Source organism: Ambystoma mexicanum, chromosome 9 (genome assembly GCF_040938575.1).
Source record: "Ambystoma mexicanum isolate Mex_15411 chromosome 9, UKY_AmexF1_1, whole genome shotgun sequence".
NCBI classification, from domain to species: Eukaryota; Metazoa; Chordata; class Amphibia; order Caudata; family Ambystomatidae; genus Ambystoma; species Ambystoma mexicanum.
In genome coordinates, this window is record NC_090931.1 from 659,229,354 (window position 1) to 660,266,349 (window position 1,036,996).

The following is a 1,036,996-nucleotide window of genomic DNA, read 5'->3' on the forward strand; positions in this document are numbered from 1 at the left end:
GTGTGTGAATGGGGTAGAGAGAGTGAACGTGTGGTGAGTGGGGGTACAGAGGCTGGGTGGAGTTAGGGTTAGAGAGAGTGGGGGTAGGGTTGGGGGCTGGGGTAGAAAGAGCGGTGGTAGTGTGGATGGGGATAGAGAGAGTGGAGGCAGGATGGGGGATAGAGGGAGTGGAGGTAGGGTGGGTGGGAGATAAAGTGGGTACAGGGTGGATGGGGATAGAGAGAGTGGAGGCAGGACGGGGGATATAGGGAGTGGAGGTAGGGTGGGTGATAAAGTGGGGGTGTGGTGGAAGGGGATAGAGGGATTGGAGGTACGATGGGGATAGAGAGAGAAGAGGTAGAGTGGGTGGGAGATAGAGTGTGGTTATGGTGTGGTGGTAGTTGTAGAGAGAGTGCAGTGCAGTGGGTTTGGTGCATGAATGAGTGGGGCTAGAGAGGGTGGGCTGGGTGGGTGGTGGTAGCCGGTTGGGGGTAGAAAACAAGAACAAAGCCTCTGGAGGACTCATCAAAAGTAGACCAAAAAAAGCCCAAACAAAACCGAACCAGCAAATGTAATGGGATGGGGATAGATGGCAATCTTGAAAGGCTAAAAAACAGTATGCACTCGAAAGTAGCCCAAGAATAGCTCCATTGTATGCGAAATGGAAAGCCTGGCAGCAGACTTGCTTTTGACCCTATCATATTGGAAAAGATGGCTTGCTGTGCCAACCATGTATTCTCCGTTTAGAACCCACTTCCCTTTCTCAATGTGTTAACAAGGGTTTCCGCATTTTTTTGGCGCAACGCCAATAAATGCTCACTTTATACTGCGCGGGTGCTCGAGAGGCCGTGCTGCTTTTATAGCGCCGCAAAGCCTGGCGCAAAGTGACCCTCTCGCCCCCACTTGTGATGACCAGGCCTGCCTGCACCAACCCCAAATTCACGTCGTTTGAATGATCCCCGGCACCACCTCTTAAATGCAGTCGCCATCGCGCACCGACGGATTCCACAGATGCGCACCCGGGCAGAATCTTCCTTCTGCGTGTTATGGCGTCGTCTTGAGAGTTTTACTAATTGCTGTCTTACTGTGCACCTGCATTAATAGGCCAATTACCTGACACTTAATGCGGCTTTACCTCCTGATCACCTCACGACGCCACAAACCCGCCTTTCTTGGAAAAACAGGCGTGAGTTGTATAGCATTACCACGCAGTTTGCATTTTCATAGGACTCATGAAAGCTTATACACGGGTATGAAAGTACTCGAGTCGTAAACACCGCTTTATTCGCAAGAAGTCCTGTCAGTCCGTCCATCCGACCGGTTTTGTCCGAAATTAAGCTGTTCTGGAACGAGCCCCAAAACGAATGGCTGCTGCGGATTTTTCCAAGAGCAACCCCCACCCCGTTGAGCAGGTCCGTCTATTATTTGGTTGGGGTGCCAAGGTAACCTGTCAGTCACAGGTGTGGGGCACGCGGGCGGCGGTGGGAAGTGCCTGCGCCTGCAGGTCGAGCAGGTTCCCGCTGCCAGAGGCGGGCAGAGGGAGGGGCGTCCGGGCTGCTTGGCATCCTCTGGACCGCAGAGAGGCAGCTGCACTTGCGCCCGAGAAGCACCATGTCGTCGGCAGGGGCTACATCCGAGCTCGTTTTCTTTGTAAATGGGAAAAAGGTAAGTGAAGGCGCCGGGATCGCCCCAAACCTCCGTCATGAAATAGCGGCGCTTCTTCCCCAAATTTTAAATCCGAACTATCCGCACGCAGAAGTAATGGGTCTTTTCCCTTCTTTTATTTTAAAGGGAAACTCCCGACACTTGCCGCCAGGAATGCAATACTTTTAATGTGTGAGTACCTGCACTTCCCAGCAAAGATGCAATACTTGCAATGTGAGAGTACCTGCACTACCCAGCAAAGATGCAACACTTACAATGTGAGAGTACCTGCACTTCAGAGCAAAGACGCAATACTTTCAATGGGAGAGTACCAGCAGTTCCAATCAAAGATGCAATACTTGCAATGTGAGAGTACCTGCACTTCCCAGCAAACATGAAATATTTGCAATGTGAGAGTACCTGCACTTCCCAGAAAACATGCAATATTTGCAATGTGAGAGTACCTGCAATTCCCAGCAAAGATGCAACACTTTCAATGTGAGAGTACCTGCACTTCAGAGCAAAGACGCAATACTTTCAATGGGAGAGTACCAGCACTTCCAAGCAAAGATGCAATACTTGCAATGGGAGAGTACCTGCACTTCCCAGCAAAGATGCAATACATGCAATGGGAGAGTACCTGCACTTCCTAGGAAAGATGCAATACTTGCAATGAGAGAGTACCTGCACTTCCCAGAAAACATGCAATATTTTCAATGTGAGAGTACCTGCACTTCCCAGCAAAGATGCAACACTTTCAATGTGAGAGTACCTGCACTTCAGAGCAAAGACGCAATACTTTCAACGGAAGAGTACCAGCACTTCCAAGCAAAGATGCAATACTTGCAATGTGAGAGTACCTGCACTTCCCAGCAAACATGCAATATTTGCAATGTGAGAGTACCTGCACTTCCCAGCAAAGATGCAATACTTGCAATGTGAGAGTACCTGCACTTCCCAGAAAACATGCAATATTTGTAATGTGAGAGTACCTGCACTTCCCAGCAAAGATGCAACACTTTTAATGTGAGAGTACCTACACTTCAGAGCAAAGACGCAATACTTTCAATGGGAGAGTACCAGCACTTCCAAGCAAAGATGCAATACTTGCAATGGGAGAGTACCTGCACTTCCCAGCAAACATGCAATATATGCAATGTGAGAGTACCTGCACTTCCCATCAAAGATGCAATACATGCAATGGGAGAGTACCTGCACTTCCCAGCAAAGATGCTATACTTGCAATATGAGAGTACCTGCACTTCCCAGAAAACATGCAATATTTGCAATGTGAGAGTACCTGCACTTCCCAGCAAAGATGCAACACTTTCAATGTGAGAGTACCTGCACTTCAGAGCAAAGACGCAATACTTTCAATGGGAGAGTATCTGCCTTTCCAAGCAAAGATGCAATACTTTCAATGGGAGATTACCTGCACTTCCGAGCAAAGACGCAATACTTTCAATGTGAGAGTAACTGCACTTCTGAGCAAAGACGCAATACTTTCAATGGGAGAGTACCAGCACTTCCAAGCAAAGATGCAATACTTGCAATGGGAGAGTACCTGCACTTCCCAGCAAACATGCAATATTTGCAATGTGAGAGTACCTGCACTTCCCATCAAAGATGCAATACATGCAATGGGAGAGTACCTGCACTTCCCAGCAAAGATGCTATACTTGCAATATGAGAGTACCTGCACTTCCCAGAAAACATGCAATATTTGCAATGTGAGAGTACCTGCACTTCCCAGCAAAGATGCAACACTTTCAATGTGAGAGTACCTGCACTTCAGAGCAAAGACGCAATACTTTCAATGGGAGAGTATCTGCCTTTCCAAGCAAAGATGCAATACTTTCAATGGGAGAGTACCTGCACTTCCCAGCAAACATGCAATATTTGCAATGTGAGAGTACCTGCACTTCCCATCAAAGATGCAATACATGCAATGGGAGAGTACCTGCACTTCCCAGCAAAGATGCTATACTTGCAATATGAGAGTACCTGCACTTCCCAGAAAACATGCAATATTTGCAATGTGAGAGTACCTGCACTTCCCAGCAAAGATGCAACACTTTTAATGTGAGAGTACCTACACTTCAGAGCAAAGACGCAATACTTTCAATGGGAGAGTACCAGCACTTCCAAGCAAAGATGCAATACTTGCAATGGGAGAGTACCTGCACTTCCCAGCAAACATGCAATATTTGCAATGTGAGAGTACCTGCACTTCCCATCAAAGATGCAATACATGCAATGGGAGAGTACCTGCACTTCCCAGCAAAGATGCTATACTTGCAATATGAGAGTACCTGCACTTCCCAGAAAACATGCAATATTTGCAATGTGAGAGTACCTGCACTTCCCAGCAAAGATGCAACACTTTCAATGTGAGAGTACCTGCACTTCAGAGCAAAGACGCAATACTTTCAATGGGAGAGTATCTGCCTTTCCAAGCAAAGATGCAATACTTTCAATGGGAGATTACCTGCACTTCCGAGCAAAGACGCAATACTTTCAATGTGAGAGTAACTGCACTTCTGAGCAAAGACGCAATACTTTCAATGGGAGAGTACCAGCACTTCCAAGCAAAGATGCAATACTTGCAATGGGAGAGTACCTGCACTTCCCAGCAAACATGCAATATTTGCAATGTGAGAGTACCTGCACTTCCCATCAAAGATGCAATACATGCAATGGGAGAGTACCTGCACTTCCCAGCAAAGATGCTATACTTGCAATATGAGAGTACCTGCACTTCCCAGAAAACATGCAATATTTGCAATGTGAGAGTACCTGCACTTCCCAGCAAAGATGCAACACTTTCAATGTGAGAGTACCTGCACTTCAGAGCAAAGACGCAATACTTTCAATGGGAGAGTATCTGCCTTTCCAAGCAAAGATGCAATACTTTCAATGGGAGATTACCTGCACTTCCGAGCAAAGACGCAATACTTTCAATGTGAGAGTAACTGCACTTCTGAGCAAAGACGCAATAGTTTCAATTGGAGACTACCTGCACTTCCGAGCAAAGACGCAATACTTTCAATGGGAGAGTACCTGCATTTTCAAGCAAAGGTGCAATACTTTCAATGGGAGAGTACCTGCACTTCCGAGCAAAGACGCAATACTTTCAATGTGAGAGTACCTGCACTTCAGAGCAAAGAGGCAATAATTTCAATGGGAGAGTACCTGCACTTCCGAGCAAAAACACAATACTTTCAATGGGAGAGTACCTGCACTTCCGAGCAAAGATGCAATACATGCAATGGGAGAGTACCTGAACTTCTGAGCAAAGACGCAATACTTTCAATGTGACAGTAGCTGCACTTCCCACCAAAGATGCAATACTTTCAATGTGAGAGTAACTGCACTTCTGAGCAAAGATGCAATAGTTTCAATTGGAGACTACCTGCACTTCCGAGCAAAGACGCAATACTTTCAATGGGAGAGTACCTGCATTTCCAAGCAAAGATGCAATACTTTCAATGGGAGAGTACCTGCACTTCCGAGCAAAGACGCAATACTTTCAATGGGAGAGTACCTGCACTTCCCAGCAAAGACGCAATACTTTCAATGGGAGAGTACCTGCACTTCCCAGCAAAGATGCAATACATGCAATGGGAGAGTACCTGCACTTCTGAGCAAAGACGCAATACTTTCAATAGGAGAGTACCTTTACTTCCCAGCAAAGATGCAATACTTTCAATGAGAGAGTACCTGCACTTCCGAGCAAAGACGCAATACTTTCAATGTGAGAGTACCTGCCCTTCAGAGCAAAGACGCAATACTTTCAATGGGAGAGTACTTGGAATGCTAAGGTCCTGTGGGAATGCAACCCTTCCAACGGGCGAGTACTTGGAATGCTAAGCTCCTGTGAGAATGCAACCCTTCCAACGGGCGAGTACTTGGAATGCTAAGCTCCTGTAAGAATGCAACCCTTCCAACGGGCGAGTACTTGGAATGCTAAGCAGGTGTGCAGTGCGTGTAAACGCTCAGTAGTGACACTTCTCTGCAGCGATGCAATACTTTCCGTGCAAGTGTAGCGGCGGTATTCTTCGCAGGGTTGCACTACTTTCCATGGGGGCAGAGGGGAGTGGGGGCGAGGGGCAGTGGCACTTCTCAGCAGAGATGCAATGCTTCCTGTGGCATTATTGCGGCTCCTCGCCCTTGGCATGCAATACTCGACATTACGGCTCCTTCTCTGCAGTTATGCAATAATTAATGCTGGCACTTCTCTGCAGGAAGTCAATCCTTTCAATGGAAAAACACTGGCGGCATTGTGTGTCTTTTTAGTATGTAAGCAGGATCATATTTTGGTGTGTGTTAGTATGAAATAAGGACATGGTTTTGAGATGTGTATGTGTTGTTTGTATTATACTTTATACTATTTTGGCCGGTTTTTGTGAAATGCTTAATGCGTTATTTTGTTTCTCCTTTTTGATTCTTTATACTGTAATGTATTACAACCCAATACATACAGTTTAAATAAAATAAAAAATAAAAGAACACCCAGTGGAAAGCTGGTATTCTGGGATGGCGACTACCTGCACTGTAGTCTCGCGCTGTTAAGCACTTGGCGCACAGGATATACACACCCGTCTCTGCAAGGCTTTTGCCAAGTGATGAGGTGAGACATGCAGAGACAGCGAGGCTTAGCCCTTTTTTGTTTTTAGTTTTGCACCATAGAGGTGGTGATAGCCACCAGCATAAGAACAAAACCATTTGTTATAGAAAGGGGCTTGGCACCTTCTCTTCCGTACGGGGAGCCATACATCTATGCCACTACCATTATCTCCTGGTCTGTTATCTAAATTCTTATTACATTTTGAAGATTTAAAACAGTCCTTTCTGCATGCAAAAACAGCTATATGGAAGGTGGTGGGTTGACTGCAGCTATCAGCCGTCCCCTGTCCAGTTCTCGCCAGATGTTGGTGATTTGTGTCCTGCAGTAGCATCTGCCTGAAAGGTAATGGGTTAATTGCACTTATCAAACAACCCCTGGCATAATAAAAACGTCTTAACCAAGTGTGCCTCCAGACATTTCACTTTGAAGCAATTCAGCTTCCCAGCGCACAGGCAAAGGACTTAGCTTGTCTCTTTTCTTTTTTAATAAAAGATGTAAAGATGGATCGTAACATGTTTTTATTGTTTTGATTTGTGAATTAAGGGTAAGGATCAATGGTCTAATTGTATTCATTTTATTGGGATCAATTGCAATACATTGCACTATATAAAAGCTGAAATGTTTTAAAAATATATGAACATGGAATATGCCTGCCTATAGAAAAGCCAATATTGTTGGTTTTGCCTTTGTTTTAAAAACAAGCATTGGCAAAGCCAACAGTTTCGGCTTTTGTGTAGGCATGGAAAAGGCACTTGACAGGCAAAGCCTAGTGGTATTAAATACCCATTGTTGGGAGAAGGTGCAAAATGGTGCAAATACCTGGGCATCTAATAGCAGTACCTGGCAAAAGCTTAAAACATATGCACAAGCCAAAAATGTTGGCTTTGGCAATGCTTGTTTTAAACAGGATCCATTAGGTTGGAATATCTCAGGAACGGTACCCTCCCACAAGGGCTCATGGTCAGGAACAATCCCATGCTCTTTATGGACAATACACACTTTATTGTCTAGTGGAGTTACATTGCTAACAAATGTGGGAGGGACTGGGTTATCCTCATAATAGAAACCGCAAAAGAGATGACCACAAATAGCTATAGACCTCCTAGCATTAGAGGAAGAAATAAAGAAAATAGTCCCTTTGGATGTCTACAAAAAGTGTTTAGAAGAACTGACAATGGAGATGAACGAATTCAAAGAAGTGCTGACCAAAGAAAGGGTGAGGAGGATGAAAAGGGATCTTCAAAACTTTAGCCACTAAAAGGCTTTTCGATATACACGAGAAAATTATAACCCTGGAGAGCAGTAGGAATATCCCCAAACTAACCATCAAGGAGGTCAAAAGAAAAGAGTAAAATTCATGGAAACCTCATTCAGCTAAAGGGAAGGTAGTCCCAACGATGAAGCCGGCCTGAGTAATTAAGGCCATGGTTCAGATAGACCCTTGAGAAGAAGTAATTTCCATGGGATAAGGGGTTTCAATAGACGAGGCAAAAATAACGACCGTATTTCAGAGAGAGACAACCAGGGATGAGATCCGGAGCCCAGAATCACATGCGGTATGCAAGCCTTGTGGTAAACCTATCTAAAAAATTACCTCCTTCCAGCTGAATTGTGAGGTCTGGAAAGGAGGCTAGGGTTTGTGACAACTAATCTACACAATGGGCCTCATTACAAGTTTGCCGGTTCGGTAACTATGGTGCCGGAAAGCTTGCCGGTACCGTAGTTACCGGACCGGCAAACTACAAGTTTTTCTTGCAGGTGCATTTTCACCCACCAGGTCGAACCTGGCAGGCGTACCGGCACCCGCGAGCAGAGCATGTCGGTTGCACCGCCACTATTCTGAATGGTGCCAGTGCATCTGGCCTCCCCATTCTCATTGAGCCCTATGGGGCGCAAATGGGAATGGGGAGTACAAGTTTCCGGCCCCTGGCAATGGGGAAATACAGGGTCTGCCAGGGTTGTAATGGCCCTGTATTTTCCCATTGCCAGGGGCCGGAAAATTTCACAAGTTTGGCGGCAGCTTGCCGGTTTTTCTGGCAAGGCAACGCCAAACTTGTAATGAGGCCCAATGAGTTTAGCTTTCACCAAGAATTATTTGAATTCATGAGGAAAATACACCTTAAACCATTTTTTTCTGATAAGGAATCTGACAAGCCACACATAGATACAGGACTTTGCAATAAGTCAACCTTCTGCCCACCTACCCAATCGCAAAGTGCCGAAGAAAACGTTTTTGAAGACAGGGTGCTGAGGGACCTCAAATTATTGGCACAGAAAATTCCGCAAACACAAACTCATTTTAATGAGTAAACAAGATAGATCTACACTTGTAACTCTATCCAAGAACAAGGATCTAGTCATTCGTACAGCTGACAAAGGAGGAGCCATTGAAGTGTTCAATAGAGATGACTACATACAGGAGTGTGAGGGTGTGAGTTAAATGGTGAAATCTGCTACTGTAAACTAGATGCAGACCCAACATTGAGGTTACCACAAACGAGAACCGTAAAAGTAGAGGAGGCTAAACAAAGGGGCTGGATCTCGAAGAAAGAAGCAGATTTTTTATGGTATGTTATATTAAGTGTATTTAATAAAGACGTAAGGGTATCTTGGCGCTACTGATCCAGTATCTACCATTAAGGCCTCCATAGGCTGACGGGAGCAGAACCACTCGTGCATACTAAACAAATAATACAAATCTAAGTTTTTTCCTGAAGGACTGGAGAGCTGGAATAGCCCTCAGGGAAAGGGCAAGGGAGTTCCAAAGAACTGCAGCCGCCACTGAAATTGTGCTGGTAATGACACGAGGAACGCAGAGGAGCAAAAGAACTGCTGAACGGAGGTTGCGAGAAGCAACATACTCAACAACCTTCTCTTGCAGATACACAGCTCCGGCACCATAAAAAGCCCTGTGCACAATGCAGGGCGATCTCAATTTCACTCCAGCTTCCACAGGGAGCCAGTGAAGATTTCGTAACACCTGGGAGGTATGGGCAAATGTAGGCAGGCCCACAGCCAGGCGCGTTGCAGCATTTTGCAAAACCTGCAGGCGTTGAGTCAAGAATTTGGGCTGAGAAAGAAACAAAGCATTACAATAATCCAGAGTACTAGATATTGTAGCAGAAACCACCTGGCTTCTCAGACTCTCTGGAATGTAAGGCGTGATTTTGCTCAGTGTTGCAAGCTTAAACTGAGTTTTGCCTTGAAAAGGACCATGTTGGTCGAAACACGTGTAGGCAACACGTTCTGAATTTGACATTAAAAATCAAGATTCTTACTACTGACTAATTGAGGTTTTGTTGGTACAATATATCAAAAAATGATTACGGTGGGCAAACAGCACTAAGGATTTTGTGTTTTGGGTTTAGAACACTTAGGGACATCTTTAGAGGAGCGCATTAGATGATGGCACACTGCGTTCGCCTTATCATAAGCCTACTGACCGGAATGCTTTATTGCATTACTCTAGCTTCCACCCGAGACATACCAGAGACAATGGGCCTCATCACGAGTTGGGCGGTAACGCTGGCGCTATTAGCGCCGGTGCTAATAGTCCTACCACCAAACCCCCCGGTGCTATTAGCACCGGATCACGGGTTTGGCGGAAGGGTTATTGCCCATTCCCCATTGCGCCCATTCGGGAATTCCTCATTCCCCATTGGGCCCAATGGGGAACATTTGCGCTATTACCGCCGGCGGATTTCCCGCCGGCGGTAATCACGCCGAAAATCGGCAATTTTGCCACAGGTTTCCCCCCAGCTAAGAGCTGGGGGGAAATCCGCCAAAGCTATGATCTGGCGGACCCTTAAATGCGGCGGCAATAGTGCTACCGCCACATTTAAGGGTTACCGCCAGACTTGTGATGAGGCCCAATGTGTCTTTGGGTCAATTTCTTAGATTAAAGCGAAATACTTCCAATCGCCGAGATTTTGCAGAACTTGAGAGAAAACTACATGCCAGAGGCTATCCGAAAAGCCTGACTGCTAGAGCAATGAAAAGGACCAATAATAATAATAATCGAGAATCACTTCTAGAATATAAGGAAACAAGAAAGAGCAACACCACAGAAAGGCTAGTGTGTGTTAACACACACAGTACCCCGTTCAATAGAATCAGGAAAATAATTATGAAAAATTGGAAATTTCTTGGAAAATGTAAATACCCATTACAGAGACCCTTAATAACTTTTAAAAGGAGTAAAAACCTTAAAGATCAGGTTACACGCAATGACATCCGTTTGGCACATGAAAAACAAACCAAGCTTACAGAGACATGGGGTCTTGCACCAGTAAAAGGATACACGCCATGTGGGAAGTGCACTCGTTTCACACAAAGGAAGAGAAACACAGAAGTTGACATAGGGTCCCAGAGACCATGGACCCAACAAAACTTTACTAATTCTCCTAAGGATAGCTCAGGGGCAACGTGCTTGTCTGGAAGCAAGATGACATGGGGCAACACAGGTTCGAATCCCGGGTCCGCGCTTAGAAACCTCTGGGTATTAAGCACGTTATAAATAACCAATTGTAATTCCAAGACGGTAGTTTATGGAATTTGGTGTCCATGTGGAAAACTGTAAGTTTAAGAAAACCTTCTAAAATTAGAAAAGTGGCAGTCGATTAAGAAATGCTTGCATTGTCACTGGAGCACATGTTTCCCCCACAACTGGAGATTTCAGCAGCTTTTCTAACAAGTGGGGCCTGAATCCAATGTAGTTGTGCCCACCGCAGTGACATTAAAGTCTGTAAAGGCCCACACAGTGCTGCTAAATGGACATGTACAGATGTTGGATGGGCACTGCCCGCTCAGGCCCTACCGTGTCTATGCCTCTGTCCATCTACCCAACCCAGAATGTTGGTATAGAAGCTGGAGGGGTGAATGTCGGCTTTCCACAGCACTTTTCTACCAAGCTCAGAACCGGCCGAGATTTGGTATTTAGCACTGCCGTCAGAATGGGGCCCTCAATCAGACGTAGCAGAACAAGTACGTACACAGATGGTGTCTTTTTGAAACTGAATGAGGCAGAGACTACTCAATCATAATTCTGATACTAAATCAAATTCTGTCTGAAACCAACAAACATTTCGGACTATTGAACTATTCTCTGAATTCTCAAGACACTTCTAATTAAAACCACTTTTTTTTTAACACTCTCCAACTTTGTACGAGCTTCATTTATAATACCTACGGTTGCCGCCATTTGAATGACCCGAAGCAGAAACTCAAGTAGGCAAAGTGGCCTTGGCTAAGAAGATGAAGGTGATCCTCGTAGCATGAGGCCAGGTAGCAACTGTGTGTTACTATTAGCCCTCTCAATGGTCCTCATTGTATAATCCTCAAAATGATGAAAGGTTGAATCACACTGTTTCCTGCAACAGGTCAATGAATGATATATATATATATACATATATGATATGATTGGTTACTTATAACGCGGACACAGGGATCGGACCTGTGTTGCTCCGTGTCGTCTTGCTTCCAAGGTGAGCACGTTGCCCATGAGCTATCCTCCCGAGACAGGGTATCTTAAGGGCTTTCCTCTTTTTATCTGCTAAGGGCACAGAAACCCAGAACCATTTCTTGAAGAACTAAATAGAATGAAGTACTGATTTATTCAAGGGGATAGTTAGCTAACATGCGACACGCTTGACAGTGATATATTATACTTATTTATTTGAGCTTTTTTCCTACAGGGCCAAAACATATCGCCTTGCAGCTACTTCAGAGCACTTTGCGATGAGTCGCAAAATGGCTGCCAAAATAAAGGTGCTTAGGCAAGCTGGGAAGCGTGACTAGACGAACAAGGATGTTTTCTACCAATCACGCGGTCACGTGATAGATAGATATAGCGTGGCAACGACGCTGCAATAACAGGCAGGACAGAGCCGCAGGAGGCTGGGTTCGGAATGGGAATGGGAACAGGGGCAGGAAGTTCAGAGGCAACGCGTCAGACAAAAAGGCTGTAAATCCGTAATATCCTAACAGAAGATACAGCCCACAGAAGACGAAATATGTGGCAGCAAAAAGAAACGTGAGGACATAAATCACAGCAGCACGCAGGCTTGGAAACCTAATCCAAAAGTTTAGAAAAAAGGAGAGCGCCAGGCCAGCTGAAGAAAAGATTTAGCTCTGTGCGTAAATAAAACGATGCACATTCGTGACAAAGCGAAGCACGACAAAGGGCGAGGGAGTGCGTGAGCAGGTGGGTGGCTGAGTGACCAGAGAGGTGAACGAAGGAGTGATGAGTACGGATGGGTGATTGAGCGGCCATGTGAGAGAGCAGCTGAGTGAGCTTTTCAGAACGCATGAACGACCTGGTATGTGGGTGAGTAGCTAATGGGATGACTTTATAGCGCAAAATTGCCTTTTTTATATTCAGAGACGGAAAGGCATGATTTTATTAAGGGCAGTGAGTCCATAACCCGTTCATCTGTCCATTTGGACCCTTACTACTGTACCTGCTCATCCTTCCGTTCCCCAAGTAAATTGCAGAATGAGCCTGGTCTTGTTTTTGGCATAAAAAGGCTGCAGATTTATTTTCACATCATAAAACCACACTGCACACATTAGTGAAAATAGATCTGAAGATGCGAAGTCCACAGTAGGCCCAACTCTCCCAACCCTTCGTGTCTAAGCCTGGCCTGCCCTTGCAGGTGTTCCTGGGCGGGGAGAGCGCCGTTTCTTTGGGGGAAGCTGAGCCCTTATTGTTACCACCAGACGCCCCTGCCGCTTAGGCTCCCAAGAGGTGCTGGTCTGAGAAGAGCGAAGACCCTTCCGGCTTCCTCCTGGCTCATTCAGAGTCTGTCTCTTGTGCTTGGTCGCCCAAACACTGCGACACCACCTTGCCGCCCTGCGATGTCAACGACCAGGCCCCGTCCAAACTCTGCCCTGCTTGTAGGGTGGGTGGATGGAAAACCCTTGTACCTTGGGCGGGCGTCCAGCTGCAGGGGCTGGATTCTTCCTGCACCAAGGAGCCCGCCCGTTATAAAGGGGCGTCCCCTCCCCTTTCCTATGTTGGTTCTTCGCTGGCTTTTTTCCTACTTCCTACGCTTCGGCTGTCCCCCCCATTACCCCTGGGGGAAGGAGGAGGAGGACACCGCACAAGTTATCGGGATGCCTCCTCCATTTCTTGTTGTCTTCCGTCAGCACTGGAATAACCCGTGCATCTGTCCATTTGGACCCTTACTACTGTACCTGCTCATCCTTCCGTTCCCCAAGTAAATAGCATAATGAGCCTGGTCTTGTTTTTGGCCTAAAAAGGCCGTAGATTTATTTTCACATCATAAAACCACACTGCACACATTAGTGAAAATATATCTGAAGATGCGGCGACTGCTCCGTGTCCAACAACCTGCTTCCCTCTTTCTTTCCACAAAGTCCACAGTAGGCCCAACTCTCCTAACCCTTCGTGTCTAAGCCTGGCCTGCCCTTGCAGGTGTTCCTGGGCGGGGAGAGCGCCGTTTCTTTGGGGGATGCTGAGCCCTTATTGTTACCACCAGACGCCCCCGCCACTTAGGCTCCCAAGAGGCACTGGTCTGAGAAGAGCGAAGACCCTTCCGGCTTCCTCCTGGCTCATTCAGAGTCTGTCTCTTGTGCTTGGTCGCCCGAACAAAGCCGGTGGGTTCCCGTCAACCGCGGCTCCCCCTTTTCTTATGTTATATTTCCAGGAGTTTTGTACAGATATTGCAATAAAAGAGATCCATCCCCATTGCCGACAAATGTACGCCATCCTTCAGATAATATTTCGGGGATTTTAGGTTAATCAGGCCATGTCTGATCTGTGGAAAACCTCTGCCCCTGCAAAATTTTGACATTGCACAATTCAATTTCCTTCTAGATTTTTCCACCACTGAGTGTCTCTCTGCGCCCCTCCACTCCTATCTCGGAATGATTTCTGACCAGATGATTTCCGTCTCTCCCAATTGTGCCGCCAGCTCCTGTAAATAGAACATCATTATCAACGCCCCCCTCCCCAGGCTCGTCAAATCATTACCCCCCAGATGTACCACCAAGACATGTGGTTTTTGCTGCTTACCCAGCAACGTGTGAACATGCCCCTGCAACTGGGCACATTTCATCCCTGGCACCCGTGCCACTGTATCCTGAATTCACTAGCCATCAACTCCTCCTGTGCTGCCGTCCAGCTCCCCCCTGCCCTTGACACAAAGGAGTGTCCTGTTACGCAGATGGACCTCCTTCTCCTCCGTGCCGCCACTAGTGGGATGAGAAGGCAGCATGTTAACTCTATAGTTTCTCAGGCCTGATGTATCTTTTAAAACACCCTGATCACCACCTTCCAATCTGCTTGATGTCCTCTGCAGTCTCCATGTTGGCCTTCCCCAAAAGAGCCCTCCTCCCGGCTGCCCTCACCATTTCCACCGCATCATCAAAAGAGGAATAATGCACCCGACACAACTCTTCGGTTATGCCATCATTCACTGAGTCACCTTCTGGGAAGGAGAGGTGGTGGATCAAGCGATATTGCCCCTGCTCCTTCTTAGGGACCAACCCCAATGGTGGCACCACAAAATTCTCCATTGGTGGGCAAGAAAAAGGGCCAGCTACTATACCCAGATTGATTTCTTTGTCCACTTTAAGTGCCACCACCTCTGGCATCCCCAATGCCGACCATAAAAGGAGTGCCTCCCTACCCATCTTAATCCCTGTGCAGGGAATTTTTAAACCCCACCTGAAACCTTCCCATAGCAGCTTCGCATCCATACTGTTATGGTATGTATTTAAAAAGGGAGTCAATGTTTGGAGGTTAACCGATGTGGGTAAACAAGTTTTAATTACAATCTGAGACACCCGTGGATAGGTACACCATAACATGAGAGCTTTTCCTTCATTCCCTCTTTCCTTTCTCTTTTGTTTTGGGGCTACTCCTTTGCTTCCCTTCCCCGGCAGAGGAGCTATGGTCTCCTGCACCCTTGCCCCGCACATTCCTGAAGCGACATGCTTTATCAAAGGGGCAGACCCCTTCGGCATTAAACCTCCAGCATTCTGCTTGCTCCCCCTGGTGGCTGGCATGGCTGTTCCAGGAGAAGTGCCCGCAAAAGGACGCCCTACTCTGTTGAGAATACCCCCCTCTGCCCCCTCCAGACCTGAGGTTTCTCCCCTTGGGCCTTTTCCTCCCCTTCACTTGCGGGCACCATTTTATCTATGAACCCCTCAATGTCCATCTCATCCCAAGACATGGCGGGCCAGACTTGCATTTTTAACCGAAAGCCTCAGTCATACTGTAACCAACCTTCACCCCTATGTTTCAAGTACAGGTTGTGGATATATTGTTCATAAGCAATCATCGACAATGCATCCTGTGGGTACTTCTCTAGCATAATTGACATATACATTTTGAATGCTTTCAGCCAGTTGTGGATGGTTGGCTCCACCTTGGGTTTTTCCCTTTCCTTCTTTTCCTTCTCTTTTTCTGACAAATCCTCAAATCCTTTAAACCTTCCCCTGAGGGTTCCATTCCTACCAAGTCTAGGATTTCAATAAATTCTTTTCTCCACAACTTCTCCTTGGTAGCCCACGGGATGCGCCACACCAAGGAACTCACTAACACCCGGACAGGAGCGAAGCCTGGCATTGGTCTACCATATTGGGTAACATTGCCCCACATTCCCCCTTGCATGTCATTGGCTCCCATGGCAGTCTGCGCCCCTTGATTCTCCCCACTAACGGTGTTCACTCCGGGCCCCGGCAACCCTTGCCCCCACCAGGTCGCCCCCTGTTGTGCCCCTGCCAGTGCTGCCCCTACCTGAGGCAATGTATTAACCCCCCCTAAGGAGCTCGAGTTAGCTAAGGTCATAGCATGATACCCCCCTGCTGCAGTCAACCCCACCTGAGGCAACTGGACCACCCCACCTGGGAAACCTGCATTGTGTGTAGTTACTGCCTGATAGCCCCTTGGCCCAAGCCCCGCTGGCCCCAGATTCACCCCACGCTGTTGTACTCTGCTGCATTACTTGCCAATTGATTAAAAGCATTAACATTCCCACTCAAAACTTGACCATTGTCCCAATTTCCCCATGCTTGCATATATTGCATGACGATACCTTTCACTGCCTCCAAGGATGTGGGCCCCTCCCAACAACCACCGGTCTGGTTACAGGAGCGCTGGGTGAACCAGGGTTCCCTAGAGCCTCAGCAAGAGCAGGTGCCAGTACGGCTACAACCTTCTGCACTCTTCCTTTCACTCTCACCCCAGTGGCTCTGGGATTTTTGCTGGTCCTGGCTTGTTCCTTGCTTGCTTTAGTCCTCTGTGTCATGGTTCTCTTTCTTTTTGTGGCAGGCTCCTCATCCTCCTCTCCGTGATCCTCCGCCTCCTCTTCACCCTCCAGTCCTTGAAAATTTCTCAAGGCCTCCTCGCGGTCGCTGTTGGGGAACATTAGAGGGGAATCTGCCCTCTTGCTGGGGCCAGCCTGTTCCTCCACCGGGTGCGGGACCATTCCTTCCATCCAATTGGGCCTGTGTTTTGCAGCAGCCATCCTGGCCATTGCGGTGAATGCTTCCAGATCCATTCTTCTATTATCCAAACAGTTATTAATAAATGGCCTCTGAGACCACGATTGAAAAGTAAGGCTATGCAGGTTTCACTCTACCCACAAGCTTTCTGTCCCTCTACTTGCAAGGCAGCTGCTCATGCAGTTTATCGACCAAAACAGCGTAACCCGCGTGCTTTACTTTGTTTATGTGGCTCCGTACGAACTTGCCGGCTTAATTTGCAGCTGGGTGAAAGTGGTGAAAGTGAAACTGCCCCGCTGTCCTTAGTTCAAAATCAGCTGTGCCCCCACAATGTTTCACCCAGGCGGGCCCGGACCTCTTTCCTCACCCTTAGGCCAGTCGGTTTCTGTGCTTAGGCAGGCACTACGTCTCCTTCCTCCAGCGGCTTCCTTACCTGAAGCTGCGCTCCTCTCCTCGCTTGTTCCTGTTCCACCACGTAGCTCTCCCTCTTCCAGCTCTGTCTCACGTCCCCCGACGCCTCTCACCGTTGATTTGCATTGCTGCGGACGGAGGCGCCTGCTCGCGTTAGTCCCGAGCTGCTTCGGGGCTGACTCTCTGCTCTGCCTGCTCCGCGATGCTCCTCCGCTTCTTGGCAGCTCCTTCTGCCCGACGGGGCGCACCAGGCAGCACCAGCACTGCGGCCTCACAGCTGGTCTACGTCCCGCCTCGTCTTCTCTTGCGGCTGTCCTTCCTTATACCTCGGGCAGGCGTCCTTCTGCAGGGGCTGAATGCTTCCTGCAAGGAGCCCGCCCGTTATAATGGGGCGTCCCCGCCCCTTTCCTTTTTTGGCCCTTCACGGGCTTTTTTCCTACTTTGCCGCGCTTTGACTGGCCCCTCCTCCTTATCCCCCCAGGGGAGGGAGGAGGACACTGCACGAGTTATAGGGGTGCCTCCTCCATTTCTTGTTGTCTTCCGTCGTCACTGGCAGTATTATGCATTACACATCTTATTTCTGAGAGCAGCAAAACAATTTAAACAATTTCATAAACGTGTCGTACACAACCACAGAGACTACGCCATGACGCCTCCTCTTTGTTTGTAAACAGGAAGAGAAAGTCTCAGCGGAAGTCCATGGGGCTCGTCGCTCAGGAATATAAGGGGGCGCAGGACACCACCACAATACGAGGCTAGAGCGCCGGTATAAGGAAATGAAGGAGGGTGCAAAAGACATGTATTAACACTATCCGTCTTGCCCTTAACAAAAACAATCTTGGCTTTCCCTTTGCACACTAGCAAAATCGTCATTTTATGACAGGGTACATTTCAACCATTGACAAAACAACGGTGGAGGCATGGTCCATCGGTTTGCGTTAAAAAGCGCTATACGCAGTTTCTATGGGTCAGTCAGCTGCTCCAGGGAGATCTGCTAATTGGCTGCTAGCCCAAAATGCCCGAGGCAGCCATGGCCCCTCCAGCAGCGTTTGGGCCAAACTTAAGGAACCCAAATTCATATGCTTGAACCATATGGCCCCACGAACCCGCCTAGAAAGAGTGGGCGAGGAGACGGGTCTACGAACTTTCCTGCAGGAAATAAACATTTGCGAACAAGCCCCCCTCAGGTCTCGTGTTCCGGTTCCGTAAACACTTGAGACAACGAACCACACATCATTTGGGGAAATCAGGAAAAGATACTGACCTGCAGCCGGTCTCAGTCCTTTGTGAAATGGAAAAGGTTACCTCACCTGGTGAGAAGGAGTGGTCTTTGAGGTCTAAAGCCCTGATACTTGAGACCCCTTTAAAGCAAATTAAGCAAAGGAGGGTGACCAACTCAGCTGACTACCCTGTGAGAAAACCCCATACTAGGGCCCCACTCCAAGAAAAGAGAATTAACCACATTCACATCCTAAAGAGCCAAATTCCTGGGTGCGGACAGAGCCTACACCATTTGCCCCGCAGCAGCCTGCATACTAGGGGTTGCTTGGCCACGGGGCATGCCCTGTATCGCATCATACAGAGCCGAAATGGGAGATTTATAAACATTGACAGTCCTATAGGAATGTGGATAGGCCACGTCACTGAGTAACCTTCACCTCAGGTGCTGAAAAGGCCTCCAAATGTTGTGATAAACACCAGCCACCCAGGAGCGCCACACACAAACACATGGTTTTCTGGGTGCCAGGGATCCACGACTCCCCTAGGAAGTCTGCAGCCACCAGCTAAATGCCCTCGGTGGATCAGAAGTACCCGAAATCTTCCATGCCAAGGGGGTCTGGGAAGCTTTCCACAATATTGGCTGCAAGAGCCCCCTTGGGAGTGGACAACAGATGAAGGATAAAAGGGATAAGGATCGGCGGATCCATACTCCTCTCTGGGACATGAGGATACAAAGCCCAAAACTGCCAAAACAGGATTTTCAGGATCCAGGAAGCCTGCTAGATGCCTGCTGGGAGCCGCACCTTCGCAATCTGAGAAGAAGCAGATAGGGTGTGATCCGCGGTTCTTCCTCAAGTTTCAAGACGGAGGGCCTCATTACGAGTTTGGAGGCAGCCATGCCCTTAATGAGGGCATGGCTGCCTCCAAACTCTGGTCCGGGTCTGGGTTCCCTGAATGGGGAAATACCGGGCCAATCCAACCTTGGACGGCCCGGTATTTGCCCATTCAGGGAACCCGGACACGGACCATCCCCATTTGAGCCCAATAGGGCTCAATGGGAATGGGGAGGATGCTAACAATGGGCCCGTTAATGACAGGTTTGTTGTTAGCATGCTGGGCCGCTCGCGGGACCCGCTAAGGACGTTTGGTAAAACCAGATGTCCAGAGCGGGTCCCGCAGGCGGACCGTGTAATAGGGCAGTTTTGGTGCCATTGGGGCCCGATGAACATCGACCTTGTTGCACCTGGGCTGTACCCCCAATTGGAGACGAGACTGAAACTCTCTGGGCCTCATTACGAGGTGGGCGGTAAGGGGTTAACGGCGCCGGTAAAGGTGCCGGAGCTGTCAACCTCTTACTGCCACATTACGAGTTCTGCTCGCGGGACCGCTAGCAGGTCCCGCGAGCAGACCAGGGTGCTAACAACGGGCCGTTATCAACGGGCCCGTTGTTAGCACCCTCCCCATTCCCATTGAGCCCCCCCCAGCTCGAATGGGGATGGGTTCCTTGAATGAGGAATTACCAGGCCCTCCAAGGTCGGAATGGCCCGGTAATTCCTCATTCAAGGAACCCGGACCCGGTATCCGGTATGGGGGTAGCCATGCCGCTAACAGCGGCATGGTTACCTCCATACTCGGAATGACCCCCATTGTGTTGATCCTGAAGCCTAGAAAGGCCATCTGATTTGCGTCTATTGTAGCCCCCGGCCCAATTTGGGCCTGGCTATGTAGGGCTATATTCTTTTTTTTTTCCTTGAAAGAAATAAAAACCACAAGACACCAGGGAACAGAGACAAATATTGTATTCAATGTGTGTCTCTGTGCAAGTTCGTTCAACAGCAAAATTCTTGGCTGTTCAACTAATTTTGTTCCTCCTAAGCCTCTTCCATCTTACTACTGCATCTACCCACCCTCTCTCCTTTCTTCTCTTTTCACCTTAATGTAACTTTTAACTTTGTACCTTAATGTAACTAGCGCCTAGATACCTGAGGGTTGTGTGCTGTTACAAAAGCAAACATAAATAAATAACTAAATGGACTTAGCTGGAGCATACCATCCAGCCCACCATGTGGCTGGGTGTAATGCTTAGAAGAAGGGGAAAACAAGAACAATGCCTCCTCTGCCCAGGAGTGGACTGGGAAGGGGAAGAAATGTGAAGAAGAAGAAAACGAAGGGAGGGATGGTTAGGAGAAAGGAGGTACCTGACAGCTCAACTCTGGTGGGGTGAGGGGGCTGTGGTGACGAGCAGCCCCCCACAGCCTTTTTTAAACAACACCTCGTATGCCAGGTGTGACCCGGCATCTACCGTGCACCTGACGGCATGCCCGGAGAAGGGGCATGTGGACTTTCGTCCCACCTGAGGGCCGTACCGAGTGGGCCCATCATCAAAGCCCCAGACCTTGCGTGATGGGCATTAGGGTGAAGTGTCTAGTCACCCAGCCGGGCCTGGAAACACTTGTGTGTAGGCACCATACAAATGTCCAATTAAATAAATACGTGAGGTGAACTGTCCGTGCTCCTATGACGTTCCGCACCTGGCACAGACTGGCCTAACCCAGAAGGTCAGCCCACCCGCCCGCGTCTGCCAGAGCAGCCTGAGCCACTTTGAATACAGTTTTTAAGAGGTCATTTTTTTACCATCCCTGTGCACTGCTTCGCCCTTCCTCGCCCTGACCATACATCTCAGACAACACTATCTGGGCACAACTATTTCCCTTACTAATCACCACTGCTCTTTGCCCTCACTACTCTCCCCTTTCTTTCTTCTACCCCCTCCCTCCACCACTCCGCACCGTCCCTCATTGCCTCTCTCCACACAGAGCCACTTTACAGTACCTATACAAAAGCTAAAACTATAGGCTTTGCCAATGCTTGTTTTTTAAGCGCCTCTTAAGTTGGTCACTTTTATGCACTGCCAATTTTGACACTAGAGGGACTGAGACACCGAAAGATAATGTGTCCAGGATCACAACATCTTAGCATTGGGGGTATCCAGCTCTCTAGGTTAATAATTATACACCTGGTCTATAACAGTTTGACAGAAATATTAGTTGTCACATCAAGAACACGTAGCAAGCCCCTCACCCCAATATTTATTGTGCATAGGGTGGAAGTGATGGTCATAAATTTGATGCAACACGCCTTTTCGAGGCCCCATGTCCCAGGGAATATCCGTACCCACAAAACACTGCGATATTTGGTGGGATTTTCAGTGAAAGAACCATGGCTTCCTGGCAAAGGTAAGAGGTTCTCATTGTCCCGGGAGGATAGCTCAGCGGCAACGTGCTCGCCTTGGAAACAAGAGATCTCTGGGTCCGTGCTTAGAAACATCTGGGTATGTAACGCGCCTATACACAGGTGTTTCAAGGCGCAACGAGGCGGGGGGGACAAGGGGATACAGACAACGATCCTACTAGGCCAGGTGTCATTCAGATCGCGCAAGTGCAAGGGTAGAGGGGAAGGGAAAAGTGCAAGGGGAAAGGGAGAGGGGAAAGTGCATTACAGGGTTAGTAGAATACAAGATAAATAATAAGGGCCAGCTGGTGGCAAGTGCAAGGTAAGTGCATGGAGGAGGGGCTGTAGGGACACAGAGACAGTCCCACAGTGCAGGGGTTGCCAGTGAGGCAGTGCAGGGAAGAGTGGCTGGGCCAAGGACCGAGATCGGTGAGTGGCCCAGTAGCAGATTCAGTGATTTTAGCGGGGGAGAGGGGGGGAGAGAAAGCGGAGGCAAAGAGGAAGGTTTTGAGGTGCTTCTGGAACCGGAGATGGTTCTCCTCAAGTTTCAGGGAGGCAAGGAGGCTGTTCCAGAGGGCGGCCCATGTGTAAGCGTTTTAAAAATGCAAAATAAATAAAGAAACATGTTAGCAGGCAAAACTCGCATAGTTCTCTTTTAGAGGAGGAATAACCACAATAAGGAATGCAGATCTTCAAAAGCTAATGCAGTAAAACAGGGGTATTAAAACATCAGAAACGCATCTGTGCTGTTCTGCAAAGTGGAATGCCAAATACAAGGCAGGACAGATGCTGTGAAATAAGACCCGAAAAGATGACAGTCTCAATAAAAGAAAACATGCTTCTAGATTTCAATAAAGGGCGATTTGAATAGACAGGGAGAGCACTCGAGCACACGTCTACTCGGAGGTTATAAGGCCCCAGGAAGCTGTTGAAACGTGTAGCTTCATTCCATGTAGTTGTTCCCGCCAGTCCGATGCTCACGAGGTTAGACTGGCCCGGCAAGAGGCAGGGCCCCGCATAAACACACGGAAGGGAGGCCGCGCCTTCTGAAGAGCTGCATGTGGATCCCTCACAAGAGGGGGCGCTCAAGCTTTGGGTGAATAAAGGACCCTTGCTTTACTCCTCACAGCAGGGCGTGTGGCTCGGGGAAAAGAAATGCACTACACGTGTCAAGCAAGTACAGTTGCAGTCAATACTGAAGGAGAACTGATCGTCGCCCCAGTTATGTTTCCAAGCGAATGTGCGGATTTGGGGATGCATATAAAAGGGCACCCGCAAACAAGGTGTCAACACCTTGGGGTGCAGTGCAAAGCTGGGAGAGGGACGCCCTAGTGTTCAAGTTTACAAGGAGCACAAGGATAACTGGCAGAGGTGGCACCCACTGTTCACGGGAGTAACCTGCAGCGCACGGGGAAGAAACGCAGGTGCTTGGGTGGTTTCCAAAAAGAGGGCGCGGGGCCATGGTTTAGTCACCAGAAATGTCCCGGCATGCATCCTCCCTCGGGGCTGCACGTCCCAGCGGGGAATCCAGCGCGTCTCCGGACGTGGCCACGCCTCGACCGCAAAGAAGTCGGCCTACACACGCTGCACCCTCCTTGCCACTCCCCGGAGCCCGTAGGGGAGACATTACGCAAGCACTGCACTTGCCAGGGTGCGCAGCAGACAGACACAGAGGGCCCAATTTAGAGCCGTGTGCACAATTTAAAAAGTGTTCCGCGAAGAATGTGGCGTACTGATGTAAAGGCCTCTGGTCTTGCCGGATCCGGAAGTACATCCTGACAACTGCCTCAGTGACCGCCATAAACGCGGCACCCCTGCGAGGCCATTCTCCTGGCAGAGTCCCCCAAATTTTATATTTAAAAAAGAGTATATTTCAGCACCTGGGTGGCGTCTTTACCATATACAGCATACAGTAGGTTTGTGTGCACGTTAGGCATGTCCGGGATGACAGCAACACTTCCGATGTAACAACACCTTCTTAAGTCAGAAAAGTGGCAGACTTTTTAGAAATGCTTGGATTGTTATGAGGTGTTGCAGCTGGGAAGCACAACAGCTCCCATCCAATCCGTCCACCCACCAGTGGTGGAAATGGAAAACCACTGCCCTGCCCCCACAAGGGCTGGGTCAGGGCAGTGGTGGGGGGTGGAGTGCTGAGGAGGCGGAGTTCAGAGGGGGAGGAGCTGGCAGTTGAAATCCACTCAAAGGAAATGTTCAAAATAATAGTTTAAAATGGTGCAGTTTCTTTCATGCTCCTTCTTTTCCAAACTCCACACTGTACATCAATTCCACTTTAAATCACTTCCATGGCAGTGGTGCACTCAAAAATATGTTGTCATTGCCACTTTAAAATCGCTTTGGGGTCTCAACATCTGATGAGGTGCAGTCTCCAGCATTACAAGAACTCTTGCCACATGACATCCTGGGCAAATATTCACGACTCACTTGCACCCATCTCTCCTCCTCGCTCCCCTGTTTGGCTTTCAACAATGCTCTGCTTTATAAAAGATGGCTTGAAAAGTACACAAACCATGGTAAGGTATGCACATTTGTGTGCATACCTTAGTATGGTTTGTGAGCTAGGTGGCCGTTGCTGGGCTGTGTTCCATGCAAACTCTTCCTGTATCCAATGGAGTTTAAAGTGAACATCATCTTTTGGTTAGAAGGAAAAGTGTTCAGTACCGCGCGTGTCTCGCTCATTTTCATCTCTGACTACCATCTGATGAGCAAGTAATGTAAAGTGGTCTTATGTGGTGCTGTTCTAACATTTTCGTTGGCCTCCCTGAACATGGCTCTGTAAGAAACGTGTGGGGGTGTCAGTGGGATCGCAGGAGAGGCAGATGCAAAACTTTTGGTGTTGATGGGTGCAAGTCAGAAGCACATGGGTCCGGAGAATTGATCTGCTTTCTATCTGATTGGCCGATACTCTTGGAAATATGTCATTCAAAGAGGAGAGTACAGGGGCTGATGGATTACAGCTCTCTGCTGGATAGCTATTGATCTGGCGATTGTGAAAGGGCAGAAGAGGACAGGTTAGCCATGCCTCAATTAATGTTGATGTGCTAACGGCAAGGCTTGTGGCAGCCTTTTGTGGGAATTTTGTGGGGAATGTGGAGATTTTACTGTAGCATATTTGGTCCAAGGAGAATTTGTTGAAGTTCTTGGGATGAATTTCATTGCAAATATATGTGGGGGATGGGTTTGGGTGATTAAAATGGTGGGGGAAGAAGGAGTTACCACTGGCAGACGCTCTCTCTTTTAAATCGATAGATTCTACCCAATCTGCTACAAATATCTATGAATCTGCAGATGAGGGAAGGGGGCAGAGTAGAGAAGTATTAACTCATTACCATGAGTTACATCCTACAGGTTATAGGAGGCAAGAACCTTTGGTTCTCAGGAAGGGCTGCTTGAAATAGGAGGACCTTACTCACTCACTTCACGTGCTTAGTGGCCAGATGGGACTTCTGCTCGCCAGGGCAATACTCTTGGCTCAGAGAACAGTCTCGTCAGGAGTTTGTCAGGGGATCAAGGCAGGGGCCAGAATTCCTGGGGCGGGTGCTACAATCCCTTGTAGCTTCTCCTAGCGGTCTAGCCCAGATTCTCATACAGGTGTCAAACTCCTTTTGTACAGTACACAGAGCCAGTGGCCAAAACGGGATGAAATTGCCCCCAAACAGATCATCCACCACGCACCATAGCTCTATTTTTACGAATGATTCTGAAACCTTGCCAGGGGGTTCTTTGCAATTACATGAGGGGCAGGAAAGATAAACTGTGTAATGTGGATTCCTCACAGTGCCTCACAGAGCTTGATGCACCCTCCCCTTGGCCTAAATGAGGGTTTCAGGAGGGTGAATAGTAGCATGTTGACAGTGACATAAAGGGAGTTTGGGCGGGTGGATAGGTTGATAGGTTGATCAGTACCATAACATTCCAGTCTCAAATTTACAGTATTTCTGGGCTCTTGTGAGGTAGTGCTCTCTGCCCAAACTCATCGGAAAGCTTTGTGTAGCAGATATAAAATGAAACCGCAGCAAAGCTGGCATGCAGTATTCATCTCCCTTTAAGGGCTGACTTCCAGGGGTGGGTTTCATGGATTACAATATGCACAACGCGTAATCTGCCTCCAAATGGGAACTCCTGGAGCCAGGAATTCACTGACTCGCCCATTAGTAGGTGTTTTGCACTACAACACGGAGAGTAATGGGGAAAGCAGCAGTCTTTCTGGAGGAAGATGAATGTTACTGATTTGTGCCCTCATTATTTCACGTTCAAATTATTTGTTATGATTGGTGGGATAGGCATCAGAAATGTGTGTTTGCACAGTTTTGAAGCTAGATCCAAAAGCACAAAATGGTTGATGAAGGGAGAAAGGCTGGAAAAGTGAGGGAATTTAGGGGGAGCAGAGGGGTAACTGGAGGGAATAAGGCCAGCGGGGCTGGCGATTGAAGGGGAGCAAAGGGGAGCCTGGGAGAGGATTGGGGCTGGGTTGCGAGGAGGAGGGAAGGCTGCAAGGGCTGGGGATGCAAGAGGAGCAGGGGGCATGTGGGAAAGGGCTAGGATCATGTCAGTGGTGGGGAAAAGGCTGGAGCAGCTGGGGGCACTAGCGTAAGGAGGGGGGCTGGGAGAGGAATGGGACCAGGTCACGTGGAGGGAAACGGGCTGGAGGGGCTAGGGTGGCAATGGGAGGGAAGGGGAGAATAGGAAGGGGTTGAGGCCTGGAGGAGTGGAGGGAAAAAGGCCGCCAGTGCCGGGGCTGCTAGGGCACTAATTTACTAAGGCAAGCAGAAAGGCATCACTGTGGCTCCTTACCTCTACTAGTTTTATAGACTGTTTTTATCATCTTAAAACTAACCCCCCACGCAGTTCCAATGGCTTGAGAAGGTATGGAACTTTATCGCACTAGAATGGATGACAAGCAAACTACAGGGCTCCCAAAATGACTTTCAGGAGATCTGGGGGTATATTTTGCAGTATCTCCAAAGTGACTGCATGCTCCAATGGTGTCCATACAAGATCAGAATCTTGAACATTCTCTGAAACATTATTACCATGACATTATAAATGCCAGTTTCCCAATTGCCACTAAAGGGGAAAGGGGAGGGGGAAGGAAAGGGGGAAAGTTATGAGTTGATCTGTGTTGTATTCGAAGAATAATAAAAAAAATATTTTGAAAAAAAAAAACGTACCTTTTTAAACATTAGCTGCATCTCAAAACAATAACCCCATGGAAGCACGAGTTGGCTGCTCAATGTTTTCTCTAAGCAAAGACCTTGAATACCTTTAATAAGCATTTCACATCTGCCTATCCATTTCCACGATGGCTGTTTGACACATAAAGCACGTATTTGCTCTGTTGAGCTGCACATTTAATCGCATCATGTGCGCCTGTGCCAGCAGGTGACTAAAAGCAGGCGACTAGGCCAATGGCTCTTTTGTAGTGTCTCTTTAAAGTATTAAAAGTAGTAGGAACGTTTTCAGAAATCTCAAGTTGTCTTCCTTCTCAAATATTTACTGGATCTATGTGAATACAACATTTTTTTACTGCGAATCTAAAAACATCGAGTTTTTTTCTTCGTTTTTTTTTGCCCAATTCATCGAAAATAAATGCGGGGGAGGGCCCTCTGCTACCCCTCCAAGATCCCCCCACCATTATCAATACCCCCAACTCCCTCATCTATGTATGCAATGAAATGTGCCCAAATAAAAAAATGTGTTGTTTCCTGATTCGCAGTAATGGTCTGCGATGTTTTGTAGTTATACCTATTTACTATTCGGTGAATTCTAGCTCTAAAGTCCACATCACTTTGCAAAGTAGCACCTCAAGGAACTCAGGTACATTATAGTCATTCAAGCTAAAATCCACGACGTGCAGCGCATCCTTGTGGGGTTCACGTAAGTTTTTTTTTAAAACAAAAGTGAATTATCAAGGAGTGCCATTAGGGGAGAGAAAAAATAGCATTAGTTTGTCAACTTTTACTAGGTTTGTTGGACTTCAGCTTCTCTCCCCCAGCAATTACTTTGCATGCTAATTACTCCTGCGCAGCAGAAGAGAAAACTGCTCTACTATGAATCACCCAAGTACAGCCTTATGTGAGCAAAGGCACGCACGGGCACTGCCTTCCTGTGAATTCACGTCCTCTGTCACTTCCTGTCATCCTGCGTGTTCCGCGTGCAATAAATGCCACTTATATTTTGGGTCTTGAGCCCCGTGAGGGGCATGGGGGAAGACGTGTTGCAACTAACCCCCTCAGGCGGGACCAGTGCAGTGATCACGCTCTGTTTAAAATCCACCAATCCTCTCATTCAATAGAAGCCTTTACAGATGTGCTCGTAAAAACAATGATCTTTTACACACTTATAATTTACTGGCCTTCTCAGCACTTTATCGTAAGGATTTACATGTTCACTGTTGAGATCTCGCGTGATGGACGGATGGGCGGAACCCGGAAGAGCCGTGTGACGAGAGCGCGAAGCCGCGTATGAAGGAGCAGAGAACACGGAGCAGGTCGCGCTCCCGGCGCTCCTCTCCTGAGAGCGAGCAAACCCATTAGACATAGCTCTCAACTCACACGCTTTTGGCGGGTGTCACCCGCCTTTTAAAGGGCTGACTCACCCGCCAAGCCTCCTGCACGCCCATGCATTCCAATGGGCGTCTCACCCGCCAAAAACAAAATCGGGTGGTTTCACCCGCCTTTGCAACACAAATGGTTGAGAGCTATGCATTAGAGAAACTTTATAGACTGCAGCAACCAGCACAGTTGAGGGCCAGTTGCCCATGGACTTAATGCCGTGCATGATTGTAGGCCCTGCACTGCTGCTACCAGTTCAACAATAAAGAGTGAAGCTTGTTACACAGGAGCTTCTCGGCCAGTATTTCACTACCACGTTTTGGAGCATGTGCACGTCTCAGGGCATCCAAGGTTCATTCAAACCTGTTTGGTCAGGAACTGAGCCCTGAGGTAACCAACGTGAGCGATGAAGGTAATTGAGAACGGGCCCAACAGGTTGTAGTGGCACAGACATTTTGGAACCAACGAGCAGCCGTCGTAGATGCAACTATATCTCTCTGTGATTTGGAGTACTGTGCGTCTGCCCTGCGCTATGAGGAGCTGTCCAACTCGCCGAGAAGAGCTGAATAGTACGAATTGCCAAACTCATAATTAACTAGAGTATGTACATTTGGCCACCCGAAAAAGATAAAGACCTTGTGGAAGCTTCATGGGAAATGTTTTGGTCAGGTAACAAAGCACACCTGCGTGGAGTTGCTTGTTACATCCACTTGACTTGGTTTCACCATATTGAGACAGTACCACCGAAACCCTTAGTACGTACCACAGGTCTCTGAACATTGAATCTGCCACCTGCTGGCCTTTCGGGGGAAGCACAGATTTGTGGATTTAAAGCGATGCCATTAGCGGTCTATTGAACTGCATTCTGGGGCTGGCTTGTGTTGAAGAGGCTGTGTCTTTCAGAGGCCCGGCTTTTACAAATATGGTGTGGTGATAAGCCAGTAGATTGGTGCTACTACTAGGCAGGGCTCAAGTTGAGTGCCCACGCGGGTAGACGGAGTCCACACACTTATTTCAGAGGCACATTGATATGCTAATTTCTGGTGATGCCACAATCAATTGGTATGTTAATGAGTCCCCCCTCTTTATTTAGGACTTGACCCCTGGAGTCAGCACAATATTTTATACTGCCAAGCCCAAAGCAAGAAGGCACTTCCTTCTGCTTACATTTAACCAGCTTGATTCATTGACACAAGTGAATGAATTTTCATGTGGAATTGCATGTTGTATGATTCAAGTGGGGGCCGCTTGCTCCAATCATTCTTGGCCGATCTGGGGGATTTTCCCCCATGAATGGTTTCAGTAGATACAATTGATTATATGTGTATACCCGGTTATATGTGAAATTACTTTTTTACAGCATTTTGTAAAATCACATCTCCGTTTTAGAACACAAAGAAATAAAAGCAAACCACATTTTGGGGAGCTATAACGTCTGTGAAATGAGCGCAATATTATATGTTTGTTACTGCTGTCTCTTGGCTCCAGGCTAGGGTGGTGGAAGTGGCAGCTCTGGTGTTTCGTATTTTAGTTTCATGTATAGTGTGTTTCGATTCTCTTACCGCGCAGTTCAAACGAGTGATCCGTATCGATGCAATGTGATTGGCATATTGATTGATTGATTTGTTATTTATTATGCGCCTATACACAAGTGTTCCAAGGCTCAACAAGGCAAGAGAGGGGGAACAGAGGAAGGACAAGACAACGATCTTACTAGGCCTTGTGTCATTGAGATTGTGCAAGTGCGCAGACAAGACGAACAGGGGAGAGGGTACTGGGAGAAGTGCACCCAGAGCAGCCGAGCCCTGAGTTAAGTCCTAGGAGGCTAGGACTACAAGGGGCAATCCCAACCCGGTAGTGCAAGGTTATCCAGAGGCAGAGCAAGTAAGGGCAGGTGGCAAGTGCAAGGGGACTGGTCATGTGGCGGGCACCTGGTGTCCTGTAAGACTCAGAGGACAGCCAGGCAGCCAGACATCAGACGGAGCAGGAGCAAGGGAAGGTTAGCAGGGTAGAGGGAGGGAGAGAGAAATAAGAGGAGAACAAGTAGGTCTTGAGTAGTTTCCCGAACTTAAGGCAGTCCGGCTCAAGGTGGAGAGAGACAGGGAGGCCATTCCAGAGGGAGGCACCTTCAGAGGAGAGAGTTCTGCCCCCTAATCTCTGCTTGGAGAAGCAACTCACCTGCAGAATGTTAGAGGTAGACAAGAGAAGGGCTCTATGAGGAAGGTACTTAAGAAGAGAGAGTTGAAGGTAGTAAGGGCCACTGCTCCAAAAAGCCTTGTGGACGATGCAGAGGGTCTTAAACTTGATCCTTGCAGCCACTGGGAACCAGTGGAGGGATTTCAGGGCCAGAGAGATGCAGTCCCTGGGCTTGAGGCCAAGGATAAGTCCTGCGCTCCTGTTCTGGATGAGTTGAAGAGGGCGAAGAGTAGAGGTAGGCAGATTGAGAAAGAGGCTGTCGCAGTAGTCCAGCCTAGAGAGAACCATAGCTCTGGAGAGGCTATGGCAAGCCTCAGAGCTTCCTGGGCCTTTCCTGTCCACGGGTGATGCAGCTGTTCAGGTTCTATTTGTTTTTGCGTTTTTTACAGCGAGATTGCCCCGCATCCCCTTCACCCTTCATAGCCTCACCACCCAAACCTCTGCCTCCCCCCATCTCGCCTCGCTGTATGGAGACATGAAAGGGAAGGTTACAGCAGCATTTTAACTGAGGCGCCCGGAGAAATCAACGAGAAGTAAAAAAGGAATTGAAGGTTGATTCTACGACAAAGAGATGTTTGTTTAAAAAATATATATTTTATTTGCTGAGAACCCTGCTTTGCAATATACAACATGAGAAGCTTCCATAGTATTTTTCTCAGGGGCATTCCATGAATGTTTGCCTAACCAAAGTGGAAAGAACATGGATTTCACCTCCATTGTGGGGGGCGGACATGGCTTTCAAAAGCTCACCAGCCCAAGCATCAGAGTGGGCTGTGGGCCATTAAAGGCCATATCCGCCCCAACAGCGTGGTTGAAAGCCTCTCAGGAGATTGGTGGCGCTTGCGCAGCCAATCTCCCGATGGGGACATTTTGAAGTCCATTTTCCATTTCTATGGCGGCCAGGAGACGGGAGGAGCGTCGGGACCAGAGCACAAAGCTCTTGTCACAGCAGGTAAGTGGGGAGCGAGGGATGGTTTGGGAAAGGGATAAGGATTGTTTTTGGGGGAAGTGGGGCAAGGAGGCAACAGGGAGAGAATTCCTGTTGCCTCCCCACATGAAAAAGAAACTAATAAAATGGCACCCCCCGGGGAAGGACCTCGTGTGGCTGGAAACAGCAGGCGCAGAATGTGTGTTCCAGCCACCTGATCGGCTAAGTACCCTTCCCTGGGTGCGAATATGGATTTCACACCTTCTGTGGGGGCGGACATGGCCTTTAACAGCCCGCTAGCCCGAGACTAGATAGGCTGAGCAAGTGATGGTTAAGTCACACTAAATCTCTTCCGGCATGTGTGAAAAAGAGCACCCGTATAGACTTCTTGAGACACAAAAGCATGTACATCCTCTGGACCTTCCCCCACAGGTAGGACTGGAGTAGCTCTTGTATTGTGTCATAATATGTGCTTGGGCCTGATTATGGGCTATGTGCTTGTTGTGATGTCACTGCGGAGCGTGGGAGATGCCTGGGGATTCTAGGAATGGCAGTTGGTCCTGCTGCTCTGGATGGGAAAGGATGTCCCAGTATTTTCTCCACATGTTATCTTGAGTGAAGCAATAAACTCACGTTCATATAATTTACCTGGCTCAGGTACTTTGGTTACATCACTTGCGACGAGGATGGGATACTGCTGGGAAGGGGCAGCTTCTGAGGAATACCGCCTCCCAGAGGTGACATCAGTTCCATTTTCCCAGATCCTGCCTGACTGAGGAGGCTGGCCAGTGGACTCTGCAAGCCGGGCGGTTGCAGGGGCAGTAGGGGTTGGAGGTTGGTGAGCTCCAGTCAGGTGCTGCACGGTTGCGATGGCCGTGCCCAGTAGGCGGTCGTTGGAGGCTCCATTGTGCTTCTGGTGCGGGCTGCATTCTTTTGAAATCGGATGCCTATTGTGGACGTGTCGACCTCTGGGTGTCAGCCGAGGGGGCTGTGATGGTTGTCGAGGAGCAGCGGTCAGGAGGTTCTGGGCTGCGGGAGCCAGTACCGGGGAGCAGAGGTGTTTACTGTTCGGAGCCGGCAGTGGGAATGATGATGTCGGCTGGCAGTGAGCATGCGTTCCAGCAAAGGCATTTGGAGCGCGATGTTGGATCTCATGGCAGCGTTCAGTTGGAACACACCGCGGGTGCCATGTGCACTGACCCGCAAGCTTTTCAAGCGTCTCCAGTGAAGTGGGGGCCAGATTCCGGCGCGGTGAGGCCTGTTGCAGGAGCAGCTGTTTTGGAGTACTGCGTCCGGGTGTTCGAGGTGAAGCGGAAGGTCATGGCAGAGGAGCACATGACAGAAACTGATGGTTCAGAGCAGGGTTGAATGCAGCAAATATTGTTTGATCCTGCGAAAGGCATGGAGGACGGCTCCAGAGAATTTGTGGTGGTGGGCAAGTACTTTATGTGTGCCAAGGGGTGGAGCTGGCAAAGGGAGTTCTGTGTCCAGTGCCGTGGCGTTGCAGAGAACTTAAGAGAACTGGATCCCGATCCGATCTCTGGGGTCTATACATGAGGATGAAGGCACTCAGGAAGGCGGAGGACTAATCGGGGTAGGCGCTGGTTGAGGCCTGCTTTCTTTTGCTGTTTGTGTATATGTTGTGGCCTCTGGGGTTAGTACGTGTATTGGGTTGGTCCTGGGTTATGTTAGTTGTCTAAGGCCAGTAATGATGTATAGTGGTCTGTTGTTTTTATGTGGTGGCCTGTTTGTGTTAAGGACACTGATTTGGGTTTCGGTGAGGACTTGTGGGTGCAGGGTTTTGGATTTGTATTGTGTATATGTGATTTTCTTCTTTTGCAGGGGGGTCGGTTTGGACATTTCTCTGTGGGGTTGACTAATTGTTTTGTTTTTCCTCTTTTCCTGCATCGTGGACTTGAGGGAGCAGGGTGCAGCGCTGGACTTTAACGCAATTGACCTTTGGTTAGGAGTATACCTATATGCATCTCATTCTGGGATTTAATGCCTATTTTATTATTCGTGTGTCATGTTGTTTGTGTCTTTTTGTAGGGGAATGTCCCCTGGTAATTTCTGAAGTGGCCAGGTGGGCTCTGGTGGGTGTGGGCTGTTCGGTGGCAGTGAGGTGTTGTTTGGGGCAGTGGGGTGATGTTTATTTTTGCGGTTAAGGGGCAGTTGTGCTGTCGATTTGTTGGTTAAGGGGCAGTGAGGTGTTGTCAAGGGGCAATGGGGTGCTGTCTAGGTTAAGAGGGGCAGTTGGGTGCTGTCTAGGTTAAGGGGCTGTCTAGTTAAAGGGCAGTTGGGTGCTGTCTAGGTTAAGGGGCAGTGAGGTGCTGTCTAGGTAAAGGGGCAGTTGGGTGTTGTTTATTATGGGGTGAAGGGGCAGTTGGGTACTGTCTATTATGTGTTTAAGGGGCAGTGAGGTGCTGTCAGTTTGTTGGTTAAGGGGCAGTTGGTTGCTGTCTATTATGTGGTCAAGGGGCAGTTATGGGTGTTTGTGGGCCCATGGTTTTGAGGTTTTGTGTTTGTGAGTTGGGTACGTTGGACATGGATATGGTGGCCACATGTCTGTGTGGGGTTTACGAGTTGAGTGGGTTAGTTTAGCGATTGTGGTGTGCGGAGTCTCCACCGGGGAAGGATCTGTTTATATTCTTTCTTCCATTTTCTAGCTGTTGTGGGCGTTCAGGCTTTGGGGATGGTCTGTGGTTTTGTTCTAGTTGGTTATCTTTATCTTGTGATTTCCGTTTAAGATCTTTGTGAGATTTTGTGGCGTGGCATGTTTGTTTCAGTGGTAGTTTATCCCTGAGATAATGTTAGCAGCAAATTTCCAGTGGTCAAATTTTTCTCTCTCGGTTAGTGTGAGTTGCAGGTTTCTGCTAGCGGGTGATGTTGTTAGCGGGTGTAAGGAGGGAGATGTGTCATATGGCATTTTGTTTCAGTGGTAGTTATCTCTGAGCTAGTGTGAGCTGCGGGTAACCTTTTTTAGAAGATGTGTGTGTTCTTCTACCTTTGTGTGTTGGTGCTCAGTATTGCAATCAGGGTGTTGTGCTAGCTGGGGTAAGGTGGGAGATGTGTCATAATCTTGCTTGCATTTTGATTATTGAGGCTTAGTGTGCTGAGAGGATTGCTTGTGGCTTGTTTATGGAGTCCTGGAATACTCAATAGTTGGGACAGTGGTAAGGAGAGAGATGTGTCATAATCTGTGCTTGGGCCTGATTATGGGCTATGTGCTTGTTGTGAGGGTTCTGATGTCACTGCGGAACCTGGGAGATGCCTGGGGATTCTAGGAATGGCAGTTGGTCCTGCTGCTCTGGATGGGAAAGGATGTCCCAGTATTTTCTCCACATGTTATCTTGAGTGAAGCAATAAACTCGCGTTCATATAACTTACCTGGCTCAGGTACTTCAGTTACATCATACTGCTCTGTCTGAGAAAGCTGTTAAATACAGTGGAAGATGGTGAATCTTCAAAGTGCTGGGGCTTCAATTCTTCGCCAGAAATGGTGTGAACAAGCAAAGCAATGGATGCCTCCCCAGCACCACGAATGGTCTTCACAGTGGGATTTTACCCAAGACAGGTCTTTTTAAATGATGCGTTGAAATTGTGCATTTTACAGCACACATTTTGGCATTTAATCGTTATAGTGTAGGATTCACAGGCATTTCTGCATGGGAACATGCTTATAATGTCAATATTCTAGGTGCCAGATCACCAACAGTACACAAGAGCACTGAAGCAGCGGATACTAAAACAGTGGGTGGCTACCACTTTGGAAAAAAGGTCACTCATAGATCTGATGCCAGTAGAAACCACACCAGTTTTAAATATGTTGTCGGGCGATTTAATGCACATCATTGTGTCAGTGCAATTTAAAAGAATACAAAAAGAATTTGCCTACACGTGTGCTGCCACCACATACAAGGTTCCAGAGTATATTAAGCATTGCTCAAATAATTCAGGACACACGCTAGCAGTAACTTCAGATTGTTGCTTAAACATTCCAAGGTGCTGCTAACAATAAGGTGTGGCAACATGCCACATTTCACAGAGCAACATTGTTTTACACTACCCCAGCCATTCACATACGAGTTTGGCACAAAGGGGTTACCGGCACTGGTAAGTACACCGGTGCCGGTAATCCCTTTGCGCCCTATTCCGAGTTCCCTTAGCGGGTCCCTTCCTTAACGCCGGGTCTGACCAGGTGTTAAGGACAGGACCCGTTAAGGGACCTTAGAGCTAATAACGGTACCGCAAATTGTGGTACCGTTATTACCTACTTCCCCATTCCCATTGAGCCCTATGGGGGCTGAAATGGGAATGGGGAATGGTTTTTTCAATGGGGACTTACGGGTCCCTCCAAGGTCGGAATGGACCGGTAAGTCCCCATTGAACCAGGTCGGACCCGGTATCGGTATGGGAGGTAGTCATGGCGCATATAGCGCCATGATTACCTCCATACTCGGAATGAGGCCCATATCATGCTAGATTGATCCGTGTCCTGCCAGTGGCTCCCAAGTTTATCATTATGAATTGAAATGCTGGTTTCTACATTTGGCGCAGACCTTAGGGAGGCCGGTTCAAGAATGTCATTCCAGTGTTGCCTTAGAAGTGCACACAATCATACTGGTGTCTACATTGCCCCCAGAACATTGTGACACCATTTTCAACAACTTTATGCCAGTGTTTGTTCAGTTAAGAATGGTGTCATGTTAGTTAAAACAATGGCCTGAGAAAAGCCACGCCCTTTTCACCCTGACCCAGGAAAAGACCACAGTGCCTCTTCACATTGCCCCATGCGACTTTCACTTTGTCTTCAGAAACATTCCCTATGCCCATTCCCCTTGGCTAGGACAGTCCCCCTTGCGCCCTTCAGATTGCCCCGAGAAAAGTGCAGATGCTTCTTCAAACTGCCCCAACACACCGATGTTCCTTATGCCATGCCCCATGGAAGTTACCTTTTGGCACCATTGTGTTCCTCCAGGCGATGGCACATAGCCTTTGCACATTGCCCCCAGAATGTTTCGCTGTATACAGCCTTGCAGCCAAAGACTGACCCAGAAAGTTGCCCCCTTTCCCTATCACTTTGACCTAGATTACCCATAACAATGATCTCATTCCAGAAAGATGCCTTTCACACTTAATCCAGAAATGTACTTTGCACCACTATTGCATTATTCCAGAAGGTGCACCTGCCCCCTTGCCACTTTCACATTGCCCCATAAATGTACCACATGCTCTGTCACTTAACCCACTGAAGATGACCCATGCCCTTTTCACATTACCTTAGGTCCTCTCACATTGACCCAAACAATACCCTATTCACCTTGACCCGGTGCCTCATCTCCACACACACACACACACACACACACACACACACAAACACAAACACACACACAAACATACACACACACACACCCCTCTCTCCCTCTTCTGTTCTGCTTCCTGGGTGTACGAGGGACAGCACTAGGCCAAATCTGCTTCACTGCTGGTCCAAGTGCACATTTTGAAAATGCACCTTTAATGCCTTCTGTAGCTCGTCCGGGACACACAATCCTGCATTGTAATATTTTTTAATAAAAAAATTGTAAATAAATATAAAAGTGTGGCTGGGAGCGTTTGCACCCCATCACTGATGAGCAAACGAGTCTGCACGGCATGTGTCTAGTCATAGAAACAGTTGGCAAAGTTGCTCAGCATGTGTGCCAATCACTCACTCTAAGAGGTTCTTTTTTTTTTTGACTGTTTTTCTTAGGAGTTATCCTAAGAAAATTTATCAAATTGGTCGATTTCCGTGTTTTCAAACTTCTTCTTTCTGTTGTACCAATTCATAAGTTTCCTTGGTACAGAGTCGCCTCTTAAGACCACAGTCGTTTGTTTGTTTCCAGATGTCATTTAGGTAGACGGATTTGTCGAAATATTAAGAGGTTCATGTAGTGCCACAGAGCAAGCTGCTGAGCCTGAAGGCAGTATTGCTGTTGGAGGAGGCGGAAAACCTGCTTTGCATCCATTTTTTTACATAGTGGTTGAGGGGGCACTAACCCACTACCTGCAATCATCATGCCTATAGTTATACATAGGAACTGGCCATTACACGTGATAGCGCTTTACACATCTTACGTGGCTTGGTGGGCCTTTTTGCACAACTGTAACACACTGTCCGGAAATAATATTGGCTCCAGAGCCCTTTAGCTTTAGATGAAGGTTGTATTGAATGAATGACTCAGAATAAGTGGTTAAGCAGTATATTTTAATGTATGTGTGGCTCTCCCCAGGCATATGCAGGAGTCATGAGGATAGCCACAAAATGGTTAGGTCATAACATAAGCCTAGCCAAAATGTTAATAAGAAAATCACAACATTATAATCATTGTGGTTATACACAGGTTTGTCGTTTAAATGAAAACAATTTCAAGCAATTATATATCCATTGCCCTACACGCTACACGCTCAGTCTCGGTGTAATCTAACAAGAGCCATTCTACTCACTTCAAGGAGAAATGTGCAGCTAACCACTCCCCTCTTTGTGGCAAAGGGTTGCACACTCTTCTCATCCCCTCGCTCTGGCCTTCACACTGCAGGACCAACACCTTCTGAAAGGAGAAGAAAATACTACCTCTCTCCTTCCCTCGACCTGGCATATATATAATGAATCTTAATACAGCCAGATAGACTGATGGAAGGGCCATTATCATTGGATAATGACCGGCAACAAACGAAAAGCCAGAAGCAAAGCAGAGTGCATACGTTGGAGAAGGGTTACTATTCCAAGTCAAAATGACCCCTCCCAATGTCTGCAAGGCTATTAGCACCTAATGGTAGTAGCAATACATATTTTGGCATTTTTGTGGTGAAGTAAAAAGTGTTATTAAATGTATTGTGGTTTTATTTTGTAGTATTGAAATAAAATGCTTGACCACATAAGTTGAGCATTTTAATTGAAAACTGGGTTGAACTGAAAAAGGTTTAACATGAGCATGTATTGGTGTCATGTAAAAGTAAGTGGTTTTGCTATAAGAAAGTGAAAGCCTTTTCTCATGTTTAAGTTTCTCTTTAATGTGTTAAATAGGATGTTGCAGCAAAAACAGTCCTCTCAGAGAGGAACTGTCTAGTTGAAAGAAAGCTTACCTGGAAATTGCATTGTTGTTTTCCTGTTTGCTTTTGAAGACAGAATGTTCCAACCACAGTCAATATCAGCAGTTATTGACTGCATTCTAAATATTCAACTTGGCTGAGAGGAGGTCAATGACGATCTCCATGTGCTAATGCAAAATAACGACTTGCAACATTGAGAAATCCAAACTTGTTTCTAATCCCCTTAGCACAACCTTTGGCCTAGTAGAGGAGAATATCCAATGTTACGAATTAATATCTTAGCCGATTGACCTTACCTTGTGTGGTTTCGGTTAAGTCAGCTAGAAAAGTCGGGATTAGCCTTTCGTTCGGAGAGCAATTTGAGCTCCGAGCAAGTGGTCCTCAAGTGGTCCTATTTGCTGTGGCTGAATTGGCATGCTGCTTCAACCACTTTCTTTTTGCTGTGACATTGCTGTGCAATTGGCCCCGCCCCCCTGATTTGTGACGTTTACATAAGGGTCAGAACGTGCGCTCCTGCGTGCACGCTCCGAGCAAGTGGTCCTGTTGGCTGTGGCTGAATCGGCGTGCTGCTTCAACCACCTTCTATTTGCTGTGACATTGCTGTGCAATTGGTATATTTTTCACTCAAAAAGGCTTGTAATCACTTATAATACAATTACTGCTGTGTAAAAACATGTATAGTCCTTTAAAACACACTTATTTGTATTTTTTTTATTAGGCCCGCCCCCCTGATTTGTGACATTTACATAAGGGTCGGCACGCGCGCTCCTGTGCGGGAGCTCCGAACAAGTGGTCCTCAAGTGGTCCTGTTGGCTGTTCGCTGCTCGCAGCACAGCTGGAGCAGCCGGGGACCTTACAAAGAGTTCGTATTGAGCCCCTTTGTATAAACTCATAACTCGAACAGATTATGCTGTCCGCGTGCCTTCCAGCATAACGATCCATTGGTTTCTCGGCTAACGTAGGTCCTAAATACACGTGATTTGTTATCGGCAACTGTTACAAGTATCTGATTGTTGCCGCATATCATTATTGCTGCAACCTCAAACTCACGTTGCATTTTGAAGAAGAGGTGAGGAGAGAAAAAAAAAGATACAAAATAAAATACATAACACACATACACATATATTTCAAATCAGAGCGGACTTGTTTGAAATATAAACTTTGTTGTACGCGATCCCTGCCACGTAGGGTGTTCTCATGTTTCCTCGATAATCGTAGTCTCCCTTCCCTTCCAAGCACGCTGGTCTACCTTCCTTAATAACAATTGTACCCTGAAATAAAATCGCATATCCGTGCTTTTGAGGTGGTACTTTAGTGGGATCAGCCCGTTCTGGGTTTTTAAATTTATTTTTTATTTTTTCACTAGAACCTCACGCATATTTTAGAGCTTCTGCTGACCCTTTAACATCCCGCCTTTGTGCCCTCTGTCACTTTCTTGTTGTCAGCACTTCAGTCTGCCCTTGTATATCTAGTGGGTTGCTTTCTGGGGCTAAGAATTACATCTGCTCTTGTGTATCCCGCCTTTGTGCCCTCCGTTGCTTTCTTTTTGTCAGCACTTCAGCTTGCCCTTCATTCCTAGTGGGTTGCATTTGGGTGCTAAGAATTATAACTGCTTCCCCGTTGGGCTTCTCCAAAGATATGGCCGGCCCTCTTAGAAGTGGCAAAGTGAGATCCATACTAATGAACAACAAAGATGAAACCACTAACATTCACGAAGATGTCTGTACTGAAGGCAATCAAGGCAGTTTTCTGGACAATAGTTGAGAATCAGAGCATGACATGTCCATCCTCCGAAGCTCCCAAAAATCCACTGACCAAATTCCATTGAGTCACGACCACAGAGACTCTGCTAACGAGAATACACTGCCAAATGTATTTCCTCTCAAGGCCGTTCTTGACCCTGAACTTTCTATTCAACAAAGTTTCCTAAGCATAAAAGATTGTCCTCAACTCCCCAGTTGGTTTCCCTCAAAGGGAAATTATCCATCCAATCCCCACTTTGACACATCTGTGATGGGATCTGTGGTGAGCACTGAGCTGAATAAACGCATCCGCCTATCTCTTGGTCCATCTACCCCTATACAGCCTCGGGTGTGGGTGGGGCATTGATGAGGTTCATTTTCATAAACTTCTTTCTGAAACTCCATTAAATCCTGAGGCCGAATTTTCTCAGCCCCGTAGATCAGATTTTCCATCTGAAAAACCCCCAGCTCCCTTCCCAAAGAGCAGTATTTGCATACAATATGATGCAGAGGAACCGAATTTTAGGAAAAAGATGCGATCATGCTCAAGTCCTTGCCCGTCCCCTTCCCCGAGAAACTTCAGTTTTTCTCCCGGCACTGCCCCTCCTCTAGATTCTTCTTTCATCCAAGAACATCAGGAAGCAGAAGTCTCTTTTCCAGTTTTCACACAGATCCTAAATCTTCTTGATAAAGGGCACAAATGCACACATCAAGACATAAAGAATGTAAATAACAGACTAATAGATGTACTTACAATAGTAATCAAACTTGAAGCCCTCAATTTCTCTAAGGATCTTCTGAATATTAACAAAATAGATCCAATTTCTGACTGTTGCCCTTTATTTAAACCCTCAAAAGGCTCTCAAACCCTCCAAAGCTTCTCACACGATATTTCAACTCAAACCGAGCCTCTCTTAGATTCAGTGATCAAAGTCCCTGAATTAGAGGCCTTGCATTCTACCTTTAATTGACCCATTAAAACCCCTGTAGATTTTTCCTTGATTGAAAAATTGGCCAACCAAAATTTTGCTCAATCGGAAATACTGGAAGCGATTTATATTCATTTAGAAACCCTATCTACACACTCTATTTCTATTGAACTTCTACTAAAGAATGGACCAGGAAGTCTAGGAACACCTGATAGTCCATCTACACTGACAGACATAATAGAAGAAGATGCTCGAGAACTTGTCCGAAAAGATGACATGTACCCAGAAGCACAGGACACTATTGGGGACAGTAATCCACAATATTTTGTTTCATGAAAAGAGAAAAGGCTTTATATGAAGGCCCTAAAACGCAAATCAAAAAAAGGTTGTCCACTAGAAAAAGACACTATTTTGGCACCCAAGAATAAGAAAAAAGCTAAACTCGTGCAAGTTTCGGCAGAAGCCGACCCCCGAGAAGAGGGAACTTTTGATTTATCCCAACTAAATGAGGCAAGCAAGAAAGCTTTAGGGATGGCCAATAACACTGTCAAACTTATCTCACCCCAAGCCACTTTTGACAATATGCCAAAGGAAGAACCAGAGGGCGCAGCTGTTTGCCCCAGGGAAGGTGGTCATTTGGCTAGGGTCACTCTTTCCTCTGCCATGAAGTCTAAGACCTATGTTAAAAACTCGACGGGAAAACAAAAATCCTTACAGGCTGAACAGTTATCTGACATTTCTCAAAAAAATCTACTCGATTTATTTCTGAAAAAAGTAGAAAGTAACCCTAATACAAAGGCACAATCCGATTATCACATTTCCATAAGTGACGTAGTTGTAGTGGACAGGGAATTGGCTTGTCCACTTATGGCCCAGCCCTTAGTCAGCTCTCCGACATTCAATCTCACCTCTATACCATCAAAAACGTCAAAATTAGAAAGTCTAATAAGGACTTCTCCACATCTGGAGGACAACAGAGCGCATCAGATTATTCTTGGCAATCTTCCAATTGCTTTGACATCTAATCTCCATTCTTGCCCCTTACTTGACACTCAAAATGAGCAGACTCCACTCCTAGAAGGTTTTGAAGAAGGGAAAAACAATTCGAAGCTCCCTCATATTATAACTGTTGGACTAAAAAACTGTTCGAAATCGGAACCTCTTGGCATTTCACCAACTGAAATGGCAATGAATGGATCAGGTTTGTCAAGAACTCTTGAAGATCCAGCCGAGAAAGATACAAAATCTATGATAAAAAATATTCTTGAATCTTTACTTCGTGAACAAGAGATAGTAAGACACAATAAGTAAGTGTCGGTTGACGAGTCAGGGCTAGTAAGACACGAGTCCTTAGCTAAACTAGGCGCAGAGTATTCTGATCAACCGAGACCCCCAAAAGAACTGACCAAAAGAGAAACTGAAATCATGTTAACAACAACTGTGCAGTTGTTACTTCAAAAATCATGAGAAATTAATAATATTAAAGAAGGGCCCTCTCACTTGATGAGTGCTTTAAGACATGGCCTTCCTGACAAAGTAGGAGTGAATATCCCAAGTAAGTCTTCGAACATTTTTCAATTAACTAATAATCCATTGGGGAAAGAAGGGCTACACATGGCCATCCCTGTAAATTGGCCTCCTTCACAAGCCACTTGGCGTAAAACAGAGAGTGTGTCTTCCCACAATGCTCAATTAGTCAACAATCTATCCAAATTCAACATGGATAAAAACCCTCTTACCCCGAATATCCAAGTGTAATTTTATATTACTTATTTGAGCATGATGGACCACCCTTCCTAACAAGGAACAGAGTTCTTTCACTCTGTAATGAGATTGAACCACTAAGAACGATCTCCTCGGCTGACATCAAACTGGTGGACTTCAAACATCCAGCATGACTCGATTGCGATCGTTTGGTTCTTTACACCAGAACCATGTATGATTATTTTGTGGCTGCCACCGACTAATTCAATTTCAACCAAGTGTCATGCCACCCCTACCTGGTCAAACGCAACCCAATCCTCTACAATATACTATGGAGGTCATTACAACCCCGGCGTTAAGGGTTAACGACGGCGTTAACCCTTAACGCCGGATTCCCACTTTAACGCCTGCTTTTGGCAGGCGTTAAAGTCCATGGCGCTAACCCGCCATGGTGCTAATTACGCCGCCGTAATTTACGGCGGCGTAATTAGCGCCTTCCCCACTCTCATTATGCCCTATGGGGCAAAAATGGGAATGGGGAAGGGAAAATGGGAAATGGGGATTTACCGCCCCACTCACCTTGGAATGGGGCGGTAAATCCGCCATCCACCATGGTGTAAACATAGTTTACACCATGGTGGTAATGTTGGCGCAATTAGCGCCTGGGTCGTAATGACCCCCTATATATTTATTTTGCAATATCTATTGGATTCGGTCATACATTTTGAGATAATTAACTCCAAATACAGTGATCACAGCATGCTTGGGTTATCTATACTATTGAAGGGACCAGCTATGAAAGAGCAAATAATTTTTGCTAACTTTGAAGTTAATCAGTCAAGAAATAGAATTAAATGGCATGAGGCAAATATCAAGCTAGCCAATAGGCTTTTTCTAAAAATCTTGGATAACACCACAATTGAAGAAAAACAGTCACTTTTAGACCATAATAACTTTCAGACCCTTGTAGGCTCCACCTTAGTGACAATCTTCCCTAAACAGTCAAAAAGAACTCCAAATACGACTCGCAAGCATTGTCACATCTATGACGAGGATGTTAAACAAAAAAAAGCTAGCCTTCAAAAAAATTAGGTTACTTAATAGATTTTCCCCTGATGTAAAATTCTGTAAAGTAAAAATAAAAAAACTGAAACTGAAATACAAAAATTGGTTAAAAGGTCATAAATACTCTCTTTACCAAACTGACAATGAAGGGATGATTTCTGCCTTAAAAGATAACTCCTCACGAGAGTTTTGGCTAGTCATCAACAACATGGAACTGTCACAATACCTAGTGTAAACAAGTCATATCTCTGAACAGGACTGGAAGGGCCATTTTAGCCTGATCTATAACAAAGTCGACTCAAATAACAATTGGCCCAATTACCATATACTCCATGGCAAGTGTGCTTCGGTGTCACAGACATCGAGCTGCAAATAAAATTATCAAGTTCTCCTAGAGCCGCAGGGCCTAATGGCCTTTCAAATGCGGTCTTCAAATCCAATTCGACTCTTTGGGCAAAGGCCCTCTATTTTCTATTTAAAGATGTCTATGTCTATGTGTTTATAACGCGCCGACAGCCCGCGGGCATCAGGGCGCGGAGAACACCTGAGAAAAGAGGCTTGTTGAAAACAGTAGGAACTGAAAACAGTTCAGGAAAGGGCTGGTAATCATATGTATACCAGTGGGAGATCCTGAAAAGTCCAGAGGCTATTGGAAAAGGTGGGTTTTCAGTAATTTCCTGAAATTACCATAGTTTCCTTCTAATCTTAGATTCCCTGGGAGGTTGTTCCAAAATTTGGCTGCTTTGAATGGAAAGGCTCTGCCCCCCCCCCTGCTGCTCGTTTCACCCTGGGGATAGCCAAGGGGCCTGTGTCGGCTGATCTCAGGTTTCTCCTAGGTGTGTAGAGTGCAAATTTCTCTTTGAAATATCCTGGCGCCGTGCCATATAGGCATCTGTGAACGATCGTCATGGCCTTAAAGTAGACTCTTTCTTCAATTCTGAGCCAGTGAAGATCTTTCCTTGCAGCCGATATGTGGTTTCCAAATTTAATTTTCTTAACAATGCGAACTGCCTCATTTTGCATGACCTGGCAACGATGCAGCTCTTTCTTGGTGGCCCCCACCAATAGTGCGTTGCCATAGTTGAGACGGGATAGTATGATCGCTCTTGCGATATTTGCCGCGTTTGCTTCACTTATGTAAGGTCTAATGGCTCTCAACAAGCGCAAGTAATATGTGTTGTTTTTGTGTAGATAGTTTACTTGTGCTTCGGCCCCCACTGAGGCTTCTACCAACATCCCAAGTGTTTTGACTTGGGGTAAAACTGGGATTTTGGCATCTTTTATTCTGAAATCCTTATATTGATCTCCTAATTTGGTTCTTGCATGCTGAGCTCCAAAGATCATGAGCTCAGTCTTGCTATTGTTGAGGCACATCCAATGCTTCTGCATCCAGATATCAATGATTTTATAGACTTCTTCTACTTTCGCACTATCTAGTGTATAGTCTCCCGTCATTTCAAAAACCAGCTGAGTATCATCGGCATAGTTAGTGAAAAACACACCGATGCTTTCCAATAATTCTCACAAGCTACGCATGTAGACGTTGAAAAGCAGAGGGGACAGACTGGCTCCCTGCGGTACTCCAAATAGGATGAGAGCTGCTTCTGAGAAAGTGTCTCCCCAGTGAATGCGTGCCCTCCTATCACTTAAGAAGGATGTTATCCAGGCCAGTGCTGTTGGAGAGCAACCTATAGTTTTATCTAGAGCCTCTTGTAGTAGTTGATGGTCCACTAGGTCGAACGCTGCACTAAGATCCAGCAGCATGAGCATCCCCGACTTGCCCTGTTCTATCAGCTCTAACATGTGGGATTGTAGGTCGAGCATAGCTGACTCTGTACTGTGGGCTGTTCTAAAGCCCGATTGCTGTGTGTGTAGCATCTCCTGTGCTTCCACGTGTTGTTGTAGCTGATTTGTGGCAATTTTGTCCAGAATCTTCAATACAAAATTGGAGTTTGTTATTGGCCGTAAATTGCTAGGATCTTTTGGATCTAAGCCCGGCTTTTTGATCAGAGGGGTTATGGTAACTTTTTTGATGATGTCGGGAATTTTCCCTTCGGAAAATGAGGTGTTAATTATTTTAGTGAGAGTTGGTGCAAAGAGCTCTTTATTATCCAGAATAATTTTTGTGGGCAGGATGTTCTCTGCACAGGATGTTGGTTTCATTTTAGATAGTACCTGGCAGAAATCTTCCTCTGTTATGGCTTTGAACTGAAAACTGTCCCTATTTCCTGGTCTGGGCTCTACTGTGGTGCAAGTTTCGATACTGGGGGATTCCCTTGCCTGAATTATATTAGTTCTGGCTTTTAAAATTTTGGCTGCAAAAGCTTCTTGTACTTTCTCGCAATCTTCTTTAGATGGGTTATGTGGTAATGAGAGTGCCTTTGGCTTTTCAATTAACTTGAGGATTTCGAAGAGTTTACTCGTTGTGTTAGCGGCTGACTCTATTTCTCTGTTGTAGTAGTTGAGTTTGGCTTCTTTGACTGCCTTTCTATACTCTAGGTCCTTGCGTTTCCAGTCATTTCTATTCTCTAGTGATTGGTTCCGAAGCCATGTTCTTTCTTTGGCACGTTTCTCTTGTTTCAATTCGTTTATTTCATCATTGTACCATTTGCAATGATTGTTATTTTTCCTATCTAACTTATTTTTTAGTGGGGCATGCTTGTCCACTAATTTTTGCAGACCAGAGGTGTATTTCTTCAGCATGGTCTCACAGCTATCATTTTCTGCAAAAGATTTCAGGACTTGCTGTAGGCAAGGTGTCAGAACATCTGGCCCTAGATTCTTGAAATTTCTACTCTGAATTCCTATATGTGGGTTTTCTTGTCTTTTGGGGGGGGTCTAACTTTAATTCCAGGGTAACCAGACTGTGATCGGACCAGATGCATGGCTCAGTGGAGACATGTTCTGATTGTACATTGTTGGTGCACACCCAGTCCAGCTGGTTCCCTTGGGGTGTAGTAGGGTCATTGTTAATAACATAGAAACCTGTATTATTCAGGGATTTTTCTAATGCCAATGCCTCTTTGTCCGCCGGGTCCCCCCTCCACCTGTTCATATCGCCTACTAGTATGGTGGCGGAGTTTGCCGAGGTTAGTTTATTGATTTGACTGACTACCTCATTTTGAAAGTCTGAGGTTAGCGCTGGGGGCCTATAAACCACAATAATATTCAGACAATTATTGAATTGACTCACAGCCCGTACATTCGAAACTGGCTTTGAATAGGTGTAAGGCTTCTTTTGCTATGACAGCCACTCCACCGCTCTGTCCCTTATCTCTATTTTTGTTGTATATAATGTATCCCTCTGGGACTGCGGTAGAAACCACTGGCCCAATTGGCTCCTTCAGCCAGGTTTCTGTTAGGCAGATTAAGTCCAGGTCCCTCTCTTTAATAAGGTCGTGGACATTTTGGGCATGTTTGTTTAGAGAGCGCGTGTTTAAAAGACCTATTTTCAGTCTGGTGTTGTCTGGTGTACAGTCCGTACTCTGCTTAGCCTTTTTAAACGGCTGTTTTGAGGGAGGCTTTATACTCTCTGTAGCGTTTTGTTGGGATGATGTGTGGACGGGTTGCTGACAGGTAGTGCTGTCCGGCATGCTTCTCGGCATAGAGGGAAATTTCACCCCGAGTCTCTTTCTTGGATATCATTGCAACAAGAATTATCCCAACAACTTGGCATTTATCGCATATTGTCCCGATTTTTTAAAAAAGGGGACAGGAATTTGCCGACAAATTATCGCCCAATTGCTATTCTCGATGCGGACTCGAAGATTTTTGCGGGATTAGTTCTATCAGAAATAACACAATGGATGAATACTAATTCAATCTTAAATCCTTTCCAAAATGACTTTAGAAAAGGAATTGGGACAGAAGCTGGCAGCATTATCCTAACAACTCTCCAGCTCCGAAGCCAGAAAAAACACACCTCTCCGGTATATTTAGCAGCCATGGACCTAAGTATGGCATTGGATAGTGTTGATAGAAATATCGTATGGGGAAAATTAGTTTCTCTGAACATACCCAAAAATCTTTTATCGATTGTAATCCATCTCCATCTTCAGTCTCGAGTCCAAATAAGACTAAACATGGCCGATCTCCTTTTCGAGTCCCATCGAAATTAAGAATGGCTTAAGACAGGGCTGTCTCTTCGCTTCAACTTTATTTAATCTTTATGTTTCGGACGTGGGGAACACTTTGGACATCAATGCTTTTATTCCCCCTAAAATTGGCCATTCGAAAGTAGCATGGATAGCCTATGCTGATGACTTCCTTCTCTTAGACCAGTCTCCCAAAGGACTACAGCGTTTGATAACATCTTTTCACGCTTATACATCTGCCAACAAACTGACTAGTAATGGTGCTAAAACCATTATTATGACTTTATCGAACAAAAAAGGAACTCAAATGGGGAAAAAACACTCCTGGTTTTTGGATAATGAAAAGTTGCGCGTACATTCAGGAATGATTTATCTGGGTTTCCCCATTTTTGATAAACACACCCAACTATTGTATCGAGAACATCTTTCGAGGAAAGCAGCACCTGTCATAGCTCACTTAAAAAAAGCACATAACAAATTTGGCAAATTTTCAACTCTTCCCTTGCTGCGATACTTCAAATTAAAAGTGACTCCCAAATTGGTCTATGGGACAGACATTTTTTCGGAGCAACGGAGAAAGAATTGACAAAAGTTGAATCAAAAATATGAAAAGGAAGTATGTATTGGCTTCCAAAATTAGCTCCGGTAGAAGTCATACACCATGAGTTAGGCCTACGGACTTGATCTTTTTGGGTATCATGGCGCAAACTATCTTTACACAGAAGTTTAATTTGCAAGTCAGGTAATAACCTTTACAGAATTGTAGGTGATTGCCTCAACAGTGGCCACACGGGCTTAGAACACTTATTAAACCTGGAAGTACTGTGTGAGAAGCTCCTACAAAAACTAGGAGTGGATAAGGAGACCTTGTTAACAAATCCGATGCATGTAAAGAAACTGTTAGAAAACGCTGATTGGGCCAACACCCTAGCAAAGGTAACTGGTTTTAAACTTTTTGCTCATTTAGCAACACAACAGAAAGCACATGATCATTTGGAACCATACCTCATGAAGTACCCCACTCGTACTTTACGCAATGAGATAATGCGTTTCCGCTTTAATGTCTGTCCCACTGGAGAAATCTTAGAAATTCGTTTTGGTAGATCCCTAAAAGATATAGGCAAGGCTGACTTCTCCTGGAGGTTCTGTCACCACTCAAAAAACAAAGAAACATTATGTCACCTACTCTTAGATTGTGAGTCTCTAATGACAGAAAGAATCAAATACTTCTCTAAGTTTGTGAACTCTACAGAGTCAGTGATTTCGGATATGCTATGGTGGGAGATGCTCCAGGGATCTGGGACTTCGCTTAAGATAGCGGTCATCTGTTTTCTAAAAAATGTTTGTAATATCTCATAATTCAATCATTTGTGCCTGAACATTTTGTATCGAATGATGTGATCATCTTTTTATCAATCTGAAAGAAATGAATTTTATCTCAATGTTTAATGTAATGTTGAATTTATATTTGCCATTCTTTTTTTACCCTTAAATGTTGCTTTTTATCTTTCTTAAACTTTTGTAAAGGTTTTTTTAGAAGCCAAAACAATAAAAAAAAATAAAAAAATTGTAACAGGAATCTGACCTCGGCTACTTCCTCAATTCTCGCTCGAGCAAACATTACAGAAACCGATGCCGCAAATACCGGGTGCTAACGCTTGTGTCATGCTGTTTCCTTTCTGCTCAACAATAGATTTTAGAAACCCTGTGATCGTGGATGTCCTGCACATTACAATGCATTTGCTCACCTTACAGAAATCAGCTCAATGTGAGTGGTTTTGTAACAAGGTATGCACGTTGTAATGTGTTTTGCCGATAGCAGTTTTAAAAACATACATTGAAGTGGGCCATGACGTCATTGTGTGTGATGCCACTGCTGTGTCTGAGGTCATGGTGCTGGCATCCCATGACACCACCGGTTAAATAATAGCATCTCTCAGACATACTCTTGTGCACGCAATTATTCCATCCTTCATCCAGCCGGTCAGATTGTGCAGTGAGTGAGCTAAGTGCTTGCCTCTGATATTGGTGTCCAGCCTGCTGTGGCAGGTTTGAATCCCGGCAGAGTCAATTCAGCCTTTCATCCTTCTGAGTTTGATAAATTGAGTACCGCTCTGTGGGATAAAAATGTCTTCTCTTATTTCAGTGCTCTGAGACCTATGGCTGTGTAGTGCTATATAAGAAATACATTATTATTATAATCATGAATCACGACTTGATTATTGTACGTTTCATTGCAAAAGTGCAAATAATTGTTTTAGCTTCTTAAAGAAAGGGTTGCAATTGAAATGGAAGATACAGTTTAACAATAACACCCTAATTTTCTCACAGGTGCAAAATAGGTTGGAAGAAGCGGGTTGGGAACCACTATACACTTCACCACTCCTTCCAAAGGATTGTTGCCATTTACCATATGATGCGGTGTAAGGCATGGAAACTTGGATCTGCCCTCATTTTCTGTGCCTTCCAATGCATCATCAGCTGGATGCACAGGAATCACTTCTCTAGGAGTTTGTGCACATAGCTGTGATCTGTAACAGTGTTTGCATACATAAATGACAGCCATTATTACAAGCAATCTGACTGCTCTCGTCAATGCAATAGAGAAAGTGGAATCTGTAGGGAACTCAACCTCTCTGCCTGCCTCAAAATGTGGTGTAGGTGAAGATGCTAGTGGATTCCATGCACAGATCAGAGCACCCATTCCGTGCTTGGTCCTGTCCAGGGGATCTGAATCAAAGTGGCTTTGATGCATAAGAACACACAGTGAGTTTGCCCCTGTGCGTTTTGCAGTAACCTGTTGTTAAATAGACTTTCTTTTGAAAGTCTGCAATTTGGTTGACCCCTTTTGTTTGATTTGACCAAATACAAATGCATGTATATGTGGGGGTACGGAGTTGGGGGCATGACGTATGGGGGAAGCATCTGGGCGACCCCCATGACAAGAAATAACAAGTTACTTACCCCCGATAACATTCTTTCGACTGGATGTTCCTCCCACATATTCCTCATCTTTGATATTCAATATCCAGCTTCAGCTGCTTTGGAACACATTTTTCGGCAGAGGGCGCTGTGCGTCGATGTAGTCGACTCAATGTCCCTCGAGGGCTTCCGTCTTGAGGATTATGTCATCGAAGGTACATATAGTATGCGCAGCGCCCCTTGGCTTCAGTTCTGTTTTTTCCTTCAGTAGAACTACCAGCATAATCACGTGTTTGAACGTACTAAGCTTTGAAGGAGCGAAAGCTATAATAGCATCAGAAATTCTACTGTGGGGTAGGTTGGGAGGGCAATGAGGAATGTGTGGGAGGAACATCCAGTCGAAAGAACTTTATCAGGGGTAAGTCACTTGTTCTTCAAATGGATTGTGTCCTCCCAAGTATTCCTCATCTTTGATAGACTGCCAAAGCAGTGTTTCTTTTGGTGGAGGGAGTAAGAATTTATAAATGGTTTCCATGAACTGAATGGAGGACAGCTTTACCAAAGCTTCCATCCTGACTCAGGGAAGAATCAAGGCAGTAATGTTTCATGAACTTGTGTATTGTAGACCACGAAGCTGCACCACAAATGTTTTTGATAGGAACACTGCTTTGCAGATCTGAAAAGGTAGCCATTCCCCTTGTGGAATGGGCCCTCAAGCCTTCTGGAGGATCTTTGCCTGCCAGTCTGTAGCATTCTGAAATTGCTAGGGAACATTGTTGAGTCCCTTTAGAAATTGTGTCACCAGTGGGATCTTAAAGTATGAATATTCTTCTGACGAGCGCTTAAAGATGGCTAGCACCACCAAATCGCCTTTAATTGTTCCAACCTGCAGCCCCAGATTGGCTAGGTTCAGAGGGTCCATATTCTTGTCCCTCCACCAGCTGCAGAATTTGTTCCAACGGCAGCGATACAAGGACTTCGTTGCTGCACTTCTGGCTGAAAGCGAAATCTCCATTACATCATCCGGGAGGTCCCAATGCTTGTATCTCAGCCTCTCAGAGACCATGCGTGAAGGCTGAGAGTCTTGACCTCTGGATGGAGAACCCGACCTTCCTCTCACGAGAGAAGGTCCCCTATTTGTGGAAGACGTATTGGAGGACAGATGGACATGTCCAGAAGATCTGGGTACCACGGCCTCCTGGCCCCATCCGGGGTAATTAGGATCATGAGTTTCCCGAACATTCTCAACCCCCTGATCATGTGAGGAATGACTGGGACTGGAGGAACCGCATACAGAAGTGGAAACCACTCACGCAGCTCCAAAAGCTACTGCTGGAGGAAATTCACTGGAGCAATATAGTTCGCACGTCCGGTTGACACTGGTCGCAAACAAATCCACTTGAGGGATTCCCCCAAGAGGTGAAGATCTCCTGAAGGACTTCCTGAGCTAGTTCCCACTCGTGGGAGACTGTGCCCTGTCTGCTCAGAGCATCCTCCACCGTGATCGCCCATCCGGCTAGATGAACTGCAGATAGGGAGATTCCCTCTTGAATTGCCCAGTACCAGAGCTGCATTGCCTCTCTGCACAGTGGTAGTGACCCTACACCGCCTCTCTTGTTGAGGTAGTACATGGCCACTGTGTTGTCTGTCATAATCAGGACTTTCTTTCCCTGTACAGAGGGTAGAAAGGCCTTCAGCGCAAGTCTGAGTGCACTCAGCTCCAAAAGATTGATGTGTAGTTTGGACTCTGATGGAGACCAACGACCGCTGATTGTCAGATCGTTGGCATAGGCTCCCCACCCCATGAGTGAGGCGTCCGTCACTACTGTTATCTCCGGCCATGGTTGCCAAAAAATGTCTCCCTTCAGAATGTTGTCCTCGCAGGCCCTCCACAGGAGATCCTGTGCGAACCTGCTTGGAACCTGAAGTAGGTCTTACATGTTGCACAAGAATTGAGACCATTGTGTTCTGAGAGCTCATTGAAGGGATTTCATTCTCAGGCAAGCCTGGGCACCAGAAAAATGCAGGATGCCATGAGGCCGAGCAACCTCATAAAGTCGAAGGACGGGAGACGCTGTGCATTCTGAAACTTGGGGACCATCTGCTGACTGTCTTGAGCCCTCACCTCGGGTGTGGAGCTCTTTTAGAAGGTGTCATAAGGAACTTCTTTCAATTGAGGGGGAAGCCTAGTCTGTGAAGATAGTGGCAGGTGACGTTGAGATGATCCAGGACTTGTTCAGGAGAATGCGCCCTGATTAGCCAATCGTCCAGTTAGGGGGAGATGTGAATCTCCCTCTCCTGAGACTCGCTGCCACCACTGCCATCAGTTTGATGAAAACCCTTGGGTCGTAGGTCAGCCTAAATGGTAGAACTCAAAACTGATAATGAGAACCGCCAATGGCGAACCTCAGATACTTTCTGGGCTTCAGATGGATTGGCACATGAAAATAAGCATCCTGAAGTTCCGATGAAACCATCCAATCCTGGAGTTTGAGGGCCTGAAGGATCTGTGAAAGTGTGATCATCTTGAACTTGTCTTTCCTGAGGAACTTGTTCAAGTATCTCAAGTCCAAGATGGGTGTCAGTCCTGCCTCCTTCTTGGGGATTAGGAAATATGGAGAATACCATCCTTTGTTCCGCACCACTGCAGGTACCGGCTCTATAGTAACTTTATCTAGCAGGGTCAACATTTCCTGCACAAGGAACGGATATGAAACCTTCAAAGAATGGCTCCCCGGTGAATGGTTCTGAGGTCTCTGAATGAAGGGAAGGCAGCAACCTTGGGCTATGGTTTCTAATTCCTGAGCATCCGAAGTAATGTCTCGCCATTCTTTCAGATGCCGAGACAGTCTGCCTCCGACTGGGGCTTTGAGTGGCTGAAGCAGTGGCTGTTGGTAAAGATGCCCCTGCTTGAGCGGCCTTTGCACCTCTCCCTCGTCCACCATGAGGGATTCTTCTTTGGTCTCTTTGACTAACCATTCCTTTCGCTCTTCCAACTGAGGAGTAATAGTGAAAAGATCTACCCCTCCAAGGCTGTTCGCTTGGGTAAAAGGGCTGAGGTTGCCTATTAACAGCATCTAAAGATTTGACTGCTGCCTTCGAGGTCTGCAGCTTCTCAAGGCTTTAGTCAGCCTTGCTGCCAAAAGGTGAGACCCATCAAAAGGCATCTTAAGGAGTCTAGATTACACATGTGGTGCAAATCCAGACTTCCTCAACCACCCAAATCTGCGAATTATGATGCTTGCAGCCATGGCCCTGCTCATGCTGTCAGCATAATCCAGAACCGACTGAAGAGACTTGCACAAGGCTTCTTTGCAGTCTCTAACAATAGCCAAGAAACCATCTCTTTCCTCCTCTTCGGGATATGCTCAGCTGCCATAGAAATACAGTCCCATAGAGTGAATGAAAACTTTGCTAAGGCACCTGTGGAGTTCGCCAATTTAAGAGCCATGCTCCTCACAGGAAATATTTTCCTTTCCCATCCATCTACCCTTTTGTCATCCCTATCCAGTGGGATGATTGGATAAGCTGCCTGTTTTGAGGTTGCAGTAGCTGCCTGAACCACCAGAGTTTCTGGGGTGGGGTGTTTTGATAAGTAGTTGGGATCACTACTGGATGGCCGGTATTTTCTTGTCAGGTTCTTGTTTACTGCCGGACTTGACTCCAGCGTCTCCCAATTGGCAGACACACTTTTTTTGAAATGCAATGTGGAACAGTAAAATGGAATCCTTTTATGGACCCTTATCAAGGATGTCTGTAGGCCTACTACATCCCAAGTAATCTACAACCTTAGACATCAACTGCCTATATGATGCATCTGCATGTTCATCAGATTCAGGTTTACCAAATTCGAACTCTGGTGAAGTGTTCACTCCACTGGCTGTTTGCAAGTTTTCATAAAGATCTTTTAGCCTTGACTCCATGATATAAAGCTATCAGGGACATTTGGTGTACCATACTGGAACCCAAATGACGCATTGTTATCCGATGGCACATTGTCCTCATTAATCGATAGGGGTGTACCGAATAGTGAAATTACTATTCGGCCGAATACCAGTTAGTCCAGCTATTTGGCCGGAAACAGAATAGTGAGCCGAATAGTTGTGTTTTTAAACAAATATGTTTTAGAACATAATAAACAACATTTAATTAAATAAAATCATGAGACATTCTATTGCATGAGTATTCATGTTTATTAAATGGGCATATAGATCACACTAAGTTTATTAAAAGTTTGTTAAAAGATCAAAAGAAAGAAAACAAAAATGGGGAAACGCTCATGCAAAGCATGAGCATTTCTATTTTGACTAGGTCAGTGTTGCCAGGTGTCTTTTCAGACCTGTAGCAGCGTTGAGCTTTCCCTGAGGCTGCCAACTTGCTGGCAATGACATGGCAGCTTGATGTACAAAAGGAAAACAGAAATGGGGAAATGCTCATGCAAAGCATGAGCATTTCTATTTTGACTAGGTCAGTGCTGCCAGGTGTCCTTTCAGACCTGTAGCAGCATTGAGCTTTCCCTCAGGCTGCCAACTTGCTGGCACTGACATGGCAGCTTGATGTATAAAAAGAAAGCAGAAATGGGGAAATGCTCATGCAAAGCATGAGCATTTCTATTTTGACTAGGTCAGTGCTGCCAGGTGTCCTTTCAGACCTGTAGCAGCATTGAGCTTTCCCTCAGGCTGCCAACTTGCTGGCACTGACATGGCAGCTTGATGTAGAAAAAGAAAACAGAAATGGGGAAAGCATGAGCATTCTATTTTGACTAGGTCAGTGCTGCCAGGTGCCTTTTCAGACCTGTAGCAGCATGTGAAAATGGGCCAGTATTTTAGCGAGAGTGGGCCACTTTGATTAGTTGGTTCAGTATGCGACTAGTAGTTTAGAAGAGTGGTACTGAACACATCTTTTAAAAAGTGGAATTTGCAACACGTTTTACCAAAAACCGCACCCTTAGGTATATTTATCAAGTGCCATAATATAAACAACCAAGAAATCATAAAAACAAGCATTTGAAAACCTTTCCCTTACTGATTCGCCCATCATAGGCATCACATTGTAAGCAGCCCCACTGCTTGTTTTGTGTTTGATAATAGTGTTCTGATGCCCGTGGCGTTACGCTGAATAGGTTAACTACTGCCACTGGCCCTCGGGTCGTTGACCTTCATTAGCCTTTCTTTAAAGCCCTCCATGCCCTTCACACCCCAGGAAGGTGAGCCGCCCACATTGTCATGCAGTTTGGGAAAGCACCCGGTGTCCCTGCCTCTGGTGCCCTGGTGTGAAGGTAGCCCGGTGGTAGCCCCCGCCTCGGACACCCCTTCATCCTCCTCCCGCGGTGTGCAGCTGCTGCAGTAGCCCTGGGTTGCCGACGCCGTGCAGACAATGTTTCTGGAATGCTCCGGCCCACCTGACTGCCTGCTGTTGCTTGATTCCGGGGGAGGGGCTGCGGGACTGGCAGTGAGCTCACTGCCAGCAGCTCATCTTTCCTTGGGCTTGAGCAGACCGCTTCCAGTGAGAGGGACCCGGGGAGTCTCACACTATCGGGGAGCAGCAGAGCCAAGACCTGCACAATAGCCCATCTGCTCCTTGCAGGATTACATGCATGCAGACAAAGTGTAAACTATTCGGCTTCGAGTAATAATTAATTAATTATTTGGCCAAATGCCGAATAGCTTATTTCAGCCGGAATTCGGCTGAATAATTACTCGAAGCTGAATTTCAGTACACCCCTATTAATCGAGGTTAGTGACTTCAAATAATCCTTTCTAGCTAAAGGAGTATGTTGTATCTGGCAAGGCTGACGAAGATTTCAAAAATGTCGAGCCTGACGCTCGAGGAGTCATCGACATTTTCAATGAAGTCGTTTTCCACTTTGATGGCATGGATGGTGTCGAAGGTGCCATTGGTGTCGATGGTGCGGCTGGCGTTGATGGTGCGGCTGGCGCAGCTGGCGTCGATGGTGTTGACGACCTCGACTTATTCTTTGACCTGCTGCCCAAAGGATCCTTTGATGATTCATCATCACATCGAGGCCTGGACGGCTCTCGATGTGGATCTGGCCTTCGCCCGGGCACGAGGGCGTGAAGGATTTGGCTAAAGTCCTTTCTTTACTAGCTTTAGAGGGCGCAGTAGGAGCATGGCTTGTCAAGGGTTTTTGTTTTTCAAAAATGTTCAACATTTCTAACCTGAATGCTTCCCATTCAGCAGGAGTGGAGGCCTTTGTGGGACAAGATATAGCTCTCTCAGGAGAGGAGTCAGATGAAGAAGTCAAAGTGGGCAACTTATGGTGCCCTTTCTTCGACTTCCTCGACAACGACGACGAGTGGTGGGAGCCACTTCTTGACCTGGACCTTTTCACCTTCTTCCTTCCAGGAGAGTCTCCTCTCGCATTGTCCGAAGGTTTCTTCGATGGGGTAGTCGATGGGGATTTCTTGGGGTTTCTACCTACCGCCAATTTCCCCTTTCACTCCTTCAGAGCTTTTCCGGTCATCGACTTGCATTTCGAGCACGCCGAGGTCTTGTTCTCCACACCAAGACACCACAAGCATACTCAGTGCTGCTACGGATCAGTTATCGACATCTTGGAATTGCAGTCTTGGCACTTTTTTTCAACCCGGTCTTCGGGAGTAGTCAGTGTCATAGATGAAGACATTTTCGATTTTCGCAAACTAAACTATTGAAACGCGCCGTAGTTCTCGAAGCGTAAGCTTACTCAGAAAAATGGAACTGAAGCCAACAGGCACTGCGTGTGCAATATATACCTTCGATGACATCATCCTCGAGACGGAGGCCCTCAAGGGACATTGAGTCGACTACATTGATGCACAGTGACGTCGTCCAAAATAAAAGTCTGAAGCAGATGAAGCTGGGTATTGAATATCAAAGATGAGGAATACGTCAGAGGACACAATCCATTTCAAAGGTTGAATTCAGGTCAACAAAAGTGGCCGACCAAACTGCAGACTTCCAAATGAAAATCGTTGAAACAATGTAAAACTGCGTTTTATCGCCTCTGGGCCATTTTGCAAGATTATCAAAATGGGTCCAGAGGTCTATTGTTCACAGAGATATTCAAGTCACAATAGCAACCTAATTTCAGTCTAGCATGAAGATATATACACCCACAAGATACTCAATATGGTTTATGGGCAGGAAGGCCGAGCGCAACATGCTCACCTTGGGAACTGGAAGATGCTGTGCGACATGGGTTCAGACCCAATTGGGCTGGCTCAGCCCATCATCCTCCTGAGGGTGATACATTGAGTACAATGAAAGTGTAATAATGGTGACACTAATTTCTGCAGCACTTAGAAAGTGGGAGAATCATTTTAAAAACATTTTTTTTTTTGTTGAATATAGCTGAAAAATTCAACTTTTTCAATAATTATACAAAATTCATTTAAACATGAACACAATAAATACATCAAAAAATTGAATTCAAAAATAAAGTCAAAAGGAGTAAAAAGGAAGAACAGAGAACAATGCATGTATAACAGAGGTATGAAAAAAATAATATTAATAATATAAAAAAGACAACCACACTTCCTTCAGAAGAAACCTAACACCTCTATATTCAGCCAAGATTTTGCTAAGTGTTCTTCTGAACATGAAGAAACCATTCGCAGATGTTGCTGCAACACCCACACACTGAAACTGTCTTTGGAAAGTATGCTTCTGCGCCAACAATAACATCGTTTATCTACCATAACAAATTAGTACCCGGCACGCGAGGCGCAAAGGAAATACTGTGTGGTGATTGGCTCATTTGCGAGCCATACCACACGGTATTCCCAGTTACGCCGTGCGTGCCGGCTACTCTGTACCCGGCGAGGGGCGTGGCAGCCCCTCAACCAATGAGGAGGCTCGAAACGGGGCCATCCCTGCTCCGAGCCTCCCCGCGGCTGAAAGGCTGCCTTCGCCCCCTGCAGGGGAGTCGGGTAAGTCTTTTTTTTCTTATTCCCTTCCCTCCCACCGCCCTCCCCCACAACTTAACTTCTTGTTCCCCCGCCGGGGACGCAGGTACGTTTTTTTTTTTTTTTTTTTTTTCCTCTCCCGCCCTCCCAACCCCACTTACTTTTTTTTAATTCCTTTTTTCAGGAGCGGATGCGCTGGGAACACTTGTGTTCCCAGCGCGTCCGCTCCCGATGGCCGCCATGGAAAGGGAAAACGGACTCTGTTTACCCTTTCCATGGCGGCGGCCATTTTCTTGGTCATTTTTTGTAATTTTGTTTTCTGTTACGAAACGTTTCGGAACAGAAAAAAAAAAGCAATTAGTACCCCGGTTTAACGGGCCGGGGTACTAATGGCAATAAGACCCTCGGCGGCGCGCCAGTACCGCCCACGGTAATGCCCGGGGCTTCGTTAAGGCGGGGCGGTATTGGCCCGCCCCCTCGGGTCTTATTACCACAATATTGCATCCTTAAAGTGATGGCGGGTGGGAGGGTTGTCTAAATATAATAGAAAAATATGATGCTGACTTCAGGTTATGTGCTGATAGTGTACTCACATATTTAAAAAAAATATATACATTTGTTGATTGATTGACTGTTTGATAAGTCCATTGACTGAATGATTGATTTACGATTGATCGCTTGAGTTGCTCGTGCATTCAGTCACTAATTGGTTGATATATTGATGCAGAGGCTACTTGATTCATTCTTTGAGTGATTGTTTTATTTCGTCAAGGATTTCTTTTGATGGATTCACTAATGTGGATGTTTCTGTCCTCCCACTGCACAGGTCGTTGAGAAGAATGCCGATCCCGAGGAAATGCTGCTTCCCTACCTGAGGAAGACCCGTATCCTTTTCCTGCTAGCTGACTAGATTTACTCTCCAGGTTATCGTGCCTCAGGGGGACCTGTTACCTTTGCACTTCTGTGCAAAATGGTCTCCTCCTCACAATTTGCAGGTGTAAAATGTTGGTGAAGAGCCTTTACGCCTCCCGTGTGCACTGTGCAGTGAAAATTGACTAAATGCTACCTCACATTCACGCAGGCACATGAGGGCTTTCCTCTCTTCCCCGAGCTGCCTTTGTGCCTGAAAATTAGGTGAGCTCACAGGGCCACCAGCAAGAGCATGAGCATCACACTCATCGCACCTCCAACGCAACCACTGCGGCAACCCGCTCTGACTTTCGGTATCAAAAGGAATAGCACAGAGCCGCGTTGATTCGTTGGGTGCCATGTTGAATTAGTGCCTGACTTCAACCCACCATAACTCTGTTTGCCAACCAGCTTCTGCCAAATGCCCTAGCCCTGTACCCTCAGGAAAAATGTTGGTAGGTCGGATGGGACGTGAAAAGAGAGTATAGTGCATAGAGGCATTCACGAAATACACAGTGTCCGCTCAGTCTCTGTAATTGCTCATTTATAACGCGCTTAATACCCAGAGGTCTCTAAGCGCGGACCAGGGGATCGAACCTGTGTTGCTTTGCGTCGTCTTGTTTCCAAGACAATGGGATGTCCCTGAGCTATCCTCCCGACTTAGTCTGCAGCCTATTTTCCTTCAGTCGCAGCAGCAGCCAAGTCCAGGCTATGTGGGGGCAGTCTTCAGTACTAGCCACCAGGCTAGCAACACTGGAAGCGTCAAGACCATCTGTTCTGGCTGTCCACAGGCCTGGCCACCTCATGCTCAAAGCTTGAAGCAACAGCTCCTTGTGGAGAGGTTATTCTCTTGCGTCTTCAGCCCATTTAAGAGGTGGTGCCAGGGAGCAAGTGCACATTTTGTCAAGCCATGACCCCTGTAATTTTCATTGCATACTTATAACCATGCCCTTTTGAACACTTTTGCATTTCAAAATTAATGAAAAATTATATTACAAAGGTCAGTATAGTGCTAACCTTTTAAAGGCAGGCACTTTTATAGACATTCAACAATCACAGACAAATTTCACCCTGCTTTGGTTACTTCTCCTTATGCATGAGGCATTTGATACGTTGTAATGCTAATTAAACTCGGGGTAATTAATAGCAAACACATTAATTTATTGGGAAACTAAAGAGGTGTCTAAAAAACCCACCTGTGCCACACAGTGAAAGAAATCCTCTGCCCGTGAGCATTGATCCACAGCACACCCAACCCCAGGAGGCCTCACCTAGGAGTTTTCACCCTGAAGCCAAGGCATAGGCCAGCTTGCGTATTTTCAGAGAGCAAGGCACATCCGTTTGCTTCGATTAATTCCAAGAAACCTCAATGTTATATTCTTACTGCGATTTGGGGCCGATACACATCTTTGGCAGGAAGATAGACGGCCTCATTACGAGTTTGGAGGTCATTCCTCAGGAACTGCTGGCAAAGTCGAGTACCATTACCACCTTTTGTAATCGGGCAACATCCATCTGATTGCAAGTGGCAGGAAGGCTGGCTGCATGTGAATTTTGGAGGAATTATCACAGGTGGTAGTGCCGCTGCACTAATTGCGTCACACGCATTTCTCCAGCTTTGCTTTTTGAAATGATGACGAGGAAAGACCTCCAGATGTATTTCCTCTGCATTACCTTCAAACTTGTAGTATGGTGGTGTGGTAAAAGTGGCAGTCATTTCGCCCAGTTACCTTAAGAACTGGTGGGGTGATAGGACAAAGGAACAAGGCTGACATCAGCAGGTGCACCTGATGTCTGACATATACTTGGAAGGCAGGGAAACTACAAAGAAGCCACTTGTGCAGATCAGCAAATGCTGTTAGCTAGTGAGAATGGAACACATGAAAGGAATGTGAATTGCTATGGCAAAGTACCACAAGCTCCTCCGCTCTGCTCTGAGGTGGGAGATGCGTGACTAGAGTGAGACAGGAAAGTTCATTACCGCATTGTCAGTGGCCTGTGAAGATTGGGTAAATATGTGATGGGTCTTTTTATATCTAATGAGGCTCTATGAAGAGTTCAAGGGCAGCGCCATTTTAGAACTCTTTGGGACGCGGAGCATGAGACTGCGCAGTGTCCTTCTGGTCTCGCCAGCCCCGGCGTCTTTCAAGGGCTACTGTTGCACGGCCTTCCCAGTTATCGTGACCAGTCCTGTAGCAGATTAGTGGTATTGTTGTGTATAAGCATCATTGAGGCAACTGAAGTGTTACAGCATCCTCTGTGCAGCAGCAGAATCCCACCTCGTCCGCCCTCTTGAGGGCACATTGGGCAACGGCAGGAGCAACCCCATCCTTTGCGACAGGTTATCCCCACATGTTAGGATGAGGCGTTCTGCAAACTCATCGTGAAGCATGTATATATATATATATATTTTAAGCCAAACCTATATTACCATGCCAACAGCCAAATATTAAAACTAATATAATGTGCTCCAAACACAATATTCCTTATTGACTACACAATTCATCCTAGTAATTAAAAAGTCTTACGTCCTCATTACAAGTTTGCCGGTAGCTCACCAGTAATTCCAGCAGTGTACCATCAAACGGACCGTTGCCAACTAATATCCCAGAATTACTAGAATCTTACAGGTGGCGGAAAGCGCAGTACATCCCCATGATATGGTGCCGCTGCTGGAAGGAACCGCTGTTTTTTGCTGGTGGGGAGCTGATTTACCTCCAGCTCTTGATTGGAGGTAAATCAGAGAACCCCCACTGGCAAACTTGTAGTTTGCCTGTCAGAGAAAAGTGCTGGTCACAGTATTACCACCACGTTTACCGACATTTTTCCCAGACCGGCAAACTTGTAATGAGGACCTTAGTCTTTGATATATGTGACAGGGTCAGGGACCTGTTGCTGTCAACAGTGGTTGGGGAGCCCTCTCAGCCTGTGGTGGAAGGCCTACCAGAGTTTTCACTAGAGTCAGTCCTGTCCCAGGTATGGGGGGGTTCCAGCACTGTCCTTTCTACTTATGCCTGCTTGCATTACACAAATACCACATTACCTTGCCCCATACCTGTACTGCACAATATTGGGCAGTCTATTTTCCATCCCATAGGTCATCAACATACAGCCTGACCATCGGTGGATAAATGAGTGAGGAACCTGCCCGTTAAAGAGACGGAGAGCTGCCGTTTCTCAGAGCAACCCGCTGAGCAGCCCAGCAGAGCAAACAGTCGGCGACATGGGCCAGCACAAGAAATAAGACTCCAGCATTAGCGCGTATGTGGAGCAAACCACATAGCATTCTTAAATCTCAACACGCTCAGCAAAACCCACAAACGTGGCCACAGAGCGGTCCTCCACTCAGACCGGTATTTCAAACACACAGGACAAACCTCACATGAACTGGGACATTGCCTGTGATTACAGCGGACCACCATTATGCAGAGTCGCCGGACTGGTGTATGAAAAAGGGGCAAGGCTTAAGATCCCTTTTTTGTGTTCGCTAAACCATAACACCTGTCTGGGGGAAAGAGAAAACAACAGCTGGCCTGGGGCACCAGCTGAGGCAGAGAGCCAATGTAGGAAGGAGGAGGATGAAAAGGGCCACAGGAAGGTGTAAGTTATTTGGTTGAGGCAAAGGGAGGAGAAGGAGGACCAAGAGACCAAGCGGAGGATGGATGGTGCAGAGGTGCATGAGGTGGATTGCTTAAAGAGTGTGCAACATGAAGTATTGGCTGGCAAGAAAAAGTGGAACTTGAGTTTGAGCGTGAGTGTCAGATGTGTGAGTGAGACTAATAGAGGGAGAGTAGGAAGTGAATGTGAAGGTGGCGGAAAGGCTGAAAGGCGAGTAAGTGAGGAAGAAGGTGTGGATGTAGTGCACTGGAGTAGTGTAGAGAGGGAAGGGTAGTAGTAGTGTGGAGAGGGGAGAGTAGAAGGGTGGAGAGAAGAACAGAGAGGAGTAGAAAGAGAACATCAGAGGGAGAGATGGAAAGAGTGATATCAAGGAAGGGATAAAGGAGAGTGGGAGGGAGAAGGGAAGGAGAGAACAAAGGGAAAGGAAGGATAGAACATCAGGGAGAGACGTACAAGGGCATGGAAGCAAAGGGCCAAGTTGGACCTGAGTGTCTGAAAGGCGCCAATACTTGTACAAACCTCAATTGAACAACCTAAGTTAGGGACGACCTACAATGTTCCCTAAAGGAGATAGTGATGGCTTATGGGCAAACAACTTTTCTGAATTCTAGATAGTAGGAGTTACCGGACTCTAGAGGACATTCTGCGGCTGAGGGAAGCCTGGGAATGACACGCTTCAGACAAGAGGGGGAAGGGGGGCAGCCCTTAGCAAGCCCCTTTATGATTCTTCAAATAAAAACCCTTGAACTATTTTGAAGAGTTGGTGTGTTCTTGAGGTCACCTGTGACACATGGTATCAGAAGTGTTATTCATTAAGCCCTGACAAAGAGGCAGCCCACGATAGAAATAAAAGCAGATGAGAAATCTGAGAGTGGAGACTACGGGCCAACTGCAAGCAGAGAGCGATTGGTGAGATCGAGATCTAATTGGAATATCTGAGCCTTTATCATTTCAGTGAAGAGACTGAAGATGCCTAAGAGTTCCTTGGATCAAATAGCGTCCAGACAAATCCACCACCTTAGCTGAAGAGCCAAAAAGAGTCAGTCAGATATTTAGATAGTATGAGTTACCAATCACTTGAGACTATCCAGGGGTTGAGGTTAGCCTGGGCTACGGAGAGAGCAGCCTGCTCTAACAAGCCCCATTACAACTCTTCCAATAGAAACTCTTGAACTATCTTCGAGAGTTGAAGTGTTCTTGCGGCCATCTGTGACATATCCCAGATAAAAAACAACTTTGCTGATAAGAGGGCCTTCCTGTAAATCTACATCTACCGCTCACATTCCTGTTTCCAGGTATATCATATCACTAGGCTTCACTTTGGAGGTGATAATTATGTTCTACAAAAATGTAATCGCCAAGAGATTCAGTGTGTCATATGGTTCATGGCCCCAAATACAAAATCCCAACTTAATTATGCCTGTAGACTTTGCTTTATATGTATCAATACCAATCATGCCGATATAGTCTTTTATGCAATGTGGATTGCCAGGAAATCCATTCAACATTGAGTAACTATGAACAGTGTTTTCATAACATGGGCTTACTATTCACACAACAGACACAACACCCACACACTGTTAACTACATCCTTCATATTTCCCGAATAAGGTGTCTGATGATGTTTAGTTTATGCACACATTGCAGCCTTTATTGTATCCATAGAACTCACTACACGATCTTCTGGTTAGTATTTTACACAGAGCAGTAAGCTCCAACTTTCATTGTTTGATGCTGCAAGAAAAAAACAGAAGTGGGTGTGTGGCAAATAACATGAATCTAGAGCCTATTATGGAAAGCTTAACAAAAGAGAAAAGCCTGGTGCTTTCCATTGGTTGTCTAGGAGAAGGTGCTTTAACTGGATATGTGATAATCGTATCATACAAATTGGATTATCCTGAGTAAAGAGACGTAAGCCAAGGTAGATTATACAGTCCGGTGATGTAAAGAGGCACAGTGTTGGAATGTTAAGAGGATTATAAACTGCAAACAGGGCAGTGCGTATTTTATTTATATATCGGCACACCCATATGTTGACAGGGTATTACTTCACAGCAATTATATTGAGAATTGTGGATTCATGAAATTAACCATCACCAACGACAAAGTAAGAATACTACTGAAGAAAAGAATTGAAAAAACAGAGCCGCTAAAATGTACATAACGAATAAAAGGGTGTTGAGAGTGCCATGATGTACAATGTACATGAGTGAATTAGTTAAAGAGTGCATCACTGGAGTAGTGGTTCCTCAATTCACGCTGTACAGTGTGGGAAGCGCTGAAATCTTTTGCAAGAAGGCACACACCCTATTCCATGCTAATGAATACACAACATGAGCAGCACTCTATTATGTAAGGGGTTTAAGGCTTAATCAAATCTTAACATCAGGAAAAGGGACAAAAGGAGAGGCAAGTACCAAAGGTAAACAATGTACATTCAGGAGATAGAAGTGGAAAGAAGAAACAGCCCAGGGACAATATTGTAAGTACACAATATGGTACAAATATATAAAACTGGCTTGGCTTTTGGTCAGGCAAATGTGATAAGGGAGTGCCAGACGATTCTGGCAGTTGACACTAGAGAACAAATATGAAAGGGTTTCAGAGATATTATTCTTCTAAATTGTTATAATCAGGACGGAGCGGGTAAAGATTGAAATTATATTTGAAAAGTAAAGTAGGTTGCACATATGTCACCAGATGATAAATCACTCGGCATGACTTTAGATCAGATACTTACAATGATTTTAGAGTAGAACTAGAATCCTTGATGGCCTTCACTTTCACTGGGTTTACACTCCGGCAGTAGTTGCCAGATTCTTGCTGCACATGAAAAGGGGCATTTATTTGATCGGAATCTTAAGGGACTGCACCATGAGAAAGAAAAACAAAAATGTTACAGAATGATGTTGTCCCACTTTGTTAACATCTAAAATCTCATAGACCTAATTATATTAAACCAAGTGTTGCCAATGGGGGCAAATAGGATGTGTAGCTCTAGGAATTCTTTTTGGGAATCTTCCATTGGACATCCTGCCGAAAATGGGCTAATACAAACAAGGAAACAGTTGGCCTGCTTATAAAAATGTAAATGGAGAGTTACATTCATGGATAAAATCCAACATCTTTTTAATATTATATACTGCGAGAAGCAGCAATTTAAACAATGTAAATATGCCACCACAGATATTTAAATAATCATATGCAATTTAAGTCGGAGAAATAGAGGTGGTTATAACGGGTGTCTGTGAAAAGTAAAGATTTGCAGGGCATGAAAGAAATATAAAATGTAATAATCCTTGTATAATGTACATGAGAACTTTTGGTTCATTTGGTTAAGATACGTCTGACAAAAACTGTTAAAAGTTAAGGACTTCAGAGTCAGATAGTCTCTGATTACAAGGCACAGAAGCCTTTTTGCTCATGTTAGTATCTGCCTCGGAATTCTGTTTCTGGGTGCTGGATGGGACAGGTTTGTATAGAAGTTTTAAGGCCTTGTTGTAAAAGAGACACTGAAACAGTCTGTTTTTTTAAGCGCAGCCTAAGACAAAGTAGACCGGCTCTGATGTATATTCTAATGGTGACAGACTATCTTGCTTTCAGCTGGTCACCTTTATTTCTGCTGCATGGAAACACAGAGAATACTTCTTAAAATGCAATCCCTAGATCTGCGCTTTAATTTTTATCTACTTTGTCATATTGTATTTATGTTTTATACATTTGAAGAATGTGGTTTTATCGATTTGATTATTTTTCTGGGTTTTTTAGTACTTAATTTGTGATCTTGTACTTTAATGGGATTTAGTAATCCAAATACATTTATTGAACTGAATTCCGTACACAGAAAACATGATAGATAGTTATTCTGCCATATGTGAAAAGGCTCAAATGAAGAATGTTGGAAATGATGAAGATGATAGGGAACGGTTAGAATATTGGGTAAATTGGGATACTTTGCTTTTCATATTCATAGGATGAAGATCCACAATCAAATCAGTTTATGGTAATAAATGGAATGGTGATATATGTAGGTGTTAAGACAGAGCCAGAACTGGAAAGCATAAAAAGCACATATTAAAAATATGCAAGCATTAAATGAGAATGTATCCAACGAATTTAAAAATGATTGGTAGAATAAGTGTAATCAGCGTGATGATTGACACAAAACACATGATCGAATAAGATGTTGCATTTTATTAACTGCTAATACATGAAGAGCATTCATTGGTGACCAAGAAAGCAAACCAATGCTGAGAAGAAACATGTGTATAGAGAAGATAATGTACACAGCAAACTAGAATAAGTGGAAGCATAAAGGATTTACATGAAGGTGACAGCAATATTAATAACTCGATCACATTCCAATAAGATGGAAAATTGCATCTGCAAATCTATGATATGCAACATCCTCACACAGGCCTTGTCAGAGGCCAAATGCAGTGTGAGTACATTTCATCTTTTAAAATGAATCAATGGCTGGAACCGATGAGAAATTGTTGAAACACAGAGACAAAAGGATATGCACACTTATGACTGGGATTGCACTGTTGCAGGGACATAAAGTGAGTCAAAATGATGCCATACAATGCAACCAACCTGGTCCATCAAAGTCCCATAAAACAATTCAGTGTTTTTGTGATTTGTAGGCACATCAGGTTACAACGCTCAGTGTTAATGCAAAATTGACTTGTGTGAGACAAAATATGTAAGGGAGAGTTTTTCTTAAGATATAATTGATGCAGTTGAAATAATGTTATGCATTGTAAATTAATTTTAAGTGTATAGAATCATGAATTTCAAATGAATTTGCAAGGAACTACATTTCTTTTTAATATGATGTAATGTGGGGTTACAATAGGAAGAATGTATAATGTCCTTATGCCGTAAAAAAGTTAGCATGAAGGAATAAAAATTAGACCACTGGTAAAAATGATTGCTGTTAGAGAAGCCAAAGGTCAATGAAGAAAAGATTGCTTATATAAATCACTCAAACATTCAAATGTGATCTTCCAAAATGAGGAGGCCTCAGGCACCCATATATGTCTGATGCTAGTAGTAGGAGACCCCAGTCCCAAGGGGCTCACCCCATCCTTTAGTAAGAAGTATGGCCATTCAGCTGCAGTCCCTGTAGTTTTCTTTTAGCTACAAGTACAGCAAATTGTTATTTCAAGAAGTGTAAGGACAACCGTAGCAGAGCGGGTGTTGTACTGTCTGGTGTTAGACAATATTACTAGGAAAGCTATTACTAGGCTGCTTGACCCAAACGTAGAGAAAACATGTTTGCAAATAATGGCACTGCTAGTGTGGCAGTGCTATTATTTGCAAACATGTTTTCTCCACGTATGAAGACTGTTGTATCATAATGTAAGCACCAAAAACAAAGTTTCAAACATCAATACATACGTTCTTTTGACTTACAGTGGAAGATATCTAGGGGAATAAGAGGAATTGGTCATGCGAACATGATAGTGGATAAATGAAAGATTGGGAAGTTCACTAAAGGCATAGTAGACTGAGAAATGGGGGGCTGGAGTTGAATAACCTAAGACAGTTGGTCAGAGTTGAGGGAATTTATCCCTCTGAGACTTACATTCCTCGTTCGATATACAGAAGCTCCTGTTGGTCAAACATTTAAAAGCGATGATTTTCATGATATAATAGAAAGTGATGTATTAGAGAAATAATCTATCCATGTATTTATATTACATTTATTTATATGTATTGGAGATACATATTTGTATATAGCAGGCAGCTAAATGTGCACTTACCACTTTCCATTGGAGAGATATAATTGACTGTTGACCACTCAGAAAGAGTATGCTGTGTGCGTGTGGAGAATTTTGGGAATGGGTGACTTGGATGCCTACCTTGTAGCTTTCAATCTTGCGTATAGGGTATATTGGAAGGTTGTATAGGACATGACTACTGGTCTCTAGGAGTAGAACTTCAAAAGCTGAAAAGGGGCTTTCCAATCGGCTGCACCCGAACTTTGGAATCAGCTGCCGACTACACTTAGATTCCAAAGTTCTTTGGCTGTCTTCAGGAAAGATCTAAAAACGTACTTGTTTGAATAAGCTAGCAGCTCCCCGCTACCCCCGCAAGCTGGTTCTGGAGTTTCTACTCCCTGTTCGATATTTGTTCAGTCTTATCTATCTCTGTTTGATATGTCCTCGCCTTTATGCCTCAGGGTCCACAGTGCGCAATAAAAATAATGTAATAATAATAATAATAATAATGTATACAACTGGGTTAATTGTGATCAGGTATCACAAGCATAACATCCTCGCAAACTAAATGAAATTGAGTGAAAAGGATACATATGTTGCAGATTTTAAGGTATGTGCACTGAATAATGCAATATTGCCTTATAGGCTGAGGGAGGTGTTGTTACCATGGGGTAACGACCCACCACCAAGTTATGGCCCGAGGTGAAGCCGAGGGTCATAATTTTGGGAAGGGTCATTATATCCCAAGTGATAATGACCCCTCTTGAGGTCTATAATGCTATTAGCACATGGTGGTAGAAGCAATACATGTTTTGGAATATTTGTGGCGAAGCTAAAAAAGATGATTTAAGAGTGAGTAAAGTAAATGGACAAAATGAGTTGGTAAATTAAATATTGTTTTATTTTGGAAGTATTTAAAAAACAAGGCTGTCATCGTGAGTGAAGCATTTTAATTGCAACTTGGATAAACAGGAAGAGGTTCAAAATGGGCATGCATTAGGTGTCATGTAAAAGTGACCCGTTTCTCTAAAAGAAAGTGAAATCATTTTCCAATGTTTTATCTTTCGCTTTTGTTTGTTAAATAGCACGTGTCAGCAAAAAATAAGGTTCCCCAGAGAGGTATTGTCGTGTTGAAAACAAATCGTGCCTGGAAATTGTATTGTTGTTTACCGGTCTACTTCTGAAGACAGAATATTCAGAATGCATTCAATACCAGTAGTTACTGACTGCACTGTAAACATCCTGACTGGCTGAGAGGTGGCCCGTAACGATTTCCATGTGCTAATTGTAAATACAAAATATAAACAAATGTTGGCATTAAATGGATTGCACATGTGTTACTTGATGAACCTTCGAACATTTCCCTTAACTGCTCTGCTTTAGTTCGACTGACAGGAACAAAATATGGCTGCGGAGTCGGAGGGTGTGGAGCCTGCACAGTAATGATATCCATATTCGATCCCGCTACCAAGAAGATCCGGTATATTTAAAGAAATCAATAAGTGATATTGCATTCCAGTTGCTACTCTGTTGGGAGAAGCGAGATGGTATTCACAGAAAAAAAGGAACCTTGGATTAGTTGATGTATTTATGTGAAAAGAAACCAGGTCTGAAAGCGAGTCACTAAAGCAGATCGGAGCAAAAGGGCACATTACATAGCTAGACTCGATTGCTCCTCCCGGCCGTCACACAGTACCAGGGTGTTTTTTTAAAAGACCCTATCGGGGACATCATGGCACTCTAACCCTGGGGCTCATAAGCCCGCTACCCAGAAGAGGCCTCACTCGCCTTCCATTTTGTAAGCGAGCAGCATGCCCAACATCTATACTGCACATATAACTTCAGCAAGAGCAGCAATCGGGTGAGCGCCAGGCTCTCTGACAGCCAAGAAATAGAGCATGCAAACACAATTCAAACGCACCAACTCTGGCAGAACTAGTCCATTCCTTGTGGTCTGCTGAAAGGGTCCCCGAGAAATACAACCATCCAAACTGAGAGTGTAGGCAGGCAAACAGTTATACTCAGTCCTGAGGAGCATCACATCTCAGAGCTGTACCGACACGTACCTCCTTCAAAATCACACTGATTAGCATCCCCTGACCTCCCCATAGAAGACTCTATCCAACTGGTCTGATGAAGGTGAGAAGTAAATTCTGCTTTGCTCCATAGAGAGGCTGGCTTTGAGACATGGCCTAATCACAGGGGAATGGGAAGCCATCACCCACAAGAAAAGCCAGGGATGAGGACCGTGCCAAAAGAATTCCATCACTTTCTGCAGATTCGGTTATTGAAGAGAAGACGCCCTTACTAAGAGTGATGTATGCCCATATGAAGAAAATGGGGAAGAGTGTCTCCACTATCAAAATTGCCTCCCACCAGTTTGTTCCCCCACAAACAACTAGCAATTCTGGTGAACCGCCTGGAAGACTGCAAACCAATGGAACGTGAAATAGAGATTTGGGGGGTGGGGGGAGGGGTTATAAAGGGCGTTGAAGGGAATTCCAAACTCATCATCTATGTACTATCGGAAGCCTTCAATATGGACATTGGGGATCCCAATGAAATACACCAAACCCACAGATCCGTCAGGTCCCACTTGGAACCCTCAGTGTCCTATTACCATCAGCTTGGTCAGTGAAGGATAGGATTCTCCTGTTCTCCAGCTGGAGAAGTTCAATACAGTGGAACAATCCAGAAAGAGGTTTCTATCAAGATGCAGCTAGTCCATAATGGAGACAAGACACCCCTTTTTAGAACCAAATAAAAAAAAAAAAAAAAAAACACTCACCAAAATATCAGATATGTCTGTAGCTTTGCACCTGTATCTCTTGGCTTCAGATGGGGTAAGGAACTATGTAGCATCCCCCTCCCCCTCCACACCTCCAGAGTGGAGGCCACAGTCATCCTGAAAACGGTCAAATCGGTATCTAGTCTTTGCATTGAATGCCAAAGCATTGACTGCCTTACCATAGAAAAAAAGCATCGAACAAACAAAGCATTGAATGCATTTTGTTCAATGTTAAAGGGTTTATTTTAATTATAATGGGGTTTTGAGGTAAAAAAAAAAAAAGGGGCGCAAGGGGGACCCCCCATTAAAATGTTTTTTTTTTTTTAAATACATTCAATGTTTTCTTTTCTATGGTAAGGCATTCGATGCTTTGGCATTCGATTCAATGACTAGGAACCGTAAAATCTGAAGTAGGTCACACTTTGGAGGAAGAGAACCCTCCACCTCAGGCACACCATGAAGAATTACAGACATTTACAGAAAATCAAAGCAGGCAAATGAGCCTAAACAGCTTGGCACCTAAACATGCACTGACACAATGTATGGACTTATGCCTGTATACAATGAACACATGGTTGAGAAAATCAACGACCAAATAAAGAGAATGAAAATGATCATGGATTTGCACAAGAAGATAAACGTAGCATTTCTGCAGCAAACTCGCCTAAACACAAAGAAATGCACAAAACTGGAAATTCAGTAGAAGCATAGCATAAATACTTCTTTAGACCAGCTGTAGGGAAAAGTAGGACAAAGCAATCCTGAACAACAGGAATGTTCCCTTTCAATACACCTATTCATGGTGTGTTGACAAAACAGTCCAACATGAACTGGGCTTTAAAGTCGTTCTACGCGAGTTGTATTCCTCTGAATTACCTGAAGACACCACACACTATGTCCAATTCTTTTAGGCATCTCCTTGTCCAGGTTGCCCTCTACAAACCCCTCTGACATGGTTCTACTTGTCACAGAGGAGGGGGCAAACTCAATCAAGAATAGTAAATCTCCTGGGCCAGATGGCTGTACAGTTGAATTCTGCTAGCATTTCTAAAAGATGGTGACAAAACAACTCATGAAACTATACATTGGGCCTCATTCCAAGTCCGTCGGTAACCCACTGGTGCTACCGGTGGGTTGCCACCGGACTTTACCACTGTTTTTGCCGCCTGCGATCCCAGTGTCAGTAGGGCATTACAAGTCCTGGTTGCCCGGAATAGCAGGCGGCAGATATTGTTAGTTCCCGTTAGTAACAGTGCCAATGCTTCCGTGACAACTGTGCTACCGGGGCCGATGCGCCCAGCAGGTTAGACCTGCTGGGCGCATCTGGCCCCGCAGGCAGAGATGTAGTCCCCTGGTTACCGGACCAGCAGACTCTTAATGAGGCCCATTGTCGTGCTTGCTCAAGGAAAGATACTAAAGACAATGAAACAAGTAGCTGTAATAGTCATACCTAAAGTAGGCAAGGACCCATGAGCCTGTTAGCTACTGGCCAACCTCTCTGCTGATCATTGACATGAATATCCTGAAGGAAATCACTGCAGATCAAATGCAGAGATGCATATGATGAGTGGTCGATCAAGATCAAGTAGGATTTACTTGCACATTTCATCAACTGCCTACATTCTATGAGTAGCCCACATTATCATCACTGCTCCTAAGTTGCTGTGATGCCTGTCTCGTCACTATCGATACAAAGAAAGCGTTTGATAGGGTTTGGTAGCCCTACCTGCATTCCCTGGCATAGTTCTTTTTCAACTGGGAATTCCTGCAATTGGTATGGCCTTCATGCACAGTGCCCACAGCAAGAATCTCTACTGGCCCTGCTCTATATGTACAATTCACCCACCCTTGAACTCATCAAATCTGAACGATCCCAGCAGTCAATTGTTTTCTTTGACATTTTGCTTACCTGCAGAACAACTGGACAGCTCTACACTCCTGAAGACTCTGTCTCCCAGCAATCCACGGTGGTGACTGTTGGGCCTAGTTGGGCCTTTTGAACCGACCCCCCACCCTCATATCTTGACTAGAAGAGCACTGAAGGGGCACTTTGCTTTGCTTTGGCATTCTGTTTACCTGCAAACTGCTCTACACCCCCAAAGACTCAGTCTCCCAGCAATACACAGCAGTGACCTTTGGGCTATTGTGCCCTTTGAACCGCCTCTTTGAACCACCCCCATGTGCATATCTTCACTGGTGGAGCGCTGAAGCAGCACTTTGCTTTGTTTGGCATTCTGCTTACATGCGGCATGACTGGACTGCTCTACACTCCCAAATACTCCCTCTCCCAGCAATCCACGGTGGTGACTGTTAGGCCCTCTACCCTTTGAACCACCCCCACCTACATATCTTTACTGGTGGAGCGCTGAGGCAGCGCTTTGCTTTTCTTTGGCATTCTGCTTCAAGGCATAAATGAGTTTTCAAAAATTGATTGGCAGATTTTGCTAATTAACCTTTTTTTGATTAGCAAATGAACTAATTTGATTAGCAATTTTGTACTAATATTGAATGTCACCAGAATTAGTTGTACCCCAAGATATAGAATTAGCAAGAATGCAGAAATTATTTCTATGTACCTCTGAAGTATAACATCCGTGCAATGTTTGTAAAATGTAAAGGTTTGCTGCAAGATATTTTTAGAATAAAATGTTGGGCTAGGCTTACCTCTCAGGGCCGTTCTTATCAAGTGGGAAGGTCCTCTCTGCCTAATCTTCCTGTACACTGTAGACCAATTCCTACAAAATAGGCAAAAAGCAACTCATTTACCAGCTACCCACAAAAATGCACACTCATTCTGAAGGGGGGAGCTCGAGAATCGACAGCCGAACAAATGCCAGCGCAGCCACTTGCCAACACCTAGCCCAGCAATCGGGGACAGCGTTGGGGCCTTTCGCCTTTACAAACAAGTCAGGCCTTGAGCCTCTTTGGGGGGAGGAGGTCCAGCAACTGCCCCCTTGGTTCCAGTCCGCAAACTGGCCAGTGTAAAGCTTCCTACTGGCTCTGGCTGCTTGCCTCGTGATAAATAAGGCAGCTAACCTCCATGCACCACTGCAGGCTGCTCGGACTGGCCTGTATAGGGCAATAGGCCCATGGCTTAACCAAGAACGCAAAATGCTTGTGTGGGCCCATATTTATTGGGTCAAAGTGAGTCACCTTTTTGGCCAATGTGGGCCAGTTTGATGTGTTACTGGAGTCCAGTAACTCATCAAACTGGCCCAATAGTTTTGACCAGTGTTGCTGAATTAAAATGTACAATTTGCCTCACCTCCCCCTTGGGTTATTCAAACAATGTCACAAAAGGAGTTCATTCACTGTGGAGCACTTTTTCGGTTGGTGTCCGAGACAATTGTATGCCCCAGTCCGACCCTGGCCCACTGTTTCCACCATCAGCAGTGGGGAGGCCGGTGGGCACACATCAGAGTCCCCTCCACGGTTCTATATCTGGTCCTGCAACCTGGCGTCTATTATGTGCCCTTATTTAATTACCTTCATTGTATGACCAGTGACGTAGCTAGGAGGGGGGCAGTGTCTCTTGTGCCCCCCTACCTAACCTGATCAAAAACAACTAAGGTGAATTGTCCAATTTCGGTACTGCAAAATTCAGGGAAAACTTTGTATTGGTTCTTGGAGTTTACATGCGAATGCCTTTTGTCCAATGCAATTTGGGTGGTTGTGAAAAGGCAATTTAATGAAATATGCATATTTCAAATTGAACCGCAAATTTCTGACATCACATCACATTACAACACAGAGTTTACCTTTTTGACATGTGGGCAGAGTGAGGTTTTGTGTGACTCACAGTGGGCAGGGCATAAATCTCAGGAATTTTTGATGTCAAACGTAGGCAGGTATGGGTGCTGGGTGTTAGAGAGCGCCTCCTCTGTGACACCCTGCACCCGCCGTAATAATGCAGCCTTGTGCTCGTAGAAGAGGCCTCCTACGAGAACAAGGCTGCGTTATTACGGCGGGTGCTGGGTGTTACAGAGCAGGCGCTCTCTAACACCCAGCACCCGCCGTAATAGCTGCCTAATGCTCGTAGAATAACATCGGGTGCTGGGTGTTAGAGAGCGCCTCCTCTGTGACACCCAGCACCCACTGTAATAATGCAGCCTTGTGCTCGTAGAAGAGGCCTTCTACGAGCACAAGGCTGCGTTATTACGGTGGGTGCTGTGTGTTAGAGATGCTTTCTAGCATCCAGCATCCGCCGTAATAACGCACCCTGCTGTTCGTTGAAGGCCTCTTCAGGCTGCGTTATTATGGCGGCAAGTGTCTGATGATAATATTTCTCCCGCCCGTTCGGGCAGGAGAAATATTATTCTCAGCCACTTTCTAACACCAGCACCTTCAGTAATAACACAGCCTGCTGCTCGTAGAAGGCCTCTTCTACGAGCAGCAGGCTGCGTTATTATGGCGGGTGCTGGGTGTTAGAGGTGCTCTCTAACATCCAGCACCCGCCGTAATAACGCAGCCTGCTGCTCGTAGAAGGCCTCTTCTACAAGCAGCAGGCTGCGTTATTACGGCGGGTGCTGGGTGTTAGAGGTGCTCTCTAACATCCAGCACCTGCCGAAATAACACACCCTGCTGCTCGTAGAAGGCCTCTTCTATGAGCAGCAGGCTGCGTTATTACGGCGGGTGCTGGGTGTTGTGCTCTCTAACATCCAGCACCCGCCGTAATAACGCACCCTGCTGCTCGATGAAGGCCTCTTCAGGCTGCGTTATTATGGCGGCAAGTGTCTGATGATAATATTTCTCCCGCCCGTTCGGGCAGGAGAAATATTATTCTCAGCCACTTTCTAACACCAGCACCTTCAGTAATAACACAGCCTGCTGCTCGTAGAAGGCCTCTTCTACGAGCAGCAGGCTGCGTTATTATGGCGGGTGCTGGGTGTTAGAGGTGCTCTCTAACATCCAGCACCCGCCGTAATAACGCAGCCTGCTGCTCGTAGAAGGCCTCTTCTACAAGCAGCAGGCTGCGTTATTACGGCGGGTGCTGGGTGTTAGAGGTGCTCTCTAACATCCAGCACCTGCCGAAATAACACACCCTGCTGCTCGTAGAAGGCCTCTTCTATGAGCAGCAGGCTGCGTTATTACGGCGGGTGCTGGGTGTTGTGCTCTCTAACATCCAGCACCCGCCGTAATAACGCACCCTGCTGCTCGATGAAGGCCTCTTCAGGCTGCGTTATTATGGCGGCAAGTGTCTGATGATAATATTTCTCCCGCCCGTTCGGGCAGGAGAAATATTATTCTCAGCCACTTTCTAACACCAGCACCTTCAGTAATAACACAGCCTGCTGCTCGTAGAAGGCCTCTCGAAGGGGCAGGAGAAATATTATCATCAGACACTTACACCCAGCACCAACACCATTATGAAAAGGGCCAGGCTCCCCCACCCAAACCTCCCCTAACACTGCTTTAGACTCCTTACCTGAGGACGTTCAGCCGGACTGTGAGACGGGGGCACCCTCCTCTCACCACGTGATGACACCGCATCCGGGCTGGGCTGACAAAACATTGATACAATGTACAGAGGCACAACTTTTAAAGGCACACAATCTTTTTTTTTTCTTCTTTTTTGCCATGGAAATCATATCGCAGTTGGTGCGACATGATAGTTAAAATAAACAGAAAAACATAATTATTATATCGCGATTTGCAATGCGATACCGCTTATTTTATGCTTTGTGCTTACTTGCAGCACCACTGGACTGCTCTTCACCCCCCAAAGACTCAGTCCCCAGGCAATACACAGCAGTGATTGTTGGGCCCGACTGCGCCCTTTGAACCGCTCCCACTCACATACCAGCACTTGTGGAGCGATGAAGTGGTGCTTTGCTTTTCTTTGGCATTCTGTTTTCTTGCGGCACGACTGAACTGCTCCACACTTCCGAAGACTGTGTCTCCCAGCAATCCATAGCGGTGACTTTTGGGCCTGCTGTGCCCGTTGAAGAGCCCCCACCCACATATCTTCACTGGTGGAGTGCTGAAGCAGTGCTTCAGCACCGTGACTGTGCTGCACGCTTCACGGCCACGCCGTCGCTCGACAGTCCAGCGATCCCAGAGCTAAACATGACGTCTGCCTCAATACCAGCTGATTACCAACAGGCTGGGCCGAACAGACGCTGAGAATATCTCATCTCCATCTGACGTGTTAAGCGAACCTAGATTAACTGTGCCAGTAAAATATGATCTGAGGAAAGCAAGGCATAACTCGATACCTCCAATGACGGCGAGTAAAATACCTCCCTCGCCTAAAGAAACAGCCAATAAAATTACCAGCTTTTATAAACCAATTCCATAATCTTTGCCTATGATGTCTCTGCAGGATGGTTTATGTCTGTCCCTAGCGTGTTTAGACTCAAAATGAATCGATAAAGTAACCAACACCATCATAGTTGGGGCCACGACCAATGATAACATTGTTGATTCCTCTAAGACACTCTGCATGCAGTGCTCCAGATAAGATTTTGAAGTGGGAGTATTTTACTCTCTATTTTTTAAGTTTGAGTAAAATTAATTTTTAAGGAGTAAACATGTAAGTCCAATTAACAATGAGAGTATGTTATAAGCAAGTAAAACATTTTAAACTGGTACACTGAAATATTTTTGTAATCATTATTTCTTTGTACCTATTTATTCATGCACAATAAAAGATACATGTTTACTTCTTCCGATCAGGCAATAATAATAGCAATTTCTTCCTGTGGTATTACATGCACTACCAGTCCAAACATATCCATGGAGCTGTGTGAGTGAAAGCAAGGGTACAAGGTCATATGTGTCTGTTTCTCATTTTTGTTGGGAGTATTTTTACTCACTTTTTTATTTTTGGGGAGAATTTGCCCATTTTTAGGGAGTAAAAGTAGCTGATACACCCCTTATCTCTAGGGCTGACTTCATGAGCTTGTCCTCTTACTTGAGCCACCCCCTTACAATTTATGCTCTTGGATTGACATGCAGCAATTCTGTTGAAAGAACAATAAAAGAAGTTACCTTCACTCCAAATACTATAAAAAACTGGAATAATTTATGCACACTTGAGTGAGGTAGCGACATCGGATAAGAGCTTGATTTGCTCACCACAGATGCCACTGATGAATTCGACCAAATTAGAGGGCTCTTATTGTGAACTATCGACCGACAATATTAAGAGAAACCTCCCATGTGAAAACACCCCCAAAACATTTAACCTTGAAGGCAAGATATCTACTAAACTGTCGACTGAACAAATTGACTAATGACACTGTTATCAAAGGTTCAGATAACTCCTCGATTAACTCACTAGATTGCAAGCCTTTGACTTTCTTTTGATGTCTTTAGTCAAATTGTGTGAAGATATTCATAAAACAACGACATACCACACTTTGAGATTAAACTGCATTGTGGAACACCTAGGAATCAAACCCAAATTCAGTAACATGGTCTGTCAAAACTTACCTGATATAGAACTTTAATCTACACACCACCAAGAGCTCTTCATAATGGCCGTAGTATCACCAACTCGGAACCAAAAGCACCAGACATTATTACATGGGATAGGGAGATTACATTGTGGCTGAATTCGTCAAATTATTTTAGACTTTTTTGGCCGCATATATATGTGTGGATGGGCGGTAATGATAATAAAGAAAGGAGGAGGTTGGGGCAGCTGTGGGGAGTCCCCCCTGTATATATATATGTGTAGCTAAGTGTAAAGTTCAGTCCATACATCTAAAAATAAATAAACGGAATAGCAAGAAATCGCACAAGAAAATAAATAGAGCAGCTTAGTTTAATGATATTGGGCTCTTGCGAAGCAAGGACTTAAATGATGTCCATACAAATGTTTTTAAAAGTGCTAAGGCACAGAGTAAACAGCATATAAATCTAAGCCTATCAGAAGAGACACCAACCACCTGCAATGAGGGAGAACATATCATCATTGACTCCCCGAAGCAAAAAAGTAAGCAAGTTGGAAAAAAACAAACAAAAAAAATAAAGTCTCTTTACTTCCAATGGCAATGAACAGCAAAGATAAACCAGAAGCCAACGCAACTATAAATCCCCCAGTACTGAATAATAGTTGCACGTCTGGTCTAGAAGAATCTTTGGATTTAGAAGGACTGGACCTGATATTCAACTGTGAGAATAATGACAAGACATTGTTTAGCTCTACATCTGGTGTGGCTGATAGGATCACCAAAAAATATAAACAGAACACTCTTTCCCTTTGTAACAATGTCCCAAGATTTGTATCAACTCTGTATAAACCTATTAACAAGATCCATATAATTACGGGAACTGTTACACTTAATAATCCTAAACATGAGCCTTGCCAGCATAAGGTCATTTGTATACAAAGCCTTTTTTGCACCAGACAGCAATGTGCACTTAATTGTTTGACGGTGCTGAAATTATTCAAACATATTAACATTTATGATATTTGGGTTATGGAACAATCGGAAGATTCAGAGCTTGCCACCTCCTTTATCCACTTCATGAATAATACTACACTTGACTTTGTGATATCCTTTGGCCCTGAATTTGGGCTATGACTGCGCTCAGATCGATTAAAATAAAATGGTCATAAAAATCGTACTTCTCAGAGCGATGCTTGGAGCTCCACTATAGGCAAACCTAATGAAAGACTAAACATTAATTTGCGAGGAGATGGACAGCGCACTACTTTCATAGAAACAGTATCAGTGACAAACTATGCTTCTGATACAGATAGAAATGACTGCAAATGGCTCCCAATGCAACAAAAAATACGAACATTTTCAGCAATATCATGTAATCACACACGATTATTACCTTCCAGAAAAACTGGGGCTATGACATTATTACGCTCAATGGTGGCAATACGATACAAAAACCAACTACCGAAGCACAAGGGGAAGTTCTAGAGGTAGTTTGTTATTAAATGTGAAAAACCATTGTGATATGGAAGAAATTGACTGTCCTCAGTATTTGCTTGTTGGGCTGATTAAGAGTGATTGCTTTGGCGATCACAAGAGTATCCTGTGCATTAATATTTATGTTCCCCCAGGGTTTACAAAACATCATGAAATGAAACTCTTAGTTCTGGATCTGATACATCAATTTCAAGTTCATAAACATACAGCATTAGTACGTTTGGGGGATTTTAATGTCAAGATTCCAACCTATGAGCTCATGTTACATAACCCAGATAAGCTAAAACACTATAACACTGAGAATGCCTAATTGCTCAAGAAAGTGAGTAATGATAAAGGAATGAGATGGTACACAGCATTAATGACATCAGCTATATATGCATGCTGAATGGCCGCTTTCATGGGGATATTCTTGGGCAATACACCAGAGTCATGCCTCAGCCAGCTTCCACTGTAGATTACAGATGGGTCTCCTACCTCCTTCTGCCAGCTATCACCCACCTTACGATGATCGAGCCAAGAGAGGAGAACGACCACTATCCCCAACTCATCTCCTTCTCTTTCAAATAACCCAGTACTGCCCTATTTTCCTTAGGCATACTGGAAGTAAACACTGCCCTAAACTGCCTACATTGGAATACAGCGATAATGAAAATCACTAATAAGGAAATCGATGTTGACATTAACGCTCTTGCAAACACCAAGATCTATCAAGCTGCCCTCTCTAGGAGCAACTGAACATTCTGATGTGAACTCCCATATTATAGTCTCTAGCTCTCAACGGGGAGAAAATCTTTACTCAGAACTCTATAATGAGATTACTAAAATAGCTGGGAAAGCAATTGCCATGAATATAAAAAACAGTTTGAGAAATACCATACAAAACAAACCCCACACGAAACATACGTCGGCATTTGACCAGATGTTGCTGCAGCTAAAACAGCATTGAGGAGTAAACAAAAAATTATTAACACCTATTGCCTCACTACCACACAGATACGCAGTCAAACTCGTAAGGTGAAAGCCAAATATCAAAAATGACTCAGAGGGCATCGTAAAGCGAAGCGAGTTGTTAACTGGCAACTACTGGTAGATGTATGCAACTATAACAATACACAACTGTTCTGGAAATTATTGAAAGGAGAAAGTGCCTATTATAATAATAGTATTGGTGCCTCTAAGGCTCAGGAGTGGACTGGGAACCAAAAGTGGCCCTGGAAATAATTTTCAAACTGGCATCCTATTATAGATTATCAGCAAGCCCAACTCTTTTCCTATGAGAAAATGTGGAAATAAAATAGGTTACCACACAAAAAAGGCCCAGGTGCAGAGGCGTATCGGGAAATCTCCACAGTTCCCTATATGCCAGTCCAACCCTGCTATGGCTAAATAGGAAAACCATTTTAGTAACTCATTGGAAAGATTGCTGTGAAAAGGAATTATGAAACAATTGAGATACACAAATGGAACTTCCAAGATGGTATTGAAAATATCATTAACATCATAAACAGAGTTAATACCTCCAGGGCCCCAGGTCCAGATGGCACATGTAATGCCCTGCTTAAAAATAAGTACATTATTGCATGGCCTTTTCAGGAATATCAGTGAGACTGAAAACCTACCACAAAGTTGGTCAGAGAGTATTGTGGTACCGATACACAAGCATGGCCCTAAGAATGATCTCGACAACTATCACAGTCTAGCTATGCTAGATGCCCCGGCATAAAAATTTGCCAGGTGTGAAAGCATCACGAAGTAAGATACAGACAACAGATTTAAAGTTCAAACAAAAGAAATGTATTAACTTGTCCTGTACTAAGGTGGAATTTCCCTACCTGAACAAAAACTAAGGAAAGTCAAAGAGTTCAACTTACAAGTCTGTCTGTGTCCAAAACCTATCTTAGCCCTCACAACTTCAGCTAACCAATGTGTAGGGATATCAAAGTCAAAGTAAATAGCGCTCAACTCAAAGTTCTAAGTTCTCTCCAGCTCACAGCTTTCTTTCAGCTCCCTCTTCCCCAAACACAAGAAAGTTCCATGAAAAAGTCTCACGATTACCTTTCTCCAATTCAGGGATTTACAGTTCAAAATCATTCCTTGAGCTTCCCTTCCACAAGTTTCAAGCAACACAGTTCAGAACAAAAGGGGTCTTTAGACTCTGTTCTCAAGACAACAAGTGTGGTCCCTTTAAGTCTCAGGTGTCCCTTCCCCAAGACTTCAACTTTGCCACTTAAACTGGTTTTAATCTTTTCCAAAAAAAGTCTTAACCTGACCCTCCTTCTGGTTTGCCTCACCAGTTCATTTGCAGTGGTTTCATTGGGCTGTTTCACAGTGCACTTATTTGTCACCATTCAGGGCTCACTGGTCTGAGCGCAGTTGTTAGACTGCACGGTCCACCCATGACAAGTCACGCAACCGGGATCTCTGGACTCCTCAGCCCACACAGGTTCCTTGGCACTTTCTCCTGTGCACCAAGTCACCTTCACTTAGTTCCTTTTGGCAGCCTCTTGGTTTTATGTGTAGTCTTGCACTCTGTTGGCTTCTCTTTGTTAGCCTTGTGGCTCTGCCACCACGTGTCACACACCTCTTGCCAATCTGTGGCCTTGTCGCACTGCAGTCACTCATCAAAGTTCACTGTTTGTCTCCCTTTGCCTTTGATGTACTTAACTTCAGGGTTTAAGTTAAATTGTTGTGCAACATACATTTAATATTGTTTACGTTCAGCTCAGTGTTCAATTATGTTGCATAATTGTGGGATCTCACTAATTCCGGTATTTAATATGCACTTATTTGTTTCAGAGTTAGGTTTCCATTTAGTTTGGTATTCAATTTGCATGTATTGGCTTCAAAGCTAAGTTTCCATTTAGTTCGGTATGCAATATGCATTTCTGGCTTATATGTATGGACCAATGGTCACTTGGGATCCCACAGCAGCACCCTGGTGCTTGCACGCCCTGCCGAGACTTTTGTTGATCTTCCCGGTGGTTCTTGTGACTTCCTCTTGACTTCTGAAGTCAGGAAACCCACCGGCGTGAGCCACGCTAGCCTGCCGTGTGTTTCTTTCTACACGCCAGCTTCAAGGCTGCAACCGGAACATGGGCGGACTCCTCTCTGCACCAACCTTCTCCTCAGCAGCTTCTGCTGCTCACACTTGGAGATGGAGGCTCCCAGACCTGGGGAAAACACACAGCCCACTCGTTTCGGATCTCACAAGTCCTCTGGGATGATTACCGGCATCCTGGCTCTGTCTCCAGTCCTACCACGGCTTCCTCCTCACAAGAGTCGCCTGCTGCTCTCTCTGTTGCTCTCTCACTCTCCCTTTATACACCTGCATCCTCTTGACAGGCTGCAGGTGTGGATGCTCAATCTGCCCCACCTGACCATGACCACAGGGACATGCCTGACCCTCACAGCTCTTGACAGGCATCTTCCTCGTCCCAGTACTGAAGTGGTAAAAGGGTATAGTCTTTATTGCTCTCAGTCTCCTCTTCCTCGTCTCAGTGCTGTCAAGTGTAACATGTGAAAACATGAGGGGATATATAAATAGAAATAGCCCATAAAGGTTGGATGGGGTTAGGTTGGTTGTCAAAAGGGAAAGGGGTGGTTACCATGTCTCACCTAAGGGCACCCTACTCCCAATCCTCAAGGACCCTGCACCCATGTGATCCTCCCTTGCTTCTCCGCCCCCAGGTTCAGGATCCAAGAGCATTGTCCTTTCCCTGGCTACCTGCGCAGAGAATCCAGGGGGAGTAGGAGTGAAAATAGCCCCAGGTTTCTCACACAGGGTTCTTCTAGAAGAACTGAACATATGGATACAGACCAACATTTTACCCATAAATCAAACAGGGTTTAGACAGGTCACTCTACCATGACTTATATTCTAACACTCACAAGTATAATACAGAGAGCTTGGTCCAGGCGAGAACAGTTGCTGTATGTCTGCTATATAGATTTCAGTTCGGCATTCAACACAATCAGTCGAGATTGTGTTTGGAGGAAGCTGAACAATTTGAAAATACCATCTGGTCTAGTAACTATGATTATGGTGTTAGACACCAAAACATAGGTCAGAGTTAGATATAGTTAAACAGGAGAACTACCAAAGTCCATCCCTACATACAAAGGACTTAAACAGTGATGTATTGTTACATCCACATTATTTAATCTCAATCTATCAGATTTAACAGAAGTACTTAATAGTGAAACCGTACATCCGCCCATTGTAGCTAGGAAACAAGTACAATCAATAGGATATTCGGCTGAAATAGTTCTCTTAGATCTCACACTGCAAGGACTATAATTCCAGCTTAACCGTCTCTGTAAATACTGTCAGGAAAATTAACTAGTCATTAACAATAAAAAAAAAACAAGGCCATAATGGGGCCATAACATCCTTTTCCCACAGCAATTGTGGATACAGTCTTCCAGCCCTAATCACGATCTACAAAGTCAAAATAATCCCGCTAATGTTGTATGGAGTGGACATTTGTGGGAAAAGCTGTATTCCAGAACTGACCGAGCTTGAAAGTGTCTGTCTGAAAACCGTGACAAGCATGCCTGCATCTCTACCAGTCAACTATTTGCGAGTTGAATTTGGAATTTGTTGCGTACAGTCTCTCACAAAAAACACATTAATATGTTTTGGTAAATGATTCAAGTGGAACTTGACTTATTATTGGATCAGACACACACAGATCATGAGAAATTTGGTAGATCTAGTTCCACACATACCAATAATAAGATACTCAAAGGGTACCATTGGTCTCCGGGTGAGGGCATGTTCCCCTTGGTGCTGCCTTTCCCCGCATTTAAGTTTAGGGTAAAAAATATAATTTCGAGTGTGGGCAGAGAACAACATATTGTAGATATTGCCACCAAAACACATAGCAGAGACTAAATCCCATAAGCACCAGAAGCATATTGCATCATGAGCTACTTAAAAGCCTTCCCCAATCATTACTAAAGACGTGAATATTTTAAATGTAAATTTAGCATCGCAGAAACCAGAGAAATCATGGGGGCATGAACTAGGATTTTTTTTTTTTTAAATATATTTTTATTTTATATATAAACCACACGACATTACAACTTGAACATAAATAACACATTTGACAACAAACAGCACTGCAAGCCCCATCCCTCCCCCCTATGAGCCTGTATGGTGTTCGCCATTGGCATCCGCTGTGAACGGGGGGGCGTCATCGCTCTCAGATTCAATTGGAGCCGACCCCAAACAGTTCAGCTATCAACAATTTCCATGCCGCGAGGGAGCACATTTCCTCCTCCTCCCCCCCTGCAATACTGGTATCCCGCCACACAGCCGTCTCGGCCTCCGCCCATTTTTGGAGATCCCTCCACCAGACCTCCGTTCGTGGCTTATGTCACTCCTTCCATCCCATGGCAATCCTACGTTTAGCAAGCACATAAGCCAAATCTTTCAATTTCTCGACATGTCTAAGTTTACGCGCTCTGGGATATCCCCCCAGTAAGCAGGCCCAGGCTGAATCCACTTTGAGCGTGACACCCTTTCCTGCCAGCTTCTGCGCCACTTCACCCCAATAGCCTGCAATTACTGGGCACGCCCAGAACATGTGTATCATGTCTGCATTCTCCTCGTCACACTTGGGGCACGCCTGGCGTCCAACATCCCGAAATTTGGATATTCTCAAGGGGGTCATGTATGCCCTGTGCGTTATATAAAGCTGTATTTGCTTAAACCTGGCGTTTCTCGATACTTTTTTATGATACCCCAGGGCTCGCTCCCACAACCCATCTGCCATCGGGGCCCCCATCTCCGTTTCCCATTCCAGTCTCAAGTGAACTAAGTCGCTCCCAACCTTCGTCATCAACATCTCGTACAACCTAGAGACCTCATGTCCGCCCTCCAATGTGTCATATAGTATCTCCACCGTGGCGTCCGGTTCATCGGCCAGGGTAGTTTCGGGCCACCTATTCCGGATCTCCTGCACTATCCTGTGATATGTCATATATTGACCCCTGTGCAATCCCGACCCTGCCTCTAATTCTTCGAACTCCAAGATGGTCCCATCCTGCCAAATATCTCCCATGGTGACCAACCCCACTGACTCCCAGTATATCCGGATGGTTGCTCTGAGCTGCCCATCTCCCTTCGCCAGTGCGACCAATGGGAACTGCAACACACACGGCAAAGGGTTACCCATCATCCGGCAGGCCCGTTTCCACATGTTCCGTCCCAGAGCTAGCATTCTAGGCCGCTCCCTCATGCATGCATTAGCCACCCAGATCACCTCTCGCAGATAAAAAGGGGAGCAATCCCTCCCAAACAGCCTGTGTTCAGGGGTCCCGTCATCAGAGAGCCACCTGGACACATATTGTAGCTGCGCTGCCACATAATATGCCTCAAAGTTCGGCAGTTTGACTCCGCCCTTCTCGTAGAAGTTCTGCAGCTTCCACAGTGCGACTCTGTTGCGCGTGCCGTGCCACAGGAATTCTCTGCAAACACTATGTAGCCTCACGAAAAACTTCTTAGGAATCATGTAGGGGATGTTGTTAAAATAATGCAGAAGCCTGGGCAGTACCACCATTTTAAGCATAGCTCCCCGGCCCATCATCGCTAGTGGCAATCTTTCCCAGAACCTCATGCATTTCTCGATCTTCCCCACAGCAAGTTCAGTGTTATGCTTGTGCTCTTCCACAGTCGTGTGATACACGTCAATTCCCAAGTATCTAAAGGATCTCGTCGCCCACGGGATCTGCAACACTGGCAACCTCTCTACCGGAGTCCCCACATAGCCCCCTAGCGGAAATAGAGTGGATTTCTGGGGGTTTACCGCTATACCGGACAACCAGGCATACCTCCCCATCACCTCTAAGACATACTGCAAATTTTCTTCTGGGTATCTTAGGTATAGCAGCATATCATCTGCATACAGGGATATAAGGTGACACTCTCCTCTCACATCGATGCCGACCGGGTCATATTGCTGCCGGAGGTAAATCGCTAAGGGTTCTAGGGCCAGGATGTACAACATTGGGGACCAGGGAACCCCTGCCTAGTGCCTCTGCCCAACTGCCATCTCTCTGACACCACTGCACCCGTGCGGACCCTGGCTAGTGGTGCACTGTATAACATCTCGGCCCACCTAACATAACCTGGTCCCATCCCGTACCATCTCAGAGCCGCCAGCAGCCAAGGCCACCGAACAGAGTCGAACGCTTTAACCGCGTCCAATGCCACTATCGCCATTTCGCCGTCATCACTACAACCCCACTCGACCACCCTGTGGAGGCGCCTGTGGTTGTGAGTAATGTTCCTATTAGGGACATAGCCCGTCTGGTCAGGGTGGATCAACTTGCCAATCACTCTACGCATTCTAGTAGCCAGGACAGCTGTCAGGATCTTGCTATCTTGGTTCAGCATCGACAGGGGCCTGTAGGAGCCACAATCATGTCCCGGTTTATTTAGCTTGGGGAGCGGAATTATAATCGCCTCCCTAAGTGACTCCGGCAACCGTCCCATCTCGTACGCTTCGTTGAGCATTTCCAGCATGGGCGGGAGCACTTCCTCCGCATAAACTTTATAAAATTCACTGGGGAACCCATCTGCCCCTGGGGCCTTGCTAGTGGGCAACTGTCTCACAATCTCCTTCAGCTCTTCCAGGGTGATCGGAGCATCCAGCTCCTCTCGCTCCTCATCGCTGACCTTGGGCAAGCCTACATCTTCCAGCACTTCGTCTATCTCCTCCTGGTTGCCCCCCTCGCGATCTTCGTATAAGACCTTATAGTATTCCACGAATGCCCTGTTCACGCCTTCTTGGGTGTCTACCTCCTCCCCCTTTTCATTGGTTACCAATCTGATCGGGGATCGTGGGGTCTCGCTCTTGTACAGCCAAGCTAAGAGTCGGCCCGTTTTATCTCCCCCCGCATGCAGTCTCTCAATATACTTTCTATAGTTCAAATTACAGAGCCTGTCCCAATGTTCTGCACACTCCTGTTGCAATTTGGAGACCGCCTCCACATCTGTCCCACCACCTTCCAACTCCTCCTCCAGCTCAGTCTCAGCTCTATGCAAATCCGCCAGGACTCCCCCCATCAATCCCTTAGACTTCGCAATGGCGATCCCCCGCATTACGACCTTAAAGGCCTCCCATAAGGTGCCAGCCGACTTAACGCTCCCTTTATTCACCTCAAAATAAGCAGTTATCTCTTCCCTAATATCCTCTCTGAAGGCAGGGTCTTTGAGCGCCTCCGCCCTAAGGCGCCATGTTGGTATACGCGCTCGTGGGGAATACAGTTGCCATCGCATGACCAGGGGCGAGTGGTCAGAGATGACTCTCGCCCTGTAGTCTATATGGTCGCACTCCACGACTATGTCTGGCGTAGTGAAAAAGTAATCAAGTCTCGTGTGCAGTAGATGCAGAGCCGAATAGTGCGAGTATTGCCTCACGCCCGGGTGTTTCGCTCTCCACACATCTACTAGGCCAAAATCCGCCAGCAGCGTCTGCAATACCTTAGCCGCCGGACTGGGCTTAGCCATCTTGTCATCCGACCTATCCTCCCTGGGATTCAACACGCAATTAAAGTCGCCACCCCATATCACCGTTCCCCCCATCCCAACACTGAGCTTGGTGCACAGCGACCTAAAATATGTCGCCGTTTCCTGGTTAGGCACGTATGTGTTTACAATGAACACTACTTTGTTCTCTACCAGCCCCCTCACCATAACCAACCTCCCATCCTCCTCCACAACCTCCTCAATTAGCTTGAATGGGACGTGTGGCGCCACCCACACCAGCACTCCTCTGGCATAGGCGGAGTACGTTGATCCTACCACTGTTCCCTTCCACTTCCTCCATACCAGCTCCAGTTTCTCTCGCTTTAGATGTGTCTCCTGTAGCAGAGCTACGTCTATCTTCTGCCTCTTTAAGATACAACATGACTTTATTTCGCTTAAGATAACTGTTAAGCCCCCTAACGTTCCACGTTAATATCCTGAGGTCTCCCATGGCCTATCAGTAGTTTCCTCCCCCCATCCGAGGCAATCCCTCCCCACTTTGCGAACACCCGCTCCCGGTTTCACCCCCAGGCTCATACAAAAACTAAAACTCCCCCCCAAACCCCTACCCCCAACAACTGCCCAGCTCCATCCCTGGATCTCAGGCATCCCTGTGTTCGGTCCTCCTTGGAAAACCCAAATAGAGAACCCGACAGGGTGTCACCCCACTAACAGTGACTAAACTAAACACAAAAAGGGGTGTAAAGGGCGGCTTCTGGCGGCTCCTCTACTTCGCAACCATGTCCGTGCACGGACCACGTTTCATAACCCCTGACGCGCGCATGTTCTCAAGCGAGTTCAATGACTATATTCTAGTCCCAATGTTCATAACCCGACCGGGCCTACAGCGTTACTTATCTCGCCCTTTATTTTCCACCGGCCGTCTGAACATCTGACTCCTGAGGGCAGTTTTGTGCATCCAACCACTCCATAGCATCCTCCGGGGTGACAAAGAACAGCAGCTTGCCCTGAAAGAAAACCTTCAGTTTGGCCGGATAGAGCAACATGTATTTAAGCCCCGCTTCCCGCAATCTCCTCTTCACCGATCCGAAGTTCATACGACTGCGCTGTACCTGCAGGGTGTAATCGGGATAGGCCGTTATATTCGCCGCTCCTCGTTGTATTGTGCCTCCCTTGCGGAAGTGTTCAAGGATCCTTTCTCGGTCCCAGTAATAAAGGATCTTGGCTATCACTGGCCTGGGCGGGTTTCCCGGTGGTGGCTTTCTAGTTAAGGCCCTGTGCGCTCTCTCAACCGCAAAACCCTGCGACAGGGTGCCTCCCGTGATCTCCTGCAGTAGCATGTTTTCGATAAATTCCGTTGGATTGTGGCCCTCAGTTCCCTCCGGCAGGCCCACGATACGGATGTTGTTCCTCCGGGCGCGTCCTTCTGCCTCCTCCGCCCTACTCTCCAAATTGCCCACACGTTGCACCAGGGGATGGAGTTCACGCTTATGCACAGCGCAGTCCGCCGCGGTAGGGCCCAATTCTTTCTCCAAAGTCTCCGTGCGCTCTGCCAGAGTACGCACGTCCTGCCTTAGGAGGTTCACGTCCTCCTGCACTGCCCCAACCTGGAGTTCCATTGCGGTCTTCAGTTCAGCCACAGCGAGCTGGAGCTTGGTCTCCCAGGTCGCTTTCAGGTCTGCGATCGCAGCGAGGACCTCGTGGTTCGCACCCCCGGCGGCTGTTTCCTTGGCTTGCGTTTTGTCTTTGCTTTTGGCTCCGTCTGGGCCGGGAGGCGTTTTAGCGTATTCGTCGAGCGTGTGCTGTTTGGTTTTCGCTCTCAGGGGCTTGTTAGACATGTCTCCCGTCCTTCTATCCCCGCTCGGATCTAGGGCAGGGTGTTACAGTGCGCTCTTCGGGGTGCCCCATCGTTATCGCCACATCTCTGACACAAAGTTCCTTTGTCCTCCGGCTCCCCCGGCCATCTTGTCTATTACCTAGCTAAGCCAGGTCGCGTCTCAACCTTTGAGGCGCACTTTAGGCCATAAAGGGCCCGGGGCACAGTTCCCGGTCACACCGCACGCTCCGGTTACAAAGTATCTTCGGCCAGGCCCTGCTCCCTTCCCAGGTCCACGCCGTCGGCCTCGCAGGACTAGGTGTCCTTAATGAGCTTGATGCACCCGCGTCATGCACCTACACCACCACCACGCTCCAGTGCGACCGTCAGGTGCCCAGATCAAGCACCCCTTTGTTCCTTCGTTAGGCGGTGGCGGCCATTTTCTCGTTCATCGCACTCTCGCCTCCAGGTCTTCTTTTAGCTTCTTGTTGCACTCTCACGGTGCAGGCCCGTATCGAAACGTGTCCACACGTTCACCTGAGATTCATGTACGCAGTCATATCAGTCTCAGCCAAATTACATCGGTCCTTGCACGGTTTTCAGTCGGATAATGTACGGATCTTCGGGAGCCCCCGTACAGACACGTCCTTTCACATGGCTTCCTAGCCACCTGAACTAGGATTAATATAAATCTATACAGCTGCAGATTATGCGACTCTTTTCATCTTCAAAACTGCAAGTATCTCATCACCAGCTGAAATGCTGTATCTTCTCTACGCACTAGATATTGGCTTGCCTATGGGATAGATAAGCTAATGCTCATTGATTCTGAGCAACTATGGTCAAGGTTAATGGAGAGAAATGATGTTATGCTCATGTATACCTTCTGGCTAGCGATGTAAACAATCCTAAAGGGCATGTGCCTTAACCCAGGGAATTTTACAACTGTGAATACTAATGGAAATACAGTATAATGGGTATGACTTCTAGCACTATAGTAGCCTTTTCATATTCTTCATTTTTCCCCTATGGTTTAGAAAGGTATTTGCAATTACCTGTATAAGGAAATTGTCATTTTATTGGAAACATCTCACTGCATATATGCATTGCTTGCTGTTTACATATCGCTTGATTGAATTGGCATTTGTTAAAAGTCTGTTAATTGACTAAATCGCACTTTAAATAAAAATGGTTTTATTTTTTGTTAAAGTGAATGTGGTTGGCCTGTGAAACTCTATTTAGAGAGACAAAGTATTCTGGAAAAGACTACTGAGTTCTCCTATGGGAAGAATTCTGTGTTTTAAAATAGTGTCTCTTCCCCACTTATTAAACCACGTCCACGTCCTATCCCTATCAGCCCAGTTTCAGTACTTCCAGTAAAGTACACAGCTGTTATTGCAACTTCTCTTGTAAGGACAATAAGAGAAGATTAAACTGGAGACATTACATAATCTTAACTCTCGAGGAGGGTTGAGGCTATTGAACTCCAAATAATAGCTCTGGGCGGTCAGACTGGTAGGTTGTCTGTCCTAGAACAATATTTTGGTGAATGTGAAAAGAAGATTATGTCCATACCTAAAGAGTCTCTTCTCAAACCCTTCTCACATTGCATGTTATCAGTCAGAGCAATTCATTGTCCATACCCAGTGCAGCACTGATTGACTTCAGAGAAGTGTGGACAGCAATACATAGCAGATAGAAAATCCCACCGGGGCTTACTTCTGGAGCACTGACTGGTATAAAAATAGCTTTGGGATGGAACAGAGAGCCTTTTACTGGCCACCATGGCACGTCAGAGGTTTCAGAAAGCACACCCAATGTTTCCTAAAAATCCATATGGGATCTTTTGCCAACTTTAGATCCAACTTTGAGTTGGCAAAAGAAGACTTCTGCAAGTAATGAAAGCTACTCAACGGTAATGTTAGTGGCTCTGGGGGAAACAGATGATAATGGTGCCAGGGACTTTCCAGGCAAAATAAATACTTGCTGTAATTTGGGTCCAAATGACTGGCAATATCTAGGACCTGTGCACTTGTCCAAATTTACTGTGGCCATCCTTTCTCGAGCCTCAAAAAGCATTTTAGCCTTACTCATGAAGAACAAAATAAACATGGGAGAGACTTTCTGGGGGCCTGGTCAGTGCCTTAGACATGGGCATGTAGCAGAACCACTACTCTCAACATCTTGGAGTGTGTGTGAGTTCCCGCATGAATATGGTACAGGAACGTCCCCTGATGAAAAAGCAATGGAGCAGTGCTGAATCTCATGGAAACAGTTCTGGGTCCGACACTGGGCGAATCTCCAAGACTGGCAAATCGATTATGGGAGAATCTGTAATCTGGGAAATGGCAGATGGTATATGGACCACCATAATTCTTTTACCTTCTTCACTCCACACTGGGCCACAAATGTAATGGGGGGAGGAACTGATCTTCGAGGTAGCCCCCAATACTGATATGAGGGGAAGTCCCTAGTTTGACGTCTGATCATTGTCCAGGGTCAAGTTCTATAAAGAACCGTAAGATGTGTAAAAGGTTAATTAAAGGATATCCTGAACAAATAAAATAGCAGTAAGATAGCTTGCAAAGCACCAAAATGAGGATGCTCTCATGATTTTAATTAAAACAAAAAGGTTTATTCTTAAAAGCTTTATACTACATTTGTCACAAAAGTCTACATAAATACGTGTTTTAATACATATTTACTTTAACAAACAATTCATGTGTAACAATATTACTTTCAAATGGAATTTGTTTCTTCACCTGTGATCTTTCTTACGAAATCAACTCCACTGCAACAAAAAAAAAGAATTATACCAATTAAATCAAAGCATATAAACTATAAGAAACCCCGCTTTATATATCAAACGTGCCATAGAAGAAAAAACATCTCGGGAGAGTCAGTTACTGTGCAAACTGTTTCAGCACAATCCAGAGTTCTTATACCATCATTATTTCAACCCTTCTTTAAATTTCTAACAGTTGCTAGAGGCAATATGCAAAAGAGTGGTAGGTAATTCATCTCGTCCCAATAGCCTACATATCTTAACCTCGGTTTGAACCGCAGTTTAAGAAGGCAGATTCCATATCTCAAGCTTTATTGACGTTAACAGAGTCAGCATCTTCCCAAATTATGATTATAATTGCAGGCAAGAACACTGATATGTAGCTTAATATTTCATGTGCTTAGACCATGGTAAAGATCTTTCTCCTGGCTAATTTAAACCATCTAAACGTTTGTCCTTCAATTGAGCTCGGCCTGCTACAGTCCAAAGGTGGATCCAGAATTCACAAGGTTTTCTGCAGCTGTTGTGCTCTCGGAGTAATAAAGTAAGTTCTGAAATTTTGAATAAAGCTATTAGGAGCACATTTTGGCAGACCTAATATTTTTTTCAAAAAGACATTTTCGGGGGCAACCAAGTTTTTCAGCCCATCTAAATCCCAAAATGTTCACACCATCGAGGGCTGCCGTTCTCGCGTGTGTTATACACCTCTAGGGCAGATTTGATCACCCTGTTCCCTATTATATAGGCAAACCTTAAGTTCGCTGTGCTGGACCGAACCAATCCGAGGTTACTCTTGTCTAGCAGTGACACCAATAATCATTGCTACTAATCCAAAGGCCAATGTAGATTATAAACTAGTCAGAGGCTCAAGGCTCAACTGCCAAAGCCATTACATTTGAACGCATCATCTACTCCCTTAAGTAATCAAATTAATATTCCCGACCTATCACTCCGTCAGCCAATTGGAATTTACGATTACACCCCCCCCCAGCCCTCCGCAGCACAAACCAGCATCCCTGACTGATGCCATTCTCTACAAGGAACATTTTCGTGTTCTCTCCAGCTGGTCCTCACATGACCAAGGGCAAGTTAATACAATAATAGGAGGTCCATCATTGTCTTAAGAAGAGGTGAGGGAACACCATGCTCCACTCAACACCCTCGAAGCGCGTTTCTTGTGGCTCCATAATTTTAAATAGCAAAATATGAACTAGCTAGCGCTTGCAGCTTACACGTACTGCCATGCAGATTTTCCCTGATCACTCATTGCAGTATTTACTTCTGAGGTACCAACCTCCATGACAGGAACCCATTTCAATTTTTTCTTTCTTTTCTTGCTGCCCCTTTCTCTCTGGAGGTATAAAACTCCCAGTATGCGACAATCCCACAGCTCTGATTAACAAAGCCAGTCATGGGCCTGTCCAACCCTGTTCATGGAACGGTGAAACAGTTAAGTACTGTGACAAGGAAGATAGGTTTCAGTGGATAGCTTAGGGGCAGCATGCTCGCCTTGGAAGCAAGAAAACACAGAGTAGATTGTTGATCCCCGGGTCCAGGGGAGTTGCTAGGTCTGGAAAAGACCCGGGGCTAAGCTGATGTCAGAACTGTCAGGAGTGGGGGCTAACTAGTCTTTTGGCTGTAGCTCCTGAGATTCTATCCAGGGCTACAACCAAAAGACCAGGGGCTATAGCCCCCTTAGCCCCCCTCTAGCAACGCCTCTGCCCGGGTCCACGCTTAGAAACCTCTGGGTATTAAGCACGTTATAAATAACCATTCATATCATATCATATATCATATCAAGACTAGTCCTAGGAGTAATTAAGATTACCAGTAAGGATTCAGCATTACCTCAACGCCCCTCTTGCTTGTCTCACTACTTACTTCTGCAGAATACCAAAAACATTGGTGGGTGGGCCTAGGATAAGACTACAGACCGAAAAGCCGGATGCTAGCACACCCGATTGCCTTACATGGCAGCCACAATGTGGTTATGAATCCGAATGAATACATGCAAGAGCATACATGCATCAAAGATATCCTTCTAATCGCAACCACAAAGGAGATAGTTTGATATGATATGATAGGTTATTTATAACGCTTAATACCCAGAGGTTTCTAAGCGCAGACCCAGGGATCGAACCTGTACCCTGACCAGCAACGTGACTGCCTAATTCTTTGCCCCACACACATCTCAATAGGACCTATCCTGTGCTCCTGCCCAATACATTGCTAGGCCCATCACAAGGACTTGCTTTTCACTGCCCTTCTGCTTAGGGAGGCAGAACACTTTCTGGAGCAAGTCACATAGGGTGTCATTTTACAATGTGCCAGAGTGTCAAAGTAAATACTTTTACCCTCCAGCAAATGTTTCGGTCGTTCCAAGGCATAGCAGCAAAGCATACACCATCTCCTCTTTGCTTTCCTCCTCCGTCGTCGAGGAGGAGCACTTGGTTTTACACCTGCATGGCATTTCATGGAGACACAGAAGGAATGGGTTCCGATGGAATACGCCTCTCATTAGCACTTGCTAATGAGCAGGTGGATTCCACCATGAAACGCGACCTGCAATGCGTATTTGCAGGCGGCATCATTTCTCTCAAAAGCGGAGAGTTAATGGGTTGAGTAAAGGGGATTTTGCCTTGCTTTACTCTTTACATTCACACTCCGCTTTGGGAGTGTTTTAAATTGCATGCAAGGGACCAGCAACATGCAAGTGTAATCATTGGTGGTCCCCTTCATGCAATTACCATTTACAAAGAAAAAAAAACTACCCCCATAGATGTAATGGATCCAGCGGCTGAAATACATAAACCTTTTCAGTGTTTCAAAGGCTGATAGACCCAAAATTGATATCCCAATTCTAGGGCCATTAATATTGCCCATGAATGTCAGACTCACTCTACTCCCATCAAGAGTGTGGGCCTCATTACAAGTCAGGCGTTAGGGGGTTAACGGCGCTGGTAAAGGTGCCGGCGCCATCAACCCCATACCGCCTGATTACGAGGTCCCCTCGCGGGACCCGGTCTGCACGTCTGGTTTCACCAGACGTGCAGACCGGGTCCCGCGAGGGGAAGAGGGAGCAAACAACGGGCCGCTCGTAATCGGCCCGTTGTTTGCTCCCTCTCCCATTCCCATTCAGCCCTATGGGGGCTTTAATGGGAATGGGGAAGGCCCGGGTCCGGGTTCCCAGAGGGAGGAATTACCGGGCCCTCTGAACTCGGAATGGCCCGGTAATTCCTCATTCTGGGAATCCGGACCCGATTTTGGCAGCAGCCATGCCGCCAATAGTGGCATGGCTACCGCCAAAATCGTAATGAGGCCCTGTATTTCCTCTGAAGAATGTCTCCCAACAAATAGAAAGAAATGATGGCCTCAGCACATAAACTGTGGAGTAATGTAAGGGACACACAGATGCTGGGCTAAATCTTGACCAACACGGCATTACATACGATACCCTCTGTCTTAAGAGATAGCATAATGGCTTAACTAAGTTATATCCATCAAAAATTGTATCCCTGATGAATTCCACATGAACAACCAAAGGCCATTGAGAGAAGATGGGAAGTAATTGGGGGTCATTACGACCCGGGCGCAAAGGGATACCGGGCACCGGTAATGACACCGGTGCCGGTAATCCCTTTGCGCCCTATTCTGAGGTCCCTTTGCAGGTCCTTCCTTAACGCCTGGTTTTAGCAGGCATTATGGACGGGACCCGCAAAGGGATACCGGGGTCAATAACGGTACCGCACTTTGCGGTACCGTTATTGCCGCCTTCCCATTGAGCCCTATGGAGACTCAAATGCGAATGGGGAATGACATTTCAAATGGGGACTTACCGGTACCGCAAAGGGCGGAATGGACCGGTAAGTCCCCATACCACCACGTTGGTGGTGGTACCGGTATTGGTGCTAGTCATGGCGCCAATAGCGCCATGACTAGCACCAAACTCAGAATGAGGGCCATTGTCTTTTCCAAAGAACTTGACAATGGGCCTCATCACGAGTTGGGCAGTATACCCGCAGTAATACCGCCCAACTGTAATAGCGTTAGCGCCAGCCAGTCCGGCGTTATTATCGCCAGATCCCGGGTTGGACGTTAACTGTAAACCCCCGTTCCCAAATGGGGAATCTTCGGCATAAATATTGTGTGCTAATACAGCCAGCGGTAATTACGCCGAAAACAGGGCGCTAAATGGGATTGTCACCTCCACAAAAAAGCTGGAGGTAAAACAGCCCATTTAGTGACTCATGACCGGGCAAGCCCTTAAATGCTGTGGTACTACCATTACAGCTGCATTTAAGGGCTACAACCCAACTCGTGATGAGGCCCAGGCACGGCTGGCGCTGTTATTAATTTTTTTACGGCGCCCACAAAAGGGCAATTAACGGGTCATTACGACCTTGCCGGACCCGGTAATTGCCCTTTTCTGGGCGCCGGAAAAATGTCCTCCCCATTCCCGTTGAGCCCCATAGGGCTCAACGGGAATGGGGACGGTTGTAGTACCGTCATCTTCTGCTCGAGGGTGCCGGTATGGCCACCAGGTCTGACCTGGTGGCTGCAAAGGCACCCGCGAGCAGAACTCGTAGTTCGCTGGTACGGTAACAAAGGTACCGGCAAGCTTACCAGTACCATTGTTACTGTACCGGCAAACTCGTAATGAGGCCCAGTAGTGTGAATTTGTATTATAAAATCCTGACCCATTTTATACATGTCGGGATTCTAGAGCCGCAAACTGGAGCAGATCCCAAAGAGGAGAAGACGAGCTACTGGCAACCCGGCCTCAACCACCACTTCCGACCTGCCCCTGTGTGTAGAGCTTAAAGACCTACACTTTGCACTTACACAGCAGGGAGTCGCTCCCTTACACAAAATGCAGTGCCACCAAGTAAAAATCATAGACGTTCACCTGAATGCGACCATGCTCTTACTGCTCGTCGGAACGCCAGCGACAACCTCCAAATTGTACTCATCGATCACCTGAACGGATTTGATTTCGACAGTCTCACCAGAATCAATAATGCCTTGAAACCAAATAACATTAACATCAAGACTCCGAAATCCTCATCCAGCGATTAAAGAAAGTGTGGGTATATGTGTGCGCATTAGAAAGCCCCCTTTGCCATCGAACAAAGCCCAGTTCTGCTACTGCAGCTCAATGACGATCCCTTATAATTCCTTATAGACACAGGCACCAAATGTCATGGGTGAAGCAGCATACAAATCCTTATCTGACAGTACAAGACTGAAGCGTGCCTCCATAGGCAAATATCTCTATGGTACCCCTGCGCTCCCATGCAAGGGGGGTTTTCTCGGCAACCTGTATCTACAAAGAAAAAACGCACAATGGGATGTCTATGTCATTAAAGTCGAGGTACCATGAGGAGGCATCTCATTTTTAAATCTGCAGTACAAATGGGATTAGTTCATATGCTATATCACCTCATGATGGCTTCCATCTCGAGTGCAAAAGACATGAGGCTTCATTACAAGTCCGGCAGTAGCCGTGCCGGTAAAATCGGCAGGCTGCTGCCGGACTCGTGAATTTTTCCGGCGCCTGACATGCCGGTAACAGCAGAGGATTCTAACCCCGCCGGTCGGGAAGTCAGGCACCGGAATAATGGTATTCCCCATTCCCGTTTGAGTCCAGTAGGACTCAATGGGAATGGGGAACACGGAGGCACCGGCACCGTAAATAACGGTGCTGGTGCCTCCGTGAAAGTCTGCGAGCGGTTGCCGTTCCGCCCACCTGGTCAGACCTGGCTGGCGGGACGGCAGCCGCATGCAGACTCAGAGTGTGCCGTTCTGGTAACAACGGTGCCGGTAGGCTTACCAGCACCGTAGTTACCGGACCGGCATGCTCGTAATGAGGCCCAAGGTGATAAAATCATGTCTCTTCATATTTCAAGGTCATGGAAAATTGAAGAACCTGCAAATCAAGCTTCATATTGACAACACTGTAAAGCCAGTAGCTCAACACTATTGGGCTTTTCCACTAAATACAAAACAATAGCATTGAACCTATTCAAGGCCTCAGACCGTGGGTATAACTGATTGTACCTGTGCCCAAGAAAGAACCATGAGGACACATTCAGCTGTGTGTAGACATGCACACTCGAACCCAAGCCATACAAAGAGAAATGTCTCTGTAATTCCCCTGCACAATCTGTTAGTTAACCTCAGTGAGATGTTTCAGAACTATGCAGCTGACATCCAGATCACATTCAAATGCAAGGGTCATTTTGAGGACAGCATGGAGTTCATCCAGTCTGTATCAAAATGGATATTATCAAAATGGTTGGGTGTTACAGCCAAAATAGTTCTGTTCCCACCATCACATACACTTTGGAAAGAGCTACCGTCCTCTGGATCTTTCTCCATCGATTCAGATACAAGACCAAGTGAAGTCAATCGGAGTAATATCACAGTCTGCACGGTGTCCCGTCAAAATTTCGACTCAAAAGGGTCGAATGACAAAAGGGTCGAATGACAAAAGGGTCGAGTCAATTCAACCGAAAACATAAGGATCGAATATTTTTTTTTAATGTATTTTCTTTTTTGCTTTGGTATAGGTAAAAGAAGGTAAAAAAAAAAAGAAAATTCGACCCTTTTTTTTGGTCGAATTGACTCGACTCTTTTGTCATTCGACCCTTTTGGGTCGAAACTTTGACCTATAACCAGTCTGCACTATCCATGTCACCACACACCTGCAGTCTGACCAGCTCCACTCATTATCACCTCATGATTGTTAGACAGCTATGACCTCTCCTATCAGACTTCACCTGCGCGATTATAGCAAGGGCTGTAACTGGGTCTAGACTGAACTATGGTAATAGAGGGGCAAAATCTAATTGTGTGGCAGATACGGAGAATTTGTCCCCAATAGATACTTTGACAACTTAGGGAAAGGACATGGACAGGGAGGCAGCAAATAAATCTAGAAGCAAAGCGCTGTCGAGACAGCAGGTACAGTGAGATCCACTGGAGATCTTTGAGGTGGGTAAAAACAGTGGCCAGGGGGGGGAGGAACTTTCTCATTCTGACTACCTCAGTGGGACTCAATGGGACGAATGGCTCTCTGCCTGCAATATTATCAAAATGTATGACCAGACTGTGAGCAGCAGGGGTACGCCATCTTCTTTGCCTGAATATCTGTGCTGTAGCCCCAAGGATGGAGCTACTGAATCGGCTACTCCCTCCATAACCCCACCAAACAATCTCCTTAGTAAGGTAGACACAGATGAGGACGTACTGATAGTGCGGGACATCACTCTGACTGATTCTCAGTTCTGGACGACATTTGTACTAGAAAGTTTGTAAGCGGGGGGAGGATTATTGCACAGTTTAGCCAGTGGCTGTGATTCTGTAGCTACCCAAATCAGCCATTGTGAGGGCAGTACAATCTTCAGTCTATTCCCCGAGATAAGAGCAGGGAACCGGAATCAGCTTCAAACGTCTGTATCTGCCACACGGGCAATAGATATCAGGTAGTTCTGACAGAGCTGAGGAAGTTGCAGGTGGTTGTAAATATGCTAGTCCTAAGAATGGACCTATTGGAGGGTAATGTATTAGCTAGTTGTAAGGAAAAGCCTACGTCCTTCAATCTGACACATAGAGAGAGGTTGGGGGAACAAAGTATTTATACTGCTCCACCAAACTTGCCCCCTAACCTAGGTAAACCTATATATAATATACAAAGGGTTTGGTGGACAGTGGAGTAACAGAGATAGAGGGCATCCGCCTCGCACTGGATCAATGATGGAGATGCAGGGTTATAATGACCCCAAAGTAAACATTTGACCAGCCAGGTTACCACTGCACTAAACACACTATGCAAAATTCCAAAGCATATATTTTATTTAATTAATTAACAGTAATTAAAAATAAACACCTTCAAAAGGCTGTTAATACTCAGCAGCACAATACAATACACATTGCAAAAAGTAGACAGGGAAAAGCTCAAGAACAAAATACACAGGGGAAGCAGGAGTGAAAGAACTGCCTTAATTCCGGTTCCACAATCAAAATAAGTGAACGATCACTGTTTTAGGATCACACAGAAAAAAATCAGGTTAGCCTACATCAAACTAAACTGTACTAAATTACACATTCAAACTCGCACTTCATCACACCCAATCAGCCCAACATGTTTCATTGCTCATACATTCACACCAAACACAGTAAAGGGAAATTCATCAGGGGCGTGCACTAAGATAAAAACAACAATTCACATTTAAAAATTGTTTGTGCAATTTTGAAGGCTATAAAAGAAACGGCTGGAACCGTTTTCTAAATGCAGGGTTTCCCAGTCAAGGCCGGATTCAACCCAGCCACACACTATTAATGTAATGTGGGGGCTAAACACTGGACAGGTAAGAGCAGCTAGTTCTTGCTCCGGCCGTCAACTTGGCTTCTAATCCAGCGGGAGGTAGATTCAGCACACCTTACTAATGAGTCTCAAGTAAGGTCTCTGAGGATTCTGCACATAGACAGACACCTTCAGTCTGCAGTCTGTACAACCGCGCCAATCCAGTTTAGAATTACGCTGTACATGCAGCCTAATCGGACATGCATCCAATAGCCCCACTCAGCACGCAAAGTCTAGTCCCAAAGCTACGTCTTCATCGGTTATAACTACCGGAAATCGGCTGATCCGTACAGCATCAGTTCGGCGTGTCGAAAATACAGCTGGCAAAGGCATAGAACTGAGGGGTTGTAGTACCTCCTCGGGACAGGCTGGGCTCCGCGAAAGTCTGTGGGATAATCTTAAAAACCGGCAGGGAAAATTCAGCCTTGCTCTCTGTTGTTAGCCTACGTCCTTACCAGTTTTACCAATAGGATCAATCCAAACCCCTCCCCAATCTGCTGCACTAACTCAACTATGAGTAGAATACCCCAGTTAATGACATCAGTGAGAGGTTGTGTAAAATCTAGGCCAGACATGACTTAAAGCAAGAGGACCTATGGGATCGAGAGAAAACCACATACAACTCGAATAACAGAGACAAACAGGCACTCGTCATTCCGCCCAGGAGACATTACTGTCAACAACCAGCTAGGTAGATCCCAGCCCTATTTCGTCATGAGGCTGAGGGACCACTACACAATAGTTGCAGATATTAAGGGGATTATTTTTGTGTGTTTATGTACAATGTGCACAAACTAGCACCCGATGGATATGAAAATCAGGATCAACAAATGTATCCACTGGATCCGACATGTTAGGAGATGCCGTTCTGTGATTAGGGATGACATTGTACATTGTGAACGAGGGAGGATGCACCAAGGAATGATGATAACATTAAAATAAAATTGGCAAATAGGTTTTTGGTTGAGGGTCCTCTGGGGATTGAATTAAGAACCTGACCCCCACCCCCCAATGGCTCAGGGATTACTCTGAGCCAAATGATTCACTGACCCCGGACCAACTGCACGAAACAGGCCATGATATACATGGGAGGAGAGAGGCACATCAAACAAATGCTGATGGGCTGAAGGGTGTCGATTGACTGAAAAATGACTCAACCTCAACCATCGATCATGCTGTACGTAAAGTACTATCATGGAACATTGCGGGGGCTAAGAAGTATATGATAGAGCCTGAGTGGAGTTTGTTTATCCAGGGATTTTCTTTAATTTGCTTTCAAGAGGTATAAGGCCTACAACGTTCTAGCTAAAAAAGGGCCCCAGTGGGAGGCCTAGTGGGGGGTTGCTTATTTGGGTTGAAGCTATCATGGGATATCGAAATAAGTGAGACAGGTTCCCTCGACCTCCAGCACATAGTGGTAAAACTAAACATGGACAGTGCCTGCTCCTACTTGATGTATATAATCAGCCATATAGTAGCTCCCCACTGGGCACTTTACCTCTCCTGGAGGACCTAATTACGAAGTGGGATCACTTCAACCCTAGCACCCTGCATGTCCTGATGCTAGGTGGTTTAAACCTGCATTTTGAGCCCCTTGATCCCTTAAGGGGATTAGAGGAGCTATGGGATGAGCAAGGTCTGGCATGGGATATTCCGACAATAGTGGAAGATTATCCTGCTAAAACTCATAAGCAGGCCATGGACACAGGTCAGATCCTTTCCGGGCTCAACATAAGGGCGTGCAATGGGCGCTCTGTATATGACCAACTTGCCAAGAACACTTGCAGCGGCCATGGCAGCACGACACGCTTTGACTATTTAATAGTCCTGGCGTGAGAGTGGGAGTCTGTAGTTAGCTTTGAAGTGTTAGATCGCCATGATAGCGACAACCATTAGCTACGGCTCTCCAATTTATGGGTCAATTAGACATCAGTATGGACCCTACATCAAAGACTTTGCATATTGCAGTGGTTGGCTATTCCTGACGTAATATCAAATGGGCCAGGATCATTGCCACCGTAAGCAAGACCAAAATATATAATACAATGTAGCGTGTCCAAAAAGGAAGTCATGCTCAGTCTAGCCGACCACCAACAGTTGGATAACCCCCACCGATGAGCACTTAGAGCTCATTAGAAATTAGTAGTTAAAACTAAGAAAGAAGCATTCAATAAAGCTAAGTCGGCTGGATTCTTAGAGGCAATAGTGAGGGGTGATTCTTCTGCATTGTGTAAATCTGTATCTGACAAAGAGGTGTGCAGTAACAAGCCCTTGCAATGCAGCATTGGCCCTGATCAGTGGCAGGCTCATTTTGGAGACTTGTATGGACCCTCCGTAGGCCTAGTAATTGGTGATGAAGCGATGGGTGAAATGTTGGTGGATACATTGGGGGAATGGGGGCAGAGAGTTAGCCTTTTGCAAGCCAAGGTAGAAGAAGATATAAACAAATCAAAGGGTGGGGGAGGGAGCTCCTGGCCCCGACAAAATACCAATTGACCTGTTCAAGGATGAGCCCTATGTGGGTAAACCTGTATTGTGGCGACTATATAACGCTGTGATTAACACAAATAGAGTCCCAGATTCGTGGAGGTAGGCTGAGCTGGTCCCAATGTACGAAATAGGTGGCAGGGAGAACCCTGGCAACTAGCATCCCATCTCATTGTTGAATGCGACATGGAAGATTTTTGCGATGGGGATCCTAGAACACCTCCAAAGGTGAGTATTTTCAAGAGGACTCATCAACCACCGTCAGGCAGTGTCAAGTCCAGGGATGAGCACACTCAATCAGTGTTTTTGCTTGTTTCTGATTATACAGAATACACCGTTCTTAACAACGTAAAGGTCTATGCGGTCTTTGTAGACCTAAAGACAGCATTTGATGGTGTGCCCAGGAACTGAGTCTGGCAGGTTTTTTTGAAGCAGGTTATCCAGAGACACCTTATAACGGTTATTTGACAGTTGTATACCGGTAAAAGGGTAATTGTTTGGAGGGGCCTGGGGGTAAGGTCACGGCACCTCCTGATCTTGAAAGAGGAGTGGGGAAGGGATGTGTCCTTGCTGCACTACTATTTTGTATCTACGTCAATGCGGTGATAATCGAGCTAGTTGCAACCTGTCTCAGGAACCTCTTTGAGCCTCCTAGAATAGGGTGCGATTTGTTTCCAGCCTTATTCTTTGCGGATGATGCTGTATAGTTAGCCACAACCCCGATGGGACTGAGACGCTCCCTAAACTGTTTGGTTAATAAATGCAAACAGATGTGACTTGAACTTAATAAGAGTAAAACCAAGGTGATGGTGTTTCGACCCAAACCCTCTAAAAGCCAGAATTTGAAGGCTGAGGTAGATGGCCACAGGCTGGAACAGGTCCCATACTACGATTATTTGGGAATTAGGTTTACCGAAAAGGGTTCCTGGTCAGCCCAAACAATAAAATGCTCCCTTTATACTTTATATTGAGTTTCGCCTAAACACATTGAAAGTTGCCAGGTTCACGAGGCATTGGAAAGGGTACACTGCTGCGGCTTTTCCAGTGTGTGGATCCAGTGATGAGTCAATTACATATTTCCTGTTATTTTGTGACTTTTATGAAGAACTGAGGGCCTTGTATTTGTTACTGTTGTTTGAAATTGCATATATTCGTCAGGTGGGTGATGCTATGGTTTCTTTCCAAAATTAATACTGGTCATAATGTCATTCATCGTGTAGCCAAATGCATCTACCGTGCCTGGATTAAAAGAACTCGACAAATTCAATGGTTAGCCACAAATACTAGTGACACTATGATGTTATAGCAGCTAAAGATGCTTTTATTGATCATCTGCTTTTTAAATTGTTTGTTTTGTAAGCATACTGCTAGTGATTTTATTGTATTAACAGAGGTTTTAGGATTCTTAGTACACTTTGTATAATTGCGCTGTTTTGTTTGTAAACAGAAGACCAATGTCGAATAAAGCTCATGTGAATGAATGGTAATAGTCTTTATGTTGGTTCTACCAAAGATATCATCCATTACCTGCAGATTCTTCAAAACATGGCCACACGCATTGTCACTAAAAGTAAAAGGCGAGACCGCATGCCTCCAGTAGTAAAGAAGCTCCATTGGCTGCCCATTCATCGTAGGATTAAATTCATGCTTCTTGCCATAAATCACAAGTCCCTATGTGTCATCCTAGCCGATCCCTCAGATCCGCGTCGTGCTACCTCCTGCCCATTCCAAGATGTCACAAATCAAGAACATTTGGCAATTCTTGTACGGCCATTGGCAGTAAGCTGTGGAACAGTCTTCCATAATTTTAGGAAAACACCCAACCATCTGCAGATCAGAACAAAATTGAAAACCTTCTTGTCTAGTTACTGCTGGTAGGACTATCAGGATGGGCTCTTTATTTGCCCCCTGCTTCTAGTTTGGCCGCTGTCTCGAGCGCTGAGAAGCCATTTGTTGGTAGTAGTGCCTGCCACCATGGAAACTGAAATTGAGAGTCTTTTGGCACCAAGGATGACTGACATGATGTGTTTACTTTCACCACACCCAATCTAAACGAAGGATATCACTAACTGGAACTGCATCCATCATCGAGGTACATCAAGACTTTTACGGCCCATCTAGGCTTATACAGATCAAAAAAGCCTTAGCTCTGGTGTTTTCTCAGCTGCACAGATATTTCAGGAGGATGCCCACAAAGTAATTATACGCACCCTGCAATCTCTAAATTACAGTCACAATATTTTGGTATTTGGCACCACTTAAGAAGCACTCAATGCCACCTTGCAAAGAGTCTGCATGGCGCTGTAAGCAGCTCATTTAGCTCTCAATGCTGACAAGTGTGAATTCAGCAAATCTACCCTGAACTTCTTTTAGCATAACTTCTTTGACAAGGGACTTCAGCCTGACCCAGACAAAGTGCAGGTATTGGTGGCCATGCCAAGCCCGAGCCAAACGTGTCTGCAGTGAGGTCATTCTTAGGCATGGCACGCTAATGGGCCAGCTGCATCAAGGCCTTTGCCTCCATAAGCACGCCCCTGCATCTACTTACGAAAAGGGACAGTGAGTTCCGATGATCCCTAGACTGTGAACAAGTGACCGCATAATGAAGACTTTTGGACAAGAATACCTCACATTCCTCAAATAGGCCTGAACGAAGACCAGCTACTAGATATTCAAGAAAGGGATGCAAGCAAAAAGCCAAAAATGAAAATGTATACAGAAAAGAGAAGGCGCAAAACCGCCAGCTCTTAATGAAGGGTTTGCATCCTAGTGCGACATCCTCAGTAGAATAAGACAGTGGCTGCATGCAACCCAGTGCTTTTAATTATAACAGACCCTCAAGGATCGAGGGTTTCGACTGAACGAACGTGGAATAGAGGGTTTGGGTCTATTTGACCTACAACATTTGACCTAATCACATTTGATCTAATTTATTTGACATTTTCTTTGGTCTAAAAAGGAATGGGGAGACCCCCAAACCTCCCCCCCACCCCACTTCCCCTCAACCTAATCTATGCCCTTACCCACCCCCATATATATATAATTAATTACATTTGACCAAGAAAAGGTCAACAAATTCGATCAAACGTTTTAGGTCAAATATTTTAGGTCAATTATCCTAATAGCGTAATAGAGCACTTTCTTATTTGTGCCTCACCTACTATTTCACTTTTTAAGACAATGCTGAGGGATGTACTCCAGGGGGGAGGGGGGTGCAAAGAGGGCCACTGCTCCATTTGATCTTTAGCAATGGGGGCAGGAAGCACGCCCCACCTGCATAGAGATGCACACAGTGCTTAGCCCCCCCAATGCACACCCCAAATGTGACTGTGCAGTGTGTGTCGATGTGAATGTGCTGTCGAGGATAAACTAAAGACTTGTAAACCACGTGTACGGACTGCATATTGATAAGGCAGTGATTCTGAGCTGTAATCTGGGATCCACAATCGATACGAAATTCCAGTAAATCGAGAGAGTCTCCTAAAACAGAAGCAGTAAAGATAGTCTGGCAGGTTGAGCTACTGTCTCCGAGATGTCCTATATTCTGCGCTGCCGAATATCACGCCGTTTTATTTTCCTGAGGAAAGTGGGATAATAGCTACTGTTCAGACCAGTGGAGCTGTCAGACTTTCTTGACCCCCGCCCCCCTGTTCAGAGCCTGTGGGGAAGCCCCCATTGTTGTACTGGCATCTTGCAGCACAACCCATTTGAGCTCCACGCCTGTTACTCCGAAGCGGCCAGCAGGTTGGTCATATGGCCTTTGATTATTCAGCCCCGGATCTCCGGAATAAACCACCTCTGGATTTACGATGCACGAAACCACTGGAACAGTTCAAGCTTTTGCTGGAAACGCATCTCTTTTCATAGTGCGGCGCCCTTGGTTTCGGTTGCATCTCTATGCCTATTGACAGCCTGAGCGTGTAACAAATAAATAAAAAGATTGGATCCGTTCACAGTCCATACGTCTCTTTTAGTTGCTCCAAAATATGCTGCCTGACGGAGCGGAGCATCATTACAGATTAGATTCTTTTCAAGACCCAGAAGCGGGGCAGTTCTCCCTTCTGGGCCCGTGCTTATCCCGCCATCCCAGAGCCATTTGGGACAATGAGGCTGGGGGTCCATTCCTTTCTCCTTCACCGGAACCCCTCGTTCCGCAGAGGTTCTGGGAGGATTATATTCCAACTGGAGCGGAACGCTGCGGCCTACATTGTAATTCCACCCCACTGGTGCGCAGGCGCGGAGCAACTCTATCCCGGGCATGGAGTGGAAGAATCCAGGCAGCACCTCACAGTCTAACAAGGCGATTTTAACCCTTGCTCAGCAGGGACCCCGGGAGTGTCTCCCACCTTAGCGGCTCACCCGGGGCGCCCTACATTGAATGTCTGGGGAAGGGAGTTACCTACTTTTACCACTGTAAATGCTGCAGAGAGAGGTCAGCAGTTGCAGCATGTAGCGTTTGTAAGGCAGGGAAAAAGTGGGATTATGGAACACTTGAGGGGGGAGGCGTGGGTTTATAACCCGTGCATCCGTCCATTTTGGACCCATTACATAGCAATAACTCATTCCTCTTTTTCCCCCAGAAAAGTGTACCACAAGTCTTGCTTTGTTTTTTGGCATAAAAAGGCCACAGATTTATTTTCCACAATATCATAAAAACACAGTGCGCACATTAGTGGAAATAATTCAGAAGATGCGGCGACTGCTCCGTGTCCAAAAACCTGCTTCCCCCCTTTCCTTCCAAAAGTCCATCATAGGCCCAACTCTCCCAATCCTTTGCGCCTGAGCCTCGCCTGCCCATGCAGGTGTTTGTGGGCGGGGAGAGTGCCGTTTCCTTGGGGGAAGCTGAGTCCTTGTTGTTCCCCCAGACGCCCCTGCCGTTTAGGCCCCCAAGGGGCGCTGGTCCGGGAAGAGCGAAGACCCTTCCAGCTTTCTCCTGGCTCATCCGGAGTCTGTCTCTTGTGTTTGGTTGCCCAAACACCGCCACACCGCCTGTCGTCCTGCGACGTCGACGATCAGGCCTCCTTGCTTGTCCTGTTTGTAGGGTGGGTGGGTGGAAAAACGAAGTCCTCAGTTGGCAGGACCCTGCCTCAAAACGAGATTTCGGAGGCAGGCCCCGACCCACTTAAAGCCCAGCTGCCACCAATAATACAAGGGAGAGTAATGACTTCTAAGCACTAGTTTCCCCTGTGTTTACCAATCAAAGTTGGATCAGGCACCCAAATGAATTGTATACCTCCTTCACCTCTTAAGGAAGCCTAGGTCGAGGGCGGGCTATATCCTCAGGAAACGGCAATAGCACAGTGGTACCAAAACAAAAGGAGTCGGCACCCATGGTTCTTATAGTAAACACTCAGAGCAAGGCAAACTTAAATATGTCCTGGTGACCGGGTATAAATGACAGAAGGGATGAAAAAACGGACATAAGTGCAAAAATAGTAAAAGTGTACGCAACTATGGTTACTTAAGAATGTCTTTTAACAAAGGGAATGGCGTCTTAAATGTCTCTAGATCACGATGTATAAAGGTCAGCAAGTCAGAAGCTAGAAAAGCCTTTTTAAGGCGACGGTCGTCCATTCAAAACTTTGCTAGTGTGTAGTAGGTCAGCAGCGTGTAACCCGTTTTCGTAGTGCTTTAATCAGTGGCACAAGCTCAACTCGGAATGAGGGCCTGTGTCTTGATGGATGCATACTATTAGGTGGTTGAACTGTGAGTCTTATCTCCTCTCATTAAAGGTATGCTGTAACTTAGTTGGGTGCAGAGCATGTATATCAACAAACTACATACCTACATCAAACAATGACCAAGGGCAGGTGACTATCACATGTGGATAACCCAGCTGGAAGATTAAAGACATCTCATTTTAGTCCATGCCAGATGTGAGATGCTAAACCAGTCCTGATCTTTACACTGCATTCTGCTACTTAAAATCCTAACTCTATAGTCTGAAATTAAAATACAAATATGGTACAATATAATGTTTGTTTTAAGTGTTGCTAAAGCCAGTACTTGACCATCTCAGTCCTTACAGGGGACTACCCGAGAGTTAGGTGTCTACATATTATTAAATATAGTTTAAATAAGCAGGTGCAAGTTAGTCCTTTTCCCCAGACTCTTTTCTCGATACTGTTGAGATGTTTATGTGTTACTACAAACAATGTGCAATATTGTGAGCGCAAATAAAAACTGAGATAAAACCTTTAAAGAGAAGTCTCTGGATGGAAGGGCATGCCCAACAAAAGATGGGGATCAATACAGCACTTGATGGCTTACAGCGGTATCCCCATCCGACCCGAAGGAATGAGTTAGGGTAGTGCAGCATGGGTGCTTGGGCAGCAGAAATGCAAGTGCCAGACTTACAAAATAGGTACAAATGTAGCACGCTACACCTACACCTTCCTCCTCACACTCGCATTCTTCCCCTCTCCCTGAAGACCCTACTCCCCTCTTTTGCAATTTCAATGCTGGGCAAAGATAATTCCACGCAGCTAGATACATTCAAAGATTTGCCGCCTAGAGATTTATGCCTGGATGATGCTGGACTGATTTTTCATTCCAAGGTGGATCTCAGATTCTGAGGCAGTTTGTGGTTTCCATAGGTATGTGGGGCCCTGAGCCGGGTTTTGCTGCAAGTTAGTCCAGATGACCCTTCGATCTATTGGGAGCCAGTATAGGCTTTGCAGAGCAGGAGTAGCGCAATCAGATGTGTGTACAAACCAAGGAGGAGTCGGGCTGCATGGTCTCTGACTCATTAAGCGCACCTCTCTGGCATCTAAGTCCGACCTGCAGTCACACACCTGGTAGGGCCATCTCTGACCTTCGTCTTTCAGAGGTTGATACATTGAGTACATTCAGTGCCCCTCAATTTCCCATCAACCAAGAAATTAAACTCAAAGCCCAGGTGACCCCATACAGAGGAATATCACAGTGTCTTCTGAAACTCCTTTCAAACCTGACTGTTCACCAGACTGCAAAATACAAATTAGCAGAGCACCCTCGAAAAGGACAGACTAACAAAACCTCTGTCCTCTAAAACCCCCTAATGGGACCACGACCCACCAGAACCACTCAAATGAATCAGCATGGTCACGAAACTCCCAAGGGATGGACCACTTGGATTTGAACAACATAATAGCAATCATAAACGTGCACCCAAAGACAGATCCGAGCACCAATCTCACAGCCCAGGACGAAATAGCGATGGGACCCATTCGCGTCAGCCTCACTGCTGAAATCGGACCAGGTCGGGTCAGTCCCCTCAACTTTATCTCACCATCAAACATAGGACACTGACACCACCCCAAAATCAGTACAAAATTGAACAATGCCTCATCTCAATGAATAACAATACAACTTGAACTCTACCGCTTCAGTCCAGCCCTAACATTCCCATACCAGGCCTCTTCTCAAGAGCTGCAAACAAACCTGCCCCTTCCACAACGAACCAACTTACCATTCAATCTACTTGCACCCTTACACCTCAGATACAGACCACACCAACGCACAGCATCTTTATACCAACTAGCCCCACCATAACCACAGGAACCTTAGCAGAGATGATCGGAGCTTACTGCATGCCGTCTACATCTTTAGCTCTACAACATGCCACACCCCACACCCCACCAGTGGCATCCAGCGCTGTCCTCTCATAGAACTTGTGTTTTCAATTCTATATAAAACATTTACTCAAATGTCAATAGCACAAACTACATAGAACCATACTAGCACCCAAGACTCTGGTACTTCTGGCCTGCACTCAACACCACCAGTTGTTCCTTTGTGTCTTCCTCAAATCTTCCTCAAACCCCCTTCGCATCCCAGTCTTTTTTTGGCAGACCCATGTGCCACAGATGACAACAAATGTCAGTAGTGCACTATACAAAACAACTTTACATTACCATTACATTGTATATTAACAACCCTTATTACAGTACTTAGAAGTGGAAGATATCCACTGTGAAGCTAAAGCAATGACACTGGAGCCAGACTGAGGTACTGCGAGTATCATTTATTCATGTGTTTCCAGGTGCAAGTAAAGCGTCCCACCACTAACTTCAACCACTGCCTAATCCTCTTCTGCCAATCTAGAATCCCTCTTGACATGCAGTCCAGAACATGTGCACATGCCACACCTCTCCCTTCCTCACTGGTCTGTGCGTCATAATAGTTCTGCTGTGCTGGATGATATGTGAGGGAATATGCAAAAAGCAGGATACCAAATAGGAACAGCAGAGTAGAGAGGGGCAGGCATTGGCCACGTGTGCAGGAGGTGTGACAAACAATAAGTGGGCTAGGAAATGGTTTTGTACAAGTGGAGAAATGGCCATAGGGAGGGAGAACAGTGGGGTTGGAGAGAGAAACAAAATAAAAAATGGAGTCGCCTTGTATGGCCCTTGCACATCCTAATCTACATAGTACCTTCATTATGTGGGTCTACTGCATGTCTTCTTGTGTCTTCTAACCTCTACTCCAACTTCCTTTTCACGCACTAATACTCTTTGGTGTTTACTCAAACCATCACCTTTCTTTGGACAAGAATTGCACACCGTTTGGTGTGCCCCGTATTTCCTTCTGATGCCATTTGTTACTCTTGGTGGAAAGATCTTATTCACTTCAATAACTTGTCTAATGCCGATGTGGCGAACCAGAAGAAGGAGTCGGATAAAGTGGTGGCATATTCAAGGATTTTTTAAAAATAACAATGAAAACACCTGACTAGCCCAATCGCTATGAGGGAAGTTCCCTGCCTATCAAACTAAAAATAAGGGTGCTCATCAAAGTCCAATAGGAATTCGTCCTTAGTCCAAATCCTATTAGTTAACTGGCCCTGCTACCTAGGAAAAAAAATAATGAAACAAAGGTTGCCGGAGCAATAGCAGCTGTCCTTGGCTTCTGTCTGGCCCAATAACCCGGATCCCTTTTCCAAGAGGTTTTAAAAGTGAGTACATTTCTCGCAATACAGTTCATAACCTCCCTGTATGTTCTGTATACCAAATCTTAATTACATACGCTTCCCTCTTTCCAGGAAGAACTTTTTTTTTTATACAATTCCTCCATTTCCGACTTGGTACTTGAAAATATTCTTGTTTTGTACATAAAGGCTGAAAGACTGGAACCCTTCAGGTTATCTCTCTCTCCATTTCTGCTTGTTAGGTTTCATGTCTTCTAAGTTCCCCAAAATCCTCTGACCCTTTAACCGGCTTACTTTATCAGGGCCTCTGTGGGCCCATTCGGGTTTTCTTGGCTCCCATAAGCATTGTGGCTTCCCCTGCCTCGAATATTAAAGTCTCTTGGGCTCTCAGGGCTCTCCAAAGCCATTTGGTCCTCTGACAGGCTTGTTTTACCTAGGTATAGGTAGGGTATCTGCTCACTCAGGTTATCAGGCTCCCATAAACCTTGTGGATTTCTCAGCCTCGATTATCACTGTTCTCCCTTCTCAATGGTGTTACCTCTTTGGGAGCATTCACTTCCTTTCCGCTGCTCGGCAACAAATGCACTTCTTATGCAGAGCTCAGGGATTCCGTCTCTCTGCTGCGGTTTGGTCTCGGCATCAGTCAATGGGCCCCAGGCCCACCAAACCTTCTGTGTGGTTGCATCACCAGGTGAGACGGTAGCTTTACCATCTCCGCCTCTATTTCGTCCTTGGCTCTGGTCAGGATGCCAGCCTTGCAACGTCTTACTAGCAATTTGCTTGCTCTCCACGCTACCGATGGCTCCACCCCTCCAGAACATCTTCCCATCAGAGGATCGCCTCTGCGTAGGATTCTCTCTCCTCCATTCAAGGTTCCTCGTCTTTTAATGTACGTCATCACAACCGAAAGGGATGTGTCGTTCCTCTTTGACTGTGGAGTTCAAGCGGGATCCAGCATTACCTGAAGCCAAAGAGATTTATTAAATGTCACTATTTGGAGAGTCTAAAACAGAAGTAACAGTCTTTCTGATTCCGATGTAGGCGGATAATGTGTTCTGGACAGGGAGTTACTTGCAGGAATGGGAGTCCTTGTCCCCAAAAGGGGAATCACTCCCCGTGAGGATCACACTTGCCTAAACCCCTAGAGAGGGTCTTGCTAAGCGGGCTCACCTCCCTAGCCTCAAAAGGGTTAGCTCTCCTCTGGGGCGAAGGGAAGAATGGTCCAGATTCGTCACACCTGTCTCATCCACAATTGCAACAGTTGGTTTAACCCATTTATACACTCCATTTGTGTTCCAGATGCTCCCGTCTGCAGTTCTGACTGCACCATGGAGTAGTTTAATGACTTTGAACTGACACAACAATCTTTGCGTTTGTCCCTTCCATGTATTGGCAATTTCAGTCACCCACTTTGTAATTCTGTGTGATAGCAGTCTTGCGCCTGCCATACAATATATTGTTACCCACTTGTCTGTCCATAATTCTGTTCCTCACTGCACTCCATTCAAACTTTGTTCTACCAGCCTGCCCTATCCATGCTGGTAATACCTTGGTATTGGGCTTTCTGCCTCTAAGCAAATCAAAGGGGGGTATTGAAGGACTACTCACACATAGGCAAGAAAAGCTACCCCCTGGTCATTTTACACAGGTAGGGGGGATTTCTACTTTAGGCGGGAGCCACTTGTATTCGGCACCCCCTTTCACAGGATCAGGTAAGCTGTCTCTGGAGGTGCAGGGATGACAAGGCAGCACAATGAATCAAACTAAGAGACCCTATTCCCAGCCTTTTCCAACTTTCCCTATGAACTTGCTTGAGGAGCCAAGAGTCTTTCTTGAACCACCCAATCCTAATGATCCATGTTCCTTCACACCCAACTTAAATGAGAGGAAATACGGGAAACACAACAGATCCCAAAAAAGGTAACGTGTGTGAGGTCCCCCAGGCTTACCCTTGGATACTCAATCAGAGTATGTGGGATTTACATAGAGATGTTCTGGGAATAGAATACTATTCCCTAAAGTTCAAGAATAGTTATTTTAACAAGTAACAAGAACGCTAAATACATAGAAATCTCCCTCGGAGCCGAGATTGTGTGATGCCGGGAAAACGCTGGCTGAATACATTTATGCCGGTTGTCATGTGTGTGATGGCGGCGTATTACGGCTCTGATGTTTCCGTCCGGCATCATGGAATGGGTATGCCTATCCAACTCTGGCGGCCATCTTGGAATGGGAGTTAGTCCCATCTACTATGCGGACCTCTGATCAGGGTGTCGAATGTATCATGTTGTCCACCTGGGCTACCAGTGTCTGCCAGGTAAGAGGGGGGCATAGGGCTAAGACACTTTAGTGATCCTAACAGATATACCTGTGGTTGAATGTGGTGTGAATCAATGTGCTACAACAGTCATTGATTGCTTCCAACTTTCACCCACTGAAATGGCACCTTTTATGCTATCCTTTATTACATGGTTAAATTGCTCAACTATTCCGTGGGTTTCAGGGTGATGCACTGAACTAGTACTGTGTTCAATACCATTGTCTTCATCTCACATGATACCACGTGAATCCCATTGTCTGTAATGATGACAATGGGTATCCTTCTATCATGAATACTTTATCAAGGAAATTGATAACATCCTTAATGCAGATGTTCTGGACGGATCTACGTGAACAAAAAAAAAATGAAAAGAAATAACAAGGCTCCAATTTCAATGTCCTTTTAAACAGTTCAAGTGGACATCCCTCGATCAGGTTCACCTTTGTCAACACACTGCTTCTTGGGACTTCAGACTTTGTGCCCTTCTCGTCAGCCTCCCTCTTCTGGGTTCACTCTTGCCAACTTCACATTAATTTTGCTTTCAATGATTTGCGGGATTCACTTCCCTTGCTTTCTCACAAGGCGGGATTCACTTCCCTTACTTTCTCTACAGTTCTTAGTTCAAAGGCTTTGGCCTGTACGGGGATTTTACCTGACCTCCTGTATGACCACTTTGAACTAAGTTGACTGCTCTTCTATGGCCTTTTGGTATCTGTAGTTTTGCTCAGACAGGGATCGACCAGAGTCTCTCGAGTTAGCACCCACATGGTGCCGTTTCTTTCTGCAGCTGATCTCCCCTTAACACTTTTTACAGTTCCTTGAACTTAGTTTAACTTGCCAATTTTCTTTCATTCATCACAGCCAGGCTCTTATCGGGTCTCCCTTCGACTAACCAGCTGTGATGAACTGCTTGACTTTCCTCGTAACTGGAGTCAAGGCCGGTACCACGGTAGCAGGAGTCTCCCTCTCTGCCACTTATCAGCATCGACAGGCTCCGTGTACCTTTGACATCTACCGCTGCACACTTGGGCTATTGTCCTCGGTCTTACGATTCGCTTTGTGGAGGTTTTGCGGGTCTGCGTCTAAAAGGGCAAGGTTGTGTCTCTCCTTGTCAGCCTCTCGATATTTGCTGCCTTTCTCCTCCTCTTGAACTTCCGGGCCTGGGTAGCTGTCTCGTCGTGCGGTCTACCTTACTCATACTTTGCTCTCTTACTCCACATTTTATCCCTGTGGGGAAGGGAAAGGGCCGTCAGGTGTGTGTAATTCTGCCCAATTGGCCGACTTTGCCTGACACTTGCATTGGGACATGTCAGGTAAATGGCTCTGGTGTTAGTCCGTTCTCTGGTGTGTCGTGCTAAAGGGTTTGTGTCAGAAAAGGGGAAGGGGGCAGTGGTTTTGAATGTCCTTCATGGTAAGACTTGAAAAAGATGTCAAAAGAAGGGGGATACTGCGTCTCGCCCGTTGGTGTCCCACTCCCCGAGGACCCCACATCCAGGTGATCCTCCCTCAATGGTCCACCCCTAGGAACTGGATTCAATATGATGGCCGTGTCCTGGCCACCTGGATGACAGATGCCTGGGGCTTAGCCAAGAAGACACCTTCAGGTTTCTCACATAATTAAGAGACAAGACTTGTGTATCTGTTGCAAAACGTTTTACCTAGGTAAAACAATTATATACACAACATGTGTTTATGGAATGTACTTTATTACTATTTTCAGTGAAGTGACTGAGTTTATTAAATGTAAGCAAATCACCGGAATGGGAGACAACAAGGGCGCACGGAGCTGAATGATTTCACAGAATTATTATTCTCACTAGCATTGGATTGGGGATGAGAGGAAGCAACAAAATCTCAGTCACTTTGTCATCTGTTTTCTGTTTTCCGGTCCAGGACTTGGTAACTTTCTGAATCACTTTAATGCGATCCTGGGATAAGTGCCTTTTCCCCTGGAAATCTCATGGACCAAGTATCGAACACGGGCTAAACACAGTTAAAACTTGTCTTTGGACGCCTTGTGGCTCTTTTCAGCAAGAGCTTTCAACAGCACAAACGTATCTTGCTCACAGGCTGTCAAAGAGGGCGAAGCCAGTAGCAGATCGTCCAGATACTGTACCAGGATTGACTCTCCTGGGAACTCTAGTGAGTCTAGATCCCTTTTCAGAATTTGGGGAAACAAGTTGGGGCTCTCTGCATCCCAGTAGGAAGTTGTGCAAACTTGTACTGGGCGGATTTAGAGGATTTATAGGTAAAGGAAAACAGATACTGACTTTCAGGGTGGATAGGTATGGAAAATACTGAGCACAAATCAACAACAGTAAAATGAGTGACTGGTGCTGGGATGCAAGATAAGATGGTAGCTGCGTTGGGGACCACAGGGAAGTCTGGCAGGACAGCAGCATTAACTGCATGCAGGTCTTGGATAAAACGATAGACCTCTTTACCGAGTTCCTTGGTAGACAGAATCAGGGTATTACATGAACTGTGCGTGGGCATGATAATACCTTTGCTCAAGCAGGGACTCTATAACTGGGTGCATACCTTCCTCTGCCTGTCTAGAAATGGGGTACTGAGGCACACATGGCAGAGGTTTAGCTAGGTTCAGAGTTATTTTGACTTGCTCAGCATGAGCATATATCCTGCATCATTTGAATGACTGGACCATAATTTGGCAGGAACTTGGTCCAAAAATCCCTGTTGAAAGGAGGGGGTGGTGGTCAAATCTCCTGGGATCGAATTGGGATCCTCCTGTAACACAGCCAAAACCTTGAGTTCCCTGTGGGCTGGGATGTCAAGAAAAATACCACCTGGGGAACAATAGATGGAGCAGCTCATTTTACACAACAGATCTAATCCAAACAGATTAACACGGGAGCATGGACTCAACAAGAAGGCTTGGTTGTCAGAGATAGGACCCAATATAACAGTAAGCGGTGAGGACACAGGAAGAGGTATGTTCTGACACTCAGCTTTTCAGTGCCCAAATTCCTTGCAGTAGTTGCATTGTTCATTATATGCATTCATGTTATGTCACTTGTTGCCATTTCCCTGTTCACTCTGATGAAAAGCACTTCTTCATCTTCCCCGTCCCCCGTCCTCATGTCGGTTCTCCTGACATTGATCAGAAACTTCCTCTGCCCTGGGACAGCTGCAACTGCTCAATTTGTAGCACCATAAGCTTAGCTTTGGTACTTTCCTTTTGTCTCTCGACCTTCTCATAAAAGTGTTGTGTAGCTAACAAAACCTCTGTCAAATTCTTTCCTTCCCAGAAAACCAAGATTATGTTGATACCTTCAGCCACCTTCGACTGTAAACCGATAACTAACTGTGACACTACCGCCTGGGGAGCCACAACAGTTGAATCAGTGATTGCAGAAAATTGATCTTAAAATCGCTTCAAACGCTTGAGATATTCCGCCAGAGTTTCACCTTTAGCCTGCTTGCAGGTGTTAATCTTGGCCGAGTTAGTCTTTCAGAGGCAGATCTCAATGATCGTCTCGACTAATCTCGACTAATCTGTCAGTAAATGCCTTTAACCCTTCAGTTGGGGTTCTTCCTCTGGCCAGTTACAACGCTGCTTAAGTAATACAAAGGTGTCGGTAGGGAGAGCAGCTCTCAGCAGTTGGTTTAGATTGGGAGCGGTGTAAAAGGAAATACACTGGAATTGCTGTGCGTAGGGGAACGTGGAAACCCTTTCAAGGTGTGAAAGGTGTTTGAATATGGAAAATCTAAAGAGGGTAGAGACCTAGGCTTGAAGTGTGCTTCAGACTGAGGGCTATTGAGCCGGACTGACTGGTGAGCGGATTGGGGTGGACTGATCATAGGAAGGTGGCTTGTGCAGGGTGGCATCATGGCTAGCTATCTGACCGGGAATACTCTGTAGATGGGCATCATTGGGGTTCAGTTAAGCTAGGTTGTGGGCAACAAGAAAATCCTTAGGGGATTTATCAGTGGGGGGCGCCCCTTGGATGATTGGGTATAAACGGTTATAACCAATTTTAATCTTGGGCATCTGCAGGTTGGTGTACTCGATTTTTAGCGTCTTGACTTGCTCTTGTAGTTTCTCCTGTGTATCTTTCTGGGCTCTGGTTTTTAATTCTGAATGTCTTTGTTGCCACGGAGAACCAGTCCAAATAGCTATGCCATTGTTGCTGGTGCATGTGCACTCCTTTCTTTTCTAGTGCTTTCCATAATGCTGTAATCTTATTTAGAGGGAAGTGTCTAGGTCGTTCTGAGTATAATCATGCCATTTATCCAGAAACGTACAAGCTTTGGAAGAGTAGTGTGTACACATAAAGTGATCCGGACTTTCTTTAGGAGGAAGTGGCATCTCTCTAGACCGACCTGAACCCATTCTTACAGGGGCTAAACAAGGTATGGCTTATTGCAGAACCAGGTTCGTACCTCACTCATTCGGCGCCAAGCACTATTGTGCTCAGAGGCTGGCGAGTTGGTCTAGCTCATAGCTGACCGCTTCATAGCATCTATTCAGAGGTTTGAGTGTACACACGAGCTCTGCTGCTCTCCTGTTACAGAAATTTCAGAAACACTTGCCAGTGTTGGCCAAATCTATATTCAGATGACTGTGTTACGTCACAGCCCATGTCCCCTGTCACGCCACCGAGAATACAGAGAGATGCAGCTTTCCAGAGACAGGATTGGGGAAGTGTTGCAGATAAGACACATATATGGAAGAAACAAAGCCTGTTACAGCTCCCATACGAAACGAAAGCTGGAGTTGCAACCGAGTTGCACATGTAGGTTTCAGATTTAGGTTATGGACCAGACAGGACAATTACAGACTCTTATCCAATAATAATTTCTTCACACGCACACAAGATACATGCAGACCAGATCCTGGTCTATACAGTTCCATGTGATTTCATCGCCTGCAGTTTCATCGCAGGGTTTTTTACCGCAGATTTTTTTCGAAAAAATCATTGCATGTTTATTTTATGGGGGGTTACCCACTAAACCCCCGTCCCCTTTAATTATTTTTATATCCCCATACACCCACACCCAATGTATATAATTTTTTACCCCCCCCAAAAAATTTGATGATTTTTTTTCCAAAAAGAATCCGCAGCAAAAAACCCAGCGAAAAAACTGCAGGCGATGAAATTACGTTGTACCGCCTATGCTACATTACCCTGACCGGCAATGCATTCTCTGTATTATGTCTTGTTAAGTCAGTACAATGCAGTGTTGCACTGCTTTCACATTCACTATTACTTCGATGGCCAGATGCTTTTCTTTTCTCTCTGATCAGACCAGTACAAACGTAGGCAGGGTACCTTTCCTCCTATTATAACCAGACATTTTCCAGATTCCAGTCAGCAGAGACAGACTTTACCACAACCTTTTTCCAACAACAGTGAACAAGACATGGCAAATAGCAATGCAATTAACTGTGCCCCCAACCCACGGTTTTCGGTCAGCTCCTTTTCCGCATTTGGTCTACTTCCCCTGAATCCCTGGTCGCACCTGCCGGCGGTCCTCATTTTACAGACAAAGTCGTCTGACCTGGGCCCTATGGGATCACTGGGAGCCGCGTCAGGTGACCCCTGGGTTTTTATCACTGGCCAGCAGGAATCTGACATTGCAGGCACCAATCTTGCTGTGGAAAAACAAGCACAGACTCTTCAGGTGGATTGGTGAATGCCTTTCATAGCAGTCAGCAAAGCCAGCATGCACAGGACAAACAGCAACACGACGACAGAACAAGACGAGGTGGCACACCCCCGCATCCCCTCGGAGCACTGTGCTTTTATACAGAAAAGTACATATGCATTTCAATGGAAGGGATCAATCAGGCATTGCATGAGATAGACAAGCAGCAATGTTTCAGGTGGCTGTTCACGGTTTCTCAGCGTTCAAGTCATAATCAGACACTGGGTTCTCACGGCTGGGAGAGCACAATTTAGATACTAGCGACAGACATTGGCCCTCATTACAAGTCAGGCGTTAAGGGTTTAACGGCGCCGTCTGCTTTTTGCAGGCGTTAAAGTCCAAGGCGCTAAGCGACTTTGGTGCTAATTACGGCACCGTAATTTACGGTGCCGTAATTAGCGCCTTCCCCATCCCCATTATGCCCTATGGGGCAAAAATGGAAATGGGGAAGGGCAAATGGTGAATGGGGAATTACCGCCCCACTCACCTTGGAATGGGGCGGTAATTCCGCCATCCACCATGGTCCACCGCCTGACTTGTAATGAGGGCCATTCTAAGTTACATTAACAATTCCTGCTGTGCATGCTAGTTTCACGGTTCTCACACGGTTTAGAGTGAGATGTCTCGCTTACTGATGCTACTTCCGCCTGCTGAAGCCACCTTGCCTGGTAAGGCGGTTATCAAAAGCATGCTTCGATATGCCAAACGGGAAATACATCAGAAGCGAGGACTATAGAAGCGAGCATCTTTAGGCAATGTAAGGTGAAGCACCTTTATGGTTAAGACCCGCGCACCATAATATAGGACAAATGCTGTTATGGTAATAAGGCACTGTTAAACATGGCACTGTGTGAGTACATATCATAACTAGAACAGTAACTGGGGTATCTAAGGAGTTTGATATTGTTAACTTTTCCCATTTTCCCCAATCACATCCTATGAGACCTTCACTCCAGTCTCTTCAATCACATATTTGGAAGAACAAACATAATTGTTTGGCAAATCGGTGGTATTCAAATGCAGTATTCGAGTTGTTCGAGAAGCCATCTCACACTGTGCATGTGCGTGATAATAGAGGTATTACCCAAATTGTTCGAACACAATTGTTCGAATGACCGAATTGACCGAAAGTCAAGGGTCCGAATTGACCTTTGCACAATTGATCGCATATATATATATATATTGGTTTGGTTTTAATGTGAGCTATCAAGGTTGCCAAAATGTTTGTTACCCAGGACCAGATGGTCCATATGGATTCGGGGCTGTCATGGCGAGTGCTTACAGGCTATACATGGCAGTAGATGATTACTCATAACTAGAAGAGTAACCAGGCTATCTTGGTGGATGTTTTAGTGGATGTTTTCTCAGCAAAGATTAGTCGTAGGTTCCACAAGTCAAGGCAAAGCATTCGCCTTGTGTCAATCTTAGATCAGTCTTGGGCTTTTATGTTCTGTTATTAATGTGCTCTATTAATATGCTTTTCTGCTATGCCAGTTCACCACTGCAGTAAAATCAGAGCGCCTAGGCTTGTCCTTGGAGTGGCGCACTGTCTGCTGGAGGTATGAAAATGAGCGAGAGGAAGATAAGAGGATAGGAAGCCAGCAAAGAGATGCAAACGCAGGGAACAGTGGATGGAGGGATGCAGCTGGGGGCTGGGGGGTGGGGGGAGTGATACCATGGGAGCATCAGTCCTGTTAGGTGGACCATAGTTCTGCAAAAGACAGAATGAGGTGAATATTGATAAACATCCAGGGAAAGAAAGAAAGAAAGAAAGAAAGAAAGAAAGAAAGAAAGAAAGAAAGAAAGAAAGAAAGAAAGAAAGAAAGAAAGAAAGAAAGAAAGAAAGAGAAATGAGGCAGACATCTGGGCTAATGGACTCAGCCTCTGATGTTTCTGAGGGCAATATTGGTGGTACACTTGAGCTGTGTAATCGCAAAATTGGTTAGCACAGCTGCAAGTTTGATGATTTGCTTCCAAGTATAAGATCAGTTCCTACAAATGGTATCATTGCAATAAAATCACCAGAGTTTCCAACCGACCCACTTGCCATGTGTGGGTGAGCTCCCCAAGGCAGCCAGATATTTCCAATGGTTACGTTAAAATGGAGACAGCGTGTGCTATGTACATACATGAAATAAAAGCTCCAAAGCGTCAAGGTACTCCTCTGTAGCCAGGAACTTTATTTCTCTGCAGTTATGTTAAACTGCACTCAATCGTTGTTTCCTATGTATTTTTACTTTGCAAGTGTTTTTGAATTTCAAATATACAATTTGAATGGTGGTTTAGTGCCACTGCACGGTGGGTTGGGGGAGCTGCAATATGGGCCACTATGTTGTACTGCCCCTGTAACTCCCCACGCCTCCCTCTTCCCACGGCCAAAGTTTTCAGTCCCCCGTCCCCTGGTTATTTGTACACCCAAAGGTTGCGTTAAAGCACTGACTGGGCACTTTAAGGAAGACCGCTGCACTGTCCCTTTGCAGTTGTACTGTATTAAGTGTTGTTGGGTTGCATGGGAGCTGAGGGCTGAAGCCTGAAGGTTCCTGATGAAGGCGATGAGTATGCATAACTCTCAAGCTTTGTCCGGTGTCACCCACCAGGAAAAGTGCTCACTCACCCGCCCGCCAAGCTTCTTATCTGTCTCCATTCCATTCAATGGACTCTCATCCGCCCAAAACGAAAGTGGATGTTTCCACCCGCCCTTTGGACTCGAAAGGTTGAGACCCATGAGTGGGACATGAGACCCCTGACACAATGGGCCTCATTACGACTGTTGCGGCCCAGAAATAAGGGTGCTAGTAAGCTTACCAGTAACCCCATTTTCGAGCCGCCACACTACAAGTCTGCCTGCAAGGGCCGTCGTGCCAGGCAGGTCTGGCCGTGCCGGGCGCTACGGCCCTGGTAGTCAGAGTTGTCACAGAAGCACTGGCACCATTAGCACCAGTGCCTGTGCTTCCGAGTCCCCATTCCCATGGAGTCCTATGGGACTGCACAGGAATGGGGACTTACCAAATGTGACGCCTGACTTCCCGCCCCGCCGGGACAAGTTCTGGCGGCATCGGGAAGTCAGATGCTGGAAACAGTGTTTTGAGATCGGCAGCAACCTGTCGGCGGCAACCCGCCGGTGGCACCGGAGTAATGAGGCCCAATGTATTTAATGTGCTGAAGGTCTAAACCGAATTATGAAATTATGAATGTATTTAATATATTTTTTCATTCATTGATTTAAAGCTACAGCAACAATCGACGGCAAATTGTTTAGTTAAAAACGCACACTAAAACACTTGTTAAACCAAATGCATTTGCACGTTTTTTAGGGCTGTTTGTAATTAGTGAACATAGGTTACTTTGTACGGATGTTTATTAACTTGATTCACAAGTTTTATTTCCTTAAAACTACTTTGAACTTGCATAACGGCGTCTCTTTAAGAAATACAATCAGCTTGTTAAAATATATGCTTTCTTAAGCTAATGTAGGCTATTGGCAATTATGTGTACATCTTTTGAAGCACAGCGCATACATTGACCAATGACCTCACAGCAGTCCTAGGCTGGACTACTGCAACAGCCTCTTTCTAAATCTGCCTGCCTCTACTCTCCGCCCTTTGCAGCTCTTCCAGAACAGGACTGCGAGACTTGTCCTAGGCCTCAAGCTCAGGGATCCTATTTCTCCAGCTCTGAAATGTCTGCAGTGGCTCCCAGTGGCTGCAAGCATTAATTTCAAGACCCTTTGCATTGTCCACAAGGCCTTCTGGGGGCTGGGGCCGCAATACCTTCAACTTTCCATTCGAAAATGTCTTCCCACTCTACGCTCCTCCACCTCCAACTCCCTCAGAGTCGGCCACTTCTCCAAGCAACGAGTTGGGGGTAGATCTCTTTCTTCGGCTGGGGCCTCCCTGCCTTGCTGAAATTTGAGGAGAACCATCTTCGGTTCCGGAAACTCCTCAAGACCTTCCTCTTTACCTCTGCCTTTGTTATTTCTCTCCCCTGCTGATCTCCCTCTGCCCCAGAACTCAGCACCTGGCTATCCACTGATTTCATGGCCAGATCCCTGCCTACCCTGCCGCACACTTGCACTGCCTCCTGGGATCCCTTGCACTTGGGTCTGTATCTGCAACCCTACAGTCCCCTTCTTGCACTTATTTGACACCCGTTGTCCACATCTTATTCTTGCACTTAACACTTGTTGGCTGCACTATTTGTTGTTGTTTGTTGTTTTTATCACATGTTCAGCGCTTTCCACTCCTCCCCTGCACTTGCACTTTCCCCTTCCCTTCTCCCGTGCACTTGCGCGTTCTCAATGTCACTGGGCCGTCTCAATGTCACTGGGCCTAGTAAGATCGTTGTTTTGTTCTCCCCTGTTCCCCTCCCTTGCCTTGTCGCGCTCCGAAACACTTGTGTATGGGCGCGATATAAATAAAATATCATATCATATCACTTCGAAACCACAAACCTGAAGTAGTAGAAACTCTATATTTACTGTAATTACTCCGAATGCTATATGCAGTGGCTCACCAAGTTCGCTGCTTTTGCGTTTTACAAGTATGCGTCACAAGTTATCACACTCGTAAAAGCACTGTATAGCAAAAGTAGTCACACTATGGGGATCTTTACCGACTCACATTATTCTATTTAAATTGATGTTCGAAAAACAAGACAGATTAAACATTGAGTTCCAAATGGCGCACGCAACAGGCGCCATCTTATCTAACTAGCTGCTTTGTGCATGAAGTCACGCTTGCACTTGCCTGACTCTTTCTCTTTCCCGCTCCTGAAGGCACTTCTCGGCCACGGCTTGCCTGATGCCTATTTGCTGCCTCCACGGTACGGCCGTCACTACAGTGGAAGGGATTGGAAGCACCAAGACTAGGCTTCATCCAGTTCAGGTAAGAGCGCGATACGGAGTGACGTCACTGCGTATGGCCTTCTATACAAGATCAAACTTGCTGTGGAACTTCATCCAGGGGGGAATTTACATACATCAAGCCTAGGTATATGGTCACAGTGTGCGGCACAGGCGCCCCACGCCTCTTACACATTTGAAATAATATATTCGTGTTCGCCTTCACCAGAGTGTCGTATATTTCTGCTGTTCAGAGGTCTCGCAGACTGAAAGGCTAATTAGATATTTTCTGGTAGGCTGGCGTCGCTGAAAGACTGTTGCACATTGGGCAGTCTCCGCCACTTGCCATCCGAAAATAATATGGGACGGACTCCACCCCCAGCCACACCTTCCCGTCAGTAATTGATCAGATTCACAGAATGTGTTGCGGACGTAGCATATTTGCATTTGATATTTATTAGCGTATTGGTATTAGAATCATGTTGGCAGTTGAATTGCAAACAATGCAAAGATCGAAGGCAATACTGGCAGTGCTATAATAAAGACACCTAGCAGCACTTGTGACGTCATAGTTGTTCCAGAACACTGAAAGGAAATGGAGCAGCTGCTTGGTGACAGCCTCGGTTGACATCTGCAGTAAGGTGAGGTAACACACGGACGTCCTTGCTCTGTCGTTTGCTTATAATGATTTTCTCCTGGGCCCAAAGTTATTAGGCTTGGATGTTCTAATTTTGAAATTCTCACATGGCGGCTTACTTTGTGTTGAGTTATGGCCACTTCACGAGTTCCGGACATCCCAGTACGTTTCTTCCTGTACAGGGGAAGCCCGTGTTTCTTCTGCCAAGGCATTTATGCAGCGTTTTCCCCCCTTATTTTTTTTATTTTTTTTTTTATTGATTTGGTTGAATTTAATCAACCTTTCAAACAGAAGAAAAGAAAAAATAATTGAAAAATACAGCATTTAACATAATTTTAACATTCATCATATACATCTTAAAATGAACAACTTCTTATTTACATTATTTGCTACTTAAAAGGTTAGAAAAAGTGTCAAGTGCAACATTTAATTGGATTCTAGCTTTAATTAATTGTCTAATTTGAGACTGATGAGAAAATTAACAGCTGCTATTTGAATTGCAATATTGTTTGAACCCAACAGAACCGACCAGCATTCAACCTGTGAGATGTTACCCAAATATTGACAATGTCTAGCAAAGGCAACTTGTCTATTGGCGCTGAGTGGTACACATTCTGTAAATAAGTGGGCCAATGTCTCACCTCTAGGAGCGTCTTGACAGAATCTACAGATATTTTGTTCTGGACTAACTAATTTACGTTTAGCCCTGACTTCCATAGTGGCCCAAAGGTTAAAACGAAAACGCATTATTCCTGCTCTATATTTTAGGGCGGGTGAGCGTACTAAGTATGCTGGTAATGTTTTAAGTTTTTTTGGAGGGAAGCGTGCAGTATCACTGTCACGATACATGGTGCTTGATTCACATGTATTGATCCAGTCTGTTTGATGAATTTTAAATTTGGCTTTTTCGCGGTTCAACAACAACAGGTCAAGTGAAACTTCTGCTTTTACCATTATTTGATATACTCGTGTTAACCAGTCCGTAATATATCTAGATTTCTTTACTGCAAATACGTAACAAGAAAGCGTATTTAATAATACGTTTTCATTAGATGACAACAAGCATTTACCAAAAAGTGAACATATTCACCAGTTATAATGGGCTTCAAGAGAGGTTAGACCCAGCTCATATCTCATCCATGATGTGGGGACGCATTGCGGTAGATGAAGAATTGCACGCCAGTATTTTGCTTCCCACTGTTCGAATTTGAATGCAGAATCTACGGGAAGAGTCTCCAGGCCATATAATAGTATAGGGACAACTTTCTTAGTCCAATAATGCCATGCTGGAAGGATGGAGAATTTACCATATCTGTGCATGATAACACGAGCTTGGGAAATGGATGAAAGAAGCTTGGACTCAAACCTCTCAATCTGCCCATGAGGTTTTAACTGTCCTTCGAAGATCATACCTAAATAGCAGTAGCTTGGGACTAGACTGAGTGGGGTGCTACCTATGGACCACACAAATGAAGCTGGGCCTGTACGCTTGGGAGAGTATTGAATGATATGAGTTTTGGTCGTGTTAACAGATAATTCGTTGGATAAGACATATTGATGGAACATATCAAGAAGTCGTTGTAGCCCCACCTGGGTTCTGGATATAAGTACTAAGTCATCTGCGTACATGAGTGATTGAACTTCCCGATTAAACAGTCTGGGAGAATCGGAAATAACAGCAGAAAAAGCAAATTTAACATCATGGATAAAATAATTGAACACTGCTGAAGCTAAAGAACAACCTTGTTTTAAACCACGAAAGGTCGATATACTATTTGTTAATAGACCATCTAATGTAATACGTACTCGTATTGACGTGTCATGGTGCAGTAAATGTATAATATCGTATAGGGTCGCTGGGCAATTATCTCTAGTGAGCTTATTTAATAATAAAGGACGACTCACAGAGTCAAAAGCTGCATTCAGATCGATAAAGGCCAGAAACACCTGTTGTTTTGTTTCTTGGCACTGGGCTTTGATCGCATTCAAGGTCATGAGATTGATGTTGGTCCCCATTCCTGCCATGAAGCCAGTTTGATTAGAGTCCCTAAGTTTATTATTGCCTGTCCAGGTATTAAATTCAGCTAGTACCAATTTTGTGAAGATTTTCCCTGGGGCATCTAATAGTGCAATCGGTCGATAGTTAGCAGGTATTGACCGGTCGCCTTTTTTGAAGATTGGTATTATGATTGAGGACTTCCATGATATTGGAATCATGCGATTGCGTATAATGTCGCAGAAAATCCTAAACAAGATCTTAGACCATATGTCTGGATGGCTTTTGAACATATGGTTTGACAACCCATCTGGACCTTCAGCTCTTGATGAGCTCAATTTTTTAATTATATCATGAATGGCCTCAACCGAGATTTTTAAATTCCAGCTGGATGTTGGTGCCGGCACATAGTTAACGTGGTTATAACATTGGTCGTCATATAATGTTGAAAAATGCTTAATCCACATGTGTTCAGAAACCCCATTCAATTGAGCATCTGCTTGATGGTGACATGATTGGTTATTCAAGAGTGACCACATGCCAGCTGAGTTTTTATTCCTCATGGCACTGCCCATAGCTTCGCTATCTTGTTGATATAACAGGGACTTGCGACCACTGAGCCAGTTTTTATATTGGCTTTTTGCAGATTTCAGTGCCTGCCATTTGTCGGCTTTAGTTGAAAGTAAAAGTTTCCTTTTGAGCATCCTGTATTCTGTCCTTCTTTTACAGACTACCGGGTCAAATGTGTGAGAGTGTTTGATCCTATTTAAATGTGGTATATTTATAGTCTGAACAAATGCACATAGTAAGTTGGTATATTCATTGCTGCTGCAATGATGAGCCCTGGTCATTACAAGATGTTCGAACTGGTTCAGAGAGTTGGCAGTCCATTTGAGACGTGTGCGGGAGTTATTCACTCCCACAGAGCCATGATATTGTATATGTCTGATTGGAATTGTGGATTGCAGCATGCACTGTAAAGACAGGAGGCAATGATCACTTTTGGGATGATCTATGATGTCAAAGCAGTCTACTTGTTGGAAGAGCTTGATGTCAACATAAATATAATCTATGATGCTATTTGAAAGCCCTCTGTGCCAGGTGTAGTGAGGGGGGACATCATTGTGGATTGAGCCATTCACCATATGGTAATTGCGTTCAGCCATGATCTGCTCCCATTTACGAACACCTTGGGTTTGTTCACCCACCTTCAAACAATTGAGGTTCAGATCACCAAGTATGATGGTGTATGTGATTGTTTTGTCCAGATGGATTAGGTCAAGCATATCATTTAAGCCTTCAAAAAATATCTCATCAGGCATGCTGAGAGGATTGCGATATATATTTAATAAGGCAAAGTTTATGTCTTTGTTGCAAATTCTCACAAGCTGAATGTGTGCGCCAACAGATGCCCATGCAGTGATTGAAAAACCGAATTTTATGTTGACAGCCACGAGTAGACCAGAAGATGGTCTACCTGCAGTCAACACTGCGGGAATCAAGGCCATTTCATAGCTATCCCATAACGGAGATTTGGTAAGCCATACCTCTTGTAGAGCGACGAGATGATATAGTAATGACATCTCTCCAAAAGAGGCATGGAGATGTTTGTGCCCTCTTGTATTCCAACTGGCCACAAGAAATGCGTTTCGAGTGTCTTCTTTTGGTGGTTAATACCGAGAATTTTCAGATGTCCATGATTCTCTGGATTCGCCACGGGAACCCTGGTATATCCTGGGGGCCATAACTGGAATATTTGGGGGCAAGTAAGCGGAATCTGGTTCCTCTGCCAGCAAGAAACCCATGTTAAATAGAACCATTTTGTTTCGCCATATTAATTGATGCACTATACCAGATGGAATCCAGAGTCTAACTATTGATAAGGAAACTTCGGAGATAAATTCAACCCTATCAATATCATGCGAAGAAATGTTGCATAATTCCTCAGTATCACCAAAAATATTCAGGACACTTTGCCGGTTTAGATCATATTTTTGATTGTTACCCTCTCGACATTTAAGAATTAGGGTGTGGCATTGAGAATGTCCTGAATTCGGTTGCCCATATGACCAGCGCTTGTTGTTATTGCGCGGGGACCCTTTAGCATTGGGGGGCCTGCTTTGTTCAGGATTTCTTGCCACATCAGAAGCTGCATTTACAGGTGATTGATTCGCATTGTTTGGGTGGTTTACTGGTCTTATGGGATCACCCTGGTTTTTTGCGAACACAGAGACCACCTTAGCAGCAAGATATTCGTCAACTTTCTTTTTTAGTTCATCTGTCAAGGACTGAATGTTATTTTCATTGAGTTTGCGTGTATCACTTGGCATGGGTGCAAACGTAACCGTCTTGGGGTGATTTGCAAGATCAGAAGGAACTTGTACAGGAATAGGGAGTTGCTGAGGAGAGAAGTTTGCAGGGAACAAACCAGCACCGCTTTTGATTGATGATTTGAGTGGTGCCTGTGGCTGCACTGTATGCGAAATAGTAGGGTTTTGGACAGAGATGCTTTTATCTGGAATCAATGAAGTTATGGGAATTTTCTGTAGCACACCCAAAACTTGTACCAGTTGTGATAAAGGAGACAAGGGCACAGGCAGAGTGTCCACGGTCGTATCAACAGGGGAGAGGGCTAGAGAAGTCCCTACTACTTCTGTCCCTCTAGAATGCATGGAAGCGGCAGTTTCTATTTCACCCAACTCACAGGTTACTGGAGTTGTTTTCTTTTTACTAAGAGCTTTGAAAAAGGTCGACAAGGTGTTTTTTTGATGTTTAAATCCAATCATATTTTTCGTTTTTTTTATTGGATGAGTGCTTTGTTTTTTGTTATTTTTCTTTATTTTCTTTGCTTTCTCCACTAATAAAGGTTGTACATCACTCAAACTCTGTGTATCCATTGGAATATCACAGGTTGGAATAGTTGGGCCTGTTGGTAGGCCACCATTTGTTTTTGGAGTCAGCTCATTGCTATGGTCATGCATTTCGGGCACTACGACCCGACCAATTATGCCTTGAATTAAGGGCAAAGGGCAGGGTGTCAGTAAGTGGGAAGATGCTTCTTTCTCTAGATTATTGGGCAATATAACAAGTGACTGATCAAACTTGTCATTATTGGTCTCCAATTTTGTGAGTTGTTGCATCGAGAGCCACTGTATCAAGTCTTCAAAGTGAGCAGATTGTCGGGTTACTTTGGTGTCTAATGATTCATAAAGTTTACACAGACTGTAGACAGCTGTGTTGATAGCAATTAATGTGGGTTGAATCATAGAAAGGGTTAGAGCGGCATTGTCAAGCAATTGAGGGTGCTGAGTGCGCGGAGTTGGGAGGGCAAATGATTTAAGATAAGGAAGTGCAGGGTCTGGGGACAGAGCACTAATGTCATCAGGGACACTACTGATGTTTTCGGAATCATTGTTAGCATGGCTTGACTCAGATATACTTCCATGAATAGATATGATTTGGGGATCAGATAATAATAATGAGAAAACAGGTGGGGGTATAGACATATTCGCATTATGCGTTATATGGCAAGACTTAGTGGATTCAAGCATTGTGCGATCGGAAATTGGGCGGGAAATGGAGCGCCTCAAAGGGGTATACTGTGGGGTGCTAATTTTACCAACTGTTATAGGGGAGGGTGTAGAAATCATGCTTGAAGAGATGTTAACAGAGGACTCTGGTTGGGCCATGTTTGTCTTGCCATTTGATTTGTCAAATGGAAAGCGAGTTTCTTTGTACAAATTTGCAGGAGTAACATTCTTAGCTGTAAAAAAAGCTTGAAGTGCCGCTCCAGAATTCGCTGACTTGGGCGATGAAGATTGGGGCTGTGACATCATCGCCAAAGGAGCAATGGTTGGCATGTTTGAGGTGAGCTTGTATGCTGTGTAAGAGGTCATGATAGAAATAAATACGCTTAGATACACTGAGACCCCACTGGATGCCCACGGTGTTAAAGTGGAACACGCCGCCCAACAAAGTATCAGAGGTGTATGAACACTAGGCACTAGACACTAAACGAATTACAGTGAATGCCTTCGTATTTAATGCTGTGTAAAAACAGTACGTAGAGTGCTTGTGCCGTTACGCAATTTCTTTGAAAAAGGCTTACGCTATATATCATCAGGATCTACTAACCATTAGCATGAATACCTCGCCACCATTCGCGCAACAGCCGCACAACAGCACAGTTGGAGGCCTTGTCACCGCCGGGCTTAACGCCGCAAGGGTGAATGCGGGCGCGTTTTAAAGGCACTTCTGGTCAGGTGATAAGTCACGTGTCCACCAGTTGGCTCCGCCCCCTCCAGGGAACGAAAATTACACAGCAAGAGTCTGTGCTGGCTCGCAGTGCTGTGGTTCAAACCACGCTTTCAAACGATCGGTAGGGTCCAATGACAGCTGCTTTTGCAACAAACGCACCGCTCGACTGAATGCGGGCGCGTTTTAAAGGCACTTCTGGTCAGGTGATAAGTCACGTGTCCACCAGTTGGCTCCGCCCCCTCCAGGGAACGAAAATTACACAGCAAGAGTCTGTGCTGGCTCGCAGTGCTGTGGTTCAAACCACGCTTTCAAACGATCGGTAGGGTCCAATGACAGCTGCTTTTGCAACAAACGCACCGCTCGACTGAATGCGGGCGCGTTTTAAAGGCACTTCTGGTCAGGTGATAAGTCACGTGTCCACCAGTTGGCTCCGCCCCCTCCAGGGAACGAAAATTACACAGCAAGAGTCTGTGCTGGCTCGCAGTGCTGTGGTTCAAACCACGCTTTCAAACGATCGGTAGGGTCCAATGACAGCTGCTTTTGCAACAAACGCACCGCTCGACTGAATGTGGGCGCGTTTTAAAGGCACTTCTGGTCAGGTGATAAATCACGTGTCCACCAGTTGGCTCCGCCCCCTCCAGGGAACGAAAATTACACAGCAAGAGTCTGTGCTGGCTCGCAGTGCTGTGGTTCAAACCACGCTTTCAAACGATCGGTAGGGTCCAATGACAGCTGCTTTTGCAACAAACGTTTTCCCCCCTTATGTTCATGGTTAGTGGTGGTAGGGGGGGGCGCTTGTTCACTCCATGGTCGCCTGGCGCAGAGTCCTGAATAATGACACGGTTGGGGGGAATTGGAGGGGTGCTTCCAGGGAAAACAGCCTGAGGCAGCTGGGGGTGCACACATTACAATGGCGACAAACATAATACACCCGGGCCCACCTGGATGGGAGGCCCGGGGCCATAAGCTGGGAGGTGGGGGGTTTGTGCTAACTCCGGTGGGGCAGTGCCTTTTGGCGCTGCCCCACTTAGCATGCACATGGTGGGGTCGGGCTGCTGGGTCCCTTAACAATGGGAACCCAGACAGCGCGTCGCCAAGACAGGAGGGTGAGGTGAGAGGGGCAGGTGACAACCGGCAGTCGCTGCCCCCTGTCACCTTGCCCTCCATACTTCAAAGGCCCCCCTTCCCATCCTGCGGATGCTGAGCGGGGACCTTTTGAAGTTCAAAGAAAGGGCCGCCTTGCCCCCAGGCCGAATTTTGCCTTTATCTGTCGGGGGCAAGGTGGCCCTTCTCATGCTTCCTCCCCGTCAGCCACGAACAGCAGCAGGACGGCTGCAGGTCAAGGAGCACCGTTTGCTGGGTCCAGCTGACAATTTTTTCCTGGCTGCGCAGAAAAAGCGGACATTGACATATTTCCAGCAGTGAAGACCCGTCGGTGAGTGAGCCTCCCCAGCCCCGCAGGCTTCAACAAGACAGAGAGGCACACTGCTGCTGTGCTTTCTTAGGAGAGAAGGCTGCAAGCTCCCCAGCCCCTCCTGCACCTCCCATCGAAGTGGAATTTTGTAAAGAAACCAACGCTGCGCTACACTGTGCTTCAAGGGAAGAGCCCAGCTACAGCCAGGTGATTGTTTCAACTGGGGGGGCTGCTGCCAGTGTTTTGCGAGGAATCAACGCTGCTCATAAATAGGACAAGGTACAGCTGGACAATTGCTGTATGAGACCTGTCCTAATCTGACATCGTCACGACGGCTGGGGGATACAGCGGGGGCTGTGGGCTGACACTGACAGACAACAGCATTCCAAACCTGACCGAGTCAAAGGTCACAAGCAATGTGCAGCTAAGGAGCAGAGCAGAATTTGCCGGCAGTGTTTTTCTGTGTCTTCAGCCTGGGAAGCAGGACTACACAGAGCACCGGCTTTAACAGCTGGACAGGGGACAGCCGGAATTCCCAGGCACACATTTCGGCAGACCTGCACTGGAAGGAGGCAGACACAGAGCCCCAGCATTTTACTTTACCTGGGAACTACAAGAGGTGGGGGGGGAAGAGGACCCTGACCCACACAGCAAGTTGGGAAACTCGAAGACAACCGATTACGAACCAGCGCACAGAGACCCAAACAGGCAAGAGATGGCCAACGCCTTATCCCTGAAAGAAACATTACTCCTGGAATGGGCCAAAGCAGCGGAAGCCGTCCATGGCATGGACGTGGTGCAAGAAAGAATGGCAGAGCTCGCATCCACCGGCCTCAACGAGGATGACGCAGGCGCACTGGAAGAGGAGGTCGACGGCGATGAGGAGCCAGCAGAAAGGGAGCAACCAGCTAGGAAGAAGCAGCGCCTTGACGTCCGCAGCATGCCCGCCTCTTCAGATACCCACCCAGGCACCAAAAGAAAAGCAAAATCAGTTCCCCACTTTCAAGGCACTAAACCCACAGGCAGAAGCCAGGAGGACAGCAGTTCCAGAAGAGGTTTGGGCCATCATGGACACACCCAAGGCAGCCCCCACCAGCCAGCCGGTCACAGCTCTTACCTGAGATGCCCGCGCCCAGCTCTACCCTCCCCCCCGGGCCCGGACAAAAGGGGTTGCCTTTCCCGGCACCACACTCCTACAGGCTACCCCCCGTCCCAGACGGCGTGGATCGTGGGCCATTCTTTCATTACCAGAGCCAGCAGATGGCTGGAGGAAACCCAGGACAGCATGCATTTCCAGGACACCATCACCTACTGGTGGGGCAAGCCGGGCATGCGCTGGGGAGACCTACACGACAAATTGGCTGGCCTACTGGGGGCCTGCTCACCTCCCCCCGATTTTCTCATCATACACCTCGGGGGCAATGACTTGCCTCAGCTGGGCAGGAAGCTTCTCCTGGCTGAAATCTGCACCTCCCTCAGATCCCTGGCACACATGCTAAGACTTCGAACAGAAGTGATGATGTCAGAAATCATCCCTCGCCAACATTGGCATGGGGCAGAGTGCAACAAAGCCATGGAGATTTCTAGGCGCAAACTGAACAAAGCTGTGGCCAATTTCTGCCTTTTCTCAGGCCTCAAATTTATTAAACATGGGATCTCGGTACACAACCAGGCCATGTTCTGCAGTGACGGGGTTCACCTGTCCATTGAAGGTATGGACACCTTCACCAGGAATATTTTCTGGACCCTAGCAGCCAGAGGCTGTACTTAATTCACAATCTCTTATTTTGGGGGGACCTGGGAGACGCCAGTCAGCATCCCCTCAGGGTGGCGGCGGGGATCAGCCTCGAGCGGGCCCCTAATTGGGATTAGGGCCCCCCGCTCACCTGTTCCCTCTGTCCCCAAAATATAGTATTGTTATCCTTATGTGATGTTATGGCTGGTTTTTCTTTTGCACCATGGCTGGTACTAAAATAAAGCTTGTGGCCAAAGTTTTTTTCCACCTAACATCCTGGTCGTCAGTCTCCTCATTCCTGCAACTGTCATTCTGTATTGCCTGTCTTGTAACACTTGTCATCCATCCGTGTCACCCGCATGCCACTCCCCAGCACAAAAACACTTCCAGGCTTATACACCCGGGCCCACCCGGATGGGAGGCCCGGGGCCGTAAGCTGGGAGGTGGGGGATTTGTGCGAAGTCCGGTGGGGCAGTGCCTTTTGGCGCTGCCCCACTTAGCATGCACATGGTGGGGTTGGGCTGCTGGGTCCCTTAACAATGGGAACCCAGACAGCGCGTCGCCAAGACAGGAGGGTGAGGTGAGAGGGGCAGTCGCTGCCCCCTGTCACCTTGCCCTCCATACTTCAAAGGCCCCCCTTCCCATCCTGCGGATGCTGAGCGGGGGCCTTTTGAAGTTCAAAGAAAGGGCCGCCTTGCCCCCAGGCCGAATTTTGCCTTTATCTGTCGGGGGCAAGGTGGCCCTTCTCATGCTTCCTCCCCGTCAGCCACGAACAGCAGCAGGACGGCTGCAGGTCTAAAAAACCATCCCTCCCACCCTGCAAATAACTGTAAGGTAAAGCTATAGCGAGGGCCAGGTAGAAGATGGAACACAATCATATAATTAGGGGAGGCTAAAACGCCTCACTTCAAAAAATAAACATAAAAATTCAACTCCAAGAAGGGCCTTCTTAAAATACCGGGGGGTCTTTTTGTCTATTGGTTAATATTCCAGGAAAATACAGTTATAGAAGACCCAGGCGCTCAGAATCCACCAGAGAACATCAATACAGGTGGGAGCCCTAGGGGTATAACAAAAGTGAAAAGGAGAGAGGAACTTGAGCAGAAACATGTACTAGTAAGCCTCAAGTATCCACCTCCATGCATGCAGAAGGGGGGGTCTCACAACAAGTGGATCAGGAGCAGGGTAAGTTCCTAGTAAGGCTCTGGAACCCACCCCCTCACAATTTTGTTTATGCAAGATAAGCGCACTGGGGTACGCAAGTGGATCGTGGGCGGGGGAAGTTCCCAGCTAAGCCCTTAGAACCCACCCCAGCAGCGAAATAGTACAACACAAGCACTGAAGGGGTCTCACAACACAAGTGGTTCGGGAGCAAGGAACATTCTAGTAAGGCTCTCCTTTTGAACCCATTCCAGCTGTAAAAACAGGCAGCCTTAAGCGCTGAGGGGGTTTCACAACGCAAGTGGATCAGGAGCAGGGTAAAAACCTAGTAAGGCTCTTTGAACCCACCCCGGCTGTAAAAACAAGCAGCTGCAAGCGCTGAGGGGGTTTCATAATGCAAGTGGATCGGGAGCTGGGTAAAAACCCAGTAAAGCTCTTTGAACCCACCCCTGCTGTAAAAACAAGCAGCGCTAAGCGCTGAGGGGGTCTCACAAGGCAAGTGGATCGGGAGCAGGGTAAAAACCCAGTAAGGCTCTTTGAACCCACCCCGGCTGTAAAAACAAGCAGCTTTAAGCGCTGAGGGGTCTCACAATGCAAGTGGAGCGGGAGCAGGGAAAAAACCCAGTAAGGCTCGTTGAACACATCCCGGCAGTAAAAACAAGCAGCGCTAAGTGCTGAGGGGGTCTCACAATGCAAGTGGATTGGGAGCAGGGAAAAAAAAAAAAAAAACCCAGTAAGGCTCTTTGAACCCACCCCGGCTGTAAAACAAGCAGCCTAATGCGCAGAAGGGGTCTCGTAGCACAAGTGGATCTGGAGCAGGGAAAACCCTAGTAAGGCTCCTAGAACCCACCCCTGAGGAAACAACTAGCCCGCAAACGGAGCGTGGGGGCTTCAAAAACTCAAGTGGATCATGTGTGGAGAAAGTGCCAAATTCATCTCCAAAGAGTGGACCAAGAGGCTAAAACGCCTCCATCCGTGGAAAAGTACAAAACACATGACCAAAAAATCAAAATGGCTCCAAGAACACATCCCGCGGAGGATCAAGTGAAAGGCTTCACAACGCGGGGTTTTGTTCTATCAAGAAATACGGATCAAGAGCCATAACTTCAGCGAAAATCACCCTGTGAGCAAGAGAGGGCGCAAGTGCTAAACCTGGTCAGGTTGGACATCAGTAAAAGGCACACAAGCGCACACCTCCCCACCTCACTTGGAAAGGACAAGAGAAAGCAGGATGAACCTGCTCCAAAGACAAGCAATTATGAACATGTCACAGCTCACACGCTGTGGCCAAACAATTGTCACAAGCTTTCATATGAATGGCGGCGGGGATCAGCCTCGAGCGGGCCCCTAATTGGGATTAGGGCCCCCCGCTCACCTGTTCCCTCTGTCCCCAAAATATAGTATTGTTATCCTTATGTGATGTTATGGCTGGTTTTTCTTTTGCACCATGGCTGGTACTAAAATAAAGCTTGTGGCCAAAGTTTTTTCCACCTAACATCCTGGTCGTCAGTCTCCTCATTCCTGCAACTGTCATTCTGTATTGCCTGTCTTGTAACACTTGTCATCCATCCGTGTCACCCGCATGCCACTCCCCAGCACAAAAACACTTCCAGGCTTAGGTTAATAGCCGCCAATTATCACGAGACGGCCAGCAGGCAGGGAGCGTTAGCACCCACTGTCCACTGAAGAGCACTAAACGCTTCTTTGTCAGCAAGGGACTGATGTGGAGGAACCAGCGGCATCCCGTGGGAAGAGAAAACGCAGTTTGTACTGCGAGCACTGCTGCACCGAGCGCCAGAACGAAAATAGAGAAATTAATATATTGCCGGGTTACAAGACTGCTGACTGGCAACATTTGGGGGGCCTTGCTGGGGGTCACCTGAGGAAGGAGGCCCCTTTCATTGCATGTGTAGCACCACTTTCCTGGATGGATGGTTGCAGCAAGAGATTGATTTGTAATGAATGGGGCTTACAAAGGGGTGCCAGAGATGTATTTTCAACTGGAAGTAATGGCATTGACTGCTAGACAATGATTATGGTGTGTTTTCTCATGAATACAACATTTAAATGAACACTGGTAGCATTTCTAAACGACAATGAGCCTTCGTGTGGGTGCGGATCCCCTGTGAGTGTATCCCCAAATGTTGTTGTTTCCCTGCCTCCTGCTTGTTGAATCTTGTTGGTTCTGGAACAATGACTGATTTGGATATAGGAATATGTTGCCGATTCTGGGAGTGTGAAGGTGTGCATTCTTCAAAAGTGAGGGCGGGGGGGAGGGGGGGGTAACCTTCCTTGAAAAGTTGCCCCCTCCTTTCCAACCCTCCCTCCCACCATCGCTGAAATCTGGCCATTTGCAACCACAGGGGAAATAATGGATTATCCAGCACTGTGCTGAACGTGTAGAGGAAGGACGAGATGGGACATTTCCTTATCATGCAGTCCTACTATGATAATGTCACTTTCGTGCTGGAGAGCAAGTCAGAGCTATATTTGTGGGTCGTTGTTTAGAGCACGGGGGAGCATATGCTGCTCTGCCTCCACCTACCATTTGGCATTTGGTTGGTAGCTCCATTCTAGTACTTCTGCCAGGTGGCCTGCTAGAAGATAACCTTCTATATAACCCAAGACAGTCATCTCAGGCAGCAGAGCTCTCGACTGCTGCGCTGCGCTACGAGTCAATAAAGGGACTCCAACTGCCCCTAGGAAACAAAATCTGCATTGGATCCGAAACAACTACAACACCCCTTAAAATGGCTGCTGCCAGAGCGACGAAGAACAGCCTCCCAGAGGAGCCACACACCAGCATGGCAAACCCTGATTTGGTCGCAGTGACTTCCTGTAACCCTGCCCATGGTCGGCGAGATGGTGAAGCCGACATCCCAAGGCAGTCATCTAAGGCAGCAGAAGCTGTCTAATGCTGTCTGCTGCTTGCCGTCATTGCCCACTGCCTAGTCGCAGTGTTCCACTCTCCCTTTCCTCAAGGCTGAAGGTAAGCCCGAAGTACTTCACTGTACTGCCAGCACTCAGATGGAATTCAATAAGGTACTGTTCCCCGACTTCTGCAAGCGTCACTCGCAATACCCATGCCCGACCCCCTTCCATCCACCCGCTGAAGAATTCGCCTCACACAAAACTCCTCCTTGCTTACATGCCACCGGTAGCTCAGGTCCCAGAGCACCCATCTAGCCACCGCGTTCTTGCCCTACTACCACAACCCCTCATGTGCCCACTCACAACGCTGCTAATCCCAGAGAACGAGCGCGCTGCCTGCAACCACTGCTATCGACCCACCCTGGACATCTAACACACCACTCCCAGATTAATATCCCCTCCCCTCCCACTATAGGGAACGTGGGTTTACAAGCACTCTCCTCCTCGGCGGCACCGACTCCTGACTGATCCCTCAATGCACATCCATGGCGGTTTTCGTTAAATCTGCAGCACATCCTCTCCTCCAGCCCATCACGCCAGGACCCGCCACATAGTCTCATCTGCAGCCCATCCAGCAATCTACCAAAGAACGTAGATACCTCCCCCCTCGAGCACATCACAGTCGCGCTGACAAGCCACAGCTCTATCATCGCCTCCAATTGCCGCCTCCTGTCAAACAACCCAAGTTCACTCTCTGTCCCCGCTCTGCCCCATCCCCACGACCCATCCTCAGAACTAGCGCCAGTCCCACATACGCCCTATCAACGGATGCAGCAAACACCCATGTCACACAGCCCTACCAAATCCCCACCGCCTCCGTGCCCCAGGATACCTACAACCACCCCACAAAGACTCTCCCATGCCTCAAATCTTCTCATCGCTGCGCACCACCCAAAGGGAAATGAATCCCATTAGTGAGATACCCCCACTCGTACCTATCATTACAGTAAGTGTGCATGCTGACAGCAAACCCCAGCACTCTGAGACACCCCGCAGGCAAACTTCCTTTCCAGTACCCCAACATTCTCCCCTCCTCCAGGGAGCCCTCATCAACGCAAGGTCTATCCATGCTCACTCAATGGACTTCAATGACCTGATCACCACCCGTAAACTAGATCTGCTAGCCATAACAGAAACCTGGCTCCACCAGGCAGCGGGCCCTTCACTATCTCTACCCCCTGCCGTGGGTTACACCATCCATAGGTGTGACAGATTGGACATCCGAGATTTAGGCATTGCTCTTATCTACAGGGATGCCCTACAATACAGACCCTACGGTATGTCCTCAAAGGGTCACCGTCGAACACCTCTCTAATAAATTGGAAACTGCCCCCACCGACCTCATAACCCTACATATCCTCTACCGTCAGCCAGGACCCATTGTCACCTTCGAGGAAAACCTCGTCCATGCCATAGGCGATAATATCAAGCCCTCCTCGAGAATCATTCTTCTGGGGGATGTCAATTTAGGCCTTCATGACCCATCCGATAAGGCAGCCACGTCCTTAGCAAATACCCTCTCGGACATGGGCTTCAAGCACTGTGTCTCCTCCTCCACCCACAATAAAGGCAGAACCCTTGACTGGATAGCCGACCTGAACACCCAGATCTCGATCACCTCTGACACACCCTGCCCCTGGTCAGACCATCACATCGTCTGCTCCTCATTCCCCCTCCAGAAACAACCCCCAACGTCTCTTTGCATGCTACCACCCACCTTAGCCCGAAGCTCCCAGAAAATCACCAAAGATTCCATCCCACCCCTCAGCACAGAATCCCTGGCCAGAAGCAACCCCCAAGTCCTAGCAGACATATATGCAAATACTCTTAATTAAAGCAGCAAACAAGGTGGCCCCTCTTCCTCCCCAGAAAAGCCAAACCAACATGCCACCTGGACCCTTGGTTCACCACAGACCTCCAAGCCCCGCACTCTAAGAAAAGACAGGTGGTAGCCATTTGAAGAAAAGACCCCACGGCCCTCCCCAAAACAGCCGTTAATAAAATTGCTAAGGAATATAAACAGACCATCACCTTAGCTAAAGCCAACATATACAACTCCTGAATTGAGAAAGCCAACTCCAATTAGCAGGAATTGTTCATGTCACAGCCCCTAGCACCATTGCCAAAGACGAAACATGGTGCATGGATATCCAGAGGGCCATGAGGGATAAAATATATCTCCTACAAACAAAATAGTGACCAAACTTGCCAAATCCACCCCCATTAACCCGCCACCTTCCTCCAGAGCACACCCTGCACCTGCCTTCCACTTCAGAGAAATCTCAGACTCAGAAACAGCCATCATCCTCAAAAACCTTAAACCATTCAATTGTAAAGGAGACATCTGCCCAGTGCCCATCATCAAAGATTGCTCCGAAGCCCTCGTCCCCTTCTTCACTAAATTCATTAACACCTCCTTCTCATCCAACACAGTCCCAGCTAGCCTCAAGGAATTGTGGGTCTGCCCCCTTTTAAATGCACCTTCACTCGACCCAGCAGCACTAAACAACTAGCGCCCCATCATTACAGTGCCCTTCCTGCTAAAGATCCTGGATAGAGCAGCCTACAATCAGATCCAATCATACTTGGAATCTAACCACATCCTAGGGATGCGTCCATCTGACTTCCTACCAGACCTCGGCACCAAATCAGCACTATTCGATTTAAAAATCCAACTTGACTCACCCAGAGACGTGGGCACACTAGCCATCCTACTCCTCTTAGACCTATCGGCTGCCTTCGACTTAGATGGTGGCACAGGGTGTTGTGGTCTACTAACAGCCTCAGCTAACTTCTCTGACAAAGCCACCTCTTCAATGGCCTCCTTCTTAGAAGGGAGATCTATGAGAGTCTTCTCAGACACAGCCAGCGCTCCTCCAATCCCCATTCCTGGCAGCATCCCCCAAGGCTCCTGCGACTCCCCTTCCTTCTACAATATATTCACTAAACCCCTATTTGACATTTTGGATGACATTGGCATCTCTTATACCACCCAAATCCGGCTTCCCCTGTCTGGTTCCTACAAAGAAGACTCCAACAACAACAACAAAATGTACTCCACAGTCCAAACCTGGATGGTCACAAACTATCTGTGTCTTAACGATGACAAAACCAAGCTCCTGCTGGTAGGCTCACCCTCCATGCTGCAGAAACTCAGCCCACAATACACCCCCTTCATAATAGATGGATTCCAGATCCCTGTCTCCACTGCCGTAAAAACACGGGGCGTCCATCTTCATTATTCTTTTTCTCTCACCAAGCAAGTGAGTGTGGTGGCCTCGTCGGCAGCTTACACTGCCAAATTCATCAATGCAGCAAGACAATTCCTGACTCCAGAGAGCTGCCTTGCCATTGCCAAAGCCACCACTGAGGCTAAATTGCATTATTGTAATGTTCGCTTTGCCGGGACATCCAAACAGAATGTAAACAAACTACAGATAATTAAAAACAATGCCCTCTGAGCGGCGCTAAACATCCCCAAGACAGACCATATGTCAGGTGCCAGAAAAAAGGCGCACTGGCTACCTAGCTGCGAAAGGATTATCTTCAATACTTTATCCATTACCCATAAATGCTTGAGCAACACTGCCCCTCAATACCTGTCCCAGAAAATCGAAAGAACCACGCCCACCAGACTGGGCAGATCGTGATATGCCCATTGACTCATCCTACCAACAGTCGGAAGTGCCAAAGAAGGCGGAGTGAGCTTGCCATCTGTAGCAACCAACCAATGGAACGCCCTCCCTCTTAATCTGAGAACTGAAGACTCCTACTGGGCCTTCCTTGAGGGCCTGAAAACCTGGCAATTTGCCTAATGGACCCCTTCTCAAAGTGGTATGATATCCTTTCATCGCGGGATGTTTTTTTGTGATTTTTTTTTTTACATCGAATTTTTTTAATGAAAAAACCCTTCAAATTTTTTAGGGGATTTAGACAATTATATATATATGGGGTGTGGGTGTTTGTGAATACATAAACCATTACATGTAATGGGGGGGATGGTTGAGGGGCCCAAAAAGAATAAAAAAATAATTTGATGGGTTTTTTAGTTAAAAAATCGCACAAAAAAAAAACAGCGAAAAAAAATCCCACTATGAAATGACATGGAACCCTCTCACTATGCATACAAAGTAAGCTATTGCTGCTTGCCCACTTGTACTTTTTCTTTTTCCGCTATGAATGTTCTTGGCTTGTTCACATAGTGCCAGGAGAAGCTTATGTATCATGTAACTGGTTTTGCAACAGAGTCCCGGTGCCTCAGGGTTTGGGCGCGTTACAAATGAAAAAATCCCAGACTCCGAGTCCTCCATTTAGCCTGGACGAGAGCATTGTTTTACACATATAATCATTGGCTAGCCCAGATGCACTGGAATATCTTTGATTGCAAGTTCGATGTGACTATTGTTGGAAATATTATTGTATAGTATTCTTGATATAGGGATTGATAGGGGTTGTATAGATATATTCCCCGGTATTTTAACTTGTCTGTAGACCACATGAAATCATTTCTCGACTTCAAGGCAGCCACCATCGGGTCCGGCTCAGATATGATTAAGGCATGCGACTTAGCATAGTTAATTTTGAAGCCTGGTATTCCACAGAAGTCTTTTAGACGTGATACAATAGCGAGCAACGTTGAAATTGAGATTTGCATAAAAACAGGAGATTGTCTGCATAAAGCACAATTTTGTGCAGCAAGTCTCTGGTATCAATGCCTTGATCCTCACCATTACCCCAGACCTGCTGGGCCAGAGCCTCCCTAAACTGGATACGGGACATCTCTGAAGTGCCCCCCTTCCCAAGGGTATAGGCTCTGATGCCTCCCATTCATTTTTATGCATGCGGATGGGTAAACATAGTTGGCTGAGATGAATTTCATACATTTGGGACCAAATTCAAAATGGGTCAGAATTAAAAAAAAATATTTCCAGTCTTCTCGATTGAATGCCTTCTCGCCATCAATAGATAATAAAGATAACATTTTCTACTGGTGGGCTGCATGGTCTACAATATTGATTGCCCTCTGTATGTTGTCAAAAGTTTGGAGTCCCGTCATAAATCCAGTTTGGTCAGCTTGGACCAAGTCAGGATTGCTAGTATTTTTGAGTAGATTCTCGCCTCATAGTTTAACACAGCTATAGGTCTGAATGATTTGCACCAGGTGTCGTCTTTCCCTTGTTTTTCCAGCAGAGTAAATGTTGACTCTCTCATGGATGGGGTCATTCCCCTCGAAACCAGGAAGCTATTGTATATCTCTACTAGCTGCAGAACCAGCTATGCACGCAATTGTTTATAAAATAGGGCTAATCGCCGATGTGTTAGTGGGCAGATTGCGTATCACCTGCAGACCCCCCTGCGGGATAATATCGGCTTCTAATTTCATTTGGTCTTGGGCTGATATTTGTGGAATATTGGATCGAGTAAGGATATCCTCTTGCTTTCATTCAATCACCTGGTCTGGGGTGAATGCATTGGTATAGTATGTTATGTCGTACTTTTGAATTGATAGGATATGTGAGATGTCTGATTTCACTGCTGGGGCAGATCCCTCATCGGGGGGAGGGAATCCATGGGTGGGAATGGCTGGGGTTGCGAGCCTGAGGCAGCACCTCTGGAAGATTGGAGTAGATCTTTGATGGAGGAGGGTGTTTTTACCTCCTTGGGTTTAGGATGAACCATGATGCGTCAACAGGAGTGGTGTGAACCTTAGGAGTGTGCAGGACGTTGGGTGCTAGTTAGGCTGCTAAGGTGCTCCAACGAAGTGCCAGGCCATGCAGGGAGCTGCACATCCCCTGTGTTCCTGCTGTCCTCCAGTAGAGTGTGGGACTCTGTTCTCCCGGGCGTATATCAGCACGAAAGAGGCTGGGTGAGGGCATGGGAGGGAGTGGCTTCGGGGGGCACTCTGGGGTCAGTAGTCCCCCCACTCTCTGGTTGTGGACGCTAAAACCATATAGGCTATTATGGCGGCCGAAATGATTACATGACTCACCGCCTTCCCCTCTCCTCACCTCCTGGTCCTCGGCCAGATCTTCACTGTAGGCTGTTTCTATTTCCTTCCCCGGTTGTCTGTTGGGGACGGGGGAGCTCGGTTGTCACAGCCCCAATCTTCTCCACAGTGGGTTGAGAGACGCCCAGACCGCTCTGCTTCGGCTCCAGGATTCACGCTGGGGGGAGGGGTTGATGTCACCCCTCTGCCTTTCTCCGCGATCGGTCATAGGCTTTCCCTGGATCTGACCTGGGAGAGGAAGAGTGCCTACCATGTCAATGCACATACTCTTAACCCGCAGGGCTCCCGGGCTGACTGGAATCTCACCACGTCTCGTATCACCCTTACGTTGTTTCTATTCTACTCTGGGCACCATATCGTCTCTGCGAGGGCTTGCAGATGCCAGATGTTTTCACTCCTAAATCCAACAAGATTTTTAATTGAGGCTTAGTCGTGGCTTCCCTGGGTGTTTCTGCTACTGATTTTTTGTTGGTCCCGGTCCCGCTGCCCGAAACAATCTACCCAAGCTTTTTTTTAGTTAAGCCACCTGGCTGCCGGAGCGCGAGACTTTTCATGTCTCCATCTTTCCGCGCCCTGGCCTTGCCCCCTTATTGGCCTCATCTTAATAAAATCATGATTTCCCAAAGTAATATATGTGAAAATCTATGTTTACATGTAGGCCACTCCACCACTGCCTAGGATCCTATCGGCGCCTTTCTCTACAAACTCACATCCCAGCCTTGTATTAAGGACTGACTGCTGCAGAACTCGATTAAGGGAATATAGCAGGGAATATTACCTGGACAAGAGGGTTGGGGGGAGAACCCACATATCTGTAGTAGTGTGTGTTTTTTCTAAACCATGCAGTTAATGTTGTAACGTACAGTACAAAAACGCCCAGCTAGTTCCATTACCTGTCCCTTACTGTCAAGCATCCCTTTCTCACAGCATGATCTTTAGCATGTCTTGCTCCCATGTAGTCCTGGCAGCCAAAAACAGCCACAAGGCAATCCAGGACTCTTTCTTGCAAACTACATATCTTTGCAACTACCACCCTTGAATAACTGTACCGCTCTTTTTTTGTCCCCGCAGGAAAGAATCGCAAAATCTCACGGATCTCAGTGTGGTTTCTGCACCCCCGGTATGGTGATGTCCATGTACACCTTGCTGCGCAACCATCCCGATCCTTCCTTGGAGCATATCTATGAAGCCCTGGGGGGTATGTTAACCTCACCCTTTTAACCATTAGCCAGTAAAGACATTTGTGACGAGCAGATAAGTAATGCCGAAATCAAGGTTTTTACCGTACAATTAATCTCCGGAGAGGGATTGACAACCCAGAAGACAAGCCCCTGCACTGATGACTTCCAGAAGCTTTTAACTAGACAATTCTACACAATCTCAGTTCTTTTAGATCTTAAGTTTGCCTGGGCAAAATCCCAATGATTACCTTTGAGCGGTACCAAATACCATTATGCTGGCAGGGACCAATCTGTAACATACATCTGTAAGTGGTACTAAAGCTCGAATAACCCTTGGAATGCAGGACTAATGTCCCCAGCAAGCTGCAGAATGTACCTTAACAACCCATATGGGCTAAGACATGTGCGGCACTATTTTTGTCTGAAACATTTGTGATTTTCCTGAACTGCTTCTGAGGGGAAACAATAGCTCCCGGGGAGTTTGATTACTTGGGGAAGGATTTGGTGATGTGTCTCTCCAGGAGAGTCTTGACCAAATGTGTAGTCATGGAGAAGCAAGGACTCAGTCTGTGGGAACGCTCTGCTAATAAAGGTGAAGTCTGAGGCTGAAAGGAGAGAGCGCTTAGTTTCAGAGGTCTAAAGCCACAGAGGAAGCTGTATTAATATTTACCATTTATTATTTGCTTAGGGTTATTTGTAGTGTGTCCATGTGATCTGATCGAATTATAGCATCGTGGTGCAAGAGTTGGAGTACAGGAGCCATGAGAAGTAGGAGACGGGGAGCATGAGGTTGATGCTGGAAGAGTGAGGATCCTAGAATGCAAGAGCACACAGGACAGACTTGAGAGCTTATCGCAAGTGACAGAGGAGAGTGAGTTGTGAGTTCCAGGGATAGGAGCGTGATCAGCAAAACAGCCTTCTCGAAGGTGGTTCTTGGAGAACCTTGCCACGGTTAGGACAGCCGAGTCTGAAGATCTGAGTGGTTGTCCAGGCTGGTACACCATGATCTGTTTCTTGAAGTATGCAGGGCCTTGATCGTAGCCCACTTTGGGAGCCAGGCAGGGAAGCTTGATTTGATTCGGAAGGCAACGGGAGCTATTCAAGGTGGCAGAGGGCAGGGGAGATGTCATCATAGGGCTTTAGGTTTCAGATGAGACCTGCAACATTATTCTGGTAGCTTTGGAGTTGTCAGAGGGACGATTGTGGAAGGCATGAGTACAGAGATTTGGTGTGGACGATGCAGAAAACGATTTGAGCTTTAACAAGAGAAGCCCTGCGGGCAGTATGAATGGCGGGATGTGGCACGTTGGCTTTAGCTGAAAGTTGTATGATTTTCTCAGCTGGTTCACCTGGTTCCATAATGTGAGTCTGTCATTCACATGAAAGCCCATTTTACAAACTGTTTTTTTGAAGGGAAAAGCAAAGGACCTCATTTAGACGGCCAATTGAGGGAAAGAGATGCATTACTAATGGAATTGCAACTGGTGCTGGAGTCCTAGGTACCAATGAAATTGGGGAGTCTAAATTCAACGTAGATGGCAGAGAGACAGTCTGGGAATGAGTTGGTGATACCCACCATGGAGAGATAGGGCAAAATATCATGGTGGAACAGCACAGTGATATTCACAATACAGCCTGGTGAACATTTAGCCGATAACTAATGGCAACTGTTTTGCGACCTTTGGGTCCTTCTCACTCAGTGCTGACTTTCCCTAACTTTGTGATGAATTTCCTACCTTTCAGCAAACAAACAGTGCCCATAACATTGGTGCTGGAGCAGACCAGCTAAATGTATGTTTTAGCACTTAAACTGTGTTTTCTTCTCACTCCAAGCAAGGGGTTGTCAGTAACTAAATGTAACGTAGGCAAAACAATGACCCTAGTTCAGAATGATGAAATTGGTATGTTCAATGATTTGCCAAGTAACGGACAGCTTTGACATACTCCTTTTAGTAGTGTTGGGCTGGCAGACATTCAGTTTTACTTTACAAAATGTTTTCCCCTATTGTTTGTCAAAGTGACGAATTGCCAATCTTGGTGCTATCCTTTCAGACAAGTATTTCTTTTGACACTGGTCTGACATTTAGAGGCCCTGGCCTGTCTTTCAGACAGCTTTGCAAAGCAAACAAACCCACAACTGCAGTCCTGGTGTTTACCCCAAAAGAACATCAAATAACTTAAGCAAAAATCAATGGTGGATTTTATAGAATGACAAAGAGAGAAAACTGTACTTGTATTATCACATCGGGATGCTATGTATTAATCAAAGAGAATACTTTGAATCCAGTAGATTCTTAATGGATCCAGATCAACCTGATTGGAAGCCACCAGTTAGTAGACTTCCTGTCCCATCCCTCTAATGCCCAGAGAACTTGCCCTAACTGGACCAGATCTGGAGATTAGAAGGAGTAAGTAATTACTGCAAATTTGCAACAAAACTCCAGCCTTCCAAAAAATTGCAAACAGTAAAGGACTGCGGCAAGGCTGTTTCCAGGAGAGAGTCCCCCTTAAGGCTCAGCATGCCGCATAGAAGTGAGCTTCAGAGACTTTGCACATTGGCATGGCAATGTCCTATAACTACTGTCTGATCTGAGTCCTGCACTGAATGTACGATCAGTTACCTAAGAGTACCTGCAGCATTCCTAACACCTTTAGAAATAACCCTGGCCCCCTTAGCTGCCCAACTGCCCAGTAGACAGCATCCTGCAACGATGAATAGCCCCGCCCAATTTGAGGATCAGTAAACAACCCCCACAAGAGAGAATATTGAGCCATAATTCTGACATGTCTGACCAATCGCCACTGGAAGGGTCGACAATGTGAACCTATTATGAACAGCACCCTAAAATGTTTGAGGAGAACCTTAATGTGACTGACAGCACAGTGCAATACACGAGGAACCATTAAACATATATCACTGAGCATGCTGGCATTTGATTGCATCATCGTGCCATTTAATGGCATCAATTGTCAGGGTAGTTAATTTTCTGTCAAAGAAGTGTTGATGGACTGTTGTCTGGCACAGGTTCAGTAATGGGTTTTATGTCCTAGCACATTACTTAACGAGCATTGGCAGTGCCAACAGTGTGGGCTTTTGTGAGCATGTACTAGCAGTGCCTGCGAAATGCCTAATACTTTATACACATGGTCAATCAATGTGTGGGCAAATAAGCAAACGCCTGCAAGCTTTGTGCCGTCTCCAACATACGGTACTCGCACAATCCGAAGAGATGCAACAAAATGCACCAAAACGCAAGCGCCCGCAACATCAAGTAATCAATTCTGGGCTCTGCTTGGCTGCAAGATAAGATAGCAACCAAAAGAGTGGTTGTCGCTGCACATGCAAGAAAAAAATAGGTTTCAGCTCTGCGCTACTAAAAAGAAAACAATATCCCGAAACATGATTGTCCTAATTGTGGTGAATCATAGATGGATGAAATCCTGAATCCACCTAAATGTTATTCAAACATGTGACCTATTGATTGCATTCTGTGCTCAGTCAGCAGCATTCGCTCAACCAAGCAATCTATCCTGGCTACCAAAGCAAAAATGTTTCCCTCGCCTCTAACATGCCTCTGCCCCTCACTTCCTCTGCCTCCACTCTAGCACTTCACCCATCGTGGTCACAACCTAAGCGCAGCAGGCTGTACTGCCTGCCTATACTTAAAAATGTCCAATGTTGGTTGTCCTTAATCTATGTATGTCCACTTATCGGGGTGCAGCCTTGGAGCAGCAACGAAGGTGCAGACATAATGTGGGGCATTCCTGTCCTGGTGTTTACAGGATCACATCTACTGCGCCGAGTCCAATGCCCCGGGCCAAATTTGATATTTTTGACCCCCTTTTCTCAGCATGTACATGTGGGGGATGGAGTACAGTAAATAATGAATGTGTGGGAGAGTAAGAGGGTAGCAGTGTGTCTCCCCCCGCATATATATTCTGGCGGTCAAGTAAAAATAAGTTCTGCTTTTTCGGGAACTGCAGCACAAGCAAGTCAATAAGATTGGGTGTGGGGGGAGTGCGGGCTCTGGGAGTCACGCAAGTCTCACAACAGTTTGTTAGTGCAGGTAACTGGCATAAAAACTAGCTTCATCACAGAATGGCCAAGTAACCACCTTTGGTTGACTCGGAAATACTTTCTGGGAGCTGAGCCAGCACACTTACTGGCATTCTGTTCTACTGTCCCATGGAGGGTATTGGAGGAGAGTTCAAGTCTCCTGTGTTTTCAGGTGAAGACACAATAAGAGTTCAACCTCATGTCTTTGTCTGGTTCTCAGAGTCACCTGGGTGGAGGAGGGGGCACACCTTGCTCGCCGGGTGGAGAGTGGAAGATGAGCATTTACGCCCTATTATGTTTCAATCAAGGAGGTGGCTAATCAATGATACATGAAATCAAGCGTAACTTGCAAACGTGTCCTGGGGGCTGCCCTGTCCTACCTGCAATACTCACCAGCCACACCTTGCATCTCTGTTATGTGGTCTTTGTGCTTCAGAACAGTTGAATAGCCGCTCTAGCTGACGGACTCGCTGGCTGAGAAAAGGAGAGCCACCAAGCAAGGTCAAAATTGCAATAAACCTACAGAAATGCTTGCTTACCATTTCTCAAGCAGGCAGAATGTTTAAATGAGAGTTCCCAAGCGGTAAAAAGGCACTTCTACAAGCAGTGAACATTAAATAATACAAATGAGCAGGGTCACAGAACCCAATACATACACTCCTGTTGTAGATTACCACATTGCTAAAATGGTTGCTTTTTGTTAGTGAAATTTAATATACAATATCAACTTGTATCCAACTTAGAACATATTGCAAGAAACTCAATAATTTACAGACAGTGGGGGTCATTACGACCCGGGCGCAAAGGGATACCGGGCACCGGTAATGACACCGGTGCCGGTAATCCCTTTGCGCCCTATTTCGAAGTCCCATTGCGGGTCCTTCCCTTAATGCCTGCTTTTAGCAGGCGTTAAGGACGGGACCCGCAAAGGGATACCGGGGTCAATAACGGTACCGCAATTTGCGGTACTGTTATTGCTGCCTTCCCCCTTCCGATTGAGCCCTCTGGGGGCTCAAATGGGAATGGGGAATGGCTTTTAAAATGGGGACTTACCGGTCCCGCAAAGCTCGGAATGGACCGGTAAATCCCCATACCGCCACGCCGGTGGCGGTACCGGTATTGGTGCTAGTCATGGCGGTAATAGCGCCATGACTAGTACCAACCTCGGAATGAGGGTCAGTATCTACATATGATACATTTAATGTGCTCCCCCAGACTACTATCCTGGATTTTGATACAAAACATATACATACCCTTCAATCCTTGAAGGATTACATGGAAAACAAATGTAAGACAACAATACAAAGTGCTCAAGTGCATGTTCTAAAAAGTGTATGAGTTACACTGGGACCGAGTCAGAATGTCAACACAACTGTGTTTCGGTCGTATAGAGCTGTGTTATGTAGCTGCTGTTGTATTGGCTTCATCAGGACGGAGCAAGTTGGGATGGGAGGTTCCTATGGAATCTGTTGGGGAATGGACAGAGATGCGTGTCAGGAGTATTTGTCGAGTTCTTAACAAAATTATTACTTGTTAGCAACGAATGCTTTTTTACATTGTTGAGGTCTCCTTATAGAGGCTGATCCAACATTCTTACCGTGTTCAGTTGCTGGAATCACAGCGTTGAGACTGTCAAGTAGTCCAGAGTGGTGGATTGACAATCATGTGTGATCCAATCTGGCAATGAGGACCAGATGTTCAGTATAAATTCGGGCAGGTAGCGAGTGGGTATTACTCAATAAAACAGACTCAAACAAAAAAGGAGCTATAAGGTAATCTTACCTTTTTTTTCTTTCCAGACCCGAATGGATCGGTGTAGAACATGTTTTTGCAGGCGTGATCCCTCTGTGACCATGCGCCACGTCACCATAGGAGGCACCAACATCTAGGTGCTGTTCTACACTGATCCATTCAGGGTCTGGAAAGAAAAAAAGGGTAAGATTACCAAACAAAACTCAGGTTACATTTGCCTCCCTCCAGGGGTGGGGCACTCACATGGATCAACTACACGTCAAGGGCGTATGGACACCACGGGAGACATCCCTACATATAAATGTACTCAAACTCAGAGCGGTTCGGTGGGCACTCAAATCATTCCTCCCAATAGTGAAGAACCAAACGGTCAAAGTCCTCACAGATAACACCACCACAATCGTGGTGGTGTTATCTACTAAAGCAAGGAGGAACGAGATCCAGAACATTGTCCAATGTAGCTCAACTGACATGGCGCTGGGCCATTGCCCACGGGATCAGCATTCAGGCATTCCACCTTCCGGGGATACAAAATCAGACAGCGGACAGCCTCTGCAGGCAAATGTACCAAAACCATGAATGGGAGCTCGACTCCTGTACACTACATTCACTGTTCCATAGCTGGGATCAGCCAACAGTGGACCTATTTGCCACAATCCACAACAAGAAGTGTGCCAGGTATGCCAGCAAGACTCCCCAAAAGGGCTCAATGGGAAACACGTTTGCTTTTCCGTGGGACGGCCACTTCGCATACATGTTCCCGCCATTCCCAATACGGCGCAGAACAATACAGACAATCAAGTGGCACTCCTGCAAAGTCATCCTCATTGTGCCAAACTGGTCTTGCCAGACCTGGTATTCTGATGTGGTCCAGCTCTCTAGGGACAAACCCATCCAACTCAGCAATCGGCCAGACATCATAACGTAAGGCAAAGGGAAAATTCTAAACCACAACCTCAAATCACTTCACCTGACGGCGTGGCTTCTGACTTTGCAGAGTTCGGAAGCATAAACGTATCACAAGAATGTAGACAGGTCCTAGCGGCAATGAGAGCTCCTGCTACCAACAAATCATACCACCTGAAGTGGAAAAGATTTTGCAAGTGGTGCAAAACCCAATGCCAACAACACCAGAAAGGGCTGAACTCGTTCTGACGAGAGAGGATGTACTGCCATACCTGCTAGGCTTGGCCAAAACAGGGCCTTGCCCACAACTAGATTAAAACGCACTTGCCGGCCATCTCTAGGTACACCAGCTGGGAGCAAGCTCATAAAGCATTTCCTTAAAGGCCTTTTCAGATGTTTCCCAGCAGTAAGACGAATAGCGCCAGAATGGAGCCTCAACACTGTGCTCTCAGGGCTCATGAAGACAGGACAGGGCGGAAAGAGAGAGGCATTTGTGTGTGAGGGTGAGGATTTTGAGTGTGATATTCTCTTTGACTGGGAGCCATTGGGCTGAGTGTCTGGCCTGGGAGATATGCTCTCTTCTTGGGATGCTAAGAGCGGCCCAGAGAGCATTGTTCTTTGTGACTTGTAGTCTGTTTAGGTTTTTTGCTGATATGCCTGCTAGGAGGGCATTGCAATAGTCCAGTTTGGCTCCAATGGTTGCTCTGGCTATTGAAAGGCAGTTAGGTTTTAAGAGTTATGGCTTGATGGCATTTATAAGTTTGGTGGTATGCGCGGGTGAGGAAGTGATTGCGCTGACTTGTCTGGTCATTGATAGTGAGGAGTCTAGGTAAACTCCCAGTGTCTTGACAGCTGTGGATACGGAGATGATGGAGTTGTCAATGGAGAAGTTGGCATACAGTTTGTCTAGGGTGCTCTGTTGACCCAGTATCATGATTTCAGTCTTGTCTCCATTAAGGCAGAGGCCATTAACTGCCATCCAAGCCTGGATGATGGAGTAGATCGTGTGGAGTGCCTTGGCGTCTTCGTGGTATGATCCTGAGAGAGGTAGAAGTACTTGTGTGTCGTCTGCGTAGTTCGTGTACGTGATACCATGTGAGTCGAGTTTGTCAAAGGGAGGCTTAGTGAACAAGTTGTAAAGTGTGGGTGCAGTGCAGGATCTTTGAGGGACCCCGCAATGGATTGTAGTGGGTGTGGCGTTAGCAGTGTCCGAGAAGACTTTCATGGCTCTTCCCTCGAGGAAGGAGGTGATCCAGAGGGCTGATTCTTTAGAGAGATTGGCTGAGTGTGTGAGGTGTGAGGTGAGGGTCTTGTGATCAACCAGATCAAATGTGGCTGAGAGATCTAGGAGGAGCAGTAGGGCTGGCTTGCCCTTATCCATGAATTGGGTGATCTGACTCTTCAGATCCACCAGGGCTGTTTCGGTGCCGTGTCCTTTCCGGAACCCTGATTGCCTGGTCCCTAGGATGCAGTGGATTTCCAGAAAGTGTTGGATTTGGCAGTGTGCGGCTTTGTCCAGTAATTTCAAGAGGAATGGCACTGTAGTTATCGGTCTATAGTTGTTGGGTTGTAGGGGGTCGAAGGTAGTGTTTTTTAGTAGGGGGCGGACCCAGGCCTCTTTGAGGCTAGGTGGGATAATGCATGATTTAAAGGACGCATTGATGATGGCCGTAAAGAGCGGCGCAAAGCAGTCAGCGCAGTCTTTGATGAGCTTTGGCGGGCATATATCGCTTTTACAAGGGGAGGGTTTGAGATTTTTTAGTAAGTTGATAACTACTGGTTCAGTGACATCCCTGAAGGAGAAGTCAGGTATGGTGGGCTTAGACGAGGCGGGTGTGGAGTTGGTAGGCTTGGTTCCTGTCTGTTGAGGTAATGCTTTGCAATGGTCTTTGATTTTCTTTTGGAGAAGGTCAATTTTGTGTATCATGGCAGCTTGGATACTAGCACACCAGGCTTCATCTTTGATTATTTCATCAGGTGTATTGGGGGGGAGATGAGCTCTTTAAAAATGGCGAAGATTTCTTTAGAGTGCGATTTGGCATTAGAGATTCGTGTGTTGAAGGCGTTGGCTTTGGCAGCGGTGATAGCTGTTTTGTATTGGTGGGAGATTAAGTTGAATTTGTTTTTGGCACTGCTGCAGGGGTTGGTTTGCCTGTTTTTTAGTGCTTCTCTTTTGCGGGAGCGCATTGAGTGCAGTTCTTCAGTGAACCAAGAGTTGGTGTGTCGTGATTTCTTTTCTTTTTTCGATTCGAGTGGTTCTATTTCATTAATAGCTTTAGTGATGACATCTTTGTAGATGTCTGCTAGGATATTGGGGTCATTAGCTAAAGGGGGTGCTAGTTCGGTGTGTTGAGGTAAGGGCGCAGGTTATCCTCTTTAAGCTTTTTAGAGCTTCTGACTTGTGCAGCGATAGTAGGGGTCAGAGTTGTGTGGTTTTTAGTGATGGGAACAGAGAATTCGATACAGTTGTGGTCGGTCCAGGGCAGTGAGGTGAGGTGATAGTAGCGAGGCAATTTTGGTCCGCGTTCCAATCAACATTGAAAAACAACAAGTGCGGCCAGCAGGTGGCAGTGCAAGGGTTAAGTGCTGAAAGACAGGTGATAGAAGAGTGCAAGTATGGGGGGTTGTAGGGTTGCAGATACATCCCCAAGTGCAAGGTTGCCAGGGGGGCAGTGAATGTGTGCAACTGGGAGGGCAGGAACCTGGGCCCATGGTTCAGAGGGTAGCCAGGTAACCAGTGCAGTATCAGACAGGCGATCAGCAAGGTAGCGGAAGAGAGAAGGCAGAAGCAAAGAGGAAAGTCTTGAACTGCTTCTGGAACCAGAGATGGTTCTCCTCAAGTTTCAGAGAGGCAGGGAGGCTGTTCCAGAGGGAGGTGCCAGCCGAAGAGAGAGATCTGCCCCCAACTTGTTGCTTGGAACATCGTCTGACCCTCAAGGAGTTGGAGGTGGAGGAGCAAAGTGCTTGAATAGGAAGATACTTCAGAAGAGAGAGCTGGAGATATTTTGGTCCCAGGCCGCAGTAGGCCTTGTGGACAACGCAAATGGTCTTGAACTTGATCCTTGCAGCCACTGGGAGCCAATGGAGAGATTTCAGTGCTCGAGAGATACGGTCCGTTGGCTTGAGGCCAAGGACAAGTTTTGCAGTCCTATTCTGGATGGGTTGCGGATAGTAGAGGCAGGCAGGATGAGGAAGAGGACGGAGAGTAGAGACAGGCAGATTTAAAAGGAATCTGTTACAGTCGTCAAGCCTAGAGAGAACCAGAGCTCCAGATACATTGAGCTTCTGGGGGAAGGAGAGGAAAGGAAGAATACCTCTGAGGAGGTGCAGTTGGTAGTTCGACTTCTTAGAGATGTCGGAAATAGGAGGAGAGAAGGAGAGAGAGGAGGCAAAGATAACCCTGAGGCTCTTAGCCCCGGTGGTTGGAGCATGAGGAGGGCTGAGAGAGGCTGGTGAGAGAGTAGCGGGAAAGAGGGGTGCGGGTATGCCGATAAGGAGGATCTCCGTCTTACTTGCATTCAGATAGAGATCATTGGTGGCGCACCACTCCAGGCTAGCGAGAGAGTAGCAGGAAAGAGGGGTGCGGGTATGCTGATAAGGAGGATCTCTGTCTTACTTGCATTCAGGTAGAGATCATTGGTGGCGCACCACTCCTGGATTGCAGTCAGACAATCCAGGATGAGGGGAGCCTGAATGTGAACTTGGTCTCATCCGCCTAGCACTGGAAATTGGGGCAGAGCGTGGCAATGCGGTGGGCGAGAGGTGCCAGGTATTGACTGAAGAACCAGGGAGAAAGGTTAGACCGCTGGAGAGAGAGAGAGATAGAGGAGAGGAAGGACTCAAGTTGGTTCTGGGAGGGTAGGTCGGAGAGGAAAGAGGTAAGCCAGGCCAGTGCCTGATCAGTGATACCCATGTTTTCATGAGCTGGTTGAGCAGCATGCATGGTTGACCGTGTCAAAGGCAGAAGAGAGGTCAAGTAGGATGAGGACAGAGGGGAGATTGATTAGAATCAAGGTTAGAGAGCAGGTCTTCACAGATGTTCAGGAGAGCAGTTTCCGTGCTTCTGGCTGCTCTAAAACCAAACTGATGGTCATGGAGACAACCAACAGATTCAGTGTGAAGATTAAGATGGGAGATGGCCAGCTTTTCCACGAGTTTGCCCAGTAAAGGAGTGATAGAGATCAGGCAATAGTTAGCCGCAAGGTAGGGCTCGGCTGAGGGTTTCTTGAGAAGAGGGTGCACAAGGGAGTGCTTCATTGGGGGAGGGGAAGGTCCCAGAAAGGCAAAAGAGTGGTTGCAGAAGACAACCAGGGCTGGGGTGAGGGTATAAATGTGGTCCTTGATGGTTTTGGAAGAACAGGGAAGAACCTGTTTAGAAGAGGTTTTCATAGATCAGACTTGTCTTGATACCTCGTCAGGGGAGAAGAGAGGAAAGGCAGAGAAGGGAGGGGTGGGGTGGCCAGAGGGGGGCCAGAGAAAGAGGAGAGAATGAGGGGAGAGGCAGGAGAAGCCGAGAGGGTGGACAAGATGACCTGGGTTTTAGAGATGAAGTGAGAAGCCAGGGCCGTACAGAGGGCCTGGTAAGGGACAGGAGAGGTAGAGACTGCAGCAGGATTGGCCAACTCCTTGCAGAGTTTGGTCGAATTGTTACATGCCGCAGAAATGCGGTCTTGGGTGTGAGCTCTCTTCTTAGTGAGGACAGAGAGTCGATATTGCCTTTGGAGCAGGCGGCAGCCCAGTTCATCAGAGGATACACAAGAAGACAACTATTTCCTCTCAGCCCCCCTACACTTGCGTTTAAGGGTGACGAGGCCTGAGTCGTACCAGGAGTTGCACTTGATTTTAGGCTTCATGTGGATCCTCATGACAGGGGCAAGTACATCAATAGTATCAGAGATAGCAGAGTGGAGCATGGAAAGGGCTGTGTCAGGGTTTGAGTCAGCCAGATGTGCAGGAGGGGGAGAGAAGGATGCAGCGAAAGTCTCAACTGACACACGCTTCATGGGTCGAATGACTGAGAAGGTGGGTGGCAGTGTGGGGGTAGGGTTGGCCTGAGGGGTAGAGAGAGAGAACGATGAGAGGAAAGGAGAAAGTGGTCACTCCAGGAGAGAGCAGCGGTGAGAGGGTTGGTGAGGGGGAGATCTGAGGAGATCAGAACATCAAGAGTGTGCCCTGCTGAGTGAGTCGGGCCAGGGGCAAGAATAGATAGAGAGAGAGAGAGTCGCAAAGGTCACGAAAGAGTCGAGTGGCGGGACAGGAAGCATCCAGGTGGATGTTGACATCACCCAGGAGGTGGAGTTGAGTGGTCGAGGCCATGAGGGAGGAGGAGAGGCCCGCACATTCAGAGAGGAAGGTGGTGATCGGACCAGGTGGCCGGTAGATAGTAGCAACTGTGAGAGAGTGTCCAGGAGAGTGAGAAAGCCTACAGACTAGGCATTCAAAGGAGGAGTAGGCCTGCATAGGAATGATCGAGGCAGGAATCCACTCAGGGAAGATTAAGGCTACATCTGGCTAGATCTGGGCACGGAGGGGATCTTGTAGCCATCAAGAAGGAGAGTGTCAAAGCTCGTGACAGAGCTGGCCGTAAATCATGTCTCTGTGAGACCAAGGACATCAAGGTCATGTTCTTCCAGGAAACGGCAGATGTTAGAGGAGTGTTTGACAGCTGAGCGAGAGTTAAGCATGGCGAGGTGTAGAAGGTTGCCATCCTTGAAAGACTTCTGGGGGGGTACAAATCAGCGGTACTCCCTGCGGAGGTGTCCAAGGGAGAGCAGAGGCGCTAGGAAGAGAGGGTAAGGTAGCGGAGGAGGAGGAAGAGGGTACCAGAGAAGTGTCAGACGGTGGGTAGCAAGGAAGCCGAAGGAGGGAGAGAAGGGACAGCAAGAGAGGAAAGGAAATTGACAAGGTGTGGGAAACATTTAAAGAGGAGGAGGTTGGCCTGAGGCCCTTGGACCAGGATGGTGCCATTGAGGTAAACATTGATGATGATCTTAGAGGAGAGGAAGGAAGCCAGGAGGGCCTCCCACTGTGTGCCACCATTAATGGGAGAGTAAGAGTAAGGACAGAGCACAGAGACCATATGAGGAGTCCATAGGTCTGGTGAAGGAACGAAAAAGAGGATGTCAGTGAGGGTCTGTCTGGAGGAAGCACTGGTGTAGGTGTCAGCAATAGGGAGGCCTGGGTTGGAGACCAGGATGTCCTTTTTGAACTTCATCCTACCAGACTTAGTAAGAAGGATAGGAGATAGAGAAGCAGTTGGAGAAGATAGTATAAATGCAGAGAACCATGGAAGAGAAGAGTGGGTGGGTGTGTGAATGGAGGATGAGAGGACGGGAGGTGCAAAACGGATGAGACAGAGCAATGCAGGAACAGCAGGAAGGATGAAGCGCATTGCAGTCGCTGCGCAGAGTTAAATGCAGTATTAACACAGCATTTGGAAAACACAGTATAGCCCTAGGCAGGCAAACTGCAAAATGAACAGGGCAGTTGGAAAACACAGCGGAGCCCTAAGCAGGCACAATGCAAAATTAACAGGGCAGTTGGAAAACACAGTGTAGTCCTAGGCAGGAAAAATGCTAAATTAACAGGGCAGTTTGAACCGGTATGGGGAGTAGGCACGGCAAGAGTTGATGGGAGAGAGTGAAAGTCCAAGTGAGAAGGTAAGACGGTGGAAATCAGAAGAGAGAGAGTAATGTTAAAAATGGCACCAACCCACAACACGTGCAATGTCATGGACGTTCACAGGCGGGTTGAGAGAGTGCAGTGCCATATCGAGGCATGTGGCCATGTGCGAAGTTGGCCAGGGCCCACGGGCCCGGCCAGGCAGTGGACAGGGAGTAGACAGGACCTAAGATGCAGGCCTTTGATAGGCTGGCCCAGCTCCCGCCTCCCGGCCGATGGTATAGGCTGAAAATAGAGTCAAGCAGCCTATCGGTGTAGCCCAGAAGCATGGGCCAGGATGAGGGTCAGGCCAAGTGAGCGAGCAGCCATTTTAGAAGGGCCAGGGCAACACTGCACCGAAAGGAGTAACGTGAAACAAATTAAATTTGACAAATTTGGATATTGTACCCAGATGCGTCACAAGGTGGCCGATGGTCAGCTTCGCCCACAGAGAAGGTGCAATCTGATATGGTGCTCGGCGCCGCAGAAATACACAATAAAAGGCTTTAAAATAGCCTTTTCAAAATGCACACTCTCTATGGTGGCAGAGCGCTGAGGGATCTTCTGCCCTTATTCAGGAGTCTTACCTCCAATCCGATGTGCAGGGAGGATGTGCACTGCAAGGCAAAGTTGTATGAGTGTGCTCTGGCGATCAGCTGTTCAGGCACACGAAGATGGAACGGGACAGCCTGATGCGGGCCTTTGATAGGCTGGGCAGACTCCCGCCTCCCGGCCGATGGTATAGGTTGAAAATAGGGTCAGGCAGCCCTATCGTTGTAGCTCAGAAGCATGGGCCAGGATGAGGGTCGGGCCAAGTGAGCATAGCACGGTGGATCTCGTCAGCTATTGTCTTCTGCCACAAGTCAGCGGGGAGGCCCCTCCTGGCTCCCCCACATACATATTCAACGTGAGCTACAGCGGCTTCGGCGGCATGGTGGTCCGGGATCCCGATCGTGGACATCGGTCATGCGGCCATCTGGTCAGTGCCTCATACTTTCACAAGGCATTACTGCCTGGAGAAGTAACATGCCAAAGAAGTGCGGACAGGGACAACAGTTACAGTGCCTGTTCCGACAAGGTTTGATCCTGTGGATTGACATTAAGGTGTGCTGGTGTTTTTCTTACCTGTATCCACCTCCAGTGTCTGTATACTGCTACATAGTCTATTCACAGCATGTGAATCTATGAAAGATCCAATGCTGGAGAAGGAGAAGGTTTCTTACCTGTAACTCCTGTTCTCCAGCATTGATATCTTTCATAAATTCACGTGTCCTCCTTCTGCCCCTTCAGGTAAACCCACTGGCACCCAATGGACATCTACTACCACAGGGTCAGAATCTGAGGGGAAGAGGAAGAGGACGATCTAGTATAGAGCTACTCGAAGTCCCATTGGTTGGGACCAAAAACACCCGTAACGAGGGTTTTAGGCTACAAAATGTAGGTTCTTCTTGCCTAGGGCAAGGGGAATCAAAAAATGTTCAATGATTCCCAGCCTGACGACGGGGAATATTCACAGCACGTGAATCTGTGAAAGATACCAATGCCGGAGAACAGGAGTTACAGGTAAGAAACCTTCTTCTTTCTGCCAATAAGGTGACCAGAACACCTCAGTCACTGTGATTGGTTGGAATGCTAATCTTCTCAGCCAATACCGGATCAACTTGGCCCTTGCATCCTGCTGGAGGAGCAGCACATTGGGATGAGGTGACAGAATGTACCACTTCCGCCCACCAGGGAAAATCTTTCCCTCCTCTAAAAGTATCAGGGACTACCCTGAGCGATGTAGCCAAAGAGAAGACTTCCTTAGTCATTGCTTCCCTGCTGCAGAAATGCTTTTTACGCAGCCCTCTTAATTACTCCAACCAAAAATCATGATTGTATCACCCCCATACCAGAATACCAGAAAATGACGACAGTAATCTTTGGTAGTCGATATTCCGTTTAGGTCTAGCCTTCCAGACTGTTCATCTGGGTGCCCCTGTGTACCTGCCGCTGATGTTGGTTATTATGGGATGAACAATGTCCTTGTGTGTGTGGGGGAGGCAGGGGCATAATTATTCTTCCAGTGACTCGATCCTCTGAATCTAGGCTATGCAGAGCACTGCACTGTGTTGTGCACCCTTAGACGGCATAATATGTCGTCACATATCATAAGACTTCCTCTGCATTTGCTTAAAATTGATACCTTTCAAAATGTCAGTAGCATTCGCCTGCCGAATTCAGGAAAGTGATGCTATTAAAGGCTGGATTGATTGCCATTAGATAACATTTGGGATAGATTGTTCCACTGCTCCACTGAGGCGTTACATAAAACCCATAATTAAATAAATTATTTTAATGCATTTTGCTTCTTTTATTCTTATTTGTTATTTCTTTTGTATTTTATTTGTACCCAGCCACTCTGCATTTTGCTATAAAGAGGCACTTTAAATATATATTGAATTAGAATGTATATCCTGGATTGCTTTGAGTAAGTAGCCAGGGATTGATGCTGATTACGATTCCGGCATGCTGCTGTCTAATCATTGGGGATTGGCATCCTTACTTTCAAATTCAAACAGCAGGCTCTTCCCACATTAACCCCTCCAAACAATAATGCAAATCCACAACTCACTTGCTCCTAAATGTCACATGCAGTGATCAGAAACATGTGGACAACCTTTTTATAAATTATTTCCTATTCAGGAAATCTGTGTCGCTGCACAGGGTACAGGCCAATTATTGACGGATGCAAGACCTTCTCTTCCGTAAGTTGACCTTTTTTATATTGACAAGGTAAGTTGAGCCTTTTTTTGATTGACAAGATATTTAAGAAAGCTATAAATACACATTTGTTCAATTCTAATGACTAAGCCAACATTTGAGTTGTGCATGTGGATCTGCTGGTTCTTGACTTATTTTCTTCCTGCTGGCTTCCTGCTTTGGTGTTTGTTTTTGTCCTGTTTTATGTTCGCACTGAGGCCACAAGGCGTGAGGCGCGTTGCAAGAAATTAATAAATAAATACAATTCCATTCTTGTGAAGGGCCCCACTTCTTCATTCCCTTTTTTATTTGTTTGCCATTCCCTGCAGAAAGTTGCATTTTTACAAATATAACTCACAAGGTGATGTCCTGACTGAGGTCATTTGAGTTTTAACAAGGGCGCACATGGCCTCAAGGTATTCCTTCAAAGGGCTGATAATACGGGGACACAGTCAATAATATGTTCCTAAATGTCTCTCCTGTATTATAATATCTGGATTTGATTTCAGTGTCCCCAGTGAAAATGATGCTGAATCCAATAGGCTTCCTGGAGGATTAGAACCATAGGTCGGAAATTGGGACGGTACGACTTGTCCGTCTTCTCCAACCAAATACCACCCATGAACACACAACACACAAAGCCCAAACCCCATATTATACTCAACACTACCATCATCCACAGAGACTTTCTCTGTTTCTCTACTGGCGAGTCTGCACCTTGAGATTATGCTCCTTCCTTTATTTTTCTTTTATGGGACAACACTACTCTAGAGTACAAACCCACTCGGGATGGTGAGCAGGGTGTCATACTGGAATAGGGGATGGGGGTCTATGACTGGAGCTATGATGCGAAGAGTCTAACGCACTGAAAGCTTTCTTACTAAGGGGTTAAGCGTATGTGAGTCTGACCTAACCTTTTCAGTTAATTGAATGGGGAAAGGTTGACACTCGCATGCATTCCCAAACACGTTTCACCAATGTTGTGCGCTGCGCCTGCGAAGCGCAACAGCTGTCTGTAATGTATGACAATATGAGCTTACTCCTCTAGGGTTGCTGTGGGAAGGGCCAGTCCGGATGCTGTCTGGATCAATCAGGAGTTTCATGTCCCCCGTTGGATAAAGGTGACCATGTAAGTGTGTTGGTATACATATTTTTGTATTTATTTATAGATAGAGTTATTACCAATCAGTTTCTGCCTCCGCAGTGTACATCATGAAAGAGTACTTAAATAGCCCACAATGTGCTGATTTGAGCGGCCTGTAGGGTAAAGATCTCCATGACAATGCATGCTACATAATATTGTCTGTCCATGTGCTTCTGGCCTCTTGCATTGTATTAATATGATTTTCGACAGATTTCAATGTGGATCGTTGCTTAATAGGTGCACCTTTGTTGGGGTTCGTGGGGGTACAATTAACTCTCCATGCTGGTCTTGTGTGTTTTCTTCTAAATGTATATTTAAGACCTACCGTTGTATTTATCGAGGTAGTGGAGTCTCTCTTGTGGTCATTCGTGTATTTACCAGATACCAAATAAACTTGTAGCAGGAGATTTGGTTCAATGTGATTTCCCCGCAGGCCATTTTTGCCAATGAACTTGCTTTGGCATTGCAGGGATTTTCTTTCGGTGGTCTCGCGCCCCTCTAGTTTCTCTTCTTGGATTGGGGACACCACCACAACTTCCCCTGTAGGTCAAAGCCTGCACCATTCTCTTGAGCCGTAACACCCTTGCACACCCCTGACTCCCACAAGTGACCGCCCCTAGTCCTCCCATGCTATCACCCCTTACCCTGGTTCTCCTCCACTGGCATGCTAACCTAATGTCTTCACCCATCCCCGCCCACCCCCTGCCTTTCCCACTCCTTACGTTATTGGCCCTCGATTGCCAGTTCTGGGTCTCAGGGATGTAAGCGCAAATTCACACTTGCACTAATGCCACTGCCTGGGCAAGAAGGCTTGCTGGGAACCTTGTTCCTGGAACAGTGGACACTTCAGGAGATTTTAATATACAATCTTGACCTTTCAGTGCTTTTTTTTTTTTTTTTTTTTTTGGGATCAATCTCTTTTTTTTTTTGACAACTTTATTTAAAGATTTATCAAAAGAAATACATATCATTCCAAAACAACAATTATGATAACAAGAAAACGACAAATAAAACGAAAAAAGCATTATACAAGTTGATACAAATAGTACAGAATAAATAAGAAAAACCTATCAATTATCTCTACTAATCGCAACAAACCTAATTTGAAATGATAACTAGCCAAAAATCAGAGGAAAACAAGATAAAAAAAAAATAAAAAAAATAAAAATATAAAAAACACAAACACACAACCACACAAGACAAACACAATAAAAAGAACACAATAGTAAATTAACCACTCTGAAACAAAAACCATCGCCCATCAGCACTTAATTCACACATAGAGTTCATTAAAAGCCTCCCACTGTTCCTTATAAAATTCTTCTTTATGTAAAGCATAATACTTAATCCTCAAAAATCTTGAGAGCAACTGCACCTGCGATAACCATTCATCAATACTTGGTTTCTTTCTCGTCTTCCAGGGGCGTAAAATTTGACGAGTCGCCACCAAAAACACCTTATTAGCCCAACACAGAGTCGCATAGCTAAAGTGACGAGTGCCCACTGGTGATTTCAAAAGAACTGATGATGGTGTCCTTGGAAAAGAGATGTTCCCGACCAAATCAATTCTATCCAAAACCTCACTCCAAAAACCTTTAACCCTGGAACAATTCCATAACATGTGAAGCAAAGTGCTTTCCTCCGTAGAACAACTCCAACACATACTATCCTCCCTTAAGCGAAATCTGTGCATTTTAACTGGAGTCCAAAACAGACGCCCCAAAATCCTCTGTTGAATATATCGTAAATTTAGATCAATTTTCATCCTAACTGGAACCTTCCATAGAACCTCCCAATCCTGCATAGAAATATCTCCACCCAGTTCAGCACACCACATAAGTCGAAGAGCATTCCATGAAGATCTAAATTTCTCTTCTACCGGGAGCAACCTCAAATAACTAGACACTGCACGAGGCGCAACTACAATAAAACTACACCTTTCTGGTCTTTGTAACAAAGGGTCAGTAAGCATTAATACTCTCTCAGAAATCAAATCTCTCAACAATCTATATCTCCCCATTTCCCTATTATGTAGCATAAACTTTCGCTTCAGAGACTCAAAAGATATCATACCGTCATCATCCCATATGTCTCTAATAAGTAATATACCCTTGTTCATCCAACTCCTCCAGCATAGCATCTTATTATTGATCTGCAACCCCGGATTCTGCCAAATGGAGGCCTCCCCATAGAAATGAAGTCCCTGCCCTCCACTTACAATCAATGATGTGACTGCATCTTTGGAAGCATGGACAGCCTGCAATGTACTGACCGATTTAGGTAACTTTCCAAGAGAGTACAGTGATTCAATTCGGAAGGGTCTCATCTTAAACTCTTCTATCTGAGCCCAAACTGGAATGTCTGATTCATTCAACGAGAAATAGGATACACATTTTTTAATCAAAAAACTTTCAGTGCTTTTAAGAAAGTCTACAATGAGGAAGATGAGTCTTAGGTTATACTCCAACTACAATCAAAGGAGATCCCACACATTTATGCTAATGGTGCTATTCACCCCAACTCTCTGAATGATTTTGGCAAGAGGGCCTGCAATTGAAGGCTGTCTGGCGTTTGCCCTGCACGACCATCTTTTCGAAATGTAATGAGATATAGTCATATTGACTCAAAGTCCATTGACTAAATATATTAGAAACTTACAGGTTGGGCTTTGTTGACACCGTTTGAAGTAGGTGAGCCTGTAACAAGTGACCATGACCCTCTTATACAGTCAATGAGGTCACATGTTGTTTTAAGAAAGGCTCTATAGGTAAACAGTGGGCCTCATTCCGAGATTGGAGGTAGCCATGGTGCTATTTGCGCCATGGCTGCCTCCGATACCGGGACCGGCACTGGTCTTGTTCAATGGGCGCTTACCGGTGCAGTCCGACCCTGGCGGGACCGGTAAATCCCCATTGAACAAACCATTCCCCATTCCCATTTGAGCCCCTTTAGGGCTCAATGGGAATGGGGAGGGCGCTAATAACGGGCTTGCGACTTATTAGCGCTCTGGTCCCTTAGCGGGACCCGTAAGGGACGTGTGGTCAGACCACACGTTCCTTACGGTCCCCGCCAAGGGACCTTGGAATAGGGCGGTAAGGGATTACCGGCACCGGTCTCCTTACCGGTGCCCGGTATCCCTTACCTCCCAAGTCGTAATGAACCCCAGTGTCTTTAGAAGTGTCCTCTGGTGCCATTCTAGTGAGCATTTCAGTGAGCAAGTAGACGTCCCTCAATTATATGCTCAGCTGGTACCTCTTCTAGTGAAATGTTCTATTCTCCCAAGAGGTGATTCCAACCGGTTTGGGTTGTATAAGGATTTAATTTCCCTGTGTAAACCCTCGGTTATAAAAACATCAGCCCAAATAAGGGGAGAATAATCTGACCAGCTCTGGTTGTTTTTCTCAGGAATGCAGACCGGTGAAAAGCAAGCTCCAAACTGACCTAAAATACCAGAAAGAACCGGATGGTGCAGTTGTGAGTTACTTATGGAAGAGTTCAAAAGAGTTATTATTAGCCCAGAAAGAAGAATATTCTATAAAGAACAGTGAAGCGCCAAGAAAACATTTGCTGCCAAGATCCAGAGAATCATTTGGAAACCTTTTGCTAAGGGTTCCTTTGAAAATAACAGGCCTACTAACCATAGCATCATGGTGGACAGATGGCTTGGGCATTTCCATTCTTTATACATAAGGGAGATCTTGCCTATTTGGGCACCCACTTTTGGTGCTGTTTTGGACACTGTTTCCGGACCCTAAATGGACATTGAGTCCACCTCCTAATGTTTTTGTGTTCTGTTGCAAGGAGTTTAGGAAGGCTGTTGCCTGAGAAATTTGATAAGGCGTCAGAGATGGATTGTTCACTTGTTGATTTAGGCAAAAGCTGGCCATATGGGTCTCCATCCTGATTAAGATCTTCAATGTCTTCACGGTCGTCCCTCTTAGTTGACAACATTCTATAATAGTTGAATTTTCAAGAAGGGAGATTATTCACCATCCAATTATAAACCTACCTCCAGCTTAGATGCCCTCACTAACATCTATAATAAAAGTCTTTGCAAATAGACTGAATCATTGGACTGAGGAGAAAGGACTCATATGTCCTATACAGGCAGGGTTCAGTAAATGGCTATCTATAGTGGATCAGGTATTTAGATTGATAATGCAGAAATTCGTGATTTTTAAAAAATATATAATTTTACCTGCTCTTTTTGGATCTCCGAATCACTTTTGAAACCTTCCCGCTAATCCTGGTCTGGGAAACAATGGCAACAATGGGCATTCCACGTAAACTGCATTTGTTTATTCAAGGCTTTTCAAACAGGAACTTTGGTGTCATGCATTGGGGCGGAAGTTGACTGCACTAAAACATTCACAATTGAAAGTTAAGTAAGAGAAAGTTGTGTCTTTGCCCCATTGTTTTTTCTGCTATTCATAGTCTATGTAGTGACGAACTTGGCTGATTTTACCGGCTGATGTACCAAGTATTGGTAATAGGAGAATCTGGGCACGCTTCATTGCAGACGATGCTGTGTTGATATCCAATACCCATTCAGGTTTACAGTGCCTATTTAATCAATTTCAGGACCTATGCATTGAAAAGGGCCTCATTATCAACATTACTAAAATAAAAGCTATGGTTTGTCGTAGCTCAAAATGTAAACGTTTGATCTGCGCTTAACGCCGATAAAGTGGAGAGTGTTGATATTATTGATTATCCTGGAGTGTGTCCCCATAAACATGCCCACCACAAAGCTCAAGTAGAGAAAAGCACAATCATGCTTGACAGATATGGGGAAGTGGAAATAAGATTTTGCAGACATTTTGGTGGTAGGGCTATTTGCTTTGCAAAGGAGGTGTACAAGGCCCACACTCTACCAGCTGCTCTACAATGCACAGTAATCAGAGGTATAGCTAATACAAGGAATTTAGACCTGAAACGCAACACAATTCTTAAGAAGCTCATTGGTCTTGTCATTAGAGGTCTGAATATTACAGTTAGTTTTGAAGTCATTTTTTGTGTGATTTTCCACGTCATCAAAACCAGGAATCCACTATAGTGGATTAAGATTTGGGGGGACCAGAGCAAATTGTTTATCGAGAAGCACTGGGTGATTTACTTGTAACTCTGGGAGCATATACTTTGCCATGGGCAAAATGCATGAAAACATAATGGACTATGTTGTTCTGAACAGTCTATGGGACAACCAAAACAAATTACCTCTGTAGTCCAAGTTGGCCGGAGTGCGCGCACACCATTGGCGGTAACGGTAATTACATCCAGTGGATTTATCACTGAAAATGAGTCCCGGACGGCAATTCTGCCTGGAAATAGCATCATTACGGTTACCGCCGTACAATCAATGTTAATTCCGCCGGCAGAATTACCGTCAGTTGAAATAGCATCATTGTGGGAACGGTAAGCAAGGCGATGGCCATTTTGAAAAACTCAATCCACTCTGAATCCCCCATTTCCTGTAGCCATTGTGATGAATCAAGGGTATTCGTAACATTTCCCCAATGGGGAGCCACCACCTATGAGGGTAGGGAGGTGAGCACTGCACAAGACCGTCCCTTGCGGTCTGGGAAAGTGGGAACTCACTGGGAGTGACTCCACCTTAGAGGACAAGAACACTTGTTCACTCGAGGAACTCCCTAGACAAAACACCATCTCGGCTTACATTGGAATGCCTACAATGAACAATGATACGTCCTTTTCCTACTTTGCTGCAGACAATGCTGAATCAAACGTATCCTGCAAAGGAAAAGCAGATGTCTCTTTAAGGAGAGATGGGTATTTAACTGAGACAAGTGTATCACAGAGGAGGAGAGAGTATGTTATGCAGGGGATGCCCCCTGATGTGATTGCGCTTTGGCGAGGCTGAGCGAAGGCAAGCCATGTAGCCTGCAACTTTCAAAGAGGCAGAGAAACCCGACTTGAGACGCCAGAAGGCTGGGAAGACAAGCAGTGGAGAAACCGTTACCAGAGTGGGGACAGGTGACATGACTACGAACATCTTGTGGTGGGCGAGCAGCCTGGCAAACGGTGCCGAGACCATTGCAACCAGGAGCGTTATCAGCTCCCTGTCACCAGCGTCTGTAGACGGAAGCCATCTGCAGCAAAACTGAGAAATGAATGCTGGTGAAAGCAACTGCGGAGAAGCCAATGCCGGGAGTTGGCTCCCAAGCAAATGCAAGTCCCTCAATGTTTCCCTGCATACAAGAAGGTACCGTGGAGAACGGGAAAAGTGGGAGGCCGCCAAAAGAACAGTATATGAAGAGAGAAAATTGTCCCAGTCACAAGGATGTAAAACAAACAATGAAACAAGTTGAATGTAAAACAACAATGAAACAAGAAAGACCCATTAGAAACGTAACAAATAACCTTGGCTGGAAAAAGAAGAGACTGCAAACGAATACCCTGGGAGGAAGGGGAAAGGCCCCCACAAGCTCAGAGTGGGAGAGTAGAGAGAGCCCGGCATACAGATGAGTAAATATGGTTGTGAGTTAAGTGTCAAGTGAGCAGATAAAATGAGAGACAATCCATTAACAAGAAGTCAGAAGAGGGGGACGTTTTAAGTTGGATAAAGTCACACCAAACCTGGAGAAGGTTGAGTTTAAAGTCTGTGAGATATGTACAACCAAGGATACAACAGATAGAGTATCTCAAAGAAAACTATCCTAAACAGAGCCCTAAAGAGGGGACAAGAGACAAGAGTATTTCTGAAGAGCTACAGGAGCTCATGAAGGAAATGGCAAGAAGATATCAAAGAAGATTGTGTTAAGAAATATACATTCTTTGACTAAAGACATTTCGATAACTAAAGTACCACAAGACCAGGAGAAGCGAGATATTCTATTGGCCTAATTTTGAGTATTAGTGGTAGGGCTAGGTAGAACTAGATTTGGACAGATGACATTTATGTTTTGTGGACTTCCTGATGACAGATGAGCCCCTTTAGTTTCTCTAGATAGGGAAAGATAGGCCTTTTTCGTATAAATAAAATAATCCTTCAAATGTCCACCAAGTGTTCTGCTCCTTCTTCCGACCCGCCACATTGCAATCAGTACCAAGCCACAGTGACTACACTCGTGCCAGAGAAGTGAGATTATGTATACTGCAGGGGAAATGTGCATGTGAACCCATGGAACCATGAGAAGCACCCCTGCGTGCTCTGACAGTCCATGTTGCCAATTGAACCACCAGCTCACCCACAACATGCATGCGCTGTGGACACCCACAGCAGGCACTACACCCACCTAGCAGTAGCTGTACGTATTGGCCTGAAATCACTCATGGCCATCACCACATGTTGTATTAGTGTCCTGCTATCCCACTAACATGTATGCACGATGACTGCCAGCATGTCATTATCCACCCAACAGGTACACAGTCCACTGATGCCGAAGAGGCTGGGCCCACCACTGCCCAGCACACCTCCACTGTTGGCAGTGTGTCCACCTCCACACGAGCACAGGCCGGATGTGAGAGCTGCCAAAGGAAGACCAGGAGGGAGGCAGCAAGGCCACAGGAGTCCACCACTGTGCCACCTGTGCCAACCGTGGTCACACCCACCATCCCCACATCACTGCCCAGTGCCCCCCCCTGCCAACCATACAGGAGGCACAGCACCTGCTTGGGCAGGTGCTGGGACGCCAGTCAGGAGTGCACACAGAGAGCGATGGCTCGCCAGACGAGAAGGAGGCAGAAGACACAGGCTTCTGGTCACCCTGCTTCAGCCCCATCCCTCCCCAGAGCCCATCACCAGTGTCACAGCAAACACTGGCAGCGATATGGGCGAGGGTGCATGCAATGGAACACTGCCAGTTTCCTATGGAAAATCTTGCAGACCAGCAGGTCCGCTATCAGGAAATGATCAAGGACTTCCTCCAAGGATCCTCCAGGAAGATTTCCCGGTCCCTCTGCCAGACCACTGCTGCAATCACCACACCTTTTCTATTATGATAGCCCTTTTGATGTTCATGGGTCCTAATCATATTGGTCTGCACTATGGATCTAACTGCTGCAATATGTTCTTTCAGTCTCCGGGCAGTTTGAGATAGCGGTACAGTGGCTTTCTCTCGCTTCTCACAGGTCTCATGCAACATATCAAGAACATCTTGTGGTTCTCTCCCATATAAAAGTTCAAATGGGGAGAATCCTGTTGGGGAGTGTGTGATTTTTATAATGGCAAAAAGGGCCCATGCTGTCAGTACATCCAATTTTTTCCATCAGCTTTAACCAGTTTCTTTAAAATATGCTTTAAAGTCTTGTTGAACCGTTCTACTAAGCCATCAGTTTGAGAGTGAAATATAGAAGTACGCAAAGTTTTAATCTGGAGCATTTCCTGTACTTATGACATGAGTTTACTCATTAAGGTAGATCATTGGTCTGTTAAGATCTCCTTCGGAAACCCAACTCTGGAATAAAATGCAATTAAATGCTTTAGAATTTGTTGTGTGGTGTGTGATGGATCAGAGATGATTCACCCTGACCCTGGGGGTGGTGTTAGCCTGGACGATCACATGGCGGCGGGGGAGGGGCGGTAGGAGGAATGGGAAACCCCCTTAGGTAACTTTCCCCAAGATCCCAATCTCCTAATAGCTTATTCTAAATAAAAGCTATTAAAAGAACTGACTTTTGAAAGAAATGTCAAGAACTATCCTCAAGATGGAGGAATCGAGAACGATCCTCAAAATTAAGACAAGGACGGGGGAGGATGGTACCTCTCGACCCAAGATAATTTCTGTGTTCACTGACTTCTATACCTCCTTATACTTCTCAGACTCCCCAGACAAAGGTGCTGAGGAAGAGTATCTCTCCCACTGCCCCCTGCCAAAGGTCACACTGCAGGAAATGGAGGAACTTGATAAAGACATTTCGTTAGATGAAATAACGGCAGCAATTGTCGCCTTGCTGCTGGGGAAAACCCCGGCATAGGATGGCTTCCCAGCGATCTTTTATAAGACCTTTCAGGAGGCACTGATTCCACTACTGGTCCCGTCAATTCCTTTGGTAGAGCTGGGCGAATTACTCCATCAATGGAAGAAGCCAGGGTCGTATTCACCATAAACCTGGTAAGGATGCGACACTATGCAGCACATATCACCCTACAGCACTTATTAAACTCAATGAAAAATGTATACTAAGGTGCTCGCATCGCACCTGGATAAACGTCTCCCCAAACTGATCAATCGCTACCTGTCAGTTTTCATAAGGCAAAGACAGACCTTTGACAACATACGTCGGGTGTGCCATCTAATAGAAAAGATCAATAAATCCAAGACCCCAACGATGCTAGCATTAGACGCCGAGAAGGCATTCGACCGATGATGTGAACTGTGATGGTGAAGTTATGTTAGAGGCCATGTACTCCAAAAACACGGCTGAGATTTGGTCCTTGTTGAATGTAGCCATGCACTCGAGACAGTTGGCGGTCTAGATAAATGTGGTCTTACAGCATAAATGTATTGCCTATTATTCCAAGATATATGAATGTCCAGATGGTTGTTTGGAATGGACTTCAGACGCAAGCATCAGCTATAGGAGTTTGGAAATTTTGGAAGATGACATTCTCCTCTACATAATGAAATCTAGCAGTTCCAGGGCCCCGGACCCTAATGGCTTGAACAATTTGATGTTCAAGCAACTTCCCCAGTTATGGGCCAAGATCCATTATATTGTTTTTCATCAAATTCTGAAGACCAATATCATCCCTGATTCGTAGAGATGCTCAGGAATAGTGCCCATCTTCAAAGAGGGTGATCGGTCTTGTCCTACTAATTACAGACCGATCGCCCTCCTTGATTCTCCTGGAAACATTTTCTCGAGGTTTATACTAAGAGATTTCAATCTATGGGTGTTGCAAAACTCTCAACGAGATCTCTTTCAGACCGGGTTTATCGCAGGAATGGGAACTTCGATCAATCTGCTCACAATCAAATCTATCACTTCACATTATGCCCCTATGAAACAACCATTATATTTCGTCTTTGTCGACTGTGTGCAGCTTTCGATTCTGTATCGAGAGAGCTGCTTTTTGAGAAGTTGATACTTGTGGGTTGTCCCACTTATCTTGTTGGTCTGATTCAAGTTTTGCATACTAACACCAAAATACAAATCAGGGTGGATCTTGAGGGTACTTTGATGCCCTACATTAACACACAAAGAGGGCTGAGGCAGGGATGTATTCTTGCCTCGGCCCTCTTCAATTTCTTTATTTTGGATATCCAGAGAGCTTGTGTGGGAATAATATCTGATGCTCCCAAATTGGCCTCCAAGCTCGTCTCTGCATTATTGTATTCTGACGACTAAATCCTTATATGAAAAACACCTCAGGGCTTACAACGTTTGTTGAATGCGTTGGATACATATGTTCAGGATAATCTTCTCACCATCATTCTAGAGAAAACAAAAATCATAGTTGTAGCGGAAACAACAAGCTTGCAATAAGGAGATACAGGTGGTCACTCCAGGGTAAAGAACTAGAATGCATTCATCAGTACACATATTTGGGTGTGGCCATTGCAAACCATGATGATGACAAGGCGCATTTGACATGGCTGCAAGCTAAATTGAATATGTCTATTTCGCAAGCAATCCTAATCCAAAATAAATATGGGAAATTTTCGGTAACAACTGCCCTTATGTTTTATCTGCAAAAGGTGACCCCCATACGTTTATATGGTTCAGAAATGAAATAAATGATATCTGATCTAGTTTGGAATAGATTTGAGGCCAAATATTGGAAACGTCTGCAGAGGCTGCGTAGTTGTGTCCCCAGTGCATGGATCAGGAATGAATTGGGTTTAATAGCATTATATGCAAGATATCTGTGGCAATTGATGGCGCTATTTAGAAAATCTATCCTGGCCAGAGAATCAATATTGTTAATTGGTATTTTATCTAAGCATATGTTTGGATCTGAGGGTCTGTTTGTGCGTAAATGGAGAATGATAGTAATTCAGGCTTTAGCAAATGCAGATATTTCACTTGATGTTCTGATTCAGAATCCAACAAGGGCTAAAACCAAATTGTTCCAATTTGATTGGATCCAGATCAGCCATTTGGCCATAAAAATGTAGTGAGCCAGAACTGTATTTACAAAAATCTCCCTCTCCGCTACACAGATCCGACTTCTTGCGTCCGAGGTTTAATTTATGGTTTACTAAAGCAGTTCGGGGCAAATGAAAATTGATCCAGCGCCAAGAAAATGTTTGTCATTTCTGTAAGATCATAGGCAAGGATGAAACATTGCAACATCTGTTGGGTAATTGTGAAGCACTTATGGTAATGCACATTCAGTATTTAAAATCGACTGTTGAAGATTATAAAGAACTATCCCCAGATTTATTATGGCACCTTATATTCTTTGGGCAAATAACCTCACTGAAAGTTGGCACAATTAGATTTTAACATGCACTAAAATTGGAGGAAATTAACATGAACAGTTGATTTAACTGCAGTTTTCCTGTATTGCATTATGTAGTGGAGTGTGACTACGCACTGCTTAATCGTGAAGTAAACATGTGAACATCAGTTGTATTTTAAAATTTGAATATAGGTTTACAGGTTATTATAGGATGAATTTGCGCTAGAAAAAATTAATCACATCATTTCTTGTGAATGTAAAATGAAATCGGGGTGAATCTTGATTTAGATGATCTCATTCATATGTTATGAAAAATGACATTTTAAGAATTTATCTTATGTTGAAATTTTAATCTGTATATTTTAGGTTGTTTATGCTTTTGTATTAAAAGAAATTGTACAGTTGATTAAATCAGCGATAATGATAAAAAAAAGAAGGCATTCGACCGAGTCGGTTCTCTTCCAAACAATGTTTCACTAGTCAGAGCTAGCTAACAAACACCTTCCCTGCGTCTGGCGATTAACGGACATCTCTCCCTGGCGATACAGGTTTCAAGAGGTACGAAACAGTGGTGCCCGCTTTTTATACGCAATTCATTTGAAGCCACTCTTGGTGAGAATTAGGGCGACTCAGGACATCAGGGGCATCACCTTTGGAGGTGAAGTGCACAAAGTTACAACTTTGCCGATGATTTGCTCCTCCTGATCTCAGAGCCAGCCAGACTCAACACTCCTGGTGATCTCGAGGAAACTTAGGCTCTTTGGGTCAGTCACAGGGCTAAAAATGAATGGCCACAAGTCAGAACTGTTGAATTTGTTTAACCCTCCCACCAAAGTTCAGGAATCAACTACTTGGGGGTCCAGATCACTGGCTCGCTGGACTCCCTATACCGGGCTAGCTACATACCCCTGCTGGAGAAAGTGAAATGGTTGTTGACCGAATTGCGACCACTGTCCATATCATGGCTGGGGGGGGTCAACGCCCTTAAAATGGTGATCTTGGCCAAGATCTTATATTACTTCATGGCCCTAGCAGTGGCGGTTCCAAGTTTCTTTAGGACTCTCCAAAAACAGATGGGGACATTCATCTGGAACTATAAGAGACGCAGGGTCGCCAGGAAACTACTTGCTGCCCCCCCCCCCCAAAAGCAAGGCACAGTTTGGGGGTACCAGACATCTGCCTTTATTATCTAATGGCGCAAATCAGAGTGGTTCATAGGCAACCACACTACAATCTAGTGCCCGATGGAAAAGGCAGTGGTGGGAGCACCACTGGAGGAAGTACTTTGGCAACCTTAGGAGGATAGACCTGTGAATATGTATTTATGTCAGATAACCACTCTAGTGTTGGGATTCATGTTTTTCCTTGGTCCGGCAGGTGGACTTGGCTACCTTTCCCCTCCCCACTGACATCCTTGTTTGGGAACCCCCAGTTTACGCGGGTGGGTGTCATAAATTGCAGGACATGTTCAAAGGTCTTGAAATCAAATCCTTTGACCAATGTGAGCAGGATTTAGGGTTAGGTGAGGGCAAGAGATATCGATATTCACAATGGAGGCATTAGTTTTCCAACCAATCAATCAAAACCATGGCCACGAGGGAACGTACTTTGAGAAGTATGTCATGGCCGGCACAGGAGATAAACATTTGATAGGAGCACTGTATAGAATTGTTGCAGAGGGTCCGCAGTACCCAGACTGGCCTTACATGACTCAAAGGGAATCCGCAGTGGGGCACCCGCTAGAGGGAGGCAGTGGGGTCAGTTGTGGGCAGTTATACCTAAACGTACACTGCCATCCAGATTCAGGAGATGTGGGTTATGGTAATGGTTCAATGGCCTCTCGCCCCCAACAAATTGCAGAGGTACTACCCGGATACATCAGCGCTATGCTGGAGGGGATGTGGGGATCTTGGAAAAATATCTGGTGTGAATGCCCAATTATAAATCTCATCTAGGACATGGTCTGCGGAGCAATGAGCATGATCTTTGGCTTTCAGACCCCAGGCGATGATGGGGATGGGCATGGCCCTGGGGAACTTACCCTCAAAAGCGTAATGAAAGGCATATGTGATTTTGATTTGTTGGTACACAAACATGTAAGCAGAAAAGTGCCCCCTCTGAGCATCAATGGGTGGGTAAAGTTTGGAACTTTGTTGCTCTAGAGTGGGTAACCTACTCGATTCACGGGGACCACTAGAACATTTGATGGAGTGGGACATAGTCTTGAAGTTTCTTCGAAAGGACTCACAAGCTGCCTGGTGCCCTCAAAGTCTGCGGTTGTGAAGTTTGGTGTGATTAGTCATCCACGAATTAAGGAAGTGTCTTGTCAGATGTCCACAGGGGTCAATGTTGTTACGGTTTGGGGAGGGGGTTTGGAGAGAGAGGGGTGGAGGGGAGTCAGGAGCTGGGTGAGCGGCTCTTTCACAATGACTGCTGCGAGAACTTGTGCCCTCAGAAGCTTCAGATGTCGGATCCGGTTTGGGATGTTCAAGGGGTTGGGGTGGGGACAAGTTTTGATGAGGTTTATTAGTGGGATTGGGAGGGGGTTGGGGCGGAAAGGGTAGGGGGGAGTTTGTGTTGTATTTGATGAAAATGCCAATAACATTTGTGATAGGCACTTCAAATCTCAGAATTACCAGAGTATTGGGACGAAGCAGAGGGCTGCAGAGGCACAGGGTTGAAGAGAGCAGCCATTTGGGACTAATGACCCACACCCGAGGATGGCTGAGAGGCATAAAAGGCCCCTCAGGTGCAGGCCATTAGATCAAGGAGGAAGAGGTGACCGAGCAGCATCAACAGGCAGAGAGCAGTAATAGCAGTAGTGGGTGGAGCCGTTGTACAATCTCCATGAAGCAGCAGATGAAATCGTGGAAGAACCAGGACAACGCGACCAGAGTGGTGAGAACGGCTGATGCCGATCCTGAGTGAGGTTTGTGGTTTAGAGATCTCAGCTGCAGAGGTCACGCAGCGGAAAGCGCACCTGCTTGTGACTTTCCCCAACGTGCAGCGTTCAGTGGTGGCAGGCGAGCGCCAGAGCGCTGGGGAAGTCAAGAGGGGTCTGAGATGCGGGAGGCCGTGCAAGGGAATTTGCTGGGCCGTGCCAGAGAAGTGAACTAGACGAGCTGGGAGCCACGAGGTACACGGATGCTCACACCACCGGTGAGTTCACCGTCAAGGTGTGACCCCAGAGAACTATGTGGTTACTCATTGCATGAACCCAGACTTAATATCCAATACCAACCTAATATAAAACAGATTACTGATTATAACATATACCAAGCTGACATAAACAGGTGAAGTTGGCAGACAGAGGCTCCAAAGATCTCATCTGAAGTAAGGGATTGCCATAGTGGGTGATAAAAAAACAACCAACCACACAAAAAGTCAGTATATAAAGAAGGGAACCCAAACCATCATTGCCAAAGCCAAACGGGACATACACTAAGGCAAGTGACAAACAACCAGGGTTGCCTAAATCAAGAGAAGATAACTGAACCTAACAAAGTGTATGAGGAAGATTGCCCACAAAGTATGCCTCACGAGAATTCGGCAGTAGATCTAAATAAGTCTTGGTTTGGTTTAGTGAGCAATTCTATAGTTAAAAGATAATCATGTGGCTCCCCAGCTGTCGGCCATTGCAACAGTGAGGCTGGATTTAACGCTGAATATTAATGCTAGTCACATAGGCTGACTTGAGTAAAATTAATTCAGATTTAGTGTGTCTGAAAGTAAACCAATATGTTTTTGTTTTGAGCAAAAGTGCAGTTACTGTATGTGGCACTTGCATGATAAGGAATGATCTGAATACTATGTTCTCCTACCTGTGCACTGCTAGTGCACCGGTGGCCACTGACTGAAGACAAGGTGGAAACAGTGCTACTACAGCATCTAATGCCGTACTATGTTAAGCAATTGGTTGATGTTTATGGCTAATGTTTTGTGTCAATACTTCTGCCTACCCCACTTTCTCATGACAGTACAGAAAGAATGGATTTTGGTAATCAGGCATCCCAAGTGCAGGTGTACAGTTTTATTTCTGCAAAACCTTTGTCTGCCGGCTCTGAGCATTGTAATTGTCACTTGTATAGACTATTCTGGTATATACAAGTGGGTGATCTTTTGCAATGCATTCACTATTGTTGTGTTACCTTGTATCCACTTGTGGCAGTAGCCTGTTACTAAAAACATCTTTGCATCTGCCCATAGTAATTGGTTTGGACAGTTTTAAAATGTCATTGTTTTCTGGGTCTGTTATGTGCCTCATTCCTGCTGCTATGTCATAACTTAAAGTATTTTTTCCTTGCACAATTGTAACTTCTGTTTGGATGCTTTTTGCCGTTTTTCTGCTAATGTGGTAAATAGAATTTACGTGTCTTGCTTACACACTTCATCAGAAGGCAAAGTGACCAGTAGATCATCCATGTGTTGCACTAATACTGAACTTGCCAAGAGTGTATGTAATATAGATCCTTTTTTCAAAATTTGGGAGAAGCAGGGCAGCCTCCAGTGTACCCCTGTGGAAGGAGGCACAATGTTTGCTAGAGTCCAAAATAGTAAAAGGCAAACAAACATTGGCTTTCTAGATCAGAACATAAATGGATCACTGTGAACCATGTTGTGGGTGGATGCATACATGACAATATAGTAGCTGGATTTGGGACGATTGAGAATGTAGGGAAAACACTGCATTTACTGCATACATCTCCATATATGCCTTCCTAGGTTTATTTGTAGGAAAAATTGATATATTGGATGGATTGATTGTGAGGACCATTATTCCCTGCTTTAACAATTACTTAATCACCACAGAACTCCCTGCTTCTCTCTCAGGCCTCAGTGAATAGTGGAGTTTTCTTGATAAGAGCTTAGTTGTATCAACTTGAATGTGTACTGGCTCTTCAGTCAGTATACGCCCTACCACATATTGCATGTTTTGACCATAACTTTGCGGGCGCCTTTGTTAGCATTTCCTTTAGATCTGCCTGTCTCAATTCATATGCCCAACCCGTCTTTTCCTTCACAGGTTGTTTTTCCTGCAAAAATGCCATTACTTAATTTTCATGCTTATTTGGAATGCCTAAAAAACACTGGTAATTAATGGTGTGCCTCGATGTACACAGCAAATCTCCTCCTATTAAATTCACCCATGACCGATGGCTCAAATGAAATTCATGCTGAACTCAGCTTAGACCAACTGATACTGATAGAGGTTCTGTCAAAGGATGTGCCACTGAATTATTGGCAATTACTATATCATGCACAGTTTCAGATGACAATGCTACACTCGGAAAGTCTTTACTTTTGATCGCTGAACAATTTGCCCCTATGTCTATTAGACACGTTTATATTCCTCCCCTTTATCTCACATTTAACAAAAGCCCTTCTAGATTCTCAGCAGTGTTCTGCAACATTTGACTCTCCATATGTTTGGGACTGCAACTCCTATCGTCTTGCCAACAGAGTCAATAGTGAGGCGTCATGGGAGTTGTAGTCGGAAACAAGTGGAAAGCCAAAGAGTGCAGCCCCCTGATCTACAGGAATCAATGTGTATTGAGAGACATACTTTTCTCTGCATTCCTAACCATTGTTTTTCTGTTTCCCCTTTGGTTGACAATTCTTTGCATTCATATTTGGAAAGGGAGGGGCAGAGGGGGCAACAGCTCACACTGTTTGAAGCTGAGGCCAGTTTGGGCACTCAAACATCCAGTGCTCATCCTGTTTACAAAAGTGGCATACTGTGTTACTAGTCAATTACTTTGCGGGTCACCAGCACCACCTCCACAACCTCTACTGCCTTCCCTATGGTCATCCGGTTCCTCTCGCAGTTGTTGACCCCTCACTGCCCTCATTCACACACACAGTCTGCTACTTCCCCTGTTGCTGCTGCTGTAAAGATTGTAATTGAAGTGACATATGCTTCTATTCACTCAGTTCCTTTTTCTGCTCTTGACAAGAAACATAATGATTTGCTAAAGAGACAGTTCTGACTGGGGCTTTGTTTGCCACCCAACACATATACCGTTCATTTGAGTCTGAACCATAGGCAATAACCCCTGAGAAAAAGGATCTACTACTGCCATCTTTGCCATCTCAGCAGGCCTATTCATACAAGAAAGGTGTGTAAAACAGTCTATAAACAGCCAAGGTAGACTCACCTTTCCTTTGCCTGCAGTTGCTTATTTTTCCCTAATCTGTCTTTCTCTGGTACACTTTTGCATTTTTCTGTATCAATGCATCTCTTGCTTGTACCATTTTAACACAGTTTTTCATGTACTCAGCGGGCCAACCACTCTTGAGACAAACGTTGCTGCAGCTCAGTCAGTATAGTCACTCACATCATCTTGTTCATGTCTGCCCACTAAGGATACAACACTGGGTTATCATTCTCAACTCCTCAGTAAAAATAAATGTAGTTCTAACCTGACTTTCAGACACTGTTTAGACAAATTCCTCAACTCCCCAGGTTTCATTTGGGCATATACTGTTACCAGGCTACAGCATCAGCACCTACTCCCGGTAACTGTTTCAGTGGGCATGCAGCTACGTGTTTGCCTTAGATAGACTCACAGTGGCAGAGGCACTAGTCTTTTGACCGGCCAAGGCTTTAGCTAGGGTTTGATGTGACATGGTTTTGTTTTGCTGCTCTTGCATAGGGTCATGGTATTGTGCTTTACCTGTGGATGTGCGCCCAGCCCTGCATTTCTGTGTTTAGCTTGAGTCTCCTGGTGTTTCAATTACCTCTTTCTCTTCATTATTCTTCTGTTCCCTAACTTTATCATTTTTCGCTAACTGTAGACATAGCAATGTAATTGGACTACACGGAATGGGCAAGCTAGACCCTCGCTCTTCTCTCCTGTCCCTTTCTTTGTTTCTGTAGTTTGTCTATTCTAGTTCTTAGTTTTACATTTCTGTAGCCCAAACTGCCAAGTCGTCTAAGATCATTCAATTGGTAGTTTATTTTAAATACTATTTATCTTGGGAAGGTGGTCTAGTCCCATTCCAAAATGGAGAGATTCATCTAGGAGCTGATTGGTCTACAGCTCTCTAGTTAGGCAGTTGGAGTCTTGAAAAACATTCTAAACCGCCTTTCATCTGAAGCTTCTGATTCAGCAAGTCACAGACATTTGGGCTCAGAACATGGGCTTGTATTCATTTACCACCTGGGGAAAAGAGATGCCAGGAAAGTTCTGCTTTCCACAAGAAACTGAAAAAACTAATGTGTGATTCAATTTCTTTTTGTTAAGTAACTCCAAGTCAAATCTTCTGAAGGACTCCTCCATTAAAACCCTTGGCTTAGTATGTGCATTCTGGGCGTAGAGACCTATCTTAAAAGAGCCTGAAAGAGATAATTCAGAGGATGCTTTGAAAAGGTTAAGTGACGTCTCAAAACATGTGTAGAACTTGCTAGTGAGGGCCTAGTGCGTTCAGCTCAGTGTGCACTCGAGGCAAGTTCATTACCGTACTTGCCCAGCGCAAGTTCCTAACGTGCGTGCCTCATTAGAAAAAAAGGACCTGCAAGCATGTCTTTCATGCCAATCCATTCAGCACTCTTTACAAGGACACTGGAAGTAGTTTCAGAGCGTAGTAGCGATGCTGAAATTCTCAAGCTAGCCAGGAGTGTCTTTAGAAATTGCCACATTAGAAAGGTGCAATCCCTCAGTGTTGTTGAACCTAAGTGCCAGTCCTGCAAGTGAAGGAAGGTGCACAAGATGTTCCCATGTAAATGTGTGATTTCCAGGTTGCAGTTTATCAACTTCTGGTACATAGAAGTAGAGGAAGCGTGTAACAATTTAAAGACTCAGCACTAAATCTACAAACACAGAATTAGGATATTACTTGGGAAGCTTCAGAGAGAAAATCTGCAGGACCTTCCCAGAAATTGTAAAAATAGTGAATTAGGTAGAGGTAGGGATACAATAGTTAGTGAGTAATGGTTTTCTTATTTAGGAGTCATTTCAGAAAAGTAACCATTGACACTCAAAGGGTAAATTATTTCCAAGAGGTGATCTTCAAAGCAAAAAGAAATTATACTTCCCTGCATCTCCACTTTGAGCAGAGGCTACCAGGTGGCACAGGGCAAGTGGCAGTGCGCTGGGAGATTTGGGAAGTGAGTCAGGAAGAAGGCTCAACTAACCTGAATCTCTGTATTTGTCTTCCAGATATCCAGCGAGAGTTAAGAAGTGAGTGTTAGACGGATTTGGACTCTGGAGTTGATTGTACCCTCTTCCCCTTTCCGCCCTGGAGTGTTGGGAATGGAACTAAAGGAAAACATGGGGGTGCAAGTTGGTTACTCATTGCTGGGGTCTGCCGGGTTCAGCAACTTCTTTCAGATGCAATGCGCTGAGACTTGACACTAACCTCTAAATCTAAACTCTTCTGCTCTATGACACTTTCGCAAACCAACTTAAACAGACTTCACAGGCGAATGGCTTTATTTCCTTTTCCTTGTCCTCTAAGGTGTGTTGTAAATGAAAACCTTTAATCAGGTAAAATGCCTCATATGCTCGGTTAAGTCTGTTTAGTGCGCCATACAAATAAATCCAATGAAATCAAATCAAATGCTGGGAATTGACGTTGCTGTCCCTCTTCGTCATGGATCCACTGGCGTAACAGGGGCCCCCGCAGCCCCCGCAGTGCGTGGGGCCCCGCCAGCACATGTCCCCCACTTAAAAAAAAACTAAAAATGTTTTTTTCAACAAAAAAAGTTTCGTTTTGAATTCACTCTACATTAATAAAGATATTTCTGTAACAGAAATAATTTCTTTATGAAGGCAGAGTGGCTACAAAAATGAACTTTCTTTTTGAAGGCTTAGGGCTCCCCCCAAACCCGTGACATGGAAGACCCTAGGCTGGAGGGCTTCATGTCGGGGGGAGCCCTATGACTTCAAAAATAAATAGTTTATTTTTGAAGTAATTCTGCCTTCATAAAGAAAGTATTTCCGTTATGATTCGGTCCTTAACTGAATAATTTCTGGTAATCTTACCGGCACCGTTGTTTCCGGACCGGCATATTACAGGTCTACTTGCTGGGGCCGCTGTGCCCGACAGGTCTGACCCTGCCGGGGACAGAGGCCATGGTAGGCAGGCCCATCACGGAAGCACGGTGCTTCCATGTCCCCAATCCCATGGAGTACTATGGGAATAGGGATTACCGAAATTACCAGTGCTTGACTTCCCGGCTGCTGGACTTGGAAGAGCCCGGTGGCACCGGGAAGTCAGGCTCTGGTAATTTTATACGGTTCTTGCGGCAACCCGCCGGTAGCACCGGCACGGTTACCGCCAGACCCCTAATGAGCCCCAATTTCTTTTTGAAGTAATAGGGCTCCCCGCAACCTCATGACATGTGCATGTGAGTGTATGTTGAAAGGGTGCACACTTAAATGTATAGGTGCCTGCCTGTGTGAGTGTATGGTGAAAGGGTGCACACAAATGTATTGGTCGCTGGGTGTGCATGTGTGTGTGTACGGTGAAAGGGTGCACACTTAAATGTATGGGTGGCTGCCTTGGTGTGCCTGTATGGTGAAAGGGTGCACACTTAAATGTACGGGTGGCTGCCTGGGTGTGCCTGTATGGTGAAAGAGTGCATACTTAAATGTATGGATGGCTGGGTCTGTGTATATGGTGAATGGTGTGTGTGCTTGTGTACAGGGGCACAACAAAACATACATTTCGGGGGGGTAACCCTTCAAATGTTGGGGGGAGGCGCTAACTTCACAGGTGGTGGGGCGGGGAAAACGTATTTGTGTGGGGGCATCTAACTTCTTTACGCATTTTAATGAGACTATTTTAGTGCAGCTTCAATGTTACAGGCAGTTAACTCTCTCTTTTAAGTCTCCTATTCCCTCGTTACCCTTCCAATCACTCCCCTGGCATGGAAGTACTAGACCCACATTGCAATTTCAATTGCCTAAAAAATGTGGCATTTGAATGCAGGTACTAGCAGTGAAATGCTTTACGTTGGTAATTGCTGGGCCCTTATTAACCACAAAACCCAGGTGCTGTTTAACATCTGTGTCCTGTTCTGTCTGGCAACTGCTCTGAAGGTCAGCCAGGTCGAGTCAACATAGCTCAAAATGTCAGTGGGGGGGAGTGCTGAAGCCCAGTCAACTCAATGGTGTTGCGCCACTACTTGTGTTTTAATACCTTGATTACTCCTAGCCCTATTCTTCCTCGTCCCAGTACTTATGTATGAAGCAGTACTTGTGTACTCTCCCTCATACACAAGTACTGGAATGAGGTAGAGGTACATGGAGGTAATGCCTGACTTAGCTACCTGTAATCTTCATTACTCCTAGTCTCACACTTCCTCATTCCAGTACCTGCCTATGAGATCAAAACTGAACATTACAAACTTTAATATCAAGAGTCATTAATTATCTCATCACAAGTTGGGCGGCATGCCGGCACTAATTGCGCCAGGATACCGCCCGTTGCTATTTGCATTACTGCAACTCGGTCCGGCGCAATTTGCACCAGATCCTGAGTTGCAGGACGGGCAGTAAGTCCCCATTCCCTTTGGGTTTGGGGTGGGCTATTATCGCTGGCGCAATTGGTGCCGCACTAATTGCGCTGAAAAAGGCTCGAAAATTGTGTAATGCTGCAGATCAAACTCCCATTTTATGCCATACTCATGATTGGGCCTGCCCTTAAATATGGCGGTAATAGCGTTACTGCTGCATTTAAGGGCTACCGCCCAACTCATGATGGAGTCAGAGTTTGCTGTAACTTTTGAAGTCGTTTTAATTCAGCCTCTTCTTTTTGCTGTGATGTTCTGGCCATCTTCGACATGTTGAACCGTCATCGTTTATGGCATACATTTAAATAAATGGGTCTCTTAGAGGGTATCTTAGCTCCCCTGGTAGAATTGCATAACAGTACTTATTCGCAAGTACGTTTGAATAGTCAAGGATTACTTACGTCTCTAACACTGAAACTTTTAGAGGTCTATGTCCTGGTGCCGGCCCTATTTAACCTGTACATCTCAGATTTGGTTAAGTTATGGCTAAGGTGCATGCCTTTCCTCCCAAATTAGTTAGTAGTAAGGTTCAATCGTGCTTTTATGCCGACGATTTGGTGTTGTTCGATTATACTCTGATTGGTCTTCAGAGATCCCTTTCAACTGTCAATACATATATGGCACACACTGATTTGCTGACTGATAAAAACATGACCATCATAATGATCTTTTCGAGGTTCGCTAAATATAAACAGATTAAGTGGTATTTGGACAATGTAAGGTTAGAAAAAATACAAATATTGAAGTATTTAGTATTTATTCTCAGATCCAGACCTTCTAATGAGGAACTATATACTAGAACAAAGATAAAAGATAAAACTTTAGCAGGACAATTTATTAGATTAAATAAAAGATATGGTAGGATTTCACTTTTACTTGATATGACTATCTCCTGAAAGTTCTCCCATGTTTACTCTGCGGGGCAGGGATCTTGGTTTTAGAGATCTCATACTTTGAGACGGTATGGAAGGTTTAATCTGGAGGAAAGTACTAGGGTTACCGAAATGTGTTCCTATAGCAGTGATCAGATTTGAACTTGGTCTGACAGGGATTCGAGCCCTGATACAATGGAAATGTATACGTGTGTATACTGCGATCATGGCCCCGCCCGCAAATTCTGTTTTTGTTGAATTAAATAATGCAGCCTTGGACTGTTCCTCGATTGTTTTGAATGATTGGGTAAAAAAGTGCGAGTTGTTACTAAATAATGTTGATTTACTTTTGGAAACCTTGTTTAGTAAACCATTAGTGCTAAACAAAAGAATTTTGGAATGAATGCCAATTGGATTGCTACTAAAGCGGAAGTTGTTAAATTAAAATTGTACAGATATTTTCATGCCCATGAAAAGAGGCTGGGTCAGCTTCCATACTGTTTTCTAAACTTTCCTCATCCATTTGGAGGAAATTATTTATGAGGTTTCACCTGAACCTCTTTTATACCCTGGAAGTGATCGGTCCTCTACTGAAAATAGAGGTTAATAAGAGAAATTGCAGATTGCAAGGCTTAGACACTTTGGAAACATTAGAGCATTTGGTGATCTCCTGCCCAGCCCTCGAGGGGCACGATATGACTTTTTTGCTAAGTTCGGAAACCATCCTAATGTCATTATGCAGTCTAATTTTGGGGTTAGAATTTTGAATTATACACACCTATCTTTGACCTTAGCTGTACTGCGTTTTTTTTTACAATTTCTATTCCCTAACATGTTTATTTTACATATGTGTGCAATAAATAAATAAATAAATAAAGGTGTGAGTGTAAACCGTCAGATCTTTCACTGATGCGCCCATGACGGCACTGCTTGTAATAACCATCTAGGCAGTGACATGAAATCATATTTCAAGGCACAGATGGGCAGTCAGGCGATGTATCCCTTTATACTACACACCTGGAAATACTTAACACAAGAACAATGTTCAATTTCCAGGTCAAGCAGTCAGATCCAGCAAGAATCACCTTAGCAGCACTGGATCATTCGAGCGCTTGGGGTGTAATTTTACATTAAATGCTAATTGCATGCATGGAGTCACCAATGTTAGCCCTCACGTGCTGTTGGGTCCCTTGCATGCAATTTTTAACTTTTGCCAGGCAGAGTGCCAAAGTAAAGAGTAAAACCGGGTGACAGGGCCTTTCCTCTTCACTTTTTACGCGTGTACAAAAGTAAATGCCACCTGCAAATTACTCTTTGCAGTTGGCATTTACCGATGGATTCCTAAGGAATCTGCCTTCTTTTAGCAGGTGCTAAATGCAGGTGGATTGCCTGGGAATCCATTTGTTCTTTACCTGCATACAATTAATGTACTTGCAAGACAGAGGAGGAAAACACAGCAGAGATGTTAACTCCACTTTGCGCCCCTGCCCCACCTTGAGAGCGATTGAAAATTCGCCGGGGTGGTAAATGAAGGCGTGAAAGCATTACACCACGTTTTTACGCCTTCATTCACAGCGCTGTGCCACATAAAATGACCCCCAGAGTCAGTGACAAGAAAAACATCTTCGTGCTTGAAAACCTTTACAAATAGATTTCCCAGAATAAAAGCTCAGAGGGGCTGCAAAGCCCTCATTCATATACAGCAAGGACAGCCTTGCTGCCATTCCCACAATAACAAACATTCAGGGTCACTTTATAATAAATGTAAATTACATGCCGGGGACCACTTGCACTTACGTACTTACGTGCTGTTGCTTCCCCGTCATGCAATTGTAAACATTCACAAGGCGGAGGGGAAAAGGGAAGAGTAAAGCAAAGAGAACTCTCCTTTCCTCTCCTGTTTGTCTCGCCTCTTGTGAAGAAATACATTCTGCCTGCGAATTATGCTTTGGAGGCAGCATTTATCAATGGATTTCTGTGAAATCCGCTCGCTCTTCAGCAAGTGCAAAACCGAGGCGTTTTCCATAGGAATCCTTTTCATTTTACGCCTGGATGAACATTTCATGCAGGGGTAAAACGAAATGCTGGAGTATAGACAGAAGAGGCCAACACAGCAGCGACCTTATCTCCGCTCGGGGCCCCCTCCTCTGTCTTGCCAGGGCTGAAAAATGGCCCCTCGAAGTAAAACCAGGCGTAAAAGCCGTATGCCTCGGTTTTTCACCTTGTTTCATCAGCCCACTCAATTTGAAATGAAGGCGAAAGTCGGGAGAGGAGTGGGTTCAAGCGAAAACCGAACAGCGCTCATTAATAGGTACTGTACTGTGATATTGTGTCATCTGTCTCTCATGCCACCAACCTAAGCTTCCTCTTGCCCCAGGTAATGGGATAGTGAACCATGTTCCACACTGTTACTCCTGGCTGTTTGTGATTTCCTTGAGAATTTGTCATCGAATTTTGTTTTGCTGGACATTTTACCACAATTGTATGTGGGGGGAGAATTCCTGCAGCCCACCCCTAATCCCCTCTACCTTTTTTACTACCCTTACCCAACCCCCCCTCCCCGTATGCATGTGAAGTCTAATTCAGAGGAATTCAAGAGGATTTCTCCCTCAGTGGAAAAACCTGCCATGGAATCTACCTACCCCGTTGCTCCTTGCCAGATCCCCCACCGCCAGTAACATTGACGAACTCCCTTGCGACTGTGGTTCCTTGATTGGAGTCTGTGGTTCCTACTGACACGCCTGGCGATTTTTGGCATCGTCAACGCTTTGCACAATACCTTGGTATCTCAGATTGAAAGATTGAGCTCCACGGTGTCATTTCTGGTATAAAGTGCACGCAGGTCATGTGAAGACATTAACAATCAGGACTCCCCTTTCTGTTCCCAGGACATCAAAAAACTGCGAATCGAAGATGAAATCCTGCCTTTTGATCCCACCCAAGAACTGATCTTTCCCCCTGAACTGATGGTAAGATTGTATATTGGGGACTGGCTGGCAGCAGCACCGGGGAGAGAGGGGCCAGTAAGGGGGAGGTTACATCTAGTCATATTGCTTTGATATTATTTGAAAGGGCCTGTCTGTTGTTTAATGAACATGCGCTTCTTGCAAAATTATCTGTCTTCATTTGATCGATATGTGAACTGTGGAGCATTAAGTAGATTTGTTGAATAATTAAATATTGTACTTATTGTAATTGGTTATTTATAACGTGCTTGATACCTGGTGGTTTCTAAGCGCGGACCCGGGGATTAAACTTGTGTTGCTCTGCGTCGTCTGCTTCCATAGCTATCCTCCCAAGAATAGTTGCCTAATTTACTGGGCTACCTGAATACTAGCCATTCAGCAAGTCATGCTTGTAATACCTCAGAGGTGCGAGAGATCCAAATTCGACACTTGGTAGGTCTCTTCCATTGACCGTACTCGTATAACATGAGGTTGTTTGATGACCTGCATGCCTCGTATGACTGAGGTTGTTTGATGGCCGGCATACCTCATATGACTAAGGTTGTTTGATGGCCGGCATGCCTCGTATGCCTCGTGTGACTGAGGTTGTTTGATGGCTGGCATGCCTCGTATGACTGAGGTTGTTTGATGGCAGGCATGCCTCGTATGACTGAGGTAGTTTGATGGCCGGCATGCCTTGTATGACAGAGGTTGTTTGATGGCCGGCATGCCTCGTATGACTGAGGTTGCTTGATGGCAGGCATGCCTCGTATGACTGAGGTTGCTTGATGGCCGGCATGCCTCGTATGACAGAGGTTCTTTGATGGCCGGCATGCCTCGTATGACTGAGGTTGTTTGATGGCAGGCATGCCTCGTATGACTGAGGTTGTTTGATGGCCGGCATGCCTCGTATGACAGAGGTTGTTTGATGGCCGGCATGCCTCATATGATTGAGGTTGTTTGATGGCAGGCATGCCTCGTATGACTGAGGTTGTTTGATGGCCGGCATGCCTCATATGACAGAGGTTGTTTGATGGCCGGCATGCCTCATATGACTAAGGTTGTTTGATGGCCGGCATGCCTCGTATGCCTCGTATGACTGAGGTTTTTTGATGGCCGGCATGCCTCGTATGACTGAGGTTGTTTGATGGCAGGCATGCCTCGTATGACTGAGGTTGTTTGATGGCCGGCATGCCTCGTATGACTGAGATTGTTTGATGGTCAGCACTCCTCGTATGACTGAGGTTGTTTGATGGCTGGCATGCCTCATATGACTGAGGTTGTTTGATGGCTGGCATGCCTCGTATGACTGAGGTTGTTTGATGGCAGGCATGCCTCGTATGACTGAGGTTGTTTGGTGGCCGGCATGCCTCGTATGACTGAGGTTGTTTGATGGCTGGCATGCCTCGTATGACTGAGGTTGTTTGATGGCTGGCATGCCTCGTATGACTGAGGTTGTTTGATGGCCAGCATGCCTCGTATGACTCAGGTTGTTTGATGCCCGGCATGCCTTGTATGACTGAGGTTGTTTGATGGCCGGCATGCCTCATATGACTGAGGTTGTTGCATGGCCGGCAACACCTCATATGACTGAGGTTGTTTGATGGCGGGCATGCCTCTTATAACTGAGGTTGTTTGATGGTCAGCACTCCTCGTATGACTGAGGTTGTTTGATGTCTGGCATGCCTCATATGACTCAGGTTGTTTGATGGCTGGCATGCCTCGTATGACTGAGGTTGTTTGGTGGCCGGCATGCCTCGTATGACTGAGGTTGTTTGATGGCCGGCATGCCTCGTATGACTGAGGTTGTTCGATGGCTGGCATGCCTCGTATGACTGAGGTTGTTTGATGGCCAGCATGCCTCGTATGACTCAGGTTGTTTGATGGCCGGCATGCCTTGTATGACTGAGGTTGTTTGATGGCCGGCATGCCTCATATGACTGAGGTTGTTGCATGGCCGGCAACACCTCATATGACTGAGGTTGTTTGATGGCGGGCATGCCTCTAATAACTGAGGTTGTTTGATGACCCGCATACCTCGATAGTCCCTTCTTTCAAAGCACGTCAACAGCATCTCATTGTCCCGGCCCCAACAGAACAAAACTTGTCGCAGAGATGTGAGAAACTATCACCCATGGATGCTGCCATTTTGCTGCCATTTTGCTGCCATTTTGCTTGAAATGATTTAAGACAAAAATGTTCAGCTGTGGGAATTTGCACTAGCATGGCTTCTGTCTGTGCCTTGCTTCTGATATATTATTCTCTGGAATAAAGGCTTTTTTTTTTAGAGCTGTGTGGTATTGTGTGCCTGGGGAATGCATATTTTCTGCAGAACAGTATCTTTACAAACATGCCTAGAGTTGTTGGCTTTGGTCGCCATCACCTAAATGACTTGGAATTATTTCCGCCTCAATCGGCCTTAGCAATAGCGGCCCCTTTTTGGTTTTGGCTGTTAGATGGAGCAGTAAGTGCCTGTCAGCGCAAACTGTTGGCATGAGAAGTGAAGATAGATGAGAGAGGGGATGGGAGGATAGACACACAGCCTGTGGGTATTTGGCTTTTTGCCCACCCATTCACTGCAAGCGATCCTGCTAGTTTCTTTGGTTTATTCTCACCCAGTGCCTGCCCGTCCCCTCCCTAAACGCCCCTCGCCTGGGATCTCTTTGACCCATTTCTGTTCTTTTAAGGGGGTGGACATGATATTTCTAAGCAGTCTTAATTACAGCTAAGAACTATCTCCCAGTGCAATAATAATGCCTTAAAGAAATGTACTTTTAGCGACTTGATTCATGAGCAACATGTGTGTCCTTGCATCTGTTCCATGCACCGAATTCCTGTTAGAACACACATTGGCAAAGCCAACAGTTTTGGTTCTCTTGTAAGCATTCAACAGGCCTTTTCCAGGGACTGCCATCACATGCTCAAGTCCTATTCCCATTTGCTAGCTGTTGCCACCTTACGTCCTGGAATTGATAGTACAATTATGTTTCTGCCTGGAAAATGACTGATGCCTACACGAAAGGAAAAACGATTTGCTTTGCTGATGCATCTTTCTAATCTCGTTAACTAGAAGTCCTAGGGGTCATTTCCAAGTTGGTGCTCTTTGCAGGGACTGACAGGTCAGAAACTGGGACAATTGGCACCTATTCTAATCAGGTAATAGCCCCAACAAGACAGTGTGCACATGCTCTGAACAGCACTAAGCCAACTCAAGAAGGCTGAGTCTTAAAATAGGGATTTCTTTGCAGTAAAAACAAGGCATGGCTACAAAGGTAGGATGATGCGCACATCAGTGCTTTTCGCGGGATACACCTTTTGGTGTTAATACTGATTATCTTAACGGGTAGCTTTCAGCGTGCGTTATCTTCACATTGAGAACACAGATGGGTAATTATGGCTGGTTTACCGCCAGTTTATGCAGAATGTTACCAGCTGCATACCCGCACCGCCTCCTGGCAAAACCTGCACCTGGGTCTGTATCTGCAGCCCTACAGTCCCCTTAGCCGCACTTATTAGACACCCGTTGTCTGCGCTTAATTCTTGCACTTGCCACCTGCTGGCTGCACTACCTGTTGTTGTTTTGATCACGTGTTCAGCACTTTCCCCCGTCCCCCTCACCTGCACTTACGTGTTCTCAATGTCACTGGGCCTAGTAAGATCGTTGTTCTGTCCTCCCTGGTACCCCTCCCTGGCCTCGCCGCGCCTTGAGACACTTCTCTATGGGCGCGATATAAATAAAATATCATATCATATATATATCCTATACCTTCTTCCCGTTTCAGTTTCTCACGAATTTGGGTGCTTTCATTCGTTTACTGTCAAGATGGCTGACGTAGCCCTTTGTCTCCAACTCCACCTAAGCTCTACTTTTGTTCATTGGGGATGTGGCAATCGGCATGGTACTGCTATTCGCACCTATAACTTAGAGGCAAGAAACAAAGGAAGCTGAATCTTCAGGTCCAGAGTTACATCCGTTGGGTTACTTTGGGCAACCTTGTATGTAGGGCAATGCAAGTGTGTCAAGGACGAGTATGCTCGTCCTTTTTGCATACATTTGCATAATAGCCTGGCACTTATTGGTGCTTGGGAGCATTGTGATCGGTTTGAGGGGCAATTCTTTCCATTGGGGAATTGAATTAATATTCTGCAGGGACAATCTCTCTCTCTCTCTCGCTCTCTCTCTCTCTCTCTCTCTCTCCCCTGCCCCCCCTCCCCCCCTGTATTCCTGGGCGAGGAGAGCTGCGTGGCCATTGACAACCCACAGTTTCGACCTGGTCTCTGCAGCCAGGTTCACAAAAGAGGCAACTGCCTCAACAGTCAGCCCAGAGGATTCAGCAGTGGGCCTTAAGGGAGGAAAAGAAGAGGGTCTGAAGGAAATCAACGAAAATCTAAGCAGATGTAGACCTGGCGGGAACTAAGAGAGATGACACCGAGGCTCAAGTTCAACTGGTAATATTGCCGGGCACAGAAGAGAGCATGGACAGATGATCTATGGAGCTTTATCCTGTAACACCCAAAAACACTTAGCAATAATCCCTTTTGGTCAACTGGGCCATATTTGGAGAGCCAACCCTATTTCGTAGGGAATTTTCCATGGCCTTGCCCAATGATATTTGACAACACCATACTCCGAAGAGCTGAATCTAGACAACAGCCAAAGTCTCGCCGTTGGCATACCGAAGAACGTCTGTAAAGCGAGAGACAATCTGGAGCCGTAAGGATCTTGTGAGAGCTTCCTGGAGTTTGTGCAGTGGCCTGCTGACATGATACCCTGCTACTGGGAGAACAAGTCAAAAGAATCCCAACACAGACAGAGGGGCCAGCAAACACATCCACCGCTTAGGCACACAGAACATTTAGGAAACCCTCAAAGGACCAACTTTAAAGACCAGTAACTATAAAGGAAAGGATTGCTGATTGATCTTCACAGAAATAAATACCACCAGAAAAACTGGCTGGCATTATGGAAAACCTACTGTAGAAACTATGTAAATGGAATTCCAGTAGAGGGCCAGGCCTATTGGACGTTGCTCACTTATACTGTATTGCCTGAACCCCAACCCAATGAAGCAGCTAAAAACTTTAATTTTAGCCACAAACTCTCTAGTCAAATATAATCGTATTACACTCAAGTGGACTTTGCTGGTAGGCTTTAAGCTGATCTTGGCTAGGACTGGGCTATATAAATGTCCTCTTTGTTTGCCTACCACAAAACAGGATGCGTATGTGTGTGTGTGTGTGTGTGTCGTCTGTGTGAGAGAACATGGAGAGAAGGAGAGCGCTCCTTCACAAGCAGAAAAGGTTCAGTGAAGTTGGGCCGAAGATTAGATGAAAAGTGTCGTTTTCAGAAGTTTTCGGAAAGCCAAGAGGTTGCTTTCTTCTCTGAGTGCCTACGGTAGATTGTTCCATGCCTTGGATGCAAGCACTGGAAAAGAGCGTCTATTTCTACGAGCTCTCTTAGTCCTTGCCACCTGTAAAACACAGGTGGAAGTGGAGCAAAGATTTTTTGTGGGCTGGTATGTAGTGATGTTATCCCTTAGGTAGGTCGGGGCTGTCCCATAGATGCATTTATGACACAGGGTCAGCATTTTAAGGGAGATCCTGGCCGATATAGGTAACCAGTGTAGTTCCTTTCTGGCAAGAGAGGTGGGCTCATGCCTTTTCATGCCATAAATGATACGCACAGATGTATTCTGTATTTTCTGCAATCTGAGGACATCTTCTCTGCTAGCACCCCCCCCCAATAGGGCATTGCAGTAGTCCAGGCATGGCAAAATAACTGCCCTTACTAACTTGGCTCGGTTTTCTTTGGAGATTAATGGGGCAACTTGTCTCAATACTCGCAGATGGTATTGGGTATTCTTTTCAATAGCATCTACTTGAGCTCCTGCATCCAAGGAGGCCTCCAAATATGCACCCAGGGTTTTCACCTTATCGACTACTTCAATAGGGCTGTCCTCAACCAGGAAACTAGAAAAAGCAGGAACTAGTGCCTCTCTAGATTTTTTGGACCCATAAATCATAAGTTCCATTTTCCCGGCGTTTAGGCATAGCCAGTTTGTAGTCATCCAGTTCTTTATCACTTTATAGACTTCGTTTAGTTTATACTGATCTTCCTCCTGATCTCCTGATAGCTCCATAGACAGCTGGAAGTCGTCTGCATAATTAGTAAAGAAGAAGCCCAACTTTTCCAGAGAGGAACAATATAAATGTTAAAGAGCAGGGGTGACAAACATGCTCCCTGAGGGACGCCACACATGATGGTTTCTACCTTAGAGAATGCGTCTCCCCAATGTACCCTGGATCTTCTGCCCGCCAGAAAAGATCTAACCCAGTTTATAGTCTCAGTAGCCAGACCACCGTATCTAGCAGCCTATTTAATAGCATCTTATGATCCAAAAGATCGAAGGCTGCACTAAGATCTAACAATATTAGCAGGCCCGGTCTGCTCCTTTCCACTAAAGTTAACATGTGGGTTTGGAGGTCCACCAGGGCACTCTCTGTGCCTTGAAAACGATGGAAACCTGATTGTCTTTCGTGTAGACGACCTGTATTTTCGATATGAAGTTGAAGGTGGATTGTGGCTACCTTATTGACCAATTTCAAGAAGAATAATGTGTTTGTAATCGGCCGAAAATTGGTAGCATCTTTAGGGTCTAGGCCTGCCTTTTCCAAAAGGGGTGTAACTGCCACTGTTTTAATTGCCTGTGGGACCGTGCAGTGTCTGAAAGAGGCATTCACAAATCTGCATAGGAATGGAGCAAAAATGCCCAAATGGTCCAAATTATTTTTGAAGGTATGAGATCCCCTGGGCAACTGGTCGGGTTCATAGCTCTCATAATATCTTCAATCTCGGTGACTGAGATCTCTGGGAATTTAAATCCTATGTGAGTGGATTTCAGTTCCTCATTTGTCGGTGATGCATGAGCGGTCAAATGTTTTGTTTCTACATTCTCTAAGTTGAGGGAGTTTATACTTGGGGTTTGATTCTGTAATTCTCTCCTAATTTTATCTTGAGCACATAACAATTTATTTGCGAAAGCTTTCTGGGTTCTAACACAGTCCTCTTCAGTGGGTATGATGGTGTGATTAAGAACTTCTGGTTTCTCCCAAGACCTGAAGGGGCGAAAGAGTTCCTTGGTATCATTGTCTGCAAATTTTATTTGATCATTATAATAGGTCCGCTTGGCCTCCATGATTGTTTCTTTGTATGCTTTCTCATGTAGTTTCCAAGTGGCCTTATTATTTGAGTTTTGAACTTTGCGCCAGGTACGTTCTGCGCGTCTTTTGCTAGCCTTCAGTTTGATTAGCTCTGGTGTAAACCATTTTGTTGGCGCACGGATTTCCTAATAGTTTTGGATTTCATTGGAGCCACATCATCCAATACGTGTGTCATTTGTGTGTTATATTCTTCCACAAGTATGTCAGGGTGGTCTAATTCATTGGTTTTGTGCATAAGAGAGTTCATACATTCAGATAGGTTATCTGTAGTAAGTGCCTTATAATTTCTATGTATGGTTTTACGCAATGGCTCATGTTTAATCTTATTAGAGTTCGGAAGCAATATTTGGCTCGAAACAAGGAAATGGTCGGACCAAATGCATGGTGTGGTAGTGATCCCTGATAATGTAATATTATGGCTAGCCATCCAATCCAAAATATTCCCTTTGATATGCGTTGGGTCATTGTTATGAACCAGGATGTTGGTTTTTTTAACAACTTTTCCAATTCCTTAGTTTTTTTGTCTGTAGTATTTCCTTTCCATGGGTTCAAATCTCCTACTAGTATGATGGCGGAGTTCGTGGTCTGGATGGCATTAAGTACATTTGTGAGTTCCTCATTAAAATTATGTGAGGCTCCTGGTGGTCTATATACAGTTATCAGGTGTATGCTAAAGTTGGGATTAGGAATACATTTTGTGTGTAAAATATCACATCCCTCGCAATCAATTTGGGTCTCATACATTTTCAAATCCTCCTTACAGATAACTGCGACACCACCACCATGACCCTCTTTGCGATGTTTCCCAAAGAACGTATAGCCTGGTGGGGTAACCTGTTCTATAGTGGGTCCATGCGCCTCGGATATCCAGGTCTCAGTTACACACATAATATCAATGTTATTGTCACTGATATAATCCCAGACATCCAAAGTATGTTTAACAAAGGATCTAGTGTTTCGGAGTGTTAGATTCAACACTAAGGTATTCAGGGGAAGGGAAGGTACTTTAATTGACTGGGGGGAATGACAATTTACCATGTCCTGTGTGTCGTTTATCGTACAAGTTTGTATGGTATCATCTGCAATGTTGACATTTCCCTTATCCGTGTTATGCTTACCCTTTCCGTTAAATGAGGGTATGATCCACGTTATCATTTTGTGTAACCGGGGCTATTTCTGTAGTGGGGATGGTATTTATAAAAAGCTGGCTGTTCAGAAGCGATGATATATCACTGGTATACCTAGAATTTGTCATTACCTCCGTGGCTGGAGCTACTAGGGGCGATATTAACAACATTCTATTTTGTGTTTCTGCAGTTCGGGCTAGTGACCTACCTCTTGCTGCTTCGATGGCAGCAAGCACTTCCCGAAAACCCATCTCGTTGGGGAGGGGGTCGCCGCACCCGCACTACTCACAATGGACCGCCACAGACCGGCTAGTCATGTGCGCGCTGGTGCGTTCGCGCCTGGGGGCGGTATAAATCTGATGAAAGAACTACAGTCCCACTGGGGATTGTAGTTTTTAATACCGAAAGAAAAACAAGTGCGTTCGGAGAATACTATTGCACTGTCCACTTAAGAATACAAAATGAGGTTTCTAGTTCTTACGTTGGAGTGACTAAGAGTCACAGTTAGCAGCAAAATTAGCACATACAATTCTAAAACCAATTCCTTGAACAAGCTAAAATTCTAAAATTCTAAAATTAGATGTTATCTCTCATTCCACACAAAGCAAAGTCTATCTCTGGCAAATTACTTGTAATTGTTATTATACTATTCTTGCCCTATTTGTGTGGGTACCTATGATGCCTCATGCATCAAAATCCACAGAGTTTTTTTCTGCCAATTACGGTTGGAAGCAAAACGTGGTGTTCCCTTACTTAAACTTTGAATGCACTATGTTAAGTCGCCCAGTTTTCGAGACCGAAGACGAAGGTAATGGAGAACATGACAGAGGCTGCACCATTCGATAGCTTCACAAAGAGACATTCCACACCGGCAAGGCAAACAGTAGGGAGAATAGGGTAAGGACCTATAAGATTACACATACTTCTGCCCACTTATATAATGATGCTATACCCTCATAATTTACACAGTCCAAGCCCACCCGTGTCTTCATACTTCGAACACAAATGTACACGAACACTGCTCGAAGCCGAGCACTGCACACTAGGAAAAGGACACTCGTCTTAAGGCACCACGTAAGGAAAGTTCTGCCCCGAAAATTAAAACTTCAACACCAAAATCTTTAGTAAAATCACTTGTGTTAACATCCATTGGGGAGGAAGACACTTTCTTCTGGCATGAGTAAAAAGAGGATAAACAGCTCTTTCGATGAATCCGAAGGGGATTTCGAGGATGAATACACTCCTAGTAGGCCCACACCATCAGAGCCAGGTAACGCAAATGGTCTAAGGTAAGATTCGCCAAGGGGATGAATAAAATGGAGTCCTTTACAGACGAGTATGAGCACATACCATTTAAAAGGAAAAGTGATATAGCAGAAGAGGCTACATCCTTGAAAAAAGGAAAGAACATCTACAACAATCCCCTGCAGAGGATGAAGATTTGGATGAACCTTATACAGAGGAGATCATTACAGGGTACCATGCAAAGATCCATTTGACTATCCTATTCTATCCTCGGATATTGTTGAACCTTCCCTACTAACTTTCCCCTCAAAGGACCAGTGTCTTTACACTGACCTATTGAAAAAAGCAGCTAAGAAATGTAAGATTCAAACACATGAATCCGAAGAGGAAATGGATTTTGTAGAAGATATTTTACAGAAGAAAGAAATATCTTCTCACTGGACTCCTCTGTTTAAAGATTATTCAAAAGAGGGTAGTGCCTTTTCTTATTCATCGTGTGCAAACAAAACCAGCTAATCCCAGGATAGAAAAAAATATAAATCAGCAACCTAAGTGACATTTAAAATCTGGGGGTCACTAGTGCAAGGAAATATGGTGGTACACCAATGTCCACAAGGGAATACCCACCACACAAGGAAAGTTAAAAACAAAAATGTATACTTTCTGCAGGAAGATCGCCACTTTGCGGCTTATCACCTCTATATATCGAACTCCCCTGGTCTTATGGCGAGGTATAATAAAGCACAGCGGGATGAGTTAGTTGATCTTGCTATGGATGTACCTGAAACATTGGGAAAAATAATTACAGAGAGTAAAGATTCAGCTAATGCTGTTACTAAAAGTAGCCTGGACGAAGCAGACATAGCAGGTAGAATCCATTATAAAGAGACATGCAAGGTTTTGGGGATCCGGTTTGAAGCCGGAAATGCATGCAGGTTTTCTTGACAAACCACTTGAAGATTCCAGTTTGTTTGTAAAGGGTGTAGATGAGGCTTTAGCGAACGCTACAAAGGAGTGCAAGCTAATTAAGGGTCTAGGTCAAATTACAGGGAAATCGTTCCATCAAAGGGGTTTTCCATCTGGAAGGCGCTCCTTTTGTGGCCAAACTGTGCCCTATTCAGCTGTCCAACACAAGCACCTTTCAGGAATCTCATGGTTTGCAGGCTCTGGAAGTCAAACACCAGGGTACCCTGGATCCCAACACCATCAGCGTCGAGGCAGATCATAGGACAGAGATGAAGCCCCCAAAGACACATGCTACTGCTCCAAGGTAGCAGTCTCCCCCATGTTACCCCAGTAGGAGGGCCGACTAACATCATACACCCACGCATAGGAGGGGATTACATCAGACAAGTGGGTATTAAGTACAGTCAATCAGGGGTACTGTGTGGAGCTGGTGCCAAGACTGTGCAAACTGCCACCAAAAAACAGGAGCCTGCCACAGGAGCACCTCACGTTACTAGAAGAGGAGATTCAAGCTCTCGTCTTGAAAAGGGCATTCGAGCAAGTCCCTTCACAGCAGGTAAACACAGGAATGTACTCATTGCCCTTCCCAGTAGCCAAAAAGGAAAAAGCCAAGGAGCCCATTTTGAACCAAAGGCCAACAAAGAAACCCAACTATTCAGGATGACCACCCAAGAGGAGGTAATTCCTCTGTTAAAGGAGATTACATGACCACATTAGATCTGAAAGATGCATACTTTCATATTTCAATGTTCCCAGGTCATCGCAAATACTTCCACTTCACAGTAGATAAAGACATTTTCAGTTCAAGGTACACCCTTTTGGAATTTTATTGGCACTGCATGTATTCACCAAGGTGCTCACAGTCGTCACAGCACATCTATGCCGCATGGCTATTCCAGTGTACCTTTATCTAGATGACAGGTTGATAATGGGGGAGAGTGCAAAACAGTTTTTACAGCACACACAAGAAGAGTCAATTTTGCCCCCAGTCTGTGATTCTCATTCAACAAAAAGAAATTCAGCCTGGACCCAAGGCAAAACACAATCTTTCTTGGAGTGGTTTCAAACGCAAGGTAGCTGGGTGACTTGAGGATGACTGCCTTATAGATGATGCAGCAAGACTTGAAGGTGATCCATGCGTGCAGTGGGAGCCAATGAAGGTTGATGAGGGGCGGGGGACAGTCTAGTGGTAGTCTCACATGAAGTAGTAGAAAGCCTTCGGTTATGGTCAGTAGAAGATATGTTAAAATGGAGACCTTGTGTGACAGTCCCAGTACAAAAAGCAATCAGAACAGACTTGTTTCTTTCAGGTTGGGGGCACGTTTTCAACGCATTTCTGCAGAAGGGATGTGGTCCAAAAATCAAAAGAATCACCATATATACATTGGTTGGAATTGCTAGCAATCGAGAAGGCACTCAGTTCTTTCTAGAACATTCTGGCCCTGATTCACAGAAGCCTTTTATAATGGTGCAACCCCATTGGAAAACGCTCTGTGAATCAGGCCATCTGTGCGGAAAAGGCATCCTAATCAACACAGACAACACCACAGCCATGTTTTACGTCAACAAGCAGGGTGGAACTCGCCTACAGTCATCACTTTTTGCGCAAAAGGTTTGGTACTGGTGCAGTCAAAGCGTTCACATTCAAGCACAACATGTCCAACATGTGGTGACATGGACTCTGCTTAAGCTGTCCGCTAGACAACTGTGTTCCTGTGGAACATGTTATGCTCGAATGTGAACGCTTTGAATGCAACCATGGGAGCTCAACACGAGTGGGAGCACAACACCAGCACACGCAAACAGATCTTTGCAAAATGGGGCCACCCATCAGTGTACCAGTTTGCAACAGCAGAAAACCAAAAAATACTTCAACGTTGTATCTAGGTACCCAGAACAGGGATCCCCAGGAAATACACTATTGGGTTAATGGGTCAGGGATATTTGCGTATGCTTCCCCCACGTCCCCAACACAGTACATCACATCACTTGGAGCAACAAAAAAATGAGCAGCCCAATTCACAAAGGGGCATCAAAATGAGTGCATTCTAGATCCGCTCATTCAGGTGCGCCCCTCCACCGTTTGCGCATTTCAGCAAATAAGGGGGAATTTCAGGGCGCTTAAAAGCACATCCTGAATTCACAAATGGGATGCGCTTTTAAATGCCCTGCCTGACAGGCACCCGGCAATGCAGGAATTACCTTGTCCAGCAATGTCGGAATTGCCCGGTAATTCCTCATTGCTGGACGCTGGAAAAAATGCAACTCTGGCGACAGCCGGCTATCGCCGGGGTTATAATGAGGCCCAAGGTATCTTGGTGGAAGGTTCCCGTATTCAAAGCATTTATGGAATGAGTAAAATGCAGCATCTACCCTCCAGTGGCACACCCACCAGCTGGTTGTGATCTAAATATGGTTTTACACAAACTGATGGCGGCCTTCATATGAACCAATGCAAAAATCACTGTTAAATGAGCTTTCTAAAGGGTAGCTTGGCTAATTGCTACATCAATCAGAAGAATAAGGGAACTGCAAGCATCATCAGTGTCTGAGCCTTTTGTTGCAATTCAAAAGCACAAAGTGCTTTAAAGAACCCTTCCAAAGCACTCACCCAATGTATTTCCAAATTTCATGTAAACCAATCTATTGAGTTACCAGCTTTCTCCGACAATCCCCAAAACAGAGAAGAAAGAGCATTACATACTCTCGATGTTAGTCAAGCGCTCATGTATAACCTTCATAGAACGAAACTGTTAAGGAAAATAGATCAGTTCTTTGTAACATTGGCAGCAGGCAGGGAGGGAGACCCTGTCACCAAGGTAACGACTGCAAGATGTATCGTTAGGTGCATCCAGCTTTGGTATACCCTGGCAAACAAGATGCTAGAGTTCACCTCTAGAGCGCATTCAACGTTTGCCACAGCAGCAACATTGACTTTTATAGCTAATGTTCCTCTTGAATCCATGTGTAAAGCAGCAACATGGAGTTCCTTCCACATGTTCACACAGCACTTTCGTGCAGACACACAAGCAACAACACTCTCAGGAGGGCCAAGCGGTTCTAAAGCATTAATTTGCATCTGTCCCTTCTGCTCACGTTCCTCCGCCGGGCAAGAGGGTATTGCTTTCTAATCTATGCAAAGCATGTGAATCTAAGCATATTCACATGTCCCAGAAGGCGAAAGGCATTACTTACCAGTAATTGACTTTTTGTAGCTGGTATCTGCTTAGAATTATATGTGCCGACCCTGCCTCCCTGCTTGGGAGTGTAGAGGTATTTTTTAATTTATATGAGAGAAAGCAATCAATCTGTGGACGTTGATGCGTTAGGGATCATGGGTGTATGGACACGTGGGATAGGGATAGTGTAACGGGTACGCCTCTTTTTCAAATTCGAAAAACAAGGTGGTATACTCCACACTTACCACTAGATGGCAGCCTAGGCAAAACATGTGCTTCTGAGCAGATACAGGACACAGATAAACTGGTAAGTAATGCCATTTATATATGCATGGTTGTCCAGTGCACGGTTTCTCTGACCAGTATCATCGTGTTAAGTGCAGCAAGAGAAGGAGGCAATGATCAGAGACAGGTTAGGGTTGAAATAGCCATGGCCTAAACTACAATAGTTATCCTGGGGACTGAAAAGCTTAGAACTGCTATCTACAGTGTAGGGAAAAGAAAAAAAGGGTACCTTCTCTCATACAAAGGAAGGACCGACTCGGTATAGGGCCTAGTGTATATTACACACAACGTAATCTGAAACCTATACCTCAGTGGCAGCCAATGAAGGATTTTCTTTGCCAGTGTAAAATGCTCCAACTTCCTCAATTTCAACAAAGTTCTTGCCGCCATATTTTGGACTAGTTGAAAGTGGCTGAGATCAGTCTGTGGGAGATCCAAACAGACGCGGTTACAGCGATTAAGCCTATCTGAGACAATGGCCTGGACTACAGAAACCTAGTGTGTAAATGAAAGGGAGAGCATGTCTGAGGCATCTTAGTCGGAATAGTCTGAAGCTAGCACGCTCCGATGTTTCTAACCTGGTCTATTTGGCAGGAGCACTGTCCAAGGACGGGAAGCCAAAACAACGTGTCTCATTTAGCCAATCTGTTTCTAAATAAGATAACCTCTGATTTCTAGAGATTAAGATCAAGTCTGGGAGAGGCCATTAGGTTGGCCAGCCTTATGTTATGTTATGTTATGTTATATGGAAATTGTATAGCGCCTACTGCCATTGGTATGGCCTCAAAGCGCTGTGGGGTGAGAGCCCTTGGAGGACCGAGATGTGAAATTTGAAGGAGGATTCTGCAATGTGTGTGTGCATTTTTAGCCAGCGCAAAGTTGTTAGGGTGTGGCTACGTCCCTTATAGCGACTCATGGAGATCAGTACAGTGGATGGGTGCTGTGTTAGACTGTCAGGAGAGTAGGCAAGTCAAGGAGACTGATTATGTGCACATCTGGACACATCTGCATTCTATTGCCAGTGGTGATGTGTGTTGTGAAGTTGAGTAGTGACTATTGTAGATGTATGTGGGTGAGTGTCTGTGCCCCGGGAGGGATACAGCTATGTTACCTTGTGATGGAGTGCTATACCAGGGAATCAAGGCAAATATCTGGTACAATGAAGTTATGCAGATCGTAAGGTTTGACTGGAATCCTTTCTGTGCTGGATGGGTACCGCCGTGTTGTCTCGGGTGACTCAGCGGGTGTACCCCCTTCCTTTCTGGGGGTGAAAGTTCACTCGGGAGGTGTACTAAGTCAGTAAAGATGCGGAACAGAAGAGCCAGATCTTGAGAACCTTCGGGAAAGCGAGGTGATCCACTATGTGGTGAATGCTAAATGGAATTGTGTTCCAGATAGTGGGAGCTTGGACGAAGACGGAAGATCCACCTATTCTGGTCAATTTTGTGACTGGGATGACAAGGAGAAGAGCTGTGCCAGATCTCAGGTTTCTGGTGGGGGTCTAGGGTGTGGGTTTATGTTGCAGATATTCTGGCAACCAAAAAAGTGATGGGTGGAAGGTTTTGAATAAATCTGAATCACTGGCATTACTCTGGGCAACCTTCCACACAACCATGTTTTAGTCCGTCCGCGCCATTGCAAAAGGGGTCCAGCCAAATGCAAATCAGTCAGGTGCTGCCACCAATGGTAGCAGCCCAGCCCGATCTGCTAAGCAAGGTCCCCTTTGCACAGAAACACAAGCAACCCCAGACATGTTTCGACCTTGTTGGGCCTCTGCAGTGAGGTGCAGCTTGGTTCCCTATGGCACAGCGAGCAAGGGACTCACGTATGGGCATACCCTCTCTCACATAGGGAGACAAACTACAACCAAAAATGCAGTTCCAGTGTTGTGCAGTGCTCAGTGGGTGATGTAAATTGCCTTAAAGGTGGATCATCGCCCGATTGGCAGCCAATGAAGGACACGGAAGGTGGGTGTTATGTGTTCTCTCGGGCCTAGGGCAAGAAGGAACCTTTCTGTGATATTTTGTACACGTTGGAGTTTTGGTGCGGTAGTTGCTAGGTGTAGGCTATTCTATTCTGCAGCGACAGGTCTCCCGAGATCTCTGTTCCAAGATGTTGTTCTGGAATTTGAGATATGTGAGGGCTGAGGTGAACAATCTGGGGGAGAGGCCGGCTCTGTCTGTTAGATATGGGGCTGATTGGGGTGAGGGGGCTAAGAATTCTGAGAACCATCAGTCAAAGTGGTGGATGGGGAGCTGACCCGACTGGAGTGGTGGGGAGGATAGGGAGACAAGTGGGGAATCTTCCTGGTCTGGAGTTACTTTGAATTTCTTCCATAGAGGGGAGTGGGTGGGTGGCCAAGGGGCTGTCGGAGAGGATGGAGGGTCTACAGTCAAGGGCGAGTGAAAAAGATGGCTGCATGGTCCATCCAGACTAGTGGACGAGGCGGAAGAGGGGTGATGGGTTCAGGAGAGCTGAAGATTGCATCTTGGGTATGGCCTGTGGAGTGGGTAGGTCCTGATACTAATTGTGTTAGATGTAGGTTTTCCAGGTTGTCCATAAGGGGTTGTTTCATGGGATTATGTGGGACGTCGAACTAGATATTGAAGTCCCCTAGCGTTTTGAGGGAGGGGTCAGAGACCAAGATGGCTGCTAAAGAGTCGCTGAGATTTTCTGAAAAGCATCTGTTGTAGCCCAAGAGTGTATATATGAGCAGGAGGTTGTAACTGTGTGTGGGTGTGAGGAAACATTTTACTAGGAGGGATTCACGGTCTGAGTTGCTGGCTTTTTACTCTGTGTGCAAAATGGAGAAGTAGGATTTGTATAGGATAGCAATGCCACCTGCCCTGCTGGTTCTGTTATGCACGATAAGAGTGTAGCCTGGAGGGAAGGCTTGTGTGCAATGGGCTGGACGTCTTGAGAGTACCAGGTTTCGTTGATGAAGAGGATATCAGGGCCTTCAGAAGAAATTGGGTCATAAATGTGTTTTTGTGCAACTGATCTGGCATTGATCAGGATGCACATTAGTCAGTTGCTAGGGTGAGTGTTTGATGCGAAGGGATGAGGAATCTTGAGGGGGATTTGGGAGGGTGTAGTGGCATCTACCAGGTGGAGGGGGAATGGGTGGTATTGAAGTATGGGTGGGAGAAGGGGGGGCTGCTGGGGGAGGACACCTGGATGAATTGGTGTGCTATAGGGTCTGCGGCGCAAAAGGGTACCATGGCCGAGATTTGTTACAAGGTGAGAGGTTTCTTGGGTGGGGCGCCTAAGGTCTCCGTTCGAGGGAGTGGCGATGATAGCAGAATGTGGTGTGTGTGTGTGTGTGTGTGTGTGTGTGTGTGTGTGTGTGTGTGTGTGTGGAGTGCTTGCAAGGTTGGAGTTCTGTTTAATGACGGGTCTGGTGGTTAATACTTTTTGGAGTGTGGGGGGTGAGATGGTGAGATGTTGAGGCCCTGTTCTGAGTTGTGAAGGGGCGGTGGATACTGAGGTGAGAGGCAAGTTGTTTGAACTTGTTTTCCGTTGTGAGGGAGAGGTCAGGTGACTGTCTTCTAGGGACAGTGACAGTCTTGGAGCCGATGTCTAGAGGAGCATAGGGAGGGGTGTCTGGTGTGAGTGCCAGGTGGGTTATTTAGCAGGCTGAAGAGATAATACACTGGATGGGGCCATGAGGATATATGTGTGGGGCGATGTCATGGGTCTAGAAGAGAGACAGGGCGAGGTTTGTAGTCAGTGCTTTAAGTTGGCTGGGCCTGCTGGGGCCAGGCCCCGACAATCTCCAAAAAATGGGGCTGAGCCAGGGCCCTGCCAGGGCCACCCGGTCCCACCACAACATTGGTGGGTCACATTATACTGCCGCGGCCGCAGCCGCGACGGGAGATGCATCCACCATTAAGTCATGCAACCTGACAGAAGTGCTAGCCAGCCACAGCAACGCTAGCACTAGTGGCTGGCTAGCACTTCTGTCAGTCACCCTTGCGCGAGGAGTCAGCAGAGGAGGTTACTGTCCTTTTGTTTCCCCTCCCCAGTTCGCCGACGCGTCTTTAACTCTCAGCGAACCTGAGGACTCCTTGACATATTTCGAGGTTTATAAAAGATGGCTTGAAAAGTACACAATTCAATCCAACTTTTATAAAGCTTTGCCGACGGACAAAGACGCCTGTGGTTTTGTCTGTCGTCAAAACTTTATAAAAGATTAATTGAATTGTGTACTTTTCAAGCCATCTTTTCTAAACTTCGAAATGTTTAAAAAAAGATGTCTTGAAAAGTACGCACACCATAAAGTACGCACACAAATATATAAATGTAATATATTTGTGTGCATATAACTTACTATGGTTTGTGTACTTTTCAAGACATCTTTTATGAACATAGAAATATGTTGCATATTTCTATGTTTATAAAATATGGCTTGCATAGTACATATATCATAGTAAGGTATGCATACAAAAATACAAATGCTTTCATGCATTTCTATATTTGTTTGCGTACCTTACTATGGTTTGTGTACTTTTTAGGCCACGTCCACCCCACAAGCCACACACCAAGGGAGGCCAGGGCGAACAAGTGGACAGGTATGGAAGGTGCCCAAGGAAGAAGCCCTTTGCCTGAGTCCTTAGCCAGCTCCCTTGAAGAACATGTCCTGGTTCCAGGAGCCAGTTAGGGCTCTGGAGGGCTGTGAGGAGGGAGGTGCCAGGGGCTGGCAGGCTAAGGCGGGACCGGCGGGCGAGATGGAGCGTGGAGTGCGATTTGTAATGAAAAAACCAGTGGAGCGTTAAAGAGGGCAAAGAAAGGAGGGTCATAGGCCTTAGCTAGTCTGTGTGTGTCCTCGTCTGTCTTGGAACAGGAGAAGCCTTACCAGAAAGTTAGTTAACATCGATGCTGTGACAACCTTTTCTACCTCCATACAGAGGAGGATTTACTAGTCATTGACATATATGTAAAAGAGTAAACCCAAAGATTGACTTGAATATGCCAGTGGATGCATGTATAAATTAAAGAAGGATACAGAGCAGACCTCTGTTATAGCACACAGCTAATAGTATGTTACCTGCATTCAAAAGGTGGCAAAGCAACAGCCTGAGATCTGTCTTTCAAAAATCATGTGATCCATGTATGAGCAGATCATATGCTCTCGAGCTGAAGTTGAGACCAGGACATATTGGGTAATAATGTCCCTGTACATAATGTCCCCATTCATAATGTCGCTGGGAAAAGCTGTTGGCGACATTATATATCGTGACATTATGTATGGGGACGGGTTGCGGGGATGTTCCCTGCTCCCCTTGAAAAAAATAAAAAATGCGGGGGTTGTAAGGGTGTCCCCCAAATGTTCAATTTACTAATACCCCCGCAAAAAACAGCAACTTTTTTGTCAGAAGACATTTTTGCAGGGACATTATTACCAGGGCCCCAGATAAGAATTTTAGAGAAAAATACTTTACTCCCTATTCTGGGAAGTTAACAGTAAATGTTGCTTTAAAGACTAAAATGCAGTACTCATTCCTGGTTGGCATGTTTTTACCCAAATAAAAATATACTTTAATTTTTTGAAATGTAAGCATTTTTCTTGAGAACCAGAATGCCTTTTTAGCAAGCAATTCCCATAAATGAAAAGCTGCATTTTCATTCTATAGGCCATCTACACATCTGACGGCCCTATAGTAGTGGCCCTTAATGTGGAACATGTGCTGCTCATACCACTGGTCTGAGCACATCATCTGAGCTGTCATAAATTGAAAGACACATGAGTAGTTGTTACTTTCCATTTGTCTTTAGTTTTGCGTAGGCAGGTATAGAGCTTGTCTGGGGCCTTGGTGGTGACACAAGAGGGTCTTTTGATCAATGACGTCAACTGCAATCAGCAGATGAAGGCAAAGGAGGCCAATGACACAGCCTTTATCCACTGCACATCTAACATCGTCAACCACCACAATGGGCGCTCCATTCTTCTGCCAGGACCTAATCCTACCCGGAAATGGTCTAGTAAGCCATTTCTTTCTGCTAAGTGTTGGAGCTGTGCTCTCACCCCACATTCTGATATTTTACTGAGGGAAGGGGGCGGGAGAAATAGACTATTTGCTGGATAGCTTGTTTCAAGGAGAGCTTTTTGAGCAAGGGTAACTCTGTTGCTTGTAAAGATAGGTTTGTTCTGTCTTGCACAGGGCTGTGCAATGACAATGTGTTTGCCTTCTTGGATCCTAATAGGGGGAACATGCCTACCACCGAGACTGCCATGGTCCAGTAGCCAGTGCCACCATTCAGCAGATAGTACTGACCAACACAAGGTAAAATCGTAGAGAGGGAAGTGCCTTTTGTACAGTGCCTGATGCTAGAAAAGAGGGGGGGGCATTGGGGTAGCTGGACAGGTGCAGGACAACCATAAGTGTGAATGAAGCTGATGACTGGCAGAAATAGATAGTATTATTGCTGCACTAGTGCCCCCTAATAAAGGCCAAGTAAGAGATGAGGTGCATCAGTGCCTGGAATCTGGTGTGCAGCTAAAAGCAACACTAAGGAATGCAATGCAAGTACTTCTCTGGCAAGAGTGTCAGCAACAGCCCGCAAGGGTTCTACACACTTTGCCTAATTGGCAGTGAAGTGTGTTATGCTTTACGACACATTCATTTGCTTCCACTTCCTGTTTGAGTGACCTGCTGATGACCTAATCTAGAAGGGCATCCTGCGCACATGGAGCTCAGGAACAACTGAGGTGGCTACGCTGTCTTAATAGCAGCAAGTGGCACAAAATGCTTTGACGCTGCATCCTGGGTGAAGTGCTGTACCTTGGGTGTGTAGCTGGCAGTCGTCCACACAAGTTTATCATTTTCCAAAATACTCTTACATTTTCAACTATTTGGTTGATATAAATGGACCGGGACCTGGGCAGAGAAGGAGGGGCATGGGATAGGATATACTGTATATTAAAATTGAACCAACTGAGAAAGGTCATAATCTATGTGTGCTATGGCATATCATAGTGTTTTCTCATCTCTGCATTTCTTACAAGAACATGGTTATCCACTGAGGAGTTGACACACACGGATAAAGATCTTTCATCACTTTTTGTTGGGCATTAAGGACATCCCTCCACAAATTAAGAGTAGACAATATTGTAAAAATATTTAGGAAATGAGGGTAAACTTTATGTGAACACTTGACCGGAGTATTGATGGGAATGCTTTGAATATTTTCCATGAAGCTGTGAAGTGGATGGAGAGATGTTATGCGCAGTAAGCCTGTGTGGTAATGGACTGTTATCCTTTTTTATTCTGTTATAAAATGGGCATACATGTGTGATGTCATTGATTTATTTAGTAGTGATTTATAATTCACCACCCACCTTGAGGTTGGCTTCAGAGCACAGTAGTTTGTGGGGAGGGGTTGGTATAAGAAGGTAAGGAGGTAAGGAATAACAACAGAAGTGGTGTATTTGTGCAACAGTGTCCCTGGGACCAGAGACATTAAAAACAATTAGAACACAACATAATTGGTCATTAAAATGTCACCCATTATCAAAGATACTTTATCTCAGAGAGTATCCCCATAAAAGTGCACACAATAACATATACAATAAGAATGTAACATATTTAAAATAGGAAACAACAAACAAGCATCGATTCATCAATCATTACCCCCAATTAAAAGTGCAATTATTTTAATTTAATTAAGTTAATTTTATAGACTGAGAAGTGAGTGCCCAAGTTGAGGCAGAATAGTGCAAAGGTGTCCTCACAAGCTAAGGAAAATCCAGCCTGAAGATCCCTTTTAGAATTCTTGTTTAGGGGAGGCAATTTCATTGCCTTAGGCCTCTGATGGAGACATTGGGCCTCATTAGAAGTTGGCCAGTCTGGTATTAAAGTGCCAGTATTAGCAAATACCTGCTTTAACTCCAGCTAAGAGCTGGAGTTAGGGCAGGTGCCCTACTGGCAAAAATCGACGTTATCATTGGCACCGGTATTGCTGATGCCGGTAATGACTGCAAATCCCTTCATGGAGCCCTATGGGACTCCATGAATGGGGATTAACACAGTCAATCCGGCACTCGTAATCTGGGGTACTGCCGCCGGACTGAGTGCCGGAAACAGTAATAACATTTTCCGGTATCCTGGCGGATTTACCGGCAGGATACCGACAACCTTTTACTGAGGCGCATTGTCTTGCTTGATCTAGCTCACTTAGCATGCATGGGTTGTATCATAGATTCTGATTCAGCTCTGAGAGATACTGGGGGTTATGTCGACTGAGATGGTTGCGATTTATTGCAGTCTACTGTACCCGCATGTAGGCATGGTGCATCATTCATCAAGGCTTACATGTGATCCTGTGTTCGATGGGTAGAAAAAGGAGGGAGCCTTCAATGCTGATGCTATAGGGTCTGTTATCTGCAAAAAGAAGTTCAATTCCTAAAAGGTGCCAAAAACACACATGGGTATCCTATCTAGCAGGTAAGTAGCACTATGATACTTAAACAGTACAAATTTTATTAGTTATACAAAGTTCATTACTAAAAAAGTCATCATAAAAAATGATCATATCACATAAAACAATCAAGCAATTTTAAAATCACACAAGTGAATCAGCCTTAGTCGGTTCTAATCTTAAATTTGATCTTTGGTCCAACCCGTGTGGCCTAATCACACGGAGTCCCCTAGCCTAAGATGTTATTTTGGCTATTTCATATTTTAGTTTTTCAAATTCCCAACTTGTACAAGTTTCTGCCCCCTTATCACAACAATGTAGGACATTCTTCAGGGGTGTGTAGTATCTTGTGTCGATCTTATTAAAGATGAAACCATGTACTCAAAACTCAGTCTTCTTGTAAAGACGATGTACCCTGTTAATATAAAGGAGGCACTATATTACTCTCTACCGAATTTGAAAAACTAAAATATGAAATTGCCAAAATAACATCTTAGGCTAGGGGACTCGTGTGATTAGGCCACACGGGTTGGACCAAAGATCAAATTTAAGATTAGAACCGACTAAGGCTGATTTACTTGTGTGATTTTAAAATTGTTTGATTGTTTTATGTGATATGATCATTTTTTATGATGACTCTTTTAGTAATGAACTTTGTTTAACTAATAAAATGTGTACTGTTTGAGTATCATAGTGCTACTTACCTGCTAGATAGGATACCCATGTGTGTTTTTGGCACCTTTTAGGAATTGAACTTCTTTTTGCAGATAACAGACATTGCTCCACGGAGTAAGAAGTTTGTAAATCCCCACCTGTGGCTTTTTAGCCGTTTTGAGAATAGTGTGATGCTATAGGGTCTTCATATATGAGTCTGTGCTCTAGCACCTGTAGCATCTCTTTATGCTAAATGAAATTATCCATAAAGATCTTGGACCAAATAACCGGACAGACTCAAAGAACATGGCAAAGTACTACTTATTCTCAATTTAATAAAGCAGGGTCATCTGGCAGACATTGGCCTGATGCTTGCACACTCACACACAAACTTGATTATACAGAGGTCTTATACCCCAACATGCTTAATATATGACGTCATCCTACGTTGCAAACCATAAAATGTATAAGCGGGAGGGATTGTTTAGGGGAGCATGTCTACTTATAGAATGTATACAGCTTAGTACTTCATTGACTGTCTCTTCTCTGTACGACAACCCTCAAACTACCTCTAAATACGTATAATACTGATTGTAGCAAACAAAATGGCAGTGGATTGGTCTATGCAACATTGTATATCAGGCTGCCCCAGAGACCCACTGATTGGTTGGCATTCTCACCCAACCTTGGACCTTCGACTCCACTAGCAGCATGTAAGAAAACCGAAGCCCAGGTGCTTGGATAACGTCAGATTATGCCCTACTTTCCCAATTAGTCCATCATCTCTCATCAGTCCGGCCATGAACCAAAGTTTCTCATCTGCATTTGACCTTGTAGTCTGTTCTCTGTTCTAGGACATTTGAGGGAGTAATAGCACATCACTATCTTCATTAGAGGCTTCATGAATAGCCCTTGTTTTCAACTTCTGAGTCACATGTGAAGAGACCACAAATTTGTCAATTTCAACCTCTTATTTACTGCTATTTGATTTAATTATACTGAGTGTCATTTCTCCTCTTGGCCTCTAGAGACTTCCTCACTCTACCTTGCATAGACTTTATACACGTTTAATTGTCCAATACATGACTCTTGTAAATGTTTTCTTCTTCTTTAATCTAACAGAAATATGTCTCATCGATGGCTTATCCATCTACCTCCTTTCGTGCTTTGCAGCTATTCCTTAAAAATAGCCTCCTTGATCCCAAGCCAACATTGACTCCTCTTTGTTTTGCACACAAAGCTGTTCTTCCAGTGTCTCCTGACTCTGCAACCCTGGTCTGTTTCTGAGGTAGTTTAATTGAATATTTGCACAAGCCGGAATCCATTTTCCAATAATGGCCATCCTATCCACACTATATGTTCCTCTGTAGCAAGCTTCTCCATATCTTCTCTACCTTATGTTACTGCGTATTTACACTTGTCAGTCAGCAAGTTACTTTATTCTTCTTTTGCGTTCATGATTACTTTGTCGTTTTGTACTTGTTTCTCTTGTCACTTCAGTTACATCGTCAGTCTTCAGTATTTTCATATCATTTCAGTATGACTTTGTATATCTTCTTCAAGACATCACTCTGTCCACGTCAGGTTTCACTCAGTGCTCCATGATGTCCAATGGTGTTTGCTGACATCCTTCTATACTGCATCCTTCCATGCTTTCAGTGCAAGGGTACATTTGATACGGTTGTCTGAGTGCACATCGTCTCTCGTACATTCGATGCAGTATAGGAACAACGCATGGGGTCCCATACAGAGCCCTTCTCCTACTGTTCCAGTAAGACGGCAGTGAGGGGGTGGGAGTTAGGGATAATGCATCAAACTGCTCCTCTACATTCCTCCCTCTGGTCGAGTCCTCAACCATATTCCTCTCTTCATTCTCCTTTATCATCTCTTCATACAATTGTTTCTCTGTGATTAAAATATCTTTGTCACCCCCCTCAGGTGACCTGCATTCTTTATATGTTCATTTATACTCCAGGTATGTAGCAGCAATCTCCTGATGGTGGACAGTATATCCCCAGCCTACATATTTTATATGACCTTCGGGTAGTAGAACCTCATTCCTGGAGGTGCAAGAGTAGTTTTCCTTATATTCTCACAAGTTCTTTCTTCATTTTGCATCTGCTCACCAGTTCCAGCATCTATATCAATCACGATCTTCATCCTAACAGCTTTCTTGGCTGTCTTCTTGAATGATCCTTATGAGACAAAATCCTAGCAATACCAATGCTAGTACTGCTCCAAATAATTTGAAGGCGTTGACAACCAATTTGGAATCCACGAAAACAGAGACGAAACCCAGCCATCGTCCTCAACCTTGTCTACTTCATCCTCCATCTTCGTTTGCAGGGTTGACAACATTGTTATTGCTTCTGTCAAAGTCCCATTGTCTTCATGACCAGGTGTAATTGTATAGCAAAAAGGCCCAATCTTGGCACACACACCTCCTTCCATTGCTGTAATTAAGTCAAGGACACAAGGACATACCTGTTCTGGAGGGCCATAAGCCTGATTGCGCTCAACTCCTCTGTGATCGCATTACGTCATTTTATTGTCGTATTGATCGTTTGCAGCAGCTGCCATCTGGCAGGAATATAGCTGTAAATATCACTGCTGTTCGGCTGAACAACTTATGCTCATCGGGAATATCATCATAGGCTTCTATTAATTTTGCTGAGAATGAATTGTCTCTCCTCTGTCTGCTTCGCTAAAAAAATCTTTTCTTCCTACGGTGCGTGTCCATTTTTGGGAAGTCTACAAGCTGCAGGTCACTTTGTTGTACTACTAAGGCTGGTATGATTATTAGCACCAATAAACAAACTCATCCTCATTTTGGTGGCAAGTTTATCCACATGCCCAGTAATGGTACATCAGGACTGCTGTTCCTTCTTTCATGCCTGGTAGATCAACAACCCAGACACACTTACGGTTCTCTCCAACTTTTACTGTACCATTATTTCTGAAGCATAAAGACGCACCTTTCAGGGGTAATATTGCAATGTCCTCCCTCATCGTCGACCCATGTTAACAATCTTGCAATCTTAGGCCATTGGCTTTTGCATCCCTTTTCTGAATTTGCCACAACTACTTCCCATTGTCCGGTTAATACTGTTGCTTTGCACACAACAAATTCTTCAGCCCATACTTGAGGAGTAAGTACTGTTCCTTTAATTTGTAGTTGACCTCTTTCCCACAATTCTTGTATTTCCTTCCCATTCCAGGCTGTTCGTATTTTATTATTTGATGCATTTTTTCTGGCTTTTCTCTTTACTTCATCTCTTGTACATAATTATCTTCTCTTTGAGATTTTGCTTTATTCACCCACACTATGGATGCTGTTCTGCCTTGGAACTGTCTTCTGGTTAGGCAAATTGCAAGATGTGTCAGGCAATGTTCCTTTTTCACTGATACTTCTGTTGCTATGAATACTTTAGTGGTTCCCAAATCATAAGGTGTGAGGGAACACACTTAGCAGCTTTCATCCTACGTACACCTTCCCACCTTTTTAATGTGCTGATACCATAGGTTATTCTTTAAATGAGCCAAATTATCAAGATACCTATTTATACCTTCATGATTTTCCCCAACATCCCTTTTAAATCGAAATAAATGCCTAGTAAGATTATAAAAAATGCTGTTCGTGTTTTCATCAGGGGCAACAGTAAATGTTTCATTGTCACCCACTGTATCTGTATTGTTTCTCATAACTTGTCTAAATGTCATAATAATCAGGAGGAAATCACAAACCATAATGCAGAATGATTGATTTTCTTGATGGCAATGAGCCTCTTATATACTGAAACCTCCTAATTTTTTCTCAAACGTTTAATATGTAACTCTGTAAATCTATATGAATCACACCTTTATACCAAAAACTGCAAGATAATTGTAACAATTATTCTAAAAATAATATGATTGTTTTTAGGATTTCCAAGAAACGTTATGACATTGATGTATCATCTTATTAAGGCTCGATAAGACTGTGATATGTAGGTAAAAACAGCTTACAAGAATGTGTCTAATGTTTTTGCAATAGATAACATAAAGATGAAGTGTGCTTTTCTTCTTTCAGCTCCAGCACTTCAATGCATTGTCTCTTGAGCTTTTCTAAAAAAAAGTTCCAGGATAACTGCAAGTTTATGTACTCCTTGACAAATGTTAAAAGAAATTGGGCCTCATTAGGACCCTAGTGCTATGGGGTTAACAGCGCCGGTAGAGCTGCCAGCGCCGTTAACCCCATAACACCTCATTAGGAGGTCCACTCTTGGGACCCGCTCTGGACGCCTGGTTTCAACAGACGTCATTAGCGGGTCCCGCGAATGGCCTAGCATGCTAACAACGGGCCCGTCATTAATGGGCCTGTTGTTAGCATGATCCCCATTCCCATTGAGCCCTATGGGGGCTCGAATGGGAATGGGGATGTACCAGGTCTGGGTTCCCTGAATGGGGAAATACCGTGCCCTCCAAGGTCGGTAATGGGCCTGTTGTTAGCATGATCCCCATTCCCATTGAGCCCTATGGGGGCTCGAATGGGAATGGGGATATACCAGGTCTGGGTTCCCTGAATGGGGAAATACCGTGCCCTCCAAGGTCAGAATGGCCCGGTATTTCCCCATTCAGGGAACCCAGACCCAAGTTTGGAGGCAGCCATGCCCTTATTAATGGCATGGCTGCCTCCAAGCTCGTAATGAGGCCCATTGGCCTTTAGTTTAAGGTGCTGCTGTGTTCTTCACTTTCCTTGTCTTTACTCTTGATCATAGACTGAGTCTGCATGCGCAGAACTTCTTCTCTTGCTTCACTGTGGGTAGTTGCAGGAGGGGTCGGGGTTTCTCCTTTATATGGCTTAATGTCATGTAAATGAAGCCATGCTCTTTGTCCTTTTAACTTGGCTGCTGTGGGTGTGACTTTCTCCACCTCGTACAGACCTTCAATGCGAGGAGTACGCCAAGTGCGTAAAAATGTTCGTTTCAGCACCTGGTCTCCTGGGTATAAGCTTGGTTGTTTTAACAAATCCTCTGCTTCAATGGGTTGATCATCTTTGTCACTTCTTTTTGCCCCCTCCCTTCGATTCTTAACCTGTTGAGACATGAACAAAAATGCTTGCAGTCATTTTTGTTAAGTAATCATGCATCTCATCACCTAATGTTTTCGCTACACTATGTCCATCAGTTTTTAACCTAGGGATTTCATACGGCTCAAGTCACCAACTGCTGAGGAGTTAGATGGTGATCTGAGCCAGGCTGGATTTTTAGAGCGTATAAGGCTAGGGGTAGACAATGTACCCATCCCTTCTTCAAAGTTATCTTTATCTTTGCAATCCTTTCATTCAATAATCTGTTTATTTGCTCATAGATGCCATTTGCCTGTGGGTGATAAGTGGCGGAAAACATATGCTTAATACCCAATCGAAGAACTTTTTGCTCAAACAGCTCATTTTCAAAATGCGGTCCTCTGTCAGACCGCAAAACCTCTCACACACCCCATCTTGGGAACACTTCATGCACAAGGAACTTCAGTGCATGTGGCACCAGGATGTATGCATGGACCTGCCTCGAGCCATCTAGAAAAAGGACATTCCACGACCAGCATATATCTGTAACCGTTGCATGCCTGCAGCATTTCTACATAATCTATATGTAGGTGCTGAAATGGGCCATTGGATCTAGGAATTGCTCCTCTCACTGTTCGCAAAGTGTGCACTGTAGTTAATTTCTGGCACACAATGCAATTTACAATGAACTGTGCCACATGCTCTAACAGATTTGACGAGAACCACTCTTCTGCAATTGTTGCAGCTAGACTCTCTCGCGTCGTATGCTCGGAGTAGTGGAGTTGCTCCAATGCTACACTCAGTAATGCTAGCGGTATAACTGGCTTTCCATTGCTATCGTGTCTCCACATTGCCTCAGTGGGGGATAAAGAACACCCCTGCTTTTTCCATAGATCCTTCTCTTCTTGTTGTGCTCATCTTGTATCTTAATTAACTGGACAATCGACAGCATGTTAAAGCCCTCCTTTACCAACGTGCATCATCCTGTCATTTATTTAACACTTTCTTTTTCAGAATTAGAAATGGTTGGAAAATAGGCAGCCTTTTTGGTTTCTAAATCTGCAGCTTTGTTTCCGCAAGAAATTAAATCTGTCCGTTTAAAATGTGCTGAGCATTTTATGACTGCGAGCGCCAATGGTAGTGTTAGTGCTTCAATACATTTATCCAATAGGGCCGCTTGTTGCACTGGTGTGGCATCTGCACGGAGGAAGCCTCTCCTTTTCCAGCATTACCGACCTTCATGTATTCTTGACTTCACATAGGTGGAGTCAGAGTACACCGTCACTTCCTCATCTTCGAATTTCTGAAGTGCAGCAATACGAGCCCCTAATTTGGCAGCCTGTGCTGAGCAATGTGAAGGCAATCTCATGCTTGTCACTACTTCAAATTCGCCCTCTCGTTCAGCTTTACTACCGCTGATCCGGTATCCCTATCGCCAGTCGTTTGATCAATTTTTGAAGAACCATCAATAAAAGCAATTTCCCCCTCACAAGGGTATTTTCTCTAGCTTGTGGAATTTCATTCTAGTTCTCAGTATACAATGTGCAAGCATGTACATAATCATCCTATCCTACTGGTTCAGCTATAAACATTGCTGGGTTCACTGTCTTACATCTAACAATTTTACTTGCAGGATTCTAATATAATTACCTTGTACCCTGATGCTCTTTTTGTGGTCAATTTACTTTTCAGTTTCTCTAAAATCGCAAATAATGCATGCTCAACAAATAATGTCACTGAACACCCCATTGTTATACTTAAAGCTCTTTCAATCACGAATGCAGCAGCAGCTAAAGACTGCTCACAAGGATAATGCACTTTCATAACTGGATCTAAAATCCCACTATAAGAGGCTAATGGTTTGTGTTCATGTTCTAATGTCGTTCTTTGTGTAAGGACTGCTGTCATGACTTCCCCATTTGAATGAGAAAATAAATAAAATGTGTATTTTTTTTATGTCCAATGCGCCAGAAGCTAACCGGCATCGGGGCACTACATGCAGACACTGGGACAAACAAAAGAGATGGGACAGGGTCAGGAGAAAGACAGATACAGGCAATTATCGAAATGTTTTTAAGGCTTTTCTGAAGTTCCTGAAATTGTGCTCCAGAGTCACAGAGGCTTAGAAACAGGGGGATAAAATGTACTAAAACAAAATGGTCGATAGCAAAAAGAACTTCTACAACCTCCAAATAAAACAAGCAGCCAACAGTACCAGAAAACTCTTCAAAACTTTAAGACTTCTCGAGAAACCTAATGATCTCCAAATGCCGTTCCTACCCACAACTCAAGACACACTGACAGTGCAGGCCGCCTTGGAGGAAAAAATCATTAAGGCAAGAGCGAAGACAGAAGTACAAATGCAGGCTAGGAATAATGCATCTAAAAGCCTTTCGTATAGAGATCACAAAGTGTCAAGTCACCATTCATTCTCCCTTTTTGAGAAAAATACATGTGAGATGGAAGAAATCCTCACGTCCATGAAACCTACAGCATGCTTAGAAAATACTATTGGCCCTAAAATCCTTCTGGAACACCGGGTGCTCTTTGCCCCATTCTTTACCAGGTTTGTCAATGCCCCCTTTCGAGAAGGAAAGGTTCCCAAGTCTATCAAAACTATCACAGTCACCCCATAGCCAAAGAAATCCTTCCTTGACCCCAAAGACCCTAATAGTCTCAAACCTATTACCAACTGTAACTTCCTGCTTCCCTCATCTCTGACTGTCTCTCTGCTATCCAGGAATGGTGTGCCGCCAACAACCTCTGCCTTAATGCCAGTAAGACTGAGATTCTACTTATCGGCACACCCACTCCCTCCTTCGCTGCAGCTCTCTGGCCGGCCTCCCTTGGCCCTCTTCCTGCGCCTACCTGCAAGGCAAAAAACCTTGGGGTCATCTTCGACTCTACACTCTCTTTCTCTCCTCACATATCTGACATCTCTAAGAAGTCACACTACCAGCTACACCTCCTCAGAGGTATCCTTCCTTTCCTCTCCTTCCCCCAGAAGCTCACTGTCTCCAGAGCCCTGGTTCTCTCGAAGCTGGACTATTGTAACAGCCTCTATCTAAATCTTCCTGCCTCTACTCTCCGCCCTTTGCAACTCATCCAGAACAGGACTGCAAAACTTGTCCTTGGCCTCAAGCCCAGGGACTGTATCTCTCCAGGACTGAAATCACTACACTGGCTCCCAGTGGCTGCGAGGATTAAGTTCAAAACCCTCTGCATTGTCCACAAGGCCTTCTGGGGCCTTGGGCCAAAATACCTTCAACTCTCTCTTCCGAAATATCTTCCTTCTCGAGCTCTTCGCTCATCCACCTCCAACTACCTCAGGGTCTACCTCAGGGTCTACCTCAGGGTCAGCCGCTTCTCCAAGCAACGAGCTGGGGGTAGATCTCTCTCCGCAGCAGGGGCCTCCCTCTGGAACAGCCTTCCTGCCTTCCTGAAACTTGAGGAGAACCATCTCCGGTTCCAGAAGCACCTCAAAACCTTCCTCTTTGCCTCCGCTTTCTCTCCCTCTCTCCCTTGCTAAAATCACTGAACCTGCACTGAATCTGCTACTGGGCCACTCACCGATCTCAGTCCTTGGCCCAGCCACTCTTCCCTGCACTGCCTACCTGCACTACGGGACTGTCTCTGTATCCTACAGCCCCTTCTCCCGGCACTTGCCACCAGCTGGCCCTATTATTTATCTTGTATTCTACTAACCATGTACTGCACTTTCCTTGGCCTTGCCACCAGCTGGCCCTATTAATTATCTTGTATTCTACTAACCATGTACAGCACTTTTCCCCCTCTCCCCTTCCCCTTGCACTTTTCCCAGTCCCCTCTACCCTTGCACTTGCGCGATCTGAATGACACCTGGCCTAGTAGGATCGTTGTCTGTCTCCCCTTGTTCCCCCCCCTGCCTCGTCGCGCCTTGAAACACTTGTGTATAGGCGCGTTACAAATGCCATATCATATCATATCATAAGGTCCTGGATAAGGTGGCCTATACGCAGTTCCAGTCCTTTGTCGAAGCAAATCCTAGACAGTCAAGCTTTTAGCCCAACTACATCACTGAAATTGCTCTAGTGGACCTTCAAGCACACATGGTCGCATCACAGAAGAGGGCAAAGCAGGTACTGTGGCCTTGCTGGATTCGCTGCATTTGATCTGGTGGATCACGGCACACTCAAACAGACCTTGCGACACCTAGGTCAGTGTTCCGACAAAGCCGTTGATTGGTTCCTCTCGTTTTTGTCAGACTGCGATTCACATATTCAGTGGGGTCAGGCATGCTCTCCTACCACACCCATCTGCTGCAGATTACCGCAGGGGGCAAGTCTGTCTCCGCTCTTGTTCAACCTCTATATCCGGCACCTATGTTCTCTCTAAGACAATCTGGGCATGTTTTTTTAACAACTACGGAGATGACATAGGGGGACGTGGCTAACTAGCCATGGAATAGGACATGTCTCCTTGCGCCGCTCCTGCCGATCCAACAATGATTCTTGAAACTACGCTTCAAATTAACCCAGGTGTTCCAGAAATGAAGGATTGAGCATCGAAACTAACGCATTGCAATAACCTTTACAGGCAAGTGCATGGAGTCCGGCATCCAGGAGAAAATAGAAAGTAAAGCGGGCGGCCGTGTGGAAACATTGTCGCCAGGATGGCGGACAACAAAGGGATTGTGCCCGCAGCCTCGGAGGAGACCGAGGGAAGCTGAGCTGCAGGGCAGAGCAAGAGCGGTGAGCCGCTGCAGAACGCGCAACACTTTGCCTTTGCAGCTTGCTCCTGCTGCTTCCTTATGGCAACAATGTGGCGGCGCTCCGGAGCCTGAGCGTGTGAGCTGATCGGCATAGAGGCAACAGTTGCCGTGTCACGAAGGCGGGCGGCTGGTGCCTAAGCGGATCCCTGCCGCTCGCGAAGGATACTGCGAAAGACACAGACTGCAGGCGGCAGCGAGGTCTGTGTGTGAAATGCTAGCCGCGAGCGGCTTATGGATAATTGCAGCGGAGCCCCGGCTGACTACAGAACGTAGTAAAAGATAATGAAGCACCCGCGAGCGTAAAGCGAATGGGTGCTGGAAGTGAGCTGGGCACAAACAAAGGATGGTGGCGAACCGCATGGGATAAATAATAATAAACATCCTGGATGTGTAGTGAAGCACAAAACTCTGACCTATATGCAGCCCTATTGCAATGGTAGTTGGGAGCTGTGTCCCTATGGACAGTTGTGACACTTTAGCACCTGCAGGGTGCCGGAAGCATTCCCCTCATTGTGAGGGGGCCTAGGAACCATATTACCACAGTGGCAGTGAGAGCACCCAGAACTTGCATGAGGAGACTGGTAGTTCACCCAAGCACTGCCAGGTAAAACAGATATTCGGGTGTACTGCCATTTCGGTAGCAAGAGCAGCCCATGTGCTGGCTCCTCCTGGACATTTGCCAGATGCTATGATAAGTATGAGACAGGTGGCAGGTATTGAAGCGCACAGGTAGCATTGGACATATTTACTGGTAGCGCAGGAGGAGCACCCAGCGACCTAAGGAAATAAAAAAAAGGAGGGGCGGCTACAGCAATCAGAGAAGATACGTGGGAGGACACGGCCCACTCGAGGGTTTGGGAGACGTAGCCAAGCCTGTATGACACAGGAAGGACCGCAGCGGAAATAAGCAGTGCCGTGAAGAGCACAAGGAACCCAAGAGATGGGTGGTCATGCTGGTAGTAGGAAGTAGTCTCCAGGAAGCAGTAAGATAATTGGAAACGTGGGAGGACACAACCCACCCGAAGACACAGCTTAACAAACACAAACTTATACAGGGGCTCCTCAAGGACAACTGCCCTGGGCCTGGAGTGACACACTGGTGTTACATCACGACAGAGAAGCAGGATTGATACGCCATAGACCAAGTAACCCCAGACACATAACTGAGATTGCAAGATGGCGGGGCGAGGAACCGTGAGCAAGAGCAAAAACAAACAATCCACGATGGAAGCATATGCCAAGATGCAGCAGTCTCCTGCGTCGACAACGCAGTGTGGCGCTACGGCGCCTGCGGAGAGCACCTTAGCGGCTGAAAACCACCAGATACTAGTGGCTATAACAGAGCTGTGAGACTTGTGGGGGATAGTGATGGTGGACCTGCGAACTTCCTTGGAGGCCAAAATTGACGCAGTAGGCATAGAAGTCACCCTGCCGCGACAAGATGTTAGGACGCTGGCAGAGAGAACGAGCAGCCTGGAGAGTGCAGTGAAAACCAACACAGACACTAGCACCAGTAATACAAAGGAGGTTCACATACTGAAGCAACAGGTGGCTAACCTGGAGAACCGTGCGGAGGAAGCTGAAGGGAGGGCAAGAAGGAACAATATCCGCATGGTCGGACTAGCGGAGGGGGAGGAAAGCCAAGACCCTACAGACTATGTGGAGAACTTGATCCTGCAAGAAATTGGGGCCGACAAACTCTCGCAAGGATTCACAGTGGAGCGAGCACATAGAGCCCTCATGAGGAAACCAAAGCCGGGGGCCCCCCCTTGTGCGATAATCACAAAGATACTGAACTATAAAGATTGCAAGAAGATTTTGGAGTTCTTTCATAAAGGGGGAACGATCGAAAGGGCCTCGAACACCATGACGGCGTATCCTGACTACTCAATGTTGGTCCAGAGGCAACGGTACAGCTATGTGGCAATCAAGAGGAGGTTACGCATGGCTGGAATCAAATACATGCTCCTGTACCCCGCGAAACTGAAAGTGTTGCACAAAAGCAGAATGTTCTTTTTTAACACCCCAGAGGAAGCAGCGGCATGGCTGAATCTACAAGGTTGCCCGGAACGAGATGCGGAGAAGGCCCAGGAGGAGCACGATAAGTGATTGGGATATTGTATGCATATTGAAATGACGCAGAGCGGGTACCCCAGTAGAGACTATGATAGTGATAAGATAAAGGGGTGCGAATGAGTAAAGCTGATATTTGACAGGGATATCTGTGACTTTGTTGAACTTAAAGGACTTGAATATAGAAGATTGAGTACATAAGTAAATTGAGAAGCAATGCGTGATTGAATTAAACCGAACAGGAGCGGCAGGACGAAGGCATCCTACCCGCCCGAGTAGTAGTAGTAGTCATAGGATAGCCATTAGGGCGACCTCACCCTGCTGAGCTGCGAGTACAGGCTATTGCCAGAAAGAGCTAGATGCGGGGGTGCCTGAGATCCAGGGATGGAGCTGGGCAACAGTTGGGGGGGGTGATGTTGGGGATGGGGAGGGAGGTGAGAGGAGGGATTGGGGAGTTTGGTGTGTTTTTGGTTAAGGGGAGTTTAAAGTGGGGTATGAGCCTATATAGAATGAGATGGAACTTAGATTTGGACGGCATCGGTGGGGGGCGGAGAGGAACTCTAATAGGCCATGGGGGACCTTAAACTATTTACCTGGAATGTTAGGGGGCTCAATAGTTATTTAAAGAGGAAAAAAGTAATGCTGTACCTGCATAGGCAAAAGATAGATATTGCACTGCTGCAGGAGACTCACCTGACACGGGAGAAGATGGATATGATTGCTAAAAAATGGAAGGGAGTTGTGGTGGGCTCATCATATTCTGCTTACGCTAGGGGAGTGCTTATCTGGGTGGCGCCACATGTCCCATTTCAGCGGCTGCAGGAGATAGCTGAGGCGGATGGGAGGATGGTTATACTGAGGGGATTAGTGGAAAAAATGGAGATAAGCATTGTAAATACGTACGCCCCGAACCAGAACACAGCGGCGTACATCAGAACATTGTGTACTAATCTTAGCATGTGTATGGGGAGCGCGATGATTTGGGGAGGGGACTTTAACTGTGTACTTAACCCAAGGGTAGATAGATCGAATGGGAAGATAGATAGACCCGCCCCAGCTGCTAAAGCGCTGCAGACTTTGCTGGGTGACTTTGGTTTAGAAGATGCATGGAGGATGAGACACCCCCAGGAAAGGCAATATTCGCATTATTCTGCCCCGCAGCAGTTGCACACGAGGCTGGACTATGTCTTTACTACACCTGAGGTTATAACAGAGATTACACAAATAGAGTATAAAGCAAGGGTCCTTTCGGACCACTCGCCCCTGATCCTCGGATGGCAATACTGCCCCCCGAGAGCAAGGATTCCGACATGGCGCCTATGAGCGGAGGCACTAGGAGACCCCTTTTTTAGGGAAGATATGAGGGAGGAGATTATAAACTATTTTGAGACGAATACTGATAGTGTGGATTCGGCAGGAACACTGTAGGAAGCCTTTAAGGTGGTGATGAGAGGGGTAGCCATAGCAAAATCCAAAGGTCTGTAAGGTGGGATTCTGGCTGACCTACGGGAGACGGAACAGAAACTAGAAAAGGCATTGAGAGGTGGAAGTGGCACTATGGAGGAAATGGAATTGATACTCAGGCTGCAGCAGAAATGTGCGGAGTACTGGGATAGATTGTGTAACCTCAACTATAAAAAAATATGTAGAGAGACAGCATGTGGGAGGAGATAAACCAGGAAGGCTCTTGGTGTGGCTATATACGAGCGAAACCCCTAGATCCACGATTAGAACAATAACGAGGGAAGATGGCAGTGTAGCGGCCACTCAAGAGGGAGTCAACCAGGAGTTTGCAGACTATTATAGGTTATTATATGGAGACGATGGTAAGTGTAGTTGCGCGATTATAATTGAAACATTGGAGGATATAGGATTGCCAAAGATAAGTGCGAAGGAGAGAGAGGAGCTAGACGCACCGATTACCTTGGAGGAGCTAGGGGAGGTGGTGAGACAGTTGCCCACTAGTAATAACCCTGGGGCGGATGGATTCCCAAGTGAATTTTATAAAGTATATAAAGAAGAGGTGCTTCCCCCTCTGTTAGAAATGCTAAATGAAGCGTTTCAGCTGGGAAGATTGCCAGAGTCACATAGAGAAGCGATTATAATACCGCTTCCCAAATCTAACAAGCCTGGGCATAGCTGCTGCTCCTTTAGACCCTTGTCGATGTTGAATCAAGACAGCAAGATACTGATGGCTGTTTTGGCAAACAGACTGAAGAGGGTTATTAGTAAACTAATACACCCCGATCAGACGGGTTATGTCCCAAACAGGAATATATCTAACAATCGTAAACGACTCCAACGAGTTATTGAGTTTGGGAACGAAAACAAAGGTGAAATGGCAATTGTGTCCTTGGACGCAATAAAGGCCTTTGATTCAGTCAAGTGGCCATGGCTGCTGGCGGCCCTGGAGTGCTATGGGTTGGGGCCTGGATATATACAGTGGGCAAAAATACTATATAGTGAACCGCTGGCTAGAGTCAAAACGGGAACAGTGATATCGGAAAGATGGCAGCTTTGCAGTGGTACCAGACAAGGATGTCCGTGGTCTCCATTGCTCTATATATTGGCCCTGGAACCCCTAGCAATATACATGAGACAACAATATGATATTATAGGCATTGAGGTGAGAGGGGAACAACATCTTATCTCCCTATACGCAGATGATATGCTGCTGTACCCGGAAGAAAATCTCCAATATATTTTAGAAGTGATGGAGAGATATGCGCGGTTGTCTGCTATATCGGTGTACCCTCAGAAGTCCAGCATGTTCCCATTGGGTGGATACAAAGGGATTCTATTGGAGCAGTTACCGGTGTTACAGATACCATGGGCGGTTAGTACATTTCAGTATTTAGGGATAGATATATACCATACAGTTGAAGAGGAGCATAGGCGCAACACAGAGGTGGCCATTACAAAAATTGAAAACAGCATGCGATTCTGGGTGAAGTTGCCCTTAGCAATGATGGGACATGGGGCAATGCTGAAGATGGTGGTCCTACCTAGGCTCCTGCATTATTTTGGAAATATACCATACCTAATACCCAAGAAGTTCTTCACCAAAGTGAACAGTATGTGCAGGGATTTCCTGTGGCATGGCACGCGACACAGAGTGGCGCTATGGAAGCTACAGAATTTTTTCAAGAAAGGGGGGATAAAACTGCCTAACTATGAGGATTATTATGTAGCGAGCCAACTACAGTATGTTGCCAAATGGCTCTCTGACGAAGGGACCTCCAAATCCAGGCTGTTTGGACAAGATTGTGCTCCATTTTACTTGAAAGAGATGATGTGGTTATCCAAGGCGGAAATGAAAGGGCGTCCCAAGATGATGATACTGGGGTGGAAGATGTGGCGTAGGGCATGCCAGACGATGGAGAACCCGTCTCCATGCTCACCGCAGGTACCACTAGTTGCATTAACAGGAGGTGAAGAACAACTAAGGATGATAATTAGGAACCACTGAAAACCGGTTGGGTTGGCGACAATGGGAGATATCTGGCGAGAGGGATCTATAATAGACTTTGAGGGGCTGAGGGAGGAAACTGGGTTACACACGGGCCAGTATATTACGTATGGTGCAGAAAATTAAGAGAATGTGGCCCGAAGTTATATTGGAGGAAGAGCCAGATGCTACCATAGACATAATATACGACATAGCGGAGGGGGGGACATGAGATGTCTAGAATTTACGAGATGATGATGTATAATGTAGGGAAGGAGGTCACACAATTGAGACAAGATTGGGAAGCGGGAGTGGGAGCCCCGATGGAGGACGGGTTGTGGGAACGGGTTCAGGGGTACCATAAGAAGGTATTGAGGAATGCAAGATTAAAACAGATACAACTGTATATTACGCATAGGGCGTATATGACACCCCAGAGGATATCGAGGTTTGAAAATGCAGGACGGCAAGCATGCCCTAAATGTGATGAGGAGAAAGCGGGTCTGGTGCATATGTTTTGGTCATGCCCGGTCATTGAACGCTTCTGGAGTGAAGTGGCGCAGAAACTAGCGGAGAAGGGGGTCAAGATTGTAGTGGATACAGTGTGGGCCTGTTTGTTGGGGGGTTCCCAAGATCGCAGAAACTCAAGCATGTGAATAAACTGAGGGATATGGCATATGTGCTTGCAAAGAGAAGAATTGCTATGAGGTGGAAGACATGCCACAGACCACGAGTGGAGGTGTGGTGGAAAGATTTGCAGAAATGGGCGGATGCAGAAACCACGGTATGGCAAGAGGCGAGTAGCGCAGGGGGGGAGGAGGAGACAGAGACCCTGATGGCCTGGAAATCATTGATAGTGGAGTTGTTTGGGTCCATACGAGACCCGGCAGAACCCATGGAAGGGGAGACCCTACCGCAAGATGCAAGAATGGGATGTGAAAAGTAATAGGCTCAGAATGGGGGGTGGTATAGGGGAAGCAGTGTTTAGAAGTAAGCAATGTACAGTGGAACTGTTGATGTATGCACTGCCTGTTTGGTTTGTATTGTTTGTTTGAAATTAATAAAAAAAATTTAAACTACGGAGATGACACACAGCTGGTCATAGTGACAACAGGAGACTTTTCAACTGATTCTACAGCCCTTCCTTCTATATAACAAATCAAAGACTGGATGTCTTCCAGTTGGCTCTGCCTGAACTTCATCAAGACTGAATTGTTGATCTTTGGTTCAAAGACTGCACAAGCTAAACTAAGTACTGCCGACTCTAGTTTTCAAATAGGCACAAGTTGTATTACAGTACTAAGTAGGGTGAAAACTTTGGGGATCTATCTGGAGGTCTCCTTAAATTCAGATGCCCACGTCAATCTTCTAACAAAAAGCTGTAACCATTCTCTCCACCTACTCAAAAATATACATCTGTTTATTACTAGAGACAATACTGCGATGATCGTTTGAGGCACTGGGGGTCATTCCGAGTTGGGCAGTAAGGGTTTATGGGCACCGGTAAGGATGTCGGTGCCAGTAAACCCTTACCGCCCGATTCCGAGGTCTCTTAGCGGGAACTGCAAAGGACGTCTGGTCAGACCAGACATCCTTAGCGGGTCCCGCTAAGGGACCAGGGCACTAATAACAGGCCCGCTATTTGCGGGCCCGTAATTAGCACCTTCCCTATTCCCATTTGAGCCCTGTATGGGCTCAAATGGGAATGGGTAATAGTTTACTGAATGGGGACTTACCGGGTCTTCCAGGGTCAGAATGACCCGGTAAGTCCCCATTCAGTGAGACCGGACCCGGGTTTGGAGGCAGCCATGGCTAATAGCACCATGGCTACCTATAAACTTGGAATAACCCCCACTGTCTTGACAAGGTTAGACTACTGTAACTCATTACTGCTAGGAGTTTCTACCAATATAAGGAAATGTCAAGTGCTTCAAAATAATGCCAAGTGCATTGTTGATAAACTCAACAAGGTGGGGGCACATTTCAACCCACAGAAGGGAGCTACACTTGTTTTCTATTCAGGATCGCATTTACGTCAAAGCGGGTACTATCGTTCACAAATGTGGGTATGGAGCAGCCCCCTCCTACCTGAAAACTCTGGTCCTGCAGTACTGTCCTGCCAGAGAATTACGATCCACCAACAAAATGCTGTTCATAGGTTTCAAATATAAACGTGAGAATGGTCTGGGGAAAATCCTTCCAAGTCAAAGTGGCCAAACTCTGGAATTCCCTTCCCACTTCTGTGATGATCTGGAATTCCCAACACAGGAGCTGTACTGATCGCCTTTTTTAATTCTTCAAATTACTTCAGTCATTTCATCTGTCCAAATTATTTTACTCTTGCCTTCCTTTGCTTCTTTAAGCCCTTTTAAAAGTAGTTGAATATAGGTACTGTAATCGAAAACCCAGGCCCTTCTATAATTATATAGGCCTACAAATTGTTGCATTTCCATCACTGTTTTAGGTTCTGAGGTCTTCATAATTGCATCTGCTCTTTCAGGCCTTCACTTAGGACTATCACTGTTCTCCATCCTCTTCCCTCAACATCTGTCCAATGAAGAACCACCCTTTCCTCTCTAACCAGTGCTGCTTCTAACTTCAAGGGGATAATCTGCCCTTCTTCATCATCCATAGGAATTTCTGGTCTGACCAAAAACTCATCAGGTATGTGCAGAGTGCATGCAGATTCGCAAAAGAATCCAATGTAGAAAAAGGGATAACTGTCAGATTTAGAGGACCCCAAAGAAAGAACATCAGAGTCAACACCATACACTGAGCAACCACAAGCATGATCGTGCAGTGTACGGGATGTATTCCTGCCTTATTTAAGCAGTTTAAGGGCATTACCAGGATGAAGCAAAATGGGCAAGACTAGCCCTGCCTGGAAGACAAGAACTTTAAGCAGGTATGATTATGGACCAGGATTTTCACAATTTCCATTATTAGAGAAAAGGGGAGGACAACCACAATATATACAGTGGTCATAAATGTATAAAGATAATTTAAGATGTAAATAACCGAGTTTAACTTCCGTTGCGGGCAAATGGATTAATGAGCTAGAGAGAATGGCATCAGGAATGACGCTAGCCATAGGTGACGTAAAAGGCTTGCTAGCAGCGATTATAGGGGAGAGAGCAGATGACATTTGGAAACGAGCTGGATATGCAAGTGCGACTGCACAAAACACAACACACGATGGAACACCATTTAATAATTGCAAAGCAGATGTATGGCGGGTGCTCAGAGTACAATATCCCAATACATCAGACATGGGTGCGACTATGGCTAGGAAAATGGGGGAGTATGAAGACCCTGTTGCTTATATTCAAGATATTTAAGACAGATGGTGCCCTTGAGACGCGTGAATTGTGGGATAAAACAGTAGCATTATTTTACCACATTTTGTGTCAGGGACTGCCCGAGCCTGTGCACTGGCAACTGAAGAAACAGGTGGGAATGGAAGCGAAGCCATGACTAGAAATACAACTGACAATCGTGTATCACTGCCAATTAATGAAGGAGAAGAATAAGAAGAAAGTCGAGAATACAAACTAGGAAGAGGCGAAGTTAGTCCATAAGAAGTTGTCAAAAATAGCCATAGAGGGAGAAGTATTGACGATTAATGAAGGAGGGGTGACACAAGAGATGCAGTCAGGGCAGCAAAACAAAATAGGGTATCCCACAGATCAGAGTGGGTACAACTTTTGGTCAAGGGGAAGAGGAAATGGGCCTAGAGGAGTAGGAGGAGGTCTATTGCAAAGTCCTCAGGGAAGAGGAGGATTTAATGGTGGACAGCCGCAACAATGCTGGAATTGCAGAAGAATAGGACACATAGCTAGAACACGTAGAAGCAAAGGAGGTATGCAGCAAAATTGGCAAGCTCCAAGTGGGGGGGGGAGTGGACTATGTTCCGCAATATAATACAGAACCAAAATAATATTATGCCCAAGATCACAGTCGGATTCAGATATACGTGCTGCAACCACAGCAAATGCAGCAAGTGCCATTACATATGCAATGGCCACAGGGCAATCACAGCAAGTATCCATGCAAGCACATCAGGTACATACTCAGCAAGCACAGACACAGCAGGCTATGGTGCCACAGTGGAATATGACTACAGGAGTCCAGTAAGCACCTGCACCCAAATTGGGGAGTGTGACTGAGGTAGGAGGAAATCCTTTCACAGGTACAGGCATGAATTTATATCCACAATAGGGCAGTCCACTGAGGGACATGATGTGTTCAGAACTATCAGTGACACCAGAGGAGGGAAGACATTTTCATTTCTTGTGGACACTGGTGCAACTCGTTGCTGTGTCCGTGAGGGAAAATACCCAATGTCGGGTATTGCAATGAAAGCGCAGGGATTCTCTGGGGTGATGAATTAAGTTACTTTTACAGGTAACTTACCAATCTCTACAGGAGAACACGACATGTCTATGCCATTATTATATTCTAGGAAAACACCAGTTAACATATCAGGGTGTGACTTAATGATGAAACTTAACATGACAATATCTTTTACTGACAAGGAAATAGTGTGTTCCACTCCAGGGATACATTATATGAATGGGTGAGAGTTTATATTAGCTTTTACAGGACAGAAAGCATTACAAGGGGTACCTTTGGACCCAGAAGTATTTCTGTATGGAGTGGCTGTTTTATTATTGTGGTTGCCCAGATTGATGGGTAAACTATTTGGAGTATTGTTAGTGGGTGCCCTTCTGTCCCTTGGAACCAGGAATTTAGGTATCTACTTCTCTTCTTTATAATCCCCCAAAAACCTGTTACCTCTCATACACATATATATTATTTACAACACAGGCGCCCCCTTATTTTTGCCACTTTCAATGTTCTACTTAGATCCGTGGCTCAGCTCAATTCCCTCTGCATCGGCTCTCCCTCAACGACCAGTTCACCTTCCGTCCATGGGGCACCTGTGAGGATCGGAAAGGAATTTCGTCAAAGGGGAACCTGCCAACCGTGTCTTTTTTCATGTGATTCGTTGCGCGATGTTCTCCACAGGAAGCTGTGTGGTCTTCTGGCTAATCGTGGGAGCAGCCAGAAGTCTGAGAATCTGAATCTGGTCGTAGGTCGATTAGACCTGAACCATCCGCACCACTACCAACATAGCAAAGTACTGCTTTAGTCTCAGTTTAATAAAGCAGGGTCATCTGGCAGACATCGGACTGATGCTTGCACACTTCATTACACAGAGGTCTTATACCCCAACATGCTTAATCTATGACATCCTACGTTGCAAACCATAAAACCTATCAGCAGGAGGGATTGGTTAGGTGAACATGTCTACTTATAGAATGTATACGGGTTAGTACTTAATTGGCTGTTTCTTATCTGTAAAACAACCCTCGAACTACCTCTAAATACATATAATACTGATTATAGCAAACAAAATGGCAGCGCATCGGTCTATGCAACATTGTATAGCAGGTTGCCCCATAGGCCCACTGATTGGTTGGAAGAATTTCGGTCTTCACGCCTTTGGGATATTGGCAGGTTTTTTGATCATTTATTTACTGATGTGTTGATATTGTCAAGTTGTGGTAGCCATACAGCGTCTTTTTTAATTACAACATGAGGTTGTGCAACAAAGTCTGCAATTTGACTGTGTCAAAGGGGGTGGAGACACGCCTCTCAACCTGGATTTGGAAAGGCTCTGTTCTCTCAACCTGTGCCTGCATGCATCAATATACTAACATTTATCCTTGCCCCACACCTGTCACAGACAATGCTGTCCAGTCTTTCTCCAGGTAACTACATGTGCAAACATCCCTAGCAGTGGAAGTATGAGAGAGCAGCATGTGAGAGACTCAGAAGAGAAGCCGCAAAGCGACACAGTCCAGCAGATCAAAACGGGTGTCAGCACGTAGGCAGAAAGCTCTAATCCACTCCAAAGAGACATTTTGTGGACCAGGCATGCAATACACTGAACATGGGATCACTGCAGCAGGCCGCCATTAATAAACACATGCGGACCCGCAAGGAGACCCTCACTATGGAAAGGAAAGCCAGCGGTTGGCCCAAGGAACCAAGTGAGGACGAGGACCTATGGAGAGGGAAGGGGGAGCTGCAAGGTGTGGGTTGCTTGGTTGATTTCAGAGGAGGTGGACCAAGAGACCAGGCTGATGAAGGATGGTGCAGAGAAGTGTGGCAGTGGATTATTGAAGTGTGCAAGGTGAGGTATTGGTGGATGAGGGAACGTGTTACTTGTGTGTGAGTTAGACTGGGAAAGGAGAGTAGGGAGTGACTCAAAAGGTGACTGAGAAAATGAAAGGAGAGTGATGGGAAAAGGTTGCGGGTAGAGTATTGTAGCAGTAGTGTGGAGAGGGGAGGATAGTAGTACTACTGTGGAGAAGAGAGATTAGTAGTAGTGTGGAGAGGAGACAGTCATAGGGCCGCATTACACGGAAGGCGGTAAGGGTTAACGGTCACCGGTAATGGTACCGGTGACCGTTAACACTTACCGCCTTACTACGAGGTCCCTTTGCGGGTAGGTACTTTAACGCCTGCTGTTTAGCAGGCGTTAAAAACCAACCCGCAAAGGGACCAGGGTGCTAGTTACGGTACTGCAATTTGCGGCACCGTAATTAGCGCCTTCCCCATTCCCATAGACCCCTATGGGGCAAAAATGGGAATGGGGAAGGGCAATGGGGGAAGGGGGAATTACCGCCCCGCCAACCTTGGAATAGGGCGGTAATTCCCCTTTCCACCAAGGCGGTGCTGGTATTTTACCGGCATGGACCAAGGTGCTAACAGCACCTTGGTCCTCGGCCTACCGTGTAATGAGGCCCATAGTATTGTTGATAGGGTATTATTGAGTGAAGGCAGTAGCTGAGAGAGTGAGGACATCAGAGGGACAGAAGGGAGTAGTGAGGGATGGGGAGTGGGATGAAGAAAGGGAGGAGAGAAGTAGAGGGAGGGAGAAGAATAGAACATCAGGTTAAGGAAAACTATGGCATAGAAGGAAAGGATCAAGAGAGACTTGCGTGTCTAAAAGGCACCTTTCCTCACATCACATTATATTGAGGTGTCCATATTAGGTTACACCTAGAAACTCTTGGAAGGAGTCAGCTACATAAGGTGTTTGCCGTTAGGCGATCACGTTTAGCCAGTCAGCGATTAGACTGTAGGAGTTACTGATCTGTAGAGACCATTCCGGATTGAGAGGCACCTAGGCTAGGGAGGGAATGCCTGTCTCTAGGAGAGAGATGGCCTGTAGACAGCGCCTTTTTCAAACACAAATAGAAACCCTCAAACTATCTTCTGGAGTTGGTGAGCTCTTGAGTCTGTCTATGACTGATGATCAACATGGAAAGCTCGGCAGGTAGTGAGTTGTGGGGAGCCCAAGAGAAAAAGATGGAGCAGAATAATGCATTTTGGTTCTTTAAGGCACTTGTGAAAGATAGATATGATAAAAAATAAAGGTGTGAATGAGGTGGAGGTACAACCTGAGGAGGTTGTGTAAATAAAGTTGTTTGGATGGGTGAAGAAAGTTCAATGTAAGTTTTCCAAGCTCACGACAGTGGTTCTGTTCTTGTTGAGAATAGAAAGTGAATAAGATTGCCGGTCACAGGGTTACATGTCTTTATACCGAAGGATTTTATATAGAAAGAACATACATTGAATATTTTTTTAACAAAAACTCCCATTTCCGACCCCTAAAAACCCACCCAACCGTTTCCCAAAATTATTTAACACTTTAACCCAACCCTAAATGCATTCTCTCTAAAAAAAAAATTGATAAACAATATTCAAGATATGTTCAATTCTTTATAAGATATTCGATATAAAGACTGCATACCCGGTCACAGGTATTGGTCATTGATGACAGACTTACTGATAAGCCTGTTGACATTTACAGTGATGGGTAAAATGGTGTGCACGTTCTGACAGGTTATATGGAGATGAGAGAATATGTCAGAGGAGTTTGCAGTCATAGATTTGTCTCCACAAAGTAGATGTGCCTATGTAATTTCTTGTTAGGGTAGCTGTATATGGTGGGTGCCAATTACACAAGGGTGTATACGCAAAAGGAAGAAAAAAGAGAATGTCGCCATTGGGGTCTTGTTGGTGTGATAGGTCAAGTGCCCAAGAAGAAGACATTTCACGGGGTTTCTTTGCTGTCAGGGTGGAGATAGGGATACAAACCCATAGGTTTTAGGAGTTTATCTAAACAGGAAAAGTCAGATCCTGTCTCTAAACAATCTAAACAGAAGCCAGAAGCGGTGAATAAAAAAAGTCGGTCATTCAGGAGGCCTGGTTCAGCTTTTCCTCTCAAATGCCCATTCTTGGGAATATAGCACTGAGTTTGCTTCTTGGGTCTCATTATCAGACACAGGCAGAGTGACTATCTTTAGGTATATAGTGCCCTGCTCACTTCTGTGATGATATAGTGTCCAGTTGACTTCCATAGGTTTATAGTGCCCAGCTCACTTATTTAGCTATATATTGCCCAGCACATAGCTAGAGACATATAGTGCAACGTTTATCTGGCAGCAGTCTCCAGATGTTTCGCCTCTCGGCTCTCTCAGCTCCTCTTGTATTCTACTAACCATGTACAGCACTTTTCCCTCTCTCCCCTTCCCCTTGCACTTTTCCCAGTCCCCTCTACCCTTGCACTTGCGCGATCTGAATGACACCTGGCCTAGTAGGATCGTTGTCTCTCTCCCCTTGTTCCCCCCCCTGCCTTGTCGCGCCTTGAAACACTTGTGTATAGGCGTGTTACAAATGCCATATCATATCATATCATAAGGTCCTGGATAAAGTGGCCTATACGCAGTTCCAGTCCTTTGTCGAAGCAAATCCTAGACAGTCAAGCTTTTAGCCCAACTACATCACTGAAATTGCTCTAGTGGACCTTCAAGCACACATGGTCGCATCACAGAAGAGGGCAAAGCAGGTACTGTGGCCTTGCTGGATTCGCTGCATTTGATCTGGTGGATCACGGCACACTCAAACAGACCTTGCGACACCTAGGTCAGTGTTCCGACAAAGCCGTTGATTGGTTCCTCTCATTTTTGTCAGACTGCGATTCACATATTCAGTGGGGTCAGGCATGCTCTCCTACCACACCCATCTACTGCGGATTACTGCAGGGGGCAAGTCTGTCTCCGCTCTTGTTCAACCTCTATATCCGGCACCTATGTTCTCTCTAAGACAATCTGGGCATGTTTTTTTTAACAACTACGGAGATGACATAGGGGGACGTGGCTAACTAGCCATGGAATAGGACATGTCTCCTTGCGCCGCTCCTGCCGATCCAACAATGATTCTTGAAACTACGCTTCAAATTAACCCAGGTGTTCCAGAAATGAAGGATTGAGCATCGAAACTAACGCATTGCAATAACCTTTACAGGCAAGTGCATGGAGTCCGGCATCCAGGAGAAAATAGAAAGTAAAGCGGGCGGCCGTGTGGAAACATTGTCGCCAAGATGGCGGACAACAAAGGGATTGTGCCCGCAGCCTCGGAGGAGACCGAGGGAAGCTGAGCTGCAGGGCAGAGCAAGAGCAGTGAGCCGCTGCAGAACGCGCAACACTTCGCATTTGCAGCTTGCTCCTGCTGCTTCCATATGGCAACAATGTGGCGGCGCTCCGGAGCCTGAGCGTGTGAGCTGATCGGCATAGAGGCAACAGTTGCTGTGTCACGAAGGCGGGCGGCTGGTGCCTAAGCGGCTCCCTGCCGCTCGCGAAGGATACTGCGAAAGACACAGACTGCAGGCGGCAGCGAGGTCTGTGTGTGAAATGCTAGCCGCGAGCGGCTTATGGATAATTGCAGCGGAGCCCCGGCTGACTACAGAACGTGGTAAAAGATAATGAAGCACCCGCGAGCGTAAAGCGAATGGGTGCTGGAAGTGAGCTGGGCACAAACAAAGGATGGTGGCGAACCGCATGGGATAAATAATAATAAACATCCTGGATGTGTAGTGAAGCACAAAACTCTGACCTATATGCAGCCCTATTGCAATGGTAGTTGGGAGCTGTGTCCCTATGGACAGTTGTGACACTTTAGCACCTGCAGGGTGCCGGAAGCCTTCCCCTCATTGTGAGGGGGCCTAGGAACCATATTACCACAGTGGCAGTGAGAGCACCCAGAACTTGCATGAGGAGACTGGTAGTTCACCCAAGCACTGCCAGGTAAAACAGATATTCGGGTGTACTGCCATTTCGGTAGCAAGAGCAGCCCATGTGCTGGCTCCTCCTGGACATTTGCCACATGCTATGATAAGTATGAGACAGGTGGCAGGTATTGAAGCGCACAGGTAGCATTGGACATATTTACTGGTAGCGCAGGAGGAGCACCCAGCGACCTAAGGAAATAAGAAAAAGGAGGGGCGGCTACAGCAGTCAGAGAAGATACGTGGGAGGACACGGCCCACTCGAGGGTTTGGGAGACGTATCCAAGCCTGTATGACACAGGAAGGACCGCAGCGGAAATAAGCAGTGGCGTGAAGAGCACAAGGAACCCAAGAGATGGGTGGTCATGCTGGTAGTAGGAAGTAGTCTCCAGGAAGCAGTAAGATAATTGCAAACGTGGGAGGACACAACCCACCCGAAGACACAGCTTAACAAACACAAACCTATACAGGGGCTCCTCAAGGACAACTGCCCTGGGCCTGGAGTGACACACTGGTGTTACATCACGACAGAGAAGCAGGATTGATACGCCATAGACCAAGTAACCTCAGACACATAACTGAGATTGCAAGATGGCGGGGCGAGGAACCGTGAGCAAGAGCAAAAACAAACAATCCACGATGGAAGCATATGCCAAGATGCAGCAGTCTCCTGCGTCGACAACGCAGTGTGGCGCGACGGCGCCTGCGGAGAGCACCTTAGCGGCTGAAAACCACCAGATACTAGTGGCTATAACAGAGCTGTGAGACTTGTGGGGGATAGTGATGGTGGACCTGCGAACTTCCTTGGAGGCCAAAATTGACGCAGTAGGCATAGAAGTCACCCTGCCGCGACAAGATGTTAGGACGCTGGCAGAGAGAACGAGCAGCCTGGAGAGTGCAGTGAAAACCAACACAGACACTAGCACCAGTAATACAAAGGAGGTTCACATACTGAAGCAACAGGTGGCTAACCTGGAGAACCATGCGGAGGAAGCTGAAGGGAGGGCAAGAAGGAACAATATCCGCATGGTTGGACTACCGGAGGGGGAGGAAAGCCAAGACCCTACAGACTATGTGGAGAACTTGATCCTGCAAGAAATTGGGGCCGACAAACTCTCGCAAGGATTCACAGTGGAGCGAGCACATAGAGCCCTCATGAGGAAACCGAAGCCTGGGGCCCCCCCTCGTGCGATAATCACAAAGATACTGAACTATAAAGATCGCAAGAAGATTTTGGAGTTCTTTCATAAAGGGGGAACGATCGAAAGGGCCTCGAACACCATGACGGCGTATCGTGACTACACAATGTTGGTCCAGAGGCAACGGTACAGCTATGTGGCAATCAAGAGGAGGTTACGCATGGCTGGAATCAAATACATGCTCCTGTACCCCGCGAAACTGAAAGTGTTGCACAAAAGCAGAATGTTCTTTTTTAACACCCCAGAGGAAGCAGCGGCATGGCTGAATCTACAAGGTTGCCCGGAACGAGATGCGGAGAAGGCCCAGGAGGAGCACGTTAAGTGATTGGGATATTGTATGCATATTGAAATGACGCAGAGCGGGTACCCCAGTAGAGACTATGATAGTGATAAGATAAAGGGGTGCGAATGAGTAAAGCTGATATTTGGCAGGGATATCTGTGACTTTGTTGAACTTAAAGGACTTGAATATAGAAGATTGAGTACATAAGTAAATTGAGACGCAATGCGTGATTGAATTAAACCGAACAGGAGCGGCAGGACGAAGGCACCCTACCCGCCCGAGTAGTAGTAGTAGTCATAGGATAGCCATTAGGGCGACCTCACCCTGCTAAGCTGCGAGTACAGGCTATTGCCAGAAAGAGCTAGATGCGGGGGTGCCTGAGATCCAGGGATGGAGCTAGGCAACAGTTGGGGGGGGGGGTGATGTTGGGGATGGGGAGGGAGGTGAGAGGAGGGATTGGGGAGTTTGGTGTGTTTTTGGTTAAGGGGAGTTTAAAGTGGGGTATGAGCCTATATAGAATGAGATGGAACTTAGATTTGGACGGCATCGGTGGGGGGCGGAGAGGAACTCTAATAGGCCATGGGGGACCTTAAACTATTTACCTGGAATGTTAGGGGGCTCAATAGTTATTTAAAGAGGAAAAAAGTAATGCTGTACCTGCGTAGGCAAAAGATAGATATTGCACTGCTGCAGGAGACTCACCTGACACGGGAGAAGATGGATATGATTGCTAAAAAATGGAAGGGAGTTGTGGTGGACTCATCATATTCTGCTTACGCTAGGGGAGTGCTTATCTGGGTGGCGCCGCATGTCCCATTTCAGCGGCTGCAGGAGATAGCTGAGGCGGATGGGAGGATGGTTATACTGAGGGGATTAGTGGAAAAAAGGGAGATAAGCATTGTAAATACGTACGCCCCGAACCAGAACACAGCGGCGTACATCAGAACATTGTGTACTAATCTTAGCATGTGTGTGTGGAGCGCGATGATTTGGGGAGGGGACTTTAACTGTGTACTTAACCCAAGGGTAGATAGATCGGATGGGAAGATGGATAGACCCGCCCCAGCTGCTAAAGCGCTGCAGACTTTGCTGGGTGATTTTGGTTTAGAAGATGCATGGAGGATGAGACACCCCCAGGAAAGGCAATATTCGCATTATTCTGCCCCACAGCAGTTGCACACGAGGCTGGACTATGTCTTTACTACACCTGAGGTAATAACAGAGATTACACAAATAGAGTATAAAGCAAGGGTCCTTTCGGACCACTCGCCCCTGATCCTCGGATGGCAATACTGCCCCCCGAGAGCAAGGATTCCGACATGGCGCCTAGGAGCGGAGGCACTAGGAGACCCCTTTTTTAGGGAAGATATGAGGGAGGAGATTATAAACTATTTTGAGACGAATGCTGATAGTGTGGATTCGGCAGGAACACTGTGGGAAGCCTTTAAGGTGGTGATGAGAGGGGTAGCCATAGCAAAATCCAAAGGTCTGTAAGGTGGGATTCTGGCTGACCTACAGGAGACGGAACAGAAACTAGAAAAGGCATTGAGAGGTGGAAGTGGCACTATGGAGGAAATGGAATTGATACTCAGGCTGCAGCAGAAATGTGCGGAGTACTGGGATAGATTGTGTAACCTCAACTATAAAAAATATGCAGAGAGACAGCATGCGGGAGGAGATAAACCAGGAAGGCTCTTGGCGTGGCTATATAAGAGCGAAACCCCTAGATCCACGATTAGAACAATAACGAGGGAAGATGGCAGTGTAGCGGCCACTCAAGAGGGAGTCAACCAGGAGTTTGCAGACTATTATAGGTTATTATATGGAGACGATGGTAAGAGTAGTCGCGCGATGATAATTGAAACATTGGAGGATATAGGATTGCCAAAGATAAGTGCGAAGGAGAGAGAGGAGCTAGACGCACCGATTACCTTGGAGGAGCTAGGGGAGGTGGTGAGACAGTTGCCCACTAGTAATAACCCTGGGGCGGATGGATTCCCAAGTGAATTTTATAAAGTATATAAAGAAGAGGTGCTTCCCCCTCTGTTAGAAATGCTAAATGAAGCGTTTCAGCTGGGAAGATTGCCAGAGTCACATAGAGAAGCGATTATAATACCGCTTCCCAAATCTAACAAGCCTGGGCATAGCTGCTGCTCCTTTAGACCCTTGTCGATGTTGAATCAAGACAGCAAGATACTGATGGCTGTTTTGGCAAACAGACTGAAGAGGGTTATTAGTAAACTAATACACCCCGATCAGACAGGTTATGTCCCAAACAGGAATATATCTAACAATCGTAAACAACTCCAACAAGTTATTGAGTTTGGGAACGAAAACAAAGGTGAAATGGCAATTGTGTCCTTGGACGCAATGAAGGCCTTTGATTCAGTCAAGTGGCCATGGCTGCTGGCGGCCCTGGATTGCTATGGGTTGGGGCCTGGATATATACAGTGGGCAAAAATACTATATAGTGAACCGCTGGCTAGAGTCAAAACGGGAACAGTGATATCGGAAAGATGGCAGCTTTGCAGTGGTACCAGACAAGGATGTCCGTGGTCTCCATTGCTCTATATATTGGCCCTGGTACCCCTAGCAATATACCTGAGACAACAATATGATATTATAGGCATTGAGGTGAGAGGGGAACAACATCTGATCTCCCTATACGCAGATGATATGCTGCTGTACCTGGAAGAAAATCTCCAATATATTTTAGAAGTGATGGAGAGATATGCGCGGTTGTCTGCTATATCGGTGTACCCTCAGAAGTCCAGCATGTTCCCATTGGCCGCTAAGGGACCAGGGCACTAATAACAGGCCCGCTATTTGCAGGCCCGTAATTAGCACCTTCCCCATTCCCATTTGAGCCCTGTATGGGCTCAAATGGGAATGGGTAATAGTTTACTGAATGGGGACTTACCGGGTCTTCCAGGGTCAGAATGACCCGGTAAGTCCCCATTCAGTGAGACCGGACCCGGGTTTGGAGGCAGCCATGGCTAATAGCACCATGGCTACCTATAAACTTGGAATAACCCCCACTGTCTTGACAAGGTTAGACTACTGTAACTCATTACTGCTAGGAGTCTCTACCAATATAAGGAAATGTCAAGTGCTTCAAAACAATGCCGAGTGCATTGTTGATAAACTCAACAAGGTGGGGGCACATTTCAACCCACAGAAGGGAGCTACACTTGCTTTCTATTCAGGATCGCATTTACGTCAAAGCGGGTACTATCGTTCACAAATGTGGGTATGGAGCAGCCCCCTCCTACCTGAAAACTCTGGTCCTGCAGTACTGTCCTGCCAGAGAATTACGATCCACCAACAAAATGCTGTTCATAGGTTTCAAGTATAAACGTGAGAATGGTCTGGGGAAAATCCTTCCAAGTCAAAGTGGCCAAACTCTGGAATTCTCTTCCCACTTCTGTGATAATCTGGAATTCCCAACACAGGGGCTGTACTGATCGCCTTTTTTAATTCTTCAAATTACTTCAGTCATTTCATCTGTCCATATTATTTTACTCTTGCCTACCTTTGCTTCTTTAAGCCCTTTTAAAAGTGGTTGAATATAGGTACTGTAATCGAAAAACCCAGGCCCTTCTATAATTATATAGGCCTACAAATTGTTGCATTTCCATCACTGTTTTAGGTTCTGAGGTCTTCATAATTGCATCTGCTCTTTCAGGCCTTCACTGAGGGCTATCACTGTTCTCCATCCTCTTCCCTCAACATCTGTCCAATGAAGAACCACCCTTTCCTCTCTAACCAGTGCTGCTTCTAACTTCAAGGGGATAATCTGCCCTTCTTCATCATCCATAGGAATTTCTGGTCTGACCAAATACTCATCAGGTATGTGCAGAGTGCATGCAGATTTGCAAAAGAATCCAATGTAGAAAAAGGGGTAACTGTCAGATTTAGAGGACCCCAAAGAAAGAACATCAGAGTCAACACCATACACTGAGCAACCACAAGCATGATCGTGCAGTGTTCGGGATGTATTCCTGCCTTATTTAAGCAGTTTAAGGGCATTACCAGGATGAAACGAAATGGGCAAGACTAGCCCCGCCTGGAAGACGAGAACTTTAAGCAGGTATGATTATGGACCAGGATTTTCACAATTTCCATTATTAGAGAAAAGGGGAGGACAACCACAATATATACAGTGGCCATAAATGTATAAAGATAATTTAAGATGTAAACAACCAAGTTTAACTTCCGTTGCGGGCAAATGGATTAATGAGCTAGAGAGAATGGCATCAGGAATGACGCTAGCCATAGGTGACGTAAAAGGCTTGCTAGCAGCGATTATAGGGGAGAGAGCAGATGACATTTGGAAACAAGCTGGATATGCAAGTGCGACTGCACAAAACACAACACACGATGGAACACCATTTAATAATTGCAAAGCAGATGTATGGCGGGTGCTCAGAGTACAATATCCCAATACATCAGACATGGGTGCGACTATGGCTAGGAAAATGGGGGAGTATGAAGACCCTGTTGCTTATATTCAAGATATTTAAGACAGATGGTGCCCTTGAGACGCGTGAATTGTGGGATAAAACAGTAGCATTATTTTACCACATTTTGTGTCAGGGACTGCCCGAGCCTGTGCACTGGCAACTGAAGAAACAGGTGGGAATCGAAGCGAAGCCATGGCCAGAAATACAACTGACAATTGTGTATCACTGCCAATTAATGAAGGAGAAGAATAAGAAGAAAGTCCAGAATACAAACCAGGAAGAGGCGAAGTTAGTCCAGAAGAAGTTGTCAAAAATAGCCATAGAGGGAGAAGTATTGACGATTAATGAAGGAGGGGTGACACAAGAGATGCAGTCAGGGCAGCAAAACAAAATAGGGTATCCCACAGATCAGAGTGGGTACAAATTTTGGTCAAGGGGAAGAGGAAATGGGCCTAGAGGAGTAGGAGGAGGTCTATTGCAAAGTCCTCAGGGAAGAGGAGGATTTAATGGTGGACAGCCGCAACAATGCTGGAATTGCAGAAGAATAGGACACATAGCTAGAACACATAGAAGCAAAGGAGGTATGCAGCAAAATTGGCAAGCTCCAAGTGGGGGGGAGTGGACTATGTTCCGCAATATAATACAGAACCAAAAGAATATTATGCCCAAGATCACAGTCGGATTCAGATATACGTGCCGCAACCACAGCAAATGCAGCAAGTGCCATTACAAATGCAATGGCCACAGGGCAATCACAACAAGTATCCATGCAAGCACATCAGGTACATACTCAGCAAGCACAGACACAGCAGGCTATGGTGCCACAGTGGAATATGACTACAGGAGTCCAGTAAGCACCTGCACCCAAATTGGGGAGTGTGACTGAGGTAGGAGGAAATCCTTTCACAGGTACAGGCATGAATTTATATCCACAATAGGGCAGTCCACTGAGCGACATGATGTGTTCAGAACTATCAGTGACACCAGAGGAGGGAAGACATTTTCATTTCTTGTGGACACTGGTGCAACTCGTTGCTGTGTCCGTGAGGGAAAATACCCAATGTCGGGTATTGCAATGAAAGCGCAGGGATGCTCTGGGGTGATGAATTAAGTTACTTTTACAGGTAACTTACCAATCTCTACAGAAGAACACGACATGTCTATGCCATTATTATATTCTAGGAAAACACCAGTTAACATATCAGGGTGTGACTTAATGATGAAACTTAACATGACAATATCTTTTACTGACAAAGAAATAGTGTGTTCCACTCCAGGGATAAATTATATGAATGGGCGAGAGTTTAGATTAGCTTTTACAGGACAGAAAGCATTACGAGGGGTACCTTTGGACCCAGAAGTATTTCTGTATGGAGTGGCTGTTTTATTATTGTGGTTGCCCAGATTGATGGGTAAACTATTTGGAGTATTGTTAGTGGGTGCCCTTCTGTCCCCTTGGAACCAGGAATTTAGATATCTACTTCTCTTCTTTATAATCCCCCAAAAACCTGTTACTTTTCATACACATATATATTATTTACAACAAAGACGCCCCCTTATTTTTGCCACTTTCAATGTTCTACTTAGATCCGTAGCTCAGCTCAATTCCCTCTGCGTCGGCTCTCCCTCAACGACCAGTTCACCTTCCGTCCATGGGGCACCTGTGAGGATCGCAAAGGAATTTCGTCAAAGGGGAACCTGCCAACCGTGTCTTTTTTCATGTGATTCGTTGCGCGATGCTCTCCACAGGAAGCTGTGTGGTCTTCTGGCTAATCGTGGGAGCAGCCAGAAGTCTGAGAATCTGAATCTGGTCGTAGGTCGATAAGACCTGAACCATCCGCACCACTACCAACATGGCAAAGTACTGCTTTAGTCTCAGTTTAATAAAGCAGGGTCATCTGGCAGACATCGGACTGATGCTTGCACACTTCATTACACAGAGGTCTTATACCCCAACATGCTTAATCCATGACATCCTACGTTGCAAACCATAAAACCTATCAGCAGGAGGGATTGGTTAGGTGAACATGTCTACTTATAGAATGCATACAGGTTAGTACTTAATTGGCTGTTTCTTATCTGTAAAACAACCCTAGAACTACCTCTAAACACATATAATACTGATTATAGCAAACAAAATGGCAGCGCATTGGTCTATGCAACATTGTATAGCAGGTTGCCCCATAGGCCCACTGATTGGTTGGAAGAATTTCGGTCTTCACGCCTTTGGGATATTGGCAGGTTTTTTGATCATTCATTTACTGATGTGTTGATATTGTCAAGTTGTGGTAGCCATACAGCGTCTTTTTTAATTACAACATGAGGTTGTGCAACAAAGTCTGCAATTTGACTGTGTCAAAGGGGGTGGAGACACCCCTCTCAACCTGGATTTGGAAAGGCTCTGTTCTCTCAACCTGTGCCTGTATGCATCAATATACTAACATTTATCCTTGCCCCACACCTGTCACAGACAATGCTGTCCAGTCTTTCTCCAGGTAACTACATGTGCAAACATCCCTAGCAGTGGAAGTATGAGAGAGCAGCATGCGAGAGACTCAGAAGAGAAGCCGCAAAGCGACACAGTCCAGCAGATCAAAACGGGTGTCAGCACGTAGGCAGAAAGCTCTAATCCACTCCAAAGAGACATTTTGTGGACCAGGCATGCAATCCACCGAACATGGGATCACTGCAGCAGGCCGTCATTAATAAACACATGCGGACCCGCACAGGAGACCTCACTATGGAAAGGAAAGCCAGCGGTTGGCCCAAGGAACCCAGTGAGGACGAGGACCTATGGAGAGGGAAGGGGGAGCTGCAAGGTGTGGGTTGCTTGGTTAATTTCAGTGGAGGTGGACCAAGAGACCAGGCTGATGAAGGATGGTGCAGAGAAGTGTGGCAGTGGATTATTGAAGTTTGCAAGGTGAGGTATTGGTGGATGAGGGAACGTGTTACTTGTGTGCAAGTTAGACTGGGAAAGGAGAGTAGGGAGTGACTCAAAAGGTGACTGAGAAAATGAAAGGAGAGTGATGGGAAAATGTTGCGGGTAGAGTATTGTAGCAGTAGTGTGGAGAGGGGAGGATAGTAGTACTACTGTGGAGAAGAGAGATTAGTAGTAGTGTGGAGAGGAGACAGTCATAGGGCCTCATTACACGGAAGGCGGTAAGGGTTAACGGTCACCGGTAATGGTACTGGTGACCGTTAACCCTTACCGCCTTACTACGAGGTCCCTTTGCGGGTAGGTACTTTAACGCCTGCTCTTTAGCAGGCGTTAAAAACCAACCCGCAAAGGGACCAGGGTGCTAATTACGGTACTGCAATTTGCGGCACCGTAATTAGTGCCTTCCCCATTCCCATAGACCCCTAGGGGGCAAAAATGGGAATGGGGAAGGGCAATGGGGAAAGGGGGAATTACCGCCCCGCCAACCTTGGAATAGGGCGGTAATTCCCCTTTCCACCAAGGCGGTGCCGGTATTTTACCGGCATGGACCAAGGTGCTAATACCGTGTAATGAGGCCCATAGTATTGTTGATAGGGTATTATTGAGTGAAGGCAGTAGCTGAGAGAGTGAGGACATCAGAGGGACAGAAGGGAGTAGTGAGGGATGGGGAGTGGGATGAAGAAAGGGAGGAGAGAAGTAGAGGGAGGGAGAAGAATAGAACATCAGGTTAAGGAAAACTATGGCATAGAAGGAAAGGATCAAGAGAGACTTGCGTGTCTAAAAGGCACCTTTCCTCACATCACATTATATTGAGGTGTCCATATTAGGTTACACCTAGAAACTCTTGGAAGGAGTCAGCTACATAAGGTGTTTGCCGTTAGGCGATCACGTTTAGCCAGTCAGCGATTAGACTGTAGGAGTTACTGATCTGTAGAGACCATTCCGGATTGAGAGGCACCTAGGCTAGGGAGGGAATGCCTGTCTCTAGGAGAGAGATGGCCTGTAGACAGCGCCTTTTTCAAACACAAATAGAAACCCTCAAACTATCTTCTGGAGTCAGTGAGCTCTTGAGTCTGTCTATGACTGATGATCAACATGGAAAGCTCGGCAGGTAGTGAGTTGTGGGGAGCCCAAGAGAAAAAGATGGAGCAGAATAATGCATTTTGGTTCTTTAAGGCACTTGTGAAAGATAGATATGATAAAAAATAAAGGTGTGAATGAGGTGGAGGTACAACCTGAGGAGGTTGTGTAAATAAAGTTGTTTGGATGGGTGAAGAAAGTTCAATGTAAGTTTTCCAAGCTCACGACAGTGGTTCTGTTCTTGTTGAGAATAGAAAGTGAATAAGGTTGCCCTGAGTAGCAAGTGAGCTCTTGAGTCTGTCTATGACTGATGATCAACATGGAAAGCTCGGCAGGTAGTGAGTTGTGGGGAGCCCAAGAGAAAAAGATGGAGCAGAATAATGCATTTTGGTTCTTTAAGGCACTTGTGAAAGATAGATATGATAAAAAATAAAGGTGTGAATGAGGTGGAGGTACAACCTGAGGAGGTTGTGTAAATAAAGTTGTTTGGATGGGTGAAGAAAGTTCAATGTAAGTTTTCCAAGCTCACGACAGTGGTTCTGTTCTTGTTGAGAATAGAAAGTGAATAAGGTTGCCCTGAGTAGCAAATGTAAACTCAGATGCAATTGATGCTGCGCTTTCAGTGTGAGGATACTTATATAGGAATTTAGGAACAGTTTTTGGGGGCAACGATTGCCGGTCACAGGGTTACATGTCTTTATACCGAAGGATTTTATATAGAAAGAACATACATTGAATATTTTTTTAACAAAAACTCCCATTTCCGACCCCTAAAAACCCACCCAACCGTTTCCCAAAATTATTTAACACTTTAACCCAACCCTAAATGCATTCTCTCTAAAAAAAAAATTGATAAACAATATTCAAGATATGTTCAATTCTTTATAAGATATTCGATATAAAGACTGCATACCCGGTCACAGGTATTGGTCATTGATGACAGACTTACTGATAAGCCTGTTGACATTTACAGTGATGGGTAAAGTGGTGTGCACGTTCTGACAGGTTATATGGAGATGAGAGAATATGTCAGAGGAGTTTGCAGTCATAGATTTGTCTCCACAAAGTAGATGTGCCTATGTAATTTCTTGTTAGGGTAGCTGTATATGGTGGGTGCCAATTACACAAGGGTGTATACGCAAAAGGAAGAAAAAAGAGAATGTCGCCATTGGGGTCTTGTTGGTGTGATAGGTCAAGTGCCCAAGAAGAAGACATTTCACGGGGTTTCTTTGCTGTCAGGGTGGAGATAGGGATACAAACCCATAGGTTTTAGGAGTTTATCTAAACAGGAAAAGTCAGATCCTGTCTCTAAACAATCTAAACAGAAGCCAGAAGCGGTGAATAAAAAAAGTCGGTCATTCAGGAGGCCTGGTTCAGCTTTTCCTCTCAAATGCCCATTCTTGGGAATATAGCACTGAGTTTGCTTCTTGGTTCTCATTATCAGACACAGGCAGAGTGACTATCTTTAGGTATATAGTGCCCTGCTCACTTCTGTGATGATATAGTGTCCAGTTGACTTCCATAGGTTTATAGTGCCCAGCTCACTTATTACGCTATATATTGCCCAGCACATAGCTAGAGACATATAGTGCAACGTTTATCTGGCAGCAGTCTCCAGATGTTTCGCCTCTCGGCTCTCTCAGCTCCTCCTGCAGCCTTCAGTATCTCTACTAAGCAGGCCCAGCCGTGTGGTTCATTTAGGGTAGCTCCTTGCTCTGAGTGAACGTACTTAGCCATGTGACTGCTGTACTGCTCTCTCATCTCCTGTGGATGACTGATGCCCAGTGACAAACGTGTCTAGGACGTTTAATAGCTTTTAATGGCCTGTCCCTAAAAGTGCCTATCTTAAATGCCCTGGGATTGGGTGATCTGGCTTTTAGATTATGTTTGGCCTTCTGATATGCCCACATATGTTAGCCATTCACCCCCATCAATTCCTTGGCATTACTCTGAGGCTTCAAAATCTCTTGCTGCCATTTTAGGATCATGCAGAAGCCCCGGCTCTATTCCTGGGCTACTCACTGCTTTGCTCCTCCAGGGGCTTTCCATGCTCTGGCTGCACCATTGCCTCCATTGGGTTCCATTATGATGTAGAGGCTCCCATGTTGGGTTGGGGTCTGCCACTTTAGTCTCAGGCAGAACCTTGCCCTTCTCCGGTTCTCTTGTAAGTTTCCGCAAGTGTCCCATTTGGTATACAGTACCCTGCGGAGTGGTTTGGCATACCTTGTTTTCTCTTAGCAACATTGATAGACTTTGCTAGTTATAAATGAACATCTGTGAGGGCTCCTGTTGGCATACGGACCCCTCGTGTGTGCCATATGTGTCTTTCCTCAACATTATTCTTACGTCTTGGTGGGTATGACTTTCTTACCACGAATTCCTCTGCTGGTATTCAAGGCTTCACAGTGTGATATAAGTGGTGTTCTCTCTGGATATTATCCATATAATTTGGTGACCATTATAATTGGTGTTCTGCTTCCACTGCGATGGTGTTCCTACCACCGACCTCATATACAAGTGACTTTAGATGGATGGGGTCAGGACAACTACTATGGCCATGTTTGTCTGGTTCCACCACACCTGGTATTGAGGGATGGTATGGACTAGGAGGAGGGCTCTTGAACTACCGCCCGTGATTGCCTGCGGCTAGCACCTGGCTCTGGTTTCGTAGTTGTCAACATAGAGTAAGGTTTTGAAAAATTGGAAAGGCCATGTGTCACTAGATGGAAGAAGACCTCACTTCTGTTTTGTATCCGCATCCAGGTGTTGCCACTCTGTGCAGAACAATTGTATAGAATTCAGAATTGACAGGACCTTTCCAGCCAAAATCCTTTTGCTTGAAAATGTACTGCAACCATGAGGCTCAGAATTAGTCTGAAAGCGTTAGAAACATGTATCCAGATCCTGCCCCCTCCACTCTACCAGAAACCTTTAATATTTCAGGTTTGTACAATGTTCAAGCTGGATGATTTCCATCTGCTGTAGCCAAAATACTGAGTCTGGTAATCCTGTGTCAGATAAGGCTACCTGCGATCAGCCAAAATGCATGGCAGATGGGTAGGGGCTGTAAGTGTGCCTACCATTGCTCACTGAGCTCATTGTCTGCGCATTATGCCTGGCAGGGATAATTGCTAGTTCCCATATATGTGTGGTAATGGGCCGCATGCATGTTGTAACTCCCCATTCCTTTGCTGGAGCTGAAATGTACGGTGAGTAGCCCAATTGGCACAAATGCGGGATCCATATGGCAAGTTCCCATATGCATTTGCCATAACACAGGAGCCTGTTTGGGTGCAAATGTCACCTATAGCAATGCACTGTTTTTTTCTGTTTTAGCAACCTGATAACATCTCTTTTAAGCCTATCCTTCTTATCCACATCTCCCTCTGCAACAGATAATGTTGATGGACCAGAGAAAAGGGAAGCTTGTTTTCCAAGGTGAGAGGGTAACCTGGATTTCCCCTGCAACACTAGCCGACCTGCTGGAACTGAAAACCAAGTACCCCAAAGCGCCCCTCGTTGTGGGGAATACAAATGTTGGTAAGTACCAAGTCAGTCATCCAGAAGGAAGCAATCTACATGTCTTCATATTTCCACAGGAAGTCTGCGGATTGGCCTGTATCATTCTGTATCAGATTATAATAGGTTTCGTGCCTACTGTCATCTGAGTGATTGCGTAGATGGTGTTTTCTATGCTATGCTTATTCTATTTGTTTTGTTATTTATTTAAATGTATTGTACACATGACTAAACCTGTCACTGCATTAACAAGTGAAAATGCTTCAACAACAGGTCTACACATGCAATTTAAAAGGTTAGGGAGCACGAGTGGAGCAAAGAACATATATTCAGGAGTTCGGACCAGGGGTGCTATGGGCCGGGCCTCGAGTTCACTTAACTGTGTCAAAGGCTTCTGCAGGCAATCCTGTTTTCAGGTGTTCCCTAGAGAGGTCCTTTTGTTGTGTCGTTATGGTTTGTGGGTATTGTAGGTGTCTCTGAAATCCTAGGAACCAGCCTCTGATTTCTGGGTGTACACTTAGCCTAGCAGATTTCTAAGGTTAGACCTGAGATTCTTGTCAAATATCTGAGGGCTGAGGTTACCTTAGTATGACCAATCTGACAGAAAGACAATCAGTGTTTCCAAACACAGGCCTTCTCGACCAGCACTCCCTCTACTTGATCCAGTGGACACACTCAGATGTTAGGAAACATCAGATGTTGGGAAAGACTTTCTTTTTGCTGCTTTCTTCCCATAGATTTCTTTGGGACGCCATTTCTTTGTGCTTGCTTTGAACGCTGTCCTGACTTTTTGCAGGAAAATAAAGCCTTCTGCGTTACTCCCCTTCTCCTATTGCTGCTTGTTATGGGAAAACTGATCAGCTCATAAGATTGTCAGCAGTGAGAGACTACGGGCATCATTACACGTTTTACAGTGCAATAAATAAGTGGTGGTAATGCCGTACGCCACTTTTTTTGCCAGGAACAGAATTACCTCTGCGTTTACTGCACCGGAAACTACCAATTTGCCCTTGGAGTGGAGGGTTTACATCCAGTATGATGCTGGAGGTAAACACCCCACTTTAACACCAAAAAATCCCAATGGAGCCCTATAGACTCTGAAAATGGGGACTAACACCGCCATACAACCGCTCGGAATCCTGTGGTAAGTCCACAGGACCGAGTGGCAGTGACTTTAACCGATTGTGGCTTTAATTCGGCAGATTTACTGTCGAATTACTGCCAACATCGGAATGAGGCCCTATGTCTCTCTGTGCATTTCTTGTATTGTTACGATTGCACACATCTCCTTGAAGTGAAGTGCTGTTAGGATCTTTTGAATCCTTTTAACTTTTTCTATAATGGCTTTTTGGTTACTTTTACATTGTGCCTAGGGTGAGCTGGTGGCAGCAGTTATTTTTCTACTCTGTTTTGGTAATATTACCTGTACACTTGCATTTACCACTAATGGCTACTGAGAGTGGCTAGCACCCTAAAATGGCAGTGCCACAAGGGGTTTGCTTGTCCTTTGGCCAGATTGTTCTTTGGCCTTCTTCCTGCCTGCTCAGATCAGGAAATGTCATATTTGGAATGCCTTTTCCCAGGGAAAGCTGCTGCTTTCACGGGCAAAGGGGTGATTTATGTGTGAGCCCGGGAAAGGGGGCTGGGAGTGTCTGGCCATGGTACACATTCGGGTACCTGAATGTCTGTTGCTGGGAAGATTTTGTGGCCAGTGGCTGCCCGTGCTTGGATAGCCACTGCCTGTTTGAATGATGTAGATCACTACTATTGGCGCACTTGGGCATGCTCCCAGCCCAAATCTTAGATAAAAGGAGGGCTCCTGCAGCCAATTGACAGATCATTGAGGGAGCCAAGACCGCAATGAAGAAGTGCAGCCCACTGACACCCGCGGACGACCACTGAAACTGACCAGCATCAACTCCAGTGCTGTCCCACTGAAACCCTGTTCCTCTGTCCTAATATCAAGAAGACGCTCATTGGTGCTTTGATCCCTGGACCGGTGGGAACAACCATTCTCGGCTCTTGCTCGAGGATCCATTTCTTCAGAGGCTTTGGAAGTATCCATGGACAGATCGGTGAACTGATCACCTCTCTCCAGGGCTACCTCGCTGCAGCGCTCGCCGATCCAAGTCTATCCTTGCAACCTGGAGGATCTTCAACTTGTGTAACAAAAGAAGTGCTGCTGCATATTCAGCTTTGTTGTATGAACTGACGCTGTTCTGGGCCTGCTCCTTTGTTATGATATGGTATGATATGATATGGCATTTCTAACGTCCCTATAAACAAGTGTTTCAAAGTGCAACGAGGCAAGGGATGGTGAACGGAGGGTAGACAAAGACAGCGATCTTACTAGGCCAGGTGACATTGAGATTGCGCAAGAGCAGGGGAAGGGGAAAGGGAAAGTGCAGGGTAGGGGAAGGGGTCAGTGCAATACATAGGATCAACAGTAAAGAATAAATAAAATAATTAAAAACAATAGGTAAAAGTGTGTTCAGCTTTTGGCAAGTGCAGGGGTAAGTGAAGACATCAAGTGTCAACTGTGGGGACTGTAGGGATACAGAAACAGCCCCACAGTGCAGGAGATGCCCGGGACGAAATGCAGGTGTGCAGCTGGCAGGGGAGGGGACCTGGGCCCAAGATCAGAGGGTAGCCAGGTGACCAGTGCAGTCCAGTCAGGAGATCAGCAGGGGAGAGGAGGCGAGAAAGCAGAAGCAAAGAGGACGGTCTTGAGCTACTTCCGGAACCGAAGATGGTACTCCTGAAGTTTCAGGGAGGCGGTTCCAGAGGGAGGCCCCAGACGAAGAAAGAGATCTACCACCAATTAGTTGCTTGGAGAAGAAACTGACCCCGAGCGAGTTGGAGGCGGATGAGCGAAGAGCTCGAGAAGGAAGATGTTTAGGAAAAGAGAGTTGGAGGTATTGAGGCCCAAGGCCCCAGAAGGCCTTGTGGACAATGCAAAGGGTTTTGAACTTAATCCTCACAGCCGCTGTGAGCCTGTGCAGAGATTTCAGTCCGGGAGGGTTATAATCCTTGGTTTTGAGGCCAAGGACAAGTCTTGCAGTCCTGTTCTAGATGAGTTGCAGAGGGCGGAGAGTAGAAGCAGGCAGATTTAGAAAGAGGCTGTTGCAGTAGTCCAGCCTAGAGAGAACCAGAGCTCTGGAGACAGTGAGTTTCTGGGGGAAGGAGAGGAAGGAAGAATACCTCTAAGGAGGTGCAGCTGTTAGTGTGACTTCTTAGAGACGTCTGCAATGTAAGGAGAGAGTGGAGTCGAAGATGACCCCAAGGTTTTTAGCCTCACAGGTGGGAGAAGGAAGAGGGCCAAGATAGGCCGGCCAGATAGCGACAGGAAAGGAGGGAGCAGGTGTACTGATGAGGAGAATCTCAGTCTTACTGGCATTAAGGCACAGATCGTTGGCGGCACACCACTCCTGGATAGCGGACAGACAGAGATGAGAGAAGGAGAAGAAGTGGCGGAAGGGAGCCTGAAAATGAGCTGAGTGTCGTCCAATAGCACTGAACTTTATGGCAGAGAGCGGCAATGCAGTGGGCAAGAAGTACCAGGTATTGGTTCAACAGCCAGGGAGAGAGGTTAGACCCCTGGGGAACATTACAGGTAGAGATAGAGATAGAGGAGAGGAAGGACCCAAGTTGGATCTGGGAGGGTCGGTCGGAAAGGAAAGAGGTCCGCCAAGCCAGGGCCTGATCGGTGATACCCAGGATATCATGGAGACGGTTGAGCAGGATGGCATGGTTGACCTTGTCAAAGGCAGAAGAGAGATCAAGTAAGATGAGGACAAAGGGGGTATTGGAGTCAAGGTTGTAGAGCAGGTCTTCACGGATGTTCAGAAGAGCAGTTTCCGTGCTTCTGGCAGCTCTGAAGCCAGACTGATGGTCAAGGAGACAAACAACCAATTCAGTTTGGAGATTAAGCTGGGAGATGGGAAGCTTTTCCAGGAGTTTTCCCAGGAAAGGAGTGATGGAGATTGGGCTGTAGTTAGCAGGGCAGGAGGGGCCGGCTTATGGTTTCTTAAGAAGAGGGTGCACATCCATCGAAGATCGCTTGTCGCTGTCTGACCGTGGTTACTCCTGTTGCAGCTCTCCTTCATTCCCTGGAGGTGTCCTGAGGTGGTCTACCCCGCAGACGTCTTCATATTTCTTCATTTGGGTGTTCCACTGGAGGCTGTCTGGAACAGATTCCTAAGCACCTCGCCTGACCAAAACTCAATCCCGCCCCTGACAGTGACTCTCTAGCTGCTGCTCCTGGGCCCTCCTCGACACAACTAAGCACAGAACATTGTGTCCTCAACAGATTCCAAAACACCAGCATTGGTTTATGGAGAAATCTGAGTCAGGGGGGTAAGTTAATCTATCTGTTTTTGCCCTGCTGTCCTCCATAGGGTTGTATGGGTGTAAAGTGCTGTCCCTAAATCACTCTTTCCTGACATTGATTGGTGGAGGTCTGGTCAAGGATCCCTTTCTAAAACTAGGCCAAGGACTGGTATTGAGCGAGTTTATTTACCTGAACATTATCTTACTTTTTGAATCTTCAGAATTGTAACCACTGGCATCACCAATCTCTTAATAAAACTACTTGTGAAGTATCTACTTTGGAACTGTTGATTTTGGGGCACAAGGCCCCAAACCATCTTAGGGTGGGACTTTATAAGAGCTAGAGAAGCTGTTCTATGATTATGATTATGCTGGTGTTCTTTCTGTTTCTAATACATCTGAGTACTTACCTGTGTTAATTATATGTTATTTATATAGCAATTTAACCAAAGCGCTATATATGGAACATATTTACATACAAAATCCCCCAATCAAAGTCATTTATCGACCTCGGAAGGATGAAAAAGGCTGAGTTGGCCATGCCATGATTCGAGCCTGCAACCTGCAGATTACACACAGATCGCAGCAGCAAGTGTTCAACCCACTGAGCTATCTTTCATTGGTCATTTAATGAAATGCTATTCTATTTCTCCTAAGCCTGATTGTATATATCCGTTTCATAGCATTGGTGTGACAATATTTGACAAAAGGTTCTACTTTCTTAGTGTGTATTTTAAAGGCTGAATAAACTATTGTGGAGCTCATTTTCAATTGAGCTGAAACATGAGTGGAAAGCGTAAAAGCCTTGAGTAAGGCTGTAACGCCTTCCATTCACGACAAAGCTCATTGTCAAGCATTTGTGTGGCAGAGAGGAAGGGCGGAACACCACTTGCATTTCCACCCCTCCCTTCCTCTCCGCCATGCCAGTGCAAATGCTGGGGATCCCTATAGGGTCCGCATGCTTTATGCACTAGCATAAAGCAGGCGGACCTGATAGGGATCCATTGTACACACTCCCTGCCATGCAAGCATGGCAGGGAGTGTGTATGATTCATATGAAACCCTCCCTGGCATGCCCATGAGCACATGGTAAGCAGTGTTCTCAGTAGAAATTAAACCCTCCCCGATTTGCGAGCATATCGTGAAGGGTTGAATTTCATTTGTGAACACCACTTGCGATGTGAGCATGGCAAGCGGTGCTCACAAACAAAAGTAAGCGCTGTCTGACATGCTTGTACGCCGCCTTTTGCCCTTTACATTTGCACTGCACAGTGCAACTGACGAAAATCTGGCGCCAGGGAGCTGCTTATGTTACAGTGTAAGCATAACAGCTCCCCACCATAAAATTACGCTTTTATAGAAACTTAGCCCCTGTATTTTTTTTAACTTACCTCTCTAAATAACATTATTGGTGTTGCCCTGTGTGGACTTATTGTAGACATAGACCACTCTCACACCCTTCCTGAGAATAAGCCTTCTCTCTCTGCTACCTACCTCAATTGGGTTTGACCAAACTATTTGTCTTCCCAATTCACCATTATAGGATGGCCTCCTAACACGCCCCCGCCCCCTTTCATGCCCCACGGCTGTGATGAGAAATTCATCTTCACAAATTGGTGGCAGCGGTGACGTAAGGTCTTTAGCACTCAGTTTAGATTCACTGGAGTGATCCCGCAGTTTTTCTTAAAAGCTTTAGGCCTGTAAAAGGTACTTAACCTAAATTATAGTATGGATACATACACTAGTACTACTCTTGCAAGTCACAAAGTGCCATATCTAAAGAAAGTGTGTGCAGAGATGGGTTACCTACCAAAGGTGTTAAAGCTGATCAAGTGCAGAAACGAATAAATCACCAGCTAGGAAAATGCTTTACTTGTTGCTAGTAGTGTAGAAGATGCTGTGGCAGGGCCTTGCAGTGGTAATGTCCTGTTACTCTGCATACCACAGATGGGACAAGTTAAAAAGAAGAGAGATCTTAATCCTCTGTAACCATATCTGAAGCTGAAGTTATTTTTGATTGAAGAAAGGAGGAGCTGAGGCTCAAGGAAATGGAGTTCCAATAAAACATAGCAAAGATGGAGTCAAGTCAAATAAGGTTGAGATAGAGGGGGACAGAGCATTCCAGCTGGAGTTGGACAGACTAAATGGGTCACCATACTCCTCCAGAGGATCTAGGAATGGTTCTAGGTCCTCCTGTATTCCACAATTTCCTAAGGATCTGTTGAGTGTGGACGATGAAACAAATGACATTATTGATTGGTTGACTGCACTTGAGTGTGCTTGTGAGGTACAAGAGATGAATGAGTCTGACAATATTGCTTGGCTTCTCTGTAGCCTTCCCCCAGAATGGCTGCAGTAAGCGTGAGAGAAAGGATTTTGACAAATTAAAACAGGTTATACACTTAAAGCTTGGAAAGACTCCTGTCCTATTCTTAAAGAGGGTTAGAGACCACAAGAAAAAGGCAATAAATCAACGAGGCTTAGTAGCGCCAAATATCGGTGGTGAGGCAATACAGTGGGTGGCATATGCAGATTAATTTCTCTTGCTTGATTGTACCAAAATTGGGTTGCAGAGAATTATAATAGCTTTTGAGGAATTCATTGCTGAAAGAAAACTGGTAATTAACCCAAGTGAAATGACAATATTCTATGCAGGTAGTAAAAGAGTAAGGTCATCTTCCATGTCATGGGTTTGTTGTGGTGAGAGAATCAGAAATCAAACAACATTGCGTTACTTGGGATATGTCTTTCCCAGTGCGAATTCTTACATGGTCCAGAAAAATGTAATGATGATAAAAGCAAAAGAGTCATCAAATCAAATAAGAGCAATAGAAGGAAAATATGGTAAATTCTCTCTGGAACCCTGTATTCAATTCTATAGGTTAAAGGTCATACCCAGATTAACGTATTGTTTATTATTTTTGCCCATTGAGTTTGGCCCATATCTGAGTAAAACTGAATCATTGATATGGCAGAAAACATTGCATTTTTTTCCGAAATGTGTCCCTTTGGAATTAATAAGATATGAACTGGGACTACATTCTATTCTCAGCATAATGTATGCGAACAAATTAGCTTTGCTGACAAAATGTTTAATGGCCGAAAAGGACATTCTCTATCATCACTTAAATGTTGAGACAAAGGCGACTTTTGCGCAGGTATTGAAGAATAATTGTATGAATTCTTTCAGATATGGGCCTCCCATTGACAACTTTGATTAGCAACCCAATAAAGGTGAAAGAAACAACTAAAGGGTATGATTGGCTAGAAAACAACGTAGTTATTCTGAATTCTAACCTATACAGCCAAGCTATATCGGTTTGGAAATGGTTTCCAAGGCCTGAAGCATATTTGACAAAATATCCATCGAGATCATATAGAAACAAGACTATGCGCTTCAGGTTCAAAGTTTTAAACACAAATCATATCATGCGTATTCGTGATGGGGCTGATTAGGTATTAAAACATTGTCGTTTTTGCAAAGAAGAAGACACAACTGAATCTTTACTACACCTGATCTTGGTATGCCCACATCTCCTTCAACAATAGATTACTTTGCAAAATGTGTTAAAGATCAATCTGAAGTAGACAGAGAAAAGCTATGGGGAGAAATGCTTCACAGGACCTCAGTCTCGTTAAAAATAAGGGTCAATGAATATCTGACAAATGTATGTTCTGTTACTTGAGGGTGCTTACCTTTTAAATGTCTATTCTACTACCAGAGGGTGGTAATTGAAATTTACGATATTGAGAATGATGATGAGAGTATGTAGCGCATACATTTAGATGGTAAAGCGGCTGAAAACTGTTAGAAAATGCTAATGTTTTAAGGTGATTGATAGAAAAGGGTGAAAAAATGGAAGAATAGTAATTAAAAAAAATGTCACTAGATGTGTTAACCTAGTTGGTTGAATTTACAAGGATATTAATGCTATGATGGAGTTTTATTTAGGTATTTGTAATGTTTGTAATATTTGTAATGTAATGTATTCTGAATATTTTACTTTTGCTTGAGATAATTGTATTGTATTGAGTTGTGATTATATTGAAACTTTTGTACAGTTTTGTAAAGGTTTATATAAACCAAAACAATAATAAAAAAATAAAAAAGTATTGGGTAATGATAGATGGTGTAGACAACTATGCTATCAAGGACACTGGGGCCAGCACAACTGTGGTCGACTCCACACTGGTAAACTCAGAGCTCCTCTGCAACCCACTAAGTTGACTGATGCCCCCCTCTGTTAGCTTCCCAGTCATGCCCATCACTCTGGCTGTAGTTGGAGCAGTGTTTAGGATTCCTGTAAGTGTTCAGAGGCACGTTCCAGGTAGAGTTCTGCTGGGAAGTGATCTTGTGGTGTTAAGACTTGTGGTTGACATTAGGTAAGAATTGGTGCATTCACACTGTGTGAGACTACACAAGATGTATCTGCTTGGTATTAGGTAACCCGCCTTTTGATATAGGTCTGTACTACATAAGTTGGTAGTGTGACTGAGCAGCCAGGCCTATCTCAAGAGGGTTAAATGTGAGCTGTAGAGGTGTACAGATGAAATCCGTTCATTCAAGTAACCAAGTAACACACTCAATGTTTCAGTTATAAATATTTATTTATTTAACACCAGTTTTACAAAGGCAATTCTTTGTAATAGTTCAAGTAAATCTTTGAATAACTTTTTCAACAGTCAATAAAGTTGGTGAATACTCTTTGGAGATGCCAATACTTTTCTCCTACACCCTGAAGTGACTTCAATAACAAGGGTAGTATTGCATTAATAAATAACACCAATAACCTCTTTAGACTTTGAGTTCCAGAAAGGAAGGGTTAGGGAAAAATAGAAAAGTTCAAATATTTACTTATAATGTGAGGACAAGTGGAATCCTCCAATGAAGTCTAGGTAAGACTTTCCCAGCAGCAAAAGTGTTTAACAAATTTCAACCTATGAGGGACAAGTAATGCCAAAGTCAGTGGATTCAGAAAGGTGCCTTTAGGGAGCCAGGACAGCCAAAGTCATTTGGACAAAGTCAATCGTTCTGATGCACTTCTTGGATAAAAGTCTTTCACAAAAGGTAGATAGTTCAGAAAATCACGGTAGGCACACAAGCTGTTAAGCCTGTGCAAAAGGGAGTTGAAATCAACTCAGAAAGTTAAGCAAGTGCAAATCTCAAGTGAGATAGCATAACTTAAGACAAGAAGGTAAGTACTCCCAAGTCCAAACAGTACCTATGGTTAGAAGAAAAGTGGTCCAGCTGGATTCTGCCTTGCTACAGCTTTGCAGACTCTGGTTCCTTAGCCCGAGTCTTGGGGACAAGAGGGAGGACGTCTGGAGGGCTCCTGTGGCAGTACTCAGGAAAGTCGTTGGCGGCTACGATTCAGCGGCACTTCGCGGTTTCAGCGCTTCGCAAATAGCACTGATGCAGAATAAATCTCCGGTCAGACTTTCCTGCTCCCTCGGTCCTGAACTCTGATGGGGGGACTCCGGGTAGGGATCTACTGCTTCTGCGTGTCCTTAGGAGGCTCCTGGAGCTTTTGGCCGGATTTGTTACGCAGCAGACGTTGCACTCGACTATGGACACTTGGCCCATGGCATTGGGCTTCTGCAGCAATGGAGAGGCACAGCAAGTGGGATTGCGCCAAAGTGGAGTTCGTCTCTGGTTTAGTTGGTCCCACTAACCCAAGGGAAGAAGTCGTCCCTTCCCGAGCTTCTCTGTTGATTCGAAAAAGGTCGTCAGCACAGCAGCAGGGCTTCACCGGTACTTTGAGGTGCAGGAAGTAGCAGCAGGCTTCTCTTCACGATTTCTGCGTCAGATGTTTCTTCCAGTGGTTGACTCTGCCTCTAGTCCCAAAACCCTTGCCTTTTAAGCAAGTTTCCCAATCAGGGCTGGTTTCATTCAAGCATTCCTAGAGACAAAGGACAGGGGAGTTTCAGGACCCTCCGTCTCTTCCTGCCCTTACAGACACATTGGAGCCAGGGCCGGGCTTCAGGGCTGAAGCCTGCCAGAGGCAAAACACACAAAGGGCTGAAAAATGTCTCAACGCACAGAGTAAAAGCCAAGAAAGACCTCACAAACAGAAATTCGTGAAATAAGAAGATAGGGGCCATTTTGACAACATGTACACCCATGGGTGCTGTACTGCAGCTGAGGGTTCAGCCTGCGGTACAAAAACAGACTGGTAATAAAAATTAAACCACTGCCACCAGCCATTTAAAGTAGTGAGGGTAACAAAAAATGTTACATGAGAAAGTAGGATAAGGGGCTACTGAGTAAACTCCCCCCCCCCCCCAGCCCTTGACACAAGGTGGTGTGTGCTGGACCTATAAATAGAAAAGGTAAGTAAGATTAATTTCACTGTACTATTCTTGGGAACAGTAGTACACCCAAGAAAAGGTTTTTAAACCTTAAGAGAAATCCAAAGGATTTCTCAGTGACACTGCAATTAAGGTGCTGTGAATTACCATACAAAAAACAGATGCCTATGGAGTTTGTCAGACTCCAAAAACAGTGAAAACACATAACTCCAAATCAGGGGAAAACACATGAGAGAGTGAGAAAAAGGTCCCACTCACCCAGGAGTTAAAATAAGTCCTAACTCCAGCAAAGGAGCTGGGGGTCTCTAAGGTTGAAGGGAATTAGCACAGAAATGAAAATTCTCCCTAACAGGTGACACAGCAGAAGGACCACATACAAGGTCTCAAACAAGGAAGGTTACCTTAGGCAAGCCTAAGGGGAAGCCTACACCTAAGGGGAAACCCAAGGCTGAGGAGTCAAAGGTTCCTAAAAAGGTAAGAAGAGTTCCTCCCCTACCTTACCTACAACTTTAGTTGATGTAACTGACCAGACCCTTGAACCTGATGAGGAAAAAGGGAAATCTGAAGTATTCAATCCCCATGATCACCCAAAACGCCAAAGTTTACTTGCAGAAGGGGTGCCTTCTAGGAATGAATTTAGTCAGGGTCTGAGAGAATGTCCATCTCAAGAAGGCGTTGGGGGACAGGCTTGTTACCCGTTGGAGGGTGAATCTCATGGGAAACATAGGCTCTACTTCTACTAAGAATATGGGTTACTGTATAGGGAACCCATAGAATCCACAAGAGGTGATCCTAGGAGGTTGGTGGTCCCTCAGTATGTGGGACCCTTCCTCCTGTAGTTGGCATGTGAGGTCAAGTCACTTGATGTCAAGAGGAATGAACAGAAGTTATCTTTGCCTTTCCACTGCCCTAAAATGGGAGCCCACATAGGTCAATTAGGTCAATGCAGGAGTTGCACTGCTTGTCAGTTGTCTGGCAAAGGTTGGAACAAAGATTCAGGCTCCATTAGTACTATACTAGTGGGTATGCAATATGAGAAGGTAGGATTGGCATTGTTGGTATCTTGATACTTTTACATCCTCTGGCAGCAGATGTATCTTGGTGGTTGTTGATCATGCTACCAGATATCCTGAAGCCATCCCACTCAAAACAGTGACTGCCAAGTCAGTTGGTTGCTCGAACATTATTAGGCATCTTTACCAGAGTGTCTTCCCTAAATAAGTTGTGTCTAACAGAGGCAGCAATCATATTCCTAATTATATGCAGGCCATGTGGAAGGGGTGTGGGGTGTGACGTTCATCTGCCTTCCCTCCACAAACCAATGGTATAGTAGAGAGATTTAATACAGCTCTCAAAAGCATGATTGGAGCTCTTGAGTAGCCCCAGAGAAGGATGTGGAAACTTCTACTATCATGCTTACTTTTTACCCACAGAGAGGTACCTTAAGAAAGGGAAGGCTTTAGCTCATTTGAACTTCATTTTGGCCACCCTGTCAGTGGACACTTATCCATAGTGAAGGAAGGCTAGAAGCTGCCATTTCTCCAGTAACCACAAATGTGGTGGACTATGTGCCAGGAGTAATAAAGAGGATGGGCGTTCTGATGGCTCAGGTCAATGGGCCTCATTATAAGTTTGTCGGTCCGGTTGTAATGGTGCCGGTAAGCTACCAGCGGTGTTACTACCAAACCGGCAATCTACGAGGTCTGACCTGGCGTGCGTACCGCGAACTGTGAGCAGAGCACGTTGGATGCACCGGCACCAATCACGAATGGTGCCGGTGCATCCGGCTTCCCCATTCCCATTGAGCCCTATAGGGCTCAATGGGAATGGGGAAGAATATTTTCCTGCGCACGCGAATGGGCAATTACCAGGTCCGGCAAGGCCGGAATGACCCGATAAATGCACATTCGCGGGCGGCGGGAAAAAAAATGATACTGCCGGAAGCCGTGCCGGTCCTACCGGCACGGCTACTGCCAGTATCATAATGAGGCCCAATGACAAGTTGAAGGCTGCACAAGCGCTGGTGACATTGGTATGACCAGAAAGCCTCACTTATTCATTTTACTCCAGGCCACAAATCCTAATAATGAATCCTATAAGGCTTAGTGCTTTTTAGGATAAATGGACCAGTCCTTACAGGATTTATGAATAGGATTTCTTGACCTGAGGCATAACGAGCAAAGGAAGCTTTCTGATCATATTAGCACCCAAATAAAGCAGCAAATAAGGCTTTAGGACTAGACCCTGCATTGGCCTAAGACATAGAGGCGAGAGGCAATGGAGAGCTGGAGCTAACAAGTGAACTTTCAAAGAACTGTGGGCTGCCTCAAAGCCCTGGTCCTACCTTAACCACAACTAATGGATACTGATTGCACCTTCTGGAGAACTGAGACTGCACTGTTTGCCTCCAGACAGCCGCACTGCTTATCAGCACAAGCAGTTCATCCTTTCCCTGACCCAGCACCTGCACCTCTGTAGTGGCTCTTCCACAGACCAGTTTGCCTCGAGTTCATGTTAATGGAAATAATGCTGCAGCATCGGAAACTTGGAACCACCACTGGTGAATTACTAAATTGGGGGTAGTAGGGCCTGAATCATTGACTACAAGCAGCCGTAAACAACCAAAGATTTCCAACGGCAAGATTGTCTAATGTCAGACAGAAGGGTCAAGAGCCATTCGACCTCAGTTTTGTAGGCTAAAACTGTGTTTTATTTGAAAAGTAATTGTCATGTATACTGTAATTTATTTTGACCTAATTGTTTATTAAATTACTAATTAATAATTATAATTTGTTTAATACTTGAACGTGATTTTTTCAGGCCAGTAAAATCAAAGAGCGTGTGCAAGAGGATAGTTTGAGAGGTTTATCCTTTCTTCCTTCTTTGTCTATCAACGCTGATTATTCCTTCTCTTGCCAACAGGTCTCGAGATGAAAATGAATGGGGTTTTCCACCCAGTTCTCATCTCTCCCATTGCGATTCCTGATCTTACTTTAGTGAATTTCACAGACAAAGGTGAGTTGAGGTTATGATTTCCTTTGTTGACTTTCCTTCTCAAAAGGCTAGACCGTAAGATTGGGAAATGCCCAACCTAAAATAAGAATCAGAGTTACTGATACAGCTACTTATTTCCAACAAACATTAGGGTGCATTGTGATAAGGCCCATGTATGCTGCATCCTCCACCCTCCTTGTCTGCAACTGGTAAAACGCCAATCACAGGAGTGACCTATGAACCCAACATAACCCCATGTGGTTTTCCAAACCTTGATGGAGCCGTCCGACAGCTTACTTTTCCCCGAGACTGAGAAAGTCTCCCAGTAAGCCACAATCCCATGTAACGGGGAACACTACATATACATTTCCCTGAAATCATTCAATATTCTTTGAATGCCATTAATTTTTTATTGGATGGATGTTTCTCTTCCACAGATGATATCTGTGATCAAGAACATATGTAGCATAGACATATTAAATGTAGACCTTTGAGTGTTCTGCGCTATGTGCCCCCGCCCCATGTCCCAAGTATTTAAGAAGTAAATGTAGAAACCCTGTATTTGGGAGGGATTGCAAATGTTGGTTCAAGGGGTAATGGAAGACTAGATACCTGACTTCCAATTTCACAGCGATCTACTGATCCACTAGACCAAGTATGATCTTCTATGGAAAGCTTGATATTTTTCTTGTGAATTCTCCACTCCAGGACTAACTCTGGGAGCAAACTGTAACCTGACCCAGATGAAAGAGATCTTGACAAAGGCCATTGCAGACCACCCTGATTACAAGACTGAGACTTTCCAAGCATTGCAGAAACAACTGAAGACTCTTGGGGGAATGCAGATCCGGAATGTAGCGGTAGGTCTACATCTAAACCATGGACCCAGTTTGTATGTTATTTGTAAAACTGGTTTTGAGCAAAAGATCTAAAAACCTGCAATTTATATCACACGGTCCAGGCTTAGAAGGTAAAGTCAAATGTAAAGAGTGAGTGAAATATGGCTGAACCTTTTCACAGGAGTTAGCCTTTATAGGAAGCTCCAAAACTCTCCATGGGCCAGCCCACTTCTGCTAATGGTCCATGCCTTCCAGGGTCTCCATCAGTTGGGCGTTGATGGGTGACATGTGGGGTCGGAACTGGCAGAACATATGACATTTCTGGGCTTCAACATATTGAACAGGCTAGGCATGGACTGCTTGAGGATCTTGATAAATTATTTAAATGTGATGAGTGACTGGAAGCAATTGCCAGGACGTGGCAGCAGGCACTGCCGACTTGGGTCTAAGCAAAACAAGGGGTGTAGTTGATCTTGAAGGTAGCAGATAAAAATGGCTAATCGCAGATGCAGTGTGCAGTTGGAGACAAACGCGCAACAAGACCTCTGGTAGGACATGTAGGATTGTAGTTTGTTTACCAGTAGTGACAGTCTGAACTAGACGTTTTACATGATGGTAGCTTGGTTGGATGAATTCCTGTATGTGTGGGAAAGTTGTATGATTGGGATTTATAAAACGCAAACCTTGCATGTAAGTAACAGAGTTCTGTACATAGGGGGCACACCCAGGGGGGGTGGCACAGTATCATGGAATCTGCTATGATAGAAAGAGCAGGGGAGGGAGAAAGAGGTAGGTGCCTAACTTACCGGCAACAAGTTCAAATCCCTATAGGGTTGACTCAGGTTTCAGCTTTCCTTGGGCAATTAAATGAGTACAATTCTGCTGAGTGATAATCCTTCTTATGTAGTTTGTGTTTGTGAGTTAGCTCCTTTTGCTTGCTAATGATTCATCAAACCTTGATCGTTCTCCAGGGTTGATAGAACATCAAGCTTTTAGAAAAGTTCAACATAACAGATTCATAGGAAATCTGTGTGTCTGTGCTCTCAACTGGCCTGTGCATCAGTTGAGAGCCGCCCATAGGCTGGCATACTGTAACTGAGAAACTATGTTGTTTGCAAACCAATGACCAGAACATATCCCCTGCTTTCAGTCTCTAGGTGGGCACATTGTCAGCAGAGCTGAAACATCCGATTTGAACCCCATCCTGGCAGTGGGAAACTGTGTCCTCAATCTGTCATCGAAAGGTAAGCCAGAGATGCAAGAGAAATTCTGACTGGGATAAAAAGTACAAAAAGCCAGTGCTATTTCAGGAGTGGTGGGTGGAAAATGCTTGCATCCATACAATCACATAGAGTAATACTTCTGTATTTTTCATCGGTCTATCGGAACAAAAGTGAAATTGTATGTGGGTTGAATCTGTCAAGTTGCCCATCAAGCACAATTTGGCCAGGTGTCATGGGGAATACAATCACGTGCCCAGAAAGAATCATCCTGTGCCCGAAGTTCATCATTTAGCAGATTTACCATTTCTTTTCTTTTTAGAGCAATCCCCCTAACCCCAGAACCAGCCGTCTTTATTTTGTTGAGCCCCAAACCTGCTAGAAAGCAGCACATGCCCTCCTTCCTGCCATTGGACGAGTGTAAAAACTATCTCAGTCGGGGATGCAGGTCTTGCCCACTGGTGCAGAATTCCCATACTAAGAATTAGAGTATTATTTCTTTATTTTAACATTTTTTTATTAAAACCTTTACAAAACATAGATATAACAAGTAGAGCATCCCTGAATTTGGAATGAATACATATTAACAATATGTTAACTTACATTTAGTATTCATGTAGTTCAGGCATAGCTTTGAAGGGCAGCATAATCCTTGTTATGTGCATAGTGTGCACATAACAAGCGGCACACGAATATACAACATATTGCTTTAGACTAGAATCAGCAAAGGGCAGATTAAATGTCAGCACACACCCTTGTTTGTAAAGCTTTAAGAGGACATACTTCTGGTAAAACAATCATTCACATTCAGGGACAGGCAGGCTTCATGGTGTTCATCACAATGTAATGGAATGTCACTTGGTCTGGATTAGCTTGACATCTGTCATGGGGGCCAGCTCATGGAGCTAGGTGCTTTAAGAGAAAGGTGAGGGTTGGATTTTGTGGTAAGCAAGATGTGAAACCTGATTTGTGAGTGTGGGCAGATCAGAAGGACTTTTCATCTGGGTGCTAGCTAGATTCTAAGTGAGTGGAGCTAGGGCATGTCTAGTGTGTGTTGCCCCAGGCAAGACCCATTTGTTATTTTTCTTGGCTCCTCGCTAATGATTCCCCATGCGATCATTGATGGGACAATGTGGGGTGAGTATACTTACTTGTTGCAAGTTGATGGGTGACATCAGTGTTTGTATTGGAGACAGGGCTTTCAAGCAGAGGGGCCAACGAAGTGTGTGTGGGGACTGGGAGAACAGGTTATTGTGTTTTATCTAATGTGAAAAATTGAAGGTCGAGTGAGTTAGTGTGGAAAAGTTAGGATATGGGTGTGTGTAAATGGCTACTTAACAGTTTGCCATTGGGTCAGTATGTCAGTCCAGGAGCATGGTATGTTGCTGCGAGGACCTTGCCTGCACACATCTACCCCCCCTCTTTTTCCTCGCGTTACCTTTTTCGGGGGGAATAACACCTATTATTTTCCCCTTGTTGCTCCAATCCACCCCACATACACCCCTATCACTTTTTCCTGCCCCCCCTTTCATTTTCTTGTTAATGTTATGAATTACATTTGTGGGAACATGTGTCCTGCTAATGCAGTTTATCAACATGTACAGGTGAGAAAGAAACACAGCATCCTGTATATCACCTGCATGTTTCTTCTAATGGGAATCAGCATTTGTAGCTGTTAGTATTTGGAGTTTGGTTTTATATAGAATGCTGTACAATTTTGGTGAGGATAGCCTATGCGGTTAGAAGGACGGTGTCATAATATTTGGCACAGGATGTCTGTGTTAGCAGTGTGTTCATTATTGTGGCCTAGTGAACAGCCATGTATTTAGGGATTTCCATAGTTTTGTGGTCATTAGCATATAAAATTGCCTGGGTATAGAATTCGATAGATCAGTGCCCAGAATACATCATTGAAATGTGGCACCATCTCTAAGGTTGCTTTTGTGCGATTACAGCTTCTTGCTTATCACCTTGGGTCACTTCTTGGCCCATGCCATGGAGGTCACGGCGGGGAATGCAAAAGGTTTCAAACAAGGTTCTGTGGTTGATTGGAAGCCAGTAAAGTGTCCAGAGTGCCAAACTGCTATGCTCCATCTTTTCAGTCTTAGAAGTAGTCTGTGTTCTGTAATCTGTGAAGATAGTTGAAAAGGTAGTCGATATGATACATCACCATCTGAAACTGGTTCAGTGTATTCCTCTTGGAAGTCCTTTGTCAGCTGATGTGACCAGAAGCTCTGCAGCCACCTGAAAGACCAGCAACTAAGAGAGGGCAGGTAGAAGAACAACATGCAACAGCTGGTAGGAAGTTGTGTCGCATGGGGAGGAGCAAGCAAAAGTGGGACTGACAATCAAAGGGGGAACTTACCCCCTGTCCCCATTTGACCTGATGAGCTACTGTAGCAGAGCAGACATGTGAAGCAAAACCGCCACTTGTGGTTTCACGGTCTTACACTGAGCCAGCTGATACCAAGGCAGAAGAGGACAACAACACTGTCAAACAGCAAGATCCTGGGAACGTCCAGATGCAAAGAGTGCAGCAGAACCAAAAAGGGAGAGAGACATTGCACGTTCTCAGATGAAACTTAAGTAATGAAACCTCTTCTAACCAACAAAGCCACAAGAGGGATCTGTTCTCTGAAGTGCTATTCCCAGCGAAAATAAAGAAACTTGAAAAATAAAGTACCTACTATATAAAGGAGCCTCCTACTCCGTAAGTATTTGAAACAGAGCTATTTGTACCACAAACTCATGAAGACTCAACATCAAAGACAAGAGGCTACCCTGACAACCAACAAGTCTTGTAAAATTAAATATTGATTAAAATGTATTACTCAAGTCCGTGTTTTATGTTGTTGAGTCTGTTACTCTGTCATACATGGGAAGCCTATGTAGAGATCGTTGGCATAGTCCAAGCTTGAGAGTGCCATTGAAATGACAGGTAGGGTTTTGGGGGGCAATGCCGAGTAAGTTATTGTGAGGTGTCAGAAATGTGGGGCGCCCAACTGAGTAAAGGTTTTACACAAGATGCCATTTTATTAACTTAAAAGGGTTGGATAATCGCCTAACTAGGTTTCCCTGCCTATCAAAATAAACTAAAGGAAACACTCTAATAAAAGGAATCTGTCCCTCACACGTATCCACACATTCCACACATAAAGGAAATATATGGCAATTCAAATATAACAGAAATAATAGGTTCAATACAGACCAAATAACTGTATATCCTTGTAACCTGGGTCAAATCCCCCTTCACCAGATTCAAAGGAGGATTTCCAATCAAAATAGAAAAGTTCTGTTTTGTAACCAAATTCTGATGTATAAAGTTCTTCTTATTCCAAAAGACTCCCACTTGGCTTCTAACCAACAGTTCAACTAGATGGCAAGTCATTATCTCTTCACTTATAGCAAATAGTCCACAACTTCTTCTCCTTAGGAATCAAAATCCATCCACAATTCATCTGCATCCACAGCAATATTTTGTCAGGATGATTCCACACACTGTGTCAACAGCACACGTTTTGGCAGGATGATTTCACAACAGTTCACAAAACACTTTTAGTGGTCTTGCTACTTCTTCTTCTTTACAACCTTTAACCACAACACTGTACTTGAATGACTTCTTCCTGGTCCACTCACCTGCCAGGACCACTACTAAAAGGTCCCTATCCTGGTATACTCACCTGCCAGGACAAAAAGCACCTAACACTACTGTTAGGTCAATGCTTTCTCTTGACGTCCTCAGGAGCTGCTGAACCCCACAGTCGCTCCAAGGTGTTTCGCACGCAACCTAGTTTAAAAACAGCTAAGCCCAGAACACCCTCAAGGGAAATGGGAAGTGGATAAAATAAACTATTCAGAATCCCAGCTCTGGTTCCAGAAGATATCTGCATAGGGAAGAGAAAGAATTACATGTTAAATTATACAATTATTCCCAAATAAACAAATCCACTTTTGACATTCTTTAGGCTTTGCTCTCTTTACCTGAATTCCCTCTGCAACTGCCTAGAGGGACCTTTGCATTAAAGTCTCTTGATTTGTCAAAGTTCCTTACACAAGTCTTCTGAGAAAAATCACTTGAATTCACAGTATGAAGACTAGCACTTCTAATTGCCTGTTAAGTAGCTCCTTGCTCCTCTGCCCTAAAATCTGCTCTTGCTAAATCCGGGGGTTCAAGGCTACAAGTTTGTTTATTTAAATTGTCACTTGTTCAAACCTTCTGGTTTAACTGGTTTAGCATACCATTCCACCTGCGCAATGGTAACAGCTAACTTTGTCAAAGAAAGACAAAATAATTTCAATTGCACGCATGCGTAAATGAAGATTACCACTAGAGGGCCTCCAAACTCTATAGCTTCAGGGAAGCTTTGTCACCGCTTGTGTCTCCAAGGAACACTTGAAACAAAACTGTTTTCATCTTCAGTTTTGTCACCGCGCTAGCCAGGCAAAGTCTGCAGTGAGGTCCTAAAACGTACGTTCCTCCAGCTACCGATACTGTCGCCGCGCAAGGTGTGCCACTCTCTCTCACACGGAAGACAGAATGCTATGGAGCACACAAAACATAAGCTGCTCACAAGAGCATTGCGCACGCTCTCTGGAAGGTGCATCAGAGGCCAACGTTGCATCGGTAGTAACATGAGCCACCGACTTGAACTTGGGATAATATTAAATTAGCTCCTCTTTGACCTCTACCACAGTTTGTAGTTCTACAGACATCAATGTAATTTACAAATCTCACAAAACTGTCTTGAATTTAGCTGCCAGTTGTAGCTGCAGCTGCTCTCTCCTGCTCAAACTCTTCCTTCCTGACTTCTGCCCATCTGCCTGGGACTTCCAAGTTAAAGGGATTTTAGGTCCGAACTTATGGAGATAAACATAAACATGACCTGCCTCTAAGGCAAGACTAATGAAAGGCAAGTTTAGAATGTTGGATGAACAGCCTTTATCCTTACTGGAACCAATCACTGCACAGAGTCACTTCCTCCGTCCATCTTGGCTTGGGAAAGTTGCCCTACAAAAGTTAATGTTGTAAAACCTCTTCCTACAAAACACTCTAGGAAGAATAACATTCATGCCTCTGTCATGTACGTTGTTCAACTGTCCAATTGGTAATGGACTCGCCAAGACTTATCCCTTGGTTTTAGGGCCCCAACTTCTAATATAGGCCTGTACTACCCAGGGTTAACCAGGCTTATCCTAGGAGGAGGAATGTGAGCTGTAAATCAGTACAAAGAAATAAGAACCTACATAGACCCAAAGAAACACTTCCACGCTTGTATTTATATCAAACATAGTGCTTTATTTTATATATACACATATATATAAACTAAAGGAATGTCGTATCAACTAGCAACATCAATCATACATTTAGAATAGTAAGGAGGAATAAATCTGATAAGTAAATGGTTATATACTTTTCTTATCCACACGCAGAGTGACTTCAGTTCAGGTCAGTAAAAATACTTATTATAAATTAACTGCATTTTTCAGGTTTAGGTAGGTTCCACAATGTATAGAGCAACAATCACATGTAAGCAATACTAGTGGCAACACTTATAAAGTTTAGGCAGTCTTTTCCGTAACAAGAAAGGACGTCATCAGTTCAGGTTTTGGAGGGAAACAAGCAATGCTCAATCCAAGAGGTTCAGAGGATTTACTGTTAGGGAACCAACCATCCATGCCCAAGTCAATAGGAATGCAACAGTTCTGATGTAATTATTCTTAGCACAAGTGAATCATAAGTTAGTTTGTCTTTGTAAAAGTTCATGGATTTAGGAGAAGCCTTCCTGGAGGGGCACAGGCTTGTAGGCCTGGGCGAGTGAAAATGGGCGAACACCCATACAGTAGAAACAGTGCTCCAAGAGCAAAGAAGTGAAACAAACGGCTTCAGGTAAATTCACCAACAGCCCCACAGTACCTTGAGAGTGAAGCTCCTGCAGCAGTAGTTGAGAGAGGGGCTCGCCACCAAAGATTATTCATATTCCCATGTTAGTTCATGGTTTTGGGGCCTTTTTCGCAGCACCAGTAGTAAACGATCGCTACCTGTTGGAATCTTCTTTGTCAGTCCTGCACTGTGGTGAGAGGACTCTGAGGAGAGGATTCGTGCTTCTGGAGGTCCACATGAATGCCACCAAAGTTTCAGCAAGATTCAACAACAGCAAGTCAATGCACTTCAAAGTGGTTGTGATACCCTGGGTGTTGGGATTCTGCAGCCCATCAAGGTCACAGGGATCGGGGGATGACTCAAATTGAAGAGGTACTTTCAGTGGTGCTTCTGTGCTTACTGGGGGTGCTGCAGGTGTCTCTCGTCATCTTCTTCTTTGGAGCTTCAGTTCCAGAGGTCAATTTAGCCTTCTGTCCCAAAAGCCTTGCCTTTTATGCAGGAACCCATTCATTCAGTCCTATGGAACTGTCAATCACCTGGGGGTGGCTGTCCTTGCAGAACAGCCAGCTGCCCAGTTCAAACAGGTTCCAGCCTGGCATACCCTAAAACAAAGGCCAGGGACGTTTTGGGCTCCTGCGACACTTCCTGCCTCAACAAACACATTGGAGCCTTAACAGGCGTCACAAAGGGATCCCGCCAAAGGCACAAAAGCAAAACTCTAAGAGGACCCACCCCCACCTGGAATGGTAGAAGAAGAGCAAAGAAGGAACACACAAACAATAAATGATGATAAAAGAAGACTGGGGCCATTCTGGGAAAATTGTCACCCATGGGTGCTGTACTGCCGCTGTGGAAGAGCCTGCGAGTAACTAACACACAAATGTTTAAAAAAAGTTGTCCACTGCCACCAGCCATTTAGGTTTGTCTGTTACTGTAACTATAAATGTTACCGGAGCAGTGGGAATGGAGTTACAATGTAGCCCCTCGGCACCCCATATACGGTGGTGTGAGCTGATCCCACGAAAAGAATTATAAGTAAATTAAAAGTATCCTACAATCCTTGAACAGTAGTTCTAAGGAAAAGGTCATAAAGAATAGGAAGGGGAGCCCAAGGGACTCCCCAGCAAGACTGCACATAGGGTGATGTGTGCTGCAACAATTTATTACAGATGCCTGTAGTGAAATACATGGAGGAAAGCATGACTGCATTAGAAGTAAAAAGAATCATAGTAGCAGAATAATAGGATTCCCATCTCAGAGCAAGAATGAGTGAGTGGAAAGAAAGACCCACTTATTCAGGAGAGTAAAGCAGAAAATCCCAGAAGTCCAGAACATGTGCTGGGGGTCTCTCAGGAGGAGGGGAATTAGCACATCTTCTGTCTCTGAGACAGCAGGAGAGCTGGGAGAGGGTACACAGTGCGAATAGTGCCATCCCTGAGAGGAAGCGTCACTGCAGCAATGTGCCACCGGTCTGGACCGCTACCAGACAACGGTGAGCCTGCCCAGAGCAATTGGGAACCCCGGAGCGTAACAACAGGCTTGTGAGCAATGAAGAAACTGTTTTGAATACCGACCAAGTAAAATACAAAGACACAAATCCACAAAAACACAAATCGTCATGTATGAGATTTCAATATGGGGAAAGTTGGGGCAAGCATCATTACCAGCAAAAGAATATTGATGAAGAAGCTGAAAGACAAAACTTAAACAAGTCTCGATATATGAGATAGCAATGTGAGAAAAGTTGGAACAAGTAGTACCTCAAGCCAATGAAGTATAGACAAAAGGAAGGAATACAACTGTGTTGTACTGAAAGATTGAGAACTCAGAGATAAGTCCTGGTGAAAGGCGTACATCAGGCAGTGAACATTTGGGGGGAAGATACCTGTCAGAGAAGCATGCCAAGAGATCTGCAACAGCCCAAAAAGGGGATTCCTGGAAGGGGAGTACACCAGGCAATCAATTTAAATATAAGGAAGAATAAGACATTATAGCAAGATACCTGGCAGGAGAGTATACCAGAGGCTCTAGGAACCAGATGAAAGGCAGTCCTGGCAGCCAAAATACCAGGCAAACTGAAGTTACATTCCTGTCAGCTGAGTGTACCAGGAAGTCCATTAAAAGTCACAGAAAGAAGCATACTTACTTCTTTTGGCAAAGCTCATGGTAACATAAGTATACCAACAACTCTAAGAAAACAAGCATGTTGTGGAATGGAACAAAGACCCTTTTCACTGTTGAAATCAAAATACCTGGTGGAAGTATATGCAGAGACCTGAAGAGCCCACAGAAGGTTTGTGATTGAAAAGTACATCAGGTGTGCACTAAAAAATCAAAGAGGTTAAAGAGAGCCATACATGGAACATCTTATTATGATTAAGACCCATTTAGTTTGTGAACTCAGTGCAAAAAAACCTAGGAAGAGCTAAACAATATGGGATATATTGTTTGCACAGAAACGTCTTGAACCAGGTATAAGGTACGAGAAAGAGACACTTTTGCCATCCTTAAGGAACTGATGTTTGGAAAGGCACTTTTACCATTCTACCTGAATAATTCAGGGGAAGGGAGCCACCCTCTGGATCCAAGTATTTCTCCCTAGAAAGGACTATTTTTGTTGAATTTATCTACTTGCTTTGATTGTGAACACTTTTTGCTAAACCTAAGTCACAGCCATTTCTCTACACCCTTAGTTGCTCATTTCTAGGGTGAGGGTTAGATTAGTATGTTTTGGACACATGGACAGTTGATATAATTTTGATGACGAGACACAGACTGATCCTTAGTTTTAGTTTCTCAGGCATGGAGCTCTCTTTAAGATAGGGACAGAGAGGCCTTTATCCAACCCTTTTATTTTAATAAAGATATCTGACAGTGAAAACATTGCAACTTTGTGTCTGCCTCTCATTTCTGACTCCTCACACCTGTTGGAGAGAAATGATCATTCAGCATAATGCTATTAGCTCCAACCCAGCTTCAGTTGTCTTTTTATGTGAACTTTATTAGTTTATGTACTGCCGTAATCCTCTTTCACGTGTCCCCATCCTGCTGTATTGTGGAAGGCTTCTGGGAAGTGTTGCTGGAGTAGGCTTATGAGCCTCCTTTTGGGATTGTATGTCATCCTGGTTGAGGTGCTGGGGTGGATCGGTTCTTGGTTACCATAGATGTGTGGTGTGATTGCTGGTGATGAGGTGGATTGCAGATGGAGGGAGATCTAGTCTCATGTTATTGGGATTTGAGGTGTTGGGAAAATGATGTAGGCCTGTGATCAATTAATCTTTTATTACACGCTTAATAGCAGAGACCAGTCTCTAAGCGAGGAACCAGGATTTGAACCTGTGTTGCTCTGCATTGTTTTCTTTAAAAAAACAAGCTTGTTGCCCCAGAGATATTCTCCCGGCCCATGATTAGATTAAGAATTGATTGCTTGTTGGTTGTGTGGTTTCCTTCTCTTTCCTTATTTCCCTGCTTGTCCGCCTTCTGCAATGTGTTGGCTGGGGGTGGGCATGTTCTTATCTGATTGTCCCCAGTAGCTGGCAAGGTGGGCGATCTGTGTGGGGCAGTTGGCCTGGCTGAGCAGAACACAACCAACAAACAGGAAATGCAGTGGTATTGCAGAGGAGGCTGCCACCTCCAGGATAAGCAGCAAAGAGCTTAGTTGGAAAGGGTGCAGTCAATCGGCGAGACCTGATACAGTGCAATCAGGAACTAAAAAATAGACAGCAGTTGAGGTGCAGTCAGGACCAAGGCCTGATGAGGCAGAATGACAATAGCACTGCTTGTTAAGACAGCCGTCCGGGGCAGAGCTTAGTATGGTGCATTTGCAGGGAATACATAGAGCAGTACTTGTATTCCTTATTCCTTTTTTAAAGCTAAACCAATGTTTTTTCCTGAACACTAAGAAAACAATCAACAGACAATGGGGCATGTCTGATTTGCTCATACATTAGGAAGGGGGGATAGTGAATGAAGGATCGGTGGGTGATAGGGAAAATATTTTAGAAGTACAGGGGACAGAACAGTCATTCCAGACAATTGTCCAATGATTCACGCTATATTACAAACAATAGTTCAAGGGGACAAGCCATATACAGGTTGTGCAGCACCATGAGCATTATTTTATTTATTTTACTATTTCTATTTTATTTTGGGTATTTATTGAATGCTGGCCTAGCTTTGAGAAGTAGCGAAGTGCTGTGGCTGGGTTCAGATTGTTCAGAAAGAGGGGGTAATGTGAAAGTAGGAAGAGGGTGATCCTTTATGATTGGGAAGGTGGGGTTTAAGTGAAGATTTTAAAGTGTGAATAGTAGAAGCGTTTTGCCATGTGGGAAGGACGGAAGTTCCAGTGGTGCAGGCTGAGAAGGGAACAGGAGTGGAAGAGAGACAGGTGGTGCAGGGTGGACATGGGCGGAGGGAGTATGGAGTGAATTATGTTGGATAGTTTCAGGAGATGGTGTTAGCTAGGCTGGGGGGTGCTGTAAACAAACAGTAGGACTTTATCCATAGAAAGCCAACTGCCGTATAGGTGTAGTTTAGTGGTCAGAAAAGAGTCTGGAAGATTGTAGAGGATACACGTGGTGCAGTTTTGTACTCTGTCAAGAGAGAAGCAATAGATGGGGACATGCCACGGAGGAGGCTGGCACAGCAATCAAGGCCACCAAGTACTAAGGTTAGGCTGAGGGTTTTAGTCGGGTTGTAAGTGTGGAGGACTGTGTATTTTCCTGATAGTAAGCAGGTTAATCCTTGCCAAAGTCGGCTAGGAGTAATAAAGTGGTGAAGGTAAAGGTTGCTGTCAGAAAGCACTGCAAGGTTGCCTTCTTTGAGGAAGGCTGCAAGTAGTTCAGGGGGAAACAAGATGTGAGAGGGGAAGCAGGAAGGAAGAGTGCTTTGATCTTGGATAAGCAGAATATAAGACAAGTGCCTTCCAGTGGTGAATAGTGCAGATACAGCCGGATATGTGAGCAGCGAAGTCCGGAGTAAGCGTAGGGAGCAAAAAGAAGATTTGCAAGTCATCTGCACAGGGGTTTTAGATTAACCCAAAGGAGGAGCTCAGTTGACCAAGGAAGGAAATATAGAGAGTGATTAGTAGGAGGCCAAGCATAGAGTGTTGGCGATTGTCTTTATGGGAGGGGGCATGGGGTGGTTGAATCAGAGGTGGCAAGAGTGAAACAGAACCAATAAGAGAAGTGTGAGGCAACACATTCAAGAGCAAAGTCCTGAATACCATGGTTTGCAAGGGTCAGAAGTATACGTGAATGCTCCACAATGTCAAAGGCGGCTGGGAGGTCAAGTAGAATTAAGACAGAGGAAAGTAGGACAGAAGAATGTTTGGAGCTGCCAGCTGAGGTCAGAAAGTTTGAAATGTTAGAAGGGGGATTTAGAAAAATTACAGGTTCTAAATACAGATGGGTGATCATTAGGGAGGTCATTTGAGTCCAGGTCATAGAAGAATCTATTGAAAACGAAAAGTTTGTGTATTCCAGAATAGTGAGGGAGGAGAGAAAAAGTAAGAAAGATGGCAGGCTAGTTGGGAGTCGACCACTGACTTTTTTCGGATTGCTAGGGTAATTGCCACCTTGCACTCGGCTGGAACAACTTTGAGGGAAAGAGAGAGATTGAAGAGGGATGAGCGATAGGAGCAGGTAGTGAGTGCAAGGAGGTCAGCAGTGGCGGAAATATTGTCAGTCGTAGGGATGGATGACAATTCATAGGAAAAAGTGGGTGGGATTGAGCATGGAGAGGAGGTAGTATTGATGGGTGTAGGAGGGGAGACCAAAGAAGTTGGAGGGAAGGCTAGGATGGCAAAAGGGTCTCTTTCACCCCTTTCCAGGGTGTAGGATTTATTTTAACCGATTCTTAACCAGGTTGGGGAAGAGAAAGATGAGGATGACAGAGAAATTAAAAAATACCAGTTCTCTTAGTCCTTGCACTTTCCCCTTCACAACAGCCACCTTACCTTTCTTACTGGTATAGGCCTTGAACAAGGTAAATTGTTCTTCATATTGTTATCGGTTATCTGATTCATGTTTTGTTATTTAATGCTTATAATGTACACTCTGTTGCTCATGTAAAGCACCTTGGTTTAAAGCGCTATATAAAATGTAATAAATACAAATACAAGCCCAACATGGTATAGTGAGAAAAACGTGATTGTGGTCTGTAGACCGATGGGCTAATACCTAACATACAAAGAGCAGTGCATGTAGGTCGGCGCACAGTGCGTTGCGGTGTAGTGCTGTGGTCTGGACACGCGTTCAGAATGGAATGAGGGCCAAGAAAGGTAGGTGGAGTAAGCAGTGGAGCATGGGTGGAGGGGGGTGTGGGAAGCGGTACAGCAGGAAGAGAGGATCAGGTTGGACCCCCCTGAAAAGTAGGAGTAGGAGGTAACAAAGAGCGACCTTGCAGAGGGTGGTCCTTACCGAGTGGCCTTCTGCAATGTCGCTTTTATGGAAGTGGGGTTCGGACATAGATCTAAAAAACCTTACAGGCCAAAGACTGATCATTGGACACTATTTTTATGGGGGTCATGGTCTGCATGTGAGGGGAAGTGGCTCATTGATCCCAATTTAAAAGCTGTAAAGTGACACTATATCTTAAGTAAAGGCTTTTGGGCTTGAATGGTTGTGCAGGCATGTCCCAATTAGGTTATGAAGGAGCGAGAGGAAGGACTAAGAACCGGAATCACCATGACAGTAATTTTTCTTGATGACCATGTGTACAAGTCTCAGGTACTTAAAGGTATTTGTAAAAATGAAGACAGTTTAACCTTTACTTTTCTTTTGGGTTCTGAAGTGGAAACGCTGATTGCACTGCCTGTCCTCCTCTAATGTCTCTTCTTGTTTCAATGGTTCATGGAAAGGAGAGCTTACACAAAGGTTAAAAATAGCACAGATTGAAAGAATTTCTGCCTGTGAAATCTATGGAAGATAAAATATTAGTATCAATGGACAGCATTGTTATTTTTTAAAAACTTGTATGTTCACTTTAATACATTTCACATAATCTACCCCCGCCTTGTCATCCAATCTTGGCTTCCAGTAAAAGGCACTGCATTTGTGTCAGTCTTGTAAGCAGCATGACCAGCTACTTAATTTCTAGTTAGTTATTTTGTACCTGCAAGTATTTCAATGTAAAATGAGTGCCTTCTTTTCATTTTGATGTGATCTGTGCATCTCATGAAAACTATATTCTCCCCCACAGCTGGAAATCGTCACATTCCTTTAGATGAAGCATTTTTTACTATGCCATCACCCCTAAAGCCGGAAGAGGTCCTGGTTTCTGTTCTTATTCCTTTTTCTAAGAAGGTAAGTCCATAAAGGTATGCAAAAATAAGGGGAGAGCATAGTTAGTGTCCCAGCTGAGATGGCTGTCCCAAAGAGTAATTAGAAGATTTCCTAACAGGCCAGTGCCTCCAAAGGGTTTGCCTTACGTAAACTGAGGCTGGGTAAAATGACATGCAAGGGCCTGCCCCACCTTTGGCTGACTCTGTCCTAGGCCGACTGGCCTTTCAGATGTGAAGAATTCTCAGTCTCCCCATTGTCCAAGCCCCATCCCTGGCCTAAGGAATTGTATTCAGTCAATCCTGTGCCGCAGCTGGAGGGCTCCAAACCTGTGAACCTGAGGTAGATACTTTGATGATTGATGTTGCATGTTCTCTAATTGTGGCAAATAAGAGGGTTATGTTCTGTATCTTTCTTTTTGTGTTGTACTTAATACCACCCAGAGGCCACTTCAAAGTGGTGAATGGGAAGAGGAAAAATGGATCAGAGCTAGGTTAGGAACACTCCTTGCTTATCATGCTCCTGTCCTCCCAATCCTGCTCCTCATCCATACTATTGTTTCCTTCTTTTTCTCTTTACCATTGCCTTTACCTCTTTTTTCCCTCCATTCTCCCTGCTCCGTTCCCCCTCTCCCAAACCTTCACTCTCCTCCCAAATGCCACCCAGATCACTGCTCTACCTTCCATTCCACCCTCTTCAACCCTACACACTTTCCTTCATTTACTCCCACAACTAATTCTATTGACCTTCCCTTGGGTCTCTGGAATGCTGAATCCCTCTGTAAAAAATAAAACAAATTTCTCACAAATCATTTGAATTGCCATTACCCCAAACTCTAGGTGCTGGCTATTACTGAAACCTGGATTCCCACCCATGACACTGCCTACCTGGCAGCCTTCACACCACTTTGCATCTTTCTCCACGTCCCTAGTCTATCCAAAAAAGGGACGTTTTGGGTTTTAAGACACACCTTCAGCACCCCTTTCAAATCTCTGATTTCCCTTCCTGCTTTGTTAAGCATATCTTGGTTCAACTCCTTGCTCCCACCCTCATATTATCCTTCTCATCTCATCTCAGGCCCACCAGGCTCCCTCAACCTATTATTCTCAGATCTTGACCTCTTACTCAGAACGTTCCTAGCTGATATCCCTGTCATCATGCTGAGCGACCTGAACCTCTCCAATGTGACTAAATGTCGTGCACCTACTGGCGCGACACACACAATAGCCCTTCAAGCACCTTACCTGGCATTGGCACTTGTACCCTCAGCACTTTGGGTTGCGGGCACACAGTCCAGGCTGTGGTGGCCCAGTGGTGGGTCGATGGCGGTCGCCGGCAGTGACAAGCAGGGAAACAACATGGCATTACCAGGCGTAACAAGCACTGATGAGTCGGCCCGCAGGCAGCTTTCTGCGCATGTGCTGTGCATGACGCTTTAATGCTCCCCATAGCAGCGAGGAACGCAGTAAGTGATTCTCCTGTTTCTATCGCTGTGGGTATTTCTACCCAGCTTCTAGGGATGCCAGTTGTGTCTCAATGCTAAAGCAGGGCGTTACTTTCTGCTTCTCTATTGTCTTTGTTACTCTGATTCTTTCTTTGCTCTTGCCTTTCCCGTTCCTTCCCCCTGATCCTATCCTAATTCTGGAGCCTAGTCCTTGTTCATAAACCTGGTTCTTGGCCCCTTGGCTTCACGTCCACCATCTGAAGCCTGCTTGTCGGATCCCTGTTGACCTGTCATCGCCTTACAAGCCTTTAAGCATCTGGACACCTCCCTTCAGTGCTTGCACTGTCTCCATACCACATAGAGTGGGAGATGAGCCTGTGGTGTGGGTTCAATCCTGGGACCGGTGAGATGTTGGTTCTTCGTTCTTCCTTCCAGCGAACGAGATCCAGCTCACCCATTTTGGATTACCAGAATGACCATTGACAGCACAACTCGGGTACACAGCTTAAATGTGTTCATCTGCTTCACATTAGGGCCAATATCACTAGGTTGACTCCATTCTCTATGACAACTCAATAGTTGACATAAATATCCTTCCCACCCACTCCCAAAGCAACTCTCTCAATCTCATATTCCTAACTTCCACCTTGGTTTTCTCTGCTCCCACAATTGTTCCCTCCCCCTCTGACCACTTTCTCATTCACTTCACCTTCTCTATTCCTCTACCACTCTTTATCCCTCATTCATCACCACATGTAAATGTAAGCCCGACTTCATGGTCCCCTTCCTCGACCAAGTCAACATCTTGTTCTAAGCTCTTTCTCTTGCGCTTATTCCAATGACCTCGGCTTGCTCAGATTCATCTGTGTACTCTCTACACCCTTCAATAATAACTACCCTCTCTGCTCCTTCAATCCTACTCCCATGCATCCTCAGCCATGGCTCTTCCCAGCCCTCAAGTTGTTGATTACCATGGTGCAGTGCTGATTATGGTGCTCGTACAAATGCCAATCCCTCCTACTACATTAATCTTGTTTTCTCTCTCTGTTCGCCTCCCCTTGCACATTTTTGATGACTTTTTGGACATGCATTCCCCTCCCCAAAACCACCCTATATCCTCCCCTCTACGCCAATGACATTGCCATCTACTGCTCAGCAAAACTCCCCATATGGAGCACTGCTTGTCCGCCTTTCTATCTCTCCCATACTTTCCCTCATTCCCCGCACCTTCTATCTTCCCCACACTCTTCTCTCTATATCACCTCTGTAAAGGTGCAGAAGTATGAGTCTGAGACAGTGGTGGCATGTTTATTGGTAAAGACCTTTATCTATAAAAAGTGAAAGGAAAAAGAAAAGCCTATCTTGCCCTATTACTATGAGGGGTTGCCCTACCTCAACAAAAATACTAAGGACTCCTTCAGGATGTCAGTTAAATAAAATGTCCACTGTCCTGTGTCCACACATATTTACATCCCTTACAATCTAAACTAACTAAAGAAAACTCAGTGTTGTCTTAATCCAGAATTAAGCCCCTCTCATTCTTGATATAGACTCAAATGCTAAACTTTGTAAAAGAATCTTTTAACTTCAAAGTTCACTTTTGGAATGTTCATTCCAACATATACACAACAGAGTCCCCAGTCCTCTGGAGGGAACCTCTTCCTCTGTTCATGCTTCAGTTCACAAATGTTCTATCAGGTCTGGTTCACTAGCCTGCCAGACCTGGCCGTAGACTTTACTCTTTACAAAATTCAATTTTGAAAAAAATACCCCAAGGTCACCAATGTTGTATCAAGTCTTGTTCACTATCCTCCCAGACTTGATTACATATTTTAGATTCCAACATATATTTCTCTCTTGGGCAAAAGGGCATCTCGAGTGTCTCTTCTTCTTGACCTTGACCCCAGATCTCTCCGGACTGTTTCTGGGTCTCGCTGGTTTGTTCTGTCACTTGTTTCTCTATTCTCTGAGTGCCAGATATTTTTGTATACTTTCTCAGGGTCTCCCTGATTCACTCTGGGCTCCAGCCCACTGGTTATATTTGTCTTCATGCTGGTGTGGGCCCTTGACCCTTGTATAATTCCCTGACGGGCTTCACCCGTTTCCATATGGGTCCCAGACCCTGGTATGCAGTGGTGGGGCTTTGCTGCTTTCATGCTGGTCCCAGACCCTAATCTTCTGTTTCTGTGGTACTCCTGTCCCTGTTTCACCTGATGCCCACTTGCACAGACCTGGTGTAATCTCCTGCCAGGTACTGTTCAACATAGTCTTCTTCGCAAAGTTTGTATCAAATTGTATAATTCCTCTGTTATCCCCTTTTACTTCTCGGGATGCACATGTTTACATCTTTAATCAACTTAGCTCCCTTTGTGCCCCAATAGCCAGTCTGACCCTTTCTCAGGGTTCTATGAGGAGGGTACTCCAAGCAGGGGAAGGATGTACACAAGATTGGGGGTTGTTTTGCCTGTAGCAGTGTGTGAATGTGTTTATGTAAAAGAAAAAACTAAGTTCCTTAACCAAGATTGAATCAGAGGCTGGAGTCATCCCATTCCAAAATGGAAATAATTCCCCATGTCACTGATTGGTTGGAGGATGTGAAAGGCAGCTTGGAATTATCAGGAGAATTCTGAACTGCCTTTCATTCAAGACTAGGTCACAGTAATCTATAGCTCCAGTGAATTTGTAAATTAAGTTGTTGCAGAAGGCTTTCAAGAAGAAAAACACAGAAGATAGAACTGATCAGCTGTGCTACAACCAAGAACCATAAGTTAATTGACTCAGTTTAATAATTCCTCTACAATAAGTTCAGGGTTAGCACTTACTAGGATAACTTATATGTAAAAGGTTAGCCTATGAAGTAGGAGTTATTTTGTGCTTACTACTTGAATTGCGGGAGAGATTCTGTGGCTCCTGATAAGCAGAAGATCAGGGACACGGGAACAACAGTATCAGGCTTGCACACACTTTTAATGTTGGGCAGCTAGCGAACGCAGCGTGGCCTAAGTGGTTCAGGGAGGAGGTCGAAAACATTTGAGGAAAGGACCTCAAGGCGGGGGGAGAGTGCGATGACGTGGTGCTCCTCTTCATAGAAACAAACCGGTTCAGTCAGCAAATGCAGCGTTGTGAATGCAAGTTACCTCAAGCAGCAGGAGTGACCAGTAAGGCAGCAGACTGTATGCAGATGCAGCAGTGCCTAAAAGATTTCAATTAAAGCAAGTCCAGAGCAGGAAAATACAACACACGTTTATGAGGTAAAACTAGTCAAGAAAAGTACCTAATGCTCAGAAGCAGCCTTCATGTGAGACAAGGCTAAGGTACACAAGTAGACAGAGAGCCAACCAGAGGAATAGGTTGAGCAACAGGAGAGGCAGAAGTATTTAGAGGAAACTAGATGAGCCCAATATGAAGGATAAGAGAATCCAGGACTATAAGAAAATAAAAGGAAAAGTCAGCAATTTTAACAGAAGAGACAACAATTGAAAAACAGATGAAGACGGAATAAGATACTAGGGGAACTAGGTGCAATCAGTATATAGTTATGACACTCCCCTAATCCTTATTGCGGAAGATACCAGTGGGAACAGGAGCAGCAGATTACTGAGAAGTTTAGAGTAAGGAAACAGATTTGCCTTCTAGCTCATAGAGGAGGCCAACCAGTATAGAGGGACAGGATTAGAGAGAAGGCAAAAGAAAAGCTAATAATCTCTTGTATTTGAATCCAGGTCAGCGCACTCCGAGAACGTGCAAGGATGCCACTAGCAGTGCCCTGTAATTTATTATCTTATTCACTTCCCCTTTACCCCCAGGGTGGTCATCTCAGCAAAATGTATTTGAGACTTGTGGAGCGGACTACTTAGGAGGGGTTAGTGGGGTTCTTCTTCAGCCTATGCAGGATGAGAAGTTAGGACCTGAAACCCTTTCGTTCAGTCTCCGGTCTCTCCTGGTGGCAGAGTGGGGCTTCTGTTTCGCTGCCGCGCTCAGCGTTCTGGCTCCGGTGGCTCCGCAGTGTTAGACTCTCCTACACACCCTTGGCTGCGCACGCTTTTATTCTCGTTTGATTTTGCTGGTCAGGCGTCCCTTCTCTCTGCCACCGGCCAGATCCTTGTTGCTTGGACCTCTTGGAGAGTCGCTTCTCCTTGACAGCATCTCGGCTCCCAGCCTTCAGGTCCCTCACCACGGAACCAGCATTGCATTCCTCACTCCTCCAGGGCTGGCTTGATGCACTATTGTGTCCTTTGTCCCTTTTTATGATTGAGGATGCCTCTTGTAAGCTGCACCACGTGACTTGGTTATGTGGTGGGCTTTTGCCTCTTTGTTCCATCTTCCTCGTGCCAGTGGTGATTTGTATTTTAACTGTGTTAACCTCACTCTTCCTCGTCCCAGTATGCACATTGAAACCCTCTACTCTGCTGAAACACATAGCGGTATGGGGGACCAGAGGGGACTCAGTGGGATGTAAGGACAATGGGAACAATAATGGAGGGGTGAAAACCATGTTCTCCCAAGGCTACGACCCCCAGGGGGACTATCGGGTAGCGGCCTCGCCACCCTGGCCTCATGGGAAGGGGCTTCCCCCATGGAAGCATTGACAATACCCTGGGATTCGTCACACCACTCACCCACTGAATTTCTATCCATCTTTCACTCCACAAACCCACCCTGTGCTGCAATTGACCACTTGGAACCACAAATTGTAAAGGATCTTGCAACTGACACCTCTATTCACCCCCAGGCCTTAATCAACTTCTCTTTCTCAACTGGTATCTTCCCTGCCTGTTACAAACAAGTCACAGTCATACCTATCCAAAAGGAACTAAGTGCTGACCCCAACAATCCCTCATTCAATAAAATGTCTCTCTCGTTCCCGACCACTATAACATCTCTGACAGGATTATCTTCAACCTCATAGTCAAATATCTTGAGGTACACTCACTTGCTGATCCCCTCCATTGTGGATTCTAATCGAAAAACTCCACCAAGACTGCGTTCATGCATGTCATCAATTCTCTTTCCACTGCCCACCTCTCCTCCAATTTCAACCTTCTAGACTTTTCTGATGCCTTTGACACTGTGGATCACCCTTGCCTGCTTTAAACATTTTGCCTCTTTAGCTTCAAAATCACTGTACCCGAGTTGGTGTCCTCCTATCAATCTGACTTCTCCTTTTCCATCTTATGCGACTCCAGCACACCCTTGTCAACACTCCTTCCTATGTGTCCTCCTCAAGGATCAATCCTAGGCCCACTCCTCCTTAACCTATACATCGCCTCCATCAGCAAACTAATTTCCTCCTTTGGCTTGAACTATCACCTCTTTGCAGACGATACTCAGATATTCTTCTCCTTCTGTTTTTTTCCAAATTCTTATGTGGATTCTTGACCAGGAGCACCACTGGCAGGAGGATGGAGACCCAAATCATGCACGGATTGAGAGCGGAAGACTCAGCCCTTTTGAAGAGTGTCTTTAATTTCAGGCCAACGTGCAGTCCCTGGAAATATATAAACACGTATGTGCAGAAAAGACTGCTTGCTCACCACTGCCCCAGACTCCTGAGTATGAACTCGCCACATATCTTTGCACCCCGCGCCTCACCGTCAACGACACAGAGGAAGCAACCCTGAGCCTTTGGGAGCCATCTTGGTTGCAGTTGAGACAGAATTCCTATTGTTGGGGATCCTATTGGCACTTTTTAGAGCCCTTAACCGTTAGGCTTTTTCCGCCTTTATTTTTTGCATTACTGACTTATTTTAGTTGCGAGTTGCATTACTGACTTATTTTAAGTTGCAGAGTGACTTCTCCTAAAGTCCACCCCCCTTACCTTTACAACCCTTTTGGACTTAAGGTATATGGTATTGGGTCACCCGTGGGCACCCAGTCCCAGAGGTTCCACGTCAGACACCCTAGTTTTGCTATCGGGTGATTGTCATCCTACATTAGGCATTTCTGTTTTTTAGGGTTTCCTTTGTTCAGGGCAACCACACGGTTGCCTGAAACAGGCCTGTCTGACAACCTGGGTGTTGAGTCTGGTCTTCAAGATCCAACACAGGAGCTGCTGAGCCCCACAGTCCCACCAAGATGTAGCACACTCAACCACTAGGCAACAGCTGTGCCTGTGACACCCCAGGGGGAAAGGGGAAGTAGAGAAAACAAAAAACTCAGACACTGGAACTGGAACTCCAGCCTCCTTCAAGCATCTGCATGGAGAGAAAGTAATTACATGTTACTAAACACAAAAACTCACCACCCCCTTGTTCATATCCCCAAATCTAGTAATATGCTTGTTACCTGAAAACTTCTCTGCTTAAGCAAAGGGGAGAATGGATTCAAGTCCTAACTTATGATGACACTGAGACTATCCAAAACCTAATGCCTTATTTTGTGAAATTGAGTTCCACTTGAATAGTTTACTTCATAGTCTCTTCCAAGAAAAAACCCGAAATAACGAAGTTGAAAACTTGCTGTTCTAGTTACACCTGACTGGATTTGAACAGTTTAAGGATTTTAAATTTGTTTGAAATAGATTGTGTTCATGGAGGACTTGAGTATACAGATACTCCTTTACAATTGTGTTGTGCTTCCTTGAGTTTCCTTCTGGCACATTAAGAAAGTGTCCAAAAAGATCTACCAGTCTGATTTACTGCTCCAAAAGCACTAATGCTCCCTAATGGTGTTCATAGAATCATTGAATTACTGGAAGATTGCGTGCTCCTTATTGCCTTCTTTTATATCCTTTTGAATCACTTGTAGTCTTGCCTTTGAAACAGATATTGGTACCAACTCACTAACAATTAAATTCTTAAAATTGTGCACTGTGTCTTTAAAAATTCCAGATAGTTTGTAATGTCAGAAATATATATTTATGAACCAATGAATAGTCTGCTTCCATCGCCGTGCCCTCGTGCTGAAAGGAAACCAAACTAGCGAACATATAAATAAACTAACTGCATGCGCTTACCGAAATGAAAGGACTTTACGATCTGGAGATAACAAGAAAAAAGGTAATGCTACACTTACCGAACACTCCAACTGTAGGTACAGACGTTCGCTTCGATCTCACCTCAGGAGTCACGAAAAACCGTTTAGACTGATCCACGTCTCGATCTTTAGCGCCGCCTCCCTCATACAGCTGACCGCGACGTCCTGCAGATCTCACACGTGACCGCTACAGCGTCGGACAAAAGTAACAACGTTAGAAAAAATGCTACGCCCCACTCGCTCTTCTCTGAACGCACAAAATCACGCGCACAAAAAAGGCAAGTCAGTCAGATCTCACTTTAGCTAACAACTTTATCTAAAGTTCCAAAGATTACCTGGCACTGCACTTAAACAGATTGTTATTTTCTTGAACACCAAACAAGGTAAATTCTTATCTCAAATCAAAAACTTGAAAGATGAAGAAACAATCCTCCTTTTCTTCAGAAACAAATTTTTCAGACGAAAACTTGACCTTGAGTTATTTCCTAAAAGATTTAAAATTATATTTCCAAGGCTTGTGGGCCTAAATTATAGGAGCTTGAACAAACGTGACTGGCTTTCTTGAAATCTCTAATGAAAGGCAGTTTAGAATGTTTGGAACTGTCCATTGTCACACCTTCAACCAATCACTGCTCCTGCTCCCTTCCCTCCATCTTGGTTTGGGAAAACACCAACATCCTGAAAACGTAAGTTACAGTCAAGGCAACACCAAAGGTTTTAACCTAGAGACAACAATAGATGTACATAAATTGCTAAACTGTAATTTACCAAACTGAATCTATTTACCCAAGATTAATATGTACTAAACTTTGTCTATTTAACCAATGTCTAATTAACCAAGGACCTGACACTGGGCTCCTGGTGAGTGAGCCACATAGCCGCCTTCATAGTACTATCACATGGTTTTAACGCAAGCAATGACTTTGAAGTAATTTACTTCTAATTAGTACCTGGCGAGTGGGGGTGTGGCGGCTTCCCAGCCAATAGGGAGGCTCAGAATGTGGGTATTACACATCACTTGGTATTCTTGAATATTCTTCAGCCTTGAGAAAGACCCTCCGGGTCGAAACACGTGTCAGCTGACCAATCAAGCGCACAAATGCTAAAGTAGTGTTTTCAAAAACACTCACCATTGTATTGAGAAAAACCGCTCAGAATACCAACAATAAAAGCGAACTTGTATCGCATCAACTACTATGTTAGAAAGAATCATTTCAAGAATCTTAAGCAAGATAACCAGGAGTAAAACCCACGCAAGATAACCAGGAGTAAAACCCACTCTACCTACTTACCAAATTGGGGTCCAGGCTAAACCCCAACCCACTCCTGTGATCTTGCGACACCGGAACACTCATCCAACTCAGATAAAAGTGGAGCTCAGAACGGGCAGGTTCCAATTCTAGAGCCAATCCAGACCCCACTTACCACATGGTAATCCCGCTGCCCAGAGCCTCTTCATGGCCGGCAGCCGCCATCGCCCCTCGCCGGGGAATCAGGTAAGTCTCCTCTCATCCCCACCCACAGAATTCCCTTTCCCCTCCACCCCCACTTACCTTCTTTTTTGTCCATTTTGAGATTGGACGCGCCGGGAACACTTCAGTCCCCAGACTGTCCGCTCCCGATCTGCTACAGGCTGTCATGGAAAGGAAGAAGGGACTATGTGTAGTTCCTTCTCCCTTCCCATGACCCCCATTTCGTTTCTTTAGTTTTTTCCCATTTTTTTCAATGGCTCCCATGGAAAGGGAAAATGGACTTCATTATCCCTTTCCCGGCAGCCATTTTTTTTACCTTTGTTTTTTCTGTTCCCAAATGCCAGAGCGTTTCAGAAAAGAAAAAAAAATGCCTTTAGTACCCCGGTCTAACGGGCCGGGGGACTAATGGCAATAAGCCCCTCGACTGCGGGCCATTACCGCATACGGTAATGCCCCCGGGGCCTTTGTTAAGGCCCCCGCTACACTCGGCCTGTAACTGTAACATATGCAGTAATGGCTCGCAGTCTGAGGGCTTATTGCCTAAGTAATTACTTCAAATTTGCTTAGATTTAAATTGATAGTTCTGGGTTAAGGGTTTAAAAGGGGGTGGGGATCGGCCACCAGGGGGCGCACGGACGATGCCATCCTTCGTGTGAGCTCCTAACCTACGGGCCCCAAAAAGTGAATTGAGCCCCCACTTTGGCCCCCCCCGAACCCAACAACGACAGCCTTATTTGTAAGAAGCGCCCCCCCACCCCCTGAGCGAAAACCCGACCAAAATCGGACCCGGGATCCGCAAGAAAACCGCGGAAGAAATCGACCTCCCCCCGCCGGCGGAGACACAGACTCGGGAGAAGGCCGTGGCCCGCGACGTTGGACTCCGCCCCCCGGCCTTCATCGAGGAACGCCGGCGCGGAGACACCAGCGCGGAGCGCGGATTCCGGCAAGAGAGGGGACGGCCCGCCCCGGATCGTGTGGAGGGTGGCCCCCCCCCCGAGCTCTCGAAGAGCGGACTCCTCACGCGACTGATCCCAAGACACAAGGGATCGTCCCTGTGGAGGTAGGTGCCCGGCTCCACGCCACGTCGGCGGAAGCTTGCTCTGCCTCCTCGGCCAAGAAGAACTGCGCCGCCAGGACTCCACGAGACCTCCCAAGAACCTGCCCCCCCCACGGCGCCCCCCTCTAGCTGAAGCGCGCAATCACCCGAAGGCCCTGGCTTGGGGTACCACAGCCCCAACATCGCTCCCGCAAATTGTAACGCGGGGACCCACACACCACCAAGCAAGAAAGGAATCAACGGGTGATCTTGGTGCCCACACCAACCATCTACGGTTGCCCCCCAAGCACCCATTTCATCAAATAGACGAAAGAGGAGGCGGAAGGTTGGGCCCCCACTCTTGGGGCGTGTGCCCTCTTCCGAAAAGCCTACTGACAGAACAGAGACGGGACAAAGGGCCCTGCAATTGGGCAACGCTGCATTACACGGTAGCCCGCGGCTCCCCTCCAAGCGTCGGCGCCATAAATTCCTGCCTTAAGAACGGCGCCCACACACCTCCATCAGGGCCTGGCCACGGAACGGTATAAACGCCAAAGACCCTCCGAAAGGACGTCGAACCCGACAAAGAACATAACCAGAGTGGAGGGTAGAGCCCCTGGAGACAGGGCGAGTGCCTCCTCCTACCGCCGCCGAACGAGCACACACCACGAGGACAACCACCCGGGTATTCCCTGATACCCCCCACGAGCGCGTAAACGCACCGGTTCCGAGGGTAAGGCCCCCAACTCAGGGGCGTGTGCCTCCTCGTTGAACATCCATCCATGAACATATCGAACAAGCTTGCCAAATACGCCTACAAACCAGCAGCTCAGGCCACCGACCCCGGACCAACAATGTCGGTAGAAACCACCGAAACGAGTGCAGCCGCCACCAAGGGTGATATTGCCGCTCTTTTGGCCGAAATCCGTAACATGGGCGCCAACCTCGGTGGCAAAATGGATAAAATGACCCAAAGGATAGACAACATCGAGGAGAGACTGGAAGGGGTCGAGATGAACCAAACCTCCATAGACACTCTAGAGACCCAAATGGAGCTCAGAATACGAAACATAGAAAAGAAGGAGGATGAGATTCGCCTGAAGATAGACGATTTGGAAAACAGAGAAAGGAGAAATAACCTACGATTTTTTGGAATCCCGGAAAAAGAAGGGGAAACAGAGGAAGACCTCAAGCAAACTATACACGACATCATCAAAATCTTGACCACGGACGATGACATCGATGAACTCAGGACCGAGAGAATTCACAGAGCCGGTGGCCCCCCAGGAGGCCCGAGATCGGTCCTTGCCAGATTCCATAGGTACCAGGACAAAACGAAGATACTCGCCAAGGCCAGATCTGGAGGCACTCTTACCCTAGGAGGGGCCCAGATTACTATTTTTCAGGACCTCTCATCACTGACACTGGCATTGCGTCGCTTATGCGGCCCCCTCACGAGATGGTTAAAGGAACAGGGAACAAGATACAGATGGGGATACCCCTTCTCCCTCGCGTTTGAACATGGAACCAGAAAGTTCTTACTACGCTCTGAAGAGGAAATTAGAGAATGTATAGCCGACCTCCTCGAACAGACCCCGGAGGGCGACACCCAGGGGACACTAAAGCAGGACAGATCACGCTGGGAACTTCAGGGCCCGAGAAGAAAACGAGTGAAAGGCTCCAGAAAATACAGGAGACCCAATGACACACCTGAGCACAACCCATGACCACAGGTATCATACAATATGCTACCGCGAAGTGGGAATCCTTGGTGATTGACACACTGTTGTTTGATAAGTGATTTCAAGAGCAGGGGGGTGGGGGCTCAAAAAATGTTAGTTCGATAATATTAGTTAACGGGGTCGTACGGTTTCGACCCTCACTGGTGGTCCGACTGAGGACCGGTTGTTCCAGCCCGGTCCAACTCGGACGCCACTACGGACAGACACAAACCCTCATCGTAAAATTTAACATCGACGCGATAATTCAGAGGGTGACGGGTATGCACTCCGATACCCTATGGGGACGGGAGGGGGGAGGGAAACGGGGAATGGCACAGTCTCAGACAAAGCTTCTGTCGGATAGGGACACACACAAAGCTACTTCCTTCATAGCAGTCTCGTATAATGGGCTCCACGACAAGGTGAAGAAACTTCACAGACGCGCTGATGACACACAGACATGATAAACCCAATGACATGCAGGGTAAGCTCAAAATTGGCACGCTCAATGTTAAAGGCCTCAACTCTCCCACCAAAAGGTCACTGGCGCTGAGAGAATTCAGGAGGGCTGAACTGGACATCCTTTTCTTACAAGAAACTCGATATAGCAGAGGGGAGGAGAGGAAGATTCTCTATGCCAAGCTAGGATCGGAATATTGGGGTTCTGACCCACTAAAAAAAGCTGGAGTGGGCATACTGATCAACAGAAAGATCCAATTCGAACTCTTAAAGTCATGGACGGACGTCAGTGGTAGAGCAATAGCCCTAGTGGGCAACATACAGGGCACGGTAGTTACCCTTGCGGCAATATACGCCCCCAACACTGGTCAAGACCAATTCCTCCAGAGGATAATACCCAAAATCATGTGCGAAGCAGAAGGCGAAGTAATTATCGGAGGGGATCTGAACATGTGGATGGACCCAGAACAAGATAGGCAATCAGGTCGCCCCTCTACATCTTCACTCGTTGAGCTCAGACGCCCACTAGCGGCAGACATGATGACTGCATATAACCTCACCGACGCATGGAGGCATGCCAACCCCAACCGCACTGGCTTTACCTTTTTCTCGGCACCACACGCAACCTTTTCCAGAATTGACTATGTGTATCTAACCACAGACCTCATCACGGCGATGACCGAAGCTGTCATAAACCCAATCTCCTGGTCGGACCATGATATGGTCACGGTCACCCTTGACCAAATAGCCCTGCCCCGAAGAAGCTCTAAATGGCGCTGTAACGAAACCCTCTTTAAGGATCCCACTTTTCGTGAGGAATTGGAACAGGGCATTACCCGATACTTTGAGACCAACAACACAGGGGAAGTCTCTACGAACACAGTTTGGGAAGCAGGCAAGGCGACCTGGAGAGGGCTACTTATCCGAGAAGGAGCAGCCAAAAAAAGAGAAAGACAACTCATTGAGAACAGGATCCGGAATGAAATCACACAACTGGACCGCATGGCACAAACGGCTGAGCAGGAAAGATCACAAAAGATTAAAGAAGCCAACGACAAAAGGGAGGAACTAAGACAACTAGAGGCAGAAAGCGTAGCACGTAAGCTACAACACCTGAAGCAGAAGCATTACGAACACGGGGACAAAGCGGGCGCCCTCCTTGCAGCAAGGCTACGAGGCCAACGCCAAGAGAGATGGGTCCCCACGATTCAAACAGAAAGGACTTCTGACGAAGCAACTTCGCCCAGTGTGCCTGAGGCTTTTGCCGAATTTTATGAAAAATTATACTCAGCGCGCCCCCCCCTACATACAGGAGCCATAAATGAATACCTTGAGCAAGCGCACTTGCCCACCCTCCCAACGGATAGCGCACTCACATTAGAAGCCCCCATAACAGGAGAGGAAATTGAGGAAGCTATCAAAAGACTCCCAACAGGGAAAGCCCCCGGAAACGACGGATACACGGCAGGGTTTTATAAGACGTTTAAAAACGCCCTTCTTCCATTTATGGTTCTCCTATTTAACAACATCCTACACTCCGGAGAGGCACCCGACTCCTTCTCCGAGGCGCTGATAACAGTCATCCCCAAGGAGGGTAAAGATCCTAAGTTATGCGCTTCCTACCGCCCTATATCTTTATTGAACACCGACGCCAAAATCTATACGAGAATCCTGGCCGCAAGACTCGAGTCATATATGCCGGCTATAATCCACAATGACCAGGTCGGCTTCATTTTGGGCAGGCAGGGAGCAGACTCCACCCGGAAAACCCTACACCTAATCCATGAGGCCCAAACTTCACAGAATAATCCTACGCTACTCTCAATTGATGCTGAGAAGGCATTCGATAGAGTCGACTGGCAATTCCTCGAGGCCACACTACAAAAGATAGGCATAGGCCCTACACTCCGACGAGGAATCAAAGCAATCTATAAGTCTCCAAGAGCATCGGTCTCGGCAAACGCTCAATTCTCCCGATGGTTCCCCCTCAACAGAGGTACAAGACAGGGTTGCCCCCTATCGGCGATACTGTTCGCACTGTCCCTGGAACCTCTCGCCGTAATGCTACGAGCTGACCCCGCAGTGGAAGGAATCCAAGTGAGCGGTAAAGAATATAAGCTAGCCTTGTACGCGGATGACATTTTGCTTCACCTGTCGAACCCAATGTCGTCCGTTCCGAGAGCGATCCAGCTAATAGAAGAGTACGGCGCACTCTCGGGATTTAAAATCAACAAATCCAAATCTACTCTTTTCCCACTCCATGAACCATCATCGGAATACCTGGACACCCTTGCACAACTCGGGCTGATCGTTGGAGGCCCGACATTGAGATACCTGGGAATAAACCTGACGCGACATCTAGATGACCTCTACGAAGCCAATTTTCCCCACCTCCTTGAGGCTCTTAAGACGGACCTCAGGAAATGGAAGCCCCTTACGATATCCTGGATGGGACGCTTGAACGCGATCAAAATGGTGTCGCTGCCACGATTTCTCTATCCCTTTCAGGTCCTACCTATCACAATCCCGGAACACTTTTTCAAGCAAGTCAAAAAGGCCATCCTACACTTCTTGTGGAACGGGAAAAAACCCAGAATCGCCTACGAAGTTCTAATACTACCAAAAGAGCTAGGCGGGGTTGGCTTACCAGACATAGAACGCTACTACCAAGCGACACAGCTCAGGATCTTAATCCCACACCTCCGAGAAAGAAAAGACCTCCAATGGGTCCACCTTGATAACAACGTCTTATACAACGTGACTCTGGCGGAGTGGTTATGGGTCCCCAGGTCGAAACTATCGAGGAAGCTCCGCAACCATCCGATACTAAGCACGCTATGGAACATCTGGAGAAAGGGAAGAGCAATGTTAGGAGTTACCACATGGCCTTCGCCACTGAGCCATCTTTGGTCCCCGGGAATCAGAGAGGAAATCCCGGAACATGCCAGATACCAATCTTGGTTCGATGCCGGCCTTGAGAGGGTCGGACAGCTGTGGAGAAAGGGGAAATTCATCTCGATAACGGAACTCGAGGAGGCCCTTCAAATCCGCCCGATACCAGTCTTCCTGTATCTACGGCTGAAAGGCGTCATATCCAGAAAAGAATGGAAGGAAACCACGCAGAGAGAACTAACACCCTTTGAGACGATCCTCGACACAAATACCACCTTCAAAGGCCTCATAGCGAAAATGTACAGAGCCCTAATCACCAAAGACGATGCACCCAACCACCGTCTGAAAGCAAAATGGGAACGAGACTTTGCCAGAGAGTTCGATCAGCAAGCCTGGAACAAAATATGTGAAACACCAGCCAAAATATCGATTGCGGCCCAGTACAAATTGCATGCCATAAAATTACTACACAGATGGCAATACGATCCGCAAAGACTGTCCAAAATGTTCCAGACCTCCAGCCCGAGATGCTGGCGACGTTGTGGGATGATCGCCGATTACTGGCACATGTGGTGGAACTGCCCCAAGGTCCGCATCTACTGGCAAGAGGTACTGGGATGGATCAAACAGCTGGAAGGCATAAATAGAGAACTGTCACCCCTCCTAATCCTGTTTGGCCTCGCAGAAGAGGACGACGAAATAACAAGAGTGAAAGGTCTGATATCCCCCCTCTTGCTTGCGGCGAGAGCTGCCCTTGTGATAAAATGGAAAGCTCCTCGCTTACCTGATAAGAGGGACTGGATACAAATTGCCACAAATATTTACACCATGGAGAAAGTGACGGCAATATTACACGACAGAGCTGCGCGACAAGAAGAACTCTGGTCCGACTTCATAACCGAATACATCTCGCGCCCAACCAAGGCAGACTTGACGCAGCAGGAAAACAGCCCTCGGCCCGTGACACCGACCACTGAAAACTAAAAGCCCCCATTCGGACAACACTTGCATGTCATAGACTACACAGGAGAACTATGATCGTTGGAAGAGCCAAAATGTGCGTCACAGAGCCCTCTACGACTCACAAGGCCAAAGCCCCGAAGGAAGCGGATAAGAGACATGGGGAGAGGGAGGGGGGTGGGAAGGAGGGAGGGAAGGGGGGCTTTTTTTTTCTTCCTTTTTCTTCATTATTCTCGTTTTCAATCTTCTTTCTGCCTTCTCTTAGAATATGGAGTGTCAAAGTTGATAACAGTTGTTAAGGTGGACACGGAGTCTCTAATTCAGTAGCCCGATATGCACAATGTATAACCACCTGTATGTTCATATTCACTGTTAAAAGCAATAAAAATCAAATTAAAAAAAAAAAAAAAAAAAGGGGGTGGGGAACGGTTTGTGGGAGGGGTAATAGTGAAATGGAAGGAGGGGCATGGGGTACCCTCCAAATAAAAAGAAAAAATTGAAGTAAAAATGTGAAGTAATCACTTTGAAGTAAATTACATTGAAGTAATTTGCTTCAGCAAAATTACATGGAACCACCTCCATATTGATTTTAACTGGTTTAGACCAGTGTAGGTTGTAAGGAAGGCATGGTATCAAACAGTAAGACAGACACAAGTGATCACAGTTCAAAGGTGTTTATTGAACTTCAATTGGGTTTGAAAAACGCCTATCTAATCCTAAATCTAAAGATGGGAGCAAGCTACAACAATCAAATAATAATAACACAGTCCTAGTGGTGTCTTCTCAAAATAAGAGACTATACTTATACACATATTGCAAATTCTTTCTTCTAAATACAAATAGTGTGGGAAACAAGGTTTATGCAAAAGAAAAGTGTTCAAGAAATGATATGTCAGGATATTCAAGCCGTTGGCTTCCCTTCCCCACGTTTTCAGCACAGGACAAAGCGGCACACTCGAGTATCAGGGACTTCTGTGCCAAAGTCTCGTTGCCATTCAAAGTTTCTTACTTCAGAGGGCCCGATGAGACAAACAAACAGTTCCTTCCTTCTTAGGATTTCACATGTGCAAATTCTCGAGCGATTTTCTGTTCCCCTCTGCTGGGCTCAGACCCACCTTAACACAAGACCTTCGATTGGTCTGCTCTGCTGGGCTCAGACCAAATTCACGTACTTTTCCAAACTTTCTCTATTTCAAGACTTTTGACCGTGTGTGGGATTTTGCGTGACCCGTCGCAGGACCACTTCCATTCACATTTATTTCTTCTCTTTCAATTGGTCTCCCTCACTGGGCTCGGACCAATTTTATCTACTGTTATTACTTCTCAGCTCGATAGCTTACGTTTCCTTGTGTGCTTTGCCTCACTCAGTGTGCTCTCGTGCTCTGCTTTTTATCCGTGTGGGGGAGTGTAATGGAAGTCAGGTGTGATTGATTGTCAATAATTGCCTTACCTCGCCTGACCATAGTATTGGGACATGTCAGGTACACGGCTCGGGCGTTAGTCTGTTTTTTCTTATAGCGGGTTGTCCGTGAGAAAGTGTTTGTGTTTTAAAAGTGTGGGCGGGGTGGATTTCCTAAATATTGTACCAGGTAAGATGGGGTAAAGTTGTTACAGGGAAGGGGATACTGTGTCTCACCATCCGGTGTCCCACTCCCATTCCCCCAATCCCTCTCACCCAGGTGATCCTCCCGCACTGGTCCACCCCCAGGAACTGGATCCAAAAGCGTTGGCCATGTCCTTGCCATCTGGATGACAGATCATCTGGGACTAGAGGGTGAGACACCTTCGTGTTTCTCACAAGGTCCCTGGGCTCTCCCTCTCACTTCCTTTGGCATGTTCTAGGCTAAGAGGCAGTTCTACTAACCAACCCATATGGATCATCATCCGACCCTTTGCTGGAGCTCCATCTATAGATTGGTGGGCTGGCATTTGGCCAGCTCCTTCTTGCAGTGGTACTTCAGGCACTGCTTAGTAACTGCCTCTCTCCTGCTTCCGGGTTCTGACCTTTGGAAGAAGCAGGTCTGCCAATCTGTAGAAGGAGTTTTCCTGATGTTTCCCATTGTTTAGCCATACTAACTGAGTGCTGTAGTTTGGGAATATCCCTGTTTGGGTTTTCTGCTCCTGGAGGCCCAGTCTGGGCATCCAGAATCCTCCTGCTTACTCCCCTCCTCTGCTGGGTCGGAATTCCATGCTGGATCTATTTTCTGAGCCATTTACATCTGCTTCCCACAGTTTATCACCGGATCTTCCTCTTGGCTGTGGGTCGCTGCCATCTCCTAGAAGAATGCTGGGATAGCAACACCCCAACGCATCTGTTTCATGGGACATTGTGCATGCAGACGTCAGAAACAAATTGAATCTTTAGAATTTGGTAATGGATAAGCAGAAAGGATTTATTAGTCTGCTTGTAAGACAAAAAGCCATCATCCCTAAACATAACCCGTTCCCAAACTACTAACCCGCCCCGCCCTCCACATCTTCATTTTGATATTCTCCAGGGCAAATGGCCCTCAAAGTTTTGAGAAACACTTACCAGGCCTTCTGGTGTGCTATTTATGCCTCCTGTATAAAGCAATACCTCCCTTTGCCTCAAAACATGATTCCTGAGAACTCCATCCGGTCTCGTCCTACTTAGTTGAGGGGCATAGGACCTCCACCCTATGACGACTTTCATCACTGATGAAGCAGTCTGTTGTAATTGTGCCCCCTAACCATGCAGTTATTGCATCTAGATGTCACTTCCTTTAACCAATTTGTGAATGACCCTTGCTGGTGACGGCCTATATTGCCCTTTTGTTCTAAAGTTTGTCTTAGTGCTCCCAATGTGTCCAAATTAAATGTTCCTTCTGTGGGGAACGGAGTGTGCTTGTTAAGTTACATCAGATAATGTTAGGAGACTAAGTAGTTACAAATAGTACTGCTAACGTTTGTAAACCTAAAATGTGCCCTTTGGAAGGGCTTTGCGCCTGCGTTGACTGTCCTTTGCCCATGTAGTCCCTACTTTTTATTTGCAGGCGCCCCACTCTCACTCGCCTCTGTACCACTCACTCTTTGACTCCACCCCTTTGCAGTCCTGAAATTGGAGGGGGGTTTATCAGAGACTCTGCAGAGTGGTCCTGACAGAGTTATAGGGGCACTCAATTTGAAGATATCTGTCTTTCCACATCTGAGTTACCTTGCCACCATATCCTGTTAGTTTCTTTTCTCCTGTTTTATTAATTCCTGATCTAGAACAGATCTATAGATAACAGACAGGCCTTCTTTAAGCATCTGCGTCTAAACAGAATCTGAATGCATTGAGACCAATCCAGATAAACATATCTAAAATCTGCAGTTTATCACCAGACCAGTCTAACTAAATTACCATTGCAGGTATTTTGCCAGGTCTATTTCCAGTTAGAAGTAATAATGATGAAAACCACTGCAATAAAGCTGGCAAAAACAAGTATTAGAATGCCGTACCCGAACCCATAACTTACAACCCATATTTGCATATCCCCTAAACACATCTTCCTTTTGCTTAACCATTTTGGTAAAACCCTAGGCTAACCTGAGCAGGTATGCATGCACAGCATTTACAAACCTAGACATCCTCCTCCCGATAACCTTTTGGGGTTTTTATCTAGGACTCCTTAGGTCCATTAATCTGCATGACGGGTCTTTGACAGAAGTTCTCCCGCTGGTTCTGTGCCATAGCGGGCTGTGCAGAAGGTCTGAGTGGTGGCGCCAATCTGTAAACATCCGAAACAGACTTATCTGTAGAATTTGTTCATGGTTAAGCAAAAAAGGATTTTATAGTTTGCTTTCAAAATAAACAGACAGCACCCCTGATGTTAATCCATTCCCAACCTGTTAACCTGCCCCACACTCCAAATCTGTAATTTTTATATTTTCTGGGACACAAGACCCTCAAAGGTTTGAGAAGCACTTACCAGGCCTTCAGGAATGCTATTTCCACCTTCCGTCTAAAATAATACCTCCCATTGTCTCAAAACGTAGGCCATTGTTATGCCGAGCAACACTGCATGACGTTCCACTTCAGGGTAAAAATGGACACTCAACTCTGCTTTCAGTCTCGTTCACCTCAAATGATGGGCCTAGGTCCTCCTACCTGTGGCCACTTCCATCGCTGATTAAGCACTCATTGTTCCAAACGGCTTGAGCCAACATGATCCGTTGGCCTCAGTTCAACGGTCTTGCTCCAGTGCCCCCAAGCAGGCAAAACGTTCAGTCAGCAGGTTTGGCGCACAAGCACAGTCCAGTTCATAATGGACCAGCATTGTCTGAGGCCAATACGAGGCAGTGGGGCATTCTAACAAAAGCCAGCTAGGAGTAAAAAGAAAATAATCAAAACTAGAGAGAAGAATCGGGATGATGTCATGGTGAGATGGTGCCATTTTTTTGACCTGTGAAGAAAAATCCCTTAATCCCATTCCTCTGTTTTTGTATCGTCTAGTGCCCCTGGAAAGCATTTTGTTTAATCACTTTATTGACTCCGGTCTGTTTTCTTCCACATGGGTTAGGTCCTGCTGTTATGCCTGTGCTGGGATAATTTTATGCTGGGCTGCCGCACCTTGTTGTCCAAAGAGCCACTGGGAGCCATCTTCATGGGTTTCTTTGTCTCCCCAGAGTCCTCCACACAGGCGTTTTCATTCATGGCTTGAAGGTTGTCTTTGTTGGAAGAATGTTTGTTCATCTTGGCCATGGGCATCATCGTTGCCTCAGGGTTCAAGACCATGGGCACTGAATCCTGTAAACCGCACCTAGAAAAGAAGTCTGTATTTACCTGGGTTGTTTTGCTGTGCTGGAGCTATTTTTGATGGAACTGCCACTGGAAGTTCTTACCTATCGGTCCTGGGGTGAGCGATTATTCAAAATACTCACTCTCAGTGTTCCCTCTTGTCTGGGGACGAGATTTTTTAGAGGCGAGTTTCAACCGCATTTTTAATTGACTTACATTGGGTGTCCTACTGATTTGCTGCAACTTATCCTGTGGCATCTGGTTCTGCAATTGACCTCTGGATCTCTTGGTTGGAGTCTCTTCTGGTCCTCCCTGTTTTTTTTCTACCTGTATAGTAAAACAGACTTACCTCCATACACGTGGATGGCCATTGACTTTGTCCTATTAACTACTATGGAACTTCTTACCTCCCCCTGTAAGCCTCCTAAAGTGACTTTGGGGGTACTTCCCTCTCACTGAAATTTTTTTGTGTATGCACAAGAGGCTGTGGGAGTTATAGGCTAAGAACTGGATTTCTAGTAATTATTAGGGATTTTGTATGTATTTTGAAATCCTCACTTTTTCCCCTGTAAATTTGAATGATTGCTACACTCACCCTCTAGCCTGATAGTAATTATCATGTGTGCATTTGTATTTTTTCAATACTAAATCCTAGGGTGCCCGATTTAATGTGATGTATCAGTGTTGACCTTTGGGGCTTTAGAATTATTTTAATTGTCCACTAAAATGTGTTGTTCTCTTTTCTGCCCATTCCTGTCCATACCTGTTATGTTCTGACCCCTGAGGTAGGACCAACCATGCATAGCACCGGTGGGCTCTTTGTTAGGTTGTTTGGTTCATTGGTCTTCCTTCTGTTAATGTATGTTGGGTTCTTATCTGAGATAGTGGGCCATGTAAAGGCAGTGGGGTGAGGATGGTTCTGAAAGACACTACTGGTTTTATACTATATGTTTTGTAAACCTGTTTATTGTGTGCTATAAGTGCTGAGAACTCATTTGACCTGATGTGTCTGACATAATTACGGTATATACTTTTTGGTATATCAGTGGTATATTTTCTAGAGATCAGTCTACGGACTAATTGTACCTTTCTGTCAGCTTGCTATCCCTACCTAAGCAGTAAAGCCTGGTTTCTCTGTCCGTGTTAGCTACCTTTAAGAGACGTTTGGCTTTTCTTTCTTGTCAGGTGTATTAGCTCCCCATTAAGGTCAGTAGTTGTAGATCTCTCAACATAGGGAGATACAAAAACTGCCTTAACAGCCGCAGCAGCAGAAGAAGTAATAATTGCAAGAGTTCAGGAAAACTGTGCCCATAGGTGCCCTCCTGAAAGCCTGGTAGAGGCACTCAAGTGCACAAAGCCACTCTGATGTTTTCCACATGCTTCCACACTATCCTGCCCTTTACTTGATTTAGGTTTAAGAGATTTACAAATATTTAGTGCTGCCTGGATCTTCGCCCTACCCTATGCACTCTCAACTGCTTGGCTGAACTCCTCTAAACAAAGGCCCTTGGACTACGGCCCAAGCTCAAGTTCTCAACTACAGGAAAGTCTACACTTTTCACTGACTGGATCTCAAAAGGGCTCCTCAAGTCCCCAAATTACTGTGGCCAGCAGAATGCCCAGAAATAGGAGCTCAGGTCAAACAGTCCTGCTGTATTCAGGATCTCAGATGAAATGCAGTTATCGAATGTTCTCATAGGTGGTTCTATGCAGCCTGACTTGGAGACTATAGAACCAATCAGTATCACAATCTCTTCTCCATCTTGGAAAGGGATTAACAGCATCCTAATCTCTTCTCTAACTTGGAAAGGGATTGGTTAAGGCCTGTTTAAGTAAAATAAATAAATAACTGCTAAACTCACTCGCACACCAAAAACTGATCACCTCTGCACAGTCTGTTTTAGAACAGCCTCCCAACTCTTTTTGATGTAAAGCAACCCCCTTTCTGAAGGGTCACTATTGCTTGACCCCTCCTTGGCCTAGGAACCCCATCACTGTGCATATAAGGAAAGCGTTCCAAATCTGGCAGTTAGATCTGAATAGCAGGGTGGCTGCCAGGTTCTAAATGGTTTAGGGAGGATTATTAGGGAGTTAGGAAGTGGTAGGAATAGTTTGAGCTCTTTGTTTGAAATTGTATTTTGCTTGTTTCTTTAACTATTATTGTTCCAGGAAGTGAAGGGAGCCCAGGCTAAGATGGAGGTGGTGACAGAGGTAGTCGGTGAAATGAGGTCAGCAGTTTGGAACCTTGGATAGGGTTCTAAACTGCCTTTCATTAGATCTACAGGTAAAGTAACCTTCTATGATGAAGCTCCAGTTCCCAGGAAAAGAGGTATCAGGTCCTAGATGTAGCGTCTTGCAGGAGTTGCAGGCCCCACTAATTATTCTCAGAGTCTGAGCTGCAACTAAATCACACAACCAGTTGGCCACTGGACACAAAGAAGGGATAGGGGAATTGGATACAAGAAAAAAGAAAATCAGCTCCTGAGGTCATCTTTGTGTTTTATACAGTTTGCATCAGTTGACTCCAGTAGGAACCTAGAAAAACATAGACAGCATATTAACACACTTACCTAACACCTTTCCCAAAACTGTTTCTCATTCATTCTTGCTCCTCACCTCATACCTATTTTTCCATGAGGCTGGAAACATCTTAACATCACATTGCTATTGGAATACGTAGATCTATGTCTATCCCCCCACCCCCCACTTATTTGAGAAAAAGGGTGGAAGGAAATAAGGTGAGTGTTCTCTTTTTCGAGTTCTGCAGAAATTGACTCATTTCAATTTTAGTAAAAGGATGATTCTCTCAGAGCTTCTGCAAAACTAATCTCACATGTCTCTAATGTTGTTTGAAGATGGTTTAATAGATCAAAATGTCCTCATTATTTCCAATCAAAAATGAATCTATGAATTCTCAGAGAACTTAATTGGTGGAAAATTTAAAGGCTGCAACGCATAACCCAAATGGCATCACCAGATATTCAAAAAGACCAAATTTGGTTTGAAATGGAGTCTTCCATTAATCTCCCTCACATACCCTAATCAGATGGTAATCACATCTTAGATGTAATTTAGTGAAAATTTCAGCCCCCTGAATTTGATCTGACATTACAGATATTAACAGAAGTGGGTAACGATTTTTGATGGAGTTCTTGTTCAATACCCTATAATCTATACAGGTCCTCAAGGAACCATCTTTTTCAGGGACATAAAAGAGTGGAGACGCTGCGGTAGACTGAGAGTGACAAATAGACCCATTCAGACAATCTTCCACTATTAAAGATGCATGCACCGTAATGTGCAGAGTTGCCATTTGAAGTGTGTTCGCCACCTGCTGAGATCTGAAGGTTGAGGGCTTTAACTTATGGGAAATTCTTCGGCAGTCTTTCAAGAAATGTCCTTCCTTTCCACGATATAAACACAACCCTTCCTTAACCCTCTTTTATTTTTCCGCCTCAGAAATATGACCCTTAGGCTTCATTGCTGGTTCCCTTTCCACCAAGGTCCTACTGAACTCCCTAGTATACTGTCCTACCTTACGTCGGTCACCCTTATTTTCTATTTTCTATTTTCTGAAAAATTCCTTCTGTGTTCTGTTTTGCGGTCATTGATGCAAAAATCCACTTGCATTGCCAACAAATTAACTCTTCAGATAACATGGGTCGACTTTCAGAAACCAATAGAGCATCCCTTCTTCCTTTATGCCCCTATAAAATAAGGATTCTCTTTTCTCTTCAGGCCACACACTTTCTAAAACAGAGGGTGTAAAATGAGTAATGTAGCTCACCAAGTCTCTGCTTCCCTGCTTCAACTCCAATAACTCTGAATCGACCTCTTATGAAACCTAACGTTGGTCAAAATGTTTTCCAAATTCACTTTTGAATCTTACTAGATCATTAAGTACCATACTGCCTTGCCCAAGCAACAGAACCAACCAAGCCGCCACCTCACCAGTTAAATAGGATAAAATGAAAGCTATTTTTGAGACCTCTGGCGGAAAGGTATCGGGCCTGCAAAAGAAATGCAACTCACACTGTGTCATGAACACTGGCAATTCCTTAGGATCTCCCCCATAATGTGCAGAAGCTGCGAAGGGAGTTTGTGTTTGACATGCACCCTTGGCCAGCCTTCCTTTTATCCCCTGTGACTCCTTTGGTTCCCTACATGAGTCGCTTATATCTCCTTATCGGTTTAATTTTGGAGCTTCTGATTCAAAATTGGACTCAGGAGGTAACGTGGTACCTTGCGTTTGCAGCATATTCACTTTCTGACCTAACACCACCACTTGTTCAAGGAAATATTCTCATTTCTAATAGCTCTTAATTCCTGTCTAACCTCACATACAAACTCTCCCAAAGTACCTAACGAGATTTCAGTGGGGTCCATTGTAGCTCAGATGGATAAATAACCATGGGCCTTTCATACACTCAGGTCTGTATTCAAATATCTGTGGAAGCTGCTGAACCCCACTGTCCCACTCCTAGCGCTCTGCCCCCAGTTTATATTATCACCACTGGGCACAAGTCAGCCCGATGGGAAAGGGGAAGTGGACAATATAAAAAAGAGCACATGTTCATCCTCATATTCAGACTGAAAGACCTATTTTGAATGAAGTAAAAATACAGATTAGTTTTCACATTACTTGGTACTTAAATCTATCTTACTTCCCAACCCCAGTCTTTTCCCTGTAACACTTGTCACCGTCAGCAGAAGGATTAGAGTTCTATATGAAATGGGGCACATTCTCTTTCACGGTTCCTGTGGGCCTCTTGGTATATATATGCTTTTGTTCTCTTCAGGTTTTTCTATTGTTGGTAACTACCTACATGTCTCTTCTCATTTTTACAATTCGAGTCAGTAGATTCAACTAAGCATTTTTTCCTTCATGAAAAGTCTTCCGCTTATTCAGCTGCTTCTATTTTCAAAATTTCATGGCACAGTTTTATTGAAATAGTGTGCATCTGCGTATCGCTGGGCACAAGTATTCAATAGGCTTTCTAGCCTCTCCAACCGCTGATCTCGTGCTAGATCACGTTCCTTCATTAACTGTGCGTTACTTACTAGAAAGAGCCTAACCCCCCCGCTATGCACCACTCTAAGTCAGGCACCAGCTGACGAACCACAGCATTCGGAATCCGAGTGAATGTCTCCTCTTCTGCTTTCTGCACGCACAGAATGCCAGCCGCATAAATAATAGGAAATCTCCAACGCACAGATGACAAAATGTTCCACCTAAACCATTGTATACTTTTTAAGCTATCTGCTTAAGGATTCCAGTTTGTGGCGAACAGGCAAAAGCTTCTCAATAAATGTACAAATACATATGAAAAGCTGCTCTCCCACCGGTACAAGGATCATCATCAGTTGTCCTGAATTCCGTTATTTTTCTTTCTAGCTTTTTCTCCTTCCAATTGTTCCTGTTCAGCCCCTGCTGAAGAGTCCATGTAAAACAGACCCTGTTCATCCAGCAGTCTTGATGAAAGGCAGTTTAGATGCCCAAGAATTCCAATTACTTCTACAAAATTCTACCCAGACGTATGTTTGCCATCTTAGCTTGGGAAACCTTCCTGTGTCTGAATATCGCCTATTAAGGAATTAAAACAAGCATCATACAATACAACCTCCATACCAAACCAGCTTTACTTATGAAAACACCTCCCAAACATATGTATGTACCACTGCCAATCATCTATGAACCCTGATATGCAGTTCTCAACTCGCTATAGTTTCTAGCTGAGCAGACGTCTTTCAGCCATTATATACAAATCCTTTCAATCCTACGATGACTGCACATGCTGATGGAAGAAATGAAGATGCTTCAATTGGTCACGTATCAACAGACACATTTATCGTTGCACGCCAATAGGTTCTTTCCTTGAATCCGACACCTTGATGAAGACTGCTTGCATGCAAGTAGACCATACGTCTCGCATCAATCTGTCCTCTCCGCCTAACCTAGATGCAACAAAGTTAATAGTTCAACCGCCCGTTGCTGCTGTAATTCACATGGGCTGAAAACATGGGTCAGTTCATCACAACTCAATCTTTTCCCAATACACTCACACAGGCATGGAGTATACCCTCTCTGCCACACCATAGACATACTGTCTTGTATGCACGCCTTACTTCCCACAAATGTTTAAAATATTATATTTACTCTTTACAAACAACCAGGAGAAAGGGTTGTTTTCTGCTCAATCCATCACATGTACATTTACATTTTCTCACTGGTTTCTCAGCTCCTTGTCCCTCTGAGGTTTTCTGGTAGTTCTCTCTGTGCAATAATTTAGTTTCAATAGGCAAAAAGGAACCAGTTCCTCAGATGATGACCTGCTTGCTCAAAGTTCAGGATGAAAGAGAGTTTAGAATTCCACCAGGATTCCACTTAACCCCACTTGTGGATAGCTACTCCAATCAGTTTGCTAACCCTCTCTCCCCATCTTTGAAAGGGTTCAGACCAGTGTCCTAAGAATAAGTAGTTAAGGAAGAATTGGACGGCTGGGTAAATTCCCACATTTGCATTAAAACTAACCAGCACTCTCTCCATGTCCCAACCTTAACACCTCCTATAATTTTTCAGACCAACCATATGCACTACCACCCAACCAATACCATTCACATGGCAACAGGACCTCTCAGGCTCCCAAAGGCCCAGTTTGTGAGGGCTTCTGTGGTAGAAATCTAGCTATTAGACGAGAGGCATGCACATCCCTGTCTACTACCCATGATCTTTCCTCTGGACAATACCCCTTCCAATCTACCAGCTACTGCACATTTGTTATGTAAATTCTTGAATCCAAAAGTCTTTGTACCTCAAATTCCTCACCTGAGCCTTCCTTGAGTAGGGGAGGAGGGACCTCTTATGATCTAGTTTCCTTAGGGCAAGGTTTCACAAGTGTAAGATGAAAGGTTGGATGTGCCTTCAAGCTTAGTAGCAACCTTATTTGAACTGACACAGGACTCAAAATCCTCTCTACAACAAAAGACCCAATAAATGTATCACTGAACTTGTTTTTTCCTTTCAACCTGTTATATTTGATGGACAACCAGGTTAAATCCCTTTCCTGGTAACTTGAGGCCGGATGTCTATTACTCTCTGCAGATTTGTTGTATCTTTCTTTACTTATTTGCAAAATGTGTATGGCCTTTTGAAAACTGCCCCTCGTGATTTGAAGCCTCCTTTCAACATCTGGAACCAATGTATCTACCATCCCCACCTTCCATAAAACTGAGGATTGTAACCCAGGTTACAAAAGACGGGAGACGTAGATGTGCAATCTTTAGTCGAGTTGTTGTATCCAAATTCCACCAACCAAACCAAATCCACCAAACCCTTTCCTTGTTTTAAAAAACAGCGTCAGTACTTTTTCTAACTTTTGGTAAAAATGTTAACCCTGATTCCTATCCAACATAATAGATTAATGGAAGAGAATAGCGATTCTTGACCCAAATCTTGTTCAGTGCTCTTTAAATGATAAATGTACGTAAGGACCCATTATTTCCTGGGACAAAAAAACAATGGTGGTGATGCTGGCAATTGAGAGTGTCTAATAAAACCTTATGCCAGATTCTCTACCAGTTAATTTTTAAAATGTTAATTTTCTTTTTTCAGTTGGAGCATGAATTTAATTGCAAGGAATGGGTGCTCCTTTTTCAAGTACAATTTTATAATCATATGGTCCCTGCCTCCGCCTCATCAAAACCCTCCCATAATTCCTGTTAAGAATCAGGTAATTTTCCAAACACAACTCAAATGGAATGTTCTCTCTGAGTCCCTTCTGCCAAACAAACACTAGCTTTCTCTGGCAACTCTGTCCCTAAATCAGAATGTCTTCACCTGCAAACAGCTCGCCAAACACTACTCAGATTTCAACACTGTGGTGCGCCTTTCAAAATCTATACTTGGATTGTGTAAGGTAGACAAGGCATGCTCAAAACTATCTTCAATTGCGGGGCATCAGTAAACTCAGATACAATTTCTCTCAGTGGGTTCCCAAGATCAACATTCCTGCAGGAATGGTTTCATGAGTTATACGTTCTGAAGAGAACTGTGTGCCAAGTACTGTTCTCATATGTTCAGGCACAGATGTACGACCCATGGAAATACCCAAATTCCTTACCAATCCCCAATACAAAAAGTTAACACTAGCACCTGAATCCAACACACAAGGCCCCCATCTTACTCTACCATCCCAAAACAAGGATACATTTAATATAATGTGCGGTACTGCTGCTTGCAGCGTATTTGCAAGCTCTTGCGATTTTCCCAAGATTGTGGAAAGCCTCCCAGAAGTAAGTGGGCAATTTCCCAAATGTCCACTATCTCACTGCCTGTGCCTTGCTGGCATCCATTTCCAAACCTGTAGGGTCAATTTTAAACCCTAAGAATTCCACCCCTTACTTTTGAAACTGACACTTTTTGACGGTGGAAAAACAAATGATTATTGCAAAGTCTCTTCAATGTTGGGTTTCATTCTGAGAAAAAAATGTCATCTATGTAGACAACCACAAAAAACATCCAAGAACTCCCAGAGCACTTAATTGATAGAAAATCGGAAAGCCACTGGGGCATTTCAACCTACCAAAAATTATCGACCAATATCACTGATCAATGCGGATATCAAGATCTTCGCTAAGGTGTTGGCTTCAAGGCTGAAGAAAGTAATACCGAAGCTGATCCATGGAACAAAAGTGGGGTATGTCCCAGGTAGATCGGAGAGACATAACATCAGGTTACTGCTGCATACAATATGGCAGGAGAGAGAAGTGACGGAACCCAGTATAGTGCTCTCACTCGATGCTGAGAAAGCGTTTGAGGGGGTGGATTGGGGGTATCTGTTTAGAGTGCTTCGGGCTACGCCATGAGTTTATTGCACTGGTCCGATTACTATACAAATGGCCTAGCGCCAGAGTAAGGGGGAATGGTTCAGAATCAGAGGCCTTTGAAATTGGCAGGTGAATGAGGCAGGGGTGTCCGCTCTCCCCTCTGCTATCTATTTTGGCGCTGGAGCCATTATCCCTAGCCATTAGGAGGAACCTGAATATCAAGGGAATAGAAACACCAGTGGGGGAACAAAAGGCGCTAATATATGCAGACAGTATTGTTCTAACGCTGGGACATCGGTGCAAGAATTGATGAACACGATTAGGGACCTTTCATCCTTCTCCGGATATAAAATCAATTGGGAGAAGTGTGAGTCAATGCCCTTAAATAACTGCACCTATAAAGGGTGTGCGCAGGCAACCCCAATACAATGTGTGCAGGGTTGACTTAAATATCTAGGAATATACCTAAATAAGGGCTTGGAGAACATGATTAGTGAAATGTGCACAGGCGTGGGAGAAGACGCACATGTCGTTTGAAAGCTGGACAAGGCTCAATGTATTCATTTGGGGCAGACACAGGTAGTTAAAATGGTGACGGGCGCATGGTTGACTGACATATTTGGTATTGCTACCCCTGAAAGTGCTGGTGAGTCTAATGAAAAACATAATGCACGGCATCAAATGCTTTGTGTGGAGGAGCAGGAGACTGTGGCTGAAGGTGGACAAGCTATATGCACTGCTGGGAGCAGAGGGCCTTAGGTTACCTTGGATGGACGTGTGCTATATAGCCCTGCAGCTATCACAAGTGGCAGAATTCTTCAGAGCTGAGGCACACAAACCAGGTTGGGTGATATGGGAGCAGAGGCTTACAAGGAGGGAGGCTATGGGGGTTATCGTTAGGGTGTAGGTCGGAGATAGGGCACATCCGATAATCGTAACAAATGTTATGTCAAGTGAAAGAGCTCATTAACGGCTCCAGATGAATGGCTACTGACATCTGGAGGTACCTATTTGGCAGAATAGAACAATACAGATAGGAGGGGAGCAGGATCATTGGAATGATATGGCAAGTGAGGGTCGTTCTATCAGGGAAGGAGGGCAAGTCGTTTCAAGACCTGCAAGCCAAATGGGTGTTGGGTGCAGAGGAGGGTGGAGACATAGGCACTGTCTACAGAAGAACATCAGGGAGCGTGAGGGGGAAGTAGGCAGGTTGCCGCTTATGAGGATGTTGGAGAAATGGAGCTGGGGCACGGGAATGGTAGGTAGACTTTACACGAAATGAATAGCTTTATTGTACACAAGGGATGTCAGGAGGGGAGTGGTGGAGAAGTGGCAGAAGTTACTACTGAGGGAGCAATTCTCGGAGGAGACGATCTGCAGTATCTTTCACAGTTTTGAGTAAGGGGTGATGGAAGCAAGATTAAAATTGATGCACTTTAAGATCATACAGGGTTGGTGCTGGAACCCGGACAGGCTGGGTGCGGCATGACTTACACAAGACGGCAGGTACTGGAGATGCAGTAGAAATGGGGGAAATCTAGGACTCTTTTTGTGTTACTGCCCAGGGCTGTAGGGTTACTGGTCCAGAGTATGGGAGAAGGTGCATGCCATCATAGTTTGGAGAGCCCTAATAAATCTGAGGCCGTGTTCATTGCAGGACATGTCGTTGATACCAAACATAGCGAGGGAAGACGAGAAGTGGTTAAACCCAGCGCTGATGGTAGCAAAGCAAATAATATTACGGCTCTGGAGTTCAACTACAATTCCGGCGGTACATGCATGGCAACAAGCAATGACCATGATAGCCTTATATGAGCGCTTGATCTAGAGAGAGAGAAGCAGATTTTCAGTTAACCTGGGATATATTTCTGCAGGGTTGATAGGTAAGAAGGGTGCAATGAGGGGATGGGGAGCGAGATGATACTGTTGGTAGGCCGACAAGTCTGTTGGGACGGAGTAGGGAGGATGGGATGGGGGACCGTAATCGGAGTTTGGTCGCAAGACAGTCATACTGTGCCAAGCTATCTACTGTTTCTTTGTAGTTCTGGTTCGTTTTCTTTTTCTCTCCTCTTGGTAACAAGGAAGTCAGACGCACACTGCTGGGGCAATGCTGGGACAATGTTAGGGGGAAATCCCTCAGTACTTGGTCCAGGAGGTGGTGGCCTCATGCGGAGCAAAGGGCATAGCCTGATATGGAAGGGCGTTGTTCTCTTTACGAAGGGCTCGATCAACTGAGCGCCAGATCTGGCGGGGCATCTTTCGCTGTTTTAGGCGGGTTGGAGTCTAATGATCTGGGGGTATGGAATGAGGGGATGAATGCTAGTTCTTGGGAGGGCATGAATGCTGGGAGAGAAGGTTGGCAATGTTAATGTTACCAAGAGTGCTGTCACAAACCAATTGTAATGTATTCATACGGTACTGTTGAGTTTTTATTGTATAACAAATAAAAACTATAATGATAAAAAAAGAAAACCTAACAATACCATTCACTTGGCAGCAGGATCTAACAAGAAAAAACTCTGTAGAACTATGAGGACTTCTTTCAAGGACCAATTTTCAGATTGCTGGTTGGAACAAAATGATTAAGCTTAAACTGAGACATTAAAAATATAACTGTATAGACTGAATTACCGGTAAGGCCGGTGAACGTTGCAACCATCAAAAAGGTGTTAATTGCATGAACCAGAGAAAACTGGGAGCAGCTTCAGTTAAAGGACGAGTGTGTTGGAGTGCAGGATCAAGAGCATGCTTTACATGCATCTCATGGACTTCAGATATCATTTATGGACATGGACAGAGTTGCTGAAGGTCCACGCACTGTTCCTCGCACCCTGTGCTTGGAGTAAAAAAAAAAGAGGGAAGTGAAAGCATTTCAGTGCACGTCATATTCCTTGACGGTGCTGACATGAGCAATATATAGACACAGAGGCGTTGCTAGCGGGGTTAGGGGGCTATAGACCCGGGTCTTTTGGTTGTAGCCCCGGATAGAAGCTCAGGTGCTACACCCAAAATACTAGCTAGCCCCGAGTCCCGCCAGTCCCGACATTAGCTTAGCCCCTGAGCTTTTCCAGACCTAGCAACACCCCTGTATAGACAGAGCTTGAATGCATTAGTATTAAGAGTGTTAATGAAGATTACCCCTGCTAGCTGCGCAGGGAGTATTAATTCTATTAAAGACTAAGGAGGCGAGCATTATGCTTCATCTTCATTTATTTCTACTCTTCAGCAGTTCAACAAAACATATATAAAACCATGAAAAGTGTAGAACAGAACTTTTCTCTTTTCAAAACTACAATATCCATGAGTCTCTGTAGTCCATGCCCTTTCCACCAGTCACAACCCACTTCCTGTGCTTGGGCTCCTCCTCTGCTTTTACTCGCTCTGACAGTCACTCATGTTCTTTAACTGATCCTCGCCAACGGTGCAGAGGGTCTTCTGAACTTTAAACTCAACTGCCGGTGCTCTCCCGGACTCTTGATACCTTCAGCTACGACACTGCCTTCAGCTATTCTTCTGATCTTGCCCTATGAAAACATAATAAGAGATCTTAGGGTGTTGTGTATTTAATGTCCTCACTCATATAATGCATCAACATTTATATACATTACAGTACTCGGGTGGGAATTTAATGTTCGCCTCCTTAGTCTTTAATAGAATTAATACTCCCTGCGCAGCTAGCAGGGGTAATCTTCATTCTATGACAAGACTGGAGGCGAGCATAATGCTTGTTCAAAGCTTCCCCAGCACTGCACCAGCCAAACCCTCTGCTGGCTTAAAGTAAAACTCTTTAAAAGTACGATCGCTTGACCAGTCTGCTGCTAGCATTATTTCACTCAAAGGCACTCCCGCTCTTGCGGCTGACAATCCCATTGCTCCTCTCACTGAATGAGCTCCATACGTGTCCACATTCACACCTGCTGTCTGCATGAACTCTTTGACCCATCTAGCTATGGTAGCTGATGCCACTGCGTGGTAAGGCTTCCTGCGCAATATTAATAACTGAGTAGTATTTACTGATCTATTCTCTGCTGTTCCATTCTCGTATTCTTTAATACACCGTGCAACGCACCATTTCGAAATGTTCGGAAAATACGGATAATGCACTGTGGAGGTGCCTGTCTTGGTCCTCCTGGCTATGGAGAATGTGACTCCCTCCGGACCGAAGGACCGTCTGTTAATTTCTAGCGCTCTAACGTCTGACACTCGTTTGCATGAAATCAGACATAATAACATAGCTGGTTTACCTGATATGTAATGGTCCCCATCTCCTGTCCAGCTTCTGAAACACTGCTGGATCCAGCTTCCAATCGCTGGCGTCTGTCAGGTAACGAGAGTTCCAGTCCGCTAACACTTTCAAGCGAGCCTGGTAGGTACTCTGCAGTCACTGACGTTTCTGTCCGTAGGCAAAAGTGCCAGAAGTCCTTCGCTAGCTCTGCTAGCATCTTGGACCTTGTACCGCCTAGGTGGTTTATGTACCTTACTGCTGATATGTTGTCCATCTTCAGCAGTACACAAGATTTCACCCTTCCTCTTGTGAAGGCCTTGATCGCGAATGATCCTGCCAGGAGCTCCAGACAGTTTATGTGAAGACGGAGCTCCTCTTCGCTCCACTTGCCTCTGGTCTGTAGGGTCCCACATCTGGCTCCCCAGCCCTTCCAGCTGGCAACCAATTCTATTATCAGATCCGGCTTGTCTCCGAATATGGCTCGCCCATTCCAAGCTTCCATATTCTTTAATCACCACTCTAGTTCTGTAATGGAGTCCTGATCTAGAGGCACCTGTTGGTGATACTTCAGACCCTGTTGTAGATGTTTTATCTTCAACCTCTGTAAAGCCCGGTAGTGCAGGGGCCCTGGGAATATGGCCTGAATAGATGCTGCTAACAGCCCAACTATCCTCGCTAATGTCCTGAGGGATATTCGTTGTTTCTCTAAACATAACCTGATCTTCCTCTTTATATCTCAGAGTCGCTTTCTTTGTGTCTAGTACGAACCCCAGAAAGTCTAATCTCTGTGCTGGAATGGTATCTGACTTCTCTGTGTTCACCAGAAATCCTAGTGAGACTAGAAGTTCTTGTACCCATCTCGTTTGGTATACTAACACCTCTCGATCTTCTGCCAGGAGTAAGAGGTCGTCCAGATAGGTGATCAGTCTGACGCCCTTCTCTCTGATTGCCGCCGCTACTGGTTTCATCAGCTTCGTGAATGCCCAGGGTGCTGAAGCAAGCCTGAATGGCATTGTCTTGAATGGCCAGAATTGTCCTTGCCAGCAGAAAGCTAGGAATGGTCTGTAGTCTCTGAGGACCGGGACTGTGAGGTAGGCGTCCTTCAGATCTAAACGCGTTAGCCAGTCTCCTTCTCTTAGAGAGTCCCTGAGCTGATGAATGCCCTCCATTTTGAAGTGGCGGTATACTATCCATCCGTTCAGCTCTTTGAGATTTATGACTGGACGCACCTTTTCCTTCCTGTGCACTAGGAACATATTGGTCACAAATTTGGGGGCCGTCTCGCATCTCTCTATCGCCTGTTTGCGGGCAAGCTGCTCTATCTCGCTGTCTAAGCATGCTTGTTCCGCTTGCGCTAGCCTCTGACTCTGTGGTCTGCCCCGCTGAACTGGGCTCTCTATGAAATCTAACTGCAGCCCTCTGACGGTCTGCAATATCCAGGAATCGCTTCAAAGCTCGCGCCAACTCTCTAAAAACATGGGCGTCCTCAAACCTACAGGAGGATACTGAATCGCTCTCACCTGGCGTAAATCCTTGACCTCGTCCTGATCCCCTGGATCTGCGGCCTCTCGGGAATCTCCCTCTGGACAGAAAGAATGTATCCTGGCTCTTGTTCTCCCAGTATTGTGCTCTGGGGTTCTGAGGTCTTCTGCCTCCTTGACTGCGACCGGCTGCACGACCTCTGGAGCGGCCGGTCCCTCCAAAAACTCTACTTGGGAATATTTTCTGAATCGATGCCTGAGCCTTTTCGAGGGAAGCGTATGTCCCGACAAACCGGCCCGTCTCCTTCCCAAAGGTCTCTCCGAACAGGAGGCCCTGGGCTCCTTCTCCCGCTTCATATGAGGAGAGGTTGCTAAGTTTCAAATCTATCTTGAGCAAAAGGCCCTTCCTCCTCTCCGAAGCGATGGCGCAATTGGCGTTCCCAAGAAGACTTACTGCTCTCTGGGCCCATCCCGCGAGAGCTTCGGGGTCCACTTCTTCTCCTGTGTCCCTTGCTCTCTCTGCGAGGTCCATGATTTTCGCGAGAGGACCAGCCAAATCTAAAACCTTTTCCTGGCAACTTTTCCAGGACCTATCGATACCCTTACGGGGGTCTTTATTGGTTTTTGACACGAAGGTCAGCATCTTCGGATCGAGCTCTAGGGCTTCCGCTACTTTCCCCGGGAGATCTGGACGCAGCCATTCTGCTCACAGTCGTTGTCTCACCTCCTTGTCCAAAGGCTTGCGTAGTCTTGCTGTCATATACTGTGCCACTCGGGGGGATGGCTGCCATTCGGTGGACCTCGGATTCCGGATGCTCTCCAGGTCAAACATATCATCCTGAGGTTTCAGAAGGTGCTTCTCCTTCCGTGCTCTCTTGCCCCCACTGGGTTTCGCCCAGTCTTCTTCCTCGACCTCCTCGTCTTCCTGCGGAGTCTGATCGTCCGCCTGCTCATCTTCCAAGCCGGGGTCATCTCCTGTATTTTCATCCCCTGCAGAGGGGGTCATGAGGTTCGGCACCACCTGTCGTTGCAGATAAGCTTCCTTCAGCTTAGCAAACGCGTCAGGCACCTCTGGGGCCCTATTCGCTGCCCCTTCCAAAGCGCCCTGGGGGTCGTCCGAGGCTTTCCTCTTGAGGGCTGTTTTACTCCCCTTGAGTTCCCCTTAAGCGGTCTGTGGGCGTGCGCTTCCAGTCCTTGGTGCTACTACTAGGCTGTGAAAACATAACCTCCAGTGTCTCCAGCCTCTCATGTAGGGGCCTGACGCCCTCTGCCACTGCATCAACCAGAGAGCTCCCCAGCACTTGCTTAAAGCTGGCAGCGAGGTCCTGCGACTGCTCCTCCTCACTCCACTCGAACTCTGACATTTTCTGAAGTGCTGTGTGCCTAATATACCTGAGACAGGTCTCTTAGCATGCCCACCGCTCCTGATTGATAAATCAGAGTCAGTAAAAGTCCTTTTTACTTCTTAACTCTGTAGTAAGCCTTTGTCTCTAAGGCGCCAATCTTCTGTTGAGTAACAGTATAAGGGATCTGCAGTGTCTTAGCTCAGCAGCTCTCTCCAGGTGGACCTGCAGTCTCCTAATATGCTCTCCTGGAGCAACGGCGCTCACGATCGTATGATCGCTGATATCAGGGCTTTGATCAAGCCAATGTAAGCTATTCGCTCTTCCAAGCGCTCTGCTGCTGGTGTGTAAGGAAAACTCTCACGTCGCACAAATGCGGCGTCCTGATGCGCGAGTAACGCGCCTAACTCCTCCCACCCGCGGGTGGGGGCTAACGCTTCGGAGCATAGAGCCTACACACGACTCGCAGTAGCTCTGCCCACCCGCAGGCGCGGGGTGCCTGCTCGCGAGGTCTCCGGCTGTGCTCTGAGCCTTGCGGGCGCTGGCTCCGCCTCCCCAAGGGTGGGGGCCAGCTCGCGGAGGCCAGCGCGGCCGGCGCTGCGTGTCTTCGCGACTAAACCCCTGGAGTGCTGGTCTTACGACACAGGGCTGTCAGCCTCGCGAACGAAATCTCTGCCTCACGAAACCTTTGCGGAATCTACTCCGACGCGTAGCTACGATAAAACACTTAATCTCGCAAGAGCACGCATCCGTGTTACTAGACTACGCGCCTTTAACTCTCTGGATAAACTATTACAGAAATTATTATATTTTTTTTTATTTTTTTAATATACTACATAAACGAATCTTTTCTTTCACACACATACTGTGCTAGGCATAATCTTAATCTTCCACTCAAACCCAGTCATTCCAACCTTGACATGCGGAGAGGGAAGAAATGGTACTTATCTGCTTGAAGAGCAGTAAAAGAAGAGGAGGAGCCCAAGCACAGGAAGTGGGTTGTGACTGGTGGAAAGGGCATGTACTACAGAGACTCATGGATATTGTAGTTTTGAAAAGAGAAAAGTTCTGTTCTACACTTTTCATGGTTTTATATGTTTTGTTGAACTGCTGAAGAGTAGAAATAAATTAAGATGAAGCATAATGCTCGCCTCCAGTCTTGTCATAGAATTTCATGCAGGGAACCATAGACGTTTGGACTCGAAGGTCCTCTTTTTAAAGATGTGCAAGTTGGAGGGGAGAAAGAAAAGAGTAAAGGAGAGGCAAACTAGCTTTTACTCTTTCATTTTTCCTCCATCTTGCAAAAAAGTAAACACAGCCTCCAAATAAATACACCTTGCAGGCGGCAACTACTGATTGATTCCTATGGAATCCCCCTAATTTTGACCTGGTGCAAACGCAAGGCCGATTCCATACGAATCCTTTTGTTTCACACCTGGACGAAGAATTCATTCAGGCAGAATGCAAGGCAGAGAACGTATCTTTGCTCCATGTTCCTCCTCGGCCTCGTCACTTCATCAAAATCGAGCGGAGAGTTAAGTCAGGGCATAAAAGCATTATTGTAAAATACAACTTTTAGTTAAAGATTGGATGCTGGCATTGTAATTGTTATGAAAGCATCAAAAGTGATGTTCCATAAGACTTGCACACTTACAAAACGTTTTGGCTGGTTTTCAATTAATTGTATGTCTACATAAATAAAACGAGTCCATTTTTGGTCACTCTGTTGTTTTACCCCCCTCCTATCCTCCCTATCGTTGGTTATCTTATATGCACCTCATGACAAATAAAGTGAGCAGATAAGCAGATCATTTGGTTTTTGGTTTTGCTGCTTGCTGTTTGCTTTTGGCTTTTGTAATTTGTGTAATTTAAGTGACTGAAATGTTTTTAACATATTTGAAATGTCTTTTTAAATAAGGATTCATAAACTAGATGTTAAAAAGCAGTTAGAAGATGAAGCTCCAGAATCTGTCTGATATATATATATATATATATATAATCACTTATTTCTCAATTGCAATTCTCCAAATCACACATTTTGTGGTCAGAGAGGCAGACAAGACCATATCACATCATCACGCTTGATATCTTTCTTTTCCTATCCCACCATAGGGGGAGCATGTTTCAGCATTCAAGCAAGCCATGAGGGAAGAGAACTCTTCTGCCTTTGTCAATGCCGGGATGCGGGTGCTTTTTAAGGCGGGCACTGACAGCATTGCAGACTTCAATATATTCTATGGTGGAATGGGCTCTGCCACAGTGAGTGCAAGAAAGTCCTGCCAGAAGCTAATTGGGAGGTGAGTCCATTGCTTACTGCTCTAGCCCTGCAGCTTCCTAGTGTGGATAACAGTGATTACTATTGTACAACTCAGTGGACTTGGTAAGGTCAAAGGCTGAGTTAGCGCCTATGTTATTTTATTCATATCGTGCACTGCTGCTATTTTCATGGTCCCAAGGGATATCGGCAGGTCTGAAAAGGAAGCAAGGTTAGGGGAGGGCTAATTAGCGGGATGGAGAGTGCAAGAAGCTTTTGCTGTGCTGTTGGTAGATGCAGTTTGGAAAAAAAACAGTCACTGTGTGTTGGGCTTGTTTCTAGAGGTCATAGGTTTGGTGTTGTTTTTGGAGTGTGAGTCTCTATAGGATTGTTTAGTTTGTCTGTTTCGGTGTAGTGCTGGAGATTTAGTGGGCTGTGACTAGGTCAGATGTCGGAGAGGGCGTGCAGTTTGCTGTGTGATTTCAAGTTGGTGCTGTGGTAGAGGTATGTGTGTGTCGTATTTGGTGGCCGAGCGGTGTCTTTGTAGAAAAATGGAAAGTGTTTACATTGTTTGTTTGGCTGAGATTCCTTACATGGGTTGGCGATATTATGCTTTCTTTTGGTAGGGCCCGCCCAATTTGGTTGAGTCGGTTTTGGTGGTACCATAGTTTGAGGTGCCTCTCCTTGTATCGAGGTTGGGTATTTCTTTTCGATAGTACTTCCTATTTAGGTGGGTGAGTTAAAGAGTTAGGTTTTTAGTAGTTTTCAGAATTTTAGATGTTCTTCTGTCGGTAGTTCCTTGGGGTTGAGTTACAGAGTTTTGCTGAGTTGCACGAGAAGGCTAATTCACATTATTTCAGTTTCGAATCTTGCTTTTGGTCATGGCGACGGTCGTTGCTGGATCTTAGGGTTTGCTTCGGGTTGGCAGATGGCGATTATTTTCCTGCATGAATTACGCTTTTTGGCCATTGATTGCTTTGTGGGTTATGTAAAGTGTTTGGAATGGCAACTTATAAACTGTAGGTTGCAAAAAGCTGAACCACTGGCCGTTAGCATGAGGAGCTGGCTTACAGTACGGCAGAGGGAAGAAATGGCTAATTACAGTGGCTGCCACTTTAAGGCAGCACATACTTTGATGAATAGATAACATTATGTCTGTTTTTCATGTATGTACATTTTAACCTAGCTACCACATCATGACCTGTTTTCACTATGCATATTTACCACACCACTGATGGTTTTGATCAAATTCCCTTAGCACACCGTTAACAGTTTAGATTATGTCCAGTTAGCAAATTATCTTCTGCCCACTTAGAAAATCATTGACATTATGTTCACTTTGCACATTATTTCAGTTTCCATTTGGCCCAAAAGCTTTATGGGCGGTTTCATTTAACCCATCATTGCTCTGCCTTAACTGCCCTCTCTCCGCAGGGTTTACCTTCTGTTGCCAGTGCCAGAAATGAGTGAGGCCAATGCACCCCAGGATACATCTGCGGCTTCAATGGCCTAGTTCATGGTTCTGTGCTTCGATGGATCGGTTGTGGATAATGGACGGCTGGACACCCAAGACACACTGACCACTGGACCACCACTCTGGCAGTTACCTCAGAGGACTCCCAGGACATGATGCAGGTGGTGAACAGTGATGGCCACTTGAAGAAAATGGTGGAAGTCGACCCTAGTGGTTATCATAAAGAAACTTGTCCTTTTCATGGTGGAGAGCTGTAGTTTGAGGGAAATGCTTCTTGTTCCATACGCTGAGGATCTGGAGAGTCCCAAGGCTCAACTCATGACAGGGACTGTCGCAGCAAAGTAGTCCATGAGTATGTTTGGCTAGCCCACAAATTGATTCCAGGACTCTTCTGAGTGCTTCCACTGGCTGGATGGGACTGGTTGTTATATAGAAATTCTACCCACTCCAGGACCGGGAGAACATCAAACTTCAAGGCTAAAATCTCATGGAGGGCCCATTTTAGAGAATATGGTACCCTAAATAGCATTATGTGGTAAAATGCAAAGGTGCACAAGACCATACAAAAGAAAACTGTAAAAAAGTATTCACTGCCACTGGCCCACACTGGACACATCATGCAAGTAACCACAAAGTTACCAAAAACAGTTATAGATACCCAAAGTGTCTCTACTGCACTTCACAGAAGACAATGCAGGGAGCAATGAAAAAAGAATGTTACTATGGAGAATAGAGTTTTCCTGCACTGATAGTCATAGGGACATATTAGTGACCCCAAAATGGATGTGCTTAGCAAGGTAAATGAAGCAAAAAGGCTTTGCATACCTCTAAAAGTCAGGAAAGGTTCAAGACAATAGCAACAAATGGGGTATCCCATTGGTGGCTATGGATATAAAGCAGCAAAAAGAAAAATGCTGCCCTGGCTACCCTTCAAGCATGCACCATGTTCAAGACATATATTATCACCTACAAAGCAGTCATTGCCAAAACACTTCTCATGCTGGCCGAGAAACTCGCCTAAAGGCCAGCTCACCACCAGAAGCCACGACATCGCCAGACTAGCAACAAAGAACTGCCAGGGTGGAATAACCATGTAATTGCCTTTTCCAGTGATGCATCCTGTCTCTGGAACAGGTTACCAATGCAGATAAGACTAGCCACCACCATCCCATGGTTTAGGAGGGACCTGTAACCCCTTCTCTTCAAAGAACATCTCACCAATTGCTGCACTTCTCCCCATCAACAACACTTCTCCACCCCTGAAGGACTTACCCACCTCCATGCCACTTATCTATCCCAGTTCTCGTGCTGCCCCCACACCCTGTCTGCACAGCACTCCATTGCTTCCTAGCTAGGTTTGTACTTAATGAATTCCATGCATACAAATATGCATCCCAAGGCTATTGGCAGGTCCCGCTGGCTCCTAATGAAAAGAAGGCAACTCTTTCTACCCCTGAAGGGTTATTTCAGTTTGCTCTTGCCCTCTCTGGGTTGCATGCCACTCCTGACACTCTCCAGATACGTATTGGCACTAGCTTGGGCTCCCACCATAATTCTGCCAAAGCCTACATTGATGATATTATGATCTGTAGCATGACATCAGAAGAACACATTCAGCACCTGCGCTTGTTTGCCAGGCCCTACAGAAAGCTGGTCTAAGTGCAAACTGGTCTACTGGGAAGTACTTGGGGTTCAATGTCGGGAAAGGTTTGGAGCAACTCCGGTTGGGGATAGCTAAGACTATGAAACACGTTTCCCTTTTGACCACCAAGAAAACACTACGGGCAATCCTATTCTTGGGGGGATACTACTAACGTTTTATTCCCAACTTCTCCACTACTGTGGGATCCATCACGGACAGGTTCAAAATCAGTCAGCCAAACCAGTTCAAAAGGAAACAGGCAGATGAAGGTACTTGCTAAACTTTAAAAAACACATCATGCAGATCATTAGTCTTTATTTCGCCTGATTTCAAACAAATCTTCACACTTTAGACAGAGGCTTGAAATTTAGGGCTGGGGCTGTATTATTCCAAAAAACCACAAAGTCAACCAACCCATAGCCTGTATCAGTTACTAGCCTTCCCATGTAGAGGAGCAGCCGAATGCCTCTGCTGGAAGTCCCGCCCCCCTCCCACCTATATGCTGGAAGCTAGAAGTCACGCCATGCATGACACCAGTGATCTTGCCTATTTCGAGGAGAGTCTTTGAAAATAGGTATCCACTAAGAAACCCCTATCTGATGTATCCCCGTAGAGATGACAATCTCTTGGAAGAGATCCCTGAAGGAATATGAAGATGAAAGAAAGAGGAGTTGGTGACGTCACACAAGAGATGAGCGTGACACACTGGGAAGAGTGGCTGAAGAAGAGAATGTATAGACCTTATAGAATCTGATGATGAAGTAAAGAATCACCTACACTTTCATATGAAGAATAAAGATTGCACGTGTGAAGAACACTGCAGAAAATGCAAGCCGTTTAATAACTACAGATGCAGCAACGCAAGTAGACTAAGTAATCATAGAAGCTAGCTATACGCAGTGAATAGACTGCAGGCAATGCCGCCATTATATAGATTCTGGCCATCGACGTCACAACTTTAGTAAGCTTAAACCCACAGAGAAAGAAGTATTAAGAGAAAGCAGGTGGAAATCATGGAAAGACTGAGAAGGCTGTTTGGCCTGGTGTCAAAGGCTGGAGCAGCCAAGAACTGGTTATCTGTTCTTGAAGAACAGTGAACGTGAGAAGCCGAGTCGTCCCTTGTTAAGGTGCGAAGAAAGAACACCATGAGTGTCAAGTTTTATTTGTTTAATACAATTAAATGCAAGAAAAGGAGCTGCATTGCGGTCTCCTGTCACTTGGGCTATGGGTGGAAATAGAAATTGGGCATGCAGCTCTAGACTTGAGATAAGAGCGTGCTCACACTCCCATATATTCTCAGGAGCAAGGATATTTTGCAAGGCCAAGTTCAAAGACAATGGCCCTCATTACGAGGTATGCCGGTAAGGGAAAAAAAACGATGCCGGTCTGTAAATACCGGCATCATTTACCGTTCCGTAGCATTCCGACCTGGAACCCCGGTATTAGCGGCATACCAAACAACGGTGCCGCTAATAGCGGCATATGTGCGTACACGCACCTCTTCAGGTAGTAAATACCGGCATGCTGGTAATAAGGGGTAATTTCAACCCACGCAAACATGCAAATACCGGCATCGCGAACCCGGTAATAACGGGCCGCATGATGCCGGCAAAACAGACATCGCGGACCACCCGCAAACAGCAAGCAAGATACAAGGCAGCTGCCACAGGTGCACACAATCACCACAGGTGGAGTCAAAGGAGGCTGTGCCAGTATGAACTGAGCACACCCACACACCACAACCTCCCCCCTCCCCCGGTGTAGGCAATGCCGGTAGTGGCAAAACCGCCATGCCGGTAACGGGCCACCAACCCCCCTATACCGGCATTGCGGGTACCGCCCATTCCGTAACCATGTCATAACAATCACTAAACACTGGCACGGTATTACCGTGGTAGCAAAAAAGGACCCGGAAATTACATCATCGCGCAGGAACGGGAAATGAGCCAGCAGCCATCTTTAAAAACACAATCCATTGCCATCCTCCATAACCACCACTACACTCGTGTTGTTGTGTGCCACAACTGAAGCAGGATGTCGAAGGCCACCAATAAATCCTCCCAAAGGAAAAGGAAGCAGTGTTTTTCTGATGCTGAACTCACTATGCTTGCTAACTCCCTCGAACAGCATGCAGACACAATCAGGAGCACAGACCTCAAGCATGCGGCCCAAACCAAAAAAAAACAGGTCTGGCAGGAGGTCGCTCAGAGGGTGTCGGCAGTGGGGAGCACCCCAAAGAGTGTACGTGACTGCCGGAAGTGCTGGGACGACCTCCGCCTCCGGGTCAGGAAGATCCTGGCGGAGAACAGGAGGGCCGCAATGGCGACAGGTGGTGGCCCACACTCCCCTGTGAAGCTCACCGCATGGGAGGAGACCGCAAGTGCATTCATTGACCCGGAATCCATAGAGGGAATAGGAGACCAGGAGGTCGGTGCTGCAACTACCACAGAGGAAGGTGAGTGAACCATCACATCCACGTATACCAAAACATGATGCGGCACAAGTGATGTGGAAGTTAGACTAGGCAATGCATGTTCCAAGGCTACATCAACACATACATAGAATAATGAGTGCCACACCCTGCACCACACGCATGCTGAGTGAAAATCCCAATCCCAACAGAGGTGCAACATGACCCAACCATGCCCATGGGACCCACCACACAGACACCAAACCAATGCTATGCCACCAGCCATGCATTGATTGCCAACATGTCCCCTCAGTACACCAAATGCCACACACCAGAAATGAAATGATGCCTGAATGTATGAACATATCACACCGCAATACATCATAGCTGCCTTTTGACAACATCACTGATGACCTGCATCTCTTCTATCTCCCAGGCACCGATGAGGAAGGTGGAACACAGGACAGGGGTGCAAGTACATCCAGTGCACGCAAAGGGACCAGGGCCACCGCCACCCCCCCGTCCAAGAAAATGCCTGCAGCAACACCCAGTGTGCCATGCAAGGCATCAACCCTGCAGGGGGCACCTGCAGCGACAGAACAGCAGCAGGCACTCACAACAGTGGGAGCCGTTCCGCCAACCACCACGGACGTTGTGTCCACAGAGGTGGATGATGAGGCTGGAATCATGTCTGGAACACCCACCCCAAGCCCCATTGCCAGCCTCTACCCACCTGCAGAGTCTGAGAGCCTGGACGATCCGTGTCTCCATGACTCTGACCTTGGAGAATCAGATATTAGGATCTTCCAGGAGGACAGTGCCCAGGACGAGGACCCCACGCAGGTGCCTTCCATCACCCTGCCAGCTACCACCCTGCCAGCCACCACCCTGCCAGCCACCACCCTGCCAGCCACCAGTACACCTGTGGCCAACACCTCCTTCGAGGCTCGCCTGGCAAGGGTAGAGGCCCGCCAAGAGTCAATACTGCAAATCATGCGTCAACAGGTCAACGCTGGGAATGAGGCCATGAGGCCATAGCCACGGCCATTGCAGCCAATACAGCTGCTGTGGAGGCATCTACGGGTGCATTCAGGGAGTGCATGGGGTCACTGACACAGGCCCTTCTTGCAAACATCCAGCAAATGCAGCGGCCACACCTTGGCCCAGCCATGGGACTGACAATAGACACCTCCACTACAACAACCCCTTCCACCTCGGTGCAATCGAGCCCTGTGCGGTTAACGCGGAGGAGCGCACGGCGCTCGGCCATGGCACCCCCAGACCCAAAAGTCTCAAAGAAATAACAGTATGGGCAATGACAATGTGAAGAACTACATTGGTGAAGGGAACACTGTTTGTTGCACACATGGGGACATTTGGGATCTGTGGGGTGGGTGAGGGAGTTAGTTGTGGGATTTTCAGGGATTTGTGGGTTGGATGTGGCAGTTTGTTGGGGTATTTTCTGGGGTCTGTGGGGTGGGATGAGGGAGATTTTTGGGAGGGCCTAGGAGGAGGGAGTGGGCACATTTTTGCAGTTTTAAATGATACACAAGTTGTGAGAAGAAAAATCCATGGCTGGACATTGTTATTTTTCGTGTGCATCCATTTAATGTGTTACGGTGTTCAGTGCCCAACTCCCAACATTCCCTGTGTGCATGTTCACATTGGCCCAGTGTCTGACTGACACAAGTCTTTCATAGTCCCTGTGTTTCAGAAGTATACTTGAATTTGTGCTTGCCGTACAGCATGGCCATCCCGTGCATCACGTACTGGCAGTGGGGCTACTTCACCTCCGTCTCCGTCCTCATCATCCTCACCCGCCCCGTGCATGTCAATGTCAGGTGACAATGGTACATTTCTCCGGACGCACATGTCCTGCAGCATGACACTGTAACGCTCACCTGACTCCCACGGGGGCGCTGGCCTGGTTCGCGCTGCTGTGACCTCGTCTAAGGTGATGCGCAGGGTTCGGAAGACGGACTGGACCGGGCCCCAGATCTGGCTTGTCTGACTCGCAGAAGTATCCTTTTGTAGGTGAGAATATGGGGTTAACTGTCTGCGGGGTAATGCAATCGGCCTCCCACTTACCCCTCTCACCCTCCTCAAAACCCTTCTGTGCTTCCCCGTAGCGTCTCACCTTAGGGTCTGGAAGGACGAGCTCTCCATCCTGCTTTTGATGCAGGGGCGCGTTGGTATCCAGTTACGTCACTGGATTTTCGGATGGGTGAGAACCAAACTTGCTTGGCTTCCAGGTAAGTTTTTCTATAAGTGGTTCCCCTTGTGTCCATGCATTAATGTTCTAATGCTAGTGTCTTTTTCCCCATAGGGGCCGGGGTACGGAATGCCGGGGAACAGGCACCGACCCGAGGTGAGCGGTGAAATCCTTGTGGAAATCAGGTAAGTCTTTAATGAGTGTTTTGGTAATGTCTTTTCATTCACTCATTAACGCTGATGTCTTTTTCCCCTTAGGGGCCGGGGTCCGAAAATGCCTGGATGCGGCGCGGACCCGAAATGAAAAGGGAATGACCCAACAGGTAAGTCTTGACATGGAGTTTTAGCTTCCCTTTTCCCTTCTTTCTCTCACCTTTGTTCTTGTCTTTTTCTCCCTAGGCGCGGGGGCGCGACTGCGAATCCGGATGGTCGCTGCTGAACATGGAGGCGCCCTGTAAAGGTGAGTAGAATGCGGCGCTGCAGCGATCGATGCGATGTGCTTTTAAAAATAAATGTCTTCCTTTTCAGGATTGTCGGCGAAATGTCTCTGGGATGCAGATTTAGCAGGTGAGGCCTTTTCCTTCTTCTGTTCACTTGTTCCCTTCCTTTGCAGGTGATTCAGGATGCTGGCAGGTGTGGCAGAAGTCAAGATGCAGGAGCAAACACGGTGAGCGTCGAGCTGCTAGATGCAGAACAACGCGAAGCACGTGTGGCTGATCGGGTGTGGTTTAAATAGCCTTGGAAGAAGTTCCTAGAATGTGTCCTTCCTCCAATCAGGTATGTATCCTTCCCCGACCACGCCCGGGTGGTAAATGAGTCCCACAGGTAAAGTAGTTCCTTTCAGGCCTCAAGGAGGCCGGGGTTCTGCAGCATGGTCTGCATCAGGTAAGTGCACCCAAACACTTTCATAATGAGCATGGCGCCTATGGCGCCAGGACTGACTTTTTCTATGAGCCTGGCAGAGCCAAACACTCCTGACCTGAACCAGTGAAACGGTACATGACACTTCACTGGGCCACATATCACAAATAATGCATATCAATGAGAACAAGTAAGAGGCACAACGAGGCCACCATGGTGATGGCAAGCAATGCATGAATGAACAGGACGGCAAGTGTGGCTATGTGGGCAGTGTGACCATGCATAGTAAATAATGAACAGCATGAATTGGAGTCAAAACATTGTTGCACTACCACAGCATATCTGCCTCAGCATGCATAATTACGCCCTGCATCATCTATTGAATGCCAACCAGACTACCACACCTCATGACAGTACAGATTGCACCTAGATAACATTTTTTCATGCTTACAGGGACATGTGCATGGCCACACCAAATAGCTGGCGGCATGACTGTGCTCCCTGAATTACGGGAGTTCAGAGTGACACACACCTATTTGAATCTGCTTGCAGGTGATGGAGGATATCCCTTGAGGCCGTGGCTACACACCCCTGTGCCTAACCCGCAGAATGGCCATGAGGAGGAGTACAATCGTGTGCACACCGGTACCCGTGTTGTCATTGAGCAGACCTTTGGCCTGTCCAAGGAGCGGTTCCGCTGCCTCAGCAGGTCTGGTGGGGCACTCCTATATAGGCCTGAGAAGGTGGCAAAGATCACCATGGCCTGTGTCATGCTGCACGACATGTGCGTCCGGAGAAATGTACCATTGTCACCTGACATTGACATGCATGGGCCGGGTCAGGATGATGAGGACGGAGACAGAGGTGAAGTAGCCCCACTGCCAGTACGTGATGCACGGGATGGCCATGCTATACGGCAAGCACGAATTCAAGTATACTTCTGAAACACAGGGACTATGAAAGACTTGTGTCAGTCAGACACTGGGCCAATGTGAACATGCACACAGGGAATGTTGGGAGTTGGGCACTGAACACCGTAACACATTAAATGGATGCACACAAAAAATAACAATGTCCAGCCATGGATTTTTCTTCTCACAACTTGTGTATTATTTAAAACTGCAAAAATGTGCCCACTAACCCCCTCCCAGGTCCCCCCAACAAACTCCCTCACCCACCCCACAAACCCCAGAAAATACCCCAACAAACTCCCTCACCCACCCCACAGATCCCAAATGTCCCCATGTGTGCAACAGTGTTCCCTTCACCAATGTAGTTCTTCACATTGTCATTGCCCATACTGTTATTTCTTTGAGACTTTTGGGTCTGGGGGTTCCATGGCCGAGTGCCGTGCGCTCCTGCGTGTTAACCGCACAGGGCTCGATTGCACCGAGGTGGAAGGGGTTGTTGTAGTGGAGGTGTCTATTGTCAGTCCCATGGCTGGGCCAAGGTGTGGTCGCTGCATTTGCGGGATGTTTGCAAGAAGGGCCTGTGTCAGTGACCCCATGCACTTCCTGAATGCACACGTAGATGCCTCCACAGCAGCTGTATTGGCTGCAATGGCCGTGGATATGGCCTTCATGGCCTCAATCCCAGCGTTGACCTGTTGACGAATGATTTGCTGCATTCACTCTTGGCGGGCCTCTACCCTTGCCAGGCGAACCTCGAAGGAGGTGTCGGCCGCAGGTGTACTGGCGGCTGGCAGGGTGGTGGCTGCAGGGGGGTGGCTGGCAGGGTGGTGGAAGGCACCTGCGTGGGGTCCTCGTCCTGGGCACTGTCCTCCTGGAAGATCCCAATGTCTGATTCTCCAAGGTCAGAGTTATGGAGACACGGATCGTCCAGGCTCTCAGACTCCGCAGGTGGGTGGGGGCTAGCAATGGGGCTTGGGGTGGGTGTTCCAGACATGATTCCAGCCTCATCATCCACCTCTGTGGACACAACGTCCGTGGTGGTTGGCGGAACGGCTCCCACTGTTGTGGGTGCCTGCTACTGTTCTGTCGATGCAGGTGCCCCCTGCAGGGTTGATGCCTTGCGTGGCACACTGGGTGTTGCTGCAGGCGTTTTCTTGGACGGGGTGGTGGCGGTGGCCCTGGTCCCTTTGCGTGCACTGGATGTACTTGCACCCCTGTCCTGTGTTCCACCTTCCTCATCGGTGCCTGGGAGATAGAAGAGATGCAGGTCATCAGTGATGTTGTCAAATGGCAGCTATGATGTATTGCGGTGTGATATGTTCATACATTGAGGCATCATTTCATTTCTGGTGTGTGGCATTTGGTGTACTGAGGGGACATGTTGGCAATCAATGCATGGCTGGTGGCATAGCATTGGTTTGGTGTCTGTGTGGTGGGTCCCATGGGCATGGTTGGGTCATGTTGCACCTCTGTTGGGATTAGGATTTTCACTCAGCATGCGTGTGGTGCAGGGTGCGGCACTCATTATTCTATGGATGTGTTGATGTAGCCTTGGAACATGCATTGCCTTGCCTAGTCTAACTTCCAAATCACTTGTGCCACATCATGTTTTGGTATACGTGGATGTGATGGTTCACTCACCTTCCTCTGTGGTAGTTGCAGTGCCGACCTCCTGGTCTCCTATTCCCTCTATGGATTCCGGGTCAATGAATGCACTTGCGGTCTCCTCCCATGCGGTAAGCTTCACAGGGGAGTGTGGGCCACCGCCTGTCGCCATTGCGGCCCTCCTGTTCTCCGCCAGGATCTTCCTGACCCGGAGGCGGAGGTCGTCCCAGCGCTTCCGGCATTCACGTACACTCCTTGGGGTGCTCCCCACTGCCGACACCCTCTGAGCGACCTCCTGCCAGACCTGTTTTTTTTTTGCTTTGGGCCGCATGCTTGAGGTCTGTGCTCCTGATTGTGTCTGCATGCTGTTCGAGGGTGTTAGCAAGCATAGTGAGTTCAGCATCAGAAAAACGCTGCTTCCTCTTCCTTTGGGAGGATTTCCTGGTGGCCTTCAACATCCTGCTTCAGTTGTGGCACACAACAACACGAGTGTAGTGGTGGTTACGGAGGATAGCAATGGATTGTGTTTTTAAAGATGGCCGCCGGCTCATTTCCCGTTCCTGCGCGATGACGTAATTTCCGGGTCCTTTTTTTCGACCACGGTAATACCGTGCCGGTATTACCGTGCCGGTGTTTAGTGGTTGTTATGACGCGGTTACGGAATGGGCGGTACCCGCAATGCCGGTATGGGGGGTTGGTGGCCCGTTACCGGCATGGCGGTTTTGCCACTACCGGCATGGGGTAACGTGCGTTCTCGCGCACTCGTAATCACCCGCTGTTAGCGGGTTCATACGGGCATGGACTCGCACGTTCCGGCATGCCAGTGATGGACACGCTGTTACCGGGATACTCGTAATGAGGGCCAATCTATATGTCAGAAGGCCTGGGTGATGGATGTTGAGCTAGTTGGGTGGGGAGACTTGATCAAGTCCACCCACTGACACCTGGGGTGCGGGCTTACGTGCTGCTAGTGAGTCGAATGGTCCAGAAGGGCACGAGCATGCCATCCAATTGTAGAAGGCCATATAACATAGAGCCTTATAGTTTGATAGCCAATGATGAGCTGTGTGTAAATTAATTGTTGAAGATGACTTGCACTAGGGGTGGGCATAGTTTGTCCACCTGACTGTAGAGACCCAATCACAACCTGTTCCCGTATAGAAAGTATACTTGGATGTTCCCCTTAAACCAACCACAATCCTGCATGGGTTTTTCTTGTTTGCCACGTAGTATGACATCACGTATGACACATTTTTGCTATAAAAGTATTGTTTTTATGAAATGCTTTGAGTGATTAAGCGAGATTGAGTGCGTTTATGCTGTGCAGCATCCGTTGATGTCCGTTGTAACTCCCTGTTTTAGATAATTGATAATAAAACAGTTAAATGAACTTTGCCTTCTTCCTGAGTCAGTTTATTGGTGTAAGAGTTACTCTGCATCCCATCTATTACACAATATGCAACCTATTTATAGGCCATAAGCCGACACCCACAAGAGCAGAACTTCTCAGTCTCAGTCTTAGAGTTGGAATGCCTGGCCATACAATGGGCCATTGGAACCCTGAAATATTCTCTTACTGGTCGCTGTTACCGCCATGCAAGTGATCATGCCCCAATAACCTGGCTTGCAAAAAATAAGGACAGCAACCTCAGAGATATGAGGTGGTTTGTAAGCTGGCAGCCGTATGTCTTCATGATAGAACACCAGGACGGAAAACTCAGTCTAATGTGGACTTCCCCAGCTGACAATACTTGCTACCTGATGAAGATTCTAGGGGGAGGAAGGGCAGTTTGAAAGACGGAAGTTTGTGATGAAGTCCCATATCTCGAAACCAATAAGGGAGGATCCAAGGGCTCTGCCGGCCATAGCAATCGGTCATATGATCCCTGTTAGGGGTACCGAAAGGATACCCATGGTCCTGCCTGCCTGCCCGCCCATCCCATCTTTTTGTGCCAGGCATTGTCCCATGACCCATCTCCTCAGTACCGGGGAACATTACGGAAACTTGGAGAGCTACATTGAGCCAGACAGAGAGCCGCCCGCAGCACTAACGAGCAGCTCGCAAGCATGCTTGTGCAGGAGAAGAATCATTTGCTCGTATTGCAGGTTCACGGTAGCACTGGCCGAACCACAAGCAGCGCGCACACAGAGAAATGGCAAACAGTTTACCAGCCCAAAGGCGGAGCTGCATGGCCTCTTTGACAGTTCTGCCTGACTTTGAAATGTTGATGGCTTTCTTTAAAGCCCTAACTCAAGACCCCAGAGAAAATCAACTAATTAGGAGGAAATTGAGAGGGAGAAGCAAACCACATGGCAGTGATCCGGGACAAAAGGGCCCCAGGTCAATTACTAACCCTGTACAGAATAAGAGAAAACAGTCCATCCACTCCTGTTCATTCATAAAGTTTGGGTGACCCGAGGGATCATTGGATACCACCTCCATGCAGCGTCTCAGGTGGTGATTAGTTGTCCTCTTCATTGTTCTCCTAACCACAGACCACGGCCACAGACCACGGGCCACAGAGTAGAAAAGAAAGCTAGTAAAGCCCAAGGGTGAAGATGTGGGGCACGGGGGCACAGAGAGGTGCAGCGATAACGGAAAGAGAGAAGGTTCAAGCGGGAGCAGAGCTTACAAGATTCTCTAGCTCAGTACCTGAGAAGAGCCAAGCGCGCGGAGCATGCTGCAGCCAACTTGCTGTGGTGGCAGCCCAGACCCTAGACGGGGCCATAGATCATGAAGAAGGAGGGCAGTACCATCAGCTCACTGAAGGCTATAGCCCAGGAAATGGCAAGGTCCTATGATTGGCACACTGAAAGGCACAGGAAAACCCCACACACTGGACTGGGGTATTAGTGTAACACAATATACAGAAACAATTGTCCAGAGGTTGTTTTTTATTTTTAAAAATATCAAAAATTTATTTATTGAGATACAATATTTTCCAAAAATGAATTGATCATTAATTAATACACAGACATTAAAATACATTAACATTGCAGGGGAGCATAAGACACCAGATAATAAAAACCTAACATCACCATCATTCATCAACAGTCAAACCATAATTTGCAACTCAAATCAATCAACCTCATTCACTCACAGTAAAAAGTCTGGACTAAAACTTTTAGTGCAATCCATATGTGGTAGCATTTCATGAATTAGCCCCACATAGTCATAAATATTTAATTTTATCCACATAGAATGTGTATCAGCACAGCCATTAACCAAAAATGTGCTCTATTCCACGGTATTGGTATGTCCAACAGAAAATGATAAATCCCATCCCTGGATGTTCTTCTCTACCGGTTTCGACATTTTGAAAAATAATTGGAATAACGTCTTCGTCAGGAGAAACAATTGATACAATATTATCACTGTGAAAGACACAAGGATACAACAATTATATGCAGGAATCTACTGCCTGTACTGGCTGGCTCAAGCTACCAACATGCAATTGTTTATACCATTAGTTACATTTTTTAAAATACATAAGAGGCACCATGTAGTGGCAAATCCCAAGGTGTCCCTGTTGTTCCAGAGTATCTAAAAAGGGGCTTTGTGGAACCCTAAAACCAAAGCAGACCACTGTGTCTCAAGTGGAATTACACCACCACCGTATGAAGAACCAGAAGCACCAAATACCCAACACAGAGGTCAAGGGGCCAGACTGACCTGACTCACAATGTCATACGCTCTAATTGGTCAAACCCGTTAAGTGTGACTCAAAGAAATTCAACAGGATTTCAAAAATCTGAAATGACATGTTAAACATCATAAATTGAAGAGCCATGAGTTCAGTGCTGCCTGAGGGCATTGAAAAAAGCCAATGCACTTAAGTGTGAGTGACCCGCCACTCGCCTCGAAAAACAAAACTGGAATTATTCCAGTGGTCGGACAACTGTTGCTGATGTTGGTGTTGACTCAGCACAAGTGAATTGAATTTCAGTTGAATCTGTCCGGGAAAAAAACAAAAAAACAGGAGGGGGAGTTTGGTTAACTCAATGTCATGGGGTCATACTGTTGTTCATAAAGAGACCCTGTGTTCACTTAAAAATGCTAAAGTGGTTATAAATTGCACTTTTGGGTAATTATGTTCACATTTAGGTTAGTTTAGTTGGGCAAGTATAGGTATTTTGTCCCTTATACTGACAATCCCCACGATTCAGATTGTACCATTTAACGTTGGGAGCGTCCGTGTTTATGTTGGGAAAGGGGCATTCGTGTTTAGAATGGTTTACAAGTTCTATTTAGAAAATATATTGACCATTTGACTAAAAATGCCCGTGACCTAAATTGCACTGCTTATAAGAGTGAACACCCATGTTTGCAATGGAAAGCACATTTCACGTTAACGCGGAGTACATAACGTGAATACGGACTCACACGTTACAGCAGGGGGCGAGTGCTGCTAAGGTTGCTCGAATAAAGCCCAGAAAGCTTGCACTGTTAAACCTGATATTTACATCGCACGAATGCATGTACTTACAACTGAAGCCTGCTGAAGGTGGCCGTACGTGCTCCCGCAAGGATATTCCAATCTGAATCTGCCGTCATGTCGGCAGTCCCCTGCGGGAAACAGAACCGAGGTCTCATCAAGGAGTTTCCCAAGTCATAACGCAGTGGGCCAATTGCATTTAAACATTAAATGCATGACGTAAAAGGAGGCTCCCTCAGTAATCCTATGATTGCTGGGGAAGCCTGTCACGTGGTTCGGGACCATGCAAGTCTTAAAGGGGCTGTATAGATGTAACAATGCGTTTTGAGCAAGCGGCTTTTTTTGAGTTAACTGCATTTATGAAGACACGCTTCTATTTAGAACCCAAAACTATTAGCGGAACACAGGCTGTAATAATGTTTAAGAGGAGCACTATTGGTGTTAGAGTCACAATATACTAAGCCGCAGTTGCTGTATGTTGTTAAAGAACATACAAAACAGTTTTTTGTGATTATTAGTTATTGTTACTAAACCAATAGATTATTAATTATTGTTTCTATACCAATAGAGATCATAATTGGCTGGAACAAAATTGTTGTTGTAGTGCGTCCCAAAGGCCAAGCAGTTATAAGAGAGGCATAATATATATGATATATATGGCATGACAAGGAGGGGATGGTATCAACGTGAATTGAACTCCCAACGTTCCATCGTGTTAAGTCCTTTATCAAATGTTTTAAGATTGAAAATCCACAGTTGTTCTTTGTATGACAACTTGTTCTTGGTTAGAGACATTAATTTGAACCCAGTGGTGGGACACTATCCTTCTACTTCGTGTACAGCCTGTATATATTCAAGGAAAATGATCACATTTGTGGGAGAAGGAAAAACATGGGACTTAAGGGCTTTTACCACTTGTAAAAGCAAAAATGTGGTATATGCAGTCCAATGCCCTTGTAACAAATTCTATATAGGAAAAACCTCAAGAGAGGTACATGTTCGTATCAACGAACATCGTTCAAAAATTCGAACCCGCAACCTTAATGCCCCTATGGTTCTTCATTTTGTGGAGACAGGCCATAATGTAGAAGATCTTACGTGGTTCTGTGTCGAGAAAATTGTTACCAGTGGACTTATTCAGACCAAGAACAAGTTGTCATACACAGAACAACTGTGGATTTTCAATCTTAAAACATTAGATAAAGGACTTAACACGATGGAACGTTGGGAGTTCAATTCACGTTGATGCCATCCCCTCCTTGTCATGCCATATATATCATATATATTATGCCTCTCTTATAACTGCTTGGCCTTTGGGACGCACTACAACAACAATTTTGTTCCAGCCAATTATGATCTCTATTGGTATAGTAACAATAATTAATAATCTTTTGGTTTAGTAACAATAACTAATAATCACAAAAAACTGTTTTGTATGTTCTTTAACAACATACAGCAACTGCGGCTTTGTATATTGTGACTTTAACACCAATAGTGCTCCTCTTAAACATTATTACAGCCTGTGTTCCGCTAATAGTTTTGGGTTCTAAATAGAAGCGTGTCTTCATAAATGCAGTTAACTAAAAAAAAGCCGCTTTCTCAAACGCAGTGTTACATCTATACGGCCCCTTTAAGACTTGCATGGTCCCGAACCACGTGACAGGCTTCCCCAGCAATCATATGATTACTGAGGGAGCCTCCTTTCACGTCACGCATTTAATGTTTAAATGCAATAGGCCCACCGCGTTATGACTTGGGGAAACTCCTTGATGAGATCTCGGTTCCGATTCCCGCAGGTGACTGCCGACATAATGGCAAATTCAGATTGGAATATGCTTCCGGCAGCACGTATGGCCACCTTCAGCAGGCTTCAGTTGTAAGCACACCCATTTGTGCGATGTAAATATCATGTTTAACAGCGCAACCTTTCTGGGCTTTATTTGAGCAACCTTAGCAGTACTCGCCCCCTGCTGCAACGTGTGTGTCCGTATTCACGTTATGTACTCCGCGTTAACGTGAAATGTGCTTTCCATTGCAAACGTGGGTGTTCACTCTTATAAGCAGTGCAATTTAGGTCACGGGCATTTTTAGTCAAATGGTCAATATATTTTCTAAATAGAACTTGTACACCATTCTAAACACGAATGCCCCTTTCCCAACATAAACACGGACACTCCCAACGTTAAATGGTACAATCTGAATCGTGGGGATTGTCAGTATAAGGGACAAAATACCTATACTTGCCCAACTAAACTAACTTAAATGTGAACATAATTACCCAAAAGTGCAATTTATAACCACTTCAGCATTTTTAAGTGAACACAGGGTCTCTTTATGAACAACAGTATGACCCCATGACATTCAGTTAACCAACCTCCCCCTCCTGTTTTTTTGTTTTTTTCCCGGACAGATTCAACTGAAATTCAATTCACTTGTGCTGAGCCAACACCAACATCGGCAACAGTTGTCCGACCACTGGAATAATTCCAGTCTTGTTTTTCGAGGTGAGTAGCGGGTCACTCACACTTAAGTGCTTTGGCTTTTTTCAATGCCCTCAGGCAGCACTGAACTCATGGCTCTTCAACTTATGATGTTTAACATGTCATTTCAGATTTTTGAAATCCTGTTGAATTTCTTTGAGTCACACTTAACGGGTTTGACCAATTAGAGCGTATGACATTGTGAGTCCGGTCAGTCTGGCCCCTTGACCTCTGTGTTGGGTATTTGGTGCTTCTGGTTCTTCATACGGTGGTGGTGTAATTCCACTTGAGACACAGTGGTCTGCTTTGGTTTTAGGGTTCCACAAACCCCCTTTTTAGATACTCTGGAACAACAGGGACACCTTGGGATTTGCCACTACATGGTGCTTCTTATGTATTTAAAAAAATGTAACTAATGGTTTAAACAATTGCATGTTGGTAGCTTGAGCCAGCCAGTACATGCAGTAGATTCCTGCATATAATTGTTGTATCCTTGTGTCTTTCACAGTGATAATATTGTATCAATTGTTTCTCCTGACGAAGACGTTATTCCAATTATTTTTCAAAACGTCGAAACTGGTAGAGAAGAACATCCAGGGATGGGATTCATCATTTTCTGTTGAACATACCCACTCCGTGGAATAGAGCACATTTTTGGTTAATGGCTGTGCTCATACACATTCTATGTGGATAAAATTAAATATTTAAGACTATGTGGGGCTAATTTATGAAATGCTACCACATATGGATTGCACTAAAAGTTTTAGTCCAAACTTTTTACTGTGAGTGAATGAGGTTGATTGATTTGAGTTGCAAATGATGGTTTGACTGTTGATGAATGATGGTGATGTAAGTTTTTATTATCTGGTGTCTTATGCGCCCCTGCAATGTTAATGTAATTTAATGTCTGTGTATTAATTAATGATCAATTCATTTTTGTAAAATAATGTATCTCAATAAATACATTTTTGATATTTTTAAATATAAAAAACAACCTCTGGACCATTTTCTCTGTATATTGTAAGGTCCTATGATTGGCAGGAAGAGAAAGGAGTTGTTGATAACCAGTTTGGTGCTGATGCCAGAGAACCAAAGAATGTAAGGAGTGCAAGAGAGCCTGTTGTGGGCTCCAGGTCCTATTGCGACTAGTGGTTCGGGAGCCTGGGCTGGGTATTAGGCCTTCTGTGTTCAGTAACTTCTCTCCATGCTGACACCTTTTCCCCTGGTCATCCTCACTTGAATTTACCGGCACCTAATAGGCACACTTCTAACCCCTCTGACTGTACAATAATTTAAAACCTGAGTCTCGAATGTTCTGTGGATCCCACCCCATCCCAGTTCGACATTCCCAGCAACCGCCCATTTTGACACGGACACTAGACATGTGCATTGAGAAGCTATTCTATCTCCAATGGAGTGACTCTTACCCTTTCCCCCTGGGCATGCAGGACACAATACCCTTCTAACCAGAATACCTTTTTCCATTTGTTTAAACTCAAGGCACTGGAACGAGGAGATGCTGAACGAAGCCAGCAAGCACATCTTGGCGGAAGTCTCCCTCCCTGGCTCGGCACCCGGAGGAATGGTGGCGTACAGGAGGTCTCTCACCATCGGCTTTTTCTTCAAGTTCTATATGGAAGTGTTGTTGAAATTGAAACACATGGTAAAAACCTTTGCTACGCCCCTTACTGCTCAACCCCTCAGAAGTTACAGGCATCAGGCTTTGCTGACCAAATTATCAGTGTTGCGTCCATGCCTAGACCCGAGTGTTGCATTGAGAAACTCTTGAAAGCGGCAGCAGTAGAGTGGAGCACTCTTTTGTAGACTAGCAGCAGTGGACAGGCATGATTATACGGGTTATTTGTTCCATCTAGTTCTCAGTGCTAGTACTTTCTTTGAAACGAACATTAAAATAAGGGCCTAGGCGTAGTTCATTTTGGGCTGCTTGGAGCATTTTTACTTTTTGCCTCCCAGTGCTGTCTGTTTACTTATGAATGTTCTATCCTGTGAGGGATGTGCTTCCGTGTGAGGATAGGAAAAGATACATAATGGCGTAAGGGATAGGTGCTTTTTGTCTGGTACACAAACGCAAAAAGCAATGTTCAAGAATTATAAAATGTTGTCATCTTATATATAGGTCTAAGATATTGAACTGTATGTTTACCTTTGTTTCCCCCCCTCTGTGGGCTTCTTCATTCCAGAATGTGCCTTCCTCCCAAGAGGTCCCCGAAAATTACATGAGTGCCCTGGAGCCCTTAAGGAACAGTATGCCAAAGAGTGCGGAAGTCTACCAGGTCAGTGATGGCTGCATAACACTGAGCAATCTCCCAAATGCTATAGGTAGAAATCGGTCTGTGTGATTGATAATCACCAAAACAGCCCAACTATTAAAAATGCCAGATGCTAAAGGCATAGCGGAGCTCAATGCTCCGCGCATAACAACTACGTTGGTGAGGGTGCGCTGTATAAATACCTTTAACATTAACATAAATAAAGGAGCTAAAGACAGGCGTAAAGGTGTTACGCCTGTCTTAACACCTATATTCACACTCTGGGGAGTTTCTTTGGGAGTTGAAGGCGGAGGAGGGCATGGAACAGGTTTTCCGTTTACATCCCCCCCTCCACTTCCCCCACCGCCTCCAAAAACCACTTAGTTTTACGCCAGCATGGCATTTTCATGCTGGTGAAACACCAGTGGATTCCTATAGAATTCGCTGGCCTTTCACACCAACAAAAAGCTGGCGTTTACTCAATTTGCACTGTGGAGTGTAAACAGGAGGAGTAAAGGTGATTTCAACAGCAGTTTGCACCCCCGTGTTGCTGTTTGCAGTGCAAATGATGACAATTGCACAGAAGGGGCCGGTTTACACCTAAGTGCAAACGTAACATGTCCCCTCCAGCAATTTCCTCCTGGGAGCAACACGGGGTCCACTGCCTTTTAACAGACCAAGTATGTTTGTTTAAATCACAAAGTTTGCAAAGCACCCCACAGTGGCTGCAAGAAGCAACATGAGGTCTCAGTTTCTGCACTGCAATGATACACAAGTTCATACTCGTGGCATTTGATTTAGCCACTAGACCACACCTCTCCATGCCGGTCTTTTTAATGTCATATTGTGTAATGTACTAGTGTTTCTAAATGCGTCCATATGTAAGGTATAAGAGGAGAACATAGAGACAATAGCGTAATTTAAAAAAATCGTAAATTGCATGCCGGGACCACCCCTGGTAGCTCTTACTTGCTGTGGGGTCCCATGCATGCAATGTTAAATGTCCACGAGGCATAGTGGGCAAGGAAAGAACAAAAGCAAGACAAACTAGCTTTTAACCCTTCATTTTTCCTCTGCATCTCGTGGAATGCAAGGTAAATGTAGCATGCAAAAGTGCTCTGCAGGCGGTATTTACAATGGGTTCCCATGGGATTCCTAAGCCAGGTTTTGACCATTTTGACAGGTTTTGATAATTTGCGTGGTGGATCCGATAGGAATCCATTTGTTGTACGCCTGCATGATGTTCTCATGCAGGCGTACAATAAAGGTCACTCACGAGACAGAGGAGGGGAGCACTGGAGAGATCTTGTCTCCACTCAGTGCCCCTCCTCAGTCTCGTTATTGCTGCAGAAGAATGAGGCGGCACTTTGAATGGAGGTGTAAAAGCATGTTTACTCCATCATTTAAAGTGCCACCTCATTGAACATGAGACTGGAAGTGAATTGTCCAAGATCAAACAGTTTGGGGCAACCCTTTTTTGTTATTTCTTGTACTCTCACATTCAGTAGACAAGAAAACTGTAGTAATAAAGTGATGAGTACAAGATAACACAATTTTTGCCAGGCAGATAAACCAGGATTATAACTCAATGTTATGATTCCAAATTGACAATTTATCCAATAGACCACTTCCTTCCCTCACGTCCCTTTCCCATATTTGACTTCCACTCCATTTTCTTAACTTTCTCCTTTCCTACTTGTTCCCCTTTGCCTCCCTTAACCTCTATTCATCTATTTCACATCTCCTCCTGTGTGCCTGTGTTCAGTGGGAAAATGTGGAGGGAAGTTGTGTGTGTGCTTGTGGCTATATGGGTGTGTCTGTGCACATCGGGGGTGGATGGAGGGTGAGGTTTGCCCTTTGGGGTGTGGCTAGAGTGATGCTATTTATATGTTTTAAAAAAAATGTTATTAGTTTATAGTCCAATTAGTTAATTAAAACCGTATACACTATCTAAAATACAATATCAAAAATGTAACAATATGGGATACACAGAATTAAATTACACAAAATTACAATATTACAAAATGTCCAATTTACAACATTCTTCCAGTTTCAATTTCAATTGCTTTACATTATATTTCATTGATTTCCCTATCAACTAATCTTTCTTAGCACCTATTCATCAAATCATCCTCCTACGCATTACTGATATTGCTAATGTAAAATGCAAAGTAAGAGTCAAGATAAAATTCAAAGTTGTATTTTTAAAATACTATAAAAAGCCAATTTGCTAAAACCATTCTCCACTTCAATTCATTAAACCACTTGTTACACAATTCATTAAACTTCCCCATCTGGTGCAGTTTCTTTTCTCTCTCTCATGTGTATCCAGAATCTTCCCCTTCCCTTGTATTATTTTTGTTGTTCTCTTCACATGGGTTTATACATAATTACCTTCGTACTTCACAGCAGGGCGACTATATAACTGTTGGCCTTCTCCTCTCCTTTACTCCAGCTCTGTTTCACTTATAATTCTTTTCCATATATAATACGCTGCCCCTATGTAAACCAAAGTTTCAGCCATATAAATAGTTGATCGGAACTGGTTTGACGTAATCATCCTTATATCATGTACCAGAGCTGTGTATCCCCTGTAATACCATTCTATCAGTTTATCACAGGCAGTCAGTACATGTCTTATCGTCTTGATTGCTATATGGCAAAACCTACACAATCTTTTTTCTCTGGGTACCCCAGTCCATGCACCCATATATTCATTACAAGGTAGGATTTTGAATCTCAAAAGCATTATAAATCTAGAGAATTCCTTGTTTTTGATCTTCCACAAATAGCTGCGGGGCTGCGGGGCTGCGGGTCTGCGGGGCTTGGAAGAGAACATTCCTTGCAGGCTATATGTTACATATCGTCTCTTTTTGGCCAAAAATAGTATGGTTTTCAATTGTGTCCCATTGCATGGCTTTATTTTTCAGACATTTAAGCAGTTGTTTTACCTCGCCTGCTTTCTTCGGTAAATTCGAATTAATTTAATTTAAGAAGGTGAGAGTAGTATTTTTCAGGACCTTCATGAAATCATTCCTCTTCTCCCTCTTATCCATACTCCTCCAAACCAAATCCATCAAGCCATCTTCCATGTTGTCCTCTAACGTGATTTTAATATACAATATGCAGCATCTTATTTTCCATAGTGTGGCTAAGGAAGTGAGCCCGGGTTCGCATCATATTGCCTCCACAGGTGTGGATTTAGCCAGCTTCATGACTGGTCTCCACAGCTTCCCCTCTATTTTTCCCAGGTCCTCTGTATGTCTTGACACCACGGATTCCTATGAATACAGTGCGCTGGTACTATGCAACTCTTATAGACCTCCAAAAAGCCCTCCAGAGAGTGGCCCCCCTTTTGGGCCATGTGTGCTCTTATAACATTTCATTTTTTAACCACCCTATTTTATATCATATCATATCATGGTAGAAATTTCGGGGGAGATTATTCATAATTGACATGCCCACATATGCTTATGTATCTACCACCTCAATAATTTCAGTATCAATTTTCCATCTGAAATTATAACTTTCCTTCTTCCTTTTCGTTCCCCCAAATACCATAATCTTAGTTGTTTCCACATTAATACATAGGTTATTCTCTTTTGCATAAAAATGTATCTCATTTAACATCCTCTGTAGGCCTGTTGGAGTTTTATCTAATAAAACTGTATCGTCGGCATAAGTCATCCAACTAATAGCGAGCTCCCCAACCTTGGGTGGATGATTATTTGTACTTTCGAACCTTTCCCCCATATCTGCCACATACTGATTATACAGGACTGGAGATGTAACACAGCCCTGTTTTAAGCCCAGATTTGTTTTAATCGCCGGTGAGATGTTAGTTCCTTTATCTAGCCAGATTGTCACTGTGGTCTCCTGGTACATTTCTCTCAGAAAGTGTAGTATTGAGGGACAAATCTTCCAGTCTGCTAGTGTACTCCATTACTCACCTCTGTCGACACAGTCGAACGCTTTCGAATAATCGATGAAACATACATATAACTTAGTTGTCTTATTATTCATTGTATCAGCAACAATATGATTCAGCATGACCATGTTATCTAGGGTACTATACCCTTGCCTAAAGCCGGTTTGTTCTGGGGATAGCAGTTTATTCCGCTTACTCGATTGATTATTAGTTTGTAATAATAATGACCAGAATATTTTGCACCTGGTATCTGCCATGGCTAATAGGCGGTAATTTTTAGGGCAAGTTCTTATCCCTTTTTAAAATATGGGGATAAATCTGGCTTTTCGCCAGTTGTCTGGTATTTTACCCTTTTTCCATATCAAAGTATACAATTCCAGGAAATTAAATGCCCACTTTTCCGGGTTCCGTTCAACAACTATTTTAGCCAGCCTATCCGTCCCTGGGGCTCTGCAAGATTTTATCTTGTTTATTATTTTAGGATGCCAACTATACCAAAGGGAAATGTCATCTTATCACCATCCCAGCTCATTTTAATTATTCCAATTGACTTATTTTCCACATAATACAGCTGTGAAATATATTTTGTCCAGTCTTCTAATGTGATTATATTAACATCCGTGTTCTTGTCATCAATTAGGTACTGTCTGTAGAGGTACCAACATTTTTTCGAGTCGTGAGTTTTACATAGAGTGAAAATCATTTTCCAATTGGCATTATGGACATCCTGCTTATGGGCCTTAAGCCAATTTTATTATTTTGTTTGTATAGCGGCGTTTCTCTGTCTCTTCTCACTCTCATTTATTCTCTTATCTTTCTTCAGATTGTTTATTTCCACCTTAACCCCCTTTTTCCTATTGTTTATCTGACTATCATATAGGTTGTTATGCTTTTTCCCTGCTGATGGTAACTCTGCTATTAGTTTTCTGTATCATACCCAATAGGTCCCTTATCACCTCCAAACCATTAAGGGCTATATCTTTTTCATCTATGGGAAGTATGTTAAACATTTTATCAAATGTGTCTAATTTTCTTTCTGTCCAGAATATCCTGTTTCCTCCTGCTGTACATTGGATGTTCATGCTATCACCAATTCCACCTCTCTTTTGACGAGGCTTGGAGAGTGTACATTTTAATATTTTGCAGTCACTAAGGGGAGTCAATATATGTCAAAGCATTTCATTTGATTTAATGCACCCTTGTTTGCAAACATATAATCTAGTCTGTAACTCATATTTCCGTTTGACCAAGTAGGGTATCTTTCTCCCGGGACTCCTGGTTCTAAATATGTTAAACTCCAGCTCTGAAACATATTTACCCAGGTGATCTCATTTGTAATTTGTAAGGGGTGGTTCTTCTTGGCATCAAACTTGCCCAGATCTACTGGGGGGACTATCTCAAATTCCCCACACTAATCATTCAATTTTTCAATCTTTGTGGAGGCCTCATCACAATGAGCATTGAAGTACCCCACTACCAGGATGTCAGCTTTGGTGGAGTCAATTATCCATCCTTCGATTGTGTCAATTATGATCTTTCCCACAGCTTCTAAATTTACCCCACCAGGGCGAGAATAAACATTGCTTAAGAGTATTTCACCAGCGTAACCAAGCTTTCCAATGATGGTACTCATGATAAAGGGGGAATATCCAAATGTTTCATATTCTCTAATAGAGGACATTTAGCCCCGGTGCAAAGCCCCCCACTGGTTGTCCTTTACCCTCACAGATAGCGGGTTTTGTCAGGATTTTATAACCATCTAAAAGTATCGAACCATTGGCCCACGTCTCTTGTAGGACAAACACATCACAGCTTTTCAATAATTTAGTTCTATCTTTATCTAAGAAAGAACAAAACCCTCTGCTATTCCAAGAGATAATCATTATTTCTTGGTCAACCTTCTTATCTCAACATTCTTCCAGAATCCACCTCTCCATTTTGTTTTTACTTAAGTGGCCAAGTTCTATTTTTTCATTTTGCTTCAATTTGTTATTTCTTTTTGCAGTGGTGTTCCCAATGTTGTTACACACAATAATTTTGAAATCTTTCTTCCCTAGCCCACTGGAATATTCCCTTATTAGATCAACAATCACTGCTGTCCCAAACTGTATAATAATTGCCCAGTTATCCCAGCTACCAAATTCAGGGAGTATTACTCTCTCAATATCGGTAGTTTTTATAGATTGAAGTTGTGGGATCTTATGTAGACATTCTAGGAGCCAAATTCTATTTAGATATGATCTTTCTTCCTTAGGATGCCTCTCAATTATATTAATGCTCTTCCCCAGATTTATTACCAGCTCCTCTTGCCTGTTAAGCATTTATGGTCGTGTAGATGATGAAACCTCCGTCCCCAAGTACCACACGGGCAAGTATAGAATATAACTGCCTGTGCAATCTTTGGGGCCATAGGTGTGGAGTACCGTCAGCCTGGAACCAGGATTGCCGGAAGGAAACCCCCTGACCACTGTAAGGCAAGCACCGAGGTTAGGGAAATCAAGGCAAGGCATTGAATGGTTTAACAAGGACAAGCCACACTTATTCTTACCCCAATGTCAGTGGTCAGATACCCTGGGTGAAGTACTGGGCAGGGTTCTATAATGGTCAACGGCGGCAGGCAGCAGATGGTAATATGGTGGCACTCTTGATGGAAATTGACACCTGATTTTGCCAAGAACGTGAGCAAAGCACTGTGAAGGGAAATCCGTAATCAGTCCAAGATGAAGTCCGTAGTCGGAAACCAGCCAGTCACGACAGTAACAAGGGATGATCCAAATGCAAGTCCAAGTGAAAAACCGGGTTCGTAGTTTGATCCAGGAAAGATCGCCAAAGCAAAGGTACTGAGGAGAAGCAGAGAGGGTCTGTGAAACAGTCCGTGGTCAAGGATTCCAGGAAAAAGAAGCAAGGTAAGCGCTCTACAAACTTGCCGTAAGCAGCTGTTAAGCGAAGTACGAGCGTTCGCTCGAATCTTTTGAAAGACAGAAAGGTCATGTGAGTGTGTCACGTGTTACGCTCCGTGTCACATGAGCGTATCACGTGTTGCTTGAAGGGAGGTGCTTCCTGATCACGTGATGCGTGCTCCTCGTCTTGCGCAACCTATCGAGCATGTTACTTCCTGATCATGTGTCGCTTAACGCGACAGGGCCCCAAACCAAGTCGAAGACCATGAAGTGGCGTGGACAGCCTCCATGGTAACCGCCACTGGAGGTAAGGAGCTCAAGCCAGAAATGAGTTTCTCTTGAGTCGTTTGCTATGCTGCCATGAGCTGTAGACCAACCGCCATCGGGAATTACATGGGGACATGTGGGAAAATGGGAAAGGACTGTTGGTGGGGCGGTGTGTGACCGGGGACGTGACATTGCCCCATCCCTTACGCATTCTATCCTTCTTTTACAATTTTCTCCTCTATTTCTACTCATTGCTTATCTCTCCACTACACCCCTATACACCTCTTTTTCTTTGGGATTAAGTGATTCAATTTCCATATTAATAGGTACATCCAAATACTTCACCACCGATTCATTGATTTCCTTCTGCTCACTGCTATCATCGTTTTCATTCAGAGGAAGAACTCCTTCGGGGCCCACTGGCATGTTCTTCCCTTTTAGCCACTTTTCCATCCCATTCTCTTGTTTACTGTGGTTTTTACTACATACTCCCTTTTCTTTTGGATTCAGATTCAACTCAAATCTGTTTCCTATCTCTACACACTCCATATCCTTTAAGGATGTCTTTGCCAGGGCTATACTGTTTTTTTTGCTGTCATTCTTTTTTATTTTCCCCACTGTACCCTTACTTTTGACCCCTCTTTTGTTATTTCGTTTACGATGTATTCTTCGTTTTTTGCCTTGTGAGTGAGTATTTGCGTCAATAGTGGTATCTATACTTCTGATGCTCTCCACCCTAGCTTCATTTTCATGTGTTTCTAATATTTCAATGTCCATATCATTAATCTCACCACATACATCATTTACCATCATACACAACTTACTCAGATCTCCTGCAACCTCTTTCTTCCATTATGCCCTCTTTTCCCAAAGTGTGTTCATGTGGAGTTTCACTTCTTAATGGGGTCTTTAGAACCTTTTTTTCCCTTTCTGAGAATATAAATTAGCTATTGGGGGGGGCGATGTACTTTTGTTACCCTTTTTCCTTTTTGGGTTTTGGGATCTCAATTTTGGTCCCATCCCCACTCTTTTAATGTCTAACTCCCCCAATCACCCAGTTAGGGCGTACAGTCACACAGATGTTAGTGCTGTTATCCTACAAACCAAGTATCACACCTGCGTTCAGCACCTAATATCACCTAAACAAAGGTCTGTTCACAACCAACAACCACAATATAGCACCAGTTCAATATTTGCTTCCTGGTTTGAGCGGAAAATATCATGCAATGATATCTGCTTGTGCACCATATGGCTTCTCTCTACCAAGCCACTTTTAGAGATATCCACTCATACATTTACAACAGTGATAAATAAACTGTAATTTCTTAGGGTACAATCAAGCAATTTAGGTCATACTTTACTTAACGAGTACAAAAGGAGGATTACAAACATTTACTGTATGGAAAGGGTAGTACCACGCACCCCGAGACCCCGACCCCCCGAACAGCGGAACAGCAACTTTCAAAGCAATTTACGGAAAGTGCACAACTGCTGATTAAATAGGCCTTCTGGGAACGAGGGGGCGGGGCACCAGATGCTTGTTCCTAAAAAGTGGAGAGGAATACAAAAATTACACCATTAAAAAGGGGATTCCTTAAAAAATCCATCCACATATATAATTTACAGTCCATAAAGTCTATGAAGTAGCTGCCCCGTCAATTATAATGGTCCATACCGCGTTGAAATCCAGTAGTCTATAGGTTTTCCACAACGTTCCAAAGTTTTGACACACAGCGTTTCCCAGCAGAACAGCGATTTATGAAAAGCTCCCGTGCAAAGGCACGCGGCTGCTGATTAAATAGGCTTTCTGGGAAGGAGGGGGTGGGGCACCAGATGCTCGTTCTGCGTTGTAATCCAGTAGTCTTTAGGTTTTCCACAACGTTCTAAAGTTTTGAGACACAGCGTTTCTCAGTGGAACAGCGACTTTCAAAGCGACTTAAAAAAAGCTATGTATATGTAAGAATTGGGGTGGAGTAAGAGGGGGAAACTGCCTGTGGAGAAGTGTCTGGGACTTTGTGATGGGGATATATCTGTTGGTGTGAAAGAAGGGTTGTGTTGTGGAATGTTTCTGTGACAGAGGTTGGATGGATAGAGTGGGTAGATGTTCACATGAGGCTGTTGGTGGTGGTGCAGGGTGCGTCTACATGGGAAGGGTGTGGCTTTGTATAGGGTTCGAGTGAGCGGGAATGGGTTGGACACCTGAACAAAGAATGTCTGAGTGGTCCGATTTTTAATTACTGCGTAGGAAATGTAGGGTTAATATAGCCGGATGGTCGTTATTGGCAATAGTGTTTGCAGTCAATATTGCTAAAAGTTACTCTATAGAATACAGACTTATTTGCCAATGTACATAAGCAAGGAAGCTTCAATTAAAGGGTTTTGGCCACTGCTAAGAACCAAAGCACATCTCATCCTACACACCGGAGGGTGGTGTTGGTGAGAATGTAGTGAGTCACGGCTCGCAGGTCCCAAGTGGGAGTGGAGGTAGGGCAGACTTTTATTTTGTAGGCAGTGTACATGAAAATGAGTCTGTAAGTAAGAGACGTCATTATTTACAGTTCCTGAAAAGGAAGTCTATTTTACTGACTGCAATATTCTGGAAGTGTATACCCTAGGTCTCCATTTGTATACATTTGTTGGACATTATGAGTCTGTAGATTTCATTACTGCTGGTAAAACCATTTTTAGATTTGTCAGTGTGTTTTTGGCACAAAAATATAGCCGCTAAACCCAAACCGATGCTGTTGCGCAAATGCAAATATGACCATCTCAATAAATTGAAGCTATCTTCCACGGGCCACTTCAACCCTAATATTGTTCCTCTATGTGTGGCAAACACATAGCATAGACTTGTGCCTGGTTTGAATGATTATAGTAAGCAGTACCTCTTTGCAGCAACGAGGGTAAAAGACCATGGGCTACTGGCGGCTTTGTAGCAATTAGGGACTGGGGCAAAAATCTGCATGCTTTTTGCTATCTTTTGGCACACATTTTGAAAAAGGCGTTTTCTGCCCCCCTTCTTTTGTTCTCGAAACAATATATCGCAGGAATTACCCTCCAGTAAATCTGGAAAGAACATAATTCCAATTTCCGTTCCTGCGAAAAAAAATACTCTCACGGATAACATCATTGATTGGCACGAAAAGACGAAAACGACATCAAATTTAAAACTCATCCCACGCCACACTCAGACTTTAAATGTGCACAAATCCCCTTTTTTTAATCTCCCCCACATCCACCCTGAAGACAGTGCGACTTAACAGCAGGGGTGGACTCGGAACCAAAAGAGGCCCTGGAAATACAGCTCCATATTGCACATTTCCAGCAAGCCCAACCCTTTTCCTATGAGAAAATGTGGAAATAAAATAGGTTTACACAAAAAAGAGGCCCAGGGTGCAGAGGCCTTCCAGGAAATCTCCAGAGTTCCCTATAGGCCAGTCCACCCCTGCTAACCAGGGGCGCAGAGTACACGGGTGCTAAATTCGTCAAAGTCCCTTTCCTTACAATGGAATGTCCCCTCCAGCCCCCCACCCCAACGTCCCCTTGGAGCCCCCACCGGGAAAACCAAGGTCTATGCCCCTGCTGCTAACCTCCTTGCTAATATAATTTAAACAATGTTAAATCCCATGACATACATCAAAATCCAATAATAACGTCACGGTTTTTCACAAAACGACAGACAACACCACTTTTCTCTGAATAAAGGCAAACCCGAACAGACAGAAATAGTCTTTCCTAGTCCTTCCAAACTCGCCAACTGGTCCTGTTTAACCCACCCTTCCTCTACCCCTAACGAAGACATATCCTCGCTATTCTAATATCATGTTATGAACTCATTGTTTTCCATTCCTGTGGGAACTCCCGCGAGAAGTCCTTACATTGGGCCCAAAAAAAGGGCAGCGCTTCATTTCTGAAAAGTCCAACATGCTGCAATACATAAGGCATATATATTTATTTTTCACTGAAAAAACGTTGTTAGAGGGACGCTATGGTTACGTTGGCCCGATACAAATCCGTGAAATTCAGAGAAGACCACTTTGTTAAAGGGATGTTATGGTTAAGTTGCTCCAATAAAAATAATTTGGAATTCTATCAAAAATGTATGAAAAGTGACTTTAAGAGACACCAATAAAAACTTTATTAAAAAAAATTTGTGTTCAAGGCACTTTAGGCTATGTTAATTGACTTTTATACTGCGCAGATCACCATCGTAGTGGTCTGAAACCGCTGACACCTTGTCCGAATGAGTAAACTGTGACCGCATCCGGGATGTAACCCAGGCCGTGGTCTATGGATTGAACAAGAAGCAGGCAAAGAGGGGGAAAGTCAGAACAAAACAGATGGACAAAAGTCATCAAAATCGGGAAAGATAACATAGAGTTGAGTGTTGGTGGTTGCTGGGATGCATGTAGGATAGCATGGGTTTAGACCAAAACAAATCATAAAAAGAATTACTTTGAACAACATATGCTTGGGATTAAAATTATGTCTGAAGTGCATGGGGCATGACGTTCAGCCATGTCCCAGGCCCCACCAAAATACCCACAATATCCACTGGACCTAGCTTGCAACCACTACGCCATAATGGGACCGTGGGCCACTGTCCACGGCTTATGGCCATGGAACTTGGCCTCGCACCCTCGTGGTGGAATAGGGCTTTGCAATTGTTGCCAGCCCCACAAACCAAACTCCCCTGGTAGAGATTGGGCCTGGCCTGCAGCCTGGGTCATTGGTCAGTACGCCCCAATTTCGGGACCGTGGGACACTCAGTAACTTGTGGCCACGGCCACTGGCCTAACTCCCTGGGCCATGAGATTCAGCCATGTTGCCTGCCCCACGTATCAACCCAAAGTTAGCAATAACCATGGCATGTAGCCTGGCTCATTGGCCACTACACCCCCATAATGGGAACAGCGCCACTATTCATGGCTTGCGGCCATGGCCAGTGGCCACAATCCTTGATACATTGGCTTCAGCCATGTTGCAGGCCCACTAAGCATCTGGGAGTAGACACTGGACATTGCCACAGGCAAGGCCCTGTCCCCAGTTTAACCGCAGGTCCCTCGCCGGGCCCCAAAGTTATATCACTCATTTTTGCAAATACATTTTGACACTTTTGAAAAAATGAAACACTTGTCTGATCAACACCAAATTAGCAAAAGCATGCTTTCAAGACCTGGCTGAAGATCCTCTTACAAGTTTGGCCCGTCCAGCGGTTTGGGCTGCAGGTACGACAGACATTTCTTTCACATTCAAGTCAATCCATAGTTTAACATTTTGGTGACCCCTCCCATAACTTTGTGCCCTCTTAATGAAAATGCACCAAAATGTGCAAACAAATTTAAAGTTGGTTCTATATATTTTTTTGTAAAGTTTCAAGTAGGTTTGTTTAATGACGCCAAAGTTATAAGCCACCCAAAAAGTATTCTTCCTATGGAAAAGCCAACCTAACCATGACTACAGGGTCTCTACCGCAGACACTGTATCATACATATATTTGTACATATACATGAATGTCCGTTAACATTTCTCAAATTCGCGAACATCACAGCAATGTCCCCGAACATCTGAAATGTTTTCGGACTTCGGTAATGAAATAACACCAAATTATTTTCCCTTTTTTAGACATTCCACTCCATCCTCACCCCCTCAAATCTCCAGAGGTTGTTTCATTTTTAAGACAAGTGTAATGATGTGTTTTAAAATATTTTTTACTGCAATGTTAGCGGATTACAAGTACAGTTTGAGAATCCAACATGGCGGACATTACCGAGGTTTTGACGCACCTCAGGTTTCTTTATTGACCAATCAGAACCTTTGCGCGATGTCTGTGACCAGTCCGCTGCTCCCTGACTGGTCCACAGGCGCCCATGGAGCTGAATCAGGAAGTAAGTCTGCAGACCGAACCGAGATATCCCAGATTTCCTTTTACCTACTTTTTGGACTTTTTTAATAGAATCTGCTGGAAGGATTTACAACAAATTAGAAAAAGCATAGATTCAGGACAAAGCCTCCGTGCCCTGCAAGTGTAATGTAAATCTGTCCAGCGGTTCCGGCTGCAGCCGCAAGCAAGCATTTCTGTCCCATGCAAGGGTATCCAGATTTTGAAAAGTTTGGGATCCTTCCAACAACTTTGCGAAACTGCACACAAATTTGCAAAAGAATTCAGAGTTGGGTCTATATTTCTTTTTGCAAGTTCTGTCCAGATTCGTCGAACGGCGTCAGTTATAAGGCACCCAAAAACTGCTCTTCTTATCTGAATGCCTGCTTAACCATAACTACAGGGTCTCTACCTCAAACCCTGTTATATATGCCGTGGGCATCCTGTATTCTGCTATTTGAACAAATAAACTACTGGGCAGATTTGCACCAATCCGCCAAAAGGCACATCTGCACTACTTTGTGCCCAACTTGTTTTGGATTTGGAGCAAATCTGTCCAGCAGTTCAGGCTGTGCTCCGTTTCAATGGTGGCGCATTTTCGTCTAAGGAAAATCCAGCGCTGTCCTTGAAAGGTTGAGAAATATAAAAGCTGTTACTCTCCCCGGCTTCCTCATGACATTAACAAGTTGTAGCAAAATAGCAAGAGAATACAGTTGGTGCACACACCCCACATCCAGGGTGTAATGCCAAATGTTATCAATTGACTTGCTTTCTGAAATTCATTCAATAAATATTTCACTTTGTCTAATATGAGCAGAGATATTCTTTGCCAGTATCACAGACTTGATAAAGCTTTTGGAAGAATTAAACATTTGACCCATTTGTCTTACTGTCGTTCCATCTAAACATTCTAATATTACACACTGAATGTGGAGTGTGATTCCAGCTTGCATCACATTGTAATTTTGCCTGCATCCCAGAATCGTTGATAAATTAAGTCACTTAATGAAATGCATTGTGCATAAATGCATGCTAATATTGGGTAAATCTGCCACCTTGTTGCAGTGCATGTTTTGAGAAGAGGTGTATTTCGGGTTGCATTTTGATAGGTTTCCATGGACCAATTATAGGGGCTCATTATGAGTTTGCCGGTATACTGTACAAGTGCTGGTAATTCCGTTTACCAGCCCTTTTACCATTTCGTCCAAGTACGAGTTGGCAGAAACGCTGTTGCCAGTATTACTGGCACCGGTATCCCCAGTTCCGGAAAAACCAGCAATGGAATTTCCGACTGGACCTTAAACAAGCGCTGGTATTACCGGCATACCGGTATGACTGGCAAATTACGAGTTTGGATTCACCGGCAAAACCTAGGCGGAGATACCAACACCACGCAGCAGCTGCACACAGGTGATGGAAATGGGGCCACAGATGCACCCAATACACTCAGGTGGACCCAATGCACACTGAAGAGTACAAACGGGCCACACCATCTCCAAGAACACTTTCCCACAAAACCATGCTGCCACTCATCACAGTGCTACCTAGAGCTGCAGGGGCTGAAGGACCACCAGAGGGAACAGAGGGCATTTTCCTCACTGGTGCTGGGGTAAGGCGGTGAGAGGCTAGGTGCTGTGAAAACGCCGTAATTATTTGCGTTTTTATAGTATATTTTACCACGCCACAGAGCGTGTGTGTCCCCGCTCCCCCTCCCCTTGTGCTGTTCTACATTGTGTGGCCTGACTTCCTTCCTCCCTCCCCGCGCTCCCATTGGTTTTTGGGACCGCTGCCTGGAAACCTTGCAGCCCTGAGCACTATTTCCACACTGGTGCTGGGGTGAGGCAGTGAGAGGCTAGGTGCTGTGATAAACCAAACGGTGTCTCACTATCTAGACCCCGGGGATCTCTTGCTCGGGTGGCCAGGGGATGGCCATCGCCTTTGGATTCAGACCCTAGGGGTGGACAAGTGCGGGAGGATCACATGGGTGAGGGGTGCTCTGGGAGTGGGGGTGAGACATCCGATGGCAAGGCGCGGTATCCCCCTCTTCACTACACATACCCAACACTTCCTTCACCTTTATAGGTTGTTGTAAGTCTTGTGCCGTTTCCCCCTCCCCAATTCCAACAGTTACACACATCAAAGGGAGGTTTAGGAGAACAAACACAACACGTCTCACAACAACAACATCGTTCCCCTTCTGATGATATTTGTACCTCCTCTCAAAAAAACGACAACTCCCACAATTCCTACCTCCACTCTAGAATCGTATTTACCAAACCACTGGGACGAAGAAGAGGCGAGAAGGAGCTATGAAGATTACCCTTAGAAACCAATGCACATGGGATTCCTATGGGCAGTCGCCATTTTGTCCCGGAAATTTGGTCAGGCAAGGTCAGGCTTCCCTTTACAATCATTCCCACCTGAAACCTGTTAACTCTCCCAGGAAGTATAAAAGGTGGAACACAAAGACACACTTTGAGCAAGCTGGGTATTCTGCATGGTGCACAGAGGCTGAGAGGAGAGAATTTGAGCTGGTATTGTGCATTTTGGAGAAGCGGCGTGTGTTTTTTGAACTCTGCTAATTCCTCACCAGCATTGCGAGCAAGCGAGCGAGGAGGGCTCCTGCTCTTGCTGGAATCCGCTTCCTCCTGCTCTTGCTGGAATCCGCTTCCTGGAGGAGGCGGCTGCGAGGACTGACACGTGACTGATCACGTGATCCAACGCCGTATTTGAAGCAGACACAGCCACCCTTGCGGCGTTAAGCCCGTCGGGGACAAGACCACTGGCTGTTGTGCGGCTGTTAGGGGCTGGAGGTGCACGCTACAAAGGTATCCTTTTTACAGCATCAGCCTGATAAGAGCTTTATGATGAAATAGCACTGCATAAAACAAAGAAGCGTATTTGTATAGACACATTAATCCTGAGGCAGATAAGGCACGTTTGGCCCTACATCCACAGCTTCCTAAACGGCGCACACTTTCAAGGCTGGATTTTACTCGACCCAATCAGCCAAGTATTACATCTGTTTATCGGTGGAAGCTGTGGGCCCCCTGGCCTTTGATCCACCGTACTCCAAGAGGAACTTACATCAAGTGCGTGCTGGCACTGACCTAGACTGCTTACTCCTACGCCTGTAAACTGGTGGAGACTGCGGGCCCCCCGGGCTTTGATCCACCGTACTCCAAGAGGAACTTACATCAAGTGCGTGCTACCACTGACCTAGACTGCTTACTCCTACGCCTGCAAACTGGTGGAGACTGCGGGCCCCCGGACTTTGATCCACCGTACTCCAAGAGAAATTTACATCAAGTGCGTGCTAGCACTGACCTAGACTGATTACTCCTACGCCTGCAAACTGGTGGAGACTGCGGGCCCCCCGGCCTTTGATCCACCGTTGTTCAAATAGCAACCACAAGCAACACGTGAGCCAATACCTGTATATCTGAGCACCGAGTATACAGGTTTCTTGGCAGAGAGACTGCACCGCGTAAATAATTAGGAGCATCCAAAATAGCATCTCAACCAACGATAAATTCAGTAATGACTCCACCACAAACAAGACTTCAGACAAAGAATACAGTCACACCCAATATCAAGATCAAAGGACTAAAGAAGCCTTTAGGAAAGGATTCATTAAAGGAACACGATGATAATAGCGCACACTATAAGGTAGAGAAAGTCCTTCCTCTAGCAACAACGCCAGAAAAAAATGACAGCGCTCTAAATCATCCAGGACAAGGAATAAGAAGCAGTAAATACTGTGGAAAAAAGTGATGGAAAAGAGATGAGAGAGGAAATAGCGACAGAACACAAGAAAATTGGGAATAATATTATCCCCAGAACAAGTGATGAAAAAAATAAGCAAATGGAAAAAAGTAATGCAACTGAAATAGACTCAAAAAGAGACAGACAAACAAATGAAACAAATATCACACTAAACTAACTGAAGCATGAAAAAGAAATATGGAAATACCAGATAGCACACGAGGAAGAAGAAAAGGAATTAACCCAGCAGCAGAAAGCCAAAAAGGCAAGAAGAAAATGGCAATCACTCTACGAGAGTAGAAGACAATCTCAAGCGCCATCAATCAAAATGGACCAACAAGTAAACCCCAAGGAAGCACGTCTATCGCTTGATATAACCGAAATTGAAAATCTTATGAAAAACCACGAAAAAAGGAAAGAGGTATTTGGCAACAAACAACCTCACAATACAACGGACGTGGAAGACAGCAATGCCCAAGACATACAAGAACGTAGAAAATCAATCGAGAGAAAATACAAAGAAAGACAGCAAAGGACAAGCAAAGGTAACTCCGTTGTAGACGAACCAGCAAAAAAAAACTACAAACCATTTCACCCAGAAGACACATCAACACCAAACATATGTGGATGCGAGAAAGGATATAACCAGGAAATGGCATTAATACCAACATCGATGCTGGATCTCCAAAATAAGTTAATCACGACAACATCACAATCTCTCATCCCATATATGAAATTGCAAGAAGCCCTAATCGAAACAATAAAAGATCAAGCCACCTTATTAGCCTTAATACACTCAAAACAAACTTACCAAGATGCACATATGAAGAAACTGCAGGAACGTCTAGATACAGAAGCAACGGCCAGTCACTTATGGCAAACAAGACTGATTGATATTGCAAGAAGCGAACGTGCTGAAAAATCAGATCTAACGCACGCGCTGATCACAATGATGACTGAAAGAAATGACCAGAGAAACCAGCCCAAGACAGGTATGACAAAAGGAAAAATAAACAACCAGCTGAGCAACAAAGAGCAAAAAAGGATAGAGAACAATGCTGCTGATGAGATGGAACATGCTGCACAAAAACAATACACAACACCCCAGTGGATAATTTAATTGATCTAACTGAGCCTTTGAATCCACCGGTGATTCGGACAAAAAAAAAACTTAGAAAAACCAGAAAACTATGACATCTTTAGTAAAGGTCACAAAACGAAGGCTGAAGAGGAAAAACACAAAAATGGCATTAATGGGAAAAACAAAAGGAAAACTGGCTCACGAGCATTTCTGAGAAATTTAAGAATTCCGGAAAAAGAAAGTGCAGAAAAAACCAAAAACAAAGCAGAGAAGGTAAAAACATCCTTAAAGGATGAAAATAAGGAGAAAATAGAACCCCCAAGATGTGAAAGTGATTCAGAAGAAAGATTAATGGAAGAACTGATGGAGATGTCAGTACATGAAGAGGAAATTATTGATCTATCAGAAGAGGCATAAATCGAAATGAGCCAAGCCTCAATGATTACCTTAGATAACTATGAAGAAAACCATTTGCAGGATTCCACGGGATATGATTTTTCACTCGAAGATATATCAAATGAAGAAACACAGAATTCAACATACACTCAAGAAGATTCAGAAGATGAATACAGAACGGGAGAAAGGAATGAAAAGTCACATAGGAAAAGTAGATCCAAGGAAAATGAAATCTTGATCGAGAAAAAAAGAAACAAAAAGGAACAGCAAGAGCTGCCGGAATTAGAAGTGAAAACCAAACTACAATTGCCGGTATTCATTGACCCACTTGAAAAAGTAAAAAGACAGCAATACAAGATAAAACTGCAAAGAATAACGAAGAAAAATGATAAGTTGATATTGAATCGAACAAATGTTCTAAGACTGCTACATGCGATACCGGATTTGAAAGAAATAATGACTAAAGACATCAACACAATAGAATTCTTGGACGAAAGAACAACAGACCAAATCTTGATCGAATTCACCAACAAAGAAGCACTAACAAGGATGACTGAAAACATGATGATTCTAAAAGAACTGGGATTCAGCCTTGCGCCTACAGACCTGGAAGAAATAAGGAATAGAGAACAAAAACCGAATCCTGACACTCAAGAAATAACTCGACAGAAAGATAAAGGTCAGAATGAAAGAAACGAAATCCACAACAAACCCCAAGAGATAGCCCAGACATCAAAAGAGACAGAGGGGAAAAGACTAGAGAAAGAAGCACAGTGGCATGAACGACAGAGAAATAAATACAGAGAAAGTGGCAGGAATCGAGGAGCAAACAAGGAATATGGAGACAACTCGAAGACTCAGACATAAATGAACAGGACTAGTACACCAAACAAAGATAACAACTAAAGAATAAGAAGACAACATCACTCTCAATATGCTCCTGGAATACCCACGGCCACAGCCATCTTTTTAGAGAAACAGGACAAATGTTACATGGCGGAGACATTGTTTGTATACAAGAATCCTGGCTGACAGAACAACCCATATGTGATGGTTATAGTGTGCGGATGAATCCAGCGATAAAAAGGAAAAAGGGCCGGCCATCAGCAGGACTCATGACTATGATAAAGTGCACAGCAAACATAGAAATAATTGAGTGGGAAAACATCAACCCCTGGGTCCAAGCAACCATGCTTAAATTAAGGAATACACAAGCCAGGACCAATTCCAACAAAGACGCCGAGAAAAATCAGATATGGTGCATTCTCAACGTATACTGGAACCCCATAGCAATAAAAGAAGAAATTTTCATAGACGATGTATTCACAACAATTGATCAAGCCAAAATCAAACACCTAGACTCAGAATGTATAATCTGCGGCGATCTAAACATACATTTATGCAATAAGGAAGGCAATGAATTAAGCGATCTTGCACTAGAAAATCGGGCGAGAAAATGGAACAAAGAGACAGCTAATAGAAAACTACTCAGATCAGATTGCTGGGACACCACAGGAAATCGAATGATTGAAACCTGGGCAAACAGTAACAAAACTGCAATAATACACTATATCGATATGTCCAAAGGACCATACGAAGAGACAAAGTTTGCTACCAACCTTTAAAACTCCAACAGCGACCATTACATATTGAAAAGAGTTCTGAATACCGTGCCTAAGAAGAAACTTACCTGTTCTCTACCTGATATGGAGATAAACGAAGGAATGACCAGATTAAGGATCAGCCAGCACAAAGTGGGAAAGCTACCAAGCATAATGTCCAAAACAAACCTGGAGGACAAACAAACTGAACTATGCGTGGCTCCTACTTCCATACAGGAAAGAAATGAAAAGAACGAAAAAATCAATGAAGAGACACCAACATGCATATACAACCACAAGGTAGTACAAAAGAAGAAAGATCTGAGACACGCATTCAATGCATTAAAGAAAGAGAATTCAAGAGATTTAGTAAAAAAAGTGAAGTGGGCCATGCTGCAACACAGAAACTGGATGAAAAACAACAAAGCAATGATTCTGCAACATGATGCTGAGAGCATGCTTCATGCCACAAGAAACCAGAACACAAGGCAATTATGGTCACTGCTGAATGCAAAGCCACAGACACAAGATGCCATGATAGCAAACGTCCCGGAGGCTAGTTGGACAAAATATTTCATGGATCTGTATGGTGAAAAGACATGGAGGAAGGAGAACAAAAAGTGTGCAGAGACTCCCTCATGGCACCTTGTTTGGGATCTAGATGACATCACCGGCGCAATAAAGAGCCTGAACGCGTCAAGAGCACCAGGGCCTGATGGACTGACCAACATGATCATCAAACAAAACCCGGAGCCCTGGGGCCTAATATGTAACAGCATCTTTGACCTTATACAGAAAACGAAAAGCATGCCAGAAACGTGGCAGCAAGCCACCATAATCCCTATATATAAAAGTGGGAAAACTGAAGAACCAAGCAACTACCGCCCACTGGCCTTACTGGACCCGTTAGGGAAAGTTTTTGCAAAAATCCTACTGAGGAGTTTGATCAACTGGGCTACGAAGGAAAAAAAATATGCCAGAAGGCAAACGGGATTCATAAAAAACATAGGAACGAACATCAACCTTTTCATATTGAACTTGCTCAAACAGCAAGCGATACAATCAAAGACGCAAATCTATGCAGGATTTATAGATCTCAAACTTGCATTCGACTCAGTCAACAGAGACCTCCTATGGAACAAACTGAGAGATTGGGAATGTCCAAATAACATCCTGGAACCGATCATGTTATTGTACCAGAACACCACCATAAGAATAAGAATGTCCAAAGAAGGCACACTTACATATTTGATAAAAACAGCCAAAGGATTGAAACAGGGATGCCCCTTGGCTGCCACGCTATTTCACCTCTACACAGCCGATTTAGAAGAATGCATATACTCACCCCGGATCTACCCACCAAAACTGAATGGCACAATACTGACATTCATTTTGTATGCAGACGATATCGTCGTACTCGCAAAAACACTGCAGGGTTTACAAATAGCTCTAGAAAACATACACACATACATGGTCAAAAACCAACTGGAAATAAATGTAAAGAAAACCAAAATCATGACACTAACGAAGCAAAGACGCAAGAAGGGGCCCGCCAACAATTTCAGAATTGGAAAAGAAAAAATAGAGGAAGTAAACAGAGTCAGGTACCTTGGCATATGGCTGAACGAATCTGCAGTCGAGACTGGCACGACACAGCTCCTCAAAGAAAAAGCTCTGGCATTAGCACGGCAAGCAAAAGTGCTACATGCAAAATACGGAAAATTTTCTTTGATACCGGTCATAAATTTCTATAAGCAAAAAGTGATGGCAATACTCACATATGGCTCAGAAGCTCTACTAAACATAGAAAACAATATATGGCAACGGATTGAAGGACAGTTCTGGAGGAAAGTCTTAAACTTACCAACATCATTCCCAATGCCACGTTTACGTGCAGAACTAGCATTACAGTCACTGCAATCTCTCGTCACCTGGAAACAAATGGCCCTGTACAGAAAGATCTCGAGTGAAAACTATGCCCCCCCGTTAGAAATGTTTCAAAAAACAACAAACGAGATAAAAGCACAACCACTTGAAATCTGGAAAAAATGCATCGAAGCCAAATGTGAAGCTGAAGGCATATCTAGAGACAAGCTCATAAAAAGACCCCAGAGGGCAAAAAAGAGACTGAAAGAAAACGACTGGATAAAGACAAATGAGGTCAAGTCTACATATGTATTGGGCGTCCCGTGTATACGAGACATAAGACCAATCAACAAACTACCAGAATACCTTAAATGCTTCCCGTCAGCTAAAATCAGAGACACTTTTATGAGAATGAGATTGAATATCCTTCATACACGAGAAATCATGGCTGCCAGAAAAAAAAATACCTGCCCAAGAAAAATTCTGTAGATTCTGCGGAGATGAAGTGACAACAGAAACCTTACACCACATAAAAATGATATGCCCCTCTCTAAGCGAGAAAAGAAACTTAGCTGTAGGATGGTTTATACAAAACCACACATCGCTCTCGCAAGAAGACCGATGGGCTTCAATTCTAGCTGGGAAAGAAAATAAAATTGATATGCGGTTGTTTCATACTGGAATAACATCATGGAGCTTGCTCAAATGGTATAAGAAACACAAAAGAAAAGAAAAGACCCCGTAAAGGCAACAGGATTGGACACAATGTTCGAACTACAAAAAAAAAGTAACCGAATAAAGAGAGCGAACAACAAAAAAAAATATACAAAATGAAAGGTTTGAAAGACAAACCGAAACATTTTTAATAAAAAATAAATAAGCTGGAGAGACCCTGGAAGGCCTGGCGGAAGAAGGGCTGCCTAATTGCTTGGCGTGTGAGTACGGGGTGGCTGCAGTGTGGTGAGGGAGTTCTAGCTCCAGGGAGCCAAACCAGGGGCAGCTGTGGGCTTACCTGGCAGTGTCCACACCAGAGCTCCTCCCCTGGACAAAACAGGAAAGCCCAGGCCTTTGATGGGCAGGTGGCTAGATCCTGGCCTCAACAAGTTATCCCCTTTACTGGCTGCAGCTCCCAACACCCTGGAATGCTGTATAGGGGAGCTGACGAAGTGGGAGTGAAATAAGAAAAGTGCATTCTGAGACATGAAGTCCAAAGACTTTAAAACTTTGCAAATCAAGAGGAGTCCAAGCCAAACTGAGGAAGACCCGTGTAAGAAACCTTAGGGCGGGGTCCGAGCCCGGCTGAGGAAGACCCCTGAGATGAAAGAGCAAATGAGAACACCTCCAACATTGCATTTGAAAAGGTACCAGCAGCCGTCCCGGGTGAACGACATAGTTGAGGAGGCAAGGCCCAGGCTCTGGTATTGTCCTTGGCTCCCAAATCAAGGATATGAACAAAGAAACCAACACAGCTGGTGAGTTGAAACGGGCAAGTGACGAATAATAGCAATACGGTATAACAGAGTGATCCGGCATAGCAACAGTCCCAGTTGAAAGTCTCTGTTGAGCGAGTACGCATGTGAGCCTAAAGATTATGAGCTGTGTTTGGTTTCAAGACAAGAGAAGCCAAAGGAAAGTGAATCAGTTGAGTTGCAAAGTGAGAGGTTTGAGCCCGATTTAGGGAGACCTGTGATGAACTGTGAGTGATTGAGAGGTCTGAGCCCGGCAGAGGGAGACCTGTAGCAAACTTTGAAAAAGTCGAAGTGGTCCTATGGAGGTATATAGTAAAAGCCTTGCACATTCGAAGTCTTCGACATCAGTAAAAAGGTCTGAGCCCGACTGATGGAGACTGGAAGTGTGATAAGTTAGGGGAAGGGAACACCTAACTAATGTGAATTAAGCTTGGGGAAGGGAACCCCTGAAAGGGCTGTGAGTCAGAGGTCTGAGCCCGGCTGAGGGAGACCTATGTGAATGGTTAAAGCTTTGAGAGGTCTGGCCCGACGGAGGGAGACATACGTTAACTTTTTGTTGGACTGTGAAAACTTTTGGAACGCTAGAATAAGTGACTTTAATGTGAAAGGCCAGGCGGGCCTCTATCCATGTTTTGAACTGCCTTAGTTTTGAGAACCTGAGCCAGAGTGTGTCATCCTGTCTACGTGGGCCACCTTACTCCATGCTGTCCAACGTGGGGAGGAGAGCTGACTCGACCATCTTGATCCTTTATGTTATAACAATGATTTTTCCTTTACATACACGTTTTTCCATGTACCAATTTATTGTAATAGCTTAAGGGCAGGCCTTGGGTTTATTTAGTATAGGCCACTTTATTTTGACAAATATGACTAGGACTGTGTTATTTATTATTTGATGATAGAGCATGCTCCCATCTTTAAATATAGAGCCAGATAGGACTTTTTACAACCCTTGTTGTTCAATAAACACCCTTGAACCTTGCATCTCTTGTGTCTGTCTTCACTTGTGATACCATGCCTCCCTTACAGTGCTCTTAAAAGCACTGTAAGTGTTTACAGTTTTAAAGTAAATTAAAACGTGCCGCAGCACATGTGTGTCCCTGTTCCCCCTCCCCTTGTGCTGTTTTCCTCTTGGCCCCCTTCCACTCCTCCAAGACCATCATTAATGTCTATCTGAATGGCACTGTCTTGGTCCAGGGCCCTCAGCACAATCTCCTCCTTTTCGATAGGCGTTTCCCACGTCTTATCAACTTCCTTCCTTCTCCTGCTACTCCTACCTAAACCCCTCTGGCTCCTCTGGCACCTCCCTCTTCCGCCACCTCTCTGACACCCTCCTCATTTTCTCTGGCTACTCTGCCACCTTCTTCCTCCTCCACCTCTCTGGCACCCTCTCAATCCTCTCTATCTTGCTATCTCTTTCTTCCTCCTCTGCCCACTCTAAGGCCCCTCTACCACCTCCGCAGGGTGTACCTCTTGCCGCTCCATGTCGCTACTCTACTCTCGCTCTGCTGTCAAACACTCCTCCGACATCTGCCGACTCCTCAGAAAACTTGATCTGGATGTCCTTGGTCTCACCAAGACATGGTTCACGGGCAGTTCTGTCACAAGTTTTGACACTCTCCTCCCCGATGGTTACAAGATCCTCTCTGAACCCAGATCCAACCGTCCAGGAGGTGGAGTAGCTCTGATCTTTCCGGAGTGGATTCCTGCGTCTGTCATTCCTACGCAGGCCTACTCCTCCTTTGAATGCCTGGTCTGCAGGCTCTCTATCTCTCCTGGCCTCTCTCTTACTGTGGCCACCACTTACAGGCCACCTGGCCAGGTTTCCTTCTTTCTCTCTGAGTGGGCCGACCTCTCCTCCTCTCTCCTTGCCTCCACCTCACAACTTCTCCTTCTTTGAGACCTCAACATCCATCTGGATGCTTCTAACCCCTCCCAGGTGCTCTTTTGCAATCTGTGCAACTCTCTCTCTCTTTCTGTTCTACCCTCTGCGCGACACACTCCGCCGGGCACACTTTGGATGTTCTCATCTCCTCTGACATCCCCCTCTCAAACCCTTTCACCACTCCTGTCTCTTGGACTGACCACTTTCTTCTCTCTTCCCACCTGACACTCTCTGTCCCCCAGGTGAAGCCGACCCCAGCACTGCCACCCACCTGCTCGGCCATCCAGTGTCAGGTTTTCTCTATATTTCCCTTTTATTTTCTGTGGGGGTTAGAGGTTTTCTACTATAGTTGGTTTGCCTTGACTTTTCAATACAGATTCCTGGCTCTGTCCCAAGGCAAGATGGAGCTTTACAATAGAAGCTTTGATTGGCTAAGAGAGAACTGCAGGACAACAATGAACATTCTAAACTGTCACTCTCTGCCTTTCATCGTCGTAACCCCAGCTGAGAGGACTTGTTTGTAGCTGATCCAGCTTTAGTCGTGGGCCTAGTGGATTTGAATTTTCAAATCCTGGCAGTCGAGCGGCTTCTTATTCGGGGTTGTTTCAGGTGAGTATCGAGGTTCACAGGAGAGTTTTCGGAAGTTCTTCAGGAAATAACATTCTTAAGCTAAGTGACTTTATTTGGATATGTAAATCTGATGCTTAAATTAATTAGTAACGTTTGGAGAAAGTTAATGTAAATTCATAAGTAGAACTGTGATGTTAAACTGTTAATAGTTCAACGTTTAATTCTTAAACGCGCGCGAGCTACGGAGGACTGTTACGTTTGACCTACAGCGCGTGTGTTCATAGCGCGTGTATTCATTGCGCGTGTGCGTGAGCGCGAGAAAAGACTGCTACGTGATTTCTGCAGCATGTGTGTTCACAGCGCGGGTGTTTATAGCGCGTGTATTCCTAGCATGTGTACGCGAGCACGAGAAAAGACTGCTACCTGATTTCTACAGCGCGTGTCTTCACAGCGCGGGTGTTCATAGCGTGTGTATTCATAGAGCGTGTACGCGAGTGTGAGAAAAGACTGCTACTTGAATTCTACAGCGCGTGTGTTCGTAGCACGGGTGTTCATAGCGCGTGTACGCAAGTGTGAGAAAAGACTGCTTTGTGATTTCTACAGCGCGTGTGTTGATAGCGCGGGTGTTGATAGCGCGCAAGCGCAAGAAAAGACTGCTACGTGATATCTTCAGCGCGTGTTTTCATAGCGCGTGTGTTTTCTTCAGCGCATGTTCTGTGCGTGTAAACTTTGGTGCGTGTGCCCGAAAAGGTTTCTACGAACTTTGGACAAGTTTGCAAGTTCTTAAAGAAGCTATATACTTTATTTTCGTGTGTGTTGGTTTAAAATTCATTTTAAAAGAAAGAAGAACAGGATTCATTTAAGCCCATCATAACTGGAACAATATACAGTTTTTTAAAGGCGAGAGTCAAGGTTCTTAAGACTACTTAACTCAAAGGAGTTGCTGTTATTTTCAAGACCTTCAAAGCAAAAAAAAAGGTAGAAAGATTTTATCAGCAATTACTCCACTCTTCTCTAAGATCCTTAAAGAGAAGAACCAGGTATGATTCTTTACATTTTAGTTAAGGATATAGAGTTTTCAAAATCAAAAGTTTAGTTAAGTAATTTGAGGATTTTGTGTGTTTTTTATGTATTCACTGCAGGTTCTGCATCAGCTAGTCTAGACGTCGCCAGCCTGGTGTTTCTTATGTTATCCACTTCCCCCTTTCCCTTTGGGGTGTAGTTAACAGAGCCGAGTATAATCTGGTTCTGAGGATTACATTTCAGGGGGATTGTCGGGGGTTCAGCAGCTTCCGCGGACACAGGATTTCTCTCAGCCTGATATCCAGCCCATGAAGCTTGTGTCAGTGGAGGCTTTCACTGCTACCTGCTCGCCTCCTCCTACGCCTTTGGCTGACTCACACTGACGCAGCCCTCTCTAACCTGCATCTCTCTATCACTAACACTCTTGATGTACTTGCCCCTGTCATGAGGATCTGTTTGAAGCCCACCTCTAAGTGCAGTTCTTGGTTTGACTTTGACCTTGCCACCCTCAAAAGCAAGTGCCGGGTGGCAGAGAAGAAGTGCAGGGCATCAGACGCATCCTCTGACAAACTGGCCTGTCGCCTGCTCTAAAGGCAATACAGACTCTCTGTCCTTTCCAAGAAGAGACCCTACATCCAAGCCTACGTCTCTGCGGCCCCTAACAACACGGCAAAATTCTTCAAAATCTGCAAGGATCTGGCCAATCCGCTGCAGTCTCCACCTCTCCTGCTCCCTCCGAGGCCCCCTGCATGGCACTGCCTTCTCACTTCACCACTAAGACTCAGGACATCCAGTCCTCATCCTCTCGCTCTCTCAGCCCCACTCTGGGTGCCTCTCCCTCGTCCTCCTCCGTTCTCCTCTTTCCCTGTGCTCACTCCTGACGATGTTTCTAGACACGTCCGATCTATGAAAGTATCATCTAAGCAGGTGCTCCCCTGCTCCTCTAGGACCATCAAGGACCACATCGACATCCTTGCTCCAGCCTTGGCCGATTTCTGCAATCACTCTTTTGCCACTGGAACTTTCCCCTGCCCCTTAAAGCACTCTCTTGTGCACCCTCTACTGAAGAAGCCTTCTTCCAATCCTTCCTCTCTGGCAAACTACCGCCCAATCTCTATCCCTCCTTTCCTGGGCAAAGTCCTGGAAAATCTGTCTGTCTCCCAGCTTACTCTCCATACCAAATCTGTTGGTTGTCTCCATGACTATCATTCTGGCTTTAGAGCAGCCAGTAGCACGGAAACTGCTTTCCTGAACGCCCGTGAAGATCTGCTCTCAAATCTCGACTCTAGCCTTCCTTCTGTTCTCATCCTCCTTGGTCTTTCCTCTGCCGTCGACACAGTTTACAATGCCATCCTGATCAACCGACTCTGGGACAACCTCGGCATCACGGACCAGCCTAGGCTGGTTGACCTCCTTCCTTTCCGATTGACCCTCGCAGGTCCAACTGGGGTCCTTTCTATACACCATCTCTATCTCCACATGTGGTGTTCCCCAGGGCTCTAACATCTCACCCTGGCTCTTCAACCTTTACTTGGTACCTCTGGCCCATCTCATCTCTACATTCTAGCCTAACGTTCAGTGTTATGCAGATGACACTCAGCTCTCCTTCAGGCTCCCCTCAGCCTCCTCTCCTCTCTCGCTCATTCCCGATTGTCTATCAGCGATTCAGGAATGGCGTGCCTCTAATAGTCTCTGTCTGAGTGCCAGTAAGATTGAGATCCTTCTCATAGGGACCCCCGCTACCGCTTTCCCTCTTTCACTCTTGCCACCTTCTTTAGGCCCTCTACCTGCATCTTCCTGCGAGGCAAAAAACCTTAGTGCCACTACCAGCTACACCTCTTCAGAGGTATTCTTCCTTTTCTCACTTTCCCCTCAGAAGCTCACTGTCTCCAGAGTCCTGATTCTCTCTAGGCTGGACTACTTCAACGCCCTCTTTCTAAATCTGTTTGCCTCTACTCTTCGCCCTCGGGAACTAATACAGAACAGGACTGTGCAACTTGTCCTTGACCTCAAGCGTATGGATCATATTTCTCCAGCCCTGAAATCTCTCCATTGGCTCCCGGTGGCTGCAAGGATTAAGTTTAAGACCCGCTACATTGTCCACAAGAATTTCTGGGGCCGGGGACCACACTACATCCAACTGTCTCTTCCTAAGCACTTTCCTTCTTGAGCACTCCGCTCATCCACCTCCAACTCTGAGGATCTGGTGCTTTTCCAGGCAGAGAGTGGTGGGAAGACCCCCATCTTCGGCTTGTGCCTCCCTCTGGAACAGCCTCCCTGCCTCTCTCAAACTTAAACAGGACCACCTCAGGTTCTGGAAGCAACTCAAGACCTTCATTTTTGCTTCTGGTTTCTCTCCCACTATCTCTCCTGCTGATGTTCTTGTCTGCTACACTAACTGGTTACCTGGCCTCCCGCTGAACATTATGGGGACCAGGCTGCTTCACGACCAATAGCCCCATGTACTGCCTCTGGCCCTACCGCACACTAGGGACTGTATCTGCAACCCTACAGTGCCCTGCCTCCTTGCACTACTTGAACCAGCTACCACAGCAGCACTTACTTGAGCTTTGCTTATTGCACTTCTCCTCTCTCGTGCACTTGCACGATCGGAATGACATAAGGCCTAGTAAGATCGTTTTGTTTTGTTCCCCTTTGTCTTCCCCTTCCTCGTCTTTTCGCACCTAGAAACACTTGTTTACAGGTGCATTTTAAATGACTTATCATATCATCATATAATATCATATCACTGGAGAGGAGGAGAAGGATGCAGGTGATGAGGAGATGCCATGCAAGGCATGCAACCATACCCTGCAAAAGGGCCACACCATGGACCCTCACAGATACAGAAATGCTCACCATGTACCGCCTCAACAGCGAGACGATCACAAAACTCCTCACCCACATTCAGGAGGACATAAGGAGCCAGATCAGCATCAGGACGGCCATATAACCCTTGGTAAAGCTGGTGCCGGTCCTGCACTTCCAGGCCACTGAAACGTTCCAGCAGTCTGTGAGCCAGTTGCATGGCACCTCGCAGCCTCGAGGCACATGTGCGCCATGTGGGCCAGCACAGTGCCCTCCTCTCCACCCAGGCACAGCTGAAAGCCATCCAGGGCTGCTGCTACGCAATTGCAGGCATGCCCAACATGGTGGCAGCATTGTACTGCAGGCATATTGAGTTGGTGCTGCCACGCATCAGAGGATATCTACAGAAACCGGAAACAATGTACAGGTCACCTGTGATGCGGACCTCACCATCACCCACTACAGGGCACAGTTCCCAGGATCAACCCATGATGCCATGTTCCTCCTTAATAGCATGCTGCCAGCGTACATGGAGGGGCATAGAGGCCAATGGACCTGGGAGTATATGTTCCATCACACCAACCCTGCTGTACAAGTGGCATGCAATGGAGGGATTAACCAGACACAGAGATTGCATGCCCTGACATGGCCCCATACATTCAGTACCCACGCACACACCCAACAGTTGACAGGCTGCAACCCACCGGAGTAGGACATGACTCACGATGCAGCAGTGAATGGCCAAGAAATGCTTCCCCAACAAGCCAGCCACACACACTGGACTATCGGTACCAGAATTCAAAATCACACATCCCATTACATGCATGGTCTGTAAGGGTGGGAAGCTAGCCCATCTAGGGATGTCCAAAGTATGTCCAGGGAGGTGCCCCAAGAGCCATGGAAGAAGTGCAAAGATGACAGATGGCAACATATCCAATGACCAAGGATACCGTCCATGCAAAGTCGAACCACACATTACAGTTTAGACACAAGGAGAGTAGTTGCCACTACGGCACCCTGGAAGTTTGAACAGCCTGCCGAGCCCCAAACACCCTCGGCACAAGCTGATAGGTGGGAGCAACTCCCAGGGGTATGGCCCACCAACACCAATTGAGCCCATAGGGTGTCCATCATGTTGAGGCCTGAAGAACCCTCCCATACATGTAAATTCATCCTGATAAACTGCAACTAAAGGATATGCCACTGGTATTTGACATGGCATGTAACCAGGGCACCATGTATTTGAATCCTTTAACTGATCCACACAGCTGACCTGCTCGTATAACCCAGACCCTCATCAGGAACCATGCATGGCAGCAATGCACAGGCCCAAACCCCCCAACATGGCATGCTGACCTGACCTGCCAACCACCGACCATGGAAGCTACGAGTGTAGGCTGTGTGCAAGATGTGCCAGGACAGATCGAACACCCACCCTGAGTAGTTGACTCTGCATGTAAAGGCTGGAATGGGCAATAGTGTAGTGAGGTGACACATGGGACATGCATGCACAGACTGTCTATTGAGATGCTGCTGTGACAAGTAACACATCTACAGATCACCATGATTGACACCATGGTTGCTTTTGGTACTCTTGTTTAAAGGAGGTTTGCCTGGCATTTCCGTGCTGGACTGCCCTTGTGGGCGGGACAAAGACTGATATGCAAATGGTTATTCCTCCGATTGTGAAAAGTATAGTGAGCAAAAAGTAATGGCTGCAGACTCTAAAAGTGGGAATAAACCACAGAACAGGTTATCATGCCATTTTCTTTCCAGAGAGGAGCGCCTGCTACCTTTTTTGTATTTTTGCAAGGAACTTCAGGTTGGTCACCCCAGGTTACCTGGGGGAACCCAGACGCGGCCCCTTTGCTCGCTGTGCTCAGAGAGGGAAAGCTCACCCTCACTGATGAGGCCCAACAAGGCTGAAACACGTGTATGGGGTTACTGATGGTATTCTTGTTCAAAGGAGGTTTGCGTGGCATTTCGGTGCTGGACTGCCCTTGTGGACGGGACTAAGACTGATATGCAAATGGATATTCCTCCCTTGTGAAAAGTACAGTGAGCAAAAAGCAATGGCTGAGGACTCTCAAAGTGGGAATAAACCATACAACAGGTTATCATGCCATGTTCCTTCTAGAGAGCGGCTTCTGCTACCTTTTTTGCATGATTGACACCTATGTCTATTCACATTGTAGGTGACTCTGGATGCCCACAGCTTCCGTGGCTGGTGAATCCACTGGGGAATCCCGTGATGGCACAGGAGGTGGCATTCAACCGGGCCCATGTCCTGACAAGAGTGTCAATTGAGCACACATTTGGCCTGTGCAAGGCCCGCTTCCGAGGTTTACACTGTAAGGGGGATGTGCTCATGTGCAGGCCAGAGAACGTGGGCCAGATTGTGCTGGCATGTGCAATGTTTCATGACTTGTGCATCCAGCGCAACATACCCCTGCCCCCACATGTGGACATGCTGCCGCCTAAGGAGGATGACGCAATGGATGTGGGTGCCATGCATGCACGCATTAAGCATGTGGATTCCAGGCCCAGGCGACAGGCTTGCCAGGAACTTTTTGTAAACTTCTTCTGATAAAGCCGCCAAATTTAACTCGCCATGACCTTTGTAAATATGTATTTCCTTGCGCGCATTCAACACTTGCACAAAATAAGGAATGTTCTGCCGTTGCCTCAAGTGAACACAATGTTATCTTCCAACGTGTAACGACTTCCAACACAACACCAAAACATACCTCCCCAAAGACCCACCCTCAAAACACAACCTCCTCAAAGACCCCCCCTCAAACCACATCCTACCCAAACCCCTCCACCCCCAAAACAAACACCCAGGCAGTTTCTGACTGTCATTTCCTGCCCCTCTTGGATGCCTTCTCCTGCTCCTTGGAAGTGGGGTGGCGCTGTGAGCAGCAACTTGGGGTGCTGGGTAGGAAGCCCTCTGTGGGGATCACAGAGGTGGATGGCTCATGCCCCTGTGCCTGGATGTACTGTAGGGTCACCTGGATGGCCTGGTTGAGCAATTAAATAGAGGGCGAGGATGCCTCTGTGTGCTCGTGCACCCTCTATCCCAGTGTGACCATGGCTGCGGTGGCATGGCTGAGAGACCAGGCCATCCTGCGGCTGGAACCCTGCATGCGTGCACGCATCAGGCGTATTTCCTCAAACTGCTGACATGCAATGATGGACAGCTCTGATTGCTGCTCTTCAATGGCACTTAGGCATGCGTCCAATGAAATCAAACTAGGTTGAGGCAGAGATGGAGGGCTGTGTGGTGGGCTGGAGCTGTTGTATGCCAACGGGTAGGACATGTCATTGTCGTCCTCGTAAGTGGTGGTCACATGGGCCCTGCCATGATGCCATGGGAGGGACAGTACCACTGAGTCCCCAGACTGTGGCCTGGTCAGGCCTAACAAAGGTCGGTCGTGGGGCTTGGGTGTCTCCCCACTGGCCAGTAGTGGGGCCACAGACCACTGGTTGACCTGCCAAAGTGCCCTGTTGTGTGTGCAGTGGATCAACAATTCATGTCATGGGCTCCCTTGGCACACATGGGTGCTTATGTGTCGATGTCTGGGGCTGTACATTTTGGCTACAGTGTTTGTGCATGGCTACATCTACCTGCATCCCCTGGCATGTGTGTGTGATCTGGCCATTTGCTGTGACTGATGTGTTGGACCACTTCCCTTGCACATCAGGTGGTTTATGCTAGTAGACACATGTATTTGGACACATTTGCATTTACATGGGGTTTGATGTACTTAACACCATCACCTTGGGTCCCTGCTCCAGCCTCTGCTGTCCCAACTCCCTCATTGCCCTTCATGTGAATGGTGGTGCTACACGTCTCCTCCCAGTGCATGAGGCGGGGAGGCGATGCCACCGTCCATCCTACTGTGGCAGCGCCCTCCCTCTTGTGTTGCGAGATGAGGTTCCGAACCATCAGCCTCAGATCGTCCCACCATATCCGGCATTCTCTGATTGGCAGATTTCCTTTGTTGGCTGGTCTTTCTGTATCTGCCCCTGTCACAAGTCTAGGCAGAGAGCACAGGGCAGAGGCTATCTCTTACTGTATGCAAGTAGATTAAAGGAGATTCCGGAGACAATGCTAGCATATAACAAATTATAGGCACATACCAAGCTGTTAATTGAAACAGGTATTCACAGGAACTGCTGGAGCAGGCTATAAACAAGAGACAGAAACAAGAGACAGAGAAAAGGTAAAGACAAGCAAGTGCACTGGGCAACATGGATTGATCAGAAATAAGGGTGTACTGGAATATACTAAGGGTCTCCAGGGATTTAAGGAAAGCCCTTGGGATAGGTACCAGTAGATTACAGTAGATTACTTTTAACAACAGTCACACAGCAACGTCATGACTTAGGCGTGCCGAGGAAACTGTTGTACTCAGTGCAAGGGTAAAACTGAAAGACCATAAACTGAGACAGGTACGACTTCAACGGATTAGGTGATGGCAACAGAAGTCTTGCCTTATCTTATCCCATAGGGGAAGAGCAGAAGGCAGTGGAGTGCGGCAGAGCCGCCAGTTGGGAGCCTAAATGAGCAGGGCAGAAGGCAGCAGTGTGTGGCAGGGCTGTTAGGCAGGGAAGCCCAGAGGAGCAGGGCAGAAGGCTGCAGCAGACTGAAGAGGGAGCTGCAAGCAACAACAGCAACAGGAATAAAAGGCCAAAAAACGATTTCCAGGGAAGGTCAAAGAAAACTGGTAACAGGAGCACAAGCACGATCTCCCAGTGGAAGCAGTTGACTGACAACTGCTTCTGTTCAAAGTGAGCTTATAAAGGCCCTCCCAGCCAGCAGGCCAGCAGGGTGGAGCTGATTGCAGACTCTGGCAGCTGTGTTCAATAAAGCCCAGCCCTGTCTTCAGTAGTCTGCTGCTTCTGTTCAAAGATAGCTCATAAAGGTCCTCCCAGCCAGCAGGCCAGCAGGCTCGAGCTGATTGCAGACTCTGGAAGCTGTGTTCAATTAAGCCCAGCCCTGGCTCCAGTAGCCTGCAGCAGTAGCAGCAATGGTTTCTAATCAAATGCTCTCCAGCTCTCTGCAGCCTAGCCTGCAGTAGCTTGGAACAGGTGAATGCAATCAGGCCCTCTGCAGCTCTTAGTAGCTTCCTGCAAACAAATATATTTAGTAGGCCTCCTCCAGCCCTCTGCCTTTTGGACAGCATACATGTCCCAGAATGCATCTGCTGGTTTAACCAAAAAGTCGTAATGGAACATGCAATTAGATAAATCCAAAACTGCAGCGCTAAAACAAGGAAATAAAGGCAGAGGCGCGTATAGCGGTGCTGGGTGGCAGGCGAGTAGGATCGTGACAGCCCCCAAAGAGTGCCTCAGAGTGCTACACCGCTGCATCCACTAGTGCAGTCAATACTGCCTGTGAATTTTGGTTTTCTTAGCCAGAGGTCGGGAACCCGGGTCTTTTTGCTACCAGTCATGGCAATGACACCTTCTGTAGCAGTGCATGGCAGTAGGAAATTAGAGATTCGGGGTGTATTGAGTTTTAAAGATGGCTGCCAGTGAACTTCCCATTCCAGCGGTGCTGCCAATTCCAGCGCCAGTAATTCCGGCACCAGTAATTCCAACGTCGGTAATTCCGTCAGTTTCAGTGCCGGGATCGGTATTACCGGCACAAATCTGCTGGTAATACTGGCAGATGGCTGCTGATGCCCGTAATAATGTGCGTGCCCGGCAACTCGTGATACGCCAGTAATTCCGGTGATTGCCCTGCTGGTAATGGTAATACCGGCTCGCCAGTATTTCTGCCGTTTTACCAGCGAACTCGTAATCATCTTTCTTTTTTATTTACTACGCAACAGGTATGCATTACATAGTTTTTTATACAAAATTACACGTTTCAAAAAAAACCTCTACAAAACAAAATGTACAGAAAACTTAACATTCAATTATGATGTGTCTTCATTATAAACTTGTCAGCAATACATTGATCTCATTTCAGAAACATACAGTGAAATACATTTTATAAAAAATCATTACCCGTCATTCATTATCCTATTCCAAATGAAAAATGTTGCTTACTCATAATGTGAATTATAAGCAGTTTAATATATAATTCTCGAATCATTCGTTTCTGGGCAACATATTAGATGTTTCAGATTTTCAAATGTCTGAGCAAAAAACAGGTGACAACACCCATTTGCCATGGAGGTTTTATACCAGGCACCAATGATTTCTAACGTAAGTAAATTGTTCAACTTAAACCGTAAGTAGTCCTGTCTTATTTTTTTGGTTCGGCTATTCATAAACATAATTCAGTGTATTACTTAAAGATGGTATGAATGGAATATATACCGTGGCTAAAGTTAGGTCTAGGTCAACGGTATTTTGCTCATGAGCCGTCTGTTCTATGAGACTTTTTAGTTGGACTTTAATTGTTTTATCCATATTGCCCAGAACATCAGACTTAAGACACTTGGGCCACGATTTATAGAAAATGCGCATAGACACTGCAAAGTCCTCTGCGAGTAACACCACTTTGCGCGTACCTGCACGATAAAGCATGTTGCGAGATGCGTACTGCTCAAATGTGGTATATGTGGCTAGATCTGCTGTGCATGGGGGTGTGTCATGGGCGGCCCGGCCACTACTTGTGCCGAGGGTTACTTTGCGGTTCAAAGTCAATGAATACACAGATCACACATAGCATGCTTTTGCATGTAGGTATGCGCTAAGTGGTGTTACGTGCAGAGGACTTTGCTGGGTCTATGCGCATTTTCTGTAAATCGGGCCCTTATTTGTATTTGTATTTGTATTTATTTATTTATATTGCGCAGCTTGCCCACGGGCATCAGGGCACATGTTTGGAAAGGTTACAGTGAGAAGTTACAGAAGGCAGTTACATATTACATAATATAAATATACATAGAGCAAAGAAATATACATACATTTTCAAAGGTAGTTAGTCGTCTCAGTATATACAGAGGTAGTCGAGGTGGCACAGCATGCAGTAGGTGTTTACCAAAGGGTGGCTAAAGCTTCATCTTGCTCATAGAGCCATTGATTTGCTCTGTTTTTGAAGGATTGAAGGGAGGGGACATTCCTGAGATCATTGGGTAGTGAGTTCCAAAGCTTTGCTGCCAGGACTGGGAAGCTCGAGCCTCTGGCAGTCTGGAGCTTGAAGCTAGGAATGATGAGTGTGTGTGCTTGTGCAGATCTTAGAGGTCTGTAGGCTGTGTGTTGTGTGAAGCGCTCTGACATGTAGGCCGGTGCTGCGTTGTTCTGTGCTTTGTGGCTTAGAACAAGTGTTTTGAGAGCGATACGCCGTGAAATGGGGAGCCAGCGTAAATTGCGCCTAGTGGAAGAGATGTGGGCGCGCCTAGGTATGTTAAGAGCAGCCCGGATGGCGTTTTTCTGGGTTACCTGCAGTTTGTCAATGTCTCTTTGACTTGTTCCAAGGTAAAGGGCATTGCAGTAGTCAATTTTGGATAAGATGAGGGTTCTGGCAAGGATAAGACAATTGTCCATAGATAAGAAGGGACGGCAAGCAGTGATTAGTTTGCAGGTGTACGCGGATGCTGAAGAAGGATGCATCACTGTATTGGTTGCCTAGCATAGAGCAGAGAAATGCTTTGTCATTAACACAGACTTGATGAAGCTTTTATACAAGAAATGCATAGGCTTATATATCACAGCTGTTATGCCGTGCAAAATAATTCAACGTTTTAATTGCCAATTTGCAAGGCACATGACGTTTAATTAATGATCGGTTTGTAATGTGCACTAACTCCTGCCTAGTTTTCTTAGTTAGTTTCTAGAACGCAAACACTGTCTAAATGTAAGTCGCAGCATACCATCTTAGTTCATGTGCAAATACTGACACTCATAAAGTCAGCACAACTGCTGTTAAGGTATGGAAAGCGTGCATGTTCACCCGGAGATCTCTTTACCCCGGATCCAACTGACAGAGAGAGAGTGAGGAAAAGACTAGACGCAGAGGAGAGGAGGTTTTAGAGTGTTGCTGGAAAGGCAAATGATGAGAAAGAGAATGAAGGTGGAATGGAAGCTTGGGCATCAAGCAGGCACAGGAAAAGATTGTCAACCAGTTCAGGAGAGGTGGAATTTAGGCACTGGGACAATCAGAAGTTGAGAGCAGCAGAGGGACAGGATGGGGTGTTTTTTTAAATTGGATATCAAGAAATCTGGAAAGTTTGATAGAAGCATCTCTGAGCTATGCAAAGCGTCTGAAAAAGAATTCTCAAGTGGGTGGTGAGCCAGTGGAGGGAAGCAAGAATTGGTATCACAATCGGGCAGAGTCATTCTGGATTAGTTGTAGGGATTAATTGTAGGCGATAAACTTTGTAGAAGGGATAAAGAGAGTTGCAATAATCTAATTAAGATCCATGAGAGTGCTGTCAGCTGATCTTTGTGCAGGGGGTGTGAGGAAAGCAAGTATTTGCCCAAGCGCTTTTGAAAGCAAGGTTAAGCTGTGGTGCTGATTTAATAAGAAGAGTTGCCCAACAGGTTTGAATCCTAGGTTTCTTATAGCGGCAGAAGACACAGAGGCCACATCAGAAGTGGCCTACATAATTAGGGGGTGGGGGCTCCAAAGAGCATGTCCTCAATCATATCAGAAGTTAGTTCCAGAGAGTTTTGATTTCTCCAGGAAGAGATATCAGCCATAAGATTTTGAAAGCAGATGTGGGAGAGATATGAGTGTCATTGATGAGGAGAATAAGTAGCTGAGTGTCATCAGCATAGGTACCAAAGGAAAAGTTGTGAGATTTGATGAGTGATGCAAAGGTTTGGACTGAGAAGTTGAACAAGAGGGGAAAAAAAACAAGAGGCCTGTCTTACATCATAAGTGACCATTGTGGGATATATTGACCCACTCAACAGTATTTCCCTACATCACCAAGCTGCATTTGCGCAGAAACAGCAAAATAGCTGTGCTGGCGCCTGTGAGTACCATGTCCCCAAAACTGTGTTTTGCAGCAACAAAAAGATGGCTGCACCATTTTGCCAAGCACACATGGGGCAGGATGGAACAAGGGAACACACTAAGGGAGCGTGCCAGTGTGTTCTTACCTGTACAAAAGAAATGTAGTGAAAAGGCAGCACTGCTTTCCTGAAAGCCCAAAATCCCCATTGAAAACTAAACGTTTTCACCTTTTAAAAAAATGCTGCTTTGACGCTAATTTCATCTATTCTTTCTTAAACCACTGTGATCAAATAAGGCCCTGCCATGCCCAGGATATCGTATTGTGCTTCAGCAAAACCAGGCATGATTTCTGAATGACCTGTTAAACCAACTTTGTGAAAAATCAACAAGGAGCTTCACTCCCGCATACATCAGTACTTCAGACAAAACCCCTGCACTCAGGGAAATAACCATGGCTGCAAGGCAATATTGGGAAGTCCGAAGGCAAAATCGAATTTGAAAGGAAATGCTAGCAGTTTTCACCAGATGTGTAAAAATGGCCTTTGCAAAACTAAAGGAGAAAAATGCCAGTTTAAAAAGTAAACTGTTGAATGAAAGCCTGCCATTACCTAGCAATGTGAAGGGGTTTGTGGCTGGTGAAAATACATACATGGCCTATTTTATTCCACAGGCTTGTTGTAATTCAGGACCAAATATCAGAAAATAAAGGTTTAAACTGCCTTGGCTGGATTTGCAAGCTGTCAAAAACAGGTTATTCCAGTTGGCAGAGTTAAAGCTTCCCCCTAGGACATGAAAGTGATAATTGCTAGCTTGAAAAACTTTGACTGGACCAAGACAAAGAAAGTTTAATTAATTTTTTTATTGTAAAACTTCAGTTTAATACAAGATCAAACTTTTGTTACATTACAGTATCCTGAGATTCAACTGTTAGGTTCCCATTAAGAGTGCATGTTTGAGTCACACCTATAATATGGCATTAGAGCTCTTTGAGGTGTTCAAAAAGAAGAGGAAGAACAAAAGATTCCTTACACCTCAGATTAAGTACTTTGGTTACAGACAGATTTTCGGTCAGTGGGCAAGATCATGTCTAAGAAGTTGATTAAGCTACATGTGAGCATGGTATTTCTCCCAATCGAAACAGTGTCCCACCAGTCATCGGCATCATAAAAGAACGGTTTGTAAGCACCAAGGTGTAGTTCGCGAGCGGTCTTGAGCTGAGTACATTCAGTTATAAGATGTTTTAATGACTCAGTTTCTCCCGTCTTGCAGAACCTGCATTTATCGGAGTTGATTGTAGTATCTCGTCGTCGCCAGAGTGTTTCTCTTGTTGTAAGGGCGTTCAGTCTGAATTTCAGGAATTGAGTCCGATGGTGGCAAGAGGGGCAAGAAAATAAGTATTTGGGAGGGGAGTGTAATTTGATCATGCTCTTGGAACCTGGTAGAGTGGATTTAAGAGATGTGCGATGTTCGTAGGTGAGAATCCAGTCCCATAGCTCGAGTTTTTTTTTTGCATGTTGTGGGCGATCAATTAATTCTTCAATGCTGATATTGGCGGCTTCCATGATATTTGTCAGAGCGGAAAGCCATGATTGAAGTAGGCCTGAGTGTATACCAGCAGTGTTATTGACAAAGATTTCATATGCTGGAATTTGTTGACCAAGCTTCATTTTCCTCAGAGTGGATAAGGATTTCCAAATAATTGTCGTCTGAAGTGAGGTCAGAGCCAATTCGTATCTCAGAGCCACCATTGAGATGTCCTTTGAAAGCCCCAATGCCCGTTTCCAAAACCTTCCTTCGAGTTTTTGCCATAACCGATGATCGAGGTTCCATCCTGACTCTCCACCAAATGATATAGTGGGAATGAACTTCTGCAGATAGAATATTATTAGTGGTTCAATTGAAAATTTGCCATAGTCTTTATTAATTTTCGCACCTTGAATACCAAGTGTATTGGCTCTTGCCATGAGGTCGTTCGTCCAGGCTTATTCGCAAATGGAGGTGTTAACCATTATGCCTATAAGTATCGTATGGATGACACAATAGTAAGCGGAGTGTTCTCAATTGCCCATCGAAAATGTTTGTCCTTCCGTGAGACAATGTTCCCAATACACATGATCTTAGTTTTCCCTGTGTTCAGTTGCAGTTCGTTTATCTTTAGATATTCGTTCAACTTCAACAACAGGTTTTGCAAACCTATCTGAGTGCGGTCAATCAGCACAATGTCGTCAGCATACACAAGGCAGTTAACAGGTTTGGCGTTGATCTTTGGGGGAAAACAGTGTGTGGCTTCCGTCCATTTTGGTAGGTCAGAGATAAATATTTTAAACTGTCATGATCCCTGCTTCCAAGGGGTCAGGTCTTGCCTCACATCCTTGGAAGCAGGCCCATAACCTTGATCCTGGGTACCAGCCAGTCCCTATCGGGACCTTTTGGACCTTGTCCTGGCGCCAGTGGCACCAGGCTCATAAAGATGACCGGTCCCGGCGCTGGAAGCGCCGGGCTCATAATGCTTAAGAGTGCTTGGGTGGACCTACCTGCAGCAGACCATGCTGCTTACTTACCAGCTCGATGGTCTTCTGATCCTTCTCTGCCTGGAACTACTTTTCCTGTCTGGGTGGGGCAGGAGCCACTCCCTGGAATCAGAACACAGGAACTCTTTTCTTACCTGGGCGAGGCTGTGGAAGAAGACGCCTAAGCACTACAGAAGGCTATTTAAACCACACCCGATTGATGAAACGTGCTTCGCGTTATTCTGCATCTGCAGCAGGACGCTCACCGTGTCAGCTCCAGTCTTCCTGAGATTCTTCAGCTCCAGTTCCTGTGAAAACGAATTCCTTACCTGCTAGAGATCCGATCCTCAGCTGCACCTGCCAAGACAAAACAACAGGTTAGCAGAATTCAATTCGAGAGCAGCGCTCTTACTTACCAAATACGGCGGCATCTTCCAAAGCCTTCCGCCGCTTTCTTCGGCTCCCCATCGACATCTGCAAAGAAAAGGACTTGATTAAGCATTGCATTCTTGAATTGCTTACCTGCGCTCCGCACGTTCTGAACTTCAAGAAGCGCTGCATGCCGGCATCTGCAAAACAAAGGGAGACGTTTTAAGGCGCATTCTAAACCAACCATAAACTTTCTACTTACGCGCTCGCACGTTCGCCGGCATCCATCTAGCAACGCTCTCTGCATCCACGATCTGAAGGACAAAAGAGACATTAAGGCGTGCTTTTGAAACAAACAGCAGTCATTTTACTTACGTGCACCGCGCTTCATCTTCTTCGTACATACGCGCTTGTACGATCCTGGGCACTTATTCATCAGCGTCCATTGCACCTAAACCTGCAGGACAAAGAGAGACATTAGAAAGGGTGACAGCAACCGGTCATCTTCCCTACTCACCTGCTCGCCGCATCATTCCTCTACAATTTCAATCTTGACACCATGAGACTGAGCAAGGGACTAAATTAAGGGTGCTCCATAGAAACCGCTCGTGCGGTAAACGGCGGTATCTTCCAGCATCAACCTCTGCAATCAAGAGGATTGTCAGTGAACCAGTGAAGTAACTGGTACTTGCGCCCCTGCAAAGACGCAGGATGGAGAGCCCGGCCTTAATATATCTAAGGTGAGCAAACCACGCCCTTGGTTCGAATAAGAGGACTGAGGAAGGAGAAGTTCAGTCAATCCAGTTCCTAAATCCTTGTTCTTCCGTCTGCAGACACCTCACTCTACACGTCCGGTACATCGTGAGAAGGGGACCAGCCCTAGGAGAAGGCCGAGATCTACGAGTCACACTAGAAGACACGGCGACAGCTCAGTCCAGCCCAGCGCCTCCGTGGAAATCAGGTGAGCGTTACATAAACAGGTCAGCCGCCAGTGGGCATCCTTGCTTGACCCCTTTATACGTTGGAATTGGATCGGTCAAGTCGCCTTGGGAATTTACTCTTACTTGAACAGAAGTGTTGGAGTGAAGCGCTATTAGAGGATCAAGAATTTGGGATGGACAGTTCCACTCGCTTAGTTTGGCCCACAGTTTTTCGCGATGGACTGCGTCGAAGGCTTGTTTTAAGTCGACAAAAGCAAAAAAGATTTTTGTTTTAGCTTTCAGGGCTTCAAGTTTTAGGATGGTTAATATAGTTAAATTGGCATCAACGCCTATGTTTTTCGTGAAACCTGTTTGTCGACAATCTACTTGATTCGCCTTTGAAGCCCAAGCAGTCAACTTCGTTCGGAGAAATGAGCCAAATATTTTGCCCATGGTATCAAGCAGGGCAATTGGACGATAGTTTGATGGATCATCTCTGTTACCCTTCTTGTAAATTGGTACCACAATTCCCTTAGCCCAAGACTCAGGTGTTTTCCTCGAGGTTGAAATTTGTCGAAACAAAGATTCCATAAGTTTGGCCCAATGGTGCCTGTGTTTTTTTAGCATGATGTTAGTTATTTGGTCGGGTCCTGCTGCTCTTGAGTTTTTTAATTTTTGAATTGCTGATTCAAGGTCAGCAGATGATGGAGTTATATCCCATACTTTAGTGGAAGGAAGACGGTGAACTTGGGGGATTTGATAAGGTCGTTCGTAAATTTTGGTAAAGTAATCCACCCATGAAGAGCTTGAGATTGCATTCGAGATGAATGGATTGGTTCTTGTGTTTCCTTTATTTAGGATGGTCCAAATTTCTAGTGAGTTCTTTGTAATAATTATTTTTAACATAATTTCAGCTCTGATTTGCTCTATTATGACAGAATGGGATTTAAGCCAATTTCTATATTCCTGGTGTCGTGCCTTTGCGCTTCTTCGTATGTCATTTGGATCAGCATGTGTTTTCCTTAACATTCGAAGGTCTTTCCTCAACAGTTTTTTGGCCGCTGCTATTTCTGAGCTATATAGATTTTTCGATGTAGGACCGTGTGTGTTTGAGTTGGCGTGTTGTTGTGAACATGCAAACAGCAAAGGAACATAGTCCACGTTATTTGAGGCTTCGAGATGGAGGGTTAATTTCTCTATTGACGAGCCAGTGGTTTTTAGCCGATTTCCGGCCGCAGTTATTGTCAGTGGGAGTTTGTAGGTCTTCGGATGAGCAAAAGTATTGAAGTCCATACATAAACGAAGCAAATCGTGGTCACTTGCATATTTTTGAACTACTTCTAGTGAAACAATTCTTTCAAATAGGTTACAAGAGACCCAAATGTAGTCAAGAGTGTTTCTAAGTAGAAGTCGCTTCCAGGTTGTCTTGGAGGGTTGGTCACCTTTGGCGTTGCCATTAACCATCTTGCAGTTTCGTGACGAAAGTGCTTGTGTCCATAGTTTACCTCGTAATGTAACTTCGTCTTTAGGAATAGCATTGTTTTCCAACGTGTGATGGTTAAATCGATACCAGCTGCAGTTCAAGTCACCACATATTAACAGCGATAGATTGCAGTATTTAAGAAAAGCATCGTCAATGAGAGTTGTTATTGAGTCGATAAATTCTGTGGTGGAAATCATTGCCGGGTTCCAGTAGCAATTGATTATAAGGAGATACTTTGAAATTCCTGAGTTTTCCTTCCCAATTCGAATGATCGTACCCTGAACAAACGGGTTTGGGTTAACCGCGTCCTGGGGAGTCATCCAGTTTTGAATTTTCAGTAAGGTGATTAAGCCTGAATATGGACGACCCTTAGTATTTCTTTTGGCTGGATTCAGATGAGTGGTAAATCCGTCACGATTCGGAGCATCGCGCAGCCATGTTTCCTGAAGGCAAATTGCGAAGACCTCATCAAGCGGTTCTGTAAAATTATCAAACAGATGAGAGAATCCGCGAGTATTCCAGGAGAGTAACCTTAACTTCGTCCGTGTCGTTCATGGTTATTGAGGATTGTTGTGAATAGACTGAGTCTTCTGTCTGAATCCTCTGATGGTGGGTTTGTAATCCATATCATTTTGTAATCTGTGCCAGAGGGATAGTGACTTCCGTAGGGATGTGCGACAGATTGCTCTTTTGAAGTTTCCTGAATTTGGTAAATTAGTTGAAACTTCTTTTTGAGTTTTCAAGTCGGGTTCTAGGGTTATATCGAATCCATAAACTAGCAGTTCTTCGACTGCTTGCAGTAGGATGTTTTTTACTGCAGACGATTTGATGTGTAATAGTACTTGATCAGTTGTTTTTTCCGTTGCATATTCTACGATCTTGATGTCGTCTGTAGTTATTGATCTGAGTTGGGGAACACAGGAGAATAGTTTTAGGATGTTCGCTCTTTTCAGGTTTACTTCTTTTCCGTCAGAGTCGATATTCTGGAGACGAAGCTTCCATGAACTTGTTACAGGTTTGGCACTTAGTCTATCGGATACTCGCGAGTGTGAGTGTGAACCGTTTATTCTTTGGTTTATTGTTTGTTTCGGGTCTAGTTTTGAGCTAACAGGTAAAGACTGGATCTTTAAGGAAGTGGACCGAACCGTCCTTATAGAATCTCTAACGTGACGTCTAGACGCGTTTCTTTTCAAGAGGGATTTCTTCCTTGCCTGGTTTCCTTTGTCGATTGGTGCCGAAACTACAGGAGAAGAGTCAATATTAGTTTCGCTTCTAATGTAGTACATAGACAAATCGCATAGGTCGACAGAGCCGTTTTCGCCGGACATATTTGAGATATCAGAGTCTGTATTCAGGCGACGGCATTTGGTTGGTAATTTGGTCATGATTTTTTTTTGGTCAGTTGCATGTACTAGCTCATGAGATTGTGTAAGATCATTGTGAGGTTTTACATTGTCACGTACAAATAGACTAGTTTTTTTCGGGGTCGTCAAAGTTCTTATGAATTTTTTGACATTCGTTCGTTTGTTTTTTTGTAATGCTTCTTTTGGACCCGATTTAATTAGAGGTATCCCATCGGGTTTTGAGCCTTTCTTATGAGTTTTGGTTAAATCTAGAGTTTTGGCAGGGCCAGTAAAGATGTTAAATGAAGTGGGTTTAAAGATCAATGAACCAGAGGATACTTCTTGGTTCTCAGTTGTGTCTTTTGTATGACGAAGAGCATTTTTTAATTGTTCGTCACGACCACTAATACGTTCAGCTGAGCTAAGATGCTCCGCTGTAGGTTGCAAGAAGTGGGTGTGAGGTGAAGGGGGCTGGACCTCGTTCGAATTTAATGCAGCAGCATTAGAGTCCGGAGTTGTTGCGTTTGGTAATCCTACGTCCACATTTTGAGTTGCCGGAGAACTTGAAGCCGGGACTAGAGGGACTAGCGTTTGGGGATATTGGGTTGCATTTTTTCTCATCCATTTCAGTGCTTCTAGAAGACCTTCTGATAGAGAGTCGTTTTGACAATGGTGTCTAGCTGCCAGGTCACCTAACCGTTCTTGCCATCTTGTGGAAATATCAGCATTTTTTTCCATTTCTGTTTGAAGAAAATTCGTAAAGTGATCGATTTTTTTCTATTTTTTGCGTCAAGTTTTGAATAATCGCACCTTGATCACTTAATTGTCCATGTAGAGCTTCATATAATTTGGTGAACGGGGCTAAGGCTACCGCTGATGCTGCTAAAACATTATTGTGAATTTGTGATAAAGCTTCCATTGATATATTCACGGATTTGACTTTGCCTGCTAAAGGTAGTTCCTCGATTTAAGACGCATAAGAGCAATTCAGGTTGAACTTTGCCTTAATTGGTGAAAGAGTTTTTGTTAGATTTGGCAGGTGAGTATCGCCATCGACAGACTCAGTCGGCCGGTGAGGTGTACTTGCGTGACTAGCATGCAGGTCGTCAGGTTTTTGCGGAAAGTGCATTTTGGATTTTAACTCTGCAATTCTTTTTAGGCGACGCGCTCTTGCAAGAGAGCTTGGATCCAGGTCAGATGTTTTTGCTGTTGCTGTTTGGGGGGTCAAGTCAAAGGGGTGCTGGTGTGGACCGCTCGGAGACGCACTTAAAACCTCTGGCGCCTGACATGCATACCCACTATTATTGCCTAGTACAGGGGCCTCAGGTTTGTGGTTCGTTCCCGGATAAATCATCTTGGGCGTTACAGTCGATCGGGCCAGAGGATTGGAGGTTATGTGGGTTAGGTCAGAAGAAGATTCCTTTGGCACTATCGGCCGTTCATGGTGATTTGAGGACTCGGCGTCTTTTGAAAAAAATTTGACTGAGGCGGGTTCAACTGGCCGCAAGGAACAGAAGTAGAAGTGCAAGAGCCTAAGTTTGCCGATGTTACAGCCCTGGAAGACTTCGTCTGTAAAAGTGAAGATGTTGGGTTTGCAGAGTTAACATTTGCCGGAAGAAGGTGAGGAGGCATCGCGTTTGAGATGTTTAGTAGTTCATCATCACTCACCACAAAAGGCAACATTACATGATTGTTAGAGTCCATTAGTTCGGAGGGAAATAAAGTCGTTGCATTTTTGACCTGAACTATGTCATGGTCTACTAAATGTGCTCGTTGTTGCGAGACACGGGTCACGTCTGTACTCAGTTGTGTTGTAGTACGCAAGTTGGAATTTGAGTGAGTGGCAATTGAAGGTAATGGAAGCTTACCAAGTTGGGGAGCCGCATCTTCATCCGGAACGCTGGCCGGAGGTGCTGACATCAAGTTGGCGGGGTGACTATAAGAGAGTATTATGGGCACGGAATTTACAAGCTCTTTTTCAAGTCCATCACCTTTGTTTGCTTCTTGTTGAGCATGAATTGGCGTTATGGAAGAATTCATATGTTTCCCTTGATGGATCTGGTGTACAAGATCCCAAACTGCCGTGTCAGTGACAGATAAATTGTCAGTTGTTAGTTGGGATGTACATCTTTCAATGCAGGGAAGTAGTTCTTCAGTTGAACTTAAGGTGTTTTGTACATCTTGTATAGAGTTTGTTGTTTGTAGTCCTAAAGAACAGACTGATGTGCCATGTGAGAAAACTGCAGGGAGAATGGGTGAAGCAAGTAAGATACGGCTTGCAGTTTTGCTTACCTTTTTAGAGGCTGAGGCTTTCATCGCCGTCCACGGATTAAGCGTGCGCCGATGTTGGAGAGTTTTTTTCCGTGTCTGGGGGCCTGTGGATTCAGCATTCAGCGTCATCAATGAATCTTACTGCAGATGAACCACAGCGCAGATACAAGGACGCTTGGGGGCGATTTGGGATCAACTAGAATCGAATGTTGTACTCCGAACGCTGCAAGTATGCTCGAGAATGATTTATCGAGGAAGGGGGCGAGCAGTGTCTCGTCGTGCAGCTCCTCAAGTGATAACAAAAAAAAAAAAATCAAAAGACAGAAGACGGGCGAAACTCTGCTACTGGGCTCCTCAGGATGCCTGAACGTTTTGCGGGTCCAGCAGCCTCTGCTTCTTGCGCCGGGTATGGTACCTGCCACACGCCAAAGCCGCCAAACAGCTAAACAGGTGTAGCACAGCCCTTCTGCCACAGGGCTTACGCCGCAAGGGCGGATTAATTCGCAGATATAGCCCAACAATGGTCATGTCATTTGCACGTCACTGCAGGGAATCCTCGAGTTGTTTAAAGCAACGGCGTCCTTTTCACCGTTCGCTTTATGCTGCACTCGTGCTGAAATGAAAGTGGGAGAAAGTTCAGAGAAAGTTCAGCCTCTCATCCACGCCGATCAACAGGGAAGCAGAATAACTGTCAAGCCGCCACAGCTAAACAGGTGTAGCACAGCCCTTCTGCCACAGGGCTTACTAAGAAAGTTCACATGCTCGTCAGACATTCGCCTGTGCTCCAGGCTGGGACAATAGAAGTCCTGGGACACTAACCTGTGAAGTGGAGGGGGCCATAAAACCTTCAATCAAACTGGGAGCCCCCACCCCACACAGGGCTGAAGTGTCATTTGGTGGCAGCTGAAGAAAGAAAAAATTGGTCCACGGCAGGACAAAGGACTGCCATTTGCCTCCAAATACTATTTTATAAATAAACTTTAAAGACGTTTATCTCTGCAGCAAGACTTTGTAAAAATGTAAAAATCTCGCAGTTTAAAAGTGATTTTGTGTTTTATAATTTGAGACATTGTATAAGTCACTGACACCATGGGAATAGAAATGGCAAAGTATTGGGAATTATAAGAAAAGTATCAATTATGCCAATGCACATTTTTATACTTACATCCCTTATGATAAACCACACACATGTAACATGTTATGGAATTTTAGGCCGAATCTTTCATACTCAAAATTACCAAAATGTATCAGAGGGGTGAAACAATGTCTCACAGAGTTCAGAGTTGGAGTGGAATGGTCTGCATAATATATGTAACCTGCTCATGTCATTGGGTAATATGCCACAACTGTACAAATGTGTCAATTCTGTTATGACAGATTTTTTGGCCAAAAAAGGTCTGTGGGAAGTCTTTTCACCTCATAAAAGTACAACCCCTAAACTGAGTCACATCCTAGGAGAGGCAGCCAACATTGATTGCCCAATCCAGTTGGTAGAGGCATGTTTAGCAGACCCTGCCCAGCCATATACTTCGATGATGTCACTATGCATTATAAATAAGAGTCCCTGACAAGACTCTATACAGACACTCTTCCTGACGTTCCTGCGCTGCGTTCCTGTTCCATCCATCCAGATCCAAACTACAATGCCAAAGCATTGTTGACCCAACTCCAGGGCCCACTGCAAAACCCAAGCAGTGCTGATCCTATTCCCAGCAAGGCCTCAATTCTGAAAACCCACTAATCTCCCATTAAAAAGGGGAAAGCCTGGCTTGCTGCCCCCTAACTGCATGACCGCTGCAATCCTGCCATCCAGCTGATCTTTAGTATCCATTCACCAGAATTCCCAGTCCAGAAGTGCCAATTGGTGACCAGAACTGCCCAGCTGTTTGCCAGGCGTGCTGCCATGTGGTGACCAGAACCTGTTGACGGTCCAAAAATCCCAAAACTAAAAAGTGGACTGTAAGTATAATCGCCACCCCATAGAAACCCATCGCCTATCTTGTCTTTGTCCTTATCACACTCTCTAAGCCATCCTATCCTTATCCTGGTAACTTGTAAAACTGTCAGAATTATCTGTGCAAACCTGCCCTTGATTTCTAGTGCTAGCACCATCTCTTTAGTATTTTTGTCTTGTGTAATCCTAAGCCATTAGTCCTATTTCGAGTGATCAGACTGGTTTCCGCCAGGGTTGGGCGATGGGGTGACAGGGTTGAAATCGCAAATCAACCCTGGATCTTACTGTGTCCCTCTTTGGTGGGCTAGTCTGAATACTTTAGTTTAAAGAAAAACTGTTCTTGTCACAACTGATTTCCTTTCCTATTTCATGGCTTCATTTTACTCAAAGCACACCTTTTTATATCTAGTATAACTCCTCCAATTTACCAACTAGAGACCTAGTTTCACTTCTAGAATATCCCTGGGGTATACCTTTATACCCCAGCCAAAAACCTCCAAATCAGTGTTTCGAATGGATTGTGTCCTCCCACGTATTCCTCATCTTAGATATATCCTTACCTTCAGCTTTGCTGCTTCGGAAAATGTTTCTCTCTCTCCACCAGAGGGCGCTCCGCTCGAGGCCGCGGCGTAGATGTCCCTCGGCAGCATCCGTCGAGCACCAACGTCATCCGCTGTATAAATGCCTCAAGTGTGCCCGTTGGTCTTAGTTCCGTTTTTCCGTTAGCTTCGCTTCGGATCGTTACAAACGGTGCTTCAGTTTTTCGTGAGAAAATGTCGTCTTCATCAAACCCTTCCACACCGAAGAAGGGATTCAAGAAATGCCAGAAATGTGGAAAGAAAATGTCATTGACTGATCCACACAAAAATTGCCTCTGGTGCCTCGGTTCCGAACACCGTATTGATGACTGCGGTTCTTGTCAGTCGATGACCCATAAGGCCTTAAAAGAACATAGAGGTAAACTGGCGATCAGGGAGGGTTCATCGAAGTCTTCTTTGAAGTGAAGAAAAGACTCGGCCGAGTCTTTCGGTAAAACACCATAAAAAATATAGGTCGAGGAGCAGATCCGGGAAATATTCTTCTTCGTCCGCCAAAAAGACGAAAAAAAGACGCCACCAATCTCCCTCTTCTTCTTCTTCCTCAACGTCATCTGAGGAAGTGAGAACATGCCCTTCAAAGCATGACTCCCCGAGGAAATGGGAAGCATTTAGAGCTTCTATGTTAAAAAAAATTTGAGAACGTGGCCCAGACCCCCTCACAAAAGTCTAAAGAAGACCATGCCCCTGCTCACGAGAAACGTGACAGCGGAAGATCTAAAACAAGGAAATCTGACAAAAAATTGTCGAGAGTGTCATCTAGGGACTCTTCCCAGAGACCTCATGAAAAAACCTACCGGTGCATAAACCGGAGGTAGAAGGAAACAAAATTACATCAGGCTCTCATGCGTCATCGAGGTTGGCATCGAAAACGCCCTCAAAGTCTTCGAAGGTAATCGAGTACAAGGCGACTCAACCTAAAAAGGGCACGTTGAGTATACAGTCGACATCTTCGAAAGGCTCCTTCGACAGTGTCGATGGTCTCCACAATTCCCTCGATGATTCCTTCGAGGGCATCGAAAGCTACCTCGACAATATTGAAGGTTGTTGCTACAGCATCAACGCCATCAACGTTTTTGTCGACACCCATGCCTATACCAATGGAAAAACCTACACTACCTGAAAAGGTTTTTCATCCTGAAAGTAGACATGGTTTTTTTAGGACCATGTCATCCATATATGAGGGAGAGTCATCAGCAGATGAAGAGGTTACTTCTGCTGGTGTTAAGTTCGGCACAAGACCTGTCCCTGAAGAGTTAGTTGACTCTCAATCTAAGATACAAGATTTACATGAATACTTGCAATCAGCAAGTAGTCTGGATACCTCTCCAGAATACGAACTTGATAAACCCGACCCAGCAGAACATGCTGATGCGGGCTACAGAAAATTAATGAGTACAGTCACTGAATTTATGGGATGGGGTAGAAAATCACCTGTCTATCAAGATGATGACATGACCGATATCCTTTCAGGAGGACCTCAGCAAGACCCCATACTTCCCTTTCATATAGCCTTACAAAGGAGGGTTAATTCTGCATGGGAACATCCTGAAGCCATTCCAGCAGTTAATAAAAAGTTTGTGTCAAAATATAGACCCTGTATTTCTGACCCAGAGTACTTAAGCAAACACCCTTCTCCAGAAAGTCTGGTAGTTCAAGCAGCTACCTCTACTAGAAATGCTGCATACCCCACAATTCCCCCAGATAGGGATGATAAAAAAGTTGATGCCTGGTCCAGGAAGATTTTTACGTCAGGGAGCATGGCTTTAAAATACACTAATGTAACTTGCACCTTGGCAAGGTTTACATATACCCTGTGGGGCTGCATGTCAGCGGCAGCTGAACACATCCCAGAAGGTGAGGAAGATGATGGGTTTCTAGCCATAATAAGGGATGGAAAGGAGGCTTCGGGAGAATGCCTTCAATCAGGTTTGGACACAGCCGACAGTATCAGTAGGTCCACGGCATCTAGCACTGTGCTACGTAGATTTGCGTGGCTAAGAAAGTCGGGTTTTGCACCGGATGTGCAATCCAGGCTTCTTATTATGCCATTTGACGGCTCAAGGTTGTTTGGCAGCAAGGCAGATGAAAGTTTGGAGAAGCTGCAGACCTCCAAAGCGGCGGCAAAATCACTCAGTCCCACTTTAAGACAACCTCAACAACGCCCCTACTCAGGTTCATCTTCCTGGAGGGGTCGTCCCTTTCGATTGTATTCGGATGCTTACTTTCATGTGCCATCAATCTCAAGCACAGAAAGTACCTGAGGTTTACGATTGGCAATTCTCACTATCAGTTTTGAGTTCTGCCATTCGGGTTACTCACGGGGTGGGGAGCTCACACCAGCGAGTTGACAATCAGCGGTCGTTGGTCTCCATCGGAGTCCAAACTACACATCAACCTTTTGGAGCTAAGGGCGATCAGACTAGCGCTGAAGGCCTTCCTGCCCTCTGTACGGGGAAAGAATGTCCTGATAATGACGGACAACACGGTGACCATGTACTACCTCAACAAGAGAGGAGGAGAAGGGTCACTGCCACTGTGTAGAGAGGCAATGCAGCTCTGGTTCTGGGCAATACAAGAAGGGATCTCTCTATCGGCAGTTCATCTAGCCGGAGAGCAAAACACAGCGGTGGATGCTCTGAGCAGGCAGAGCACAGTCTCCCACGAGTGGGAGCTAGCTCAGGAAGTCATTCAAGAGATCTTCGCCCTTTGGGGAACCCCCAAGTGGATCTGTTCACAACCAGTACCAACCGGAAGTGCGAACTGTACTGCTCAAGGGAATTTCCCCCGAGAGGAGCTCTAGGGGACACGTTTGTGGTGGATTGCGAGTTTCCACTTCTGTATGTATTCCCTCCAGTCCCTGTGAGCCCTCAAGTAATAAGGAGGTTGAGAAAGTTCAGGAAAATCATGATCTTAATTGCCCCGGATTGGGCCAGGAGAACGTGGTACCCAGACCATCTGGAAATGTCCATCTGCCCTTCAACACGTCATCCAAAAAGAGAGGATCTTCTCTCGCGAGAGGAAGGTCATGTTCTCCATCCGGAGGTCAACACACTCAACCTTCACGCCTGGCTTCTGAGAGGTTGAGATATAAGGATTGGGACCTTCTGGATGACGTGATGGAGATTTTGCTTTCAGCCAGAAGGCCAGCAACCAAATCTCTGTATCGGTGTCGTTGGAACAAGTTCAGTAACTGGTGCAGGGAAAAGAATGTGCACCCGTTTCAGTTTATATTCCTACAATAATATCTTTTCTATTACACTTAGCTAATCTGGGGCTCCATGCTGGGACGATACAGGGACACTTAGCAGCGCTGTCCATTTTCAAGTGCTCCTCAGAGGAAGAATCTTATTTTAAGATACCTTTAATAATTCAATTCTTAAAAGGTCTAAACAATGTGTTTCCACCAATACCTTTTCAAGTTCTTGTGTGGGATTTAAACTTAGTTCTGAAATTCCTCACATGCATTCCATTTGAGCCTTTACACTCTTATCCACTAAGGCTCCTTACTTTGAAAACAATACTTCTTGTAGTATTGACATCAGCCTGCAGGGTAAGTGAGTTACAGGCGCTTTCCAGTATCCTCCTCACACCATCTTTTATAAAGACAAAGTAGTCCTTAGGGTAAAATCTTCTTTTTTGCCAAAAATTGTTTCAGATCTTCACCTGTCACAAAAAATAACATTGCCTACTTTCTAGCCTCCTCTTCAAGCAAGTAAGGAAGAGGAACCGCTACATAGACTAAATCCCAGAAGAGCTCTTAGCTTCTATATTTCAAGATTGGCAAAAATACGTCAGTGTGATCAACTTTTTGTGGGGTACACTGGCCGCAAATTACGACTTGCTGTAACTAAAGAAACATTATCTAGATGGATAATTTTGGCTATAACAGAATGTTATAGATTGGCTGGAAAGCGCCAGATAGGCTGAGGGCTCATTTGACCAGGGGCATGACAACTTCGACAGCAGTAAAAAGGGGTGTCCCTGTACAAGATATTTATGCAGCAGCCACATGGTCATCCATGCATACGTTTATAAAACATTATGCTCTAGATTCGACTTCTTCTCAAGGAGGTCTGTTTGCTAAATCTGTACTTCATTCACGAGTGGGAGCTAGCTCAGGAAGTCATTCAAGAGATCTTCGCCCTTTGGGGAACCCCCAAGTGGATCTGTTCACGACCAGTGCCAACCGGAAGTGCGAACTGTACTGCTCAAGGGAATTTCCCCCGAGAGGAGCTCTAAGGGACACGTTTGTGGTGGATTGGGAGTTTCCACTTCTGTACCTATTCCCTCCAGTCCCTGTGATCCCTCAAGTAATAAGGAGGTTGAGAAAGTTCAGGAAAATCATGATCCTAATTGCCTCAGATTGGGCCAGGAGAACGTGGTACCCAGACCTTCTGGAAATGTCCATCTGCCCTTCAACACGTCTTCCAAAAAGAGAGGATCTTCTCTCGCGAGAGGAAGGTCATGTTCTCCATCCGGAGGTCAACACACTCAACCTTCACGCCTGGCTTCTGAGAGGTTGAGATAGAAGGATTGGGACCTTCCGGATGGCGTGATGGAGACTTTGCTTTCAGCCAGAAGGCCAGCAACCAAATCTCTGTATCGGTGTCGTTGGAACAAGTTTAGTAACTGGTGCAGGGAAAAGAATGTGGACCCGTTTCAGTTTATATTCCCACAATATTATCTTTTCTATTACACTTAGCTAATCTGGGGCTCCAGGTTGGCATGATAAAGGGACACTTAGCAGCGCTGTCCATTTTCAAGTTCTCCTCAGAGGAAGAATCTTATTTTAAGATACCTTTAATAATTCAATTCTTAAAAGGTCTAAACAATGTGTTTCCACCAATACCTTTTCAAGTTCTTGTGTGGGTTTTAAACTTAGTTCTGAAATTCCTCACATGCATTCCATTTGAGCCTTTAGACTCTTGTCCACTAAGGCTCCTTACTTTGAAAACAATACTTCTTGTAGTATTGACATCAGCCTGTAGGGTAAGTGAGTTACAGGCGCTTTCCAGTATCCTCCTCACACCATCTTTTATAAAGACAAAGTAGTCCTTAGGGTAAAACCTTCTTTTTTGCCAAAAATTGTTTCAGATTTTCACCTGTCACAAAAAATAACATTGCCTACTTTCTAGCCTCCTCTTCACGCAAGTAAGGAAGAGGAACGGCTACATAGACTAGATCCCAGAAGAGCTCTTAGCTTCTATATTTCAAGATTGGCAAAAATACGTCAGTGTGATCAACTTTTTGTGGGGTACACTGGCCGCAAATTACGACTTGCTGTAACTAAAGAAACATTATCTAGATGGATAATTTTGGCTATAAAAGAATGTTATAGATTGGCTGGAAAGTGCCAGATAGGCTGAGGGCTCATTCGACCAGGGGCATGGCAACTTCGACAGCAGTAAAAAGGGGTGTCCCTGTACAAGATATTTATGCAGCAGCCACATGGTCATCCATGCATACGTTTATAAAACATTATGCTCTAGATTCGACTTCTTCTCAAGGAGGTCTGTTTGCTAAATCTGTACTTCATTCGGTACATGACTAGAACATTTCTGTACTCCCGCCTCCAATACAAAACTGCTTTGGGAGTCAATCTAAGATGAGGAATACGTGGGAGGACACAATCCCTTCGAAGAACAAGTTACTTGCCAACTCTAACGTTCATTCGATTGGTTGTTCCTCCCACGTATTCCTCATCGACCATCCCAGCCAATCCAACAGTACAGTTTACGTGATTTACGCTCTAAATTCTTTTAAGGCTTGGGTCAAAAGAGGCACGCCCTTTAACTATAATATAAGGACTATCATACACGCAAAAACAGAACTGAGGCCAACGGGCACGCTCGAGGCATTTATACAGCGGATGACGTCGGTGCTCGATGGATGCTGCCGAGGGACAAAGATGCCGCGGCCTCGAGTGGCGCACCCTCTGGTGGAGAGAGAGAAAAATGTTCAGAAGCGTCAAAGCTGAAGGTAGGGATATATCTAAGATGAGGAATACGTGGGAGGAACATCCAATCGAAAGAAAGTTACAGTTGGTAAGTAACTTGTTCATTTCACCCGTTTTTTATTAAAAACCGTTTGGCTAATTTCAGGCGGGAATTACATTTTTTTTGCTGCAATCTGTTTTAAACTTTCCACTCATTTTCAAACTGTATGCTTTTTATAATCCATTCTTTTTTATTGTTAGTGTCTTTGCATTGTTACTTTAGTGAGGAATTATATTTGCTTCAAGGTTTTTAACACCCATTCATTATTTATTTGTCCACTTCCGAGTGTCATTTCATAACATTGCAAGGGGTTTAAAATCTGTTTTTCTCTTATTTGGGGGTGGAAGGTCAGATTTGGATTCCGTTTATTGCCTCTTATTCCTGATTACCTGCTGTGTCTTTCTATCAATTCAGAATTCAATTATTTGTGGGTTGAGGGAACATTGCAGGGGGAAATCCTAACTTGGGTGCTATCTTTCCCAAATCAAAAAGTGCTCCTATTCCGCTGTGCTGTGTATATGTTACACTAGAAAGTTAAACCCAGTGCATTGCTCACATTCTCATTGTAATTATCACCCCATTGGTCATTGCTGCCCCATATTAAAAATTGTATGATTTCTTTTGAATTTTAAAATAAATAAATAAATAAATACATATTGCATTTTACCAACTAGCTTGGTTCATGGTCCATTGTGACCCAGGGTATTTGGAAAGGGGGTGTAATATGAGTGGTGTACCATCTCAATGTTCAATATATATAATATAAAGACATAGGCATTTCAGACCAAGGTGTGTGTCGCCTGATTGAAATCCTTAACACCATATGGACAAAGGAAAAAAAGTGAGGGAGCGAAATTGCCATAATGCAGTCAGAAAGAAAAGAATGAAACCAACAAAGGGCTGAGCTTCTGATGTCTGTGGAATGGAGAAAGTTAACTTGAATCTTATGATCTACCATGTCGAAGGATGAAGAAAGGTTTAAAAGTATTATACCCACAGATGTCCTATTATCAGTGGTTGTGCAGAAAAGGTTGACTGCTGCAACCAGCACTGACCTGGTGCCTTGTACTAAGTGAAGGCCTGCCTGAAGTGCGTGTGGAGGTTGGTACTCTTTGAGGAAGGCTTGAAGCTGGATTCTTGTATCTTGGAAGGAGCAGGCAGAAGAGAGATAGGACGAAAGTTAGATGGCACAGCTGGGTAGTGTGATGGCCTCTAGAGGAGGGGACGAAAACAGCTAATTTAAATCGATGGAGATAGATCGGGAGCTGTGAGATTTATTACGAAGCTTGAGAAGGGGTGATAGGGCAAGCATCACAGTTGAGCCACATTTGATCTGAGTGATCTGGTTAAGAAGAGAAGATAGGAGCGGAGTTGTGGCACAAGTGAGCAGGTGTGTCAGGAGGTGTGCTAGGATGGAGGGGATGATGTGAGCAGATGAGTGCCTGGATAGACTGTACTATATATGAGGAGCTAGTTCTATTTAAGGGGGGTTGTGAAGGAGCGAGAAAGAGAAAAAAGGGAGGCGGAAGATGGATCTCTGTGAAATGCAAAGGTTTCCTTTTGTTTATTACTGGAGTTTTCAATTCAATCAGAAACAAAGGTGCTTTTATCTTTGCATACAGAGTTTCATACAGCTTGTTTATAACTAGTGGACTGGGTTTTGTAGACAGATTTAGAACATTTTGCCGCTTTAGTCCATGCTTTTTCAATGGCAAAGGCTGGGGGGAACCTGAGACATTTTGGTTTTAGAAAAAAGACTTGAGGATTTCATGGCCATGATTAGTACAAGGGACGGGTACATATTTTGACATGTATACATATATATTTATGGGGCATGATACAGAGTAAAAGGAAGGCCAATTGAGATGTGGTTTTCATGGCAATCAGACCATCCTGCTGTAGGTAAATTTTTGTTGACCGCCGCAAGGTGAGATAAGGTCCAAAGTGAGACCTGAAGAATATGCAGGAAGAAAAACCATCTGGGTAAGACCCATGATTTCCAGGTTGCTGTTGAGAGCAGAAGCTGCCTGGTGGGGACATTGAGGTTACCAACCATCAGAGCATTAGTAGGGATAGGAACAAGTTGTTCTAGGGCATCAGCAAATAGGTCATTGAAAGAGGAAGTAGAGCTAGGAGATCATGAGTAAGGCTTTTGAGTCAGGAAAGGTGAGGTGAGGCACAAAGATCTTGCAGGAGTGAATGGGAGGAAAGGGCAAAGAAAAAAGGTGAAACAGTCTCTAGAAACCTTGATGTGATCATATCCGGGGGGGAAAGGGTGAATGATGTGTTGAAGAAGGAAGCCAAGGAGTTAGAGACTGAGTGGTTCAGCCACATCCTGGAGCCAAGTCTGAGTGAGGCATAACAGATCATGGTTGGTGTCAGAAAACACTTGAAAAGTATCTGTGATGTTTGGGTAAGGAGTGAACATAAAGTAGCGGAGTGTTAGGAGCTGGCTGAGTTGGGGCTAGAAAGGGTCTGTTTGAGCAAGGGGGAGAGTATGAGGCTGCTCTGCAGCTAATGTGATTGATGGGAGACAAGAGGATCAGGCAAGGTTGTAGTTGGTGTAGTTGGTGAGGGTTTGAGTGGTGCAAAGCTCCAAGTGAGATAGAGGGACACAAACAGATAGAGCATGGAGAGTTTTTTCAGAGTAATAAAGTCTAGTTTTGGGATAAGATGTGGACTGGGCCTCCTTGGCCCAGATATGTGTGGCAAACCTCTGGTGCATCAATGTTGCACCTGCTTTGCTTCTAGAGAGAGCACATTTTAAGAGGAAAAGAGATCTGAGCTGTGGACCTAGACCGGTCCAATCAAAAAAAAGGATTTGGTCAAAGGAGAATGGTGGCCATCTTTAAATGGTCTGTATAACAAGGCTAAAACTAGAACTGAAAGCCCATGTGGCAGTTGGTCACATTTATATTGTTTTACAAGAATGTATTTGTATCTTACATTGTGGTGTCTGCTAATCAAAAAGATGCAAGGGACAAAAGATCACAACAGTTAGATCTATAAGATAGAAGATTGTAAATCTAAAAAATAGTGAGTGAAGACAGGGATAGAAGAACAGTCAAGACCTCTATGGTGATGCAGTCTACTTCACAATCAAATAGATGGAAAACACATTGGGCCTCATTAGGACCCTGGCGGTGATGGTATGAATGGTGCCGGTAAAGCACCGGCACCGTTCATACCGTCCTGCCGCATTACGATTTCTGCTCGCGGGTTCCTGACAGCCACCTGGCGGGTTGTGCGGCACCCGCAAGCATAACTCGTAATGCCGCCGGCACTGTTATCGATGGTGCCGGCGCATCCAGCTCCCCACCCCCATTCTACCCTATGGGGCAGAATGGGGATTGGGGGCCCGGCAATACCCCCACCTGCGAATGGGCAATTACCGGCCCATTCATCACGTTATGGGCCGGTTATTGCCCAATCGCGGGAGGCGGTGCCGGCAGCAAACATGGCGGTAGCCATGCCTGCCATACAGGCACGGCTACCGCCATGCTCGTAATGAGGCCCTTTGTAAAAATGTGTGTGAGAACAGTAGATACATACCATCTTTTTTGTTAGATCTTTTGTAATCAGAGTTCATAGACTCCATTGTAAGACTCAAGGTTCTGTGACAGGCACTTCCGATCTAGACATGGAGTCAGTTCACATTGGTAGGCACATTGTAGGCACATTGTAATTGGCCCATTAGCTTCAAGGTTTTGATGTTCATGACAGTTCTTTATAACAGTCCTTCATCGTGTCTCAGAATTTAGCAATGTGTCTTTCATTTACAGGAGGTTCCACCTAGTCAGCCTGTCCAAGATCCTGTTGGACGCCCTATCCCACACTTGTCTGCTATTAAACAAGCCACAGGCGAGGCAATGTACGTTGATGACATTCCCCGAATGGACAGAGAGCTGTTCTTGGTCTTTGTGACCAGCACCAGAGCTCATGCCAAGATCCTGTAAGTAATAAAAGAAATGCAATGGAGTGTTTTACCATAGGAACCATTGTGCATAATGTTTTACATGAAACACATGGACATGATTTGGAACATTAAAGGCCGTAAGGGATTTATAGGCATGTTATAAATCTTCACAAAGTTGTTGCTCAATTGCATTCATTATCTTGTGACTTTTCTCAACACCCCTTCCTTCTTTTATGTTAGCCAACTTCTGCTCTATTTCCAACATAGTTGCATTGTTTTTTTAAAAATGTTTTCTATCAAATGTACTCAGTTTATTACAAACTTTAACCTAAAATGAAAACAGTATCGCTCAATTAATTGTTCAACAATTAGTTTAAAATTCATTTGTTTCTACATCTAATCAACACTGCACCTCACAATGTCATGAAAACGTATTCAATTTGCAATATTTCTGTTAAAAAATCAGTTACTGTAAAATTTTATTTAAAATCATGTCCTCCATGGCAGCGTACCCACCAAACATCTGCAGACAAGTGGTAATTTTCCATGAGTAATTCCCCCATATGTTTGGTTCTTTGCAATTTAAATTTGTGGCAGAATATAATTTGGCGCTTTAAGGATTCCTCATGATTTGTGCAGAATCTGCAACAAGCGTTGCTTGTTTCAGCGTCATGCCTTAAGAAGAGGCCATCTCCAGTTGGAAGGATGTTCAATCTGATTCTTAGGAACAGATTTCTATGGCATGCACTTGGGAAGTTTGTTAGGTACTTCGGCACAATGTTAGTTGCTATTATACCTTTTTGCTTTTTTTCCATTTCTTCCCAATCAAGACAACATATATTTTTTTTAACCCCTTCTGGGTTGTTCACAAGAGCCCATTCAGTTGCATCGATCTTGGTTAGTAGATCTTTACAACATGCTGTCCATGATTTCAAGGTCCAATCTGTAAACTGTCCCATATGTACTTTTAAGACGTTGAACTGTATTGGACTGTCGTTCATGATCATTTTCTGGAACAAGGCTAACGAATTCCACACTATTTGTGTGTACAAAGATAGTAAGCCTAGTTCATATCTTATCAGAGCTATGGGTAGATAGTTAGGGAGGCACAAGATCTTTTTTAGAAGGATCCCTCTAGGTATCACTGAGAATTTCCCATATTTTTATGGAGAAATTGACCTTGAGCTCTTACGTTATTTGTTTTCCACTTGAGCTCCATAATTCGGGAGCATCATCCATACTAGCGTTAACACACAGTCCTAGATATTTAGTTGTGCAAACTACTCGGACGGGCTCATTCCCCACGTTCCAGTTAAAGATCTGCTTTTTGGTATTTCTGCCACGCATGTTTCTTAGTATTAGAATTTCTAATTTTTCTACATTAATTGCTAGGCCATTTTGAATGACATTCTTGCAAGCATGTGAGACTTCGCTGTAGCCCTATTGGGGTGTGCTCTAAAAGTACTAAATCATCAGCATAGACCATCCTGCCAATAGGAGAATCGTTTAGTTTTGGGAGGCATGCTGATGATAAGGTTAGAGTGGTCTTTAAATCAGAGATAAAGAGGCTAAAAAGTGCTGATGCCAATGGAAAGAGCTGTTTAAGCCCTTTAGCTGTTTTAATCTCTTTTGTCAATGAGCCTGCTGAGTTTAATTTTATTTAAATAGATGTTCCTTCGTGCAGGGCCATGATTACTGCCAGTAAATCAGAAGGACAATGCCATTTGATCATTTAGGTCCATACTCGATTTCGGTCATCACTGTCAAAGGCTTGTTTCAAATCTATAAAAGCGAGGTATAGAGGTCTTTTGGTTCGTATGCACCTTTGTTTCAGTATATTTAGGAGAAAGAGGTTCATGTTGCACCCTACGCCTTTAACAAAACCAGTTTGACATGGGTCTGAAGTTCTGGTATTGGATGCCCGTTGGTTTAGTCGCTTTAGGATCATAGAGGCAAAGGTTTTTCCAAGCACGTCCAAGGGGGCAATTGGACAATAGTTTTTCGGATTCGTGTACTCCCCCCTTCTTGAATATAGGAGCCAATACTGAGCATTTTCACAAGGGTGGAACACTGGCATTTCTCATTATTTGAGAGAAAAGGATGTAACAAAATTCTGACCAGTTTTCTGGGTCCATTTTCAAGGTAAAGTTTGATAACCCATCTGGGCCCAGGGCTCTCGAGCTACTTGCATTGTTGATTGAGGTCTATATTTCTGACTTCTCAAATGGAATTGACCATGATGTTGCTTTGGTCTTGAACACGTTGGTGCCCTTTGGTGGGTGGGCAGCATATAGTTCATGGTAGTATTGAGTCCAGGTTTCTTCAGGAATCAGGTTTATCAGTAGTTTATCTTGTGTAGCATCCATGTTATGTATGATTTCCCAAAACTTTCTGGAGTTCTTCCCTAGGATAGTCTTGAGCATTAGTTCACCATCATTTTGGGGCATGATGCACTTGTAGGATAAAATCCAGGTCCTGTACTGTTGTTTTCGCCTCTTACACCTGTCAGCTCTTATTAACTTTGGTAAATCTCTGAACTCTCTTTCTGCATTCTACTTTTCTGATCTGCGATCTCTTGATCAAAATATGTTTTTGCTTGAAGCTGGTGTAAGGAAGGCATGGTATCAAGAATAGACAGACACAAGTGATCACAGTTCAAGGGTATTTATTAAACTGTACAGGTAGGCTGGCTAAACAACCTAAATCTAAGATGGGAGCAAGCTAGAACCATCAAATCAAAATAAGGCAGTACTATTGGCGTCTTGTCAAAGTAAAAGGGTCTATACTAAAATAATTGCCAATCCTTACAACTAAATACCAAAAAAAGTGTGTGATAGGATTCACAAGAAAGAAAGAAGTGTTCACAAATGATAAGTCAGGATGTGGTAGCTAGGGGTCTCCCTTGACCATGTTTTGAGCACAGGACAAGGTGGGACTCCTGAGCACAGCACACGCTTGAGCTTCTCCCAGCACAAGACTACAGTTCTGCTTTAGGTACCAGGGCCATCAGTGGTTAAGTCTCTTTTCTACAAAAAGTCTCTTGCCTCTAAGGACCTGATAGGCTCCAAAAATAACAAACAAAAAGTTCCTTTCAAATGTACTTTGGGTGATGCTTTCACCCATGGGTCCCCCTCTTCTGGACGCAGACCCTTCTCGACTGTTTGCCTCCCTGCGTCGGGTTCACTACGGCTTTTCACAAATCATTTTCTCTTTTGGCACTCACAAATCTTAATGGCTTTTAAACAGTTCACCGTGGACATCTCTCTGCAGGGTTCACTTTTGTCAACACACTGTTCCTTGAGACTTTAGACTTTGCCCCTCTCGATTTGTACCCCTCCGTCGGGATCACTCTTGCCACTTCACAATTCCTTTTGCTTTCTCTTGATGTGGGATTCACTTACCTTGTGTGCTCAATGGTTTATCGGTCAAAGTCTTTCGACTGTACATGGATTTTGCTAGACTCCTGTATGACCACTTTGACCTTTTCCTTGCGGCTCCCCTAGCGCCTTCTGGTATCAGTAGTTCCATTCAATGCAGGATTTACCAGAGTCTCTCGAGTGAGCACCCACGTGGTGCCGGACCCCTCTGCAGCTGCTCTTCCCTTAACAATTTTACAGTTCTTTGAACTTTTCTCAATATGCCACTTTGCGACTTTCATTCAACACAGTTCGGTTTCTTATTGGTTCTCCCCTCGACTCACAAGCTGTGATGAACTGCTTTGCTTTACTTGTATTTGGAGTCAAGGCCGGTACATTGATAGCATGCGTCTCCCTCTGTCCTGCTTATCAGCATGGCATGCTCCGTGTACCATTGACATCTCCTGCAACACACTTGGGGTATTGTTTGTGGTCATATTATTCCTTGTACGGAGATCTGGCGAGTCGAGGTCGGAAAGTGCAAGGTCGCTTCTCTCGTTGTCAGCCTTACGCTTTTCGCCACCTTTCTCCTCCTCTTGAACTGCTGTGCTTCGATAGCTGTCTCGTCGTGCAGTCTGCCTTGCTCATATTGTGCTCTCGTGCTACACCTTATATCCCTGTTGGGAAGGGAACGGGCCGTCAGGTGTGTGTATGATCCTGGTCAATTGACTGACTTTGCCTGGGACATAATAGGTAAACGGCTTTGATGTTTGTCCGTCATCTTTCGTGATGTGCAAAAGTGTTTGTGTCGGAAAAGGGGAGCGGGTAGAGTTTCTGAGCTTCCTATATAGCAGGATGGGGAAAAGGTATTAGAAGAAGGGGGATACCGCATCTCACCTGTCGGTGTCCCACTTCCACTCCCCAAGGACCCCCCATCCAGGTGATGCTCCATCACTGGTCCACCGCCAGGATATGGATCCAATAGTGATGGCTGTTTCCTACCACCTGGATGACAGATCCCCGGGGACCAGTCAGGGAAACACCTTCAGGTTTCTCACACTGGGCTTTCCTCCCATAGTTTTCTTTTCTCTATAATCGACAATAATTGGTCTGTAATCTATTACTGATTCATCACAATGGATCAGTATTCTCAACTTTCCTGTTAATTTTGGGACCTCTGTTAGTGCAACCCGTATTCTATTTCTTCACGAGGCTACTTTGATTGATGTTGACCAGCATTTTTGTCCATCTGTGAAAGATCTGGTCCATGTTAACTTTATCATTTCGTGATCACTGGTTTGTCTTGACCACTTCAAAAGATTTGATTTCATGGAGGATGTTGAAAGACACACAAGAATTGTCAAAGTACCACGATGCCAAGTGGGTGCGCCCGGAATGTCACCTGGTGTTTTGCCATTTAGCATATGTATGCTTCAGCATGCATGGTTTTTAACCAGGAAATAGCTCTGCTTTTTTGTTGTTTGTGCAATTTGGCCAGGCGGTTGGAGTCTTATCCTTGTACATAAGACAATTTGGCCCTCATTACGACCCTGGCGGAATTCGGAAAACGATGGCGGAAATGCAATACCGCCATCGAATAGCGCTCGGTGCGACTATGACCCGTCACCGCAAAGTACGAAGCCATTAGCGACACCGTAGTGAACGCCAACGCTAACTGCACCAAGCATGCGCGCGCGCGCCATGCCAAACCGTAAACACCACCATGGCGCAAGGGTACGCTAATTCCGACCCTAGCGGACATGTACCTAACGCCATCAAGCATGGCGGAATGAACCATTCCGCCATGGTGAGAAGTACGGCATCGCGAATCAACCGTAAACGGCCCCACTGAGTGCCTGTACACCGCTCCCTGCCCACAAAGTACAACTCCCCGTAGGTGCAATGAAGTCACAATGCAACCATTGAAATGTACAAGTCACCCATGCATGCCAACGAACAAATGAAACACAAGAGGGGCCAATGGGAGCTGCAGGGCACAGATGGCACGAATACAGAAGCCATCCCAATGGACATGACCACAGTCCCCCACCAAGAAACGCACGCAAACACAGGCACCTGTGACCAGCAATATTCCGAAAATCACATCATTCCACCAGTCCACCTGGCTGACCGGCATCTGTTACACAAAACCCAATCCCCCGCCCCTGAGCATGACAACATTCAAACAGTCATATTGGCAGCCCCCATCCCTGACCTCACGGGCTTCGTAGGCAAACGCGTCCAGTACAGTACCACGCAACTAAACTCCGAAGCTGGAACCCAATGCAGATCTCCTCACAATACATCGCTCCCCAAATAGGAATATGCCACATCACTTGCAAAGAAGAACGCTACACGGGCCAAATCAGAATAGAAATTTAATGCACAACAAAATCACCAAGCCCATACAGCCATCAGGCCATGAACTCCAAAACACATTTCACCATTGTGGGCTGCATCCGCAAGAAATGACCAGCCACTACTTGTGTGACGCCCTGTTCCATCATGGTACACAGAGCCACATTCACGTACGAAAAGGCAACATGGAAGCGCACACAACCGCAGGGCCGTCCCAATGGGGAGGCACTAGTCCAGCTGAAAGGCCGAAATGTTGCTCCGAGCCACCAGTACTGCGTAAGGGCATGTGGCCCATTGGCGATCGTCCCATAAGATCGTAAGGCTGCTCCACTGATTAACACGAAGCAGCAGGTGTCGGGAGTAAAACCCATCTGCAGGAGTGGCATACAGATGGCAGTGGCAAAAGGGGAGGAGATACCTGTCAACCAAAAGAAAAGAAAAAGAACAGAATGGCCATCAGAACTACATTCGAACAACTCACTTCAATGATCACACTAAATCCACAGCCATATGCATGCTAGCCCACTCCAAAGGTTCATCACCACCCAAAAACCACTTGCGACTCATAACTATCTATATCGAGGTGTAAACACCATCACAAACGAGTGTACCTGTGCATGCGTCTGTCAAAACAGAATCCATCAGATGGGATTGGTAACGTGCATGGACACAAGTGTCTGAGGGCGCGTCGAGACAGGGAGGGCTCAACAAGGCCAGATAGACGATTGTCCCACTATGGCAGCCCTGCATCACATAGCGTAGGGGAGGCGGATAGATTCCAAGAAGCCCTGTACATGGCAAACTCTGTATCAAATCACCTGCCCATGCATCCATTCATCATTCCCTCATCCCGGGATTAAAACGCCTGAATATTTACTCACATAACATTAGAAATATCCATTGAGTCTGTGCGTTATGCAGCCTGCAAAATCCACAGTGCCCCAGCCCGTAATGCCAGTGTTGTGAAGTAACATGTATTTGGGAACGTCCGGCCTCATCGCCCACGTTGCTATTGCGCATCCCAAACCATTCATATCAATCATTGCATCCTCGCCATGGCCCCTGTCCCAAGGACATTGAACAATAGTACGTTATATTTGCAGTCAGACCTGTGGGCATTTCCTCGCCGCTAGCTGAAAACCGAAAGCGCCGCCCTTCGAATTCCTCATTTGCAACATCACGTCGAAGAAGCATCTGTGGCCGTTTGAAATCACTAATTAATCCATCTAGTGCGGCTGTGTGTGAAAATGGCAACTGCCTTCACCCACAAATGGGACGCCCCGCCCGTCGTTGCAACTCGGTACAGTGATGCATGAGGGCCCACCGTTACTCGAGTACTACGTACCACTGACCCTTCACAAGTCTGTTCGCGACTGCACAGATAGTATGTGAAACAATGGGACCATAGCAGAATGAACATATCAACCAATGTTACACGGCCATCGGGTACAAATACATGATTGCAATAGCAAGATGCCATTCCCCGAATTGCAGCGTTGTGTGCGGGACGTGCTCGGCCAAAGGGGAGAGCAGTTTGCACAGGTGGAATGAATCACCACAGGTGGAGGCCCTACAGCCTGAAAACACATAAATTGCACAGCCAGTCTCCTCCCACAACCACACCGAAATGCTACCGGCAGGACTCGCGATGTTGGCCCTGGGGGACCTGATAGCACTGCAAGTACTCCAACTCCAGGAAGAAGACGAACACCAACTACAACCGGCCGCACGGAGGAGACGCAGGAGGAGGAGGAGGGCAAGGCAGGGCCAGCAAGGGCCGACAGCACAGCCACTACCACCACGCAGGCAGCCCGCAATCCCACGCCTCCGAGCACATCCGTTCAACCTCACTGATGAGCAGATCCACACCCTCTACCGTCTGGACCGGGACACCATAGCCGCCATTGTGGACATGACACAGGCTGACCTTGTCAGCATGATAGATAGCCCAACCGCCATCCCACCCCTACTGAAGGTGGTGTCTGTACTCCACTTCCTGGCCACAGGCACCTACCAGCACACAGTCGGACAGTTGCATGGCATTTCTCAGCCACTGTTCTCACGGACACTATTGCAAGTGCTCGATGCCCTCCTGCAGCACGCAGACGACTACATCTCCCTACCACGCTCGGAGCAGGAAATTACCAACACAAAAGTGGGATTCCATGCACTTGCCGGCATACCGGGTTGCATTGGTGCCATCGACTGCACCCATGTGGAATTGGTCGTCCCACATGCCATGGAGGCCCAGTACCGCAACCGAAAACAATTTCATTCTCTGAATGTACAAATGGTGTGTGACTCCAACACATTGTTGTGCCAGATTCCCTGGATCAACCCATGATTCTATGGTCTTGAGGAACTCTACAATACCACGCTACATGGAGCGACACGCAGGGAACAGATCCTGGCTACTCGGTGAGTCTCATTACATGCATGATAATGTGGGGTATGTGATTCGGCAATGACCTGGCAGGAAGGGGTGGGGGGGTGTGCGTACGTAGCAATGGCATTCCACATCATACGTTTCTCGTCCACATACAGGTGATGCTGGATATCCACTGAAGAGATGGCTCCTCACACCAGTCCGGAACCCACGGGACCAGCATGAGGAGGACTACAACCATGCCCACTCACGTACCCGTGTAGTCATTGAACAGGCATTCGGCCTACTGAAGGGTCGTTTCCGCTGCCTCAGCAGGTCTGGCGGGGCACTCCTGTACCGCCATGTGAAGGTTGCAAAGATGGTGATGGCATGTGTCATGCTCCACAACATGTGCGTACGTAGAAATGTGCCCATGCCCCCTGACGCAGAACTGCAACCACCTGATGATGGTCATGATGAGGGCGGGGATGTGGCAGCACCTCAAGGAGTCTGCGAGGCACCGGAGGGCCGTGACATTCGTCAGCATCTCATTGATGTATGCTTCTAGCACTCACGCCTGGTGGCTGATACATGGACACGGGACTCGTGGCACTGTGTGTGTCTGGGACATGCACAATATGGACTGTACGCCTATGATGGCCTAGTACACAAAGATCAATGTCCACACATCTCATTGGTTGATCGTGCACTGTTTATGGCATATGTGATATCATGTTGTACACCCTATCGACCCGCCACCCAAGTGAGCCCAACACACCCCCTCCACCCTCCTACCTCCCCCCCGAACACCAGTGTCCACAGATGCTCGTTGTCAGTGGGCAGTCGCTATTGCAAGCCCCCTCTGCGGGTATCAGGGGCACCCCTGCCTGTGGAGCGCAGGTTCCTCCCAGATCTACGTTGGGGGCTGCCCTGGACGGAACTTGCAACGGATGATGTCTCTGCCTGCTCACGTCCATGCATGTCCCTAAGGGTTTGCGAGAGCTCAGTGAGCACACGGCGCACTGCGGCAAGTTCGGCACATACGTCCTTGGACGTCGCATGCAGGTCCCCCCTCAGGCTCTCGGTGCTTCTCTCCATTTGGACTCCCAGGCTCTCGGTGCTACTCTCCATTTGTGCCCTTAGTGTCTCTGTACCTCTCTCCATTTCTGCCCTAAGTGTCTCAGTTGATGTTTCTATGTCTGCCTTAGTGCCCCCACATTCATCGGCATGGTCCTTGAGGAGCGTGGCCAGTTGCTGCTGTTGCACGATTAACTGGTCGAGGGACTGTTGCCTCTGCTGGGCCATGGCCATTTGCGGGGGTGTCACAGAGGGGCTGTTGACCTCATGTTGCCTTGCCACAGGGCTTGTGGGGGATGGCCAGTCGTCGTCTTGTGGGTGCCCCTGCGTGGTATCCTCATGTTGTACGGGATGGGACAGACAGGGGGATTGGGACAGGTCATGGATGGATCTGTCTTCGACATCCCCGTCTTCTGTGTCGGAGCATGCTGCCATCAATGGGGTGTCACCTATGGTGCTGCTGCCACCAGAGGCAGTGCCTTCTGTGGCATCCGTTGGGGGGACCTGTGGTGGTGGTGGTGTGGGCATGCTGGCTGCTGGGGTGCCTGTTGATGTTCCCTCCTCTGTGCTGCCACCTGATTTGTGCTGCTGCCGTGTCATGATGCGTGCAGCTGAGGTGGAGGGTCTTTGGCCGTTGGTCTTGGCCCTCTTTGCAGGTGTGCTGGTAGGGGTGTCCTGAAGCTCGTCGTTTGGATCGGACCCTGTGGTGGAGTAAAGGAGGGCGAGGGTTATTGATGGGTCTGTGGGAATTGGAATGGCATTGTATCACATGCATTGGGGTGGTACCTGAGGGTGATTTGGGTCGGGGCCTTGGAGGTGCTTTCATTTGTGTGTGGAGTGAGGGTGCAGTTGTTTGGCAGCCTGCAGTTAGGGTGTACCTGCTGCACGTGTAGTGCGTGTTTTAGGGGTTTTTAATTATTTATGTATTTATTGTGGGTTTTAACGTGCGCTATCAGGCCGATGTGTGTGGAAGTTCTCCTGGACATGTGTTTCTGTTGCACTATGTGGACACATGGTACTTCACATGGTTGGACTTTGTGGATTTGGCATTGTTTTATCTGGCCCACCTACCTGAATCTTCGGATGTCTGCACTCCTTTCTCCATCCCTCCGACTCCCTCTATGCTCTCCATTCCGATGGTGGAGGCACAGATTTCTTCCCAGGGGGTCAACTTGATGGGTGATTCAGGACCTCCCCCGGTGGCTGGGGCAATGTTGCGGTTGGCAGAGAGTATGCTGCGGACGCGTATCCGCAGGTCGTCCCATCGCTTTCGGCATTGCTGTGGGGTGCGGGGTGCGGTCCCCACCGCACTTACCCGCTGTGCCACCAGAGCCCATATGGCCTTCTTGTTTGCAAGTGCTGTCCTGGTCATTTGTGTGCAGAAGACGACGGCAGCATTTTCCTGGAGGGTCTCTGTTAGCACGGTGAGTTCCTCACGGGAGAAGTGGACCTGCCGCTTGCGGTCGCACGCTTTCTTCGCTACTTTTCCCATTTTTCTTGGTTTCGCTAGGGTGGATGACGGGTTGGGGTGTGTCTCAGGGTAGTGTTTTTAGTGGTTGTGTGGTTTTAGTGGTTTTATAGGTGTACGGCGGGATGTTTCCCGTTCCGGGCCCATGTTTTAACTTCCGTTTCCGTATATTTCCGGTCACCGTACTTTCCGGTAGGCGCACACTGCGGTGTCCGCTGTGATGGGTGGCGGTATTGCACCTAGGGCGCCGTACAGCGGCGGTGTGGGCCGTTTTGGGGTCTTTTCCGCCATCGCGGACTTTGCACTTCCGCCATGCCGTGGTGCTCGTGCCCGATGGGTCGGAATGGGCCGCACTTTGCTCCTTCGTGCAATGGCAGAAACGCTATTTACGCTGTGGCGGTCCGGTCAGTCACTTTCCGCCAGGGTCGTAATGAGGGCCTTTGTGTTTAGATCGCCACAAATGATGATCATGAGGTTCTTAGGTTTCACAATCCAGTTCTTAGGTTTCACAATCCGATAATGTTTATGACTTGTTCGGCAAAGTCTATTGTTCTACTGTCAACTGGATTCCCATATGAGTTGATCGGGGCTAACCATCGACTTTGTAAAATGTTATTGTACTTTACTTCTATTAGAAGTGATTGTATATGGAAATTAGGATTGTACACTTGTTTTACCGTGAATCCTATGCCTTCTGTTATGATTGTCAACAGTCCCAGCATCGGGCGGCCTTTCGCTCCCTTACTCGCAGGGTTTAAATATACTAAACAGCCATCAGGGTGTCTCTTAACCAGGTTTCTTGCAGGTATATGATTTCCCAATTACTTCCTGCCTATCTATGTTATTGAATAGGTGGTTGAATCCCTTTGTATTCCATTAGAGGATGATGGCTTTATCCTTAATTTGTTGTTAATTTCCTTGGTCAGAGGACAGGGCTATCGCGAGCCATCCCCAAGATTAATTGTTGTTTGCATTAGATCTTTCTGTTGGAGTTTTCTGTGTAGCTTTCCTTAACCCAATCCTGTGTTAAAGGAAATTTTTAGGGTTTGTAAATCACTGGTGTTTTTAATCTGCTGTTGGGCTTCTGTCTTTAACGTGTTTCCAGAGCACCTTAGATTCATCTTGATAGGCGTTTTTGATGACATTGTTCAGTCATTTGTACTTGCATTCTTTTGGTGTGTGACTTTTTTCTCCTTGGGTTGCATGATGCATGTTTTATTCTCTGTTACGTCAAAGCCCATAGTTCTTAAGGTTATAGATGATTGTAAACTAGAGCTGAGGGGACGTGAAGGCCTACACAGTCGGGTCTTTCCTCATCACAGAACCTTACAACTGTAATATCCAAAGATGTAACAGCAGCGAGTTCTGGAACATGGTTTAATAATGGAAGGATGTTCTTTCGATTAAGTGTTAGGCCATCTTCAGTGTTTAAGATACGTTCAATTATAAACCGGTTTGAATATAGTAGCACTTTTTGCCATTGGTTTCCAGTAGTGCCTCGTGGTTCTAATTGAAAGTTCAAGCGATTACGTTTTTTATTTTCCCTCTCTTTGGGAGGTTATTAGGCGCTGAATGTGAATTGTCTTTTGTGCTTTTCTTTATGTATCTGTCTTCTATTCATTTTTGTCCATGAACGTTATTTTTGTTTTTTCATATGCTTTGTTGAGTTTATCTTTTTTTTTCGGCCAATGTCAGGAACGGCGAGTTGTTTTGGTCTTTGGTCTTGGTCCCGACCCGGGCTTGTAAATACTTTCCTTACTGACTGAGGCGAGTGTCTAATGGAATCGTCATTTGATGAAAATGAAGTGTCATTACTTTTTTCAGAGTTTGTTGGAATGTCTTCGTCTTCATAGACAGAAAGGTCCAGTAAGTCTTTGTCAATGTCCCTATTTAGCACTGGTCCACTGCCAGTCCACACAGTTTAGTTCTGTGTAGTCTGATCTAAAGTGACACATATGGCCTTTGTATTTTGTGAGTGTATTTTGTGAGTGTTGTGAAGTCGAAGCTGTCACTTTGAATCTTAGATTTCTCATGAAGTTCCTTGAATTATTCGATTTAATTTTCTTCACCGTTTTTTTTCTTCAGTGTTTTTGTTGTCCAGAGACTGTTTTTTCCATTCTGTTGTGCTTTGATTTATAGTGTGCTTCTTCTTGCAATTCTTGTGCTTGTTCTTCCAGACTCACGTTAGAAAGATGTGGCTTGTCTCCTACCTCTGTTATGCCATCCGTTACAGGTGGATTTGACGCTTCGATTCTATTTGAGGTTGTCAGTGAGCTGCTGTTTGGTTGTAGCCCTTGTTGCTAAGTAAGTAGCATACTTGTGGAGGCAGAGGTTGAAGGCGCTAACTTGGTTAGTTCTAGGTCTTGATTACATGTTGCGACAAGAAAGTTAGATCTTAAGCAAGGGTCATCAGTGGTTACATCATGAGTTAGTTGTGTTTTTGTTGATTGATGACTCTCATTTAGGTGGTCTGTGACTTTCTCAAGTGTGGTTTCTGCGGCTGGGCTCATAACGTTTCCTTCATGTAGATGTGTGCTTGCTCTTAGTACATCTTTGAACAAGCCAAGCAGACGTTTTTTCTCTTCACTGACCTCTTTCAATAAGGTCATCAAATCATTCCTGATGGGAGTTTCAATCTCTTTGTCTGATGCCCAAGTTTCTTTAGGGTTGTCTATAAATGATTCAACTTAGATGAGTTTGGAGTTCATCATGGCCATTAAGGTTGCATGATCTTTCAGATTATCATTAATGGCTTTGTAGAGTTTTAGGAATGGGGCAAGAGAGATGGTGAGTGAGGACATAAAAAATGCTTGAGAGCTAGCAATGTCTTAATGGCTTTCGATTGGCTAAGATTGGGTGGCTCTTAGCTCTCTTCACTGGTGCTTATACATTTCTTTACTTTTTTTGCAATCTCTTTGTAGGGCTGGGGTTGCTCCAGGCAGAGGAAGAGTTATTGTAGAGTCTGGCATAGAAGATCGTATTGTGGCTGATTCATGTACTTGTGTTTTATTTGTTTTGTAAACATGATGACTGATAGGGTTTCTTTCTGCTTGATTTTTTGATGGTGTTTCATTCACACTTGAGTCGTTCATCCTCCTCTTTGATGGTTTAACTTCGTGGATTAAGGTATTTGATAGCGGGTTCTGAGCTCGAGTTGTTATAGGATTTAAAGTTTCGGGAGTTACGTCTTTCACAGCAATGATTGAACTGATCTGTTGTTCTTCACCCACAAAGACTCAGTCTGAGATTGTTACGGTTGAAACTGAATTTGGTTCGACTACTTTCGCTTTTTCTATTGGGGTTGTGCTTACAACAACAATGGTTGGTTCAGTGTCTAGTTGTACTTGCTCACAGGGCTTTGTGCAGGAGTCCCCCTGCATCTGACTCGAAGATGTGTTGTTGATTGATTCCACTCCTGGTGTACGTTCTGCGACACCAGTGGCGGCAGTCAAAAGCTCTAAATCAGACACCTCAATGTCAGTTTGTGAGGCCAAACCATTTTTTTGGTTTATTGCTAGTGTTTGCTTAAGACATCCCCAGGAACTTTGGAGAGATTTTGAGCTCATTGCAAAAAACCTTCTGCCGTCCATGAGGCAGCAGAAGGGAGGAGCTGATGACCCGCTAGGTGTTTTGGCAGAGGGAGCAATACGTTTATCTGAAAGTTTGCAGCGCACATTACTTTCAAATAGTGCACATTTGTTAGACACAGGCTGTTGGGTTTCAACTGGTGGATACTTGTGCGGGGCAGTGGCTCATTGAGTTGGGCAACCACAGCATTGAGCGTGGACAAGGCGGTGTGTGGGGTAGGACTAATGCATGTAGAGTGGATGGTTCTGTGTTGGAAGCCATATATTCATCGGTTGGTTATTGCATGGATTCCAAGACGTTGGAGGTGAGATGTCGATGTGCTTGGCTGCGTGTACATTGTAACACACTTGGAGGGACGCTGTGAATTGGCTCCAATTCCATGTTGTAAATGTACTTCACCGAGGCAAGACTGAGCCTTGGGCCACAGGGAACACGGGAAACACACTCCAAACACACTCTGCTATGCTTTGCGTAGCGGGCTGGTTATCAAAGATTCGCTCGCTCCTCCTCACGCATTGAAAGCAGAAAAAGACTGCAGCTTGCAAAAGGATCTCGGCAGTCACGGCAACACACTCCAGCCACACTCCGCTACGCTCCGTGTAGCAGACTGGTTATCAAAGGTTCGCTCGCTGCTCCTCACGCAATGAAAGCAGAAAAAAGACTGCAGCCTGCAAAAGGATCTCGGCATTCACGGAAACATACTCCAACCATAGTTGCATTGTTTTGGAGGAAATATAAGCACCTTATGTTTCCTGTACTTCCACAGGATTTACAGCTTTAAATATGGAATGTGGAATTTATAAAGCACAAACCTAGCTAGAAAGCAAAAGAACAATGTTCATAAGGGACGCACCAAGGGGATTAATTAACTGTTCCCAATTTAAAAAAATGAAATTATCATTGATTTATAATTCTGATCGGGTGTGGGTGAGTAAGAAAAATTAAACTTTTCAAAAAGCTACTTTCTACACATTTTCTTTACATGATTTTCATCATACCCTGCTTGGCACAGCCTAACCACCACCCCAGAGGCAATCACTGTGCCTTCCTCGAACTGTGGCAGGTTGTGTGAGTAGTGCTATTCCTGATGCAGAGCTTCAGAGAGAGTTGGATCTCTGTGCCTTATGAGGAAAGTGAACCCACTGCACTTGAACACCTGACAGTTTACTAATAGTTAGCAACATAGTTGCAGGTATACCATCGGAACACCTGGGAACCAATTCTCATCACGCTTACATGAATTAGCAACGTTAAAGCTCATCAACTGTTTTTACACAGTTTTATCACTGAATAAAGAAGATTTTACTCCTGCAATATAGTGCTTCTTTATGTTCATACAATATAACACAAAGGCATTTATATATATTTATTCCCCTTTAGTGATAGTAAATGAGTATTAAAAGTAGTTTAGTCAAACAATAAGTAATTCCAAATATAAGCAGTAATGTGCTTGATTATAACCCTAGCATCCAACTCTTTGCCTATTCAATTCTAGGAATCTAAATCTAAAGATATACATACATTAGTTTCAAAAAAAGGTACCGGGCGCTCCTCTCTAGAAAGAACATGGCATGATAACCTGTTCTGAGATGAGAGTTTGCAGCACACACTTTTTGCTCACTGTACCTTTCACAGATGGGAAATATCCATTTGCATATCAGTCTTTGTCCCGCCCACATGGGCCGTCCAGCACCGAAATGCTATGGCAATTCCTCTCTGAACAAGAGTACCAACAGCAATCCCACACACGTGTTTCAGCCTTGTTGGGCCTCATCAGTGAGGTGAAGCTGTGCCTCTCTGAGCACAGTGAGCAGGGAGTCCACTTCACCTCACATCGGTGCTGGACTGCCCATAAGCATATTAAATGGAAAGAGTAAGGCCCTTCCAAAAGCCCATTGATATTAAACGAATATCCTAATAGCAATCTAAAGCCATGGATAAATACACAGGTAACATAGTAGAGATGCATGTGGAGTTCCTCTATTCCATCCACCAATGTATGTATGGGGCAACATATTGTAGCCAGAAGAAGTAAAGGGGAGCACAGTTTTTGCAGTGCCCAAAATTGTACTACAACTTATTCCAGTGCATCCCAGACATCAGTGGATGGTCATGAGCAATCTGCCAAATCAACAACATGCCACTCTTAATCCAAGACCCCGTAAAAAGCAAAAACAAGCATTAAACCACTAATTCAAGCTCCCAAAAAATCTAGAAAAAGAATACAATTAAAATGGCACAAATGAACAGCCACTAGGGGGTGCAAGGATGGAGAACGCAAGATAGAGCTCCTCCGTGTCCCTGACCCCTCAAACTGGCAAAGGTGCCCCCATTTGCCCGTAGATTGAAGAAAATAAAGGACCCAACAAGACAACTATCCAGTGGAGCAGACAACGAGGGAAAATTCGGGCAAAATCGTTGAAGAAATCACAGATACACCGCCGAGTCCGAGGCCTGCGCCCAAAAGTGAAAGTACGAGACTGCTGAAATAAACAGTCGACAGAGCGGCCTACGAGTAAAGCCCCTGTGGTGCAAGTGGACCAGCATCACCCGTATTACAACAGCGACCCACTGCCAGTGGTGGCATCGACTTTGGGACCGGAGACTGCATTGCCCTGGGACGGCCGAGGTCATCCCCTACAACGCAGGCCCCTGTCGCTGCGGTCTGATACCTGATTGCAAAGCTCTGGTACACAAGAAGGTAGGCACAGAACTCCAACAGATGTTGAAGGGGCGATGCACAAAATAAACCCAGTAAAATCAGTCCTCCTCCCAATAGACAAAAGCAGAGACGGATATGTGGGACGATTCGCACCCTTGGGCATGAAAGTTAGTCTGGGGATGTTACGATACCTAGGCCCCAATGCCACCAGAGAACTTAAAGAGTTATATGAGGCAGATTCCCCCCTACACCAATGACAATGATAGAAAAAGACCTGACACGATGGAATCCACTCACGCTCTCCTGAATGGGGCGACTCAACGCCATCAAACTGGTGATATTACAGAAAATCCTGCTCTCCATACAGATACCTGAGGATTACTTTGTAAAAACAAAGGCCTACCTACTGGACTCTGGGTAAGAAACCCAGAGTCTCCTACCCACTGCTACACCTCAATAAGGATAGTGGGGGGATGGGACTCCCAGATATATGCCTTTACTATGAAGCCACCCAACTGCGAATCTTGGTTTCTCACACCAGACAGCGGAAAGACCTACAGTGGGTAGGCCTAGACAACCAACATATTCGCCCTGCAACTGTAGGAGAATGGCCATGGGTACCCAGACCAAAGTTACTTAGAAGAATACGGGAACACCCAATCCTAGGAACCTTGTGGAGCATTTGGCGACAGAGAACAGGGATGAAAGGTGTCACGACATGGCCATCCCCCTTGGGACATCTATGGGTGCCAGGAATTAGAGACGCCATCTCAGACCCGGAGAGGTTTCAAATGTGGTTTGCAGCCGGCCTTGAAAGGGAAGGGCAATTATGGAAAGGGGGTGACTGTGTTACGATACAGGAAATTGAGGAAGCACTTGGGCTTGGACCACTTCCAGTTTTTCCATACTTACAGCTGAAGCGTGTCATGACTAGGGAAATCTGGAAATACAACTTGCAGAGAGAACTCACTCCCTTCGAGAAGATACTGGATACTGGCACAGGCTCCAGTGGTTTGATAGGCGCATTATATAAGGCCATGGTGGACACAAAGAATTCCCCTTCCGACAAGCTAAAAAAATAATGTGAAGTCAACTTGGGGAGGGAGTTGGCCACACACACATGGCGTCAAATATACAGGATAACCTCACAAACATCCATTGGTGCCAATACAAGCTCCACGGTATTAAACTCCTCTACAGATGGCAATTCGACTCAATCAGGCTCGCTAAGATGTACCAAGGAGTGAGTCCCTTTTGCTGGCATGTATATGGGATGAAAGCTGATTTCTGGCAAATGTGGTGGGGGTGTACGGCAGTCCAGTCATACTGGGACATGGTCCTTGGGTGTATTAAAGATCTAGACGGGGAAACAAGGGAGAAAGCACCAATGTTGATACTATTTGGACTAGAAGAACGAGACGACGAGTTTATAAAACTACCAAAGATGGCTCCTGGCTTGCTTCTTGCGGCAAGGGCATGTCTTGCGATATTCTAGAAAAGGAAGACTCTCCCAAATAAAACTGAATGGATCAAAGTGGCACGAAACTTGTATCGAATGGACTGCCTAACCGCAGCCATTCACGGAGAACAGGGCTCCATCGAAATGGCGTGGGATGACTTCTGTGCAAAATATATTCCCTGAAGCAGCGGTCACAGACTCGTTCCAGTGACAGGAGTCATTTTTAAGTCTGCAGCAATTCCTTGAAAAGGTACATGTGCGAAATGATGTGTAACCAACCGATGTAATGCGAGGTCCCCCTAATGGTGTTAACTGAAATGATGTTATATGATTGAGCCGGTGGTGAAACGTGAAGGGGGGAGTAGGAGGGGTTTTAACAGGGAGAGGAGGGCATAAAAAAATGCACCACCGCAGTTCGTTCGCTCAATATAGTGATATGTTTTACTTTTATGTTATGTTGACCCGCATGACGACCCACCTGATGCTTGTATTTTATGTGATTCTTTAAACTCAATAAAATCAATTTTTTTTTTAAAATAGTTAAAATACTCCCATACTCCCAAAAGCTGTTGGCCCTCCCATTTCACAATCCAGCTCTGACCCTCCATGACATGCATTTACTCACCTAGAGTTCAGGATCTTTTCTGTGTCTTCGTCCCGTTTGAAGTTCTGTCTATATATCTGAAATAGACCTTATCTTACAAAACATGACTGAGCAGCCAGTCCCGACATTCTCCATTTGGAGTTTCATAACCTCCTTTCTAATCTCTTCCCTTTGGACTGCAGTTTGCTTGTCCCTATCCCTTATAATGGGCCCAATATGTAAACATTTAAACAAACATTTTTATATACAATGATCTCAGTTATTTTAATAGGAACATGTTAAACATGTAGCTTTCTCCTATTTATTAAAATAACTCAATGTCAAAGTATAAAGTAAAAATCAAGAAGTTCTCCATTATTCACATTTTGGTCCAGGATAGTCTTTTTCCAAGTATAAACATTTGATTAGGTCACCTGACTATGCTGCTTTTATTTTGTTTTAAAACATGTTTTATTGATCTTTCTCATCCAAAAAGAGGGGAAAATCCATATAGAACATTGAGCTCTTTTTCTAACCCCCTTCAAAAAACCCACCTTCCACCGTCCCAATCCTGTGTAGAACATGTCATGAAAAGGACAAGAAAAGTATCCTGTGCATGGCCATTCAGTGGTTTCAACATAAAATATGCCTGCTATGGCAAACCACTAATCATCTGGGGTCAAACGATCTCTTTGGAATATGAAAGGACCTTATTGTGAAAGGGCATGTAGTTCAGCAGAGGTTGCCATATTTTCAAAACGTTTCGTCTCTCTTGTTATATGCTGTATGTTTTTCCAGAGCTATACCTTAGTTTGGCCAACCACATATTTGAAGAAAGTGCATCACCGTCCCTCAGCAGTGAGCGGAATGAATGTGATTAATTGACTCACTCGGTACATATCATCTTCCGGTCAGCTCAAGAGGATCACACCCAGCATGCCTGATGAAGGTTTTCCCTATGGTGCCCCCCAAAACATGTGTCACATATCTCCAGCACAATTGTAGAGTTGGGAATGCCGACCACATATGTAGCAGTGACCCTCTTTGTGTTGTAAATTCACGATGAGGTCTTGGACCTAGTTCATTTCTGCTGAAGTCCACCCATGTGAGGAAGCACCGTAAACGCAAGTGTAGGGTGGCTGAAAGGAAGTGGAGGGCATAAGGCTCATCCTCCGACAAACTGGCCTGCCACCTGCTTAAAAAGCAATATAGACTCTCTGTCCTGTCCAAGAAGAGAACTTACATCCAACCCTGCATCTCTGCGGCTTCTAACAACTCGGCCAAACTTTTCAAAATCTTCAAGGAGCTTGCCAATCATGATGCAGTCTCCACTTCTCCTCCTGTTCCCTCCCAGGCCCTTTGCACGGCACTGACTTCTCACTTCACCACTAAAACTCAGGACATCCTGTCCACTCTCTCCTCTTCCTCGCCCTCTACCACTCCCGGCCCCTCTCCGGTCGTTTCTCCTCCTCCTTTCTCCTTCTTTGCCGTGTTCATTCCAGACGATGTTTCTAGACAAGTTTGATCTATGAAAGTCTCATCAAAGCAGATGCACCCCTGCTCCTCCAGAAGTATCAAGGATCACATTGACACCCTCACTCTAGACTTGGCAGTTTTCTGCAATCACTCTTTTGCCACTGGAACTTTCCTTCCCCCCCTAAAGCACTCCCTTGTGCAGCCCCTCCTCAAGAAGCCCTCTGGCGATCCTTCCTCTCTGGCAAACTACCGCCCAATATCTATCACTCCTTTCCTGGCCGAACTCCTGGAAAAGCTGGCCATCTCACAGTTTACTCTCCATACTGAATCTGTTGGTTGTCTCCATTACCACCATTCTGGCTTTAGAGCAGCTGGAAGCACAGAAACTGCTCTCCTGAACACCTGTGAAAACGTGCTCTCTAATCTCCACGCTAACCTTCCTTCTGTCCTCATTCTCCTTGATCTAGCTTTCAATACGTCAACCACACCATCCTGATCCATCGTCTCTGTGACAACCTGGGCATGACAGGTCAGGCCCTAGCCTGGTTGACCTCCTTTCTCTCCAATTGACCCTCCTAGGTGCAACTTGGGTCTTTTCTCTCTACCACCTCTCTCTCTACATGTGATCTTACCCAGGGTTCCAACCTCTCACCCTGGCTCTTCAACTATTACTTGGCACCTCTGGCCCACCTCATATTTACCTTCTGTTCTAACTTTCAGTGTTATGCAAATGGCACTCAGCTCTCCTTCGGGCTCCCCTCATCCTCTTTTGCTCTCTCGCTCATTCCTGGCTGTCTATCCGCGATTCAGTAATGGTGTGCCTCCAATGATGTCTGCCATAATGCCAGTAAGACAGAGATCCTTCTCATTGGGGCCCCTGCTCCAGCTTTCCCTCTTTCACTCTGGCCGCCCACCCTGGGCCCTCTACCTGCACCTTCCCGTGAGGCGAATAACCTTGGGGTCATCTTCGACTCACCCTCTCCTTCTCTCCTCAAGTCTCTGACATCTCTAAGATGTCACACTACCAGCTGCACCTCCTCAGAGATATTCTTCCTTTTCTCACTTTCCCCCAGACACTCACTGTATCCAGAGCCCTGGTTCTCTTTAGGCTGGACTACTGTAAGAGACTTTTTCTAAATCTGCCTGCCTCTACTCTTCGCCCTTTGCAACTAATCTAGAACAGGACTGCAAGACTTGTCCTTGGCCTCAAGCCCAGGGATCGTACATCTCTCAGCCCTGAAATCTCTCCACTGGTTGCAAGGATCAAGTTCAAGACCCTCTGCATTGTCCACAAGGCTTTCTGGGCCCAGGGACCACACTACATCCAACTCTCTCTTCCTAAGCATCTTCCTTCTCGAGCCCACTGCTCATCCACCTCCAACTCTCAGAGGGTCAGACACTTCTCCAGGTTGAGAGTGGGGGTAGATCTCTGTCCTCGACTGGGGCCTCCCTCTGGAACAGCCTCCCCGTCTCTCTCTAACTTGAGCAGGACCACCTAAGGTTCCAGAAGCAACTCAAGACCGTCGTCTCCACTTCGGTTTCTCTCTCTCTCTCTCCCCTGCCGATGCTCCTGTCTGCTGCGCTAACTGGTTACATGGCCACCCACTGAACCTCACGGGAACCAGGCTCCTGCAAGACAAGTAGCACCTTGCACTGCCTCTGGGCCTCCCACCCACTTAGGGATTTTATCTGCAACCCTACAGTCCCCTGCCTCCCTGCATGTACTTGAGCCACCACCCTGGCAGCACTTACTGCATTTTTGCCACTGCACTCTCCCCCACCCTACCCCCAGGCACTTCTCCTCTTCCCTCCCCCTCGCACTTACACGATCTGAATGACACAAGGCCTAGTAAGATTGTTTGTTTTTTCCTCCCTCTGTCTACCCTTCCTTGTCGTGCCTAGGAACACTTGTACAGGCATGTTATAAATGACTTACCATATCATATCAAGTATCCACATTGAATTTGTGATTTGGTGAGTTCCAGGGACCTGTCCTTCCTCCTACAACACGTTATCCCCTGAACACTCAGGCAGCCATCTCCTCGTGTCCCCACTCCTTCTCTGACCCTCCTTCCACCCCACCCTCTGTCCGCCTTCCAGGCCGTGATTGGAGTTCTGCATGAGTCAGGTGACCTAGCCTTCCTTCCTCATTAGCAGATCTCACAGGGCAGCCGGCGAAGCTCTGTGGCAAAGGGCAACTCCCTGGGCTCCTCCCATACCTGTTTGCCTGTTTGCCCTGGACGACTCAAGCCTTTGACCTCTGTCTGTAGCGACAATCTGGTAGGAGACAACGTCATTTTTTCCTCAGGGATACTGTTGTGGGTTTCCATTTTTGAATCTCGCTGCTGTTTTGTGCCACCTGCCTGCATTTTTCCTCAGTGATATTGTGGTTTGCATTTGTAATCTCTCTGCTGTTTTGTACCACCACTCTGCACTTTTCATCAGGGATATTGTTTTCGGTTTGCATTTTTTAATCTTGCTGCTGCTTTGTGCAACCATTCTGCATTTTTTCACTGCGATACTGTTGTGGGTTTTCATTTGGAATCTCACTGTTGTTCCGCTCTACCACTCTGATTTGCTTCCACAGGGATTTAGGTGCTGGTCTTGCATCCCATACTCCTGCCCCATTCCACCTCACTGCACTTGCCTATAAGAGATCTGCCTGCTCTCCCAGTCCTCCAGGTTCAGATCCACCCTTGACCGGATGTTGCTCTGCTCCCTCATGTTAGGGAGAATTCTCATTTCTGTGCTAATTCCCTTCAACCTTAGAGACCCCAGCTCTTTTGCTGGACTTTAGGACTTTTTTAAGTTTAACCCTGGAGTGAGCGAGCCCTTTTTCTCACTCTCATGTGTTTTTACCTGATTTGGATTATTTGTTTCCTTTGTTTTTGGAGTCTGGGAGTCTGGCAAGCTCCATAAGCATCTACTGTTTGTAGGGTGACGCACAGCACCAGAGAAATCCTTTCTTAAGGTTTAAATACCTTGTCTTGTGTGAATTACTGTTCCCAAGAATAGTAAAGTGAAATTTACTTTACTTAACTTTTCTCTTTGTAGGTCCAGCACACCACATTTTAAAGGGGGCAGGGGGTAATTAGTAGCCCCTTTTCCTACTTACTCATGTAACATTTTTCATGTTACCCTTGCTACTTTAAATGGCTGGTGGCAGTGTTTAATTTTCCTACCATTGTGCTTTTCTACCGCAGGCTGAATCCTCAGCTGCAGTATAGCACTCATGGGTGACCATTGTGTCAAAATGGCCCCAGTCTTCTTTTTTCGCCATTTTCTGTTCGTGAGGTCTTTCTTGGGTTTTACTCTGCGCGGCAAACCAGCCTCTGGCTCCAGTGTGTCTGCAAGGGCAGGAAGTGAGGGAGGTGCCCAAAACTCCCCTGTCCTTTGTCTCCAGGGAAACCTGAATGCACCCAGTCCTGATTGGCTGGCTCGCTGTCCTTGCAGGACAGCCACCCAGCTGTGTGAGTGGCAGCTAGGCTGTGCATGAAAGAGAGAAACCTGCTCAAAAGGTGAGGGTTTTGGGACTGTAGAAAGAGTCGACCACTGGGAAGAACAATCCGATGAAGAAACCGTGAATGAAGCTTACTGCATCCTACTAGACCGTTGAACTGCCCGGTGAAGCCCTGCTGCTGTGCTGAAACTCCTTTTTCTGATCAACAAGAGAAGCTCCAGAAAGGGACGACTTCTTCCCTTGGGTTAGTGGGACCAACTAACCTAGAGACGAACTTTGCTGGAAGACATTCCCCAACTGGCTGTACTTCTTTCCTGCTGTAGGAACCGAGTGCCAGTGGTTGAGAAATCTGTAGTCGAGTACAACATCTGTATACTGGACAAAAGCTCCAGGAGTCTCCCCAGGACCCTCCAGAAGCAGGACGACCAAAGCTTGAGTCACCTCACCAGAGTGCAGGACTCAAGGAGTGAAGGAGCCCAACCAGTGTCAAAGATCCGCGGTGATGCTGTTTACCGAGCAATGAAACCGCAAACGGGAGCTGAACCGAGAAGAACCTGTACCTTCCGCCGCCCTTCGAACTGCTGCCGCAGGAGTCCCCAGACATCCTCCCTCTTGACTTCACAACTGAGGCCCAGGAGCACAGGATCTGCATCGCTACAACCAGACAGAAGCCAGCTGGACCCTCTTCTTCTAACCAAAGGTACTGTTCTGACTTGGGATACTTACCTCAGTATCTGTAGCTTGCTCTTCTCAGTTGAGGCTTGCAGTAGCTGCTTTTCTAGAGTTCATCTCAGCTCTAACCTTCACAAGTGTAACAGCGTGTGACCCTACAGTGATTTGTCTTCAACAAACTCTCTAACTTTGTGCAAGACATTTACTATCTAAGAAGTGCCTCAGCTCCATAGACTTTACTCCAATTGACTTTGGCTGTCCTGGCTCCCTGCAGACTCTTCTATTCCATTTGACTTTGATTCTTACTGTCCCTTATAGGGGATGCATTGGTTTGAAACTAATATTGCTGGGAAAGATTTTTATCTAGACTTCATTGGAACATTTAAAGTGCTCACATGCTTTGAGAACCTGTTTAACGTTTTTCCTTCCTTTAACCAGTGGTCGAAGTGTTGAAAAGAAGTAGTGGAACTATGTTCCCTGCTGCCCTTCCCCCGCTCCCCACAAACCCCATCACCACACCCACTCCGACACACAATCCAAACCCCCAAACAAACACGCCTGCTCTTTATGGGAATGTTCTGTGCAGTGCACTGAAGTGCAAGCTTCAACTTCTTCCTATACTTTTATATTAAAACTAAACCATTCCAGAACGCTTTATTGTCAAAATAAAAGTATAGGAACAGTGAAACTTAAAAATAAAAAATATAGGAGCACCGCTCCCGACCGCTCCCACCCACATCGACCTCTGCCTTTAACCTTTCCTTTCTACCAACCTCAGAATTTACGAAGTGCACAAGTGATATATAAATGCCATTATTGTCCTAGTTAGTGAAGTCCCCTCAGGGTGTAGGAAGTGTGTATGAAGCATCTCTAAAGAATATCTACTTGCTTTGTGTTGATTCTGAGAAAGTATTTTAAAGTGTATTTTATTTCTACATATATTGCCCTTTTTAAAGAATGCTTATTTAAAAACTACTTTTAAATAAATAAATTATTATTTTAACTACAAACCTTAATTGTAAGCGTTATTTGGCTACTTGTATTGGTGGATTTCATTGTTACAGCTCTGCAGCTCACATATACCCCCCTTGAGATAAGTCTGGCTGCTCAGTCACACTACCAATTAGTGTAGTACAGACCTATACCAATAGGTGGGTTACCTAATACCAAGAGGACAAGTGTTGTCTAGTCTCCCCCAGGGTTATTACATCAATTCTTGCCTAACACCTCCCTAAACCCTCACAGACCCTAAACCATATCATCCCTTCCACCGTGCACCGCTGAACAATCTGCTGGACCTAGACCTACAGGTTCTGGAGCAGTCGATACACAGGAGTTTGACCATGCTCAGCTCATTTTCCATCGTTTGCAGAAGCCTCTTTATGCTTCTCTATAGAGTAAACGCGGATTGCCATGGGTGCATGGTGGCATTTACAATGATTTCCCATGGAAACCACCTGCTTTTTGCATGTGCAAAAGGCAGGCATTTACCATGGGAAATCATTGGTTTCTCGCCAGCATAAAAATCTCATGCCGGCGTGAAACTAAATATTTTTTGAAGGTGGTGGGCAAACAGGAGGCGAAAACCTAACTCCTATTACGCTCTTTTCTTCAAAAACAATGAAAATCCCCCAGAGCATGAATGGAGGTGTTAAGATGGGCATAACTGTGTTACGCCTGCCTATCCCCTCCATTTATACTCTGAGGGAGTCGAAAATGACCTCCTAACTCTTTTGTATTTACATTAGCGGTTTCTATGACTCAATAAAGATAGCCCCTTTGCGCCCTGCCGGGTATGCAGAACTCACCAGAACCCATCCCTCTCTCCTTTCACTGTCCTTCCTATTCATCACCACTCTTCCACTCTGCAGACTGGCCAGCCTAAAGACCATGGCCATTGTCAGCTCGTAAATCAGGCACATGCAAAAAAGGCAAGGTTTTCAGGACCCTGCACCATAGTCTTTCTTTGTTAGAGTACAGTGCTTTTAAGAAAAGTGTTCCTTCTACATGGAAGAACACTTTCCTATGTTTGCATGCACCTCTGAATCGAGCCTTGAGTGTACATATGGAAGATATTCTAACTGCTGGAGTCTGGGGATGTTGAGAAATGGCACAATGAACAGCACAAGTATAGTTTAACAGTATAGTTAAGACTGACAATATAAGCTTTTAAGTTGGGAAAACACCTATTAATACTAAGCAAGTATCCTAGCCAAAATAACAAACTACTTAATAAGGACGGGATAGCTCAGCACTTGCTCTCCAGGTGCCCTCTGCATTTCAGGGCATGCACTGCTTTGACATTACATTCTTAAGCCTATTCATATAAGTATGTGTCCCTCAATGGACACCCCATTCTGGCAAGCAAAGTCCAAAGGTGATGGCCAATAGAAAGTTTAATCCAATTCTTTATAAGTCTATTAGCCTCCATGCTAGCCATTAGTGGCGACAAAAGAGTTTAAGTTTGGCCGTAAAATTGTTTATAAACCTATCCTTCTAAAGTCCATCCCTGTTGTAGAAATCATACCTACATTCATCGGATGCCTTCTTGGCTGGCCCCCTACTCACGATTTTGCCATCTGCAAGCTCTAGTCAACACCTGTTCTGAATGCCTCGTTATGGCCCCTTGTTTTTCCGAACACATCCATCTTCTGAATTCTCCTTGGTCCTTTCTTCAATAAATCACAAACTCTTAAGGTAGCTCCTCTGGCTCACCTTTGTCAGAGCAAATGCTGCACAACTTCCAGTAAGTGATCTTTCTCCTTCCAGGTGGCAGTCTCCCTCGTATCCAGAGAGCGGATGAAAGCATGGCTGCTATTTCCCAGAATTCACTCCCCACTGATCTTTCCCGGATCCTTTTATAATGATGGGCTAGTTGCTGGGTCTCTAAGCCGGCCCAAGAGTGGTCCTTCAATGTAGGGGCTTGTTTAATGTTTCTTGATTCGTGTTGCCTTCTAGGATGTTTCATTTGAATCATAAAATCATTATTGTTTCTCTTTTGACATTGGTTGGGTCTTAATTGGATGAAGGTTTTTTTAACAGTTGGCTCCAAGCCTTTCGGCAGGGCCTGGGTAATCGGTGCCTTTTTGGAGCTGCAAAATGTGTGTGTACGCAGTGTTGCAGTATTTGTGGTGTTCGCAATTCTGGTGCTAAGCAGGGTCTGTTGCTTCACCCACCATTGAGGTGTCTGCTCCACGGTCTGAAGGTACAGTGTGCCCCTAGTGTTCTTGCGGATTAATTCATTTCTACACTCTGCAGTATTTGGGCTGCTGCGGTTTAATTTTCTTTTGATATCCCCCAGTGTTAAAGAGACGTGATTAGAATTCTCTTTACACTCAATGCTTTCTGTAGTCGAGACTCTTAATAGTCTGACACATGTTAGAAAGCATTTACATTTGCCATATTTGATGTTTCGGATTTGGCCATTCTGAGGTATGCTGGGATCTGTAGTTAGTCCTGGACTAACATATCCAAAGACAGAAACTTATGCCCTAAGGAAATATGCCATCTCTGAAGGGAGGGTAAGCCCAGGGAATCCTAGTCCATCCTCCCTTTCGGAGGCATATCGGGTAGCGGCCGGATCATCACATTCTCCTGCGGCTCCCCCCCCATATAAAGATTGGAGAGTTTCTTCAACAACTCACACAAGTCCTATACCAGGGGCACACAATCTTGATGCTTTGTTTGTGCGATAAAGGAAATTGTGCTAAAATAAAATAAGCATATGTGTTACCTACTACTAAGGAAGTTTTTGTACAATTCTCTGTAGAGGGCTGTACAACCAGTGAGTGAGTTTAGTGGAGACAAAAGTCACCTGACAAGAAAGGGAAGCAAAACTACTCTTAAAGGTAGGTGGCCAGACAGGGCAACAAGGCTTATCTCAGGTTCAGCTATAGCAGCCTGACACATAGATATACTCAAATCACACACTTCTATCTATAAAATGCACTACAACGATATACTAAAAATATAAACTTTTATTATGCTACAGATATAGATCTCTATCAGGTCAAATTATGTAACACATTATATATAGTATATTATAGAAACAGTAAATGTCTTGGAGGACTCTCCATACCCCAACGCCTTTATGTAGGCCCACTATCTCAGATAGACCCCCAACATATAATAACAGAGCGGGGAGAACAAGGGGCCACATTACTTAACAAAGCAGGTACAATTCCTGTAGGGCCTGCACAGTTAAGCACAGTGTCCTAAAGACACATCACATCCCGTTATATATGATAGGTCCTAGAACAGGTGGTCATCACCCAAAACATATAGGAAGGGGTAGCAAGAAAAGGGAACAATACATTTTAACCCACAAGGACAACAATCTAAAAATCCCTAAGGCTAACATCAGCACTCCACATTAATGCTGGTCTGCTTGGACGCTGTATGAATACTACTAAAAATGCCCACATTATAATTAAACATAGTGATGGAGGATGGAACACATCTCAGAACCGCAGCCAGAGGCTACCATGATTTTAGGCAACATTTTAGCAACACTTACCAATGCACTTCACTCCCACGAGAAACGTTGCACAGTTCACAAATATTAGTTATAGTGCACACAACTGTGCACTTTGACTGAAGAGAAGAGCAGAACTTCAAAAATACATTTAGAAATACAATTCCAGATCTTGATGTAGCGTTCACCTAAGCCGTTGTGGATACAGAACAAATATCCAGGGGCAGATCAGAACCCCCAGAGTCTTTTTAGGAGAGTTCTAGATCAGGTATAATATTTCATAGAAGTAAATGGGACAAAGTGAATGCGCTATCCGGTTGTATGGCGGTAAGTCTTCTTTACCCAACAGGTGCAGATTCTGTGGCAAACAACACTAAGGAGAGGACCAGAGTAGAAGACCACAATCAAGAGATCCAGAAATCTGTTAAGAAGAAATTGCAGCAGAGCAGGAGGACCCTACCCCCAATGTAAGTTAATAGGAAATGTGCTTTAGGCTTGCCTCCAAAGAATCTCGACCTCGGACCAGAGGCACACTTGGCGGTTAGTATCCTGAATAATCACCCACCCCAGGAACAATGGTTTTAGCAAAGATGGCTCCACCAGGGAAAAACAACTCTGGAAAGCTCAGGCTTCTTTCCTAGGTGAAGTTTACAGGATTCAGTGCCCAGAAGCTTGACCCATGAGCCAACCATGTTATGTTATGTTATGTTATGTTATGTTATGTTATGTTATGTTATGTTATGTTATGTTAGTGGTACTTGTATAGTGCACTGTCACCAACGGAATTGGTCCCCAGGCGCTCTGGCAGATCTGTAAAAAGGAAGGGTGGGTAGGATTAGTCGGGAGGAGAGGAGAAGGAGAGTGGGAGAAGTGGTGTGCTGTTGGCAGCTTCAGCTCGGTATACACCGAGTGCTGGGCTTTGGTGCTAGTATAGGATTGGATGAAGGCCTCAAGTGCTGTGGGTGAAGTTTATGTGTTGTTGATGCGGTGTGGTAAAGTGCGTGCGGATTGCTGGGGGAGAGATGGTTGTGTGGTTTTGTGTGGGTTTAAGTATGCAGAAGATTGAGGGTTGGGTTAGTGGGGTCTGTATCCTGGTTCAGGTTTTTATGATTCCATTAGAGTTGTAAAGCTGTGGGTTCAAATGTTGCCGGTTCTTTGTGGGCCGCCTTGTTTTGGTGGTGATGTGCTGATCCACCTGTATCCTATTGAGTATAGTTTGGATTGGTGTGTGCGTCTGAACCTAATCTTCAGATGTGGGACTGGGTGGGTAATATTTGTTCTCAGGTGATCTAGTGTGACCCTGGTCGGTTAAGGCTTTGAATGGTTCAGGGTCGGGGTCGTGTTGCAGTGTTGTCCTTCTGTCCTGACCGGTTCTTTGATTTTCGTGGGGTAAACATCCTTAGCACTATTGTTTAGTTGTAGTTTTGTGTGGTGTGGCATTGTGCTTCCTGCTTTGTATTGGTGGAAACATTCTGTTTCTCACCCATTGTAATGGGGCCCGTGATGCAGTGTTCCTTTCTCTCTCTATGTTTGTTCTTATGACTGTTGGGTAAGGTCAGAGTTAAGGTCATGGTCCTCTTGATGATTTGTTCTAGTCTTTCTGTCTTAGTATGCTATGTCAAACCATGACCCCCATAACAGAAAAGAAGAACAAACGGCCTTCCCACGATGATTACCTTTGAACCAGGAGTGAAGAATCCAGTGAGCACGACGTTGGGAAGATGAGGGAACCTGTGAAGATGGATTACAGCTTCTCAGTAGACAAGAAATGGTGGCAGCCAAGCAGCAAATGATCCCCGCATGGGGATAATGGCTGGGGGTACCCTAGGAAACAACAGAGATAAATTCAATAACATCAATGAACATATATCACCTAATTTGCAGCAGTTCACTCAAAAAGCCCTGCAACTCATATCTTAATATGCAAACATATATTTTTTAATTTTTTGAATATACATATTACCAGGAGGCAAGTCCTTTAAAAAAAAGTGGGGGCACTCATTAACATACCAATTAAATGTGGCATCACCTGACATTTTAACAGCAAGGTGCCCTCTGAAAAAAAGTGGGGAGGACTCTGTCCACCCGCGTGTACCCTATACTTGAGCACTGCTTACCACATCTGCATATCTGACAAAACAAAAGCATATACATGAATCTAGGATACATTGTTTAAGGGGGGACACAGTCACACCCACTGACTTTGCTTACCGCTGATTCAAATAACAGTGCCACATAATGTGACCCGACTTCATTGTTCCCAAAGGTACATTTGTTTTAACAAAAACCTAAACCATCCCAAACACATCATGACAACATCAGACAAAAAAACTCAATGTACTAATTTACACAAAGGTCGACTAGCTGAGGTCACAAATTCAACAGACCAGGCCAAAGATGACTTCCCTAAGCACCTTCAATGGGGCTAGTTTCGACGTGATGAAAACCACATTTCCGAATTAATCTGTCTTCCTCAGGACCAAGACAACGGTTAATCTGAAAGAAAAAACAACTACTGCTATAAGTGATCTAACAGTGCAATGTGTTTACAAAGCAAATTGAAAAATTATACATTCCTAATAAACTCGCCGGTAAGGGAATAATGAACCTCCTTTGCATAGTATAGCAGCAGCCTGCATCTGCTTGACATTAGCTCACCAATTCTTCCTTACATCAGATTTATGCATGCCTGCAAAATATAACAGTGTGATGTGTCAAGGTATATTCTTCCCTATACATTGCCACACTTGGCCACACGCCTCCAATAATATTACCTATATATGTGTCTTTCCAAAAGGACAACATATTGTTCCCTCTTTATTTTGAAACAGATGTATGCAGGGACGCCTCCTAACATCATCGATATTCACCGGCCAACTAACCTTCCTTACTCATCATCGGCTTAACATTCATCACTTGGAGGGCATCCACCTGTGGTGTAACAAAACACAAACAGGCCGTGTCACCAGAATGTTGTGAGTGATAAAAGACAAAGCCTCCATATCACACAGTCCTTGAATAACATGAACCTGTTCTTACCCAAAACAGATTTATACAGCGTCTTGTGCAAATGAGTGCTCTGCGGTTGCCCTCTGCAAATCGCTGCATCCTCGCAACCAATAGCCATGTTATATCACCGGATTCCTTAAATGGTAATACGCAATCACGCCCCGGGCACGTGATTTGCACCTCTTAAATATGATGTCAAAGCACTTGCTTCATAACCGCTTTTAATATTGCTAAGCTTTAAAGCTATATTAAATGCTCGAGGGCACCCCAAAGAGAAGATTAGGTGGGATGTTGGTGGTGAATGGCCCAGAAAGCTGTTCCAGCATGCAAAACTCGACCTGTTGCAAAAGATATGAGGTGGTGAGGGGAGTAGGAGTATTCAGGAAGCCCAGACTGGACGTCCAAGAACAGGAAACCCAAACTGTGATGTGCCGAAACTACTGCACTATGCCAGAACATGCCTGGAACCTCCTTTAGTAGTTCGACACACCTGCCTATTCCAAGGTACAGAGCAAAGCATTAAGAAGGAGTCGGGGATCAGGCAGAGCATGAAGTAGCATTACAAAAAGAGGATTTGTTACAGTGGTCTAATATGGTAACAGGTTTTCCACTCCAAACGTCTGGCCAAAATATTCTACTCAAAGATGTACAAGGGCAGTAAAAGTATTGGGCAGATGGGCCCCATTACAAGTGTGGCGGTCCGGAAATAAGGATGCCGGTAGCAACGTACCAGCACCCTTTCCGGACCGCCACACTACAAGTCTGCCTGCAGGGGCCGTTGCACCCGGCAGGTCTGACCTGCCAGGGGCAATGGACCCGGTAGGCAGACTTGTCACGGAAGCACCAGCACTGTTAGAAACGGTTCCGGTGCCTCTGTCTCCCCACTCCCATGATGTCCTATGTGACTCCACGGGAATGGGGAACAACATTTTCCGGCGCCTGACTTCCCGATCCGCCGGGACTTGTAATCTACCGGTGGCACTGAGATATCAGGCGCCGGAAAAGAGTCAGGCGGAAACCCGTCAGTATGACCGGCGGGTTACCGCCAGCCTTGTAATGAGGCCCATGGACTTGTGGATAAACTAAAAAAGCACGGTCTGTAAGGAATTTTCACATTCTCAGAAATTGGAGGTCCTACAGGAAAATAGTTATACACAAAGGCTTCTGGAAATGGTAAAGTTGGCAAAAATGGAAACGGTGACAGTGAAAAGAATAGAAAAGAACTACAGTTGTGGAGGAAATACATTAAAAGACCAAGTCTAAACATGTTTGTATGTTTCTTATAGAACATTTAAGAGGGAATCTAGGATAAATTGTTTAAGGGGGGACACATTCACATCCACTGACTTTGCTTACCTCCGATTCATTTGGATTGGATGTGACTGAAACCATGTTAAGACACATTTCCCATGTGACATTGAACTATTATCATTTTAATTAATTTAAATAATTTAATAGGACTACATGCTATCTGTTTTCCTAGTTACTTAATAGTGTAATATGAAATTAAACATAAAAAGACTGAAATTGCCACATCATATATGCAGACTTTTTGTGGAGAAAAGCCATTGCCGGGGGTGCATCTTGTGTCTATATTAACCCATGCTTACAGAATGGGAGAATGTGTGAATGAAAAGACACAGGTACATGGGTGAATGTTCAGACACAAGCTGCTCTCTTTGGTGTGGTGTGTCTGCCCACAAAATCTGCATACACTTTGGGACATTGCAGCACTGCTAGTATCTTTTTGAAGTAGACAAAATGAGTACCACTGAGTTGGGTAATGAGAAAACCAACTAATGAGCACCAAGAGACAATACAGTTTTGCACTGTGCCCCAGATGAATGGTAAATTTGGTATATCTCAAAATATCGCCCATGAGGTTGTGTGCTAAGCACATTTGAGGAAGCTGAGGTGGAAAGGCTTATTCTTTGTCAGCAAACAAAGAAATTGTTTTAATGTGAGATTCCAAAGCAACATGAGGTTCAAGGCAATGATTGCAATCTCCCCCAGAGTCTAGATTTCAAGGGGCTGCTGTATTTGAAAAGCGGCTCCTCTGCCCATTTCCAAGACACATGAGAATATTGGTACAAAGAAGGAAAGGAGTGCATTTTTGTAGAAGACATATAGAGAGCAGAGATGTATTTTGAAACTATAATCTGTTTCAATTCTCCTCACGTTCTTCCCCTTCAAGCAAAATTGATGATACAGAGGCCCGGAAAGTACCTGGAGTGGTCGATGTCATCACAGCAAAAGATGTCCCGGGTTCAAACCAACTGGCAGTTGGAGACGAATTGTTTGCATCTGATGAGGTATTTCACTATTTACTTGTGTGTATGTGGTCAGGGGTGGAGAGGTTAACTTATCTCTAAATCGGCTACATTTAGGCATATAAGGCAAGTGAGGCAAAAGTCGATTCTGGTTTACCCAGCTTCTCACGTTAGTGTCATGTGAGGAGGTTGTGATCAATACTCAGGTCTCCTGGTTCCACAGCCGGTGTTTAACCATTAGAGTTTAAGATAATTTGCCTTTGTATTAAATTCTTGGGTGCCTCCCACTAGCTGCAGTGCTATCATAATACTTTCTCTAGACACTAAAAGAAATCGTTGACCAGTGGATTGTCTGTAGTGCAACTGAAGTCCATGGAATGCTGGCACAGAATGATCAGGGATCAGTGGGAGTCCCACTCCTTTTAGGTGCCTTGGAAACTGGTTAAGTGAACATAGCACGCTCCAAACAAAGGCAAGTGAACAGGGGCTTAAGGATGCACCCCGTAAACTGCTAGTGATGTTCAAATGCACAGGAGTACCCGGGGGACTGTGTACCGATGCATATGGAATCCGCCAGCATTTACCTAGTGCTAAAAGCTGGCAGATTCTATAAGAATCTATATCATCTCTGCTTACATCAAACTCAGATGTGTCATTGTTTCTGGGACGAGTGGATGGGGGTGGCAGGATCATACATTTCCATCTGTGCCCTCACTGTACCTGAGAAATACATGGACATCGCCTGAGTGGTAATGTAGGAGTGAAACCATTTGTAAACTTCTTATGCCCGTTTTTGATGCACCCTTTTCCATTTTCAGGAGGGTTCAGGTCAGTGATCGCTAGGCAGGTACATATAGGACAGTTTTTGTTTTTGGAAGCAGAATATCTTATAAGGTCTCAAGTTGCTGTATTAGGGCAAGCCGCAAGCAGATTTGATGATCCTGCTGGCCTTTCTATTCTGGCACAGTGGAACTGCACATTCGGGGCAATACAGAACAATCTAAATATATGACATGTTTCCTTTTTGCTGTTGTTTCCAGGTCATCACTGTTGGTCAAGCAGTTGCTGCCGTGGTGGCAGATACACAGGATCATGCTAAGCGAGCAGCAGCGAAAGTGAACATCAGCTACCAGGATCTGCAGCCTGTCATCCTTACCATCGAGGTAACGCATTTTCCCACCAAGGCCCAGTCGGTTTATTTAAAGCTCATTGCGCCTGAAAAAGCGAGGAACTCATGGGTGTGCTTGGGTGAGCGAAGCCAAAGATTAGAAGCTTTGCCATGAGTGGTTGAGCTGCACGTGTGTGGATCTGTCTTCATTTAAATTGGAGACTATTTCTACGCATGCTTAACATGGGGAAAACTTGGTCATGCTTTATCAAAGACTGGCTTAAAGTGGGAAATACTTACCTCTGTTCAGCTGCACACAGAGTTAAAGTACAAAAGTCAAAAGGCAGTAAGATCAAAATAAGCCGCTTCGATTACCTCTGTAGATTCTAATAGGGGTGATCCCCTATTGAACTTCTAAAAACAAATAAGACATTGTCAGTCTACATTTTCTGCTCAGACAACTTTGACAGCAAATCTTAATCAAGCACATACTATAAATAAGGATATCTCCGTTTATTCTTTTGAAATTGAAGTTCTTAAGCTAAAGACAGCTTATATAAATCATGTAACTGAATGGGAAAATAAAAAATGCAAAAAGTAATACCAAAAACAAGTGAGCATTGCAGTAATAATGGGCATCATTACAAGTTTGCCGGTATTCCTGTGGTAAATCTGCCGGAAAACCAGCAAACGGATTTGCCATTAACAGCACTTGGTCTACTGGGATTACAGGCAGATCACAAGTGCCGGTAAAGGTGGTACATACCCATTCCATGGACTCCCATAGGACTGCATGGAGGGATTTTACTGCAATTACCGGACGTGCCGGTAATAAAGCCGTTTTTTGCTGCTAGGGGGCAGATTTACCTACAGCTTTTTGCTGGAGGTAAATTCTTAACCCCTACCAGCAAAGGTGTAGTTGGCCAGTATGGTAAAAGTGTTGGTAAACGTTATTACAGGCACTTTTACCGTGTACCAGCCAACTCGGAATGAGGCTCAATGTTCCCATTGTTGATCAGCTGATAGTATGAGTTAAATTTGGGTCAATTGATATGAGCAATGTTGTTTATATTAAACTCAACATGTTTTTAACTGTGACTAGATTTTGTAAAGCTTTCCTCAGAATTAAATTGATTGAGTTAAAATCTTTGTAGGGTAATATTTGATGTTAGATGATTATAGGCTCAGAAATCCTCTTCTCAGCCAGCAGACATCTCAACTACAAGAAATAAACATTGTGCACAGTTGGGTTAATCTCTTCATTGGAGTAAATATTTTAAAGATCAGGCCTAACACACGCTGGAAAAAAACAAGTCACTTAGCATTATTCTACAAAAAGGTTATCCTTTTACTACTCTCCTTTACTGTTTCACATAAATAGTGGTAAAGAGTATGTTGATGCTGCTAAAAATAGCTTTGCTGCTTCAATATTGCAAATACAAATGGGACTGCAATTGATCTTATAAAAGTATTTAATGGATTGGAAAGATAACGCATGCATGCACGCTTTGCTGGCTCGTCTGCCATCTGTTCCCTATCCTGAAATTGGCAAAGATAACTAGGAAGACCTTAGTTTGGTCTACAGCAAACTAGCCTGCATCTGTTTAGATATAGATAGATGCTATGCTCATCTTCAAAAGGAGTTTAAAAAGGGGTCAATGATTGGTTCGGTTTTAAAGAAGGAGAGTAAGCTTTCTCAGAACCTAAGATGTTAATGTTCTGATGTCTACATTTTGCGTTCTCCAATTGACTACAAGTGTTTTCCCACTATACATGTGGGCAACTTAGTGAAGGGGAGCCTTAACTCCTGATAAATGATTGATCATGACAGTTTTCACAATCACCAAGATGGATAGCGCTGGGAAAGGAAACCTCACTCTGGCGGCAAGTCATTACGTATTCTGGCATCACTGAAATCTCGTCCTCTGAGGGAGACAAATACAGCGTCTCTCCCAACGGAGTTCACCTGTTCCCTTGGGGCCCTTCTCCTCCCAGGTGATCCTTCCAGCTAACACCACCCCAAGGGTTAGGATCAGGTAGCGGCTATCTTCCCATGGCCACCTGGGAGGAGACTTTAAGTAGGGTCTTTGTGAGGGCTCTGCAGGAATTATCACAGGCCGCAAGTCATTTTCTAGTTTTCGGCATACACACCAGACTAGAACCACTCAAGGACTTTGTGAAGAGACTGATGTAGGCCAAGAGGGTGTTTTAGAAGCTTAGACAAAACCTGTCACCTTTAAAGATACCTTTCACTAAGATCTTCACTATTTACCTCAGTCAGTAGTAGGAGACAGAAATACACATTTAGGACTTTCAGGAGAGGGAACGTTCAATTACGTGCATTCAGTACCTTTGAAGCCATCCAGGCAACAGGTAAACAAGCATCTTCAGGCCTGGAGTCTGAAACATTAGGCTCTCCAGTATGTTTGTACTACATCTCCCATCACCGTTAACCAGCATATTCCGTGGTGAGGGATCATAGGAGTTGTAATACAAAACATCTGGAGAGCCATGTGTTGCAGAACTCTGCGGTAGGATTAGCTAAGGTTGGCTTAGTTAGTTAAGTGCGCAATAAGCAAAAGACAAATATAAGCCCTTTCATCAGAAGATTAACTAGTTACCCCCCTCCCCCCCCACCTTAACCTCTAGTTTTGAGAGAAGAAAAATAGGGTGGAGCATCAGAGCAAACTCTTATTATCTTAAACAGGCAAACCTACTGAGCGTGGTCAGAGTGGACAAAGAGGTCAAAGCTAACTCTGCTCGTACATATTCAATAGGAACAGATTTTGCCAACCCCAAGGGTGGTCTTCAAAGTAGACCCTCCAATTTCTTGAAATGCGTGTCTGGTGTTTTCAACCAAGTTTCTAAATAATGAGTTCCAGGTAGGAACATTTTCAGCTTCCTCAATGGTTTTAAAGTGTATTACGTATTGCTAATCAAAGCGTCTAAGGGCTTCCATAGCTGTAATGGCTTTAGCAAGTGCCTTTTGTTACTGTTTTGTGTCAAAAGACCCCTATTGAAATCTATCCCCCAATGGCAAAAGTGACCTCAACTTGTTTTGCCAACTTGTTCCAGACCACTCTTATGAAGTTTCTATATGATGGAAGTCACCTTTTTTTTTATAAGCACACAACCCTGAATGTATTACTTCCAGAGAATGAGGCTTGGCATAGATGTTCACTGTCCCTGGGCTTCTCTGCAGCCCAATAGGCGTGTTGTCGAAGAGTACTATGTCATCTGCGCAGGCTACACATAAGGCAGCTGAAATAAACTTAATTTAGGAGAAAGGTTAATACCCTGTAGAGCCTTAACTAGATAATATATATCAAGGATGAGAAGCAGGGAATGCAGCAACACACCCATGTTGTAAGTCCCTCTGCGTGTCAACAACTTTCAAATATAGGCCCTTTGTGTAAAACCTAATCCTTAGTTTGGTCCTAGAATGTAATAGAACAATTGGTTTTAGAGACCAGGGTCCACCCGCCAATGAGCATGTTTTTTTCCAAAGTAAATGCCTAGCCACTCGGTCAAAGGTACTGTGAAATATAAAAAAGCAATGTACAACATGGTTTCTGTGGTCTCAAAGCTTTCATGGTCAATACGGACGACAGTGGGTGTCACTAATATGATCCTTATAGGCTTCAGAGAAAATCCCATTTAGTTGGACCAGTGTTGATTATGTGTCTACATTATTTACCACTGCCCAAAATATACTGGAATCCTTCCTCCCTTATACCTGGAGCATTTCTGTCGACTGCCAGGATAGACCTTTGCATTTGTGGTTTTTCTACCAATTCTTACATTTTAATTTAAGTTTCTTTGATTTACAAATCCTAGGCATCACATCCAAACCTTGTGTCTCTTGACAAATATCTTAAGGTCTTCCTAAGGGGTCACTTTATAGAAACAGTTACCATGCCAAAATGACAGTGAAGTGACATCTTTTGGTGAACAAGATACACCTGATGATAATGTCCATTTACATTTACTTCATAATTCTGTTGACCAAGCAGCAAAACAGTGGGGATCAGTACTATTAAGGCAGTGTTTGTACCAACCTCTGTTGTGGGAACTATAAACACTGACATTAATGGGGGATAACACACCTGACAAGAAAGGGAAGCCAAACCTCTCTCTTAAAGTATAGGTCAAAGTGACAGAGCGACAATGCTTAACTCTCAAGTAGGGGAATGTGAGAAACCAGAAGATGTCTCACCCACTAGTCCCTGGAGATCTGTCAACCAGGTGGCCAGGACACGGCCATCGCTTTTGGATCCAGTTCCTGGGAGTGGACGACTGCAGTATGATCACCTGGGTGAGAGGTCTTCGGTGAGTGGGAGTGAGAGTGGGATGACGGATGGCGAGACACGGTACCTCCCTGCGCCCTGTAACACCTTTACCTTTTTCCCATCCTACCAGGTAGGATACGTAGGGACTTTACCCACCCCCCCCCTTCCCTACACAAATACTTTCACAAGGACAGCTCGCTCTGGGGGAAAACAGACTCACACCCGAGCAAGGTCTGACATGTCCTACTACTATGGTCAGGCAAGGTCAGGCAATTACTGGTAACAAATCACACCTGACTTCCATTAAGTTTTCCCACACTGATAAAAGGCGGATCACGAGAACACACTCTGAGTGAGGCAAAGCACACAAAGGTACACCAGTTTCGAGTTGGCAGCTGAATGAGGGTAGAAAGATGGCAAACCAAGAAGGGAACATAAGGAGGGAGATACCCTTGACATTTCCAGTGGAAAACCACTACTTTCCAGAGACCATCAGATTAGAGAGCATAAGGCCAGTAAACCAGGCTGAAGAACCCTGAAATGTGTGTCGGAGAAGCCATGGGCCCTCCCACGTGACTGACTGAGTCAGGGAGGTGCATCAGCCGCTGTGGTACCGTTCTTGTTTCCATGACCAAAGCAGTGCCAGAGAGATAAACACAGCTAGTGAGTTGAGGAGACCGATGCAAGACTCGTCTCTGTTGACGTCAAGGTCGCAAGCGGAAACATTGTATAACGAGTGCAAGAATGAACATTGTTAACACGTGTGATGAAAGAAGCAAGGAAAGTTAAATCATTGATGGATGTTTGAACTTTAAACAAAAAAGATACGATACCGTTAGCAGAGTGGTCCGTCACTGCAAGTGTGCTCAATCGAAGGTCTCTGTCAGGTATCCAGTCAAGAAGGGGCAGAAATGAAAGTTGAAAGAGAAAAATGATAAAAGTAGTAAATCGAAGTGGTCCTGCAACGGTTTAAGCAAAATCCATTGCAAAGTTGAAAGTCTTCGATTTTTGATATGAAGAGGAAAGTTTGGATAAGAGATTATCTGGTCTGCGCCCAATCGAGGGAGACCAATAGTAAATGTGAACATTGGGCCTCATGACAAGTTTGCCGGTCCGGTAACTACGGTACCAGTAAGCTTGCCAGTACCGTAGTTACTGGACCGGTAAACTACGAGTTCTGCTCGTGAGGCCAGGCGAAACGGCACCCGCGAGCAGAGACTGTCGGATCCACCGGTACCATTCTGAATGGTGCCGGTGCATCCGACCCCCCCATTCCCATTGAGCCCTATCGGCCCCTGACAATGGGGAAATACAGGGTCTACCAGGGTTGTAATGGCCCTGTATTTCCCCATTGCCTGGGGCCGGAAGAATTTGCAAGTTTGGCGGCAGCCTGCCTGTTTTACCGGCAAGGCTACCGCCAAACTTGTAATGAGGCATGGGTCTGAGCCCGACGGAGGGGGACCTGTGTTGAACAGTAAATCTAAGAAATGTGGTGAATGTGAAAATCCTGAGAAGAAAATAACTTTGATACTTATCTGTTACATCAGGCTCTGTGCAGAAAGAGACTTTTGAATGATAAAGAGACTCTGGTGCAGAAGGCCCTGCTACATATGTTTGAACTGCATCCTCGTGTCATAGAAGCAAGAGTGTGTTTGAAACTCAATTGTGCCGACTTGTCCCGTGCTGAAAACATGGGGAAGGGAAGACAACTGCTCAACTATCCTGACATACTATTTCTTGAACACTTTTCTTTTTCATAACATTGTTTCCCACAATATTTGTATTTAGAAGTAAGGATTGGCCATAGGTTTATTAGTATAGGCCCTTTTATTTTGACAAGACTCCACTAGGACTGTGTTATTATTATGTGATGGTCGTAGATTGCTACCATCTTTAGATTTAGGATTAGATAGTTGTTTATTCAACCTATTGAAGTTCAATAAACACTCTTGAACTGTGATCACTTGTGTCTGTCTTCACTGTTTGATACCATGCTTTCCTTACAGGAAGCAGGTAAACACAAAGGTACAATTAATCCACACACTAATAAGGCCACAAGAGACTCCTCTGGGAATACCAAACAAAATGAAATCCCCTCATCACAGCAACACAAGGCCAAAATCAGAGAATCCAACCACAGATTAACTCGGTGAGCAGGCGAACGAGAGTGTGTGACGTCTTCTCTGAACTCCCTAGCGCCGGAACAGTAAAGGGCGAAGACCAGCCGCTGACCAGCCTCTTTGCCTATTTTCCTCTTCATCTATGAGCCTTTCATTTTGCCTTCCTACCTGCTGCACCTGTGAGTACCCCTAGATTGCTAATTACTCTTCTGTCTCTCCACACTGTGGTACTCAGCTACAAACCATTTGCACCTGCTGCTCCTCATACTCACCTTTCCCTATGCTTTCTCCAATCATGCTATAACTTCCTCCTTGCATATCCTAATTATGAAATGTACGTCTCGAAACTCCCACAACACATCTCTCTTGCTCCTCCTACTTCCAACAAACAAAGCCAATGAGTAAACCACACCTACCCTAACTTCCTATCCACCTTGCCTCTCTTCCAATGAGACTCAACTTCTCTACTCTTCCTTACTGCATCACCTGAACATTGCACTCTGGAATGCTCAGTCTACATGCAACAAAACCTCCTTTATCACTGACTACTTTCATGCAAGCTCTCCCCTCCTCCCCCCACCTATATATTCTTGTTGTCACTGAAACCTGGATTTCTCCATCAGACTCCCTGGCGGCCCTCCACAACTCCAAATTATCCTTCATTCATTCTCCTTGTCTAACTGGCCAAGGTGGATGATCGTACACCTACTCTTTTCCTACCTCATTGCCTCACAAATCTCCAATGTCACATCATCTCCTTCACCTTTTGAATTCACCATCTCTAGTATTGCTCCCCTTCAATCAGTTCACATCATCTCCATCTATCCCCCTCCTGGTCCCACAGGACCATTCTTTGATGAACATGGGCATCTCCTTGATTCTCTTTCCACTAAACATCACATCATTATCTTAGGTGACTTTAACCTCCCCTCTCCAAATACATAGTGACCACACTCTCAACTCTATCCATAACCTACCAGTCTACACCGGGGGTCACTCTCTGGATCTCTTATTCATCTCCTCCTCTCTGACAGCCACTAATATTACTATCACACCATCACTATCTGATCACGCCATTGTTTCCACCACCATCTCATTTCCACCGTCTGACCACTTCTCAACACTTGCATCACCTGTTTCTAAAAGGAACTGTAAACCTTCTGCCATTCCTCCCTACAGTGTGCACTCTCCTCCTTTACATCTGAAGCCTCCTCCACTACAGCTGCCTTCTCCAACTGCCCATCCCTACTATATGACTCATTCAACGCTCCCTTCCCACTGCTAACTTTCACCCCTAAGTCTCAGCGTCCTCAGCCATGGGTCACCCCATTCATACGCTGTCTCTGCACACATGTGTTGGCTGCTGCACAAATGGAGGCGTACCCAATCACATAAGCACTCTCAACTCTAACCCCTATACCTCTCTGACCTGAACTCTCTCAAGTCCTCTCTTGAGAGCAAAAAGTAATTCTACCTCGCCCTCATCGACTCTCATCATTCTCGAAGGCTACAGGCACTCTAAACTCACTCCTCCTAAACCTATGACTATCAACTGCACTCTCACAACTAAGGACCTGGCTAAATTACTTCATTTTCATGCAGGCATAAAATGAGCGGGTTTGATTGGAATGGGGCCATGTTCAGCACCTGCTAAAAGCAAGCAGGTGCAATAGGAATGCATTGCGAAGACTCCAGAACATAATTTGCAGGCAACATTTACATTTTTTCCAAAATAGTCCAAAAGCGAAGAGCAAAGTAGATTTTTATTTGCCTGTTTTTGCTCTTTACTTTTGCACTCCATTTGTAAAGGTTGAAAATTGCATGCAGGGGGCCCAACAGTGTATAAGTGCTAACTCTGGTCGTCTGCCGGATGCAATTTGCACTCTTTACAAAATGGGGCCCGTGGGTACACAGACCATAAGCAAATAAAACATAAGGATTTCACTTCTGAACTTTAACATTTTGCCTAAAATGTCCTATTTTACTCCTTCTGAGTCCTTTCAGACAGAGTAGGGGGACACGAAATTGCAAAATGTGTATGGGTACATAGGCCAGTATTTAAGCAAATAGACCTGAGCTGAACCATAATAGGTAGCCTAAAATGCCCTCCTCCAAGCGCTTTTAGAAATAGTACAACTTATTGTCCCCACTAATTAAAGTAGAAGTCAGTTCAATTGATTTATCAAACATTGGGCCTCGCAATGCGTTTGGTGGTAATCGTAAAAACATGGTAATTTAAAGAGCTCTTATTTGTTTAAGTTGAGATTGTTTAGGATTCTTATTTATTTTATTTTATTGTTCATTTATAACGCACTTAATACCAGCAAGTGGTTTCTAAGCACAGGATTCGAACCCGTGTTGCGCCGCGTTGTTTTGCTTCCAAGACAAACGTGCTGCCCCTGAGCTATCCTTCCTTCTTAGCTCATGGGATACACAGAATGACTGCATGGGATAAGCAACCCATAGTTACCTCATGCAGCCCCGACACATAATTAAATGGTATTTTACAAAGATTGGGTATTTATTACAATTTCACATGCTTTTACCATTACCATCGTTCTCATAATGATGCCCATTCTGTTAAGTCTCCCCAAAATGTCCAATTTCATGCTAGCTGTTATTTATGTTCCTCGCAATGTATTACACAGAATGCCGTATATGGTTAATTGCTCTACCTTAAGGGAAGCACCTAAGCTCTGGGAAGGTGACAATGCAGTAAAGTCAGATGAACGTAGTCCTCTTGCTCCAATTTATGAGCAGCTCTGCTGATCCCCCATGTATTACTTTACAGTGGGATCTGGGCCGCAATACTACTTACAACACTGAATGTGCCATCAAGTGCCAGTTCTATGGCAAAGCAATACTAGGCAGCCGCTTGGAGTAGGACCAGCCGGTGCACCAGATTACTCCTGAAGGCAGCATAGGGGGCTCCATTACCATGGGGGATGGGAGGGGTCAGGGAGTGCACATGAAGTAAGGGGTGCAGGAAGCTGGAACTTTCCTAAAGGTAGACAAATAATAGCATTTGTCCTTCTGCATAGCGTACATCCTGGACTGCTAGAGAGCCGGAATTTAATGCAGGAAATATTCTCTTCCAGGACGCCATCAAACACAACTCCTACTTCCCTCCAGAGAAAAAGGTGCATTACGGAAACGTGGATGAGGCCTTCAAAACCTGTGATCAGATTCATGAAGGTATGTTGGGTCTTCGTTGGGTAGCTCATGATGGGAGCCTGCGCGGCAGCACAGGGCTTTGAGCACCTCCTGCAGAGATTGGCAGGTCACTGTCCAAATCCTGGCAGGGAAAGCTCTGCTCTTACAAAATTGATAACATGAGCACCATTTAATTTAGTAATAATAACATCTGTTTGTTGGCCTGTACTGTATAGCTGTTCAATATTATTGTAAGAAGTCTGCATGTATATGGTGCTTGCCTGCTGTCTGTCTACCTCATGACCGGTAGTTATTGAGAGTTGTTGCTCTGCTTGTCTTGGCTACAGGTGAACTCTACACTGGCGGGCAAGAACAATTCTACATGGAAACGAACAGCATCCTCGTTGTGCCCAAAAGAGAGGATAAAGAAATGGATGTTTATGTCTCCACGCAAAACCCGGCGAATGCACAGGTACAAATCACCTTTGCCCCCTATTGCAGGATAAGAAGTTACTACACACCGGGGTATTAGGAATACAGAAAGAGATCCAGGTGGGGGAGGGAGTGTGAAGAGGAGGGCTGAATGGTGCCCCCGCTGTCCGCCGGTGAAACACAGGTCACAGAAAGGGAATTGGGTGGCAAAGCTGTGGAGCTGCATGGTTGCAGACCATGTCGGCCAGTTCTCCCCATATTGGAGGGAGACTCTGATTTCTGGGGCCAACATTGTTGATATTTTTCAAACTGTTTTCTTTCTACATGCTAAGATATACCTCATTCCAATGCAACTCAATGGTCAAAAACAAATATCCCTTGCCTTCATGCAAAATCACCTGCTTAAGGGTTCCCAAACATTGGTCGCTATGCTAGAAATGTGTTTCTTTGCTAACCTCGAAGCAACCGCCTGCATGTCCTCAGTGATTTTACTATGGAGATCCAAGGAAGGTTAAGGGGCATTTTTTGGAGGTTGCACTTGATTGGATGTGTCTCAGTAAGAGAAATTAAACACAAACAAGGTGTATGCTAATAATAGTAGTACAGGTCTGCCTGCAAAGTCATCAAAGAGTTGATTAAGATTTGTAATGTTAGATTAAGAGGAAGCAAATTAGCCTGGCTTTCGTATAGACAGGTCAACTTGAGGGTCTTGAGCTTGATAAAGGAAACATCACAAGGTGGAAAGGGCCAAGATGATTCAGGAGCTCCAGGCAGACTGGGTCCGACAAGGACAGGATGGTGGATCCAGAAAAAAGGTAACTTCTAAGATTGTGGGGTTGGAGAGCTAGTCGACAGCTTGCTAGGGGAAGAGTGCGGTTTAGAATTGTTTTGCATTTGTTTACAGTTAAGGTAGGTCTGTTTGTGCAATTAACTGTAGAGAATACATTGTATTAATAATAATGTTATTGATATCGCTTTTATTATAGTGCCTTACTCCAAATTGCACCAGCTTCTGAGCTCAGCGATGTGTGTTATTATTACTGAATGTAATAGTACTTCAACTCAGCTCTTGCCAGAGAAGGACCTTCCCATTAAAGCTACCTTTTATTCAAAAGAGCAGCATCTGGGGTTGGGGATGCCCCCAATGCTACCTACCCCAATAAAGAACTGCACAGCCTACCCAGATAATGCCATTGGTGCTTTTTCTGCAGGCGAGGTGCCAATGCAGACTCCTGGATGTGCTTCTGATGGGAAACCACAGGGGCAACACAGAAGTCAGAGTTTACATTTTTAACTAAAGGCCCCTATCACAGATGAAAAAGAGCATGTTGCTGCAAACCTAAATTGTGGTTCAGGTGTAAGAGGGAATTGGGTTTTCTTACAATTCAGGGGGGGGGTTCACCCCCGATACCCCCTTTCCACCTTGCTCCCCCAATCCCCCACCACATACACACTGTCTGGGTCCGGCTTGACTGAATTCCACAGGAGCTGATGCTGGCCCCACAGACCCTCACCAAGAGTTCACCTCTCAACCCTAAAGTGAAAGCTGAGCTGAAAACCCCAGGAAAGGGAAAGGGGAATTTGGATAAAATAACAACGGAGACACTGCAGCCCTGCAACCTTCTGGTAGGCTCTGGTATCTGTAGTAACAAACACACTTGGTTACTTATACATCAGTGTAAACCTTTTTCTCTAAATTATTCTTTTAAAAACAACTCTAACTTCTTTACCTCTTATACCTCTGTTTAGAACTTAGAGGTTAACTGTCTGTAGAGAATATCTTGAAAACGTTTGTAATGTTTCGGTGTATATTGTCACTAGCCATTCCAGTTTCTTTAATATTCTGAAGAAGATGACTCTTGCAAACACCTTACAACCTTAGATATTCTTCTTTGACTTTAAGTTCACTTAACTCCATAAAATTTACATTTCCAAATACTCTTAAGAAATACAGTTTTTCTTGAAGTATTGAATTCTAGCTGCATTCATGTGATTAACACGCGAAATCACAAAACGTGAAAAAATTGTCCTAGTGCTAAAAATTACACGCGCACTTTAAAAAATACACGCGCACGTGAAACACGCATTTTTAACAATTCACATGTACGTGAAACACGCGCACTTTAATAAATTCACGCGCACGTGAAACACGTGCACTTAAACAATTCCACACATACAGGAAACACGCGCACGCTCTGAAAAAACTACGCACGCAATCGCCAACCGAAACACGCGCTAAAACTACTCGCGCTCAGTTAATATGGACTCGCGCTCTATCGCAATCCTACACGCGCTCTCTTACGTAACGTCGCGCACGTGAAAAATATACACGCCCTAAAAACTACTCGCGCTCAGTTAATATGGACTTGCGCTCTATCGCAATCCAACACGCGCTCTCTTACGTAATGTCGCTTACGTGAAAAATATACACGCGCCAAAAACCACCCGCGCTCAGTTGATATGGACTCGCGCTCTATCACAATCCAACACGCGCTCTCATACGCAAGCGCTCCCAACGACGTTGCTGAAGTCATGAAGACTTGCGCGCACGTTAAACAGTATTGAAACACTTTTCGCACAGTTTACAACTTTAAAACTTGCGCGCACAATCTTTTCAATTGTTTTCTCCTTATTGTAAATAAACTGTAAACGTTCTTTCTCTCAGTAAGCTTTAAACTTCTAAACTCTTTAAGTTTCTGATAAACAATGGAAGTTCACTGTGAAAATCTTTAAGCTTTTAAAAGGAACAATCCCACCTGATGTCTTCTTGATCTCTCTGGCTCAGCAAACGATTTTCTTACTTCTTTAGTAAATCTTCTGAACTCTGAAAGGCCTTACTTAAGGAGCTTAACTAAAATACAACCAGCCACTGAATTACTTTGGATGAAAGGCAGTTTAGAATCTTGCTCACCTCCCAAGAATCCTACCATTATCCTTTCCACCAATCAGACAAACCAAACATATCATTGTTCCTCAAACCAATCAGATTAAATTTCTTTCTCTCCATCTTGACTTGGGCAACCACAATGTTAATTCTATGTACATACTCTTCCTATTTACTACTCAGCCAGCCAGCCATCCCTGACACACACACAAACAAGCAACCCGTTTCTTTCCCCCCGGCCCTCCCCTTCACAAACATTGCTTTTCACACGCACACACACAGAGACAGTGACACACTCACCTTGCACTCCTGCGACTCCTCTGGGTCTCACCATGCCTGTCAGCCCTAACGCGCACTCATGTGCGTCACAGGGGCTGACAGACCGATTCACAAAGACCGCTCAGAGTAGTCTTTCTAAATCGGTAATTTTTTTCTTCGATTTTTAAAACTCTTTTTTTCACTTAGTACCTCGCTAAAAAGTTTCAAACACACACATAAGAATTGATTACGTAGACTTTCTAGCACTAGAGCAGGTGCTGGTCAGTGTGATCCAGGGGTTCCTACTATATGATCTAATGATCATGGGGTTTCTAGGACATTAGCACAGCAATGGTGATCCAGGGTTTCTGCTGCATTACTACAACAATTCTGCCTTCAGAATAGCATGATGTAAACCGCAATGATCCATAGACTCCTAGTGCGTTAGTACTTTCATGGCTTCTTCAACCCAGCACGGATTTGTCCAATGTTAAGATAGATTTTCAGAATCAACTCTGGGGTGGATTCTGAGATGCCAACCTATCATGGTGAAAAGGAAATACACTGACGTCTAGCCACACCCAAACTCAGAGCAGTAAGGCGTAGACTCAGGAGGGGCGTCAGAGTGGTCTAGTGCTGCAATGAGACATGCAAAGAACGCTCCAATAATTACAGTTAGACAGAAGAGTACAAAAATATACAATGATTTATTAGGCCTGTAAGATAAACGCTAAGCAATAAAATACATATGTTAAGTATTATCACACAACTTCGATCAAATACATATATACATTCACCATTGATTGTTCTAACAGAAAACTAGCATTTTACTTTTAGAAAGAGTTTTGCAATTGTTAGCTGATTTAGAAGCAACACTTAAAATAACTGAGTATCTGTGAGTATTATATTAAGTTAGAAACAGAGAAACAGTCAATTTCAGTGCCAGTAAACATGGGTAAGTAATTTAAGTAGAACACCTACGGATGAACCTAAGGCAAGGTCCCTAGCACCTAATCAGACCAGCCCTTATAGGGAATTGGGCCTATTGGCCAAAAGTCAACAGTTCCACCAGACACACTGTTCAGCTGTGTTTATTATTAGATTGCGACAACAGCTACCCCGAAGACCACAGGCTGCAGGTGAGTGTTCCAAAGGTAAATAAAGTTCAGAAGGATTTCTCTCCCAGTCTCACCACTCTGGGTGTTATGAACTGCAGCAGCATAGGTTCCTAGAAGGCAACAGACCTGCCTCCCCAATCCACCAATTATCAGCCTACAGAGAAGATGGAGTGGAAAGGCAGAGGGAGGCCTAAGAGAATCCCCTATACCTGTGGCAGAAATAACAAGCAATAGTATGAGTCACTGTTTATGAGGATGTCAGACCACTAGTTAGCCCTCCTAATGTATTCACTCTTACCTGATAAGATCAAGGGAAGCAGATTGGAGAAAGGGTGTCTGAATATATCCAAATAAGACACACACTATTCAGAGACCTGAAACCCTTTTCCCAGCCAAAGGGAAAAAACAAGAAGACAATAGCGCAAGTGGGCCTACCCAGGCAGCACCAGGATGAAATCGAATGGATGAGGGGAATATACATTGTGATCCAAATCCTCGATGGCCATCATTTCCCAACCAAAGAATCTAGTCTCTTTTAGTCCAGTGGGAAAATCACCCATGCAATTGAGGTCCGAGTTTACCAGTGCCAAGGGGTGGTATCCAAAAACAATCCAAAAGTCAGAAGCCAAGAGGTTGTCACCCAAAAACAAACATGTATCCAAAGTACCAATGCCGAAGAGGGAAGTCAAATAAACATATGCCAGAGAACACCAAAGCAGGGAGTTGATATAACCAGGAAACACCAGGGCATAACGCTGCTCGCAGACCGGCCAGTTGGATTGAGTTTTACCAACAGTGTGTGTACACGCTTTTTACTTCAGCATCTGGAGTGCTGCTGTCTGGCAACATGATGTCGTCGACATAGAGGTTGCAGGGACAGCACGCAGCAACTATCCACTAAAGGCCGGTACAGGGACTGCAGGTGGAGAGGTCACTTTCGGCATCTGGCTCGGGTCTCGCTAGTATGCAGTTCAAAACTCCAGTGATACGGTTATGATTACTGAGCAACTGGACAACCTTGGCACGCAAAGCTACAGACCTCCATGGTACAGGAAACCTTAGGAGACCTCGCCTTAGGGGACCCCAGGACACAAAGAAGACAGGATTGAGCTGGAGTCACCAAAATCAAGTGGCAACAGGTGATCTTCATAGGACGAACGAAGGAGCAGACCCTGCTCAGCTTCTCTTCTGTGTAGTAGGCTGAAACTGCAGGAGCACATGTTTTTTTGTACAAGTTGAAGATTCACGAAGTTCCAAGGATGCTTTTGGAACAGTGACTGCTGCAGAAAAGGGGCCATGAAGAGAGCTAGCCAGTACACCGGGTGGTTCGGTGACACAGAAGGCTCAGCAGACAGGGATCATTGAGCAGGGGTCTGGCAGGTTGTTCCCACTGATCAAGGTGGCAAAGCACAGATGAAGGCCTTCTTGAGATCAGGACAGATGAGCAGGGCGTCAAAGGGACTTGGCTGGAGGCAATTCTTGTCAGTTGCACCAGTTGTCCTCTGGTGGTCTTCAGCAGCTGCACATATTTGTAGGGGTCTTGGATCAGTCGATTGGCTAAGGGGGGTCCTCCTTTTATCCAGGATTTGGACTGGAGTCACCATCAGGTGCACCAAATGTAAGTGTCGAGATGGATTTCTAGAATCTGACCTGGTGGACAGATTTTAGGAGTGAACCCTAGTTAAAGTGAACAGTGTAACTCTTGAGAGGTTCACCAAAACCCAATCAGCGTAGCAGAGGGAAGTAGTCAAGGCTATTCTCAGGAGACTGGGTGGGGCCAGGGGTCCACAATGAGTCCACACAGTGAAGCGCACAATACTTCAATTTAGACAGGTAAGTACAAAAATACTGTATTTATTCTAGGCCCAAAACACACACTAGGAAATGAAACAAGCAGTCAATTATACATATAAACAGTCACCATAGGTTCTTGTGAATACATTGCATAATTTAATCAGCAAAAGAAGGTGAGTAATTTATGCAGTAGGATGGAACCAAGTCATAGGAAATGGAGCGGAGCTGCGAGCCTGAGGTACGAGCCAGTCTGCAGCAGTCCACATCGTTGTTCAGAAGGTGCAGGAAGTGCCTATTTTTACCTTATGACACCGCAGAGCAGTGAGCGGAGCTGCAAGCCTGAAGTACGAGCCAGTCTGCCGCAGTCCACATCGTTGTGCAGAAGGTGCAGGAAGTGCCTATTTTTACCTTGTGACACCGCGGAGCGGTGAGCGGAGCTGCGAGCCTGAGGTACGAGCCAGTCTGCAACAGTCCGCTGCAGACGCAAAGCCGTTGCAGAATGGAGCCAGAGGTACGTCCTCTGAAAGCGCAGAAAAGTGCAAAAACCCTCCCGAAGGATTTCCAGTCGACCAAAACATTAAAGCCGGGGGGGGGTAATGAGCCCGGGTAAAAGGAGGAGGAGGAAGTCTGACTCGGCACCAAGGCCGATTGCAACCCCCTCGATCTTTGAACTGTTATCGCCAACCCCTAAAACCCCGGATCCACCTCATGTGCAAGTCCAACTACACGGACCTGCGAGTAAGAACGGAGCAGGAAACATTGACCTACCCGAACCACGAGAGCAAGCGGGAGATTCCTCCCCGCTGACGCCGTCCCAGCCAATCCCTATGAGCGGTTCTTTTACAGAGGATCGATCAGACGAGCAGCTCCAGTTGACGGCCTGGGAGGTGCGAGGGCCAGTAAGGCCGAGCACGCCCCCGCTGAGTGCGCAGGGCCACAGATCAAGTCCGGTGCCACAAATCAGAACACGGCTGGGCGCGTTTGGTGAGCGGAGCCCACCTGTCTCTGACCGGCAGTTGGGCAGCGGGAACAGTGAAAACCCGGACCTGGCACGTAAAATGCACCGACTTGAACGCCTCTCCCCGCATAAACCAGAAACTGATACTGAAGTCCTGCGGAGCGATGCCAGAAATCCCACCCATGCCAACAGGGGTGCACGGGGGGTAAAGGCAATAGAAGAGGGAGATAAATCAAGGGAACTCGCCGAAACAATCGAAATATCCCCTCACCGAACATCGACTGAGGGGGAGAAGAAAAACCCGGCGTGGAAAGAGAAGTGGCGCCAAACCCGCTACTCCTGATAGAAAAGGCCGATTGTGTGCCAAAGGTGATCTGCATCCAAGCAATGCTCCATGACACAGTTCGCGACAGCGAGAAACCCACGCAAGGTGTGGGCAAATCATTGGCTAGGGACCCCAAGCCTTTAAGAGATCTCAATGAAAGAGTGATAGTAGCCGACCCCAATAAAGACACCGAATCAGACGAAGAGGGGCTGGAGAGCGACAACCAAATGGAAGGAGAGCTTGAGGATTCGAACAAGGAAACGGACAGTGAGCAATTGAAGACTGGATCTGGGGCTAAAAGGAAAAAGAGAAACAAAACCAATACTCCGGCTAAAGCAAGGAGTCAAGGATTAAAAAAGACGGCGAACATGAGATCGCTAAAGAATACCATACTGGGGGAACAAAAAGCAAGAAAAGGCATTAGAAAAGGCGGTCAAATGTCAAAAGGGCTGCCCAACCCCTTGCTATCATGCTCACTAAAGGCTTTTTTCACACAGCAACACAAAAGAAAACAGAGCATTGAGACGGAAATATCAGACGCTGAAATGCTGGAAATAGCGATTGAAACACAGCCCGCTCAAAAACAAAGGAGAACCGAGTCACCGTCAGCAGTAAATGAGAAAAAGAGGCTGTGCAACGTCACCTCACAGGAAAAAGCTGTGATACCTACAAAGGATCCATATAAGGATACCGAAAAACCTAAGGTGTTTGAGAGCCCAGCATCCGGACAATTGAAACCCAACGGCCATCTTAGGAATAGGTTCGAGAGTCCCCAGGCTCAAAGTGCCCCCAATGGGGTTCCTTTAACCATAGAGGAGATAGTTGTTTTGGAGGACGACCAAGAGGAAGAGGGGTCAAGGAGGTCCAATCTGATTGGGACCCTAATCGAATGGCGCAGGCACTGCAGCACAAAGAAGACCATCTGGCCTGGACAAAGCTCCATCTGCCCAGGGGGCAACCCATGGTTACGCCCCTGTCTAAAGGGGACCAATCAAAACTGTATAAGGAAAACCCATATTCGAAAGCTGAATCACTGAGAAGGGCCGTAAACATTGACAGAAATTCAAGATTCACGGGGGAATGCCCGGCACTGGATTCTTCAGATACATTGAGAAGATCGGACAAAACCCGAGCCTCACCGAAAAAGAGACGACTCAGTGAAATTGCGGTGGTGCTACAAAATGAATCGCCCAATAAGAAACCAGAAATTATCGCTATCATGTCAGCAATGACCATCGTGTTAGCACCTTTCTGTAAATTGTATGAAGCAATCAAAGAAAACGTACAAGACAATTCAGCAATTCTATCGAATATGATGGAGAAATTGGCCCAGATGGAGAGCCTTTTACCAGCAAATATTGAAAACGCGCCTATACAGAAAACACAGTGGGTAAGGAAAATCGAAGCTGTAGAGAAAAAGATTGCAAATATGGAAACCATGACCGGGACCCTATTGCAAGATCAATAGGGCCGGAGGGACCTCAGACCGCTTCTAATCAGAAAACCGACTGGGAAAGAAAAATCGAAGCGTTGGAAAAAAAGATCGAAACCTTGGAAATTCTGAACAGAAAGACTCTTACAAAGATATCAGTCCGCGAAGAGTCAAGGGATGAGCTCATAGAACGGACAAATGGAAAAAAGAAAACCCTGTTGATATTGCCGCAAGAAAAAACGGAAGGGGCGAAATCGGCTAGAGGAAAAAAGACGCAGCCACCCACAACTGACCTAAAGGAAAGGAATTCTAACCTCATGAAGATTACCTCATCACTGGCTAAATCTGACGTGAGGGGGTTCGGTCTGGGCGAACCTCAAGCCAATAATAATCGACAAAAGCCAAGGTCACAATCAGAGGAGACCGACCCCCCGAGATAACCGATAACAGTAGATGAATTCTTAGGATGCACAGACCTAATGAACATCTCCACATACTCAGAGAAGGGCTCGAAGGAGTCAAGTCCCCCTGGCATAGAAGGCGGGGCAAAAAAGCGTGGCCCAGAACGGGTTGTAAATCAAACAGCCAAGTCCAAGATGGACAAGGAGGGTCCAATCCAGATGGATAGTAATGTAACAAATCCGACGGCCGTACAGAGAGCCTCGGTTCAATCGACTGTGGATAATGAGAAGATCTACAGTCACGCACCCAGATTAAGAAGAAGCCCGTCTAAACCCTGATATGCTCAAGAAAAAGACGACAGTCGAAGAAGCCCGCGAAAGTACCGGGCAGAAAAAAGCAAATTGGAAAACAAAACAAAAAATGCAAACGAGGAGATACGAGTCTTCAAGCTTGAACAAAGGGAAGTAGTCAAAAACTTCCTCATTTTAAACAGACCGACAATACTTCAAATAACGAATAGAATGAAAACTCTGAAAAACATTAGAACGGAAGATCTTGTGCTGGTGGAACCCTATCATAGGGAAAAGAAGGCGAAAGTATTTCTCCATTTGAAATCAGCCGCCATCCGGCATATTGATGAGTCAGCCTATGAAGAATTTGACCAAATGGGTTTTCACTTGACGGAGCAAAAAAGGAAGTTGAGTAGACAAGAGCTGGGTGAGGATAAGCTGGATAACCCTAAAACCCATTATCATTACATATCCAAAACAGAGGACCAATACCACCAAAGCCAAGGGTACAAGCCCCGGGAGTGGCATGAAACGTCTAGACGATCACAGTATCAACGTAGGGGTGGCATAGGGACCACTGAACCGATGGAGAGAGGTGACCCAAATTCAACACCATATCGAGGCGCAAAGGACCAGTGTGGCAGGGCTCGCAACCCAAGGAGAAACAGAGAAGACCAGATACAATCTGTCTCCTGCAGCAATCCAGAGCGAAAACAGCCAGACGACAGAATTAAGAACCATGTAACTCATCAGGAAAAAATGGAAGATGAAAGACAACCTAAAGGGCATGGAAGTGGCTAATGTCAAGCTGGAATAAAAATAATGGTAAATAGCAAAGACCATGGTTTGCTTGCCGCGACGACAGCACCTGCGAAAAAAGTAGCGAGCAACCCATAAAGGAAACCTGCATTCTGGGCTCATGGGACACAAGAGGCCATTCGCACCTGACGATACCTGGAGATGTCAATCTCGGTCTATACGACATCTTATGCCTACAAGAAACCTGGCTTGTTAACCAACCAACACTGGACGGTTTCTCAGTGGTGATCTCTCCGGCAGTCAAAGGCTTGCTTGGCAGACCGTCGTCGGGTCTTTTGACTGCTATAAAAACAGGAACGGGTCTGAGCGAACCACGAAAGTGGAAACAGTCATATGAAATGCTGGTCACGCTGACCTCTCAAATCCAGGGCAAGACTAAGATGGAAAACGGTTTTCAGAATCAGGTGGCCATTCTGAATTGCTATTGGAATCCACAGCGAATGTCAATAAAATCCTTTTGCGACAACATGTCGGAAACAATTGACCAGCTATATGTGGAATTCGATAAAATCGAGCTCATCATCTGTGGCGACTTGAACGCAAAGTGTACGTAGGCCCAGGCAGGCCAACAACGCTCCAGCTCTCAACGGGGAGGTGTTGACTCCACCATAGAGAGAGGAAAGGCCTGGAATGTAGCAATAAGCTCAAGAAATATTCAGAATGTGGCCTCTTTGTTCCCCAATCAAATGAATATACCAACGTAACGGGTCGAAAGCCACGAGGCGTACATCTTTGTCTCTAATGGTCTCACTAAAGGTCTGACGGGCTTTAAGGTCCAAAAAACCATTCACAGTGACCACAACCTACTCTGCTGTACGTGGCATACCACAAGTCCGAATTCAAGAACTTATGATTGGGCGATTGAGACAAATGCACAACAGACTCGTCTACGGCTAACCGAACAAGATATTGGGAAAATAAAACGAACCTGGGAGAAGAGAGCCACCGATCATGCCCGGAAGGACAGGAAAGAAAGACCAAACTACCTGCCTTTATTACTATCCTTCCACGTAAAGGGCTCAAAGAAACCGAAGAAACCTGTCTACACGACCCATACATATGACAAGGAGTTGGTGGCAAAAAGAAAAGTGGGCCGCAGACTGCTAAGAATAGCAAAGAAATCAAATGCTGCAGAGGACTGGATAAACTGGCGCCTGGAAGCTAAAAGCTATAAAAACTGGCGTAAACAGCACAGAGCCATTCAATATCAAAATGACGCCGAAATCATGATGCAGAAATTACAAACAAAAAAATCGAGCTAATTCTGGAAGTTGATAAAAGAGTCCAACTCCACTCAGAGTGGCTCGCTGTCTAAGGCAGTGGCCGAAGAAAGGTGGATCCAATATTTCACTACAGAATTTGAGGGTACAACTACGGACACTCAAAGGACAAAGCAGATCTCGGTAACACCATGGGTCGATCTTTCTAAGGTAGAAGTCATCGAAGCATCCATACGGAAATTGAAAACATCAAGAGCCCGGGTCCTGACGGACTAACAAACATGGACTTAAAAATGTGTCCAGGTAAATGGGCGGAATTGATCAGTAAGATATTTTCCAAATGCGGCAGAACGAATATGGTTCCTGAAACCTGGCTGCAAGCGGTGATAGTCCCTATTTACAAAAAGGGTCCGAGACAAGAACCAGCGAGCTATAGACCGATCGCCCTGCTAGACATATTGGGCAAATTATACGCAACTCGCCTGCTGGAGCATTTCCGTGTATGGGCAAAAGACAGTCAGTCCAAAGACCATCTCCAAACGGGCTTTCAAAAAAATTGATCCACCTCTATCAATCTAATGGTACTGAACATCTTGAAAGCAAAAGTCAAAGAGGGCGCGCCAAAGGTGTACTTGGCCTTCGTGGACCTCTCAAAGGCGTTTGATGAGATAGACCGACCCAGTCTGTGGTCAGAGCTACAAGGGTGGAAGTGTCCAACCAAAATATTGGACCCTATAATAGCTCTCCATTCGCATACAAAAATTAGAGTCAAACTAAATCACCAGGGTGCTCTGTCAGAGGAGATAAGTGTGAACCGAGGAGTTAAGCAGGGCTGTCCCCTAGCGCCGGCTCTGTTTACAGCATTTCTTGGCGACTACAAACTCTCAGAATCCAAAATCCGCTCCTTTCCGCCAAAAATAGGGAAAACGGAGATTCCATGCCTACTGTTTGCAGATGATGTCATCTTGATCGACCAAACGAAAGTGGGCCTACAAAGAAAACTACGCAATCTGGAGTCCTATATTGTTGAAAATCACCTCGAACTGAACAAATCGAAGACAAAAATCATGGTGTTTGAAAAAGTTCCCAGCAAAACAACGACCAAAATAGAATTGTTCCTCGATAACACCAAAATTGAAAAAGTTAATAGCTTTCAGTACTTGGGGATTCAAATGGATAGTTCCAGAACAGAAAAGAGTCTCCAAACCCAACTATGGGAAAAAGCGAAATGCCTGACTGCCCAAATAAGAGCAGTCGATCGGAAGTTCGGTAAATTGTCTCTGGTACCGGCAATAACATTCTATAATCCCAAAGTTGTCCCGGCATTGACCTATGGCTTGGAGGCCTCGCTATACTTCCCGCGCAACATCTGGTGCAAACTTGAAGGTCACGTTTGGAAAACGGTACTAGGCCTACCGAAATCTACTGCTATGCCGGCTATCAGGAGAGAATTGGGGCTGGTGTCCTTAGCGTCAGTGGTAGATCAAAGTGCCATGTGTCTATACAGAAGAATCATCATGTCAGACACCTTGCCCATCTTCAACATCAATCGTGACGAAACAGAAACAGGCAAATGCGAGGCCCTCAAAAACTGGGTAAAAAACCAGAAAGGATGACCTGGCGAAAATCGAATGCAGTGACAAAGAGTTGAAAGAAAATCCCAATCGAATTAAAAGGAAAACAGAAGACTTGGACTGGATTCTGACAACAGAGAAAGCAGTAGGGAACAAACTTCTAAATCACCTGCCTCCAACATTTAACAAGGTGTAAAAACCACTGAAATACTGTGCCAAGTTTCCAGATAAGAAGCTGAGAAATTCGATCATGAGAGCAAGGTTAAACCTGCTGCCAACTGGAGAAATCATAACAATCAGAGGAGCTGGTGCCGAGAAGCGATGCCGATTATGTAAAAAGGAATTATCCATCGAGACTTTGAAGCACCTTGTGATAGAATGCCCGAACACGAATGAAAATAGAAACACATACCTCCCTTCGCTGGCCGAAAACCTGTGGATATTCCAAACAGACAAGTTATGGAATAGATTAATTTCCGGCGAGAACACTAGATGGACTCAAGCCTTGGCCAAACTGATCGATCTAGCGTTTGACCAGATAAACCAGCTACGGCCCGATGGTCGATCTGTACTAGATCAGGAAGCAGCCTAAAGAAATGTCTCACAGTGTTCCTTCAAGGAACTAGCCCTCTGGCTAGTTAGGTGGCTTGGCCAGTGCCTAGGGGAGGCGTTAGCCCGTCTCATTCTGAACTGCATCTGTAGATATGGAAGGTTTTTGACAAAACTTAGTTGTTACTGAGTAAAGTTCAAATAAATAAAAAAGAAAAAAAAAAAAGAAATGTACCCTAACTTCAGACGTTCTTAAGTAAGTTTCTTGTGTTGGTGAATGTTCCAGAGGAGATGAGCAGCAAAGTTACTGGTAGGTAAAATGATGTTTCTATATTTCAGGTACAGCTGCTTCTAGACACGATGATCTGAAAGCGATGGAATGGAATAACCAAAGTTTATTGTAAGGTTTTTTCTAAGTAGAACAGTGGGGGACACATGATATGCTTTTACTTACCCACCTGACTCTGATTTTCCCAGATGACTAGGTGGGTCGGCTGGAGGTCGCTCGAGGTAGGTTATTCCTCCATTGGTTCCAGTGAGAGGTGCCCAGGAACTGCAAGTGCAAAGATTCTTCCAGTCGGTTCCAGGAGCAAAGTACAACCTTTTGCGATGAAGAGATGCTGACGACTCTGATGTAGACCTCTTCGGGACACTTCACCAGACAAGGGAAGGCAAGTTCCAGTGATGGTCGCTGCACAAAGGCGACGGCAGGCGTCCTTCCAGTCACGGTTGAAGAAGACCTTCCACAGCAGGATCCCTTGAAGCTGAGAGGCTGAAGTTTAGCAGAAAAGTGACTTACACCACAATCTGGTGACTTCCAAAGTTCCAACGATGATCGTGGAATGATGATGGTTTTAATGAGGGAGCCCACTGGAGAGCTGGTCAATCAACCGGGTGGTCCAAGAACACTTCCGAAGGCTCAGACCGCTGGATCCTCGAAGTTGCTGAAAGAGAAATCTTTCGCTAACAGTAAGGATCTGCATCAATCAAACTGGCAGGGGCTGTCCAATCATGGAACGCCACTGACCCCACATTCTGCCCAGTAACAGACAAACGGTTGCTCGGATGTGGGCTGGGTCCAGACAGACCCAGCGCCAATATCCTGCCACGCGCATAGACCGCCACTTTGCCTGGGAAAGAAGGGGCTTGGCCCCCCACAAAGGGCTTTCCATATATAGCAATTATGGACCCGAGAGGGGCAAAGAATAGGCAAAATTCTTTCCGCATAGCCATTTAAAAGTATATGGTACTCCTTTTGGCATTATGCAGTAAAATGTAAACGAGCACAAGTAAAAAGTTTAAAACATGGTAGAAATAAATCTGCTCCAACCAGCCCATCCTGGTCACATTGTATTTGTAACCACAACGTTACAAAAGAACACGTTCTAAGGACACAAAGTATCCCAACGGTACTTCGCTTTAAGGTGGTGTGTGCAGTTTTAAAATAAGAAGAAATCCACTAAGGGAGACTGGGCCTCATTACAAGTTTGGCGGTCCAGTAATAAGGGTGCCAGGACATTGCTCCTTTCCGGACTGCCAAAGTATAATTCTGCCGGTAGGGGTACGGAACTCCTGGCAGGCCTGACCTGCCAGGAGTTCAGGCCCCTACCGGCATGGTTTTCACTGAAGCACCGGCACCGTTAACCGGTGCTGGTGCTTCGGGTTTCCCATTCCCATGGTGTCCTGTTTGACTCCATGGAAATGGGAAATAACCGTACTGCTGCTGCTTCTGATATCCCGGTAGCACCGGGATGTCAGGCGGCGGTAACGATATTACGGGGTCAGCAGTGCCCCGCCCGTCGACCTCGTAATGAGTGCCATAGTCTCCCAGTACTGATAGTCTTAAGGACTGATCACTTTCCCCATAGGAGTGAGCAAAAAGCAAGGGAAGTAAAGCTGAGGGCTTTACTAACCTCCATAAAGTCAGCCCAGGAATAAAATAAACAACAATAGCAAAAGGAAAGGGGGTCCCCTAGAATTCTATGGGAGGAAAGTAGCAAACAATTATACATATATACAGTCACCATAGGTTCTTGAGAATGAATTGAATAATTTAATCAGCAAAGGAAGGTGAGTAAGTTGTGCAGTAGGATGGAACCAAGTCATAGGAAAAGTGCCCTAACTTCAGAAGTTCAATCTCTATGAAGAGTGGGCCCTTGGGCCCAAAAGTCACAAAGCTTCTCCCCAGAGAGTGTCTTAGGTAGGTAAGGTTCTTGTGTTGGTGAATGTTCCAGAGAAGATAAGCAACAAAGTTACTGGTAGGTAAAATTATGTTTCTATCTTTCAGGTACAGCTGCTTCTAGACACGATGATCAGGAAGCCACGGAATGGAATAACCAAAGTTTATTCTGAGGTTTATTCTAAGGAGAAGAGTGGGGGGTCACATGATATACTAACCTCCAAAACGTCAGACCAGGAATAAAATAAACAACAATAGCAAAAAGAAAGGGTGTCCCCTAGAATTTTATGGGAGGAAAGTAGCAAAAAGAAAATATTACTTTACATCCACAATGATCCATGGGTTCCTAGTACATTGGTACAGCAATGGTTCCTTCATCTCAACTTGGGGTTGGCCACAGTGAACCTTGTGGTCCTAGCACATTAGCTTGGTGATTTTTTCATCACTGTAGAGATGTTGTGGTCTCGTGGCTCACTTGCTGACTTTGTAACCTTGGTAGATTGTACTGATCCTGGCTTCTGCACTTGACCAAGAAACCAGGTGATTATGGGTAAATCACTTGTGCAGATGTATAAGTTCTACGTAAAGTGGTCTGCTGATCCCTGGATCAAGGTTCCATGCTGAACCATATACCCAAAAGGGCACACTGTCATGACAGACTTAAAACCTCTCGCAGTGTGACACTTTGCATTGGTGCTGTAATTTTCGAAGCGAACAATCAGCCAGCCTTGAACCCCAATGTATGTGAAATCAGTAACGCAGGATTAATTCATCCAAGCAAACAGGGAGAATGTACTGTACTGAAGGGATGTCTTAGATCATAGTTTCCACCAATGTCCTAGGTCTTAGTAGCTGTGCAGAGTTTACGCTACCAATCAAGGCTTACCTGGCATGTGACTGATTTTCCCCTAGCTCTACCTGTTGAACTGGCTTGTCGGACATAGACAAACGTTAAGTGTCACTGACTGGTTGGTGTAAATAGGGGAGACTGAGTCACGTCAAAGCTTTGCCACTCTTCCAGTGCAGATCTAAATAGCTTGTGAAAAGTGTAAACGAATCCAGTCATTTGTGACAAAATTGCAAACCTTTCAACGATCATCAAAAATATGATTTTCTTTTTCCCTTAGCAACTTGTTTGCAAAGTTTTGGGAGTGCCTTCCAACCGAGTGTCATGCCACACAAAGCGTATTGGCGGGGGATTTGGAGGGAAGCTAACAAAGCCAGCTCCCTTGGCATGTGCCACCGCAGTGGCGGCCAACAAGTAAGTGTTTGCTCAAAATTAAATTGAAAGACCACCATGCCGTTTGCACTACATGAGCATGCATGATACTCGCCTAGAATTAGTGTTAAGCTCTGCTGAGTGGCCAAGATACAGCAGTAAAACACATGTACCCAATAATGTAAAAGCATCACTCGGCTTCCAGTAGGCTATTGGACTCCATTTAGTATTCAAAGAACTGCATGCCTTTGTAAAGTGTTGACCCCTTGACTCCCAGCAACTTATCACATGAAAGCAGCCTACTATCACTGAAGCTGAGTTAACACCACATGGGATCTCACATCACCCTGGCTACATTATTTAATCAATGCTAACTGCAGTTCAAGTGGAGTCAGGTGGAAAGGGCAGGATTTTGTGCTTGTGACGAAAGCCTATTATGGCCAGTAGAAGTATAAGGTGGTGCAAAGGCTTCTATGTGCCATGTCCAAACCTATAGAGCTATTCTAGCGAAATATATACTTATAAGCAGGTTGAGCAAAAGGCACTTGTACTGTGGGAAGTGAAATTTGGCTATTGACTTCAAATAGGAAAATACAGAAATAATCTTTAAAGTGACTTTGGAGAATGCAAACCTAACCATTCTCTAGGGCCCAAGATATCTCTAGGGGGGCAGAGTAGCGAGGATGCCTGGGAATGACATCCAACCTAAAGTTCTACCTTGGTCGCTTGTTGACTTGACATTGCCAAAGTGTTTTTTTTACCCTTCCAGTGGGCTACTGCTGTGGCTTCTAGTTGTCTCAGTGATACTCAGTTACCCACGGTGTGCATTGTCAAAAAGACAGCTCAATAGCTTGGCGTCATTTGGACACAACAACAGTATCTTAGAGTCTGAGAGGCTTGACGATCTTGACTGAAGCTCAGTTGTGGAAAGCTAAAGATTTGGTCCAAGTGTCTCAAGGTGGACGATGCGGCTTGATGTAGCTAAATCTCTGTGTGGATGACTACGAAGTGGCTAGGTTCATCTTGACTGCATTGGGCGGCGCAACAAGTGAAGCAAGGCTGGAAGACTCAGGCCGTGGTCTGTTGCATGAAGTCATCTCCATGTCTCAATGGCAGTGTACTTTGAGTAAAAGCAGGTGCTGGAGGTAATGCTCTGGATTTAGGATTGTTGGGTGTCTCCACCACAGAACCACACAGGGCTGGATCTCTGTCCTTCTTTATTTCCCGGCAGGTGAGATTTACTGAGGCACCTCCAGGTACATCTTCTCCCTCTGGGTACTTGGGTGTGCTGGGGTCTGTGCCCCAGATGCATGCAATCTCAAAGTTCATTCAGCTGATGTCCCTTCTGTTTCCAAATGAAGTTTGATGAAAGCTGTCAGGGATGTCATTTCACCAAGTGACATCACATGACCCTTGACCTCTGATGCCACAGGAATTGATGTCATTTGACCCCACCCCCAAGTGACATCGCGGGAAGTGATGGCACATGACCTTCAGATGCATCTAACACCTGTGTTTACACCCAGAACATTCAAACACACTCACATTCCTACTCATTCACCCACCAGTCACTCACTCATACACCTTCTCTTACATCCACTCTCACTGCATTCTTCACACAGGCACACACACAGCCAGAACATTCAAACTAACACACTATCACATTTCTTCTCATTCACCCATCACTCACTGACCCATAGCACATACATACATCTTACCTGTTTTTCAGCTTCGGTCCATCACTCCAGGCCACCCTCGGCTCCTCCATGCTGCTCACAAACAGGAACAAGGAAGCTGAGAGAGCTTCCTGGTTCCTGTATATGAGCCATGAGGAAGCCAGAGAAGAAGCGGTTGGAGCTGAATATGGCATGTGACACGTGCCACATGTCATGGACAGCTCACCCTACTTAGCACTTCCTTCTCGTGCTGCAAGCCCGGCCCAGCCTTCACCCTGATGGGTTAGCACTGGACTGCCTCCCCCTCCAGACTGTCTCCCCCCAGGCTTAGTGTGATGGGGCCCCTGCTACTCCAGTGCCCAGAAGCTTCCATTTAAAAATAAAAAGACCCCTTTGGTGGGTCACTGTATACTTCTGGGCCCCAGGTGTTCTCCCAGGATAAGGCAGACTTCTGCCCCCTGCATCAGGCCTGTTCTTGTTCGACCTCTGATGAAGTAATCCTGAGGCGGCTTCTGTTCTTGTTCTTTTTTTCGCTTTCTCTTATCGCACTGGTCTCTATTGGGTAAGGTTGTGCTTGGACTCCCTGCGTTCCAATCCCTGTCTTAGTGTTCAGTCGTTACACAAGTCTAATTCATCCTTGTGGCACTCTGCCCCTGGTCTTTTCCCAACCAGTGCACTTTCTCTTTCCATCTGGGTACTTTCGGTTTGGCCACGGCGATGATCTGATATGCATTGCTGGTCATCTAGGTGTGGATAAAGGGACACTCATGGGTCATGCACATCTTTGGTGGAAAAAAGGATTTTCAGCATCTTCTGGGTTAAGCAGTGGGGTTCCCCCACCTTAAAACTGAAGGTTTCCCAAGGCAATCCACCAGGTGTTGTTAGGACTTTGGTGCGTGTCTCTGACTCTATATGTGGGTGTACATTTGAGAGCCGACCTCTTGAACAAGCTGTGCCACATCTCACTTCCGACACCACCTGTAGTGAGGCCGCTCTATGGACTCGCCACTACGTCACTGTGCAAACAGAACTGAGACACAGACAAAAGGATATGATTTAAGTGTTGTATAGACGTACCCAACCAAACATAAGGCATCAGTAAGTTGGCAAAATGAATTACTGAAAGTGTCAGGATAATAAAGATGGTCAAAAGTAAACTGCTGAAGTTCTGCCCCAAGTGGTCATGTCTAAAATGGGGGGTCAATGCTCTAGGGCTTCAAAGGAATTGCGGATTCTCATCTTCTGCCAAAGAGAATCCTCTGTAAAGTGTTCAGTTTTAGAGTTCAATGCAAAACCGAAACATGAAAATTTGATTTTAATTTGATTGATCTGCCTTGATTGTATAAATTATTCTCCCTCCTATGTATATTGTAAGCATGATATAAGAATAACTATTGTATTTTGCACACATAATAGTCTGTGGCAATACAAGTGAAAATGGTGCTCTGTGTTCAAGAAAAGAGTCCATACAAGAGAGCATTGCCAGATTCCAGCATGCCTCCTTTTCCTAAGCATGAGTTTGTTGGATTTGCATGGGAATGGCTAGTGCGGTTAGGCGGGATCCTACGTTACCTCCTGCTGCTTGGACTGGCTGCTCTCCTATGTTTAAATTGTGACATCCCCTATGAGGGAACTACAGCCACTAAACCTTAATGGGCACTAACACACCCGACAAGAAAGGAAAGCCACAAGCCACTTAAAGGTAGGTAATGTGGATATAGCAACAAGGCTTTACTCTAAGGTAGGTAGGGGTAGCAGGTCAAACCTTTGGTGCAATCTGTCCACACACATATGGGGCTGATTTACTACAGTAAGTGTCTTAAATAAGACAAACTTTACTAAGCTAAACTAACAGTGTAGGTAGAAAAAGGCTCTTACTTAAGCTCCTTATTAAGCTTAGTAAATCAGCTGCCTGTATCTCGAGAAAATACACTACACTGAGATACTGATCAAATACATACTTTATCAAACACACAGAGAGAGCTATCAGGTCAAATAGTTACTTAAGGTATAATGCACAGTATTAAAAAGATACCCGGTATATAAAGAAAATAGCACTGATCGTAAAGGAATCTCCTTACCCCACTGTAGGCACCCAACATAAACATTTTAGGTCAGGGGGTGCTAATGGAACCACACAACCTAACAAGCAGGTAAAGGCACCTATGGGCCTGCACAATTATGTGCAGTGTCATAAAGACATAACCACCCCTGTTATATGTGGAAGGCCTTCTGCCTGGTGGTTAGCACCTAACACATTTAAGTTGGGGATGGAAGAAAGAGGCAAGTAGACATTATAGCCAACAGGAAAAATATTCTAAAATTCACTAAGTCCCACATCAACTATTCACATTAATATGGACCCGCTAGGGCAGGGGTCTCCAATCTTTATGTTAGTAAGAGCTACTTGCAGATAATGACCAATATGCAGGTGCTACTGGCGAGAGCTACTGGGCTGGTGATGTTCATGAATGAGAATTTGTGCCAAGATCTGTTTGGCCAGTTTATTTACTCTTTATATAGAAAATGAATAATATATTCTTTTTGTTTAAATGAGTAGCTGTCTCATAAAAATGGTCAGGCATATCAGAATGTATAAAACATCAGTGTGAAGGCTGACAATGCATGCTATCCACAGGTGCTCAGTAATTTGGTGAGTGGCTCGGAATAGCAACAGCACCGAGATGCTGTCAGATAGGTTCAAAGCTTTCGTTTAGGAAATTCATGTCTAAAAAGGCAGATTCACAGAGATAGTCAATCACATTGACTGACAGTGCAGATACCGTCCTTGTAATAGTGCTTGCACCTAACTGCACACCTGACATGGAAGACATACATTCAGGACAGTTTTTAAAATCTCTTGCAACAGACTGAGCCACGGGAGTCACTGCGCCCTTCACAATTACACCATCTGTAAAAGTACATTTATTTTTCGTCAAATAATTCACAACTTTGAAGGATGCCTCTGTTGCAGCATTTGCTCCCTTTGCTGGTTGGGTAAAAAAAGATTTTTGCACCTACAGTGCAGCGTTTAGTTTACCTACTTTTTCATATAACAGACCGCTTCCTTTGGGAAAATTCTTTTGAAGGATGGTCGCTATTGCGCACGTGCTAAGATGACTGCTTAGTGGTGTAGCTCCAGCAATCCGGCACTCTATGCACCTCCTACTGCTTCCTGTAACCGACTTGCCTGCAGATTCCAGTGCCAGATTACTTCTACTACCCTCCATGTCGGTTGCTGCCTGCCGGGACTGCTGTGGTGTTTGGGTTGCGAGGGCTGGAGCCCTGACGCCTTGCTAGAATGCATCATGGTGGCTAACATACACACTGCACTAAGGCCGTTATGACTTACCCCTGCGTAGCATCAGCAGGATCAGCGTCGGCTCTGTGGATCCCGGGTTGCTGCTGTGTGGACCTCCCCAACATTGTGGATCCAAGTTAGATTGCTGGCTACGGAGGTGTGTGCGGCCCTGTGTCAGAGCTGGTTTGCCGGTGAGTGCTGCAGGTGCAGCATTGCAATAAAGACGTCATGGCCTCGAGACGGAGAGCCCTGAGCCTGGGGCACTTCATTGGACTCTCAGCCTGAGCCATACTGGCCTCTGGCGGCTGGGTTGAGGACCCGCGACACCAGTCCTGCAAGTACGGCTCCACCATTAGGTGCATCCTGCGCCAGTAGCAGATAGGAGACTCCTATTCTGATCGGTGAGACCCCACTGCGAGAGGAGGTGGTCAGACTGTTGCAACATTGTAGCCTCTTGCTGCTGGTGTTGGGGTGCAACACATCATAAGTACCTGACCTTCCTTACATACCACATGGGATATACACCACCCTATAGGCACTGGCTGGTGGATTTGTGTGGTCCTGTTCAGAGCATAAGGGGCACCACTGCAGGGCGCAAAGACTGGAAGCCGGTGCCCCCAGTTCTGGGGGCCAAACTACCCTTGCGACTCCATTACAGGACCCCCACCTCTGACAGGGGCCTGGGACTTAAGCATGACAACTGAAAGCAGTATTGACTTCTGCCCCTGCATAGAGAGGTGGATGGAACGCCCCTGTGAACTGCTGGTGCGACTGTAGACTGCAGCATAAACTTCTGAAGGGCATCAAGATCTGTGCAGGCCCTGTATTTGAATGCTTGGAGCCCCCGTGTGTGGATGATCATCTCCCTGCCTCGGCTTCGCCTTTGCCTCCAGCGGGGACTGGTCGGCGGAGGGTCCGTAGACCATTGAACCCCAGAGGGTGATTTCAGCTATATCTGCTGGTCATGGCTGCTCGCGCTGTGCCCCCTCGCCCCATAGTTGCATCACTGTTTACTGGTTTCTCCTGGGTGTGGGCTAGAGCTGATGCCCGAAAGCAGGGGAGGGGTGGCAGGTCTGTGTGTCCTGTGATCAGCGATGAATCACATCGGTAGGAAGCGAAGCTCCATGAGCATGTTCACTAAGGATGCCGCGAGGGAGCCTGAGACTGTCAGTGGCACTGCAGCACCGGCTGCAACTACAGATGCAAGCAAGCCCACGGAGATACAGCATATGATGGCGTGCCTGCAAGAGGGGTTCTCAGCCATCCATACGAAGCTGGACGATATGAGTGATACCATCAGCTCTATCAAGTCTCACCTGGAGTAAACCGACATGCAACTGACGAGGCCGAGACCAGGGTGGGAAATTTGGAGGATGATATCTCCCTGCTGAAAGCCGATGTTGCTGCACTGACTAAGCAGGTACAGATGGTTACTAGGAAAAACAATGAACTTGAATCCAGGTCACCCCGCAACAGCATCCGGATAATCGGAGTCCCGGAGAACAACCTGGACGGCTCCATGGAAGACTTTGTGGAGCACACCATTCGCACCCTGCTTACGGTGACGCCCCAGTTTGTGGTGGAACGTGCCCAAACCCAGGACCGGAGCACCGGCCCGCCCTATAATCGCCAGATTGCTAAACTACTGAGATTGAGATGCTTTCCTACGGGTGGCCCGGAAAAAGGGGCAACTCTTTTGGGCTCCGGTAGGCTGCACATTTATCCAGACTTCTCTGTTGTGGTGCAGCAAGAGAGGAAATCGTTCCTTCCGTTCAAAAAGAGACTTTGAGATGAAGGCATGAAATATACTATGCTCGATCCTGCTAAACTATGTATTGAGAGTGGAGGCACAACATACTTTTTCACCTTGCCGGAAGAGGCCATGAAATTATTGGAGGAATGCTCCGCTGGTCCAGGATGTGGAAAAGGCTGATTTGTTGCGTGGTTACAAGGTGCCTGGGTCCCAATCTATTGCTGTCAGGGGACCGTACTGTGTTTTGATGATGTTGCTGATGTGTGGCGTAGGCACCATTGTCAGGCCTACAACATTTTGTGCATCCACTTTTTCTATCTTCTGCAAAAGCAGTTCAGGAGAGATATTATTGCTCAAGACCATGTTTTTTTCTGTAGGTTGTGCTAAGAGCCCGGCTGGCCTCCTGTGGACTGGCCTCCCCCATGCAATGTTGCAGTGCTGTTGGGGTTGAGGGTTTTGTGGGATACATTTTTCTGATTGGGAGGAGGGTGGAGATAAGATGTTGAGGGTTAAAAATGCACTTGGTATAGATAAGGAAGCGCAGTACGATCACATGTGATCGCTGCAGAGGGCCTCGGAATGGGGGCTTTGAAGTTGCTTCCCCAGCTGGAGACACTGTATGTTTGGCGCAATGGGTACGGGTGAAATCACATGTTTGAGTTGGAATGTGTGAGGGTTGGGGAACCCAGTTAAGATGCAGAAACATACTTTATATCGAGAAACATAAGGCCAAGCTTTTGTTCCTGCAAGAAACCCATGCCTTGGCTGCTGGCTGTGTGGGGTTTGCTAAGGGATGGGGGAAAATAGGTTCTACACAACATACCCTACACAATCTAAGGGGGGTGATGATCCTTCTTCACAACACAATACCCTTCATGCATAGGAAAGTTATCGCAGATCCACCAGGGCTTTATTTGCTGGTGTACGGGGTGTTGGTGGGGAGGGAATTGATTTTGTTGAACATTTACAGGCCCAACGTAGATGACCCGGCTTTCTATGAGGAACTTTCATATATGTAGGTTCTTTGCCCCCTCGTGCCCATTCTTTGGGGTGGTGATTTCAACAGCATCCTAGTTCTGAATCTGGATCGATCCGGCCATGCTACTAGGACACTCACGAGGGCTGCTTGGATGGTGCATGACAGAATGATTGAATTGTGCATGGTTGATGTGTGGAGCGCCCTTTACCCTGGGGACCGTACATACTCCTTCTACTCCTTCTACTCCTTGGTGCACAACACCTTCTCCCACATTGATTTATGGTTGATTTCTGATAGCTTGCACAGTGGCGTTGCCCGAGTGGATGCATTACCTAGGACATATTTCGACCATTCCACTGTCTTGTTTACTCTGCAGATGGACGAGCTCCCCAAACCCTGCTCTAATTGAAACATTTTGTCCCAGGCGCTGTTGGATGTCGCCTTCGAGATTAACCTTGGGGATCCTGTTGAGCTCTACTTTGAGGTCAATGTGGGGTCAGTAACTTCTAGCGGTTCACTCTGGGAGGCCTTCAAGGCCTATATGCGGGTCATTGCAATGGCCACAGAATATGGGGTCCTTAAAACTATATGTTTTCGAAAAGCAAAGACAGTCTCTGCTGTCTGGGGCAACGGCAGTTGGCTCATCCCCCCATGGCTTCGCTTTTGCAGGTCAAGGAGGCCCCAGATGAGTTTCAGTAGAATGCTGTGAGAGAACAGTGATTCCTGGATATCCCGATGGCAGCAAGACGCTATGGGGAGGGGGAGCAACGGGGTAGACTGCTCGCACGCATGGTGCGCCAGACGACTGGCAGCAACTGTATCCCTCTCATTTATGATGGTGCGGGCACTGTAAGGAACTCATGGTGGCAACAGTAAAGACCGACACAGGTGATCACAGTTCAGGGGTGTTTATCGAACTTTATAATGGGTGAGATAAACACCTAATCTAAGCCTAAATCTTAGATGGGAGCAAGCTATGACCATCAAATAAAAATAAGGCAGTCTTAGTGACATCTTGTCATATTAAAAAAAGGGCCTATACTAAAAAGAAACGATTGCCAATCCTTACTACTAAATTACAAAAAGAGTGTGGAATAATGTTCACCAGAAAAGAAAAAAGTATTCACAAAATTCAAAGTCATGATGGTATGGCTGGGTCTCCCTTCCCCACGTTTGAAGCACGGAACAAGCCAGGACTCTCAAGCACAGCACACTCCTTGGCCTCGTGAGCACAAGGTTTACTGTTCAGTTCAACGATATCAAAAACCTTCAGAGGCTAAGTCTCCTTCTTGCAAAAGTCTCTTGCCTTAGAAGGCTTGCTGATTCACGACGACAAACAAACAAAGTTCTCTCTGTGATCTTGCACCTTGGGTGATTGCTCTTCACCCCCAGGATCTCCCTCCGCTGGGCTCGGATCCTCCTTGCAGTTTGGGCCTCCCTACATCGGGTTCACTACAGCCTTTCTTTAACACAGTTTATGTTTTTCTAACACAGTTCATGTATTGCTCATTTTCATCAGAAAGCAGGGTTTTCCTTCTCATAGCTTTCTTTCGGGCCTCCCTCTGTCGGGTTCACACTTGCCTTATTCCACATTTCACAATCTTATTGAAAAGCAGGGTTTCCTTTCCCTAGCTTTCCTCTGGCAACGGGTCAGAGACTTTTGATTGTACAAGGGATTTGACGTGACCCTTGTAGGACCACTCTGACGCCTCTCATCACCCCTTTCTAGGGCCTTCTGGTTCTTGTAGTTTCAAAACCGGTCCCGGTCAGAGTCTTTTGAATGAGCGCACACATGGCGCCAGACCCCTCTGCACCCGGACCTCAACTGGGCTTTCTTTAAAGTTCAAACTTATATACAAGTTCTTTCTCTTTCGCATTTCTTGCATTCAAAATGTTGCCACTTGCAACCTTGGGCTCAACACAGTTCGGTTTGCTATCAGCTTCCTCTGACTCACCGGCTGTGCTGAACCCATTGACTTCTTTGTTCTCTGGAGACAAGGATAATACCACAGTAGCCAGCTTGCCTCTCTGCCTGCGTTATCAAAGCGGGAGGCCCCCGTGTACCATTGATGTCTGCTGCTTCTCACGCCGCTGTAGTTCCCGGTCTTATGAATTCCTTTCAGAAGCTTTGCGGGTCTGAGTTGAAAAGGGCGAGCGCATCTCCCCCTTCGTCATCCTTCCAGGTCTCACCGCCTTTCTTCTCCATTTGAACTGCTGTTTTTGTGTAGCTGTCTCCTCGTGCGTTTGGCCTTGCTCGAAGTGTGCTTTCCTGCTCTGTCCTTTTATCCCGGTTGAGAAGGTAAAGGTCCATCAGGTGTGCATGGTTATTGTCAATTGCCTGACTCTGCCTGACCCGTGTGTTGGGACATGTCAGGTAAACGGCTCTGGTGTTAGTCTGTTGTCTGTTACCATGTAGTGTAACAAAGTGTTTGTGTGGGAAAAGGGTGGGGGTTGGAGCTTCTAAATATCCTACAGGGTAGGATGGGGGAAAGGTATTACAGGGAAGGGAATACCGCGTCTCAACCCTCAGTGTCCCACTTCCACTTACCGAAGACCCCTCACCCAGGTGATCCTCCCCCACTGGTCCACCCCCAGGAACTGGATCCAATAGGGATGGCCGTGTCCTGGCCACCGGGAGAACAGATCTCCGGGGACTAGCGGGTGAGACACCTTCAGGTTTCTCACAACTGCCTGGTGCATACGCTGCCAGGCATTAGGAACCTTCTACTCTGACTTGTAGTCCAATAAGGACACTGGTTCCCATGCCGATATCAATGCCTTTCTAGAGGGTCTCTCCCTTCTGCAGCTATCAGCAGAGGCCAGAAAGCAGCTGGTTATCCCTATCTCGCTTGACGATATTACTCGGGCTATTGATGACCTGCTCACTGGTAAGGCCCCTGGCCCAGACGGCCTTATCACTGAATTGTAGAGACACTACAAGGCCTGCTTGGCTCCCTAATTTTATTAGTTGTGTGTTGAGTCCCTTGTGAAGCGTATGCTCCAACTTACACTGAGAGAAGCGGCTATTATGGTGTTGCTTAAACCAGAAAAATTGTCGAACACTGTGGATCTTACCGCCATCTTTTATTGATTTACCCAGATGGCCAAATCTTTGCCAAGATCCTTTCTGCCCGCTTGACACTGTGTATGCCACACATAATTCATCCTGACCAAGCAGGCCCTTATACCCGGGCGTTCCACTGCACTTATCTATGCTGACTTTTTGATATCATGGGCCTCATTACAAGTCTGCCGTTACAAAATACGATTTTCTGGCATGCCGGTGCCACCGTGTTTGGCAACCCATGAGGAATCTCCGGCTGATTCGGTGTTGGCGTGCACACGCATTCCGGCATGCTGGAAACTGCAGTACCGGCATGCCGGAAACACCATCAAACCCCCCCCCAAAATGACAACACCGTCGTTCTCAGTGCCGAGACTCTGAATCCGGCAACACAGTCCCGGAGCCACTGTGCTGCAAACAGCGTGACTGGAAATACAGTGATCGCCGGAACAGGAAATATTCCAGTGACCATTACTAAAGCACAATCCTTTGCAATCCTGAAAGCACAGGCAACTTCCACCACTCCTGACCACAGAAATTCCACCCTTATTATAGCATCAAGAGTCTGTGAGACCCGGAGGCGCAAGCCACGCTTCAGTGAGGCTGAGCTTAACATATTATCAGACACCATAGTCCAGCATGCTGCAGAGCTCTTTGCAAACAACCAGCGCAGGCAGGCCCAGCTGCGCAAGAAGCGCATCTGGGAAGAGGTTGCCCAGAAAGTCTCTGCAGTTGGCACAACCCCCTGCACAGTGCGAGACTGCCAAAAGAGGTGGGACGACTTGCGCTTGAGGGTGCGCAACCTCCTCTCAGCCCAGCACAGACAGGGCATGGCCACAGCTGGCGGGAGCACATCTTCAATGCGCCTGCTGCCCTGGGAGGAGGCGTGCATCAATGTGCTGCACCTCAAGGCCATCAAAGGGGTTGGTGCTGCGCAGGCCAGAGCCAGGACACCTGAAGAGGCTGGTGAGTACACGTAACCCCAATGTAAGGTCAACCTCCCTGTCCACCCTGCACCTACTACTGTATCAACATATGACATGAATGTCAAGTGCGTCGTTCACAACACCAATAAAGCCCTGCATGCCCTCCCCCAAGAGACCAGCAACCTCGGTGCACACACCGACATACACCCTCCCCAAAAACATCACTCATACCAGGAATACACCTAGAACACAGCAGAGGCACCCTGTACTGCCAACAGAACATGCTTCTGCTGCCACTCAGAAAATACATCCCCTGCAACAGCTTAATTTGCATGTGCCCACCATGCTTCCACTGGCACAAAGTCACATCATTGCTAAGCCCCTTTTCCACCCTCAAATGACTAGCATCACACACAAAGGAAACATGTGACTCCCTCGTGCCTGCCAGCACGATCCACAAGCAGAAATGGCCACCTATCCCTGTAAGTGCTACAGGCAGCACGCACATGCCGACCCCATCCATGGCACACCCCTCCCCAACCCAACATCACACAGCGTGAAGCCCTGACATCTAGCACTATATCCAGCAATTGTCAGTACACCACAACAGTATCACCGGCACACCACCCTACCATGTACAGACATCACACAGCCACCCAAACAGTACGCATGAAACAAGCATGTGTGCACCATGCCATGTCCCCCGACATGTACCGGACACAGCACAGGCACAAACAAGATAAAGCATGAATCTCTGCCTCATCAATCCACACACTGACAACCTGCCATTCTGACTCCCTCAGGCACATCATTTGACAATAAAGACGGCCATCCAAGCACCTCAAGGGGCACCAGCCGTCAACACTGCCAGACCCAACGGACCACCACCACCTGCACACAGGACTCCACAGCCTCAACAGGCACAACTGCCACTGCCACCCCAGCTGCACCCATCGAGCCACCACCGGTCCAACAAGCTCAACCCATTGAGCCACCACCGGTCCCACAAGCTCAACCCATTTTGCCACCTCCAGTCCCACAAGCTGCAGGCACCCAGGCAGCCCCAGCTGCAGCAGTACCACCACCGCCACTGCAGCCACATGCACATGCGTGCATTGTAGAGGACATAGCCGACGACGGTTGAGTGGACACGGGGGAGATCACCGACCACAGCACCAATGAGCCTTTGCTATTCAGCCCCATGGACCCAATTAGCCCATAATGCCCACCCTTCGCCAGTGTGAGGGAAATTTATGGCAGACTCAGCCTCAAGGAACAACGCCAGGATGCCTTGGCAGTCCTGGTGCAGCAGCACCTCCAGGATGCGCAGCTGATGTGTGAGAGCGTCCAGGCTAGTGGGCATCGTAATGCCTGTGCACTGGCCGTTGTACACGAGCAATAGTACAGATGTCCAGAAGGGTACGGGAGGAGAACAGTCTAATGTCATCTATAGCCGAGACAATGGCTATGTTCCTCCAGGCCTTCCTAGACCGACAGCCCACGGAACTCCACCACGCTCCATCCACCAGTACAACGCCTGCTAGTTCCGTGCAGAGCAGCCCAAGGCAGCATTCAATGCAGCTGCCCCGCTCGGCACACAGCCACACTCCTGACCCGAAAAGGGGATGTAAATAAGCCCAGGACACACATGTGCCCTGTCTGTGACTTGTGCAAGTCATCCTTGCAGAACATGACAGGAGTTGCGTAGAGACAGTTAGGGAGGGAGAGTGGGGAGGGATAGTTGGGGAGAGGGAGTGGGGAGGTATAGTTGGGGAGGGGGAGTGGGAAGAGATATTATAACCAGGTTTTCTTTCCACATTTGTAAATATTTTCATTCTATAAATTACAGTTACATAGAAATCATGACTAGACATTGCTTTTTCAGTGTAAATGTGTGATTTAATTACTGTGCAGTGTCCAGTGCGCTAGCTGGCCTGTGCCACGTGCGTGTGTGAAGTGATCAGAAATAGTGGTAAATCAGTTCCTCGCATGCAACACGGCCATTCATGCCATCACAGCGAAGTGCAAATGGCAGTTCATCATCACTCTCATCCTCCTCCGCCTCTGGTGTGTGCATGTCCATGTCGGGGGGCAGTGGGATGTTGAGCCTGCTACACATGTTGTGCAACATGGCACAGCCCAGGAATATCTTTCCCACCTTCACAGGGCTGTACATAAGTGCGCCCCCCGATCTGCTCAGGCAGCAGAACCTCGCCTTTAACAGGCCAAATGCCTGCTCTATTGTACGAGTACGGATATGGGCAATGTTGTATCCCTTCTCATGCTGGTTGTGTGGTTGCCTCATGGGGGTCATCAGCCATGGCATCAGGGGCTATCCAGCGTCACCTGCACCGGAGCAACATAAAGTGTAGAATGTCATACTTGTGCCCGTATCATGTTGGTACAGTCTGTATAGTGTTCACTAAATAATGCATAATTACTCATGCTAATTGCTGGTTACATAGCATATGTCATATTTTGGCTAGCTGAAATGCGCATTGTCAGTGTGAATGGATGTCCGTGCATTGTATGGACCATTTTGCGTAGGATCAGGGTGATCTTAGGGATATATGTCTACAGTCATCAATGTCAATGTAATGACAAGTGCTAAATCCAATTGTGGCTTGTCCATGTGTAAGTGTGCGGGGGCCTTCACCAGGTGGCAATGTTTACTGGCCGGTAAAATAGTCTTCGGTCTGACACAGCCGGTGTGCCCGACATGGCAGACACCGCCGGGAGGCTGCAGACCGCGGACCTAGTAGGCATGGCTGACACGGGTAAGGACGTTAATCTGCGTTGAGATGTGATTTTAATTTTTGTTTTAATCTGTAGATGCCTGAAGGCGTACTTGCATTCTGAGGTACATGACGTGCTGCATGGGAGTGGTTGAACAGCATCACTGATTATGCAAAAAAGGTTGGATGCAGACATATTCACAGAGAGATACCATACGAGGAATTGGATGGATGGAGAAGGCGATGACAGCCTAATGATTGCCATTAAGCGAATACACCTTGTTAATATGTGTGGTGGGTGTGTGCTGTGCAGTCGCTTTGACATGGCCCATTAACACCCACCATGACCTCTGACCCTTTCACTACAACACACATGAGACTGGTGTGTGTTCTTATTGTGTTCAAATTCAATATTACTTTGATGGGATGTCACACAATCATAGATTTGTGTGGGTTATAATTTGAACTTCAGGTCCCATCCATATGTGTATGTGCACTTCAAACAGGCAGGGGACCTGGCTACTGGTGTGCGGTACACTAGTGGTCGGACTGGGACAAGAAATAGGCTCGGACGCCTGAAAAAAGTGGCCCACCCCTCGCCTCAAAAAAGTGGCCCACCCCTCGCCTCAAAAAAAGTGGCCCACAAACCATAATCCGTGAATCGCATCAATTCACGACTTTACAGAAAATGCTATGCCAACAACTCACACATGGATAAATTGCCCTTTGCAATAGGGTGGCCAACTTTTCAAAATGGCTTTGCTGGACACTTGGTTTGTAGCGCGCGAGATTTTATAAAGCGCCTGGGCAGGTGGGCAACTGTTGTCTTGTGGTAGTCAACCTCATTCGTCCTCTAGTTTGGAGGGAAGCGCAACTGCCTTCGCAAAACACTTTGGACATGTCCCAGGGCACAATATTTCACATCAGAGTATTCACTGGTTTTAATATGGTATTAATATGCTACCGATGGATACGCTAATCATGTAGATCTTGTGGACTACTGATGTTGAGTCTGGGTGTGGGGAAAGGGTGGAGGAGGTGGCAGATATTGGGTTGTTAGATTAGGGGTAGCGATTAGAGGAATCTGCTGTTACTCAGTCAAACTCTGTATTGCTTTGGAACATTGAATGTCAATTATCTGTCTGCCTTGTGGTAATAAATAAAGCTGTTGAGGAAAAAAAAATAAAGGTGTGGGTGTAGATCCCTGCAACATCAACTCAATTTCTTTGGGAAAAAACTCCTGCCCCAGCCCGCCTGCTTCCCAACCACCTAAGATTCCAAGGAAACCTAAACACCTGCCAGTGCTCCTCGGGCTATTTAAATAAGGACATTGGAAATCTACAAGTGACACCTCCCTTCCTGAGGAGATCTTCTGCATTTAGTTTCCTGCACCCCTTTCCCTTTTCCCTTTCGTGCTCTGAAGCGGGAAATGATGGCGTGATAAAAACATGTTTTTAATAAAAACAAAATGCCTGCTATGCTCCTCTCTTCCACTGTGGATCCACTGACCTCGGTAATGGAATCACAGATCCCCTGGGCAAACATGGCAACTGCTTTTCAAAGCTGTTCCTCTTTGCGGATGGCCATCACAGACCACCTCTTTACTGTTAAATCCCTTGCCACCCTGATGCCAGGTTTATGCCCCGTGCAAGGTGGCTTGAGATTGTGGCATCTTTTAGTGGAAAAGAACCAACCCCCCCATTTTATGACCACAAGCATGTAGTCTTGCACGTGTTGTAATATTGTGTCATATTTGGTGAAATGTCATCTATTGGCCCAAACTGGCAGCCAATTGGCATGCATTTATTAACTTCCTGTTTCCTTTCAGCCTATTCAAACCAATCTGAAAGGCCTTTAAAATGTCCCAGAATGGTTTCTTGCCATACACTAATGACATTCTCTTCTCGTCTTCAATTTTTTTTTGTTGGACTAAACTGGGAACCAACTATGTGTTTCACACAGTGACTGACGATTACACTGTCTGTCATCAAATCCCCTTAAGTAACGCATACACCTGGGCCTCTCTTGCAGATTTAAAACAGGGAATCAATGGAGAACATTAAATCATTGGGTTTAACCTCACCCATACGGGGAGGGGGATCCCTCTGTCTTATGAGACACTAATTCCATCTGACCATGAAATACTGTGTCGGCTTTGCCATAAATCATCGCGACATCCCTCTGCAGTCAGGCAGGATTTCTCCGGAACTCATTCACGGCCATGATGTCATTCAAATCATGAATTATCGTGTGGTCACCGGTGCCGTCCCCAGGGATACTGGCGTCTGAATTTTATGCCTCCTTGGAAACTATGCCAACGACTTTGGCTGCGAACCTAACCATGCTAGGAAAAATGTGTTCCTCTGAAAATGTTCTAAGTGAAATGTTTTGCTGAAAGCATTGTAGAATTCTAGAAACTCTGTCGGGAAGATGTGAAATAGTGGGCAAGTCCGGGTTCTAATCCCGGCATCTGCACTAGTCTAGCACTAAACAATGTGTGATTCTGAGCATATCGCTATACCTCAAATTATAAATATGAATACTGGAAAAAGAGGTCCTGCATAGTTGGTCATCCAGTGCTATCCCTGCTGCATGCATTCCCCCATCCCTCGCAACACACACAAGCATTACGCCTTTTCTAAAATCACAAAATCCACAGTGGTTTATCCGTAAAGAAAATGCCTGAAGTGCTTGAGGGTGGCAGGGACAGGCACCCCAGGCGTCCTGTCCAAGGAAGGGACTTAAGCAAAGAATCTATATTGCAAACATCCTCATTTCTGTTCCCCGCAAGCTGCATTACACCGCTATCATCTCCCCGCCCATCCATGCATAACCCAGTATCATCCTGCTTCACACACAGCCTAGTGAAAAGGGCGATGCGTACATCTCTCAAGGAAGCAAGGAAACCTTTGGAAATGATGCTTATATTGGCCTGCCTGAAACGGAGTCACACAGCAGCGACACTAATGCAAGACGGTGACATTATTCAACACTTCGGCATTTATCATAAGAATAATCTGTTCTTTTCATAGCACTCTCACCGAGGCACTTTAAATAGAACACTTTTATATACAATCAATATTAGCCAACTGCAATTAGTGTGCATTTGGTGACCTCAGAAGGATGAAAGGCTGAGTGGATCGTGGCAGGATTGGAAGCGGCAGAGCACACCCATCTCAGCAGCGAGCACTGAAACCTGCTGTGCTGTCTTACCAGCCATTCTTCGAGCCGGCTGTTGGTAATGCCTTGATTCTGAGGGTTAGATTTCATGATAATGTAACGCCTATTATTACAGTGCTTAGGAGCAGGAAGGGTGTGTCATGGCCCACTTCTGATAAATGTGATAATATTAATGTTGTATTTTGCATTTGAAAAGCAGTTTAGGGCACAGAGGACAGGAGAGGCGGAAAGTTCACAATCATCGAAATGGTTACACACCCCAGTCATCTATGCAGATGGCTATCGAGGCACACAATCTCACAGACTGCGTGTGGACACTCACACAACCGAACACAAGGACACCTGGGGCAGCAATAGACCTCGCCCCCTGTCAGCGTACCTTCACTCCCTTAGTACCGAGTCAGGGCCTTCGCGTTCCCTTGCAATCTATGCAAAGCTTCCTGCATAGCGAGCCCCGCATGCGCACATTAAAGGACTTCACTCTTGACACCCTGATTGGAGAGTGCCACGTTCACGCAACTCTTCATGCAGACCCTACTCCCTGAACTCGCATAGCTGCCAAGTTGCCCACACACATGCCTGACTCCTCAAGTCAGTCCTGTTTCTGTTCCCCACTGCATGCTGGGACTTGTAGGCTAATCCTTACAATGGGAAAAACAAACTACAAGTTCCAGCATGCAATTGGAAATACAGATTAGGGCTAGGCAGGGGTGCATCTAGACTAACATTTCGTCGGGGGAGCTGGGGCTAACCGTTCAAACGTTGGGAGGGGCGCTAACATCACAGACTGTGGGGGGGGACACTTCCTTGTGTGGGAGATGCTAACTTCTTTACACATTCAAAAGAGACTATTCTAGTGCACTGACAACGTTACAAGCAATTAACTCTCCCCTTCATATCTGAAACCACACACACCTAATAACTGCCGTGAGAATGAGCGGTCTCCTGAACCCCCTAATCTTCCAATCCCTCCACTGACATGCAAGTACTAACTCCCCTCCCCATTCCCCCAACCCCACCAATCCCGATTTCAATTGTCTACAAATATATGTATAAGAACGCAAGTACTAACAGTGAAAGGTGTTACATTAGTAATTGCCGGGCTTGTGTTAATTGTGCAGCTGAGGGCACTATTTATTTTCTGTGTCCTGTCCTGCCATGACTCTGTGGGTCTGCCAGGCCACGCCAACATAGGCCATAAGAAATAGTCGGTCACAGACTCACATTTCGGAAATCCTCATGACGATTCCCTCTGATCATGAACGCGTAATGAAGAACTACTCTGTGCTCACCAGCGTTGCTTATTAACACTGCATGATTGTCGCACTGGAAATCACACCAGCTAGTAAAAAAAAAAAAAAATAATGTGTAACTTAGGTCCGGCGACTGCGAGCCCAGGGCCCCAGGCGTGGGCTTCAGCAACTGGCCCCAGTGTCACTGCCTCGCCCATGATTTCGGCCCGGCCATGGGCTGAATGGCCGTCGGGTGACGGTCAATCAGGCTGAGCCCTCTCAGCACCAGGAAATTCAGGAACTCACACGACCGGCCCAGCCCCAACAACCTGCCATTGCAAATGCAATGAATCGCAACAAAAGGAGCGGCTCCTGGTCTAGGAGCCGCTCCCCTTGCTGTGACCCACTGCATTTGCAACAACTGGCGCCACACTGTCGGCAGATCGGCCCTGGGCACCACCAGGCCAGTGCATTCACCAAAGAAAGGCAACACTCGCGTGTTACCTCTCTTTAATGAATGTACACGCTGTGCACCGTGCAAGCCAGCCAGCAAAACATTGCAACCTGGGCCCGGCACACCGGCCCACACACACAGCAAACTGGCCCCCAGGGCCTCGGAACGTATCGGCCACGGGCCGATTGGCCGACGGGCCAGTCCAGCCCTGGGTATGGAGGTCGGGTGTTCGGATGCATAAGTATTATCAGTCTGTGCATCAGGTGGTGTGGGTTGTGCTGATTGTGTTTGTGCTGGATTTTGGAACATTGGTGTGATGCATTCTGGTACATGCAATGCTTTCGATGTTGCTTTACAGATTTTATGTTGTTATGCATGCACATGATCAGTTTGGTCAATTGAGACACACCAGTGAAGGCCTTCTACCCAGGCATGCTATTACTGTGTTGCACATTGCATTGCACACATCCACTGCTGATAGGTTTTGTACATACCCCCATTGAACAGTGCACATGCTCTGGTAGATACACTCAACCAACAGCCAGGTACGCTATGATATTTTCTGCCCCCCCGCCCCCACTTTCTACAGTGCACATGCTCTGGCAGATATGCTCACCCAACAGCCAGGTACGCTATGGTGTTTTCTGCCTTTCCCCACTTTCAACAGTGCATATGCTCGGATAGATACACTCACCCAACCGCTAGGTACGCTCTCTGCTGTGACATGCCATGTACCCTGGCAGCGTGGAGTTCCGTAACACCATGGGGTCGTGGGCTGAACCGGAGAATCTGGCACAGCCGTGGGTGATGATGTGGCAGGCATCACACACCATCTGCACATTGAGTGAGTGGTAGAGTTTTCAATTCCGGTACACTTCCTGAACGGCATTCCTGGCCACCAGCTCCACATGTGAGCAGTCCAATACACCTATCACATTGGGCATGCCTGCGAGGGCATGAAAAGCGATTTTAGTGGCATTGACTTGGTCAGTTGTTCTGGGTAGGCCGATGTGATCTCCAACATGATGCAGCAGTGCATCGATGATCCTCAAACAGAACACGCGAGAAACAGGGTTGTGATAGCCCATGCAGTTCACCCACAGTGTGTTGATAGGTTCCGTGGCTAGGAAGTATAGCACAGACACTACCTTGAGCAAGGGGGAGGGCTGTACGGATCTGTCTGAGGCTGACCAGGTTATCATGGATCAGGTCCACTATGGATGTGATGGTTTCCCTGTCTAGCTGGTACAGTGTGTGGATCTGGCTTTGGCTCAGGTTGAAGGATGTGGCCCTTATGTGTGGTATAGGTGGCTGCCTACAGGCTCCAACCTGCTGGCCATTGTTGTTTTGCATGGCCATGATCGCCATCCTTCTCCTCAAGCACCTCCGTCTCATCCTCTGCCTCCCTGCCTCCTCAAGTAGGTAGGCCTGCATGCAGGGTCTCCAGCTCCAGTACTGCTACTGCTAGCATGGTAGTGGGGGAAGGGGTGTGGGAGGGGTCCTTTTGTGCTTTTGCAGTGCTCATTGGGGCCACCTGGGCTGATTCTGGGCACCTGGGCTGATTCTGGGCACCTGTGGGCTGTTTCTGCACACCTGACTCTAGTTAAGGCCGTGGCGGACACGCTGGATATTTCAGACACCTGGGCTGATTCTGGGCACCTGTGGGGTGTTTCTGCACACCTGACTCTAGTTAATGCCTGGTCCGCGATGCTGGTGTTTCCGGCGCGGAATTCACGCTGCTACCGGCATGTCCATGCTGGTGTTTCCTTGTGCATGGAGCTCAGGATGTGCATTCATGCCGGTGTCTCAGGCACGGCCGATGCGTCTTGCCACAGATTCCGGTCACAGTGTTGCCGGATACGGTAGGTTACTTGCAGTGATGGTGTTAGCGGCATCACAACTCAGAGTATGCCAGACCGGAAAAGGGTGCTGGTACAGTGCGACCGGCACTGCTTTTTCCGGACAGGCATACTTGTAATGAGGCCCCAGGGCTCAAGTGGATTCAGCGGCTCAGGCTGTGGCGGACACGCTGGATATGCAGAAGGCCTTTGACTCAGTCTCATGGCAGTTCTCGTATGCGATTTTGTGTAAATGTAACTTCGGCCCTGGTTTCATTTTGTGGGTGTGGCTACTTTATACCTCTGCCTCTGCCAGGGTCAGCTCAAACGCGATGCTCTCAACCCCCTTTCACATAGCGAGGGGCATGCACCCGGGCTGTCCCCTATGGCCCCTGTTGTTCAGCATAGTTATAGAACCATTAGCCGATCTGATTAGACAAGCACAGGCCCAAAATTATATCTATTTACGCTGATGATGCAATCCTGTACATAAGAGAACCACACATACACTTAGCTTCGATTATGCAGGATGTCCTCGCTTTCGGGGAGCTGTTGGGGCTCCAGTTCAGTTGTGCCAAATCTGACATCTTACCCCTTACGGACATGGTGACAAACCCTCCTGACCTTCTCGGCTTCTCCTGGTCCCCCACTGGGGATTACGGTGACCAGACAACTCACTTCCCTGTTTGACCGTAACTATGCAGAATACATGACGCACCTTGCGACTAGGCTCCGGTACTGGGTGTGATTGCCGTTGACTTTCGTGGGTAAAATAGCCCTCCTTAAGAGGGTGGTTCTCCCCAAACTCTTATATTACTTCTAAAACATCCCGCTATGGCCTGGGGCTGAGTTTTTCAGGAACTTGGACGTTAGTATTAATGCTTATATGTGGCATTCTGGGTCGGTGAATCTTAAATGGGATACATTAGCTATGTCTCAACCACATGGGGGGTTTGCTGCTCCTAATTTCGGGGTACATTAGATATCAGCGCAAGCACAATAGGCAGCTTTTGGATCGCAGAGGATGCTCCCACCCAGCATGTTAAACTGGAGAGGTACTCGGTGGGGGAACAAGATGTTCGATCGTAAATATTGCCCCTGCGGTTTGCGGTTTCCCCTGCCCCTTCGACCCTGTGAGCGTGCCTGCGTTGGCCTGGGGCAAAATGTAGGTACTATTGGGAGTGTCCCATTCCTTCCATGGAGGCTCCCCTTGTAGAACCCTAGGGTAGATGTCGCTGTGGAATGACAGTGGGTGCGAAATGGATTCGACACGTTGCAGAGTATGTATGTTGATGGGATCTTTATTGTGGCAGAGGATATACCCGGTCTGGCTCACCACAAATCTTCGCAGTGGCTTCATTATATTGGGTTAACTAGGGTGATTAGGCATTTATGGGCAGAGTTCCCAGTAATACCCCCCAATGATCCCATCCGAGAGTTTATTATGAGAGCACATGGCGCCAAGGGTGTGGTGTCGACTTTGTATAGCCTAATTCAGGATTGCACTCAGATGTCCCCCATTAATGCCTGTGCTAAATGGGCGTGCAACATGGGCCTCGATATCACTGGTGAGGTCTGGAGGGCGATGTGTGCGCAGACCCAAGAGGTCTCTTACAACTCCAGGTTTCGCCGATACAGCTTAAGGTGTTTTATAGATACCATTACATCCCCGCCAGATTGCAGCTTTTCTCCCAAACCAACACAGGCGTTTTCCCTAGATGCATGGTTGCCGACGCTGGGTACTTTCATATTGTGTGGGACTGCCCAAAACTTGGTGACTACTGGAGAGATGTTTGTCCTTCCCTCACTTATATGCTTGGATATGGCATAGTCGGACTTTGCAATGCCTCTTTCATATATTTGATGACCCAGGGGGCCATAGAGTGCTAGTCTTTGTTTGTTATTGGCAGTGTGCTGCATATTGTTACTGTGGCTCAAACCAACGGTACAGTGACTGAGGGTCAGTTCACTGGGCTAATGACACGGAAGATCAATGGGCACCTAAGCAGCCGCTGGGGAGCCGCCTGACCGATATTTGGCAACCCTTCAGAGGCGGCGTCCCCTGTCTAGTCTGGATTCTTGGCTGTCTCTCTCTGCGCGTAGAGTCTGTTCAGCACATGCACATGTCTAATGTATTCAATATCCTTTGTCTGTATCTGACTATGTGCTCCCATGCAATGTCATTTTTGCTGTCGTCTTGTTGATTTGATTTGCTGCTTTTTAGATATATATACCTGATTTCTGCAAAATGTGATACCAATTGCCTCAATAAGGAAGGTTTAAAAAAAATAAGATTTTCAAAATCTTGTGTGCATTGTTGCAAAATACCTCTTAATGTTACTCTTTTTTCCATTGTAACTTGGGCACTGGAGATTAAAGATGCACATTTTCATTTTACCCTGGAAGAAAATAAGCCCTGTTTCCCACCCTGGATTGAAATGGTACATCTTTGGCCTTTTTGTATATGGTGCGCCTTTGCCTGCATGCCCTTCAAGCCAAGATGCAGCCCCTTCTCTCGCCGTGCACACAGCTTTTGACGATTTGCTTTGCAGGGAGTGGAGTGGTTGTGGGCAGGGGAAGAGGCTCAGGGACTTCAGACACGAAAATAAACACAGGGAGGAGTACTCATTTTGCTGTCCGATGGAGCGAGTGACTGGGAAGCCTCAGGCGAGCTACCTTTTGCTCGCGATCGACAGTTTGGAGACCCTGGATCTAGGGCATACTATTACAAATAATACAAACGCCCACATGCTGATCAAACATATCCCTAGAGGGTTAAACATATCAGAACCATAACCACAGGCTTACAAGAATGAAGAATACATTTTAGCAACGAATACACTTCATAGAAGAAATATTTACACAGTCACCAAAAATGCGTTACTATGTTAAAATACTTTCACCATTGAGAAATGGACAGCATGACTTTAAAAATGCATTAAATATCAGAGATGAGTACTAACATTCTAGTTCTTGGCCCAGAGCTCACTGAACCTCTTGTGGTTACAAGAAAAATGTCCAGGGGCAGATAATTATCCTCAGATGCAATTTTGGAGAGTTCCAGGACAAGTAGAAAGTTACATAAAACTCTATAGGATTACAGTCAATGGGCAATCCATGTAATGGTCAGTTCTACCTCACAGGTGCGTATTCCGCAGCAACCCGCCCCAGGAAGACTGGAAGAGGACCCGAAGGACAGATCCAGAGGTCAATAAATGAACCAGACCCCCAGAGTAAGATGCAGCAGACCGGGAGGACCCCCACCCCATTATAGTTCTATGTCGTTTAACCGACAGTCGTTTTTTCGATTTGTTTTTTTTTTTGCTTTTTGGGGTTCCCCTTAGGCCCCCCATTTTCCTATGTTATTAACCCCACCAGAACCCCTCCCCATTCCTTTTTAACCCCTTACTAACTCCCCACCCAAATATATGTCAATGGGTTTTTTCAAAATATTTCGCTAAATATTCCAATGAAAAAAACTACTGTTTGCAAAAAGACTTTGTGCCCCCATTAGAAGTCTCTGGGAAATGTGGTTGAGACTCGCCTCCAAGGAATCTCGACCCTGGACCAGACGGACCTCTAAACATGGGTATCATAAATACTCACTCACCTCAGTACCCAATGATAAATAATCACTCACCTCAGTACCCAATGGTGTGTACTCACATTGCCACAAACTGCTCCACAACTGGCGAAGAAAGCCAGTAGGTTACAGGTGCTGTTTACAGGATCCAGTGCCCAGGGGTTTGCACCCTTAGCACCACGTGTCACGCTGCGGAGACCGTGGAAGTTATGGGCAAGATGGAGGCGCTATTAGGTCCTTACAGCCTGTCTGTGAGCGGTCTAGTCTTTTTGTTGCTGCTGCATTTAAGGAAGCCACGCCCCCTGCGAGTCGCGTTGCAACTCGCTATGCTGACTTTCGATTTGTGCCTACTACAGTTCCTGACATACCGAGCTCCTCTTTTGCTTTCTCGGTTAATCACCGCGGCCCATCGCCTTCTCGTTAGGCGACGGCCGTTCACTCTTGCCTTTCCTTTCCTTGCCCTTTATCTGGTCCTCGGTTCCTGCCTTGCTTCTCTCCCGTAGTACCCTCTACCTCGCTCGGCGGGTTCCTATCTTCCCCGTCGGCGAGGTTCCGGTTTTCCGGTTCCCTGTGGCTCGGGGTCTTTTCCGTCTTCCTTCGGTCTTGTCATTCCTCTCTTTCACCCCCTCTTTCATTCTCGCACGCTCGCATTCATTCACTCTCTCTCTCATTCTCGCACGCTCGCATTCATTCACTCTCTCTCTCATTCGCGCACTCCTGCATTCACTCGCTCTCTCTCATTCATACTCTCTCGCATTCACTCTCTCTTTCTCTCACGGACTCACTACTGCTCTCTATTACTCACACTCTCTCTCTCCCCATTCCTTTACCTAGCTACCAAAACAACTTACCTCCGTCTGCAGTCTTCTGTGCCTATGTTCGATCCTTCGGAAGCATAGAAATTCTCCTTTGTGGCTCCACACTCCATCGCCTCTCCCAGGGCTCTTTCATCCCTGCCAAGGAATCACAGTCCGGTAGCTGTCATCCATTGGAGTATCAACTGGACTTTCGCCTCAAGACTTCAAAAGCCTCTGGATCCGCAATTCCTCCATTCTATCCGTGCCTGCAGCCTCACAGGGTTTTTTCTGCCTTATTGGCTTTTTCCCTGTTTTGGGAGGGGCGGACTGCCCAGGGTTCACCTGACGGTTTATTCCAATAACGGTCAAGGTGGCCTCCGGAGGAGACCGTCCCTATCTCTTCGAACGCAAGAAGGGGAAAGGACTCCTTAAGAAGGATACTGAAGAGGAGAGAACCCCGAAAGACCGGAGGAGAAGACAGAAAGTCGCCAGTCACAGTGAAGATCAAGGTGAGGAGACTCCTGGGGAAGGCACTGTGGGAAGTGGCTGTGACAGTTTGCAATGCCAAACGAGAACGATGGCCTCCTTGGAACAATACCAGGAGATGGTAACAGCGATTCAGGGTCTCCAGGCAGAGGTTCAGAGCCTTCGAACAGAGAACATCAACTTACGTCAACAGGTGACGACTCGAGAGGATTTCCGAGGCGACCTGCCTCCCCTGACGTTCTCCTTCGGGAAGTATGATGGCAGTCCGCAACTCCTGAAAGGATTTTTGGATGCCTGTATGATTTACTTTACCTTTCGACCTAAGGCCTATGAACTCGATAGGGCCAAGGTTGGGTTTTTGGTCTCCAACCTAGTGGGCAATGCTTTGGCCTGGGCTACTCCACTGATAGCGCAAGCAAATCCTGCGGTTAATGACTACGCACAGTTCACTCAATTGTTGCGGAACAGATTTGAACGACCAGAGGTCCAATATTCTTCTTATGAAGCCCTCCTGGATCTCCGTCAGGGAAATCAAGGTGTACAGACATATGCCTCCGCGTTTATGTAGTTGGCTACAGAGGCGGGATGGCCAGATTCAGCCCAACAGACCCTCTTCCGAAGAGGATTACATGATGAACTCAAAGACGAACTAGCCCGGATGGCACGTCCTGCTTCCTTTCCAGAGTTGGTCACGATGTCTCTGCAGTTGGAGTTTAGATTGCAGGAGCGAAGATTAGAAAGGAGGAGGTTCAGACCACATCAGACTATCGGAATACCCGCCTCAAATCCTCCTACTCGATCGCAGACAGAGGAACCTATGCAAATAGGATCAACTAGGGGCCCGTTGACTCCCGAGGAACGAAAAAGACGCAGAGAACAGGGTCTTTGCATGTACTGCGGATCCTCTAAGCATCTGCTTCGGAGTTGCCCCGAGGTACCCCCGAGACGGTCGGGAAACGCGTCTCCCCGGTCTTGAGCAGGGAAAGGAACCGGGCGGAATTGATTAATCCCTGCAATTTCAGGCAGCAGGATAAGCCGAAAGAGGACCATAGACTCATGGTATTTACCGTTCATCTAACTTTCGGATCTCTTGCTTCACTAGAGACCTTGGCTATGCTGGATTGCGGTGCTGCTGGAAACTTTATTGATGTTCAGTGGGTTCAAGAACAAGCTATCCCCCTACTTCAGAAAGACTGTCCTTTACCGGTAGAGGGTGTAGACGGAGCTCCTCTCTCTTCGGGACCTATCATTAAAGAGACTTGTCCTGCCACTATGTCTTTGTTTCAACACCAGGAACAAATTACCTTTGATGTCATTAGAGCTGCCCATTTCCCAGTCATCCTGGGCATACCCTGGTTGCGCAAGCATAATCCCAGGATAGACTGGGCTACTAATACAGTAAGTTTTCTGTCTTCATATTGTTCCACTTCGTGTCTTCCCCAGACATCTCCTTCCAGGGGGAAGGGGGTGGCGGTTCCAACTTCCTCGGCAGTGGTTCAAACGATCCCTCTTTATTACCAGCAGTATGCCGAGATCTTTGAGGATATACTACCCCGAACTTTACCCCCACATCGAGCAGAGGATTGTGCCATCAATTTGAAACCTGAAGCATCGGTACCGTTTGGACGCATGTATCCGATGTCCCTACCAGAAAGAAGGGCATTGAAGGAGTATCTAGATGCTAATCTACAGAATGGCTTGATCCAGGAATCTCACTCTCCAGCAGGGGCTTCAATGTTCTTCATCCCAAAGAAGGGCTCTGCTGAACTCAGGCCGTGTATAGACTACCGAGGATTGAACAGCTTGACTATTCGGGACAGATATCCTATGCCTCTCATAAAGGAGGTACTGGAAGCAGTAGAAGGAGCCTCTATATTCACCAAATTAGACCTTCGGGGAGCCTACCATCTGCTGAGAATAAGGAAAGGGGATGAGTGGAAGACGGCCTTTCGAACTCCCCTGGGACATTTCGAATATCGAGTCATGCCCTTTGGCCTGGTGAACGCCCCGGCAGTCTTCCAGCGCTTTGTTGATAAGATTTTTTCTGACTTGCTGTATGCCTCAGTGGTGGTCTATTTAGACGATATTTTGGTCTTTTCCTCCTCTCTCTCGGAACACCGAAGGCATGTCTCCCTGGTCCTCCAAAGGTTAAGGGAAAATCAGCTCCTGGTCAAGCCAGAGAAGTGCATCTTCGAGGCTGCCTCAGTGTCATACTTAGGTTTTATCGTCTCAAAGGAGGGGGTACAGATGGATCCTGAGAAGGTCAGGGCAGTCCTTAGATGGCCTGTTCCGAAGAGTCCCAAGGACATACAGAGGTTTTTGGGTCTTTCCAACTTTTACAGACGATTCATCCCTAACTTCTCTGACATAGTCTTGCCCATCACTCGTCTTCTAAAAAAGGGCCAGAAGTTTGAATGGGATAAGGATGTCGACCAAGCCTTCCTGGTACTCAAGAAAGCCTTTACTACTGCCCCCATTCTGGTACAACCTAACCAATCTCTCCCCTTTGTGGTTGAAACGGATGCCTCTGGAGGGGCCATTGGAGCTGCCCTCCTACAAGTCGGCGAAGATGGAGTGGAACATCCGGTGGCTTATTATTCTAGAACACTTACACCTAGTGAAAGGAATTACTCGGTGTTGGAACGAGAGCTACTGGCTATCAGACAAGCCTGTATTGAATGGAGACATTTGTTACAGGGAGCTGCCCATCCCTTTCTGGTTCGTACTGACCACCGGAATCTGAAGATATTGCAGCAAATGGAGTGTCGCAATTCCAGACACGCTCGATGGGCCTATTTCTTTTCCCAATATGACTTTGAAATCTCATATCTTCCCGGAAAGGAGAACGCTTTAGCGGACGCTCTCTCTCGGAGACTGGAGTACCAAGAGGAAGAGAAACAGGGTCAGGAAGGGATACTTGCTGGCAAGAGGATCCTGGGAATGGTCGGCTCTTTCCTACAAGAAGTAGAGCTTGCCACTAAACATATCGATGTGTCTTTAGAGTATCAACCACTCCTAGTGAAGAGGGGTGGGTTGTACTTTCATCAAGGCGCCCTGTTTCTACCGTCTAAGGAGTTCCAAACGCAAGCCCTATATTGGTGTCACGACCTTCCGTCTGCGGGTCACAAGGGACAGAGGGCAACCCTACGCCTGGCTTCTAGATATTTCTGGTGGCCGACAATGGTAAAGGACACTAAGGCATACGTGATGAGTTGTCCAGTATGTGCGGCCAACAAGAATACCACTCACAGACCATTGGGCCTGCTCCAACAAGAGCCTCTACCATCTCAGCCTTGGGTACATGTATCTACCGATTTTATTGTAGATCTTCCTCCCTCGGGGGGATACACAGCAATTATGGTGACTATTGACTCCCTGAGCAAGATGGCACATTTCTCTCCCTTACATGGCTTGCCTTCCGCCCCCATGACGGCCGAAGTGTTCCTGAAAGACGTAGTGAGATTACATGGCTTGCCTCGGACCATAGTGTCGGATAGGGGAACCCAATTTACCTCCCGTTTTTGGTCAGCGTTATGTAGCTCTCTGGGGATTCAGAAAGCATTGTCTTCTGGTTACCATCCCCAGAGTAACGGCCAGACGAACGCTTAAATGCCACCATCGAACAATATCTACGTTGTTTCTGCAATCAGGAGCAGGATAAGTGGCAATCTTATCTAGCACTGGCAGAGTTTACCTACAATACCCAACATTCTGCTACAGGCATCAGTCCCTTCTTTTTTACCTACGGATATCATCCGAGACATATTCCTCTTTTTGGGATTCCTCCTACAACTGTACCCTCAGTGGATCAACATCTTCATGATCTCCGTACCATCCAAAAGGAAGCTGTACAGAAGTTGGAGGCAAGCCGGATAAATTACAAGAAGTATGCGGACAAGAAGCGATCCCCTAACCCTAACTGGGCTGTAGGAACCAAGGTGTGGTTATCTACCAAATATCTCCCTCGTTGGGTTCACCTAGGGAAGTTCTCGGCCCGCTTCATAGGTCCTTTCCCTATTTTGTCTCAGGTAAATCCAGTGGCCTTTCGGTTACAATTACCACCCAAGATGAAGAGGATTCACCCTGTTTTCCATACGTCTCTCCTAAAGGCTTATCTTCCCGATCCTACGAGTCATCGTAGACCCTCTTCTTTAAGGATCGAGGACCCGGACCCTGACGAGTATGAAGTAGAGAGGCTGGTGGATTCCCGTTACAGACATGGCACTGTACAATACCTGGTCCATTGGAAAGGGTACTCTGCAGCAGAACAATCTTGGGAGCCCAGACGTAACATCCATGCCCCACGCATTCTCAGATTGTTCCATCGCCTTCACCCAGGGAAGCCCGGGGGAAAGGGGATAAGGAGAGGGCATACTGTCACGCTGCGGAGACCGTGGAAGTTATGGGCAAGATGGAGGCGCTATTAGGTCCTTACAGCCTGTCTGTGAGCGGTCTAGTCTTTTTGTTGCTGCTGCATTTAAGGAAGCCACGCCCCCTGCGAGTCGCGTTGCAACTCGCTATGCTGACTTTCGATTTGTGCCTACTACAGTTCCTGACATACCGAGCTCCTCTTTTGCTTTCTCGGTTAATCACCGCGGCCCATCGCCTTCTCGTTAGGCGACGGCCGTTCACTCTTGCCTTTCCTTTCCTTGCCCTTTATCTGGTCCTCGGTTCCAGCCTTGCTTCTCTCCCGTAGTACCCTCTACCTCGCTCGGCGGGTTCCTATCTTCCCCGTCGGCGAGGTTCCGGTTTTCCGGTTCCCTGTGGCTCGGGGTCTTTTCCGTCTTCCTTCGGTCTTGTCATTCCTCTCTTTCACCCCCTCTTTCATTCTCGCACGCTCGCATTCATTCACTCTCTCTCTCATTCTCGCACGCTCGCATTCATTCACTCTCTCTCTCATTCGCGCACTCCTGCATTCACTCGCTCTCTCTCATTCATACTCTCTCGCATTCACTCTCTCTTTCTCTCACGGACTCACTACTGCTCTCTATTACTCACACTCTCTCTCTCCCCATTCCTTTACCTAGCTACCAAAACAACTTACCTCCGTCTGCAGTCTTCTGTGCCTATGTTCGATCCTTCGGAAGCATAGAAATTCTCCTTTGTGGCTCCACACTCCATCGCCTCTCCCAGGGCTCTTTCATCCCTGCCAAGGAATCACAGTCCGGTAGCTGTCATCCATTGGAGTATCAACTGGACTTTCGCCTCAAGACTTTAAAAGCCTCTGGATCCGCAATTCCTCCATTCTATCCGCGCCTGCAGCCTCACAGGGTTTTTTCTGCCTTATTGGCTTTTTCCCTGTTTTGGGAGGGGCGGACTCCCCAGGGTTCACCTGACGGTTTATTCCAATAACGGTCAAGGTGGCCTCCGGAGGAGACCGTCCCTATCTCTTCGAACGCAAGAAGGGGAAAGGACTCCTTAAGAAGGATACTGAAGAGGAGAGAACCCCGAAAGACCGGAGGAGAAGACAGAAAGTCGCCAGTCACAGTGAAGATCAAGGTGAGGAGACTCCTGGGGAAGGCACTGTGGGAAGTGGCTGTGACACCACGACCTAGAAAAAGATCAACAGACCTTCACACAACATCAACCTTCAAGCCTGAAGTGAAGATTTTGGGGAGTAATAATATGTTATTAATTTTGTTTTGTTTCATATAGAACTTTATTCTGAAGCACTTTACATAGGACATATTTACATACATTACTATTATTACCAAATCGAAATTGGTACTCATTTATCGACCTCGAAAGGATAAAAGGCTGAGTTGGCCAGGATTTGAACCTGTGACCTGCAGATCAAAGACAGATCACAACAACAAGTGTTTTAACCTGCTGAGCCAACTCAGGGGAAGCGGGGGAACCCGTGAAGATAGAAAGCAGGTGGCTCAGTAGAAAATGGTCCCAGGATGGGGACAATGGCTGGAAGTGCCTTCGGGCGTCTCAACCAAATGATCAGGTCGTCTGGTGAAGAACCAGGCAGTGAACAGCAGGATACAGCAGTAAAGTAAATGGCTGGGTGTGGTGGTAAACAACCTAGAAAACCGTTTCAGCATAGAAGGCTCGACCCAGCAGATGTGGGAAGGCAGCAGCAGTCTTCAGGAAATCCTGACTGGACCTCCAATATGGCAAGTGAGGGCTTTATACCGCAGACACAGTGGGAATCAGTGTGAAAAACACCTTAAGCAGGTACTTAGTTCTGCTTCTTCCAAGAAAGAACACAGGAAACCAAGAGAGGAAGGCAGAGACCAGGTCTTGAGGACTTAAGTCCACAGAAAAGATATCATTAGAGGGGGCTTGTGGCAAAGGGTCAGATGAGCAACCATACTGGTTGGTCAGTACTAGTACTGCCACTCAGCCTAGTCCATAGGAAGTGAGAGGGAGAGCCAATATGGAGGCTGCTGTTGTAGGCTCACAAAGAGCCCATGTGATTAGATCAGCCATTTTAAGGCCAACTCGTGGTTGCCCTAAACAAAGAGAGCACTATCATTACAAGATGAGCAAGAGCCGGATTAACAAAAATATGGTGGTGGCGCAATGCTACCCAAAAGGCACATTTCTTTAAAAATAAATGTTTTATTGGTTTAAAAAAAGAATACACATTTAAACCTTTAACATATAAATCCTCCATTATCACATTAATTCATTTTCCATTTTACATTCAATAAATGAAATTAAAACATTCCTCCAAAGGCTTCAAATCACGAATTCTTTAAAACGAATTTAAATCTAACCAAGGGGAGAGTAAGCCGAGGAGAAAAGAAACAAAGACAGAAAGGAAAGAAAGAAAAAAAACTCAACTATGCGGGAGCTTTCCTTTTCACTCTACTTTCAATCGCTCACCCTGGATTTCCACAGATTTTTTTAGCGTAAATTCCAGCATCTTCATCAGTGCAATGGCAAGGCTGGTTCTTTCACCATTCCCACCATTGTGAGGGCCCCAACAGCCAACAGCCACTCGTATGCCCTTCGAGGAATTTACTTCTCACTTCCCTTAATGGTTTACAAGCAGTTACTTGGTGGAGCAATGCTTCAACACCTCCTATCTCATTACAAAATCTCCATTAAGCATTCCTGATCCCCGGTTGTTTCCTTGCCCATTGAACCTCTCTTGTAGTCAGAATGTTCATTCAGCATCTAAAAAGCAGATCGCTATACACCGGTGATGCGAATTTTTGAAGATACACTGGCAGGCAATTTAAATCTTTTTGTTCCCGATCAAGTGGCTATCTCAATTTCTCCTGACTCAATTTTTCCACTGTTCCTATCCAATCTAAATCTTGGAGTTTTTTTTCTTCACTTTGGCCGGATCTGCCGCCAAGTCGCTTATTTCAATATCTTTTTTTCCTAGAACCATTTTCACCTTTCTTCTCCATTTGGTAAGATATCTATCCTGCCCTGCTTTGCCAGAGTCGAAGATAGCAACGGGAATAACTACAGGTTCATATGTGCATTTTCTATAGAGGGCTACTGTTTTCCATAGCGCCAGAGACACAAGGGATTGCAATCTCAATTCATGCCTAATCAAACTCATAGACAATGAGTTGGGGAGTCTTAGCACTCGCCGCCATAAGAAGCCTTCAAGCCTCTCCCAGATTTGCCAAGAAAAATGGAGAATGACCTCAGCCCCATAGGTGAGAATCTGAGAAACCTTCTGTTTGTAAAACCTAATGATCGCCACCATCGAAAACCTCCCATATCTATGATGGAGAGCCTTTCCCTGATTAGTTAGTGAGATCAACATAGACCATAGATGGATGTATTGACCTTTTTCGTCCAGGTTCCTATTTATGACCACCCCCAGGTATATCACGGATTCTACTATTTTGAGGGGTTTATCTCCTACTCTCCACGTGAAACCACCACCCTCTTCTTATGAGCAGACATCATAGTCAATACTTTGGACTTAGTCACAATGACCTTCATACCATTTTCAGTAAGACATTTTCCGAATATCTCTATTCTTCTCTGAAGGCCAATGGGCGTCCTGTCCAAAAAGACTAAATCGTCCACAAATAATATCCAGGGGACTTCAGTCAAATTGATTCTTGGAGGGAAGGCTACCACGTCCTTCTGGGACAACGCCAGATCAGCAATATAGAGGCAAAACAGCAGGGGGGCTAATGCACACCCCTGTTTTAATCCTTGATATGTAGGAATCTTCCTAGTTAGATATCCTCAGTCTGATAATCGGATCCGTACTGAGGTGTTGGAATATAAGGCCTCCATGGCCTCAACCAGGTCAACAGGGCAATGCCAGGCTTACACTTAAGTATAGGTACCATCAACCTACTCCCTGAAACCAATTTAGGGTGATATAATCACCCTAGGGTAAAATGGGCTAAGTAGAAGGCACCTCTGGGGCTGGGCAGCTTATGGGTTACCCAATAGCATATACCTTAAGGTAAAAAAGGATTGCAATGGTAGGGGAACTGAAGTTCCTCCGGCCTTCAAAAAGATGTCAATAATAAAAGTAAATAAAGAGGGAAAAAGCAAAACATTGAGGGGGCCTCAAATGTGGCAATAGGTTCCCCTAATATAGATAGGAATTCTGCCTTTGTAGGTATAAAAAAATATATGTTCTCTTACTGAAAACTGAACTGGGACCACCCCACCCTTGACTGCAGGTCCGGGTCCAACCAATTCAAGAACTCTTTACTGGGCGCTCTCCTTCAAACTTCAGACAAAATAGCCCATCATCCAATCAGATAATTGATGATAATGGCCAATCAACATGAAGCCTGATCTTCAATCAAGATACACTCTGCCTGGCAGCCAATCATTTTCAAGCAGCCACAAAAATACATCCAGCATTCTACAGAACCCCTAATTCCACAAAAACATTTGTCAGCATGAGTACAGTGCCCTCATATGAGAATCCAACATGTGTTTTTGGAATAACTTGAAACTCAATAGTATAATCATCCTCGTGGGAGATTGGAAATATTTGTTTCCATCAAGTTCCCAACACTAAATCCCCAAAGACCAATGTACGAGACAGTTCTTTTAAGGCTCTAGGGCCACCACCGTTTCACCCAGGATAAATTCTAGGAAACACGGTGGATGTTATTTCGTTTACAGTATTTGCTGGAATTGATTTTTTCCTATTTGTACCTGTGAGGCTATGGGCCTCTCTGGCACACTGCTGGTCTGCAATGGAGCTATGTACAAATACGTTTGGTCGAGCTACCAGAAAGTTAAAACATCAAATGAAAGTGGAGGACCAATCAACCATCAGGTTTGCGATACTGCTAGTGAATCTTTCAACTCTGGGCGTCAATACTAGTCTGGTGGTCGCAGGAAAAACATAAAGACCACCTATTTTCAAAATAGCATATGATTGGGATTGCATGGGATATCTACAGATGGGGTCTGGACAGAATACTGTGAATAACTCATTTTTACCCCATGCTGTACTTGATTTGTACCCCCTGTCAAAATATTTAAAACACAGAGGAAAATGCACCTAGATGTACCAGCTGCACCTTATCGGATCTTGGCTCCAAAAACAAATCTCCCATATGCTGGTCTTCTAAAGTACTGGGTAGAGATGCTAAATGTCATCTTAAATCAAGCCGATATTGACATAGGAACTGTATTGCATCGTCCACAAATTGCTAAGCAGAAACTGAAAAGATGGCTCTGGATACATAATGACGTTGAACATAATCTTCTCACTTCATCGCTCTATCTTGGGCCTGCACTGAAAGGAATTGACGAGCCGCCGAAGTATTTAATTCAATTTTCATTACGTTATCATCAGGATCAGTTCTTAAGGCTGTGACTGAACTTATACAAAACGAAAGAGATGCTATTATTAAAAAAAGACAAGGAGACAAAGGATAATCTTTGACGATATTGCACAACTGCAATTGAGTCATTAAAACAGCTTGTTATCGAATGTCGAGACGTAAAAATACCAAGGACTCGTTTTCTAAGCAAATTCGCCCCAATGAATGGAAATATGGAAAATTGGTGGTGTTTGATACTGACTGGAACGAACCAAAAATTAACTTGTGCAATAATTGACTATCTTGATTACATTCTAAAGGCCGAGCTGTGATTAATGCATCCGCTTAAGAGCAAAAGGCAGACAATAATGAAATGAAACGAAATGACTGTTTTTCTGTTCCTTTTCTTTTATTTCTTTTCTTTTCCTTGTACTGTTATGCTTAATGTTGGAACAAATGTGATAAAAGTTTGTAAAATCTAAATATTACAATACAATAAAAAATAAAATAAAAAATAAAACAGTTTGTACTATCAACGCCATACTCATAATGAGAACTTACATCTTTACCACCTGGTTTCTATTTTATAAGCTTTGTAAAATATGCGGGTGGTCTCATGGAGGATTTGGGGGCAAGGGCCCACTGACTTGCCTCCTCACACAAAAATCTCATAAAATATTCAGCACTAATTGGCTAAAAGGATAGCATCTAAAACCAGATCCTGGATTTAAGAAGCATAAGAGCTGAACTATCTTTTAGGTTGCACTGCAATCCCTGCAAGTAAAGGGTCAAGGGCGTGGTCACAAGTATGCACTTCTTTTCCCCAGACTGACCCTTAGATGGGGGCCTGTACATGTTTCAGAGTTTACCAGTTAGTGTTAAAACTTGCTTTGGAATGCCCTATGACACTTCTGATAAGGACTAAAGTATACGGGTAAAATATTGCATCACACATATTGTATGCAATAGGTTAGTCTCTAAATATTTGTCCTCTTACCTGGTGTGCATCAAAATAGAATGTGTTAATTCAAGTTTCAATCCAAGTAACTTTCACAGCATATCTTAATTTCCCTCATATAGTATTGTATTGGGTATGAATGCAGATTCCTTCATCTCTGCCTCTTCTGTCCCGGTAACAAAAATGATTTCCTTGTCATTCATTCTTTCTTCCTTTATCTTTGGTGAATGGTAAAGGAATGGACTCCCCAATGATCACACAGTAGGCGATGCTAGAGTGACCAAAATCCCAAAGCATAACCACATCTATTTTGAGCATGGAGAATTGAATCATACCCAAGGGTTAGAACCAGTGACAGCAAAACCAAAGGAAGAGAAGAGGACATCAAAAAGGAACCTGGTTAGGGAACCCGATGGACCATGCATCATCACAGGAGTGGTCAGCTTGTTAGTGGAGCTGTGGGAACAAAAGCAGGATCATTAGAAATGCTCTTTAGTGGTGCGACAACTGCTCCTCCCTTTCCTTGGGTTTTGGTGGAGAGCCACAGAACCAACTAAGTGGGGCGATTTCATTGGGCAGAACCACTAACGGGTGGTTGAACAGGATCCCAGACTGACACACTCTTCGGGGAAGGTTGAGGCAGGCAGGGACAGGGGAGAAAAAAAGAAAGAAGAGAAGGCCCTGAAGCAGAGGGAGGCTGAGAAAAGTTTAAGGTGACTAGTAGGCCAGAAAGGAAAGAGAAAGGCAACTAGAACCTCACTCATGCAGTGTCCCTTGTATTATGCACATAAAATCCACACTCAGACATGTACCTGATCATAAAGGGATGGGGGAGGAGGCTTCAGAGGTGTAGCGCATATGCCAGCAGGGGTCTGCCATGAATGGAGAGTTGGAGGCCGAGAAGAGGGTCTGCACCCAGAGGGCTGTGTATCGCAGAGGGGGCCACTGGTATCGGAGTGAAACGGAGACAGTCAGAGATAAGGAATACCAAGAGCAGTGGGCCTCCTGTGCCAGTAGAGGCTGCTGAGGTGAGATGCCAAACAGGGACAGGCGGGCAGAAGCTGAGCCCAGAGGGGTGGGCTGTGTATGCCAGGAGCACTGGCAAAAGGAACTAAGAGCAGCGGCTGCATAGGCCACGAGCGGCACCGGAGCAGACGAGGAAGGCGGGAAAGCAGCGGGCCCAGAAGCAGGGGCCACAGATGTCATTAATAGCTTTAGTGCTCCGAGTCAGGTTGGGGCAGGCGGAAATAGAGAAAATGCAGGCATAAGGAGTGGCGTAGAAGCACTAGGCCTTAGGAGTACCTGGTTTTTGCTAGGCCTGCATGCTTACTCCCCCAGCTCTTAAGTAGCCATAGGTTAGCGCCCCCTGGCTGTGCAGCCACCCTCAAACCCCTGTGCCAGAGGGGCCGGTCACTGTTTACCATTTTTTTTTAGTTTATTCCTAGCATACATATACAGTTTCTATCCCTTTTCACCTTTGTGAACCACAAGGGTCAATCATTATTTGCCTAATCAAAGCAGACTGTGGGTTCACATACCTTCCCATTCAGGAATTCATCAGGCACCAGTTCAGCATGGCCATCTTCAAAGACTCACTGCAGGAGACTCCTACTTTCTTTTTTAGAACTAGATTTTCTATAGGAAAGAGGACACTAACTACACTGTCCTCTGTCTGATATCTATGTTTGGTGAAACCCCCTCATTGGGGTAAAACCTTGTAGGCTTCAAAGACACTTTAATAGCCACCAGGCCCTCTGTGCTGTGCTGTGTTATAGTTTGTGAAATGCCACAGTAGACTCCTGCTCAGCGAATATGTGTTTCCAATGGGATGACATTTAAGAGACACCCAGCGTCACATAAGGGGAAGGGGACGCGTGCAGACAGGCTCCAGTTCACGCCAAGAAGGGAGATTAGGCAGATGTTGGTGGGACAGTGAACGCATGACCTGCAGTGGGCTTGTCTTCATGCAAAGAATAAATCACTTCTTCGCCAAATCCCGTCTTTATCATCCTTGAGTGTGCATAACCAGGCACTTGGATCGAGCAACTCTTGGCCTGTGCAACTAAACCTTAACCTTAACAAACAATTCCAGCACTCAAATGATCCCTCCAGACAGGGAAGAGAGATCTTAAATCTATTCCACAAGTAAAAGTGATCTTTCAGAAAATAGATCAACAATGGTGATTTGTTCCATCAAGGGCTGCCTGACATTCTCTGCCTGCGACATGGAGCTGGGAAAATCAGAATAACAGTGGGTGAGTGAAGAGTCTCAGTCGGTGTATAACTAATGACTCCATTAAAAAAGGAGACCTTTTCGTAAAATGCTAGTTGCTGCACAATGCAGAGTTACATACATGTTCAGTGTTGGTGAATATCCATCCAGTCCAGGATGTAAAAAGTTGAATGGATTTCTTCCCTTTGCTCATGTTGGAAACCCGGACGAGTAGCGGTGTTTAGTAACTGACGTAGAAGTCCTGGGACGATAGCTCAGCGGCAAAGTGCGCGCCTTGGAAGCAAAACAACACGAAGCAACACAGGTTCGAGCCCCGGGTCCGCGCTTAGAAACCTCTGGGTGTTTAAGCGCGTTATAAATACGCAACTAAGACACAAAAAACAATTACGCAACTGAAAAAAAAAAATTTCTTCAACAGCTTAGAATGTAAAATAAATTAAAAAAGAAACAACGCTGTCTAGTCGATGTAAAAGGTTACAAGAACCATTAAGTGGACCACATACGTGTCACAAAGATGTCATTAAAGTTCATGTATGCAGTGTATAGTGGATAACAAAATGCCTAGGAACTACTTACTGTGAACTGTGCTGTCCCCTGGGTTCTAGACCCAAGGGGTGGGTCACAGATACCTCATACATATGTGTGTATCCCCAAGATATGTGCAAAAATAGTAGTGAAGTACTACAGTGAAATGTGGAGATGCATGATTAGGGAGTATTTCACTGCCTCTTTGCTGGGGATTTGAGGCGAGGTAAAGAGAGACTGTTGCATTGACTAAACAGGAATGGGATTGTAAAGCAAGGCCACCTGGCAGCTGAAACATTTGTACAGGGAACTTGAGGTTCTAGGCCAGGGATTCCCTATAGATCTGTTTCAAAATGGAATGTGTCTCAGTTTGCTGGTGCCGGGTTCTCAGAAATTGAATTCCGCCAGAGTCGCTGGCTTCACTGAATCCCCTGAGCGTCCAATCTTAGCCCATTTGCTGCAATCTAGACCTCTCTGGGAGAAAAGAGGAATGGCCCAAAACAACAAACCCCAGTCTCTTCTCATCACACTGCCATCTACAGGGACGAAAATGAACAACTTTTAAATTATGCTCCTCTGAGAGTCCCTCCAGCCTCTCTAGCCAAGCTTTCAAGACATGTCAGTAAAATCTAATTTGTGCCACTAGATGGCAGTGCTGACCTTGCTACACGTGGATTGCTGTATTAAATTGAAAATAAAAAGCCAGGTGAATACTGCCATCTAGTACACCTTTTCAGATATGTTCACACCCGAATATGATCCAAACTAAATTAGGCCATATGATATGTTCCCTGTAATAATTATTTATTATATGGACCATGTATTTTAAAAATTCGCTATTTGGAGTCAATGATTGGATTCCAGGAGCTCCAGGGCTGTAAAATGTCCGTTAGACTCTTGTCAGAGAAGATAGACTACTTGATCAAATGGTGCCATGTATTCCAATGATCCTTCATGAAGCCCCAGTCCATTCGAATTCTACTGGGGAAATGGACCAAGGAAAGGTCAGCGCTATTTCCATAATGCTAATCTTTCAGCAAAATTTGATTGCACAGTTCACTGAAAATATAGAGATGTCAAGTCTGTGATTTGGAATCCCATATTCCCTTTGAATTACATATACATCTCTTTTGTTTAGGGTACCACAATCTACTTTACTATCCCTTTACTAAATATGCAAACTTTATATTTTTGTCAGTGAAATCTTTGTGATACGAAGTTCAGCTAAAAACCCTAGAAAGTCACTGTTAGGAAAGATTCCTCTTCACTGCACCTTTCCTTCCATTTCATGGACCCCCAAACGTTTTACTTACATTTTTTATAACAGACCTGTTTTTTTTACAGTGCAGTGCACTGGCTTTTGCTCCTCTTTTATGGGGAAACTGCCATGTCCTTGAGGCTGTCAGTACTGGGAAACATTGTTGCCCTTAGTCGTGTTACTTTGTTACTACTTTTAGTAATTTATCACTTGTAGTAACTTGTTATCATTGTACAGTGCAACCTACAATGCAGTACAACGTACTTTTTGTTTTGCCCTAGACTAACACTCAGAGGATGTTGGTTACTCTAGGTGTGCTAAATGCACAAGCTGTGACTTTTTTTTACAATGTTTTGATGCATTTTGTTTTAGCCTTACTGAGTTTGGCTAGTAGCTGTGGCTCGTGGTCAAACATGTCCATGACACAAGGTTTTTCACTTGTCCTTCGGCCATCTTGTCTTGTGAGGCCAGGATAATCCTTATATGGACTTCCAGTGCCCGGGAAAGCAGAGGCTTTTGGTGGGCTACTGGAGAGCTATATGTATGTTGCTGCCAGGGAGAGGACTGGGACTGTCTGGTCCCAATCCACATACTGGTACCAGTGTGTCTGGGTGGAATTAATGAGTTTTGCTGCCAGTGGCCCTGATTGGATCACTGCTGGGGTATGTGTGTCTGGGCAGATCTATAATGGGCTAGTGGGGGCAGCTGCTCATACCTGGCTTTTTCGATAAGAAGGGGACCCCTGCACCCACCGTAGACAGATCCTGGAAGAACCCAAAGGACCAAGACTCCTGTCCAGTTACAAGACTTGCAAGGAGAACATGGACCCATCATAAGAAGGCTTGGCAACCAACTTCTGCTGCTGCCCTGGTAGGGCACTGTCCTGTGGAAGATCTCCAGCAGTGCTACGAAGGAGCTGTGACCCTTGGGGTGGACGGAACCTCCATTCTCGCCATCAGCTGGGAGTCCTGCAAGCAGAGCCTTCGGAAGTGCCGTAAGACTGCCCTGTAGCAGAACAGCTCTGAGTTTGGGGTACCGTGCTGGAGATGTCACTGTTCCGAGTTGAGGCCTGGAACTTGGCGGATCTTCAGCTTGTGCAGTAATACTTACCTCTGCAAGATTTCGTGGCCCTAGCATCAATGGGACCCGAGACAAGAGGGAAAGTCTGACCATGGAGAATTAATCCCTCTGAGTAACTGTGCATCGGTGGCAGTCATCCGAAACTGCTTACCTGAGTCCATTCCTGTCCTGAGAGGGGCCCTGCATCAGGTTTTGCTGCATTTTCCACTGAGGGTCTTTGCACCAGCATCAGACACCGACCGGAGATCAGCTCCAACCTGCAACCCCTGGCAATCAACGACTGACGGCAGGAAAAGAGTCCTTGGACCTTCTTCAATCGGCCTGCCAAATCCTGCGAAGAATCGGACTACAGTGGTGAGTTGTAGCGATACCTACCTGCACCCCGAACTCCCCTCTAAAAGTTTGATAACTTTTATAAAATATTTCTAACGCTTTGGCTTTGCCATTGCTTGTTCACACAAGCACTCTGAAAGCTGGGAACATGTTTGAAAGCTAGTTTAACTCATCCCCTGACACTTGGAACTGTTCACTGGACCCCAGCGACCCTACCTTATTTAAGGGATGGACTTCTGAAGTTAGGATTGAATCTCAGTGGACTATTACTGCAAATACTAAACTGTACCTTTCTTTTCAGGGGTTTGATATGTATTTTGCCCTACACCAGTAATTGTATGATTGTAGCTCATTTTTAGTATTGGGTGATAATATTACCTGTTAGTAGTCATTTTTCACTGTGTTATTTGGCCATAAGTAAATAAGTATCTGTATACTTGTTTGTCTAAGTGTGTTCCTGACTATTTCACTGTGTGTGCTCATTGTGGACCCCTTACAAGATCACCACTTCTTGAGACTTAGCCTAGACCACTCGCCGTGCTACCTTCAACTGGTTTGACTACAGCTCCCAAAGTTGTCCCCATCACAATAATAGGTTGGCCTTCTAAACATCTGTCCACAAGGCCAGAGTATAGAAAAACAGTCCTAACAAACACCACCACATTGGAAAAGCAAACTCTAAAAAAAAAATATATATATAAGCCTGGCACCCTATGCTGAGCTGAGTGCCTGGAGGATACAAAAGGCACCACTAAAACTCTTTCATGGGAACACTGTAACCTGGGTCTAGCTCCAAAGTAAGAGTTCCCAAAGGCTAAGCAGTGTACACCAATTGACTGATTTACGGCCTCTATTTCTTCCAGGTGTTTGAAAAAGATTTATTCTCATACTATTAACTGTCATCTGAGGTATTGGTCTGCTTTTGTAGCAGAAACATTCGTTCAACTTCTGCTTGTTTTTTCTCGAAAAATATATCTACCCCTCTGGTATACTAAATACTTAAAAACCAATAAATATTGCCTCAGTGTCTTGCATTGTCATAGTATGTCTTTGAGACTCTGTCCCTTGTGGATTTCTTGAGGTTTCCACGCTCCTTTCAAAGGAAGTAGCTCTCTGCTCGTTCTTCCAAGAGGTACGCCCAGTGAGTGGCCACTTCCTTGTAGCCCTCCACCAGCGGAACTACGTTTGCATTAAGAGAAGAGGCTGGAGGGTTGACTTGTGCCCTCCACTGTTCTAGCGCTAACGGGGAAACAGCCTCTAGAGTTAAAAGATGTCTTGCCTGGCATGTCCGCTTTGAACCCTGTGAATGAATGTCTTTAAACAAGTAGATTGCTGGGTGTTGGGCACAGTCACAGAATATTGATAGTGCCGTGCCAGAAGACGCTGATGTTAGGCACTTTCTGAGAGAGTTGCTGTCTTTACGCTGCGCTCCCACCAGAGATGCTCGACCATGTCCCACGGTACGGTGCCTCAATCCTTAGCTTCTTTTGAGGAAGTGGGCAACAGATGGTCCGCTTGAACTGTAGATAACAGAAGGGACATGCTCCTTGGTCATCAGTGTGGCACTAAGCAGTTCTAGAACGTGGGCAAGTGTTCTATACTGTCTGGGGGGACATCAAAGGCTTCAGGCTTCCAAGCCTATCCCTCCAAGCATATCCCTCCGTCTTGAATTGATGAAGGCTTTGGTCTACTGCATTAAATACAGAATTATGGAAATGAAAGGTATTGCTGAACCAAACACCTAACCCAAATCACAGATTCCCATTCACAGGTTCTTCAACTCTATGCCCTCTGTGAGCGACACAGCCCCTCAAGCCCCACACTTTGTATCGATACTGGAATTTGGGATTTAGAAGCCCTAGTGCAACAGGACGTGAGGAACTCGACACCAACCTTTCCGCAAGGTCCTGTCCCTGTGCCTAGTTTAGAAGAATTTGCCTGGTGAACTCTAGCCACTAAACGAGGGGTGTGAACCTCTTTAGCTGCCTCCCACAACCTTTCTATGCGTTAATACCAGTCCTTGGGATTTAAAAGCCCTGCTGCAATAGGATGTGAGGAGCTGGCAGCCTGCCTGAGGAGACAAAAGGACCCTGCAGCTAGGAGATGTCTATTTTGGCTGCTCCTGGTTTTGTAGCGTGTGATGCTGCTTCCGGGAGAATTCCCTCTCCAGCAACCTGGTGCACTGGGCCTCTACCACAAGGTCCATCCAGCTTCCCTTCCAGTGTGCTTTCTGCAAAGACTATCAAGAGAAGAGAGGAATCAGACATGAGCCAGAAGAAGTCTGCCCGGAGATCCCACCAGTGCGGAACGTGAGAGGGATAGGAACTACAGGGAGCCGCTCCGCTGCGTACCTGCTGCATGTTGCAAAGAAGCGGGCCCTAAACGTGGAGAAGCTGTGGAAGACGAAAGGAAACATTAGGAGACTCCTGCATTGAATTGCCTCCCAGGCACTGCATGGAACTTCCTTTGGGGTCCAAAACCAGTGCAGTGCCCAAGAGGACACGTAGCGGAGGGGCTTTTGTCAGTGGTTCCAATGAGAAGCAGCTGAACACAATGAATCTTAAGGGAATTTTAGCATGCACACATTTATTTGTCCCGGCCGAACACTTCATACCGCAGTCTGTGGCTCTTTTTAGATCCCACGCAGTAAGTTACCCGGCCTTGCTCTGTAATTAGACTATAAAGAATAGCAGAAGTCTGAGTCTTGGGCTCCATAGATAAGACCATTAACAGAGGTCGATTGGCAGGATGGCTGTTTGTTAGGGCATCTGACCATCTGAGGAAAGGGGTGCCATATTTTTTGTGCACATAGGTATCTTGCTTTGTTTTGCGTAACCTAAGTCATTTACGTAAAGAAAAGAGGACCCATCCATTCATTATCCCCTGGTTTATATGTGTTCCAAGCCTTGTGCCTGCCGGTGTAGCAAGAGCTTTGTGGGATGCTCTCTTTACACCCAGCTAGAGGCACATTAGATAAAGGGAGTGGCAGCTGATCCGCAGTGTCACCGATGCTATACCCTGGAGGATACCCTGCCCCCTCCTGTCCCTTATAGGTGCTGCTTCTTCTTTGGTCCCCAAGCTGCATCAATAGAAAAGGGCCTACCTAGGGGAACCTCTTTTCTTTGCCAAACGTTCAAGGAAGAAAAAACACATCTCAGCGGCATGTGCAATCTGAGGTGCCATCAGAAGGCCCGCGCCAAAGTAAGCACCCCCTTGGAAGGGCTTAGATTAAGCAGGAGTTGGGTGCCTTTGGCATCATTTTAGAACTAGATGCCCTATTTAAGTTTCTTTTTTACATATTTCTTCTATGCAAAACCTTTACAAATCCACATAGTGTAGGGTGCCTCCACTACGGAATCTAAAAGCCGCTTTCTAGTCACCACTTTGCAATGTGTTGACCAACGCGTATCATAACAATATACACAAATTAAGTAATGCGTGAATGTTATGTTACCAGTTTTCGTACCAAAGTACAGCGCAACCAACACCAAAAGAGTCAACCTGGCGCTATGATTGAAACAAAGATAACACTATGTGATAGGCTAAAAGAGCAGAGATGTCAGAGCGTTCCTGTGAATGCGGTGCACCAATGGAAGATGGTAGATTTAAAGAAGCATAGCGGACAATTAACCCTGTAGTTATGCCGCATTTACCCAGAGGAAAAGGAAACCTAAAAAAAGGGGCGTATTCAAGTTGTATGGTGTCTACTGGCTAAAAAGGGCTTCATCCATTGGAGTGCAGGGTAGAGAAAAACCACTTGGCCAAACTATCTGAGCCGACTTGCAGGCTTGTCAATGTTGATGGCTGCATAGAATCACGTCTCTGACATCACCAGCATCCATTTCTCTCCACGCGTCATCTACGCCTCATTTTCCTTTCCGTAACTTGCCAAAAGCCTTGGTGTTGCCTGATGCTCAATGAAAGAACAGCACGTTTTCCTTGTTTCTCGTCGAACCGCCAGGTTGGAGGGAACAGGTGAACGTGACTGGTTTCGTCAAGTCTCCTTTTTATATCATCATTTATCTCATACTGTGCCGTGAATAGGGTTTATACATGAATTCATCCTGGCCGAAGGTGTTGTTCACACTATCAGCCAGGGTAAAAGAAAGACTGAGGAACCCCTGCTGCATGGCATTATGATTTGGGCCACTTTCATTGTGATACTTTTTATTGGGCCCTGCCATTTTGCCTCCATCCATGAAAGAACACATCCTTGCCCGATTAAAAAAACCCTGACGCTAGCCCACAGGTGCGTCCATGGGAAAGCCCCAGCATACCTCAAAAAGAAACTGGTTACATATGTACCGAGATGGGCTCTCAGGTCTGAAGCCCAGGGCAACCCGTAACCACCAGATTCAGGAAAACCAACGGACTCGGCAAAGCCTTTCACACCAAAGCTGCGACCTTATGAAATAACCTCCCACCACAAATAAGACTGGAGCTCTCATGCATTACCTTCCGAAAGAAACTCAAGGCCCACTTCTTTAGATAACTCCCTTAATCCAAGCTAAAACCAGCCTGAAAATCTGTAGATTCATGTTGTCCCGTGACTTGGTTGTATAATGTGACTCTGCGTGTACATGTGGCGCCCTGATGCCTGTGGGCTACGGCGCGGTAGAAATAAATAAATAAATAATTCTGCCATTTACAGCTGTCAGCTCAAATGCAAGTATAATGAATAGAAAATACGCCTGCTTGACTCATTTGTGCTGGAATTCCATGTCTCTTGTTTGTTGTCCATGAGGCAATACTTTCAAATACCCTCTATCGATCACCAGGCTCATCCATACCTTCAAATACATGTGTATTGTCCACAAGACACTACTGTACCTTCAAATGCCTTTGTTTTGTCCACATGGCGCTGCTGTACTTTCAAATACGTGTGCACCATACACAATGCTGTACTGTACCTTTAAAATACCCGTGTATTGTTGATAAAGTATTATCTTTAACCACTGTTGGTGTTACACAAAGTACCACTGCATCTTCAACTACCTTTGTATTATCCACAAAGTGCTACTGTATCTCAATGCCCCTCAAACTCTCCCCAATGTAAGAAGCTCACTGCTTCCAGTCAAGTCTGATTTCTTATCTATTGTACGCTCTTGTGTGATCAAACGAGCATTGTTGCTCCTGTATCTATGTATAAATATTTGCAATGGTCAGGAATTGCCTGTTGTACCACCGGCGGCCCTTAAAATCCTCTCACAGTAGATGTATGCTGTAACTTTAGAGCTGTCTGGGGGGCTCCATGGGACCAGACTCTCTGTTCACTGCCCCTGCCCCTTTAAATATGATGTCATCAACCGCAACTCCTCATACCGTCTACTTATGCCATCTGGCAGGCCCAGGAAAGCATCTCAGTTGAACACCTCTTTTTTTCCTGCATCATATCTTTGGTCACTTCTGAGGAGTATCTTTACTTTTCTTTTATATAGTAGGCCGTCAGTACTTCCTCCCATAGCCTCTCTTCAAGCATGCCATTTATAACCAATTTCAGGAAATGTGTCAGCTGCTGCAGGACCCTCTCCCCAGCTGCCCCACACTGAGCCTGTGTGCTGTGCCTTGTAAATATCCTGTGTGGGTTTGGCATTGAGGACCTGGAGGGAATGTCTCTAGCCCATGTCCAGGAAGACCCCCGTTCTTCATGATGCAGCCAATTTTGGCAACAGTTATAGAGCATTCGATGCAATTAGGTGGGATCGATACCAGGCAAACTGTTGAAGCTGGTTGTGCCTTGCTCGAGCCGGTGGAAAGATCATCTCACGCATTCCAGGGCTAACTTTAAGAACAGTCATCTGGGGCTCTCACGCAAGCGAGAACCTCCTGGTGACAAAGCTCGCAGTTGGAGCGCCGGAAGGACCAGACCATCTGCTCACCTTCAAGAAGATCACATCTTATCAGATCTTCACAGAGTATACAATCGAGCAAGCCTCAGCATGCTTCGGCAAACAAACAAATGGGGGTGGCTTTGCCCTCCTTCAGTACTAGGCCTGGTTCCAGAGCCTTCAACTTTGAATTCTCATAGTCAGTACAAAAAGAACAGAAATCGCAAGGGGAACCACAGGCTCAACATATTCCTCTGGTTTCAGCATCAAAAATAAAATTAAAATGTCTTTTACGGTACGGATTCCACAGGTAACCATGGATCAACTTATTCCGCTACCAAGAGGTGATACCATCACTTTATCTAAGTCAGAGGTTTTTGATGATTCAAAATACTTTACACTGCCTTTGGAGAGATGTTACATATGCCAGTGCAAGATTTAAGATCCCTCCAAGAACCCAGAATTTGACTGGCTGCACTGCTCAGATGCTGCCTTCCTCTCCTCACCTGCAAGATTGTCTGCATATTTTCTATACAAACTTGCAGGTACTAAAACCTCTGTTCTTTAACGTGTTTCAACAGTCGATTCCCATGAACTATCCAGTGAGATGGTGAGCTCAGATACATCCCTTATGGTGGCAGGCTTCCTTACACACAAGTCCAGTTTGTGGCTTGGTTGGTTGTGGTGGCAGGGTCACCATCAGTGTTATTGATAGTCTGTTATGGGGCTACATTTAGGACTCCTTTTGGACACCAACCTTCGGGTTCCTGAACGCAATCTTGCTTGCCCTTTGGCTGCTGAAGGGCTGCTTTATGAGAGCAACTGGTGCCACTGGATCCATGTACCTAGACTGTATCCATATCATGTTACTGCCTGAGGAACCTCCAGCTGAAGCTTGGTTTCCCCGCCTGTCATCTACACCAGACAAACCCATTTTGGAGATGGATGCCTCCTTGTCGGAACAGTCCTTGGCCATGGCCATCTGGAAGAGGCTTCACAAAGAATCTCGTATTTCAAAACCCTTGGATCTGAAACACAAGCTCCCCAAAGAGAAACAATTTGTAATGACTTGGCCTCTTCTTGCACAGTGGTAGCTCTTCATTAGTGTAAAGTGCCTGCATCTGTGATCTCCACAATACTAAGCAAAGAGGCTCAGCTTGGGAGAACCAGTGTATGAAAGCTCGCCAGCTCTCTATCCTCTCCTTAGGTCAACATAGACTCCCTTTTTTCATGCTAGGTCACATCCCTTCTGCACGAGACCACAATCATCCCCAAACATGTTTCATCCTTGTTGGGCCCCATCAGTGAGGAGTAGCTTGGGTCTCTATGCCCAGCAGGCACGGGACCCACGTCTGGGCATACCCGTCCCACTCAGGGTGACAAAGCAAAAACAAAGAGGTGACGGCTGGAAGGTTTAGAAAGAATCTTAACCACTTTCATTGCTCTGGGCAACCCCACAGACTGTCGTTCTTCGCCTGCTAAGCTATTACAGAATGGGGAAGACCAAATGCAAATCAGGCTTAGTCCCAGCCAAAAGGGGCAGCCCAGTCCAAACTGCTAGGTCACATCCCTTCTGCATGAAAGAAAAAACAGAAAGAAGTGGATAAAAAGGAAAGCAGCAAGAAGACAGAGATAGCTGTGCGCACCAAGTAAAGAAGGAACATTACAGGCAACAAGAAAGTTGCAGCGCGAAGGCTCTCCAGGAATGTTGATGACGTTGGATGTAACGTACATGTCTGCAGGATGCTGCCATCTTGGAGGAAGACCAGTCTGCTGCTTCCTATTCCATGCCAGCGTCCCGAGTAGACGACCTGCGGTGAGCGAAGGGAGCCAACGCCAGAGCTGCCACGCACTAGCAAGCTACCCTGGAAAGATGAATCTTTTGCAGCATTTCTTTGTCGGATGATCTACATGGCCTTCCACGCTTCAATCTTCATGCTTACTCCACCAGAGTGAAGACGGCATTGAGGATTCCTGAAGACTTATCCTATCTTGGTGATCTTTATGGCTGCCACATGGTCCACCAGTCAGGCTTTTTGCAAGAATGATTTATTACATGGTTTTTGGGGGGGAGGGGGGGTTAGGGGGCTATTGTCCCGGGTCTTTTGGTTGTAGCCCCGAATAGAATCTCAGGGGCTACAACCAAAAGGCTAGCTAGCCCCGAGCCCCGACAGTCCCGACATTATCATAGCCCTGGATCTTTTCCAGACCTAGCAACACCCCTGGTTTCTCTACAGAAGATGCATCATTTGGTCAGGAGGTTCTGTGCATTCCTTTTGCTTGAAACCCTTGACATATGCCATTGCACCCTCCCATGGCTTTTAGCTGTGCAGTCTGGTTCCCAAACAGTTGAGAAGGAGAGAGAGCAGAATGCCGGAAGAAGTTAACATGACCTTCATGTCGATTCTGGTGTTCTTAAGACTTACCCAAACCCCTTCACAACACCCACTCTCCCATCCCCAGGAACATATGCTGTACTCCAAACCTGCCATGTAGAGGAAAGCAATTCTATTACAGGGGCTGGGGGTTGATGATGTCCTATTTATAAGAGTGGGGTCATTATGCGAAAAGGGCAGCACCCCAGCACACATGTCCTATGAGATGCTTTTCAGGGCTTGCCTTGGAGCTAGCATAGGCAATTCCTAACCAGCAGGACGAGGAAGAACTAAGAGTACAAGAAGCAGCATGACGGTAATCTGTCCTATATTGTCCATGAGACATTACCTTTACAAATGCATATTTTTTCCTGACAGGATTGGTCGTCCAGTACGCTGCATTTTGGAACGCGACGTTGACATGTTGATGACCGCCGGCCGACACCCTTATCTCGGAAAGTATAAAGTGAGTTAACAATAAGGCACAAGTCCATGGGTCAAAATGTAACCATACAGGATTTTTTACTACCTGCATGTCACATCCGGGTCACATCAGTTCTCACCTTTATCCCAGCTTGACCTAACTGTATACGCTTTAGCCTGGTGGAAATGGCAACTTTCGAGACACAGATGGCTTCTTCTCGAACACATTTCTGACACGCAGGTTTTTTGTTCTTTTTTTTAATAGCTTAGGAAAATATCCAGTTCCAACACTAAAGTGTTTCTTCGCGTCATTAGGTGTCTCCTGCTATTTGATGAGTAGAATGTGCGTTTACTAGTTAAACGCTTAGCGGATATCTAACTGGCAGAGCCTTTAGTCACATGAGAGTCTCGGTAGCATAGCTCAGGAGCAACGTGCTCGCCTTGGAAGCAAGACGGCAGGCGCGACACAGGTTTGATCCCCGGATCCGCGCTTAGAAACCTCTGGGTATTAAGTGCGTTTTAAATAACCTATCATATCATATCATGCTCCTGGGTATCAGAATGTGTGCATGTCCGCAATTGCAGGCATCCGAAGATTTGAGGAGGCATTTGCTTGCACAGAAAGTGTGTGTGCCTTTTTTGGGACTGCACCGTTGTGAACTGCTACCAACCCACTTGTATTTTATTTTGCGCAGGTGATGAGATGCGGCCTCTTCTCTTGTGCCAAAAAACGTGGTGGAGAATTCACAAAGGGCAGCTGAATGTGTGCTTCTGCTCACTTTGTGCATATGTGCAAATAAGGGGCACGTTTATGCATATCTTAAAGCACATCCCAAATTCACAAGCAGGATGCACTTTGTATTGCACAGGAGCCGTACACGTTTCCTTGCGCATATCTGGAACAGGTGCAGTGGGTCACGCAATGCAGTAAAGGGTGCGTTCGGACCCTTCGATGCATTTTTAGGTTGTACAGCAGTGGTTCTCTACGCCGGGCCCCATTGCGTATTCTGACCGCCTGACAACATGGTGGTTCCATCTTGCCAACCCTGCTGAGTCACCTACTACCTGTTGGGGGTTGGGGAGACGTGTATGCCAGGCTACCAGCCCCTTGTTGATTAAACTCTGGATATTGGGCAGTTTTATTTCCAGCTGTTGGGTTACTCCTGGTCTGTGTGCTACCTGTTCATTTCCTGTCATGTAAATACGGCTTTAGGATGCTGGGCCTTTTCCCAGCCATGGATCCTTCTTAGGTTTGCATTCTTTCAATACTTTACTCCCACCAGGCTGGGAATCTTGACTGCAGTGCAATACAAATGCAGTGCTTAAACACTTCAAGAGTAAACAGGCATTTCATATATAAATACATTCATCAAAGTATTACAAACAGGTAAATCTATTAAATCTCAAAATGAGTTATAATTAACACATGCGTCATATTTAATTAATCATCGCATGGTTGAATAACATCTTAAAATTCTTGATAATTATCACCTGTCTCACATTTAATTCAGCATCTTACTACTGAAACACACGTGCTATTAAAACCTGTAGTGTCATTATTAGACGCGTGCCACGCCACGCCACACCGGTTTCCCTTCACGTCCGTTCTCTGCGTCTGAGTGCAATTGTTAAGGCCCACCCTCTCATTGGAGTCCCTGCCCGCCACATATAATAAAGCGCTGGTTTATATTGATCGCGTAGTCTAAAATTCGAAGTTCTTAATATCGGGGTTAAAAAGGGCTGACAGGGATTTGCAGAGGAAGGCAAAAAAAAGAGCGAAAGGTCTTCTTCCTCTGCTTTACAGATTGCGCGGCACGCTACCAGTCCACTTTGCAGTAGCCACATTTAAATGAATGACGCTAAAACGTGCTTGCGTAATCAATACTCCTACAGCTTTTCTGGCCAGGTCAAGTCATCAGGAAGATGACCGTCAAGCAGGATGACATGCAACCTGTTGGTAGGTTTCATGAGTTCGCGTGACTCTCCGCCCATAATGCGCCAAGCTAGTACATCACAATTCAATTTACTGGCCACCAATCTTGAAATGCTTGTCAGGTTGTTAAAATAACAAGCAACGTTGGCCACCAGTAAGGCTTGGTTTATGTAAGCCAGCCATGGAACCGTCCAAGCGTTTCTTCCTACAAAATATTAGTGAGAATTGGGCCAGTCTGAATTTCATTTTCATTGCCTGATCCATTGTAACACACTCTAAGCCAGGGTTGCCCAATTCCAGGCGTCGAGGGCCGGGATCCTGAATGGTTTTCAGGATATCCCTCATTAATATTCCTAAGGTAAAATGTGCATACATTCGGAATAATTCTATGCGAATTTATCTCATGAATATTCATGAGGGGTATCCAAAAAACCCAGCAATGATCCTGCCCTCGTGGCCTGGAGTTGGACAACCCTGCTCTAAGCCAAAGCTGAATCGAGCAACCTGATTAGCTAGGCGGCATCTGGCAGCTGCTAGTAACTGTTAGGTTTCAAGACGGTAACACTGAAGAAAATTCGAACGGATGAGGACAAAATAATACAGATTTTTTTATCCCACGTTTTTGGTACATTTATTTGTAGCAGTTTGGAAATCAAATGAAGTCCTTTCTTTAGATTTGCTTTTTGTTCTTTACAGAAGTGTTCGGAGTCTTACGAACCTGTTTTCTTGCTCTTTTTTGCAGGTGGGATTCATGAATGATGGAAGCATCGTGGCACTGGACATATTGCATTATGCCAATGCAGGCTGCACACCCGATGAGTCGATACTGGTAAGTGCCACGAGGATAAATGGGGTCAACTATAGGCTGACACACAGATGTATGCTTCAATTAGGGCGAATTTACAAAGTTGTGCCAAACAAAGGCTAAAAGGGGAAAATAAACATTTCTAATAGCAGCCGGGTGGCTTCTCCCGTTGTCAACTTGTAGGTTTCTCAGCAACTATGAGATAACTTGCCTCGTGTCTTTGGACTGCTAGCATCCAATAGTTTCCATAGGGGCATGTTCTCTATGTAATCAATGTAATACAGTTAAGTATAATTCTCACCCTTGGGAGCTTCTATTTGAGCTCACAGTCTATGCCTTTTTAAACTCCTAACTGGTTCTTTTTTCAGAAGGATCAGCAATGTTCCCATTCACTCAGAGTCCAGGTGATTTTAAGTTTCCCTGACACTTGTTTCTTATCTCTTGATTGTCTCCTGATTCTCAGAGATCCGGTAATCTGCTCCTCATCCTTGTTAGTGCAGAAGTTCTTTTCCAGGGTCCTTCAGGCCCATGTCCATCTACATGCTAGGCCACACCTTGGACCTGGTGCTCAGACTGGTCGACAAATGCCTTGAGGCACCAGTTGGGAAAGGTTAACCTGGCCTCCCCAGGGCACTGGCTCTGCTCAGGACACTAGCTTTGTTCCTCAAAACCCCAACTTCTTCTACCCCATCAATGGTGTCAATCCTACGGGGCCTCTCTGGTTATTTCTCAGCCTCCACTTTCTCTACACTGGTTGTTTCTCCAGCATGCCACCTTCAGATGTGTGTCCACTTACTGCCTTTAGTGTACTTCCTTCTAGAATCTGGGATCTAGCTTGGTTCCCCATATCCCCAACCTCACTTTCATCGTTGACGATCCATAGCAGTCTTATACCTAAGGGTACGTCTCGGTCCTCTTTCTTCTCCTTGTCACTCTTCTGACTTTCTTTCCACACCTCCAGACTTCTGTTTCTGACCTATTTGATGTATCTATGCTCTTTTTATCACACCTCCTCCACTGGACTTTTCTACTTTCCCTCCTGATTATCCTCTTCTCCTTTAACTGGATGTTCTCTCCTCTTTCCTCCTCCCAACTCCTTGTTATTCTCATTGCAACTCCCCTTCCGGTCTCCACCTCAATCTTCCTTGCACCACCAAAATGGTATGACATGATATGATAAGTAATTTATAACACGCCTGTACACAAGTGTTTCTAGGCGCGACAAGACAAGGGAGGGAAGACAGAGGGAGGACAAGACAAACTTACTAGGCCTTGTGTCATTCAGATTGTGCAAGTGCACCAATGCCGAGTGCAGGGGGAAGGCAGAATGGGAAGTGTCAGGGAGAGGAAAGGAGGAAGTGCAATGAGGGCAGCATTGCTCTGAGTAAGTGCAGCCAGTGCAGCGCGACTCTGGGTAATTGCAAGGAGGCAGGGGAATGTAGAGGTTTACAGTTACAGCCCCTGAGTGTGCGGTTGGCCCGGAGGCTGTACAGGGGAGACTGATCACGGAGCAGTCTGATATCCCCTGAGACTCTGAGGGTAACCAAGCAACTAGTCAGCGCCGCAGACAGGTGTTCAGCAGGGGAGGGAGAGAGACAAAGCAGAGGAGAAAAGGAAGGTCTTAAGCTTCTTCCAGAACTTCAGATGGTCCAGCTCATGTTTAGAGGGGCAGGGAGGCCATTCCAGAGGGCGGCACCTGCACAGGAGAGAGATCTCCCCCACCCCCGCACCCCCAACTCTCTGCTTGGAGAACCTTCTGATCCTCAGAGAGTTGGAGGTAGCTGAGCGAAGGGCTCGAGAAGGATGGTATTTTGGAAGAGAGAGTTGGATGTAGGTCGGGGCACAGCCCCAGAAAGCCTTGTGGACGATGGAGAGGGAATTGAACTTGATCCTTGCAGCCACTGGGAGCCAGTGTAGAGATTTCAGGGCTGAATATATATATGGTACCTGGGCTTGAAGCCAAGGATAAGTCTTGCAGTCCTGTTCTGCATTAGTTGCAGAGGGCGGAGAGTAGAGGAAGGAAGGTTGAGAAAGAGGCTGTTGCAGTATTCCAGCCTAGAGAGAACCAGGGCTCTAGAGACAGTGAGCTTCCGGGGGAACGTGAGAAAAGGAAAAATACCTCTGAGGAGATGCAGCTGGTAGTGGGCCTTCTTGGCAAGGTCTGTGACGTGCAGAGAGAAGGAGAGGGTGGAGTCGAAGATGACACCAAGCTTTTTACCTCACAGGAAGTCGAAGGAAGAGGGCCCAAGAAGGGTGCCCAGAGTGAAAGAGGGAAATCGGGTGCAGGGGTCCCAATGAGAGGGATCTCCGTCTCACTGGCATTAAGGCAGGGGTCGTTGGAGGCGCACCAATCCTGAATCATGGATAGACAGTCAGGAATGAGCGAAAGAGGAGAGGAGGCTGAGGGGAGCCGAAAGGAGAGCTGAGTGTCATCCGCATAACACTGAAAGTTAGAGGAAAAGGTAGAGATAAGGTGGGCCAAGAGGCCAAGTAGACATTGAAGAGGCAGGGGGAGAGGTTAGAGCCCTTGGGAACACCACATGTGGAGAGAGAGGTGGCGGAGAGAAAGGACCCAAGTTGGTCAACTTCCTTCTTGTCAAGGCTTCTGGTCACCTCCTCTCTTTGGACCAACTTCCTGCTTAATCATTCTGTCTGCCTCTTTTTCACTACTGTGACCAACCTCTGCCTTACCCCTAAAGCCAACCACCTCCTCACCCCTATGACCAACCTCCTCTTTGTTTCTTCTGCCCAACTCCTTTATGGTCCCTCCATCCTCCCTCAGAATGTGCTTTCGTACCTCTGAACCTCTTCCCTGGCTAATCCTGATATGCACCACCAGCATAAGCAACCGGCCACCTTTATAGAACCTCTGCTCCTCCTTTGCTATACTTTTCCTAATGGGATTCACCTGTTGACAGTTGAATGTGATGGGCTGACTAGTAAAGCTTCATGCTGTACACCTGTAAAAACCGCAGGCCATTGCGTTTAATGGACTGAGTCTTAATAATACTTGTCCGCGAACTGACATGCACAGTGCAAGTAACACTGGGCAGCCGATCCCTGCTCAGTGTCCAAAACCTGAGGACTGTGGCATCCATGCTGCACCTCAAGCACCACCAGTGAAATCATTTAACTCTGCGGTCAAAGTGAGTCTCGCACTTTATTTCTCTCCATTTAAATGTCCCTGACATATGATGTTAACAGATCTAGGACAACTCACAGCGCTCGCCATTTCACCACATTTCTGCAGCATCTGTTATGTGGAACCAAACCCCTATAACCACCTCCCACCACCCCTCAAACCCCAAGCCTCAAATTCCCTTGATACCGACATTTTATTCGTAAATAGGCCAATTATAAATAACCTATCATATCGTGAAGCAGGTCACTGTTACCCGTTGGCTTGTTGAACTTCCAAGTACAGTATATGTAGTGAGACAATTTTGCAACATGGCAGGGCAAATTCATACATCCAAATTGCGGCATTTCTCTCAAATGCCCTGGAACTGATTTGTTTTCTGAGTTTCAGGGTTACCACTCTACTCGCAAGTCGTGACATTTCCTCCAGCCAGTCATCAAGGTGTTCCTTGGCATATACCTAGTCTCTACTAGAAGCATCCCCATCTCATTGAAATTTCACTTGCAGGAGGAAATAATATTTTTAAAAAGTAGACATTTCATGACATCATCTGCCTTCTAAGCTTATTTCAAGGATCTAATCAAGGAAGTGCTTTTATGTGGTACCCCTCCTCTACAGCAAGCGCCCCATCCTTTGCAGAGTGGGCCACTACCTCATGTTCTGCCTCCTTCACTTCGGCAGTCGCCATTGCCACATGCTTCTCATCCTTAGCCACAACCACAAGCTCCTATTCCACCTCCATCACAGGTTTACCCTCATGAACCACTGGATTTAGTATTATTCAAGACCCTTATTCACCATTTTTAAAATGTCTTACTGGTGCTGATCACCCACTGATGGAGAGTGTTAAGATGGATTTTTGAAATGTGTCCTGGTGGGCAGAGGTTCTGAAGGCCAGCCTAGTTTCTTGGAAAAGGGTAACCTTCTGGACAAGCCAGACCAATCAAAGTAGGATTGGCGGTGGTCAAGACTAGGTCTCAGGAGGGGTGTGGGTCACTGAAAGACCTCAATGAGCACACAGAGTAAAGGACACTACAAATTACTCCCAGTCTGGTGTATGTATATTAAAAATACATTCACATTTATTCAAGGCCTTTGAACTCAAACACAAAACGGTTATCAACAGTAATACTTCAAACCAATACAACACTACTATAACACGTATATGCCAAGTGGCCTAAAGAGTTAAAGCAAAGAATGGGTCCACAACCCTACCACAGGAAAGGGAGCAAGCAGTGCAAATAGACTTTAGGCAGTTCTTCATCAATCAATTCCTAACTGAGAGGCAGTCCAGTCCCTACGAAGAGTGGAGCCTAGTGCTCAAATGTACTTTCAAATGCTGGTGCATGCGATAGTGCAGAAGGGTGAAAACGGGGTCTCTTGCAGGGGCTGTAGCAGCTCAAAAAAGTGGGTGAGGCGATGAAGAACAAGGTCCAACTATTCGTGGAGGGTCGCCCCAATAGGGAAGAACAGGCTCCAGAAGTTGGGAAAGGGACAGTAGCACAGGCTACCTGTGGAAAGGTGAGTGGCCCTCAGTGGACACTAGTGTGTAAAAGTGGATGGATGCGCTAGGGGCCACCGGTAAGGGTTGCAAGTACTCACCGACCCCCGGCGCACTCCGGACCAAACTTCGGTAGTCGAGTCCACTTCGGTTGTAGGTTCAAATGCAGCAGTTGTGCGGCTCTGCGTCTTTCAGCAGCAAAGATACAGCGATGATTCCCTGGCAGGACAGTGGGGATTTCTCCTCTCGTGGTGAAGGGATCAGGTCAGTTTCAGTGCAGCAGGCTTCAGGGCACAGGGGGGCACTGCAGCAAAGAACCTACGAAGTTCAGCATCACAGCTGAGCGACACAGTGACAGCGTATATTCCGGGTCAGGCGCTCTCTCTTTATTCCAGACCTGTGAATGCCAAGTGTACGAAATTTAGTGTGAGAGTGCCATGAACACAGAGCTTACGATCTACCAAGTGTCAACACGAAACAGCAGCGGTTTCAGAGCAAAGGTCCTGCTCAAGCTGGTCAGTTCACTGGTGGGCCCAGGAACACTTCCGAAGAGGCTTACTTGCAGGTTTAGATGAAGGGCCGTGAATAGTTTATCCCACTATTCAAATGGGTTGAAACGCCTTTGCAGACCTTCTGGTTCGATCAGGGGTCCAACGGGACGATGGCAGACTCAGGGTGTCAAACCTTCCAGCGGGTCACCAGCGGTCCCTCAACTTGACTTCTTAGTTTCAGGATGCTTGGATCCTATCCTAGGTTCAGTTAGAACTCAAGAGATCGACCTGGTATGGGTGTTTGGGGTATTGTACAAAAATGTCACCCTCATTTGTGTGCCCACACAGTCACTGCGACTTTGGAAGCGCACAAAATGAGGGTGACTTTTACCGCGCCCAAGCAGAGCAGGGATTGCGGGTGTGTCCCCCGCTCTACCTGGTTGCAGTAATGGGGGACAGGGGATGCGGGGGTGTCCCCAGCTTACCATTTCGGAAAGCAGGGGACACGTAAGAAGAAAAAAAAGAAGAAAAAAAAAGCACCCTGCAGGGTCAGCTCTAACCCACGTTAGTGGGAAGAGCTGACGCTGCAGGGATCGCAGGGGGCAGGTGCCACACTTCTGCGTGTGCTGCCCTAAAGGTGAGTGGAGTGGGGTGGGGGGGTTGGGAGGGGTAATGTAGGCCTGGGGAAGCAGGCACAGTGATCCATGTGATCACTGCGCCGTAACTGGTGTCGGCATTTTCGGCCGTCGCAGTTACGGGGGCGCAGTGATCACATAGATCCGTGTTTGGAGCCTTCTCTTATCCAGAATCTCCTTTGTGCCAAAACGAAGAGGACCCAATGGGAGATCTACTCACATACAGGCACCCCAGACGTGGACCAATTACGGAACACGGTGGTTCCAGTCATTCCCAGCACACCAGACACTCTGGCACCCAGGATGTGTATTGGAACTGGACAGTCCAGCCCACATCCTGGAGGCACACACACAAGGCATGCAGAAGTCTGCGAAAGCTTGGCGTTTCGCATGAGAATGCATGCCCAAATAAGGTTGGCTCGACCTGGGGAAGGTAAAGGGGCAGGATGGGCAAAGGACAGGGCAAAGGACAAGACAAAGAACCTCGTGGCATGGCCATTTTGAAGCCAAGACACCTTCCTGTGCGATCCGCGGTGATCACGGTTTGCATGGCAAGAAAGGGTTCAAAAATAAGCGAAAACATAAGCTGCCACCAGCCCTGTTCAAGGCACATCTGCACCTCTCCTAAAAAATCCTTTGAAGGAGTCTAGGGCCTTTTTAAACGAAAGGAAGACCCAAGTGCACTGTACTTTAAGGTACATTGTGCACTTGTAACATGTTCCAGAAATGTTACAACATTGGAAAGGACTAAGGGAAACAAAGTCTCCCAGTACTGACTGTCTTTAAGGGCATGTCAGTTTCCCCTAATAAAATGAGCGGAAGCCCAGTGGAGTGTAGCTGAAGGCTGTGCTTCACTAGCAAAAGTCAGACCATGGTCTTTAAACAGCAGCAAAATGTTGGGAAGTACACAACTGGAGGGAAAATTACACATAAATGGAAAACTTTCCTAACACTCGCATCGGTGGGATCTGAACCCACGCCTCCAATGTCAATCATGGGGCCTCATTACAAGTTTGCCAGTCCGGAAACAACAGTACCGGTAAGCTTGCCAGTACCGTTGTTTCCGGTCCGGCAAACTACGAGTTCTGCGAGTGGGGGCCTTTCAGCCCGCCAGGCACCCGCTCGCAGACCTGACGGATGCACCGTCACCATTCATTAATGGTGCCGGTGCATCCATCCTCCCCATTCCCATTGAGTCTAATGGGACTCAAATGGGAATGGGAAGTAATATTTTCTGATGCCTGGGAATGAGCAATTACTGGGTCTGCCGGGGATGTAATGCCCTGGTAATTGCCCATTTCCGGGCGCCAGAAGATTCATGACACCGCCAACCTCATAATGACCCCCATGGTCTTTGATGAACAGCATGGGGTTATGGAGTTTTTAGATTTAAAAGCCCCTGACCTAGAACTAGTGTATTTGTATTTATTAATGAACAATTTAGCCCTTCAAACAGAAATTCTGTTCATGAGACTGCTCAATAATGACTGGAGCAGTTCCTTTTTGGGATGTTATAAGTTAGGACTGAGTAACACATGAGCATGCCGTTGTCCATTTTGTGACGGTGTGGACAATAGTAGAAACATTGGCTGAAGGCATCTTGGACAGACAACATTAGTAATGTACTGTGCATACACAGATAGTCCTTTATTTCAAATTCTGCTGAAATACACAGTATTTACAAGAGGGCGATGAGAACATCAGTGGAATAAGATTATATATGCAGTAAGGGAAACAGGGATAGGTTCCCCTTCAAGGTAGGGGAAATTAAGTTTAAAGTCCAGTTTTAATGCATGGATAGTTTGCTTGTTTGTTTATTTATTTGTAATGTGCGCCAGTCCCGAGGTTATCAGGGTGCAGGTCCATGAAGATTTTCAGCTTTTGGTTACATAGTTGCAAGGTTACTCAATTATCATACAGTCAAGATTTGATTACAATAACAAGATTTATACATACAGTAATCAAGGTCAGGAGCCAATTACAATGATGAGATATATACAAACAACGACCGGATATATGCAGACAGTAATCCGGTCAGGAGAAATTGCATAGAGAGAGATGTTCAACATGATATAGTCTATTTATGGTCTATTTATAGTCTATTTATAGTGCAAAAGAGTGGGGATAGTAAGGCGGTAGCCGGCGTGTGTTTAAAGGTCATTTTCTTTGAACCAGTTGATGATGTTATGTCTGAAGTTGGAATATGTTTTGTCCACCCTCAAAAAGAGAAGTAAAGAATTCCAAAGCTGTGCCGCATTGACTGGGAAGCTGCTACATCCGGCTTTCATCAATTTGAACCTTGGGACCAGCAAACAGTTAGCATTAGCAGCTCTGCTAGGTCGGATAGAGGATTATAGTTCCAGTTTTAGGAAAAGGTAATTCTTGTGGATGGGAGCAAAGAATTAGCATTAGTTCGGTATGGGATGAGCCACATGATGTATAGAAGCAGAAGAAATTTGAAGAGATCAATGCTACTTAGACTTTTGATATATATCTAGAAAATGGGACCTAACACATAGGTCCATACACTGTCCACTCCCTACCTAACCTGATACTGGGTAATCTGAACCCCACTGTTTCCTCCCTTGTTTACTTGTAGATCCATTGCTGACTTTTGCCCACCCTCCCCTGTCGTTAGATTCCCACCCACTTCCTTGTTTCTCTGCTTCCTAACCTTTTTCTTCCCCCTATCATTGTAATGCGCTCCTTTGCTTCCTGAAGGTAGGTCTGCACCCTAATATTAACAATAGTAATAGATAGCCAGCCAGCATGGAGTCAGTGAGCAGCGTTGAGATATGAACAGGCGTGGTTGTACAGAGTACAAGTAGCAAAGTTATGTATTTTGTTGAGGAGGGGCAAAGGAGCAGGGAGGAAGGCTTTGAAGTAGCGTAGAGTAATAGTCAAGATCACAGAGTATAAGGGTTGAGCTAAGAGTTTGTCCAGTGTTAGGGTAGAAGGTGGCATAGTTTTCTTATGCTCGCAGTCGAGGCAATACATGGATGAAGTATTCGATTGGTATTGAAGCGGACCTCGAGGTTGTGCAGTTTGGGGGATGGTGTGAGAAGGTCAGGGGAAATGAAATAGGAGAGGGAATTAAGAAAGAGGCATGGTGGAAAAGCAGGTAGATGACTTGAGCCTTGTTGGAAATGAGCAACAGACAACAAAGTGAAATCCAGTGGTGGAATGCCTAGAGACAGATGGAGATACCATAGGAGAGGTTATGGCTAATGGTAGGAAAGGAGAAGATGAAGATGTCAAGGGCATGGGATCAGAGTTATCCAAGTTCCAAGATATGGAGAATTAATGGTCTGAGATGTAAGAGGCAATCCAGGCAAGTGCCTTGTCTTAGATGTCAAGGTAAGAAATGGTTTGAAAGAGTGAGGGGTAGTCAACAGTGTTGAAAGCTACTGAAAAGTCTAGAAGAACGTTGGTAGAGGAGCGTTTGGGGTGATTGGCAGTGGTTCATAAGTTAGAGACATTGATCATTGCCGTTTTCGTGAGGTGACGGCTATGGGAAGCTGTATTGGAGGGGGTTGCAGAGATTGTTAACTTCAAGGGAGTTGGTGATACTGTTAGAGAATACTTTGGGGTAGTGTCTAGCTAAAGGCGACGGGTCAATAATTGACACAGTAATTTGGGTCAGCAGAGGGCTTATTGAAGATCGGTAATACAATGGCTATTTTGAAGCAGGTGGGGAATATGCCTGTTTCACGAAAGGTGTTGTAGATTTGGTAAGGGTCACTAGTGCCTTTATTTTTTGAGGAACAAAACATCCAACTGTGGAACAAGGCACGTTGGCTTACAGAACATCGGGTGCTTGCTCGACAGATGAAGGAAGGGGAGAATCAGCCGGGCAAAGAAAGAATATGGATACGATGCGCAGCAGCATAGGAGGTGGGAGGAAGAGAACAGCAGGGGCGTTAGTGCGAGAGTGAGGTAATTAGCACATTCAGAGCTCATGGGACTGTTAGTCACATATCTAGCAGGTTCACTGAAAGTTCAGGCAGGCTCACACAGGCCTCCAATTAGGGTGAACTCGTCCAAGGCATAGTGAACCAGTTTTTCCATCAGTGGGGTTCTCCACTTCTGGATCTCCTTACAACACAGAGCGACAGGAAATGCCTCATGTATGCACCATGGAGGGGACTGACTATTTAAGAGGTGCATTCCTCCTTCCTTCGGAGGGCCACACTGTATGCATTCCCTCCCTCCTATCCATCTCATTGTTAAAGTCCTTCAAGTTGAATTGCAACCAGAAATGTCACATCATCCTGATACCATTGATGTGGCCCATCAGGTACTTGTATTCTGAAATTCTAGAACTTGCTTAAGAGCCACCAAAAATCCTTGCAGCACAGAGGAAAAATGTCATAACTGGGGGTGAAGGAGATAATCTTTATATTATCCCAATTGGTGTACTTGATGGCCTTATATTACTTTTGAGTGGCAACTTAGAAACTCTGACAAGAGCTAGATAGAGCTGAATGAGGAACCAGTTCACTAGGTAGTGGGCAAGGTTCTCAGGCGGTTGTCTGGACAGGGATATCAACCGACTAGAGAGGTTATTTTGATGTTTCTCAGCCTTTTATTTCCAATCTAGCTGAGACTGGTGTTAAACTAGATTCCTGCAGGACTTATATTACAGCTGTGAGTGCTTAGCGGTCAGTTGGGTCAGAGACTGTAAAATTGTCAAATCTATTGGTGAAGAGTTACTTCAACGGCTTAGATGGCAGAGAATCTGAGTTGACCTGGCTGGGCGGCAGGCACTGTTCCCTTAAGCTAGATTGTATGTATTTTTTTAGCGATTATTTATTGAATTAATTAGGTTTTTGCCATTTATTTCCTGTAATGGTTAAATGTGAGCCTTGAGAGCTTAATGTTCTCCTTGAATTTTAAATAAGACATTTTGGTGATATTGTACATTTGTGCTTAGTGAATTGATTTTCCAATAAAGCATTACTGAACTGAACACGGCAATGGCCTCAATGAGTGGTTGCTTTAGGTGCAACGCCCAAAACCCAACCTGGGACTAACAGATAAGAGATATGTCTCATAAGAGGCAGTCACATCCACCCATAGAATAAGTGGACTGCAGGAAGTGTTGGGAAGCTCACTTCTTGATCTTTCATGAGGACAACGTGAGTCTCCCTACTCACCCACATATTGTGCCAAGGGTGATTTGGGAATTTCATTTAAACAAACCTTCCTGTTTTCTGTGCAAACCCAGACTCTGAAGCTAGAAGTTCTCTCCATAATCTAGATGTTAGCAGAGCTCTGCCAGCAATCTACCATGAGTGAATGAAGGACCTCAGGGATTGAGATCACCTGTTTATGACCCATTATGCAAAAGCTGTAAAATCTGCAATTTCTTGTTGGGTAGTCAATTGAATTTTTGAAAGAAACTCTTTCAGAAAAAAATCCCTCTCCAAAGGGTTTACGTTCCCATCTCATAGCAAGAGCGAACACAGCATCTGTGGTATACCATAGGAGTGTTCCACTGGAAGACATCAGTAAAGCGCGACATGGGCTGTGCCATATACCTTTTGCAAACACTACTATGTGGACTCAAGTTCCAGAGCAGATGAAGAATGTTAAGTGAATGTTTCTTTTTTCTTTTTCCGAATAGTCAGTTGCTTTTAAGACATCCTCCTAGAAATAGGGTGCTTGTCAATCTCCAAGTGTCAAGGAAAAGGGATAGAATGTAGAATAAGAAAACGTTACCACTGTGACGGTTTCTCCTCGTCCATAAGCCACTTTCAACACACAGCATGCCCAAGATGCCCATGTATAAAGTACAGCCCATATGAACTGGCCGCAGGAGCGGGGTGCGCGTGCCCAGGAAAATCCTGTTAGGGCTGTGGTTGGTCATATGCACCGGCACTTCTCTTTTTGAATATCTAGACTGCTGCTCCGTCTGCACCACTTTCCAGAGACAACATCCCGCAAATATGGAGGAAAGTAGACCAAGGACTAGGAACATAGTGGTCATTACGGGGAGTAACCTGTTATTTCTATGTGCAGGGACAGTCCACGCTTGTCTCCAGGGGACCCTGGTCTTGTGCCATGTCAAGCAATTCACAAAGACATTAGGAAAAGCAATTAAACAGGGTCAGTGAGGTCCAAAACAAAGCCAGATACTGCTGAACTAAAACGGAAATCTAATGCTAGGAATCATGCTAAATATATAGAGGCAACACATATGGTCCTGCTGCTTATATTTCCAAAGTTAGTAGCCACAGTTAATAGTTCAAACATCAGTCAATTGTAAGAGCATTAAATGCGATAAATAAATGCCTTGAATGCTGATTCTTTAAAATGTAGAAGTTCATAATCAAAATGTGTTAAAAGTTGCGACAAATCAGTCCATGACAAAACAATAGATTGCAAAGTTCAAAAACAATGCCTAAACCCAGTTTACCCAGGTGGAAGGACTCTGAAATTACAAACGTAACAGAGTTAACCATCTAGGCTCCCTCATGCTATTTGACCCGTCCGCCGCCTATGACACAATGGCGCATTATACATTTCCCCTTGGCCATTAAAATGATACGCGGTTGGCAAAGTGGTTGTCAGATAGTTCGAATTGTTCCTTAAAACAGGTCTTGCCAAAGAAATCTGACAGTTATTTGAATAATATGGTCATTACTTTGTGGTGCGGCACAGGGTTCCTTGATTTCTTCCTGACTTTCCAATGGTGCCCTCTCATAGAGTCCTTCACCTTACCATTCCAAACTATGGGGATGACGTTCAAATTGTGATCTACCTTGGAGCAAACACCACGCAGGGAAGTGAGATTGCTTATTGGAGTGAACAAACATAGGATAGTGTCAGCCAGTAGCCTCAATCTCACGGGCAATCTGTGTGCCCAGATGTTGGACGAAACTTGCGTGTCTAGATTCCAATGCTGCACATCACTGATGACACCCAATGAGGGCGAAACATGTGTCATGTGAAAATGGTATGTGATCAAGCAGTTTGAGTTGGACTGCCCCTTTCCAATGGGTGCAAGCAACTTGCATATAGTTTATCGATTTCTGTAATGGTACAGTTGAAAAGCAAAGGTTTGGAGGGTTTCCCAAAAGAGTGACACTCGTTATGATTTATCTAAACCTTTCATCAATCACTGTTACGTGTTAAGTATTGCACATTTCAGTATAGAAGATTTCAATTCAGTTATTGATGGTGAACCTCTCATAGAAGAAAGGTACTAGACTATGCTACTGTTTAGTTCCATCCACCAAAATGTCCACCATGGACTGCAGTGAGTCGGAATTAAATTATAAGGCCTGCGAACTTCACAGGTGGAAGCAGAGCATGTAAAATGATTTCAATGGATTGCATTCTCCCACAAATTCCTCATTTTGAAAGATTATCCCCTGAGCACCTGCTGCTCAGAAAATTCTACAGTGGGCATAGTACAGGTCGGCATTGTCGCCTCGACCTCTGCATGCCTCGACCGTGCCACTCCTCGACTCCCGACGTGATGTCAGCAATCACATACATAGTGTCACTGCGCCCCTTTATCTCAGTTCCCCAACTTTTTCCTCCCTGTGCTCAGCAGCCGAGGGAATCAATTTCCATAAACGGAAAACAAAAATGAAAGAGGAACTTTTAAATTCTTTAAATCACTCGCCCACAGAAAGATAAAGGAAGCCTAGCCAGATGGAGTATGATAGGAAAACTTCCATAGAGGGGCAGGTAGGGAGGGTGATAAGGAATCTGTGGGAGAAGAATGCACAGAAAGCACATTACTGCTAAGCTTGGTAAGTAGTTTCTCCTTCAGTGGATTGCACAGATTCCTCATCTTGATTGACTCCTAAAGCAGTATTCATAGCAGGCAATAGGATGGAAGCTTAAACCAAGAAGCTCTGCAACACAGCCCTGCCAAAGCAGGCATCTGTGCCCCGGGCCAGTTCCAAACTATAGTGCTTAGAGTAAGTATGTAGCTAGGCTGTGGTTATGGCCTGACAGATTTCCCTAACTAGTACGCCCCTCTGTAAAGCAGATAATGCAGCTACACCCCCGGTAGAGTGAGCCCTTGTGCACAGCGGCACTTCCTTTCTTGCTTCCTCATAGCATTCTACGATGCAGAGAATGATCCAAGGTAGGATTGTTTGTTTTGTTAATGGCTGCCCTATCCTAGGCTGGGAGAATGCAACAAACAGTTGATCATCTCCACGAAAGGCAGCTGGCCTCGCTATCTATCCCTTTTGGGATCCAACCTATTGAGCCCCACCTCCTCTTTGGATGGGTGAGGTGGTGGGAAGAAAACCGGTAACTCCACATTCAGAAAAATATGATGTTCCCACACCACCTTCGGCAGGAATTTGAGTCGGTCTTTTAGAGAGACTTTCTCCTTGGAAACATCTTAGGAATGTGGACTTGCATGAAACCACCTTTAGTTCACTCACAGGTCTTGCTGACGTGATGGCCACCAAAAAGACTGTCTTCAGCGTCAACAGCTTGATAGATGTGGAATGCAATGGCTGAAAGAGAACTGCCATCAAAAATGTAAAGAGCATGTTCAAATCCCCAGATGGGACAACAAATGATGTTGGAGGGAAATGATTTACAAAGCCCTTCAAAAACTGGGCCACCACAGGAATAGAGAAAAAAGATCTTTGCTCCCGCAATCTCTTGAACAGAGGCATGGCGGTCAGGTAGCCCATGATCTTGCCTATTTGAAACACCAATTTAGCCAGGGATAGTAGAAATTCCATGACTATAGAAGTGAGGCACAACCGCACTGCGCCCATGTCGAATTGGTCCAAGCAGCTGGCGCTGAGGGGATGATCTATCAAGATGAGGAATTTGTGGGAGACGAATCCATAAGAAGAATATTACTGGTAGGTAATTTCTTCTTCTCAGAAGGTGAAGTGTACAATTCCTTAGCATTGTACTCGCACATGTGCGATATTGTCGGTCCTTCTTTAGCTCTAGGCAGGGCTCACTAGAAAGCTCCGCTCACATGAAAGAGACAGAGCCATGGCACAAGACTCTGCAAGAAATTGTTTTCACGCATGCATGCAAAGCAGCATTATAGCACTGCAGAGTCCCCCCCCCGCCCCGTCCCGCCCCAAGATTAAACTGTGAGTAGCCTTCAGTGTAGAAGGTTCACCAGACTGGCCTGGACACCTCAGAACACAGAATTCAGTGTCTGCTCTCTTCAGGTTGGCACAACAGAGGAACTACGACCTTCAAGAATATGTACCATTGGTCAGCCATGGCAATCCGGCTTCAGGTGATCTCCCCTTCTTCGGGACTTCCCTTCTTCAAGAAGAGTGAGCATCCAAATTCTCACTCCAACATCAGTGGGGCAGAATCCCCACAGGATGTCTTCCAAGAGAGTGCAACATACATGTTCACATAGACACAGTGCCCCCGATTTCTAAAGATCAGCACACCACATGGTGTATCCAGTGGTCGAAGTGGCTGGGAGCGGTCAGGGGCAGTGCTCCTCTTCTTCTTTTAATTAAGGTTTGCTGTCCCTATACTTTTATTTTAAAAAGAAACTGTTCTGGAATGATCTTGTTTTAAAATAAAAGTGTAGGAAGAAGTTGAAACTTGCACTGTCAGTGCAGTGCACTGGACGTTCCCTTAAACAGTAGGTGCATGTGTTTCAGGGTTTGTATTGTGCGTTGGGGGGGGGGTGGCGATGGCGTTTGTGGGGAGCAGTGCAGGCCAGTAGGGAACATAGTTCCACTACTTCTTTTCATACACTTTGACCACTGGGTGTATCGATCCACAACTCCTAGGACTGTTAGAGAACAGAGCTCCTGCTCTGGTGCCTTGAAAGGATTGGGTGGACTTTGCCAGTTACCATCTGGCAAAGAGCCCCCTGCTCTGCATACAAGGATACTGCAGATTCCAAGCCAAGGCATATCCATACCCTTAAAGGGCATTAAGGGGCTAGCTATAAAGATGGTAATGACCCAATTTCACCCACAAAACGTATTTCCAAAAGTATAGGTCATCTTTGTGGTGAGAATTTAAGACACATGTTAGAGTGAAGAGAAAGGGCGCTACCCGATCCAGAAAGCACATTTTTTATGTTTTCAGGGAGGCATACGTGAGGGCCTTTTGCGCTGAGTGTTAATGGTGTGCACAGCAGGCAGAGCCTGACAAATAGGGAAGCTTAGCATACTCATTAACACAGCTCCTCGTGACCAAATGCGTCTTTCTATTTGCTCAAGTTGTCGCAAACCCATGTTCTTTCTGCAAATGGAACAGAGAGACTAGCAGTGTTGTGTGCTAAGAAAAACTAGCACAAGACTGTCCTCTACCCAGTGCACCTCAGAGTCTTGTAAACTGCAGCCACTGCTGGCATAGCCTTGTCAATGTCAGGTCTCCCTTGCCAGATCTGCAGGAGCTGCTGAATCCCACAGACCATCTCCAAGCGTTCCCAACTCAACCCTTTAGAACCAGCCGAGTCAGTAACCCCAGGGAAGGGAAAGGGGTATTGGATAAAATAACAAATGACAGATTCACCACTCGTCTGGTTTCTTGAGATCTGTTTTACCTCCAGAGAAAGCTAGGAGGTGTGTGCTTGTAAAACGTGAAATATCTTCTTCTTACTAGTAACTATGGGCTCTATCACAGTCTTGGCGGTATCACAGTGGTAAATCCGCTGAGATACCACCAATGCAAATTGTGTTACCACAACTGGGTCCCAGGTCTATTAGCGCTGGATCCGGAGTTGCGGGAGGGGCGGTAAGTTCCCATTGGGTCCATTGGACACAATGGGACATTCTGGGTGCTATTAGTGCTGCGGCATTCTGCAAATGGGCAGAAAGTGCCGATTTGTACCTGCAGCAAAAAGCTGGATGTAAATCTCTCACTTTCTGACCAACTCGGGATTAGGTGGAACGGTAATGAGGCAGTAATATCATTACCACTGCATTTTTGCTACTCCGCCCAACCCATGATGACCCTCTATATCTTAGCAAAACCTATAGCTTTTTCCTAAAATTCAAAATATTAACTATCCCTAACTATCCCTAAACTAACTCTATGCTTTCAGTACTTTTTCAACTTCAGTGAAGAGTAAAAATGTTCATATAAGTCTTTTCTCTATCTTTTCTTCCTTGTTCCTTATTGTTTCTTCTCCAATTTTACTTGCTTTCCGTCCAAGTAACTCCTGACTTCAACTACTAGGACTAGGGTGATGCACACTTTCTATTCAATCAGCGATTCTTGATCTCCGTTCTTGACAACAAGCTGAACTGTGTTGCGACCGCTTCACTGTAACATGCTCCGGAGCTATGCTCGCAGCTTCCAATCACTCTGAAAGCACCCGCTCGCGCTCTGCCAACTCGCATGCAGCCTCAAATCTCTTTGCAGTGTTGCCACTGGCCCCGGTACGCTCTCTTCAGCGGACGCAATGGTGATGTCTATTAAAGCTTTATCCTATTTACACTTCACTGTCTTGACGCGCAAGTCATAAAATGAGTTCTGAAATAATGTTCTTTTCACATTAAACACAGGCTCTCTCTAGACAGCACCACTCGCACCGGAGATCTTCCTTGATAAATGAGATTGCTCGCTTGCTACGGTCTTATTCTTCTTCTTTAAGATCTTCTTCTGGATTCTATGGTGTTTGGGGCCTAAAATTGGGGAACTAAAAGAAACACAACCTACTTGGGACAAAATTCTGATCAAAGGCAGTTAAATAATTCTCAGTGCATTCCAAATGATTGTTAGCAGCCAATCAGTTTCAATCACTACTCCTCCATCTTGGCTTGGGATTCCTGATCAACTTTAATTAAGGAAAGTATCATGAACCATTTAAATATTCCCCACTCTATGTACAACTACTGGCCACCTGCTGTACCTGACAGTCAGAAACCTGGATGGAGGTTACTGTCTAAGCCGCAAAAGCTTCTGACAGCAACCTGCTCTCTGCACAGCCTGCTGTCTGAACACAAACAATCTTTCATTGCATGTAAAAATCATATGTGCACTATAATAGGACTTCAAGAGTTAGGAATGAAAACATTGTGAGTTGTATAAGGCAGAACTAAGGAATTGCCTCTACGCATTCATATGTTATACAAGATCATCATGATCCAAAAGATTCTGCACTACCTTGACACAGTAAATAAACATGGGTTCATTAGTTCGTGAACTAAGTGTGTTTAAAGACTACTGCCACCACCTTATTTCAAGGGTCCACTGGCAGAAACAGATTTCAGTTCTGTGATACCAATATGTCTCTTACTAAGCTCTTATACATATCCCATGTTCATGCTACAGCTCATGCTTACACCTGGTTGCTGTTGACCCATTTCTGCAGGAGCAATGGCCCATGCACACACATGTCATATTTAACTTACTGTGCCAGGGAATCCTTAGTTAATGACTCTCTGAATAAAGCCAAAGCATACATAGGCATCTGTACAACGGACGGTCTCCTAGAATGTAACTTGTGCAGCCAAAATAATGCAGCCAAACATGTAAAAATCAGTATAGGCAGGCTCTCACACATCATCCTCAAACAGTCGATCATGCGTGGAAACCTTTCAGCTTTCTAGGCTGCGGTCTAAGAGCCAATGAAAATGTACAATAAAGCAACTTTAATTTTTTTTGGATACTACGTGATACTTTACATAAGGCTTTTAAAAGTGAGACTATTGTGTTATTCTCATGACTGAATTTGAATAAAACCTCATATGGACAAAAATTGTAGTTGTACATTCTTTCAGCCCTATATTTACACCTCTTCTAAGTTGAATACTTACCACATGAATTTGTGGCAGAGCCTTCTACCACTATTTGAAGACTTTCACATTTGCCTTGGTATTTTGGCATGATTTTACAATCCAGATAAACAAATTGGTTCCCTCATTAATCCTTCTAGAAATTAGAATAGACTGAATGGCAAAGTTAGGACAGAAAATATCAGTGGGACAATCATCACTTTTATCATGTTTACTGGCCAAGAATTGAGAAGGAAATAGTAATCCATCATAATAAGTGGTGAATAACCTCCCAGAGAATACCACAATTTAGATGATCTGTCTGTGTTGTTTGGGCATATTTTAACTTATATGATCTGTCCATGTTCTTTGAAATGTGTATCTCTAAATACTGCTTGGACCCGTGTAAATACTGCTTGGTTCTGTGAGGCAGGTGAGTGATTTCTGAAATGAAGAAGGATTATATCGGACTTGATGGTGTTTATCGCATAACATGATATTTCACAATTCACCTGTGTTGCTGCTGTTGTCCTTTGTACACTACCAAATATGCCCCTGACCAATTGGATTACAACTTCTAGCAGCACTAGCAAAGGAAGTCAATTGAGAGGGATCATGGGAGTGGACGTTCAAAACATCTGGAGCGCTGCAGGTTGCATGCCCCTGATCTATGGCAAAGTGGTCTATGTAGAAAGGAAAGAGAAGGTGAGGCTGCAGGCTTTGTTGTCTAGTTGCTGCTTCAATTTTCACTTTTACCGCTATATTGACACTTTTAATCAGTTATGAGCAAATAATAATCACATTTTCAGTAGAGTTGGTGTCTACTATATGCAGCCACCTAGTGAACTGAAAATACATAGTCTCTAAGGTCTAACCAGAAGAAAACCACGATTGCTAAATCAAAAGCCTTCTCCATATCTAGAACTATTACTGCTGCTTAGATGTGTAATTATATGGTAGATCCAAATGCTTTTCATAGAAAATTAGTAAATGAGACAAAGGTCGACCCAGAATTAATCTTGATTGATCTTGAGTAATTACAGTTGGTATTTCCGAACAAATAAACCAGTCACATCTGGTAATCCCTGGGTAAATATATCATCAAAATCTTAAACCTGGAATTTTATAGTAGTTACTAGCTGTTCCTGACATAACATATGTCATTCTAGCATATCTTAAAGGTCAATATCAGTCAGTAACTCATAGACTCATTTCTCGCCCCCCTTCTTAAATATCGGAATTACCAGTAATCGCTTCCAGGAAGGGGGTGTAGGTCCCTGTGACTTATTAGTGGTAATTGAAAAGGCTAAATGTGTCAGATGGAATGAGAGGTATGCACGGTATAAGCACAGTATGTAAGTTCCATTGATCACACAGGCCTCCATGATGTGTCTTTGTGGATGTGTAATTGTCAACCTTGTTCCATTGCAGAGCCCCGTGGTGGCATGCGATTGCGTAGTAGCACAATTACAGCACCTACTTTCAGTTTCAGCTCGTGAGGAGGCATTCATCCTACAGTGTTTTGCTCATTAGAGACTGAAATGTTGAGCCTGTAATTAACTGTTTATTGACACTGGAACTGCTGTGCCCTGTGTGAAGAGAAGTGGGGGTGGAAAGAAGTAACTTCCAAATGTTTGTGATAGTGGAAGGTGAAGGTGACTCCCTCGAATCGTGCTAATTCTGTTTGTTGAAATGTTAGCTGTTGTTTAAGTGGGTGCACTTTGCCATTTGGACAGCAGAGGCCAACCTAACACTGATATATTGCATCAGCTCATTACGGAAACATACCTAAGCATTTTATATATATAGATTGGCCATGAAGACCTGCATTTTTTTGGGTTCTTTGTATGACTTAATAGTAGGTAACATTAATTTATGAAAGGATTCAGAATAGTTTTCACAAGCTAAAAACAAATTATAATATCTCTCCAACCCCGGGGGCTGGTGGTTCTTCCTGGCATGAGTTATATATGCATATAGTTAGTCGATCTTTAGAAGCACATTTTCACATAAAAGCATTTTTGGGCTTAATTGCCCTCTTGAGATGAATTCTATATCCAATTTGATCACTTTATTTTGATGAAAAAGTTCAGTTTTCTGGTCATTTCAAAAACAGTTTCTAAACGAATTGTCTAACTGTATTTGTGTCTACTCTGCATAAAGGTTTAGTATAAATTCAGAAATATTTCACCTGTCCCTTATCAGTAATTATATGGTTATAAGTGGATTTTTTCAAGAAAGCAGTTTAAGCATTTTGTTCCTTTCCTCAAATATTTTCCGTACATTAGTTCTGTAATCTGAAAACTCCTCTCAATGCCCAAAGACTTTTCATCTTTTGTGTAAGAATGTATATTCCATATGAGGTAACTCTAAGCTGCACCACAACTTCTTCTCCACAAGTTCCAATAATCCTACAGTATCTAATTACTGAAATGTCTGAATTTAAAATTGAGTGTGATATGCATCAAGTCCATGTCATAAGGAGTAATTTGACATGCGATAGATATGTTGATGCCAACAAAATAAAATCTTTACAAAACCAGATGTTATTCCTAGACCAAAACATTATGTTGCAAGTATATGTACAGCATGTAATGTGAATTCACATGTTTATTTCTACTTAGTCACGCTTTCAAAATGTTCAGGGCAGCAAGGATTACTGTTGCTTTTTCTAATTGCTGGAGCTTGACATACATGAAATTTGTGCAAAATGTAAGATCTTTCCTGATTGGTTATGAATAAGATGAATTGTTCAGTCGGTGACAGCCACTTTTGATATTATCAGTACAACATACTTTGTTTACTCACTCAGCTCATCGTCATCGCCCTGGTGAAAATGGATAATGCGTACAGGTTTCCCAACCTAAGAGTCAGTGCTCGGGCATGCAAGACTAATCTGCCTTCAAACACTGGTTTTCGAGGATTTGGTTTTCCCCAGAGTGGAGTCATCACAGAGACAATACTAGATGATGTGTCCCTCAAGTGTGGTCTTTCACCAGAAAAGGTGAGTGATTTAATGATCGACTTGTCGAATTGTGGGACAACATGAGTGATTGGACTGAGCACATGGACTGCATGTGGCAGTGAGTGGATGACTGAATGATTTTGTAAACCATGAAATGGCTCAAGAAATTCAAGTTGAGTACCATTGTAAAGAGACACTCAGATTTCAGACAGAGGCAGCCTGGGTTTACTCAATATACATACTATTTACCCCTCAAGGTGTGTGCAATCCTCGAGTAATTCCTGTGGGCTTTATTTATTTATTTATTTATTCGGATTTGTGATGCGCGCAACAGCTCGGGAGCATCGTGGCGCTGGTTACATAGGGGGTGAACAACTTAGTTGCATAGGTACCAGTAAAATGATGTCAGACTAAGTTACAAAGAATAGCAAAAAACAAAACTTCATTACATTGGTCTGGTTACATAGGGGGGTGAACACTTAGTTGCATAAGTAGCAGTAAAAAGAGGTCACCACTTAGTTAAAAACAGCAAAAAACAAAATGTATTTACATTGGTCAGAAGCAGCGTAGAGAACTCATGGAAGAACAGGCAGTTCGTAGCAAGACTTTTGGATGGATTTAATTAAAGAGAGCAGTTTTGAGCTTTTTGCGAAAAGCAAAGAGGGACATTTCTGCCCTAAGTTCAGAAGGAAGCGCATTCCATAACTTGGGGGCTAGGTATGGGAAGCCTATTCCTCCTGCTTTAGCTCTGTGGATGCGTGGGGTGGTAAATTGGTTTGTGTATTGAGTTCTAGTGGGCCTAGTTGAGGTGGGTCTAAATAGTGTGTCTGAGAGGTAGGATGGTGCAGTGAGGTTGATGCATTTGTGTGCATTGGTGAGAATTTTGAATGTGGTGCGGTCTTTGACTGGGAGCCAGTGTGCATCTTTTCTTGCTTGCGATATGTGATCTCTTTTTGGTAAGCTTTGGGATGCTCTTAGTGTGTTATTTTAAGTGGTTTGGAGCCTATTTAAGTTTTTTGTGGATGAGCCGGCGAGTAAGCGTTGCAGTAGTCAAGCTTGGTTCCTATGGTAGCTCTGGCTATAGAGAGACAGTTGACCTTGGTTAGGAAGGGTTTGATCGCATTGATGAGTGTGGTGCTGAAGGCGGAGGCAGAGACTATAGTGTTGACTTGCTTATTCATGGACAGCGTGGCATCTAGATGTACCCCTAATGTCTTAACAGATGTTGACACTGGAATGGTACAGTTGTCTATGTTGAAATTGGTGTAGAGATTGTCTAGGTTGGCTAGGGTGGATTTTTGGCCAAGGATGAGAATCTCGGTCTTATCCCCATTGAGGCAAAGGCCACTGGTGGCCATCCACGCTTGTATGGTGGCGTAGATTTGTTGAAGGGTGGTGGCATCTTGGGTGTATGAACCGGTTAGGGGAAGGAGCACTTGATTGTCGTCAGCATAGTTAGTGTATGCAATCCCAAGTGCATCCAGTCTGTCAAAGAGAGGCTTAGTGAAGAGATTGTACAGCGTGGGGGCAGTACATGATCGCTGCGGTACGCCACAGTGGATGATGGTGGGCGTAGCATGAGCAATGTTGGAGAAGACTTTCATCGCTCTACCCTCTAGGAAAGAGGTGATGCATGTAGCAGCATGCTCAGAGAAGTGAGCATCATGGTTGAGATGTGATGTGAGAGTTTTGTGGTCCACAAGATCAAACGCTACCGAAAGGTCAAGAAGGAGGAGGAGGGCAGGCTTGCCATTGTCTAGGATTTGCGTTATTTGATTTTTTAGATCTAACAGTGCGGTTTCCGTGCTGTGCCCCTTGCAGAAACCTGACTGCCTTTTACCTAGAATGGAGTTGGTTTCTATATGGAGTTGGATCTGTGTGTGAGCAGCTTTGTCTAGTAGTTTGAGTAGAAATGGAACGGTTGTTATAGGCCGGTAATTGTTAGGTTGGGAGGGGTCTAATGTAGGTTTTTTTAAGAGGGGGCGCACCCATGCCTCCTTGACGCTGTTAGGGCCAATGCATGATTTAAATGAGGCATTAATAAAAGAGGTAAGGAAGCGGGGCCAGTGGCTCGGCACAATCCTTGATAATATTGGGGGGGGCATATCGTCCTTGCATTGCGATGGTTTGAGATGTTTAAGAATGTCAATGACTTCTGGTTCCGTGATGTTTTTAAATGCGAATTTGGGAGGATTGGTATTTTTGCTGCTGTGTGGTGACAGAGCTGGCTGGCCTTTGTTCTGATTGAGAAGGGTTTGGTAATGTGATAGAATTTTGTTCTGTAGCATTTCAATTTTTTTTTAGCATAGCAGTTTGTATGCTGTTGCGCCAAGCTTCATCCTTAATGATTTCATTCGTAGAGATCGAAGGGTCTATGAGTTCTTTAAAGATAGTGAAGAGTTATTTAGAATCGGAGTTGGCTTGGGCTATTCGGTTATTGTAGACTTCTGATTTGGCGATAAAGATGGCTTCTTTGTACTTTTTTGCACTATTTTTGAAACTTTCTTTGGCTGTGTCACAAGGTTTTGCCTGGCAGTTTTTTAGGGCCTGGCGTTTGATGTTACATAGGTGTTTAAGCTCTTCCATGAACCAGGAGTTTGAGTGTAGAGATTTTTGTCCTTCTTCTCTTCTAGAGGGGCGACCAAGTTTACTGCTTGGGTGATAGTGTCCTTGAATATGTCAGCTAGGATATTTGGATCTTGCGAAAAGGGAGGTGCAAGGCAGGGGATGTCAAGATGTGGGCGGAGGTTGTCTGCAGTGAGCATTTTAGCACTTCTTGCTAGAGTGGCAGGGGCGGGAGTGATGATTTTGGTGTTTGGAGCTGTGGGTAAGGTGAATTCTATACAGGTGTGGTCTGTCTAGGCAAGGGCTGTGTTGGAAGTAATAGTAGAGCCACAGTTGTGGTCAACCACCCAGTCAAGGGTGCAGCCTTTGATGTGGGTGTGGGTAGTGATTTTCTGAGAGAAGCCGAGATCTATCAAGTCTTTAGCCACAGAGGTGGCAGATTTATCAAGAGGGTCACTGTATCCTAGGTTGAAGTCTCCTATGAGTAAGGTTTTTGTGAATTTCTTAATATTTTCACTGAGTAGGTGCATGATATGTCCTTGGAAATCGGCCATAGGGCATGGTGGTCTACAGATGACGTGCGTATTTATGGTACTTTTAGGTGTTAGGGATAGTTTGGCTGATAATATGTCAGCGTTACCCTCCCAATTGTGGGGTATGATCCTAAAGGCTAGTGCCTCTTTGAAAATCAATGCGACCCCCGCCTCCTATTTTGGTGAGTCTATCCTGTCTGAGGATAGTGTATCCCGGAGGTAGGATTAATGATATAGTTGGGCCAGAAGCCACGTGAAGCCAGGTTTCAGTAATGGCCAGTTTATCTAGATCCTGGCTTAGGATGAGGTCGTCAACTACAGTGGTGTGAGCAGTGAGAGAGCAGACATTAAGCAGGGCACATTTGAGATGTGTGGCATCGCTATTTTTGTTAAGTTGGGAGAGTTTTTTAGATTTAAGCTTAAGGTGTGTCCTGGTACTGCGCATGGTATTGTGTGCATTTGAATGGACAAGGTCTCATTTGCCATTGGTGCGAGATCCTAGTCTGAGATTCCTCCAAGATACGTGCATTGGCCAAGAGTTGATGTGCATGGATGGTGTTCAACAACACTGATTAGAAGGTAAACATACAATACTTTATGGTAACACTGATCAAAAATGGTTTTGCTACCATACTGATTCACTGTATAATATATAGTATAGTACGAAAACAAATTTGCTCTTCAATCAGTGATGGACAAATATTAGCTTTGCGCTAGTCTAAATAAAACAATGGGAGAGTTTAATTTTTATTCTCCTTGAAGAACCTGGCATGTTTCGGTTCTCCCTCTCAATTTAGAACCTTTTCAGCGGGATAACATTGTATTCCAATCTGGGGTGATTATCTAAAAACAATATTAAAAAAGAAGTGAGACGTGTGAGAAACCAGATGGTATTCTCCCACCCACTCCGTCAGGAACTTCCATTCAGGTGTCATGGGAAGGGCCATTGCTTTTGGATCCTGACCCTGGGGGTGGACAAGCGAGAGAGGATCACCTGAGTAGAGGGTCACAGGGGATTGGGAGGATACCCGAGGGCGAGACATGGTATTTTCCTAATCCTGAAAACACCTTACCCTACTGTCCCTCAGCCTTTGTGGGGTGTTTACACTCTCACCTCATCTCCCCCTCCCCATTTCCATTTCCAAGAAATACTGAGACTAGCAGACGGCCACTAGGATCAATGATGATTACCCATAGGAATAACATGGGGAAATGTAAGGGAAACCGACTTTAGAAAAAACTACTGTCCCACTAATAGTCAGGCAGAGTCAGGCATGGGTAGATAACCATTCACACCTGACTCCACTTGACTGTGTGTTCTGCTATAAAGAAAAAGTGTGGTCTGTCACAGAGACTGAAACAAGCTGGGGTTGCAGTCCAGACAAGTAAAGCCCAGAAGTGGAGAGAAGCAGGAGCTGCAGGCACGAAGAAGACAGCGCACGGAGACGCTGGCCTGGTGTGTGTGGGCTGCAGCATGGCAAGGGAGCCGTGCCTCCAGGGAGCCGGAGAAGCACTTCCTGTGTTCCGCAGGCTTGGTCCAGCAAAGTGCTTGGTCCCTTGGGGCTAGTGCCGACCCCAAGGGTGCATGAGAGGCAAGTGGTGAGACCCTGACCTCAATCCTGCATCACCTGGAGTAGCCACCTCTCAACGTGGCGCTACATGGTGAGTTTTATGAAGAATGTAAGACAAACTCGGGAGCGTGCATTTCAATGAGAATGTAGCGAGAGAAAGGCATAAACAGGAAAAGCAGTACGGATTGGAAAAGAAAAAAAAGTGAAAGCAAAGTAAAAAGGCTGAAAGCGCAGCAAGGAGACAGAAAGCAAAAGAATGGCAGTAAGAAAAGCAGATTGGGACGAAAGGCAAGGAAAGGCCTGATAGAAGCTGAGAGCGAGAGAAAGTGACAATAAAAGCAGCGAGTGGCCCGTAGTGAGGGAGGGGCATGGGAAAGGCAACGAAGAGTGCTTGGCGCACGCAAAGGAAGGTGCAAGTGTGCACAGAAAAAAGAGGGTGCTAGTGTGAATGGAAAGGACATCAGATCAGTAAAGTGCATGGAGCATGTAAAAGAGGATGCATTTGTGCACAGAAAGGAAAGCAGAGAGGGCAGGTGTGCACAGAAAGGAAAGCAGAAGGAAAGGAGATGCAGAAAGCATCCGAGGAAACAAAAAGGTAACAGAAGAACGTGAGAGTAAAGAGAAGGGCAAGAGGGGCAGAGTGGTCGTACCTACGGAAAGCAAAGAGCCTGGCATTTTCGAAAGCCTCTAATTCTACCCCTGAAGGAATAGTTTATGAATTCAAGACAGAAATGTAATAAATCATCTGTTGTGTTTGGAAGCTGAAAGAGGCCTATAGCTTGGAGAAGGAGACCATGAGAGGCCTGTTTCAGAAATCAAAGTACATGCCGATAAAGAACTGATTTTGTGTTTCAAATTTGAAAGAGGCCTGAGCTTGGGGAAGGGAACCCTAAGAGGCCTAACCAAGTTAGAGACTTGTTTATTTTTGTTGAACTGGTGAGAGGATTGAAGCTTGGGGAAGGGAACTCCGAGAAGCTTACAAAAGGAACTGTGTTAATATTTTCAATGGTGTTTTGAAACTTGATGAAGCTGAAGCTTGGGGAAGAAATCCTTGAGGGACTTAACGAACCGGAAGGTAGTTGGAATGACTACAAGGAACCTCTGAAGAAGGTCTTACGAATAGCTCTGTGGGTTGAACTAATTTGTGTGACATTGACCCAGCAGCACCTGGTGAGAAGACCACCTGAAACCAATCCTGGTTTCCATTTCTGTTGAACCACTATTTTTCTTCTTTTGAAAAGACTTCCCATTACATTTTTGTATAGAGTGACGGCAAGCATAAGTTTAGACACAGATTGACTTTTATTTTGGACTCTTAGGCAACGACTGCCATTAGAAACATCAGTTGAGAGAATTATCCCTTTAGAGCTAGGGCCAGTCAGGCATTACACCAACCCAGGAACCTTGGTAAATAAAGGTTTTCAAACGAACTCTCTTGAGTCTGTGTCTCTCTTGATACCATGCCTGCCTCACACATGTCACTAACACTGTCTAGCAAGTGTGCTTTCAACTTGTCACAAGACCTTACTGTTCTCTCGAGTACCTTACATAGGCCTACCCACTTCTTTCCTTGATGTAAAGAAAGATAATCTAATCATACATGGAACACCTGGTTCTTGGGGCTTACCTACGGAAGAGCAACGGGTGGTGAAGTGACAGCTTTACTTCATATATTGACTTTGCCTAGTCTTTAGAGAGTTGATTCTGAAGGGCCATGTACACTTCCTCGGCTTGAGTACTTGTCTTATTTCTTTCCCTTTCATTCAGTCCTCGTGTCACTTTTATAGTACAATGCTGTGTCTCATATTAAGGGTTCTGTAAATCAAATCCAAATTCTGCATGAAAATTGAACTCGCATCTTCATCGGAATGGATCATGAGATTGCTTGGGCGTTCCGTAGGTGGCATCCTGTAGGCTCGGTAGCCAGCATGAAAAGCCAATACTGGGCTTACCTTCTCGCACCAGTGCACACTAATTGCGTGCCATGAGAGTTGGGAAATACAGGGTTCTGCAGAGCTTTGTTGGATGCATGCACTGCGGCAATAGAAACCTCAGCTGAAGGCCATTCTCCCTTTGTATCTGGATGGTGTGTACATGGATGTTGCCCCTTTTCGCTTACTCCCTGGGTCGAATGGGAGGGCGGCCATCTTAGGCTGGTATTTAATACATATTCTTTATATAGATCAATCTTTAAAATAGGAATATGCTTGTCATTCATTCATGATACAATGTAAAAATGTGTACTGTGACTGTACAAAGAAGATCCACCTAGTTCTGGTTATTTGTCTGGCATTCAACACATTTCATCCATATGCTTCAATCCCTGAAAAAGGGGCTGTTTATGCATGTGATATGTTTGTGAAACTATGACAAAAGTGTGCTGTTGCAGCATAAGCTAGAGTCTATATAATTTGATATTTTGTGACTCTGAAAAGGATCTCATAATTTATGACCTGATCATTTATACTGAAAGAAAGCAGTCTCTGCAGCCAAAATGCGGATTTCTATGGAGCACATTGATGATTTCTTTGTAATCCATTTTTAACATAAATTGCATACGATACGCAAACAGTTAAAACCGCCAGGGTTGATTATCTAAAAAGAAAAGCTTTGTTGTCAGTTTGTAGGACATCATGACTGTAGGAGAAATACATCTCCTGTCATCCTCCCTTGTGCCCCTGAGAAGTGTCCTGCACGCGGCCACAGGCCACATCAATGGTCTATGCAGATACGACAACGTCACTGCAGCCCTCATCGACCTTCATTGGCTCCCACTACATGCACAAATTACCTTCAAGTCTTGCTGCATCATCTATAAGGCAGTCGCCCTCAAGTCACTCAGCTACCTCGCAGAGAAAATCAGCATCTCCAGCAGACAGCATACCACCAGAAGCCAGGACGCATGCAGAAGTGAAATCCGCTGCTGCAAAAAGGAGATGACCAGAAAACTAGCCTTCTTTACCTAATCCCCAAGACCACGGAACGTCCTACCCGTCAGTGTCAGACTCACTCCCACACTGCTACAATTAAAGAAAAGAACTCAAGACCCACCTCTTCAAGTAGTCTCTTCTTCTCTTCACCTAAGTCATCATGTCACCGCCCGCGCCACCTGACTCGCTATACGCCGACCGCCCGCCACCTTGTACAGTTGTACCCCTCTGTGCATCTGCATTGTTGTATACCTCTGTAAAGAGCTCTGTTGCTTCTAGAAGTTAGGCCTGCGCTCAATAAATACCATAATAATAACAATAATGATAATAATGAGATCCCAGCCACAGGTGCATCACCCTTTAAAAAACGGCACTGAAAATCTAAACATCAAGGGCCCATTCAATGTCATCATTAAGCCATACATATAATGTGACCTAGAAAAGTTGAGCCCCAGGCTCGGCCCTACCCATAAAATCTCTGGCTCACCAAGCTCTATGTAAAATGTCAAGAAAACGAAGAAATCTTACTTCTGCTTCATGCAGTTCCAAATGAGTCCACTAGAGGACTCTATTGTCCCGTTTGTTTCCAGAGGAACTCTGTCACCGAGCAAACCACAAAATTAAGTCTTCCTCATTTATTTTACACAGCTGCTTCTCTGCGCCTGTGTCCTGTCTCTGCGCCTACCGAGCTAAGAACAACTTTTTACAAATCAAAACAAATGCGAAAGAACTCCTGTACCTGGTTTAGAGCGCAGGTATTTAACTATAATCCACACACGATGCCACCTTCTCAGGTTTTCACACTGATCATTGCTTATTTATTTATTTATTTATTGCATTTGTTACACGCCCAGACCCCAGGGTATCAAGGCGTGGTTACAGACATCTTCGAAGATTAGTCATATATTTTATAACAGAACAGTGAATATTACCAATCATAATCATACAAAACAGAATTTATAGGTTAAACATAATAGGATACACTGGCAAAAGTTTAACAGTACTAGTATTGGTTGAACAACCATGTTTTCAGTTGCTTTTTGAATCTGGGAAAAGAGGTCTCTTTTTTAATACTGATAGGGAGGGAGTTCCAGTGTTTGGGAGCTAGGACGTGAAAGCTGCTGCCACCGGATCTGGTGTAGTTAAAATGGGGTGACACTAGACAGTGACTGTCGTTAGATCTCAGTGCTCTCATGTTTTCTTTTTGGGTTTAAACTTCAGACTCCTGATTCTCTCTCCGATTCTTCCTGACACTTAACTGCCCAAACGAGGTGGAGATGTACATGGGCCTAAAATTAGAGGGTTTCTAAAATAATAATGACCTGCTGCTGTGATTGTGACAAATGAAAGGCAGTTTAGAATGTTGGACAAGAACCCTTGTTGATGTTAACGTCAATCAATGCGCAGGGTCTCTTCCTCCATGTTGGCTAAGGATGCCTTCCCTACTCGTTAAGGGCCAAACCAAAGTGACAAAGGTAGAATAGAAAAAGAAACGCATTCCCCTCCAAGAAGCCCCGCAAACCCAAAGAAGGTCTATGGCCTTCTGACCCTGGACCTGACAGAATGAATCTTTGAACAAAAGAAGAAAGAGGATAATGCAGGACAGTCGGTGTGTGCACACATATAGTCCAGTGCATCTTTGTACATTAATAGAATTATGTTGACACACTGGCCTTTGTTCGAAAAAGGTCTTTATCACCCACAACCACTGATACATGTGTTAAAGAGGAGCCAGAGGCTACGCAACAATTTGGTCCATACCAAACCTAAGTGGGAATGAAAGACACCAGCAACATTGCCAGAAAGGTAGGGCTTCTAAATCTGAATTCCCATTACTCCCATGTGGAGTATACCAGAGTATACTCAATATGCAAATACAAAAGGTACACCGCAGACATCGAATGGTTCTCAAGAATGGGGTCTGGCATGGATTCACATGTGAATATTCACCGTTGTCAGGCTGGGAATCATCGGTAAAGAAATAAAATCTGTTTCAGTTTCATTTCTAAACTGTCTTTCTCCTAAAAATCAATCACTGAGCTCTGGGGTCATACTGCCCACAGCCAATGACTGCCCTCTACCTAAGCCCCTCCTCAGGCAGCCATCTTCAGATTTTTACCGCACATTCAAGTGTTGGGAGGCGGGGGCTGGAGGCCCATTCTGGATTTGCGACGACTAAACAAATATATAAAGTCCCAGAAGTTCTGAATGGTCACACTTCAAAATGTGCTCGGACAACTGGAGGAGGGAGACTTTCTCTCATCGTTGGATCTGCAGGATGCTTACTTCCACATCCCCATCCACAATGGACACCGCAAGTTTCTGCGCTTCGTCGTTCAGGGGAAGCATTACCAATTCAAGGCCCTTCCCTTCGTGCTGAAGTCGGCACCCAGAGTCTTCACCAAGTGTCAGGCGCTGGTAGCGGCCCATCTACGACTACAATGGATCCACGTCTACCCGTACTTGGACGACTGGCTCATCCGGGCCAGTTTAAGAAACATTGCCGTCGACCACACGGCGAAGACCGTCCGCCTACTGATGGATCTGGGGTTCTCAGTGAATTATGCAAAGTCCTGCTTGACTCCATCGCAGGACGCGCTGTTCCTGGGATCGCGGCTCAATATGGTGTTGTGCCTGGCGTCACCGTTGGAAGAGTGGGTAGCGACCATCATGGTGAAGGTGCAACAGCTGCTATCTCTGAAGATCGCCACGGTGAGGGCCATCAAGTCTCTGCTCGGCATGATGTCGGTTATGGATGCGCCCACTGCAGGAGTTCGTTGACGCCCGTTGAATTCAGATGTCCGGAAGCTTCCAGGACAGGATCGCGCTCGACGAGGGATTCCATCGGGCGATAAGGTGGTGGGGGGTGCACTCTCACCTGACCCGAGGCACGGATTTCCAGGCCCCACCGCACCAGGAGACAGTCATGATGGACGCTTCCCTGGATTGATGGGGATCCTACACCGGAAGTCTTCACGTCAGAGGCCTGTGGCTGCCAGAGAAGACGTTGCACATCAATGTTCTAGAGATACAGGTGGTGTTTTGGGCCCTCAAATCGTTCCTGCCGTCCCTCAAGGGCAAGGTGGTGTGGGTCTTCACAGACAATAGCACCACAATGTTTTACATCAGGTTTTACATCAGGTTTTACATCAGGAAACAGGCGAGTACCAGATCCCCAGAGGTCTCCAAAGAGGTGCTGGACGTATGGCACTGGGCAGTCGCCCAGGGGATGTTCCTCATTCCATTTCATCTGGCAGGAGTAAAGAACACAGTCGCCGACTCTATGAGCACGGAGCTTCGCTCTTGCCACAAGTGGTAACTTCAGCAGGACCTAGTGGAGAACCTTTTCCTCAAATGGGGCAATGCCCAGATCAACTTGTTTGTGATAGTGACAAACACCAAGTGCCGTTGGTTTGCCAGCAGGTTCTCCCAGCAGGGGGGTATCGGGGACACATTCTCATTTCCGTGGGAAGGCCTCTTTCTGTTTGCATTCCCTCCGTTGCCGTTGTTACTTCGAGTCATCAGTCAACTCAGACGGTGCCGATGCCAGATGATCCTCGTTGCACCAGCGTGGCCGAGGCAGATCTGGTACCCGGACCTTCTCAGCATGTCAGCGTCCCCACCAGTCAAGCTGCCAGTGATCACGGATCTTCTCGCCAGGGAAAGAGGTGCCATTCTTCACCACGATCCAGGGTCTCTGAACCTGAAGGCCTGGCTCCTGCAGCACTAGAATTCGGTGGCTACAATCTCCCAGCAAACTGCAAGGCTAGAGCATCGTCTACTTTGAAATGCTACAGACTCAAGTGGAAGAGATTTGCTATTTGGTGCCGTTCCCAGAAGATCGACCCTCTGAGGTCACGGCCCTTCAGGTACTTCCATATTTGTTGTCGTTGGCCAAATCAGGGCTGGCGCATGCCTCCATCAAGGTTCAGCTGGCGGCTATCTCCCGCTACACCAGATCCCCAGGGCGACTATCCTTGTGGTCACACCGGTTGGTCAAGGAATTCATCAAGGGACTGGGAGCTCAATGTGGTACTTACTAGGCTCATGGGACCCCCGTTCGAGCCTTTGCATTCCGTTCCACTCAAGTTTCTGTTGTGGAAAACAGCTTTTCTCGTTGCCATCACCTCTGCACGACGAGTGGGTGAGATCCAGGGCTTCTCTTATAAACCACCTTACTTGACTTTCCACGAGACGAGGGTGGTGCTGCGGATGCACCCCTCCTTCATGCCCAAGGTGCCATCGGATTTTCATCAAAACGAGCCCTTGGTTTTGCATGTGTTTTTTCCGACGCGTTCGTCGCCGGCTGAAAGGACTTTGCACTCGCTGGATGTGGCTAGAGCGCTGAAGTTTTATGTGGCCCGCACAAAGAGTTTCTGGAAAACTTCTCAGCTTTTTGTGAACTTTGGTCCTGTGAACCATGGGAATGCCCTGTCCAAGGCTTCAATTTCCAGGTGTTTCTCCGGCTGTATCACCCACTGTTGCCAGTTGGCAAACCCATTGCTGCCTGGCCGTCTGAGAGACCATTCCACCAGGGCAATCGCTGCTACAACGGTGTTCCTGTCTGGTGTTCCCCTGCTGGACAGCTGCAGGGCTGCTATGTGGAGGCCAACGCACACCTTCACGAAGTTCTGCGTCAACAGGGATTCCAGAGAGGAGTCCAGAGTTGGCCAAGCAGTGCTGCGCAACCTGTGCGCTTGAAGGTGAGCCTGGTGAGGAGGTAAGAGATGCTTATTTTGAGGCTTGCCAGTTCCCGTGGTTGTGCATGTGTGTACTGCTATGTATTCTTTATTCATGAGCATGTGAATCCATGCCAGACCCCATGCTGGAGAAGGAACAAGTTACTAACCTCTCTAACTGTTGTTTTCCAGCATGGGTCTGCCATGAAGTCACATGTGAACCCTCACGCCTACCCCTCTGCAGCTCTTCTCTTGGTCCTACTGTCACTTTACGTGCTACCAAATCTGAAGATGGCTGCCTGAGGAGGGGCTTAGGTAGAGGGCAGTCATTGGCTGGGGGCAGTATGACCCACAGCTCAGTGATTGGTTGTTAGGAGAAAGACAGCTCAGAAAGGAAACTGATTTTTTTCTTTACCGAGGATTCCCAGCCTGATGACGGGGAATATTCACGAACATGTGAATCCATGCCAGACCCATGCTGGAGAACAACAGTAACAGGTAAGTAACTTGTTCCTATATCACAGAGATGTCAGCAAACAACAATGACACAGGCATGGTGGTTTATTCAATCATTTGTCCCTGCAGCAGGTGATACATAATCCATACCTTGCTGATGGTCAAAACGTGTATAATACGGGGCAACGTGATGAATGCGCCCAGGGTATCAAACTACTGACCACGGCAACACCCAGAGTGATATCAACTGGAGTGTGCTTTGGCTCCTTAAGGGCCCGAGTGGCAGCAACATTATTCCCAGAAACGGTGTAGGGTGGAACAGAAGCTCACCTTTTCTACGCAAAGTTACCTGTACAAGCTTACAGATGAACCTGAAAAGGCCTTTGATGCATAGATTTTCAATGCCATGCAAAGCGTGTTGACCGCACCTGTTGCTGGAAAAGCAGCTTTCCGTCCAAAGATGACATATCATACAAACTAAGAACAACAAGGTAATTCCAAGATAAGCAGACCTGTTGGTATTTGGTTCCATATTGTATGTAATATGTGTTGAGACTGGATTACTAGGAAACCATTGATTTGATATGCACAGTGATCAACTTTATTTTAGCTAGAGACTTGTGTCTTTCATTATAATTGATCATGTCATACCAAAATATGTGATTCCATCACAGAGACGACCAATACAAATGGTATCGGAACACGTTGCTTTTTTACCAGCAATGATTTTTTTTATTTTCAATCTTCTAAAAAATGTACATGTTTTGTAACTGCTTTTTCAAAGAAGGAAGGCCATTCTTAGATGGCTGTCCCTTGCATGTCCCACCAATTCCATTATAACTAGGGAACAGCGCAAAAGTAGTAAAGGGCTACGTTTAGGCACGAGTGATGAGAATAAGAGGGGAGGACACTTTTGTTATTCCACCCGAATTCCTCACATGCTTAAATGAGCCTCTTTTTTAGAGGTTGAAACATAAAGAGGATATGTATTGAATTCCAGGCAAGCAACCGTGACTATTTGGATCCTGCTTATGCTCCCACAGCACATAGTTTTACCTTGTATCATAAAATATATTAAATGCGTAAAAAAGACTCTTGTTCAAAGATTGATGCATACAGAGGCTATAACTTGAATACCAGTCTCTTGCTGATCCCAAGAAGCGAGAAAGTGAAAAGGGACTACATCCAAGCGCAAACTGTATGGGTGCAAGTGGCCTTCGGGCCCTGATTGCTACTGCTGCAGTAAGTGTGCACACCAAAATGTGAGCGTGCACTGCATGTCCCAGTGCTTATGGCACGCTATCGGTGTACACCAGTTTGAGACAATAAGGCCAGTTTTGGCTTTCTATTCTGACTAGCAGGTCCCTCTGCCTGCGGGAGGGAGCGTATAGAATACCTCAGCAATAAAACATATGTAAATCAGTAAAAAACATAATGAATTTAAGCACATTAAAAAAAAAACAGTACACACAGGGCAGCAATAAAATACAAACATGAAAGGACTCCAGGCAGATGAGAGTGCAAAACACTTCAGAATCCACTCTCTGTAGATAAGCTGAAGTCAATATATGAAGTAAAGCTGTGACTTCACAGACTTCGCTCTTCTATAGGCCAACCCCAATAACAGGAGGATTGAGGAATATCTTTATTTACAATAAGGAAAGAAGTAGGCAGCCCTTTATAAGGTACGTTTGAGCACAGTCCCATACCTCAGAGCTTACGCTCCAGAAAGTGTTAGTGGCACCACAAATCTTTTTATATTGTTTTTAGGTAATCACCCCTAGTTGGCATATAATGTCTCCTCCAGAAGAAGGTTCTAGACTAAGCATGTCCACCAAAACAGGTCAGTCTTGGAGGAGAACACTTTTGAAAATCTCCCATTGCTTGTATTTAGATTAGGGCAAAGTTGATATTTTCCCAGTATTGCTTGAAGAGCAGGTTTTGCTCAGGTACTTGTTAAAGTACTATATGGTGAAGTAGCAGTGCAGTTGGTAGTTGGTGATGTCAAGGTTCTTGTAGTCTTGTAGGGCTTCCATAATGTTCCAGAATAGGTAGAGGACTGCACACAACAGGACTAAGGGTCAATGTAGAGACCTGGAAATACACTTCTCCAGCATGGGGTCTGGCATGGAATCCTTAGTAAAGAAAAAATCAGTTTCAGTTTAGTTTCTGAACTGTCTTTCTCCTAATAACCAATCACTGGTCTCTGGGTCATACTGCCGCCAGCCAATGACTGCCCTCTACCTAAGCCCTTCCTCTGGCAGCCATCTTCAGATTTTTCCCGCACGTTCAAGTGTTGGGAGTCCTCATGCTATAGCTCTCGAGCTTTTAATGCGTTTTGCGATTTTTTCAAAGAGTTTAATCTCATTTTTTCAGTTAATCGAGCCTCAAGCTCCACCGTTTCTACTTCCAATCAACGGGGACCCGTTTCTGAATTTTCTACGCCCCTCAAGGGCGAAGTTTTCGACAAGTTTCGCTTCTTGGAGGATTCCAGAAGATCTTTGAGGCCTACCCCGTGTGGACACGGCCCAGGACAAAGGAAACACGACGCCCGGATCCAAGCTGTTCAGGAACTGCCCTGGATGCGGGTTGCAGAATGTCTTCAAGGAGGATGAGCATTCCAGATGCCTCTACTGCCTTCAACGAAGACAAAACGCACATGGAGAAGGACTGTGCATTTTGCAAGAACATGTGGGAGTGGACTATGAAGGATCGGCGTGCCCGCCTCACCAACTGGCTGGAAGGGAAGAGCCCAGCAGCAGGTGAGAAGAAGAAGAAGTTTGAGTGGTCTTCTAAGACCTTTGAGGGTGCTCCAGTGACAGGGGCCCAACAAAAGACAAAGCACCATGAGTTCACAGGCACCGGGAGTGCCGAATGGTCGGGCTCCTCGGCTGCCAGACAGGGCGCACTTTCACTGACGCCATCAACCACGAGCCAACGCTCTGGCTCGGGGAAGAGGAAATCGGAGAACCCGGGTAAGCTTCGGGTGAAGCCCCGGTTGATCCTGATGGAAAAAGCCGAGGGGGAGCGAGGCAGTGACCCTCCCCCCCCAAGGTGGAGCCCTCTGACACGGCCAAGGTCGTCAAGGCCTTGATTCACCCGGCTAAGGCCTCTATCGAGGGAGTCGCTGCGGCTCTGGTGAAGCCTGTAGGGGCCACCCCAGTGGAGGCGACCTCGGGGCCTAGAGTTTCCCTGCCACCGCGGAGGGAATCCTCTTTTCAGGTAGAGGGCAGTCATTGGCTGGGGGCAGTATGACCCAGAGACCAGTGATTGGTTGTTAGGAGAAAGACAGTTCAGAAACGAAACTGAAACTGATTTTTTCTTTACCGAGGATTCCCAGCCTGACGACGGGGAATATTCATGAGCATGTGAATCCATACCAGACCCATGCTGGAAAACAACAGTTACAGGTAAGTAACTTGTTCCATATTGATCCTCAGAAGGGAGTGCGTACATTCCAAAAGGACCTAAGGTGATGGCATGTGCCTTGAGTAACTATGAGATGCACTGGATGTTTGAGCCATGTCGCGATTTCTCCTGGCTTCAGGTAGGAGGCAGCAGCTTAAATTTCCTAATTAAATAATGTGTCCAGAAATGGCCATGAGAATTGATTCCTTGCCAGAGTTCAAGTGTTGGAATAATCCAGGGGAATACATGCATATAGGATGGCATGGTGATGGCCTGACAGATGAGAATCTGTGTACAATCTTGCTCAAGCAAGGCTTAGTTGCTGCATAGCTTCACAGAGCCTTTCGGTTGAAAGCACTAAGAATAACTAGGGCTGTTGACCAAGGCTTTAATTTAAAGCTAAAGTTTGAATTCAAATACAGAGCTTAGCTTGCATTCTAAAAGTCAAAGGGTATCTACTGGGGAAAGATATTGCCATGTGTTCCATTTTTGGAATTGGGATCCTAGACATGTGATTGCAGTGATAAGAAAGACAGCAAGTACTACAGTAAGGCAGGGCTGCTAATTGTATGGGCCGCACTTTGTCAGAAAGCTAGAGAACAGTCCCAAGCATGCATCATGCATTGCAGTAGATCATTTTTGGATAAGGTACTAACTCATTAGGTTATATTTGTGTTCAGTATATTTTGTTCTTTTCTGAAAATTGTGCTATAGCGGTATGACTTTAATGACCATCCCAAAATGGCGGCTGGTTTATGAACTATGCCACAAAGATAATGGCCACTGGTGTAAGATCAAAGTGTGACTGCCAAATCAGCATCAAATCATAGCAAAGGAAACCATCATATGGGGTTAAGAGCCTAACAGCAGAGGCTACATTTATAATGGACAGGTTTTACCTGCTGCAAGGATATTCCTTCCTAGATTGGATGTTGTTTAATGCAGCACCAGACACCTAACACAGAGAATTTAGGGAAAAGGGGCAAATGAATATGCCACCTCTAGAAAACATTTTATTAGAACAGCAAATCCCAACAACACTCTAAATACACTCATTCAATACACTCTAAAGGGTGACTACGTACAAAAAAGTGCTACTGCCTTGTTGCGCCTTGCCTAGCAATACTTACTATACAGTGTACAATATTTACATACATAAAGTGCAGCTGCCATCATACGCTGGTAACTATTGCACTGCTTTTCCTCCTTTCTTAAGTGCTAGTGCAAATGTTGCAAAAACCACATGAGAATTCATTGTAAAGTACTAATACAACCCTGCTATTCCCTCCAATGGTAACAATATTAAGTTACATAAAAACTGCATCTTTTACTACAAATTCTACATTCATTCAATTCATTCATCTCCATACACACTGTAAAAACATTTTTATTTTACAAATCTGTATAGCATACACAAAACAGTTTATGATTGGTGCAACATTTGATTATCAGAAAAATATTCTTCTAGTCCCCATTTGTCAAAACCCAAAACGTGGTCCTGATCAATGCAACCATTATTATACACTAAACCCAACATGTTTCTTTACCATGTATGTAAACCACAATGGGGGAACTTCTTCAGGGGTCATGTGCTGTGAAACCAGCATGCAGTTAATTTTACATTTCATTTACCATACATCAATTAATTTGGCTCAAGTTGATCCAAAAGTACTTTTCTTCTCTTAATTTCATGTGCAGTACTTTGCATCAGTAGGCAATTTCTCCTATGGCTGACACATTGTCTCAATGGGTGTCGCTTTGCAGTCAGAATTAAACATATCTCACATCAAATTAGGAATCGCAATCCACCTGCGAAATATATTCCAAAAACAAACATTTCTCAATATCTAGCTGTTCACTAACCTAATTACTTGTAGAAGTACCTAGACATAATGCCAGTGTAGTTACATGACTTGACTGTTTATCGCGTAACTCTTTAACTGGGAACGTGTTCACAGAACAATTAATTGAAGAAAAAAATTCAGTGACTGACTCACAACTAACCTCAATCAGCAAGTGCTAAGTTTTATTTTTGGTATGCAAAAATACTCTCTTACTTTCATCATGGAAAGAGCTGCACATGGTAACTCCCTGTGATTTCGCTGCTGGTTGAATTATCAATGGCAGTACCGTCTTGGGACTCGCAGGGCACCAGGATACCGGATGCTCAAACTAACGCATTGCTCAGCATTGGGAGCAACGGCTCGGAACACCAAATGCTCTTGCCGTCGACAAGTCACATGATGGTTAAGTATGTTCTGAGCGTGCGTAGCAAGTATGAGTCCTTTCCTCTATGGTCTCTTACATTTCTTTACAGAGATACATACATAATTCTGGGACTTACAAATGTGTAACTAATCACAAACAACTCACTAGGCAATAACACTCTGCAATTCGTAAAGCTTATGCCACTCGATACACTCCACTTAGGCCGATATCATTACGTTTGGTTAGGAATATTAACTCCTCTTCTTTTTCCATATAGACATGCTTTATTTGATGCATCATCTTTGCTATTTTTAACTCGATAAAGCACAATCCATTTGAATTCTTCCATCTTACGCTGTTTAAGAAATGATTGACCAGGGGTGCCGTCAAAACACTATTTATAATACAGCTTCTATGCTCTGTAATCCTTACACGCACTTTTCTTTCAGTTTTGCCTATATAGAGTCTGTCACCCATCGTTCAGCCATATAAATAAAAATATCTCCGTCTATTTACTGTCATGCCCACTTTTTTTCAGGTCAGAGAGAAAAACATGTACAAGGACACGAATAGCGAGACATTCTACAAACAGAGGTTTGATCCCACAAACCTGACGCGATGTTGGTCAGAGTGCATGCAGAAGTCTTCGTACTTGAGCCGGAGGACAGCCATTCAAGAGTTCAACAAGCATAATTACTGGAAGAAGAAGGGCCTCGCCATCATACCCCTAAAGTTCTCAGTGGGGTTTGTCGAGGGATCCTTCCACCAGGTATGTTTTCAAGCCATGCTTTCAAATGAACAAAGTGGGCTAGCCAGGCCTCTGACTTGTGGTCTTGTATCAAAACCAGAACATATTAAAAGGGGTGTGCGGGGGGAGTGGGCTAGAAGAAGTCAAGTGCCTAATTGTATTACAAATAAGAAATGGCAATTTCATCTAGGAAAAATAGGTTTATTTTTGTTCTTTGCTTAGCAAACTGTCAAACAATTGATTACGGTTCACTGAGTGTGGAATTTCTACAACTTCCAATGAGATCTAGGATCAAAACAAATATATTGGTTGTTCAGAACAAGTTAAATGAGCATTATGGTAGCCACATAAGTGATGGCATTTTGTAAAGAGGATATATTAAACATTTACCAGATTTGGAGGAGGGTTGGCATGTAGATGGCTTTTGCAGCTCAATGGGAAAGGGAGGTCATTGAATGCAGTGATATTGCAAACTAGATGATGAGAGCATCTGGGGAGGACAGGGATTGTTGAAGGGTAAAGTTCCTGGTCAATTTGGTTGCCAGCAATTTGGAACATGGCAGCAAGAGCACACCGAGCTGGGTCGCTGGTCTAGTTCAATTGAGTCTGTAGGTTGCAGTTTTCCTACCCCATACTAATTTCATTTACTTGTTAACAGCAAACAAACATTGTGAAAACATCAGATGAAATCAAGTTAAAACACAACTAAGGGGTTCTCCTCACAGAAATACGCCTCTCCCGTGACCAAATATGTGGCGGTGATACTAGGATATGGCATTTCTATTTCTAATATCCCCACTGGAAAAAGTTAAATCCCATTTGGTAGACACAGGCATAGCTAGGTTTATGGTCATTGCACCTAAAACCATTGCATCTAATGCCATTCCATGGAAATGTTTCCATCTAAATGATTTCCATCGAATGCATTATTTTTCCTTTCTTTTGCTTGTTCTTTTTTTGGGGGGCGTCCCCCCAACCCCTGTTTTTTACCCTTTAAAATACACCTGAACAAAAATGAACCCTTTACCCCCCAAAAACACGCTTTAGATGTACATTTTTTAGATGGAAAACTTTTGATGGAATGGTATTAGATGGAATGGGTTTAGATGAATGGACTAGATACCGCATAAGCACATATGTTGGACCCTTTGAGGCACATGATAGCCAGCCAGCAGGGCCAAACAGACATGTCTCAGGCAAGCAGCAGACAGGTGTTATTTGCCACTGAAACATGTACCTGCCTCATTGTACTCAAGTCATGGTTTGTGTGAGGCCTGGATACCCCTGGCAGGGGCACAATATGCCACTTTCCTTTCAAGCGTTGCTGCTGTTAGACCACTATGGTGGTGAAAACCGCAGTATAAAAAAACACTTAACATAGCATCCCATAACAAGAGGACTTGGAAGTGGCTCTCTAATGTTTCCCCCAAAAGGCATTGATGGATATTTCCCTTGTGCTTCAAAGCCATGACAAAGCCAAGAAAGCAGTCTCTGGGTATTAAGCACATTATAAATAACCAATTACAATTACACTAAACCTTCTGTACTTATGAATGATGTTCAAGTGTATGGCAATCATAACCTTGCCCTGTTTCCTTTTTCCATCCACAAAAGTGCCGAGTATCCTATCACTGCATTTTATGTTTCATGTCGGAAGTGTGTTGCGTTATGCCACAAGTCCTCTTTAAATAGCTTTAATTATGTAACCTTGCTGTGAGCAATATTCATCTTTAAGCAAAGACAAAAAAAACACTGACTATAATAAAACCTCAAACCCTCACAACCTTTTCCATTCTTTAATCTGGTATTTTCATTTCAATACATTATCGAGCTTGAAAGCTGTTATGGCCAGTATTCAAATGCCATGTCTGTGACATCAGTGTGACTATTCTGTGATCTAGAGTATTTTGCAGCTGGCATTGGACAGGCAGATTCATGGAACAGTCGGATTTCGCTCCAACAAGATGCATGCCCCCTTTGAGCAAAAATTCAAATCCCTTTTGGGACAATCTATTTACTAGAACAACGCCCAACACACAGATGTAGGAGTAAACATTGCCCAAAACCAATCAGTGGGACGATTTGGCCTGAGGAACAAACACATCTAATCCAAAAGCCGCAATCTCACATGAGCTAGGCACTGCCCGCGTTATCTTCTATTTTGATTACATTGAAAAGTGATCCATATGGCCCATACAAGTGTGTTGTCTTTCCCTAGGCAGCAGCTCTTGTCCACATCTTCCTGGATGGATCGGTGCTGGTGACGCATGGAGGAGTGGAAATGGGCCAGGGACTTCACACCAAAGTGTCACAGGTATGGACAAATGGCTGAAGTGCGTCATCAAGGTGTTGAGAGCAAACCCACCACTGGACAACACATAAAAGCAAAGGCCAGGATATCACCAGGGTGTTCCATTCGTTTAAAATGAATGATCTGAATGCACAGAAAGAGGAGGGGATGAATGATGATGCCCTAAAATGTGCAGTGTTGGACGAATGAGGAGAGGGGCACAGAAGTGAGAGGAGGAATAAAGAGTGAGGACTGATGAGTGAGTAGGAAGGATAAGTGACGAGTAAGGGACGGGATAATTGTCCTAAAATGAAAGCTGCAGGAGAGACCAAACAATACATTTTAGCAGGCAGACAGAAACGGGTATGAATTGTTCTCTGTGATCCCATGTCCAGACATTGCTATTTTTGAGAATTTAAAGGGACCATTTACTGAAAAGAACATAATCCAATTCCTAACTGCTTCCTCATAAGAAATAAGCATTCCGGAATGATCTTTTAATGAGTTCCTGCTGTGAAATCATTCACAGGATGGATCTGTTAATCCTTTGAGTGCCCTTAGGATGTTTGTGTGTGTGTGTATATATATATATGTATATATATATATAATTAAATGGCCTGCAGTAGCGGCCATGTAGTTATGGTTAAGTTGCTCATCTCATAGGAAGAGCACTTTTTGGGCGGATTATAACTTTGCTCCCCCTAAACGAATCCTCACCAAACTTTGCAAAAAAGGTATATGGCCCACTCTGATTTTTTTTGCAAAGTTTGGTGAGGTTTGATCTGGGGGGGGGGAGCAAAGTTGTAGGGGGGGTCCCAAAACTTCTTTTTTTCCCATAGACATAATGGGAAAAAACTTTGATCACGCCTACAGCCCAAACCGCTGGATGGATTTCCACCAAATTTGTGGCAGGAGTGGTGGCTTGGTCCTGAAAGCGTGCTTTTGTTAATTTGGTGTAAATCTGTCCTGTAGTTTTTTTTTAAAGGACCAAAACATAAGGCAACAAAAATTTGTGATATCTATGTGTGCTCCGTGGACACATTTACCTGTTCGCTCTGCAGACAGGGCACCGATTGGCTAATAGACTTGCGTCGTGTCTGTGGACACACAACGTTTTCGCTGATTTGTTGGCATGAAGCGTGAGGTGCGTCAGATTTTTGGAAACGCCCGCCATCTTGGATTCGCGGACATCAGCCGGTGTTCACGGACATCGCGGTAAAAACAGATTAAAAAACACAACATTGCACTTGTCAAACTTATCAAATAATCTCTGGGGAGGTGAGGGGTGATGAGGATGGGATGGAATATGGCTGCAAGAAGCACGATAACGGTTTTTGCCACGAAAGTCCGCGAACAGTTCGGATGTTCGCAGACAGTCCTGAGAAGTTTGGGGATGTTTTTGGACATGTTTTGGATGGCATATAATTTTGGCACCACTCAATGAAACCGCATGAAATTTTGCAATTATATTCCCGTCCTGATTCTGAATGTGTTTGCACAGTTTGGTGGGATTCTGTCACGAGGAGGCAAAATTAGAGGGGGGGTCTCAAAATAATGTAAAGGCTTATAAATAAGGTGCCATTTGACGAATGTACACTTAATTTGGCAAACTGATAATAGAACTAGCTATTAATGTTTTTGCGAAGTTTGGTGGGATTTTTTCAAGGAGGGGGCAAAATTAGATGGCGGTCACAAAATATTGTAAAGGCTTATAAATGTGGTGCCATTTGACAAATCTACACAAAGGTAGATATAATGTTTTCGTAAAGTCTGAATGGATTTTGTTTTTTGACAAGTGTCATAATGCAGGTACAAAAAACTGTGATTTACCTTTGGTGACTGAGGTGAGGCCTGTGGCCATGGGCAGTGGCCAGATTGTCCGGGTCATGGAATAAGGTCATGATCCGGACAATCAGGCTACCTGCCATGACCACGAGGGACAACACATGGGCTCAAAGTGGCCATGTCCACCTGGGACTGGCTTTGTGGTAATGTTATTCGAAATTGGGATAGGTTTGAAAGGGAAGAAAAATGTGCTTGTGGTAATATGGTCATAGGGTTCTCTTTTTGTCTTCTGCAGGCTGCCATGGAAAGTGAAGAGGGGCCCTGTACGGAACCCCCGCCTTCCCTTTCCATGGTGGCCACCTTGGAAAAGGATTTTTCTTCCTACACCGGGACGCCTGTGGCGTCCCGGTGTAGGAAGAAAAATCCTTTTTTTAGCACCCCGGGTTCCCACTTTGGGAACCTCGCGTGCTAATGGCCTTCATCCCCCATTACGGGGGCTGGAATGGAAGGATAATGATCCGGAGACCTCATTATCCACCCTCGCTTTGCTTGGGCTGATAACTTGGGCTGCCAGGTCGGTATCCACCGTTCCATCCATGGAACGGGGGATAAACGCCACAATATCGCCATTAGCATAACACAAAATGCAAATGGAAATATTGGAAAATCTTATTGAGCCTATGTACTTTACGTAGAAAAATAAAGTAGTTGGAGTCTATAAGTTTTTTTTTTAGTTCTTTTTTTGTTACTGTGAAAGGTGGTTCCTAAAGGAACATTTCTTTTATTGTTTTTGGATGCATTTTTTTTTTTGGCAGGAGATCTTAGAACGAAAGGTGGGGAGGGAAATGAGGGAAGAGGTACCAAACACTAATATGGAGGGGCAGGTGGAAAGGGGAAAATGTTGCGCTGTGTTATTTCTAAGGTAGGGGGCAGTGTTTCTCGTGCTCCTTGATAACCGCAGTGGTGGTGTCTCTTGGGGGGGAGGGCTGGCATTAGCTGATTACATTTTAAGATAAACAGCTGTTTTGCTAAAAGTATGTACTGTGTACTAGATTGTTAATGGATGAGTATGGATAGGTGTTGGAGCTGTGCAGGGGACATTTTGAAGTTGAAAGTTCCTAGAACAGTACAAAAAAAATGCAGTTCCGAACTGTCTACGAAGCACGGATCTTATCGTGAAGCGTGGACGGGTTCTCGGACACATCATCATGCCGCGCACCAGCATATGGTCATGTGGCTCTGTCCGGAAGGTCCGCAATGAAGTCAGATGTTCGTAGATGCTATGGTTAAGTTGCACTAATAAAAACCTATGAAATTCAATGAAAAAACTTTGTTAAGGGGACGTTATGGTTAAGTTGCACTAATAAAAACCTATGAAATTCAATGAAAAAACTTTATTAAGGGGACGTTATGGTTAAGTTGCACTAATAAAAACCTATGAAATTCAATGAAAAACTTTGTTAAAGGGACGTTATGGTTAAGTTGCACTAATAAAAACCTACAAAAACCTATGAAATTCAGTAAAAAAAACGTTGTTAAAAGGACGTTATGGTTACAAGTAAAATCGAACAACCCCCGAAATTAGTCAGTTATGGTAAGCTAAGCAACCATAACTCGCGCCATCACTGTGCACTGCTAAGACTAACACCTAGGACATCAAAGATGACATCACAAATATCATTGATGACATCACTGATGACTTCATATGTCTAGCCCCTTCTTTTTTGTTCACTGCCATATCTAGGCCAGGTGGTTTTATTTACTGACAGAAACTTAACTTTCAAAAGGTATTACATTTATAGTTATCGCTATTCTCACATGTTCTTACACTACTTTCCTTAGAATTTAATCGCATCTTATGATGTACATATATAGGGGAAGAAGCAGGCCTGAAACAAAGCAATCATTTTTGTGCGTGAATACAATCATGTAGATTATACACAGTTGCTAATGATACTGCCTCTTGTTTGCTTACTTTACTCTCCATATATAAGCCCCACATTTGTATGCATTGTAGTCTATTTATGTTTTGTGTGTATTAGTAGAAATATTCAGTAAGTGATGCATTATTAGTTACTTAGTACATGTTTCACAGTACGGAAAAGTCTGATACAGAAGCATTCACCGTTTCATTATATAACTTTGGACAATTACAAATATTGCACCTCTGTGGTGTATGCTGCAGCCAATACCTACATTTCTGTATGAGTAGGTTCCTGTACTAGAAAGAACACTGCAATGGAATGTTCTTTAGAACACTACATTGCGTAATGAAGTATGTAGTTTATTACACATCTCCCGATAATCCCTGAAACTTTTTTGCCAACATTACATTCACAACCCCTTGTATGAAAAGTAAATGCATATGTGATGTCATCAGTGATGCCATCAATGATATTTGTGATGTCATCTTTGATGTCCTGGGTGTTAGTCTTAGTAGTGCACGGTGGTGGCGCGAGTTATGGTTGCTTAGCTTACCATAACTGGCGAATTTCAGGGGGTTTTCGATTTTACTTGTAACCATAAGATCCTTTTAACAACGTTTTTTACTGAATTTCATAGGTTTTCATAGGTTTTTAGTAGTGCAACTTAACCATAACATCCCTTTAACAAAGGTTTTTAATTAAATTTCATAGGTTTTTATGAGTCCAACTAAACCATAACGTCACTTTAACAAAGTTTTTTCATCGAATTTCATAGGTTTTTATTAGTGCAACTTAACCATAACGTCCTTTTAACAAAGTTTTTTCATTGAATTTATATATATATATATTATGCACTTTGATTTTATTGCTTTATTCAGCAATAAATGCACTTTAGCACTTAGCACTTTAGAGCACTTAGCACTTTATTATCCTGCCTATATTAAGTCAGGTGTAAACATCTATTATGAATTATGGCTTATCTGCCTGAACCTCAGGGAAATGCACTATGCACTTTATCCCTGTATTATACCCCGCCTGCCATTACTATGTAATTTCACATGACTCATCTGCTCACCCCTCAGGAATCAGCATTCTATTACTTAGGTCCGCCCCCAACAAATGGGTATAATCTACTTTTAATTCGTTTTTACTTGGGTTTACCTATAGTTTGTAGTGGATACTCTAGAGCGAAAATATTTTATATTGTGTACTTTGTGTTGAGCAGAATGCGTTATCTAAATTTTTGGAGATTTAAGAAAACAACTATTTTAATTTATTCAAATATGCGCATTACACACTGGGGTACGAGTTGCACTCCAAACATTTGAATCAATCTCCAATCCAAATTGGATTAATTTGCAGGAGGGACGTATTTTACAGCTTGCTGGCTATCACCAACTTCAAAGTAAAGGAACCATGAGGCTTACAAAATGGTGACCATATTATACTCTTTTACCTCAGCTATACACAGGGCCAAAATCAGAAAGGGATGAAGGACAACTCGGAATAACGAACCATAGAGACTGGTCGAGTGTTTGTATATACATATATACATGGGTGTTTGTGTTTTCTCACTTGTACGTGAACAAGCTGCGTGGTAGCAGCGAAACGCGTTGTACCGTGTCTTTTTGATCTTTTCGGCTGATGCCAACTAAAACTGGAAACGAAACGGATTTCATGCCTGTATTATTCGTGGTTTTTGAAGGAAGTACTTTTGTGGTGTTCTTTGCACTGCTGTGAGTGCTATCCTTACTGGGAGGATTGGAATCTCTTTCTCCCTTCACAAATATATATATATAATTTCAGACCATGGCTTAACTCAGCACGCTCCCTTTGATGTCCCCCATAATGCCATTTTGGATGTTATTGTGAATCCATTTTCTTATAATATATTGGTGCTTTTGAGCTTTGCAACAGGAACACGCCGAGTTAAGCCAGTCATGAGTTACCAAATGCGCAGAATTTCAAGGGTTTTGTTGCGATAAATCTGGTCAACTTAACTAAACCTTAACTAAAGTTTTTATAGTGAATTTCAAAGGTTTAGTTATATCATCATTTTTTTCCATGCCACTGGCCATGGCTTGGAAAATGCCATACATGGCATACATGTATGGCAAGTATGCCATATATGTCTTTCAGACCCACAGCTATTGAGCGCAGTATTCAGCCATGCCCACTCTATATTTTAAAACTGTATCATGCCACTAGCCACAGCCATCAGCCGTACCCACTGTCCATGTTCCCTCAATAGAAGGCAGTGGCCACTATATATTTATTTTGGGACCACTAGATAGGGCTTTTGGCCCTGGCCATTGAGCACGGCCTTTGGCAGAAGACTACGGCTACCGGGTTACTTGGAGGAACAGAATGGTGCAATACGGAAAGTGGATACGGCCAAAGGATGTGACCATTGACCATGGCCTAAGTGGGCCCCAGCAACACCTATTAGGCAACATGTCAAGGGACCACGCAAAAGGCTGTGGCTTGTGTCCATGGCTGGTCTGCCCAAGAGAAACCTAGTTGTGTGGCCACGATCGACGGCTGGGGGCCACCGGCCTTGCCAAAGGCTGTGGCTAGTGAGCCTGTTTAGCAAACCTATTGAAGCAATGCGTAGAGTGACCATGGTAGAAGGCCGTGGGCTGTGGCCATGGCCAAAGCCCATATCTAGTGGGACTGAAGAGAGCTAATTGGGCAATATGTAAAGAGGTCTCAGCCAGAGGCCGAGGCCTTTGGTCATGAGCGAAGGCCATGGCTAGTGAGCGGTAAAGAAAGGTAGTGCTTTAAAAGATACATTGGGCACGGCTCCCACTTAGTGGGTTCAAATGAAACATATTGGCCATGGCTAGTGGCCTGTGAAAAAACAATGGTATAACAAAACCCTTAAAATTGACTGGAAAAACCTTAGTTAAGGTGCAGTTAAGTTTTTCAGATCTAACGCAACAAAAGAGAAGGGATTCACAATGACATACAACATGGCATTATTGGGGACATTAATGGGAGCACGGCTAGTTAAGCTGGTCATGACTTCCCACATCCGCTGAATTTCAAGGGTTTTGTGTTATATCTGCACAACTGAACTGCACCTTAACTAAAGTTTTTTCAATCAATATATGCATATATAGATACATTTTGTGAGGCTTGTGGATCTATTTAGTTCACATGCTATGCATAGGCCGACATCTAGTGGTAGTTGTGGAGTATTACATTATTCTGGTTGCGAAACTCTAAAAGGGACGTCGACTGGGAGTGTTAGTAATACTATCCCTAGTGTGGCCTCTTCTGTATCCATTGTTCTTAACGTGTCAAGGTCCCTGAGATTGTTTTTTTCCACCATCGTAGTCGGTCGCAAGTTGCAGAGTTTTCCAGGCTAATGCCTTTAATATAATATAGTTTAACTTTATACTTTCTTATCTATTCCTTTCTACAACCGCCCATCTCCTGCCGCTTCCAAGAACATCTTGGGTGGCTCTCGACGGACAGACCCATCATTGACGACAAACCCTCCTCGATGGACAGTGACTGCGGCCTACACAGGCTTCCCTCCTTTACAGTAGGGAGAGTGGGGGAAGGTCAAACACTTCTTTACTTTTAGACAATGCATATTCTGACTCCTTCTATTCCCCTTTTCCGCTGTGTTGCCTTTTCCATCAAATATGGAAAATACACCCTTTAAATTCTTCCCATCTTGTAATCGGAAGTATCCCTGGAAGGACAGGCACCAGGTTTGCAACCACTGTCTCCCACAGGATCATGTTGAAAAGCACTGAAAATCCTGCAATCTTTTTTGACCCAAAACTTTAAAGGACCGTCGTACTAAGCATTGGGCTGCATACGCCATGCAGGGCAGAGGCTTCCATAGATGTGGCGGGTGAATCCAGCGATGGCAGCGCAGACCTTCTCAGAGACGTCAAAGGCGATCAGGAGAACCCCATGTGCGAGCCCCCGACTCCATTAAGCAGGGCAGCCATCCTGAAACAAGTGCGGAGTAGCGCTGTTTCAAACACTGCGCTCAAAAATGCTCTCCTTTAGCGCGCCGAAGGGCACACGTCGAAACCAAACCCTTCAACATCCTTTTCTACCACATCAAAATTGCAAGAATTGATTGAGAAACATGTCCCGAAAACATTGAAAACCTTCAAGATTTTGACGGATGCGCCATCTAAGCCCCCTCTTTCGCAGGATAGTGGCTATACTCCATCTGGGGACACTCTTAAGTCAGAAAAAGCAGCCCCCCCTTCAAGATACTCCTGCCCTTCCTGTCTTTCCAAAGTTCACTGAATGGACACTTGAAAGCTCTGACAGGGTGATGAGAAGGATATCTTGTTGCGTAGATTTCATTACCTGCCACCCAAAAGAGTTTGGAAGCCCACAGGGTTCTGCACAGGGTGATAGGGTGTCTGGTGGTGAACCACCTGCTAAAGTGCCACATTTGGACACTTCCCAACTCAGCCCTTCTATCCAAACCCCTGTCGTCTCACATTTTTAAGATCCCTCACATGATTTATACATTGTCGACCCTTCAGATTCTCAGGATACAGGTTCTCAGGGATATCAGTATAGTCAAGACCAGGACCACTCCTTTGACAATGACGACCCCGATATCTACGTCATTCAGTCCCCAGACAACCAGAACGAGCAGGTGGCTGACTCCCCCATAGATAGTCTGCTCCAGTATAATGAGCTGCTCATAAAAGCCGCCCAACACTTCAAAATAGGGACTTGAGAGGTCCATCAAGAAAGAGGGGGTCATTACGAGGTTGGAGGTAAGTAACCATCCTTTCCAGCATGGAGCAACTACCGTGTCCATGTAGTAAAGAGCCCACTAATAGAGGGCAACTACGAGTTCGCGTGCACAAGCTTAGCGGCATGCTGGTAACGACATTGCCGGCATGCCGCTAAAGCCCTAAAAATGCCCCTTAGCGGCATCAAGGAAAGCGCAGATAGCACAACCGCCAGCGTCCTCCTCTTAATAACGTGACCGGCATCAATGGATACAGCATTAGCGGGCACTGCTATTAGCAGTGACTGCTAATAGCGGTGCCCGTAAATAAGCGGAACCGGAAGTAGCGTCATCGCACAGGAACGGGAAAGAGCATGGCGGCCATCTTGAAAAACACAATCAATTGCCATCCTCACCACACATGACCTGGAGCCTTTTCCTGACTACGGATATCGACCTTCAACACCAGCATCATGCCCAAGGCAGTAAAAAAAGGCGCTTCCCGGCAGCACAAAGAGTGCTTCAATGAGGATGAACTAACTATGCTGGCAGAAACACTTGCAGACAATGCAGAGGTTGTTTTTGCAAACAGCCTCAAAAGGGAGGTACAGATAAAAAGAAAGATCTTGCAACTTGTTGCCCAGAAAGTCATTGCCATAGGCAACACCCCCTGCACCATCAAGGATGTCCGCAAGCGATTGGACGACCTGCGCCTGAGAGTGAGGAACATTCTGTCCGCAACCGGAGCCAGGCCATGGCTACTGGCGGTGGTCCTAGCTCACCCAAAAAGCTAAGCTGGTGGGAGGAGATCTGCACCAGCACGGTTGGCATAGAGGCCATAGAAGGTGCGGGCGAGATGGAGCGTGGCGCCACCTCATCGGCGGAAGGAGGTGAGTGTCCTAAGAAAACACTGTAATGCTAAGTATGATGATAGTCCACCAATTTGTCCGTCCAGAGAGGCAATGCATGGCCCAATACATACACAGTGACACATCCCTGCCTAGATGCCGTCCGCAGCACAGACACATGCACATGCATGCAGCATGGCAATGCCATACCTGACACACAGCACACAAATATGAAAATGGCATAAGTCCCACTGCACGCAGTCCACAACAGAAATGCATGTCACATAGCATATGCCAGCCCCAACATGAGTGACCCCGACGGATGCCTGCATGCTCCACCCATATGGCAAGCAAAGTTATCATCAAAACTCCACTGCCTAATCCCCACTAATGTGTAGAAGAGCAGTAATACAAATGTATGCAAGATGCTTGTCAAACCATCACTCATACCGTCCCTCTCTTGGTCCCCCACAGGCTCAGATCCTGACAGCGAGGCCCGGGACTCACCCCCACAGGCAACTACACCCCGGAAGAGGGACAGGGATGAAGACAACAGGCCTTCCACTTCGAAAGGCCCAGACAAGCCACGACAGGCACTGAAGTCAAAAACAGCACAGGATGCCACGGCACTGGTGCCGCTAAGGCCCATAACCACAGTCCCCACAACACCTGTGTCACCTGCACAGGAGACAGTGGGCGATGGGGCACAATCAGCAGAGAACAACTCTGTTGGGGAGGCGGCAGCTACGGCACCCCAGACAGACGATGATGTTCAGGGCAAGGTGTGTGTAACTGTCGAGGACGACTCCTCGGACCTTCCTGCAACACCCAGTCTCGCACCATCCCCCCAAGTCACACATGTCTACTCCTACCACGACACCACACCGGAGCAGTCTGGAGGGGAGGCCGTGCAAGGGAGCATGATTTGGGAATGTCACACATGCACCCTCCACCTCCAATGGTTTACAGGCGGGGGTGCAGCAGATAGGACACGCAGTGCAGTGCCAGGAGGAGCTCACAGCCCTAATGAGGCAGTTTGTCGCAGACAGTGCCCAGGCAAGGCAGGAGGGGCGCGACAACACTGCTTCCCTGAGGCAGGCCACAGAGGCAAGCACCACAAGACTATGCGAGGAGGTGTCTGCACTGAGGCAGGTCCTCTCCCGCATTGCGGATTCCATGGAGGCTGAGTGTCCGGCCCCCAGACTGGAGCAAGCGGCCACCCCTTCTTCATCCAGCTCCACCCAAACCAGCCCCCTACGCAGGTCAGTGCGCACCTTGCGCTGCTCGGACATGCCGCCACCAGGTGCAGGAAGTGGAAGGATGTAGACGGGGCAGCCTGATTAAGGCAATAGACGCAGACACATGAAGTATTTGCTTGGACACCATGTGTGGGGGAATTGGGGGGGAGGGGAAGAGGGTGTGTGGGGGAGTTGTAGGGGAGGGGGAGGGGAGACAAGGTGTGTGGGGGAGCTGTGGGGGAGGGGAGAGGGTGTCTAGGGGAGTTGTGGGGGGAGGTGGAGGGGGAGAGGGTGTGCGGGGGAGTTGTGGAGGGAGGGGGAGGGGGAGAGGGTGTGTGAGGTGGAGGGTTTGAGCACTTAAATCTTTTCGGACAGTTTAATACACCCGTTGTCTGAAAATAATTCTTGAGTGGACATTCCTTATTGCATATGTGTCATTTATTGATATACAGTGCATAGTGTACATGTACTCCCACACCCAGTGCCTTTTGTCCCACTTTCATGTCACCCTCTGCACCCATGTGTTTTAGAAATATTGTGCAATCACTGACTGACACACAGCACATCCCTCCTGTGCATCACACAGCACATCCCTCCTGTGCATCGGCACCACGATGATGTGCGCCCACATCTTCTTCATCCCCTTCATCATCACCAGGTGGTTGCAGTTCAATGTCAGGGGGCAGGGGCACGTTCCATCGGATACACATGTGGTGCAGCATGACACATGCCATGATGATCTTGTCCATCTTCTCATGCCTGTAGAGGAGTGCCCCACCCGACCGGCGAAGGCAGCGAAACCGTGCCTTCAACAGGCCAAAGGTCTGCTCGATGACCACACGGGTACGGGTATGGGAATGATTGCAGTCCTCCTTGTGCCTGTTCTGCGGGTTTCGGACAGGGGTGAGGAACCACGGCTTCAAGGGATAGCCACTATCACCTGCATGAGAGCCACTATCACCTGCATGAGAGGAAATTAAAGGTATATGTTAGTCGATTCATGATGGACAGCTGTACTTGTCACACATGCCTGCAGATAATTGATGGTCACATCCATGGATGTATGCACACATTTCTCATGCCCTCAATGTGTTCTGTGCCATGGACTTATGGTGTGTGTTGCATCTTCAAGATGATACACGGTGTACACTGCCTTGATGTTGGTCATGCATTGTGGACGCATACCGCTGTGTTTGTTTTGAATATGTGATGTGTAGTGTTCTGGTTGATTTTCTAACTGGCAGTGTTGCCAGTACTCTCTGCATTATTTGCCTTTCAGCGCTGATTATTAACATGGTGACATGCTGCACTTCTGTGGTGGTGGCGGCCCTGTGACATGCAGTGGATTCCCTTGGTGGTTTTGTTCAGTGCACTCCCATGGATGCTTGTCCTGTGTGGTGATTTGCTGCAGACAGCTACATAGTGAATATTCACAGCATGTTACTGGATTGTGTTACAGAGGGTGAGGTGCGAGGATGGGTGGTGCACGTGTTGTGGGATGTGGGGTGGTTTTAAGTTTGGCATGTTGCGATAGGTGTGCAGCTTACTTCATTGCTATAAGATTTGGTTCTCATGTTCAGTTTGGGATGGTTTTGGGAATAGTGTTTTGTGATGTGCACATCGTGCTGTCACAACAACAATGACACCATGGTGGTGTGTGCATCTATCCCCCCATTTCACTGCCATGTGCCTGTCATGCAACTTACCAATAAGTCAGGCATGTCGTCCTGCATGTCACTCCATGTAGCGTGGAGTTCCGCAGGACCACTGAGTCATGAGTTGATCCGGGATATCGGGCACAACAATGTGTGATGATCTTGCTGGCGTCACATACCATCTGCACATTGATGGAGTGGTATTGCTTGCGATTGCGGTACACCACCTCCATGGCATGCGGGACCACCAACTCCACGTGGGTGCAGTCGAGGGCACCTATACAATCTGGCATGCCTGCCAGTGCATGGAAGCCAACTTTTGTATCAAAAATCTCCTGGGGAGTCCGTGGTAGGGATATGTAGTCCCTTGTGTGCTTCAGGTGGGCATCCAGCACTTGGTTCAGCATGCGAGAAAATAAGGGTTGTGATATGCCATGCATGTGCCCCACTGTGTGCTGGTAGGTGCCTGTGGCAAGGAAGTGGAGCACCGACACTACCTTCAGTAGAGGGGATATGGGGGTGCGTATTTCAATGAGGCTGACAATGTCGTAGTGTATCATGTCCACAATGGTGGTGATGGTGTCCCGGTCCAGATGGTACAGGGTTGAATGGACTGGCTCTGATACGAGTGATTGGGGGCTGCCTACGTGGTACCACTGGCTGCACTGGTGGGGCATGCTGGGCCTGTCTCACCCTCCTTCTCCTCCTGCGTCTCCTCTGTGGGGCCTGCTGTTGTTGTTCCTGGTGTGGCAATGCAAGCATGTCCTCCAGCCCCAGTATTGCTACTACTAGTGGAATCATTTTGGTGTGGGAAGGGGTGTGGTGTGTGGGTGTGCTCCTTTTGTGCTGGACCAGACTCCATTGCCTCCACCTGTGCTGATTGTGTGCACCTGTGGTGTTAGGGAGAATTCTCTGTTTAGGCTGAATTTCCTAACCTAGTGAGTCCCCCAGCAGCTTTGCTGGATTTCTGGAGTTTGTTTTTTTTCTCCTGCCAAGAGTGAGTCTCTTTTCTTCACACTCTTGGACATGATTTGAGGGGTTCCTTTGACTGTTAATGTGTTTTATGGGCTATGGGGTCTTTTACTCCATAGGGTCTCATGTGTTTTTACTATGTGTGTTACACAGCACCCTCAGTGCAGTGACACAGGGGTGTCATAGTGACACCCCACCATAGACTCCATACCCTGGGACTGACTACTGTCTCCCAGGGCATGTAAAGTCACAATTGGCTTTACTAGTCCCAAATTATGAACAGAAACCAGTACAAACCATCATATTGTGGACGTACTGGTCGGGGCAATTCGATTGCCCTGGGGTCTGTTAGTCGAGGGGGCACTTCTCCGTCCCCCCTGATCGAGTTTTGGCTGGTGGCAGTGGATACTACTTTTTATATTCGACCGCGAATATATCTCTATGGGATTTTCCCATTGTTCGAGGCTACCAACTTTAATTATTTAATTCTCATAGCCTCGAACATACCGCCGGTTTATTTATTTAATATTAATTCGCCGGTTGGTATTTTTTGCCAGAACTCGATTCTAAAATGGCGTTTGTGTTCTCTTCTGTGACTCCAACCCAAGTCGAGCCCTTTGTTCCACTTTTTGGCGGGCTTCTCCACAGAAGCCTCCAAAAGTGGTGCCACTCTGTCTGGGTACCACAGGGGGTGAGGGGTGGGGGGGGGGTTTAGGCACCCTGGACTGAGTTGCCTTGGTAACTCAAGTCGCACTCTTGTGTGATTGGCCCAAATGGTGAGCCGGCCTGCTCACCACTTAGCATGTTTGATTGACAGCTAGGCTGAGTGAATGGGGGTGTGCTGCATAAAAGCAGGGCTTTTGGGACTGGAACTTCAGAAGTTGCCACAGGACGTGAGAATCCGACGAGGGAGAAGCTGAGCCGACCTGCTACGACGACACCACCGGTGGAGCCCTGCGGAACCGACTCACCACTTCCCGACGACAGAGAAGATCTCCCAGCTGGAGAGTCTTCTTCCCCTGACTGGTGGGCACAACCAGTTTACCTTCTTTTCCTCGCATCCCAGGATGTCTTGTGGTCGAATTGCCTGTGCCAAGCACCCCGGTAACCGGATAGCCACTTACCACTGGACCGCGAATAAAAGGACCGCTCCTTTTAACTGAGAACTCCGCGGCTGGTTTCTTCCCTGGCAGTGCAACGGACTCCTGTCTTCCTCCCCGACGAGATCCTCTCTTCCCCTGGACAAAGCATCCGCTGCCAGGAACAACTGCCCCCGCTGGAGTATTCTCACCACTTTAAGGTACCGTGTCCGCCAGGCCTCCCTTTCTAAAGATTGCTACAAGGTAATAATAATCCCTTAATCTTCTGGACTGGGCTGGCCACCTTGACCATCTAACTGGTCCCTTTCTTTTGGTCCAACTCTTTCTGAACTGATTTCGAGACTTTTGGGCACTTTGAACCGTGTGACCTTGGACACATTTCGACCAGAGCCTCTTACAGTGGGTAAGGCCTTGTTAACTTTGACTTTACGGTTTTAACCGGCCTTCTTCTCCTACTGTGTTCTTCTGAAAGTGTTGGGATCTGTTTCTATCTTTGCTCTGCCTTTCTCTCCCTTTTAAACCGATTGATTAGAGTGCCATCTTCGTTAAGCGCTCACCACTGCCTGAAAATAAGTGTTGCTTTACCTAAGACTTGTCTAACTAATTGTTGAAGGGAGTGTATATCTTTTAGTGACCGTGTTTTTGAACTGCTTAATATTAGTGCCTGTGTGTTTTATTAGATGTGGTTTCAAATAAATACTTATATCTCTTTTACACCAAGTTCTGGTCAGTGTTTGCTTGTTCTACTGTGTTCTTTTGACCTATTGTGAATACTCTGTATGCTGCCTAACTCTTCTTGAGGGAAGTCTGACTGCTCAGTCACAGGTACCAAGTGAATCTGTGTGGTACAGACTGCTACCAAGTGGGTTTACTGCCAAACACCTGTAGTCTTAAATCTTTTGCAGTCGTCCCAGAGGGATCTGCACAGGTTTCTACCTAACACTGGTGTACAGCGGTGGGATTTGTATTGCGTATACACTTTAGTGTGATTTTTGAATACTTTAGGACAACTAACCACAAAACTTAGCACTAAAAAGCTGATTTTCTAACTATGTCTGCTATGGAGAGTTATACCCTAGAATCATTGTCTGCCAAAACTGCTGATTGCTTAAAAGTATTGTGTAGACATAAGAATCTCTCTGAGAAGGGCAAGAAAATGGAACTTATAGAAAGATTGTTAGAAAACCAAAGTCTGGGTGGTACAGAGGAATCTACCCTCCAGCAAATGTAGAAAACAGTGATGGTATTGATCTGAATCGAAGCCTTGATAATGAGTCAGAAGAGGAAATGAATGCCCAGGCTGAGCAGAAGCAAGCTGAGTTAAGACTCAGAGAAATAGAGCTTAATCATGAACTAGAAATTAAGAAGTTGTCTGTGGAAAATGCTTCTCTGTCCTCTGGTTCCTCTAGGAGTTCCAGTCCCAAAAGACCCCGGATGCCTAAGGAATTAGTGGCTATGTATGAACCTAAGTTGGATGTGTTTAATTGGTTAAAAATGTTTGAGTATAATCATGGGCTCCAGGACATCACAGGGAATGAGTTACTTCCCTGGTTGTTCTCTAGGCTTCCCCCTGTTGCAACTGATGTGGTAATGGAGTTGGGGGAGGTGGATAAGAAGGATTATGAATGTGTGAAACTAGCTTTGATAGCTAGGTTTGGGAAGACCCCTTCCCAGTACCTTAAGAGGTTTAGGAAACTCAAAAAGCATGATGGTACCCCTTGGGCTACCTGGGTGAGTGAAAGTTTGAAAAGCTTAGAGGGATGGATTAAGGGTTACAGGGTTAACACTTATGAAGGAATGAAGAATCTTGTAATGTTGGAGTCAATTTATGATGCCTGCTCTCCTGAGCTCAGACAGCACTTGGCTGATTCAAAGGAATTGGATTCCAGGAAGTGTGCTAAGGCTGCTGACTTGTGGGTTGCCAACAGGGCCACTCACAAGGATTCTGGGGCTACTCAGAAAAAGGATGAGGGAAAACAGCCAAGAAAGGACTTCAAAGAGAATTCTAATAATTCCAATTTCAAAGAGGGCCCCAAACAAAACCAAAAGGGTAAGCCACAAGGGAAACCAAATCAGGCTAGTGTACCTTCTTGTGCCAAACCAGAAGGAGGTCAGAACAAACCAACATTCCAGAAAGCATTTGGTAAATGCTTTGTTTGTGGCTCTACTGACCATGTGAAAGGAGATCCCAGATGTAAGGGTAAACCTTCAGGGGTCCAGCTTGTCTCCTTAGCCTTCGCTCCAGAGGAGGAAGTACAAATGGCAAGTGGAAACTTTCTATTGCTGGCTGATGAACCCATTGGAGTCTCAGCCAGTGTTTCTTTAGTGTCTCTGGGTTTGTGGGAACAACAGAACTTAGATGTCTATAATTCTATCCCAGATAATACTAAAGAGTATTATAAGGACAGTGTCCAGGTGAATGGTCAGGAGACTCCTGCCATTAGGGACACTGGGGCCAGCATAACTGTGGTGGACAAATCGTTTCATTTTTTCAGGCTGAGGATGTTGCTAAGGCACCCAAATGCCTCACCAAGTTAGCTGGAGGGCCTGTGCAGATGCTTCCCCAATTACCAGTTCTCATCCAGTGTAATGACATGACTGTGAAGATACCTGTCAGCATACAAAGTGAGGTGCAAGGAAGGGTTATGTTGGGTAATGACTTGAAAACTCTGGAGTAGTGTCACATACACCCAGACCTCCTAGTAAAAGGTTACAGGAGCTCACCAGACCTGCAAGGGAGAGAACCACGAGAGGTGCTCCCAAGGAGATGATGAAGAAGGAGATCACTCCTGCTCCACTGGAGATGTCAGCTGCTGTCTCTACGAAACTAGAAGAAAAAGGGAAACCTAAAACTTCTCAAAAGAACCTCACAGCCAGCACTCCAGTGCAGCCAACAAGGACTTCCCCTAGGTTGTCCAAAGTTACACCAGTAGCTCCCCCTCCAGCTGAAGCTGAGAGGGAGGTACAACCCTGTATGGTTGAACTAGACTCTGAGGAAGAGCTAGTGGAAGGCCAGGAACACATTGGAGATCTGGATCCTGTTGACCATCCTGAGCTGCAGTCCTTACTGGCAGAAGGTGGACCCAACAGGGCAGACTTCAGTAAGGGACAGAGAGAATCTCCAACTCTGGAAGGTCTTCGCCACCAGGCAGATGCTCAGGCTGAAGGGCAAGAGCCTGGGAAATATAGGTTACACTGGGAAGATGGCCTCTTCTACAGTGAACCAACGGAGTCTGCACCTGGGGACAACAAACGACTTGTAGTACCCCAAGAGAACAGACCACAGTTCTTGCAGTTAGCCCATGAGATTCCCTTGGCTGGTCACTTGAGTTTCAAGAAGACTAAGGAAAGGCTTTTACTCTACTTTTATTGGCCAAAGATGGGGGCTGAAGTAGATAAGTACTGCAGGAGCTGCCACACCTGCCAGACTTCTGGTAAGGTTGGCTCCAAGAATGTGACACCTTTAGTGCCTCTCCCTGTAGTGGGAGTCTCATTTGAGAGAGTAGGGATTGACATTGTTGGTCCCCTTTATCCTCCAACCTCCTCAGGCAACAGGTTTATACTTGTTGTAGTAGACCATGCTACTAGGTACCCTGAGGCAATTCCTATGAGGACTGTTACAGCTCCGGCTGTGGCTAAGGCCCTCCTTGGTATTTTTACCAGGGTTGGGTTTCCTAAGGAAGTAATCTCTGACCCACTACATGAAAGCCATGTGGAAAACCTGCGGAGTTACTTACAAGTTCTCAACCGCATACCACCCTCAGACAAATGGGATCGTTGAAAGGTTCAACAGAACCATGAAGAGCATGATAGGTGCTTTAGAGGACCCCCTTAAAAGAAAGTGGGACCTTCTACTGCCATGCCTTCTCTTTGCTTATAGGGAATTACATCAGGAGGGAGTAGGTTATTCTCCCTTTGAACTTCTTTATGGTCATCCGGTCAGAGGTCCATTGGCCCTGATCAAGGAGGGGTTGGAGATTGCTTCTTCCCCCAAGCCAGTCAGAGTGACTAACTATGTGATAGGTCTCTGAAGGAGAATGTCACAAATGATGGCAGAAGCAAGTGATAACTTGAAAGCTGGACAAGCATTGGTCAAGCACTGGCATGGCCAAAAGGCTAACATGGTTGAGTTTACTCAGGACCAGCTAGTTCTCGTTATGATTCCAACAAGGCAGAGGGCCTTGCAAGACAAATGGATGGGACCCTTCAAGGTTGTGGGTAAACTTGGAGAGGTCAACGATCTGGTGGACTTGGGCAATCCCAAGGAGGCTCCAACAGTCTTCCACACCAACAGACTAAAAGCGTATGTCTCCAGACCTGATGTAGGAGCTTTGCTTCTAGCATCATCAGAGGAAGAAGAAGAGAGTGAAGCTCTTCCTGATCTCCTCAGAGGCTTACCTTTAGACGAAAAGATTGAAGGAGTAAATCTCTCTTCAAATCTGACACCTGAGCAACAGGAAGAGTGCAAATCTATGTTAAATCAGTTTGCCTCCCTGTTCTCACTTTCACCAGGCTTGACCCCTTGGGGACAGCATGACATACTCACTGGTGACTGTCTGCCAGTCAAAAGCAGAGGATATCGAATGTCAAAGAATGTAAGAACCCACATCAAAAGTGAGGTCAGCAAGATGCTTGATCTCGGGGTAATAGAGCCCTCTACTAGTCCATGGTCTAGCCCAGTTGTGTTAGTACCAAAGGCAGGATCTAAAGAACTTAGATTCTGTGTGGATTACAGAGCTCTTAATGCAGTCACTAAGACTAATGCCCACCCTTTGCCAAGGACAGATGAGTTGGTGGATAGACTTGGTGCAGCCATGTTCCTCAGCACATTTGACTTGACATCAGGCTATTGGCAAATAGCCCTGACAGACCATGCCAAGGAGAAAACTGCATTTTCTACCCCAGTTGGCTTATACCAGTTTAAGGTTATGCCTTTTGGATTGACAAATGCACCTGCTACATTTCAAAGGATGGTAAACCAGGTTCTGAATGGGATGAAGGACTTCTGCATGGCATACTTGGATGACATAGCAGTGTTCAGCAATTCCTGGGAAGAACATGTGGACCACCTGAGATATGTTTTGCAGGCTCTTGGAAAGGCCAATCTCACCATAAAGGCAAATAAATGCCAGTTTGGACAGGGTAAAGTGGTCTACCTTGGACGTGAGGTAGGAGGTGGAGAAATAAGGCCTTTGCCCAGTAAGATTGAAGCTGTGCAAAATTGGACAACACCTACTACTCAGACCCAGGTGAGAGTCTTCTTAGGCCTCACTGGATATTACAGGAATTTCATTGAGAACTATGGGTCCATAGCTTCTCCACTGAATGTCATCTCCTCTCCTAAATTCCCTAAAAAGGTTAGGTGGAATGAGGAATGCAATCAGGCCTTTGAAACCCTGAAAAAGGCTCTTTGCCAAGCCCCAGTACTCAGAGCTCCTGACTACCACCAAACTTTCGATGTGCAAACAGATGCTTCAAATGTAGGAATAGGTGCAGTCCTCAGTCAACTGGATGGGAAAGGTAGGGAGCACCCCATTTGCTTCATCAGTAGAAAACTGAAGGATCCTGAAACAAGGTGGGCAACCATTGAACGAGAGTGTTTTGCTATTGTGTGGGCTCTGAAGAAGTTTAGGCCATACTTGTATGGTTCTACTGTTGTCATTCAGACTGACCACCAACCCTTGAGATAGTTAATGCAAATGAAAGGGGAAAACCCAAAACTATTGAGATGGTCAATCTGCCTGGAAGGGTTTGATTTCACCATTGAGCACAGGTCAGGGTGTCACCACCAAAATGCTGATGGTCTCTCTAGGATGTATGTCATCGACTAGAGGTATGAGATTCATCCAGGAGTGGATTAAATCCTCCTGTCCCTTAGTCTCGGGGGGGCGAGTGTTAGGGAGAATTCTCTGTTTAGGCTGAATTTCCTAACCTAGTGAGTCCCCCAGCAGCTTTGCTGGATTTCTGGAGTTTGTTTTTTTTTCTCCTGCCAAGAGTGAGTCTCTTTTCTTCACACTCTTGGACATGATTTGAGGGGTTCCTTTGACTGTTAATGTGTTTTATGGGCTATGGGGTCTTTTACTCCATAGGGTCTCATGTGTTTTTACTATGTGTGTTACACAGCACCCTCAGTGCAGTGACACAGGGGTGTCATAGTGACACCCCACCATAGACTCCATACCCTGGGACTGACTACTGTCTCCCAGGGCATGTAAAGTCACCATTGGCTTTACTAGTCCCAAATTATGAACAGAAACCAGTACAAACCATCATATTGTGGACGTACTGGTCGGGGCAATTCGATTGCCCCGGGGTCTGTTAGTCGAGGGGGCACGTCTCCATCCCCCCTGATCGTGTTTTGGCTGGTGGCAGTGGATACTACTTTTTATATTCGACCGCAAATATATCTCTATGGGATTTTCCCATTGTTCGAGGCTACCAACTTTAATTATTTAATTCTCATAGCCTCGAACATACCGCCGGTTTATTTATTTAATATTAATTCGCCGGTTGGTATTTTTTGCCAGAACTCAATTCTAAAATGGCGTTTGTGTTCTCTTCTGTGACTCCAACCCAAGTCGAGCCCTTTGTTCCACTTTTTGGCGGACTTCTCCACAGAAGCCTCCAAAAGTGGTGCCACTCTGTCTGGGTACCACAGGGGGTGTGGGAGGGGGTTTAGGCACCCTGGACTGAGTTACCTTGGTAACTCAAGTCGCACTCTTGTGTGATTGGCCCAAATGGTGAGCCGACCGGCTCACCACTTAGCATGTTTGATTGACAGCTAGGCTGAGTGAATGGGGGTGTGCTGCATAAAAGCAGGGCTTTTGGGACTGGAACTTCAGAAGTCGCCACAGGACCTGAGAATCCGACGAGGGAGAAGCTGAGCCGACCTGCTACGACGACACCACCGGTGGAGCCCTGCGGAACTGACTCACCACTTCCCGACGACAGAGAAGATCTCCTGGCTGGAGAGTTTTCTTCCCCTGACTGGTGGGCACAACCAGTTTACCTTCTTTTCCTTGCATCCCAGGATGTCTTGTGGTCGAATTGCCCGTGCCAAGTACCCCGGCAACCGGATAGCCACTTACCACTGGACCGCGAATAAAAGGACCGCTCCTTTTAACTGAGAACTCCGCGGCTGGTTACTTCCCTGGCAGTGCAACGGACTCCTGTCTTCCCCCCCCGATGAGATCCTCTCTTCCCCCGGACGAAGCATCCGCTGCCAGGAACAACTGCCCCTGCTGGAGTATTCTCACCACTTTAAGGTACCGTGTCCGCCAGGCCTCCCTTTCTAAAGATTGCTACAAGGTAATAATAATCCCTTAACCTTCTGGATTGGGCTGGCCGCCTTGACCATCTAACTGGTCCCTTTCTTTTGGTCGGTCCAACTCTTTCTGAACTGATCTCGAGACTTTTGGGCACTTTGAACCGTGTGACCTTGGACACATTTTGACCGGAGCCTCTTACAGTGGGTCCGGCCTTGTTAACTTTGACTTTACAGTTTTAACCGGCCTTCTTCTCCTACTGTGTTCTTCTGAAAGTGTTGGGATCTGTTTCTATCTTTGCTCTGCCTTTCTCTCCCTTTTAAACCGATTGATTAGAGTGCCATCTTCGTTAAGCGCTCACCGCTGTCTGAAAATAAGTGTTGCTTTACTTAAGACTTGTCTAACTAATCGTTGAAGGGAGTGTATATCTTTTAGTGACCGTGTTTTTGAACTGCTTAATATTAGTGCCTGTGTGTTTTATTAGATGTGGTTTTAAATAAATACATATATCTCTTTTACACCAAGCTCTGGTCAGTGTTTGCTTGTTCTACTGTGTTCTTTTGACCTATTGTGAATACTCTGTATACTGCCTAACTCTTCTTGAGGGAAGTCTGACTGCTCAGCCACAGCTACCAAGTGAATCTGTGTGGTACAGACTGCTACCAAGTGGGTTTACTGCCAAACACCTGTAGTCTTAAATCTTTTGTAGTGGTCCCAGAGGGAACTGCACAGGTTTCTGCCTAACATGTGGCAGTTGGGAACACTGCAGATAGCAGTTTACGGGTGGTTCACGATGCCGGTATTGCCGGCATGACGGTATCCCGTATTAGCGCCTTCATGATGCCGGTATGTGCATGTCCTCCTGACTTGTGATGTCCTCCTGTTAGCAGCATCCTGGTATTGCCGGGCTGAGGGCCCGCGCCCATACCGCTATTAGCGGCAATGTTATTAGCGGCACCTCTAATACCGGGTTCTTGTGTCGGAATAGCCCGGAACGGTATGCAGTGTCGGTAATCCTTTACCGGCATCGTTTTTCCATTACCTCCAACCCCGTAATGACCCCCAAAGATTTTGTGGAGGAAATTCTGGGGGACAAGACGTCTGCAGCACAATTCATTCCCATTCTACCCCTGCATTGAAAAAGTGTTCAGGCCAGCACCAACTGACTCACTTTATATCAGAGGTCAGCTAAAGCCCGACTCCCTAGTCATCACCACAACTAGGAAGAGGACAGGCACACCCATAGCTTCCGCTGAGGCACCTCCTGACAAGGAAAATAAAAAGATTTACACTTTTGGCAGGAAAGTGGCATCCTAGGCTGCTTATCAAACCAGAATCCCCAATAATACCACCCTTCTGGCTAGTTATGGTTGCCATGTGTGGGACTCGTTAGAACAGCAGATTGAAGCCGTCCCCGAGCCACTTAAATCTCAGCTTACAAAAACGATTACAGAAGGCAAACAAATTGCTAATTGCATTCTGAAAAATAATTTGGATACAGCAGACAATGTAGGCCGTATTATAGCTGAGAGCACCTTAATCAAGCGCTATGCCTGATTAAGGAAGTCAGGTTTCAAATTGGAGACGCAGACCACACTCCCTAACATGCCCATCGATCATAACGCTTTGTTTGGCAAGGCAGTTGAGGATGCACTGAAAAGTGCCAATGAAGAATATGACACTTTAAAATCATTAGGACAACTTTCTAATAAACTCTTTGTCCAAAGAGGGGCTTTTAACACCAGAAGATATTTTTGTGGACAAGATCCACAACGCTCCTCAAACTATAATCAGGGAAGCCAGTCATCATTGTGGGGTAACTCGGGCATCTGGCGGTATTCAAAGAGGATACAAAAGATCCAGAAGTAGAGATAGGGCCTCCACTGCCAGAGGCTGCACTACCTCCAAACAATGCCGCCCCGATACAGATCACATCGGACAAGTGGGAGCTGTCCACCTTGGTAGGAGGGTAATGCATAGAACTTCTGCAGAAACTACTCAACCATCTGCCAAGACACAGAAAAATGACGCCAAAAGAAAAACTCATGCTACCAGGGACGTCATTTCACCAAAATGCCAGGGGTAGCGGAAGTGACATCACATGCCTCTTGACCTCTGATGACATCACAGCAAGGTATGTCATTTGACCCTACCCCGAAGTGACATCACGGTAAGCGATGGAACACAACCTTTTACCTCTTGACAAAACAGGAAGTGGCATCACATAGCATTGTTCCTAAGTTCACTATGAAAAATATGGTTACAATATCACTGTAACGTAATATACATTTCATACAAGAATGGCTCACCATATGTATCGGCAGGAAAAAAAACATGCTATAACTGCAACTTGCGAAAAGCAAAATTCTTAGTCGAAAAAATAGATGCTAATTATACTCTGATTTTGTCTGCATTGTGAATTTGAGGTGTTTAAGAACAGACTAAATCAGTGACTCACCCCCTGAAGTGTGCCTGAAATAAACCTTTAATGGGTCTAGCAATTATTGTATAGAATTCCAGAAAGACAAAGGATTTGTTATTCCTATCCGTTCTCATTTGGGGTCATTGCTCAAAATGGTACACTTGTGGAACCCCCTGGCTTTTTAAGAAGCCTGAACAAGAAAGCCAGCCACTATAGAAACAAAGAGCCACATGGCATTGGCCAAAGCCCAGGAGCATCCATTTTTTTAGGGTTAGCAAGGGAGACCCCAGGGGTCACAAGTGCGACCCCTGGTGACCCCTAAATGACGTCCCTGCATACTACTGGAAGAAGTAAAGACCCTGCTGGAGAAAGACACAATAGAAATAGTCCCAGCAAACCTGGTAAACTAGGGTATCTATTCAACGTACTTCCTTGTGCCAAAGAAAGACTTAACTATGCGACCTGTACTAGACTTGCGCCCAGCGAACACATATATCAAACCACAGAGGTTTAGCATGGCAACACTGCAGGAGGGGGATTTCATGAAAACATTCAATATGAAAGATGCATACTTTCAAATTTCAATGTCCCCAGCGCCCAGAAAGTACCTGCGCTTCCAGATAGCAGAAGAACACTATCAATTCAAGGTTCTACCCTTCGACATAGCGTCGGCTCCAAGAGTGATCACAAAGGTACTAGCACTGATGGCGGCGCACCTACAAAGAGAGTCAATCCCAATGTACCATTATATAGACGGCTGGCTGATAACAGGGGAGACTCTTCAAATATGCAAATACAACACCCAAAGAACAATCAATCAACTGTTCCAATTGGGATTCTCCATCAACAAGAAAAAGTCAAGTCTCGTCCCCAGTCAAGTAAAACAATTTCTGGGAGCTATCATAAAGACTCAAGAAGTGCTAGTCTACCCTCAAACGAAAGAGTACAAAACATGTTGTTTCAAGTACCTTATTATCTAGCCGGTCGCCAGATAACCGTATGCAAGGCAATGCGCCTGCTTGGGATGATGGGGTCATGCATCTACCTAGTTCCCCAGGTGCGGCTCCGCATGTGCCCGATGCAGGAACGATTAGCAAAACCATGGTCTCAGGCAAGCGGTCAGTGGGGCGATCTAGTGGTTGTTTCGCTAACCTTAGTACAAGCTCTTCGCTGGTGGTCTAAGGACAACTTGCTTAAAAGGAAACCCTTTCCCAATCCACTAGTACAAGCAATCCTAACAACAGACGCCTCACTCTCACGATATGGAGCCCATTACATTCATCACACAGCACATGGCATGTGGACACAAACTACAGTCCAAAACAACATACAACTTCTAGAACTCCTAGCAGTACTCAAGGCACTGCAAGCTGTTCAGCAACATCTAGTAGGTCAGACAGTGCAAGTCCTCACAGACAGCACCACTGCCATGTTTTATCTAAACAAGCAGGGAGGGACACACTCTCTATGTCTGTCCACGTTATCCCAACAGATCTGGAAGTGGGCACTAGAGCAGAACATGTTCCTAGTCTCTCAAAATGTTCCAGTGGACATCAATGCTCTTGCAGACACTCTAAGCAGAAGTCCCCTACCCGAGGAACATGAGTGGCAAATTCACAAGGATATTTTAAACGATATATGCACCCAGTGGAGGTATCCATCTCTAGATGTGTTTGCAACAAACCTAAGCACCCAATGCCCAGACTTTGCATCGAGGTTTCCCCAAACAGGCTCTAGGGGAAGCGCCCTGTGGATGAGTTGGTCAGGGAAATGTGCTTATGCTTTTCCACAAACACCACGCCTCAAAAAGATAGTGCACAAGATACACCAGGAACAAGTCACTGTAATCCTAATTGCTCCAATGTGGGCACGACAACCATGGTGTCCACACCTACTCAAACTAGCAATGTGCAAACCAATCAAATGTCTGTGCCCCTTCAACATGCTGTCCCAGCATGGGGAGACAATATTCCATCCATACCCTCAAAGTATTAACTTGGCAGCTTGGCTACTGAAGTCCTAGAGTCTGGGCGCTGTGAGAAACCTGAGGGTAGTCCCATTCCTAGACCCCATGTATTCTCTGCGCAGGTGGCCAGGGAAAGGCCATCGCTTTTGGATCCTGACCCTTGGGGTGGACAAGAGTGGGATGATCACCTTGGTGAAGGGTCCTTGGGGACTGGGAATGATATGCCCTTAGGAGAGACATGGTATCCCCCTTTCCCTACTAACGACCAACCCTTCCCCAGCCTTAATGGATTATTTTGAGTCAACTCCCCTGACATCCTCATATATGACCATTGACAGTACTGGGGCGAAGAAGAGGCAATCAGGAGGAATGAAGACTAGGTACTTTTACCACTCTGGTACTGGTACAGGGAAGATGTTGGTTAAAAACAGTCAGAGTCAGGCATGTCCCTTTGATTATGGTCAGGTAGGTTCAATTGGATATTTCGCACCTGCAGCATGTCAAGGGGATGAAGGTTTATAACGGGAGATCAAATCAAGAGGCAGAGAGAGAGGCGGTGGTGTTGAAACAGCAGGAGAGAGGCCCAGAGTAGCAGCAGGGAACCGTATGTGTGAAGCATGCCGATGGTTCATGGAAGTGTGGCTTGGAAGCTCGGTCTCTGTGGAATTGATTGAACGCTGGGAAGGGTGCCGTGCAGAGAGGCTGTCCTTTTTGTGGTGTTCACAGTGCTCATTCTCCTGTGGACAGAAGCCAACACAGAGTGCCTGAGGGGCAGGAGCTGGAATCCTGACACTGACAACCAAATGCCAAGCGATCTCCACTGCTGAAAAACCCTTGGACGCAACCAGTGAGTTTCAATCAAAGGAGAAACCCGGTATGCAAGTGTTTGAACTTTCAAAAAGGATTACTTTGTATTGGAGTGGTTACATGTTTGACGGAACGTGCGTATGAAGGTCTCTGATTTGAATACTTGTTAACTATTGAACTATTAAGAATACTTTGTAGCGGAGTGGTCGCATGTATAGTACAGCACTTTTCAAAAGTCTCTGAGTGCTGGGCACTTCATTAAAGGCAACCTACAAAGATATTAAACAACAGGCCGGACTGAATGAAAACCTTAACAAATACAGCCTCATGGTTATGGAATTCTGAACTGAAATGAAACTTAATAAATAAGTAAAGTGAATGGAACTTTAACAGTGAATAACAAAGTGGGAGAAAATTGTACATAATAAAAATATACTTTGAAATCTGAATGAACAGCAACTATAAAGTTTTACTCTCAGTCAACATATTTGTACAAAGACGAATCATACCAAGAGGGCACAAGTGTGGCGCAGAACTTTAAGAAAACTGAAAATACTATTGTGACATTGAAACTGAGTCTTGCGAAGGGAACCCTGAGGCTTAATCCATACATTGACTTGAGGACTGAGTCTTAAGACTCTTTTGTGTTTGGAACTGTGTTATTTGGAACTTGGGGAAGGGGACCCCGATTATTGGTTACAGCTATATCATCCTGAATTTAAGGAAGACAATTCTGAGACTTTTTGTTGGAACTGTGAGCTGGACGAAGCTCAGACCTTTGTGTTGGACACTGTTTCCTTTGGTTGCTGACATCCCTACACATTGTATGGAGTGAAGGTTTTGGACACAGACAGATTCCTAAGTTGAACTCTTTCACTCTGACTTTCCTTAGTTTTATTTCGGTTGGGAAATACCACCATAGTATAGGGCAAGTTAGGCCTTTTTCCATCATGACTTTTAAGTTAATAAAGTGTTTTATTTATAATTCAGAATCGGTTGTCTGTGTCTTAATCTGAGATACCTTCACAAATAGTGTCAGTAGTGGGATGCGGCTCAACCGATACAAGTTGGGGGACCCTACAATTTGAGAAACAAAGTGCCTGATTATCAGACCTCTCAGTAGATATTAAGGCTCTATTGGATTTGATATTTGTAGTAGCAGGGATGAGACAATACCTCCAGGTAAAAGAAGACTGATACCCACTGATTTAATATTGATTCCACCCCCTGATACCTACATCAGGCAAGCACCCAAGTCAGGGTTAGCCTGGAGATTGTGGATTGATGTTTTAGCAGGGGTGAAAGACCTAGACTTCCGAGGTGATATTAAGGTCTTATTACAGAACCCTGTAAAGGGCCCATTCCAGATCCATCAAGGAGATATAAATGTTCAAGGGGTGCTTGAAAAAGCAGTATTTCCTAGGCTTAAGGAAAGGTCCAATGAGGGAACCACCAACAAGGGGACTCAAGGCTTTGGGGAAGCTGACAAAAACACATGAAGACCCTCCCAAAACTGAAACTAGAAAACCTACAGAGGAAGAGCCCGAGACCCTTCCTGATTTAGCCTTTGACCCCTTATTAGCTAAAGCATTCTTGCAGGCAGGGCCGGACCCCGATGGTCGCGAAAAGGTGGACCATTCTTTTTCTTTTTAATATGGACTTGTTTATTGATGAGGTACCACTTTGGAGAGTCTAGTAAAAACACAGTTGGTGGTCCCTAAGAGTCATAATTGGGTGGTATTAGAGATAGCCCATTCCCATCTGACGTGAGTTCATCTGGGGCAGTTCAAGACTCAAGCACATTTTGCAAATAGGTTCTATTGGCCAGGGATTTATACTTCCATGAAAACCTTCATTCATGCATGTGCAGTATGACAGAAAACCAGTACACTTATACCACCACCAGCTCCCTTGAATCCATTACCAATAATCGAAGTCCCATTTTCCAGGATTGGTATGGATATTGTGGCACCCCTAGAGACTTCTAAATTGAGAAATATATATATCTTAGTCATTGTAGATTTTGCCACACATTATCCATAGGCCTTTCACCTGCGAGTCAACTCGACACACCAGATCCTGAAATCTTAATGGATCAGGGATCAACTTTCATGAGCAAGTTTATGGGCGATGTTAAAGAACTATTACAAATGTGTTACCCTTAGAACATCAGTGTATCATCCCCAGACAGATGGCATAGCGGAAAGATTTAACAAGACTCTTAAGACCATACTCCGAAGTTAGTTGAACAAGATGGAAAACATTGGGATCAAATGAAACCCTGTGCCTTGTTTGCAGTTCGGAAAACCCCTCAGGCCTCAACAGGATTTTCCCCGTTCAAACTTCCTTACAGACAAGAACCACAGGATGTCCTAGATATGTGGAGGGAAACTTGGGAAGAGGGATAGGCATCTCCAATTCCACTCTCCCAGACTGCGATTCGGTTGAAGGAGCATATGAGGGATGTACGTTTTTGATACAGGCTTGCATGGTTAAGGCACAAGAACAACTAAAGACCTCTTATGACAAAAAGGTTTCTCTCAGATCCTTTTTGATAGGTCAAAATGTGCTTGTCCTGCTGCCTACCTCAGAGCACAAGCTTGTATTCAAGTGGCATGGACCCTATCAGGTAATTGAACAAACTGGTCCATGTAATTATAAAATCTCACATCCTGACCATTGCCTTAAAACCCATATTTAGAATGGAGTAGAAGGAACATCCCAGTGTAATAATATTATCTTGTCTCTTGCCCAAAGACATTGAAGTAAGGCCCTAATTTCAAATGAGTTTAGGATTAATCAGAAACAAGATCTGGATGAGCTTATAAGGCAATATACTAATGAATTTCGGGAAGAACCTGGGAGAGTAAAGGGTATTTATCATCATATCGGCACTCCTTCGGTAATGTTGTAGATCTTAAAACATATCAACTACCTGAGACTAGTACGGAAACTATAATTCAAGAAGTTAAAACCATTTTAGAAGCTAACATGATTGAACCTTCTAATAACCCCTGGTCCTCCCCCATCGTGTTAGTGGCCAAACCTGATGGAAGCTGGAGATTCTGTATATATTTTCGTAAATTGAATGCCTTCTCTGCTTTTGATGCTTACCCGATGCCCCATATCGATGATCTGATAGATCGGCTGGGTAATGCTGTATATTTGTCAACACTTGATTTTACCAAGGGATATTGGCAAGTCCCTTTACATGGACCTGATAAAGAAAAGACTGCTTTCGCTACTCCCATAGGGTTGTTCCAATTTAAAGTTTTCCTTTTGGACTACATGGTGCTCCTGCAACATTTCAGAGACTTATGGATAAAATCTTACAACCATACTTGGAAGTTTGCAGAGCCTATAAAGATGACATTGTAATTCATAGCAAGACATGGGAAGATAATTTGTACCACCTATATACTATCCTGAGAGTATTAAGAAAAGCAGGGTTAACTGCTAATCCAAGAAAGTGCAGGCTGGCCCAATCAGCTGTAAAATATCTGGGGGTTTTCGTGGGTAAGAGCACCATCCAACCACAACAGGGGAAGGTGAAGGTCGTCCTGGAAACACTCCCTCCCAAAACAAAGAAAGATCTGAGAGCCTTTTGTGGATTAATAGAGTACTACTGCAAATTTATTCCAAAAATGTTCTAGTAAAACATCCACATTGACAGACAAATTGAAAAATGCTGAGTCCCAAAACATTAGATGGGAAGAAGAGGTTGAATTTGTTGTACAACCTCAAAACAGGCCTAATGCCAGAGCCCCATTTTAGGGGTAGCCAACTTCTCCAAAAAGGTCATTATGCAGACTGATACTTCCCTAACAGTACTAGGAGCTGTTTTGTCACAAAGTGATGGGTTTTAACATCCCATCTTGTACATCAGTAGAAAGTTCTTCCCCAGAGAGAAAAACGATTCAGTCATTGAGTTAGAGGCACTAGCGATCAAATGTGCCATACTTCACCTAAAGTATTACGTCTTAGGTTGCAGGTTTCGCTTAGTAACAGACCATTCTCCTCTAGTTTGGATTAGTCAGAGAAAGGAGTCCAATCCTCAGGTAATGCAGGGTTTATGGACCTTCAGCCATATTGCTTCACAGTGGAACACAAAGACAAAATGGTTCTTAGAACACACCCTAGGTTCTCACCTAAATTCATATCTAAGTTCCATGTTAACCAGTCCATTGAACTACCTACTTTTTTCCAAAAGCCATCAAACTCAGCTGAAAGAAGACTATATATCTTAGATGTGGGGAGTGTGGTCTTGTACTACATAAACAAAACAAAACCTCTAAGGAAAACAGACCAACTCTTTGTTTCCATAGCACCCTGTAGGGAAGTAGATCATATTTCATAGAACGCTATCTCCAAATGGATAGTCAAGTGCATACAGCTTTGCTACTTGCTATCAAAAAAGACTCTGCCTTTTACACCAAGTGCTCACTCTTCAAGAGGTACAGGAGCTACTTTAGCATTTATTGCAAATATGCCCTTAGACGCAATTTGCAAAGCAGCTACTTGGAGATCCATACATACTCAGCATTACTGCATTGACACACACTCTAAAGTAGATTCACAGGTGGGACAAGCAGTGCTAAAACATCTATTTGTGGCTGTACCTTCTCGCAACCCACCTCCTTCTCCAGGTACAGCTCGCTAATCTATGCATAGCATGTGAACTAAGCAGATCCACAAGCCTCAGAAGGCATACATTACACACTGTAATCATATTTCTGATGCTTGTATCTGCTTAGATTCACTTGCGCCCACCCTTCCTCCCCTCCTGGAGTCAAAGGTGCATAGATGCTTTGCTCCATCTACCTTTTTACTTTCTTATCTCTATTTAAGCTACACTTCATGCTACCTCATGTCAAAAACAAAACAATCTGAGGGACCTTGACGCATGAAGGACCATAGGTACAGTAGACGTCACACTAGGTGACTAGGCATAGTAAGCCTAACACGCCCAGTCAATGTCCCTTTTCGAGTTTTGGGAAATATCATGTAATACTCTGCAACTACCACTAGATGTCGGCCTATGCATAGCATGTGAATCTAAGCGGATACAAGCATCAGAAATACGATTACGGTAATCTGTGCTATATACAATCTATAAATGTGGATCTGATTGGCAATAGGGTATATATTTAAATGTCCTAATTGGGGTGAGGTTTGTCCTAATTGGGGTTAGGTTTGAGGGCAGCAAGCCTCTTGCCCCTCAAGTTCCCGAGATCCACAGGCAAACTTTTATTTTGGTCTGCCATTCTGGGTCCCCCAAAAATAACAAACTCATTTTGCCAATAGCCTAATTGAAGAATAGGTCATCACATAATTAATGTACAAAAGAAGATGTTTAAAAGCCAATCTACTCGTATATGTTTCATTAATGAAAATCCATATTCTTTAGCCTGGTGGCCCAGTTAAGCTACTTTGTTTTAAGCTCATGAATAGCACACAGCACCAAATGAATAACCGAGAGTTGGGATGTTTCTTTTTAACGCCTGTTGGCCTGCCCATCCTGCGCCATAAAGGGCTGTTCATGGAAAAAAATCATTGCTCTATTGTTTCTCATTGTTTTAACATAATGCATGTAGCCACATGGTTCCACAGATAAAAGTAACACCTAATTACAAAACACAATCTATTTGTCATCTTCCCCAAAATAGATCGCAAGCCGGGTTTTAAAGATTCCGCTGTCAAAGATATATGTTTGTGAAACTTCCACAACCACGGTTCCCAACTCATGCCCAACCGGAGGCTCCATTGCAACTGATGTTTATGGAATGGCAGTGAAGGTGAGAAATTGTTCCTTATACAAAAGTTGATGTTTTATTTGTGTGTATTCTTTAAGCTAAAAGGTACGTTAATGGCATCTGAAAAACTACATATTGGAATCCATGGGGGAAGCACCAACTGGTCAGGTGGCCAGAAAAACAGGCTGGATTGGTCAATAAAAGTTCTGGTTCCATTCCGGCCATCAATACCTCTGTCTCGAGTAGCCGCCTTTTTTTTGGCGTTGTAGCCTGGCCCTGAGAAATCACCATTAGCTCTCGCCCCAACCCTCACAATTGCTGCACCCCCCTCAGCCACCCTCACCACTCTCCCACACTACTTACCAACCCTCCTAGTTTCAACCAACATTCTGCCACTCGCCGGATGCCTGCAGCAAGGCAGTTGAAAAAGAAAGGGAATCACCACATGATCACTCTACTAGTTCCAGCTGCCATTTTAGTAGTTTTTTTGGTATTGCCCAATTGTTTGAATTCTTTTTTTCCCCTCTCTATTTAACTTTAAGGAACAATTAAATAACAACAAAGTTATATTTCAGGATAGCAAATCATTTCAATGCAACAAAAAGATGGATAAGCAATCAGCATGAAACTTATGATAAAATCAAAAACAGATTGCATAAACAATAAGAAGAATATCCACAGGATGTTTTAAATGTTAAACAGAACTTTGATACAATATTGTCAAAGATACCAATAATACACATACCAACACAAGACACACAACACTAACCCCTCCCCCCACAACACTCTTCCTCTTCACCCACTCTTAAGGAAATAAAACATAAACAACCAAACTCCAGCCAAATATTAAACATAAAATTCATTAAAAACACTCCATTGTTCATTATAAGCTTCATCTCTATGCAATTTGCCAATTTTGATCTTCTCAAAACGCGAAAGGTGCTGCATATGTACTAGCCATTCTTCAACGCATGGCTTTTTCCTTGTTTTCCATACATGCAAAATGTGTCTAGCGGCCACCAGAAGAAATTTGTTCGAATTTAATTGATTGTATGGTAGTTTGGGCCGAATTCGGCAAGTACCATTTGTTCCATTAAATTCGAACAAATTGGGTAATCGATATCAAACATGGGAAGTGGGGGGGTCGCAGGACTGTCCACGCTCCACATGTTTGGTAGTGATTGCCTTGGGGGGTGGCAGGGGACTGAAAACTGAACTGCTGAGGACTGGAGGCAGGGGACGGAAAAAATAAAAAGAGAAAGCGGTCCCTTTGGCGTCGGATCCAACCCGCGTAAGAGAGACAGAACTGACGCTGCAGGGTCAGAAGGAAGCAAAGAAGCAAAAGGTAAGTATGGGGGAGTGAGGGGATCTATTGTGGGCATGAGGGGGTCAAGGTGTTGCCGGTTTCGGCCACCGCAAAATTGTATTCACAGCAAAATTGACCACGGTCAATTCCGCCGCAAACAATTCTGCCACGGTCAAATCCCGTACATCCGTTTTTTTAAGGGAAATCAGCGCATGCAGTACATGCCAGGTCTATTCCCCTTAAAAAAAATCCATTAGCGCTCCCCATTTTTGTGTCTAGTGTGCTAATAGCACTAATGGAAGGGGGCGGGATTATCAGCGGTAATGGACCTAAGCCCTTCAGGAAGGCACCTTTGGCTAAAGGGCAATTACCGCCCTGGCAAGCCCACCCCGACCATGAACGCTCTATTAAGTGGTATCTAATTCTCTTACCATGATTCACCTCTCATACCAACACAGAGCAGACTTAAGGCCGGCCATTCTATTTTACAGCTTAGACTACTGCAAAGGGTTTATATTGGTCTAGTGAGAAAACTACTGAAATAGACAGACTATTCCTAGGGCTGAATTGTTAAGACCACATTACATCTGAGACTAGACTGATATGCAAATGGATATTTCCCATCTGTGAAAGGCACAGTGAGTAAAAGCAGTGGCTGCGAACTCTCAAGTGGTTAATAACCACTGAACAGGTTATCATGTCTGTTCTTGCGAGAGAGGGGCGCCCGCTACCTTTGTAAAACTATTTGTTAAGGAACCTGGGATTGGTAACCCTAGGTCTCCTGGGGGCAACCAGACGTGGTCTCCCTCTCACTGTGCTTAGAGAGGCATCAGCTTCACCTCACTGATGATCCCCAACAAGGGTGAAACACGTGTATGGGGTTGCTGGTGGTACTCTCGTTCAGATTGGAATTGCCATTGTATTTCGGTGCTGGACTGCCCCTGGGCAGGACAAAGACTGATATGCAAATGGATATTTCCCATCTGTGAAAGGCACAGTGAGTAAAAGCAGTGGCTGCGAACTCTCAAGTGGTTAATAACCACTGAACAGGTTATCATGTCTGTTCTTGCGAGAGAGGGGCGCCCGCTACCTTTGTAAAACTATTTGTTAAGGAACCTGGGATTGGTAACCCTAGGTCTCCTGGGGGCAACCAGACGTGGTCTCCCTCTCACTGTGCTTAGAGAGGCATCAGCTTCACCTCACTGATGATCCCCAACAAGGGTGAAACACGTGTATGGGGTTGCTGGTGGTACTCTCGTTCAGATTGGAATTGCCATTGTATTTCGGTGCTGGACTGCCCCTGGGCAGGACAAAGACTGATATGCAAATGGATATTTCCCATCTGTGAAAGGCACAGTGAGTAAAAGCAGTGGCTGCGAACTCTCAAGTGGTTAATAACCACTGAACAGGTTATCATGTCTGTTCTTGCGAGAGAGGGTCGCCCGCTACCTTTGTAAAACCACATTACATCTGCCTTAGCATCCTGACATTGGCCCCTACCAGAGCAGAGAACCAACTTTAAAATGCTGTGCCCATTACACAAGCATGTTGGTCTCAAATTCCAAACCATCCAAGTTGAAGTCCTACAAACTAACACTTGAATTTCTCCCAATACTGTCCCAGCTTACCTGGCTTGCGGAGATTGAAGATGTACCCACTGACCCCAGACTGAGGATTTAGAAATCTACTTCGGACTAGACATCTCTGAGGGCAAAGGGGAAAGGGACAACAACAACAAAAACATCTAGACTTCAGCTCTACCCACTGACTCTGCACTCTGTTCCCTGGGTGAATATCTCCTTGGGTCTGTTGAATCTGCAAGCACAAACACACAATTAGCCTTTGTCTGCAATCCCCTTTTACTTCTATCCTCGACTATTCCAAATCCTTTACCTGGCTGCCTTCGCTAATTGCTTGAAGACACGTTGATCTGGTGTCTACTGTGTCTCTTCTGAAAACGTCTTTCTTAGAAGAAACCAAACCGACTTGCTGCTTGTTTCCAAGTTAATCATGTTCCTGAGAATAGCCACTTACAAGTTCTGTACAGGTAGCACTCTACATGTGTTTCAACACTATGCAACAGTTTTCTTCACTCTTTATATACCACGTGCAACTGTGCAAAAAATGATGTACACTGGATGACCCTGTGCTTCCTGCGCTTTTGCCGGATCTTCTCTTGATGTCACCACACTCATTAGCACTCAAAGTTCTTGTCACTGCGATCCCTGCCCATCATTTAAACTAAATTCCCACTATGTGCTGTTACTAGGGACACTTGAGTAGCTCTGACTCAGAGAAGCAGCTTCCCTCTGATGACGTCACGCGCCTAGTAATGACACGGGGCTCTGTCTGCTAATGCTGTCTTCTAACAAATTGTTTCACTTCCAAAAACACTTAACTCTGGTCTTCTGCTGAAAAAGTTATCTGTTAGTCCTCTGAAAATCAAATCCCTAGAGCTGCTGAAGCTGAGACCTTCCTTGTTGGTTTGCAGGGGTGAAAGGCAGTTTAGAACCCTGGTGAAAGTCCCAAATCATCACAGGTTGTTCTTTAACCAATCACTGTTGAGTTGAATCTTCACCATCTTGGGATGGGGTGATCCCATAGTCCTAAGTAGCTAATGTTAAGCAATTTAACCCAAAGACCTTAATTCACCCATATCCAAAACATGCTCTCAAACAACCACATATCCTCAACACACTGTCTTTCTCCTTTTCTTTCCAAAGCACCCCACCCTGGGCACGGTTCTCCTATTAGTTCTCCTATTACTGGCCTAAAACCCGACACTCTCAGCTGAAGATTAAAAAAAGGTGAGCTAGCAGACTTAAAAACACATGATTTTGAGGCCAAGCCCTGGTAATTCAGCTACTAGTGGCGTGGAGGCTGAGCAGTTGAGCCAATAACATGACAGGAAAAAGCAATTTGAAATTCCAAAAAGAACTACTAAACACTACACACCTCTAAAGCCTTTGGATAACATAAATTCCAGGATTCCTGGTCCTGCATGCTCTAAAACCTCAACTTGTATGCAAAAACCTCTGCACATGTCAGGTCTGTCAATAGGCAAGGAGGGTACCTATGATTGGTGGGTGTGTTTGGGAAGTGTTTCATGAGAAAGCTATTTCCCTTAATCTGTATTGCAGGAGCAGGAGCCTCTCCCAAGCCAAGATGAAGGTGGAGCACATGAACATGGATTGGCTGAGGCAGCTTGTTGGATTCTCCTTCAACATTCTAAACTGTCTTTCATAAAAGACCTCAGGCAAGAAGGTCCAGGTTTCGTGTTTCTCTCATAAAGATTAATATGTTTGGCCTAAACAATTACCAGACACAAGAAGAATTAAACTTGGCGGACAGGAACAGGTTTGGTGGGATGGAATAATACATAAACGTTGGCACCAGACAGGTCCCATCCTCTGTTCTTCTGAAGAAGGGACCTGCACTTTCTCCAAAGCTCACGTGCTGTCACATTAGAAGTTATAATTCAGAGAATCCAGAGGCACGGAAACGGCTTGCCTGATTACTCGTGAAGACCTGCTCTCAAACCTTGATTCCAACTCTCCCTCTGTTCGTATCCTTCCTCTGCCTTTGACACGGTCAATCATGCCACCCTCTTAAATCGTCTCTGTGATACCCTTGGTATCATGGACCGGGCACTGGCCTGGCTGACCTCCTTCCTTTCTAACCGTCCTTCCCAAGTGCAACTGGGCCCTTTCCTCTCCTCCACCTCACTCTCTACCTGTGGTGTTCCTCTGGGCTCTATCCTTTCACCATGGCTTTTCAATACTCACCTTGCCCCTCAGGCCCACTTGATCTCCATCTTCCAGTGTTATGCTGATGACAGACAGCTCTTTTTTAAGCTTCCCTCTGATACTCCTCTTCTTCCTCTCTCATACCTGACTGTCTGACTGCTATTCATGCATGGTGCTCTGCAAATGATCTCTGCCTTAATACCAGTAAGACTGGGATCCTTCTGATTGGGACACCTGCTCCCTGTTTCCCGCCCACTCTCTGGCCGCCCTCCTTGGGCCCCCTTCCCTCACCCTTTTGTGAGGCAAAAAACCTTGGGGTCATCTTCAACTCCTCTCTCTCCTTCTTCCCTCACATCACGAACCTTGCCAAGAAGTCCAACTTTCTGCCCCACCTCCTCAGAGGCATTCTCCCTTTCCTCACCTTTCCCCAGAAGCTCAATGTCACCAGAGCTCTAGTTCTATCTAGGCTGGACTACTGCAACAGCCTCTTCCATAATCTGCCTCTTTTCTCCCTTCACTCCCAACAACTAACCCAGAATAGGGCTGCAAGACTTATCCTTAGCCTCAAGCCCAGGGACGGCATTACTCCAGCCCTATAATTTCACCACTGGCTCCCGGTTGCTGCAATGATTAAATTCAAGACCCTCTGCATCATCCACAAAGCTTTCTGAGGCCTGGGACCCCGCTACCAACTTTCTCTCGCCAAATACCTCCCTGCTAGAGTCCTTTGGTCCTCTAGCTCCAACTCTCTGCAGATCAGACACCTTTCTATGCAGAGATTGGGGGGTAGATATCTTTCTTCGGCAGAAGCCTCCCTCTGGAACAGCCTTCCAGCACCTCTCAGACTTAAACAGGATCTACTGAAGTTCTGGAAACTTCTCAAGACTTTCCTTTTCTCCTCCTCCTTCCCTCCCCCTCCCCCTTCCTTGCTAATGCCTCCTGCCACTGCGACTGGTTGCCTGGTCCCTTATGTGCCTTTCTGGGGCCAGGCCCTCCTCGTCCAGTCTACTCCAGCACCCTTACCAGCACTTGCCCTCAAGGACCCATCGCTGACTAGCCTGAATCTGGTCCACCCCCTCATACTAGCTGACCCTTACCACTGGTTTCCTTTGGCACTTGCCCTCCTGGGCTCCCCTCAGCACTTGGCCAGCCCTTGGGGCCCCTGCCTCCAGGGGTGGACTGGGAACTAAAATAGGCCCTGGAAATAATGTTCAAAGTGGCCCCATATGACACATTTTCAGCAAGCCCAATGCTTTTCCTATGAGACCATTTGGAACTAGCACACAAAAGAGGCCCAGGGTGCAGAGGCCCACCGGGAAATCTCCAGAGTTCCCTATAGGCCAGTCCACCCTTGCCTGCCTCCCTGCACTTCTCCCTCCCCTTTCTTCATCCCATCCCTTCCTCCCTGACCTGTCCCCTCCCCACTACCCTTGCACTTACTGTCACTTGCATAGTCCGAATGTCACATGCCTAGTAGGACCGTTTTACTGTTATTGTTTTTCTCCTATGTTATAGTGCTGGCGCCGGTCACGCAGCCGGCGTCACAGGTGCTGCGGGGGCACAGCACAGTGGTGGTGTGCTTGGGTCACCTGGACTTACTTGGGTTGCACAGCAGGACCCTGTGAAGCCAAGGGGGCACAGCCTGGGTGCCAGGAGCACTTTGGATGCCGGCAGCATTCTGGATGGTGGATGGTGGGTGCCTGGGCTGCAGGGCTGTGATCACACAGTGTGGGCTTGCAGGCCAGGGCTGCAGGACCGTGATCATACGGGCCCAAAGTGAGAGACGGAGACAACAGTACTTCCATTGTTGGAGTCTGCAGCCGTTCGATTGCACATGCCTGCAGGGGCTCCTTTTATTAGCTTAAGCCTTGACTTTGTCATGACCCATCTTAATAGGGCAATACGCTTGGGAGGGACACATGACATTAAAAGGGCAATACACTTGGGAGGGTCACACATAACACTCCCCCTTTTACATAATGAACCAAACAAACGTTCATATCAGCACACTCTAAACACATTCAGCGGGTGACAGTTGTGGTTGGCGATCCGCTGGTGGAATGTTGGCAGTTCTACCACATTTCACAAGACCCTTTATTAACCTTGGGTAAGTGGAACTTCAACCACTGAATTATGCCATTGCTAGCTGCTGGCACCATTTAGAGCATGCCTACAAACTGTGGGAGCACAGCTTCACATCCATTTAACTGGGACCACTTTAAGCATATAATCTACATGCAGGCGCACAGTATCTAAACACATGTTTCCTGAGTCTACTTCAAGGACTTGTAGGACTGCAGGAGACCAGTTCACTTTGCTTCAGTATCAGTTCAGGATAGTCACTACCACGGGCCAAGGTCCGTTGATAGCAAAGATCAAAGGCTGGCAAAGCCGCACCTGGGAGCACCAGGGGCCACACCGGCTTAGTCCCTTGATGTTGGAGCAGGCAGTGAGACGCAGGTAGCAGGATGTCTAGGCTGCGCCACATTCAGGTTCAGTCAGTCCCTTGATGTTGGGGCAGGCAACGAGACACAGGTAGCAAGGAGTCTAGGATGTGCCACATGATGTTGACAGGGCATCGGGTGACAGCATGTTACTCACTCCCTCTTCTTGGCCACACTCCCCCAGGCAGGAGTGTCTCTTTACTGTGGTGACACAGGAGGGTGCACAAGCACTTGTGCAGAGCTGCAAACCTCACTTGCTCGATACACTTTTTTCTGGTGGCGTGAGTCAAGGCCATGAGACGTTGGTTGACCGGAAACAGGTGACAGGGTGTTTGAGCCATTTCATCTGTTCCTCCAGGCAGGAGTCACACCTGTTTATTGGGCAGCAGTCCTGGCTAGTCCTCTCTTCCCTTCTGTCTGGCAGGATAATTGGGCAGTTGATGTCCCAGTTTGGGGCTGGCAGGAATTGCACCCAGTTTTAGGGCCACTTGTAGGGCAGGCAGGGTGACACTGGTGGCAGGGTGTTGGGGCCATATTGCCTATTCAGCTCCCCCAGGCAGGACTGTGGGCAGGATGCTGCCAGTAACGGAGGGCACACAAACACTCACACTGGGCTGCACCCTTTTTGTCTCTGCATTTGGCATGTGCCAGTTCAGTTCTTCCTTTCTGAACTTGCAAATCACTGCTGTGAATATCTGCTGTCTGATCTTGCAGCGTGCTGTGGTAAAACACACAGGATCTCACTGCTGTGAATATCTGCTGTCTGATCTTTCAGCGTGCTGTGGTGAAACACATAGGATCTCCTTTGTGCAGGGGGCCTCTTTTTCACGTCCCCAACAGCGCATTTGTTTTCTCCCGCTCCGACGTGGAGCACAATGCATTTCACAGCCACTTGTCCCAGGATCCTCCTAGTGCCATCTGCATGTGCCTCCCGTGGGGCCAGCACAAGCATTTTATTGCTTGCATTGCGCCGGCATGGAGCGCTTTTATTTGGCCTGCTCGGATGCCGAGGGCACAACTGCACCACTGCCAGGGCTCGGGATCTTTTTAATGAATTCTCTGACATGGAGTGCTCAGCCTTCACCATCGGGTGGCCCAGGATATCTTGTTGGATGCCTCCTCCTTTATGGTCCGACACCGAGCTCTTTTTTTTTGCTTTTCACCACCGGGCAGGGACTGGGCACCAGGCATGGCCATGCCAAACCTCCTATCCTCCCCCAGGCGGGCGCTGGAGCGCCGCCAACTGTGCCGTTCTCCTTGCGGGGGCCGGGCCGCTCATTCCAGCAGGAGCTGCTTCTCCGCTCCAAACAGGAGAATGTGGACAAACCGAGGTGCCGGTCTGTTGCTATGGTTCATCTACCACCGGGATTGTGCTGCCGGTTGCGAGCACTTCCGTTATCCGCTCCGGTCCAGGAAGTTATGAAACCTGATTCTGGCATGCGCGCAACAAAGACACTAAGAATTAACGATTAGTGTCTCAAAGATTCAGGACTGCATCGCAGTAGCAAATCCGCGTATTGAAGACATTTAGGAAAGAAAGGGTAGAGTCTCAGTTATGAATCAGTTATGAATCAGACACCATTGCGATAGGAAGAGAGCGCAGCAAAGACGCAGGGAAATTAAGTGTGCAGTGTCTCAGCTACGATTCTCGACAGCACAGCAATAATTACAAATCCAAAACGAAGCAGGGAACTCACATCAGCATCACAAAAGGGAAAGTTAGTAATAGTGTAGAGCTGTTCAGCTCAAGAACAAAGAGGCTAATGGAGATAAGGTACTCTCTTCTTTTGAACTGAACCAGCTTTCAAAGACAGTTACTCTATTTATGTTTTTTTAAAAACGTTCAGAATAAAAATAAACGCTTCCTCCACGCCTTGAGCAGAGGAAATACAGGTAATGGGAGGTGGGAGAAGACATGAGATTTATTGATATTTTAGTCTAGTTAATGGTCTCTCACCTTGATCTGCTTTTCTTGTTTTCTACAGATCTTCGTCTCAAAATATGAAGCAAAGAAGTCTGTTTGTCTTTTATCGACTTCCCTTTTCCCCCTGGGGTGTTTCGGGATCAACTGTAGAATAAGATATCAGTTGGTTACGGGACGCCCTGGTGGGTCTGTGGGGTTCAGCAGCTCCTGCGGAATCCTGGAGGTCAGAACATGTCAACATGCATGCTATGGTACCTGAGCTATGCTAGACCTGGTTAGAGCCTCCTCTGGAGTTCCTCTGTACCCTCCGCCTGCCTCTCACAAGCTTGCCTAAAGCAACGACTTGGCAGCATACGTTTCAACTAAACAACTAAAAGATCAAGAAATGGTGAGCCTACATCAGGGATGTCATTTGGGGGTCGCACCTGCAACCCCTGAGGTCTCCCTGCAACCCATGAGGTCTCCCTTGCTGCCCCTAAAAAAAAAGATTATTTTTTTAATGGAACTCCGAATCTGTAGCCAGCGCCATGTGGCTCTTTGTCTCTGGAGTGGCTGGTTTTCTTGTTCTGGCCTCTTAAAAAACAGGCGGTTCCACAAGTGTAAAACGTTGAGCAGGGACCCTAAATAAGAACGAATAGGAATAACAAATAATTTGTCTTTCTGGAATTCTATACAATAATTGCTAGACTCATTAAAGGTTTATTTCAGACACACTTCAGGGGGTGAGTCACTGTTTTAGACTGTTCTTAAACACCTCAAATTTACAATGCAGACAAACACTTCCAAAAAAGCATTTACAGTACAATAAGCATCCATTTTGGACTATGTATTTAGCTTTTTTCGCAAGTTGCAGTTATAGCATATTTTTTTCTGCCGTTGCCTCTGTTACGATCATCACAAGACATTCCATCTTGGTGTCCTCGGTCACTTGACAAAAATCCTTGTGCCTAAAAGCTTACAGTGTAGAAATGTTTGACCATAGCACATGAAGTGGCTCTTGATTTCATTGTGCTTTGTTGTAATAGTCTATCTTTCCTGTCTCCCTGGAATGCTGTTCAGGATGTCTGTTTGTATGAGGTAATGAGTGCCCAGAGTACAAGATGCTGTGTGAGTGCGCTGCTTTCCCTGCGCTACTCGAAATTCTTTAATACAGTTATGAACCCTCCTAATGGTATGTATTTTGCCAACCTCTGATGCCTGAAAAGTAGATAGATGCAGACTTGACATGTGGCCAACTTTGCACCAGACCTGCAGATGAACTGGCCTGCTGTTAAATCTCAGTTACCAGCTTAATGGTATCCGCCACAAAGTGTAATTTGCTTTCGACTTTGAGAACATTCAGACATGTAATTGCTCATTTTACTATAGCCGGTAAGATAGCTATAGCCAGTAAGAAAGCTCAGTGGGTTGAGGGCTTGCTGCTGCAATGTGTGTGTGATCTGCAGGTTGCAGGTTCGAATCCAGGCAAGGCCAACTCAGCCTTTCATCCTTCTGAGTTTGATAAATGAGTACCAACACAGGTATGTATATTTGTTCTATATAAAGCGCTTAAGCGTAAGTGCTATATAATAACCCACATTATCATTTGGCCTTGGACGTCTGCTTGCATTCACAGTAATTTGGCAATGTGGGCCTATACACACTGATATTAACGATACATATGGTGATCCATTCTTGTATGAAATGTATATCACATTACAGTGATATCGTAACCATATTTTTCGTAGTGTACTTAGGAACAATGCTACGTGATGCCACTTCCTGTGTTGTCAAGGGGTGAAAGGTAATGTTCCATTGCTTCCCGTGATATCACTTCGGGGTGGGGTCAGAGGATCGTGTGATGTCACTCCCGCTATCCATGGCATTTTGGTGAAAGGACGTCCCTGGTTAACATATCAGATCATACCTGCATATATGGAGCAACGCATCCCCTTTTGTGGGACAATTGAAAGACGTACAAAACTGTGACAGCACATGAGCTTCTGAGAAAGTGCAGGTCCTTTCTGCAGAAAAACAGGAGGGGACCTGTGTGGTACCAAAGCTTATGTATTATGCTGTCTTTGTACTTCTATTTTTAGTCACTAAAATTTACTGCTACCTGTAAGTCGCCGGGGCCCGACGGGTTCACGGCAGAATTTTATAAATGTTTTGCGGCCTCTCTGGCACCTCACCTGTTGGAGATGTATCGACACAGTTTGGAAACGGGAATCCTACCGGACTCTTTGCGGGAGGCAATGGTAGTGGTTCTGTTGAAACCTGATAAACCAGGTAGCGAATGCTCATCATATCACCCTATTTCGTTAATTAATATGGACAATAAGATTCTAGCGAAGATTTTGGCCTCAAGGTTGGCACCCTTTATGTCAGAGATGGTATTAGCGGATCAGGCGGGACTTGTCCCGGGCCGCTCTACCTCATATGGCCTCAGGAGAATGTTCGGGTTAATGGCAGCGGTGCCCCCTAGGGACTCGATAGTGGCGGCCCTATTAGATGCCACTAAGGCGTTTGATTCTGTTGAATGGCCGTTTATGTTCTCTGTCCTTCGTCGAATGGGAATGGGGGCCCACTATATAAACATGGTGAAATTATTGTACACACACCCGACAGCGAGAGTGCGAGTGAATGGTCAACTAGCGTCTCCCATCCCTCTAGAGAGGGGGACAAAACAGGGATGTCCCTTGTCGCCCCTACTTTTTGCTTTGGTGATCGAGGCATTGGCAGAAAGGATTAGGGGTGATCATCTGCATAGGGGGATTCAATTGTATAACCACAAATTAATAATTTCACTGTATGCCGATGACACGGTATTGTTCATTAAAGACCAGGGGGTGAATCTGGATCCGGTGATGAGGGAGGTTCAGAGATTTGGGGAGGTGTCTGGGCTGCAGGTGAATACATCCAAATCAGTTTTGTTCCCACTGACAAAAGCCACGTCCCACTTTCAGGACACATGGGGTTTTCAATGGTACATGTCCTCCACAAATTACCTGGGCATCTCTATCTCGAGGGATCCGCGAGTGGTGTACCATAATAACTCTCTGAAAACTTTGTTCAAGGCTAATGAACATTTGGGCAGATCAAAGAAGCTCTGACTGAATCTATATGGGCGGGTGTCCGTGGTAAAGATGACGCTTCTCCCGAGTTTCCTTTATGTCTTTCTGAATGCCCCAGTGGCGGTCCCAGGGGAGTACTTTTGTAACTTGAAAGCTGCAATAATTCAATTCCTATGGGCAGATAAACCGGCCAGAGTTGGGATAAGTTGGTGGCCCCGGTGTCAAAAGGTGGTCTGGCGCTCCCAGAGTTTGAGACGTACTACCAGGTAGCTCAAGCAGGGTTTTTGGTATATTGGCACAGGTTACAACATGATAGGCGCCATATAGAGGTGGAAAGTGCAGTAGCCGCGCCTAATCTGCTTAGGTCGGTCATCCTGCTAGCTCCGAGTCGGGTACAGTCTCCAAGGAACCTGGTGGAAGTAACGTGTAAGGCCTGGACTAAATTAGAAAGGAAGAGGGAAGGTGAGGTTCTATATTCGCCCCAGCTCCCGGTTATTTACACGCCAGGGATACCCCTGACTAGTGAAAAAAGGTTTGTTGATATGGCGAAAAAAACTAGGTATTACATGCTCTAGTGATCTGTTTCCTGGAGGAAAGTTTGTGTCCCTGGAGGAATTGAAGGGGAGGGGAACGCTCTCAGCCCTGGATCTATTCCTATTCTTTAGGCTTAAGGTGAGTCTCCGCTAGTGTTCAGTACCTTTCCGGACCAGCCGCCGATATCCCCCATTTTGGATAAGACGCTTGAGGGCCTGATGGGCAGGCGTTTAACCGCAGGGTTGTACTCGATGTTCATTCAGACCAGAGGCACAGGAGCATCGCACCCTTGGGGAAAATGGGTGAGGTCATTGGGCAGGGAGATCTCGGAGGATGCATGGAAGTACTGCTGCAAAGGAATTAGGAAGGGAGCCATCAATTCTGGGTACAAACTAATTCATTTCAAATATATCCACCAATTTCTTTATACACCTGCTAGGGTAAAGGAGCTTTTTCCGGGTGCTACGGGGAGATGTATTAGATGTCGCTGGGAGATGGCGGATTTCCTTCACGTTGTTTGGGGTTGTCCGAACATACAACAGTTCTGGGAGGGAGTATTTGAAACGATTGGTGGGATCATGGGCCAAAAAGTGTGCCCAGACCCGATGATGGGATTGTTGGGCTATACTAAAGAGGTTCCTAGAGGAACGCGGAAACTGGTGACCCTGCTCCTCATATTGGCTAAGCAGAGAGTAGCCATGCTGTGGGGGAAGGGGAGTGCCCCAAAACTTTCACAATGGAAGGATGACATCATGTAATGAGATGGAGAATGGATGGGGTCCGATGAATAGGCAACGGTGTTGTGATACGAACATGTGGGAGGCGTATACACATTATTTGCTCCAACAACTTGCAATTGATACTGTTAAAACCTGTGTGGGCGGCACTGGATAAAAGACTGAGGCGGGTAGGCCTGGGGTTAAGTGCCGGTTGCTGTTCCATGGTCGTGCGTTCATGGAGGACTGTGAAGTCTGATCAGAGGTATTAAGGACAATAATTACCCACGCAAACTATACCCACAGAATCAGCGGTCAATGTCAAGTTATGGTGTGTCAAGAAAGGGGGGGGAATCTGGGGGGTTGGTTAGTATAATGTGATGGTTATATGTTGTTCATTTAAGAAAATTAATAAAACTAAAGTTTAAAAAAAAAATGTACCGCTACCTGCGAAAAGAATAATTCTTTGATGGACCCCTGTGTCAACGACCTTTTTAGCTAGATGATGTTCTAAGAAGGAAAGACGACACTGAATCCTTGTTTGCTGCTGGGCTGTTAATGGGAGCAAGCAATATCTCTAGGTCCTCTACAAAATGCACCCCTCCTGTTAAGTGAAACCGTTAACTAATCAACAGCTTCTTCCCTGTTGCTGTTGGATCATGTTGTCATGCCATTATTGGTCCCATGGTTGTCATGTGATCTTAAAAGCATCCAAATGCATCAATGTGATGATTTAAAGACTACCCTTACCCATGAATATCCTATTCTTTTATGCCCCCGAGCAACATCTCTAGGTCCCCTGAAGAAAAAACACAACCTTCATATTAGGATAAACCTTCAAAAAATAACCAACGTCCTCCCCGGTGCTGTCTGGCCCATTCTCTTGCCATGATTGGTCCAAATGATGTCTTGTAATTGCACCACGTGACTGACTGAGAGCATGAACCTGCCTGTTAAAGCTGGCTTCCTGGCTCAGCCCTTGGGTGGATTTTGGGAGGCCACTCTATTATGGTGAACAGGGAGACACTGGGATTTTAGCCAAACCCAATCAAGCTAAGGTACCAGAGCAGCAAGGCTTAGTCTCAGGGTTGTGTTGGAGTGCTCTAGGGCTACAATGAAGTCACACAGAGCAACACCAGTAATTCTAGTAAGACGGGTAAGTAGAACAATATACAATGATGTGTTAGGCCTTTGAAATACACACCAAGCAAGTAAAAGCTTCTAGTCAAATATTGTCACACCAACACTAAAAAGCAGATATATACATGCACCCTTAGAAGATATAGGAAAACATTTGATTCAATAACCTGTGCAACACAGGTAGTACTCAGATGCGTAAGAATAAGAGAAGATCATTTGGAATAACCTTTCACAGCTTCCCTAGGTCTCATAAAGTCCAACCCTAAGAATGTAGTCATTAGTTCCAAAGTTGCACTTCAATGGGCGGTTTATTAAGTGATTGACAATGCCAGTAGTTATGATTAAGAGTCAAATAGTTAGATAAAGTTCAGGTAAGTAAATGAACTCAATCCCATACACTAGAATAGTTCCAGGAAGGTCCTTGACCAGGCCTCCACCGACCAAAGTAATTCAAGAGTGATTTAGGGACAGGAGTTAGTGCAAATTTAAGCCTTTGGAGAACAGGGGGTGGGGAGGACAAAAACAGGTATGCTAACTAACCCCCCTCCCTACCCCCTGATTTCTCCAGAGACCATTGCTGAGGTTCCGGTGGAGATAGTCTTCGGTGCATGATCCCAACAAGGGAGGCATGAGGTCGCAGATGCAGAGGTCACTTTTGGACTGGGTTTTAGTTTCACTCCGTCACAGTACTCGTTTCCAGAAACCGTCCAGCAGAACACCCAAATGAGGAAAAGATGAAGACCTTTCCGGAGCAGACCACCGCAGGACACCTCCAGAGAGCGATGAATACGAGTTGTGATGGGACTCACCATGGTCCAGCGGCGACAGGGGATCTTCAATCGACAAACAAAGGAGCAGGTCCTGCATGACATTTGTTAAACAAGAAGGCAGAAAATGCAGGAGCAGGCATCCTGGTACACAAGTAGAAGATCCTGAGAGTTCAAAGGATGCACTCGGAATGGTAATGGCTGCACCAAGGTAGCCCTGGAGGGAGTTGTTCCCACCAGTCCAGGATCAAAAGCACTGACAAGGGTCTTCTTAGACTGGACAGAGGTGCAAGGCTTCCCCAGGACTTCACTGGAGTTGGTGCTGGTCAGCTGCAGGGGTTTTCCTCGAATCATCAACTGGCTGTTTTATTCGTAGAGGACTTGGCTCCATAAATGCTGTTAAATGGCTGTAGGAGCCCTCCTTTTAGCCAAGATATGGGCTGGGAGCTTGCACAAGCTCACCAATGGTAAGGTTCTGCACCATTCAAACCGGTAGTGGCTATCCATTCATATGGAAATAACTGTCCACAATATCTGCCCAGCAACATACATTTGGGCTCCTGCGTGTGTACTGAGATCAGACAGTCCCAGCCCCACGTCCGAGCTCACACACAAACTGACCATTTGCCCATGAAAGCAGCAGCTTTCCCCGGAAAGGCGTTCCATGTATGACATTTCCTTACCTTAGAAGGCAGGAAGAAGGTCAAAGGACAATATGGCCAAAGGACAAGCGAAAACCTTGTGGCATAGGCGTTAATGCCAAAGTGCACGAGTAAAAGTACAAAAACACTGTAGAACAATATCTGCTGCCACCAGCTCTTCCAAGACACATTGTAAAGGTAACCAAAAAGCCATTACAGAAGAATATAAAGTATCCAAACCGAACTTCACTTTAAGATGATGTGTGCAATTGTAACAATACAAGAAATTCACACAGAGAGACATAGCTTTTAGTACTGATCGTCTTATGGATGGATCTGTTTCCCCATGCGAATGAGCAAAAAGAGAAGGGAAGTAAAGCAGAAGGAAAGGGTGTCCCATAGAAGTCTATGGGAGCTAAACAGCTAAATGAAAACCTTTCCTAACACTGTCAATTTTAAAAGGTTCTTTCCTTCCACCCCCATTATAAATATCAGCCCAAAAAATATATGCATCCCTACATAAACTAAGGCCTCCTTAGCAGAAAGGCCTTCCAAAAATTGCCAGATCCCGGCTCGTTGCTGTTTATATTAACTTGCAGTGGTTGGGCCAAAGGAGGTCTCGAGACTGCACGCCTTGGCATGCTCCCTCCCCTGTTCTACATGCCTCGCAAGGCATTGAATTGAGCCATATTGACTATAGTTTATGGCCAAACTTGGCTAAGGCCAACTTAAGTGTGTGACTAACCTTTTGGGTCTCTTTGGGCTGGAGACATGGCGGGGGCCACACCATCACCTTCTAAACGTACACAAGATAGGCCATCATGTAGAACGTTGTACACACCCGCACACTGTCACACCAAAACCATCACCAACCTCACCCCATAATTGCAGCCAAAAAATGCAACTGTACCATAGATGTGATAATTCACTCCACCTCCACACACTATGCTGCAACCATCTTCCTCACATACACATCAATGCCTTCTTAGCATACACCCTGCAGCTGACATAGTGGATCCGATCTATCAGCAACAACTCCTACCTGTGTGATTTTAACCTCTCAGGCTTCCTGTGGGGGTTGCTATGACTGAGTGGCAGTCGCTGTGACCAATCAATATGGTTGGTCATCTCAGCCTCTGTCCCTGGCCGCTTTCTGTGATTGACAGGCTAGCATTTGGACAATCTAAGGTATATTCAGGTTCTGCCCTGCCCCTAACTTTCTCTCATGCTGCTCTGTTTCTGGACCCTGGAGGCTGCAGGTCTGCTGACCTGCTGAAGGATCTTTCCTGCTGATTCCCACTATTTTGGCCACTCAACAATACTTCCTGAGTGCAGTGAGGTGCTGCAAGTTCATCATTGTGCTGGTTCTTCATTTTGGGACGCCCGAGGCTGCCACGAGCCATGGTCCCCATCCTGGGACCGTTTGCTGTTGTGCTGCTGCCTTTTGTTGCTCGTCCTGCTTCTCTGAGCTGTCTATTCGGTTTCTCCCTTCTCACTGGACTCTTCTTCATGGGATCTTTCACTCCTGTACTGAAGGTAGATGTCCTAAGAAGAGCTTCTGTTTATCCTCTGTGTTCCTGGGATCATTGGGGGTTCGGGTATCAAGCCACTCCCAATGAAGATTTTAACCAGATCCTGAAAATCACACCTGTGGAGAACAGTGGTTTACTTGCTAGGTTGTTTCGGGTCACTGGAGCCATTTCCGCTAAATCCACTGACATGGGCGCCTACCTTGGGGTCCTAGGAAGAGGGACTATTCGCGGTATTCACTCCTGGTTGTTCCCCAGGTCCATCGTAGTTATTCCTGGAAGGCAAGTCCTAACCGTGATTCCCCATTGGCTTTGATTGGGGGGGGGGGTCTGCCTGTCTTGCAACTTCTCCTCTGAGGTCCATCACCCTACCTCTGGTATCCTTTGGTGGCCTTCACTGGGTGGATTGTTTCAGCATCTGCCCCTGTGGGCTAGATCTGTACTTACTGTCTTCAGTGTGGATGGGCTTTGAACTTTTCCCATTATATCCTGTGGAACTTTAAAGTAACACTGGAGCTCTCCTTAAAGGGACTCTGTGGTATTTACCTACACCTGGACGTTTTTGCTGGATCAACCAGGGGTTCAGTGAGTGTGGGCATAGATTCACCATTTCTGTGCCTGCCTATGCTTTTGTACACCTTTTTACAGCCATTCCTTTCATGCCTGTCACTAAATGCAGTCACTGTGTCTCCAGTACATTTACCAGTGTAATTTGCATATTTCCATACGAAATGTAACTGGAAAATGTTGTAGCTTGGTTGGTCCTTGTGTCTTGTACGCATTGGCTAAGTTCTATTGTGGTTCCATCCTCTCTGTGGACTTAATGTACTGTTTTGAGCAACTGTTGACTAATACTTTTATAAGGCCCTAGGATGTCTAAATTGTGTTTTAGGCCTTAGAGGTTGTAATTCTGTTTTTCCTCAGGATAATATTGTATTTCCCTTTTTAATGCAATATCCTTCCATATGTGTTGCGAGCTGACCACCAAGTCTATGGCCTTCCACATGTAGTAGGGTTGGGATGTTCCTTTAAGATAGTCCACTTAATTGTGCAGACTACTAGGTACTTCCTTACTTGTTAGGTGATATAGTATCCTGTTCTTGCCACCTCCTGTTATTTTAGGTTGTGTGCTTGCCCTTGGCAAAGGACCCACATATAGACATCAGGGTTAGAAGAGCTCTTGTCCAGGCATTAATACTTTTAAAATATACTGGTGTCATTTGAATACTCTGCATTAATGTATAAACGATATATTTGAACTGATAGTATTATATGTGTGACTTTATTAACGGATATATTTTTCACTATATTGTTGTAGTGTAGATTTATGTGTGTGGACTAATTGTTTTGCTGATTTGCTTTTAATCTTGTGCACTTTACTCGTGCACGTATTGCCAAAATGCTTTAAAATTTTTATTTTTATAAATTTATAAAATATATGTGTTATGTTTGTGTATTGGGGTAGAGAGATGCAGTGTTTGGGGGTGGGAGGTGGTGGGGGTCTGGGCTTGCAGGAAACCTCTAACCCATTTAAAAAAAACAAGCATTTTGACAAAAAGTGCACAGATTAAGTGCACACGATTAAAAGCAAGCCGGCAAATTAAACTTCTTTGTTGACCTACTGCCCCTACCTGAGAGCCAAGTCTTATCGCTCTGACCACACTACCCATGTTTAGGAGAGGCTTGGCTTTCCTTTCTTGTCTGGTGTTTTAGCTTTCCCCCTAGGGTTACTTGTTGTAGCAACCTCAAAAGAGGGAGGTACAAAAACTGCCTTAACAATAGCCTCAACCAAAGGCAAAAGTAACTGCCAACTAACCTTCCAGCCTCCTTCCTTAAACGACACCACATCCCACCACACCACCAGAATACTGAAACACCCCCATGCCAAACACTGTTGACCATAACCTTATAGCACATAACATGCACGCATGATCCCGACTCGGTTACTATACAAACACACTTGAAACCAAACAAACCGACCACAGGGTATGCCCATCCCTAGGTCTCACCCGACACAGCACCTCCAAAAACAGCTCAAAGATTACTCGCACCCAAAGACCAGATCGTCTGATATGCATTCAGCAGCAGTGCTATTGGTTTCCTACTCCTACTAGCTTCTGTCATGGCCATGGAATCAACAGACAAATCAACACTCAGAAAATGTAGTTCAATGAGGTTTGTTTTACAACAACGGTATCCCAAAGCTCTAGAGTGGACTAAACCTAAGAATGGGGAATCTTCAAAGACACCAAAATTGAGTCATTCCAGCTTGCTTAGCATGTTCCTGACAGCAGAGACCTTTCAATGGATTTGCATATCAGAAACATCCTCCCCAAGAATCACCTATACACATACCAGCTCACAGGAGACTGGTGCTTCCGAACTGCCCTCATCAACAGTTCAGAATTTGCACTTAGCTACTCCCTGTACTAATACAAGCCTCCCCTTCTACCTTTCTTCCAAGCACCCAGAGGGCACCAAGTAGTTGTGCTATGCAAGAACACTTTACCTTAGTGCTGTGTCATATCTTATTAAATTAGGGAATATACTTTGTAAAAACAAGAGCACCTGGGAAAGGTGATCTGACCAATCAGAACCTGCCTTTCCCGGGCGCGATTCTGCATTCACCACCCCCAGCAGTTCAGGAAAAAAAACAAAAAAAGGCTGCTGCCATTTAAATAGAAATGGGAATAGGTCCCCTTTCGGATGACAGTGGCCATTTTGGAACAGGTTTTCCATGGCCATCGTCATCAGAAAAGGGACATAGTCCCTTTTCTATTTTTATGGCAGCAGACATTTTTTTGTCATTTTTTTGTCCATTCCGAGGGGAGATGGGCTCTTGCGGAACTCATCCCCTGTCGGAATTTGCACGCTAGAAAATCCTGGGGTGCAAATTGCTTTCACGCCCAAGGCTGGGGGGCAGACACAGGGTCTGGCGGGCCTTTAAACCCTGTGTACGCCCCCCCGCCGGGACATGAAAGCCATATTTGCATTCGGGAAAAGCGGTCTGACAAATCAGAATCTGCCTGTCCTGGGCACGATTCTGTCTTCACCGCCTGTGGCGGTTGAAGAAAAAAAATGTAAACAAAAATAGCCGCCTCCATTAAAATAGGAAAGGGACTAGGTCCCTTCTCGGATGACAGCGGCTATCTTTTTAATATTTTTCTTGGCCGCCGTCATCCGAAAAAGGGACCTAGTCCTTTTTCCATTTTATGGCGCGGCCCATTTTTTCTAACTTTTTTTTTTCATTCCAACAGGAGATGTGCTTGCGCTGAGCTCATATCCCGTGAAAATAAAAAAAAAGGAAAATTATACGCACCCAGAGAAATCCTGGCGTGCAAATAGCTTTCCACACTTTTGGATACCAAAGTGAAGTAAAAAAAATGGTCGCCAATATTAAAATAGAATAGGGACCTAGTCCCTTTTCTATTTTAATGGTGGGAGCCATTTTTAAAAAAAATGAAATCCTGGGGTGTGAATAACTTTCCCGCCCCGATGCCGGGGTGGACACTGCAGAGCTTAGAGGTGGCAGTAAGGCCCACGCTCCTCAGATGCAGAACTGTCAGGTGTTTGCTGTATGCCCCTCCTAATGTATCTCTATCATTCTCCTTCACCAGACTGCCTGTGAAACTCTTATGGAGCGTCTTAAACCTATCATCAGTGCAAAACCCGACGGCGCCTGGGAAGAGTGGGTAAGTGGTTGCAGTGGGTACATAGAAAGAGTGAGTAAGGGTTCTTGTACCTGGGGTTGAGCAGAAGTGCAGTTTACCATAACTTTTCCAATTTCCACACATGCAGACCTGGCAGTATTGGCTTTGATGGATTTGGTTGCAGCCGATGGTACCCGTTCATCCTACTGTCCACTGGGAGCGCTATTGAGACCCTTTAGAAGTTTAGACCATCTGCCATTCCTTGCGCTTGTGCTGTGCCTGACCATGGCACATCAGATATTTTAAGGTCCGCCTCATTTTAAAGGACATCCCTCAAAACAGCTGCTGGCACACTGGTTTTCTTATGTGACTAGTCATGTGTACATATTTGCAATATTAAAATCTTCATTGGGAGTGGTAATTATCTAATGAGAATCCCTTTATATTGCAGGTTGGTGGTGCTTTCGCATCAAAAATAAGTCTGTCTGCGACTGGCTTTTTCAGGTAAGGATTAACGCCTGCCTATTTTTTATTTTTTTACTTTACATGGCCAGACAGGGGGAATAGACCACATCTCCTGCTCCTTGGGGTAAGGGGGACGGAAGGATGTAGTGCCTTGCTGCACAATACATGTCACTCTTCCATTCACGTGTGATCAATTCTCCATTCTCTGCAGTCAGTGGCAGAAACAGTAGAGCAGAGTTTACAATCCTAACAGTGTTATATTAAGCAGGAAATAAACTCCATCCAGTTTACCCGAAGAAGTACTTCCCTACAACAGGCCTGTTCAGGGGTCTCCAGTCAGATAGTCATATGGGTTACTTACTGAATTCTCTCCAGACCTTGGATAATAGTTATTCTCACTCAGTGTAATGGTAACCATTCTACCAGTCTCAGAACAATAAAAAGCTACAGTTGCCCTCGCAAGATTTCAACAAATGCCCTGGATGTTCTATACAGCAGGCACTCAACCCACTGAATTATCTCACCAGCTGCCCGTGGTGATGAAAATGTCACGCAAAAGGATAAGTGCATCCAAAAGGGGGTTTCCAATCTGTGTTGCAGAAACGTATCCTGAAATTTCAAACTCTGGTGCGTGGATTGTCTTTCTCCATCAATGAACCATTGTTTCTTGCAGCATTGGTTTTGGTTGCCATAGTAACAGCATTTTTAGTTTTGGAAAGTTGATTGCAAATCAATATACAGAAATGGGGCCCTGGTTTCTTAGCCTTAGCTCTCCAGGGTATTATACCCCATATACACCAAATACGCCCTGGGCTGGAATATTTTACAAGAGGTCCACCCCTTCATATTACAAAGCCCAATATAATTAGAGTTTGTACGCATGAATAAATCAGTGAGGATGTGTGTATCAAAATATGCCGTGTAGTTATGGTTAAATTGCCTAACTCATAGGAAGAGCACTTTTTGGGCAGCTTATAACTTTGCTCCCCCTGAACGAATCTTTACCAAAACGAGTATATGGCCCGGTCTGAACCTGTTTGGCAAGTTCGATGAGGTTTCGTCAAGGTTGGGAAAAGTTATAGAGGGGTCCCAAAAACTATTTTTTTTCCATGGACGCAATGGAAAATAAATTTGCTCACGGCTACAGTACAAACCGCTGGAAGGATTTTCACCAGATTTGTGGCAAGAGCAGCGGTTTGGTCCTGAAAGCATGCTTTTGTAAATTTGGTGTAAATCCGTCCAGTAGTTTTCTTTAAAACGAGCTAAAAGCAGGTCCAACCAGATTTGTGATGTCTGGGTTCTGTCCGCGGACTCACTTCCCTGTTCGGTCCGCAGACGGGCATCTGATTTGCCCAGAGGGTGAGGTGATGTCCTCGGACATCGGACGCGCCCATTGATTGGATGGTGAAACGGGTGAAGTGCGTCAGATTTTTGGAAACGCCTACAATGTTTGATTTGAAGCCAGTGTCCGTGGACATGGCAGTAAAAACATTAAAAAAACACAACATTGCACTTGTCAAACTTATCAAACAATCTCTGGGGACATTTGTGATCGTCATCTTTGTCCTGGTTGTTAGTCTTAGCAGTGCACGGTGGTGGCGTGAGTTATGGTTGTTTAGCTTACCATAACTGGCGAATTTCTGAGGTTTTTTGGTTTTACTTGTAACGATAATGTCCCTTTAACCAAGTGTTTTCAGTGAATATGTATATATATACATATTCACTGAAAACACTTGGTTAAAGGGACATTATCGTTACAAGTAAAACCAAAAAACCTCAGAAATATATATATATATATATATATATATATATATATATATATATATATATATATATATATATTTTCTCATCATTAAAAAAGTCATATCTTAGTTTATCTACACATGGGGCAATTATATGCTTTAAAACATCAGAAAAAAATCACAGTTAATACCAGACAATGTGCCACCTTAACATATGCCAAACTCAGACAGTGGGCCTCCTTACGAGGAGGGCGGTAAGGGTTAACGGGCACCGGTAAGGAGACTGGTGGCGGTAAACCCTTACCGCCCTATTTCGAGGTCCCTTAGCGGGTCCCGCTATGGGTGCCTGGTTTTACCAGGCACCCTTAGCAGGAGCCGCTAAGGGACCAGGGAGCTAATAACGGGCCTGCTATTCGTGGGCCCGTTATTAGCTCCATCCCCATTCCCATTGACCCCTATTGGGGCTCGAATGGGAATGGGGAATGGTTCTTGGAATGGGGACTTACCAGGTCCTCCAAGGTTGGAATGACCCGGTAAGTCCCTATTTGGAGAACCCGGGCCCGGAATGCGGTAAGGGGGTAGCCATGGTGCTGGTAGCACCATGGCTACCTCCTACCTCGTAATGAGGCCCAGTGCATTTAACAGACACCTTTTTGTTTGATCTTTGGGAACAAGTACAACCACATGTAATGTTTTCAAAGATTTTGACACTATGTGTTTCGGCGACACACAAGTAGATTCCTTGACCTCTCGCTATTACAGTTGGCCTTCATCAGGACAAGATCACTTACAGAGACCAATAAAAGGATCCTACCATGTGACGAGTGTAACTCTTTTATGTCATTGCACAGTAATCTTAGTAAACATCTGGCTTCTCTTAGGACATATATTTATTAAAAGGTTCAGCGGTTCCACCATGTGGTATTTTATCCTTCCATGGAACTTAGGAACTGCAAACGTGCAACACGGAGTAAATCCAATGATCTCTCACTACTATTGCATGTGTGTGTGTTGTCTTTGAACTCCAGTGATGTTTACTAAGATTACCATGAAATGACATAAAAGAGTTACACTCGTCACATGGCAGGATCCTTTTATTGGTCTCTATTAGTAATCTTGTCCTAATGAAGGCCGTATGTAATAGCGAGAGGTCGTGGAATCTACTCTGGTGTGGCTGAAATACCTAGTGTCGACATTTTGTGAAAAAATTGTGTGTGGTTGTCTTTGTTCCCACCATTCAAACACAAAGGGGTCTGTTAAATGCACTGTCTGAGTTTGACATATGTTAAGGAGGCACGTTGTCTGGTATTAACTGTGAATTTGTTCTGATGTTTTAAAAGCATATAATAGCCACGTGTGTGTGTGTAAATGTATTTTTGGGTATAACTTTTTTAATATGATGAAAAAAATATATATATATATATATATATATATATTATATGGGATACATTACTCACCGTAATCGTATTTCTGATGCTTCAATCTGCTTAGATAGGCCGACATCTAGTGGAAGCTGCGGAGTATTACAGTTTGTTTTTCGAAACTCGAAAAAAGGCGTCGACACAGGGCGTGCCAGTAATACTATCCCCAGTGTGACATCCACTGTACCCATGATCCCTCACGCATCTAGGACCCTCAGATTGTATTTTTTCGGACATGAGGTAGCATGAGGAGTAGCGTGAGTACAGATAATCCAAGCAGATAGATAGAAAGGTAAGACTACAAGCATCCATGCGCCTTCTCTCAGAGGAGAGGAAGGGTGGGTCGCATGTGAATATAAGCAGATACAAGCATCAGAAATACGATTACGGTGAGTAATGTTTCCCGTCTGAGGCTTGTGGAATCTGCTTAGATCACATGCTGTGCATAGATTAGCGAGCGCAGTACCTGAAGAAGGAGGTGGGATGTGAGAAGGGTCATGAGCAAATAAATGTCTTAGAACCGCTTGTCCCACTTGTGTATCTGTCTTGGAATGAGTGTCAATGCAGTAGTGCTGAGTAAAAGTGTGAATAGAGCTCCAAGTAGCTGCTTTGCAAATGTTGTCAAGGGATACATTTGCAATGAAAGCCAGAGTGGCCCCAATGCCTCTTGTAGAGTGGGCCCTAGGCGTGAAAGGCAGAGTTTTTTCAGAAAGTGAGTAACACAGCTGGATACAGTTAATAATCCACTTAGAGATGGCACCTTTAGAGACGCGATCCCCCTCTCTGCCTGTAGCTACGGAGACAAACAGCTGATCTGTTTTCCTTAGCGGTCTGGTCTTGTTTACATAGTAGAGGACTGCCCTGCGCACATCTAGTGTGTGTAGTTTCACCTCAGCCAAGCTTTGTGGGTCTTGGAAGAAAGCCGGAAGCTCGATGGACTGGTTCACGTGGAATTTTGAAATAAACTTAGGTGAGAACCTAGGGTGTGTGCGTAATACCAGTTTATCTTTATGGACATTAAAGAAGGGATCTTGCACTGACAGAGCCTGAATTTCACTGACTCTTCTTATAGATGTAATTGCTACTAAGAAGGCCATTTTGTAAGACAGGTGTTTGAGACTGCTTTTGTGCATGGGCTCGAATGGGGGGCCCATGAACTTAGATAGCACCACGTTAAGGTCCCATCCTGGTGGTGGGTTTGAAATAGGAGGGTGAAGTCTCTTTACTCCTTCCATGAAGGCTTTAACTACTGGGACTTTCCACCACGGCACCTTGTTATGGGAAGTGGTGTAAGCTGACAGGGCTGCCAGGTGTACCTTCAGTGAGTTTAAAACCAGTCCTGCGTCCAGCAGGTGGAGCATGTATGTAACAATAGTGGAAGGAGTGCAATCAACTGGGTTGATTTGTTTATTCTGGCACCAGATAACAAATCTCTTCCATTTGTCAAAGTAGCAGTGCCTCGTGTTAGGTTTCCTAGATTGCTTTAGGATGTCCATACACCTCTGTGGTAAATTGAGATGTCTGAACTCTATGACCTCAGGAGCCATGCTGCCAGGTTCATTGAGTTGGGTTGAGGATGCACTGTTTGACCTTGGTGCTGAGACAGTAGGTTGCACCAGCCCGGATGTTTGATGGGTTCGCACACCGCCAATCTGCGTAAGTGTGGGAACCACGGTTGTCTTGCCCACATGGGAGCAACTAGGACGAGCGTCATCGATTCTCTGTTCATCTTGTTGACCACCTTCCTGAGTTGGTGGAAAAGCGTACGCAAACATCCCTGACCAGTTCATCCACAGGGCGTTCCCCATGGAGTCTGGTTGGTGGAACCTGGATGCAAATCCTGGGCATTGTCTGTTTTCGCTTGTGGCAAATAGGTCTATAGTGGGGAAACCCCACTGAGAGAAGATATCTTCTACGACTTCTCTGTGTAGACACCATTCGTGTTCCTCTGGGAGGGGGTCTCTGCTCAGAGCATCCGCTAGGGAATTGAGATCCCCTGGAACATGTTGGGATGACAGGAAGATGTTCCGTCTGAGTGCCCATATCCAGATTTTCTGGGCAAGCTTGGACAGATTTGGCGACCGAGTCCCTCCTTGCTTGTTCAGGTAGAACATGGATGTAGTGCTGTCCGTCCGGATTTGCACTGACAGATTTAACAGGTAGGGCTCGAATGCTTGAAGTGCTCTGAATACTGCCAGAAGCTCTAACAGGTTGATGTGATTCTTGGCCACTGAGTGCGACCAGAGACCCTGAGCTATGTGGTGGAGATGGTGAGCTCCCCACCCCATCAGGCATCCATCGGTTGTGACTACCGCCTGTATCTCGGGATCGTAAAAGGGTTTCTCCTTGGACAGATTCTCTCTTGTCCACCAGTGAAGGCTTGTACAAGTGTTGGCGAAACAACCACTAGATCGTCCCACTGACCACTTGCCTGAGACCACTGTTTCGCCAACCATTCTTGCATGGGACCCTTTTTTTGGCACAAGGAAGTTGAATAAATACCCTTGTTCACCTGGTGTCCCGGGACGAGTTCTATCGCGTCCTTTGCTAGCAGATTGACGATCTCCTCGAGGAGGATCTTCTGGTGGTCCAAAGAATGTATTCTTTGTCGTGGAGGATGGTTTCGGGGACGCTCTAACAGTTCTATGCAGCACCTAGCGGATACTGTGGACAGCACCCATCTGTCTGATGTGATCCCTTCCCAAGCTTGGGTGAAGTTGGAAATGCGTTCCCCTACTGGGGTTTTGTGAGAAGGGACCCTGAACTGAGCGTCACTGTTTTGGTGGAGGCGTGCCACCTCCTCTACTGGGGCTGCCTCTACCTTTCCCACATCCTCTTTTATTACCCCTGCCGTAACCCTGGGTAGACTGTTGGTTATTATTGCTCCAAGGTGTACCCTGCCCCTGGGAATAGTTAGATCCTCTCTGGGAATTTTGGCCGCGTGGGCGACGAAAATTGCCATTCCCTCTCTGATTAGGGGGTTTATTGGTTAGTTGGCCTAGGGATTTGAGTGTTTCATACTCGTCCTTGGCATTTTTCAGCGCGTCCTCGACCGCCTTACCAAACAGATCCGGCTCCACCGGTTTATCTAACAATGATGCTTGGGTTTCAGCTTTGAATCCAGACTGCCTTAACCAAGCGTGTCTCTTGATAACAGTTCCTTCTGCTATCAATCTGCCGGCGTTATCCGCGGCATCAAAGGTTGCCTTTAGAATGCAACCGGACACGGCTCTTCCCTATGCCGAAACTCGTGCCAACTGGCTCTTTAAGGGTTCTGGGGCGGAGTCTATGAGTGCCGCGACTTCTTCCCATTGATGGCAGTTGTAGCTGGCCAACAGGGTGGTGGAGTTGGCAATCCTTGCCTGGTAGGCGGAAGTGGAGGCTACTTTCCTGCCCAACCCATACAGTTTCTTGCTCTCCTTGTCGGGAGGAGCTTTGGACGATGAAAGGGTGTTCCAGCCCTCTTACGGGTGTTTGTAACAACTAGGGAGTCCGGCTTCAGATACCCCCTTATATACAGTGGGTCTGATTGGGCTGCCCTGAAAAGTTTCTCAATCCTGGGGTTCACTGCTCTGGTGAGGTTAGGATTTACGAGTGAAGGGTCTATTCTCCTCTGAATAGACTTCAGGATAGGGATGGCCTGAGCAACAGGCCTCCATTCTCCCACTAACTCTTCGGCGAAGTCCCTCTCCTCTTGAACACCCTGGGTGTCAATGTGGAAATGTTCAGCTGCTCGAGACAGAACTTCATTCAGGAGAGGTTGGTTGTCGACAGGGGAGTCGGTCACCGGAGGTTCCTTCTCTACTGGCGAATCTACTCTGTAGGTTTCCAGGTCGTCCTCATCCTCTTCTTGGTCCTCATCATCCCCATAGTAGCCCGTACCAGTTTGTTCTTCCAACATGCCCAAAACTGGATCCTCACAAAAGGATGTCTCTCCTTGATACTGAGAGTAGGGCTGTACATAGAAGGGGTCCGAAGACCGTGTTGGTGTTTCAAACCGGGACTTTTTACTTGGAGGTATAGGATCCTTAGAGCCTGAGGGTGCTGACCCGTCGGGAGTATAAGAGAGAAAGTGTTCAGGGTTTTTTGCATAAAAATCTGCCAATGATGACATCCTTGACATGACCCTGTCTATGTCATCACTAGACCATTCTCTAGAACTGGGGATGACTCTTTCTGGAAGTTTCTCTGACTTATCCTGACTAGACTTGGTGGTCTGAGTAGGGGTCTTTGTGATAGCAGAAGACTTGGACTGTTTCTGAGGAGTGGAGTGTCTTAAAGGTGTGGAAGTAGGCAGAGGCTACTTCCTTTGTTGTTTTTCCCCCTCCCCCTGAGTGGAAGAGTGTTTTCCCTGTTTTTTCGCCCCTACGGAGCCTTTCCACGCCTGGCGTCGAGGTTCGGGGGTAGTGTCCCTATCCTTCGAGTGTGGAGGTAGGGGTTCGGAAGCCGCCGTAACGCTGTCTGCGGGCGCCAACTCCTGGAGTGCGGTCTGGGGATGGAAGTCGGCTTCGTCCTCCGACGATCGAACTTCCGTTACCTTGGGGAGCGAGGCACTCTTGGCAACAGTGGATGATTGCCTGGAGTCATGCGGCGATCTTGATCGAGAACGCCCAGAGGAAGCCGATTCTGACCGTTCTCTATGTGCCTCTTTCAGAGAACTTGACGTGCACGTCGAGTCCCGGTTGGACTTCATGTGTTTTGTGGAAGTGCTGTGGGAAGCGCTTGTGTTGCTGGGGGTCTTCCCCATAGTCGCCCTGCCGGACGACCTTCCGAGGTCGGGGACTTGCGCTCGGCTGTCTTTCGACGTCATAATGCCCTCGCCGTCCGAAAGCACGGCGTTGCTGCCATCACTGAAGGCGCCCTCCGCTGCCATGGCCTCTTGACGCCTGGCGTGGTGGGCCCAACGCTTGATCGAACGGTCCTTAAGTGTTTTGGGTTTAAACCTACTACACGCTCTGCAGCTCGCCTCGAGGTGGTCCCTCGGCAAAGCAGAGATTGCACGTGGCGTGCCTGTCGACCCAAGGGTATTTGCGGTTGCACTTGGGGCAGAATTGGAAAGGGGTACCCTCCATACGCACCTTGTGGCAGCGGGCTTGTAAGTGTAGGAATATATAAGAATGTACCTAAATACCAAAAGAGTGTAGAGTATGTCCACCCCCCACTCTCCCTACTTGCAGGGCCGAGGCCAGCGGCCTTCCAAGGCCCGGGCCGAGGCCAGAGGCCTTCCTAGGCCCAAATCCGTCATGCAGCTGTCGACGGTCGAATTCTTCTCCGGGACGGCGTCGAGTGTGGAAGTTCGGTGACTCGATGTTGGGGTGGAGAAATGGTTAAATTTAACACTATTTAGCAAAAGTATGGCTAAGGCCAGGAAACTCCGCAAAATGCTTCCGACCAGAATGGCGGAAAAAAACAATCTGAGGATCAATAGACGCGTGAGGGATCATGGGTACAGTGGACTTCACACTAGGGATAGTATTACTGGCACGCCCTGTGTCGACGCCTTTTTTCGAGTTTCGAAAAACAAACTGTAATACTCTGCAGCTTCCACTAGATGTCGGCCTATGCACAGCGTGTGATCTAAGCAGATTCCACAAACTTCAGAAATATATATATATATATATTGATACACACATCCTCATTCATTTATTCATGCTTACAACCTCAAATTAAATTGTCTTTTGAAATGTGAAGGTGTCAGGCTCTTGTAAAAATATTCCAGCCCATGGCAAACTGGTTGTAGGTGAAGTTGATTGCACAGTCACCAATTGTCAACTGGTGTCTTGTACACAATAGATGCCTAAGGAGATCCACTGTGCCAAGTACTGCATGCAAAGTACTGCATGGCAATAGGATTCAGAGAGCTGTGAAGTGTATGCTCCCCGGACCAGGATGTATCCTTACAGCATATATTGGGGGAAGGGAGGTGTGGCTGGGGAGGCATTTCTCGTGAATCCATCCTAGCTTTACAATACCTGTCCAACAATGTGAGTACATGATGGTAACAGCTGCCACACAATGAATGCCTGGCAAATGCCTCTGCAATGCTTTTACGAAAGCCGAAACAATTTGCTTTGTCAATGCGTGTCTCTTTTGTAACCTAACAATGAGGCAACGTGTCTTTGGCTCTCTGCACTTTACGCTACAATTGGTATATTTGTGTTGTAAGACTATATGAAAAGGGAATGTAAGCACATTGAAGTGTGCAGAGTTGAAAGGACATAAATGGTACGAAAAGGATGGATTAGAATATTGTAGAACAGCATTGGACACAAAAGACTAGTGTAAAGTCAAATATATTTGAACAGAAAAGAATAAAAGGAAGCAATGTTGAGCAAAAAAGTATAGTGGATAACATGATATGAATAACATGTTATTGAATTGGTTCTCTCTCCTCCATTGGCTCTGCCTCCTTCCCGTCTTGCAGTAAATCGGGTCCCGTGTCATACATCTGTAGGCAATTTCTAAAAATGTGATGCTATCCCCTTAAGTGCAAAGGAAAAGTATGTTTCTTTTGAACTTTCAAAAGGTATCACTTTATAACCTCCGCCCCCACATATGAAAATATAAAGCAGCAAAACAAACTTGGGAATGTGGCTATCTCCATTTTGCTCCCGGGTACCACGCTCTTCTGTATAACGTGCCCAAGACGGAAGCTAGAAAAGAGTAAAGTGGGATATGAAAAATAAAGATTTCTACAGTAGAGAATAATTGACCGAAAAATAATACATCAGAGTCACCTGTAATACAGAAGAATAGAATACTGCAGAGTAATAAATGGAAGCAGGTTGAACACGCTAGAGTAAACTAACAAAGAGTGGAGCACTGTACATTTTTCTACATAGCATACACACGTCCTTCGGCTGTTTCCGGGTGCTTTCTGGAGGGTGTCAGGTGCTGTAATGGGTGGCGTCCCGAGGAAAGAAGCATTTGCCTGCAGGGGTGCTGGGCAGAGACTAAACCATACGTAGTCCTGGTAAAGGGCATCACAACCTAGGCACAGAACATGGTGAAGGTAAGGGGGTCAGTGTTCCTTTGATGGCATAAATGCCCAGGTTCCACACAGTGGTACATTCTCAATGTGCATTAATTGAAGTTGCATATTTCATGGCAGAACGTAAGACCCATTAATGGAAGATGCAACTACGACCAGGCCAGCAAGGCAGGCATTGATCTACCTTAGCGTTGTCTACTGTGATGGTGGGGACCCAATCTTTGGCCATGGCAAGACCATCTTAGTCCAGGCTGGGGAACAGTGCATTTTCTTTTATTTGTTGTTTAGTTTGAAGTCCTTTCTTGAGCAGTTTAGGCTGTTACACCCTTCTGCTCCCCGGGTGCTATAGGTGGCCAGGTGGGGATACCATGATCAATCATCTCTTCTCTTAAAAGCCCTTTACTTCTTCCAGCGGCTATGACTCTGGCATGAACTGGGAGACGGGGGAAGGCCACGTCAGCCCCTATTATGTTTTTGGAGCTGCATGTTCGGAGGTTGAAATTGACTGCCTGACTGGTGGTCACAAGGTAAGTCATGATTGCCCAAACGTGTAGGGTTGCTTTCAGATCAACCACAGTGAAACCAGGATAGGATTACATGTTTACCAAATCAGTCATTTATAGCCTTTGACATACCATGTGCTCTCTTCCTGGCATCTCGCGTTATCAACAACACCCCTCGCGATGTTACATTCGCAGAGGACACAGGCATTGTGTGACAGTGGATTCCAATTTGCATACTCCGCTGGTGCGCAGAGGTAGACATTTGATTGTCAGGATGATCTGTCATGCGTCACATCCATTTTCGCGCCTTGAAACACTTGTGTATAGGCCCGTTACAAATGCCATATCATATCATATTGCGTGTAGTAGTGCATGAGTCGGTGGCTCAAAGCTTAAAAGGAGCAAATAGTGCCCAACTTAATATTGATGCCTTTCATCTTACACAAGTCATTACTCTTTTTATATGGAAAATGGATGTAGGAATACAAACATAAAATCAAGTATTTCAATGAACAAATAAAGTTCTCACTACCAACCTTGCCCAATGCAACACACACTGTATTGATATTGTTCATGTTATTTGTGAATTGGCAAACATAGCACATCTATTGAGGTTTCAATGTAAAATGGCATCACTCTTAAGCTCTCCCGCCAGGCTCAGTTTGTTCACTTCCAAATGTGTAACCCTAGAACAGTGGTTTGCAACCTTTGGCCCTCCAGGTGTTTTGGACTACAACTCATGTGGTCCTAGCCAGCATAGTCAATGGTGTGGGTTCATAATAGTTGTTGTCCAAATCATCTGGCGATCTGCAGGTTATAGTCCCCCTTACTAGAAGTTCACAGAACCAGAGCTTAGGCTCTGGTTTGCTGCCAGAAACCTCGCGCCAGATAAAGGACCCATTCTCCGCTCAGTTCTGGATGATCCCAAAGGACCCATACAGACATCCTCTCTTCCCTTTGCTTTGTTAGATGGTCCGCAAGTTTGCAGGTCCATATCCTTTCTTCGGTTTAGTGACAGGTTCCTATATCAAGGGTCTCCAAATCCAGCCCCAGGAGCTAAATGCACAGCATTTTTCATTGTAACCGTTGAAAATACATTTGAGTACAGTGACTGTGAGGAGGAGTTATAACATAGTGTGCATTCATCTTGAATGCCTGGTGTGGACAGGGCTCTCGGGACTCTCAGACTTGGAGATCCATGCCATACATGTACCCAGGGTACGCTTTCTGTTCAGCTCACCGCCAGATGTCAACTGTGCACCAGACAAACATTCTGTCACTGTTTCACTATCAGATGCCCCCCGGGATCCTTAGGGATCACTTCCAGTCTTTAGAACAGTATAGTTTTTACCCAGGATTCAGCCCTGTTTTTGGTTCTCTGCCGGAAACTCCACAATGACCCAATTTAAGAGACCTTTAGTCTGTTCCCGACCAGATGCCATACAAACCAATGTTTAGTGGCCCAGCGTGTGGACCACTGGTGTCTATCAGGAAGAAAACAGCGGGGCTAGAATTAATGTGAAATAATGTGAACGAACATCATGATTTGCAGCTTTACAACCTTTCGCTTATTATACAACTAGCGGTACCACCCGGCATTGCACGGGTCTGTGGCTGACATGCACTTGTGGGGCGGGGCGGGGTCCCATAGCCTTGTGTAGTTTTATTGTGTCATAACTTCCTATTTTTGAATAAACACAACATAGTCAATCTCCCGAAATCGCCTGTACTGATAGCGCATGGCCGAAGCCCGCTGCACCCTTGTGCAGGGCAAATGGGTGGGGTTGGTCAGATTTCACCATCACCAGTACACCCCAGACTGGTATGCCGACCTCGGGCCAACATTTCACCCCACCAACTGTTATGGGGCTGCAGCCAACCTCAAACATAAAAACACTTTTGCAAATATATATATATATAGATTCTGCACACAGCAGAAGATTGTCTCTTATTCTAAAACCTGCCCCTGCTCCACTCCTCTTGCAAGAGTTATTCCTTTGTTGCATGATGGCCCGTGGTGTACAAGGGGTATAATAGGATCAGTGGATTATAGTTCAAAATGCTACATTTCAAGTGCTACATTTTAGAAATGTTTTCTCTTAAACAGGATTAATTTTCAAAAGGTCACAATTTAAACTGAAGAATTTAACAAAAAATCTCACTTTAGTATGTGAAATGTGCATGGCAAAAATATACAAGATGTTCCAAAATAGAAGAACACATTTGTTTCATAGCCTATTAATGCTGTTGGGGGATTCTGATGTAATGCTAAAAACCATGAGGCCAATGGCTAAGTATTTTTGACACCAGAACCCCCAGATAGCACTGCTTAAGAAATAAGCCCCGAGCAGGGGGCATTACCACTTCAGGTTATGCCCTGGGGCCCATAGTTACAGGCCCGAGCAAAGGATACTTTTCTGATTTCATTCCAAGTTGGAAGTAGGTGTGGAAAGGAGTGATTGGCTGTGAATCCGTATTTAGAGAATTCTAAACTGCCTTTAATCAGCAGCTTCAGGACAGAAGGGACCTATTGTATTGTAGTTGTAATCGTCATTTATTTAGCGCCATTTGCCCATTTGTATGGCCTCAATGTGCTTTGTGGTTGGAATGCCCTCAGCAACCTAAGTCCAGGTATGGGAAAATGTTCTAAGAGAAGATTTTAAGATGCGTGTGTGCATTCTGCCGGGATTAGGACTTAGAAGGGCTGGCTAGGCTCCAGTAAGCAACCGAAGAGTTCAGGTGCCTGGACGGATGCTGTCGGTGGTCCAGACCGAGAGCTAGTACAGGAGACTCGATGTGTGCCCAGCTAAACCGAACAAAATAAAGCACTTGACCTTAATAGTAGGTGCGCGCAGAAGTTCTCGTATTCGTCTTGGTGACATGCAGGGAAGCTAGACGAGGGGAAGAGTGCACATTCTCGAGTAAAGGACCTGCAAGTATTCAGCGTCACAAGAGTGTATGTTACGGTGCCTATAGGAAGTTGCCTAGGTTACTTCAGCCGCGTTTTTCCCTTTTGGATGCAAAGCGGATGATTATTTCGGCACTGCAGCATGGAGGAGAGAAGACATCAACGTTGTCTGGATTAAAAGACTGAAATCACATGTAGAACTGAAATAGTTAAACACTTCCCTTACACAATACACATCAGTTTCTATACTTAAAGTAAACAGAGGAAAAGAAAAGAAACAGTTCAAGCCTATACACATATAATTTCATATGTAGGAAACCTGTCCTCAGAAACAGTTGAGTTAGTAAAGGAAGTTCTAGTTCATTTTCCAGTGTTCTCTAAAAAGAAAGACATTCGTGATGAAGTTGAAAGAAGACATTTGCATGTATTTGTCTCCTGGCACTGTAGTGCAGACACTCAGGTAATGGGTAAAATTGGAGTTGAGAAATGTTAAGCAGGAAATGTTGGCGTCAAACTCGCAGAAGTGGTGTGCATGTCTTACAGGTTTCGAGAGTGAAGACAAATCCAGCAAGAGAAGATACCCCAACCTGACTTTTTAAAACATTTTTTATCAACTTTATTTTGTTTTCAAGGCATTACAGACATGAATATATCGATGGACAACTCATAGCAGCCCCTATGCGGGGATTCAACATAAGTGCACAAGACTGTGTTGCTCATATAAGAAAAAAGGTGAAATAGAATCAACAAAAGGAACAGACATACTTAATGAACAACCAGTTAACTCCCCCCCCTCCCAACATATCCCAACTTATGGGTTAGAAGGTTCAACATTCCGATTTGTAAATTCAACAGGTTGGATCACTTATGGTGTAAAGTTCAACTTCCGCAGATTGAAAATCGGGGTTTCAAATGGTAGATATTGCACGAAGCAGCCTTGGTTTAAAGAACATCTGTTCCTTGTCATTTGTCATCCATATATTTGTGAAGTGGCAACCAGGTATTTAAGTACTTGGAATAGGAGCGTTGGGCCTGTGCCGTCACTTTCTGCATGGCCATCACCCCCCATAATCTGACCCACCACATAGCTGTTATTGGGCCTTCCTTTGTCTTCCATGCTTGTGCAAGTGATATTCTGGCCACACTCAGCATGTGGGTTATAAGAGTGGCTGTAGACCCTGCATTCGCATAGCTCCCCTCCCCACTCATGGATCGTAGTGTAGTCCCACCCCGGTAAATCTTTGATGTGGCTTAGAATCTCCTTCCAGTAGGTCGCTGCCAGTGGGCAGGACCACCACATGTGAATGAGGTCCCCGGATTGTCCGCAATTCCTTCAACAGGCTGCAGGATATTCTGGATTAATTGCGTGCATGCGTGCAGGTGTCATGTACCACCGAAGGCAAAGTTTATACGCTGCCTCCTTTATGGAGGTGCATTTAGAACCTTTGGCTGTTCTATGCCAAATACGACTCCAGGTTTCCTCTGAAATTGGTTTCCCTAGGTCTATCACCCAATTTTGCATATATGTGAGGTTTTCTTCAGGGTTAGCCTCTCCCATAAGGCGATATAATCTGGATATGCCCTTATCTGGTTGGCCTTCCTGTATCATTAGTACTATGCCTGTTGGGTTTCTAGTTGCTTTTTCTTTTACTTTAGCGTTGGAGGCCCAGTGCCTAAGCTGAAAATGTGATACCATTCCTGCTCCGGTATGTGGAATTTAGCCTTATAATCTTCAAACGTTAGGGGTGACCCCTCTGCGTAAAGGTCTTTTAGAGTTATGTTGCCCTCTCTGCCCCCCCATTGTGTCCAGAAGCTGGCTTGCATTCCTGGGGTAAAGTCTGGGTTATAGGCGATAGGGGCAACGGACCCTCTCCTATTTTAATCTTCTTATTTCTCAACACTCTATCCCAATACCAAAAGGTAGTCTTTGTTGATTCCAGTAGCAAACCCCTTTTCTCCCTGTGACGTGTGGCAATAAAGCCAAGGTTCCCTAGGGGGGTTCTAGTTGCCATTCTTTCTATTGTTACCCATTGGTTGCGGTCTTCTCCAGCTGCCCATTGTAACATCCCAGGTAGGCCCATAGGTACCTGCGGAGCTCCGGAACCCCCAGCCCCCCGGATACTTGCGGTCTAAAGAGAACCTGTCTTGGTATTCTCGGCCTCTTCCTCCCCCCCCAAATAAAGGACATCACATCTCTCTGCAGTGTCTGAATAGCTGGACCAGGGAGTTTTATCAGAAGGGCTCCCACCACATATAGGAATTTTGGAAGCAGGGTCATCCTGACCGCCGTAATACGTGCCAGCCAAGACAATTTCTGCAATTCCCACCATTTTAGGTCACTAGTTAGGGCTTTGAGGAGGTCTGGGATGTTGGCTTCGTATAGTCTGTCGTAACAGGAGGTTAGTTGTACCACCAGGTATTTTACTGACTTACGTTCCCATTTCAGTGGGTATTGTCAGGGTCCGGCTTGACTGAATTCCACAGGAGCTGATGCTGGCCCCACAGACCCTCACCAGGAGTTCACCTCTCAACCCTTAAATATAAGCTGAGCTGAAAACCCCAAGAAAGGGAAAGGGGAATTTGGAGAAAATAACAACGGAGACACTACAGCCCTTCAACCGTCTGGTAGGCTCTGGTATCTGTGGTAAACAAATACAACTGGTTACTTATATGATAAGAAAACTTCTTTTCTAAAATTATTCTAAATAAACTCTAAACTCTTTACCTCTTAAACCTCAGTAAAAGACTTAGAGGTTAGTAATCTTTGTGGAATATCTTGTAAATATATCTTGTGTTGTGCATATAGTTCAAGCCAATCAAGTCTCTTTAGAATCCTAAAGTGATGGCCTTTGCAACATCTTTTCAGAACTAGATATTCTTCTTGCTTCAAAGTTCTTTTAACCTTATGTAGTTTTCAATGCTTTCATAAATTGCAGTCTTTCTCTGAAAGTATTGAATTCCATTTGCATAAATTACTTTAAATAATATTCTTTAACTTCCTGGAATACTGCTTTCTTTCTGCGTGTGAATTGTTTCCTTATTTACACAAAGAACGTATAGTTTCTTCCTTAATAAGCGTGTGCGATAAACACGTGAAATCAGAAGACGTGAAGAATTGTCCTCGCGTTTAAAATACACACGCGATTCTTTACAAAACCCGCGTGCGTGAAAAAATACGTAAACGCGATAAAAAATAACACGCGCTGGTTACAATGGACTCGCGCTCTATTCCAAACCAACACGCGCTTTCTCATGAGACGTCTTTCACGTAAAAAATGTACACGCGCTAAAATTCACTCGCGCAATTCTTTTGGGCACGCGCTCTATCGCAAAACCACACGCGCTTTCTCAGGAAACGTCTTTCACGTAAAAAATGTACATGCGCTAAAATTCACTCGCGCAATTCTTTTGGGCACGCGCTCTATCGCAAAACCACACGCGCTTTCTCAGGAAACGTCTTTCACGTTAAAAATGTACACGCGCGCTTTCAAAAACACGTAAACGACGACTTGCGAGCTCGCGCACACATTAAACAGTCTTGAAGAACATTACACGCAGTTAATAAACTTTAAACTCCTACGCACAATCTTCAAGCTTGTTTTCCTTATAATAACTTTAACTGTAAATGTCTCTTTTCTCAAATGAATTTGAAACTTGTTAACTCTTTAAGTTTTCTTATAAAAGAAAATGAAAGTTCACTGTGACAATCTTAAAATCTTTAAAAGAACGATCCCACCTGATGACTTCTTGTTCAAACTGGATCAGCAAACAATATTCTTCTTTGATAGATTTTCTGAGCTCTGAAAAGGCCTTACTTAAGGAGCTTAACTAATGTACAACCAGACACTGAATTTCTCTGGATGAAAGGCAGTTTAGAATCTTGCTCACCTCCCAAGAATCAAACCCATTGTCCTCTCCACCAATCAGGCAAACCAAACATATCATTGTTCCTTTAACCAATCAGATTAAGTTTCTTTTGCTCCATCTTGACTTGGGCAAGCACAATGTTAATTCTATGTACAAACTCTTCCTGTTACTAACCCAGCCAGTTCTGAAAGCCCAACTAACCCAACCAGCTCTGAAGGCACAATGTTAATCTTGTTACTGTTACTAACCCAGCCAATCCTGACAGTACCCCCCTCTTCAAAGCCCTGTCGCAGGGCCTGGTTTAGCAGGGAACCTTTTGTGAAACTGTTTTATCAATTGAGGGGCATGTACATCTACTTGATCCTCCCAAGATCTTTCCTCAGGACCGTATCCCATCCAGTCAATAAGATACTGCAAGGTACCTCTAACAATCCTGGAATCTAAGATTTTCTTAACTTCAAACTCTTCGTCATTTTCCTCTGAGTAAACTGCTGGTGGTGGTTTTCCCAATCTAGTTCCTGACACACAAGGTTTCACTAAGCTGACATGAAATGTAGGGTGACTTTTGATACTTGCGGGTAATTTCAGTTTGATTGCTACGGGATTTATTATTCTTTCTATTTCAAATGGACCAATAAATCTCGGACTAAATTTAGTTCTTACCTTTAAACGTAGGTATTTTGTGGACAGCCAAACTTTTTGAACCACCTGATAATGTGGTGCTTTACGAGGTTTCTTATCAGCAAATGTCTTAAATCTTAGCTTACTTTTTTCCAAAGATTCTTTAGCTTTCACTAAACCATCTCTAATACAAGTCAATTGCTGCTCAACCTCTGGATTGGAATACTCAGATGGCAATACTTCTTTCAAAAATCGTGGGTGGAAACCATAATTGCTAAAAAATGGAGAATACTTAGTAGAATCCTTGACAGAATTGTTATAACTAAACTCTGCTAGCCAAAGAAGATCTACCCAACTTCCTCTTTCTTGCCAAAAAGCTCTAATATATTTTTCCAACTCCTGATTTACTCGCTCTGTTTGGCCGTTGGTCTGTGGATGATAACCTGAAGAAAGCTTTACCTCAATTCCCAACTCTGTACAGAAAGCTCGCCAAAACTTAGAAATGAACTGAGACCCTCGATCTGATACAATTTGTGTTGGTAGACCATGTAATCGTACCACTTCTTGCAAAAAACATTTTGCCAGATTCCTTGCAGAAGCCTCTCCTTTCATGGGAATGAAATGCCCAGCTTTAGTTAGTAAATCCACAACTACTAATACTGTAGTGTAACGTTGATCTTTAGGAAGATCTACAATATAATCCATAGAGATTGTAAACCAAGAACTAGGGGGTACTGGTAACGGATTTAATAACCCAGATGGTTTTCCTCCTCCTGACTTTACTCAAGCACAAACTTCACATGTTTTCACATAGACTTCAATATCTTTTTTAATTTCTTTCCACCAAAACTTTCTTTCAACCAGTTCAATAGTCTTACGAATTCCAGGGTGACCCACCAACTTGGATTCATGACATTCTTGCATAATTTCCTTTTGCAGTTCCTTGCTTGGAAGGTAAATTTTAGAATGGACACATGGAAATCCTTCAATTAAATGTCTTCCAGAATCCTCCGCTAACAAAGATTGAATTTCATCTTCTGGTAATTCCTTTTGAATTTTTTTAAGAAGCTGATTCTCTTCCTTTGTAGTACTTAGAATAATTGTTTCTTCTGCAATCACTGGTTCTGGTAATAATTTATTTTCAACTTCTCCCGAAGATCCTTGTCGGGATAAAGCATCTGCTTTACCGTTTAACCGCCCAGGCTTGAATGTTATCACAAAATCGTATTCTGAAAAGAAAAGTGACCACCTAAGTTGTCGAGGTGATAGTGTTCGAGCAGATTTCAAAAACAGAAGATTTCTATGATCGGTTAAAACGGTTACTGTGAATCTTGCTCCTAACAGATAATGCCTCCATTCCTGAAATGCCCTCTTGATTGCCAGGAGTTCTCTGTCAGTAATTGTGTAGTTCACTTCTGCTGGAAGCAATTTCTTAGATAGATAGGCCACAGGATGCAACTGTCCAGTTTCAGGATGCCGTTGAGAAAGCACTGCTCCAATTGCAACATTAGAAGCATCTGCCTCCACAAAAAATGGTTGTGAAGGATCTGGGTGTAATAAGATCGGTCCAGATGTAAAACAGTTCTTCAATGTTTTGAAAGCTTGATCCGCTTCATCTTTCCACTCAAATTTCATTCCTTTCTTCAATAATTTGGTGATAGGAGCAACAGTTTTAGAGAAATTTTTAATGAATCTCCTGTAAAAGTTTGCAAAGCCCAGGAAGCTTTGGATATCTTTAACACAAGTTGGAGTTGGCCACTGTTCAACTGCCTTAATTTTCTTCATATCCATTTCCAAACCTTTGGGAGAAATCATAAAACCTAAAAATTCCACTTCCATGGTATGAAATTGGCTCTTTTCTAACTTAGCAAATAGTTTATTCTCCCTTAGTCGCTGTAACACTTTCTTTACATGTTCTTCATGTTGCAGTAGATCCTTAGAATAAATGAGAATGTCATCTATGTATACTACTACAAAGATGTCAATAAAATCTCTTAATACCTCATTTATAAAAAATTGAAAGGCCGCGGGAGCGTTACACAATCCGAATGGCATTACTTGATATTCGAAAAGACCAAATTTTGTTCTAAATGCCGTTTTCCATTCATCACCTTGACGTACTCGCACCAAATGATATGCACCATGAAGATCTAGTTTGGTAAATACTGAGGCCCCTTGAATCTGGTCTAACCTTACTGATATTAAGGGCAGAGGATATCTGTTTTTAATTGTTATCTTATTTAATGCCCTATAATCTATGCATGTTCGTAAAGTGCCTTCCTTTTTGGGAACAAAAAATAGTGGAGAAGCTGCTGGCGATTGAGAGTGCCTGATGAACCCCTTATTCAAATTTTCTTGGATGTAATCTTTCAAATGTTGATTCTCTTTTTCTGTTAAGGCATAGATGCGACTGCAAGGAATGTGGGCCCCTGGTTCTAAATCAATTTTACAGTCATACTCTCTATGAGGAGGTAATTCATTAGCTTCCTTTTCACTAAACACATCATTGAAATCATGGTAACACTTTGGTAATTCTCCCATTACAGCCCCTATAGAATGTACTATAGTTCCCAAATTCACCAAACCTTCCACTACTTCTGAACAATTACCACTAGAAACATTTTCCTGAACTACTTCTTTACAACAATTTGTAACACAAAAAGCAGAATCCAATTTCACCACTCTTCTTCCCCAATCAATCTGAGGGTTATGATACGTCAGCCAAGGCATTCCCAAAATTATTTTCAACTGTGGAGTGTCAATTAATTCAAACACAATTTCCTCCCAGTGTCCTCCAATTTCCATTTCCAATGGGATTGTTTCGTGTGTAATTAAACCTGATGTCAGTTGAGACCCATCCACCGCTCTCACATACTCTGGTATATTTTTTACAACGTAAGGCACATTCATATCTTTAACCACATTCCAATCCATGAAGTTACCAGTGGCTCCTGAATCTATTACTACTGGACCACTTCCCTTTAATTCCTCTTTAATATACAAGGATACATTCAATGTAATATGTGGTACTGCTGCTTGGATGGTATTTGCCACTTGCTGATTTCTGAAGCTGTTAGTAGATGCAGAAGTTGTTGGACACCAAGGGCAATTTCCAACAAAGTGTCCAGATTTCCCACAATATAAACATAAATTATTCTGTCTTCGCCTATCCTTCTCCTCCTTAGTTAAAGGACCTCTCACTTTATTTACTCTCTCTGCATTCCCAGTTCTCAATTCTTTATTTACGAATTCTAATCTTCCTTTATCAACTCTAGGGAAAACTCTGGGTTGCTCAACTCCTCCTCTTCTATGCTCAGCCTTACGTTCCCCTAATCTATAGTCAATTTGTATGACAAGATTAATTAAATCCTCACATGAAGTGGGTCTATTAACAATTGTAGATAAGGCATCTTTCAATTCCTCCTTCAAGCCTCTATAGAATAAAGAGGATTGCTTCTCTTCTGGCCAATTGCTCTCTAATACTAAAGATCTGAACTGTGTGATGTAAGACACTAAATCTTTGGTTCCCTGTTTTAACTCTAATAGTTCTCCATCTACTTCTTGAGATAATTGGTGTCTGTCAAACATCTTTTTAAATTCTAACTTGAAAGCTAACAAGTTATTTAGTATAGGATTCTCTTGACCAACCAATAATACTGACCAAGTTGCCGCCTCACCAGTAAGGTAAGACAGCATAAAAGCTATTTTAGAAGCATCTGTGTTAAAAGCTTCAGGTCTACAAAGGAAATGAAGTTCACACTGTGTAAGGAAAATCTGGCATTTCTTGGCATCTCCCCCAAAACGCTCTGGAGGTGCTAAGGGGACTGGACCTACAGGTATATTCAAACTTCCCCTACTTCTTCCCTGAGAACTCGTTCCTTCACCCAAATCCTCTCTAATTAACACTGGTAATTCGCTACTAGTATCCTCTGAATCTCTTGACTCCAAAGAAATTTCTTCACCCTTACGGGTAACCTTGGAGTTTAACTCTTCAAACTTGACTTGTAATTCCTGATTTTCTTTTCGCACAGCCCTCATATCCTCCCTTAACTCCGAAAACATGTCCCTTATGGAACTTGCTAGTGCCTCTGTGGGATCCATATCAGCTCAGGTGGAAAATATTATCGTGGGCCTTTCATCCTGTCAGGGTCCGGCTTGACTGAATTCCACAGGAGCTGATGCTGGCCCCACAGACCCTCACCAGGAGTTCACCTCTCAACCCTTAAATATAAGCTGAGCTGAAAACCCCAAGAAAGGGAAAGGGGAATTTGGAGAAAATAACAACGGAGACACTGCAGCCCTTCAACCGTCTGGTAGGCTCTGGTATCTGTGGTAAACAAATACACCTGGTTACTTATATGATAAGAAAACTTATTTTCTAAAATTATTCTAAATAAACTCTAAACTCTTTACCTCTTAAACCTCAGTAAAAGACTTAGAGGTTAGTAATCTTTGTGGAATATCTTGTAAATATATCTTGTGTTGTGCATATAGTTCAAGCCTTTAGAATCCTAAAGTGATGGCCTTTGCAACATCTTTTCAGAACTAGATATTCTTCTTGCTTGAAAGTTCTTTTAACCTTATGTAGTTTTCAATGCTTTCATAAATTGCAGTCTTTCTCTGAAAGTATTGAATTCCATTTGCATAAATTACTTTAAATAATATTCTTTAACTTCCTGGAATACTGCTTTCTTTCTGCGTGTGAATTGTTTCCTTATTTACACAAAGAACGTACAGTTTCTTCCTTAATAAGCGTGTGCGATAAACACGTGAAATCAGAAGACGTGAAGAATTGTCCTCGCGTTTAAAATACACACACGATTCTTTACAAAATGCGCGCGCGTGAAAAAATACGTAAATGCGATAAAAAATAACACGCGCTGGTTAAAATGGACTCGCGCTCTATCGCAAACCAACACGCGCTTTCTCATGAGACGTCTTTCACGTAAAAAATGTACACGCGCTAAAATTCACTCGCGCAATTCTTTTGGACACGCGCTCTATCGCAAAACCACACGCGCTTTCTCAGGAAACGGCTTTCACGTAAAAAATTTACACGCGCTAAAATTCACTCGCGCAATTCTTTTGGGCACGCGCTCTATCGCAAAACCACACGCGCTTTCTCAGGAAACGTCTTTCACGTTAAAAATGTACACGCGCGCTTTCAAAAACACGTAAACGACGACTTGCGAGCTTGCGCACACATTAAACAGTCTTGAGGAACATTACACGCAGTTAATAAACTTTAAACTCCTACGCACAATCTTCAAGCTTGTTTTCCTTATAATAACTTTAACTGTAAATGTCTCTTTTCTCAAATGAATTTGAAACTTGTTAACTCTTTAAGTTTTCTTATAAAAGAAAATGAAAGTTCACTGTGACAATCTTAAAATCTTTAAAAGAACGATCCCACCTGATGACTTCTTGTTCAAACTGGATCAGCAAACGATATTCTTACTTCTTTGGTAGATTTTCTGAGCTCTGAAAAGGCCTTACTTAAGGAGCTTAACTAATGTACAACCAGCCACTGAATTTCTCTGGATGAAAGGCAGTTTAGAATCTTGCTCACCTCCCAAGAATCAAACCTATTGTCCTCTCCACCAATCAGGCAAACCAAACATATCATTGTTCCTTTAACCAATCAGATTAAGTTTCTTTTGCTCCATCTTGACTTGGGCAAGCACAATGTTAATGCTATGTACAAACTCTTCCTGTTACTAACCCAGCCAGTTCTGAAAGCCCAACTAACCCAGCCAGCTCTGAAGGTACAATGTTAATCTTGTTACTGTTACTAACCCAGCCAATCCTGACAGGTATAAGCTTTCCCATTCCGGGATTCGGGTCATCTCTTCAGTAATATTAAGAGCTTTGGATTTTGGATAATTATTGTGAAAGCCTGAGACACGTGCAAACTCCTCCAGCAGTTGTATAGCTGCCAGTAAGGAGCTTTCAGTGTCCTTTAGGAACAGAAGAATATCGTCCACATAGAGGGCCACCTTTTGCGGTCCCATACTGCCCACCTCCACCCCTCGAATCCCTGAGTGACCCCGAACCCTACACGCAAATGGTTCCGTAGCCATGGCAAAGATCAGGGGTGACAATGGGCACCCCTGTCTTGTGCCTTTCTGGATGAGGATATCTTTTGTGAATTTACCATTGACCATAGGTTTAGTGGAGGGATGTGCAAAGTTCGCCATTATCATACGAGTGAAGATTGGCCCGCATCTGAATTTTTCTAGGGTTAATCGGAGAAATCCCCAATGTAAACTATCGAAGGCCCTAGAAGCATCCAGAGCCGCTATTGAAAATTGTTGACCCGTCCTCCACCCCAGTCAATCGTGTCTATAGCCCTACGGATATTGTCGTATGTATGACGCCCTTTCACAAATCCGGCCTGGTCTGAATGAATTATCTCTGGGAGTATCAATGCCAATCTTCTCGCTAGTATCATAGAATACATTTTCGCATCTCCGTTTAATAAAGAGATCGGGCGGTAGCTTGCACAATCGGTTGGGTCCCTGCCTGGTTTCAGCAGTAATATCTGGTTGCTGGGCTTATGCCCAGGGAAATGTGCCCGTTATCCCTAATGTAATTAAATAGTTGTGATAGGGGGCCTACCAGTATGTTCCTAAATGTTTTATAGTACGCGTTGCTGAACCCGTCCGGACCTGTTTTTTTTTTTTTACCTTTTAATGCCCTTATTGCTTCCCCTACCTCTTCCTCTGTTATGGGAGCTTCCAGCTGTTGTCTGTCTGCCTCATTGATTTGCGGTAGATCTAGCTGATTTAAAAAGGCTACTTGTGCTGCCTCTTCAAGGTTATCTCTCCCCATGTTAGTAGAATGGAATAAGTACAGTTCCTCCTCTATTTCTTTCTCTCCCCTGATTGTGTCTCCGTTCTCTTTATGAAGTTGGGTAATACGGTTCCGGAGTTTCTGGTGCCTCAGTTAGGCGGCAAGGAATCTATTGGCTTTACCCCCATGGATATAGTAAAAGTGTTTTGTTTGTACCAACAGACGTGCCGTGTCATCTGTTAAATGGGTTTCCAAAATTGCTCTGGCCTTTTTAAGTTTCTTTTGATATTCTGCCTCAGCAACGCGTATGTTGGCCTCCATGTTACATTGTGCCCTCGCCCGGGTCTTGGTGTAGTTTGATGATTGCGCTATAAACTCTCCCCGTACCACCGCCTTACTTGCATCCGAGATGGTTGCCCAATTAATCCCAGGAGTTATGTTTTCTTGGAAATAATTTCTTATGGTTTGTTCTATGCCTCCCCGGACAGTGAGGTCTTTCAGTATTATTTAGTTCAAGTGCCAAGGTTTGCGGGGTGGTTGTTGCGGGTAATTTAATTCTATTTTTAAGACAACTGGGGCGTGGTCTGAGATGCAACGTATTCCAATGTCGAGGCCTGTGACTTGTGGGACCAATGTTTCTGAGATGAGAATCATATCAATACGGGAATAACCTTTGTGTACAGCGGAGTAGTGAGTATAGGTTCTGTCTTGTGGATTAAAAAATCGCCATGTTTCCAACAGGTGTAAATCTCTTTAAAATGTAGCTAATGCTTGTCTAAATGAGTGTTCATGAGGGGGTAGCTGGAAGGGTTTTATCCATGGGTGCGTCCATCATTCCGTTAAAATCGCCCCCAATGAGGATCTTCCCTATACTCCATTGTGCTATTCTGGGAAGTAAACTCAGCAAGAAACAATGTTGTTTAACATTAGGAACGTAGACTGAGATCAGTGTGACCAATTGTCCCCACAGTTTCCCCCCAACATTAGGTATCGGCCTTCCGGGTCTTTTTTAACACAACGCTTTTCGAAATTGATACCTTTTGCCATTAAGATGCCCACACCCCTTTTTTTAGTCCCACTAGAGGCCAGGTATTGTATCGGGAAGGCTCTGTGCTTCGGCCTCCATTCATCATCGGGGAGCAGATATGTCTCTTGTAACCCTACCACCGAGGCCTGCATGTCCCTCAATCTGTTTAGTATGGATTTCCGCTTAACTGGAGAGTTCAGCCCTTGTGCATTCAGCGAGATGAGAGTTAAGTTCGCCATTGCCTCGCTTTCAACCATTTGTCCCCTTCATTGTGGTCCAACTCATGTCTGTTGTAAAAAGTTTGATTTGTATGTTGTGCCCTTCTACCTGAAACAATCAAAACAAAACTTCCCCCCTCCCCCTTAACTATTGGATTATAACTTCCAACTAGCATTACTAACAGAATACAAATGTGGTAAATCACCGGGTGTTCTATCCTCCCGGGAAATATGGGGTCCGGTTAACCCATTTCCCCCCTCTCTCCACCCTCCCCCTCTCTTACCCCATTTCGCCACATAATGGCTCGTGTGACAACAGTTTGTTTTTCATGCTGACTTGGGATTTCATTTCAGGCGTAAGTGGCTTTTTTCTTGTTTTCCTTCCCTTCTAGGGATGCCATTAAACATCTCCTGCAGTTAGAAGTTGCGTGACCTCTCAAGTATGTTCCACGGGTTGCACATCTTTGTTGCGCCTCCGTGGGCGAGGTCGCCCTGGTCTCCATTGGCTTCCCAGAAGTCTACCCTCCAACTTGTCATCTCGGAATGGAGAGCCTTCGCCATCTGTGAAGTTGTCTCCTTCGCCTTCTTGCATGAGGTACGCCATTTCTTCCTCCTTGGCAATCGAGAATCTCTGGCAGAGGCACGTTGGGTGGCCCTATCGTTATCACACCTTTCTAGTTCTTAGCCAGTCAGTAACCACCCTCAGTTTTTTCCTTCATGCAAGTGTAGCTTGGGCCGGTCTTGAAACAGTTGAAGTGGTGTGGAGCGGAAGATGATAGGTTCTGTTTTGCGAGCGGCTTGCATTATGTCATCTTTCAATTGGCATAGGTGGACCCGGGTCAGGACGGCTGGGGTCAGATTCTTGTTGATTTGATATGTGGAATAGGTTCTGTGCGTTCGGTCTAACATAATTTCTTTGTTCTCTTCCACATTCAGAATGTCGCAGAACAAGTCAACCACATATTGATTTAAGTCCGAGTCCACCATTTCCTTCGGGATTTCACGAATACGAATATTATTATGTCTGGATCTATTTTCAGCTTCCTCCTGTCTGTTTTGCATTTGTTCCATTTGCTGTTCCAGCTCCTGCACCCTATGCGCCAGGATGTCGTGTTCGTGGCTCTGCTCTGTTATTACCGTTTCAACCTCATCAATCCTTTTTTCTGCTGCCAGGATTCCCTTGTTAAGGTCTGAGATGGATTTAGCCAGGTCACTCGCACTCTCTCTGATATCTTTGTTGAGTTCCTGTAGCATTTCTAAGAGATCCGACTTCCTGATAGGGGGGTCTTCCAGCGTTTTAGTTTCCCTCCGTAGGAAGGTGATGTACCTTGGCTAACGCTTGTATCTGGTTGCGTTTTTGTGTGTCCGCTGTTTGTAGCAGGGTTTTAATATCGCCGGACCCTTGGCCTTTTCTTTCGTAGTTTGTTTGGACATCGTGGTAACTTCCCCGAAGGCGAGTCGCTGCAGAGTTTTCCAATTACAGCTGCTTCACCTGGTTTTTATGAGACTGGTTGAGGTCACTCAACCGCCAAGTATGGGTATCTTGAGTTGATTTAGAACAGTCTCTAGGGGGCCAACCGCCCCTTTACCTCCGTCTCTTCCTGATTAGGGTGTCGTGAGGTGCTGTTTTATGGAGGAGCGATCGTGCTTTTTGATATGTACTTGGTTGTCGCTTATATTAGTGCATGTCTGTTTTATCCTGGGGTTCGCTGTCTGCGGCTGATTATGACCATGATCGGTGCCTACGACCTGGCCTCATGTTCCTGGGCGCCTGGAACTTTCTCCAGCCAGCCACCTCTCCCCTAGTCAGGGGTACATCCCCAGGCCTGCCATGATCCTTCCAGTGCCAGAGCAGATGCATATGGTGCGGAGGAACCGGAATAGTCATCCCATATGGTCTCCTTCCCTTCGCTAGCTCTCTTCCATAGGTAGGTACCTTGCTATTAGCCTACAGGGAGGGTGCCGCAATTTCAGCTGTGACCCTGCCGGGTATCGGCGGTTTAGTGGGCACTTTGTTCCGCTGGGGCCCAGACTTCCCTTCTATGGGCCTCAACAACGCCGGGGGCTAGCACAAAGTCACCCGCCACGCCTCCTCCACCCCTTTCGTGGATTAGCTCCAGGGGGCAGTCGAGGAATCCGCGGCGGTCTGGTCGCGTGTTAATGTCCTGTAGCCTCCACCAACCCTGCAGGGCGCGCATGTAATCGTACGCCGGTCTGCCACGTCGTCCCATTCCTCCTCACCTTCATTGCTGGGCGTCCGCTCCCGACTACATGGTCCCTCTGTGAGCCTCGTCCGCCACACCACCATTACTCTCCGGCAGACCTCGAGGCAACGGGTGGGGGACGGGGAAAGGCTGTCACAACGTGGCTCCGCCAGCTCCGGTGTCTGCTCAAGTTGTGTCTTTTATGGAGCACGTTAGTGCTGTCAGCGTCTCGGCGCAGCTATCGGGTCCCTCGGCGTAATCCGTTCATCGTATTATTTCTCGATCGCCGGTTCATTGTGGGTCCCTTGGTGCTGGAGCTCAGGCACGTCCGCCATCTTGGTTGCGGGAAAACCCGCGCCGAAAAGTTTGAAGAACTCTGTAATCAGAGGCTCAAATGTTATTCGCTGAGGGTTATTTATTCTCCTCGGGTTCGACAGCCGTCGGTGGGGTTCGTTGGCCCGCATGTTCAGATTTAGGCAGTATTAGGGGTTCGAGAAGGGATTGGGAACCCGGAGCTCAACGAGGAGGCATCCTACGGCGTTCTCGGCTGGCCACGCCCCCCAACCTGACTTTTTTATTTTATCCACTTCCCCTTTCCCCTCCCAGAGGTCAAGACTGACACTGCGTATAGCGAGTTAGGCTGAATGTCAGGAGGAGGTCAGTGGGGTACTGGAAAATATGTGTAATGTTTATTATAATTTTTGTATAGGTAAAAACACAGTAAAATAAATACTGGTGATAAGTAAGCAAAAAAACACAGTGGGCCTCATTACGACCCTGGCGCTCCCGTAATGAAGGGTGCCGGTACGGGACCAGCACCCTTCATTACGGCATTACGGGAGCGCCTATTATGAGGTTCCTTTTGCAGGACCCGGAACAGACGTCTGGTAAAACTAGACGTCCTTTCCGGGGCCCGCAAGGGGAAGAGAGAGCTAATAATGGGCCATTTGTAATGTGCCCATTATTACCTCCCCCCCATTCCCATTGAGCCCCATGGGGGCTAAAATGGGAATGGGGATGGGTTCCTGCAAGGAGGAATTACCGGGTCCTCCAATTTCAGAATGACCCGGTAATTCCTCATTGCAGGAACCCGGGATTGGAGCCCGGAATGGAGGCAGCCATGGCACTAATAGCACCATGGCTACCTCCATACTCGTAATGAGGCCCAGTATGTATTAAATAAGGGTTCCAAAAATTCCAACTCTCTCCAAAACCAAGACAGTCCCTGGGCCTCATTACAAGTTAGCCGGTCCGGTAACAACGGTGCTGATAAGCTACCAGCACCATTGTTACCGGACCGGCAAACTACCAGTTGTGCTCGCGGGTGCCTTTCTGCCCGCCAGGTCTGACCTGGCAGGCAGACCGGCACCCGCAAGCACAACTCGATGGCTGCACCGGCACCATTAAGGAATTCCGGTGCCTGGCCATGGGGAAATACAGGGTCCGCCAAGGTTGTAATGGCTCTGTATTACCCCATTGCCAGACGCCGGAAAAATTTGCAAGTTCGGTGGCAGCTTGCCGGTTTTACCGGCAAGGCTACCGCCAAACTTGTAATGAGGCCCACTGACAGTGAAATACTAAACACTTTACAGGTTATCAAACGAGGGAGAAAAAAGGGATTAAAACTATTACACAGAGCATAATTGTTGCAAATCAGGGAAATCAATAGAGACGGTACTCTACAAGTTAACTAAACGACCTTGTTCACTCCCAAAACCTAGAAGTAAGAATGCTGATTAATCCTAGTAAAATTAAGCCATACAGTTTCGAATCTATTAATGGCACCAAGGCAAGTATTGGGGACTTCTCTTGCTTACTACAAACAGAAGCAACAACAAAAACTACGAGTCCCATAACCCTGTGTTTTTGCTCATCCCCTCTATGCTCCTCCACCAATCCAGTCCATAGTTTCCACATATAACATCCCTTGTGAGAGAGAGTCCTCATTCCAGTGCAAACAAGCAACCGCCTATCTCTTGAGACCAAGGCAACCAGTAAATTGAGAGGCATCAAAAACCAAGTATGCCTGTTAACGTCCCTTCAATAATATGAGCCTGATCCTCCCACGGCACTGAAAAGAGAAGAGCAGAGATCAGTAAGGGGAGGGGGAATGGCGAGATAACACTCATATTTGTTGCATGCCCAGAATTATTACGGTCAGTCGTAATTTTTCTTGGACTAATCTGCATTTTATGGATGGCACAAAGGCTCCATTGTGCATAGTTCAAAGCTGAAATATCACTACAGATGAAGCATCCATAACAGGTCTGCAATGACAAGTATAGAAAGCAGCAGTATTGCACCCATCAGCAGCCTTGAGGGTATATTAAAGTCGAGCCCACACCTGAAAGGCCTTGGATGCCAAGGCACCCCTGGAGGAATGGGCCCCAAATATGGAAACATACACCCCAGATTCTCTCAGAATCTATCTGACCAGAATAGGGGTAGAGACCTGATTATAGGGTTTAGGAAATGCTATGATGAATTTTGTAAAAGTCGAATGTCGGCTATATACAAATAAATTTAAAAAAAATAAAAAAGAAATGAACAAAACACCAGTACTACACCTCTTCAAGTCTGCTGTTACCAACTCATGTTGTTTCAAATATTGAAGCACACACGCTATTGTTGAAAAACACCCAGAAAAGTCGGGTAATCAACCCCGAAGGCATGCTTTGTACATTTGGAACAGTGAAAGGTTTGGAAATGCCAGAAGAGGTCAAATCTCTGCCTGTTAAATCCATTGCACATACATTGGAGACCCTCCAAAAAGCAACTATGCACATTTGTATGAGCAATAGGAGAATTTGGTGGTCCCAATGAAGACAAAGAATGTCTTTGCTCCTGCACAATTGGAACTGAAATATAGGGGATTTTGAGATCCAGTTGCGCTAACCAGTTGCTTGGCCTCAATACGTCTTTTAACAAGCTAATGGGCTCCATCTTGAAAATCCTGCATACAACAAACTGCTTCATAAACCTCAAGTTGCTGATCTGGATGTCCTTTTGCCCAGTTCTGTGGTCCTTTTGACCCCTAACTGATGACTGCCATTCTTTACCAACTGCCACTGAGTTAGCTACAACTCATAGGGTGGAGCCAACGTCTTTTGATATAGCCAACTGATAGGCTGTATTTGGAAACCCTGTACTGTGTCCAGCACCCAAAGATCACTTGAAACATGCAGCCAGTTTGCCCAGGAAAATGTTAAGCACCCACCCTTCCCCAAAGGAATGTGTATCTGGAGAACTGAAAAGATATTTGTGTCCTTCTTGGGGAGTCACAAAGCCGATCCAGGCACATGACCTCTCTGCAACAGCCGCCTCCTTGCAAAGACTTAAGTCTTAGGCCGAGATTTTGAAACCTGGGCCTGTTTTTCTGTCCATAAGGACCTGTCATTCCTCAATAATTTGACTGCTGGGCAGGGCGGCACCGACGACGCATGTAGCATCCAGGCCTGATAGAGACCTGTGTTGGAAAAATCTACCTTTAGGGAAGATGGGGCTTTGTCCAAAGCCAAAAAGGTGGGGAAAAAATATCTCCATCTCCCTGGCAGTGTTATACCCGAAATGCAGGTCAGAAAAGTTATCAAAAGTGTGGAAATCTGCCAGTCCAACCACCTTTGGATTTATTTTCATGAAGAATCCCTTTTTACGCCTCTGGTTAAGGGAGGCATTAGTGTCACCTATGAAGCACAAAGCCCTCTAAGCCCAACCAATAATTGCAGCTGGGTACAATAACTGTTCACTGGCCTTTGCTTCCTCAGCCAAATCAAGACTCTAGAGGTGAGGCCCTGTAGTGTTCAGGAGTCCATCTAGAAATGTAGCCCAGGCACGATCCATGCACTTGCCACACAGCCTTTCCACACCTGAAAAAGAAACCCCAAATGGGGCATACAGGACTGAAGCGACATGATGTTTACCCGACATAGACATTGCGGGTTTAGTCAGTAACTGATGAACCCATATGCATGCATTGTTGTAAGCCGAACCCCGACCCTCACCCGAAATGATTGGTCTCACATTTTGTAAAGTGTTGGCAATAAAAGGCCGTAGGATTTTATTGTACAGATATGGTTATGCAGATAAACAAATAATCAGATATCATAATAATATCATACTTTTGGGCACTGGGTCCTGAGGTTACCCCCTCTGGCCCGTGCCGCCTTCTCATGTCCCACGACTCGTTATGGACACTGTACAGTGCCCTGCACTTCTTTCCTTTGTTCTTCTCCCTTATTTGTAGGGTGGGAGGGTTTTGTGGTAAAGAAGCAAAGTGTGAAAGACGCTGAGTGAACAGCGAACCTCCTGTCAGTTTGGGTCCCCGTTCAGGGTCCACAAACAGATTGTGTTCTCTTAGAGCATGCTGCTCTTATTTATCAGACCCATGGAAGCCCTGGGTCTTTGATGTGCATAGTGGTGGGAGCTGTGCACCAGCCCCTGGCCCGATAGCCGACATGTTTGGTCCCCTGAGGAGGGGGCAGGTCTTTGAACCTGGGCCCTGCGTGCCTGTTGGTTTTCCGTAGGTACTTAGCACCTTGTTGTTTGGAGGAAGGGTGAGGCGTTTGTTCACACCTCACCCTTCTTCGGCTTTGTGTGACAGAGACTGCGTGTCTCTGCGCTTGTGGGGGAGAGGACCAGGTATGAGGGCGGGAGCTGCCCCACTCCTAGCCTGCCGGATGGTAACATCATTTACTCTGCCTCGCCTTGGGCGGCCCTGCGGCATTGCCCATAACTGATGAACCCATATGCATGCATCGTTGTAAGCCGAACCCCGACCCTCACCCGAAATGATTGGTCTCACAATATTTTGTAAAGTGTTGGCAATAAAAGGCTGTAGGATTTTATTGTACAGATATGGTTACGCAGATAAACAAATAATCACATATAATAATGTCATACTTTTGGGCACCGGGTCCTGAGGTTACCCCCTCTGGCCCGTGCCGCCACACACAGGCAGGTTACCGGCTGGCCATGTTCCCCTGAAAGTATCTCGTAATAACAGCCTCTAGATGGGAGAGTTGCCGAAATTTCCCGAAAGAAATGTTCCATGCCTTGGATTGATAAGTGGCTGTCGTCTTTGTGAAAAAGCTCCGGATCACCCAGTGTAATGGCCGGATGTTTTATGAAACCTAGCCCTCTTGCTGCACAGAATTTCTCTATTGCCCTGTTGAATTTTCTTCTAGCAATGTCTACGGATTTGTAACAGTGGGCCACCCGCCATTTCTTTCTGGGAAGGATGGCTGAAAAATATATTTGTTTCCCTCCAGTTGTGGGAAATGCCCGCTAGGGAGGAGCAGATTTCCTCAAATACGTTTCTCCTTCCTGAGTTCACCAGTTCACCAGGCCGTTACCCCCCAAGTGTATTATGAGAAATTCAGGCGGGTCTCTGTATGCGACCAGCTCTGCTAATGTTTCGTGGATGTCTGCCCACCGTAGGCGCCTGTAACCCCACCATGAAGCGATGGTATTTTTAAACGGCGGACCTTCTTTGGTTTCTTCCGCCCATCGGCCTGTCCTGAATACGAATGAGTGGCTGACAATCCATGCTGAGTTGAACGAGGTCTTCCCATCGCCTGTTGGTTCTGCAGGAGGGTGGGGGGGGAGGAAGAAAAAACGAAAACGCCCAGGTGGCGCCAACTATTCTGAAGGAGTGGGTCCCAAAGTCCTTTGGGTCCCATCCTGCGTTGCCGATCGCTTTCATCAGCACCCTTTTAAATTTTTTAGCGGCTTAGTGCCGAGGCGTCTTGGTGGATTAATAATGGTTGGTGATACATACTAGGCAGTTTGTTGCATCGTCGATGCAACAGATGTTAATGGTTCTTTTGCACCAAGTTTTTGTTTTTTGGATTTCTATGTTGACGCTGTCTTGTCTGACCCTGACTTCCATGACGTCCAAACCGTTTGAGGCCTTGGTGCTAGAGACGATGAGCTCTCCCACCTGGAAGGCCCCGAAGTAGGCCAGAAAAAATGCTGTTTTGAATAGTACGATCTCATATGGGTGCCAGCATATGGCTTCCAACTGGTCTGCTATTTGTACCAGTCTGTGGAAATCGAGGGAGCAGCGGGTGTCTATCTGGGGCCCTTCCACTCTGGCCCATCCTTTCATTGTGTTGGAAATGAGGGCGTTCTGGGTGGGATCTGAGTCACCATGCAATTTTGAGAAATATGATATTGCTACTAGGTGTCTTTTTTGCCCAGTCTCTCTTAACGCCCTGCTCATGCGCCCATTTCAAGAATATTTCTATGTCTTTAATCGTTATTAACTCGACATGGTTTAAACCTGTGGCTCTAAATACCGTTTGTAAGCACTTACTGTACTGAGTTGGGGTAGTGCTTGCCAGTGCTCTCTCTGCCATCTCCTTTAAGAAACCTGGGCCAGGATTCGAACTTTCTATGGGCAGGGAGTTGTTGGCACCTGTTTTAGAGGTGCTTGTATCATGTTGGTCATCCCGGCCTGGGCTCACTGGCACTGGCGTTGATGTCGGTATTTTGTTGGCACCCGTTTTTGAGGTGCCTATTTCTTTATGAGCATCCCGGCCATTGCTCTTTGGCGCTGATGCCGTAATTTTTGAGCCCCCATTTTTGAGGTACCTGCTTTATGTTGAGCACCCCGGCCATTGCTCTTTGGCGCCGGCGTTGATGCCCTTATTTTGTTGGCACCAGATTTTGAGGTGCCTGGTTCTTTTTGAGCACCCCCGCCATTGCTCTTTGGCACTGGCGTTGATGCCGTTATTTTTGGGTTCCCATTATTGCCCAGCATTCTGCTGATATTGGCATCATCTGTTCCTGGGCATGCGCCGCTAGCTCCCGGAATCCTGGCCACTGAAAGCGAGATAAAGCATCTGCAATATTATTGTCTGCTCCTGCAATGTGCTTTGCTTTGACCACAATGTTTTCTTGAAGTGTGACCGCTGTAATGGCTCGTAGGACTTTCAGCACTAAAGGGCATTTAGTGGATCTTCTGTTTATGGAGCCTACCACGGCCATGTTGTCGCACCAGACCAAGAGTTCCGTGTTCGCTAGCTGCCTGCCCCAGATGTGTAAAGTAAGCCAGATGGGAAATATTTCTAGGAGGGTGATGTTTCTTGTCCACCCTGCCGCTTGCCATGTTGTGAGCCAGTGTCCTGCCACCCATTCTGTGTCTAGTATGGCTCCAAACCCCTTGCTCCCGGCTGCATCAGTGAAAAGGACCCCTTTTGTTGTTCAATGGCGTACGCCAAAATGTTGTCCTGTTAAAATCTTTAAGGGAATTTCCCCAAATTTCCAGATCTTGTTTCACCTCTGCGCCTAGTCGGATGTGTGGGTGGGGTTTGGTGCAAGAATTGATTTTTAGTTCCAGACTTCTGGAGAAAACCCTCCCCTGAGGGATAATTCGGGCTGTGAAGTTGAGGCTTCCAGCTAGGGACTGGATTTCTTTCACCTTGTCTTTGTCTTTTGTTGTTAAGCTTTGTATTTTTTCCAGGAGTTCTGTTATTTTTGTTTCTGGAATTTTCCATAGGCCCTTTGCGGAGTCTATTTCAATGCCTAGAAAGATTATGTTGGTGGCTGGTTTGGTCGTTTTTTCGGCTGCCAGGGGGAAGCCCCATTGCGCGGCCATTTCTTCTAATGTCGCCAGGGCTCTGCTGCATTCTTCAGAGTTTGCTGGCCCCATTACCATGACATTGTCAAGGTAGTGTACTATCCTGGACCCTGGTCTCTGTCTTTGAAAAGCCCATTGAAAAAGGAACTGAATTGTTCAAATAATGCGCAAGATACTGCGCATCCAATGGGGAGGCACCTGTCTACATAAAATTTGTTTTTAAAAGTGAAACCTTGCCATCGCTGTGAGTCTGGATGAACTGGCAGTAATCTAAAAGCGGATTCGATGTCCAGTTTGGCCATCAGGTCGTTCGTGCCGCATTCCTGCATGAGTCTTACCGCTTCTTGAAAGTGTGTGTATGATACCGCGGATTCCGTGTGCGGAATACCGTTGTTTAGCGATTGGCCTTTGGGGTAAGATAGGTGATGAATTAGCCTCATTTTCCCAGGTTCTTTTTTGGGGACCAGACCGAGAGGCGATATTATGTACTCTTTGAGAGGCATGCAGTACCAGGGTCCTGCAATCCTGCCTAGTAGTAATTCCTTTTCAATTTGTCTTTCAACCATTTGTGGGTTATCCCTGGCTGACTTCAGGTTGTTTGGAACATTCAGGGACCCGATGCCCTTGAACGGGATGACAAACCCCTGGGTGAAACCTTGTCGGATTGTTTCACTGGTTTCTCTGTCTGGATAATTCATGAGGGCCTCTCTAAAATTGTCTGGATTGATGGGTGAGCAGCCCTGGGTTAGACATGGGGTATGCAGGATGCATCTGATGCTTTTCTTTTATATTTTTGGGTGGTTGTCTGGTGCGGTTACTTGCTGAGTGTTCACTGTTTCAGTTTGTGCATGTGTGTTTGTACCAGCATTCTTTCCCCCATGTGCATTGGTTTTTCCCAAAGTTTTTACAAAGGATGTTAGCTTTCAGAGAAGGGTTTTTGTTCTGCCTGTGGGTATTAGATTTAGCCCCCCATGGCTGGTTCTTCCAAAAGGGCTGCTCCCCTTTTTTGTGGTTTTCATTGTCGGAGGGTCTGGGGCCCTGTGAGTTTTTGCTATTTTTGGGGGTTATCTGCGCGGTCTCTTCTTCTGAAGGAGGCTCTGCGTTTAACATGTATAAGTCGTTCTGGACCTTGTCCCATTCTATGGCTGGCCTCTCTGACATGCTTCTCCTGAATCTAATATTGTATGCTAGCCATGTTTTTCCTTTCTGAGCAATTTTTACTTCTCTGATTTTGTCCACGTGTGCCCATAATTTTCTGCCATCGTGGGGGAATTTTTCTTCATAAATAGTTGCCAAGATGGCGAAAGCCTGTCGCCAGTTGTCCCAATTCTGTTCTACCTGGGCATTTCTGGCTATGGCTTTCTCTTCTATCTTTTTCAGATCTCTAAAAGCATCCTTTCCTTTGCGTTGGGCTTCTATCAGCGAAAAGATTTCAATGAACTCTTTTGCCCATATGGCTTCTTTGATTGTTACATCAATGTTCCATTCTAAACACCTTTGGTATCTGTTCAATATTTCTGTTTGAAAAGATTGACGTTTTTGGTCTAATTGGGCACTACTAATCATTACTGTTTCTAGAGGGTTGCTGTTGCTCACTCCTGACTGTCCTGGGGTATTCATATTGGGGACTGACCATGCTTTTAAAGTCCTTGTTGTGTCAGGAACTGCGGTTATTGGCGTAGTTACAGTTGTGATTGCTGATGTTGGTGTTGTTGGCACCTGTGTTATTGGTGTTGCTGGAACTGGTGCTGCTGTAGCTGTTGGTGCTGGGGGGGCGGTAACTGTGATGTCCGGTACTAATGGTAAGGTGGGGCCTGCCTGCCTGAACTCGGCTGTGGAAAGAGTTTGTTTGTCCCTAATTTCTAGCAATAGTTGCTGCATCTCACTCATGTTCTCGTACAATTTAGACAGTTTGTTGTTACCTTTTACCATGCCTTCTGCAGACTTCCTTCTCTTTGCCGGTGTCGTCTCATCCTCATGACTGGTTGGTATGGGGACCCCTTCGTTTGGTAAGCCGTACATAGTTTCTCTGACCCAGGCCGAATCGTAGTGTTCTGCTGCCTCCAGGGCTGCCAGCAAGTGGGGTGATTTCAGTTTCTGGGGCGGTACTGGAGGTTCCCGTGATTTTCGCTTGGGACCCATGTCTTTGCAGGTCTGTCAAGTCAAGCTGAAATAGACATGGGCACTTGCGTCTGGGCGCTTTGTTTGTTTTTCCTCCACGCTCGTTCGTGCCAGCCTTGGATTTTGCTTCTACCCGCGTTCTCCCCGGGGTGTCTTCTGTTTCAGCGCAGTTTCTCACCGCTCGCCTGTAGTTAGGTGTTTTTCTGAACAGTACAATGTTCAAAGGAGGGGAGAAAAGACGCTGCGTAAGCAGTGAACTTTTAAAAGATTGCTAAAGAAGCAAAGTGTGGAAGACGCTGACTGAACAGCGAACCTCCTGTCAGTTTGGGTCCCTGTTCAGGGTCCACAAACAGATTGTGTTCTCTTAGTGCATGCTGCTCTTATTTATCAGACCCAGGGAAGCCCTGGATCTTTAATATGTATAGTGGTGGGGGCTGTGCGCCAGCCCCTGGCCGGATAGCCGACATATCTGGTCCCCTGAGGAGGGGGCAGGTCTTTGAACCTGGGCCCTGCGTGCTTGTTGGTTTTCCGTAGGTGCTTAGCACCTTGTTGTTTGGAGGAAGGGTGAGGCGTTTGTTCGCAGCTCACCCTTCTTCGGCTTTGTGTGACAGAGACTGCGTGTCTCTGCGCTTGTGGGGGAGAGGAGCAGGCATGGGGGCGGGAGCTGCCCCTCTCCTAGCTTGCCGGATGGTAACATCATTTACTCTGCCTCGCCTTGGGTGGCACTGCGGCATTGCCCATAATATGCGCACCGGAAGTGCTGTGGAGTAGGCGGCTGCTGGCATCAGTCCCTTCTGTGTACCTCTTCATGGCCTGTGGTGTTCTACCCAACTCCTTACCACACCTGTGCAAGGCCTGAGACAAGACGACGAGCCTAGTAAATATACTCCCTATCAGCGCTCTCTGCTGACATACTTATGACATTGTAGAAAAACCTGCTCACTGTAAGATCGCAGCCCAAACATACGTCAATATATCCATTTGTAAGATTGGTATGAGTGTTTGGGAATACTTATCTGCAGGAGCTGGGGAGCAGCAAGAAAAGAGGACTTGGACGGATGTTATATGTGGACTTTCTGAACAGGTGGTTTGGGGGTAGAGCCAGCATGCGGTTCTGGGACTTGTAGTTTTGTTTTTCTTGCTGCTATTTGTAATAAAGAAAAAAGGGAAGTACCTAGTAGGAGCCTACGTGACGTGAATAGAATTAGATACAAAGATAACCAAATTAGCTAATAGTCAATATATTTGCAGTGAAAAGCTGTGATTAATTATTATACATTAATATACAATCACTACCACATTCTAAAATGTCCCTGATTGTCCTGAAAACTCACGTGCACCGTTGGGGAACCATAGAAAAATGTGAAAGAACAGGACAGTCCTAGGTCAAGTTATTTTAGCTAAGCTATCAGATGTCCTCAAAGTTCTCCTAACGAAATCATACAGACACAGCCCATTCGGTTTTTGGATAAAATGTAGGTAAAGAGTTATTACAGCCCCCAGGTGCAAGAAAACCAACAGTCACCAAATTATAGACTATTGAGGACCCCCATAGAAGGTAAGAGTTATAGAGTTACTACCCAAATGGCCACCATATATAAAGCATTTGTCTCCTAATGCAGTTAAAGGCTACATGCATGGTGCAGCCAAAAGTCAATTGCACAGCAATCACCAGTCTACTGCCTGCACACTTTCTGGGTGAATGAAATCACCAAGCGAAAAAATGGGGTTCTTAAAAAGCATCCCTGCCCTGGTAGCCAAATGGGCTCCTAGCGGTAGCACGTACAAAATTAGGTGTAGTGACAGGGGGCTTCAACAGAAGTCCCTCTGATCACAAAAACATAGCCAAATTTCCAAGAAATCCAGCAACATGTTTAGGGGGCTCAGAAAGTTAAAAAAGGGAAAACCAAAAATTTAATTTTGCCCCAACACTGTAAATGCAGTTTAATATATTCCACCACACTGTGGGAGGTGTCATTGTGAAAGATATATAGAAACGCTAATGCAAAGCATGACCATTTCATCTGACAAGATCCCCAGCAATTTTGTGTTTTCCCGTGGTCCTCGCCCGTGACAAGAGACAGGATGCAGGGGAATGAGCAAAGGGGCAGGAGATTTTGCAAGCGTATCCCTTTGTGAACCAAGAACGTTATGATGATACGATAGGTTATTTATAACGCACTATATAGCCATAGGTTGCCAAGCGCGCACCTGGGGCTCAAACCTGTGTTGCTCCGTATCGTTTTGCTTCCAAGGCAAGCACGTTGCCCCTGAGCTATCCTCCCCCTACCTGCTGTTTGCATGCACCGTGCTTCACAGGCGTGAATCTGCAGATGCACCTCCATGTGTGCATGCAAATTTACTTAATGAACCAATGTGCCCACACACTCCGCGAGTATTTTATAATTGAGTGCCCGGGGCTTCAGAAGGCACTTGGCGTAAAGTTCCTTTGATGGAATCAATGTGTGCAGCCGTGCCTTGGGTGCAGAGGGGAGGGGGATAAACATTGCAGCTTCAGATTTTGACAAGATGCTGGATATTGTGTCCTCTGTCATATGTTTGTGTTTGCAGCTGACAACCTTAGAAACCATTTTTCCTTCGTTCTACGTCTTGCCTGAAGAGCCGGTGACCAGGGAGGCTGCTCTTCTGAGCCTGCGGCCCCTCCTAACGATCCAATTCAAATGCACATATTCTGTTCCTCCAAATTGATTGGTTAGTGGTGAAATCAGTAAGACTTTGAAGGTGTTAGCTTAGCCCAACATGAGAAGTCTTCAGGTTCTGATATTTCCTTTTTTTTGTTAAATCAACCTAATTATGAATCTATTTTTGTTTCAATGGTAACAAATGTTTTGGATTGTGGAGCCTTTCCATGGAAAACCTTTCAGAGACTGCCTTTTCTGAAAGCATGGATAATAATTTCAGATATTTAAGGATGGCCTAGTAACGGTGCAGGGGAATCTTCCTGCAGAATCTTTAGTCACAGCTGCTCTGGGCAAAGGCAGCGCATCTGCATCTCAAATTGTTCATTTCGAGTAGAAGGGAATAAGTCATGGAACACTGCAGGGAAGAACGCGCTTTAGAATGTGGGCCTTGCTCTCTGTGGGTTATCTGGAGAAGTTTGATAAAAAATAAACGTTATTATGTAAGAAAGGTTAGATGCGCTTTCTTTTCTATTCAACCTGCAAAAAGAGACTGCTTTTCAGCAATGGTCCGGTGAACAGAGACATAAGAGTGCACACATTGTCTCGGGTTGTTTACCTGGGAAGCTGTGCCTTCTTTAAGTTGTTCAACAGAAAGTCTTGGGCCTCCCCTATGGTGGACAAACAAATGTGCCAAAAAGATTAGGTAACACATCAAAGAACAGCTGAGCTGCTTGCAGTGAAGTCTTTGACCACAATACTCTCTGCATCAAGTCCTTTGTCTTGGGCTTACCATTGATTGCAGGTCCACAAAGCACGCAAGGCCAGGCAGCCCATTAGATCAACGGCCAGCACAAATATTAAAAAGAGGTGATTTGATCCCAAAGTAAAACCTGCAGCTGCAGTTGGGCAGGCCTCCTCCATGAAAACTAGCTGACACGTTCGGGGTTTATGAATGCGAGCGTCCTATTATTTTAAGAAGCTATCACTCGCCGGAAGAAGGGAGGGCAAGCAAGTATTTACATCAACAGAGCAAGATTTCCAAAGGACAGCTGGCTCTTGGATACCACAAGAAAAGGGTAGTCTCTGAAGTTCCCTTAAATAGCACTTTATTGCATCTCTGCTATCGAAAGGTAACCTCAGAACATGCCACAGAGATTGGAAATGTTATGCCAGCTGCATCTGAGAAATGTAAAACAAATTAAGGGGTGCATGACTCATTATGGACCTGTCATTTCTATATCTGTTCTTCTTTTAGGAAACCTTTCAAGATTGTTTTAGATCTTTACAAAATTGCTGTAAAAAAAAAACTCGTCAGTGATATGTGGATTTGCCCAAACTGTCTGCTGACCCACAGAACAGTCCTAATTTGCCAATTGGGATTGCAGGCCCAGACAAAGTCCACAAATTGTAGTAAGGGGAAACCGGATTGTCTTGTTGAAAAACAGCCAATCTGATTGGTTAGTTGTTTGGTTTATTTGCAAAACAGACAACATTCTTGTTTGCAAACTTTCTGCTGGGTTTTGGGGACCGTCAGTTGCATAAAACGTGGAAAAATTGATATACTGCAGCCCTCTGGAGTCTCAGTGCCCTATTGCAAGTACGAAGGCCCGAGATGAATGAAATAGTGGAATGAGCAAAAGGCAGATTTTGCCTCTGGGGGTCCCTCTGTTTTAAGGTGGGGGCGAGGGGGCAGAGAGGGGTTGAATATAGCATCAAAACAGAAATGAATGGCTGTTTTGGACACTCTTCCTGTTGAATGGCTCACAGGTTACCACTAGCTTCAGGCACCAGGTATGTTGGCCACCAGCTGGGTCTCAGTCCTGGCTGCAGGCCTGCGGGCCGTCACTCATTGCAGGGCTACTTGTGGCCAGGGGGCCCGCAATGGGGATAAAAGTGGGCACTTCTTTATGGTGATCGGGTCCCAGGACATGGCCAGTCCCTCTATGGGTGCCTTTAGAGGGGACTCAGGGAATGTCTGAGGTTATGTGGCAGAGGAAGTGGCCACAGCCCAAGGACAGTGGCCATCATGGGTGTCTTGGGGTGCGTGAAGGCCATGCCCTGGGCATATTTACCATTTGCTATACGCAGTGTCCTCTTTGGATTGCTACTTGAGGAGCCTGGGGCATGACCCTAGGCTTTGACTCTGGCACTAGGGCCAATAGCCATGGTCATTGGCCATTTCAGGAACAATGGGGCCACTGACCATCACCAAAGACTCTGGCCACTGGTCACTGCGTGCCAGCTCGGAGCACAGGTAATGGCTGCAGCTGTGGCCACTGACCAATACAGGTGGGTTCAGGGGCCTGTGCTATGTATGGCTGCTGGCCATCCGAGCAAGACCATGGTCAGTGATCACCTAGGGCGAGTCTGGCCCCCCACCCCGAGGCCATTCAGGATACTTTGAAGGCTCAGAGGCTGGTTCCTTTCAGCTCTGTACAGATGATATTCAAGAAGATATTAAGACTGACAACCAGACAGAGGATAGCACTAGGGCTGCTTACAAGATAATGTCTGAGAACATTGGAAATGCAAACTTTAAGGCACAAGATATACATACACTAAGACCTCATTAACTATTTCCTAAATGTCAACCCTAGAATACCTATTTTTAGAATGGTATTGATGTAGCATACCCAATATTTAAAGTGAGTGGTGTGAAGGTGTTCTGTAGTGCATGGGCATTCAATTGTTTTCATAGGTATTTGCGTGTTCTGTGCGTGCCCAAATTGTGTGTTTTGGCGTGTTGTGAGCCCAGTTGGTAAATGGGTATTGACATGTGTGTTCCATTCTGTAAATGTCATTTTGTTTTCGGCCTGTTGTGTGCATGCCCAAAAACCTTTTGTATATTTTGATACCTCTAGTCTGTTTTCAGGGTGTTCTGCTCACGCCCAAAATATAGATATATTTGAAAGTGACTCCGAATTTCTTGATCATATGTTTTAAACCTTTGCTGTATGCACCAGATCGCCACAAGGTATATTTGCATGCCTAAAATCTCAAACATCGGAATAGTAAGTTTTGAGCTATTGGACCCGAAAGAGTGTGTTTTTGGGGTATCTGTTGGAGAAGCCGTTTTAGCAAATGTGTCATTTGAGAATTGTTTACACACATTGTAAACTCTGAATACATTCATGAAAATTCACCAAATTTGCCATTTATACTCTAATGTGCCATAACTTAAAGGTGACCAAAATTAAAATGCCATGTAACCTTAACTACCAGTTACAGCTGTAATCAATGGCGGCAGAACATTGAAAAATGACAGAAAATCTAAATATTTTAATTCTAAATAATTTGAAACAACTATTTAGATTTTGTTAAATCTAATTAGTGGCACTTTCTTCCTTCTCTGAAAATCTGTCTTTTTATACATTATTGTATTGCTCGGGATTCTTTTAAACCATGAGACCTTTTGGATTACCCAAATGGGTTGTCTTAACTCTATGCCCATTTGAGCCGGAACACGTCAATATTTACTGCACTCAAAGGAAAGTTTACATGCACCAGCAATTTTTGTAGTGCTATTTTCCAATTAGACAATATGTGCTGTAATTAATGTTTTCAAAAAGAGGCAATGAAATGATTGACATTCGGTTGCTAATGTCAGACTCCTTTTTGTTTTCAGATCACCAGATCGGACATCATGATGGATATTGGTGTTAGTATAAACCCCGGCGTAGACGTGGGGCAGGTATGTCGTATGTGCTTCCTGATCATTCCATTTCACTATGGATGCAAGGCTTACTTGCTCCACATGTTGTGCTGTATTCATGGAAGCTCTATCATTCTCAATTGTGAGTACATTATATACTGCCAAAAGGTAATTACATCAACAGCCAGGTTAACATTTCACAAAATCAGGATTTCTATCCAACAGCCATCGGGCCCTCATGGGGTGCGAGGACTGGAACACACCCATCTGTTTGCAGTGTTTGAACAGTTTGTCCTTTGGTGCTCGGACTGGAATGCACCTCTGTTTGCAGTGGTTATGTAGTATAGGATGGGTGCGCGGACTGGAATGCACCATATTTCTAGACCCCAGTATAGGGTTGCTGTTGGCAGTGTGCTGTGGTTTTTCTACATCAATCAGGATTTCTATCCAACAGCTGATTCGCTGTTTGAAAAGATAGTTGGTAACAAGGGCAGATTCTTACTTTTTTCTGATATGACCCAAAGGCCCTAACTAAAACTGCGAGTCCATTGCATGTATGCAATTCAGTGGTTCTAAATTGTTTCATCAGAGTGAATTACTTTGTGGTAATTCAATCTGATGCATTTACTTCTCATTTTATTTCATTTTTTACAATAGGGGCTCCCCCATCCCTTCCCTATACCCCTTATCCTTCCCACTCAACCCTTACACCCCTTATACCCTTCGCACCCCACCCTTATACATACCTGTTTCCCCTGAATGTACCTATTTAAATACCTTCCCCACAAAGTAAGTGCATCGAAGTGAATTGCCGCAAAGTAATTCAGGTTGATGAAACAACTGAACACTAATTTAGTACTATTACCATAATACACTTGTTTTGGTTACTTTAAAATTGGGGCCTCTGATTTGATTAACGTTGAAGTGCACAATACTTGCGGAAATATCAGTTTCATTGTCTTCGGCGTATTCTCTTAATTCGTCTGCAGGCTCCCTACCTATACCATCCCACTGTATAGAGTCTGAAAAAAATGAGTGCAGTCTACAGGTGGGGAGTCTGATACATGCGGAAACTATCATAAATAGTGTAAACACCTCAAGTCAAGTGCACCACCTGAAGCCAGGCACAAATCAAACAGTTCACCTCATTTGAGAGCCTAGCTATCAAATATTTGCCCAATGCAAGCGCATTGTTTGTGGCATTGACAAAGTATTGAACCCCAGGAAATGATTGAGCCTCCTTGGACGAATGGCTGGAACCTCTTAGTGACATCCCATATCTTAGTAAAAAGGTAATAATTTTAGGAGACATCGGTCTTTGGCTAGAATGTTCTAACAGTAATAATGCTCATTTTTCTCTCACCAACATGAATTCCCTAGATTTCAGCCAACGCGTACATAAGTCTACACACAAATATGTTCACTCCCTAGATGTCATGCTATTAAGCCCCCCAGATCTTCTAGGGGCAGGGTGAGATCTGGTTAGGCATTGGTTGTTCATTGGGTGGATGTTTCACACCAAGGGGTTAGTGAAGCTTTTAAGGAAAGCTATTCAGGAATGGTCTGCTTGCTGGTTGCTGGAGTGAGTGTAGGATGGAATAATGGGAGTTGCCATGTTCTTGTACTATTTCCTTGTCCCTTTCCCCGGGATGGAAGGGAAGAATCTAGAAGCTTTCCGTCAGAGTGTTGGTGCGGAACGTAGGGTGGCATTCTAAATTGGCTTTCATCCCTAGCCTCTGATTTAGCAGTCCTAGGTTTTTGGGGGTCTTCCAAAGGCCTCCTTCAGAGTGTATTAGAAGATAGCAAGCAGGAGAATTAAGTGTTACTCTAGTGTGATGGGTTCCAGAAGACATTGGTGGGACTTTCAATCTTTTTGTCAAACAATGTAAGTTGAGAGCACGATAAAGGTATATTTATGAGATCGACACAGCAAGTGTATTACATTGTTTAAACTGTAGTAGCTCCAGGGAGCTAAGTCTGTTCCTGAGATCCTCAATGAAGCCCGTCTGTGCTTGGAAGCCCTTAACAAGCAGTAGTTCCCAGGGCTTCGAAACATGAGTGAAAGGGAACAGAGTATGCGTGCAACATACTTCAGACTGGGCACTGCAAGATGTAGCCAGAGTGTCTCCAGATTTCACGCTGTGTGTCGATTACTTTAAAGCTAATTTTGCATTAGCATGTTTGGAATGCAAGGCGGTCATCAGAGGAGTTTGAAGAAAAGAGCATAACCGTGGAGTATACGCGCTGTTAGGAATTAGACTCCAGCCGCGTTTCAGTGCACGCTGTGTACGAGTCATTGAGCACGTCAAGTGAGGGAAAAAGAACATCATCAAGCATGAAGGGGAGGGCTACAGGAGTATAAGAATTGGAACTTGCGCACACCACTGTAATCCTTCAGGGATAACTCAATAGTGGAAGCCAAGGATTTGGGGCAGTAGACAAGCAAGTCTAAGAACGGCCTAGGAAACAATACTTCAGAGACAGGGGAACATACAGAGTAATACTCTGAGTTCAGACGTTTTGGTAGACGTTTGTAGAGATCACCTATAGAAATTACTTGTTGTACATAGTTATCAAAATTTCAAAATAGGAGAAGTCTGCTAAGGAGTTCATACCCTTTTTAGGGAGCTTAAGCAAAGGTCCAACTTTGACAGATTATTTGACTGCCTCTGTGGTTTCTGGAGAGTCAAACAGGTAAAGAAAAGGTGATGTAGGGGGGGAACGAGATTAGAGAAGGTGCAGCTTCTGACAAACTAACAAGCTCTGTGTAATTCTTACAGATTTCTGGTGAAGTATGGGTTGGTGATTGAAAGAGGAAAGAGAGCAAGAAGGCCTACATATGGATTTTATTTTGTTCCCTTCCCCTTCCCCCGTCAGTGTTGTGGGCGCAGCTGGGAAGGGAAATGGTTGCAAACAGGGCACTTGAAGAGGTCAGTGGGATCCAGCAACCTGTGAGGGATAAAGCTAACTGGGACCTGACAATGTTCTCCTGGAACATCAACATCAACAAACCGAAGTCATCAGGCAATTCTGCTCCAGCCACATGCTGATTAGAAGTAATATCAAATCCCCTCGGAGTCTGACAACCTCTCACAATAGAAACTCAGAAATCTCTTCTTGGATACCCCTGAGAAATAAGAATACACTATATTTCAAAACAACCTTCAACTACCATACATGTAACATCAAAATGTTAACCATGGAAAGGAACAATAAATCCCAGGCCACTTCTAAAAAGATCCAGATCACACCTGCGTTGTCAACATCCAAATTATCTTCCATTGACTACGTCAACCTATCTAATATTATCAAAAAAGTCAATAAGATGAAAGCACCCACAACCCTAATTTACGTGTACAATGATGTGGTAATCAAAACACAAAACACAAACCCTGTTACCGCCTCGGACTTGCGACACATCTACCTCTTAAACATGCTAGCTTTAAACCATTAGTCAAGAAAACAAACAATGACCAGACAGTTCTGAGTAAGTTTAAAGCCATCTCCAAACTCCTGTTTTTAGATAATATCCTAGAGAAACCAGCCACCGCACAACTCCATAAATATATAAAATACGCAGGACTCCTCATGACAGACAATCAGGATTCATACCTAATTAAAGTACGAAAACCACTTTGATATCCAATAGACTATTCAAAAGCAATTGGACAAAAATCAGTGAGCCTCGGTTATGCTTGACCCGTCAGAGGTTTCTGATACTGTTCACCAGGGCTTACTCCTTTATAAACTGAAAACCTCAACGGGTTTGGAAGGTCACACACTGTACTGGATCAAGTCCCTCATCACAGACAGGAACTCGCAGGTACAAGTAGGAATGTTCTCCTCCCAAGTGTCCCCAATGATGTGTTGTGTACCCCACGGCTCCTACTCATTCCCCTTGGCTTTTGAATTTCTAACTATGCACTCTTGCTACCATGATCAAATATTTCACAGTTTCATTTAAGATTTACTCTGATGGCATCCATTTAGTCTTTAAAATCAACAGCAGCACTACTGCAGTATGCCCCAGTTTAATACACAATTGGATGGCTACAAACATCCTCTTTTTAACACAGAAAAAATAATAAACATCAATCACCGCACAAATTCTATTGATAACATACCGTTCACTTGGCCAACTCATGTGGGTCTGCCCCCCTTCCAAAGAGGATAAAGTACAAAATGTGGCTGCTATTTCTGATTCCAAACTTTCCCTTGAACTACAAATCAGTTCTATAACCCTTCCCTTCTGCCCGTTCGCCATATATTTATTTCCCCATCAATGCAGATTTTTCTTAATGACTTTATTTTTAACCAAGCACGGCATATCACTCTACCTCCATCAATGCAGAATTTACATTCAGAGAATCCGCGTCTTTTGCTACTCCACGTCTGAAGATTGTGTCCAGGCAGCTGCATGCTGTAGTGGGTGGGCTATTTACTGACGATTCTGCTCCTACATCGGAATGAGCTTCAAAGTGGGCAGCGTCCCACCACCCCGCCTGTTTTACTTTACTGCAGCCCAAACCTTCCATCTCTTAATTCATTGCTACCCCGCAGCGGTTAGTATAAATAAGCGTAACGTATGGAATTACATGTACAGAATAATGTTGATGTTGAGGTCATACTTAGTCCACATAAAGTGCACATTACCAACTCCACAACTTAAAAGTCCCTCACCACCTGGAAACAATCAGCAAGGCACTCATCATATGCAAACTAAACTATTGCAGCGGTCTCCCTCATGGCCTCTCGCGCTACTTGATCAAAACGGATGGAGTTAGTTTAAAACAGAGTGGACAGACTTTCCTTTAGTCTTAAGAAACAAGACCATATTTCATCAAACCAAAATCTCTCAACCACCAGACAGATAATTCAAATGAAAACACTATGCATTGCACACCAAAGCTTTTGGGGGGAAAAGGCACCACCTTCCTCGCCCTACCAGCAGCCTTAAACCTTTAGATCAAGCGCAGCGAAAAATCACTTTTTAATAACTTGACACACAAATCAAAGATTGCTTCTCGACTCCTACCAGTACAAGGCTATACCCTCTGGAATGCTCTCTCCTAGCGGCTGCAAGATCAGCAACACTAATTAAGCTTCAAAAGAGAGCTGAAAAAAGAACTTCTTAGACTTTCTTTCTAACAAGACTTTTCAGAGACTTAAGGAAACTAGGTCTGCCTTTTGTACCTGCCAGTGTTCCAACTCCAGTAACAAAGACACTTGACCAGGAAAGCAAACTAAATGCGAATGAGTTGCAGTGAATGGTAAATTGTGATTTCCTGTAATGCCCTTATGTTGTTTTTTACCAAATCCCATTGTCTTACATTTCTGTTCTTTAGGTGCCCTGAAACTACATTATTTTCATATTTGGTGCATATGCAAATCACAATAAATAAATAAATAGTATTCCAGCAAAAGCTCAGCTGGCTCTTTCACAATTCCATCCATCAGGGTTCTAAACTCATCATTGGAGAATTGGATCTTCTGGTACTTTGCACTAATATCAAGGTTGGTACCTGATGGAGCGGGTCGGTGAAGGAGGGGAACAACAAGTCAGGCACTGAAGGGACCACAGGAGCTGGACGTTTTACCACTGGACACAGTTGGAGGAGGACATCATGGCAGTTTCCCAGCATCAGGAACATGATAGCTGTCGGCCTAGTGCAAGGAGAGTTGGTGCTAAGGGTGGAGCAGGAGGGTCTAAAGTGGTAGGCTTTTCTCAAGGGTCCTGGCAGAAGTTGAAGGGTCCCAATTGCCCAGCAGTAATGTATGGGTGGATTACACAGCTGTGTAATTCTCCTTAGCATCCACGCAGATGTGTCTGCACTTGAGAGTCTAAAGAGTGAGTTGTGCAGGAACAGCAGAATCCTTCGGAAATAGCCCAACCGTTATAGCATGCAGCTGCTTGAACTATTCCACCCAAATGGCTCCATTCATCTATGCGGACACATTAATTGTCCTCTTTGGGTGCCACTCTTCTTATTCAGTGGTGGAGGGGGAGTGCCAGCATTCATTTCATACGATCCCATCCTCAGAAAATGTATCATCAAACTACACAAGAACTCCCCCTGCTTAGGGAATCTTGTAGCTTAATTTTGGCCAAATTAGGTGTGATTCTCATGCCGCTCTTAGAGGCTTATGACACTTCTTGGAATACTTATTGTCCCTGAGGTGAGGCAACTGTGTCATTCAATTTCTGGTCTAGTGCCCAAGAGTTTGGCTTAGCGCCATTACAATCCTTGAGAGGAAAATATGCCCATCAGTGATGAAGCTGGATCACACACAAGCACAAATTGGCTTTTCTTGTCTTTGGACTCTCAAAAAGAAAATAAATATGTTCCCATTCACTGTTCATAATATTTTGTCATTTATTTCTTCTTTTGTTGGGCACTCACACTGGGTCTTGGAAGCCATACCGTACACAAAATATATCTTACAGAAACCCTTCAAACCAGCTCTAGCTGCCAGAAATAATTTTATATGGAGATATTTGAACAGTGTCATGGTCTCCTGCACTCATATCTTCCACAAGGAAGAGTCACCTTTCTGACAAAAGTAAATATTGCTTTCAATAAATGGCCTCATAAGTCTTTCAACCCAATGTGCTCTAGAAACATTTAACTCGCGAGATACAGCCTGGTGTTCAGGTTGTCTGAAATAATACATTAACTGCAGGCTCTCTAGACTTTAAAGCTTTGTACTGAAAGATAAGGTGTTATTTTATCAAATGGTGTTCCAGATTTTTACTTACATTGGGAGATTTGTCTCCCAACATTTTTCCTGAATACTTGAACTGAGTTTAAGAGGGCCCTTTGCAGTTTAGATATTCTCTCTCGCTAGCTCGAAATATCTAAAGAGTTTTATCTGTTCTCACAAAATCCAGGTTTTGAAACCTTTTGTTAGAATCACTGAAAATAAACCACATTTGGTTTAATGGAGATTTCATGGACAGCCATAATTGAATGTATGCTCACACAGCTAGCACCAAAGCAGCCTTGATAGATTATTGGAGATACGTCCTGATTGATGCCATCTACTAAATAGAAACCTGGGTTAATCTGCGCTCTTCCTGAAAGAGCTATGAATGGTTATTAATCCAGGGGTGATGCTTCCGCTAGGCTTTCCTCAATATGTTTTACCTGAAATATACCACAGACATCATGCTTCCACCTCCACATGCGCGGATTCTCCCAGATGTTGGATTTATGGTGCTGAGATGTTGGAATGGGGAGATGTTACACACTGTAGTAACTCCTGTATTCTTCCCTCAGCCCCTCCAGCCACACACCTAATGTCCCTCTGAACCACTGACCTAATATGTGGTTCTATACAAATTGTTCGAACTACAATTGACCTATGCACAATTGACCGAATTGTGAAGGTCAATTGTTACATATATGTGGGGGAAACCCCCCGCAACCCATATATATATATATATAGTCAATTGTGCAAAGGTCAGTTCGGACCCTTGACTTTCGATCAATTAGGTCATTCGAACAATTGTGTTTGAACAATTTCGGTAATACCTAATATGTAAGGTAAACCCTGAGGTGACATGGAGGTGTTGGGATCAAGTGTGGCTGAGTCTGTGAGTGGGCTTCTGTGCTTAGATTTCTAAGTTCTTAAAATGACAGGCCACCTGCTTTCTGGTACTCTCCTATACAAGGATCTACCATGTGTAGACCTTAGGATTTAAGGACCAAGAAAACAAGAGTTACTACTGTAAATACCTTTTAATTAAAATCATGTGTTTTACTTTTTATTAATGTATTTTTGTTTTCTGTAAAATTGAACGCTTTGTTTTTAATACTAATATTTGTAATACACCTTGTAGACATACTCTGACTGTATGTGTGTGTGGTAATAGTCTGATGACAGATGGCCACAGAATAGTTCAGCACGGCAAACATAGTTATACAACTGTAATGCAGCAATATGATTGTAATGACTAACTTCTGTGTCTGGTTAAACATTGGATTGCCATAACTTAACGCATCCTGCTGTGTCTCATCTTTCTGAAGATCGAGGGCGCTTTCATGCAAGGCGTGGGGCTCTACACCATGGAGGAGCTGAAATATTCCCCCGAGGGATCCCTATATACCCGGGGTCCGGATCAGTACAAGATCCCAACCATTGCCGACATCCCAGAGCAGTTCTTTGTTTACCTGCTCGCTTCCTCTGAAAACCCATACACCATCTACTCATCCAAGGTAAATAGTGGTTCCTCATAGCTAAAATCAGTGTGCAGCGAGTGATGGTAGTATCGGACACGGTCTGTCTGCGTGACCCAGCTGTCACTTTTTTGGTTTCTTTCTATGTTAATGTCGTTATATCTAATACATATACATATTTGAACACTTATGTATATGTCATGTGTGCAGCCTGCTCTTATGGCAGTATCTCTGAGAGCCTTTCATTTGCATTGTTAGAACTGTCCCCCATAATATTTAGATTTTTCCCCCAAAATGTGCCTCACCTTCTTACTGTAACCACACAATGCAGCTGAACTCCTAGAAAGGTTGAAGGGTGCCGGAGCGAGGGGAGCAGGGTGCAGCAGTGCCCGGGGTTCATGTGATGAAGATTCAGGTGCAGCATCGGAAGTAAACAGGGATGGCAGAATTATCTTTTGTGGGCATGGAATCTTTGTGAAGAAAGGATCATTTTGTGTTGTCTGGATGAGACAAGTGTGGGTGAATTGTAGGACAGCAGGTATGGAGCACAGGTTCATCCTAAACACGTTGGCACTGGTTCTGATGTCAGCAGTATAATAGCAGAAAAGAAATAGCATCGGTCTTCATGCATCATGGGGCGGGATCAGAATTATTTTATTTGTGCGGCACAAGGCATGAGAACTGAGTCTCCACCCAGGATTCTTTGCCTTTCTATTGCAAACATGCAGTGAATGTTCGGGGATATCCACTGTATAAACAAACGCATGGAGGAGAAGCGACTGCCATTTTCCACATTACTTTCCGCAGATTGTGCCAGGCTCTACTGGCAAAGTAGGACGTACGTCAATCCGTGGAAATTAACCCAGTTTGTGCCAGTCAGGATGGAACCCTAATGGGAACTGCACTGCAGGGTTCGCACGCAGACTTCGATGTTGCCAGAGATGGTAATGTGTGGATGCAACGGAAAGAAATGCCCAACTTTTTTCCTACATCTGCAACATTCAGAGGGAGTCTGAAAGAAGACTTGGATAGACAATAGCTCCATGGCCCCTTTTTCAATGTCCAAGCTATCGGGTGAAAATGGACTAACTACAAAAAATCAAAGCTCATCATTACTACTGCCTTTTATCTATAAAGGCATCTGCAACTTACCCTTGTAAATTTTGCTTGCAACACATGACTATACACCATCTCCAAACTACTCAAGAAGGGCTCTGCCCGGGTGAGGAGACAGACATTTGGCAGTCAGGATCATCACCAACTCTAGGTATCTAGAGAAAACCCTAGGCTACGAAAGAAGAGCTCTTATCTTACCTTGGGAAGGGGTGTAACACTCACTGTCTGATTTGGCAAAATCTGTTTGCATGTCACAGTATGGACGCGGTATCCAACTCTATCTTGGAATGTCGTATATTGACGTGATTTCGCAGTTGTTAAATCATTGAATCCTTGATGTTCAAAACTCATTTACTCTCTACTGTGAAAAGCTTCCCCCCAAATTCAAACTATGCACAAGGGCAAGAGGAAATATCTCTTCCTAACTGATCTCCTGAACAAACGCCTATTGACTTCTTGTAGACACCGAGCTCTCTTTTCAATCTCATAATGCGAAATGTCCCAAACTCTGAATCATCAACTCTCACTATTAATAAAAATCAAGCTGCTTATTTTATCTGATATGTGAAGGTCTGTTTTTCAGCCACGGTTATCATTGCTCACTGCTAGCAGGTCTCCCAAACTGCACGCCTTCTGCTGAAATGATGGTCCTATGATGTATTCTTGCAGGTTGGTTTTACCAAGGCCTGTTTCTTTCACACTGTGGACGGAAAGGCCTGTCAGACTCCTGCCTCCCATCCAGATCCTCCTTTTGCCTCTGGTGATTGTGGGGAACACACCCGCGACCCCCTTCCACCAGTGCGCCAGCACCCGTTACATTGCGTGGAACAACCCCTGCAACCGCCTTTCCACCGGCCCCCGGTTGAGTGCCCGGGAGACCCTTGCAACCTCTGGGGTGGCGGCCCACTCTCCGGCACCAAACCACATCATTCCTTAAACACCCCCACTCTCAACCCCCATTCCCTCCTTGCCTGTACCTTTCCTGCCACAGTCCTGCTGAAGCCACTTCCTGGCCCCTCGCTGCGTATGTGGTATACCCGACAGTCTGCTTTCAGCTAAAGCTGTCTGGGAACATTTTTCTGACAAAGCAAGCAAGGGCAAACTGAGATGATCACTGTATAAAGCTACATGATGGTTTTTGGGGGTTAATCAGTCTCACCAAAATCCCCATGTATTATTTCTTCTTACATTGACTCTCTCTGGAGATGGGGAAATCTTTATAAATGTCTTGCAAGAGCTGCTAGACTGTAATATTACATACCTACCTTGCTTAGCCAACACTTTTCCCCCGTCCCTTTGGTAGTGATCTTTGTTTGCTCCTCCAAGACACAACAATCCCTTCCATAGTTTCATTTTCTAGATGCCAGGATTCTTTATTAGGCGAGATTGGTTCTAATACATGGGAATTGATACATAACCTCAATCAGGTAAAACGTAAAGTTTACCTGTGGGATTGGGGGAGAACAACTGATTAAATGCAAACATATTCCCTATATACAGAAGATTCAGCTTTTCTACACAAGCGTGATGTTTTGCCAAGATATCTGGAGCCTGTTCCTTGTAGTGTGTCTAGGAATCAGTACATGAGATTAAAATTTTATTTTAAAATTAGAATGCGTGAGCCCAACGAGGGGTCTGGCCGCTAAGGAAAGAACCAGTAGGCTGTGTAATAATGTGAATGCAATTGAAACCCTGAAACACTTGGTCATATTCTGCCCACGATTGCGCAGACCTAGGGTTTCCCATTTCTGTAGGTTTATCAACCCCACGTTCGAGCACAGTGGTGATCGCCTTTGGGTGCCACTGATGCAGGGAACACATACTCAATTGATCTTAGCCTTGATAAGATTTTAAAAACTATTGGGCCTCATTAAGTTTTCCGGTCCCGAATGCAGTGATTCCGCGGCGAAGGTAATAAAGTTTCCGCGTCTGCAAGGTTGCGGAAAGAACGGCCGATTACGTGCCGTCTATTGCGCGCGCCATGCGGACGCAGAAACGATGTCACCGTCGCCACAGAACCACCCACGGAAATGGACATAGCGGCACCACAAGTAGTGTAAAAACCGTGTCCGCCGCCGTCGCCACGGACACGGAAGTGGAAATACCATGATCATGAAAACCGGAAACGGAGAGGCGGCCATCGTATAAAGCACAATCCATTGCCATCCAGAGTCAGCACAAGCAGAATCCACACAGTGAGAAGCCAAAAAGGACCACCAGCATGTCTGCCAGGATTCCAGCCCAGAGACAACGCAAACAGCGCTTCAGTGAGGCGGAGCTAACTGTTTTGGTCGACCATATAGTGCAGCATGCTGAGATACTGTTCAGTGCTGATCAACGGCGTGCTACACAGCAGCGCATGAAGGAAGTGTGGGCGGAAGCTGCACGCAAGTGCACCGCTGTGGGCGTGACTTCGAGGAGCATCAAGGACTGCCACAAGAGGTGGGACGACCTCAGGCTGAGGGTGCGGAACCTGATCTCTACACACCAGCAACGCAGCAGTGGGACAGGTGGAGAGCCCCCTTCCCCACTGAGACTGCAAACATGGGAGGAGCGCTGCAGCAGTGTCCTCCACCTTGAGGGCTTCCATGGGATCGGGGATGCTGAGGCAGGAGTGAGCCCACCTGCAGATGCTGGTAAGTGCGCAAATATTCTTCGATAACATCGACACCGAAGACCGACTTCAAAAAATGCAGAGACTGTGGGTCTAAATGTCTCTTACTGACCCGTACCGTGCTTGTGATGCCTCAGGCAGGACCACGACATGTCCAATTGTTCAAAGTGCCATTCAATGACGGGAAAGGCCTTGAGGGAGCGGAAGCTGAAACTCCAGTTAGGGAAAATACCGAAATCCCCTAAGCCCCAACGCTCTAGGCCTTCAGCCGACGAGTTCAGAGGAGACTCTCCTCGGAGGAAGAAGGCAAAGCGCTCAATGTCCAGGAGTGGCTTTCACCACTCTTCGTCATCTTCAAAGAAGTCTAAGAGAAGGCACCGGAGGTCGCCTTCGTTGACTTCTTAGTCCGACATCTCCCCGGAAAGGGTTGCCTGTCCCACAAAGAATCTATCCAAGCTGAATGAGAAGCTTTCCGAAAAGGAAATGTTGAAAATCTTCTAAAAGCAAGGTCATGCTCCTACCAAGTATGGATAGGTCGCAAAATCCTGCGAGCCCTCGAGCTCTGGAAAACAACCTGACAAACATCGGGAGCCCTCAAAAGCCTTCATCCGATGACAAGCACAAATAAAAGTCGAGGTCCTTGATGCTGTTGAGCCCTTCAATGCTGGCGGTGTCTTCAACGCCTGGCAGGCTTTCGACGACCGTGTCTTCGACGCCCGTCAAGCTCTCGACATCACGTTGAAGACCTTGAGACCAGTGGCGCCACATACACCGGCTGTCCCATCGAAGTGGAACGCCCATCCTCTGTCGGCACCAATAAAACCTTCAACTGCATCGAAGCCTGTACCTTCCATACCTGAAAAAATTGATACTCCTCCAGAAAGGAGTTTTTCAAATCACTCACTTCAATTTATGAGATAAGGAGCGATCTGATGAGGAAGGTGCTCACTTTGGGTTGCAATATGGGACACCCAATGTTCCAGAGTGTCTGCTGTCGGAGGAGTCCACAATTAAGAACTTCTATGATAATTTACAGTCTGCTAGTGGAGTAGATACTTCACCCGAACTGGAGTTTGGGAGACCTGAGCCTGGCGGACACGCTGACGCTTCATACAGACAACTCAAATCCAGAGTTGTTGTCAAGGCTGTCTGGTATCACTGCTTTGGAACCACTGTGTGATCCAAGTACCCCTTCCTCCTCACCTGATTCTTCTGTCGAAGACTTTTGGGGTCATTACGACCCAGGCGGTAAGTACACCAACTTTACCACCATGGTGTAAACTATGTTTACACCATGGTGGATGGCGGATTTACCGCCCCATTCCAAGGTGAGTGGGGCGGTAAATCCCCATTTCCCATTTACCCTTCCCCATTCCCATTTTTGTCCCATAGGGCATAATGGGAGTGGGGAAGGCGCTAATTACGGCACCCTAAATTACGGTGCCGTAATTAGCACCAAGGCGGTTTAGCGCCATGGATTTTAACGGCTGCTAAAAGCAGCCGTTAAAATTGGAATCAGGCGTTAAGGGTTAACGACAGCGTTAACCCTTAATGCCTGAGTTGTAATGAGGCCCTTTGGCTTCCTCTTTGCGAAGAGATATGGCCTTCCCCGGATCAAAGCCACAATGTTACCGTGAGAAACAATGGTAGACACAGGACCCCCACCCGGGAACGCCCGTGCAAGAGGAAAAAACTAGCAGCAGAAAAAAACCTCTTGTTGGGTAGATCGAGTGTAGAAATCCATCTTTAGAGTGTGTAGGTAAGGCCAGGAGTACCGCAGGAAAACGTGGAAGGGAGCCGCTATCCAAGGAGGAGGAAGACTGAAGAGGAGACCGGGCGTTTTCAGAAAACCCAGGCATCAGAGAGGGACGAGACCCAAGAACTGAGAAAGGTAGGTACCACTAAAGCACAAGTACGCTTCGGCAGGAACGCCGAACAAAAACAAACAGAAACGGCTGAGAGCCGTAAGACAGAGAAAGCGGAAAGGAAGGCAAGGAGAGAGAGTCAGTGGCAAGAAGGAACCGCAAGAGGGACACAGAGAAAAAGGACTCGGCCCAAGAGCCAAGCAGAAAAGTAAGAGGAAACTGCGCAATGCAGAAGCGCCGCCCGGGGTACAAGAAGGGCAGCTTAGGAAAGCAGCCGTGCGGCTGAAAAGCAGAAAAACTAGCATCTAGACCGAAAAGTGAAAGTAGCAAAGGGTTGCAATGCAAGGACCGAAGGAAAGGGGCAGGGTTAAGAGCCTGAGAGAAAGGAAGAGAAAGAAAGACTAGACAGACTAGGCAGGTCAGAAAGAAACGTGACAGAACACTCTAATGGCGGCGGAGCCGCCAGGCGTTCCAAAGGTGCCAGGTTGGGCGGCGGATGAAAGTATGCCCCCTTCCTAGGTGTAAACACCCTGGCTTTCCCAGATGGGATTGGTGAAAAGAACGTAATAACCTGGGTGCATGCACATGAGTAAAAGGTTCCCATGAGTCCTCAAGGTGAGAATATCCCTTCCAATGAACCAGGTACTCCAGCCGTCCCTTCCTGTATCTGGAGTCCATTATCTCAGAGACCTCATCTTCCTTCGGTGTCCTATCTGCGGGTAGCCTAAGGGAGGTTGTAGATTGCTGGAACGAATCCCCATGATATTTCCTGAGCAATGAAGTATGGAACACGGGATGTATGCGTTTCAGGCTCTGGGGCAGTCTCAACAAATAGGCTACAGGGTTGATTTGTTTGAGAACAGGGAAAGGACCCAGGAGGCGTGGAGACAATTTTGTGGGTCGAATCCACCGGGGTAAATATTTGGTAGCGAGCCAGACCAGCATACCTTTGGACCAGTTGGGTGACTGGGCGCGGTGAGTATTGACCCGAGCTCGGTTGCGGGTTTGACTGTCTTGTAGACCCTCATTAGCGATCTTATGAGCGTGTGATATGTTGGAAAGAACACCATCCACTGATGGTACAGAAGTGGCTTGTAGATCCTTGGCAGAATGTTGTTGGGGTGATATCCGTAGTTGCAGTAAAAAGGGCTTAGACCGGTGGCCGAATGTTTAGCGTTGTAGGAGAATTCGGCCGTGGGTAACAAAGTGACCCAATTGTTCTGTTGATGGTTGGTGAAACACCGTAGATACTGTTCCAGAGTAGCGTTAAGCTGCTCGGTTTGCCCATTAGTATGTTGATGGAACCCTGATGACAATGCTCTCTCAATACCCAACTTATCACATAAGATCTTCCAAAAACGGGAAGTGTACTGACTACCTCTGTCAGACACGATTTTGGATGGTACCCCATGAAGACGGAAGATGTCCTTAGCGAATACAGCTGCCATGGCAGCAGCAGTGGGTATGCCTGTCACAGGGGAAAAATGTGCCATTTTAGAAAAAGAGTCCACCGTGACCATTATACCTGTGCAACCTTCTGATGAAGGTAGGTCCACAATAAAGTCGGTGGTGAGTGAACTCCATGGCCGCATCGGAATCCGTTCTTGTTGAAGCAAACCGAGGGGTTTTTGGGTACAGTGTGTGCTCCTACAGCATGTGGGACAAGTGGAGACATAGCTCTTCACCTCTGAACAAATTTCTGGCCACCAGAACTGTCTTTTGAGAAATCCAACGTAGAAGCAAACCCTTTGTGACCAGAGAGGGCACAGTCATGACACCATTTTAAGGCCTTCCACCTGGAGGCTGTGTCGGGTAAGAAAAGCTGATTGTTAACAAACAGACCATCCCGTCTGCAGAGATTATCTTGGGTGATATCCGAGGTTTGGTGGTAGTCCTAACAGTGGCTTCTCGTACCGACTGAAGAAAAGAGGTAATTTGACACATGATTTTATTGTGTGGAAGTATGAATTTGTTCCTATGACAAGGCAAGGACCCTGGTAACAGAACACGAGAAAGAGAATCAGCCAAAATATTGCTGCTACCAGGCAGATAAGTGATTGTAAAGTCGTATTGGGCTAAGAAATGGGCCCATCTGGCCTGTCTGAAATTAACACATTCCATCTGCTGGAGTACCTTGAGGTTTTTATGATCGGTTCTCAGCAAACACTGTTGGATCGCTCCTTGCAACAAGTGCAGCGACTTTTCACACGCAATATTCATCACCAACAACTCTTTTTCTAGGACAGAGTAGTTCAGTTGACTCAGATTGAGAGTCCTAGAAAGATAAGCCACAGGATGCTCTTTTACCTCATGTTCTTGAAGTAAAACAGCCCCAACCGCAGCCGCCGAAGCATCGGTCTCAACAATGAAGGGGCGGTTCTGGTCGGGCTGACGGAGAATGGCCGCAGAACAGAATTTCTCCTTTAGCGAGATGAAAGCATCTTCCGCCCTTTCGGACCATGAGAACGGACCGGTGAACCTCTTAAGGAGTGTTGTGATGGGGAGAACCAGGTCTGAGAACTGTGGGCTAAATCTGCGGTAAAAATTAGCCAGCCCCAGGAAACGCTGTACATCCTTAACAGAGGTTGGTGATGGCCAGTCAAGTATGGCAGAAACCTTCATGGGGTCCATTTCCACACCCTGATCAGACAAGATAAATCCCAAATAGGGTACTGTGCGAACCTCGAAAACGCACTTTTCTGGGGTTACGCTCAATTTGTGCTCCTGGAGTCGTTCTAGGACTTGACAAAGATGTTATAGATGATCTTGCCGGGAAGAAGAGTACACCAAAATATCTTCGAGGTAGACGATCATACTGTGACACAGCAGGTCCGAGAAAATCTGGTCTACGTACCGCTGGAATATGGCAGAAGCGTTCATAAGGCCAAATGGCATCACACAGTATTCGAAGTTTCCGAACGGGGTGCAGAAGTCGGTCTTCCATTCATCCCCCACTCGGACACGGAACAAATGGTAGGCTCATCGCATATCATGCTTAGAAAAAACAGCACCTTGAACTGCCTCCAAAATTTCATGGATCAGTGGCATTGGGTATCGGTCCCTGATGGTTACCTGGTTAAGCCCACAGTAATCAATGCAGGGTCTTAACTCCTGCGTGTTATTTTTAGGGATGAAAAACAGGGATGCCCCTGCTGGTGAGCATGAGGGTCTGATTAATCCGTTGTGGAGGTTGGCATCCAGGTAGGTATGTAGAGTTTCCTTCTCCTTGAGAGAGAGAGAGAGAGAGAACATCCTTCCGAAGGGTATGAGAGCATCTGGAAGTAGTTCAATGGCGCAGTCCTCAGGACGGTGAGGGTAGAATCTGGGGCGTGTGGTCCACGAACACCTCCTCAAAACTGCCTAGATAGGTGGGCAACAGATGTACCTGCAGAGGATTCGACGAAGTGGAAGTTGAGTTAGCCAGGGCCTTGACAGTCTCATAGGAAGTACTACTCAGCCAGGACTTGCGACAAAATCCAGAGCTGAAGGTGATCTGGTTCCTAGCCCGATCTATAGTTGGGTTATGTTTCCTCAGCCAGGAAACCCCCAAGATGACCGGAGAATGTGCCGCCCGAATGAGATCAAACTGTATGCTCTCAGTGTGGTGGAGCACTGACATCTGCAGTACATTGGTGGAGTGGGTTATTAATCCCGAACAAAGTGTCGTACCATCCACACCTTTGACCTTCTGATCTTCTTCTTTTCTCTATCCTTTTGATCTCCATCTTGTTAGCCCACAAAATGTCCATGAAACTGCCGGCAGACCCGCAGTCTATAAGTGCCAGAGTATTGATGGTCTTAGTCCCAAACGACAATTCAATGGCGACCACCATCAAGCGGTTGTCTTCAGTGGAAACCACAGAGGATACTGTCATTGAAAGATAGGGACTTGATGCGACACCTCAGAGACACGTCCCTGTCAATTCCGAGGTCGCCCGTTTCCCAGACGACAAGAAGGCACCTCCGTACAGTCCCGTAGAAGATGGGAACTAGAACCACAGTACATACAAAGGTTGTTATCCTTCCTCCGTTTTCGTTCATCAGGGGACAACTGACCTCTTGTGGTCCCAATCTGCATCGGTTCTTCCTTGGGCTGTTGAGGCGAGGAAGAGGTAGGGGTAGTGGTTTCCATGGGGTATGAAGTAGGGCGTTCCTTTCTTCTTTCTGACCTTAGTTTAGATATGCAGAAATCGATTTGTAAAGTGGTAGCCAGTAGGTTGGAAAAGGTAGCAGGTCTGGGGGGGAGAGCCAGCTCATCCTTAAGATCCTCACGAAGACCATGTCTAAAAATGGTGTATTGGGCGATCTCCGGCCAACCAGTATCAGCTGCGATTCGTTTGAAGAGGGATATGTAGGTCAAAAGGTCAGAGGCTCCCTGTCTGATATCTAAGAGTTCTTTGCTGGCCACCAAAGCAGGGTCTTGTCTTTCAAATGCTTGTTTAAATTGAGCTGTAAAAGCCCCATAATCCTGAAGGACGGGGTCTTCCCTGGTCACCATCGGGGTGGCCCAGGCCAAGGCATTACCCATAAGATTGGATACTAGGAAACCTATTCGAGCCTTGTCGGAAGCATAAGTATAGGGGCGGAAAGTGAAATGAACAATGCATGCTTCCATAAATTCTTTAAACCTTCTGGGAGAACCATCATATTTGCCCAAAGCCAGCGGCATGGGTGGTAAATCGGAATGGGTCTGCTCCGAGTGGCTACTATCTTTCGAAGAGTAGTATTCTCTGCCTTAAGTGCCTGAACCTTCTGAGAAAGGCCTTGTACAGCATTGATAACTTCTTGAAGCTGCTCTGCTGTCACCATGTTGAGGTTCATTTTGTGGCGTTGCAAACTGTCAAGGCTGTCTGGTATCACTGCTTCGGACCACTGTGCGATCCAAGTAACCGTTCCTCCTCAACTGATTCTTCTCTCAAAGACGTTTGGCTTCTTTTCCTTTCTTTCTTTGTTCTGTCTTCTTCTTTGTGAAGAGATATGGCCTTCCCTGGATGAAAGCCACAATGATACTGTGAGAAACAACGGTAGGCATAGGGCTCTAGCCTGGGAACGCCCATGCAAGAGACAAAAGCTAGCAGCAGAAAAAAACACTTGTTGGGCGGATTGAGTGTAGAAGTCCGTCTGCAGGGTGTGTAGGTAAGGGCAGGAGTACCGCAGGAAAGCGTGGAAGGGAGCTGCTATCTGAGGAGGAGGAAGACTGAAGAGGAGAATGGGCTCTCTCTGAAAACCCAGGCACCAGAGAGAGATGAGACCCAAGAACTGAAAAAGGTAGGTACCACTAAAGCACAAGTATGCTACGGCAGGAACACCGAACAAAAACAAACAGAAATGGATGGGCGAGAACGTTTTTTTTTAGCAGGGAGCATGGCACTGAAATCTGCCGACTCCACTTGTGCCCTGGCAACATTTTCATACATTCTGTGGGATTGCATATCTATGGAAGCAGAGCATATTCCCAAGGGGTAAGAAAGGGGTGGCTTCTTAGCTATTGTTAGGGATGGCAAAGAAGCTAGTTGTGAATCCCTTCAGTTAGGGTTGGATACTGCGGATAGTGTCAGCAGATCCATGGCTACCAGCACCGTAGTGCGCAGATATGCGTGGTTGAGGAAGTCTGGTTTTGCGCCAGCTGTGCAGTCTAGGCTTCTCAACATGCCTTTTGACGGATCTCATCTTTTTGGCAGCAAGGCTGATGAGAGCCTTAAGAGGTTGCAGACTTCGAAAGCAGCAGCCAAGTCTTAGGCACCGCTGTTAGGCAACCTCAGCCTTTTCACACTAGTGGACAACCTTGGAGGGTTAGATCTTTTCGCTACTACTCCTCAGTTGGAAGGGCAAGAGGAAATGCCAGTCAAAGAGGCCAGAGAAAATGTCCTCGTGGTGGTAGAGGTGCCAAGCCAGCTCAAGCAGCAGCCTCCTTACCATCTCTGAGGACTTGAGTCACAGTTCACCAATGGGGGCAGACTGTCTCTGCATCTAGAAGAATGGCGAGACATTACTTTGGATGCTTGGGCTCTGGAAACCGTAGCCCAGTTATTACCTTCCTTTTATAAGAAGACGTCAGAACAATCCACCGGGGAACCGCTCTTTGATGGTTCCGGATCCGCTCCTTGTGCAGGAAGTGTTAACCCTGCTGGAGAAAGGTGCTATAGAGCCGGTACCTGTAGCGGAGAGGAAAAAGGGATGTTACACCCCATACTTGTTGATCCCAAAAAGGACGGGGGACTAAGTCCATTGGACTTGAGATACTTGCACAAGTTCCTCAGGAAGGACACATTTAAGATGGTCACACTTTCTGAGATCCTTCGGGCCCTCCCGCTCCAGGATTGGTTGGTGTCATTGGACCTTCAGGATGCTTATTTTCATGTGCCAATCCATCTCAAGCACAGAAAATAGGTTCGCAGTTGGCGGTTCTCACTATCCGTTTCAAGTCTGCCTTTTCGGGCTGACCTCCGCCTGAGGGTTTTCACCAAACTAATGGCGGTAGTGGCACCGAATCTCAGGAGAGGGGGGATTTGTCTACCCAAACCTGGACGATTGGCTGATCAGGTTGCGTTCTCCTGAGCAAGCCCTCCACCAATCATAAATACTGCTTTGGGAGTCTGTCAAAGATGAGGAATACGTTGGAGGACACAATCCATTCGAAGAAAAAGTTACTTACCTGTGGTAACATTCTTTCAACTGGATGTTCCTTCAACGAATTCCTCATCGCCCTCCCAACCTATCCCTCTGTAGAATTTCCCATGCTGTTACAGCTACCGCTCCACCAAGGTTGAGTACTGCCATGCCCATATTTATGGGCATCTCTGCTGCATGAGGAGGAGGGCAAAACAGAACTGAAGCCAGCGGGCGCTGCGCGTGCTAAATATGCTCTCTGACGACGTTACCCTCGACGGATGCCTTGGAGGGACATCGACTCGACGCCATTGATGCACAGCGGCCTCTGCTGAAAAAGTAGCTGAAGCTGGACATTGCATGTCAAAGATGAGGAATACGTTGGAGGGACATCCAGTCGAAAGAACGTTACCGAGGGTAAGTAACTTGTTCTTCTCTGCTATTCTCCCCCATCCTGTACATCAGTCGTTTCTGTGCTCTGCAGGCACCTCACACAGAAATCCAACAACAGAGTTGCTACACTTGGTTCACACACCACCATGTGGGAACTCCTCATGCCTGCACGTGGGAATTTTCACAGTGAGAGAAAAGGGTGTTTTTTATAGTGAAAATGCATCTCAAAAAGGGATACAGCAAAGTGAATGCAGAGGTACACTGCCTGCTGCCCCAAGGATCTTCACTCCTGTGAGACAGGAACGAAATGTCAAAGATGTAAGACTCAAAAATGATGGAAAGCAAAATAACCAACTCCACATTACACAGAAAATGCAAAGGCACATCTGACAAATTGAACATTTCTAGATTGTTTTTTAAAGCCTGTATTTTCGAATGTATTGTCTTCTGGGTGTTGCAGGTAGGGTGGCAGTGCCCGCTGCGTGTGACCAGAGTATTCCTATAATACATGTTTTGGCTTTCCTGCAGGGTGTGGGGGAGCCAGCACTGTTCCTTGGGTGCTCTGTCTTTTTCGCCATCAAGGACGCCATAGGAGCCGCCAGAAAAGAAAGACACCTCCTTGGCCCCTTTGTGACCAGGACCCCGCTGACCCCGGAGCGGATCCGGATGGCGTGCTCGGATCACATGACCGACATGGTAAGCTGTTTCTGGCAGCTGGGCAGATGCCAAGAGTATCTTGGAAGTAAACAGTGGTGGAGGCTCTAGCCTTAAAGAGACTATGCGATACTTTGTAGTTTCTGGAAGACATGTCATGTGCCGTATGCCGTTTTTTATCAGAGTAAATGACTCTGTTTGTTATTCACTTGGACAGAATTTCTTCGTGGGGAAGTAAATTATTTTTATTTTCTCCTCCAATGTTTTTTTTAATCTATTTTGTGTCATCAACATGGTCGTTTCAGAGTACACAGGTCAGCACAAAAAATAAATTATATATGTTTTTATGGGTCAGAGTGTATGGAGGGTGGGAGGTAGGAGTGCTGGGAGTAACAGGACTATGGCGGGGGGGAGTGGCATTTGAAGAAAACGCAGAAATACTCTTGCAGTAAATGACCACAGAGTAATTTACTTCAATAAAAGAATGTAGAACCATCTTGTGCTATATAGCTTTCGAATGTGACGGTTACATATAACCTTTGGAACGTTTTTTTCTGCCTTGAATATTTGGTGGCCCTGTACTACCCCATGGGTTTGCATTGCCTCCTTCATCAGAGCTGTCCCTACCCTCATGTGGCGTCACTTGGGCATTATGATGTCACGTGAGGGCAAAGACATCACCAGTCAGTGCGATGAGAAGGGGCACATTGCAGTGCATGTATTTTGGCATTGTCAGAGTGAGTCAGTATCAGTGGGAAGTTTCACTCCAGTAGCAAGCCCCTACCCCAGGGGAGGGAGTCAGGGGTGGACCATAGAGACACCTAATTTTTAGCTGCTATGGTCCCACAGTAAAAGTAACAATAATGTCAAAAATAAAAGTTAAAAAGAGCGTGTTCCTCAAGTGAAAATTCCAGACTAATGGTTTTCTGCTTGTACTTTGATTCTAGGGTGAAGTGTTATGGCTGTCGGGAACTTTGCAGAGCCCTTGTACGGGTGTGCCCACCTTTAAATGCTGTCCGATAACAAACCATATTTGCCCCACGCAGTACTTTCCAGGTCTGCCTGGGTGTCAGTATTGGATGGGATCACAGCTTATTCTTGGGTATAAATGTACAAACAAGTGGTATTTAAAATAGACCTGTTTACATTAGCACCATACTCACCATGCTGATAGCGAGGTTTCTTCGTAGAAAGATGCTGAGCAGTTGTCACCTGAGGTCCCTCCTCTTCCCCACTTGATTGGAACACAAAGTGAGGGCAATTTGTCAGTTTACGAGGCATGCTTCTGACTGGTTGACATTTTGTACTCTACTCCTGTCCTCCCTTTTGTGTGCTGGGTTAGCACCCATTGTGAGGTGTCTACTCTTGAATAGAAGACTTGCTGGAGATCTGGCTGGGATGGGGATAAACTGCACAGCTCTTCTCTGTTGCCAGTAGGAAAACACAGGACCTCCTTTTGCACAGGCCATCCCTTTCCGTTTCCTAGAGGTGGGCGAGGTGCATACCTATCAAATCTGCTGCCTATAACCTGTCCTGAGTAGCCTGGAGCAAACACACTTTGCATAGGACGGGGCACCTCCAACACTTTTTGAATGTGGCAACCAACAAGCTAAAATACCCCAGTGGCTGAGCAGACACACTAATTAGGTAATGCCTAGCAAAGCATCTGAGGGGTCTGTCTTATGGGGATTCATGCGATAAAACCTGTGGGGAGATGATGTATCTAGGGTGGCCCGTCCTCGACCTTTAGTGCAGGACTGAACCACAGTATAAAGACATGTATCATGTCCCAAGATAGCTAAAGAAAAATCTACAAGTAAATCCATTTTTCAAATCAAATGGATTGTGTCCTCCCACTTATTCCTCATCTTTGATATACTCTGATATCCTGCTTGCAGCTCAGAAACATTTCACAGCAGAGGATGATGTGTGTCCTCGTTGCTGACTTTGTGTCCGTCTGTCTCGAGTATGATGTCAACATCAGTATAAATGGCACGCACTGCGCCTGTTGCCTTGACTTGTAGTATAACAGTAAGTAAGAAACGCGTGTGCAGTATGATAGGGGATTAAGTATTTATTCTCTCGCGTTAACAAGTATTCACATCAGGCCCCACCGACTAGTGAATGCAGGCGTTGGACTTCGAAACCCGCATCTCCTTGTCCTCGCTCTCCCACGTTCCATCTCTCGTTCTTCTCTCTCTCGTGCCTCACCAGCCGATCGCCCACCAAGTTAACCTAACTAATGAACTACACGATGCTACACATCTCCCCTTCTTAACTTATATAATGCTACAAAATTAATGTTCAACAAAATTTATCAATACAGTTCAAAATATACATAGTCTTCCATTGGCTCAATGATCCCACACAAAGTCTGTCATTCCACGGGGATCATGAATGATTCTTCCTCTGCTTGACTTGCGTGGTATATCTGTTTTAGGCTTTGGCAAGGAAACACTTTGTATGCTCTTCTTATTCTCTACACTCCTATCACAATCTTTCACACCACTGGAACTATCATCATCACTGTCTCTCTCATCACTACCACGTTTCGTCACATTCGCTTTGGGTACATCCCATGTGCATACCCTCTCCATATTCCAGATTCTACCATCCTGAACTCTCACTGCATGCTTAAACACTTCGACTATGCCGACAGGTTTTGACCATTTGCACGGGCCATTCCACAAAACAGGAGGAAGCTTGATCCTCACCAAACCCCCCACCACCAATGGTGACTTTTTCACAAATTTTCCTACGGATCTATCATAATTGTTCTTATTCTTCAATTGCATATTTCTGATGTTCTCACACACATCTCCAAAATCTTTCTTTATAGCAGACATCCTTTTCATCCAGGATGGCGTCAACTTAGTGTTGGCCTTTCGACCTCTACTCATTTCAAATGGTGATAAACCTGTGGTGCAGTGTGTTGTGAAACGATGAGCATTAATTTTTTGTCTGACAGCTTCTTCCCATCTCACACCATTAGCCCACGCCCATCTTACTGCATCTTTTAATACCCTGTTAAAACGCTCAACTATTCCATTGGTCTGAGGGTGGTATATTGCACTTCTTTTGTGCACAATGGAATTCTCATCACAAAATTTTTTCATCTCTTTCGAACGGAACTGGACACCATTATCTGTTAGTATGCTCTTTGGTAAACCTTCCCTTCCACAGATCTCTGTTAAAAATTCAACAACCATTTTTGCAGTCATGCATTGTTTGATCATTACTTCTACCCATCTAGTCAATAAATCAATGACTACTAGGCAATATTGTTGTTTTCCCTCGCTGTAAATTGGACCTAATATGTCCATACCTAGATCAGCCCACACATTACTCGGAAGATCTGTAACTACCATGGGGTATTTCTCACTCACACACCCTCTATCACTCTCTTTGCAAAGGATACAATCACGTATATTCCTTTCGATTTGTAGATCATATCCTGGCCACCAGAATTCATCACATATTCTCCTTTTTGTCTTCACAATACCCTGGTGACCTTTGTGGCCCAGCGTAATGATCCTTTGGCGCAGACTTGCAGGTGGAATGATTCTGTCATTTCTCATAACTCTATTATTCTCCACCTTGAGTTCATTCGCTACCTTCCAAAACTCGAACAATCCACTTTCTTCATATTTGGTTTTGATCAACGAATTACCACTTAGTAATATTTCTCTCAATTTCTCAAATTTCATGTCTGATTTCTCCGCATCTTCCCATTCCTTCTCTGATATGGATAAATCTTCAATATTAAGTACAACTTCTGGGTTCACATCTTCATCATTATTTATCTCCGAAACATTGGTGAGTCTTGAAAGACAGTCAGCAGCACGATTATCCGTACCTGGCACATATTTCACTACACAGTTGTATTCTTGCAGGAGTATGACCCATCTTTTTATGCGGTTCGAAACATTTTCCAAGCCTTTATTCATTATGACATGAACCAGTGGTTTGTGGTCCGTGTGGAATTCCACTTCTGCACCCCAAATAAAATTTCGAAATCTTTCTGCAGCCCATTTGATAGCTAATGTTTCTTTCTCAATAGCTGCATATGTTTTTTCTGCACCTTTTAAAAGCCTAGATGCAAAAGCTATTAGTCTTTCTTTGCCATTGATCTCTTGTGTGACCACTGCACCAAGGCCTACATTGCTGGCATCCGTTGTGATGATTGTTTTCTCTCCACTCCTGAAATTTTTTAGTGATGGTGCCTTATTCAACTCATGTTTTATCCATTCGAACTCTTCTTCACATTCAGTGTCCCATACAAATGATTTCTTCTTCAAAAGTTCCCGGAGTGGAATTGTATGTATAGCGAAGTCGCGCATGAATTTTGAATAGTATTCGGCCATGCCAATGAAAGTACGCACTTCTTCCTTAGATTTGGGTCTTGGCATGTTCTCAATGGCATCTAATAGTTGTTTCTTCGGCCTCACTCCTTCAGCTGATATATTGTGACCTAAATATTCAATCTCACTACAATTAATTTTGCATTTCTCTTTGCTTAATGTCATACCAGCTTCATACAGTTTCTTGCACACATATTGCAATCTTTCATCGTGTGTTTTTTGATCAATAGCGTGTATTAGTATGTCATCCTGGAAACATATGACACCTTGGTTTTCTGCAAACAGGTTATGCATAATTTTCTGAAAGACAGATGCCGCCGATATAAGCCCAAATGGCAACCTCTTATATTGATAAAGACCATCTGGTGTGATAAATGCTGTCATGCACCTGGATTCTCTATGTAATTTTACTTGATGATACGCTGAGGTTAAATCAAGAGTGGAGAAATGTTTCGATGGTCCAATGGTGGAAACTATTTCATGAATGTTGGGAAGTGGGTGTCTGTCAGGAATTACACACTTATTTAGCTCCCGCATGTCTACACATATTCTCAATTTCCCTGACTTCTTCCTCAGGACAACCAATGGAGACACCCATTCACTGGCATCGATACTTTCTATGATACCTTGGTCCTCTAAACTCTTTATTTCTTTTTTCACTTCCTCCCTCATGGATAAAGGGATGTTGCGAAGTCTCTGAGCTACTGGAACACAGTTAGGTTTCATCTTGATCTTATGCGAGTAACCCTTCAAACATCCAATCTCATTCCTGAAAACACATTTAAATGCTTCTTCGTTAGTTTTTGTATCATTCATCTTTATGTGTTTTCCTAACTTCTCATTTTCAATGTTCATCACAGATTCATCTGCACTGGCATCTAACTTGACTTTGAGTTTACTTTGATGAGTCCAGCTTAGTAAAGGGATTCTGCCTGACCTTGTGATATAAATTTTTCCATTTGCCTTCCTGTCTTTAAACTGTAGTTCACCCCAAAACCATCCGATAACGTCAATTTTTATTCCGCCATAAGCTCTAGGTCTTATGTCTGACTCATGTAAGTATTCATGTCTTCTTTTATCCCACATACATTGCGGAATCAAGGTATATTTGGCACCAGAGTCAATCATCATGTGCATGTTTACTCCATCAACACGCACCGTAGCCTTGGGGCTTTCCAATTCCTCCTCATGCTCTTCATCCATTATGGTAAATACGCACTCGTCATCTTCTCCATTGCTGTCATTATCATCTCCGATCCAATTCATGGAGTTACTCTGTGCTCTGCAACACCTAGCATAATGGCCCTTGCCTTTGCATTTCCCACATATGATCTTAAGTGCTGGGCACTCAGGATTGTCTGCCCAGTGATCTGTGCTATCGCATCTAAAACATTTCCCGGTATTTTTCCTTCTTGGACTGTTCCTCTGCTTACGTGAAGGAGGACTTCTCCTTCTCGTGTGTATGTTGGATATTCCTTTACTCCTTTTGTTTTCATTCCATGAAGGTTTACGATTTTTGTCCCACTTGTTCTTCCCACCGGTTACTTCCATCACTTGGGCTAATGATTCATTATTCTTGTTAATGTTCATCCCATTATTACTCTTTGGCGTGTCATGTCTGACTTCAATAGATTGTACTCTGTTCTCCAGTTCTTGAACGCATTTCTCAGTGTGTTCAACTTCCTTGGCTATTCTTACAACCGTATCAAGGGGTGGGTCATCTTCAGCCCACAACTTTTCTCTCACCTTGCTGCTTCTGCATTCCAGCATAAACTGATCACGTATTCTCTCATCTAATTGAGCATTGAATTTGCACGTCCTGGCCAATTTTCTTAATATAGTTACGTATTGTTCAACACTTTCGCCTTCTTCTTGGACTCTTTTTCCAAACTTATAACGTTCAAGGATGGTGCTCAATTTTTTTTCATAATGTTTACTCATCTTCTTTACTGAGCACTCATATTCATTTAGGTCTGCACTATCTTCCGGTGATAATTCAGGCAAGTCTTCAAATTTTTCTTGTCCAGCTGGCCCCAAACAGTGCAATAGGAGTGACTTTCTTTTTTCTACGCTGCAATTCTGTCCACACACTACTCCTGCATAGTGTTCGAAAGCTTTAATCCACCTCTTCCATGGAATTGATGGTTCTCCTACTTCTGATAGGAAAAACATAGGGGGGGGAACACCACTGAATGCCATGGTGGATTGAGCGTGTGTAGGTTTATCGTTTGTGGAACATGCAGTTCAACTGTATTGGTATTCAATTGGAGAATGCACTGTAATGCTCCTTATGCCTGCTTTGTGCGTTTGAAAATTGCTAGATTCAGCTAAGATATTAAGTTTTCAATTTACATTTAGGTTGTGAGCTTGTATAACTCTCAGTTTCCCCTTGTATTACTCTCAGTCTCCCTGTCGTGCTTTAAAATATGTATCTGCCGATTTCACTGCTCATTTACTCTATGTAATACGGTAGTTTTTGTTGTCCGTAATGTTAGTAGAGATTGATTGGCCCTATGTATCCGGAAAGGGCGGAGACTTACTTGTTCTGGCCGCTGCAACGCCAGGAAAAGCGGAGCGGCCTCTATGGATCCAGTCGTTCCTCCCCGGCACTGTGGATTGATCAATGTGGCCGCTGCAACGCTCAGAGGGAAAAGCGGAGCGGCCACTGGGATACCGTATCCGTCGCGGAACCGCGGTTCTTCAGGGGGGGGGCGGTGGAGCCTGAATCCTCGTCGCCACTTGTAGTATAACAGTAAGTAAGAAACGCATGTGCAGTATGATAGGGGATTAAGTATTTATTCTCTCGCGTTAACAAGTATTCACATCAGGCCCCACCGACTAGTGAATGCAGGCGTTGGACTTCGAAACCCGCATCTCCTTGTCCTCGCTCTCCCACGTTCCATCTCTCGTTCTTCTCTCTCTCGTGCCTCACCAGCCGATCGCCCACCAAGTTAACCTAACTAATGAACTACACGATGCTACACCTTGGTTCAGTTTTTCCGCACAGCTTACTCAAACAGTTCACTCACCTCAGCGTTCATTCTTTCTACGTACTTCAAATTTTTAGAAAACATCCACATCCACCCCGAAAATGGGATTCAAAACATGTGCTGATTGCGGCTTCAAGGTGTCAATAACGGATCTGCCTCAGGTATGCCTTTGCTTGATAACGGGCCAGAAAGTCAATGACTGTGGCTTATGTCAATCCATCACGGTGAAGGCCTTAAAATAGAGGAAGGGGAACTCGTCCTGGGTAGGCCTTCCCCTAAATCCGCTGCACCCACTCCGTCAAAGGTTAAATCGTCCGAACACAAGAGTTTTGAGAGAAGTTTCTCCACACTGATCCAAGAAATGCAAAAAACATGCAAAGCGTTCCAGTTCGGGGTCTCGTCACTCTTCGTCATCCTCCTCGAAGAGGTCAAGAAAAAGGCGGTATTGTTCTCGATCAACCACTTCGGATTCCTGGCCCAAGGGAAAACGGTTAGGCTTCCGTGAAAAATGGCTTCTAAGGCCGAGTTTGAGGAATTTCTGACAATCAATGTTGGAGGTATTTGCAAAGGTGGCAACTCCTACCCCTTCGAAGAAGTTGAAAGACTTCTGACCCCATCGTGCCGCATCAGGTCGACAACAAAAAACACTGTTTGCGCGCCCAAGAGCCCAGACAGAAAGGCATTGAAGGCCCCTGAAGTGCCACTTGTGGTCTTGACCCCTTGAGTAAAGACTCTGTCTTCACTCCAGTCTCCCCTTCGAAGGAGTCGAAGTCGAAGCTGAAACCTTCAACATCCTCATACAGCTTGCGAAAGGTTTTTCAACCACAGACAAAAAAACATTTCAAGTCTATGAGCTCAATATATGAGGAGGGGGAAGTGGAGGAAAGCACTTTTTTTTTATTTGGCCTGGATTACGGCACTCCTGGTGTCCCATAAGAGCTCATCTCAGAAGAATCTAATATGAGGGACCTGGTTGACACACTTAGGGATGCTAGTGGGCTAGACACTTCCCTGAGGGATTTGGGAATGTGGATGCATCATACAGATCTTTGATGTCAAAATTCATAGATTAATAGGGCTGTGCTAGAGCTGCTGTGGAGTTTGAGCAGGAGGATTTAACTGATATCCTGGATAAGGGCCTTCCAAAGGATCCCATACTCTCATTCCATAGAGCAGTCAAGAATAGAGTCCTGGAAATTGGAGAAAACCAGACTCCACCCCTGCAATGAATAAAGATTTCACCCAAAAATATAGGCCTTCCTAATTGTCCCAGAGTTTCTCTCTAAACACCCAAGCCCTTAGAGCTTGTTGGTGCAGGTAGCCACCTTTACTTCCAAGGGGGCGGCGTACCCTACAATTCCACCAGACGTGAAATGATAAAAGAGTGGACACCGTGGGGAAGAGAGTCTTCTCAGCAGGGAGCATGGCTCTTAAGGCAGTCTACGCTACCTGTGCCTTGGCCAAGTTCACTAGTACTCTGTTGGAGGTGGCTGCTATGCCGGCAAACATTTCCCCGAGGGGAAGAGAGAGTGGGCTTCCTGAACATCATACAGGATGGGAAGGATGCCATGTGTCAGGCACTACAATCGGGTTTAGACACAGCAGACTGTGCAAGTCACTCCATGGCTGCCATTACTGTTCTCAGACAGTTTACTTGGCTGAGAAAGTCAGGTTTTGCACCTGATGCACAGTCCAGCTTTTGAACATGCCCTTTGAGGGCTCACAACTTTTTGGATCCAGGGCAGATGAAAGCCTAGAGAAGCTGCAGACCTCTAAGGCGGCCACTAAATCTCTCAGTGCTGCAATTCGGCAGCCACAACAGGGCCAATTTTCCTCTTCTTCCTTTCAGGGTTGGGGGGAATTGGTCATTTTGTTTTTATTTCTCTGTTGAACGAACAAGAGGCCAATTTGCTCAGAGGGAACAAAGGAGGCATGGAGGCCAAGGTGCTGCTACACCCTCCGCCTCTTATCCATCCACAATCTCTGCAGCTCTAAAACTGCTTTAAGACCGTAAGTCACAAGACTGTGGTAGGGGGCAGATTCACCCAACATCTGGAAGAGTGGCAAAGTATTACTTCTGAGGCCTGTTACGCTCACCTGGTTCCCACAGGGGCGTCGATCGGACCCAGACAGCTGCGGTCTCCAGCAACGTGATGCGTAGTGCCGAGATGACTGTCTGGACTGGCCCGCCTAATCTCGTCTGCTTGATCCGTAGAAGTATTCTCCTGCAGGTGGAGAAAGGGATTTAGCCACCCGTGGATTTTAGTGATGGCCCCCTCCCACTGTTCTCGTTCTCCCCTCTTGTCACCTCCGATATCCCCTTTTAGTAACCTCACCTTATGTTTTTAAATGATGAGCTCTTCATCCTGCATGGCATGCAGGGGCGCGTAGATACCAGTTACTTCACTGGTTTGAAGTTCCCTTGTTGAATTGCAACTGGTTCAAAAGAATATTGCTTGGAGGCAGCTGATGGCGTTCTGGTAAGATTCTCTATTACCCAACACTGTCCGGTAAAAGTTGCATGAGTTTAACTTGTTGTTTTCTCCCTTCATAGGTGCGGCAAATGAAGATGAGGCGTATTAAAGGGTAATGGCTCCGGTGGTAAATCAGGTAAGCCTATGGTGGTAAGAGATTGTATTTGTCGGCTCTCTTAGCTCACCTTGTTGTTTCTTTTGTTTTCCCCCAGGTGCTGGAGTTCGGCGAGGAAAATGATGGAGGCAGCGCCGGATCGAAAAATGCTGTGAGGACCGGTGAGTATGGCGCGACGCTGCAGCTGGCGATGCGACGCGTGCAGAAATAATGTCCTTTTCAAGTTCGAAGACGTGATGGATCCGGAATCAGGCAAAGATTGAAATAAGGTCGGTGTCCTAACCTTTCCTTCTTGTTTCCTATTTTGCTAGGAGCTCTGGATTCGAGACGGGCGTGGCTGAAGACTGGATGCTGACTGCAGGCACGGTGAGCGTTACGCTGCTGTATGCAGAATAACGCGAAGCATGTGTTGCTGATCGGGCGTGGTTTAAATAGCCTCCAAAGTAGTTCCAGGTAAGAAGTTCCCCAGAACCACACAAGAGTAAAAAAATAGTCCCTGTAACAAAATAGTCCCATCCAAGCCTCACGTTGGCTTGGATTCAGTTGCAGCATGGTCTGCATGAGGTAAGTAATGTTTATGAGCCTGGCGCCAATGGCGCCAGGACTGATTTCTATTATGAGCCTGGTGCCTAAGTTCCTAAAAAAACCTCTGAACTGCCCCCCAAGGGGCCAGTCCTTGAAACAACCAGACCTGCTCCTCTTACAGGAGGTTCTAACCCTGTTGGTAAAAGGTGCATTCGAACCGGCACCTGTAGCGGAAGGAATCAAGGCAAGTACTCTCCATACTTTCTGATCCTGAAAAAGGGTGGAGGATTGCGACCCATCTTGGACTTGAGATGCGGGAACAAGTTCATCAAGAAGGACAAGTTCAAGATGGTAATTCATTTGCAGATCCTGCTAACCCTTCAGCTCCAGGATTGGATGGTGTCATTGGATCTTCAGGATGCTTATCTCTATGTGCCAATAAATCACAAACAAAGGGAGTCCCTGAGGATGAGATGCCTTGAGTGGGCCCTCAAATCCCAATGGTCACAATTACCTGGCAGAATGACGAATCTGCTTCAGATTCTGAGCAAGGTTGTGCAGTATCTCCTGTGGTGGGCCTGCGAGGAGAACGTGTTGAAAGGAAAAACATTTTGGCAACCATGGCCAGATATTACGGTAGTTACGGACGCCTGCCTCACAAGTTGGGGGGTATACCAATGAACTGATGATCAGCAGATGCTGGTCTCCATCAGAGTCCAAACTGCATATAAACATTTTGGAGCTCAGGGCAATCAAACTAGCGCTGATGGCCTTTCTGCCTTCTGTACAGGGAAGAACATCCTGATAATGATGGACAACACAGTGGCCATGCATTACCTTAGCATGAGAGGAGGTGTAGGGTCACTACCATTGCGCAGAGAGGCAATGAAACGCTGGTTTTGAGCACTGCAAGAAGGAATCTCTCTCGCAGCAGTTCACCTAGCCTGAGAGGAAAATACAGTGGCAGACGCTCTGAGCAGGCAGAGCACAGTGGGAGTTAGCTCAAGAAGTCCTTCTGAAGATCTTTGCCCTTTGGAGAACCTTTCAAGTGGATCTGTTTGTGTCCACTGTCAACAGGAAATGCAACCTATTCTGCTCCAGGGGATTTCCTCAGAGAGTAGCTGTGGGGGACGCGTTCGTGGTTGATTGGGGATTTCCACCCCTGTACGCGTTTCCACTGGTCTCCGTCATTCCTCATGTTCTCAGGAGGATGAGAACGTTCGAGAAGTTCATGATCCTGATTGCCCAGGATTAAGCCACGAGGACGTGGTACACAGAACCTCTGGAAATGTCCATCTGCCCTCCAATTCATCTTCCCGACAGAGAGGATCTGCTCTCGTAAGAGGAGGGTCGAATTCTTCAACCAGAAATCAGGACGGTCAACCTTCACGCCTGGTTTCCGAGAGGTTAAGGTACAAAGATTGGGAACTTCCGGAAGACGTGGTGGAGGTGTTGCTTTCAGCCAGAAGGCCAGCAACGAAATCGCTATACCACTGCTGTTGAAACAGGTTTTGCAGCTGGTGTAGAGATAAGGGAATGACCCATTCACTTGTGACACATCATCTGTGTTGTCCTTCCTTTTATATCTAGCCCATCAGGGACTGCAAGTTTCTACGGCCAAGGACTATTTGGCAGTGCTGTCCATTTTCACGCGTGCGCCAGAACTGGTTTCCTACTTATAGCTCCCCATTGTCATTCCATTTTTGAAAGGATTGACTAATAACTTCCTGCCAATTCCCTTTATTGGTGCCGGTCTGGGAGCTTAACCTAACCTTGAACTTTGTGATGGCGCTCCTTTTGAGCCTTTGCATTCCTGTCTTTTTAGAATGCTTTCCTTAAAAACAATGTTTTTGACAACCATTACTTCTGCTCACAGGGTTAGCGAGATTCAAGCTGTGTCATCTAAGCGACCATTTACAATCTTTTGTAAAGTAGTTATGAGGGCCCGGCCCTTGTTTCTACCTAAGGTGGTGTCAGAATTCCATTTGGCACAGAAAATTGTTCTCCCTGCTTTCTACCCTCCTCCTCATCCATCTAAAGAGGAGAAAAGACTCCACAGATTGGACCCTAAGAGAGCATTACGATTTTATATTAATAGGCTCTCTAAATTGCGACAGGATGAGCAACGATTTGTTGGTTATTCCGGCCATAGGATGGGACAGGCGGTTACAAAACAAACACTGTCTCGCTGGATTATCCTGTGCATTTCCAAATGCTACAATCTAGCTGGAAAAGAAATTCACAAAGGCATAAGGGCTCATTCAACTACAGGAATAGCCACTTCGACTGCCCTTCAGAGGGGGGTGCCGGTGCAAGATATTTGCAATGCCGCCACTTGGACTTAGTTGCATACCTTCACAAAGAATCATTGCTTGGATTCCCGATCAGGCAAGGCCACCAGATTTGGAAGGGCAGAATTACACAGCGTGAATCTGAAATAAATTCTCCCTTTTCCACCTCCTATAAGGCACTGCTATGGGAGTCTTTCAAAAATGAGGAATATGTGGGAGGACAAAATCCATTCGTTGTTCTTTCAACTGAATGTTCCTCCACGTATTCCTCATCGCCCCTCCCAACCTACCCCTCTGTCAGGAGAGAATTTCTGTGATGTACACTTTCCTCTCTGTTAATGCTAATGCTTTTCATATCTTTGAGACTGCTATGCTGCTGAGAGGAGGAAAAACTTGAACTGAGGCAACGTACGCTGTGCATGCCATTTATACTGACGCTGACGTCATACTCCAGATAGACGGACGCCGTCGTGGGACACGAAGTCAGCGACGAGGATGCACAGCGCTTTCTGCTGTGAAAGGTTTCAGAGCTGGAAGCAGGATATCGGAGTATATTAACGATGAGGAATACGTGGGCAGAACATCCAGCCAAAAGAAGAAGTAATTTGTTAATCTCTGGCAAAATTAGCTATTCACAAGTGACACTTACTGAAGTAACTTCTAAAGGGATTAAACAGGGCTATTACTATGGGTAAAGACTTTTGGGGGAGACCTTTATGGCTACCTTCATTTTTCACAAAAAGCAAACAAGGGATCTTGAATGGATTTTACCCGAATTAGGCTAATGCATACTCAAGTGTTCTGGCTGTCAGAAAGACACAAGTCTCTCTTGGGCTGCTCTCATACAGCCAAAGCAGATTTTGCCTTTTTAAATACATGGAATCTGACATACACATTGCAAACGAATAGCATTTTACAGTGTGCAGAAATGAAGTGTCATTCACCAGTAACATTGAAGTAACAAGAGAAGGGGACGTGTGATTATCTTCTAAGAGCTGCTGTGCTAGGTTAGTGGGGAGAGAGGGGGCAATTAAAGATAGCTTTGCAGTTGTGTTGACGCATGCAGTTCAGAAGTACTCGGGAACTGTGTAGGGGTCGAATTCTAGGTGCTCTCTGTCGTGGGCAAACAGGCCTTTGTGACTAAATGGAAGCCTTGTTTACATGTGGTGCAGGTGTGTATTGCTGGGGCGGTGGTATGTAAGTGGGTTGTAGAGTTCTGTTGTTTGACGTCTATAAGGAGGAATCAGGGGGCATAGGTGCTCTATGCCCAGTGTGTTTGGGTGCAAACAAGAGAGGGTTACTGTTGGGGCAAAGAATGTATACGGTGGACAAGAACTTAGTCTAGGATAATAACAAGCAAAAAATATTGGGGCAACAATTAAACTCGATCAAACAATTCAACTACCATAAACTACTCACACTGTGCCAAGAAGCAAAATACAGTGGGTCAATATGAAGTAGGTCAATCCATGCATACAGTGAGGCAACAATTACTCTACGATGCTGCTTTTCTGAACAGGACTGTTACCTGAACAACATGTTGCGAGAAGCTCACATTTTCCTGGCATACACAGACTTGCACTCTAAACGTCAAGCCCCCCTTTTCTGTGCTTGTCAAACACAGATTTATTTTATGTGGGTGTCAATATTTTGGAACATTGTTTGATATCCATAATAGCGGAAAGATTGGAGTATCAATTTGGGGATAAAGCTTTAAATTCATTGTCCTAGTGTAATCCTATTTTTAGCGCATCGCAATGCTGCATCTTTTTGAGTTCAAATGTCCCTCTGTAGCTAATTGTTTTAAAATGTGCATGAAGAATTGTCACACGTAAGTGTTCCAAAGTATGCCTATGACAGGTAGGTTTGATTCTGACGTTTGTGGCTGTAGCTTATAGCCATCTCAATGTCCAGTGAGGAGTTGCAAAAAGAGGGGTTGTCCCTTTAAAAAGAAATTACACTCTGCCCCTTACAACTACTGAAAACTGGTCTTAAGGCATCATATTAAAACTTACAAAGCTTCCCTTCCCTCCTGTTTACACTTAGGGTCTAGAACCATTTCCATTTAGGTCACACTCATGTGGTTTACATGTTTATTTTTATTTTCAAACCCTTTCATTTTTATTTTGTATTACAGTAAATACAAAATAGGATTACAAACTTTGAAGCAGAAACTACACCCATGCCATGATTTCTTCAGGGTAATATTTATTCTCCAGCATGGGGTCTGACATGGATTCACATGCTCATGAATATTCCCTGTCGTCATGCAGGAATCCTCGGTAAAAGAAAAAACATTTTCACTTTCACTTACAAACTGTCTTTCTCCTATAAACCAATCACTGAGCTTAGGGTCATACTGCCCCCAGCCAATGACTGCCATCTCCCTAGGCCCCTCCTCTGGCAGCCATCTTCAGATTTTTACTGCACATTCAAGTGTTGGGAGTCCTTGTGTTTTGCTCGGAGAGCTTTTCTGCATTTTTGCGCTTTTTGTCAAATAGAGTCAGTGTGCTCTTTGTTCCGTTGCCTGGCAAGTGGGGATCCTTTTGTTGGGGTCTTTGATCGCCCCTCAAGGGCAACAATCATCGAGAGTTCATCGAAGATTCCAGAAGGCCATCAGGCCTACACTGCACAAGTCTGGATCATGTCAGAGGAGAAGAAGGAGGGAGGTTCAAGCTCTGCTCTAGCTGCAGATTCAGGAATCTGTCTGTGGAGGACAAACACTCTGAGTACCTTTACTGTCTCTATCCCGATAACAGGGAAGCGGATTGGGAAAATTGCCTGAGATTCACCAAACACACCATTATGGATCTGCACTGTAGATTGGCGGGGTGGCTCAATGCCAAGCCTCTACCCAGTGTGGCAAACAGGGGCAAGCCTCACCCAGCACCGGCCGGTACGAGGATCAAGCTCTAAGTCCTTTGAGGGCGCTCCATCCATGGGGGCCCCAAGACAAGGCCAAGCACCGCAGGTCCATTTCCGTTGCCGCACAAGCGGGTGCCGCGAAGGGCAGGGCACACTCATCTTCGCCATCTGCCTCCGTCTCAAGCCATCGCTCCAGCTCCTCTTTGAAGAGGAAATCTGCTAACCCTGAGAAGCTGTGGGAGAGGGCAGAGAAAACCAAGACACAGGATAAGGTGTCCGACCTACCCCTGAAGGCTCAGGTGGTCCAGGAGAAGTCGTCCTCATCAATCCAGCTGGTGGCGGCCGCCCTCTCGAAGGTGAAAGGGGCTGAACCGGTCCAGGCAACCCCTACGACGCCCAGAGTGGCCCTTCCTCCCAGGTCGGAGGTTTCACCCAAGCTGGTGGACAAGACACCGGAGAAAAGGATGCCAGCCTTGAGCCTGGCTCCAACCCCTCAGGATGCAGAAAAGGAGGGCAGTGGGGGGGGGGGCTCCACAGTGCTTCAAGGCACAGATATTTCTTCTTCAGAAGTATAGGACATGGTTTCTGTCCACACGGTCCCGGAAGACGTGGGAAACGACGACGGCGGAAACGCTGAGGAGGACGACGTAATCAGAGGGAGGGCGATGATGATGATGGCGGCGGGGCCAACAGCGATGACGATGTAGGTGCTGGGCCCAGCAAGCCTACTCCCCTTCCACCTCCCAGGGACATGTCGCTGGACATCCTGTCAACTCTTCCAAACGCTGGTGTCGGAGATCCTGAGGAGGATGCCAACAGCAACACTGGTGCCGGCCCAGTGGCAACGGGCCCCCGCCGGCCAAGAATAGTTAATGGTACCCCATGCCAACTCATCAGCCGCTGCACCTACCCTCCCTGCCAAGGGATATGGGGATGGGCACGGCGACTATGGACACAGTCGACGATGGCAGTGCTTCCTGCCACCGAGAGCATCCCCCCCCACAAAGTGGGATCATTTCTCTCCATGGTCACCCACGCATCAGAGCTTTTCCAGCTGATGCCAGAAGAGACCAAAAAGGAAGGGCTCCTTTACCAGCGGCAAGAGGCGAAGAGCAAGAACATTCTGGCAGTGCCGCTCCAGGACAACGTTTAGGATGAGGGCCTGGCACTGATGAAAAATCCCACCTCAGCCCTGGCTAAAAGAGACAGGCCGGAGAAAAAGTACCGGGTGCTGGAGTCCGAACCCAAGTGCCTGCTATCGCAGCCTTCCCTTGACTTGGTTGTCTCGGCGGCTGCGAGGAAAAAGTCCTGAAATCCATCATCTTCAGCCTCCGTTCCCCCAAACAGTGAGGGGAAGAACTTGGACGGTCTGGGTAGAAAGGTGATCTACTCAGCAGCAACGACAGTCAAGGCAGTGAACTCCTTGGTGATCCTGGCCAGATACGACAGGGAGCTATGGTACAATTTGGCCCTGCGGCTGGAATTCCTCCCCGACAACAAATGGGTCGAAGCGTTGGAGATCCTCCAAGAGGGCGAGGTGGCATTGGACCATGCCATCACTGTGGCCCTGGACATCGCGGACACAGCATTCCGACAGATGGGGAACGGCATCTGCCTCCGTCGTCGTGGCTGGTTGAGAGCCACCAACTTGCGCCAGGAAGTTCGGACGAGGGTCCTGGATATGCCGCTCCATAGGGACAATCTATTTGGGAAGGCGGTCAATGATTCGCTGCAGGCCATGAAGACCGACACTGAGACGGCCCAGGCCCTTGGCACGCTGCAGCAACACCGCCCTTCCTTTTGTGCCTCAGGAGGGAAATCCGGAAGATCGTCGAAGCGTTTTGGCAGGGATTCATCCTTGTACCACCAGCCCTCCTATTCCATTTCGCGACCCAGGAGGCCTACAGGTGTTGTTCCAAGGCTTTCGGAGGTGGCCGCTGTTGCCTTCGCGCCCAAGGCGGCATGCAGGATTGAATCGGCCAGGACATCGCCCCCACCCATGCACCCAAGTGGGCGGCCGGCTGGCGGGCTTCACCAGCGAGTAGAAAAAGACCTCCACTGACTGATGGGTCCTGGATGCTCTCGCCCATGGACACACTCTAGAATTCCAGCAGAAGTGCCCGCGAATACCACCAGTGGCCCGGCAGCAGCAGCACATCCCTCATCTCCTGCAGGAGGTACGGGCCATGCTAAGAAAGGGGGCGATCAAGCTGGTTCCAAAACGACTCTGGGGTGCCGGAGTCTACTACAGATACTTCCTAGTAAAAAAGAAGACCGGGGGCTGCAGGCCCATTCTCGACCTGCGGCGTTTAAACAAGTTAATAAAGTCCCAAAAATTCAGGATGCTCACGTTGCAGCACGTGCTCGACCAACTGGAGGAAGGGGACTTCCTATCATCGCTGGATCTCGGACGCTTACTTCCACGTCCCCATTCACGAGAAGCATCGGAAGTTCCAACGCTTCCTCGTACAGGGAAAGTACTACCAATTGAAGGCCCTTCCCTTCTGACTGAAGTCGGTGCCCAGGGTGTTCACGAAGTGCCTGCCACCAGTGGCGGCCCATCTATGTCTGCAAGGGATAAACGTGTACCCGTACCTCAACGACTGGCTCATCCAGGGCAAGCCAAGGGAGATTGTCATCGAACGTACGGACAGGACCGTCCGGCTGCTGACGGATCTGGGGTTCTCCGTGAACTAGCTTGATTCCATCGCACAGCGCGCTGTTCCTGGGGTCCACGCTCAGCACTGCCTCCTGCCTGGTGGCGCCCTCAGAGGAAAGAATTGCAGCCATTTTGGGCAAGGTGTAACGACTGTTGACGCTGAAGAGCGCCACGGTGCGGACCATCAAGTCGCTACTCGGCATGATGTTGTTGTGCATTTATCTGATCAAACTCTGCAGGTTGCGGATGTGACCCATTCGGGAGTTCCTGGATGCTCAGTGGGTGTAGGTGTCAAGGAGCTTCAAAGGCAGGATTGTTCTCGACAAAGAGTTCCGTTGAGCGTACGTACCAACATCGCTGTGGGCACAGATTTCCAGAGCCCCCCATTCCAGGAGATGGTCACCGCGGACGCTTCCCCGGAGGGCTGGGGAGCCCACACTGGACATCTCCACGCCAGAGACCTGTGGCTACCATAGGACAGGGATCTCCACATCAATGTCCTGGAACTGCGAGCAGTGTTTTGGGCCCTCAAGTCATTCCTTCCATCCCTCAGGGGCAAGGTGGTGAGGGTCTTCACGGACATTACCACCACAATGTTTTACATCAGGATGCAGGGGGGACCAGATTTCTGGCGCTCTCCAGAGAAGCACAGTATTTGTGGCACTGGACCATCACCCAGGGAATGTTCCTCATTCTTTTGCACCTGGCGGGAGTCAAGAACACCATTGCCGACTCCCTCAGCAGGGAGCAGCGAACTTGCCAGGAGTGGGAGCTTTGACAGGATCAAGTGGATAGCCTCTTCCTCAAATGGGGCAGACCCCAGATTGATCTGTTTGCAACAGCGGCAAATTCCAAATGCCAGAGATTCGCCAGCAGGTGTCATGATGCCTACCTCCAAGGAGCCAGGTCCGACCCAGCAACCCCAGAGGCAGGCATCATTCCCCCCACGGAAGTGCCAGCGGGCCCAAGCTGGGGCCCTTTGGACACAGTCCTGGCGCCTTAGGCGCCAGGCTCATGTTAGACCCCTGTCCTGGCGCCTTAGGCGCCAGGCTCATAAAGCTAGACATGTGTTCAAGTGTTTTAATGTGCACTTACCTGATGCAGACCATGCTGCTACATCCAGGCCCTCTTGAGGCCTGAATGGAACTACTTTCCCTGTGGGACTACTTTCCACCTGGGTGTGGTCGGGGAAGGATACATACCTGATCGGTGGAAGGATACATACCTGGAACTTCTTCCAAAGCTATTTAAACCACGCCCGATCAGCAACTCACGCTTCGCGTTATTCTGCTCCTCGCAGCTGGATGCTCACCGTGTCAGCTCCTGCATCTGGACTTCAGCCATGCCTGTCAGCATCCTGGGTCGCCTGCAAAGGGAGATAAGAGAGAATTGGAGAGAAAGAAGACCTTACCAGCTAAAGCTGCATCACGGAGACATCACACCGACGATCCTGAAAGGGAAGACATCATTTTAAAAGCATTTCGCTTCGATCGCTGCAGCGCTGCATTTCACTCACCTTTCCTGGGCGCCTCCATCTTCAGCAGCGATCATCCGGATCCGTAGCCACTTCTCAGAGCCTAGAGAGAAAAAGACAAGAAAACAAGGTGAGAAAAGGAAGGGAATAGGAAAGGCTCAGTTTCCTTCTAAGACTTACCTGTTGGGTTATTCCCATTTCATTTTGGGTCCTGCCGCTTCCTGGCATTCCAGACCCCGGCCCCTATGGGGAAAAAGACAAGGACATTGAATGAGCGAATGCAAAGACATTACCTGAACGCTCATCCAGAGCTTACCTGTCATTTACTGGAACTGCATGTTTCACTTCGGGTCGGCGCCATATCTCCGGCATTCCGAACCCCGGCCCCTAAGGGGAAAAAAGACATAAGCATTAGCGCTTGCTGCAATAAGACAATGAACATTATTATTAAGCTTGAACTTTTGAACTTGCAACAGAACTCTTACAGCGCCTCACCTGAATAGTCAAGCTTATTTTGAACTCCCATCAAACCTCAATCCAGTGAAGTAACTGGGTTTCAACGCGCCCCTGCATCAGAAGCAGGATGGAGAACTCATCCTTCCAGACCCTAAGGTGAGACTTCACGGGGAATCGTGGAAGGGTATCGTGGAGGGCTGGAAGGGAGTGGGAGGCTTGAGCATTATTCCATCAGTAGGTAATACTCCCTTTTCACGCAAAGCGGAATATTCCTGCGAGCCAGAAAAGACCAGAGTAGAGGGGCCCTTCCAGTCCATCTTCAGAGTCCTGCGCTTCACCACTGAAGAAGCATCAGCACTCGAAGCCAGACCTGCGCCTCCGTGGGAATCAGGTGAGCGTGACAGCAGGTTCCACCAGCCGAGGAGCATGGGGGATGCATTCTCCTTTGCGTGGGAAGGCCTTTTCCTGTACGCGTTCCTGCCGGTCCTACTGCAAGTCATCAATCATCTCAAACTGAGCTGATGCAGGATGACCCTCGTCGCCCTGGCGTGGCCAAGGCACATTTGGTACCCAGATCTTCTCAGCCTGTCATGCAGCCTTAGTATTTGGAGGATTCGAGCTGCCAGCGGACTGCAGGGAGGTCCTCGCTAGGGCCAGAGCGTCATCGACTCTCAAGTGCTACGGCACAAGTGGAAGCATTTCGCAATTTGGTGCCGGATGCAGAAGATCAACCCCCTGAGGCTCACGGCCCCTCAGGTCCTTCCGTACTTATTGTCTTTGGCCAAGGCGGGGTTAGCGCACGCCTCAATCTGGCGGCTATCTTCCGCTACACCAGGTCTCCGGGGCGGTCTTCTCTTTGGTCACTCCGTCTAGTCTACGAGTTCTACAAAGGTCTGTTTCGATCGTACCCGCCAGTGAAGGTGCCTGCCCCGGCATGGGAACTCAATGTTGTATTGACGAGGCTCATGGGGGCGCCCTTTGAGCCTATGCATCAAGCTCCTCTCTGGTTCCTTTCATGGAAAGCGGCTTTTCTCATGGCCATCACCTCTGCCAGGAGGGTAGGTGAGATCCAGGCTCTGCACTGCAAGCAGCCTTATCTGACTTTCCACGAAACAAGGGTGGTGCTGCGGATGCACCCCTCCTTCATGCCAAAGGTTCCGTTGGAATTCCACCTCAACGAACCTTTGGTGTTACATGTGTTTTTTCTGAAGCCTTTGTCGCCGGCTGAAAGGACTTTACAGTCACTGGATGTAGCTGCGTCGACAAGGATTCCAAACTGGAGTCCAGGATCTGCCAAGGAGTGCTACGCAACCTGTTCGCTTGAAGGTGAGCCTCTTCCGGAGGTAAGAGTCATTGCTTCTGTTGAGCCTTGCCACCTCCTGTGGTTGTGTAATGTTGTACTGCTATGTATTCTTTATTCATGAGCATGTGAATCCCTGTCAGACCCCATGCTGGAGAAGGAACAAGTTACTTACCTGTAACTGTTATTCTCCAGCATGGGTCTAGCATGGATTCACATGGAAACCCTCCCTCCTACCCCCTGCAACTCTTCTTGGTCATACTGCCACTTTATGTGCTACCAAATCTGAAGATGCCTGCCAGAGGAGAGGCTTAGGGAGAGGGCAGTCGTTGACTGGGGGCAGTATGACCCAGAGCTCAGTGATTGGTTTATAGGAGAAAGACAGTTTGTAAGTGAAAGTGAAACTGTTTCTTTTACCGACGATTCCCGGCCTGACGACGGGGAATATTCATGAGCATGTGAATCCATCCCAGACCCATGCTGGAGAACAACATTTACAGGTAAGTAACTTGTTCCTTATTTTTTTTAAATTGTAATTGGTTATTTATAACGCGCTCAATACCCATAGGTTTCTATCGAACCTGTGTTGCTCCGTGTCATCTTGCTTCCAAGACAAGCACGTTGCCCCTGAGCTATCACGAGACTAATACATATAAATGATTTTGCCTTTTTACATTCACCCGGAAACCAACATGGTGAATATTACATGTAATGAGTAACAACACTAGAGTGCATAGTGTCCCTGGGAAGTCTACGCTTCTTTCCTTCATTTTGTTTTTTTGCATGGCAGATAGGTTCATGAAGACGCGTATCCCCCAAGTGTATACTTTTCTCAGACATGCAGCCTTTGCCAGATATGTAGATAGATGCGTTTGGATTGTGTACATTGTCAATTTCAATTAGAAATTCACTTTATTTTTGACACGTTTATATTTTTTCTGTTTCAGATTCCGAAAGATGCTGCGGGATCCATCAAGCCTTGGGCAATCAATGTGTGACTCAAAGAACGTACACATTGGGATGCGTGCAGCTCAGTTTTTCACCAAGCATCAAAAACATAACTGAGCCCATTCATTATTATACTCCAACATCCAGTGGCGGCTAGTGGATTTTTTCACTGGAGGGGTATACATGTCTGACAGTAATGAGGTTTAGCAACCGAGTATAGCGAGGGAGCCGCAAGTAACAAAAGGGGGTCTGGGGACTTCCTCTCCTGAGAGTTTATTTTTAAATAGGGTCAAAAGGGTGTATTTTGCAAAACACTGCAAACAATTAGGTAAAATGCCATAGAATTTAGAATCTATTCTGTGCCGAAACAAAATAAAATCCAACAGATGCCAGGTCATATACAATACAGGATTATTTTTCAAAGCATTTTCATGATGCCTCTGCCCACGATATATACCAACACTGTAAAGCACATGTTCATGATGCCTGTGCCCACATTATATAGGACAGCACTGCCACTGTGAACACTGTATTGATGCATGTGCCCAACATATATGCCAGTATGGTGCTACTGTATGACAGCATTTTCTTTTTGGCTATGCCGATATATACAAGTATTGTCACTGTAAGAACACACTTTTGTTGCTTCTGCCCAATAATACCAGTACTGGCACAATAAGAAGACATTCATGCTGGCTGTGCCAATATATGCCAGCTTTGTCCTTTAACACATTGTCTTGCAGCCAACGTAAACATTTGTGATCCCTGCACTCTAACACATCTTACAGGCAGCAAGTGCCCAATATACCAAGCATTGGTATACTGCCGCACAGACTAGACATTACATTTGCCTTGTTTAAAACCCTAATGGCAGCACAACTGTTTCTTTTGGCAGGCAAAGCAGGTGGTTCCTTGGAACGCAAGTGCTTGAAAGATGCATGATCAGGTGTTCCAATATAGAGTGCTTGGAAAAAACCTCCAACTCTTTATTTAAATTTTCACAAAAAAACACATTTTTAAACATGGAAACAAACTTCCAATCTCAGGATAGAAGATTTCTACTCCTGTTTGTCTGGTCTATTCACTTAAACAATAATCCTGCATTCTGCAAGCTACAATGGCCAGTAACAGCTTGGGGCCAGGTTACAGGCCCAAGTGAAGCAAGAACTGTAACGGCGGGCCCCAGTGCCGTTACCAGGCTGGTGTAGCTGGCAGAACACGGAATATTACTATTGGCACCCCGAGGCAAACCCTCGAGGTGCTAATAAAAATAGAGAAAAAAAAAACGGCCGTGCAGCTTTGTTCACAGCAGCAGCCAGGAAGAGTCAGGATTGCCATAGAAATGGAAGGCAAGGCTCCGCTCTGAGCCCCTCTTCCATTTCCATGGCTTACCAGGAAGTAAGGCCGTGGAGAGGGGCAGGCTGAGCTGGGTGAAGGAGCCCATTCGAGATAAATTGGTTGGGGTTGAGGGGTGTTGAGGTGTTAGATTTGGTGGCGGCAGGCAGGGGATGGGGGAAAACAGTGGAGGATGGGTGCTGAGAGCACTCAGTTTTTCAGAAACTTGATTGGCTCCCTCACCCGCCAAGGGTTCTAATTTGCATTTCAGGCACAAAAAGAAACACGGCAGCACAGAGTCTGTCAAGTATATTTTAAGATGTTTCTTTATTTCAGGAGAGCGTTTATTTAGCAATTGGCAGTAGATGGTTGCAGACACAACAAAAGTGAGCAACTGGAAAATACTATTTTTAATGGGATATCCCTTAAGAACAGCAAATGTTTGGTGATTAGAAAAGGGTGGGATGCTAACAGGCTCCATGCTGTGCTATGCAATGTGTAGAAGCAGGTGACCTTTTGATATATTTTCTTTCACCGAGTCATTCAGTCTCCATACACAATTTCTAAAGCTCAGATGCTGTATGACACTTTCAATCTTCCATTCTGTATGAGGAAAATAAAGTCATGATCATACTTCATTTCCCAACATGTTTCTACAATGATTTATATTATTCGTCTGTCAGGTTTATGTGATTTGTGTACTTTCCAGGTCCTCTCTAAGAAGCAGAATATTATTTTAGCCCTTGGAAGCTAAACATGAACACATATCTGTACATGCCCTGATTAATAGATATAGAGGTGCTGTCCCGTGTAATAAATGAACATTTGACAAAACCTGAGGACAAACCTCCAATATGCCCAATAAATCAAATTGACACTGTGAATTCCTAATGTTCATTTATTAATCTGCAGCTGTCTCTAACTCGAATTTGGCCCATTTTCTGATTACTTACCTAAGCACATCCACTACCTGGTTTTGACCCCACCCAATTCTGTGCAAATACATTATAGAGTGCGCTAAAATTCTGTGAAAGTGTGATCCTAGGAGTCTCAGTAAATGAAACGTAATAGAAAAACTGTATTTTGTGTAATGGCTCAAGGGAGGCTTTTGGCTCTAGTTCTACATTTAAATGCGAGCAACAAGATAAGAAAAGTAGATTAGGCAGATGCAATAGATGCGAGCAACAAGATAAGAAAAGTAGATAAGCCAGAAGCAATAGATGCGAGCAACAAGATAAGAAAAGTAGATTAGGCAGAAGCAATAGATACAAGCAAGAAGATAAGAAAAGTATATTAGGCAGAAGCAATAGATACGAGCAAGAACATAAGAAAAGTAGATAAGCCAGAAGCAATAGATGCGAGCAACAAGCTAAGAAAAGTAGATTAGGCAGAAGCAATAGATGCAAGCAACAAGATAAGAAAAGTAGATTAGGCGGATGCAATAGATGCGAGCAACAAAATAAGAAAAGTAGATTAGGCAGATGCAATAGATGCGAGCAACAAGATAAGAAAAGTAGATTAGGCAGATGCAATAGATGCGAGCAACAAGATAAGAAAAGTAGATTAGGCAGATGCAATAGATGCGAGCAACAAGATAAGAAAAGTAGATTAGACGGATGCAATAGATGTGAGCAACAAGATAAGAAAAGTAGATTAGGCGGATGCAATAGATGCGAGCAACAAGATAAGAAAAGTAGATTAGGCAGATGCAATAGATGCGAGCAACAAGATAAGAAAAGTAGATAAGCCAGAAGCAATAGATGCGAGCAACAAGCTAAGAAAAGTAGATTAGGCAGAAGCAATAGATGCGAGCAACAAGATAAGAAAAGTAGATTAGGCGGATGCAATAGATGCGAGCGACAAAATAAGAAAAGTAGATTAGGCAGATGCAATAGATGCGAGCAACAAGATAAGAAAAGTAGATCAGGCAGATGCAATAGATGCGAGCAACAAGATAAGAAAAGTAGATTAGGCAGATGCAATAGATGCGAGCAACAAGATAAGAAAAGTAGATCAGGCGGATGCAATAGATGCGAGCAACAAGATAAGAAAAGTAGATTAGGCGGATGCAATAGATGCGAGCAACAAGATAAGAAAAGTAGATTAGGCGGATGCAATAGATGCGAGCAACAAGATAAGAAAAGTAGATTAGGCGGATGCAATAGATGCGAGCAACAAGATAAGAAAAGTAGATTAGGCGGATGCAATAGATGCGAGCAACAAGATAAGAAAAGTAGATTAGGCAGATGCAATAGATGCGAGCAACAAGATAAGAAAAGTAGTTTAAGCTGATGCAATAGATGCGAGCAACAAGATAAGAAAAGTAGATAAGCCAGAAGCAATAGATACAAGCAACAAGATAAGAAAAGTAGATTAGGCAGATGCAATAGATGTGAGCAACAAGATAAGTAAAGTAGATTAGGCAGATGCAATAGATGCAAGCAACAAGATAAGAAAAGTAGATTAGGCAGATGCAATAGATGCGAGCAACAAGATAAGAAAAGTAGTTTAAGCTGATGCAATATATGCGAGCAACAAAATAAGAAAAGTAGATTAGGCGGATGCAATAGATGTGAGCAACAAGATAAGAAAAGTAGATTAGGCAGATGCAATAGATGCGAGCAACAAGATAAGAAAAGTAGTTTAAGCTGATGCAATAGATGCGAGCAACAAGATAAGAAAAGTAGTTTAAGCAGATGCAATAGATGCGAGCAACAAGATAAGAAAAGTAGATTAGGCAGATGCAATAGATGCAAGCAACAAGATACGAAAAGTAGTTTAAGCTGATGCAATAGATGCGAGCAACAAGATAAGAAAGGTAGTTTAGGCAGAAGCAATAGATGCGTTTGCAGCAGCAAAATCAGGAAGATCGCTCTTTAGACATTTAACATATACATGAGATGGCGAAACCAAATTCTTCTTTTGCAATAATGTGGTGTTCTTTGCTCTGTCTACTTATTAATTGTATGTACTTTAATAAGAAGTAAAGAAAACTAGCATGTGTTTATACAACAATAATTGTGTAATGTTGGGGTGGGAGGCATAAGGATTTCCCCAGGCGTGTGTATTGTCTAGAAACGGCCCAAATGGCAAGCATACAATGGGTTGGAGATAGACTTTAAGACAATTCTGTACGTTAATAAAAAGGTGTTTGGCTTTTTAACTGAAATGAATTGTGTGGTCTGTATAGCATGATTCATATCCCTGTTCCAAATCCGGATTTTCCAAGGCCGTGACTCTTTCCCATCACCTCAGTGGTCTCACTCCACCCGCGAACAGCTGCAGTGGTAGCAGAATTAAATGAAGTACAGCACCTCTGGACATGATTGATGGATTTTGATTGCAGATTCGAGCAAGCAGCATCAGCAAATAATGAATTGTGCAAAAGTTGGACTCCCTTCCGACACGACTGAATGTGCAAGTGCTTGATGAGCGCATCCTTTAAAATCAAGCAAGTAAATGTATCTCTGTTTTTGTATTAAGTGTTTTCATGGTTTAGAAATAAAATCTTATACACATATATAATACATATAAGTAAAACATACTACCTACATCATGTATCACAAAAATGCCAACCCTTTCGAACATTTAAATACTTATGTCATGTGGTATTTGTATAGCGCCTACTGCCATTGATATAGCCTCGAAGCACTGTGAGGATGAATGCCCTTTGGAAGACCGAAGTCAGAGGATTGAGAAGTGATAAAAGGAGTGGTAAAATGCATGTGTGAATTTATAGCCATTGCGAAAGCAGGTAGTAAGGAGTGGTTAGGTCCCCAACAGCTGCCCGTAATTATCAGCATAGGGGACGGGTGCTATGAAAATTATCTTAAGAGCCATAAGAGTCAATACAAAATATAACATTTATAAAAATGTTCCTCCCCACCAAGCATCCTAATCACATATACATTCCAGTCGATTAATGTATTGCATATTAAGATTACGGATACATTGAGGTTATATACTGTACTTTTGGCCTCAATCATCGAAAAACCCATTTGCAGCTCTTTCCAAAACTGCGTTATTGCCGGGATTAGACACACTTGCGGGCCGGTCATGCATCTATTCCAAAAGGAGTCTAAGTTCAACATATGTTTATCATGTACAAATTTCCCTAGCCTCGACTGTAAGCAATTGATGGACTTTTCAGTATGACAACTTTTCAAATGTTTCGGGATTATTACACAATCATCCTTGGCCCAATTATTTCTAATATTTCCAATAGATTTAGCTCCATAGCATTACTGGAAGATGAAGAATTTCCTGGCCGTCAATACAGAAGAGGGCAAGGATGATCTGGCACTCGCCAAATATTCCATAGGTGTCAGTCTAAGCAGTGGGGACTCCTCAAGAGGCAGAGAAAAGTGTGATTAACTGGTTCATGTCATTTTACCGACACCCGTTTTTTACGATGGGTGTTTTGCCGCAGTGAGAGTTTTTCCCAAAAACGTCATTAATATTATTTTTAGGGGGTTCCGCCCCAGAGCTCCATCATTTAATTATATACTCCTCACCCCCCCTCCCCCCAACCATTTATTTGCCCTTTCCCACCAGCCCTGAAAATTCTTTGATGGAGTTTTTCGGAAAAACTCCAGCAAAACACCCATCGTAAAAAACGGGTGTCGGTAAAAGGACGCTATACTGATTAACTTGTGCACAGTAAGGAATGCAAGGCTGTGATGGCAATACTACAGTCATAATACTCTGTCCTTCTCTTGCTGGGTACAATGGATGGGTACAGCTTTAGGACACATGTAGACAGAAGTATTCTTTGGGAAAACATTACTATACAGGTAAATAATATGAACTCATTTTAACAGATATCCCCACTCTCAAAATGGCAGATGCTGATACTGTTCAACTCTCCCATTACTAATTTGTACATGGGACTTACAGGTTGCAGCCAATCGCAATAACTCACTGGGCTATTCTAGCTGCCATTGTAGGAAGTACAATTAAAGGGCTTCAGATGGTGTCATTTAAGAGATTTAAATAAAGCTACAGGTGTTTTGGTCGACCATGATTCAATCAAGTTATTTCATTCCTTTTAAAAAAAGAAACCTGAATTGGTAAACCGTGGACAGATTCGGGCAGCGGTACAAGTTAGCTGCTGACAAAGTCACTTTCAAGGCAGACAGATTATTTCTGCATTTGTGTAGATCAGAAAACCAATCCAAGTTAAGGCCCATTGACAACAAAATATGAAGTGATAAAGGGAGATGCACCCACATTGCACCCTTTCATCGCCCCACATCTGCAATTAACTTGTGTTAACTTTCAAGATGGACAATGTGAATTGTATATCCCTGCAGGTGGCTTATCCTTACCCCTGTGTGGTTTGTCAGCTCTTCTGTGGAACTATGCACAGTAAGCATGAGGGCAAAACTGCATCATTTATTTGCACCCTTTTGGAAATGGAAAATCCAACAAAGCATATAATGTAGTGTGTCGAAAGTATGCATGCAGTCTGCAGAGGATCCACTCCTGTGTTGGGTGCAGAGAACGGCAAGGAGAACGAGCGGAGTGGCGTCTGAGGCTCTGCCTCCGATCAATTAAATCTTGCCCTGGCGTCCGCAAAGCAGACCGCAGAGCGCGTCAGACAGTGTGGAGGCTTGGCAGAGGATCCGCTGTTGTTTTGAGGGCAGAGAACGGCAAGGAGAACGAGCGGAGTGGCATCTGAGCCTCCCATTAGTTAAATCTTGCAGCGTCTGTGAAGTGTGTCAGAAAGGGTGGAGGCAGTCTGCGGCGAGTGGCAGGCGCCATCCAGTGACTGCTTAGGGTTACGAACAATCCGACCACCAAAGCACCAATGGTCAGCATTTAAGTATATACCTGGAACACTGATAAGTAAACGTTAAATACATTTCAAATTCAAGTTCTAGTAGTGCCCTTTGAAAGATCCTTTTAAAGCTTGTCCTACTTCCCATGATTCACACCACAGAAGAGTGGATTAACCTTGGACTGTTACAAACGTGACAGCCTGAGCTGTTAATCTAAAGCAGTCTGGCTTAACAGACTTTACCGTATCTGGTCTAAAGTGATGGTGTTTGGACACAAGCAGCGACTGCTGGGCTAGTCCCGTTGAGCTGCTTGTGTCGAGCGGACCACCAGTGGAGCTCCAATGTGTGAGGCCCGAGGTTCCTTGGATCTAAATTGCCGGTACTCTGCGGCAGCGAGGTACGATACACTGTCCATATCACGGGGGCGTGTTCAAAATTTTAAACTTGTGACAGCTCTGAACGCTCATTTATTTATTTGTATTTGTAAAGCGCACAAACAGCCCGCAGGCATCGAGGCGCTGTTGCAGAGATTGTCTTATATGCACATATTTATCTTAGTTACGCAGATATAATTCGCTCTTGGTTACTTTGAGCTTGAAAAACAGTGTTGCCTTAGTTACAAGTGGAGATATTGGTACAGGAGACATGCAATAGCAGGTGGTTATAGAGAACATCAGTCAGGCAAGCACGAGGGCTCAGGTGAACAGCAGGGTTTTGATTAGTTTCCTGAATGCTAGGTGAGATACAGTGTTCCTAGCTTGTGGAGGGAGGGCATTCCAGTGTGTTGCTGCCAGAACTGGAAAGCTGGATCCTCCTGCTCACGCTCTCCTGGTTTTAGGAACGGATATTCTGTTAGCATAGGCTGTTCTGGTGGGTCTTGTGGTTTCTTGCTTAACAACCTTTTGCACCACGTATTGGGGTGCCCGGTTGTGGAAGCATTTGTGTTTTATGGCCAGGGCTTTTAAAGGCTGTCCTCTCTTTGATGGGGAGCCAATGAACTTGTTTTCTTGTGTCGGAGATGTGTTCCCTTTTGGAAATGCCTGTGGCTGCCCTAAGGGTATTATTCTGGACTGTCTGTAGTTTGGAGAGGTTTTTATTGGAAGTCCCTAGGAAGAGGGCTCAGTTACCTCTAAACTGTTGTTATCCTCTAGAATATGAGAGGTCAAAACAAAAGGTACAATTTAAGGAGTGCTGAGATTATGCCCTTAGACGAGGAGATGGAAAGACACTTAAATCTACACAGCAACAAAGCAGCTGGGAGTGCTCAAGGAAAGATTACAAAGTTTTTTCAGTAAGTGCAGCCGAAAACGTATAATAAAGCACTACAGTCAGACTACATGATATCATTCCCAAGCCGTGGCGGATAATAACGAAGATAGTGAAATTTCAGGATCGGTCCTTAGTGCAGTAGAAAAACAGGCAAGTGCTTCAATGGTAATCGTGCGTCTTAGCCTGGAAAAAGAAATACAAGCACTTTGTCATGTCCAATATTCAGAACATCGCATGAGCTGCTGTACCCCACAGACCCACCAAGATGTATCTAGTTAACCAGCTGAGTTTGTTACACCCCAGGGGGAAAGGGGAAGTGGCTAAAATAACAAACTCAGACAATGGCTCTTCCAAGTCGTCCTGGTATCTACATGGGTGAGAAATTAACACATTGGGCCACATCACGAGTTTGGCGGTAACCCTTAAATGCAGCGGTAACACTATCACGGCCTCATTTAAGGGTCCGCCAAATCACGGGCTTGGTGGATTTTCCCCCAGCTCTGAGCTGGGGGCAACTCTGCCGCAATTTTGCTGATTTTTGGCACTATTACCTCTGACAGTAATACCGCCAGCACTAATAGCGTCAAACATTCCCCATTGGGCCCAATGGGGAATGGGAAATTCCAGAATGGGGGCCCAATGAGGAATGGGGACTTACCATTCCGCCAAACCCGTGATCCGGCACTAATAGCACCAGGGGGTTTGGCGGTAGGGCTAATAGCGCCCAACTCGTGATGAGGCCTATTGTGTGGATTTACTCTTCGGCTTCCCTTTCTATTATATTTTTTACCACCAAAAGGATCAAATACCTGAAAATTCCTTTGCAACAGCTTAGAGGATTACAATGTTTTTTTGAACCAGATGCTTCTTTCGCCGAAGAACTATTAACTATTCTTAATTGCAATCTGTGAAAAAACTAGATTTCTTATAGGAATCATTTTTCCTTAAAAACTTGCTCCAAGGTTTTCCAGTCTATTCTTTTAATTTCTAACCTAGAAAATTAGAGCAACCTAAACTCCTAATTGCCTATTAGATTTGAAGTACTGCCTATATACTTCTGGAAGAGTTAGAATGCTGGTGTTGCCTTAATTAAAAATGAAAATCCATATTAGGTGCTGTGCTCAGTTAGTGTCCATGGGAAAGTTTCTTAGCAATTGAGTTTTAAAATGTGATTCCTCCGTTTATGTCCATGAGTAGTTCAACAGCAATACATTTTTACTAACTTGAATTCAGCCTGCAGTACCCCTAGTCGCCATGCACACCGCGCATTACAAATGAGGAAAGAAAAACAAATCAGTCAGAATAGTTTATAGTTCACCCCCAAGTCTCTGCGTTATCCGCGTAACAAAAACAAAGCAGGAAAGAGAAAACACGCCGCGCAAAAACAGGAACGGGCTCCGCAGACCTTAGATTGAAGACTGCAGGGATCCCTGACAGGACAGCCTATTTCTCACCTCATGGGTCGTGCCGCCGCAAATGCAAACACTGCCTGGATTCAGCAGCTCCAACTCCCTCAGACGATCGCAACGCTGCTTCAGTCCTCTTCCGGTCTCCGAGACACGGCGAATGCTGAAAGCCGTCAGAACAAGGTAACAGTAGAAACGTTACTGAACAGCCTATCAAGACCCTGTTAGCTCAAAGCATGAGCGCACCAAAAGTCAACCCAGCAAATCCCCTTTAATCACTAAACTCAATCCCTGTCTCATTCTAGTCCCCTAGAAAACATACTAATAACTGTTTAAGAGAAGTTTCACGTTAAACAGCAAAAATGCAACTTAGCTTTTCATGAAGATTTCCTTTTCTTTTATTTCTTTTAAAATGAAATCTTCATTTTCATAATAAGTTGTCTGTCTTCATTTAAAACTTGACTTCTTCCTGCTAAAATATTGTTTCTCTGGTAATCTTGGCCTAAAACTCAGGAACTAAATTAAACATGACCTGCTCCCAAAAATGAAAGGCAGTTTAGAATGTTCTGTTTTGTCCTTTGTTCTTCCATCCTCCAATCACGAATCCTGCTCCTTCCCTCCATCTTGGGTTGGGAGCCCACCAACACTCTGAATACCTAAATCAAGGCCCAAACCAACTCCTAGGAAACATACAGGAGGATTGTACCAAAGAATGCATTAGACTATTAGACTGTAAATAAGAAATAACCAATTACATATAAGGTACAGTAAGGAGAAAGTGATCTAATATGTATATAATCTAGTGCATGTCATCTTCAGGGAACCGGACTGTGATCTATAATGTGCCTGTAACCTTCCATGGGACCTGACACACTTGAGGCTCCCAGAGAAAGGCTGAGCATGTCCCCGGGATTGTTTGAGTCCCCGGAAGAAGTTGTTAACATGGGTCTGATGAATTCCACAGAACAGACAGAGAATAAACAGTTCAATCTGGGGGTTAGATCTTCCTTTCCTTTTCAAGGAGACAACACAATCAGTCGAGACACGTCAGATTTTGAAATGAGTACTCTGACAACACTTAACTTAGTATTACAATCGTTTATCCCACTGTACGACACAGTGGCACCAAAAGTAAGGGCCAGCACAAACACGTTAAACGAAATTAAGCATCATCTATCACAAAGAGACGTGGTTGTCTCCCGTGAGAATGACCGGACAGGTGTTAGAGACCTATCCTGCTCAGGAGAAGTCACAGAGGCAACTATATCACAGGAAATCACTTGTGACATATCAGAGGGTTGCCCCCTGAAGAACGGGCAATTAGAGATGCCGATTGAATGCGCCTTGGAGGACAGTAAGATTGCAAATAATTCTATGAAGAAAAAAACAAAGAATGTTAAAGGTAACATAAAATCAAAGAATAGAGGTTCCAGGAAGTTTCTTAGGAGAACCCTAAATATGACAAAGAACAGAGAACAATACGAAGCACATGTACCCATGATGCAAGGAATTGTAGTCACAATAAAAGATAGCCCGAAAAAAGACGAGACACAGGCAAGATCAATTACAGATCCAGATAGATCAAAACAAGTGAATTCTCTCAATTGCTATATCTACTAAATTGACCCCAACTAAAAATCATAAGAAAAAGATGAAAAGCCAGGCATACAAGAACGTAACTAAAAAGCCTGTTATAACTCGCTTCATAAGCAACACTGAACCAAGTATAATGATTGAGGTGGACAAATCATGTGCTAAGTTGGCAGAGGTAAACATTACAGACAAGGATACTACCTGTAGAAAACTCAATAAGGTCTCCTTACACAGATTCGATAACATTGGGCAAGATGTTCCAACAACAAATAAATGTGACTTTCAGGAATCAAAGATAAAGTCCTTATTTGAAACAGAAAGTGTAGGAAAGAGTTCAGCTCATAAAGACTTGAACTTTACTGAAATGAGACAACACTGTAAAATGTACCCAATTATATTTGAATCTGTTTTTGAGGAGGACTACAGAGTTACCCTCAATAGATTTTGAGTACTGTTAATCTTCTCTGCAATTCCTGAATTGTGCTCAATTTCCTCCTCTGACATGAAGTTTGTTCACATGTTTCACAAGGGTTATGTGGGTAAATGTGCAGTTCACTGCTACTCGAAGATAAATGAGAACATGGTGAGAGCCACTCAGGAGGACATTCTGCTCAAAGGTTTTGAAAGTTGCTACCCTCAGATGGCTCGAGACGAGGGTAAGCTAAATGGTAACAGAACTGTGGAGATTAGAACCATAAAATGTTTCTTCGGAGAAGAACAGCAGAGGAATGTTGTATGTGAAAATGAACTGTCAAGCTGGGCATGGCTTTCAGGTGCTCTCCCCACAACAACCAGAACCAGACCAGGATTTGGGGAAAAGTGATTTTAGTGTATTATGTTGGAATTCCCGTGGCCACAACTCATTCCTTAATGAAAAGATGAAGTCAACGTTTGATAGTTTTGAAATTATACTATTGCCGGAAACGTGGCTAAGGGAGTCCCCTGTTGTAAATGGCTTTATTATAGATGCTACGTTTGCTAAGAAGGGCAGGAGAGAGACCCTCAGAGGGGATTCTCACAACAATACAAATTAAAAACGGTCGGACTACCGAGCAGTTAAATCTATCTACAGACTCTGTGTTTGCCACGAAAGTTATTGACCATTATTAAGGAAAAGTGTATAGTTTACTTATAATCAACATTATTTTAACCCAATCTGTGCTGAAAATGATGGTGTTTTTAATGTAATGGAGACTATTTTGATCATGTGGTGGAGGGATAACCAGGGTTGTCCCGTAATTCTTGGTGGGGACTTGAACTGCAAATGTATGGTAATGAACGTGGCATTCGAAGAGCAGATGTTTATTACTTCCCCTGTAATTGACAAAAGTGGAACATCTGTGAGAGAAAGGGAAAGGAACGGGCAAGTATGGTCCAACTTCCTGGCTAAATGGGGGCTTGTTCAAACAAATCAGTTATTTAACGGAAGGGGAAGGTCCAAACCAACCTGGTTTGGATTTTCCTCATCTTCAGTTATCAACAAAATGTCTTTAGGTAATGTTGACAGAGGCGACATCAAGAAATTTGAGATAGAGAAAACGGGTGTGAGTGATTAAGCAATGTTGAGAGTAACCAATGTATTTTTTTCCTGACTGTACTCTTCATCCTTTCAGGTGTAAATGCAATGACAACTAAGCATCTGCTCTATGTAACCCCTGAGCTACTAACATGAACCAAGCTTTCTTTTTTGCTGTAAACAATACAATTTCATGTAACAGCGCCTCAATGCCTTTGGGCTGTAGTGCGCTAAACAAATACAAATAAATAAATAACTAACCTTTCAAAGACCAGACATAAGACATACTAGAACGGAGAGAAGGGTCTCGAACCAAGTGGTATGCTGTGCCACAGTTTAGTCGGAACTATGAAAAGGTTAATGCCCGTCTAGTGTCCTGGTGGAACAAACTAAGTGAACGGGACAAAGACGGGCACTGTTCTCTGTTGGAGCTTTCTAATGTACTGTCCATGCTGAAAGAGTCTTCACATATTACACATAATTGGTTTCAAAATGTCTTTATGCATAAAGTCATGCCAAACTATGATAGACAAATTCAGGTAAAAAAGACTGAACTTAGAAGAGCAATGAAGAGGTTGAATAAATCCAAACATATACATCGGAAAGGTAAACTGGCAGGAAAATAGGTCCTAAAACAAAGATATAAGAAACGGCTAAGGTACCACAGAATGCAAACCTATGTTGCCAAGAATCAAGACCTAATAGCAAAGATATCAAGGAAGGACACCAGTTCAATTTGGTAGACCTTAAATAACAAAAGTGCGGCCCAGGTCAAATTACAATGGTTCGGTGTACCTGAAGAAGCATGGATAACACATTTTATAGAAACATTTAAAAGTAATACTAGCTCTACGACCCCGGCCAACACTTCTTTATGCAACCACTTCACTAAATGGTCTTTTGAGTTTCACAGGCTTGATATAGAGATTATATTTAGAAAATTAAAAAACTCGAGAGCCAGTGGCCCTGATGGCCTGGTGAATGGTTTGCTGAAGAATAATCCGGAGATGTCGTAAGAAATTCTTTATAGACATTTTATACAAATGGCTTCAAGTGGACAATATCTACATTAGTGGAGACAAGTGATCTTGGTCCCCATATTTTAAAAGGGTGAGAGAGAAGACCCCTTGTGATATTGAGTGATTTCATTGATCGATACGTCATCTAAAATATTGGCAACCTTGATACTAAATGATCTTACCACTTGGGCCAAGAATAAACAAAGGTTCAACCAACTACAGAAAGGCTTCAGGAAAGGCATTAGAACTGTCCTGAGTGGTGTGATCTTGCCAGCATGTATTTCCTCTGTAGGAGGTAAATCTGAACATTCATTATATGTAGCAGCCTTAGACTTATGTCTGCATTATCAAAAGTGAAGGATTATAGCCCTATGGCAGCAATTGACACTGCGGGGGATTGATCCAGGGCTACTGTGCATGATACAGTTACTATACAGAGATAATATAGCGTTGCGTACTTGTGCCAACTCTGTTCAACTTGTACTTGGCGAACTTGTGGGATGTAAATGACTCATGGCAGGGATACCCTCCAAAATGTGCCGACGTAAAAATGAATTGTATCGCGTATGCGGACGACCTGATTCTATTGGTCTACACTCCAGCAGGTCTGCAACGAGCAATGAATGGGGTGGCTGCCTTCCTGGGTGGCAATACATTGGTAATTAACTCTGCAAAATCTTACATCATGACACTAACGCAAGAAAAAAGAGGAAATGCTATGCGTGGACGATTAACAATCAGAAAGTTGTAGAGGTTGAATTGTTTCACTACCTAGGTTTTGTGATTTCATCAAAAAAGGCCTTGAAAAGATACAAAATGTGCATGGAAGAGAAGGCTTCTTCTTGTATAACGTTGATGAAGTCCTTAAGAAATAAATGGTGTGCCTTCTCGTTAATACCTCTTATCGAATTCTATTGATTGAAAGTGTCAGCATTAATGTTATATGGCTGTGAATTGATTAACTTCAACAATAGGGATTATCTAGAATCACTTGAAGGGAAAATTCTGAAACAGGTATTGTGCTTATCAAGATCGGTTCCTATCAGTGTAATTTGTAGAATTAGGACTGCAATCTTGGTGGGCACAATACAACACAAGAAGCATTGTGCTTTTAAAGAGGAGGTTGCCAGTCAAAGGATCAAATCTAAAGGGTCGACAGGTCAAAGGATCGACACCAAAGGGTCGACAGGTCAAAGGATCGAATTTTTTTTTCCCTTTTTTGGGGGGGGGGGTCCCCCCAACCCCCTTTTTTTGCTAAAAACCACTTTTTTTCCCTAAACGAAAACCTAAAAAAATATATATAATGTAAAAAAATAATTCAATCCTTTGACCTGTTCACCCTTTGGTGTCGATCCTTTGACCTGTCGACCCTTTAGATTCGATTCTTTGACTAGACACCTAAAGAGGGTAGCTGATATGGACAAACCGAGTCTTGGTTCATTCATAAGCAACCTTCTAACTAAAGACTCAAATCCTTTAATGTGTAAGTTTAAAGCAAGGTGTAGAAATGTTATGGCTCTTACTGACACAGACGATTCGGACTTCTATTGGGGGCTGAAAAACAAAATCAAGCAGTGGGACAAGCTGATAGGTACACAAGATCTTTATAGATTGAAACTATATATAGCTAATTAAATTTTCCATCTTCCAGCGAGCGACATTAGATTGTACCTTCATAGGTATCCATCTAAATAATACCGCAAATGGTATTTTAAGTTTAGGTTAAATTGTCTCCCAGCACTGGAGGTCATTGGACCCAGAGTGAGCATACCAAAGGACCTTCGTAGATGCAGACTCTGCAACGCGGCCCCTCCGGAGTCACTATGTCATCCCGTGATTGACTGCCCAGAGCTTATGCATCATATCATTTTGAACTTGGGTCCATGTTTTAGAACTCTATCTCTCAGGTATTATCAACGGCCCTGTGGGACAGACTCATGTCGAGTTCCCAACTTGCCCTTACTCTAGCGCTGGTTACATTTCTGATAAAACATCTTTTCACAATTGAATAGGGTGACGGAAGAAGGAGAACAAGATGTATGTGGAATGACGTTTGATTAAGTAATCTGGTGCTAACAATTGTGCCCTAAATTTTGGATTAGGTGTATGCTTATACTGCATTGAGATGATTTTAGTAATTCGTACTATTAACTGTTGAATTTACTAGGAAATGTATGAGGATTAGGTGTACGTTTTGTACTGAATTGTTATTAGAACTTACATTCATTTAATTTGTGATCTAAAAGGCTTTGTTTTTAAGAAATATTGTCTATTCATTAATTGTGTGTTATGTATTCTGCTGTGTTTTACAATGTGTTTTTTATATGGACTGTAACATATATATATATATATATATATATATATATATATATATATATATATATATATATATATATATATATTAATGTGAATTGTGTAAGGTACCATGTGTACTGCAAACACAATAAAATCTAAATTAAAATAATGTGTATGGACTGCATATGCCCAGGTTTGGCCCTTTTGAAAGCTTCGCTGTCAGAGGAATGCAGCCTATGGTCACCAGCAGGTCGCCGTACGATTATAAATGGCACCAATGAACATTCCATAAATGGGCCCACGCATAGCACCTAAAAATTGTTAGGTTGCCAGTTGTGCAATTTTGCACATCAGTCACAGTATGCCACAAAAATGGGTAATGTGTGCAGTTAGTTAGATTTGCACAATGACCCCAAATTCGGAATTGTAAATCATTAACTTGAATATTACTGTATTGTACCATTAAAGAGAGGAAACCCCTGGCAAGGGCTGTGTTCCATGGTTTCAGCGCCAGGCAATGAAAGAAGCAGATATTTCCTTTTCCTCATTGTTACCTGCTACCTTAATATAGAACAAAACTGGGTTTGTTTGCGAACACATACACGCAGGCACACCTTCTCAACACACGCACACATGCAGTCACACACGCGCATGACTCCTCTTCCCTTCAGGTCACCTACCTGATTATCCTTTTAGGACCAGTGGGGATGGGCTGTAAGATTTCAGGGGCTAGGGATCTTCCTCTCCAGCTCCACGGTGTCTGCCAGAACAGTGAATGCAACGTCTGCTTCCCCCAAGCTTGTGGGACTTACCTCGTCTGCTTCTGCCTGAGACTTCTCTGCCACTCTGGTGTGGGCTGCTGGATTCAGTTGCCCTGGCACTGCCACAGGTCCAAGGTCAGCACATCTGCTAGAAGAGCGCAAAGACTCGGCTACCTGCACATGCGCCGAGTGCACAATGGAAAAATGAAATAACATTAGGTGTTACGTTATTTCCTCAAGAGAAAATAACTGGCGGCTTAACAACATCCCTTTGTTTACGGCACTAATGCAAGCTCCCAGACAATTGCAGTCACACGTTCTGGAGGGTCATTGCCCCATATGGACAAGCCGCTGCTGCTTATGTCCCATCCCGTTTCCTCCATACTTTGTTCTTCCCCAGTGCTGGTGCAATAGTATGCCAGAGAACGGGGGGAGGGGCGGTCCACATCAACAATATCACAAGTTAGGAGAGTATCTAGGGTCCATCCAAAACTTTCCGCCCAGCAATAACGGAGGACTCAGCCATGGGTCAAGTTGTACTGTCTTTTATTGTCCAATAGACATGGGTCATAGAGGAAACCACAAATCTCCGGCAACCTCAGCTTCTCAGCCTATGTCACCCAGTTTTGTATTGTGGTGATGTTGCAAACACCAACACCATCCCTAAAAACCTACAATAACCCTCTATTAGTTGGCTCAGGCCTAGTACCTATGGAACCCATATACATCTGGATTCCCACTGGTCTTCCCATGTCAGGTGGCTTCACCTGAGACTTCCCCACAAAGCTATCTATTTTTTGGTTGCAGGGTCGCACGAAGACCATTGGCCCGTGCAACATTCTACATCACCCCATGATCTGAGCATATGGATTGGCTGGAGCTGGTCCCCCCAGGCCTGGGACCCTGTTCCGTTCACAGCACTCAGTGTACCATTTCAAGGTAATGAGAAAGACTGTGGGCCTGATTCATGGAATGGGGGGCAGAAATGGTGCAACGTCCACGCACTGATAAGGACCCTGGGCGCGCCACATGTATTCATGGATTTAAAGACGCATTACTAGCTGTTGCACAAGCAAAAATAAGCTGCACGAAGAACGCCCACAGCACACCACCAAACACGGCGCAAGCCTCCGCGACAAACCTGGCCCACCATCCAGTACCCCTGTGAGAAGACGCGCCTCACCTCGCAAGCCCAGGCTGAACCCCAGCAAAATTGCGCGTCTCACCTCGCAAGCCCAGGCTGCACCCCAGGGAAAACACAGGCCCTTCCTCGCAAAGCCAGAATGCACCCCAGCGTAATTGTGCGCATTACCTCGCAAGCCCAGGCTGCAACTCAGCAAAAATGCAGCACCTCCCTCGCAAGCACAGGCTGCACCCCAGTGAAAACGCGGGTCCTCGGTTTCAAGCCCAGACTGCACTGCAGCGAAATCGCATGCTTCACCTCACAAACCCAGACTGCACCACAGCGAAAATGAGGGTCCTCCCTCGCAAGCCCAGGCTGCAACTCAGCAAAAATGCAGCACCTCCCTCGCAAGCACAGGCTGCACCCCAGTGAAAACGCGGGTCCTCGGTTGCAAGCCCAGACTGCACTGCAGCGAAATCGCATGCCTCACCTCACAAACCCAGACTGCACCACAGCGAAAATGAGGGTCCTCCCTCGCAAGCCCAGGCTGCAACTCAGCAAAAATGCAGCACCTCCCTTGCAAGCACAGGCTGCACCCCAGTGAAAACGCGGGTCCTCGCTTCCAAGCCCAGACTGCACTGCAGCGAAATCACATGCCTCACCTCACAAACCCAGACTGCACCACAGCGAAAATGAGGGTCCTCCCTCGCAAGTCCAGACTGCACCCCAGCGAAATCGCACGCCTCACCTCGCAAGCACAAGCTGCACCCCAGCGAAAAAACATGGGTCCTCCCTCGCAAGCCCAGACTGCCTCCAGCGAAATTTTGCACCTCACCTCGCAAGCCCAGGCTGCACCCCAGCAAAAACGCAGGTCTTCCCTCACAAGCCCAGATTGCAGCCCAGCGAAATTGTGCACCTCACTTCACAAGCCCAGGCTGCACTCCAGCAAAAATGGGTGCCTCATCTCGCAAGCAAAGGCTGCACCCTCCAGACTGGACACCACCCCTCAGTAAGGCCCCTACAGACTGGGCACCACCCCCCAGCTAAAACTTGACTTTCCCCACACTAGTGAGGGACTATCTACAAGGTATCATATCCATTCCAACATGGCTGCCGCTACAGCGCTACGCGCATGCGCAGACCGGCAGAATCGCCATGGAAGTGGAATACGCAAATAGACGGCCGCAGGGCCCCCGACCGGTGTTGCCGGTCTGCTGCTCTGCGGTCTGTCGAATGAAGACAACCTGGGTAAGTACCTGAAATTTACAAGCTCATGAGCACTTGAACATGTCATAAGTTAACCTGTTAAGGGGGAACACGTTCGATATGTGCAAAACGGCATTCCTAAACAAATGAAAGGCACTGGGCCAGTGCAGCTGCACAAGAGTTACTATGGCAACCGCTACGCGGCATTGCCTAGAAGGGAGGTTAAGCTCCAATAGGGAAGAGGGTTGAAGTCTCTTATACATGAGCAAGACAATTAAGATACAGGGTGGTGGTGCCACTTAAAGCCCAGGTGATCTTTGTCCATTACAGGATGTAAGCATGTGCAGTTCTTTTTTGAAACTTAGAAGGAAATCAGCCCATGAAGTCGAACCTGCATATGAATGAGCAGGGTAAGTGGGAATGACTGCTCAGGTCTATACAGTACAGTATGATGAGATGTGTAATTAGAGCTCCCTGGGATAGAATGCATCTTACTACAGGTCAGAACTTACCTTAGCGGAATTGACGCAAGGTCAGTTTGATGTAATTTACTCCTAGTTCTTTGAGTATATCACTCTTGATACACTAATGATACTTACAAATATATCACCCTTTGTAGGTCATAGAAGAGCACACTATATTCACATACAACATACAACAATGAAAGGACAGCTATAGCCCTGAAGATGGATAGCATGAAATATCCAAAACGCGTTGGCATTTCAATTTTGAATTTGATTGATTGTTTAATTTCATATTCTATATTCTCATCATGAAGCTTTACTGTTTACTAAAGTCCTTAGAGATTTATACATCAGCCTTGGACCTCAAAAGACTGTTTGTTATAAAATATTTTTAAAAACTAAGTATGGGAACTCAAATGTACCGATCTTTATATATTGTAAATTTTGCTTTGTGAAACCTTGATTAAACCCTTACATTGTTAGTAACATGTTTCAGTGAAGTATTCCCAGAAGGACTTAGGTCCAGAAGGAGTGCATGTGGGTTTACCCGTCGGGATCAACAGGTTTCTCTTTATGTATTTTTCACAGGTGTCCCCTCAGGCCTGGGGACAATACCCACATGCACCTGAAATATATGTAAGAAATGAGTGATTAAAGGTACTGAAAGCTTTAATATGCATATAGACTGAAACTCAGCTGTTGCTCCTCCACCTCATCTCTTGATACACGACTCCCCAGCACCCCTCACCTGTGACACCCCCCACAGGCAGCCCACTCCAGACTGGACACCACCCCACAGGCAGCCCTTGTCCAGACTGGGCACTGCCCCCGGACCCCTCCCCCTGCTCCTCCCCTGTGACACCCCCCCAGGCAGCCCACTTCAGACTGGACCCCCCCCCCCACAGGCATCCAGAACCCTTATACCCTGCACTCCTTTTTGATATAGATAGTGACAAAGTAAGGATAATATTTGTTTGGTGTTTAAAAAAAAAAAGTATTATTGTTTGAGGTGCAGAGGAGAAGACGTCAGCCCTGGCATATGGGTTGCACAAATGATACACGCGAAAATAAGTTAACTAATATGTGAAATCCCGTCCCCTGCACACTATCTTTGGCTCAATAGTAAGCCAAACCTTTTGGAAAAGGTATCCCAATCTAATGGGTGGTAGTTGTATTCTTAATATCAATTTATGACTTTACTTATTTTGAAAACAGTTTTATACAATATATTCCAGACCACAATTTGGTATCTAGTACAAAAGCGTTTTATTCTTATAGCCCAACGCGTTTCGAGATATTCATTCTCTTCCTCAGGGGTTTAATTCAAATCATTTCTACGAGAAAAAAAAAATCAGATAATATACATTTTAGTCATGTGTTCTAATGTACAGCAATATTCTCAGGTGTCAACACTCAGTGGTATCATTTACACATAGTTAACCGTAGCATCTGAATAACAGTTTGTGAACAAACAATCGTGTCCAAGAGGCCTAAAATGTCACTGAAATGATGGCATCTGGACATTTTGAAGTTCGATTATAAATACATTTCGAAATGAACAAAATACATTTTGTAAAGACGTTTTTTTTTAACTGAGTGCCAAGTCGGCTCATTCTCTCAAAACAAGGTTATCTATAAGATGTCAACATTATTTAACAAACAATAAGGGTCTGTACATGGATATATGTGTCCTCCATGGGACCTCCAATCACTTTCACTATTAGGGTACTACATCTCTTCCATAGTGCTAGTCTCGTGTAACCAAGGTGAGACTGTGTTTTTGCTAAATTGGCAATATGTCAAGATCAAACTGTTTTCAACAAAAATGACTTTCTATGTTACAGGCACTGTAGCAAAGATTGCTGACCTTAAGGAGGACCCAAAGACTCAATGATGTCTGTTTGCTGTCCAATCTCTAAATCCCAACGGATCCAAGTGTCTAGAGTAAAAAGTGATTGGTTCAAAAATTCCGATGGCTATTGCTTTGTCAGCCTATGAGAAAAGGTGAATCTAAAACATTATTTATGTATATTTAAGGTATATAAACTAACCAGTGGCCTTATGTCTCAAAGTACAGAGTGTGCCCATAAAAAATTCAGCAGTTGAATGAGAGAGATAGGACCATTGGCACAGATTTCTTCAGTCTCCTTGGTCGGTCTATGGTTTTGGTACCTTTTTTCTCAGCGCCAACAAAGGACAGTTTTCAGCCAGTTGATCGTCTTTGATTGTGAAGTCCTGCACTCTGGTGAGTAGACTTGGATGAGTGTGATCATGCCTCTGGAGGTCCAACTGGAGCTCAGCAAGTTCTGGACGGATTCGGCCTTGCAAAGACATTGCACTGCAAATGGGTCGAAGGTCTCCTGGTATTCACGGTCTGCAGCTCTGGAAAGGCACAGCACCTCAAGAGATGGCTCAATTTGTAGTTTGTCTCAGGGCTGGTTGGTCCCACCAGCAAAAGGGAAGGAGTCCTCTTTGGCGCTCCTCTGTTGAGTAGAAAACGGGGTCATGACAGCAGTGCTCTCTTCTCATTGGTTGGAAGGGTATGCAGGCATCTCTGGTCGTCTTCAGCTTCGGTTACTTCAGTTCCAGTGGTTCACCTCAGGAACCTCACCTTTTAGTCAGTTTTCCCCTACACTCCTCTGCAAACTGTCTCTGCATTTTACAGAAGGGGGCGGGTGGCTGCCCAGTCAGGACAGCCAGCCCCCTAGTGGCAACTGGTTCCATTCAGGCATTCTGGCAGACAAAGGGCAGGGGAGTGAATAACTCCTCCCCCACATCCTGCCTGCCCAGACACACTGGAGCCCAGACAGGGACACCCAAAGATTCCCGCCAGAGGTGTAGACAGCGTAAGGCATGAGCAGGCAAGACCCACGCAAAATCTGTAAATGCCCATTCTACAGCGCTGTGGGAATTTACAGATGTTAATGTCACTGTGGTGAGCCCAACTACATTAGCTTCAGGCCTCACTTGTTTGACAATCCTGGCTATGTCTCTGGTTCCCGCCAAAGTCTAAACACACACTTACCGCCCCCTCCCAGAATGATAGATGAAGGGCTAACAAAGAACAATCACAATAGAAATGGCAAAAAAGAAAGGTACCACCATGTTAGAACATAGGTGACCCTATTGTGCACAACAGAGACTGAATACAGTATTGTAAAAAAAATAGTAAAATAGTTGGTAGAACATATCCACTGCCAACGGCCATAACTACAGGGTTGTCCATGTGAGAGGAGCCGAGAGAAGGGGGATACTATGTATCCCCTTAGCACTCCATATAAAGTGGTGCGTGTGTGATGCTTGAGCTAAAACATGGCGCTGATGCACAGTGCATTCTGGGGGAACTCAGATCTATAATGGATATTTATTCCATGCCTCAGTGAAAACTGCACTTGCTTTGCTAAAAATCATGCTTTCAATGTTATTTGTTGCTGAGCCTGGTATGCAGGCCTCAATCAAGGACACTGTGCTGTGAAAGCTGCTGGGATCCACAGGTGCCGGCTGGCACCAGATATAAAAAAAAGGGTTTTGTTATGTCTTGCTCAGGATGAGTTATGAAATTGTTTTCGGTGGTGCTTTAGAAGAGGGAAGCTTTGCTCCTTGGGGTTACTGTCGGTTGACCCGGCCGGCAACCAACGGTCACTCAGCAATGCGCAAGCGCTAATGCCAGAAGGTTCGAGAAATTCCCACCCCTTTTTGAAGAGGGCATATATGCGGAGCTCTGGAAAGGTCAGGTGGAAAAAACACAAAGACCTCAGTCGGAGGGGGGACGCCTTGTTCCGACCTTCCTGTGGGCTGTTGTGCTCTCTACCTAGCTGTTACTTGGGTCTTCCAGCCGCTTCTGGCGAGATGAGGGATTCAGTTACGCCCATGGTGATGTATTATCTCTTGAATTCTCTATCCTTTCTGTGATTTATTTCTGTTTTATCACTTGTTGCTTCTGAGCTATGAATAAATAGCCGTATAAGTGCTCATTATTTTGCTAACTGCGTGTCTGGTTGTGAGTTACTGCTCTGTCTACCTGCGTTCAAAGTATTTGCTCTGCTCTGCAAATGTACTGGTAATAAATAACTGTCCGTGCACTCTTGGCAAGCAATACAGCGTGTTAATCTCTCAGCGTATAAAGTTTTAGGAAAGATACAAAGTATCCCTCTATCCTTAAGACCTGTAGTTACTTGAGGATAGTAAAAGGAATCTCAAAGAAGAACCCAAAGGGTTCCCAGCAACACCGGCAATAAGGTGCTGTGTGCGTCAAAGGTTAAGCACAGATGCCTTTAAAGATATATGGAGGAAAGCAGACTCCATAGTAAAGGTAAAACACAGAGAACAGAGTTCCAAAAGTCAGAGCAAATAAGAATGAATGAGAGGAAAAAGGCTCCCCTGATTCAGAATAGAAAAAAAAGGTGCAGAAGTCCAGCTAAAAAGGCTGGGGGTCTCACTAATAGGGGGGATGAAGCATAGCAATGATACATCTCCCTAACAGTAGCCCAACAGAAAAAGAAACACAATTCAAAGGAAACTAATGAATGCAAGTTTAAGCACCATTTTTGAGTTTGGAAATTACTTTTTTCTATGAAAGTGTAAGGTGAACATTTTGAAAACAATAGTGTGCCCAGCATTTAGTAAGCCTGCTTTTAACAGTGATGGCCCCCACCCCAGTGATAGTCATGGCCCATTGAGTCCTGTGATGTCCCTTTCCAGCCAGAAGAAAAAAAAAAGGCTAAGTAAATAGAACCTGCAAACGCAGGAATGACGGCTGGAGAAAGGAGCACAGCGCAGATTGGATCACTGAGCCCCCAGCTTCCCTCTGCGAAGCTAGGGGCTCAGTAAAGTCTTGTCAGGAATGAGGCAGGCCAGGACCGAAATCCAGGGAGACATCTGATGCAGGATCTTGAGCCCGGCAAGAGCCGGCCCATTGACCAGAGCTGCTCTTCCCTTTAACAATTGTATATGCAGAGGTGGACCGTATGCATGCAGAGTGAGTATGCCCTATTCTCCAGCATTGGCTCTTTCATAGATTCACATGCTGTGAATATTCCCTGTTGTTAGGCTGTCAATCCTATGTAACATAGAGCAGTTTAAACTTAAACTGAAAACATTCAGTCACTTATGTGCTCTATTACAGTAATTTTGGGTCATACTACGTACAGCAAATAGAAACACCTCCCTTAACTCCTCCACTGTTGGCCATCTTTAGATTTGTTACTCCACGTTAGTGTAAGGAGTCCTCAAAAATCATCTCTTCACTATTTCTCCAAATAATTTTGGATTTTAACATCTTTTCCAAGAAAGAGTTATATTTTTCGCCGTCTACTTGACAACCAGCGGTGGCGACGAGAGTGCTAGCTCCATAGACCGTTCCCGCCACTGGTAATGTTCGTTGAAGCTTTGTCTGTGCAGTTGGGCATACCTCATGGCGGAATCCATGAGGAAGAGCCTGTTCAAGGCCTGTGCCTGGTGTGCACTGAAGAATGTCTATGTAGAGGATCACCATGACGACTGCCTCTACTGCCTTCATCCTCACCAAGTCATCCAGCACTGCGAGTCATTCGCCAACAAGACGCTGAAGGATTGTCACGGTCATCATCGCTTGGCTCGAGGACACGGTATGGCCTCTGACTCTGCTTCAGTACAGAGTCATGCCTCGTTATGGCAAGGCAGAACACGGTGCAGCGAACCATTTCTAATAAGAGGTCTTGGTCGCATGAAGTCCAGGACACCAGGAAGAAGAAGCATAAAGACACCTCCAGCAATGATCCCAGATCCTCGCACAAGGACTGGTCTTCACCAAAGGTCAGTGCGCAAGGGGTGTTGGCAGGGTAGGAGAGCCAAGGCCCTTTCCCTCGCCCCAAGGAGGCAACGTCTTCTAAGTCCCTTTCAAAATCTGGTGGCCACTCTTCACCTTCAGCATCGAAAGCAGACTCATCGTCAAAATTGGTGACAAGGACATCATCGTCAACTACCAATCCTCCCTCCAGGTCATCTACCCCAAGGCCATCAACACCGTCAACAGCATCCCATCAACAAAGCTGTCAACGGCCATGACCACAACTACCGGGTCATCGATGAAACCATTATTGGCAATGACCACGACAACTGCATCATTGAGGATCACATTGATCTCTGTGATACCCTTGTCGACCACCAGTTGGGCAAAAATGGATAATCCCATAGGATTGTTACCACTGCCATTGTCACTGGTGTCTCCGACCCCCACACCAGCACAGTGTCTCTATGGACAGCGGCTCATCCACGGGCATCATTCCCTAACCTTGGGTTGGCCTTGCTGATGGTAGGTATTGTTGGTCAGAGTCAAGTCTTTCCCAATCGGAGGATGTTGAGGAAGCAGAGGAGGAGGCCATCACGTCACCACCGCCGTCATCGCCAGCACATAGGACATCGCTTCCCAGAAGTTCACCATGGGGTGAGGCAAACCTGATCAGACTACCACCTTTACCCCCTCTGCATTCAGCACAAGCCATCAGTCTTCCACCATAGTTGCCTCCACAAAGAGACATGTCACTGGACATTTTACTTACTTTAACCATTCTGGTGGCAACCTTGCAACAACGGCTGCCTGCACCAGCCCCAGTTATGGAACCTATTATGTGACCTTGCACAGAGGGCCCCGGGCCTTCCAGGGAAGTGGATGACATCCCTCGACCCCCCCCCCAGAAGGGGTAAACAGTGGTCAGTGCCGCAGAGGCTGTTAGATACTGGAACAGACACAGATCCCGACTAGTTGGACGAGGTGTTCTCCACACACTCGACCCACACTGACAAATTTGACGATTTCATCACAGGGGATGGGGAACCAAATGACATTCCACTCAGGGACTCACCCCTCGAAGTAAGAGCCTTCCACGTGCTCATGCCTAGGGTGGCCACAATGTTCAGCCTTGCGCCATGGGAGCAGTGAAAGCAGAGTGTGCTGTGCCAGCGCATAGAGCAGCTCAGGAAATCTGGCATGTCCATCCCGCTGTTGGAAGATGTCTGGGAGGATGGCCTGTTCCGCATCCCGCAACTGCCCCGGCTAAGAAAGACCGGTTCAACAAAAAGTACACCAAACACACAACAGACTCTGTTGTCTCTGCGGCTGCCAGAAAGAGGTTGGTTAACCCATCGTCATCCTGATCTGTCCCTCCAGACAAGGAAGGCAAACGCCTCGACACCTTTGGTAAAAAGATCATTACTACCACAGCCACAACTATCAGGTTGGCGAATGCAATGGCCATACGTGCACGTTATGATCGTGAGCTGTGGTACAAGTTGGGTCCCCTGCTAGAGTTCCTGCTGGATGACAAGAAGCAGGAGGCCATGGACATCTTCCATGAGGGCGAGTTGGCAACAGACAATGCCATTACGGTCTCTGTGGACATCGCTGATACTGGTTCTCGCCAGCTGGGGAATGGAGTGGTCCTACGCAGGCAGGGTTGGCTCAAGGCCACAGATTTTCGACCCGATGTCCAGCGCAGGGTTGTGGATATTCCCTTTGACGGATCTGCCCTTTTTGGGAAGAAGGTGGATGAGCCACGACAGATGCTTCACTGGAGGGCTGGGGCACCCACTGTCAAGACCAGCACACCAGAGGCCTTTGGTCAGAGGACGAGAAGAGCCAGCACATCAACCTTCTGGAGCTGGGGAAATATTTTGGGCCCTGAAGTCTTTTCTTCCCCTCCTATTGGGAAAGGTGGAATGGATTTATACCGACAACACAATGTCTATGTTTTATGCCCGCAAGCAAGGAGGAACAAGGTCCTCACCGCTTTCCAGGGAGGCCCAGGCCCTGTGGCATTGGGCTCTACAGCACACATATTTCTCATTCCCCCTCAGCAGCCCGGTGGGAGGACGACTGTCAAGGTTTGTCGAAGAAGAGACACACGTCACGACTGAAAAATTGGTGCTATCCCACCTCTGGCATGTTCACTCGCTGGAGTTTGTGGCCTATCCACCGGACATTCCTCCCACACACAAGCCAGAAAGGTTGTGACACCACTTTCTATAGGAAGTACAAGCTCTGCAGCAAAAGGGTGCAGTGGAGAAGGTTCACATGGACGAGCAGGGCACAGGAGTCTACTCCCACTAATTCCTGGTAAGGAAAAAGTCACTGCACAACAAGTCAGGGGATTGGAGGATCATATTAAATCTAAGGGTGCTCAAAAAGTTCCTAAAGGCACAAACGTTCTGCATGGTCACACTAGAGCGGGGGTTGGCCCAGCTACAACAAGGAGATTTCTTGGTGTCCCTCGACCTCGAGGATGCCTATTTTCACATCCCCATTCGCCTCTCACAGCAGTGCTACCTACCCTTCATGATGGCAGGAGTACATTATCAGTTCAAGGTCCTTCCATTCGGCCTGTGGTCTGCTCCACAGGGATGTACCAAATGCCTTGCGCCAGTGGTGGCTCACCTTCAGTGGAGGGGCGTTTATGTCTACCCGTTTCTAGATGACTGGTTGGTAATAGCCCCCTCCTAGCAGCTGGCAGAAACCAACACTGCCACCACCATCCAGTGTCTACAGCAACTGGGTTTCTACATCAACTTCCCAAAGTCATGCCTAGTTCCATCGCAACAGGCACTCTATCTCAGAGCAAGACTCGACACCAAATTCTGCACCGCCAGACACTCGGATGAAAGGGTGGCAGCTCTTGTAGAGAAGGTGCGATGTCTCAACGGTGCCCAGGTAACGCCAGCCCGCAACTACGAATCCCTGCTGGGGATGCTGCCAAATAAATTGGTACAAAAATGAGTACAAAAAATGATACACCATTATGTGCTGTTGCACATTAAATCTCAAGTCGCTGTGACCGGATTACTCATAGTGTTAGTAATCTAAACTCCTTTATCACATTATGTTTGTCGTTGCCCAACTTATATAAGTTTCTCTGTGGTTCGAATCTGCCGGACATTCATCAAGGGCAGGATTATGTGTATCTTTAAGTGGCTTGGGATGAATTCCACTGTTCTATCTCGCTGTTCTTCTAGGGGATCCCTGAGTGGTGTAGCAGCTTCTTAATGCTTTAGACCAGTATGCAACCATTAGTGTTGCTCTAGCTGTATTTCTCTTTAGGCACTAAAGAGAAATACAGCCCGTAATAATGAGATTAATATACAGTGATTATGGGGGGGGGCGCTGTTGAGCAGCCCAAAGATGGCTGCCTAGCTTTAGTGCTCCGTGCTGGGCTGACAGAACATCGTAAATAACTGATTTCTCAAAGCTCCCGACCCTGAGAAGCGGACCGCTTATTTGTGAAGAAGTGAAGAAGCAGCGGTCAGCCCTTCAGAAGAATCGCCCCCCTCACGATGTGTAACGAGCGACTGGCAGGGTGTGAGGTGCAGAGAGGGCCGCCACCGCCATACTTGAACTGCATGCTGCAGACTGGCCGGACCCGCCAGAACGTCCCAACACCCAGCCTTGAGTGATCGGCTACGCTGGAGGAGGAGGAGGCCCCGTGGCTGCGCTGCCTGGCCGTGCTGGAGTCGGGGGTGATCCTTCCACTGTCCTGACTGGTCGTGGAGCGGCTGCTGTCGGGCCCCTTGTCACGAGTGACGGAGCTGCGATCTGGTTGTCGGGCCTCCCGGCGCCCGCAACGCGCCTGTGGCAGCGACCTGCTATCTACATACGGGCGGGCGGTGAATGGTGTGGTCCGCTCCAGGCTCCAATCTACACGGGGGCTGTGGAGTGGGCTCCGGGCCCCCCTCCTCCTGACTGACTTGAAGACGCGCTCGGGTGGCGTGCCCCCGGCGGAGAAGCCTCACACAGATTCTACCCGACGCCGGAATATTACGCTACGGCTGCAGATCCAGTCTGGGGCGGCCCTGTTGCCTTGTCGCCCTTGCCCTGTCACTGCGCGGCCACCAGGGCTGAGCACTGTGCCCCCCCCCACAGATATTCTGCTGCCCGCTGACTTAGTTTGGGCCCCGGATATGGTGAAAGTATCCTTGAAGCAGCAGAGGGCCTGTGCTGTTTTTCCCACTGCGCTGGCGGCGGCGCCGTGCGGAGGGCACAGCGGCTCTGGACAAACACAAGTAAGTGCATTGGATGGGTTGCAGATGATTGACCCCCTGATCTGGCTGCTGGCTGTATGCTGAACTGACTGTGGCAGGGAGCCCCCTAACCTCCCCGGAGCTAGTGTGACTGTGCCCTGCCCCTGGGCGGGGTAATGCGCCAGAGACTACTGCACATCGGCTGACTACAATTTGCAATTTCATCGGGTGCACAGTCAAGCCTTGAGGTCCTAGACACTGCCACCGCGGGCCTGTGACCTGGGCCCGTGCCCCAGCTGCCTCCTTTACCCCCACCGTGGCACTGGGGCCATCTGCTAGGGACCCCGCCCCCTGGGGAGCCAGACATTCTGATTATAAGTGCTGAGTCACTCCACCACTACCATGCCTGAATTGACCCCAGGGCCCTGTGGGGCCCTGCTTGCCCCACGCGGCCCATGCCTCAGAGACTAATAAATGGACACTGCTGGGGCCGTACTTTTATCTCACTGGCTGCCTGACCAGATGCGCTGGAGCGAATACCCGTTCACTGCTTAGGCAGCCCTCAACTGCTAGAGTCACTTGCTAGTCCTATAAGCGCACACCGCCAGGACCCGGTTTGGTGCGCAACCTAATTCTGGCATACTTGCTTGCAGTCTAACTATCCACCCTCACTGATTTTGAAGATGCTGGAGTGTTGGCTGGAAGACTGCTAAGAGGACAAAGAATAGGCTGAAGCCCCGCCAATCGTGCTCACCCACTGCCATGCCAACCCCCTGCTCATCAGCTCTCTCGTGAACCCAGTGGAGAAGTTGGCTTCCCAGTGGTCTCCTCTTGATTTGGTTGCCTGGTGGTTGGGCATGTGGCTATTGGTGTGAACAGACATCCTGCTACCTGTGTGAATTGGACCCATGGCACCAGTGGCTCAGACTGTAACCTCCAAATCCACCACTGGACGCGTTGATCACCACTATACACATCATTGAAGTTCAAAATCTCCTGAATATCTTGAAGTGAACATTCATCTGACCAGATAATGTCTAGCAGGGCTCGTGGAGCAAATAAGGTTGGAGCTATGGATACATTCGCCAAACTACTTCCAGACCCGAACAGGGACAACCGTCGTCTAACCAGGATGAAGAGACAGAATGCATGAATGCACTGACCATCGATGTAACCAGTATGATGGAAACTATGGCCAAGAACTTTGCATCCTTCCATGAAAAGCTTGACGATATAAATGCAAATGTGGCATCATTGAAATCCAAGATGGACCAGCAAGGCACTAGACTCACTGAGGCTGAGACAAGGATTGGCACAAATGAGGATGAAATACATGCGCTACAAGACACGGTTGCCAACCTGTCCCGAGACATGAAATTCGTCAAAGCTAAATGTGATGATTTGGAATCTAGATTGCACAGAAATAATATGTGAATCATCGGGGTCCCGGAGAACGCTCTTAGGGGACCGATGGAACTGGCGACTGAAAACCTGCTTAGGGATCTATTGGATAAACCCGAATTATCGTCCTTCTTTGCTGTTGAGCGAGCCCAGCGCGCGCTGGCCCCGCGCCCCAAGCTGGGTGACTTTTCATGCCCATAATAGCGAAGCTCCTGAGCTACAGAGACAGAGACCATGTACTCCGACTAGCACGGGAGAAAGGAGAACTCCGCCTGGACTCGCAAATCATCAGAATGTTCCCTAACCTTTCAACAGGAGTGCAACAGGAAAGGCGCCAGTTTCTTGGAGTAACGAAAATGCTACAAGAAAGGAATGGTCCTTATGCAATCCTATTCCTTGCGCGACTCAAATTCACTTTAAAAAATAAGCTGTACTTTTTCACTGTCCCTGACGAGGCAGTAAAATTTATTGAGGCACAGATCCCGTTGAATAAACCTGCTGATGATTTGATGGAAAATGACTGAGTAGGGATGTGGCCTCTCTGCATCACGAGGTCCCCAATGCACGGGCTATAATCCTCCAGTTTCATGGGTTGCGGGAACCCTAGGCAAGTGGGGCCTGCCCAATAGACTGCAAGTTAAATGTTTGGTTGTACTGGGTACTCTTATTGCAATGACCCAATGTAAGCTCCCAAGGCTATATATATGTCGAGTGATATATGGGGAATGCTCCTGATTACTCATTCCAACATATCAATTTTAAATCACGTATAAATACCAAGCTTAGATTCACTAAAGTATCATCGAACAATACAGATCAACAAGAGAACAAGACAAATCAGGACAAAGGACAATACATAAAACACACTTCCCCATCCCAACCCCCCCATCGACCCCTGGCATTGGGCTTCTGCTGCAACGGAGAGGCGCAGCAAGTCGGGGATGGTGCACAAGAGTAGTTTGTCATCATGCCACATCTCGTACACAAGGACCAGAGCGGATTTGTTCCCGGGCGATCGACAGCCCTTAATATCAGACGGTTTTTTAATGTCATGTCTCGGATAGACCAGGGGGCTTCGGCCGTTGCGGTTACACTAGATGACATGGTGTCTTGGCAATACATGTGGCAGGTCCTGGAGAGTATTGGAGTGGGCCCTTCCATGATAAAATATATTAAATTACTATATACGTGTTCCACGGCTAGAGTACTGGTTAATTCCGTGACCTCGGCGTTCATCACACTACTTAGAGGCACCCGACAAGGTTGCCCACTCTCCCCCATACTATTTGCACTGGTCATCAACCCAATGGCGGAATACATCAGGGCGAGGCACTCGCGGAAGGGTGTACACTTAGTGGGTACCCCCAAAATAATATCATTGTACTCTGATGACGTGCTACTATACATTAGGGACCCAGCCTCTCACCTGAATCCTATCCTCCGAGACATAACAAAAATTGCTACCTTGTCAGGCTTCACTATCAATTATTCAAAATCTTTTTTATTTTTTTATTTTTTTTAAACACTTTCTTTATAATTTCCACAAAATATATTACAACCATGCATTTATTCCGAAGAATGAATGATTACAGTAAAAATACAAAAAGAAAACAAAACACATGCAACAACAAAGCAAAGTAAAGATCCAACATATCAATTTGAAATCACATATAAATACCAAGCTTAGATTCACTAAAGTATCATCGACAATACAGATCAACAAGAGAGCAAGACAAATCAGGACAAAGGACAATACATAAAACACACTTCCCCATCCCAACCCCCCTTACTTAAAAGAAAAAATAAAGCCATTAATCTCATACTATGACATAAAATCATCCACTCCCATAAAAATCATTGAAGGGTCCCCAAATGTCTTCATATACTGGAACTTTTTTCTGCCTAGAAAATAAGCATTTCTCATACCTTGAAAGAACCTTCGGTTGTAGGTCATTTGGTCGAAAACCAAATGATCGAATGCCATTTGATCGAGAGTCAAATGGTTGAAAAAATGGTCGATTTATTTTTTTTTTACATTTTTTTTTATAGGGGGTTCCCCCCCAACCACCCTTTTTCTATATTATTTTTTTTTACCAAACAAAACTAAAAGAATATATAAATAAATAAATAAATAAATCGACCATTTTTTTTTCGACCATTTGACTTTCGATCAAATAGTCATTCGATCTTTTATTTTCGACCATTTGACCGGACACCAGGGGTATCAGGTGCCTCCTCAGTCCATTTGTGAAGGTAGCTATGGAATGCAGTCCATACATTATTGGGACATGAATGTGCCAGCAACAACACAATGTACTCTTCGTCGCAGGATTGCGTCCACGTGAGTGCACTTAGCCACATCGTGTACGTAGGTGGAGATGACCGCTTCCAAAACTGTAATATACAATTCTTGGCCACCATATTACTTACATTTAGAAACTTGGATTCCTTCTTGTCATCGTCATTACCCCATATCCCAAACAGTACACCCAGCGGGTCTGGGTCCACTACGGTTTCCACAATCTCGGAGAGAGCTCCCAAGATCTCAGTCCAGAATGTATTCAGGGCAGGGCATGACCAGTACATATGTATGTGATCTGCCTCTACCAGATGGCATCTGGGGCAGGTGTGTGTTTGGGCCCTGGCGAGCTTATTTAGTTTGTACAGTGTGTAATATACCCTGTTCAGGAGTTTATACTGCATACATCAGAGTTTAAAATTAAGGAAGACTCTGCACGTATGCGAGCACATCCTCTTCCACAGGCCCTCCGAGATCTCAAGACCAAGCTCATCAGCCCACTCGTTGCGCAGGCGGGTTGGTCCGGAGACTTCATCAGCAACATTTTATATATGGCAGGGAATATCCCACGACAATTACTGGAGTTCGCTATCTATTAAAATTCGGGCGTTTCGAGCGGTTCGTCGGGGTAAGAGGATCACATGGCCCCAGACCGCTGCACGCAGTCTGTAGTACTGCAACATCTCCAATGGCGAACCGGAATGGCCAGGGCGCCACGTTTGTGGAGTGATACATTTACCATCTGGGAATAGATCAGATAAAGCTTGGTATACCAATTCCTGCCACCGGTTAGAGAAAAGCTTGTGAGTGGGTGCAAGCCCGGGAAACTCCCAAATAGGGAGCCACCTGTAGTAGGGGCATGGGTCTGATGACATATAAATAAGACGGTGGCACGCCCTTAATGTAGTTGCAACGGGATCAGCGACCGTCTCAGTTGCATACTTACAGTGAAGGAACAAAGACATGGGGCCTCATTACGACCCAGGCGGTCCGGAAATAACGGTGGCGGTAAACCCGCCGCCATCGTTGTTTCCGGACCGCCTGAGTCCGACCCCTGCAGGCGGGAGGTGATGTTCCCGCCAGGTCTGACCTGGCGGGTTTAACACCTCCCACATGCAGGCGGACGAGGAAACACCGGCAGCATTACGAGATGCTGCCGGTGTTTCCATGATCCCCATTTCCATCGAGTCCCATAGGGCTCAATGGGAATGGGGATTCACACCATTCCGCCTCCGTGATTCCCGGAAAACCGGGGTTGTAATGCCCCGGTAATTCCGGGAATCACGGAGGCGGAATGGTAATACGAGTCCGGCGTTAACCAGGCGATTTTACTGCCTCGGTTAACGCCGGACTCGTAATGAGGCCCATGGTGTTCTCCGTCCGTCGCCAGTTTTCCTAGTTTGACATGAGGTGGGGCTGTTGGGTGTTTGTACCAGTACGTAGCATATTGGGCTTGTGCCGCATACCAGCATAAGGTTAGGTCGGGGGCAGTGAAGCCCCCCTTCTCATATGGTAAAGTCATGTGTACCCACTTTTTCCGGACGGCGCCTGTGTGCCATAGGAATTGTGCACACTTTTTGTGTAGATTATCGAAGTATTCTTTCCCAGGCCATATCGGGACATGAAGATGTACAGAAGTTTAGGGACCAATGTCACCTTGATCAGGGACAGCTACCTGGCCAGCGACAGGGGTAGAGATTGCCATCTCAGCATTTTTTACTGGAAATTTTGTGCCGTCACAGTGTAATTATCAGTAAGCAGGGACAGCCTAGATAGCGATACCTGAACCCCTAAATACTTGATGCCATCCGGGGACCAACAGAGGGAATATTCACAAGGTGGTTGCTGAGTCGAGGTGGTGAGCGGGAATATTTCAGATTTTGAATAATGTGACTAGAAATTGGATTTACAAATGCTTACTTGTAGCTGTCAAACAGGTGTTAAGGGTCTGGAAAACGAGGAAGAAACCTCTTGGGTAGGGTTGGTTGTGTGATATGAAGATTCTGGTGTCCGGTCAAATGGTCGAAAATAAAAGATCGAATGACCATTTGATCGAAAGTCAAATGGTCGAAAAAGAAATTGTCGAATTTTTTTATTTATTTATTTATATATTTTTTTAGTTTTGTTTGGTAAAAAAAAAATTCATATAGAAAAAGGGTGGTTGGGGGGGACCTCCCCCATAAATAAAAAAACATTTAAAAAAATAAAAAAAAATCGACCATTTTTTCGACCATTTGACTCTCGATCAAATGGCATTCGATCATTTGGTTTTCGACCAAATGACCTACAACCGATACCCCCACTTCTCTGGGCACGAGTAACAGAAATGAGCTGTAATCTACTCAATGCACCCTGTACCTGCTGTATGCCATGTTATGCGCCCTATACTATTGTGCAATGGAACATACAATGCTGATTTGTTTAACTGTGAATGCTTAATGTGTATAACTGCTGCTGACTTTTGTCAATTAAAAATAAAAGTTAAAAAAATAATATACGGCAAGTACAGCAGTGGGGCTAACAACGTTCTTTGGAAATCTATTCAATCCACTCCACACAAAGCCATTGGGAGTTTCTAACTAGATAGACTTATTTTATGGGACTATGACACTGTCATCTGGGGGAAGAGTTCAGGCTATATGCACTAAATACTGGAACCCCCCACCAGTGAATAAGGTGAGGCAAATGAGGAGAGGCTGGCACATGAGAAATTGCTAGAGCAACACTAATGGTTGCACACTGGTCTAAAGCATTAAGAAGCTGCTACACCACTCAGGGATCCTCTAGAAGAACAGTGATATAGAACAGTGCAGTTTATCACATGCCACTTAAAGATACACATAATCCTGCCCCTGATGAATGCCTGGCAGATTCGAGCCACAAAGGACAGAAACTTATATAAGTTGGGTGCCGACAAACATAGTGTGATAAAGGAGTTTAGATTACTAACACTATGAGTAATCAGGTCACAGCGACTTTAGATTTATACTAATTTTTGTACCAATTGATGTGTAAAATTGATGGATGTTTTTGTACTTTTTCTATATTGAAGTATAGCGTGGTAATATCATTATGAATTGTATAATAAAATTGAGTTTTTTAATGAAGTAAAAGCTTGCATTGAGAAGGACTATTATTTGTTACAAGGCCCTCCCGACAGTCACATGAGGATTTTATTAGTGACATTTACTTATGGACCTTTGTTTGGTTTATCTAAAACACATATTCCCACTTAATAGGAAGGTCCAGTACCCCACAGTGTGCTTAGCCTGTGTTATAATAGTGGCATTGGGCTCTACAGCATGGCATGCTTCTCATTCGCCTTCATCTACCGGGGATTCAGAACACTCTGGCGGGAGTTATGCTCTTGCCATGAGTGGTAACTGCACGCCGACCAGCTTCACTTGTTGTTTCAGATGTGGGGCACTCCAGAGATCGACCTCTTTGCCACCCACGACAACAGTTGCTGCAAGACCTTTGCGAGCTGCTTCCCTATCTGGAGAGCTTGGGGGATGCCTTTGCGTTTCCACTGGAAGGGAAGTTTCTGTATGCATTTTCCCTGATTCTTCTGGTGCCTCGAGACCTACACACCTTCAGACTGTATCAGTGCAAACTCTTATTAGTGGCCCCTGCGTGGCCGAGACAGTTTTGGTACTCCGACCTCCTTGCCTTTTCATCAGAACCACAGATCAAGCCGCGCCCACACCATTCGCTGCTGTCCAGGAATCAGGGAGCGGTGCTGCGCAACAATCCAGCCTCCATCAATCTGACAGCCTTGCTCGTGTGTTCTTACAGTTCGGGCTCTGTCCCTTCCGCAGGATTGCCTGGAACTCCTGGCCAGGGCTAGAGCTCCATCACCTTGAAGTGCTACGAGAGCAAGTTGAAACGTTTTCAAGTATGGTGCAGAAACCCTCGACTGTGACCTCAGACCATCCGGCCAGAGGATCTGTTGCCTTATCTGTTGTCCCTGCCTCAGTCTGGTTTGACACATTCTTCCATTAAGGTCCACCTAGTGGCGATCGCCAGGTACAACCACTCTGCAGGCGTTCTATCCCTGTGGTCCTACTGGCTGGTGAAGGAGTTTTTGCATTAGCCGTTCCGGTCTTTTCCACCTGTCTGTCACCCATCGTCGGCATGGGAGCTCAATGTGCTACTCGCAAGGCCCATGAAGCTGCTGTTTAAGCCCATGCACCAAGCATCCATTAAACATCTTTCCTGGAAAACAGCGTTCTTGGTGGCCATAACTTCGGCCAGACGAGTAGGTGAAATCCAGGTGTTTTCCGCAAAACCGCCCATTTGATGTTTCACAAGGACAAGGTTATTCTACGTACTAACCCCATCTTTGTGTCCAAGGTGCCATCTGCTTTCCATCTAAATCAGCTGGTGGTTTTGCCCGTATTCTTTGGCACACCAACGTCTCCAGCGGAGCAAAGACTGCACACGCTCGAAGTGGTGTGCACTCTCAAGTACTATGTAGCATGTACTAAGTCATTTTGTACAACGGATCAACTATTTGTTTCATTTGGACCTTCTGGACCCAGAAAGGCTCTCTCAAAGTCCTCCATTTTAAGATGGATTTCTGCCTGCATCTCATTCTTACATCAACAGGCCGGCAGGCCGTTTCCCAGCAGGCCCCGGCCGCACTCTACAAGAGCAGTGGCTGCAACCACTGCTTTCCTCTCCAGAATTCCGCTGCCTGACATCTGCCATGCAACCACCTGGAGATCGGTGCATACATTCACCAGGTTCTACCGTGTCAACAGGGATTCTGCAGAAGAGTCTAGATTCGGCCAGTCGGTTCTGCAGAACCTTTTTGTGTGAGATTGGTAAGCCTCCAGTGGTAAGTTATGCTGGGAACTTGCCTCCGCCCATAGGTATGGTTGTCATACTGCTTTGTAATCTATTCACAGCATTTGAATCTATGAAAGATCCAAGATTCATAGATTCACATGCGACCTTCCCACCTACCCCGCATAGTTCGTCTTTTGGTTCTTACTGCCACTCACGTGCGCTTGCCAAATCTGAAGATAGCCGACAGGGGAGGAGTTAAGTGTGGCGTTCCTATTGGCTTTGAGCAGTCTGACCCAAAATGACTGTAATAGTGCACAAAAGTGACTTTCAGTTTAAGTTTAAACTGCTCTATGTTACCGAAAATTCCCAGCCTGACGGGGAATATTCACAGCATGTGAATCTATGAAAGATACCAATGATGGAGAACCAGAGTTACAGGTAAGTAACTTATTCTGTCTCCGCCTCCCATGCTCCTTCCCCTCACTCTCTTTCTAATGCAGTCCTATTCTGTTCTTCACCATTTTCCTGTGTGCAAAGTATTTTAGTTTTCCTCCATTTCCCCCGCTTCCTCTCCAGCAGTCTGATAAAGCGGGGTTCTCATTGTGCAGTTGGTTTTCAGCTGTGAATCCTCACACTCTTTGCTTAGAGTGCTTGGGCCTCTCCAAAGCTGGGACCGCTGCGAACCAGTAGTTTCTGAATGCGTAGGATCGGGTGATTTGGATAGATTCCAACCTCCCCTTTCTCCCAGCCCCTTGGGCTCACTCTGCTCCACACCCATGTGGAATGGTCTCCAGCATGAGGGGCTATTCAGCCCCACCACTTTCAGTGCCCTCCCAGCAACTGGGCACCAAGGTTCATCCCAGGTCAGTCTGACTGTCACGAAACTTCAAGAGAACACCGATTTTCGAGACGTTCCAAGACATCATGCATTCAGGGCCTATGAAGCAATATAATTAGTTAATATGTACTCATGAAAGTTGTGCTCCTCCCTGCACAGTGGTTCCACAAGACCCGCCTATGCAAACCCTGCAACCAGTGGCCTCAAAGGTTCCACCAACCACTCCACTGGCAGATCCAGGTGCTTGGCCTGTAATGCCTTCACCTCTTCCTTTACCAAAGGACCCCCTTCCATATCTTCCTCCACTGCCACTGGTCCTCCAAAAGATCCTCCAAAAGACCACTATGTGATTCCGGGGGCACAGAGGAGATACCTACATCAGCTAAAGCATTCCACGACAGGATACAGGACTTAGTTAAACCAGTGGATTTTCTCCTCTGTCCTATCACTAAAGGGAGCTAATAGATCAGGTATACATCTGCAGCCAGGTGTGGTGGGGCAGCAGTTGACATCTGGCAGAAACCTTCCTTGGTTCTCCCGATGGCAAAGTAAGTGGGCATTCAGTATCGATCCTTGCCCGGTGAGAAACTATGCGCGATGAGCCATCCCGGCACATTCCACCTTAGTGGTAACAGCAACTCTTTTTGGTAAAAGCCATTCTTCATCTTCCGTCGCTTCCTTACAAAATCTACTTGGACCTGACCACCACATCCTAGACACAGATGAAAATAGAGTGTACCAGAATTAATCTCTCAGCTTTAGGCAAGCTAATGCAGGGGCTGTCATCGCAGCTGGCAATCGTACATATTGGAAGGAGGGCATTACGATTCTGTTCTTCCCACTGTCTATTACTAAGGGTACTCGCTCGGGTTTAGCTAAAGCATGCCAAGTAGCCGAAGATCTGATAGAGGCCTCCTACCATCATTTGGACACAGCGGCAATAGGCATGGCTGTGGGGGTGGCCTTGAGAAGACAGGCACTTTTTAATGCCATGAAATTTCAACCTGATGCACCGGATCATATCCAGGAACATATCTAGGATTTAGCCTTTGATGGGGTGGAACCATTTAGTTCCGACACAGATGAGGAGCTCAACAAAAAGAACAGCTGACAGACTGCAAAGTCCCAGGCTTCCCTCACCAAACCACCTGCCATACCAGGGCCCTCCGGGCTACAAAGGCAATCCTTCTCCTCTAGCACTTCAGGGGGTTCAGGTGGTTTTATGACCTGTGCCCCCCTAGTGCTCTGCGCAAGAAGCAGCCATGTCCCTTTCGTTGGTGATTCTTTTCTCAACTCTCCTCTTCATCAGATCCTGAGCAGTCTAAGTGATGGGAGGATGCAGGTCCATGACTCACCGGTAGGAGACAGGGTATGTTACCGTGCAGAATGGAGGAAAATAACCAGCAATAATTGGGCTCTATCAGTGATGCACAGGGGCTGTCGCCTCCCTCTTACCCACGTTCCTTTCTCTTCCCTCACCTCTCAAAAAGGCTCAAACCCTCTCCAACAGGAACTCCAGACGTTGTTACTCATGGAGGTTCTACTTGAGGATCTTTACCATTACGAAAAAGAGCAAGGCTTGCCTGCAGATGGGTCTGGACATCGCTACGCCCAATTATTTCTTACCCAAAAAGAAACTCCAGGATAATGGGCAACTGGCCAGAGGCTGTGGACCTGCAATTAACACATTTCTGCCTCTCTATATTGTCCCCTGACAATCGTTGCCTGCAGTTCTCGATAGGCAAAGACCATTATCAGTACAAGGTCTTGCCCTTCGCCGACAGTTTGGCCCAATGGGTGTTTACCAGACTTAAGGCAGTAGATTCAGCATTCCTGTAACTAAAGGGCGTGCACCTGTATCCCTACTTGGACAACTAGTTCATCAGAGGAGAGTCTCCAACTCTAACCTCCTCCCGCATCTAATGTTCTTTCTGTGCCTTTCAGGCAACATCTATAAGTCTGTTCATACCAACATAGAGACTGGAATTTATAGGTTTCCTATGGAATTCTTCTGACGGAAGAATGAATCAGAGCTGTCCAAGAGAAGGTGTACCTTTTCCTCACTTTCAGATGATTTCTGGTGGATTCCTACATTTACTGGGAATCATGGTGGATTGTGTTCTACCTGTCCCCATCGCCAAGCTACGGATGTGCCATACACAGCTTCACTTGGCAGCAAGCTGGTAATAGGCTTCTTCAGACCCCCGAACCAAAGTGGTTCTCATCATAGATTGGGCCAGGAAGACCTTCCTTGATTGTCAGAAAGGGGGAATCTCATGGTAGGTACTCACTTTCAGGACCATCCCCATCAGTTCACCATCACAACAGATTCCTCCCTTACCAATTGGACAGCACTTTTGTGGGACCTTCAAGTCCACCACAGGTGGCACAAGGAGGGCTCCTTGAAGCATTTAAACTTCCTGGAATTTATGGCAGTCTTTCTAGTGCTGTAAGCTTTCCTGGTGGTAGCAAGGAACTCAAGGGTGTTCATCCTCGTAGACAATATGGTAACCATGTTTTACTTGAACAAACAAGGATGCATCAGATCAGTGAAGCTTTGTGCTGTTGCAGTCCATCCCTGGGAGTGGGCATTAGCAAACAATATCATCCTTCAGGAAGCCCATCTAGCGGGAGTGAACAATGTTCAGGCGGATGCATTGAGCAGGAGATCCTAAGCCAACCAGGAATGGAAGTGGAACAGTCAAGTCCTTCTGGAAGGGTTTTCCTCCAAGGGAACAAATATATTAGAGCTGTTTGCGGCAGGTCTGTAGAACAAGTATTATCAATATTCTTTTTTTTGTGTAAGTTTTATTGGTTTCAAACTAAAAACAAAGTTATAGTATAAAAGATACCTTTAACAGTTTAAGAAAAGTCAAAACTGAATTCCCAAATCCAACAATTCCATCATGTCATTATGCATCATGGAAAAGAAGGGAGAAGAGATCATTGGGAGTTGCTCTGTCAATCCCATGAAACAAACGATTCACTTATGCTTTTCCTCGGTTTATAGTCATAGCATCGAATGCCAAAGCATTGAATGCCTTACCATCTAAAAGAAAGCGTTGAAATAAAGCATCTAATGCAGTTTTTTTAATGGGGGGACCCCCCCAATTCCCCTTTTTTAACTTTAAAAACCCAATACAATTAAAATAAAACCTTTACCTTACAAAAAAAATGCATTAGATTTTTTTTTTTACGCATTATTTTTTAGATGGTAAGGCATTCGATGCTTTGGCATTCAATGCTACACTAGATACCCTTTTCCTCCCATTCCTCTGATTCTGAGGACACTGCAGAAGTTCAGGAGCTCCAAGAATTGCAAAACTCTCCCGATCGCTCCGTGTTATTATTATTATTATTATTATTATTGTATTGACTTAGCTTCGAAAAGCAACAGAGCACGTTACAGAGGTATACAACAATTCAGATACACAACGGAGCGCTTTACAGAGGTATACAACAGTACAGATGCATAACAGAGGGCATTTCAGGGGTAACAACAGAACAGATATACAGCGTGGGTAGGATAAAGAGGAGGTGTACAGTTGTACAGGGTAGTGATGAGGAGCAAGCCGGCCAGCGCCTAGCGAGTCGGGTTGCATGGGGGGACCAATGTGATGCCCTAGGTGTTGAGGAGAGACTCCTTGAAGAAATGAGTCTTGAGTACTTTTCTGAATTGTAGGAGCGTGGCGACAAGTCTGATGCAGACCGAGAGGAGGTTCGATAGTCTTGGGGCGTAGGCAGTGAAGGCTTGTTTTCTGGTCCTTTCCTGTTTTGCAGCAGCAGATTTCAAGTCTGCACATGTCCTGGTTTCTGGTGGCGCACTGTCTGCCGGAGATGCTGAGTTTCTCTGCGAGGTAGCTGGGTGACTTGAGGGTGACTGCCTTATAGATGATGCAGCAAGACTTGAATGTGTTTTGTGCATGCAGTGGGAGCCAGCAAAGGTAGATGAGGGCTGGGGTAATGGGGTCGTATCTACATAGACCCTTGATGAGGCATGCAGTCATGTGTAGGCTACTTCTCAGGGGCACAAGGGAGGACAATGGGAGTGCTTCGAGCAGGGTATTGCCCCCATCCAGGTGCGATAGGACCAGTACTTGAACGGTGGTTCTAAAGCTGTCCAGGGGGAGGAAGGGCTTGACTTTTCACAGGAGGGAGAGCTGATACCAAGCTGTCTTGAGTTTTCTTAGCTTTGTGTGGCTTGAAGGAGAGGTGTTTGCCCATGGAACTTGGTGCAGGAGGTGAACTCAGGTGTGAAGCCTCAGTGGCACTGGTACTCCGATCTGCTGCTTATGGCAAGTGTACAACCTCTCCTTCTGGACCTCCTTGTCCAGCAAAACGAGAATGTGATGCACCCCTGTCCTGAATCACTTTCCAGGCCTCAGTAGACAATGTCTTATTCTTCTTAGTGGGCTTAACCCATTCAGCTACTCAGACTCCATCAAGCAGAACCTACTTGGCAGCCCTTGTGGCCTACCTCTCAAACCAAGTGGTTTATTTTTCCAATCAGGTAAACAAATGGGGAGGTGGTAGTGGGCAGGGGGTGGAGGAGCGAGGTGGAAGCTGGCAGGAGGTTAGAGGTGGTAGCTGGCAGGAGTTGGAGGGGGGAGGTGGTAGTGGGCAGGGGGTGGGAAGGGGGAGGTGGTAGTGGGCAGGGGGTGGAGGAGCGAGGTGGTAGCTGGCAGGTGGTGGGAGGTGGTAGTGGGCAGGGGGTGGAGGAGAGAGGTGGTAGCTGGCAGGGGGTTAGAGGTGGTAGCTGGCAGGAGTTGGAGGGGGGAGGTGGTAGTGGGCAGGGGGTGGGAAGGGGGAGGTGGTAGTGGGCAGGGGGTGGAGGAGAGGGGTGGTAGCTGGCAGGTGGTGGGAGGTGGTAGTGGGCAGGGGGTGGAGGAGAGAGGTGGTAGCTGGCAGGGGGTTAGAGGTGGTAGCTGGCAGGAGTTGGAGGGGGGAGGTGGTAGTGGGCAGGGGGTGGAGGAGAGGGGTGGTAGCTGGCAGGTGGTGGGAGGTGGTAGTGGGCAGGTGGTGGGAGGAGGGGGGTGGTAGTGGGCAGAGGGTTCTTTTTTATTGTGAATTGCCCAAATGCTTTATTATTATTTTTTTATCAGACTGTTCAATCATGGGGGTTAAATATGTAACTTTTGCAGCCCCAAGCAGAAGGCCAGTTTGGTTTTGTGGATAAGTTCCAAGCCTCACAATCTTGCAGGCCATGGTTCGTGGCTGGGCTAAAGCTTTTAATTTTATTCTATTTGCAAAATATCACATTATTTTTTTTTTCAAATAGAATAAAATTAAAAGCTTTATCCCAGCCACGAACCATGGCCTGCAAGATTGTGAGGCTTGGAACTTAACCACAAGACCAAACTGGCCTTGTGCCTGAGGCAGCAAAAGTTGCATATTTAACTCCCATAATTGAATAGTCCAATAAAAATAAAATAATAATAAAGCATTTGGGAAAATCACAATGAAAAATTCTACACTTCATGGCAGTCACTTGACCCCAAATTATTTTCAAATGCAACACGTTGTCAGGCACAGTTCCTGTCAACGTGCTGCATTTGAAAATAATTATGCTTTAAAATTTGGCGTGAGGGGGTTTAGATGTGGCTGCAATGTCAGCCACGTCCAAAAGTCCCTCGCGCCAAATCGGCGGCGCCAGAAAGGCTCCCGCGCCGAAATGGGCGCGGCGAACTGGCCGCTGCGGCCAACTGGCCGCGCCGAACCGGCCCGCGGCGAAAGGGGGTGTACCCGAATGTGAGGTTCAATTTGTTAATTTTCGGTCATAGAATGCCATCTAGTGGTTTTTGCGGGTAACATGGCAGAGAATACAATGCTTATTCTGCCGGCCAAGTAATTAATTTTGAGTTCGTTTATTGCACATATTTTTTTTTGCCACTTTGTATTTATTAAACTTTTCAACAACAAGAATAACAAGATTAACACTCGTATACATCGTACGAGGATCAAAGAAAGTTCCCAACCCAGACAATGAAAAACACCCCTTCTGCCCCTCCCCCATAACCCTCCCAATACCCCCTCCCCCCCCAAACAATGAGCTACACAGGATCCAACTGAAAAGAAACAACGGGTACACCAGGAATGGAGCAAAGGCCCAGAAACCAGTTAATGCTGTTCAACAACCTATCTCTATCGGCAAAGTCCTTGTAAAACACAAAACAGCAGATGATACCTTCCAATTGAAGACAGATACCTACTCTAACCCCACCCCCCCTTCTCCAGCCCCCTTCAGCACCCAAGTTCTCAGAGCCTCAAGGCTTCACAGTCCGTACTCAAAAGCACAATAGTCCAATCTTGCAAAAAAAAAGACATGTTATCATTGGCAATAGCTGTGAGCTTCTCATATGTGAAAATTGCCAAAAGTTTATTAAACCATTCCGTTCTCGTTGGGGCATGAGAACTTTTCCACTTCTGGGCCAGGGCCATTCTCCCAGCCCGCAACATCGCACCCACCACCCCAGTGAGGGGTAGTTCCTCGAACTCAGGTCTAGGGGTACCCAAAAGAATCTCCATAGGGTGGAGGGAAGGACACGTTCCCAAGATGTCTTTGATCCAACTCAACAACTCCGCCCAGTAGACCTGAACAACTGGACACTCCCACCACATGTGGAACCAAGTTCCTCTGCCAGCACAGGCCCTAGGACGCTTAGGAGCACATATTTTACTGTATTTGAAATTATGAAATCAATGCCTTCCAGGGGGAGGGGGGCATCCCCCGAATACCATTTCTAGCCCCTAGCTCGGCACACCCTAAATGGGATTATGATGGTGGAGAGCAAGGCATATTCTGGCTGGCAACAACACCTTTCTTAGATATTGTTTAAAAAATGTATTGTCATTTGGGCAACAGATCTCTTCTGCTCAACCCCATCCCGAAAACCCGTTACCTCCTAATCCACCGAACCCATTATAATAAAGGTGTTTCCCTAACCTACAGTAAACACAACGGTTTTTACAAACAAAATTCAATTCAAACAATATATATATTTTTTAAACAATGTTGTATACACCGATGCTATGAATGGATACCAAAATGTCCAGGTGGCAGGTGTGAGTCCATGTCCTGAGCTAAGCACAGCCAACTTGTCAGAAAAGATTCAATACTGTGGATACAACTTCCTTCACCCCCACTTCATATAAACGTGCATTGTGGGCCATGTAGTCCTGGGAGACTGATCTTCTGAATGGCGCGAGTGAATTTTCGGATAAGCCTTTGTGTTAGGACCTGTGTCTGAGGCCAGCATAAGATGGGCGGTTAGGTAGTTCATGTCTGCAATGTCAAGGTTATTTCTCCCAAGAAGCCTGTGATAAATTACTACCTCTCCCACAATTCATTTCCCGGGTCAACTGCAAGTCCTTGTACAACGATATATACTTTTAAAGGCATGGTCTAGTAAAACATTTTATTTAAAAAAATAGATAGGCAACATAAAAAAAAAAATACTAGCATTCTCTTTTTTAAAACTTCCTATGTAAAATTTTGAGCTATTGCCCTCCTGTGCTCGCTTTGGCTTTTGCGGCACTAATGAAGGAAAAGCCAGCCAACTGTAGTAAACAAAAGCTACCGCTGGGTGGCTTTCCCTTCATTAGTGCTGTACGCGGAGGACGGGGACCGGAGACCAGAGCAGGAAAGCTGCAGCTGAATCTCGGTAAGTGCTATTTATTTTTTTTAAAAAATAAGCACTAGCTGCGGTTTTTTTTCTAAGTTTTCCAGGCTGGAGGAGCCCGGAAAACTTGGAAATAAAACGGCAGCTTTAAAAACATTGTATTTATGTTTGCGGTCGCTTTTGAAGCGACCGCAAACATAAATACAACGTTATTGTGTTGGAAATCGCTGCAGTTTTTCTTTCCAGGTTTCTCAGGCTCCTCCGGCTCGGAGGAGCCTGAGAAACTCGGAAAGAAAAACCGCAGCGTTTTCCAACACAACCGTATTGTGTTTCTGCCTGCTGGGGCTATCACTTTGGGTCTCCGGTGCTCCCAGGGGAGCTCCCAGGGGAGCACCGGAGACCCAAAGTGAAAGCCACAGCAGGCAGAAACACAACGCGGTTGTGTTTACATGCCGCGTAGTGTTTCAGCCTACAGCTGATTTCCCATTTGGGGCTCTCGGGCTCCCCATGGGGAGCCCGAGAGCCCCAAATGGGAAATACCAAATGCTGTGTTGTGTCTGCCTAAATCTGCTTTCCCATTTGGGGCTCTCGGGCTCCCCGTGGGGAGCCCGAGAGCCCCAAATGGGAAAGCAGATTCAGGTAGAAACAACGCGGTTGTTTTCCGCAATGCTGCGTTGTTTCTGCCTGAATCTGCTTCCCATTTGGGGCTCTCGGGCTCCCCGGGAGCCCGAGAGCCCCAAATGGGAAAGCAGATTCAGGCAGAAACAACGCGGTTGTTTTCCGCAATGCCGCGGTTGTGTTGGAAAACACTGCAGTTTTTCTTTCCGAGTTTCTCAGGCTCCTCCGAGCAGAGGAGCCTGAGAAACTTGGAAAGAAAAACCGCAACGTTTTCCAACACAATAACGTTGTATTTATGTTTGCGGTCGCTTCAAAAGCGACCGCAAACATAAATACAACGTTTTTAAAGCTGCGGTTTTATTTCTAAGTTTTCCGGGCTCCTCCAGCCCGGAAAACGTAGAAAAAAAAACGCAGCTAGTGCTTATTTTTTTTTAAAAAATAAATAGCACTTACCGAGATTCAGCTGCAGCTTTCCTGCTCTGGTCTCCGGTCCCCGTCCTCCGCGTACAGCACTAATGAAGGGAAAGCCACCCAGCGGTAGCTTTTGTTTACTACAGCTGGCTGGCTTTTCCTTCATTAGTGCCGCAAAAGCCAAAGCGAGCACAGGAGGGCATCCATTTCACAAAATGGATGCGCCCATGTGCTTGCTTTTGCGAATTTTGAGCTTGAATAGCTCAAAATTTTACATTGGAAGTTTTAAAAAAGAGAATGCTGGTATTTTTTTTTTATGTTGCCTATCTATTTTTAAAAATTTTTTGCTAGACCATGGGCCTCATTACGACCCAGGCGGTAAGTTACCGCCTGGGTCGTACCCTTACCACCATGGTGTAAACTACGTTTACACCATGGTGGATGGCGGATTTACCGCCCCATTCCAAGGTGAGTGGGGCGGTAAATCCCCATTTCCCATTTTACCCTTCCCCATTCCCATTTTTGCCCCATAGGGCATAATGGGAGTGGGGAAGGCGCTAATTACGCCACCGTAAATTACGGTGGCGTAATTAGCACCATGGTCCCTTAGCGCCATAGATTTTAACGCCTGCAATAAGCAGGCGTTAATATCACCATGACGCTAAGGGATGTTGTAATCAGGCGTTAAGGGTCGGCGCCGTTAACCCCTTAACGCCTGATTCGTAATGAGGCCCCATGCCTTTAACTACTGGAACCCCCACAAGGTGTTGTGCTGATCCGAGAAGACCTGGAACTGGAATTGGCACTTTTAAGAACTTCATAGACTACAACACGCCTATGCGCCCCAGCCAGGTTTGCGATTTATACTTCTCATGCATGCATGCCTATGTGCACCACACTATACTGGCCTGATGGAAACATGGCAACAACAGGAATGTGCACTCTTGAACCTTCCGGAGACAGTGATGTTGGATACTATATCGCCCACGATGTGCCATTCAGGAACACTGAGGGGCCTGTAACCTCAATCAGGACTGTTCAGCCTTCACTCACATGCCCCCGTTCGCCACCATCAGGCACTTGTTATTCGTTCAATGAAAGCACCCCAGTCACGAGCCCTCTCTGCAGCCCTCCATCGAGAATGTCCACTTGAGGACTACGCAGTACGCACAGAGCAGCAGAACTAGAGTGTGCGCGTGCAATGAGCCCCGCGATCGAGCGGTTTGCTAGAGACACCGGCCATTTTGACGGGGAGCTTTAGGGAGATTTGTAGAGAACATCGGGAGGCGCTGGTCCCAACGAGCGAAGACCCTTCCGGCTTAGCAATGGCTCATTCGGAGTCTGTCTCATCACTGGTCACCAAAACACAGCCACGCCAAAGGTGGGTTACCGCCCACCGCATCTCCCCCCTTTCCTCCTTCATAGCGCCAAAAGTTTAATACACACATTCCAGAAAAACAACTCCATTCCCAATGCCGACAAATGCACTCCATCTTTTAAGTAGTACTCCGGGGATTTCAGGTTGATCAATCCTTGTCTGATGTGAGGGAAACCCCTGCCCGTGCAGAATTTTGCCATAGCACAATTCAACTTCCTCCTTGAATTCTCCACCGTTGCATGACTTTCAGCACCCCTCCATTCCTGCCTTGGAATGATTTCCGACCATACAATCTCGGTCTCACCCAGCTGTGCTGACAATTCCTGTAAGGAAGACATCATTTCCTTCAACAGGCTACCCCTCCCCAACCTCGTCAAATCGTTGCCCCTGAGATGAACCACCAAGAACTCCGGTCTTTGCTGCTTACCCAGCAATTTGTGCACCTGCCCCAGCAGCTGCGCCCAACTCATGCCTGGCACCCCGTGCCACCATACCCGGTATTCACCGGTGGTCAACTCCTCTTGCTTGGCCGTCCAGCTTGACCCGGCCCTTGACACAAATGAATGTCACACCACCCAGACGGAACATCGCCTTCTTTGTGTCACCGTTACTATGGAGGAGATGAGAGGGCAGCTGTTAGCACTACATTTTTTCAGGCCTGATGTACCTCTTAAAACAACCCGATTTCCATCCTCCTATTTGCTTGATTGCCTCCGCGCTTAACCCCATTCCTACTGCTGAAGTTGCAGCCCCTATCCTAAAGGAATGGGTCCCAAACACCCCTTCTGAAACCCCATCTTTCAACAGCACCATGTCCATGACCCTCCTGAATTGAAACTGGCTCAACGCTGCCCCATCGCTGTGCACTAGAAACGGCACCCCATCCCCCGTGAGAAGCCTCCGTTGAAGGTATGCTGCTGCGCACCCAACTGGGCAAACTGCACTGCCCTGGGTGCTCCCCAGTGTGATCGTCCTGCCCTTGACTTTCTGATCAGTCTTGGACCTTCTAATCAGGATGCTCACCTGACCTCCCTCCATGTGCACATCGCCCATCCCACGGCCGCAATATTGGGGGGGGGCAGGGGTGTTTGCCCCCCCCAACTTTCGTGGCACACCATTTTGTCTCCATTTAATTGGCTGGGGCACCTTTTCTTCGGATGTCATGTTCCTCCCCAACATTTTCAGCAAAGTTACTCCACTGGCCCATCCTAAGAAGCCCAGAACCCCTGCCTTCCTTATTCTCTGGAACCAACTCGCTCACCCTTAGCACCCCAAAGAAAGCTAATGAGAAGGCCGCCGAGAACAAGATCCTCTCATACTCGTTTCGGCACACCCCTGCCAAGCATCCAATCATATCGTGGAGCTTCCCTACATCGATCGGTCGCCGGTCATCAGGCTTGGTCTCGACCTGCTTGGCCCAACCCTTCATAGACATGATGATGTAATGTTCCTTTGTGGGATCCGCTTACCCCCCAACTTGTAGAAGTGTGCAATTGCCGCCAAGTGGTATGCTACCCAAGATCTGGCCCTCCCCGCCTGCCAACACCATCCCACAAAGGCCCGGACTGGTAATTCCCTCTGTGTATCTGACAGCATATTGCTCTGAAAAGCTATGAAACGCTCCCAGCACCCTCTGTATCTTCTTTCTGTGCCTGGTGCCTGGTGCCAGTGCAGTGCTGATCAGTGAACTCAGATCTCCCCAATCATGCCCCACCATTGTGTTTTGAAAGGTGTCATCGTCGCACTTGCTTCTGGATAGCTTCCCCGAAACCTCGCCCACTGCAAATGAGAAAGAGAATCAGCTGCCACATTTTTTACCCCTGGAATATGTCGTGCCCTCACCTCTGTGTTCAGCTGCAGCATGCTCCTTGTGAGCTCTCTAAGCAATTTAAGCACTCTGAACTTCTTGCACGTGCCTTGATTAATGATCTGTACCACCGCCAGGTTGTCTGACCAGATCATCAACTTCTTGTCCTGCAGCTGTCTGTCCCACAATTTAAAAGCCACTACTATTGGAAACAATTCTAACAGTGTAATATCCTTGGTGATCCCTTCCTCCTGCCATCTTGCTGGCCACGGCTGCCCGCACCGTTCACTCCCCAAAATAGCTCCAAAACCTTGTGCACCAGATGATTCAGTGAACAGTTTGAGGCCCTTGCCGCTGCCCAACTTGTCTCTCCAGAGCAGTACACCATTAAAGTTCGCCAAGAAGGCATCCCACATCCTAAGGTCCTCTTTGACCTCTGCCCCCAGTCGTACATGTTGCCCTGCATGCTGTAACCCCACCATTTTCAGCTTGATGCTCCTTGCAAACACCTTACCCCCCCCGGTATGACCTTCCCTGCATAATTCAAATTGCCCACCAGTGACTGAAGCTCCCTGAGAGTGGCTTTCTCCTTGCCCAACAATCCCTTAATTAGCTGTTTCAGTTTCAGTACTTTGTCCCTCGGCAGCCTGCACTCCCCTGCGACTGTGTCAATTTCAATCCCCAGAAAGGTCAAAGTTGTGACCGGACCGACCGTCTTCCCCCTGGCCAAAGGTATCCCCAACTCCTCCATCAAACCTTGAAATACCCACATGAGTACCTTGCATTTGTTTGTCCCCTTTCTGCTGATAAACAAGAAATCATCCAGGTAGTGCAGAACCCCCCGGCAGTAGACCTTTGTCATAATGCAAATTCCAAAAAGCGGCTGAATTTTTCAAAATAGGCACACGAAACCGCACAACCCATGGGTAAACATTTATCATAGAAATACTCCTGCAGTACCTTGAAACCCAGCAGATGATAGCTTTCCTTGTGTATTGGCAACAGCTGGAATGCAGACTCTATGTCAGCCTTACCCATTAGGGCTACACCCCCTGTTGTTTTCATGATTTCCACTGCCTCATCAAATGATGCATAATGCACCCTGCATTGATCCTCAGCAATGCCATCATTCACGGATTCACCCTTGGGGAAGGAAAGGTGCTGAATCAATATGTACTGCCCAACCTCCTTCTTGGGCACCAAACCCAGAGGTGATACCACAAAAGTCTCCAGAGAAGGAGAAGAGAAAGGGCCAGCCACCCTTCCCCATTGCAATTTCTTCCCCACTTTCTGTGCCAATACCTCCGGCATTGCCAGTGTTGACTTCAAATTGCATGCCTCCCTAGGCCCCATGGTCCCGGAAAGGGAATTCTGAACACCCACCTAAAAACTTCCCAAAGAATTTTTGCATCGCCACTGTCATGATATGCATTCAAAAAAGGAATCATGGCCTGCAATCGTACTGATGTGGGTAAGTGATTTTTAATCATGCTTTGCTTTTTCTTTGGGCTTGGCACTGCTCCGCTGTTTCCCTTCCCCGGTTGTGGAGCTGCACCCCCCTTAACCTTTGCCCTTTGTGTGCTTGAATCTACAAGCATTGCGTAAGAGCACTTACCCTGGGCAAACAACCAGCAGGTCTGCTTGCTCCCCCTGGAAGCTGGAACAGTTATTCCAGGAGGAGTTCCCTCGAAAAGACCCCCTGCGTCTGTGCGAGTAGGACCCTCTGCTTTTCCCATACTGTGGCCTCTCTCCTTGGACCTTTTCCCCCAATACCCTGGTAGGTACCATTTTGTCTATGTACCCGCCCACATCTAATTCATCCCAGGTCATAGCTGGCCACACCTGCATCTTGCGTCTGAACCCCCTATAATAATTGATCCAAGCATCTCCCCCATGTTTTAGATACTGCTCATGAATGCATTGCTCATACGCAATCATTGCCACCCCATCCTGCGGTAACTTCTCTAACATGATGGTAGCATACATTCTAAAAGCCCTGAACCAATTATGACTAGTAGCCTCCACCTTCGGTCTCTCTCTCTCTCCTTCTTTTCCCTCTCTCTCTCGGTCAATTCCCTTAATCCTTCGCCCAGTGGTTCCATCCCCACTAGATCCAGGATTTCCAGGAACTCCTTTTTCGCCATACCCTCTCCTTGTATGCTAAAGGTATGTGCCATACTAAAGCATTCACTGCCACTCTACCCGGTGCAAAGCCAGGCATGGGCCTCCCGTATACCGTGACATTGCCCGCCCCTTGCTGCTGCCCTGCAGCCGGTGTCACCAATGTCGGCCTTCCGTGACCATCCACCCCCGTTGGAAGGTTCCCAGGTTTACGCCTTCTACTGTGGACCCTTGCCCCCACCAAGGTGCTCCTAAGGGCTGCGTGCCTGCTGCCGGTGTCATCACCTGCGGCAACTGCCCTGCTCCAACAACCTGGCCTACCCCAGTTGCCGGCATTGACCGGCCCTCAGGTACCATCCCTTGTCTTGTGGCCATGGTACCCCCTTGGTGATGGACCGCCTCAGCATCCCTACCCAGCTGGTTGAATGCATTAATATTATTACGTAACATCTGCCCATTACCCCCATTTCCCCATGCCTGCATACATTGCATGAACATACCTCTAACCATCTCCAAGATGGTGGGACCCTCTGCTGCTACCGCTGGTCTGGCTACAGGTGCTTTGAGGGGGCCTCCCCAGTTCCTTTGAGCCTCAGCAGGTACAGGCGCCGGTGCGGCTACAACCTCCTGCACCCTCCCTTTTCCCTTAGGAGCTGCTGCCTTGCGTCTCAGGGCAGCCTCTGTCTGTCGCTGGTTGTCTTTGGCCTTCGTAGTCATGACCCTCTTCCTCTTGCTGACTGGCTCTTCTTCCTCAATGTGCTCTTCCGTCTGCTCTTCACCTTCTTCCTGTGAATGTACTTCAACCCAAGCCTCCTCAAGCGGCGTGGGTGGCAACAAAAGTGGCGATTCTACCCTTTGGCTGCGCCCCGCAACCTCAGCCCCCATTTGGGCTGTCATTTGCTCCATCCAACTCGTGCTGTACTTGTCCGCCGCCATACGACCCATGGCGAGGAAGGCCTCTAGGTCCTTCTGTTGGCCCTCCAGCCCCTTTCTCTGACCTTGTGCATCCATCCTTCTTGTTAAGCCCGCTTTGCGCAGCTAAATCGGATTCACCAGTGCTCCTCGCCTGTCTTGTGCTGTGTCAGCAACAGAGCACACTTAGCGCAGCTCCCCACAAGCCCCTCTGTGCTTTAGCAGCACTGAAAAGTGCCCCTGATATTTGAAGCCCCTCTGTGTCTTAGCAGGACTGAAAAGTGCCCCTACTAATTGAGCCTGCTTTGCGCAGCTCCGGCTTCTCTTCTGATTCTCACTTCGAATCTGCTTACTCAGCTGTTCGCACCTCCAGACCCCGCTTAGCGCAGCTCTTGTTATTGTTTTATCCTTAGTTTGCTTTCCTTATTGTTCGTTTTTTACCCCCAAGTCCTGTTGTTCACCTTATGAGCCCCTACCGACTCCTGTGATCCGGGGGCATCCGACCTCTTACTACTTTCGTTTCTTCCTTTGATTTTCACTCTTAAGTGGCCTGGATGTAACTCTAATTAAAGACTTTCCCCTTTCTGATGTCGATCGCGCGTGCCAGACCACTTATTGCAGTTTCCCGGCTTTACGTTGCCAACCCTTCACGACCCGGAAGTCCAAATATCCCGGCACCCCAGTTCAACTCTTACCGGGCACTCGCCGATTCCCTCGCCGAGCCTTCTGTGCTGTCCCGACGTCGCACCTCACTTCAGGGCCCTTCCGGGTGTTGTCCGCACCTTCCGGCTTGTCCTCCTTTGTGACCGCAGCTCCTGTTTGTGATGGCCCCGCTGTTGCCGTTACTTCCGAGACTCTCCAATGCAAGCGCCGCTCCCCTCCGATGAAAAAAATGCTCCTGCAGCTCCTCTGCCTGCTCCGCTCGCGCTGCGTCCTGGACCGCTGCTCCCAGCTTCTCGAGTCGCTCCTCACCCAGGTATGGTCCAAAAGCACTTAGAGACGAAAACCATGAAAACCAAAATGAAATCCTTTCTTCGGCGGCTGGCGTCCTGATGCTGGAAAACTGCAAGTGCCTTCTAGCAGGACGCCCGCCGCTTATATGGGGCTTGTCCCGCTAATTTCTTTTGTTTGCCCTTCGCGGGCTTTCGGCACGCTTTGGCGCTCTTTGGGATTCATGACCTCTCCCCCTGACCCTGAGAGGGGAGGGGGAGAGAGAAGAGGAGGTAGGCCCCTGCCCCGGTTATCGGGGTGCCTCCTCCATTTTGGAGATTTTTTCCCGTTGCCACCTTCATTTCTTCCACTTTTTTCCAAGTCCTTCCTTGCAGCTTCCAGAAAACAACTTCAGATCTGCTGTCCAAGCCTTGGTCCTCTCTCACCTTGATGACCTTCTGGTAGGCCTTCTGGGGAATACCCTGGCACCCCTGACATGTGACCTGCACGCAGCAGCGCGACTCATCAAAGGACTCCACCAATTCAACCACATCATCGAACAGGCTCTCATCGAACGCCTATATCATCTTGAAATCATATTGCATCATCTATAGGCTGTTAGCCTGAAGTCCCCAAGCTACCTCACTGATAAACTCAGTATTGCCAGAGGACTGCGATTCACCAGACGGAAGGACATGTCTAGGACGGAAAGAACCAGAAGACAGGCCTTCTCTGTCTACGCCCCCAGAATATGGAACCTCCTTCCTGTCAACATAAGACTTGCACCTTTGCTTCTACAGTTCGGGAAAGAGCTCAAGATGTTCCTCTTCCTCTACATGATCATGCCGCGCTGTTAGTAGTACTAGTACTATTACTACTATTAGCAGTAGTACTGTCATTAGTGGCCCACTACTAATAGCAGTAGTACTACTACTACTGCCACAAATAGTATTACTGCTACTAAAGTCCTTTTATTAACAGCAATATTACTACTGTATTACTAGTAATACAACTACATGTAGAAACAGTAGAAGTGCTGCCACTCCCAGTAGTAGTAGTAACACTATTACCAGTAGCAAGAGTAATAGCAGCAGTAGTAGTATAACTACTGCTATCACTATCAGTAGTAGTTGTACTACTCACAGTAGTAATACTAACACTACTGATATTGTTACCACTACTACTATTAGTAACACTACTACCAATAAAAGTAGGGCTATTACCAGTAGCAGAAATAGTACTGCTATCTGTGCTCCCAGTACTAACATGACTAGAGTAAACTAGAAGAAGTACTACCAGTAGTGATAGTAGGAATAGTGGTAGTGATGCTTTTTTGATGCTATTGGTACTACTAATACTACAGCTAGTAGTGGTTATGCACTGGTTGTGGTAGTAATCCTATCAGTAGAACTACTATTGAACGTACTAAAATCAGTACTGGTAGTAGCTCTACCACTTATGTTACTACTACATCTATGAGTATAAATACATCTGCTGGTAGTGTTAATTCTAACACTACTGCTTATAGTACCGTTGGTTTTAGTATTAAGCAAATCGTGCAAACAGTACTGGTACCACTACTACTACATTTAGAAGTATGAGTGGTACTATTACCACTACTACTACTACTACTACTAATAACAAAAATAATAATACTGGTAATACAGGCTGTCTAGCTATGGTAACTTGTTGCTTAAACTAACCCTTTTCCTTTGATAGACATGGAGACTGCACTAGCTCCGCTTATCTGATGCCACTTCCTGTTTAAGGGATTGAATGCAATTGACAAAATGGAGATCAACCCAATTAAAGAAATGCTTAGAAAAATGGTTTTAAACATGAATACAGTTTTCTATTCCCGCTTGTGAAACTTTAACCTATAATGCTCTCCTGCAAAAGTGACATTCTTTTCAACGATCTACGAGTCTATGTATTGAAATTGATGTGAGCGATTGCAGCTCAGGGGAGCCTTGTTTAGCACCTGCCAGAAGCTGCCTTGAACTCCTAAAGCCAACTGGTGCCATAGAATCACACTTCAGTGACATTAACCCTGTGCGCCTCATTATAACCTTTGCGGAATGGGTTAACGGGCGCCGCCAATGGTGGCGGACCCGTTAAACCCATTCCGCAAGATTACGAGTTTCCCTCGCGGGACCCGATGTGGACGTCTGGTTTTACCAGACGTCCTTACAAGGTCCCGCGAGGGAACCAGGGAGCTAACAACGGGCCGGTCGTAATTGGCCCGTTGTTAGCTCCCTACACCCATTCCCATTGAGCCCTATGGGGGCTCAAATGGGAATGGGGAAGGTCCGGGCCCGCGTTCCTTGAAGGAGGAATTACCGGGCCCTCCAAACTCGGAATGGCCCGGTAGTTCCCCATTCAGGGGACCCGGACCCGGTTTTGGTGGCAGCCATGGCTGCCACCAAAGTCGTAATGAGGCCCTGTGTGTTTGGGAAGTTAGTAAAAGTGCATCAGGAAACTTCCAGAAGACAGCTAAAGCCTAATGGGTCATGGGTAATGGAAAAGTAGGTATAGTTTGGATTTCATGCAGAAGATAGATTTGCAGCATATTATGCATTAGCTCCTTGTTCTCGAGAGGAAGCACCTGATCTATGTTTGCTGCCTGCTCCTGTTTTAGCTCCCTCTCATCAAGTCTTTATTTTAATCACTGCCATTTTCTAGCATCCATCCACCTGAGCTATTTGTTTTTTAAAAACCTTTATTGTTTTCAATACAAACAACTTGAAACACCCCCCAATTGAAGAGACAGCGGTCGAATGTTCAACACTGAGCAGCTTGTTCCTACCCCGCACCATTGCCACTCTTCGTTTGGCCAAAAGCAGCAGCATCCCAGTCAACCTCCTCACGTAGTCAGCGACACCCTTCGTATATCCCAACAAGGCAACCTTTCGCATCGGGGCCCACCCGTTCCCCGATAATATCACTAAGCATGTCCAACACCCCTTCCCAAAACCTCAACACAGGTGGACACACCCATGCCACGCGCAGAAAGTCTGCCGCTGAGGCATCGCATTGAACACATTCATCCACTGTCTCCGGAAAGAATTTGTGCAGCGTCACCAAACAAAAATTGATGAAGATATTTAAATTGTATGAAATTGAACGGACCACATAGGGCTATCCTCCTAGTTTGGGCACAGCAGTATTTCCACTCTTCGACTGTGATAAACCCACTCAGCGATGCCTACCATTTCCCATGAGCAGATGGATCTATGTGATTATTGCGACGGCCGAAAATGCCGTTTTTTTTTTTTAACGCTTTACACCACATATATATGCGGGGGGGAGACCGCCGCAGCCCCCATATTAATATTATACTCTAAACCCCCCCCCCCCACATATATATGTGGTGTAAGGGAGGGTTAAAAAAACAAAAACAAATCGCCATTTTCGGACGTCGCAATTCCCAGGTCGACATTTTAGTACAATTCCGAGCAGATTCCACTCATTGCTCCCTGCCATCCAATATCTTGCCGCACAGATTGGAGACCAACTTACTGGTATCCACTAATCCTATCACCCCATCCAAAGTACTCGCTACCTCAGGTTGCGAAGGAAAAGTCAAAACTTCACTTTCAGGGAGTGCCTCAATCGATAATACAAAAATAGTTCCAAAGGTGTGATATTCCCCGTTCCCTTAAACTCTTCCACAGAGAGAAACTGCCCCTCGGGGAAACAAATCCCGAAATTGTGTAGTGCCCAGCTTCCCCATACAGGGTACAACACTTTGTTCATTAGTCAGCGGCACGGTTGGGATATGTCACTGGCAGACTAGGGGAGTAAAGAACACCCCCCTCCCCTGCTTCTCAATTCACACCCAAGCTCTGTACGTCAACTCCACCATATTCGAGGTCTAGACAGATTATCCAGAGCCATCAACATCACTGCCCGCAAAAGACAACTTCACTGTCAGCCAGCTCCTTCCTATTAACCCTGAGCACCCCTGATTCCTTCGATAAGCATTCGCCTCGCACCACACACTTGACGGTTTCCCATAACACCAAATGGGAGTCAACTGAGCCTTAATTGTCCTTGAAAAAGTTCTCTTCCACCTGCGTCAGGGCCTCACGAAAACCCATATCAGTCAAAGCCTCCCGCTTCAACACCCTCTTTGGTTTACAATACATCTTCCCTGGCATATCATCCTCCATCAGCACGGGCACATGATCAGAGAGGGTGCAAGAGTGGAAGGTATGCCCCCAATCCATGCCATGCCCAACCCGCCAGACATCCCTGAGTTCCCAAGTCCAGCACATCTCCCCAGTCGCCCAGTGCCCTTTGAGGTGATGCTGCGGGCACCATCTGTCCTGTCAAGCTCCGGATCCATCACATTTAATTATAAAGCGACGGATTGTCATTTTGACATATTTAATAATTAGTGTATGTAACTGTGTTTGTAATTTGGTGCAATTAATCACGTTATTGGTGACCTCACTATGTTACACTGTATGACAAACTTTCCATTGACATTAAATAATTAGCATGGCACGCTCACATTGCGCACCCTTAATAAAATTAGACACTTAGGAATTTATAAAAGTTGTGAATCCTCCCAACTCTCAAATTCTACGACTTTTAATGAGCATATTATAATTCTGCAGGCGGCATTAATTAATGCAAGATCAGCGGTTAAAAACGCTACTGCACTTAATGATTTGATTGGTTCTTTGAAGCCAGATATACTTTTTATAACCGACTCAAGGTTTACTGCCAGCTCTATTGCACACTTTCATTGATTGGTGTCAGAACACTTTCAAATTAAGCGGTTAAATAGAGAATCCCAAGATGGCGGAATTGCTGTTATGAGAAGTCATCTTTGGAACTGCTTAGTTTTCAAAATGCCAGCGGTAGCAGAAGTGACTTCACACGACCCTTGACCTCTGATGACATCCCCGGAAGTGATGTCATTTGACCCCACTCCCAAGAGAAATCACTGGAAGTGATGGCACGTGACCTTTCACCTCTTGACAAAACAGGAAGTGGCATCCTATAGCATTGTTCCTCAGTACACTAAGAAAAATATGGTTACAATATTGGTGTAATATGACATGCATTGCATACAAGAATGGATCACCATATGTACAGGCTCGGATTGGCCAATAGGGCAATGCCTGAACCAAAAACATTTTTAAAATTCTAGTGTGGGCCAGTTTTTTGGTCAAAATGGGACACTTTTTAGGCCAATGTGGGCCTGTTTGATGAGTTACTTGACTTGCGGCTAGTTGTTTTGACTATTGTTGCTGAATGAATATTCTTTAAAATTCGCAATTTGCATCAAATTTTATCACAAAACTCCTCCTTGGATACTGTTTAAACAGTGTAACACAAAAGAAGTGAATTGCCATTTGAAAAACTGTGGGCCACTTTTTCATTGTAGCCCGAGACAATTTTATGCCCCAGTCCAACCCTGTATATGTAGCATCAATATCAATGTGTATAGGGCCATATTACCAAGTTTCTGTGAATGCAAGCAGACGTCCAACACCACAACCTGGACATCACTTGGACTAAACTGGAAACAGACAGAGCATCTCAAAGAGGCCTAAACCGCTAAATGCAGACATCCAGTGGCAACAGACTGGAAACAGCAACTGACCAGCAAATGTCCAACCAGGAGACAATTAGAGGCTGTACCACTTCATGCTTTTACACTTGGACAATATGCACAGGGATTTTCTTGTCAATAGTGCACTTTGAACCATTGCACAGCAACCCACTCCGCCAGTCACCCATACCCAGAATATACATAAACCATTTTCACCATGGGCACCTGTGAGAAACTTGAGGGTGTTCTCCCAAGAATGGCCCTGAAATCCCTTATCCAAGTGGCCAGGACACAGCCAGCGCTGTTGGAACCAGTTCCTGGGGTGGATCAGTGGGGGAGGATCACATGGGTAGGAGTACCCGGGGTTATGCTCGGGGAAGACCCACGGAGAGACGCAGTATTATGCCGAGGTAGGAGAAGAGGTGGATGATATCCCGGAAGCCTTTACAGGCTATAATACCTCTGCCATGCTTCCTCCGATTAGACCTCGCCATCCCAGATACAACAACCCCTCCGTATGTAATCAATCTTCTAAGGTCCCAAAACCGGTGACACCCAAAAGGCATAACTCCATTTGAATACTCCCCATCCTTCTTCTTCCCGTCCCTCTGATTATCATTTTCCACATTTCCAACCTAATCAGACAAAACACCACGATTCCCACAATCCCTTTTGTTCACCCCATGAGCCCCGCTATTCCTGCTTACCCCACAAACCCTGCCAATCCCGTCCCTCTGTCATCATTCAAAACCCCAATCTCCGATGACAGAATACTACCGTTCCCACAATCCCCTATGTTCTGTTCTGCATCCCGGTCATTCTTGGCCATTTCAAAAACCTTCTCCATCCTACCCCATAGGACACTCAGGAACTCTACTACCCTCCTTTTCCACTCTGAACACTTTCTCACATTTTGACAGACGACAACCTTGTAATGTGCCTGTTTACCTGATATGTCCCGACACAAGGGTCAGGCAAAGTCAGGCAATTGATTTAAATCACACACACCTGATGGCCCTTCCTTTCCCGCACAGGAATAAAAGTTGGAGCAAGAGAGCACAGGACTAGCAAGGCGAGCACAGCAGACAGCACGACGAGACGGCTATCATACGGCAAATCAAACGAAGGAGAAATGCGAAAGGAATCGAGAGGTTGGCAAGGGGAGAAGTGACCTTGCCCTTTTTTGTCCCATTCCCGTGAAACCTTCATGGAAGAGAGCCTAAGACCGCAAACAATAGAACAAGTGTCTTGCACCAGATGTCAACGGTACACTTGGCAAGCTTATGCCGATAAACAAGAGCGAGGGAAGCCCCCGCACCCATGGTACCGACCTTGACTCCAAGAAAGCCAAAAGCCTAGCGGTTCATCTCAGACAGTGAGTCGAGGGGGGGCGATAAGAACTGAGCTGTGTTGAGTGAGAGAATCACAAAGTGGCAAGTATGAAGCAAATTCTAGGAACTGTGAATGAACTGTAAAAGTGTTAAGGAGAGACCAGATGCAGAGGGAAACCGGCCCCACGTGGGTTCTAACTCGAGAGACTCTGGTCGAGCCCCATATGAGAAATTCTACAGATACCAGAAGGCCATAGGATAGCCAGCGGAACAGGTCAAAAGTGGTCATACAGAGGGTCAAGCAAAATCCCTGTACAATCGAAAGACTTTGACCTACAAGCACTGTGAAAGCAAGGCAAGTGAATCCCGCAAACTTTGAACTGTGTAAAAAGGGAACATTGAAAGTAAAGAAGGGTGAGCCCCAGAAGGGGGGGATCTAGGGGTGAGCCACTATCACCCTGATTGAGAGACACAGAAATCCCAGTGAAGGAAAGCTAAAAATCAAGAGGGGTCAGAGCCAGCCAGAGTGGAATCCAAGGGTGAAAAGGTGTTACCACTAGAATGAGAAAAGTGAAAACAGAAGATAAGAAACGGAAAGAGTGACACCGAAGGGGAGAAGCCAGAGGTGAAGCTAAAACCCAAAGACTAGCAGTCAAGAAGGGGTCTGAGCCCAGCGGAGGGAGATCCAGGGGTGGAGCCATCACCCGAGTACCGACAGTCCATAAGGGTACGAGCCTGATGGAGGTAGATCCAGGGGTGAAGCTATCATCCAAACTTTAAGTAAGAAAATAACTGACAGAGAAATTGTGGAATACCATTGAGAAGGGCCAGCACGCAGAAGAAGGGGACCCAGGGGTGAGAACATCAACCTACATGAACTGTGGATTACAATTGAGAAGAGTCAGCACCCCAGAGGAGAGGAAACCCGGGTTTGAACCCATCACCCAGCGAACATGGAGAACGAACTTTCATTTGGTTAAAGGAACTTTTGTTTCTGTTATTTGAACACGTCAGGCCCCGAAGGCAAGAGACTTTCAAAGGAAACAAGACTTGGCCATTGATGGTTCTGAGAACTGCCATTGAACTGTCGTCATGTGCTGGAGCAGCCCGAGACCGTGCTGTGCTCAAAGCTCCCATCTTACCCTGTGTCCAAAATGTGGGGAAGGGAGATCCAGGCTACCGCATCTTGACATTTTATTTGAGAACACTTCTTTTTTTTCTTGAAAACTATCCCACACCCTTTTTTGTATTGGTTGTAAGGTTAGATAATAGGTTTCTTAGTATAGGCCCTTTTATTTGACACGACACCACTAGGACTGCCCTATTTTTCATTTGATAGTTGACGCTTGCTCCCATCTTAGATTTAGGTCTAGAATAGGTGTTTTTCCAACATCCATTCAGAATCCCTTGTTCAATAAATGCCATTGAACTGTGATCACATGTGTCTGTCTTACTTGTTGTCACCATGAGTTTCTCATACACGGCACTGTCCACTGCGAGTTGCTAAGCGACTTGTTAAGGGCCCTCCGTCAACAGCTTTAAATGTTACCCACTCCCGCCCTGCAACTCCTTGCACCTCCAATGTCTTGCTTGAACACCTTCATGTTTACATAGTTCCACCCTCCTGGAACTAAGTCTGCAGCATTCTTTAACACCATCAACCTCAAGCAAATTAGCACCTAATGTCTCCAGTACCCACCTTCAACACCCCAACAGTTTGAGTCTTAATTACCCTCCTCAAACACCTTACATCTGCATTCAATGCATTTCAACTCTCTTACAACACGTCTCAAACACTCTCTCCCAACATCTGTACCAGCCTCCATAACATTGAGCCTCAAGCACACACCTCAAACCCATAGCTTTGCCAGTGGTTATGAATAATTTGAAGCCGTAAAGCTATCACCGTTCTGTTTTGCTTATTTAATAAGTATTCCACAGGTTTGTTTGTTAGATGTGAGATAGAGGGGAAGGATGTATTGCAGATCACAGTAATTGCATTTTCTTTTCAAATGTTAAAATGTAAACAGTAGCAACTCCATGACATCACCCCTATAAAAGGCCCAATTTATTATTTTCTTTGGTCCTTTATATGTTACTTAAGCACTGGAACAGGAACTGAACCCATGTTGCACTGCATCCTCTTGTTCCCAAAACAAGTGCATTGCCTCTGAGCTACCCTTCCAAATGCATATTTCTTTTCTTGAGAAAGCAATAGATGGTTTACTTCAAAGCCACAGGGCAGCTTCATGTAAATTAATTATCTCAAGTTGCGTCTATCTACAGTGTACCTGTGATGCAGGTCTGGCAGATCTGGGTCCGGTCACAAAGTGCCCAGGCAGGATTGGTGGCAGAAGCCACTGGGGCACACCCCTTTCACCACAGACCTAGTGGTTCACTGGATGTGCAAAGCAGACGAGAACCACTGATGAGATTTACGTTCATGCTGTGCTGTAATTGAGTACTTCAGGCTGCTCTTACCCATTCCCGGCTAGCAAGACCTAGCCCCATACCCTTCCTCTTGCTACAGTACTGGGTATGAGCTGCACAGACAGCCCCGCCTCTGAACCCAACCATTCAGGCATTCTTCACTAATGGACTGTCAACCTGTTAGTGATGCGGCTTCATGCTTTTTCCTGCATCCCTGTTATTTATCCAGCTAAGACCAAGATTCCAGGTGAAAAAAGCTGTGACACATTTAGCTGCATTTACAACAGCCTTTTTCAGGTGCAACACATATATCTGTTTTTTGGCACTGCCTCTTTGTCCAGTGGCCCTGGGGTCGCAAATACAGGTTTAGGGGTAGCAGAGAGGGAGCGAGAGGTAGCAGCTACTACCCCTGGCAACCTAAAATGCCGTCCCTGATTAAAAACTCAGTTTACAGCTATAAAGAGGTGGTACCTCCCCCTTATGTACTATCTCTCATCTTTCTCCAGCGTTGAGCCTAGTGAATGAATTCAATGTATATTTCATTGACAAAATAAATAAATAAATGTTATTTGGATGAACATTGATTCTCAATTAGCTAATCAACAGATCCTCACACCTGACATGGATGTAACATTTACAGCCAATTTGAAATCCCCAAGCTTTGTATTTTCTCCTGTTTATTCAGAAGTAGTCACTAACCTTGTTTCCAACTTAAAATCAGCACATTTTAATTATGACCCTATATCAGCATATTTGGCCAGACAACATGCGTCTGCATTGAGTGGGTTTATTTCCTCATTTGAAAATGACTCATTAATTGAAGGGTGTCTCCCAATGGACCTTAAAAAGTCCTGTCTCATCCTACTTCTTAAAAAGGCCACACTGGACCGCAAGGTACTTTCAAATTACCGTCCCGTTGCCTATCTCCTTTGGCCTTTAAAGGTCTTGGAGAAGGTTGTCACTACACAACTCCAGAGTTTTGGGGAAAATCACAGGATCCTGGACATGTATCAGTCAGGGTTCAGGCCTGGAGATGGCACTGACACTGCTCTTGTTACTGTTAGGGACAATATTTTAAGGGCTGCCAATGAGGGTGATATCAGCATGCTGATCATGCTGGACTTATTGATAACCATTGACATGGTCGACTTTGACATTCTTATTGTGAGACTAACTATCATGGGTGGACTGGCCTATAGGGAACTCTGGAGATTTCCTTGTAGGACTCTGCACCCGGGACCACTTTTATGTGGTATTTCCAAATGTTTGCGTAGGAAAAGGGTTGGGCTTGCAAAAATGTGTGATATGAGTCCACTTTGAAAACTATTTCCGATCCTCTTCTGGTTCCCAGTCCACCCCTGCTAACTTTGGTGGCCCTGGTCTCTGATGAAACCCTGAAATGGTTTATTTCATTGTTGTCCAATCGTGCACAGGAAGCTAAAATGGGTCCGCACTGTTCAAACTCTTTACCGGTCCGCTGTGGGGTGCCCCAAGGGTCCTCCTTGTCCCCACTGTTGCTTAATACCTACATATGTTTTCTCAATTTCATTTGTAATACCATTCATATGCAGATGATATACAAATCTATATTTGGCTAAAACAACCCTTTGAAGCAGTAGATCAAGTACTATCCTGCGCATGTAAAATAAAAAATTGGATGTTGGCGAATAAACTTCAATTAAATCCAACAATAACCGAGACTATTGTATTCGGACCCAAGAAGAAACTAGTTAATCCCCAACTTTGTGTTTCCTGCCCAACACTTTTTGATGTCCTGATCATGTTTTCTTCCAAGGTGAAGAATCTCGAGTGTATTTGGCAGGCAAACCTAAACTGTAATTTACATGTTAGTGAAATAGTCAAAGGCGTCAATTTCCAACTTAAACATTTGAAGCCTTTGCTGTATCCTTGGTAGTCGGGGCTCTAGTCAATCATAGGCTAGATTATTGTAATTCCCTTTTTATTGGCGTTCCGACAATCCAAATACAGCATCTTCAGGTTGCACAAAATACGTCAGGCTTATTTTCTCCCTTCCTAAATTTCGTAGAAACCCTCATTGGTTGCCAATACAGAAGAAGGATTATTTTTAAGACTCTTTGGGCCTCATGACGAGATTGGCGGTATCCTGGCAGCAATTGTGCTGGGATACCACCAACGCAAATAGCGTTACCGCTACTCGGTCCTGTGCAATCAAGAGTAGTGGTAAGGCAGTAAATCCCCATTCCCCATTGGGTGCATTGGACCCAATGTGGTATGGGTGGCGCTATTACTGTTGGCGCAAATACTGCCGGCGGTAGCGCCAAAATGGCCTATACTGCTGGAGGTGAATGTGGAGATACTCGGATTGGACCAACCCTTAAATGCGGCAGTAATAGCGTTAACGCTGCATTTAAGGGCTACCGCCAAACTTGTGATGAGGACCTTTGTCTGGTCTTCAAGTGTCTTCATGGCCTGGCCCCCTCCTATCTTTCTTCTCTGGATCTAAACTTGTCTATAGGGGCGATAGATGTTTCTCTAAAATAGGACCACAAGCTTTTACATATTACCAAATGATTTTTGTGAGATTGATTCTTGACCACTGTTTAGGAAGAGGTTAGAAACTCTCCTAACTGAATAACGGCCTATGACGATTTTCTGGCTCTTTTCATTTATGTTCCATCTGCGCCTAGATTAGATACAGTTTCTGCCTGGTTTTATGTGATATGCGTGTTACAAGTCTAAAAATCAAAACACTCAAATCAACCACATCACTCACATCTGAACAATCAAACTGGAGGCTCTAGCATCCCGGTCTCTGCTGCCAAGAACTGGCACGCGCTTCCTCCCGGCCTCAGATCTGAACAATCATACTGGACCTTCAGAAAACACCTTAATGCTCTACTTTTCACCACTTAAGAGGGCATGTTTTTAGACCAAGAAACGGTTATGCCTGTAACCTTCTATCTCAACCTGTAATCAGCGGCTTGATTCCTCTGGGTTTAGTGCGCTTCAAAAATGCAAATAAATAAATAAAAGTTACCATTCTGGCAAACACCAATAATGTTTTCTTTCAATCATGTTATGTTTTGGGGGAGGGCACTGGCCCAACGTGCTATAAAATGCCCCATTCCTTGGGGAAGCATGGGAAGGGTGCCCCATGCAAGTAGTTTGCCCCACCCACACAATGCCTCTGGTGGTAGCCCCTTCCCCACCATTTAAAGCGTTAGCTTTATATAAAAGTTTCATTTTCCTGACGCCCCTGTGAAGGCTCTATAGTTGGGGACCTGAATATAATTGTGCCTCTACCTTCTTTGAAGCAGTAAACCTATTCGGTAAGAGCCCTTATTATCCAACCGGATTCCATCCCCTTATGATGGGTGCCAGGCATGCAGTACCGCCAAAACCTTTATACAGGCAGGCTCATCTGAACTCTGCAAGGAACACATGAACTTATACATCTATCCCTCTTTGTGTATATTCCAGTCCTCAATTGTCTCAAAAATCTGACTGTTGAAAGTGATTGTGTCCTTGAATTTTTTTGTTTTTCTATGTTTTGAGAAAGTGTCTCTTTATACATTTTAAACAATTTATCTTACAGTCTTTGTTTAATTCACTGTCTCTCTTTTTGAATAACTTGTTTAAAAATCTTTTTGAATTCACTTCAATTGTGCTCTCTAATTTATTGATATATTGTGTATATATTATTAATCTTTTTCATTAAAAAGGGTCAAAACATTCCAAATTGTACTTTGGGTATTTCTCTACTATTGACTCTCTATGAGCATAATAGACATTGGTTTGGAATAATAAGTAAAAACTAGGACATTAATTACTATGTCATTCTCCTAGTGTGGGTTTCCCTTTTTGTTTATCTTGTATTGTTTGGGCTCAATGGGGAAATTTCGCGCTCATACCGCCGGCGGATTTCCCGCCGGCGGTATGAGCGTGAATTTTCGGCGGATTTCCCCCCAGCTCAGAGCTGAGGAGAAATCCACCGAAGCCCTGATTTGGCGGACCCTTAAATCCGGCGGTAATAGTGCTACCGCCGGATGTAAGGGTTACCGCCAAACTCGTGATGAGGCCCATAATATAAAACCCTTTTTCAAGCTTTATGGCAGGAATGATGATCAAATGAGCGAAAGTAACTTCTCCCTTCTAATGAGTGTCACATTTATGGGTCGCTGTATTTGCAGACCGTCCTTCTGTTTGTCAGTGTCTATAACTGATGCTAAATGCTCACTTATTCTGTGTGTCTGTGCACAACAACCCTATAATTGGGGTCAGGCAGTTTCAGAAATTGGCAACAAAATAGGGACGATGGTTAAGAAGGGTTGGGACCTGCAGTGGGGGGGTGGGGGCAATCTGACACTTTACCTACTGTGCCAAAATTCCTTGCACCGGCCCTTGTTGTGCCCCGAAGCATACTGCACAGACAGGGGAGCATGCATGGGACTGCTTCCCTGTGGGTATGATAGACAGGGTAGGAACAATGTGTAGGTGGAGGGAGTTGACGGAGGGGATGCAAAGCAGAGGACTCGCAGGTTTCCTTTTTCTAAGTGCTGCCCAAGTATTAAGTAAACAGTGGCAATTACAGTCGGCTCCCACAGCCTTTGAAATGCAAGGCTGTGCATATGCTGCTCTGTCAATGATCTTGCACTTACTTACATGTTGGGAGAGGACAGGGTAAGAGGGGTTATAATAAGAGGGGACGTCATACAAGCTACAAAAAGTCTTCACATTTTCCCGCCCACCAATAACCTTTCAATTGCTATATTTGGACTTCGCAATGCGAGGATCCCCCTCCTGTGAAACACATGCTGGTCATGTTCTGCATGGATATCAACTGATTTAATATCCCCAGTGGGATGATTTGGGATGGGGACTTCTGTGATATTTTTTTTATTCTTGATTTAACTGTTTACTACAGTTTTTACAAGGTTTATATGTCCATTGAATCAATATTCCTTAAAACTTAATTTTCTTTTTGTTTAAGATAATATCAAGACTGTACGGTCTATCCTTGGTCCGCAGTGTTCTTAGCCTCTGCATCCAGACCCAAACTTTGGAGGAATCTTACCATGGCGAGCACTGTTTTCGTGGTTTTGCCACTCATCAGTTTGTTCCACCAGTATGCTTCATCTAGGATGCAAGAGTCTTTAAATAGGTGTCCCATTGTAGTGGTTCCTTTGCACGACATGAGTAAGTGTCTAATTGTTTCCACAATTTCTTCTCTCTTGCAAAATCGACATATGTTGTTTGTAGAGAGTCCTCGTATAGCTAAAATCTCGTTTGTTTTTAACAGGTTTAAATGAGCTCTTAGAAAGGTTGATCAAATGCCTTTGTCAGGGAACTTTATCAGGTATTCTACCGTGCTATTGACTTTTTGTATATTCAATGGAAGATGTTGAGTAAGTTTGTTTTCCCGGCTTCTTGGAGAGTTTGTATCCAATCACAATCTTTTAGTCTGGCCTTTACTTTGTTGGGATTTTCTTTCAACTCCCACTCAGAGCTTCCAATCTCCTGGAGCAATTCGCACATTTTCTGGGTCCAGTCTATCAGCATCTTGTTGCATTTGTTTTAAGCTTCCTCTCTGATTAGATATAGAAATAGTTTGAGTTCAGAGTTTCGGGTTTTACGATAAAGCACCAATCCGTTTAACAGCAAAGTTGCTTTGAGGGATACCAAGGTTAGTTCTCTCCTCACTGAGGCAATTGGTGTTGATAGCGGTAAGTTCAGCGTTTTCTTCCAATAAAATCCTTGATGATTTGGGATGGGGGCTTCTGTGATATCTTGAGTGAGGAATAATCAGCAGGAACATGTAAACGTGTTTAAATCAGGGGCAGAGGGTCTGCAACCTGCAGCTTTCCAGATGTTTTGGACTACAGCTCCCATGATCCCTCACCATTGACTATGCTGCATAGGGCTGATGGGAATTGTTGTCCAAAAGATCTGGAGAGCCAATGGGGCAGACCCCTGTCTTAAATTGTCTTCAAAGATAGAATAATGTGGAAGCAGACTCCAACTTGGTTGGGGTGTTGCACTCCAAATTGTGCCAAATAGGGTTAGAGGAGGTTTTGTCATTAGAAAAGACTCCAACCTTTTCATTGTGCCCACAGAATTATAGGGTATCCTATGCCCCTCTGCAGACGGCCTCATTTTCCTTTTTTTACAGGGCCTGTTTTACCTCTCAGGCTTCTGTAGTCTGACCTATCAGCTGTAAAGCATGCACACCTCAGCAACCTTTAGTATGCAGCTATACACCAGAAAAAATGTGTGCCCAGCTGCACATATAATCTCATATACAAGCACCACCTCTGCTAGAATGCAGCTACCCAAGACAATGAGGCCTAGCTGCACGCTCTACGACATTCACTCATTGCCCCTTTTTTATCTCACTTTTTGCTGAAAAAGTTTTGCTGAAAAAAACATTGTAAAATATGGGGGGCAGGGCATACAAGGGGTAGGGTGGGGTGGTGTATATGGAATAAATAATAGACCGGATGATGGGGGGATCCCCCCAAATAAAACAAAATTAGATTATTTTTTTCGGCAAAATGTGCAGTGAAATAAAAACAGGCGATTAATGAACATAGAACCCTGCAGACATACTACTGGTCTCACACAACCTCCACACTACTCCTAGCATTAGAATGCAGCTACTCACCACACAATGTGGTCTGGCTGCACACATACTGAGTGCACACACATACACTACTTACCACCCTACTTTCTCCACTGATCTGGACTACGGTCCCCGAGAACGTTCAACCCACAGCACATTGAGGTCATACCAGTGGTGAAAGGTGCTATGCAAATGTCCAATAACATAACATCCCCATTGCTCATACCCTTGGCCCAGCCACTCCTTCACTGCCCCAGATACCAAGTGGTAACACAGCTGGGGTCACAGAGAAAACCTGCTACGTTTGCGAGAACAGTGTTCCCTCCATGCAGATACAAAGTGCTAAAAGGTGTGAAAAGCAAGCAGAATTGCTCTTCGAAGTGCAAACTGTGCAAATGCTGCATGCTCTGTAAGTGTACATGCTTGACAGCATTTTACAATGGATTCCTAGGGAAGCCGCCTGCTTTTAGCAGGTGGAAAAATCAAGCGGAATCGCCTTTACACTTCAAAGTGCTAACTGTGCAAATGCTGCCTGCCGTGTAAGTATGCATGCCCAGCGGCATTTACAATGGATTCCTATGGAAGCCGCCTGCTTTTAGCAGGTGGAAAAGGCAAGCAGAATAGCCTTTACACTTCGAATTGCTAACTGTGTAAATGCTGCCTGCTGTGTAAATATGCATGACCGGCGGCATTTGCAATGGATCCCTAGGGAAGCCGCCTGCTTTTAGCAGGTGGAAAAAGAAAGCAGATTCCGTAGGAATCCAAGGCATTTTCACTGTGATGAAAATATCATGCTGGAGTAAATGCATGTAGAGGGGAAAGAAGTGGATTTGGTTCGGAGCACCAGCTTCGCCATGCAAATCAGGGAAACTAAGCAGCAAAAAGCACGCATAAAGTTTCTACCCATTCCTTCTACGCATGCTTTGCCAGTGACGACGGAAGACAGCAAGAAAAATGGAGGAGGCACCCCTATAACTCGTGCGGTGTCCTCCTCCTCTCCTCCTCCTCCTTCCCCCTGGGTAAGGGTAGGGGCCGCCCGAAGCGCGGCAAAACTGGGGAAAGCCCGCAAAGGGCCAACAAATAAAAGGGGCGGGTATGCCCCTTTATAACGGGCGGGGTCCTGGCAGCAGGAAACATCCAGCTTCTCCAGAAGGACGCCCGCCCGCCGGACGATAAGGAAGGATTTCGTTCGTTTAGTTGGAAAAGGATTGTGTTCCATTTCGTTCGGGATCAGTGGAAGCTGGGAAGCAGCCATCGCGGAAAGCAGCCGGAGCAGCCGTGGGGAGAAGAAGAGAACCGAGGACCAGCTGTAAGGCCACCGCTCGGGAGCCTGTAGCGCCCGTCGGGCAGAAAGAGCAACCAGGCGGCAGAGGAGCAGCACGCAGCCAAGCATCGCCGGAAGAGCAGGGAGGGGGTACGGGACCAACAGTGGTACCAGAGTTTGCGAAGACTGAAGGGCAGGCTCTAGGGTCCCTCGGAGCAGGCGTCACAGTCGATGGCGAGGAACAGCAGCGGGAGAGGCACCCGGGTCGTGAGGCGGACGCAAGAGCCTGGGAGTGAAGATGCACAGCAACAGGTAAGGCAGCCGCGGGGGAAGGATACGCGGTGCCTGCCTGAGTTTGAATCCACCCGGCTTAAGGGTGAGGGAGGTCCGGCCCCGCCTGGGTGAAATCATTGTGGGGGCTCAACTGGGCAGTTTAAACTATTAGCTGTCCGGTTAGCTCAGAGGTTAGAACGTGGTGCTAAAATACGCCAAGACATGGGTTTCTATCCGGGCATTGGCCACTTTGTCATTTTCGGACACAACTGCTGGAAAATCAGGACAGCGGGCCCCTAGCCGTGCAGCCATCCGGGGGCGTCGTACGGAGCGAACAGTAAAGGACGCTGATTCCCCTTTTTGTCTCACATAGACTGGCTCAAGCGCCGGCCTGGGTATCTTGTGTTTCAGTCCAACCTGCTTAAACCAAACATTGCAAAAGGGGGGCACTAAGGCTGGTGAGAAGGGCTAATTGAAGAAGGAGAAATGGATCTGGAGGCATTCATGGCAATGGCCAGGTTGGCTGCTGCTAAACACGGCAGGCCCAACTGGATGGAGTCAATGGTCCCACACCAGGGGGAGGAACAAGCTGGCACCAGTCAGAGGGCGGATTCCCCTTTAATGTTCCCCAACAGCGACAGTGAGGAAGCTTTGAGGGAGCTTCAAGGACTGGAGGAAGATGAAGGAGCAGAAGATCACGGGGAGGCGGAAGAGGAGCTGACTACAAAAAGAAAGAGAACCATGACAAAGAGGCCCAAAGCAAGCAAGGAGCAAACAGGAACCAGCAAGAAGCCTAGAGCCAACGGGTCAAGAGGGAAAGGAAAGGCGCAGGGGGTTGTAGCCGTACCGGCGCCCACACCTGCTGAGGCTCCAGGGAACCGTGGTTCACCCAGCGCTCCTGTAACCAGACCGGAGGTAGTGGCTGAGGAGGGGCCCACATCCTTGGAGGCGGTAAAAGGTATGATCATGCACTGTATGCAAGCATGGGGCAATGGGGGCAATTGTCAATTGTTGAATGGTAATGTTAATGCTTTTAATCCAATTGCAAGGAATGCTGCAGTGGTACAACAGCGGGGGTGAGTCTGGGGCCAGCTGGGCTTGGGCCAAGGGGCTATCAGGCAGTCACTTCACACAACACAGGACTTCCAGGCAGGGTGGTCCAGGCGCCCCAGGGGTATCATGCCACGGCCGTAGCTAATGCAAGCCCTCTAGTGGGGGTTAATACATTGCTTCAAGAAGGGACAGCGCTGGCAGGGTCACAGCAGGGTCCTGCATGGTGGGTGCAAGACTTGATGGGTCCGGAGGGAGCACCACTAGTGGGAGGAATCAAGGGGCTCTGACCGCAGGGGGTGCCAATGACATACAAGGGGGTAGGTGGGGCAATGTTACGCAATATGGGAGACCAATGCCAGGCTTCTCTCCTGTCCGGGTGTCTGTGAATTCTTTGGTGTGGCACATTCCATGGGTTACAAAGGAGACGCTGTGGAGAAAAGAATGTATTGAAATCTTGGATTTGGTAGGAATGGAACCCTTAGGGGAAGGTATAAAGCATTTGTCTGAAAAAGAGAAGGAGAAGAGGGAAAGGGACAAACCCAAGGTGGAGCCAACCGTCCACAATTGGCTGAAAGCATTCAAAATGTATATGTCTATTATGCTAGAGAAGTACCCACAGGATGATTTGTCAATGATTGCCTATGAACAGTATATCCACAACCTATACTTGAAACATGGGGGGGGGTTGGTTGCAGTATGACCGGGGCTTTTGGTTAAAAATGCAAGTCTGGCCCACCATGTCTTGAGATGAGATGGACATTGGGGGGTTCATAGATAAAATGGTGCCCGCAAGTGAACGGGGGTACAGCCCCAAGGGGAGAAACCTCAAAGCTGGAGGGGAAGAGGGGGTTGTCCTCAACAGTGTAGGACTTCCTTTTGCGGGCACTCCTCCTGGAACAGCCAAGCCAGCTACCAGGGGGAGCAAGCAGAATGCTGGAGGGTCAACACTGAGAGGGGCTGCCCCTTTGGAATAACATGTCGCTTCAGGCATGTGCAGGGCAAGGGGGCAGGTGACCGTAGCTCCTCTGTCGTTGAAGGGAAGCGGAGAAGTAGCCCCAAGGCAAAAAAGAAAGGAAAGAGGGAATGAGGCGAAAGCACTCATGTAAAACTGTACATACCCGTGGGTGTCTCAGATTGTAATTAAAAATTGTTTACCCACACTGGTTAACCTCCAGGCAATGACTCCCTTTTAAATACATACCACAACAGTATGGATGCAAAACTGCTATGGGAAGGTTTCAGGTGGGGTTTCAAAATTCCATACACGGGGGTTAGGAGGGGTAGGAAGGCACTTAATTCCTGATCGGCATTGGGGATGCCTAAGGTGGTGGCTCTGAAAGTGGATAAAGAAATCAAGCTGGGTACAGTGGCTGGCCCCTTCGCCTGCCCACCAATGGAGAGTTTTGTGGTGTCACCTTTGAGGTTGGTCCCTAAAAAGGAGGAGGGACAATATTGCTTGATTCATCACCTCTCCTTCCCCGAAGGTGAATCAGTGAATGACGGCATAACCGAAGAGCTATGCCGTGTGCATTATTCATCTTTTGATGATGCAGTGGAAATGGTAAGGGCAGCCGGGAGGGGGGCCCTGATGGGGAAGGCCGATATTGAATCTGCATTCCAGTTGCTGCCTATTCACAAAGACAGTCATCACTTGTTGGGTTTCAAGGTACAAGACCAGTATTTCTACGATAGAAGTCTGCCAATGGGTTGTGCCATTTCATGTGCTTATTTTGAGGCTTTCAGCACCTTTTTGCAGTTTGCAGTGAAGGTTCAAGAAGGGGGAATATTGCATTACCTGGATGATCTTTTGTTCATCGGCAAAGAAGGGACCGGGGAGTGCGGGTCTCTCAAGTGTACATTTCAGGGGTTGATGAAGGGAATGGGAGTCCCGCTAGCTGAGGGGAAGACGGTGGGTCCAGTTACATGTTTGACATTTCTAGGGATAGAAATTGACTCAGTCGAGGGTGTGTGCAGACTACCTCAGGACAAAGTGTTGAGATTGAGGGAGACTATCAAGGGTTTGAAGGGGAAGAGTAAGGCGACTCTTAAGGAGCTCCAGTTACTGGCCGGGATTACTTTCCCTGCGAAATTTAAATTGCCTGCCAGTGACGCAAAGTGTTTGCAAGAAGCATCAAGCTCAAAACAGTGGGGTTGCAACATGCTGGTCAACATGTCAGGCTGGGATCCGAAGTGAGGGAGGACCTGGGGATGTGGGAAATGATTTTGGAAGATTTCAATGGGGTGCTGCTATGGAGGGAGGAATGGACCAGCAGCAACAGGCTCAGGCTATTCACAGATTCATCAGGTGCCCTGGGTTTTGGGGCAATCCTGGACAACAAATGGTGTGGTAAGGCTTGGCCCAGGGAGTGGCATCAGTGTGGGATCACGAGGAACATCACGTTGCTCGAACTGTTCCCCATTGTGGTAGCCTTTAAAATGTGGGGCGAGCAGTTGAAGGACAGAAAGGTGTTGCTCTGGTCAGAAAACCTGCCAGTGGTTCAGATCATAAACCAGGGATCGTCGAGCAATAAAAGGGTTTTAAGACTGCTCAGAGAACTCAACAAAAGCATGTTTGCATTAATCATCGAGGCCAGAGCAGGCCATATTCTGGGGGTCAAAAACATAGCCGCTGGCTCTCTCTCTCATTTACAGTGGGAAAAGTTCTGAGGGAATTATCCAGGAGCAAACAAGGTAATGACCCCATTCAAAAATCAGTGGTGGGACATGATTGGGGCAATTTGAGTTCCTTGATTCAAATGGCGCTAGCACTGGGCATGGCAAGAAGATACAAGGCATGCTGGGAACGGTTCTTGGCCTTCCAGGAACAGGTGTTGTTGGAAGGGCAGAAGGAACTGCCAGTAAGGGCCTTTGGGGGCTGGCACTGGCGTTCGGGGAAAACCAGGGCATGGATGGCATATCACTTGGCGGCATTAGCCGATTATTTTAAGATAGGGGGTATAGGTGACCCCACAAAGGAACATTACATTGCAATGGCCATGAAGGGCTGGGCGAAACGGGTAGTGAAGAAGCCCGATGAAAGACAGCCCATTGACATTGTAAAACTGCATAACTTGGTCAAATGCCTAGGGGAGATGTGCCAGGACGAATATGAGAGGGTTTTGTTTGAAGCAGCCTTCACACTAGCTTTCTTTGGGGCATTTAGAGTGAGCGAGCTGGTCCCGGAGAATAGGGATGCCAAGGGAGCGGGGTTTCTACAATTGGGGATGTATGCATGACAGAAGACCGGTTAAGCATGTTAATAAGGAGGTCCAAAACCGACCAGGAAGGGAAGGGGTGTACAGTCACCCTCCGACCCATAGCGTGGAGCATAGTATGCCCAGTCAGGGCATTAATTGCATTTCTCCGGGAAAGGCCACAGACGGGGGGGTGCCCCCTGCTCATTCACAGGGATTGGTCTGCGTTGAGCTGCTTCCAGTTTAGAAGGGTCATGGACATAGTACTGGGGAAAATTGGGGAAATAGAAGGGGTGTTCAGGACCCATTCCTTTAGGATAGGGGCAGCCACATCAGCTGCAGCCATGGGCCTGGGAGGGGGGAGGACATCAAGCAAATTGGGAGATGGAGATCAGGGTGTTTTAAGAGATACATCAGACCCAAGAAACTGTGACTTACCATGCTGCCTTCTCATCCCAATAGCGGCGGCACGAAGGAAAAGGAGGTCTGTCTAGGTAGTAGGACACTCCTCTGTGTCGAGGGCTGGGGCGAGCTGGACGTTGGAGCAGGAGGAGTTGACAGCCAGTGAATTCAGTATATGGTGCCACGGTGTGCTCGGGATGAAATGGGCACAGTTGCAGGGGTACGTGCGCAAATTGCTGGGCAAGCAGCAGAAACCGGGCATCTTGGTCATACATCTGGGGGGTAATGATTTGACGAGCCTTGGGAGGGGGGGCTTTAATGACGGAAATGATGGTCTGGCTGCACAGATGGGTGAGACAGAAATCATCTGGTCGGAGATAATCCCGAGGCAGGAGTGGAGAGGTGCAAAGAGCCACTCTGCTGTGGAAAAATCTAGAAGAAAATTGCTATGTCAAAATTCTGCAGGGGCAGAGGTTTTCCGCAGATCCGGCAACCTTTTTATGCCAAAAAACAAGACAAGGCTCATTCTGCACTTTACTGGGGGAGCGGAAGAATGAGCATGTATAATGTTATGGGTCCAAATGGACAGATGCACGGGTTATGCCAGTGACGACGCAAGACAGCAAAAAAAATGGAGGAGGCACCCCGATAACTCGTGCAGTGTCCTCCTCCTCCTTCCCCCCTGGGTAAGGGAGAGGCGCTGCCCGAAGCTCGGCAAAACTGGGGAAAGCCCGCGAAGGACCAACAAAGGAAAGGGTCGGGGACGCTCCTTTATAATGGGCGGGCTCCTGACAGCAGGAAACATCCAGCTTCTGCAGAAGGATGCCCGCCTGTCAGAGGATAAGGAAGGATTTTGTTCTCCACCCACCCACCCTCTAAACAGGACAGAATTGGGACAGGGCCTGGTCGTTGACGTCGCAGGACGGCGAGGCGATGTGGCGGCGGGGTTTGGGCGACCAAGCACAAAAGACAGACTCCGAATGAGCCAGGAGAAAGCCAGAAGGGTCTTCGCTTTTCTCAGACCAGCGCCTCTTGGGAGCCTAAGCGGAAGGGGTGTCTGGTGGTAACGAAAAGGGCTCAGCTTCCCCCAAAGAAACAGCGCTCTCCCCGCCCAGGAACACCTGCAAGGGCAGGCCAGGCTTAGACACAAAGGGTTGGGAGAGTTGGGCCTACTGTGGACTTTGTGGAACGAAAGGGGGAAGCAGGTTGTTGGTCACAGAGCAGTTGCCGCATCTGCAGAACCATTTTCGCTAATGTGTGCAGTGTGGTTTTATGATATTGTGAAAATAAATCTGCAGCTTTTTTATGCCAAAAACCAGGCAAGGCTCATTCTGCACTTTACTGGGGGAGCGGAAGAATGAGCATGTATAATGTTATGGGCAGGGGAGTTGCTAGGTCTGGAAAAGACCCGGGGCTACGCTGATGTCGGAACTGTTGGGACTGGGGGCTAGCTAGTCTTTTGGCTGTAGCTCCTGAGATTCTATCCGGGGCTACAACCAAAAGATCAGGGGCTATAGCCCCCTTAGCTCCCCCCCCCTAGCAACGCCCCTGGTTATGGGTCCAAATGGACAGATGCACGGGTTATTCACTCTACTTCATAATGAACGCGACCCCATTGCTCCTCGTTTTCCAAGCCACCAGGCTGGAAAAATAGGTATTAAAGGCATGAGTAAAATGATTACATCTCTTTTTGTGTTCCAAGGGATTTTGCTGTTTCTGTTACATGGGGCGGCACGGGCTTGCACTTGCTGCCATCCCTTTCCACTCCCCCTGAATGGTTTCTCTGCCAGCATGGGATTTTCATGCTGCCGAAAAACCATTGGGTTCCTATGGAATACGCCAGATTTTAGCACCTGCTCATAGCTGGCCGATTCCACACGAAGGCATTCTAAATGCACCCTCTCCCCACCCCCACCCCCCCTAGCCCACTTGGCATGCGGCATTTACACGTCTTTGCATTACAAAGTGCAAAAAAAAACGTGTATACAAAGTTCCAGCAGGTTTTGCCTGCCTTTTTTTAACTACGCACCACGATAATTGCAGCGCGCTTTACTGCACACGTTGGCCGTTCTCGCCACGCAGTTTAGACTTTGAAGAAAATGAGCCCCCGAAGAAGTCTAGACCCGCCACTTAAGCATGGCCACATCTTCATCTTCCGTCTGAAAAAAAGTGCACACGTGTACTTCATCTGAGCCCAGGATGCTCCCAGCGTGCAATGCGTCCCAAGGACACGTTTAGCGGCGAATCGGCTTCCATGAATAGAGCCCATTGTGGGGCACGCCCCGAAATGTAATTATACCCAAGGCCACACTGACAAGATATGTGCATCTTGGGAAAAGGGAGCTCACGCTAGAAGGCAGAAGGGAGGGGGGATGCTGGAGCAGATGTTTTGCCCGCGGGGATTTCTCTTGCGTACGAAGTGGCGTACTCGCCACCCCCTTCCAGGTTAGCAGGGAAATTAAATGAATGGATGGTCACTTTAATTTGACAGAAAGGCTCCCTTTAATGACACGTAGAGGGGATATGTTATTTATTCATTTATGGTATTTCTATAGCGCCTTTATCTAGAGCCTTGGGTTCCTGCCCACTCCTGGTTTGGGTGCAACTTCCACAGCTGCTGGTGTGTTGGGATCAGGGATACATGGGTTTTATATATTTATTTGTATAGTGCACCAAACCCGTAGGCAGAGGCCATCTAACAGTCGCCAGGCAGACAAATGGCGATGGGGTCCCAGGCCCCGCCTTTTCCACACAGCACAGGGCCCTTTCTGTTGTGATGTCACTCCAGTTCGAGTTGAGTCGGGTGTGCGTTTGTTCTGTCCTTCTTTCACAGCGTTAAAAGTTTAGCCTAAAATTGTGAAAGAAGAGCAGAACTGGGTGTGTCTTTGTAATTGTGGGGATGGGAGGCAGGCGACCAGGCATGAGTTACATGTTGGCTATGTTGGAGGCAGGGCACCAAGTATGGGCCAAGTTTCTTGTCTTATTCGCTAGCGCTGCGTTTCCTTCCCTAGGCCCTACACTACAGTCCGAAGCCGTGAAGGGGACTCAATTTCTTGGTGGACTTTTCTTGGGAAAAGCACCCTGAGCTGGGGAAAGTCATGAATGAGAAAGCCTCACTCCCCCATCACGACCTGCACCGTTGAAGGGAAACGCCCGCCTTTGGCTGGATGGAGTGAACACAGGCTGCGGCCCCGTGCAGTGCCGCCTGCACTGATGCGCGCCCTGGAGGTGGGGGCTGCCCCAGGAGATGCCCCAGGACAGGGACCGTCCCTGGCCCGGTGAGTCAGAGGCTCGGGGCCCAGCTCAGAGATGAATTCATGGACCGCAGCCGTGCGTATAGCAGCTGCCTGGCTCCCCTGCAGCACACGGGCTGCCATCAGGGGCCCACCTTGTTACCTCTGTGTCTCTCTATCTGCGTGTGTTTCTCTATCTTTCTCGTCCTGCCCGCCTTCTTCTCCCGTCCCCTCCATCGCCATATCTCGTTCTTCATCTGTTTCTCTACCATCCTCTTACCTGTGTTCTTCTCTCACCCCATCGCCCTTCCCCTTTACCCACGACTTCCTTTTCCATCCTATGTTCCGTCTTTCTTTCTCTTTACTCACTTAATATAATCTTTCTCAGTCCCTCTCCCAGCCTCACTGTCTTTCCCTATATTTCTTTCTCATCGCTCCTCCCTTCATCTCACTTCTCCCTCACCCCTCTTTCTCGTCGCCCTTTTCTTGGGACCACACTTAACTCCGCCCACCCAAAGCTCTGCCCCCATGACCCGCCCATCTAGGGCCCTGTGCCAGGTGCTCCCCACGGGGCCCTTCCAAGTACACCAGGTAAGTACATCGCACAGGGGCAAGTGAAAGCCAGGGAGCAACGCTCTGGGAATCCTCTCTCCAGCCAGCTCTCTTTCGCTGCCCAGCTGACACAATGGGAGCCATTTTCCGGCTCTTGCGCACCAAAAGAGTGCCACTAAACTTTGATCACCACTTTTTGGGAGTTAGAGGGCCGGGGAGTTAACACATCCGCCTGCTCTTCTGACTCTGGCTGCCAAATCCACCTGGTAATGCTGGCGGAAATCCAGTGGATTCCTACGGGATCTGCCTGACTTTTATACATGGGGGGTTATTTGATCAAAATCGCATATTGTACTGCCGGGGGATGTGATATCTTACACTTAAGTGCAAAAGGTCCCCTCCCTGCAATTTTCTATATCTCCAAAACTGTGGAAGTGTAAAGAGCAAAACATAGGCCCATTTGACTGCAATCTTCACTTTGCTGCTTCGTTTTGGGGAACGCGTAGCTGCGCCTTGCATTACGAGAGGCCTTTACAATGGATTCCTATGAGATCCACCTTCCTTTACCACGTGGTGATTTCCAGCGGATTCCATAGAAATCCATCGGTTTTCCATCAGCATGAAAATGTCCCACTGGCGATAAACCAGGTGTATCAGGGAGACCGCCTAAGGGGGCGGACATGCTAAGTCTACCCCTCAATCCCCCCAACTCAACTGAAGTCCTACAAAATCCTCAGAAGTAATAAAAGTGGCCGCAAAAAAAGCGCTCGTGATTACTGCCACGTCCATCGTTCTGGGGATTCGTGAAAGCAGTGGATTCCATCGGAATCTATTGTCAATGCCTTCTGTAACCATTACTTGCCAGAGGCATTTACACTTTTCCACCAAAGTAGTGGCAAGGGGACGTGTAAAGGTGACTTTGCCTGTTTTTACACCTTTGCTCTTCACTACATGGTGGAAAAGTTGATAAATGCATAGAGCGGCCATTTTGCACAGAAGTGCAAACCAACTTGCCCCTCCCCAGTGGAGTTACTATTTTATGGAAAAGAGGCACTCAATGAGGACGCTCCCTCAGCATAAACACTCTGAATCACCATACCTTGGCCGTCCTGCAGAAGTTCTTTCTTGGGTCAAAGAGGTAGGTGGTCCGTTGATAGCGCTCAAACACCAAGCCCGGTGTTCATGTTGCTCGGTTGCTCTACAGCCGAAGATTATACATAAGTGGTTTCCACCTGACGCGTCACTTGTTCCGGGCTGCAAGAGCTTGCGCTGCACAGGCATGGACGAGACCGCGACCGCCCAACAAACTGGAATGGATTGGAAAGGCCAAAGAACCTTATGTGGTTAAATGGCACAGATAGACGTGTGTAGATGGAGTGGTTCTCTTTCTGGTCCAAGTACCGAGATTAGGGTTGTCCCATGGGAAAGTCCAGGTTCGTTGTTGGATAATTGGCTATGTTGCCCAATTAAAATAACCAAATTAAGACATTTTAAAGAAGACATATGTAAAGTGAAGAGTACTGTGTTTTAGGGAGGACGGGTATGGGGGTGAAGGGGATGGGGGATAAAGGTTGGGGGTGGAAGAGAACAATACGTTGGGAAACTAGATTGAGGAGTCAGAGGCAGGAGGAAAGGAATAGTTGATAGGTGAAAGGATACGTCTATTGAAAAAGAGGCAGGCCTCATTACAATTTTGCTGGTAACTCGGCAGTAAATCTGCCAAAATACCACCAAACAAATTTACTGTTACTGCAACTGGGTGTGTCAGATTTACCGCTGGATTGCAAGGTGTGGTTGGAGGTGGTAGTCCCTGTTTATTGGAGTCCATGGGGATTTTCAGTAGAATTACCGCAGACAGTAATTCTGCTGGCAGGTATTTCACTGATTTTGCCGATTTTCAGCAATAAACCAGCAGATTTACCTCCAGATTTTTTCTGGAGCTAAATCTTCCACTTCACCACCGAAATTGTAGTATGGCAGTGCGGTAATGCAGAATTCCCAGTCTGTTACCACCATTTCTTACCACACTGCCATGCTTGTAATGAGGCAATCGCCATACATTCCACATTCTCTACCTTTACATTACCATATTCAGCCTGACATCACTCACAGCAATGAACATCCTTCAGGATACCACAGAAGCACCAACTCTATAAATAACCTCTTTGGTCAGGAGGCTGGCACAGTGCCAGAAGTGCCAGTACTCACTATCCCAGCGTACCTGCTTACTGTTCAGAAGTGCTTCTACGCCTCCATTAAAAGTATTAGCTTCCTGCTGAAAGTGCCAGTACTATGTCTGTGAATTAAAAGAAGTGCAGGTACTCAGGACCAGCAAATACCTGCCTATTTAAAGCACTGGGCTGGGTAAACGAAGAGAGAAAGTACAGAAAAAGACCCTTCCCGACCCCCTAGAGACAGACAGTATAGGGCATTGGCAAATCAAAGGCACCAATAGGTCCTATTATAGAGTGCCACTTGTTGAGGGTCCCTGTTCGAGCATTCTGCTGCATTTCGGACTGCCATTTATGCTGTGTAGTTGAAAGCGAGGCGGCCAAAGCCAGGTCATGAGGGTGTGGTATTTCAGGGCCTTAATGTTATTCGGCTCCCTCAGTTATCGTAACCTTCATCTTTTTAAGGTAAAAGAGTATATAAATGATTTTATGTGTGATGTCGTATAAAGCCAGCGCCCCTGTCACGTGGGAAGGGGCAGCCCAGATCACGTGGGGAGGAGGAAGAGGAGTGGCAGAACAGAGGAGAACACATTTGAATAAAGACGTGTGGTGAGCCCTCTCTTGGTGTCCCTCGGTGTGACCCTGGACAGCAAACTCAACTGGGAAAGCCACATCAAGAATACTCAGCAGAAGGCAACAGGAAAGATGGCAGAGCTGTACCCACTCCTGAAGAGCAAGTCCATGCCCTTCCGGACAAAGATCAACGTCTACAAGGCGATCATCAGACCAACCCTGACGTATGCCTCCCCAGCATGGATCACCTGCCATGAGCGACACCGGAAGAGTCTTCAAGTAGTCCAGAACAAGGCCCTGCGGATATCTTCTGGAGCTCCAATCTTCACAAGGATAGTAGACCTTCACAGAGACCTGGACATTGAGATGTTGGATGAACATCTAGCGAAGCTGAGTAAGAACTTCTGCCAAGGACTGGATCAGAACCCGAACCCTCTGATCAGAAGACTCACTGCCACCACTGCAAACCCCTTCGACCGCTACCCGCGGCCCATCACTGCGAAGACCCTGTGAAACCAGCTCTACTGTGACAAGACCACACAGACCAAGAAGAAAACAAACCCACGAGTACATACTCAACCCGAGAAGATGGAGTAATGAGGCTCAAGCCTCGGTATCCAAAAATCACAGCTGATGGATAAAAATCTATCAGCAAGAAGAAGAACAAGCGCTCTCTTGGTGTCCGCTTCGGTATTGGCTTGTGCCAGACCGGAGCCGTGTGGGAATTGGTATAGAGTGAATGAATGTCCTGAAAGACATTAAACTGGCGAGGAGCGGATCGACCAACGTGTGTCGTGTCCCCGTGTCGAAGGTGACTTTGCTGTCGGTAGAGTGAGACCGAAGGTTTATCGGCAGGCGCAGCAGGGCAGCTGTGCCCGACACTGTCTCACCACCAAAGCAGTCCATCGATCGGGCACCAAGTGGTAGTGTCTGGTGGGCGATGCGGCCCGAGAAGTTTCCAGGTACGGAGTTTGGCTGTGGAGGCATCACATTGCGTGCACAGCAGGTGGCGCACGTTACGTACACAGAGCAAGAGCCTGCGCAGCTCGCATTTTCCTCATTCAGTTGCACATGTGTGTGCACTAGCACACGCGAGTGAATATATTGACTGTGTAACCTCACGCACACTACAGGACTTTCTCTATCAAGTGGCAGTCTCACTTCAAGCCCATATGGAATTCCACAAGAGGCTCACAGAAACCGTCCTAGGAGGCGCAGACCCACTCTTCCAAATCAGAACAAGACAGGACTTAGTACACTCTGTGTGTGCTTGGAGCAAGCAGCTGGGGAACATGCACAAGTAAATCTTCTCTGGTCCAGCTGCAGAGTTAAATAGACTCAGAAACATCAGGCAGTAGTCTGGCCATCAGGGCCACCATGCAAACGTCAGAATCAACCCAGCATATCCCAGCCAAGGGAGGGCCACATCTCAACTTCCAACTTCCCGTTATAGAGCCAAGATGACAGAGGATGGGGAGCTGACGGTGCCCGTCACCCCACCAGCAGTTCTACCTTCAAGACTCCTGGACAACTGAATCACACAACTGTCTACCCATTTCGACCTATCGGAGACCAGCAGTTTGGGTCCTAGATGGAGACATTGGATGAGAGACTTTGAGGTCTACATCAAGGTCATCAGACCCCTAGAAGAAGACAAAAAGCACAGCCTACTGACCATGTCTATAGGCCCCAACGTACGTGATATTGTGGATGAACTACTGATTAACACCACAGACACCAACGGCAACCTCAAGACAGCACTCACCAACAACTTCACGCCCCACACCAGCGTGTATTATGACCAGCACATGTTCCACATGACTAAACAACAAAAGGGAGAATCCATGAACTAATACATCATGCGTCTCCACATTCGATTAAAAACACTGCGATTTCAACAATTATTCGAATGACGAGGCACTAAGGGTGTGAGTGTTCAGATTTCAGGAAGAGGCTATTACAGAAACCCTGGTCCCTAGAAGATCCTACACCGGGCACGGTCAGACGCGGCTCTAGCACTTCAAGTGGAGGGTCTGAGTGACATCAAGATCTTGCATGGGAAGGCTGTGATGGTCCACAAACTGGACACAATGCAACCCAACAAAGGTAATGGAGAACCATTCTGCTACAGGTGTGGATACGAGTTCCCTCACGTAGGTACTTGACTGGCTACAGGACAACAATGATCGGGCTCTGGTGGGGACAGTCATTTCAAAGCAGTATGCTGCATGTACCACAGCCAGGCACGAGGTGAAGGAAATGGCGGGAGACCAGCACAGGGAAGGGACAGATGGATCAAGAGGCCCCAGGGACATCAAACCAACCCCATGAACCACCTCATTGATGGCAAAGAGACAAGAGGGAAGAAGGAAAACCGCAAGAGAGGGCACCAGTAGAAAGGAGGCAGAGTAAGACAACAATGTCCAGGTCCAGGAGGAGACCAAAAGTTATGTTTGGTACCTGGTTGAGCAATACCAGACAGACAGCAGATCCAGTGAATCATCTGAAGAAGACAGGAAAATCCACAAAAAGAACCACAGAAGAAAGTCTACCTCTATGCACTCGGCAACCCAACGACAAAGGAACAAAGCTGAATTCCTAGTGGACACAGGAGCCACAATAAATGTCATAAGCGAAGAAATGTATAACAATCTCCCACATGCCCCGCGCTTACGACCAGCGCAGGTAAAGATCTACTCGTATGGCTTGAAAGGCACCCTGCCCTGCAAAGGGTATTTCCTGGCACAATGCAGATATAAAACACAGACAAAAAGGATGCCTATGCATGTCCTGGTGGCCGCCACAGATAGTGTGTGTATTCTAAGTTTCAAAGCCGTCATAGACATGGGTCTCGTACTACAGACTCATGGACCACAAATAACATGATCCATCCTCCAAGATAGAACAACTATTCCCAACACTGTTCAACGGTCTGGGCAAACTAAAAGATCAACAAATCAACCTACACATAGATCTGCAAGTACAGCCAATAGCCCAACACTATCGCGACATCCCAGTGAACATACAACAAGTTGAGAAGGAAATACAAAAAATACAGTACACAGACATCATAGAGCCTGCAGTAGGCACTACTGCGTGGGTGTTACCAATAGTTCCAGTGCCCAAAAATGACTCACAAGATATCAGGATATGTGGAGGCATGCGCCGGCCAAATTAAGCTATACTGAGGGAGCGGCATGAAGCCCTTCGGATCACTGACATGGTACATCTGCTAAATGCTGCCACTGTGTATTCAAAACTGGACATTAAAAAAGGTTATCATCAACTCGAACTGAGTAAGGAGCCCAGATACATAACCACATTTGTCACACATCTAGAGCTGTATAGATATAAGCGTCCCAGTTTTGGAGTCTTGTGGGCTGCAGACATTTTTCAGGCAGAGATACATAATGTCATGAAGCACATCTCCAACTGCTTAAATTATAGTGATGACAACTTGGTATTCGGACAAGATCAAGAAAAACATGATAACACATTCACAAGAGTGTGCATGGCACTTGAAGAAGCCCACTTACTGCTCAATAGAGAAATATGTGAATTCAGAAAAAACACTCTTTGATTTTTTGGACACCTATTCTTGGTGCAATGCATTAGCCCGGACCCGGAGAAGGTGACCGCCCTCACTGAGGCAGACCCACCAACGAACATGTCATATCTACGATCCTTTTTGGGTCTTGCTAGCTATTGTACCCGATACACCCAGGATTTCACATCAGTCAGTGAGCCCCTGAGAGCTTTGACGAAACAGCACGCTCAATATGTGTGGACAAGTGTATGCCAACAGGCTTTTGAGACAATACGACGATGTATTTCTGATGCCAAAAACATGGCATACTTCAACACGACAAGAGAGACGGAACTGATTGTGGATGCTAGCCCTGTAGGGTTGGCGCCATTCTGACACAGATTGATCCCAAAGACAGCAGGATGAGCCACATCATCTCATATGCCAGCAGAAGCCTGTCAAGGACCGAACAAGCATACTCACGTGCGGAAAAAGAAGGCCTAGTGGTGGTATGGACATTTGAACATTTTCATCTTTTTCTCTGTGGGAAACCTTTCACAGTGCTCACCGACCACCAAGCTTTACTTTTCATTTATGCGAGCCCCCAAGCCAAAATGCCCCCTCGAATTGCACGGTTGGATCTGAGACTGCAGGACTACAGTTTCCATATTGTTCACCGCCCAGGGAAAGATGATAACCCTGCCGACTTCCTAACAAGATATCCATATAAGAGCCTCCTGCCCATAGCCTCCATCGCATATCAATATATGTACTACATTGTGCATGCAGCCACTCCGAAAGGAATTAAAATGGTACATCTCTCACAGGCAACAGAGGAGGACCAAGCCATGCAGATCATTTTCAGATGCATGGAGTCAGCTTGGTGAAAGTATGCAAAGCAAGCGGGTGAGCGCATCAATCCGGACATTCAACAAGACCTCAGCAGCTTGGTGGCAGTGAGGGAGGAGCTAGTCCGGTCAGAAGAAGGGCTCTTACTCAAAGGAGACAAAATAGTAATTACCCGGACTCTACAAAGAAAGATTCTGGAACTTGCACGCAAAGTGCAAGGTGGGATCGTATCCACCAAAAGAATGCTATGGCAAAAAGTATGGTTTCCCCAGTTGGATACGCAGGTAGAAGCGCTGCTCCGCCAATGTCCCACGTGCGCAGTGATCAACCCCAACACGCATCCCGAGCCATTGGGCATGACAGACCTTCCTGAGAGGGCATGGGATAAGATTGCAGTGGACTTCCGTGGACCCCTGGAAGGGGGAGAATACATATTTGTGGCAATGGATGAATACTCTTGGTTCCCAGATCTACAAGTGGTGCCTTCCACCACTGCCTGCCACACCATAACTGCACTGGACAGGATGTTTGCTGCCTATGGGATATCAAGAATAGTCAAATCTGACAATGGACCCCTGTTCATGGGGCAGGATTTCAAGACATTCCCAGAGTACATGGGCTTCACCCACAGACGAGTTACACCACCATGGCCACAGGCTAACGGGACAGTAGAGCGCTTCATGAGTAACATCAAGAGAAATGTGCAAATCGCACGTCTGACGGAAGAGCCCGTGGAGAAGATTTTATATCAACTGCTGCAGGATTATCGCAACACACCCCACAGCGCCATCAGAAGTGATGTTTGGGCAGAACGTATGCACTAGAATCCCACATGTCATGACTCTGGAGGAAAAATATGCAAGAGACCCTGAGATGACGGAACGAGACCTGAATGCCAAGGAAACCATGAAAGAGCGAGCTGATGTGTCTAGGAAAGCTTGTGAGAATAATCTGCGACAGCCCCAGGCTCAGAAACACACCACCGCCTTTGACAAAAAACCACTGACGGTCACTCGGGTGAAGGAGAGAGGAGAGAAGTGACGCGAAATTCCTTGCACTTCCAGAGGATGCCTGGGATGATCATGACAAGAGCTTCTGCAGAGGACGCCGATCCGCGCGAAGGGGATGATCCCCATGAAGGAGATGGGGAGGACTTTAGCGAGGAGCAAGTCAGCTCCCCTGCGAGAGGTAGCGATGATCACACGCAAGGAAGTCTGATGCAGAGGCCCCAGGGGCCTAGGAACCGACCTCGGAGACTTATAGACGAGATTTACTGAGAAATGACATGTTGTTAAGAACTGGGACGGGGGGGGGTTGTGATGTTATGAAGCCAGCACCCCTGTCACGTGGAGAGGAGGAAGAGTAGGAGAGTAGAGAGGAGAACACGTTTGAATAAAGACGTGTGGTGAACCCTCTCTTGGTGTCCGCTTCGGTATTGGCCTGTGCCAGACCGGAGCCATGTGGGAATTTGTATGGAGTGAATGAAAGTCCTGAAAGACAGGAAATTATGGACCATAAATTGCAGCAAATTGTTTACTGATACACTGAGCATCTGTGCATATGGAAAGTGTGCTGGGAGAAGCACGTTCACTGTGTATTCCATCTTTGTGCATGCGCAGAGAGTAAAAGGCACTTTAGCACGGAAGTGCTTCCGGGTCATGGGAAAAGACACGCTTAGCCTACATGTCCCGCGCATTGCATGTATTGCTCCTTCTGCGGAGCTGGGAGGAGCATGATCCTTTATACGTTTCCCTATCAGGTGGGGCTCTAAGCACTGCCTTTAAACCTAAACTATTGGCATCCGGAAGTGCAGAAAGGCGAGAGATGGAATGTGAGGAGGGGGCCACAGCATGCAGGCGTCGTTTGGTGCTTTGGGGCCACCCATTGACCGCCCATGGCCATGATTATCCCTATGGTCATTCCCACCCACTACCTGTCCAAGCCCATCAAAAATGCACACGTGGGATCTCTTCAAGCGAACTCTGTGCTTTTAAGGGGATGCCAATGCTATTTTAAGGCAGTCTTGTGAAAGGTAACGGATTTAACAACCTTTAAAAACCCATATTCTGAGGTACAATAATGGCACGTGATGCCCAAAGAGGGCTATGAAACGACTTTATTATTTTAGATGATGACGCCTTGATTATATAGATCAATGACAGCCCTATTGTGTAGCACAATAAAGACCACATTCATTTGTCATAAAAACAATTACTTTCGGGGTGCCACAGGGCTCATCATCGAGCCTGTTACTGTTTAATGTTTATTTGAGACCACAAGCAGATTTGATTCAACTTTCTGGGGCCACAGGTTTTTTTTAAAAAATATCTATATGCTAACGCTGCCCAGCTGATCCTTTCTCTGGGCTATCCTGAGCATAAAGAGGCAGGCCCAGCTAAATGATCTTGGGAACAAGCTGAGCACCGGATGCGCCTTAACAGCTTGAAGTGTAATATTCGAAAGAACACAGTTCTGTTGTGCCTTCCTTCATCCTCTTTTAATAGCATCTCCGAGTTACCAGTGGCCAGCTATTGGGCCACAGCACTGGGGCCTTGCTGTCTTCCACTTGAATGAAGAGTGGGTGCTGGTCCCCCTGCACTCTCACGCCATTCTGCTTTGCACTGCTTCTTTTTCCACGTACACCCTCTTCAAAGATCTCTGCTCCATTTCACACAAGGTTCAGTTGGTTTATGCTTTTGTTTCGAGTGCACCCGGGCTCATGCAATGCATTTTTCGTGTGATTGGACAAAACGGCTTTGTTTAGCCTTCAGATTGTGCCCGAAGCCACAGCCAGGCTGCTACTCTGCTTGGGCCGTAGAGAGTCTATCTCCCCAGCCTTGCAAATATTACCCTTGTTGCCTGTGGAAAGCTCGGTGTCTGGTGCATGCGTCGTGTTATTCTCAGGCCCGTCCAGTGGCGTGTCCAGATTCTTCTGACTGGGATGGCCCAAGTGGGGCACGGGCAGGGGTGGCTTAAAGTAGCAGCGCGCACATACGTCTGACTAGCATTCATTTACTATTTGTCCCCACTACCCATTAGTCTCTTCCATTCCTGTGTTTAAAGTTTAATGACCATAGTTTAGCATAAAGGTGTGGCGCCTGGGGTGGGCAATCAGATTCCACTGTGTGGCATGCGCCACCCCAGGACACTCCCTGGACCCGCCACTGGGCCCCTCTCTTTCTGAGTAATCGCGTTGTGGTTATAATCCACGGAGAACACTCAGATCAGCAACTGTCGGTCTGCTCGTTGTACTGACATACAGGGCGGGCATTCTCTGTTCTGGCAGCCAGGCTCTGGAATTCACTGTCACCACACGTACTCCGTATTGTGAACCGTTCGGAGTTCAGACGCACATCAAAGACTGTTTTGTTTCCGCATTCATTTCTCTGTCTTGTGGAAAGCAGGGATTTGGTATTTCTAGAGCCTGTTCAGCACCTGGATGCCTTCCTTATCTTGGCCCTTGCTGCATCTGCAAGTAACATTACCATACCATGCAATTAATATAATGAGGCATACTTCGTAGATTTTTTTGACTCACTGTACAGCTTTCTCAACATATATGATTTTATAAACAAATTCCCATCCTAGAATATGTGGGGAAAGTGTTGGATAGTGGCAGGGAAAACCACCACTCTCATTGGGATGTTCAAAGGGACAAGGTTTTCACATGTTATGGCTTTGAATATGTAGTACAGAGACGGCCATATTATATAGTATAAAGATGCTCGGGGAGTGTACAAGAATGGGCATATTCTGTAGTATGGGGCAGGCCATATCCAGCAATGATGGCCATGTCATGGCATCATTTTGTATTAAAACAATGGCCATATTCTGGTCTACAATAAAGACATTTGATGCCTTTATTTTGCAATATGACTGTGGCCATGACATGCCTTTGTTCATTTAGATGATTATGCCCGTATTATATGGAACAAGGACAGCCGTATTCTGTAGTGCGGTAGCAGCCACATTGTGTAGCAGAACACATATTACATCCAGTACTATACTGAAACATGCTTTGTAGTACGAAGAGGGCCACATTATGTAATATAAGGAAGATCAAAGTATGTAGTACACACTCCTTCTTTCTCTCCTGGACCCACCCCTCGCCCCCCCCCCCTGACACCTCCCTGAACAAAGCAAGATCTTTTCATTAAGCAATCGAACCTGAGGCAGGGGGCAATTACTGGTCTGGTAATGCCCTGGGTTGTCAGTTACAAGCCCAAGCGAAGCAAGGGCTTTAACGTAAGCCCCGTGGCATTACCAGACCGATAATGCCCCCCCCCCCTTGGGTTCTATTGCTTTTAGTACCCCGGCACGCTGGGGTACTAGTAGCTTATTTTACTTGTGTTGCGATACGGCATGCAAACCGTTTCTCAACTCGAGAAAATAAAATGTGAAAAACATGGCCATCATGGATCGGGGAAAAGGGTCTACACGTAGTCCCTTCTCCCTTTCCTTGGCGGCTATTTGCGTGGCGGAGATGCGCTGGGAACAGTTCTGTTCCCGGAGCCAGTGAGGGACAGATCAGCGCAGGTAAGTGGGGTGGGGATGGGGAGAGAAGAGGATTTGTGGAAAAGGGGGATGGGGAAAGTAAGAGGACGCAGGGAAAACGCACTAACCTTCATTCCCAACGAGGGAAGATGGCGGCCTCCCGCTCTGAGTAGGCACAGAGTGGGGTCTTTCCTGGTGAGGTAAAGACCCGGATCTGACCACCCTCATTGACTGGGAGGCTGCCACAACCCCCTTACCGGGTATTAATACTTAGTGGGGTTTTCCTCAGTCCTGATCAGGTTGGTCCTGAGAGCCCTATTAGCTCCCAGTTCTGGGGTCTTAGTCTTCTCTCTCGCTCTCACCGCAGTACACCTTGTCTTCTCCTGATCCTCATTAATTCCCCACTACTTGCTTGTTCCTCCCCCTATCTTAGGTTCAACCCCATGCCCCTGGCCCCTCTTTGGACCAAACGTGCCCTCTTGAACCTTGCCATTCTGACTCACTGAGTCCTTCCTCTCATCTTCCTGATGGCCTCCTCCCACCTCTTCCTGATAGTCTCCAACCACCTCCTGCTCTTTGTCTACCTCCTCCTCCTGATTGTCTTCGACCACATTCTGGCTTTTGCCTACCACCGCTTCCTGATGTACATCTACCACCCCCCCCCCTGATGCTCTCCAACCACCTGCTCTTGGTCATCTACCACCTCCCCCTGATGCTCTCCAACCACCTGCTCTTGGTCATCTACCACCTACCCCTGATGCTCTCCAACCACCTCCTCTTGGTCATCTACCACCTCCCCCTGATGCTCTACAACCACCTCCTCTTGGTCATCTGCCACCTCCCCCTGATTCTCTACAACCACCTCCTCTTGGTCATCTGCCACCTCCCCCTGATGCTCTCCAACCACCCCCTCTTGGTCATCTGCCACCTCCCCCTGATGCTCTCCAACCACCTCCTCTTGGTCATCTGCCACCTCCCCCTGATGCTCTCCAACCACCTCCTCTTGGTCATCTGCCACCTCCCCCTGATTCTCTACAGCCACCTCCTCTTGGTCATCTGCCACCTCCACTGGATGCTCTCCGACCACCTACATATGTTCATCTACCACCTCATTTAGATTGTCTTCAACTCCCTCCTGACATTCGTCTACTGCCCACTGCTATTATCCAACCACCTCCTGATACTTGCCTACTAACACCTCTTGATACTTTCCAAATGCCTCCTGAAATTCAAATACCACCTCCTTGTGATACTCTTCAACCAGCACCTGATACTTGTTTACCAACTTCTCTTGATACTCTTCAACCACCTCCATCCACTTCCTTGTGTTTATCTACCACCTCATCCTCATAATCTCCAAGCCCCTACTACTAATACTCAGCTACTCTCTTCTCCTGACGCTCTCCTACCACTTTCTCCTGATGTTCTCCCACCATCTCCTCCTGGACTCCACCTCCAATGTCCTTCAACTCCTTCTGACCCTCTGTCCTCCGCCCTTATACACCCATCATTTTCTCGCCAAACTCTTGCCTTCTCCTCCAAATCGCTCCAAATGTCTGCTGCCACATCCTGTTCATTTGATATATGTCATTTATAACGCGCCTGTACACTAGTGTTTCTAGGCACAACAAGATAAGGGAGGGAAGACAGAGGGAGGACAAGACAAACAATCTTACTAGGCCTTGAATCTTTCAGATCGTGCAAGTGCGACAGTGCAAAAGTTCAGGGGCAAGGGAGAGGGAGAATGTACGAGTAAGAGAGAAGGGGAGGTGCAATCGGGGCAGCAATGCTCTGAGTGAGTGCAGCTAGGGCAGTGAGGCTCTGGCAAGTGCAGGAGGCAGGGGGCTGTAGAGGTTACAGTTACAGCCTCTAAGTGTGCAGTAGGGCTGAAGGAAGTGCAAGGCAGAATGATCACGGAGGAGCCTGGTCCCATGAGACTCTGGGGTAGCCAAGCAACCAGGACACGCTGCAGGCAGGGTGGTCAGCAGGAGAGAGAGATAGCGAGAAAGCAGAGGAGAAAAGGAAAGTCTTGAGCAGCTTCCGGAACTTCAGGTGATCCTGCTCAAGTTTGAGAGGGCAGGGAGGCTATTCCAGAGGAAGGCGCCTGCAGAGGAGAGAGATATACCCCCCACTCTCTGCCTCAAGAAGCGTCTGACCCTCAGGGAGTTGGAGGTAGCTGAGTGAAAGGCACAAGAACAAAGGTATTTTGGAAGAGAGTTTTGGATGTAGTGTGGGCTCTGGCCCCAGAAAGCATTGTGGACGATGCAGAGGGTCTTGAACTTGATCCTTGCAGCCACCTGGGAGCCAGTGGAGAGATTTCAGGGCTAGAGAGATATGGTCCCTGGGCTTGAGGCCAAGAATAAGTCCCGCAATGCTGTTCTGGATTAGTTGCAGAGGGCGGAGAGTAGAGGAAAGCAGATTGAGAAAGAGGCTGTTGCAGTAGTCCAGCCTAGAGAGAACCTGGGCTCTGGAGACAGTGAGCTTCTGAGGGAAAGTAAGACAAGGAAGAATACCTCTCAGGAGGTGCAGCTGGTAGTGGGCCTTCTTGGCAAGGTCCATGATGTGCGGAGAGAAGGAGAGAGTGGAATCAAAGATCACACCAAGATTTTTTGCCAAACAGGAAGATGAAGCAAGAGGGCCCAAGGAGGGTGGCCAAAGTGAGAGAGGGAAAGCGAGAGCAGGGGTCCCAAAGAGAAGGATCTCAGTCTTACTGGCATTAAGCCATAGATCGTTGGAAGCATGCCAATCCTGAATCGCAGATAGACAGTTAGAAATGAGCAATAGTGGAGAGGTGGAGGAGGCGAGTCTGAAAGAGAGTGCAGTGTCATTCGCATAACACTGAAAGTTAGAGAAGGTAGAGATCAGGTGGGCCAAACGGGCCACATAAACATTGAAGAGCCAGGGTGAGAGGAGAGAGCCCTGGGGAACACCACCTGTGGAGAGAGAGGTGGTGGAGAGAAAAGACCCAAGTTGTACCTGGGAGGGCCGGTACAGCAGGAAAGAGGTCAACCATTACAGGGCCTGATCCGTAATGCCCAAGTTCTTGCAGAGTCTATTGATCAGTATGGCGTGATTGACCATGTCAAAGGCAGAGGAAAGGTCAAGGAGGATGAGGGCAGAAGGAAGGCTGGAATCCAGATTAGAGAGAAGATCTTCATGGGTGTTCACGAGAGAAGTTTCCGTGCCTCTGGCTGCTTTGAAGCCAAACTGATGGTCATGGAGACAACCAACAGATTCAGTGTGGAGACTAAGATGGGAGATGGCCAGCTTTTCCAGAAGTTTGCCCACTAAAGGAGTGATCAAGATTGGGTGATATTTTGCCAGACAGGTAGAGTCGGCATGAGGCTTTTTAAGGAGGGAATTCTCAAGGGAGTGCTTGAGGAGGGAGGGGAATGATCCAGTGGCGAAAGAGTGCAGAAATCAGGCAATGGTGGAGCGAGGGTGTTGATGTGGTCTTTTATGGTTCTGAAGGAGTAGAGGAGCACCTGTTTGGATGAAACTTTCATAGATCGGCCTTGTCTAGAAACCTTGTTGGGTGTTGTCACAGAGAAAGAAGAGAAGGAGGAGGAGAGGGGCAAGCAGCCAGAAGGGGGCCAGAAGAGGTAGAGGTAGAGGAAGAGGAGAGTGAGGATAGGATGTCCTGGGTTTTAGAGGTAAAATGAGAAGCCAGAGCCGTACAGAAGGCCTGGGAGGGAACAGGAGAGAAAGAGACTGCAGAAGGATTGTCCAACTCCTTGCAGATTTTAAAGAGTTCAGCCATGTTGTTAGAGACCACAGAGACACACTTGGATGTGGACTCTCTTCTTGGACAGGACAGAGAGTCTGTAATTCCTTTGTAGTAGGCGGCAGGCCAGTTTGTCAGAGGATGCACCTGAAGCAATCCACTTCCTCTCAGCTACCCTGCTCTTGTGTTTCAGGCTGGCGAGATCAGAGTCATTATTTTATAGTATAGAAGAACACAGTTCAAATTCACATTTTAATGGGAAGGAAAGTGGTGACACACAAAAGCTATATCATTAAGAAAAATATTTTATTATAGAAAAAAGACATAATTCTCATTAAAACTGTGTTAAATAATACACAGATTAAGGAACAACCCTAAAACCAGGTTATCAAAAAACAGGACGATTACATACACAACATCAATGAAAAAATAAAAAAACAACCATACCACATTAACTAAAAAACAACATTTACCATACAAATATCAGTGAAAAATTCATTTGTTGCAATCTATATATAACCCAACATGTTTCTGTCTGTTGACTCTTAGATGTCTGACATTCATCAGGGGTAGCTCTTCTTAAAATACTACAGTGATCGTCCCCTCCAGTCCTGGTGGGCATGGATTTGAACTTGATCCTTAATGCAATCTATAAAAACATACAACCATATTAAAAAATTGTGTGTGCACCAACATTTCCCAAGATTTACCTAATTTTAATGTCATATGTCAACATTACACAAACACGGAAGTCTGAATTAATAAAGCCACCCGTACCTAGTCCCCATTCGGGAACCCTTAGCACCAAAAATCTGCTGTAAACATATATACCTTGGGATCTGTGTATTCCAAGGATCCTATGTCGCCAATAATACAGTCACATCCAGGCGCTTATATTAGTAATCCTTTTCAATGGATTTGAGTAAGAACACACTAGAGAAGAAAACATAACGACACACTGTGTCACACTATAATCATACCGGAGTATAAAAAGTCAAAACACCCCCTAAGGAACATGCTTGCACATACCTTGCAAAATGCGGTAGACAAATGTGTTCCCAAAAGAGAATAAACCTTTGAGGAGAATGATCAGTCTTTAACGTGAAACGGCTACTGTGTCAAGTTCTAACTCTTCAAACACAATCTGTGGAGATTAAACACAATAAGAAGTAATCAACCGCTGTGTTTACTAGTGTTCACTAGGGTATTATTTAAACAAACAATTTTCCTGCAGTTCCAAGGCCACGAAAAAAAGCACATAAATGATCTACAAAGTGCGTCCCCAAATAAAGGCATATACGCCAATAGTGAGCCTCAATATACACATCCTAAACCCGAGCTCAATATGTTATTTAGCCCAACAAAAACGCATCTCCATTTAGCCTAGCATAATAAAATGCTACACACTGCTGAGCCTCCGTATAGTGTTTATCCCAAAAAAGGGTTTACATGCCGCCTGTCAAATGTTGTTAAACTTTATGCCGCCTCCAGAGTGCAATATCACTCTGTTTGAAAACAACACATGCACGTTATGCTCCACACTCGTGAGCCTCTGAAAACTGTTTAACTCAAAGACTCAGAGATCAGAGTCATACCAAGAGTTGCAATTGGAGGAAGGCTTTAGACAGATTCTCATGACAGGGGCAATGATGTCCAGAGTGTTGGAGATAGAAAGATGCAGGTTAGAGAGGGCTGTGTCATAGTGTGAGTCAGGCACAGGAGTAGGAGGAGCAGAGAAAGTAGAGGCAAAGGCATCCACTGACAACGCTTCATGGGCCGAATGATTGAGATGGTAGGTGGCAGTGCCGGGGTGGGCTTTGCCTGAGGGACAGAGACTTTCAGGTGAGAGAAAAGCAGAAAGTGGTCGGTCCAAGAGAGTGGAGTAGTGAGAGGGTTAGACCCGTGGCTGTCTGAGGAGATGAGAACATCCAAGGTGTGTCTGGCAGAGTGTGTTGGACCAGAGGGTAGAATGGAAATAGAGGGAGTGTCACAGAGGTCGCGGAAGAGCCCAGAGGGGGGATTAGAAGCATATAGGTGGATGTTGAGGTCTCTGAGGAGGAGGAGGAGAAGCTGAGATGTAGAGGCAAGGAGAAAGGAGGAGACATCCGTCCACTCTAAGAGGAAGTGGGCGACCTGGCCACGAGGCCTCTACATGGTGGCCACAGTCAGAGAGAGGCCAGGAGAGATAGAGAGCCTACAGACCAGGCATTCAAAAGAGGAGTAAGCCTGCATGGGAATGACAGAAGCAGGGACCCACTCTGGAAAGATCAAAGCTACTCCACCTCCAGGTCGATTGGTTCTGGGCTCAGAGTATCAGAGATTGGTGTGCCGCCAACAATCTTTGTCTTAATGCCAGCAAGACAGAGATCCTCCTCATTGGCACACCATCACCTTGCTTTCCCTTCACTCTCTGGCCGACCTCCCTTGGCCCTCCTCCTATCCCCACCTGCGAGGCCAAGAACCTTGGTGTCACCTTTGATTCCACACTCTCCTTCTCCGCCCACATCGCTAATGTATCAAAACAGTCAAACCTCCTACTACACCTCCTCAGAGGTATTCTTCCTTTCCTCTCTTTCCCCCAGAAGCTCACTGTCTCCCAAGCTCTGGTTCTCTCTAAGTTGGACTATTGCAACAGCCTCTTTCTTAATCTACCTGCCTCTACTCTCCGCCTTTTACAACTTATCCAGAACAGGAATGCGAGACTTGTCCTTGGCCTGAAGCCCTGGGTGCGTATCTCTCCAGTTCTGAAATCTCTGCCACCCTCACGCACTGCCTCCTGGCCACCCCCTGCACTGGGATCTGTATCTGTACCCATACAGCCCTCCCCTTCTTTTCCTGCACTTTCAAACCTACATGACATGCTGCCATAAACCCAGCACTTGCCACTTGCTGGCTGCACTCCCATCGTTTGTTGCCTTTTATTTATTATTTTAGTATTATTTTTGTTTTTTCCTTCTCGCTCCGCCCCCTCCTTTTGTTCCCCCTCTGATGCACTTCTCCTCCTTCTCCCTCTACCCTGCACTTGCACGTTCTCAATGTCACTGGGCCTAGTAAGATCGTTGTTTTTGTTCTCCCCTGTTCCCTTTCCCTTGCCTTGTCGCGCTCTGAAACACCTGTGTATGAGCGCGATAGAAATAAAATATCATATCTTGTAGCCATCACGGAGGAGAGTGTCAAAACTTGTGACAGAGCTAGCCGTGTACCATGTCTCGATGAGAGCGAGGACATCTAGGTCAAGTTCTTCAAGGAGGAGGCAGATGTCAGAGGAATGTTTGACAGCAGAACGAGAGCTCCAAACATCCACTGCTTTCTGATCTTGCTCAGAGTCTTTATACTCTGCCCTGACCCACCCATGAGCTAGTTGATGTTTATAATAAGTATGTGCGGGCTTGGATTCATTATCACTAATGCAGGGATCTTTCTTAGCTGTGTTACTTGATTTGGTCATTGTTGGGTATGTATGCAGGTCGCATGTATGCATGTGTGGAGGTGATGTTATAGAGCACGCATCTAGCTGGAAAGCAACAGGGCACTGTAAAGTAAAGGGGGTGGAAAATTGTCTTGTCGCTCTAGATGTCTTATTTGTCTGTCAAGTATTCCTTGAAGAGCAGAGTCTTCAGATCTTTCCTGAATTGTAGGAAGGAGGGAGCCAGCCTGATGTTGGCAGGAAGGTTGTTTAAGAGCATGGGAGCTAGCAGGAGAATGCTGGATTTCTGGACTTCTCCTTATTGCACCTCTTGGAGTCCAGTTTGGCGATATCTTGGCTCCTGGTGCTGTGTTGACCTGCTCAGATGGTGATTGTTTCAGCTAAGTATGATGCTGTCTTGACCATTAGAGCTTTGTAGGTGATGCAGGATGCCCGGAAGGTGATGCTAGCTTGAAGTGGTAACCATTGAAGTTCCTTGAGAGTGGGGGAAATGTGGTTGAATTTATTCAGGCCTACGATGAGGCGAGCAGCAGTGTGCTGGACACCTTTGAAGGGGGTCAGAGTAGTGGTTGAGATACCTGCCAAGATGGGGTTCCAACAATCCATGTGGGAGAGCACAAGGGCCCAGGCGATGGATCCAACACCCGAGGTGGGGATGAAGGTTTGATTTGGCACAGGAGTGAAAGCTGGTACCATGTTGTTTGCATCTACTTGATGATGCATGCTTTGAATGAGAGGTGGCAATCGATGAGTTGCTCATGGACTGTTAGCTAGCACCAGCGATGTTGAAGATAGATAGAACATGGCACATGCCCTTTCATTGGTGAGACTATCCATAGCTTTTTCCATGCTAGAAGTCAGCTATGCTGAAGTTTCAGGCCATTTCAAGAATCCTCACAAGAGAAATGACCAGTTCCTGGAGGATGTTCAGTCATAGCTTGTGGAAGGGCAGCCTTGGAACACTTGAGCCCTTATCTCATCATCAGCGTTTGGCAGCATGTTGACTGTAGCCACGTATCTGGCACAGGCATTAAATGCACATATGGACTCACCTTACCATTGCCAGCTTGGCTCTGGTTAAATCGTTCAAAATGGGCATTCACCTGGGGATGGAAAAAGGCATTGGGCCTCATTCCGAGTACGGCGCTAACCAATGGCGCTATTAACGCCTTGGTTGACGCCGTACCCGGACCGGCAGCGCATTGGTGGATGGCGGAATTACCGCCCCATTCCAAGGTTGGCGGGGCGGTAATTCCCCAATCCCCATTTACCCTTCCCCATTCCCATTCTTGCCCCATAGGGCATAATGGGAGTGGGGAAGGCGTTAATTACGCCACCGTAAATTACGGTGGCGTAATTAACATCAAGGTCCCTTAGCGCCATGGTTTTTAACACCTGCTAAAAGCATGTGTTAAAACCTCCATGGCGCAAAGGGAACTCGGAGTATGGCGGTAAGGGATTACCGCCACCGCTCTCGTTAGCGGTGGCCGCTATCCCTTACCGCCATACTCGGAATGAGGCCCTCTGAGTACTGTTGTGAATGCAGTGTTGGGGACCCACACACCAGTATTCAGCAATGTCTTAAAAATGAAATGTATCGTAAACAAATAATTTGTTTCCCCAATTTTCAGTCCTAAGGAATGGAGGACATATATCTCCAATAACACAGGAGATATTTGGACTGGCTAAACTGTGGTTCCTATTTTAAATTAGGAAACAGTTGTTAATATATAACCTATACAGACACTTTTTCTATTTTCAAACAAATCTGTTATATTATTTACTATCATTGTGTTTGGCAAACTATTCAAAAGCGCCCTTTAGCAATTATGTGTGATCCCCTTTATGGTATAAAGAAAAACAACCACTTTATTCATTAATTTGGATTTTTTTTTGTTTATTTGTATAGCGCACCTGGCCCAAAGGCATCTGGGTGCATTTCTTAGGATTGCAGTTACATAAAGTTACACATACATATCATTATATTTGGTGCATCTGATACATATACATAACAAGTGTTTACATATCCATTTACATACAGTAGATATTTACAATAGTATTCCACAGAATGGCATATCATCCAGCAAGCAGATGTCAAATTATCGGATGTTGACTCTAGTGGTCCTGCGCTGCAAGCCATATTTTGCCTTTATTTTTGAATGAGTGGAATTAAGGGTCTGATCTAAGGGAGCTAGGTAGGGTGTTCCAGAGCCTGGCAGCGAGCACGGGGAAGCTACAGCCCCCTGCTTTCTGAAGCTTGAACCTAGGTGATAGTATGCAGTGTCTTTGGGCTGCTCTATGTGGTTGATCAGAGGTGTTGCACATTAATCTGTTGGACAAATATTTTGGTACCTGGTCGGCCAAACATTTGTGCGTAAGTGACAATGATTTAAGGGAGATTCTTTGGGTGACCGAAAGCCAGTGTAGGCTACGTCTCATATTAGAGATGTGGTGAGTTTTAGGGATATTTAGGGCTGCCCCAATGGCATTGTTTTGTGTTACTTGTAATTTGTTTAGGTTACGTTGGCTAGTCCCTAGATAAAGTGCATTGCAATAGTGAAGTTTTGACATGATAAGGGTTCTAGCCAAGGTAGTGCAGTTTGCGGTAGTCAGGAATGGTCGACAGGCGGTGATAAGTTTACACATGTATGCTGTAGAGGAGACTATTACATTATTTTGCCTGGTTAAAGATAGAGAGGAATCTAGATAAATGCCAAGAGATTTTGTATAGCTGGATACCTTTATGGAGTTGCCATCAATGGTGAAAGAGTTAAAGGCTGGTTGGTATGATATGGCATTTGTAACGCGCCTATACACAAGTGTTTCAAGGCGCGACGAGGCAGGGAGGGGGGAACAAGGGGAAGACAGACAATGATCCTACTAGGCCAGGTGTCATTCAGACCGCGCAAGTGCAGGGGTCACGACGAGGCAGGGAGGGGGGTCTATTCTCCGGGAAAGATCTGATCCAGGCAGTGGCCTTGTCAGAGAAGTTGGCTGTGGATTTGAGGTGTTGGCAGAGTATTTGATGGTTGATCAAATCAAATGCCTCCGATAAGTCAAGCAGTAGAAGGAGGGTCATCTTGCCATTATCTTTAAGGTCTTCGATTTGTGTTTTTAAGTCAATTAAGGCCGTTTCAGTTCCATGCTTGGGTCGGAAGCCAGATTGTCTAAGGGATTCTAGATAGTCCTGAATCTGCAGGTAAGCTGCTCTGTCCATGATTTTAAGTAAAAAAGGGACAGTGGTGATGGGCTTGTAATTATTGGGGGTATTAGGGTCTAATGAAGGTTTTCTAAGTAAGGGAAGGACCCAAGCATCTTTGAGGTTGTTGGGAACTATGCCTGTTTTGAAAGATGCATTTATTAGGGCAGCGATTAATGGTGTCATGTCATTGGAAGCCTCCTTAATGATGGGGGCTGGGCATGTGTCACCCTGACAGTTAGATGGTTTAAGTTTAAGGATGATATTTTCCACCTCCTTGATGGAAAGTGGCGAGAAGTTAAGGTTTGTAAGTATGCTTGTAAGGGTCGGCGGCTCTGGTAGGGGTACTACTTTGTGACGTTATGGATAGACAGCTTTTTTTGGTGTTCATTTTGGTTTGTAGTGTGGTGATTTTGTCTTGGAGTATTTTTTGAATATTAGCACACCATGTGCTATCTTTGACACAGGTATCAGGGGGAGTCGATGGTGATTCAAGTTCTTTAAGGATCTTAAAGAGCTCTTTCGTACTCGACTTAGCTTGTGTGATCCGATTGTTATAAGTGTCTTTTTTGGCTTGGAAGATTGCCTCTTTGTAATAAAGGGATGCTAGAGTTAGGCTGTCCTTACTTACAGTAGAAGGTTGGCTTTTCCATCGGGCTTCTGCAGTTCTTTTCTCCTTACGCAGTATTCTAAGCTGTGGCCTGAACCACGAGTTAAGGTGTGCACGTGGTTTGAGTTTCCATAGTTTCAGTGGGGCGATGGAATCAATGGCTTTAAGTATAGTTTGATTATAGATGTCGACTAGTGCTGTGGGGTGAGTACACAAATCAGTGGCATTATTTAGTATAGGTAGTATTAGGGGGAGCAGTTTCTCACTCGTTATGTCCTTTTTGCTTCTTGTGCTAATAGATGGTGTAATGTTTAGATTAGGATAGAGGATGTCAGATTTGATGTTGAAAGTTCTCATGTGATGATCTGACCAAGCACATGGTGGTTAGACACTATATTAATGCTGCAGTTAAGATCAACCAGCCAATCGAGGGTTCTTCCCTTGATGTGGGTAGCCCAGTTCTGTTATTGTGCTAGCAATGTGTAGCGCTTTGTGGTCCTTAGCATCTTGTAAGCCAAGATGAAGGTCACCTAATAGAATGATTTGTGAGTTAGGATTAGTTTTTGTTGATAGGAGGATGGTAATATCTTCTGAAAAGGTGGAAATTGGCCCAGGTGGCCATTAGAGGAGGTGTCTGGTAATGGTTTGAGTGGCTGAGGTTGGAATCTTGACGGACAGTAATTCAACTGATGGGATATGTTGATTTGGAATAGGTCTGAGGCCTAGAGAGCTTCTAGAGATAAAGGCGACGCCACCGCCTTTGGATTGGTTAGAGTCTCTATCGTATCTTGTAATAGAGTAGCCGTCAGGGATGGCGAGATAGAGTGATGGTCCTGCAGCAGCGTGTAGCCAGGTGTCATTAATAGCTAAGAAGTCTAGATCCTGAACTATAATGTAGTCTGCAATGGCCAGAGAATGTGCAGAGAGGGATCTTGCGTTGATTAATGCACCCTTAATAGAGGTGGCTTTGTCAAGGGTATAATTAGTGTTGGTGGTGGTAGAGGGAGCCATAGTAGGTATGGTGTTCTTAGATGTTGTTGTCTTAGGGATGCCCGTATGTTTGAGAGAAGTATTGTGTGGTTTGGCAATGGTGGTGTGGTTATGTGCTCATGGGATTGCAGATAGGAATCTGGAGCCTAATCTGAAGCTCCTAAAATGCAAGGCGCAGGGTTGGTTGGGTGTAGGTTTGGTAGCAAAGTGTTCCAACAATAAGACTGGTGAATTCAGATAAGGGTTAAATGGTGGCACAATAGTGCAGGGAGAGGTGCTAGTGCTGAGTCGGGGCAAGAGGGCAGGAAGTTAGAGGGAGGAGTGCACTCTAGTGGCGGGTGGCTAAGGCTAACAGTAGGTGTTTCACAAGGCATTATGGTCGTATGTATCAGTATCCTAGTGGGCAAGGTTAGTAAATCACTGCTATAGCTAGGAAGGGTCCTGGCATGCGTGAATAGTGTGCAGAGTATCGGTTGTATCTGGTGTATTAAGTAGGGCACATGCATAGTGAAGAGTTGCCTTGGTATTGGATGAGGAAATAATGCGCTCAGGCTACAGTTGAGCAAGGAGTAGCTAGGCAGTAGGTGATTCAGGCACTTGGAACCTGCGGTGAGTCTGGTACATACAGCACGCTATTCATTATAGTGTAAGACCCAAAATACAATAGCGGTAGTTCAGGGTAATTGGTGGCAAAGGAGTGCGCTCTTGACAAAGCTGCATAGTTTTCAATTTGGCAGTGCAAGAGGCAGCGATGCACATAGGTGTGAGGCACAAAGCATTCAGGACGAGATCAGGCCAGTTGGAATACTGCAAATTAGGTATGGCATACAAGGAAGCAATGGGAGCAATCCGACTAGAATGGCACAGTTCGGTGTAACATACAACAGAGGCACAGTTCACTGCAATGGGGGAAAACGGACTAGAATGGCACAGTTCACTGTAGCATACAACAGAGGCACAGATCAATGCAATGGGGGCAAACTGACTAGAATGGCATAATTCGCTGTAGCATACAACAGAGGCACAGTTCACTGCAATGGGGGCAAACAGACTAGAATGGCACAGTATGCACAGTTCACTGCAATGGGGGCAAAGAGACTAGAATGGCACAGTTCGCTGTAGCATACAACAGAGGCACAGTTCACTGCAATGGGGGCAAACAGACTAGAATGGCACAGTTCGCTGTAGCATACAACAGAGGCACAGTTCACTGCAATGGGGGCAAACAGTCTAGAATGGCACAGTTCGCTGTAGCATACAACATAGGCACAGTTCACTGCAATGGGGCAAACAGACTACAATGGCACAGTTCGCTGTAGCATACAACAGAGGCACAGCTCAATGCAATGGGGGCAAACAGACTAGAATGGCACAGTTCGCTGTAGCATACAACAGAGGCACAGCTCAATGCAATGGGGGCAAACAGACTAGAATGGCACAGTTCGCTGTAGCATACAACAGAGGCACAGCTCAATGCAATGGGGGCAAACAGACTAGAATGGCACAGTTCGCTGTAACATACAACAGAGGCACAGTTCACTGCAATGGGGGCAAACAGACTAGAATGGCACAGTTCGCTGTAGCATACAACAGTGGCACAGTTCACTGCAATGGGGGCAAACAGACTACAATGGCACAGTTTGCTCTAGCATACAACAGCAGCACAGATCAATGCGATGGGAGCAGGCTGGCTAGAAAGGCACCGTTAGATATGGCCTACCACGAGTGTCGGCAAATCAAATCAGCAATGATAGTTATGTGTCAATCGTCAGGAAGGTCATCGCTGTCATAGGATAGGTAAGAGCCCGATGGGCGGTATATCTAATACGTGTAGTTTACTATGCAGACTAGAATGAATTAAGTGGGCTGATGCTCTATGGCAGCAATAGTACAGGCAGTATTACTGGATGGGCGATCGTTAGTGCTGCGTAGATCCTACGTGGGAGTTTGGCGTACCGCATGAGTCAGAGTCATTACAATACTGCAGTGTGAGGACCGCAGTTGCGTGATGCTGTCTGGCTTGTAATTAGTAGGCATCAGCCTTATTTCTTGATAAGTCTTACCTCTAATAGGTGCTAATGATTGTGGCTGATCCTCGACCTATCCTCAACCCCTTGCGGCACGGACAGGCATGGACAGGAAAGGCCTTGTTCTAGTGGCCTTAGTCAGGTGGGGCCGACTTCCGCCTCCGGTTCCACACGATTGGCTATGTATCCACTCCTACAGGTTGCTAGGCAACTGACATAAACATAATAACGAGCGTTGGGCGGCGGCTATCTTAGCAAACCATTAATGACAATGAGCATACATATATGTGGATTAAAGTAGGACAGACATTGACTATGCTGAGCAAAACAAAAACCAAGCACGGGCTACACTGAAATACAATCACTTTAGAGAGTACAAAGATTGGAAAAGGATAGACTTGCACACTGTTTTATATTGTTCTCAATCCTGTCTCTCACAGGATACATATAACTACCTATGCCCCTTTACCAACTCCGTGCAAATTGCTAAAATCCAACATAAAAAAAGAAGAACAAGTTGACACACTGTGTTTCGGTCCAGGGCCTTCATCAGGACTAGAAGGATAATTTATTCATGATCAATGTATGGAAGATGTTAAATCCAGTTGTTCCTCTACTGAATCCCTACTGCGAAAAAGAGGGGGACCATCTTAGGTTCAAAACGAGGACAGAAAATATTTACCCTAAACTAAATATAAATTACCTGCACATCTTCTTACAGGTAGGATATGGTTTAATGTTCTCTTGCCTTGATTTTTTTTTAATCAAATGGTGTGTACACCACCCCTTTTTTAACCTTTGATGATTCATTGAAAATGTCATGGACGTCCAATCCAACCAAATGCACAGACCACTTCACCTTGGGTTTTGTTTACCTTAATGCCCTGTAAGAGTTCTATGGCGCTCTAGCCCAGAAATCCATTTGCCCCTTGTTTCGATGCTCTCACCACCAGGCAAAATGAGTGGGCAGGTGTAGGAACAGTAAGCACATTTTATATCGCTCTGTAGCCTCTGCGGGTGCTGCAGCCTCAGACGTCATTGTTGGACAGGACTGGCATTGGGTACACCATGGCTACTTTGGGCTCCTGAAGGGAAACATTGCAGTACCTCAATACGGTAACCAGCATGCATTGTGCGTGGGGCAGCAGGGCAATAGACAGGTTGCCCCCAAGGAATTACAGGGCATAATGTATGCATTTGAAGAGGGTGCAACTTCGTTAGAGGCCTAGAATGAAGATTTCTCCACACTTTGGGCTGAAAAAAGGCGGGGTTCTGGATTAACTGCCTTGTTGCCTGTTGTGTGATATATTTGTCAGTCTGCATGGGAACAAGGAGAGGGTTCACACAGTGCAGAATTTCACAGGAAGTAGCTCCCACGAGAGATAAGATACTTGTCACTGCCCGCTTGTTGTGTCTCCTACTTCAGCACGTGACCCGGGACCAATAGTGTTCGAGCTGTGACGTACACGCGTTACTGCTCATGCTAGTGCGTAGGACTGCTTGTGAGCAACTGGAGTGCAAGTATGGCATCCTTGCAAGGCCAAGCTACTGTTAGAACCAGGGAAGGAATTGGGCTGGAACAAGACGGAGTGGCGCTCCAGCAAAAATTGTCTTGCCGGAACACTGTTCCGTGTAGACCCAAGGCCCAAATGGTGGTCATTCTTATGTTCCCAAAATGCACTTCGTTTTTATGCAAAGCAGCCAGCATCCTATATTCAGGGCACCCACATTATTCAACACCTAGCTCCGCTCCTCAGCCGAGCCCACACAACGGACAATCCGTCACTCGTCCCACCTAGTACCCCCGTGTCCCACCTCCTCCACCCACATGCTAAGGGTGGAGGGGAGGGGAGGGAGTTCCCCCAGTACATTCTGTCAATTTACAGCACTGGCTAGAACACAGCAGTCGTTAAGGACCTCAGTTCTCCTGATGGCTGTGTTTCTCTATGATTCAGTGACCATTGTCAATAAGAAACATTCCTACGACAATCTGCACCCCACATCCTGGACACAAGGCTGTGGGGTGCACATATTCATTGCGGGATCTGCACTTTGTAGCTTCATTGAATCCTGCCAAGATGCCAGGAAAGCGCCCCAATCCAAAGGCAGCAGAGGAATGAAATGTGGGATGATACTGTCCAACCACAATGTTTTTGAAATAAATACATTGACCTTTTAAAGAAAAAAATGCAAACTGCATGCAGGGGACTGCCAACGTCAGCACTTACAAGCCAGAGGAACGCCCGCATGTAATTTTCTACTTTTGCCAGGCGGATCGCAAAAGCAAAAAGCATAAAGATGCAAAATCGCCTTTTTGCTTTTCTTTTACTTTCTGTTTTCCCAAAAAAGTCAACGCTGCCTTTTAATTACACTTTGCATGCAGTGTTTTTGAAGGGATTTCTAGGGAATCACCTGGTCGTCATCAGATGCCAATTCGAAGGGGATTGTATAGGAATCAATTTCTTTTACAACTACATGAAAACCTCATGCAGGCGGCAAACACAACGTTCAGGCCTCCTTCTCCCACTCTTTCTGTCTTCACCATTTATGCCTCCTTCCTGTCTTTCTGCCTTCACCATCTATGCCTCCTTCTCCCACTCTTTCTGTCTTCACCATCTATGCCTCCTTCATGTCTTTCAGTCTTCACCATCTATGCCTCCTTCTTCATGACTTTCTGTCTTCACCATCTATGCCTCCTTCTTCATGTCTTTCTGCCTTCGCCATCTATGCCTCCTTCTTTCTGTCTTTCTGCCTTCACCATCTATGCCTCCTTCTTCCTGACTTTCTGTCTTCACCATCTATGCCTCCTTCTTCATGTCTTTCTGTCTTCACCATCTATAGCCTCCATCTTTCTTTATGATATGGTGAAACACAATGTATTGTGAAACCTAGCCATACCCGAACAGACTTGCCGCAGTTATGGCTATGGTGATATCAAGACTGGGCTATGCCACTCCCTATACCTAGGAGCCCTGGCATACCAACTCAACAAACTCCAAAGAGCCAAAAACGCTGCTGCGAAACTGCTCCTTGACCTGGGTCAAAAGGACCACATCTCACCAGCTCTCCAAACCCTGAACTGGTTCCCAATCGACAAAGGGCCACCCCTAAGACCCTATGCATCGCTCACTGAGCAGTGCACAAGACCGACCCATTATACCTACAAGAAAAGATAAAGCCATACCTCCCATCCCGCACCCTAAGATCGAGCACTGCCCTCCTTCTCGTGATTCCAACCTCTAACTCTGTCAGGATCGGAGGATCTGCCTACTCAACTTTGGTCCCAACTCTGAGGAACTTGCTTCCCCCTCATATTCGACACATCCAAGACTATATGACGTTCCGCAAAGCTCTAAAAACATGTCTCTTTCCGTAATACCAACCACGACTTTCTGATGCCATTGAACCCTAGCAACCTGATGACTAATGCTCAATGAGACCCGAACAATATCATCACTGAATACGCCTATTCATTCCCTGTTAAGCAACCCCATGCCTGAAATGCAGAATATCGATCTACTTAGATCATAACCCCACGCAAACAATCCCCTCCCATATCACTAAGCTTACACTCTACTCTACACCATCACGCAATTAGAATGCAGCTATACCCCTCAATCAATTCGGCCTAGCTGCTCATGAACACCTCAACATTCTAATAAAACGCAGCTATACGCCATGACAAACTGGCCTAGCTGCACACATAAGCGTCCTACAGGCGTAGCGGAGTCAGAACCCAGTCTCGGTGTCCACCTGCCTGACTGCACACATTTAACCGACATCAATACTACCACACCTAATGCTAGGATGCAGCTACCATCAGGCAAATACAACAGCTACTCACATAATCGGTGCACCCAAGCACCCTACAACACCCTACTCTCTCAACTGACCAGGACTACGGTCCCCGAGGGCGTTCAACCTACCAGCGCTTTGAGGTCATACCAATGATATATAGAGCGCTATATAAATGCAAAATAACATAACATAACATGATGGTGGGGGAAAGCACAGTGGAGAGGATACCGCTGCTCTGCGCCCCTCCCCCGCCCCTCCCAAGTCAGCACGAAAATGGGCTGGAGCAGAAAATGAAAGTATAAAAGCAATACGTTTTGCTTCCCGTGCCCGGTACAAAATGGCCCCAAATGCGTAATGTGCCATAGGAAAAAGACATTCCAATTCCCTATTGGAATCTATTATATTCCCTGTACCTCACAGCCATCCCTCCACGGCTGCCTCTTCCAAGGAATTACAGAAACTCCAGTTTCAAGGCAAAGGGAGAAACATCTCACGCTTTCCTGTCCTGCCAAAAGTGTACAAGGTCCTAGATATTTCTCTGCATTCCAGCACTTCTAGACCGACCCCCACATACATTTCCGTTCTGTGTTTTCGTTGTAAAGGTTTCGGTATAAGTGCATGTCTATATAAGAGTTTCGTTATAAAGACTGTATACCGACTGACATTTATAATAAGCAGAATCAAATATACAAACATAACAGGTCCACGTGAAATAATCTCAGCTGACCTTGAGGCCACTTGGCATCTCAGCATACAGGAAATGTGGGTCAACACCAGTGATAGAAGTGGACCAAAAAAGTAGTGGAACTGTGACTCCGGCGGGGGACAGAGTAGGAAGGGAGCAATGTGCAACACATTTGTCAAGGGTTGCAGCCATGCTGGTTGACAGCCAGTTGAGTTGAAACAGATTTCAGTTTATCTGTAGCTGATGTCCACTGGTAAAGTGGAGAAGCGTGCTTTAACTACGCAAAGAACAGTTCCCGAATGGTGACAATGGTTGCAAAAAGCAGTGGAGCTGTTAACAGTAAAAAATAAAAGTAGTGGAACACTGTTCCTGCCCATTCCCGCTCACTTCGACCACTGATCAACACGTGTTTCCCGAAGATCACTGGCTTCTTACCGCCAAGTATATGGAGGAAAAACTCAGCCTAGTATGTGTATCCCACCTTGTCAGGCAGAGACTGGGATGCTAAGATTGGAAGGCTGCTGTTGTGCCTTCGCCTTTGGGGGCCATCTCACTGAGGTAATTTTGTGGTATCCCTCCAAATTGTGGACTTCTACCACTTTTTCGTAGCAGATTTGGCAACCGAAATTGGGTTTACACTTTTAGATAAACAAAATCAGTGTGGCGCTTTACACAAGTGAAGCCCCATTGCAGCTGCACATTCTGCTGGCATGCCAATTACTGATGCCCAGCAGCAGGCATGCAGGGGGTGTCATATGTGGATGTTGGTAAGTTCACTATTGAACCCAATGGCCGGCACGCTCATTTGGGTACAAACCCACCGAAATTAGTTTGAAGAACACAGAGGAGCTTATTGTCGAAGCCCCCGGAGCATAAACGGCGAGGCCAAAGACAGGCGTTCCACAGTCAGGGGTGCCGAGTACGCGGGTGCTCAGGGCCGGGCACCCCCCGCAGAATGAAGTCAGGGCTGAGGTCTCCCTTCCCCCCGGGCCGGAGAGAAGAGATGCAGTATGGATGGCCCTTTGTTCCATCCATACTGTGTCTCTCTCTGGCGGCCCGGGTGAAAACCACGTAAAAAACGATGTTTAAAAATTGAGGGACGGATGCAAAGCAAGAGGCTCTTGTTTTGCATCTGTCCCTCAATTTCTAAAAATCGTTTTGGGTTGGGTATACTTCTACATCTGGGCACCCGGGTGCACGGATGTAGAGGTACAGCCAACCCAAAACGATTTTTAGAAATGGAGGCACAGATGCAAAGCAAGCCTGCCCCTCAATTTCTAAAAATCGTTTTGGGTTGGGTGTATTTGTACATCTGTGCACCACTCCTCGCAAGAGGCGTGCACAGATGTAGAGGTACACCCTACCCAAAACGATTTTTAGAAATGGAGGCACAGATGCAAAGTAAGTCTGCCCCTACGGTTCCATGTAATAATGTTGCCACAAAAATCTCGCCATGCAAAAATATCGCCGAAAAATTGCCGTTTTTTGTGGTGACATTATTGCATGGAACATGCGGGGGACACCCCTGCAACCCCCAAACTTTTTGCAACATTTTTTTTTTATGCCCCTGTCCCCATATATAAAGTCACCCATATAATATTGCCGCGACCTTTTCCCGGTGATATTATTTACGGTGACCATATATATGGGGATAATATTACCTGATACCGTCCCTACACTATTTTTAGAAATGGAGGAACAGATGCAAAGCAAGTCTGTCCCTCAATTTCTAAAAATCCCTTTGGGCTGGGTGTATTTGTTCATCTGTGCACCCCTCTTTGCAAGAGGGGTGCACAGATGTAGAGGTATACCCAACCAAAAGCGATTTTTAGAAATGGAGACACAGATGCAAAGCAAGTCTATCCCTCAATTTCTAAAAATCGTTTTGGGTTGGATGTATTTGTACATCTGTGCAGCCCTCTTTGTAAGAGGGGTGCAGAGATGTAGTGGTACACCCAACCCAAAATGATTTTTAGAAATGGAGACACAGATGAAAAGCAAGTCTGTCCCTCAATTTCTAAAAATCTTTTTGGGTTGGGTGTATTTGTACACAATTTCTAGAAATGGAGGCACAGATGCAAAGCAAGTCTGTCCTTCAATGTCTAATAAACTTTTTGGGTTGGGTGTATTTGTACATCTATGCACCCTTCTTGGCAAGAGGGGTGCACAGATGTAGAGGTACATCCAACCCAAAACGATTTTTAGAAATGGAGGCACAGATGCAAAGCAAGTCTGTCCTTCAATTTCTAAAAATCTTTTTGGGTTGGATGTATTTGTACATCTGTGCACCCCTCTTGGCAACAGGGCTTCTATAATTGTAATACTATGCTTTTGTTGATGCAATGCTAGTTCATCTTAGTGGAGCTGCTATGCTTTTGTTGAGGCAATGCTAGTTCATCTTAGTGGGGCTGCTATACTTTTGATGGGAAAACATCAGCACTTCTCAGTTGAGCTGCTATACTCTTATTGACAAGGCGCCAGCACTTCTCAGCAGATTTATTTAGTTTAATTTTAATTGGTTATTTATAATGCACGTAATGCCCAGAGGTTTCTAAGCGTGGACCGAGGCATCAAACCTGTGTTGCGCAGACCGAGGGATCGAACCTGTGTTGCTCCATGTTGTTTTGTTTCCAAGGCGAGCACGTTGCCCCTGAGCTAACCTCCTGAGACTCTGAAGATCTGAAGTACATTTAATGATAGAGAACCAGAACTATTGTGCAAGTCTGATATGATCTTCATCATCATCAGAATAACTCAACACTGTCGTGGTTATACAAGAGCTAATATATTTAAAAGGATGGAATTACTCAGAATGTAGCAGCGCTATTCAATAACCCAAAGTGCTTAAGCATAGTTAATGTAAAAATACTACACTCCTCACCGTTGGGACAGTACAGCCACATCTCACAGAAGCTTTGACATCTTTTATGGGGCAGCACTGATCCAGCCTACTGGACAGCTTCACTTTTAATGGCACTTCTCAACAGGACTGCTATACTTCAATAGGAAATGACCAACACTACCCTGCAGGGAATTGCATACTCTTGATGCCACCGAAGCAGCACTTCCACCCACCACAGCTGCTTTATTTTTAATGGCACAGTGCGTGTACTTCTCAGCCACCCTGCTTTACATTTAAACAGACCAAATTGTCATTTCTCAGCAGGACTGCAACACTATACCATTGTGTTCTGTATGTTGAATGCTTCTTCACCACCAATGTGGGTTCATGGCACTCTCCCATTGTCTAAATAGTAGATCTGTCTACATTCAATTGGCAACAGGCATGCCCCGTTCTGCCTGCTGTACATAAACTGCCGCTCAGAATGTTGGAAGCCGTGATGGGGCAAGAGATAGAAGGCTCAAGTCTGTAGGATAGCAGAATCAGCAGGGTCTTAAAACCTGCTCACTCATTCTGGAGTGAAGGGCAATGGGGCAAAATGAGCCTGATCCCACATACAGGTGTTGTTACCCCTTTATCTCTCCTGAATGAAAGAATGAGCTCTATCAGGCACAAGTTATCACCCCTGCTCACACACACTGAATGAATATGGTATGGATCTATAGATCGAGAAAACTGGAGTGTTTTAACAAAAATATAATTGTCTTCCCAGATGGGAGACTGATTCCACTAATATACATGGGGTCACTGAGATGACCAAGAGAGAAACTGTACGTTCAGTTGTGAGATTACCAGCAACGGGTATACTATGCTCCAAGGAGTGTGGTGCCCACTCAATATATCACACTGTTTAAAGGTGTGAGACCCATCCTGAATGCTTGCCCAAAGAGCCTTGGCCAGAGTTTAACAATGAAGAAGTGAGCATGTGATCCGGGGTCTGCAGCCCACACACACGCAGAGGCTTCCCATGCACCCACTTGCGAGATTTGCACCAAATTAGTGAGATTGTGCTCCAAGGTAGGAGGTACACGCACAGTCTTTGCTGTTAGGTTTGACACACAGGATGGGATGGCATTTCCTTCTCCCAGCCTAGTTGTGTTGCTCTGCCATTTGAGGGCTACTCCATCCTAGATGATTATAGAGGGGTGGAGTAGGGGCAGTGTTGGCCTACTGGAATGCAACGGGGAGGTTTAAACCTTCTTACTTGACTTTAGTATGTGCAGTACATGCTAGCCAATGTTTCCCCTGTTCAGCGCCCCCCACTCCCCCTCGCACCAAGTTGGCGACTGCGTGCAAATGCGGTCATATAACCGCTGGTGATGTCACTTCCTATATTTGGGCACCCCCCGGGAAATTCATAAATCAGCTCCCCTGGCCACAGTTATGCCTGTCCTCACGCCAGCATTGACGTTGAAGGAGGATTTTCATTGTTTTTGAAGGGGGGGGCCTGGGATGCAACAGAAGACACCTTTGCGCCTCCTATTTGCCCGCGCCTCAGAGGCGTAGCCAGGATTGTATAACAAGTGGGACCTGAAGCTGATTTATTTGGTTCAACCACAGTGACGTTAACATCTGTAAATGCCTACACAGCTGTGCTGAGTGGGAATTTACAGGTTTTGGGTGGGCCTTGCCTGCTCAGGCCCTACCCTAGCTACGCCTCTGCCCCGCCTTAAAGAAAAATGGTTTCATGTCAGCATGAGATTTACATGCCTGTGTGAAAACAATGATTTCCCATTGAAAACTGCCTCCTTGTTGCAAAAAGCAGGCGGTTTCTCTAGAAAATAGTTGTAAACGCTGCCTGCCATGCGTATAATGCAGGCAGCGTTTACTCTATTTGCACTGCAGCGTGCAAACAGAAAAGTGTAAAGAGGCTTCCGTCGCCCCTCTATTTTGCACTCCGCAGTGCAAATGACAGAAATTGCCCATAGGGAATCTGTTTGCACATAAGTGGGCAAACGTAAGCTGTCCCCTCCGGGCAATTTACATTTCATTAGCAAATGGGCTCCAGAGCATTGTATGAAAGCAAGGCTGTTAATGAGAACTGACTTTCATGACAGAATCCATTTACTAATTTGGACGAATTCCCCTTGCAGATGTGAAATCCGTCCCAGGTGCAGTCTGCACCCCACCAGCGATTAGAAGGTCTGTTGAGAGGGGCTCGGATTGGCAGCACTACCTGGGATTGTCTTTGGGTCAGATACCCTTAGTCTAGGAGGGTCTCTAAGCATCAGCCCCTCCAATTAACAAAATGTTGGATCCAGCAGAATGGGGAGGGCCTCAACGCCAGCCTCAAGATCCAGATTGAGGGTCTCGAAATCAAAGCCTCCAAAGCTATGAGGGTTTCAGACTCTGAAGCACTAAGGCAAGAAATGGTCTTCCCCTCAGACAAGCATGGTGCCCGAGTGGGAGTCTCTAGGATAAGGAGGGTGATATAATTACAGAGACTGGGCCCCCCCTCCCCCTCACAATGAGGGGCCTGAAGCCCCTTAAATATAAGGGTTGGAGGGTGGGAAGAGCTCACGCGAGAAGAAAGTCCCTTGGGCTAGGAGCCCATGAGTCATAAAGTAAGTGGTCAGGGGCTCTCAAAATATGAGGGTCTGTGCCCCTCAGACTAGGGAAGTGTCAGTGTAAGAACTACCCGGACTAAGTGGCCTTTAAAGACATCAGGTCTCAGACTAGGAGGGTCCCAGAGTTCTAGCCTCACATATTGGTAGGGTTCTTGGATCAGGGCCCTTCACAGGGGGGTGGAGTCTGGGTCAGCGCTGCTCTGATTGGCAGGGCTTCATAGTCAGGGCCCACCTGACTTGCAAGGCATCAACGCCCTCTGATTAGGAGAGTGTCACCGACGCTGCCAATTATCCTGGTGGCAAAAGGATCCAGATTCCCCAGTGGAACCGTGTGCCATGTGTCACTGTGGCACGCTGTGCCATGTGTCACCGTGGCACTGCACGAGCGACCAGAGCAACACATGCCCACTGTTATGCTGATCAGGGAGACCTGGACTGGATTGATGTTGAAAAATACTGTCAAGTTTGAGAAATACAATAGATATTTGAATTTTAAAAATATTTCTTCTCCGTCTAATGTGTACGTGAGTTAATCAGATTTGTATAAAGGGGTTTAAAACTGCACCAAATCAGCTCTGCCACTGCCAACAAAAACATACAAGCCGTTTGTACATTGTGATTTTGCATGAAAATATGGTCGATTACGTCACACCTCTGCATTTGGATTGCTGAGGGATTCAGGCGGTGTGGCCCTGGCTGTAGTCAAGTCATCTCTTTCCCCAGAGATGATTTCCTTCTCGTTAAAAATCCAAACCTCTTTAAACCCCGGAGGGAAACCAGACTCTGAAAAACCTGCCTACTGAAAGGTTTGCTGAACGATGTCCCCTTAGAGCCAATGGTGTCCTTTTCAAACCTTAATGGACCAATATGACAGGACACGCCCATCCATCCAAATGTGTACAAGAAGGCTAAGGATGTCTGTGGCAATCTATTGCACGTGTGTGCTTTCAGCTCTCCATGGCAATGTGGTGCAAAGCACGCAGGGTCTCATTGAAATCCCTGTAATTAGGCGGTGGGGATCTGTTACGTTTACAGGTTTGTGTAATCATCCTCGTTTGCGTGGCGGGGAAGCCTTAGCATACACGGGCGGGCGTATCCCGCCCTTTTGCACGCCGTCGTGCAAATAAAGTAAACGCTGCCTGCCATGTACACATGGCAGGCAGCGTTTACAATGCATTCCAATAGAGTCTGTCTGCTTTTCGCACTAGCAAAAAACAGACGGATTCTATAGGAAATCCTTGTAAATGCTGCAGACAGCATTTACTCTGCGTGCACTGCGGAGTGCAAAAGAGGGGTGTAAATGAGCTCCAGAGAAAAACCTGCATGTGGTGCACCACAGTCAGCTAATTCATTGTAATACTTCTTATCGTACTCTGTCACCCACGTAAGTCGTAGCGTCAACCGATCTGCGCCATCAGTTCAGTGATCGAAGTGAGCAGGAACCCTCAGAGCGGTGTTCTACTACTTTCATTTTTTTATGTTTACCATTCCACCACGACCATATTCACCATTCTGTAGAGCGGATATGTACATTCATATCCTTGTGCAAGTGTAAAGTTGTAATAGGAGCCTTAGAGCCCGATTCATGGAATTATTTTTGCAGAAAATAGGGAACTTGCATGCCAAACTCTGTGTGTAATCCCATTCGTCGATCCATGGAATCGAATGCACACGATTTTCCTTGGACTTGAGTGGATTTCATGGCAGCCCGGCACGCCCCTGCGAGCAGCCGAGTGCCTTGCGTGAGACACGATGCAGAGCATGGGCACGGCTTGCACATAGGGCAGTGAAGGGGGCAGAACACCGAAAATGGGGAAGAACATGCGACAAAGCGGGCGTTACGAGCGACGGCCCGAATGCAGTCCATCGCACACCCACTATTGCACGGAACAATACGCATTCAGGGATCCGACCGTGCCACCTCCTGACAGGGAAAAGGCCACGCAAAGCCCTCATACTATCTGCCGCTGTAGGCAGGCATACAGACACTTGTGTATAGGAATCACCACGCAGAGGTAAGATCGGGTGTTGGATTTACGGGTGCGTACACATAGCTGAGGTTCCGATCTAACTTAGGGGCGCTCGTACGCAGTGTAGCAGAGTGCAGGAATGGTTTACGGGGGTTCGCACGCAGATTTTCAGAGTTTTACCTGAGTTACGATAGATTGTATGCATGTTGTCAGGGTTCCGGTAACAGTTACGGGGGACCCTGCGCAGCATTCCGGAGATGCATGCCTGCTTGCGGCAGGACCGGTGCAAGGAGTTTGCCACCCTAGGCAAACTGCCAGATTGGCACCCCGCCCACTCCACTCCAGATCCTTACCGTTCTCAACCAACCGTCCTCATTTTGTTAGTGATTGCCGCAAACCCATTCTCAACCAACAGTCCTCATTTTGTTACCGATTGCCGCAAACCCATTACCTCCACCTAACACACTGCTTACGGATTCTGCTGTGGATGGGTCCCATTGCAATTTCCTTACCCTCACGGTTACTCAGAGTGTTAGGTTTCAGAAGTCAAATCAAAGCCTCTGTGTTTCATGAATGGAGGTTTATTAAACAAGTCAATGATATATATCAACAACAAATATAATGCTGAGCATGTGGATCTAATCCTTTCTGTAAATTATATATAGGCAATACAGGCAGTAGGAAAACGATGTTGGTAATACATACTAGACACCTGTGAACAGTTATGTCAAAGGGAGATTAAATTAGTTGCCCAGGATTACACACTTTGGGTAAACAGTGATGTAGTGATTTTAACCCACTCTGCTTTTTAAGCACTTGGCCACGCATCTACAAAGATTTGGTACAAATATTTTAAGTTTTTAATTTTTGCAGGTTCATATATATTCCCAGAATGCAAAATAATACAAGCCTAAAACAATTCCTTGTAACGCCGCTGTACTTTCACCACTTTCAGACACACACTGAAAGAAGTTGTGGAATAATCTATGTTAGGTATTGAGATTGTGCCACAAACTTCCAGCTCCTTGTTATGCACTTTTGTTGCATATGTTAATGTTAAGAACATGTCACTATCTTCATAAAGATAACCTTATTATTGTGTGTACCTCCACAGATTGCAAGTCCCAAAATATCCTCTTCCCCAGATCCATTCCTCTATATCTCCCCTCCCCATGACAATAGTTTCAGCTTATGGGTGGCACTTTCAGTGCCACCTAATAGCCCAAACTAATAATGAGATGGTGGAGGGCTAACCTCGATGAACCTCGAGGCCCACAACACCCTCAAGCGCTCATTATGAAGGATGTCCTCAGGTGGACCTACTCTGCCCACACACACGGGAATCTATGCATTTATGACACATTTTCTAAATATCAGGTCACCCTCATTCTGTGTCCTACAGCTTCAAGGATCCTTCTGTCAGAATTCATGTCTCAACATTTGCAGGACACCGGAATACCAGGGAACTGTCCGAATCCTTTACAGGCAGCGTTTCCAGAGGTGGCCTATAAAGGTGACACCAGCACGAAGCACAAGATCACATATCGCTCTGTTGTCATGGAGTCTTTGCTCCAAGGTAAAGGGGGAATAATGTGTTGATGTCTGTGCTCAGTAGAACCAAGTCAGCTCCATAACTCTCATGTCAGATACAGTGAACTTGAGACCCACCACCTCATTTGCGTTGCATGCAGTGCCTCTAGTATAAGTCAGAACTATCAAGAGACTGGCATAATACCCACAGTGTGAATTACAGCTGTTGCCACAGGATCTCAGGGGTCAGCCACCCACAAGCCAAAATCACCCAAGGCAATTCTGTGGGAAACATTCCAACATGAGAGGGATGACCACAATGAACAGCCCTGTCATAATACAGCTGATTCCCAAGTGCTACAGTGAGGTCCAGAGCCTTGTGCCTGGCTACAGGACGGCCAATGAGTTCATAGTGACTTGTTAACAGGTAAGGCAACGGGTGCCAAAATCAGACCAACAAATCACGTCCCCCCTCAGAGTGACATGTGAGGACTGAGGTCTTTCCCAGCACAGGGTACCACATTACCACTATTCCCACCACATGCATGGGCCAATACCCTCTGTTGCATCCCTCGGACACATGCAGAAAGATAAAAGCGGCGGGCACAAGGGGGCACAATATTTAATAAAAGATCCAGGAAAGATCAAAATATAACACACTTAAACACTCTGGCAACTAGCACCTTATCACAACAGTGGCAGAGTGGGAGCCAGCACCACGTTGATTATTGAGGGAGCCACCCTTGGCCAGTCTTTTCCCAGGTGTGATGTGCCCACTCTGCGGCACCAGCCTGCTGGTCTTTAATGAGCCACCATATTTTGCATAGCGGCAGCATAAATGTATCAAAGGTATGTGTGATCAAGAGTCATCCCTGCTCCTGCCATTACACTGGGAAACTGGCAGTGGAAAAATCAGGATTACATTTATAATGTAGTTGATGGAAACAGCTGATAAAGCACCACAGTGAATACTGTAATTGTGTAGCACACACCTCAAGCCTAGACATGGACGGATGTGGACGGTGGTTCTGGATCTTGTACTTGCAAGCAGTGGACGGGAAAATGGAGTGACATTCTTCGTAGAAGACCCTCTGCACCGATGCACCAATGTGCAAAAACTGTCAAGTTAGTTTAAATGGAGCTTATTTAGGCTATATGGTTTTCTTATTGGTGGGCCAATAGAGAAGGCATTGGCATTTTTAGTTTTTCCTAGTAGGTGATCCTAAGCACCACCTATACGCTGAAACTATTGCATTTGAGTACAGTTAGGAGGGTGATGGGATGCGTTGAGGGACACAAAACATGTAGTTGTTGTTTGGTTATTTGTCCACCCATTAACTGCCCATGGCCATGCTAATCCCCATGGCTATTCCACCCACTTTCTGCCTCTACCTGCTATGAGCACATTCTCTTGTGATCTCTTTGAGCTAACTTTATCAGGAAGGAGCATTAACCTTTGGTTGAAATGCCTTTCAGAGTTATTTCAATGGAATCTTCTGTGAATTAATGGCTTTATTGGATTTTTACATGCACTACTGGTGTAATAAAAATGTCTTAACGAACTGTGCCTTCAGCCACTTGATTTATATGCAGTGTGCATGTCCTTCACTGAAGTCCCATTAAAAGCAAGCATTGCCAAAGCCAACAGGTTTGGCCTGCTTATAGATATTAAATAACCATTTGCCAGGCACTCCTGTTATATACCCAGGTGCTCAAATCATTTTACAGCAGCTGCCAATAATTGCCACTTAGTACCATTACAGCAGTACCTGGCAAATCCCTATCTCTAGCCTACACAAAAGTCAAAACCTTTGGCATTGCCAATGCTTGTTCAGCGGTTGTAGTGGCTTTTTTGGAAAAGTAGACACTTTCCATTTAGCAAATGCCCTACTCACAAACACATTTAGGAATTGCTACCAAACAAATCACCAGGTGATCAAGGACTGTGATCACTGCCCACTCTGCAAATCACCACCAAATCCCTGAGCCTTGCAGTTCCTGACGCTGCATTTATGGAAGGCTCGCCTCCTGGAAGTTATTTATGCCTTTTTAAGTTTATTTTGATTTTTGATGCTGCATAGGCAAGTACACGCCACTTCGAGGCCACACATGCAAACAATCGCAAATGACAGCCCTTGGAGGTGCTGCTGGGCAGGTACAGCTTTCCCCTAATACAGAATGAGGGGAGTGGAAAAGTCTGAGGTCTTTGACTTTAGCCAGACTTGCAGTGATTTCTTCACCTGCGGGTGGTCTTGCCAGTACCTGTGTTGAGTCTATACTTACTCACTGTGGGCAGTGCAAGGCAGGTACTTCTTAATGGCCCAGAGACAAACATCCCTAAACAGCACACCAACAAACCTTGTGAATAGGCATGTGTCCTTCAAAGTCAAAAAGCCATACTCATTTGCATTCTCAGCCAAGCTCTTACCTTCTCATGTATGTATAATGTGTGATGTTTGATGGCCAGACAAGCAACGCTGCCCCTTGGTGCTTCGCCTATGGTCACAGATATGATAGACTGTGATCCCTGCTCGGCAGAGGATGTGGAATGTATCTGGTTAAGAATCAGCGCTGGTGTTTCTAAACACAGTTTTAAGGCACTTCATGAGCCCATGGGTCCCGGACTGCATGGGGCGATTGTCCGCTGCACACAAAAGGCCTAAAATGCGATCATATCAGAGGAGCTAGCCCAAGTATATGGGTCAAGTCAACCAGCACGCGGGGACTGGGGCCCCATCCAGAGGGGGGTAAACATGTACACACTGATGGGAGGGGCCAATGGGGGCAGGGAGATCCATTTTGATGGTCGGACAGAGGCATTATTCCAAGTAACAGGTATGCACGGAAACTGCGCAGGCACCGTAGAAAGGGGTATCAACGGCAATAGGGACAAGGGTATGACACAGAGCTGGGGGAAAGGGGTGGGTTGTCTCACCTGATTAATCTGCTCCTTCTGCCAAGGCACTAGCAGGAAACTCTTCTTGTTCAGCAGCTGCCTGCACCATTTTCTGCACAATGTCCCTTTGAATATTGTGGGATGCCTAGTATTTACTTCTAACGACGCACAAAAGACAGACAGAGCAGAGGGGCACATGGGGTGCTCCGTTCGTAATGCGCAGGTGCCAGCCAGCACTGCCACACCCATGAAGCCACTTGTGACCCAGGCCTGACCCAACCCCAACATTCACAGCGCCGCCTGGTCTCAGACTCTGCATAGCTGATGCTGCCACTAGCACCAGCCAGCAGACAGTGTACAGGGGACAGGGCCAGTGCTCTCACAGGCAAGGCAAGGCAGCACAAACGCTGCTCTAACATTTTGCACATATAGGCAAGCGCCTAACCATGCCTAGTGATAGCACCATCCCTGCTTGCGGGGGACCCCACACACTGTTTTGAGGGTGCAAGTATTCGCCCCTCGGGAGCACGCAAAGGTGGCTGTTTCTGACTGTTTTTGATTTGCGTGGGGGTGTGTCGGGGGCGTTCTGGGCGCGACCTGCGTATATGGTTAATTGCACGAACAATTCCATGAATACGCGTAGCACGCAGAAAAACTTCTGCGCGCAGGCTCGTACAGTGACGTTCTTGTTGCGGTGGCGTTGCAGGATTTCTGCGCACTTTTCCATGAATCGGGCACTTAGTTACTAGTCACTTATGCTATTGCAATGCCCAGGCCGCAACACCTCGTAACATGTTGCACTATGCTTCCGCCTACCCCCTCCCCTGCCGAGACCACAGTTGCACCACCTTTTTCGGTACGCTTCTACCACTGCGTCAGTTCAACCAGCCGAACGAGGACAACCCATGCACGTAGATTTGTACAGACAAGTGGCAGCATTCCCCGGCTGGATGGCACAATTCCTGCATCTGTTCTTTCGCTCTGACTGTGCTGCTGACATCAGTGCTGTAACTGCAAACGTGTACAAGCTGTGCAGAGCAGCAGATGGGGTTGGGGGAGGGTGCGACGATGAGGGAAGGCAACGGCCCTCTATTAATAATGCACGTGCGCTTGCCTTGATGCTAAGTGCCTCGCCAAGGAATTGCACGCAGGGCATCCGTTTTACAGAGAGGACGTGGCTCGCGACTCGAGCCGAGGTGTTGGAGACATAATGCTCATCGAATGACTGGAGATGATCTTCTGAGCACATTATGCGTTGTTTGGAACGCGAATACCAGGGCCAGAGAAGGGATGCATAGATAACATATACATTGGCACTAATTAGCATATGCAAAGATTCAGAATAGGCATTACAAAGAGCTACATTAGTTGTAAGCACATGACTCTTCTTGACATCCCGAATAAAATCACTGTTAGTGTTTGGCGTCATTAAACGTGCGCAAATAGAATTCGTTATTGCGTTTTAATCTGCACAGAAAAACAATTGTATTTGTGATTCTATTGCTTAGCCTGAAATTCAGGTTTTTTTATACATGATACATTTTGGACTCGCCTCCAACCAAGATTTTCTTACAGAGAATGTCTAAAATATCTGGAATACTATTTAATTCCAGAGGGACTCCTTCTAGGTTAGACTATGTTATTCTACATATCAGCAAAACTTTGGAATTCACACCCCCAGCAACTACGAAGAACAGAAGACTTACCTGGTTACTTCAGCAGTGGCGGCACCGGCCACCGTTGATGCCACTCTGTGTCCCTGCTGGCTGCCATGGAAATGGAAGAGGGGCTCCGTAAGTATCCCCAACTTCCTAAACCATGCCGGCCATTTTAAGTATTTTGTTTCAGTGAACGGGGTGCCGCAACAAAAAACTTTGCTCTTAGCACCCCAGGGTTTCCAGATTGCAAACCCAGGGTAGCCAGGCTAGCAATAAGCACCCGTTGCACCTCGTTAAAGGACCAGGCGTCGCTACGCCCGGGCCTATTAACTCGGGCCCCAGGCCGTTACCACCCAGTCCAGCCCATGGAACGGGTGCTTATGGCTTAAGTAAAGGCTGCATTCCAAGCTTCCCTTTGTGATGTGTACACACTGAGCCAGGAGACCTGTACAAGATCTGTCACGGGAAGCCCCATGTGGGGCTTCATCCCCTCCCCCTTCACAAGCTCTAATAGCATTTAAGGCCTAACCGACCATCGGGCTTTCTTGCATGCTGGGTGACCTTCACCCTCTCTAGGGGACCTTGCCTTCAGCTACGGACCACTAAATTTGGTGGAGAACACCTAGCCCTTATTGGAGCCCTCTGGTGTGGGCTCGAAACATTTCATTAAAGAACTATATTAGTTGGCCTTCTGCAATTTATTTGCCAGTGTTTCCTGAATCACAAACTCATGATTCTTAAAGAGAACCTGCCACTTTGCTTGATGTAGTATTTCCGCTATTGTTATTATTTTTTTTTTACCAATAATAATTCCATGATGGGAATGCAACTCACATACCACCCCCTGGAAAAATAATGCTAGCCTTACATTTGACCTGCTGTGGACAGTGTTGCATTGTCGATTGGGTCTGAGTGGGGCCTTGATTATTTCAGTGGATCAGCAGCGATCTGGAAACACATTCACGGGGTCGTGGGTGTGGTGTGACAAATGGCCTCACGCGTGCGTGCGCGCACCAGTCAACTTTATTACCACGTGTGACGATGCAACTAGCATTGCCATGCTATGTGCAATGTAACATCCCTTCCCAAGAAAATGGACTGAAAGTCTTGTTCACCGTTTAAAATCCACACTAAGCTTTCAACCAAATTCTATGTTAACTTTATCATGGGTGAAGTGCTGTTTTACTCATAAATCACAAAGTTTTGAATCAAGGGTGGTGTCCTCTTCCTGTAGCCCACGGATACCTGGTGCCTTTGGAATCTGTTGGGTATCTCTTGCTGGAAACCCTCACGGTGTCTTCACTTGGATCCCTTGCCGGATAGTTCTCACTTTTGTACGAATCAGTCATCTGGTTTTGGAATTGAGGTTCTCCAGAGACCCCTGGCTCGTTCCCTTCACTTTCTTCATCTGGCGATGCATGTGGCATTGTCTGGAGAAGACCACCATTACCCATGAACACAACACTCTTGAAGAAGCTGTGGGTTCCAGTTGTCTGCTGAAGTCCTTGAGTCGCAGTGATCATGGATCCTTTTATGGAGGTTACTGTCCATAGACTGAGTTCAAAAGGTGCACTTAGTTTATGCATGCAGTGTCTACTGACCATGAGCTGTTTATCTCCAACTTGGAGAACTTCATGTGCAGAGCAGATCCTCTTGCTCTCCCTCGCATTTCCCCCAGTACGGTTTCAGCGCAGCTTATCTGCGATGGTGGGTGTCTCTTGGGATGGGTGACTGGACAGCTCCCCTCTCACCTACCTTGCCTTCAAGGCTTCAGCCGGGGCACCTGAGTGAGGAGTCATGCAATGTTCCCTCAGTATCTGAAACAGACATTTTAATATCCCCACCCCCTTGACCTTGGGCAATGCTAAAAATGTTGTTCAATGTCCTCATGAAACTCTCATCAACATTTGCACATGGCCATCCTGGCGTTAATCGCTTATTAACAATGTTCATGTTTGTCGGAAAATACTTGAATTGATTCCCCTGTCTATAAAGGTGGACCAGTATCCCTGCAAACAGATTGGGGGAGCCAATAGATCACACACATTTTCTCCAGGTCAGGTATCACAAATGCTGAGCTTAAAGTATGTATGAACGCACCACTTTGGTGGACACCTGCCATAGGCACAGCTACCCATCCACGCACTTTAGAATGCAGCTACGACTATGACGAATTCGCTCTAGCAGGTCACATAACCGTTTCGCTCTGAAACACCAGACTTCTCTCAACACCTCTGCCGTTAGAATACAGCGACAACCTATGACAAATTTCGGTCTAGCTGAGTACATATCGATTCCCCTGCACTAGCGTTCTGCCGTGACCTCCCTCAGCATCCGTACACATGCCTGGCCTCTTGGGTAGCTTCCCGGAGCCTAGCCAGCCCTCCCATTTCATAATCCTGGCCAAATGCACACATGCATCTTAAGCCTCCTCTTAGAACCTTCCCATACAATACAATACAATGCGGAAGCCACATATTCCACCTCTGGAGTGCCAAAATCCATAGTGACACACTATCATGGTAGGGAATGTCTTTTTGATAATTGAATCAGTGTGGGTACATTTTGCATACTGGAGACCTGGCACCACACACATTTCCTAACAGATTCTTCCATTTGTGATTCTAACTCAGAAAAAAATACTTAAAAAAAATCTCAGCCATGCCTTAGTTTTGCTAAACACTGATGGCTGCATGCGCCAATCCAACTACCTGCTCTATCAGGCAAGAGGGTGCCACATTTCTGGAGCATTGAAGAAATACTTGCTCCGGTGGTATGGTGAGCTCCACACACACTTTCCATAGATTGTGGGCCTCATCACGAATTGGGCGGTATCCCAGCTGTAATACCGCCCAACTGTAATAACGTTAGCGCCCACCGGTCTGGCGTTATTACTGCCGGATCACGGGTTGGGCATTAACTGTAAATCCCCATTCCCTTTTGGGTCCATTGGACTCAATGGGGAATCTTCAGCGCTAATAATTTGCGCTAATTCAGCCGGTGGTAATACAGGGCGCTAAATGGGATTTTCATCTCCAGAAAAAAGCTGACAGTAAAACAGCCCATTTAGCACCAACTCGTGATAAGGCCCGCCCCTTAAATGCGGCAGTAATACCGTTACCACCGCATTTAAGGGCTACAGCCCAACTCATGATGAGGCCCTGTGTCTTATTACTCTGGCCGATGCCATGCAATGTGCTTGAGATTGAAGTAGGGTCTTCCAGTAATTAGAACTAATTGTGTCTTTTGCCAAATTGAAGCATTCATTTGTCGTGGCAGCTTCCGTAATTTCTTCATGGGGCAAGTATACCGGAACTGCCATAAGAATCATCCCTGCATGGTCTTCTGGCAGGTATTCTCCTTTCTTTTGACACCCTGCTTGCTCTAGTAATGTCATGAGAGGTAGCCCCTGGAGTTATCCGCCCCCAGGCAATACCCTAGCTTTGTGTAATACTCCTGCAGCTGGAGAGGCCACTCTCGATCCACACAGGTGGTCTCAGATGCTTCTTAGCCATAATTGGGATCAGAGGCTTTTGAACAGTTACCACAATGAAGGGATGGCTGTCAATATAAACATGAAAGTGGTGACAGCCCACAGGACTGCCAATGCGTCTTGCTCTATTTCTGGGTACCCCTGTTCAGTATTGGACAAACTCATGCTTGCAAACACAACGGGATGGGCCTCCCCCACCCTATTTAATTGCACCAGCACTGCACCAAGACCATAAGGGCTTGAATCCACCATGACTTGCATAGGTCTTGATGAGTCCAAGAATGCAATGCTGGTGTCTGCTGCAAGCACTGCTTAGTCGCTTGGAAGGGCTGCTTCTCCAGTACCATCAAGGTCCATGAGGAGTCCTTATTTGCTAGTTTAGGAAGTGAATCTGAAATGGTCACCAGGTCTTATTGAATCACTTGTCACTACTCCAGAGAAGCTTTATTTTGGGATTGGTGAGGTTGGTGCAGATTTCATATTGTTGACTTTCTTGGGGTCTGCAGGAGGACCCAATGCCAATATGGGCCAGATGTCAGAGAGACAGGAGGGCACACGAAAAGACAATAAGTAAAGCACTGAGAATACGCGGACACAAAAAACTGTTGACACCACTAACAGGAATCAATACAGGTGGGGACTCTGCACTTGATGTCTCTAAAATGCTCACGCGAGAAACGCATTCCACGCCCAGACACCAGCAGAGGACACGACTGCTGGGAGCCTGGTTCCTATGGTCACAGAGACTGGGAACCCCGACCCCCTAACCACACACTTAGACAAACTTATAGTACGTCTTAGTACTCGACCATCGACCCCATAGAGCCACCAAGGCCAAATGGTGGTTATGCCTCTATGGAATTACACCGGTGGCCAGCAAGGTAAACGTTATATTAGTGCTCAATTGTTCACAGCACTATTCAGGTTGTCGAACCAGTTACGGAAACAAGAATCACTCAGGAATCGATGGGTCACTACCACGATCTGTGAAAACTGAGAGGGCCCTCCATAGTCCAATAGAAATGAAGAACATAGAAAAGAGAAGTGACCGTAGGGAAAAACAGGAAGCCAGAGCGGCCTAACTACCAGAACTTGCGTGTCAGGAGGCACAGTGTAGAGATACTTGGCCAGACTGTCGAGGATGGGATGAGACAATGACACTGAGAGTAAGACTCTGATGGCAGATACCTTAAAGATTGCCATGTGGAACATCCGTGGCCTCAACAACTACATCGAAAGGATGAGGGTTATGATGTACCTATGTCAGAAAGGGGTTTAAATTGCCATGCTGCAAGAGACGCACTTGACACCATCTAAACAGACACACATACTGGGTCTGCATACTCCAATGACGCCAGAGGGGTGATTACATGGATTGCACCAGAGTGCCGCTACAGATACAAAGCACTCACGCAGATCAAGAAGGAAGGATGATCCTAATTCATGGATTCCTTGAAAAGAAAGAGACTTGTATAATCAATACCTACGCGCCCAACCAAAATGCAGCAGCCTTCTACCGCTCAATGTATGATATCCTAACCCCATACAAAGGTATGACATGGATCTGGGGAGTGGATTTATATTGCATATTGGATACATCCATTGACAGGTCGGATAACATACCACACTCGCTTTACCCCACTTCCAAAGTCCTGAACACAGGACTTAGGCCTGCAGGAGATATAGAGGTGGATACACAGGGACAGGAGGGAATTCTCCTACTACTCGAGTGTGCACAAGATCTACACTAGAATAGATTATATAATTACAGGGAGGGAAACACCTGGGGAATGTAATGGGGGTATCATACAAAGGTAGGACCCTATCAGATCACTCGCCTATGATACTGGAATGGTCATTCTCTAGGTATCCTGCCCCTATACCCACCTGGACACTAAGAGCAGAATCACTGCGACATAATAGTTTTAGTGAAGAGCTAAGACACCAAGTGGAACAGTATTTTGAATTTAACCCGGGGAGCTTGCAAGACATGAGAACAGTATGGGATGCTTTTAACGTTGTCTTAAGGGGAGCAGCTATCGCCAAGGCAGGGGGAATCCAAAAGGACCTAACACAGCAAGTAGCGAAGATAGAAGACAAGATCAAAAAATTGGAAGGGACAGACCTGGCAGTAGAGGGTACTGAAGGCAAACTTATAACACTCAGGCAACAGTGCCTGGAGCAGTGGAACAAACTGGGTAACTTTAGCTACGTAAACTATACAGAGAAACTCCATGGGCAGGGAGATAAACCGGGCAGACTCCTAGCCTGGCTAGTCCAGGACAGGAACAGCAGGGAAGAGATAGTTGAGGTAACTGACAAATGTGGTAATCTCTGGAGATCACAGAAGGAGATAAACAATACCTTTAGAGACCTTTATAGCAGCCTTTATGAAGACTGCTTGGAATCCTGAGAAGCAGAAATTCTAGAAACCCTAGAGGACATAGGTTTGCCGGTGCTAATGGCAAAGCAGAAAGAGATGCTAGATGCACCCCTCACCATACAGAAGTTGCAGGAAGTTATAGCCACACTTCCTTCTGCCAAAACCCCTGGAAGCGACAGCCTTCCGACTGCCTTCCGGCAGAATTTTATAGAGAATATACTAATTTAATATCCCCGAAACTACTCCAAGTCCTTGAGGAAGCACATGGGAAAGGAAGGTTACCAGATACAGTGGACCAGGCAGTAAAAATACCCGTCCTGAAGCCTGGTAAGGACAAGAAATTGCGTGAGTTCTTCAGACCGATAGCACTTATAAACCAAGACACCAAAATCCTTACTGTGGTCATCGCAGAGAGGCTTAAAAAAGTAGTTACCTCATTAATACACCCCCCAGATCAAATGGGATATGTTGCAGGTAAGGCCACCACAGAGAACCTTGGTAGGCTCCAGGCGATTATAGATTGAACGTGACATTGGCCAGAGGGTTGTGTGGTGGTAGCGTTAGAGGCCATCAAAGCATTTGATTCTTTAAGGTGGGAATGGCTATTTTCCTCCCTGGAACAATACGGCATGGGAAAATACTTTAGTAGACGCATACACATGCTCTACTCCAAGCCAACTGTGAGGGTCCAAATGGGGAAGCACATCTCAGACCCATTCCCGATTAGTAGTAGTAGAGGCAACAAACAGGGCTGCCTGCGACCGCCCCTATTATATATCCTAACACTTCAACACCTAGCAATATACATGAGGAAAACTTTCATTGATGAGAGACTGAGGGTAGACGGGACCCTAAATGTCATATCTCTCTACTCAGATGACATGCTGCTCAACATTAATCATCCTGAAGACAATCATGAAAGATACCTAGAGGTACTTAGAAACTTTGCAATTCTCTCAGGGATAGTAATTAGCAGAAAAGAATCCTGCCTCTTCCCTCTAGCGGGATGGATAGGAGTAGAGGAAGAACAGCTCCCCTGTCTTAGTCTCCAGGGGGAGGTCTACTCCTTTCGATATTTGGGTATAAATATATGGCACAATGCCAAAAAGACCTATGAACAGAATACGATCAAAGCAAAAAGATGCTAAGAAAAATCCATCAAATTCTGCGGGAAATTGCCCTTTGCGGTGATGGGCTGAATCTCACCAGTAAAAATGATAGTGCTCCCCCGCCTGCTGTATCACTTCATAAATATACCATACCTCATACCAAAAATCTTCTTTAAAGAGCTTAACTCATTACTGAGCAATTTCATATGGGGGACGTAGAGGCAAAAAAGTCCACCAATCAGTGGGTTTGCTGTACCCTTGAGAACAAGTATCAGTATGGGGCAAGCGAACAAATATATCAAAAAGGAAGTAGCTGCTACATTTGGGGTTGGGTTCACAAGGGTTTTGCTAATTAGGAAACTCCTTGGCCCAGCCACTAATTTATTTTGAAGAAAAAAGTAATTGGTTGTTACTTAGTATGCCAGAAAAGACACAAAGAGACCATGGGATTTACCATTTTTTGCCCATATCTATTTGTTTTACAAAGGTAAAGTTGCATACATGTAGACAATAAGACAAAAAAACAGATTGTAATCATTACATTGAAAATGAGTATGAAAATGTCAAAAATAAGAAACACAAATCAATTTAAAGCGTGAACAGACTAAAATGTCAAATTAACCAATTAAGACCAATGACACATCTTGTGTGTAGAAAATGATACAGGTTCACATTTCAAAGCTAAGTCAAAAACCTGAGATTCATATAAACAATGTCCATAGATGTAACCAAAGAATAAGTGGCATAGAATATTTGAAATATGGACACACAATAGCTAATGCTGGAGATTGTGGATGTGTAAAGAACCAATCAAAAAGAGACCACTTAGTATGTCAAATAAACAAAATGAAGAGCTAAGACACTATTCAGTCTTTTAAGCAAATAACCTAGTTGATCATCTAAATGAGAACTATTTCTCAAAATGGAGTGTGCTCTACCAATGATTGGAAGCAAAATACTGTCATGTTGTACACTCCTTAATACCAATGAGTTTTTATCTTCTCTCTCATACCCTCGAGAACGAAAAACTGCCTCTCGGGGTAGGGTCTGCCAACACAGTGGGGGAAACAAAACGATAATCACAATCAGTTTGATAGAAAAACAAGGATTGGCTGTGTCCCAATCTGTGAACTTGCAGCCTTTCGTGGAAACACTTTTGTCATCCCCTCACGTAAGTGGCGTTTCGGCAGTAATGTGGATAAATATCCTCATGTCCGCCTTCCTCAGGGCATTGAATAGAAGACCCTGTAAATGAAAAGCAAAACAATTGGGTCTATTTGGGTTTTCTGGCATATGTACGTAATCCCAAACATGAATTGCAACAAACAAAAAATAAAACATTTTCGGATTTTTGTTTTTGGGTAATGCCAACTGTCCCCGTCACTTCCTCCGTGGTAAGTAAAATAAATTTGAAGGGAATTACCACGAGAAATATTGGAGGGGGAGGATTGAGGCTTCTCCTTAAGTCCACCCTCACACCAAAAACACACCAAACGTAGAGAGCAACATGTCCGTCCGAATCTTATGTTTTATGCAGAAGCTCAAGGTTATCCTGAAAAGGAAAATGAGCTTTAGTGATCTTGATGTTGGCTTGGTTTGTGCGGTAGCACTATATGACAAAGTCATGTTGATTATATGCAAAATGAAAACTGAAGAGGGCGTACACAGGCACCGGGGGCAAACTGGTGGACAACATTAGTAAAAGTGAAAGTAAAAAGGTCACCTGTTTGTGCTGTGTCTGCCAAGCCTGTGGCGTGCGGTGACAACCGAGCAGTCTGGCGAACTCCAGCTCGCATTGTGCTAGCGTGCAATAATTGAGCTCTGGCCGTCCTGGTGTACTTCCATGGTATGCCGTCAATTAATGTTTACTGAAAAGGAGAAAGCCAGGTGGCACGGGGCCAGAGAGACCATATTAGACACATGTGCTAGTGGGGGCATATGTGCCGGTTATGCATGAGCTGCATGCAGTTACCTATCTCGCCAGGAGTATGTTCCATAGCGCAGTCTGATCAGATAAAAGAGGGGCCGCAGGCGAGCTCTGCTGTGGAGCGAGTCGATCTCAAAGTTTGCAGCAGTGTGAGAAAAGAGAAACGAGGACGCGCCAAGGGATTGCTAATGTATAGGGCCTCGGTGAGGGGCGGATCTAGTTGGGGGCAGACCAGTCTGAGCCAAGCAATCGGTGCTCTGAGTTGTGGTAGCCACTCACGGAAAGGTTGACTTCCGTCAGGAAGGTGTGCGCATGGGTGCCAATAGGGAGCCTGGGCTAGTGTGAGACGCAAAGCGGTGTGTATGTTCGAGCCAATCTTGCTGCAGATCCCGGGCATACTCGCTGGTCACGGTATGCATATATTGGTCAGCCTGTTGCTGCGTGCATCTGAAGCACTCCCAACGCTGCAGGCGAGCCAAAGTGAAAAAGAGGGTAACAGCTGACGGTGCTCGTAGGCCAGTGGAGCTGCCTATCTTGCTCCGCATGCTTCACTACTATATTGAATGTGAAACATACTATGAAAAAGAGGAAAACCTCTTTTTCCCCCGGGGGAGGGGGAGGGTTTACAGAAGGGGCAACCCATAAGAAGTGAAAGAAAAGGTGAGCAGGGGAAGGGCAGGAGAAGAGTGGCATTGGAAGTACTGACCAGGGATTACACAGAGGGCGGAGTGTGTCTTCCGCACTTTGAACTTTACTATCTAGCTGGGCAGCTTCAACATGTAGCAGGCTGGCTGGCAGACACAGAAACACTAGACCATAGCCTAATGAGCTCAAAGATAGCCCCCTACCTCTTAAAAGAAGTACTATGGTTAGGGAAGGCCAGAGTTGACGTCCCGCCCCCGCTCCTGCAATTAGGTAAGCAAATATGGCTGAGAACAAAAAAATACTGGAAGTAAGGGAGCCCTACTCCCCTCGAATCCCACTAGCAGCCCTGCATGGAACCAACAGAGAAGACCTGATGCATAGTAGGAAATACTTTGAGAAAAGAGGGTTAATCACGTTGGGAGACATATGCCCAACAGGGGAGCCATTAGCATTTCAGGAATTAGTAGACACACACGAGTTACACAAAGGCCAATTTATAACATATACCAGACTGGTAAAGAGCCTCAAAAGCAGGTGGCCAATCCCACCTGAACCAGAAGCTGAAACCCTGATATTAGGGTTACTGTATGCCGTGACTGAGGGAGGAAACATGGTCTCCAGGATATACCAGGTACTCCTGGAAACGATTCCCAAAAACCTGCACAGAGGGAAATCCCCCTGGGAAGCGGAGATAGGCAGAGAAATAACAGAAGGAGAGTGGTCAAAAGCCATGCTATACCCAAAAAAGGTAACCAGAAACACCAGGCTGAAGCAGATACAACTTTACATACTCCATAGGGCGTACATGACCCCCAAAAGATCTCACAATTTCCAGGGGCGGAAACACAGGGATGCCCGAGATGCTGAGCAATGAACGCAGATATGGGACATATGTTCTGGACTTGCCCAATAATCCAGAAATTCTGGCAAGAAATTGAAAAGCGCCTGCGTGATAAAGGGGTAAAGGGACAGAAATGGTCTGCGGAAGCGTGCCTTCTGGGGCTATACAAGTATCCCGGTAAGGATAGACCGATGAGAAGAATGATTGACCTGGCGTGGATACTAGCCAAAAGAAGGATTGCGATGATGTAGAAATCTGAAAAAATGGGCCGAGAATAGAGTCTTGGTGGAAAGATCTAGAAAGATGGTCCATGGCAGAAATAGCAGTATGGTACGAGGCACTAAGAACAGGCAAGAGAGAAAGCTCTGTAGATTTCGCAGCATGGAATGCACTAGTACATGCCTGTTCTCCTTTCCAGATGACAAACCCTCACTGAACCAGACCCCCCGATGTAAAGATATTTCCAGGAGACTTTGCAAAATACATACTGTGGACATCTGCTGCCTCTCACCCAGTCAATGGCCAGAATGACCCAAGGATCACATAATCCTTTTTCTGACTGAGACCAGTTTATAGTTATTGTTTGAATTGGGGTTAGGGTGGGAAGGGGAGGGAGGAGAACATATGGGGAATTTGGACATTGTTAAATCTCTGATGATGCTTGTTTTCTGTTGTTCCTGTCCCCTGAGAGGGTCTTCCCCAACCTTGTAAAATTCCAATAAAACATTTAAAAAAAATAAGTTTAAATCAAGAAAGTTCTTTTCAATAGACAATTTATGCTCCAGGCACAACACACAGTGCCTTTTACTCCAAAAGTCTTTCTCTTGGCACTTGGATTATTTTATTGTTAAACATAATTTATCACTCTTCAAAAATTATTGTCCAAAGCTTCCACAAGCTCTTGCATGATAAACCAAAAAGACTTTTTCTTCACACTTCCAGTCAATATTAAATACAACTTCCCTTCTATGAAGAACAACTACTTTCACATTTCTTCTTCATAAACAATAATTTTTTCTCAGGATGGTTTTACCACAATTCATCATAACACATTAGTGAGCTTGCCATTTTCTTTCCACCACAACCTTCCACCACTATGCAGTAAGTCAATATCTTCTTCCTCGATCACTAACCTGCCAGGCCTAATCACTAATAGTCCATTTCCTGGTATACTTGCCTGCCAGGATCAAACTCCTACCACTTCTACAGTATTCTGTGGTGAGGCATGCTTCGAACCTTACAAAAGTATTTGACTTTCATAAACATTGAGATTCACAACTTCTTCCATAAGGGTAGAATACACATCAATGCTTTTTGTTCCACCAATGTGTTTGCCACATGCAATGCAGGTTATGTTCCTCTCCCACTTGATTATCTGTACAAGGAGGGCTTCTCCCCTACCACCTTTCGGTTCCCACCATTATACTAGGTAACTGCTGGTAATGTCCCTTGTTCAAGTTTCTCTCTTTAGGAAAGCTGTTTCCCCTTCTACTTTTAATTGCCCTTCTTTGTCTTAGGCAATGCTAGTTGTCATCTTCCCTTTCAGGAAATCTCCTTCTGTGTAGACTATTAGGGAAACGATATCCTCTTTTATTTATAATGTCCTTCCTTTGGCTTGGGCATTTATGATTACAATCTTGTTCAAATATTGCCCCCTCTTTACTTTGGCAATGATGGGTAAAATCTTTCTCAATATGAGTGTCACGCCAAAATTGCTTCAGTTCATTTAGCATCCATTTGACCCGCTACTCCCTTAACTACATCTTCTCTCTTCGGGTCCTGGGCATCTGACAGCTCCGATCACATTCCCACAGCCCACCAATGCGAAAAGGGAGCCTGTCTTGCTCCTCGCACACTCTGGTGAATGCCAACCACCGGAGTAGGACGCCAGAGCAGGAGAACTTCTTCCTTCTATGGGACAGCCAGTAACAGCACCACTTCCCGCAGTGCATCCTCTGTACTTCAGGGTCCTAACTTCTACGACCCTCTCTGCACCACGTCCCGCTGCAAACACAGCAGCGGTTCTGGCATCTTAATATTTCTGCTTCTGCTGCTGCTGTCTACTTCGAATGGCCTGCACCTGAAGGTGCATTTAAAAATCCTGGTCAGGTGTGGTTCATTAGAACCACTAGACTGCACACTACAGTTCTGCACCTCTGAGCCCCTCTTCCTTGCCCCAGTACTTAAAGCATTATCGGACTTGAAGTCCCTAATGTTTTGAGTCATTTTAATCTTATCTAATTTACTCTGTTTAAAGGTTTTATAGAATATACCTTTAGGGGAGAGATTTAAAGGAAGTAATGGTTGATTCTTGATATTATGGTTCAAACCTAGGGGGAAATCATAACTATCAGAACTAATGATAGTGATTGTCTGATCCTTATATCATTCCCAGGTTGATCATAAGGGCTTTCACTACTAACAATTAGTGTCATTTTGGAAAGGGAAGCTTTACTTTGACAACAAGCCATTAGGTATTCTGGTATTATGGAAATATCACCCTCCGTAGAGGATGAATACACGGTCCCTCCCAAGAGAATCATCCTATCCCCTTGTTGGCCTTCTCCTCCCAGGTGATCCACCTGGCTAATACCACCCCCAGGTTTAGATCAGGTAGCGGCTGCCCGCCTCGGCCCCCATGGGAGGAGACTTTAGGCTGGGATTCTGTGAGGACTCTGCAGGATTCATCACAATACTGACTGAAGGGTAGTTGGTATGGTTAACAACATCAATGTTTTTTTTTAAAAGGCTTCTTGGCTTCAGCAAAAAAGGGAGAATGGTCTTAAAATGTCTCTAGGGCCCTTCTGGGAAAGGACCAGGAAGACAGACCACAGTGTGCCTCTTACTGTAGTTGTTTGTGGTGCTCAACAGCATCAAGTTGCATTCAGGGTCCTTTCCATGCGTCTACGACAGAGTTCGAGACGGGAGTCAGTGGAGGGTATCAGGCGGCAAGACGGTTCAGCGAGCAGAGCTTGGGGAATGGCTGCAAGCTGGCCTTCACAGCAATTTAGTGTCAGGAATCACTGTCTCAGTGCTGATCGGCGAGTCTGAGGCACTGGTCGAGACATCTCGGGTTCCTTCAGCAAAAACGACTTCATGACAGTAGTTCGAGGCTTGGCGGTGGTCAGCGTTGCAGGCGGTTGCTGATCGAGGAACTTGACTGGCTCAAGAATGTCCTTTAAGGCGGGCGGCGGCAGGTGCGTGTCATTGCACATCTCCCTGCCTCTTCAATGGGCTTGAAAATGTCTTTTAAGACAGATGACCCAGAGCCAGGGAGTGTGTTGTAGGCATTCGCCTTGTACTTGGTTTCCAGATCAGAGACCTTCTGGCACTCCCTGTCCAGGGAACATGCTGCAGGGCCTAGTAGGGCCTGCTGTGTGCTGACTGATTACCAGTCCTGAAGCAGCTGGAGGGTCTTCTTCTGAATTATTTTCTCCCTTTGTTCCCTGGGAGAAGTTAAGGGGAGGGATCCTGCTTCCCACTTTCGATGTTCCTGTCCTTCCTTCACTGGCGGAAGCTGTGAGGCAGACTGTATCTTCAGCCAGGGTCCAAGAATGAGTTCTTCTTTGTGTTTCAAGTGAAGACTTCAGATGATCGGCTTAAAGAGGGGCTCCAGCACTTTTTTAAAGCCAGGTGGGCCACAGTGATTGGCGTAGGCTGAGCCTAACTCAGTGAGCCATTTCTGGGGTCCTTACCAACAATTCTCTGTATGTGTGAGGTCCTAACCGGAGTGCTTTGCAACAACAAAAGGTAGGTGTGATGAATATGGCGGAACCCTTCTCTTAACAGAAAGATTTCTGGTCCCACCCAACTTCTTGTCTGCTGTGATCAAACAGTCTCTCTGGTTAATTGTTCTCCCTGTATGGTTCATTTTTAAAGCAGAAGATCTCCCTTGAAGATGCTGAGTGACCAGACTCTCTGGCTTCTGCAAACCACATTCTTGTATTTTATGAATGGAGTCCCCTATTGGCGTTGTCTACTGAAAATAAACTCAGACATGTCAGTTCATTGTCATTAATACTGAGAGGCAGAGCTGGCTTCAGGTTGACACGGTTACATATGAACGGTGTATTGGGTTTCCTGTCTCCTTTGTTACCCTCTGCAGCAAGGCCCTTTGGGGCCTGTTTAAAGTTCCCTCTATTGGTATGTTAGCTGCTGCCACCAGCTGCAGGGCTGTAATGATGTTGACTAAAACATAGCGCCTAAGTGCGCTTTTTACTCAAATATAACTCTTGTGTGCAGTGCACTCAGAACTATAATGGACATTTGCTTCAGGCCTCAGTGGAAGCTGCACTTGATGCAAACTCTTTTAATTTTATTCCATTGGTAAACATGTTTTCAGTTCTGTATAGTGCTTATGTTATTTTGCAATGCTCCAAGGATACGTTGAAGAGGAACTACATGCGTCGACGGCTAAGACTGAGCCAGGTGCCATCTGGTAATTGATAATATTGTGGAATGCGGTTATTTTTGTTGCTGAGAAAGGGAAAAGCTTTGCCTTTTTTGGGTTGCTATGGATCACTCCGGCCGGGGGCCCATGGGAACTTTTGAATCGGCAGAGACTTGGAAAGAGCCAGAAAGTTTGGGAAAACGCCATTATGCATTGCAATGACTTAAAAACGGGGGCACATGAACAGTCAGAAAGAGAGAAAGCCTCGCTGGTAGATGGACGCATCATGTCAGGCCCATTGATATCAAGATCTCTCTGCCACCCTGTGGGGGAGCTTTCCAGTGCATTGTATTTTGATGAGATGAAGGCATTCTTTAATGCTGTATTAACAGTGATGTTTTTCTTCTAAACTACTTTTATTAGTTCTTATTCTTGTTGTTTGTATGCATTTATGAATGCTTTTGGTGAATAAATAGGCCATTTAAGAGCCATTTTATAATATGAGAATGTGTCTGTGTGAATAATTGTCTCCCAGTGTCCAAGGTTGTTTTTCAGTTGGGGTACTGGGAGAAAAATAAGCAATATGTCTGTGCACTTTTTGGGAAGCAAAACAATGGCCTATCAAAAGAGTGGGCTGGTTCCATGGAGCCTTTGACAGTTAATCAGGCTGTGCATGGTAGGGGGAAGCCCCCACTCCTTCGGATGACATCCTGCTTTGATCTCCTGTCATATTGCAGCTAAATATCACAGGGGCAGACTGTGCCTGTAGGCTGCCTCCATGCCAGAGTACACAGATCTATGCATTTGTTGTGGTGTGTGCATAAGAACATGTGTGTGGATTAGCCTCACACATTTTCCTGAGGCAGGTCTACCATCATCCATTTACTTAAACATTTTTTAAAAAGCCCAGGCGAGCCCACCATGGTCGAATTCCCCACAATAATGTAGCACGAGTCGGTTTTCTACAAAAAGACTGTATCTAAACGGTCGCATGTACAAAAAGTTCTACAAATGCTAGCACCAAAAGTTCGAACACCAAAAGTTTGAAATTTTGGTGCTAGCATTGCAGGTAAGTTAAAAAAAAAATGCGGGGCCTGTGGGGATGTTCCCCGCAACACCCTGCTCACTATACTGTGTACTGTGTACTATACCCTGCAGCACACCATGAAAAAAAATCAAACAAAAAAACAGGGCTGCGGGGGTGTCCCCCGCAACACCCCGATAACTATACTTAACAGTATAGTGAGCAGGGGTTGCGGGTGAAACTCCTGCAGCCCCCGTAAAAGTAAAAAAGAAAAGGACCCTGCAGCGCCAGTTCCCGATCACGGAAGTGAAAGGGAACTGGCGCTGCAGGGACCCAGCGTGAAGAGAAGGTAAGCAGGGTTTGTTTATGTTGGGGGTGTGGGTGGGTGTGTGGAGGATGTGGGTGGGGGGTGTGTCATGGGTGTGTTGGGGGTGTGGGTGGGGGTGTGGGTATATACATATGTTTGCATGAGAAAGATGTGAACATTTGGTAGTTCGCACCTTTCTCATGCGAACATTCTAGCTGTCGTGAATTCAACCGCGGTCGGATCACGTGGATTTGCACGAATCAGGGTGAAACAGCATCTGATGGTCGCCTACATTCAAATCTAGCTTGGAAAATAGTTTGGCCCCCTATAAGTCTGCCACACTGTCATCAATTGTTGGCGTTGCTCCCTTTTGATTTCCTTATTGAAAAGCTGTATGTCCACAAACATCATAACAAAGTTTGTCTGTTTGGGGTTTCTAGCCACCACTATGAGGGATAACTATGGGGTGAGGCCAGGCACCTTTCCTATAATGTATTTACTTTCTTTCCAATTTCCTTACTTTGCATTGTAAGTTTAACCACAGGTGAAATAGTACACAACAGTGCCTTAGCGAAACCGGTTGTATGGTGTCATCACTGTAGAGAGGGGCCACCTGACCTTTCACCTGAAAGAGAGGGGCCACCTGACCTTTCAGACAGTCCACCCCTTGAAAGAAGAAACTGTTCCTCTTCAGCAAGGTAGGTATGTCCTCCATGTACCCTCCAAATGCAAACACTACCACATCAAGTGATTTTGCTGTGCCATTCCCCATCTTCATGCTGCCTAATGCCGCCTAATGTGAAAAGGCACACCCTCAGGTGTGTTAGTAGCTGGCGAATTGTTATCTTCAGAAAACATTGTGAGCCCTTTGTAGAGGCTTCTGTGTCAATAAGCAGCGGCACTTCTCTGCCTTGAGTGATTTCCTTGTTCTGTGCAAAGACATGCCTTCACGTTCTGAGACTTGCATACCCTGGCAACATTATTTGATTTTCCGCACCTGCCATAGGTCTGCACTCTTTTGTGGATTATTTCTTTAAAACATTTTTGATTAATGCAGACACATATATAAAGCATACTATCTATATTGCTGGTATAGTTGAAAGGATCGATTTGTGAGAATGTCTCTATACTAATATCCCACAGGATGAAGCCATAGACGTGGTGCACCACTCACTTGATAAGAGACCAGATCCCTGTGCTGTCCCTGTAGTTTTCTGGTACTGTTCATGAAGTTAGCTATGTGCGAAAAGTATTGCATTGTAAAAGATCCACTTGTTGCCCAGATTAATCTGAGAAAAATTGGGGTAATGTTTACCCCAAGCATTGCTAACTTATACATGCACAAATATGAAGATGTATGTATTCTCTGAACAGGGGTCCCTTCCCATCAAGCTTTCTGGCATCCATGAATTCTGGCTCGGAGACAGGAACAAAGGAACAGACGCCCGGGTGGTTTCCACAACAGTCTTTTTTAGATGATATTACAAGACACTGCTGGAAAAGCACACAGTCATTCGGCCTTCAACCTTCTTGTATAGGCTTATTTTCATGATGCAACATCCTCATGCAAATTACTACTTTGTTTGAACATGTATCCAATAGGTCCTTTTATCCAGAGAAAACCCCTCCCTTCCCTACTGTTGGAAGATTTATCAGCTGCTCACCAAGCCATATTAGTCATACTTGGCAGTAACACATTATGCTTTCTCATCATGAGTTTTGTCTGCTTTTCCTGCCAATTTCCAAATGTAACCTTGCAGACTTCAATGATCTCACTGCAGATGCTGCCAAAGAACATTTCTCATCAGCATGAGGCAGGACTTTCACACTAGACACCATTTTGCTTGAGGTATCCATTTGGTAATATATCCCAGTCTGCCACTGTGCTATCCTTCAGGGAGACATTATTTAATTATTTACGCATTTCCTACTTTGTATCTCTTTTCCATAATATATTTTTACATATTCATGATATATGTGTGATACTTAAAGCACCCTTCACTTCCTGGGTCATTTTAATCAAGATATTGCAGCGCTACATGCACTTTTTTTAAAAAGAGGCGCCATAACCTTGATTTGTGCAATAATGGAACCATTGCTCTGCCTATCTTGTTATATGTACTCAGTTGAAGGGGGGAGGGGTCACACCCCTCTACATCTATGTGACATCAAACCATACAGGGGAAAGAACCAATGGGGCAGAGATATATAGTTGATGTCTTAATGATGTGGTCAGGGGCGCAGATGGAATTAGAACTATGAAATTGACAATGAGATGTAGTGGACTGAAAATAGCTTTTCCTGATTTGCATTTTGGGAACATTAAAGACACACTGTGCAATAAAGTTTATACTAAAAGGACAGATGAGTAACGTGTCGAGCAAGTCTTAAGTTGGGTCTACCTTATGGACAGTTCCTACCTCTAAATAGGACCTATATCAATAAAACAGATTGTCTTAAAGAAGCATCCATTCTCCCACAAAAGAATGATGCACTCAAGCCTACACTAAGAAGGTATTTTCTAATGCATTAAAACAAGCCATTAATGCTCCATAACCCAATCTACTTTCCCTAAGGAAAGGAGTGGGCAGCCAGGTAGGATAGTCTGTATTACAACGTTTAACTTTTCAAGCAAGAAAGTTAAATTATTCATCAGAAATCATAGATATATTTTAAGAGATAGCAAATAAATAAACTTCACTGTTTACTTTGAAAATATTAGTCTACAAATATCAGGAGCAACTACTGAAATCCATCACACATTTGTGAGGGTTACCTCAAATATGGGGACATTTTCCATCTAGCAATTGTGCTTCTTGTGGGGAAACATCCACCTCAAAAGTATTAGAATGGGGTAATGTCAAGTGGGAATGTCACTTTATGTTAAACTGTAATTCAGATCATGTAATATATTGTTTTATAGGTCCATGTGGCGTTCCATATAGGCACGACTACGAGAAAGACATCTGTTAGAATGAATGAGAATAGATCACACTTTAAGAAAGGTAACATAACTACAAAACTGGTGCAACATTGTAAACTGAAACAACATTCTGAGGTTTGACTTTAAATGGACAGCCATTAAAAAACAATCAATAATGAAAACGTCAGTGTAATATCCTACAAGAATTAAACTAAGAGAACAATATTGACCCATGATCCTGCACTCAACCAGAGATGGGCTGAATGATAAAGAAGTCTAGTAATATAAAGTGATCACATATGTGAGGGAGGCATGGCATCAAGCAGTAGACACAGACACAATGGATACACGTTTTGAAAACCTTTATTTACAAATCTGGTTGGGGGGGTAACATTCCTAGCTTGCCCTAACTCTAAAATGGGTGTAATCTCGATCATTAAACAATAACAAACAACAAAAAGGCCTATTCTTAGAAAACCTAACCTTGCCCTCCTTCTCAAGATAATAAATGTGTTAAGGGAATACAAAATGGAAAATAGTGTGCCACAAATAAATGTCAGAATGGCTTTAGCACCAACGCCCTTCCCCAGGTTCAACCGCACGGGGTCTGGAGAGTCGCTTTGTCTAGAGAGTATTTTACTGAACAAAGGATGGGTAGGTGGCACATTTCTGTCAGTACTGCACAATTTGGCTTATTTGTAAAGTTCAACAGTTCAATCTTAGGCTTTGAACTTCTGGTAGTTCAATTACTTCCCTAGGCTTCGCCCGCGTTGCCTTTAATACTTAGTTCATATGCTTTCAATTTATCACAGTTCCGCACAGGCTTCCCTCTGCCGGGCCCAAGCCTGTCTTGTTTCACTTTATCACACAATTTCTTACAATTCCCCACAGGCTTCCCTCTGCTGGGCTCGAGCCTGTATTGCTGTTCATGAGGGTTCCCTTCCCCACGTTTTTATTTAAAATATCTTTCACTGTCAAAGACTTTCAAAACTCCAAGGAATTTGCATAGACATTTGCAGGAACACTTCGACCTCTCTTTCCACATTCCTTCAATTCTCAATCTTTTCTTGCAGCACCAATGCCTCTTGGTACTTGTAGTTCTTATGTTCTTTCACTTGCCTTCTTGTCCTTTTCCAAAGTTCTTATATTTGACTTATGCCCTATTGGCATATTTCACAATTCACATATTTCATTTTCCTTTTATTCAACTTTCTTTCCTTTGATCTTCGTTAGCAATACCTTTCAAAAAAAGTTCATAACGTTTCACAGAGACTTTGAATGTGTGACTTCCTCTCAAAGGACCACTCTGCTACTTTGTATCCTTTTCCTTTAACAACTGTTCTCTTCAATCGCGTTTTATCAGCACACGCGCAACTTTCAAATCACAGTCACTTTCTTGTTAACATCAACCAAAGTTTTGTTGCTCTCGATAACTCACTGGTTGTGCTAAATTACTTTCTTTCATCTTTTTCCTGTACTTCAAGGCCTCTGCCAGCACCTTCTCTGCTCTTCCCCAAGTATGGCGTTCACCCGGGAGGGTTGCGGGTAGTTTCCTGGCACCTGGAAGGTTTCTATCCTCCGCTCGCTCGGCTCTGCCTTTCGAAGAGTCATGGCTTCCCAAAAGCTTGGAAATCTTGCCTGGTTTGTTCTCGATCCGCTCAAGTGTCGGTCAGCCCTTTAGCCTTCCAACTCCCACAGCCTGGTTTGCATCAGCCTCAGAAGAGCGGTTCCTTCTCATACTCAGTCTCGCTCAAATTGTGCTTGTGCGCCTCACCTTTTATTTTCACTGGCAGTCTTAATAAGTGGCAGGCGTACGTTATTAGAGCTACATGCCTGACTCTGCCTGGTATCATTAAAGGAAACATACAAAAGAGAGGGCCACACTGTAGCCGCAGTGGTCTGCCCTGGGGGTGACATGCCAGCTGGGTGCCACAAAAGCCTATAATCACAACAAAGTAGAGGTACTGGTATGTCCGGGGTTGGCCCATGTGAAGTATAAATGAATTTGAAACATTCACCTGGTCACAACCCATATACCACACTGGTTATGAACGTTGCATGCAATTGTGTGTATTAAGACACTCTTTGACAAGAAACATAAGACATTTTGAAGATTGATAATAAAACTTTTATATCAAAAAAGTGATGCATATGATAAAATCCAACATATAAGATCATGTATATTCAATAACATAATTTACACATTCGAAGATTGAATATAGAATTCTTCAAACAATCAAAATAAGAAACAATACATAAAAGAAAAACATAAACCAAGTCTGAATACTAACAAAAAGTCAGTTGTTTGTCACTTTGATGCTTGATTTAAAACAAAAAGCAAGAAATAAGGTTAAACTGAAAGTCTATTTCAATAATGCTGACAGTGTTCTTGCTGTAAATTCAAAAAGTTAAGCAAGTAATCAATGTTGTTTTGTAATTATAATAAATTCCCAAGAACAAAATTATTGTGTATCGGGATTGGGTCTGCCAACGCATCAGGGGGAACAAACGAACAGTGGGGTTCAAGGAGCTTCCAAACAATAAAGGGAGAAGTATCCTGGCCCACCAGTGGACAGTGCCACACAAGAAAGAGAGTCCTATTTAGCAGAAATGTTTTGTAAAGGACCTCGTATCCCCTCTGAATGAAAATGCGTTTCGGCGGAACAAAATCAGTAAAAAAAAGCTCTTCGTGGTGAAGGAAAGTACTCCGCCTTCATCAGGGCGATAAGTAGCAGGACTCTGTATTAGTAAGAAAGGGGAGAAAAGAAAGAAATGAGCAGGGAAAAGGGTAAGTGATCAAAAAGAGATCAGAATGTAAAATCAACAGGAGTGAAGATTAATCTATACAGTGAAATCTGCATGGAAAAAAAAATGAAATTAGTCTTGATGCAAGACCCCGACCCTAGTCGTGTCTGCAATGTGTCTCATAGCCAAATACAAATATGTCCATACAGAGAAGGGAGTCCTCTGGTCAAATACCGATGGGCCTCCCCTCAGTGGACTAAAAGAAAGATAATGGCATTGGGTCCCCTTTGGGAGAGTAGTGCATGAGTCCCCATAAGCAACCCGCCGGTCCAGAAGCCAATGTACAGGTGAGAGAGGCAAGACAGGTTAAGCGGATAGGGAATCACTTACCTAAAGTGGGTAATCGAATTACAAGCCATTCATGGCTTAATGGTTTGTAATGGTGTGTGGAGTAAACACTCATGTCCGAAATGGAGGAGCAAAGAAGAGCTCTGGAGACTCAAAGTTATCCAGATGTCATCATCATGAGGCCAACAAAAAACCAGAGACCTGAAAAAGAGATGTAGCCATGTGTGCATGGGGTTGATGGGAACGCCATGTGAGAAAGGTCTGGCTTCTAATTGTGAATGGTTGCCTGAAAAAAGTGGTTTACCTGAAAAGTGTCTTCTCGTGGGGAAGTAGAGAGAAGATGGAGGAGAAAACCAATTCCTGTGTATAGAAGGACTTCTGTCTCCCCGTGGTCGAAGTAGTGAACAGTTACCACAAATGCTGCTTTGTCTCGTCGCGGGAATCCCGGTGCGAGATACTGCAAGGGAAACTAGCAAAAGACTGGAAGAGAAGTGAGAAAGTTTGTTAAAAATAAAGGAATGGGGAATAATAGTAGGGCAAAGTTGTATGCCTGTATCTGAAGTAGGTGGTGGATCTGTCCACTGGACTGCGATGGCAGCCATATGATAGAAATGGGATGAAGTAAAATTACCTGTGTTAGTGGGAAAAACTGCTCCATGCTCGTGGCTGGAGGAGAGGGAGGGCGGAGTGTCCGCTGTGTGTGTCCCTCGCTCGAGCCTGCCGTGTGAATGCGGGCTGAGGCAAATAAGCAAAAGGAAGGATGAAAAGGAAGCCGGTTGTCAGGGCAACCGTGTTGCGCGTGCAGCAGAGGCGTGTAGGGAGGTGCCTGCGGTGATTGAGGAGTCCAATGCGGACTCGCCACGTGTAAGATTGACGGGTGGGTGTGCACAGCGGCCAACCAATGGTGCCGAAGGCGAAGGGGAGGCGACGGACCGGTAGTGGAGCCGAACCTAGAAGATAGTAAGCCGTCCGGGAAACGGGTGATCGATCCTCTGCCTAGGGTGTCACCTGCTCGCTGTCTAAAGAGGGCAAAGTCATGGCCCTAGTGGGGAGATACAAACGTGTCTGGGGCACGCCGAAAGCATCCCATATGGAAAGAGAGAAAAGAAGAAGGAAAAAGGAAAAGAAACGCAGAGAGGCGCCATCTGGGATCAGGGAAAATAAATGTGTGTCAGGATCGCTCTCATCCGGTAGGTGTTAACTACCTAGTGTTATCCACATAGTGGTAAATGTCATAATGTAGGGAAATTACATATTTGGTAGTGAAAATCAATCGCTGGATCAGTCCAGACAGGTTGCCATGCTGGAATGAAAGAGTAGGATTGAAAATAAATAAATGAATTAGAAGAAGAAAGGAGAGCCTGAAAGTGAAGTCGTGTACCCTCTCTGATCAGACCCATATGGGCTCTGAGTAAAGAGGGGGGGGTTGGTGTGGACCTGGGGAACACCAGAGAGTCAGGCTCCATGTTGACTCAAAAGCTCATGAAGTAGAGAGTATGGCAGACACCTACTGCTTGGGATGGAAGGGGTGAAACGTCAGTGATGGTCCAATAAGGTCGCAGATCCTAGGGTGATGGGTAAGTGGGTCCCTGCTCAAGTATGGCTCTGTGGGGCAGAGCTCGGAGAGTCGGGCTTCGTTGTGACCTATAACTCCTGAGGTAGAGTGTGTATCAGGCACCTGCGGCTGTGGAAAGAAGGGATGAGACATCGATGTGAGTCAAGAGAGGATACAGACCCTGGTGTAGTGGTGGGGAGGGTCCCTGCTCAAGGAAGGCTCTGTGGGACAGAGCTCAGATGATACAGAGGTGTGTATATGTGTGTTTGAGGGCATGGTCTTAAAAAATAATTTGTTCATTGAGTCCAAGTTCCAGTGAATCCAGTCTGTAAATCCATCTTTTTTCCAACTCTAAGAGTCTGATTTGTATATTCTGACCTGTATGGATCCTGTCAAGCACCCACCAAAGATTGTCATCTGGGGTGTGATGCTTGGCCAAAAATGTGGGACCAAAGGAGAAGTGATATTCTTGCATCGAATCCTGGAGCGGTGCTCCGAGATACGAGTGCCAACTTTGCGCATGGTTTGTCCCACGTTGCGAAGGCCGCAAGGGCATTCAATACAATATATGACTTGATTGCTTTTGCAGTTGGATAGGTCATTTAAGGTCCACTGTTTGGTGCCGATATTGAATTTTTGTATTTTCTTTGTGAATTTGCATACCGAACAAGATCCACAGGGATAGTGACCTGTGATTTTACGTAAATCCCAGAGGCCAGTGCGAGGTGGAGCTCTGGTAAAGGAGGAGTGAACCAAGTATTCCCTAATGTTTTTCGCTCTCTTAAAGGCGAACGGGTGTGGGTTCATCAATAAGTTGTAATCTGACTATGGGCCAGTACTTTTTGATGACTTTTTTGAAAGCAAAGGTGTTGGGACCATGTGTTACCACACACGTGAGTCTTTCATTTTTGTGTGTATCTATTTCTGGCCTTGGTATTAAGAGAGAGTCTCTGTTCGTAAATCTGGCTCATTTGATAGCGGTATTAACCAATCTTTTGGGATAACCGCGTGAGCGTAATCTTGCCCCAAGTGCTTGGGCATTGGCATAGAAATCATCAAGATGAGTACAATTCCTTCTGATCCTAAGAAATTGGCCATAGGGAAGGTTTTGTTTTATATGTTGTGGATGATCACTCTGGTAATGCAGAAGGATGTTACGATCTGTGGGTTTCCTAAAAACGTTGCAGGCAAGTTTGTTGTCCAAGCATGAGATCTCAAGGTCCAAAAAATGTATCAATGCTGTACTGTGCTCCATTGTAAATTGAATATTGTTATTGCAGGTATTTAGCCATGTGAGAAAACTATGGAGGGATGTAGCGTCTCCTGTCCAGATAAAGATAATGTCATCAATGTAACGATGCCAATGGGAGATATTGTTCTCCCATTGGTTGATCTGGTTGTAGATATATTGATCCTCAAAGGAGGCCATAAATAGAATGGCTAGACTGGGAGCAAAGATTGCCCCCATTGCTGTACCTTTGATTTGAAGAAAGAACTGGTTGTTGAAAGTAAAGAAGTTCTTGTTGAGAGCAAAAGTCAATAGTTCAATGATGAACTCTGGCGGGACTCGGTATGACCCTGGTTGGGCATATTCACGAATGAGATGTTCATATACACAGTCAATAGCTTTATCCTGTGGTATAGAGGTGTATAATGCCTTGATATCCATAGTCACAAGGATTTGTTGGGAACAGTTAAATGGCAAATTCTCAAAGACCTGGATGGTATGCATAGTGTCCCTGAGATATGATCTGGTTTTGCTGCTCAGGGGTTTGAGAAAGTGATCTATGAATTGACCCAGTGGTTCCAAAATGGAGCCGCAACCTGAGACTATGGGTCTCCCCGGTGGATCTTGAATTTTAGGGAGGGCATACAGGCATGGTGTACGATTAGATGTTGTGGTCAGGAAATTGGATTCTTTATCAGTAATCCAATCTCTGTCCCGAGCGTAAGTGACCATTTCAGAGATTTCGATTTTCATGTCTGCGGTGGGGTCCTTCCTAAGTGTCTGATAGCTGGCCCTATCGTTCAATAAAGTCATGATCATGCTAGTATATTGATCAGTTGTCATAAGGACAATGCCGCCCCCCTTATCAGCCGGTTTGATTATCATGTCCCTATTACTTGATAGATCTTTCAAAGCTTGTCTTTCGCCCTTGGTTAAGTTCTGCTGAAGTGTGTGTTTGTTCCTCTTCAGTTGTCTGATGTCTCTCAAAACACATTTCTCAAAGGTGAGTAGATCATCAGGTATTTGACTGTCTGTGGGTGTAAAGGATGATTGTGGATGTAAACCTGTATCAGGATCAGTCTCTTGTTCGGTATGGTCCTGAAAGAAAACCCGGAGTCTTAGATTGCGAAAAAACCAGCAAATTTCAATTTCTGTCTTGTACCAGTCTGTATCACTGGTAGGAACAAAGGAGAGACCTTTGGCTAAAAGTGAAGTCTGACAAGGAGTCAAAAGAAAATTTCCCAGATTGTAAATGGGTAACAGATTATTGTCGGGGGTTCGAACTACTGTCTCAGTCTCCTGGGTCGTCTCCGTTGTCCTTGGTAAGGTGCGTTCCAAGGGGGGGACCCCATCCTCCTCCTTGTCCTCCTCTGCCTAAAAAAGGGAATGGTGGTGGATACGGGCCCTGATAATGTGGTTGACCAAAAGGGTATCCCTGAAAGGGTGGGAAGTTCTGATTAGAGCCTCCACTGGAGGAGCCTGAGCTACTAGATCCCGAGAAATTGACTCTATTTCGTCTACCACCTGGCGAAGATTGAGATCCCCCTCCCTGTTTCCTAAGGGAATTTATGTAACCTTCAGCCGTGTATGGGTATATGATTTCCGTCTTGAAATCTTTAATATCCTTGTTCAACTTATTGGTTTTCTTGGTCAATGTGTTGACCTTGAATTGTTCGAATTGCTTATTGATATTAGAGAGTTGTACCTCGATATCAGTAAGTAAAGTATTACTCTTGAATTTTGTTTCTTCTATATCTAAAGTTTTTTGTAAATCAGTACTAATTCGCTGTGCAGTGGTAATAGTTAACACCATAAGGTCTCGACTGCACTTAGTGGCGATGTAGCTGAAGCTGGTGGTGTATTCTTTATTCTCATTAAAGGGACAGGGCCAATGTAAGTCAGGGGAGGTAATCCTTCTGACCTCATTCCTCATCTTCCTTGGTGCCTTACTTTTGTCAAGACAAAGTGGGGAGTAATTATGGGAGTTGTAGTTTCCCATAAAATAAACAGGGATAGGGATTAGAGTGCTTGAGGAAAAATGGGGATACCATGTCTCGCCATTGGGTGTTTCTCCCTCCACTCCCTGATGACCCTCTACACAGGTGATCCACCCTTGCGTTTCCACCCCCAGGGCCAGGATCCAAAAGCAATGGCCTTTCCCTGGCCACCTGATTACGGGATCTCTGGGGAGTAGGTTGTAAAACACCCTCTGGTTTTTCACACATATAACAAGAGATGTGTTGAATTATAAAGAGGATTGATCTAATTCTTTATGAGTATAACAACTGCCAGTTTAAAACAGAAATCATTCCAGATGAGGCAATCATTTCTTGAATACAATTTGTTAATTGGTTCACCTCAGATCTTTAGCAAGTTTAAGAATAATACATAAGCAGAGGGGTTTGGCATCTGTCTTCCGCAGAGCCGTTTACACGACTCATCAACTCAGTTCTGCGTTGGCCGCTGATGACTCTGCTCTGCCTCTCGCTTCCTGCAGGGATGTTATAAGGTTATCATACACCTTAGCACACACATATCCGGCCGGGAGGATAGCTCAGGGAGAACACACTTGTCTTGCAATCAAGGCAACAGAGAGCAACACAGGATTGAATCGCGGTCCCACACTGAGAGGCTGATCCCCAGTAGTAAGCTTGTTATAAAAGATTAATTAAGGGGCCAAGGGAGGAAGTGATGATGACTTGTGCCCCTCTCTGGAGTTTTCCTGTCCCCAAAGGGGGGGTCACTTCCAGAGGGATCCCACTTTCCCTGTCCCCTAGGGGGTGATAAGCGTAGCAGGCTCACCTCTTTAGACCCAACAGGGGTGGCTCCCCCTCGGCGAGAGTTGACGATATCCTTAGAATCATCACAGTTGCCTGCACCTGATCACCACTACAAGTTGCCAAGTAAAGTCACACTCTGACCAAGTTCCTCGCCATTGTTTCTGTGATCAAGGTTCACCAATATGCCAACCTTAGAAAAATATGGTTGCTCCCTGCACCTAGGTGTACTGGCATTAGCCGGTTTAATCATCTTATGGTGCAATCCAATCCTCGTGTGGTAGGATTTTACACTCTGGGGTTGTCCATTTCCTTGAACAAGCATGGTGTAGAAGGATAAAAAGCTCCATGGTCCAAGTAAGTCTGATACAATATGTGATATAAAGTTCTTCAGATGGGTGAATTATTTTTGTGATTGTATGAACTTACAATTGTGTGTTGTATACTCTTGCTTTTATCTTGATCGTCTACATACATGTATAGTGTGAGGGAGGTTTTCTTCCTGCCCCCTTTCTTGCTCCAATATCTCCTCTAATCTCTGTTTCAAGGTGTTTGTTTCCAACTTGCTCTCTTGTATCAACCTCTCCTGCAACCTCCGTTCCCCAGTGGTTCTTTCCAACCTCTTTTTTCATCCAGATGTCTCCTACAACCTCCTTTACCTTTCTCAACTCTTCTTCCTTGCCACTGCTCCTCTTGCCAGTCTTCCATCTCTTGTTCTTCAGTATTCCCTTGTCATCCTCTATCCTCTTCTCCTTCCATCTTCCTTCTTATCTGATCTCATCCGCCACCTGGTCTTACTCTCTTGCATCCTCTCAGTCGGCCTTTATTCTCTCCGCCCACTCATCCTGCCTCCACCTCAGGCTCCCTGTTTCCTTCTTCTCTGTGCCCCCATTGTTACAGTGCAATGCGCTTTGTAACTCGCATGCGCGAGCCTTATTCTGGGCCACGCCTGTGCAGTCAATAAATGGGAGTCCGTGAGCGTCAGTTGCAGCCGGGACCCCAGAGAGTCAAGAAGTGTCCGAGTGTTCTTGAATGCAGGTGAGTGTGATTGTCACGGGGCAGCTTAGAGCATGCATTAAAAGCTTACATTGGCAACAAGGAGTCCCTGAGTGGGTAGGAAAGCAATCCATCTCTTTGAGATTGTTTTCGATGACGCCGACTAGATGCTAAATCATAGGCGGCACTCGCTGCCGCAATTTTGCTTTCACAGAATACATGACGGATGTGGCCCTGACGGGTGCTCGTGCGCCGTTCGTGCTATTCCATTGGAACATTTTTGGAACCTCCTTAACCATCCCTCACAAGGCTGTTGGGGGCCACATACATTTGTTGAGCTGCAACATAGCTCCATACCAGCGTTCTGGAGGCCAGAAGACTTTCTCCATATCATTCTGGACTGTGGTGCCTGAGCAGTGTGCTGGCCTACGGCAAACTGTACACCCTAACTACCGACATCCCTCAAAAAGGAGAACAGACTTGCGGCCTCGTTGTCAAGGTGAGGTGCTTGTGCGGTCTGAGAGGATGGGTGACCCGGTTGATGCTGCTGCCCAAGCACAGCCCACACGCAGACGACAAGGAACTTTGGCACCCATGCCTGAATTTGACCTGTCAGGGCCCCCATCCAAATTGGGTCCCAAATGGATCCTGTGGGTCAAGAAGCTTGATATGTTCTTCAGAGTCACTGAAGAGACTGAAGATGATGCCAAGGTAGCGACCATGCTGTATTCAGCAGGCTATGAGGTGCATCGTATTTTTGAGTCGCTAAACACACAGGCAACGACCTACGATGAAGTTAAGAATGCTCTCAAAGAACCCTTTCTACCCTTGGTGAACCAGGACTTCGACAGGTTTGTCATGTGTGCAGAAAAACAATCTGGGGAGGAGACGTTGGATCAGTTCTGTGGGAGGCTACATCAGTTGGCCAGCACGTGCAGGTGTGAAAATGAAGAGGGCATGGTGCAAAACCAACTTCTACAGGGGTGTAGCTCAGGAAATCTGAGAGAGCAGGTGCTTTGCGAACCTGGCCTGATGTTGGCACACATTTTGGACATGGGGAGAGCCTACGAGCTGGCAGAAAGTAGAGGTGCCCAAATTGACACAGCAGTTTGCCCTGGGAGGGGTGAGGAAGCTGTTGCTATGGGACGCTCAGCGATGAATGCAGCTCAAAAGCCGCGATGGACTACAAGACGGCAGGAGGGTTTTAAAAAAACTGAAGAGGCACAACCATGTCAGTATTGTGGATACAACCTTCCTCATGCTGGCGAATGTCCAGCAAAGACGAGAGTGTGTGGTCACTGTGGAGTGTCAGGACACTACGCGAGGGTTTGCAGGGCAGCCGTTCCAGTAGCTGCATCAAGGGGCCCCGCGAGATTCAGCAGTGGCAGCCAGAGAAAGCAGAAGAGTGTCACTACAGTTGAGCAGCTGATGCAGGAACTTGACATCGCCGAAGAAGAGGAAGACGATGATGAAATGTTTTTCATCTCCAACATTGCATCTGGTTCCCGGAAGAGACGTCAACCCACATGTGTGGTCAACATCGGTGAAACTCTGACACCTCTGTTGATCGACACTGGGGCATCAGTGTGTGTCCTGGCGGCAGGGCACGACGAAGCACTACCGGGTCCACCAGCGCTTGAAAGAATGAAAGCCAGAATTTATACATTTGGGGGTGATACGCCTTTGCCATTGAGAGGGGCATTTGTAGCACCGGTCACTCATGGGCAACACTCCATAAAGGCAAGGTTTTTTGGTGACAGAGGTGAGTCCGCACTCGCTGTTGAGCTGTGCGGCATCCGAAGCTCTCAACATGGTGCATTTTGCCATGTCTGTGTATCTGGCGGACATACAGAACATCACCCAGTGGTATGCAGACATATTCCAGGGGGTGGCAAACTCAAGGGCGACCCAATACGCCTCCATATTGATGAGTTGGTGCAGCCCACTGCGCTGAAACATCAGAGAATTCCTTTCCACCTGAGAGCACAAGTCGAGCATGAGCTTCAGGCGCTTATAGACATGCACATAATTGAGAGGGTGGTGGGCCCCACTCTGTGGGTGTCCCCAATCGCTGTGGCGGCCAAGCCTAAACAACTGGGTGCAGTGCGCATCTGCGTAGATATGAGGCTGCCCAACATGGCAATCAGTCGAGAGCGACACCTAACACTGACACTGGATGACATAGTTGGAGAACTTCAAAGTGCCAGAGTGTTTTCAAAACTTGACCTCCGCTCGGGGTACCATCAGCTGGAGCTGCACCCTGAGTCATGTTATATCACAACGTTCACAACGCATGAGGGCCTGTACCAGTTCAAGAGGTTAAGCTTTGGGATATCTTCAGTAGCTGAAGTCTTTCAGAATGTTATCCGAGGGGCACTTGCAGGACTAAAAGGGGTGATAAACCTCTGTGATGACATTCTAGTGTTCGCTTCATCCGAAGCAGAACATATGACGAGGCTGGAGAAACCCCTGGACAGAATACGTGATTTGGGCCTGACTCTACACAAAGGAAAATTAATTTTTCAGAGACAGAATAGAATTTTTTGGGTTTGTGTTACACGCGGGAGGCATTTCCCTGGACCAGGAAAAGGTATGTGACATCAGAGAGGCAACACCCCCAGAATCGCCCTCAGACATTAGAAGTTTTCTGGGGATGGTGAATTATTGTGGTTGATTCATCCGAGATCTAGCCTCGCTCTCTGAACCTTTAAGGGCTCTCACAAGGAGTGATGCTGTGTGGGAATGGTCCGCCCAGGAACAGAAGGCGTTTGATGCTATCAAAGCAGCACTAACGGGAGATGAAACCATGGCCTATTTTGACCCCAAAAGGGAATCGGAACTTGTGGTAGATGCTAGTCCCATGGGGCTAGGGACAATGCTGCGACAGCCTTATGCAGAGGGCCAGATGCATCCAATAGCCTACGCAAGAAAAGCCCTGACTGACACCAAAAAGCGATATTCTCATATTGAGAGAGAGGCGCTCGCAATCCTATGGGGCTGTAAGCATTTTCCTCTGTATATTTTGGCCAGGCCTGTGTCAGTAATTACAGACCACAAACCATTGATCCCTATCATGGCAGGTGGATCATCAAAGCCTCCACCACGAATCGAGCGGTGGATGCTCTCCTTTAATGGAGTATGGGGTAAAACTTCAATACAGACCGGGAACAAACAACCCGGCAGACAATTTATCCCAACACCCTGGCTCCGGCAATATGCAGGTAAAACTGGACGAAGATGAGTGCGCCAATGTTGTCTGTCATGTAGCAGAGGTGGCCATGCCTGTAGCATTGACCATCCCGGAACTGGCGGACGCATCCCAAGCAGATGAGATGTTCCAACTAGTTAAGACTGCCATGGAAAGTGGAGACTGGAAAGAGATGCTGGCCAACAACAACCGGAGAGAGAGAGGAGCCCAGCAGGACTTGCAAGCGCTGTGGCGAGCCCGAAATGAATTGTCGATCTAGGATGAAGGACTAATGTGGACAGGGCACCAAATTGTGGTACCACGAGCACTGGTGAGTAAAGTGTTGGAATTGGCTCATCAAGGGCACCAAGGCATGGCCAAAACCAAGGCCCGCCTACGAGCCAAGGTGTGGTTCACGGACATGGATCGGAGGGTAGATGAGTATGTGCGTCAATGCTTTTTGTGCCAAGCAGCTAGCCCAGCAGCCAAGGAGCCCCACATCCAATCCATGGATAGGAGTGAACAACCATGGGGCACAGTACATGCAGATTTCGGATCCACAGGGAGGGGCACATACTTTGTGGCGGTGATTGATCAGTGGTCCCAGTATCCTGAAATAGAGCTTGTGGAGTCTGCAGCGAGTGACCACACTATCCAAGCCTTGGAGAGAATCTTCGCCACCCATGGATTCCCAGTTGGACTGTGTTCGGATAATGGACCCCCTTTTCAAGGACAACAGTTCGCAAGATATATGGAGGAGTGTGGGATAAAACATTGCAAGGTAACTCCTCTCTTGCCCAGGGCAAATGGCGAGGCGAACCTTGAATAAGGTGTTCAAGATATCGCTGAATGACGGGGGAGAGCTACGAAGAAATCTGTTGCAGTTCCTCCGGGAATACAGAGCGACTCTGCATCAATCCACGGGAGTGGCACCTGCAGAAGCACTTTTGAAGTGGTGCCCCAGAGGCCGCATTCCCGAAGTTGAGGGAAGAGAGCCGGGAAGCATAGACAATGAAAGAGTCCAAGAGGAGCGGCAGTTACGCAATGAGCGGGGGAGTGACCGGAGAAATAGACAAGGAAAGAGTCCAAGAGGAGCGGCAGTTACGCAATGAGCGGGGGAGTGACCGGAGGAACCTCCGACATCCCACTATCTCAGTAGGGGACACTTTGCTGGTGCGCAATCACCACCCCAAAGTGAAATTGCCCCTCATATACAAACCAAAGCCCATGGGCGTGACGCACGTAAAGGGGTCCATGGTGACTGCCGCTGATGAAAGAGGGACGGTGACACGGAACGTGTCATACTTAAAGAAAATTGAGAATTGCTCGGCTGAAGATGATCAAATGGACAATGGGCCAAGGAACTAGGAGTCCAGGTCAGCAGCTGGTGACAGCGAAGGCTGCGTGGACCCACCACCCATGGACTCTCCACATCCGGCCCAAGGTGACAGTCGAAGGTACCCGAGCAGGGAAGGATGCAGGTGTCCGGCACGGTTTCAAGATTTTATAATGGACACCGACCCCTGAGCCGCAAGTACGACAATTATGACCCACGTTGGGTCTGTGGCTTTGCAAGAATGTCTTGTACCACAATGTCAGCCCCTGTTGGGCCATGTTATAATCATGTTGATTGTAATTCTTTGTTCTTTAAAGAAAAGGAGGAATGTTACAGCACAATACGCTTTGTAAAGCGCATGCGCGAGCCTCGTTTTGGGCTGCGCATGCGCGGTCAATAAACGGGAGTCCATGCGCGCCAGTTGTTGCCGGGACCCCAGAGGGTCAAGATGTGTCTGAGTGTTCTTGAATGCAGGTGCGTGTGATTGTCACGGGGTGGCCTGGGGCATACATTGAAAGCTAACACCCATGTCAGCCTACGTCCTCCTTCTACTGCATGCCTCTACTTCAGCCTCCTCTCTCCTTCTCCTCTGCACCTCCACTTCACCATCAACCACTTCTGCAGCTCGAGCTCTGACTCTTCTCTCTCTCACTACTTCTCGAACGCCCACAGCTTTAATCAGGCCTTAAGCCCATTCCCCAGTTTCCTACTCCCCCAAGTACTGCAAATTAGTGTAGCATGCAGATTTGTGTGTCGAGGATCTGAGATTTAATGTATCTGTTTGTAATCGAGAGACAGCACACTGCAGGGGTTGACAAATCATCCACCATCTTGCTTTTCAGAGATTAGCAGATTTACGATTGAAAATGAATGCTGACAAAACTGCCATCATACATCTGGGTAAACCTATGAAAAGATCTTCAAATCTAACTTGGAAAGTTGAAGGTAAAAGGATAACCTGTCAGTGTGGCTTCAAATATCTGGGTTACCTATTCTCTGGGTCGGGTTCCCCTGCCACTACAAAAAAACACTTAAAGATTAAAACTGAAAGTATTTTACGCCAAATGCGAACATTGGAATCACTATACTGTAAATTTACTTTAGTGCCGCTTAAAAATGTGTACAATATGAAAGGAATACCAGGCTTGTTGTATGGGATGGAACTTCATGATTTGGAAGACTCTGATTACTTGAAACAACTAGAGAGCATGATATGGAAAGGAATTCTTTTCTTTCTACCTAAATCTGTCCCAATCGAGGCGATAAGATACGAATTGGGACTGCAATCTTGGAGGTCGATCATAAAATGGAAGAAGTTATGTTTATGGAGGAAGTGTCTTATTAATCCTGCAGATACGTTATACTCGATTACTGCCAATGACACTAGAAACACATTTTATATCCACCAAAGTGAAGCAATGCAAACGTACCTCCAGGATTTAGGCCTATCAGTAGATATTCTTATCTCAAATCCTTTAAAAGTGAAGAAAATCGTAAAAGGGCACGATTGGCAGCAAACTATGCTGTATGTGATGTTATCGAAATCTATGTATCATATGTATTCATTCTGGAAGTGCTATCCAACTCTTGAAGCCTATCTGGAGACATATCCTGCGCGTGAATTACGCAATGTTTTCATGAGATTCAGATTCGATGTCTTAAAAACTAACTACATATTGAAAAGATGGCAGATTGTGGATAAAGAATGGGGGTGGTGTCGGTTTTGTAGAGAGGAAGGAATCGAAGAGACACCGCAGCATCTGCTGTTAGTTTGCCCAGCCCTCTTGCAGCAACGTATTTTATATTTTAAACAATTTGTGAATCAACTACACTGCGTCAATAGAGAACTATTGTGGTATCAGATACGGCATGGTAACTCTAATGTGTTAAAAATAAGAGTCATAACCTTCCTGAACATTTTTTGTAATTTGTCATGATATTAACATATTCTTACATTAAGAATCGTGTAATGATGCCTCTTATGATGAGCCTGTTTGAATACGAAATAAGGAAAGCTATGATTCGATTTGACGCTCTGAAACCAAGAAATGATTTGCCTCTTCTTAAACTGTTAAATTATGATATGTTTTAGATACATTTTATGCAGTTGGATGTCTAGGATGATTGCTATTGATCTGATAAAAGAAATGACTGTTTTTATATTTCTCTAATATGAAATCTTTTATGTACTTTTGTAAAGGTTTAACACAAACCAAAAACAATAAACCGAGGTCACTTTCCTCGTTTGCACTTTACTCGTGCATTTTTCGTCGTGGTCGTTTTAAAAAAATCATTAAAAAAAAAAGGTTCATTTGAAGTGTGCAACAGGGACTCAAGTAATAGCCCCAGGTTCTGACGAGTATCTCACCATCAGTACCTGCTCTACTTAAAGACACCCCGGATAATTTGCAGATTAGAGGCTGAGGAGTACCTCCAGGCCTTTGTGATTCCCCTTTTGGCTCCACTGAGTCGAGGGGGGTGTAGGGTTCACATGGAACCGCTGGTTGCGGGGTTGTCTCATGCATGTGGAAAAAAGGGAAGGGGGGAGCAGAATGAGGAAGTGAATATGAGCTGGTGGAGCGCACAGCCGAGAGGACATGTTGGAAGGGCTTACGGACAAGTAGTAAGTGCTGCGTGGGAAGCAGAGACGGGAGTTAGGAGAATAGAGGTCAGAGAGGTCAAAGTAAAAAGCGAGTGGGCAGGTGAAAGAGGGCCTGGCCATCAGTGAATAGGCAACTGCTGACAGAATGGGGGTCATCAGTAAGCGGATAACAAGCAAGGGATTCTGTAACCACCAAACAGGAAGCGCTCCAAGATCGACAACAAAAAATTGACAACTATAAAAAAGGAATTGAATGGATTACAGTGAGGTTTAACTTAATGGTGTAGGTATGCAGCAAAAAGGTGCTTCCTGTGCTACTACTTGAGTCAGTAGAGTAGGTTAAGATTTGCTGCATGAGATGTCCCAATTGACTTGTCGCACAGTGGTTGTACTATATTGCCGTATTTTTTCTTCTGACTTTATTGTTACACAGTTTGTATAGATATTGCATGATTCATAATCCGTAGTATCCATTGTGGTAGGGAGAATTATCCTGTTCCTGCAGAATACGAGCTAAGATGCGTAGGAGCTCAACTTGAGCTCCCACGCGTCTTAGCTAGGGTTAAATTGCATTCTATGCAATTCTATATATTGAATGTACTTGAGTCTGGCATGCCTAGACAATGGGCCTCATCACGAGTTGGGCGGTAACGCCGGCGCTAATAGCACTGGCGTTAATAGCCCTACCGCCAAACCCCCCGGCGCTAATAGCGCCGGATCACGGGTTTAGCAGAACGGGTATTGCCCATTCCCCACTGAGCCCCTTCGGGAATTCCCCATTAGGCTCAATGGGGAATTTTCATGCTCTTACTGCCGGCGGATTTCCCGCCGGCGGTAATAGCGTGAAATTTCGGTGGATTTCCCCCCAGCTCAGAGCTGGGGGGAAATCTTCCAAACCCGTGATTTGGCAGACCCTTAAATGCGGCAGTAATAGCGCTACCGCCGCATTTAAGGGTTACCGCCAAACTCGTGATGAGGCCCAATGACTTAATATATCTGCCCGCCATTGTCCACATTGTGTGCCCACTGAGTTCTGCACCAAACTCTGTGTCCCGTGTCCTCCTACATCTGTCCTGGTCCAAATGTGTGGTATCCCTTATAGCCTTATAAAGTCCAGTGATTACCCTTCCCCCGGTTCCTAGTCTGCTATTGCCCTAAAGGTCATTGTGGCTTGGGTGCCTCTGTGCTTTCGATCCAGCTCCCTGTCACCACCTGAACCACCCTCCCCTATTGTAGGATTTCATTGGATTATTCTCTGTTGCTGGCTATGGAATGAGTTGCCCAATTCGGCACGCATTTTCTGTATCCAAGCTGCTGTGTTCTGTCCTTGCACACTGCCACGTGACCCATCAGGGTGCACCTTAATCATAAGGAAGCCCTGTTATCAATCTCTTACAGGTATTGGATCAGGCTAGTCTAACAAAGGCCACTACCCGGGGAGGTAGTAAAAGCACAGCCAAGTCAGGAAGCAACATGTGTGCCCATTCTGTGAACGCAAATCCCAAAACCTACGTGATCTTTCCATGTCCCCATCTATGGGTGCTTATTTCACTGCATGTTGTAATTCGGATGCTTTGTAACACAATTTCTAGATCGAAGATTCACAGTCAAACCCCCTTTTCTATGCTTTCGTATCATAAGAGCAATTCCTTGCCTGCCAAAAATCTACACTAGTCTGCTCAGTATTTTATTCTGCTCTTTGAAGACGCTTGCTTTTGTCATATCGTTTTCTCTGAGAAGACATACCGGAGATTGGCTAGTACCACTATCTTCCCAAGACGTAATCTCCCAATGACCAAGATTGGCAATTTGAGCCAGAATTTGCTCACATCTTTTAAAGCCCTTACGGCTCTACAAAAATTGCATCTGTTGTACTGGAATCGTCATGATATCTATGTATCTCTAAATAACTAAATGTATTTGTATATCAATTCAATTGTCATTTTTTTTTTTTTTTTTTACGGGATACCATTCCAAACCTGTCTACTGCTTCTAGCATTGATGACATTGGGATATCTCAATTGCAGGTATTTGTTTAAGTCTTATTGTTGGCTATATCAATCTTTTAATGAATATAATTTTGAGTTGTACCCAATGTAAAACTTTGCAGCATATCCAATTACCAAGGTCTGCTACCTGCCCGTGCCTTCAAAGATAGAGTCTAACATAAAGGTAATTTTAATTTCGGTTATTTTACTTTTGTCGATGCCACAAGTACATATATGTTACAATAAGATATATAAAAATATATGTTGAATAGAGTCTAGGAATTTTGTGCCGGAATTCATTATCTCCTCAAGAGTGAATATTCAAAATCCAACAAGCTGAGCGCCTTCTTAGCATTTAAAGTGCAAATCCAATGGTCTCCATCATCATCCCTGGTGTCATTGATTGAAAAGAAGGGCCAGCTTTAATTAATAGTGCTGTTTTGTCTTGGGGTGAAGCAAGTTTGATGCCACTATAGCATGTCAGACCTTTAGGGATCTAAGATTCATGTCATGCTATAATAACAGCCTATAGGAGTCGCACTTAAGAGGGGCTTGTTCAGTTTAGGATCCACCATATTCCCAGATTAACGAAGCAAAGCAAGAAGCGTAAGAGGGAGGTGACTCAATTTAAAATACGCTGAAACCTTGCAGTAACCCAAATTTGAGAAAGAAAGCCCCGACTGGTATTATCCCTTTATGCGACAAGCATGAGCGCAGGCTGCCAGTATTTGGAAGGGAAGGCCCCACTGAAATACTTCTCCAAATATGGAGTTTAATGCACTCTGTGAGTTATAGTAATGGGAACCGTTAAAAGAAAGTTGACTGGGGCGTGGCTTGGCGCCGAGGCAAGATGGCCGCCTAGAGGATCGGCTCCGCCTCACATTAAAATAAAATAGCATTAGAGAACACAATATTTTATTAATACTTACCTTATCTTCATGCCGAGCGTCTTGAACGTCCCGCTCGCACTCGGAGGAACTTCTCCGCGGCTCCGGCGTCGGAGGGGACTTCACACGCTGCAGTTCCAGTCAGGGGCTTCCGCATCGGAGGGACGTCGGAACGCGAACCGCCCCTCGTGAGGAGAGGGGCGGCGTCCTTCATCAGCTGACACCGCTGGCTGGGCCTAAACCTCGAGCACTTTTTCACGGGAACGCCACCTACTGGAGAAAAAAAAAAAACAACATCTTTAAAGTAAGAAACTGCTTTTAAGCGCACACGCCAACATTTCATATAAAAGCGTTCTGGTGGGAAAGGCTTAGGGAAAAAGAAAAGAAAAAAAAAAAAAAAAAAAACGTTTAAAACAAACAAGAAAGACTGAAAAGTTTGAAGTATAATAGAGGCAACACAGGTCTCCAGCCTTATTAAGGAAGATAAAAGTTATTAAAGGGGCGAACAGGCTCACAATACTAAGCACGTCAGTCAATCTCCCTTCTACAAAAACCCATTTCTCCGTTAAACCTTATATTACTACCATGCCTTCTAGTTGCAACTTACCGATATTGGTCTGTCAAGCAGGATTATAATCTCACAGCCGGTTTATACCTACAGCTCCACTAGTCCAAACCCTATCTATGGACAACAGCTATAAACAACAAATCTATTGCAACCTTCAGTAGTATATTCCTTATTATTCAGGGCTTTTCCACGTTTTGGTCTCTCCAGGTCAGAGGTAAGCTTTGGGAATAATATGGATGTAATAATTATATACTACTCGTCAGCATAAATATCTTCCACAAAAAAAAAAAATTACACGCCATAACTACTCGCACATATTATCATCTTCTCAGTTATGGCAACCAGCAAGGCAAATCTAAAAAATGGCACCTCTACCAAAGACGCCACCGCCTCCTCAACTACTCTAAAAAGACCCAAAAATGACTCCCCACCTCCAATTGGATTCTCAGACTCCGCGATTGAAACCATTCTAGCTGAAATAAGGGCACTCAAACCCTTTATGGAAACCACTAACACAAAGTTACAACAACTTGATGAAAGGTGGATGGGAGTTATCAACAGAGTAGATGAGGCAGAGAAAAGAATTGGCGCGCTTGAAGATTTATCACCCAAGGTTGCACAAATGGAGAAATCCATCAAAGCACTTCAAAAGCATAACGAAGATTTGGAAAATCGGAGCAGGCGTAACAACCTACGCATCTCGGGCCTGCCTGAAGGAGCTGAGGGCACAGACCCCATTGCCTTCCTACAAAAATTCCTACCGGCCTTACTACATTTGCCTTTGGAAACCACTTTTAATATACAACGTGCCCATAGGATTGGCCAACCCTCAGCCTCTCCCTCAGCTCGTCAGCCACCAAGAACGCTCATTTTTTACCTGTTAGAATACTCTCAACTGCAACTTATCATCTCCACAGCTAAAGAACGTAAATCTCTAATCTGGCATGGTAGTAAGTTATTTATCTCACAGGATGTGGCTAGAAGTACAGCCCAAAGAAGAAAGGTCTTTCTGGCGTTCCGGCCTGCCCTTAAACAACTTAATGTCCGATACGGCCTGTTCCACCCTTGCTCCTTTAAAGTTACATACGAAGGACGCTCTGCAGTCTATGATGATCCCGCTGACCTAAGGCTCTTCATACAATCCATCAAAAATGAAAACATGGACATCTCTTCTCCAGCGACGGCCTCTAATTCATCTACTACTTGAAACTGGTTCCCCATCACTTGACTTTTACACTCATAAGTATCTACCTAATGCTTTGAACTTACATTGATATTAACTATGTGGGGTGGGCGCTCTTTTGGGTCCATCTTCCACAGGAAGTCGCTTTTTCCTAGTTAGCGACTCGGTAGGCGTTTCCTATCCCCCATATATATATCCCCTTAACTCCTTATCCCATGTCCTGTTTGATCCCCAAATTCATTCATTCGTCATGGTATACTATCGGTCAAGATGTGATCAAACCCCTATCTCCCTTCCCTGACCCTCAATGTTCCTTCCTTCAGCACAAATATTGGTGTATACATTATTTCAATCGAATGACAATGGTATATGTGTATTTTTGTACGATAGCTATAAGATGTATGAATATCAAATTTCCGCCAGCCAGATGATATTTAAATGCATAACATGGAATATTAAGGGTTGCAAGAATCCAATGAAAAGATGTAAAGTACTATCTCACTTAAATAAATTTAAACCAACAATAGCTTGTCTACAAGAGACACACTTATCCCTCAAAGAATCAATGAAACTCAAATCTCTTTGGGTGAAGGAGGTTGTTGCTAGCCCAGCTTTATCCAAGAAAAATGGTGTCGCGATACTTATTAGCAAAAAACAACCCTACAAAATCCTTGCCCAAGATGCAGATACAAATGGTAGATGGGTTTGGGTGAAACTGCTAATTGACACGACACAATTATCAATTCTCAACATTTACGGACCTACACTACCAGATCCCTCCTTTTGGAATAATATCAAACAAATGATTTTGAAAAATGATTTCGTCAACCTGATAATGTGTGGCGATGTCAATCAGGTTCTTGACCCCTTTTTAGATCGAAAATCCAGTTGCATATTCAAACCCAACAAAACTCACAAATCCTTTATAAATTGTCTAGGAGAGACAGGACTAATTGATTCATGGAGGATATCTCATCCTTCACATTTGGATTATACCTACCATTCTCCCCCACACAACACATTGTCACGTATTGATTATATTTTTGCTACAAAAACTCTTTCGGGATCCATTATAGACTCAAAGATTGCCAATATCATTATCTCTGACCACGCTCCTGTCATTACTTCCTTCTCCCTTACAGATATGAAAAAGGGTTCTTCTAGATGGAAACTTAACAATTTTCTTTTAAATGATCCTAAATCTATTCAATCCATCAACGCTTTCATTCAACAATACTTTAACGAAAACCAAGATCAAGATACCTCCACTGTCAATAATTGGGATGCTTTCAAAGCGGCCCTTCGTGGCCACATAATGGCCCTATCAGGCAAGAATAAAAAAATCAGGAAAAAACATCTCGACGATCTTTACTCTAAACTCACTATTGCAGAACAACATTATTATACTGACACTAACTCAGCCAATCTACGACAAGTCATTAAGATACGCTTTGAAATCAATAAAGAAATTACCGAGTTGGCGGCAGGAACCATTCTTAAGTATAAAACTAAGATCTATCATACTTCTAATAAAGCAGGTCAAATGTTAGCCTCTTATCTAAAAACCAAAAAAGAAAAAGTTCAAGTCTCTCACATTCAAGATAAGCTGGGCAAGATGCATCATAGGCCTGATGAAATATTGGAATGCTTTAGAAGATTTTATACGGAACTATATACTCCAGAATGCGCTATTCCCAGAGAAAACATTGATTCCTTTTTGAACAACATCAGTAGAACCACCTACCCTGACATTGATCTATCTCATCTAGAAAAAGACATCACGTCTATCGAGATTACCAAAGCCATCCATGGCCTCGGAAAAGGAAAAGCACCAGGCCCTGATGGACTATCCACAGAATTCTATAACACATTCTCTCAATCCTTAACACCTAAGCTCAAAAACCTTTTTTCATATTTTATCTCGCAAAAATGTTCGTCGGGATCATTTTCTGAAGCTTTGCTTATCATTTTTCCAAAACCTAACAAGGACCCTACTCTTCCTAGCAACTATCGACCCATTTCCCTTATCAATATTGAAAGCAAAATTTTTGCCAAAATACTTGCCAATAGAATCGAATCCTCACTCCCAAGTCTAGTTAAACCAGACCAAACAGGATATGTAAAGGGACGTAATATATCCTCTAATGCAAGACTCCTATTAAACGCCATCAACCTTGCTGCCAATGACAAAAAAGACACACAAGGCTATGCGGCCATTGCATTAGATGCGGAAAAAGCTTTCGATCGTGTCGACTGGAATTTTATGTTTCAAACTCTACGGTGGCATGGTTGTGGTGAAAAATTTATTTCACTGGTCAAACTGCTTTACTCTGCCCCCAATTCGGCTATTTACTTAAATGGTCAAACTTCCTCCTCCTTTCACTTACTAAGAGGAACGCGTCAAGGTTGCCCCTTCTCACCATTACTATATATCCTCTCTCTTGAACCACTTCTAGAATCAATAAGATCTACCACAAACATCCCAGGAATTCAAGTCGGTGCTTCAATAAATAAAATAGCTGCATATGCAGATGATATTCTTATATTAATTAAAAACCCCAAACTTCACATTCCCAACCTCTTGAGTATTTTATCACAATTCGGTCAAGTATCAGGATATAAATTAAATACACAGAAATCAGAAATTATGCCCTTAAATCCATACTGCCTTAAACATGATATCGTCACTTTTGGCCTCAAATGGTGCAATAGCTCAGTCAAATACTTAGGTCTTCGTTTTGCCCCAACTATCCCAAATACGATCAAACTCAACACTGAAACACTACTGGACACCCTCAAGGATCTAACATCCAAATGGTCTCCACTATACCTCTTCTGGTGGGGGCGCTTAGATACTATCAAGATGATGCTTACTCCCATAATACTATACTATCTGCAACTTCTCTCCGTCCCATTATCCCTTTCCTTTTTCAAATCCATTTACTCTATACTACTTAATTTTCTATGGGGAAAAGGAAAAAGTAAGAGAATTGCCCTGACAAAACTGAAAGCCCCCTATGATATGGGGGGAGTTAGATTCCCTGACTTTAAATCATATCATCATGCATTTCTCATAAAACAATCTCGTCAATGGTTCATTGATCCTATATCCGCTGATATCCCAACCTGGTGTACATTAGAAAAACAAGTAGTTTTACCACACGAAATCACGGACTACATATACATTTTCAAACATTCAACTAAAAAGATTTCAGACCCTATTAAAGCTTCAATATCTGCTCTACAAACCTTTCTTTTTCCTCACACTATAACTCCTAGTAAGCATCTTTCCCCACTATTATGGCATAATAAGAACATAGTAATTAACAACAAGATCCTTAACCGCAAAACATGGATTCAAAAGGGTATCAGATTCGTCCAACAGATTATAGATGACACGTATGTCCTTTCCTTTCAGCAATTCTCCACCACTTTTAACATTACTAAGAAAGACTTTCAATTTTATAACAACTTAATTAATTCCTGCCTTGATGCACTTGCCCAATTTTCCAATGAAATTCTTACTCCTGATGCCCTTAGACTAATGCACCTTACCACAGGTGGTGAAGTTCGAGCCTCAAAAATTTACAATATGCTCACCTCAAATTTTAAGATTTGCCCTATACGTCTGAAATGGGAACTTGATTTGGGCTTCATGTTTGAAGATGAAATATGGCATCGTCTGTTTGCTAAAATTAAACAAATATCGGTATCAGCAAATATATCACAACACTATTATTTCTTCATGCACAGAGCATTTATTACTCCAACCAAATTGGCTAAGTCTAATCCGAATTATAATGCTAAATGTTGGTCATGTGGCATATCTCCCGCCACGTATATGCATATGTTTTTTGAATGTTCATTTACTGTTAAATTTTGGCAGGAAATCTGGAAGCTTCTTAAATGTATCTTCTGTGTTGATGTGCCCTTTTCCTTTGTTAACATATTTTTAGGAAGTATAGCCATTACAACTTATTTCCCATCTGACTCTGCAAGACTTTATGACTTATTCATCTGTATAGCTTTAAAATGTATTACGGCTAACTGGAAAGACTCTAGTTCACTTTCCACCAAAATCTGGTGGAACACCATTTGTAACACTCATAAACTAGAGATGTGCATGGCCAATAATCACAACACAATTCCTAAATATAATGCTAAATGGTATTTTTTCACCAGGTATCTTAACTGTTTTAATGCAACTGCTCATGGTACATAAATTTACATTCTTATATTAGCATCATTATTCATATTGCCATACTTATTCAAAAATGCTAGAACTTGATAATGTTTGAAATGATTAGATTATTTTGATGAAATAATCCAATATACCCATTCCCCCCCCTATCCTCTTCCCTCCTTATCCTTATATGTCTCTAGTCTGTCTCCCTGTACGTCTCCCCCCAAATCTCTATTTTCACTATATATTAATCACTCGTTGCAGACCTGTGATATAATTAATTCTAAACTACATGTTATATTAATGCGGTTTATATCTATTATAGTTCATATTACATTCGCAAGTGAATTTAACAAATGATTTAGCCTTATAGAAATACTATTACAAAGGATCAAAATCAATTACTATGTCATTTCTCTGTTGTTCTTGTTTTATTCAAAGTCTGTAACCTGTTGATATCTGTATCAAAATCAATATTTTAACAATAAAAATCATTAAAATAAAAAAAAAAGAAAGTTGACTAACAGACCTGATAGCAAACATTTATTAAGGCAGCACAGGAATGGGAATGTGTGAAATGTCATGCCCCCGGTAACATGGGGGGATCTCGTCACCCTACAGAGGATCTTATTTATCATACTGAATTGCAAAGAAACACACATCCATAATTTGCATTGTTATTCAGGCTAAACTTCCATAGTCTCTTGAGTATTGACTAACATGGGGTGGTGGTGGTGAGCAGCATCAATATTATGCGTTCCTGTGGAAAGAAAGAACTAGCACTGACAAGGGCAATCATTTCACCTTTTTTGTTGAAAAACGTCCTTTGTTCAGAAACATGTAGGCAGAGTAGAGGAGTGTGTGGAGGAGAGGCGGGGTGACGGCACAAGAGGAGAACAATGTCTGGAGAATGCAGACATTGTGATCATATGCCAGGTTTTTCCACCATTGGCTTGGTATTAACATGATCCAAGATACAACATTTTCCCGAATTAGCATCATATGCCCAGGTACTCACACCATTTGCCTGTCCCCTACCCGTACCAATCAAAACAGTGTATTCATAATGGCTCTGATTAGCCAAGCCTATAAGATAAGCTCTGATTGGGTTGGCCTCTGGCATCCCGGACAATCAAAGATCATATATGCTGCAAGATAGAAAGGTGTTGCGCCTTCAAAATGCTAAACTGTATAGTAGTCTTGAGTTCATGTATTTAATGGTGAAGACATAGTAGGCTGTTCCCTCTTTCCGCAATTGTTATTCTGTCCCCAGTTTCCACCAATCGTGGAAAAAGAAGCCAGCCATTATATCAGAAGCACCACGTAATAATCTAAGGTGCCGTTCAGTGTTTTGGGTGAGTGTGGAAAGACAAGCACCAAAAAGAGCCCATCTTTTGATGCTAAACCCAGACAATCCCTGCCAATCACTAATATATACCAAAGCTACTCCTGAAACAAAAACGAAAAAGTGGGAGGTTGCCTTGGTTTAAGAAGGAACAAAGTATGTCCTTGTGCCAATCGGGCATGACTATGTGGAAGCAAGCACTTCCATGATGTTATACTTTGGATGTCCGTGATTTCACCGAATTTACTTCACCTAAAGGGGAAAACTTCGCTTTAATATTTCTTTGATTTTTTTTTTTTATCATGCGGGGGGAGGACCCCCTTTCTTCCCTCAACCTTATCCTATCTCCTTACCCCAGCCCATCTCTGTTTTATAATGTACCAACTTACCAAACCAAATTCAAAGAAAAACGAACAAATTCGAAGATTTCTGATTAGGTGAAATTGGACTCAGTGAAATGTAGGTATCCCGTAAATAACAGCTGATCTGTTACAAATAACTTCTACTCAATCAACTTGCTTGGGATGTGGGCATATGAACATTAACAAAACTGCTATGAATACAATTCCAGTTTAGGAATGGAATTGGGTAATGATGTTTATTGGTTTCATTTGTTGTTTTCTTGTGACTAGTAGAATGTCTTTTGTTCTTTGCACTGGACATAGGGGGCCAGATCGAGGAAATGCTAACATTGAGTCAAGAGCAACTGCGGAGACATGAAAATCGTCTTCGCCAAATCTCAGAAAAACATGAAATGTTTGCCTACCACGATACAGGAAAAAAAGCCCATGGTTGGCAAAACCTAAACACTCGGTGAATACAGTACATCACTCCAAACACCAAAGTGATTAAGTTATTTCAACGCACCTACCAGCACGACCCCAAGAATATGACAGAAAACCAAACAACCCTTCACTAATCACCATGTATAGCAATGGTGCGTCAACATAACAACTTAAACCAGCACAAGGTCTACAATGCACGTGGAATTAGAGCGCAAGCAACAAGTACAATCTATGGAAAATGCTTCAGAGGGAGGCAGAGCACTCACCACAATATTACATTTACAGGGAGCCACCCGCCACCCCAAGGTCTCAAGCATACAAAGGCACATCATTGATGCACTGCCAATAAATGAGCAAAGGGCATGTGCACACCGAAAGTAAAAACACTTTGTGCATGAACAGAAGCATGTTCCCCACGCAAGGGTGATAAAGACATAATTAAAGGCCCAGAAGTGCCTTATCCATTGCACTGTGTGAGGAGTGTGACAACATGGCGAACAGAAGGGTCTCAGACTTTTGGGTTTTATTACAGAAATCAATTTATTAAGCAGGTGTAACCAAAACAGGGTTTAAAGAAAAAAGCAAAATGTTCAAACGTAAATGCTTTAGCAGTCCACCCCTGAGTGAGTAACGCAAACTGAAGGTGTACCTCACCTATGAAACAGAAAGGTGGCCAAAGTACTAAAAGCCCTAAAGTAAATGTGCCTATCACAACTAATCCTCAACCTGATGTAAAGATTTCCTGCAGCAAATGTTTCTAAAATAGTGTGATGTCAGAATGTCTAAATCAAATGGTGAAATGAGGAGGGGAAAATATATAACTTAAAGTCCTTCCCTAAATAACAAAGTCGACCAATTCAAGGAAGTCTTTGCTTAGGGCCTCATTGAGTAGACAACCAACAGGGCCGCTAAAAACCCAAACTGGGACTGGGTGCAGGACCTTGTAGTCGAGGGATCAGATGGGTCCTGTGCTTTGGTTCTTTAACTTAATGCTTTGGATGGTTCATCCCTCTCATAATCTTTTGCTTTCTATTGGTTGCTTAGTATGTTGCCCAACCTTCCATTGGGTTTCTGAGCTGTTCTCTTAGTTTCCTCTGCAGCTTTTAGCTCTGCCCCTCTTCTCTTCACAGGATTTACTTCTTTCCTGGTCTCTCTACCAGTGTCTTATCGAAGTGTTTGCCCCTTTCCTCTTCGGGGACTTGGCTTTTGCCCCTTTTCTCCTCAGGGTCCCTGCTTCTGTCCTGGTCTCTCTCTACCAGGATCTTAGCAAAGTTTTGCCTTGGCCTCTTCCCAGGCTTCTCAGCCAGGTCAGCTCATTCACTTTTCTAGCTGTAGGGGTAGACTCCTTCTCCCCCCTGGGTTAGACAGTTTCCTCAGTCTCTTCTCAGGCTTCTCAAGCAGATTAGCTCTTCTATCCTTTCGGCGTAGGTGGGCTGCAGGGGTACTCTCCTTGTTCCCCCAGAGCCAATCAGCTTCCCCAGCCTCTTTGTAGGCTCCTAAAGCAATTTAGCTCTTCTACCCTTTTGGCTTAGTTGGGCTGCAGGGATACTCTCCTTCTTCCCCATGGGTCAGCTAGTCTCCTTAGCCTCTTTTTAGGCTTCTCAGGCAGGTCAGCTCTTCCAGCCTTTCTGGTTTATGTGGGGATGCAGGGGTACTCTCCTTCTTTCCCCTGTGCCAATCAGTTTCCTCCAAATTCTTCAGGCAGCATCCAGGCAGGCAGTGCTCCATCGTAGTCCACGATCCTTCACCCAGGGAGCAACTTCTCTTCCAGGATACAGCTCCTCTTCATCCAGCAGCATCTGTAGGGAAACTGTGCCTGACAGAGACAAGTTCAGAGTGAGCTGGCACTGATTTTATAGCCAGACTCTTCCTCATCCGGTTGGCTGCTGATTGGAGGAAAGCCCTGCTTACAGGATTGACTGGCAGGGTGTTTCCACTCTGGTCCTCTTCTTTTAGGCTCTCTCTCCTAATTGGCCAATTGGACTTCTGTTGTTTTAATCATGATTTCACTTTCTTTATTTCCTTTATTTATTCTTCTGTTATCCCGGGCTCCTTTTGAGTATTATTTGTCCAGTGCTTGGGGATCAGGTTTTTATGTTATTACTGTAAGTACCCCTTGCATTTCCCCAGATTCCTCTATGGGGATTTCAACCCGGGTCCTCCCATAGTCTCTATAGTGTTCCAAACATCTGGGACTTCTCCTGGCACTGCCGAAGGAAAAAGACTAGGGTCTTTCCTCTGAGGTCCTGCAGTGTCTCTCTGCCGTCTTCTCTCATCGAACACAGCATGCCATGCTACAATCACAGCTTGGGGGGAAAGGGATGGGGAACGTGTACTCACACCGTCAATGGTGGAGAACAACCATCTGGCCCCAAAAGACCTGATGAAGACACCCAGCAAACCAATACATCAGCCATACCAAGTCAAAATGAGAGTGGCATAGCAAGAACAGCATGAATGAAATAGACAATAGCACGGACAGCAATCCAACGCAAGCAAATGCCAGCAGGTGCCATTGGCAGAGGGGCACCTTTGAGCAGGACAGAACAATACCTGATTTTAGCAAAGCCGAAATGCTGCTACTGACCAAATAAGGGTGGATTAATGCGCAGAAAAGTAGAAACAAAGCATGTGATGTGAAATGCAACTTCTGATTTGCCCAATGAATGTAAAACTCCTGCCCGTTGATTCAAATGGCGTAGGGCCACTTAAATTAACAGACTGATGTTTCTGTTTGATTCACTAGCATTTCCATTTGCCATGCCAACCAAACGTGCTGGTTTTAAACTCCCCTTTTCTCTCTTTTCTGTATAGCAATGAGTTTGCAACATATGGTGGCGCAAGCGGCACCAAAATGCGCCAAAAATATATCGAGCAGCAATCACTGCTGAACAGACTTTTTCTAACAGTAATGAGCAGATTAAGTATTACCACACAGCACCGAAATGGGATATTGGCGCAACACCAATGAGCTGACCGGGCTTCAGCCTCCACCCCCTGAAATTTCGACTATGTTGACTCGACCTGGCTGACCTACAGAGCCATGGCCGGATAGACCAGGACAGGGCCAGCGCTAGGCAAGGGCAGCATGTGCAGCTGCAGTTGGCATCTGGGTCATGGAGCCCTACGCAGAGGCTGACCCGCTTTCTCTCTGGGAGAAGGAAGAACAGCCTCTCAGAATCTGCGGTCAGTGGTGGATCCCTACATCATGCATTGCCAGGACCCTTCTCTGCCAGGAGTCAGACTGGCTCTAGAATAGGGCCTGCCATTTTTCACAATGTAAACAAACATCAAAAGAGGGCGTGACTTTTTTTCTCATGTGTGTTTTGTTCATAAAGAAGCCACGACAGGCCGAGAAGGGTCCCAATCCCAGTCACTGCAATTTCAAAGCTCAGGCTGATTTCTATTCTTATGCAAGGCCACACACAGTGCCCTGAACTGTAGAGGTTTTGCTGGGGGGTGGGGGGGCTTAGGCGACTATAGCCCTGGGTATTTTGGTTGTAGCCCCAGATAGAATCTCAGTGGCTACAACCAAAGGGCTAGCTAGCCCCGAGTCCTGACAGTCTTGACATTCGCGTAGCACCGGATCTTTTCCAGACCTAGCAACACCCCTGCTGAACTGGACTGCCTGTGGCTTTTCAATGACCTGAAACATGCCCCTTTCTCTTATCCAGCACAACCTTTATTTGACACTGATGGGCTCATTACCTTAGCAAGAAGGCGTTCACTTAAAATAAAGCTCCCCTCTTAAAGGTTTGCCATGATGTCTGAACATGTAAAAAAGGGTTGCTTTATATGAATGGGCAAGTGCTCTTTAACATCTTGCACAACAGCCTGCTGGAAGTTTGTGACAAAAGCAACCATTATCCAAGTGGTGGTCTAAAAAAAAAATCTCTTTTTTCAGGCTTGTAATATTTTGCATTGTGGAGCTTCTAGTTTTCCATTCAGGATGCGGAAAATAAAGCAACAACAATATTCTTTTGTCTTAACACGTGTCTCTAAGGATTACCTTATTGTTATGTTGCTATATTATGAGATATGTGTATTTTATAAGTAAACTTTCTGAGCTCCGGTGTTTCTTAGGGTCACATGTAAGAAAGCCATGAAGTTTTTTTTTTCATTGGGATTCTGGGACCTGTAGTTTGTTCTCTCCCGTTTGAAATTTAGGAAAACTTAAAAGTCCCAGAATTCCAGGGAAAACTAGGACTGGGTGCCATTGTCATGCATAGCCATGGGAAACATGGGACCTTTGCTCTACAAGACATTATTGTAGCCCTTGAAATCCAAACTTTAAATATTTGTGCCAAGTGGAGCTTGCAAGGTATGTGTTCAAGTGTTTGAACTGTGCATCAGTTAAAATCCCAGCTTCACCGTTTAACCACAGTATGTGATCCTGGGCAAATAATGGAATGCCTTGTATTATAGAGGACTGGCCTCAGCAGAGCCATCATTTTTCTAATTTTGCTGAAAGTAACCAAAGTGCATGGGCCATCCAGAGTACTGCCCAGCAGAGAATGAGTGAATCCTTTTGCTATGCCCCGTTATTTTATGTTATTGCAGCTTGTATAGCACATGGTCTACAATAAAAAAGCAAGTGTTTTGTATGTGTGTTGGGGTAAAGAAGCAGGTAGACGACAAGAAAGTACCTTTATACTCAGTGTGCCATAAATCAATATGTGTGCAGGAATGATAGCCATTGGATTAATGTGCTTACTGCTGAGATCTACGTTTAAACTTCTGGCCACGGGTTCCAATCCCCTCAAGTTTTATCCTTCAGAGTTGAGGTTGGAGTGCTGTCACTTCCTGTGATGTCACTTCCTGTGATGTGATATATGCAAACTAAGGGACCCGCAATTTATTTGCTTCACTTGGTCCCATAGTTCCTAGGGCAGGCCCTCGTCCAGGACACAGATTTTAAACAGTGCATGGGCTGTGCTGTTAACAAATACCCTGCAATTACTAAAGTAAAGCATTTCACTGTTACTACCTGCATTCTCGTCTAAGTAGGTCCCCACATACAGTGTGCGGCCTTTCAGCACAGTGTTCATTAGTCGCTGGAAAGTAGCCGGGGCTCCATGGAGGCCAAACGAGAGCACCGTAAACTGGTATAGACCCAAAGGGCCCGCAACAGTCGTCTTCTCCTTAACCTCAGGACGCAGTGGAATCTAACAGTACCCCTTTGAGAAATCTTTGGTGGTCAGAAACTTGGCTTAACCCAGCTTGTCCAAGAGGTCTTCGATTTGTGGCATAGGATACGCATTGAACTTGGAGACCTCATTGAGTTTACAGAAGTTCATAAAGAAACTGAAGATAACATCGGGTTTGGGAACCAGTACAATTGGCGAGCATCACTGGCTGTGGGACAGTTCTATCACCCGCATCTATAACATAGACTATATCTCCTGATTCACGGTCTGGATTCTGGCTTCTGGGATTTTATAGGGGCGCAGCCTGACTGTGGTCCCTGGGGCTATTGCTATATGGTAGTAGGCCTTGGTGGTGTGCCCTGGTAATGAAGAGAACACAGGAGAGAACCTATTAATTAGCTGATGAAGCTCCTTCCTTTCCTGAGGCTGTCAATCCAGATTAATCTTCAAGGCCTCCTTTCTGACATGATCCTAACTTTGGCGTACATCCTCAGTAGAGACTTCATCCATGCTTATCAGGGCAACAGTGGTCGGGGGTTCCACCCATCTTTTTAAGAGATTAACATGATAGGTTTGTACAGGTAGCGTCCGGTCATCCTGGCGTACCTTACAAGTGACCGAACCGATGACTTGTTCTATGGTATAGGGTCACCTCCAGGCCGCTAAAATCTTGCTTTCCGTTGTCAGTAGGAGGACCAATACTTTGTCCCGACCTAAAAGGTCTGCACCTGGGTGCCTCGGTTGTATTGCTGTTCCTGCCTCCCTTCGGCTTGTTGAAGATTAGTCTGGGCGATGACCTGCAGGTTCTCCACTCTCTCACTGAGCTGCACTGCATATTCGGTCTGGGTAATCTCTTATTGTCATTGTTCTTCCCAATATATCTAGCAAAGTCTGTACCGGCCTTCCGAACAGTAGTTCGAAGGATGCAAATCCCGTTGAGGATGGGGAGTGTTCTGGAGGGTCATAAGTATCCATGGAATCAACCTGTCCCAGTTCCTTTCTTCCGGTTTCATAGTCTTTCTCAGCATTTGCTTATTAGTTTGATTATACTGTTCCACCAGCCCATTGGTCTGGGGCTGGTAGACGGCCGTTCTTAATTGTTCAATATTTCGCAGACTTGTTTGAGGACGGCAGACATGAAATTCGTGTCTCTATCTGCTATGATTTATCTGGGTAAGCCCACTCGGGCTACAAACGGAACCAGGTCATAGCAAATTTACTGCATGTTGGTGCTCCTCAAGGGGAAAGCTTCCGGGTAGCGGGTGGCATAGTCCACAATCACTAACAAATACTTGTGTCCCCTGCTCGTGGGGTCAACTTAACCTGAATGTCTTTATTGAGGTATGTCTTCACATCCCCAGGCACACACCGGATCGAAATACTCATGTCAGTCACATCGGTTGCGCCAACCAGTTCTGCGCTGACCCCCACCTGCAGACTTCCAGAGTCTATCATGGCTCGACCATCTACCTTGGCTTCACAGGTGTAACATATGGGAATCACGGGTGTCCTCCAGGCTCTGGGTAGCTCATTCCTTTGGCACATCGAAGACACCAATATCCATAGGTTCTACCTTATTTTTCTTTGGACTCAGCCGGGCGACATGGCCCCATTCCCCACAATCGTAACACTGGGATCCTCTTGGCATCACTCTGGTAGGTCTGCTCAGAATGCTTCCTTCACCTCCCAGTCAAATCTTTGGCTCCTCTACCTCTGGTCTTCTGTTAAGGAGGTTGGGCCAGCGTCTGACGCTGCACCTGGCTATTGAGGCAGCCAGTCTTTCTATTGTCCGTCAGGGTTGGGCATACGTCATCAGCTTCCCATGTCCCACGTTTTGGTAGGCTGAGGCTATATTAATGGCCTCTGTCAGACTGGGTCTATGATTTTGTCACACCCAGCACTGGATTGGCAGAGGGAGTGCTTCAACAAATTGTTCCAACACAATCCTTTCTGCCGTTTCATTGGTCGCAGTGGTGGTGGTCTGGAGCCATTTGTCGTCCAGTTCTTTAACGCATTAAAACAACTGCCTGGGGGTTTTGTCATGCATCAGTTTGGTTTCTCTGAATTTTACTCTGTAAGTTTTCTCGTCATGTCCCAGTCTCTCTAGGACAACCCTCTTCATATCCACATAGGTCGTGTCCCCCTTCGGGTTCGCCGCCTAGTACGCATTCTGCATTTTTCCCAGTCAACGGAGCAATGTAGTGTTCCATCTGTCCTGTGGCCATTGTGCATTGCGCGCCATCCTTTCTAAGTTCACGAAGAAGTGTGCAGGATCTTCTCCACGGGTGTACTTCTGTAGGACCATAGCTGGTACCTGCGCGTGTCTCCTTAAGTTTTCTGCAGCCACCATTTGCACTTATTGTATATGTATTGCGTGCTGAAATGCTTGCTGGTCAGCCTGCGCCTGCTGACTTCATAATTGCCATGTCTGTTGCAGCTGGTGCTGTCCCTCACTTAGGGACTTGAGTAGGGTTTACATGGCCTTCCTCCTTATCTCACTTCTTGCCACCACTTGTCACAAGTCGGACTGGGAATAAGGACAGGCACGGGTATGATTTGCAGAGTTTAACAACTTTTATTGAACTGTCTCTACTAATACCAGGACCAGGGGATGTCTTCCTGTCCCGTTGATAACACAGATGCTCCCCCCACGGGTCCTGAGTCCGATCGACTCTCTTTAAACCTCACTCTAGGAGGCCACCTGGTTCACAGAAGGGAGGAGAGATGGGGTTCCAGCAACTCATTCTCACATGCGGGAACGGCTGTCCCGAGTCACGGGGCCGTCACAAGGAATTGGGCACAAACTAAACCAACTCTGCCGTTCCTGCACAAGGGCTCAGCCCTCAACGTGGGCTTATAACAGTGAGCACCCCTGCGGCACAGTTCAACTCCTCGCTTCTCAGGGGCTTTGTTCGTTATTCTCAGTACGCCCACACTAAACACTCTGAAGCCTCCTCTACTTCCTGCATTAAAAAGGACCCGTTAGCCTCTCCTTCCTCTGTAATTCCCCATCGTCCACATCAATCATTGCCCTCGGCACTCTTGCTTTCAGCCCGCTGTCCTATCTATCATCATAGCGCTCTCTGCTGCTTTCACCCTCTCAAGGTTTGTACGGTCTGATCCGGAATCCACTATCATTGGTTGCTCAAACACTATGTCACAAATGTGCCACTGGAGCACCAATTGGCACCCATTATGTACTATATGGGACTCATTCATTACCATAATCCTCCCCAGACAATAGCCCACTCATATTGTTGTCTTTACTTTGGAACGTCCTTATTCAATTTCACAAACTGCACATCCCACAATGCACTGTGTGGCAGTTCTCCTTCCCTGGCTTTTCCTATGCAGCAGTCTTAGAACTACAATCCCCATAAGTCTTAGAGATCAGTGCTGCTTTCACTTTCCAGGACCAGAGAGGGAGGAGGCAGATTACCTTCAGGTATGCTGCTCCAGGTGCTGCTAATGACCATGCTTCAGCACAGGGAGCTCAGCATTTAAGCAGCTTCCTGCAGAAGCAGAGGGCTCTTGCATTGAGTTCGCTCCCAGCCCTTTGTGCCTTGATGCTTGGATTTAGGCCATGTCCTGTTGTTTCCAGAACCTGCTCCTGTTCCAGTTCCCTGTGCTCCCTGATTTACAACCCTGCTACTCTGCCTGCACTCCACTGCCTTTTACCCAGCACCTCTGTGCTTCTTGCACGGCAGCCCTGATCCCCTGCTTGTAGTCCTCTATTTCCTGTCTGCAGCCCCTTGCTCTCTACCACCAATTGTCTTGTTCCCTGTCTGCAGTTCCTCGTTCTGTGCCCATAGTCCGTGTTACCTGGTTTTAGCTTCCTAGATTCCAGTCCTTAGTTTCCTTGTTATCTGCAGTCCTGCCCTTGTTTTTCCAGTCCTGAGTTCCAGTCCCTTGTATTGTGTTACGCTCACCTGGCTCCCACAGAGGCGTCGATCTGAACTGAACAGCTGTGGTCTCCACCAATGTGACGCGTAGGGCCGAGATGACGGACTGGATATTCTTCTGATGGTTTGTAAAGATGAGCTCTCCATACTGCATTGAGCGCAGGGGCGCGAAGATAACCAGTTGCTTCACTGGCTCGAAGGAATTGGTGAGTTCCAGAACAATATTGACTCCGATATTCCCGGCAAGACGCCGTAAGTATGTGGTTCGTAAGAGTTCAAATGCCTGACTTTCACTCTTGTCCGATTCCTTGCAGGTTGCAGCTTGACCCGACTGAAGAGTTCCGCGTGGCAACCGGTAATATTCTGGTAAGGATTTGTATTATCCAACACAGTTCGATAAAATAAAGTCAATATGTAACCTGTTGCTTTCTCCCTTATTCAGGCGCTGAGAGAAAGTATAAAGTCTCGGGGAATAATGCCTCCGGTGGTAAAATCAGGTAAGTCTATTCTGGTGAGGAGGGTTCCCCTTGTTAGTCCCTTTGTTTCACCTTGCTGTCCTTTTGTTTCCCCTTAGGGGCCGGGGTTCGGCTAAGATGCAGTGGAAGCTGCGCCGACCCGTGAAGAGGAATAGTACCCCCGGTGGTAAAATCAGGTAAGTCTATGGGGGGTATTCCTCTGTGTATTCCCTTAGCTCACCTTGCTGTTCTTGTCTTCTCCTTAGGTGCCAGAGTGCGGCGGGAACATGCAGGAGGATGCAGTAGAATGTGAAGATGCTGCGAAGGCCGGTGAGTTGAGCGCGGCGCTGCAGCAGGCGAGGCAATGCGCATAAAATAACTTCTTTCTTCCAGCTCGAAGGCGCGATGGATCGGGAATTCAGGTAAGGATCAAAGGTATTGCTCTTGTTCTAACCTTTTCTCCTTCTTTCTCCCTTTTTCTAGGAGCTCCAAACTCGAGGCGGGCGTGGCAGAAGACTGGATGCAGACTTGCAGGCACGGTGAGCGTTACGCTGCTGGATGCAGAATAACGCGAAGCGTGTGCTGCTCTTCGGGCGTGGTTTAAATAGCCTCCAAAGTAGTCCCAGGTAAGTATTCCTCCCCAGCCCCACCCGAGTAAAAAATAGTCCCTAGATAAAATAGTCCCTTCCAAGCCTCTTTTGGCTTGGAGGTCGGAGCTCTTGCAGCATGGTCTGCATCAGGTAAGTTTGCAGCATGGTCTGCATCAGGTAAGTTTTAATCTATGAGCTTGGCGACTCTGGCGCCAGGACTGACTCTCCATATGAGCCTGGCGCCATAGGCGCCAGGACCGCACCCAAATAGCCCCTAGCAGGGGTTGTTGGGCTTGCTTGGGGTAACTTGATGCCTGCTTCCGGGGTTGCTGGACTTGGTCTGGGTCCCCGGGGGTAGGCATCATGACATATTGCTTGTTATCAGTCTGCAGTCCAGTCCTTTATTCCGGTCGTTAGTTTCTAGTCTGCAGTTTCCAGTGAACTGTACCCTTGCACTTAAATTCTTGTCTTCTTGTTTTTCCTCTTTCTTCCTGTTCTGTCCTGAACCTTGCTCATTTTGACTTCCCTTTCTTTCCCTGGATATTTCTGTTACTGTTCTTGCCCTCACCTGTGCTTGTGTAATTCCTTTGTTCAGAGTTTGGCTGCTGTTTTTCCAAGCAGGCAATCTCTGCCCATTTCCTTTTTCGTGTTTCAGTATTGTACCTTGTGCAGTATTTTTAACAGTGTTCTGGTTCCTGTTTCAAGAAGCAGTCACTGTTCAGTTTCTGATGGACCCGTACAGCCTTCACTCTTGTGCTTTTGGTCCAGACACAGACACCCACTCCTGCTGTTCCTTTCCATGGCCACTGAGAGAGGGGCCCTGCTATAGTAACCAGCTTAGAAGGCTAGAGCTTCCCCTTACCGTGTGGGAAACTCTTCCCCCATTCTCTGTGCATCCCAAGTGGAAACCTAACATGTTTGTCTCACTTGTACTCAATGCTCCTTTCTGTTCACTGACTTTGTTGCTTGTCTGTAGTTTTTGCCTATCCTTTCTTGTCTGCAGGACTCCTTGCACTCATGTCTCTTGTGCACTTTCCTTCCCTCAGCTTTGTGGGCACGTCTCTGCTCGCAAGCCCCCGACACAGTATTACTTCACAAAACGGTTGGCGTTTTTTTGTTTTCTTTTCTCTTTTGATATATACTCACTGGCCTTTCTCCTTCCCCCTAACTGCTACTGCTGTCTTCTTCTTTGTCTATTTGTTTTACTTGCATGCTATTGCACATTTTCTAGGACATTTGGCCCACTTTTCCTTTTGCCAGGCATTCTCTGTGTTTGCTATGTGGTGTTGCATTCTACACCTGAAACACTTTCTTTCTTTCTTTACTCCCTCAGATATTTTCTTTTTTCCCTCTCTATATTTTCTGTTCCTTTATATGTTCCCTCTCTCCCCACTGGTTTCCATTTAACTTCATTTACACGTGAAGCTTCTTTTTCTATTGGTTGTCTCAGTGCACTTTTTTGTTCACTGTGCAGTTAATATTTCTTTCAGTACTGTAACATTTTCTCTTGCATTTTTGCACTTCGTCAACCTAATATTTCACTAATTGGCAGTTTTTTGTATAGTCCTCTCTGTGCCATAGGATGGTCATTGATTGGTTCTTTGGGCCCTTGGTTCCTGTCATAGTGATAGTGTCTTGGTAGCAATTTGTTACTTTTACTGTCAAATCTCTTGCTTTTCAATGGTTTCTCATAGGGAGTCGCAATATCTGCCCAGTGAATTTACTAATGCTACCATTTCCCTTTACTCATTGAACTCTTTGAAAATCGCCAGCTATTGGTGCCATGGTATGCTAGGTATACCTGGGTTTGGTAGATTCATTGGAGGTGCTGTTACTTGCTGTTCCCTTTTGTTTCCTCATCGATTCCATTTAGTTTCTTTTCGATTCAGTGTTGCAGTCTATCGCTGTGAGAAATCCCATCCTCTGGACCAAATTGCAGTGATTCTGTCTCAATGCTCAATAAAGACTTGAAGAGAGGCAAATGAACATTTCCATCATTGCTTTAGCCCTCCCCCTTTCCAACGATATAGACATGAACGTTGTACCCTGCTCATAGCATCTACCCCCTCACCACCTTTGTATCACCAATGCGAGAGACGTTACTCCCTGAGACAACCTTACCGACAATACCCGGATGACGTCACCGAAGCAATTAATCTGCAGGCGATAAAACCCCTGGATGAGCTATAATCATGAAAGGGACTAATTATATAATTGTTATAATAACTTATAATTGGTTATTTATAATGCTCTTAATACCCAGAGGTTTCTAAGCAAGGCGAGCGCGTTGCCCCTGAGCTAGCCTCCCGAGAATGTCATGGCAGAAGCCAATACACGTAGGTGCATTAGACACAAAACATATATGCATCCAAACACGAAGTTACACGAACACTAGATCAAATTACACAAAGAGGGAACACGCTTGCATCCAATAGTGTAAAAGACATATACTCTATTTCACGCGAGAATACATATAACAGCTTGCTTATTGCAGAACCCAACTAAAATGAGTATCCATGTAAACCAAGATAGAATACGCAATCACATTAGGTGAATGGGAGACATTGAGAAACCATAAAACAGCAGCAAGACCCTGTCTTGCTGAGCCAGCGAAAGGGCGAAGCCTGAACCGCACATATAGCAATGTTGACAGTTTGCCAAGGTTAGCGGGGAAAGGCAGGTGTGAACCAGACTTGGAAATGTACAGACAATAAGCAGATCCCAGACAGTGGACATAACTCTATCTGGAGAAGCAAAGAAACAAATGTTGCAGGAAGGTCAGATTCCCATCAGCTCACACCTGACACTGAGAGGGAAGTAGCTCGAACAGGCCTCTAGAGGCCAAGGAACTAATGAAACCCAGGGTAAAAAGGACTAAAATCGCCTAACCAACCTAGGAGCATAAACGTCCTCTGCCCCCACCCAAGATCTCTCTTCAGGTCCATAACCTTTCCAATCTACTAGATATTGCAAACTTCCCAGCAAAACTCTAGAATCCAGTATGGTCTGTACTTCATATTCATTCTCAACAAAATCAGAAAATACTGGACCAGGCACGCTGTGCAACCAAGGTTCCTTTCTGCACGGCTTAAGGAGACTTAAAATGAAAAGTGGGATGCGCCTTTAAACCTTGCGTCAACCTCAACATGACCGAAACAGGAGAAATTACTTGTTCGATTTCAAATGGACTGATGTAAAATGGGCTAAACTTGTTTCTCCCCTTCAAAGCTATGTTTTTGGTAGAAAGCCACACTAACGCCCCGCCTCCAGATATTCAGGTGCTAATCTACGCTTTCGGTAAGCGAACCTCTAGTAGTTAACCTTACTTTTCTGTAAAGCTTGTACCGCTCTTCCTAGGTTTTGCCACATTGTTTGGATTCTGTCCTCTAAATTGGGAACCCACACCTCCTCTAGAACCAAACCTCATAAAAACCGTGGAAGCCCTGATTGACAAAAAAAGGAGTGGTAGCACAAAAACAACGGTTTTATAGGAAAATATGTTTAATTCATCAGAGTTTCTAAAGCAAAGAACTGGGGGTTACAGATCCTCGAACTCAAGTGCAAGGGGTAACAAGAGAGTGGCAAATCCATTTGGGTTGGTACATAGCTGTCCAGAACTGAGGATTAGATTCTGTAGCTGTGTGGTGGTGATACGACCTGGATTAGGTCAACTGTTCATATTCCATTTCCTGTGTGGATATTTTAATTATTCCCGTGGGTCACAGAGAGTCAGAAATACTTGAGGTCCAACAATTGGAAATGCACAGAATAAAAAAGGCCAAGGGGCCAAGTGGTGAGGGGAAGCTCTTCTAAAAATTGCACACTCTTTCCATCTGGATGTGCGCAGGAACGGTTGTTATCTCACAATATCTTTTTCCTTTAAGTGGAGATATTTGATGAAGGTCATGAGAGCCCTCATGACCTGTGGGGTCGACCGGTTTCAATGGCACTCATTATTAAGGCCATCTTCATCAGGACCGTCATTCCATAGGGGGGTAAATCCGAAAGTTTCAGAGTGTCTGAAACAGAGACAATCTCCTCCTGTAGGGGTACAGAAGGAGGGGGGAAAGACAAAACAGGGGGAATGACCAGTGAGAAATACAATGGGGGGCAAGGGCTGAACAAATCTGGCCTTAAAGAAAACGGGGGCAGAGTGAACTAAACCTTACCCAAGGAGTAAGAGGATCGGTATAAATCTAGTACCAATACAATGGAGGTGAATGTTACAGGAAAAATACTGGTGCCTGATCACCAGTGTCTATAATGCCTCATCAATGGGGGAGGGTGAAACAGGGGGGGAGTGGTGGGGACCCAATCACTAATGGGAGCGTGCTGGGTGGCTCATGTGCAAAGGAAAAGACAAGGAGCCGTAGGTACCTCTTTGCACAGTGCGTGTGCTGAAGGAGGTCTGTCACAGGCTGGCTGGTCACTCTGGAAAAAAGAGTTAAGTAAATCTGTCACTATCAGGCTTAAAAAGGATGCATGCTGCTATGTAGGGCAGGGGCGGCGTGAGCAGTACCTGATCAGCGTCTCTGGTGGAGGCGTCTGCTTTGTTCAGTGGAACCGCTCGAAATGAGCGCGATCCCGAAGTAAGGCCAATCGCCTATAAAAACAGGGATGCAGCGCGCGCCCGCCTAGCGTCTGAATGACATCAGCGGGCGTCTTGACAACGTCTTGTGATGAGCGGTGTAGGCCCGCACAGAAGTGACGTGCCCAAGCGCCTCTAGAGAGGTGCGGAAAACACATGAGAACAGCTGATGGTTACAGAAGCTGTGCTGTGCACTCCGAGACCGGGCGCACCGAAAAAATGGGGGATATGCCCATATAGAGAAAGAGGAGGGGGGGAAGGAAAGGAGGGGAGGGGGAAAGGAAGAAAAGGAGAGAGGGGAGCCCAAAGGGGTCAGGATCATGACTTGGTCTAGCAGGGGGGACAGGGTACCAGGACCCAAAGGGGAAGCCTGGGGGGGTCACCTCAAACAGGTGGTCCCTCAAAAAAGAGAGAGAAGAGGGAGAGAGATGGACCAGGACTGTCATCCAGAAGGCCTATGCTAGCACTGCTAGGTCGTGCCACTGGATATTTTCATTAAGTCCTTTGGAGCATGTGTTAAGTCTGAAGATCCACTGCTGTTCCCTTCTGAACAGAATGTTGTTAAAGTTACCCCCTCTCGCCGGGGGTGTGACCCTTTCCATGATGGTCCATTTGAAAGAGTCTGCAGTGTGTCCTTCAGCTACAAAATGTTGGACTAAGGGGGCATTGAGTTTGTTGGTGCGTATGCATGACCGATGTTCGATCATGCATATGCGGACTGTCCTGGTAGTCATTCCACTGTACCTAAGGTCACAGGGGCATGTGATCATGTAGATCACTCCTTTTGAATTGCAGTTGGTCAGTGTCATTTGCCTCCACGGTGTCTGCCATCCTATGTCGATCTCTGTGGTGCGTGATGTCTGGGGGCACATAGAGCAGTTACCTCAGGATACATGTCCTATGGCTGGTGCTGTGTTCCAGAGAGTACGCTAGCCTGATCCTGTAGTCGGGGTGTTGTGTGTTAATGTTTTTACCACTTTATCTCTCAAGTTTGGTCGTTTTTTGAGAGCAAAACGTGGTACAGGTATGGTGGTGTGCCCTGTGTTCAAGATCGGTCACAAACTCTTGACTTCTTTCTTGATCTTGTTGAGCAGGGGCGAGTAACTGAATACTGCTGTAATTCCTGGAGTGCTGACTGGTTTAGTGTGTTGTTGCAGAGTTACAGATCTAGGGATATTTCTAGCTCGCTTGTAAGTGTCCCTGATGATTTTCTGTGGGTACCCCATGTCTGCCAATTGTTCGCGTAGGAGGCTGGACTGTGTGGTGTAGGTGGGAGTCTGGCTGCACAGCCTACGGTATCGCAAGAATTGTCCAAAAGGGAGATTGTCTCTGAGTGCTTTAGGGTGGTAGCTGGAATAGCAGAGAAGAGAATTTCTGTCGGTGGACTTTTTGTAGACACTTGAGACAAGTCTACCATTGTTCGTAGAGATTGCAAGGTCCAGGAAGTGAGTGGAATGTTTCTCTTTGTCTAGTGTGAACTGTAAGTGTGGATTGAGTGAGTTGAGCCAATCATGAAAAGAAGCAAGGTCCTGTTCTGTCCCTACAAAAATGTCATCTAAGTATCTACACCATATGCCAAGATTGGCAAGAAATGGGTTGGTGGTAGGGTAGATATGTTCTTGTTCAAAGAGGTCGACATAGAGGTTGGCAAGGCTGGGGGCAAAAGTTGCTCCCATCGCGGTACCAGATACCTGTTGGTAAAAGGTATTTTCAAATAAAAAATCATTCTCGGTCAGTGCGATCTCTGCCAGTTGGTGGATGAAGGTCGGCAACACGCCATGTAGTTCAATGCCGGAGTGTAGTAGTCTGCTCAGCATGTTCAAAGTCTCTTGTTGGGGGGACAAAAAAAGGAGACATGGAAGTGGAATCTTTTACTGTGTTATTGTAACAGAACTTGGCAAGCCATATTAAGTCCACCCAGCTTTTATCTGACCCCAGATAACAACGCAGGTATTTCTCTAACTCCTGGTTCACTCTCTCGGTCTGACAGTTGGCCTCGGGATGATAGCTGGTAGTTAAGTTGACTTCAATAATCAGTTCCTTACAGAAGGCTTGCCAAAATTTGGATACGAATTGAGACCCTCGGTCAGAGGTCACTTGACTTGGTAACCCGTCAAGACTCACACTGTTCTGTAAGAAGGCCTGCACCAAAGAAGAGGCAGTAGCAGCACATTTAAAAGGAATGAAATGTCCAGCTTTAGTTAACACATCAACCACTACCAGAATGGTAGTGCACCCCTTGTCAGGTGGGAGATCCACAATGTAATCCTTGGACACTGCATGGTGTGGATGAGGAGGAATAGGCAAAGGCACTAACAATCCAGCAGGTCTCTGATTTGCCTGAGCACACACTTCACATGTTTGTACGTAATTCGAGGCATCCTAGCGCATACTCTTCCACTAGAATGCCCTCCGTAGCAGTTCTAGGGTTTTTCTAAAACTGGGATGCCCAGCCAAAGGGGAATCATGACAAAATCTTAAGGCTTCTTCTTGTAGATCTTCTGTTGGCAAATACAATTTGGAATCCACATAACGCAACCCTTGCTGAATTAGTCTCACCAGATCTTCCATTTCCCAATCTTGAAGCTGCTCAACAGTCATTTCTTGCCTAATCAATTCACGGGAGTATGGCAGGAGTGTGTTGCCTGTGAGGAGCCTCGTTATTTTGTGGACTTACTTGCAGTATTTTTTCCATCTTTATTCCAAAAGGTGGAGCCTTTCCTTCAAAACAGCCAGCTCGACGCGGAGCGTTGTGTAGTGTGGCAGGAGTGTGTTCCCTGTGGGCTTTGGGGGGCGCAAAGTGAAGTAAATATGAGCTCAAGAATAGGTCTCCCCTTCACACGAGCCAGGTCAAACGCGCGATAAGAACAGCTACGCCCGCTGAAAACTAGTCCGGGACTTGGATCATGAGGCGTTGAATCGGCCGCCAGAAAGAATCACACAAATGCAGCACCAGCAGCAGTAGCCCCTGCAACAATTGCGGTGGAGTCCGAGAATCAGACAAAAGAAGTAAGTGACATTGGGCCGAAGCGGGAGGAGGCGGGTGTGGGTGTTGAGCTCGTTAACAGTGTGCAAGACTCTAAACAACCCACTCGGGAGTCTCAATTGGAGTCATCCGACACTCTGCACCCTGGCTCTACCTGTTGGAATAGCGGAACCAGCACTTCCGATCAAGCGCCAGCCGTGCCGATTGTAAAAAGAAATGCCCAGCAGCAAGCATATAGCAGCGACTGCACTTATTCTGTGGGGTCCGCTGAGCTTGATGGACTGCAAACTAAGCTGCTCCTGTCTGAATTAAGTCAACGTGAACGCCAGGTTCCGGATTACTTTACGCCTAATGTTAATGTTAACAACAAGTACACGGGTCACAATAAGGACTTCAATGGAACTGAGATGAGGCAGTTTTGAAGAGAAAACCCTTGCACCTATCCAACTAGGCTCGAGGTGGTTGAGCAGGGTTGTAGGTGAAAGGGTCGAATGTAAAAGATTTGAATGCAATAGTTTCGAGTCAAAAGGACGGAAGAAAAAAAATTCGAATAGCTTTTTTTTTGGGGGGTCCCCCCCAAAACCCCCTGTTTTTTGGGGTAAAAATAGTATTTTTCCTATATGAAGGCACCAAAAAAAACATTTTAAAAAAGGCATTCGAATTTATTTTTTCGGTCCTTTTGATTTGAAACTATTGCAGTTAGAATCAATGTATTCGACCCTTTGACTGGGCACCATTGAGCAGGAGACAAATATCTGCTCAGCATATAGAACGCAGTCTATAATGAGCGGCGAAAGAAATGGCGACTATTCCCCCATTAAAAATAATGGCGTGGAAGATATTAGCAAAAACAAATAAGTCAGATGCCACAAAAAAGACAGCCGATAACTGCACAGCAACTCCTACAATACCCAGCAGCGGATGGTTCCATGCAATTCCAACCTCAGGCAACGTACACAGATTCTCCTTCTAGCCCACTTGAGGAAGTGAGGTGGGAAGAAGCATGGGAAACGTCAGGCAATCTCAGGATCTAGGAAGAGACCCTAAATGACAGCCAGAACACCAGCCGACGCAATTCAATAGCAATTGCAGACCAGGTCCTCAAAGACCTAGCAGCTCTGAACGCCAAGATGGTACTCGCAATGGTGCTAAATAAAAAAAACGCCAAGTGTGATTTCAAAGACACCGTCAGCAAAGACTCAACATCAGGAAAAAGGCGTGAAGAGCGCAGATCGCCTAGAGCCAAGTGTGCTACTAATTGACCCAAGAAATGGGGAAATTATGCCGACACAAAAAAGGACAAGACATGAAATAAGTTCGGAGAGTGACTTTTGCTATTCTCAAAAACGTTTCACGGGCCAGGGACAGAGCGAAAGGCCTTAGCCTAATAACCCCGGTGTGGCAAGGACAGCTCCTGAAACGCCACTGAATCGACGGGCAGTGTCTGTTGCTTCTTCTTCCTTTCCTCATCCTCAGACTATGAGTCCAGATCACCAAATAAAAGAAAATGGAACTACCAAGCACCTAAATTCCAAATGCTGAAAGATCAAAAAGCACAGCAACCATCTGCAGTGATAGTGGAGAAAGTCATCAGTGAATTACGACCAATTCTGATGTTGGCAACTACAATAGCAGTTGCACCTTTAACAAAATTATTTGAAAACTTAAATGACAACTATCGCAATCAGACGACTCTAATAGCTCTGCTAAACTCTAAAATAATAAAACTCGAATCGGATTTGGTCTATATGATGACCCAAATTACGGTGACAAGGAGAGGGAACAACATCTCGTTATCTGTGATGAAAGAATCTCTAAAAAATAATTCTGAGGAAAAAAGACTTTTGGCAGAAGTGACTAGACAGGCATTAAATCTTCTGCAAAATGAACATGATGGAAGAGCTCGCTCAGAACCAAATCAAACACTGAATGAGAAACATCCAACTCCTTTCCCGCAAATTCAGCAAGAATGCACATGTCGAATTCCAGGGCAACCAATAAGTGTTGACCAACAGGGAGCGATATGGAGAACCGGAAAACTCAGCAGAATACAGTCAAAGTCCAGAGGACTGCAAACAATCTCGTACCTAAAGAGAATGAGGTTGAAGGCAGCCCTAAAGAATGCTCCAACCATAATGATGAAGCATCTGCGACAACCAGGAGGAAGATGACGCCAGTGGTCACAGATTCTAGAAGTGCCCACCCAAGGCTAGTGAATCATTAGAGACCCAAACGCCTGAAGCAACACCGTCAACGGCTTGGGCGACGGAGGAAGAAGTACAAACAGCCCATCGGAAGGCAAAGTCCCCAGCATCGTCCTCTAAATCAAAAGAAGTGGAATGGTTCGATATATTTGAAAAACCTCAAATGACAAGCAAAGTGCAAAAAAAATAAAGTGAATGAACCAGAGTTAAAAAGTGGCAAATGCAACAAAAAAAAAGAAAATATGCCAAATCAAAAGAACAGGAACGCACACAATTCGTCTAACTTCTTCAGAAATATAAAAGCCTGAATGAAACATTCAATAATACTGACACAATAAACGAAGAAGCATAAAAGTGCGCAGCAGAATGCAAAAGAAAAGCTAATGCTGCGAGCAAGAATGGAGGATTCGAGAAAGAGAAGGAAAAAAAAGACAGTGGAGGTCAGTGACGAGAAGAACGGCAATGAGGTTTTGATGAACATGTCCACATATAGTATCTCAGAGGATGATTGTGAAGATGAGGACATGAGTGCGAACGCAGAGAATAAAGCTCAAAGAAATGCACGTCCTAATGTGGGAGAACACAGGGAGGTGCAGAACCCAACACAAATAGAGATCCAGTCAAGCTCAGATCAGTGTGAACGAACTAAGAAACGCGTGATAACATTGATGCCTTCACCCGAAAAAATCATCAAAGCGAAACCAGGAGAAACGATGAAGGAGAGCAAGGAAAAAGCATTCCAAACCATTGAAGAGAAAAGCAAGAGAAGCATTCAGAATAGCATAATGGCTCACCTCGAGAACAATAATGAGTCGCATCTGACCATGGCCTGCAGAAAGGTGACCAGACCTGGGTCCAGGGGGCCCAGGAGGAGGCGGGGCGGTGCACGGCTGTGCCAGTGCCCGGAGAGGCCTGAGGAGGGTGCCAGCCAGCCGCGGTATTCAAGCGGGGGGTGCCCCGCGAGGAGCTGCAGGCCCCATACGCAGCGAAGGAGGCAGGGGGTGTCCTTTCCGGCAGAGCTGGGTAGGGGCCCAACGGTGTGCCCCCCCGCACCGGCGGCAGTGAGTGCGGTGAGGAGTGGAGGAGCCGGCACTGAGAAGGTGTAGAAGGCGGCAAGGCGGCCCCATCGGGGCCGCAGAAGATACTGGGCAGCGTCGCCGACCAGGCCCAGCTAGGCTAGCATCGTGGAGGCCTGTTCTCTGCAAGAAGAGAGCAGACTGGCAGGCGGCCCCACAGCAGGCCAGCAGAGTAGGAAAGAGGAGCAGCGTCAGGCCAACAGCGCAGAGGGGCAGAGGGCGACCCTGTTGGGGGGTCTGTAGAAGCACCCACTAGCGGCGCTGGAGTGGTTGCCCCTAGGAGAAGGGGAACATTGGTGACAGAGGTGCTTGGGGAAGCGCCAGACCGGGAAGCTGCAGAGGGTCCAAGCCTAAGAAGGGAGGCACTAAAGTGGCGCAAAGGTGGAGCATAGCACCCAGGGCCCCTGGAGCCCGTTAGCCTCCCCGGTCCCCATCAAGAGAGAAGTCAAGTGAGAGTGTCCAGCGCTCCACAGAAGGGTACCTATCGGACAGCCACCGGGGCAGAGCATACCCCCACTCCCCGCAGGCCAAGGAAGTGTGCAGCATTGAACTGGGCGACCAGAGAAGTGAACTGCCGAAGGAGGCGCAGCAGGAAGAAGAGCTTTGATAACCCCCCGGAGTGCGAGCAAGGTGCCCCGAGCAGAGGAGAGGTCTCGGTGGGGCGAGGAGTGCACCGCATGGTCGGACCCTGCACTGACATGGCTGCGAAAGCTAAGGCGAAGAGTGGGAGAGCACTGCCAACCTCAGGACATGGAAAATAGGTCCCGTCGAATCAACATAAGAGTCAAAATGCTACCGGAAACCGTCCAAGACAAAGACTTAAAAGGGGTAGCCCAAACTATCTTCGCAGAGATCCTGGGAGTCTCGCCTCCGGAAAAGATTGAGCTTGATCGTATTCACAAAGTGGGCAGAGGTGGCACAGGGTCACAGTCGAGGCCTAGAGATGTTCTGGCAGCGTTCACCAGGTACGCCCAAAAGGAAGCAATCCTCCGGGAGGCAAGGAAGCAAGAGCCAATCATGTCCCATGAGCATCGCATTGCGCTGTTTCAGGATTTAGCAAGCAGTACCCTGACGAAGAGGCGCTAAATGGGACCGGTTCTCAAAGTGCTAAACGAGAGGGGGATTAAATACAAGTGGACCTTCCCATTTGGATTGTTGTTCGTGTGGGAGGGGTCTCAGAGGCAAATAACCACATTACAGGAAGGGGCAAGCACTCTGCGACTGGACCTGGACGACGCCCCCATGGGATCTGGAAAGCAGACCACAACCGCTGGGTCAGAATCAAGGCCATGGACCTGGACAACAGTGGGAGAGAAGAGAAGGAGGGTGAAGTTGAGTGGTAAGCTGACCAAGGAAAGCAACAAGAAATACTCCGGGGAGGCGGGGGGGGGATGCACAAGAGGAGACCTAAATCATGAAACGCTATAAGGGTGGTGGGCCACTAAAGGGAGCCATTGGCAGGGGGGAGAGCATCCATCTATGAACCAGAAAGGATGGGTATATCTGAAGAGTGGGGGGAGAGGGAGGCGGGAAGGGCACGCCCTTCTAGGGGTGGGAGAGGGAGAGGGGGTATGGGGTGAGTGGTGGGGGGGTGAGACGGGCAGCGGAGGCCTCGCGCAAGGGTCAAGGTTCGGAGAGCAGAGATTCTATCCAACACCAGGAGAGGTAGGGGGATCAGGGGGAACAACTAGAATGCTCAGCCGCCTGGGCACCCATAAAAGAGGAAGCCCTAGGGGGATCCAAGGCGTCATGGAAGTAGAAGTACATTAACTCACTCTTAAGTGGCTAACTCATAACGTGAGGGGCCTGAACACCCCCCTCAAGCAGTGGTCGAAGTGTACAAAAAGAAGTAGTGGAGCTATGTTCCCTGCCGGTCTGCCCCACTCCCCACAAACCCCATCGCTACCTTCCTACTACACACAGTCCAAACCCCCAAACAAACACACCCATTATTTAAGGGACTGTTCAGTGCACTGCACTAAAGTGCAAGCTTCAACTTCTTCCGACACTTTTACTTTAAAACTAAACCCTTCCGGAACAGTTTCTTTTTAAAATAAAAGTATAGGAACGGTGAAACTGAAAAATTGTCATAAATGATGTGAGTCATCATATTACTTATAATTGAAACAACTGGCAGGTATCCCCCAGGGACTCACAAGTACCTCTTCCCCTCCCTAGATAAAACCAGGCAGGAGAAGAAATCCCAGGGAAACCCTCTGGGGAAGAAAACCCTGTGCCGAAGGTAGCGGTATGATGTCTTCAGTTGCAGACGGAGGTTCCGGTGCAGTCCGAAGGTCGTTCGTCTTGAAAGAGAAAGAGACTGGTAAGTATCAGCAGGTAAGTGAATAGTGGATATGTAAGATTTAGAGTAATGTAAATTACCCTTAAACAGGAACGATGTGTGGGAAAAGGTGCCAGTCAGCCTCAGGATACTTCTATGATTATAAAAGAGGTGGGATGAGAAACCGTGGGAAAGCAGGAAAGAATAATGGGAAGCCACGGGGAAGTCTTTACCTGAGAGGCTAATAGGGCAGAGCTAGGAGTTGTTATGGTGTAGCAGAGTCTTGCGTGGGCGGTCGTAATGTCGGGGTGACTTGTACCTGTACCTATGCGAAGGAAGATAGCATAGTGAGCCGGGAAGGAAGGAAAGACGGGAACAGATATTCCGAAGAATATCGAATTAAGCTTACCGCGGTCCGGAACAAAACCGGAAGGCAGACTTGGGTTAGAGAGGGACGGAGTCCGTGGAATCGGGAGAAGGGGAGGCAAAGGGAGCTGCACTAGAAGGGCGAGGCAGAACAGGAAAAGAATTAGAAAGCTGAAATGTAATGTATTTCAAATCGTATAAGGAAGCCTAGAAGCGAACTTACGTAGCGTTGTGATAGCGGAGTAGCAACGCAACTCTGTGCTGATCTCGGAAACAGATATACCAACTCCCGGGTAGGGAGGCAGCACTTCCTGGAAACCGGGTTGTGCAGAGGCTAGACCCGCAACTCCGGTTACGGCGGCCATCTTGTGAGTAAAAATGGCTGACACCCGCCGTCCTAAGGTCCATTTATGCCACAAGGACCACCGTCCTCGGAGGGGCGTGACAGTATGCCCCCTCAAATGCCCCGGGCCACCCGGTTTAGCCGGATGGGACCGGAAAAACCGGCGGACCAGAGCCGGAGCATGAACAGCCGATGCAGGTTCCCAAGAGCGATCAGCCGGAGAATACCCTTTCCAGTCAACCAAGAACTGCAGACGTCCCCGAAAAAGACGAGAATCACAAATACCAGCCACTTCATATTCGGGTCCCATCGGGGTGATGACAGGAGGGGGTACACCCATCCGTGTTCGGGAAAAACGATCCACCACGTCTTTCTTCAATTGCGACACATGGAACACCGGATGAATCCTGGACCAAGACGGAGGGAGCTTGAGCTTGTAAGCAGACGACCCCATTCGTTGCAAAATGTGAAAGGGACCGAAGTATCTCGGGGACAATTTGGACGGCACCAGATGACGAGGTAAAAATCGAGAAGCCAACCAAACGACATCACCTGGCACCAAACTCGGAGCTGGAGTGCGATGTCTATCAGCAGAGCGTTTGACACGGGCCTGGGCCTCCAGAAGAGAGGTTCTGGCTGTCCGATGTCCCATCCGAATAGCATTGATGAGGAGATCCACATCGGGAAACCTAGATGCGGAGACCGGACCGCTGGGAAAACACTGAGGGTGATATCCGTAGGAGCAAAAGAAAGGGCTAAACCCCAAGGCCGAGTGTCGAGAGTTATTATACGCAAATTCCGCCAAAGGCAACAAGGAACACCAGTTATCTTGTGAGGAGGAGATGTAACAGCGCAAATAACCCTCAAGGGTTTGATTTAGACGTTCCGTCTGACCGTTTGTCTGTGGATGGAAACCTGAGCTCAATGCCCGGGAGATATGCAAACTCTTGCATACCTGCTGCCAATATCGAGACGTGTATTGTGAACCTCGATCAGAAACGATGGTCTCTGGAAGCCCGTGAAGAGAAAAAATCTGTGAAAGAAAAATCTTTGCCATCTGGGCTGCAGTAGGAATCCGTGGAAGGGGAACAAAATGTGCCAATTTTGTGAAGTAATCGATTGTGACCATGACAACTGTACAACCGTCTGAGGGTGGCAAATCGACAATAAAATCTGTGGAAATCATTTGCCAAGAACGGTTAGGGACTGGCATTACTGAGAGAAGACCCGAAGGGGCAGATCGCGGGCATTTAGATTGCAAGCAGATGGCACAAGCGGATACGTAATCCATGATGTCTTGAGTCATTTCCGGCCACCAGAAATTACGCCGGACCAGCTCTTTAGTATTAGCCACACCTCTGTGACCGGCCAGGTAGGAGTCGTGACAAAGATTCAGAACCGTTCTTCGTAATTCACTCGAAGGGAGGAAGAGCATCTTGTTATTATAAGCACAACCTTGGACCAAGGTGAGTTTCCAGGCCGCCAGAAACTGGGGATTTGACTGGATATATCGCAAAGTTGAGTTAGCCACGTTTTGTAGAAATGTGGTAACCACCTGCACGAATGTAGCTCTGGGAAACAGAGGCTCTGTCCGAAAAGGCGTAGAGGAGTTATAATCCTTTCTAGACAAAGCGTCAGCCTTGAGATTGACTCTCCCGGGAATAAAGGTGAAAATAATCTCATACGGCGAAAAGAAGTGTGCCCAACGTGCCTGTCGGCTATTTCGGGTTTGAGCATATTGCAGGACGCGTAAATTACTGTGATCAGTCCGGACCTCCACTGGGTGTCTTGCCCCCAATAATAGGTGTCTCCACTCTTCAAATGCCCTTTTTATAGCTAGGAGTTCTTTTTCAAGCACTGAATAATTTATTTCAGAGGGAGACAGTGTCTTTGAAAGATAGGCTATAGGACATTCTATTCCTTGGTCATTTTCTTGGAGCAGAACGGCCCCAAGGGCCTGATGAGAAGCATCAGATTCAACGATAAATCTCTTGGCTTGATCTGGGGAGATCAAAATGGGTCCTGTGAAGAAGCGTTCCTTTAGTCTCTCGAATGCTAATCGTGCCTCCACTGACCAAAGGAATCGGACATTCTTTTTAAGAAGAGCCGTCAGTGGGAGTATTTCTTGAGAATAATGTGGGATAAAACGTCTGTAAAAGTTAGTAAATCCCAGAAATCTCTGTAGATCTTTGACGCACACCGGCATAGGCCAATCGGTAACAGCTGAAACCTTCCTAGGGTCCATGGCTACTCCATTTGCCGAAATTATGTATCCTAGATAGGCAACCTGGTTTCTGTGAAACTCACATTTCTCTAATTTGCAATAGAGGTGATTGTTAAACAGTCTCCGTAGGACTTCTTTAACGTGCTGACGATGTTCTGATGGAGAGGTAGAGAAAACCAGGATATCATCTAAATAGACGATAACTGTGTGAAGAAGAGTGTCTGAAAACAGGTGGTCCATAAAGCGTTGGAAGACCGCGGGGGCGTTGGACAGGCCGAAAGGCATTACCCTGTATTCATAATGTCCCAAAGGAGTACGGAAAGCCGTTTTCCACTCATCGCCAGCTCGTATACGGATGAGATGGTAAGCCCCGCGGAGATCCAGTTTTGTAAAGATGGTGGCTCCTTTAATGGCTTCGAGTATATCTGGTATGAGAGGCATGGGATAGCGATCAGGGATCGTGATCTTATTCAAGCCCCGGTAATCGATACATGGTCTGAGTTCCGTAGATTCTTTCTTGGGGATGAAGAATAAGGAAGCTCCAGCTGGTGAGGTGGATTCTTGAATAAGACCATTACGAAGATTCTTTTGCAGATATTCCATAAGAACTTCACGTTCTCGTCCTGATAGGACATACATGCGGCCGAAAGGAATCGGTGCCTCAGGAACTAGTTCCAAGGCACAGTCATCCCTCCGATGTGGAGGTAGTTCTGCATATTCCGAATCAGAGAAGACCGTTTGAAATTGTCTGTATTCGAGGGGTAATTCCTGTATTTGGTTCAACATAGAGATGGAACCCGAATTTTCCAACATGGAGATAGTAGGGCGAAATCCGACCGCTCCCTCCAACAGCGCGTCAAACAATGTTCAGAGCCCAAAAAAACAGTGCCCGCCTTCCAGTTGATGTAAGGATTGTGAGCACGAAGCCAGGGTAGCCCTAGAATTACTGGATAGTGAGCTGTACGGATTACATCAAAAACTATAGTTTCTTGATGGGAGGAGATGTTCATCCGCAAAGCTATGGTTTGTTCCTTTATGGGTCCTGAAGTTAACGGACTACATCCACTGACTCGACTGGAATTGCCAAGGTCTTAACTGAACATGGTATATTATGAGTGGTCTTCCAGAGGGTATCAACAAAATTTCCCGCGGCCCCGCAATCTATTAAGGCTGTGACCGGAATGGGATCTGAATCACCCCATCTGATCTGGACCTGCAAGGCCAACATAGTAAGATCGGGGATCTCTGTTACTTGTGATGGTATCATAGAGGATGAGGAACCTGTTACTGATTCCCTAGCCGCGGTTCCCCTTGCGGTTGGGTAATGGCGTTTCCCTGTCGTTTGGTTGGGATGAGGGGAAGTCTTGAACTGCGTGTTCCTTGGACCCACAATACATACACAGACCCTTAACCCTACGCCTATTGCGCTCTTCGGGAGTGAGACGACCTCTGATAGACCCTATCTGCATGGGTTCTTCCGTATGAGATTTCCCTAAGCTAGGAGAGTATGTAATGGGGTGTCTCACGGAACGGCAGCGACGTCGTTCTTTTAATCTTTCTTGCAGTCGGTAGTCCATCTGCATGACCATGGTTATTAATTCTGCCAAATTTGGAGGTCTGGGTACTCGGGAGATCTCATCCTTTAACTCTTCGTTTAATCCTCTACGGAAGATAGTGATCAGAGCATCGTCTGCCCAAGACGTGCCAGCAGCCAACTGCTTGAAATTGGTGATATAGGATAACAGATCTTGAGATCCCTGTTTGAAATCCAATAATTGTTCTTGGGCTGAAACCGTGATTTCTTGCCGGCTGAACATGGCTCTAAGACTGTTCAAAAAGGCAGGGTAGGAATCTAACAAGGCATTATTTGTAGTAACCAGAGGCGTGGCCCATGCTAAAGCGGGACCTGATAGATTGGCAATCATGTGTCCTACCTTATCACGATCGCTCTGAAAAAAGGCTGTCTTGAAAGAGAACTGAACGGTACAAGCCTCAATAAAGGCCTTAAGTTTATGAGGGTTACCATCGTATAAACCCCCTGGAATTGGCCCAGGAGGTATCTCAGAACAGCTAGGGACTCTGCCTACCTGTTGCCGAAGATAGGCATTCTCTTGTTTTAAAGCCTGCACTTCAGCCGTTAACGCCTGTACTGCAGTGACTAATTGTTGTTGTTGAGAGGCGTCCATATTTCCTTGTAACTCTGAACCCCTGGGTTAACCTGCTCAGAATCCAATTAGAGAATTAATAATAATCCTTTCTGTATAGGGCGTTGCTAACTGTCATAAATGATGTGAGTCATCATATTACTTATAATTGAAACAACTGGCAGGTATCCCCCAGGGACTCACCGTTACTTCTGTTCCTCCTCCTCCTATGACTGGCACCTTCCTGCAGGGAAAGACTCCTCTTCTTTCAAGCGGAGAGAAAAAAGTGAAAAGTCTCCCAAGTACCTCTTCCCCTCCCTAGATAAAACCAGGCAGGAGAAGAAATCCCAGGGAAACCCTCTGGGGAAGAAAACCCTGTGCCGAAGGTAGCGGTATGATGTCTTCAGTTGCAGACGGAGGTTCCGGTGCAGTCCGAAGGTCATTCGTCTTGAAAGAGAAAGAGACTGGTAAGTATCAGCAGGTAAGTGAATAGTGGATATGTAAGATTTAGAGTAATGTAAATTACCCTTAAACAGGAACGATGTGTGGGAAAAGGTGCCAGTCAGCCTCAGGATACTTCTATGATTATAAAAGAGGTGGGATGAGAAACCGTGGGAAAGCAGGAAAGAATAATGGGAAGCCACGGGGAAGTCTTTACCGGAGAGGCTAATAGGGCGGAGCTAGGAGTTGTTATGGTGTAGCAGAGTCTTGCGTGGGCGGTCGTAATGTCGGGGTGACTTGTACCTGTACCTATGCGAAGGAAGATAGCATAGTGAGCCGGGAAGGAAGGAAAGACGGGAACAGATATTCCGAAGAATATCGAATTAAGCTTACCGCGGTCCGGAACAAAACCGGAAGGCAGACTTGGGGTAGAGAGGGACGGAGTCCGTGGAATCGGGAGAAGGGGAGGCAAAGGGAGCTGCACTAGAAGGGCGAGGCAGAACAGGAAAAGAATTAGAAAGCTGAAATGTAATGTATTTAAAATCGTATAAGGAAGCCTAGAAGCAAACTTACGTAGCGTTGTGATAGCGGAGTAGCAACGCAACTCTGTGCTGATCTCGGAAACAGATATACCAACTCCCGGGTAGGGAGGCAGCGCTTCCTGGAAACCGGGTTGTGCAGAGGCTAGACCCGCAACTCCGGTTACGGCGGCCATCTTGTGAGTAAAAATGGCTGACACCCGCCGTCCTAAGGTCCATTTATGCCACAAGGACCACCGTCCTCGGAAGGGCGTGACAAAAATAAAAAGTATAGGAGCACCGCTCCCACCCGCCCTCTCTGCCCACAAGAGGAAAAAATTAGAACAATTCACGAGAAAAGAGAACCCAGACATTCTGGGATTGCAAGAAACGCATCTTAGACCCAAAGACCAGGGGCGCCTCAAGTTACGGGGGTTTGATCAGATTCTGCACGCATCGGGGGGAGCAGGTTGGGGGGTACCCCTAGCTATCAAAAACTCAGTGGACTTTAGGATTTCTGAAATTATAAGAGTCAAGGAGGGTAGGTATATAATAGTTATAGGGATGTACCAGAACAGCCCATACACTTTGGCAGTAGTGTATGCACCAAATGCAGGTCAGGAGCAGTTTCTGACAAGTGTCCTGAAAAAACTAGAGGACAGGGCCCGGGGGCAAATCATTTTGTTGGGTGACCTTAACATAGCCTGGGAAAGGGAACGGGACAGGTCAGTGCGCCCAGTAGGAGGAGGTGGAGCAGTGATGTCGACAGATTTAAAATATAGAATATGTGGTGCAGGGCTGAGAGATGTGTGGCGGGAGGTTAAGGGGGAGGAAGAAGGGTACACTTTCTTATCTGGGGTCCATGAATCCCAATCCAGAATTGACTATATCTGGGTAACCTTGAGTCTAGTCGGCCGGGTTCGAGAGGTAGTAACGGGCCCCATCGGTATAGCGGATCACAAAGTGGTGTCTATGACAATGGACATAGGTCATAGGGAAAGAGGGGTATGGACGTGGAGGTATCCAGGACACCTCCTCAGAGACCCGATAATTAGGCAGGAAATAGAAGATAAGATTAGGAACTTCTTTGTAAATAACCAAAGGGGGGCACAAGGGAAGAGATAAGGTGGGATGCCTTCAAGGCTACGTTGAGGGGGGAACTAATAGCGGCAGCGACCCATAGGAGGAAGCAATTGAAAGGGCTGGAAGTGCGGTTGGAATAGGAAGTCGAAACAGCAAGGCGAAAGGCAGGGGTGACCCCGACAAGAGCCTCTATGAGGGATTATCGCAGAGCACTAGGACAGTTGGAAGTGCTCCGAACCAAAAAAGCTGAGGGGGCTCTTCTGAGGGTTCGTCAGCAATTCTACGCTAAACCAAACAAGGCAGATACTCTCCTTGCACGCTTATTAAGGGAAGTGAAATCCAGAAATGCAATCACGGCTCTACAAACAGGGTCGGGGGAAAGGGTAACAGAGGCAAAAGAGATACGAGAGACGTTAATGGCTTTCTATGAATCTCTATACACGTCACAGGACCCCCGGGACTGCTCGCAGTTAGAGTTTCTAGATAAGGCGGAGCTGGGAACGATTGGGAAGGAAGCATCGGAACTGCTGAGGGGCAAGATCAAAGAGGAGGAAGTAGTGAAGGTGATCAGAGGGTTACCTTTGAATAAGGGGCCAGGCCCTGATGTCTATACAGCGGCCTTCTACAAAACTTTTGCAACTGTGCTGGTCCCACACCTAACTTACCTTTTTAATACATTTAGGAAGACGGGGAAAATAACTCCGTCTATGGAAGAAGCTAGACTAACCCTTGTTCTGAAGCCCAATAAGAACCCTGAGGAGAGAACATCTTATAGACCCATAGCGTTGATTAAAATCGACGCCAAGATCTTCACAAAAATATTGGCAAACAGGCTGGAGGGCCTTCTCCCGGACCTGATCCACCCGAACCAGGCGGGGTTTATAAGAGACCGACAGACAGCGGACAACATAAGGAGGGTGGCCCACTTGGTGGAGAAGACTCACAGAACAGACACTCCCGCGGTCCTCCTATCTTTGGACGCAGAAAAAGCATTTGACCGCGTGGAGTGGTCTTTTCTGTTTAAGGTAATGCGGAAGATGGGTATCAGTGGGAACTGTTTACGTATGGTACAGGCCAACTACCAAACGCCCACTATGAGAATAGCGGTAGACAGGGCTATGTCTAGGTCCTTCAGAGTGAGCAGGGGTACTAAACAGGGCTGCCCCCTATATCCTATGCTTTATGCAATCTCAAGCCCCTATTGCAGGCGATTAGGGAGGCGGGGGGGATAAAGGGTATTCCATTTGGGGGAGTAGAACAAAAAGTAGAGGCCAGGAAACTACTGGAAGAATTCGGGGAGGCCTCTGGCCTAAAGATTAATTTTGGCAAATCGGAGCTCTTGAATTTGACTCTAAGGGTGGAGGATCGGGAATCCCTGAGGGCAGCTACCCCATTCATATGGAGCCCTGGGGGAATTAGATACTTGGGTGTCAAAATCACACCAAACTTGGCAGGTTGGTACCGAGCTAATTGCCCACCATTATTGAACGATATCAAACGGGATTTCCGAAAGTGGAGGGGGTTTCAGATCTTGTGGCTAGGCAGGGTGGCAGCGGTTAAAATGGTAACCCTCCCGCGGTTGTTGTATCTCTTCCAGGCAATACCTCAGGCAATTCCTACGGGCTTCTTTAAGGAACTGGGATCTTTGACTAGAGATTTCCTGTGGGAAGGGCAAAAATCACAGGTCAGTAGGCATCTGTTGATGGCTTCTAGACGGGAGGGGTTCTGGCATTACCGAATTTTCAACAGTATTATGAGGCAACGCAGTTACGGGTAATTAGAGATTGGCTCCTGGAGGGAGAGGCCACACAAGATAAGCAATGGGTGGCAATGGACATAGCGGTGGCACATCAAAGTCTGGTGGAGATCTTGTGGCTCCCAAAACGGCATAGGCCCAAGCATGTATATGAAAGCACCATTACGAAATTGATGGTGGAGAACTGGGACAAATAGGTGAGGAACAAGGGAATCACGACCTTTCGCTCCCCCTTTACACCCCTGTTTCGTAATGGAGACTGCACCCCAGGGATGGAGGGAGAGGCATTTAAGCAATGGCAAGAGCGGGGCTGTAAATGGCTGGGCGATATGTTTCGGGGGGGAGGATTCTCTCCTTCGAGGAGTGTAAGAGGGAGTATGGAGTGAAGGAGGGGGAAAGGCTCAGATACGTGCAGCTACGCCACTCCTGTCCTGAATCCAGTGAACAAACAGGCCGCAACAAGGGAAAAGACATGGTTCGAAAGGTTCCTTCTGTCTAATGATGGGTCCAAGGGTCTAATATCTAATCTATATAAGATTTTGGACGGAGCAACTGCCAGAAGTCAATGGTCGTATATGCGGAGGTGGGAACAGTTCTTGGGAAGGGCAATCGAGTGAGAAGAGTGGGAAAGATTATGGAGGAAAATTCCCAAACTGGTCAAAGCATCTCAGCTGCAGGAAATGTGGTACAAGATCTTGTTCGGGTGGCACTATACACCAGCCCGTCTTCGGGAGATATATCCTACTACCCCTGGGAACTGTTGGCGAGGATGTGGGATGGAGGGCTCGATGCAGCACATCTGGTGGACATGCCTAAAAATTAGGCCCTTTTGGTTGGAGGTCCAGAGGGCTCAGGAGCAGAGGTCCTTCTGGGAATTGGGTGGGTTATCAGCGCAGGGGAGCCTAAATCCCGGGGGAAAGCAAGGGCGATCCTTACAATTGCAGCTATGACAGTAATAGCACAGAGGTGGAAGAGCAAGGAGGTCCCTCTTCTGCACGACTTGTTGCAAAAACTCTGGGAAATTGTGGCACTTGAATGGGCAACATATGCGAAGGATAACAATCTACAGTCCTTTGCAAGGGACTGGGAGGAAACTTTGGCCTTTCTTAAAGATGACTTCCGGATTGGGTGGCGCCCTCAGCACCTGCGATTACTGGACTTGCGGTGAGCATTGGCGAATGACCCTTGGAGGTAATGGATTATGGACAAGGAGGAGCCGGTCCGCGGGAAAAAGAGGGGGGTGGCTGGGGGGCATTGTTTCTCTGTTATATAATTGACAACTTGGAGTGACTGGTCCATGGCAATAATGGACTACGTACATAACGCAGCTGCCTTTGGGGGGAGGGAGGGTGGTGAGGTGGGGGGAAGTTGGGAAATGCATTTTTTCTGTGTTGGAAAATCAATAAAAAGAAGTTACAAAAAATTGGCCTCAAGCGAAAGCAAAAATTAAGGCACCTCAAAAGAGTGGACTATTGTCCAAGCAAGAGAGAGAAAACTACACAAACAAAGTGAGATGAGCCTGGCTGGGCCGCTAAACGACAAGCTAAATCCTTGGACTCAAGATCCGATGTGCTCTAACCAAACGTATAGAATTCTGATCGAACGAATGGAGTCTAAAAAGGGAGACCCACCGATAAATCGATACATGGTACTGCAGCTCTTCCATTTCATCCCGGCCGTAAGGGCCACAAAAAGTGCAGAAATCAAACATGTCGAAATCTTGGATGATTCGTACCGCAAAAGAGCCTTGCTGTATATTGGAGCTCTCAAATTCGCTCAATTAGTTATGATGTGTGAGAGACGGCTCATAGACACAGGATTCCAAGTATATGAGGTAGATAATGCTCTACCAAATAATGAAACAGTAGAGTCTGTACAACCACGTACAAAGTCAAAAGGCAAGAGTGTAACGTCGTTACCAGAGACCACTCCAACAGAAAATCCCTTAACTAATGGACAATGTAATGTAACAGACTGGGAGACAAGCGACTCGTCGTCACAAGTTGCTGCCCTACGAGAGGAATTATCAAGGGAAAAAATTAAAAACACGTTGGAAAACCCAAATGGAAAGAACACAGGACTCTGCAAAGCTGACAAGAATGACCACACAACCAAAGAAAAAAACTGTTGGGCGTGGGTAACCAAAGCACTAAATGATACATCAGAAAGCTAATGCAATGACCGACCCAACATCATAGTGTTGGCCACCTGGAACACCAGGGGATTCTCACATTTAGTTAACTCGCCACCAAAAGACCTCAAGATGCTCGATATAATATGTCTCCAAGAGACGTGGTTGGAGAAATGCCCATGTCTCGATGGATTCGAAGTGGCTATAAACCCGGTGATTCTCCAATGCAAGGGCAGACCAATGTCAGGACAACTAATCCTAGTGAATCGAAAATGTGGATTCAGCATAAAAATGGCTCAGAATGTGTCTCCATATATAAAACATGCAAGGTTAGAAGCAATAGACTGTACAAGAAACAAAAAAAGAACAGACATTCTGCTAAATGTCTACTGGAACCCCGAGGCGGTAGACCATCAAAAGTTTGAAGATGAACTCCTTGATACCATCGATAGTGTAATGATGGAAAACGCTGATCCACAAATAGTCCTGTGCGGTGACCTGAACATGAAGTTACTGGAATTACCGGCTCAGAAAGACACAACGAAGAATGGAGCGAACCATAATGAGAATCATAAAAGGAAAGTGTGGCTCGATGAAGAAATGAGCGACCGAAACCTGAGCATGATGAATGGGGCTACAAGTGGTGGCATGCCCCCAGTAGAGACCTGGGAAAGAGGTTCCCAAAAATCAATCCTAGACTATTTCTTTATAACTGGAACAATGGTGCATGAGATTGTGACCTTAAAGGTAATAAAGACCCCTCAAAGCAATCATAACGCAGTAAAAATTTAACGGAAACAAAGAAATGTGCTAACAAATGATCAATGGAAACATCAAATATCCCTGGAACCTGGCCACAATCGTCTGCGCTTAAGAACTAGTGACATAAAAGTATTAGCTGAAAACATAAGACCAAAGTTTGGCTCAGAAAAGAACGACCCGACAGAATATCAACTCTTCATGGAAATCTACAAGACTAAAAAAAGATGGCTTAACAAACCGAGTTATCAGAGTCACAACTTTGATCCACAAGTTGCACAAAAAAAAAGGAACTGAGGAAAGGTTTAAGAAGAATTACCTTTGCAACTAATCTTAATCTAAGAACTGGACTAAAGTGCATAGACCACTATTAGAACAACGAGACGCAGAAGTAATCCTTGAAGCCCTGAATCAGAGAAATCAAAGAGGCTTCTGATCATTAATTAACAACCAAGAGAGCCCCCAAAATGCTTCACTAACAAATATGGTGAATGAAAGCCAATGGATAAGACATTACAGCCAATTATTCAGGAAAAAAAAGGAAACATCATGCCCAAACCTTAACATAAGCCATCCGTGGGAACTCAACATGGAGTGAGATGACATCCGGAAATGCATACAAAAGAGTAGCTCCTCAAGGGCAGCTGGCCCGGATGGGCTATTGAATGATATGCTGAAAAACAATCTTGAAGAATGGTCAGACTTCAGCAATGTCCTATTCCGGAATGTAATAAAGGAAGGTTGAGTTCCAACAACCTGGAAATTAGGAATCATCGTTCCTGTCTTCAAAAAAGGCAGTCGAACGGATCCAGCAAACTACCGACCTATAGCCCTTTTGGATGTGGTAGGAAAACAAAAATGTTGTGAGTCTCCTTCTATCCCAACCAACAAGATGGATAAGAACAAATACAATTTTTGATGCTCGACAAACGGGCTTCATCAAAGGCGTAGGATGTAGCTTAAGTCTCCTCATCCTGAATTTGTTAAAAATAGACCCCATAAAATCAGGCCGCAAAGTATATTTGGCATTTATAGATCTAGCCAAAGCTTTTGATGGAGTTGACCGAGAAACATTATGGTCTAAATTAAAATCTAGAGGCTTCTCACATAGCCTAACCCAGGTTATAAAAGAACTGTACTCAGACACACAGGTACAGATTCGTTTAGATAGCGAAGGATACCTGACCAAAGCCAAAACAAACGGCAAGGAGGGGTTAAATAGGGGTGCCCTCTAGGAGCGACGCTCTTCAATTTCTACATATCAGAGGTTGGAATTGCATTAGATGGAGTAACGTCGTTCCCACCAAAGTTGAATGGGTTCCATTTCAGCTGGATTCTTTATGCAGACGACATGGTCCTCCTAGACCTGACCCCCATCAGACTTCAAAGAAAGCTTAATGCATTAAAGACTTATATTGCTGACTTAGGCCTGGAGATCAATGTAGCCAAATCCGAAATATTAGATCTTGAAAATCGAAGGGGAAGTCGAATCAAAAAGAACAAGAAGAAATGGACATTGGGAGCAGATGCCTTGAAACAAGTCTTGCATAGTCGATACTTGGGAACTTTGGTAAACTCGAGCATAAATGATGACCCAATGGCGAAAAAGATCGCAAGTAACTGCAAACAGTTAACAGCACAGGGTACTATCATACAAAAAAAAAAATATTGGAAATTTTCATACAGACCAATAATCAACTTCTACAAGAGCAAGTTGGTGCCAATATTAGTCTTTGGAGTGGAAAGTATGTTTGGATGTTCGGCCCAGATCTGGTCTAGGTGCGAAACTATGTTCTGGAAGCGAATCCTCCAGCTGCCTCAAGGGTACCCTACGGCATGTGTACTGTATGAAGTAGGCTTGTCCACACTGAATGCCAGAATAATGTGGAATAAGTTAATCCTATATAGCAAGACCTTGGAAGAAGCTGACTTACCTCCCTTCGAAGTAATGATCGAAGGGAGAAAGCAGGAGAGTGAGACTCTAATAGCAATGTGGAGACAACAATGCAAAAATATATTGAAACAACTAGCTACTGATGAAGAGACCCTACAGGACAATCCAAATGCAGTAAAAAAAAATTGCTACAACTAGACTGGATTGAAACATCAGAAAAAAGAACGAAACATAAATGCATGAAAAATTCTCCCACTGAAGCTAAAGGACTCAACAGCATACCCAAGTAGATTATACTTTTCCCATGTAAACGCCTAAGAAAGATCTATTTAAAATTCAGATTGAATCTGTATGAAACCAAGGAAATCCAAAGGCAAAGACAAATCATACGAACAGAAGATCTAAACTGTAGATTCTGCAATTGCAATGAGGAAAGCTTAAAACACCTAGTACTCTTCTGCCCAGGCTTAAGAATTATAAGAACAAACTACTTGGGAAAAGAGATGTACAAATGCTCCACTTACAGCGCCGATAACTGGTGGGTCCAAATGCATAATAGCGAATGCAAACACTTGACATTAGCACTTACGAAGTTCTTGGAACAGCTACAAAAGAAGACGGAGATAGGGATGAGTAAAAACACTGGAGAGCAAATGATTAATTAGAACTTTTAAGAAGGTATAGTAGAATGAGAGAAGGACGACCGGAATGGGCTCCTTTCTTGTTTTTTCACTAACATAGCTTTTATTTGAGTTTTATATTTCAAAAGTTTGTAATAAACTATATAAAATTAAAATAAAACAATAAAAATAAATTCACCAAGGTCTGCTCTTCTCCGATTACAAAAATAATTTCTGGTAACAATGGCATTGGAAGATCTAAATTGTTCTTGGAACTTCCTGGGTAGCAACTCAATAATCCGCCGGCTTTACCATTCTGGTGCCCAGGCTTAAATGTGATTACAAAATCGTGTTCAGCAAAGAAGAGCGACCAACAAAGTTGTCTCGGTGTTAGGATTTTGGCTGAGCGTAGGAAGGTTAAGTTTCTATGGTCAGGCAATACTGTCACTCGATGCCTGGCATCCAGAAGATAATGCCTTCACTCTTGGAAGGCTGCTTTTATGGCCAGTAGTTCCCTATCAGAAATGGTATTGCTCTGTTCTGCCGAAGAGATTTTTTGGAAATAAAATGCGACCAGGTGATGTTGCTCTGTCTCGCGATGCCTTTGAGATAACACAGTTCCTATAGCCACATCTGAAGCATACACCGTCACAAAAAGGCTGCTCTACGTCAGGGTGAAGCAGAATTGGTCCTGAGAATAACTTCTCTGTTAGGTAACAAAAGGCTTCTTCCACCGTGCCACTACACTCAAACTTCATTCCATTGGTTAACAGTCTGGTGATAGGAGTCACCTTCTGAGAAAAATCACAAAAGAACCCACAATTTAAACTGCCAAAAGCAATGAAGCTCTGAATGTCCTTCACATTAGTTGGTGTCGGCCACTCCTTCACTGCCTTGATCTTGCTTGAGTTCATCTCCAATCCATCTGGTGAAATTACAAATCCTAAAAATTCAACTCTGGAAGTGTGGAATTGACTTTTCTCTAACTTGGCAAACAAATGTTTTTCTTGCAAATTGGTTAGTACCAATCTGACATGGTTTTCGTGTTGGGTGAATTCCTTAGAAAAAATCTAAATGTCGTCAATATAGACGACCACAAAAACGTCCAGGTACTCCTGAAGCACTTTGTTAATAAAAAACTGAAATGCTGCGTGAACATTACAAAGACCAAAGGGCATGGCCTGGTACCCAAATAACCCAAATCTTGTCCTGAACGCTGTCTTCCACTTGTCACCCTCTTGAATTCTGACTAGATGATATGCCCCTCTAAGATCAAGCTTAGTTAATATGTTTGCCCCCTAAATTCTGTCTTGCATCACAGATATCAAAGGCAAGGGATAACAATTTTTCACTGTGATTTTGTTTAAAGCCTTATAGTCAATACAGGTTCTCAAGCTCTTATCCTTCTGGGTACAAAAAATAAGAGGGATGCAGCTGGGGACTGCGAATGGTGAATTAACCCTTTAGCCAAATTCTCCTGCAGATATTCCTTAAAATACTCATTCTCCTTTTTGGTCAGGGCATAAATCCTTCCGCAAGGAATTAGGGCGCCATCCTCTAAGTCTATTTTACAATCATAAGGACAATGTGGAGGTAATTCACTTGCTTCCTGTTCACCAAATATGTCCTCAAAACCCTTGTAACAATCTGGCAGAACTTTGACTATAGCTGCTATCACCAAATCTTGTGAATACCCTCCAGCCAAGCACACTCCCAGAATCTCCTTGCCACCTTCCTGACCCCACTCATGTGCCTCTGAACTACATTGCTCTTGCAAAAATCAGACTTAAACTAAAATGTTCTCTTTTCCCAATCTATCAATGGGCTATGCTGGGTTAACCAAGGCATACCCAAGATGTTTTGCAACTGTGGAGCATCGATCAGCTCAAACACAATCTCTTCCCTATGCCCTTCCGCAATCCTCATTCCCAGCTGACTAGTGGTTTACTCGCTAGACTCTTATCCATAAAGTTTTCCATAGCTCCTGAATAAATTATACAGGGACCACCACACCTTAGCTTCCCTTCCCAATGTAAGGATACATTCAATGTGATATGAGGTTCTGATGTTTGAATTGTGTTCACAACCAGCTGTCCCCATACAGAAACCTCTGTGCACCGCCTTGGAGCATGCAGGCACCTGCCCACAAAGTGGGTTCCATCTCCACAGTACAAGCAAAAATTCTCCTTGCGTCTTCTCTCCTTCTCTTCTTTAGTCAGAGGTGGTCTGAACTGACCTTCCCTTCCTGAACTCCTAACCTCCCTGGAGGCTGATTCTACCGTAGGTCTCTCACTCCTTAACCAAGTTCTAACATCCAGGATTCCCCTTCTCCTCCCAGATCTTCTTTCCAACAACCTAGCATCTAACTGCATTACCATGGAAATTAATGCCTCACTACAAGTTGGCCTATCCACTATTGTTTCCAAGGCATAATTTAACTCCTCCAGTAGATTCCTGTAAAAAAGGGATGACCTTTTTTCTTCTGGCCAACCACTTTCCAGCACCACAGCCCTAAATTGGGTAATGTATGTCACAAGTTCTCTACTTCCCTGTATCAACTCTAGCAATTCACCGTCAACACTGTGGGATAAGGTGTGTCGGTCAAACATCTTGCTGAACTCTGCCTTGAACTGAGCCCAATCATGCAACTCCAATGCCCCTCTAATAACTAGCGGTACAGACCAAGCGGCTGCCTCACCAACTAAATATGAGATCACAAAGGATACTCTCTGGGTTTCTGTGGGAAATGACTCAGAACGACTCATAAAGTGTAACTCACACTGCATCAGGATTGGCTTGAATTTTCAGGAATCCCCACTAAACCGTTCAGGAGCTGCTAAAGGCGTGGTTACTAACAACATTCCTGAGGTCCAACTAACCCTATTAACTCCCACTTGATCCTTTTTCACTGATCTGCTACTGGGTTCAGGATACAACACTGGTGGTTCTTCCTCAAGATCCTTTCTCAAAAATGAATGGCCTGCAGTTTAAACTGAACCATGCACCCTTACACCCAACTCTTCCATCTTAGCCCCCAGAGAAAGTGTTTCTTTTCTGGCTGCCATTCCTAATTTCCTTCAACATCCTTCCCAAAGAGTTCAGAGTCAACACAGTCTCTGACTCCATTGTCGCTCAGGCAGGGATAATTATGTGGGCCTTTCATTATTTCAGGTTCCAGTCCTTATCTCTTGCGGGAGCTGATGATGACCCCACAGACTCCCCAAGCTTGCTCACTCTGCAATCTTCTAACTCAAAACTTGCAGGGCTGATAACCCTGAGGGGAAAGGGGAAGTGGATAAAACAATAAACCAGGCCCTGCTTGCTGCCCTCTGAACCTTGCAGTGGATTGGATGACTTATTTTGACCTGCGGACAAACATACAGATTGTTAACATTACCCAGTGTAATACTTTATAATTTCCCATGTATTCTTCCCCATGCAACCCAATTGTAGCTGTAAGCCTTTGCTTTCTGCTGAAAAGGTTTTTCAGCAAAATCTTCTGAACTCTTTACCACTAGGCTCAAAACAGACTGGAGCTATCTTTACTTCACAACAGTTTCTGTTGTTCTCTTCCCAGTTCTCTACAAAGTCTTAAGATGAATTCCTTTGAAAAACGTTTCCTTAAAACCATTTGTCCTTCCTACTCTACCAAGACTTGTATAGCTCCTTAAAGCCCCTAAGAAGATTATTTAGTTATTAAGATGGCTGTCATGATCCCTGCTTCCAAGGGGTCAGGACTTGCCCCACGACCTTGGAAGCAGGCCCATAACTCTGATCCCAGGAACCAGCCAGTCCCGATTGGGACCTTTTGGACCTTGTCCTGGCGTCAGTGGCGCCAGGCTCATGATGGTGACCGGTCCCGGCACTGGAAGCGCCGGGCTCATATCTCATATTAGGTAAGAGTGCTTGGTGGACCTACCTGTAGCAGACCATGCTGCTTACTTACCAGCTAACTGGTCTCCTGATCCTTTTCTGCCTGGGACTACTTTTCTGTCTGGGTGGAGCAGGAGCCACTCCCTGGAAGCAGAACACAGGAACTCTTCTAGAAATCTGGAACTCTTTTCTTACCTGGGTGGGGCCGTGGAAGAAGACGCCTAAGCACTACGGAAGGCTATTTAAATCACACCCGATTGGTTTCACGTGCTTCGCGTTATTCTGCATCTGCAGCAGGACGCTCACCGTGTCAGCTCCAGGAAACCTCCAGCTCCAGATCCTGTGAATACGAAATAACCTGCTGGGATCCAACCTTCAGTCTTCTTCAGTCTTCGGCAGCTCCTGCAAGATAAGGGCACAGGTTAGGCTAAAGCAAAGGCAGCGAATCTACTTACCTAATCCAACGGCAGCATCCGAAGCGCCTTTTTCTGCCTTTCTCTTCCGGCATCCGACATCTGCAAAGAGAAAGAACATCGGTCAGTAATATTTAACTACAGAGCCTGCTTACCTGTGTTACGCTCATACCAACTCAGCTCGTGCTGCATTCCGGCACCTGCAAGGCAAGATACTTCGGTTAGTAACGCTTAGTTACAAGACTGCTCACCTGTGTTACGTTTGCTTCCAATCTGTTCGCGCGGCTCCTCGGCACCTGCAAAGACAAAAGAGACATTACGGTGCATTCTACAGCGCTAGAACAGTCTTTCTACTTACGTGCCATTAGAAGGATAATCTTCATCGCCACAGCATCTGAAAAGGGAAAAGACATAGACTTTAAACCTTAAGACTTTTGAAAGAGAAGAGAACAATCTAAAAGGAACTTTATTACTTACAAGGCACGCTCGTGCATTAACGGCGTCTTCGCTCTCAGCAAATCCTCTGCTATCAAGAGGCAGAGCTCACATCCAGTGAAGCAACTGGACCCAGCGCCCCTGCACAGGACGCAGGATGGAGAGCCCGGCAATTACCTATATAAGGTAAGCGCAATATCAACCCAGTTCCACGGGGAAAGAAAGGGCGAGAGGGGCAAGGAACTTTCCAAACCTTCCAAACACTAATACCTTGGTTTACCCTTGCAGACATCTCACTCTCCAGCTTAAACTGTCGGTGGGAAGGGGGCCCAGTCCGGGAGCAAAACGAACCCTGCGCCTAACACTGAAGACAGTATCCTCGCCAGATCAAGACCTGCGCCTCCGGGGGAACCAGGTGAGCATTACAGAACGCGAAGCCTTACCACATAATTCCCGCCCAGGCGCAATGGAAACCTCAGACACAGACCAGTTGGCCCAATTACTCGGGGAGTTGAGGGCGGAGGTACACGCTGCACGTCAGGAAACAAATGCCCTAAGGAGGGAGTTAGTGGTCTCCAAAGAGCGAACAGACGATTTGGCTAGACAATTGCTGCAAGCCCAAGCTGGACAAACTCCTCTACCAACCCCAAGTGGGGGCCACGCTCCTCCAGCTTCCTCGAATCCGGTGCAAATCAATCTACCAGGAAATATACCTTTGGCTCCGCCCGAACGCTTTTCAGGTGATCCGAAAAGGTTTGCTGTGTTCTTCAATCAATGTCGCTTGCACTTTTTGTGCAGACCCGCCGCTTTTCCAAAGGACCAGGCTAAAGTGGCCTTCATGCTCTCTTATCTCAGTGGCAGTGCCGCAGATTGGTCTGTTCCTTTAGTGTCTAAAGATGACCCCATTCTCCATAACTTCCAGGACTTCCAAGCCAGTATGGAGAAACTGTTCGCAAGGCACTATTAGGGACAGGCCTTGGACAATGAACTTCTTTCACTACGACAGGGCAATCAAGATCTTCTGACTTATATTGCATCATTTAACAGACTAGTGGTGGAAACCGGATGGCCGGAGGATAAGAGGATCACACTGTTTTACAGAGGTCTGCGTGGGGAATTAAAAGACGTTCTGGCTCAAGTGGTAAATCCTCCACAAGACTGTTCCGAATATATCGATCTGGTAGTGCAATTGGATCATCGTCTACAGAATCGGAAAGCTGATCGATCCAGATTTGAAACCCGACTTTTTTCAAGGCCACAAAGTTCTACGAAGGGAACTGATTCTGTGGAACCCATGCAAATAGGGGGTGTAAAAGGACCTTTAACCCAAAAGGAGAGAGAAAGGAGGAGACAACTGCAATTATGCCTCTATTGCGGAAACTCAGGGCACTTTCTTCGAGATTGTCCAGTGAAGCCCAAGAAGAAGATAGTAGGGGCGTCTGATAAAGGTACCGAGAATTCTGAGCCGGGAAACGACCTCGCCCAGCAAGTGTAGAGGTCCGCTTGCCGAGCGTGAAAACCAGTTCTTTAACCTCGCATTTCATCATGCCCATGGTCCTCGTGAGTCCTGAACAACCTAATCGTATGCATGCCATTAAAGCATACATTGATAGTGGCGCAATCGGGAATTACTTGGACTGTGAACTGGCCGCCAGGATGAATCTATCTCTTTGTCCAAAGACGGTGAAAGACGTCATTACCACCGTGGATGGGACGGAAATAGCTTCCGGACCCGTAACTCACACCACCATGGAAGTAACGTTAGTAAGCCAAGATGGGCATCAAGAGAAGATCGTGTTTGATGTGATCAAGGCCCCGCAGTTTCAAGTCATCTTGGGAGTTCCTTGGTTGGAGAAACACAATCCTCAAATTGATTGGCGAGCAAAGACAATCCGGTTTCCAGAATGCGCTTCTACCTGCTACCCTCAGCCCTCCACCAAACTAGCTGCAACTGTTTCTGAGAGTCCACAACTGCCTCCTGAATACCAGGAATTCCAAGATGTCTTTCGGAAAGACCAAGCTAATTCTTTGCATCCCCACAGATCATACGACTGTCAGATAGACCTGATTCCCGGATCCACTCCTCCGTGCAGTCGGATTTATGCCCTTACTGAACCTGAAAATCTCCACCTAAGGCAATATTTGGACCAGTACCTGGCTAATGGATTCATCCGTCCTTCGAAGTCCCCGGCCTCCTCAGCTCTGTTCTTCGTACCAAAAAAGGAGGGAGACTTAAGAACGTGTATAGACTACCGTGCCCTGAACCAGATTACAATCAAGAACAGGTATCCATTGCCGTTGATCCCAGAACTACTTGACCAAGTCAAAAACGCCTGCATATATACTAAGTTGGACCTCAGAGGAGCCTACCATTTGGTGCGAATAAAGGAGGGCGATGAATGGAAGACGGCCTTTTGTACCAAGTATGGACTGTTCGAGTATCAAGTGATGCCTTTCGGGTTGTGTAACGCACCGGCCGCATTCCAGTTCTTTATGAATGACGTGCTCCGTGAATTCATTGATGTGCGTGTAGTTGTATATATTGACGACATTCTGGTTTATTCGTCTTCTGAGGCAGAACACCAAAAACACGTCACCGCAGTACTGGAGAGGCTCCGCAAACACAAACTTTTTGCAAAATTAGAGAAGTGCGTCTTTCATGTCACGGAGGTCGAATTTTTGGGATTTATTTTGTCACCTAACGGAGTTCACATGGACTCGAGGAAAGTAGACGCAATCATCAAGTGGCCCTCACCAACATCTGTAAAAGGGGTTCAAAGTATGTTGGGCTTCGCCAACTTCTATCGCAGGTTTATTCCAGACTTCTCTCGAGTAGTCCAACCCATTACAGCTCTCCTCAGAAAAAACAAACGTTTTGAATGGTCTACCGAGGCAGAACAAGCCTTTCAGGAGCTAAAGACTAAATTTACCTCCGCCCCGATTTTAAAACATCCCCGCCCGGAACTGCCTTACATCGTCGAGACCGATGCCTCCAGCCTTGCTATGGGAGCAGTGCTTTCACAAAGAGATCCAGAAACCAACCAGTTGCACCCCGTGGCGTTTTGGTCTCGCAAATTATCAGCCCCAGAAATCAATTACACCATTACCGATAAGGAACTGTTGGCTATTAAGTCCGCCTTTAAGGCCTGGCGGCATTATCTCCTAGGAGCCCGACACACAGTCACTGTCATTACTGACCATCGTAATCTACAGTATCTTAAATCAGCCAAAGCTCAATCCTCCAGACAACTTCGCTGGGCATTATTTTTTGCCGAATTTGATTTATAATCACCTACCGACCAGGCAATAAGAATGGTAAAGCGGATGCCCTCTCTCGAATTGGAGTAGATGAACACATGATTAACCCTGAGCTCGTACCTATTATTCCTGAACAAAGAATCCTGGGTCTGATCGGCATGCAATCCATTGAAGAAATTGAAGCCCAGGTTAAACAACTTGTAACTCCAACAGACATACAAAAATGGCAGCTTCGGGGGGAAGACTTCACAGTAAAGAATGACTTATTATTCTTCAAGGAACGACTTTATCTACCCTGTACCAGCTTACAAAATCAAGTCATCTCTTGTTATCACGACTCCTTAATGGAAGGACACCCCGGTATGGCCAAGACCTCGGAAAAGGTCAAGCGTCACTTTTGGTGGCCATCTTGGAGAAAAGACATCAGAAACTTTGTCATGTCCTGTGGAGTATGCGCCCAGAACAAGAGTCCTAAGGAAAAACCAGCAGGCCTCTTACAACCAATTGAAATCCCACCTCATCCCTGGCATACCCTTTCCATGGACTTTATCACCGACTTACCTCCCTGTTCCGGATACAATACAATCCTGGTAATCGTAGACTTATTTTCAAAAATGGCACATTTCATCCCACTAAAGGGGTTACCGTCAGCTGCAATCCTGGCTCGAGAATTTCTTGAAAACATCGTTCGGTTGCATGGCTTTCCTTCAGTTTTAATCTCAGACAGAGGAAGTCAATTCATCTCCCACTTCTGGCAGAGTTGCTGTCGGTTGGCTCAAATTGATGTGAGGCTTTCCACCAGTCACCACCCACAAACCGATGGTCAGACCGAAAGGACCAATCAGACTTTGGAACAGTACCTACGCTGCATGCTGCAACAGATAGGAGGAACTTGGAAGGACATCCTTTGGATAGCCGAGTACGCTTACAATAACTCAGTCCACTCTGGAATCGGAAAGACCCCGTTTTTTCTTTTGTATGGTAATCATCCTCGAACCTCTAACCTGGATCCACCTCAGGATCTTGGAACACCAGCAGTTGACCACCTACATTCAACCATCACCCAAGCCTTCAAGGAAGCTACTACCCACCTTCAAAGGGCCAAGGAACAATACAAGAAAGGAGCAGATCAACATCGAAAGGAAGCCCCTCAATACCAAATAGGAGATCAAGTCTGGTTATCCACCAAATATTTACCCCTAAAGGGACCACGCACCTTTAACCCAAGATACCTAGGACCCTACTCTGTCACTGCCATAATAAATCCAGTAGCGGTCAAGTTGGATTTACCCCCTCGCATGAAAATGCACCCAGTCTTCCATGTTTCCCTACTAAAACCTGTTCAACCAGAAACCCGATTGACTAAATCTCCTGAACCTATCCTAGTCGACGGAGAACTTGAGTTTGAAATCAAAAATATCCTGGATTCCAAGATCTCCAAATCAAAACTACACTACCTGATTGACTGGAAAGGCTACGGCCCCCAAAAAAGATCTTGGGAACCTGCAGAACATGTACATGCACCCCGACTAATCAAGAAATTTCATCGGACATTTCCTAACAAACCAAGACCTCTGGAGAAGTCAACCTTGGGAGGGGCCTTGAGGGGGGGTGCTGTCATGATCCCTGCTTCCAAGGGGTCAGGACTTGCCCCACGACCTTGGAAGCAGGCCCATAACTCTGATCCCAGGAACCAGCCAGTCCCGATTGGGACCTTTTGGACCTTGTCCTGGCGTCAGTGGCGCCAGGCTCATGATGGTGACCGGTCCCGGCACTGGAAGCGCCGGGCTCATATCTCATATTAGGTAAGAGTGCTTGGTGGACCTACCTGTAGCAGACCATGCTGCTTACTTACCAGCTAACTGGTCTCCTGATCCTTTTCTGCCTGGGACTACTTTTCTGTCTGGGTGGAGCAGGAGCCACTCCCTGGAAGCAGAACACAGGAACTCTTCTAGAAATCTGGAACTCTTTTCTTACCTGGGTGGGGCCGTGGAAGAAGACGCCTAAGCACTACGGAAGGCTATTTAAATCACACCCGATTGGTTTCACGTGCTTCGCGTTATTCTGCATCTGCAGCAGGACACTCACCGTGTCAGCTCCAGGAAACCTCCAGCTCCAGATCCTGTGAATACGAAATAACCTGCTGGGATCCAACCTTCAGTCTTCTTCAGTCTTCGGCAGCTCCTGCAAGATAAGGGCACAGGTTAGGCTAAAGCAAAGGCAGCGAATCTACTTACCTAATCCAACGGCAGCATCCGAAGCGCCTTTTTCTGCCTTTCTCTTCCGGCATCCGACATCTGCAAAGAGAAAGAACATTGGTCAGTAATATTTAACTACAGAGCCTGCTTACCTGTGTTACGCTCATACCAACTCAGCTCGCGCTGCATTCCGGCACCTGCAAGGCAAGATACTTCGGTTAGTAACGCTTAGTTACAAGACTGCTCACCTGTGTTACGTTTGCTTCCAATCTGTTCGCGCGGCTCCTCGGCACCTGCAAAGACAAAAGAGACATTACGGTGCATTCTACAGCGCTAGAACAGTCTTTCTACTTACGTGCCATTAGAAGGATAATCTTCATCGCCACAGCATCTGAAAAGGGAAAAGACATAGACTTTAAACCTTAAGACTTTTGAAAGAGAAGAGAACAATCTAAAAGGAACTTTATTACTTACAAGGCACGCTCGTGCATTAACGGCGTCTTCGCTCTCAGCAAATCCTCTGCTATCAAGAGGCAGAGCTCGCATCCAGTGAAGCAACTGGACCCAGCGCCCCTGCACAGGACGCAGGATGGAGAGCCCGGCAATTACCTATATAAGGTAAGCGCAATATCAACCCAGTTCCACGGGGAAAGAAAGGGCGAGAGGGGCAAGGAACTTTCCAAACCTTCCAAACACTAATACCTTGGTTTACCCTTGCAGACATCTCACTCTCCAGCTTAAACTGTCGGTGGGAAGGGGGCCCAGTCCGGGAGCAAAACGAACCCTGCGCCTAACACTGAAGACAGTATCCTCGCCAGATCAAGACCTGCGCCTCCGGGGGAACCAGGTGAGCGTTACAATGGTAGCTACTTTGCGCGCCTGAATTAATTCATTAATACAAGTGCTTGTTACAAAATGTTACTGTTCATTCCACACTGAGCAGATGAATCAATTTGGACAAAAACGTCCAGGATTAAGGTTGCTACCAAAGATATGTACAATAAAGTCATTTACTTTTTCTTTTCTACTTCATGTCAAAGTTAACTTCACTTAGCTTCCAGTTGCAGCTGTAGACTGTGCTTCTTTTTTATTATGTGCTCTCTCCTTCCATTGGACCTTGTCTGGGGTTTACTTTTCCTTAGATTTGGTTTTCTATAAAGCTTTTTCTCAGGAGCTTGATAAACTGTGACCTTCATAGCAGAGTGTCTGAATGAAAGGCAGTTTAGAACCCCTCACAAGGTTCCAAACTAACTTACAGAAGTTGAAGAACCAATCAACTCTGAGAATTGATGTCACCATCTTGAACTGGGATAACTCCTGTCTCCTACAGTATGCATTTTAAGGTTTTGATTTTCTAAATTAATAAACATCGATTTTAGATTCCAGCATGTTACTTGCTTTTCACACTTGCCCTGAGCTGCCAAGGAACTTTCCCGGGGAATCTGACACCAAGGGACTAATGATGCACAGGGTAAAAATGACTAAAATCCTCATAAATTGCTGAGCAGAATCATTTGAAATGCGGTCCCCACACACCTGATTTGCAGCTCGCAGAGAATGCCTATTCATTACAACCAGACATAGGGAAACAGAGTCCTTCGTTCCCATCCGTCTCTTTGGGACAAAAGATACAATACAGTGTAAAGTTGAAAGCTAAATGTCCTGGCTCAAGGCCTAGGGAATCAGGGAATGGTAATTTTAGTGAGGCACGCAGCACCTTGGGGCCTTTCACATCACCTTCAATTGTTGCTCATGTGCTGGTAACAGTCCAAAGTGCCAAGGCTGAGAAAACCATCCCTAAACAATCACTGTCCTCCTTTTACACTCACCTTACAAGTGTTGCAGCTACCACTCATAACACACACTTATGATCTGTTTCCTCATCTATCTTTTTGTAGAAAGTTCCAGGCGAATTTACCTGATCTCACCAGACCAATTAGGCTAATAACGCCATATAAAATGCCTAGCCTACCATACTACTCCCCCTATCCGATCCCACCTAGGTTTGCGCAATGTATCATTTGTTTGCAACGTCATATCGAGGTAAACCTCTGCGGCAAGCCGGGACCAGGACGAGAGAGAGAGAGTTGGAGATCACCCGATTTGTCCATTAATTTGAATTTTATTTGAAAACTGTTAATAAAACAGTACTTTTGCCACATTACTTGCCTCTTCTGTTTTTTGGGTGTGGGATGCTCCCTACCTGTCTGCTGCATACCCGAGAGGGGCGTCCTCCCCAATCTCAACCTATGGTAACAGAGGATGGTTCGCCAAAGCCCCTGATGATTATACCACCTTTTTTTCCCACCACGAGCCTGAAGGACTTCGTTGCACCCCGTGAGGACTGGATTGCCAATCATGTGTGAAAACTCAGACGGTCGGCAGGAGCCCCGTTGGAGAAATTCCTGCCTGCTCCCAGTGGGATGTTTTGCAGGCCAGAAGGCAGAGTGCCAGATTGTGGGAAGAGGCAGTTCCAAAGTTGTCGGCTGACCAACGGATGTAGGTATGAGAATAGTAATCTGGCAAACCTAGGGGGGGATACTGTGTATATTGCTGGGAGAAAAGAGACAAAGAGAAATGAGATACAGTTTCCCTGTGACTAGAGCTCTGCTACGGTTATGGATGGTGGCACAGAAAAGAGGCTTCCCTGTGACTGAGTGAGGCATAGTAGAAGGGCCACGCCCCCGATGGCCTAACAGGGCTGTTATAAGAAGTGATTATTTCCTTGTCATGAGTAGTCAAGACGACGGCCGTGGGATTAAAATGGATTGATTATTGTGTTGTTTTACGAGTGCACTCATATGTTGTATGTTTATAGGGGTTGTTGTTGGAGGTAGGTTGTAAATAGCATTTGCAAGGTTGATAGGAGGAGGGTGTTGGCCCAGGATAAGCGGCACTCAGATTGCAGCAAACATATGGAAAAGATCTAGGTTTTTTGTGGCAAGAGGCAGTAGCCTAAGAGTTGGGAGCCTGCTCCAGGTTGTGAACTTCAGATTGTCGATGTTGTTGAGGCTGTGAACTCGATGGGGTGAGGAAAGGTTGTTTTGACATTAGCATGGGCGCCAAGAGCATGTGGAGGTCTGAATTGGCCTTACAGGGCAGAGTTTGAAGTAAGGGCAGCGACTGTGGTGCATGCTCCAAATTGATGTTGGTGGAGCCAGTGAGGCTTGTGAGAAGACTTTAGAAGTGTTGAAATGTGGGGAAAATATATTGATGGTTGATACGGGATTGTGAAAATAAAGTGAGGATATTTGAGGTATAAAACAAAAGCCCATTTTGAGGTCACATAGGTATCGACAGTCAGAAGAGTGACATGCCATCTTGGGGGACACTCCCCTAATGCATATGTGCAAGTCCCTCGTGCAGTATAAGGTCAAAATATGTACGTATAGTACAGAATGGACTTGCGAAACAGTGGGCAAGATGATAAAACCTTGGCCGCAGGAGGCCAGTTTTTTTAAAACCTGTGCTGCAACGCATGGCCATATTTATGAGTCGCCCATAAGGGCAAGAAGCTAGAGCAGATCAAGAGCAGGATAGCGGTTCTAGAATGGAAGATGTTCGGGGATGAGGTGGTGGAGAGAGTGGATACTTAACCAGCATTACGCAGGGGCGAAGCATCCACAGCTCCCTCCTCCTCCCCAGAGCCCGATAGAGGGGGATCTTTGTGAACATTTTGGTTGGAACACTATTTTAAAGTCGAGAAAAGAGAATTAAAACATGGAAGGCCAGATGGGCCTTGATCCACATTCTGGAACGGTTTATTGTATTGGAAGCCGAGCCACAGTGTGTCAACCTGTCTACAGGGACAGCCTTTCTCTGTGAGGTCTAACGTGGGGAGGAGAGCTGGTTCAATCGCCTTTATTCATGTGAACACTGACTTCCTTTTGCATACATTTCTCCTTCTTACACTTTTTTGTACAAGAGATTAGGCAGGCATTAAGTTTTGTTAGCATAGGCCATTTTGATTTGACAGACTCCACTAGAACTGCGTTATTTATTATTTGATGGTCCAGACTACTCCCATCTTAGTTATAGAGCAAAATAGGAGTTTCTCCAAACCCAACATTTTCAATAAAGGTTTTATAAATTGTATCCATTGTGTCAATGTCATAATTATGATACCATGCCTTCCCTACATATGGTTTCAGCAGTGGGATCTGACTAAATTGATACAAATTGAAAACCCATGCTGGTAATTGTCATCCCACCAGAAGGAGAGAATAGAATTATTGAAGTCCTTGATTCTGATAAAATATCCACGATTAAGGAGACCTTATTCTCCCAACTTCAAATTCCAGTTAGCCAACAGGATTTGTTTTTCAAAACCCAGGTACTATTTGACACCCTACCGATAGCCCATCATCAAATACAACAGTGGGACCGAATAGGCTTAAAAATAAGATCCTCCCATATATTTACTAGATCTAGCGCCTTAAACCCACCCTTTTCTGAACATTTTGTTTTTGGTATCTTAACTGCCTTCATCGAAGTCAAGCTCGGAAGGATCAGAAGACTACAAAACCTTCTCTGAAGAGGTTGAGACCCTTTTCTTCTCTGAGTCTGAAAGCCCGACAAAGGGAACCCTTAACCCTTCTGAAGATATGACTGATATTGAAGCAGTCATAGCTCAACTGGCTGCCCATTAGATTCAGGCTGAGGCACGCCACCAAGAACATTTAACGAGGTTAGTCAATTTACAAGCAAGGCCCCCATTACCTCAAGGGATATTACAACCTTGCCAGGCAGGAGTAGACTTAGGGAATTTCTTTTTGAATTTCAAACGATTGGCTGAACAACTGGGATGGAGAGAAAACTTTAAAAGAAATGCTACTTAGGGCCCCTGCTAAAAGACAAGTTTTCCCATCTGTTTCTCATGTAAGGAAACAGGTCATTTAGCTCAGCATTGTCCCAAAATCAAAAGGAGGGTCCTATGGAAATATGATGTCTAAGAGGAGAGGAATGGAAAGAGCAAGGGGAGGATTTAGAAACCTTTACCATATGTCTATGCTGATCCTCAGTGGATTTTACATATGAAAGAGCTCTGGTGAATGGGAGAATAGTGAAAGCAGTAAACAGACAGCCATAATAGCCGATTTGGTCTCTCCGGCAGATTTAGAACATGCAACGATGGTTAGAGTCACCTGTGTACACAGCGATAACGAGATCTATCCCCGAGTACCGGTGTACATTAATATCAGAGGGGAGTCTCGGCTAGTATCATCAGCCATTATCCCTGGACTTTGGAAAAGGTTATTATAGGAAGAGATTTTCCAGAATGTTCCACCCTTCTTCAAGAGCTACCTTTCCCACCTAGAGAATTTACACCACAAGATCAATAGCAGGCTGATTTCTATTCCCAGACCTCCCCGGTATGTGAATGGATGAAAGCAGATCCTCATAGAGATATTAGTTGTGTCAAATCTCCTCAATTCCAGTCCATGGGCTACTTACAGGGAACTAAGGTTAACATCCAACCCTACCAGCACAGCCAAAGAGAAATTACGTGGATAGGCGAGAGTACCTGGATAAAGTTTCCACTTGTACTCTTCAGAGTCCTCAGACTAGAAAACTTTGGAGAAGAACAAACCTATCCACCTCGCATAGGGGGAAGTGTATTGTTAAAATGGATTTCTAAACTCTGACCTGGTGGGCAGAAGTTTAGGAGTCTACCCTCGGTTTAGTGAAACAGGGGGACCTTCTGGACAAGCCAGACCAATTTAGGTAGCTTGGCAGGCAGTCAAGACTAAGTCTCAGGAGGGGTGAGAGTGATTGAAAGCCCACATGGAGCACACACAGCAACAAACCACAAATTACTCTTAGACAAGTGTATATGAAAAACATCTATGCATTTATTGTCGGCTGGACCAATAGACACGAATAAACTTCAGTTATATAAAAACAGTTACCACACAAAATACTGTACTACATAACATATATACAATATGTTTCTTAATATGACAAATGAGTAAAACTCAGCCACAACCTGTAAAGAGAAGGGTGGGTTAAAACACTGGGAGCATTAGACAATTCTTCAGAGTTGTTCCCTGACTTTCGAGTTCAGCCCTAAGACGTGGGGAGCCTTGTGCTGAACAGTACAGTTGTGCGTAAAAAGCATGATCGCGGAGGCAGAACAAAAAGGGGGTCTTCTTGGAAGAGCTGTAGCAAGTCAGGAAGGGGCTTGAGGCGATAAAGAATTGGTTCTCACTATTCGAGTAGGATCTGCCTTGGTGGCAGAGCAGTTATCAAAAGGTGAGAATAGCCAGGGTGTGCAGGCTAACCTAGCCAAAAGGGAATACCTTTTAAGGGATATCCATGCATAAAAGAGATTGGTTGTGCCAGGGGGCCACAGGTAAGTAATGCAAGTACTCATCGGGGAGTACAGAGGGGAGTCTCGGCTAGTATCATCAGCCATTATCCCTGGACTTTGGAAAAGGTTATTATAGGAAGAGATTTTCCAGAATGTTCCACCCTTCTTCAAGAGCTACCTTTCCCACCTAGAGAATTTACACCACAAGATCAATAGCAGGCTGATTTCTATTCCCAGACCTCCCCGGTATGTGAATGGATGAAAGCAGATCCTCATAGAGATATTAGTTGTGTCAAATCTCCTCAATTCCAGTCCATGGGCTACTTACAGGGAACTAAGGTTAACATCCAACCCTACCAGCACAGCCAAAGAGAAATTACGTGGATAGGCGAGAGTACCTGGATAAAGTTTCCACTTGTACTCTTCAGAGTCCTCAGACTAGAAAACTTTGGAGAAGAACAAACCTATCCACCTCGCATAGGGGGAAGTGTATTGTTAAAATGGATTTCTAAACTCTGACCTGGTGGGCAGAAGTTTAGGAGTCTACCCTCGGTTTAGTGAAACAGGGGGACCTTCTGGACAAGCCAGACCAATTTAGGTAGCTTGGCAGGCCGTCAAGACTAAGTCTCAGGAGGGGTGAGAGTGATTGAAAGCCCACATGGAGCACACACAGCAACAAACCACAAATTACTCTTAGACAAGTGTATATGAAAAACATCTATGCATTTATTGTCGGCTGGACCAATAGACACGAATAAACTTCAGTTATATAAAAACAGTTACCACACAAAATACTGTACTACATAACATATATACAATATGTTTCTTAATATGACAAATGAGTAAAACTCAGCCACAACCTGTAAAGAGAAGGGTGGGTTAAAACACTGGGAGCATTAGACAATTCTTCAGAGTTGTTCCCTGACTTTCGAGTTCAGCCCTAAGACGTGGGGAGCCTTGTGCTGAACAGTACAGTTGTGCGTAAAAAGCATGATCGCGGAGGCAGAACAAAAAGGGGGTCTTCTTGGAAGAGCTGTAGCAAGTCAGGAAGGGGCTTGAGGCGATAAAGAATTGGTTCCCACTATTCGAGTAGGATCTGCCTTGGTGGCAGAGCAGTTATCAAAAGGTGAGAATAGCCAGGGTGTGCAGGCTAACCTAGCCAAAAGGGAATACCTTTTAAGGGATATCCATGCATAAAAGAGATTGGTTGTGCCAGGGGGCCACAGGTAAGTAATGCAAGTACTCATCGACCCTTGGCACAGTCCGGACCAACTTTGCCAGTTTAGTCGAGGTCGCTAGTAGGTTCGAGTCCTACAGTTTTGCTGTGCTCTGGCTCTCAGCGGCTGCGGGATAGAATGATCATCTGTGAAGGAGCAGTTGCCTTTTCTCAGCTTCCAAAGGAGATACAAAGAAAATCCCAGTACAGCTGGCTTCAGGGCACCAACAGGTAGTGACGCTGGAATCACACATCCATGCAGCGTTACGCACTCTTCTAATTCAGGACCCAGAGGATCTAGGCCTGCAAGATTTGGCAGAAGAGGGCACGGGACCACAAGCAAGCAATGTCCCAATTCTCGAGTTTCAACTTCAGACGGCAGCGATTCTGCGGGATACCCTTTGGTAGAGCTGAACAGTTCACTGGATGGCAAAGGAGCTCATTTGGCAGTTAAGCAGGGGGCACTGAGAGTAGTTGTTCCCACTACTCCAAAGGGGTGAAACGCCTTAGCAGGCCTTCTTGATCGATGAAGAAAACACGGTTTCAGACGGGACAGTAGAGGGTGAAAGGTGCCAAACCTTCCATAGCGTCTCCGGCCGTTCCACAAGTTTGTTTCTTTGGTGCAGGATACTTTGGCTCCTTCTGTAGTTCCGAGAGAACTTAGGTATTGACCTGGAATTGATTCAGAGCACCTTCTCGTATCCAAGATTAGCTTCACACCAGAATCGAGGACTTACAATCGACGATCTGCTTTCATGCAAGCATCACAGTCATGGACCAATCATGGTCCATGTTGGTCCCAGTCATTCAGACTCTCCATACATCTGGCACCAGTAGTGTTGATTGGGACCAGACAGTGCCAACCCTTATTCCTGGGTACACACACATGTGACAGGCAGAAGCCCACTAAAGAGGTTTTCGCGGGAGGCTGCATGACCAAATAAGGAAAACCCGGGTAACTCAACCAGGGTGAAGGCAAGGGACAATATAGCCATGGGACAGAACAAAAGACTTGTGGCTCAGCCATTTTCGGGCCTGGCCACAGTCTTGACCCAAACGGTGTAAACGCAATGTGATTCAGTAAAAGGAAGTAAAACATTTATAAAAAGTAACTGCTGCCACCAGTTCGTCCCAGGCACACTCGTACAACCAAAGAATCCTTCCATGGTGTCTAGCGCCTTAAAACAAAAAGGACCCCAGCGCACGGTACTGGAAGGTACATTGTGCACTGTTAAAAAGTTATCAGGAAATGGCAATATAGTCAAAGATTAAGGGAAACATAGTTTCCCAGTACTGACAGTCTGAAGGACGTGTCAGTTTCCCCACAAGTGAGCAAAAGACCAGGGGAGTACAGCTGAAGGCTGGGCTCAACTGAAAAAAAAAACTCCTAACAGGTATTTGAGAAACCAAAGTGTGTCTCACCCGCTAGTCCTCAGGCACTTGTCATCTAGGTGGCCAGGATATGGCCATCGCTTTTGGATCCTGGACCAGTGTGGGAGGATCACCTGGGTAAGTGGTCTTCAGGGAGTGGGGGTGAGCTAACCGATGGTGTTATGCATTATTCCCCCTTATTTTGTTTATCCAGCCCATCCCATGTTTTAGGATGCTCTGAGGTCCCAACTCCCCTCTCCCCTTTTTACACAAACACTGGGCCGAGGAAGAGGGTGACTGACAGTAACAATATTAACTTTCACACATCGTACTGGACATGTCCTGCTAATCAGGTCAGGCAAAGTCAGGCACTTGATTCTAAGTGCATACACCTGATACCAATTAGCTCTCCTCACACGAATAAAAGGCAGAACCCAAAGACAAGGGCAAACCTATTGGAGCAGAGGGACGGAACAAGGGTGAGAGCAGCAGGTCGAAAACCCCAAGAGTTCCCTACTGGAGGTCATTGCCTCTGACAGGCCATGGAAAACACATAGAGAAGGCGAGATCCCACAAGTGAAGACTGCATTGTGTTTCAAGGGCCAGCGACCCTTCCGGGTGAACGGCAGAGTTGAGGAAGTGACAACAAGACTGTGGTACTAGCTTTGACTCGTGCATTGGATATCGCAAAACCAAGAAAGAGACGCACACAGCGACCTGAAAGACTGGTGTGTGTTAAAGTTTGAAATAGCAACAACTTATCACAAGTGAAGGCTGCACGCAGGTCAGTGAGACACGAGGAAAGGCAGACCTGTGAATGAACGTTTAAGTAAAAGACAGCTGCAAGATCAGCGATACTAAGTAACGGAGTGGTCCGGCGAAAGGAAGTAGCCCACTTGAAAGTCTCAGTGAAAAGTAAATTGTTCAAAGTGAAAGAACAGCAAAAGTGAAATAACAAGGTTTAACTCCTAGAGCAGGGGAGAGCGAAAGTTGAACTGTAAACTGTGAGTTGAAGTGGTCCTGCAGTGGTCTGAAAAGTAAATCATGCACATTCGAAGGTCTTCAACATCCAAAAGTGGTCAGAACACAACAGAGGGAGACCCGAAGTGAAATAAGCTTGGGGAAGGGAGCCCCTGGCAAGTTTGTGTAGCTATGTATCGTGAGAGGTCTGAGCCTGGCTGAGGAGGACCTACGAGAACTGTGTGGTGGAAGATCTGAGCCTGACAGAGGGGGACCTTTGTGAACTTTTTGGTTGGAACATTATTTTGAAGTCGAGAAAAGAGACTTAAAAGTGGATGGACAGACGGGCCTCGATCCACGTTCTGGAACTGTTTATTGTATTGGAAGCCGAGCCACAGTGTGTCATCCTGTCTACATGGATAGCCTTTCTCTGTGAGGTCTAACTTCGGGAGGAGAGGTGGTTCAATCACCTTTATTAATTTGAACACTTACTTTTCCTTGTGCATACCTTTCTCCTTCTTACACTTTTGTGTAAGGCAGGCATTAGGTTTTGTTAGCGTAGGCCATTTTCATTTGACAGACTCCACTAGTACTGCGTTGTTTATTATTTGATGGTCGAACTACTCCCATCTTAGTTATAGGGCAAATAGGAGTTTCTCCAACCCCAACATTTTCAATAAAGGTTTTACTAATTGTATCCATTGTGTCAGTATCATGCTTGTGATACCATGCCTTCCCTACAGAAGCTAAAGATAAATGGGATAAAGAGGAAGAAGCGTGACAGAAAAAGAGGTCACACGAAGAGGAAAGAGAATGAGAAATAGTGATAGAAGAAGTTGGGCGAAAGGAGAGAAAAGAAAGAAGGTAACAGGAGAGAAGCAGGGGGAATTAGAAGAAGCAGAGAGGGAAAAGGAAAGGAAAGCAATGAGAAAAAAGAAAGAAGAAAGGGAAAGCAGAAAGAGGCAAGAGAAAGGCAGAGGAGGAAAGGGAGAGACAGGTGCAACTGAATGAAGAAAGGAAGAGACAGGAGATTGAAAGGTTTTTTTCAAGAGCATATGTGCAAGAGCAAGGAAGAAAATAAACAGCAGGAATGGGAAAGAGAGAAGATCTGAGAAAGACGACTTAAGGAAAGGGAAGAAATAATAAGGAATAATATTCTTCCCAATGAGGATGAGCGAAAAGGGATACGAAGAAGGATTGGGACATTATATCGAAGCAGAAGGGATGGTGGTGCTACCTTTAAAACAGCGAGGAGCACCACAGGGTCTCCACAAAGGGAGGAGCTAGGGTTGTTAGAGGGGGTTGTGAAGGTGCGAAGAGGGAGAAGTATGTTAAACCGGCTGAATTTTGAAAGTGGCAAAGGCAGTGATGACAGTTGTGGGACAATTGGGTCAGATAAGGAAAGAGAGGCAAGTGAAGATGAGGAAGAGAGAAGACACATACGGGCCCCTCAGAGGGGGCAGCCTTAAAACGGGAGGCAAAATTGTCTGAGGAGGAAGAAGCAGAAGGAGAAAGGCCAGTGCCTAAGACACATACAAATCGCTCAGAGGACTGCTTGATTAGCTTAGATGAAGTTAGCTCATATGTTGAGAAGCTGAGAGCATTACCAGGGGGGAAGAAGGTGAGTATGACTGGAGCATTTACGGTGACAAAAGGTCCGGGCACACCCAAGAGTTATGTAGAGATAACCCAGCACCAGATGGAACAGGACAACCACAATATATGCCATGGCGCTGTCAGTTCCCTTGGCCTGATCCTCCCCGGAATCCCAACTCTCCTCCTCCTCACCTGAGAGACTGGTATCAGGACTGCTCTTGGCCAGTAGAAGCCGGGATCGGTAGTCTTTCTTTTTTTTATGAAGAAAAGGCCTACCCCGGGGGGAAGCCACAGTGAATGCCTATCCAAGTGCAAACCTGTGACTCCTCTTCCGGGATCGGCTGATGGGGGAAAAAGCCACACTACGGCAGAAAGAAACCCCAGAGGAATGCAAATCTTGTAATGTCTCCAGTAGTCAGCACCGTCAGAACGGATCCAAAGGAAGGCTCCAACTGCACTCACAGGTGTAATAAGTGCGTACCAGTAGCTGGGTAGTGACCTGATCCAACAAGAAACCAAAGGACGAGTACCAAACAGGAGGAGGAGGCGACAATACTCCGAAACCAGGTGAGGAATGCGGGAAGAGGGACAGGAGAGAAGGAAAAAAGCGAAAAGTAGAGGGGAAGCAGAGAGCACAAAAACCAGATGCCAACAGAGAGGTGGCTCAGTGAGAACTAAACACAGGAAGCGCCGAAGCACGGAAGGGTGAAGGAGAGAAAGCAGGAGGAAAGACCTGTGTGAGAGAGCCAGGGAACCGCGGGGAGACCGCAGTGAAGAAAGAACCAAGGTTCCAACAAGGAACGGCCAGAAAACTAGCATTTACAAACCAAAAGCCGAGGGAACTAACCTCAAGGGTTACAACATGCTGATTGTTGGAGGGGGTGTGGCTAAGTACCTTCAGCAACGGCCGTTCTAAGAACAACTAGACCGCTGTGGCAATGTAGGACGTAACGTGATAGGACATCCTATGGGTACCCAAACGCACCGAGGCCACAGTTGCCATGGAGATAGGCACATGACAGTATGCCCCCTACCAAACCAGGTACAACAGGGTTTCCCCAGATGGGCCCGATGGAATTTCCAGAGTAGGTCTGGGGCATGAACATGTGAAACGGGCTCCCAGGAATCCTCTGATCTTGCATAGCCTGAACAGATACTCAAGACGGACCATCCGATAACGGAAATTGCATATTTGGGACACCTCATACTAAGCAGCAGGACTGGCATGTATCTGCTGTGGAATGGGACGGTGGTCTGGGTCAGCAATGGCTGGCTTGAGGAGAGAAGAATGGAACACAGGGTGTATTTGGTTAAGGCTTGGAGGCAGCTGCAGCCGAAATGTTACAGGATTGATTTTGGCTAGGATGGTATATGGACCAATGTAACATGGGGACAATTTTGAGGGACGTGCCAGCGCGGCAGGTATTTGGTAGAGAGCCAGACCCTCGAGCCCACCTTCCATTTGGGTAGCTCCCGACTGTGTCGATCACCTTGGATCTTGTAAGCCTTCTGGCTATCTTCGATGCTGCGTTTAGTCATCTTGTGAGCTTCTGTCACCTTGGAGAGGATATCTTCAATGGCTGGTAAATTAGACTGGATCGTGGAGGTTAGGAGTATGGCATGTGGGTGTTGTCCGTAAGTGCAATAGAAGGGAGTAAGACTGGTGGCTGTATGTCGGGAGTTATTGTAAGCAAACTCTGCTGTGGGTAATAAAGACACCCAGTTGTCTTGTTCTCTAATGTTGTAACATCTCAGATATTACTCTAATGTACTGTTGAGACGCTCGGTTTGTCCATTTGTTTGCGGATGAAACTCAGAGGAGAGGGCCTGTTCAATCCCTAATTTGGCAAACAGGAGTAACAGAATCTGGAGGTGTATTGGATTCCACGATCTGATGTTATTTTATCTGGTAGGGCATGGAGACGGAACATGTCTCTGACAAAAACCTCTGCCATAACAGCGGCCGTAGGGATGCTTGGTAAGGGAGAAAAGTGGGCAGCTTGGACAGAGTATCCACAGTAACCATGATGCAGGTACATGACTGGGATTCGGGTAAGTGAACAATAAAGTTGGTTGTGATCTGACTCCAGGGTCGAGTAGACAGGGGTCCTTGTTCTAACAGACCGATGGGTCTAGAAGTCACGTGTTTTTTCCTGGCACAGACGGACAGGACTGCAATTGCTGCCTTATATCTTATTTCAGGACGGGCCAATAAAAAGACCTTTCTACTAGGTCTAAGGTACCGGACTGTCCTCGGTGTCCTGCGGTCTTGTGGTTGTGACACCATGTCAGGACCTTCTGCCTGAGGGGGACTGTGGGTATGTATAGCCAAGGTCCTCGAAACATGAGACCTTCCCTGGAGTTAAGAGAATTGGCTGACTCTGGGAGTCCCTCTTTAACTAATGCCTCTTTGACTTGCTGTAGGAAGGATGACGCCAGTGCTATGATTCGGTTTCTGGGGAAGAACTTCTCGGGTTGGAAAGTGGATGTTGGCTGAAAGACATTTTTGCGAGAAAGAGTGTCTGCCAGGGCATTCCGACTGCCTGGGACGTAGGTTTTTTGAAAGTCATACTGAGTGAAAAAATGCACCCATCTGGCTTGGCAGGAGTTTATGCAATTCATGGATTGTAGTACCTGTAGGTTTTTATGGTCAGTCCGTATTGTGAATGGGTAAGCTCCCCCTTGCAGAAGATGGTGCCACTACTCGCAGGCCAATTTCATGGCCAACAGCTCCTTCTCAATCACTGAGTAGTTCCTTTGACTTTCGGTGAGGGGGTGAGGGTCCGTGAGAGGTATGCAATTGGGGTTATAGGTGAAAGTTTCGAACGCATAGGATCGAATGCCAAAAGGGTCGAATCAAAAGGACCTAAATCCAAAGGGTCGAATTTTCTTTTTTTTGGGGGGTGGGGGGTCCCCCATGTGGTAAAACCACTTTTTTTTCAAAAACGGAAACCCAAAAAAAATATATATATTAAAAAAAAAAATGTGTCCCTTTGTTTTTAGGTCAAATTGAGTCGTCCCTTTGGCATTCGATCCTTTTGTATTGGGTACTTTAACTGGACACCTGCAATTGGTTGTTCCTGGTGTTCATGTTCCTGTAGTAACACCTCCCCTATTGCTGCTGCAGAAGCGTCTGTCTCCAAAATCAAAGGTTTCCCTTGGTCGGGATGTCGCAGGATGGGGGCACTGCAAAACAGATGTTTCAAGTTTTTCGAAGCTCTCATTGGCCTGAGGATTCCAATAGAAGGGTGAGGAGGACTTTTTTTAAGCAAGCCTGTTATGGGTAGAACCACCTCTGAGAACTGGGGTATAAAGAGCTGATAGAAATTGGCGAGCCCCAATAATTTCTGTCCCTCCTTAACAGAGGTGGGAGCGGCCCATTGGAGTATGGCTGTCACCTTCTTCTCCTCCATCTGTACACCGTTATCAGAAAGTATGAAACCCAGGTAGGGAACTGAGTCTACTCCAAACACACACATCTCTTTTTTGGTAAGGAGATGATGAGTTTGTAAACAGCTCAAAACTTGGGATTTGTGATCCTGGATGTTACAGGAGAAGACCAGAATGTCATCCAGGTAAATGATACCTGAGAGGTACATCAGGTCTGAGAATATACGGTCCATGAACTGTTGAAAAACTGCAGAGGAAAAACAAGGCCAAACGGCATAACGCAGTACTCAAACAACCCATATGGTGTTCTGAAGGCCGTCTTCCACTCATCACCGGAGCAAATTCATAACAGGTGATAAGCACTGCGGATGTCTTGCTTGGAGAACACCTTGGCTCCCTGAACCGCCTCAATGATGTCGGTGATGAGCGGCATGGGATATCGGTCTCTGATTATTACTTTATTAAGTCCTCTATAGTCGATACAGGGCCTTAGTTCATTTGAATCCCTCTTCGGTATGAAAAAGAGGGGGGCACCCGCAGGGGACTTAGAGGGTTGGATGAAGCCATTGTAAAGGTTATCATCCAGGTAGGACCATAGGGCTTTTTTCTGGACCTATGACAAGGAGAACATTCTTCCAAAAGGGACCAATTAGGTACCAAGTCAATCGCGCAGTCTTCCAGTCTGTGGGGTGGTAAATCCTATGGAGCTTTGTCTATGAACACTGCTTCATAAGCTGATAGGTTGAACAGGATGGAGTGTACCCCCACCACGACGTCTGCGACTGATGAAATGGTGTGCACCATGTGATATGTGACTCCAGGAAGACATTTTTGCTTGCAATAAGGAGAGTCAAATCCCAGTTGGTTTGTGGCCCAATCAATCTGAGGGTTATGCTTACGAAGCCAGGTGATACCTAAGATAACCAGAAAATTGGCAGCCCGGATGATATCGAATCTGAGGACTTCTGTATGTTGATTGATGGTGTCTTGTAGATCTTCGGTGGTTTGAGTAATTGGGCCGGTGCTTAGTGGGCTACCGGTAACTCCTCCGACACTTTGCCCCTCTTTGAATTCGATTCTGCGTAGACCCACCTTGTCCGCCCACAAAGTGTCTACAAAATTGCCAGCCCCTCCACAGTCCAGGAGGGCCAGGGTTTCAATCTTGCGCTGATCCAGGTGAAGATTGATCCAACATCAATCTGGAGTCCTCCTTGGTGACAGCAGGGTTGATGGAGAGTGAAACATAGGGACTAGATGAGAACCCTCGGTGGCCCGTCCCTTCGAGGTCTGAGGTCTCTCGTTTCCCGGGCATCTGGGTGGGACTTCTGGGCAGTTCCGTAGTAGGTGTCCATCAGAGCCACAGTATGCACATAGTCCTTTCTCCCTTCAACGTCTCCGCTCTTCTGGTGTCAAAGACGGACAGGCAGCGCCGATCTGCATCGGTTCTTCTCGGTCCATCCGTGGAGATGAGGAGGAAGCAGGAGGAGGGAGATCACCCAGGGGAGCAGGGATCTGGAAAGCGCCTTCTTTCAGTCCGTCTTTCTTGCAGACGAAACTCTGTAGAGAAGTGGATAGTAGGTCGGTGAAGGTTGGCGGTGTCACGACCCTCGCCCAAAACCCCATCTGGCAAACCCATTGGCCAGGTGGAGGCATGACTCGGGCCTCTAGAGCCTGGCATCCTCTTCCAAAACATTCTTGGAGCCAGTCCTGGCGCCTATGGCGCCAGGCTCATACACCATGACAAACAATGTGCTTGGAAACTACTTTATTTTGTTGTCAGCCAACATGGAGGCATCCACAAAGCTTGGTTCCTCGGAACCAAGCTATGCGGTCTAGTGTTTTGGGTGTGGTAGCCTAGGGACTTCTTTACCTGGACTATTTTGTTGGGGCTATTTAAACCACACCCGAGCAAGACAACACTCTTCGCGTTACTTTGCAGCTTGCAACGTGACGCTCACCGTGTCCATCTATACCCCTGAACCTCGGAGAAGCAGAACCTGCATGGAGACAAAAGGAACATCATTAGCAGCAGCATCTTACCTGCAATTTTCATCTTTAGTTACTCGCAGCTCCTGAGAACAGCTTTCCTTGGATCTGCACACCTCCCGGACTGCATGACCTGAAAGAGGAAGATGAACAAGTTACTTACCAACTGTAATGTTCTTTCGATTGGATGTTCCTCTCACGTATTCCTCATCTTAGATATATCCTTACCTTTAGGTTTCGCCCCGAAAAATGTTTCCTCTCTCCAGCAGAGGGCGCTCCACTCGAGGCAGCGACGTCGATGTCCCTCGGCGGCCTCCTTCGAGTGACGACGTCATCCGTAGTATGATTGCCTCGAGCGCGCCCATTGGCTTCAGTTCTGTTTTTTCGTGTATCAGAGCCCATGTATTATAAACAAAGGCGTGCCTCTTATTGACCCAAGCCCTGAAAGAATTTAGAGTGTAAACCACGTAAACTGTACTGAGGGGTAGGATGGGAAGGTCGATGAGGAATACGTGGGAGGAACATCCAATCGAAAGAATGTTACAGTTGGAAAGTAACTTGTTCTTCGAATGGATTGTGTCCTCCCACGTATTCCTCATCTTAGATAGACTCCCAAAGCAGTTTTTTATTGGAGGCGGGAGTACAGGTTTATTTTTAGTCATGTACCGAATGTAGTACAGATTTGGCAAATAGACCTCCCTGAGAGGTAGTTCAGTCCAAAGCATAATGTTTGATGAAAGTATGCATGGATGGCCATGTGGCTGCTGCACAAATGTCTTGTATAGGGACACCCCCCTTAAGTGCTGTTGTAGTTGCTATGCCCCTACTTGAATGAGCTCTTAACCCTCAGGGGGATCGTTTCCAGCTAGCCTATAACACTCTGTTATGGCTAAGATTATCCATCTTGATAATGTTTGTTTGGTTACAGCTAGTCCTAATTTACGACCAGTGTATCCCACAAATAGTTGTTCACACTGACGTATTTTTGACAATCTTGAGATGTAAAAGCTAAGAGCCCTTCTGGGATCTAGCCTATGCAGTCTTTCCTCTTCCTTACTTGTGTGAGGAGGAGGGTAGAACACAGGTAGAATTATTTTCTCTGACCGATGGAAGTCTGAAACTATTTTTGGTAGAAAAGAGGGTTTGACTCGAAGGACAACTTTGTCTTTATGAAAGATGGTGTGAGGAGGACCACTCAAAAGTGCCTGCAACTCACTTACTCTGCGGGCTGATGTCAATGCAATTAGAAGTATAGTTTTTAATGTAAAAAGCCTTAATGGACAAGAATGTAAAGGCTCAAATGGTGCACATGTCAGAAATGTAAGTACCAAATTTAAATCCCACACAGGAACTGGAAAAGGTATTGGTGGAAAAACATTGTTTAAACCTTTAAGAAATTGTAGTATTAAAGGTATTTTAAAATAAGATTTTTCTTCTGAAGAGCGCTTGAAGATAGAAAGCGCTGCTACGTATCCTTTTATTGTCTTAATCTGGAGCCCCAGATTAGCTAAATTTAACAGGAAAGATAATACCATTGGAATATCACCTTCAAATGGATCCACATTCTTATCCCTGCACCAGTTACTGTACTTGTTCCAACGACACCGGTACAAGGATTTTGTTGCTGGCCTTCTGGCCGAAAGCAAAATCTCCATAACATCATCCGGAAGGTCCCAATCCTTGTATCTCAACTTCTCAGAAGCCATGCGTGAAGGTTTCGTGTGTTGACCTCTGGATGGAGAACGTGACCTCCCTCTTGCGAGAGAAGATCATCTCTTTTTGGAAGACGTATTGGAGGGCAGATGGACATGTCGAGAAGGTTCGGGTACCACGTTCTCCTGGCCCAATCTGGGGCAATTAGGATCATGGTTTTCTGATATTTCTCAATCTCTTGATTATCTGAGGGATCACAGGGACTGGAGGGAACGCATATAGAAGAGGAATCTCCCATTCCACTACGAATGCGTCTCCTAGAGCTCCTCCCAGGGGAAATGCCCTTGAGCAGTACAGTTTGCACTTCCTGTTGACAATGGTCGCGAACAGATCCACTGGAGGGGTTCCCCAAAGGGTGAAGATCTCTTGAAGGACTTCCTGAGCTAGTTCCCACTCGTGGGAGACTGAGCTCTGCCTGCTCAGAGTGTCTGCCGCTGTGTTTTGCTCTCCTGCTAGGTGAATGGCAGATAGAGAGATCCCTTCTTATATTGCCCAGAACCAGAGCTGCATTGCCTCTCTGCACAGTGGCAGTGACCCTACTCCTCCTCTCTTGTTGAGGTAGTACATGGCCACTGTGTTGTCTGTTATTATCAGGACATTCTTTCCCCGTACAGAGGGCAGGAAGGCCTTCAGAGCTAGTCTGATCGCCCTCAGCTCTAGTAGGTTGATGTGTAGTCTGGACTCCGATGGAGACCAACGACCGCTGATTGTCAACTCGTTGGTGTGAGCTCCCCACCCCGTGAGTGAGGCGTCCGTTAATACTGTTATCTCCGGCCATGGTTGCCAAAAAGATTCTCCCTTGAGGATATGTTTCTTGCAAGCCCACCATTGTAGATCCTGTGCTACCCTGGTTGGAACATGTAAAAGTTCTGTCATTTCCCCTGAAAATTGGGACCATTGAGTCCTGAGGCCCCATTGAAGGGATCACATCCTCAATCTGGCTTCTGGCACCAGAAAATGCAGGATGCCATAAGGCCGAGCAACCTGAGAAAATCAAAGGCCGGTAGATACTGGACATTCTGGAATTCTGTCACCATCTGCAGAATGTGGTGAGCTCTCTCTTCGGGAGGCGAGGCTTTGCCCGAACAAGTATCCCAGACTGCTCCTATAAACTGGAGCTTCTGTGATGGTATCATGTTTGACTTTTTTAAATTCAGAGAAATCCCTAGTTTGTGAAGGAAGTGGCAAGGCTTGGATAGATGATCCTGGGCTTGTTCTGGAGAATGTGCCCTGATCATCCAATAGTCCAAATAGGGGTAGACGTGAATCCCCCCTCTTCTGAGACTCGCTGCCACTACCGCCATCAACTTGGTGAAAACTCTTGGGGCGGAGATCAACCCGAATGGCAGAACTCGAAACTGATAGTGAGAGTTGCCAATCGCGAACCTCAGGTACTTTCTGTGCTTGAGATGGATTGGCACATGAAAGTAAGCATCCTGAAGGTCCAATGATACCAACCAGTCTTGAAGTTGGAGAGCCTGAAGGATCTGAGAAAGAGTGACCATCTTGAACTTGTCCTTCCTGAGGAACTTGTTCAAGTTTCTCAAGTCCAAGATGGGTCTCAGTCCTCCGTCCTTCTTTGGAATGAGGAAGTATGGAGAATACCAACCCTTGTTCCTTTCTGCTACAGGTACATGTTCTATTGCACCTTTCTGTAGCAGGGTCAAAACTTCCTGCAACAGGAACGGAACTGGGATTTTGGTAGGGTTGTAGTCCGGTGGGTGATTCTGAGGTTTCTTTAGAAAGGGAAGGAAGTAACCTTGGGATACTGTTTCCAGTGCCCAAGCATCTGAAGTAATGCCTCGCCATTCTTTCAGATGCTGTGAGATCCTGCCTCCCACTGGGGTCTTGTGAGTCAAAACCTCAGAGTGGTTTTGCGGCAGCTCCAGCAGCGGCTGAAGGGACAGATGCCGCTGCCGGGGTGGATCTAGCACCTCTTCCTCGCCCCCAAGGAAATTTCCTTTGCCCTCTTTGACTGGCCTGTCCCCTTCCTTTTCCAATTGAGGAATAATAACGAAAAGGACGACCCTTCCAGGAAGATGAGCCTGTGTAGGGGCATTGCTGAGGTTGTCTTATAGCGGCACTGAGTGACTTTGCCGCTGCCTTGGAGGTCTGCAGCTTCTCCAAACTTTCATCCGCCTTGTTGCCAAACAACCTTGAGCCGTCAAATGGCCTATTAAGAAGTCTAGACACAAACATCTGGTGCGAAACCTGACTTCCTTAGCCACGCCAATCTGCTCAGCACTGTGCTAGACGCCATGGACCTGCTGATACTGTCAGCAGTGTCCATACCTGCTTGAAGGCATTCTCCCGAAGCCTCCTTACCATCCTTAATTATGGATAGGAAACCATCACGATCCCCTCCTTCCGGGATATGTTGAGCTGCCGCTGACATGCAGTCCCACAGAGTATAATTGAATCTAGCCAGGGTACAAGATACATTGGTGGACTTTAGAGCCATGCTCCCTGATGTAAAGACCTTTTTCGACCATGTATCTATCTTCTTGTCATCCCCATCAGGTAGAATTGTAGGGTATGCAGCATTTTTTTTGATGTGGCTGCCTGCACTACCAGACTCTGAGGAGAAGAATGCTTACTCAAATACTCTGGATCAGAGTTACAAGGTCTGTATTTTGCCACATATTTTTATTCACTGCTGGAATAGATTCCGATCTTTCTCAAGCAGCATTTACTCTCCTTTTCAGGGCAATATGAAAGGAAAGTATGGGATCTGGTTGAGGACCTCCCGACAAAATATCTGTCATATCATCATCCTGGTATACAGGTGAATTCCTACCCCATCCCATAAACTCTGTTACTTTATTCATAAGTTTTCTATAACCCAAATCAGCATGTTCTTCTGGATCTGGTCTTTCAAATTCGTATTCAGGGGACGTATCTAGTCCACTTGCAGACTGTAAACATTCATACAAGTCCTGCATTTTTGATTGAGAATTGATTAATTCTTCAGGAACTTCTCTTGTACCATATTTTACTCCTGCTGATGAAACTTCAGGTTAATCTTCTTCTTCATCCTCCTCATTTTCTGAGGACATTTATCCATATACAGCTGACATAGTTTGGAAAAAATCATGTCTGCTTTCTGGGTGAAATACTTTCTCAGGAATAGGTTTCAACCATGTAATTGGTGTCGACATCGACAGAAGCGTGGATGGTGTCGAAGTCGTGGCTGTTACCTTCGATGTTAACAAGGTATTCTGTGATGTTTTTGAAGGCACTACGAATGCTGTCGAAGGAATCTTCGAGGCAGTCGACGTTGTTGAAGGAGCCTTCGTAACACTTGACGCCGTCGAAGAAGTCTTCGAGGTCGTCAATAAAGCACTCGACGTGACTTTTTTCTGCTGGGTCGTCGACCCTTCATACTCGACAGCCTTCAACAGAGGCTTCGGAGATGTTTTTGTCAAGGTCTTTAAAGACGTATCAACGTCTAGAGTCTTTTTCTTAAGGTCTGTCTTTTTAGGTGTCTGGGAAGAGTCCCTAGAAGACACCCTTGACAATTTCTTGTTGGATTTTCTAGTTTTAGACCTTCCTCTGTCACTTCTTTTGAGAGTAGAGGCATGACCTTCAACAGACATTTTTGAGGGGGTCTGGGCCGCGTTCTCAACATTTTTTATCATCGACTCTCAAAATGCATCCCACTTTCTAGGGGAGTCATGTTTAGTTGGACAAGAAATAACTTCCTCCGAAGTCGAGGAAGAAGAAGAAGAGGGAGATTGGCATCATCTCTTCTTCGCCTTTTTGGACGAAGAAGAAGGGACTTCCTTGATCTACTCCTCGATCTGGATTTTTTATGGCGTTTTGCCAAAGACTCAGCCGAGTCTTTCTTCCCTCTCGAAGAAAACTTTGAGGATTCCTGCCCCACCGCCAGTTTACCTCGTCTTTCTTTCAAGGCCTTATGGGTCATAGATTGGCACGAACCGCAGTTGTCGATCCGATGTTCGGACCCGAGGCACCAAAGACAGTTAAGATGAGGGTCGGTCAGCAACATTTTTCTTCCGCACCTTAGACATTACTTAAACCTCGTTTACGGAGTAGACGGGTTCGAAGAAGATGTCATAATTCGGCGTCACTGAAGCGCTGTTTTATTTCGATCCGAACTGAAACCAACAGGCGCGCTCGAGGCCATTATACTACGGATGACGCCATCACTCGACGGAGACCGCCGAAGGACTTCGACATCGCCACCTCGAGTGGAGCGCCCTCTGCTGGAGAGAGGAAAAATGTTCCAAGGCGAAACCTAAAGGTAAGGATATATCTAAGATGAGGAATACGTGGGAGGACACAATCCATTCGAAAGAGGCAACATTAAGAAAGCAGAAGAGACATTGCAAATTACGAACTGCTCAAAAGGCTTATCTGGCTGGTCACCTCTCGGCTGGCACCACTGGGGAAATTCCACACGCGATGAAGAACACCGCGACCTGCAAGGAAAGTTGACAAAGGCAAGCCATCGCAGCGCTGTGCATAGCGCATACTTACCGCATCGTAGCGCTCTTAAAGCGCCATCATTTACCAGCGGGACTCAACCAAGCCAGTTCGCTGCGCTGAAGCTCTGCATACTTAAGGGAGAAAAAGAGACATTATTAAACAAAGAGAGGCATGCAGGATACCAACAATATTAAAGAACAGCAATAAGACCTACCTGAACGATATCAAACGGGCCGGCGTCAGTGAAGTAACTGGACCGCACACTCCCATGAAAGACAACGCGCCCCTGCAAAGAAGGCAGAACGGAGAGCATGCCTAACTGTACCACAAGGTGAGGAGAGGGCCCCTGAGGGGCTGAAATCAAACGGGGGTGGAGGGAGGATACTTACCCCGGTCAGCCAGTCTTGAACTCAGTCCTCCTGTATTTTCAGGCAGAACCTTCCCCGCAGACCACACCTGGTAAAAACTGAGAAGCATACCAGCGAGTAACCCGGCTGGGTGGTGTCCCTGTGGATACCATTGAGCGTAACAGGCGGCCGAGGAGACCAAGCTAATTCGTCTTTTATCTCCTCTTTTAGGCCGCAATGAAAAATGACATACTGTGATTGCTCGGGCCAACCCGCCTCATAGGCTAGTCTCTTAAATGTAGTGATATAAGATAGTACATCAGTTGGCCCTTGGTGTACATCCACTAGCTCAGGCCGAGTATGTGATTTCAGGTCTCTCGAAAGTCTGCTTGAGTTGAGCCAGGAAGGTGCTGAAGTCTTGCAAAACTGGGCTAGAACTCGTGGCCAGTGGGGTGGCCCAGGCAAGAGCGTTGCCCGTCATATTTGAAATCATAAATCCTACCCTTGCATGATCCGTAGTATATGTGTTAGCCCGGAAGGTAAAATGTAACATTCAGGCGTCCAGGAATTCTTTTAGCCTTTTAGGTGTTCCATCAAACTTTCCCGTAGGAAGGGCCATGGGAGGTAAGTCTGAGTGATATGGGGCCCGAGCAGTTACCAGTTGGTGTTGAACTGTATTTTCTGTTTTAAAGTTTTGAACCTCCCCAGACAGGGCCTGAACGGCTGATAATAGCTCCTGTATCTGCTCAGCCGCTGCCATGGCTTGTGTTGGCTGTTGCCATCTGTCAGCTCCCTCTGCCTGATCCTCACCGGAATCCCAACGCTCCTCCTCACCTGAAAGACCGGTTGTCAGGGTCCATTTCCCCACACATCAGGTGCAGACCAACCTGCCCAGGACTTCGACTTCCATGAGGGCCTTGAAGGCCCCAAATACTCTCTCAGGGGCCTCCTGGACTTGGTCCTGGCGCCGTTGGCGCCAGGCTCATACTGCCATTACCAACATGGCAAGTTTCAAACAAGGTAAAGCACGTAAGGGCCAATCTGAGGCAAGCTGAAGGGACTACTTGCCTAGGGAACTATTTACTTGGTTGTGGTTGCTGGGACTACTTTACCTGGGGACTACCTTTCTGAAGCTATATAAACCACGCCTTTAGTACAGAACACGCTTTGCGTTATTCTGCACTCCTGCAGCGTAACGTTCACCGTGTCTGTTACCTTCAGCTACAACGCCAGTCCAGTTCCTTCTCGAGCAACCTGCAAAGGAAGAAAGGCATCAGGTTAGCCGTGATGACCAAGGATCCACATCCCTACCCAGAGCCTCATTCGTACCTACCTGAGAGCTGCTCTTCCCGGCGAACCAACGAACATCCATCCTGCGACCGCTCCATCATTCGCCCGCCACGCCAGAGTCGCCGCACCTGTCGGACGAAAAGAAGAAACATCAGGTTAGCGCAAATTGGGAAAAACACCATTTGAAAAAACAGTTAACTCAGCGACATACTCACCTGAAGGCCGCTCCTACTAGCGATTCGCTGATCTTCGTCACGCGGTCCTACAGCACCTGCAAAATAAGAGAGCAGCAGGTTAGTCGCACAGAAGAGTCATAGCGCGTATACAGACTTATCACATAACGCTTTACGTCCTACGAACCTTCGCATCAGTAAGAAACCTACAAAGGAAAGACAACAAAGGGAAAACCTGAACAATTTGAATTCTTGGGCTAACCATTTTAATGGTAAAGACTTACTCATTGAGTCAACGTTGCCTGAGATTCGACAGGATCAGTGAAGTAACTGGATCCTAGAACTCCACGCGCCCCTGCATACAGCTGCAGGACGGAGAGCCTGCCATCCTTAAAGCAAATGTGAGACATAGCAGAGGGGCTTTCAGAAGACCACGGGAGGCAGGTGTGGGTCTTGCGCTTCACAGTTGGGTAACGCTTCATTTAACCCTTTAGGCGCACCATCGTGGGGGCACAGATACAGAGAAGACACGTGGGCCATCTAACAGCAGACCTGCCAGTCCCGTTCTGCGCCCCTGTGGAGACCAGGTGAGCGTAACAAAATGCAAAGCCTTACACAAACTTCCATCTGGGCGCCATGGAAACCTCTGCGACGGATCAACTAGACCAGCTTCTGGGGGAACTCAGAGCAGAGGTGCATTCGGCTCGGCAAGAGACAAATGCTCTAAGAAGGGAACTCATTGTGGCAAAAGAGCGCACTGATGACCTTGCCAGACAACTACTCCAAACCCAGGCTGGTAATACACCACTACCCGTGATGGGGGATCAATCCCTACTCAGTCAAGCAATCTAGTGCAGGTGGTCCTTCCAGTAGCCGTACCCTTAGCTCCACCAGCACGCTTTGCGGGAGACCCCAAGCAGTTTGCGGTTTTTATGAACCAGTGCCGTCTACACTTCTTATGTCGGCCTGGGGCCTTCCCGAACGATCAATCCAAAGTGGCCGTTGTGCTTTCATACATCAGCGGCAGCGCAGCAGACTGGTCAGTACCACTAGTTAATCGGGATGATCCGCTCCTCCGAGACTTTCAAGGGTTTCAGCAGAATATGGAAAAGCTGTTTGCTCGGCACTCCCAAGGCCAGGCCTTGGATAACGAATTGCTGTCTCTTCGCCAAGGGAACCAAGACTTGTTAACCTATATTGCAAGTTTAAATAGATTAGTGGTAGAGACCGGTTGTCCAGAAGACAAAAGGACTACCATATTTCATCGGGGGTTGAGAGGTGAACTAAAGGACTTCTTGGCCCAAGTCGTGAATCTTCCCCAAGACTGTTCTGAATACATAGATCTTGTGGTGCAGTTATACCACAGGTTGCAGAACCAGAAGGCTGACCGAGCTAAATTTTAGAATCGAGTGTTTGTGCGTCCGAAAGACAGCACCTCCAAGAATTCAGACATTTCGGAACCCATGCAAATCGGAGGGGTTCCAGGACCGTTATCCAAGTCTGAGAGAGAGAAGAGGAGGCAACAGCAATTGTGCCTATATTGCGGAGTGGCCGGTCACTTCCTTCGAGACTGTCCTGTGAAACCTCCCAAGAAGGCAGTCGGGGTTGCCGACAAGGTCGGTGTCGAACCAGAGCCGGAAAACTATCCTGCCCGGCAAGCGTAGAGGTCCGCTTGTCGAGCGAGGAGAAGGAATCCCAGACCTCGCATCTAGCCTTACCAATAATCCTTATTAGTCACCAGCACCCGTCTCGTATGAACGTAGTTAGGGCCTACATCGACAGTGGAGCTATAGGTAACTACATGGATCAAGAATTGACGTCAAGGATGTGCATTTCTCTGTCTCAAAAAGCAACAACCGATTTGGTCACCACCGTTGACGGAACAGAGATCTCTTCAGATCCTGTAACACACTTGACGAAGGAGATGACCCTGTTGTGCCAAGACGGGCATCCAGAAAACATTGTGTTCGACTTAATCAAGGCCCCGCAATTTCAAGTAATTCTGGGAATGCCGTGGTTAGAAATGCTTAATCCTTGCATAGACTCCATGGCAAGAGGTTAACCTTCTTAGAATGTGCTCATACATGCTATCCAGAGAAATCAATGCCCAAGGCAATTGCAACAATCACGGGTCCAGCAACTCAGATACCCCGGAATACCAGGATTTTCAGGATGTTTTTCAGAAAGACCAAGCCAACACGCTACCACCTCATAGGCCATTTGATTGTCAGATCGACCAGATACCTAGAGCTCAGATCCCATGCAGCAGAAATAACGCCCTCACGGAACCCGAAAATCTTCATCTAAAGCAATACTTAGATCAATATCTGGCTAACGGCTTTATTTGTCCATCCAAATCCCCGGCCACCTCCCCCTTATTCTTCATCCCAAAAAAGGAGGGGGACTTAAGAACTTGTATCGACTATCACGCATTAAACCAAGTGACGGTAAAAATCGGTACCCCTACCTCTAATCCCGAACCACGACTAGACCAAGTAAAGGAGGCTCGAATTTACACCAAACTGGACCTCAGAGGAGCGTACTATCTCATACGAGTTAAAAAAGGGGACGAATGAAAAACATCCTTCCGCACTAAGTATGGACTTTTCGAATATCAAGTGATGCCCTTTGGCGTTTGTAATGCCCCGGCAGCGTTTCAATATTTTATGAACGATGTCCTTCGAGAGCTGATCGACGTTAGTGTAGTCGTATATATTGACGATATGCTTGTGTACTCGGCCTCCGAACAAGAACATGTAAAACACGTTTGTGCCGTACTAGAGAAACTTCGGCAACACAAGCTGTATGCTAAATTAGAAAAATGTTATTTCCATGTTACAGAGGTCACATTTCTTGGGTTCATCTTAACGCCAGGTGGAGTGTGGATGGATTCGTGGAAAGTGGATGCTATCTTCAAATGGCCCTCTCCAACTTCAGTGAAAGGAGTGCAAAGCATGCTTGGATTCGCAAACTTCTATCGCAGATTCATTCCAGGTTTTTCGCGCTTAGTACACCCCATCACATCCTTGTTACGAAAGAACAAACGCTTCCAGTGGTTTGACGATGCTGAAAAGGCCTTCTAAGGCTTGAAAAAGAAATTCGCCTCAGCTCCAGTTTTAAAACATCCATGCCCAGACCTCCCCTACGTGGTGGAAACTGATGCGTCCAGCTTGGCAATGGGGGCGTTTCTTTGACAGAAGGACCCAGAAACAAGTCAACTTCATCCAGTGGCCTTTTGGTCACGAAAGTTCACGGTGCCCGAACTGAACCATGCTATAACCGACAGGAAGCTACGGGCCATCAAGGCAGCATTCAAGGCGTGGCGACATTATCGCCTTGGAGCCAGGCACACCATCACTGTGATCACTGACCACTGAAATCTACAGTACCTCAAGTCAGCCAAGGCCCAGTCCTCCCACCAGCTCCGATGGGCTTTATTTTTGGCAGAATTTGATTTTGTGATTACGTACCGACCAGGTTGCCGAAACGGCAAGGCTGATGCACTGTCTCGTATAGGGATGGAAGAGGCATATTCAAGTCCGGACCCCGTGCCCATCATCCCATAGGGGAGAATCCTTGGAATCATCACTTTACCAACTCTGGATGACATCCACAAGGAAATCTCGCACCTCTTTAATTCTGAGGCCTTACAAGAGTGGTCGACCAAAAGCAAACATCATTCTATTATTGAACACTTACCTTATTACCAAGTACGCCTGTACTTACCTAGTAAGGAACTGCAAAGACAGGTTATCTCAAATTATCACTAGTCATTTATGGAAGGCCACCCTGGAATTGCAAAAACTGAAGCCAAAATCAAGAGAAATTTTTGGTGGCCAACATGGCGAAAAGATATCAGACAATTTGTACTATCTTGTGGCGTTTGTGTGCAGAACAAGGCCCAAAAGAAGAAACCAGCTGGTCTATTACAGCCTTTGGACATACCTCCTGCACCCTGGCATACGTTATCCCTTGATTTTATCACTGACCTTCCCCCCTGCAACGGTTACAACACCATATTAGTGGTGGTAGACTTATTTTCAAAAATTGCCCATTTCATTCCGTTAAAAGGTTTGCCCTGCGCTTCAATTTTGGGGAAGGAATTCCTAGAACATATTGTCCGGATACACGGATTTCCCTTCGTCTTAGTCTCGGATCGGGGCAGTCAGTTTATTTCACAGTTTTGGAGAAAATGTTGTCAGTTGGCCCAAATTGATGTCACACTTTCAATCAGCCACCATCCCCAAACGGATGATCAAACCGAGAGAACCAACCAGACTTTAGAGCAATACCTAAGATGCATGTTGCATCAAACTGAAGGCAATTGGAAGGACATTTTATGGATCACTGAGTATGCCTACAATAACTCTTTGCATTCCAGCACGGGGCAAACCCCGTTCTATACAATATATGGAATACATCCACGAACTTCAGAACTCGACCCACCTCAACATTTGGAAATGCCTGCCGTAAGCAGTCTACATTCCACCATTACCCGAGCCTTCAAGAGAGCAACAGAACATTTGAAACAATCTAAATAAAGATACAGGAAATCTGCAGATCAACATGGGAGTGAAGCTCCTAAATACCAGATTGGAGATAAGGTTTGGTTAGCCTCCCGACATATACCACTGAAAGGAGCCCACACATTCAACCCCAGGTATTTGGGACCATATACCATGAAGGCCATCATCAACCCAGTAGCAGTTAAACTGGAGTTACCTCCAAACATGAGAGTCCACTCGGTATTCCACGTTTCCCTGTTGAAACCTGGACAACCAGGAACTCGGATAACAAAACCACCAAGACCTATTTTGGTAGAGGGTGAACCGGAATTCGAGATAAAAGACATTCTGGATTCCAAGTGGGTCAAATCAAAACTTTTCTATCTAATTGACTAGAAAGGCTATGGTCCCCAAGAAAGGTCATGGGAGCCCAGTGACCACGTTCATGCACCTCGACTAGTAAACCGGTTCCATCGTAATTACCTGACCAAACCCGGACCAGCGAAACAAACCACCTTGGGAGGGGCCTTGAGGGGAAGTGCTGTCACGGTCCATTTCCCCCCACATCAGGTGCAGACCAACCTGCCCAGGACTTCGACTTCCATGAGGGCCTTGAAGGCCCCAAAGACTCTCTCAGGGGCCTCCTGGACTTGGTCCTGGCGCCTTTGGGGCCAGGCTCATGCTGCCATTACCAACATGGCAAGTTTCAAACAAGGTAAAGCACGTGTGGGCCAATCTGAGGCAGGCTGAAGGGACAACTTGCCTAGGGAACTATTTACTTGGGGGTGGTTGCTGGGACTACTTTACCTGGGGACTACTTTTCTGAAGCTATATAAACCATGCCTTTAGTACAGAACATGCTTCGCGTTATTCCGCACTCCTGCCTGAGAGCTGCTCTTCCCGGCGAACCAACGAACCTCCATCTCGCGACCGCTCCATTGTTCGCCCACCACGCCGGAGTCGCCGCACCTGTCGGACGAAAATAAGAAACATCAGGTTAGCGCAAATTGGGAAAAACACCATTCGAAAAAATAGTTAACTCAGCGACATACTCATATGAAGGCCGCTCCTACTAGCGATTTGCTGATCTTCGTCACGCGGTCCTACAGCACCTGCAAAATAAGAGAGCAGCAGGTTAGTCGCACAGAAGAGTCATAGCGCATATACAGACTTATCACAGAACGCTGGTGCGAACTTACCTTTTCTTGGAAAAAAAATGTACGTCCTACAAACCGTCGCATCAGTAAGAAACCTACAAAGGAAAGACAACAAAGGGAAAACCTGAACAATTTGAACTCTTGGGCTAACCATTTTAATGGTATAGACTTACTCATTGAGTCAACGTTGTCTGAGATTCGACAGGATCAGTGAAGTAACTGGATCCTAGAACTCTACGCGCCCCTGCATACAGCTGCAGGACAGAGAGCCTGCCATCCTTAAAGCAAAGGTGAGACATAGCAGAGGGGCTTTCAGAAGACCACGGGAGGCGGGTGTGGGTCTTCCGCCTCACAGTTGGGTAACGCTTCATTTAACCCTTTAGGCGCACCATCGTGGTGGCACAGATACAGAGAAGACATGTGGGCCATCTAACAGCAGACCTGCCAATCCCGTTCGACGCCCCTGTGGAGACCAGGTGAGCATAACACCGGTATCAGGACTGCTCTTGCCCTGTGGACGCCGGGATCAGTAGTCTTTCTTTTTTTAATGAAGAAACGGCCAATGCAGATCTTGTAATGTTTCCAGTAGTCAGCACCGTCAGAACGGATTCAAAGAAGGTAGGCTCCAACTGCACTCACAGGTGTAAAACGTGCGTACCAGTAGCTGAGTAGTGACCCGATCCAACCATAAACCAAAGGACGAGTACCAAAACAGGAGGAGGAGGAGACGAGACTCCAAAACCAGGCGAGCAATGCGGGAAGAGGGACATGAGAAAAAGGAAAAAGCAAAAAGTAGAGGGGAAGCGGAGAGCACAAAAACCAGACGCCGACGAAGAGGCAGCTCAGCGGGAACCAAACACAGGAAGCGACAGGGCACGGAAGGGTGAAGGTGAGAAAGCAGGAGGAAAGACCGAGGTGAGAGAGCCAGGGAACCACGGGGAGACCCCAGTGAAGAAGGAAGCAAGGTTCCAAGAAGGAACGGCAGGAAAACTAGCTTTTACGAACCAAAGGCCGAGGGAACTAACCTCAAGGGTTGCAATGCGCTGATTACTGGAGGGGGTGTGGCTAAGTACCTCCAGCAACAGCCGTTCCAAGAACAACTAGACCACTGTGGCAATGTAGGATGTAACGTGATGGGACATCCTAATGGGCGCCCAAACGCACCTGAGGCCACAGACGCCATGGAGATAAGCGCATGACAAGCCCCAAATGGAAAAGGACAATTTGAGATGTAAATTGCCATTAATATCCACAGGGGCGGGCATATGGATTTATGAAATAGAGAAACTGACAGCAGGGATGACTTAAGTAGTGGGCGACATTAAAAGCTTCCTGACCGCCAACATTGGGGAGAGAGCGGACGGCATTTGGAAATGCGCAGGATATCCTGGGGTGACAGCACAGAACACATCACATGATGGACCACTGTTCAATAATTGCAGGGGAGCCGTGTGGCAAGCACTCCGGGTACAGTACCCGGACATGTCAGGCATAAGCAGGATTATTACATGCAAAATGCCTGATGAGAAAGACCCCATTACATATATTCAAGAGATCCAAGAGCATTGGTATCTCGAGACTCGTGAACCATGTGTGAGTGAGAATTTAAACCCACTTACTAGTGTGTTGTGTAGACGGTGATATATCAGTATAGTGTAGATGTGGGACAAGTGTTCAGTTCCCTTCTCCTAAACTTCCTGAAAGAAACAGGGGAGCAAGGAAGAATCCAGACATGAGGTCCAAACGAGGCAAAAAGGGTAATCCCAGAAAAAACCCTCTTGAAGAGTTCCATCAATGGTTGCAGGAGAGTGGCTTCAATTGCAGATGGATAGGAAAGACTTGCAGTAATAGGCTGGTGGAAAGAAGATAGTCTCCAGATGCAGGGTAGGAGCTGGAAGAAATAACTGTAGAAGCAGGAAATAACAACAAGAGTTGAAGGAGTGGCCACAGTAAGGGAATGGCTAGGAGAGAGAGAGAGCTGCAGACTAGGCCTTCGAAAGAGGAGTAGGCCAGCATAGGAATGACAGAGGCAGGAATGCACTCAGGGAAGATCAGGGCTACACCCCCACCAGAACCATTGGACCTGGGTGTGGAGAGGATCTTGTAGCCGTCAGGGAGGAGAGTGTCAAAGCTCGTGACAGAGCTGGCTGTGAACCATGTCTCAGTGAGAACGAGGACATCAAGGTCAAGTTCTTCAAGGAGGCGGCAGATGTCAGAGGAGTGTTTGACAGCTGAGCGAGAGTTTAGAGTGGCAATATAGAGAAGGTTGCCATCCTTGAAAGACTTCCGGGGAGGGGTACACATCAGAGGTATGTCCTGTGGAGGTGTAGAAGAAGCCCAAGGGGGGGCAGAAGAGGAAGGAGGAGAGGGCAATGTAGCCAAGAAAGAGATAGCATGGGGAGGCAAGGAAGCCGTGGAGGGAAAAGAGGGGACAGCAGGAGAAGAAAGGAAATTGATGAGGCGCAGGAATCATCTATCAAAGAGGAGAAGGTTGACCTGAGGGCCTTGGACCCAGATGGTACCATTCAGGTAAACATTAATGATGACCTTAGAGGAGTGGAAGGAGTCCAAGAGGGTCTCCCACAAGGTGCCACCATTAATGGGAGAAGAAGAGAAAGGAGAAAGCACATAGACCATATGGAGACTCCATAGGTCAGGTGAGGGAACAACAATGGTGAGGGTTTGCCTGGAGGCGGCACTGGTATAGGTATCAGCGATAGGGAGGCCTGGGTTGGAGACCAGGATGTCCTTTTTAAACTTCTTCCTACCAGATTTAGTGAGGAGATCAGGATAGTCAATAGAGGAGGGACAGAGAACACCATAGAGTAGGTAGGGAGAGGAGAGAAGAGGAAGGAGGTTTGAGGGGGGTAGGGGCAGGGAGAACACTAGGGAAGGACACAGGGAGGGGTGCAGGCAGACGAGACAAAGAGAGACAAAACAATAACAGACAACTGAACAAGACGACAGGAGCTCAGACAATAGTAGAACAGTTTGGTAGAAGAATGCTGTGCTAAGAATGCAAAAACCAAAGAACAGCACTACAGCACTACTTTCATAATTTGGTTTAAACACTGGAGAAAATGCACACCTAAGTCTGAGGGTCCTGTATAGTGGGGAAAAAGGCCTAGGTTTCAAAATGCAATTTAAATACTTTCCCAATGCAAATTAAATACTTTCCCAAAGCAATTTAAAAACTGGAGAAAAACACACCTCAGTCTGAGAGTCGTTATAGTGGGAAAAAGGCCTAGGTCAAATGCAATTTTTCAATTTTCACAAATGTCACAGCGTGGCACAGGCTAATAATCACAGTATTAATCTAGTGTAGGTAAGGTTGCTATGTTTGTCACGACCCATATAAAAAAAAACCTGGCCACCCCATGGGCCAGCAGGGGCCTGGGATCGGGTCTCAAACAGACTCAGGCATCCTTTGCTGAAGACCTCTTGGGGCCAGTCCTGGCGCCATTGGCGCCAGGCTCATATTTCGTGAAGACTTGTGTTTTGGGACTACTTTATTTTCAGTGCCAGCCAACATGGAGGCACAAACTACTTTACCTGGACTACTTTTCTGAAGCTGTTTAAACCACACCCGACTTGAAGGACACGCTTCGCGTTACTTTGCAATCCTGCAACGTGACGCTCATCGTGTTCAGCTGCACCTGCGAACCTCGGAAGAACAGCACCTGAAAAACAAAAGGACATCGTTAATAGTAGCAGCTTACCTGTGATTCCACCGCTAGCTGCCCTCCGCTCCTGCAAACAGCATCCAAGGAACAGCGAGTCTCCCGGACCGACGGATCTGCAAAAAGGAGAGAAACAGGACATTAGACATTTTACAATTGTGCTCACAGCTTACCTCACGAGTCGCCCATCGACCAGCATCACCTTGGGACTTCTTGCACCGGGTGAGCACCGCAAGCTACGGAAACAAAAGACAACAGGTTAGCAAAGGCAAGGCATTATAGCGCTGCGCATAGCGCCTACTTATCGCATCAAGGCGCTCTCGAAGCACCATCACCTGCCGGCGAGTCACAACTCATCCAATGTTCCACAGCGAACTTCCGCGCACCTGAGGAGAGAGAAAATACATTACTTAAATCCAAGAAAGGCATACAAGTATAACAGAAATAAGACCTACCTGAAAGACTGCATCAGTGAAGTAACTAGATCGCACTCGCCCACAAAGGACAATGCGCCCCTGCCAAGAAGGCAGGACTTAGAGCATGCCAAGACCCATAACAAGGTGAGGAAAGGTCCGGGGAAGGGCTGCAGACACATAGGGTGTTAGGAGGCTCTTACCCCAGTTGCCCAGTCTTGAACACTGCCCACCTGTTTTCCAGGCAGAACTTCTCCGCTGATCATACCTGGGAGTAGCTGAGAAGGATACCAAAGTCCCCACAGCTGGGTGGCGTCCCCGTGGATACTAGGTGAGCGTAACAATGTGGCAGGGTATTCAGGGTGGGGTAAGGCTCAATTCCTTACCCGAGCCACTCCTACCTTACTAGTCACTGCTGGTTGATGGCTGGCTACTGGCTTCCCCTGCTGACACCTGCAGACACTAGCTGGTGCTGCCTCTGTTGGAGGGTTGCCGTGGGAAGGTCAGTGATGACCAACAAACACACCAATCAGGGGAGGAAGGCAGGGTGGGAGGCAGGAGGGATCAGGCAAACAAGGAAATGGATGCAGGGGAGGGGTGGGAGGAAGAACAACGGTATGTTCTTGACCTCAACACAGCAATGGAGGGTGGCGTCTGCACAAAAATCAGGCCGTCCTGCTGTACATACATACCTGCCCATGATGAGCAAAATTGGACCCTCACAGAAGCAATAACATTGCTGTCAGACCTGCATGCTAAAATGGAAGAAGAAACAAACTCAAAAGGGCTGAGGACGATTGGTTGGCGTATATCTTTTCCGGGATCCCACCCTGGATGGCAAACAGCCTGAAGGTCCCTATAGCCACATTAGTGTTAGTATTAGAGAATAGGAATGAACATATTAGTAGACGTGGACACTAAGACAGACGGACGGAAACACAATCTTTGAAGTACTGCAGTCACATCTAAAACAGAGTCCCCTCCAAGTACAAAATTCTTTTATCCACGGGATGCCCGCAATTATGTGGGACATTGGGTCTGGTGCAAGCCAGATGGGGAGTGCTGCTATATGGCCTGGAGTGTGGATGAACATGTGAGGTATCATGACAACTTGGGTGTGGTAGCAAAGATGTGGACCCCCAAGACACCCGTTAGTGGGGAAGAGCATCCAGTTGGTGTGGTTGATGACTCGCCCAGAATGGGGAATGAAAAGAGCCAAGTGAACGTGTCCATCATTGCTTTGGCCCTCCCCCCTTTCTGGCGATATATAGACATGAACGGCGTACCTCGCTCATAGCACCTACCCCCTCACCAGCTTTACATCGCCGATGCTAGAGATGTTATTTCCTGAGTCAACCTTACCCAGATGACATCACAGAAACAATAAATCTGCAGGCAATGGAACCCCTGGATGAGCTATAATCATGAAAGGGGCACATGACATCATGGCAGAAACCAATACACGTACGTGCATTAGACACGAAGCACATAAGCATCCAAACATGAAGATACACAAACAATAGGTCAAATTGCACTTAGACACGAAGAATACGCTTGCATCAACTAGGGTCGAAGACATGGGGCCTCATTACAAGGAAACCGGTCCGGAAACAACTGTGCCGGCACCTTTTTCTGGACTGGTACAGTAAGTGACCCGCCGCATCCGGCAACACCATTGCCGGTATCTGCGGAGTGCCGCTGCCGCTGTGCCTGTCAAACCAGCATGGCATAACTAAGTGTACATTACGATCAGCACAGACACACAATTACCAGCATGTACATGCCGGTATCAACGTGAAATCGATGCCAGAAACACTGGCATCACGGACCTGGCGTTAAGTAGATTCATGTGTATAGAGGCATGCCACACGTGCAAATAACCAGTAGTGGTGGTACAAATGAGCAGTGCTACAGCACAAAAAGACCACTCCCACACCCCACACCCCTTACAACACCACAATGCTAGCAGTAGCAGTAGCAGTACTGGAGCTGGAGGCCATGCCTGCATGACTATTACTTGAAGGGGCTGGGAGGCAGAGGAGGCAGAGGATGCAGCGGAGGCGCTTGAGGAGAAGGAGGGACATCATGGCCTAGCAAAACCCCATTGCCCAGCCTGTTGGACCATGCCGACATCTACCAATCCCTTGTTTAAGGGCCACTCCATTAAACCTGAGCGAAATGCAGATCCACACCATGTACCGGCTAGACCTGGACACCATCATCAATATAGTGGACCTGATCCATGACGACCTGATCAGCCTCATAAATATACACACAGCCACCCCACCGACCCCCTTGCTCAAGGTAGTGTCCATACTGCACTTCCTTGCCACAGGCACATACCATCACACAGTCAGAGAGCTGCATGGGATATCGCAACCCTGATTTTCACGTGTCCTGTTACAGGTCATTGATGCACTCATGCGGCACGTTTGAGACCACATCAGTCTACCCAGAACAACAGACCAGGTCAATCTCACGAAAATAGCCTTCCATGCCCTTAAAGGCATGCCGAACGTCATTGGTGCCTTGGACTGCACACATGTGGAGCTGGTGGCCAGACATGCGGTGGAGGCTGTGTACCACAACAGAAAACGATATCATTCACTGAACATGCAGATGCCCACCTCATCATCACCCATTGCTGTGCCAGATTTCCTGGTTCCACCCAGGACTCTGTGGTGCTGCACAAATCCACGCTGCCTCGGTACATGGCATGTCACGGTGGACAGCGTACCTGGCTGCTGGGTGAGTCCAACTACAAGGCTATGAGCACATTTTAATGGGCGGGGGGGCATTAAACAGCATACTGTACCTGGCTGCTGTGTGAGCCCAACTACAAGCTCATGAGCACATTTGAATGGGGTGGGGGGGGCATGAAACAGCATAGTGTACCTGGCTGCTGTGTGAGTCCATCTACAAGGCAATGAGCACATTTGGATGGGAGCCATTTCTAACACACATCACCAATGGCTGTGCACATAGAATTCTTAATTCCATCTCACATACCACTTACCTATGCTCCCTATATGAGAAAAACACCATGAAATGGAACATGTGCAGGATAGGGAGTGTAAAGGGGAATGGTTGCCAGGAATAATATTCTCAAGAATCAAGCCAATAGTACTACACGTACAGTCACTAACTGCAAGGGGAGAAGTATGTACTTTGTGTTGTGTGCGCATTAAACATGAAAGTATACAGGTGTGACTGAAGCTGTTACACAGCTTTAGCATGCCTGAGTGCAAGGCCTTGACAGGCGTGCCACCATTTTTTTAAACGATCCAGTGCATGCATGCTAGCAGCCATTTGGAACAAATATAAAAAAGAAAACAACATGTACCACAATGCACCACAACAGATTGAAAACATGTCGCAATAACAGTCGAGCAAACACACACCACCCGATGGACAGACAGAGAACAACACTGCACCCACCCACATACCAGTGTTAGCCAACACACCAATTGTCCATGTCCCCTGCCTGTTCAAACCACACAATCACACATGCTACTCATTTCAAATGTTAAAGTGCACTAGTAGATGGACGTCTTGTTCACATTTCCTTCATAATACAATGATAGGTTATTTAAAACGGGCTTAATACCCAGAGGTTCATAAGCGCAGAGCCGGGGATCGAACCTGTGGTGCTCCGTGTCGTCTTGCTTCCAAGGCGAGCACGTTGCCCCTGAGCAATCCTCCCAAGAATGATAGATGCAGCTTTTCCATTTCTGTCTTTGATATTACAAAGGTTGGAGGTCATGTTGCCTGTAAATGGCCCAAGTCAATGCCACTGCAGACCCACCCCCCACACGCATATTTACATAGTGCATTTCAGGTACCTGATACAGGACATATGTTAGCTGAACTAAATATTGCATGTGCATGTCAGTCCACTTAAATGATCACTATAGAGGCTGTGCCAACATGACATGGACAGAGGAATGACATTGTACTCTTTCTGTTGGCCCCCCGCAGGTTATGCTAGTTACCCCCTGTCGCCATGGTTGATGACACCCATGATGCAACAACACAACATCCACGAGCAGGCATACAATCGTGCCCATGTACGTACTCGGGGCATAATTGAACAGACATTTGGCTTGTTTAGGCAAGGTTCCGCTGCCTGAGCAGATCGGGGGAGTACTGATGTACAGTCCAGAAAAGGTGGGAAAGATAGTGCTTGCCAGTGTCATGTTGCACAACATGTGCCTCAAACGCAACGACCCCCTTCCCCCGACATGGACATGCACCCACCAGAGGTGGAGGATGACAGGGATGATGATCAGGAAATTGGCCAGCGCCGTGACGGAATGGATGGACGTGTTGCACGGGATGAACTTATGCAGCACTACTTCTAATCACCTGTCAGACACGTGGCATAGGCCATCTTGTGCACTGGGCACTGCACGTAAATAAATACAATCACACAGAATAATGAATGCCCAGTCATAATTTCTATTTGCCACACCAACTATATTTTGTGATTTGAAACTATGTTAAGTTGCTATACTAGTGATATGGTGCACCCCAACATTCCCCCACCCCCTCCCCAACTATCCCCCAATCCCCACCCCCTCCCCAACTATCCCTCCCCAAAACCCTGCCCTAACTATCCCTCCCCTCATCCCCTCCCCTACTATCCCTCCCATTACCCCCTCACCAAATTGTCTATGGCCAAATCCTGTCCTGTATATCTATGTACATTAGCAGTTCTCGGACTGGGCACCCATATATCCATGGCCTATTACCGGCCCCTTTTATACTCCTGGGTGCGGCTTTTTGCAGGCCGAGACAGCCGCACAGATGACGCCTTGGGATTCTCTACACTGAACTGCTTGGTGTGGTGCTAGTGGAGGGAGCAGGTGGTGTTGACAGGGGCCTTCGGTCCAGGAAGGCCTGGAGCAACATGGCCATTGTTTCAGCTATTGAGGACATGACACTGTTGCCCTCCCTCACCCGGCATGACATTTGCACAATGGCACATGTGCATCGCGTCAGTGCCTGTGCATTCTGCCTCAAACTGGCCTGCACACTCTCCCGCATCAGTTGTGCCTCATGAAGGTGCTGTTGCGCAAGTGAAGTCAGAGCATCCTGGCGTTGCTCCATCCGCATTAGGCGCCCTTCAATGTCCCTCAAACTGCATAAGGGTGGAGGATGGGGGCCATAGCCCCGTTGTAGCTGTGGTCTGTGTCAACAGTATCTGCTCCAGCCTCGTCACCAGTGTTTTCCTCAGGACACCCTTGTGGGCGTCCTTGCGGCTGGGGTGCAGGTGCCACTGGGATCGGGGGAGGCAGGGGTGCAGGTTCCACCAGGATCAGGGGGACAGAGGGGATGCAGTGGCCACCGGGATGGTTGGCGGCAGGGGTGCAGGTGCCACTGGGATCAGGGGTGGCAGGAGTGCAGGTGCCACCACGCTCGGGGGCGGCTGGGGTGCAGGTGCCACCGGGATGGTGGGCGGCAGGGGTGCAGGTGCCACTGGGATGGTGGGCGACTGGGCTGCAGATGCCACTGGGATGGTGGGCAGCTGGGCTGCAGGTGCCGCTGGGATAGGAGGCGACTGGAGGGAAGCATATGTGGTTGCACCTTCACGTCTGCCTGAGGATGCTGTGGAGTCCTGTGTCAAGGTGATGGTGGTCTTTCTGTGGTGAGGCATGGTGGCCCTCAATGTACTTGGCTGGCCAGTCTAATTGCCAGATGATGTGCCTGAGTCAGAAAGGCAGGGCATCAGTGATGGGTGTGGATTGATGAGATAGACATGAATGCTAGTACTTTTTGATGACAGTGCTCTGTCAGGGACATGGTGGCGTCCATGGCATGGTGCACGCATGCTTGTGTCAGGGATACTGTGCGGATGCATGTGTGGGTGCCTACATGGTGTGTGCAGTGGTGCTTCTGTGGTGTACTTGTGTTTCGTGGGTCACGTGTTATGGGTGGGGCACACAAGCTGTATGATATTGTATTGTGGCTGATTGTGCCATGGATGCGTTACACATGTGACTCCTGCCTGTGGCACTTACTGCGTCGGTGATGATTTGGTGACATGGGTCGTGGTGGATGGGATGAGGGGACCACATGTTTCATTGCTGTGTGAGGCAGGTCATTCATTGGTGGTGTAGGTGCTTGGCACTGATGTGACTTTGGGCCTGTACTAGCACGGCAGTAACAACACAGTTAGGCTGTGGCAGGGGGATGTCTGTCTGAGTGCCTGCAGGAGCATCTTGTGAGAGCGATACAGGGGGCCTGTGTTATGTTCACTGTGTGAGTGGGGTATGAATGAGGTTTGGGGGCAAGGTGTATGTGGATGTGTGCATGCAGGTTGCAGGGGGGGTGGGGTCCGGCAGGGCTGTACTAGCGTTGTGCATGACATACTTGACGTGTTTGCCAACTCTAGTGTATGCAGTGTGGACAAGGAGGTTGATGTGACATTGGGGTTACAGGTACTCACCAGCCTCCTCGGATGTCACGCCTCCGGCCTCCGCTGCACCAACTCCCTCAATTGATTTGAGGTGCAGCACACTACTGCAGGTCTCCTCCCAGGGCTGCAGGTGGATGGGGATGCTGTGCCACCTCCTGTGGCCATGCCCTGGGTACGCTGGGACGACAGGTGGTTTCACACCCTCGGACGCAGGTCGTCGCACCTTTTATGGCAGTCACGGACAGTGCAGGCTGTTGATCCAACTGCAGTAATCTTCTGGGCCACCCCCTCCCAGATTGCCTTTTTGCATAGGTGGGCCTGCCTTCTGAGGTTGGTGCTGAACAGTTGGTCAGCATGCTCCACTATTGTGTCAGCAAGCATGTTCAATTCAGCCTCGCTGAAGCGCGGCTTGTACCTCCGGGTTGCAGGTAGCGTTGATGTCATGTCTCTTGCTCTGCTTCTGTGCTCTGTATGTGGGTATCACTCCTGTGCTCAGAGGATTGTAATGGATTGTGTTGTATTATAATGGCCTCAGGTCCATTTCCTGTCCCGGCGAATACAGTATTTCCGGTCACGGTAAAAACGGCACCATTGTTACCGGTGCCATTGGGTCTGGTAGTGTGGAGCCGGAATTGGAGTCACCGGCACCGAGGGTGGTGGTGTGGGGATTTTGGGGGGGGGGGGGTTTGGTGGAATTACCGGCATGCCGGTGCCACCGTTTCAGGCATGCCAGAATGCGCATGCACGCCAACATGGAATAAATCATTGATTCCGGCAGCCGTGCTTCACGGACACGGTAGCACTGGCATGCTGGTAATTATGATGTTTTACTGCCGGACACGTTAAGAGGCCCATTTACTTTATTTTCTATGCTGGAACGCAAGTCGCGCAAGAGTACATATAACAGCTTGCTTAATACAGAATACAACTAAAATGAGTGGCCATGTAAACCAAGATGGAAGAAACAATCATATAAGGTGAATGGGAGACATTGAGAAGCCATAAAACAACAGAGAGACCATGGGCCCCATAGAGCAGAATGGGGGTGGGGTGCATGGTTGCACCGGCACCGTTTATCACGGTGCTGGTGCAATCATAAGTTCTGCCTGCGGGTGCAGGTCTGCACGCCTGGTCAGACCAGGCGTGCAGTCTGGCACCCGTGAGTAGAACTCACAATGTGGCGGTATGGTAACAACTGATGAGGTGCAGCTGGTAGTGAGCCTTTTTGGCAAAGTCTGTGATGTGGGGAGAGAAGGAGTTATGTCGAAGATGACGTCAAGGTTTTTTGCCTCACCAGAAGGCAAAGGAAGAGGGCCCAAGGAGGACGGCCAGTGAGAGAGGGAAAGCAAGAGCAAATTTCCCAATGAGAAGTATCTCTGTCTTACTGGCATTAAGGCAGAGATCGTTGGAGGCGCACCAATCCTGAATCACGGATAAACAGTCAGGAATGAGCGAGAGAGGCGAGGAGGCTGGGCAGAGCATGAAGGAGAGCCAAGTGTCATCCGCATAACACTGAAAGTTAGAGGAGAAGGTACAGATCAGGTGGGCCAAAGGGGCCAAGTAAACATTGAAGAGCCAGGGTGAGAAGATAGAGTCCTGGGGAACGCCACATGTGGAGGGAGAGGTGGTGGATCATATTGGGTCTTTAGTAAGCACCTCAAGACTTTGCTATTCGCCAATGATGTGACCATGGGGATGGTGGGTATCAAATACTAATAGAATTGGCTTTGCATTATCTGGCTCTCTTGTTGTCGATGTGGTATAGAATACATACCCTACCATACTACTCACCCAATCCCATCCTGCCCAGGTTTGCGCAATGTATCATTTGTATGTGACGTCATATTGAAGTAAAACTCTGTGGCAAGCCAGTACCAGGACGAGAGAGAATTGGAGATCACCCGATGCCCATTACTGTCCCTGTTTTATTAGGATATTCTTAATAAAACAGTACTTTTGCCACATTACTGGACTCTTCTGTTTTTTTGGGCATTGGATGCTCCCTGCCTTTCCTCTGCATACCCGAGAGGAGGCGTCCTCCCCAATATCAACAGACTGTCCTGAATTTGTTACATGCTTCATTTGAGTATTATATGCATTTACTTCTATGCAAATAAAGGGAGCTGCGTGCTCCATGTCTCTCGTTACAGTTTAACCCCAGATGCACTGCGTGTGTGCCTTTCCCTTTTTCTTTGACTCCTACATATACCTGCCTATATTCCAAAATTAAAAACCCAGAGATCTACATCACTGGATTGCCCCACTTACACGTTTGCAAGGCCACGCCCAGACGCTATCAGAGTATATTTATTGTTTGCTTTATGGTTGGCACTGAACATTTCATGTTGGCAGGAATGCTGCACAATTAGGGGATGTGGCATTAGTTACAAACTTGTAGAAAAATGTGTGGCCCATGCACGAACACAAATACCCACCGCTATGATTATCCTGCACTTACAAATTGCCACACAAAGCAGAGGTGTTGCAGTCATTTATAATTTAAGAGAAAAATAGAGTACCCTGCCCGTTCTTATTTGCTGTGTCTTTCGAATGCATCCGAGTGGGAGCATGCGGTCAGTCAGTCTATCAGCACGTTGCATGGGTGGAGACACTGTGACCGCCGGAAACCCCCCCCCCCCGAGTCTCCACACTCTTCCCCAGAGAATAGCGTAAAAACCTAGAGTGTGCAGGCTAAACCCAGAGGTTAGGCAGGTATGCTCCTACCTGTGACGTCCTTCACACTGCACGTGTACAACATAGCATCACTACACTCTTGATGGTATTCAGCAGTTGTCTTGGTGTAATAATAATAATGATTTAGCATTTATATAGCACTACAAACCCTCAGAAATCTGAGCGCTGCTCAGTATTACCCATGGTGTGTGGTGCTGATTTATCGACCTCGGAAGGATGAAAGGCTGAGTTTGGCCCTGCCGGGATTCGAACCTGCATCACCATGCTCTGCATACATGTCAAAGCGAGCGCTCTACTCGCTGGGCTGTCGACCAACATAGTGTTCTGTACATAAAGGCATACAAGATACATGTTAAACAGTACAGCCACCCGCTAATCCCTAGGCTTCAATGAATCTCTCGTCTGCAAAATCAAAACCCTCTTCTTCCACCTGCCTAGACAACTGAAAAGGTTGATAGGTATGTAAATGTCACACACATTACGGTTATAACATTATTGCATTCGAAATTTAATATTTGATATTGTATACAAATATGAGCTACTTGAAGAAGATACATCTTGCATAGATATTTTAATTTGATTTCCCAATTCATCACGTAACACGCATTGATTGCAAGCATGTTCTTTCGAAGTTAAAACATCGCAGGGGGGAGCGTGGCCGACGACCAAACGGAATGGTCGGGCAAGTATCTTACGAACTGGCCAATAAAACTACTTATTCATGGCTCCGTAACTTTTCGATTCTTTTTCATTTCTGAAGCTGAAATTGAATGCCGCAATCTTCAGAGCAGCCGGTAACATTTCCTCACACACTCTGAGGTAATCATATGGCTGCAAGTTACACACAAGTACTTGGTTCCAGTGAAAATGGAGGCCTGCTTAAGTCTGACACCTGTGCTACAAACTTGGTATTGCTCTCTATTATTCTTTATACAGTGTCGATTTAAATCTGCATTCCTGCGCTCTTATAAACGCTGTTGCTGCATTTATTCATCCAACAATGAGTGAAAATAACTATTCTTCCCCTTCAATGGAACTATCCTCCATTAATTTGGGAATGGAAAAAATATTGAATGAACTATCCACTATTCAATCTTCAATTTCTAAGCTATACTCCAGGGCCTTGGCAATACGAGATATCATCAAGGTGTTTAAGGGTGTCCCTAATTATGCTCACACCAGAAAAAAAAACATCCCTCTAGGGAAATAAGGCCAAAAGTCTATCTTGTAAGGATAACAAGTTTAATCTTACAAAAATGAGGATAGTAACAAAGGACTGTGCTGCCCGAACGGTCTTCTTCTGTCCCTCTTGCATTCCTTTCTCCTGCCAGAGTGATCCCAGGCAGGGGTTTATACAGCCCGGTCTTGATGTAGTTCCGTCACTGGATACAGGCCCCAGCTTCATCCCAATCCATCCCGCTGCCATATAAGGGATGCTCCAAAGCCTTCCTTTCTTCATTGTAAGCGGTTTCTGTCAGAACATGCTACTCTACATTTTGCTAGCTGATGCAAGAATACACTGTAGCTCATGCTTTCCTTCATTTTACTACCTATAAACATTGTATCTGCAAAAACATTTTCAAGACATTCGCGCCATTTTCCACTCATTCTATTAATGTTATCTGGACCCTGCAGGTTTCACCCACCTTTAATACTCATAATATGTCTAATTTTGGCATTTTGTCCACCGAGTATGTAAATCCCATTTTTAGCCTGCATGGGCCCTTGACGGACAGTAGACAGGTGGATGAGTCACTTCGTGTGCTAAGCTAGTGCTAGCGAACTTCGCGGAAGCCTGTAGTCCATTTTTAGCACAAGCCACATTCTTGGCAGTGGCGGCTGGTGAGTTTGAAAGCTGGTGGGGCGTAAATTTCCCAGGGTGACTCTTTGAGCGAGCATGCACAGCGCGCAAGCCCACACCACCCAACAGAGGTGTGGGGGGGCTCTCTCCCCGCAAATCTTTTGAAAAATCACCTCCAAAATGTGCAATTTACTGTCCAAACCTACCGAAATATGACATCTGATCCCCACAAACATTTTTTTAAACAAGATAGCTTTGTACCTTCTTTACTAAAGATGAACCCAATCAGAGTTTGAGTTCCCTGAGCACCCAGCCCTACAAAAGACTCATGATAGCTCACCTGCCTTGTCATTCTGGAGAATGGTCACTGCAATGAACTCCTATGCAGGCTATGGGAAAACCAAATCCTGGAAAGTGCACTGTGGAGGTTGAAGTCTGATGTTTTTAGTTTCACAATTACCCTGGACTGGTTGGATTTGTTCATGCAAGATATTTTCGATGGTCTGTAAAGAGAAAGCAAGAGACTGATCTGAGAAAAGGCAAAATAGGCTCAGAGCAGTATTAAAATGGTTTCAGACATGAAGGAGGAGTTAACTGCTTGTAACATTGAAGTTGCACCAGAATACTCTCAATGCAATGTGCAAAGAAACTACCAGCAACTGCCACCATGTGCCAGTCATCAGTATAACGCTGCAATAGATTATTTTCTATAGTTTTTTCGTTCTGGGGCTTTAAATGTGCGCTTTGCGGAGCTCACATTACAAAATTCATTTGCTGCAGCCCTTCAGGCCATCACTTTGACCCATGGTTCAAACAAAAACCCAAAATGCTGGCACGGGTCCATTTTTTTTATCAAAGAGGGTCACTTCTTTAGCCATTGTGACTCAAGCAGGTTGATGATAAGTAATTTACCATGCAGGCTGCAGTAAATATTGCAGCCTGCATGGTAAGTTGCACTAAGATTTGCCATCAATTGTCCCATTTGTTAAAAGCCTAATACTCTGTTGTTGTAATCCCAACCGCTGTGGAAACCGTACTGTGGTGACACATTAACGCCTGCGTCCTATTCCTGTTACGGCAGTCCCTGGCTCAGTGTACACAATGACACCTACAGAGACAACGACAAGCTGGGGAAATGCGCATTGAGCATATATGTAGATTTATCCTATTTTAAATATCACAACATCAACAAATGTTTTTGGAAAGGGCCATGCGAACGTGGGGTGGGGTTTTAGGGACTTCAAATGAAAATGTCATTAAGGGCGATGAGTTAGTGTAAATGTCCAATTACGTTTGGCTTTCTACTTCGGAAGAAACATGGCACTGCAATGAGCGATTACTGCCGTCCAACAGCCTGGATGTTCATTTCCCTGATTTTAACGGGCTCCAGGAAAGCCACGCAGTCTTCTAAACCACCTGTATAGACGGCGAATGGCTTTTTATCACCATCTAATTTTAACTGGGCTTCTCTGCTTCCTGGGCAAACCAGAGGCCATCGAGGCCTCTGATTAAACATTTTACTGTTAATATGTTTATTTAACACTTACGAACAACAGTTTCCTCATTACCCGCCCCAAAATGTGACAGATGGACGCAGAGGCAGAACTTAAGTAACAGCTGTGCAGGGCCTACAAAACGAATCCTGTGGCTCACTTCATTTGGCCCAGGAGCGTACCGCTTACTTTCAAAGTAAGCGTTGCGCGCCTGGGCCTTACTTTACCTACGGTCCGTGGCCAATGAAGGTCCCCGCTACCTGGGATGTGGCCCACGTCCCAGGTAGTGAAGGCCTCGGGCCAGGGGCCCCAAGTTGCCTACACGGCCCCAAAAGTCAGCACTGAAAGACGTGTAGTCTACACATCTTTCAGTGCTGACTGTTGAGGCCGTGTTACATGGCCCCAACGGTCAGAACTGATGGGTACTTACCGGAAATCTTCTCTGGCAATGGCCGTCTCGGCTGGGCTGGACAGGGCAGCTCAGCTCAGCTCAGCTCGTCTCGTCGATGATTCCGAACATCACCTCTGCATAGATACAGTAATGTCATTGGCTGACAAACAGCCAATGACATTACTGTATCTATGCAGGGAGGGAATCTTCGGTGCGCTGTTTGCGCACATATTTTACTGGCGGGGCCACCCCTCAAGCGCCCTGCCAGCCTCGTAATAAAATGGTTTACGTATAGTGCGTGGAGCTACGAGCTCCACGCACTTTACTATAGGAGAAAAGCAGTGTAAAATGGGACGCGCCCCGCTGTGGCAGCCCACCAGTGATAGGACAACAAGTTGAACAATGTATTGTTGCCAGAGCGCCCCCGCGCTGCTGGCAAATGCAAAGATTCAGAAAAACTTATTCTGAATCTTTATTCTGCTTTATTATTCTGAACATCGGTCCGGGCCCCAGTGTGGAGGGGGGCGCCAGTGGGGGGGGCGCCGCCCTGCCGCCCTATGATAGCGGCCGCCACTGATTCTTGGGAAGGAAGGAGAGAGGGAAAGTTTGCATCTACAATGCTAAGATTTTACAATGCATAGGATTTGCAAATGTATCCAGCTAATAGTTAATTGCGCCTTATATTTAAACAATAACTGCCTTCTTCAGTGCCTGCCCATGTCTGTGTATGTGATTATCTCTGCATGAGAGAGCCTTCTTAGTGTCCTTCCTTCCCCCCTGGTCCCTTATAGTGCTTAAAAGAAGTCTTGCCTAATTCTAAAGCGCTTGGGGGTGCAGGAAGATTCTAGTTCCTTCCCAACATTCCCCCCTTTCATTACTTCTACAGTAATGAACTCATCCCCACACGACATATCTACAACCCCTGAAATATTAGTTTGAGTTTTGATATTTATCTTATGGCAAGGTGTTCTAGATCCCCCAATTGATACCAACATCTTTGCACTATTAGGAACTATATTGACATAAAATCAGAGACCCAATTGGCATGTGCAAAATAGGACTAAAAAGAATATGATAACAGGCACTAGTTTTTTTTCTGCTGCCCCTAGCCATGACGGGACCCGATCACAGGTAAGCAATAGCCAGTCCGTGTTCTGAACTCCACCTTCTTTCTTCATTTGAACACCTAGATTGTGTACCGCCTTGATGACGTTGGATAGTGACCCATTCTCAGCATCCTCCAGGGATACAAAAGTGCAGCAGCTGCTTCGCAACTTTTGACACACTCCCCTTCTATGGCTGTTAGCAAATCCAGCATATAGCAGTTTTGCATCATCATGAGTCTCAATGCACAGAGCTCTACTTTGATGGTGTTGAACCCATTCTATGGGGGTCATTCCGAGGTTGGTGCTAAGGGAAAAACGATGCCGGTAAAGGAATACCTGCATCGATTACCGATACGGGATATTCAGACCAACCTGACCGCTATTAATGGCATCGTAAAGTACCATGCCGGCATTAACGGCATGCAGTAAACTGGAGTAGATCGCAAGTGAAGCGGACATGCAAATAACCGCCTCATGAAGGCGGAATGCCGTAAATACCGGCATCGCCGACCTACCGTAAAATGCCCTGAGCAGTGTTCCCAACTGCCACAGGTGCGAACAATCAGCACAGGTGGAGGCAATGGAGTCAGGCCCAGTACAAAAGTAGTACACCCACACCCCCTCCCACACCAAGATGATTCCAATAGTAGTAGCATTACTGGAGCTGGAGGACTTGCTTGCATTGCCACAACATCAACAACAACAGCCACCACCACAGAGGAGACACAGGAGGAGAAGGAGGGTGAGACAGGCCCAGCATGTCCCACCAGTGCAGCCACCGTTACCACGCCGTCAGCCCCCAATCCCTCGCATCAGAGCCAGTCCTTTCAACCTAACCCCTGAGCAGATCCACACCCTGTACCATCTGGACCAGGACACCATCACCACCATAGTGGTGCACGACGACATAGTGAGCCTCACTGAAATACGCACCGCCATCCCCCCTCTACTGAAGGTAGTGACTGTGCTCCACTTCCTTGCCACAGGCACCTACCAGCACACAGTGGGGCACATGCATGGCATATCACAACCCTTATTTTCCCGGATTTTGAACCAAGTGCTGGATGCCCTCCTCAAGCACACAAGGGACTGCATATCCCTACCACGGACTCCCCAGGAGATATTTGATACAAAAGTTGCCTTCCATGCACTGGCAGGCATGCCAAATTGTGTAGGCGCCCTCGACTGCACCCACGTGGAGTCAGTGGTCCCACATGCCATGGAGGTGGTGTACCGCAACCGCAAGCAATACCACTCCATCAATGTGCAGATGGTATGCAACCCCAGCAAGATCATCACACATTGTTGTGCCCGATATCCAGGATCAACTCATGACTCTTTGGTCCTGCGGAACTCCACGCTACCACGCTTCATGGAGCGCCATGCTGGACCACGTGCCTGGCTGCTTGGTAAGTAGCAGGACTGGCACATTGCATTGAAATGGGGGGAGAGATGCACACACCACCATGCTGCCAATGTTGATGTGACAGCACGATGTGCACATCACCGAACACTGTGCCCCAAACCATCACAAACCGTACATGACACCCAAATCCCATATGAATGAAGTAAGGTCGACACCTATCACTACATGGCTAACAGGAAACCACCCCACATCCCACAACACCTGCACCACTCATCAGCGACCCTCACCCTCCGTAACGCCATCCTGCACCATGCAGTGCATATGCACTATGTTGCTGTCTCCAGCATATCACCACACAGGACAAGCATCCCTGGGAGTGCATCAAACTGAACCTACTAGGGAATCCACTGTCTGGCACAGGGCCATCACACGCACAGGAGTGCTGCATGTCACCCTGGGAATGATCAATGCTGATTGCCCAATATTGCACAGACTACTGCCAACGCTCCCTCTAAGTAAATCTCACAGGACACAACACCTCACTAATTTGACATTAACATAGCTGTATGCATACACAATGCATGTGCAACAAGATGTCAGAGCACACCATGTATCATCTTGAAGATGCAACCCACACCATTAGTCCATGGCAGAGGGCACATAGAGGAACTGAAAATGGCGTCAATGCATCAAGGGACATGTGCATGTGGGCAACGATAACCTGCAGGCATGTGTGACTAGTACAGCTGTCCATCATGATTCACCTAACATTTACCTTCATTTCCCTCTCATGCAGGTGATAGTGGTTATCCCTTGAAGCCGTGGCTCCTCACCCCTGTCCGAAACCCACAGAACAGGCACGAGGAGGACTACAATCGTTCCCATACCCGTACCCGTGTGGTCATCAAGCATACCTTTGGCCTGTTGAAGGCACGATTTCGCTGCCTCAGCCGGTCGGGTGGGGCACTCCTATACAGGCATGAGAAGGTGGCCAAGATTATCATGGCATGTGTAATGCTGCACAATATGTGCATCCGCCGGAACGTGCCCCCGCCCCCTGACATTGAACTGCTACCACCTGATGATGATGAAGGGGAAGAAGATGTGGCAGGACATCATCACGGTGCTGATGCACAGGAGGGACATGCTGTGCGCCAGTCAGTGATTGCACAATATTTCTGACACACATGTCAGCAGAGGGTGACATGATGGTTGGTCAGAGGGCACTGGGTGTGGGGCTACATGTACATTATGCACTGTAAATGATTAAATTACACATGCCCAATGATGAATGTCCACTCAGGTCTTCTTTTTCACACAACCTGTGTATTGAATGTAACAATATTAACTTAAGTGACAAAACCCTCCACCACCCTCACCCCCTCCCCCACAACTCCCCCACACACCCTCACCCCACCCTCTCCCCCCACAACTCCCCCACACACACACAACTCCCCCACACAAGTCCCATTGAGTCCCTGAAGCCTACATGAGGCTGCCATAACTATCAGTCTGCACTCCCTGACCCAGGGGCGGCATGTCTTGTCGGCACTGTGCATGGGCCAACCTGCGGAGCAGGCTCGTTTGTGTGGAACTGCAGGACGACAGTGTGGCCACCTGCTGAAGTTGTGTGGCGAGATGCCCTGCCTCCATGGCATCCGCGATGCACCCTAGCACCTGGCAGAGGGCCGAGACCTCCTCGCAGAGGCAGCTGGCGTTGTCCGAGAAGGATCTCGCCATGGAGGCAGTGCTGTCTGTAATGGACCGGCCTAATGCAGCTAACTCTGTACGCCACTCCTCTCTGGCCTGACGGTTGTCCTGTACAAACTCACAAACGAGCGCAGTGAGCAAGTCAGTCTGCTGCGGCCCGGCGGGTGCACCTCTGGATGTGCTGGGAACCTGGCTGTCATGGCCAGCTTGCTCAGCCTCCCCAACACTGAAAACTGGACTGAGATGTCCCTAGGTGTGGTCATGGCCCGACTGCTCTGGGATGGTGGCGTTCCCGGTATCGATCGATGATACTTTGGGGGGGATGCAAGTTGGGATGGGGTATGGACCAAATCCATTATGTCGTCCTCCATGGTGCCCCAGATGACCTCCTGAGTGTCATCCACAGTCAGGGGTGCCGTGGCTGCCACCTGACCAGCCAAACTAGACTCCTTAGAATGGGGTGTCACACATGTGTCTCCAGGCTGACCAGTGGGTGGAGGTGGTGGTGGTGTTGTGCCCTCCACGGGCCTTGGTGGCACAGGTGCAATGTGTACCTGCGGTGCCCTGTATACTGGGACACAGCGCCCCCTGGCTTGTCCCCTGGAGGTTGACGGCTGGCTGCTGTCCTCCTGGGACCTCTTCCTGGGTGTGGCCTGTGCAGAGGTAGCATCCTGCCCATCGCTGTCATGGTCACTGCCTGTGGGGGTGGAAGAGAGGGACGGCATGAGTGATGTTTTGATAGGCATCATACATACATTGGGACAATTGTTTGGAAGGGCACGTCATTTGATACATGGGTGGTAAATGCAGGCATATATCCTCTTCACTCATGTTGGCCAGGAACAGTGCTGTCTGACATGCATACTATTTTGGTCATGCACACTGTGTGCCTCGTGGAATTTCCTACTTTGTGTGCTAGGTGACATGTACGATATTGCCTTGCACCAGGTATCAGCATGTGTCTGTGATGCTTTGGCCTACTTTACGGGGAGTGTGTTTGTATGGGCGACCATGGCGTGACTCTTCCGACTGACATTGGGGTTGACTTTCATCAGATTTGGCATAGCAGTGTTTACTTTGGACACTCACCTCCATCGCACGATGTTGTGGCGCCACACTCCATCTCACCTACACCTTCGATGGATTCCGTCCCAATCATGCCTGTGCATATGTTCTCCCACGGGGTGAGCTTTATAGGGGAACTAGGACCTCCTCCTATTCCCATGGCCTGGCTGCGATTGACAGATAGTATGTTGCGCACCCTTAGGCGCAGGTCGTCCCATCATTTACGGCTGTCTTTCACTGTGCGTGGTGTGTTGCCCACAGCACTAACCTTCTGGGCAACAAGTGCCCAGATCTCTTTTTTTCCGTAGCACTGCCTCTCTCCTCATCTAACTGGAGAAGACTGTGCCTGCATGCTCGTGCAATGTGTCCAAGAGCATCTGGAGCTTGTCCTCATTAAAACGTTCCTTTCACAGGCTGGCAGCTCCCTTCTTCAGGGTCTTAGGCATTCTGGTCTTGTAGTAGGACGTTTTCTGACGATCAGCAGTGTCCCAGGGGTCCTTTGTGCTGAGGATGGCAATGGATTGTGTTTTTAAAGATGGTCGCCGTGCTCCTTCCCGTTCCTGTGCAGTGACACTATTTCCGGTTCCGCTTATTAGCGGTGACCGTAAATAGCGATGACCGCTAATTACAGTCACCGCTATTTACGGTCACCGCTAATGACGCATTGAACTATGTCGGTAGTGTTATACCTTACTGGCATGGCATAAAGCTCATGCCCACGAAGTCGTAATAGTCCTCTATTAGCAGACTGGTGCCAGCACGGACACGCTATTTGCACCATCCCGGTAATGGACGTTACCTCCAAACTCAGAATGACCCCCAATGTGTCATTGGCCAGCTGGACTAGCTCCCATCTGATGTTTTGAACCCACTTGGCGTTAGCAGCTGCTTGTACCCCAGGAGCCAAAAAAGATGAAAAGAATGTCTCTACTGAGCTAAAAAGTCGATACTCGTCAGATATTCCTCTGAGCAGTGTGGAAGAGTCTTTCGAGACATAGTTTGATCTCTTCTTTCTTCCCAGCTGTTGATATCATTCTTTTTCTGGCCGCATACCAAATTCTTGTGTGATCTACACATTTCTTTCTGCTTCTGTAGGTGATGGAGTGGCTGCTGGCACCTTGACAGGCATTTATTTTCCATTCAGGTGTTCTTCCGGGAGTACTAGTAGCACTGAGTGCAGGGTGGCAAGTGAACATTTGCCTCTCCATGATGGTGGGAGGTGCAAGTAGGCTTGTCGGCCACAAACCCAGTAGTAATCCATCACTGCTGCTGTACCTTTCATCATATCAGGGATCACAAGAGTGTGGTTGCACTGTGTGTTTGCACCAACAGGCATTGTTCCTTCATTGCTAAAACAAAGTTCATAGTCCATGCCTCTATGTATTCGTACTGGCTTCTCCATTGTTGCAATCCATGTCAACCTCATGATGTATTGGGACCATATTTGCGCACACATAGGGAGTCATTCCGAGGTTGGAGGTAAGTAACTGTCCTTACCGGCATGATGCAAATAGCGTGTCCGTGTAGTCAAGAGCCCGCTAATAGAGGGCTATTACGACTATGCGGGCACGAGCTTTGCGCCATGCCGGTAAGGGCATTACTGCCATGCCGTTAAAGGCACGAAAATTGCCCTTAGCGGCATCATGCATAGCGCAGATTGCACTAACGGCATGCACCAATGTGGCATTAGCAGCCACCACTACTAGCGGTGACCGCTAATAACAGTCACCGTAAATAAGTGGAACCAGAAGTAGCGCCATCGCACAGGAACGGGAAGGAGCACAGCGGCCATCTTTAAAAACACAATCCATAGCCATCCTCTGCACACAGGACCTGTGGGACTCTGCTGTTCGTGGAAAATCATCATCCAAAACACCACAATGTCAAAGGCTATTAAGAAGGGCGCCTCCCGCCAGCGCAAGGAGCGCTTCAACTAAGAGGAGTTGGAGGTGTTAGCTGGGACCCTGCAGGAACATGCAGACATCGTGTTCACCCAGAGCATGAAAAGGGAGGCCATTATCAGAAAAAAAGAGATCTGAGCACTTGTGGCGCAGAAAGTGAGCACAGTCGGGAACACCCCACGTGCCATAAAAGACTGCAGGAAGCATTGGGATGACTTGTGGTTGCGAGTACGGAACATACTGTCCGTCAACAGGAGCCAGGCAATGGCAACAGGCGGAGGAGACAGCTCCCCCATCAAGCTGTCCCCATGGGAGGACATCTGCGCCAGCCTAATTGGCATTGAGGGGATAGAAGGTGTCGGAGACATGGAGTGTGGCGCCACAACATCGGCGGATGGAGGTGAGTGTCCTAAGAAAACACTGTGATGCAGAGTCTGATGAAAGTCAACCAATATCTCTAACCAAAGAGGCAAGCCATCGCCCAACACACACACACTCACAGCAAAGTAGTCGGACCCATCACAGACACATGCAGATGCCTGCAGCAAGGCAATGCCATACCTGACACATCCCACACAAAATGTAAATGCCATAAGTCACACTGAATGCAGGCCCAAACAAATATGCATGTCACATACCACAGGTCTTGCCCAACATGAGTGACCCCGACGTATGCCTGCATCACCCATCCATGTATCAAACAACATGATCATCCAAACTCAAATGCCTATTCCCCTCGATTGTGTGGATGATCAATTGTACAAATGTATGCATCATGCCTATCAAAACATCACTCATGCCGTCCCTCTCTTCGAACCCCACAGACTCAGACCATAACAGCGATGCCCAAGACTCAACTCCACAGAAAACCACACCACGGAAGAGGGCCCGGGATGAGGCCAACTGGCCTTCAACCTCGAAGGGCCAACCCAATGCCCGCCGTGCACCACCAGTGAAAACACCTCAGGTTGCCAGGGCACTGGTGCTGCCGAGGGCCATTGAGGAGGAAGCGGCATCACCTGTCACAGCCACAGTTAACAGCCGAGGCACCACACTCTGCAGAGTCCAGTCTGGCTGGGGAGGTGGCAGCCACAGGACCCCAGGCTAAGGAGGAGGCACAGGAGGAGATATGGGTGCCCGTTGAGGACGATTCCTCAGAACTGCTCCGCACGCCCAGTCCACTGCCATTCCCACAAATCACATCACTTGAGTCAGACCACTGCACCACCCCGGAGCAGTCTGGGGGGGAGTTAATTCGAGGGGACATCAGTCCCATAGTGGAGAGCAGTGAGGCCGAGCATAACACCCAGGCACCGTCCACCTCCACAGGTGCACCCGCAGGGCCGCAGCGTTCTGAGCAGCTGACTGCCCTTGTGCAGCAGTTCGTGGAGGACAACGCCCAGGCAAGGCAGGAGTGGAGGGAGAACATCACCTCACTAGGCAAGACCATCACAGACAACACTGCCTCAATGGGCAAGATATTTACGGAGAATACTAGCCGCCTGTGCGAGGAGGTATCTGCCCTGCGGCAGGTACTCAGCCACATAGCCGATGCCATGGAGCCGGAACGTCCGGCAACCCAATTTGAGCAGGCGGCCACACCATCCTCGTCAAGCTCTACCCAGACCAGCCCACTCTGCAGGTCGTTGCGCACCCTGCGCCGGCCAGACATGCCGCCACCAGGTCCAGGGAGTGCTAAAAATAGTCTGGGCAGCCTGATGAAGGCATTTGAGACTTGTTGAGACATGTGTGGGGGAGTTGTGGGGGGAGGGGTAGGGGGTGAGGGTGTGTGGGGGAGTTGTGGGAGGAGGCGGAGGGGGGTGAGGGTGTGTGGGGGAGTTGTGGGGGGAGGGGGGAAGACGAGGGTGGTGGTGGGTTAGTGCACTTTAGTTATCATTGTAAAATTCAACACACCCGTTGTGTTAAAAGAAATACTTGAGTGGACATTAATCATTGCGCATGTGTCATTTATTCATATACAGTGCATAGTGTACATGTACCCCCACACCCAGTGCTCTCTGTCCAACTATCATGTCACCCTCTGCAGCCATGTGTGTCAGAATTATTGTGCAATCACTGACTGGCGCACAGCACGTCCCTCCTTTGCATCGGCACTGCGATGATGTCCAGCCACATCTTCATCCCCTCCCTCATCACCAGGTGGTATCAGTTCAATGCCAGGGGCCAGGGGCACGTTCCGGCAGATACACATATTGTGCAGCATGACACTTGCCATGATGATCTTGGCCACCTTCTCATGCCTGTAGAGGAGTGCCCCACCCGACCGGCTAAGGCAGCGAAATCGTGCCTTCAACAGGCCAAAGGTCTGCTCTATGACTACACGGGTACGGGTGTGGGAACGATTGTAGTCCTCCTCATGCCTGTTCTGTGGGTTTCGGACAGGGGTGAGGAGCCACGGCTTCAAGGGATAGCCACTGTCACCTGTATGGGAGTCAACAAAAAGTACATGTCAGTCGAATCATGATGGACAACTGTACTAGTTACACATGCCTGCAGATTATCGTTGGTCACATGCACATGTCCCTGGATGTATGCACGCCATTTGCAGGCCCTCAATGTGGCCTGTGCCATGGACTAATGGTGTGGGTTGCATCTTCAAGATGATACATGGTGTGCACTGACGTCTTGCTGCACATGCATCGTGTACGCCTACAGCTGTGTCAAATTTGTGATGTGTTGTGTTCTGTGAGATTGACTTACAGGGATCGTTGGCAGTAGTATGTGCAATATTAGGCAATCAGTGCTGATTTTTCACATGGTGACATGCAGCATTGCTATGGGTGTGGCGGCCCTGTGACAGACAGTGGATTCCCTTGTTGTTTCAGTTCAATGCACTCCCAGGGATGCTTGTCCTGTGTGGTGATTTGCTGGAGACAGCAACATAGTGCATATGCACTGCATGTTGCTGGATGGCGTTACGGAGGGTGAGGTCCGCTGATGAGTGGTGTACGTGTTGTGGCATGTGGGGTGGTTTACTGTTAGTCATGTAGCGATAGGTGTCGACCTTACTTCATCCCTATGGGATTTGGGTGTCATGTACAGTTTGTGATGCTTTGGGGCACAGTGTTCGGTGATGTGCACATCGTGCAGTCACATCACCATTGACAGCATGGTGGTGTGTGCATCTCTCCCCCCATTTCAATGCCATGTGCCAGTCATGCAACTTACCAAGCAGCCAGGCATGTCGTCCAGCATGTCGCTCCATGAAGTGTGGTAGCGTGGAGTTCTGCAGGACCATAGAGTCATGAGTTGATCCAGGATATCGGGCACAACAATGTGTGATGATCTTGCTGGCGTCGCATACCATCTGCACATTGATGGAGTGGTATTGCTTGCGGTTGCGGTACGCCGCCTCCATGGCATGTGGGACCACCAACTCCACGTGGGTGCAGTTGAGGGCACCTACACAATTTGGCATGCCTGCCAGTGCCTGGAAGCCAACTTTTGTATCGAAAATCTCCTGGGGAGTCCGTGGTAGGGATATCTAGTCCCTCGTGTGCTTGAGGAGGGCATCCAGCACTTGGTTCAGAATGCGACAAAATAAGGGTTGTGATATGCCATGCATGTGCCCCACTGTGGGCTGGTAGGTGCCCGTGGAAAGGAAGTGGAGCACAGACACTACCTTCAGTAGAGGGGGGATGGCGGTGCGTATTTCAATGAGGCTGACGATGTCGTTGTGTATCATGTCCACGATGGTGGTGATGGTGTCCCGGTCCAGACAGTACAGGGTGTGGATCTGCTCAGGGTTAGGTGGAAAGGACTGGCTCTGATGCGAGGGATTGGGGGCTGTCTGTGTGGTAACGCTGGCTGCACTGGTGGGGTATGCTGGGCCTGTCTCACCCTCCTTCCCCTCCTGCGTCTTCTCTGTGGTGCCGGCTGTTGTTGTTGTTGCTGGTGTGGCAATGCAAGCATGTCCTCCAGCTCCAGTATTGCTACTACTATTGCAATCATCTTGGTGTGGGAGGGGGTGTGGTGTGTGGGTGTGCTCCTTTTGTACTGGGCCAGACTCCATTGCCTCCACCTGTTCTGATTGTGTGCACCTGTGGCGGTTGGGAACACTGCACATGGCATTTTACGGTTGGTTCGCGATGCTGGTATTACCGGCATGCCGGTATCGCCTATTAGCGCCTTCACGATGGCAGTATTTGCTTTTCTGCCTGACTTGTGATTTACTCCCTTTAGCGGCATGCCGCTATTGTCGGTATGATGGGCCGCGTGCCCGCGCCCATGCCGCTATTAGAGGCAACGTTATTTACGGTGCCGCTAATAGTGGGTTGGCAGGTCGGAATAGCCCCGAGCGGTAAGCAATGCCGGTAATCCTCTACAGGCATCGTTTTTCCCTTACCTCCAACCACCAAATGACCCCCATATTCTTTACTTGGGCTATCGATTCTTTGCTATACTGGATTAGTCCATCTGCTGGGCAAATCACTGTTGTGCCCTGCCATTTAATTTGTTATTGACATGTAAGTGACCTCCCAAGGAAAAATATGGTGCTTGTAGACACTTGCTGTATTTCGTACTGCCATTGCATAGCGCTGGGTCTAAATCAGTGATCCTCAACTGCACACTGTGTGCCTGGAATGTGTCTTTCATCTTGCATAGTGCATGATGTACCAGGCATTGTGCCTCTGTAATTGGGACTGGATGTGGAAGTAAAACCTTACGAGGCCCACATGTATGTGGGATAAGTGCACACACATAACAGCTTTCATTGACCACATTCCTTCCTAGAGTATGCATATCAGAGTACCAGCTGTTGAATGATTCTGAATACTGGATGTCCAAAATGGCATCAAAGCCCAACCCCTTATATAAATCATACATCATTTGTACTTCCTGTTTTATTCATCTAAGAAAACTTGTAGGGGTGGCCGGCAAAAAGTGAGAGATTGGGCCTCATTACGAGTCAGCCGGTCCGGAAATAACGGTGGCGGTAAACCCGCCGCCACCGTTGTTTCCGGACCGGCCGATCTCGAGTTCTGCAGGCGGGAGGTGTCACTCCTGCCAAGTCTGACCTGGCGGGTTTAACACCACCCGCTTGCAGGCGGATGTGGAAACACCGGCACCATTACAGCATGGTGCCGGTGTTTCCAGTTCTCCATTCCCATATGGGACTCCATGGAAATAGGGATTTACCGAATTCCGCCTCCGGAATTACCGGGTCACCGTGGTTGTAATGCCCCGGTGATTCCGGGAATCACAGAGGCGGAATGGTAATACGAGTCCGGCGGTAACATGCCGGTTTTTCCAGCTCGTTTAACGCCGGACTCGTAATAAGGCCCATTGTTTTATTCTTTTTCATCATAGACATATTCATACTAGTCTTATTTTACAACTGTCCATCCCCCCTTTATATTGTCACCTTGTATAACAGACATACCTTCATACGCTCCAACAACCACAACCAGTGTTATACAAAACAATATAATACAAAAAAAACATAATGCATAATTCCTAGAACAAATTACATTCATTTTAACCTTATCACTACATAACAGAGAGGTTTGAACATGTCGGTCAGGCATTCTTGCTTATCCCTGGAGAGGAGAAAAAAATATTTTCAAGAAAGAGAGAGAGAGAGAGGGAGGGAAAGAGAGAGAGAGAGAGAGAGGGAGAAAGACAGAGAGTGAGAGAGAAAGGAAGAGGGAGTGGGAGAGAAAGAGGGAGAGACCCTTTTCCCACCAGGGGCGACCGGGTTCTGGACCTTCAAAATTTGAAAAATGAATACATTGAAAAAAATAAAAAATAAAAGAACAATACAAAATGAAAAAGAAAAATCAGGCTGTGCCACTGCGCACCACCCGGGCATGGATCCTTTACTTAAGCTTCTTCTTCTTTGATTAAGTCCTTACTCTGCTGATTGAGCTTTGCCTTGTCTCAGATGCTCTTCGGACATCCGAAAGATGCACCAATATCGTAACTCCTTCATGCGGACGGCGAGAGGCGTACAGAACAGCACTTCATATGGACCTTGAACCTTGCGATTGTTCCATCAACGCACAACGTTTTTTACGTAGATCAGCTCCCCAGGTACTAATGGTCCAGTTATGGCAGATATGTTTACAGTTGCTGTCCCTTCCGGTGTGTCCTGTCCTTCGCTCCATAGTGGCGCAATCTGTCGAGAGATATATTTGATAGCACGTGTTAGTGCTGGTAAATATTCCCTAAATTCCTCTCCTAGTACTGTCGCTGCTTGATGTGCATCTGACACTTTCATCACAGGGGATATGGGGGTTTGCATGGGCCTGCCTGTGACTATTTCATGTGATGTCAAATGGTGGTCCTTACTAGGCTGTGTGTGTAAACTGAAGAGGGCCAAGGGCAAACAGTGTACCCACTTTTTCTTTAACGTGGAACACAATTTTGACAGTTTACTCTTCAAAAGCCCATTGATCCTCTCCACCGCGCCATTAGCCAGAGGCTGGTAAATTCAGCACATTCAATGTTTTATGCCCAGTATCGCTGTGACATGCTGAAACAGCGCATTCAAGAAATGTGTGCCATTGTCTGATCTCAATAATTTGCACACGCCCCATTGTGGAAACAGCTCTCTGACCAGGAACCCTGCTGCACACTTTGCATCTGGGTGTGCACATGGTCCTGCCTCCACCCACCTTGAAAAGGGGCAAACCACCACAATAAGGTACATATATCGCTTGCACCTTTCCCCAATATCTGCATAATTGATATGATATGCAGTTCGCGGAACCGCCCCATAAGGCAAGGGAATGTACCTCTAAATGTCCATAATGTCATCCCTGTGCTGAAACGTTGGTATGTCAGGTAATGTATTGCTTTTTTTAAATGCTCTCCTGGAGGTTTGGCACAAACCAGTCCTCCTGAATATCTGCCACAACATGTTGTTTGAAGCTGTGGGAGGGAAAATGTAGTTGCTCCAATGCCACAGAGAGTAATTCTTGGGGCATCACCACCTTCCCAGAACTCTCTGTTTGCATCCCCTCTGCAACCATAGCTCCTAATCCTCCTCAGGTGCTTTCCCTTGCAACTCTATAATCTGTGATATGGGCAATGCTCTGTATGAACAGTGGTCTTGCTTTCTACAGGGGTTGTCACTATACACTCTGTTAACATTGTATCTGGGAGATAGGCTGCCAATTTGGCCACCTGGTCTGCAGTCACGTTGCCCTTAGAGATTTCCTCTGTAGCATTAGTATGGGCAGTGCATTTGAACACTGCCACAGCAGTGGGCCATGATAAGGCGTCAATCAGTTCTTCCAACAGCCTTGCATGCTGCATGGAGAGCCACCTGCCCTCCGAAACCCCCTCCTCTTCCATCGAGACAGACCTGCATGCACTCATGCCAAGTCTGAGTAGATGGTGACACACTGCCCTTGGGAGGGTCGCAATGCCTCAATGAGAGCAACATGTTCCGCTGCCTAAGCTGAATAGTGCATAAGTAATCTTTTCATGATCAGAAATGCATGCTGCCCCCTTTACCGCACACCACTGCCGCCCCTGTATGCCTCTGTCCTGTCTCCTGGTCAACTGTTGATGACCCCTCAACATATAGTATCTCTCCTTCTGTCAATGCACTGTCTCTAGTTTTAGATTTACCCTCCTCTTCACCCTCGTATGTAGCACAGTCATGTGTTTTCAGGTCACCATCAGTGGATTCCTCTGTCAAAAATGTGGCAGGATTCACTGTCCTACGCCTTACTATATGAATATGAGGTTTGGATATTATAATCTCATATGCAGAGGATCTCTGAGTTGTCAAGGTCGATTTAGACCTTTCCAAAATGGTGAATAGTGAATGTTCCACAAACAAGGTAACAGAGCACCCCATGAGAATCGTGGATCTTTTCTCTATCGCGAATGCAGCCGCTGCAAGAGCTTGTTCTCATGTGAACTGTCCCTACATAACTGAGTCAGGTGTCCCACTATAATAAGTCAATGGCTTGTGACCCATTGTGCTCTTTTGGGTCAATAATGCTGTCATGATCCGTCCAACAGAGTAGGAAAATAAATAAAACTCCTGTGTATAATCCGAAGTTGCTAAAACAGGGGCTGTACAAATAGCTTATTTTAAGTCCTCAAATTGTCTATTAATTTCTTCAGTCCATTCCAATTTACAATTTTTTGTCTTCTGTCCTGCTCTGAGACTTTGTAATAGCGACCTTGTGTAGGCTGCGTAGTCTAGGATCCATGCCCTACAATAATTACATAAGCCCAAAAACTGCTGCATTTCCTTGAAAGTACTGGGCCTTGGGGTGGCGCGTACTGCCGCTGCCCAATCCGGTAATATTTATTTCCCGTTTGCAGCCATAAATTGCCCCAAGTGTAGTACCTTCTGTTGCCAACACTGTAGCTTCTTTTTATCTGCCTTGTACCCTTTGTGAGCCAGCAATTGCAATAAAGCAATAGGATCCCTCCTGCACGTACTTACATACCAGCAGATCATCCACATACTGAATGATTGTGCTAGGCACCTGAATATTTCCCAAGTTGGCCTGCAGTACTCTATTGAAAATACTTGGACTTTTACAGTGCCCTTGAGGCAATCTCGTGTGCTCAAAGTGCTGCTGACCATGAGTAAATGCAGTGAGATACCAGGATGGCACAATGATCCCTTGCTCTAGTAGAGCCTGAATAGTGCCTTTTATCCCTTCCTCTGCTTCCCTTGACAATGGGTACTGCCACACCCTCGGGAGTACTGCTCCTGACTTCAATGTAATCTGTACTGCGGTCACATCTCGCAGTAACCCAACATCATGTGGATTAACAGTCTTTAATTGTGCTGGCACATATCACATGTCCTCCTCAAAAAATAAAGACGGGGTCACCACTGCCATCAGGGGGCACTGTGCCTTCCTATACTGCACCATGATATCACAGGGGATGCAGATTTGCCAAATTATCTCCCCATTTTGCTCACCTTCCTCAAATAACTCCTAATCAGTAATTTCCTTCCATTGTACTGTCAGGTCTACACATAGTACTGTGCGCAACTCGCTCCATCCTGCTCTGTTCCAATCAGAACTACTCTTTTTTCTGACATTACTAGTGCTTGCAAATCTAATGACAATATTGTCCGTGCCACCATCTCGGGTGGCACCATGGGTCAGAAAATTAAATCTGTGGGCACTCGCCAACATTCTGTTGCAATTTGAGGTACTGCTTTTGCTAGTAGCTTGATGCCATAGACAAATATGCCCAGGAACCCCACAGACTATTGAGTCCCTTGCCATTGCATTGATTATTACCATGCATTGCTCGAGCTACACACATCCCTGGAGTGGAACACACTACCTCTTGATCTGTGAATGATATAGTTACATTTAGTTTGCACAGCAGATCCCTACCCAACAAGTTAACAGGGGAACTCTCTGAATATAACACGGTGCCTCATACTACATTCCCTCCCACTTTTATATCCAGCTCCTCACTATATGAAACTGTAGAAATAGCCCTAGAGAATCCCTGTGTTTCAAGAGTTTTACCTGATAATGGAAAGTTCCCCTCCATAATGCATGATTTAGTTGCACCTGAATCAATCATAAATATAAATTGCTTGTTTCCTATTTCCGCCTCCACCAAGGGCTCCCCTTCAGGGCGTGAGGTTGTCAATAGGATTGGACATGCGAGTGCTCTATGTGGGCTGTCCTAATCAGAATATGTATTTGTCCCAGGGAAAAAAGGGTCGCCCCTGACATTGTAGCTCCTTGGAACGGGGCGCCTGTTCCCCCGTCATCCTGTTGAACTGTGTTCCCTCACCCTGCTGTGGTTGTTGCCCACATTGTCCTTGCCTGTCAGCCCCATAAGGGAACGGATTTTGACTCCCTCACCCAAATTGCTTTTGGCCCATTCCTTGAGGCCCTTGGAATCTGTAAGGATATTTGGCGTGTTACAGCACAGAGTACAGCACTACTGCACAGGTAGCATTTTTTTTTTGATGCAGCACCACCACATGGGTGTGGTGCATTGCTATATGTGTTGCCAGAGTAACATGGACATATAAGTAAAGACAGGCTATTCAGTCAAAAACGATTTTTACATATAAGATGCAAATCTATTTTTACAGTTAAAAGCGCACATGTGCACATTCAAAATGCACACTATTTTTCACCTGAAATGCCTATGTTGCAAGAGACACATTTGAAAATTAATAACTAACCTTATTAATAACTAACCTGACTAATAAAACTTCATTTAACATAACCCACTAATAAAAATGTGTCTCCACTGCAGAATTAGGCCTACTCTGAAAGTGAACTTTTAAACGCACATTCATTTTCTTTTTCTCTGCTGCTCTGTCCACATAACTACAGGAAGCAAAGGGCTCGAAGGAACAGGAAATCAGTTTGTTACAATTTTTACTGTAGAAATGAGCCATTGTGTAGTGAGGGAGGAGATGACATGATTGATTCTGATTGGAGCAGCGTCATAGCAAGTATCATGCTAGAGGCTGTGATTAGAACTTTGCTGGAGAAGCTTGAGGGGTGGGGGAGAACAATCGAGATCTTGCAGAGCTGGGAGAAGGACCTGTTTCCTGGCTGGGGCATTCCTGCTTCAAAAGCTGAGAGTTCCAGGCAATAACCCCGGTTTGAGAACGGCAGACGCTTGTTCTCACTGGGGTTGATTTTCAAGGGAGCCAAATTCAGAAAGAGAATAGCCAGAGAAAACTCATGCTGAACAGATAAGGTAATTACAGAAGCGAGTGGGAGCTGTGCGAAAGTGTGCGAAACTGTTCAGTCAGTGTATTCGAGGGAGTCTCAATCTCTTATCAGCATATTTAATGTTACCAATTGACTATATTCTCGCAGCTCTCTGTCCATTTTATCACAAATAATGTTGTACCATTTCATTTATTTCTGTAAAAAAAAGTTAAACTGTGTTTAAAAGAAATTTCTATAATACAAAAATATTTGAAAACAGATAGCTAGTGTGTATTATTTCTCTCTTTCATTTTGCATGGGGAAAGGTTTAAACGTGGGTAGATTTTTAAACAGTGCAATTGTCATTTTAAAACAGATGTGTGCATGGTTCTATTCAGTATGGACAGTTGTGAGTGACTGTTTGTAGCATAGCCTGTTGGAGGTACATGAGCCAACGGGAAGAGAGACTCTCTGGACATAGTTCCCTACCGTATATAAGGTAGTGGAAATTACCACACAAATACCACAATAGCCCATGGTGGCACACAACACTAACACTGAAAATGTGGTATCCCTAAAATGTAGGCCTGAGGACTCTCTAGTGATCAAGAACAATTTAGATAAAAAACAAGGGATGTTGGATGTTGAGGCCACAAATAAACCAACCACTATACCAACCAACCACGCAAACTACCACGCACATCATCTAAATAGGTCTGAATTCTGAAATAATGCAATGTATTATTGTCATGTGTGACCCAATATGAATACAGAGAGTGATTATTGCTAAAGGTTTTTTGGCGGTAAGAAAATACTGCAAAGCCCCAAATATCCACAAAACACCCAACATATTTCTGGTGCGTTGCAGGCCGGGAAAGTGATCATAGAGTACCTACTGGGCGTGGCAAGTGTGTCTCACACTGCCATTTGCACATTAAAGGGAACCCATTTTATAATAGCAGTGTGCCACTAAAAACGAATTTCAGAATGTCACGAAGGGAAACCACATTTTCAGACCTAGTGCAATATTTAGAGGCAAAGTTGTTTGCACATGGGACGTGGTCGTCAAACAGCACCTTAGAATGGCGTGACCGCATTCAGGGTGAGGTGCAGAAAGAAAAACTAGACAATATTTTTGCAGAAGGCAGCATAATTCAGGTCTGCCTTACAAGATTATTGAATGCAGCCGATAAAAGCGCAGAGAAAGACTGTTTAATATGGCTATGCGGCAAAATATGGTTTATTTTGAATAAGTCCCTGCGAATGCAGGAAAATGATACCCAGCTAATTAACAGGCTAAAGACTGAATTAGATGGGGCAAGTAAAAATCAGGAAATGTTAAGAGCAGAATTGGATGTATGCCAAAAAGACATGCAATTAAAATGCAGAGACTTTGATGCTCAGTTATCCAAAAGCAAGAAACAATTTGAGGATAGTGAGCAAGAATTGGAACACTTAAAAGCCTTAGTGGACCACATTAGAGAGGATAAAGATGAGGTTGTTTCAGAAATGCAGATTTTACAAAAAGAACATTGTGAAAAAGAATGTGATCTCCAGAGTGCAGAACAAGAAATGATTAAAATGATTCAAGAAAGAGACAAGAGAAATAAAGAGTTCAATGAATGCCAAATGCAAATGTGCGACATGCAGGAGGTGATTAATAAGATGAGTGATGAAAACAACTATTTGCAAAATGAAGCAAACAGACTCCTTAAAAAGTGTAAGGACTTAGAACAGCAAATGTGCATTCCCAGGTCCCAGGAGAGGCGGCGGGGTACCACATTCAATGGAGTGGAGGTGAATTCTAGTTCTGCCCAAAGAGCTAGTGCTCCAGTGACTGGGCCGGTGACTGAACTTGGTTGCAGCGCCCTTGGGGGATTTGATACTCCCATTGGGGGCAGCCACCAATCTCATACACCTGAAAACAGGATTGAATCACAAAATAGTGCAATTCCATGCATTGCAACAAGTAGCCCCATAAAAATAATGAAATCCATTAAAGCCCTGATCAAACCATTTAAAAAGGGAGGTGAATGCTGCATTGAGGATCACTTAGAAGCGGCGCATGACATTTTTAAAGCACTCCAGATACCTAAGGAACAGTACAGACAATATTTTCATTTAACTTTAGATGCCCCGACGGCCAGCATCATAAGGGGATTAAATGAACAGCAGAATATGACCTGGGTGGAGTTTGAAAAAGAAATTAGGCGTCATTTTTCTCCCTTTCAGTCATTGCAGGAGGCAAAGAAAGTCGCTTGCACAATTACTGCTGGACCTAATACATCCCCTCGCCAATTTTTACAAGACTTAAAAAGGGCATTTTCTCGCTTTGATGTATCTTTTGACCCAAATTCCAATGAGTTTAAAACTGCATACTTCTATGGGCTACAGAAAGACATCATATCCCAATTGGTCCGTGAATTTGACCGTGACAAGTCCCTTGAATGGATTGGCAAAACAAAAGAGTTGATGGCTGGAAGGTTTAGAATAAATCTTGACCTCTGGCATTGCTCTGGGCAACCCTCCAGACCATCGTTCTTCGCCTGCCAAGCCATTACAAAAGGGGAAAAACCATATGCAAATCAGGCTTGGTCCCACCCCCAAAGGGGTAGTCCAGCCCGAACTGCTAGGTCACATCCCTTTTGCACGAGACCACAAGCATCCCCAGACATGTTTCAGCCTTGTTGGGCGTCATCAGTGAGGAGTAGCTTGGGTCTCTAGGCCCAGCAGGCAAGGGGCCCACGTCTGGGCATACCCTTCCCACTCGGGGTGACAATAGCAAAACAAAAGAGTTGATGGCTGGAAGGTTTAGAATAAATCTTGACCTCTGGCATTGCTCTGGGCAACCCTCCAGACCATCGTTCTTCACCTGCCAAGCCATTACAAAAGGGGAAAAACCATATGCAAATCAGGCTTGGTCCCACCCCCAAAGGGGTAGTCCAGCCCGAACTGCTAGGTCACATCCCTTTTGCACGAGACCACAAGCATCCCCAGACATGTTTCAGCCTTGTTGGGCGTCATCAGTGAGGAGTAGCTTGGGTCTCTAGGCCCAGCAGGCAAGGGGCCCACGTCTGGGCATACCCTTCCCACTCGGGGTGACAATAGCAAAACAAAAGAGTTGATGGCTGGAAGGTTTAGAATAAATCTTGACCTCTGGCATTGCTCTGGGCAACCCTCCAGACCATCGTTCTTCGCCTGCCAAGCCATTACAAAAGGGGAAAAACCATATGCAAATCAGGCTTGGTCCCACCCCCAAAGGGGTAGTCCAGCCCGAACTGCTAGGTCACATCCCTTTTGCACGAGACCACAAGCATCCCCAGACATGTTTCAGCCTTGTTGGGCGTCATCAGTGAGGAGTAGCTTGGGTCTCTAGGCCCAGCAGGCAAGGGGCCCACGTCTGGGCATACCCTTCCCACTCGGGGTGACAATAGCAAAACAAAAGAGTTGATGGCTGGAAGGTTTAGAATAAATCTTGACCTCTGGCATTGCTCTGGGCAACCCTCCAGACCATCGTTCTTCGCCTGCCAAGCCATTACAAAAGGGGAAAAACCATATGCAAATCAGGCTTGGTCCCACCCCCAAAGGGGTAGTCCAGCCCGAACTGCTAGGTCACATCCCTTTTGCACGAGACCACAAGCATCCCCAGACATGTTTCAGCCTTGTTGGGCGTCATCAGTGAGGAGTAGCTTGGGTCTCTAGGCCCAGCAGGCAAGGGGCCCACGTCTGGGCATACCCTTCCCACTCGGGGTGACAATAGCAAAACAAAAGAGTTGATGGCTGGAAGGTTTAGAATAAATCTTGACCTCTGGCATTGCTCTGGGCAACCCTCCAGACCATTGTTCTTCGCCTGCCAAGCCATTACAAAAGGGGAAAAACCATATGCAAATCAGGCTTGGTCCCACCCCCAAAGGGGTAGTCCAACCCGAACTGCTAGGTCACATCCCTTTTGCACGAGACCACAAGCATCCCCAGACATGTTTCAGCCTTGTTGGGCGTCATCAGTGAGGAGTAGCTTGGGTCTCTAGGCCCAGCAGGCAAGGGGCCCACGTCTGGGCATACCCTTCCCACTCGGGGTGACAATAGCAAAACAAAAGAGTTGATGGCTGGAAGGTTTAGAATAAATCTTGACCTCTGGCATTGCTCTGGGCAACCCTCCAGACCATCGTTCTTCGCCTGCCAAGCCATTACAAAAGGGGAAAAACCATATGCAAATCAGGCTTGGTCCCACCCCCAAAGGGGTAGTCCAGCCCGAACTGCTAGGTCACATCCCTTTTGCACGAGACCACAAGCATCCCCAGACATGTTTCAGCCTTGTTGGGCGTCATCAGTGAGGAGTAGCTTGGGTCTCTAGGCCCAGCAGGCAAGGGGCCCACGTCTGGGCATACCCTTCCCACTCGGGGTGACAATAGCAAAACAAAAGAGTTGATGGCTGGAAGGTTTAGAATAAATCTTGACCTCTGGCATTGCTCTGGGCAACCCTCCAGACCATCGTTCTTCGCCTGCCAAGCCATTACAAAAGGGGAAAAACCATATGCAAATCAGGCTTGGTCCCACCCCCAAAGGGGTAGTCCAGCCCGAACTGCTAGGTCACATCCCTTTTGCACGAGACCACAAGCATCCCCAGACATGTTTCAGCCTTGTTGGGCGTCATCAGTGAGGAGTAGCTTGGGTCTCTAGGCCCAGCAGGCAAGGGGCCCACGTCTGGGCATACCCTTCCCACTCGGGGTGACAATAGCAAAACAAAAGAGTTGATGGCTGGAAGGTTTAGAATAAATCTTGACCTCTGGCATTGCTCTGGGCAACCCTCCAGACCATCGTTCTTCGCCTGCCAAGCCATTACAAAAGGGGAAAAACCATATGCAAATCAGGCTTGGTCCCACCCCCAAAGGGGTAGTCCAGCCCGAACTGCTAGGTCACATCCCTTTTGCACGAGACCACAAGCATCCCCAGACATGTTTCAGCCTTGTTGGGCGTCATCAGTGAGGAGTAGCTTGGGTCTCTAGGCCCAGCAGGCAAGGGGCCCACGTCTGGGCATACCCTTCCCACTCGGGGTGACAATAGCAAAACAAAAGAGTTGATGGCTGGAAGGTTTAGAATAAATCTTGACCTCTGGCATTGCTCTGGGCAACCCTCCAGACCATCGTTCTTCGCCTGCCAAGCCATTACAAAAGGGGAAAAACCATATGCAAATCAGGCTTGGTCCCACCCCCAAAGGGGTAGTCCAGCCCGAACTGCTAGGTCACATCCCTTTTGCACGAGACCACAAGCATCCCCAGACATGTTTCAGCCTTGTTGGGCGTCATCAGTGAGGAGTAGCTTGGGTCTCTAGGCCCAGCAGGCAAGGGGCCCACGTCTGGGCATACCCTTCCCACTCGGGGTGACAATAGCAAAACAAAAGAGTTGATGGCTGGAAGGTTTAGAATAAATCTTGACCTCTGGCATTGCTCTGGGCAACCCTCCAGACCATCGTTCTTCGCCTGCCAAGCCATTACAAAAGGGGAAAAACCATATGCAAATCAGGCTTGGTCCCACCCCCAAAGGGGTAGTCCAGCCCGAACTGCTAGGTCACATCCCTTTTGCACGAGACCACAAGCATCCCCAGACATGTTTCAGCCTTGTTGGGCGTCATCAGTGAGGAGTAGCTTGGGTCTCTAGGCCCAGCAGGCAAGGGGCCCACGTCTGGGCATACCCTTCCCACTCGGGGTGACAATAGCAAAACAAAAGAGTTGATGGCTGGAAGGTTTAGAATAAATCTTGACCTCTGGCATTGCTCTGGGCAACCCTCCAGACCATCGTTCTTCGCCTGCCAAGCCATTACAAAAGGGGAAAAACCATATGCAAATCAGGCTTGGTCCCACCCCCAAAGGGGTTGTCCAGCCCGAACTGCTAGGTCACATCCCTTTTGCACGAGACCACAAGCATCCCCAGACATGTTTCAGCCTTGTTGGGCGTCATCAGTGAGGAGTAGCTTGGGTCTCTAGGCCCAGCAGGCAAGGGGCCCACGTCTGGGCATACCCTTCCCACTCGGGGTGACAATAGCAAAACAAAAGAGTTGATGGCTGGAAGGTTTAGAATAAATCTTGACCTCTGGCATTGCTCTGGGCAACCCTCCAGACCATCGTTCTTCGCCTGCCAAGCCATTACAAAAGGGGAAAAACCATATGCAAATCAGGCTTGGTCCCACCCCCAAAGGGGTAGTCCAGCCCGAACTGCTAGGTCACATCCCTTTTGCACGAGACCACAAGCATCCCCAGACATGTTTCAGCCTTGTTGGGCGTCATCAGTGAGGAGTAGCTTGGGTCTCTAGGCCCAGCAGGCAAGGGGCCCACGTCTGGGCATACCCTTCCCACTCGGGGTGACAATAGCAAAACAAAAGAGTTGATGGCTGGAAGGTTTAGAATAAATCTTGACCTCTGGCATTGCTCTGGGCAACCCTCCAGACCATCGTTCTTCGCCTGCCAAGCCATTACAAAAGGGGAAAAACCATATGCAAATCAGGCTTGGTCCCACCCCCAAAGGGGTAGTCCAGCCCGAACTGCTAGGTCACATCCCTTTTGCACGAGACCACAAGCATCCCCAGACATGTTTCAGCCTTGTTGGGCGTCATCAGTGAGGAGTAGCTTGGGTCTCTAGGCCCAGCAGGCAAGGGGCCCACGTCTGGGCATACCCTTCCCACTCGGGGTGACAATAGCAAAACAAAAGAGTTGATGGCTGGAAGGTTTAGAATAAATCTTGACCTCTGGCATTGCTCTGGGCAACCCTCCAGACCATCGTTCTTCGCCTGCCAAGCCATTACAAAAGGGGAAAAACCATATGCAAATCAGGCTTGGTCCCACCCCCAAAGGGGTAGTCCAGCCCGAACTGCTAGGTCACATCCCTTTTGCACGAGACCACAAGCATCCCCAGACATGTTTCAGCCTTGTTGGGCGTCATCAGTGAGGAGTAGCTTGGGTCTCTAGGCCCAGCAGGCAAGGGGCCCACGTCTGGGCATACCCTTCCCACTCGGGGTGACAATAGCAAAACAAAAGAGTTGATGGCTGGAAGGTTTAGAATAAATCTTGACCTCTGGCATTGCTCTGGGCAACCCTCCAGACCATCGTTCTTCGCCTGCCAAGCCATTACAAAAGGGGAAAAACCATATGCAAATCAGGCTTGGTCCCACCCCCAAAGGGGTAGTCCAGCCCGAACTGCTAGGTCACATCCCTTTTGCACGAGACCACAAGCATCCCCAGACATGTTTCAGCCTTGTTGGGCGTCATCAGTGAGGAGTAGCTTGGGTCTCTAGGCCCAGCAGGCAAGGGGCCCACGTCTGGGCATACCCTTCCCACTCGGGGTGACAATAGCAAAACAAAAGAGTTGATGGCTGGAAGGTTTAGAATAAATCTTGACCTCTGGCATTGCTCTGGGCAACCCTCCAGACCATCGTTCTTCGCCTGCCAAGCCATTACAAAAGGGGAAAAACCATATGCAAATCAGGCTTGGTCCCACCCCCAAAGGGGTAGTCCAGCCCGAACTGCTAGGTCACATCCCTTTTGCACGAGACCACAAGCATCCCCAGACATGTTTCAGCCTTGTTGGGCGTCATCAGTGAGGAGTAGCTTGGGTCTCTAGGCCCAGCAGGCAAGGGGCCCACGTCTGGGCATACCCTTCCCACTCGGGGTGACAATAGCAAAACAAAAGAGTTGATGGCTGGAAGGTTTAGAATAAATCTTGACCTCTGGCATTGCTCTGGGCAACCCTCCAGACCATCGTTCTTCACCTGCCAAGCCATTACAAAAGGGGAAAAACCATATGCAAATCAGGCTTGGTCCCACCCCCAAAGGGGTAGTCCAGCCCGAACTGCTAGGTCACATCCCTTTTGCACGAGACCACAAGCATCCCCAGACATGTTTCAGCCTTGTTGGGCGTCATCAGTGAGGAGTAGCTTGGGTCTCTAGGCCCAGCAGGCAAGGGGCCCACGTCTGGGCATACCCTTCCCACTCGGGGTGACAATAGCAAAACAAAAGAGTTGATGGCTGGAAGGTTTAGAATAAATCTTGACCTCTGGCATTGCTCTGGGCAACCCTCCAGACCATCGTTCTTCGCCTGCCAAGCCATTACAAAAGGGGAAAAACCATATGCAAATCAGGCTTGGTCCCACCCCCAAAGGGGTAGTCCAGCCCGAACTGCTAGGTCACATCCCTTTTGCACGAGACCACAAGCATCCCCAGACATGTTTCAGCCTTGTTGGGCATCATCAGTGAGGAGTAGCTTGGGTCTCTAGGCCCAGCAGGCAAGGGGCCCACGTCTGGGCATACCCTTCCCACTCGGGGTGACAATAGCAAAACAAAAGAGTTGATGGCTGGAAGGTTTAGAATAAATCTTGACCTCTGGCATTGCTCTGGGCAACCCTCCAGACCATCGTTCTTCGCCTGCCAAGCCATTACAAAAGGGGAAAAACCATATGCAAATCAGGCTTGGTCCCACCCCCAAAGTGGTTAAGATTAATTCTAAACCTTCCAGCCATCACCTCTTTGTTTTTGCTATGTCACCCCGAGTGGGACGGGTATGCCCAGACGTGGGTCCCGTGCCTGCTGGGCCTAGAGACCCAAGCTACTCCTCACTGATGAGCCCCAACAAGGGCGAAACATGTTTGGGGATGCTTGTGGTCTCGTGCAGAAGGGATGTGGCCTAGCAGTTCGGGCTGGACTACCTCTTTTGGGGTGGGGCTAAGCCTGATTTGCATATGGTCTTTCCCTTCTGTAATGGCTTGGCAGGCGAAGAACGGTGGTCTGGAGGGTTGCCCAGAGCATTGCCAGTGGTTAAGATTAATTCTAAACCTTCCAGCCCTCACCTCTTTGTTTTTGCTATGTCACCCCGAGTGGGACGGGTATGCCCAGACGTGGGTCCCGTGCCTGCTGGGCCTAGAGACCCAAGCTACTCCTCACTGATGAGCCCCAACAAGGGCGAAACATGTTTGGAGATGCTTGTGGTCTCGTGCAGAAGGGATGTGGCCTAGCAGTTCGGGCTGGACTACCTCTTTTGGGGTGGGGCCAAGCCTGATTTGCATATGGTCTTTCCCTTCTGTAATGGCTTGGCAGGCGAAGAACGGTGGTCTGGAGGGTTGCCCAGAGCATTGCCAGTGGTTAAGATTAATTCTAAACCTTCCAGCCATCACCTCTTTGTTTTTGCTATGTCACCCCGAGTGGGACGGGTATGCCCAGATGTGGGTCCCGTGCCTGCTGGGCCTAGAGACCCAAGCTACTCCTCACTGATGAGCCCCAACAAGGGCGAAACATGTTTGGGGATGCTTGTGGTCTCGTGCAGAAGGGATGTGGCCTAGCAGTTCGGGCTGGACTACCTCTTTTGGGGTGGGGCCAAGCCTGATTTGCATATGGTCTTTCCCTTCTGTAATGGCTTGGCAGGCGAAGAACGGTGATCTGGAGGGTTGCCCAGAGCATTGCCAGTGGTTAAGATTAATTCTAAACCTTCCAGCCATCACCTCTTTGTTTTTGCCTTGAATGGATTGTACATCAAAGCACAAAACTATATGAGGTACTCTATTGTCAGGGTAGAGAGAGTGATAAAATGAAAGATACTAGACCTAAATCTAAAGAACCCTCAGCCACAGTAATGGAAATCAGGTCAGCCAAAATGTCCCTTGAGTCTGCTCAAAGCCAAGGTAAAAATAATGTGATACCTGAACAAAGGGGTAATCAACAAAGATCGCCATTTCCTGTACCAATGTTCCAATCACATGATCCTAGTAATAGGAAGAGCTACATCAGCCCTAGGTATTTAGGGGACAGACCCCGGGTAGGATATCGGCCTGATATGGCAGGTATGAACAATAACCAGAGACAAAATCAAGATCAAAGAAATGATGGTCCCTACCAGTCATTGGGGACACAGAGCAGATTTGATCCCAACACCATAATATATGGTAATCAGGATAGACCCCGATATGTGGATCGATTTACTGATAATGGAAATCAACATAGGGGCCAGTACCCACAATCTGAGAGCCAGGACATGAGGCAAAACGTGAAGTACAATCCACGTCAGTACAATGATTCCCCACCAGGGGACTATAATCAAAGGATGGGTGCAACCCGCTCCCCTCCACAAATGAATCAAGAGTTCAGAAACCATCCCAACCGACATCAATCACCTGAGAGGTATCAGAATAGATCCAATCAGGGGGAAAACAACCAATATCGACCTAGGCCACAGAAAGAGGATTCTAGAGAGATGGAAAGGTTCCAGTGCCTTGAGGCCCAAGTGAAAATTATTAGCTGAGCAAATAGGAAAGCTCTATACAGCGCAAAAACAACCTTCCAAAGAGGGGGCTGATGGCCATAGCAATGACCGGGGGGCTTCCGAAAAGTGACTAAGTACTCATGATAACTGCAGTGCCAAAATGACAGATTGCTCTGATATAATTTTGCATAACGACTCTGAGATGCCTAATGAATTAAAAATGAAAGTACCAGTAAATGAACTTGTGACAGAAAGTGCAAATACTTCTAAAAAAGAGGTACGGTTTAACCTAGAGCTAAATAAAACAGTAAAGATTTGCACAAATGAAAAAGAAACATTAGGAATTCCAAAAGAACAAAGGAACAGATTTAAGAAAAATGACTCATGCATGGGGAATACCAGTGAACAGGGAGTAAGTGGGGATGCTATAGCTCCTTCCCTGGGCAAGCAAAACAATGACCAAACACAGTCAGAAAAAGAAAATACTCAAAATAAGGGTACAAGTCAATCACCTGAAGAATTCTTTGAGCCACATATTTTTGAAGAGGCTGAAAGGGCTGGTATCACACTAAATGATCACAAATGCACAGAATTAAAAAATGACAAATTGCTGAATGATGTTGTTACACATGTTCAGTTGGAAGGTTGTAGTGTGGTCTCTGATGTTACCCAGATGGATGGGCGAACAGTGGCCACACTCCAAAAAACCTCTGACCATGGAGAAATGAATAAAGTCTCTCGCGCAGAAATGGGTAAAAAAGTAGGGAAAGATGTCTTTCCATTTACCAATGTGCTTAGCCAAAAGTGAAAAAGGCCTGAGAAAGGTGAGCCCTGAAATCAGTAAGAATTCACACTTCTTATGTGTATTAGAGGAAGTTGAGGACAGATATTATGCACCCATCACTGTAGAAGAAAAATGCCACACCTTTGCTATGATTGACACTTGCGCACAGGCCGCAATTATGTCCAAGGAGCTGGTAAAGAGTATCAATGAAGGGAGATCCCCACAGAGTCAGATCACAGTGAAGGAAAATCAAGGTCCAGTGCATAACTTTAATGGGGAGGAGGTGCCCATCATAGGTGTAACTGAGGTTGACATAAAAATAGGAAAGCACAGAATGAAACAAGAGGTATTGATCACATCTATTTGTGAAATTCCATTTCTGATGGGGGGCAGATTGCCTGAAAAGATTGTCTCCTCTCATAGATGGGGTGAATGGAGTGCTGTGGTCCTTAACCAAAAAACCATTGAGGCCTAAGAAACTAAAATCACAAAACAGCAACATAAATGAATGTCACACCGTTGCCAAAACAAATGATGCTGTGGAGGTATATCTCCAGAATAGTTGCATACCTAGTGTCACTGTTATATTAATGTGTCAAGACAAAATGCAGAGCGACAATGAAAAACTACCTGTACAAATATACTTGGATCCAAGGAAAAAATTGGCAGACTGCCGTAGATGAGCACACATTACGTTTTTATTTGAAAGAGAAAACATGCAAACAGAATATTGCTCCTAAAACAGATTCAGAAAAACACATTACCACTCTGGCAGAAATACACATGGAAGATGAGCAACCATGGGTTCATGTTGGTATAAATGACTATTTTAAAACAATAAAAGCCACTTTAGTGCTTGGACATGAAAGGAGTTTCATTAATGAGAAATTGTTGCAAAAAATAATGGAGAGGGAAGAAATCCCGAAATTTAGGATTAAAAATCAATATGTTTCTGGGTTGGACAGTCCAGACTTTGAAAACCGAATTGCAGGCAGATGCATGCTTAAAATTATCATTGGGCAGAAAACAATTTACCATAATGTATGTATAGTGAGTGGAGCACAAAATGAATTTTACATGGGCAATGACATCATGCACAGAATGTGTATGGTGTTAGATTTCCTTAATCAAAAAATATGGTCACGCCTAGGTGGTCCGGCACCTGAATTTGAAGACAAAAGAAGGGCTTATCATTGTGCACAACTGGTTCCTTATGCAATCGAATTACAAATGAGGAAAGATACTATTATTCCTGCATTTACAAAACAGTTTGCAATAACACTGAAATGCAAAAATGGACAGCAGATGAAAGGCTCTGATGCATTTGTATGCCTGAATGAATCCATAAAACAGCAAGGCCTGTATTATGAATACATTCCATTGGTAGACATTGGTGAAGGATCTGTAAAAATTATGGTAACTAATAAAGGTTGTCAGGATATTCATTTAGAGGAAAACTCTGCATTAGGAATGGTCATACATCCATTTTACGGCAGATTTAAATAACATGGTGATTGGAAATATCCCTGAAAAGTATGTAGATGCCAAGGGTGAGTTGCCAGAACACCTGGACTCTCAGCCCAAAGGAATATTTAAAATTCATTCTGTGTATCCTTATGATTCAGATGAGACAGTGTGCTGCCATCAAGAGGATTGCATAATATTTAATTTAAATGAAAATGAAACAGAAAATCAGCCCATTGAAGTGGAAGCTGATATGCCAAAATATTTAAAACTGGCAGCTTTACAAAAAGACACAGCCACACAGTTAGAGGAAAGCGCCGAGATTCCCTTACCAGAAGATTTTCCAGAATTTTCCAAAATGGTAGAAGAGCAGATCTCCTTAGCGGATGCGTGTGACAGCAATGAGGATAGGGACAATCTGAGGGAGATATTTATGGAGTTTAAGGATGTATTTGCAAAAGATGCTTATGATTGTGATTTAACTGATTTACATGTGGCCACACTACCAGAAGGGTGTAACAGAGGTCCAGTGTTTGTACGCCAGTATAGACTACCGCTGGCATGTTTAGAATCATTGGCAGAGATTATTAAAAATTTGGAATCGCGGGGAATCATCAGGCCCATTCATAGCACATCCATTACACCTATTTTAGGTGTGTTAAAGCCAAATGGTCAATGGCGGCTATGTGCAGACTTGAGAGAGTTAAATAAAAGAGTACCAGTATCTAGATGGCCACTGCCATTCATTGATCAGGGCCTAGCTCAGGTACATGGTTCAAAGGTATTTACCACATTAGATCTCACCTCTGGATATTGGTGCGTGCCATTGGCAGAGGAGATACAGAATTTATTTTCCTTTACATTTGACAGGACTCAATATGCCTGGCTTAGAGCTCCGTTCGGGTACATCAATAGTGGGAGTGAATTTGGCATATTTTTGAGAAAGGCCATGCCGGATGCAGCGGAAAGAGGAACAATAGTTTACGTGGACGATGTCCTGATAAAAAATGAAAGCCTGAAAAGCCATTTTGATTAAATAAGACATGTGCTTGGCCAATTGCAGAAAGCAGGCGCCAAAGTATCTTTGCAAAAAGCACAATGGTGCAAGAAAAAAGTGAACTTTCTAGGGCATGAAGTGACTGAACATGGGCTAAATCCACAAAAGAAGAAAATAGAGGCCATACAAAGATTAAAAGATCCTAAAAATGTGAAAGGAGTAAAAAGTTTATTAGGGATGACAGGCTATAACAGAAAGTTCATTGAAAATTATGCAGAAATCACTCAACCATTGACTAAACTGCTTAAACTGAATACTCCCTGGAAATGGGAAAAAGAGCAGTCTGATGTAGTGGCTAAATTAAAGAAATGTCTTGTAAAGGCACCATGTTTAGCATACCCCATGAAGGACAGGGATTTCTTTATAGAAATAGGTTTTTCTGAACATTGTATGTCAGCAGTGTTATCACAAAAACGCGATTTGAATCACAAAACCATTGCCTATGCAAGTAAGGCATTTTCCCAAGTTGAAATGGAATTTAATGAATGTGAAAAGGCCCTATTAACCACTGTATGGGCGCTAAAACATTTCCGCCCCATTGTTCAGGGAGAAAAGGTGATTATTGAAACAAATCATCAACCTTTGCAATTTTTAGAGAGTAAAAGAATTAGATCAGGTAATCTAGCGCAGTCCAGAATCACTTCATGGACGCTGGCATTACAAGGTTTTCCTGTAGAAGTGAGATATGGACAAAATAAAAAGAACCCAATTGCTCAAGGGTTAGCTGACTTACATGACTACGCAGCTGAACAAATACCAAATGAAATGGAAGTGGAAACTAGTTTACAGGAATTTGAACAATCACCACACAAAGCTTTTGATGAAAAAACATGCAAGGATTTGCCAACTGTATATGTGGATGGTTGTGCTTTTCACATTGAAAATGACAGTAATAAACAATTAGTTGCAGGAATAGGAAATGTCTGGTTGAAATGTGAAGGCGTCCCCAGTATAGGGATGAGGATTGGAGCTAGGAGCAGTCAGGTGGCGGAATTGGCAGCCATTTATAAAGCAATTGCTACTGCAGTTGATAAAAAGTTCAGTGAAATTGTCCTGGTGACTGATTCTGACTATGCACGGAATAGCTTTGTGGAGTATTTGCCTGGTTGGAAAGCAAGAGGCATGGTTACATACAACACTTAAACATGGAAAAATGATACAAGCCATAGACAAATTGGTGTCAGAGAATAATTTAACAATATACTGGAGAATAATTCGTGGGCATTTAAAAACACCAGGAGAGGATAAGGAGGGAAATGATAAGGCAGACCACCTGGCTAGGATTGGGGCTGTGATGGGAGAATTGCTACCTATTGATTATTTAATGGGTGAAATACAAATTTATGCAGTAACACGTTCTAAAGCACCAAAGGAGGTAGATCAACCAGTGGTACAGTGGAGTCATGACACGCCAGACCAAGATTTGATTGAGGCACAAAAGAATGATCGAATTTTGGGAATCTATTATAATCATTTGATAGATCCTGAACAAAATCCTTTAACAGAAAATGATTGTATGGGAAAAGAAGAGTTGAGGGTGCTATTAAAGAATAAAACACGAATTAGATTACAGGATGGACTCATGATTAGAGAGTCCATAACAGGACAAATACAGTGGGTGGTACCCCTTTCATTCAGAGGGCTAATGCTACACCATGCACATGATGCCATAACTGCAGGCCATAGAGGTTCACAAAAAACATTAGAAATACTAAAAGATTATGCTTACTGGCCACATATGTCCCAAGACGTGGAATTATATACTAGAGGATGTCTAGTATGCGCCCAATTTAAACCTGCTTCACCAATGCATAGAGCCCCATTAATGAAGAGGCCTAACTCTTCCATGGTCAGATTTGCAAATAGACTATGTACGGCCTTTAAAAAGGTTGAGCAGAGGAAACCGTTATATTTTAAGTGTGGTATGTTTGATGTCAAAGTGGATTGAATGCATTCCTGCACCAGATTGCAGTGCGCAAACAGCAGCCACATTGCTGGTGAACCATGTGTTCTCAAGGTTTGGGTTGGCACAAAGAATTGAGTCAGACAGAGGAAGTCATTTCACAAGTACTCTAATGAGTAAGGTATGGCAAATAATGGGTGTGAAAAGAAAACTACATATTGCATATCGGGCGGCCTCTTCAGGTGGAATTGAACGAAGCAATAGGTCTGTTGTGGATATTTTAAAGAAATTCGTGGCAGAAGCAGGTTCCAGCTGGGATTTACGTTTACCGTTGGTTTTGATGGCAATCAGATCAACTCCTGCCAAAGCAACAGGTGTTAGCCCCCATGAGGTCTTGACAGGTAGAAAAATGGTGTTACCACAACACCTACTATACAGAACACATGAGCAAACACTTGTGAGTGCATCCACAGTTCATGAATATATTGATGAACTGAGGAGGCATTTGCAACATGCATTTGCTTTTGTGCAGAGAAATCTGGAAAGAGCTGCTGACAGTGCAAAGTCTTATTATGATAAAAAGACATCAGTAAAGGAATACAGTGTAGGGGATCAGGTGTACAAGTTTCATTTTGGAAAAAGTAAACAGAAAAATTCTAAATTTCTAGCAGCCTGGCAGGGGCCATTTCGAATTATAGATAAGGTCTCTCCTGTGGTTTATAAAATTTTGAAAAATGAAGGTGAAACGGCGATAGAGCAGTTTGTCCATGTAAATCAGATCAAACCATGCCATCCCAGACACAAGATCAGGCGGCTTCAGCATATAGAAACAGAAAGCCCTGGGGCTACTACCCACTGATGCACACAATACAACATAAAGTCCCTTGAACACAAAAAGAGAAAATAAATGGGTACAATCAGGAGGCAGTGACAGAGAAGTTAAAACGTTGATTGTTATAATGGCACACAAACACTGTAAAAATATATAATATAAAATAAGTAAATAAATAAATATATATAATGGAAGCTCATGGTTGGTGTGCAGAGAGAAAATGTATTAAATATTGAATGCTGTTTTATATATGCTTGTTTTCTTTTTAACGTGTGTTTAATTTCAGAAGAAAAAAAAAAAAAAGAAGAAATGTTTTTACCAAGCATGTTTTCTTTTTGGCAAAAGGGTGAAGTTAGTATTGTGCTATGTACTTAATTTGTTTCTTTTCTATTTGATTTAGAAAATTAACATTATTTGGTCGGAGGTTCCGGGATCAGAGGCCACGGGAGACGATGGAGTCCTGGAGCCCACGTGGACGGATTCCGGGAAAGCCCCAAAGAGGGGTGAAGACCAAGGCTGCAAAGTGATCAGCATTGAAGATGATACCGATGATATGGTTAATGATGATGATATTTGGATGGATCTTCAAGAATTCAGAAGCACAGGTTGTCATTGAACCTGGACCAGCATCTGGTATCGCGGTGGAAGAGGCACCAGGATTCATCATGAAGGATGATTTTCCAAAATATCTACATACCATTGAATCCTGAGATTTTGATTGAAAAACATTTGAACAATACCGGAATTAAGATTGAACAAACTAAAGAGTGGCTGGGAATAAGAAAAGAGGACAATAAGCAGTCAATAAGAGATATATTAATGCAGTTGGAGAAAACATTTGTGAATTCAGCAGACATTAAGAAGAGGAGAGGAAAGAGAGGTGCGGTGATGCTCGCGATATCATTGGTAATGTCTATAGTTGGAGCCATAATAGGTACCACAATATCAACAGCCAATTCTATTTCGGTAGGAACACTGAGTGCTAAAGCACAACAACTGAGTATTGACCTACAAATAATACAACAAACATTAGATGGGATTAGAGGGGGACTGGATGAACAAGTAAGATTCATAAATGAAACTGCAATCATTCTAAATGAACAAGCAGATGTGATGCAACGGGCGACTAAAATAATACTTAAGCATGACAGAACTTTAAATGAAATATTGAACATCATGAGTCCTGTTGATAGACTATTAACGAATTATATGAGAGAAGTTCAAACTGCAGTTTCACAATGATTCAAGGACATATCCCCTTGTATTTTGTTTCACAGGATATTATTCGTCAAATGATAGAAAGATTGACCAGGAGGGAAATTGATATAATACAGGTAAACATTGCATTCGAAATGGGTAATGCAATGCCGTTATACGTGGACTTGGAAAGACTAGAGATCGGATTTTTGCTATGCATCTGTCATGATCTCTGCTTCCAAAAGATCAGGACTTGCCCGACTCCCTTGGAAGCAGACCCATAACCCCGGTTCCGAGTGCCAGCCAGTCCCAATTGGGACCTTTTGGACCCTGTCCTGGCGCCAGTGGCACCAGGCTCATAAAGATGCCCAGTCCCAGCGCTGGAAGCGCCAGGCTCATAATGCTTGGGTGGACTTACCTGCAGCAGACCATGCTGCTTACCTACCTGCCAGTTGAACCCCTGATCCTCTTCTGTTTGGGACTACTTTTCCTGTTGGGTGGGGCAGGAGCCACTCCCTAGGTTCAGAACACTGGAACTCTTCTGGAAAGCAGGAACTCTTTTCTTACCTAGGCGTGGCTGTGGAAGGAGACACCTAAGCACTACAGGAGGCTATTTAAACCACACCCGATGGATGAATCTTGCTTTGCGTTATTCTGCATTCTCTGCAGCAGAACGCTCATCGTGTCTTCTGCTTCTGATCCTGGGCCTAAGGGAACAAAGGCTTACCATCCTGGAATCCAGTCTTCAGCAGCACCTGTAAAGACAAAGAAAGAACAGGTTAGCACTACGGTCTTCAGTGGCAGCGCATCTCTTACCTGATCCATCGGCTGTCACCAACGCCTCGCGCTGCATTCCGGCATCTGAAAGACAAAGGCTTACCTACTCTTCGCATGCTCCGGAGGTCTTCGCACTGCATTCCGGCATCTGAAAGACAAAAGCTTACCAGCTCTTCGCACGCTCCGGAGGCCTTCGGCGCTGCATCCCGCATCTGAAAGACAAAAGAAGGTGCGTTTAAAGACATTGGGCAACTTTATTACTCACGTGCCATTACTCCTTCCCACGCCGAATCCAGTGGGTATTCCAGCACCCTTCAGCTTCTCTAAAGCTCCGAACTTGTACCTGCAAGATAAAAGGGACAGTTAGTGCGCATCATGAAGCAGGCTACAAGCGCTTACTTACGTGCTTCCAGGCGCTTCTATTCCTCACGCGGGTTCGATCCTCAACTCTCATCAGCCCGCCATCCGCCATCGCCAGAACCCTGCAAAACAAGAGATATCATTACAAAAGACTTTTAAGACATTTGAAGTGCCCAGAACTTACAGTTCGTGCAGTTAACGACGGACAGCAGTCCTCTGAGGTCAAGAGGCCTGCACCATTATCCAGTGAAGAAACTGGTTACGGCACTCTGCCCCGAGGCAGATGGAGAGCTCGGCGTTCACTTACCTAAGGTGAGGGCGTTAACCTTTGGGGTTCTACAGGAGAAGAGAAAGGGAAGAGGAGAGAGGCACCCAATGACCCCAGTTCATTAATCCCATATTTTCTATCTGCAGACATCTTACTCTTCGAGTCAGACATACAGTGCACAGAGGTCCAGCCCAAAGAGCCAACCGTGTGTTACACATCACCTTTGAAGATACGGCATTCACCCAGTCAAGACCGGCGCCTCTGCGGGAATCAGGTGAGCGTTACAGAACGCAAAGACTACCGCAAAACTCCCACCCAGGCGCTATGGAAACCTCGGATACCGACCAGCTAGCCCAGTTACTTGGGGAACTAAGAGCAGAAGTGCATGCAGCCCGTCAGGAAACGAATGCTCTAAGAAGGGAACTGATTATTTCCAAGGAGCGAACAGACGATCTCGCTAGACAATTGCTACAGTCACAAGCCGGACAAACTCCGTTACCCGCATCAGGGGCAAATCTTCCTTCAACATCCTCTACGAACCCAGTGCAGATCAACCTACCTGGGAATGTACCTCTGGCTCCGCCCGAACGATTTTCTGGTGACCCAAAGAGGTTTGCAGTATTTATTAATCAGTGCCGGTTGCACTTCTTATGCCGGCCAGCAGCCTTTCCAACTGATCAAGCTAAGGTAGCTTTCGTGCTTTCGTACCTTAGTGGCAATGCGGCAGACTGGTCGATCCCTCTAGTTAATCAAGATGATCCGGTTCTCCATGATTTTCAAGCTTTTCAGCTCAGTATGGAAAAACTGTTTGCAAGACATTCACAGGGGCAGGCCTTGGACAATGAGCTCCTTTCATTGCGACAGGGTAATCAAGACCTTTTGGCTTATATTGCGTCTTTCAACAGACTGATAGTGGAAACTCGATGGCCTGAGGACAAAAGGATTACGCTGTTTTATAGAGGTCTACGTGGAGAGCTCAAAGATGTGTTAGCCCAAGTAGTGAATCCCCCGCAAGACTGTTCGGACTATATTGACTTAGTCGTTCAAATTGACCACAGACTGCAGAACAGGAAGGCCAATCGTTCCAAGTTTGATGCTCGAGTATTTTCCAAACCACCAACTCCTACCAAAGGAGTAGACTCCGGGGAACCCATGCAAATAGGGGGCCTGAAAGGACCACTAACACAAAAGGAGCGGGAAAGGAGAAAACAGCTGCAATTATCCCTCTATTGCGAAAACTCGGGGCACTTTCTTCGAGACTGTCCGGTGAAACCAGACAAGAAGGCAGTAGGAGCTGCAGTTACCAGGGTCACAAACTCTGAGCAGGGAAACGACCTCGCCCGACAAGAATAGAGGTCCTCTTGCCGAGCGTTAAAACCAGTTCCGTGACCTAGCATTTCGTGATACCTATTGTCCTCATTAGCCCTGAACATCCGGATCGATTACATGCGATTGAAGCTTACGTCGACAGCGGTGCCATCAGCAATTATGTGGCTCATGAAATGGTTTTGAGGATGAATCTGACTCTTTGTCCAAAGGCTGTAAAGGACGTCATTACTACAGTGGATGGTACGGAGATAGCCTCCGGACCAGTAATGCATACCACCCAAGAAGTGACGCTAGTAAGTCAAGATGGACACCATGAGAAGATCGTGTTCGATGTGATCAAGGCCCCTCAGTTCCAGATTATTCTAGGAATTCCTTGGTTAGAGAAGCACAATCCTCAGATCGATTGGCGAGCAAGAACGGTTCAGTTTCCAGAATGTGTCTCTACTTGTCACCCTCGACCTGGTGTTGCACTGGCAGCAATTTCCTCGGAGGCTCCCCAGTTACCTCCTGAATACCTAGAATTCCAAGATGTTTTCCGGAAGGATCAGGCTAACTCTCTACCTCCTCATAGGTCTTATGACTGCCAGATAGACCTGATACCTGGATCTACTCCTCCTTGTAGTAGAATTTATGCCCTCACCGAGCCTGAGAATCTTCACCTCCGACAATACCTGGATCAATACCTAGCGAATGGGTTTATTCGTCCTTCCAAGTCCCCTGCTTCCTCAGCTTTGTTCTTCGTTCCAAAAAAAGAAGGGGACCTTAGAACTTGTATAGATTATCGCGCCCTGAACCAGATCACCGTTAAGAATAGATATCCGTTACCTTTGATCCCTGAACTCCTGGACCAAGTCAGAAAAGCATGCATATATACAAAGCTGGATCTTAGAGGAGCCTACCACTTGGTACGTGTAAAAGAGGGCAATGAATGGAAGACGGCCTTCCGCACCAAGTATGGGGTATTTGAATATCAGGTCATGCCCTTCGGACTTTGCAATGCCCCGGCCGCCTTTCAATATTTTATGAACGATGTCCTCAGAGAGCTCATAGATGTGTGTGTTGTTGTTTACATTGACGCCATCCTCCGTAAAGGGTGTTCAAAGCATGTTAGGCTTTGCTAACTTTTACCGCAGGTTTATCCCCAAATTCTCTCGAATAGTCCAGCCCATCACCGCCTTGTTAAAGAAAAACAAACGTTTTGAATGGTCTACCGAGGCGGAACAAGCTTTCGAGAATTTGAAGACTAGATTTATCTCTGCACCGATCTTAAAACATCCTCGCCCAGAACTCCCCTACATCGTTGAAACTGATGCTTCGAGCCTTGCCATGGGGGCAGTTCTATCACAAAAGGACCCAGTAACCAATCAGTTGCATCCCGTGGCATTTTGGTCCTGCAAATTCTCGCCTCCTGAAATCAATTACACTATTACTGATAAGGAACTTCTAGCTATCAAGTCCGCCTTTAAGGCTTGGCGGCATTATCTTCTGGGGGCCCGACACACCGTTACTGTGATTACAGATCACCGAAACCTGCAATATTTGAAAACCGCAAAAGCTCAATCCTCTAGGCAACTCCTTTGGGCACTATTCTTTGCCGAGTTTGACTTCATAATTACCTATCGACCTGGTACAAAAAACGGTAAAGCTGATGCCCTTTCTCAGATGGGAGTGGAAGAACATTTGATCAATCCTAAACCTGTACCTATCATTCCCGAACAAAGAATTCTAGGTGTAATCGCCACACAATCCATAGAGGAAGTTAAGGATAAAGCCAGGCTACTGGTAACTCCAGCAGACATTCAGAATTGGCATCTGCAGGGAAAGGACTTTACGGTGAGGACAACCTATTATATTTCCAAGAACGGTTATACCTGCCCAGCACAGATTTACAGAAAAAGGTAATCTCTTGTTATCACGATTCTTTAATGGAAGGACATCCCGGTATGACCAAGACCTCGGAAAAGATCAAGCGCTACTTCTGGTGGCCGTCTTGGAAAAAAGATATCAGAGACTTTATAATGTCCTGTGGAGTATGCGCCCAAAACAAGAGTCAAAAGGAAAAACCAGCCGGCCTCTTACGCCCTATTGACATCCCGCCTCACCCTTGGCATACGCTTTCTATGGACTTCATCACCGATCTACCTCCATGCTCCGGATACAATACGATCCTAGTAATCGTGGACCTATTCTCCAAGATGGCGCATTTCATTCCACTCAAAGGCTTACCAACAGCAGCAACTCTGGCCCGAGAATTTCTCGAAAACATCGTCCGACTGCACGGTTTTCCTTCAGTTCTAATTTCGGATCGAGGTAGTCAATTTATTTCTCATTTTTGGCGAAGTTGCTGTCGGTCGGCTCAAATTGATGTGAGACTTTCGACCAGCCACCACCCTCAAACCGACGGACAAACCGAGAGGACCAATCAAACTCTGGAACAGTATTTGCGCTGCATGCTACAACAAACTGAAAAAACTTGGAAAGATATCCTTTGGATAGCCGAATATGCCTACAATAACTCTGTCCACTCGGGAACTGGGAAGACCCCGTTTTTTCTTTTATACGGTAGTCACCCTCGAACCTCGGAGTTGGATCCACTCCAAGATCTTGGAACACCAGCAGTAGACCACCTGCATTCTACAATCACCCAAGCCTTTAAGGAAGCCGTTTCTCAGCTTCAAAGGGCTAAAGAACAATACAAGAAAGGAGCAGACCAACATCGGAAGGAAGCCCCCCAATATCAAGTAGGAGATCAAGTCTGGTTATCCACCAAATATCTACCTCTAAAAGGACCACGCACATTCAACCCAAGATACCTTGGTCCCTATTCCATCACTACCATAGTAAATCCAGTAGCGGTCAAGTTGGACTTGCCCCCTCACATGAAGATACATCCGGTCTTCCACGTCTCTCTATTAAAACCCGTGCAACCTCAAACCCGACTAACTACATCTCCAAAACCTATTCTAGTTGATGGAGAACTCGAGTTTGAAGTCAAAAGCATCCTGGATTCCAAGATCTCCAAATCTAAACTATTTTACCTGATTGACTGGAAAGGCTACGGTCCCCAAGAAAGATCCTGGGAACCTGCAGAATATGTCCACGCGCCTCGTCTAATCAAAAGATTTCATCGAACATTTCCTAACAAGCCCAAACCCCCAGAGAAGCCCGGTTTGGGAGGGGCCTTGAGGGGGGGTGCTGTCATGATCTCTGCTTCCAAAAGATCAGGACTTGCCTGACTCCCTTGGAAGCAGACCCATAACCCCGGTTCCGAGTGCCAGCCAGTCCCAATTGGGACCTTTTGGACCCTGTCCTGGCGCCAGTGGCACCAGGCTCATAAAGATGCCCAGTCCCAGCGCTGGAAGCGCCGGGCTCATAATGCTTGGGTGGACTTACCTGCAGCAGACCATGCTGCTTTCCTACCTGCCAGTTGAACCCCTGATCCTCTTCTGTTTGGGACTACTTTTCCTGTTGGGTGGGGCAGGAGCCACTCCCTAGGTTCAGAACACTGGAACTCTTCTGGAAAGCAGGAACTCTTTTCTTACCTAGGCGTGGCTGTGGAAGGAGACACCTAAGCACTACAGGAGGCTATTTAAACCACACCAGATGGATGAATCTTGCTTTGCGTTATTCTGCATTCTCTGCAGCAGAACGCTCATCGTGTCTTCTGCTTCTGATCCTGGGCCTAAGGGAAGGCAAGAGGACACATTAATTAAGATTAAGACTCCAGAAGTGGTGGCATTTCAGTCATGGGAACCTGAAGTTTATTTAATACCAAACCTGGAAACATGTGTCAAATTTAAAGAACAAAATTATATTTGTCCAGGTAAACCGTTTGTTCCTGATGCCACAGATGCTATTTGTGGTTTGAAATCTGACCCAAGTATATCAGAAGGATGTGAAGTGATTATTAGCAATATGGGGAGTGAAGAACTGGCACAGACTAAGATGGTCAGAGGTAAATGGTTGGTCAGCACCTGTTTAAAGAACATGACGGTAGTACATTTAAACCAGGGAACATACGTGGTTAAACAGGTGAAATATAATGTTTTTTATTCGCAGGTTCCAAAGGATGCAATTGTGTCAATTGGGGGGTTAACATTGTTTCATGTAACAAATGATGTTTGGGAAAGCCAAGTGGAAAATATCGATTTTTTTCAAAGGGATACTTTTCCAATAGATCCGGATGTGGAATATTTATTGAATCACAAAGAAAGACATGTTATAAAAATGAATTTGAGAAAAAACAATATTACAATTAGTAATCTGGGGATAATAGAAGTGGAAATATTTAATTGGGGAACCTGGGGGGAACGCTCAATAGTGGGTTTGGCTGTCCTGGTGCTAATCATGGGTGGATGGTTGATTGTGCTATCAGTAAAAATGAAAATGTTACTGATTTTAGTAGCTACGTCAGGAAGAGAAAGATATCCCAATACACATGCATTTTAAAAGAAAAAAAGAACAAGTTGTTTTTAGGAATTGGCTTGGATCGTAGCCAAGTTCTAAAAACAAAAGGAGGGTATGTAAGGATATTTGGCGTGTTACAGCACAGAGTACAGCACTACTGCACAGGTAGCATATATTTTTTTTGATGCAGCACCACCACATGGGTGTGGTGCATTGCTATATGCGTTGCCAGAGTAACATGGACATATAAGTAAAGACAGGCTATTCAGTCAAAAACGATTTTTACATATAAGATGCAAATCTATTTTTACAGTTAAAAGCACACATGTGCACATTCAAAATGCACACTATTTTTCACCTGAAATGCCTATGTTGCAAGAGACACATTTGAAAATTAATAACTAACCTTATTAATAACTAACCTGACTAATAAAACTTCATTTAACATAACCCACTAATAAAAATGTGTCTCCACTGCAGAATTAGGCCTACTCTGAAAGTGAACTTTTAAACGCACATTCATTTTTTTTTTCTCTGCTGCTCTGTCCACATAACTACAGGAAGCAAAGAGCTTGAAGGAACAGGAAATCAGTTTGTTACAATTTTTACTGTAGAAATGAGCCATTGTGTAGTGAGGGAGGAGATGACATGATTGATTCTGATTGGAGCAGCGTCATAGCAAGTATCATGCTAGAGGCTGTGATTAGAACTTTGCTGGAGAAGCTTGAGGGGAGGGGGAGAACAATCGAGATCTTGCAGAGCAGGGAGAAGGATCTGTTTCCTGGCTGGGGCATTCCTGCTGCAAAAGCTGAGAGTTCCAGGCAATAACCTCGGTTTGAGAACGGCAGACGCTTGTTCTCACTGGGGTTGATTTTCAAGGGAGCCAAATTCAGAAAGAGAATAGCCGGAGAAAACTCATGCTGAACAGATAAGGTAATTACAGAAGCGAGTGGGAGCTGTGCGAAAGTGTGTGAAACTGTTCAGTCAGTGTATTCGAGGGAGTCTCAATCTCTTATCAGCATATTTAATGTTACCAATTGAATATATTCTCGCAGCTCTCTGTCCATTTTATCACAAATAATGTTGTACCATTTCATTTATTTCTGTAAAAAAAAAGTTAAACTGTGTTTAAAAGAAATTTCTATAATACAAAAATATTTGAAAACAGATAGCTAGTGTGTATTATTTCTCTCTTTCATTTTGCATGGGGAAAGGTTTAAACGTGGGTAGATTTTTAAACAATGCAATTGTCATTTTAAAACAGTGTGTGCATGATTCTATTCAGTATGGACAGTTGTGAGTGACTGTTTGTAGCATAGCCTGTTGGAGGTACATGAGCCAATGGGAAGAGAGACTGTCTGGACATAGTTCCCTACCGTATATAAGGTAGTGGAAATTACCACAAAAATACCACAATAGCCCATGGTGGCACACAACACTAACACTGAAAATGTGGTATCCCTAAAATGTAGGCCTGAAGTCTCTCTAGTGATCAAGAACAATCTAGATAGAAAACAAGGGATGTTGGATATTGGGGCCACAAATAAACCAACCACTATACCAACCAACCACGCAAACTACCGCGCACATCATCTAAATAGGTCTGAATTCTGAAATAATGCAATGTATTATTGTCATGTGTGACCCAATATGAATACAGAGAGTGATTATTGCTAAAGGTATTTTGGCGGTAAGAAAATACCGCAAAGCCCAAATATCCACAAAACACCCAACAAATCCCTGCCCTGGAGGTGATGACCCATAATTAAATCCCATACCTCGCCTATTCCTGCATTCCCTTGCAAAATGCTCCCACCTCCCGCAATACCAGCACTGTGATGTTCCCAATCCTCCTCCCCAGCACCCTATCCCCCCAAGGCCTCCTGCACTTGCTCCTCTAAATCCTCGTCTTCCCCTGGGTGCTCCTTCATACTGCCACTGTGGGTTGGGGTACTTTTCCCCCCTCCCGATTGTCCCTGTCCTTCTTCGCCCCATAGTGCTGCAATTGTGGCATTCACAATTTGTTCAGTGTCTCCTGTCCTTTCCCCCTGAGCCAGTGCCATCACTGGAGCTTGGACGACAACCTAATTTAGTTTCTTTTCCACTAGTTTAGCCTCATCCGTTTGCCACTTCTGGGCTCTCTCCCTGTCCCGCTCCTTCATTCTCTTACAATGGTGGACTATTATACTTTGTAGCTCTGCCCACCCTTTGGCTTCAACTCCCACAATTGTATCTAGTGCTTTCTGAACCACTTTTGGTAATCTTCTCTTTATGATAAAATAGAAAAATGGTACAGAGTGGTCCTGTTGCCCTCCTGTCTCAACTCTGCATTAAAGAATGTAAGTCACGGGTATCTGGGTAAATCTTTCATAGGGCATCCATACCCTTACCCTTACTTCATTAAAGGCTGCTCCTTCATGTTCATTATCTGCAGGACTTACCACAGGTACCCAGTCCTTGTTCATATGTCCCCAGTCTGGTCCCCAACTATGGTGACCAGCAAACACTTAGGTTTCCTAGTGCTAAGGCTAACCCAGCTGTTTGTTTTTCAAATTCATAGATTCAGTTACTGGCTCCAGCTGTAAGCTGGGAGAGAGCTTTAATCAAATTATTTTTGTCAATTTGAGGCCATGGCATATACTGCGTTAGCCCAACTCCTTTATGTATAAGAGGCATCTGCATGTCTATTTTGTTTTCTACCCCTTTTTTTAATATTCTTCTGATCTTGTACTACCCCCATTAAATCTGGTCTATTCCTTGATCTATCCCTTCTCAATGCCTCAATGGCAGGGAAGGGTTTCTCGCCGCCTCCTCTCCTTGATCTCTTTCTTGCCCTGCCTCTTCATTATTTCTGTCATCTTGATCTTCCCATTCATTTCCCCATGTTCTACTTCTTGTCCGAGGATCGTCCATACCCTCTCCCCATCATCTTTTTTCGACACAAACATTTCTTATTGCCCCAGGGTTGAATCTAAGCAAAAAAATCTCCTGACTTCCAATCCCCTACTTTCTGCACTGTTACCCTTATTTCTGGTGGTACTTCTTCAGGTTCTTGTAACCTGACCAACCTTTCACGTAATGCTTTTAACTTGTTGTTTATTATCTGCTTGTGATCCCCCTGGGTACACTGATGCTATGGGCATGTCAGCGCTTGTGGATGGGTTATATGGAGATGGAGGAGCAAAAGCTCTTGAGTTTCCCCCTAAGTTGCTAATGCTGATAATCTTGTTATTGACACTCTCTCTACCACTGGAGGCTTATAGACTGAATTTGTATACCCTACTGCAGGTTTAGGCATTACAGGGTATATCCCCATAAATTGGATCTCTTTTTCATCTTCCTGACCTTCCATATCCTCAAACAATCTCTTTTCTTTTTTGAAATGTTTTCCCCTTATATTTTACTGTTAAAAAGATGGAAATCTTTTATAGCATGTTTCTGTTATGGGAGTCCTCCTCTGGCTGTCACAGGTTTCGCCCCTTCTCACCTGTCACCTGTTGCCTGATGTCCTCTTTAGGTGGAGTCTTCTTTCGTATGGTTCGGGATTTAAATAAGCCCGCTCGGCCGTCCTCGGCTTCCAGATTACGTTCAGCTTCGATGTCCAGGATCATGGGAAACTCCAGGAGTATTCAAGAAGGTGTTGGGGGCACGCGGAAGCGGCACAGGGATTCCGGGAAGTAGGAAAGAGGGAAGAAGTCGGGAGAAGGGAATCCAGGGGTCAGGGGATAGCAAGTAGCACTAGAGAAGGTTCGGAGCACACGTGCGATCACAGCTAGTAGCAGCGTTTAGACGTGCAGGGCCGCGGGGGTGTGGCTTCTTTATAGAGCACGCTGCTTAGAATGTGAAGACTAGCGAGCAGCGCTCTGAGCTTGCCGCCAGGTTGGTAGTATTATGGAGTGTAAGGCCCGACGTGTCGAGTTCGATGGTTCATGACACTGGCCAGGAGCAGGACATCCCCCCTTCCTTTGTTTCCAATATCTATTTTTTATGATATGTATCTATCCTGTCACAATACAGTGGCAGGACCCGATGCATGAGTTTTATTGGGGTTTCTTCCCCCATAATGTTGCACGTGTCCCTAATGCTTCACTTAGACCTTACTGCAATGCTGCGCACACTGCTGCTTGTTACACTAAAATACAGATCAACCCACTTTTTCCCATCCCCCTTTGTTCTTTTTCACTTTATCACACACACACAGACTTCCTTCCTTGTTTACCACAAAAGACAGCAAGAGAAAATATACAAAAATATTGTATTAAAATCCAGGCCCACTCCTTATACCAAGCTACTACTTATTTTCCTTATGTCCTTGTAGTACCACCTTCCCAGCTTTTTTAATATGCTGAGGATCCCATTGCTTTTATCATCATAAAAGAATACTGTGTGGTACTACCTTCTCAACCTATTATGGCTCAGGATCCCTTACTTCTCAGTCTTTATACGCTGAGGCTCCTTTTCCTCTCAGTCTTTATACGATGAGGCTCCATTTTTCCATTATAAAAAGTAGAAAAACAGAAATATGCAACATTTTTAACACATAACCCACCTCTTATCCAATCTATACCTTAACACATCACCTGAAATCCTATCCAATCTATATCATAACACATCACCAAAGGTCATATTCAATCTATACCATAACACATCCCCAAAAGGTCCTATTCAATCTGTGTCATTGACCTTGTACTTCCTCCCTTCATACCAACATACTGTCATACATAAATGGCCCCTTGTTGTTATCTCTTACAAGAATATACTCACATGTGCGTGTTCACCTGAGTATCCTCCGTTACAAAGTCCCACTACTGGCCTGTCTTTCTCTCTGGAGCCACGCACCGCTTTAATGAGCAAAGAGGATTTCTTTTAAAATGGCTCCTACTAAAACCGTTTCAGGAAACACATGTTTTTTGATTTAGAGGACCAGTCACTATAGGTGGGCGTGACTCCTTCCTGGTGATTAGGCCTGGGTCTTTGCAAATTACGGGGGAAAGACTGAGATCACGTCGGGGTCACCACTTGTAAGGGTGTCCCTAATTAGGGTCACAGCAGAATAAAAACACCCCTCTAGGGAAATAAGGCCAAAAGTCTATCTCGTAAGAATAACAAGCTTAATCTTACAAAAATGAGGATGGTAGCAAAGGACACTGCTGCCTGAACGGTCTTCTGTCCCTCTTATGTTCCTTTCACCTGCCACAGTGGTCCTAAGCAGGGGTTTATATAGCCCGGTCTTGCTGTAGTAGAGTCACTGGATACAGGCCCTGGCTTCATCCGAATCCATCCTGCTTCCACTGCTTCCATACAAGGGATGCTCCAAGGCCTTCCTTTGTTCATTGTCAGCGGTTTCTGTCAGAGCATGCTGCTCTACATTTTGCTAGCTGATGCAATAATACACTGTAGCTCATGCGTTCCTTCATTTTACTACCTATGAACATTTTATGTACAAAAACATTTTCTAGTCATTGGGCCTCATCACGAGTTGGGTGGTATCCCGGCGTATTTTTTATCGAGCGCTATTTGTGCTAACGCCAGGATGTTTGGCGGAAACACCGCCAGATCATGAGTCTGCGTGCACGCGCACAGGAACATGGCGTTAATCCAAATAAAGCCTGGCGGAAAAAGTGGCCAGGAACCCGTAAATCCAACACGCATTGCGCTACCGCTGAGCCGCAGGGCTATTAGCATGCGCTAATTTCGTGTGAGAAAAGCGTCACTGCCGGAACGGGAAATAAAGCGGCAGCCATTTCGGAAATCACTATCCACCAGAAATCGCAACCCCTGCAAGCCATCCACTCCTGTTCCGCTAGGAAAATGTCTCAGGAACGCACCAGGGGCAAGTCAGCCCTGGATACAGTGAGAAAACTGAAGTTTACAGGAGCTTGCCATACTTGTAGAGGAGGTACTGGGCCATCATGAAGAGCTGTATGGCCCCCAGCAGCGCAAGACAAGTGCTCAGTGGCGAGCAAAGATCTGTAGGCAAGTGAGCCAGAAAGTGTCTGCTGTAGGCCGTGTGCCCAGGGATGGGGAGGACTGCTGCAAGCGCCTGAATGACTTGCGGGTCCATGTCCGTGGTCTCCTGGGCCAGCACAGGAGTGAGAGCATGGGGACTGGAGGAGGGCCAGCACCACCATCACCGGAGCTCACGCCCTGGGAGGAGCAGATGATGACCCTGATCGACATGGGCACTATTGAGGGAGTTAGAGGAGCGGAGGCTGGCACTGGTACCCAGGAGTCTGCAGGTGAGAAACCCGCCCCTGAAAATGCAAGAATCTGTTAGGCCCACGCCTCCAGACCGTGAGTGAATGTATGTGCATGCAATGTGCAGGAGGCACCGCAGCCACCAATTACTGCCCCCTCGTACCACCGTACCCTAGCGCCCCCTTGTACCATAAGTACGTACAATGTATCAACCTAACGTCCAGGAGAAAGACATCCATGCCATGGCACAGCAATGTGATGTGTGGGTGCGTATGAAAGCCTGCCCTGCGCACAGCAATATGGGAGCTGTGCATCCTCAACAGACATAGGAAGATGTCACACCAACATGTCCAAGCAGGGTCCCTCCCCTGTACCACATTCCACCAATCACAACATGGGGACTCACTAAAATGCAATGGCCAACTATGTTAGAAACTGTGTCCAGTGTAAGGCATGAAATGCATGATACAAATGTAAGCTGCCCTCAACTCATAGAACACCCTATGTACCCCACAGGCACACAGCGCTCATCACAGGCCAATGATGATGGGGAGGAAGCATCACCATCCAGCCGCATATCCTGACGCGCTTCTACCAGCACCACCACCCCGCAAAGGGACCGGCAAGAAAAAACAAAACGCAGGACACATCCAGGTTCACCCCACAGTAGCCCACTCAGACAGGTGCAGCGTCCACAAGGCCACAGGGCGACAGCGCCTCAAACGCCAGAAGCCACCACGGACACTTGGGATGTGGAAGGAGCCACCAGTGGGTCTAACTCTGATGAGACCCACACATCCACAGCAGCACGACACACTGCACTGGTGTTCTCAACCAGCCTCAGTGTCACACATGAGATGGGCACACCCCAGGGAAGCCCAAAGCAGGCGCCAGTGGATTCACACACTCCACATGCACATGTGCGTCGTGCCCGCACACCTGAGCCTGATGTGGACACAACATCTTATGGCTCCCCTGAGGTTAGGCACTCCAACTGCAGCAGCCCCATCAGAGGTGGCACTGTGTCCCCCAACAGCCCTCCTTCCACCCTGTGCAGAGCTTTCAGTCCGATCCCCAGCACACCTGAAAGACCAATCGTCACGGGAGCTGCTGTGATGAGGCGGCTGGACGTGATGGAGGCCCCGACAGCTGCGAATTGAGGCCATGTCGACAGAGCACAACCGCCACATCAAGGCTATAAGCCGTGCCATATGGAATGCAGCCAAGACCATGGCACGTAACAATGCGCAGACCTGTAGATTGGTGCAGTGCTGTACAGCAGACTTGACAGGTTTCAGACAAAGGGTACGGGAGTTGTGCGTGGGCCAATCTGCACATGCTGAACAGATGTGGGAGGCAAACAATCTGCTCCGCCAGCAGTTGCAGGTCTCAGGAGCAATACCATTTGCCTCTACAACACCCACAGAGGGATCCCTGGAGGCTTCGCCCAGGCGCCGTTCCCTGCGCAATCTCCCCCGCCGCTCACCAGAGGGACCCGGCCGTGGGAAGCGCCCATGAGCATCCTAATTCGACATGGCACAGTTGTGCCGAGCCCTGGGCACATGGACCCACTAGCGCTGTTTTGGGGTGTTCTGAAGGGGGTGGGGGATTGTGTGATGGGGTGTTCACAGGGGGTAGGAGGGAGTGGGTGCTGGGGAGTTCGCAGGGGCAGGGAGGATTGTGTGATGGGGAGATCACAGGGGTAAGGGGGGAGTGGGTGCTGGGGAGTTTACAGGGGGTGGGGGAATTGTGTGATGGAGAGTGCAAGGGGGGAAGTGGGTTCTGGGGAGTTTACAGGGGGAGGGGGGTTTGTTCAAAAATGTATAAATCCTGTTCATAATGCATACAAAGCATGGACATTCATGATTGAGTTGAAGTGCTCTTTATTTTACAAGTGATATGTGTGAAATGCATCAATCCACCAGATCAAAATTAATTGTCACTCAAGGCCTGTCTGGCCAACCTCCCTCCCTCACCTCATCCCTGTGTGCATGTGCCCCGGCTTCAGCCACATTTTCATCATCACTCCCATCCCCGGGTGGTTGGCCATCAGCATCAGGGGGCAGTGGCACATGCCTGTGACAGCAAATGTTGTGCAGCATGGCACAAGTAAGTACGATTTTGCCAACCTTCTCTGGTGCAAACATCAAGGCCCCTCCCTTACGGTCTAGGCACCGGAAGCGTGCCTTCAGCAATCCAAATGCCATTCCAACACAGATGCGTGTACGTCCATGGGCACTGTTGTATGCCAGCTCTGCTTGAGTGTGTGGATTACGCACAGGGGTCATGAGCCATGTGTACTGAGGATATCCAGAATCACCTGCATGGGAGAGAATGCAGACATTAGGAGAAGGTTGGTTATGTGGGTGTACAAGGCTCAGACATCAGTCACATTGGCTGCAGAGTCAAGTATGTGTTGGAAAGGTTAATGCTATCTCAGTGCATTGTTCTCATACATCTTTCAACTTCCGGGACATGCCTGGGCTGAGGTTTATATGCAGCAGTGTATCCATTAATATGTAAATGCTTATGTGTGTCATACTCATGTAGTACACTTACGCTACTTTTCATATGGCTACTTTCATTCTGGTGCGTGCTGTGCAAGGTGTTGTATTCAATCGATGGACTACTTACTGCAAGCACCACCTCTGTGTCTGAATGCCACTGTACTCTTGTCCCTTGTGTCTGGATGAGGGTACCCTTATATGTGCATGTTCAGGCAACATGTTGTTAAGGCCTTTTGTTGTGGCATTCACTATGGCTGGTGTTGCATTTGCTACTTGGCCACATTCATGTACATTAGGCCAGGCATGTGATTGGACAATCAGGGCTCACTATCTCAGGGATGGTCACTGTCGTGACTACAACTACTCATGTATGGTGGTTTTGTGGAAGTGCCTGCATTAGGTCTATATTGGCATGACTGTCTGGTGGCCAGGGTGGGATATCTATTCTGTGGCAAGGTGAGGAGCAGCACTGTGACACACAAAAGATGCTTTGTGGTAGTTGACCTTCAATATGTGACTGTGCTTTCAAAAGTGTGTGCCATTCAGGTTGTGTTCTGCTGTGTGGAACGTGTGCAAGGGTTCTCATGCGAGTCATATGCATGGAAATGGTGCTGTGCTAGTGCTGTCTGTTTCTCCTGCTGGCATACAGAGATTCCTGTCTGTATGCCCACCCCAATAAGGCATGCATTTCTAACGAGATTTGTACTCACCCAAAATCCATGTTTTTTGGCCTTAGTGCCTCTCCATGTAGGCTGGCAGGGTTCTGTTTCGCAGGACCATGGAGTCGTGGGTGGATCCTGGTCAGCGGGCGCAGCAGTGGGTGAAGGCTAGGTCGAGGGTACACGTCATCTGCACATTCATTGAATGGTAACTCTTACGTTCCTGTAGGCTGCCTCATGTTCCCGGGGTGCTACTAGTGCTACATGTGTGCAGTCTAGGTCTGCTATAACGTTGGGGACTTGGGCAATGGCGTGGAACTGTGCCTTGACCTGGTTGACCTGTGCCTGTGTGGCTGGCAATGCAATGTGCTTGTTGACATGGAGCAGCAGTGCATCAAGCACCTGTCCCAGCACGGCACTGAAAGTGGACTGGGCCATACCATGTATCATGGCAAGAGTGTGTTGGAAGCTGCCAGTCCCAAGTACTGTAGTACTGACACAAGCTTCATGAGTGGGGGTACAGCAGTGCTGATGGCTATACGGCTGCCTATTTCATCCTGGATTGTGTCCAGCAACTGGGTGATGTTGCCCTGTCTAGTCTGTACTCGGTCACCAGATGCCCATCAGTCAGGGCCCAGGGTGTTGGCCTGACCCTGGGGATGGCTGGCCACCTTGCTTGTGCTAGTCTCCCCCTCCACCTTCTCCTCATCCCCACCACCCCGTGCTCCCAGGGCCCTGGGATGATTGGCAGGCCTCTGTGGCTCCAGGCGCAGCAGGTACATGTCCACATCAAGGTTCCTGGCTGCAAATGGCAACATGGTGTTGGGAAGGATGTGTTTCGCATGGGTGGGTCTTTTGTAGGCATCTGGTGTGCATTGTTTTCACCTGGGCCCTTATTGCTTTCTCCTCCCTGCTCCTGGTGCTGTAATGGTATTGGGAAGGGCGTGTTGTGCGTGGGTGGGTCTTTTGTAGGCCTCTGGTGTGCATTGTTTTCACCTGGGCCCTTATTGCTTTCTCCTCCCTGCTCCTGATGCTGTAATGGTGTTGGGAAGGGTGTGTTGTGCATGAGTGGGTCTTTTGTAGGCCTCTGGTGTGCATTGTTTTCACCTGGGCCCTTATTCCTTTCTCCTCCCTGCCCCTGATGCTGTCATGGATGGTGTTGGGAAGGGTGTGTTGTGCATGGGTGGGTCTTTTGTAGGCCTCTGGTGTGCATTGTTTTCACCTGGGCACTTACTGCTTTCTCCTCCCTGCTCCTGGTGCTGTAATGGTGTTGGGAAGGGTGTGTTGTGCATGGGTGGGTCTTTTGTAGGCCTCTGGTGTGCATTGTTTTCACCTGGGCCCTTATTGCTGTCTCATGTGTTGTTTTACCTCCAGCATTTGGGCAGGGGTATTTTTGGCAGTTTTCCCGCCGGTTTTCAGGCACTAATTCCACCTACGCCGGTCTTGTGATGGCTCTCTAATAGTGCGTTTGGTTGCTGACGCTATTACAGCCGGCTGTACTAACGCTGGCTGTAATAGCGCCAGTGGGATTTGCAGTTGTGATCCGGCGGAGCGGTTTTAGTTCAGTTTTTAGTTCAGTTCTTATACCGTTTCCGCCGGATTTAAGGGTTAGCGCCCAACCTGCGATGACCTCCATTCTCTCCATATTCCACTCATTCTATTAATGTTATATGCACCCTGTTGGTTCCCCACACCCTTAATAATCATAATATTTCTAATTGCTGCATTTTGTGCAATGAGCATGCAAATCCCATTTTTAGCCTGAATGGGCCCTTGACAGACAGTAGACAGGTGGATGAGTCACTTTGTGTGCTAAGCTAGTGCTAGCGAACATTGCGGAAGCCTGTAGTCCATTTTTAGCACAAGCCACATTCTTGGGAAGGAGGGAGGGAGGGAGAGTTTACATCTACTGTGCTAAGATTTAACAATGCATAAGATTTACAAATGTATCCAGCTAATAGTTAATTGCACCTTATATTTAAACAATAACTGCCTTCTTCAGTGTCTGCCCATGTCCTTATTCAGTGCCTACCCATGTCCGTGTATGTAATTATCTCTGCATGAGAGAGCCTTCCCAGTGCCCCTCCTTCCCCCCTGGTCCCTTATAGCACCTAAAAGAAGTCTTGCCTAATTCGAAAGCGCTTGGGGGTGCGGGAAGACCCTAGTTCCTTCCCAACAGGTGTTTAAAAATGAAATAAAAATGATTAATGGAAGATTAAATTAAACAGAAGAGCGCATTTCCACTGCTGAGGATAGATTGGATGGCTTAGAACATATGCAGAACAAATTACTTCAAATGGAATCGGAAATCACCAACCTAGATGAGAGGAACAGAAGAGATAACATTAGAATTTATAGAATTCCTGATAATTCCAAACTCAATGACCCTATTAAGTTCCTATGTAAGTGGATTCCTGAATTTTTAAGAATCTCTTTCACTCCAGCTCTGGAATTCCAAAGAGCGCACAGAAACTGGCTTCGATTCACTAACAATGCTTCTCCCAGGGCCTTTCATAGCCTGTCTCCTAAGCCATCAGCAAGCACGTTTAATTCTTCAAACAGCTAATAAACTGTCTCCTCTAACCTTTCAGGGCAATAGAATGTACTTTTCTCCAGACTTCTCAAAATTAACTCAGAATAAAAGATAAATGTTCCTTGAACTGAGACCAGCAATGGAGAAATTAGATATTAAATACGGACTCCTGGAGCCTGCTAGGGTGATCATTACCCCCCTTCAACCCCCACATGGCATCACCAAAGAATACTCTGATCCTGGCAACTTTATTGCCCTGGTCAAATCACTTGAATCTTTGCAGATGGATACCTCGCCTGCTTCGTCTCTTCATCTTTAAGCTCCAATATACTTCGGCCTATACATGCATCCAGCTCTACTAACCACTATAAACTCAAGAATAGTAAATCCCATCATTCCAGAAATAGATTAGACTCTGTCTAAACCATCAGCAAACGTTCACAGGTCCTCTGATAAACTCAGAGATAAATCCATGTCACCCATTAAACAAATGGACAATGATGTAGCAACCTCATACAGTTAACTTTTAGCTTTGCTTAATATATTCCTCTCAAGGTAGGCGTTAAGCTTATTGGCTTGTTCAGTCATTTTGTTAGCTCGCTTGTACCGTCTTGTTCTAGCCTCTGGTTTACCCAGTGATATTTGTACTCTCTTATGCTATCCTTTTCTCTCTATTCTACTCATTCATAATCTTTCTTCTCTTTAATACTTTTCTACTGCCATACCTTCTTCTCTGTGTTTTTATCCTTTTTTTCCTGAAATGTACCTTTCCCCTATGTGTTTCCCCTAACCAAGTTGCATTACATTGCGTTATATGGAAATATACCTATTACATTGCTTCACAATATTTATCAAGCTATCATTTTTTACTCTCACAAACGACGACGTTGGTTACTCATGGTTTTGACTATGTACGGTTCAACATTTCAATTGTAATAGTACTGCCATAAGTATTAAAATCATTTCTTGGAATGTTAAAGCTCTAAATCATCCCATGAAGAGGCAAAGAATTTGGAGTCATTTAAGTAAGAGCACGGATGATATTGCTTGTATTCAGGAAAAGCATTTAGACTCTAGTTAAGAAAATAAAATAAATAAAACTTTGGGTTTGGTATGCCTTTTATGCACCTGCTATAGAGAAAAGAGGAAGAGTCAGCAAACTTATTAGCAAAAAAAGTTGATTTTCAACTAATCAAAGAAGAACATGATCCGGCAGGCCGTTTGTCCATCATTGAAGCCAGTGTTAATAAGTTACTGGTTACTATTGTCAATATTTATGGTCCTAATATCCCGGACCCACAATTCTGGTTGAACCTGAAACTACATGTGGTCCAATTGAATTATGAGCGTATCATAATTTGTGGGGATTGCAATCAAACGTGTGATTTTCTTCTTGATTGCAAATCAGGCACCAAGTTTATTAATTCTAGATCTCACAAGCAATTTATTAATTTCAAAGATTACTTGAACCTAATTGATTCATGGCTTTACTGTTGCCCAGACTTACTAGAATTCACCTTTTAGTCTCCCTCTCACGAATCACTTTTAAGAATTGATCACATTTTTATCAATGCTTCCACTGCTTCCACTATTCTTTACTCAGAAATCGGTCCAATTGTCAACTCTGATCATGTCCCTGTCTCCACTGTCCTAGAATGGGACCTTCAACCAACCCTTTCATCCAGATGGAGATTTTATTCTTTCCTATTAAATGACCTCACTTTAATCTAACAAATTAAAGCTTTTTGTTCTGAATTTTTTATTATAAACAAACCGAAAGAGACTTCAATTCAGAATAATTGGGATGCGTTCAAAGCAACGTTACGTGGTTTCATAATACAATGTGTTGCTTCTACAAAATGAGAAAATAAATAATGAATTACTTAAGTCCATTAAGCTATTAGAATCCTCATATTTTAACTACCTTTCCATTACTACCTTCAAATCCCTATTAGCCAAATGCATTGAATTCAATAAATGAAGTTCTGAAAAAGACTGCTCTCTATTAAGATCCAAAGCAAAATATTATATATTATGCAGGATCCAATAAAGCAGGCAAATGATTAGCTGCATATCTGAAAAATAAAAAATAAAGAACTGTTATTACCTCTATTGTTAATCAACAAGGATATAATAACAAACACCAATCAAATCAATAGTTGCTTCGTCAATGTTTATTTTATTTTGTATTTGTAGAGCGCACTACAGCCCACAGGCAACAAGGCACTTTAAGGAAGTTTAAGGAGGCTTGCTTGCGGGTTACAATAAGTGGCCCAAGAAAGTATGCTTAGATTCATTCACTGAGATACATTTGTTAGGTTACAGTTGTTACACATTGAACGTTACAGTTGATCACTCATACTCTTATCTAGGTAGCAGAATGCAAGACAGATATAGTTTATATACATGGTGACACAGTGGTACAGATCTAATGGGGATGTGCTCTTTAGACAAAGAGCTGGGTTTTTAAGGCCTTGCGGAAGGCTGTGTGTGAGTCGATTGATCTAATCTGAGCTGGGAGGTTGTTCCATAGGGTTGCAGCCATAGTGGGGAAGCTGGTGCCTCCTGCACGTACTCTGCGCGTGTGAGGAACCGTGATGCGGTTGGCATAGGCCGACCTCGAGGGTCTGGAGGCTGTTTGTTTGGTGATCCTTTGTGCCAGATAGGGAGGAGCCTGATCATGAAGACATTTATGTGTTAGGGCCAAGGTTTTGAAAACCACCCTTTCCTTGATGGGGAGCCAGTGTACCTGCCTCTTGACCCCTGAGATGTGTTCCTTGCGCGAGATGCCTGTAGCAGCCCTTAAGGCATTATTTTGGCCAATCTGGAGTTCAGTCAGGTTTTTTTGAGAGGTTCCAATGAACATGGCATTGCAATAGTCCAGTCTGGATCCGATGATGGCTCTGGCTATTGCGATGCAGTTTTGCTGTGATAGGAAGTGCCTAATGGCATTGATGAGTTTGGAGTGGTATGCTGCGGAGGAGGCGACGGCATTGACCTGTCTGTCCATGGTGAGGCTGGGTTCAAGGTACACACCTAGTGTTTTAATAGTTTGAGAAACTGTGGTCGGAATATTATCAACGGTGAAGGATTGGTATTTTTTTAATCAAGTTTGCCCAGTGTGAATGGGGAGCCGACCAGTAAGAGTTCGGTCTTATCACTATTTAGGCAGAGCCAATTCTCAGCCATCCAGGATTGAATGGTGGAGTAGATACTGTTAAGGGTGTTCAGGTCCATAGTGTAATCACCCGACAGGGGGATGAGAACGTGTGTATCATCTGCATAATTGGTATATGAGATGCCCAGAGAGTCAAGTATCCTGAACAGAGGTCTCGTGAAGAGGTTGTATAGTGTGGGGGCTATGCAGGAGTCCTGTGGGACTCCACATTTGATAGGGCTGGGTGTGGCATTAGCAGAGTCTGAGAAGACCTTCATTACTCTCTCCTGAAGAAATGAGGAAATCCAGTCACATGCTTTAGTTGAGAAGTGGGCTGAGGCGGTGAGATGGTGGCTTAGAGTTTTATTCTGTACCAAATCGAAGGCCGCCGAGATGACTAGTAGCATGAGGAGAGCCGGTTTGCCTAAGTCTCTTAAGTAATCTATTTGATTTTTTAGGTCAAGTAGTGCCGTCTCTGTGCCATGACTAGGGCGGAAAGTGGACTGGCGTAGCCCAAGGAGGTGGTTGTCTTCAATACATTTTTGAACCTGCAGGTAGGCTGCTTTGTCCAGAATCTTTAACAGAAAGGGGACTGTTGTGATGGGTCGGTAGTTCCCTGGGATAGAAGGGTCAAGAGAAGTTTTTTTTAGGAGTGGTTGGACCCAAGATTCTTTTAGGGAAGTCGGTACATGCGACGATTGGAATGATGAGTTGATGAAGGCAGTAATGATGGGAGCCAGGGCTGGTGCGCAGTCTTTGATAATGTGGGAGGGGCATGTATCTCCCTTGAAGTTGGACGGCTTAATGGATTTTATGAGTGCAATGACTACAGATTCAGTCATGTTAGTGAATTCAAATGTAGGTATTTGACTGGGTGCGTCACAGGCTGGAGGTGCCGCTGTGCGGTCTAGCAGAGCAGACAGGGCTTTTTGCTGGGCTAAGATTTTAGTGTGTAAGGTAACTAGTTTGTGTAGCATAGCTGCTTGAATTTGGTTGCACCAGGTCTTATCTTTGGTATGGGTGGATCGGAAGGTGACTCTAGTTCCCTGAATATGGCGAAGATTTCCTTAGTACCCGAGTTAGCGCTGCTGATCCTGGTTTTGTAGGAACCCGCCTTAGCCTGTGTGATAGCTATTTTATATTCTCTGGATATGGTCTTGAAGGCCATTTTGTTGGAGTCGGAAGGGTACTTTTTCCATGTGGCCAGTAGCGCTCTCTTTTTAGTGCGGAGATCAGAGAGTTCTTGTGAAAACCAGGCATTGGAATGCTTAGGTTTTTTTGCTTTTTTTGCTGTGAGGGGTGCGATGGCATCTACAGCTGTGGTTATGACTTGGTTAAATGTGTTAGCTAAGAGGGTGGGATCATTGGGGAATGGTGGTTGCAATGCTGGGATGAGCAAGTGCGGGAGGAGAGTATCTTTGGTTAGTTTTTTGGAGCACCTAGAGAGCCCGGCAGGGAGAAGGATGGTGGGTTTAGCAGTTCCTGGTGAGGTGTAGATGTGAACGTTGATGCAGAAATGGTCTGACCAGGGGATGGGAGAGATGCTGTGGTGGAGAATGGGGCAGTTATGTTGTGTCACCCAATCTAAGGTGCGTCCTTTGATGTGTGTGGGCTTGGTGATAGCTTGGTCAAATCCTAGTGTGGCTAGCGCCTTTTGTAGGGATTGGGCGTGAGGGTCCTTGGCGTCGTTGAGGCCTAGGTTCAAGTCACCCAGCAATACTACTTTGGTTGTCTTTTTCAGATTGTCTGAGAGCGAATGGATGAGGGCTTCCTGGAAGTCGTTTGAGGGTCCTGGGGGGGGTGATACACTAGATGGAATGCAATGGTAGTGTTATGGGAGATTTTGAGTTTGATGGGTAGGTAATCTGAGTTGAGGCCTATTTCTGCCTGGGAACTTCTAATGTCAAGAGAGTCTTTGACTATAATGGCCAAACCTCCCCCCTTTGTCCTGTCCGATCCTGTCTATAAATGGTATAACCGTCAGGGATGGCCAGTGAGAGGGCAGGTCCAGAGGTGTCCTGTAGCCATGTCTCGCATAGAAAGAGCAGGTCAAGCTTATCCCTAGTGATAAGGTCATGCACATCAAGAGTGTGCGCAGAGATAGAGCATGCGTTCACTAGGGCACAGTTAAGGCTAGTCAAGGGGGGGCTAGTGTGCAGTGTGGTAGCATTGGCAGCATGGGCATCAGGGCCTAACATATTGTCAGCAGCCTCAATGGGCAATACATTTAGGGCAACAGGGGCATCAGGGCCCAAAACAATATCAGTAGCATCAGTGGCTAGCAATGCATTTGGGGCACCAGGGGCATCAGGGCCGACCACAATATCAGTAGCATCAGTGAGTAGCAATACATTTGGGGCACCAGGGGCATCAGGGCCCACCACAATATCAGTAGCATCAGTGGGTAGCAATACATTTGGGGCACCAGGGGCATCAGGGCCCAACACAATATCAGCAGCATCAGTGGGCAATACATGTGGGGCAACAGGGGTATCAAGGCCCAACACAATATCAGCAGCATCAGTGGGCAATACATTTGGGGCACCAGCGGCATCAGGGCCTAACACATCAGCAGCATCAGTGGGCAATACATGTGGGACACCAGGGGCATCAGGGCCCCACACAATAATAGCAGCATCAGTGGGCAATACATTTGGGGCATCAGGGCCCAACACAATGTCAGCAGCATCAGCGGGCAACATGCAGCGTTGTGTGGTTTCCTGGGAAAGGGCAGTGTTGGCTCCCAGGAACTTTGCCTGAGGAAGCACAGTAGAGTTATGGACTTGGGCATGCGGTTTGTAGCGGCGACGTGGTGCATATCTAGTGCCAATGCGCGCATTCCAGGCGGCAAGGCTGGGCGGGTAGGGGCGGGTAGGTGCGGAGGGATTGAGTCTTGGTGCGCAAACAGAGAAATGTGTTGCGACGGGAGACGTTATGCGTGCAGGCATTGGGGATTAGGCAAGGTTTATTCTGACCTTCCCAAACATGACACCATTCTTAATCATATTATACATTTTTTGCATGAAAACAAAATGTCTGTTGACAATGCTACTGACCTATCCCTGTTAAGATTCTCCCATTACCCTGCAAGAAATTCAAAATGCTATTATCCGTCTCAAAATCCGCAAAGCCCCGGACCCTGATGGTTTGCCTATGGATTTGTATTGCATCTTTTCGGATATACTCTCCCCTAAACCTCTGTAATTATTTGACCATTTTTTATCTCAAGATTCTAGTTCTGGTACCTTTGGAGAAGCTTTATTAATTTTATTTTCAAAGCCGGATAAAGATCCTCCTCTGTTAAAAATGATTGCCCCATTTCTCTTATTAACTTTGAATCAAAGATTTTTGCCCAAAAAAATCACAAATAGACTAGAAGAAATAATGCCAAACTTATTAATGTGGACCAATACGGCTTTATCAAAGGCAGATTTGCTTCCTCTAACACTAGACTTATCTTTAATGTCCTCTCTTATGCTCAAAAGACCTCTGACCCTCTTATCCTTCTTTCACTTGATGCAGAAAAAGCTTTTGTTCGTGTCTCATGGCTGTTTATTTTCGAGGTCTTAAAATGGCATGGATTTGGTTCTACTTTTGCTAAGTTTATTAAGCTTGTTTGTTCGTCACCCTCTATTAGATTGTTCATTAATGGTGCTTTCTCTTAAACGTTTTCTATTTCTTGTGGTACCAGACAGGGTTGCCCACTCCCCGCTATTGTTTATTTTTACCCTAGCACCCCTATTATAAATTATTAATTCAAATGACAACATCAAAGGTATCACTATAAATAATGTTACTACTAAATTCTCAGCTTATGCAGACGATGTTCTCTTATATATTTCTGAACCATCCACATCCATCCCAGCCCCGATGAATGTCATTAATAAATTCTCCTCAGCCTCTGATTATAAATGAAATTTTGATAAGTCTGAAATTTTACCCTTAACTAATTCTTGCGCTGTTGCTGACTTACCTCTATTTGGCATTAAATGATGTACCTCCTCTATTAAATCCACATATCAAAATATATTCCTTTCACTTTAATTTTTAATCAAAATAGTATCTTGGATAAAATGAATACTTTAATAAATCAATTGTCCCCTCTTTTTCTCTCTTGGTGGGGCCGCCTTGATTCCATCAAAACGATGCTTGGACCTATTAGTTTATATTATCTCTCAACGATCCCAATTATCCTACCCTCTACATTCTTAAAAAATATTGACAAATTATTATCCAAATTTCGTTGGAATAATAAAAATCCCAAATTTGCTCTTAATAAATTTTAAGCCAATAAGGATAATGGTGGTGTAAAGTTTCCAATTTCCTGAAATATCAAAAAGTCTTCTTATTGCAACATATTATTATGTTTCTACATAATGAACCTCACATGACAAAAGCCCCTACTTGTATTAAAATAGAAGCTAGATTAATCGCACCTCTTTGACTTGTTCACTTCTTTCCGACTTCATTGTGGCCTGGTATTAAAAAACATCCTATTTTACACTCCATGAAAAATGCCTGGCACTGCTTGCTAAAGTGTTCCCATACTGTTCAGGATATTGCCAATGCCTTCTTATGGTATAATAAATCCTTCCCTTTTAAGCCCAAAATGACATTATTGCAAAAATTGTACACATCAGGTATCTGTCTTGTTAAACATATATTTCAGAATTAAGCTATTCCATTTCCTCAGCTGTGCATCCTTTTTAATCTCAATAACTGATTACAAAACATACTCTTGTAAATCTAATTCTAAAAGTAATTCTTCATTATAACCAAAAAGAGCCATCAAAATGTATAAAACTCTTAATTCATTCTCCATCCACCAAAGCATCTAAACTATACTCGGCTCTCAATCAACCTATAGAAGATAACAATCTCAACTCCAAAATTTGCAAAAAATGGGAATTAGATTGGAATTTGCAACCTTCTCCAGACATAGGGGTTAAAAAATGTTTGCAATCCTTTACCTTATCAGTTGCTGCTACTCTTACGCAGTCCCACTACTTTACTTTACATAGAGCTTATTTAACACCAACTAGATTGGCAAAAATGTTTAGTGTTGTCTCTAATATATGCTGTTCCTGTCAATCCTCTTTTGCTGATTTTACCCATTCCATATTCAAGTGTAAATATGTCTATTCTGTTTGGAAGAAAAATGGGGATTGTATGCAACATATTTTTTCATTTCATGAACCTCTGACACTGGGTAACTTGATGGTAAGTGTCCTTGTGAACCCATATGCAACCACCATCCAGTGCCCTGATTTATTCTGTTTTTTCATCTTTGTTGCTTTTCACCGTATTATTTTTTTTTAAATTATGCGCATATGGTTAGTTTAACCTTTCGGCACTACATTAAAATCATAAAAATATAAAAAGCAGTTACATATACACAATAATACACAATTACACAAATCTTTAAAAGAAAAACATTATTTCCATCATAGAAAAACAAAAAAAACACAATAACAAGGAAAACCTATGTTTATGTTTGTTTATGTTTATTCATTTATATTGCGCACCAGACCCGGGGGTATAAGGGCGCAGGAGCAGCAAGTATATTCTCAGCTTAGTTACAGTGCTGTACAATAATTACAGTGTATACATAGGTGGATACATTTCAGATGGATACATTGATATACAGAGTACAGGTACACATATTTACAAATTCGCGAGTTGGTCAGTAGATGGTCAGAGGTATACAGTTAGTCGGTGAACATATTTACATGGATAGAGAGGCGAGGTCAGTTATTGGTCCTTATTCTTTAACCATTGTAAGTAGCTGTGCCTAAAGTGGGGATAGGTTTGCGGTGTCCTGAGGGAGGGTGGTAGGGAGTTCCAGTGTTGGGCTGCTTTCACCTGGAAGCTGTTACCGCCCATTTTAGTTTGGTTGTATCTGTTATGCTCACCTGGACCCCACAGGGGTGTCGATCGGACCCGGACAGCTGCGGTCTCCTTCAACGTGATGCTTAGTGCAGAGATGACTGTCTGGACTGGCCCGCCTAGTCTTGTCTGCTAGACCCGAAGAAGTATTTTCCTGCAAGTGGAGACAGGGATTAACCACCTGTGGGTTTTAGTGATGGCCTCCCAACTGTTCTCGCTCTTCCCACACTAATCACCTCCGATATCCCCTTAGTAACCTCACCTTATGTTCGTAAAAGATGAGCTCTCCATCCTGCGTGTTTTGCAGGGGCGCGTAGATACCAGTTACTTCACTGGTTTGAAGGCGTTGGGAGAGTTCCGGTAAGTATTGACTCTGAAGTCCCTGGCGGGATTGGTAAGTATCAAGTTCAAAGAGTTCAACGTGCCCGATGTTCACTCTTGTCCCCTTCCTTCCTTAAGTTGCAACTGAGTTCGTGAGAAGAAGGTCTCGTAGCTGCTGCCGGCGTTCAGGTAAGAGTATGTGTTACCCAACGCTGTCCGGTAACTATTGCATGCGTTAACGTGTTGTTTTTCTCCCTCTTTACAGATGCGGCATATGAAAATGTGGAGTTATGGAATAATACCGCCGGTGGTAAGTCTATGGTGGTAAGAGGTTGTATTTGTTGATTCCCTTGGCTCGCCTTGTTTTTTGTGTCCCCAAGGTGCCGGATTACGGCAAAGAAATGATGTAGACAGTGCCGCATCAAAAGATGCTGTGAGAACTGGTGAGTATGGCGCCGTGCAGGAGCTGGCGAAGCGACGCGTGCAGGACTGATGTACTTTCCAGGTCCGGAGATGAAATGGTTCCGGAATTAGGTGAGGAATTTGAAATAAGTTTGTTTTCTAACCTTGCCCTTTTCTTCTTCTTTATTCCAGGAGCTCCGGGTTCGAGGCGGGCGTGGCAGAAGACTGGATGCTGGCTGCAGGCACGCGGGCGTGGCAGAAGACTGGATGCTGGCTGCAGGCACGGTGAGCGCCACACTGCTGGATGCAGAATAACGCAAAGCATGTGCTGCTGTTCGGGTGTGGTTTAAATAGCCTCCAAAGTAGTTCCAGGTAAGAAGTTCCCTAGAGCCACGCCCGAGTAAAAAATAGTCCCTGTAACAAAATAGTCCCATCCAGGCCTCATGTTGGCTTGGACTCTTTTGCAGCACGGTCTGCATCAGGTAAGTAAAGTCTATGAGCCTGGCGCCTATGGCGCCAGGACTGATTTCTATGATCAGCCGGGGCTGCTGAGGTTTAAACAAATGTCTGGATGCCTGCTCCCGGAGCTGAGGGCCTTGGTCCTGATGCCCGGGGGTAAGCATCATGACAGCACTCCCCCCCAAGGCCCCTCCTAAAGTTGTTCTTCCCCCTGGCCCCGGTTTGTCTGGGAAGTTCCGATGGAATCTTTTCACCAACCAAGGTGCATGAATGTGGTCGCTGGGCTCCCATGATCTTTCTTGTGGTCCGTAGCCCTTCCAATCGATCAAATAAAAAAGTTTTGATTTAATCATCTTGGAGTCCAGGATATTTTTTAGCTCGAATTCAGGTTCTCCATCTATCAAGATGGGGTCAGGTGGTTTGGTTAATCTTGTCCCTGGCTGAACTGGTTTTAGAAGTGAAACATGAAAGACAGGATGAATTTGCATATCAGAGGTTAATTCCAATTTGACAGCCACCGGGTTGATAATGGCCTTAATGGTGTAAGGTCCCAAATATCTAGGATTAAAAGTCTGAGTTCCCTTCAGAGGTATATGTTTTGAACTTGATCCCCAATCTGGTATTGTGGAGTTTCACTTCTATGTTGATCAGCATTTTTCTTGTATTTCTCTTTTGCTTGTTTCAAATGTTCTGTGGCTTCCTTAAAGGCTTGTGTAATAGTAGAGTGCAAATGACTAACTGCAGGCATTTCTAAATGCTGAGGCGATTCGAGTTCTGAGTTTCGAGGGTGATGTCCATATATGGTATATAAAGGGCTTTGTCCGGTTCCTGAATGTACAGAGTTATTGTATGCGTACTCGGAAATCCATAAAATATCTTTCCAATTGCCTTCGGTCTGGTGTAGCATGCAGCGTAGGTACTGTTCAAGGGTCTGGTTGGTCCTTTCCGTCTGACCATCGGTCTGGGGATGGTGACTTGTTGATAGCCTCACGTCGATTTGTGCCAGTTGACAACATTTCTTCCAAAAATGCGAGATAAATTGACTACCTCAGTCAGAAACCAATACGGAAGGGAATCTGTGTAATCGAACAATGTTTTCGAGGAACTCCTTGGCCAGAATCGAAGCAGAAGGTAACCCCTTTAAAGGAATAAAGTGGGCCATCTTGGAAAAAAAGACAAGGTGTGCCATGGTGTAGGTGGAATATCCAAAGGTTGTGAAAGGCCAGCGGGTTTTTTCTTCTGGCTTTTGTTTTGGGCGCAAATGCCATAAGACATCACAAATGACTTTACATCTTTTTGCCAAGTGGGCCACCAGAACTGTCTCTTAATTTTCGCTTCAGTTTTTGCTATACCTGGGTGCCCTTCCATCAGGGTGTCATGGTAATTGGAGATGACTAGTTCTTGTATTTCCTTGTGTGGTAGAAATAGTTGTCCTTGATAGTAAGGTAGGTCATTGACGACTGAGTAGTCCAGGCCTTTCTTTACCGAGTCCTGCAGGGTTGCTGGATCGAAGAGTTGTTGGATTTTTGAATGAATATCTTCTAGTGTCTGTAGAGTAGTTATGTCAAGAATTCTTTGCTCTGGAATTATTGGCACCGGTTCCGGGTTTGTATATGATTCTCCCATCGAAATTCGGAATAAGGCATCTGCTTTGCCATTTTTGCAGCCTGGTCGATAAGTGACCACGAAATCGAATTCGGCAAAGAACAATGCCCATCAAAGTTGTTGCGATGATTTGGCTTTGGCTGTTTTTAAATACTGCAGGTTCCGGTGATCGGTGATTACGGTAATAGTATGCCTGGCACCAAGAAGATAGTGCCGCCAAGCCTTAAAGGCGGATTTGATGGCTAATAGGTCTTTATCGGTAACTGCATAGTTTAACTCAGGTGCTGAGAACTTTCTGGACCAAAACGCTACTGGGCGAGGTTGACCGGTTTCAGGATCCTTCTGGGACAGGACAGCTCCCATGGCTAAACTGGATGCATCAGTTTCTACTATGTATGGAAGCTCAGGGCGTGGATGCTTGAAGACAGGTGCTGATGTGAATTTCGCTTTCAGCTCTTGCAAGGCCTTTTCCTTTTCAGCCTCTTTGGTCCACAAGAAGCGTTTTTTTTTTCTCGCAAAAGTGCTGTGATGGGGGGTACAACATGGGAGAAGTCCGGAATGAATCTGCGGTAGAAATTAGCAAATCCGAGCATGCTTTGTACCCCTATGACTGAACTGGGTGATGGCCACTTGAGAATTGCGTCCACCTTTCGAGAGTCCATTCGGACTCCTTTTGGAGTCAGGATAAATCCAAGAAATTCAACTTCCGTAGCATGAAAAACACATTTTTCCAATTTTGCATATAACTTGTGCTGGCGTAGTGTCTTAAGGACTGCACGCATGTGCTTAACATGGTCTGATTCTGAGGAGGAGTACACTAGAATATCATCTATGTATACGACGACAGAGATGTCAATGAGTTCACGAAGGACATCGTTCATAAAATACTGAAAGGCTGCTGGTGCATTGCACAACCCGAAGGGCGTTCCCTGATATTCGAATAATCCGTACTTGGTGCGAAAGGCAGTCTTCCATTCATCACCTTTCTTGACACGTACCAGATGATCTGCCCCTCGGAGATCTAATTTAGTGTAGATACAAGCATCCTTTACTTGGTCTCGTAATTCAGGGATCATAGGCAATGGGTATCGGTTTTTTACCGTAATCTGATTTAATGCATGGTAATCTATGCACGTGGTAAGGTCACCTTCCTTTTTTGGCACGAAGAATAAAGCTGAGGATGTAGGAGACTTGGAAGGACGAATAAAGCCATTAGCAAGGTATTGGTCCAAGTATTGCCGTAGGTGACGATTTTCAGGTTCCGTGAGGCCGTACATTCTACTGCATGGGAGTTGTGCACCGGGTAGGTCGATTTGACAATCGTATGATCTGTGAGGAGGTAATGTATTGGCCTGTTCTTTTTGAAAAACATCCTGAAATTCTTGGTATTCCTGAGGTAACTGCACGATTGGGTTAACGACTGTAGCCAGGCCTTCGTTCAAAGTTTTCTCCGGGTAACAGGTGTGTGCACAATCCGGGAACGTTATTCTCTTCTCTCGCCAATCTATACAAGGATTATGTGTTTCCAACCATGGTATCCCCAGTATTATCTGGAACTGTGGGGCTTTGATTAGATCAAACACAATAGTCTCTCGATGCCCATCTTGACTCAACAGTGTCATCTCTGTAGTGGAATGAGTTACAGGCCCCGAGGCAATCTCAGTTCCATCAACTGTGGTGATGAATTCCGAAGTGGTCTTTTTGCAAAGAGGTAGATTCATCCTTGACACCAATTTGTGTGTCCATATAGTTTCCTATGGCCCCGCTATCTATGTATGCCCTTACTGCGTGCATATGTGATGGCTGTATGGGATCAAGTAGGACCATTGGGATGATCAGATGCGAGGTCTGAGTGTCCTTCTTTAAGCTCGGCAAGCGGACCGCTACGCTTGTCAGGCGTGGTTGTTTCCGAATCAGGCTCTATGTGGCTTTTATCAGCAACTCCTACCACCTTCTTGGGTGGTTTTGTAGGGCAATCCCATAGAAAATGTCCTGAGGTTCCACAGTACAGACACAACTGCATCTGTCGTCTTCTTTCTCTTTCCTTTTCAGTTAAGGGTCTTTTAACCCCCCACGATCTTCATA

At 45.9% G+C, this 1,036,996-nt stretch overlaps 1 protein-coding gene across 1 annotated transcript; it reads left to right on the plus strand.

The window, feature by feature from the left end:
* Window positions 1-1,478: 1,478 nt before the first annotated feature.
* Window positions 1,479-707,107, plus strand: LOC138488462 (aldehyde oxidase 1-like). Its single transcript, XM_069615436.1, has 35 exons — window positions 1,479-1,644; window positions 59,558-59,615; window positions 70,368-70,464; window positions 126,286-126,394; window positions 147,561-147,687; window positions 163,731-163,792; window positions 164,836-164,916; window positions 190,576-190,656; window positions 252,545-252,689; window positions 266,229-266,321; window positions 267,009-267,160; window positions 268,290-268,383; window positions 281,441-281,544; window positions 321,208-321,392; window positions 340,880-341,042; window positions 341,581-341,673; window positions 401,237-401,406; window positions 435,572-435,689; window positions 436,688-436,810; window positions 446,263-446,359; window positions 446,665-446,789; window positions 463,679-463,812; window positions 514,468-514,555; window positions 517,188-517,274; window positions 538,524-538,715; window positions 557,565-557,795; window positions 559,993-560,088; window positions 592,434-592,562; window positions 613,938-614,012; window positions 614,422-614,474; window positions 625,002-625,116; window positions 658,697-658,762; window positions 666,751-666,939; window positions 680,026-680,193; window positions 702,609-707,107. Exons 1-35 carry the CDS (start codon window positions 1,591-1,593, stop codon window positions 702,657-702,659), a joined length of 4,005 nt encoding a protein of 1,334 aa, XP_069471537.1. The 5' UTR covers window positions 1,479-1,590; the 3' UTR covers window positions 702,660-707,107.
* The last annotated feature ends 329,889 nt before the right edge of the window (window positions 707,108-1,036,996 follow it).

Coding starts and splice junctions, on each gene's coding strand:
- LOC138488462 (XM_069615436.1), top strand. CDS start 1,591: ATGTCGTCGGCAGGGGCTACATCCGAGCTCGTTTTCTTTGTAAATGGG. Junction 436,811..446,262: donor CTGTCATCCTTACCATCGAG/GTAACGCATTTT, acceptor ATTCTCTTCCAG/GACGCCATCAAACACAACTC. Junction 658,763..666,750: donor CCGGCGTAGACGTGGGGCAG/GTATGTCGTATG, acceptor ATCTTTCTGAAG/ATCGAGGGCGCTTTCATGCA.